Here is a 1,096,223-nt window from a genome sequence, read left to right as displayed (position 1 = left end):
GTCGAAGGCCTTTCGCTCCGGACTCCCGTGTCCGAGAGCCCGGCGGGTGAAGAAGGGCGGCCGACATTTTGTGAGGTCGGCGGGAGAGAGAGGTGGGGGAAGGAGAGAGGGCGGGGGAAGGAGAGAGAGAGAGCCGCCGCTCCTCCGGTCGATGTGTTGCGGGCCGACCCTGATAAGCGCCCAATCCGCTGAGCCGGAGCCCTCGCCCACTGCTCCCCTGCTCGCTGTCTCTCGGGCCGCGTGGTTCTCTGTTTTCCGCGCAGCCGGCCAGAGAGAAGAAAAACAAAAGAGATGAAGAGAGACGCGACTGAGTGAAACGATCTAATTTAAAGCAGCCTCTCCCCCCGCTAAAAGGTGAGAGCCGGAGGGAGATTTTGCGGGTGAAGAAGGGCGGCCGCCAGCTCTTCAGGCCCGGCTGGTCTTTAATGGCGCCACTCACCTCAGCTCAGCTCCTGCTCGGCAGTTTGAAGGATTAGGCCCTGCCCCACAAACGCCATCAAATGCCCCCCAATTTGTCAACCATCAACGTCACTCAACGCTAATGAGCTGGTAAGGATTGGTCAACCGCTAATGAGTGGATTTTTGAACGTTTTTTGTATACTGTTCCGAACAATATTTGTCTGACCAAAAAGTAAATATGCCTATGACACTCCCCTGATCATCAGCTTTCTTTTGATACAACATATGTGTAGGTACGCTCTATAACTTTTGAGTGTATAGCGGACAGACAGACAGACACCACTATCCTTTTATGTATACTAGCTGGAGTGCCCGGCAGTGCCGAGGCTTTTTCGAGGGCATGTTGTTGTTGGAAGAGAGAGAGAGAGAGCGACTTGGGGGGGAAGAGAGAAAGCGACGGCGGGGGAAGAGAGAAAGCGACTGGGGGGAAGAGAGAGAGCGACTGGGGGGGGGGGAGAGAGAGCGACTGGGGGGGGGGAGAGAGAGCGACTGGGGGGGGGGGAGAGAGAGCGACTGGGGGGGGGGAGAGAGAGCGACCGGGGGGGGGGGGAGAGAGAGCGACGGCGGGGGGGGAAGAGAGAGCGACGGGGGGGAAGAGAGAGAGCGACGGGGGGGGGGGGGGAGAGAGGAGAGCGACTGGGGGGGGGAGGAGAGAGAGAGCGACCGGGGGGGGGGAAGAGAGAGCGCGACGGGGGGGGGGGGGGGAAGAGAGCAACGGGGGGGAAGAACGAGGCGCGAGGGGGGGAAGAGAGAGGGCGAGGGGGGTAAGAGAGAGGGCGAGGGGGGGGGAAAGAGAGAGAGCGAGGGGGGGAAGAGAGAGAGCGAGGGGGGGAAAGAGAGAGAGCGAGGGGGGGGAAGAGAGAGAGCGAGGGGGGGAAGAGAGAGAGCGAGGGGGGGAAGAGAGAGAGCGAGGCGGGGGGACGAGAGAGAGCGAGGGGGGGACGAGAAGAGGAGCGAGGGGGGGACGAGAGAGAGCGAGGGGGGGACGAGAGAGAGCGAGAGGGGGGGACGAGAGAGAGCGAGGGGGGGACGAGAGAGAGCGAGGGGGGGACGAGAGAGAGCGAGGGGGGGACGAGAGAGAGCGAGGGGGGGACGAGAGAGAGCGAGGGGGGGACGAGAGAGAGCGAGGGGGGGACGAGAGAGAGCGAGGGGGGGGACGAGAGAGCGAGGGGGGGGAGAGCGAGGGAGAGAGCGCGAGGGGGGGACGAGAGAGGAGCGAGGAGGGGGACGAGAGAGAGCGAGGGGGAAGAGAGCGAGGGGGAAGAGAGCGAGGGGGGGAAGAGAGCGAGGGGGAAGAGCGCGAGGGGGGAAGAGAGCGAGGGGGAAGAGCGCGAGGGGGGGAAGAGCGAGGGGGGGAAGAGCGAGGGGGAAGAGAGCGGAGCGAGGGGGGAAGAGCCGAGGGCGAGGGGGGAAGAGAGAGAGCGAGGGGGGGAAGAGAGAGAGCGAGGGGGGAGAGAGAGCGAGGGGGGGGGAGGGGGAAGAGAGAGAGCGAGGGGGGGACAAGAGAGAGAGCGAGGGGGGGGACGAGACGAGAGCGAGGGGGGGACGAGAGAGCGAGGGGGGGAAGAGAGAGAGCGAGGGGGGGACGAGAGAGAGCGAGGGGGGGGACGAGAGAGAGCGAGGGGGGGGACGAGAAGAGAAGCGAGGGGGGGACGAAGAGAGCGAGGGGGGGACGAGAGAGAGCGAGGGGGGACGAGAGAGCGAGGGGGGGACGAGAGAGCGGGGGGGGACGAGAGAGAGCGAGGGGGGGAGCAGCGAGGGGGAAAAAGCGAGGGGGGGAAGAGCGAGGGGGGACGAGAGAGAGCGAGGGGGGGGACGAGAGAGCGAGGGGGGGACGAGAGAGAGCGAGGGGGGGACGAGAGAGAGCGAGGGGGGGACGAGAGAGAGCGAGGGGGGACGAGAGAGAGCGAGGGGGACGTGAGAGAGCGAGGGGGAAGAGAGCGAGGGAAGAGAGCGAGGGGGGGACGAGAGAGAGCGAGGGGGGGACGAGAGAGAGCGAGGGTGGGACGAGAGAGCGAGGGGGGGACGAGAGAGGCGAGGGGGGGACGAGAGAGCGAGGGGGAGAGAGAGCGAGGGGGGAAGAGCGAGGGGGGAAAAGCTGAGGGGAGGAAGAGCGAGGGGGAGAGACGAGAGAGAGCGAGGGGGGGACGAGAGAGAGCGAGGGGGGACGAGAGAGAGCGAGGGGGGACGAGAGAGAGCGAGGGGGGGACGAGAGAGAGCGAAGGGGGGGACGAGACGAGAGCGAGGGGAGGGACGAGAGAGAGCGAGGGGGGGACGAGAGAGAGACGAGGGGGGGACGAGAGAGAGCGAGGGGACGGAGACGAGCAGAGAGCGCGAGGGGGGGACGAGAGAGAGCGAGGGGGGGACGAGATGAGAGCGAGGGCGAGGGGACGAGAGAGAGCGAGGGGGAAGAGAGCGAGGGGGGAAGAGAGCGAGGGGGAAGAGCGCGAGGGGGGGAAGAGAGCGAGGGGGAAGAGCGCGAGGGGGGGGGAAGAGCGAGGGGGGGAAGAGCGAGGGGGGAAGAGCGAGGGCGAGGGGGGGAAGAGCAGAGGGCGAGGGGGGGAAAGAGAGAGAGCGAGGGGGGGAAGAGAGAGAGCGAGGGGGGGAAGAGAGAGCGAGGGGGGGGAGGGGGGAAGAGAGAGAGCGAGGGGGGGACAAGAGAGAGAGCGAGGGGGGGGACGAGAGAGAGCGAGGGGGGGACGAGAGAGAGCGAGGGTGGGGGACGAGAGAGAGCGAGGGGGGGACGAGAGAGCGAGGGGGGGGACGAGAGAGAGCGAGGGAGGGGACGAGAGAGAGCCGAAGGGGGGGACGAGAGAGAGCGAGGGGGTGACGAGAGAGAGCGAGGGGTGGACGAGAGAGAGCGAGGGGGGGACGAGAGAGCGAGGGAGGGGACGAGAGAGCGAGGGGGGGACGAGAGAGAGCGAGGGGGGGACGAGAGAGCGAGGGGGGGGACGAGAGAGCGGGTGGGGACGGAGAGAGAGCGAGGGGGGAAGAGAGCGAGGGGGGGAAGAGCGAGGGGGAAAAGCGAGGGGGGGAAGAGCGAGGGGGACGAAGAGAGAGCGAGGGGGGGACGAGAGAGCGAGGGGGGACGAGAGAGAGCGAGGGGGGGACGAGAGAGAGCGAGGGGGGGACGAGAGAGAGCGAGGGGGGGGACGAGAGAGAGCGAGTGGGGGAGACGAGAGAGAGCGAGGGGGGGACGAGAGAGAGCGAGGGGGAAGAGAGCGAGGGGGAAGAGAGCGAGGGGGGGACGAGAGAGAGCGAGAGGGGGGCACGAGAGAGAGCGAGGGGGGGACGAGAGAGAGCGAGGGGGGGACGAGAGAGAGCGAGAGAGAGCGAAGGGGGGGGACGAGAGAGAGCGAGGGGGGGACGAGAGAGGCGAGGGGGGGACGAGAGAGAGGGCGAGGGGGACGAGAGAGCGAGGGGGACGAGAGAGAGCGAGGGGGGAAGAGAGCGAGGGGGGGGAAGAGCGAGGGGGGAAAAGCGAGAGGGGGGGAAGAGCGAGGGGGGACGACGAGAGAGCGAGGGGGGGGGACGAGAGAGCGAGGGGGGACGAGAGAGAGCGAGGGGGGGACGAGAGAGAGCGAGGGGGGGACGAGAGAGAGCGAGGGGGGGGACGAGAGAGAGCGAGGGGGGGACGAGAGAGAGCGAGGGGGGAAGAGAGCGAGGGGGGAAGAGAGCGAGGGGGGGAAGAGAGCGAGGGGGGAAGAGAGCGAGGGGGGGAAGAGCCGAGGGGGGAAGAGCGAGGGGGGGAAGAGCGGAGGGGGGGAAGAGCGACGGTGGGGGGCAAGAGAGAGAGCGACGGGGGGGGAAGAGAGAGAGCGACGGTGGGGAGCAAGAGAGAGCGACGGGGGGGAAGATGAGAGCGACGGGGGGTGAAGAGAGCAACGGGGGGGGGGAGAGAGAGATATAGCGAATAGGGGGGAGAGGGGAGGGGGGGGAGAAGGGGAGGGGGGAGCCAGCAGACCCTCTCCCTTCTGCCAGTGTTGAGAGTTGCGCTGCCGGCGGCGGTTGGAGAAGGCTAGGCCCCCGGGGCCTGAGGCACCCGCACTGACGTGGCCCAGCCTAGCGCAGCGCCCCAGTCAGCCCGAGCTCCGGAGCCGCCGTTCGGCCGCAGGCCACAAAACACCAGAGGCCAGCGCCGGCAATGGCTCCGCGGAGCTCCGTGCCGCCCTACGCACTGACATGGCCCAGCCAGAGCGCAGCACCCCGTCAGCCCGAGCCCCCTCCCGAGCTCTGCCCTCCCGAGCCCCGCCCCTCTCCCCCCCCCTCCCCAGGCCGGACCTGAGGCAGCTTGAGACGGCCGATTGCAGCTGGCCAGGCCCGGTTGCCGGGGTAACCCTCCTCCCCTCTCCGCCCTCCCGATCACCGGGCCTGGGCCTGAGCGGCTTGAGACGGCCGACTGCGGCTGACCGAGCCCGGTTGCCGAGGTAACCCTCTCCGCTCCCCCCCTCCCCCTTCCCGCTACCCCCCCTCCCCCTCCCCTTTCCCCGCTACCCCCTCCCCCTCCCCTCCCGAGCCCCGCCCCACCTCCGCTAACCTGCTCGCTTCCCTCTGCCTGTGCTCTGTGGGCCCTGTGTGGAGGTGCGCGAGCACGAATCAAGCCGCAAGCAGCTTGCAGTGAGCCCAGCCAGCCTTTACCAAGATGGCTGGCCGCTGGTTCGGAATCGGGCCCAGCGGGACGGCCGGTGCGTAGCTCGGGCATGGCTGGCAAGGAGAGGCCCCGGCTTCAAGGCCTGAGGCCTGCAGGCAGCAGACCTGGAGAAATCAAACAGATAATGGACTCATTTATTACACACAAATTATATAATGAGTTAGTTGGGCTCCTAAGTACCAAATTTGTGGTGGATAAATTGCCCTCCACACACAGACAAACTGGGGGAAAAAAATCAAGGGAGGAATCAAGATGGCGGCAGCTCGGCTCGGGTCAGAACGATTAGGCCCGCCCACACACGCAATGTGACGCACCGATTGGTCAACCATCAGGTCACTGAACTGTAAGATTGGTCAATTGTCACGTCACTCAACTCTAGGATGGCCCGCCCGCACACGCGAAGACGCCCCCATGACGCAGCGATTGTTCGACCGTCGGGTCGCTTGACCGTACGATTGGCTCGACCTTCACGTCACTCGATGCTAATGAGCGGATAATGAGCGGAATTTTGAACGTTTTTTGGATACCATGGGCGGAATTTTTGTCCGACCAAAAAATAAATACGCTTATGACCGTTCCGGAATCGTAAGCTTTCTTTTGATGGGACGCGCGTGTAGGTACGCTCTATAACTTGAGAGTGTATAGCCAGACAGACAGACAAAAGGACAGACAGACAAAAGGACAGACAGACAGACAAAAGGACAGACAGACAAAAGGACGGACAGACAGACAAAAGGACACAGACAGACAGACAAAAGGACAGACAGACAGACAAAAGGACAGACAAAAGGACAGACAGACAGACACAAAAGGACAGACACAGACAAAAGGACAGACAGACAGACAAAAGGACAGACAGACAGACAAAAGGACAGAAGTACTGCTTTTATATATAGATAGATGTCATTTTGGAATTTCAATAATAACTATAAATTGCCCAAGCTTCTCGTTTGCAATTTGTGACACCACGTAAGATCTTCAGTCAGATTTCTTTTCAATGTTCTCAGGTATTCATTGTTTCAAGTCATCATTATACTTCAAACTGTCCAGATCTAGCTGGCTATGTGCAACAGAACAATCATGTGGGCCATGAATCGGGCTCGGTGACCTCCACAGCCAAATTCCTGTTTTGAGCTCACATCATGCAAATTTTAAAATGTACCCCACTTACTCCTGGTTAACTATTAATACGGTAGTAAGGAAAACACTCTAACTTAATTGCATTTGGATACAACAAACATCCGAAGATATTCTCCTAACAATTAGATCAACCACAGTGGCTGGTTTCTGTGTTCCAAATTTTGACTAACAAACTGGAGATTCTGGTGGTCTTCAGAATGCAATATTCCAATTTCTCCACTCTTCGCATCATAACTAGGATAACTAATCCCACTATTTTCCCATTTTAATAATATATAAGGTGTATACTGTCATGTTATGTTTATTAGGTTGGGAACAACATAAATTTCTGTTGGATGGTACTTGTGTAATGCATGTGTTTGCAGACCTAAATATTTTAAAGTCATTAACTATCTATTGTTCTTTCCATTACCAACCTATCTACCCACTTATGACTATCCAAGGACAAGTCAAAACAAACTCAAATCACTTTATCTCAAATCTTGTCACTTGGGATAAGACAAGGTTCTAAATATAGTAAATGGGGAGGAGATGAGATAGAAATGCCTACACAGACAAAAACATTAGAAAACATTTTTGCCATAATTGATTAAAATTTGTTACAGAATATTTGTCACAATTGCAAATCTGTCTCCAATAGCAATAGTAGTCAAAGAAGTTCGTGGGCCCACCTGGAGATGAAGGTAGCCATCTTTGACTTGAGAGTGAGGGAATCACAGAGATACTTAATAGGTATTTCACCAAAAGAGAGACTAGGAGTACCTGTGGTAGAGCCACTAATGAAGACAAATATTCAAAAGAAAACTGTATTCAAATGTTAATGGGACTAAACAGTCCAAAGATGTGCGGGTTAGGTTGATTGGCTATGATAAATTGACCCTTAGTGTTAGGGGGATTAAATACGTGGGGTTACAGGGATAGGGTGGGATATGTGTTGGTGTAGGGGTTACGGTGGATCGGGTGGGATATGTGTCGGTGCAGGCTCGATGGGCCGAAATGGCCTCTATCTGCACTGTGGGGTTTCTGTGATTCTGTGAAACGTAGAATAGTCACCAGGCTGAGATGGAATGCATCCCAAAGTGCTGAAGAAGAATGGGGAGGAGATAGCAAAAAGCAGTAACCATAATTTTCCAAAATGGGAATTGAGCTAGTTGTCTTACCTCTGTCATAGGTAAACTTCTAGAGTCTGTAATATGGACTAAAATTAATGAACACTTCAAAAAAATGGGCTAATAGGGGCAGACAGCATAGATTTGTAAAGGACAGGTTGTGCTTGACTAATTTAATTGATTTTTTAATGAGGAAATCACAGAGTGTATAGATAAAGGGAACACCGCAATTGTTGGATACGTGGATTTTCAGAAGGTGTTCGATAAAGTGCCGCATAAGAGACTGAGGAACATAGTATTAAAGGGATTGTAGATGCATGTATAGAGGGATGTCCGGGAGTAGGGATTAGTGGATACTTTTCAGGTTGATGGGACGCAGGTAGCAGTGTGCCCCTGGGACCTATGCTGGGACCTCTTTTGCTTTCAATTTATACAAATTATTGGACTATAATGGCAAACAAAGGATTTTTATCTAATGCCAAAATGGGGGGCATTGCAGACTGTGAAGAACAATGCAGAATAGAGGTTAGAGGCAGTTTGGTGGCAGCTGCAGTTTAATATAGAGAACTGTGACATTTTGTGAAAAAGAACCATGAGAGGACTTAAAACCTTATCAGTAAGGGGCTAAAATTCTAATGGCTGAGGATGATGGAAAGTAGGTGCATCACCTGCTGGGGGACAGAAATTTTGGACGTAATCTTGATGTGATGGGTTTCTACCCCATTTAAAATGCACTCCAAATTCTATGAGTCACCTCTCCTTCCACCCCCTCCCCACACACACACACAATTTGGGGGAGTTTTTGGGTCACCCTACAAATTACTTCACTTATGCCCTCCTTGTGTCCAGTGGAACACACCATTTGTTAAAAGGTGGTGAGAGGCCCTTTCCGGGCCCAGTAAATGTCCCAGGATTGCACTATGGAGAGGTCCAGTGAGATCCATATGCTCCTTTACGGAGGCTTTTGCAACACCAACAAGATGCATTTATATAGTGCTTTTAACATAGAAAAACATCACAACGCTTTTCATAGAGGTGTAAAGGGGAGAAAAGGTAAATGCCAAGCCACAGGACGAGATATTGGGATGGATGACTAAAAGCTTGGTAAAAGAGGTGGGTTTTAAGAAGAGCCTTAAAAGGGAGGTGGAGAGGTACAGTGGTTTAGGAAAGGAATTTCAGAGACTGGGACGCAGGTGACTGCCGCCACATTGGGATGAAACAAGGGGGATGCATATTTTGCGGATAAGAACTGTGGAAGGAGTTATACCTCAACAGTAAGGAACTCAAATTCTGGTGAACTCTTCTACTGACCAATTGGCATATATGTTGTTTACATGTCTCGTTCTGAACTGTGATTTAGCAAATTAGAAAAACCTTTTTCTTCCAGATTCAGAACATGCATGCTAATTTTAAGCTTTCTCTTGAGAATTTGGCTTTAACTCAGCATTCTCTTGGTGTTATCTTCCAACTTTATAATATACTCTACCGAAACGACAGGCTCGAGCTGCAGTTATGCATGCTCACTAATTGGCTTGTTGCACCCTGCGACTATGAAACATCTGTTCCAAGTCCCTTAAAAATACAGCACTTGAGAAAAAGGCAACTTTATTGCATCGTAAGTGGAGATGCAATAAAATTGTGGTAAAGTTAGACTTTTGGAAATTAATCCTGTTGTTTTTGTTTTGCTCCTCCATGTATGAAAAAAATTTGGTTGGCTAAAGCTCCGTATTTACATAATACTATTATAACCTTTAAATGCACTCCAGTTCCCTCTGTCGCTGAGGAGGGAAAAAAGGTTAATGCCTCATTCTCAGGTAGTTTAATACATTTTATTTAAAGGTCTTTATGCATGTAACATCCTCTAACTGGACTCCTGCTGAGCAACTCTTGTATCTTGCTGCGGCAGCTGTGGACAGATATACAACTGAGCGTTAATGTGTGATATAAATCTGACTGGAGCATGCTCACTAATTGGTTCGAGAGTCCCATACAGACAATGCTGTCTTGTAACAGCTTGCATGGATAGGCCTAGTCCGAGGGTTAATTCTGCTTGACAGCACATCAGCAGCATCTTGAGTGTAATTACCCAACAGCAGTTTTCCCACAGCTGAATGGAGAGCTTCAAAGGCTCCTGAATTTACAGCTAGTATTAACTTATATCTGAAACATGATGTTCCCACAAGGACAGAATTTTTTTTCCTTTTTTAAAAATGTATAAATTGCCTAGTCAGATAGCTATGCAACAAGTAGTGAGAAAGAGTTGCATCTGGCTTTTGAGATCCTGAGTTTCAAGATTCAGAAAATTCTTCCGTGCTTATTAGCAAGTTTTCTGAGGGGCCGTGCTTGTAATATGATTTAACCTGCAATTCACTAATGTATCAAAACACCAACAAAAATGTATTAAAATGATTATATCATCAGGAGTGACCGATAACAAATGTAAAACAATTATATAGTAAATAAGTGAAGTTAAAAACTAACTCTCCAAAGTTTAGGTAAAATTAAGAATCTAAGGAAAATACTTGCGTCGAACATTCGTAATTTTTTTTTGTAACAAGCCAGTCATGCTTTTTAAACTTTTGACCGAGATTTTGAGAGCAATTTGGTGTTGGGAATATAGGATATTCACATCATCTAAGCCCATCTTTTAAATGTTTTTTCTTGTCAATTCTCTCTTTTCCCCCTTTCTCTTCTGATGATGTTGATGGTTGCTGGGATACAGTTCCATGGGCTTAAGCCCTCTGGTTGCTCATTCAAGGGGCATTCCTCCTGTGTGATTCCAGACAGAGAGTTTTGTCTGGCTATTCAGCTATTGGGGCATCGCAACTGAATCCACTCCTAGTCTTCATCTGACATCCACACAAGTGGGCTTTCCAGTAGGGGTTCATTGGAAAGCAATCAGGCATGGGCATCCTGACTTGTTTTTTCTCTTCCCCACCCTGGAGCACTGTAAGCAACTGTTGTATCTCCCAGCTGTTACTGTCGATGAGATCAACTAAGCACAAACTCAAACCTGGAATGTTTTTGGTTTGCGCTGTTATGTCAACTGATAAGCTAAAGTCATAGCTGCGGCTAGCATTTTCAGAATGCCCACGTCACATGTTTTTTTTTCTATTCCACAGCTTTTAACTAATCAGTGGTTTAACATGCTATCATGGCATGAAAAGCTGATAGAAAACCTTTGCAGATCTTCTCATAGGTTTAACATTAAGCTACCACTGGTGTATGTAGTACTATGGTATAAAGACAGGAAAATCACAGGTTCAATCCCTCATCTGAATTAGCTGATCTGAGCTGGGATGGGAATAGATGCACCACACTTGGCCACTGACTCCCTGCTGATAAAAGGAAAACTCAGTAATTCCACTCCTGATCGTTATCTATTGACCCCCCTTGCTAGAAAGTGCGTGTCTGTGGTCATTGAATGAGGATAGGATGGGTTAGATTATGATGCTCTCCATGGGTTAAGTAGTTGCCAATACTTACTGCCTAAACCACTTAGGGTGAGGGGCTGAAGGCTACTTACACTGTAGAGCTGTATCCTCACGTGAGTTAGTAAGGAGAGGAGACATTTAAAGAAAAAAGAAAAACAGAGGAGCATTCTGTGACTGAGATTCCAAACAAATTGTCTCCAGAGTACTTGGAATGTGCGGTATCATAGCAAGGAACCTGCACCACCTATATTCCGTGAAGAATGCATAATAGAAGCAAGGACTTGACCCCAAATGGCTAGGTGTTAATATAGAATTGCAAATGTTTTTTCCTTTCTGTTATAGAACTTGTGTAACTACATTGTACATATTTTGAAAACTTGCAAAAACATCAATCTTTTTGTAAATAAAGTAATCTTTTTCATTTTATAGGTCAGAAACCAAGTTTGACTCTGGATCAGGTACGTATAGCTTTTGAAGCTAAATAAGCCATTGTTCATTTTATTCTTTTCTCTCTAAATTAAATGCATTTTTAGAGTTTAAAACAAAAGTATTATAAAAATGTTTGTGGCTAAACTTCAAAGCCTGGATTTTCCACTTGTCTGGAATTGGGGCACACATTCCACGTGAGGACAATGTCTATTGTACAGTATCATTTACATGTTACTATAAGTTTATCTATTTTAAAGTGAGTGAAAGCAGCTGTTGTGCGGTAGTAAGCCACAAAGGGCCCAAATTTCCTGGGGTCCTGCTCCACTGCCAGAAGTGACATAACTGGCCCAGTTGGGGGAATTTCCGAGCGGCATCTTGCTAACACATGAATAATGACGACTTGGGCAAGGTTTCAGAGGGTGACTGGAATCCATATAACCATATTCCAGCAAGGGATCGGCATCTTCAGGAAAGATGGGAAGAAAATTGACTAAAAAACTGTGACAAATTCCTAATTCTACTTGGTTTTTTTTTGTTCAGTTAACTCGAGTATAACATCACCAGGTAAAAATCGTTGTTAATGAACTTTCATTCAGTTCACATACCTGGAAAATATATTCAGTTTAAAGTTGGCAAATTAGAGCTGCAAAATTATTGACCCAAGGCCTGCTTCAGGCCATCACTAAGTTGACTGAGCAAAGCACTCCTTTCCAGACTGGTACACATACACACACATGTACACCAAATACTGCATCTGTAGAGCACTAAAATGCTTATGCACAGCAGTCAGCAATGTTTAATTCCACATTGACTGATTGCAGTAAAATAATGCCAGGAAAAATTGACACAGGTTGTTTATATGTATTTTCATATACTCGCGGATCTCCTGTAGTGTTGAATGCCACTCTATTATCCATTGTAGTGTAAAAAAATGATCAAAGCCATTGAATTATAGTGATTTGAATAAGTCGAATTGTCCTTCAGTGGCTGCTGGTGTGTGAAATTCAGTCCTCCAACCTCAGTAACCCTTGTATATCATGAGCTACACCCTTGGAGCACCCGAAAAATATTTAAATGAGTTGACTTTGCATTATTGAGTGAGGGCAACCCATTTATTTGCTGGCATAGATTCTTTAAATGTGTCCCGTTCACAAGAATAGGAGAGCGAGAAAATAACTTCCTGCCTTTTATCCTTGTGAATTTGTGCTTTTATTTTTTTTTTAAATGTCAAAAATCAACAAATCGTTAACGAAATCATGATTGATGACAATGCTGAAAACATTACCCAACTTTCCAGGTCAAATTACAAATCAACTGACCATTCAATTGGGTACAGTCTCTTCAGCTCTGCAAGTGCAGTGTGCAAAATAATTAACTACATTAATGTTTTAAATATAAAATGTTGGTATTTCCATTTATTGTCAGGATTCTGCAAACTGAACTCAAAACGTCAGCAATCACACTGAATAGAATGCTAGACATTCTAAGTTGTGGGCTGGAAAATTCAGTGAAAATGAACACTCTTGTTTAACTTCTGTTTTAAATCCATACCCATGTTTCCTATGGGAGAACATTGTGGAATACCAGCCCCTTTGTTTAGAGAGTGCAATCAAAAGTTTAGACACAGAATATAGTCAGAAGCTGTATTCAGAGAATATAGACATAGTACACACTTGAGAACTAAGGATTTTTACTGTGAATTTCATGTTTTCACTGATTTGTTCTACGTTTAACCTTCAGCTTTGTAAATAAAAACTAAAAATCAAGTTGACTTTACATGAGTTTAATTGTTGATATTCATACATTTTTTTAATATTCAGATAAGCGATCCTCTAAATGTAAAATTTGCTTTTGAAGCTTTCGCAGTAAAATTTGAAACTCAACAGGTGTGAAACGGTTGCTCTTGCCAGCATTGGCTACGGTAGCATAGTGGTTATGTTACTGGACTAGTAATCCAAAGAATGTGAGTTCAAATCTCACCAGTTTGAGAATTTGCGAATTTGAATTCAGTCCTAAGTAAAAAGCTGGTAACAGTAAAAGTGACCACAAAGCTCACTAATGAGCTAGGCATCGAATCAGTACGCAACATCCAGTCAATGGATTCCAGTCGACCCTGCAATGTTCTTCTCACTAACCTCTGCAGAGTGGTTAAGCAAATCCTGACAGAGCCATACTCACATAGTCATAGCCAATGTCCCAGACTCCTCCATCGCCATCCCTGGGTATGTCCTGTCCTGGCAGAACAGATGTTCCAGAGGTGCAGGCACGGTGGTATACAGTCGGGTGGGAGTGGTCCTGGGAGTCCTCAACATTGACTCCAGACCTCAAGCAGTCTCATGGCTTCAAGTCAAACATGGGCAATATTAATTGCCGCCTACTGCCCTCCCTCAGCTGATAAATCAGCACTTGGAGGAATGCCACTTGGAAGCACTGAGGTTAACCATCACAAAAAGTGGATTGGTAGTACTACCACTGAACAAGCTGAGGGAATAACCTTATCCTCACCAATTTACCTGTCATAGATCTGTTCATGTTACGAGTAACCTAGTGCACAGTACTTGCGGAAACCAAGTCCCATCTTCACACTGAGGACATGCTCCCATCATGTCATGTGGCATATCACCATGCTAAGTGAGATAGATTAAGAACAGATCTAACAAGCCATCCATGTGGCATTGTGGGCCATCAGCAGCAGTGGAATTGTTTACCACCACAACCTCCTGTTCCATCACCATCAACCCTGGTTCAAGGAAGAGTGTAGAAGAGAATTCCAGGAGCATCAGGCATACCTCAAAATGAGGTGCTAACCTGATGAAGCTACAGCATGATCAACAGTGAAAGCAGCATGCATGATCAACAGTGAAAGCAGCATGCTATAGACGGAACTAAGCAATCCCACAACCAATGGATCCGGTCAAAGCTTTGCAGCCCTGCCACATCCATTTGTGAATGGTGGTGGGCAATTAAGCAACTAACAAGAAGAGGAGGCTCCATAAACATCCCCATCCTCAATGATGGTGGAGACCAGCACTTGAGTGCAAAAGACCAGGCTGAAGCATTTTCAACCATCTTCAGCCGCAAGTGCCAAGTGGATAATCCTGTGGTTCCCATTATCACAGATGCCAGTCTTCAGCCAATTTGATTCACTTCATGTGACATCAAGAAACAGCTGAGTGTAATGGCTACAGACTCTGACAACATCCCGGCTATAGCGCTGAAGACCTGTGTTCCAAAACTAGCTGGACCCTTAGCTACAAAACTCGCGTCTTCCTGTGGAAAATTGCCCATGTATGTCCTGGCCACAAAAAACAGGAGAAGTTCAACCTGGACAATTACAGCCCTATCAGCCTACTTCCACTCATCAGCAAAGTGATAGAAGTCATCAACAGTGCTATAAAGCGGCAGTTACCTGACAATAACCTGCTCACTAATGCTCAGTTTAGGTTCCTCCAGGACCACTTGGCTCTAGACCTGGTTATAGCCTTGATGCAAATACAACATGAGCTGAATTCCAGAGGTGAAATGAGTGACTTCCTTGACACCAAGGCAGCATATGACTGAGTTTGGCACCGAGGAGCCCTAGTAAAACTGAAGTGTGGAAAACTCTCACTTGGCATGAAGGAAGATGCTTGTTGTTGTTGGAGGGCAATCATCTCTGCCGTGGGGCATTGCTGCAGGAGTTCCTTGGGCAACATCCTAGGCCCAGGTATCTTCAACTGTTTCATCAATCACCTTCCTTCCATCATTAGGTCAGAAGTGGGGCTGTTTGCTGATGATTGCAGTGTTCAGCTCCATTTGCAATTCTTCAGATAGTGAAGTCCATGCTCACATGCAGCAAGAGCTGGACAACATCCAGGCTTGAGCTGTTAAGTGGCAAGTAATATTCATGCCACACAAGTACCCCAAGAAATGACTATCTCCAATGAGAGAGCTTAGCTATCTCCCCTTTACATTCAATGGCATTACCATCGCAAGTCCCCCACCATCAACATCCTGGGGGTCACCATTGACCAGAAACTTAACTGGATCAGCCACATAAATGCCATGGCTACTAGAGCAGGTCAGAGGCTGGGTATTTTGCAGCAAATGACTCGACTTCTGACTCCCCAGAGCCTCTCTACCACCTACAAGGCACAAGTGTGATAGAATACTCTGACATGTCTGGGCGGGTGTAGCTGCAACAACGCTCAAGAAGCTCAACACCATCTCGGACAAAGCAGTCCACTTGATTGGCAGCTCATTCACTAGCCTAAACATCCAGCCCCTCCACCATTGGTGTACCATGGCTACAGTGTGTACTATCTACAGGAAGCACTGCAGCAACTCGAGGCTTCTTCTGCAGCACCTCCAAAACCTATGACCTCCACCACCTAGAAGGACAAAGGTGTTCGTGTGGACACCAAGTCCCTACCTAACAGCATTGTGGGAGCACCTTCACCACTTGGATTGCAGTGGTTCAAGATGACGACCCACCCCCACTTTCTCGAGCGCAACTAGGGATGGGCAATTGCCAGCGACACCCAGATCCCAAGCGTGAAAAAAAACTATGCACCAATTAGAGTTTCTGATTTATATAAAGTACATAGCAAATAAAATTAAAGCAATGAAAATACAGATAATCCTATTACTGATTGCCATAGCCTGCTGGAGGAAATTAGTAGGTTTGAAAGCATATTTGAAGCAGTAGTCTAGTTTTCTAGTATATTTTTTAACTGGGAGTAACTACATTTTGTTGCTAATGTATATTTATCTCTCTCGTTTTCTGACCTGGATATTTGACGTTTGTTCAGATAAGTGAACCTAACTTTAGAAATGCAACATTTTATAGAGTTAGACCTGAATACTGTTTTTCAGCTCTACAGATGACACTGCTGCAAGGGATATTAACTTTTGGAATCCCTGTAAGAGAATAGTCCAGTCGCAAACTGGAAGATTTGGCTTAATTTAAAGTTTATTCCCAATTTGAAGTCTGTATGTAAAATTAATTTTCACGTTATTAATAATCATCCATTCAGCCCTCAGAGTCTAGACAATGAGTGTGAGCAGGTTTTACACCCATGGAATGAATCACAATTGATTTCAATCCTGTCTTTACCAGATACCCACATGTGTATTTTCCAGTGGGGTAATTCACTGGATAACGATTAGATGTGGGAAACATGGCTGATTTTTTTTTTCACCTCTCTAGCCCAGCAACGCTGAGGCCAGTTGAGGAGCCCCTATTACCACACAGCTGATATCAGCTAACTGAGCACAGACTATGAATCAAACCTTGAGCCTTCCGGCCTGTATGGCCTAGTACCCCACCAGACAGTGCCTTTAGTATTAGGTCACTGGGGGAGATCTGTTAGAAGATCTTAAGAAAGAGCTCCACATTATAGCCGCCAAGCAAATTTTCTACTGAAGCAACAGAAATTTGAAAGAAAGCATTGTTTCAAATCATTTTAAGCCTGAAGTATTTCTAGTCATGTATCCTGTAGCAGGTGGTCCTCGGTAAGAGAATTTCATGGTCAGAGCTTTAGCTCTTCCAGTTCCTTTTGATTTGTATTTTACTGCCTTGGCAGAACAGTTATCTGGGAGATAACTTTTGAAGTTTTTTTGTCCATAGTAGGAACTAATTATGTATCATTATCCTCACATAAAAGTTTAATGTACAAGATCCATTTACTTTAGTTTTACGATAGTACAAAGTGATTTTAGTACAGAACGAGTCTGTGTAGCTTTAAAAAGGGATAATAGATAAGTTACAGGAAACCTTTTGACATTGTTTTCACTGACCTTTTCACTGCAGTGTGGGGAGGTTTTTGATGCTGACAATCCTCTGTTAGATTTTTAAAATGTACCTGTTAGTGATGTCTCCATAGTATGTGTTAGTTGGACAGTCACAGGTTGGAGCTCTACTGGATCCTTGTCACGCCAAGGTGGAGGAGATTCATTAATTCTGGATCTTTTCGATGAACTGCTGCATTGTAATAAGGGTTCCCATTATACAGAACTGTTAAACTACTGTTTTTGTGTTGGTACATGTTTCAAAGAAAAACGCAAATGGTTTGTGAATACCTACAAGAGGCTGTCTGACGCGAAGAGGCATGTGACAGCCTCTTGTAGGTAGTCTCAAATGTTTTGGACTTTGCAGAGTGCAGTATAACACCAGCCTGGTGTGAAGCCATATTTAAAAAGTACTCTCACTGTCACTTTATAAACTTATTTTTCAATGCTTTTAATGTAACAGGAGCCCATGCTTCCACATAGGCAGTGCTGCGCCTAGTAATGTAACTTCAGTCAGGTGCTATATACTCTATGGCATCAGTCTAAGGCCTGTATCTGTAGTAAAACCACATCCTTAGTGAGAGGATTGGGAGCACCTGCTGCTCTTGGCCACTAACTGAATGCGATTTTAGTAGTCATGGTGAAATCTGCTGCCTGGATTATGCCACCTTGCAGGCCTTGGAATTTGAGCAAACTGCCTAGTTGGGGATTTGGATGGGGTGGGGAAGACGGGAAAAAAATCTATTTTTATTTTTAAATTGCTGTTGTGTTTTTTTATTGGTGAACTGCATAATATTATCTAATTGTTACTGTCCTTTTGAGTATTGAATGCCTTTTCTAGTGCATCTAAAAAGAATTAATTTTTCCTTTAGTCCAAAGGTGCTAACCCATCTTGTGTTGGCACTAAGTTGCTTTCCTTTTGTTTATTGATATTAATTGCTTTTGTGCCAGGTTTCCCACTTTACCTTCTTTCCCCTTTTCAGATTTGTTCCTTGACTTTAATTGTAATTTTTCCTTAAAGTATCTCATTTTAATTGAGAAACATAATGGTACTAACTAATAGGGCTGGATTTTGATACTGGAGGCGTGTAGGAGGCGGGACTACAACTTTTGGGGTTGTAGTCCCGCCTCCATCGAGTTGTGGCCAACCCACGCGATTTTCACTTGATTGACCTTGTTGAGGCTGCCCAGCGGGCTCAGCAGGCCAATTAAGGGCCACCCGGCATCAGGTGACGTCACAGATTGACATTTCATCTGTCACGAGCTTTTGACAGATGAAATATCCGCGTTTGACAGCTCTTTGAAGCTGTCAAACACTGACAATCTGTACTCTAAGTTAATTCCTTCCTCTCAGGATGATTTAGAGATCTCTCCAGAACAGAAAGCTGAATGCTGCAACTTTTGACAGCTCGCGGCCATTCTGTGCCGGTGAGATGAGGGACTCCCGAGACCTGAAGGAAGGAAGGCTGTAAAGGTAAGTAAAGGTAATTAAACTTCTTTAAACACTTTACACACACCAAACACACTTACCTCTGCACTCGTGCACACATCACTCACCTGAACACCGGACATCTCGAACCCTTCAGCCCGACGGTCTGCCTTGCTAACTTGGCATGGTTTGGAGCCATCGGGAATCCCACACTACAGCAATAAAAATAGAGATTAGGCTAAAAACTGCCTGTTAACCAACTGTTAACAGGCAGTTAATTGGTACTAATCCCCTTCCCGCCTCGGGGAGGCGAGTCCCAGCACAGGTCAGGTATCCGCCTCCTTTGAAACTGGCATTGAGGCGGATTGGGGGCGGGATGAGTTCATGCCCCCCCGATTTTTAGATTTTAACCCCCCACACGTCTCCAATCCCGCCTCCACGGCCCAATTAAAACCCTGCCCATAGTCTTTGAAGAGTCAACACTTAGATTTAAACCAGACTTCAGATTTACAGGGTAACATATGATAACCAATGACTTTAGATTTTGTTTTGTTTTATTGCTAGTAATTCTTAATTACTTTATCATCCTGGTAAAAATGATAGGAATATGCAGATAGTAATCCAGAAGTACAAAATTGGTGATGAAATGACCTCATTGTGTCTGTGCTTATTTGTTTTTAAGTACTACAAAAGCCACAGTAGTTAGATATTTGTAAACCTGCCTTAAAATACCCTGAAAAGCAATAATGGCCTATATTTTTCCTTTCAAATGATCTCCCCTTATCTCCTGAAGGTATCGATTTATTGCTAGAGTACAATTCCATAGGTACCAGCACCCTCCAATACTTCACCTAAGTGGCCATTATTCATGTGTGAGCCTTGACGATGTGTTGGCAGACTATTTGTCCAATTGCATACCCCTGGCATCTATACTAATTAGCTGTGACCTAACTGCCACCCTTACTGTCTAGTGTTTAAATTTGGGACCTTCCTAGTGTAGACTCGCCAACTCTTCTGGGCCATAAGGGAATTTAAAAAAAATATTGTTACAAAATTATTTTCACTCTTTCAGAGAAAGTACCAGCAATGATTTATCAGAGAAATAGTGTTCCATCAGTATTAATATATAGCTGTTAAATGAGCTAATTGCAGTTCTAAAACAAGACATTACACTGGGAACTGAAAAGGAGGGTCATTTTCACATGGCAAAAATTTGAGTTCATTATTGCTTCAATTTCTGCAAATGTTCCTATTTACATTTCTTATCCTAATTTATGCTGTAATCCTGAGGCAATCACCGTACAGGAATGGGATTATTCATTTTTGCACACCAGTGAATGTAAATTGTTTGATACTTAGCCTTTCATTGCATAGAAATTACCCTGTAACATGACCAAATGATTGGGTCATTTAACCAAATGGAACTATAAAATAAATTGCCAGGGAGCAACTACAATTTTCCATGGTGGTATATTTTTCTTGCTCAAATGAGATAAAATGAAAAATTATGATTCGATTTATTTTTGTTACTGAAATGTTATGTTAGATGAGATTAAAGTTTCGTCGAAAGTACAGGGACACTTTGGATACTACAGACAGGTTTTACCTGATGTTGGATCTACCCATCAGATAATACTGTATTCAGTGGGCCCCTGATGTGATTTTTGCCGCACTAAATAGCTTAGTGGTGGAATAGTTTTTTTTAAAGTAATAAATCGTACTCTTCATGGACGAAGATAATGTAGTAGTTTGTGAAACCATAATATATATATTTTTTAAAAGTGCAGCCTGAAAATAGATCAGTAAAGGAGCCTTTTTATGTTAGAATTGTTCAAATATGTTCCTTGTTTTTATTACCGATTATTTCATGCAGTTCTTTTAATCAGATTAGAATGCGGAGATCAATGCAGTTTGAGAACTTCCATGAATGGTTATGTTTAGCCGCTATGAAATAGCAAAGTAGTTTTATGAAATGGGTACAAACTTGACTTTTTTTACTTAAAGAAATATTCCAAGTTAAAACTACAATGGTTTGATCCTCAAGTACTCATCTGTGAAATACACTTTTTATATGTTTTTGTTTTGAGCTATTAGTTCAGAGTTGCTAATTATTATAGTCAAATAGCTACAACAGGCAACACATTTCCTACTGAATAAAGCAAATTCAGATACATTTCTAGTGCAGTATGCGTGTGTGTATATGTATTTGGGGGGGGGGGGGAAAGTGTAAAAGAAAGACTGACTTACATTTATATAGCGCCTTTCATGACCTCAGGACGTCCCAAAGCGTTTTACAGCCAATTAAGTAGTTTTGAAGTGTAGTCACTGTTGTAATGTAGGAAATGCGGCAGCCAATTGGCGCATAGCAAGGTCCCACAAACAGCAATGTGCTGATGGCTAATCTGTTTTGTAGTGATATTTATTGAGGGATAAACCTTGGCCAGGACACCGGGGAGAAGTCCCCTGCTCTTCTTCAAAATAGTGCCATGGGATATTTTACGTCCACCTGAGAGGGCAGACGGGGCCTCGGTTTAACGTCTCATCCAAAAGACGGCACCTCCGACAGTGTGTCAGCCTAGATTTTGTGCTTAAGTCTCTGGAGTGGGGCTTGAACCCACAACCTTCTGACCCAGAGGCAAGGGTGCTACCCACTGAGCCATGGCTGACACCATGGGGGTACATACCCACACTTTACATACGCCTTCTCAAGATTTCTTCCTCTATTAATGTCTAGCTCTCAGGAAGAAATCCAGAGAAAGGATGCTGAATACCTCAATGTACCATCATCTCATATTTGTTTCTTGAAATCGTTTTGAAAATCATGCAGGAAATAATTTGTTTCTTATGCTGAAAAAAAATCATGTCTGAGACTGTCACAGAAATTGTATGGTACTGCTCTTGAGACTCAATTTTCAAGATACTTCAACTGTGTAGGGTAGGGAGGATCCTCTAAGACCATGTAATGGTATTCCTGATTCATCAAGCGTGTCTTCCCAATTTGTAAAGTTTAGCAGCCTCATTTCTTTCAGTGGTACAGAGAATCCAGAACCAAAATAGGGAAAATGTTCTGACCATCTTGTTTTCACAATGCTTTTGAAAAAAATGTTTTTTTTTGTCATCAAGTTAATTCTAGGAATATTCCAAATTCAATCCCCAGCCTGTATTGAGTAAGCTGGGGTAGCAGTAGGGACATAACCATTACCTCTTGGTTAGGGAGAAGGAAATTAGCCAGGGTTCTTATTCTTGATTACAGCAACCTTTTTTGGAAGCATTTGTTGTGAGGACATCCAGTGAGGACAGATTGGGCTCAGTTATGATTTTCCCTGCGATCAGTTAGCCTGTCGACACTCGCTTGTCCTTTCCATCATAGTCACTGGATTAAGAGCAGAAACCCTAGACAAAAGTTTCCTCTACTTGGCCCAGGAAAGCTGAGGCCAATTGCAGTACCCAACTGTTGCCCCAGCTGAGACCCACGAAACCTTCAAGGGAGTGAATAAGCATATGTATACTTAGATCTTCTATTTAGCTATTACATTCTAGTGCTCAAATAATACAAACACAGTCCTCTTAAACTGTGGGTACACTGTAGCTGATAATCTCAGATCACTAACTGTGGTATCTGTTTGCAGCCAGCAGCACTTGATTTATAAACCCAACTGTGGATCCAAGTCTTGGATCCAATAAAGAGGTTTGCGCATGTGTGCTTCAATCCACGCTCGGCACCAGTCCCAGCCATAAATTTTAATACGTTATAACATAGGCAGGGATATCCATATTCAAAAACATTTTTTTTTTTTTAATAATCATTTTAAGTTTCTAAAGTGTCAGAGGACACCAGACCTCCCACTCTTCCCTGCACTTTTTTAAAATTAGGCTCAACACTGCACTGGAGTGTCGAGCTAAAGTGGTGCGAGTTGGCCTCCTTCAGGTTGAGACCTGACTCTGAAATCGCACTGTCTGTTCTGTGGCAATGCAATGTAGGAAAAGCTTACCTTAAACCCAAAAGTTACAGTATAACAGTCTTAAGTGGCATTTTAAACTGCAGCATTCAAGTTCAGAAGATTTTAAAATCCAGAACACTTTGACTTAAGAAAGCAACAGAATGTGATCAAAAGTTTTTTTTTAAATCTCCAGTCTCAACTATGCAGTGGTGATTATTTTTGTTTTAGAATGTGATCTTTGAAGCGGACCATTCTCGGAGGTTTTGAGATCACTGACCTAGAGATGCATTATCAACTTTTAACAAATCGAGTCACAGTATAGCCGCTCAAGCTTCTGATGAATAAAATGTCGGTATAGGTCTTTTCAATGCTTGTTTTTAAATTCTACAGTCTGGTAACAATTTTATTACTTTGTTTTTTAATCATTTCTGTTGCAGTAAAGAAAAATGTGTATAGTTTAGAATTCTGTAGACCATTCTTCCATCATAACTGTAATAAAGACCTCCCACACCAACCTCTATATACAACGCAAAATATGATTATCAGCGTTATGCAGACAAACTGCCTTTTAATACAAGTTGTATTTACAAAAAGCTCTTGCTGTTATCACATTTTTCTACATTATGGTTTATTTATGTAAGACTATTGTAAAATTAATGGATTCCAGGGACTGGAGGAATAGGAAGTGATAACAGTCGTCTTAAAAGCATTCAGAGTTAACCTAGACAATAACAAAGGGATGTGCATTCCAGTAACTGGTAATGAGGAATGGGGGGTGAGGGGTGAGAGGATTTAAAGATTATTAAAAGAATCTGGTATAGTGGAAAGGGAATAAGGAGGACAGATGAGTGAAGCCAGGACAAACGAGCATGAGAGAAACCTGAAATATAAAGTGGTTTCTTTAATATGGTAAGAGAATATAGATATTAAAGGCCCCGTCCTGTGGAACATAAGAACATAAGAATTTGGAGCAGGAGTAGGCCATATGGCCCCTCGAGCCTGTGCCACCATTCAGTAAGATCACAGCTGATCTTTGACCTCAACTCCACTTTCCCGCCCAATTCCCATATCCCTTGATTCCCCTAGTGTCTAAAAACCTATCTATCTCGGCCTTGAATATACTCAATGATTCAGCATGGGGGTAGAGAATTCCAAAGATTCACAACCCTCCAAGTGAAGAAATTCCTCCTCATCTCGGTCTTAAATGATGGATGTAACTGCCAGGGTAGATAAAGGGGAACCAGTGGATGTAGTATATTTTGATTTCCAAAAGGCATTCGATAAGGTGTCACATAAAAGGTTGTTACACAAGATAAAGGCTCATAGGATTGGGGGTAATATGTTAGCATGGATAAAGGATTGGTTAACGGACAGAAAACAGAGAGTAGGATAAATGGATCATTTTCAGGTTGGCAGGCTGTAACTAGTAGGGTGCCGCAAGGATCAGTGCTCTGGCCTCCGCTATTTATAATCTATATTAATAACTTGGCTGAAGGGACCGAGTGCAATGTATCCAAGTTTGCTGACTCTACAAAGCTAGGTGGGACAGTACATTATGAGGAGGATAAAGAGAGTCTGCAAAGGGATATAGACTGGTTATGTGAGTGAGAAATAAGGCGGCAGATGGAGCATAATGTGGGGAAATGTGAGGTTATTCACTTTGGTAGGAAGAATAGAAAAATAGAATATTTTTTAAATGGTGAGAAACTATTAAATGTTGGTGTTCAGAGAGATTTGGGTGTCCTCGTACAAGAAACACAAAGTTAACATCCAGGTACAGCAAGCAATTAGGAAGGCAAATGACATGTTGGCCTTTATTGCAAGGGGGTTGAAGTACAAGATTAAGAAAGTCTTGCTACAGTTGTACAGGGTTTTGGTGAGACCACACCTGGAGTACTGTGTGCAGTTTTGGTCTCCTTATTTAGGGAAGGATATACTTGCCTTGGAGGTGATGCAATGAAGGTTCACTCTATTGATTCCTGGGATATGAGAATTGTCCTATGACGAGAGATTGAGTAGAATGGCCCTATACTCTCGAGTTTAGAAGAATGAGAGGTGATCTTATTGAAACATATAAGATTCTGAGGGAGCTTGACAGGGTAGATGCTAGAACTAGGGGGCATAGTCTGAGGATAAGACGTCGGCATTTAAGACTGAGATGAGGAGGAATTTCTTCACTCAGAGGGTTGTGAATCTTTGGAATTCTCTACCCCAGAGGTTATGGATTCTCAGTCGTTGATTATATTCAAGGCTGAGATAAAAAGTATTTGGACTGGTGGGGAATCAATGGAAATGGAAATCAGTTGGGAAAGTGGAGTTGAGGTCGAAGACCAGCCATGATATTATTGAATGACGGAGCAGGCTCGAGGGGCCGCATGTCCTACTCCTGCTCCTATTTCTTATGTTCTTATTGTGGAGCCAGGAGAAGCAGGGCTCGGGCTGTTGCCAGCCACTGCTCACCCACTCCCCCTTGAGGTTTTCGACCGGTGTCCGAGCCGGTCAAATTGACTCCCCCCCCCCCCCCCCCCCCCCCCACGACTGGCGAGCTGCCTATGGGGCCGCAGCTGCTGCTCACTAGTAATGAACAAATGCAGCAAGTGGACCAATTTGCCGTGGCCCTGCCATTGGCCTCATTAGGCGTATGCCGCATGCGCTGCACCAGGATCATGCCCCAATTCAGGAGCGATCCAATTTCTAATCCCGTGTCTCCAGTTCTGCAGAGGAAATGCAGGATGTGTGAGGGTTGTATGTTTCAGTTACTTATACCAAGCCCAATTGGGAACTATACATTTGTGCATCGCTCAATAAAAGTGAAAAATGACCGTTTTTTAAAATTAAAAAAAATGTTTTTGTTCCAATTTTTCTCCTCTGCTCTCCCGAGGATGGCGACTTACACTGGGATATGGTTCTATGGATACAGATGGCCAATACCTTGCCCACATGGCCGTTTTTTTTAAGCGTGAGTCAAAGTCAGGTTAGGCTGAGCCCAATTTTGTCCCTACCCAACATGCACACCTGGGCTGCCAGCAGCGTTCACTGGATAGTAATCAGGAGCAGGAAACCTGGCTGATTTCCCTCCCTGCCCCCCTTCACCCCTCCCCCACCCATCGCTCGAGGACACTGAAATTAATTTTAATATCACTGCCACCTGGCTGAGATCCGCACAAGACAGCAATTAAACCTGGGACCTTCCTAATCTAGGACAAAATAAATTAAACTTTTATATAAAGGTCACGTTCATCATGGATATTCCAAATCATCTGGTTCAAAGGTAAGATTTTCCGGCAACCAGGTTAAAGCTGCTAACAATACCAGTCCTTGAAGAAAATCCACAATACTGGCAAATGCAGGATGGACTCCCAGGAGAGGCTGCCACTCCAGTGACTTTGACATAAGTGAGCTCATTTTAGCAGTTCTTAGGTCATTAGCTGGGCTTTCCCACTTCAGAGAAACTGAGACATATGATTCACCCACATCTGGGGATAGACTTTGGATACATCTGTAATCATTTTTTTTAACTATAATTACAGAGGAATTATCATTTTTGCTGCAACCTAATTTTGTAAAATATTCAACTTTCTGATCCCAATATACTAGTTTTTCCTCTTTCAGTTAGATGATCACTTCTAATGAATAAACATGAGCTTTTTAAAAAATATTTGCTTTTTATGAACACAAGCACCTTTATCAGAGTTTCGCCAAGCAGGGCTGCAACGAAGGCAACATTCTTGCAAGACAAATGCAGAATAAAAAACACTTAACAGCACACTTTAAATTTGGGGGGTGGCAGGTTGGCCTTTGTCTAAATCCAGGGACATTCTTTCTGTCATGCCACTTGTGTTTGACTAATAGAATAAAACTGGAAATTTAATAATTTCAGATAATTTGGTCTAAAATGGTATTATAATACAGAAATAATTAATTCGTCTTAAGTTAAGACCTTGCTATCAGGGAGTTGGAAAACAATTACTGTACTAGCAATTGTAGAGTATGCGTCAAAAGAAAACCTGGGGCAGATATGTTTTTGTTTCTTTGAACATGGGTATACGTAATGTGTATGCAACTGCATAGTACCATTTACAGTTAATTTCTTTCCCAAATTTGAAAAATATATCCAATCGTCAGATACATATTTTGCACCCAAATTATGTGCACATGACTTACAAATATCTTAAAACAAAAAGGCTGTGTCTGACCTTTTTAAGTACCTATATTAACTCCACTGCTGCTAGAAATGGGTAAACTGGAAAGTATAGATACGATACAGTCTTGCCCCAGCTCCTTAATTTTGCAAATATCCTGTGATTTTTTTTTTTATTTGGATCATCCTATCAGTACAATAGTCTAACAGTTTGATGGGGGAGGTTTTCTTTTTATTTTATGCTAACCGCTTGAAACAAAATGAGCGATCCATCCCTTCCTGTAGAAGTGGTGCTCTTGTGTCAGTTATGCCAGAAGCAATTCTAAAGTACAGAAATGAATTGCAAATAGCTCAATAGTTACAAACTCCAACTGAGCATTTAACAGAAAAGATTCCAAGTACTTGAGGTCCTCTCTTATTTTGTCAATGCACTTCCATAGTCAACCGTCAGGAAGTGGGATGTAAGTGAGTCAAGCCCACTTCTCCTGCTGAAATGCCGAACCTCCATATGGTGTATCTTTGATTAGCTAAAAGATGAATTTGGGTGGTAGCCAATATTTGATTTTGATCATTTAGTTTAGAATTGAACACAGGCTAGTAGGCTGTTGCATTTAAAGTACTTTAGAATTGATTTTATTTTTGCTTTTCTACATTTAGTGACTTAAAAGGGAAAGGCAAATTTAGGAGGAGTAATTTTTGTTTCAAGCATTTTTCCTTTCTAAATACAGAAAAATATTCAGCATGCCTTTGGTCCGAGAATTAACATGCACCTACGAATATGAGCTGATGGAAAAGTGCATTTTCCCTCTTATTGTTAGGAACAATTTTCTGGTACAATTTTCACTAGCTGATAGCTCAAAGCAAACCACATTAATTTATTCATTGGATGTGGGAAAGGCCAACATTTATTGCCCATCCCTAATTGCCCTTGAGAAGGTTGTGGTGGGCCATCTTCTTGAACCGCTGTTCTTATTAGCAGTTTGGTACAACTGAGTGACTTGCTCGGCCATTTCAGAGGGCAGTCAAAAGTCAACCACATTGCTGTGGGTCTGGAGTCACATATAGGCCAGACCAGGTAAGGACACAGATTTCCTTCCCTAAAGGGCATTCGTGAACCAGATGGGCTTTACGACAATCCGATAGTTTCATGGTCACCATTACTGATACTAGCTTTTTATTCCAGATTTATTTAATTAACTGAATTTAAATTCCCCAGCTGCCGTGGTGAGATTTGAACTTTTAGTCCAGGCCTCTGGATTACTAGTCCAGTAACATAACCACTATGCTACCATTCCCAAATAAGAACCCATCAAAAAACAGAATCAATTGCTGCAAAATGACTGCGGGCTTCTTTTAATCCAGCTGGAAACATAAAAAAGATTGAGAAAGAGAAATGATTTGCATGTACTTCAGCTCTAACTGCTTCCTGGTCTTATCTGAGGAGCAATGCTGTAGGTACTATTGATTCACTAAGCAGACATTTGGAGATTTACGTTCTGAATTTTGGGCAGATGAAGGAAGAAAGTCAGTCAGTCAGAAATTAGTGCACCCTTGCTAGCATCACTGAGTTGTTTGACCATGCTCAACTTCTATGCTACTGTGTTTTCTTTTCAATTCCCAGTTGGTGATGTGGGAGGTATCAACCCATCTTGTGTATTTGTATTAAGTTTCTGCTGCATTGGTCAGTAGCAAAATGCATCCAGGTTTGCATTGGAATGTTTCTGCTGATCAGGTGTCTGGAAGTCAACTAACTTTAGATAAACTGAATCATTCCTCCTTTAGTTGTTCCTAACAGTTGACTAATGGTATGAGACATTAAAATGGGCTAGAAATTCATTTATAGCCAAGAAATGGGCAGTGTTTAGACTAAAAATGGTTAAGTAGCGGCAGTTGAAAATTGTCTAGGCTGCACGCAAAATTCGACCTCCCTCATTAAAAAAAAATGATTGCAGTCATGACTCTTGTCTAAAAACCCAAGCTCATTGGCGTTGCACTGAAAAGATGGACCAATATTGGGGCAGTCTAAACGCAAGTAATGATTGCTACAGGCTTTTTTCACTGCTTAAAGGGGAGGTTCATGATGCTGCAGCACCTCCAGTCTCTGCATTGTTGGGTGTGCAGCTGCCTCAACAACCATAAGAAGGAGAAGGAGCACTTATTTATAAATCGTGATGGCAGATCGCCGCCCCCAGGGAGAGAGCCCAGAGGTTTACCAATGAAGCTTTGGAGGATTTGGTTTTAGCGGTGGAGAGAAGGTGGGTGGTCCTGTATACGCCAACTGGCAGGAGACCCTCACCACAAGTCTGCCAGACTATGTGGAGGGAGGTGGCATACCACGTCACGGGCAGCACCGTGGTGCCCAGCACATGCACACTGTAGGAAGAAGGTTAACAAGCTCACACGGGTGGTCAGGGTGAGTGAAGGATTCAACAAATGCTACATACCATCATCTATACCACAAGCTTCACACACTGCTCATTGCACCACACCCCCCAGCACTCACCCACCAACAATCTCTACCTAGCAACACTCACACCCACATCTCACACCTTGCACACAATGACAGCTATTCAAGTGTGGCAGGCACAAGGGTTATCAGTTATTAGATATGTCTATAGATAAAGTTACTAATTGTGTTTGGAATATTTTGTGGTCTCTCATTTCACCTTTGTGCCCAGGAGGACACTGTGATATGGTGTGAGACAGGGATTGTATAATGGGGATAGGGTGAGCTACAGGGATCTGGGGTTTTATTCATGCGAATCGGACTCTGATGAGCCGGTCAGGAACAGCCCATCCAGAAGGCGGATTGTCTCACTGCCTCCACTCCTTCCGCTGTAGATCCTGGAGGGCGAGGTCCACTGCCAGTACAGCCCCCCTTGACTTTTAGCAAGTGTTGTAGGTTGGAGCGTTTCAGAAATAATTATGGAGTTTTGTACTTGCCACGACACTCCCTGATACCAAAGAACCTTGAAATGAATAAAGAAAACTCTTCCAGTAGCAGGAAGTAGCACACAGCCACTCAAACTTCAAAAACCTGTCCGTTCCGAGTGATTGGTGATGATGCCCTTAAATAGCATCACTGGAGCCAGCACCTGAAGCTGTCGTCGTTTTCTCCAGCCGGTAAGTTCATTGGCTGTAACGAAGTTGGGAGATCGGGCGTCAAGTGAGCGTTGCACACTCACTGACGTCATGATATCCGTGATGGCGAGGTCCCTGGCGATTGCGTTCAGCAGCAGCGCTACTGGGAATACCGATATGGCGTGCGGCACTGGAACCAGCATCAGGTGGCATTAAAGCTCTCAACATCTCGTGGAACTAACAGATGGCGCAAACCACCAGAATTTCTCCCCCCCCAAAGGACCAGTGAGGGAGCCCGGTGGAATGCATGTATTTGTGTTAGAAATAAAGCTGGTGAGCTATACTACTGAGCAGGTTGTTATATTTGTTTACCTATGAACTAGAAGTAGCAACAGATTCTTTTCCAATATTGGACTATTGACTATCCCGATGGCTTGGTGTATAGTGCATCTATTGCCACCCTGATTGAGATCAGCTAAATCAGCACAGATTGGGAATAGAATCTATATTTTGTTCCTCGTGACTTTTTTTTATTCGTTCATGGGATGTGGGCATCACTGGCAAGACCAGCATTTATTGCCCATCCCTAATTGCCCTTGAGAAGGTCACTTGTGGCAGAAAGTGTGTGTGTGCGTTCAAATCCCTCCATGGCCTTGCCCCTCACTATCTCTGTAACCTCCTCCAGCTCTACAACTCTCCAAGAACTCTGCGCTCCACCACCTCTGGCCTCTTGTGCATTTTCAACTCCCTTCGCCCACTATCGACAGCTGTGCCTTCAGTTGTATAGGCCCTAAGCTCTTGAATTCCTTCCCTCTCTACCTCTCTTTCCTTCTTTAAGACCCTCTTTTAAAACCTACCTCTTCCACCAAGCTTTTGGTCACCCATCCTAACATCTCCTTTGACACGGTGTCAATTTTTGGCTGATTGCGCTCCCGTGATGTGCCTAGGGACTTTTTCCCCATGTTAAAGGCACCATATAAGTACAATTTGTGTGTCAAGTAAATTAAGTTTGTGTGTATAGTTTGCAGCATGTCATAAGGCAGTAGCAAATCTCGGATAAGATATAAGCAGAAAGTGTTGGGAATACTCAGCAGGTTATGCAACATCTGTGGCGAGAGAAAGAGTTAATGGGGGGGTGGAGGGATTTACCAAAGGGGTCAGCGGGTGCAATCGGTGGCGGGTCAGCTGGGAAAGTGTTTTTTTTTTTGACAATGGGTCGGGACCCCACTGTCAACCTGACCCCACTGTCAACCTGACCCCACTGTCAACCTGCCACCACATGCCTTTACCAAATGTCGGGTCTGTCAGCACTGAGCAGACCCAACACAGTGGCGGGGGAGGCAATTCAGGTCATAATCCTTTGTTAACAAGGTCATAACAACAATTTTGAGCTCACCTTTTAGAATTTACCAGCTCGCCAATGGGGTCCACGCTGCTCGGAGATCACGTCTGTTAAGCTGTGCAGGAGTTGAATGGGCATGGAATCATCTCATTACTTGACCGCCTGAAATGTGCTATAAAGCTGTTTACTTTCCAAGCTCGCAAGCTGTTGCTTACTGCATTTGGAAGACAGATTGAGCTTTATGCAGGTTGCAAGTATTTGGAGCAAACTTTCTATCCAGTGTCCCCTCATTGGAACAACCTCTCTCACCATTGACAGATTGCCTCTGTCATCTCAAGTTCACCTGCCATCTATTCCATCAGCATGGGTACTGTTTATACTCTCTCACCTTGTTCCTCCGAATCTGACCATGATAAGCCACAACACCAGCATCACCAGGCACACCAGTAGTACCAACTACCACATCAACCTTCTCCGCAATCACCTGATGCTGCTCAGGACAGAGGGCATCAGCACTCAACCATATTGCTGCCTGGGACGCCAGGGATGGCCTCACCATGGCCACATTTACTTCACTTGACACTGCACACCCTGGCTGCCACATGATGCACCAGGTTGGCACCACCCCACACCAGCACCATAAAGCATCCCTACAATGTCCAAGCCATGCCTTTCACACTCATCACTGGGGAGTGCCGTTATATCTCACCATTCACTGCAGCTCAGTAAGCCACTTCCAAAGATGCACACAAATCTGTCCAAGAACGCAAAGTGTTCAAAATAAAGGTTTCAATGTTTGACTGCACATTAACAGAAACTTCACATGAACATTGGCTAAAACACACAAGTGCCTACCCTTGAGTGCTGTTTGTTGGTATGATTGGACAAGGATGAGGGCGAGTGTGAGGGGTGGCGAGTGAGATGGGGAAGTGATAATGTAGATAGAGAGGGATGGGTGGCGGTGCAAGTTAAGTTTGTGTGAGTAAGGATGTGCGGGGTAGGGTAGAAAAGGCAGAGTGATGGGGATGTAATGAGTGGCACAGCAGGATGAGGTTGAGTGTGGCTTTGCAGTAACATTTTGAGATCTGTTGAGATATTTGAAAGATTTGCGCCACTGCAGCCTGGTCCTCCTGACGACATCCCTGCTTGTGCACTCCTGTGCAATGTGCAACCAGGCTGCGTTGATCTCCTGGGGAGGTCTCTTCCGTTCATCGGAAGGGAAGAGAGCCTCCCTGTGTGCTGTGACTCCCTCCATAAGCATATGGAGGGAGTCATGGGAGAGCCTGGGTGCAGCCGTGCACGTCAGTGTTTGCAGCACTTCAATGCTATAGAACACTGACAGCTCAAATGTCAAAGTAAATTTGCACATGGTCCCTTTAAGGAAACCAGCTGATGATGCATCATCAAATGACGTCATCAGATCTGCTTCCTTCAGTTGGACCGAGAAGCGCGCTGGGAGGGCTTAACTAACCCAATCAGGGGAAAGTCATGTCGGAGGCCGGGATAGAGCCAGTAGCGAGGCCGCAGCCCACCACCGACCTCGCCCACCACACACCTGCCGAGGTAGGGAAAATCGCGGCCAACGTTTCCCATCGATGACCTTCTGTCAGGACTGGTAAAAGTTCGAGATGTAACTGGTTTTAAGAAAGTACATAGGCTGGGAAAGCAGGGTGGGGAACAAGAGGGAAGGTCTGTGATAGGGTGGAAGGCAGGAGACATTAAATGACAAAAGGGATGATGGTGCAAGGCAAAAGGAGATGGTAAAAGGATGATGGTGCGAACAAAAGGAGATGGTAATGGGACAAGTAAAGAAACAAAGATGGGTCCAGAGGAGGTGTAAATGGGAATAACAGAATCATCAACAACAGTTGCTGTCCAAAAAAAAAAATGGGGGCAGTGGTTATGATCTGAAATTGTTGAACTCAGTGTTGAGTCCAGAAGGCTGTAAAGTGCCTAATCAAGAAGATGAGGTGCTGTTCCTCGAGCTTACGTTGAGCTTCATTGGAACAGTGTAGGAGGCCAAGTACAGAGAGATCAGAGTTAAGATGTCATTCATAAAACCCTTTGAGCTTCACTCCTCATGATACAGTTCTCAACTCCTGATGTGTTACTGCCCTGTAACACACTGCAAACTTTGTTATACTTTATTCCCTGTATTGATTACCCCTAATATAAAAAGTCATTGCTGTTCTGTTTCTATCTCTCAACTCTTCAGACCAGTAGCTATATTACTGTTTGGCAGCACCATAACTTTCGAGATTGTGCACTTACAAACCAGAGAGATTTGATCGACTTGTACTATCTTGGTACTGCACTCTTACCTGCAACACTATCCATTAGACGTGATTCCTGGTATTGACCCATTAATCATTCATATTTTCAATCTAGACTTCGTGGAGCTCAGACTGTTGACGAGGCTTCAACTGCTTGATCATTCCTATTGTTGTTGGCTGCCTCAGAGATACTTCGGCTGCAATCACGGGTGGTCTGGTAAGGCTGCCTCCGGGGCTGAAGGACGAGCAGGAGCAGCTGCCAGAAGAGGGAGGAGGAGGAGGAGGAGGAGGGGGGCACTGTGTAGGAGCCCATATCTACAACGGGTATTCAGGGAGCACTTCTACATAAACTTTACTCAGGAGCAATACCTTCGGTGCACCAAGGTGGCTGTCACCAAGCCATGTTACCTGCTGCAGCCACAACTCAAGCCTCTCACCAGGGCATGGACAGCACTGCCTGTGGCTGTCAAGGTCACTGTAGCCCTGAACATCTATGGCACAGGCTCCTTGCAGGCTGTAGCAGGTGACATCTGAGACATTGTGCAGTTTGCAGTACACTGCTGTATCAGGGAGGTCACCGAGGCTCTCTACACCAGGAGAGAAACCTACATCTCCTTCCCTATGGACAGAACAAAGCAGGACAAGAGACCACAGGCAGCCTATCATGCAGGCCTGTGTCTGCTATCCTGAAAGCAGCTATCTTGGGCCCTCGAAGTCAGCATCTAAGTCCTCTGCAGCAAAACGAGTATGCGATCTCTCCCCCCAGTGAGCTGGCACCTGTGGCATCCTATCCCTTGCTCCTGCGCACTTATGCCCAATGATTCACCACATGTAGACACCTCTAATCTAGCCTCAAGTGTGGATAGTGCCAGTATCTGAGCTGGTGCTTGCGAGAGTGAGATCAAGTGACGGTGCATCTTCAGGAAGGCTGGCCTCCTGTTCCACGTCTGGCAGAGGGGCTTCTAAATTTTCAGCATCTGAAATGAAAGAGAAGGACAAGGGTTAGTTTGTGGTGTGAAGGGAGAGCAGAGAGAGAGAAGTGGTGGTGAAAGCATCTGCAGTGTGTATTTGAGTGTGTGGGGTGAGATAGAAGTCAGAAGGGAAAAGGAGGATAAGGTATGAAGAAGCCCTGCACAACGTTTCCGCCAGCCTTGCCAGTCGTCACGGCTGCGACCCTCCTCCTGTCCATGATGGCTAGCGCACTTTCTTTGAGTAGGGTATAGGCTGTGCGGATGAGCTATTCCTCTTGCCTGCTGTCTGGAATTGTGTGCGACCTTCTGCAAGAAAGAAGGGCAGTGTGTTAGTGAGAATCTTGTGAGGCGTTTAGAGTATGTGCCTTTCATGACAGAATAGCCGCTATGCAGTGTCTCCGATGTGAGTTGTGGGTAAGTGAGTGTTGTAATAATAGTGAGTGTGAAGAGTAGGAGGTGTAGTGAAGTGTGATGCAGTGATTGTAGGGGCGTGAAGAGGAGTCTTGAGTAGTGAAGCTATAGCTGGTGGTGGTGAGAGCAGAGAGTAAAAGAGCAGTATTCTTACCTTGATAATTCTAGTGAAGTCATTGAACTTTTTCTGACATTGCAGCCATGCCCTGGGTGTTAAACTCCTGGCACTGACATGCTCTGTGACCTCTTCCCACTGTCTTCTGAGTTGATGCCAGGGATTTTTTTTGCCTCCTGAGGCGGACGAAGATGTCCTTCCTACCGTCCACTGCAAGCACAGGGCCTCCAAGACAGCATCAGACCTCCTGTCCCCTTCCCAATGATTCCTGATCCCAAGGCTGCCCCAGTGCTGATAAATCTGTGTCCCTGTAATACTACTTGGTACAACACCAAGTTCTTATAAAAGCTCTGACTCACTAGGAGCAACAACACAGAAGATCTGCTAGTTATTGTAAAAATATTTCAGATTTCAAAATAATTAGAGAAAATTTGAAATATGACCCTTTTCTACAATTTGTTCTCTATAAAATGATCTCTGTCTGCAGAGGCCAGTTTGTGAGATCATTGCATAGCCTAACCCCTTTACTTAGGCCAGTTTGTCATTTATCCCTATAAACAGCTGGAGTAAATGGTTCCTTGGCCTCTTTAATCATTTTCAAAATCAACAGAAATGAAAATTGAAAAACTTTTGCATACCTCACCACCATCACGTAGTTGCAAGTGCATAACAGTTAAAACTGTAGTGATTATGGTTTCAATTGCAGCCCTTGAAGACTAAAATCAAAGGGAATTCTGCAGCTTGAAGTTATTTTACAAGAGAAGGGGCTTTAATATATGATAGTTGTGGTCAATTGGCACAGTAGCATTTAGTATGGATAAAGTACAGACATAGAATTATTATACTGTGAAAGGAATAGGTTTGGCTTGGAAGACAGGTGATGGTTTACTGTCCCGTATACATCCATGTTAATCTTCATAATGAGTTATGAAGATTAATGTCTGTCACGTTTGAGAGTAAGTATATAATTAAGCGCAGGCTGGAGTAGAATTCCTCTTTGGTCTCGTCTGTGGCTTCCAGTGTTGGGGCATACGCACTGATGACCGTAGCGCACTGGTTCCGGGCTAGGGTGAGTCGAAGAGTCATGAGGCGCTCGTTTATACCGCTAGGGGAGTCTCTGAGATGCCCAACCAGTTCATTTTTTATGGCGAAGCCTACCCCATGGAGGCGGCGTTCTTCTTCAGGTTTGCCTTTCCATAAGAAGGTGTAACCACCACCTTGCTCCTTGAGCTGGCCTTCCCCTGCCTGCCGGGTCTCACTTAGGGCGGCGATGTCAGTGTCGAAGCGTCTGAGCTCCCGGGCAACGATAGCAGTACGGCATTCCGGTCTGTCACTGTTGGAGTTGTCCATGAGGGTCCTGACATTCCAGGTCCTGAACTTCATTTTAAAGGGTGGAAGATGCCTGTGCATGAATTCTTTAACGTGGGGTGGCCGGTGCATACCAGCTACCACACGGGCTTGACAGAGCAAGGTCTTGGTCCAATGGCAAGGGGATCCAAGACAATTAGAGACCAGGCTCTGCTACATCAGCCTAGCACACACACATAAACATACTGCTACTGTCCTCCTCCCTCCTTCCCGCAGGTCCTCTCTGCTTGGGTTTCGTAGGATGCATTGCGGTCCTCCCGACCTTGCGGTCCACGCTGCCCGGCCTCCCACTGTGTTAAGTACTGTCGCCGTTGATAATGCCTCCAATTAGGTCCACGCTGCCTGGTCTCCCACTGTTAAGTACTGCCGCTGCTGATACCGCCTCCAATTAGGAGGACAGATCACAAACAACAGCAGGAAGACCCCGCGAAGAAAGCCCTGTTCAGCCTGCGCCTCACAAACAACCTGATGACTCCCAGTGATGCAGAGACACAGAGTGCCCACAGCATCTGGTCTGCACTCAAGGCCTCCATAATCAGCATCTGTGAAGAGACGCTCGGTCACTCGACCAGGAAACACCAAGACTGGTTCGACGAGAATGACCAGGAGATCCAGGAGCTAATAAGCCGCAAGTGCAAGGCATTCCTGATCTGGAAACAGCAACAGAACTTGAGAGCAAGAAAGCAGCTCTACAGAAGCCTGAAGGCAGAGGTCCAACAAAAAACTTGCGACCTAAAGAACAGATGGTAGGTGGAGAAAGCGCAGGAGAGCCAGCAGCTAGCCGACAACCACAACGTGCGTGGATTCTTTAGCGCACTCAAGACCATCTATGGCCCAAGCACCCAAGGCCCTTCCCCACTGCGGGCCAAGAACGGAGAGGTACTCATCAAGGACAGAGAGGCAGTCAGTGCCCGCTGGAAGGAGCACTTCGAAGATCTCCTTAACCACGACTCTGTCTTCGACACGAGTGTCCTCAACTCCATCCCACAGCATGCTACCCACCACCATCCCAGCTCGGCATGAGGTTGAAAAGGCCATCCGACAACTGAAGAACAACAAGGCCTCAGGAGCAGGTGGAATCCCCGCCGAGGCACTAAAGCATGGCGGAGAAGCATGGCGCGAATTCATGAACTCATTTCTCTTATCTGGAAGGAGGAAAGCATGCCAGAGGATCTCAGAGACACCGTAATTGTGACCATCTTCAAGAAAGGTGACAAGTCCGATTGCGGTAATTACAGAGGAGTTTCCCTGCTGTCTGCCACAGGGAAAGTCATCGCAAGAATCCTCCTCAATCGCCTTCTCCCAGTGGCCAAAGAGCACCTCCCAGAGTCGCAATGCGGATTCCGCCCACTAAGGGGCACAATGGACATGATCTTCACCGCACGTCAATTACAAGAGAAATGCAGGGAACAGCAACCGCTGTACATGGCCTTCTTTGATCTCACAAAGGCCTTCAACACTGTCAACCGTGAGTGTCCTCCTCAAATTCGGCTGCCCTCAAAAGTTTGTCACTATCCTCTGCCTGCTTCACGACGACATGCAAGCCGTGATCCTGACCAACGGTTCCACCACAGACCCAATTCACGTACGAACCGGGGTCAAGCAAGGCTGTGTCATTGCACCAACGCTCTTCTCGATCTTCCTTGCTGCAATGTTCCATCTCGCCCTCAGTAAGCTCCCCACTGGAGTGGAGCTAATTTACAGAACAAACGGGAAACTGTTCAACCTCCGTCGCCTCCAGTCCAGATCCAAGGTCGTCCCATCCTCTGTCGTCGAATTATAGTATGCAGATGACGCTTGCGTCTGTGCTCACTCGGAGGTCGAACTCCAAACTATCGTCAACACCTTCACCGAAGCGTACGAGAGCATGGGCCTTACACTAAACATCTGTAAGACAAAGGTCCTCTACCAACCTGCCCCTGCCACACAGTACTGCCCCCCGATTATCAAAATCCACGACATGGCCTTGGACAACGTGGACCACTTTCCATACCTCGGGAGCCTACTGTTAACAAGGGCAGACGTCGACGACGAAGTCCAACACCGCCTTCAGTGTGCCAGTGCAGCCTTCGGCTGCCTGAGGAAGAGAGTGTTTGAAGACCAGTACCTCAAACCCAGCACTAAGCTCATGGTCTACAGAGCAGCAGTGACCCGCCCTGCTGTATGCCTCAGAGACATGGACCATGTACAGCAGGCACCTCAAAGCACTGGAGAGGTACCACCAACGCTGCCTCTGCAAGATCCTGCAAATCCATTGATAGGATAGACGCACCAACGTCAGTGTTCTCGCTCAGGCCAACATCCCCAGCATCGAAGCTTTGACCACGCTCGATCAGCTCCGATGGATGGGTCACATTGTCCGCATGCCCGATACAAGACTCCCAAAACAAGCGCTCTACTCAGAGCTCCGGCACGACAAGAGAGCCCCAGGTGGGCAGTGGAAACGCTTCAAGGACACCCTCAAAGCCTCCTTGAAAAAGTGTAACATCCCCACCGACACCTGGGAATCCCTGGCCCAAGACCGCACAAAGTGGAGGCACGGTGGCATAGTGGTTAGCACTGTTGCCTCACAGCGCCAGGGACCCGGGTTCAAATCCGGCCTTGGGTGACTGTCTGTGTGGAGTTTGCACATTCTCCCCGTGTTTGCGTGGGTTTTCTCCGGATGCTCCGGTTTCCTCCCACAGTCCAAAGATGTGTGGGTTAGGTTGATTGGCCATGATTAAAATTGACCCTTAGTGTTAGGGGGGATTAAACACGTGGGGTTACGGGGATAGGGCTTGGGTGGGATGGCTGTCGGTGTAGGGACCGGGTGCTAGGGTTTGGATGATCAGCCATGATCTCGTTGAATGGCGGAGCAGGCTCGAAGGGCCGAATGGCCTACTCCTGCTCCTATCTTCTATGTTTCTATGGAGGAGAAGCATCCGAGAAGGCGTCGAATACCTCGAGTCTCTTCACCGGGAGCAGGCGGAAGCCAAGCGCAGGCAGCGCAAGGAGGGCACGTCAACCCAAGCACCCCACCCACCTGCCCCTTCAACCACCGTCTGCCCCACCTGTGACAGAGACTGTAGGTCCCGCATTGGACTCATCAGTCACCTGCGAACTCATTTTTAATGTGGAAACAAGTCATCCTCGGTTCCGAGGGACTGCCCAAGAAGAAGAAGAAGAAGTAAGCAGAACACCACTTAGGAAGCGTGACTTTGATTCCATCAACCTTTCTGTTGACGAGAACTGTAGTGCATTAGGGCATAAAAGATGCCAAGAAAAAGGAACTGTTCAGTTTGGTTCTCTATCTTTGATTTCTGTTCCAGATAGTTAAAACATTATGATTAACCTATCTGCTTATCTTCCAAACACAAAAGCTAAGCTTTAGTTATTGATTGTCGGAAGTATAATCCTTGAGCTCTGCATAATTGCAGAGTGGACTTCTCTCCCAGCTGCCGCTGGTCACAGTACTTTTGACAGTTCGGTTACATCACACATTCTCTTGTATTTTTAACATAAATATTTACTATTTTAAGTGGAGTTCACAATTGCACTAAAATAGGAGGATACAAATGATGTGTGGTGAGCTTGAAAACTTGCAGTAGACTAATCACAGCTTTTTTAGAACCAAGGAACCAAGTTTTTTTTGTGTGCCCTGTTTTGTATCTCATAAACTAGCATATACAGTGATCACCCAGCAGGCTTTGTTTAGTTCTGTTTGGTCACTTGTGTCTGACTTTACACAAAAATAACCCAGCTTTGCCTATTTATTTTTCTAGCAGCGTATGGGATTAGTTTCTTGTTTTACTCCTCAGGTACTTGGTTCTGATTTCACAACTCGCAGTGAATAATTGCAACAACAAAAAAATAACACAAGCTGCACCACATCTACCTCAAACTTTGGCGTTTTATTTTAGCTACAGAAATGGCTTTCTATCCACAAGTAGTTTGTCCTAACAATACACCCAATATGATGCAAGATTCTCAGTCTTCATTTTGTGAATCTGTGTATTGTACGTTAGCAGTATTGCTGCACATTCGTTGTGAAAAAGTGCCCAATGACCACCGGAAAAAGAGAGTTTTCTACAGGTCTGCATAGCAGCGAACTTTAGATTTGCACCCAAACAGCTAAAAATGTAATGTGGCTCGGATTTGTCCAATTTCCTGTTTTGTTTAAGCCCTGCTGCACAGAGCATAAATTCACCCAACTACTTTCCTGGTGACAATACTTCATTACATTAATTTAGTAAGTATTCATGGGGATTTTCATCTTCTGAGTCATAGAATTCCTTTATTCCCTAAAGAATTTCCTGTGTCTGACTGGAATTTCATGTCTTTGTAGTTTTAGCTGGATTCCTTGAAGCAGTTACTTCTAAATGACCATGTTCTTGTGGTCTGCACGTAATAGCTGGGTCACTTATTGACTCCTGCTTTTCAAGAAAATTGATCCCTTTTGAAAACTGACTGTAGTGACTTTTTCTGACTTTTAAAAATATTTCCTACTTTTCATCATTACAGTTCTTTTTACGGACAATGTGTACAACATCTGTAGATTAAGCGACATTTGTCTACATCTATATATGTTTGTGTTTCTTTCTTTGATTCTTTGTGTTCCGTGGTGATTTGCTTGAAGGCCTAACCCATCAGGTTTTCATCACTCACCCAGAGAAGAGGAAAGGGAGATAGAGTTACTGGTATATTGGACCATTTAGCAATTAATAAGAAAATGCCATTGGATATCTTTTTGGGGGTGAAATTTGGGATACAGTGGAATGCCAGACATTTTGTGATCCTGGTTCAAATTGAACCTTGGCAGATTGTAAAGACTTTAAATTTATTCGGTTATTCTTTTTATTAAGTGTTACGTAATGTGTATTAAAACAGTGACAACTTGTAGGAAATCTGGCTGGTTGCTTTTAATTATTCCTTTAATGCTCTGCAACATTTTGTAAAGCTCACAGAAAAGCACTTAAGAGAATGGGAGAGTTTAGTGTGGCACATTTCACTTTGATGAAAATTATTATTTACGCATATGTTTGGAGTTTGATAAACTAGCATGTGCTTTTTAAATCACTGTGCTTTGGTGCCATCCATAGTTACTGTGTTGAATGATTTATTGATTGTTTTGATTGTGGTTGTGGCGCTGAAATCCAGGACAGGATTCCAGTGAATTATTGACTGGTTTTCACCTTTGTAGATAAAAATCTAGGAATTAAACTTTTCCTCTGTTTGTAGTATTAAGGATTGCCAGTGCGGATTGCAATAGTTTTAAGATAGACAAAGATATGTTGGCTCTTCAATGGCTCAGCAAGTTTATCTAATGAATAGCTGACTCAAGTAGCCCAGATTCAGTTCCAGCTCTGTGCTGAGTTAGTTGATCTCAACCAGGGCACTTGAATTAGGGAGTGAGAATTAAGGTGAGATTCCCATGCCAAATTGTTATCCAGTGACCCTACTGCAAATGCACGTACATCAGTGCTAGATGAAGACAGGATTGGGCTCAAAATATGGAATCCCTCCCATGGACGATTAGGCCTGTGACACTCTCAGTCAAAGCTCACAAATAAATAATGCCCATTTGGAAAAGTTACTGGAAGACAACCAGTGCCCATGGAAACATATGCCGAAAGCTTGTAGCTGAACTCTCCCAGGTTTAATTTCTGATTTGTGCTAAGTTAGCTGATTTTAACCAAGCTGAAAGGGTGTTCCAAAATTACCCTTGGTCCCCAGGCTAGGAAGGAAAATTGCCCTGGGTTCCTGTGATGAAATAACTCTTGTGTTCTGATATTTGCACTTGTACTTGTAATGTCTGGAATGTTCCACTGGGGGGAACCACTAATGCTCCTCCCTGGCCCTGCCCCTCTTCTGGTATGTTCTACCAAGGGCTCAGTCGATGATGAACTCTGTTAACTCTGCCATGATTCTTACTTAATAAAAGCCTTCAGTCTTAAACTTTAACTTCACGGATTCGGGCAGTTATTTGGCACATCAGTTCCTGTTCCCTATCACAATACAATGAACCTCATTGGCAAAGGCAAGTGTATGTGCATAATGATGTGGAGAAAGATCAGAGTCCGTTCCTGGAGTGCTAGTTGCTCTCTGGTACTATAATCAAGAGTGAGGCTTCATATGTTACGCTAGGTAGTTAGTGTGGTTAAGCTGGCCTGTACCAAATCCCAGTCACATTAGAATAAGTCTCCAGCTTCCCCATCACCGTTAAGCTACAGACTCAAAACCAACCGTGTAACTGAAGAACATTAAACAATAATTTGAGGGAAGGAGAAGAATAGGAAAAGAGATAGAAATAGAAAAAAATGCAGCGGGTGATATTGGTGTTCGACAGTAGTGCAAAACGGGCAATAGCGAATCAGCAGTCCATTTTACACTGCGTCCAAAGTCACTGGAAAAGAATATTGGGCGTGGTGTAAAATGGGTTGCTGACTCGCTATTGCCACTTTGCGCTACTGGGAAAGACCAGTTTCACCCCGTCAGTCTTTTTGGCCCCAAATGATAAATGTAATGTCGGAGACACTTGGGCTAAATTTTTCTGAGTGAATAGGCGCATGTACTGCTCTTGACTCAAATCAACTTGTAAGCAATCAATCTCTCTTTGCCAATTCAGGCTCAGTTCAGTCTGTCTGTCCCTCACTCCTTGGAGATGACCATTAAGTACCACTCGAAAAGATGCTAAATGCTGGCACTGCTTAGACAGAAATTGAATCCCACTTTGAATTTTGTGACAAATCTGACTGTTGTGCTAAATTAGCAGATCTTAACCAAGATATAGGGAGTAAGGTGTTCCAAAATTACCCTTGGTGCGCAGGCTAGGAACCTGTAACAGATCAATCCCAAATCAGTTTTCTGATCTCCAGTCAATTTAGCTCCGTGTTACAAAAAGTAATTTAAAAAAGAAAAATGACCTTTGCTCTGACTGTTGTTTGGCCAAATCTTGACTTTTTCAAACAGTGAAGCTCTCCCGAAGTGGGTGCTTATGATTGCTACTTTGAATTGTTTCCTCCAGCCTGGAGAAATTAAAAGGTAGAGATAGCCTTTCTGTCACAGTTGTGGACATGATAGTATCACTTTGTTAGACGTTGACCTAACCTGATGAGACATGGGACAACTGTGTTTCCTGTGATTTGACTTCAGCATATTGATGACATTTGCAAACTCATGAAGAATCCAATTTCTGTTCGTCTTAAAATGATGTTGAGCTCTTTTGAAAAATATCCACACATTTTCGGCAGTGAGATATTGCTGTGCAAAATCCAGAGAATGTTTGTGGAAAAAACCTACAGAAACTGTATCCTACCCAGTGATTTAATGGTGGTAATCCGCGTACAGGTAAATGATATTGGGAGAAGTCCTACAAATGCCTTAAAAGGTACATACACAAGAATTGCCTCCAAGCTTCAAAGTAGGGATGTAAATTAATGCTGTCCAGGATACTCCCTGGCATTTGGGTAGTAGTGGATTCATCAAGAACATTGAGGATGTTAATGAATGGTGTGAAAGCAAAAATACGACCTTTTATAAATAATAGGAAACCTTTTTTGAACAAACAGGACTGCTGCAGGATAGACAGGCTGCACCTAAACTGAGTAGGAACAAAGAGACTTGTAAAGAATATTGAGGCAGCTATCATGAATCATTTAAACTCGATTAATTAGGGGGAGGGCAGGATGGAAAAAGGATTCAGGATGAGACAGATCGTGGGGGAGAAGGTGGTCATCATGTTGTCATGGACACAGAAACCGAGAGAAGCATACATGATCTGGAGACCAGGAATACGCAGATCCTGAGAGACTTGATTGCTGGAAGCATTAGGAATAAGATACCAGAACTGGATACTGTTGTGGCAGTAGAGAACTATGATATATCAGAAACATGGGTAAATAATGGCAATAGAAGTGAATATAACATTCAAGAGTATAGAGTGTTCAGAAAAGACAGTGTGGACAAAAAAGGTGGTCGTGTAGCCTATATGTCAGGGACATCTGGGAAGTAAAAAAAAGTTAATTCTGCTGAAAGGGGGTGTGCTACTGACCATAGCATAAGAAGGAAAGCAAACTGCTCTACAAAGAGATAGGAAGGGTATATTTTTTTTTTTATTCATTTACAGGATTTAGGCATCGCTGGCAGGACCAGCATTTATTGCCCATCCCTAATTTCCCTTGAGAAGATGGTGGTAACCACTTCAGAGGGCAGTTAAGTGTCAACCACATTGCTGTGGGTCTGGAGTCACATATAGGCCAGACCGGGTAAGGACGGCAGATTTCCTTCCCTAATTGACATTAGTGAACCAGATGGGTCTTTACGACAATCTGGTAGTTTTATGATCACCATTACTGATACTAGCTTTTTCAGTAATGTGTGAACAGTAATGTTATTTTAATGGGAGACTTAAATCGAGCAAATATAAACTGGGAAAACCCAAGTGACTGTCTTATGATTCAGTGCACCAAGGAAGCAGCAAGGGGCAGTATTCATCTTGACTTGGTATTGTAAAAGATCCATATAATTAAAGGAATTGGAGTTTGCAGTAACCTCTTTGGTAAAATTTAACGTAGGCTCCAATGTTAATGTTGTCAAAAGCCAGCGTGCTTATGTAAAAAAGGACCCCGCCGGCTTTGTTCTTGCCACCTGCTCAGTTGAACAGGTTAAATTCTCAGTCCATCAGTTCCTGGTGGCCCCAGGGCAGTAAGTAACCAGGATGATTTTAACTGTCCACCCACCAAGTTTCTGCCATGCATGTGGGGTTAAACTTGCCCTCCAAGAGTGGATCTGTTTCAGCAGTCTCTAAAAGGGATAGTACTGTAGCATAAACTAGTTGAATTTTTCCTTTCAGAGGATGAGTTTTCTGTCATCCTCTCTTGAAGATGCCGACTCATTCGTAAGGCACGGTTCATGGGTGTCAGCAAACTTTGGTACCTCAGAGATGAGTAGGAAAAGGCTACTCACCATGTGTGAGCCTAGCCTTTGAGCTTTGGCAGACCACCACTGTGGGCATCACAATTGAGTCAAGTCCTGACATCCACCCACACACAGGGCTAGATTTTCGTGGAGCCGTCAGGCGGGGTTTCAGGCGTGTGGAGGGGGGGGAATCCCGAATTTGGGGTCCCAACACCATCCCGCCCAAAATCCCGCCCCACATAAGTTTCAGGGGCAGCGGGTACCCGCCCCGCATTGGGACCCGCCGAAACCAGGCGGGAAGGGATTAGTGCCAATTAACTGCCTGTTAACAGGCAGTTTTTAGCCTAATCCCTATTTTGAGGGGTTTCGTGTGGGTTTCCCGACAGCTCCAAACCACACCAGGTTGGAGCAGGCGGGCCGTCGGGTTGAAGAAGTTGGAGGGGTCGCGATGTCGGTGCTCAGGTGAGTGATGGCTGCATGAGTGTAAAGGTAAGTGTGTTTGGTGTGTCTAAAGTGTGTAAAGAACTTTTACTTACCTTAACAGCCTTTCTTCCTGTAGCCGTCGGGAGTGCATCACTCAGCCGGAACTGAAAGCTGAATGGCTGCGATCTGTCAAAAGTGACAGCCTTCAGCTTTGAGTGCTGGTGAGAGTTCTAACTGAGTCTGTGCAGAAGGACTCATGTTAGAACTCAGAGTGTCAGTGTTTCACAGCTTCAAACAGCTGTAAAACACTGATATTTGCAGTCTGTGACGTCACCTGTTGCTGGGTGGCCCTTAATTGGCCTGCTGGGCGGGCTCAACAAGGTCAATCAAGGGAAAATCACGTGGATTGGCCGGATGTCGAAGTAGGCGGGTCAAAAACCCGAAAGGGGAAGTCCCGCCTTCTTCCCGACAGGTTCGGGAAAATCTACCCCATAATTTCTAATAGCAGTCAGTGGGTAGCATTCAGCAGCAGGATCCCTGGCTCATCTTCCCTCCCAACAAGCTCCAATACACTGAGGCCAATTGTATTGCCTTTACTGCCCCCTGGCTGAGATCAGCTAACTTAGCACAAACCAGGGATCAAACGTGGGTCTTTCATCCTCTCTGTGACTTCAGGAGCTGGTTGGTGCATTTACTCTCTAAGCCATTGAGAAACTTGTCTCTGTGAATTTTAGTTCTAAAGATACTGTAGTGAAAACAGGGGCTTTAGAAACAAATTCTGGCAGTAACTCTGCTTTTTTTAATGCTCATAGGATCTGTGACATTCGTAGCAAGCTCTCTTGAAACTTGAAGCAAATTATGTAATTGCAGTAAATGGGCAAAATGACTGTAAAAGATTCTAAATAAAAACACTGAGAAATAAACACAAATGCAGCATTTACCCTGCAGGAGTATACCGGACAATTGTATGAGGAGTTGCGGTTCCATGATACGGTAGCCCAGATAACACTGGACGAGCAGTAGGTGTGGGGCTGGCTGAGCGAGCGTCTGGCTTGTCGACATGGGGGCCCGGGCCTCATTAACATCTTTCAGGCCCGACTCCCATCTGAACCCGGCGTGAATGAAATGGAGGCAGCGGGCAGGAGGCTGCTGTCGGTGACCCATGGGGTCAGTCTCCAATAGTCCGGTAAGTGATGGGGTGGGAAGGAGAGGCTCTAGGTTTCCTTGTGGGCCCCGGAGCAGCACTTGTGCTGCTCCTGGCCTACAAGAAAACCTTCTAAAAAGTAAAAATTTACCAATCTTTTTTGGCCCATTTCTGGGCCTGCTGCTCCTTGGCACCCGGTCTTCCTGGTAAGGATGGCACTGGGCGCCGAACACGCTGCTCCAGGTTAAAATGTTGTCGCGGTCTGAGATACATCATCAGACCCCAACATATAAATGTCCAATGAGGCCCTCGCCTGCTGCCCAAATGCGCCTGTCAAAATGGTGTGGGGCACGTGTGCAGCATGGATCCTGTGCATGAGACGCTGCCCCGATTTTAACCCCCAGCAGACCCTACTCTCATTGGGCAAGGGGGTCAAAATCAGGGCCAGTATGTTTGTATCAAGAAAAAACAAGGAGGAAAAAAACCCATTGCCTACTGTTTCTTTTGCAATGCTCCGTATGTTTCACATATGAACTTGCTTTGTGCAGGTTCTGCTGGCAATGAATGCCCAGGTTTGCTGAGATAAAACATAGCCATAAATTAACTGAGCAATGTGTTTTGCAGCTAATAGTGTAGTGTATATAAATATCTAAGGAAACTATACCGGCGCTTTGTGAACTTGGCAACAGCAGTGCAATAAAGATAGGCAAAGATAAAGAGTATAGGAACTCACAAACCATTTAATAGAACTGTATTTGAATAAACTTTGAAAACATTAAGGCTGTCATATTTATTGATGTGGTGCAGCAATGCTGTGGTAGGCCTTCGAGGTTTGACAGGGGATGTTTCAGAGGAAATATTTTGCAGACTTGCTTCCTGTAACCTTAAAATGACCATTATGTCTGGTGCATTGAATAAATAATGTTCTACACTGAATTAAAAGGGAGACTGCCTGCTTCTAAGAAAAAAATAAAGACAGTTTTATGCAATTATCAGCTGCTTTATTAATCCAGACTATTGTTTGCTGCATTGATCCTTCACTGGTTTAAATGTGAAAGAAAATAAACTCCCAGTTCCAGAGTTTGAAACATAGAATTGGTTGCAGTTTGTTTTTCTTAACATTTATAAATCTGGGGGGAGATTTTCACGTTCCACATATATCGGGTTGACAGTGGGTGGGCCGTCCACTATGCCCACCTGATCATGTCGGCAGGAGACCCAAACTATTTTTGTGGTCAGACTTCATATTAATATGGCTCGCTGCCGGTGTTGTTCGTGCTACCGATAGGCAGCTCACGCAAGGGGGGGATGGTTTGCAATTCAGGCAAGGCTACTGCTATTTAGAATCAGCTTGTACCTCTTAAAGGGGAGGTGCACTTTTGGATAGATGAACTTTGCAGCTGGGTTTTCAAGCACAGAGAAGATGACTGCAGCCAAGGCCCCCCAGGTTTTCAAATGGTGCTTGTGGAGTGGTCAGCATGAGGAAGGAAGTCTTCTTTCCCAGTGATGGGTGTCAGGTGCCCAGGTATATTGCACAGTAGCAGTGGAGAGAGGTGGCTGCCATTGTCAATGCATGCAGTATAGCTCCCCGGACCTGGCAGCAGTACTGTAAAAAAAAAATTCAATGACCTCCCCAGAGCTGCTAAGGTACCACATCTCTCTTGCTCTCTGCACAGCCATGAACCACCATACTTTAACCCGAGCACTATTAATCCATCCCACCCCTGCTTTCCAGGCCTCTTCTCTCCAATCAGAGCAGCACACCTCATTGCATTTACTTCTGCTTCCATTTGCACATTCAACACTAGCTAGCTGCTCTCGCAGTGACTTCCCCCTCTTTCCTACACCTCTTTCTTTCTTACTATCAGATGCAAGCTGGAAGACCAAATGGATAGAGGCTTCAGTCACCTCATGATCTTCTGCACACTGCGCTCATGCAGATTGGTGGGTCCTGTGCTGCAGCCCCACTGGAGCGGCAGTGGCCAAAATGACTGGCATAGGTTGTCCTTCCTCACGAGGACAGCACAAGTACTTCACCACCACTCCCTCAGCTGGTACATTGCCTGATACATCAAGCCAGCTGGGCCAGACTGCCCTAGCAGCCACCGAGAGGCTGCAATCTGCAGCCGGGCTTTGTCTGAACTCCTAAAGGTCGCTGACCACGGGGGAAAAAAATAGGAAACATAGAAAAATAGGAGCAGGAGTAGGCCATTCGGCCCTTCGATCAATATGATCATGGCTGATCTCAAGAGCCCACATCTGAGCCACAGCAGCATTTCAGCTACCGTGCTACAGCACCGGGGCAGCACCTCACAGGAGCACTAGATTAACTAAGAACAGGGGCGTTCAGTAGGGCGATGATTTGTTTGGGGAATTTGAAAATCAGAAATGGTGCCAAAATAATTGTGTCTAGAGTGTGTTCTAGGAGTATCTGGTGACCCTGCAATGTTAGGTGACAGTAATATTAATGTTGATCTTTGGGCAGATGCAGTTCAGTGGTGGGTGGAAGGACTAGGAGAGATTCTTGATATGCCTGTTAGTACAGGGAAGCAGGGAATGTTCAATTGAAGCGTTCCTCAATGAGCTGCTGCTGAAGTTTTGAAGCCCTCCTGCTTCCTTGATGTCCTCAGTATCTTCTTCCTTGTCATGCTCAAGGTCTCCAAGTTTACAGCACATCATCCAAAGCGCCTTGGGACATTTTATAAGCACTTTGGGACATTTTGCTATGTTAAAGGTGCTATATAAATGCAAGTTGTTGTTGTTGAATTATACCGTGTACTATGATATAGTGTTAAACTATAGAGACAGGTTGCATAAACTTGATTCGTATTCCATTGCGAGTAAAAGGTTCAGAGTGATCTAATCGAGGTGTTTAAATAATAGTGATTCGATAGGGTAGGAACAGAGAAACCTATTTCCTTTGGTGGGGGAATCCAAACAGGAGCATAATCCTCAACTTAGAGCTAAGCCAGTTAAGAGTGAAATCAGGAAGCACTTTTTCACACAAAGGATAGTGGAAAATCTGAAACCCTCTTCCTCAAAAGGCTAGGGATGCTGAGTCAATTGAAATTTTGAAAACTGAGATCAATAGATTTTTGTTAGACAACGGGTATGGAGAAAAGGAGGTACAGATTGGCCATGATCAAATAGAATGGCAGAACAAGCTCAAGGAGCTGAATTGCCTACTCCTGTTCCTGTGTTGCAATGTTCAAAAGCAGCCAGCCTCTGACTTGATGTGTGGGGCCATAATAATGGAAAATAAAGAGATGGCAGTTGAATTGAACAGGTATTTGGCATCGGTCTTCACTATAGAGGATACAAGTAACATCCCAGAAAGAGCTGTAAATCAGGAAATGGAAGGGAGGGAGGAACTCCAGAAAATTATAATTACCAGGGAAGTGGTACTGAGCAAATTGTTGGAGCTGCGGGCTGACAAGTCCCCAGGTCCTGATGGACTTCATCCTAGGGTCTTAAAAGAAGTGGCTAGTGAGATAGTTGATGTGTTGCTTTTAATTTTCCAAAATTCCCTAGATTCGGGGAAGGTTCTGTGGTGTATGTGCCTTTAAGAGCCCCAGGTGTGTGTAATGCCGGTAATTGCCACTTGGGCTATATAAGCCTGTGTATTGTGTATATCCTTTAGAAACCCCCCCCAGACTTGCTTAGTAAATACCTATGAACCAACTCCTGTCTTCAGTGTCTTTATCTACGCACGGACACTACAGTGGCGACGAAGTGGAAACGGACTTACCTGCAATTCGGCAGCACCTCAAGGACATCGATTCCTCCAGCGTCCAGAAGACTCAAGGAAGTAAGAGAAACTGTGGTTTCACCAGCTGGCCAAGCTGGTGACAGGTACTGCGCTAATCCTTCCTGGGCGTCAGGCTGGAGCTCCAGCGGCGGGCTCTACAGCTGAGACAGGCAGCGAAATCAGAGGCAAGCAATAACGGACTGGGAGGGTGCACTCGAGAGACGGCCGGCGCGGCAAGCAGGTCAGCGTTTATACCTCCGTCGGGAACGAGTCTCCAACAGTGAATAAACGGAAACCACAGTAAAACAGCGTTGTTATCGGTAGCAGCGGCGGGAAAGCGCAGGAAGCGCCATATCTTTTCTGAAATGCCTAAATCTGGTAATATTGAGGCTTTTGATGGCGAAATAGAAGATTGGACCACATACGTGGAAAGAGTAGAGGTTTATTGCACTGCAAATGGAATAGCAGATGAAAAAAAAGCTTCAGTACTTCTGAACTTAATGGGCGCGAAAACATACGGGCTGTTACGAAATTTAATCACTCCAGCCAAACCAAAGGACAAGACTTTTAAAGAAATTATTGATACCCTGCAGGAGCATTTAAACCCAACACCGCTGCTGATAGCGGAATGATTCAAGTTCTTCAAGAGAAATCAACACAAGAATGAAAGTAACGCTGATTACCTAACCGAATTAAGAAAGCTATCAAAGTACTGCCAATTCGGAGCAGGACTATCGGATTATCTTCGAGACAAATTTGTTTGCGGTCTCTTAAATGAAGGAACACAAAAAAGACTGCTTTCTGAAAAAGATTTAACATTGGACAAAGCTTTCAGTATGGCTGTATCATACGAAGCAGCAACAAAAGGAGCTGCAGAGATACAACAAGAGACACAGGACTTCGGCACCCATAAAATGACACAGGAGTTCGGAAGATGTTATCGCTGTGGCAGATCCACCCATAACCAGAGGGACTGCTGGTTCAAGGGCAAAGCATGCAGGCAATGTGGTAAGATTGGACACATTGCACGGGTATGCCAATCTGGACAAAATAAATCCACTGACAGAAAACAAAAAATCAATAAAGAAAAGTACAGGAAGGTACAAATGATGACGGACAATAGCTCCGAAGACCAGAATAGCGATAGCGACTCCGGAAACAAGAGACTAAGCTGTCTCAAATTACATAATGTACTTGCCAAAGAGGATTACCAAACCATTTGGGTTACCCTCACAATAGCAGGGTCCCCAGTTAAAATGGAGCTAGATACAGGATCAGCTCTAACCGTAATAAATCGACGAGATTACGAGAGGCTATTTTCGCATATACCTCTAAAAGACACATCCATTATCTTAAAAACATATACGGGGCAGAAAGTCTACCCCAAAGGAAAAATAAGGGTGCCTGTGGTATACAACGGCAAAGAAATACAAAAGTTGTATTTATACATTCTACAAGATGGTGGTCCACCGTTGTTGGGACGTGAATGGATAAGGAAGATACGTTTAGACTGGCACTCCATTCAGGCACTGACGGTGACCAGTAAGGAAAAAAACAATGATGACATCATACCTGAACGATTAAAAGACATCTTGACCAACGCCAAAGAAGTGTTTCAAGAGAAACTAGGAACCTTGAAAGGCATCACCGCCTCAATAAAAGTGGAAGATACAGCAATTCCAAAAATTTTTAAGGCAAGACCAGTGCCATACGCAATACGTCCGGCAGTCGAGGCAGAGCTGGAGAATTTGGAAAAGGCAGGCGTATTATCCAAAATAGATTGGAGCGAATGGGCAACACCCATTGTTCCAGTCATGAAAAAAACATTGAAAAATAACTCTGAGGAACAGAAAAAAATTCGCATCTGTGGGGACTTTAAGGTGACTGTAAACCCGGTCCTTCACACGGTACAGTATCCTCTTCCGAGGATAGAAGATATTTTCGCCTCACTATCCGGAGGGAAACGTTTCACCAAAATTGACTTGGCACAGGCATATCTACAGATGGAGGTTGAGGAGGCCTCTAAAAAGTATCTCACGATAAACACACACAAAGGCCTGTACCAGTACAATCGACTGGTTTTCGGAGTAGCATCACCTCCAGCTATCTGGCAAAGAGCTATGGAGCAAGTCCTGCAAGGGATTCCGGGGACTCAATGCTACCTAGACGACATCCTTATAACAGGAGAAAACGACAACGAGCACCTTGCCAATTTGGAGCAGGTGCTCACTAGGCTGAAAGAACGGGGCCTACGAGCAAATCGCCCTAAGTGCGAATTTTTCCAAAATCAGATATCATATTGTGGCCACATAATTAATAAGGAAGGGTTGCATAAGTCACCTGAAAAAATTGAAGCAGTTATAAAAGCCCCAGCACCTGAAAATGTTTCACAATTAAGGTAATTCCTGGGATTAATAAATTACCATCATAAATTTTTACCGAACTTATCAACTATTCTACACCCTCTTAATGATCTTCTACAGACAGGAGTGATTTGGAAATGGAACGAAGACTGTAAACGTGCCTTCCATAAATGTAAAGACTTAATCACATCTGAGAAAGTTTTGGCTCATTACAACCCATCACTACCAATCAGACTGGCGTGCGATGCATCCCCTTATGGCATAGGAGCGGTATTGTCCCATAGATTCCCTGATGGCTCGGAACGGCCGATAGCTTTTGCGTCACGCTCATTGAACTCAGCTGAGCGTAACTGTGCCCAGATAGACAGGGAAGCACTCAGCCTGGTATGGGGAGTGAAGAAATTCAACCATTACCTACACGGACAAAAATTTACCTTGCTGACTGACCATCAACCCCTCATCTCCATATTCAACCCTAAAAAAGGTGTCCCCATTATGACGGCACAAAGACTACAGAGGTGGTCCCTTTTTCTAGGGGCACACCAATACAACATTGAATACAAAGGGTCGAAACAGCATGGGAATGCTGACGGTTTATCGCGCCTACCGTTGCCAACGATAGAAGAGGCACCTACAGTAGACCCAGTAGAGATATTCCACTCTACCAAAGTGGAATGTCTACCGGTGACAAATTCTGCCATTGAAAGGGAGACAAGAAATGACCCTACTCTCTCTTGGGTCTACGATTTAACAGTGAAGGGATGGCCAGCACATGGCGAACCACTGTTGCCAGCATTCTCGCAAAGAAGAGAACAGCTGTCAGTGTGCCGAGGAACCTTGATGTGTGGACCCAGAGTGGTGATTCCACCCAAACTCCAGGATAAAGTGCTAAAGGAGCTTCACGAGGGGCATCTGGGTGGAGTGAAAATGAAGAACCTAGCTAGGGCGTTTGTATGGTGGCCAGGTATCGATGGAGACATCGAAGACATGACCAAGAGCTGCCTAGGATGCCAGAAGGTCCAAAATGCTCCGCCACAGGCCCCTCTACATCCATGGGAGTGGCCCTCATCTCCCTGGCAAAGGGTGCACATCGACTTTGCTGGTCCATTTATGGATTCAATGTTCTTAATCGCAGTTGATGCACACTCCAAGTGGCCGGAGGTAATAAAGATGTCCTCCACCACCACGGAAAAAACCATCACAGTATTAAGGACCATATTTGCCAGGAATGGGCTGCCGGAACAGATATGTTCTGATAATGGACCGCAATTTGTGTCCGAAGAATTCAGAAAGTTCTTAAAGAACAATGGGGTAAAGCACTACACGTCCGCCCCATACCATCCCGCCACCAATGGATTGGCTGAAAGGTTTGTCCAGACCTTCAAGAAGGCCATCAAGGCCATGGGTAATGAAGACATAAAACTTCAGCACAAGGTGGATAACTTCTTATTTGCATATAGGAATGCAACACATATGGTTACAAACCAAACTCCCGCCATGATGTTCTACAATAGAAACCTAAGATGCCGGCTGGATTTGGTCAAGCCCAACATCCGAAGGGACGTGGAGAACCGGCAGTTTCAGGGCATGAATGAAAGGCCAACTAGGGCCTTCCAGATAGGCCAACCGGTTTTGGCCCGGGACTACCGTACCGAGAAATGGCAGCCTGGAACTATCTGCACACGACTAGGACCACTGATGTATACCGTGGACATTGGAGAAAGCATAATAAGGCGCCATGCTGACCAAATCATCAAGTCATCCGAAAAGGGACAACCTACACCACCACGCTATACATCTAACGATGAAGTAGAGATACCCATATCTACCTCCGATCCGGTGATACTGGAGCCTGATGAACCCGACACTGGCCTTCAAGCCGAATCAGCCTTGCCAGAAGAACCTACTACACCACCAGAAACTACTACACCCCCGAGGCGTTACCCGGACCGAGTCAGGAAGCCTCCTGAGAGACTAACTTATAATTAATTAATACAGCAATGTATATTATTTTACATATAACATGTAATTAATAATTACTTAAAATATGATGTACTAGTTAGCTAGAAGGGGAGGAATTGTGGTGTATGTGCCTTTAAGAGCAATTATGGTGCATGTGCCTTTAAGAGCCCCAGGTGTGCGTAATGCCGGTAATTGCCACTTGGGCTATATAAGCCTGTGTATTGTGTATATCCTTTAGAAACCCCCCCCCCCCCCCCCCCCCCCAGACTTGCTTAGTAAATACCTATGAACCAACTCCTGTCTTCAGTGTCTTTATCTACGCACGGACACTACAGGTTCCATTAGATTGGAAAATAGCGAATGTAACTCCTTTATTCAAAAAGGGAGGGAGACACAAAGCAGGAAACTACAGGCCAGTTAGCTTAACATCTGTCATAGGGAAGATGTTAGAAGCTATTATTAAAGACGTTATAGCAGGGCATTTAGAAAAGTTCAAAGTAATCAGGCAGAGTCAACATGGTTTTGTGCAAGGGACATCATGTTTAACCAATTTATTGGAGTTCTTTGAGGAAGTAACATGTGCTGTGGATAAAGGGGAACCGGTGGATGTACTGTACTTGGATTTCCAGAAGGCATTTGATAAGGTGCCACATCAAAGGTTATTGCGGAAATAAAAGCTCATGGTGTAGGGGTTAACATATTGGCATGGATAGAGGATTGGCTAGCTAACAGGAAACAAAGAGTAGGCATAAATGGGTAATTTTCTGATTGGCAAGATGTAATGATTGGTGTGCCACAGGGATCAGTGATGGAGCCTCAACTTTTTACAATTTATATAAATGACTTGGATGAAGGGACCGAAGGTATGGTTGCTAAATTTGCTGATGACACAAAGATAGGTAGGAAAGTAAATTCTGAAGAGGACATAAGGAGGCTACAAAGGGATATAGATAAGTTAAGTGAGTGGGAAAAGAATCTGGCAAATGGAGTATAATGTGGGGAAAACATGAAGTTGTCCATTTTGGCAGGAAGAATAAAAAAGAAGCATATTATCTGAATGGTGAGAGATTGCAGAGCTCTGAGATGCAGAGGGATCTGGGTGTTCTAGTGCCTGAATCACAAAAGGTTACTATGCAGGTACAACAAGTAATTAGGAAAGCTAATAGAATGTTATCGTTTATTGTGAGGGGAATTGAATACAAAAGTAGGGAGGTTATGCTTCAGTTATACAGGGCATTGGTGAGACCACATCTGGAGTACTGTGTACAGTATTGGTCTCCTTATTTAAGGAAGGATGTAAATGCGTTGGAAGCAGTTCAGAGAAGGTTTACTAGACTAATACCTGGAATGGGCGGGTTGTCTTATGAGGAAAGGTTGGACAGGCTAGGCTTGTATCCGTTGGGGTTTAGAAGAAGAGGTGACTTGATTGAAACATATAAGATCCTGAGGGGTCTGGACAGGGTGGATGTGGAGAGGATGTTTCCTCTTGTGGGAGAATCTAGAACTAGGGGTCACTGTTTAAAAATAAGGGGTCGCCCATTTAAGACAGACATGAGGAGAATTTTTTTCTCAGAGGGCCGTGAGACTTTGGAACTCTCTTCCTCAGAGGGCGGTGGAAGCAGATTCTTTGAATATTTTTAAGGCAGAGGTAGATAGATTCTTGGTAAGCAAGGGGGTGAAAAGTTATCGGGGGTAGGCGGGAATGTGGAGTAATCGGATCAGCCATGATCTTATTGAATGGCGGAGCAGGCTCGAAGGGCCGAGTGGCCTGCTCCTAATTCGTATGTTCGTATGTCAGAGATTTGGGGGGATGGAGGACTGTCTCAGTATGAAGGTGTCATGACAGCTGGCAGGATAGTGGGTACAGACCTGTATGAAGTGCTGCTGGTCGTCACACACCAGTTGAACATTCACAGAGCAGAAGCCTTTGAGATTCATGTATGCACCAGGGTCTTCTGAGGGAACCTGCAGGGTGATATGTGCGCAGTCAGTGATGCCCTGGACTTGGGGAAAGCCTGCAATTTATGCATAGCCAAAGCCCTAGATTGCTGTTTCTGGTTGTCCATGGTGTAAGTGATGTATGTGTTTGGCAAATATGGCATCAGTTACCTGCCTAATGCAAACATGGACTGCAGACTTACTGATGTTATTGATGTCACCTATTGCAGGCCAGAAGGAGCCAGAGGCAGAAGTTTAGGCCAACAGTAATGTTAACTGCTACAGGAAAGGCTAGTGCTAATGCTAGCTCTATCCGGTGATTGCAGGTCTTGCAGAAGGTTACACAACTCTGTCACTGCCTCCCTGGATAAGCACAGTCTCCTATGCAGTGCTTCTCTGAAAACTGCAGGTGGGATATCCTGGTGCGAAAACTCTTGAAGCGCATCTCTCCTCCTTCTGGCTGCTCTCTATGTTGATGTAGTTCTGTGTGCCCCTTCCTATTACTTTTCCTCCTCCTCCTCCAGCCACAGTGGAATTCCCAGCAAGTTCCCCCGTGATGGCAAAAGGGGGGTTCTAAAAGCCCCTTACCAGTAGCCAACAGGATTGCCAACTCTAGTTGGAGGCATTCCTGGAAGTTTGACCATGTGTCGTTCTGACCACGTAACATTATGATCACGTGACGTCTGCAAATGTTATTGAATTGACCTTATAAAGGTAGCTGAGTATCTTTGCTCGTGGTTTCGTGCCAGCAGCTGTTGTGCAAGAAGTTCTGAGAATCAGGAGGCCACCCACAAGCAGGTGTAGGAAGGAAACCGAAGGCAGGGGGAGCAATTTGCAGAAGGTGGGAGGAACTTTGATTCCACCGGTAACTAATAGTAACTCACTGAAATTGCATCAATAACTAATAGTAATACTGGTAACACTCAATTTCCCCCCATAACCAACAGTAATACAATAACTCACTGATAATCTGTATGTAACTAGTAGTAATAGGTGTAACGCTCCAATATCCTACATAATGCTAAGCAAATAATAATGTGCTATATAATATACAAAACAAATCGCTGGCAAGGAATAAAAGATTAATTCAACCTGGAATTCTACTGACATTCATAAACATTTGAGGTAAACTGATTGACTCCATTTAAATTGTAGCTTTATAAGTCAGTCAGCGATCTGCTTTCCTATATTCAGTGGGTTGTACTGAGCGCATAAGTGGTTATAATTTAGATTTTATCATAATGCCAAAGTGCTTCTTAACACTCGACAAAGGTAATTGGTAAACCAATTATAGATATTACATTAGCCATTTCATTGATGATTTCCTATAAAGGCCCAGTATTGGCACCTTTTACTAAATATTACTACATGTTTGCATTGTGTTAGTTTACACAGTTAGAATGAGTCGCTAAAAGGTCAAGAGGCTGTTTTGCTGAACCACAATCATTTCAGCTGCTGTTGTTGCTGGAGAGCAGCGACTTTATTGCCAATTACTAAGCTCGGTCTTTGAAGGGAGAAAATGCTTATTGCTGATTTGTATCTCTTTGTGGCACACCGTGGTAATGGAAGGTTCTGGATTGCCAGACGAAAGAAAAATGGTGGTGGTAGTGGATTGTAAAAGACATAGCTACTGTTTTATTAACTGACCAAAAAGTTAGTGCTATGAATATTCATAAGGATTGTTAACAATATAGAGAAAAAGTAAAACATTTGTAGGCAAAGGAAAGTCAAACAATTGCTGCTCGAGTTGTTTCAGAAGCAGCAAGGCAAAAGAAGACCTAAACAGGGTGCTATCTGCAACTTAACTTTTTAAGCAAGACAAATTCATATTGAACATTTAAATACTTTTTTTAAATAAAAAATAAATAAATTGTTTCAACTGCAGACCTAAATGTCAATAGTTTTAACCCTTCAAGCATTCTGCCTTTGTTATGCTAACCATATGGAGTTCCTGTTTATTCAGCAGGGTATGGGTTAAAATAATCTCTCCTTCGATCTCTTCCCACTTAGATAGATAGAGTTGTACAGCACAGAAAGAGGCCCTTCGGCCCATCGTGTCTGCGCCGGCCATCAAGCCCTGTCTATTCTAATCCCATTTTCCAGCACTTGGTCCGTAGCCTTGTATGCTATGGCGTTTCAAGTGCTCATCGAAATGCTTCTTGAATGTTGTGAGGGTTCCTGCCTCTACCACCCTTTCAGGCAGTGAGTTCCAGATTCCAACCACCCTCTGGGTGAAAACGTTTTTCCTCAAATCCCCTCTAAACCTCCTGCCCCTTACCTTGAAACTATGCCCCCTGGTTATTGACCCCTCTACTAAGGGGAAAAGTTCCTTTCTAGCTACCCTATCTATGCCCCTCATAATTTTGTACACCTCAATCAGGTCCCCCCTCAGCCTTCTCTGCTCTAAGGAAAACAACCCCAGCCTGTCCAGTCTCTCTTCATAGCTGAAGCGCTCCAGCCCAGGTAACATCCTGGTGAATCTCCTCTGCACCCTCTCCAATGCAATTACATTTCTCCTATAGTGTGGCGACCAGAACTGCACACAGTATTACAGCTGTGGCCTAACTAGCGTTTTGAGATCAGTGTTCATTTCCTAACCTGTTTTACTGTTTAATAAATTCAGGATTTTTTCCTCTTAATCTTTAAGTGAATTATTGCCAGATTGTACAAGGGGAACAGTAAATGGAGACATTTCTGTTCATCCATCATAACAAGTACTGTTATTCTAGGTTTCTTTTTATTATAATGTCACCATGACCAGCCATCCTTTTACAGGATTCCCATAGCATTCCACTATGTTTATGACTGAAAATAGAAAGCTGGTAGTGTTGCATTGCAGTGCTTTATTATGAAACTGATTTTGGATACAAGTATGTAAATGGTTTAAAAGTGTTAATTTTTCATATTTTGATGTACTTTTTTTTTTAAAGTGGCAGAGTTATGATGACACATGAATTTGTTTTTTTTAAAAAGGGAAGGTGAAGGTTATTATGGCCAATTCTGGGCACCACACTTTAGGGAGAATGTCAAGGTCTGAGTAAAGGGTACAGAGGTGATTTGCTAAAATGGTACCCGGAATGAAGGATTTCAGTTACGTGGAGAAACTAGAGAAGCTGGGGTTGTTCTCCTTAGAGCAGAAAAGGTTAAGGGGAGATTTGATTAGAGGTGTTCAAAATCATTAAGGGTTTTGATAGAATACATGGGGACAAATCATTTCCACTGGCAGGAGGGCCGGTAACCAGAGGACACAGATTTAAGGTGATTGGCAAAAGAACCAAAGGCGACATGAGGAAACATTTTTTTATGCAGCGAGTTGTTAGGATCTGGAATGCACTGCCTGAAAGGGTGGTGGAAGCAGATTCAATAATAACTTTCAAAAAGGAATTTGAGAAATACTTGAAGGGGACAAATTGACAGAGCCATGGGGAAAGAGCAGGGGAGTGGGACTAATTGGATAGCTCTTTCACAGGCATGATGGGCCGAATGGCCTCCTTCTGTGCTGTATCATTCTGATTCTTACAGCATCTAAAATCCTGAATACAAATCATATTTGTTGAACTTTACTGCACTGTCCTTCTGTCAATTGAACTGCTGCACTGGACGATGTCATCAGTCGAACAGATTATTGCCAAAACACAAGACTTTAATGTCTGCAGTTTCTGCTGTGCATTAGTCCTACAATTTTAATGCTTACCTAAATATGGTATCTAAAATGTAAAAAAGCAGTGTCATCATGACTGGGGAGGATGGAGAAGATCCAGGATGGACATGTGTTATTTTCAAAGATGAAAATTTCAAGATGCAAGGATGAATAATAATAAAAAATCATATCACATCCTTTGCTTAAAAAAAGTTTGCAAAAGACTTTTCAAGAATGATTGTTATTTTTAAACAAATTTCCTACCTTGACATTACAGAGACGATCTTCACTGTGGCCATCCTCTTTGCTAAATTATTGTTTTTTCTGTTAACATTTTTACTATCCCTCTTAATCATTTGAAGCGTGGAAGAAATTCACTAATAATGCTCTTTGCAGCATTGCAGTTGAAAGTATGTGCTTCAGTTTACCAATTAAAATTGAACTTGCATCGTAAATCATTTTGGAAAGAGCAGCCAGTTTCAGTATCCCCATAGAATATCTAATATTTTCTGAGGATGTTGTTGTACTACTACTTATGGATCAGCTTGAAGCAGTATCAATACAAAAGCAGAAATAAAACTCTGAGGTTAGGTGGCCTCCTGATGACTGAGTGCATTATACCCTGAGGAGGGAAAACCCTCTTCCAGTAAGTGGTTTCACAGCCCGGCTGAAGTGTAACTTCAGTTACCCCGAGTTAGAGGATCCCACCACATCATGACACGATGGGATCAAGAGTTCTGAAATCAATGCCCAGCAAGTGAGAGGTGTTTTCTGAACTTAGTCCAATGCTTGCTGTTGGTTCTGTGAATAGTTTGGTTCCACTTCTCCTGTAAATTTTAACTTTTTGCTTCTCAGAATAGTAAGCATGCTGTACGCGCATATGCATCAATCTCAGGTGGTATGAGCATTATATCGCCCTGTTCTCACATGTCCATGAGGCCAGCAATGCCTTTCTCAGTAACTTAAGATTCAGCCTAAAATTCACTGTGCACTCACCTGAGGGGGCTGGGCATAGAGAATGAGCCTTTTATTTATTGGATGTAGACATCGCTGACAAGGCCAGCATTTATTGTCTATCCCTAATTGCTCTTGAGAAGGTGGTGGTGAGCCGCCTTATACAACTGAGTGACTTGCTAGGCCATTTTCAGAGGGCATTTAAGAGTCAAATACATTGCTGTGGGTCTGGAGCCACATATAGGCCAGACCGAGTAAGGATGGCAGATTTCTTTCCCTAAGTTACATTGAATCAGATGGGTTTTTACGACAATCCGGTACATGGTCAGATTTAATTAATTAACTGAATTTAAATTCCCCAGCTGCCGAGAGATGAACAAGTGGCTCAAAGATTGGTGTGGGAGAAATGGGTTTCGATTCTTGGGGCACTGGCACCAGTACTGGGATAAGGGGGAGCTGTTCCATCGGGGTGGGCTTCATTTGAACCAGGCTGGGACCAGTGTCCTGGCGAATCGGATAACTAGGGCTGTAGATCGGGCTTTAAACTAAATAGTTGGGGGGGGGGGGAGGGATACACTGAGCGGAAATTTAAAAAGTCAAAGAAAAATGAGAAGGCAAAAGCGCAGGGTAGCGACAGGGGTAATGATAACCAGAGTGCGACAGGAAGGGACAGAGCGTATACACATAAAATTTCATCAGAAAGAGGGGTCAGAGTAGGGAAAAATGGTAAAAAGACGAAATTAAAAGCTCTATATCTGAACGCACGCAGCATTCGTAACAAGATAGATGAGTTGACGGCACAAATAGAAATAAATGGGTATGATCTGATAGCCATTACAGAGACGTGGTTGCAAGGTGACCAAGGCTGGGAACTGAATATTATGGGGTATTTGCCATTTCATAAGGATAGGCAAAAAGGAAAAGGAGTTGGTGTAGCTCAGTTAATAAGGGATGAGGTCAGTGCAGTAATGAGAAATTATATTGGCCTAGAAGATCAAGACATAGAATCAGTTTGGGTGGAGATAAGAAATAAGGGTAAAAAGTCACTGGTGGGAGTGGTCTACAGGCCCCCAAAGAGTAGCCACACTGTAGGACAGAGTATAAATCAAGAAATAATAGAGGCTTGTAAGAAAGGTACAGCTATAATCATGGGAGATTTTAATCTTCATATTGATTGGACAAAGCAAATTGGCAAAGGTAGACTTGAGCAAGAGTTCTTAGAGTGTATAAGGGATGTTTCTTGGAACAATATGTTGTGGAACCAACCAGGGAGAAGACTATTTTAGATCTGGTAATGTGTAACGATGCTGGATTCATTAATGATCTCGAAGTGAAGGATCCTCTTGGGAAGAGTGATCATAGCATGGTAGAATTTCAAATTCAGTTTGAGGGTGAGAAAGCTAGGTCTCAAACTAGTGTCATAGAGTCATAGAGTTTTACAGCACAGAAAGAGGCCCTTCGGCCCATCGTGTCTGCGCCGCCTGAACTTAAATAAAGGTATGAAGGCAGACTTGGTTAAAGGGGAAAATATATTACAGGGTAAGACTGTAGAAAAGCAGTGGCAAACATTTAAGGAGATATTTCATAGCTCTCAGCAAAGATATATTCAAGAGAGAAAGAAAGACTCTAAGAGAAGGATGAACCATCCGTGGCTAACTAAGGAAGTAAAGGATGGTATCAAATTGAAACAAAAGCATACAATGTTGCAAAGAGTAGTGAAAGGCCAGAGGATTGGGAAATTTTTAAAAACCAGCAAAGGACAACTAAAAAAAATGATAGAGAGGAGATCGTTTATGAGTAAGCCAGCAAGAAATATAAAAACAGACAGTAAGAGCTTCTACAGGTATATAAAAATGAAGAGAGTAGCTAAAGTAAACGTTGGTCCCCTAGAGGAAGAGTCTGGGGAATTAATAATGAGAAACAGGGAAATGGCGGAGACTTTGAACAAATATTTTGTATCGGTCTTCACGGTAGAAGACACTAAAAGCATCCCAATAATGGATAATCAAGGGGCTATTGGGGTGGGGGAACTTAAAACAATCACTATCACTAGAGAGAAAGTACTAGGCAAACTAATGGGACTAAAGGTAGACAAGTCCCCTGGACCTGATGGCCTGCATCCTGGAGTCTTAAAAGAGGTGGCTGCAGAGATAGTGGATGCATTGGTTGTAATCTACCAAAATTCCCTGGATTCTGGAGAGGTCCCAGCGGACTGGAAAACAGCAAATGTAACGCCCCTATTTAAGAAAGGAAAGAGACAGAAAGCAGGCAACTATCGACCAGTTAGCCTAACATCTGTCATTGGGAAAATGCTGGAGTCCATCATTAAGGAAGTAGTAGCAGGACATTTAGAAAATCATAATGCAGTCAAGCAGAGTCAGCATGGTTTTTATGAAAGTGAAATCATGTTTGACAAATTTGCTGGAGTTCTTTGAGGATGTAATGAGCAGGGTGGATAAAGGGGAACCAGTGGATGTGGTGTATTTGGATTTCCAGAAGGCATTCGATAAGGTGCCACATAAAAGGTTACTACACAAGATAAGAGCTCATGGGTTGGGGGTACTATATTAGCATGGATAGAGGATTGGCTAACTAACAGAAAGTCGGGATAAATGGGTCATTTTCAGGTTGGTAAACTGTAACTAGTGGGGTGCCACAGGGATCAGTGCTGGGGCCTCAACTATTTACAATCTATATTAATGACTTGGATGAAGGGACCAAGTGTAATGTAGCCGAATTTGCTGATGATACAAAGATAGGCGGGAAAGCAAATTGTGTGGAGGATGCAAAGAATCTCCAAAGGGATATAGATAGGCTAAGTGAGTGGGCAGGAATCTGGCAGATGGAGTATAATGTGGGAAAATGCGAGGTTATCCACTTTGGTAGGAAAAATAAAAAAGCAAATTATTATGTAAATGGGGAGAGATTACAAAATGCTGAGGTACAGAGGGACCGGGGGGTCCTTGTACATGAATCACAAAAAGTTAGCATGCAGGCACAGCAAGTAATTAGGAAGGTAAATAGAGTGTTGGCCTTTATTGCAAAGGGAATCGAGTATAAAAGTAGGGAAGTCCTGTTGCAACTGTACAGGGCATTGGTGAGACCACACCTGGAGTACTGCGTACAGTTTTGGTCTCCTGATTTAAGGAGGGATATACTTGCATTGGAGGCAGTTCAGAGAAGGTTCATGAGGTTGATTCCAGAGATGAAAGGGTTGTCTTATGAAGAAAGATTGAGCAGATTGGGCCTATACTCATTGAAGTTTAGAAGAATGAGAGGGGATCTTATTGAAACATATAAGATTCTGAAGGGGCTTGACAGGGTAGACGCAGAGAGGATGTTTCCCTTCGTGGGGAATCTAGAACTAGGGGGCATCATTTCAGAATAAGGGGACACCCGTTTAAAATGGAAATGAGGAGGAATTTCTTCTCTGAGGGTCGTGAATCTTTGGAATTCTCTTCCCGAGAGAGCTGTGGAGGCTGGGTCATTGAATATATTTAAGGTGGAGATAGACAGATTTTTGAGCGATAAGGGAGTCCAGGGTTATGGGGAGCGGGCAGGGAAGTGGAGTTGAGGTCAAGATCAGATCAGCCATGATCTTATTGAATGGCGGAGCAGGCTCGAGGGGCCAAAGACCTACTCCTGCTCCTACGTCTTATGTGGTGGGATTTGAACTCATGTCCCTGGATTAGTCCAGGCCTCTGGATTACTAATCCGGTAACATAACCACGATGCTATCTTTCCCAAATAAGAACCCATCAAAAAGCGGAATCAATTGCTGCAAAATGACTGCGGGCTTCTTTTAATCCAGCTGGAAACATAAAAAAGATTAAGAGAAATGATTTGCATGTACTTCAGCTCTAACTGCTCTTTTTACAACAATCCGGTACATGGTCAGATTTATTTAATTAACTGAATTTAAATTCCCCAGTTGCTGAGGTGGGATTTGAACTCGCGTTTCCGGATCTGGATTACTAGTCCAGTAACCACTATGCTACTGTACCCCTGGTATAAGCCTGTTAGATAATTATAAATACTTGGGCACTGAATTTATGTTACAAAAAGATACGTCAGAAAGCACTTTGTTCATATGAGGAGTCACAGTAATCTTGGACACTGGCATGGCCACAATGAACCATGCTTTATGCTGGAATAGTGAACAGATATCTTCTTAAAGCACAGCCGCAAACTCCTCCAATTGCTTAGTAGGTAACTGCATTGCCTGATGCAGTACGAGGCTGCACAGACTAGAAGATCGACGCACGGTTCAGTTCTCGGTTTGTGCTGAGTAAGTTGATCTCGGATGGGGGGTGCAGCTCGGGTGCTGCAACTGGCTTCAGTACACTTAAGCTAGGGTGGGAAAATATCAGCCAGGGTTCTCTCCTGATTGCTATTCACTAACCCCTGCTGGAAAGTCTGTATTTGTGTGGCTATCAGGTGAAGACAGAATCAGGCTTGGCTATGATGCCATCCATGGGTGACTAGCCTGCTGTCACTCACTGTCTAAGCTTGCAAGTTAACAATGGCCACTTGATTGAGAAGCCAGAGGAAACGAGAACTCAGCATGACTCAATGGGAGAGAAATCTATCTCATGGCCTCCTATTTTGCGCCTGAAAAATGTGCGGCCAACAGTTGAAAATCGGAGGGGAGGGTCACCTTTGACCCCCAAGGCCCGCCTCATACAATATTCAGATGGGCCTGTAAATGAGCGAGCAGCCTGTCTGTCGGAAACCGACGTACGGCTGCTTAAATATTCAAATCGGAGTCAGTTTTAGGACCCATTTTGCAAAATTCAGGTACAAAGGGGTGGAGCGCTGCTGCCCCATTCGAGGGCTCCAGATCACCCCCTGCAAGACCCAACCTGCCGATTTCCTGTCCTCTCACAACATGCGAGCCAGTGGCATTTAAATCGGGCCCAAACCAAAATTTGGTTCGGATCTCACACAGCCACAGTAGTCACTCCGCTGACTTTCCACCTATTCAAGCTGCATTTCTCAGCCACTGTCTTCAAGAGAGGAGGAGAGAAAATTGTGCAGTGATGGGTGGGATAAAAGATTACAGTGGAATCTACCTAGTATGATATGTTATAAAACATTGCAAGGCACAGTCCAGTGCTTTTATCAACCAGTTCTGGAATAAAACCTCATGCAACGTTCATTAGTATCATTAACAGACTTCACTACTACGCTACAGCAGCAGACCCTGTTCCAGGAATGCAGGCCTTCACCAGCATTAAGGCTGTGCAGGTATGATCAAGCAGCTAAAAATGTTTTAATTTATTACCATACAGGTTGGCCATCTTTCTACGATGTGCTAGATTCTGAAGCAATAGCACAGATAGATGACTTCTCCCATGGTATGCACAGGATTGAGACCAGCTGCACCTATGTAAGTTTATTAATTACTGTCGCTCATGTACCATGCTTCTGAGTGTTGTTAATCCGGGACAGTTTTGCTTTAGTACCAGTTTCAGTTAAATTGATCACAGGTTTGCTGGGAGCCCCTTTGCAAAGGGTCTGAGGTATTTACACTGCCATTTGCAAATCACATTTTATAGGAAATAGGCATGCTACAGTGTACAAATCATGGTGAATGTGGGTCATTAGTTAGGAATACTAAAAATGTCCCCTGATTACTCTCGGAGTTTATTCAGTAGTGGAGCCATACAGAATAAGAAAGCCCCAAGTTGGGTTTCTGGTTTGTGCTCAGTTGATCTCAATGAGGGCGGTGGTAGGGGAATCAGAATTGGCCTCAGTGCCCCTGGTTTAAGGAGGGAAAGAAAATCTCAGTTCTGATAGCTATCCAACGATCCCTGTACACAGGTAGGAACAAGATTAGGCTCAGATGTGATGTCGTAATAGCCAACAAAATGTTTTTTTGCAAAGGTCGCAATTACCACTTGGACAGAGTACTGGCACTTGTGGAACTGTACCCCAGCAAGAAATCAATGTTCTCGGGAGGAAGGGGAGAAAATAATGGAGAAAATTGATAAAAGAATAAACAAAATATATGCTTCAGCCGCAATGGAATTTAAAAAGCCATTAAGTTTATACCACAAGCTTATATTCACCAATAAATTGCACAAAAAATTCAAATGTGATTTATTCATCTCATATACTTAATATAAATGGATCCAATAATTAGACTTGACTGAAATTGTCCAGTGATTGTAACTCTTGATTTCAATTCTAAAAGATAAATATTTGCAATCAAAACCCAGAATTTTAAAGCTGGAAAGAAATACTGGGGAATAGTGGGATCTTTGTCTCCTTGGTAGCAGGAGGAGGATTGAACCTGGTAAGCAGCTGATGGTCCACACAACTGACAGGGCCACAGTGGCATAAAGCAGGCTCCCTCCTTTTTAACAACACAGCATCATTGTCTGTCACCAGCGTGTAGTCTGATCTCGGCGTGTAGCATGCATGTGATGGTTTGACAGGCCTCCATGTGTGTACAAAAGCAATGGCTAAGGCGGAAAACTTTTAAAAAATGAGACTTTTATTGTTTCCAATGTCTACTGACAGACGTATGCTGCCGTTTCAAAGGTTGTTTTGTCCTGAACATCCCTGTAGAGTTGGTATATAACCACAGGTATAAAATAATAATTTTTCTTGAAATCATTCAAAATGGTCAAGTTTGCAGCCTTGTTGATTTAATGAAGCATAATTAATAGTTTTGAATCTGCGACCCTTTATCAAGTTGCTGGAAGAATACTTTTTAACCACGGTGCAGAAATAGCTGCTATTAAAGGGTGAAAGGTTAGATCAGAAGGAATATTTAGATGTTATCTGGAGTTTACTACCTTGTGATGAATGATGTAGAGTATAACAGCAATCTAAAATATCCTTTTTGTTACAAGAAAGCAATTACTTTTGCTATTTTATTTCAGTGTGGTGCACATCTGGGACATGTCTTTGATGATGGGCCCCGTCCAACTGGTAAACGGTATTGTATAAACTCTGCCTCATTATCCTTTATACCCACGGGCCAGAGCTCAACTGATGAAGGCAACGATCCTGCCCCATCTGGCAAGACTGAACTCTAGGCTACAGAGGGCTGATGGATGGGGTTATTACTTCACAAGCCCATGCTCCAGGGACAAACATCTTTGTGCATTTAAAGTAATAAAGTAACAAGTTATTTAAACACACACAAGTAAAACTCTTCTGTACAATACACTGAACTTACTCAAAATGGATAAGAGTATCCTTGTAAACTTTCTTCTCGCAGGATGTAGATTGTAACGGAGTGAGTCAATGTGGTTGGGTTTGGAAACTGTGGGAGTTCTACCATGTAGCATAGAAAATCCATTGTACTCTCCCAGAGCAGCATAGCATGGCACAGGGCAGGCAGGAAAAGCAAGGTATTAGCAGTTTCCTCATAATGTAATTTGGAGACTGCCAGGAATGCCTGACAATGAAATGCAATGGCAAGAGAAAGAAAAGTTCAAGCTTAGGTCACTGTCCTGAGCAGAGAAAATCAGGAAAGCTGCAGGATGTTATAAGTCTATGAATTGTATATCACACTTCAAATTATTTTGTTTATTTTGTTGAAGTGGGCATATATATATATTTTTGCGTGTGTGTGTATGTGTATATATATATTTATATACATACACATTTTCCCTTATCTTTTACTCAAAACTTGTTTGTAAGAACACTACTGCCTTAATAAAAAAAAATTCAGTAATATAGGCCTGATGTCTGGGTCTGTGTTGTGAATCTCGCTTGCTGACCACAGGTCAGTTGGCTCACAGCTGGTGTATGTCAAGAGCAGCTCACTATACCTGGTTCCATTGCTGATGGTCTGCATTTTGTATATAGTACTTCCAGCACTTTATCTCGAGTAGTCTCCTGAAGCAGGGGTCAGAGCAGTGGAGCATGCTCAGATTCCCTGCATACACTCATTCCTGGGAAAATATTTGAGGGGATTGAAATCTAATCGAGAAGAGGCAGACATTTATAGAAGGATTCAACCTTCACCTCATCAAAATCTCCACCTTTTGCATGTGCTTGTGCATGTATAAAATGTAATCAATAGACATGCATATGGGAGGATGGGAGTATTTGTGATGGAATTTAAGAGGGTTTTGAAGATTTTCATGAAGAATGTGTCATTCAAGTGGTTTAATGATTCTCCTGGAATTCTAGATGCTGTGAGGGATCAGTGTCTAGAAAAGCAACCTTTGTAATAGCTTATTATTATGAGATTAGCTCAGTTTGATAGATCAGCTCCATTTTAAAAAAAAGTGCTGAAACACATTCCACAGTTTTGGCTAACATTCTTCAAAAACGGTGTTCTTTACATTCCTACATTTCTTAAATTAGTCAGAACTCTGAGGTTTGTTGAAATGGACCAGATATTTACAGCAAATTTTTAAAAAGTAATCAAAATAATTTAACTGAATGAAAAGTCAGACAGACGTGCCTCTCTGCCCAGCATCGCTCCATGTACTGCACCCAGACAATCTAACACATCCAGGTGCAGGAAAAGGAAAAGCTGCCCATATTTTTTTTTGTTGGGGGAGTTATTTTCTTGAGTTATTTAGGTTGTCAGGAGTGTTTGGGCTCAACATTTTAGCATTGCCATTTATCCACTACCACCAGAATAGCACAATGAGTTTCCCATGGGAATTGTCTCTTACTAAGACAACAACAACTTGTATTTATAAAGCGCCTTTAATGTAGTCAAACACCCCAAAGCGCTTCACAGGAACGTTATTGGACAAAATTTGACACCAAGCCACATAAGGAGATATTAGGGCAGAGAGGTAGGTTTTAAGGAGCATCTTGAAGGAGGAAAGAGAGGCGGAGAGGTTTAGGGAGGGAATTCCAGAGCTTAGGGCCTAGGTAGCTGGTCCCCCTATACTAGACAGAGGCACACATGCCCCCATCCATTAGTGGAGCAGTGCTTGCGGATGCTTCAATTTAAAAGTGACATTGCATGGAGCAAGCTAATCTGTAGCCAACTCTTCACAAGCATGGCATTGCCAGGACCTGTCAAGATCACAAGTGCCCTTAACCATTCCAGGCTGCTGCTGGGGACAACAGGAACACAAGTTAAACAGCTGTATATAAATGTAAAAGAAAAACAAGTGACTAACCTATTTCCTTAGGCAAGAAATTGATTCCCCTTCTCCGTGGACAACCGACAGGCTATTGTGCAATTTTACAGAGTGGCAGGATTCCTGAAGGTCTAAGAGTTACAGATTATATTTGTACGGCCTTGCATGTTCCCTCATATAATGCCAACATCTATGTGAATAGAAAGGAAATCCACTCTTTAAATGTTCAACTTATTTACAACCACCAGCAAATCAATGCTTGCTTTCCAGGCAGCTGTCCCATTGCCCTCTTTTTAAGGCAGTCCACCATCCCACTAATGCTTGATCTAAAAAGGCAAATCTCAAGGTGGCTCCTGGGAATTAATGCTATCCACTGAAGCCATGGCTCCTGACACTGCAGCAGTATCTGAAGACACCAGTCGAACACAGATATGATGAGGTGTTTGTGTCCACTAGGGTCATTATTGAGCACACCACTGACATTTTGAAGCAGCACTTCAACTGCCTGGATAGATCTGGAGGCACCCTGTAACAGAGCCTAGATAAGGTTTTAAAGATTGTAATAGTGTGCTACATGCTGTAAAACTTTGTCCTGCAAAGAAGTATCGTCCTGAAGGCCGTAGAGGAACAGTGAGGAGAAAGGTCTCCAAGCACAGCGTAGAGTCCAGCAAGAGGAGCAGGAGCAGCCTGAAGATGCTGTGGAAGAGAAACCAATGCCAGTTGCAAGCTTTCATACAGGAGTCCTTCTATTAATGTGCAAATAAAATATGGCTACTGTATTACTGACTAAATCTTCCCCATGCCCTCCACATAGATACTTTCACCTACACTACCGTAAATCTTTCACGCAAACCGCAAATCTCCCATTCATGCCATCTGATGAAGTGTGCGACCAAAACACCCTTTAATTTTTGTGCAACCAGAGTTTTAATAATCAAATGTCATGTTTGTGACTGCCTACTATTGGCTCCCACAGTGCTTTCCTCTTGGTGACAGTGGGGGAGTCCCTGTTCCGCCTGTCTTTTGGGCGCAAAATTCATGAGAGGAACAATTTCCAGATGCAATCTCCTGCACTTGATCCGCTAGAAAGTGTGTCCAAAGCAAGCGTCGGGTCCTTGATTATGCTAATCGGGCCTAACGCCTCTTTTAGGACCCCGCACTGCGCATGCACCGCCCAGTTTTTCCAGGTTTACCCCAGCCTAACCAACGGCCCTTAAAGGGACCACTGGAAGCCCACCAAGAACAGGTAGGTTTGGATGTTTTTGTTTACCTTAATGTGGAATGTTCCTCCTGACTCCACAGCAAGCCCTCGCCGTCCTCCCATTTGCATCCCACCCCCGAGGACTTAGCGATTTTTCAAAGGCGTCCCGTTTGGCATCCGCAGCACGCCAGCTTTATGGAAATGAGGCCCAAGGGCCAATTTGGAACGAGCCTCAGGCCTTCATCACAGGCCCGCATTCCAGGCACGTTGCCCACTTCGTGGCACAAAACCTATTTCTTGGCCAATGTAACATATAGGGGCCAATTTTTTTTTTTTTTACTCAAGCCAAGTCGGCATTAACAGCTTGAAAATAGGCACCAGCTCCTTTTTAAAAGGGCCATCCCTTGGGCAGCTGGAGCGCCCACCTGTTTTAGGTAATAGGCCTTTTAATTATGCAAATATAGGACCTATGGTATAGTTAGGTCTCCAATTGCAATTTTCAGGGCACATGGGTGGATTGTGTTTCACCCATGTGATCTGGCATTGAGCAACCTAACCAGCTGGCCGCTCCAGAAATGATCCGGAAAAGAGAGCGGTGAGAATGTGGAACTTGCTCCCACATGGAGTGGCTGAAGCAGATAGTATTGCTGCATTTAATGGGAGACTTGATGCATACATGAGGGAGAAGAGGGATACGGGCGCAGGGTGGCAAGAGATAACTAGACTGGGGAGGCTTGTATGGAGTATCAACATCTGTAGAGATCAGTCGGGTAAAATGGCCTGTTTCTGCGCCATAGATTCTATGTGAAAAAAAAACTTGCATTTATATAGCGCCTTTCATGACCACCAGATGTCTCGAAGCACTTTACAGCCAATGAAGAACTGGGAAATGCAGCAGCCAATTGCGCACAGCAAGCTCCCACAAATGTGATAATGATCAGATAATCTGTTTTTGTTATGTTGTAAGTGTCTGGGTTATATTTCTGTGGAGCAAGGAGGAGCAGGAGTGCTCCTGCTAGCTTCACAGAAATACTGTGGGTCATTGCTGGTCCGGTTTCACCCCACCACCCCACTCCGTGTTTGCCGACTCCCAGGTTGTACTTGTGAACCAGCAGGGTCTTCTGATCTTGTGCAGCTGGCGATCCGCTCACCCGTGTGATTTAAATGAGGCTCGAATTCAAAATGGCTTGGGTCTCTTCACCCACTTGATGGGCTCTGCTAATCTGCTGCCCAAAAAGGAAAATTGGCCCCATATGTTCTCTAGTGTTGTGCTTAGTCTGGGAGCTACCTCAGTGGCAGGAGAAAATGTGTGAGCATAAGAGGTTGCTGTCACCACCTGGTAGCAGAGCCCTGAGATGAACTCAATGCAGGCTGCACCACTTCCACAACTGTATGGGCAGCCTGGTTCTGTTCACGTTCTACCACAGGTGCAGCTACTGAGGTGACTGGCTGGAGGGTCTGCATGTGCTGCTGTACCGAGATTGAGCATCATCATCATGTCAATTCCATTCATGCCCTAGCTGTTGGATACTGGCTCCTCGCGTCCTCTGCTCAGTGTGACAACAAACTTGATGGCACCAATGAGATCGGTGAAGCTGTGCCTCATGGTTATCGATCCCCAAGCCTGTCAGAGCTAGAAGAGGTAGCCCTATCCACCTTGTAAATCAAGGGGCAGGAATTTAACTCGGGAGTCGGGTTGGAGACGGGACTACAACTTTCGGGGTTGTAGTCCTGCCTCCAGCGAGATGCAGCCAATCCACGCGATTTTAACTTGATTGACCTTGTTGAGCCCGCCCAGTGGGCTCAGCAGGCCAATTAAGGGCCACCCAGCAACAGGTGACGTCACAGACTAAATTTCATCTGTCAAGAGCTTTTGACAGATGAAATATCAGTGTTTCACAGCTGTTTGAAGCTGTCAAACACTGACAGTCTTACTTCTAACCTGAGTCCTTCTCCACAGACTCAGTTAGAAATCTCTCCTGCACAGAAAGCTGAAGGTTGTCACTTTTGACAGTTCACAGCCATTCTGCTTTCTGTGCCGGTGAGATGATGGATTCCCGGAACTTAAAGGAAGGAAGGCTGAAAAGGTAAGAAAAGGTATGTAAAACTTATTTAATCACTTTAGACACACCAAACACACTTACCTTTGCACTCATGCACACATCACTCACCTGAACACCGACATTTCGACCCCTCCAAGTCCTTCAACCCAATGGCCCGCCTCCTCTAACTTGGCGTGGTTTGGAGCCGTCGGGAATCCCACACTTCAACAGTTAATTGGCACTAATCCCTTCCCGCCTCGGGTAGGCGGGTCCCAGTGCGGGGCGGGTACCCACCTCCTTTGAAACTGGCATGGAGGCGGGTTTGGGTGCGGGAAGGGGTCAGGACCCCTGATTTCGGGATTTTAACCCCCTGCACGCCTCCAATCCCGACTCCACGGCACAATGAAAATCCTGCCCATGGTCTCTACAGTAGCAGTTGGAGCATTTTCAGGACAGATTCCACTAGCCTTAGGGCCTCAGCCATGCAGAGATCCTCTGCTGATGTTATAGAGTTGCCACATGCTCTATGATTGACTGGAATATTGCAAAACCTCTGTGAAGCAGTGCACACTTGACTAGTAGACTCGAGGGCAGGAGCCATCATCCTTGGCATGCTGCTTGGCATGGTTCCCAATGACCGCACCAACACTCAGAAAGCGTCTTTTATAAAAAGAGGACCCCATGAAGTCGAGTTCCCTAGGATTAGCTGCCAAGGGAGAGCTGACCCTCTGGAGATCAGGTTCCTATTCCTCTGCCACCACCATCTTTTCCTGCTCATCCAATACTTCTTGCTCACAGTCTAATGTCGCCCATGGTCATATAGCTGAGTTAGTACTTGTGAAGGATAGAGTGTTGTCAGTGTATATTGTGAAGTGCTGCCATGTCCAGATGCATTGGAGCCTTGCTTGGCTCCCTCTGGCACATGTGGGCCTAGATTTTCCAACCTGGATCTGGGGCGGACAAGGGCAGAAAATACCTAGGGAACACATTCCACCACATCTTACCCTTGAACACCTCTCTTTCTATTTCTGTGTGTCCAGACCTGAAGGCACAGAATATGTCTGACCACACTCGACCAGAAAATCTAAGCTCCTCTAAGGTGTAATAAGACTTCAGTTCAACCATGTGAAGCCTCCTCGTCACAAAAAAATTCCAATTTTTTTTCCACCAGGCCATGCGAAAGGGTAAAAAGGACCTTCTCTGGTGAGAGAAATGGAAATTCAGAAGTGAATCTATGTCACCCTCGCACCCTTCCTATTAGCTGTTTTCAGAGTTCTATTGATAGGAACCTAAGAGCAGCTCAATTGCTAATCTTCACTCTTGGTTGGGGAATTTTATATGGATGAAGGGAAGGATAAAAAAGCAGAAAGAAAATAACAAAAACTATGACTAGTGATGATGGTGTGTCAAATTATAGCACGTCCAAAGGAATTCGTACCCCCAGTTTCATTCATTTATCCATTTAAAGGATGAAGGCAAATCCCGATCCAGATGTAACGATCACAATTCTAATATTGGTCTGAAATGTATTGCAGAGCTTCTCTGATGCCCAAGGGAAGAAGGTGCCGCTGGGTGTACAAGGTTCCTGGGTCTATTCCTAATCTGTACTGAGTAAACTGTTTGTGTGCTACAATATTCAGTGTTTGTGTGTGTATATACCAGATGAGAACAGGACCAGGCTTGACTGCGATGCCCTCTGTGATCATATAGCCCAGTCCTTAGTCTCACACATGAAGAATGACCACCTGGGTAAGGTGCTACTGGGCTGCCAGGTGGTACCTTATCTAGGTGGTCATTAGTTAGTGCATACTGGAGAGGGTGATAAGGGGGAAAAAAAACAAGAATAAAATAAAATATATTTGAGGTACTTGTGGTAGGTATTTAGACACCTTGATGATAAAGCATTTTTTAAATGCAACTTATCCATCTTTTAGAATATGTTAAAAGTATATATTCCTGCATACAGGATAATGCAGCTGGAATTCCTGAAGAAAGTGTCTGGTCATTTACAATAATATTAAGAATCCATTTGCATTTAGCAAAATAAAGTTGTTGGCATAAAAATTACAAATTGCTCACCTGGGCTTTTTGAGAGTAAGACCCCATTCTGACTGTCTTCTAAGAAGATAATTCCCACTTGGATGGTTTTTTTGCTCCGAGGATGGTCTGCTAAGAATGGTTTAATTCACTTACTTCTGATTCTTCATGTGTGATTGTATAAATAAAGCTCAGTATTTTTTTTTAAATAAAGGAATATTTGCTTTCAGAGACCGTTCTGTGTGCCACAAGAAAAGATGCAAAGGAAGTTCCTGGGTATAGCTCTGAAGAAACAAATCAAAATTGCATCACCGTAATTATTTAAAAACCTCTCCAAGCAACATCCAGTTTCTGACACTGGTATCTTTGTTCCGTTCTTGCACAAATCAAATTAGTTCTGATCAGTAGAAATGCTGGACTTTGAAAATTTGAATTTTGTTCCCCTGGGTAAAAAATAAGGCCAGCTTAAGTCAAAGTTGAGTGAACTTTTTCTGGGTAGGCTTTTTAAAATATTTGTTTTTGTTTGGGATTGGATTACGGATGCTCACAAGATCTTTTTACCTCCTTTTTTTCCCCTTTCCTTGCAGCTGAACATTATAATACCTAATTCTCCCAGAGTTTGTAGCAAGCAGCAAAAATACCTACTGGTCTGTTTATCATCATCTAATCTTTTAATTTTAAAAAGCAAGTTTTAAAATGTTTTCCCCTTCTCAATTGAAAGCACTGACTCATGCTGGGGTAAAGTTCTGGAAAAGCCAGTCCCATTGGTACCTCACCCAGGGTCAGGACAGGTTTGTGCTCAGATGTGAAGCCCCATGCAGTGGAATATTCAACCAGGACTCACTGTCTACACTATACATAAAGAATAGCCACTTCAACAAAGTACCAGATAGATGCATACCTGGTACCTGTGTAAATGTGTGTTTGCAAGGGGTAAATGCTTTCAGGAGAGGAGAATGGAAGAGGAATAATTGGGTAAAAAAGGGGTGAAAAAACAGAAGTCGATCAAATTTACTAATCAGAATAACAGTCTTGTAAGCTTCATGTTTTGAGCCCAAATGTTTACCTTGATATTGCCCTTACTTGATGTCCACACACGTGCTCATTTTCCAATGGGGCTTACTGAACAGTGGTCAGGACCTAGTTGATTTATTTTCCTTATTTCTACATTGGGGTGGGGGGAATGTTGGTTGAGGCCAATTGTAGCAGCCCAACCTCCTCTGCAGCTGGGGTTAACTAACTCAACAAAGATCAGGAATCAAACTTCCCTAGTTTGTGTGGCTCCATACCACACCAGATGAACCATTGAGGAGCCCAAGTAATGAAAGCTTATGAGATTGCTATTCTGGTTAATAAGTTTGGTGAACTTATATTCATATGTCTTATCCCAACTTCTTCTCCTGAAGGTAATAATTCCTTCCTAGCATATACTTCCACAGGTACCTTGCTATTCTTCACATGCAAGCGTAGATCGTGTCTCAACAGAATATTCAACTGCGGCAGGCATCACTGCTTGCTGAGCAGAATCCTGTCATCACCCTATGTCCACACTCATGCATTCCCAGCAGAAATTACTGCATAGTAATCAGGAGTGCAAACCCTGGCAGGATGCTAATTGTAGTGTATTTACCATTACCCCTGCTGAGGTTGGTCAGGGTTTGCGCCTTTCTAGTCTGTAACGATCGTCTACTCACTACCTTAACTAGCTGAACCATCGAGAAAACCCATTCACAAGTCTGTATCAGTGAGTGAGTTGAAAGAAGAACAGAGTGGAACAAAAGGAAAGTAACACAATACAGGTTATTAATCCCTTATCCGAAACCCTTGGGGCCAGATGTGTTTCGGAATTCGGAATTTTTCGGATTTCAGAACGGTAGGGGTATCTGCAGCTCTTTTTGACATTTTCACAGTGAAATTAAACTCAAAATCACAACATAACAAAAAATATCAGAGAGCACTAAAAGAAAAAGCCCGAAGAGCCCTATATGCAATAAAAAGAAAATTCTACAACATCCAAATCCCAATCAAAATCTGGCTCAAAATATTTGACAGCATAATCCTGCCCATTGCACTGTACGGTAGTGAAGTATGGGGCCCGCTAAATCACCAAAGCTACACTAAATGGGAAAAACACACAATAGAAGCCCTACATGCAGAATTCTGCCGAAGCATCCTTCGCACCCAAAGAAAAACGCCAACAAATGCATGCAGAGCTAAACTAGGCAGATACCCACTGATAATAAACATCCAAAAACGAGCACTAAACTTCCTAAATCACCTCAAATCTAGTTCCCCAGACACCCTTCATTTCAAAGCCTTTCAGACCCAAGAGCTAAACCCAGAAAAGAGTCCCCTGAGTCAGCTGCTACTGAAACTAAGTACTCAGCCGGACCCTGACCAGCCCCAGACCAACACAGCCGTCCAAACACCAATCCGAGTGAACCAAATCATTAAACAATGCAAAGAAACCTACCTGGAACATTGGAACAAAATAACCGAAAGCCAAAGCAGATTAGAATGTTACCGGGCCCTAAAAAGAGAATATAAACTGGCAGACTACCTCACGACCATCAGAGACACAAAACCGAGACAGACCCTCACCAGGTACAGACTAAGCGACCACCAACTGGAAATTGAAAAAGGCAGATACAAGAAATCCTGGCAGCCTAGAGAGAATAGAATATGCGATCAATGTCTGGCCGGCGAGGTTGAAACAGAAATGCATTTCCTCCTAAAATGCGAAAAATTCAACACATCAAGAAACATATTATTCAACAAGCTAAGCCAAACAACCCCAGATTTCAAGGAACTGGATGACCTGTCAAAATTGAGATTAGTCCTGGGAGAAGGAGACAGACCATACCTTGGGGCCAAATATGTAACAACATGTCACAACCTGAGGACTATTTAAAAGTAAGACTGTTTAAAATTAATATTGAACGTACCAAATGAAGTAGAAAGACTGTTTAAAATTAATATTGTTTAAAAGTAATATTGTATGTACCCAACAAATGTCAAATCGATTGACACCTACAGAATGTTGGAAAACTGTACTTTTTTGCTATGTAAGCTTTGGCAATATGGTTCTCTGTAAACTTTCATGCCAATAAAGCATTTGAATTGGAATTGGAATTGGAATTGGAGCAGCAGACGCACGTGTGACTGGTAGCAGCGCTGAGACACAACTGACGCCTCACACCTGCGTGGGTCAAGCATCGGCCGCGTCGGGTCATGTTTGGCGCCACTCAGGTCATGTCGTGCACACGAGTGACGCTGTACGAAAAAACTTTCGATTTTCAGAGCTTTTTGAATTTCGGAATTGCGGATAAGGGATTGTGGACCTGTACTATAACATTTAGTAATGTAGCAGCAGTGCATAAATTTGGCCTTTACATGCAAAAAAGTTGATGGTACAATTGTTTATGAAGAGCTGTTCACTTCTGAAGAGCCAAGTTGGAATCCAGCTTGGGGATGGTTAATGGAAACCATCTATTGATAATACTATAATGGGTCTCAAAAGGATACAGAATATAATTGAAATATTAGCCTTAAAATATTCATTCATTCAATATAATTAATTTTTTGTAAAAAAAGTATCTAACCATGACGAAAATGGAAACATCTGAAGCAATGCTCTATTCCAATCGCTCACTACTCATATAATAGTACATGCAGCTCCTCTGATAGCTCAGTGCATAATCCAATGCCTAGTGTGATACTGAACCATACTGAATTCCCCCACTTCCTTCACCCCACTATTGGCGGCCGTGCCTTCAGCTGTCCAGGAAGGTCTTAGGCCCCACCCTTGTTGAATTGGTTGATCCGAGCACAGGCAGTGGTAGGCACGTTGTAATTGGCCTCAGTGCCCCATGGGCTAGAGAAGAAAAAAAAAGGTCAGCTCGATTTCCCACTTTTGATTGCTGTGACGATAGAGGTGGACATGTGTAGGCATTCAGTGCCAATGAAATCGTATTTTCAGATATCACACATTTCAAATCTGTGCATTCTCAAATTTGTTAGCATGTCATTAATTATGGAGAAAAACTGTCATTGTCCTGTTTTTCATTAAAAGAAACATGTCACCACTTGCGTCTGTTCTTTAACCTGCAATGGCTTTTCTAACCAAATATTCATCCGCCCTCTCATTTTATATTCCACATACCACTCCATGGGGGCGAACCTCTAATTACCAATCTTGCATAAGATTCGCCAGGCTTGTACTTATACTTTCTATATTGTAAATTCAGATTCAGCTGAATAACCTGGCCACACCTACATTAGCCAGGCCTCAGGGTAGTAAAGACCTGGCTCATGCCTCCTATCAATATAGGCTTCAGTGGAAAGGATATTTGAGGCAAATTTTATTAGTTAATATGGTCTAAAGCAAGGGGTTAAAACACCGTGAAGCAGCCACGCTTTACTAATGCTGAAAATTAAAAGATTGATCATACAATTTTATTTGTATATTTTCAAATATACAGTGTGAATATTAGGTACAAAAGTAGAAAATAGTGACTGAAAACACTTCGCAAGAATATAGAGGAAAAGTGAGTGCAGTCAAGATTTGTCCTACCACACACAAAGTACATTGCTTTGTAGAAATATGGAAGTGAGGCCGTTACCAGAGGATGAAGTTGACATAATGCACTTGTTTTTATCTGTTGCTTCATAGAATGATGCTCATCAGGCTGCTTTGGGCAAGTCTGTAAGGCCAGTAAGACAACAGAAGATCAAAATGCCCATATTACACTAATTGGATTTTGTGAGCAGGGTAAGCAATAGAACCAAAGAGCGATCAAGAGGTGACCTAGTCCTGAAGAAAGAAGGCAAATCCACCCAAATATAAAATACTTCCAATTCATTTTTTTTCTTCTGAAGTGTGCTTTTTATGTGCTACTCTTAACTGTATATCCTGGTTAAGTGTTTTGTGAAACTCTGGAAATCCATTCTAGATTTACCAGGAATGCACTACACATGCATGCATATACACATACACCATGTGTGCATTACATTAAATGTTAAACTGTATCAGTAACCTGCTTGCATCCTAATATGGCCATGTGGCACTTCAGCAAAATTATGCACCATGTTAAGTGCTAAGGCTAGACGGGGGTGGGGGGGGAGGGGGGAAAGGATGAGAGCCTTAACCTGGAATAGTAGATCTATTCTTGTAGTTGCTTATTCCATTTTTGGATTTGTAGCGTGTGACCTGCTTTCTAATCTGATTAGATAGATTCCAAAGTCATGGCATTAAAAGCCACCAGATTTCTATATGAAAGTAACATATAACTAAACAATCTGTTTAAAACCAGAGTTTCTCATATTGAGTTGAAAATGACAGTGCTTTTTAAGTATTGTTTAATGTCAAGAATCTTCTGGCGTTTGGCATGAAATAAATATGTGGCTTTGCCACTCAAGATTGATAGTGTAAACAAGAATAGTTAACTATCTCTGTACTGAATTCCTAGAACATTTCTAGAGATTCATTTCATTACATTTCTAAAGGAAACTTTTATTTTTAAAGGACTTGTTTACAGATATGTGGAATGTTTAGCATTTTTATTAAATTAAAATGTTTGACCGCTTTCTTTTTTAAGTTGTAGCAAAAGTGCTAGCCTAGCCCTCAAGAGGTTAACATTTCCTGTACCTTTTAGTAAGCAATTCATTTTCCAGTAATCAGTATCTTTGTCACTTTGAAGGTTTAGGTTGTTTAACCATTTAAAAGAAAGCACCCCCTGGTAACAAAGTACATGTTATACTACATGTGTGGTCTGTGTACCAATGGTTTATTTGTGGTTGTTTGTTTTCCACCTGGAAGTGATTTCTGTGACATCACATGACCTCAGGTCACTTGGGGTTACAAGCATCACCACCACTTTAAACTTATTAATTTTCAGTACTTTTGTTTCTCAACCACATTAACCTGTGATACAAACCAGATATATGGCTCATGAGCTGTGGTTTTTTCCAAAAGAAATAAACAAACTTGTGACATGGGGAGCTAAGTAACCTACAAATCCTTCACACTGTGGCCTGTGTTCTTTCTGACATCATTGAGTGCTTTGTTTCTCAGTAAACCACAGTTCCCCATTGTTCTGTAACTAGGGTCCTTTGCAGCAAAGTACTAGCACTATGAATAACAAAAATAGCAAAAAATTTGTATATGTTATGAGCAAATTTACTAGTTAGTTGCCATTCTGATTCGGTGGGGGTGGGTTTATTGTCCACTTCAAGTGTTTCCTCAGTCTTCATTTACTATTGAGTGTGATTACATCAGGGTCAGCTGAACATTAATCCTGTGAGAAGCTAATAGCGAAATGTAATTTGCTGTTGTTGTATTTACATTTGAAATGTGACTGGAGCCTTTTAAGGGTACCATTATCAAAACATTTCTGTAAGATAAGTTTTAGCCAGTTGTTGTACTAAGACAACTTTAAACACAGGTAACAAATACTTATATTCTCTTAAGTACCATTTTATATCCTGATTCCCCATTACTGTCACACAAATTCCTCTCCCCCTGGTGGACAAGACTGCAGAGTTCACAATGGCTGCAAACCCACCCCATAGCTGGCAGGCAGGAGATGCACTTCTATAAGGTGAGACACTGACCCCACTAATTCTCCTTCCTTCTGAGATGGTGCACTCAACTACTGCTTGGAGATTTTATCACATATGCCAGCCAAAACCATTGAAATCACTCAAGTTCAACCATGTAATAAGACTGTTTTAAAACATGGAATGTCAGTTTGAGAGTCCAACTCTGCCCCAATGCCAGGACCACCAGGCTACCTTTTCTATTGCTAGTGTATTATTGATTCTGTGACTTCAAAGCAGAGAATCCAGACTAATCTATCATTCTGATATGGTGTAAACAACAGTTTAAGACTTGCAACAATGGGGTTTGTTTTTGACCTTATACAAACTCTACAAATCTTTGTTACAGCTATTTGCAATTACAATGGGATTTCCAACCACTTTTTGAGTCTTAATTTGCATCTAATGATACAGTACATTACAATAATGGCAAAATATTAATGGGCAACAAAAATGCAATAAACCACTTTTACTGTAACTCTTCTATAACTTATCCTGCAAAAAATGGACACCCTCATCAAATGAGAACTAAGTCTTCGGTGTCACGTTTGAAAGTAAACAAAGAAAAAGCTGTAGCATCAAAAATGATTATTACTTTTTGACAGATGCTGTGAAAGCCATTGAAACTAATTTGTGATACAGGTAGTAAAAGGTTGTGTCTATGGAAACGTGTTTCGAGCATTAGGCCCCATGTGTCCTTGAGAAGAAAATAATAAATAATCTGGGGGTGTTTGTCATGAGCACAAAGTACTCACATTGTATACTTTTGTCTTATATTCAAGGGATCCTACTACACCCTGTTTATCCTTGCATTTACAAACAAAATCAATTAACTTTTATTCATAGTGCTTCACACTTTAAATGGAGGTCAGGTCTTTGATGATTGTGGAGGTCTGAACCTTAACATTTGTAATGTATAAAAACAGCCGGACACCTTTGTGGTGGACAGTCTAAGGTCAAAGATAACAATCATCAAAAGCTCAACCTCCTGTTAAAGCTTGTAGATCAGTAATTGCACGTCCACCTTTCATTTCTAAAATTTCTTATTGATTGACACTTTTTGTTTGACATCCAATGGATTTACAATAGTTCACTAGTAACTCTTTCACTGCGTCTATGGTATTTTACCGCGTTTCCCACATTACAACAGTGACTACACTTCAAAAAGTACTTCATTGACTGTAAAGTGCTTTGAGACGTCCGGTGGTCGTGAAAGGCGCTGTATAAATGCAAGTCTTTCTTTATTAATCTTTTCACCACTCCTAACCATGCAAAAGTTCTCCGAATAGCACTATGATAATTGCTCAATACTTTGTCTTTTCCTGATATTTAAAAAAAATTAGCATTAATTTGAAAGCTGAAACACAGTAAGAGGAGAAATATTAAAAGAAAGCAATGCAAGCAGAAATCCAAGTTACTGCTGTTTGGAGTCATTTTGATTTAACTCGAAGTCTAGGTTTGTGCTAATGAATGGGTTAAGCAATGAAATCCGTTCTTCCATTAACTTCCACTCAGTGCTTTACACCTTAAAAAGAGGTCAGATCTTTGAAGCCTGTGGAATTTTGAACCTTACCCTTTCCAAAAGCTGCTAGAAACACATGTGATGACCTTCCTGGGCAGACTAAGGTCAGAAAGAATAAAATATTCAAAAACCTAACCTCTTGTTCCAACTTTTGCACAAGAGTCCACCTATCTTGTATTAGAGTTTCTTTAAAATAATTTTTTTATCAGAATTACACTGAAGCCTAGTACTTCATGTGATAGAAATTTTCAAAAATAACTAGTATTTTGGCAGTATGTTTGATTCTAACATTTATGCCCAGCTTTTTAGCATGCACTGGATTTGGGTAAAACCTTTTACATGCATCAAATGGGTTCAAAAAAGTTTTGTTATTTTTCTACACACATAGCACTAATATTTAAAAAATCATATCTTCAGGCAATTACAACCTTGGATTCACACATCCTCTGTTACAGTACCTTAAGCGCCATTTATGAAGTAACTTTAGAAATAAATGTAAATACTAACTGATAAAAAGTAATTCAATTTGGCAGATTTCAATATTTCCAGAAACATATCACTAAAATGAATATTGGGAGAATTAAGCTCTGCGAATGTTTGCTGAGATGCTGTGAGAATAAAACTTCTGCTTGTACGTGGAGTTAAAATCTATGGGGAAAACTTTTAAATCAAATTGATAATGAATAGGACTAATTCTATATATATATGGCTATGCTGTTTACTTGAAAGCAATCGCCTTAGCGATTACTGTGACTCCCATCTTAGAAATGGCAGGCATCAGACCAGGTAGCTGGACTGTGCCAGGTATCAGACCCCCTCTGAAAAATTAAATACTAAAAATTAAAAAGCAAAACATGTTTTACACAATGAAGAGATATGTTTTACGCAGTGTTGTTGATATTTTGGAGTACTTTCGGTATGTAAAAGTAATGTCGTGGGGTTAAACACCTCTGACTAATGATGTTTTTAAAATATAAAATTAGAGGAAAAATTGATTTTATACAGTGAAAGGAATGATAGGTAAATAGTGTGTTCAACTGATACTAGTGTTGTAAGATATTTGTACAGATCATGAACCTGACCAGATATTTTTCCACTGGTGTTGCATCTGCAGGGCATAATCATCATTGTATTATAAATATATATCATACCTATCAGTATCCATGCAGTATCCTGTATCTAAACACATGTAGGATAACTGTTATGCTGCATACCAACCAATCCTTTGACATATGCATAATTATGCCTGTTTACAAATAAATTACATTTTTTTAAGCAGTAATAAATATAAGGACAATTAAGTGACAAAAGATGGACGGATAAACTAATGAGCATTAAGAGTCATTTACTAAACCAAAAGAAATCTGTCATGTTGTAGTTCCCATGAAGAGTGCCTGGAATGTTTCTGAAAGGGCACCGTCATAACCAGGCTGCTTTTACAACTAACAAAGGTATTTAGTGACAAGTAGACTGCAGATTTTTTTGTGGATTTGAATGCACTCACTGTGGGTGGCTTAAATTAACATAGGCCTTCAGCAGGGGGCTATCAAGCGTCACTGCTACCAGCCCAAATCAGAGGCGTTAAAATTCCTTCTTTGTATACCACCACATTCCAAACAATCTGCTATGCAAAGGGAATGCCATATTTTCCATCAATATTTATTTAAAGCTCCATGCTCAGTCATAACCAAGAAGTGGACAGGGCTGCTCAAACAGCCTGTTATTAGCAGCCTTTATCTCTTTGCTCTCTGTCTGACACCAAACATCTCCTCTGTGCATAAACACATCTCCAAAGCAAGTGGCTATCAGCTGCTGTTCTCACAGAGACCAAGGCTACAGCATTCCTTATGTCAATGAGGTCCATCACATAATTTACTCCTTCACAAGGTACTCTTGGAGCACTATATTCCATGTGAGTTCACCTCCTTCCTTGCACTTGTACAAAAGTCCAGTTATGAATTAGATAAATCAAATTAAGAAATTAACTCAAATTAATAAAGTAACCTTTTAAGGGCTATGATAAAACTTTTGCGCCAAACATATTACTGCTGCTATGCCTATTCAGAGAATATTGTAAACTAAGATGCTCCACCGTTCCAGTGAACCATTTCACCGTTCAAAATCTTAAGCACATGGCTGTGTTAATTATGTCGCATAATTTGAACTACTGGATAATTGGAATTTTTTCGTGCCAACAAGAGACTGAATTATCAAGGGTAGACTGTATTTGAAATCTGGTTGTGTGTGTAAAATATACTGCATCCATTAATTTTATGTTCAATGCACTTGAACTCATGAAATTTGCAGCAGACCTTCCAGCTGATTAACAACTAAAGTTATTTTCCCTCAAGTGCAATAACCTCTGTTACGTTTTAAGAACTGACCATAATGCCCACATAGTCAGGTTGTTTCTTCTATTTCTTTAACATGTTTGAAGTTATCTGCTGTATCTTCTTTCTATGGTCAAAAATGAGATATCTCCCTCAAAATACAAACTCAGAGAATCCTTATGCCCACTCACTGACACTGTGGTTATATCTGTACACTGTATACTTTGGCAATGTTTTCAATATATTGACAAAATGTTTTGGTTTTCCATGAAAATTGTCTAAAAATTGGATGGCAGTTGAGAAACCAAAAATGAAACAAAATACTACTGGGGCTTTTAATTTTCAAATTCCATTATTTCTCATTGCCAGAGGGATTGCATACAATAATCTTTTTCATCCTGTGGCTCTTCCCACAGCCAATGAAACACATTCAACAAATGAGGACTCACTACTCTGCAAAGGATCAGATATTACCATTACTCAAAATTTATTCCCTATCCAGGTGTCACTTCAAGAGTAGGGTCCTTGCTATGTAATCGAGAAACAGATTTAGTTACACACAAACCTTTCTGTGCATATTACTAAGCAAGAGCATCTTTAAATCAATAAAAATCTTTATTACTATATTTTAAAAACCACAACAAATCAGCTGTAGTTTTTGGCAGGGCTAGTTATGCAAAGTTTTCAGACATTCAGGCTAATACTTAAATCTATGCAAATTCTCTTAGGGTTCCCAACAATAAAGCTGTCAGGAATCTAAAATAGCAGTAAGGCCACTGATTCAAAGAATTAAATAGCCACACAGTATGTAAACATAGACTTTGACATCCAGCTTCTCCATGAGTGCATGGACTTCCTGAGATCCTCAAGGCATATATTCGTTTAAGGCTTATAGTTATTCCCATTGGTTCCCTAACATACACTGTTTCCTGGTTCATATTCTCCAACCAGTAGTTGGCAAAACAAGCTCTTCATTTAAGAACTTGGGATATTTTATTAACCTCATGAGAGGTCTAAAGTAGTGGTGACTTACTGTGCAGTTCCAGTGCAGCCTGTCTGTGCATACTAGTTCCGACTGATAAAGCCTGTTTTTCTTTAAAAAGGAACTCCATACAGATCAAACTCTATATGAAAGAACAAACCTATAGTGGAACTTGCTAAACTTTGTTTGCATAACAAATACTTGGTCTAAAGAGATCAATTCTATGAGCAAATTGAAGGGGTGATTCTGTACTCTCCTTTTGCCTCCCATTATGGCTAATATGTAATTGGAAGAATCTAAAATCTTCCTGAGAACTAAAGATCACTGCAAATATTGATGACATACTTGTGTGAACTCTTTGGAGCAATGGCTTAAAATGTAATGTCATTTTCTGAATGGCATCTGAACAGTACATATAATTTGGCAGAGAAGTGGGGATATTCTACTCTTGAAATTTGAACTTTATAGAAAACTGCCTCTTGTGAATTCTATTATCTATATTTCACCTCCAACATCTTATACAAAGACTGTGGTAATATTAAAGTCCCCAGCTATTTCTGGACATGGTCCTGCTATATTAGTGAAAGGACTTGAGGCAAATATACGAGAAATGTTATGTGTGATACGTAGTCCTTCCATATGTTTCAATTGTATTAACCAGCATTTACCAAACTAACAACTGGAGTTGGGAAGGCCATCTCTCTCCTTTGAAATGCAAATATTCAAATATGCTCAGCCATTCTTAACATCAAGATTCTCTGAACAGTAGGCCTAGTATCCAAAATCAACTGTAAATGTTATACAATTTAGTGTTAATTCTTACATTTACTTCCTCTTCATTGTGGGTATTAATCTTCAGACTTTTGAGAAGTAAGTATTTATACACACTAATAGTAGTCATAAGTAAACAGACAGCTAGATGCCCATACCTCTGCATCTGATAATATTGGTCACTAATCATAGCTCTCAGGAACATTTTTTTTTCATACTGAAAACTTAACGAGCCTCGTTAAAAATTTGCATCACAGAAAAGGAGGAGAAACATCCTGTTTTCACATCTATTTTCTGTTTGTAACCGGGATCTCTTTGCGTATTTCTTAGTGACAAGTAAACATGCTGGGAAAAATCCAATCAATTATAACTTTTGTGTTCTTGTACATCTCAGTATAGTCATCTATTTGGCTGTTTATCTTATTAACTTTCTCCTACTCCCTCCAGAAAACTCACAATAAACAATTAGCAATGGACCGTTCCTCCTTTTTATTCTAAGTTATCCCAAACATTATTCTACAAAGGCTACATAAAGATGAATCAAATCCATGTCTTCATAAGTGATGGTAAAACTTACCAGGGCTGCCAGCTACTCCAAGATAATTCAGAAGGCGAAAGGCCCTTCAAGCTGCTTACTTCCTTGGCAGGTTAACAGGCCCAGACCCAGCAGGTTCTGGCCATCAGTGAACTAACCCTTACCTGAGGCATTGCTTTCCAGCTGGGTAGGAATTCAGTGCAAGAGCAGAGGTCACAGTTAATGCCATCTTGCCTGAGGCATCCAGCCTATTCATAGAACGACCCTCTTTGTAATCATAACTGGAGTGAAAAATGAAGTCCAAATGAAATGAAAGCATTCAGAAATTTTTGTATTTCTTATTCAAATATCAGCGTGGCAGTAACGTTCATTTATTTTAATTGCAAAGACGTTTGGTTCTAAAAATGATGCTTGGAACATATTTTCAGCAAATTGTTCAGCTCAGCTCAAGAACAGTATGTTTTGTCATGTCTGAGCAGGGTGACATGCGTTAGGAATTTCATTGAAACAGTACAGCTGCACTTTAATTTGTATGGAACCTTATTGATTAACGGGCTTGCTAAATGAATGATTTTTATTCACTGCCTTTATCAAAACAAGCCTTAAATTATTTCCATTAAATAAGGGGTTTGTCATTTATTTATTATTAGTGGAAGTTAAAGCAATTCAAGTACAAAAATAAACAGTTTTGCTCACAAGTATTGCTTCAAACAAATGACCAGGCACAGTGACATACGCTGTAATCCAAAAGGCTGGATAATAATCCCTAACAAATCAGAAACAACAGTAAAAAATAAGATGCTTTTAAGTGAGAATTTGAAACATTTGTTTTAAAGTTAGATCTTCCAAAAACTTTACAATATCAAACTATCCAGATCCTGACACAAAGCTACTAGTGAATTATGAGAATGCTGTAATAGTCTCCACAGCAGAGATTAAGTATTACATCATTTGAATTTAATATTTTCACATGGGTCTATCAGACTTTAAACTGTTTTCTTCCTGTAGTCTTAGGCCTTCAAAAGCAGGGTCCACACTCAAAAACAGTTTCATTTCTAACCTTTGCTTGAATCTGGTGATTTGCATGAAGGGGTTGCCTTATGAAGAAAGGTTGAGCAGGTTGGGCCTATACTCATTGGAGTTTAGAAGAATGAGAGGTGATCTTATTGAAACGTATAAGATTCTGAGGGGGCTTGACAGGGTAGATGCAGAGAGGATGTTTCCCCTCGTGGGGGAACCTAGAACTAGGGGGCATAGATTCAGAATAAGGGGTCGCCCATTTAAAACGGAAATGAGGAGGAATTTCTTCTCTCAGAGGGTCATGAATCTTTGGAATTCTCTACCCCAGAGAGCTGGGGAGGCGGAGTCACTGAATATATTCAAGGTGGAGATAGGCAGATTTTTGAACGAAAAGGGAGTCGAGGGTTATGGGGAGCGGGCAGGAAAGTGAAGTTGAGGCCAAGATCAGATCAGCCATGATCTTATTGAATGGCGGAGCAGGCTCGAGGGGCCAAATGGCCGACTCCTGCTCCTACGCCTTATGTTCTTATGTTATGTAAACACTGCAGTGCCTGAATAACATTTGATTGGGGAGTGGGGTGGAATTTCCTTGGGGCTTCTCCCACTCCGCCACCGTAACTTCAGTGGAAACTCGATGAAAAGCCGGTTGGCATGTGATCGGTATTTCCACTGAGGAGACAGTGGGGGAACGGGAGAAGCCCTGAAGAAATTTACCTCCATTGAGTCTAAAATCTTGTCCTGTATTTTGGCAAACCACGAGTAGAGTATCCCCTGAAGATAGTACTGACTGAAGGATCAGCAGCCGCCGGAAGATCTCCTCATCACACGCAGAGGTTTGTTTTACAACATGTACTGTGCTATGAATTGGCCAGCTTCTTTTGTTCTTCTTCTTGGTCATCTGATTCTCTTCCAGAACTTGCTGTAGTTCTTCTTATGACTCAGTTGGTAAATGCAATGCCCACTGTAGAACCAAGTGACACAGACAACCAAGTTCCTAGATTCAATCCCTGATCTGTGCTGAGTTAGATGATCTCAGCGATAGAGATGCTATAAATGGTCTTGGTACCCCTGAGCTGGGAAGAAGATAAAAATCCGAAAGTTTTCCCACTCCTGTTCATTATTCAGTGACATCTGCTGGAAAGTATTTGTGCGGGTGTCTGGTGAAGAAGGGATTGTGCTTGGCCAAACGGTCTGCTGACTTTTACTGAAAAAATACTGGTAACCTCTGGGATCTATGGAACCAGTCTTAGAGGGGAAAATGGAAAGGAAAGAAAAACAGAGGAAAGCTAGATAAAATTGGAGATTGAGCTTCCCTGATGGTTCAAAAAAAGAAAGACTTGCATTTATATAGCGCCTTTCACAACCACCAAACATCAAAGCGCTTTACTGTCAATGAAGTACTTTTGAAGTGGAGTCACTGTTGTAATGTGGGAAACACGGCAGCCACTTTGTGCACAGCAAGGTCCCACAAACAGCAATATGATAACCAGATAATCTGTTTTTGTTATGTTGGTTGAGGGATAAATATTGGCCAGGACACCAGGGATAACTCCCCTGCTCTTCTTCGAAATAGTGCCATGCCATTTTTTTACGTCCACCTGAGAGAGCAGACGGTTTCCAAAAGACGGCACTTCCAAGAGTGCAGCACTCCCTCAGCACTGTACTGGAGTGTCAGCCTAACTTTATGTATTACGAGTCCCTGGAGTGGGACTTGAACCCACAACCTTCTGCCTACAGAGGCAAGTGTGCTACCAACTGAGCCACAGCTGACAAGTATTATAGTTGTTTTACAAGTGAGCTAAATAAACCGAAAAATGTCCTGGTTTGATTTGTTTCAGATGATAGTGAGATGGCCGTCGTGGTCCTATAATTGGCTTGAGTACAGGAAGGGAAAATCAGCCATGGTTTCCATTCCTGATGCTTGTGCAGCCACTTCTGTTGTAAGTGAGCACTGTGTGTGTTCATTGGAGGAGTATCGGATTAAGCTCTGCCGTGATGTCCTGACAGCTGAATAACCTGCTGACACACACTGTCAAGAATCACACATAAACACTGGCCACTTGAGTGAGGTACTGCGTGGCACTAGGTGACACCCGCCATGAGTCAGAAGCACCCCTGGGTATGAGAAAATTGGCAAAAGAAAGGAAAGTGAGTAAATCTTGCTAAAAGTAGCATATATATGAACAAAAGATTGAGGAGTCTTCCTGGTGTAAGTAAAATCTCTCTATTTGAAAATAGAAACAGCCAAAATCCAACTGTCTGGCTGTTTGAATCATGCAGCCTATGTTTATTTTGTTGGAAACATTTTTCTCTGCAATGTTTGAAATCTGGCAATTTGATGATTGACACATGGCACTGTCAAGGCTCGCATGTAGGTACTGGCCACTCGAGTGAGATATTGGAGGATGAATGCAACCCATGGACCTGTGCCCCAGCAAGGAATCAATGCCTTCAGGGGAGGAAAGAAAATTAGTCGGAAATGCGAATTGACTCTGTTGTCTGAAACAATAGGTTTGCATTGATCATTTCCTCTGTGGCTTTTTTCCTTGGGCATAGTGGCTTTCCCTTCTCGTGTATATAACACAAGCCCCATCTTGACTATGCAAAGTAAGTGAAGGAGGTTCTACAGAATAAAAAAGGATCACATGTACAGATAATTCCAGAAGCTGTTTAAGAATTATGCAACAGGTTGCACTTGTGCAACAAGTTGAAGCTTGTGTTCTATAAATGTGAAGGAAAGGCCACTGTGGCCAAGAAAAAGAACCATAAGAGAAGAGATGATTAATACAAATCTTTTATTTCAAACAACAGAGTAAATTTAAATTCTCTATACTTACTAATTTTTCCCCTCTCCTGAAAACGGCAATTCCTTGCTGGGCTACAGGCCCATGGGCTCCAGGTCACTCTCTAATATTGCATTCAAGTGGCTATTATTCATGTGTGAGCCTTGTGTCCACAAGCTATTCAGTCTTAAACCCTTAAAGGGGGCATTAAACCCTTGCCTAAACCTGGCAAATGTCCACATACATGAAGTTTTAGAAGTGGTCACAGTTGTCGCTAGATAACAAATAGGAACAGGAACCATGGCTGATTTTTCCCTTCACTAATCTGGGGGGCACTGAGGCACCATACCTAGCTTAGATCAGCTAAGTCGGTACTGGCCAAGAATTAAAGCTGGAACATCTCCGGTCCTTGTGGCTCAGCTATTCATTGAAGAAATGCAATGAGACATCAAGGAAATGCAACATAAAAAACTTTTATTGCAAATATTTGCATTGTAAATGTGGTAATCTTTAAATTAAGTTGTATTCACTATGCAACTTTTATTTTAAAACAAATCATTTTAGACAGGTGAATTACTGCGGAAGTTCTAATATGTAAATTAACACAACATCAAAGTTAAAAATAATTTTATACAGAGGCACCGCCCCTCTGCTTCCAGGGGTCAGAATATAGATTGTGAGGTAGGTAAACTGCAGAACATTGTGAAACTCTGATTGGAATCATTACTCACGTTTTATATATTTATAAAATTCACATCTCACTATCTGAGCAGCTTTGGGAGGAATCCTCATTGTCGGTACACAAGTCACCCTTCGGATGGAGAGGCACACCGGCCACAGTGACATTGGAAGGCATCTAACATTCCTCTCAAGACAGAATCTATAGTGGTCTGAATAGCAACCTCCTCACAAAGTAAAGAGGAAGTCAGGTGGTGTTTGGTAAGTGTATGTATCACAATGAACAGAGAGGCTGTAACAAGTGGGCCCCACAATATTGAAAAGAAAAAGAAAGACTTGCATTTATATAGCGCCTTTCACAACCTCAGGACATCCCAAAATGCTTTACAACCCATGAAGTACTTTTGAAGTGTAGTCACTGTTGTAATGTGGGAAACGGGGCAGCCAATTTGCATACAGCAAGATCCCACAAACAGTAATGTGATAATGACCAGATAATTTTTTTTGTGATGTTGATTGAGCGATAAATATTGGACAGGACATTGGGGATAACTCCCCTGCTCTTCTTCGAAATAGTGTAATGGGATCTTTTACGTCCACCTGAGAGAGCAGATGGGACCTCGGTTTAACGCCTCACCCAAAAGATGGCACCTCTGACAGTGCAGCACTCCCTCAGCACTGCACTGGAGTGTCAACCTAGCTCAAGTCTCTGGAGTGGGACTTGAACCCAACAACCTTCTGACTCTGAAGCGAGTCGTCCTACCAACTGAGCTATGGCTAACACTTTTATAGTGCAGAACATTTTATCATGTACCTATCTCCTTGTCATGTTTCAGGATTTCAGATCATTTTTTCTTAACTCAATTCCAAAATTATTTTCGTTATGTCCAAGGGTTGTGTTTTAAAACTATGTGAAGTTGCAGAGATTTAAAAACAAGTGTCACAGGCTGCAGGCACTTAATTATGTGTATTAAAGCCAGGCAAGCCAGTTTGGAGATGTCATAACTCACAGTCTATTTGAAACTGATATAATGAGATCATCCCAGCCCCATTAACCAGGCTGACTAGGGATGTTAAGTAATTCGTCATCTCATCGCAGGTGGCCAAGAAATATTCACAATTCTATTTGCATGGCATGGGGTGTCTGTGTTGAATATTCTGTAAGAGGGGTGATTTGTTCGGTTGACAGGTCTGCTGGCAAATCCTTGCATGAGAGGGCACCACCCCTCTGCTTCCCAGGGTCGGAATTAACAGAAAAGAAGGGAAAACCAATGTAAGTGGAATTTGCTTTGATTGTTACCCTGTATGTTCACTTGCTCGCCATGAGAGTATCTTAACAATTTGTGCCTGGCCTTGTTTACCAAGTGTTTCTCAGTCTTCCTTTAAAATGATTGGAGGAGCACGTGGGGTCATGTGAGAGATTACCTCCCAATGCTTGATCAGATGGATTGTTCCGCACATAATTGTTGCAGCTCTTCAGTTTCCACACCTAACTAGTGACCAAGAACATTTACCAGTGCCTCCAAATGTCTTACATATCTGGTTTTGTATTATATTATATTACATAATGTGTAATTATAGTAGCTTAGGTTGTAATAGCTAACATTGCAAAATGTGAATTTGACAAAGCAACATAGCACTCCCTGGGACATATTTTCCTCTCAGCGATAATTTTAACTAAAAAGTAGGCACACATCTACTGTGGTGTAATAGTGATAGAAAGCACTAACAGATTAGTGACGAAAAAACAAATATGTTTCTGATGCTAGCATCTGCAGTATTTTGCTTTTTACTAACAAATTTTCCTCTTCCTGCAGCTGGGGTTATTAGATCTCCTGGCTGTAGTGAATACAAGAGAATTGGGTGGGCAGGCGCTCACTCCCACAAGGGAGCCCACCCAATTTTCCACCAGATGGGTGGGCTTCCTTACGGGCATGCGCTCCTCCTCACCTGATTTCGCCTGTGGGTCTTACCCGTCGAGGTCCTGTACTTTTCCCGCAGGCTCCAATTTTAACACGCAGGAAGGACACTGCCTGAAACCAGTGGGGTCCTTCATTAAATTTCCAGATCAGGCTCTGCTCTCTCAGGTGGATCGACTGGTATTTTAATCAGAGTCCTGTGTGGGGAAGCGGTTGTGGCCCGCTCGCCAGGCTGACCTAATGGGAAGAGGAGTTGGGGACAGATGAGGTGCACATTTTTAACTTTCCTTGTGGGGCCAGGTGAAGTAAAATCCCATGCCCAGTCTCAATGTTAATAAGACAGTGTCCCTGGTAAAACTACTTTGCATAACACCCCAACTCTTATAAAACCTTTGACTCACCATTAGCAATGCTACAGGAAATTTTCTGGTTGTAAGTTATATTCATTATATTATTTATTACGTTATTAATAACAGTAATATTCTGAATATTGCATCTGTTATTTTAAAAAATCGACTGGCACAAGGTGGCAGTCAGGGAGATCTTAATTACAGTCCGAAGTTGGGATATTCATAGGGAAATTCAAAAGGCTCCCAGAAATTTCATGAGGTTTGGAAGAGCCCACAATGAAGAATATAGATTCCATTCAGTTCTTCAAACAGTGATCACTTCCACTCATGTCAAGGATGAATGAAAAAGTGGCTGACATCTCACTCCCTCCCTATCTGAGGTATACGTGACATTCAAAATATTGAGTAAATTGTACATCAATGCACCAGCAGCAGCATGTCAGCTGTGGCTCAGTTGGTAGTATCCTCACCACTGAGTTAAAGGTTGTGGGTTCAAGTCCCTCTCCAGAGACCTGAACACAAAAATCTAGGCTGACACTCCAGTGCTGCACTGTCGGTGGTGCTGTCTTTCAGATGCGACGTTAAACTGAGGCCCCGTCTGCTCTCTCAGGTGGATGTAAAAGATCCCACGGCACTATTTCGAAGAAGAGCAGGGGAGTTATCCCCAGTGTCTTGGCCAATACTTAACCCTCAATCAACATAACAAAAACAGATTATCTAGTCATTATCACATTGCTGTTTGTGGGAGCTTGCTGTTCGCAAATTGGCTGCTGCATTTCCTACATTACAACAGTGACTACACTTCAAAAAGTACTTATTTGGGACACCAGGTAATTGTGAAAGGTGCTATAAAAATGCAATTCTTTCTTTCAGAATTTAACAATGCCATATTAGAGTCCGGTGTATTGGGTTGCCCTAATCTAAGCCTGGGTGCTAGTGCTGAATCCCTGCTAGCTGGTTTCTTTGATCATGTTAACGTTTTGAGTGATTTCTTCACCAGTCCTGGTACAGAAGGCGGCTTCATGAAGATTTTATTTTGAAACACTTATTCCAGCTTCTAATTCTTATAGCTCACAGATTCCAACTAATTTATTAGTACAGAATATTCACATTATTAGGTTCAACAGTTCTACCATAGCCTACAAGGTGAGGTACTACAGGAAAAGACTGACACTCAGTTTCATCCATTCAAACCCTCCCTTTTCCCACTGCAAGCATTGCCATTTGATGGTGAATCTGTAGTGAACATCTTTCATTCTGTATTTTCCTTTTTTTTTCTCCTGATGGTTAGAATATAATTTCACAGGAGCCAGCAGCCTTCCCAGACCATAGCCAAGTGGCCGTTCCTCAGTTGTGAGTCTGGACATGAGTGTGAGACCATTATTAAATTATGAGGGACAACAGAGCCAAGCCTGCTCTTACCCAATGTCCACACAGATATGTACATTAGCAGGGGTCACTGGACAGCAAAGGGAGCTTGGACCGTGGCTGATTATTCTCTATAGCACAGGAATGCTGCGACAATTGTAGCGCTCTCATAGATAGCGTGGTATTGAGCAAGACGGATCAGGAAGATCTCAGGTTCCATCTCCACTCTGGGCTAAATTTGACTTGGCTACAGCAGTAGCCTGGGTGCTACAATTGACCTCAGTGTTTCTGATCTGGGCTTCGGAAAAATAGGTCTCCCACACCTGATCACTCTCCCTTGAATCATGGACTTTGGGCGAGGAAGGGATTGAATTCAGCTGTGTTCCACCACCTCCCCACCTCCCTTTGTCAAATAGCCTGCTGATAAGTTAGGCTGGGAATTTCTGCTTCTGTGCTTATATACTGTGATTGTCTGCCCATTCCTTTTAATTGAAAACCCCAGCCTTAATGTCTAGGCTCACACATGAAATGTTGTCATTTTGACCAGGTACCTTAGGACCTTACCCTCTGGAACCTGTTCTAATGTTTCCCATTCACAACACACTCAGCTGCTCTTTTGTTAAACCAAGTGGCTTTTTCTGCTTCACAAAATCACAATCTCAACATTTTATTTGAGAATTGATTCAATCCCAATTGTGTACTTAACTAATATATATCTGATGACCCTTTGAACTCCAGCAGCTACAAAGAACCTCATAAGCCCAAGAGATAAAGAATGGCCACTTGGGTATGGTACCCGAGGGCTAGAAATGTCCATAGAACGACACCACAGTATGAGCCACTGCCTTCAGAAGAGGTGGGGAGAACAATTAAAAGCAACATTTCTACCCTATGAGAAAATATTCATAAAATCAGCTCTAAATGAATTAAATATTACATTTTATACAAACATCTGTAAATAGAAGAATCAAAAAGTTGTCTGTACAACCTTGACTGTTATTAGCTCAGCCTTGCCATGATCCTCAGCATTTGCTATGAATGTTGTCAAACAAGAAGACAGTTGAACTACAGTCCCAATATTTATTTAAACATACTTTAAATTGTAATGTGACAACTGATTTAATCCTGAGCTGGAAGTCAAAGTATGCTACAAGGCATGCTTTGCAATGTCGAGTTTTGATTTTTGGTAGGTTTGAATGACGTTCTTGGGACTGTGCCAAATAGGTACATTGTTTCTTTAATGTGGTTTGGCTTTCTGAATGGTTATCATTTTTCTAGAGAAATGATTCTCTTGGCAATGAGTGTGGAGTTTCTTACATCCTGAGATAACACAAGTTGTATCTTGAAGATGTGCTCCTTGGTTAAGCTTGTCAAATGTGTCCTGTGGAATCCTTGCGCTGGGACTCAGCGTACATTTGCCTCATTCTGATTAGAAATAATATGTTTCAGAAATGAGGATTGTTATAGGAGTGACGGCTTCCTATTACAAAAATTTTTACAAGCTGAGGTAAGGAGAATCCAAGATTAATTGAAAATAGATGGCCAGCTTTGACAACATAACTAAGATCAAACCAGCGCATAATTGTCTGTGGCATGTTTGAGCTATATTATAATGTTCAAGGTACTTTAAATAAATATTGTACATGGCAATCACTGTGGATGAAAGCAGTACAGCAGAAAACACTGACTTGAGCACACCGGATGAAGAGTGCAAACAGAATTTGTAAGGAAACTACATGGAACCTTTTAAACAAACTGTAACTTTCTATTAAGGCATGTACCGAATCTCCGGCTTGATCCCTGTTCTGTGCTGGTGAGGCAGCAGTAGTAGTAGGGATAGTACAATAAGCCTCATCATCCCTAGGCTGCGGAAGGGATAGATCATCCAGTATTACTGATCTTTTTCATTATCCAGTGACCTATACTGGAAAGTGCAGCCATGTAGACATTGAGTAAGATTTTAACTTGGGCTGCCCGGCATAAACGGCCTGAAAATTCCTTACTGCCCCGGTTATGCCAGCATGCTGGCCGCCGCCATCTTCACAGGGGCCTATGGCTGGGCAGCCGAAACACTAGCCTGGTTCAGGCAGTCGGCCCTAGTATGCATATCGGGGTCATGAAGTACAGCCATTTTGGGTGTGGTACTAGAAAACTGCCAGCACCCCAAAAAAACATATTGCACCAATGCCTTTTCCTGCTCCCAAAAATTCTTACGTTCTTATATTCATGAAATGTTATAGCAGTGTAATGTTAACACCTACAGCAGTGAAGCAGAGAAAGGGGATAGAATTGAAAAGCAGTCTGTATGCAAAATGGGAATGAACACTAGAGTGATGCAAAACAGAGGCAATGCAGACTGAAACATTTATTTTCCTTGGAAACCTTCATGTTGACCCTTTGAGATGAAGTAACAAAATAATTGCCAACCGTTTGATAAAATAACAAACCTCATAAGCTTTTAGGCTCATCTAACTAGTATGAGCCTTCAAGAAAAGTACAGCTTAAATTATTTCTGCAAATTGTTAGCATGTAGCTCCTTACAAATGTTTAATTGAAAAGAAAGCCAATTTTCTCTCTTTCCCTCCTCTCATGGCATTGATTCTTGCTGAGATACAATGTCACAAGTGTCAGTTACGCTTCAGTACCTCCCCAAGTGCCATTATTCATGTGTGAGCCATAACAAGAAGGCCAGGAATTTCCTCAGGGGCTCACCCAATCAGTCACTTCGGTGTAAGATCAGCGGAAACCCCGTTTATGCTTCCATCCAGAGTTTCCGTCAATCTGCCGCTGAAATTACGGCGGCCAATCAGGAGAAACCTCGAGGAAATTCCCTGCAAAAATCTCAGCAGGCTATTTGACAGCGGGAGAAAATCACTGACTAACCTTCTACTGTTCTTAACCAACATTCGTGCATTCAGCAGAAGCCACTAGCAATGAAAAGCAGGAATCCGGGCTGATTTCCCTTTGCTAGCTCAAAGATGCTTATGCCAATTAGCGCACCCTTGCTGTCCCAGGGCAAGGGATGAGAAATATATGCAGCCGAACAAATTTAAATAAAATCATATTATTTAAAATATTAATTTTTAGCAAATGTAAACTGCATATTATATATTACTCTTGTTGCTTATCACAGGTGGTTTTTGAAGCTGATGGATTATGTTGATTGGGAATTAAGCCGATTTCTTCCTTGTAACTCCATGACCTATCACTCCCATCTATAGCTTAATAAATTACAATGTCATCCACATTACCCTGACAATATTGCTAGACCCCAAGCTATTGCACCAGCATGACATTTCCATTTCCCACACCATCTAGCCTATGGCCTCTGTGAATGAGATTGGCAAATTAGTGCCAATTAGTGCCAAATTATGGGTAGTTTTGTGCTATTGACTTATATCTACTGGGAACTGTTTGAGTCTGCCAAGTTAATTTTACTTCGAACCCTTAACAACCATCACAGAGAGAAGCCTTTTGTCCCATCTGTTTGGGCTGAACTTGATCTCCACTCCCAGAAGTAAAAGGAAGGCATTGTATCTCATTGCACCACCCAGACCCTGTAGATCATAAATTAGAAAATTCAAAATGAAGCCAGTGACATTAACCAACAACAAAGAGAACAACACTTTTAGAGTTAAAGCTGCAGTGTCCAATTTGTCTGGGGCATTTGTAGGTCTATAGTGAGTGGATAATATTATTCTGGGTTAAGAATTCTTCTATACAACATGCTAACTTCAACGGAAATACTTGCAGTGACACTAATGTATTGTATTGGTTTTATTAACTCTGCTGTAATTAGATTTCATTTGTGAGGCAATGTCAACTTGTCCTGTAACAATGGGGCTCAGATACAGTCTTGTAAAATCATCGAATTTTAGAGCACAGAAGGAAGCCATTTGGCCCATCGTACCTGTGCCGGCTCTCACTTAGTGAGTTCCCCTGTCCTTCAGCCATATCCTTTTTAATTCTTTTTCAAATATTTATCCATAAAAATTAAAACTAACCTCTCGCTTCATTCTTTTGGTGATTATCTGGGCCCAGAATTTCCTCAGAGTTGCTCCTGCTCTGTCGCCATTATTTTGCGGGAAGCTCAGCGGAAACTACACTGACGATTATAAAAGAGTCTCCGCCGCATTGCCTGTGAAGTTACAAGAGCAGCTCCAAAGAAATTCCAGGGCCCTAAATTTCTGTCTCCAACTCACCGAGCAGTGAAAATAGTTTTGTCTTATTTATTTTATCAAAACTCTTCCTAATTTTAAGCATCACTATCAGATCTCTCTGTTCTAATAAAGAAAGAAACAGTTTCTCTAGTCTCTCCTCATAACAAAAGCCTCCCATCCCCACTGACAGAACAAAAACGCTGCTTTGGGGCCATTGGGCATTCGTCTGTGAAATGAACCTGGTCCAGTTTGAATTAATTAGATTGTAATGTTAGACTGATATTTGGAATTTTTGCTTCTTTCCCTTCAGGGGCTATAGAGAAATTTCACAGTTTTATCTTCTTGGGAGTTTTACCTGTGGTTATTTAACTCTCTTAGGAAATTAAATCGCTTGAGAAGAATCTGTTGTAGGATAAATTGAATATCAGAATCTGTTGAGCAACATGGGTTTGATTTTACTTATTCCATATTCTCACATGTTCACACAAAAACACAGAGTCAAAAAAGGAAAAGGATTGGGCCTCAAAGTGATATGAATGAAACAGCAATAGAGATGATAAGGAGTGGATCCACTGCAGTAACTATGCAAACACAACATAAGAGAAGGAAAGCACTTGAATTATTTGATGTTGAGAGAAGCATTGAGCTGGTCTTAATTGCTCTTCCTCCTATAAATGAATGTATGCCTAGTTACCAAAATATAATTTACAGGCTGATTCTATTGAGAGGAACCTCTGCCACAATTGTTCAGATTGGAAGGGTGATCTCAACGAGGGTGACTCTTGTGGGAGACCTGTCAGCCACCATCCCGTAATTGGATAGCAAATGAAGTTTAAAACTTAAATTTACCAATAATTTTAATGTGTACGCTGCTCCATATCTCACTAGATAAAGTCTTCTCCCATCTATCATACTCATTTTAGCCTCAGCACAGATACAGCATGAACTGTGATGTGCCTCAATAATCCCGAGACTCGATGTTAGCGAAACAAAACAAGGCTTTTATTAACTTAGAAGATAACACGCAGTGGAGAGAGGTATCTTCCATCTGGAGCTCTGCAGTACTGGATATGAGGCCAGACTGAGCTGGCTTACATAGAGGCCAGGTATGGGCGGAGCCCTACACAACACATTCCATACATTCCAATATACAATACAATGGTGAGGAGAAACCTGAAACCAACCACAGTCACAGGCAGTGATGAATGGAATATTTCATCACAAACTGAATAAGGGAATTAGTGCTCAGGTTAATGATTTATTAGACCCATTTATAACAACATTCTTACATTGTATGAAACTTGCCACTTATGTAGATAATCTTGGCATTCTTATTATTTGCAAATCAAAATGGAGCACATAGGTTTGTTGCTAGACTGAGATAGTTCTCTTTAAGAGAATTTGTCAAGTACGCAAATCTGTACCGTTTCATTTTCCTGTTATTAAAAGGTAGTTTTTTCAATGCTTTTTCTAGATTGGTTCATGCTGGGAGATTAGCATTAAGAGTCCTCAGCAAACTTGCCCAAAAGGCTATTCTTCATGTGTGAGCCTGCACCGTGAGTGTCAGCAGCATATTCCACCCTGGAAAGTATCATAGGCAAACCTGGTCCAATCCTCACTGGGATTCAACAGTGGGGGGAGAAGGGGAGCATTACAGTCGAGCCCACTCCTGTTCTGACACAACATCTTCACACGTTTGGGTCATTGGATAGATCAAGAACAGGAACTGTGGCTGATTTATTCTCCTGCCTAGCCCAGGGGTATTAAGGCCAATTGTAGAAGCATCAGCTACGACCGCAGCTGAGACTTGCCAGCCTGTACTGGTTAGTGGTCTCCTGGGTGATTCTTTTACCCATTGGGATCTCAAAGAACATTTTTCTCCTTCTTTAGGCCATGCAGCATTCCCTGACTCAGTCACCAGGCAGGCTAGCTGCTGTGAGGCCTTTGCCAATGCCGCTCTTCAACTGCCTACTAAGAGATGCATTCATGTGGTTAAGGATGACTCGTTCTCAGATTTTGCCTTCCAGTTTCTAAGGAAGCACCTGAACTCTGCTCCGAGCTCTCACCAAGAGAACATTCCAGATCAGAATCTCACTGCACGAGGAATTCTCAACACAAATCGGCAACCACCGTTCTGCCTTTGGCTTTTTTATGTTACGTTTCGTTACAAATTGAGCTCCTTTATCCAATTGCGAGTGTTTCCTTCCAACTTACAGATGTCATTTGTTCCCACAAAGACAGTATTGTAGCTGTATAATGTGAAATTCTGCAACTTAGGCACATCACTGACTTACTTTCAAAGTTACTCTAAAATGGGTGAATAAAGGCACATTATCTTTGGAATCCAGAATTGACTAGCTAAGTATGTTTTTAAAATGCAACATTTAAGGGGCATTGTTACTCTAAAAAATCTTCACATATCCCCCACCCCCTCTCTTCATGTGTTATTAAGTTCCAGTGTTTTCTTTGTAAGTTATATGCCTGGGCTTCTAAAGCTAGGAATTCAATCACTGAAATGTCAGGCATCTCTAGTAAAATCATTCGTTCATCATTGCAGGCTGCAGGGCAAGATAGAAAATATTTTGTGCTTGCCATAATAACTATTGGGCCATAACTGGTTGTAGCAGGGCGTCTAATGACATCTACCGTTAGTTAGACTTGCCCTTGCTCATTTAGTTTTTTTTTTGCATGGCAAGTTGCTGAAAGTGCGAGCTGATAATGTCGCGGCGAGGGAAACGGGGTTTGGGACCTGAGTGAACAGGGCAATCAACTGTGTAACTCCTTAACCAATCAGATTAAAGGATTGAGAAATAGGACTGAGAAGGAAGTGTAAATCAGAATGGGTGAATTCAATGTCGAATCAGGTACAGAAAGACAAATAAAGAGAGGGAAAGAAAGATTGGATTAAGAAAGAGAAAAGAGGCAGAAAGGAAAAGTTAAAAAAGTTACAGTTTGAAATTTTACGTTGTTAAAATCTCCAACAATTAATACCTGAAGGAATGAGACTCCACACCTGTTATAGTTCATTTTCAGTGCCAGAGAGGTTGATTTGCAGTAATTAACTCTTATCACATCGTTAAAAAGGTACTTACACTTGTAATGACAAGACTTAACTTTCTGTGGAGAGTTTAATTCATATCTACCACGTAAATACAGCAACTTCACGCCATTCAATGCATTTCAATGGTAAAGCAGACAGCGAGATGCCATTTTTGCGAAGTTAACGGCAGAGTTGTACAGCAACATTTGGATATCCACATTTAACTGCCCCTCGCCTGAAGTTGCTGTACCATTGGCGCATAAATAACGGTGAGCGCTATTAGCCTCACCATTATTTTAACTTCAAATTCTGGCCCTTTACCTCAACTTCTCCCAAAAAATACAGACATTGAAACAAACGTATGTAAATTATTTTGACAGTGTAGCCTGAAGTATCACCCGAGGAGAGCTGAATTTTTAGCATGTGTGAAAGTGAACCTAGTTCACGTTAGTGCCGCAAAAGTTTATAATTTTCTTGCAGTTCCATGTGATTGAGGTTAAACACCACCCACAAGTTACTTTCATTGAATTAATCAATGGCCGATCCCTTTTAGGATAGTCTGACTATTATTCCGAATAATTGTCCATTGAATATTCAAACATTATTCCTACGCAGGTACATACTCTTCCTACCCCTACCACCAATACAATGATTTTCCTTTCAATTATGAAATTGAAATATGTTTTGGGAAGGAACCTATTTTTAACAATAGCATCTTATGCTTAGATTTTACTTTTACACACAAAACTTCAATTTTTGAGTCTCACATCGTGATTCAAATTGTCTTTGTGGATGCAGCAGTAATCTTTGTATACTGGACTGAATAATGTGGCAGGAAAGATAGTTCCAGGATTGACGGGAATACAACCGAGCTAAACATTCCTGGGCTAGGAAGAGAAAACTCATCTAGAGTGTTGACTCACAATCACTGTCCTGCGACATGCAGTAAAAGTATGTGTAAGACAGGAAAAAAAAGAAAGACTTGCATTTATATAGTGCCTTTCATGACCTCAGGACACTTGGGGGGGAGATTTTGCCAATGGGGACGTGTTGGAGGCGGGACTCCCACTTGTCGGGTTTTAGTCCCGCTTCCATTGACGCCCGGCCAACCCACGCTATTTTCCCTTGATTGACCCTGTTAAGCCAGCCCAGCGGGCTTAGCAGGTCAATTAAGGGAAAGCTGGTTACTGGTGACATCAGCGAGTGCCGTTTCATCTGTCAAGAGCTTTTGACAGATGAATTGTCATCGTTTGAGAGCTCTGTGAAGCTGTCAAACACTGACAATCTGTCTTCTAAGTTGAGGCCTGGGACACAGGCTTACTTAGAGATCTCTCCTGAGCAGAAAGCAGAAGGCTGATGCATTTGAGAATGCAGCAGCCGTTCTGCTTTCTCTGCCGGTGAGGTGAGGGACTCCTGAGACCTGAAGGGTTGAAGCCTGGAGGAAGAAGCAAAGGTAAGTAAAGCTTTTAAAACACTTAAGACTCACCTCACACACTTGCCTCTCCACGCTTGCACTCATCACTCAACTGCACACCGGACATCTCGGCCCCTCCGACCCCCCGCAGACCCATGGCTCACCTCGCTGATCCTGGTGAGGTTCGGAGCCGTCGGGAAGCCCACACTTTAGGTGGCAAAATAGGGATTATCCAAAAACCTTCCTGTTAACTACCTGTTAACAGGCAGTTAATTGGCACTAATCCCCTTCCTGCCTCGATGGCACGGGGGCGGGATGGGTACCCGCCCCCAGATTCTGCCATTTTCCCGGCAGTCCCGCCTCCATACCCACTTCCCCAGGGCTGGCAAAATCGTCCCCTTTATAACCATTGAAGTGTAGTCACTGTAGAAATGTAGGATATCGGTCAAACAACCTGCCATTGCTCACTGGTGCTGTTCTTCCTGGGTGCGTGTTGTTCAGCACACAGGAAGTGCGCTGTGCCCCAGGAAGCACTGGAGTGTTGGGATTTCCTGATGGCCCTCATTTCCTGTGTTCCTCATTTAAATGGAGAGGGCAGACTGTGTGCATTTGTAGAGGCGAACAATTAGAGCAGAACATGAAGTTTAGGCATGGTAGATTAAAGGGGCATGGAGCAAGAGGAGACAACCGTGTACACGAATAACTACTGACTGGCCTTGAGGTTCTTGCAAGAAGAGATATGACTGTTCTGGCTGCTTCTAATACTTTAAAAGTGTAAAAAAAACTGGCTGACGGTTTAGTATAAAATACTTTCAATGTATTTGTGTTTGAATTCTGCCCTGGAATATATGTCCTCTTTCTTTTTTTCCAAGTTTAAGTGATAATATTTTTCTGATTCTCTGGCAGGAGAGGGTGGCAACAACCTGAAGAAGAAGGCAAAGAGCTCTTTTGTCTCTTTACCTGTCCTATTACCATCTCATCTCATCTTGAATATCTCTTAATGTCTCTTCACCTCCCAGACCTTCCCTTTTGTTCTTTCATCCCCTCCCCCATTTCCCAGCCCCCAAACTGGCCTTTTAATCTGTTTCATTTCCTGCCTTTTTTTTTCTCAGTTCTGAAGGGTTTCGACCTGAAACATTAACTCTGTTTCTCTCTCCACAGATGTTGCCTGGCCTGCTAAGTTTTTCCAGCGTTTTCTGTTGTTATTTCAGATTTCCAGCATCCGCAGTATCACGGAAGTGCTGCTGCAGATTATGGAGAGGTGGAGGGCATTGTACTCTGCATTGGGCAGAAAAGTATGCAAAACATTTGGATTCAATGCAGCAAATTGCAGAAGAACTGATCTCTGACCGCACATGGATACAGTTCACTAACCTTGTCAGAAGCGACAAGGTAAGACATTGTATGGCTATGTTTCTCATTGAGGAAAAGGTGATTGCTACTTCAAAACGTTCTGTCCGTCACAATCTCTATTGTTTTGCATGAGGCCTGAAACCTTCTGTCTCCACTCTTCTAAGTTTTCTTTCACCACCACTCATCCTCACAACACAAGCATGCCCCCTGATAAAAGTTCCAAAGCATCTAAGCTACCTCCTCCACATGAAACACCCTTCTCTCTGACTAGCTTCCCTCCTGACATGGACTTCTTAGCTCTCATTTCTCAGCCCTGTTTAATTTCTTACAGGAGAAAACAACCCACAATAGAATGCAGCGGTTGGCAACAGGAGGAGGGTAAAGCCACTTCAAGGGGCAGACCACCTCCATACAAGAAAACCAAATCCTGGAGGTTGTGGGAGGTGGAGAAGCAGGAGGGCAAGTCCCAGCGAGGGGTTTGTATCCCATAGCTCCCCCAGAACACTGCAGCATAACATCCTATCAGAAATACTTGCCAATGCCACATTAGTATGAACATTCTAAATTCCTTTTTGTCACCCTTTCCTTTTTGTGATTTTTAAGGTTCTTATCAGGCTTCCAGAGCTGTTCCCCCCTCAGGACTCGCCTGACAAAAGTCGAGGATAAATAGCAACACACCTAGCGCCTGGTCATTGCACTCACGCTACCTGCTCACCACTTCAGATATTTCCACCCTGGAAGATTTAGACAGACAGCAGGAAGGCAGCACAAATGGTGAGTCACTGGTCATGGGTGGATAAGTACAGGGAAAAAGTGGAAGAAGAGGAGTAAGGGTCCCCTCGCCAGAGAGTGAGGACACTCGCTCCCCAGCTGGTGACGTCAGGGACCACATCTCCATGGCCCAGCTTTCAAAAAAAGGTGCTTTATGAGCAAGACATGTTCTTGGGGTCCTTAATGGATCTGCCCAGAAGCTTCCAACAACTAGCAGCTGGTATGCAGAAGTCCAGCAGTGGGATGACTTTGGTATTGAGGGGTGACCTGCAGAACCAGGAGCTACTGACTTGCAGAACCTGATAATTTCAGGACCATCTGCTGCACAGACCACCACCACAGATGACAGTTGAAATAGCCACCATCTGGGCTTTGAGCAGTACCATCACCACATCCCTTGGCATGGTTACTGCTGGGTTTGCCCAAATGAGGCAGGAGATGGGGACAGGCTTCAGTGATGTCATTGAAGCCATCAGGTCTGCACACCTGCCAATGAGAGGCACAGTGACATGGAGGCTCTGGACAGTAGGGTCAGGACAGAAGTGACCATGGAAGATGCTGCTCGCTCTCAGGAAAGCAGCTTTTCCACGTTACTTCTCTGCCCACCCCCCATGACTGTCCAAGTGCACGAGAGATTGAGGGACACTTTGTGCCAACACCATGTACCAGAGACATAGCCTAGTTTCCTCTCACAGTCTCCTGTCAATGAGATTTTACTTAGACGGAGCACTAGATAGGCAGCCATCACACAAGAAGTTGGTAAAAGGGAAGCACCATGGTGGTAAAAGGTACACGTCACATCAACATCGTATTGTAATAAGTCGCTGTTGGAACTCAATCATTGTTTTGCTTATGATTTATTTTTACTGTAGATGAACAGGAAAACAAGTCTGGGTGTAGAGACTAAAGTTTTGGAATAGAAGGAAACGACATGTTTGGCTGTTGTATGGAAATGTAGAAGGAGGATTCTTGTTCTTCACTAGTGAACCAGTTAGTGGCGGCTCTGGAAAGGGTCAGGCAAATATCTTTAGCAGCTGTCAAGGGGGTTTGTGGTTGTTGCTCCTCGTCCGCCTCCTAATAAAGCATCTCACTAAAAGAGATGGGGGGAACTGCACCAAATACAGGATCCAACAACGAATGAAAAAGAATTGGAGCATTCTGCAACAAGTGAAGTTTAAATTTTTTTTTAAATGTATTGAAAAGGACAAAAATAAAGACCTTCTTGATGAGAACAGCTTGTTCTTCTGGCAGGTTTGGAAGCAGGGCATCAGGATTTTTGGGAGCAGTTTGCCCCTGAACTGCACTCAGCACTAAAGCAGGAAATCTGAGTGCACAAGCCTCTGACATTCACTTGCATGCAATTTAAATTGCTGCACCCTCCTCAAAAACAATCAGCAGCAGTCATTTCAACAGTTATACAGGAAGTTCAGGTAAAGTGTTATTCAAGCACAAAACGGGGGCAAAGGATTACCGCCCATATTTTCCTGTGCATTGCAACCATTTTTCAGATGGTATTCAAGTGCCAAACCCAGGAAAATCACCCAAGATTTCTTGGCACCCAAGAAACCAGCTCCAAAAATGAATCACTGCTCATTGGTTGTCATTTTCCAAAATTCCATAGATTCTTGAACGGTTCCCGCGGATTGGAAGGTAGCAAGTGTAACCCCACTATTTAAGAATAGAGGGAGAGAGAAAACAGGGAACTACAAACCAGTTAGCCTGACATCAGTAGTAGGGAAAATGCTAGAATCTATTGTTAAGGACCTGGTAACAGGGCACTTAGAAAATAATAATAGGATTGGGCAGAGTCAACACGGATTTATGAAAGGGAAATAGTGTTTGACAAATCTGTTAGAATTTTTTGATGTTGTAACGAGCAGAATAGATAAGGGGGAACCAGTGGATGTGGTGTATTTGGATTTTCAGAAGGCTTTCGATAAGGTGCCACACAAGAGGTTAGTAAACAAAATTAGGGCTCATGGAATTGGGGGTAATATACTAGCATGGATTGTGGATTGGTTAACGGACAGAAAACAAAGAGTAGGGATAAACGGGTCATTTTCAGGTTGGCAGGCTGTAACTAGTGGGGTATCGCAAGAATCAGTGCTTGGGCCTCAGCTATTCACAATCTACATCAATGATTTGATGAGGGGACCAAATGTAATATATCCAAGTTTGCTGATGATATAAAGCTGGGTGGGAATGTAAGTTGTGAGGAGGATGGAGGCTTCAAGGGGATATAGACAGGCTAAGTGAGTGGGCAAGAACATGGCAAATGGAATATAATGTGGAGAAATGTGAAGTTGTCCAATTTGGTGGGAAAAATAGAAAACCAGAATATTTTTTAAATGGTTAGAGATTGGTAAATGTTGGTGTTCAGAGGAACCTGGGTGTCCTTGTTCACAAACCACTGAAAGTTAACATGTAGGTACAGCAAGCAATTAGGAAAGCAAATGATATGTTGGCCTTTATTACATAAGGATTTGAGTATAAGAGTAAAGAGGGGAAAAATTGAGTCGCGCCCCCTTTGGGGCGCTAACTTCGCCGGGGCGCTACTTTTTGCGCCCCGGAAAAATTAGCACACCCGCGGCTGAATTAGAGTGGTAGCGCCCCAGGAGGGAAGTGGGGCGCTACTGGAAGCGCCCTGCCCCCCTCTTGGGGCGCTGTGAGGGAATATCGCGGCGCTACGTGCCACTGCGCCATGCAGGCCTTCCTCCCCTTCTTAAAGGGGAGGGGCCTTGCGCAGCGCGACCCGGGGCCCAGCTGGGCCCCCGGGGATCGGGAGTGCCAGCAAAAGAGCCCGGCACTCAAGAGAAGTGCCGGGCTCATGGAGTGCAGCCGGCACTCTGCGGGGTGCATGTCAGGAGGCCGGGGACGGCAGTGGAGGCAGGTGCTGGCAGGCGGCCAGCAAAAAAAATGGCCGCCCCGCACCTCGCCTTTAAATAGCGCCGCCTCGACCGCAGGTAGGTTCCCCTGATCCCGTCGGACATAGCGTCTGGTGGTAAGTCAGGGGGCGCTACCGAAGATCGCGGCTGGGGCGCTGTGCGCGATGATCATGTCATCGCCAGTGGCGCAGCGCCGCAGGTTAGCGCCACCGCTAACCTCCCGCTGAATTTTGCGGGAGGCATTGGCGGCACCGTGCCCAGGCGCTAGTTGCTTTGCACCCCGTTAGCCCCCCAAGATGTCTTTCTGCAATTATATAGGGCCCTGGTGAGACCACACCTGGACTATTGTGTACAGTTTTGGTCTCCTTACCTAAGGAAGAATTTACTTGCCATAGAGGGAGTGCTACAAAGGTTCACCAGACGGATTCCTGGGATGGGGGGATTGTCCTTTGAGTTTAGAAGAATGAGAGATGATCTCATTGAAACATACAAAATTCTTACAGGACTTGACAGGGTAGATGCAGGGAGGATGTTTCCCCTGGCTGGGGAGTCTATAACCAGGGATCACAGTCTCAGAATAAGGGGTCGGCCATTTAGGACTGAGGTGAGGAGAAATTTCTTCACTCAGAGGGTGGTGAATCTTTGGAATTCTCTACCCCAGAGGGCTGTGGTGGCTCAGTCGTTGAGTATATTCAAGACAGAGATCGATAGATTTTTAAATATTAAGGGAATCAAGGGATATGGGGATAGTGCAGGAAAGTGGAGATGAGATAGAAGATCAGCCATGACCTTATTGAATGGCGGAGTAGGCTCGAAGGGACAAATGGCCGACTCCTGCTACTATTTCTTATGTTCTTATATTATCAGGAGAGGAGGGGAGGAAGTTGGAAGAAAAGAAGAACAGTTATATCTTTAGCAAATTGCTATATTTATAGATTACTATAGCAAATCGAATTACCCACATCCTCCAGGAATCTTGTTATTATTAATTAACCATATAACTTGTACATTACCCAATATAAGAGAATTCTGGGTTTTATATATAGGGGCATTGTATATAGAAGCAAAGAAGTAATGTGGAATTTTTACAAGACGTTGGTTAGGTCACAGTTAGGGGATGAATTTCCTCAGCAGTCCTTCCAGTCAGCTACCGTTACACGACATTTCCAGGGATTCCATGGCTCTTCCCGCTAATGTTACATTGGAGTAGAAGAAGAACCCCTGTGGAAATTCATCTCCCTAGCGCATTGTGTACAGTTCTGGGTACTTCATTATAGGAAGGAAAATAGAAGTATGGAAAGGGTACAGTGAAGATTCACTAGAATTGACACCAAGAATGAAAGATGATAGCCATGAACACTGAGGACACCCTCTATCGTGTTGTGTGGCACTACCACCGTGCTAAATGGGATAGATTCAGAACAGATCTAGCATCTCAAAACTGGGCATCCATGAGGCCACCAGCAGCAGCAGAATTGCATTCCACCACAATCTGTAAACTCATGGCCTGGCATATCCCTCACTCTAACATTACCATCAAGCCAGGGGACCAACCCTGGTTCAATGAGGAGTGCAGAAGAGCATGCCAGGAGCAGCACCAGGCGTACCTAAAAATGAGATGCCAACCTGGGGAAGCTACAACACAGGACTACATGCATGCTAAAAAGTGGAAGCAGCATGCTATAGACAGGGCTAAGCGATTCCACAATCAACGGATCAGATCAAAGCTCTGCTGTCCTGCCACATCCTGTCGTGAATGGTGGTGGACCATTAAACAATAAGCGGGAGTAGGTGGCTCCATGAATATCCCCATCCTTAATGATAGTGTAGCCCAGCATGTGAGTGCAAAACACAAGGCTGAAGCATTTGCAACCATCTTCAGCCAGATGTGCCAAATGGATGATCCATATCTGCCTCCTCCTGAGGTCCCCAACATCACAGAAGCCAGTCTTCAGCCAATTCGATTCACTCCACGTGATATCAAGAAACGGATGCGCGCACTGGATACAGCAAAAGCTACGGACTGCCACAGCAACCCAGCTGTCGTGCTGAAGACTTGTGCTCCAGAACTAGCCGCGCCTCTAGCCAAGCTGTTCCAGTACAGCTGCAACACTGGCATCTATCTGACAATGTGGAAAACTGCCCAGGTATGTCCTGTCCACAAAAAGCAGGACAAATCCAATCCAGCCAATTACCACCCCATCAGTCTACTCTTGATCATCAGCAAAGTGATGGAAGGTGTCGTTGACAGTGCTATCAAGCAGCACTTATTCACCGATAACCTGCTCACTGACGCTCAGTTTGGGTTCCGCTATAACCACTCAGCTCCAGACCTTTCAGCCTTGGTCGAAACATGAATAAAAGAGCTGAATTCCAGAGTGGAGGTGAGAGTGACTGCCCTTGACATCAAGGCAGCATTTGACCAAGTGTGGCATCAGGGATTCCTGGTAAAATTGAGGTCAATGGGAGTCAGGGGGAAAACTCTCCACTGGCTGGAGTCATACCTAGCACAAAGGAAGATGGTTGTGGTTGTTGGAAGTCAATCATCACAGCCCCAGGACATCGCTGCAGGAGTTCCTCAGGGCAGTGTCCTAGGGCCAACCATCTTCAGCTGCTTCATCAATGACCTTCCCTCCATCATAAGGTCAGAAGGAGGGATGTTGGATGATGATTGTACAGTGTTCAGTTCCATTTGCAACTTCTCAGATAATGAAGCAGTCCATGCCCGCATGCAGCAAGACCTGGACAACATTCAGGCTTGGCCTGATAAGTGGCAAGTAACCTTCGCGCCACACAAGTGCCAGGCGATGGCTATCTCCAACAAGCGAGAGTCTAACCACCTGATATTCAACGGCATTACCATCGCCAAATCCCCCACCATCAAAATCCTGGGGGTCACCATTGACTAGAAACTTAACTCGACCAGCCACATAAATACTGTGGCAACAAGAGCAGGTCAGAGGCTAGGTATTCCGTGGCGAGTGTCTCACCTCTTGACTCCCCAAAGCCTTTCCATCATCTACAAGGCACAAGTCAGGAGTCTGATGGAATACTCTTCACTTGCCTGGATGAGTGCAACTCCAACAACACTCAAGACGTTTGACACCATCCAGGACAAAGCAGCCCGCTTGATTGACACCCCATCCACCATCTTCAGCATTCAGTCCCTCCACCACCGGCGTACCGTGGCTGCAGTGTGTACCATCTACAAGATGCACTGCAGCAACTCGCCAAGGCTGCTTTGACAGCACCTAGAAGGACAAGGGCAGCAGGTGCATGGGAACATCATCACCTGCAAGTTCCCCTCCAAGTTACACACCATCCTGACTTGGAAGTATATCGCCGATCCTTCATTGTCGCTGGGTCAAAATCCTGGAACTCCCTCCCTAACAGCACTGTGGGAGTACCTTCACCACATGGACTGCAGCAGTTCAAGAAGGCGGCTCACCACCACTTTCTCAAGGGCAATTAGGGATGGGCAATAAATGCTGACAATGCTAGCAATGCCCATATCCCAGGAATGAATAAAAAAAAGAAAGCCCGGGTCAACCTGAGGAACTAACAGGAACTATCACAAATTGTAAAATTTACAGTCATTCTCTCCGTGAGATAACAAAAACAAAGAGTACCATTCCACCAATTATGCTACAAAATAATAATCAGGATTATTACATTAACTTTAAAAGTGATATTAAAAAAATTATAATAGCCTCTTTGTAAAATCGATTATTTGTAAAAAAATATATATATAAGGTATGGAGAACATTTACTATGAAAGTGGCATAAATCTTGTTTTATGGGTCTTAGCCAGATTCTTTGGTCCCCGCGGCCTATTCTGCTCTCCTTAGGATGTGGGAAATGTACTTTCATATCTCAGATGTAACTATTCTCCACCATGGATCTAGTTATTGAATACTACAAGGCAGGGACGGTTTTTCTTCATTGGCTCAGTAAGTCAAATTCAATTTTCATTACATGTGATTCTAGGATTTTAACCAGTGTTTTGGGAATCACATTCCACAATCCTGTCTGTTTATCATTACGGGCCATTGATTTATGTTGATTGAAGAAGTTAAATTTGGTTATTATATAGGATTTCAGGATTTCTACTGGTGTTTTGAGATTCAATTCCACAATTCCGTCCATTTTGCTGTGAAAACTAAATCAGTGTCTGTGTGTACAGGTCAAGGTGGATCTAGAGGAATGCCCAAAGACCACATTCTGGATAAGGCAGGGCTTTAATGAGATTCAGTTAGCGCTATCAGATTGTGCAATCCCTTTAGTGATCCTCATGTGGAAATCATAGGCCTGGACTTTGTATATAACTAGAATTACACATCAAATAGTAGTTACCATGCCAGTGCCAGTTATAAATGTTCCTTCCTGGGTTCCTCCTTTAAGACACTCCTTAAAACCCAGCTCTTTGACCAAGCTTTTGGTCATCTGCCCTAATTTCTCCTTATGTGGCTCGGTGTCAAATTTTTTTGTCTTATGACACTCCTATGAAGTGCCTTGGGACATTTTACTACAGTACATTAAAGGCATTATATAAATACAAGTTGTTATTGTTGTTGCTCTTGCTGGATGACAGGACTGAATATAAAAGGTGTCAGCACTGTATTCATTTCTGGGTGGGGTAATTGTTCTGATTGCATTGAGCTTACAAGAACAAAATGACCAATAACATGGGTTGTTGAACTGTTAGCTTTTAACCTACTATAAACTACAAGAACCAAAATCGTTTGAGCTGAGGGCCGTTTCCTTGTGAAGTTCAAAATAATTGTCATGTGAATGGGCTGACTGGAAATGTTAACTAGTGACTGTAGTAAGTGGCTTTTTGACAAATGTCTGTAGTATTTTAGAATGTTTCTGAAGTAGAAGTAAATTGAAACAGCCTGATCTGATGGTATGACAAGAATGCGGGTTAGGCAGGTGCTTATGAGCAGATCGCTATTTTGTATACATGTAGCACATTTGCAGTTTCGATGCTATTTCTGGAGTATGGAACTGAGCCGTACAGACCAGAAAGCCAGAATGGTCTTTATTCAGTCTCCAGTCTGGAGAGAATGAGCTGATTTCAGCTGGAGTTGTTGCATGGACGCTACAACTGGCTTCAGTGCTCAATGGCTTGGGAGTTTAAAAATCAGCAGGGTTCCAGCTCCTAATCCAGTGCACCTTGCCGGAAAGTGCAAATCGTGTGGCTGTCATGTGAGGATGGGATCAAACTCAGCCGTCGTGTCCCCATGGTTGAACAACCTGCCAATATATTTATCAAACAATGTCATGGGTGGAGCACTGGAGGAAAATCCGCACTATTCGAACTCTACTCAGGCGAACAGGAGGGAAAAGAATCATCTCCACTCAATTTCCAAAGGCAATACAGCAAGATCATTGAAAGTAGTCATTATCAAGCATTTGCAAAAGGGGAAGTCAGGCAGAACTTTTTCACCCATAGAGTAGGGATTGTGGAATACATTACCAGGCAAGGCAACTGAAGCAGGGGGCATAAATGGGTTCAAGGGACAAATAGATACAGTTCTAGAAAGAGAAGTGATTGAGATATATAAGGTGAGGTTTATCTTTGAACGTGGTACAGACTTTTTCTGTAACTAAAAATTCTTATGTTGTTATTTGACAATAAATGTTTTTCTCTATCCCACTCAGACTTCAACATCACCTTCAATGTATACAATCGACCCTGAAGCCAACAGTTCTCATCCATTCTCATTTCACTGCATTAACAACTATCAGTCTTGGCCTCACTTTAGTTAGGGGAACAGCAGAGGATTGTCAGTCAAACTTTGTGTTATTACTCTGTGAGGATCAGCAATGTGGTTCCACCAGTAACCTTTCCTACTTGAAATGTGAGCCCCGATTTTAACTCAGGGCAGGAATTGAGCAGGCAGGGACCAAGGCAGGTGGCAAACCATCCCGACTTCAACAGCGTGAAGCCTGGGAGATTTTAATTCCCGGGTTCCATCTGCAGGCCTCCTGTCAGCTTCCCGAAGGAACGGTCCCCGTCATTCAAGCCAGTTTTAAGGAGAGGGTTCAGGAGGGCCTTGCGATCGGGAGATGGGGGTAGCCTGGGGCAGGGGAAGCACTCCTGCTCCTCTTGACCCACAAGGGAAGTCAAAAAAAGTAAAATGGGCCTCTTCTGACCCCAATTCCTTTTCCCACTAAGATGTCCTGGCGGGAAAGCCACAATGGCTTCCCCATGTAGGACTCTGGTTAAAATAGCAGTCAGGCACCTGTGACGACATCAGAGCCTGACGTGCACGTTGAAAGAAGTATCCTGCCAGTTTCCAGCAAGAATCCTTCTCGCCTGCTCAGAAGAGCGGGTTAAAATCATAGCCTGCGGGATCTCTCAGGTGGACAGGCTTAAAAGTCACCCCTTTGAACTTCAGTGGAGTTTCTGCGAAAACCAGTTAAACATTGTTGTATCCAGAAGTTTGTAACCACATAACATTACTTTTGATAATATTATCACATGAGCTCTTGTTGCGCGCTCATCAAAATTCTCTCCCCGTATTTTAATGGAGATGTGAAGCCATTTAAATTAAAGAGGTTAGTGTCTCCATTAAAATAGGGGTGAGAGGAATTTCCTGTAAGTTACGTGTTCGTACAATAATACTGCTGACAGTAATTTCTACCTCAATATTTATGTGAAAAATGAGTTTCGTGCTCCGTGAATGATCATTTTTTAAAATCTGAAATGAACTTTAATTATATCTTTGCCTAAAGCATTTTTTGACATTTTCTTCTAGTTAACGTTCTTCTGAAAATCCTAATGTTGTGCAATTCAAAAGTTAGTTGGACATTCATTTGCGACACACCTATGAAGCTCAGTATTAAACGCAGCTCGGACTGATATGATAAAGTTTATTTACTTTGTGCCTGCAAGAGTCCTACTGGAAATTAGTTTGGGGCTGTATCACATAGTCTCTAGTGGGCTCAGGTTCATAGCGGAAAACTAGCCGTAAATTGGCACTAATTTGAAAAACTCACTCACAGAGGCCATAAAGAGAACTGGTGTGGAAAATGGAAAAATTGACACTGATGCAATAACAGGTTCTTTTTTGAGCCTGGGATTAAGGTGCGTTGACAGGATAGAATAGCGGAAGCTTTACTCTGCGTCTGGCAAATGTTTTACCTCAGCTAGGAATGCTTGCTGCTGACTATATGCCAAGAAGTGGGAAAATCATTCTTCCCTAGCATAGAAATCTTTCATGATTATTGTAAAAATTCATTTTGTGTGGGCATCAGGTGAAAATATGATCATACTCAGCTGTGATGCCTTCCATGGTCAAATGATCTGCTGACACTCGACATCTAGGCTCGTGTATAAGTGCTAAAGATACCCGTGGAGCTGTATTCCAACATGGCTATATTTGTTCAGTAGAGAAGTACAGGAAACGTTGGTTTATCCGGAGGTTATATGTCCGGAATACTCGATCTAACGGCAAAAATCAGGAGCCGTTTCCTATAAGTTTTTTTTAGTTCTCGTTGCTTTTTTTTTCCCCAGTCAGGCACTGCAAGGGCTGTAGCTATAGCAACAGCTTCAGCTAGAGACGCTTGCAGCTGCAGCTGACTGTTTTGAAGCTGTTGCTAAGCAACAGGGTTTGTTGATTCACACGGAGCTTTTCAGTCCCGTATCTCGCAACATTAACGCTGGTATGTCCGGCACTTTTGATGGTACGGCACCAGCTCGGTCCCGTCAGTGCTGGATATCAGAAAGTTTCCTGTAGAAGAACTGGGAAACAAATAGTCTTGGTCCAAACATGGTCACAAGTGCTAAATTCCAGAAGTGAAGCGAGAGTGATTGCCATGTGACATCAAGGCAGCATTCAACTGAGTGTGGCACCAAGGAGCCCTAGTAAAACTAAAGTCAATGGGGATCAAGGGGAAAACTCTCCACTGCTTGGAGTCATACCTAGCACAAAGGAAGATTGTGGTTGTGGGAGGCCAGTCATCTCAGCCCCAGGAAATTGCTGCCAGAGTTCCTCAGGGGAGCATCCTAGACCCAACTATCATCAGCTGCTTCATCAATGACCTTCCCTCCATCATAAGGTCAGAAATGGGGCTGTTCACTCCATTCATAATTCCTCAGGTAATGAAGTAGTCCATGCCTGCATGCAGCAAGACCTGGACAACATCCAGGCTTAATCTGATAAGTGGCAAGTAATATTCAGACCACACAAGTGCCAGGCAATGACCATCTACAAGAAGAGAGAGGCTAACCACCTCCCCTTGACATTTAATGCCATTACTATCACCGAATCCTCAACCATCAACATCCTGGGGTCGCTGTTGACCAGAAACTCAACTGGACCAGCCACATCATCCCAACTTGGACATATATCACCATTCCTTCATCATTGCTGGGTCAAAATCCTGGAACTCCCTACCTAACAGCACTGAGGGAGTACTTTCACCACATGGACTGCAACAGTTCAAGAAGATGGCTCACCACCACATTTTCAAGGGTAAATAGGGATGGGAAACAAATGCTGGCCTTGCTAGAGATGCCTATATCCTGAGAATGAATAAATAAGCAAAAGAACTGTGCAAACATCTGAATCACTGCTTCAAAATGCCAATTGCCAATAATATGCTCAGTAATGGTCCTGATGATTGTATGGGCCTTCTTGCATCTGCATTCTGCCTCTGACCTGAACTATCGCAAATGAGACTCGAAGAGTAATCTTCAGTTAGCTACCCTGCCAGTCTCTCTTCACCTTCAAATAAGTCTGGCACAGATAATGGATGCAGAATGAAAGCACCGTGGATACTGCCTGGGAAGTGGACATTAACCTGCATGATACAGTCTGGGTTGTCACTAACCACTTGCACATTGATGGAGTAGGACCCCTTTCAATTGGTGTAGACCACTATTATTATGGCCAAGGCTTGGATGGGCACACAGTGCTATCAATCACTCCTTGTACTTTTAGAGGGCTAGCAGTTCATGCTGCTGTCCAGTGTGAAAAAAGTTACGGTCTTCTTGAATAGAGCATGTTTACGAACATATGAACAACAATGGACAGGTAAAGACCCTGGGGTCCATCCAACCAGTCCCACACAACTGGGATACCTTGTATATCACAATATATACACTCTCCACCCCACTCAAAACCATGTGATCTCTTGGGAGAGACGAAAAACTAGATAAAAACTCAGGCCAATTTGGGGGAAATAAATCTGGGAATTTCCTCTCCGACCCATCTCGGCAATCGAAACTAGTCCAAGGAGATCACGCTGGCCCTGAATTCCCTGCAGTATCTACCTTTTGTAAGAGGTGATCTCCGCCCCAGCCAGAAACAGGTCCAGCTCTCGTTTTAAAAAATTCAGTGAGTCAGCGTCCACCACACAAAACGGCAGCCTGTTCCAGAGGTCCACTATTCTCGGGGAAAAGAACCACCTCCTAACATCTAGCCTAGACCTGGCCTTGCACAACTTAAAATTGTGACCCCTGGTCCTAACCTAACCTATCTAACTGGAACAAATTGTCACCTGGAACACAATTTATTCCCTTCATCATCTTATAAACCTGAATCAGATCACCCCTTAAGTCTACGCTTCTCTGAAGTATAGAGCTCCAACTCTTTTAGCCTATCTAGAGAACTATGCTGCTTTATACTGGGAATTAGTCTACTGCATCCTTTCCAAAATCTCAATATTACCCACCATGTGAGGAGACCAAAACTGGACACAGTATTCCAAGTGAGGCCTGACCAAGGTCTTGTACAAGGAAAATAGAATGCCTCGTCTTATACGCAATTGTCCTATGAAAGCACCCCAACACACTATTTGCTCTAGCTATTGATTCACGGCATTGCTCATGTACCTTTAGAAATGTATGCACTAGAATGCTCAGATCTCTTTCTTTCTCCACCTTTTATGCTTTTCCCTGAAGGGTGTATGAATGTTGAGCATTCGCCCTGCCCACATGCATAACACTGTATTTATCCAAGTTATACATCATTTTCCAGTCATGAGCACAATCTCCCAACACATTAAGATCTGCCTGAAGCAGACGAGCATCATCTACAATCATAACACATGCACAGATCTTAGTATCATCTGCAAATTTGCAGATCATGCCCCCAATACCTACATCCAGAACATTAATAAAAATAGTAAGGAGCAACGGTCCCAACGCTGATCCTTGCGGGACACCATTGGTAACCAGTCTCCAAACAGATCCAAATCCATTTATAACTACTTTTTTGCCTACGTTCTGCCAGCCAGTTTGAAAGGATAATTACTAGTCCTAGCCCCTTTAGGGCTATCCCGGATCAGGCGTATTCCTCAGACGTTCACTTTCAACTAAAGTTTGAGGTAGCCGAATCCTAAAGATGCTTAATTGGGTCTAAAGGTCCGGACTATCTCTCCCTAAAGGAAAGGAACAACCTGAAAATGTTACCGTCCTCCAGATAGCATTTTAATAAGTTTAGCTAGACTGTAACATTCCAGATATTATGAGGGTCCGGAAAATTCCCCCAGAATTCTGCAACTCCTCACCAAAGAGTGTACAGAGATTGAGTTTGCGAGTTTGATACAGAAGTATTATGCGATACAATTCTAAAAATATATAGATTTATTAAAGAATCGACATATAATTTACAGTTGGTGAGTCAATTGCAACATTAACAGTTCCAAAAAGAGAAAGCTTTACAATCTTATCAGAGATCCTTACTCTCAAATCTTAACTTCGCTACAGTTTTACAATTCTGAAAGTTTATTCAGGATATCCACCAAAACCAAATACAGTACCTTGATCCCCGAGGTACAAAGATTTGAAGACTTACAGAGTTAGCCCTGAAGCCGAGAATCGCTTTGCCCCTTTAAGCGAGTCTATTAACCCATTTGAGAGTTCAATATTTATACCCTTTTCCAGTGGTATTTCCTTTAAGGTTTTCTGCTAATTATCTCTAGTCATTTTTCTGCTGACCCCTGCAGTTCTTAGTCACCTCAGCTGGTAGCACTACAGAACGATGGGCTCGAATTTCCAAGCCCCGTGGAGGCGGGTTTGGAGGTGGGAGTGGTGGGAAAATTGCAGAATCGGGGGGCAGGAACCCATCCCGCCCCAACCCACCTCCGTGCCAATGTCCCAGGAGGCGGGTATCTGACCTGTGCTGGGAGCCACCTCCCCGAGGCAGGAAGGGGATTAGTGCCAATTAACTGCCTGTTTGCCTAATCCCTATTTTTAGCCCTGAAGTGTGGGCTTCCCGACGGCTCCGAACCACGCCAAGTTAGCGAGGTGGACCATCGGTTTGGAGGGGTTGAGATGTCTGTTATGCAGGTGAGTGATGGGTGCATGTGTGCAGAGGTAAGTGTGTGAGGTAAGTGTAAAGTGTTTAATAAGTTTTACTTACCTTTACTTTCTCCTGCAGGCTTCCTTCCTTCAGTTCTCGGGAGTCCCTCAGTTCACTGGCACAGAAAGCAGAATGGCCGCTGAACTATCAAAAGCTGCAGCATTCTGCTTTCTGGTCTGGAGAGCTCTCTAACTAAGTCTGAGTAGAAGGACTCAAGTCAGAAGACAGATTGTCAGTGTTTGACAGCTTCACAGAGCTGTCAAATGCTGATTTTTCATCTGTCAAAAGCCCTTGACAGATGAAATGCCAATCGCTGACGTCACCAGTAACCAGGTGTCCCTTAATTGGCCTTGCTGAGCCCGCTGGGCGGGCTTAACAAGGTCAATCAAGGGAAAATAGCATGGGTTGGCTACAAGTCGATGGAGGCGGGACTACAACCCAAAAAGTGGGAGTCCCGCCTCCATCATGTCCCCATTGACAAAATCCAGCCCTATGTCTCTTTAGGTGTTCTAAATTTATCATTAAAAATGTGGTAACAGCAGGTGCGCTTCACTTGGTATCATTTTTGTGAAGGCAGATGTTTGTTGCTTTTATGTGCTCCTTTACGAGGTGTAAATTAGAACACCTTGTAACTATTGTCTTGTTCCCAAAGGTTCAGACTTCAGGAGCCTTTAACCTTCTGTTTCAATAAGGTTATTGATTCAGTGTCAACAACTTATCTTATCTCTATGGCCAGAATACTTTCACAGCTGTTTCATCGTTGGGTTTCCCGATTTCCAGACCCAGTTTGTCCTGTTTTAATAAGCCCAGAATTATTTCATAGAATGGTGTCTTTTTCTGAATAGGTTATATTGCTTCTTCCTTCGCAAGTTCTCAATCCAGCTCAATATATTACCACTAGTAGCAGAGGCTTTGATATTATAGAGAAGCCGCTTGTGCGGTATCTTATCAAAAGCTTTTTGGACGTCTAAGTAGAAAATGTCTACTGGGCTTCCCTCATCCACCAACTTCATAACTTCTTCAAAAATTACAATTAGGCTTTAAGACATGACCTCCTTTTTATGTCCCTCTCTATCCAAGCAATGATATATTGCATCCCTAATGAGTCCCTCAAGCATCTTTCCTATTACTGATGTTTAATTCTTCTGTGCACAGCAATTTGGTTGATAGTGCTGATGTCCCCACACTACTCTGGAATGACCTTGACCCAACTAAGGGTCGTGATCACCTTGATGGCCAGTGGCATCTCTGTATTCGAGGTCATCTACAGGCCTTTCTGAAGCAGATAATACAGCTCTATAAATGGCTTCCCTTCCAAGTCTGAGCTACCAGAGGCCGTGCACTTCAGTCAACTCTGTGCCTTTGCCAGTAGATGCAATGCGCAGCATAGCAGCGCATCGGGACATCACATATATTTGGCAGCCCTTTTTCTTTTGCTTTTGCTTGCCCTCTTCTGCTAAATTATGTGATGGGAGAGCACCAAAAGCAATGAAGTAGTGAACTTCCTTTCTGCCCAAACTGTGTGAAACTGCTGCAGTTCTCCTCCAATTCCTGACATGCAGGAACCTGCCTCAGCTGCAGCACCCATTTTATAGGAGGTGAAATTAATACGATGCACATGTGATTTGTGAAGATTGGAATTTTGTGAGCTCCCCCTTTAACAAGCAGTAATCCAGGACTTAACAAGCATAACAAGGCTACTGCACAGTATAAGCACTATAGGCATGCACACCACCCGTTCTGAAGTGCTGCAGCAACTTCCTGACAGGCGTAGACAGGGCAGGAAATGTACAAAATGACAAATTCCCCAAACTGCCAGCCAGTCGCACTGAATTTTTCAACAGCAGAACTGTTACACCATCAGCAATTTTTGAACTTAAATTTCATTGCTATGCGCAGAAAAGGACAGGCATCGAGTGGCTCAAAGCAAAGCGCAAGGCAGCAGCCTAGTGACTTGTTTTCGGCTGGAGGATTGCTACAGGTTTAGCATTCAAGATAATGACACGTGTTAAATTATCCAAACCTTTTGATCAGCACATTGGTCTGTTGCTATCTAACCTGATTAAAAAATTGGAAGAGCTGGAAGGATTGCATTTTTTTTTCGAAACCGACTGGACTGTTGCCAGCAGATGTGATGAAAAACAGAAACATTGCTCCTCTAAAGAGTAACAGAACACTTGTGCCTGCTTATGTTGGGCAGATCTTTCAACTCAACGGATTTTTAACGTACATATATTTATCTCCTATATATAAAAAAAGAAAGATTTGCATTTATATAGCACCTTTCACAACTTCAGGACTTCCCAAAGTACTTTACAGTCAATGAAGTACTTTTGAAATGTAGTCATTGTTGTAATGTAGGGAAACGCAGTAGCCAATTCATCACACAGCAAGGTGCCACAAACAACAATATGATAATGACCAGATAATCTGTTTTTAGTGGTGTTGGTTGAGGGATAAATATTGGCCAGGACGGCCCTGCTCTTCCTCAAAATAGTGCCGTGGGATCTTTTACTTCCACCTGAGAGGGCAGACGAGGCCTCGGTTTATTATCTCATCCGAAAGACGGCACCTCTGACTGTGCAGCACTCCCTCAGCACTGCACTGGAGTGTCAGCCTAGATTTTTGTGCTCAAGTCTCTGGATTGGGGCTTGAACCCACGACCTTCTGACTCAGAGGCAAGGGTGCCATCACTGAGCCACACTATCTTAGCTTATTGCTATATTTTGTATCAAACAGCAGATTGAAAGAATTGTGACAACCTGATGCTTCTGAGAGTCTAAAACTGTTCCTGAATTTCTTGAATAATATGTTTATGGTATCTAGTCAAACATTTGATAGGACCTGTTAAGTTACCCAAACCTATTTCTCAGCAACTGGTTTGGAGCTGTGTATAAACACTTTAGCTACACCTCCTGCCTTCAGAATTTAGCTGAAACTTCACATTCATAAAACGTTCCTCAGGTTGGAAGGTCTGTTTCGAGGATCCAGAATAATCCAGTTGCATACAAGATCAACCTCAACCAATGTGCATAAAAAGACCAAGTTGACCCTGAAGCTCAAAGGCATTGCACGCCTAATCTTGATGCTTGAATTTTTTGCTGGTGTTATTTATTGCCTCATTCATCACTCTGCTGGATTATCTGTGGAGTTATCTGGTGGGGATATTTATAGGGTTAAACAGATTCCAGATCAACTGTTTCTTTCTCATTTGAAGATTATCACAGGAAACCACTTTAAGGGAGAACTGTTGTGAATGCAGTAATCTAGTAATGATGCATTTACATTGCATTTACAGATTGTTGGCCTCGTGGACCTTTCCCAGCCACTGAGGAAAGAACTAGTATCTAGCAGAGATTTTAAAGCAAGCTTGCACATGTACAGTTGGTTTTAAAGTGGAACCAGCTGGTGTATCAACCACCTACAACATAAACAGGACAATTTCTATAGCACCAGAGCTGCCACTATTGCAGAACCTCTTACAAACGTGCTAGTAAATTACTAAAGATTACTTAAGCTGCTTTTCACATTTTTGATCTTACCAATAATAAATACTGTTTGATTCACACATTACATGTATTAGGCGGATTCTCCTCTTTGTTGAAATGGCTATCTGCCCACCCAATGTCCGCACCCCTGACCCCAGGCGATTTCCCAGGGTCCGGGGTCATTCGAATAATTTGGGTGGACTCAGGTGGCATTTCAGCAGGGTTGCTCACCCTTGGTGGAAGGTGGACTTTGCTGCAACACCTGCCACCATGTAGCATAACTTAAAGATGTAGAAGAAAATAAATTCTGAAACCCGAAGTTGATTTTCCCACCTTGCCTAGTGCAATCATTTTTGTGTGATTGAATGCACTCGGCAAGGAGGCCCTCAAAATTTTAATTTGCCCCCCCCGCCCCCGCCTCCCCCCATGCCTATGGCTGCAGACCACAGCAACCCAGGTGCCAGGACGCATTACATTCCTTGTGCCCAGCAATGCAAAGACATAAACAATGGGAAATGCACTGTATACCATAATTTAGGTCTAATTATAATATGCCCACCCATATTTGGGTAGACATATCGCACGTGCAATGGCACCTCCAGAGGAAAGCAGTGTTGGGTGGTGGAGAGCCAGAGAAATGGCTCCCCACCTGATTTTCCTCTCCCATTCATGCAGGTTACATAACAAATAGTGGGACTGATTTTTTGTCTCCATTATACTCTGGGTTTGTGCTCCGAGCGTATCTCTGGCAGCAAAGAAATCGGAAGCAGGAAGCTCCTGAACCGGATGGGAGCTTCATTGGAATATTCCCAATGTTCCAGCATGCATTATTCACAGTGTTCTTCACTCCGATATAATGGACATCCAGGATTGCTGGGTGCTGAGCTGTATACAGAAATAAGTTTAAAAAGGAATGAAATAAGATTCAGTGAATAATTTTCAGGCCTTTTCTACATTTTTTTTTCCTTGTTTATTTTTTTATTTTCATTTAAGATTTCAGGAACCTTGCATCGGAACTTTTTGCAGGGAGATGAAAATGACCAATGGACAGATGCTGGCAAGGTCAGTCTACATCAGAGCTGTGTACCCACCTGCCCATACCCTCACACACACACACACACACACATCTATGGACAAAGGTGCACATATCTCAAGTTGGCATAGGATTAGTGCAAGAGGAAATTCTCAAGGCGGCTTGTGACAGCAACGATAGCAAAATACTGCAGATGCTGGAAATCCGAAATAACAACAGAAAATGCTGTAAAAACTCAGCAGGCCAGGCAACATCCGTGGAGAGAAATTACAGTCGACGTTTCGGGTGAACCCTTTTTCAAAACTGGAAAGGAAATGAAATAGATCGAAGGCAGGGCTGCGATAGAACAAAAGAAGTAAAGAGACATTAAGAGGTATTCAAAACCAGACGGGATGGTAATAGGACAGTGGAGACAAAAGACGGCTCAGATTAGGTGTGAAGTGTACTGGCAGAAAGAGAGCTGCCATGTGGGAGAGAGAAAAAAAAGGAAAGGAGGGGAGGGAAAACCCAAAACAAAGGGGTGGAAAAAAAATATAAGTAAAAATGTAATAGGGGCCGAGGTTATGATCTGAAATTGTTGAACTCGATATTGAGTCCGGAAGGCTGCAAAGTGCCTAATCGGAAGATGAGGTGCTGTTCCTCGTGACAGCAAACCTGACTGCACAGATATAATATGTGAAGGCCTGACAAACCGTAATGCTAGATGATTCTGCAGAAGCACCCCAATCAGCAGTGCGTCCTGCTTTTAGTGGTACTGCATGAAAGCAGCCTGATCAATATCCGCATAGCTGAATGACCAAAATACTACCAACCATACTTATAGGCATTGTCACACCTACCTGACGAAGACCATGGAATATTGTCCAGGTAAGCAGAGAAACATGCAGAGCTATGTCATTTGTTGCTAGGATACCTGCTGCTAATTCTTATTGGTTGAAACTTAATTGATGGCTGGTGCCATCACCAATCAAAAGGTAGCAAGTGCCCCCTTCTTAAAGGGGCACAACCAATAAAACTGTAACGTAAATAAAATTTAAAGGAAGCTTATCAAATTAAAGCAAAATCCTGTTCTGGGGGGTAATGAAACACCCCAGCCCCTCCGGTGCCCACCAGTCACAAAAGGCTTCAAGCACCGCGGTGGGGTTAGGCTGGCTAGCTCTATTTCAGCTGGCACAGACACGATGGGCCGAATGGCCTCCTTCTGTGCTGTAAACCTCTATGATTCTATTCTATATGAAGAAAAAGATTTGAAGGAATCTGGCATAAATATGTTAGCTGACAGTACCATGTATTTCGTAGACAGCCCATAGATTGCTGGCTGCAAAGTTTTGATTTTTCTACATGCTCTCCACACCAATGCCAAGCCCTCACACAGCCTTATGTCCTTGCATCTCGTGCACACCCATAACTCGGAAAGCACTTTCAAGATGCCAACAGCATCATATCTCAACTCACTGTGAAATGGCCGAGCTGCATGATGCAGAGCACTTACTGGCACTCAGGTTGGCATGCAGGTTGCGTACATGTCTGGCAATGTACATGTGCTTTTTCACCTTCCAACCTCTCAAGATGACTTTTCTGCTGATACAAGAAGGTGACACTTCAAGGGTACAATCCCAACCTGGAGAAAGGGCTCCCTCATCAAGCACCTCTCTGCATGCCCGATGAGTTCTGGAAGGGTATGTGGATCAGCCTATACATGTAATGGTGGATCTGCATTCCTGCCCCTAAAAACAAGCATGCCATCCTCTGATGAATCCTCTGGAAATCTTCTTTGCCCTCTCATTCCCAGAGGGCAAGAGGGATTCCATAAGGAATGTCCATCATACCAGTAGGAACTGTTGCAAATGGCAGTGAAACACCTCATACTGGTAGTTAAAAAGTTAAAATAAAAAGGCTAAATTGAACTGAAAAGCATGATGAACCCAATGCACTTACATAAATGCAACAAAAGGAAACCAAAAAAAGGCAAGAAAAAAAACAAGAAACACTGATCAAACCATTGGACACACAACTTTAAGACCAGGAATGCCTTCTCTTGGCAGCGCATCTGTTTTTGCAGGGTAACAGAACAATGTGACACTGTAGATGCAACCAAACTGAAAATCCTGGCCTGTGAGACCCACCTGGTATTTGCATTTTTTTTTACCTCTAATGAGCTTGTACACTGGTGCATTGTGGACCTCTGACTACCGAGTGCAGCCGGATTGGAAAACACTGGGCAGTGCGCCACCAGCACTGCTGTGGTGCTTGGCCACTTTCTCTACGTTTCTGTTTCCGCACCGGACACGCACTGTACTGGTGGCACGTGGGACCAAAAGATATATCTTTTGATTGTTAGGCTGAGTGAACTAAACTATTAAAAGGGTGAGCTCTGATGGGTTAGTTGCATTGTTTTCCTTGACTTATCTTATGAAGGAGCTATGGGATACAGGAAACTCTTTGGTATCTGGCACCGACGGGACCGGGATGGTGCCGGTTGATTAAAAATTCCGGATGACGGAGAGGGTTATCTACCGAGGCTATTTTTAACAAACAAAAATAAAAAAAATCAAGAAATGTGCAGCATACAGTAATTGGGTACTCACCTACAGAATGTTGTGTTAAATGGATGGTGGAAGATGCTTGATTAAGTACAGTACTGCCAGTTGAGGGTAAGCCATAACTCTTTAATTACTTAACAATAAAACAAAATTTATACAGTAAACGACTGTATACAGCACGGGAGAGTCAGACTCCTGTTATTGAGGTGTTCCGACTTCCGACAGCGCCAAGAAGCCAAGTAGTGGCAGTTTGGAGAACTACCCCCACTGACTAACTCGGCCACCGCGGGAGACTCGGACTCGGCAACATTGCCGGTTATTGAGGTGTTGTTTTCGGAGTATGAATTTTGCTGGTTAATAGAAAATCCCGGATATTTAGGTGCCGTTTAAACGAGAGTTTCCTGTACTTAGTAACTATTTTTACTAATTCACAAACCACACTGGAGAAACCAGTTTCACTAGCACTCAAGAACAAACCTCGGAAAAGGCAGGTGGTTTGATTCTATTTGCAAATTATTCATCGTTCCATACTACAACAATATCCAATACAGGGTTACACGTATAAGTAAAATATTTTGATGTTATATTCCAAATATTATGGCCCTAATAGTCCTCTCCCATGTGCTCAATCACACAGCCCTTATACCTATCTTTGTGGCCAAGCCTGTGAAATCCAACCCCGTACCTTCCCCCCACCCACCTGCTTGTCAGCCCATTCCTCATACTGCATGACCCTACTCTTCCCCCATCCCTGGCTCCAAATATCCTCTTACTAAGCTCTATCTTCCTCTTCTCCCCTCCCCCAGCATTTAATTCCTGATCCACCTATACCCCAACCTCTTCCCTGCTGTACATTCTCCCCTGTCCCCAGCCTGTTATTGTGCTTTACCTTCCCTGTTCCTGTTACAGCCTCCAACCTTCCTCTACCTACTCCCCTCAGTTTCTAACCCCACTGTATCTTCCCCTCCTCCTTTCCCCTCTAGCCTCCTGTGGCCTTCAGTATTCCCCCTCAGCCCCAGTCCAATTATCCGTCACTCTAGCCCCAGTTGGCCTGGAGACTATACTTGGGCTTGGTTCCGCATGTGTAACACCACGAGAGCTTGATTGTTATATTCAAATTTCTAGCAGTTGATTGTCTCAAATATCACATTCACAAAACAGCAACAAATCAAAATGAAAAAGCTAAGGGGTCGGAGCTTAAAAGTGCTGACACAATTCCTTAAAGAGACGCGTGTATTTTCTGTCGGGGAGATTTATTTTGATTTGCTTTTAGTGCTGCAGATTTCTGATGGGCAAGGAACCTGAAAGTGCTCCAGAGGAGGAAAGACAGCTCTCTTTTTGGAGACAGCACTGGATGTAATGAGCAGATAGATGATGCAAGATGAGATTGTATTCTTGGCTGTGAGGGGCACCTTCCTGAGAAAGCACCAGTGTATGGGATAGGTGGCGGAGCAGTTGAATGCAGTGTCAGTTGTTAGGAGGTCTTCTGCTCAGGTGCGGAAGTAAGTTCAACATCTTGAAGAAGTTTGCTAAGGTAAGCGACTGCTGAGGTTATATCTCTGCGGTGTTCAGGTACGGCAGGGTATGCACACTCACACACACTTTCTCCTCAACCAGCTGGATACTCACTTGGGATGCTCCCATGCCTTTGTGGACCCCCTTTGCTCTCTCTAACTCTAGCACAGGTAGTGCATTACAAATTATTCACATTCCAAGGAAAGCTTAATGATCATGTGTAGGGACATAGAAGATTTCCACCAGCACCCACTTGCACGTTACACGTTCTTGCACTCTTGTCTTCGGAGACACAGTGACTAATTGTATTGCTGTGGCTGGATTCAGGCAACAATCAACACTTCACCAACTCTTCATGATGGCAGAAAAGGATGCCCACCACAGAAAGGAGAAGCTGGGAACTACAGAGAGCTCATCCAAGCAGGTCTCCGAGGTATCTGAAGGAGCTGACGCTAGATATTGTGGGCAACCACTCTGTGGAGCCTATTGGAGAGAGGCATGCAAGTAGCCAACCTGTATCAGCAGGTTAGTACCCATTCTTACATCTTCCAGTTCTATCACGGAACTTGTCATTCGCTAAGGCATTCTACCAATAGGCAACTTACTTGGTACCACAACACCATAGGGCCGATTTTCATTTTGAAACATAGGAAGATAGGAACAGGAGTAGGCCTTTTAGCCCCTCGAGCCTGTTCCGCCATTCAATGAGATCATGGCTAATCTGCGACCTAACTCCACATACCCGCCTTTGGCCCATATCCCTTAATAACTTAGGTTAACAAAAATTTATCAATCTCAGATTTAAAATTAACAATTGATCTAGCATCAATTGCCGTTTGCGGAAGAGAGTTCCAAATTTCTATCACCCTTTGTGTGTAAAAGTGTTTCCTAATTTCACTCCTGAAAGGTCTGGCTCTAATTTTTAGACTATGCCCCCTAGTCCTAGAATCCCCAACCAGCAGAAATAGTTTCTCTCTATCTACCCTATTTGTTCCCTTTAATATCTTGAAGACTTCGATCAAATTACCCTAACCTTCTAAATTCTAGAGAATACAACCCTAGTTTGTGTAATCTCTCCTCATAATTTAACCCTTGGACTCCAGGTATCATTCTAATAAATCTACGCTGCACTCCCTCCAAGGCCAATATATCCTTCCTAAGGTGTGGTGCTCAGAACTGCTCACAGTACTCCAGGTGTGGTCTAACCAGGGTTTTGTATAGCTGCAGCAAATAGTGGGTGCACTGCCCACCCAATGGCACAAGCACCGGGGGGAGATACGGAGAGACCAGCAGTGGGTGGGAAGATTTTTCGTGGGGCCAGGAGGAGAATTCATGCTGTTGAGTGTGAGTTGCCCTCTGGCACAACTTCTGTATCTAAGGATGTTTGAAAGATTTTGGTTAGAGCCTCTGCTATTTCCTCTCTGATTTCCCTCAGCAGTATAGGATATATGCCATCAGGGCTCAGTGCTTTTTCCACTTTAGTTCTACCAATTTTTATCAGTACCACTTCCTTCTCCATTGTTTCCTACCTAATTATTCCACCTATTCCTTGTGTATCCTTTCATTCCCACTACCACACTCTTCAGTGACAACTGAGGTTGACATATTAAGTATCTCAGCCATTCCTTTATCCTCCAATAAGAAGAGTACCATTTACATTTCCAATTGGCTATATCCTTTCTTTAATTATTCATTTACTTTGCTATGGGTTTATAAAATCCTTTACGATTTCCCTTTTTTGTTATCTGCCAACCGTTTTTCATACCTAGTCTTAGGCTTTCTAATTTTTTTTTTGCTTCCCCTGTTTTCTATCCTTGACTTGCTATTCTTTGGTATTAATAGCCATAGATTTGTTGTAAGCTTTTTTAAGTCTCATTTTAATTTTAATTTCTCTACTCATCCAAGGAACTCCAGTTTTTGCTGCACAACATTTATTTCTTTTGGGAATATGCCTATTCTGTACACTAAATGTCTCCAATATGAACATTTCCCATTGTTTGTGCACTGCCTTATGTCCTAGTTTTTCTTTCCAGTTTATATGGCCTAGTTTCCGTTTTATCTCATTGAATTTACTTTTTCCAGTCAAGTTCCTTTATCTTCGACCCTCTTTTGCAAATTTTACATCAAACCTAGTTATGTTCCCTACCTTTACATTACCAATTGCCTGTGACATAGGTCTGAAAACCGAAGATAATGAATCAAGCAGCACAGCTTTAAGTAGCACAGCAAATGGCCTCTGGCTATGCACCTGCTGTGGGTGCTATCCACATATTTATACAAGCTCACCGTGATGATGTTGTTCTATTGTCAAGAATGAGCAGAAACTGTAGGATTAGGAGGCCTGCCCACAAATACATGAAATTAAGGGAGGGAGCCCAACACAAATCCCAGAAAGATGCTATATAAATGCAAGCCTTTCTTTTTTTTCCTACTGTCGCAGATTCAGGAGTGGAGTTTCCCAGCAGGAACAAGCACAGCCTGGGATGTCTGGTCCTTAGGTTTCCAGGCTCCAGAAACTTTGGAAGGATTATACCATTATTCAAGTTTGATGGAAGTTCTGATAAATAGGTTCTGAATTTTAAATGTTTTACCAATAGATTCTGTTTAATATGTTGCAGAAATATTTGGCAAAGAGGAAGGATGTAGATAACATGGAAACTATATATTTTTGGGTTTTCACTAGAAAAAGCCACAGATGGACAGTAAAGAACTACTCCCTCATATTATATTCAGACATTTATTTACATAGCATTTATTTAGCTAGGATGGGGAATACTCTATTCAACTTAACAAAATCAAAATACATATTACCTCAATGTCCCTGGGAAAATCTATTGCAAACTTCTTTCATTGGCGATGTGCACTCGTCCCCATTGCAACACCAGAACCTCTGACTCACGATGAGCAATGCCACAGCACATCAGCTAATAATTAATAGTTAATTGGTTTTCAAAGTGTTGGAATCTAAACAAGTCTCTCTTTCCTGAAGTGGACGCCTCTTTCATGTTATTTTTGAAATCATGTTGTTTTTCTCTCTGTAATAAAAAGTTCAAACAATGAACCAAGTTTAATTCACTTATCCCATAAATGCGAACCTCTCTGCATTTGTCATACGCCATCAATGTTGTAGTGCCCGGTTAATCCATAAATACTTTGTAGCTGTGTCAACAGTAGCTAGCTAATATGGAAATGAATGCAAACATTGGAATTGGTTCAAGCTAATTATAATCATATCAATCCAGACTTCATCCTCTTTGCCTGCTAAATGGAACTTTTGAATATCCAAAGGAAATTGACCCAAATATGCTCACCAGTTGCCAATAAACTGGTCCTTGAAAAGCTGTCCAAACGGCAACATTTATTTAAAATTCCAATTAGACAAAATATGGTGATTAAAACAATATGTGTTGCAACAACAATTCCTTGTGCTGCCAAGATGGAATTAATTTCAAACATAGTTTGGTGTTTGCAGAGTAGCGATATATCATACAGTACTGAATGTTTGACCTTTGGGTCAAAAATCCCTTTATTTATTTCAGAAAACTACTTATCTCTCAATTAATATTTACTCTCCTGAGAATGATATTGTAGCAACTGCGTCTGATTAAATGTAGAATTTCCTTCATGTGATTTTTATTATAATCAGCCATTTAAAGGTCCTGCTCTGTGCCACAGGAGAGGGTTGGATAAGATTGTAGGATAGTGGTGATATGTCAATGGCTTGACAAGAGCAGCAAGGATGAGCATAGTTCTTCATTTCTTCATCTGTCTCCACAACACCTGGCAACAGTCATTCACCCCCTCCCCAACACTCACAACAATTCCCTTCCCTGTGTCAAATCCTTCACCACCCATCACATGGGCACACTATACAACCTCTGATTCTCAATCCAAACACACTCACCTCTTGCTTGTTGCCTTCACAGCAGCCATGAACAGCATTCTCTTCTCACTTGGTAGCTATTGCAGAACAAGGAACTCCTCTGATGACTCCTTCCCCATTTCACATTCCAGCTACTTGCTTTCATTTGAACATCTCGCCACACTGCTTGCATCTTGGTTCTTCTCCCTCTCAGCATATGCACAACAAACAGAAAGAAAGAAAGACTTACATTTATATCGCGCCTTTCAGGACCACCAGACGTCTTAAAGCGGTTTACAGCCAATGAAGTACTTTTGGAGTGTAGTCGTTGTTGTAATGTAGGAGAAGCCCCATAGACATACACTCTCCTTTTCAGCAGACACTCATAACTCTCACTCTCTCTTTCTGAAGGAGAAACAGTGCATGACAAAAGGGAAGAGCAGTAAGGCCGGGAGATGAACATTCGGTATCATGCTCCGCTTTGAGTTGGAGCAGCAAGCTCTCGACAACAGCGGTATCAGTTATACAAGGTATTAGAAGGCCTGCCAAGGCTGTTCCAGCACCATGGGTGAAAGTATTGAGGAGTCCGCTTCCAGCTTATGTGTTGTCATCTCACACGACATCAGCACTCTGAAGGCTACCTTGGAGCGTGTGGCCTGCTCCAGGGACACTGCAGCCGGGCCCTCGCAAAAGAAGTTGATGTTACCAGCCTTTGCCTCTGATGGAAGCTCAAACTGCTGCCATCCAGCCTTTGGACTCCACCTTGGAGAGAATGGTGACCTGAATATTATGGGAATTTCAAGGTGTCACTCATCTCCTGCAGTCTGTTCTGCCACAGATCAGTGGCAGTGATGAGCCTTAGGCCCATGGGAGTGGCAGTAGTGCAGCAGGGTGTGCATTGCCGCCTCTCAGGATGTCAGCATGTCTGCTCCCTCGTCACCCCTCAAACAATACGCACCATGGTGCCAGAAAGTTAGCTAAGCCAAACTAAGCCCACAGCAAGTGAAAAGCAGCAGTCTGCACCCGGGTCCTCACAGGATCGAGCACCCAAAAGTCTTCAGTATCTCAAGGATTCCAATATGCACAACAGCAGCCTTCCACCAGCATTACTGAAGCCACTGGGGGAGCATCTTGTAGGAGTAGTAAACTTAGTGAACCTTCTTTTAAGAAAGGCACTATGGGTTGACATGTGGCTGAGAGATGAATTAAAGGGAATTATTGAGTTTGGCATTAAATTAATCACCTTTATCACATTTGGCACTTTGGTCTGCAATGTCTTTTCATTGCAGCTTCACTGTCAGTATGTCATTGATAAAGAAGTTAGCTGAATGGTTTCAATGTTCTTTAATGCAGGATTAAGGGAGTGGTGAAAGGGGAACCAAAGACTGTTAATGCAGAGGGGCTTTGTGTAACTTTTCAGTGGCGGGGAATGAGCAGGGCATTGGAAGTGTGGTTTTATCAACTGAACCCTGGCCTCTCTGGCTGCAATGCGTGGTGGTCGACCCTCCTTCTCCTGTTTCTCCCTCCCCTTCACCCAATTATTCCTCATCAGATGATGAATCTTCCAGTTCCTCTGCCTCCTCCAGCTGTAATCCTCTCTGTCTAGCCCTGTTGTACAACATGCAGCATACTACAATGATGCACCACGCTTTCTGTGGGGGCATATTGTTGCTAGCCCCCACACCTATTCAGACACCTGAAACTTTGCTTCAATAGCGCAGTAGTCCGATCAATGTTGCTCCTAATGGTTCCATGGCCGTCATTGTACCTGATCTGTTCAGGTGTGGTGGAATTGTAGAGCGTTGTCATCAGCTGTGTATGCAGGGTGTAGCCCTTGTCCCCAAGCAGCCGTTGTTTTGGGTTCCTGGAAGGGTGGAATAATGACAGGTTGGATGAGTGTCACAGGATGAAGGCGTCATGATGCTGGGAGCGCAGTTATAACATTGCCCTATTAATCCTTACTTGGGAATTAGGATTGTGTGTGAATAAATGATCCATCATATCTGTGCTTCCTTTAGATTCACCCTTTTGAATGAAATTATTTAATTAAATCACAATTCAAGAAAATTGCTTTCATGTAGAAGGTGTTCACTTTTATTCTTACCACCCCTCTCACCCCAATTTTCTTCCCTCCTCTCCTGAAATCACTAGGGCTAATTTTCTTCTACTTTTTACATTGCACAGCAGTTTGCTCAAGGTCCCCTGGGGGAGGGGAAGAATGCTTCTACCTATGGTAAGTATTAGCATTGAAATCTGATGATACTGAGCTGGGAGTGATGTCACAACACCTCCAGCTCACTTTCCTCTGTCCACACCAGTGGGGACCTATTTGGAGGGGCAGCCAGAAGAAGTTCATATTAGACTTTGCGCCCAACCCTATTCAGATCAGAGGAACTGAGAGAAGCAGGCAGAAAAGACATGGACTAGTATGCCTAGTCAGACCAAGCATAACTCCCTGACAACACATGGTTATCGGGATCATCTGGGGTCCCGGCCATGACTCCATACATTCATCTCTATTGATTTGACAGATGGAAACCGTCCATCCCAGCCAAGCAATCATCATCTGAAATTCTGCCTTCTTTTGCAGGTACCTCAGATGCAGATATCCGCCATTGGGATGCAAATCAGGGAAACTCTCCACCCCACCCCGGCAAGTCCAATCGGGTTGGTGGCAGAGATTCCCAGTGGGTTAATCTCAGCAGTTTCACCGAGATGCCCCCCATCTCAATTTTTTGGGGCCGAAATCAGTATGATATAAAATAGCCTGATTTGTATCTTCCAATCTTGCTCTTTGGCCTACAGTATATGAACTTACCACTGTCCAACATCCATCACACATTCTCTTTAAATACAAATATATTTAAATTATTTATAATATACATAAAGAATATACAGACTAAATTCAGGCTGAGTTAATATGTTTCAAACTGACTGAACTCCAGTGTAAATGAAGTATAGAACAGGAAATGTATTTTATTTTCAGGGGCCTTGTTTGCAGCTGTTATGATTTGACTTTTACCATTCAGTGTCTAAAAGCAGGTTTATATACAGGACAGTGCACAGGTAGAAGGGAGTTACAAGGCAATAACTTGTTTGATGGTTGTGGGTGAAGTAATAAAAAACAGGAGATCAAAGCTTAAGCAGTTTATCTATGTTATCTGAACCTCAAGATTGTGCTATTGACTTCATTTATGGAAGTTGTAAATTCCTGACATTCAGATCTGCCTCAGGTCATTCTGGAGTGGCATTAGTGAACAAGACTTATTTTGTGATATAAACCGAAATAAATAAATGCTGATCATGTAACTGATAGAACTGAACTTTTTCTGCATTGAGATTGTGAGTTATTCAGTACCTTGTATAGGCACCACTATGAATTCAAATGTTTTTCTTTTGCTTGGAGACTCATCCAAGTTTCAACAGCTGCCATAGCTGACCTTTACACATCTGAGTGTTTTCAAGATATGCCACTGAAGGGTGCTTGGCTTCTCATTTTATGTACATGTACTTGACAATGGGCAACACAATACTGGGGGATGAAATATTTTACTGAAATCGAAAAGATCTCTGCATCACAATATTCCTGTCAATTGTTGTGGGTGCATACTTGTCTGCCCCAGTTACTTGCACAGATATATATGCATGATATTTGGTGGAAAAATTAATACAAATATAAGCATTCATGTTTTGAGATAATTCTGATTACAGCAACAGTTAAAATACAACTTCAAATCTATCATTTATTTACCCTGTTATTAGCTTATTCATCACCAGCATAACAGTCAAGCAACTTAAAGAGGCTTTTATAGCATTATTAGCTTAGAAATGGAGAATGGTCTATTGTTGGATAATCAGGCTAACAACGGGCCACTCTAATGTCTGGCGCTTGTCCCAGTTGTTCCATTCTGCACTCAATGAAAGTATCCAGAACTCTCATGATAGGTATAGCACGAGCCAGATGCAATGCAAAAAGCATAATACTGCAGGTGCTGGAAATCTGAAATAAAAACAGAAAATGGTGGCAACATCCAGTAGGTCGGGCAGCTGCTGTGGAGAAAGGAAGGTAGGATTCATGTTTCAAATGCAATGCAATTATTCCTGTACAATGTGCAATTATTTCTGTACAATGTGCTTAAAGTGAAATCTCAATAACACACCCATCATTGCACCATTGTGACTTTTCAGCTTCCTATACTATGTATCTTTATGGACTTTCTGTCAATGTGATGAATTTGAGTGCATTTTTCTGCTGGGAAGGAGGAGAATTCTATTCCATCTGCCTGGCTGTGTTTGAACCCAGGTTTACCCCACTGGTTAGAATATGCTCTGACCAAACTCAGAAATATTTCTAACAATTGTTGGAAAAATGCATTTTCCAATTTTGATCCCTTTATATTTAGTCAACCATCTGCGATATAGAGAAATGCCGATTCCAAAAACACCGTTTCAAATATAAAGTTTTAATTTTTAGTGTATCTCCATTCTATATATATATATATATATATGTTTTCTGTGGTGTAGCACATGGTGACTCAGAGAATATGGTATCTATTGTCTTCCTGTTGCTGTTTCACCCTGTCTCTTCTCTTCTGATTCTGTCCCTTTATTTTTCTTCTGCTTCTCTCTTCCAAACACATCTTTTCTCTGTTCTCTTCTGCTTCTCTCTCTGTTTTTCTGTTCTTTCAGGTGAGATGTGGTGTGGCATGGAAAGGAGCTTCCGAGAGCTGCAGGCTATATCTTCTGGCGGAAGTTGCAGAGAAAATGTGGCCTGGAGCCCTCAGTGGCTCCCTTCTCGTCCCCTCCCACCGTCATTCAGGCTTCCCCCCAACCGCTTGATCCCATTGTGTCTCCTACCTTTTTACCTTCCCAATACTCTCTCCACTTAACATTCCCCCACTTCCATTTTGAACCCCAATCACTGTCATCTCTAACCATATCTCTTCCCCTTTGAATGAATTGGTTCAACCCCTTTATCCTCCACTCCCCTCACTCTGCTATCACTCACTTCACCCCTAACAACAACAACTTGTATTTATATAGTGCCTTTAACATAGTAAAACGTCCCAAGGTGCTTCACAGGAGTGTTATCAAACAAAATTTGACACCGAGCTACATAAGGAGATATTAGGACAGATGACTAAAAGCTCGGTCAGAGAGGTAGATTTTAAGGAGCGTCTTAAAGGAGAAAAGAGAGGCAGAGAGGTTTAGGCAGGGAATTCCAGAGCTTAATGCCTAGGCAGCTGAAGGCACAGCGCCAATGGTGGAGCAATTAAAATCGGGGATGCGGGGGGTTGTAGGGTTGGAGGAGATTACAGAGATAGGGAGGGGCGAGGCCATAAAGGGATTTGAAAACAAGGATGAGAATTTTAAAATCGAGTTGCTGCTTAACTGGGAGCCAATATAGGTCAGCAAGCACATGGGTGATGGGTGAACGGGACTTGATGCAAGTTAGGACACAGGCAGTAGAGTCTTCGATTACCTCAAGTTTATGCAGGGTAAGATGTGGCAGTCTGGCCAGGATTGCATTGGAATAGTCAAGTCTAGAGGTAACAAAGGCATGGATGAGGGTTTCAGCCACGTCCAACCAAGTCCCCATCATTTCCCCCCAAGGGTGGGTGGCGTGAAGTGAGAGGCCCCTTACCCTTAACCTCAACCTGTTTCCCTCATACCCTACCATCCTATCCATTTTCACGATGAGGCTTTGGCTGCTTTCGAAGTTCAACTACCTAATTTTTGAAAAAGAACTCAAATTAGAATGAGAAGATACTCTCTCTGTCTTACAGGTGTCAGTAATTATTCTATTATTTCTAAATGTTGACAAAATAATATGCTTTCTCTAATTATAGAACACAAAACAAATCTACAACAGGGTGTGTAATCATTATGATCTATTATTTCTCACTCGCACACATATGTTCTATTTATAAAAAGCACTCAATGTGAACTTTACCTCAATAAAACTTTTGAAACTTGTCCTTTAGCTTTTCTTCAAATAATTTTGAAAAACAACTGTGTAGAAGCTGCTAAAGAAAAATATTCCAGCAATGGGTTGGAACATAGGTGCTTCTCTGCAGTGGAGGCTGAGAGCGGAGAGATGCAAAACTGAAGCATTACAGCACCACTGTAATTACAGTGTGACACATTAATATAGGCCTTTTTCATTATAAATGTGGACATAGGAATTTATATTGGAAAAAAATTGACACCAAAGTGTGACAGCAGAGAGTAAATTTTCTTATGTAATAGATGTGTGAGAGCATGCGCTTTTTAAAAATCTATTAAAGATGGTAGCTGCTCAAGAGTTACAAAGCTAATTTAAATCAAATGAATCTGGTGACATCATAAAGCTATGCAAGAAAATATGAATTGCCTTATAAACATTAAAAGAACTGAAAGCATAAATTACTAGCTTGGACTTACTTCCAGTCCCAGGCATTATATTATATATATTATATATTTTAATGTATATTTTAAAGCTAGCTACGTTCACTTTACTATTTACTTACCTGGTGCACACACTGAGTACATTACAGGCAGTATGATGTAGATAAAAAGATAACAAAAATGATGGTATCTGAACCGTAATAGGTACTGTGAGTCTGGCACTTTAATATAACTTTTTTTCACAGCGTGTTATTGAGGAATATACGATACACTATATAATATAATTGAGCTATGTGGATGCAGTAATGTGCTAGACTGGTTTGTTGTATATCCTAGCTAATATTTTTCAATTGTCCATGAAATGTTAACTATTTCACACTTTTATTTATGAGTCAGGTGTAACCTACTTTATATTGTAGCCAGCTCCCAGCAGGTAGCTCACACCTCTTGACATTAAAATCTGACATTTTTGAGTTGATGTGCACCTAAAACAACTTTTCATTAACATGAAAGTTGCAGTATAAGTGCACCCTAACTGTTGGATACTGTGCACAAGAATAAATTCTGCACAGTTTTCAATTGTTTACAGTCAGAAAATGTAATTATGACAACAGCATTTGCTAATACACTTTATTATCTTTAAATATTTGTTTTAAAATGTAATCAAAAGGTGACGATAAATAGTTTTCAAATTATTTTTACTGTTTCTCCAAAGCATCTAAGTCCTATCCATCAAGCTGGTGGAGTTTCACTGGTTAAAACAAAAGGTGTTTACCCATTTAATCATCAGCTTTAATTTATCTGTGTCTGACTTAAAAGATATTCTCAGCTCCCTGTCACTTAGCCACCGCTGACAGGAAATAGGAAGATCCACAAGGTACATAATTTCCATCAGTATACAGATAAGCTGTGGGTATCAGTCTAATGGACTGTGGGTTATCAGACAAAGTCTGGTATCTCAGCTATAATGACTCAACCATACCAAACACAAACTGTTTAACAGATACCCTCCAATTAACATTCATTGTCAAAAAAATAGATAATCTCCCCACATATTCAGCACAACTAAAGGTAACATCAGACCTTTGTAAGTTATATTGTACTATTACAGTGCATGGTGCATATTGCAAAACACATGTCCTTAATGTTTAGTTTACAATAAACAATTGTAAAATCAGATGATCACTTGCAATCAAAGGAGGCGGAAAATTGTAATTGGTCTTGTGTGCCTTGATTAGCACTAATGAAAATCAACCAGTTCATTGCTGTTCTCACTATAGTCAGTTGTGTTTTACTAACAAAAATTAGAGCTCAAAGTTAAGGAGGCATAAGTGCAAAACAATTTTTTTCTCTTATCTTTTTATGATGTCACAAATTGAATCCTGCCCAAATTAATGCACCTCAAAAGATATTGCAATGTATCTCTGCAAGAACTGAGTGCTGTGTCCACACTCCCAATTTATTGTACTTTGCTGTGAAACCCTAGGAATCAAATACTGTTCCTATATTTTAAAAAAAAACTCAATTAGAAATAGTCTGCTTTTATTGCTGAGCTTTTCCTTACCTTTTACTTACTATCAACCCTCAAAATATGGACATTTTAAATTATAAGCCTCTTTAAAGTGTTATTTATTTAACTGAGTAAATCATACTTTAACTCTGTAATTGTTGTAATCATGGTTAGACACAATAATCTATGCAATTGTGTAAACTGGATAGTTAGATCTTAGCAGCTTGGATAATGGTGTTACTTAGTGAATAGAGCTCTACATTCAGTTTCTGATGTGTTTTATGGCACTGATTTTTTGCGGATTTTCATATTACATTTTTTATTTCTTGATTAAAATTATGCTCTCTCATCAAGCTTTGGATAAAAATATGTCTTCTGAGGCACAGTCAATTAAATAATCATGGGAAGAAAATGGAAGACTGCAATGCACTGGATGCATGAGAAGTAAAAGGTTTTCAAATTGTTTAATAAACCAAAAACTGGTGAAGTAATTGTAGTTGCATATTTTTTTCTCAATTTAAATGGAAATGTAACATAATGTTTTATCTGATTGTCTTTTGTCCTCATCAATTTTTACCTGGTTTCAAAAGACCAGAAATAATTATCAAAAAATTGTGAAGAAATATTTTGATATAAAAAATTAGAAGCACTATAAATAAGCCCCAAAAAATATTTCAGTAAGTGTCCTTTGAATGTTCTGATTGGTAAAGTCTACATTTTTAATTATGTAAAAGAGTGGGAGCATGAAAGGACCTTAAGTGGCTAGAAAGGACCTATTTCCCTTAGCAGAGGGGTCAAAAACAAGGGGCACAGATTTAAAGTAATTGGGGGAAGGTTTAGAGGGGATTTGAGGGGAAATGTCTTCACCCAGAGGGTGGTGGGGGTCTGGAACTCACTGCCTGAAAGGGTGGTAGAGGCAGAAACCCTAGCCACATTAAAAAGGTACTTGGTTGTGCACTTGGGATGCTGTAACCTGCAGGGCTACAGACCAAGAGTTGGGAAGTGGGATTAGGCTGGATAGCTCTTTGTTGGCCGGCGCGGACACGATGGGCTGAAATGGCCTCCTTCCGTGCTATAACTTTCTATGATTCTATGAAAAGGCCATTCAGTTGAACCAGCTCACTCTGTAGTTTAGGTTGATGTGCAAGGTGAACTCAACTATTTTCATCTTGCTCCTGCATTGTTTTACACTGTCAAGTTCATAATATGGACTTCAGTTAGCAATGTAAATACCTGCACCTCCCCACACTGAGGCAGTATCACAGAAGTATCAACTGCCCCCTCTTGGTTTCATACAGATATACAATGTACAAGTTGTGGTAATGTAAGCACAGACAAGGTCTAACACAAGATCTTTTCCATGTACCTTCTGCCAACAAGATGTGGTGACTGGCAGGCACTGAATGGTAACCTTGAGCTGCTTCTGCAAAAATCTAAAGGTGGGCGTCTATTATATATAGCAGTGATGCCTAGGCAAATAATGCTATTAAATGTGCTATCAAATTAAGGGAGTCGATTTCAGGAAAATAAATGTGGCGATATGGTCATCCATATTTCCATTGATACAGCAAGTGGCTCTCCACATTTGTCAGTGGAAACCAATATAAATAGTTTCAAAATAAAAGGGGGAAGTGATGCACAAGATTGCTCTCCCTAGACAGGAGGGAAACAGACAGTAGAAAAATGCCTTAAGTTCAAAGGTCTGAGGTCTGCAGTAGTGCTAGTTCTGCTACTTGGAGTAAATTGAACTACGATTTGCATTTATATAACACCTTTAGCACAGCACCTTAAATCCCAAGATGCTTCATTGTGTGGGTGGGGGAAGAGAACACATTTCAAGCATGAGTTGAAAGAAGCGTTGGGGGAGGTGAGCAAATGCATGACCAAAGAGTTAGGTTTTTGAAAATTGGGAGGTGTAGCAAAACATTGTTTTGTGGGAAGAGAATTCAAGAGTGCAATGGCAAAATGCCCATGATGGAGCAGAGGAAGAAGGGATGCATTGTAGACTAGAGATTGAAGAGCAAAGGGTATGGCCTGGAACATATAGCGAGAGGTTGCAGAGGCAGGATGGGCTGAGGTTATGAAAGAGTTTTTAAATAACAAGAATTTTGTAATCAACGTGCCAGGGGATAGGAACGAAAGGTGATTGGGACTTAGTATGAAGTTAGTAAGCTTAGTATAGGACAATGGCGGCATAGTTTTGGAGGAATTGGAAGTCATATAAGATGGAGCTTGGGAAGCCAAAGAAGTTGAACCTGGAGGTGATGATGGTATGGATGAAAGTTCCAATGGTGATAGGAGTAAGGAGGGTCAGAGGGAAGTGGTGTTGCAGAGATGGAAATAGGCAGTTTTGGTGATGGATAGGATGTGGGCTTTGAAGCTGTCCACTGATATTGTGCACCATTAGGTCCAGCCTGCGCCAGCAGTTGAGATGGGTGCGTGGAATTGCAGCCATAGTTTCTGGTGGGAACTGAGCAGAGTGACTTGGTCTTGTTGGTGTTATGCCAGAGAAATGTATGCGTTATCTGCAACTTGATGTCTAATAGGCAGTTGGACAGCATAGCAACAGTTGTGGAATTGAGTGTAACTGACCAAGTTACTACAGGAAGCAACGTAATGCTGTATTTGTCACTCATGGGTCACTCTATCCACATTTACAATACAAAATCACATTCAGTTGCGATCAAGTTGAGCAGAATGGAAGTGCATTCACATGCATGTCTACTCTGATTCAGTGCTTGCACCAGATAGTATCAAATTACAAGCCCATCACAAACAGTGGGGTTTTCCTCAGTCAGAGCATGACTGGAGATTGCAAACCATTTGTTACACCAAGCTTTTTTTAGTATTCCTGTTAGTATATTATATTGTACCTGTTCAAATCATAGACATTATATCACAGACACCATCAGCCGAAGTGAGCTTGCACTCCAAACTACAGTAATTAAGAAATAATAATATGTTTGCACCACTTACATCAGTAATTTAACTTCATATTACCTGGAAATTGATAACAAATCCAAATTTAAAACTGCAGTGTATACAGGGGACAGAGAAGCAGTCTATGAATCTGGCTTACACGGGCAATTTATTTACACAGCAGAAATCCACGTTAAAATCCATGTTCATCAAATGCAATAATTCTGCTACATGTTTGATAGCAATAGATTTATAAAACAGGAAACGTTTATGCTGCTTTTATTTTATTTTTCTTAGTTTCAGAATACTCACAATGCAAACCCTGTTTGAAATAAAGGAATTCATTTAACATTTAAAAAAAAACAGACTTAGGCAGAAAACGAGCTTCCCCAATTTCTATTCAGTTAACATAAATATTCACTTAAATGGAACTGACCCGACCACGATAGTTAATTATAAAGGGCAGCAGTTGCAGCACATGATGATACGTGTGCAGACACAATGAGCTGTACCTATAGGCAAAACTATCTATATATAGATTGATATAGGTATAGATATTTTAAAAATGGCACTCTGCAAAATAAACTGAAAATCTATCTTGGTGCATGTCTAATTGCAGGCGATCTTTGGAAATATTAAAGGTAAACAATTCCTTTCTGGGGTATTTTTCAAGCCAATTTCACAATCACAAATTACACCCCAAAAAAACTGTCGGTGCGAGAGCCTTTTTCCTCCCTCTCTATAAAAAGTTCCGAATAGATGTTTAAGAAACTGAAACTCTCAAAACAACAAGAGCATTATTAGACATACTGAGGTTTTTGTCCACAGCCTTCTCTCCTGGGACTCTGAAAAAATTTCTTTGTAGCAATACATTATGATTTTAAAAACATACCACGTGGAGCCTTTTTTTTCCTGCAAAGGAAGCCGAGGCGTATTGAAGGAATGGCGTATTTATGGTTCTTGATAGCTTTAACATGCATATAGTTCTGCAAAGCAGCTATATTTGTTACTAATTGCGATTATGCATACTTCATTTGCGGTAGAGCTATAAAAACGCACATCAGTAAAATTGCACTGGGAACTTTGGCGTATTTAAAAAAAAACTTTCCGAAGTTACATTTCCCCCCCCCGCATTGTTGTCAATTTCACACCAACCACCAGCGAGATGCAAAAATTAACATTGTAATTTTGAAAAAGGATGCAGATTGCAAGGGGACAATCTAAATCAAAGACGGTACGTGCTGGGCAATAAGAGAAGAAACTTCATGAAACGAATGCGTTCATGAAAAAATGCTCATGTATATAAATCAATCTGTCTGCATAACAATGAGGAGACAGTATAGGAAACTGCACCAAGTGTTGCGCAAGGGGAGAGAGCGTTCAGCATGGGTTTGTTTACGAACAAACAAGTGGGTTGACAGTGCAAATAAGAAGTTCAGGGTTAGACGTTCTATCTCAGCGACAATTTTCTTTGACACGTTTCATCCTCCCTTTTGGTTTATGTTTATAGATTGCCTCATTGTGCTTTGTGTAAATCGGTGTGTGGTAGCGTTGAAAGTTTCTTTTGTTCATCTCCCGGGTTGTTTCTCCATCAGATAAAAACGTTTCAGACTACCATTCTCTGAAATAAAAACAAGCACACTTGGAACTTTAAAAAAAAACAGTGCCCCTGTCTCCTGGCCCATCCCCCCGCCCCCTCCTTCTTGCCCAGATATCCGCAGATTTGCACCCGAGATAGAATCGTGTTTGTGTGTTTACAGATGAATTCGTAGAATAATGGGAATGGGGAAGAGCTAAGCTGTGCCTTCTTTGTTTCTGCCATTAGGTAAAACGTGTTTCCAGGTCACCAGCGTGCTTTGAAGACTTAGGGGGCTCCCATTACAGGGACCAGCGGAGAGGCAAAGACTTTGTGAATGAATGAGATATGATTGAGGAAAAAAAGTGCCTTTGGTTTTGCAGTTATGTAAAAACAGGAGTTGGATGTCTGCAAAGGAAAATGGGTATTAATATATATATATAATATATATATATAGTTGTAGCAGTTTGATCTTTACAAGATAATGTTAACGCCGTCCGGGGAATGATATGCAACGGCAAACATTGTTAGGGGGGTGCTTGTCCCCTGGTGTGGCCCCACCTTTCAGTGTCTATGCGTGTGGCACACCATGCCTCCAAATAATCCTTTCCCCTGCCGCATAGCCTGTTTGCTGACATTTCCTCGGCGGCCCTACAGAGCTAAAAGACAGGAAATAAACATATTTAATGTGACAGCACAATCCACCATCGCTGTCATAAATAGAACCAGCAACGATCACGCTTGTTAACACGCCCAAGTAAATGTTTTAAAGCTGTGGGTAACCCCTCTCCTCCCCCCACCCCCACCACCCGAAATAAAATCCAATTGTTAATTTCATACTATAAAAATCGACCGCGGATTAATTTAGAACCAGAACCGTCAGGAAATAGATCACTGTTATAAAAGTTTACATTCCTACACCCATTCAATTTGGACTTGAAGTAATTAGAGCAAACGAACGGGTATAGGAAGTCGTTTTATTGTAAGGATTTAATTTGTAGGGATAGAATCAGCAAACACGAACTGAAACTTCACCACTGAAATGTTGAAAGGTTCTAAAGTTCCAATTCCACCACCACCAACCAAACTTAATCATGTTTTCCTTTCTGGGGTGGGAAAAAACATCTTATGTATGATTACCCATTGTCGTTTTCCTAACGATACATGCCAGAGGTACAATCGGTCTTCTTTCAGGAACTTGTGTTTTTTAGCACTTCCTGCAGTAATTTATGGCAATGGCTATTGATTAGTTTTTTTTTAGCATGATCATTTCATTCGTTTCAAGGGCTGACGCCATGCAGTCTACAGGGGGTGGAGTCGAGAGCCGACGGGCGGGCAAACTCTCCCGACCGGCTTCTTGGGGGTCCCCGTGCTGCTTTTTTTTGTGAATGAAGTGGATTTGCGAATGACAGATTAACCGCGTATATTTTGAGGGGATAATTTTTTAAAAATAAAGTGCGCACCGAACTTCGAATGTAACTCATTTTCCAAACCCACTCTGCTCTTTAAACCGAATGCATTTGAAAAAGATTGCGAAATGCCTACTTTTTGTTGATTTTTTTGCAATAATCAACGCGTAAAGTTCACATGCTTGTTTCCCCTCTCCCCGATGAGGCACAGAAATTCATGCCTTTTTCACCCCCCCCCCCAACAACTTTCCTCCCTATTGTGTGGAAGACAGAGGGGACAGGGAGAAACCCAGATTCCTTGTTCTGAACTGACTCGGCGATCGTGGGAAACTGCCTGCACGTAAAGCAGCGAATTCTTTGTCACTGTTGTTCTTCTGTAATTGATCTCACTTCATGTCGTTGAGCGGCGCAGATCAAAGTCGGGCTTGGCTGTTGGAGGTCGAGAAAGCACATGCAGCTTATAGAGAGGCGCGCAGTGCACCGCATGGTAAAGGGAAGATGCTCCCTTGTCATGTGCACCCAACACAAGATACCAGCACAAACTGCACCGTGTGTGTGTGCGTGCAACCTTTTTCAAACAATTCACCAATGCTGCTCCGACTGAGAACGACACTGCTCACAATAAGGAGGCTTATCTTAAATAGCCTGTCTGTGTTTGGGGAAGGTGGTTCTCGGCTGAATGTGCGAAATATTGAGTCATGTTTTGGGGAATTTTCTTTAAACGAGCCGATTTGGTTTGGGATTGAAAGAAGCAGCATCTCCCCTCCCCTCCTCCTCCTCCTCCTCCCCGTGCCCTTTGTACAGCGATGGCCAGCCCCAGTGCTGTGCTCGGTCACATTGCACCGAAACTGCAAACCCGGCTGGCTACCTTTTACTTTTTTGGGGATGAAGCGATCCAACAACAACAAGAGGGGGGGGGGGGGTGGAAATGTAAGAACTTTGGAAGCACTCCTCCCTCGGAATGTTGATCAGACGGCTGTGCATTTAAATAACCTGCTGGAGTTCAGCCATTCAGAAGAGGCTTTGTTACAGAGTGCCCGAGCCTGGGACACGTGAGCTGCCTTGACTGTGGGCTTGCTCTCCCCCAGTGTTGGTGAATTCCGAATGTTTCATCTGGCTCTTGTCCAAGCTGATCGCTGGGTTTTTTTTTCGTCTTGCCTCTTCCCCCCTCCTCCTCCCCTCTTCTCTTTCTCAACCCCCCACCCCTCCCACCACCCCTCCTTTTTCCACCCACGGGTAAAGGTGCTTTTTAAAAATATATATATATATACCCATTTTCATTCCGTGGGCTGGACACGAATAATCGCCCCCAGTAACTCTTTCCCTTTCACTGAAACTCCTCTACAGCGGCTGCTGCGCTCTTGTCCCCCCACCCCCCCCCGTTTATTAGTTTACGGTGCATAAAGTATGGTCATTATTTGTAAACTTGGCAGCAGACTGCAGTGCCCCGATTTCAGTGTGTGCTGTCTCGGCAGATTATAACTGGCTCGGTTCACATCTAGTTCCCATTAAATTAACAACAACAGAAGGGTCAAAAACAGCGGTACCCACTGCAAGATCTTGTGCATCTTTTTGCAGCATCCTGCAATTTGTTGCCCTAGCTTATCCCCCCTCCCCTCCCCTCCCTCCCTCCCTCCATTGCTTTTTTTTGCCTCCTCCTCATCACATTCAACACCAGGACGTCCGGTGTTTCTGCTTCTTGTGTTAACCTGTTGGAAAAAGCCAGAGTGTCAGAAGCCACAATGAGCACAAGAGGTGAAGGACCGAGCCAGTCCTCAACTCCCCCGGAACAACCTGCAGAGACACCGCCGAAGAGAGGTCGGGGAAGACCTAAGAAACAGCAGCAAGTTAGTATTGTGTGTTTTTTTTCCTTTCTGGTCTGCCTTTCAACCGAATGGATCTAAAGAAGGAGGGTGGGGGGAAGAAATACAGGATTAGATTAAAGACTGTCTGGGTGCGCTCGGTTGTGCTTGCTGTTATAAGCTGCCATCCTATTTTCTCTCTCTCTGGCTTTTAGTTGTGCTCGGTTTGAGAGTTTGCTGCAAGCCACTGTTAGCAATGAGGACTTTCAGTGCATTTGTTTAAGGTAGGTGTGGAAACGCTTTCAACACTGACCTCTGTGTGACTACTGTTAAATCTGCCTGCCACCCAGATCAATAATCAAATTCCAGGACCAGAGGGGGCTGTAATAAAGTGAATGGAGGCAGTTTACCGGAGTTATCTATTACACATTCACGTCTTCCAAGTCGTCTGTAGTTCCCTGTAAAGACCGGCTACTCTGTTTTTGTTTTTCCAGTATCACCCATTTAAAAAGTGATCCGAAAATCCCGCCTAATTTGATGTCTTGTGGGACACACACACTCGCCCTCTCTCGCTCTCTCTCTCTACGTGGCTGCCACAAAGGTTTCTTTTCCCATATTTTTGCAGAAAGTCTTTCTCAATGTTGCGCTGTCTAGAGATCGCCGCAGCGTTTGAGCGCTAGAAAGTGCACAATTATCTCCCCCCCCCCCCCCCCCCCCCACACACACTTTCCGGCCACTTTCAGGACCGTAGTAATGGACCTTATTTCATTCAAATGCAGTATTTCCAGATTGTCTACTGCTTTGAGCGAGGCACTTGTGTTTTCTGTTGTTGGGCACAATCGCTGCTATTTGCTTCTGCCCCATTGTGGGCAAGTGAAATCGCTGCTTTTGTGTCAGTTGTTTCGGTGCCAGTCCGAATTGACTAAATATGTCCCACTACATTTTGTGTTCTTACTTCCAGTTCTGATTTGCTTTATATTGTGTGCAGGGCGCCCCGTGTAAGGATCAGTTTATATTTAATAATATGGTGTATGCCCGGATCATGAAGCTCTGCGGGGCAGTGGTTTATTTAAGAAGCAATCAAATGTCTGCACAGACTTTTCTTCCGTTTGGATTTGACGCGTTCTGTTTTTATTAAATGTCTCCCGAGTTGTTGGGAATGGTGCTGGCCGAGAGCGCAGGTTTGTAGCGTCATTCCCCAGGATGTGTGAGTTTTATGGGAATCTGGTTGAAAAGAGATGGCTCAAGGTATAGATATTTAGGGTTTGACCCCCTTTCAACCCACGAGATGAAAGCTCTTCATTGGGTCCATGAGCTGAAAGCTGGGGTATCCCCGGGTTGAATGGCGAGCGCCTGTTGGTTCTCAGAGCTTCTCTATCACAATTGGTTTGGTAAATTGTCACTTTACATTATTTTTTTTAAAGTAACTTACAGCATCAGACTATTTGGAGTATGGTGCAATGTAAACTGAAACCAGCCATTTTTGTCTGGCAGGCTTAAAACGTTGAGTTTGCCATATTTGGTTAAGTCCAGTTACATATTGTGAGCACATCACATTTATTTTCCCAATAAAAAAACATTTGGAGTTATTTCCCATTAAATAGCAATTGTTTTTGTGAAGGGCCATATTAGCAACATAAGGCGAATAATGTTTTGGGATTATTATAAAGATATATACAACTTAAAACATGGGTGTCTAGTAAAAGTGTAACCCAATGCTGTAATATTTCATTCAATATTTTCCACAATTAAAACGTAACGGGCAAACAAACCCCAGCAAGCTGCAGAATGTCACCAAGCACCAATTTTATATATTGAGGTTGTGCGGTTTTGTTTTGTGCACTTTTTCTAAAGAAATTTAATGTATTGAAGCCTAGCGTTCCTTAGGTCTGTGTTTAACTGGCCACTGTTCCGTATTAAATTATAGGAACCAATTGGACCACCTACGCCTAAACGACCTAGGGGAAGACCAAAAGGAAGCAAAAACAAGGGTCCCTCTAAAGCAGCTCAAAAGGTGAGATTAACTTGGAAACATTTTTGAACATTAACCACACTCAGAAGACTAGTTTACAAATGAGTTCAATCATTCATCAGAATCCAGTTTACAAATGAGTTCCATCATTCATCCCGATTACCAGAGGATTTACACCATTTTAGTAATTTGTGTTGTTTGAATCACATTTCCTGCAGTTTGCTGTGTCAGAGTAGAGTCCAAGTTTAAAGTAGAGAGACCATGACCGCTTCCCATAGGAAGGATCATTTTCTGTTTCAGTTTTGAGGGAAGTTGAGTAGCATTGAAAAGGAGTAACATTTATTTTGTTTTATTCTACTAATAAGATCAGTCCAGTGTGCTGCACTGATTATCACAGTTTCACGATGACGTCGTAGTTTATTCTATCTGAAGAAATGTCTGATTCATAGGTGCATCTTTGCTCAACAAAGATTAGCTAGACCTGTGCTTTTGTATATTTTAAATTCGATAATATGTTGAGTTGTTAATAATATCTAATGTTAATAAGCAATATTTTGTGGTATCTGCGCATTAAATTTGGCAAAACTTTAAATACTGGGCATCACCTGGATGGAAACTCTGTGAAGGATTGTGTTAATATTCAACAAACCCTCAAATGTGAGATTCTGATCTGTATCCATTTAATGTTAACAGAGCAAAAGGTAAACATGACAACGTAAGTTCTTGGTACCCATTTACTGAAAAATCCATTTGGTTCATCTCCCAATTCTATTGCACCTAGTTTTTAGCCTTTACAATGCGTTAGTTTTGTCTCCAACAAAAATGCTACAACTAAGCAAAATTTAATATGGATACGAGAGAGAGAGAAAAAATATAGAATAGAATGGATTTGAACAGGGATAGAGAGACTACATGCATCCTGTTCCAAAACAGGTTTTGTTGAGGCAATTACAAGGGCAAGTGTATCATCACATTAAATATTGGCATGAAGAAACTAACAAAGCAAAGGATTGCAAACATTGGGGGAGGGAGATGTTTATGATTGTTTTAACAGAAACTTCTTAAAAAAACAGGCATGCAAATCTTTTAATTCACTGTAAATCTCCCACAACTAGTTAATGTTTGGCTAATTCTTCCTGATATTGTTTCCAGTGATGTTTATATTGAACTCAATGTCCCCAGAAATTAGGAGGCCTGAAGAGTTTTACTAATTAAGTCTTCCCTTGGAAACCTTGCAGTTTGTAATTGAAATGGAAACTTTAAACTAAAGAGTAACTAAATGTGGTATTAATTTGTTTTTATTTGTGAAGATACTTTTAAATGGAGATGATAGTTTGATGCTAATTTTTCTACATTTAACAATCCCTGGTAAAATAGAAGTTTAAAGAAAAACTTATAGAAACCTTGTTTTTGACATTGATTTGTCCTTCAGGCTTATGTAAAAAAAAATCTGCACTTATTTGGAGATTGATTAATGCAAAATGTGACAACACATTATTTGGAAAAGAAAGAATTCTTCATTAATTAGGCTCAACATCGCAGAGTAGTTTTATGATTACACCGCCACATTGATTTTTTCCAGAAATGTGTCATTCCCGCTTAATCTTTGCAGTTAAAAGGTTATTAGTGTGATTAGCTTAACAGTTAAAACCAAAAGGAAACAAATGAGTTCAATGCCTGTCCTGGAAGAAATTGTGGTTGGGGTTCGCAACTTAAAATGATTGATTTTTAACCTTAGTTTTCTGGATTGGAGTCTGCATCTTTTTCCAAAATAAAGTCAAATCTGACAGAACGATTTTTTGGTTAAATGTCAGCATTCAAAAATGATGCTGACTGCACTAACTATTGGTACCAATAAAATAAAAAGCAGAGTAAAAAACTTCAAGAAAGAAGTATTGTAGGTTTCCTTAGTCCTATGAGTCCATTTCAGTTCTATAACAGTATATTTAATGCCTCAAATGCTGTGCTTTGCAAAGTAACCCATGATTCCTAATTATGGAATTGGACCACCTTGGCAAAATTTAAATGCATGTACTGCCATGGCAATGTTACATAATCTCTGGCAACAACTATCTGTCCTGTACACCATCAATTACTCCTCCGACCTGAACCTTTGACACATTTTATCTTGATGTCTAACTGTATCATTTTGCAAGGTAGATACCCTATCCAGGGTTTATATATTGTTACAGCTAAGTTATTACTTAACAAAGGGTGGATGCCTAAGGAACACTTTATATCCATTAAATTATTTAAACAGGCCTTGTCTTGTTAATTGCCTTCAACTGCACAGGTTTAATTTCCGTTGTGCCCAACATAGCAACGTACAAAGGTACAACACAAAGCTCCACCTTTCTTGGTTCAGATCCCGTGTCAATTGTCTCCTTGTTTCAGGTACTTTAATAACCCTGGAGTTCAGGTGACTTGCAAATCCACATGTTAATTGTTAACTATTAAGAGTTAAGACTTACTTGGAAGATCCATTTAGTTAAGAGACATCATAGGCTGGACTGTGAAAATTAATCACCCTGCTGAAGTTATCAGATTAACTTACTGACTCTACAAATGGCAATTTGGGGCCAATAACTTTTTTGTCCTTTGCAAGAAATGAACTGATTTTTGAGGTAAATTGTCACCCTTTGATACACATCTCAATTATGTAAGAATGTATTAGAAAGCCTACAGTTGCAAAAAAGTAAGATGTAGATTTAATTTTTTGACAACTATTTTAGACTATGGTACAATTTTTAATTTAAAAAGTAAAAATACTTTTGTGCATTATACTCAATTGCATAGTAAAAGATATTGGATGTAATTTGTGCTAACTCTTGCTCCTCTTTAATCTGTCGTATTGCCGATAAGTGTATATATAAATAAAGGACTGAGTGGAGTGCTCCAATTGCATAGGGAGTCAAATAGTTGTTAATATCACAAAATAGCTCAAAACTAGACTGTAAACATAGTTGATCTAGGAAATGAGTTGTCATGCAGTTATTTTTTTTTGCTGGGGACTGAAATGATTTAGTGGCCTGATCAATTAATAAGGTCATTTGTTAGGAATCGTTGAAGTTGAATTGTGAACATGCCACCCATTTAAACAAGATAGTGTAAACCATGCAGTTTTGTGTTGTGTGTAGATTAACAAAATAATCTAACTTTTTTATCAGTAGACAGGTTTAATGTTTATTGTTTATAATAAAGACATGTGAACTTGTGTATTTAAGCTGTACCAGGACCTCTTTAATGCAGCACTTCAGCATATGAAGATAACATTGTTTTTCCAATTCTTTTGGTAGAAAGCTGAGCCCACTGGTGAGAAGCGACCTAGGGGTAGACCTAGAAAATGGGTAAGTGCCACTTTCTTTGTTGCATCGTGTTAGCATTGGACCTTTTTCCTTTTTCTGTCAATTTTTTCCTCTGTACTACAGGCATTGATTTTTTTTCTCCATGGGTGGCCTCAGTACCTCGCTCAACTGTCCATTTTTCATGTGCAAGTCTAGATGTGTGTTGGGCAGCTATTTTCCCATGAGATGCATCACAACTGAGTTTAATCCTGTCCTTGTCCAATGTCCCCACATGTGCATTTCCAGCAGGGATCACTGAATATTAATCAGGAGTGGGGACCATGGGTGATTTTTTTTTCCCCTCCCGAATTCGGGGACAATGAGAAAAATTGTAGCGCCCATATTGCTGGCCCAACTGAGATTAGCTAATCTAGTACAGTGGGACGGGACGGCTCGACCTGCCACCACCTTGGTTTGTATGGCTCACCTACCTGCTGCCTTAACCTGCTTTCAAGAGAGCCTTTCAAAACTAAATCTGTGTTCACTGGAGGAAGAAGATTCAAAGAAAACAAGGCCCAGTTCTTACAAATGCTGGAAGGCCTAGATGATGTACATACACTGAACTGGAGGTCGCTAGTTATAAAAGTTTTTTTTAAAACCTCGTGAAAACAGAAGTTTGATTTTTTGTTAGCTAGTAGATAATGATGTTGATGCTGTGTTGATTAATTCCTTCATAAAAGAACTAGATACATATCTGGTTTGGAAAAAGATTGAAGGTTACAGGGATGAATATAGACATGCAAAATCAAATACTCCTTGAGATATGGTGGTTCCTGTGCTGCCGGGATTGTGAAAGTGTCATCTGTGGAAAGCAACCAAATGGGGTTAAATAAAATAGGATGTAAGATTACATAAATATTCTGCCACTTTGTTTTATTTACCTTTTGGGCAGGGCAAAACCTTCCTCACGAGACAAAATGAGTTGGGGAACAATCAGTGATGGAGCTGAGCCTTATTAGGTTTTAATAAATAGTCTTAAAGAGTAGCTGATAACTGTATTCATTGAGCACCCACTATCACCAATATATGGAAGGTTGTATTGTGTGTAATGGTCACATTTAAAGTGCTAAAATTACATAGAATTTACAGCACAGAAACGGACCATTTGGCCCAACAGGTCCGTGCCGGTGTTTATGCTCCTCATGAGCCTCCTCCCACCCCCTTCATCTAACCCCATCAGCATAACCTCCTATTCCTTTCTCCCTCATGTGTTTAGCTAGCTTCCCCTTAAATGCATCTACGCTATTCGCCTTAACTACTCCTTGTGGTACCGAGTTCCACATTGCACATTCTCACCACTCTCTGGGTAAAGAGTTCCTCTTGAATTCCCTATTGAATTTATTGGTGACTATCTTATATTTATGCCTTTAGTTTTGAATTCTCCCACAAGTGGAAACATTTTCTCTACCGCTACCCTGTCAATCCCTTTCATAATCTTAACGATCTGTATGAGGTCAGCCCTCAGTCTTCTCTTTCTAGAGAAAAGAACCAGCCTGTTTAGTCTGTCCTGATCAGTATAACCTCTCCGTTCTGGTATCATTATTGTAAATCATTTTTGCACTTTCCCCAGTGCCTCTATCTTTTTATAATATGGAGACCAGAACTGTGCGTCATATTTTATTTCAGTAGCTGATTCCACAGAATCGTGGCAAACTATTATATTTGCTCTTGTCTCATTAACTTCAATTTTTAAAATCTCCAATTCACCACATTCCCATTTCCATGCTGTCTTCAATCAGCTTGGAAGACGCGAAAGTCTGGATCATGGATCCTCCATGCCAACCATTAATGTTACTCTATACTGTACTAGCCAATAGACTGCATAGTTTCTTTAACAAGATTGCCCTCCTTCCAAGGCACTCTGGCTAAATAGTGGTCAGCTGTATCTTGAGGGTATCTAAGTTTGAATGAAAGCTCGGACCTAAACCCAGTCTCCTCTGAATGAAAGTCCAGTAATGCAGTTATTTTAATTGTGTGATCTCCTAATTTTCTTTTTGTAATTGCACATTTTGGGTAAGCTTATTCCATTTGAAAATTGGATCCTCTGCTTCGGCTAAGAATATTGCCATTGGAAGATATTTGTAATCGGGCACATTTGATAGTAGTCCGTTCATTTTGATGGCCATGTTCACCAGCTGGGAAGCCAATTCCTGCACTTATCTGAAATGTAATTCAGCACTACAGTAATTTAAAGAAAAATGTACTATATCAGTAGTTGAAATATGCAAGCTTCTCCATACTGTTTAGGTCATCAAGCAAAATTGTCAGTACAAACAAATTGGAAATGATTTGTATGAAATTGATTTTATTCATTCCGTCCTTGGTTGTTGCAAGATATAGGAACCCAACTCTCTGTTTATTCTGGTGATTCATTTCTAACTACACTTTTTATCTTCCTGTACGATGCTTTCTGAATTAAACAAACCCCCCTCAGTTGCACTTGTGTATCTTCTATCAATCTTGTTTTTTTAATAAAATCTCGGCACACAGTTTAAAGTGCTGTCTGTTTGTTTGCCAGCATCACACATCCATGCAAAAGTTAAAAGTAAATTCAAATCTAGAAAAAGCTTTAGATTATTCTTGCAAGTGTAGCAGGTTCCTACAGTGATTCAGCACCCCTTTAATACCTAAACTGTACCATAGAAACATAGAAGATAGGAGCAGGAGTAGGCCATTCGGCCCCTCGAGCCTGCTCCGCCATTCAATGCGATCATTGCTGATCATCCAAATTCAGTACCCTGTCCCTGCTTTCTCTCCATATCCCTTGATCCCTTTAGCCTCAAGAAATATATCCAACTCCTTCTTGAATATATTTAATGAATTGGCCTCTACTGCCTTCTGTGGTAGAGAAGTACACAGGTTCACCACTCTCTGGGTGAAGAAATTCCTCCTCATCTTTGTCCTAAAAGGCCTACCCCTTATCCTTAGACTGTGACCCCTGGTTCTGGATTCCCCGACCATCGGGAACATCCTTCCTGCATCTAGTCTGTCCAGTCCTGTCAGAATTTTATAAGTTTCAATGAGATCCCCTCTCATTCTTCTAAACTCCAGCGAGTACAAGCCCAATCGACCCAATCTCTCCTCATACATCATTCCTGCCATCCCAGGTATCAGCCTGGTGAATCTTCGCTGAACTCCTTCCATGGCAAGAATATCCTTCCTCAGATAAGGCGACCAAAACTGCACACAATACTCAAGATGTGGTCTCACCAAGGCCCTGTACAACTACAGCAAGACATCTTTGTTCTTGTACTCAAACCCTCTCGCTACGAAGGCCAACATACCATTTGCTTTCTTAACCGCCTGCTGCACCTGCATGCTTACCTTCAGTGATTGGTGCACAAGGACACCCAGGTCTCGTTGCACTTCCCCTTCTCCCAATCTATTGCCATTCAGATAATAATCTGCCTTCCTGTTTTTGCTACCTAAGTGGATAACCTCACATTTATCCACATAATATTGCATCTGCCATGCTTCTGCCCAATCACCCAACCTGTCCAAATCATCCTGTTGTTTCTCGGCATCCTCCTCACAGCACACACACCCACCCAGCTTTGTGTCGTCTGCAAATTTGGAGATATTACATCTAGTTCCCTTGTCTAGATTATTAATATATATTGTGAATAGCTGGGGTCCAAGGACCGATCCCTGCGGTACCCCACTAGTCACTGCCTGCCACTCGGAAAAAGCCCCGTTTATTCCAACTCTTTGCTTTCTATCTGCCAACTAGTTCTCTATCCAAGTCAGTAGCTTGCCCCCAATCCCATGTGCCTTTACACGCCAATCTCTTATGTGGGACCTTATTGAAAGCCTTCTGAAAGTCCAAATACACCACATCCACTGGTTCTCCCTTATCTATTTTACCAGTTACATCCTCAAAAAATTCCAGTAGATTAGTCAAGCACGACTTACCTTTTGGAAATCCATGTTGACTTTGTCCAATCCTGTCACTGTTTTCCAAGTGCTCTGCTATTACATCTTTTATAATGGACTCTAGCATTTTCCCCACTACCGATGTCAGGCTTACTGGTCTGTAATTCCCCGTTTTCTCTCTACCACCTTTTTTGAATAGTGGGGTAACATTAGCTACCCTCCAATCCATGGGTACTGTTCCAGATTCCATCGAATGTTGGAAGATGATCAGCAATGCATCTACTATTTCTAGGGCCACTTCCTTAAGTACCCTAGGATGTAGATTATCAAGCCCTGGGGATTTATCAGCCTTCAATCCCATCAATTTCCCTAACACCATTTCCCTACAGATACTGATTTCTTTCAGTTCCTCCCTTTCATCAGGCCCTATGTTCCCTGACATTTCCGGGAGGTTATTTGTGTCCTTCGTGAAGACAGAACCAAAATACGTATTTAATTGGTCTGCCATTTCTTTGTTCCCCATTATAAATTCCCCTGATTCTGACTGCAAGGGACCTACGCTTGACTTCACCAATCTTTTTCTCTACGCATATCTATAAAAGCTTTTACAGTCAGTTTTTATGTTCCCTGCAAGCTTACTGTCATATTCTATTTTCCCTTTCTTAATCCCTTTGTCCTCCTTTGTTGAATCCTAAACTGCTCCCAATCCTCTGGATTACTGCTTTTTTTGGCCAATTTATATGTCCTCTCCTTGGATCTTATGCTATATACCATTATGTACCTTCCAAGATGTCAACTACTTTGTGGCACATGAGAATTATCCAGAACTTGGCTGTAAGTTTAAGGAAGCCAGGATTAAGCAAGGAATTTTCAGTGTCGCAGACACAAGAGAGCAGCACATAATCACAAGTTTTCAATTTTGACCATTCCGAGACACAGCAACTTCACACTGTCGATGAGAGCTCCCCCAGATAACTTGGGTAAATGCACTGAATGGTGAGGTACTGAGCCATTCAGGCCAGAAGAAGAAAAATTGGCAAAGGTTCCCACTCCTGATATCCAGTCATATCTGCTCAAATTGGGCATACCCAATGGGTGGGGACAGGATTGGGCTCAGTTGTGATACCCATGTAGTTGAATTGCCTGTGTTCAATCATGAAGAATCTTCTTCTTCTTAGGCAGTCCCTTGGAACTGAGGATGACTTGCTTCCACATTAAAAATGAGTTCTCAGGTGACTGATGAGTCCAGTGCGGGACCTACAGTCTCTGTCACAGGTGGGGCAGACGGTGGCTGAAGGACTGAGTGGGTGGGGTGCTTGGGTTGACGTGCGCTCCTTCCGTTGTTTGCGCTTGGCTTCCGCTTGCTCCTGGCGAAGAGACTCAAGGTGTTCAGCGCCTTCCCGGATGCTTCTCCTCCACTTTATGCGGTCTTGGGCCAGGGATTCCCAGGTGTCGGTGGGGATGTTGCACTTTTTCAAGGAGGGTGTCCTTGAAGCGTTTCCTCTGCCCACCTGGGGCTCTCTTGCCGTGCCGGAGCTCCCAGTAGAGCTCTTGGGAGTCTCGTATCGGGCATGCGGACAATGTGACCCGTCCATCGGAGCTGATTGAGCGTGGTCAAAGCTTCAATGCTGAGGATGTTGGCCTGAGCAAGAACACTGACGTTGGTGCGCCTATCCTGCCAATGGATTTGCAGGATCTTGCGGAGGCAGCGTTGATGGTACCTCTCCAGTGCTTTGAGGTGCCTGCTGTAAATGGTCCATGCCTATGAAGAATAGCCACTTGGGAAAAGGACCAGAGGGTTGCTGGTGCCTGTGGAACGGTACTCCGTCAGGAGTTTCTGGTTTATCAAAGGATGGGGTCGAGGGAGAAAATCAGAGAAGAAACAATAAATCGAAACATTTGCTCCACGAGAATATTTTTCCTGCTAACGCTGTGTGTGTTTAGTATAAGTGGTGTAAAGTTTTGCTGTTCCAGTGGGCATTTAGAAACATAAAAAATAATTATGTGACTGTTGTGAATAAAGACTGTGCTGGAACAATGTTACAATTGCTTATTCTAGTGTTTGAAATGTCCTTCTCCTCACACTTGTTAAGTCTGCTAGCAGTATGTAACAGTCACGGCAATATAGTTCTCATAAGTATGAATGATTGCTAAGGGACCGAATATAGATCCTGTGCATTATTAACTTTTAAGTAGGCATACACGCTATAACAATATCTAACGTGGTATGTAAGTACTATTAGTTTTAGATGATATATCTCTACTTAGCATGCAATTTTGGCATTTTTTCCTTAATGAATTGATTTGGCCACTTCCAGCTACTAGACATTGGCTTCGCTTGTGTGCTTCTAATTGTCTTGAACGCTCCATTGTATGTATTGGAGCACCCATCCGATTGCAAGGAAAGAAATACTGCTTTGGGTGGGTGTTTTTGGTCAAACAAATTAAATAACATTGCTACCATATCCTGACCTTGAATTAAGAATAATAAGGGAAATGTGAGTGAAGACCGAACAATTGTATTACTGAAAAGAACAGCTATATAAATGTGAGAAGTGATTCTGAGCTTGTGTATTATAAAGAACTGAATTCAAATACAAATCGACGTAGTACAACCCCTTTATTTAACTGCACAGGTCGCTTTAAAGATCTAAAATAACTGAATTTTGGAATATGAAAATCCAATAGTAATCATACACTTATCAAAAATATAAAAACCAGAAAATTAGCAGCTCTAAGAAGAAATCTAGAACTCGGGGGCATAGTTTCAGAATAAAGGGTCGCCCTTTTAGAATTGAGATGAGGAGGAATTTCTCCTCTGAGGGTCGTAAATCTCTGGAATTCTCTGCCCCAAAGAGCCGTGGAGGCTGGGTCATTAAATACATTTAAAGTGGAGATAGACAGATTTTTGCAAGATATGGGAGTGAAGGGTTATGGGGAGCGGGCTGGGAAGTGGCTTTGAGCCCAAGATCAGCCATGATCTTATTGTATGGCGGAGCAGGCTCGAGGGACCGAGTGGCCTATTCCTGCTCCTATTTCTTATGTTCTTATAACATTTTCTTCAAAACCTAGTGATGATGATGTTGGTGTAAATGCATTGTATTATCAAGCAGTTATTGTCGTCGAGCAGTGTTGTCCAATACATTAGCCACATGTAGCTAAATGGGAATCCCGATGTGGCAAATTGCATTTCTGATTAGTTAAATACAAAATGAATAATAGACACCGTCATTGGGCATGTGATCTTGATACTCATTCGCACGGTGTATGCGTGTGTACTTGAACTGTTTCTGTGCGTTTGTTGGTAAAATGGTAAGACAAAAAACAGAGTGCACAAGTGTTTTTTGATCGCTGAGTGATTTACTTCCGTCGTTACTGAATAGTGGTATGTGTTAAGTAAATGCACTCTTGTAAAGTACATTTACCTGTATTGTGTGAGTGTATGTAAGGTATTTTCTACTAAATTTAGTGCATGTGGCTAAAATGACGTCACCATAGCCAGAGCCACACCTGTGGCCAGTCAGCAACTTCTATTGAACAGCACTGTCCTAAAGATCCAGATTTTACTGCTCATTCTCACGATTTTAGTGACTGGACAGGTGATTTCAACAAGTCTGTTGCAGAAATACAATTGCACTGAAATAAAATTGCTTGGTTTGCAGCCATTGAGCAGAACACAAAGCAACTCTGATCAGTTTTACTGTTTTAGGATTGATCTTTGAACCTACATTTCCAGCTCTCCATTCATACTGATGGCTTTAACTTTCTCCGAGCCTCCAGGCAACTGTTAATATAGAGCTATGTGACCTATAATGTGATTTTTATTATACTGCCCCACAGCAGTATTGGTGATATAATGTAGCAGCTCAACTGCTCCAAAATTGTTTTCACACAACTTAAAACCTAGAGTGCGCTCTGTTCATTGCTGTGAAGTGAGCTAAGCTGTATCTGGCTACATTTTGCTCTGCTTGTTTTCTTTGATGTATAAAGCCCTATTTCTCAATCCCAAGAATGGTCAACGTGCTTGTAGCCTGCCTCTATTGTGAATGGAGTTATCCATTGGCAAGTAAGCCAAGCGGAGCCCACAGAGGGCAAGCTGAGATGCTGTATTTGGAAGTGTGTACGTCCCTTTTTAATGGAATTGCTTCAACGATAAGTGAGGTTGAGATGTAGCAGCTGAAATAATGAATCAGACTAATTTTCATAATTCAAAACCTAAGTACATAATTACAAAATTGAGTCATGTTTTCTTGAATCCACAGAACACGGCCTTTGTAATAATTCAGGGAATTCATTTAATATTTAACCTGTAACAATTTTAAGTAAATGGTTTTTTTCTGTGTCATTATTACTAGAAATCTCTTGTGGATATGCTGTTTTAACAGAATGATGTACCAGACTGGATTTGTGGTCAAAATTGTGGAAAAAAAGGATGGCAGTTTTGTGACCAGTTTTTAAAGTTCAATAGATTGAACTTTAATTTCTGAAGCTAATAAATGGTAAAGGAAAGACTGCACAGTATAACAGAATAGTGACTATGTTGTTATTGTCTTTTAACGACGACTTAAATTTCTGTGGCTAAAAACTGGTAAAGGAATGAATGTATGGTACAAAGGAATGATCACGATGTTGTAAATGTGTTTAATGTTGAATAAATTCTATTAAAAAAAATCTACCGTGCCAGTCGTGACTCTCGCCTCCGAGTTAGAAGGTTGTGGGTTCAAGTCCTGCTCCAGAGACAAGTTATTTCTTAAATATATTTTGCCAACATCCATATATGGAATTGTTCCCTACAGCTGTTTCTGGCTCTCAAATTCTCCAAGCCCCAGTATCAATCCTCCTGCAATGTGTTTGTTCTCAAGTCAAATATTCAGGGTGAGATTCAACTTCTAGGAGGATGCTAAACAGGTGGTAGCGGATTGGCTGCCTGTTGTACACCCAGCCTGATTTGCCCTTTCCATTGGGCGAAACTTTCAACTTCGGCAGGGCGTAAAATGGGCAGTATGAAGTCCGCTTCCGTTGAAGTCAATCGGGCGGGATATACAATGGACGGCTGATCTACTTCCGCACGTTTTGCATCCAAGTCATAGTTGAATTTTACCCCCAGTGTCCAAATGTGCATCTGTAAATGCGAGGAGACCACAGCCTGACCTGAGATTTTTAATTGGTTATTTGTGACTGTAGAATGGTAGTATTACTGGCAGGATGCCTACATTCTCAGAGTAAAGATATGACTGGGAGGAGGAAGGCAGCATTTGCCTTTACACTAGAAAAAATTCTGTGACGGCGATAAACAGAAAGGCGGTTTGGAAATTAGGCCCGACTGAAAGTTGGTTCCATTTTAGTAACTTGGGTACTTAGAGGAGAGGTGGTTGTGCTGTCTGAATATGACCCACTTGTGAAGGGTCTCGAGGGGAATAGAAGGCTGAATAACAGCAGATAACAAAGATTGCCCTGACCACCAAAAATGCTGCTTTCAGCTCCTTGGCTTATCCTCCCATTTAGACCTGTTGCTGACCAAATTTTTCTTCTTGATGCCTTGTGAGCATCAAGAGCCTGCATCAACAGAGCAAGGGTAGTACTCCTAGTACTTAGCCAGGGCAGGATCTCCGTTTGATTGGCCAGGAATTTCCTCTGAGCTACTCCCCCTCCACCGCCGTAAGTTTGCCGAGATGTCCCATTTTTGCGCATAAACTAAGTTTCTGCTGCACTCCTGACGGAGTATCTCCAAGGAAATTCCCGACATTGTCTTCTCACTTAATGTGTAAAGTCCAAAGCCTAGAGCTGGGTGATTTCCTGATATCCCGTCTGTCCAACATTCCTCCCTCCAAGTAAAACCTCTAAAAAGAGTAACTGGTTATTCATCTCATATCTATGTGCAAAATTGCTGCTTTTGGCTAAAAAGAAATTAATACACTTCAAAGTAATTCACTGTAGATAAAGTGCTTTGAGATGCTTGAGACAGGTAATAAATGCAAGTCTTTCAGTGGTATGGAAAGGGTTAATACAGTCGGTGTGTCATTACAGTCTCTGTTGAATTATGATATCCTTACCTTTAGACTGTGGGAGCTGGATTTTTCAGGACACATTACCACTCCTATATCCAGCTCTGATCAAATGTTTGCTTCTGACTCAGATTGCAACCATAGTCATTTCCAGTGCTTAAAATAAAGTTTCAGAAACACGAGCCCTTGTTACATTCAGTAGGCTGTTTTAGTACAAAACTAACTAGCCTTTAACAAAAAAGTCAGTGGAAATCTGCAGTAATTCTTATGCAAAGTACTTAATGAACAAAAGGCAGTACAGCTAAATATGTATGCAAGAATTTGATCGCAACATTTCAATCTATAAATTCAAAATGGAACACATTGAAGTATGCGCATTCATTCATGTGGATATTGGAGAAGAGTAAAACAAGGTTACACTGCAGTAGGAGTAAATTGGCACAGCAGGCAGTGGAAACCAGTTTTCTAACCAATCAGCAGGGGTGACTCATTTGGCTGTAAATGCGACACATCAGGGAGGGGGAGAAGTACCTGGACTCTGTGTATCAGGAGGTGGTCACACCTATGAAGTTAATTAATTCAGATGTAGCCCATGGTCAGGGACAGGACGGTGTGACTACGAGTGAGGCAGGTACGGGGATCCAGGAGGTAGAGCTGGAGGAGCCGCAGCCCTTGTTCTTGTCCAACAGGTTCGAGGTTCTTACTCCCTGTGGGGACAGGAGCAGGGACTGCAGGGAGGATGAGCAACCTGGCCACAGCACCGTGGAACAGGGGGCCATTCAAGAGGGGGGAGTAAATAGAAATGTTGTACTGGTAGGGGATAGTATTATTAGGGGGATAGATAGAGTTCTCTGCAGCCGAGAGCGAGAGTCCCGAAGGCTGTGTTGCCTACGGTGCCAGGGTTAAGGACATCTCCTCTGGACTGGAAAGAAACTTGCAGTGGGAGGGGGTGGATCCAGTTGTCGTGGTCCATGTTGGTACAAACGACGTAGATAGGACTAGGAAGCCGGTTCTGTTAAAGGAGTATGAGCAGCTAGGGGTCAAATTAAAAAACAGAACCTCAAGGGTAATAATCTCTGGATTATTACCTGAGCCACGAGCGAATTTGGCTAGGACAATTAAAATTAGAGAGTTAAATGCGTGGCTCAAAGACTGGTGTGGGAGAAATGGGTTTTGCTTCCTGGGACATTGGCACCAGTACTGGGGTAGGAGGGAGCTGTTCCGTTGGGATGGGCTTCACTTGGCCAGTGCTGGGATTAGAGTCCTGGTGGATCATATAACTAGGGCTGTAGAGAGGGCTTTAAACTAACTAGTGGGGGGGAGGTTCCTAGAGAGCAAATAATAAAAATGACAACAGAGAAGGTCATAGACTTAGGTAGCAGTGGGGAAATTAAAAACCAGAGCGTGTCAGGAAGGGGCAGAAGGTATGGAGTAAAAGGTAAAGTAATAAAAAGGGCAAAAGCAGGAACTAAGTGTCACAAAACATATTTGAAAGTTCTCTATCTGAATGCATGTAGCATTCGTAACAAAATAGACGAGTTAATGGCACAAATAACTACATATGGGTATGATCTTGTGGCCATTACAGAAACATGGCTGCAGGGTGACAATGCCTGGGAATTGAACATACCAGGTTATTTAATGATCAGGAAGGACAGGCAGGAAGGAAGGGGAGGTGGGGTGGCTATGTTAATAAAGGAAGGAATCACTGTAATACAGAGAAATTATATTGGGTCAAAAGATCAGGATAATGAAACAGTTTGGGTGGAGGTAAGGAATAATAAGGGGAAAAAAACACTAGTGGGCGTAGTCTATAGGCCTCTGAACAGTTGCAACTCTGTTGGACGGAGTATCAATCAGGAAATAGTTGAGGCTTGTAATAAGGGAACATCTATAATTATGGGGGATTTTAACTATCATTAATTGGACAAATCAAATTGGGCAGGGCTACCTTGAGGATGAGTTCATTGAGTGTATTAGGGATGGGTTTCTTGAGCAGTATGTAACTGAACCGACCGGGGGCAAGCAACCTTAGATCTGGTCCTGTGTAACGAGACAGGATTAATTAAAAATGTCCTAGTAAAGGATCCCCTTGGAATGAGTGACCATAACATGGTTGAATTCCATATTCAATTAGAGGGTGAGAAGGTTGGATCTCAAACAAGCATGCTAAGCTTGAATAAAGGAGACTATGAAAGTATGAGAGCGGAATTGAGTGGATTGGGAAAATAGATTAAAGGGTAAGACGATACATGATCAGTGGTGTACATTTATGGAGTTATTTTACAACTTCCAAAAAAAATATATTCCACTGAGAAGAAAAGGGTGTAAAAGAAAAGACAGCCATCCGTGGCTAAGTAAAGAAATTAAGGATAGTATTCAACTAAAAACAAGGGCATATAAGGTAGCCAAATCTAGTGGGAGGATAGAGGATTGGGAAAACTTTAAAAGACAGCAAAAAATAACAAAAAGATTGATTAAGAAAGGGAAGATAGATTATGAAAGTAAATTAGCAAAAAATATAAAAACAGATAGTAAGAGTTTTTATAGTTATATAAAAAGAAAAAAAGGGTGGCTAAAGTAAATGTTGGTCCCTTAGAGGATGAGACCGGGAAATTAATGGTGGGAAATATGGAGATGGCAAAAACACTGAATGAATATTTTGTATCAGTCTTTACAGTAGAGGACACTAAGAATATCCCAACATTGGACAAACAGGGGGCTATGGGGGGGAGGAGCTAAACATGATCAAAATCACTAAGGAAGTGGTACTCGGTAAAATAATGGGACTCAAGGCGGATAAATCACCTGGACCTGATGGCTTACATCCTAGGGTCTTGAGGGAAGTGGCGGTAGGGATTGTGGATGCATTGATAATAATTTTCCAAAACTCCCTGGACTCGGCAAAGGTCCCGGCAGACTGGAAAACTGCTAATGTAACACCCTTATTTAAAAAGGGCAGTAGACAGAAGGCTGGAAACTATAGACCGGTTAGCCTAACATCTGTGGTAGGTAAAATGTTGGAGTCCATTATTAAGGAGACAGTAACAGGACATTTGGATAATCATAATTTAATAGGACAAAGTCAGCATGGTTTTATGAAGGGGAAGTCATGTTTGACAAATTTGCTGGAGTTCTTTGAGGAAGTAACATATAGGGTGGATAAAGGGGAACCAGTGGACGTAGTGTATTTAGACTTCCAAAAGGCATTTGACAAGGTGCCACACAAAAGATTATTGCTTAAGATAAAAAATCACGGGATTGGGGGTAATATTCTGGCATGGATAGAGGATTGGCTATCTAACAGAAGGCAGAGAGTTGGGATAAATGGTTCATTCTCAGACTGGCAATCAGTAACTAGTGGTGTTCCACAGGGGTCAGTGCTGGGTCCCCAACTCTTTACAATCTATATTAACGATTTGGAGGAGGGGACCGAGTGTAACATATCAAAGTTTGCAGATGATACTAAGTTGGGAGGGAAAGTAGTGAGTGAGGAGGACATAAAAAACCTGCAAGGGGACATAGACAGGCTAAGTAAATGGGCAGAGATTTGGCAGATGGAATACAATACTGGAAAGTGTGAGGTTATGCACTTTGGCAGGAAAAATCGTAGAGCAAGTTATTATCTTAATGGCAAGAAACTGGAAAGTACTGAAGTACAAAGGGATCTGGGGGTCCTGGTGCACGAAACTCAAAAGGTTAGTATGCAGGTGCAGCAAGTGATTAAGAAGGCCAATGGAATGTTGGCTTTCATTGCTAGGGGGATAGAATATAAAAATAGGGAGGTATTGCTTCAGTTGTACAAGGTATTGGTGAGACCGCACCTGGAATACTGCATACAGTTTTGGTGTCCATACTTAAGAAAGGACATACTTGGTCTCGAGTCAGTACAAAGAAGGTTCACTCGGTTAATCCCGGGGATGAGGGGATGGACATATGAGGAGAGGTTGAGTAGATTGGGACTCTACTCATTGGAGTTCAGAAGAATGAGAGGCGATCTTATTGAAACATATTGTGAAGAGGTTGGATCGGGTGGATGCGGGATGTTCCCGATGATGGGTGAAACTAGAACTAGGGGGCATAGTCTTAGAATAAGGGGCTGCTCTTTCAAAACTGAGATGAGGAGGAACTACTTCACTCAGAGGGTGGTAGGTCCATGGAATATGCTGCCCCAAAAAGCTGTAGAAGCTACATCATTACATAAATTTAAAACAGAAATAGACAGTTTCCTAGAAGTAAAGGGAATTAAGGGTTACGGGGAGCGGGCAGGAATTTGGACATGAGTCTAGGTTCGGATCGGACATGGCCCTGTGGGTAGCGGAGCAGGCCCAGGGGCCGTGTAGCCTGATCCTGCTCCTATTTCGTGTGTCTAATTCTGTTAGACTCAGGAGATGGTTCTGTGATAGTAGATTGGCGGTTAGGATCAGATCAGCCATGATCTTATTGAATGGCGGAGCAGGCTCAAGGGGCCGATTGGCCTACTCCTGCTCCTATTTCTTATGTTCTTATGACACACAGCTAGAGTGAAAGGTGTCTTTTTGAGGTTAGGAGTTAAGGCAGACTCTTGGTTAGGGTAGAGAGGAGAGCGTTCTACTCTGTGTAGCTACATTTGAAATGTATGGTACAAACTGTGGGCATCAAACAACAGGGAAGTATTCCATCCCAAGCAGCATTGATAATCATCACCTTGATGGACTCTCAAATGGAAAAATCTGTACCAAAGTCTTATGTGCCTACTTTTGATGCTGCCAGTGAGTTATTTTGTATTGGGCATGTAGGGCTGGTAGTTGGGTAATGATTGGTCATCAGGGGTGCTATAATAAAATTGTGAGATATAGAAGCCATCATTATCACCTTCTTGAGATCATTAAAGCAATCAACCACATTTTAACCAGAAGCATGTACAGGAAACTTTTGATTAACCGGCCCCATAATAACTGGAATGCTCTATCCACCGGCAAAATTCAGGAGTCGGTTCAGGTAACTTTTTTTACTTTTAGTTACTTTTTTTACTCCATTTGTTGCTGTGCAAGGGTGTAGCTGAAGCTGTTGCTAAGCTACAGAGACGCTTGCAACTTGTGCCGATTGTTTTGAAGCTGCAGGGTTTGTTGCTTTATACGGAGCTCTGAGCTCCGTATCTTTTACTACAGCGTTCGGTTATCCGGAATTGTTGATGAACCGGCAACACGTCGGTCCCGTCCGTGCCGGATACCAGAAAGTTTCCTGTATTGATGCATTGTACTATTCCAAGCTGTTACTTATACCAGCCAGATGTATATTGCAGCATCCCAATTACCTATTTGTTTGATTAACATGGTGACTTTGTGGAGTAGAAATTGGACCTCGTGCTCAAGTTACAGGCATAAAACAACGAGGGTAAATTTCATGGAACAACGTCCCGCGCCCAAGGACTCCTGAAAGACAACCGGCCCAATATTGGGTCGGGCCATTTTTCGGGTGGTCACTTAAACCCAACGTTCAGCCCCTTACATGTGTAAATATGGGGCCTACAGCCTGTTTTACAGTCCCTCTCCTAAATTGGGTTGTGATGAGCAGAGCTGGCTCCGGAGGCCTGCGGCACTCGAGATTCTTCAATGCCTAAGCAGTGACTGCCATCAATAGTTAAGATTTTTTTTCTTTTTAAAAACCTTCCCGTGGAGGCAGGAGGGGCAGGAATGCCCCTCCCGGATCCACAGTCCTCCAGAGAGCCACTTCTGGCCCGTGACCAGCTCACTGGCTCCTCCCCACCCCCTCTCCTTTCGGGAATTAGAATCATAGAATCTTACAGCACAGAAGGAGGCCATTTGGCCCGTCGTGCCTCTTTGAAGGAGCTGTTCAATTTAGTCCCACACTCCAGCTTTTTCTTCATAACCTTGCAAATGAGTCCTTTTTAAAAATTAATTCACAGGATGTGGGCATCGTTGGCTTGGCCTGCATTTATTGCCCATCCCTAATTGTCCTTGAAAAGGTGGTGGTGAGCCGCCTGCTTGAACCGCTGCAGTCCGTGTGGTGAAGGTACTCCCACAGTGCTGTTAGGGAGGGAGTTCCAGGATTTTGACCCAGCGACGATGAAGGATCGGCGATATACTTCCAAGTCAGGCTGGTGTGTGACTTGGAGGTGGTGGTGTTCCCATGCGCCCGCTGCCCTTGTCCTTCTAGTTGGTAGAGGTGCTGCCGAAGAAGCCTTGGCGAGTTGCTGCAGTGCATCTTGTAGATGGTACACACTGTAGCCACGGTACGCCGGTGGTGGAGGGAGTGAATGTTTAAGGTGGTGGATGGGGTGCCAATCAAGCGGACTGCTTTGTCCTAGATGGTGTCGAGCTCCTTGAGTGTTGTTGGAGCTGCACTCATCCAGGCAAGTGGAGAGTATTCCATCACACTCCTGACTTGTGCCTTGTAGATGGTGGAAAGGCTTCGTGGAGTCAGGAGACGAGACATTTGCCGCAGAATACCTAACCTCTGACCTGCTCTTGTTGCCACAGTATTTGTATGGCTGGGCCAGTTAAGTTTCTGGTCAATGGTGACCCCTCCAGGATGTTGGTGGTGGGGGATTTGACGATGGTAATGCCATTGAAAGTCAAGGGGTGGTGGTTAGACACTCTCTCATTGGAGACAGTCATTGCCTGGCACTTGTGTGGCACAAATGATTTTGTCAGCCCCATGGAGGCGGGACTGCTGGTAAAGTTGCAGAATTTGGGGGCGGCTGGCAAACCCGCCCCCAACAGGCCTCTGTACCCTCTTGCAAGGAGGTGGGAAACCATCCTGCCTCGGGTCCCGTCTCCGAGGCGAGAAAGGGATTAAAGCCTATTAACTGCCTGTTAATGGGTAGTTAACTGGCAGAAAATAGGATTATCCCCATTTTTAGCTCCGAAGTGCAGGCTTCCCGACCTCTGGGAACCCCACCAGGTGTAGGAGGCGAGTAGGAGGTTTGCAGGGGTCGGAGGGGTCTGAAAGTGCGATGTAGAGGTGAGTGATGGGTGCAAGTGTGGTGTGGTAAATATGTAAGGTGAGTGTTAAGTGTTATAAAATGTTCACTTACCTTTGTTTCTGCCTACAGCCTTCAGCTGCTGTGGTTCCGGAGTCCCAACATCACCATTGTAGATATCACAGACTGGCTGTTGCATCCTCCGAACCAACAGCCAGGTGATTTCTGCAAAGTTGAAAGGTTTGATGAGTCCTGAACACAAGGACTCTTCAAATTACACAAAATGTCAGTGTTTGACAGCTTCACAGAGCTGTCAAACGATGACATTTCTTCTTTCAAAAGTTCTTGACAGATGGCACATCAGACGTTGACGTGCTCTGTCATTGACTTCCCCCTAATTGGCCTGCTGAGCCCGCTGGGTGGGCTTAACAAGGTCAATCAGGGGAAAATCCCACTGGTTGGCCAGAAGCTGATGGAGGCGGGATTGAGAGCCGGCAAGCAGCAGTCCCGCCTCCAAAAGCTTCTCATTGAGAAAATCCAGTGCATAATGCATGTAGCCTCAATATTATTTTTATATTTCCAGTTGTGAGAAATTCAAGATTGCCTGAATAACACGATTTGATCACTTGGAAACATTTCACTTATTTTACGTTTAAACGATTCTGCACTGCTACAAATTGATTAGCATCTGCTAAGAAGATTGGATTCGGGCTTCCAGCAATAGTAATTTACTAGCTGTTAGTTATTCTAGCTGAATCTAGGCTGCCGACTACTGTTGACCAATAAATTGATGTGATTTTCTAAAGAGAAAGAAGTTTGAAGAGGGAAGTCGAGTCCAATAAGCCCCTTTTAGTAGCAGCATAAATATATTTGCAATCCTCCAAAAGCACGATGGGAGAAAAAAAAGCATGACTCGAATGGTACAGTAGAGAGCGACTGAATGAATAGCCGTGTGGTCAAGTAAATGCAATCAAATCTATTCACCTTGATGGTTAGTTTTCATAGTGTACTTTAAATTTCAAAATCTTTTTGTCTTTGGCTGTTCAAAGTGATTCTGCCATGTCAGAGACTGCTGACAGAGTATAATTTCCTTACTTACAATACCGGGGAACTGTCAATCATTGTATTTGGGCCTTTGTCATTGTTCACTCGATTTGCCCAGCTTTTAACGTACTCTTAATTCCTCTGTAGTAAAGTGACCTTTTCATTGTTTGGGAGCAGCCTAACTGCCAGTTTCACTCAATAGCTTTGGGCAGGAAGGTGTAGCATTTGGACTTGTAGAGCTACATTATGGCTCCCACTCTGGCGGATAAGTGTTCATTTTTAATTAATGAAACCCACTCTTTGAAGCACTTTTATGCTTAAGTTCGGGTCCGACGAGAGCAGTGGGCAAAAGGAGACCCACAATCTCTGTGGCATCCCTGTCCACTATTTATCTTTATTCGTGTTGCTGTTCCTAATCAAGCCCGCTGAAGGTCAGGGTGTTTAAAAAAATGTTTTATGCACAGTCGCGATTTACATGGCTGTGCAATCGAGGGAGCTTCTGTCAATTTAGCCACGATATTAAAATGCCATCCCAAGTCAAAATGTTCCATATATAACAACATAGGTAGAGCCTGGGACGGGGCACAGCTGATCTTGGGTCTGCTTGCTTATGTTGTTTTGTGGAATAGCATTATGACATAAGCAGGTTAATGTATGGAACTAGCTGTATTTATTTAGTGTACTTGGACAGGAAGTGCTTTACTTGGAAAATCTGGGCTGTGATTCCATCAGAACTCGAGGTCAAATTGTTTATATTTGTGAATGCTATTGATAAGTGGATACCTGCTGCAAATGGGAATCCCTCAAGTTAAAAACACCACGTTTTTTTCATTTAAAATGATGATTGACTACTTTTGCTCTAATGGTTTAGTGTGGAACTAGCCTTTTTCAAATGAATTTGATGCTCCATATATTAGCTGATTTCAGCAAATGGGGAAAGGCCTTTTATGACCTCAGGACATGATAAAGTGCCTCACAGCCAATGATTTACTTTTGAAGTGTTGCTTTGTAAGCAAACATAGCTAATTTGCATACAGAACGGTCCCACAAACAGCTATGAGGTAAATGACCAGCTAATCTGTTTTTGGTGGTGTTGGTTGAGGGATAAGTGTTAGCCAAGACATTGGGAGAACTCCCCAGCTCTTCGAATAGTGCCTTGGGATCTTTTACGTCCCTCTGAACAGGCAGGCAGGTATCAGTTTAATATCTCATTTGGAAGATAGAACCTGCAACAATGCAGCACTCCCTCAACAATACTGCACCAAAGTTTCAGTCTAGATTATGTGCTCAAGTCCTGCAATGGGGCTTGAACCCAGGACTTACTTACTCAGGAGTGCTACAATTTGGCCCTTTTCCCCCTCTAACTCAGGGGCAATGAGCCAGGAATCCCACTCCTGGTTATTATCCAATGATCTCTTTGAAAATGAGTGCGTGCAAACTGCAGGATTTATCGGAGGTGTAATGCTTCTGTGATTGACTAGCCTTCCAGCACTCAGTTAATCCCCTAAATAAAGATTAGCCAATTGGGTGAGATACCAGAGAAAGACCAGCACCTGTGGAACCTGGCCACCTTGCTGGGCTGCATGTGCTCAGGGGCCAAGAGGGGCACAACAGGTTTAGTGGTGGAAAAATAAAATTAATTGAGGTCCTGTAAATAGTGGTGTAGTCTCTTATTTTCTCCTTCCCTACAGTGTCTTTGTAGTTGATGGGACTCTTATTTTCTAGATTGTAGAGACCGTAACCTAGCACTATGGAGCTGAAGGACTGTTCGATAGTTATCTGTGCAAGTGTTGGCTTCTCCTGAAGTGTGATTCTTGTGCTGCTGTACATCCAAAACCTCTACACTGACAGCAAATCATTTAGAAATACTTCTTAAACTCTGATTGCCCTGATAAAATTCTAATTACTTACAGTGGAAGCTATTACTATATTTCATTTATTGTGGTTGAGAAATGTCTCTCTTCTTTTGACAAGTCACCATTTCGGGTTTTTGGTAGGCGTTATCCGATGCATAGGTCAATGTCTGTTCTTTTGTGCTGGTGCGATGATTTGCAAATCGAAACTTGCAGCAACAAATACTCCTCAGAAGTCTCAGGTAGCTAAAGCCACAAAACTTCTAGGAACGTTGCTGAAAAGCCAAGTTTTTGTGTGGGTAGAATGATATTCTTTACAGGGTGTTCTGGTATGAGGTGGGTGGGTAGTTGTACTCCAAATAGTTTCAGGTTGATTGTACATCACACACACCAATTAATGGTCACACCGTTAATGAGAGCATTGATTTGAAAGAAATATTTGCCCAGGAGCTGACTCACCCTCTTTGTATTCAACAGTGTTTGCTTAATAGCAGTGAATAGAAAAAGAGAATATTTTGCTCACTCCAGTTCTTCTGTACCTCCGAAGACATACTTGGGGGAAACAGTGCCAGAGATTCATTGCTGACATCTAAATGCTGAATTGTTGGTGCTTGTAGAACTGCTTTGGAGCGACCGCGAGACATTACGAAATGACAGCAGCATCAAGTGAAGGAATTTGAAATGCTAAGACTCTAGCAGGTTGATTCATATTGTATGTATTTGGTCTCCCGTTGCATGTTGTGTCTGTTTGCTGCGCTTGGGCAGGAAACCACTGTAAATAAGATTGTTGGCTCAACTGGGCAAAAAAAAAGTAAATTTTTCTCCACTCCTCTACCTGAAGGTGTCGGCTCATGCTGTAGTCCAGTTCCACGAGGGCCACTAGTCCTCTAGTTTCTTGCCTTGTGGCTATTCTTCGTGTATGAGGCTAGGCAGTGAATGTTGGCAGGATATTCAACCATAGGGGACTTCACAGTAGAGCCAATCCTTAAAAATCTTTTTCAAAAATTATATGGCAAGTGGCATAAAACCTAACCTCCAGGTTACTTTTTTGAAACTTGTCCAAAATGACAACTGCATTTTGATTTTTATACAATGAATACCAAAAGTGCTTTTCATTTGTGATTAATGCAATCTTGAATGATGGAAGGAACTCGCATTTATATAGTGCCTTTCATGACCTTAGGTTGCCTCAAATCTCTTTGCAGCCAATAATCCCCAGTTTGGGTTCCGCCGAGACCACTCTGCTCCCGACCTCACTAAAGCTTTGGTCCAAACATGGACAAAGGAGCTGAATTCCAGAGGTGAGGTGAGAGTGACTGCCCCTGACATCAAGGCAGCATTTGACCGAGTGTGGATTCAAGGAGCCCTAGTAAAACTGAAGTCAATGGGAATCGGGGGGGGGGGGGGGGGGAAACTCTCCACTGGCTGGAGTCATACCTAGCACAAAGGGAGATGGTTGTGGTGGTTGATCAATCATCACAGCCCCAGGATATCGCTGCTGGAGTTCCTCAGGGCAGTGTCCTAGGCCCAACCATCTTCAGCTGCTTCATCAATGACCTTCCCGCCAACACAAGGTCAGAAATGGGGATGTTCGCTGATGACTGCACAGTGTTCAGTGCCATTCATAACTCCTCAGATAAGGAAGCAGTCCATGCCCACATGCAACAAGACCTGGACGATGTTCAGGCTTGGGCTGATGTGTGGCGCGAATGTTACCTGCCACTTAAGTGCCAGGCAATGACTATCTCCAACAAGCAAGAGTCTAACCACTGCCCCTTGACATTCAATGGCATTACCATTGCCGAATCCCCCACCAACAACATACTGGGGGTCACCATTGACCGGAAACTTAACTGGACCAGCCACATAAATACTGTGGCAACAAGAGGAGGTCAGAGGCTAGGTATTCTGTGGCGAGTGTCTCACCTTCTGACTCCCCAAAGCCTTTCCACCATCTACAAGGCACAAGTAAGGAGTGTGATGGCATGCTCTCCACTTGCCTGGATGAGTGCAGCCCCAACAACACAAGAAGCTCAACACCATCCAGGACAAAGCAGCCCACTTGATTGGCACCCCATCCACCACCTTAAACATCCACTCCCTCCACCACTGGCGCACCATGGCTGCAGTATGTACCATCTACAAGATGCACTGCAACAACTCGCCAAGGCTTCTTCGGCAGCACCTCCCAAACCCACGACCTCTTCTACCTAGAAGGATAAGGGCAGCAGGCGCATGGGAACACCACCACCTCCAAGTTCTCCTCCAAGTCACACACCATCCTGACTTAAAAGTATATCGTCGATCCTTCATCGTCACTGGGTCAAAATCCTGGAACTCCCTCCCTAACGGCACTGTGGGCGTAACTTCGCCACACGGACTGCAGCAGTTCAAGAAGGTGGCTCACCACCATCTTCTCGAGGGCAACTAGGGATGGGCAATAAATGCTGGCCTTGCCAGTGACGCCCACATCCCATAAACAAATTTTAAAAAGGCATTTTTGAAATGTAGTCACTGTTTTAATGTAGGAAAGGTGGCAGCCAATTTGCGCACAGCAAGGCCCCAGCAACTGCAATAAGATCATGACCAGATAATCTGTTTTTAGTGATGTTGGTTGAGGGATAAATATTGGCCAGGACATTGGCGAGAACTCCTCTGCTCTTTTTTTATATTCATTGGGTGGGTTTAGGACACTGCCCTTAGGAACTCCTGCAGCAATGTCCTGGGGCTGTGATGATTGACCTCCAACCACCACAACCATCTTCCTTCGTGGTAGGTATGTCTCCAGCCAGTGGAGCGTTTTCCCCCCCACCCCCCGATTCCCACTGACTTCAGTTTTACTAGGGCTCCTTGATGCCACAGTCGGTCAAATGCTGCCTTGATGTCAAGGGCAGTCACTTAACTCACCTCTGGAATTCAGCTCTTTTGTCCATGTTTGGACCAAGGCTGTAATGAGGTCTGGAGCCATGTGGTCCTAGCAGAACCCAAACTGGACATCAGTGAGCAGGTTATTGGTGAGTAAGTGCTGCTTGATAGCACTGTCGATGACACCTTCCATCACTTTGCTGATGATTGAGAGTAGACTGATTGGGTGGTAATTTGTCGGATTGGATTTGTCCTGCTTTTTGTGGACAGGATATACCTGGGCAATTTTCCACATTGTCGGGTAGATGCCAGTGTTGTAGCTGTACTGGAACAGCTTGGCTAGAGGTGCGGCTCTTGGAATCGTGCCATGAGATCTTTTATGTCTAGCTGAGAGAGAAGGTGTGGCCTGTTAACATCTCATCCGAAATATGGCGCCTCCGACAGTGCAGCACTCCCTCAGCGTTGCACTGGAGTGTCAGCCTAGATTTTGTGTTCTAGACGTGAATGGGGCTTGAGCCCACGACCTCTGACTCCGGAGGTGAGAGTGCTACGCCTGAGCTAAGGCCAGCACCGTGGCTCATTAGTAGCACTCTAATGTAAATGCAATTGAAAAGCTTTTACTTCTGTTAAAATTGTTTTGTCCTAATATGGAATTCATTGCTGATTACTGTTGGAATATTAATTTTTTGGCTGCACGTGAACATAACTCAAATGCTTTTGAATTCAGAGGGCACATGTCTTGCACTCTGTTGCAATGTGCATATGCATGCAAAAAATGTCGCTGGGTTTCTGTAGTGTCCGAGGATCAATAATACTCAGACTGCAGGAGAACAATAAAACAGGTATTTACTGAACAGAGAGTAATTCAAGACTGAAATACAGAAGCCTGCTATGGCTTTATATACAGGGGTGGTCACTGCCGGTACTGCAGTATAGAATCCGTTCTTCTCTTAAAGGTACATACACAACAGTTTCCCTGATGGCTCTGGGTAAATGTACCGTGTAATGTGGTACTGAGCCATACAGACTAGAAGGGTCTACAAAGAATGGGATGGTGCAACTGGTGCACCAATTGGCCCCAGCATGCCTAGACTAGGGAGAAATCAGCTTGAATCCCTGCTCTTAATCCAATATCTTCTGCTAGAGAGCGTTGACTAATTCACACAGACTTTCATATTCTCTTCAATTCCATCTTCCTGGGTAATTTAATATTTGGTTGTGCTACCTTTGCTCGTATGAAGAATGAGGATTCATGGCACCTGTGGAACTTTCCACTGCATGAGCCACTGTCTTTAGGAAAGGAGAAAGTTAGGACAGGAGGGGAGAAGAGTGGAAGAAGTTTATTTGCTAAACTTGAAGAGAATTCACACTCCATTTTAAAAGTGGGGAAAGGACTTCTGTTTAAGTTCAAAAGCTATTTCGGGAAGGTCGTTGCATAAAATGGAAGCTTACTCTGCAAAGTTTTTGTCTAAATTTTTTTAATATAAATAGTTTTTTCGAGATTCCCCATGGCATTGATCATGGTAGGTCAGAGGATAACTGGTGTTAAAAGCCCAGAGTATCATACTATGGAATACATGGGCCCAGAAATTTGTGTTGGGGGCTTCCCGCGGGTGCAAGCCCCCGACCTACGCTTACATAGCGCGCCGACAGTTGAGGCCTGGGCCTGCGTGGATTTCCTGTCTGTGGCCCGTTCCAGCTCCCGGCACCCCAGCGGCATACTTAGTGCGATGCGTCGGCTGGGATCACGTGAGCACTGGGCAACCAATCGGAGGAGGGAAAAGTCCATTCATGAGTTTGACATAAGACCTGTCAAACTCATGAAAACTTCGGGTGCCCAAAACAGTACATAACCTTAAAATAAATTTTTTTTTTAAATCACACTATTTAAATCAACTATAAATAACATTAAATAACCATTTTAAACAATAATAATTTAAATTTTTGAAAAAATAATTCTTTAAAAAATCGGAGCTAAAAATACACTTACCTTACTGTAAAGTATTTAAAAATAATAAACCTGTGGAAAAAATGTTCTAATTTTAATTAATTGACCACTTCCCTTTTAAAATGAAGGCCTAGAAATTCAGTATAGCCACTTTTGGGGCGGAAAAGTCGGGCGGCCGCTAAAGTTTGCGCCCGGCGCAAAGTCGAGGCCACTTCGCCGATATTCAGTAGCTTCGCCCTAAGAGTTTGCTCGAGCGCTAAAACTGGCGTTCCACAACTATCTTTAGGCGCAAAGCCGGCGGTGCTGAGCTAAACCGCCGAGGCCGGGTGCAGCGCAGGTGCGGTCATTTCTTGATTGACAGCAGACACCCTGGCGCCGGCCAGCTCTTAAAGGGGGAAGGGTCGAGTTCGTCTGCTGCCACGCCCTGGACACTGCAGCCCTCCAGCTACGCCTAAACACTGCTGCTGAACAGAAATAGCGCCGGGAAAGATGCAGAAGGCCCGTGAACGAGCGCAGCGCTTCACTGGCCATGATTTGAGGGTGCTGGTTAGGACTTTGGAGAGGAGACACAAACACCTGTTCCCGGACAGTGGGAAGAAGCCTGCGACCAGCGTCTACAGGAAAGCCTGGAGGGAGGTCGCCATCAGGGTGACAGCCAACAGCGAGGTCCCCAGGAACTCTATCCAATGCAGAAAAAAGTTCAATGACCTCACGAGGATTGTCAGGGTGAGTAGCCTTTCCAGTGTCCTCCTCATCCTTGCATGTGCACCTCACATTATGGGCAAAGGGACCTGAAAGCCCTAATGGCCAGCCCTCATCCAGCAGCTATGGGACTGGCATGAACATCAATTGCACATTCTGCACTTGACACACTGGCCAAGCTATTCGACCATGGGAGGCAGTGCACACCAGATCAGGGCTCCACACTGGCCAAGCTATTCGACCATGGGAGGCAGTGCACACCAGATCAGGGCTCCACACTGGCCAAGCTATTCGACCATGGGAGGCAGTGCACACCAGATCAGGGCTACACACTGTACTTAGAGGCCGTCCTTTCTCTTGCAGGCCAAGCTGGCCCACAATCAGAAGAGCCGGACTGAGACCGGGGGAGGCGGTCCCCAGATCCAGCAGCTCACTGACCTGGAAGAGCGCGTGGGTCGCCTCATGGGAGCCCGGGTGATTGGCCCCGTTGCCAGTGGAGATGCCGACCCTGTTCTGGGCACCAATGGTAAGGACATCACCTTTTGGACCTCTCTCGTCTCACTTGCGCATCAGATCTACATCCTTTGCCACTGTCCGACCAATGCGCTGAATGCCACCACTCATGCCTCCCTCGCTGACGCCCTCTCCTCAATCTAAAGCTACTCTTGTCCCTTCCTGCTTTCAGATGGTGAGGAGGAGGTCCCTGAAGCTGCCACTGACAGCCCCTCGGAAGAGGAGGAGGAGGAGGAGGAGGAAGAGGAAGGCGGCCCATCAGGGGAACCCTCACCCGCGCCAGGGGATACCAATGTAGGGGACATGTCTTCCCTGGAGGAGAGCGTGGGGGAAGTGTCGGAGGGGAGTGTCGCTCCTGGGACCAGTGGCGTGCAGCAACGCAGGGGGTGTGTGGTTGCTCAGCGGCCTTCTTCCCAGAGGGGTGTAGTTGCTGGGCCCAGTGTCATCCAGCAACGCGGGAAGGGTCGGCCAGCTCGGCGGCCTTCTCCCCAGAGGGAGAGTCCGGCCTCCAGTCCTCCGACGGTCAACTCCGAGGAGCTGCGCCTCCTCGATCAAATGTCCGTGGACTCGGAGCGCCGGCACACCGAGCTCATGGGGGTTGTGGCACGGATGCCTGAGGCCATCGAGTCCCTGGCTCATAGTGTGGCCGAGTTCGGGGCCTCACAGGCCAGGAGTTTGGAGCTATTCGGGGCAGCACAGGACGTGAGTCGTGCCGAATTCGTGGCAGCACAGGCAGCGAGTGGGCAGCTGATCAGTGGTGCCGTGCAGTCACTGGCTGGTCTGATGCGGTCACAGACCAGGGCAGCATGGGCACTCACTGCTGCCACACTCGCTGCGTCAGCCAGGCATCGCCAGGACACCCGCCGCGCTGTAGCAGCACAGCAGTCTGTCGTTCGGCACATGGCAGCGCATGCTGCAGTGCGGGCCCGGGCGAGTGCCAGTGTGTCACTTGACCAGCGGCGGCCTGCCAGACGCCAGCTTGCCCCCCATTCCTCCAGCCGCCACTGTCACTCCCCCAGTGGAGCTGCCACGAGATGCTGGTCCGACTGATGCTGGCCAGCCACAGCTGCAGCATTCACCAGCCGGCCCCTCGAGGCCCAGACCTCGTCTAGGCCGACCCCCAAGGGCATCTGCCGTGACGACATGTGCCCCTCAGGAGCCTTCCCCCAGCCTTGCAGCAGCCACTGGCCACGGTTTGAGGAGGAGCAGCAGGGCGGCCAGGGGCCGCCAAAGGCTGGACAAGGAATCGCCCTCGCGGGCCACAAAGTAGAGGGTGTGGACAAATGTTTGTTTATATTGGGATGCTTGTCTTGTTTCTGGGGATGGTTGTCTTGTTTCTGGGGATGGTTGTTTTGTTTCTGGGGATGGTTGTTCTGTTAAGGCTGAGGATGAAGGCCATTTTTGTTCAAATGTTTTGTTATTCCTCCCCAGGTTGTGGGAGTGAGTCATGTGTGTGACTGTTTTTTTGGGGGGTCTTGTCTGTTTTTGGGTTTCATGTGGGAAGGGCCCTGAGTTTGTTCAATAAAGCATTTTATTTATTCATATTGTCCATGTTTGATCTTTGAAGTGTTTGTTGCCTTAAGCGGCTGAGGGCTTGCGGAGCGGCTGCATTCATGTTCTTTCATTGGCACAAGCCATGCCCTGACAGGGGGCCTAGAAGTGACGTTCAATAAGCCGCCGACGGGCGGCCCTTGGACCTTGTGCCTCCCTCCTGGCCTGGTACTCCTCCTCCTCCTCCTCCTGCTCCTCCTCCTGAGGTGGTGCTCCAGCGTGAGGTGGCAGTGCCTGAGTCCTGCGGATAGCCAGGTTGTGCAGCATGCAGCAAACGACCACGAACTGGGAGACTCGCTCCAGCGAATACTGCAGAGATCCGCCGGAACGATCCAGACAGCGGAACCGTTGTTTGAGGACGCCAATTGTTTGTTCTATGATGTTCCTAGTCGCTTGATGGCTCTCGTTGTATGCCTCTTCAGCAGGGTTCCTGGGCGCGCGGAGCGGGGTCATGAGCCAGGTACACAAAGGATAGCCTTTGTCCCCGATAAGCCATCCTCTTGGGTGAGGCTGTGCCTGGAACATGTCAGCCACAGTAGTCTGTCGCAGGATAAAGGCATCGTGGCTGCTGCCTGGAAAGTGGGCATTGACAGCTAGGATGCGCTGCCTGTGGTCACACACCAGCTGTACGTTGAGGGAATGGTAGCCCTTCCGGTTGCGGTAATCCTCGGGATGGTCCAGAGGTGCCCGCAAAGCCACATGCGTGCAGTCAATGGCGCCCTGCACCATGGGGAAGTCCGCGATTCTTGCAAATCCCACTGCACGCTGCTGCTGCCTCTCCAGGGTTATGGGGAAGGAGATGAATTGGCGTCTCCTTCTGAAAAGGGCATTGGTGACCTGGTGGATGCAGCAATGGACGGCGAACTGGGATATGTTAGCAATGTCCCCAGCAGCTGATTGGAAGGAGCCAGTGGCATAGAAGTTCAGAGCCACCGTCACCTTCACTTCCACCGACAGAGACGTCCTGCAACTCAGCTGTGGACGCAGATCTCTGTGAAGCAGATGGCAGATCTCTGCAACCACCTCCCTTCTGAATCGCAGCCTCCTAACACATCGCGCGCCAGTCATGTTGAGATACGATACCTGCTGGCGGTATTGCCTGAGTGGGTAAGGCCCACGTTGCCGACGCCTGTTGCCCCCTCTGCGTCTAGCCAGGGCTGCCCCTCTAACCCAGCGTCTGCGAGCCCTTCCGACATAATCCTGAAACTCAGCATTGGCACCCCATGCAGCCCCCATAATATGCTGGCAAACAATGAGATATCAGTGAAGGCGAATTGCCAAGCTCTGGCCTGAAGCCAAAAGTACCTGTCCTAGTGTTGGCCCAAAGCAGTAAGCGCCCTTCCTTGGTTTTTTTCAAAAAATTCGTTGCACAAGCGTGATTGCTGCAAAATGGCAGCCCTTTATAGTGCAGGGTAAGTGCCCTTTAATTTGCGCTCCCCGCGGCCCGCTTCGGCTGTGTACCGTTCCACTCCACAGTCGTTAGGGCCGCCTGGCGCACAATGGGCCGGCGCGACTGAAGTTCCGGTTTGGGGCGCACAAAGGGCGTTGCACGAGGAAATGACGTCATAATCTGCGCGCGCAGCAGGGCGCGCGCAAAGACATTGCGCCGGCGCTAAATGTCTACTGAAGTTGGGGCGAGGCGCAGATCGCGCTGCGCCCGGGCGCTAAGCGCCTAGCGCTCGAGATCTACTCCTCCTAAGGCGCTAACGGCTGGCGCACGCTACTGAATTTCTAGGCCGAAGTCCTTGCGTCTGCTTTTTTAATGTGTAAAAAGTGGAGGCCTTCATGCAGGTGCAAACCTGTCAAAAAAAGGAAGTTCAACGCGCACGCGCTGCCTCATATGTCGCACGCGTTTCACCTCTTAACCCCTGCTTTCAGGGGACCGGAAGTGCCGTTTTCCCGCACATGCGCTGTGCATGCAAGAAACCGGCACTTCCATCGGGTCCACGCGTGGGTACCCCGTGCGTACTCACGCGCTGGGACCCGAAATACTGGGCCAATAGTCTTCTGAAGTGCAGCTGTGTGTAACTTAGTGTGTCCCTTTAGTGCCACAAAGTGTCATTGCTGTGCCTTCCTGGATCAATTAAAGGCTAATTGTACTTGGGCTATTTTTTCCCCACATACTTTTTTAAATGTGGCTACTGAAGTCAATTAGATGGTAATTTCTGTTGGTGGGGAAATTTCTCTGTACATTGCGAACGATTGATTGGGTTTATTTCCTCTTTCTCAGAAATTTGCAAATGTTACAGACGCATCTCGAAATATATATATTTATTTTTGTACATTGAAAATATATATATATGGCTGCATCCAATATTATTGCAATATTATGACATCCAACATCACCTAGCTCACGTGTTGAGTGTCTTGGTAAGATTTATGTGATGTATAACTGCAAGGCACTAACCAAAGAGCTCTAGTGTACAGGAGGGTGCTGAATAAAGGCACTCACAATGAGGATTCAATTGACTCTCGGTGCCAATACAGCATTGCTAGAGAATGCAAATTGCGTCTTGATGGTTAGGACAAGATGCCTGACTGATTCGGGTTTTGATTTGTAAAATGTATTGGTTTAGAAGCTCCTCTTCTCTTCCACCGCCCACTGCTGAAAGTTATCAAGATTTTACAAATTGGATGACCACACGAAGTTTACCAAAAGGGGAGATGGTGGGTGGAGAAAGGTGTGAGAAATCCTAAAGTCCAGAAGAACTGGGTATTGCGTTAAGATGCTGTTTTATTGCTCAGTTGTTTGTCCCCTGTCTAGGGGGAAACAAAGTCAGAGTATCAAAGATGGGACAAGTTGTACTGACATTGTTATTGAATAGAGAGCCAGTTGCTGCGTCAGTGGAAACATGGGACTGGCTCCTTGAACTTACTTCTCTGAAGTTGGCTACCATAACCATATATTTACGGGCCCATATATAATGCTGTCAATTCTCCAAGCACAGTTATTTAGAATATGGAGTACAGTTCATAGATGGAGACCCACACATCTTCTAACCGTTGTACTTTTATCTACAACATTAAAAATGCTATATCTGTGCACACTTCCTGTGTCACCTTTTTAAATTCTTATGTCGGCATTTATAATGGAAACTGTCTCTATGTAAACTTGTCATGCTGTAATTGCAGCCTTCTGCCCATGGTGGCGCCTCAGTTTTACATCTCCCAGTTTGTACTACAGAGAAACTCCTATGTTCCAACAAACTCTACTTCTCTGCTTCCCAAATTGCAGTAAGTGATTTATAAAAATGAGGACAGAATGTATGACTTTAAAATGGGGACTGAATTACATCTGCATGCCCTAGTCCAATTATCTTTCACCCTCGAACCCCCTTTCACCTGAAGACTTTATTCAGTAGGGTAATTAACTTTCAGCAGCAGCATAAAATGGGCAATATCTGATCGGCTGCCCATTATATACACCTCGCCTGATTTCCCTTTCCACTGACTTTAATGTAAAGGAAAATCAGGCGGGGTGTATATTTGGGCAGCCAATCTGATATCGCCTGTTTTACGCCAAAGTTAAAACGACAGCCCATACTTAGTCTTCAATCCCCATTCACAATGCTATGGGAAACCCACTAGTATAACATAAAAGCACCATTATTGGTTTGTGTGTGTGTTTCCACGCATAGGTATTTGGAACTACCTAGAATCCTTTAAGCTTTTTTCATAGAAACTATGACTGAAATATTGCAGAATGGCAGTCTAAGCAGCAATTGAAACCTCGGTTAGCACTTGAAAATAGTCCCCACTTCAAACACTGCAGTACTGCCAAAGATGGTAACCCAATCACTTTAAAATCTAATAAAGTAATTATTGGAAAATCTGTGTGAGTCAATGGGGGGGATTGTCACTTGAAGAAATCAAACTGATTAATTACTACCAAAAGTCAAACCAGACTTAGTTTTACCATAGTTCAAACTTGGAGAGCATGCTACAGCCCACGCAATTACACTGACCAATTTTAAGTGCAGTTTCCATTAGGGACTGGAACGTGAAAATCTTCAGCATGGAGCTAAAAATGATTTCCTATTTGCTTGAGTCCATTCCTTGCAGCACTCACTTGTGAAACGATTTATTTGGCTACAGCAAATAGGCCATATATCACCTTGCCTGTTGGCTTTGTTGGCACCTTGTCACATTCTTGCAGGCCTGAGGAATTCATTGTTCTTGTTTGAACTGATAAGAACAAAAAGGATTTTCTGCTTGGGAAATGTGGAAGGGGGGTGGAATGTTGACAAGGAATGATAGGGCTGTACTTTCCCATGCTTTTGGCTTCACTGTTATGGGGGAGGTATTGGCTCAGGTGTGCTAGGCGTGGAGCATTAACTACTATCTGAGGGCTCCCCCACTGCCCACCCCCCCTCCCCCAATGAGGAAGTAAAGCAGCGCGCAGTAACGTGTAGTGCCACTAATTCCAGGAGTGGGGTTTTTGAAATCCTGTTTTAGAGCCCTGAGGAACTGAGGTCCGTTTTGTTGGTGTTGAGTTGAACACTTCACACCCATCCAAGGGGGCACAGGTTTGAACCCCAACCTTAACTAATCTCTGAAATTCATTGCCATGATCTGATAAATTAATGCCTCACAAGCCACATGCCCAATTGTTCCACATATAATCAGTATTAGCAATGTACTACAATATGACATGTAGCACCGGTAACCTCTCCAAGCACATGTAAGAAGTCCGTATAGAGTACATGGTATTTACAGCACAGAAACGAGCCATTCAGCCCAACTGATCCATGCTGGGTTTATGGTCTACATGAGCCTTCTCCCACCCCTCTTCACCGAACCCCATCAACATCAACATCTCCTTCTATTCCTTTCTCCCTCATGTGTTTATATAGCTTCTCCTTAAATACATCTATGCTATTTGCCTCAACTACTCCTTGTAGTAGTGAGTTCCATATTCTAACCACTTTCTGGGTAAAGAAGTTTCTCCTGATTTACCTATTGGATTTATTAGTAACTATCTTATTTATGGTCTCTAGTTCTGGCCTCGCCTGCAAATGGAAACATCTTCTCTTGCATCTACCCTATCAAACCCTTTCATAATCTTAAAGACCTCTGTCAGGTAGCCCCTCAGTCTTTTTTCTAGAGAAAAGAACCCGAGCCTGTTCAATCTTTCCCGATAGGTATAACCTCAGTTCTGGTATCATTCTAGTAAATCTTTTTTGCACCTTCTCCAGTGCCTCTATATCCTTTTTATAACATGGAGACCAGAACCAGAACTGTTCACAGTACTCCCAAGTGTGGTCTAACACTTAAAAATCTTGTCCTTTTTTCAAATCCCTCCATGGCCTTGCTCCTCCCTATCTTTGTAATCTCCTCCAGCCCTACAACCACCCCCCCCCAAATAATAACATTACGCATAAGTATTAAGTATCTCTCAACTAAAACAATATACTATAATATTTCAACAATTTTTAAAACATTACTATCAATTTAAAAGTCCATTTTCAATCGGTCGACCGGATATCTTGTTCGTGTCGACCTTCTTAACCTTGGTGAAATTCCTTGCCCTCCCACGCCAGAAGGCACAGAAGTATCTTCAACAGGAAGGCTATCCATATCCCGATTCTCAACGGTTTCCGGATTAGAAATCCCATCAGAAGATGAACAGGGACGGTCATAAACATCTATCAAAGGCTGACTAATAGAAGTATGATTATCTGCAATCGGATTGGAAATATTCGTAGTATCTGTAACAGCATCCACATTATCCGAATCATGACCATTATTAATATCCTCAGAAGAGGGCTGGCCCCCACAAGGAGCCAAGTCTTTAATTGAAACAGTACTTTCTTTCCCATCTTGGAATCGAATATGAGCATATTGGGAATTTGCCTCCAACAGCTCCACCTCCTCCACCAAGGGGTCATATTTTGACAATCTAACATGGCGTCGAAGCAACACAGGTCCCTGCATAGTAAGCCATGAAGGTACCGAATATCCCGTAGTAGATCTCCACGGATAGTTGAAGAGCCTTTCATGGGGGGTCACATTAGTAGCCGTTGAAAGCAATGATCTAATGGAATGCAGGGCATCAGGCAGCACCATTTCCCACTGTGTATTCTTAAGGTTCCGGGATGTCAACGCCAACATAACTGCCTTCCAGATCACCCCATTGTATCGTTCACACTGTCCATTACCCTGGGGATTATACGGGGTAGTTCTACTAGTAGAAATTCCCCGACTCTGAAGGTATTCCTTCAACTGGGAAGACATAAAAGAACTTCCCTGATCCGAATGGATATACGCAGGCATCCCAAAGATGACAAAAAGTTGAGTCAAACATTTAATAACTGTAGCAGCTGATACATCTGCACAAGGAAAAGCAAAAGGGAACCTTGAAAACTCGTCCACAACAGTAAATATATATCGGTTTTGATTAGTTGAAGGAAGAGGTCCCTTAAAATCGACACTCAAACGTTCAAAAGGAGAAGTAGCCTTTATAAGATGAGCTCGTTGAGGCTTAAAGAAATTCGGTTTACACCGAGCACAGATAGAACATGATGAAGTCATCCGCTTGACGTCTTCAACTGAAAAAGGCAAGTTCTTACTGCGTACAAAGTGTATCATCCTCATAACCCCAGGATGACATAAGGCATTGTGAAGATTAATAAGCGTATCTCCGTGAATCACAGAACAATAAGCCCTCGACAGTGCATCAGCAGCAACATTATCCTTCCCCGGACGATAAACTATGTCAAAATGGTAACATGCCAACTCAATCCTCCATCTCATTATTTTATCATTTTTAATCTTTCCAAAATGTTTAACATCAAACATAAAGGACACAGATTTTTGATCAGTTACCAACGTGAAATGTCGCCCCGATAAATAATGTCTCCATTTACGCAATGCTTCTACTATTGCGTATGCCTCTTTTTCTATTGAGGAATGTCTTTTTTCACTATTATTCAAAGTACGTGAGAAAAAGGCCACAGGTCTTCCATTTTGGTTCAAAGTAGCCCCAATTGCAAAATCCGAAGCATCCGTCTCAATCACAAAGGGAACCTGCTCATCAATGGAATGCACAACTGCTCCTAAAATATCCTTTTTAAAATTCTCAAAACATGTCCTGGCCTCCCATGATAGAGGATATGTCGTAACCTGAATAAGAGGCCGGATCTTCCGTGAAAAATTTGCAATCCAATTAGAATAATAAGAAAACAGTCCAACAACTCGTTGCAAAGCCTTAGAATTAGTAGGACAAGGTAAATCGATCAATGGTCGCAGACGTTCTGGATCTGGTTTAATCTTATTTCCCGAAATAATATACCCCAATAGATTTACCTCAGTAGTCGAAAAGATACATTTCTCTTTGTTAAAAGTTAAACCAACTTTTTCCGCAGCTTGAAGGAATCTTTTTAAATTAGAATCATGCTCCACCCTTGATTTGCCACACACTGTGATGTCATCTAAGTATGAAAAGGTGTCAGAAAGGGAGTTATCACTTATAAAAGCATCCATTGCCCGTTGAAAACAAGCAACACCATTAGTAACACCAAATGGTATTCGGCAAAACTGATAGCTTTCCACCAGCCTCAAAGGCCGTATATGGTTGATCCTTCTTAACAATAGGAATCTGATGATAAGCCCTCTTTAAATCAATAGTGCTAAAAACTTTATACGGAGATACTTTATTGATAAGCTCATCAATCTTAGGCAAAGGGTACGCGTCTAATTGAGTATACCTATTAATAGTTTGGGAATAGTCTATCACCATTCGTTTCTTGTGTGTCTCATTAGTCGTGACAACTACCTGTGCTCGCCAAGGCGAACAACTAGGTTCAATGATTCCTTCCAATAAGAGACGTTGAACTTCAGAATTAATAAATTCTCTATCCTGACTACTATATCTTCTTGACTTGGTAGCAATTGGCTTACAATCCGACATCAAATTGGAAAAAAAAGTGATAATGGAGGAATAGATAAAGAGGTTAATCCACAAATAGATAAAGGTGGCTTAGTCCCTCCAAATGAAAGACTAAGAGACTCGTGTAACTGAAGCACATGTCCAATCAAAATATCCGCACAGAGATTAGGCAAAACAGATAGGTGTATATCAGTATACGTATTACCTAGAAGAACCATTTTCACAAAGCAACAACCAGCTATTTGTGAAGTAAGGGTCGTCTGAGCCATACACACCTGATACGTAACAGGCGAAATTTTCAAATGCTTCTCCTTTGCAAACTGAAGACTTATAAAACTCTCAGTACTGCCCGTATCTATAAGGGCCTTCACTTCCAACCCATTAACTTGAGCCGTAACTATAGCTTTGTTTAGGCCATGAGCAAATGCAGCAGAAATTGATGCAATAAACGCCCTATCTAAAGGCTGAATAGTCACAGAAGAGGTAGTGGAGGAAGACCCTCCCACACCAGGAGAAGGGAAGGTAATTGAACCTGATGATTTACACACACGTGCATAATGACCTCTCTTGCCGCATTTACTACACACAGCCTCCCGAGCAGGACACTTCAGACGAGGGTGCCGGATATTCCCACAAAAATAACACTTCTGAATCCTAGAGGCAACGGCCGCCGAAGTAGAAACTGTTTCAAAATCTAGTAAACCACTCCCATTAAGTCCACATAATTCCTTTTCATCCGAAACCATAGTCGCAGGCCGATTAAAAAGAGCATAAGAATCCGAACTTCTCTGAGCCACATCCAATGTAGAAGCTTGCTCAAAAGCACTTTTAAGATCCAGAGTCTTATTTTCTAACAACCGCTGACGAATTGATCTAGACAGTAATCCATTAATAAAAGCATCCCGTACCGATTCGTCCTTATATTCTTCAGCCATCACAGCCTTATAATTACAGTCAACACTAAGGCACCGAAGTGCTTGTAAATAAGTATCCAAAGATTCTCCCACCTGCTGCCTACGGGCAGATAGAAGATGACGTGCAAATACCTCATTCTTTGGTTTAACAAAAATCTTTTCCAATGTAGAAATAGCCTCTTCATAAGTTTTACAGTGCAAAATATATTTATATACATCCGGGTCAATGTAGTTGATCAGCATATTCAGCTTATTTAGAGCCTCTTGATCCAACACGCCCAAAAAGTTTTTAAATGTACAATACCAATGTTTCCATTTATCATCCACTCCAGCAGAATTGGGGTCAGCCTTGAATCATTCTGGTTGAAGATATCGCTCCATTCTAACATAAAGTTAATAAATTGAAATAAAGAATAGATTGGCCTTCCAAAGCTAGGCTTTATTAACTTTAAAATCAGCAGCATATCTTTCCGCATCCAGTCCCAACTAAAGCTAGAAAAGGACTGAATTTAAGGTAGCCACAACACATCATGTGATCATCAACTACCAATGAGGTTACAACACATATCCCAAGGCAGTTAACAAACAACGAATCACAATACTTTTACTAATCAAGGAATAATCACCACAATTCCATATTTGAAAACTTTTAAAATGTGCCTATTAATGCCTTTGCACCAAACCCCCCCCCCCGCTTAATTTGAAGAGCCTCCTCGAAGGACCACAGATTGGTGTAATTGGCCACAATTTGCCATGGTGATTAATTAGGTCTGGGAGCGTGGCCAGTTTTGTGGGCAGGGCTGGCTTCCAGATCGCAGAAACTCGATTGGCGCTGGACGTAACTTGCATTTGAAATTCCTTGATCTTTTAGACTGGTTTGGCCGATTTCGGGCAAATTGCACTGTTAACCAGCGCAACCTAGCGGATACTCTACCCCTATGGCTTTTCTCGGCAGTAATACCTTGTGAATGATCATTGTGATTATTATATACAAACTTTAATGGGAACATTTTGCCTGGCAGAGCAGTGTTCCTAATAAGCTAATGAATATTCCCACTGGGAGACTGCTGAGTCGATAGTTTCAGACTGGCTGCAATACATACTTTTTTCTGGATGAGCTTTGGAATGTTTTAGCTACAGGTTAACAGACATGATGAGTTGAGGGAAGTCTTGTCAATTAGCTGTAAACAAATCAACGAGGCAGATTATGGCAAGGGGAGCCTTTTGGTTAATGTTACCTCAACTTTTTGAAATGAAGAAAGGCAGTAAAAAGATTTTGCAAACCAAAACACTAGGAACACATGTACTGTTACCTTTCCTTTTAACCAGAGTTGAGAATAGGAAATGCAGAGACTTTGAACGATCTGGATTTGATGCACTTTGTGCCAGAAAGAATGTGCTCCTCTTTGATTTGAATTGGTTGCTGGGGCAGTTCCGTCGAAGTTGCTTTTGATTTATTTTATTATATAATTTTCCGAAGCACTTGCAGCAGTATGGTCATCCTGTTGGGGTGGTAAGCATTTATGGTAACAATGAAAAGCAGGTTCTGCAGTATTACCTCATGATCCCAATCCAATGAAATCTGCTCTGCTCATTATAATGCAGGATAGATTCCACAGAAGAGCAAAAAAAAATCTTCCTTGAACAGGGGCCCAACCAGTCCCCATCCACCATCACGCTCCTCTGCCTGGCTGAACTTGTTCTCACATTGAACAACTTCTCTGACTCCACTCACTTCCTCCAAATTAAAGGTGTTGCTATGGGAACCCACATGGGCCCTAGCTATGCTTGCCTCTTCATGGGATATGTGGAACATTCTTTGTTCCAGTCCAACTCAGGTCCCCTCCCTTACCTCTTTTTCCGGTACATCGATGACTGTATTGGTGCCGTTTCCTGCTCTCGCCCTGAACTAGATAAGTTCATTCACTTTACTTCCAATTTCCACCCTTCCCTCACCTTCACATGGTCCATCTCTGACTCTTCCCTTCCCTTCCTTGACTTCTCCGTCTCCATTTCTGGCGATCGGCTTTCGACAAACATCCACTACAAGCCCACCGACTCCCACAGCTACCTGGACTACACTTCCTCCCACCCGGCTTCCTGTAAGGACTCTATTCCATTCTCCCAGTTTCTCCGTCTCCGTCGCGTCTGTTCTGACGATGCCACCTTCCATACCAGTGCTTCCGACATGTCTTCCTTTTTCCTCAACCGAGGATTCCCCTCTACTGTGGTTGACACGGCGCTTGACCGTGTCCGTTCCATTTGCCGCACTTCTGCCCTCACCCCTGCCCCTCCCTCCCAGAACCACGATAGGGTTCCCCTTGTCCTCACCTTTCACCCCACCAGCCTCCACATTCAACGGATCATCCTCCGCCATTTCCGCCACCTCCAACGTGATCCTACCACCAAACACATCTTCCCCTCACCTCCCCTTTCAGCATTCCGAAGGGACCGCTCCCTCCGCGACACCCTGGTCCACTCCTCAATCACCCCTAACAGCCCTTCTCCTTCGCCTGGCACCTTACCCGTGCAAGTGCAGAAGATGCAACACATGCCCTTTTACCTCCTCCCTTCCCACTGTCCAGGGCCCCAAACACCCCTTCCAGGTGAAACAGCGATTTACTTGTACTTCTTGCAAGTTAATATACTGTATTCGCTGCTCACGATGCGGTCTCCTCTACATTGGGGAGACCAAATGCAGATTGGGCGACCGCTTTGCGGAACACCTCCATTCAGTACGTAAGGGTGACCCTGAGCTTCCGGTCGCCTGTCACTTTAATTCTCTGCTTCACTCCCACTCTGACCTCTCTGTCCTCGGCCTATTCCATTGTTAGAAACATAGAAGATAGGAGCAGGAGTAGGCCATTCGGCCCCTCGAGCCTGCTCCGCCATTCAATGAGATCATGGCTGATCATCCAAATTCAGTACCCTGTCCCTGCTTTCTCCCCATATCCCTTGATCCCTTTAGCCTTAAGAAATATATCTAACTCCTTCTTGAATATATTTAATGAATTGGCCTCTACTGCCTTCTGTGGTAGAGAATTCCACAGGTTCACCACTCTCTGGGTGAAGAAATTCCTCCTCATCTCTGTCCTAAATGGCTTACCCCTTATCCTTACTCCCTCTTCACCCACGACTGTGTGGCTGTTCATGGTTCCAACACCATCATCAAGTTTGCGGATGATACCACAGTAGTAGGCCAGATCACCAACAACGATGAGTCAGCCTACAGGGAGGAGGTCCAGCATCTCATGAAGTGGTGCGCCGATAACAACCTGGCCCTTAACATCAAGAAAACCAAAGAAATCATTGTGGACTTCAGGAAGTCTAAAGGCGGAAGTCACACCCCCATCCACATCAATGCGGCTGTGGTGGAAAGGGTGGACAGCTTTAAGTTCCTCGGAGTCCACATCACGGAAGACCTCTACTGGCCCCTCAATACCTCCTCTCTGGTGAAGAAGGCCCAGCAGCGCCTATATTTCCTAAGGAGGCTGAAGGGATGTAACCTGTCACCCCTGATCCTCTCTAACTTTTACCGCTGCACAATAGAGAGCATCCTGACAAACTGTATCACAGTATGGTATGGCAGCTGTAGCTACTATGACCGGAAAGCCCTGCAGCGGGTAGTCAAAACTGCCCAACGCATTACCGGCACCCGGCTACCGACCATAGAGCACATATACCAGAAACGCTGTCTACGGAGGTCACGGTCCATCATCAAAGACCCTACCCACCCCAGCCACAGTCTGTTCGCCCTCCTGCCATCTGGGAGACGCTACAGATGCATTCGCACCCGTACGACCAGATTTAGGAACAGCTTCTTTCCCAGGGCTGTCATCCTACTGAACTCCACAAATAAACTCTAAAGCCTGCACATCTGCCAATGCACTTTATTATGGTTATGTTTATGTTAATATACTACAAGCCAAATGTATATGTTGAATGTTTAAATGTCTTAATCTAAATGTACACTCTCGGGAGCCGCAAGCCTACATTTCGTTGTACTGCACTTGTGCACTAACAATGACAATAAAAGTTGATTTGATTTGATTTGATAGACTGTGACCCCTGGTTCTGGACTCCCCGACCATCGGGAACATCCTTCCTGCATCTAGTCTGTCCAGTCCTGTCAGAATTTTATAAGTTTCAATGAGATCCCCTCTCATTCTTCTAAACCCAATCGACCCAATCTCTCCTCATACGTCATTCCTGCCATCCCAGGTATCAGCCTGGTGAATCTTCACTGCACTCCTTCCATGGCAAGAACGTCCTTCCTCAGATAAGGTGAACAAAACTGCACACAATACTCAAGATGTGGTCTCACCAAGGCCCTGTACAACTGCAGCAAGACATCCTTGTTCCTGTACTCAAACCCTCTCTCTACGAAAGCCAACATACCATTTGCCTTCTTAACCGCCTGCTGCACCTGCATGCTTACCTTCAGCGACTGGTCCAATGAAGCACAACGTAAGCTCGAGGAACAGCACCTCCTCTTTCAATTAGGCACTTTACAGCCTTCTGGACTCGACATCGAGTTCAACAATTTCAGACTATAACCCCTGCCCCCATTTTTCATGCTGTATTATTTTGCCATTCCCATTTGCAACATTTTATCTTTCCTGACTCTTACATAAGCACAGTATGTTCTTTCAATTATGATAGCAAAATACTGCGGATGCTGGAAATCCAAAATAACAGAAAATGCTGGAAAAATTCAGCAGGCCAGGCAACATCCGTGGAGAGAGAAATAGAGTCAACGTTTCAGGTCGAAACCCTTCGTCAGGACTGAAAAAACACAGGAAATGAAACAGAGTAAAAGGCCAGTTTGGGGGCCGGGAAATGGGGATGAAAGAACAAAAGAGAAGTGAAGAGACATTAAGAGGTATTCAAAATGAGACGAGATGGTGATAAGACTAGTAGATAAGACTAGTCAATTCCTTCCTCCCCTTCTACTGCCCCCGCCCCCCCCCCCACCCCCCTGTCTCTGCATCTGCTTAATATCTGTTACCTCTCCAGCTTTTTCCAGTTCTGATGAGGGTCCCAGACCCGAAACGTTAACTCTGTTCCTCTCTCCACGGATGTTGCCTGGCCTGCTGAGTATTTCCAGCATTTTCTGTTATTTCAGATTTCCAGCATCTGCAGTATTTTGCTATTGAAAAACAAAAAATGACATATGTGCAAGCTTGGGGATGTTAGAAAGTTGCAGTTTGTGATTTTTATTTCTAGCTGTTGGACCTTCCGTAGTGGGTGGTGAAGTGCAAAAAAAAAACATTGGCCTCCAGTATGGGCAGTTGAGCCATTCAGCCGGTTAGTGGCCAGAAAAGGTGGCAATATCTACATTGCTGCCAGTGGCACCACTGCTTCTTGATGGATCCCCCCAAAAAATCACCTTTTTAGATGGGTCTAGGAGGCTGTGGAGATGGTAGTGCTGCAGATAAATACAGTACAAGTGGTTGGCAGCAGTGGCTGCAGCACTGTACAACCTGATTGGAGTTCAGGACTGCTACACTCTTGCTGAGAACACTAGACAGTACCACCCTCATTGAGGTCTCATTGCCCAAGCTCTTCAAAACCAGCAGAACTGAAGAAAAAATGCTGGTGGATTCACATTGCACTCCAATGTTGTCTGCTGCAGAGTGGGTGGTTTGTTTAAATCAGGAATTTCCTGGTTGCAGGGCAGAAATTCTTCACAACAATGCTTCCTTTAAAGTCATTATAGACATGAATTTCCTTTGTGTGAACTTCATTTAAGGAATCTCCCAATGGGCAGTTGTATCATGGCTGAGCCTAATCATGAATGTTTATTAGGGAGAAACCAAGGTGAAGAGTGAAGACCCATAGTGCAGGTTGAGAAGAGTAAATGAAACAACAAGGTAACTCGTGATTAAGTGATCCTAATCTTAGGCGTGGGTGGTTTAAAGCCTGAAGATTGTAGGAGGAAAGATTGAGGGGGTAAAGAATTCTACAGTTTTGAGGTTTTGGAAAAGAATAAGTTAGAGCACAAAACTCTCTTCTTCCACTCTCTCCCTAGCCCAGTGTTTTCGTTGACCGCTTCGTATCTGGCACGCACAGAAACCCAGCAGCATATTTGAGACTCTAAACCAAGGTACAAAGAAATCCACACAAGTAGTGTTTCTATTTGCTCTATATGGAGTGCAAACACTCTCCCTGTAGGAACACACCCCACTAACCCAAGTCCAGAGAGTTTAAGGTGAAGGTTGGCAGAGCCTAGGCTTAGGGAGCCTTCCCCAGGCATGCTCAATGGATATTGCTGGGTTTTAACAGACTGCATGGTTTCAGATGATCAACACAGATACTGGCAACGATAGCAAAATACTGCGGATGCTGGAAATCTGAAATAACAACAGAAAACGCTGGAAAAACTCAGCAGGCCAGGCAACATCCGTGGAGAGAGAAACAGTCAACGTTTTGGGTCGAAACCCTTCTACAGAACTGATACTGGCAACCTTTCTGTCACTTGTCCTGTAGAGGTAGCTACCCTACCTGTTGGAGCACTGACATACATGGTTACCTGGAGCCAAGGAGGAAGAATCCCAGCCCCCAGTGATTAGTCTACTCCTCCTGTTTATATTAGTGAGCCAGGTTGACTGGTCCAATAATAACAGTACCCTGGAGCCCAGGGATGTTGAAGCCAATTGTAGTATTCTTGCTGTTGCCATGGCTGAGATCAGTTAACTTCGTATAGACCATCGATCAATTCTCATGATTTGTATGCCTCAGTGCTACACGGGGCAGCGCTGATGTAACTTAGTTTAATGGTGGGGTGGGTGGGAGGAGGGGGGTGGTGGGGTGCTGCCTTCTACCTCTATGTTTTAGTGCATTTCAGTTTATTTATGCTGGAAGCTGCATTTACATTTGGCATTGCCATGCTTTGTGCTGTTGCAAGCTTTCCTCAACTAATCTCAGCACATGTGGCACTGTCATTCTGGCAGCCTAATTCATTTTTTTCCCTAAATTTTACAATTGGCCATGGTATTCTGAAAACCAAATGTGTGAGTTGCGTTGGTTGAGCTATTTTAATCTCATCCTTCAAAGGGATTAATCCTGTGTGTGGGAAGGCGGCATTCGTTTAGATTCAGTTCCAATACAAAGGAATCCATGTAACCTCCTTAATGGGAGCTTGAAATTAAACCGTCCAAACCACTAGACAGTATGGCCAGATACTGCCAAAGGTCACTGGCCCACAATAACATCACTGGTAATACAGAATGGAATATACCTGCTAACATTTACACACACCATTTGGAGGCAGTTTGTAAACAGTTGCTCAGCTAGCTTCTGAAGTCTAAAGTGGGTAGTGGGCATTTGCTGGTGCCTAGTCACTGATCCATTGGACTGGTAATGCTCCCATTGTTTAGTACCTGACCAGCCCTCAAGATTGGGGAATTTTCAGGAGTGAGATTTGTGGCAAAAAGAGCAAGACCAATGAAACCTCCTTTTAAAAGTATGAAGCTATATTTTATATTTAAAGTTAAAATATTTAAACTAATAATGTGCGTGAGTCTCACTCTAAATAGGTGAGACTGAACAGGTCTCTTAGTCTAGCAGACCTGTGTTAACCTTGAATTCTGTTCTGAGGCACATACAAATTGAAATGTATCTTGAATCCCACTATAATGCAATTTAATTTCTTTTGAGGTAAACGTAGCATTGAGTGCCAAAAATGCAGCATACTGTTCACCCCAGCTCTTCACCCACCCCATTGCTGTCAGTCTTTGAACCATTGGATTGCGGAGAAGTGGCTGTCTATTGACTGGTGATTGAGAGAGGTTGATGGACAGTAGAATTTGTCAGCTATTCAGAGAGGAAATGGGTAGGAATGCAGGCTGATTTTTGCTGCAGATTGCAACTGTTGAAGAAACCCTGAGGTTGTGAACAAGACACCAACCTTAACCCAGGGCAGAAGATAAAGGTGACTTCTTGATTGGATTTTGTTTTTTTAAAGTGGAAAGAATAAGTTGGAGAGCATGAATGACAGTCATGTTTCTAAGAAAAGAAAGAATTACAGTTTGCATGGAATGAATTTAATTCAATTGCTCACTCTGGTTTGATTCACTTTATAGTTTATCTTGCACTGCATCAAAACTTTTTTTTAGTTAGGCGAACAGCAAAAATTTAAATCATTTTTATGTAAATAATTTTTAAGCTCTTGTATTCTGGAGGGGGGGAAAATTAATATTTTTTTTGGAAACCATTTTAAACCAAAGTTATATGGGGCTAATTACATGATAGAAATCTGAGACGTATATCACACTGCTCTAAGCAAGGGGCATCCACTTTAAACTGACGGGAAAATGACAGGATCAGATCGGCTGCCCGTTTTACACCCAGCTTGATTTTACTTTCCATTTGAACCTATCGCATAACATTCCAAAAAAATTCAACTTTCCAGATCAATTTCCTGTTTCTGTCCATTCCATTGCAACTAATTACAATTGTTTTTTAACAAAATGGAAAACAAATAAAATAAGTACAAAAATCAAAACACTGCAGGATTTTAGCTTCTTTAGGAAGAACAACAACCGTTTGACATTACTATAATTGTTGCAAGCTTTCATCCATTAAGAAATGCATTTTGAAGTTGAAATGATTAAGACTCAAATGGTTTAATTTCCTGTCTGTGCTAATTTTAATGCCGTTGTTAGCCCATATTATTTTTAGTTAACTCACTTACTTTAAATGAGTTAACAACTATTAAAATAGCGCAGATGGGAATTTAGGCCAACACTAGGCAAACATTAAGTGGTGCATTAAAATAAATGTAGAGAGGATATTAAACCCAAGAATGTTTAAAGTATTTTGGTGACTTCTAACTGACAAGATGATGGTATATATTGCACCTTAACATTCTCAAAGATAGGTACATTTAAACAGAACTGATAAAAGCATCAACGTAGCCCGCAATAGAACAATTCAAACTATTCTGCTCTAGTCTGTTAATAACACAGGTACCTGTGTGATAACTTTTACAGACTATACAACAGCATATACTGCATTGAGGTGAAGGGCAGATTCAGGATTTAAGTCTGAGCGCAGTGAGATACACTTTTTTGGGACTTTCACTGAGTGTAAGGTAACATTTTAAATATTTCATTCAGTTGAATTGAGTTTTTTTTATATTGAGGCTACCCATATGAAGAAGGGACTATGTTCTAATTACTTGGCCTTTTGATGGACTTGACAGTGGAAAGGTTTGACATCCTTAAATTTCCCCAATTGAGAATAATGCAGGTGTTAGTATGCATATGAGACTTCCTTTGCCTGGGGCATTGCTTTGAATGAGCGAATGCTCACAGGTGTGTTAAGAAAATCTTTTCTCGGTTTGTATGCAATGTAGCCTTGTGGGCAAAAGTGATATTCCATCCAACAGATAAGTATGGTGATTTCACACAGTTGAACCTTCGGCATTGGAATCTGAAGTTCAAATAATGTGGGGAAATGACTGGTAAATCTTTTCAATTCTGAGTAATCTTCTTCAATTCAGCATCTCAGACTACTCCTCTAGGCAAGGCCTCACTCCCTGTGACCCAGAGTGTGCCTTTACCTGCTCAATATCTAAGTAATTTGTAGTGAGCTGAAGGATTGAACAGAAAATCCTTGTTACTGTATTTAGCTTTACAGTGTCAAAGAAAGAAGCCCATAACTTGAAACATCATGGGCAAAAATGCTTCTTTAGCGACAGTGATCATTACTAAACCATTTGGAACTTGCCTTAATACTACCACTGGACTGTAGTTGGGAACAGAAGCAGATTGAACATGATTTATTTCTCTTCCCCCTCCCCCACAATCGCCCTCCTGCCACAGTGCGGACTTTCCGATCAGACTGCTTGGATCCAAGGTGTACAATTGTAGCCACATACCCACCCAAACACAGGCAACCCTTCATTGACTGCTATAAATCCCCATTCCTGCTTTTACTAGTATCCATCAGGATGCAGTTGTATTGCAAATAGAAAACAAGATTTTGTGCTAATCATAATTTATTATTGTATTTTTTCCCCTGCAAATAATATACATTCTGGCAAATATAATGTGAGACACTGTAGTGAAAATAAAACCATCCCATTTATCAATTAGCCCTCACCAGTTGTCCTTCCCTTCTCTGCGATCCTCCTCTGCCCATCATCTTCCCTTCCCCTTCCTCCTCCTCTCTCTCTGTCTGTTAGCATTGTCCACCAGCCATCATCTGCCTTCTCTGCCACTGTCATCATTGTCCTCTTCCTCAACAGGCACAAATAGAGATTTGCGATTTTAAACTGTTATGTGTTATGTGTATAGTTTAAAGAACACATTTCTGCATTCATACAGTTTGCACTTGGCAGTACAGTACTGCTGTAAAGTTGAGAGGCAGCAAAGCCCCATGTCTGTCTGTCTACAGCAGAACAGACTGGCTGACTGGTCCGAGTGTGATTGAGAAGAATTGATGCAGAAAGTAGAATGGAGGTGCAGCTGGTTACTTCAGTGTTTTTTTTTTGTTTGCTTTAAACCAAATGCTGGCAACAGAGATCTAGGCTAGATGAAATAATACAATATCTATCATAAAACTTTTAAGAATATGCACACTTCTAATCCATCTCACTTCAAACTTCACTAACTAATGAAAACTTCTGTGTTAATCTTGGTGAGTGTGGAGGGAGTATAAAGAAACAAAGGCTGTAGATTGAAATGCACTGACAAACTCTCCAGCAAGACACAATACTGGAGCCCCAATGTCTCTTTAACTGATCCATGTATAAACTCATGCATTGTTTACTTAACATCAGATAGACTTTGAAGCCTCAAAGGGACACACTTCTATACTTTAGTAGCAGAATTTTACATGGTATTGTATTCTCATCCTTCTGAAACGTTGCATTCTCTAACAAAACCATGAGCACCTGTGCAGGCGACTCACTAGTCATGTACCCGTCATCCATCCTGCACCATAATTCAGCATCACACTGTATAACCCATGGAACTTTCTGTACTTGCACTTGATTGGCTGAAACTAAACAGATGTGGAACATGCTAATGAAAATGTAGCAAGCAAGAACGAAAACTACCAATCAAAAGGCAGTCAGCAAACCAGTACCAATAGCCAAGAGCAGAAGGTGAACTGGTGAACTTATTCCAAATGCTCTTCAGCCACCATCTTGACTAAATTGGTGACTTAATACTGGCAGTAAGGTTTGTAGCTTAATAACTTCAAAAGAAAATGTTTAAATTAACCTACCGAGGGAGGGCCGTACTGTCAAAGGTACCATCTTTCAGATGAGACGTTAAACTCAGGCCTTGTCTGCCCTCTCGGGTGGACTTGAAAGATCCCACGGCGCAATTCAAGGATGAGCAAGGAGTTATTCTGGTCAATATTTATCTCTCAACCAACATCTGCTCATATATCTCACTCCTGTTTGTGGGACCTTGCTGTTGGTAAATTGGCTTCTGCGTTTCCCTACATTACAACAGTGGCTACACTTCAAAAGTACTTTATTGACTGGGCAGCACCTCAGACCTCCTGAGAGCACGAAAGGTACTATATAAATGTACATTTGTTCTATCTTTCCTGTACAGTGGGAGCTAATTCAATTTGAATTTGTGCCACTTGCAAAAAGCAAATCCATTTGGATAAGTGCTCCTGCAGCTTAAAAGACTGCCTGATACAGGAAATCCAGTGATTATGTAACTTCAGTCGTGTCCTGCTGTAGAGCTGGCCAGTGCATTTGAATTAATTTGTGGAGAATTTTATCAAGAGGGGCATCTTCCTGGAGATAGATCTGCAGGCAGCCAGCAGGAGGTGCTGTAGCAAGCATTAGAAGTTCCTGTATCTCTAGATAGCAGATGTGAGGTGTTTATGTTAGACTTGTTTTGTACACCATGATTATATTAATTGTGCATAACAAGGTGCAACTGTTGGTAAGGACAGCTTGGAGTTACGGGGACGCTGCAAGAGCCAAATAAAATAATGAATTGTACTTTTGTTATCTGTCTAGGGCAACAAGTGTTGAAATGACATAAAAATGGCACTTTCCATGTGTGTAATGCCATTTTTGTTGCTCTCCTCTTGCTTTGATACATGCTCATTACTGCCAGTTTCCAGGGGTTACATTAATGGGTATATCAGGGTGGGGAGGTGGCAATGACCTGGAATGTTACCAGTAGTAAAAACTGTTGCTCACAAACAAAATTAAAAATAGATATATCCTCCTTTTACTGTCTCTGTTTTCCACAACCCCTCATTCTTTGTGTCTTTCTCTGCCTTTGTTTGGCCTCCTCTATTTTTGTGGCCTTTTTTCATCACCTTTTGCTGTCTGTAGATAGTTCCTTTTTTTGTAAGTATGTTCTTCAACCTCTCCTGTATGGTTCCAACCATGCATTTGTTTCAAATGTTCCTTTACTGAATTTGTATTTTTACACTTAAAAAAAAAACCTATGGCATCCAGCAAGATGAGAGCCAAAACATACCTGGTTAGAGTTGGACATCTGGGCCACATGGGAAGTGTAAGCACCGTGGGACTTTTTATTCCGTTAAAGGCACTATATAAATGCAAGTTGTTGTTGTTGTAACACACATGACTATGCTGAGGCCTGAACCAGGAAGGAGTTATTAGGACTTGTTTACTTGATGCCTTAACTGTGGGCTGGTTTGAGCTGGTAATAGGTAATTAATTGGTTACAAAAGAGGTGTGATTAGCAGTTTTTTCCTGTGGCAGTTGGCCTATTGTGCAAGCTGAAAACCGTATAAATTTGAGCTGAGCAGTGAGAGATCAGTCTCAAGCTGTGGGAGGTCAATCTAGTGTGAAAGGCCAGAAGAGAGTGGCGTTTAGCCTTTAGGTGCGGTTGGACAGGAGATTTTTTTTTCTCGATAATTAAGACTTGTGCGTAAGTGGAGTTTGATTTTTGAAAGTTTGATGTTATTTGGATTTAACACTAGCACTATGTACATTTGTAAATTTGACATGACCGGGATGGCGGTGCAGAAATTCCGTGATGCACCTGGGAGTGTGAAATGTAGGCCAACACAGATCCTCAGCTCATGCTAGCTGTGGTCAGTGGGTAGCACACTCACCTCTGAGTCAGAAGGCTGTGGGTTCACAGTCCCACTCAGGGGACTTAAGCACTTAAAGCTAGGCTGACACGCCATTGCAGTGCTGAGGGGTGGCTGCAATGTTGGAGGTGCTGTCTTTCAGATGAGACGTTAAACCGAGGCCCTGCCTACTCTCTCAGGTGGACGTAAAAGATCCCATGGCACTATTTTTAAGAAGAGCAGGGGAGTTATCCCTGGTGTCCTGGCCAATATTTATCCCTCAATCAACATAACAAAAAACGATTATCTGGTCATTATCACACTGCTGTTTGTGGGAGCACCGCACGCCAATTACAAGAGAAATGCAGAGAACAGCACCAACCGCTGTACATGACCACCTTTGATCTCACTAAGGCCTTCGACACTCAACCGTGAGGGATTATGGAGTGTCCTCCTCAAATTCGGTTGCCCTCAAAAGTTTGTCACCGTCCTCCGCCTGCTTCACGATGACATGAGCCGTGATCCTGACCAACGGTTCCACCACAGACCCAATTCACGTATGAACCGGGGTCAAGCAAGGCTGTGTCATCGCACCAACGCTCTTCTCGATCTTCCTTGCTGCAATGCTCCATCTCACCCTCTAAGCTCCCCACTGGAGTGGAGCTAATTTACAGAACAAACGGGAAACTGTTCAACCTCCGTTGCCTCCAGTCCAGATCCAAGGTCGTCCCATCCTCTGTCGTCGAATTCCAGTATGCAGACGACGCTTGCGTCTGCGCTCACTCAGAGGTCGAACTCCAAACCATCGTCAACACCTTCACCGAAGCATACGAGAGCATAGGCCTTACACTAAACATCCGTAAGACAAAGGTCATCTACCAACCTGCCCCCGCCACACAGTACCGTCCCCCGATTATTAAAATCCACGACAAGGCCGTGGACCACTTTTCATGCCTCGGGAGCCTACTGTCAACAAGGGCAGACGTTGATGACGAAGTCCAACACCGCCTTCAGTGTGTCAGTACAGCCTTCGGTTGCCTGAGGAAGAGAGTGTTTGAAGACCAGGACCTCAAACCCGGTACTAAGCTCATGGTCTACAGAGCAGCAGTGATACCCGCCCTGCTGTATGCCTCAGAGACATGGACCATGTACAGCAGGCACCTCAAAGCACTGGAGAGGTACCACCAACGCTGTCTCTGCAAGACCCTGCAAATTCATTGGCAGGATAGGCGCACCAACGTCGGTGTTCTCGCTCAGGCCAACATCCCCAGCATCGAAGCTTTGACCACGCTCGATCAGCTCCGATGGATGGGTCACATTGTCCACATGCCCGATATGAGACTCCCAAAGCAAGCACTTTACTCAGAGCTCCGGCACGGCAAGAGAGCCCCAGGTGGGCAGAGGAAACGCTTCAAGGACACCATCAAAGCCTCCTTGGAAAAAGTGCAACATCCCCACTGACACCTAGGAATCTCTGGCCCAAGACCGCACAAAGTGGAGGAGAAACATCCGGGAAGGCACCGAACAACTTGCGTTTCTTCGCCGAGAGCAAGCGGAAGCCAAGCGCAGGCAGCGCAAGGAGCACACGTCAACCCAAGCACCCCACCCACCCTCCCCTTCAACCACCTTCTGCCCCACCTGTGACAGAGACTGTAGGTCCCGCATTGGATTCATCAGTCACCTGAGAACTCATTTTTAATGTGGAAGCAAGTCATCCTCAGTTCCGAGGGACTGCCTAAGAAGAAGCTGTTTGTTGGAGCTTGCTGTGCGCAAATTGGCTGCCGCATCTCCCACATTACAACAGTGACTACACTTCAAAAAGTACTTAATTGGCCGTCATAACCCGGTGGTCATGAAAGGCGCTATATAAATGCAAGTCTGTCTTCTTTCTCAGTGCAAATGTATTGCTCCTGGATACACTAAGTGTGAAAACTAACTCTTCAAAGCAGAGGATCTCTGTATTCAAGGAACAATCTGCCCCACTCTGCAACATCAGAGAGGATGAGAGGTTTCTGGATCTGCAGAAAGTGATCATCCAAGAGGCAGTGCTAAACAGTTCAGGTCACTGGGATAGCATAGAAAGAGAACTGGGTGACAATCTATAGGGGCAGCATAAGGAGATGGGACTCCCAGGTGTAGGGAACCCATGAGTTACTGGAACTGTTCAATAAATATGCAAGTGTTGGACAAGTATGACATGAACAATGACAGTAACAAGAGTCAGGTGGTTGTAAACAGCATTGTGGTACCATGGAGCAAATAATTACTCCAGGGGGTGAGGCAACTAGACTAGAAGAATAGTAGAGTGATAGTAGTGGGAGATGCTATAGTCAGAGGAATAGACTGCCTTTTTTACAGTCATGTTTCGAATGGTATGTTGCCTCCCTGGTGCCCGGGTGAAGGACATCATGGATCGATGAAAAAGCTTCTAAAAAGGGAGAACCAAAAATAGTAGTACATTTGAGGTCTTGCTGAGAAAGTTTAAGCAGTTAGGCACGTGACTGAAAAGCAAAGCCTCAAGGATAGTAATCTCTGGATTCCTCCTTGTGACACCTGCTGGACAGGTTAAAGAAAGACTAGGAAGGTCCATTCATGGCTGCAGGGCTGGTGCAGGAGGGAAGAGCTCATATTTTTGGGCCAGTGAAGTCCGTTCTGGATGAAAGAACGGTCTTCAACTGAACAGTGCATCAGCATCCTTACAGAAAGTGTAAATGGAGCGGTGGGGAAGATTTAAACTAATATGGCGGTGGTGGGGTGGGAACACCTGGATTTGAGATGAGAGAGGAAGTGCAGGAGTAATAAAGTGGCTTGGGGAGAAAAAGCAGAAGGCTTAGCAGAAATAAATAGTGAGAAAATTCTATCTGAGGAAAAAGGGGAAGAAACAGGCTTTGAGATAGTGAGCAATAAGAACACTTGCAGAAGAGGTAAGGGATATCAAACAAAATTAAATGAGAAAATCAGGAAAAGGAATATCAACATTTCAGGAAATTGCAGTCAGAATTGTGTGGTATGTATCTGAGTGCATGAAACTGTCCAAACAAAATGGAAAGCTAGGAATGCTAATCACTATGGAGAGATCTGACACAGTAACGATAATTGATGCAGCTCCTGTTTGGACATGACAGGCAACTTAATATTCCCAGTTACATTTTCAGGGGAGATGGAGAAAAAAGTGTGTGTTTGGGGTGGGCGGGGGGGAGGTTGGAAGAGAGATTGACCATGTTAGTCAAGGATTCCATCGCTGCACTAGAACATAAGGATGTCCTAGGGGGTTGTGTTGAGATAGAATCCATATGGATAGAATTAAGAAATGTAAGAATAACAGGGAAATAAGGGATGCTTTTAACTAGCCCAAAATAGACTGGAACGAAGGTAATGTATGTGGTCATAGTGGCAAATGTTTTTTAAAATCCATCCATGACTGCTTTCTAGATCAGTATGTTTCTTAGTCCCAACCAGAAAAGAAGTGTTGCTTGCTTTAGTTCTGGCAGATGAAGTGGTGCAAATAACTGATGAGAGTCAGAGAACGTTTGGGAAATAGTGACCACAACATATTTGTATTCAATGTAAGAATAGAAAAGGATAATGAGTCAAAGATGAGGGTGCTGGACCAGGAACAAGGCAATGTTCAGCAAGATGAGAGATCTGGTGCAAATTAACTGGCCCAAATAGTTAGTAAATAAATTGCTGGATTAACAGAGAGACAGGGTGCATCAAAGAATCGAGTTCCATGCATAACTCAGTGGGCCTCAGTGTGGTGGAGCTCAAGCACTTGATGCAGCCCTAGGAGGGACCAGAGCCTGGGTAAAGTGGGTAAAATGTACAGGGAGAGGACAGTTAATGCAAGGCTAGTGAGTGGGGTGTTAGCATGGTGTCTGAGAGGAGTTGAAATCATTTTTCCAAAGATCTGATTTTTGTCTGTGATATCACATGTTAGAGGCTTATTCCGGTATTCCTGATACACTGATGTAAAAACAGACCGTTTTTAATAATATGTTCATTTTCATGAGGAATTTCTGGCTTGAAAGCCATTAACAGGTAAATCCTAGTTTGTTCCAGTCTCCACAGCCAACGCTGGACAGACAGCTGTTCTGGGACATTTGGATTATCCCTTATGGGAAACATCAGCAAAAGTGCATTTGCTGTACAAAATTTTAATTCTTTATCAGGGTGCGTGAGATATTCTACAATGTAGAAATAGTTGAGGGAGTGCCTTTAAGACACTGATGTACACGGACAAACTGATGGTGTTGGACAGCAGTACTTTACACCTGGCTCCAGCCAGGCACAATGGTACAACTGCAAAAGCCGTTTGACTGCAATGCTCAATCCTTTAGTAGCTATAATTTCACCATATAGAAATATAATCCATCTACAGAAAGCGTGTGATTTATTTGCATGAAGAAACTATGCATAAGGCTACAACGTGGAATAAGTGTAACAAGGAGAAAGATGCTCTATTGAATCACATTCATTCTCTTCATCCAGCATGGCTGATGATGTCTTTGGCAGTTTGCGATGTGCTTCATCAACTCATTAAAATAGGGTACAGAAAATAAACACCCACTTAATAAAATTCCCTCCTTGATTTAAGAATGCAAATTTCCCATCCCAACTCAAAAGAAGCCAATGTATTTTGGCACTGGAGAGACCACCTAACCCCTCTGCCTATTAGAAGCAAAATTGTCAACATTAAACCAACATAAATTCTCAATTGAATGACGAGCTAGAAGGAAGCCTTTGTGATCCTCTGATTATTTGAATTGGGAGGCCTTCGGCTAAAATTGTAAAATCTCTGTTGAGCAGCTTGCTTGCTTAAAACATTCCACTCGACTCGGGACCAGATAATTAGTGCTGGAGTTCAAGGTTTTCATACGATTCAATGATAAATCCATAAAAGAACAGTTTCTTTAATAATCTGCAAGAAATGTCTTTTCAATGACAGTGAACTGAAATGTTTACTCCTTTTTTTAAAAACATTCAGAAAAAGATGATGGTAGAGCAAACAAAATTTACTTTTATACATTTTTTTTTTGTTCCTTCCCCCATTTAGTCTTTTTAACAGCCTGCCATTTCCTCCTGGGCTTTTACAAATTGCCGCCTAAACGCACTTCTGCAGGGAAAAAAACAAAGTGGGGAGTATGTGAACAACTCTACAACTGATCTGGCTGCTTGGCCTCTATTACCTCCCAAGCGCACAGCGCTCTGTGCCAAAGCTTGTACTGTACTGTATTACCTCTCTTTGTACATAATTAAAGCTATCTACTTTTAAGAGTGAAATAAGCATGGAAATGCATGCAGCTACTTGTGCCAAGAGCAACTGTTTTTGTGTATATCTGTTTGTGTGAGAGAACTGTTCGCTGGGCAGTCTTTCCCCTCTTGTATTGGAATCATTCTGTTAATGCTTTCCCTCGCCAGCTGGCAGTTGTTCACTTATCTCTTCACGCTTAAACAGTCAGGAACACTACAGAGAATAGAAGCTTCTTGTGTCCTGCATCTCTGAATTGTCAGCCCCTAGGCTTTCAGGTTTTAGTATGAAGGAAATATCTTGCTGGTCATTGTTATGGTAATTGTATAGGAGTAGAGAGGGGCCTATCCACTATCATCAACCCTCAAGTATGAGTTGTTGAAACTGAGTCCATATCCTCCAAGGTACAGTCACCCTCTGGGCATTTTCACCTACTCATCGACTTCCTCCTTTAAACTTCTGGGCACCCTCCTACCTGTTTGTTCATACAGCAGCCTGACTACCTCTGAGTCCTTCAGAAAACACACCCTCTACTGCTGCTCACATGGCTATCCTTGGCTGTAGGACAGAAACTGTTGGCAGGGGATTCGGGGAACTTGACAGCAGCAGGAGGAAAGAATTTGGCAGGGAGGTGAGCCACATGATTGTGATTCATTCTGCACTCTTAAAATGTAGCAGGAGGAGTAAGAAAAGCTCCAATTGTGAACTAACTGAAGGAAGATGTTTAGAGTCAAATATCAAATCCTTTTTATAGTACAACCATGCATCATAGGCAAAATATTGAACTTGGCTTTCAGGCCCAAAGACTGCACATCCAGCTGTGATTTTATACCTGGCATGAGTCATTAGTTTAATCAGTGAGTTAGTGCAGAACGGAAGCCTTGCATTAGCAATGCATACTTGAAATGGATATATTGCCTTTTGATGTTACTTTTAAAATTTAAAGTTGTAGTATCCCCTTTCCTGGGCCTTTAATAGGCCGCTGTTGAGTTTCGTAACACAATAGAAGTACATTGTTCCCTCTTGCTGCTTCTGAAATGATTTACTCCTGATTATTTATTCAACTTGGTTTCCAGTAATCTGTTTACTGATGGTGCTGCATCTAAATCTGCCAGGAGTTGGATGATACATGAGCCTGATCTGAAACTGACAACTAACTAGGTCAGTAGGAAAATGGATACAGAACCTTTTAATGGAAGGCCTCCATAAAGACACATTCAGCTATCCCAATGGCTCAATGAGAAATGTTCTGCCTGTCGTGGAACTGAGGCATACAGACCAAGAAAGTCCAGGTTGATCCCTGGCCTATGCCGAGTTAGCTGATCTCAACCAGGACAGCAGCAGGGGCACTGCATTAGGACTCACTGCCTCTGGCTTAGGGAGAAGGGAAAATCAGCCAGGTTTCCTATTCTTGATCGCTAACTCATGACTTGACTTGAAAATTTGCATGTGAGCAGTGGGTAAGGATAGTATTGGGCTTGGCTCTGATGAAACTCCTTCTCTTCCCCCCCCCCCCCCGCCCCCCAACTTAAATATCTTGCTGACGCCCAATGTCCACAGTTCACTTGGGCAAGGTACCAGACCGATGACACTGGTGGAATGTACTGAATAAATACCTTCAGCAGAGAAGGGGAGAAAATTTGAAAACTTACAAAATTTCAAGCATACCCCTCCCATCCCAAACTTTAGAATCTTAGATATATAAATTGAAGTGACTTTGTCCCATAATCTTCAAATTGAAATAATCCTTTTGAAAATATTTTTGTAGTTTACCTTAATTTCTGATGACTTGTCCGGTGAGATTTGTTTCAATGATGCCATCGGTGCGGCAAAATTTGGCTTAAGATGTTCGCAAAGCAGTTGACCAGCTCAGTGGGACATCTCTTGACCATGTACCATATTTGCACAAGCGTCTTATTCAGAGTGTGCATTACTCTAATGTCACTCAGCATCCCGTAATGCTGGAGCTGTACTGAAACAGTGCAGGCAAATGAGAACAAGCTTGTATTCATATAGCACCTTTCGCATCCTCAGGACACCCCAAAGCTTCACAGCCAATGCAATATATATTTGAAGTGTAGTCACTGTTGTAATGTAGGCAAATGTGGCAGCCAATTTGCGCACAGCATGGTCCCGCAAACAGCATTGAAAAAATGATTTTAGTGATGATGTTGGCCAGGCCAGCTGGAAAACGCGCCTGTTCTTCTTCAAGTAGTGCCATGGGATCTTTTGTGAGGGCAAATGGGGCTTCCCTTTAACATTTTCCTCTGGATTACCCTGGTGGTTGAGCTGTCTTGTGTCTGTGTTCTGTAGAGATGCAGTGGACCCTATCTGCACAACTGATGTAATAATAGCACTGGTTGATCTCAAATCAAATTTGTGGCACAAAATGTTAATCTTTTTTTTTGCACTGCGACACAAAGCTGCAACCAGTCCACATGCAAGTTGTATTGGACGTTAGATAATGTGCAGGGCGGAATATATAAATACCGGTAAACTCGGAGAATATTCTCCCACCCCATTGCATTTTAATTTTAATGAATTATGTAACACGGTCTTTCTAGGCTTCTCCCTCCCCATATCAGGAAAATTCAGCTAATTAAGGGAGCGAATAACCCAGCCATATGACCAGGAAGTTCTGTTCTCGGCCTGTGGTGAGTTAACTGATCTCAGGTTGGGGCAGCAGTTTGTCACTACAATTGACCTTAATGCTCTCCACCGTTCCTCATCTGGGGGTGGATAGCATGCTGATCTCATATGGCCTTCGGGACAGGCCATTGGAGGGCACACATGGCATCTGTTAAATCATACACTAACAAGCCCTTAAGTGGCTGAGATGCCGCAATTTCAAACATATGGTGGAGCACCGGTTTGATTCCACGTTTTGGCTATGTCACTGGATAGCCACCGCATGGAAACCTGGTATCTCCCCGCAATATGGGAGCTTGATCCAAGGCTATCTTCGTGCTAGCCCTGCAGTTGGTACAAAAGGGTCTTGGCAGAAGCTGTAGAGCAGGTTACCTGTCTGCCTTCTTGGAGAGCAGTTGGGACGTTTTCCAGGGAGGGAAATGGAGGAGCATTTAAATTATCTATTGTGCTTCCTGCATGGAATTCCTACTTGTTCAGCAGCTTAATGATCTTCATAGAATCACTTGATAGAATGTATTTCTAGGAGTTGTGAAAGCTGCAAATGGAGAAAGCAGGCAAAGGTAGCGAATAAAATCAAGTTACTCCAGTGCTAAATTCACTAATAACCTGACAGACTGCCGTTCTTTAGTCAAATGCAGTAGTATATTAATGAGGTATGCAGAGAAAAATCACAGGAATGTCGGGGGTTTTATTCAGGAACTTGTCAACATATCCAGTATATATTCTGAACTTGAACCCAAAATTCCCTCAAATGTTTCCAGGTAACTTTTTTTTAACCATAAAGTAAGCAATTGAGTATAAGTTAATGCATTATAGGGCAATTACTGTATGTAGATTAAAAATGAAATACCTCGATAATTCCATGCCTCATTTTTCAAAATCTTCCTTTCCCGGTGGTATTGCTTCATGTTAGTCGACAAATTTTTAAATCATTACATTTTAAATTGTAACAAAAATTGTGTGAATAAAATAAACTTGTATGAGACTTAATTCAGCTGGCAATGTACTAGTGTGAAAGATCATTATGATCAGTCATCGAGTCATACAGCACAGAAGGAAGCCATTCAGTCCATCGTGTCTGTGCCGGCTCTTTGAAAGCTCTTTCCCCATAGCCTGGAGGCCTGATGGGCATTGGCAGTTTGCTCCAATTATTGGATTTAGGCCCAGCGCCCAATTTTGGCCGAGCCGTGGGCCTCCCGGTTTAAGCGGGCGCTGTGTGTGTGTGTGATTGGTTATACACCCAAAAGTTGACCATTAAGAAATGTTTAACACACTTTGGCAACTCTGGAGCTTTGTGGCGATTTGCTGATTGATGCATGTAGTCCTGATAATATTGACATCACATTTTAAACTTAATGTAAGGCATTGACATTTTGCAGCCTTTGCTGGTACCACTCCAAGATCATCGCTTTGGGATGTGCCATGTGTTGCATTTTTCTACAGTAGAGAACAACTTGAAATTCAGGAGTAGTTTGATTCACAGTCACTGGTGTCACTGAGCCATACTGGCCTGGAAATTCACACTCCCCTTCCCTCGCAGTTCCCAGAGATCAGTGCGCAGGCACTGAAAATATCTATTTCAGAGGCATGCTGATGCTTAATCTGCATTGTGATTCCTGCACTACTGAAATTAAGATATTTAGTAAAGTTTTGGTATTTAAAAACAACTTATTCCATTGTTACCAATTGGGGTACTACGGAACAACTAACAACATATTGGGGTGATTTTATCAATGGGGATGTGATGGAGGCAGTACTGCTGCTTGTCTGGTTTCAGTCCCGCCTCCATCGACGTCCAGCCAACCCACGCTATTTTCCCTTGATTGGCCTTGTTAAGATCGCTCAGCGGGCTTAGCAGGCCAATTAAGGGAAAGCCGGTGACAGAGAATTTTTGACAGATGAATTGTCATCGTTTGACAGCTTTGAGAAGCTGTCAAACGCTGACAATCTCTGTTCTTTGGTGAGTCCTTGTACTCAAGACTCATCAAACCTCTTTCCCGAGCAGAAATCAGATGGCTGTTGCATCGGAGAATGCAGCGGCCATTCTGCTTCCTCTGCTGTGGAGATGAGGCAGCTCCGCAGCCTAAAGGGATGAAGCCTGGATGAAGAAACAAAGGTAATAATCTTATTCAAACACTCTACACTCACCTCACACACTTGCCTCTGCACGCTTGCACTCATCACTCACCTGCACACCGGACATTTCGGCCCCTCTGACCCCCGCGGACCCACGGCTCGCCTGGTGAGGTTCGGAGCCGTCTGGAAGCCCACACTTTAGGGCTCAAAATAGGGATTAGCCAAAAAACTGCCTGTTAACTACCTGTTAACAGGCAGTTAATTGGCACTAATCCCCTTCCCGCCTGAGTAGACGGGACCCGGAGCGGTGGTAGAGAGAAAACGGGGAATTATAGACCGGTAAGCCTGACATCGGTAGTGGGGAAAATGCTAGAGTCCATTATAAAAGATGTAATAGCAGCGCACTTGGAAAACAGCGACAGGATCGGACAAAGTCAACATGGATTTACAAAAGGTAAATCATGCTTGACTAATCTACTGGAATTTTTTGAGGATGTAACTGGTAGAATAGGTAAGGGAGAACCAGTGGATGTGGTGTATTTGGACTTTCAGAGGGCTTTTGATAAGGTCCCGCATAAGAGATTGGCGTGCTAAGTTAAAGCACATGAGATTGGGGGTAAGGTACTGACTTGGATAGAGAACTGGTTGGCAGACAGGAAGCAAAGAGTTGCAATAAACTGGTCCTTTTCCGAGTGGTCGGCAGTGACTAGTATGGGTACCACAGGGATCAGTGCTAGGACCCCAGCTATTCACAATATATATTAATGATCTAGACGAGGGAACTAGATGTAATATCTCCAAGTTTGCAGATGACACAAAGCTGGGTGGGCGTGTGTGCTGTGAGGAGGATGCAGAGAAACTCCAGTATGATTTGGACGGGTTGGGTGATTGGGCAGATGCATGGCAGATGCAGTATAATGTGGATAAATGCGAGGTAATCCACTTTGGTGGCAAAAACAGGAAGACAGATTATTATCTGAACGGCAATAGATTGGGAAAAGGGGAAGTGCAACGAGACCTGGGTGTCCTTGTGCACCAGTCGCTGAAGGTAAGCATGCAGGTGCAGCAGGCGGTTAAGAAGGCAAATGGTATGTTGGCCTTCATAGCGAGTGGATTCGAGTACAGGAGCAAGGATGTCTTGCTGCAGTTATACAGGGCCTTGGTGAGACCACACCTTGAGGCAGGATGTTCTTGCCATGGAGGGTTGCAGCAAAGATTCACCAGACTGATACCTGGGATGGCAGGAATGACGTATGAAGAGAGATTGAGTTGATTAGGCTTATATTCGCTAGAGTTTAGAAGAATGAGAGGGGATCTCATTGAAACTTATAAAATTCTAACAGGACTGGACAGACTAGATGCAGGAAGGATGTTCCCGATGGCGGGGGAGTCCAGAACCAGGGGTCACAGTCTAAGGATAAGGGCTAAGCCATTTAGGACTGAGATGAGGAGGAATTTCTTCAGCCAGAGAGTGGAGAACCTATGGAATTCTCTACCACAGAAGGCAGTTGAGGCCAACTTATTAAATATATTCAAGAAGGAGTTAGATATATTTCTTAAGACTAAAGGGATCAAGGGATATGGGGAGAAAGCAGGGACCGGGTACTGAGTTTCGATGATTAGCCATGATCTCATTAAATGGCGGAACAGGCTCGAGGGGCCGAATGGCCCACTCCTGCTCCTATCTTCTATGTTTCTATGTACCCACTCCCAGATTCTTCAATTTTCCCGGCAGTCCCGCCTCCATACCCACCTCCCCAGGGCTGGGAAAATCGCCCCCAAAGAGTTTGAATATATTATTGTAGCTTCCCCAATGGCTTAGCAAGCTTGTTCAATGAGCAGCTGAGCCATGTAGACCGGAAGGTCCCAGGTTCGATCCTTCACCAGGGCTGCTTATTGAGCTCATCCAGGGTCAGGAGGTTTCAATCACATCACAACCTGGCTTATGTAGGGGCAAATCAGGTAGGCTTCCCACTCCTGATTGTATATCCCCATATAGAAGTGTGTGGTGATGGGTGAGGACAGGATGGGATTGGCTATGATGCTTCCTGTAGCTGAACTGGTTGCTGAACGTTCACTGTCCAAGTTCACTCAAGAGCAATGACCAATTGGGAAAGGTACTGGAGGGTACCTATTGAACCGTATCCAAGTAAGGTGTTAAGGGGGAAAAATTCAGTTGCGTTGTGCCTTGGGGCGCTAACTGAGTGCAAAGCACCTAGCGCCCGCACCCGGGCACTGCGCCGCAAACGTCTCCCATGTAATTCAATGGGAGGTTAGCGGTGGCAGTAGCCGGTAGCGCCCTGCGACGCTGCGCCTCTGGCGGTGACGTCATCGCCATGCGCAGCACACTGTTCGCGCCCCGGCCCCAAACTTGGCTTGCGTCCCCTGATCTACCACCGGACGCTATGTCCGACAGGGTCAAGGTGCCGTTTTTGTGGCCGGGGCGACGTAAATTAAAGGGCAGGTGCCGGGCGGCCATGCCTGCCAGCACCTGCACCCTCTGGCCTCCTCCTCGGGGTGCCGGCTGCGATTAGTCGGTTCGGCACCCCACTCCCTGGTGGTCCAGCAGGGCCCCTCCCCTTTAATCAGGGGAGGGAGGCCTGCAGTACCGTGGCGCTGCGTGCCGTTGCTGCACATAGCGCCGTGATATTCAATGGTAACGCCCCAAGAGGGAGGGGGAGTGCTTCCAGTAGCGCCCCGCCTCCTGCTCGGGGCGTTACCATTCAATTTCTGGTGCGGGGGTGCTAACTTTTTCGGGACGCTAAAAGTAGCACGCCGGTGAAGTTATGGTGCCAAAGGGGGCGTCAGCCAGTTTTTCCCCCCAACACTTTTAGAGGAGAAAAAAAGAGTCAGGGCAAACCTTGGAATGGGGGGCCGGGGAGAGAGAGATGATGGGGAATTGGGCCATTGAGAAGCAAATCTACTGCTTGGAAGAGGAAAACCGCTTGGGGTGGAATTTTTCAGCACTGAAGTTCTGTGAAAATAAAATGAACCGTTTGAGGTTCCATGGGGAACAAATTCGACTGGCACCCAAAATGGGAAGAGCGATTGCTTTGCGTGCCAATCCGTGCCAGCCTGAGGTCTGAGCCAAATTCAGCAGAGGGCCTCTCTTAAACAAAAGCAACGAGCTGCAGGTGCCAAACTGAAGAATGCCAGCCGGTTCTGACGCCAAGCTGGCCCACATTTACACTCTGGCTGGGGTGGGGTGGTGGTAGAGAGAGGGGTGATGGGGTGGGGTGGTGGCAGAGAGAGAGGGGGTGGGGTGGTGGTAGAGAGAGAGGGGGTGGGGTGGGGTGGTGGTAGAGGGAGGGGGGGTGGGGTGGGGTGGTGGTAGAGAGAGGGGTGGGGTGGGGTGGTGGTAGAGAGAGAGGGGGTGGGGTGGGGTGGTGGTAGAGAGAGAGGGGGTGGGGTGGGGTGGTGGTAGAGAGGGGTGGGGTGGGGTGGGGTGGTGGTAGAGAGAGGGGTTGGGGTGGGGTGGTGGTAGAGAGAGAGGGGGTGGGGTGGGGTGGTGGTAGAGAGAGAGGGGGTGGGGTGGGGTGGTGGTAGAGAGGGGGTGGGGTGGGGTGGGGTGGTGGTAGAGAGAGGGGTTGGGGTGGGGTGGTGGTAGAGAGAGAGGGGGTGGGGTGGGGTGGTGGTAGAGAGAGAGGGGGTGGGGTGGGGTGGTGGTAGAGAGAGGGGGGGTGGGGTGGGGTGGTGGTAGAGAGAGAGGGGGTGGGGTGGGGTGGTGGTAGAGAGAGAGGGGGTGGGGTGGGGTGGTGGTAGAGAGAGGGGGGGTGGGGTGGGGTGGTAGAGAGAGAGGGGGGTGGGGTGGGGTGGTGGTAGAGAGAGGGGGTGGGGTGGGGTGGTGGTAGAGAGAGGTGGGGTGGGGTGGGGTGGTAGAGAGAGAGGGGTTGGGGTGGGGTGGTGGTAGAGAGAGAGGGGGGGTGGGGTGGTGGTAGAGAGAGGGGGGGTGGGGTGGGGTGGTAGAGAGAGAGGGGTTGGGGTGGGGTGGTGGTAGAGAGAGAGGGGTGATGGGGTGGGGTGGTGGTAGAGAGAGGTGGGGTGGGGTGGTGGTAGAGAGGGGGTGGGGTGGGGTGGTGGTAGAGAGAGAGGGGGTGGGGTGGGGTGGTGGTAGAGAGAGGGGGGGTGGGGTGGTGGTAGAGAGAGAGGGGGTGGGGTGGGGTGGTGGTAGAGAGAGGTGGGGTGGGGTGGTGGTAGAGAGGGGGTGGGGTGGGGTGGTGGTAGAGAGAGAGGGGGTGGGGTGGGGTGGTGGTAGAGAGAGGGGTGATGGGGTGGGGTGGTGGTAGAGAGAGAGGGGGTGGGGTGGGGTGGTGGTAGAGAGAGAGGGGGTGGGGTGGGGTGGTGGTAGAGAGAGAGGGGGTGGGGTGGGGTGGTGGTAGAGAGAGGTGGGGTGGGGTGGTGGTAGAGAGGGGGTGGGGTGGGGTGGTGGTAGAGAGAGAGAGGGTGGGGTGGGGTGGTGGTAGAGAGAGAGGGGGTGGGGTGGTGGTAGAGAGAGGGGTTGGGGTGGGGTGGGGTGGTGGTAGAGAGAGGGGGTGGGGTGGTGGTAGAGAGAGAGGGGGTGGGGTGGTGGTAGAGAGAGAGGGGTGATGGGGTGGGGTGGTGGTAGAGAGAGAGAGGGGGGGTGGGGTGGTGGTAGAGAGAGGGGGGGTGGGGTGGTGGTAGAGAGAGAGGGGGTGGGGTGGTGGTAGAGAGAGGGGGGGTGGGGTGGTGGTAGAGAGAGGGGTTGGGGTGGGGTGGGGTGGTGGTAGAGAGAGAGAGGGTGGGGTGGGGTGGTGGTAGAGAGAGAGGGGGTGGGGTGGTGGTAGAGAGAGGGGTTGGGGTGGGGTGGGGTGGTGGTAGAGAGAGGGGGTGGGGTGGTGGTAGAGAGAGAGGGGGTGGGGTGGTGGTAGAGAGAGAGGGGTGATGGGGTGGGGTGGTGGTAGAGAGAGAGAGGGGGGGTGGGGTGGTGGTAGAGAGAGGGGGGGTGGGGTGGTGGTAGAGAGAGAGGGGGTGGGGTGGTGGTAGAGAGAGGGGGGGTGGGGTGGTGGTAGAGAGAGGGGTTGGGGTGGGGTGGGGTGGTGGTAGAGAGAGGGGGTGGGGTGGTGGTAGAGAGAGAGGGGGTGGGGTGGTGGTAGAGAGAGAGGGGTGATGGGGTGGGGTGGTGGTAGAGAGAGAGAGGGGGGGTGGGGTGGTGGTAGAGAGAGGGGGGGTGGGGTGGTGGTAGAGAGAGGGGGTGGGGTGGGGTGGTGGTAGAGAGAGAGGGGGTGGGGTGGGGTGGTGGTAGAGAGAGAGGGGGAGTGGGGTGGTGGTAGAGAGAGAGGGGTGATGGGGTGGGGTGGTGGTAGAGAGAGAGGGGAAGTTGAGAGCTAGAGCCCAGGTGACAACAGCCCTCAGTATTTCTTTGGAGCCAGTAGAAGAACACTCTTGCTGCTTCTGGCTCCACAAAAATATAAATTTTAAAAGTTTTATAGCTTTTTTTGAGCAGCCTCCAGGGGTCCCTTTAAGGAGATGCAAGCTCCGCCACTTGTACCTGAATTTGGCATCGGGTCCTACAGCCACCATAGGACCCTGATTTGCATAGAAGAGCAGTCTTATGCCTGTTTCAGGCGGGCAGGCTGCTCACCCATTTGCAAGCCCACCTGAATAATGCATCAGGCGGGCCTTGAGCATCAATGGAGTAGCTGAGGTGCCCCCCAATTTTCAACTCCTGGCCACCCGTTTTTCAGCTGCAAGATAGACGGACGTGAGTTGAATATCTCTCGCCACGAGTCAAGTATAACTGAAGTCTGTATAATATTCAGACAGTAATATATTTGCAGGCAATCCTATGCATTGTGGGGGGAAATTGGAATTGGCCTCAAGTATAGTACTGCCTTTGTCCCCGCAGTCCTGACGAGTGGGTCAAACCTTGTTTACATACACTCCAGGTGGGTCAGAGGTTGTGGGTTGTTAGCGATTAGCATGGATCATGAGCTTTTATGCAACCATGAGATTAAAACCATCCAAAGATTTTGCTGCAACATCATCACACATGAAACTTGTAATCGTAAGAATTGTGAAGGTCAAATCTAACTGTTTTGATGCAAGGTTGTTAAAGCCTTTAGGGCCTGTTTTCTTCCCCCCCCCCCCCCCCCCCCCAGCATAATTGCAGGTCCCCATCCAGGATTGAGGAGGGAATACTCCTGCATATATCTTGACGTGTCCTCTTGTGGAATAATCACATTTTGTCTTGTACCTATTGCAACCTATGAGATAACGTGAATATACCATTTTACCTATTGTTAGTTCAAGAGGGAGGCTCGGTACCTGATGAATTTTGTCGGGGGAGGGAGGGGGCAATGGATAGATCTGTTTTGGCGGCTGATGTTGATGCTACCTCTGCCAGCCTTGCTCCTGCTGCTGTTCCTCTTTCCACCACCTTGGCCGTGCTGCTCTGCATTAACACTTGCAATGCTGGGGAGAAGCAATGAGTGCTAAACCGTGCAGTTATTGAACCAACAAGTCCTTGGGTGCTGCTTGTTGTCTTGATTAATTTGAAATGGATAAAGATTTTTTTTTTTAGAACCTGTTGAACTTTAATGATTCTCTGAATGTGCTTGCTGGTTCTTCCTAGTTTTCAATATGGGATTTATCTAATGGACACTGACAAATGAGAACTACTGAGCCAAACTACCAGAAATAATCCTTAGTAGTTCACAGTTACATCAATCAAAACTTGCACACATAATCAATACTTGAGATCTTTGTGGATCAGGTTTTGAAAGATCTTCCTTGGAAAACTGGACTTAATGTACTCTGATGACATCAGCCAGTGACTTTGATTGTTATGTTACTGGGGCTCCAGGAGGTACCTGCAGGTTGCATCAAGCTGATTGTTACCCCATTTATATTGCAGAGCCATTTTCAATTGGGTCTCTTTGATCTCATCGTGTGAGTATGGCCAAATACTGATGAAATTCTGAAGGTTACAGGGTCAGGGTCGAAAGTTACACAAGCTAGGGAAAGCATGAGTACCTCTTAACAAATTCCATTTTAACTGCTGGACTATTCTGAAATGTAGTTGCTTTGTGCAATGCACCATTTACACAACACTAACAACACACATGCAAGTTTTTGGTTGTGATGCCAATAGAATTGACAGTTGACCTTTGGGGACGTGGGGTGGGAGATACCCTTACTTTAAACAGTATCAATACAGAAGAACATAGGGGGTGATTTTAACCACACAAAATGAGTAGGTTGGGGTGGGAAGTTAACATTTTAAAAATCTCAAACACAACCCCAACCCCCCTCCAACCTGCCCACTTCCGGTTTTAACAGGCGGAACGGGGGGCAAGCAGGCAGGCAGGCAGGCAATCAACCCGTACCCAGGAGGTGGGTTGGCCATTCAAATATTAGAATGAGGTTGCATGCCTCATATTTATCCTATCTTCCAGGTTTAGCCTGGCAGCTAAAGGGAGGCGAGGAATGCTTTGTGGAAAAGGCAAGTACCTTTACAACACTGCTTGTGGGCCAAGAGGAACAGGAGGGCTTCCTTGCAGCTCACCAAGCTTACTTTCCTCCCTGCCCACCATCAAAGCCCCCCAGGAATAGGGGATCAGATCGCCCCCACCTCCACGCTCCCAGAAGCAGGTTCCCTACCTGCTCCTGAAATGGATATGGATTTTTTTTTTTTTAAGAACCTGTTGAACTTTATTGATTCTCTGAATGCACTTGCTGGTTCTTCCTAGTTTTCAATATGTTAAAATTTTAATGCTAAACCTCCGGAACGTTCCCCGCCTGACAGGGAGCCAAGCCTGTCAATCATGTTGGCTTCCGGCAGAGAACCTGCTTGGAAAAAAAGGACACAGATTGTGGAGTCAAAACTCCACAGCGTGCGGGGAAACGTGGATGAACAAAACTCCTCCCCACCCCCCTCACAAAACCCACCCCAGTCAAGATTGGGGCTATAGAGTGTAAATCCTCAGTGATGAGGTATATTAAAAGAACATAATATTAAGATACTTTAAATAACAACAGAAAACGTTGGGAAAAACTCAGCAGGCCAGGCAGCATCCGTGGAGAGAGAAACAGAGTTAACGTTTCAGGTCGAAGACCTTTTGTCAGAACTGGAAAAAAGCAGGGAAAGGAACAGATTTTAAAGCAAGTTTAGGGGCTGGGAAATGGGGGAGGGGATGAAAGAACAAAAGGGAAGGTCTGTGATAGGATGGAAGGCAGGAGAAGTAAAGAGGCATTAAGAGATAGTCAAGGCAAGAGGAGATGGTAATGGGACAGGTTAAGAAACAAAGGACAGCTGCCATGTGGGAGGGAAGAAAAAAAAGGCACAAACAAAAAATGTGGATAAAAAATATATATGTGATATTTTAGTTTGCCAAGACTGTAGGCTCATCATCATTAATCTGGTTTGGTTATTGGTGTAGTCTATTCCTCTGCCTACCCAATATCAGCAGTTTATCTGGAATGGAGCATTAGAGTGGGAGATGGATTATATTAGATATGAAGTAAGTGGAAAAGACGAGGTTGGATTTAGGAGAGAATAGATAACTTCAACAAAGCAATCCTCAGCAGATGTGTTCACTTATCTCGGAGGGCAACCAGACACCATCGTCTGTCATGTTGGTAGGATTAGCATGACCCTTAAATTGATGCGGACGGGATGAAGTTTTGGCTGTTACATCGAATGAGTACCTCTTCTGGAAAAAGTGGCATTAAAAACTCTTCAGGTGAGATGCTCAGCCATATTACAGGAAACTTTCTGATATCCGGCACTGACTGGACCGAGCTGGTGCCGTAACATCAAAAGTGCCGGACATACCAGAGTTAATGTTTAAACATACGAACTGAGAAGCTCCGTGTGAATCAACAAACCATGTTGCTTAGCAACAGCTTCAAAACAGTCGGCTGCAGCTGCAAGCATCTGTAGCTGAAGCTGTTGCTATAGCTACAGACCTTGCAGTGCTTGACTGGGGGAAAAAAAAGCAACGAGAACTAAAAAAAACATATAGAAAACGGCTCCTGATTTTTGCCGTTAGATCGAGTGTTCCGGACATATAACCTCCGGATAAACCAAAGTTTGCTGTACTGTTCACCTCCTGGACTGAACAAATAATTAGTTTAAAGTTTTTCGCTGCCTTGGTTTCTTAAAAGGCATGCTTGGAGCAATCCGCCTTGCATTTCTGGCTAGTGTTTACCCAAATATTGAAACATACATCACCGTAATCTTGGAAAATGTAAAATTTGCTGAGAAACTGAAAGCTGCTTCGAAGCTTATTCTTTCTACAGAGTTTGGAAAGCTTTCTCTGGCACTGTAGCCAAACTGGGCTCTTGTCTGCATGCTTGGATGTTGAAAGTGAAATACATAGTTTAACTCCGTGGTGGTCAGGGCTGACTGCCATATTTTGTAGCGTTTAGGCATTCCCCTTATTTTGTAGGCTGGCCAGCTGGCAGATTGGCCGTATTACTGTAATTCAGTAAGTTGAAGAACGCCAGCTTTAGCTGATGTCACCCTGATGCCTAAACAAGTTAAAATGAGTGCTGAAGTACAGTAACATAATCTGACCCACTTGTGTTATACCTGCTGAGCATTTGCCACATTTCGAAATATTCCCACACTCTTTCTTTTCTCCCCTTACTGTATTTTGTTCTATTAACACTTTAAAACCGAGTACATTTTTTAAATTGGCTTTCTGAAATCCCGGAACCTTTGGATAAAAAATGCTCCAGTAACATTAAAGGTAATTCCCAGATTTGGAGGAAGGTGCTCGAAAGAAAGAACTTTCATTTATTTATAATTTGCCTCTCAATGTCCCAAAGCATTTAATAACTAATGGATTATTTTGAAGTGGAGTCACTTTTGTGAGGTAGGCAGGTGCAGTCGTCATTTTTCTTACTCTAATGTCCCACAAGTAACAGGTGAGATGAATGACAAGTTAATTTGTTTTTGGTGGTGTTGGATGAGAGAGGATGGTTGACCAGGACATTCAGGAAAATTCCTGCTCCTCTTTCAATAGTATCCTGGGATCTTTAATGTCCACTTCAGCCACCAGAACAGGCAGGCAGGGGCTCCGTTTAACGTCTCATCTGAAGGATGGCACCACCAATAATGCATCACTCGCTCAATACTGCATTTAACTGTCGGTCTTGATTGTGTGCTGAAACCCTGGAAGTGGGCTTGAAGCCACAACCATCTCACTCAACTGAGCCGAGCTGACACTGAGCTTCGTATGTAGTTCGGACATGACTAAATGGCTGAGAAAATGGACTTGGAGTCCTGTTTTCACTCAATCGCTTTGATTTCTGTACTGCCTTTTTAAAATATGTAACCGTTTGCAGACAAGTCAGTTCCACACTTTACTGTGCTTTCATTATCTTTTATTGAAAGTTGCAAATACAGGAAACTTTCTTTTATCTGGCACAGACGGGACCGACGTAGTGCCGGTTCATCAAAAATTCCGGATAACCGAAAGCTATAGTAAAAGATACGGAGCTGAGAGCTCCGTATAAAGCAACAAACCCTGTTGGTTCAAAACAATGGCCACAAGTTGCAAGCGTCTCTGTAGCTTAGCAACAGCTGCAGCCACACCCTTGCACAGCAACACATGGAGCAAGGCAAGTAATAAAAGTTACCTGAACCTACTCCTGAATTTTGCCGGTTTACCGACATTTCCGGTTATTTAGGGGCCGGTTAATCGAAAGTTTCCTGTAATTAGCATATCTCTCCATAATACAATGAGAACATTTCAAAGATGTGTTTTTTTGATTTATGCATCTATGAAGTGCTGTGGGATGTTTTTCGACGTTAAGGGTGCTATAGCTATGCAAGTTGTTATCCAGTATATTTACATTGAGAGAGAAGGTCTTTGCTGATCTATTCAAATTCCTCTTCCGAACAAACATCTGGGTTGAAACCTGGAACCAGCTCGGTGTTTATTTTCTGAATCCTGAGAAATCCAGCTACAGTGCAGCTGCCAACACGACTGTACCCTGCTCTTGTATTCATACACTAGCTCCTAATTCTCTATTGATATGCATGAACCTGTACATGTACGTCATAGCTCCCTCATACATATAGGAAAAAGTGCCATAAAATCGCTTCAGATAATATTTATTTAAAAAGAAAAGCTACACATGCAAGCCTACCCCCTCTTCTAAAACCAGGAACAGTTCCCTTTAGAAATGCTTGCAGATTATATTTTGTGAAATGGTAGGTTATGTTTTTTCAAAGTAATAATACTGTGATCGAGGCACGGGATTTTTTTTTTCTTGGCTACTACAGCTGGAAAAGGAAGCTATACTGGTGTCACTTAACAGAACATTCAATTAATGTTTGAAAACACAGAATTCTGATTGGCTGAACAAGTTCACCTTGATTGAGTAAACCGCTGAGTTATTTCAACAGGCGATGAGATGCTAATCAATCCCCACAAGCAGCTGAATAGTTGTAATTGAATTTCTCTCCCTATCAGTCAGGCAATATGTTGGAAAGTCAAGTCTGCCACTTCTAATATTAGGAAAGGAATTTCTTCACCCCCACTTCCCACCAATTAAAAAAAAAATTTTAAAATAATTTTGCGTTGCTTGGAGATGGTCAAATCAAGTTCTGGACTAGGAAATTGAATGTTGAACATCTGATCAAAGAACTCAGTCTGACAGCCCTGTGCTTCAGTCCAGCTGCCTAGATTCCAGTCTCTGCTCTCTATTACAGAACATGATTGGTTTTTTTTTAATTGCTTGCTTGTGAATTTGCTGATGTCAGCACGTTTCACTCCATAGATCAGTAGCCTCACAAACTTGTTATGAAAAGACCACCCTGTTTAGAGAGCTGCTATTTAGAGGGGTTTTGGGGTAGATCTATGACCTTTTAAGTCACCAGTTTTGGAATGCTCCAGGATAATTGGATTGAGACCTGCTTTTTTATCTCAAACTATTTAAGGTGTAGATACAATTGAATTACATCTGTACATCCATTCTGGCCAATGTTTAGCTTTTTAACGGTAGTGAAGTTCTTAGAACTGCGATTTAGCAATAACCCATTGTAGGCTCTGATTTGTCATAATTATCCTCAGATACTTTAGAAATTAATATTTCATTGGTTGTAAAAAACTTGCACCCAATTTTATCCTTCGATCTTGCACAATGTTGCCCCAAGCAAATGGCGTAGAGTCAACTTCCAAGATTCCACTTGTTCCATTTTACAAATGGTAGGGAAAAGATCAGTATAGATTAGTTCATACATTTTAGTCATTTCAATAGCCTTAACCCTGCTCTATGGAGTAAATCTGAATAAATATAATTGTTGGAGTAAGAAATATTAAAAATTTTGAAATTAAACATTCCTGATTAAGTATGATGTTGAAATGTTCCATAACAATATATCTTCTGTCACTGTGTCTCTGTCCTCATTCCCATGAGTTATGCCTTTACATAGAAGAAGCTGGGGGAGCCCGGCGATGCCAGGGCTGTTTTGGGCCGGGCGGTTTGAATCGAGTCCCAGGCTTTCGGCCCTGTCCCTCTGTGAATCTGCTGCCGGGCAACATTTCTACCTTTTAATACCTTCAAAGATGAAAGTGAAAGTACTTATAAAACGTTTTTGGTAAATCTTTTGTTATTTTTAAAAGAAATACTAACTTTTTCGAAGCTGGATTAGCAGATTTTGAGCTGGAAGTAGTTGAAGTAATGGCTGCCCGTGCCTGAGTTCAAAATCATTAGTCCCGCCCACAGACGCAGCAATTGGCCAACCATCAGGTGACTGAACTGTAGGATTGGTCAATCATCAGGTCACAGGATTGGTCAACCTTGACGTCACTCGATGCTAATTAGCAGATCATGAGTGGAATTTTTAAGGGTTTTTGTACATTGTCTGAACAATTTTTGTCCGACCGAAAAGTAAATATGCTTATGACCGTTCCGGAATCGTAAGCTTTCTTTTGATGTAACGCACGTGTAGGTGCGCTCTATAACTTTAGAGTGTATAGCCGGACAGACAGACAGACAGATGGAAGGACAGACAGACAGACAGACAGATCGATCCTTTTATTTTTATATATATAGATAGATAGATAGACAGGAGTAGGCCATTCGGCCCCTCGAGCCTGTTCCGCCATTTAATGAGATCATGGCTGATCATCCAAATTCAGTATCCTGTCCCTGCTTTCTCCCTATATCCCTTGATCCCTTTAGCCTTAAGAAATATATCTAACTCCTTCTTGAATATATTTAATAAGTTGGCCTCAACTGCCTTCTGTGGTACAGATTTCCACAGGTTCACCACTCTCTGGGTGAAGAAATTCCTCCTCATCTCAGTCCTAAATGGCTTACCCCTTATCCTTTGATTGTGACCCCTGGTTCTGGACTCCCCTGCCATCGGGAACATCCTTCCTGCATCTAGTCTGTCTAGTCCTGTTAGAATTTTATAAGTTTCAATGAGATCCCCTCTCATTCTTCTAAACTCCAGCGAATATAAGCCTAATCAACCCAATCTCTCTCCATACGTCATTCCTGCCATTCCAGGTATCAGTCTGGTGAATCTTCACTGCACTCCCTCCATGGCAAGAACATCCTTCCTCAGATAAGGTGACCAAAACTGCACACAATACTCAAGGTGTGGTCTCACCAAGGCCCTGTACAACTGCAGCAAGACATCCTCTCACTATGAAGGACAACATACCATTTGCCTTCTTAACCGCCTGCTGCACCTGCATGCTTACCTTCAGCGACTGGTACACAAGGACACCCAGGTCTCGTTGCACTTCCCCTTTTCCCAATATATTGCCATTCAGATAATAATCTGTCTTCCTGTTTTTGCCACCAAAGTGGATAACCTCGCATTTATCCACATTGGGCAGATGCAGTATAATCACCCAACCTGCCCAAAGTATACTGGAGTTTCTCGGCATCCTCCTCACAACAGACACGCCCACCCAGCTTTGTGTCGTCTGCAAACTTGGAGATATTACGTCTAGTTCCCTCGTCTAGATCATTAATATATATTGTGAATAGCTGGGGTCCTAGCACCGATCCCTGCGGTACCCCACTAGTCACTGCCTGCCACTCGGAAAAAGACCCGTTTATTGCAACACTTTGCTTCCTGTCTGCCAACCAGTTCTCTACCCAAGTCAATACCTTGCCCCCAATCCCAAGTGCTTTAACTTTGCACACCAATCTCTTATGTGGGACCTTCTCAAAGTCCAAATACACCACATCCACTGGTTCTCCCTTATCTATTCTACCAGTTACATCCTCAAAAAATTCCAGTAGATTAGTCAAGCATGATTTACCTTTTGTAAATCCATGTTGACTTTGTCCGATCCTGTCACTGTTTTCCAAGTGCTCTGCTATTACATCTTTTATAATGGACTCTAGCATTTTCCCCACTACCGATGTCAGGCTTACCGGTCTGTAATTACCCGTTTTCTCTCTACCACCTTTTTTAAATAGTGGGGTTACATTAGCTACCCTCCAATCCATGGGAACCATTCCAGAGTCTATAGAATTTTGGAAGATGACCAGCAATGCATCTACTATTTCTAGGGCCACTTCCTCAAGTACCCTAGGATGTAGATTATCAGGCCCTGGGGATTTATCGGCCTTCAATGCCATCAATTTCCCTAACACCATTTCCCTACAAATACTGATTTCATTCAATTCCTCCCTCTCATTAGACCCTATGTTCCCCGACATCTCTGGAAGGTTATTTGTGTCCTCCTTTGTGAAGACAGAACCAAAGTATGTATTTAATTGGTCTGCCATTTTTTTGTTCCCCATTATAAATTCCCCTGATTCTGACTGCAAGGGACCTACACTTGACTTCACCAATCTTTTTCTCTTCACATATCTATAGAAGCTTTTACACTCAGTTTTTATGTTCCCTGGAAGCTTACTCTCATATTCTGTTTTCCCCCTCTTAATTAATCCCTTTGTCCTCCTTTGCTGAATCCTAAACTGCTCCCAATCCTCAGGTTTGCTGCTTTTTCTGGCCAATTTATATGTCCTCTCCTTGGATCTTATGCTATCCCTAATTTCCCTTGTTAGCCACGGTTGAGTCACCTTTTTTGTTTTATTTTTTATGCCAAACAGGGCTGAACAAATTCTGTAGTTCATCCATGCAATCTTTAAATGTTTGCCATTGCCTATCCACCGTCGACCCTTTAAGTAACATTCCCCAATCCATCCTAGCCAACTCGCGTCTCATACCATTGTAGTTTCCTTTATTTAAATTCAGGACCCTAGTCTCTGAGTCAACTACTTCACTCTCCATCTTAATGAAGAATTCTAACATATTATGATCGCTCCTCCCCAAGTGGCCTCGCACAACAAGATTGCTAATTAATCCTTTCTCATTCCATTATACCCAGTCTAAGATGGCCTGATCTCTAGTTGGTTCCTCGACATATTGATCCAGGAAAGCAACCCGTATACACTCTAGGAATTACTCCTCCACAGTATTGTTACTAATTTAGTTAGCCCAGTCTATATGTAGATTAAAATCACCCATGTTAACGGCTGTGCCCTTATTGCATGCGTCTCTAATTTCCCATTTAATGCCATCCCCAACCTCAGCATTACTGTTTGGGGGTCTGTATACAACTCCCACTAACGTTTTCTGCCCCATGGTATTTCTCAGCTCTACCCATACAGATTCCACATCATCAGAGCTAATATCCTTCCTTACTATAGTGTTAATCTCCTCTTTAACCAGCAATGCTACCCCACCTCCTTTTCCTTTTTGCCTGTCCTTCCTGAATATTTAATACCCCTGGATGTTGAATTCCCAGCCTTGGTCACCCTGGAGCCATGTCTCCGTAATTCCAATTACATCATATCCGTTTACATCCATTTGCGCAGCTAATTCATCCACCTTATTACGAATGCTCCTCGCATTAAACCACAAAGCCTTCAGGCTTGTTTTTTTAACACTCTTAATCCTTTTAGAATTATTATTTACTGTAGCCCTGTTTGATTTACACCCTTGATTTCACTGCATTCCACTTTTGCTTTTCTCCTTCCTGTCTTTTGTTTCTATCCTTGCTTCCCTTTCCTCTGTCTCCCTGCACAGGTTCCCAACCCCCTGCCATTTTAGTTTAAACCCTCTCGAACAGCACTAGCAAATACTCCCCCTAGGACATCGGTCCCGGTCCCGCCCAGGTGCAAACCATCCAGTTTCTACTGGTCCCACCTCCCCCAGAACCGGTTCCAATGTCCCAGGAATTTGAATCCCTCCCCCTTGCACCATTCCTCTAGCCACATATTCATCTGAAATATCCTTGTATTTCTACTCTGACTAGCATGTGGCACTGGAAGCAATCCTGAGATTACTACCTTTTGAGGTCCTATTTTTTAATTTACCTCCTAACTCCCTATATTCAGCTTTTAGGACCTCATCCCATTTTAACCTATATCGTTGGTACCTATATGCACCACGACAGCTGGCTGTTCACCCTCCCCCCTCCAGAATGCCCTGCAGCTGCCCCGAGACATCCTTGACCCTTGCACCAGGGAGGCAACATACCATCCTGGAGTCTCGTTTGCGGCCGCAGAAATGCCTATCTATTCCCCTTACAATAGAATCCCCTATCACTATAGCTCTCCCACTCTTTTTCCTCCCGTCCTGTGCAGCAGCACCACCCTTGGTGCCAGGAAGTTGGCTACTGCTGCCTTCCCCTGATATACCACTTTGGATATTGTTGAGGGAGATGGCTCATCTGTTTGAGAGGGGGATGGTCACAGGGGACCCCTGCACTACCTGCCTGCGCCTACTACTCTGCCTGGTGGTCACCCATTCCCTTCCTGCCTGTGCAGCCTTTTCCTGCGGTGTGACCAACTCTCTAAACTTGCTATCCATGATGTCCCCAGCATCGCGAATGCTCTAGTGTATATCCATTCGCAGCTCCAGCGCCGCAATGCGGTCTGTCAGTAGCTGCAGCTGGATACACTTCCCGCACACATGGTCATCAGGGACACAGGAAGTGTCCCTGATTTCCCACATAGCGTAGGAGGAGCATGCCATGGAGCCGAGCTGCCGTACCATGACTTACCCTTTAATTAATTTAAATTAAATCAAATCAATACCACTAATTACACTACAATTAAAAGATATACTCAAGGGCTCTTGGTTACTAGCACTCCCCGATACAAAACAGAGACCTTAGAAGCTATAATCACAAAAATTACGACCTTTCTAAATTTTATAAACTATTAATCTTAACTGTCAAACTATAGAGTAGTATAAATATTCACCTGGCCGTACTCACCCAATCAGCTGCTTCCTCTTGCCTCTTGAATCGTGACGTGGCTCCAGAATGCCACCGCCGACCTGTGAGATTGGTAAGCCTCTGTAAAAAAGCCTGCGAAAGTGAGTTTAAGTACTCACTGTACTGCCGCTCTCTGCTCCTCCTGACACTGGCCTTTAGGGATCTATTGGATTGTGATTTAGTAAATCTCACTATAAGGCACGGCCAGTGGTGATCAGCACATGTGTGATGGGGTACATCAGTTCTCTTTACAGATGTTTGCTAAATAGTCTCTTGGAAAAAGTACAGCCTGTGTCACTTTGCACAAAGGTGATCTGTGCTACCAGAGTACAAATCAACTTGCAGCAAACAGAACATCAGAGATCATTCACAATGTGAGAAGCAACAACAGTGGTGAATGAAGATGACTCGAAATTCGGGGTTAAAACATTAATCGTGTTCTTACTCAAAGCACTGAAACACAGTCTCGCTCACACTACAGGAGATGTCTTACTGGATGTGCCAGATTTACCAGGGTCACTGCCAGCCTGTACAATAGCTGATTTAAGTCGTATGTGATTTCTAGATACAAACTGGAAACTAGACTGGGCATTTGGAGAATGCAGACCTCCTCCCAGTCAGCATTCCACGATGAGGAAATGAGTCACTGAATCAAATTTGTCTGCAAAGTCTGAAGTGAAGTTATAGTAAGTCCTTCAACTATACCATCACTAAAATGATAGTATTGTATGATGTGAATGACATTGGGATCAGACCGTTGCATCTGTGTGCACATTGGGTTCATATTAATTTATACAAACAATAATTAGAATTTTTTCCCACCCCCACATTGCATGATTATAATAAAGATGTGAATAGTAATGGATTAAAATCTAAACTATAAAGCACACTCCTTGCCTTTTAATATAAATATTCCCAAAAACTTAAAGGAAGAGTTCAGTGCATCATCAGATTCTACATTTGTAAAATTAATTAAATATAAGTTTAAAAAATAGTAATATTGCCATTGATGATTAATGTGTGCAGGACACAGCTGCACTTGTTCTTTTTTCTCTCTCCAAAAAAAGGACTCCTATTCATGGGGTCTTAAGCTGTGACTAAGAAATATGAAAGAAAATTCCATACACTTACCATGAAAATGACAATGAAATGTAATATTTCTGAATAAAAGCCTCAGTAACATAACTTTCTTTACTGTACTTTCTTTACTGCCTGTGGCAGACTTTATTGATGGTTTCATGTCCCACAATCACAGGCTTCTATTATATTCCAGCTCCAATGATTTGGCCCCTATTTCCTGCTAAAGGTGAGTCGCGGTCTTGCACAGATGAGGAGTGAAATTACATCTGAACATTCTAATTACCTCCACCTCTTGAAAAATTGATCGACAATATTTTCAACTATATAAAAAGAAAACCATTGCTGACTTTCATTTTAAAAGAATGAATTCTTATCAGTAACCCTTGAGGATTTTTTTTTAAACGTTCAGAAGATTGTCTTTTATGGCTATTTTAGTTCTGAATTCTGTTGAATTAGTTGAGATGAATCAGTGTGTGTGTGCTGGGGGCTGACTGGGAGAGAGGAGGACTTGTACTGTGGGCCTCAGTAACTTCGCCAGACTATTTCCCACGTCGTATATGAATTTATAAAGTATATTAATAATTTGAGATTTTAAAAAATTGGGTCTGATAACACACTTAAATGCCCATAAATATATTTAAACTTTCAAGGGCTGTAACTAAAACATTTATGAAAAGTTCACACCTGTAATATGCATTTTCTAATGTACATTATGGCTAAGATTTTCTGGTAATCCATTGCAGATATTGTATTAAGGTTCTAACAATAACAGTAATTTATTCTAAAGTGCTTCTCTTAGTCTCTAACTATCTCCTCAGCCCTGTGTGTTCTCCCCGTAATCTGTTTGCATCAGTTCCCCTCTAATTACACTCGTTCAGCAATGCCTATCCTGACTTATACCCATTCATCATAACTGGTAACTTCTGCATTTGAGAAATATTACAATAAAAATTATAAGTACAGTCATTTTGGAGGTATAAACAGTTTTCTGAATCCTGTACCCAAGATTCTGAAGTTAACTGTGGTCCAGCTCCAGAGAGTATTTTTCTTCTTTGCTTTGATAAAGTACTAGGCTGAAGTTCTCTGGTTGTGTCTTCCTGTTGCTTAGGGGGTGTGAACAAGTTGATGCTGGTTCCTCCTTCTAGAACTGTTGTGGTGTCCAGACAACATACAGTTGATGTATTGAGGTTTCTTGTACTGTTCCCTTGATCTTTGAGTCTGTTATCCAAACTTGGTCAGCTTCACTCAGATTAGGCCAATGTCTCTTAAACTAAAGTCTTCCAAATAGCAGAACTTGTATTTCCTTTCCTTGTCTAAATGTGGCCATTGAAAAGTGAGATTTGCTAACAACATTAGGACTACTGTTCTCAGCTATTTTTCCATCAGCAATTCTGCTGGGTTAAAGCGGTTTGGCATTGACAACATAATACATTGAGAGCTAAGTGTGGATTTTCTTTAGTAGATCCTTTGTAGTTATCTCCTCCCTCTGCTTCCCCAGTAAGTATTTAATGCTACTTGTAAGGTGAGTAAAACCATACTCTTTCTGGAGCATGACAAATTCTTCCACTGAGAATTTTAACCCGTTATCTGACATCACTTGTTCCAATATCACACGGCAGGCAGATATGGACTTCTGATGTATCGCCACTATTTGGTTAAGTGATTTCTATTCTCTGCATGCAGTCGGAGATAGCTACCTCCTTTCAATTTGAATAGGTCAGTTCCAGCCTTCTGCCAAGTACGGTCTGGCAGCACTATTTTTCTGTAATCGAACAATGGGCTGCCTTTAAAGAGGAACTGGGTCGGGTACATTCCCATGAGCAGGAAAGGTAGGGCAACCAAAGCCAGAGCTCCCTGGATGACGAAAGAGATAGAAAGTAAGATGAAGCAGAAAAAAGGGGCTTATGATAGATGTCAGGTTGAGAATACAAATGAGAACCAGGCTGAATATAGAAAGTTCAGAGGGGAAGTGAAAAAGGAAATAAGAGGGGCAAAGAGAGAGTATGAGAATAGTCTAGCAGTTAACATAAAAGAGAATCCAAAAGTCTTCTATAGGCATATAAATTAAACGGGTAGTAAGAGGAGGGGTGGGGCCGATTAGAGATCAAAAAGGAGACCTACACGTGGAGGCAGAGGGCATGGCTGAGATACTAAATGAGTACTTTGCATCTGTCTTTACCAAGGAAGAAGATGCTGCCAAAGTTACAGTGAAAGAGGAGGTAGTTGAGATACTGGATGGGATAAAAATTGATAGAGGTGGTACTAGAAAGGCTGGCTGTACTTAAAGTAGTTAAGTCACCAGGACCGGATGGGATGCATCCTAGGATGCTGAGGGAAGTAAAGGTGGAAATTGCGGATGTACTAGCCATAATCTTCCAATCCTCCTTGGATATGGGGGTGGTGCCAGAGGACTGGAGAATTGCAAATGTTACACCCTTGTTCAAAAAAGGGTGTAAGGATAAACCCAGCAACTACAGGCCAGTCAGCTTAACCTCGGTGGTGGGGAAGCTTTTAGAAATGATAATCCGGGACAAAATTAAGTCACTTGGACAAGTGTGGATTAATTAAGGGAAGCCAGCACGGATTTGTTAAAGGCAAATCGTGTTTAACTAACTTGATTGAATTTTTTGAGAGGGTTGATGAGGGCACTGCGTTTGATGTGGTGTACATGGACTTCCAAAAGACATTTGATAAAGTGCCCCATAATAGGCTTGCCAGCAAAGTTGAAGTCCATGGAATAAAAGGCATAGTGGCAGCATGGATAGGCAATTGGCTAAGTGACAGGAAACAGAGATTAGTGGTGAACGGTTGTTTTTCGGACTGGAGGAAGGTATACATACAGTGGTGTTCCCCAGGGGTCGGTTCTAGGACCACGGCTTTTCTTGATATATATTAATGACTTGGATGTGGGTGTACAGGGCACAATTTCAAAATTTGCAGATGATACAAAACTTATAGTGAACAGTGAGGAGGAGAGTGATAGACTTCAAGAGGACATAGACAGGCTGGCGGAATGGAAAGACACGTGGCAGATGAAATTTGATACATTTTGGTAGGAAGAATGAGGGGAGGCAATATGAACTAAAGGGTACAATTCTGAAGGGGGTGCAGGAACAGGGAGACCTGGGGGTATATGTACACAAATCGTTGAAGGTGGCAGGGCAGACTGAGAAAGCGGTTTAAAAAAAAAAGCATACAGGATCCTGGGCTTTATAAATAGAGGCATAGAGCTGGATTTTCATTGAGGAGTCGGGTAGGAGGCGGGACTACAACTTTTGGGGTTGTAGTCCCGCCTCCATCGCATTCTAGCCAACCCACGCGATTTAGACTTGATTGATCTTGTTGAGCCCACCCAGCGGGCTCAGCAGGCCAATTAAGGGCCACCCGGCAACAGGTGACGTCACAGATTGAAATTTCATCTGTCAAGACCTTTTGACAGATGAAATATCAGTGTTTGACAGCTGTTTGAAGCTGTCAAACACTGACAATCTGTACTCCAGGTTAATTTCTTTCTCTCAGGATGATTTAGAGATCTCCCCGGAACAGAAAGCAGAGGCTGCAGATTTTGACAGCTGGCGGCCATTCTGCTTTCTGTGCCGGTGAGACAAGGGACTCCCGAGACCTGAAGGAAGGAAGGAAGGCTGTAAAGGTAAGTAGAACTTCTTTAAACACTTTACACAGACCAAATACACTTACCTCTGCACTCATGCATCCATCACTCACCTGAACACCGGACATCTCGACCCTTCCAAGCCCTTCACCCCGACGGCGCGCCTCGCTAACTTGGCGTGGTTTGGAGCCGTCAGGAATCCCACATTTCAACAATGAAAATAGGGATTAGGCTAAAAACTGCCTGTTAACTACCTGTTAACAGGCAGTTAATTGGCACTAATCCCCTTCCCACCTCGGGGAGGCAGGTCCCAGTGCGGGGCGGGTACCCACCTCCTTTGAAACTGGCATGGGGTCGGGACCCCCGATTTCGGGATTTTAAACCCCCACACGCCTCCAATCCCGACTCCACAGCCCAATGAAAATCCAGCCCATAGAGTACAAAAGCAAGGAAGTTATGATGAACCTTTATAAAGCACTGGTTCGGCCCCAACTGGAGTATTGTGTCCAATTCTGGGCACTGCACTTCAAAGGATGCGAAGGCCTTGGAGAGGGTGCAGAAAAGATTTACAAGAATGGTTCAAGGGATGAAGAATTAGTTATGTGGATAGACTGGAGAAGCTGGGGTTGTTCTCCTTAGAGCAAAGAAGATTGAGAGGAGATTTGATGGAGGTGTACAAAATCATGAGGGGTCTGGACGGAGTAGATAGAGAGAAACTGTTCCCTTTCATAATATCATATAATTTAGGCAGAGTCAGCATGGTTTTATGAAAGGGAAATTGTATTTGACAAATCTGTTAGTTTTTTGAAGATGTAACTAGTAGGATGGATAAGGGGGAACCAGTGAATGTAGTATATTTGGATTTTCAAAAAGCATTCAATAAGTGGGCCATACAAGAGGTTATTACCCAAAATTAGGACTCGTGGTATTGGGGGTAATATATTACCATGGGTTGAGGATTCGTTAATGGACAGAAATCAGAGAGTAGGAATAAACAGGACTTTTTCAGGTTGGCAGGCTGTAACTAGTGGGGTATCACAAGGATCAGTGCTTGGGCCTCAGCTATTTACAATCTATATTAATGACTTAGATGAAGGGACTGAGTGTAACTTATCCAAGTTTGCTGATGATACAAAGTTAGGTGGAAAAGTAAGCTGTGAGGAGGACGCAAAGAGGCTGCAGAGAGATATAGACAGGTTGACTGAGTGGGCAAGAACATAGCAAATGGAACACAATGTGGGGAAGTTTGAAGTTACCCACTTTGGTAGGGGGGAAAAAAAGCAGAATATTTTTTGAATGGTGAGAGACTGGGAAATGTTTGCACTCAGAGGGACCTGGGTGTCCTTGTACATGAATCACAAAGTTAACATGCAGGTACAGCAAGCAATTAGGAAAGCAAATGGTATGTTAGCTTTTGTTACAAAGGGATTAGAGTGTAAGGGTAAAGAAGTCTTACTTACAATTATATAGGGCATTGGTGAGGCCACACCTGGAGTACTGTGTACAGTTCTGGTCTCCTTACCTAAGGAAAGACATCCTTGCCTTGGAGGGAGTGCAACGAAGGTTCAGTAGACTGGTTCCTGAGATGAGGGGATTGCCCTATGAGGAGAAATTGAGTAGACTAGGCCTATATTCCTTAGAGTTTAGAAGAATGAGAGGTGATCCAATTGAAACATAAAATTCTTAAGGGGCTTGACAGGGTTAATGCTGGGAAAATGTTTCCCCTAGCTGGGAAACCTAGAACACGGGGTCACAGTCACAGAATAAGAGGTTGGCCATTTAGGACTGATGAGAAATTTCTTCACTCAAAGGGTTGTGAATCTTTGGAATTCTCTACCCCAGAGAGCTGTGGATGCTCAGTTGTTGAGTATATTCAAGACAGAGATCGATACATTTTTGGGAACGACTGGAATTAAGGGATATGGGGATAGTGCGGGAAGGTGGAATTGAGGTAGAAGATCAGCCATGATCTTGTTGAATGGTGGAGCAGGCTTGAAGGGCCAAATGGCCTACTCTAGCTGCTATGTTCTTATATGTTAAGGGTTGAGAACAAGAGGACACAGATTTAAGGTGATTGTCAGAAGATCCAAAGGTGACGTGAGGGAAAACTTTTTTACGCAGCGAGTGGTTAGGATCTGGAATGTATTGCCTGAAAGGGTGGTGGAGGCAGATTCAATCGTGGCTTTCAAAAGGGAATTAGATAAGTAGCTGAAGGAAAAAAAATTGCATGGCTACAGGGAAAGGGCGGGGTGAGTGGGACTAGCTGAAGTTCTTTTGCAGAGAGCCGGCATGGGCTCGATGGGCTGAATGGCCTCCTTCTCTGCTATAACCATTCTATGATTCTAACAAATGGAATCATAGATTGGTTTCTTTTTGTCTCTTGTGGACATTTGAGATTGATTCTGAAGTTTAGTTCAAGCTGCTTGTTGAAGCCTGGCCAGTATATTTTGCCTAGCTCCTTCTCTGATTTTTGTTGTTGTTGCATCCATTGGGTCCAAAGCGCAGAGTGCATTGATTTAGAAATTTCCAGGTTAGTGCCTAATAGTAGTCTACCATGAACCATCCTTTCCCCTGCCATCACCCAGTATGATATCATTTTGTTAAATGAGAAAGGAATAATTAACAATCTTGTTGTGCGAGGCCCCTTGGGGCGTAGCGATCATAATATGATAGAATTCTTCATTAAGCTGGAGAGTGAAGTATTTGATTCAGAGACTAGGGTCCTGAATTTAAATAAAGGAAACTACGATGGTATGAGGCGCGAGTTGGGTAGGATTAATTGGGGAATGTTACTCAAAGGGTTGGCGGTGGATAGGCAATGGCAAACATTTAAAGATCGCATGGCTGAACTACAGAATTTGTTCATCCCTGTTTGGCATAAAAATAAAACAAAAAAGGTGAATCAACCGTGGCTAACAAGGAAAATTAGGGATAACATAAGATCCAAGGAGAGGACATATAAATTGGCCAAAAAAAGCAGTAATCCAGAGGATTGGGAGCAGTTTAGGATTCAACAAAGGAGGACAAAGGGATTAAGAAAGGAAAAATAGAATATGACAGTAAGCTTGCAGGGAACATAAAAACTGACTCTAAAAGCTTCTATAGATATGTGAAGAGAAAAAGATTGGTGAAGTCAAGCGTAGGTCCCTTGCAGTCAGAATCAGGGGAATTTATAATGGGGAACAAAGAAATGGCTGACCAATTAAATACATACTTTGGTTCTGTCTTCACAAAGGAGGACACAAATAACCTCCCAGAGATGTCGGGGAACATAGGATCTGATGAGAGGGAGGAACTGAAAAAAATCAGTATTTGTAGGGAAATGGTGTTAGGGAAATTGATGGGATTGAAGGCTGATGAATCCCCAGGGCCTGATAATCTACATCCTAGGGTACTCAAGGAAGTGGCCCTAGAAATAGTAGATGCATTGCTGGTCATCTTCCAAAATTCTATAGACTCTGGAACAGTTCCCATGGATTGGAGGGTAGCTAATGTTACCCCACTATTCAAAAAAGGTGGTAAAGAGAAAACGGGGAATTATAGACCAGTAAGCCTGACATCGGTAGTGGGGAAAATGCTAGAGTCCATTATTAAAGATGTAATAGCAGAGCCCTTGGAAAACAGTGACAGGATCGGACAAAGTCAACATGGATTTACAAAAGGTAAATCATGCTTGACTAATCTACTGCAATTTTTTGAGGATGTAACTGGTAAAATAGATAAGGGAGAACCAGTGGATGTGATGTATTTGGACTTTCAGAAGGTTTTCGATAAGGTCCCACATAAGAGATTAGCGTGTAAAGTTAAGGCACATGGGATTGGGGGCAAAGTACTGACTTGGATAGAGAACTGGTTGGCAGACAGGAAGCAAAGAGTTGGAATAAACGGGTCTTTTTCCGAGTGGCAGGCAGTGACTAGTGGGGTACTGCGGGGATCGGTCCTAGGACCCCAGCTATTCACAATATATATTAATGATCTAGACGAGGGAACTAGATATAATATCTCTAAGTTTGCAGACGACACAAAGCTGGGTGGGCGTGTGTGCTGTGAGGAGGATGCCGAGAAACTCCAGTATGATTTGGACAGGTTGGTTGATTGGGCAGATGCATGGCAGATGCAGTATAATGTGGATAATTGCAAGGTTATCCACTTTGGTGGCAAAAACAGGAAGGCAGATTATTATCTGAACGGCAATAGATTGGGAGAAGGGGAAGTGCAATGAGACCTGGGTGTCCTTGTGCACCAGTCGCTGAAGATAAGCGTCCTGTTGCCAATTTGCTATCGGCAGAATGCTTTATAAAATAACGCTTACATATGAAGTTGACTACGCTTGGAAGCTTCAATCTGCCCCTGTCCCTCCAGATACTGGAGCTTGTGACAAGATAGCTACTGACTAATATCAAGTTTTTTCCTGAGAAATCATATACAAGAGATACATAATGTAGGTGACGTCTTTGTATTCTAGGAGGCAATTTTTGACCCAGTATCATTGGCTTAGGATCAGTCTCAATATTGACAGATTTCCCGGTAAGGTACTTGTGAACATCTCACATGCCCAAGTAATATGTGCTTCTTTCTCTTTGTATGCATCTTCCTTCTATGGTACCCATTGATCGTATGGCATGCTGTACTGGTAGCTATTGTCCTGGCTGGCATTTCCATGGTAAAATGTCATCTGCATCTGCACAGACACTGGTTTCTCTCTCTGGGTCCTGATCCTTTTGTTATCTCTTGCAATGTTTTCTTTTGGCTACTGTTCCATATCCACATTCTGTTTTTGCTCAGGAGGTCTATCAAAGATTTTTGTTTTTCTTCAAGCGTGGGAAAAACATGTCCAACTGAAGGAACCTTGCTGTTTGTAGGCGACAGTATCTGAAAAATAATGTGGATCTTGTCAGGCTCCATTTTAGCTCTTGCAAAATCTGTTAAAAAGTCCTGGGAAATTGATTGTCATTTGAGACTTCATATTATCATTTTATGCATCTTCTATCCTTTTGTAATTTGTTCAGAACAGTTCTGAGATGTCCATTGTGCTCTGACTGACTATTCAGACTAGGTGTCCCCACATCCTAGAATATCATCCAGCTGGCATACAAACTCTTAGCCACGATTTTATCAATGGAGGCGGGTTGGGTGCTGGTCAGGTGGTTTCCGGCTTCCTGTCCCGGCCCACAGACGTGATTTTACGTTGATTGACCTTGTGAAGCCTGCCCTGTGGGCTTGCCGGCCAATTAAGAGGAAGCCAGTCAGATGACATCATTTGATGACGCGTCATCTGCTGGTTTTCTTAGAGACCACACACACTTTTTTTTTGACTATTGATTTCTCAGTGTTTGACAGCATTGAGGTGCTGCAAACACTGACAATCATTGCACTAAGGTCACCTCTTGTACCCAGGCTCTCCAATGACTCCCTCCATACACTGGAATAGATTGCAGGTGAGGTGACAGAAGCGATTTGTCACTGGTGAGAGAGGTTCTCCCAATGAGGTGGTACTGGACTTGGATGTCAAAACTTATACCCTAAAGAAATGTGTAAATGTATTAAAAATGCATTTCCCAACATTTTCTTACCTCCGACACTCACCAGTGCAACATTGGATCCTTCACACCACTTCTGCAGCTATCATCAATCCAAAGACATTACAGTAGACCCACAACACGCCACACTTACCTGGCGTGGTGTCCGGACGTCGGGAATCCCGAGGCAGAAGCGGCAAAATTCAAAAATAGCCCGTCAACTACTAGCAACTACCTGTTAATAGGCAGGTAATTGCCTTTAATCCTCTTCCCGCCGCTAGGTGTTGGGTCCATGCGCAAATCAGGGACCCGACACTTGAGAAAATTGTTTGGCGATGGGTTGACGGCGGGATCGCAACCCACCGTCAATCAAAACTATTTTACCCTTTGACCCGCCTGCAAACCCGCCCTCTGATCGCCGGCAAAATTGCGGCCTTAGAATTCTTCGAGAAAGGGTGGATGGAATGTTCTGGAGCTAATGAGGTCCCAGATAGATGTCGGCTGAACTGGAAACGCCAAAGGATGTGATGAAATCGTAGGCCAGGCAGGTTACTTTTGATCAAGGGATTTTTCAGAATCCAGAATGGTACTTATCTAATCTTAAGAATATAGAAAAGTATAGGACCAAAAAAGAGACTGCAGTGAATCTGGCTGGTCCCAAAAATGAATACCCATCAATCACTCAATCTGTCAAATATCTATCCATTTCTCCCTTCAGTTTTCCCACACTATCTGCCTCCATTGCTTCCTTGGCAGTCCATTCCACACATTCATCACCTTTTGCAGAAAGTCGTTAAATCTAAATAGTCTCTGTACCTTCCCACATCTAAGCTTGAGTCTGTGTCCCCGGTTCTAAAGTTTGTAATAATTATTGGGGTTCAATTTATCTATTTTCCTTTAAGAATCTTGAATATCACTCCTTAGCTTTCTCTTCACCAGAGTAAACAAACCCAGGGTATTCAGCCTTTCCTGAGAGCTCTGATGCCTTAAACTAAGCATCAGTTTGATTCTGTTTCTGCACTGCCTCCAGTGGCTGGATATCCTTTCTGTAGTGTGGCAATTGGAATTAATATACAGTATTTCAGTTGTGGCTATACCAGGGTCTTGCACAAACTCATTGACCCGATCGCAGGCCTCCTGGGCCTCTCCAAACTTGAACTGCGCAGAGCCCACGTATCCCAGAGGCGCAGGCAGTTCGCAGCGTCCCTGGGATCACTGGTTCCCCATGGCCCACATCAAAGAAGGGAATCTCCCTTCATACATTTGACAGGAAGACCTGTCAAATATATGAATGGAGATCACCTCAAAAACATAGTAAAACTTTTAAAAATCACATTTTTAAAATGACTTGAAAAGTAAATAAATGTATTTTCAACAAAAATTTAATTTTTTTTGAAAAAAAATTTAAGTTTTTTACAGGGTTAAAATAAACTTACCTTTTTTAACAAGTATTTTTAAATGAAAAATCAGTGAAATTTTTTTAAATTTAAAAATTTTTTTTGAACTCATATCCTGGTAAAAGCAGGCCTTGGGCGTGAGAATTGTAAGGGTTTTCTGCAGGTGGAGGGCCTCCAAAAAGCGGAACTATCTGCCCGCAGAGGCCCTTCTCCAGGGCAACTGGAGGATCTGTCAAGACCATTCTTGACAGATCGGAAATGCCGGTTTTCAGCGCATGCACTGTGCATGCCTGAAACCGGCATTTCCGATGTCCCTACGTGTGGGTACACAGCGCGTACACACCCATAGGGATCGGAATATCTGGGCCAATATCATCTCCTGGGATTTCTCTCTAACCCTCTGGCTTTAGATCCCAAGACCCAGTTAGCTTTCTTTACTGCTACCGCACAATATGTTGTTGGTTTCAGTGAGCTATCCGCCAATACTCCACATCCCCCTGCTGTGTAGTGTTCTGTAGCCTACAGCCATTTAGTTTATATTCCCACTGCTATTTCGCTTCCCTAATCTCATTATCTTGCCTTTTGTTTAGATCAAATACTATTTACCATTCATCAGACTACCTCCTCAACCTATCCAGATTCCTTTGTGTGTGGTTTGCCTGTCCTCTGTTGTTTGAATACTTCCCCCGCCCCCCCCACACCACTCCCCACCAACCAATTTGGTGTCATCTACTACAGCCTTAGACAGCTTTGTCCCTGTCCCCAGTTTAAAATCATTCATATACACTGCAAACAGCAATAGCCCCAGGACTGCTCCTTGATCAGTTGCAGGACTATTGCTGTTGAAAAATGTTGATAATTCTTTTGCTTTCTCCAGTGGAGCCAGAGTCTGATGACCAAAGGCATAATGTGCTTTTCCAATTGTACACTCTTGGTAAAGGCCGCATAAATTCAAACTTGGAATCTACTCGAGATAGAAGCCCATGGGTTTGTTTAGCAGGGCACACTAGTAGTGCAAATCTAATCTCTTGCACTACATTTTTTTGCTGCCCTTTTTTCTTCTGGCAATGCCCTTCCTCTAAGTTAAAATTTAGTTATGTTCTGGTCCATACAGAATTTTATTTGGTATTTTATAGGAGTTCCAGTTCCTCCTTATACTGTGAATCAGAAATTAGAGTCCTCTGCCCTGGGTCAATTTTAAAGTCAATGATGACTCTTAACAAGGAACAGTTTTACTGTCCATGGGTTTTCCATCATGTCCAGAAAGGCATGTTTGTATTCTTTCTTGTCCACATCTAAAATATTACGGACATATCACCTGAAAATGCATTGAAACATTTGAAGGGAAGCTTATCATAGAATCATACAGCACAGAAGAAGGCCATTCGGCCCATTCTGTCTGTGCTGCTCTTTGAAGAGCTATCCAATTAGTCCCACTCCCCTGCTCTTTCCCCATATTCCTGCAAATTTCTCCTTTTACGTGCATTCATGAGGAGGAAGGGAATAGTGGGATATGGGAGAAGGATTTGTTTTTATATTCGAAATGTCTAACCAGAGTAGTTCATTTTGTAGTTTATCCCCTTCCCAAAGTATCAACTTCATTTACCCCCCTGTTGTTCCTGACACACATGGCTACACGGCCTCTTTTTTTGATATCACTATCCTTTCTGAATACTCTCTGCCTTTCTATATACTCTATCCCTGAATGTTTATTTCAGTTCTCCGGTACATGTATGCTTCTCTGGGTTTCTGTGCCATCTGTCCCAATCCATCTGTTGACTACCTTCTGCACTGCAATCCATCCATCTGGGATCCTGCTACATTCCCAGTCTCACTTCCCCCATCCACCACTTATCTAGTTTGAAATGATTTTTGATTGCTGTTGCTTTTTCTCTGCAGTTTCTTCTGTATCTGTCAATTTGTGTCTCTGCCTCTTACTCGCTCACTGTCATGTTGTATACTGGATACTAATAACAATAGTATTGTATTCTGAGCATTTTCTTTTACAGTTTCCATGTGTCTGCCCAGCCTTGGGGTTCTCCTCCTAACTAGTCTGCACTTATTTCCCCTGTATTTACATTCGCTTAACAGTCCCCTTCCCAGTCTTTATTACATCACCTTCCATCACATCAGGAACTTGGACAATCTTGATCAACATCTGCCACCTGATGTAATTGTCACTAGACTCATTAAAGTATTAGGTCTGGCCCACTACAGTCAGCATCGCACATGGCCGGAGACATTTTTACAGTGCAGTGTCGCACTATTCTCTCTCCCTCTCCCTTGCTACCAATACAAGTTGAGAGGTAGTGAGTTTGTACAAATGGAGATGGGGCTTACCCATGTTGTTCAGGAAAAGTGAAACCGCATTGTAATCTACGCCAAATTTAGGATGATTTTATTCTTGCTGAAGATTATGGGTAAACTCTACCACCATTAGCATAAAACTGATTCTCAACCTAACCTGGCAGAGAGATAATTGGATCACAGGGTGAATCAGGGCAGAAAATGAGAACTGATGATACACCAAGTGTGAACAATCCCATCTTAAAGTTGCTTAAGACATATGCTGCACTGGATGAAATGGGTAATTGTGGGACTGTTAACACCACTGATTAGGCCTTGAACCCCGGAGAGTAGGAGTGATTTTAAATATATTCACAAAAACATTGTCCTTTTGCAGTACAATGTGTGTGGTCTCGCTTACTTCAGTGTTACATATTGTCTTGCATCACTTACAATTTAACAGAATTCGAGTAATCTAATATCTTGGAATACACCCCTGATATTAATTGCCTGCATGCCAGAATACAGGCCGCATGCATTCAAATAGCTCTGACTTAAAAACTAACCTTAATGCAACATTAATGTGATTTCTTTGGGGGGAAACTGATACTGCTTGGAGTTGTAATATTTGAAGTAATAGTGGTAAGAAATATTAACTGCCCAAAAGAAGGAGGAAGGAAGGTGACAATAACTTACATTTATAAACCAAAGGCGTTTGCCGCTGGCCCCCGAAGTAAGCTTCCCACAAAGATCTCGCGATCTCTGTGGCGAGGGGTTTGGCTTTTCCGACGTTCATTTGCGATCAGTGTAAGTTAATGGGGAATCCCTAACGCGAGCTGCTGTGACGTCAACAAGCTTTCTAAGCAGACAATCGATGCAGAATCCTCACAGACCGGGAACGAGGAAGTGAATAAGCTCCTTTTTATTCTAATTTTTAAAAAATGTTAGAGAGAGCAAAACAAAGGTTGGCCTTAAAAATTGTCATTTTTATTAAAATGGATAAGTTTGACACTCCACAAAATTAAAAATTTGTTTTTAAAGGCCATAATGATCGTTTAACAGTCAATACCCTGTTAAAACCCCAGTTACACCTAATCCAAAAGGGTCTAACTTTTAATGAGGTATTTAGCAGCGATACTACTACGGAAAGCCGAAGTTGTCATCAGTTTCCCTGATTATACTGATTGTTGGCAGTGGGGGTGCACGCAGCCAGCGTCGGAGCAGTGAATGAATGACTGCAACTTCAGGATTTCCGCGTTAGGACGTGCATGCATTACATCCTGAAGTTACAGTCAGTTTCAATGGGGTAATAACAGCGAACGCTGTTTGTTCGCTTTTATTTCTCACCGCAAATTCCGGGCCATAGGAAACATCCCAAAGGTATTTCAGAGGAGAAAGAAACACTAAGCAGTAGAAGAAAAGTTAGGAGGGATGATTGAAATCAGGGTCAAACAAGGTTTGGAAGATGGGAAAGAGAAGATTTTTTATTGTCTGATTACGATCCTATGAAGCGCCTTGGAATGTTTTACTACGTTAAAGGCGCTATATAAATGCTCCTTGTTGTGGGGAGCCAGGGAAAAGGGGGTGGGGTCTGTGGTGGTGAAATTAGGGCTGATGCAGTTTAAGGAAAGTCCAGTCCTGCAAATGTCTCCGTGCTGAAATCATGGCCTGTGAACCATTCAGTCACTTCACAATAGAGTTTGCTGAGCACTAGGAGGAACTTCACTGAGAGGCTGAAAATTCACGTTGATTTTTCTCAATTGCAAGAGTTTTGGAAATGCGATTAAATTGTAACAAGTGCATTCCATTATGGAAATAAAACCACAAAAGTGGAAAAAGATCCCAGGAACATGTATTTTTTTAAAATTTGTATAAACATTCACACCTGTGTGATTTAAATAATTGTTTAAAAAGGTGAATGGCTGGTAAAGTGCTTTGTGTTTATAGTAAAGAGAAACTTGGAAAGGATCTGCAGTCTGTCTCACTCATGAAGTAAAATGTTGTATCACACTACCACTTAGTTGTTATCTTCTATAAAGATAAATAGTTATTCTGTCTTGTCTCCGATGTGTGTACATTCCCCTCTCTTTTTCGTGAGGACCTACAGCTTGATGGGCTTTCTGAGTATAATATGTTTTCTGGTTAGCAGGGTAAATTTGATAGTGTGGGATTTTTAAGCGTTGGAAGATCTATGTTTTTTGGTCTAACCACCCGTACATTGAGATTTGATTTTTATTTTTTTTTAAAAAGAAAGCCGGAGATGGAGCTTTCTTCAAACACTTTTTTTTGCTGATGTAGAGAGGAGATCTAATTTGTCTGTGCCTTTTATTTGCTCCAGAATACCCCTGAGCTGGCAACAAAAGGGAGCCTGTGCTCCCAGGAATTTTCTACATTCCACCCTGGAGTAGGCATTTTTCTCAGCTACAAAGGCTCTTTGGCAAATTCTCTCTAATCACTGGATTTACTCTTGGCTCTGATAGGTGCCATTCATGGCTATGGCCTGCCATTTGATGGGGTAGGAGTATTAATGGATCTTTTCATGGTGAACAAAGCTTGGGGAACATTCCACTGAAGATCACAAAGCTGCTGTTGTGGGTTTGACCACTGCTGCTCTCTAGATACACATTTCTTGTTCTCCACTTCCACTTCTTAAGTAACAGAGCATGTGGGCTTTATTCAGAGGAAATATGTCAGTTGTTTATTTCAAATTCTGGGTTATGCCAGACTTTTGTAAGCGAACGGAAGGTTTTTGAATTTTTATTTATGCAGCCTACAGTATAAACTTTTGGTTAGATTTCTTTTATTGATTAAAACTTTAAGTAATGTGATTGTTAAGTCTATGTGGGTTCTTTAAAAGAAAGTCTTGTATTAATAAACTGTAACTCAGCATTACCACCATGCACTGAATAGTTATTGTTTAATACTATACTTCTCGTATAGATGTTCTTAAAAAAAAAATGCTTTACTTTGGAAATTATTGATATTTCACCCCCCCCCCCCCAAAGAAAACATTCAAGTTAATGTTAACCAAAGTGTCAGTTGTGGCTCAGTGGGTATCACCCTCGCCTCTGAGTCAGAAGGTTGTGGGTTCAAGTCTCTCTCCAGAGACTTTAGCACAAAAATCAAGACTGACACTCCAGTGCAGTACTGAGGGAGCGCTGCACTGTCGGAGGTGCCGTCTTTCGGATGAGACGTTAAACCGAGGCCCCCGTCTGCTCTCTCAGGTGGATGTAAAAGATCCTATGGCACTATTTCGAAGAAGCAGGGGAGTTATCCCCGGTGTCCTGGCCGATCTTTATCCCTCAATCAACGTAACAAAAATAGATCATCTGGTCATTGCTGTTTGTAGGAGCTTGCTGTGCACATTTCCCACATTACAACAGTGACTGCACTTCAAAAAGTACTTAATTGGCTGTAAAGTACTTTGGGACATCTGGTGGTCATAAAAAACGCTATATAAATGCAAGTCTGTCTTTTTCTTTAACAGGGTAACCCTAAGCGTTCTCCATTTCAACTACTTTAAACCTTATCCTAGAGCACTAAGTCCAGCAAAAATGGGACAGAGCTGGAGAGAGAAACTAAGGTAGTTTCCAAAATGTGCTTTTTAAAATTTATACAAATAACATGTTTTTTTAGTTGAAAACCTGCGCTGGTAAACATAAGAATTTACCATTTGAAGGGAGAGTATTTGCAGTGGTTCATTCATTTGTCTTCCATTATAAAAATATTTTCCTCCTCAATTGCATATCATTATTTTAAGTAGAGAGACGGAGTGGTCCAGGATGCCCTGAAATGGCGCAACAATCTCCATGTGGTATTTCTATTATATAGGCAAGCTGGTGGAATTTACCCAAACGAGGCAAATCAGATAGAGTGATGGGTTGCTCTAGGGTCTGACTTTGTGGCCTTCAAGTTAGTCTGCTGTATGCAACCCTTGAGCTACTTGGTCACAAAGTTCCTTCTTTTCCTTTTCATAAGTCGTATTGTAGCCATTCTCTGAATAATGCAGAAATCTAAAATATTCCAAGTTTTAAAAAAATATTTGTGACTGCATGACTAAAGTAAATTCTTTACTAAATCTAAGTTCCAAAATTCTGCTGTCCATGTCATAATCTGCACCAAGTCCTGTTCACCCATCATCCCAGTGCACCAACAGCTCAGATTTAAAATTCTTATTCTTGTGTTCAAATCCCTGCATGGCCTTGCCCCTCCCTATCTCTGTAACCTCCTCCAGCCCTACAATCCTCTGAGAGCTCTGCGTTCCTTCAACTCTGGCCTCTTGTGCATTTCTGACCCCCTTGGCCCCACCATTGGTGACTGTGCCTTCAGCTGTCTGGGCCATAAGCTCTGAAATTCCCTCCCTAAACCTCTCTGCCTCTCCACTTCTCCCTCCTTCACAACCCTCCTTAACACCTATCTCTTTGACCAAGCTTTTAGTCACCCACTTAATATCTCCTCCTTTGGCTGTGTCAATTTCGTCTGATTCCGTTCCTGTGAAGCACTGTGGGAAGATTTCCTACATTAAAGGCGCTATGTAAATGCAAGTTGGTGTTGCTATATAGGGGCTAGATTTTAACCTAATTCAAAACATTGATTCTCAGATATAAAGGGTGTAATTAATAAATGTTATTGATCAGGTAATTTCAGTAAGTTTTATTTTGCTTTTGGTCTCGACTAATGTGACTGGCATTGGAAGGTTTCGAAGGGAATTGTCATTACAGTATATTGATCAGGAGCAAGTTTGAGAGAGGATAGTGCTGGAAATGCAGATCTGTTTTTCATAATAAAGCGGTGTTGTGACAACCTTCAAAGATCCAGCATTCGGGAAAAACTTAGAGCGATTTTTTTCATTTTATTTAGTAAGTTGAGACTCCAATGCAATGTGCATGTATAGGATGAGATTTTCCTTTGATAAAACACGTACCGAGTACCCTCCCCTTTCAAAGCCTTAAATTTCATCTGAAATCCTGGGGAAGGGGATTTTACTTGGCAAATCATATTCCTTTAGGTTTTGGTGCAGAGCAATTTTTATAATCCTGGTGAGGTGTGTCTCTATTACCTTTTTTTAAGGTCTCACCAGTCAAGCACAGAGTAATGCATTGTCTTGCAGCTCTTGTGAGGTTGCCCTTCTAAGTAAGGTGATGGATCCTACTGTCAATTATGGCTCATTTTCCATCAAATATGGTAATGTAAACGGACACTGGCAAAGCCTTTGAAGTTCACTTTTTGATTGCATCTAATCATCTTGCTTTTGTGGTTAAACTACCAACCGTAACCCTGCAGTTAAAAGCATATAGGGGAGTAGTCGTAAGGTCAAGTTTAATGATGATTGAAGGTGGGCTTCTCTTGGTGGTTTTGCACATGTCTCCAACAGAACACCAAGAGGTCAAACTGAAGGTCAGCGTAACTGGCTGCATGCTCCATCTTTGTACAGATTTATTTTTCTGTTAGTTACACAAAATTGGATTTGGGAGGAGCTGTAAAAGCAACCGTTCCGAATGAATGAAAGCACATGTATGGACCTTTTGGGGGAAAAAACTGTCAAAAAGGAGTATTGGGACTTGGAGAAAGATGAGGTGTTGCATCTGCTATTTAATGTAATAAACTGAAAATCCCAATGTTCACGGGTCAGTGAGTAAGGAAGTCAGAATGGCTATACAAACGACTGTAGAACTGATGAGCATTTGTACAGGGGATGGCTGAGGTACGATTACAAATCTGCAAGTTACACATCACAAGGGGAAGCACACGTGGCAACATGACCTTTTCTCCATAAAACCCTTTTCCATCAGGCATCTCCTGGCCTTGTTTCTGCATGTTTCTTTGAGTCAATGTTATTAACATGCTGCCCTTTGTAGCTGCTTGCACAGGCTCTGTTTCTACCTGTCGAGAACAAAATACAGCCTTTATATTCAAAGCTGACTGAGCGCTCCCAAGTCTGAGCTGGAAACAGATAAATCTTTACAATAACTCCATCTCGGCAATCCAAGATTCCGTTCAAGTAACCTTTTGAAGGACTGCGAGGGCACCAACAAATATTCAGCTTATACAGGCAAGCCACAGAAATCTTTTCTGTATTTCATACATTGACCATAATCATCTTTTTGAAGCACTCTGTGTTCAAATGTAGTTTTCCAGATGTCTGATAAAGCGTGTGCAAGGCCCTTCAGTGGATTAAAGAAAGATGACCTACTAGAGCAGCAGACAGCAGTCCTAAGCATCCATTGGGAAAATATAACTTTGTGTACTGAATAGGGATATTCAGCCTTGGGCAACTGAAAAAATGCCTGATAAAATTAGTGCTGGAGTTCTGCTTTGTCCAATACTTTTTTGAAACGAAAGCCGTGCTATTTGTGCAGTTTACTTGCCCGTTGTTCTGGATGACAAAATACTCTCTTTTCTTTTAACTAGCCCCACAGCTGGTAGTTACTGTACTGGGTGAGGCTGCTATTGCCAGGGCTTTAAGTTAAATTTTTGACAAAGGAGAAAATTGTTCTTAACTGGTGTGTTTACTGTACAGCTCTGTCAAGGACAGCAGAACAGTAAGGTAAAGGAGGAGGTACTATGGTGTGAGACCCACCTGAAGTCATAGTTTTCACTGACAACCTGCAGAGGAAGCAATGCAGCAGCAGCGTTTTGACCGCGGTCGCCAGTAGCATAGGCGGCCATCTTTTCTGGCTGCAGATGAGCTGAACTCTCAACCTGCCAAAACAGCCCATTGGTGTGCTCTCCTGATCTTGTGGGGCGCTTTCCAAGCCACTGGAAAAGGTCTTACAGCCCAGAAAATGAAGTTGTGAACTGCCCGTCTGTTGCTGTGGAATCCATTGTGCAATATAAATGGGATGGATTCTGCAGCACCAGCAGCCTAGGGTACTACATACGCACTGCTTGAAGCGGTCCTGTAATACAAATGCAACGTTAGAAATTCTAGACACAACATTCAGTCTGATTTCCCGTTTCTCTTTATTTAAAAAAAAACATTTAAGCCTGTTTTTTTTCTGTCATGCATTGCTTTTGGCCAGAAGTATATCTGTGTAACAGTAGTTTTCCAGCTAGAAAGCCCTGATTGGGCTGCTGATTTCATTGGCTGTTTTTTGTTTCTCTTTAATCTACAAACACTAACTTCTGATGTAAAACACTAATACTGGGTTGTGAGCATTAAAGTGATTTGGTAACAGATTGTTACGCGTGCTTAAAATCGAGCTTCAGATTTAAAATCAAACCAAATAGATGCAAATTCATACCCTGCCTGTAGGGGATCCACTCTCTCTCTCTCTCTCATTTTCTAAAGTATCCCACTGCATCTCTTAAGATCAGTACCCACGGGGGCAAGCTGATTATTGGTTTAAAAAGAAGTAATCTCACAAAGAACATCCCATTTGAAGGCCTAAATAGGAGTCTTTTGAAGCAGTCTGTTGCAAGGCAGCATGAAACAAACCTCCTCCAGAAACTGCTCAAACCTTGCCTCAGCCACTGGGGAATGTTTGCAGTGGACCAGGCACGTTATCTAACGCAGCATGAACTTTTTCAATGTGGTCTTCGTATTTTCTTCCTTTTTCCAGTGGACATCAGGGTGAAACGGTGACATTGCACAGTGACTGTTTACTAACTTAATCAGCCGTCTTGCTGGCTCCAGCTGGCATGACAAACAAAATGAAGAGAGGTAGGGAAATCCCTCTCTGAGGATTTGAAGTCCGAATGATTTGAATGGGTTTTGTTCATCCCCTGTGAGTCGGTCCAATTTAAGACTCCTTTTGCACTAATTACTTCCCAGTTACATGTAACATATACCTGCCTGCTCAAGATGAACTCTGATCTAAAATGGGCCAGTTGAGATCTGTATGAATTTTTCCAAGTTGGAACCAATTCAGATTCACTTGTATTGTTGGCATATGTGCAGCTTTTGATTGTTACACATCAGTGGACTGGGCTAAAGAAGCTGTAACTTGTTCCTGCAAACTGTTGGAGGATTTGAAACCTGTTGATTGATATCCAAGCTCTGGAACATTGAAGTAATAATTCCGATACTTGCGCCATATTTCTGCTATCAGTTGGATATTACAATACTTGTAATCTCCAGTGAAATGGCTTTGCAGTGGTTAATGTTCTAATGTTCTTTGGGGAGGTGGGGAAAGTCATCACATCGATGCAAGTGATGGCGTCATTCATGAAATCCTTGTGGGATTTTGCTGGCACATCCACACACTCAACCTGTCCGTGCTGCATGTCCACTTTGAATTATCTTTGAACCCATTGCTTGGTTCCACCTGAGCCACTTTACCAGATCTTGATCCAGATTTCCTTTTACCATAATCTGTGTTTAAAGTATTTACTGTGGCATTGGTTAAATAATTTGTCTGAAGTCAATGGGCTGGATTTTCATTGGGCCGTGGAGTCAGGATTGGAGGCGTGTGGGGGTTTAAAATCCCGAAATCGGGGGTCCCGACCCCATCCCGTCCCCAACCCGCCTCCATGCCAGTTTCAAAGGAGGCGGGTACCCGACCCGCACTGGGACCCGCCTACCCGAGGCGGGAAGGGTATTAGTGCCAATTAACTGCCAGTTAACAGGCAGTTTTTAGCCTAATCGCTATTTTTATTGTTGAAATGTGGGATTCCCGACGCCTCCAAACCATGCCAAGTTAGCGAGGTGGGCCGTCGGGATGAAGGGCTTGGAGGGGTCGAGATGTCCGGTGTTCAGGTGAGTGATGGGTGCATGAGTGCAGAGGTAAGTGTGTTTGGTCTGTGTAAAGTGTTTAAAGAAGTTCTACTAACCTTTACCTTTACAGCCTTCCTTCCTTCAGGTCTCGGGAGTCCCTCATCTCACCGGCACAGAAAGCAGAATGGCCGCCAGCTGTCAAAATCTGCAGCCTCTGCTTTCTGTTCCGGGGAGATCTCTAAATCATCCTGAGAGGAAGGAATTAACCTGGAGTACAGATTGTCAGTGTTTGACAGCCTCAAACAACTGTCAAACACTGATATTTCATCTGTCAAAAGGTCTTGACAGCTGAAATTTCAACCTGTGATATCACCTGTTGCCGGGTGGCCCTTAATTGGCCTGCTGAGCCCGCTGGGCGGGCTCCACAAGGTCAATCGAGTCTAAATTGCGTGGGTTGGCTAGAACTCAATGGAGGCGGGACTACAACCCCAAAAGTTGTAATCCCAACTCCTCAATGAAAATCCAGTCCATTCTGTCTACAGAGGTTTAGATGCTGCCTGTGTTTCATGGACTTCCAGATTACTTTTTTTTAATGATCTTTACACATCTGATAAAAAACATTTATTAATTTAGGAGCAAGATATTGTTTGAAAATATTTCTGTAGATGCTGCTGACCTGTGGATGTGGTTGAAAGTGAGTGCTGAGACTATGCTGCTCCCATGGCTTGGCTACTGCATGTGATGGAACATAGGCAGTTCAGTCCCTCGGGCCTGCTCTGCCATTCATTTAGATCATGGCTGATCTGCACCTCAACTCCATTTACCTGCCTTTGCTCCATATCCCTTGATACCCTTACCTAACAAAAATCTAACTATTGCAGTCTTAAACGCTCCATTGTCCTAGCATTCAGAGTGAGAGTTCCAGATTTCAACTACCCTTTGTGTGAAAAAGTTCTTCCTGATTTTTTTCCTGGATGGCCTAGCTCTAATTTTGAGATTATGTCTCCACCAGAGGAAATCGTTTCTCCGTAGCTACCCTATGGGTGTAACTTTCATTGCCCGTTTTTTTGAAAGCAGTGTGACAGCAGTGAAACTGCCTTCTACAAAACCTAGTGTTGGTTCTTCAAATCAAAGTGAAAGGCACTATCTGTTGTATGAATTTGTGGTTTGATTCCCCCTTCTGTTAGACTTGGGCAGTTTTTACTTGTAAAACTGATTCCCTGTGGGTTTCAGGCCACCTTATTTCTCCCTTTGCAAGGTATTGCTATAAGGAATCCTGCTGCAGTCTCCAGGTACAAGTGTGACTGCCATGATCAACCAGAAGATTTGAATAAGCTAACCCATCCTAAATGTCAGTGCTCTGACTGCCAGTTCAGTTAAGAGCATGTAAGTCATCTGACTTCAGTAGGTGAGACAACTAGCCCTGGGACTCGTAACACACTTCTGGCATACGTGAGAAGTGAGTGCTAACTGCTGGTTTTAGTGGCTTCCGGACTGTTGTTCTTAGATTGCAACATATTGGTGCACTGCACCATAGTTCACGCCCACCTTCCTGCAGGCTGAGTTCCCTGTCTCTGGACAAGACAGAGTGGAGGCAAAGTGCTCGACCATAGGGAATAAATAGCGGATGGTAATTAAATTCACAGACTAACACCAATTAACTCGCACATTAAAAGCCAGAGACCATATTCTGGGATGGTGTGGGGCGGGGTGGGAAGGAACTTTGTCCATTTAAATGTTAAATGGACTGTGTTTGGTTCTTTTTATGCACGCACACCATCTTCAAAGATGAAGCAAAAGCTTGTGAGGATCATTTTTGAATTTCTCTTGTTAGCAAGCTGTGTGACTGAAAGAGTGTGACTGACTTCCATAAGGTAGTGAGTGTTTTCCCGTTGTAATGTCCATACTTTCTCAGTTCCCTGGCAGCCCAGTAGGGGTAAGGGTCTGTGGTCCTCTGATCCATGGAGGGAGGCTCTGTCCATTCACAGCAGCTGTTTTTTTCACTGTTTTGTTTTAACATGGATTCAAACCATCTGAATGTAATGGACACTTGAAGTGGAAGCCCCATCCCTGTGGCAATGCTGGTTACCTGCACACTAAACCATGTGCTACATGATCTAACTGGCTACACTCTGCTGGACAAATCTATCCCGAGGGCAGAGACGGCTTTGATTTCGTGTATTTGACTGAAGCATATGTTTATAGTTTGATTTAAGCTAAAACCTGTTTGGTTAATGTCAAAAATGTAGAGTCCTGGGTGAAATAGAGAGAAAAAATTATAAAATTGTCTTACTTTTGATCTCCGTTTCATTCTGTCCCCATTATGATCTTATCTGGCTTTTTGCTGCCTTTGTATTGATTGAGTATAGAGTACACTGGACTGAAAATGTAACACGATTGTCGCTCAATAAACCTTCACAATTCACTGCTTTGTGATCATCAGGCATCAAGGAAATTGAGTACATAGAGGTAGCCAACTCTCACCTAAAATATATACAACACATACAATAAATGAAGCTGTAGGCTGTATATTTTTAGGTGCTTTTCCACTCCCTATTTTTGCTGGTCTTGTGTAGAGAGCACTGGACTTTGCTATGTGTTGCAGAGACCCGATTATAGTTGGAACACAAGTGCAGGTCAGCTCCTCACAGTCTCTTTACAGAAAGAGTGGTCTTACCTCGACATAAGTTTGTAGACTTGCACATTTTAGTAGGTCTGCAAGGCCTGTGATCCCAGGTAGGTCCAGTCATTTATACTCGTGTGCAGCTGACGAAGGGAGACTGGGATGACTGCTGTTGGGTGCACTCTTGAAATGTGAAAGCATCGTAAAAGACCAAATCATCTCATGTCTTCCATGTTTCAGAGTACAAGAGAAGTTTCAAAATGGAGCTCAGTACTTCTCATTAATATTTTACGCCCAGGGCAAAATAACAGTGGAGAAATTCAGACAAAATAAACTGAGGGTGAAGGTTTAGAAAGATGATAAATGCAATCCATCACTGCTGATCCATCAAGAATAATATTTTGCAGCCTGTCTCAAACCGTAAACATTCAGTGGAAGAATCCACTTATACAGGAAACTTTTTTATCCGGCATGGACAGGACCGACGTGGTGCCGGTTCATCAAAAATTCCGGATAACCGAACGCTATAGTAAAAGTTGCTTAGCTTCAGAACAATGGGCACAAGTTGCAAGCGTCTCTGTAGCTTAGCAACAGCTGCAGCCACACCCTTCCACAGCAACAAATGGAGTAAAAAAAGTAATAAAAGTTACCTGAACCTACTCCTGAATTTTGCCAGTTAACCGAGATTTCCGGTTATTTAGGTGCCGGTAAATCGAAAGTTTCCTGTACCAGAGTGGAGGCCCTCGAACATTTGAAGACACCTTGGTGTAAATTGAGGATGTTCAACATTTAGATGTTAAATATGGAATTATCTTGCATGTTAACATTCACCTCATCAGTGAGGAAAGTTTTTATTTAAATAAACTGTGGAACACACTTTGCACTACAAGGGCATATTCATTTTAGTGAGAACCCATTTTGGTTTTTTTTAAAAGATTTTTTGGTGTAGTATTTGGTAAATGGTTACTAATTTTGATACTACTATCTATAACATGTTAAATATCTTGCGTCCGTGTGGAGTTTCTGTCTGTCACTTGTCATACTTTTTGTGTCGACTTTTCCATTATAAATTCCTATATCCACATTTATAATGGAAATGTGTATGTAAACTCATCAGTCTGGCTTCTGTGATCTACAATAGATACAAGATACTATTTGAAATTGTTTCACATCTGCCATTTTTTTTTCTATCTGAAATTTCTAATTTCTAAAATAAGGAGTTAATGAAAATAAAAGTAACTCCCAATAATAAATTTATCCATTGAATTGTCTTTTTTGTGTCTTTTAATGCCTTCATTAAAGTTTTTACTTGAAGGCTTCAGCCTCTAACAAAACCCTGGGCTTGGAGTTGATATTTTAGCCCTGAGCTGTAATGCTGTGAGCTGAATTCGGATTGTACAGTCTGATCATGTCATGTATCTAATTTCCCAGGATGCATCACACCATTCAGTTAGCTATATTTCTTTAGCTTCTAGCAGTTTATGCTCAAAAAAATCAAAATTATTTGAAGAAAAACTGGAGGACAGATTTCCAAACCTTTTACTGATAGAAATATCATATTGAGTTAAATAAAGACTTTGAGCTAGAAATTCATGTACTCACCGCCATTCTGTAACACCATGAAATGGCGATTAAAACGGTGGCCGCCGCTTTTTCGCCAGCTGTCAGCAGTTCCTGCTGCGGCCACCATATTGCTCTTCTCCCTTTGCGCTGCTGGTAACTGACAGCGCCCTGGAAAAAAAATAACGGTGTGGTGACGTAAATCGGCGTACAACGCTGACTTAACATCACCAACACAAACTTCGACCCTAGCGCTGAATTCAGCCCTGGGTCCAAAGCATGCCAGGTTAACCTAGCATGCAAGCAGGCTGACAGTGGCGATGTCCACAGCTCTTAAAGGGACACACATATCATTCAGGTAAGTTTGAATATAAGGGTTTGGACTGTTTTTTATTTTATTGAAGTGGTGGCTTGCTGCAATAGATATAAAAAGTTTAAGTGTAGGGAGTGCTGCTGGACGCTTGCAAGGGCTCGGATGGTAAATGAAGGCCTTTGAGAAGACAGAACAGACTGCGAATACTCAGCAGGTCACGCAACATCTGTGGAGAGAAAAACAGAGTTCATGTTTCAGGTCGACATGCTGCCTGACCAACTGAGTATTTCCAGCATTTTATGCTGTCATTTCACATTTACAGCATCCGCTTGTAGAGAGAGGGGGAAGATGCAGAGGAGGAGGAAGCCGAAGAGTTGGAATCAGACGGAAGGATCCATCCTAGACAGTCCCTTTGTTGCCAGGATATCCAGGATGGAATCATCCATCTGCGGTCTCACTGGCTGGGCAGGCTGCCTCTTCTTGTTGACCCACTGGCTGGGCAGGCTGCATTTCTTGGGTGTGTGAAATGAGGAAGGCACAAAGGTGGAGTTGTGCTGATGGGAAGGCGGGAAAGCAAGACGTGTATGCCAGAAGGAGGATGACATATGAGGATACCAGCATCTTGTATCCTTTCAGCCCCGCCACTGGCCCAGGGCTCAACCATGCCAAGAATGGCCTGCACTGTCTCCTCCAAGGGGGGCAAGGTGAGGCTAGGAATGGGAGATGTGCCTCGTCAGTGGTGCAGATTGTTGGTAGGTGAGTGATTGGGGGGTCGTGCATTGAGCAGTGTGCGAGGCTAGTGGTGCAGTTGGTAGGTGATGGCTTTTGAAGATGCATTTATTGACCTGGACCACTGGTCTGAGGTCATGAAGCTTCTTTGGGCATTGAAGCCAGGTGGTGGGGGCGACACTGCTGGCAGTGATGGCCTTAGTGATGTACTTCCACATCGTTCTTTCTGGAGGGCTTCCTGGCCCCTATGAGTAGAGGGCCGCTCTTGCAGTGTTGACCTCCTGCACAAAGCTGGAGTGCTGCGTGCGAGACCCTCGGTGCCCCTTCCCTGGCTTGCTGAGCCATTTGTGTTCGTACTGAGGCAGTTTTCCCATTTGTTGAGGTTAGGAAGGTAATTCCGCTTTAACAGCTGAATATTCACATTTGGAACTTCTTTTAAATATTGAATATTTCTTAAAAGGCAGAAAGGGCTGAAATGATTCATTACATTTTATTTTGTATTGCTTCGGTGTGCATGGCCCCTTTAATTCTCAGACCTTTTCATTGCCCACAATTCCTTGCGAGCTTCACTCACAGAAACTCCGTCCCGGATCCCTCCAGCAACGCCACCAGGGCGGCATTGCATGGAAGGCGATCTCCACGGCACCGATCTCCATGCCGCCCCCCCCCCCCCCCCCCCCCCAGCCAGACTAATTTCACTTGGTTAGCACTGCGGCCATTTCCAGCGGCTGTTAACTGCAGGTGCTGGTGACGCTGGCAACCACAAATTTTCCCCCTAATGTGTGTATGCCAATGTTTCTGTGTGTCCTTCTTCATGTAATGTAACCTCAATTTTCAATAAAGACATGAATTTTGAAGTAACATGATTATTTCCACCTGTGTTTTGTTGAGTTAAAAACATCAATGCTAATTGTGCACACCTGTGAGAGATTCGAATTCCTAGCAGCTGGAAGGCAAAGGGTGACACGGGAAGAGAGAAAGAAAAATAAAAAGGCGGATAGGCAGTCTCCTTCCTCTTTCTAATTTCATTTTTTTTTTAAAAACTACACAAGTTGAGTTTGAAAACAAACAAAGCCTGTTTTGAGGAAAAAGGGTACGAAAGTAGAGTGGGAGGTGAATTTGGAAACTGGTTGAGGGTGGGCTTCTGGCCTTGAGCCACCCTGCCTTACAGGGAGCAAATGGGAGTGAATGATAGGGTTAAGGGTGAGGTGAAGATAAAGGCTTGAGCGGGTAGTTCAAAGGGGAAGAGGTAGGGTAGTGATGGGAGTGAGGATGTGGTTAGGGTAGTGGGAAGGTGAAAAGTAGAGATTGCAATCAGAATGAGAGGGTGTGTGGAAGAATGAGTGATTGGGCAGGGATGGGAAGGGAGGCCCTGAGGACCACAATTTCCCTGCAACCCCAACCCCAAATGCAGACTGCAACCTTTGGTGACTCCTTTCCCCACCACACCACACCATGCTACCCATTACCTCCCACCCAAAGTGAAAGAAAAGAAAGTGAAAGAAGGAAAAAGTTAAGAAGGGAGAAGCAGGAGAGAGAGAGAAATAAGGAGAGACAGAGAAATGGCACCATGAAGACCTCAGACAGGTAATGGAGTGACCGTATTCTGACTCGGGGCAGTCCACATGCTATTGACTAGTAACTTTCTGTTAACTCTTGCTATTGTAAACTCATACCCACATTTATAATGGGGTCTGCCTATGTAAACATGAGAGTACATTCCTTAAACCACCCTCTTTGACCAAGTTTTTGGTCGCCTGTCCTAATATCATCTTATGTGGCTCGGTGTCAAACTTTGTTTGATAATGCTCCTGTGAAGCACCTTGGGACGTTTTACTACGTTAAAGATGCTACATAAATGCAAGTTGTTATTGTTAATTATAATCCTTTGTGAGTGTGCGGCAATGTCGCCACTAGTGGGAGAGTGTAGTTACAGCATGACAAATTTACATAGGCAATTTTCATTATAAATGTGGACATAAACATTTATAATGGTCCGAATGTATGACTTTAAAATGGGGACTGAATTACATCTGTATGCACTGGTCCAAATATCCTCTGGCTTCTAATCCCACTTCACCTGAAGGCTACAACTTTCTGTTAACTCCTACAATGCTATGGGAGGATGACTAGTACACAATAAAAACCTAGCAGTATCACAGATGTTGAATATGATGCATACAAACAAAGGATGGGAAAAGACAATCCTGCCCATGAAGTGTACCCCATTCAGAAACAGTGTGACAATGTACATCATTTAGCTACCCTTTAACCATGCCCTCTCTTGGAAGAGGCAAAACAGAGAAAACTATCCTAAGGCCAATTTGGGGAAAACGCTGGTAAATTTCTTTCTGACCGCCCCCCCCCAAGTCGATCCATCAAGACTTTAGGAGACTGCAATAGACTATTATTCATGTTCATTGCAGCTAACTAACAACTTACTTTCTATAACTGGAAATAATCCTCTTCAGTCAGGAACTTGGCTAGTTGCTTTTTAAAGAATTACAGTAAATCCATACCCACCTCATGTTTCGGTGGTCTGCCCTAAAGGGCAACAGTTCTGCAAAAATAAAAACTTACTGGCATTGTTCCTAACTCTTCAGTGTTGAATTAGCAGAGTTACCATCTTTTGGATTAGATGTGGGGGGGAAATTGCAGAATTGGGGGGCACGAACCCTTCCCGCCTCCATGCCCATTTCCCAGGAGGCGGGTACCCGACCTGTGCTGGGAGCCGCCTCCCCGAGGTGGGAAGGGGATTAGTGCCAATTAACTGCCTGTTAACAGGTAGTTAACAGGCAGTTTTTGACCGAATTCCTATTTTTAGCCCTGAAGTGTGGGCTGCCCGACGGCTCCAAACCACGCCAAGTTAGCGAGGCGGACCGTCGGGCTGAAGGGCTTGGATGGTTCGAGATGTCCGGTGTTCAGGTGAGTGATGGGTGCATGAGTGCAGAGGTAAGTGTGTTTGGTGTGTGTAAAGTGTTTAAATAAGTTTTACTTACCTTTACTTACTAATGCAGGCTTCCTTCTTTCAGGTCTCGGGAGTCCCTCATGTCACCGGCACAGAAAGCAGAATGACCGTGAGCTGTCAAAAGTTGCAGCTTTCTGTTCTAGGTAGATTTCTACCTGAGTCTGTGGAGAAGGACTCAAGTTAGAAGTCAGATTGTCAGTGTTTGACAGCTTCACAGAGCTGTCAAACGCTGATATTTCATCTGTCCAAAGCTCTTGACAGATGAAATGTCAATCCCTGACGTCACCTGTAACTGGGTGTCCCTTAATTGGCCTGCTGAATCCACTGGGCGGGCTCAACAAGGTCAATCAAGGGAAAATCGCGTGGGTTGGCCACAAATCGATGGAGGCGGGACTACAACCCAAAAAGTGGGAGTCCTGCCTCCATCACGTCCCCATTGACAAAATCCAGCCCCTTGTCTTTCTTGCTCAGGTGGATTTAAATGATCCCATGTCACTATTTGAAGAAAAGCTGGGAGTTGTCCCAGTTTTTGGGCCAAGATTTCTCCCTCAACCAACACTACCAAAAACATATTTGGCTCGATCATTTTTGTTCCTGCACATGGGTATATTGGATTACCTAGGCGCAGAGGATAATCGGGTGGGGAGGGTCACATAGCCATAAAGGAACCCAACCAATTTTCCATCTATTTAAACTTGGTCCTCTGTTCAGTTCGAGCTGGGCTTCCTACACAATGGTCTGTTGCTAGGACCTCTGGAATATTGCCTGCCTATGGCCCTACCGCTTTCTCACTAGCAGCTAAACCCTAATCCATACTTTCTAAGATTGACTTCTCGAATATTCTCCTTGCCATACATCTGTTTCTCTTTTACCACCACCACCACCCCCCCTCCCCACTCTACCCTTCACAACCTCCAACTATTTCTGAACTCCCTGGCCCATGGCTCCCTGTACCCAAGTGAATTGACTTCAAAAGCCTAATTTTCAAACCCCTCCAGGTCCTTGCTTCACCCTCCGTGACCGATCCTCTCCAGCTGTACATCTTCTCGACTCCCCTGACACTAGATTACTGCTCATTCCCCACTCCCACCCTACCATCATCAGAGGCAGTTCTTTTGGCCCTATGCCCCTGTACTTTGAAATTCCCTCCAAAAGTCACTTTACTTTGCTCCCTCCCTTTAGAAAGTCTTCTAAAAAACACTTCACTGCGTGCCTGCCTTCACCCGCTAGTCCCTCCCACGTTTAACATTATTTTTCCTCCTCTCCCCTGCTCAATCTCTTTTGTCTTATTATGCACTCCCGAGAAGTTTTCTTTATGAAGTGCAACATTAAGTTATTGTCAGCATAACAAGTACAGGCTAGAAAACAAGCCCTTGCATATGAGTCATCTTCGGTTCCGAGGGACTGCCTAAGAAGAATGAGTCAACTCACCTTTTTAAAGTAGCTTATGCGCTTCAGGCATTGACAGAGCTTGCCGTCTTGAGCTTGTTAAGGCATTCGTTACTTCTGTAGCAGTTTAAAAAGGTTCCTAAATCTGGCTGTAAATAGTCATCGTTTTAAAATCTTTAAAAGCAGGGTTATGTTAGAAATCTAATGTATAGTGCAACTGACCCCTTAAAGCATTTTAGTAGTGGCGTGATGTGACCAAAAGAGATGCTTATGGCAAGGCAGTGTATTGAAGTCTTGGTGTGAAGCTGTTTGTTTACTAACTGCCCGTTTGGACTCATTTGTCTCAATGTAATTGTTATTGACTAAGAAAGGTGGACCAGGACAGTTGCCATCTGTTGGAGATGGGGGATTTCTTCTGCAAGTCTGAACAAGTAGACTTTATGAAGTACATACTATCCTTATTATAACATAGCCTGAGTGTTTGGTGCATTTCAATGAGATGCACACTAGAGTGAAAATCCTGTAATATAGCATAAAATGCAGTATGCATAGGTTGTAGGAGAAAGTCCACATAACACAAGTTGTACATTTGTTCTCCCCGCTCCATTGTCCTGAAAAAGTTCTGTTATCTCAACCATGCCACCTAATTTATTGTTTGCTTTCATAAAGGACTGACCGTTATAAACCAAATGCAAATTTTTTCTGCTAATTTTCTTATTACATTCTGAACTATCTAAAAAGACAAGTCATGATCTTTCTCCTCTTCTGGGACCACCAGAAAGCTCAGTACCTGTAACGAAAAATGCTTTGCTTACATTGGTTGGTTGCTGCTAAGAATTCACTGTTGTTTATGAATTAGCGCCTAACAGTCTTGTTACATACTTCATGTCTGTTCTAGATATTCTCTTCAATTCAGGATCACTGATCTCTCCTGTAAGTGAATCCTGTGTTCTTTGCAATCATGAGTTTACCTTTATTGCCCAATATCTAGTCAAATGATAGCGTGACCCAAAGTTTGTAACAGTGAAAACCCTTTGTTATATAAACTGCGTACTGTAAGCTCTCACATGCTTCCACGTGCTTCTCTAGTCTTACTAAAGTATGAATCCGTCTGCCTTTCGTGAGACAATGCCAAGTGTAAATTAACAGACTGATTTGTTTTACAATTGTTAAGTGAATGAACAGTCAAATTTATAGTGAACTTCACTGTGTGTCAACTTTTTTTAATATTAATTCTACAGCGTGTTGCTTTTTCTGTTTAGCATGTATGTAGTTCTGGGTTGTAGTTTCAGGTTGGACCCTCATTTTCAGGTACGCCTGGTGGTGCTCTTGGCCTGCTCTTCTACACTCATTGAACCAGGGTTGTTCACCTGGCTTGATGGTGATGGAGGAGTGAGGGATATGCTGAGCCATGAGTTTACAGGTTATGGTGGTATACAATGCTGCTGCTGTTGCTGATGGCCCACAGCGCCTCACGGGTGCCCAATTTGGATCTGCCAAATCTGTTCTTAATCTATCCCACTTAGCAAGGAAGTAGTGACACACAACACGAGATAAGGTGTCCTCAATGTGAAGACTGGGTTTAATCTCCACAAGAACTGTTCAGTGGTCAGTCCTACCAATGCTGTCATGCATAGATGCATCTGCGACAGATAGATTGGTGAGGACAATGTCAAGTAGGTTATTCCCTTAATAATAATAATTCAACTTTATTGTCATTGCACAAGTACATGAACAACGAAATGTGATCTTGCAAGCTCCCATGAGTCCAGTACAAATAACATTAACATTAAACGTAAATAGCACCGTCCTGGGAGAAGCAAAGCCGCTGCGTCTGTGCGCGCCGCTATTCCATTTCCACCATTCCTCCTGTCCGACAATCTTCAGCCCAACGTCCGGGCCTGCTCACCAGCCGCCCCTCCCGGGGCTCCTTCCGTGACCTTCTCACCAACCGCCCCTCCTCGGGGCTCCTTCCGTGACCTTCTGCACCTGGTCTTCCCTGATGGTCACCCCTCCAGGTACTAACCAGGCCTGGCTCTGCGTAGCTTCCAAGCCTTGCCAGTGACCCTGTCCCTAGTCCCAGGAACAGGGCTTGTTTTGGTTCTCTAACCACCTGCTGCAAGCCCAGACTGGCAGCTATGTCCTTCAGGCCAGTTCGGCCAGTGGTGGGACTACTGAGCCACTTCTGATAATGGACATTGAAGTTTCCCACCCAAAATGCATTTCGTGCCCTTGCTACCCTCGGTGCTTCCTCCAAGTGGTGTTGAACCACATCCATTGGTTCAACCTGCTGCCGCTATTTCAAATTTCATTTAATATTGTAGCATTAAAGAAGGAAAAATATTGAATTGTGCTAGACTCCCATTTTACTGCATGTTTTTCCTGTGTGCTCAGAGTATAGTTTCACTACATTTTATACAAGTCTGTAATGTCCTATTTCTGTAAATTTCTTTTTGTTTTGTTTTCTTCTTTCTCTTTCTCTCCCTCTTTCTTTCTACTGTATCTTTGTTTCTCTCTTTCTCCCTTTTTCTTTCTTTCTTTCTCTCTCTTCCCCTCCGTGTTTATCCCATCCTTCAGCTAATCCCATCATAACACTGCAGTAAAAATGTTAAAACTTCTCGAGCATTTTCTGTAACCTCTTCCTGTTCAACAATGGAACTGAAATGTAATGGTTTAAAATGTTCATTTACCAGCAGTTAATTCATTCAAGTGCAGTTTCAATTAAGGACTGAACTAAATTAATATACGCAAAGTTTTGGCGTGAGTCCAAATTTCAAAGTACACTTCAGTTTGCAGGTGTGACTTGACAGGTTTCATTTTACAGTCTTCCCGTGTGAACTTGTCCTATCAAGGGATATTGGCTGACCTATCCCACAGTTCATTACATGCATTCTGGTAATGCCACATAGATTCTGGTGTATGTGTCTCTGATAAAACCATGAAAGGTGCTCAGAATACTCTACGCATTATAACCCTACTTTGAACATATTATCAAACCCCTGTTTCTTATCAGATAACATGCATCAGTATGGCAAAATTGATGGCAGCTTTAAAAATACAGTTGTTTGAGGTAACGAGTTACAGACTGTGGTTACATTTTTAGTTGAATTTTTTTATGATGGCTGAGATTGTATTCGACGTTATAACAGACTATTGGCTTTGGTTGATTGCAGCAACAAGATCTTCACTATCTTGCTTTATGATGTCATCTAAACACCTCAGTTGTCACTGCCTTGTAATGCACTTCCATGTATAATGTACCGTGAAAGCATTTGCTACTGTTGAGCGCAGCTTAAATGCTCTTATCAAGGGCTACTGTAAAGCATATCTGAACCAGGCTGTTACAGAGAAGGGAGCTAAAAGAATGCACTTAAAATGGAGGTTAAGTAGCTGCTCGGAATTTGATAGACTAATGAAAAAATGCTGTGATCGTTGCCAAATATCCATTATCTCTGCACAGACGCTAATCTCATTAAGGTATTTAGATGACATTTAAACCGTGAGTAGAAGCTGCTCCGGGTTATCCATTATTTTTAGTATATATACTGAAAAGTCAAAATGGCTGATTGTGTTTGCCTGTGTAATGGAGGCTGCCATCTCAGTGTGGTCCATGTTGATGAGCGGTGGCATCCACGGTGAAGGAGTAATGGCGGTGTCTTGATCACTGCAAGTTTGTTGAACAGTCAATAGTTGATTACAGTCAGCTGTGGCTCAGTTGATAGCACACTCGCCTCTGAGTCAGAAGGTGGTGGGTTCAAGTCCCACTCCAGGGACTTGAGCAGATAAAGCTAGGCTGACACTCCAGTGCAGTGCTGAAGGAGTGCGGCACTGTCGGAGGTGCCGTCTTTTGGGTGAGACATTAAACTGAGATCCTGTCTGCCCTCTCAGGTGGATGTAAAAGATCCCATGGCACTATTTCAAAGAAGAGTAGGGGAGTTATCCCCGATGTCCTGGCCAATAGTTCTCCCTCAACCAACATAACAAAAACAGATGATCTGGTCATTATCACATTGCTGTTTGTGGGAGCTTGCTGTGCGCAAATTAGCTGCTGTATTTCCCACATTACAACAGTGACTACACTTCAAAAGTACTTCATTGGCTGTAAAGCACTTGAGACGTCTGGTGGTCGTGAAAGGCGCTATATAAATGCAAGTCTTTTCTTTTTTTTTAGAAATTCTTTTTCTTTTTGAGCACTTTACATAATTATTTATATTGAAATCCAAACTGTTACAAAGTCTTAATGACTGGAAACTAGGGTTGCCAACTCTGGGTGGAGGCATCCCTGGAGATTTGCTCACGTGATGTTCTGGCCCCATGACATCTGGCCACTCGACATCAATTCACGTTAATTCTACAAATGTTATTGAATTTACCTTATAATGGCTGGGTCCCCTGTAGTTGAGCATCTTCGTCTGTGGTTTTGTGCCAGCAGCTGATGTTACAAGAAACAGGAGGTCACACCTTGAGCAGGCGAAGAGGGGAAACGGAGGGTGGGGAATAGGGAAAACCATTCTCTCCATCTTTGTCCCCAGTCTCCATCTCTGCCCCCCCCCCATTTCCAGACTTTTTTCCCTCCCTGACTTCAGAGCCCCCCCCTGATACCAGACTATTGCCCTGATTTCAGAGCCCCCCCCTCCCCCAATTCCAGATTTCCACCCGATTTCAGATAAATTAAAGAAAACAAAATGGGAATGTATGAAATGAGTGGTCATAAGGTGGGGGGGGAAGAGTAACAGGAAATAGCTTTTAAAGAATGGGTAGGTATTTCATCTGGACCCAATAATGTAAAAACTTACACTCATCCATATGAATTTGTGCCTCAAATGCATCAGTGCTCCCAAGTTGGTTTCAAACTCACTGATGTTTATCAGGGATTGTGTGTGAGAAAATATGGCTAAAGCACTGGCTAAAAATAGCACGATGGGAGTGTTGAGTTTAATTTTTTATGAATTAAACTTCTTTCAGTACCAAATACAACAATCAAATCACTTAATTTGTTCAGCTTGTGCCATAATATTCAAATATTCTCTCAATTTTTAAAGACATTTTTCAACATCTACTTTGAGCTGTTGCTACACATTAAAAATAATAGGAAAGAGGAAATGGTATTTTGACCAGGGTATACGCTTTTATCTTGTGCGGTGCTTCAGGCACTGTATTCTAGATGCAGTTCAAGTTAATAGCAACCTGAATGGGGGAATAAGTGCCTCAGGAGGATTCCCAAACATTCTTCTGATGCGTAGTTTTTCAGATGCATATTGTGGTTGCTGATCAACCAAAAGAAATTTTGATCAGTCACTATAATACTGTGAAAAATGCAGCACCTTCTCATCACTTTGCACAAATTGCCAGTAAATACTGTAAAGAGGAACATCTGTTTATCGCACCGCGTGGAAAGAATTGAGAGTTAGTTGTGTAAAAGCTCCTTGCTTAACCTGAAACCTGTATTTATGCTATTTGATGGATGTTGTCATACATTTACATTCCAAAGCAACTGACCTAAACGTAACTCCAAAGTCGAAAGGAGACATAATTTCATGAGTTTTGAATTGATAGAATTCCTACTTTGTAATTTAGACAGTGGTTTTGAGTTGGAGTCTGAAAATTGCCACTATTTTGATAATGCACACAGCTATTAAGGTGCTTTCTTCATCCTTCATGGCCAGGGGGAATTTTTAACTTTTTATAACATGGACTATGTTCAGGCTTGTAAAGTATGGAACGTTCAAACACTACTGCGCTAGGTGTGCACCATAACAACCCAAATTTAGAAACATATATACCTATCCATTGACCATTTAAAGGAAAAAGTTTACAAATCCATAACATTCAGTGTAAGTCCCAATTTCTTAGCTGTATTGCGCTCCAATTATCCATTACAGGAAACTTTCGTTTAACCGGAGGTTAAATGTCCAGAAAGCTCTATCTACCGGCAAAATTCAGGAGCCGTTTCCTATAAGTTTTTTTACTTCTCGTTGCTTTTTTTTTCCCAGTCAGGCTCTGCAAGGTCTAGCTGAAGCTGTTGCTTAGCTACAGAGATGCTTTTAAACTGCGGCTGACTGTTTTGAAGCTGTTGCTAAGCAACAGGGTTTGTTGATTCACACGGAGCTCAAAAGCTCCGTATGTTTTAACATTAGCGCTGGTTTCTACGGCAGTTTTGATGGTACGGCACCAGCTCGGTCCCGTCTGTGCCGGATACCAGAAAGTTTCCTGTATAATCTTGTATCCTTTTGCATTGTATCTAATGTGTAACTGTTGGCTGTCTAATGATTCCATGAGGTGAAGGATTTCACAGAAGTGTTCTACCTATAATGTAGAAGACCACTATAAAACACATTGCTTCATCACAAAGCTTCAGGAACCCTTTGGGGGAAGGAGGGTGGTGGGGGTGGGGGGCACGTGCAAAAAATGCACTCCTGGGAAAATTTACCACTACTAGTTTCAATCCTGAGAAACCAAGCTGTGGAATGTTTATAAAGAATGCATTTGTGATATAACTATATATGGTGCACAGAGGAACTCTTCAGCTAAAAAGACAGGGAGTAGCATGGCGGCAGTGATCATTCATGATAACATTCAGTGCCAGAGTCAGAATGAATGCATATTTAAAATCTGCTACACCGTGCACCCAATTTGAGCTGCACCAAGCAGTGAGGTGTCTAGTGAAGGCTGTGTTATTTCTGAGCAGTAAGCAGAAAGAATTGGACGGGAGGGTTCCTAATAGCTACTGTCAGCTGTGGCTCAGTGGGTAGTATTCTCACCTCCTGAGTCAGATGGTTGTGGGTTCAAGTCCCACTCCAGAGACTTGAGCACAAAAATCTAGGCTGACACTCCAGTGCAGTACTGAAGGTGTGCTGCACTTTCAGAGGTGCCATCTTTCAGATGAGATGTTAAACCAAGGCCCTATCTGCTCTTTCAGGTGGACATAAAAGATCCTATGGCGCTATTTCAAAGAAGAGTATGGGAGTTATCCCTGGTGTCCTGGCCAAATTTATCCCGCAATCAACGCTACTAAAACAAATTATCGGGTCATTATCACATTGGTGTTTGTGGGATCTTGCTGTGCGCAATTTGGCTGCCACATTTTCCTACATTACAACAGTGACTACACTTCAAAAAGTACTTAATTGACTGTAAAGCACTTTGGGATGTCATGAGGTCGTGAAAGGCGCTACACAAATGCAAGTCTGTCTTTATTGAGGTTTATATACAGGGAAGCAATGTCTGCATGGCTCAGTTGGCAGTACTTTTGCCTAAGGGGTCAGAAGGCTGTGGGTTTAACCCTCACACCAGGACTTCAGCGCTTAAACTAGGTTGGCACGCCTGTGCAGTGCTAAGGGAGTGCTGCATTGTGAAGGTGGCATCCTTCAGATGAGATGCTAAACCCTTTCTGCTTGTTCAGGTGGACGTTAAAGATCCTATGGCACTATTCGCGAAGAAGAGCAGGGAGTTCTCCCACTGTCTTGACCAACATTACTCCATCAACCAACACCACCAAAAAAGTTTATATACAGGGAAACACTGTGGTATATAAATGAGGAAATGTTTATTGGTAAGTATAATACAGTACAGTACAATCATTGGTAAAAGCGCTGTACTACATAGAGGCAACACACACAAAACGTTGGAATAGTTTAACAGGGTAACACTTTTGTCTTTAGAAACATCATGGATTTCTCCACTCTATTGCTTCATGTATATTTTTTTCTAAAGTTTTTCTTTCTTCTTTCCCCCGTTCATAAAATGAACATTTTAATTCAGGGTTCCATTGAATTGCAAAGGTGTCTCATTTCAAGTCTAGAATATGTGGAGACTCATTCATGCAACAGATTGAAAGCTTAGCGAGCCCAGAGGCTGTTTCAGTGGGGTGTCAGGCAGTTAACAAAAGACAGCCTCGGGCTGTGTACCCACCACTTGTTGCACTGTAGCTGGTTCCAGGTTTGGGGACATGGGAAGTTTTTTTGCAGATTTGTTAGAAAAACAAAGTTGGAGAGTGCCGAAAACAAAACATGCGGCATTTTAAAGAAATCCTAGCTACACAGGGTCTGGCCTCTAGGTCATTTTCTACTGACAGAAAATTCCTTTTCTGTTAAGTATGATTTGAAGAGCTTCCAAGACTTTGTTGCTTAAATGAAATTGAGGCAATACAGCTTTCGCTGTGTGGTGTAGTATTTCATCCTCTGTGCTTGCACTGTGTCTGTAACACAACAGCACTGTTAAAACAGTTCTGAGCATAGCATTTCTTTGTTATTGATATAAATTAGTACAACGTGCATTTTGATTCTTGGTCTCACACAGTATTAAGCAATATATTTTAACAATACAAAATGACTGGAGGGTGTTGTCGGTGCAAATCCTGTTCCTTTTGATGCAAGGAAACTAAGTATTTAAAGGGTTAAATCTTTCAGAAGAACCCAAAAAGCCAATAACTCTGACTACAACCTGAGGCACTTGTTAATAAGGTCTGCGACTTCAATTGTTACCAGGTTTCTGAGCAATGTGTAAATCCTGCCTTTTTTCATGAATGACAATTAGAAATGTATCGCACTCAATCTGTTTTCCTGAAGCCATTCATAAAAATCAGATGGCGGGGCCTGGCCAGGAGCTTGCTTGATGCTGGGATGAGAAGGGTTGGGAATAAGCACTGGCAAACCCCTGCCCCCCCCCCCCACCTCTTTCTGTCTCTGCAGTCATCGATGGTCCATTTGTTGAGATTATGGGAGGATTGAGTGCTTTTTGGAAGGGCAGCTGGTAAAATTACTCTGACACATACTGGGCTGGGAGCCAGTGCTGGCCTTGATTCAGACATTGTCTTTCCCCTCATTGAACTGTCAGGACCTAATTCATGGAAAAAAAAGTCAGTGAGCTGGCAGCTCTCTCAGAGCGTTTCTTTTAGCCACGGCATGCACAAGTCAAATGAATTCAGACTGCGCAACCAAAACCTTTTTTTGTTAGTATAACACTTCTTCTGATTTGAAGGGATGCAGGGTATATGCCTACAGGTTAGGAAGAAACGAGAGGTGTGGAAGAAAGTGGTTTTGAAGGAAAAAGCTGTATTTTACTGTGTGAAAATCAAGGGAAGGGTGTTCCGCACTTTGCTGTACTTGACATGCTGATATGCTTACAATTAAGGAGCGTGAAAAACAGCATGAATACTTGATGGAATCTAACTGTAGATTTTTTTTTTCAGCCACAGCAAGAGGTCCCGAAGAAGCCTGCTCAGGTAGTGTGGACTTTTATATTGTAATATAAGCACTTTAGAATAATGGTTTAAGCGAAGAGATAGCGGGAATAGGGAGGCGGAGAGCCTGGACTGCTTTCAAAGTTGGAGTTAATAACAAGGACATGAGCTCATGTGGGCTTCCTAATCTCAGCTGTCTGAGGAAATAGTGATAAATTGTATAAACATGGAGACTACATGGAAGTTCATGGAGGATAATGTAAATCTTACACTACATTCTGAGGAATCTCTTCCTTTTCCATCTGTTTCCTTCACTGTATCCTAACAGATGTCTTTACCATGTGGTAGTCTGGATCAGTTTAAAAACTTCTGATCTTGTAGTAGACTTTGGGGTTTCTAGAGGTTACGTACACATGGCCTTTTTACTTCAGCTAACCTTTTCTTGTATAGGAAGGCTTGGTAACTGGAGTGGAAGGAGAGAACTTGATCCACAATTAGAAATGTAGTCTGAGATTCATATTCTTGTCAGCACAGTGATGATAATCCAAATGACTGAAAAGTCAGGAAGCCTCTTTATTGAAGCTAATGTGTCCAGCTTCTAAAGAAACACAATGTTCAGTTGAGAATCGATGTCCAAAGCACACAGGACCTGAGCAGCATAATGACTGCATTAATTTCAAAGCATCAGCATTACTACAATTTCTTGGCGATAAGCCATGGGAGATATTACAGTACCAGCAATTCCGGTTAACCCTCCATAGACTTCCAACATTTGTGTGCCATATTGAGGACTTCTCTTGCCTTTTAAATGGGATATTTCTGCCAGTATTAGATAGTATTATCTGCAAACATATACAGCTTTTGTTTTATACGGGGTTGTTTAATACACTTAATAAGACATTAGTGTTTCTTTTACCCCCCACTTTCTGATGGTAGTGACTTATTGTAATGGCAGGCTGTTCAATTATGACCTCATTCTTACCTGGAAGCTACACACGCACTTTCTGCCCTGGCCTTCCCCCCCACACCCCAACTAGATATGCGGCACTGAAACAAGTATCTGATTTTGCCAACTAAGCCATTAGGGGAGCTTAACGTTAGCATTTTTAGCGTTGATTCCCAATCTTTGTGAATTTTGTTTAGCCAGCTTTCCACATGGAAATCCCATCACCTCATTCAAGAGTCTCCAAACCAAGTAACTGAGAAGTCTCCACAGAATAGATTTTCTGTTTGTGCAATACAGAGTGTGTGTGCACTCCCTGTAGGAACACAATTTGCTCGACCACTAGTGATCTTTCCCCTGCTTGACAAGCAGAGATCACTCTACTCATTTGTGCACTGGCTTGTAGAGGTATCTGAATTAAATAAGAATTATTATAGGCCCCAAATGACAGCTCTACCCCTTGCCAGGGTCCATTAGTGAGCCAGAGTGACCGGTCAAATATCAAAAATGCCCTAGAATCCTGACTTTACAGGGTCAGAAAGACTTTGCAGTCCATCTGGTAAGTCCCAAAAACTAATGCCTCTCAATCCCTCTCAAATATGTATCCAATTCCCTCCAATTTTCCCACATTATTTGGTTCCCTGGGCAGTCCATTCCACACGTTCACCAGCCATTGCACATACTTTAAATCTAACCTGTTGGAAGCACCTTCCTTCTAAGCTTGAGTCCATGTCCCTGGCTCTGGAGTTTGTGGGGAGCCTTGAACAGATTGAGGTTCAATTTATTTATTCTCTCAAAAATCTTGAATATCTCCAGTGAATCTTTTCTCCAGACTAAACAATCTTAGGCTCCCACAATGCTTAATGCATTAAGTATCATCTTGGTTGCTCTTTTCTGCACTTCGTCCAACGCCTGAACATTATTGTTCCATGATGGTCAGCGGAATTGTGCACAGCACACCCATCGGTGGCCATTCCGGTGCCTTGTGCAGACTCATCATCTACTGGAATTTGTAGTCGTTCCCTCTAGCTAGACATCCCAAGATCTGGTCATCTTTCCTTTCTGCTGCTTCACAGTGTCATTGGATTCAGTGAGTTATCCACCAATACCCCCCGATGTTGTCCTGTAGCCAAGAACCATAGTTGATACTCCCACAATGTTATTTCCCTTCTCTATTCTCATGACCTTGCATTTAACCACATTAAATGTAATTAGCTGCTCCTCAGCAATGTTCCAAATTCATCCAGATCCCTTTGTATAGGGTTGCCTGTGTCCTGTTGTTTGAAACCTGCTCTCCCCACCCCCCCCCCCAAATTGGCATCATCTGTAAGCATCTTTGTTTCTGTCCCCAGAAATAAAAGTTATTCAATTATCGGGTCAGCCACAAAGTATTGATATGATTCCAAATGTTCAAAGTCAGAAGTCATCTTGGTGTCACCTTAACCCCCAAAATAACCCACTTACCTCTTCTCCTTCTCCCCAAGGGAGGACAGTTACTTGTTCATCATTAGACAACTGACAATTGCAAATTTCAGCCTTGACCAGGTTGACGGCAAGTACCAGGAGCTCCTCATGAGTGGCACAGTGAGCAGCACAACTCATAATAAAATTATGTGAGCGCATTGCTACCATCCTCCTGACCACAGATAGCCAGACCCCATTGAATAGTGTTTCCAACAGTTGGAAGTGCAAAGTTTCAACAGCAGCTACTTGCCATTTTGCAACCCAATCCTGCTAGGGATTGAGCCCTGGGTATGAGTGTGTGTTCTCACAGCTGGCCTCCAGGTAACCCCTTCCAAAAGCTGTTGTCCCAAGTCTTGGTGGTTCTTATCAGCTATAGGACATCTGTCTTCAGGATTGTGGAAGGACCTACCCGGAGCTACTTGCATCATGCCTGCCAACTTCATGTGCAAGTTCAGTAATGTGCACCAGACTTGCGCATTAAATAAAGCTTGATTTTTCTTCTCACTTAACACCACCAAAAGTCTAGGTTTACACTTTATTTTGTCTCAACTTTGATGCATGTTGATTGGATTCCAAGAGGTTATGTAGAAGCTTCATTGTCCCAAATCCTCAGCGTGCTTTACCTTTAGATGGCACTTCAGATTTCCTGTGTTTTTGTTCTATTTTTCCTCTTTACATGCACAAAGAAACTGATATAGGAACAAATAAACTGTTTCCATTTGCATGCATATAGGAATTTTTTTAATTTGAAGTTATATTTAATGGTTATTACTGACCCTTTTAGTCTTGCTTTGCTATTTGCAGTTTGCAGTTTTATTAGTGTTTTTGTGCAGAAGATGTTAATTTTGACAGAATAATTGGGTGTCGCATGCTACCATATTAATAAGCCGTAGCTGCATAAATGTGATGCATGTACATTTAAGCAAGCTGGGTGGCCAGTTATGATGGTACAGGTCGAATGATTCTACAAGTCTTTGTATCATGTGTGTAACTGTGTTTCTCAACCTCTCCACACTGCCCGTCCAATGCACATATTTATGACCCGGCTGAATTTGAGTCTTCATTGTTTACAGTTTTTCTTGCACTCATACAACACAGGAGGCAAACAGTGAGCAGCAATGAGAAAGGAGGATTAGCCATGAAGTGCCTTCAGGTGCACTTATACCTACAAATGGGACAAAATTATAATTCTTGATGTCCCATTTTCATTGCTACAAATTTAACCCATATCCTTTAAAACTGGTGACCTGTGTGATGTAGCATTTTTTAAATTATGATGCTCCTTAAGTCAAAAACCTGATGGGATCTGAAAGGTTAGAACAAAGCAGATGTATTTGAAATTCTAAGCACATGGGAACTATACTAAAAACCAACAATTCGTATGGCCCAGAGGCCACACGGTAAGCAGTAAGTGCTCGGGATCGTCTACCGAGGTGTCCCACAGGATCCCCGCGGTCGGGGGGGTGCACAATATCGTGGCAGGGGAGGTCTACGATTTTGTTCTGGGGCCCAGAGGATCACATTTGCTCCTCCTGGCCCCACAAGGATACTTAAAAAAAGAAATTACACTTCTCTTTTTGGGCCTCTTCTGGTCCCAAACAGGAAGGTCACTGCCGTTTCTTGCGCAGGCCTCCCAGTAAAAATTGCAGTCGCGCCATGATGTTGTCATCGGGAGCCAACAGACATTCGTTAAAAAGGACCCCGCTGGCTTTGGGCAGGTGTCCTTGCAGCCTGCTCAGGAGAGCAGGTTAAGATACAAAACTGTCAGCACACGGCGACAACCATGGCAGGTAAGTAACTTGGGTGATTTTAACTGCCCAGGGTAGGGTTAAAAAATCCAACCGCCCCCCAGTAATTTCCTAGGAAAACCTCTCATTAAAAAAAAATCAGCTGCAATCGGAACTTTCTTTCAAAGGATAATTTTAATTTGCAGTGCACCATAGAGACTAATTGATAATTGTAACCTGCTGAAGCTTTTGATCTCATGGTGAACAGTCTATTAAGTTTATAGGAATTAAACGAGATTGAGTTTTGCCAGTTGAATGTCACGTCATTGAATCTGGTGATTTGTAGAGGTAGATGTATTGCTAACCAGTGACCATTCTTAATGTGTGAGCAATTCAGAGAGCGAGACAGTAAATAGGATATTTGACCATAAGAGTCATCTTAGCCAAGCACAATTTCTGTCCTCGCCCTATGTCCACACACATACACTTTCCAGTAGGGGTCACTGGGTAGTCATCCAACAGCAAAAACAGCAATCTTGACTTTGTCCTGCGTGAGTCATGCCAGGTTTTACTGGAGCACAAGAAAAGGCGAGTTATGCTTTCTTAGGAATGTTGAAGAATATTTCAGGAGATATGAGTAGTCAGGTTTATATTTCAGACCGCATCAATGCTGTTTTGAAACGCATGTGGGATTTCGCATTGGAGTGTAAGGACTTTGAATAGTGGATCACGCACTAGCTAGAAATGACAAGTAAATGGCGTATACGGTGGATGGTGGTCATAAGTAGCTAAGGGTGGTTATGAGATAATGCCTGTTTAGTTTGGCAGATTGTTCAGAGTTGGCTCCTGTAATAAATAGGAACAGACTATACCAAAATCCCAGAGTGTTGGTCGCTAGAATTAATTTACGCCATCATAGATTATCATATTTCCTGCAGCATCAGTTTTTGCCTTAATTCCATTCCTTTTTAATTGATCAGCTACACTTGATCAGTTGTGTACTGGCCATCAGTGATTTTTTAAAAATATTTACTAACGCACTAGCTTGTAACAATACAGAAAGATTTGTTGTTTGAATTCTTCGATGAGGTTTATATTTGAAGTATATGTTAGAAGTTGATCAGATGGTCAGTCTAGTTTTCTTGATCAGTACCATTCGTGGAGGAATGTTGACACTGGGACAGTTGAAGCTGCAGACTATTGGTTGTCTAGGTCAGCATGTCATTAGTCAGTTGAGGCACATTGTGGTGACCATTTCACTTACCGTTTGATGTGTATAACTGGCAGCCAACATCTCAAAGCAAAGGATTAGATAACGTTTGTTTTTAAGAAAGTTCTCCATTATTACATGCAACAGCTATGTGATGAAAAAGAGACCACCTTTTTTTCCTGGGGGGCAGGGGGGAAATACAAAACCGAATTGGATTTCACTTTTGTTTTCCTGTCTCTTTGTGCTGGTACTTTTGTTTCGACTGTGGCTGTTGCTGCCATCATTGAGAGAGCTGTGTGAGAGAAGTCACTGAGCCCAGCAGTGAGGGAGCTGCATCAACATCTGTAGATATAGTGAGTTAACTTTGGGGTTTCCGTACATGTGCCATTTCAACTGTATGCATTTATCTGGCTCCCTCTCACTGTCTGCTTTAGTAACTGCTCCCAACCAGTTTCCCCCAATTATGTCATTAATGCTCCCTGTCAAAGTATAACCACAAAAATATGGAAGGAAATGAATCAGAATTCTTTATAACTTTCCATGATTTATATATAAGGAATCCTGGCAGAGATACTTTTAAATATAAACTATTCCTAGTTTAGAGCCATCACGGCGGATGCTTGTAGCACTCGCCCCATCCTTGGAGGAGGGGGAGGGAAGACTATTGGCCCCACAAAGGAAAGTTTTTTTTTTAAAGTACCTGTTTGGGCTTCTTCATCGTCCTGTAGGTCCCGACCCTCTCTTCAGCCTGGTGGGAAAGCTGCAGCGACTTTCCCGCTCAGGCCTGAGTTAAAATCGCAGTTGGAGGCCGATGACATCATCAGATCCCGATCTTCATATTTAATGAAGGGGCCTGCTGGCTTTGGGTGGGCGGCTTAGCTGCCTGTCCAAAAGCCAGAGTGAAAATCGTGGTCGGTAGGATCCGGCAGCTTTCTGACGGGTAAATAACCTGGGGCTTTTTAACTCTTTCTCCCTGCTCCCTCCCTTTCCAGTAGGCCCAGAGAGCTGTGTCTGGAAGTTGAGATTCCAACATCAGAGAGCACTGCTCCCAACTCTAGCATTAATTCAATTCAAAATTGTTTTTGAGGAAAAAATGTATTGTGGTGCTGTGCAGTACAGGTTCTGATTGGTGTGTATCTTGAACAATTTATATAATGTTGAGTTTTGCTCAAATTCATTGAGAATATAATCAATTACTTCCACTATATATTCAGAACCTAAAAATAACCGATCTCAAAGGGATGTTTATGGCTTAAGTGTGAGGATTATGTAACTGATCCTCCTGAACCTTCACTTTCATTAATTATTTACCAGTCTGTTCTATTTTTATAAAGAATTGTTCCAGTTTACTTCGTAGAACCGACATTTTTGGTCAGTGGTTTGAATTATTTTAGTAAAAATGATGAGTTCCTACAGTTTTTGGTACCACTGTATCCTGCTATCAAGAAACAAAGGCCTTGATTTTCAGTGTGCTGTGAGGCGGGCTTTTAGGCGTGCGGGGGGCTAAAATCCCGAATTCGTGGGTCCCGACACCATCCCGCCCAAAACCCGCCTCCACATAAGTTTCACGGGAGGCGGGTACCCGCCCCGCACTGGGACCCGCCGACCCGAGGCGGGAAGGGATTAGTGCCAATTAACTGCCTGTTAACAGGCAGTTTTTAGCCTAATCCCTATTTTGAGGGGTGTCGTGTGGGATTCCCGACGGCTCCAAACCACGCCAGGTTAGAGCAGGGTCGCGATGTCAGTGTTCAGGTGAGTGATGGGTGCATGAGTGCAAAGGTAAGTGTGTTTGGTATGTCTAAAGTGTGTAAAAAAGTTTAAATTACCTGTACTTACCTTAACAGCCTTTCTTCCTCTAGGTTTCGGGAGTCCATCACTCAGCCGGCACTGAAAGCAAAATAGCTGCGAGCTGTCAAAAGTGACAGCCTTCAGCTTGCATTGCCGGTGAGAGTTCTAACTGAGTCTGCGTAGAAGGACTCCGGTTAGAAGTCAGACTGTCAGTGTTTGACAGCTTCAAACAGCTGTGAAACACTGATATTTCATCTGTCATGACGTCTTGACAGATGAAATTTCAGTCTGTGACGTCACCTGTTGCCGGGTGGCCCTTAATTGGCCTGCTGAGCCCGCTGGGTGGGCTCAACAAGGTCAATCAAGGGAAAATCGCATGGATTGGCCGCATCTCGATGGAGGCGGGACTAAAACCCGAAAGTTGTAGTCCCGCCTCCTTCCCGACTGCTGAATGAAAATCCAGCCCAAAGTGTCAAAGAATTGTGATTAAACAAAACACTAATCCGTAGAATTGGGAGTGAAAAATAATGGGGTCGTTTAAATTGTTTCGCCTGGTGTTAACATCCTCAAAATGGGGTCGGTAGCCTTAGTGCCCTGTTAACCCCGACAATGCGGCCAGCGCCATTTTGAAAGTGGTCAACATCTGGGCGCCCAAAGCACCTGCTTGTTTCAGGTTGTAGGCCCAGTTCAGTATGCAAATGGTAGCCTTAGGACCCCGCTAGCCATTTTAGGTTGGAAATAGTTGGAACAGCGGCGTGCACACTTCCATCCTTTCCACAGGCGATAGAGACAAAGAGGCAAAGCCAAAGTAAGTTGGATAGTTTTTTTGAGGGACCCGGAGAACCACTCCTGCTCCTCCAGGCCCAACAAAAATAATCTGGGCTGCTAATGCCTTGGGACCCTTCTCCTCCCTCACACTTACCTTGATGATGGCTGTGGCAGCCTGATCTTGGTCAGCTGTTTCACCCCTGCAGCTCGCTGGCTCAATGTAATTGAGGCCGGTGCCTGGAAATCGCCATCATCTCTTTGCGGCAGGTGAGGGTGACCGACCATTGCTCTCCGTCGATTGGTCACCCAAAAGTCAAAAATTGAGCCCAATGTCTATTAAACTGTTGATGGCCTAATTAGGGCAATTAGTTTTAAATTGCCAAATAGCATCAGATGTACTTGTTTAGTGACTGCATTTACATTGCACACAGCAACCTGATATCCAATAACTCTCCAGTCTTGCTGCAGGAATTGAGAGCTGATTTACACAGACTTCTCGGAATCCATTTTCAGTTCATTGTTGCAAAGCTTAATCAAAATCAAAATCCGAGCTATGCAAGAAAAGCAATATTAGTTTGGAACTCCAATTGCTCAAGCCTGCATTTACATTACAGTATCAGATCTGCTGTTTGGGTTTCAGAACTGCTGCTTTTGAGTTTGCAGTATGATGGGAAGTCTGAAGACATTACAGTAAAGTGGAAACTGCTTTGCTGTGGCACTAAAGTTGGTGTGTAAATACGCCCAGAGGATGCTTAAGGGGCTAGTGGTTAACTCAATAGTGTTTAATTCAGTTCTTTTATCCTGTCAGTAACTCTGCTGCAGGGACTTAAACACGTAATCCAGGCCGACACTTCAGTGCAGTAGTGAGAGAGTGCTGCACTGTCGGAGGTGCTGTCTTATGGGTGTGATGTTGGACCAAGGCCCCATCTGCCCTCTCGGGTTGATATAAAAGTTTCCATGGCACTATTAGAAGAATATCGGGAGTTTTCCCCGGTGTCGAGGCCAATTTTATCCCTCAATGAACATCACTAAAACAGATTATCTGGCCATTGTTGTTGTTTGTGGGAGCTTGCTGTGCACAAATTGGCTGCTGCATTTCATACATTACAACAGTGACTACACTTCAAAAGTACTTCATTGGTTGTAAAGCGCTGTGGGACATGACCAACACTACATAAATGCAAGTCCTTTTTCTTTAATTGCCTCAGAAAGCATTCACAGTCTAAACATAAATATGTTGCCCCCCCCGCCGCACCCCCCCCCCCCCCACCCCCCAAAAGAAAAACGAGCACAGTGAGGTTGATGCAAGTTATTTCTAACGGTTTTCACCTATGGGAACTTGCATTTATATAGCGCCTAATCGCACCTCTTGGGGCATCCAAATACAGTGAATGTTTTTGAAGTGCAGCCACAGTTGCTTTGTAGGTAAACATACAGCCATTTAGTGCACTGCAAAGTCCCACAAACAGCAACGAGGTGAATAGCCAGTTGATTTGTTTTTTGGTGGTGGTAGTTGAGGGAGGCATGTTGGCCAGGACACCTATTCCTTACTTTTCTTCAAATAGTGTCAGGGGATTTTTAACATCTACTTGTATAGGCACTTGGGTCCTAGGTTTAATATCTCATCCAAGGATGGCAGCTTTGACAGTGTAGCACTCCTTCCATACTGAACCGGACTATCCACCTAGATAATGTGCTGAACTTCTTGACTTGAACACCACATTGATAAAGGACCTGCAGATATGTTATCCAGCAGCAAGGAAGATTGAGAAGAGCGTTGGTGCGATGACACAGCCTTGCATGACCCCGGTTCGTACATGAATTGGGTCTGTGGAGGAACCGTTGGTCAGGATTACGGCTTGCATGTCGTCGTGAAGCAGGCGGAGGATAGTGACAAACTTTTGAGGGCAGCCGAATTTGAGGAGGACACTCCATAATCCCTCACGGTTGATAGTGTCGAAGGCATTTGTGAGATCAAAAAAGCTCACCCTCAGTAAGCTCCCCACTGGAGTGGAGCTAATTTACAGAACAAACGGGAAACTGTTCAACCTCCGTCGCCTCCAGTCCAGATCCAAGGTCATCCCATCCTCTGTCATTGAATTACAGTATGCAGACGATGCTTGCGTCTGCGCTCACTCAGAGGTCGAACTCCAAACCATTGTAAACATCTTCACCGAAGCATACGAGAGCATGGGCCTTACACTAAACATCCGTAAGACAAAGGTCCCCTACCAACCTGCCCCCGCCACACAGTGCTGCCCCCCGATTATCAAAATCCACGACAAGGCCTTGGACAACGTGGACCACTTTCCATACCTCGGGAGCCTACTGTCAACAAGGGCAGACGTCGATGACGAAGTCCAACACTGCCTTCAGTGTGCCAGTGAAGCCTTCGGTCGCCTGAGGAAGAGAGTGTTTGAAGACCAGGACCTCAAACCCGGCATTAAGCTCATGGTCTACAGGGCAGCAGTGATACCTGCCCTGCTGTATGCCTCAGAGACATGGACCATGTACAGCAGGCACCTCAAAGCACTGGAGAGGTACCACCGGCGCTGCCTCCGCAAGATCCTGCAAATCCATTGGCAGGATAGGTGCACCAACGTCAGTGTTCTCGCTCAGGCCAACATCCCCAGCATCGAAGCTCTGACCACGCTCAATCAGCTCCGATGGACGGTTCACATCGTTTGCATGCCCGATACGAGACTCCCAAAACAAGCGCTCTATTCGGAGCTCCGGCACGGCAAGAGGGCCCCAGGTGGGCAGAGGAAACGCTTCAAGGACACCCTCAAAGCCTCCTTGGAAAAAGTGTAACATCCCCACCGACACCTGGGAATCCCTGGCCCAAGACCGCACAAAGTGGAGGAGAAGCATCCGGGAAGGCGCCGAACACCTCGAGTCTCTTCGCTGGAAGCAAGTGGAAGCCAAGCGCAGGCAGCGCAAGGAGCGCGCGTCAACCCAAGCACCCCACCCACCCGCCCCTTCAACCACCGTCTGCCCCACCTGTGACAGAGACTGTAGGTCCCGCATTGGACTAATCAGTCACCTGCAAGCTCATTTTTAATGTGGAAGCAAGTCATCCTCGGTTCTCCTCCACTTTATGCGGTCTTGGGCCAGGGATTCCCAGGTGTCGGTGGGGATGTTACACTTTTTCAAGGAGGCTTTGAGGGTGTCCTTGAAGCGTTTCCTCTGCCCACCTGGGGCTCTCTTGCCATGCCGGAGCTCCGAGTAGAGCGCTTGTTTTGGGAGTCTCGTATCGGGCATGCGGACAATGTGACCCGTCCATCGGAGCTGATTGAGCGTGGTCAAAGCTCCGATGCTGGGGATGTTGGCCTGAGCAAGAACACTGATATTGGTGCGCCTATCCTGCCAATTGTGAGAAGTCACACAACACCAGGTTATAGTCCAACAGCTTTATTTGAAATCACAATTCAAATAAAGCTGTTGGACTATAACCTGGTGTTGTGTGACTTCCCACATTTGTCCACCCCAGTCCAACACCGGCATCTCCACATCATATCCTGCCAATGGATTTGCAGGATCTTGCGGAGGCAGCGTTGGTGGCACCTCTCCAGTGCTTTGAGGTGCCTGCTGTACATGGTCCATGTCTCTGAGGCATACAACAGGGCGGGTATCGCTGCTGCCCTGTAGACCATGAGCTTAGTGCCGGGTTTGAGGTCCTGGTCTTCAAACACTCTCTTCCTCAGGCGACCGAAGGCTGCACTGGCACACTGAAGGCGGTGTTGGACTTCATCGTCGACGTCTGTCCTTGTTGACAGTAGGCTCCCGAGGTATGGAAAGTGGTCCACGTTGTCCAAGGCCTTGTGATGGATTTTGATAATCGGGGGGCAGCACTGTGTGGTGGGGGCAGGTTGGTAGAGGACCTTTGTCTTACGGATGTTTAGTGTAAGGCCCATGCTCTCGTACGCTTCGGTGAAGGTGCCCTACTAGCTGCATAGATAGCTATCCGGAGCAGAATCCCTTGCCTTTCCCCCCCACCCCATCCTTAACGAATAAGTGTTGAGGCCAGTCTTCACACCTCTGCTACAATTGTGGCTGAGCTCAGCTAGCCTGGTGTAGATTGGAGATCAAACTTGGGACCTTCTAGATCTGTATGTCTCATTTACTCCCTTGTTAAGCTGGCTGAGTCATTGGGCATGCAAACTAATTTCTTTGACAGTATGGACACAAAGAATTCCAATTTAATTATACAAGCTTGGTTGGAAGATCTCCAGAGGCTTTTAGATATGGGAAGAATGACATTCAAATCTGGAAGACTGCAAATGTAGTATCCATCTGCAACGGCATTAAAGAAGGTCAATGTAAAATGTTCTATTGGACATATTTATATACCCCTGCAGACTACATAAATTTAAACAAACCCATTTGTGAAAAATGTTGCTACATTCATGGTGAAGTTGCCTCCGTATTTGATATATTTTAGACCTGTCTTCCAAAATAGCCCTGATGGAACACAATCACTCAAGATGTTTAAACTATCCATGACATAGTAATTCCCATCTCCCTAAACACATAATAGGGTTGATTTTAACTGTCAGCACGTTTGGGGCAGGAGTGGAACTCCCACGGAGAGTTAACTGTGAGGCCTGGCCCATTTTAACTCCCGGGCCTCATTAGTATTTGGCAGAGTCACGTCAGGGACGGCGAACGGGAGTGAGAATTCAGCCTGACCCAAGGGAATGGCCCCGGGCATAAAGTTAATGCTTGGGGGAAGAAAGGAGATCCCAGCGCTGGGAGGGAGAGGCAAGGCAAGGTTGGTGAGGCCCAAGGACTGCTGAGAGGCCCAGGAGATCATTCCTGCTCCTCTTGGCCCAGAAAGAATCTTTAGAAAAGCGAAATAAAAATATAAAGCTTGGCCTCTTCTGGCCGCTCTGCTGGTCTAGCTGATGGGTTTGGCTCTGTTCAGGCCTCCCAGTTTCCTGAATTAAAACTTGCGTTGTGTTGTCAATGACTTCGTCATGGATTTTCAGTGTAAAGTATGCCCCCACCTGCCTGGGGTGGGCAGTCCTCCCGTGCCCGTTTTGATGTGGGTTGTGGGGGTAGTAATACGTTGGGACTGCAGCGCAAACCCCCACCTGCCATTTTAATGACTCGCCCACCTTGTTCATGCCTGGTAGGTTAGGTTAAAATCTACCCCAATGACTCAAAAGAAAACAACATACTCCCCATCCAAGGTTATACAGCGGAAAAACAATCTGTGAAATGGCTTTCATGGAAGAAGTTATGCATCAACTTTGTGTGACCTAATCAGAAGATATTCTCATTTTCCTGAAACCCCACCTAAGGCCCCTTCAGCTAATATTCAACATTACTGTATCCCTGTTTCACAGCCCTGTCTGTGCTACCAGCATTCTTAACATACTATGATTATTTACCTCAAAATAGGATTTTCACTCTTCTTTTACAATTAGTCTAACTTTTAAATTGATTTCACCATTTACACTTACCTTCATTCTGATCGTATCAACTCAATATTTATTGTACTGTACCTGCGTCTTTTGATAACCTCAGTTGAATTGCGCTTCACCATTCTCCCTAATTCAATTTGTATAATTAAATCCATGAGAGTGTAGTGGTTCGTGTAAATCGCCACTATATAAAAAAGTTTAGCTTCGACGAACTATAAATAAGTTGTTTATTTACCAGAACAGGATAATACAGCAGGTAAGGTAGCAGGTAAGATGGCTGACTGCAAGAGCACCATATTGTAGATCACAGGATAATTACAGCAGGTAAGGTGACAGGTAAGGTGACTGACTGCAGGAACTCCATGTTGTAGGTCTTACGGTAAGTAAGATAGCAGGTAAGATGGCTGACTGCAGGAGCACCATGTTGTAGACCTTGTCCCAGCGGGGACTCCACAAGGACTGCGTTCCCAGTCCCGTGGGGAGCGTGTGGGGAGCCTCATGACCTCCTCACACTCGGCTCTATATTCCCAACGTCACGTGACCGCGTCATGACATCAGCACGTTCACGTGCGCTTAGGCGGTCACGTGACCTGCGCCGTTGTCAGTACATCTCCCCGTTACGGAGGCTGGCCTTTAAGGCCGAGGTTACTAGGCCGGGCTGTGCCAGTACTTGCCGCGGGAGCGGAGAATCCCTTCGCTCCCGCTTGCTGGCTGATACAGCCGAAGTCTCGATAGGCCGGGCTATGCCGGCGGCCGTCTTGGAAGCCCAAATCGGGCCAGTGCGCATGCGTCGTGTGACGTCAGCGCGTTAGGTCGGCGGCCGACGCGCATGCGTCACGTGATGCGTGACGTCAGCGCGTTAGGTCGCCTCTTAAAGGGGCAACGGCCCAACAGGTAAGTTAAAGAGGCAACAGCCCTAACTGGTAAGTTATACAATTAAGTAAATTAAGTACATACAGTTAGGTAAGTTATACATACGTAAATAAGTTAAGTTAAAGAGAATTATGTATATATCTCAATGTAAAAGACAACCGTTAGGACCGCCACAAGAGGTTATTATTTAAAATAGTAGCATAAGATTCTAGTTAAAACTTCAACTTTTACGATAACGTTTTTAGACATACAAATTTTTAAACTCAGTGGCTCAATGGTAGCTCTCTCACCTCGAGTCAGAAGGTTGAGGGTGTAAACCCAGCTTCAGAAACTTGAGCAGATAATCTAGGCTTGACACTTCGGTGCAGTACTGAGCGCTGCAGTATTGAGGAGCCACCTTTCAGATGAGGTGTTAAATGAAAGCTCCATCTGCAATCTCGGGTGGATATAAATCATTCCAATGACACTATTCGAAGTAGAGCAGGGGACTTATTCTGGTGTCCTGGCCAATATTTATCCCTCAACCAACACCACTAAAACAGTTTACCTGGTCATTATCACATTGCTATTTGTGGGACCTTGCTGTGTGTAAATTGGCTGCTGCATTTCCTACAATAGTGACTACATTTCAAAAGTACTTCATTGGATGTAAAGTGCTTTGGGACATCCTGAGGTCCTGAAAGGTGCTATATAAATGCAAGTCTTTCTTTTTCTTTAATTATCTCAGAAGTATTCACAGTCTAAACATAAATTAGTACCTGACTGTTCTGCAGCCTTAGACATGAGGAACCACACCATCCTCCTTGAACATCTCTCCTCCGCTGTCCAACTCAGTGAGACTGCCCTTGGGTGGTTCCACTCTTACCTATCCAGTTGTAGCCACAGCATTTCTATACTAATGGTTTCTCTTCCCACCCCTCATTTGTCACTTCAGGGGTCCCCCAAGAATCTATCCTTAGTGTCCCTCCTCTTCCTCATTTACATGGCGACATCATCCACCGACATGGGGTTAGGTTCCACGTGTATGCTGATGACGCCCAGCTTTACCTCTCCACCACTGTAGACTTGTCTAATACTTCTGTGCTGTCGGACTGCTTGTCCAACATCCAGTCTTGGATGAGCTACAATTTCCTCCAGCTAAACTTTGGTAAAACTGAAGCCATTATTTTCGATACCTGTCACTAATAATATAACCTCACTGCGAACTCCATTCCCCTGCACAGTCACTGAGCCTGATTATTCTAATGCTGTCTTGGCCAGCCTCCCATCCTCGACCCTCTGTGAACTTCAGCTCATCCTAAACTCTACATCCTATCCTGCAACAAATGCCGCTCATTCATCCCTGTCACCAATGCCTCACATTTAAAATTATCAGCCATGTTTTTAAATCTGTTCATGCCCTCCCTACCTCTGACTTCCTTCAGCCCTACTACACTCCCAAACTCTCCTTTCCTCTGACTTTTGTGCAACGCCCCCGCCCCCACTTTCCCTTCGTCCCATTATTGGCAGCATTCAGCTGCCTAGGTGCCATGCTCTGAAATTACCTCCCTAAACTTCTCCACTTCCCTGTCTTCCTTTTTAAGACCCTTCTTAAAACCCACCTCTTTGATGGAGCTTTTGGTCACCCCTCCTAATATGTCCTTATTTGACTAGGCGTCTTTTTTTTGGCTATACCTCTGTGGGGCATTTGGGGATATTTTTCTACTTTAAAGGCACTATATAAATACTGGTAGTAATACTAGTAGTAGTGGTGGTAGTAGATACATAAATATCATTACAACAGTGAGACACTTTTTTTTAAAGAGGTCAGATAACTGAGTGGGCTACTTGAAGCAGGAAGTGAGGAAACAGGACAGATGAGACAGGGAGGCCCAGAGGTGAAAATAGTGAGCCAGTACTAGCTCTACTATTTTCCTCAATTAATTAAATCTTAGGCCGGGATTTTCTGCCTGGAGGCGGGTTAGTGTCGGGAACGTTAGTCAGTGGGTTCCGGTCCCGCTGCCGGCACCAGCCGCCCTACTGACACAATTTTAGGTTAATTGGGCTAGTTGAGCCCACCGTGTACATTACCCGCCCTGATCACAAGGTGCGGGTCTGCTGACACCTTTGCAACCAATGTATTTAAGGGGGCCATTTCACAATTAGATCTCACGTCGTTTCTGATGCTCCTGACTGCTGCTGCGCTCCACGATGTCTGCAGAGAGACAAAAGGCAGCTCCCCACTTTAACGAAGAATCCCTCCATGTTCTTGTAGAGGGAGTCCAAAGACGTCGGGAGGTCCTATACCCAGGTGATGGAAGAAGGAAACCTCCTCAGCAGACAAAGGCAGCCTGGCTGCGAATAGCTGAGGAGGTCAATGCTAGGTTTGTGTTCAGATGCACCTGGGTCCAATGCAGGAAAAGGTTCAATGATCTGCTGCGCTCTGGAAAAGTGAGTATAAAAGCACACTTACCTTAACATCCCCATCACTCTGCATTGCTAACCCTACTCCTGCACATCCTAACTCCCCCCAACATCCCTTGCACCATCACCCATCCCTCTCTCCCTATGCACAGAATCACTTCCCCATCTAACTATGCAACCCTCACACCTACCCTCAAGGTTATGCAATGACAACAACTAACAACTCAAAAGGAAGGAACTTGGTAATGGGAACCCACTCCATCACAGTCGCCCTCTAAACATCTATCCTATCCATTCTTTACACTCATTGTATCACTCTCACTGAAACTCCACTTCTTTCCCTCATTGCAGGAAAAGAGAGTCTACAATAAGAGGGAGAACAGGAGAAGGACCACCATGCTTTTCACAGCTCACCCACGTTGAGGAGGCCGCTCTCGACATTGCGGGATCAGTGGAACAGCTCGAAGTGGGGGGAAGGAGAGATGGTCTCAGTAGAACAACCTGGTGACAGAATGTTTCTCCATCCATCTTATTTGGCTTCATGAGTGACACATATGGCATCTGATGTTAATAGAAATTGAATGCTCATGTGCACAATGGGATGTGTCTGCAATCTACATATCACATGTCTAACTCATGTCTTTACTCTCCCACAGGACCTTCAAGAGCTCCACTCCCTTCTGTCCAGGAGGAAGAGCAGGAGGACTCCTCAGAGGATGCTGCATCCTCTGAGGAAGCAACGTCAGTAGAAATGAGCCCACCTAGAACCAGCACAGAGACGCACACCTCGGTGGGTCGTTTGCGAGATAGAGTAGTGTTATCGCTCATACTCCTAGCTCTGCGCAGCTGAATGCAGACGCTGAGTCTCGGGGGCCATCCAGAAAGAGGGTGGTGCTGGAGTTTCAAGAACAAGTGCAGGAGACTTTGACTGGGTTTGCAACCACGGTGTGCAGAGAATGGTGGAGTCCATCTCAAACATGAGCAATACCATGGTGCACGCAATGGCAAATGTAGGTACCGCCATGGAAAGGATAGCAACCTCCATGGAGGACATAAATTGCCAGACTCAAAACAACATGGTAACTCTTCGAAATAGATGGTCAGCTATGGAGGATAGATGGGCATCTATCATGGAGAGGAACCAGAGGTCCATGGACGTCCCCGATATGATGACTGTCAGTACAGAGACGGGTCCTCATGGCCCCACTGATATGCAGCACGGTGCTCTCCAGCTACTTGTTAGCAGAGAAGTGCGGGTGGCCCATGAGAGGGATGATGTTGGGAGGCGACATGCAAATGGGGGCTCCTCTCCAAGCGCTCATACTTCCATCCCCTTGCCAAGCCCTTGGTCAGAGCCCCAGAGGACTGCCCGAGTAGTGATGGCCGAGTCTGCCCCTGTGCAACCGCAGGAGGAGCAGACTTTGGCAGGGCCTTCACAGGCTCCAAAACCCAGAGGACGACCGCCAAAGGCATCTAAGCAGGCGCAGCAGGGAAGTGAGCAGGCTGTCTCTACATCTGCTGAAGCCACAGGGGTAGCACCACGTAGAATCACATGTAAGAGAAAGCTGACACGTAAATAATCACAAGGCTACTCACTTGCGTGTTCTGGTAGAATTCAATGATAAATTCCTGTTCTTTCATTCTGTTGGAATAAATTACTGTGGTATGAATGTTTGACATCGTTGCCATATGTGTGCTCACAATTGGAGGTGGCACAGTGAAGGGTGAGGGCGCCCCTTATGTCTAGCAATGCAGGTGATAGTGGATATAGAGTTAACAGCACACACTTACAGCCTCAAGACAGAATCGCCGGAATTTTGCCAGCGCTCGGGGCGGGTTTGGAGGTGGGACATCCAGCAAAATCGCGAAGATTGACAGTGGGTCAGAAACCCGCTGTCGAGCCGCCTGCAAACAATCTTCCCAGGTGTCGGATCCCCGATTTGCGCATGGACCCAACACCTAGCAGCAGGAAGAGGATTATAGACATTTAACTGCTTGTTAACAGGTTGTTAACAGGCAGTTAAGAGGCTTTTTGCAATTTTGACAGGCCTACTGCAGGCTTCCCGATGTCCGGACACCACGCCAGGTAAGTGTGGCGTGCTGTGGGTCTACTGTAATGTTTCTGCATTGATGACAGCTGTAGAAGTGGTGTGAAGGATCCAATGGTGCACTGGTGAGTTTCAGAGGTAAGAACATTTAGAGAAAATCATTTTTAATGTATTTACACTTTTCTGTAGGTGACAAGTTTTGGATTGTGTGTGTAGTCCCTCTTCATTGGGAGAACCTCTGTCACCAGTGACAGATTGCTTCTGTAACCTCACCTGCAGCTGCCATCTGCTCTAGCCTAAGGAGGGAGTCACTGAAGAGCCTGGGTGGAAGGGCTCACCTTTGTACAGTGATTGTCAGTGTTTGCAGCACCTCAATGCTGTCAAACACTGAAAAATCAGCTGTCAAAAAAATTGTGTGTGGCCCCTTTAAGAAAACCGGCAGATGATGCGTCATAGAAACATAGAAGATAGGAGCAGGAGTAGGCCATTCGGCCCCTCGAGCCTGCTCCGCCATTCAATGAGATCATGGCTGATCATCCAAACTCAGTACCCTGCCCCTGCCTTCTCCCCATATCCCTTGATCCCTTTAGCCTTAAGAAATATATCTAACTCCTTCTTGAATATATTTAATGAATTGGCCTCAACTGCCTTCTGTGGTCGAGAATTCCACAGGTTCACGACTCTCTGGGTGAAGAAATTCCTCCTCATCTCTGTTCTAAATGGCTTACCCCTTATCCTTAGACTGTGACCCCTGGTTCTGGACTCCCCGACCATCGGGAACATCCTTCCTGCATCTAGTCTGTCTAGTCCTGTTAGAATTTTATAAGTTTTAATGAGATCCCCTCTCATTCTTCTAAACTCCAGCGAGTATAAGCCCAATCGACCCAATCTCTCCTCATACGTCATTCCTGCCATCCCAGGTATCAGTCTGGTGAATCTTCGCTGCACTCCCTCCATGGCAAGAACATCCTTCCTCAGATAAGGCGACCAAAACTGCGCACAATACTCGGTGTGGTCTCACCAAGGCCCTGTACAACTGCAGCAAAAGATCCTTGTTCCTGTACTCAAATCCTCTTGCTACAAAGGCCGACATACTATTTGCCTTCTTAACCGCCTGCTGCACCTGCATGCTTACCTTCAGCGACTGGTGCACAAGGACACCCAGGTCTCGATGCACTTCCCCTTCTCCCAATCTATTGCCGTTCAGATAATAATCTGCCTTCTTGTTTTTGCCACCAAAGTGGATAACCTCGCATTTATCCACATTATACTGCATCTGCCATGCATCTGCCCAATCACCCAACCTGTCCAAATCATACTGGAGTTTCTCTGCATCCTTCTCACAGCACACACGCCCACCCAGCTTTGTGTCGTCTGCAAACTTGGAGATATTACATCTAGTTCCCTCATCTAGATCATTAATATATATTGTGAATAGCTGGGGTCCTAGCACCGATCCCTGCGGTACCCCAGTAGTCACTGCCTGCCACTCAGAAAAAGAGCGTTTATTCCAACTCTTTGCTTCCTGCCTACCAACCAGTTCTCTATCCAAGTCAGTACCTTACCCCCAATCCCATGTGCTTTAACTTTACACGCTAATCTCTTATGTGGGACCTTCTCGAAAGCCTTATGAAAGTCTAAATACACCACATCCACTGGTTCTCCCTTATCTATTCTATCAGTTACATCCTCAAAAAATTCCAGTAGATTAGTCAAGCACGATTTACCTTTTGTAAATCCATATTGACTTTGTCCGATCCTGTCACTGTTTTCCAAGTGCTCTGCTATTACATCTTTTATAATGGACTCTAGCATTTTCACTACCGATGTCAGGCTTACCGGTCTATAATTCCCCGTTTTCTCTCTACCACCTTTTTTGAATAGTGGGGTAACATTAGCTACCCTGTCATCAACTGACGTTAATTGGCCGGCAAGCCCGGTGGCATAGTGGTTAGCACTGTTGCCTCACAGCGCTAGGGACCCGGGTTCGAATCCGGCCTCGGGCGACTGTCTGTGTGGAGTTTGCACATTCTCCCCGTGTTTGCGTGGGTTTCCTCCGGGTGCTCCGGTTTCCTCCCACAGTCCAAAGATGTGCAGGTTAGGTTGATTGGCTATGATAAATTGACCCTTAGTGTTAGGGGGATTAAATACGTGGGGTTATGGGGATAGGGTGGGATATGTGTTGGTGTAGGGGTTACGGGGATGGGGTGGGATATGTGTCGGTGCAGGCTCGATGGGCCGAAATGGCCTCTATCTGCACTGTGGGATTTCTGTGAAGCCCGCAGGGTGGGCTTAACGAGACCAATTGACGCAAAATCGCGTCTCTGTCTGATGTCATTGGGGGCGGGACTGGAAGCCGGAAGGCAGCTGTCCCGCCCCCAAGCCGCATCGATAGGAAAAATCGCGGCAATGTCTCCCAAATCATGAAATCAGCAACCTCTGACATTTGAAATTGAGCAGATGTGAGCGTGCAGCTGTGAAGTATCCAGCTCATTGGTCAAACTGCCACACATACCTGCCGTGATAGCCGAACATTGTGAAACCCGTTGAAAATGTTGGAAAATAGGAAAAGGCTTTCAAATTAGCAGTTAACAAGCACTTAACAAGGAGTTAAGTGCCTTAAATCCCTTACCTGGCGCTTGGTGTCGGGTCAGTTGTGAAATCGCAGACTCGACACTCTTGAAACTGAGACAGAGGCAGGTTCGCGGCGGGTTTCCAACCCGCCATCAATGATTGCGACTTTAACAGCTGACCCGCCTCCGAACCTGCCCTCTGAGCGCCAGCAAAATCGTGGTGTTAGAGTCTGAATTCTCTCAATGGCCTAGTAGGTAAAGGCGCTAAGAGGTGTCATACATCACTATATGGGCTAGAAGGTCCCAGGTTTGATTCCTAATCTCTATTCAGTTACTTGATGTCAGCTGGGGAAGTAGATTAGCTACGACAATTGGCCTTATTACCTTTGGGTTTGGAACAGAAAAAAAATCACTCTTGGTTAACAGCTGACTCAAGCAAAAAACTTGATATTTCTCAACTGAATGGGAGGTTTTGATTAGTGAGGAAGCTGTCATAGGGCAAGTCCAGCACACTTCCCTGCATCTGTTTCAGGGTGTTATTGATGAGCACCTGAAAGTAGGTGAACCCAGATACAGGCTAGGGAGAAAAATAACTTGGAAAAGAGAGAAATGCCCTAAAATAAAACAATTTGAATTGAACTAAATCCAAATAAGCTACGTAGAACACATGGCATTGAGCTCTCTTAAGTCAGGATGTTTCCTGTTTTTAACTCGTAGGCTGGGATTTTCCTTCCCTCGGCAGGTCTGCAGCGGGCGACGTCGGTGGCGGGTCCCAGCCCCGCTGCTGGCTCCATCCTGCTCTGGAAAATGAATTTACGTTGAAACGGATTGTTAAGCCCGCCCAGTGCGTTTCCCAGTCCAATTAGAGGAAGCGGGTCTGGTGACGTCATTTAAGAAGCGTCATCAGCCTGTTTCCTTAAAGGGACCATGGCCAACATTCTTTTAACGGCCCAGAACTTCGGGTCTCCACGGGTGAGTACGCACGGGGTACTCACACGTAGGCCCAATGGAAGTGCCGGTTTCCTGCATGCACTGCGCATGCGCAGGAAACCGGCACTTCCGTTCCTCTGAACCAAGAGATTCAGAGGTCGAACGCGTGCGCAGGGGAGGCTGCGCGTACGCATGGAACTTAGTTTTTTTTACAGGTTTTTCCGTGAGGGTAAGTCTGCAGAATTTAGAAATATAAAAAGCAGGCGTAAGGCCTGCTTTTTACAAGGTAAGTGGTGAATTAATTAATATTAAAACATTTTTTCCACAGGTTTATTATTTTTAAATACTTCAAAGCAAGGTAAGTTTATTTTTAGCCCCGTTAGAATATAAAATTATTTTTTCAAAAATTTAAATTATTGTTTAAAATAGTTATTTCATGTAATTTATAGTTTATTTTAAAAATGTGATTTAAAAAAAAAAAAAAAAATTATTTGAAGGTTTAGTGCTATTTTGGGGCTCGTAGTATTTATAAGTCTTGACAGCTCTTCCTGTCAGGCTTATGACTGGAGCATTCCCTGCTCCGATTGGCTGCCCATGGCCCACGTGATCCCAGGGGACGCATCGAACTAACTGCGCCCCTGGGATACGCAAGCACTGCGCGCCGGCAGCTGGACCAGGCCCCGAATCGGAATTCCACGGGGGCCCACAGCTCAACGGCCGGCGCGCAAGGTAAGTGCAGGTCGGGGGCTTGCACCCGCCGGAAGCTCCCGACCCGAATTTCTGGGCCTTTGCTGTCAGTGTTCTATAGCATTGAAGTACTGCAAACACTCTCAATGACTGACTGCACAGAGGTACAGGGCTACAACCAGGTTCTCCCATGACTCCCTCCATATGCTTAGGAAGGGGGTCAGAGCATGCAGGGAAGTCCTCTTCCCTTCCAATGTGTGGAAGAGACCTCCCCAGGAGACCAACACAGCCTGGTTGCACATTGCAGAGGAGGTCACAAGCAGGGATGTCGTCAGGAGGACCTGGGTGCAGTGGCGCAAACCTTTCAATGATCTCATTAGATCATGAAATGTTGGTACAAAGCCACACTCACCTTCACCCTGCTGTGCCTCTCCTCTCATCCCCATCACTCTGCCTTCCCTACCCTACCCCTGCACATCCTTACTCACACCAACTTACCTTGCACCTCCACCCATCTCTCTCTCTCTCTCTCTCTCTCTCTCTCTCTCTCTACATTATCACATATCCATCTCACTAGCCACCCCTCACACTCACCCTCATCCTAGTGCAATCATACCAACTAACAACACACAAGGATAGCCACTTGGGTGTTCTATCCAATGTTCATGTAAAGTTTCTGTAAATATGCTGTCAAACATTGAAACCTTTATTTTCAACACTTTGCGTTATTGGACAGATTTGTGTGCACCTTTAAAAGTGGCTTAGTGAGTTGCAGTGAATGGTGAGACATATGGGTAACCCCCCCCCCCCCCCGCAATGGTGGAGAGTGTGAAAGGAATGGCTTGGACATAGGGATGCTTTACGGTGTTGGTGTGGGGTGGTGCCAACCTGACGCATTCTGTGGGTGTACAGCATCAAGTGAAATAAATGTGCCCATGGTGAGGCCATCCCTGGCCTCCCAGGCAGCAGTGTGCTTGGGTGCTGATGCCCTCTGTCCTGTGCAGCATCAGGTGATTGCGGAGAAGATTGGTGGTGGTGTTGATGCTGCTGATGTACCTGGTGCTGCTGGTGTTGGGGTTCATCGTAGTCAGATTCTGAGGACCCAGGTGAGACAGTATAAAGGGCACCCATGTTGATGGAATAGATGGCAGGTGAAGTACAGATGACAGAAGCATGCTGTCAATGGTGAGAGAGTTCTTCCAATGAGGTGAGAGTGGAAAGTGGAAAGCCTGCGGAATCTGTGCTGGAAATGGACTGAAAACAGCTTGTGGCTGAGGAAAGTGAGAATCTGTCAGGTGGGAACTTTTCCTGTACATTTTGAAGTTGTCAAGTAATCATCTGGAGCAATGGCCACTGAACTCCCACCTCGGGTTGACAGCTGTGGTCCCCGAATAGCGTGGTTCCTGTGGCCATGAAGTTAGTGAAAAGGTAAGTTGAAAAAGCCTGTGAATGATCTGTCAGCTAGATGGTAATGAGCTTAATTGGGTCGTCTGCCGCTACCCGTCGGGTCGCGTTGCGGCGGGTTGACAGCAGGGTCCTGATCCGCAGTCACAAAAAACCCACTTTCCCACCCGACCCACCACCGATCCCGCACGTTGACCCCCGGAAAATTCCGGCCATAATGTTTACAGCAAGACGGGATGAGACTGGTTGGTCCATCAGGCTTGTCCCATTCTGACATGGTGTAACCCCTGCACACCATCACTCCATTAGCCACTCCCACCCCCCCTCATGTAGCCAAACAATCTCCTGAATGAGGTTAAAAAAAACACTACGCCAAGTTGGGGAATTTCTCCAACCCCCAAAGCCGATCAAACAAGTTCCAGGATACCACCGTGACTGAGTAACACAACCTACCATGACCCGCCTATCTTCTATATGTAGATACATTTGTCGTTATCTGGAACTTGTCCAGCTTGCAGCGAATCCACACTCACTGCATGTCCCAGCAACTTATTCCAGAGGTCAACGACTCGCTGCGAAACAAAGTACCTCCTAGCATCTAACCTAGTATTATGCTTTCCTAACTTCTTATGTCCCTTGCTCATCCCTAATCTATCAAGCTCAAATAGCCTATTCATTTGGAGCGAATCTAATCCTTTCATTATTTTAAAGACCTCAATCATATCTCTTCAAAGTCTACATTTTCTAAAGTATAAAGCCCCAGCTCTCAGTCCTGGTAACTAAAGGCCCTTTAAATGTAATCTAGTGACCTTCCTCTGAACTTTTTTCCAGAGCCTCTATATTCTCCACCACAATAGTATTAAAATACATTTAATATACTGTATTCACAAACTACTTCGATTCACTTTACATAAAAATCTAAACTTTACAGGTTTGTAAAATTTATTAATGTGAACATCCACCAACCATGGAGATTGTGGATTTTGTAGACTAGGTTAGGGGTGGGGGAATTGGCAGTCACGTAATAGGTCTTCCTGGATTCACTTAATAGTAAGCACTGCTTTTCTTTGATAGCAACAGTTTGAAAGGCTGACAAAGTGCTTTTGTTGCATAAAGTGTTTAATTGAAAAGAATTAAGTAAGTAAAGAAGTGCATTGGGGGTGTAGGGAGAAAAGAGAAGAATCTATGATAGAACAATGGTACATGATAGAGCAGGCTTGATGGACCAAATGGCCTTTCTCACTCCACACTTTGCATCTATATTGCTGATCTTTTCTGTGATCAATGAAAGGCACTGTGATTGACAGTAGGTAGGCAGCTGTGTAATTGTGCAACATGTTGCAGCTCGGACACAATGTAGTAAAAATTTGCGGCTAGAATTGCCGCACAAAATGAACTCCCAGTCTCGAACATGCAGTTATTTGAAACATGGTGCTTTGCTAGTGAAGGGAGCCACCCTAGTGCATTTAAGCATAATCTGTGAGGTATTCTATATGGAATGCAAAGTAGATGAATTATTTTCTTTTTCCCTTCTATCTGGAAACAATAAGGTTACAATTGGGACAATCATGATCCATAACTCTACTTCCAATTAAATTGCATTCTTAAACAGCCTTTTTCGGTCATTTTAGCACCTCACTCCTAATAAAGTAATGTATAACTGTTGAACATTTGTGGCTCGAAGCTAGAGAGCATTGTCCAGCTTATGAAGTGAAAGGTAACCAATTTTGTTTTGAGACTTGGGACCATTCTAGGTCTACTTGCCATTAAAGGAAACCTGGAGCGTGCAGGTTCAAATTCGACTAAACATGACTTACCAGTAATGTTGGCAAATTTGCCAAGTCTCCCACAGTTTACTTTCCTCTTCATTGCTAAAGATTATTTTCAAATGTACAGCGCATGTAATTCATATCTGCAGTGCTAGTGCCAATAAGTGTGCCTTACCTGAAATGGCTGTCTGATGGTATGCTAGTACTTATTTGCCTGCCAATTGGACGAGATTTCAAAGCACTAGCGTGTTATCCAGCTATTTAAGTGCACTGTTTTGGGACAGGCAGACTGAATGAATGGTTGCACCCATTCTAGGTATAAGCTATACATCATCTATCTACCAGAAACCTTTGGCCAAAAAAAAGGTACAGGGATCCTGTCAGACCTGTTAACATTATTAGTGAGTCCTATTTGGATGAACTGAAAGCTCCAGCCTGGGGGTGTTCCTTTTACATCTTTACACATTGCTAGTAATACATGGTGCATGCAGGCTTGAGAATATGAATGAAACACTAACCTGTTTTCATTTGAGAAACATTCTAGAAGACAGTTCAGATTGTTAAAGCCAGAGCCCCATGATGTTTAATAGACCGTTAGATCCTGTAGCATTTGGAGTCTTTCGTGAATAAGCCAGACCTTGGTTGTCAAGGGCAAACCCCTGTAAACAGAATTATTGTGTTATCGGTTTCATTGCACTTGGGTGAACTAACCAGACTGGAAACTATACGGACTTATTTGTACTGGGCAAGAAATATGCATATCTGCTGGATAACCATGTCTTTCTCGAATGTAAATGTTAATTGAAGAGGCTGGGGCATAGGGCAGCTGACACTTGACTTTGCCCTCTTTAGTCCATCTAAAGCTTTGATCAAGCTACATCTTTCTCTGTTGCTTGTCCCCCAGAGAGTCTCCCAGGGTCATGGCCTGCTGCCTAGTCAAGAGGCATTAGCCTACTGGTTTAAATATTTGAGGCCCTTAGGTTAGCAGGGGGCCTTCACTTCATGCACTCCACATTTCCCACATAACCTAAAGCAGACTAAACAAAAGTGGTGTGAAATCCGATGGCTGGATGCAGCTAAAGTAATATGTTGAAACTGTCCTCCATTCATTTAATACTGTGTGTTTGTTTCCTGGATTTACACCCTTTTTGGTCTTTGGGATCATGGAAACCTTTGAAAAGGGGATTGCAGAGCAGTGGCCTGTGATTAAAACCTAGTGTTTTTCTCCATGCTGCGCTTGTGCAGCAGTGTCACACATGGTAGCATTTAGGAGCCCCTTCACAGCTGAAGTGTTTCAAACACTAATGAATGGAAGCTTGGTCATATAATGCAGACAAGCTTTAAGGCATGCTTTACTGAATGGTGTACTGTAGTGGCCTGGGAAAGGAAGAGAGTTATAAATTGTGTCAGCTAGCAGCCCAGACAAAATGAAGCCATGTGGAAAATCAAATCTATTTAACTATGAAACTGTTATAAGCCATTTTAAGGTGGTCATCCTTGGCAGTTCTCGGTTTATGAAGTGACAAATGTTAAACCACATAATACAGTCTTTTGCTTTAGTTTTTTTAGCAAATAAATGTAAAATATTTTGATGTCATTTTTCAAAGGGCCGTTTTGGAGGGGTGGTTATTTTGGGGCGGTAAATGTTGAATGCTGACTAGATTTAATGTTACAAATATTTGCTAACTGGATTGAATAATTTACAATGTTCAGGTATATAAGTACCTATTTTCAGTAAAACTTTAAGTTCCACACAGACATGGCAATGACATCAGCTGTAGGAGATTTACTGTGGTTTAACTGGAATTTAATCAATACACTCTCTCAAATCTGTGGTTAAGCATATCCGGTTTGAGGCCTCCCGAAATACTTTGGCAATTAAAAAAAAAATAACAGCATTGCTTGTAGAACTAGTCACTGTGGAAGGGGAGGGCAAGACAATATTATTTAAAAGGGGTGTCTGACAATACAAATTTGTTTTTGTTTGCAGGAGGAGGGTGAAGGAACGTCCTCACAGGAATCCACAGAGGAAGATTAAGAAACCACACTATTTTACTTCTACCTCATTCAGCAGTTGGGTCTTTTGAAGGGAGAAGACACTACCTTGACCACTTATTTTTCCCAATTAACATTGGTCTGTCCACTTTATCCTGGGGAGCAACACATCCTCTGAAAGACTTTTGCTATCCACCTTTTTGTAATCCCTTCACACAGTCCCAGGTTTAGTGAAAAAAAAAAACTGCTGTAACACAGGGGACACAGATTAATAATGCAGCATTTAATTACTGTTTTCTTTTTTATTCTTAACATACTTATAGTTTATTGAGCTGCTAAGTAAGGGTGAGTGGGTCAAAAAAGAGTTTTATTTTTCACTGCAATGCACAAAATAATGCAAGAAGAAATCATCATTTACATAGCATATGATATGGGCATTTCGATAGAAACGGCTTTTCTGTTTAAATATGGATGAGCTTTAACAGCACCAGCACCCACTCCCTGACTTAGTATACACCCTGTATAGAACACCAAAGATGAGGGATAGGCACTGCTCTTATAGAAACTTTATAGTAGACTTTTTTTAATCTATGTTTTTCACTTACTGTAATTTCAGGAAGATCCTAGGGCTGATTTTTTTTTTTATATATATTTAATTCTGCTGTTAACTCAATACCTAAAAATTATATTCAGTAACTGAAGGGAAGGATGAAATACTGACATTTTTACAGGTCCGCAGGGCCAACAAACAGAGATCAAGAAATTCCACTTCAGTGTAAGTCACTGAGACTTGGAAAGGGAACTGATTTTCCTCATCAGTCAGCCAATAAGAACCACATATAAAGGTGACTTTACCTCTGATGCACTGACATGTGGATGGATTGAGCAAACACATTTCTTGATTTTAGGAACACATGCTGTGTAACTGATCTTCAAATCATTCCTCCTCCATCCAACCGATCCATAAGAATACTCAGTTAAACCAGCACTTTTAGTGACAGTTGCAATATTACCCCATTATCTGTAACTACCTCTGATTAATTCAATTAGTTTGACAGCCTCTCGGGTACATGCTGCTATACACATACAATGCAGGATTTTTTTTTCAACTTAATGGACAGCTAAACACTGATACCTGGAATTTATTTTTGCTTTTACCGTCTAAATATTAAGAGGAAACAAGAATACCTGAAAGCATTTCTGTATTGCAAAATAATTGCTGAATTTTTACAAGTTACTTATTTCCAGTTTGTGCAACTCATTTTCTGTTCGTACTTTTAACTTGAATATCATTTTATTACTGAATTACTCAATAATTTTTATAGGATCATTTTTTTTCTTATGTTACAATTAATGAAATGGAAATGTCTCTTGCTTTTATTTTTCATTTTTATCAGTAATGTTTGAAATATAACTGTCCAAGTTTGTACCTCAAATGAATTCAAGGCAAATGGACTAATCAATTGACCAAAACCTACCTCCAGACATTAAAAAGGAATGAACTTGTTACTATCAACATCAGTTTTAAAATATTAACATTTTAGGACTGCAACTAATCCCTAATCAAAGTATTTTTGTAAAAAAAAAAGAAAAAAATAACCTTGGATACAAAAGCATTTTAAATTACTTTCTATTCTGAAACCTTCAAAGGAAACTTGAAGCTTTGTAGGTGGGAAGCAACAAGCTCAGTTTTTTGTATAATTCAATCACGAATATGTGTTTAAATTAGTAGATTGTAAGAAAAGTACTTGATTCGTATTTTCATGTATTTTACACAAATGTGATTTCTTTTTTTCCTTTTTGTAATATGTTTCAACCAGATGTATTTTTAAATGCTTCTTATGTAGAGTTTTATCTTGCTTTCTGCTTGTCAATATTGCTACTTTTAACATTTAATAGGCCAGGGAGATGGGGAGGGGGTAGTTTCTCAGGAGAATCTGTGACAGTAAGGCTTTAGTGCTGAGCCAAAGTACAACCAAAGCTGATTCCTTCTGGCTTCCATCAGAATTTGTAAAACCTTGGCATAATCTCAGCTGGCTCTTCAGACAATGTGGTGCATACCCCGTCTGTATATTGAAGGCTGAGGCATTACAGGAAACTTTGGTTTATCCGGAGGTTGTATGTCCGGAAACCTCAATCTACCGGCAGAAATCAGGAGCCGTTTTGTTAGGTTTTTTTTCTTCTCCTGGCTTTGTTTTCAACAGTCAGGCTCTGGAAAGTCTCTCTGAAGCTGTTGCTAAGCTACAGAGATGCTTCCAAGGTACGGGCTGACTGTTTACAAGCTGTTGCTAAGCAACAGTGTTTGTTGTCAGATACGGAGATGAAAACCTCCGTATGCTTCAACATTAACTTTGTATGTCCGGCAGTTTTGATAGATCGGCAACAGCTCGGTCCCGTCGGTGCCGGATATAACAAAGTTTCCTGTAACTAGTTGCATTTTCCCCAAAATTTTCATTAATTGTATCCTCCAACAAATGACTGCCTTGTGTTTTCTTTTAAAAACATACTTGTTGTGATTTGATTGAAATGTCATTCCATGTACTTCGATTTAAAAGAGAACCCTGCAAAGTTTTACCTCGGTTTTGGTCTAATGCATATTAAGGAAGCCTTTGGTTACTTGTTGGACATCTAGCTCTGGGAAGCCTCTCAAATGCTGATGTTTATCATGTATTTCTCTGTATGTTGTACAATCAATTACACACTACTACCTCTTGGGGCCTACTGTTACCTCAATTTCAAGCTGAAAACCTATTCAATTGTTTATGGCCAGTAGACCAGAGAGAGCATCATAAAAATTTTTATACAGAGTTTATTTTTTTGGGAGATAAATTTTATATGACTGCTTTCTTCTGACTGGTCACCTCAAGATAAGACTGGACATTTAACTTTTCTGCTATTTTACGAATTGTAGTCTTGGTTTGCAGGGAGAGTCTGAAAATGTTAGACTGCAAATCCTACTCTCCCTGTACCTTAAGTGTCTAACTTTATTGCTTTGCTATTCACTTAGAGAAGCTGTCTGATTGTACTTGGAAATGCTTGCTTGCTGAGAAGGTTCCTTTCATGGATTATCACTGTCTGTTCAGCACAAATAAATGTAATAACCTCTGTGATCCCCATGTTGATTCTTAGACTTTGTCATTTTAATACTGGCAAAACAATTCACGTGAGTGAACACGGTCCCTGAGCCTCTATCGTAAAGTGTTTTTTTTTTACTGGTGGAAGTAGCACTTACAATAGACCGCTTAAATCAATTTTGAACTAAAATGAGTCCTGTGTTTTTAAATCCATAACCTTTGAATAATCTCCCTTGGTTTCATAAACTCAGACTCAACCAGTGTTTCAGTTTATTGAGGCTGATTTATAGTAGGAACCATCAGTAAATGATTCATTGCAATAAAATGTTAATATTTTACAAGGAGAGGAAATGACAGGAATGTGGTAATTACAATAAAAATGTATATACTATGTTATTTATTATAGACCTCAGATATTCACGTTTCTTCACATTACAAAACACCGCCTTGTGGTTCGGAGGTCTCGTAAATGTGAGGCAGCCATCTTAAAAGATGATCTTCCCCAGAGAAGGGATGGGAAAATCAGCCAGTGTTCCCACTACTGATCACTGCTAAAGGTGCAGACAGTGGGTGTTGCATTAGGACAGGATCATGCTTGGCTGTGGTGCTCTGTCGGTCAAATAGCCAGTCCATGCTCACTATTGAGATTCAAACATGAAGAATGGCTTTTTTTGAAGGAGGCTGGTACCCTAACAAGGCGTCAAACATTTGAGAGAGGAGGGAAAAGGTTTAAAAACAAAAATCCCACATAAATAATTTGAGGTCGGGGGGGGGGCATTCTGTTTTTTGGCCTCCCTTCTTTCTGACTTAATGCCACTTACCATTGCATGGCAAGAGGGGGCTTGCAGGTCGTCGGATCTACCAATGCCAGTCTTCTTGCTGCCGCGACAGTGTACGACAGTAGCTATGGGGAGCTTGTGTACATTTTCTGTCTCTTAATAAGCAGCAAAAGCTCAGTTCTTCCCCCTGGTGGCACAGCCACGACGAGGAATACATCAGGTGGAAACACAATGCGCTGAATCCTCATACCTGAACAGTGCACCTGGTTCTTCCATTATTTTGATCTTGAAAGTAATTTGTTGCATTTCATTAAGTTTTTTTTTCTAAACTCAGCTGCAATTCATCCCAATGAAATGAAAAGATAGAACTAACAAAATTGGTAGATTTTCTGGCGTGCACCCGAGTCTTCCACTAATGATCTTTTTGCCATGTCGGGTGGGATACTTTCAGCCCTATGTGAGGGATATCATTTTGAAAACCCACGTAGTGGGGCTTTTATTGGGACAATTTGATCTGAGTGTCAAAAAGCAACTTGGGACATTTTTAGCTGTGAAACAGTGTTAAAAACTTACAACTAGTCAAAAACTAGTTCTGAATTTTATTCCAAATAACTTTATCTTGTTTGTATTACAAGTGGAAAGATTAATGCAGCATCATACCAATTGTAAAAACAATCTAACATTTGAGTCTTTAACAGCAAGATGCGACTGTTGCATTTTGTTACACATGGCAATTTGTGTTCCACTTTAAAAATATATGTAAAAGAGAAAGAAAGGCAGTCATTGTCTGGTGCTTTCTTCTGACTTTAGGGAGAAGTTTGGGTTCTGCAAGCAGCTGCCAATCTAAAGAGAAATAGCCCCAGCAATTAACCTCGAAGGGAGGGCTTCAGATTCCTGGGGCATTGGGTCTGGTTCTGGGGGAGGCCGGATGGGTTGCACCTCAACAGGGCCGGAACCAATATCCTCGCGGGGAGGTTTGCTAGTGCTGTTGGGGAGGGTTTAAACTAATTTGGCAGGGGGGTGGGCACCAGGATGTAACATTAGAAAGGGGAAATAAAGTGCTCAAAGGATTGGGAGAGGCGGAGAGCACTAAAGTAAGAAATAGTAAGTTATTAGCAAACTAAGAGAGAATACAGGAAGGTCTAAGATGGGTTTACAGTGTATGTATGTGAGCGCATGAAGCGTAGTGAACAAAGTAAGTGAGCTGCAGGCACAAACAGCCACATGGGAATATGAAGTTGTGGCAATAACTGAGACCTGGCTCAAAAAAGGGCAGAGAAACATAGAAGATAGGAGCAGGAGTAGGCCATTCGGCCCCTCGAGCCTGCTCCGCCATTCAATGTGATCATGGCTGATCATCCAAATTCAGTACCCTGTCCCTGCTTTCTCCCCATATCCCTTGATCCCTTTAGCCTTAAGAAATATATCTAACTCCTTCTTGAATATATTTAATGAATTGGCCTCAACTGCCTTTTGTGGTAGACAATTCCACAGGTTCACCACTCTCTGGGTGAAGAAATTCCTCCTCATCTCTGTCCTAAATGGTTTACCCCTTTAGGCTGTGACCCCTGGTTCTGGACTCCCTGGCGATCGGGAACATCCTTCCTGTATCTAGTCTGTCTAGTCCTGTTAGGATTTTATAAGTTTCAATGAGATCCCCTCTCATTCTTCTAAACTCCAGCGAATATAAGCCCAATCGACCCAATCTCTCCTCATATGTCATTCCTGCCATCCCAGGTATCAGTCTGGTGAATCTTTGCTGCACTCCCTCCATGGCAAGAACATCCTTCCTTCGATAAGGTGACCAAAACTGCACACAGTACTCAAGGTGTGGTCTCACCAAGGCCCTGTACAACTGCAGCAAGACATCCTTGCTCCTGTACTCGAATACTCTCGCTATGAAGGCCAACATACCATTTGCCTTCTTAACCGCCTGCTGCACCTGCATGCTTACCTTCAGCGACTGGTGCACAAGGACACCCAGGTCTCGTTGCACTTCCCTTTCTCCCAATCTATTGCCGTTCAGATAATAATCTGCCTTCCTGTTTTTGCCACCAAAGTGGATAATCTCACATTTATCCACATTATACTGCATCTGCCCGATCACCCAACCTGTCCAAATCACACTGGAGTTTCTCGGCATCCTCCTCACAGCACACACGCCCACCCAGCTTTGTGTCGTCTGCAAACTTGGAGATATTACATCTAGTTCCCTCATCTAGATCATTTATATATATTGTGAATAGCTGGGGTCCTAGCACCGATCCCTGCGGTACCCCACTAGTCACTGCCACTCGGAAAAAGACCTGTTTATTCCAACTCTTTGCTTCCTGTCTGCCAACCAGTTCGCTATCTAAGTCAGTACCTTACCCCCAATCCCATGTGCTTTAACTTTGCATGCTAATCTCTTATGCGGGACCTTATCGAAAGCCTTCTGAAAGTCCAAATACACCACATCCACTGGTTCTCCCTTATCTATTCTACCAGTTACATCCTCAAAAAATTCCAGTAGATTAGTCAAGCACGATTTACCTTTTGTAAATCCATGTTGACTTTGTCTGATCCTGTCACTGTTTTCCAAGTGCTCTGCTATTTCATCTTTTATAATGGACTCTAGCATTTTCCCCACTACCGATGTCAGGCTTACCAGTCTATTATTCCCCATTTTCTCTCTACCACCTTTTTTGAATAGTGGGGTTACATTTGCAACCCTCCAATCCATGGGAACTGTTCCAGAGTCTATAGATTTTTGGAAGATGACCAGCAATGCATCTACTATTTCTAGGGCCACTTCCTTAAGTACCCTAGCTTGTAGATTATCAGGCCCTGGGGATTTATCGGCCTTCAATCCCGTCAATTTCCCTAACACCATTTCCCTACAAATACTGATTTCATTCAGTTCCTCCCTCTCATTAGACCCCATGTTCCCCGACATCTCTGGGAGGTTATTTGTGTCCTCCTTTGTGAAGACAGAACCAAAAAATTTATTTAATTGGTCTGCCATTTCTTTGTTCCCCATTATAAATTTCCCTGACTCTGACTGCAAGGGACCTATGCTTGACTTCACCAATCTTTTTCTCTTTACATATCTATAGAAGCTTTTACAGTCAGTTTTTATGTTCCCTGCCAGCTTACTCTCATACTCTATTTCCCCCCTCTTAATTAATTCCTTTGCTGAATCCTAAACTGCTCCCAATCCTCAGGTTTGCTGCTTTTTCTGGCCAATTTAATGTCCTCTCCTTGGATCTTATGCTATCCCCAATTTCCCTTGTTAGCCACAGTTGAGTCACCTTCTTTGTTTTATTTTTATGCCAAACAGGGATGAGCAAATTCTGTAGTTCATCCATGTGATCTTTAAATGTTTGCCATTGCCTATCCACCGTCAACCCTTTAAGCAACATTCCACAATCCACCCTAGCCAACTCACACCTCAAACCATCATAGTTTCCTTTATTTAAATTCAGGACCCTAGTCTCTGAGTCAAATACTTTAAATTCTTCATTAAGATGGAGAGTAATCATATTGTGATCGCTTCACCCCAAGGGGCCTCGCACAACAAGATTGCTAATTAATCCTTTCTCATTACATAATACCCAGTCTAAGATGGCTTTGACATATTGGTCCAGGAAACTATCCCGTATACACTCCAGGAATTCCTCCTCCACAGTATTGTTACTAATTTGGTTAATCCAATCTATATGTAGATTAAAATCACCCATGATAACTGCTGTGCCCTTATTGCATGCATCTCTAATTTCCCGTTTCGTGTCATCCCCAACCTCAGCATTGCTGTTTGGGGGTCTATATACAACTCCCACTAACGTTTTCTGCCCCTTGGTATTTCTTAGCTCTACCCATACAAATTCCACATCATCAGAGTTAATATCCTTCCTTACTATTGTGTTAATCTCCTCTTTAACTAGCAATGCTACCCCACCTCCTTTTCCTTTTTGCCTGTCTTTCCTGAATATTGAATACCCCTGGATGTTGAATTCCCAGCCTTGGTCACCCTGGAGCCATGTCTCCGTAATCCCAATTATATCCTATCCGTTTACATCTATTTGCACAGCTAATTCATCCACCTTATTACGAATGCAGGATTGGGTATTAAATATCCCGGTTATAAGGTGTTCAGGAAAGATAGGAGGTAGTGTGGCGGTATTGGTCAAGGAGAATGTTACAGTGCTGGAGTGGGAGGATGTCCTGGAGGGGTCAAGGACAGAATTTATATGGCTAGAGTTAAGAAATAATAGAGGTGGCATTATACTACTAGGTTTATTCTATAGACCACCAAATAGTGGGAAAGATATGGAGGAGCAAATTTGCAGAGAAATTAGAGAGGTGCAAGAACTATAGAGTAGTAATATTGGGAGACTTCAACTATCCTAATATAGACTGTGATCATAATAGTGTAAAGGGGAAGAGTTTCTGAGGTGTGTTCAGGAGAACTTTCTTGATCAGTATGTTTCCGGCCCGACGAGGGAGGAGGCGTTGCTGGATCTGGTTCTGGGGAATTGTCCAAAATTCCCTAGATTTGGGAAAGGTTCCATTAGATTTGAAAATAGCGAATGTAACTCCTTTATTCAAAAAGGGAGGAAGACAAAGCAGGAAACTACAGACCAGTTAGCTTAACATCTGTCATAGGGAAGATGTTAGAAGCTATTATTGAAGACGTTATAGCAGGGCACTTAGAAAAGTTCAAAGTAATCAGGCAGGCAACATGGTTTTGTGCAAGGGAAATCATGTTTAACCAATTTATTGGCGTTCTTTGAGGAAGTAACATGTGCTGTGGATAAAGGGGAACCAGTGGATGTACTGTACTTAGATTTCCAGAAGGCATTTGATAAGGTGCCACTTCAAAGGTTATTGCAGAAAATAAAAGCTCATGGTGTAGGGGGTAACATATTGGCATGGATAGAAGATTGGCTAGCTAACAGGAAACAGAGTAGGCATAAATGGGTCATTTTATGATTGGCAAGATGTAACGAGTGGTGTGCCACAGGGATCAGTGCTGGGGCCTCAACTTTTTACAATTTATTTAAATGACTTGGATGAAAGGACCGAAGGTATGGTTGCTAAATTTGCCGATGACACAAAGATAGGTAGGAAAGTAAATTATGAAGAGGACATAAAGAGGCTACAAAGGGATATAGATAGGTTAAGTGAGTGGGCAAAGATCGGGCAAATGGAGTATAATGTGGGAAAATGTGATGTTGTCCATTTTGGCAGGAAGAATAAAAAAGCATATCTAAATGGTGAGGGATTGCAGAGCTTTTAGATGCAGAGGGATCTGGGTGCCCTAGTGCATGAATCACAAAAGGTTACTACACAGGTACAGCAAGTAATTAGGAAAGCTAATAGAATGTTATCATTTATTGCGAGGGGAATTGAATACAAAAGTAGGGAGGTTATGCTTCAGTTATACAGGGCACTGATGAGACCACATCTGGAGTACTGTGTACAGTATTGATCTCCTTATTTAAGGAAGGATGTAAATGCATTGGAGGCAGTTCAGAGAAGGTTTACTAGACTTATACCTGAAATGGGCGGGTTGTCTTATGAGGAAAGGTTGGACAGGCTAGGCTTGTATCCGCTGGAGTTTAGAAGAGTAAGAGGTGACTTGATAAAATCCTGAGGGGTCTGGACAGGGTGGATGTGGAGAGGATGTTTCCTCTTGTGGGAGAATCTAGAACTAGAGGTCACTGTTTAAAAATAAGGGGTTGCCCATTTAAGACAGGGATGAGGAGAAATTTTTTCTCAGAGGGTTGTGAGTCTTTTTAAGGCAGAGGTAGATAGATTCTTGGTAAGCAAGAGGGTGAAAAGTTATCGGGGGTAGGCGGGAATGTGGAGTAATCGGATCAGCCATGATCTTATTGAATGGCGGAGCAGGCTCGAAGGGCCGAGTGGCCTACTCCTGCTCCTAATTCGTATGTTCATATGAATGAGGTAGGTCAAGTGGAGCAAGTGTCGGTAGGTGAACATTTAGGGAACAATGATCATGGTATCATAAGTTTTAGATTAGCTATGAAAAAGGACACAGGGAGCAATCTAGAGTAAAATTATTTAACTGGGAGAAAGCCAATTTCAGTGGGATGAGAACGGATCTGGCCCGGGTAAACTGGAATCAAAGATTGGCAGGCAAAACTGTAATGGAACAATGGCTGCCTTTAAAGAGGAAATAGTTCAGGTACATTCCCACTAGGGGGAAAGGCAGGGCAACTAAAGTCCGGGCTCCCTGGATGACGAAACAGATAGAGAATATGATGAACCAGAAAAAGAGCACGTATGACAGATGTCAGGTTGCAAATACATCTGAGAATCTGGCTATGTATAGAAAGGTCAGAGGAAAAGTGAAAAAGAAAGTAAGAGGGGCAAAGAGAGGGTGTGAGAATAGAATGGCAGCCAGCATAAAAGGTAATCCAAAAGTCTTCTACAGGCATATAAATAGCAACAGGGTAGTAAGAGAAGGGGTGGGGCCGCTTAGGGACCGAAAAGGAGAGCTATGCATGGAGGCAGAGGGTATGGCTGAGGTACTAAACGAGTACTTTGCATCTGTCTTCACCAAGGAAGAGGATGCTGCCATAGACAGAGTGAAGGAGAGGTAGTGGAAATACTTGATAGGATAAAAATTGATGGAGGTATTAGAAAGGCTGGCTGTACTTAAAAGTAGATAAATCACCAGGAGAGGATGGACTGCATCCTAGGATGCTGAGGGAATTGAGGGTGGAAATCGCAGAGGTACTGGCCATAATATTCCAATCTTCCATAGAAATGGGGGTGGTGTCAGAGGTCTGGAGAATTGCAAATGTTACACCATTGTTCAAAAAAGGGTGTAAAGATAAACCCAGCAACTACAGGCCAGTCAGTTTAACCTTGGTAGTGGGGAAGCTTTTAGAAATGATAATCTGAGACAAAATTAACAGTCACTTAGACAAGTATGGATTAATTAAGGAAAGCCAGCATGGATTTGTTAAAGGCAAATCGTGTTTAACCAACTTGATTGGGTTTTTTGATGAGGTAACAGAGGGTTGATGAGGATAATGCGGTTGACGTGGTGTACATGGATTTCCAAAAGGCGTTCGACAAAGTGCCACATAATAGGCTTGCCAACAAAATTGAAGCCCATGGAATAAAAGGGACAGTGGCAGCATGGATATGAAATTGGCTAAGTGATAGTAAACAGATAATGGTGACTGGTTGTTTTTTGGACTGGAGGAAGGTATACAGTGGTGCTCCCCAGGGGTCGGTTCTAGGACCACTGCTTTTTTTTATATATATTAATGACTTGGACAGGGGTGTACAGGGCACAATTTCAAAATTTGCCGAAGACACAAAACTTGGAAGTATAGTGAACAGTGAGGAGGAGAGTGATAGACTTTAGGAAGACATAGACAGACGGGTGAAATGGGCGGACATGTGGCAGATGAAATTTAACGCAGAAAAGTGTGAAGTGATACATTTTGGTAGAAAGAATGAGGAGAGGACATATAAACTAAATGTTACAATCCTAAAGGGGGTGCACGAACAGAGAGACCTAGGGGTATGTATGCACAAATTGTTGAAGGAGGCAGGGCAGGTTGAGAAAGCAGTTAAAAAGGCTTATGGGATCCTGGGCTTCATAAATAGAGGTATAGGGCAGGATTTTCATTGGGCCGTGGAGGCGTGTGGGGGGTTAAAATCTTGAAATCAGGGGGCACGAACCCATCCCGCCCCCAACCCGCCTCCATGCCAGTTTCAAAGGAGGCGGGTACCTGACCTGTGCTGGGAGCCGCCTCCCCGAGGCGGGAAGGGGATTAGTGCCAATTAACTGCCTGATGGCTCCAAACCAAGTTAGCGAGGCGGACCGTCGGGCTGAAGGGCTTGGAGGGTTCCAGATGTCCATTGTTCAGGTGAGTGATGGGTGCATGAATGCAGAGGTAAGTGTGTTTGGTGTGTGTGTAAAGTGTTTAAAGAAGTTTTACTTACTTTTACAGCCTTCCTTCCTTCAGGTCTCTGGACTCCCTCATCTCACCAGCACAGAAAGCAGAATGGCCACGAGCTGTCAAAAGTTGCAGCATTCAGCTTTCTGTTCTGGAGAGATCTCTAAATCAGCCTGAGAGGAAGGAATTAACTTGGAGTACAGATTGTCAGTGTTTGACAGCTTCAAAAGCTCTTGACAGATGAAATGTCAATCTGTGACGTCACCTGTTGCCGGGTGGTCCTTAATTGGCCTGCTGAGCCCGCTGGGCGGGTTCAACAAGGTCAATCAAGTGAAAATCGCGTGGGTTGGCCACAACTCGATGGAGGCGGGACTACAACCTGAAAGTTGTAGTCCCGCCTCCTACACGCCTCCAGTATTAAAATCCAGCCCATAGAATACAAAAGTGTGGAAATTATGATGAATCTGTATAAAAACATTGGTTCGGCCTCAACTGACGTATTGTGTCCAATTCTGGGCACCACACTTTAGGAAGAATGTGAAGGCCTTAGAGAGGGTGCAGAAAAGATTTACAAGAATGATTCCAGGAGTGAGAGACTTCGGTTACGTTGATAGACTGGAGAAGCTGGGGTTGTTCTCCTTGGAGCAGAGAAGATTGAGGGGCGATTTGATTGGAGGTGTTCAAATTCATGAGGGGTCTGAATAGAATAGATAGAAACTGTTCCCATTGGCAGAAGGGTCAAGAACCAGAGGACACAGATTTAAGATGATTGGGAAAAGAACCAAAGGCGACGTAAGAAAAAACCTTTTTATGCAGTGAGTGGTTAAGATCTGGAATGCACTGCCTGAAAGGGTGGTGGAGGCAGACTCAATCTTATCTTTCAAAAGGGAGTTGGATAAGTATCTGAAGGGGAAAAAATTGCAGGGCTACGGTGAAAGGGCAGGGGAGTGGGACTAGCTGAGAGTCGGCACGGGTTTGACTGGCCAAATGACCACCTTCCGTGCTGTAGCCATTCTATAATTCTATGAATTAACCACAGGATGTGCCTATTTACAACAATTAAACCTTGTAGCTTTAACAGAACAGAAGGTGATACACAGCTCCACCTTAACAGCAGAGTTATACATTGTGCACGCGAAGGTGCGATGCTCCTGTCCTTACAGAAGAGAGTGTCCTCAGAGCAACACCATGGAAGTTGTTAGTAATGTTTTATTAATTCCAAAGTTGTTTAACAAAAAATCTTTGCTTCCTTCAATTTAGCCTTAACATTCAACCCTAGTTTAATCAATGCATAGTATGTTCCGGATCATTCAATATTGCTTCATATCCTATGCAATGTACAATAAGTAGATACTTTGTAATTTAATTATTGACCCTGGGCTAGGCTTTCTGCCTCAGCTGATGTCAGGTGGGGGGGATGTGGAAAGTTACTTGGGTATGCACTTTGCTTCATCCCTGCTTCCCCCACTCCTTTCCGCAGGTCAGTTCCCATAGGCAGGTGATTGCATGCTGAAGACATGCAAATGATGGAAACACCATCTCAGCAGTTTGCACTGCAGGAACACTGGACACACGTAATCGTCTGTTAAGCCCATCATCATCAGAGACAGAGTGGCTGAGCACTTGGACAAGTATCAGTTGATCAAAGAGAGTCCGCATGGATTTGTGAAGGGTAGATCATGTCTGACTAATCTAGTTACATTTTTTGAGGAGGTCACTAGCATAATGTATAGGGAATGTCTATGCATGTTGTTAATGTGGACCTCCAGAAGGCGTTTTATAAGGTTTTGCACAGGAGATTATTAGCAAAAATAAAAGCACACGGCTTTGGAGGTAACCTTGTGACAGGAATTGGTAATTGGGTGGGCAGTAGAAGACAGATGGTAGGGATAAAGGGAACGTTCTCTGATTCGCAATATGTGACAAGTGGCGTTTCCTGTGATCTGTACTGGGGCCTCACCATATATATATTAATGACTTGGATGAAGGAAGAGAGTTGTATATCCAGGTTTGCAGATGACGCTAAGTTGTGTAGATGGGAGCAGGAAGTTAAAAAGGGGCCTAGACAGATTAAGTGAGTGAGTAAAACTATGGCAGATGGAGGTCAATTTGGGGTAATGAAGTTATCCACTTTGGATCAGAGAGACAAATCAGAAGGTTTTTTTTAAACGGCGGCACTAGGAGTTGTGCAGGTGCAAAGGGATTTACGTGTCCATGTATACAAATCACTAAAAGCTCGTGCACAGATATAAAAAGGTTAATGGTGAAGGGATAATTACTAGTCCTAGCCCTTTTCAGGCTACCCCAGATCAGGCGTATTCCCCAGACATTCACCTTCAACTAAAGTTAGAGATAGCTGAATTCTATAAGACGCTTAATTGGGTCTAAAGGTCCAGGCTATCACTCCCTAAAGGAAAGGAACGACTTGAAGATGTTACCATCTTCAAGATAGCACTTTTAATAAGTTTAACTAGACTGTAACCTTCCGATATTATGAGGGTCCGGAAAACCCCCCAGAATTCTGCAACCCCTCACAAAAGAGTGTACAGAGATTGAGTTTGCGAGTTTGATACAGAAATACTATTTGAGACAATTCTAAAAATATATAGATTTATTTAACAGCTGACATACAGTTAACAGCTGGTGAGTCAATCGTGAGTTTAACAGTTCAAAATACAAATAGTTTACATTTCTTATTCTCAGAGATCCTTATTCTCAAATCTTAACTTTGTACATTTCTTATTATTTCTAATCCAGAATATCCACCAAAATCAAATGAGTACCTCTTGATCCCCGAGACTCAGAGTTAAAAATTTACAGAGCCTGCCTCTGAAGTTGAGAATCGCTTTCCCCTTCCAGCGACTTCTGACTTTCTATTTGAAAGCTCTATTTTTATACTTTTTTTTAGTGGTTTATTCTTTGACGTTTTCTGCTGATGTAAGCTAATTATCTCTAGTCATCTTCTGTTGAATTCTTTCTAATCTTACTGTCAATTTAGCTGTTAACTTTCAGAATCCTGTCTGCTGTGTAGGTGTTTCAAAAACTTATCATAAAAAATGGTTATTACAGATTTATCTCTTTGATGCCATTCTTACGAAGGGCTTCAATTCAATTCTTAATATTGGCTTAACTGGTTATAATCAGATGTTGTGTCTCCTGTTTCATTTACAATACAAAAACCATGTGATTGGTGTCAGCTATTGAAGTCATTTTCAAAGTCTTCTGTTTTGTACCTTTTACAATATGTAAATCAAAACCACTTCAACCAGGGTGTTTGTTTTCCTAGCCATCTTAGTTGGTTATATTACAGACTTATGTTTCCTGTCTTTCAGCTGATGTTACTTTTATCAAAGACACATGGTTCTTTAATGTTCTATTCGAAGTGTTAGTTTTTAACACTTTACTTGGGCATTGTTATTGTGTTGGTTCCAATGTTCAGACATAGAGGAACCTCCAACTCTTTGCTTCAATAGGGCCATTGTCTTAGTATTAACAATCAATTCCCATTTCAAAAGCTTGTGTGGTGTTTACAACTTTTGTGTTAACACTTCATCTTATCTCAGAAGCCTGTATTGACAGCTTGTGTCATTGAGGTTTTTTAGTATTTAAACCCAGTATGTCATGTTTTAATATCAGAAATCTGTTCATAGGATGGTGTATCTTTCTGAAATATGGCTTTTCCTTTACACCCCCTTCTTGACCAAAAAATGAGCTGGAACATCTAGACAGAGTTTGGTCAATATTCCTCATGCGGTTACAATAGCATATTCATTTCACGAGGTGCACAATCATGTGCTACATGAAAATTCATTTGAAGTCATCCTAGGACAATGTTTTGCTTTATTTTAAATTGAACACAATTTAAAAGGATGTTAAGTACATAGTCATGCAATGAGCGAAACAACATGTACTTAGAATGTCCAATCGGCAGATGTACGTTCCATAGAGGTGAGTTGTTCATACGAGTCAAGGCGACGTCAGTTGAAACTAGTTGAAGCTTGACACGCTGTTCCTTCGATCCGGCGTGTATACAGATGTGTGTTGTCGTAAAGGCCTTGCCAGGCACTCAGTTGATTCCTTCTTTACCCGCGGTGTCTTCCTCCTTCGCTGAAGTAACTCGTTGATCTTTCCTTGTTTCGGTTGTTGCTTTTTGCAAATCCAATTCCTGATGCGTTACAAAGCAACGTGTGGAAGAGCTGGCGACACCTGAATCTCCTGTTACTTTTTTTAATTAACTGTCGCTGTTGGGTCAAGGACTCAGTGTGTAGAGGCAATAAAAGAACTATGGGTAAGCGGTGTATGCATCTCAACCCCATACATCAGATAATATGGAGTTTTAGGGGACACTGTCCCTGATGCAGATGTAGGCACATTATTGAGTGATAGCTGCACCTCCGAAATGATGGTGGTCCACTTATTCCCCCTGATTCTCAACAGTTTGACCAATAGCTTTTTTACATCCTGGTTTTTACGTTCCACCAGCCCCGCTGATTGAGGATGACGTGGCATGCTGTGTTCTAAGCCAATCCCCCTTTGTTCACAGTAGTCTTTGAAGACCTTAGATACAAAGACTCTGCCTTTATTGGAGTGTAAGATTTTAGGTGCACCAGCTACAGTAATTATACCAAAAATAGCCCTGGCAAGTGCGTTCTCTGAAACAGTTTTTGTGGGGACCAGCCAGCAGAAGGAAGTGCATCCATCTACACAAACGAGAACATGTCTATATCCCAAAGACGGGGGAAGTGGTCCAATAAAGTCGATAAAGAATTTTCCCATTGGCTCATCAGCTTTCACAGGAGCCAATGGTGGTGGCTTAATTAGTGATGACTTATTGGTTAAATAGCATGGCTCACAATTTGCCACGTATGTTTTACAGGCTTTAAGCATGCCTGGCCACCAATATAAGGAGGTCAATTTGCAGAATATTGTTCTGGCACCACAATGTGCTTGACTTATGCCCTCGTGAGCTTCTTTTACAAGCTGTTCTCGTTTGTGTCTTGGGGGTACCTGTCAGTTTCCTTTGGGCAACTTAACTAGTACAATACCCGTAGGGGCTTCTGAGTAAAAGTACTTTGGTGGATATCCTGGTGGATTCTCTTTTGTCAGGTCTAATAGCTGAATCAGTTCCTCATCCTGATTAGCTGCCTGTTCTGCCCTAGTGATTACACTAACATTGGCAGACCCCTCTCAAGGGGGTGTCATGCAGACCGAACGTTTCGCTTGTTCGTCTGCAAGGCTGTTTCCTTTTGAGTGTACTGTCCCAGTGGTATGCCCGTTTACATGAATCACCTGACGATTCTTTTTCTCCATTCTCGAACGGAGACTATCTTCCCACAGTGTGAGTTTAATAAGGTCTGCTTTCTCTTAAAGCATACATTAATGCTGCGGCATTCAGCATATTGCGCTGTCTTATGGCCAAGGGGTTTAGACAGTAATTCTCCTGGATAAAAAGAATAAGAATCTTAAAGTCCCTACTACTATTCCCATCCCAGCTGAGGATTGTTGGGATGTCTCTTTTTTAATCGTCATTGACGATCCATCACAGTAAATAACTTGATGGTATTCTGTGAGCGGTCTCATAGGCATTTGTCTGATTCCCTCCTCCGTATCATCATCCTCCACGATGCTCTATCTTTGCACATTGATTTGGATGGTGTTGTAGGTGAGGATAATATTTATTAATGAGTTGCTTGAGGAGGTCTTTGCCTCCCCCCTCTAGGCAAGTTTGATCAAGTTGTGTTCGAACATATTTTTCCCTGTCATCCTGGTCTGTGGATGCTTCTACAGGTCTGGTTGAAATTTTAAAGTAATGTTTCATGTCTGGTTGTCCTATAACGAGGGAACAGGCTAATTGTGGTACCAGTCCTACATCTAGGGTCACTGTGATTCCATATATAGTAATAGGTATCTTGTAAAAATTAATTATTTTGGTTTTGTCTTGTGTGAATCCCCCTAATGATTTTTTTTACAAATTGGGCTTCACAAACCTGTCCACTTAGTTTTTATAATTGCAAAATCTATTACAGTGTAATCAGCTCCCGTATCAAACAGGGCTTTCACTTGTGTGTTTGTGGGCAAGGTTACGAGGGCATAGGGGAATTCAAGAGGCCCTGGCTGGGTGCCAGGCCTTCAATCCTGGGATTGTTCATCCTCAGAATCCTGAGCTTCATTTGCTGCTTTATCTTTAATTATTTTAACTGATTTTTGTTCCTCCCTCTTGGGGGTTTCATGTTTTCCAGATCCCTGAGGGGGTTTATCGGACCGTTTACTTTCTTGATGATCCTCCTGTTGAGGTGGATGTTGGTTCTGCCGGGAATCTTTTTGATCCCCATTTCGGTTTTCTCGGTACCCTCCCATGGCTCTTTGATAGTTTTGGCCAGTGTAAAAGCTGTCCCCATAGGGAGTCCACTGTCCTTCGCTTTCCTTTCGAGGTCTAGCCCCTCGTCTATCCAATCTTTTTGGGGAGAAATCTGTCTCATATTGTGGGCGAGTTGGGGGGGTAAACCTTCTGGAATATCCTCTTGGGGGTCCCGAGCCATGAGTTTGTGTCTGGGCGGGGTGGACTTGAGACTTGGGTCTATACAGTCCTTCTTTCTGAGTACCAAAGGTACCTTCTCTGGTTTTTTTATCCCTAGTTTCTGATCTCATTATAGGTTCAGTTTGGGGTAGACCTAAGAGGTCATGATTTAATGGATAATGCGATTGACATTATCCCATCTTTGTTGGTTATCTCGATAATCGTTTCGAGCACCCTCACAGGCAAATTTGAGGGCTGTATTTTGATACTGATTGGCCAGGCAACCATGGACAATGTCCCAATTATCCTGTGTAAGTACTTTGCCTAATCTGTAGGCAGCTACCAGCCCTTTAGTTGTGGCTGTATTAGTGAGTATTTCCTTGATGGAACCCATTACATGCCCTCCATGAGTTGCCGTGAGAACATAAGCGTATATTTGAACCCAATTGTTGTACTGGTTTAATGGGGGAACTAAGTCTCAACTTAGTATCATTTGCAGTAGTTGCCTCAGGTGTTGGGCATTCCAATCTTGGCAACAGGTTTCCAATTTATCAAGGTTAGTTAGAATCAAGCAGGCTTTTTCCTGGCTGGTGTTTCCCAGTCTACCACACATTGTGTAGACAGAGCTCAGGTTTACTAGACCTAGGGGCACAATTTGCTGGGGTTGGTTTACCGGACCATTAATCATTGCACCTCCAGCATTTAGGTAAGAGTGAGCTAGTGCCTGTCGACATTGATTATAATGGATTCTAAGCTGTCTATAGTTTTCTTGAAGATTTTTGTCATTTATTTCATCATGAGTTTGCCACCTTAACCGGAATCCATGGCCCCCAGGAGCATAGGCAGCTCCGGGTCCTGCTATTCGGCCATGGTTGCCACCACCTTGTTGGGCACCGTTCATTAGGCCTCCCAATTGTGCAGGTGTGCACCTTATCATTAAGGAATTTCGTGGATTTGGAGTATTTGTTTGATTATCCCACAGGATATTCTGTATCCACTAGTTCTGGTGATCAACATTAATCGTGCCATGAGTTCTAACGGCTCCTTCAGCATCAAAGCCTTCTATTTCAAAAATGATCACTTAGTTTTGTGTAGGTACAGGGATCAGATTATTTCCCCTAATAAAGCAAACGTTTGAATTTTCTAATAAAAAGACTTTACAATTCCGACAGGGTTTGCCATTTCTTCAGGACCTAACCTCGGTTAGGGTTTAATATGAACTTTATAAGAAATTTCTAGACCTCAATGGTATATTGAGGGAGTTCTGATTTAAGTTCTACAAGAACTGATCAGGGACTTGTCATCTCTAGAGACTTAAATCTGGGTCTTAGTACCACTGTCAGTAAAACACTCCTTCTATACTTAACACTCTACAAGATGGATATAGATATAAACACTCTACAAGATGGATATAGATATAAATATAAGTATAGGTTCTGTATCAACTCGTTAACACACATGTTAGGTGCCAACTGCAGGGATAATTACTAGTCCTAGCCCTTTTCAGGCTACCCCCAGATCAGGCGTATTCCCCAGACATTCACCTTCAACTAAAGTTAGAGATAGCTGAATTCTATAAGACGCTTAATTGGGTCTAAAGGTCCAGGCTATCTCTCTCTAAAGGAAAGGAACGATTTGAAGATATTACTGTCTTGCAGATAGCACTTTTAATAAGTTTAACTAGACTGTAACCTTCCGGGTATCATGAGGGTCCGGAAACACCCCCCAGAATTCTGCAACTCCTCACAAAAGAGTGTACAGAGATTGAGTTTGCGAGTTTGGTACAGAAATACTATTTGAGACAATTCTAAAAATATATAGATTTATTTAAGAGCCGACATACAGTTAACAGCTGGTGAGTCAATCGCGGTTCAAACAGTTCAAAATACAAATAGCTTACATTTCTTATTCTCAGAGATCCTTATTCTCAAATCTTAACTTTGTACATTTTTACATTTCTTATTATTTCTAATCCAGAATATCCACCAAAATCAAAGAGTACCTCTTGATCCCCAAGACTCAGAGTTAAAAACTTACAGAGCCTGCCTCTGAAGTTGAGAATCGCTTGCCGCTTCCAGCGACTTCTGACTTTCTATTTGAAAGCTCTATTTTTATACTTTTTTTGTGGTTTATTCTTTGAAGTTTTCTGCTGATGTAAGCTAATTATCTCTAGTCATCTTCTGTTGAATTCTTTCTAATTTTACTGTCAATTTAGCTGTTAACTTTCAGAATCCTGTCTGCTGTGTAGGTGTTTCAAAAACTTATCATAAAAAATGGTTATACAGATTTATCTCTCTGATGCCATTCTTACGAAGGGCTTCAGTTCAATTCTTAATATTGGCTTAACTGGTTATAATCAGACGTTGTGTCTCCTGTTTCATTTACAGTACAAAAACCATGTGATTGGTGTCATCTATTGAAGTCATATTTTCAAAGTCTTCTGTTTTGTACCTTTTACAATATGTAAATCAAAACCACTTCAACTAGGGTGTTTGTTTTCCTAGCCATCTTAGTTGGTTATATTACAGACTTATGTTTCCTGTCTTTCAGTTGATGTTACTTTTATCAAAGGCACATGGTTCTTTAATGTTCTGTGTTTCTGTTCGAAGTGTTAGTTTTTAACACTTTACTTGGGCATTGCTATTGTGTTGGTTCCAATGTTCAGACATAGAGGAACCTCCAACCCTTTGCTTCAATAGGGCCATTGTCTTAGTATTAACAATCAATTCCCATTTCAAAAGCTTGTGTGGTTTTAACAACTTTTGTGTTAACACTTCATCTTATCTCAGAAGCCTGTATTGACAGCTTGTGTCGTTGAGGCTTTTTAGTATTTAAACCCAGTATGTCATGTATTAATAAAGTCAGAATTCTGTTCATAGGATGGTGTATCTTTCTGAAATATAGCTTTTCCTTTACAATGGAATGTTGGTCTTTATCTCAAGGGGATCAGAATTCAAAAGTGAGGATGCAATGATGCAGTTGTATAGAGTCTTGGTTAGACCCCATCTGGAGTACAGTGTTCGGGTTTTTAAAAATTTGTTTATGGGATGTGGTCATCACTGGCAAGGCCAGCATTTATTGCCCATCCCTAATTGCCCACAAGAAGGTGGTGGTGAGCCGCCGCCTTGAACAGCTGCAGTCCGTGTGGTGAAGGTACTCCCACAGTGCTATTAGGGAGTGCCAGGATTTTGACTCAGCGACGATGAAGGATCGGCGATATACTTCTAAGTCAGGATGGTGTGTGACTTGGAGGTGGTAGTGTTCCCATGCACCTGCTGCCCTTGTCCTTCTAGGTGGAAGAGGTCATGGGTTTGGGAGGTGCTGCTGAAGAAGCCTTGGCGAGTTGCTGCAGTGCATCTTGTAGATAGTACACACTGCAGCCACGGTTCACCGGTGGTGGAGGGAGTGGATGTTTAAGGTGGTGGATGGGGTGCCAATCAAGCGGGCTGCTTTGTCCTGGATGGTGTTGAGCTTCTCGAGTGTTATTGGAGCTGCACTCATCCAGGCAAGTGGAGAGTATTCCATCACACTCCTGACTTGTGCCTTGTAGATGGTGGAAAGGCTTTGGGGAGTCAGGAGGTGAGACACTCGCCGCAGAATACCTAACCTCTGACCTGCTTTTGTTGCCACAGCATTTATGTGGCTGGTCCAGTTAAGTTTCTGGTTAATGGTGACCTCCAGGATATTGATGTCAAGGGCAGTCACTCTCACCTCGCCTCTGGAATTCAGCTCCTTTGTCCATGGCTGTAATGAGGTCGGGAGCCAAGTGGTCTTGGCGGAACCCAAACTGGGCATCAGTAAGCAGGTTATTGGTAAGTAAGTGCTGCTTGATAGCACTATCGATGACACCTTCCATCATTTTTGGCATCGAACCTCCGGAAAGGTATATTGGAGGGGATACAGCGCAGATTCACCATAATTATATCGGGGCTTGGAGGACAGGTTGCATAAACTTGGCTTGTATTCCAGAGAGTTTAGAAGGTAGAGGGTTGATCTAATTAGAGTGTTGAAAATGATAAAGGAGATGGAGTGATTATTTGCACAGCGTTTTTGACACCCTCTATGCATGTGTGCCCATCTGGTACTGAGCATGTGCACTTGATCCACACTTGAGAAGGTCAGGAACTTGTTGGGGGGAGCACAATGGGGAGGGGGTGGGGGTAAAGAACGTGATCCAGGTCTAAAAGAGAGGGGGGAAATGAGAGCGAGAACGTGATGAAGATGGGAAGATAGATCACGTTCTTCCTCCTTCCGTTAGGTCTGGGTCACGTTCTTCCACCCCCTTTTCACCTGCACCACGTTCTCCCTCTCCTCCCCCTCACCCCCCAGACCGCAGTGGTTCAAGAAGGCAACTCACTAACACTCTCTCAAGGGCAGCTAGGGATGGGCAATAAATAAATGAATTTTAAAAAATTAGCAGGTATTGTGTGTTGGTCCTACAACGTGCATAACATTACATTTATGTGTTATTTGCTGGACTATTCCAATACAAAAAGAAAATACTGCAGATGCTGGAAATCTGAAATAAAAACAGAAAATGCTAGAGATACTCAGCTGATCAGGCAGCATCTGGGAAGAGAGAAACAGAGTTAACATTTCAGGTCGATGACCTTTCGTCAGAACTCAGTCCAGCAGGCAAGATCAAATTACACATTCCAAACTGTTGTGTATGTACCTTTTAAGAGAGAACTGATTTTATACTGTAGTACCGGCAGTGACCACACCTGTATATAAGGCCGTAGCAGGCTTCTGTACTTTCAGTTTCAGCATACCCTCTGTTCAGTAAACACCTGTTATTATTGTTCTCCTGCAGTCCGTGTGTTATTGATACACGGACACTACACTGGCGACGAGCAGGTTCGAACTCACCTGCAGTACTGCATCACCTCACGGGGATCCTTCCCTGAAAAGAAGCTTCTTGGAGGTCGAAGTCAGAGCAACGGGCGTCGACCGCGGGCAACCGCCCAGTGATCCATCGGAGTTCGGAGAATCGCAGGGGAGGCTGTGGAGAGCTGGGCTTGGCTCCCCAGTCAAAGTGTTCCAGCAAATCGTGCTGGTAGCAGGTAGTGCGCTGACCCTTCCGGACTGCGGCGGGCTCGAGCTCGATCGAGCGGCTCTGCAAAGGGGCCATGCAGCGTTGTCGGGAGGAAAAGAGAGAGAGGGTGGAGCGCACAGGGCGCGGTCGGTGCTCAAGAACTGGGCAGCGTAGAGAAAATAAAATGAGGGGAAGGAAAAGAGAGACGCGCCGAAGCCGCGGGGCGCCGCCATTACCCTTTAGAACGCTAGGAGCAGCGCTGGCAGCAAGGGGAAGAAGGAAAAGCGCGGGAGGCGCCAATTTATTCCATTAGGGAAGAAGGAAAAGCGTGTGAGGCGCCATTTTAAACCACCCAAGATGCCGAAGAGGGGCAGTATCACTGCTTTCGACAACAAAATAGAAGACTCGACCACGTATGTGGAAAGAATTGAAGTGTACTGCAAGGCCAATGAGGTGGCCGATGGAAAGAAGGCGTCGGTATTATTAAATTTGATGGGCGCGAGAATGTACGGCCTATTGCGGAATTTAATTACCCCAGCTAAACCAATGGAGAAAAGTTTTGAAGAGATTGTTAATATCTTACAGGAACACCTAAACCCTACACCGCTGCTGATAGCAGAAAGATTCAAGTTCCATAAAAGAAACCAGCACAAAGATGAGAGCAATGCTGACTATCTTACGGAACTACGCAAGTTATCGAAGCACTGCCAGTTTCGGAGCAGGACTGGCAGATACCTTAAGGGATAAGTTTGTCTGCAGGCTCCAGAGTGAAGGAACCCAGAAACGACTACTTTCGGAAAAGGACCCAACGCTAGAACAGGCTTTCAGCGTGGCAGTATCCTACGAAGCAGCAGCACGGGGAGCTGTGGAAATACAACAGAAACCACAAGAATATAGCGCTAACGAAATGGCATATGGAGCAGAAAAGTGCTATCGCTGCAGCAGAACAACCCATGATCAGAAGGACTGCTGGTTTAAGGACAAAGTATGCAGGCAATGTGGGAAAGTGGGACACATAGCAAGAGTCTGCAGGTCGGGAAAGAAAACCAACACTAAAAGAACTACTAAGGAAAAGTACAAGAAAGTAAAAAAAATGACAGACAGTAGTTCAGAAGATTAGGCGAGTGATAATGACTCCGGAAGCAGGAGACTAAGTTGTCTAAAGTTACACAACGTGATCGCAAAGGAGGATCACCGAACCATTTGGGTCACCCTCATGATAGCAGGCTCCCAAGTAAAGATGGAATTGGATACAGGATCAGCCCTAACTGTCATGAATCGACGAGACTATGAGCGGCTATTCTCACACATACCCTTGAAGGACACGTCCATTGTATTGAAGACATACACGGGGCAAAAAGTCTACCCCAGAGGAAAAATAAGGGTGCCAGTTAAATACAACGACAAGGAAACACAGAAACTGTATCTATATATACTACAAGATGGAGGACCACCATTATTGGGACGTGAATGGATCCAAAAAATACAATTGGATTGGCATTCCATTCAGGCGCTAACTGTGGCTGACAAAAAGGATGACGACGTCATACCTAGACGACTGTCAAAAATTCTAACTGACGCGAAAGAGGTGTTCCAACAAGGACTTGGGACTCTAAAAGGAGTAACAGCAACGATAAAAATCGAAGATAACGCAAACCCAAATTTTTTTAAGGCCAGACCGGTACTGTACGCGATCCGCCCAGCCATTGAAGCAGAGCTGGAGAGTCTGGAGCATTCGGGTGTGCTGTCCAAGGTGGACTGGAGCGAGTGGGCCACACCCATCGTTCCTGTAATGAAGAAATCATTGAGCAGCACGCCTGGGGAGCCGAAGAAGGTTTGCATCTGTGGGGACTTTAAGGTAACTGTGAACCCAGTCCTGCACACAGTACAATATCCACTTCCACAGATAGAAGATATTTTCAGCTCACTATCTGGAGGGAAACACTTTACGAAGATTGATCTGGCCCAAGCGTATCTACAAATGGAGGTGGAAGAAGCATCTAGGAAATACCTCACGATAAACACTCACAAAGGTCTTTACCAGTACAACCGACTGGTATTCGGGGTAGCATCAGCCCCGGCTATTTGGCAGAGGGCGATGGAACAAGTCCTGCAAGGGATCCCGGGGACCCAGTGTTATTTGGACGACATCCTGGTTATGGGCGAAAATGACAGTGAACACCTTGCCAACCTGGAGCAGGTGCTCACTAGATTACAAGAATATGGGCTACGAGCCAACCGCCCAAAATGCGAGTTTTTCAGGAGACAAATCTCATATTGTGGCCACATGATTGATGAGGAGGGGTTACATAAGTCCCCAGACAAGATTAAGGCAGTAGTCAAGGCTCCAGCACCGGAAAATGTGTCGCAACTGAGGTCGTTCCTTGGGTTGGTGAACTACTACCATAAGTTCTTGCCGAATTTATCTACAATTCTGCACCCACTGAACGCCCTGCTGCAAACTGGAGTAACATGGAAATGGAGTGATGAGTGTAAGCGTGCCTTTCAAAAATGTAAATGCCTAATCACTTCAAAAGAAGTATTGGCCCACTACAATCTAACACTACTGATTCGGTTGGCATGTGATGCGTCTCCCTACGGCATTGGAGCGGTGCTGCCACACAAATTCCTTGATGGTTCAGAGAGGCCAATAGCCTTTGCGTCGCGCTCGTTAACCTCAGCTGAGCGTAACTACGCCCAGATTGACAGGGAGGCCCTCAGCCTGGTGTGGGGGTGAAGAAGTTCAATCACTATCTGCACGGGCAGAAATTCACCCTACTGACTGATCATCAGCCTCTGGTCTCCATTTTTAACCCAAAGAAGGGCGTTCCGGTGATGACGGCGCAACGGCTGCAAAGATGGTCCCTTTTTCTAGGGGCACATCAGTACAACATAGAGTACAAGGGTACGAAACAGCATGGAAACGCTGATGGGCTGCCGCGCCTACCGTTGCCTACGGTGGAGGAAGCACCTGCAGTGGACCCTGTTGAGATATTCTATTCGTCCATAGTCGAATGTCTACCTGTTACAAACTCAAGTATAGAGAAGGAAACCCGAAATGACCCGACACACTCTCGGGTCTATGATTTGACGGTGAAGGGATGGCCAGCACATGGCGACTCACTGTTGCCAGCATTCTTGCCAAGGAGAGAACAGCTGTCAGTGTGCCGGGGGACCTTGATGTGTGGATCCCGAGTGGTAATTCCACCCAAGTTGAGAGATAGAGTGCTAAATGAGCTTCATGAGGGTCATCTGGGAGGGGTAAAAATGAAGAGCCTCGGCAGGGCGTTTGTGTGGTGGCCAGGAATCGATAAAGAAATCGAGGATATGACCAAGAGATGCACAGGATGCCAGAAGGTCCAAAACGCTCCACCACAGGCCCCGCTACACCCATGGGAGTGGCCCTCATCTCCATGGCAACGGGTACACATTGATTTTGCTGGTCCATTTATGGACTCAATCTTTTTAATCGCTGTGGATGCCCATTCGAAATGGCCAGAAGTCATCAAAATGTCCTCCACCACCACAGAGAAAACTATTGCAGTCCTACGGACCATCTTCGCCAGGAATGGCTTGCCAGAACAGATTTGCTCTGACAATGGACCACAGTTTGTGTCCGAGAATTTCCGGAGGTTTCTGAGGAATAATGGGGTAAAACATTACACATCTGCCCCATATCATCCAGCCACAAATGGATTGGCTGAGAGGTTTGTTCAGACCTTTAAAAAGGCAATAAAGGCGATGTATAACGACGACATACCACTACAACACAAGGTGGATGATTTCTTGTTTGCTTACCGGAATGCGACACATGCAGTCACCAACCAAGCTCCAGCCATAATGTTCTTCAACCGAAGGCTAAGATGTCGCCTGGATTTGCTCAAACCAAAGATAAGACGAGATGTTGAGGATAAGCAATTGCAGCACATCAATGAGAAGCCAACCAGGAGCTTCAAGATAGGGCAACCAGTCTTGGCCCGCGACTACCAAACAGAAAAATGGCAGCCAGGAACGATATGCACACAGCAGGGACCACTAATGTACACAGTGGACGTTGGAGAGAGCATCGTGAGACGCCATGCTGACCAGATTCTAGAGTCACAGGAACAAGCCAAACCTATACCACAAGCATGTGCACCTGGTAATGAGCCTGAAGTACAGATTGCGTCTACCTCAGAATCAGTGGTATTGGAAGCTGACGAACCAACCAATCACAATGAGCCAGAATCGACTCCGCCGCAAGAACAGGATACTCGAGAAAGGCGCTATCCAGTCAGGATCAGGAAGCCTCCTCAAAGACTGAATTTATAAATGATTACTTCAGTTGATGTATATAGTACAGAGAAAATTGTAATTGTAATTAGTTATTATTTAATTGTTAAATGAATGTTATGTACTGTTTAGCTAAAAGGGGAGGAATTGTTGTGTATGTACCTTTAAGAGAGAACTGATTTTATACTGTAGTACCGGCAGTGACCACACCTGTATATAAGGCCATAGCAGGCTTCTGTACTTTCAGTTTCAGCATACCCTCTGTTCAGTAAACACCTGTTATTATTGTTCTCCTGCAGTCCGTGTGTTATTGATACGGGGACACTACACAAACAAACTGGTGGGTGTGTCTTGTCCTCCAGACAAACTGGTGGGTGTGTCTTGTCCTCCAAGGGGACCAATTGACTTATGAGGAAAGGTTGAGTAGGTTGGGCATCTACTCATTGGAATTCAGAAGAATGAGAAGCGATCTTATCGAAACATAAAAGATTGTGAGGGGGCTTGATCGGGTGGATGCAGTGAGGATGTTTCCACTGATGGGTGAGACTAGAACTAGGGGGCATAATCTTAGAATAAGTGGCTGCCCTTTCAAAACTGAGATGAGGAGAAACTTCTTTACTCAGAAGGTTGTAAATCTATGGAATTTGCTACCTCAGAGAGAGCTCTGGAAGCTGTGACATTAAATAAATTTAAAACGGAGATAGACAGTTTCCTAGCTGATAAGGGAATTAGGTGTTACGGGGAGCGGGCAGGGAAGTGGACGTGAGTCTAGGTTCGGATCAGCCATGATCCTATTGAATGGCGGAGCAGGCCCAAGGGGCCGTATGGCCTACTCCTGCTCCTACTTCTTATGTTCAATCAGAAATTTGGTGTTGCAAATAGACATGACCTAAAGGATAGGGTCGATACAGGAAGGGTAGATACAGGAAAACTATTTCCCCTAATGTTAGAATCTAGTACAAGAGGGCATAATCTTAAAATAAGAACTAGAACATTTAGAGGTGAAATCAGGGAACAGTTTTTCTACACAAAGTGTCGTAAAAATCTGGAACTCACTCCCCCAAAATGCTGTGGATGTTGGGACAATTGAAATTTTCAAGATTGAGATAGATAGATTTTTGTGGGTATGGTATCAAGAGATATGGAACAAAGGCAGGAAAATAGAGTTGAGGTACAGATCAGCCATGATCTTAACTGAATGGCAGAACAGGTTTGAGGGGCTAAATGGCCTACTCCTGTTCCTATGTCTCCAATGTTCAGAGGCTGGCATGGAGAGAGCTGGAAGAGGGCCCTTTGCAAGTGCTTTTGGAGCACAGTACTGCACAGTTCTCGCCAGGTAAGAATATCTTGATAAAATTTTTATTTATATTTGCAGGCAGTACATACACCAACTTTGTTCACTGCTGCAGGGTCACTTCTGTGGTAAAACTGGTGCAGCTTCCCAACAGAGGCGGGCGGGCGAGCTCGCCTACTGTATGTTAATGACGCCAAGGCTGACGATACAGTCAGGTCAATGGTGGGGGGCTGAATAGGCCTACTTCCTTTTTCCAGTGCAATAGTGATAATCCTAGGCCCCTGTTTTTACACATGGAAATAAAATCACTTGTACAATCAATTGCAGCAATCCTCCCCCCACCCAAGTTGAAGATAAAATGTTTGAAATTGCATCCATTTTGAAGGCGTAAGTGTTTTTGGAGGGGTTGAAGCAACAATGATTACACAGAAGAGAGTAGTTGCCTACACTAATCGTGTTGTTCGTGTCCTCCTGAAAGATAAGAGGACTGATTTGCATTATGATTGGAGCTTTGTTTTAAATGTAATGCTCCCCCCCCCCCTTCAACTGTAATGTTTCATTTAAAAATACATACAGTTGGAATTTTAAGGTTGCAAGATAGAAATAGAAAACAGTTTGCAGAATCTGTGATGGTAGTGAAAAAGCTGCTGGATATGGGTTTTATGCAGCCACCTGTTAAACATGGTTATTGTAAACTGCAACAAGTATAGATTCCTGCTACCAAATTAGATTCCCTAATTAGCTGCTCTTTTTATACCCAGGAATGTTAGTCTTAGGAGAAGAAATTTCTGATGACCATGTGCCCTTGTGCAGGATGGAAAAGTTAAGTATGGGCTGACTACTTACAGATGGATTAAACTTTTGGGTTAGTCAAAAACAAGTTCCCAGGGCAAGTAATTATAGTATAAGTAGTCTTGTAAAGGAGCCTGGTGTATATAATGCCACTGCTTGCCATTTCAACAATATAGCTTTAAATTTCCAATATCAAAACATGTGTAAGATGGAGGTTCACATCCATGATTTTTTTTAACAAGGGAGCCTCTATTATGTTTGGTCACCCATGGAGGGGTAGAGCAGGATTTAATGCTTCCTCAGAAAGGGAATGTAGAAATATTGGCCTGGATTTTGCGGTCAGCGGCGAAGAGCAATAAAAGAGAAAGAAAATGTAAACATTTTTTAAAAATCTCCAACAATAATTACATTCTGAAGGGCTGAGGCTCCACACTTGTAAAAGTAAATTTTCAGTGCCGGAGAGGTTGTTTGGCAGTGATCAAGACTTATCACCAATGTTCCCCCTAAGGTGCACGGCTGTGCATCAATTGGGAGGTCCCGCGCAGGCCACTCGCCAGCTGCTGCTGCTGGAAAAGATACCACGCATGCGCAGCTGTTATTCATAACGCAAAATCCGGGCCAATGAGAGTGTGTTAAACATTTATCGACTGATACTGCCAATAACAGTTTGCAGGCTCTAGTGTATTCTATATCTCAGTTGTTCCTTCTGGGAGGGGGTGAGTGAAGACTTATCCCACTGGTTGAGAAAATTCAGAAACCAAAGCACTATATGGGACAATCTCACCATATTTCAGCCAGATCTCTACTGGTAAATAGTTAAAATTGTGAGAAAGCTAAACAATTGAGAAACTTCAATGATTTTTATTCCTACATGCGCCATATGTAAAATCAGAAAGTGAGGAAAATTTGATGACTAATTTCTAAATTTTTTCTGTAACAAGAAATAAAAAGAAAACTGATAAACCATGCACGGATACTCAGAGTAGAATATGCCAACCACATAGTATTCCTCCCTAGGACTCCCTCCTGTTCTGAGTGAGTGAAGTAAATAGTGCAATGCTGTTTTTCTTTACTGAAGTTTTGTGCTCACCAAGGTTTTTATTTATTCATTCACAGGATGTGGGTGTCGCTGTGGGACAGTTTTTATTGCCCTCGAAGGTGGTAGTGAGCCACCGCCTTGAACCGCTGCAGTCCGCGTGTTGAAGTTACTCGCATTGTGCTGTTAGGGAGGGAGTTCCAGGATTTTGACCCAGCGACGATGAAGGAACACCAATATATTTCCAAGTCAGGATGGTGTGCGACTTGGAGGGGAACTTGGAGGTGGTGGTGTTCCCATGCACCTGCTGCTTTTGTCCGTCGAGGTGGTAGATGTTGTGGGTTTGGGAAGTGCTGCCAAAGAAGCCTTGGCGAATTGCTGCAGTGCATCTTGTAGATAGTACACACTGCAGCCACGTTGTGCCGGTGATGGAGGGAGTGAATGAGGTGGCGATCAAGCGGATTGCTTTGTCCTGGATGGTGTTGAGCCTCGCATGTTGTGGGAGCTGCACCCATCCTTGTAGGTGGTAGAAAGGCTTTGGGGAGAGGTGATTCACTCGCCACAGAATACCCAGCCGCTGACCTGCTCTTGTAGCCACAATGTGGCTGGTCCAGTTAAGTTTCTGGTCAATGGTGACACCTCCAGGATGTTGTGGTGGGCGATGCAACAATGGTAATGCCATTGAATGTCATGGGGAGGTGGTTAGACTCTCTCTTGTTGGAGATGGTCATTGTGCCTGGTACTTGTGGCACAAATGTTATTTGCCACTTATCAGCCCAAGCCTGGATATTGACCATGTCTTGCTGCATATGGGTACCGACTGCTTGATTATCTGAGGGGCCTGACGAAGGGTTTCGACCTGGAATGTTGACTTTATTTCTCTCTCCACGGACGTTGCCTGGCCTGCTGAGTTTTTCCAGCATTTTCTGTTATTTCGGAGTTCCAGCATCCGCAGTATTTTGCTATTGTGATTATCTGAGGAGTTGCAAATGGAACTAAACACTCTGCAATCATCACCAAACATCCCCACTTCTGACCTTTATGACCTTCCCTCCATCATAACTGAAACAGCTGAAGATGTTTGGGCCTAGGACACTGCCCTGAGGAACTTCTGCAGCGATGTCCTGGGGCTGAGATGACTAACCTCCAACAACCACAACCATCTTCTTTAGTGCTGGGTATGACTCCAGCCCGTGAAGCATTTTCCTCCTGATCCCCAATGAATTAAATTTTACTAGGGCTCCTCGCTGCCACACTCAGTCAAATGCTGCCTTGATGTCGAGGGCAGTCACTCTCACCTCAGCTCTCGAATTCAGCTCTTTTGTCCATGTTTGGACTAAGGCTGTAATGGAACCGAGTGATCCTGGCGGAACCTAAACTGGACATCAGTTAGTAAGTTGTTGTTGAGTTTGTGCCACTTGATAGCACTGTCGACGACACCTTCTATCACTTTGTTGCTGATGATTGAGAGTAGGCTGATAGGGCAGAAACTGGCTGGATTGGATTTCTTCTGCTTTTTGTGGATAGGATATATCTGGGTAATTTTCCACTTTGTTGTGTAGATGTCAGTGTTGTAGCTGTACTGGACTAGTAGGGCTATCGGGAAGAGGCCGAGATGGATCATCCACTTGACACTTCTGGCTGAAGATGGTTGCAAACGCTTCAGCCTTGTCTTTTGCACTCACATGCGGGCCTCTGCCATCAATGAGGATTGGGGTGTTCATGGAGGCTCTTCCTCCTGTTAGTTGTTTAATTGTCCACCACTATTCACGACTGGATGTGGCAGCACTGTAGAGCTTTGATCTGATAAGAACATAAGAAATAGGAGCAGGAGTAGGCCAATCGGCCCCTCGAGCCTGCTCCGCCATTCAATAAGATCATGGCTGATCTGATCCTAACCGCCAATCTACTATCACAGAACTATCTCCTGAATCTAACAGAATTAGACACATGAAATAGGAGCAGGATCAGGTTACACGGCCCCTGGGCCCGCTCCGCTACCCACAGGGCCATGTCCGATCCGAACCTAGACTCATGTCCAAATTCCTGCCCGCTCCCCGTAACCCTTAATTCCCTTTACTTCTAGGAAACTGTCTCTTTCTGTTTTAAATTTATGTAATGATGTAGCTTCTACAGCTTTTTGGGGCAGCATATTCCATGGACCTACCACCCTCTGAGTGAAGTAGTTCCTCCTCATCTCAGTTTTGAAAGAGCAGCCCCTTATTCTAAGACTATGCCCCCCAGTTCTAGTTTCACCCATCATCGGGAACATCCTCCCCGCATCCACCCGATCCAACCCCTTCACAATCTTATATGTTTCAATAAGATCGCCTCTCATTCTTCTGAACTCCAATGAGTAGAGTCCCAATCTACTCAACCTCTCCTCATATGTCCATCCCCTCATCCCCGGGATTAACTGAGTGAACCTTCTTTGTACTGACTCGAGAGCAAGTATGTCTTTTCTTAAGTATGGACACCAAAACTGTATGCAGTATTCCAGGTGCGGTCTCACCAATACCTTGTACAACTGAAGCAATACCTCCCTATTTTTATATTCTATCCCCCTAGCAATGAAAGCCAACATTCCATTGGCCGCCTTAATCACTTGCTGCACCTGCATACTAACCTTTTGAGTTTCGTGCACCAGGACCCCCAGATCCCTTTGTACTTCAGTACTTTCCAGTTTCTTGCCATTAAGATAATAATTTGCTCTACGATTTTTCCTGCCAAAGTGCATAACCTCACACTTTCCAGTATTGTATTCCATCTGCCAAATCTCTGCCCATTTACTTAGCCTGTCTATGTCCCCTTGCAGGTTTTTTATGTCCTCCCCACTCATTACTTTCCCTCCCATCTTAGTATCATCTGCAAACTTTGATATGTTACACTCGGTCCCCTCCTCCAAATCGTTAATATAGATTGTAAAGAGTTGGGGACCCAGCACTGACCCCTGCGGAACACCACTAGTTACTGATTGCCAGTCTGAGAATGAACCATTTATCCCAACTCTCTGCCTTCTGTTAGATAGCCAATCCTCTATCCATGCCGGAATATTACCCCCAATCCCGTGATTTTTTATCTTAAGCAATAATCTTTTGTGTGGCACCTTGTCAAATGCCTTTTGGAAGTCTAAATACACTACGTCCATTGGTTCCCCTTTATCCACCCTATATGTTACTTCCTCAAAGAACTCCAGCAAATTTGTCAAACATGACTTCCCCTTCATAAAACCATGCTGACTTTGTCCTATTAAATTATGATTATCCAAATGTCCTGTTACTGTCACCTTAATAATGGACTCCAACATTTTACCTACCACAGATGTTAGGCTAACCGGTCTATAGTTTCCAGCCTTCTGTCTACTGCCCTTTTTAAATAAGGGTGTTACATTAGCAGTTTTCCAGTCTGCCGGGACCTTTGCTGAGTCCAGGGAGTTTTGGAAAATTATTACCAATGCATCCACAATCCCTACCGCCACTTCCCTCAAGACCCTAGGATGTAAGCCATCGGGTCCAGGTGATTTATCCGCCTCGAGTCCCATTATTTTACCGAGTACCACTTCCTTAGTGATTTTGATCGTGTTTAGCTCCTCCCCCCCATAGCCCCCTGTTTGTCCAGTGTTGGGATATTCTTAGTGTCCTCTACTGTAAAGACTGATACAAAATATTCATTCAGTGTTTTTGCCATCTCCATATTTCCCACCATTAATTTCTCGGTCTCATCCTCTAAGGGACCAACATTTACTTTAGCCACCCTTTTTCTTTTTAAATAACTATAAAAACTCTTACTATCTGTTTTTATATTTTTTGCTAATTTACTTTCATAATCTATCTTCCCTTTCTTAATCTTTTTGTTATTTTTTGCTGTCTTTTAAAGTTTTCCCAATCCTCTATCCTCCCACTAGATTTGGCTACCTTATATGCCCTTGTTTTTAGTCGAATACTATCCTTAATTTCTTTACTTAGCCACGGATGGCTGTCTTTTCTTTTACACCCTTTTCTTTTCAGTGGAATATATATTTTTTGGAAGTTGTAAAATAACTCCATAAATGTACACCACTGATCATGTATCGTCTTACCCTTTAATCTATTTTCCCAATCCACTCTACTCAATTCCGCTCTCATACCTTCATAGTCTCCTTTATTCAAGCTTAGCATGCTTGTTTGAGATCCAACCTTCTCACCCTCTAATTGAATATGGAATTCAACCATGTTATGGTCACTCATTCCAAGGGGATCCTTTACTAGCACATTTTTAATTAATCCTGTCTCGTTACACAGGACCAGATCTAAGGTTGCTTGTCCCCTGGTCGGTTCAGTTACATACTGTTCAAGAAACCCATCCCTAATACTCAATGAACTCATCCTCAAGGCAGCCCTGCCCAGTTTGATTTGTCCAATTAATATGATAGTTAAAATCCCCCATAATTATAGATGTTCCCTTATTACAAGCCTCAACTATTTCCTGATTGATACTCCGTCCAACCGAGTTGCAACTGTTCGGAGGCCTATAGACTACGCCCACTAGTGTTTTTTTCCCCTTATTATTCCTTACCTCCACCCAAACTGTTTCATTATCCTGATCTTTTGACCCAATATCATTTCTCTGTATTACAGTGATTCCTTCCTTTATTAACATAGCCACCCCACCTCCCCTTCCTTCCTGCCTGTCCTTCCTGATCGTTAAATAACCTGGTATGTTTAATTCCCAGGCATTGTCACCTTGCAGCCATGTTTCTGTAATGGCCACAAGATCATACCCATATGTAGTTATTTGTGCCATTAACTCGTCTATTTTGTTACTAATGCTCGTCTGTTGGTTGTGGGATTGCTTAGCTTTGTCTATAGCATGCTGCTTCCGCTGTTTAGCATGGATGTAGTCCAGTGTTGTAGCTTCACTAGGTTAGCACCTCATTTTTAGGTACGTGTAGTGCTGCTCCTGGCATGCTCTTCTACACTCTTCATTGAACCACGGTTGGCCACCTGGTTTGATGGTAATAGTAAAGTGAGGGATATGCCTGGCTGAACAATGGCATCCCTGACACCACCATACAACTAGAAGGACGCACGGTCTTCCGCGCCGACAGAACTGCAGACTCCGGTAAGAGCAAGGGAGGCGGTTTGTGCATTTGCACCAACAATGCCTGGTGCACCAACAGTGATATAATTGATAGATCCTGCTCGGCTGATTTGGAATTCCTCATGGTAAGGTGCAGACCCTTCTACCTGCCTCGGGAATTCACGAATGTTATCATCACTGCGGTCTACATCCCACCACACGCTAATGCCAAACTAGCACTGAAGGACCTCTACAGGGCCATCAGCGAACAACAAACTGCGCACCCAGACGGAGCTTTTATCGTCGCGGGGGACTTCAATCACACAAACCTAAAAACTGTACTACCGAAATTCCACCAGAATGTCTCCTGCCCCACAAGAGGGGAGAACACACTGGATCAAGTCTACACGAGCATTGTAGACGCTTACAAGGCCATTCCCTGCCCCCACCTTGGGAAGTCTGACCACCTCTCCCTGTTTCTAGCCCCGGCATACAAACCGCTCATCAAAAGAGAGAGAACATCAATGAGAGCAGTGAAAGTATGGCCAGAGGGGGCAGTATCGGAGCTTCAGGATTGCTTTGAACGCACTGATTGGGGCATGTTTGCCCACAATGACATCGAGGAATACGCATCCACCGTGCTATTCTACATCAACAGCTGCGTCGAGGTCGTCACGACCCACAAAAATATCAGTCATACCCCAACCAGAAACCCTGGATGAACGGAGAGGTCCGCTCACTGTTGAAAGCACGCGACGCAGCATTTAAATCTGGCGACGCGGCGGCTTACAGAGCAGCTAGGACCAACCTAAAAAAGGGTATCAGGACTGCCAAATGGAAACAGACACTGCGGATAGAGGATCACTTCCGCAACAACTCGGACCCCCGGCGCATGTGGCAAGGCATCCAGTCGATCACTGACTACAAGGGCAAAAACACCAGTCCCCCGGTCAGCGACGCCTCCCTTCCGGAGGAGCTTAACAACTTCTACGCTCGCTTCGACAGGGACAAGGAGCCGGCTACCAAAGCCTTGCCACCCCCGGATGACCAGGTGCTCACTCTGTCGACCTCCGACGTAAGGGGCGCTCTACGCAGAGTGAACACACGAAAGGCTACTGGACCGGATAGCATCCCTGGACGGGTACTCAAGGAATGTGCTGATCAGCTGGCTGATGTCTTCACCGCCATCTTCAACCTGTCATTGGCCCAGGCAGTAGTCCCTACATGCTTCAAGACCGCCACCATCATTCCTGTGCCTAAACAAGCGGCTGTGATGTGTCTGAACGACTATCGACCTGTCGCACTCACACCCATCATAATGAAGTGTTTCGAGAGACTGGTCTTAGCCCACATCAAAGCCAGTGTTCCTGCCTCCCTTGACCAACACCAGTTTGCCTATCGGGCAAACAGATCAACGGAGGATGCAATCACAACTGCTCTACACTCGGCACTGAATCACCTAGATGGTAAGGAGACCTATATCAGAATGTTGTTTATAGACTACAGCTCAGCATTCAACACTATCGTCCCCAACAAGCTGGCCACCAAACTCCAAACTCTTGGCCTGAACACTTCCCTCTGCAACTGGACCCTTGACTTCCTAACAAACAGACCCCAGTCTGTCAAATTAGGTAACCACACCTCCCCCCCCCCCCCGACCCTGAACACGGGGGCCCCACAAGGATGTGTGCTGAGCCCCCTCCTTTACTCCCTCTTCACCCACGACTGCGTGGCTGTTAATGGTTCCAACACCATCATCAAGTTCGCAGATGACACCACGGTAGTAGGCCAGATCACCAACAACGATGAGTCAGCCTACAGGGAGGAGGTCCAGCATCTCGTGAAGTGGTGCGCCGACAACAACCTGGCCCTTAACACCAAGAAAACAAAGGAAATAATCGTGGACTTCAGGAAGTCCAAAGGCGGAAGTCACACCCCCATCCACATCAATGGGGCGGAGGTGGAAAGGGTGGCCAGCTTTAAGTTCCTCGGAGTCCACATCATGGAAGACCTCTCCTGGTCCCTCAACACCTCCTCTCTGGTGAAGAAGGCCCAGCAGCGCCTATATTTCTTGAGGAGGCTGAAGGGATATAATCTGTCACCCCCGATCCTCTCTAACTTCTACCGCTGCACTATAGAGAGCATCCTGACAAACTGTATCACGGTATGGTACAGCAGCTGTAGCTCCCATGACCGGAAAGCCCTGCAGCGGGTAGTCAAAACTGCCCAACGCATCACCGGCACCCGGCTACCGACCATAGAACATATATATCAGAAACGCTGCCTACGGAGGGCACGGTCCATCATCAAAGACCCTACCCACCCCAGCCACAGTCTGTTCGCCCTCCTACCATCTGGAAGACGCTACAGATGCATTCGCACCCATACGACCAGATTTAGGAACAGCTTCTTTCCCAGGGCTGTCATCCTACTGAACTCCACAAATAAACACTAAAGCCTGCACATCTGCCGATGCACTTTATTATGGTCATATTTATGCTAATATATATGTACAAATGTATGTTGAAATGTTTAAGTGTCCTAATCCAAATTGTACACTCTCGGGAGCCGCAAGCCTACATTGCGTTGTACTGCACTTGTGCACTAACAATGACAATAAAAGTTGATTTGATTTGATGCCAGGCCATAAGATTACAGATTGTGGTGGAATACAATTCTGCTGCTGCTGATGGCCCACAGTGCCACATGGATGCCCAATTATGAGCTGCTAGATTGGTTCTGAATCTATCCCATTTAGCACGGTGCAGTACCACACCATATGATGGAGGGTGTCATCAGTGTAAAGACGGGACTTCGTCTCCACAAGGACTCTGCGGTGGTCACTCTTACCAATAATGTCATGGACAGATGTATCTGTGACAGGTAGAATGGTGAAGACGAAGTCAAGTAGGTTTTTCCCTCGTGTTAGTTCTCTCACCACTTGCTGCAAGCCCAGTCTGGCAGTGATTTCCTTCGGGACGTGGCCAGTTCGGTCAGTAGTGGTGCTACCGAACCACTCGGTGATGGACATCGAAATCCTCACCCAGAGTACATTCTGTGCCCTTGCTACCCTCAGTGCTTCTTCCAAGTGGTGTTCAACATGGAGGAGAACTGATTCATCAGCTGAGGGAGGACGGTAGAAGGTTTTCTTGCCCTTGTTTGACCGGACGCCATGAGACAGCATGGGGTCCAGAGCCAATGTTGAGGACTCCCAGGGCCCCTTCCTCCCAACTGTTTACCACTGTGCCGCCACCTCTGGTGGGTCTGTCCTGCCGGTGGGCCAGGAGATACCCAGGGATGGCGATGGAGGAGTCTGGGATGTTGGCTGAAAGGTATGATTGTCAGGCTATTGCTTGACTAGTTTGTGTGACAGCTCTCCCAATTTTGGCATGTCCCCAGATGTTAGTGAGGAGGACTTTGCAGGGCCTACTGGGCTGGGTGTGCCCTTGTCGTATCCAAATCCAATGATGGGTGGTATGTCTGGTTTTATTATGGGATGTTAGTGCTGAGGCATGGACCTTTCCCTGATTTGAGCTCTCAATATCAGCATCAATCCTTACAGACAAGTTAGATGCTGTATATAGCCCCCCGCTATGTGCCTTAACCCTATCATCAGCGAACCACTCCCTTTCTGCAGCAGTGTTGATTTACTTTATCACACTAGCCATCCTTTTGGTTTGTCTGACTTAGACAGTCAGCTATTGTCTTCGGGCCCCGTCACAAACTCCATCCCTTTCCTAGGTCACTGTCTGAGGCTGTACCAGACCATTTGATAACTTGCCGTCCTATTTGATCTTGAGATGAGCGTCCGACCACCTATTCACGCCATCCCCAAGACCGCCTACTTCCAGCTCCATAATATTGCCCATGTTCGCCCATGCTTCAGCTCATCTGCTGCTGAAACCCTCATCCATGCCTTTGCTATCTCTAGGCTTGACTATTGCAACTCTCTCCTGGCTGGCCTCCCAACTTGAGCTCATCCAAAACTCTGCTGCCCATGTCCTAACTCGCAACAAGTTCCGATCACCCATCACCCCTGTGCGCGCTGACCTAAATCACCCATCACCCCTGTACGCGCTGACCTAAATCACCCATCACCCCTGTGCGCGCTGACCTAAATCACCCATCACCCCTGTGCGCGCTGACCTAAATCACCCATCACCCCTGTGCGCGCTGACCTAAATCACCCATCACCCCTGTGCGCGCTGACCTAAATCACCCATCACCCCTGTGCGCGCTGACCTAAATCACCCATCACCCCTGTGCGCGCTGACCTAAATCACCCATCACCCCTGTGCGCGCTGACCTACGTTGGCTCCTGGTTCAGCAACACCTCATTTTAAAATTCTCATCCTTGTTTTCAAATCCCCCCATGGTCTTGCCCCTCCCTATCTCTGTAACCTTCTCCAGCATTACCACACTCTGTGCTCCTCCAATTCTGGCCTCTTGCACATCCCCTGCTTTAATCGCTTTGCTGTGCCTTCAGCTGCCTGGGCTCTAAGCCCTGGAATTCTCAACAATTCTACACAATTATGAAACACACAAGAACAAACTGCAAAGTCTACACCAGGATAACTAGCATTCCACCTAGTAGATTCATTGAGACTGTATATTATTTTAATTAAACCCCTAAGGAACTAGGTGGAGACTAGGCAAATTTATTATAGTCAGCAAAAAAAATCTAACGTCACATCAGTCCAGTCTAGATTTTAATTAAACAGAGGAAAAAGGATGGCATGGTAACCCACTATACCCTTCACAAAACTGAACAATAAAAGTGTCATTGTCTTCAAGCTCACGTAACAGCCTGAGCCTTGAGAATAGGAAGGTCCTTCACACTGTTAAAGGTTAATATTTAGCTGTTTTATAGACATTTTATAATAGTCAAAGCTCTGCGGTCTCCCAACCACTATCTGAGATAATGCTATGTCCAACCATCTGTTCCTTTAGAAGGAGCACTTGTCCTCCACTCAGTACATTTCCATAAAGACAACTGAGAGATCAATAACACACTACATAAGGAATCACTGGTACACCTCCCCCCTTCGTTGACACACTACATTGGTGCTCCAACTCACTACAGCACCTCTCTACCCTTGAATAATTCTTTGAAGGACTTCTAGTGGTGATGTGATTTGGCATGGACATTTGCAAAGGCTTTTTGTATTCCAGGCCACTGAATTGCTAGTTTTCACAAGTAACTACCTTTCCTGATGTTTACATGAGTGTACAAATCATAGCAAAGATGCTTACTCAATGAAAAAGAGGTAATTCCCACAGATCAGAGCACAGCCAGCATAAAAACAGTACTCAGAATACTCAGCATGATGTAGTCTCAACCGTGTTTCTACCCACTTGGCTGAATGCCATCTCCGTTAGTATGGATTAGCAGTCAAACTCAGACATGGGGGCGTGCACCAGGGAGATGCTATCCCTAAGGCAGATTTTGAGTGCTGTTAGCATTTTGGGAGCTGATGTGAAAGTTCTTACTGTCACTCTGACACAGACCCAGCAAAGATTTATAGGAGTGGAGGAAACCTTAACTGTGCATGACCAGTGAATTACTGAGCTGGGGGCCACTGTGGAATACCTTGCTGAGGAGGAAAAACTAGGGTAGCTACTAAATTGAATGACCTGGAAAGAGTAGAGGATACAACTTGCAGGTATTTGGCATACCAGAAGGATCAGAGGGTCATGATACAAGCTTTTTCAGGAAACTATTTTAAGAACTTAGACATATCAACCAAGTATGGTCCTTAACATTCGGAAAGAACAGATCTTTACCTCAGAGACCTAAACCAAACCATGTCATTATCTTTAGAACATTTAATTTCAGAATGTAGGAACTGTTTAATGGATAATCCAGATCTAAAGGTATTTCAAAGAGTTCCAATTCATCAGGCCTTACCTACAGTATTATTAGCTCATCATAAATTGTGTAACACCATTAAGCCAGTAAAATCAGATAAACAGGATTGTGTGCAAATGCTGTACTAAGACGGACAGCTAGAATTCAATTAAAATATTCAAAATTACAATGGTCAGATTAATGACCGAGTAGGCAGTAAATGTACATGCTTCTGGGGTAAGAGATTTAAATGAGCCAACACAGGCACCAAACTCGATAAAACAAACAGTCACCTTCTATTACTCCTACGTTCAACTCTGCACAACTGCAAGAATGTACAATTATTGTAGGCAACTCTATGCGAACATATTAGAGATTTCTGAAAACCCCAGAAAGGGGAGGGTGGGGGCGGTTATTATTTGTCAGGTTGGGTAAGCCCCCACCCCTCAATTTTCTCCTCTTCTCTCTTGAACACGTGACTTTAGTGTGAGCCAGTGCTTTCAAGTATTTATTGTGATTTTCATTGCCAATGCAGACATAAGAATTAAAAAGTTCCACTGTTGGCCATTTTCTGAGCCTTGCAATTCATATGGCGTACCTTATATATGGTAACATACACCATATTTGTGCGGATGTCAGGCTGAATATCTTTGGATCCTGTGGATTGTTCTGTGGACATTGGATACCCTCCAGTACCTAGTCAAAGTGGTCATAACAGTGATTATAGGAAGACTATTGGTGTATTACATCCAAGCTGAATCCTGTACTTACCAGATGTCCACACACATGTATTTTCCAGCAGGGACCCTGGCTGATTTATTCCTTTTCTAGCCTAGGGAGCAGAGTTAAACTGTAGTGCCCTATTTCTAATACAATAGCAAAATACGGCGGATGCTGGAAATCCAAAATAACAACAGAAAACGCTGGAAATACTCAGCAGGCCAGGCAGCATCCGTGGAGAGAGAAACAGAGTTAACGTTTCAGGTCGAAGACCTTTCGTCAGAACTGGAAAAAAGCAGGAAATGGAATAGATTTTAAAGCAAGTTTAGGGGCTGGGAAAAGGGGGGGGGGTGAAAGAACAAAAGGGAAGGTCTGTGATAGGATAGAAAGCAGGAGAGATTAAGAGACATTGAGAGATACTCAAGGCAAGAGGAGGTGGTAATGGGACAGGTTAAGGAATAAAGGATGGCTCTAGATGAAGTGTGAATTGCGCTGGCAGAATGAAGGACAGCTGCCACGTGGGAGAGAAGAAAAAAAAGGCCTAACAAAAAGTGTGGATAAAAAACCTGTCCCATTACCACCTCCTCTTGCCTTGAATATCTCTTAATGTCTCTCAATGTCTCTTAATCTCTCCTGCTTTCTATCCTATCACTGACCTTCCCTTTTGTTCTTTCATCCCCCCTCCCTTTTCCCAGCCCCTAAACTAGCTTTAAAATCTGTTCCAGTTCCTGCTTGTTTCCAGTTCTGACGAAAGGTCTTCGACCTGAAACGTTAACTCTGTTTCTCTCTCCACGGATGCTGCCTGGCCTGCTGAGTTTTTCCAGCGTTTTCTGTTTATGCCCTATTTCTAACCTTGGCTGAGATCAAATAACTAGGAACATAGGAATAGGCCATTCAGCCCCTCGAGCCTGTTTACAGCTCAAACGGTCAAGGTGAAAATTACCCCCAATATAACCATTTCTATTCAAACTCATTGCTATTATTAACATATAAAACCACAAGAAGTGACTTAAAAGAGATGTTTATTGCATTCAATGTGGTAATAAGTGATACAACTAGAGTGTGCAATTAGAGTTTAGCAATAATAGCTACCAAGTATGATTGAACACCCCAAGCACCACCCTACATCCAATGTATTTTTTGTTTATATTACTATAAGTGTTCAGGAAAGCATTTTAATATGATCCAATAACATGCTTCATCTCAGTCTTTATTATATTTACGTGGCGTTTAGAACACTTTCTATCCCCATGCAAGTTAGACCACACTGAGGCATGCAAAATCTCTTCTGCACTAAGGCACGTTTAGTGAGATTACGAATACATGATCAAAAGTTCATTAATTCAAAAGTGGAGTGGCATGATTTTAATGCGCTTGTTAATCTCATTAGAGGGAGTTGACAGAAGGACAGTGCATTCATGTTCTTCTGAAATTTGTAATACATGCACTTTGATAGAAGGGGCAAAGGATTTATAGAATGAAGTTAGATATCAGTAATAAATGGCATATCCAAACTATGATCTTGGGCCACATGTGGCCCTGAAGCTATGACAATCTGTCTCACAAAACAATTCCGTTTCTATTTGCACTCATATTGCTTGCTCATTTGTTTGCCCTGTTTCAATTTCGTAGGCATGTAGATTTAGAAACCGCTTACTGGTGAATAAATACTTAATCGGAACACCAAATTTGTTAGTATTGGCAGCTTCAGATCTATGCAGATCAATGGGAACATTGATTGAAGGTAATTGTACCCCACGTGGCTTCACGATATGTCACTAGACACTCCACTCGATCTAGAGAACTTTTCATCAAACATTGCCAAAAAACGCTTCCTGAATTCAACAAAAATGCACACATATTCAAACACAAATACACAAAAAAAAACAAAATCTAACAATTAACCTCCATTTCTTCAGTTCATTTGTAGTCAATTTCAATACACAAATATATAGTTGAAAGATCCAGCTTTGCAACAAATACAGTGCCACAATCTGACAATTAGTTCAAAAATAGTTGTAAAAAGTTATTCTTTTAGCTGTTCAATTCTACCATGAGGTAACCTCTCATTTGTCTATGTAGCGACACCATCAATAAAGTCCACATGCTCGGTGTTCAAATACTTTCGCATTTAGTGCACCTGTGGAATAAAATAAATATATTACAATATCACACACACATACTTTTCCATCTTAGGTAGATGTGACACTACTATTTACATTAAGAAATGGTTTCATAGCTGCCAGTCAACCTCTTGTGCTACACAAAGTGCTTACTATTCATGTGCAAGTCTAGGCATGAGTGTTGCCAAATTATTTGACTGCAGAAGAAGCATCACTGCTGAGCCCACCTGACATCCACACAAGAACTTCCACTTTTTTTTTGGGGGGGGGGGGGGGGGGGGGGCGCGCTGGATCAGGGAGCTTATTTTTCCATGCCAATGCAGTGGTGCTGAGGCCAATGGTAGCATCCCCATTTCCCCCCAGTTGAAATCAGGTAATTCAGTACAGATAGCAGCTTGAATGTATGGCTCAGCTATTCATTGGATGAGCTTGTCATTTACATTTTTAATTTAAAAAATGTTTTTACTTTGGATGTGTCATCTAGCATGCAATATATTGCAATATGCAAAAACATATATGTAAATAGAATCTAAAAACCTTATGAGTCACCATAACAGCCTCTTATGACCAGAAGATGAACCCATGATGTACATCAGAATGAGTGTTTTCAAATGCACTGATTAAAAGCAAATCATATTTTGTTATTGATCTGGCTTTAATTAGGTCATGTGAGTATATCCTTAAAACAACCACATCCTTTAAAACACTTCTTCATAGATCAAATTACACAGTATCTGACAACATATGTTACTGAAGGAAAGCACCAAATTGTCATGTCAGACTTTAGGATTATCATCAACCATAAAAACTCCCAAAGCAAGACAATCCTGAAAAAAATGCCCCACAAAAAGGTTTTAAAAAATCCTGTCAGCTGTACCTCCTTTTCTCCTGAAGGTGATGACCAATGTTGGGATAAGGTTCCCTCTGAATTTTGCGGAAGTAGTTAATCTTTATGCATTAGTCTAGACAATGGGATAATACTGCTGAGTCCAATCCTATTCTCACATGATGTTCATACATACGTACTATCCAGCAAAGGTCATGTGACAACAATCAGGAGCAAGAAGCTTAGCTGATACCTCCCCTCCCGAGCCCAGGGGTACTTAAACCACCCCTCCCGAGCCCAGGGGTACTTAAACCAATGTAGTAGCCCTAATGCCATTCTGGTTGTGATCACCAACTAAGCTATAGCTTACAAAAGGGTGCTGAACAAGCTGGTAAAGCAACTACAATGTGATAACAGAATCCACAGGCATATCAGTAGAAAAATCACCATCTGTGGACTGTACATTCACTTTCCCAGTAATCAACTGCAGACGATCTAATATATATTAAAAATGGTGTGTGGTTGCAACATTCTAATGGTACTGAGTGTAGCTCAGTGAGGGTTACATTAAAGAAAGAATGTCCCAAAGTGCTTTACAGTCAATGAAGTACATTTGAAGTGTAGTCGCTGTTGTAATGAAATGTGGCTCATTAAATTAAATCGGACTCTGAACTAACGTTCTATGACTGTCAATTGACTTATGTTATTTGAACTTTCACTGCAACTCCTAACATTCGCTACTGTGTGGCTTTGCACCAATGCGATTGCTGGAGCATAGCGCACATCGTGATAAAGATGACTTTCATCCCTTTTATGCTGTCCATCCCAGCCACAAAAATAATTAATGAACCCCACTTTAACCTAGTGTTGCCAACTGACATAGTCGAATCATGGAGCCACTCCGCTTCAACCTGAAAGCCCTGTTGAACTTCGTTCCCACTGCCCTGTCTAATTTTACCCACAAGTATTCCCAACCTCAATCCAAAGACTTGCATGCCTCTTTGCCCAACTGCAAACTTCTCGCATCACCTCTCCCAAACTTTGCTGCAACAGCATGCACAAACTGCAGCTCAACCATTGTTATGTACCTCTGACAGAAACCCAGCTACAATTCTACCATCAGCAGTCCTATTGTACGGGCCCGTTACCCTGGCAGAGCCTTGGCCCAACAGCCATTGCAAACTTCGGTTGATGCCTCCCCTGCACTTTAGCACAACAGTTTACCAGAAGAACAGCTTGATGACATTAGTTAGAATTCCCCCCAGTTTAGCATCTCTTTGGTCATTTGAGCTCCATCTCAACTTAGCCACTGTTAGTATATGTTCCCCTACACTAAGCATTGTTTTCCACATCCAATCAGCCTTTCCCCTACCTTACCAGTCCAGCACTCAACATTAACATTTTGGTTGTTTGAACCACCCCCCCCCTCAACTAAGCAGGTTTTTGAAAGAGTTCCCTTCGGAGCTACATTTTCCAAATCCTGACCAGCCTTTCACCAACTTTCCAAATCCCAGGTCAAAGGGTTAACGGTGGATAGGCAATGGCAAACATTCAAAGACCGCATGGATGAACTACAGAATTTGTTCATCCCAGTTTGGCATAAAAATAAAACAAAAAAGGTGACTCAACCGTGGCTAACGAGGGAAATTAGGGATAGCATAAGATCCAAGGAAAGGACATATAAATTGGCCAGAAAAAGCAGTAATCCAGAGGATTAGGAGCAGTTTAGGATTCAACAAAGGAGGACAAAGGGATTAATTAAGAAAGGGAAAATAGAATATGAGAGTAAGCTTTCAGGGAACATAAAAACTCTGACTGTAAAAGCTTTTAGATATGTGAAGAGAAAAAGATTGGTGAAGTCAAGCATAGGTCCCTTGCAGTCAGAATCAGGGGAATTTATAATGGGGAACAAAGAAATGGCTGACCAACTAAATACATATTTTGGTTCTGTCTTCACAAAGGAGGACACAAATAACCTCCCAGAGATGTCGGGGAACATAGGGTCTGATGAAAGGGAGGAACTGAAAGAAATCAATATTTGTAGGGAAATGGTGTTGGGGAAATTGATGGGATTGAAGGCCGATAAATCCCCAGGGCCTGATAATCTACATCCTAGGGTACTTAAGGAAGTGGCCCTAGAAATAGTAGATGCATTGCTGATCATCTTCCAACATTCGATGGAATCTGGAACAGTACCCGTGGATTGGAGGGTAGCTAATGTTACCCCACTATTCAAAAAAGGTGGTAGAGAGAAAACGGGGAATTACAGACCAGTAAGCCTGACATTGGTAGTGGGGAAAATGCTAGAATCCATTATAAAAGATGTAACAGCAGAGCACTTGGAAAACAGTGACAGGATCGGACAAAGTCAACATGGATTTACAAAAGGTAAATCGTGCTTGACTAATCTACTGGAATTTTTTGAGGATGTAACTAGTAAAATAGATAAGGGAGAACCAGTGGAGGTGGTGTATTTGGACTTTCAGAAGGCTTTCGATAAGGTCCCACATAAGAGATTAGCGTGTAAAGTTAAGGCACATGGGATTGGGGGCAAGGTATTGACTTGGATAGAGAACTGGTTGGCAGATAGAAAGCAAAGAGTTGGAATAAACGGGTCTTTTTCAGAGTGGCAGGCAGTGACTAGTGGGGTACCGCAGGGATCGGTCCTTGGACCCCAGCTATTCACAATATATATTAATGATCTAGACAAGGGAACCAGATGTAATATCTCCAAATTTGCAGACGACACAAAGCTGGGTGGGCGTATGTGCTGTGAGGAGTGATGCGCTATTAATTACTCATAAAAGACAGAGAGTTAGGAGAGTAACTAAAAGGCTTTTATTAACAAAGAACAGAGCATGCCTCTCGTGGTTGACTGGTTTCCAAGAAGGCAGGGGGCTGCAGAGCAGTCACCTTTATACCTGGGCATGTGGGTGGAGCCAGGGGCGGAGCCAGCTGAGGCATGCATAGATACCACCGTGTGCAACAACAACGGTGAACAACAATAACAGTGGTTTACCACATTCACCCCTTGTTTAAAATTGAGTCCGGCGGGGTGAAGTGTACTAAAGGTTCGTGTAAGTGAGTCTATCAGGTGGCCTTGTATGCCGTCCTGATCGTCGTGGTGGCGGCGGTGATGGTGCAGCATCCAACGTTGAATCTGGCGTCTCATTGAGTGGTTGGGTGGTCAATGACTGGTCCTGGGGCTGCGGCATGCCGTCTACAGGGGTTGGGTTGTGGGTAGTGGTGGATGGCAATGGTAGTGTTTCAGGGGCACCCGAAGGTGCGAGGTCTCGTATGGAAACTATGTCCTCCCGCCCGTCCGGGTACGCCACGTAAGCATACTGGGGGTTGGCGTGGAGGAGGCTCACCCTCTCGACCAGGGGGTCCGTTTTATGGGACCTCACGTGCTTCCGCAGTAGGACGGGTCCTGGAGACGTCAGCCATGTCAGTAGCGAGGTCCCCGATGTGGACTTCCTGGGGAAAGTGAACATTTTTTCATGGGGGGTGGCATTGGTGGTCGTACAAAGCAGTGACCGAATGGAGTGGAGCGCCGCAGGGAGGACCTCCTGCCAGCGAGAGGTCGGAAGGCCCTTAGATTTTAAGTTTAAGAGGACGGCCTTCCAAACCGTCGCGTTCTCTCTTTCCACCTGGCCGTTCCCCCGGGGGTTGTAGCTGGTGGTTCTGCTTGTAGCAATACCTCTCGTGAGCAGGGACGGAGTTCGTCGCTCATAAAGGATGAGCCCCGGTCGCTATGGATATAGCTAGGGAAGCCGAACAAGGCGAAAAGGTCATTCAGACATTTAATGACCGTGGTGCTGGTCATGTCTGGGCAAGGGATGGCAAACGGGAAACGGGAGTACTCATCAATTATGTTGAGGAAGTACACGTTGCGGTCAGAGGAGGGGAGGGGCCCTTTAAAATTGACGCTCAGGCGCTCGAAGGGGCGAGTGGCCTTGATCAGGCTTGCTCTGTCTGGCCTATAAAAATGCGGTTTGCACTCGGCACAGATTTGGCAGTTCCTGGTCATGGTCCTGACCTCCTCGATGGCGTAGGGCAGGTTACGGGATTTGATAAAATGGAAGAACCTGGTGACTCCCGGGTGGCAGAGGTCATTGTGGAGGGTCTGCAGTCTATCAACCTGCGCGTTGGCGCATGTACCACGTGATAGGGCATCTGGGGGCTCATTGAGTTTCCCGGGCCGGTACAAGATATCGTAATTGTAGGTGGAGAGTTCAATTCTCCACCTCGAAGATCTTGTCGTTCTTGATTTTGCCCCTCTGCTTATTGTTAAACATGAAAGCTACTGAACGCTGGTCAGTGAGCAGGGTAAATCGTTTTCCGGCCAGGTAATGCCTCCAATGTCGCACCGCTTCCACAATGGCCTGGGCCTCCTTTTCGACAGAGGAGTGTCGAATCTCGGGGCCCTGGAGGGTCCTTGAGAAAAAGGCCACGGGTCTCCCCGCCTGGTTAAGGGTTGCAGCTAGGGCGAAGTCGGATGCGTCGCTCTCCACTTGGAAAGGGATGGACTCATCCACTGCGTGCATTGTGGCCTTCGCAATATCTCTTTTTATGAGAGTGAAGGCTGCACATGCCTCTGCTGTCAGGGGAAAGGAGGTGGACTTGATGAGGGGTCTGGCTTTGTCCGCATAGTTGGGTACCCACTGAGCATAGTAAGAGAAAAACCCTAGGCATCTCTTCAGTGCTTTTTGGCAGTGGGGGAGGGGGAGCTCCATAAGGGGGCGCATTCTGTCGGGGTCGGGGCCGATGACTCCGTTCTCCACTACGCAGCCAAGAATGGCGAGGCGCGTGGTGCGAAACATACATTTGTCCTTGTTGTATGTTAGATTCAGCCGCTGGGCCGTACGGAGGAATTTCTCTAGGTTAACGTCATGGTCCTGCTGGTCGTGGCCGCAGATGGTGACGTTGTCTAGATAGGGGAAGGTGGCCTGCAGCGCGTTCTGGTCAACCATTCGGTCCATCTCCCTTTGGAAGACCGAAACCCCGTTGGTGACGCCGAAGGGGACTCGGAGGAAGTGGTAGAGACGACCGTCAGCTTCAAAAGCTGTGTACTGGCGGTCCTCAGCCCTGATGGGGAGCTGGTGGTATGCCGACTTCAGATCAATCGTCGAGAACACCCGGTATTGTGCTATCTGATTGACCATGTCAGATATGCGGGGGAGTGGGTATGCATCTAACTGGGTGTAGCGATTGATCGTCTGGCTGTAGTCAATAACTAGGCGCTGTTTTTCGCCAGTCTTCACTACCACCACTTGTGCTCGCCATGGGCTAGTGCTACCCTCAATAATCCCTTCCTTCAGGAGTCTTGCTACTTCGGATTTAATGAAGCTCCTATCCCCGGCACTGTACCGCCTGCTTTTGGTAGCGATGGGCTTACAGTCGCGGGTGAGGCTAGCGAACAAGGGGGGGGGGGGGGGGGGGAGACTTTAAGCGTGGAGAGGCTGCAAATGGTGCGTGGCGGGCGATTTAAAAGCTGCTGGCTGCAGACTGTGAGTGGGGGGAGGGGTCCGCGTACGCTAATGTGACACTTTTAAGGTGGCACTGAAAATCCAACCCCAGTAGAACGGCAGTGCAGAGATGGGGCAGGACAAGAAGTTTAAAATGTTTGTATTCTGTGCCCCTTACTGAAAGGGTCACTACACAGTAGCCACCGACGTCTGCTGAATGGGATTTGGAAGCCATAGAGATCCGATGGCGCGTTGGCAGGACCGGGAGAGAGTAACTGCGCACCGTGTCGGGGTGGATAAAGCTCTACGTGCTCCCACTGTCGAAAAGGCAGGTAGTGGCGCAGCCGTTTACCGTAATGTCCATCATGGACCTGGACAGTTGGTGAGGGAGAGATTGGTCCAGCGTCACGGAGGCCAGCGTATGGTCGAGCGAGTCGCTGTGGTCGTCAGACGAGGCGGTGGTTGAGTCCGGGTCACCCACGATTGGAGTTGGAGGCGTCCAAGATGGCGGACAAAATGGCTGCGCCCATGATCCCGATCCCCACGCGGCTGGAGGTGTCCAAGATGGCGGACAAGATGGCTGTCCCCACGGTTCACACGCGGCGCTGCTGGCGTTAGCGGTTTTACCTTTGCAGGCGCTGACGTAGTGTCCTTTCTTCCCGCAGCCAGAGCAGGTAGCGTTGTTCGCCGGGCAGCGTGCTCTGGGGTGTTTTGCCTGGCCACAAAAGTAACATTTCGGGCCCTTGGACATCGCTGCAGCAGTTGGTGCCGGGGGTGGCGGTCCCATGACCCAAGGTTGCGGCGTCCACGGTGCGGAGCGGTTCGGGGAGAATGCGTCCATATTCCGGTGGGCCGCGTCTAGCGAGAGCGCGAGGGACACTGCCTTCTTCAGGTCGATTTCGCCCTTCTCCAGCAGTCTCTGCCGGGAGTAGTCGGACTTGAGGCCCGCAACGAAAGCATCTCGGATAAGTCCCTCCGTGTGTGTCGCGGCCGATACCTCTTTACAATCGCAGGCTCGGCCGAGTATCTGTAGTGCCCGTAGGAATGCCTCCGATTCCCCGGACTGCCGTTTGCGGGATCTCGGGAGGTGTCTGGCATAAACCGTATTTACCGGGCGTGTGTATTGTCCTTTTAGCAGATCGATAGCCGCCGCGTAGGTAGTCGCATCCTGGATGAGCGTGTAGACTTGGTGGCCCACCTTGGAGGCCAGGATTTTTAGTTTGTTTCCATCTAGTGTCACGGCTGAGGCTTCCAGGTAAGCTTCGAAGCAACGCAGCCATTGTGCGAATTTGGTAGACGAACCCGCCTCTTGAGGGTCTAGGTCCAGGCATGTTGGTCTGAGGGCATGCAGCAGCGCCTGCTGCTCAGCGTTTGGTGCCGTCATTTGCTGCAGCGCCTGCTGCTCAGCGTTTGGTGCCGACATTTTGTTTTTTTTTGTTAATAAAATTGATGCGCTATTAATTACTCATAAAAGACGGAGAGTTAGGAGAGTAACTAAAAGGCTTTTAGTAACAAAGAACAGAGCATGCCTCTCGTGGTTGACTGGTTTCCAAGAAGGCAGGGGGCTGCAGAGCAGTCACCTTTATACCTGGGCATGTGGGTGGAGCCAGGGGCGGAGCCAGCTGAGGCATGCATAGATACAACCGTGTGCAACAACAACAACAACGGTGAACAACAATAACAGTGGTTTACCACAAGGAGGATGCCGAGAAACTACAGGATGATTTGGACAGGTTGGGTGATTGGGCAGAAGCTGGGCAGAAGCAATATAACGTGGATAAATGTGAGGTTATCCACTTTGGTGTCAAAAACAGGAAGGCAGATTATCTGAATGGCAATAGATTGGGAGAAGGGGGAAGTGCAACGAGACCTGGGTGTCCTTGTGCACCAGTCGCTGAAGTTAAGCATGCAGGTGCAGCAGGCGGTTAAGAAGGCAAATGGTATGTTGGCCTTCATAGCGAGAGGGTTTGAGTACAGGAACAAGGATGTCTTGCTGCAGTTGTACAGGGCCTTGGTGAGACCACATCTTGAGTATTGTGTGCAGTTTTGGTCGCCTTATCTGAGGAAGGATATTCTTGCCATGGAAGGAGTTCAGAGAAGATTCACCAGGCTGATACCTGGGATGGCAGGAATGACGTATGAGGAGAGATTGGGTCAATTGGGCTTGTACTCGCTGGAGTTTAGAAGAATGAGAGGGGATCTCATTGAAACTTATAAAATTCTGGCAGGACTGGACAGACTAGATGCAGGGAGGATGTTCCCGATGGCGGGGGAGTCCAGAACCAGGGGTCACAGTCTAAGCATAAGGGGTAGGCCTTTTAGGACAGAAATTAGGAGGAATTTCTACACCCAGAGAGTGGTGAACCTGTGTAATTCTCTACCACAGAAGGCAGTAGAGGCCAATTAATTAAATATATTCAAGAAGGAGTTGGATATATTTCTTAAGGTTAAAGGGATCAAGGGGTATGGGGAGAAAGCAGGGACCGGGTACTGAACTTGGATGATCAGCCATGATCGCATTGAATGGCGGAGCAGGCTCGAGGGGCCGAATGGCCTACTCCTGCTCCTATCTTCTATGTTCCATCACAACCAAGCATTTTTCCTCCCTCCGCCTGTCCCACCTCTCACTCTCTATGCCGTCTTTCCATCTCCCCCACTCCATTCTATCCCCTCTGTCGCTCCCCGCAGCTCCCTCTTCTCCCTTTCCCCTCGCAACTCACCCTCTTCCCCTCCCTATGTCCTTTCCATCCTTCCGCTCTTCCCCTTTTCCTCCTCCACTTCCACTCCCCATTCCCCCTCCCTCCTCCTGCCACCCATTCCTCCCCCTCCCCTAAGCATCCTCTTCCTCCCCTGATCCCTCCCCCTCCATCTCCTTCCTACCCATTCCTCTCCTCCTACCCCAGCTCTTCTCCTCTTCCCTCTTCCTCAACTTCTCCCTCCTACGACCCCACCCCTTCTCCTCCTCTCTTCACCTCTTCTCTACCTCCACCATCTGCCCTCCCATCTAAACGCCCCTCATTTTCCTCCACTTTCTCCCACCCTACTCCTTCCCAGCCCCCCTCTCCAGCTCCATCAATTTGCTGATTATTGGGCGGAGGCCAATAGGGGCGGTAATTGGTCGGGTTGGTTTTGCTTCATTTTTTTGTGGATACCTGAGCAATTTTCCACATTGTCAGGAAGATGCCAGTCTCATAGCTGCATTGGAATAGTTTGGCTAGGAGGGTCAAGTCAATATTTCCTGCATTAAGGCATAGTATATTCAATAATTTAAAAATGGTAGATATTGCAGCAACAAACAAAGGATGATCAAGTATCTCTACAGATAGATATTGATGCAACTTTTTTTTCCTATCCTTGTGGATTCTTTTAGAGTAGAAATTAGGAAACTTTGATTCACCTGCATCTTGGTTGCCAATGTTTGGTTCAAAGCACACTGCCGGTGTCAGAAGTGGAGACACGGTTCCCATTTTGTTTGCTTGCTTTCTCAGCTGAAGGTTCATTACTATCCTAAAAAATTGAGATATAAAAATGAAATAAAGTTGAAAGACAAGCATAACAAGCTGCTTAAAATTTTTTCCAGTGTGTAGTATTACCATGAAAGGGGTTGGTAGGGAAGTGATCCCAAAGATAAGAAGTTTTGGTAGCAATGTGATCCAAAACATGAATAGTATTGGAGAAAATGTCAAAATTAGGAGAATAAACATTTCCAAAGTTTTAAAGCATTTCATGTATAGCAATATATTGCCTAATAATTAATTGTTGACCTAAATAAAAAAATGTGGGCAAGGTTTCAAGGCCTTATTCTGAACTTTGTATAATGGCAATAAACCCCTTGATATCATTTTATAATAACTCACCCACATCTATTATTCTCTATGTGTATCTGTTTTCCAAAGAGAAAATAATTGAAAATAGAGACTGACACTTGGTGGTGTGGCAGTTAGTGATGACACAATAGAGCGACAGATCCAGAAGGGAGAGCAACGGGAAGCTTACATAAGGGAAGAAAAGTCTTGAATTTATATAGTGCTTTTCATGATCTCAGGGCATCCCAGAATACTTTACTTTTTGAAATATTTAATATACTGTATTCGCCGCTCACGATGCGGTCTCTTCTACATTGGGAAGGCCAAACGCAGATTGGGCGACCGCTTTACGGAACACCTCTGTGCCATCAGCAATCGTGATCCTGAGCTTCCAGTCGCCTGCCATTTTAATTCTCCGCCTCACTCCCACTCACACCTCTGTCCTCGGCCTCCTACACTGTTCCAATGAAGCTCAATGTAAGCTCAAGGAACAGCACCTCATCTTTCGATTAGGCACGTTGGGACTAAACATTGAGTTCAACAATTTCATATCATGACCACTGCCCCCATTTTATCGGACAGCAGCTGTTGGTAATGATTCTACTATTCCCAGTTACACCTCCTCTAAACCCATCTTTTGTTTCTTTACTTGTCCCATTATCATCCCCTTTTGTCTTGCACCATCATCCCTTTTGTCATTTAATCTCTCCTGCCTTCCACCCGATCACAGACCTTCCTTTTTGTTCTTTCCTCCCCCTCCCTTTCCCTGCCTCTGTACTTGCTTAAAACCTGTTACTTCTCTAACTTTTTCCAGTTCTGATGTAAGTTCATCGACCTGAAACATTAACTTTGTTTTTCTCTCCACAGATGCTGCCTGATCTGCTGAGTATTCCCAGCATTTTCTGTTTTATTTCACATTTCCAGTATTTTGCTTTTGTATTAAATACTTTTGAAGTGTAGTCATTGTTGTAATGTAGGAAACGCAGCACCAAATTGCATACATCAAACTCCCACAAATATGATAATGACTAGATAATCTGTTTTAATGATGTTGGTTGACATGCAATGACAAACTGAAACACTAAAACACCAATTAACACAGACATCTTAACTGTATAATAATTCTCTACATTGTTAAATGCTTAAATGAGATGGATATGAAGGATGTTGCAGTACAAAATTTATTTTACAATAGTAGACTGGTACAAGGAAATATAAATACTAAAAAAGACTTGGAAAATTGGGCCTTTTTTAGAACAATGCAGATTATGGGCAATATAATAGGAATGTTTAAAATTACAAAAGAATGGGACTGGGTAGATAGAAGCAGATGGTTTCCAGTAGTTGAGTTAAGAATGAGAGGCCATAGATACAAGATTAAATGTAAGAGATTTAGAACAAATGGCAGGAGAAACTTGACACAGAAAGTTGAGGCTGAAACTATGTCAACATTTAAGATTAGATTGGATAGGTGGTTGAAGGAAAAATGGTGACAGGATATGGGAACAAGGTGGCAAATCTGATTAGAACTATTTGCTCACACGGAGGGTAAATGCTGGTTAGGCCGAATAGGGCTGGATTTTGCCTGCCCTGGGGAGGCAGGTTTGGAGGCGGGACTGCCAGAAAAATGGTAGAATCTGGGGGCGGGTACCCATCCCGCCCTCAACCCGCCTCCGTGCCATCTTCCCAGAAGGCGGGTAGCCGACCCGCGCCGGGTCCCATCTCCTGGGACTGAAACCCGAGAAGCAGCAGTCCCGCCTCCAACGCGCCCCCATTGACAAAATCACCCCCATATAGACAAATTTGGGAATAGTTCAAATGAAGGCATTACAGTGACAGTGCCAGGAAGTGGTGAGACATGGCTAGCTAACCACAATTCCTTACATTTTGTTTCCAATTTACAACAATGTCATAAGGAGGTAGCAAGCAGAGACCAGAAGGTTTCCCACAGAGTGGAAACTGGAAGGAGAGTCACCATGGTTTGCTTATGTATATTTCCTAATAATAGTCACAAGGGATACTAGCAGAAGCCTAGGATCAGGTTGCCTGTTTGTCTCCTTGGTCAGGACCAGTGTAAGCCACAGGGAGAATAGCAAAGGAAAAGGGATGAAAAAACAATACTATAGAGTTTCAATCATAAAAGGGCAAGGACATATGGAGGACATTCGCTGCTGGGCTAATCACTATTCCATTTAAATAGCACGGATTACATAACTAAAGCATATATTAATTAGGATATCTAGGATAGCTTGTCATAAAAATGATGGCATGTCCACTGCACTGTGGAGTGGGAGGAGGAACATTCACTCTCTCTACCCAACTCCACAGTGTTGCTGTGATGGTTACCTTGGAGAAAATCTTGTGGCCAAACTGAAGAGTTGCATTTGCAAACGTGTAGGAGCAAATCAGGAGGAAATCAGAGCTAGTGAAATCTACATTTTCTGGACTAGGGAGAACAAATCAGAGCGAGTGGTTTCTAAACCCTTGATAGAAAGCACGTTTGCAGAAGTCAGGCGATGCAAGAATTGGGCTCAACTATGATGCACCTTTAAGTAGTCATTATTAACGTGAGCCTGCCGACACACGAAGAATAGGTGAGGTAATAGATGGACTGTAGAACTAAACCTCAGTGTGAGTCAGTGCCTTGCAGACAGGAGGGGAGAAATTGGGGTACTTTCTTCTGATATTTAGTGAGCTTTTTCTGTCTCTTCTGAAGGAATTGACCCATGCTAAATTCACACTGCTTCAACTTATTTAACATTAGACCCCAACTGATGACAAGAGGCAGACTTAAATCTATTGGATTCAAATCCAGCTCTCGGGTGAAAGGAGTATCCCATTTCTTTAATAGGGTTATGGTGACAAGTCAATGTTCATTGATGAATTATTGGATGGGTAGTCATGTGTTTTTGAAGATGACGGAGAATACAATTTTTCTCTCAATTACGGCTAGAGAGACAGTGCCTTCTGCATACTTCACACTTGAAGTCCCCTTGGGTTACAGTTGGACACTGTATATAGGAGGTTGTTGGTGTAGTTTCTGGTGAAATCACTCCAAATGCATCCTTTGGAGAACAGGATTTTAGGAGGGTTTTGTAAAGGTGAAAAGCCACAAAGAATGAATATTAAAGGATATTGGGATTGAGCAGAGGAGTAGGAATAGATTTGGTGACTCGTGGAGAAAATCATCAGTACAGACTTAATGAACCAAATTGCCTCAACATTCTATGATTCTAAGTTATAGAATCCTAACATCTTGAACAAGTATTATTTGTGAAAGCTATAAAGGACAGAACTACAGTAATGTGGGGTGTGCATGCTGATACTTGTTATTGGATTTTTTTTGCCAGTTCTTCTCCCCTTTTCTTTTCCTCTCTCCTGAAGATGCCAACTCTTTCTAGGGTAGTTCCATACACACCAACAGCTCTCTGGTATCACATTGTATGGACTATTCTTAATGTGGGAGCCAAAGTTTTGACTGTCTATCCAATCTTGGAGGACATCAAAGTCAAGCCCAATCTATCCTAGTCCAAAGTACGTACATGCACACTTTCCACCAGGAACCACTGGATAGCTATCAGAAACAAGAACCATGGCTGACTTTTCCCTTTTCTGGTTCACAGGGGAATGTGTCCAACTGTAGCACCGTAATTGCTGCTCTGGCTGAGATCAGCTAATATCAGAAACTGGGAATTGAGTCTGGGTTTTTCTGATTTGTAAGACTTCATACCATACTAGGTGTCATGAATCTTATCATTCATGAAGAAATGACTCATGAAGTAACATTGGGCGGCCAGCTGGTGGCGCCGTCCAAGGAGTATAAATACTCGGGCGTGGGCCCAGCTTGCCCAGGACGTTTCTGTAACCAGAAACTAGTGATGTAACTAGAATCTCATGGTTGTGAAACAGTTGATTAAAGCCTTGTTTTATACTCAAACCAAGTGCTCAGTAGTCTTTTTACATCAATTTAATCAACTGACCTGCTCCACGCTCTGAGTGGTCTTAGGAACAGACGGCTACAACTCAAACTGTAGAAGGGAACTCGGACGAAGTAATCGATCCATCATGGAGAAACTACTCAGACCCGCCCGTCTCGACCTGGACCCGAATTCACTTACAGCTGCTAAGGTATGGAAACACTGGTATCGTACCTTCAGCAACTTCCTTGAGGAGTGTGGTGAGAATGTTCCTAATAAGTTACGAATGCTTGCCAATTATGTATCCCCTCATGTGTTTGACTATATCGAAAAGTGTAGACTATGATGCCGCTATCCAAATACTACAGCAACTATATGTTAAGGCCCCAAACGAAATTTTTGCTCGGCATCTACTGGCCACAACTTGACAACCACCCAGGGAATCGCTTGAAGAATTCCCTTCAGAAACTTTGCAGGCTCAGCAAGGATTGTAATCTTAAAGCTGTCACAGCTGAGCAGTACCAGGAGGAGTTAATTCGTGATTCCTTTATTAATGGGATTGTGTCTCCCTTCATACGTCAGCGTCTGCTGGAGAATAAAACCCTCAAGTTACAGGCTGCCTATGACCAGGCATGTTCTCTGGACTTAGCAAAGAGGAATGCAGATACCTATCTTTCACCATCTGCACAGGCTGCTGCTATCAGGCCTCGGGCGGAAGCCCTCCCTGATGATGACTCCAACCTGGCTGATGACAACCCTACCCTAGAAGCCTTCACTGATGACTACCCTGCCCTAGCAGCATCTTGGCAATCTGGAAGGAAGTGTTTCTTCGGCGGAGGTGCATTCCACTATAGGAAATTTTGTAATAACAGAAAATGCTGGAAATACTCAGCAGGCCAGGCAGCATCCGTGGAGAGAGAAACGGTTAACGTTTCAGGTCTGGGACCCTTCATCAGAACTGGAAAAAGCTGGAAATGTAACAGATATTAAGCAGGTGCAGAGACGGGGTGGGGGGGGGGGCGGTTAGGAGGGGAGGAAGGAATTGAAAGAACATGCTGTGAAAATGTTGCAAATGGGAATGGCAAAATCATACTGCATGAAAAATGGGGGCAGGGATTATTATCTGAAATTGTTGAACTCTACGTTGAGTTCGGCAGGCTGCAAAGTGCCCAATCGAAAGAGGAGGTGCTGTTCCTCGAGCTTACGTTGAGCTTCATTAGAACAATGTAATAGGCCGAGGACAGAGAGATCAGAGTGGGAGTGAAGTGGAGAATTAAAGTGACAAGCGACCGGAAGCTCAGGGTCACCATTACTGACTAAACAGAGGTGTTCCGCAAAGCGGTCGCCCCATCTGCGTTTGGTCTCCCCAATGTAGAGGAGACCGCATCGTGAGCAACGAATATTCTCCACTTTAATTCTCAACGTAGAGTTCAACAATTAATATCTGTTACATTTCCAGCTTTTTCCAGTTCTGATGAAGGGTCCCAGACCTGAAACGTTAACTCTGTTTCTCTCTCCACGGATGCTGCCTGGCTTGCTGAGTAGTTCCAGCATTTTCTGTTGTTATTTCAGATTTCCAGCATCCGCAGTATTTTGCTATTATATAGGAAATTTTGTCCTGCTCCTAACGCAGTCTGCAATCATTGCAGTAAGAAAAGTCACTTTCCCCCCCGATGTAAGCCCATAGTCACTAAATCATGACATTTCAGTCAAGATGATCGATCCTTTATCGAGGCAGAAATCTCTCGCCTTCTAGCCGACGGTATCATTGAACCATGTTCATCTTCCTGGCAGGCTCAAGTCGTCGTTGTTAAAAATCCTCTGAAGCAACACAAGAAATGTCTTTGCATCGATTACTCGCAAACTATTAACTAGTATACCGACCTGGATGCCTACCCACTACCACGCATCGATGACATGGTCAATAACCTTGCCAACTACAGGAAACTTTCTGGTATCCGGCACGGACGGAACCGACGTGGTGCCGGTTCAGCAACAATTCCGGATAACCAAACGCTATAGTGAAAGATACGGACCTTAGAGCTCCGTATGAAGCAACAAACCCTGTTGCTTAGCAACAGCTTCAGAACAACATCCACAAGTTGCAAGCGTCTCTGTAGCTTAGCAACAGCTGCAGCCAAACCCTTGCCTTCCTCAATTTGTTGCTGTGCAAGTAATAAAAGTTATAAAAGTTAGCTGAAACCGACTCCTGAATTTTGCCGGTTAACCGACATTTCCGGTTATTTAGGGGCCGGTTAATCGAAAGTTTCCTGTACAAGGTATTTTCAACTTTTGATTTAAAGAGCGCATACCATCAAGTACCGTTAAAGGACTCTGACAAAAAGTATATGGCCTTTGAGGCCAATGGTCGGCTTTATCAATTTTGTCGCTTTCCATTTAGGGTCACCAATGGGGTGGCCGTCTTTCAACAGGCAATGGATAGCCTAGTCAAACAGGAGAACTTAACGGACACTTTTCCATATCTGGATAATATCACCATTGCTGGTCATGACCAGAAGGAGCATGATGCCAACCTCCAGAAATTTTTTGACGTTCTCCGTCGTCACAACTTAACCTTAAATGAGTCCAAATCTGTGAAATCAGTACTATCAGTCAACATCCTTGGCTACTGGGTGGGCAAAGGTGTCATCAAACCGGATCCGGAGCGACTTCGTCCGCTTCAGGAGCTCCCTCCTCCTACGAATCTCGGCTCTCTTCGTCGGGCACTCGGCATGTTCGCCTATTATGCGAAGTGGATACCCCACTTCTCCGACAAGATCCAGCCCCTGCTTCACATGAAGTCATTTCCGTTGGAGGCAACGGCTATTTCAGCTTTCAACCTTCTCAAGCGACAACTGGAAAAAGCCACACTTCATTCCATCGATGAAAATCTTCCTTTCGTGGTCGAGTGCGATGCATCGGAGGTGGCGATCTCGGCTACCTTGAATCAAGGTGGTCGACCCGTTGCATTTCTGTCCAGAACTTTGCAGAGTAGTGAGCTCCATTATCCTCCTGTCGAGAAGGAGGCTACAGCTATCATCGAAGCAGTACGTAAATGGAGCAATTTTCTCGCTCGTCGCCATTTCACGCTTATAACCGCTCAGCGCTCCGTGGCCTTTATGCTGGATAACCGGAAACGCACTAAGATCAAGAATAACAAAATACAACTCTGGAGGATGGAATTGGCCACCTTTGGCTACACCATACATTATCGACCTGGCAAAGAGAATGTAGTCCCGGATACCCTCACGCGTGCATTCTGCTCTTCAATGTCAACTTCGACTCTTGCGGATCTTCATACTGACTTATGCCATCCTGGCGTTACCCGTATGTTGCACTTTGTGCGATCTAAAAATCTCCCATTTTCTACGGAAGATGTGAAAAGAACATGCTCTACCAGTAGAATTTGTGCGGAATTAAAACCGCAATTCTTCCGCATCGGATGGCTCGCTCATACATGCTATGCAGCGACTCAGCATTGACTTTAAAGGGCCATTGCCTTCCTCAACGCGAAACACCTACTTACTTACTATGGTGGACGAATATTCACACTTTCCCTTGGCTTTCCTCTGTCCCAATATGCTTACTTCCACAGTGATCAAATGCCTCGATCAGGTCTTTTCCCTTTGCGGTACGGCCAACTTCATCCACTCTGATCGGGGTCCCTCCTTCATGTCAAGCGAACTCAAAAGTTATCTTTCCCAACGGGGAATCGCCACAAGTAAAACGACACCGTAACATCCCATCGGTAACGGACAGGTTGAGAGATACAACGCTATCATTTGGAACGCTATTCGTCTTGCACTGAGGTCACGCAACCTACCAGACCAGCAGTGGGAAACTATGCTCCCTGACGTGTTGCATTCCATCAGGTCTCCTCTTTCTACGTCCACCAATGTCACTCCTCACGAGCGATTCTTCAGGTTCCAGCGTCGCTCCACTCATGGGACGTCCCTACCGTCATGGTTGGCAGCTCCTGGCCCCGTGCTGCTCCGAAGATTCATCCAATCTTCCAAAAACAATCTCCACGTCGACAAGGTGGAACTAATAGACGTTAATCCCACATACGCGCACTCACGGTACCCTGATGGCCGGGAGTCCACCGTTTCACTCCGAAATCTGGCTCCCTGTCCAACCGGTCCCACGGACCCAACTGATAGAGGGACCCATAGTAATGATGCCGACACTCTGCGCTCCTTTGAGGATGACGCCTTACCTGGGACATCAAGGGATCTGCCGGCTATTCCACTGGATCAACTCGGGGAGCTGAGCGCGCCCCACGGGATGGCCACCCGAAGCCAGGACGTCGGTCAATCCCCGGCTACCAAACAAGATGAAGCCAGCTCTGCGCCTGTGGGGACCCGCACCCGGAGTCACGATCTCCCCTGTCTCCCTCAGGTTGATCAAGGCGACATGGGCCCTGTCGATCTACCAGTATGGACCAAGCGACCCAGGGACCAAGACACGGTCAGAGGAGACGTGCCTTCCAGCCACAAAGATCTAAAAGACTGCGGCTATTCGTGGTCCGTCTAATCCGCTAGAAGGAAGTCGTTGGACTTCCAAATCTTTCAGGCGGGAAGAATGTCATGAATCTTATCATTCATGAAGAAATGACTCATGAAGTAACACTGGGCGGCCAGCTGGTGGCGCCGTCCAAGGAGTATAAATACTCTGGCATGGGCCCAGCTTGCCCAGGACGTTTTTGTAACCAGGAACTAGTGATGTAACTAGAATCTCATGGTTGTGAAACAGTTGGTTAAAGCCTTGTTTTATACTCAAACCAAATGCTCAGTACTCTTTTTACATCACTAGGTGATGCCTTTGCTCACTGACCCTTTAGGAGAAGCGGCTTCATTTAATTTTATTTAAGTTCTAACAGTTTCAGTCATCGCCAGCTCATAATAGATTCTATGTAAAATATACATTCCCAACAGATTTTACTTACTTTTACTTCTCCATTAGGGTCTAAAGATTCTTCTTCCACATCGTTATGATCCTCACTGGGGTCATACGAGTAAATTGGCACCAATTTGTTGCGTAGCTTTTCTAACCTTTGAAATAAAATAAAGGCCTTTTAAGAGGGATTAATTTTCAACTACTGAAGCAAGAAAAACTTACCCAAGAAAACATTCAATAAATATACAGCCTACCATTATTATAACCCTCTCAGTTAAGGCACTCGCTCTTGAGCAAGACTACTGGACCTTAGGTCATTAATTCTTTCATGTTACCTTCACTGTAGGACAGACCTTGTTAGAGCAGTCAAAACACTTGGCTTCTGTGCACATTCAAATGATAGATGAGCAATAGCTTTTAACCTTTTCATTCTCCAATAGTGTCTGTGAAACTTATTAAATAACTGTTTTACAGCTAGCACAATGAGACATTTTATTAAGATCCAAACATGTTGAAGAAAATACATGATAATCAGTGCAATTGTTCTCTGCAGGTTTTGAAATACCTTGTTTTTGGAAGGCTTTTGATGGCAAAGGGAGAGCTAACAAGGCAAAGTGATTTTGCGAGAGAGTCGGTACCAAGAGCAGAGCACAATGGCTGAAGTATCAACATCTGACGATGAAATGGAGGGGGCAATAGACAAGCAGTAATTTGAAGTCAAAGGAATAGGGGCGGTTAAGAGGTGGGATGCGTGGCTGGAGAAATTACTCCTCAGTGTAAAGGAGTAGATGACAATTTTGTTAAAAATTTGGGGGTGGTCATGGGTGCAGCTAGGAGAGTTTTTATGGAGGATGAAATTGACAGTGGAAGGGAGGACAAAAACTGGAGGTAACAATAGTGAGACAGGGGTGTAAGCAAACTAATGTTCCAGCGGTGTAAGAAACCAGTTTCAGGGATAGACTGGATGTAAGGTAGAAATTTCAGCTAAGGATTAATCGAAACCCAAAGTTGCTCTCCACTGAATTTGGCCTGAGCGAGCAGCCAGTGAGCTTGATAGGATAGTGAATGGCAAAAGCCAAGCACGATGGCTTCAGTTTTACCAACATTGAGCTACAGGATGTTACAACTTATCTAAAGATGCTCCCATATAGAATATGCACTGCATGGAAGGCTTCTTCGCTATATTGCTTGGCTCTGTCGGTTAGTATTCTCACATCTGAGTCAGAAGCCTGTACAGACTATAACACACAATCTAGGGTGACACTTGAAGGCAGCACGAAAGAAGTGTTGCAGTGTTAGGGATGCCATCTTTCTGATGAGATGTTAAACCAGGACACTATCAACCTGCTCAGGTGGATGTAAAAGATCCCATAGCAATATTTGAAGAGCAGGGAGCTCTCATGGTGCCATGATCAACATTCTTCCCTCAAGCAGTACCTTACCACCAAAAACAGGTGATCTGGTTATTCATTCATTTGTTGTTTGTGAACATCACGGTGCACAAATTAGCTACCAGATTTGCCTATATAACAATGGTGACTACACTTCAGTAAATAATCCACTGGCTGTAAACTACTTTGTGACATCCTGAGGATGTGATAAGGCACTATATAAATGCAAGTTTGTTCTTGCTATTGGGAGCACTGCATCTGCTAACTTTGCCTAAGTCATTTACCAGCACTGAGGAGACTTATGGGCATTCATCTTGGCATCCCTCTCTAATTACATGCTTTGGAGTAGGATCACAGGATCCTATTGCTGCTATTTCTCCCTCCACTTCACTTGCAGGACTGCAACGACAGAACAGCAGTCTTTAAGAGTTGATCTCTCCTAAAATCCTGCTCCCTGACCTTTTTGCACTTCAAGCTGTAACATTTAAATGAGCTGATCTCACACTATTACGATAGCAAAATACTGCAGATGTTGGAAATCCGAAATAACAACAGAAAATGCTGGAAAAACTCAGCAGGTCAGGCAACATCCGTGGAGAGAAATTTGAGTTGACGTTTCGGGTTTGACCCTTCTTCAAAACTGGAGAGAAAAGGAACTAGATCGAAGGCAGGGCTGCGATCGGACAAAAGAATAAAAGAACCAAAAGAAGTAAAAGAGATTAGAAGCTGGACGAGATGGTAATAGTGTGCAGTCATGTCATTTCACTGTCAGCACATGCAATGTCAGAGCAGCAGCATTAGGATTGCACAGTGCAATATATTCATTATTCTACTGAGAATAAAAATGTAGAAAATGTGATTAGAACTGATTTCCATATGCAAAAAGGTTAATTATAAAGTAGTCTTCTAATAAATCAATTACCTTACATGCCCATTACAGAGTACCCCTGTATATATGTGCACCTTTCAGAGCTATATCAAGGTCTATTTTCTAATAATTAAGATTCCTTAATCAGATAGGAATTAGCAATTTTCTCTCGTTAAGCAGGCAAACTTAATATGCAATTACCCTCCAATTAAACATGACATATTTTGCTTGTGTGTTAGTCATTTACAGTATTTGAGCAGGGAGAAATGTTTGTAGTTTATCAAATTCACAATTTTGTTTTTCATAATTTTCACTTGATTCATGCAATACAAAGATTATTATTTTTGAAAGATTAATGAAAATTTAGAAAAGTTACACAAAAGCCCCTCATTCACATTTTATCCTCTTGCCTATTCTGATACTTGGGTAAAGTATGGAGGAGAATAGTATTACCAACAGATTTGTTGGAATCAATCAGTTATCCTTCCAGATCTGAATGCAGTTCAAAATAGGTTCAACTCCTTTCATGTAAGAACAAAGAATATTTGGTGTCTAAAAATACAAAGTGCATGCCCACTCACAATATTAATAACTTATGTCCGCACTTTCTTTTACATAAAACTTCTGAGTTTTCCGTCCCTCTAATCTACACAGCAGGTAACAAAAGAGTGGTATTGATAAGAATTGTACTTGCGTAGGACAGGAAGTGAATCCATACTCCCAAAATTATTAAACAAAACCTTTGGGAAAACCCAAATACAAATATTATTTAAGACTCCTGGCTGAGAGTTCAAAGACTTAGCCTTTTAGCTATAGATACCAGACTCCTTTGTACTCTATTTTAAAATCCTTTTCACAGTTTTAAATCATTTCACTACACTATTCTTAACCAGAATACATTCTTGCATTGGTCGTTTCCAATTTTCTCCCTTTTCTTCCTCTTGCTCACCTGAAGGCACTCTTTTTACTGGGGTATTCTTCACAAGCACTACAAGTGAGATGTCTTCATGTGCATGCCAAGATGGTAGATGTCAGTGGGCTATTTACTTGTTAGGGGCATCACAGCCAACAGACATCCTGTCTCCACTCGGCATCCACACATGTGCATGGCCCAGCAGGAGTCACTGGACAAGTCAGGAGCAGAAACGTTGGCTGGTGTTTCCCCTCCTTATTCCAGTGACGCCAAGACCAATTATAGCACCGCAACTGCTGCCAGCTGAGGTTGGCTAACTCAGCACAGACCAGGAATCAAACCTGGTCTGTATCATTCAGTTTATTTGCCTGTATGCATTTACCCGCTAAATGCGAGCTTAGCTTAGTTAGTAGCACGCTTGCCTCCAAGCCTGAAGGTCGTAAGTTCAAACTCCACTCCAGCACATAACCTAGGCTGGCACTCTACTACATTACTGAGGCAATACTGCACCATCAGAAGTGCTATCTGTCAGATGAGAGATTAAATGGGCCCTCCCTGCTTGTTTAAGTGCGCGTAAAAGATCCCATGGCACCACTCCTAATATCCTGGCCAACAATCCTCCTTCAAAACAGAATTAACTGGTCGTTCGCTTAATTGCTGTTTGTGAAACTTTACTCTGAGCAAATTGACTGCTAAATTTGCTTGCATAACAGTAAAGCCACTTCAAAAATAATTAATTCTCTCATTGCAACGTATAAATTTCACAAACGTATAAAATTCTGAGCGGGCTTGACAGGTTAGATGCTGAGAGGCTGTTTCCACTGGCTGGAGAGTCTAGAACTAGGGGTCAGCCATTTAAGACTGAGATGAGGAGGAATTTCTTCACTCAGAGGGTTATGAATCTTTGGAATTCTCTAGCCCAGAGGGCTGTGGATGCTCAGTCGATGAGTATATTCAAGACTGAGATCGATAGATTTTTGGGCGTTAAGGGAATCAAGGGATATGGGGATAGATTGGGAAAGTGGAATTGATGTAGAAGTTCAGCCATGATCCTATTGAATGGTGGAGCAGGCTTGAGGGGCTGTATGGCCTATTCCTGCTCCTATTTCTTATGTTCTTATTTTTAGTGAACTCCTAGATGCCTACCCTTTAACCCTCCATTTGCCATGATACGTTGGTAGCTGATATGCTCAACCAATCCTTCGCATTCAATGACCTAGTCCCCAGCAAAATCAGCATCCTGTATCGTCTGCCTGGCACTGCCCTCCATCTTTGCTCCCTTGCATCCAAGGGGCACACACGTGAGGGTAACTGACATACAACTGGCTTAACTATCCATCAGCACATCTGACTTGATCACATCGAGTTTCACCAGGCCTCGCTCTCCTTTAACAAAATAGCACATTACTCTTGAATCATTCTGGAGGGAAAAGATAACCCTGGCTCCTTTTCCCCACTATCAATCATTCCCTTAAATCCTTCTCTCCTACCCCCTCTAGCATCATCTTTAATAAGTGCAAGGAGCTCATGAATTTCTTCATTATTAAGATAGAAACCATCCATTCAGCTGCCTCTACTGCATCCCCTTCCCCACCAAGTTAAATCTCTCCCAGTTCATCCTCCTACTTTAGTCCTGAACTCCCATCTCTCTTCAGTTTCTCATCCACCTTACCCCATACCCTATCCAAACTCACTGCATCCATAAGGCTGACCTCCTGCACTTTTGACCCCATTCTCACTGAACTGCTGACCACTCAACTTCCTTTCCTGAGCTGCGTGCTAGCTAAATAGTTCCTTTTCCTCAGGTACTGTCGCCCTCCCTTCCAAAACTACCATCATAACCTCTCTCATAAACCTACCTTCACCCCTCCTCTCCTTGCTAACTACCACCGCATCTCCGACCTCTCCTTCCTCACCAAGGTCCTTGAATGTGTTGTCACCACCCAGATCTGTGCCGATATCTGCTGCAACTCCTTGTCTGAATCCCACTCTTCTCACAGCACTGAGATTGCCTTAACTAAAGTCACGAATGACATTCTCATTGACTGTAGTCATGGTGCATTATCCCTCCTTAACCTCCCTGGAGTCTTTGACACTATCAATCACTCCATCATATTCCAATGCTTCACCTCGGTTGTCCACTTCAATAGGTCTGCCCATGCTTGGTTCTATTCTTACCTAGTCAATTGCAGCCACAATATCTCTAGCAATGACTTCTCTTCCCACCCCCACACATTCACCTGCAGAGTTCCCAAAGGATCCATCCTTGATCCCCTCCTCTTCCTCATCTACATGATTCCTAATCCAGACATGGAGTCAACTTCCACAAATATCCTGATGACACCCAGCTCTAACTCTCCACCACCTCCCTCCACTGCTTCTGTGCTATTGGATTGCTTGTCCGACATCCAGTCTTGGATGAGCCTTAATTCTGTACCCTCACCAGAAACTCCTTCTCACTACCCAGTCACTGTCTTAGGCTGAACCAGACTATTCGATCTTAAGTTAAGTTTCCAACTCCATATCTTCTCCATCACAAAGACTACATATTTCACAAAGACCACATATTTCCCCTCGCCCCTACCTCAGCCCATCTGCTGCTGAAACCCTTAATGATGTATCTGTCACCTCTAGACTCAATTACTCCAATTCTCTACAGGCCAACCTCCCGTCCTCCACCCTCTAAATTTGAGCTCATACAAAATTCTGCTGCTTAGATCCTATCCCACATCAAGCCCAGCTTACCCATCACCCTCATCCTCATCCACCTACATTGGCTGCCAATCCCCCCAATGCCTCGTCTTTGGGTTTAAATCCTTCCCTATCTCCGTAACCCTTTCCAGGCTTAAAATTCCTCCCCAAACTCTCAGTTTGTCTTACTCCAGCCTCTTGTGCAATCCTCCCGTCACCCCAATATTGGTGGCAGGGCTTTCAGATGGAATTCCCAAACTAAAGAGCTCTGCTTTTCCACCTCCCTCTCCTCCTTTAAAACCCTCCTTAAAATCCAACTCTTTGGCCAAGCTTTTGGTAACCCCTCCTAAACTTCTGTTCTTTGGTTTGGCGTTTGTTTTTTCTTGTGTCTCTATGTGTCTTTATGAAATGCCTTCGGACATTCTTCTACGTTAAAGATGTTATATAAATGCAGTTGTTGTTGTGAATTACTTTTGGACATGAAGGATGCTATATAAATGCAAGCTCTTAAAGCTTTCTGGGAAGAGTAGAGATTTTGTTTTAATGAAACAAATGTACTTATTTGGAGATTCTACTACTGAAATTTTACATTTTCGCAAAGCAAAGTAGAATAATGATTTGAATACACATTATATCAAATAGTCCATAAATACAGTTGATACCAGTGAATAGTTTACAACAGGCATAGCAAGTCAGAAAATAAAATGCCAATGTAATTGTAATGTACAACAGTTACATAATAATATGTAACTTTTCTGTATTAGCTAAAAATAAATTTAGGTTTCCTGAGCAAAGTGTTTGGCCATATCCTGCACAATTTTCCTACACATGATGAAAGTATATGCCAGTTGGCTGCAGTATGGAACTGTGACCCTCAAAAGATAAGTGTCATGAAAAGAGCAATATAAGTACAACTCTATATTTAGTTTAAATTTTTACCTTTGTCACTTTTCAATCTTTTTAAATGAAATTGGAGGGGGTGGGGAGGAGGCAAATCAGGAATTCTGGAAAACAAAAGGGCTGCTACTCATTCTTTTCCCTGCATTGCATTAGAAATATTTAGCAAATCATTTTTAACGGTTATTAATATTTTGCTTAGAGTCAGGTCAGGTGTTAAAACCTGCTACTGTAATGAGAGTAGGCGGTACTCCCTATGACTAGTCAACGCTGAATGCCGGGCGGCTGTTAAAGGAACCTGGTCACCTCGAGAAAGTACCAAGCCTAGAGTAGTGGAGCCTTTAATGGCGGAAACGGCATCAAAAGACGGATGAGCTAAACCTTGAATTAGTCAATGGCATCCACAACCTGCAAGCCATGATGCAGCTGCAGTACTGAACAAGGCAATGAAAGAGCAACCATGGACAATCCAAAACCTTTAGAGATGTGGTGGACAGTCACAGGAGCTCCAACAATGGTCAGCCAGTGATGATGATGATGATTATTTAGTTACAAAAAAGAAAAATAAGTGATCACAACATGTTTATCAGACGTAGGACAGAATTAGTGCTGAAGTAGCACTGTGGCACTTTGAATATCTCAGTTTTCTAGCAGTCAGTACAAGTTTAGCATCATAATGTACATACCAAAATACAGTCCCTCATAACAATTTGTTCTTTCAACATTAATATAAACTTAAAAAAATTCCTGCTCAAATCTTATTTTCAGCTTTCTATGAATTTCTCACTGATTTTAAGATGTTTGTCATGGTGATAGTAATTGTGGCTGTCTCAATGGTTTGGATGTCTAGAACATCAAAGTGGCTGGTAGGTCCTTACACCACATTGAAGCTATGTGTCCATCTATAGCTGATGAGGAAACTTGATAAGTCAGCTGTTGGAAGGTGCGGTCTGGAGGCCAGTATGAGACATACATTAAAATATGTAAGGCTTCCCATGATTGAGTTTCAAAAAGGCTGAGGCTGAAGTCTGCACCTTCAACTGTTGGACCAATATTTAACAGGGTATGGTTTGCAAGCATGTCATCGTCAGTACACATGCACATTTTGTGAAGAGTTGTGCTGCTCACCTTTCCATTAGTCAGGAGCTGTTAGTACCTGCTGTCCACCTAGCATGGGCTCAAACCCACACTTGTCTTCAGTTGTCTAATGACCAACTATGACTATGTTCCACGAGGGAGGGGAGGGGGAAAGGAAGACGTAGGTAGTGTCTTTTCAGAGTCAAGAGGGCTCCAAGATAGCAAACCTGGTGATGGAAGATCAGAACCAAGTCAACCTTCTATGTCAAACTTGGTAATCAGATACCCGAGCCAAGTACAAGCACTCTAGGGAACTGTTGATCAACCAGCCACTGTGGCTTACCAACATAACCTAAGGATAGACCTAAAACTGGAGGTTATTAGTCTTCCTATTTGTCTCCAAATAACTCTCTGCAGGCCAAAGCCCTAATGAGCAGAGCAGTTCCCTTGATGTGCAAAACCCTGCTCTGGTAAACTGTGCAGTTAAAATCCAGTAGTAACTCTCAACGTGGTTGGGGATCCATGAGCCAAGGCTCTGTCAACATGCAACTATGTTCTTTGGACTTACGCAATTGGGATGTGTCCCTACAAAGACAGTGTGCATACTCCATGTTGGGAAAAGAGAAAGCCTACAAGTGGGAGTAGCTTGAATTGGATGCTCTTAAGACAGAATAGTATGTTTTCACATGTGGCAGTCACCAGGTGACCAAAACAAATAAAATGAATCATTCAATGGGTAAATACATTGTGGGGTATGGTACTAAGCTGTTTGGTCCAGGTAAACTCAGATTCAAACACTGATATATGTAGAGTTAGCCGATCTCAAGCAGGACTGCTACAAATGATCTCAGTGCATGTGAGTTTGGGGAGAGGGAAAATCACAAGCTTTCCTCTCCAGATTGCTATCCACTGAATCCCGTTAGAAAGAATGTGTGTGTGGATGTTAGGCAAGGACATAATCTGGTTTCGATGTGACATCCCTCTTCCGCCCATTATGGTCAAACAAGCCAACACTTATTGTCTAGGCTCAAATAAAGAATCACCATTTCGGTGAAGTACTGGAGGCCAGAAACTAAAGAAAGTTATTCCCATAGGTACCTCTCACAGCTTCATGTTCCCCCTTCCAGTATAATGTAAACGTTAGCATCAGAAGCAGCCCTGTTTTCTGGTCACTAGCAGGCTGCACAGCTCAGTCCAGCTGTGTGGCCCAGCAAATGGTTTTGCACTTGTTGGACTGTATGTATCTCCTTTAGCCATTGAGGACAGTATATCAGCTAGAAACAAGGTCATGAATCAGTGCTTAAAACTTGTGCATGCAGTTTTAGTGTTCTGGCTGCTTTAGAATCCCCCTTGCTGTATGAAAGTAAGGTTTCCACAGCACCGTTACAATGAGGTGCCACTGCAGAACCCTTTATTTTTTTCCTTTGCCAATTTCCTCTTCACTGGATATCTGTGGTACCACACCCAAGTAACCATTCTGCAGGTGAGAGCCTAGGGAGCAAGTTTTGGCAGCATCATAGAGAAGATGTTTCTACTTGTGGGGGAGACCAGAACCAAGGGACAGAAATATAAGATAGTCACTAACAAATCCAATAGGGAATTCAGGAGAAACTTCTTTACCCAGAGAGTGGTTAGAATGTGGAACTCGCTACCACAAGGTGTAGTTGAGGTGACTAGCATAGATACATTTAAGGAGAAGCTAGATGAGGGAGAAAGAAATAGAAGGATATGTTGATGGGGTTAGATGAAGAAGGCTGGCAGGAGGCCCATGTGGAGCATAAACACCGGCATGGACCAGTTGGGCTGAATGGCTTGTTTCTGTGCTGTAAATACTATATTTCTGTGCTGTAAAGACTATGTAACAATGTAATCACAGCCAAGCTCCACCCTATCACAAGATACTTACGGATGTGGACGGCCATTCAGTCCATTTTAATTCAACTAATTCATCCCGTGAGAGCGGGACCAGTGGCGAGAGCGGGGGGATAAAAGGAGTGGAGCCCGAAACAAAAATCAAGGGGTGACATCACAGGATAGCAGTTAGGTGATTGGTTGGTGAGTATTACAGCGTTTTTTTCTTTCTCTAAGCTAGTGCAGTGGTTTAAACCAAGAGCTGGGGAACTATAATTATTACATTAGTAAATAATAACTAGTTAAACTAATTAATTAATATAACTATAAATAATCATTTGATTAAAAACTTTATCTGATTAAATATGCAAATAAATAACAAAGTCTAGAGATGGCAGGGCAGGCTATGTGTCGGGACTGTAGTATGTTGGAGTTTGTGGACAGCGAGACTGTCCCGGATTCCCACATCTGCAGGAACTGTCTCTGCCCTCAGTCACTCCGGCTCAGAGTCATTGAGCTGGAGTGCGAGTTAGAGACACTTCAAAACATAAGGGAGGGGGAGGAATTTCTGGATAGTTTTATCCAGAATACAGTCACACCCCAGAGGAAAGCACAGGTTCAGCAAAGGGAGGGTGTGACTGTTAGGGAGCCGGGTAGCGGGAACGTAGGAGAGGTTGAGAAGGAGGTCCCACAAACACTGGTCCTGTCCAACAGGTACGATGTACTCACTGCCTGTGAGGACAAGGAGAAAGACTGCGGGGATGACAGCCACAATGAAGACCAAATTTCAACACAGATAAATGTGAGGTATTACATTTTGGTAGGAAGAATAGGGAGGTCACTTATCACTTGGTGGGTGCAAGTCTGGGTGGGGTAGAGGAACAAAGGGATCTCGGAGTCCAAATACACAAATCACTAAAAGTAGCGACACGGTTAACATGGCCATAAAAAAAGCAAACCAAGCACTAGGGTTTATTTCTAGAGGGATAGAATTGAAAAGTATTGAAGTTATGCTAAACTTGTATCGAACCTTGGTTAGACCACACTTGGAGTACTGTGTACAAATTGTGGTTGCCATAAGGAGAGAGAGAAACTGGAAATGGTGCAGAGAAGATTTACAAGGATGATACCAGAAATGCGAGGGTATACCTATCAGGATGAACAGGCTGGGTCTCTTTTCTCTTGAAAAGGGAAGGCTGAGTGGTGACCTAATAGAGGTCTTTAAAATTATGAACGGCTTTGAGAGTAGAGAGAATGTTTCCACTTGTGGGGAACAGCAGAAGTAGAGGCCATCAATATAAGGTAGTCACCAAGAAATCAAATAGGGAATTCAGAAGAAACTTCTTTACCCAGAGAGCGGTGAGAATGTGGAACTCACTACCACAGGGATTGGTTGAAGCAAATAGTATAGATGCATTTAAGGGGCGGTTAGATAAGCCTATGAGGGAGAAGGGAATAGAGGGTTATGCCGATAGAGTTAGATGAGGAAGGATGGGAGGAGGCTCGAGTGGCGCATAAACGCCAGTATGGACTGGTTGGGCCAAATGTAATCTATCCAGAAAGACCCTACAGTCTTCCCATCGCTGCATTTAATTGATTCTTAAATGATTTCAGGGTTTTTGCTTTCACTACATTACCTAAAAGTGCATTCCGAGCATTGATCACTCTTCATATGAAGAGTTTAATACCAGTCCTAAATTTACCTTTTACTAGTTTGAAACTGCATTCCCCTGTCATACACTCAATTTAATTTAAAGTAGTATTCCAGATTTACCCTTTTCATTCCCTTAAGATCACCTCTCGGGTGCCTCCATTCCAGGCTAGCAACTCCAAGTTCCCCAAGCCTTTCTTCATTACTCAGATCCAAGTGCTTGAATGTCTCCTTTGTTTCCTGGTGACTAGAAATGGACATGGTTCTCAAGATGCAGTCTGACCAGGGCACTGTACAGTTTGATCACGACATCCTCTGACTTTGATTATGTCGGTCAACATTCTATTGGCTTTGTTAATTGCTGCTCTGCATTGATTGAACATGTTGAGTCTACTAAAATCTTAGGTCTCTTTCAATTTGATCCTTAGCTATTTCAAGACCTTTCATGGAGTATATGTGTTGTCCATGTGCAGTACCGTATACTTTTATGCATTAAAATCATCTACTATTGTTCTGCCCACAAATTTTGTCTAACTCAAAATGTAATTTCTGTTTCCCCCAATGCCCGTCTTAGCTTGATATTGTCTGCAAATTTGGCCAATTTGCATTGAGTTTCTGAATCCAAGTCACTCTATAAATTAGAAACAATACTGGTCCCAACACTGAACCTTGTGGCACCCCACGCAGGCTTTTTAAAAAATTGAACAATAGCTTGTGTATCAAATGCAAGGCTAAGATCACCATAGTTCAGATTATGTTGCACTGCAAATCTTCAGCTTACTATCCAGCATGTCACGAATCAATGGCCAAAATATTGCTAAAATATAAAATTAGTTTCATGACCTCCATCTGTATAGATTATTAAGAACACAGGGTGGAGTGTGTTTCAAGGACAAAATACATCTTGAATAAATAACAGACAGACAATGGCAATGGAGTGGAAGTGGTATACATGGACTTTCAAAAGATGCCATATTACTCTTGACAAAGGTTAGGGCATGAGGAGGTGGAGGCCAGGTAGCAGAACAGATCACACTTGGAGTACTGTGTGCAGTTCTGGTCTCCACACTACAAAAAGGATATTGAAACACTAGAAAAAGTACAGCAAAGACTTACAAGGATGTTACTAGAATTGAGATGATGCAATTATGAGGAAAGACTGAGCAGGCTATAGTTTAAGTACAGTGGGAACTATTCAGGAAACTATACCTAACCGGACAAGAAATGATATATGGCTACCTGGTTGAGCAACAACTGGTCTACTGAATTCAGTTTACTTCATACATTTTCTGTTTGGTTTATTTTTCACCTTTTACGGTTGTAATATTTCAGGATTGTCCTTATTTCCTGCAGTAAGACATTATATTCTCATCCTACATCGTCGCAAGTTTGAATCTTAGCCTTGACTACCAGACTATTATTCAAAATGATTTGCCCTCACTAGATGATTTTTTGTTGTTGTTACAACTTTAGGCAGGACGACTATGTAGCAGAACCTTCCAGAAGAAGCACAGCTCCTAAAAGTCTGCCAGAGTGAGGCACTGATAGTAGTCATGGAACACACAGTGAAGGCTAGCCCACCTCCCCAGCTGAAATAAAAAGCAAGGCTGCAATGGGGAAGGGTGATAGAAAATGAAGGGGAATTAAGTCAAAACTACAGCCTTATACGCAAAAATGCCAATTTTCAGCTAAATTCAAAGACAGCTAGCCAAATCTTTATGACTTCAAACTGAATACTCAGTAAATGGCTTAAAAGTACTTCAGTTAACAAAAAAAACCTTCTATAGGAGCAATATGGCATTACTTGGTTGTAGATCTAAATATAGACCCTTAAAAGACCGCGAATATTTAAAATGGTTGTAGATAGTATGCTGTTTCACATCTTTTGACATTTGTATAAACAGTTTAGTTAATAACAGGATGCTCCACATCCTAAATGAAAAACACAGGCCATGTCTCCTTTGTGTAATGTAATGACTCATATGTGTCCAAATTGCTGATGAGATCTTTCCTGTTTCATTCATAAGGAAGTCATGTCCATAGAATTAATATTACACAGGAACATGAAAACATGTTATATCTAAAGACAGAAGCCAGAACCAAGCCCATTAAAAATATATATAGAATATGTATGAAGGGTGACAAATTATTTAATAGAAAATTAAAGTATAAACTAACAATACCATACTTAAAGATATCTGCTATCTGATCCATTTTAAGCGAATTTAATTTATTTGCCATTTTTTAAGAATTTCCTAAAAATGACACTCTTCCAGTAAAATCAAAAGCTATCAAAAACGTTCCATGGATGTTTTATTTAACACGAACAGTAACTTGGTCTTTGATGCATCAACTGCACATTTAGCTCAATCACTTTTCATCAGGAAATCAGAGTTCCTCATATCCTGCAGGAAGGAAGTGCTGGCAAGAGCTGCTGTCAGCACAGCACTAGGCTCTTGACTCCCTCTACTTCCGACATGTGGTAATCACAGGCTCCCTGCACCACACTGATCTATTTAAAGCCTCCCTCTCCTTCACCTACCACCAGGTCGTGTATTGCAACAAAAAAAACATTAATACAGGTATGTGGACGCCTACAGGGCAGAAATAAGACCAAAATAAAATCCATTTTCAGCTCGACTATCCAGACTATTTCCACGATATTTGCAGAGACTATCACAAAATTCTTGGAAGAGAATTTGGGATTCTACAAGGAAAAGCACATAAACTATAAGTAGCGATTTCAACGAGCGGAGAACCTCAGCTGCCATGCTTGCTGTCAAATATTTTCACTTTTTTTCTAATCCTGTTATAAGTCAGCAAAATCATTTCAGGAAATTCCCCATTTAAAATGTCCTTACCTGCGTCTCTTTCGAACATACCTTATCTGGCAAAAGAAACAAGCAATAAAGACAAATATTAAAAGTGCTATATGGCATACCTATAAATTGCTGCAGAAAATAATGTATTTAAAAGAATTTTAAAATGTGTTACCACTACAACTGCAATGCCAATGACAACTATGACTGTGACTGGAATCAGCATAAATCCTAGGACTGATGCACTATGATTACTGTCAGGGGGTGTGCTGGTTGTTTGATTGGGCATGACACTTTTTCTGTTTGCTCATGTGATGAAAGTAGGTTTTCCTTTATACTTGTGCTTGATTGGTGGTGTTTCTGAAAGTTTTTCTCAAAATTAAGTCCTGCAGTCTTTTCATGGTGTATATTTGTAGTGTTGCGTACTGGAACATCGTCATCTGATTGTCATTGGGGAAAAATTCAAACAGGACCTGAAGCGACCAAGATTCCTTGTTATTCTGTTTCACCCATGGTTATGTTGTGGACAGTCAGCACCCTCAAATAGGCTAAAAATGAAAGATAGGAAAAGTCAGTTTAAGACTGTGTAAGATGTGGGTTTTATAAAAACCTCGTTAAACAAAGGCCCAACTATCAACCAAGGCTATATCCATTTCAGTCTTTTGAAATGCTATCGTGGAAGTGCATAGAAACTATAAATTTCAGTGACAGATCACATTCCAAAGATGCATGCTTGCACTTAACAAGAAAGGAAGATTTTGCAGCTGTCACATTGGTTATCTTTGCCTTGCAGGTACATTTAAAGTAGTACACTTACTGTCCTTGTAGAGTTTAACTAAACAAATATGTCAGCAATGTCATGGCTTTGATGGAGGTAATATTAATAGAATAGCAATTATGAAAGCTGGGGATGGGGTGGTGGCAGCAGGGAAAGAGAAACTACAGGAACCTGAGTAGCTCTTCAATGTGATGTCACTTTCGTTACACTGCAATTTTCACACTTCACCCTCCTCTCCGGAGAATAACAGGTTACACTGAGGTATAGAACATAGGCAGTGTTGGCCTCACAGCACTTTGCACAATTAATTATTCTCCATGTATCAACCTGAACAGCGAGTCTCAGTATACCATTTGATTAAGATCTTATGGTATCTGCGGCTCAGACCTACATATGATTCAGTAAGTTTGAATTTATATAGTGCCTTTAATGTAGAGAATTATCCCAAGGCGCTTCACAGAGGTGTAATAAAAAAATGGAAGCAGAGCCAAAGAAAGAAATATTAGGAGGGATGGCCAAAAGCTTGGTAAAAAGGTGTGTTTTAAAGAAGGTCCTAAAGGAAGAGGGAGATGGAGAAGCAGAGGATTTTAGGGAGGGAATTCCACAGCATAAAGCCTATGTGGCTGATGGCACAGATGCCAATGGTGGAGCAAATGCACAAGAGGCCAGTCAGAGGAACGGAGAATTTGTATGTGGGGGGATGGGGGGTTGGGTTGTAGTGCTGGTGGATGTTAGAGATAGGAGGGGCGAAGCCATGGAGGGAATTAAATAAATGATTGAGAATTTTGAGGCATTAGGGACCGGGAGCTAATATAGGACAGGGTTATGGATAAGTGGAACTTGGTGCAGGATAGGACACAAGCAGCAGAGTTTCAGATGACCTGCAAGTTTACAGAGGATGGAGGCCAGCCAGGAGATTAGAATATGATAGCAAAATACTGCAGATGCTGGAAATCCGAAATAACAGCAGAAAATGCTGGAAAAACTCAGCAGGCCAGGCAACATCCGTGGAGAGAGAAATAGAGTCAACGTTTCAGGTCGAAACCCTATGTGGAGTCTCGACAGAGGGTCTTCGACCTGAAACGTTGACTCTATTTCTCTCTCCACGGATGTTGCCTGGCCTGCTGAGTTTTTCCAGCATTTTCTGTTGTTATTTAGGAGATTAGAATAGTTGAGTCTGGAGGTTATAAAAGGTGTGGATGAGGGCTTCAGCAACAGATGGAGTGAAATAGGGGAAAAGTGCACACGGTTATGGAGGTGGAAGCAGGTGGTCTTTGTGACAGAGGAAATGGGGTCGGAAGCTCTGCTTGGGATCAAAGATACACTGAATCACCAACATTTTTCATGTTTACCAGAGTAATTAAATTCAAATTTAACTGTACATTATTTCGTTATAAACAATATTCTGTTGGGACTTTAAAAATGAATTCACATCTATCCTCCCACTTCATATTTTGGCTGCATTTCAGCCCAACTGATGGAATGAAAGTTTCTTGTGCCAATTCAAAAGGTATTTATAAGAGATGAGTTTAAAGCTCCCCAGTGGCACAGTGCATAAATGCACACCCCAATTTGTGTACTGAGTTTGTTGATTTCAGGTAGGGTATTAATCCAGTTCCTAGAAAGCTTGCATGCACAGCATAGAATTGCCCACAAGTCAATACTAATTCGGAATCTCTTTCAGAGGCCATATGAAACCCCTGCAAGGGAAATGGAAGTATCAAACTAGTCCACTATGGGATTAAGGGACATCGCTGAGCAAAGTGGAGACAGTTTTACTCTATATTTTACTGTGCTGTATTGGATTTCTTGGGTCAGAAACTGGAAGTAAAATTGAAAAAAAAAATCTATTCCTTGACACTAACATCTTGGTAGGTAAAAAATATTAAAATATTTTTAAAGTGTGCATCTGTTTCCAAAAGTATATGAAGTCTTCTCAGAATCCTATCATTCGCCCTGTAACTCTGATTTGCTTTAAAGCTCCCCAATGATTCAGTTGGTAAAGACAGAATAGAACAGAGTTGTATAAACCTGAATGCTGTATCCAGAGTCAATTTTTAATCTGTACGGAGTTCATTGATCTCATCAAGGGTGGCAAATCAACCACTCTCCTTGTTCCCAATGGTTATCTAGTGACTGTTGGTGGAAAGTGCATTTGTGTGAATATAGTGTGAGGACAGGATTCAGCTTGTCGCCTGTGGACGCTCATTCTTTTGGTTCACACAAGTAGTACCAGAGATGTCTGGGAACTGTACTCTACCATGAGCTGCCATATTTAGGAAAGGAATGAGAAAAGAATATTCTAACTCATCGCTGCTTGGATTCTTATGCTAATTTTTCAGTCACTATGGCCCCGATATTAATTTGGGGGGGGGGGGGGGAGGGGGAAGCGAGCGGGGCCCAATAGCGGGCAATGAACCTGGCAAGGCTGGGGGTGTGGAGGTTCTGCCGATCTTAACGGCAGGGCCTCATTTAAATAAAATACAGAGTCCTGACCAATGTCCCCCGTAAGCTGCATTGCCTCCTGCGCGGCCTCCCTCCCCCAATGCGTGGCCCATTCAAATTTTTGCGCATGTGCGGTATCTGCAATGTAAAAGCCGGTGAGCAGCCTGCGCGGGACCTTGCAGATGACTGTGTGGCTGTGTAGCTTAACGGGAACATTGGTCCTGACCCATGGGAATGCTCCCATGTATTAAGTAAGGAATCTGGCCATGATCAAAGTAGGGGGAGGTCTGGTCCCGATCGGGGAGGGGGGGGGGGTGTGGGGTTAGCCTGGAGAAAGGGAGGCCCAAGGCTTCCTTGAGGAGCACTCTGGCCCCACAAGGAAACCTGAAATATAAATTTAAAAACTGGGCTTCTTCTGGCCCAGGAACTGACTCCCAACAGGTTTTGCCTGATGGGGGAGCCGATACTGCCCCTCCCCAGGCTTCAGCTTGAAGTTGCACATTGGGTCCCAATGACATCATCGGACCTGATCTGCATATTTAATTTAGGACCCAGCTTCCTTCCTGTGGGTGTCCTTCTCACCTGCTCAAAAGAGCAGGTTAATATGGGGACATGGCAAAAAGGAAGTGGGATCACAGGGGGTAAGTGATTCCTGTTATTTTAACGGCACGGCGCGCCCCCCCCCCCCAACCGGTTTCCACCAGGCAGGGGCAGTTAAAATCGGGCCCTATATATCTCTGATGAAGTAAATGTTTTTCCTTTTAAAAATAGGTGGAACAATAATGAGAAAACAAATGTTTTCTTTTTCCCTGGCAACTTTCTACTCTTCGCTTACCATGAAGAAATTGTACTCCACTCGTGTGGAGCGTAAACGCCGGCACAGACCAGTTGGGCTGAATGGCTTTTTTCTGTGCTGTAGTGGGTCATTTACTTCTTGCTGGGGTAGGATTCCAAGGACTCCAGTCACCTTCCTGTACCTCATCCAAGTGGTTGTTATTCTTGTGTAAACCTTGATTGGGATTCTCAGGAGTGTTTTCAACCAATAAGGAACAGGAACCATGGCAAGTAAGTTCTCATTCCAAATCTGGGCTGTTAAAACCAATTGTAGCACTCCAGTTGCCTCTCTGACTGAGAGCAGCTAATTTGACATACATCAGGGACAGAACTTGGAACCTTCCTAGTCTGCATGGATCAGCTATGCACCGGACAAATTTGCCGATTGATCGGAGAACCTTTGCTTTATGTTCTTAAAAGACCATGCTGTTTTAATGAATAAAATTTAGGTAATCACTTATTTATCCAGTTTCCTAAAATATCCTCTTTTCCTTGGGCCCTTCCTCTATAACATAAACCACTTCAGATCCCTTTTTAGACACTGATTCCTCCTTGGAATTTTCTGCACTCCTCCTGAAAAAACAATACACTAGACAGCACAGCTGATCTCAGAAATGGAACCACAGAGAATGTGAATCCATTACTTCGTGGTATGGTGGTGTGTGTGGCACAGTGGCTTTCTGCACAACACACCGCACCATTTTAGGTTACGATGTGTTACTACGTCAGGTACATAAAGGATACATTATAACTGGTCAAAATGACAATAGGAAACATTTCAATTGTGAGCTGCTCTTGCAAAATAAAGCTGTAGTCCAGGTGCAAGGACAATGTTACAACCGCACATACTTTAAACACAATTAGGTTGTTAATGCCAAATATTAAAGTAGCACATTTAGTCTTGTTGGCAATGTATAAGCTTCGGTTTCAAGATTAGTTCCAAGTAAGTACAGAAATATGTCCTTTGAACTGGCTAATATTAATTTAATTGGATATTAAAATAGTTTGTTGTTTTGCCAGCGCATTCTGCACAAGTCTTCTTCCCACCAAACAATTCATTATTCAGGCTGGTGACCACATGAACTTAAATTTTAGTCTGACTAAAGGGTTAGTACAGATTGGCTGAGGAACCAGTAGGCTTGTTCTGTGTGCCAATGAGTGTTTCTAGCCTATTTAGACAGCCACTGATGTCTCCTGGACCTATGAAAGACAATACTGGACTTTGTGAAGAATCAGTTTTTAAAATTGAAAATGGACTAGGCGTGCGTCATTTACCTCTGTTGAGATTGATGATAGAGAACAGAAAAGGTCAGGTAAGCAACTTGTACACATTCAATATGTTGGATTGTTCTCTTTACCTTTACCATTTTAGTTAACTAATACTAAAAGTACAAGAATTGAATGGCAATTGAAAAAGAAGGTAGTTTTAAAAGGGATGGGGAAGAAAAAGCTATCTACTTGATCAGATGTGGAGTTAATTTTTATTTACCCAAGATAAAGCAGCATTGAGAGTAATTTGCAATCAATTCAATATGAAAAAGAATGACAAACTATAAACACAAATCTTACAAATAATACTGTTGCAATTTTTTTATTGCAACATATTGCTCATCTCATAACGTGAGCACAACATGTAAACTGAAAAAAGTGGGCAATAAAGTCCAATAATCTTGTAATAGATTGCGGTAGAGTGAAGTGTAAGATTTCAAAAACTATAGTGGTTCGATGCTGCTGTATTTCTAATGGTCTAAAATATAATGAAAAACTGGATCTTACAAATTCACACTTGGAGGGTTAATATAGTGCTCTACTCAGCTCATTATCTTTTTATTTGGCTTTTTATGACACTTCTTAAAAGTTAATGGAATAGTTATTAGTCTGTAACTAGAATTAATAAACTAGTACAATTAAAAGTTTTTCAGCCAACCTATGAGATTGTCTCATTATTTCTGAACAGAACTGAAAATATAATATTCTTGTAGTTTTTAAATTGAGTGGCCATGGACATAAATAATGTAAGTGTTATATGCAATTTTACAAGTCCTTTTGATGTAATCTGGTGCAGTTTTGGGCTCATTATAGACATAATATAAAAGCCATGGAAAAGGTAGAATATAGATTTATTAGGATTATACCAGGGATGAGAAGATATAGTTACAATCATAGACTTAAAAAAAGCAAATAAGATTAAGAGGAGATCTAACAGATGTGTTCAAAATTTTGAAAGGGTTCGAGAGAGTAAATAATGAAAGATTTCCAATGGTTGGTGAATCAGTAATAACATGCATTTATATGGTGCCTTCAACATAAAGAAACCTCCTAAGGCACTTCACAAATATGCATATGGAAATGGTCACCAAGCCTGAAAGGGAGAAATTAGAATGGGTAACCGAAAGCTTGGTCGAGGAGCTGAGTATTGAGAAGTTATTTAAAGGTGGTGTGGTTTAGGAAGGGTATTCTAGAAAGTAGGACAAAAGCAGCTGAAGGCTCCACTATCAATGGTAGAGCAAATGGAAGGACGGATGCACAGATTGCCGGACTCAAACGAGCAGGCATAGGGGAGAGGATATAGTGCCATTTGTTGCCCTGCTATAGCAAATTATGAGCCAATGTTTCTGTGAGCAAGGAGCCAGCATAGATCAATGAGAATGGAGGTGATGGGCAAGCAGGACTTAGTGTGCGACAGGATACGAGTAGCAGATTTGCAAACAAGTTTGGAGTTTACAGAAAGTGATGGATGGGAGACCATCAAGGACAGCATCAGAGTAGTCATATTTAGAGGTGACAAAGGCATATATAAGGGTTTCAGCAGCAGAGAGGTTGACGAAGGGATGGATGGAGGTGATGTTGTAGAGGTGGAGGTAAATAATTTTATGAGGGATCAGATATGGAGTCAAACAGAACACCAAGGTTGCAAATGGTCTGGTTCAGCTTGAGAATCTGCCTGGGAAGAGGAAAAGATCAATGGCAAAGGCATGGAGATGGTCGTGGACAACGACTTTAATCATCCTGATCTTGAGTTACAGGAAGTTGCAACTCATCCAAGACTTGACGTCAGACAATCAGTCTAACAGCATCCTTATGGGGTCAAAAGGAGTGCTGGAGAGGTAGAGCCGGGTAGCGTCAGCGCACATAAAAGCTACCCTGTGCCAGCTGATGATGTGACCTGTAGACAAGGATGAGGCAAGGACTAAGGATAGATCCTTAGGGGTGCCTGGAATTGACAGTGCCGGAGAGGTAAGAGATGCACTGCAAAGCTGGAGTGGTTTCCATTATTTGAATCCCAATATTTTACAGCCTCCTAGTTATGGTTATTTTTAGGCCTGTCGCAGTAATACATATCCCCGTATACAAAACCCATCATAATTGGATTTCTGGTACTGTGAACAAACAGCATGTTATGGCAGTCATAATCAATTCAGAACACTACTTTTTGTTAGTCACATAAAGGTGCAAGTAGCCAACAGATGGCTCTCCCTCTGACTTCATTCTCTTTCTTTTGGCTGGTCCTTCACGCGGTGCCTCCTTACATCAGTATGGCTGAGATCAGGAATTAAATGGTGGGGAATTAAGCCTGGGCCCAACTAAAACACACCATCATGCTGGCTCTTTTATTTTGTGTCGCTGGAGTTACCAGCAACACCAACCTAATAGCTTCCAATTTTGCTGTGATGTTTTGGCTAATGAGACTATATTGGCCAGTTGGCTATATTCAGTTGTGCATATCTTAGCTCAATACAAGGTTAATTTTTGGCATGCAATAAACAGTGCACAAAGCTATAAGAATTTTAATCAGATCCAGTCTTAATTAGTCATAGAACTTCAAGTTTTATTTCCAATACAGTACTTACAACTGAAGCTTGAAAATTAATTTCATAGCTTGTTTCATGATATCCATCTCAAATGCAATATTGTGACATGGATGTGACTAAACTGTTATTTTTGTTTTTCACATTAAAACAGGTTTTCAAAACTCACATCACTTATAGGTAAATAAGATGACAAAAAAATGTTATGAGGGAAAAACAGAAAGATTGAAGAACAGTGCACATCCTACCATCAGAATGTTTTATACATTTTTGCAGATACATATCCAGTGACCACCTACTCTGCAAATCTGTAAAGAGGTTCAAGCATCAGGCTACAACATCTGGCAAGTTCTGGTGGATTAGAAATTTCTTTTGGAAGTGAAAACCATATCCTGCATCAGGTCTCAGTGGGGTTTAATGCTGTCAGAGTATCCTGGGTTTGTTTTGATCTGCATGCAGTAACACATATAGCATTCAGTTCTCACTAATAACATCCCAGTGTCTGGTGTGCACAAATCCAAAAACTTCTAATTAAAGGTTAGCTTTAACCAAATACAGATCCACAGTAAAACACATGCAAGTTATTAACTCTGTTAAGGAACTGCAAGTTCTGAGTGTGAAGGGTACTACAGAATACAGAAGCTCTGTAGTATTAATCAGCCTGAAGATCAACAGGACATTTTAAAGTTCCTAAACTTGTCAGTGTCAGCACATGCTTTGCATGTACAGTGAATGTAAACAAATAGTGTGTAAACTTGTAACAAATTGCAAAATTATTGTTACATCTTAGAATATTTGGTCCATTCTTCAATTACTTGAAATGAATTGTGAACAAGAATGCTCCTAATGAATGCATTCAAACTTTATTTCCCCTCCTCCAAAAAATCTCATTCATAATTGCTGCTAATGAGTCCAAGAGCAAAAAAACCCAAAGCAGCTTGCAGAACAACTACATATATGAAATAGTAAACATCCGAGTCCACGTGACAAAGCGCAAGTTCCTGATGAAAACCAGTTCATCTAGTTCCGGATCTTTACTGCACAGAGGCAGTGAAAGTTCCATTGTTTGGTCCTGCTGTTAGTTTCACCGAGACTCTCCCACACAGTCCCAATAACAAACACCATAAAACAGCTGGTGGAGGTGGAGAGAGAATGAGTGGGTATGAAAAGTCTGCTGGCATCAAGAAAAGCTACTACACAGTACTAATGCCTGGTCTTGTGTGAGAGAGAATTTGCGTGAGGTAGTTTCAGGGCGTGGGCTGGATAGAAAGTTGGTGACAGACACTCAGTTTATTGAGGAGATACTCAAGAGGTGAATCATGGATTAGTCAGCAATTTGCCTTATTTTGATCTGCGGACATTACTATGACTAAGTCTATAGTAACCAACTTGGCAATATTTATAATCCCCTTAGCACTCAAGTCATCTGTACAAAATGTTCAATCGGATATAGATCATGAAATTGTGATTAAATCAAATCCACTGTTTTTGCCCCTCCTGCAGTCAATTTACTGGTTTGAAGTATGTCTTTTTTTTAAAAAAACAGACTGATTGCAATCTTCCAGTAAAACCTTGATAAGCATTTAGTGAACTTGCTTATGCACATTGATTTATTTCACCCGCCCCTTTCCTCCCTTCCTCTTATTGAGGTAGAGAATCATGCTGGGGTACAGTTCGACAGGCACAAGCAGCCCTCTGGTGTCATGCCCTGGTAGTAATTCTTCATTCATAAGCCTATACAGGCTATTCAACTATGATAGCCATCACAAATGAGTTCAATCTTGTCCTTGGGTAACAGTTTTCAGCAGGGGCCACCCGATAGTGAATAGAAACTCTGGGCGATCTGCCCCTTTCCTACCCCAAGAGCCCTGATGCCAAAATGTGGAGCACTCCCACAACTATCCAGGTTGGAATCAGTTTACTCAATAGAAGAGACTCAGTCATTGAACCTCAGATTTTCCCAATTTGCCATATGGTACATTTATCATTGAAACTATTGATATCAAAGTGCTGGTAGCCCCGAATCACTCTACTGTATAAACTGATTAACACTGATCAAGGAACTGCAGAGCATAATCTCCAGAGCAGTATACTAATAGAAAGATTGCAATAATTCCCCCAAAATTACCTTTAATCATCTTATTCAGCTGCACTAAATGGAAATAGTGGAGATTTTAAAAATGATTGAAATCAGTGAACTAAAATAAAATACTAAAATAAGCACAGCAGGTCAATGTATATTCTAAAGAGAAAAAAATAGGTCACATTTGAAATCTTAACTTTTATCTTTTGTTGGGTCATGGCCAAGAAGATCACAAGAGGGGTCAGATAACAGTCAATGTTGGGCCACAGCACAAGTAAACCTTTCTCTTTAAGATGCTGAATGCTGGGTATTCCCAACATTGTCTCCTGTTATTCCATAAAGAGTTTCCTGACAGTTGGAGTTAACATCACCTGACAGATTACACAACACACAAACACACACACACCCCACCCCACACAGCGCACGCACACACCACACCACACACACCCGCACACCACACCCCACACCGCACACCCCACACAGCGCACGCACACCACACACACCCGCACACCACACCCCACACCACACACACCCGCACAGCGCACGCACACACCACACACCCGCACAGCGCACGCACACCACACACACCACGCATTTATATAACACATTTAACATAGAAAAACATTCCACCGTGATTTGCAAAGAGGAGGCTGGGAGAAGGATTACGGGAGGTGACCAAAGGCATGCTGGAAAATGTAGCTTTTGAGGAGGCTTTTGAAAGTGGGAGATATAGTAGGTAGAGGAGATTAGGAAGGGAGTTTCAGAATGCTGAGGGTTGATCATTGAAAGCTTGCCCTTCAATGGTGGAGTGGAGAGAGGAGAGAAAGAAGGATGCACAGTAAGCCGAAGTTAGAATAATGGAGGGTGTGATCCCAGATGTAGCGATGCAGAAGGTTCTAGCAGTAGGGTGGAGCAAAGCCTTTGCAGGATTTATGTACAAGGGTGAGAATCTTGAAATCAATGTGCTGGAGGATAAGGAGCTAGTGGAGGTAAGGGAATATCGGGTTATAGGCAAGTGGGACCTCGGTGAATTGGAGCAGGATGTAGCAAGGACGCATTACACACGTTCAGCCTGGAGGTGGCAAAAGAGTGGATGAATACTTCTGATCTAGGAATGCTTGATTCTAACACTTGATAACAAGTTTCTCTCCCTTTCTCCATTCTTCTCCAGAAGATGGTAACTGTTCTGGAGTATTTTTTTAAATTCATTTTTATGGGAACGGCAGCAATTATTGCCCATCCCTAATTGCCCTTGAGAAGGTGGTGGTGAGCCGCCTTCTTGAACCGCTGCAGTCCGTATGGTGAAGGTACTCCCACAGTGCTGTTAGGTAGGGAGTTCCAGGATTTTGATCCAGCGACGATGAAGGATCGGCGATATACTTTTAAGTCAGGACGGTGTGTGACTTGGAGGGGAACTTGGATGTGGTGGTGTTCCCATGCGCCTGCTGCCCTTGTCCTTCTAGGTGGAAGAGGTCGCGGGTTTGGGAGGTGCTGCCGAAGAAGCCTTGGCGAGTTGCTGCAGTGCATCTTGTAGATGGTACACACTGCAGCCACGGTATGCCAATGGTGGAGGGAGTGAATGTTTAAGGTGGTGGACGGGGTCCCAATCAAGCGGGCTGCTTTGTCCTGGATGGTGTCGAGCTTCTTGAGTGTTGTTGGAGCTGCACTCATCCAGGCAAGTGGAGAGTATTCCATCACACTCCTTACTTGTGCCTTGTAGATGGTGGAAAGGCTTTGGGGTGTCAGGAGGTGAGACACTCGCCACAGAATACCTAGCCTCTGACCTGTTCTTGTTGCCACAGTATTTATGTGGCTGGTCCAGTTAAGTTTCTGGTCAATGGTGACCCCCCAGGATGTTGATGGTGGAGGATTCGGTGATGGTAATGCCGTTGAATGTCAAAGAGCGGTGGTTAGACTCTCGCTTGTTGGAGATAGTCATTGCCTGGCACTTCAGCGACACGAATGTTACCTGCCACTTATCAGCCCAAGCCTGAATGTCTGAGGAGCTGTGAATGACACTGAATGCTATGCAGTCATCAGTGAACATCCCCATTTCTAACCTTCTGTTGGAGGGAAGGTCATTGATGAAGCAGCTGAAGATGGTTGGGCCTCATTGAGGATGGGGATATTCCTGCAGCGATGTCCTGGGGCTGTGATGATTGACCTTCAACCACCACAACCATCTTCCTTTGTGCAAGGTATGACTCCAACCAGTGGAGAGTTTTCCCCTTGATTCCCATTGACTTCAGTTTTACTAGGACTCCTTGATGCCAGACTCGGTCAAATGCTGTCTTGATGTCTAGGGCAATCACTCTCACCTCACCTCTGGAATTCAGCTCCTTTGTCCATGTTTGGACCAAGGCTGTAATAAGGTCAGGAGCGAGTGGTCTTGGCGGAACCCAAACTGGGCAGTGAGCAGGTTATTGGTGGGTAAGTGCCGCTTGATAGCACTATTGATGACACCTTCCATCACTTTGCTGATGATTGAGAGTAGACTGATAGGGCGGTAATTGGCCGGGTTGGATTTGTCCTGCTTTTTGTGGCCAGGACATACCTGGGCAGTTTTCCACATTGTCCGATAGATGCCAGTGTTGCAGCTGTACTGGAACAGCTTGGCTAGAGGCGCGGCTAGTTCTGGAGCACAAGTCTTCAGCATGATAGCCGGGATGCTGTCGGGGCCCATAGCCTTTGCTGTATCCAGTGCGCTCAGCCATTTCTTGATATTACGTGAAGTGAAACGAATTGGCTGAAGACTGGCTTCTGTAATGGTGGGGACCTCCGGAGTAGGCCGATATGGATCATCCACTTGGCACTTCTGGCTGAAGATGGTTGCAAACGCTTCAGCCTTGTCTTTTGCACTCACTTGCTGGGCTCCACCATCATTGAGGATGGGGATATTCATGGAGCCTCCTCCTCCCGTTAGTTGATTAATGGTCCACCACCATTCACGACTGGATGTGGCAGGACTGCAGAGCTTTGATCTGATCAGTTGATTGTGGGATCGCTTAGCCCCGTCTATAGCATGCTGCTTTCGCTTTTTAGCATGCATGTAGTCGTGTTGCAGCTTCCCCAGGTTGGCACCTCATTTTTAGGTATGCCTGGTGCTGCTCCTGGCATGCTCTTCTACACTCCTTATTGAACCAGGGTTGGTCCCCTGGCTTGATGGTAATGGTAGAGTGAGGGATATGCCAGGCCATGAGGTTACAGATTGTGGTGGAATACAATTCTGCTGCTGCTGATGGCCCACAGCGCCTCATGGATGCCCAGTTTTGAGCTGCTAAATCTGTTCTGAATCTATCCCATTTAGCACGGTGGTAGTGCCACACAACACGATGGAGGGTATCCTCAGTGTGAAGACAGGTCTTCGTCTCCACAAGGACTGTGTGGCGGTCACTCTTACCAATAATGTCATGGACAGATGCATCTGCGACAGGTAGCTCGGTCAGTAGTGGTGCTACTGATCCACTCTGGACATTGAAGTCCCCCACCCAGAGTACATTCTGTGCCCTTGCTACTCTCAGTGCTTCTTCCAAAATGGAGGAGTACTGATTCATCAGCTGAGGGAGGGCGGTAGGTGGTAATCAGCAGGATGACCTGAAGCCATGCAACTTCATGGGGTCCGGAGTCAATGTTGAGCCGCTCCTTCCTGACTGTATACCACTGTGCCACCACTCCTGGAGGGTCTGGACATATCCAGGGATGGTGATGGAGGAGTTTGGGATGTTGGCTGAAAGGTACGATTCTGTGAGTATGACTATTTCAGGCTGTTGCTTGACTAGTCTGTGGGACAGCTCTCCCAATTTTGGCACGTCCCCAGATGTTAGTGAGGAGGACTCTGCAGGGTCGATTGGGCTGGGTGTGCCGTTGCCGTGTCCGTAGCCAATGCCAATGGCGGGTGGTCCGGTTTCATTCTTATTATTGTGTTTCATAGCAGTTTGTTACAACTGAGTGGCTTGCTAGGCCATTTCAGAGGGTCTGGAGTCACATATAGGCCAGGTAAGGACGGCAGATTTCCTTCCCTAAAGGACATTAGTGAACCAGATGGGTTTTTACGACAATCCGATAGTGTCATGGTTACCATTACTGAATTTAAATTCCCCAGCTGCCGTGGTGGGATTTGAACTCACGTCTCTGGATCACTATGCTACCGTTCCCGCTATGGGTCCATGTGCAGTGGCAATCCTTAGGTACCTCACTTACATAGCCATTATTCAGACAAGAGCCTACATATTACATTTTCAGAGGCTATTCAAGCAAGGGGCGATATCACAGCCAAACGTAATACCATCATCAACAACAACAATTTGTATTTATATAGCACCTTTAACGTAGCAAAACGTCCCAAGGGGCTTCACAGGAGTATTAAAAGACACAAAATTTGACACCGAGCCACCTAAGGAGAAATTAGGGCAGGTGACCAAAAGCTTGGTCAAAGAGGTAGGTTTTAAGGAGCATCTTAAAGGAGGAAAGAGAGGTAGCGAGGCGGAGAGGTTTAGGCAGGGAATTCCAGAGCTTAGGGCCTAGGAAACAGAAGGCACGGCCACCAATGGTTGAGCGATTTATAATCAGGGATGCTCAAGAGGCCAGAATTAGAGGAGTGCAGATATCTCAGGGGGTTGTGGGGCTGGAGGAGATTTCAGAGATAGGATGGGGCGAGGCCATGGAGGGATTTGAAAACGAGGATGAAAATTTTGAAATCGAGGCGTTGCTTAACCGGGAGCCAATGTAGGTCAGCGAGCACAGGGGTGATGGGTGAACGGACTTGGTGCAAGTTAGGACACGGGCAGCCGAGTTTTGGATGACCTTAAGTTTACGTAGGGTAGAATGTGGGAGGCCAGCCAGGAGTGTGTTGGAATAGTCAAGTCTAGAGGTAACAAAGGCATGGATGAGGGTTTCAGCAGCAGATGAACTGAGGCAAGGATGGAGACAGGTGACGTTACGGAGGTGGAAGTAGGCGGCCTTAGTTATGCCGTGGATGTGTGGTCGGAAGCTCATTTCAGGGTCAAATATGACACCAAGGTTGCAAACAGTGTGGTTCAGAAATAGACAGATGTTAGGGAGAGGGATGAGACAGTGGCTAGGGAACAGAGTTGTGGTGGAGACTGAAAACAATGGCTTAGGTCTGCCCAATATTTAATTGGAGAAAATTTCTGCTCATCCAAAACTGGATGTCGGAGAAGTAGTCTGACAATTTAGATACCGTGGAGTGGTCGAGAGAAGTGGTGGCGAGGTCGAGCTGGGTGTCATCAGCATACATGTGGAAATTGACGCTGTGTTTTCAGATGATGTCGCCAAGGGGCAGCATGTAGATGAGAAATGGGAGGGGGACACCAGAGGTAACGATGCATCATCTAATGCCACATGGACATCCTTTATAGCACGGGATAGCAATCAGGAGCAGCAACTGTGGCTGATTTTTCCCTTTCCCTAAACAAGAATAAGTGCAGTGTTCTATTGCTGCCTCTACCAGGGTCGGGTAACTCAGCACAAACCAGAGACTGAGCTTGGGACTTTCTTGGTCTAGGTGACTCAATAGCACATAACCACTTAGCCAGGGAGACCAGTCAGATTTTGTTTTAGACAGGATGCCAAATTTAAAAGATTACAAGTCAAGATAAATGATTTTTAAAGAATATTGACATACTATAAGAAATCAGAAGCCTTCAAAATTGGTCACTATCATTATTTTAAACATGAGAGTCCACATCGGTTAAGCAAGAAAAAGCGGAGTGAAAATTTAGCACAGTCTGCCTGTTTGCACGCTGGATGCCAAAAATGCTGTGCATCATTTCCTATAAGATCACTCATCCTTCCTCCGCTGGAAACGGAAGCTGCTCCCCCAAACTCTTACTCTGTCAAGGGGAGGCCGTGATGGCACAAAGTTAAATACCGCAGTATATATGAAGTGTGCAGTTTTTACTTTTCACAAACTAGTTGCTCCAGTACCCACTTAACAATTTGTACACTTTAAATATTTCCACACAAACTTATTTTAGATAAATATGTTGAAATGCTCAGTGCTGCTTTTAAAAAAAAACACATAATAAATTGCAATTACAAAACGTTTTCCTGAGAGCTCATTCTATAGAATAAAAGGGGGACTAAATCAAAGTAAAATGACTCATACAACACCAAATTTAAACCAGATGGCCACAAATATTAGCTAACAAAATCAGATAATTCAAAGGTCAGCATAGGTTTTAACTAAATGAAGACACCCATCACAGAGTTACTGAAAAAATATATCTGAGCTTTAATCATGAAGTGAGAGGAAAGCCAGAAGAAACAAGTATGAATGATACGCATTTATAAAAGTTTATGTGATTGTCATTAAAATCTGTACAAAACACATAATTTATAATCTTTTTATGTTTCACCACCAGACAGCTCAATACAGATTTCACTGTGGCAGACTTTATTACTCAGGTAAACAGGATTTCTCTTTATTGCTCAGGGAAAAGGATTAGAGTGTTTTAGTCCAGCTGCTTGCTACTCAAATATTTCTTGAGTAGCCCAGAGCTTCCCATTGAGGAGCGGCTCGGATTATAGACTCGTGTGGTACAGGAACCCCAAACCACAGTTTTGCGGCATGGTGCCAACCTTAAACTTATTTTAGGCCAAAATAGCAGAGGAAAACTCTCATATACCTAAAAAGGCTGTCCTACAAAAAAGTATTTTTTTTTTTTTTAAATGTTCACCCTCTGGGGGGGGGGGGGGGGGGGGGGGGGGGAAATGAATGGTTATTCGAGTCGTTCAACATCTTTATTTTCAAAGTAGATGTTCATCCATTGAGTCGTAAGAAAAGCAAAACTTAAAAATGTATTCAACAATGTATTTTCTATAATTACTTAAATAACTCCTATTACAGGTGAACACTGCAATTAATACTATCTTAAAGAATTAGGAACACATATCTGTAACATGAATAAGTTGTAGAAAAATGTGTACATTTTTCCAAAGACCAAGAACTGTAATGTGCACATGGTATACAAACTGTAACAAATTTGGGAATGAGTTTCTAGCTTACAAAATAAATGTTGCAGCATCATGCTAATGCACAAACTGTGCATGTTAAAAGTTCTGACTCATCTACTTTTAAAAAATATATATAAAAAATTATTTTGGAATTTATTTCCTGTTGTTAAAGGGGAGATTCCCTTCCTCTTGTGTCACCGTACACCCTCACCCGTTAGGAACACTGCGGCATGCCCTCCTCTCAAGCCTTTATCAATGCTGTTAGCAAACCAACTGGGATTTGTGTGAGGATTAGTCGCTGTGATTACCTACGATTTTCCCTTCCCATCCCGTGGGAATGTCCACATTCAGCATTATCCCAAAAAAGGCACATTTCAAACTTATTGAACACAGTGTGAAGGACTGCAAATGAATCCCCTCTCTCCCTCACGCCCCCACCCCCCCCCCCACCTAACGCTCTATGGCGCTAGGTTTCAGCATGCTACCTTGATTCTTGTCATTCCACTCCATGTATCTTCAATTTTCTTCCCTATTCCCCCTCTCCTAAAGGCAGTAAGTTTGGTTGTGTACAGCACCATGGGCATCAGCAGTTCTCCAGTAGTGTCTTCATCCAAGACCCTCAGTGATTATAGGTGGGCTATTCAATCACAGCCAAGCCTGATCCAATCCACATGTTATCCAGTGACCTCTGCTGGCAGGAAGCCTAGCCTAGAGACACTAAAGCCAAATATAGTGCCTGCTCTGCTCTGCTGGTTGAGATTAGCTAACTCAGCACAGACCAGAGATCAAACCCAAGACTATCTTGGTGTATAGTTCAGTATCACACCAAGCAGTGCACTTAAAACCACTATGCCCAGTGTCAAAAGAAACATTCTGAGGAACAAGGTCTTACCAAATTATTACATGTATTTTAGAGGGGGAGCAGGGCAGGAAGTGTTTGAGTTGTAACTAGAGGAAGATTCTATGGATAAGAAATAATCCTGTGTAGTTTATGGAAGATTTCCTTCAAAGTGGATGCATCAGTACAAGAAGGTGTTGTTGTTACAGGACATGATTTAATATATTTTCCAATGATTAAACCAGGTTTATAAATTCAAAACTAACAATTCCCATATGTTGTACTTTAAACTATATTTTATGCTATATAGTCTGCTACATTATATCCCACTTATATTACAACACTATCTCCAAAGGCAGCACTGTACTATAAACGAAGAAGCCTACAAGCCTCCAGAGGCAGGGACAACTATCTCGAGAACTGATTTCACCACTGCCTCCAGAGACAAATTGTCAGCTTGCAATTGAATGCTGTTTTATGCACTGGATGCTCAGAGTTCTCAACTTACTCATTTTAACATTGCTGGCCTTTACAGAGCAGGGCTTTATATATCAACACCAAGATAACCCAATCAACTTTTATAATCCAAGACTCATTTCTGTTTTTGTCCCTGGTTTTATCCTTCGTTGTTGACGGTGCCGATTCATGCTGGAACATTCACCGGTCTTTTCCCTCTACAGATACTGACCTTCCTGTTGTATATTTCCATCCATTTTCGGTTTTTGTTCTTGTTCTAATCCAATATAGATAAATGCACACTTTCAAGCAAGAGGCGCTAGCAATCAGCTATCCAGGCCAGCAGTGCTGTGATGGAATCACAACTGCTGCCCTAGCTGAGCTCTGCTTACTCAGCATGGATTAAGAATCAAATTTAGGAACTTGATCTAGTCTGCATGAGTTAGTGCTACGCAGTGCAATGACCTTAAGTCAGTACGATAGCAAAATACTGCGGATGCTGGAAATCCGAAATAACAGAAAACACTGGAAAAACTCAGCAGGCCAGGCAACATCTGTGCAGAGAGAAACAGAGTCAACGTTTCGGGTCGAAGACCCTTCGTCAGAACTTAGTCAGTAGGTCATCAAGAAAGCAACACTCTGTTGACATAACCTTCCAATGGAAGTGGTTTGATAAGATGTGCCTGTGCACATGGGGTACAATTTTTTTTTAATATAAATTTTTATTCGCTTTTATGGGATGTGGGCGTCGCTGGCAAGGCTAGCGTTTATTGCCCATCCCTAATTGCCCTCGAGAAGGTAGTGGTGAGCCACCTTCTTGAACCGCTGCAGTCCGTGTGGTGAAGGTAGTCCCACAGTGCTGTTTGGTAGGGAGTTCCAGGATTTTGACCCAGCGACGATGAAGGATTGGCGATATACTTCTAAGTCAGGATGATGTGTGACTTGGAGGGGAACTTGGAGGTGGTGGTGTTCCCATGCGTCTGCTGCCCTTGTCCTTCTAGGCAGAAGAGGTTGCGGGTTTGGGAGGAGCTGCCGAAGAAGCCTTGGCGAGTTGCTGCAGTGCATCTTGTAGATAGTACACACTGCAGCCACGGTTCGCCGGTGGTGGAGGGAGTGGATGTTTAAGGTGGTGGATGGGGTGCCAATCAAGCGGGCTGCTTTGTCCTGGATGGTGTTGAGCTTCTTGAGTGTTGTTGGAGCTGCACTCATCCAGGCAAGTGGAGAGTATTCCATCACACTCCTTACTTGTGCCTTGTAGATGGTAGAAAGGATTTGGGGAGTCAGGAGGTGAGACACTCGCTGCAGAATACCTAGCCTCTGACCTGCTCTTGTTGCCACAGTATTTATGTGGCTGGTCCAGTTAAGTTTCTGGTCAATGGTGACCCCAAGGATGTTGATGGTGGGGAATTCGGTGATGGTAATGCCATTGAATGTCAAGGGGCGGTGTTCAGACTCTCTTGTTGGAGATAGTCATTGCCTGGCACCTCTGTGGCACGAATGTTACCTGCCACTTATTAGCCCAAACCTGAACGTCGTCCAGGTCTTGTTGCATGCGGGCATGGACTGCTTCATTATCTGAGGAGTTGTGAATGGCACTGAACACTGTGCAGTCATCAGCGAACATCCCCATTTCTGACCTTATGTTGGAGGGAAGGTCATTGCTGAAGCAGCTGAAGATGGTTGGGCCTAGGACACCGCCCTGAGGAACTCCTGCAGCAATGTCCTGGGGCTGTGATGATTGACCTTCAATCACCACAACCATCTTACTTTGTACTAGGCATGACTCCAGCCAGTGGAGACCTTCCCCTCCCCCCCACCCCCGATTCCCATTGACTTCAGTTTTACTAGGGCTCCTTGATGCCACACTCGGTCAAATGCTGCCTTGATGTCAAGGGCAGTTGCTCTCACCTCACCTCTGGAATTCAGCTCCTTTGTTCATATTTGGACCAAGGCTGTAATGAGGTCGGCAGCCAAGTGGTCTTGGTGGAACCCAAACTGAGCATCAGTGAGAAGGTTATTGGTGAGTAAGTGCCGTTTAATAGCACTGTCGAAGACACCTTCCATCAATTTGCTCCATTTACATTGATGGACAGATTCAGCAATATGGAAAAAGCACTGCAATGTATAGTTACAATAAAGTAAAGATTGTGACTTGGTTAATTTGGCCACAGACACTTCCTGATGTCTAGGGAAGATCTAGATAAGCCTGCAATAGAATAAGTTAGCCTCTGGAGGCATAGCATGAAACCAACTACTAATGATCAAGTTGGTGACTCCAATGACACTCCAATCGCAGGTTGTTTATGCTGCAAGATAGGATTTGCCTCCAACAGCAAATGTGCTATAAAACCCTAGGGTAACCCGATGATCTAAATGAGGTAATTAAAGTGCTTTTTTATGACTTTAATGTAGCTGACTTTCCCAATGGAGGCATTGATTCATACATGGCAGCAGCAGTGAAACTGCTTCACTATCTGTAGGGAGACTGACAAGAATATTTCATTCATTCAACTCACCAACAGGATTTATATTGACAGTTGAGGTAGGGCTGCCACAATGGTAGCAGAAAAGCACCTATTTCAGTGATGGATGCCACCTCCAATAGTAGTTGCCTAACAACACTTATAATAGGGCAGCAGTACTATCATCAACAAACTCCTAATATAAATAGGACATAAAATTCAAGTCTTTGAAGTTATTTAAGCAGCTACAGAAGAAAATATTTATAGAATAGAACTTTTATTGGGTTTTGGATTACAATATACTTTTTTCCTGAGCTTCTCATTATTTCCACACCAATTTTCTCCCTTACCCAAGGTATTAATTCCTTGCTGGGCTTCAGTTCCACGGGCACTGGCACCCTACATTATGTAATTCAAGTGCCCATTATTCGATAAGTATCAGCAAGTTATTTAACCACAGAGGCATGACAACTGAACTAGATCTTATCCTTATCCAATGTCTACACATGCAGAGGTCACTGGATTGTGATCACGAAGGGCTACCTGGACCAATTTCCCCTGTCTAACTAGGAGGCAATCTGACCAATTGCATCACCCCTGCCACCACCTGCGGTGAGATCAGCTAACTCAGCACAGCCAAGGAATTGAGCCCGATGTCTTTCTCCTCTAACCCAGCTTCTTACTGGATAAACTTGCTGAGCCATCAAGAGAATGTGCGTTCACATATATAAATTCCTAAGTGTGGAAAATTTATACAGAGAAAGATTCCAGTGGACTGGAAAACCGCAAATATAACGCCCCTATTTAAAAAAGGAGGGAGACAGAAAGCAGGCAACTATCGACCAGTTAGCCTAACATCTGTCATTGGGAAAATGCTGGAGTCCATCATTAAGGAAGTGGTAGCAGGACATTTAGAAAATCATAATATAGTCAAGCAGAGTCAGCATGGTTTTATGAAAGGGAAATCATGTTTGACAAATTTGTTGGAGTTCTTTGAGGATGTAACGAGCAGGGTGGATAAAAGAGAACCAGTAGATGTCGTGTATTTGGATTTCCAGAAGGCATTCGATAAGGTGCCACATAAAAGTTACTACATAAGATAAGAGCTCACGGAGTTGGGGGTAATATATTAGCATGGATAGAGGATTGGCTAACTAACAGAAAACAGAGAGTCGGGATAAATGGGTCATTTTCAGGTTGACAAACTGTAACTAGTGGGGTGCCGCAGGGATCAGTGCTGGGGCCTCAAATACTTACAATCTATATTAATGACTTGGATGAAGGGACCGAATGTAATGTAGCCGAATTTGCTGACGATACAAAGATAGGTGGGAAAGCAAATTGTGTGGAGGACGCAAAGAATCTCCAAAGTGATATAGATAGGCTAAGTGAGTGGGCAAAAATCTGGCAGATGGAGTTTAATGTAGGAAAATGCGAGGTTATCCACTTTGGTAGGAAAAATAAAAAAGCAAATTAATTATTTAAATGGGGAGAGATTACAAAATGCTGACGTACAGAGGGATCTGGGTGTCCTTGTACATGAATCACAAAAAGTTAGCATGCAGGTACAACAAGTAATTAGGAAGGCAAATGGAGTGTTGGCCTTTATTGCAAAGGGAATGGAGTATAAAAGGGAAGTCCTGTTACAACTGTACAGGGCGTTGGTGAGACCACACCTGGAGTACTGCGTACAGTTTTGGTCTCCTTATTTAAGGAGGGATATACTTGCATTGGAGGCGGTTCAGAGAAGGTTCATGAGGTTGATTCCAGAGATGAAAGGGTTGTCTTATGAAGAAAGGTTGAGCAGGTTGGGCCTATACTCATTTGAGCTTAGAAGAATAAGAGGGGATCTTATTGAAACATATAAGATTCTGAAGGGGCTTGACTGGGTAGATGCAGAGAGGATGTTTCCCCTCGTGGGGAATCTAGAACTAGGGGGCATCATTTCAGAATAAGGGGACATCCTTTCAAATCGGAAATGAGGAGGAATTTCTTCTCTGAGGGTTGTGAATCCTTGGAATTCTCTTCCCCAGAGAGCTGTGGAGGCTGGGTCATTGAATATATTTAAGGTGGAGATAGACAGATTTTTGAACGATAAGGAGTCAAGGGTTATGCGGAGCAGGCAGGGAAGTGGAGTTGAGGTCAAGATCAGATCAGCCATGATCGTATTAAATGGCGGAGCAGGCTCGAGGGGCCAAATGACCTACTCCTGCTCCTACATCTTATGTATGTTCTTATTCCACTTTACTTATTAAAAGTAATAATAAATAGTGAAGCCATCAACATTTTGCCATTCTTGCGCAATTAATGACACTTTGTTTATGCTAGATCAGTATTGTACAGTGGAATAGATGTCCAACCTTAATAAAAATATAATTTGTGACAAAGTACTTTGCAGCATGATCAAACTAAAACAACGGTTAGACTCTCAGCTAAGAGATACTAGAGATTTCCACACTCACTGACATTTACACACCAGATCCCTAGAGATTGAGTTCGGCCAACCTTGGCTGTGTCCAGAATGTCACCCGAGAACAACGCAACACCATCCACGCTCTCAAGACCAACCGCAACATCGTCATCAAACCAGCAGACAAAGGAGGCGCCATCATCATACAGAACAGAACGGACTATTGCAAAGAAGTATACCGACAACTGGACAACCAGGAACACTACAGACAGTTACCCGCAGATCCGACCAAAGAACACACCCGCCAACTCAACAGACTGATCAAGACCTTCGATCCAGACCTTCAAAGCATCCTACATGCTCTCATCCCACGTACTCCCCGCGTGGGAGACTTCTACTGCCTCCCAAAGATACACAAAGCCAACACACCCGGACGTCCTATCGCATCAGGCAACGGAACCCTGTGTGAGAACCTCTCTGGATATGTCGAGGGCATCCTGAAACCCATCGTACAGGGAACCCCCAGCTTCTGTCGCGACACTACAGACTTCTTACAGAAACTCAGCACCCACGGACCAGTTGAACCAGGAACACTCCTCGCCACGATGGACGTCTCGGCACTCTACACCAGTATCCCCCACGATGACGGCATCGCTGCGACAGCCTCAGTACTCAACACCAACAGCCAATCTCCAGACGCCATCCTACAACTCATCCGCTTCATCCTTGACCACAATGTCTTCACCTTCGACAACCAGTTCCTTACCCAAACACACGGAACAGCCATGGGGACCAAATTCGCACCCCAATACGCAAACATCTTCATGCACAAGTTCGAGCAAGACTTCTTCGCTGCACAGGATCTCCAACCAACGCTATACACCAGATACATCGACGACATTTTCTTCCTATGGACCCACGTCGAAGAATCACTGAAAAGACTACACGACATCATCAACAAGTTCCATCCCACCATCAAACTCACCATGGACTACTCCTCAGAATCGGTTTCATTCCTGGACACACGAATCTCCATCAAAGACGGACACCTCAGCACTTCACTCAACCGCAAGCCCACGGACAACCTCACGATGCTTCACTTCTCCAGCTTCCACCCCAACGACGTTAAAGAAGCCATCCCCTATGGACAAGCCCTGCGAATACACAGGATCTGCTCAGATGAGGAGGACGCGATGGACACCTACAGACACTGAAAGACGCCCTTGTAAGAACGGGATATGACGCTCGACTCGTCGATCGACAGTTCCGATGGGCCACAGCGAAAAATCGCATAGACCTCCTCAGAAGACAAACATGGGACACAACCAACAGAGTACCCGTCGTCATCCAGTACTTCCCCGGAGCGGAGAAACTACGCCATGTTCTTCGCAGCCTTCAACATGTCATTGATGACGACGAACACCTCGCTAAGGCCAGCCCCACGCCTCCACTACTCGCTTTCAAACAGCCGCCTAACCTCAAACAGACCATCGTTCGCAGCAAATTACCCAGCTTTCAGGAGAACAGCGACCACGACACCACACAACCCTGCCACAGCAACCTCTGCAAGACATGCCAGATCATCAACACAGATACCATCATCACACGTGAGGACACCACCCACCAGGTACATGGTACATACTCATGTGACTCGGCCAACGTTGTCTACCTCATGCGTTGCAGGAAAGGATGCCCCGGAGCATGGTACATCGGCGAGACCATGCAGACACTGCGACAACGGATGAACGGACACCGCGCAACAATCACCAGGCAGGAGTGTTCCCTCCCAGTCGGGGAACACTTCAGCAGTCAAGGACATTCAGCCTCCGATCTTCGGGTAAGCATTCTCCAAGGCGGCCTTCGAGACACACGACAACGCAAAATCGTCGAGCAGAAACTGATAGCCAAGTTCCGCACCCATGAGGACGGCCTCAACTGAGATCTTGGGTTCATGTCACGCTACATGTAACCCCACCTGACGCAGGGTCATCCAGACTCGAGTCGACATTGGCTTGTTCTCTCTACACAGATGCGGCCGGACCTGCTGTGATTTCCAGCAAAAAAAAATGTTTTTTGTCTTTTTTTGTTTTTCATACAGACCCCAGCATCTGCAATATTTGACCCCTTGTGACCCCACCTCATTGTTCTTTGATGTAATGTTTTCCTGACTGACCTGTCTGGACACCATTCACACCTTTGATTGCTGTGATTATCTCTCTGCCGAGGTGTGATAAATGGCAGTTGGAAACATTACCTGTAAACATCTGACATGATTCTCTGACTATATAAGCTGTGTCTTTATGCATTTCTCCACGTCACCTGACGAAGGAGCAGCGCTCCGAAAGCTTGTGATTTCAAATAAAGCTGTTGGACTATAACCTGGTGTTGTGTGACTTCTTACATGTGTCTTCTAAAGGCAGACAAAAGACACATAACTGCAAGGAGAAACACCTCAACACATAATTCAACCACACCTCCTGGTTGACCAAGGCGTTAAAGACTCTTAGAGGTTGATCAGCAAGTTCTCAGTAATAATGGATGCACAGCTCCATCTTGCCTCAAACCATAAAATCTCTGTACATCTTTTCATATTAGACTTTAGACAGCAGCCCAATATACCACAGATTTTAAAAAGTAACTAATAAATTACATTCTTAAAAGCATTCCTTTGTCTGGGTGAGGGTAGAAATACAACATACAACCTTAGAGATAGCTATTAGTTTCAGTGGAGGCAGCCAAACATTGGTGGTGTCATTGTCTGTAATCGGAACCAAAATAGGTCCAGTTTGTTTAGCCAGTGCCTCAGATTTTTGAAATGATAACTCAATGCAAGTTTGTGACTGGCGGAGAAGATGGAACTCGTTATCTGTGATTTCTGCAACCATTAAAGGAGTATCATGTCAGACAAAATTCCAATGGATTTTGTTTCAAGCCTTGCCTGAGAAAATGACAGTTATGGGGCTACTGTTCTATCTACTTGAGTGGTAAAATGAATAACATGTTTGCATGGCTAATGGTAAGATACTGCTTTGATATTAGGTGTTCTTCAAAGCAATCTGCCTCCACTTCAAGTAAATCTAGGAATATATTTGGATAGCTGTCCTATGATGTTCAGTTGCCTATTTACTTGCCTGTTTCTATATGGTGGCAGTGCGAGAGACTCTGAAGCTGAAGTATCTATAATACATTTATCAAATGCTCAGTTAAATTATTCTGAAAAGGACACTAAAAGTATGGGCTTTTTTAATCATCTTTCAGGAGACGGTAAAGTATTATGTAAGTCGAGCATTATATTATTAAGTGACGTATTATTTTGCTTATGTGCAATTAAAATTATTATAAATAAACTGACTATTACTTTTAGCCTGAACACGATGGTTTGGCAGTGTGGTATTTTCTGTATTTAAGCAGACAGAAAAGTGTAGCATAACACACCATTCCCTTCACATCATGCAAAAGGCTTTGAGATTCAAAGCACAGGATTCACAGGTCTGGTTATGGAAACTGTTTTTTCCTGTAAACATGAATGAAAAGGTTTGGGAAAGAACCTAAACTTTACACACAGAACTGAGAATAGTAGAGTTCAGTTAATGTATTTGGAGAAAAGAAAGGGGGAAAAACTGGGAATATACAGAGAAATACTTTATTGATTCTTGGTGGCAAGCTAAGTACAAAATTAAAGATTATTGGGAGTAATATGACTAATTTAATTGACGGTGTCTACATAATCCATGACACATGGATTCTAAAGTTTAAGGTTACATTAAGTTTTATTATTCACTTTCTACTGTAAGATTTTTAATACAGACATATGCATCCTATTGTCTGTCTAAAATGTAAACAAAAATGAGCCCTGATGGCTCAGCAAGTTTATCCAATGACTAGCTGAGCCATGAGGAGCAAAAAGTTCAAGTTCTATCCGCAGTCTGTGTTGAGTTAGTTAATCTCAAATGCAGCACCAGTAGGGGCACTACAATTGGCCTCAGGGTTCTGGGTTAATGTGGGGGTGGGAAATCAGCCAAGGTTTCTGTTTCTGATTACTATCCAGTAACCCCTTCTCAAAATGCGCTTGTGCAGACACTGCATGAAAATAAGATCTGGCACGGCCAAATTTCTCCCCATGGTGTATAGCTTGCCGACAAACACGATCAATGGGTGAAATACAGGAGAGTTGCTGGCACCTGTGGAATCAAATCCAACAGGGAGTTAAAATCTTCAGGAGGGGAAGGGCTGTGAGGAGAGAAAATTAAGAGGAAAATTGGTGAAGAGAAAATGTAAACTACATATATTCCCATTCATCATGAGAGCCAGACAATCAGTGGTGCTAAGCCATTCATCTGTGTGGGGGGTGGGGTCAAATAACCAAGCTTGATGCTTTCTTTACCAGATGCCCACTTGCGGCTGGGGTCACTGGGAAAGATAACAAGAAAAGGCATTTTTGGATGATTTTCTTTCTCCCCCCACCCCCTCCCCCCTGCATTCCATCCCTTCCTAAACGCAGGGATGCTGATCGCCGTTGTGGGACACATATTACCATTCCTGGCTAGTATCAGCTAACCCAGTACAGACTAGGGATCAAATCTGATATTTTGTTGGTGTGGGGAATGGAAACTTTTACAGTCCAAGGCAGAATTATAAAAAAGGATTTCAGGAAGGAAGATCCCCATGCATCACAAAACTAATCAGAGTTCTTTGAGGTAACAGATATGGTGGATGGGGAAAAGCAGTGGCTGTTGCGTACATGGTTCAGAAAGCCATTGACAAGGTGCCATTTGAGAAGATTGAGTATGAAATTAGGCGGTGAATAGTTTTAAAAACTTGTTAGAAGGGGGGAAACAGAAGGTAGGGAATTCAGGGCAATTTCTCAGAGTGGTTGTAAACGGGAAACTGTGTCCCACAGCACTCTGTTCTGGGACCACTTCCGCTCACAGTAGTTTAGCAATGATTTAGAAATAAGGATGAAGAAGTGGTGTCCAAATTTGCAGATAATATTAAAATAGGAGGCACAGTATACAATTCTGTCAAGAGATATAAAATACAAACGTCAAGATGTAATAGTGAATCTATGCAAAACATTAGTGAGGCAATAGAGTGGGTATAGTGCAGATTTACTAGGAAGTTGCCTGGTATAAGGAAATACAGATACGAAGGGGGGTATTTTCTGGGGGGGGGGGGGGGGGGGGGTCAGCGGGCAGGATCAGTGGCTGGTCGGGTGGGAAATTAGATTTTTTTGACAGCGGGTCGGGACCCCGCTGTCAACCCGCTGCAATGTGCCTTTCCCACAGGTGCATGTGTGATCTCCGATCTGACCAGACCCGTTGAGGCAGGCGACCCAATTAAAGACGAAATAACAACAGAAAATGCTGGAAAAACTCAGCAGGTTAGGCAACATCCGTGGACAGAAATTTGAGTTGATGTTTCGGGTCGAACTCTTTTTCAAAACTGGAAAGAAAAGATGTATCGGAGGCAGGGCTGTGATCGGACAAAAGAATAAAAGAAACAAAAGAAGTAAAAAAGAGACAATGAAAGGTGTTAGAAGCTAGACGAGATGGTAATAGGCTGAGATTGGGTGTAAAGTGTACTGGCAGGGCAAGGGATAGCTGCCAGGTGTGAGAGCGAAACAAAAGGAAAGAGGGGGTGGGGGGGTGGGGAAAGGAGTGGAAAAATTACAAGAAAAAATGAAATAGGGGCCGAGGTTATGATCTGAAATTGTTGAACTTGATATCGAGTCCGGAAGGCTGCAGAGTGCCTAATCGGAAGATGAGGTGCTGTTCCTCGAGTTTACGTTGAGCTTCCGTGGAACAATACAAGAGGCCAAGGACGGTGAGGTCCGAGTGGGAATGGAGCGTTGAATTAAAATGACAGGCGACCGGAAGCTCGGGGTCACCCTTACGGACTGAACGGAGGTGTTCCGCAAAGCGGTCACCCAATCTGCGTTTGGTCTCCCCAATGTAGAGGAGACCGCATCGTGAGCAGCGAATACAGTATACTAGATTGCGAGAAGTACAAGTAAATCGCTGTTTCACCTGGAAGGGGTGTTTGGGGCCCTGGACAGTGGGAAGGGGGGAGGTATAGGGGCAGGTGTTACATCTCCTCCGCTTGCACGGGAAGGTGCCAGGGGAAGGGCTGTTTGGGGTGATAGAGGAGTGGGCTAGGGTGTCTCGGAGGGAGCGGTCCCTGCAGAATGATCCATTGAATGTGGAGGCTGGTGGGGTGAAAGGCGAGGACAAGGGGAACCCTATCGTGGTTCCGTGAGGGAGGGGCAGGGGTGAGGGCAGAAGTGCGGGAGATAGAACTGACACGGTCGAGGGCAGTGTCAATCACGGTAGAGGGGAATCCTCGGTTGCGGAAAAAGGAAGACATGTCTGAAGCACTGGTGTGGAAGGTGGCATCGTCGGAGCAGATACGACGGAGAAACTGGGAGAATGGAATAGAGTCCTTACAGGAAGCGGGGTGGGAGGAAGTATAGTCCAGGTAGCTGTGGGAGTCAGTGGGCTTGTAGTGAATATTGGTCGATAACCTATCCCCAGAGATGGAGACGGAGAAGTCGAGGAAGGGAAGGGAAGAGTTGAGTCAGAGATGGACCATGTGAAGGTGAGGGAAGGGTGGAAATTGGAGGCAAAGTGAATGAAATTGTCAAGTTCGGGACGAGAGCAGGAAACGGCACCGATACAGTCATCAATGTATCAGAAAAAGAGGTGAGGGAGGGGACCCGAATAGGACTGGAACAAAGATTGTTCCACATAGCCCACGAAAAGGCAGGCATAGCTAGGACCCATGCGGGTACCCATGGCAACACCTTTGATTTGGAGGAAATGAGTGGAGTTAAAGGAGAAGTTGTTCAATGTGAGAACAAGTTCAGCCAGGCGGAGGAGGGTAGTGGTGGATGGGGACTGGTCGGGCCTCTCTTCAAGGAAGAAGCGGAGCGCCCTCAGGCCATCCGGGTGGGGGATGGAGGTGTAGAGGGATTGTACGTCCATGGTGAAAAGGAAGCGGTTGGGGCCAGGAAACTGTTAAAGTGGCAGAGGGCGTCCGAAGAGTCGCGGATGTAGGTGGGAAGAGACTGGACAAGGGGAGAAAAGATGGAGTCAAGATAGGAAGAGATAAGTTCCGTGGGGCAAGAACAGGCTGAAACGATGGGTCTACCAGGGCAGTCCTGTTTGTGCCAATTAAAGAGTTGTTGACAGACCCTTAATAATGCTTTTAACCTTATTGTTTCACTTTAACTGCTCGCCCATAGGGTCCACGTTGCTCGGGAACCATGTCCGTCAACCTGAGGCGGGACTTGAATGGCCATTGCTCCAGCTGATTACTTGACAGCTTCAAATGTACAGTAAAATCTCCCACCTGACAGATCATCACTTTCCTCAGCCACAAGCTGTTGCTCAGTCTATTTCCAGCACAGATTCTGCAGGCTTTCCACTTTCCACTCTCACCTCATTGGAAGAACTCTCTCACCATTGACAGAATACTTCTGTCATCTCTACTTCACCTGCCATCTATTCCATCAGCATGAGTGCCCTTTATACTGTCTCAACTTGGTCCTCAGAATCCGACCATGATCAGCCCCAACACCAACAACAACGTCAACCTTCTCCGCAATCACCTGATGCTGCACAGGACACAGAGCATCAGCACCCGACCACATTGCTGCCCGGGATGCCAGTGATGGCCTCACCATGGCCAGATTTACTTCACTTGATGCTGTACACCCTGGCTGCCACATGGTGCACCAGGTTGGCACCACCCCACACCAACACCATAAAGCATCCCTACAATGTCCGAGCCATTCCTTTCACACTCACCACCATTGTGGGGGTACCGTTATGTCTCACCATTCACTGCAACTCACTAAGCCACTTCCAAAGGTGCACACAAATATGTCCAAGAACGCAAAGTGTTGAAAATAAAGGTTTCAATGTTTGACAGCACACTGACAGAAACTTTACTTGAACATTGGATAAAACACCCAAGTGGCTACCATTGTATGTTAATTGGTATGATTGCACTAGGATGAGGGCAAGTGTGAGGGGTGGCTAGTAAGATGGGGATCTGATAATGTAGATAGAGAAGGATGGATGGAGGTGCAAGGTAAGTTGGTGTGAGTAAAGATGTGCAGGAGTAGGGTAGGGAAGGCAGAGTGATGGGGATGTGATGAGAGGCACAGCAGGATGAGGCTGAGTGTGGCTTTGTCCTAATGTTTTGTGCCACTGCACCCAGGTCCTCCTGACGACATCCCTGCTTGTGCCCTCCTGTGCAATGTGCAACCAGGCTGTTTTGGTCTCCTAGGGAGGTCTCTTCCGCCCATGGGAAAGGAAGAGGACCTCCCTGTGCGCTGTGGCTCCCTCCATAAGCATATGGAGGGAGTCATGGGAGAGCCTGGGTGCAGCCCTGCACCTCTGTGCAGCGATTGTCTATGTTTGCAGCACTTCAATGCTGTAGAACACTGACAGCACAAACGTCAGAAATAGGTAGCCATGGTCCCTTAAGGAATCCAGCTGATGATGTCATTCATGATGCGACACCAGACCGCTTCCTCTAAGTGGCCCAGGAAACGCACTGGGTGGGCTATACAAGCCACATCAACGTAAATTCATTTTCCAGAGCGGGGGCCGCGACCAGCCACCGACATCACCCGCCCTGGACCCACCGAGGTGAGGAAAATACAGCCCGAATAGTTGAAAAATTAGGGCTGTTTTCATTAGAATGGTTGAGTTCCTGGGGTGATTTTGATAGGGATATTTAAAATTGTGAAAGAATGAAACAGAGTAGATAGAAACAGAGGGATAAACCTGACTCAAATTGGCACAAATGCAAATTGGGTGGTTTCTATAACTGGCAGCCAATCTGCAGCATCAGTGTTATGCCTGGCGGCAACTTGAAAATCTACCTCAGACTTTTTCCAGTGGTCCAGAACGAGGGGGCTTAGATATGATTAAATACAGTATGAGAAATTTAGGACTGTTGTCAGAAGAAGCCTTTTTTAAACATAGAGGGCTGAGGGGCTTTGGAATGCACTACTGGAGGTAATGATTGACAACTTTTAAAAATAGGTTAGATGGTGGAAAAGGGAATAAAGAGATATAGAAATAGGGCAGGCAAATTGAATTAGAACTACTGGTCATGTGGAGGATAAAAACCAACATGGACTGGTTGAGCTGAACAGCCCGTTTCTGTATTGTAATTTCTATGTAATTCGATGAAAGAATAAGCCTAACTGGAAGTATCAATTACTGTACAGATTTATTTTTGGCACAGATGTTTACCATAGTCAAACTGTAGTAAACACAATTATAACCACATTCTCAATAGAACTCGGTGTTTTTCAATGAGTGAAATGGACTGCACTCAACCACAGCCACTCTGCACATGGCTTGCCAAGTAATCACTTGTGGGCAGAATCCAACAAATTAAAAACAGTCCAGTTCTTCAAAGAACCTGCATGTAATACTGCATCTCCTTCATCTTATTAAGAACTCCATATTGTATTGAAAGGATAATGTATCCTTTGCAGTTGATTGTAGAATGCCGAGATTATGCACTCAGTTTCTTTTTAAAGTAGGAGTTATTTCATCTCGGAATTTAGCCATGACTCAAGCAAAGTGAAATAAATGAAGGTTTCATGGTTCAAATTGGACAATGTTTCACAGAGCGTTTAAAAAAATAAAATGCGCCTCATTCTCTGGTTATAAATCTTGCAATGGTTATTGCTGCAGAAAAGGTACAGAACCTCTAGTGTCACCATTAAATTTACTCATGGAAACAAAATATATTGACATTTTTATGAGAAGTCAAAAACTAGAACAAAATTTAAACGCAAAATTTAAGTTTACAAAATTGTCAAATTTGCTTAATAAAAGTTAATGGAGTTACAATTGCACTTTTATATAAATGGATCATGATTAGGAAGGGCAGTGGACTTCCCATCAATTCCAAGTCAAGCTGGAAATTATGTATAATCATAAAAATGCATCTGTTTCACTGATGAATGGCTTTACTGCCACCTAGCAGCAACTACTTAGAAATGCAGAGGCCAAGCTCGTCCTTTATACATAAAAATAATGTATCTTTAAAAAAATTAATTCTTGGGATGTGAGCGTCACTGGCAAGGCTGGCATTTATTATCTGTCCCTAGTTGCCCTGAAAAGGTGATGGTGAGCAGCCATCTTGCACTGCTGGGGTTTTGATACAACTTAGTGGCTTGCTGGGCCACTTCAGAGGGTAGTTAAGGGTCAACCACGCTGGTGATGAATTGGAGCAATGTATAGGTCAGACTGGGTAAGGATGGCAGGTTTACTTCTCTAAAGGACATTAGTAAACCAGTTGGGTTTTTACAACAATCCAACAGTTTTTTGGTCACTTTTATAGATACCAACTTTTTTCCCCCAGATTTTTAAAAAACTGAATTCAAGTTATCCAAGCAACAGCCATCAGTAAGCATCAGTCCATAATAGCTGTATTTTTGGAGGGAGAGGAACAGTTGTGGTGGTGGTGGGCGGGGAAGAATTACTTTTTAGTTAACCAGCGAAAACCTCCACATCCATGGCTGCCGACTCCACTGAGAAGCACCCCCCCTCCACCAGCAGAGGAGGACCCAAGTACCTGTTGACAGTCCTATGTCTGCCACCTACAAAAGAAGTGCACCATGTAGCTTTGGCACAATGAAAGTACACGTGTAAAAGGGCAATAATTATGTTCAATGCTTGAAATGGTGCCTCCCAGAGATGTAGGAAATTCCATCTTAAGATTATGCCATCCTTGATGAGCTCTACAAGATATGTGTCTAACACTGAGGAACACACTTACCATTGCCTTCCTTGAATATCAACAAACTCTCTCATTTGCAGAGAGGGCAAGAGGCACGAGTGTCAGAATGAAATTGATTTGCCACCTCCTTCAACACAGCTTTCACTTATGCATTTACTTCAGCCTCCTTTGGTACATCTCCTGTTACAGGATCTCTAACGCTTTAGCATCAAAGGAAGCAGTGTTGCCCACATGTCTCCACTGTGTAATTTTGATCAATTAGTCAACTTTCACATCCACATCAAACCGCTCTTTTCTATGGCCAGCTACAACCCTTTAAAGAGATTTTCCCTCAACTGATTTTCCTAGCTAAGTATGCTATAGGCCAAGATTTTCCTGGCCATGCAGCCTAATGGAATTAATGGATCAGCCTCAAATTGGGCTAGGCCAACTCACTGTGTTACAGACACAAGTGAGCCTGCACACTGGGCCAACTCAGCCCACTTTTCCCATGATCGGAAAATCAGGGCTGCTGTGCCCAAATGAATGTGGAAGATAAGTTGATAAGCATAAAACATGCTGATCCTTTTCATACTTTGGGGCCCAAAAATACAAAGTGAGCTGAGAGGGGGATGGGGACAAGCAGAGAGGGGGGGGGGGGGGGGGGGGCGGGGCAAGCGGAAGGGGGGGGGGGGAGGCGGCGGCAAGCAGAAGGGGGGTAGAGGGGGAGGGCAAGAGGCGGGGGAGGGAAGGGCGAGCGGAAAGGGGGGGGAACAGTGAGTGCGAGGCAACGAGTTAGGCAGAGAGAGAGGAAAAAAAAGAGATGAATAGAGAGAGAAAAAAAATGGTCCTTCTTGCATGTATGCTGCATTTCATGAAGTGCTCAAATTCTGCAATTCATTAACTAACCTCCTCCCCATCTAACGGATGACGCAAGGAGTCACGGGACGCTTGGTGAGGCTGGGTGTTGGGCTCTGTCACCATCTCCTCTCGGGTTCCTCTGGGAGCATAACATATTTTGGAATGCTGCTTACACTTCTTGAAACAGCTTACGCATCAAGTTACCATATGCTGTTATGTTGCACTACATGCCTGTGTGTGAGAAAATGAATAAGTAAGTAAGGAGATAAAGAATGCAAACCAAAGGATGAAACCAGCCATAAGCTTGGCGTAGCCTCCAACCTCTCCATTCCCCACTCCTTGAATCTGTAGGAACCTCCCTACCAAGTCTGCATGTGCTACTGCCAGACAAAGACACACATATAGAACAATAAATACAATCCAGATTTGAAATGAATAATCAGAAACAAAGCACAATAAAAAATCAGAAACAAAGCACAATAAAAGTTGCATTGCAGGGCTGGGTTTCAAAATGCATTGCAGAATGCATTGCAGAGTACAATTATGTGGTCTGTCAGTATGTAGTTTCATTTTCTAACTCTTGAGCTTGACATAGGGTAATAAAATTAGCCAAAAATTAAACAAACGCTAAAGACATAAAAACTAGATTGGAAGTGCACAATAGCACAACTTAGTTCTCAGTTCAGTATTGAAGGAGTGCTGCACTGTTGGAGGCGCCTTCTTTCAGATCAGACGTTAAACCTCTTAGGTGGATGTAAAAAATTCAACGGTACTATTCGAAGAGCAGGGGAGTTCTCCCAGTGGTCTGGCCAATATTTATTCCTCAACCAACATCACTGAAAAAACACATGTCTGGTCATGTATCTTATTGCTGATAGTGGGAACTTGCTGTGCGCAAATAGCCTGCTGCCGTTTCCTACATTACAATAGTGACTACACTTTAAAACTACTTAATTATCTGTAAAGCATAGGTGCCAGCTTGCCAGAGGGCGAGATCACATATCGCTCTGCTGCAGAGAACTAAGATGGTGGCTTCAAGGGCCCAGACTACTGAAGAAGATTGATGGGCATAGACCAGGTATTAGGTGCATTGGGCAGCCTGCCAGCGAGTTTGCGTACAATGGCCGAGAGCATGGAGGAGCCCAGCTCCAACTTGTGTTGGGGCTTCGTGCAGAGCATGGAGACTATTCTGTCAAACATGGAGCAAGTGATCAACTACATAAACACGACAGTGGGGCCCACCATGTCATAACAGCTCTGACAGCTTCAATAGCAGCTCACATTGCTGCCATATTGCCTCAGGGAGCTACCAGAGCATCACAGCACTCCTGTTCTTGTGCAGAGCAGTAGGAGTGCTACGGTGCAGCTCCAGCAAAATGGCATTGGCTCCATGGGATAGGCACCTGCTGTCCTCTCAAGACAACCACATGCCTGCACCCCCGCCACTCACTCAACCAGTGCCCTTGTGAGTGCCACATAACCAGCTTGGCCAGACTATGCTGGCCCACACCGAGATGCTGCAGCCTGTAGTCAGTCCCTTAAGACCCAGAGCTGCTCATATTGAAGGCATGCTCTGTGTCTGCACCTGGGCTCCTTACAGGAGTCACGAGCCATGTCGAGAGGGGATATCCCTTGTCGCCTAGTATGAAGAAACTCTGAAAAGTGCTTTTTTTTCCCCCCTGATGGCCTGATTAGAATAAAGGCGGCACAGAGGACTAGTGCAGGATGAATGAATCATGACTGCTGCCAAGCAACTGGGCACACACGTGCATGATGCGTTGTCTGTGGTTAAAAACAACCTGCCCATTCAGGGAGTGGAATCTCTGCTAGCCTGGTGATGCGAAGCATACAGGGCAAGGTGGGTGCTGTCTATGACACTTAAGACCCTGGGAAAACCTGCAATGTATGCAAAGTTTAGCCCTCTCTTGTCCTGCTTTGCTCTGTCCATGGGAAATGTGATGTATATGTTTCCTCCATGTGTAGCGAGCCTCAGGGATCTCCCTGATACAGCAAACTGCGAGATGTCGTTTACTGCAGCCTGAACCTTCTCCATAGCGTCAAAGTTTAGGGTCACAGTGACTTTCACAGCCATAGGCAATGCTGTCCATGCCCTGGTTTGGGGCACCAGTTAAGGCTGCAGCAGGTGACATAGCTCAGCAACAGCCTCCTTGGTGAAGTGCAGGCGCCTCACACACTGCTCCTCGGTGAAGTTGATGTATGAGAAGTGCTCTCTGAAGACCCCCGTGCGTATGGGCTCCTGCGCAGTGGCTTCCTCCTCCCTCTTCTCCCAGCTGCTCCTGCTCTCGTGTGTATGTGTATATAAAATAAATTACAAAATATGGGGACAATTTTTCCACTTCCTTCAGCCTCATTTGCAATATTAGTAACCTTTTATTACCTTACAAAAGGCTTTTCATTAGAGAGCTCATTAATCATCTTCAGCTCCATCATCCATGCATGGATATGGGGTTTAATTGGCCTTGTAACTACTGTGACCTCTGCCAGCACCTTGCACGTTTCAAAGCATTTTTATGCACAAATTATCACAAATCCTAGAGTCTCTTTTGGCAGTATTAATCATTTTAGTATTGTATAAAGATGAACATTTACCAGGTCAGTTGTGAGCAAAATGCAGTCACCCGGATACATTTCTGCATGACCCAACTGCAAAATGACCTTTCAATTTTTTTTTTAAACTTTGGCCAAAACAGAACATTTTATTTCCCAACAATAATAAATGTTTCAATTGCATGAGTGTGTGTGTGGTGACAGGGAATACTTACTTACCTATGAGCCCATGTTTGTGGCAGCAACAGACATTAGGTCAAAGATTGCAATTCTCTGCTTGGCTGCCTCAGCCTCTTCCATCCAAGCCCTACCATTCCCGCACTATAGTTTCACCCACTTCAGCCCTTATCCCCTTCATGAGAATCACTCATTCGTTGTAGACCTCATTCCAACCCAACTCCTGACCACACATGACCTTTCCTTGGTGCTTACTGACGCCAACAGCTCTTTTTCCTCAGGCACTATTACCCTGCCCTTCCCCTTCAAAACTGCCATAAACACCCCTTTCTTTAAAAACCCATTCTCTCCATCTGTAACCAACCTTTCTTCTCTTAAAGCCCTTGAACATGGTGTCGTCAATCATTTCAATGCACACCTTTCTCATCAACCCCTGCCTGCAGTCTGATTTTCACCTTGCACACAGCACCAAAACTGGCTGGATCAAAGTCACCAGTGACATCCTTTGTGACTGTGGCAAGCTATCCACCCTTGTTCTCTTAAACCTCGTATTGCGCTCAAATAGGTCAACTACTCTATTCACCTTTACAGTCTCACCTCTGTGGTACCATTCTTACTTGGCTCTACTCTTACCTGTCCTAACATAGCCAGCATCATCTCCTGCAACGGCTTTGCCTCCAACCCCCGCCCCCCGCCACGTGGTTCCATTCTGGGCCCTCTCCTATTCCTCATCTACATGCTGTCCCTTGGCTATGTTTGAAACATTGGCACAGGGTCAACTTCCAATGCTTTCCTCAGCAGCCTCCCAAGCTCCAACTCTAAACTTATCCAAAACTATGCAATCCAGTTGTATCAAACCACAATCTGCACTGGTTCAAAAAGGCCCACCACCACCTCCTCAGGGCAACTAGGGATCGGCAATAAATGCCAGCCTTGTCAATGACATACATATCCAAAGAATGTTAAAAAATTCCTGAAAAATCAGGGCAACATAGGTATATGCTAACAAAGTTTGTCTATACTATGAATGTTAGGCAAGTGGCACGAGGTGGGCATAGTTCTCTACCTGCAGTCTGACTCAGTTTCCTAGACAATATGTTACATTGGTACACACAAATTATTATTCCAACTCACCTAGATGGAATCAGGTCTAGTTGAATTAGAATGCGATTTTCCTAATTATTTTAAGATAAAAGCTAAATTTGTACTTTCATTCAAATGTTTTAACTTTTTCAACTTTCATAGTGGAATCTCTTTCCTTTGCCTGCCTAAGTCAACAGGTGCCAAGAAAGTTGTATGCCTTAATTTAACGCATAATGCAAGTGTTTGTGAGGGGACGTTGCCAATTGTAATATTAGTGTAACTATACCAGAATCAACATTTTGAAAGTGGGCAAGCAGTGTAGTTCTCTCTACCTGCAGTCTGACTCTATTTCCTAGAGAAGATATTACATTGGTACACACAAAAGAATCACTGCTATTCCAACTCACCTAGATAGAATCAGGTCTAGTTGGATTAGGATGCTATTTTCCTAATTATTTTAAGATAAAAATGAAATTTGTACTTTCATGAGGATACATGTAAAATTTAGTAAACTTAATGGCCCGGAATTTGCGGTCAGCGGTGAAGCAACAGCTAGAATGGTTAGTACAATACAGACCCAATCATTGTAAGCATTAAGCAAATTCTAAACATGATGTCCAACAAGCCTGTATGGATCTCTTGACTTCTGAGATAGTGTAGCAGTCAGTATAGGAACTGTAAATAGCTACCAATCTGGAATAATAAAAGATGAGTTTGTGAACAAAAGGGTTAAACTATAAAGCATTAATCTGACTTTTTAAGGGTACCAGGGTCTGTGCCAGGGTGATGAGTTTTCATCTGCAATTTCTAACTAAGTGAATTGTGAGGGAGGAGCAATGGAACCGACGACAGCAGCTTACCTATAGGATATAATAAAAGAAAAGTACATCTTTACATTGAAAAAGAATTATTGCAGAGTTCTCCTGCATTGCTATTGTATACCTCCTCACAGCAAATTCAAGTACATGAGTAGATACCTAGGAGCAAGTCATCTGACCAGCATGATGCAGTTATTATAATGATGTATTCAAATAGAAGGACTTTTTCCAGTCATGTAGCACCTTCTACTGGCTATTAGGTGGTACTCCCTAAAAATCACTTTACTCAAATGCACTGAATTTTACTGAATTAATTTTACTGAATTTGTACTAACATTCATTTTAGAAGCTTCAGTTACACTGAACATCTCTCAGATTAAATATCAATCCTAATAATGCTGTGATTCTCCCATAACTCATTTCTAATCTTTTCATGTCAAACTTTACCATAAACTCACTTTTATATCTCCTTTAATTTACTTTAAATGTGCAATTGTAGTGAACACTTTTGGTAATATTCCTGTAGCGTTGCATTGATTTGTGTCAGTATTTACAGTTTTGAACAAAAAGGAAAATAAAATCTTTGAAAGTGCTACGAGAATTAAATTCTTTAATATTATGCCCTTAATTTAACATGAGGTACAAAAGCAGACTTACTCAGTCGACTCAAAATACAATGCAAACAGTAGTTAGTGGGCAAACTCATTTTGCTGTCTTTTGTGGGGCTGGGTGATCACTATTAAGAGTCGGAGGAGAATGGGAAACATAAACTACTGGCAGGCAGAGGTAACCCAACAGAAAAGAATTCCTGAATATCTGTACACAATTTTTCAATCTACTACATTCTTCAAGGTGGCCTTGATCTTGCTACTGATGTTAATACAAAACAAACGCTGTTCAGCTAAGCTGCCTTTTCTGCCAGGGGAATGGAATAATGCTGATCTAACCATGAAAAGAAATTTTTAAAATCAATTTAACATATATATACACACACACACTAGGAAATGGATAGGCTTCCTTCTCCATTTTCTAAGATTGTTGCTGGAAGCCATACAAAAAAAAACAGATTTCGAGAGGGTACATGTTATCTTAGCCCTTCTTAAGTGAGGGTACCATAAGTTGTGCTGTACCAGCAAGCCTTATAGAGAAATCATAAGTAAAAAGCAAAATACTGCAAATGCAGGAAACCTGAAACAAAAGCAGAAAATACTGGAAAGACCTGGCAGGTCAGTTACAATTTACGGAGAACGGAGAGGTTCTGGGTGTGGCCCCTACATCAAAATTGGAAAAAAAGGCAGATAGGTATATTAATACAATCAGTAAAAGGGAGCAGAGGGAAATACACACACACACATCTGTAATGACCCTGGGACCCATAGGTTCCTAAGGGCAGTGTCCTAGGCCCAACTATCTTCAGCTGCTGCATCAACGACCTCCTCTGCATCATAAGGTCAGAAGTGGGGCTATTTTCTGATGATTGCACAGTGATCAACTCCATCCGCACCACATGGACTGCAGCAGTTCAAGGCGGCGGCCCACCACCACCTTCTCAAAGGTAACTAGGGTTGGCAATAAATGCTGGCCTTGCCAGCGATGCTCCAGAAAATAAATGAACAAAAAGCTTTACATTTCCAATACAAATACTTCTTTGCAGTTTCTTACAAAATATTTTTAGATCCTCTCAGCTATAAAGTACCAGTATGAATAAGTTTTAAATCGCATTAGCAGTGTTACATTGCACCATCTTCAGTGTGCCAGTGCAGCCTTCGGTCGCCCAAGGAAGAGAGTGTGTTTGAAGACCAGGACCTCAAACCCGGCACTAAGCTCATGGTCTACAGAGCAGCAGTGATACCCGCCCTGCTGTATGCCTCAGAGACATGGACCATGTACAGCAGGCACCTCAAAGCACTGGAGAGGTACCACCAACGCTGCCTCCGCAAGATCCTGCAAATCCATTGGCAGGATAGGCGCACCAACGTCAGTGTTCTTGCTCAGGCCAACATCCCCAGCATCGAAGCTTTGACCACGCTCGATCAGTTCCGATGGACGGGTCACATTGTCCGCATGCCCGATACAAGACTCCCAAAACAAGCGCTCTACTCGGAGCTCCGGCACGACAAGAGCCCCAGGTGGGCAGAGGAAACGCTTCAAGGACACCCTCAAAGCCTCCTTGAAAAAGTGTAACATCCCCACCGACACCTGGGAATCCCTGGCCCAAGACTGCACAAAGTGGAGGAGAAGCAGGTTGGAAGGCGCCGAACACCTCGAGTCTCTTCGCCGGGAGCAAGCGGAAGCCAAGCGCAGGCAGCGCACGTCAACCCAAGCACCCCACCCACCCCTTCAACCACCGTCTGCCCCACCTGTGACAGAGACTGTAGGTCCCGCATTGGACCCATCAGTCACCCAAGAACTCATTTTTAATGTGGAAGCAAGTCATCCTCGGTTCCGAGGGACTGCCTAAGAAGGAGAAGAAGACGACGGAATGTTTTTAAAGACAGCTTTTATAGAATGTGAATTTATCTGTCACTTAAGTCAGGCTGTCTTAACCATGGCCCATATTGAGCCTGGTCCAGACAACTCAGTCCCATTTTCGCTTTTGTTTCCTATTTGAATTTTGCAGACCTGTTCTTGGTCCTATTGCTTCATTCATAGAATAAATCCTAAATCAGAACATTAGGATCTGTTAGTGTCCACAGTTTGAAATATATGCAAACTAATAAGAACATTAATTTGAACTGTGCATGACCCTAAAGCTTTACGATATACAGCTAAGTGGCCCACAAAGAAGACAACTTTGGGTACTCCGGCTTAAGTCTTAGCCTAGGTTTGCTGGTGTTCCAAGCTGCTTTTCAGTGGAGTAACTTCACGCAGTTCCCAATGCAATAAGGAGGACCAGATTTTGGCTGCTCCATCACAGAGATGGACCAAATGGGAGGCCAGACATTTCCCTTCAGGGAAAGAAAATGAGCAACAATTTGACACCTGACTGCCCGTTCATCTCCTTTGTGGCCAGTCAAAGAGCAGCAATGGTAGGAAGCAAGCTGCATACCCATAGTCTCAGCCAAATGAGACCTGAAGTGTGTGCGCACTGAGGGGAGAGAATAAAAACAAAAAATGATGGTGGTGGGAGTGAAGAGAAAGAGTCTGATGTTCTTGACAAACTCAGGTTCTACTAAATGTATTGTGAATTATCTTGGAGAAACTTTTCTCAGGAGATTAAATGGGTGGGGAAAGGAGTGCACAACAGAATGGATTGGACACCGATACAAAATGGCCTTGATGTGCTACGGGGCTTTTTTTCCACACTTTCCTGTTCTTATATTGTGAAGGCAGCAAATTGCAAGATGACCATCAAGAACAATTATCTTTTTTACATAATTGGTAGTAAAGATTGCCAGTGCACTTTACAATGGATGTCATTTATAATTCTGGTTAAACTGAATATGTATAGATGAAATGAAAGACGATTATAAGCGCTAGCTGTGCCTTTGGGAAATTTCTATGTAATGCAAGGATACTGCATGCATGAGTAATGGAAACTAAACCCACACAAGGTATTTCACTTATGAGTCACAGAGCTAAATAATAGTTTCCTTGCCAATGTTAAGCCATGCTTTGTGGCCTCAGCAACAAACCCACATAGTTTAAGGGTCATTATCTTAATATAGAGTCTCACTTTTATCTGTCTCTCATTTTCACATTGCTGGATGTCCCTCTTCTCCCTTTCTTCTCTCCTGCTTCTGCCTCCTTTTCTCTTTTTTTCCTGGTTCTTTTTCCATTATCTTCTTTCCTTTTGGGTCAGAGGTGCTGGGCGGACGGAGGGGTCGGGGTGCTGGGCGGACGGAGGGGTCGGGGTGCTGGGCGGACGGAGGGGTCGGGGTGCTGGGCGGACGGAGGGGTCGGGGTGCTGGGCGGACGGAGGGGTCGGGGTGCTGGGCGGACGGAGGGGTCGGGGTGCTGGGCGGACGGAGGGGTCGGGGTGCTGGGCGGACGGAGGGGTCGGGGTGCTGGGCGGACGGAGGGGTCGGGGTGCTGGGCGGACGGAGGGGTCGGGGTGCTGGGCGGACGGAGGGGTCGAGGTGGTGAGGGCTGCAGGCGGTTACTTCCAATAGTAGTTGTGAGGAAATTGTGGCCGGTGTCCATACTGACTCCCTTCATATCTCCTCGCCCCTTCATAGCATTCAGCTTGCTTGCTTCCTACCCCTTTATTCTCATTGTATTGGCTACCACTTCACCTTCTCAGTATTTGATCCTCACTACACTCTCCTTTAGCAGAAACTCCCCATTTCTATTGCTTAACTTCTCCTTTGCACTATTCTGTTATTCATTGGATCATCGTCCTGGCCAATATTTGTCCCTCAACCAACATAACAAAAACAGATTATCTGGTCATCATCACACTGCTGTTTGTGGGAGCTTGCTGTGCGCAAATTGGCTGACCCGTTTCCCACATTACAAGTGACTCCACTTCAAAAGTATTTAATTGGCTGTAAAGCGCTTTGAGACGTCTGGTGGTCATGAAAGGCGCTATATAAATGCAAGTCTTTCTTTCTTTCATTGTCTCCATCATTTCACTAACCTCTCCTCCCTGTTATCCATCGATCTATTCTCCCCCTTACAACAAATTCCTTCTTCGCTAACTACATATGACTGCAATGGTGTGCAACTAGATGCCTCCTACCACTCCTTCTTATCCCCATTCATTCCCCTTATTCTCATCTCACTTCACCTCATCTAACGCTAACTGCACTGGCGGGAACGGTAGCATAGTGGTTATGTTACTGAACTAGTAATCCAGAGGTAAAAACAGAAAATGCTGGAAATACTCAGCAGGTCAGGTAGCATCTGTAGAGAGAGAAACTGAGTTAACGTTTCAGGTCGACGACCCTTCGTCAGACAAAGGGTCATCGACCTGAAACGTTAACTCTGTTTCTCTCTCCACAGATGCTGCCTGACCTGCTAAGTATTTCCAGCATTTTCTGTTTTTATTTCAGATTTCCAGCATCCGCAGTATTTTGCTTTTGTATTAGTAATCCAGAGGCCTGGACTAATGATCCAACGAGTTCAAATCCCATCACAGCAACTGGGGAATTTAAATTCAGTTAATTAAATAAATCTGGAATCAAAAGCTAGTATCAGTAATGGTGACCATGAAACGATCGGATTGTCGTTAAAAACCCATCTGGTTCACTAATGTCCTTTAGGGAAGGAAATCTGCCGTCCTTACCCGGTATATGACACCACACCCACAGCAATGTGGTTGACTCTTAACTGCCCTCTGGAATGGCCTAGCAAGCCACTCAGAAACCACTACAAAAAACAATAATAAGAATAAAACTGGACGGACCACCCGGCATTGATCTCATCACCGGCTACGGACACGACAACGGCACACCCAGCCCAGTTGACCCTGCAAAGTCCTCCTCACCAACATCTGGGGACTTGTGCCAAAATTGGAAGAGCTGTCCCACAGACTAGTCAAGCAACAGCCTGACATAGTCATACTCACAGAATCATACCTACCAGCCACTGTCCCAAACAAAGCAGCAAAATATATCGCCATTCCTTCATCACCACTGGGTCAAAATCGTGGAACTCCCTCCCTAACAGCACTGTGGGGCTACCTTCACCACACGGACTGCAGCGGTTCAAGGCGGCGGCTCACCACCACCTTCTCAAGGGCAATTAGGGATGGGCAATAAATGCCCACATCCCAGGAACTAATAAAAAAAATATATACTGTCCACTCATCATCCACCTCCTCTCACTTTTACACTGCACACCCCCATCCGCTCAACTCCGTGCCTATCTGCAAAAAGGACAGGAAAAGACCAGCTTGTCCATCAGGCTTGTCTCACCCTGGAATGGTATAACCTTTGCACACCATCACCCCTATTTGTGCCCCGCTCTCCCAATGCAGCTATGGAATCTCCTGGGAGATGCAAAGAACAGAGAAAAAAGCTTAGGCCAATTTAGGAAAAAACTCTGGAGAAATTTCTCTCTGACCCCTGAAACTGAACAAGAAAGGTCCAGGAGACCACAGTGACTGGGTGACACGCCCCCAGTGACAACTACCTTCTATATGCAGTTGTGTTTTCCATTCTCAGGGACTCATCCAGCTCCCTTCTGATTGGTTGCAGGAAATCTACACTCACTGCATGTGCCAGTAACTAATTCCAGTGGTTGATGACACTGTCAAAATAATTTTTTTCCAGCATCTAACCTAGCCCTATGCTTTTGTAACTTATAGTTTTGTCCCTGGGCCTCCCTTATCTATCTAGCTCAAATTGCCTATCCACTTGGACTAGGTCTAACCCTTCCATTATAAATGGAAAATAGTGCTTTAAGCCCTGTATAACAGAGCGTGTCATCCAGTCACTGTGGTCTCCTGGACCTTGTTCAGTTTCAGGGGTCAGAGAGAAATTTCTAAGTCCATTTCCAGAAAATCAAGATCAAGGATGCCAAAAGAGATGCGCGGAGGTCTCAGGGATTGGGGGGGGGGGGGGTGGTGAGGGATGAGCAGGACAACAGTGGTGGGAGACTCGACCCAAAACCTGAGTGATATGTTAGCAGTCGGTGGGAGACCCGAGGTCAAAACGGATGCATGGAGGGTCTAAGGGAAGGCTGAGTGCTATTCTAGGTACAAAGACCAAGCGAGGAATTCGTTGCAGGGCAATTTACAAAACAGGGCAGGTATGTACAGAACTGGCACGCAACCCAAAAAACTTAAACTTAAAGAGAACAGCACCCAAAAAAGTTTAATTTTAAGAAACTTCTGGAAAAATACACACAGAAATTGGGTTAAAAAGCAAAATGACAGGCAGAACTGGGTAACATATTTGATTCCTAGATGTGAATCTCTGACTTACATTCTGACCACTATCAAAAAAAGGTGATAATTACATCTTTCAAAATTCAACTTATTTGCTTTTAATTGAAAAAAGAACTCAAAGTAAGATGTGGAAATACTGTGTCTATCTCGCTGTCTGTGTTTGGCAGCTGTTAGTAATTAGAATGTTTACTTTTTATAACTATCAACAAATTCCAGGTCATAATCAGAGACTTTCTACTTGGTTTCAAAATTCAACTGATTCACAAAACAATTAACTCAAATTCAGATGAGGATAGACTGGATCCCAGAATAAGTGTTGGGATTGGCCCTCAGTGACTTCAAGCAGTGATCCCACCAGTGTGTGTGGGGTTAGGGGTAAATTACCTCATCCTAAAGCTAATGGCAGACAACCGCGCCACTGAAGGTGCAACTCGAACATCCATTGGAGGGGGGTTGGAATTGGGGCATGGCGTACCTACTCTCCTCAGCCCGAAAGCTACAGCCTCTTTATATGAGGGCTGAAAATTTACCAGAGATGTTTAAAGCCTTTAAGAATCTAGGCCACAACCAAGACTTGGATGCTAACTAAGCCCCACTAACTGCTTTCACACAGCGTATTAGACCACTGGCAGACTCCCAGGCTAAGTACAAGGAAACACCTGGCCTGGTTGTCCCTACCCCAGCCACACCACCTCTGATGTGGGGGTACCATGTTTGGGGTGGCTGGTGGCTTTAAACAAGGCCCTGTGGAAACTGCCAGGGAAGGCCCGGACCCAATGAATCTAGGTTGTGGCTTACTTTGCAGCCCTTCAGCCACACTCATTTTGAGCCCCTCTGGTATCACACTCTCCCCATTCTTGGTATCTCACAATTAAAATGCTTATATTTTCTAACTGTCAATATAACAGGTGATAATCAGGTTTTTGTTGAAAAATGAACTGAAATTAGGATGAGGAGAGATATTTTCCCTCTCGGTTTAATGCACTTTTTGAAGTGTATAAAGCACAAATCAAAACCTAGAATGGGTATGTAATCAGTACTCTGACTTCACTTGCACGTATTCACATGCATATACATAACCGTATGGTGATAATAATAAATGCGCTAACTAACTGCTGCTGTTTAAAAGCAAGTTAAGTATGGTATGATACATAACTACAGGAAACTTTGGTTTATCCGGAGGTTAACTGTCCGGAATGCTCGAGCCACCGGCAAAATTCAGGAGTCGTTTAGTAAGTTTTTTTTCTTTTTGTTGCTTTTTTTTCCACCAGTCAGGCTCTGCAAGGTCTAGCTAAAGCTGTTGCTTAGCTACAGAGATGCTTGCAAGCTACGGCCGACTGAACAGGGTTTGTTGCTAGATACGGAGCTCAAAAGCTTCCGTTTTAACATTAGCGCTGGTTTGTCCGGCAGTTTTGATGGGACGGCAACAGCTCGGTCCCGTCGGTGCCAGATATCACAACGTTTCCTGTACATCTCTCATTACTCCACATTATACCCACTATAAGTTAATTCTCTTGACGATAAACTATTTTGTTTCAACATTTCCAGGATTTTTCATTAACTTTATGGTCACCAATAAGGAAAATGACATCACAACTGATTCATCCAAAGGTATAGGAATAGGTGCTTAATTTAGTGTAGTAACACACTGTGCATACACAAATTAAATGCATACGCAAACATGCATCAGGTCATGTGCTATGTCAAGTGAAACTTTAATTAGGATATCAAGCTGAATTACAACCACATAATAGGTAACAAAGACAATAATTGTTAAATTGCAGTGCTGGCAATGTGTCATTGAATCATTTCACAATGTCACCCTACCATGAATCCAAGAACAGATTCTATTAAAAAAACAAATCCATAGGTAAAGAAATAGAAAAGTACTGTAACCAGGGAAAATAGTGATCTAAAGATTTTCAGAATCTACCTTTTTGCAAACCAATTGTTCAAACCAATCTTAGGTCCCTGGTGGCTCAGTTAGTCAGTGCCAAGTTTGCTGATCTAAGCTGGGATGGTAGGAGGTATGCTACAATTGGTCTTACCTTTCTTAGACAAAAGAGAAAGAAAATCCAGCCAGGGCTCCTGTTCCTGATGTGATTCTAGTTGGAAAGTCTGCACGTATGGCTGCCAGGTGAAGACAGGTTCTCATTCAGCTGCAATGTCTTTTACAGTTGAATAGCCTGCTGACATTCATTGTCTAAGCTTACACATGAATAATGGCCACTTGAGCAATGTACTTGAGGGCAGTTAAAGCCCATGAAACCCAGTTAGTACCCTAGGAAGAGTCAGCATCTTTAGAAGAGAAACAAGAACATTCAAGGGGGATAAAATGGACAATTATGACTTGTATTTGTGTTCAACAGTACTACTTAACTAAGGCTCCCCAAAGGTTTAACAACTTTATCCAGTGAGTAGCTGTGCCATACAAATTAATAATATTCCATTTTCAAACCTCAGTCTGTTTTATTTGATCTAAACGAGGGCAGAAGTGGGACTCCTATATTTTGGCCTTAACACCTATAGCCAAGGAGAAGAAAAATCAATGAGAATTTCAGCTTCTAAATACGATCTAAAAACCTTGCTACGATTTTCATGTGTGGGTGTCTGGTGAGGGTAGGATAGGACTCAGCTGTGATGCTCACCACAGTCAAATAACCTACTGACATTCAGTCAAGGCCCACAGATGAATGGCTTCTTGGGGAAGATAATGGAAAGTGACCAGAGCCCATGGAACTATATCCCAGCAATGAGTGAATGTCTTCAAAAGCAAAGGGAATAGGAGAAAATTGGCAAGAAAAAGATTTTAAAAATACACTTGCCTAAGGAAGCAGTTGCTGGGCATTTTCTTTGTAGATCAGAGACAATGTTTTCTTGACATGGGAGAGTGGACAATCTTTAACATATAACCTGACTCCAAAAATAACTGTTACAAATGCCCAGCACTATGTTCAGCAGTATGTATATATTCCCATCCTTCTTTCTGCAGTTTTTCTGAAACACTGCAGGGTAGGATCTCCGACCTTGCATGCTACATAAGAGCATGTGAATTAGGAGCAGGCCATATGGCCCCTCGAGCCTACTCTGCCATTCAATAAGATCATGGCTGATCTTCGACCTTAACTCACTTTCCCACCCATCTCCATATCCCTTGATTCCCCTAGAGTCCATGCTATTTCTACCTGCTTACGTCTTGCAACATGCTACAAGAACAGCACTATCTCTATGGGAAAGACACAGCAGCAATGCTATTTCTGGCTCGAGTTCTATTGCTGGCTCCCAAGTTCTCATGATGTGATGCGAACGACTTGGGCACGTCTGAGGTATGTGCAAGTGAAGAAGAGTAGGCAAGATCATAAAGGCAGAGACTGAAATAAGCAGACATTAAGAAAATGTATCAACATTCAAACAATTATACTTGATTTTGAAAAAAGAGCTACACAAGGAAAGTAGTCACGAGAAAAAAAAAATCAAACAGCTGGATTTATATCCTTTAGTGTCACGTATGTTAAGATTATGTTTGCTAATGGAGACCTATATCACTAACCAGTGATTGGTTACAGGTATTAAAGTCGATTTCAGTACTAGCTCACTAACAGATCTAAAATCAGCAGTACTGCAATAAAGGCGATCTCATGACACATGACAATGCAGGACAGGTGATGGTGGATGGCGTGATCAACTGTGTCAAATGCCATGGAAGACAAGGATGAAAAAGAGATATATCACAAAGTAGCCACGGCTACGGAGGATGTCATTCGTGACATTGGTCTTGGCAATCTCAGTGTTGTAAGTAGGAAAGAAGGAATTCAAACAGGGATTTTTGGGAGAGCTGGGAGGAACAACACATTCAAGGATCTTAAAGAGATAAAGAGAGGTTTAGAGATGGGGGCAGGAGTTGGAAATGACAGAACGGTCAAGGATGAGCTTTTTAAGGAGTTGCAGGATGATGGCAGTTTTTAAAGGGAGAGGGACTGTCCCTGAGCAAAGTGAGCCATTAACAATGGCCTCGTGGCAGCTAAAGGCAGCCCTGCTCCACATGGATGCTATCCCATCACCGTAGAAGCACAAATATGAATTGGCTGCTGTGAAGGCATGGTGAAACATAAGAACATTCATTCGTTCACTCATCAGTTAAGTGAGTGTGGGTGGGGGGTGCACAAGAGGTCAGAGTTGGAGGAACGTAGAGTTCTTAAAGAATTGTAGGAGGTTACAGAAATAGGAAGGGGTGAGGCCATAAAGGGATTTGAACATGAGAATAAGAATTTTAAATTTGAGGCACTGGGGGACTGGAAGCCAATGTACGTCAGCGAGCACGGGAGTGACAGCTGATCAGGACTTGCTGAGGGACTGGAAGCCAATGTACGTCAGCGAGCACAGGAGTGACGGCTGATCAGGACTTGCTGAGGGATGGGATACGGGCAGCAGAGTTTTAGATGAGGTGAAGTTTATGGAGGATGGGGGGCTGGCCAGGAGAGCACCAAGTCTGGAGGTGACAAAGGCATGTTTCACCAGCAGATGGGCTGAGGCAGGGGCAGGGGCAGGGGCAGAGATGGGTGAGGTTACAGAGGTGAAAGTAGGCAGTTTTTGTGATGGAGACGATACTGGGTCAGAAGCTCAGGTCAGGGTCAAATAGGGTGCATTGGCTGCAGACAGTCTGGTTCAATCCGAGAGAGGCCGGCGAGGGGGATGGAATTGGTGGTTAGCATATAGACTAGGTGGCGATTGGTGAAAGACAATAGCTTTGGTCTTAATTTAAACATCAATATTTTGTTTTATTCTGCATTAAGATTCAAAGAATCACCAAAATGAACATGTTCTGAATCTTAACACATAATATAACAGGAACATTGTTTTGATTATATAATTTTTGTAAAATTATGCAGCACAAAACTTTCTAAGTCTTAAACACAGCATACACCCCAAAAGGTTAACTTGTGTAAATCTCAAAATATACAAACGTTGAAAATAGCTATCTGATGATTTTGTATGATATATTGTAAATCTCAATATATACTACAAAATTGAAAAATACTTCCTGACAAAAAGCAAAATTGAAACATTTAATTTGATAAATCTCATTAACAAATGTACTAAAATATCAGTGAGTACATTACTGTACCTATTACCATACAAGTATATTTTGTGTTATATTAAAAATATGTGGTTGTCAGTATGCAACTTCTTTTTCTGGCTCTTAAGTTTTGAAAAGTTTCCCACACCTGTACTATTCAAGCCAGATTGAAACTGGCAAAGGGTAAAAAAAATGCAAGTTAGACCTGTCTGACCAAAGATAGAAGGATTATACAAATCAAGTTAGACTTTAGAAATCTGAAATAGGCTGTCTAAAAAATCTATACAGAGCTGTAGTTATTAGTTATAGCAAGCACAAATGTTCCCATAATGATCCCACAACATGTTTCAACTCAAACAGCATCTGTAACATGCTTGTGGCACATTAGGATTGCTCACATTACATCCTTGTGGACTTCCTGAGAAGTGCTTTTCATTTGTGCCGTGTAACTCAGGTCAATTTTTTTGCGTTCCAGATTTCTATTCACTTGAAATTGCATCAGGGTTGCCCGAGTCATTTCACTTAATCTGTAAGAAGTGTTTGACGTCCCAACATTATTTTTAGAAACAGAAAGATGTTCATTCACCTGCATGGCTGAATCCAAGTCAATATTGCAGAAAGGAAAGGACAATGTTCAGACACGTTAAATCACTATTTTGACAGCTCACATTGAAGAGGGGGAAAAAATCATATAGAATTTCCATGTGAAGTACAACAGTAGTTATGAACTTAGGAGTGGATCTCAAATCAGAGAGTGAGAGAGTTTAAAATGTTCTCTGAACAATACAGTATTGGTTCATAATAAAAGGTAATAACTGTTGTCCATGCTTCTGATTATAATGACCCCCCCCCTCCTAAATTCTCCCCTCCTCTCATACTCTTGGTTCAACAAGTGCCCAGCACTTTCCTGTATCTCATCCAAATGGATTTCAGATTTCTGGTATCTGTAGTATTTTACTTTTATTTTAGTGACTGTTAGCAATGTATTTGACAGTTGAGGGCACCACAGCTGTCCACATACAGGCACTTTCCAGCAGGGGTCACAAAATAGCAATCAAGAGCAGAAACTCTGGTTGATTTTCTTCCCCTTCCCTAGCTGAGGGATGCTGAAGCAAGTAGCAACTCACCCCAGCGCTGTCACTGCTAAGATTAGTTAATTCAGCACAGACCAAGACCAAACTTGGGACTGTACGGATCAGTATCACACCAGACACTGCACTTAACCACTAAACAATGTGGATATGTCAAGACATCATTCTGCAGGGAACAAAGAGTTAAAAACATATGGTAACCGCACCCTTTTTAAATTACCTATTGGAAATGACAGATTACGTGGCTTTTTATAACAGGCTGCTATTATCTGTTGAGGTTATTGCACCCAATGGCGTTGCAGGATGAACAGACTAATTCATCAACCAGCAGAGGGTTAAATCAATAACTTCTGCCCTAAATTAAACATTTCATAATCTAAATTGCTAGGTTTGTAGAACATAATAATAGGTGGGGTGGCAGTCACAGTAGAGTGTTACAGGATACCATTGCAAAGAGAAAATTAATATCTAAAATACATGTGCAAACTTAAGTTTTTTTTACTGCTTCAGCCATTGGGGATTTTGTGACAGACAACAAACTCTTGCAACAGAATCACATGATTGGATGGGGCATCAATCTGGAGATTCGTGATTCATACAACAAAAGGATTGGGAGAAATATCCTAGCTGGCACTCCTACAGTAAATACTCAACAGTTGTTTCTTAGAAGGCGATCAAAGCATTGAAATGAATGTTAATGATAGGGTGCGATGAATGTTAATAAACAGTACATAGCAGAACGTGAAAACATAAAACGTGCAATTAACAAATTAAATGAACTATCAAGTTACTTCAACCATTATTAAAGTCAACACTGGCAGAAAATGTACTCCAGCAGGGCGTCAGCCTTGACAACTGCCCTTATGTTGACATCTATAACTTACAGAAGCTTTACTCCCATATATCTAGAAATAGATCCCCATATTGCTACTTGTCAAATGACAAAACTATATTAAATCATGTAATTCAATGAGGTCCGGCATACCACCACAGCCATTAAAATACAATCTGCAGAGACTAAGGCGTCACTACATTGTACTGACTGCACGAGTTTGGTTTATTCGCAAACACTCAAAATTGCATGATGATGTTTTCTTTTGGGAGGTCTCCATCATCAGTCTAAATAAAGTGAAATCTGAGCTGATGGGGCGGGGGAGCCCAAGAACAAATTACAGCAAATGCAGAAGAAAATTACGTTACAAAACTCGGGTAAGACTGTCAACCTGCAGCTTGCTGATGTTTCCCTTTGAATTTCGGCATGAACTGAAGGAGGTGATGAATCCCACCTCCAGCCTGGGTGACCGCGGCTGTCAACAGACATCTCAGCTCGGCGCCGAAGAAAAACTTTCCTCCAAAGGCTCTCCAAACTTCGGAGATTGATTTCGCGAGCAACAACAACAACAAAAATACAAATGTACTTCTTGGCCCTTAAGAATGACAAGCTGACATCCTCCGGCCCCGACTGAGCGGTTGGGACCAGTGACTTTTTAATCTCACAAGGCCGACATTTTTACTCACTCCAGCTGGGCTGGGTCCCCTCAGCCCGTCCCGTCCTCTCCTCCGCCTCCAACTCCAACTCCAGCCCAATGCGCATGCCCGGCCGGACATGCCGCAGTGCGCGCGCCTGGCCTTCCAGTGGAGAGCTCGCTCTCGCGCGCGCGCCCGGCGCTCCCCGTCCAAGAGACCAGAGCGCGCACTGCTCCCCTCAGCTGCTGCTGCAAATCATCACATCATCTTCTGGCAATTCACAAGATCATGGACGGATGAGGAAAGCCATTGCAGCAGGGATTGTGTTTTTTTTTAATTTGTTGGCTCCACTGCTCAGTGAGGATGGAGTGACTTTAGTGGTGGCATTCCTGCCACTTTAGGAAGATGTGAAAGCCTTAGAGAGGGTGCAGAAAAGATTACATAGAAACATAGAAGATAGGAGCAGGAGTAGGCCATTCGGCCCCTCGAGCCTGCTCCGCCATTCAATGAGATCATGGCTGATCATCCAAATTCAGTACCCTGTCCCTGCCTTCTCCTCATATCCCTTGATCCCTTTAGCCTTAAGAAATATATCCAACTCCTTCTTGAATATATCTAATGAATTGGCCTCCACTGCCTTCTGTGGTAGAGAATTCCACAGGTTCACCACTCTCTGGGTGAAGAAATTCCTCCTCATTTCTGTCCTAAATGGCTTACCCCTTATCCTTAGACTGTAACCCCTGGTTCTGGACTCCCTGACCATCGGGAACATCCTTCCTGCATCTAGTCTGTCTAGTCCAGTCAGAATTTTATAAGTTTCAATGAGATCCCCTCTCATTCTTCTAAACTCCAGCGAGTATAAGCCCAATCGACCCAATCTCTTCCCACACGTCATTCCTGCCATCCCAGGTATCAGCCTGGTGAATCTTCGCTGCACTCCCTCCATGGCAAGAACATCCTTCCTCAGATAAGGCGACCAAAACTGCACACAATACTCAAGATGTGGTCTCACCAAGGCCCTGTACAACTGCAGCAAGACATCCTTGTTCCTCATCACATCATCTTCTGGCAATTCACAAGATCATGGACGGATGAAGAAAGCCATTGCAGCAGGGATTGTTTTTTTTAAAATTTTGTTGGCTCCACCGCTCAGTGAGGATGGAGTGACTTTAGTGGCGGTGGTATTCCTGCCACTTTAGGAAGGATGTGAAAGCCTTAGAGAGGGTGCAGAAAAGATTTACCAGAATGGTTCCAGGGATGAGGGACTTCAGTTAGGTGGATAGACTGGAGAAGCTGGGGTTGTTCTCCTTAGAGCAGAGAAGGTTGAGAGGAGTTCAAAATCATGATGGGTCCAGACAGAGTAGATAGCGAGAAACTGTTCCCATTGGTGGAAGGGTCGAGAACCAGAGGTCACAAATTCAAGGAGATTGACAGAAGAACCAAAGGCGACATGAGGAAAAACTTTTTTACACAGCGAGTGGTTAGGATCTGGAATGCACTACCTTGCAAGGGCTGGTGGAGGCTTTCAAAAGGGAATTGGATAAGTGCCTGAAGGAAAAAAATTTGCAGGGCTACGGGGAAAGAGCGGGGGAATGGGACTAGCTGAAGTGGTCTTGCAGAGAGCCGCACGGGCTCGACAGACCGAATAGCAGCCTCCTGTGCTGTAACCATTCTATGATTCTAACACAGAAGAGGAAGGGTTCAAATCCCTACTCCAGGCAGCCCTTGTCAAGCAGAAACTGGAGAGGAATACAGGATTGACATCAAGTGGGGTGAGGTGGGGGTACTTCCATCCCAGGGGTGTGGTTGTAGCTCCACCCAACATTTTGATTTTGACACTTTTTTTGCGCTCTTTTTCAACATTTTGGAGCTTAACGTAATTCTGCCGAAAATATTTTTTCTTGCAAAGTTTAGATACTTTAAATATGAAAATTAAAGTATTTATAAGGACTTCAGCACAACCTTACAGGATTCTTTTGGAATGTTAGCCTAGATACACCGTGTCAATTTGTGAATTGGAACCTCTTACATGCAGACCAGCAGTCCACTCTGCTTCACAAAACAAAACTGGCTCACTATCACATCTGCCCCCGTCGAGGGGCTGAATGTTCCTACGTTTAGTTCCACCTTTATAGCCACTGCTTTAAATTTAAGTATTTGAAACTACTTTTGAACTGCTGAGGTCAATAAAAGGGTATTTGTAATTGTTTGTAAATTTTGGGCTTCAGGTCAAGACTGCAAGCAGACATAAGATTTTTAAAAATATTATAGATTGCTATATACAGTAATCTAATTTGTGTAGAATAAATGTTTGTATGATCTTTGTAGTCAATATAATTTGTATGGAGTATTTTGTAGGTAAAGTAAAAAAATTGTAGAATTTTATATTTATGTGAATCTGTTTATGTTGGTGTCTAACTTTGATTATGTCATGAGGCAGGAAGCTGGGGTACAGGGGCAGATTTCATGATCTAGCACCTGCATCGCCAAGCTTCATGTAACAGGAGTACTAATCAAAATATGAGATGAAAAGGTTTGTGTGCCAGTTTCATGTCTTCCCCCAATGGGCAGAAAACTGGGTGAACAAACCTTTGCAACTGATATTCCAATCAGCGCTCCCATTACATGAAGCTAAATGCTACATTATAAAATCTGTCCCATAGTATTAAAATGTTGTGTTGTTGTAAATGTAAAAGGTTATGTTGGAATTTAAGTGTGTAAAATTTAAGGTGAGACAAGTGCAGAGAGGTGGTTTGGGGAAATTGGATTGAGTGGTGGGACAGTATAAAACATTAGGGGAGGAAGAAGCAGGAAAGAATGGATGCAGAGAGATTGGTGATGGTGAATCAACATCACAGGGTCACCATTGATCAGAAACCTAACTGGACCAGCCACATAAACACTGTGGCTACAAGAGCAGGTCAGAGGCTAGGTATTCTGTGGCGAGTGTCTCACCTCCTGACTCCCCACATCCTTTCCACCATCTACAAGGCACAAGTCAGGAGTGTGATGGAATACTCTCCACTTGCCTGGATGAGTGCAGCTCCAACAACACTCAAGAAGCTCGACACCATCCTGGACAAATCAGCCTGCTTGATTGGCACCCCATCCAGCACCTTAAACATTCACTGCCTCCGCTACTGGTGCACCGTTGCTGCAGTGTGTACCATCTACAAGATGCACTGCAGCAACTCGCCAAGGCTTCTTTGGCAGCACCTCCCAAACCTACGACCTCTACCACCTAGAAGGACAAGGGCAGCAGGCGCGTGGGAACACCATCACCTCCAAGTTCCCCTCCAAGTCACTCACCATTCCTGACTTGGAAATATGTCACCATTCCTTCAGTCGCTGGGTCAAAATCCTGGAACTCCCTCCCTAACAGCACTGTGGGAGTACCTTCACCACGCGGACTGCAACGGTTCACCACCACCTTCTCAAGGGCAATTAGGGATGGGCAATAAATGCTGGCCTTGCCAGTGATGCCCACATCCCAGGAACGAAAAAAACAAAATGAAGACATTGGTGGAAGCACTGGGGAACTGGGCAGAAAATCACTGTGCCCTCTTTGGTCTCATGTAACTAACCCACCACCAGTGTCACCTTGCAACCTGCAGCTGATGGATATTTGATCCCTTCCGTTCAGTCGGATATGCCCAGCCACCTCCAGAATCCCCTATGACTTACCTCTCCCACCACCATTTTCCCTATGCTTTTCACTGGTGCATCTGGCACCAGAGTGATGGCAGGAGCATGAGTTCAAAGGGGAGATAGAGTGGGTGGAGAGGGGAGACCATGGGAGGGGCAGGACTCAAAAGTTTTTTTTGTAGGACAGAGTGCAGGACAATTATGGCTAACATTCTTCACCCTGCCTGAGCCCCCTTCCCTCCTTCAGTGTCAGCTGTGGCTCAGTTGGTAGCACACTTGCCTTCTGAGTCATAGAGGTTGTGGGTTCAAGTCCCACTCCAGGAACTTGAGCACATAAAGCTACGCTGACACTCCAGTGCAGTGCTGAGGGAGTGCTGCGCTGTCGGATGAGGCGTTAAACCGAGGCCCTGTCTGCTCTCCGGTGGACGTAAAAGATCCCATGGCACAATTTCAAAGAAGAGGTGAGTTATCTCTGGTGTCCTGGCCAATATTTATTCCTCAACCAACATAACAAAAACCAATTATCTGGTCATTATCACATTGCTGTTTGTGGGAGCTTGCTGTGCGCAAATTGGCTGCCGCACTTCCCATATTACAACAGTGACTACACTTCAAAAAGTACTTCATTGGCTGTAAAGTGCTTTGAGACGTCCGGTGCTCATGAAAGGCGCTATATAAATGCAAGTCTTTCTTTCTTCCCCACCCCATTTTTTCCTTCTTTCCCTACTCCTCAATCTCTCCCTTATTTTTGCCCAACTGCTCTCCACTTTCCTTTACTTGTCTTTTGCCCTCCCCTTTTCTCCACGCACTAAGCTGGGTTGGGAGAGGCATGGCAGGGAAAGGCCTGGTTGCAGGGGTGCAAGGCTGGTGAATGGGAAAGTCACAGAAATCAGCAGAGGGGGAGGGCAAAGCCAAAGAATGGGTTGTAAAATCCTGAAGCTGGTCCCCACAGTACAACCTAGGCTGGAGATGAACCAAGTGATATACCTATCAATTCGTCCAATAAAAAGCGACGAGTTAGGAACGTAACTAAAGGTTTTTATTGACTAAATAACAGAGCCCACCCTCGTGGGTGATCGGGTCCAACAAGGAGGAATACCAGCCAGTCGACTACCTTTATACCTGGGCAGGTAGGTGGAGCCATGGGCGGAGTCGGAGGTGGTCAGCCCAGGTATAACAGCGCGACAAGAGGCGACCTCGTATAGTGATACAACAGTGAGAACGGTGATAATACAACAGTGATAACTATAGTGTAACGATAGTGAACGATAAAAGTGGTTTACCACATTCACCCCTTGTTTAGATTTGAGTCCGGCGGGGTGAAGTGTACTACCAATTCTGGTATGTCAGTCTGTCCGGAGGCCTCGTAAGCCTCTCCGATCGTCGCAGCGGCGGTGCTGCATTATCCGGTGTTAGTGCTGGTGTCTGCGTGGTCGGCGAAGGCTCGTGGGGTTCCGGCATGCCGTCTACCTGGGCTGGAATTGGGGGGGTGGTGGGGGGGGGTAAAGGTGGTGTCTCCGGAGTGCCCGAGGGTGCGAGGTCTCGTAAGGAGACAGTGTCCTCCCGCCCGTCTGGGTAAGCCACGTAGGCGTACTGGGGGTTGGCGTGCAGGAGGTTCACCCTCTCGACCAGGGGGTCTGTTTTATGGGCCCTCACGTGCTTTCGCAGCAAGACGGGCCCCGGAGAGGTCAGCCAGGTTGGTAGAGTGGTTCCCGTAGTCGACTTCCTGGGGAAAACAAACATTCGTTCATGGGGGGTGGCGTTAACGGCAGTGCAAAGTAGTGACCGGATGGAGTGCAGCGCTGTCGGGAGGACTTCCTGCCAGCGGGAGGTTGGGAGGCCCTTAGACTTTAAGGCTAAGAGGACGGCCTTCCATACCGTCGCGTTCTCTCTTTCCACCTGGCCGTTCCCTCGGGGGTTGTAGCTGGTGGTCCTACTTGCTGCAATACCTCTCGCTTGTAGGAACTGACGGAGTTCCTCACTCATGAAGGAGGAGCCCCGGTCACTATGTATATAGTTCGGGAACCCGAACAAGGCGAAGAGGTCGTTCAGGCACTTGATGACCGTGGTACTGGTCATGTCTGGGCAGGGGAAGGCAAAAGGGAAACGGGAGTACTCATCAACGATGTTGAGGAAGTACACATTGCGGTCAGATGACGGTAGAGGCCCCTTAAAGTCGATGCTCAGGCGCTCGAAGGGGCGGGTGGCCTTGATCAGGCTTGCTCTGTCCGGCCTATAGAAGTGCGGTTTGCACTCGGCGCAGGTCTGGCAGTTCCTGGTCATGGTCCTGACCTCCTCGATGGAGTAGGTCAGGTTGCGGGCCTTAATGAAATGGTAAAGTCTGGTGACCCCGGGGTGGCAGAGGTCGTTGTGGAGGGTCTGAAGTCTATCAATATGCGCGCTGGCGCATGTAATTCGTGAAAGAGCATCAGGGGGTTCGTTCAGCTTACCTGGCCGGTACAAGATATCATAATCGTAGGTGGATAGCTCGATTCTCCACCTCAAGATCTTGTCATTCTTGATTTTGCCCCTCAGCTTGTTATTAAACATGAAAGCAACCGAACGTTGGTCGGTGAGGAGGGTAAATCGTTTGCCTGCCAGGTAATGCCTCCAGCGCCGTACCGCCTCCACAATTGCCTGGGCTTCCTTCTCGACCGACGAGTGTCGGATCTCGGGGCCCTGTAGGGTCCTCGAGAAGAAGGCCACCGGCCTCCCCTCCTGGTTAAGGGTAGCGGCTAGGGCGAAGTCGGATGCATCGCTCTCCACTTGGAAGGGGATGGACTCATCCACTGCGTGCATAGTGGCCTTGGCTATGTCTCCCTTGATGAGGGAGAAGGCCGCGCACGCTTCCTCCGTGAGGGGGAAGGATGTGGACTTCATGAGGGGTCTGGCTTTGTCCGCATAATTGGGCACCCATTGGGCATAGTAGGCGAAGAGCCCCAGGGTTCTCTTAAGTGCCTTAGGGCAGTGGGGGAGGGGTAGCTCCATGAGGGGACGCATTCTTTCGGGGTCGGGGCCGATGAGTCCGTTCTCTACTACACAGCCCAGGATGGCAAGGCGCGAGGTGTTAAACACACATTTCTCCTTATTGTAGGTGAGGTTCAGCCGTTGGGCTGTACGGAGGAATTTCTCCAGATTCACGTCGTGGTCCTGCCGGTCGCGGCCGCAGATGGTGACGTTATCTAGATAGGGGAATGTGGCCTGCAGTCCGTTCTGGTCAACCATCCGGTCCATCTCCCTTTGGAAGACCGAGACCCCGTTGGTGACACCGAAGGGGACCCTAAGGAAGTGGTATAGGCGCCCATTCGCCTCGAAGGCGGTGTACTGGCGGTCCTCAGGGTGGATAGGGAGCTGGTGGTAGGCCGACTTAAGGTCGATGGTCGAGAATACGCGGTATTGTGCAATCTGATTGACCATGTCAGATATGCGGGGAAGGGGGTATGCGTCCAGCTGGGTGTATCTGTTTATGGTCTGGCTGTAGTCGATGACCAGGCGATTCTTATCGCCGGTCTTAACGACCACGACCTGGGCACGCCAGGGGCTGTTGCTCCCCTCGATGATGCCCTCCTTCAGGAGACGCTGCACCTCAGAGCTAATGAAAGCTCTGTCCCCAGCGCTGTACCGCCTGCTCTTGGTAGCGACGGGTTTGCAGTCGGGGGTGAGGTTAGCGAACAGGGAAGGTGGCGGCACCTTGAGGGTGGATAGGCTGCAGGTGTTACGCGGTGGGCGGTTTAACATTCGCTGGTTGTCGACTGTGAGAGGGGGGAGGGGTCCACCGTATGCTAGGGTTACACTTTGGAGGTGGGATTGGAAGTCCAGCCCTAGTAGGACGGCAGCGCAGAGCTGGGGGAGGACGAGTTGTTTAAAATTTTTATACTCTGTGCCCTTAACCGACAAGGTCACAGCACAGTAGCCGCTAATGTCCGTGGCGTGGGACCTCGATGCCATCGAGATTCGGTTGCGCGTTGGCAGGACAGGGAGGGAGTAGTGGCTCACCGTGTCTGGGTGGATGAAGCTCTCCGTGCTTCCGCTGTCGAACAGGCAGGTCGTGGCGTGTCCGTTTACTTTGATGTCCATCATCGACTTGGACAGGTGGTGTGGGCGGGCTTGATCCAGAGTGACGGAGGCTAGTGTGTAGGTAAGCGAGTCGTTGTCGTCGGCGGTCGTCAGGTCCGGGGGCTCGGTGGCAGTCGGGCGTGGTGGGTAAAATGGCGTCTCCCACGAGGTAGGACAAAATGGCGGAGAAGATGGCTGCCCCCATAACTCACATGAGGCACTATTGGGGTCGGTTGCCTTGATCAAAGATGGCCGCCCCCATGACTCACGTGTGGGGATGCTGGCCTCAGTTGCCGTGAAAGAAGATGGCCGCCCCCACAGTTCGCATGAGGCACTGCTGGCCTCTGAAGATCCGCTCCTGCAGGCCTTAGAGAAGTGGCCTTTCTTCCTGCAGGTTGAGCAGGTAGAGTTCCTGGCTGGGCTGGGCAGCGCGACCTCGGGTGCTTCTCCTGGCCGCAAAAGAAGCAGCCGGCGGCCCGATCGCGGGTGCCCGATGTCGGAGCCGGTACCGGGGGTGGCGGGCCCGGTCGGGTCCGGGACGCCGAGGTAGGTCCCGGGGGCGGCGCTGCGAAGGGTATTGCGGTAGGGGTCGGGCCCGAGTCCCAGGGTCGCGAGCAGTACCTGGAAAACGCCTCCTGGTCTTGATGGGCCACCTCTAGGGAGAGAGCGAGGGCTTCAGCTTTGTCCAGGTCGAGGTCTTTAGCTTCAAGCAGTCTTTGCCGTGAGTAGTCGGACCGTAGGCCTTTCACAAAGGCATCGCGGATATTATCTTCCGTATTTTCAACAGCCGTCACCGCTTTAAAGTCACAGTTCCTGCCGAGTGCTCTTAGCGCCCGTAAAAATTCAGCTACATTGTTGGACCCGATCACCCACGAGGGTGGGCTCTGTTATTTAGTCAATAAAATTGATATACCTATCAATTCGTCCAATAAAAAGCGACGAGTTAGGAACGTAACTAAAGGTTTTTATTGACTAAATAACAGAGCCCACCCTCGTGGGTGATCGGGTCCAACAAGGAGGAATACCAGCCAGTCGACTACCTTTATACCTGGGCAGGTAGGTGGAGCCATGGGCGGAGTCGGAGGTGGTCAGCCCAGGTATAACAGCGCGACAAGAGGCGACCTCGTATAGTGATACAACAGTGAGAACGGTGATAACAATACAACAGTGATAACTATAGTGTAACGATAAAAGTGGTTTACCACACCAAGGTGGAATGAAAAGTTAGTAGGCAACAGATCAACCTACATAGGAAACCAAGGACAGAGAACACAATTAAAGGCAAGTAAAATCAATAGAAAACACTAGCATGACAGATGTAGTATAAGAACATAAGAAATAGGAGCAGGATTAGGCCATTCAGCCCTTCGAGCCTGCTCCACCATTCAATAAGATCATGGCTGATCTTCTGCCTCAATTCCGTTCACTGGCCTTATCACCATATTCCTTGATGCCCTTACTAGTCAGAAATCTATCGACTTCTGTTTTGAATATACCCAATGACTGAGCCTTCACAGCCCTCTGGGGTAGAAAATTCCAAAGATTCACCACCCTCTCTGTGAAGAAATGTCTTCTCATCTCAGTCCTGAATGACCTACCCTTTATCCTGAGGCTGTGGCCCCTGGTTCTAGACTCCCCAGCCAAGGGAAACATTCTCCCAGCATCCACCCTATCAAGCCCTGTAATAATTTTGTATGCTTCAATGAGATCCCCTCTCATTCTTCTGAATTCAAGAGAATACAGGCCTAGTTTACTCAATCTCTTCTCATACGACAGTCCCGCCATCCCAGAAATCAATCTCGCGAACCATCGTTGCACTCCCTCTATGGCAAGTATATCCTTCCTTAGGTAAGGAGACCAAAATTGTACAGTGCTCCAGGTGTGGTCTCACCAAGGTCCTATATAATTGGAGTAAGACTTCTTTACTCCTGTACTCAAATCCTCTTGTAATGAAGGCCAGCATACCATTTGCCTTCGTAATGGCTTGCTGCACCTGCACATTCACTGACTCATGTACAAGGACACCCAGGTCCCTTTGAACATCTGCATTCCCCAATCTTTCACCATTTAGGAAATACTCTGCCTTTCTGTTTTTTCTACCTACGTGGATAACTTCACATTTATCCACATTATATTCCATCTGCCATGTTCTCGCCCACTCACTGAGCCTGTCGAAATCCCCTTGAAGCCTCTTCACATCCTCTTCACAACTGACACTGCCACCTAGCTTTGTATCATCAGCAAATTTGGAAATGTTACATTTAGTCCCCTCATCCAAATCATTGATATAGATTGTGAATAGCTGGGGCCCAAGCACCAATCCTTGCAGTACCCGACTAGTCACAGCCTGCCATCCTGAAAAAGACCCGTTTATCCCTACTCTTTGTTTTCTTTCTGTTAACCAATTCTCAATCCATGCTAGTATATTACCCCCAATTCCATGTGCCCTAATTTTGTTCACCAACCTGTGTGGGACCTTATCGAAGGCCTTCTGAAAATCCAAATACACATCTACCGGTTCCCCTTTGTCTACTCCACTAGTTACATCCTCAAAGAACTCCAATGGCTTTGTTAAACAGGATTTCTCTTTCATAAATCCATGTCGACTCTGCCCAATCTTACTATTAGTTTTTAAATGCCCAATTATTGCATCCTTTTTAATAGCTTCCAGCATTTTCCCAACTACTGATGTGAGGCTAACAGGTCTGTAATTCCCCGTTTTCTCTCTCCCTCCTTTCTTAAATAGCATGGTTACATTTGCTATCCTCCAATCTGCAGGAACCGTTCCAGAATCTATAGAATTTTAGAAGATGACAACCAATGCATCCATTATCCTAATGGCCACCTTTCAAAACCCTAGGATGTAGGTCATCCAGTCCTTGTGGATTTATTGACTTTTAGTCCCATTAATTTTGCTAGTACTGTTTTTTTACTAATAATAATTTCTTTAAGTTCCTCATTCTCGCCACACTCTTGGTTTTCTCGTATTTCTGGAAGGTTTTTTGTGTCTTCTTCCGTTAAGACAGAAACAAAGTATTTATTTAATTTCTCTGCCATTTCCTCATTCCCCATTATAAATTCTCCTGTCTCATTCTATGACAGAACATTAAATGTGATACTTACATCTAGTATGTACTAGATGCAAAACTTTTAATATAGTACTAGCTGATGTCCTGTGGCATTGCTCACAAAGTCAGAAATTTTATAACAAGGGTGACATGCCAAGCATTATTATCCTTAATACTGATTTATACACTGAAAAACAGCCATAGTCGACGAGAGGTGATAGATAACATAAAACTGAAGGAAAGAACATACAAAAATGCAAAGAATACTGTAGATCCAGAGGACTACACAAAGAACAGCAAAGGTAGACAAAAATAATGGGCCGTATTTTGCGACCCTTGCGGGTGTGTACGCGCCCGTAGGCGCCGCACAAGTGCCGGGTTTAAGCATGCAAAGTGCATGCCCTGAAACCCGGCACATCCTCCGTATGCCCAAGAAAAGTGCCTCTGCGGGTGGAGAGTTGCGCTATTTGCACAACTTCTGCCCACTGAAAGCCTGTCAAATTCTTACGCCTGCTTTTACCAGCATAAGAGTTTCAAAAATAGAAAAATAAAATGTTGTCATTTATAAATTTAAAAATACTCTTCAAAAAGTTAAGTTTATTTTTAGCCCTGTAAAAACATTTAGGTCCAGAAATTCGGGTCGGGGGCTTCCCGCGGGTGCAAGCCCCCGATCTGCACTTACCTTGCGCGCCGGCAGTTGAGCTGTAGGGCCCCGTGGAATTCCAATCCGGGGCCTGGCCCAGCTGCCGGCGCGCAGTGCTTGCGTGTCACAGGGGCGCAGTTAGTTCGATGCGTCCCCTGGGATCACGTGGGCCATGGGCAGCCAATCGGAGCAGGGAATGCTCCATTCATAAGTCTTGAAAGGAAGTGCTGTCAAGACTTATAAATACTACAAAATAGCAGTAAAACTTCAAATAAATTTTTTTTTAAATCACATTTTTTAAATAAACTATAAATTACATTAAATAACTATTTTAAACAATAATTTAAATTTCTGGAAAAAAATGTTTTATATTCTAACGGGGCTAAAAATAAACTTACCTTGCTTTAAAGTATTTAAAAATAATAAACCTGTGGAAAAAATGTTTTAATTTTAATTAATTGACCACTTACCCTCACGGAAAAACCTGTAAAAAAAAAACGTAAGTTCAAAGCGCACACGCAGACTCACCCGCGCACGCGTTCGACCTCTGAACCCCTGCTTTCAGAGGAACAGAAGTGCCAGTTTCCCGCGCATGCAGGAAACCGGCACTTCCGTCGGGCCTACGGGTGAGTACCCCGTGCGTACTCACCCGTGGAGACCCAAATTTCTGGGCCTTCATTTTTTTCTTCAAAAAATTACATTTTTGTTTAAAATATGGCATTTGTTTAGATGGCATTTTAATTAATTTTAATTATGTAATTTAAAAAAAAATTATTTCATGAGTTGGTGTATTTTTTAAGTGATCCCCATTCATACTTTTGACTGTTCTGTACGTACGGGCCGGTTAAAAGTATGAATAGGGATTCTCTTCTTTTATTGGTTGGACCGGCCCACGTGATCCCAGGAGCGCCTACGAACCGCATGCGCCCCTGGGATACGTGTGCCTCTGCCCGCGCGGACCCGGAGAGGCCCAGGAGCGCAAGCTAGCATTCTTCCTGGGCCACCAGGTACTTTGATAGAAATTTTGCTGGTCGGAGGCGTCCGCCTGCAGGAGGCCTCCGATTGCAAACGTTGGCCCAATAGTAAGAGCTGCAAAGAGGGAACACGAAAAGAAACTTGCGAGGGATATCAAGATTAACACAAAAACGTTTTAGTTATATTGGAAGAAAAGGGGAAGTCAAGGGTAATGTGGGCCCTTTAAAAACAGATGCAGGTAATACTGCAAATGAAAATAATGAAATGGCAGACTTGTTGAATAATTACTTTGTGTCAGTCTACACAGTAGAGAAAGAATAAACCTGACATTCCAGGAAAAATAATAATGAATCAAGAAATGGAACTCACTAAAGTTAATGTAAGCAGGAAAACAGTATTAGAACAAATAGCAACACTAAAGACTGACAAATCCCCAGGACCTGATGGTTTCCACCCCAAGGTTTTAAAAGGAAGTAGGTGAGGAAATTGCAGATGCTTTAACCATAATCTTCCAAAGCTCTCTCAATTCAGGAATTGTCCCTTTAGATTGGAAAATTGCAAATGTTTTTAAATTATCTAATTGAATGGCAGAACAGGCTTGAGGAGCTGAATGGCCTACTCCTGGTCCAATGTTTATCAGCATTGGGATAGCTCTGGGATCCAGTAAAATTGGGCTGAGGATACAGGATTTGGCAGCACTGGGATGAGGTCTTACGGTCTAGCAGTACTTTGAAGCAGTCTTAAAGCTGGGGAGGGAATAGGAAAATAGGTCTTAGCTGCCATCGGCCCTTTTGGACCCCCTTCAACACCTTCCTTCCTGCCAGCCTTCTCCCTGACCTATCTGTGGCCCTTTGAGCCGTCAGCCATACTCTGCCATTTTCCCCCATGTTAGCCAGTTCCTTTCTTAAGCCACCAATTTCTGCAGCTGCAAGGTTTGGGAAAGGAGAAAAGTTAATGGTTGCAGGGTTTGGTGGCGGTGAGCATGGAACGAACAGTGGAATGAAGTAAGAGTTGGAAAGAAGGAGTTAGGGCAGTTACAATTTAGAAAATGATGAGAGAAAAGGTGTAGAGGTAAGTTAGAAAAAAATTCTAAACATTGGGGAGGAAATTCTTGGGTTTGGGGATTTTCAGACAGGAAAAAACAAACACTAGGAGCAGGACTAATTAAAAAGCAAAGTTGTACTTCAAAAAACTAACACTGGGAGAGGGAGGTAAAAAAAACACCATGGTGGAGTGGGATTAAAAGAAATAAACACTGGGAGCAGGACTAAAGGAAATATAAAGACCAGGAGTCAAACTAAAAGAAACAGAAGCACCAGGAGTAGGACATAATACAAACAGTAGAACTCTGCTTAAAAAAGCATACTGTGAGAGGGATTAAAAAGCACACAAAGGAAGTTAAAGTTTAAAAAAACAGAATAGGAGTACAACTAAAAGACAGGGAGAAGGACGAAGTGAAAAAAACACGCCCAAAATAGGAAGCAAAGGCAATGAAAATAAAAATAAACTCTGGGACTAAAAGAAATAGAAACTTATGGAGCAAGATCAAAAAAATTCAAAACACTAGGAAGAGTTGAAAAACAAGAACTGTAGCAGGACGAAAGAAAACAAACAGCTGGAACAGATTTTGAAAAACTCTCACAAGCAAGCAGTTTTGGCCAGAACCTGCAATCCACTGCCTAACAATCCAAAAAGTCTTTGCCTCATCCCCGCCTCCAAACTCCCTTCAACCCTGTCCCCACAATCTACCCTACCCAATCCCCATCACTCCTTCATTCAGAACAATCATGGGGGAAGTTGACAGTGATGGACCAGATAGGGTAACACCACAAGTGGCAATGGGTAGGAAGGAGATGGGGGAATTCAACAAGCACTGGCAACATTGGGAATGGCCACTACGGACCTGGACATTGCAGCTGGGAGGACCAAGACTGGCGTGTCAAATGCCAGGAATCAGCCAATCTGAGTTAGTACAAGTTCAGCTTGGAAACTCAGCTAGGAAGACTGAATCAGTATCGAGACACAGTTCAATTTTATAAATAAAGAAAACCAACACATGTCTGAAATATATAGCTCCTTCCGGGGAAGCCAGGACAAGGTTATCCTGGAGTATTGTATCCTGGGAAAACTGTAGTATTCAGCTACCACTCGCACACCTTAGAATTCATTAACAAAACTGGTGAGCACCATTTCAAATCATTTTCAGTCTGAGCATCTAATCCTCTTGGCAATTCCTCTCATTGTTAAATGCGTTATAAGGCACAAATTGCATGACTATGTTCTATAACTTTGGAATGAGTTTGTTACGCAATATTTATATTTACGCAAACAGTATCTTGGGAACGAAGTTCACAATGGAATTTAGATCCACAAAAGTTCCTGGCAAGTTTTTATTTTTAGGCACATTGCTAAATACCATGTATTTGTTATTCACAAAAAATGCTGTGCTGAGGAAACATACAAATAACTGAGAGAATCTCGCCATGAGTCATAGTATTAAAAGTCACAGCTTTCTCGCACCCAAATTGTACATTAGGTTCAACATTATAATACCAACAAATTGCAAATAGAAATATAAACAGCTTTGTCAAAATTAACTACGTATATTTCTGTAGATGAAGTTTATATATATTTCATTGTTTGATCTTCTGCAGGATATTTCCCCCACCTACATAATCAGACCTATCAATCCCTTTTGTGTTCTATTAAGTCGAATATAAAAGAGAGATTGACGAATGGGTGTATTAAAAACACTCATGAAAGTGTTTTTAGCTATGTACATCTCTATTCTGCATCCTTCGCAGTAAGATGCAAATGACTCAGAGTTCACCCTATTTCTTGAACAATGTTTTTTAATTGCTCAGAAAATAAATGTAGGCTTCATGCATGCATTCCAGGATTTGACCTGTTACTGAAATCATAGTAGTGGCCTTCAGCAGAGCAAGATCTGAAACATCAGATCAAATGTAAGGCAATCAACTTTCTATGTTCATATTGGCTGAATTGTTAACAACGCACCTTTCGATTATCTGGCAATAACAAACTTTAATTAACTAATTAAATAAATTACTTGCCAGATTCCCACTTATGTCTGGTGTAACATTTTATGGTGCATTTACACTACAACTGAAGCATATGCTAATACAGGAAACTTTGTGCTATCCGGCACCGAGGGGACCGAGCTGCTGCCGTTCACTCAAAACTGCCGGACACTCCAGAGCTAATGTTGAAACATATGGAGATTTTCATCTCTGTATGAATCAACAAACCCTGTTGCTTAGCAACAGCCTCTAAACAGTCGGCTAGCGTCTCTAGCTGAAGCTGTTGCTTAGCTACAGACCTTGCAGAGCTTGACTGTTCAAAAAAAGCAAGGAAAAGAAGCGAAAAGAATAAAAAACGGCTCCTGATTTTTGCCGGTGGCTCGAGCTTGCCGGACGGTTCGCCTCCGGATAACTCAAAGTTTCCTGTACTAAACTTGCTGTGTAAGTGAATCTTAAACACTAAACGCCAGATTCACCCATTGGAGATATTTTAATGCTGACAGTAATCCTTTTATTCTAAATGGGTTACCACCAATCAGAAAATCTAAGCTCAAGAGTCTTAGATACAGGTACAGCACCCCATACTCGAAATGTTGTAGTATACATTTCTAAAAGCATGTACAGGAAACTCTTTTTTATCCGGCACCAACGGGACTGGCGTGGTGCCGGTTTGTCAAAAAGTCCGGATTACAGAGAGGTATAGTAAAAGGTATGAGAGCTCCGTACACAGCAACAAATCCAGGCTTCCCTGTTGCTTAGCAACAGGTACAGGAACTCCGGCCACAAGATCCAAGCGTCCCTGTTGCTTAGCAACAGGTGCAGGAACCGGCACAAGATCCAAGCGTCCCTGTTGCTTAGCAACAGGTGCAGGAACCTGGCCACAAGATCCAGGAATGGCCACTAATATGAATTAAAACTTACCTGAACCTACTCCTGAATTTTGCCGGTTAACAGAGGTTTCCGGTTATTTAGGTGCCGGTAAATCGAGAGTTTCCTGTACTGTAATATTTCTTCAGTCAGCACGCTTAAAACATTTAGATTATTATCCACTATTTTACCAATATCAATAAATTTATTTTTTCCAGTCTTTTAATAAACATAACTATGATTAAGTCCTTGCATACTTCCTTTTCTCACATGTCTACCAAGCTAGCCCCTTTGGAGGTTTTGATTTCCCTTTCTTATTCAGTTGTCGCTTGATCTTCTTTCTTTGTCTAGGATGCATCCATATTGGATACTGTCCATGTTCATCCAAAAGAGTCTTTTTGTTCCTTTTCTTATCCATGTCCATAGTAGATGCAGCATCTGTGAAAGATAAGTTTTGTTTCCATAGTTACAAAACAGTCACACATTAAAATTAATTCTCAAACTACCAACATTCAGGTTCCGACAAGTAATTCCTCATTAAAACTATAATATTCACCCTGCCAATGGCTCAACCGCTTAAGGTAGCGAGTAGCTGCGCTATGCAAACTAGGTAGGACCTAGATTTAATCCACAGTCTGTGCTGAGTTAGCTGATCTCAGCCAGGATGATGGTAGAGGCTTTACAATTGGACTCAGCACCCTTGGGTTAGGGAGGTGAAAGGTTTCCACAGTAACCCATTGACCCCTGCAGGATGTGTGCGGGTATGGGCATCAGCAGAGGACAGGACTGGGCTTGGTTGTGATGCCATCATGGTATAACAGACAACGGCTATTTGGGTGAGGCACAGGGGATCAAACAGTGCCAGTGACAAATTTGCAGAAAAAGGAAACAAACTTAATTCACAGGTTCAAAACCTTCAATTTATAAATTATATATTTTATTATTGCCAATTTTGAGTCTCCAAAATAAGTTACTGAGCAATCACATTTGTAAAATTTCTGTTTTCCTACTAAGTGCAGAATTTCTCCCTATAGAAACACACCCTACTTACCCAAGTTTAGAAAGCTTAGGCACAGGTTAAATACTGTTATAGTATAATCCATAATCTTGACAAGCTTCCTAAATCTTGTCCAGTTAGGACTAACCTACTGGCTTGCAGACATATGTGGAGCCAAGCAGGCTTGTCAATTAATCGACAATGCTCTGGAGCACTGCAGACCTGCCTGATTCACATGTCGGATTACCAAATCTGTCAAGAGTTTATTTGCTTCTGAACTTCCATCACCAGGCATGTTATTTGGCAGCTGTTTTTGCCCCAGAGACCTCCTTAACCACTGCTAGTAGGTCACTATATAATTGAAAATCGCAGATTGGCATCCTTACTATGTGGACAGTAGGTATTAGGAGCTCATGAGCAGGATGGTAAACAGTACAACTCACCATAAAATGTGAGTATATTTCCACCATCCTTCTGACCACAACATGGGCAGACACCATACTCCAATGAATGGTGATGCAAAGCTTCAGTAACAGCTAAAAATCCAAGATCTGGCATGTGCTTCCAGCTTCTTCATGGGGGCTAAAGGAGGTACTAGGTGACGGCTTATCCTAAAATTGATGAAAGCTATGCAAGTGGATTTCCACTTTGTTGAAGGGTCTGTATAAGGATGAAATGATCTGCAAGATAGTATGGCGCATCACTGTAGATTAAATTGTGGTTTACAGGAACAAAATAAACACTATTTCCCAGTTTCCATGCCTTTGAGGGAAAGAATAGTCAAAGTACTTTGCAATAGAGAATATTGAAGTGTGTTACTCCAGGGCATTCTTACAAACCTTCCAATAGTCATGATCAGGAACAGAAAAGAATGGGAGCATCTTGCCTGCAGATTATAGGAATTAATGAGTTAGAATAGGAGACTATAATGACTCGACTAGGTAATGGTATAACATGAAAGACTGGAGAAAAGTAAACAGCTTGGGTGACACAATCAGTACTAGTACAAGTAGGGTGTGCCCCTTATGTGGAATCTTAAACTAAATTAAATCAAACCTGGCCTGTAGTACAGGCAGAAGCTTTTTTAATGTTACACACCACTAGAATTCTGCTCTTGAACACTTTAACGAATGACCTGCCATAACCATAGACATTTTCAGAGCCTGATGGAGTTTGGCGCTGAGCATTTTTAAACATATCATTTTGTCTCCCACTATGATATATTTATGGCTATCTAGCTTCTTCTGTGTTGTAGTTGATAGTTCATCTTATGACCTTTCCCCATCAACTCATAGCCAATCAACCTAACCTGCACATCTTTGGACTGTGGGAGGAAACTGGAGCACCCGGAGTAAACCCACGCAAACACGGGGAGAATGTGCAAACTCCACACAGACAGTCGCCCGAGGCCGGATTCGAACCCGGGTCCCTGGCGCTGAGGCAACAGTGTTAACCACTATGCCACCGTGCTGCCCCTTCAGATCGGATGTCATCAGTGACCACAGCTTCTCATCATCTTACAGTGCAATGGCTGAATCATTACCGTCTGCTCGTCAGAATTTGAAGTTGCTTAATTCAAATTATTTGACAATTCAAAAGTTTTTAAAGCACTAAATTCCCACATTGCTGTGTTATTTACATTGCTTAATTCATATTATCGGATAATTTGAAATATTAGTGCAAAAAGCTTTGACGCTGACTAAAGATCTTGATTTCTTCAATGAAATAATGAAAATCTAATGCCTTGTTCCCTCCAAACTCCAAATTTGTCTATATGCTCTTCCTCCTCCTTATATCCCCTTGTTGAGGTCGAGTCATTAGAGTCTCCTATTCTAACTCATTAATTCCTATAATCTCAAACTCTTACCTCAGTTGTTCCTTCCTCCTAGAATTTTCAGGCCTTTAAAACCCAGTATTGGCACTGCATAATCAAACTTTCTTGATGTACCTTGTCTTTGAACTTGGGTGCATCTTGTACTATGGGCATTGCCCAATAGTTCCTCAATAAAAAACAAAAATTACCATCATCTCCTGCGGCTGGCTTCTGTTTGAGTTTTTCAGGCGGGACCACAGTTGCAACTTCTTTAACATCCTCCATACTAATGTCACCACTGCGATCCGCTCCCAGTATACTTTTCAGCCGCGCAAGCTCCTTTGGTGCATTTTTTTTCCTCTTTTCTGCTCGCATCTTCCGCTTCCATTTACTTCTTGTACTTTTTGCCATGCTTAGTTCTGCATTTCAGAAAATAAAAATAAAATTGCATTACCCCTGATTTAAATATAAAGTATGAATGTCGATTGAAAGATAAATATTTTGTTCCCCCATTTGACATACTGGGAAGATGTACTGCATCATGTAGTACTGAGCTATACCAAGCCCCAGATTTGATCCTTGGGCAAAGAAGGAGAAAAGAAAAATCAACTAGGGTCCCTGCTCCTGATTGTTATTCAGTGACCCCTATTTTACTTGCATGGACAAGTTTGCATTCACTGTCTCCAAGTTCACTGCACTCTTTTGGTTAAGAATGGCCATTTGAATGAGTCTCTCGAGAGGTGGTGTGGAATCATGCTCTACCTCAGCACAAGTTAGTTTCTTCAAGTGAGATGGGGAGAAAATTAGGAAAAAAATGATTATTGAAAGCCTTTACAATTTTTCTCTGATGTGAAGTGTTTTGGAACTTCCTTCTACATTAAAGCAAGTTCTTGTTGATGTTATTCATTTTGATTAATGGCATCATACCAGTAGTTTAATAAAACATAACTTTGATTAACAATTTATTTTTATTTTTCAATGTTCTCTCTTCCAATCCTGTCCTAAAGTGGTTGACTTGGAACATAGCTACATGGGCTTTGGGTGCCCTCCAGTACCTTGCCCAAGTTGCAATCATTAATGTGTGAGCTTTGACAGCGAGCGTCAGCAGGCTCTCTGACTAGGGAGGACACCACAGTCAAGCCCAATCCTAGTTCACTCAGTGTTCATACAGGGGTACCTCCAGCAGAGACATCTGAAGCCTTGACCAATTTCCCTCCCTCTAACCAATGCACACTGAGACCAATTGTAATGGTGCTATGGCCATCCCATTTGAACTCAACACAGATCAGGACTTACCCTCGTCTGTAGCTCATTGGATAAACTCATTGAGAGTGCTGCCTGACCAACAATTCCAAGATATAACAAAACTACTGTATACAGTACAATCTGTGCAAGTTTAAAAAAAATCTAATATCTACACTTCAAAATGCAACATCTATATTCTTGGCTATTAATTTTAATTTCTACTACTGGATAGGTAGCAACTACATGGAAGACAGCAGAAAGCAACTGATACACTATCAATTCCTCATAAAAGACAGAGAGTTAATTAATAGGCTTTTATTAGCAAAGAACAGAGCATGCCTCTCGTGGTAGCCTGGTATCCAAAAGGGCAGGGGACTGCAGAGCAGTCACCTTTATACCCGGGCATGTGGGCGGAGTCAGCTGAGGCATGCAAAGACACAACAGTGTGCAACAAGAACTACAACAACAACAACAGTGGTTTACCACATTCACCCCTTGTTTAAAATTGAGTCCGGCGGGGTGAAGTGTACTAAAAGTTCGAGTAATTAAGTCTATCAGGTGGCCTTGTATGCCGTCCTGATCGTCGTAGCAGCGGCGGTAGTGGTGCAGCATCCAACGGCGTCTCGTCGAGAGGTTGTGTAGTCAATGGCGGGTCCTGGGGCTGCGGCATGCCGTCTACAGGGGTCGGGGTGTGGGTAGCGATGGTGGAGTCTCAGGGGCACCCGAAGGTGCGAGGTCTCGTGTGGAGACTGTGTCCTCCCGCCCATCCGGGTACGCTACGTAAGCAACCTGGGGGTAGGCGTGGGTAGTGGTGGGTGGCGAAGGAAGTGTTTCGGGAGCACCCGAAGGTGCGAGGTCTCGTATGGAGACTGTGTCCTCCCGCCCGTCCGGGTACACCACGTAAGCGTACTGAGGGTTGGCGTGGAGGAGGCTCACCCTCTCGACCAGGGGGTCCGTCTTATGGGACCTCACGTGCTTCCGCAGTAGGACGGGTCCTGGAGAAGTCAGCCATGTCGGTAACGAGATCCCCGATGTGGACTTCCTGGGGAAGGAAAACATTCTCTCGTGAGGGGTGGCATTGGTGGCTGTACAAAGCAGTAACCGAATGGAATGGAGCGCCGCAGGGAGGACCTGCTGCCAGCGAGAGGTCGGAAGGCCCTTAGATTTCAAGTTTAAAAGGACTGCCTTCCAGACCGTAGCATTCTCTCGCTCCACCTGGCCATTCCCCCGGGGGTTGTAGCTGGTGGTCCTGCTTGTAGCAATACCTCTCGCGAGCAGGTACTGACGAAGTTCGTCGCTCATAAAGGATGAGCCCCTGTCGCTATGAATATAGCTAGGGAAACCGAACAAGGCGAAGAGGTCATTCAGACATTTAATGACCGTGGTACTGGTCATGTCTGAGCAAGGGATGGCAAACGGGAAACGGGAGTACTCATCAATTATGTTGAGGAAGTACACATTGCGGTCGGAGGAGGGGAGGGGCCCTTTAAAATCGCCGCTCAACCGCTCAAAGGGGCGCGTGGCTTTGATCAGGCTTGCCCTGTCTGGCCTATAGAAATGCGGTTTGCACTCGGCACAGATTTGGCAGTTCCTGGTCAAGGTCCTGACCTCCTCGATGGAGTAGGGCAGGTTACGGGATTTGATGAAGTGAAAAAACCTGGTGACCCCCGGGTGGCAGAGGTCATTGTGGAGGGTCTTTAGTCTATCAACCTGCGCGTTGGCGCATGTACCACGTGATAGGGCATCTGGGGGCTCATTGAGTTTCCCGGGCCGGTACAAGATATCGTAATTGTAGGTGGAGAGTTCGATTCTCCACCTTAATATCTTGTCATTCTTGATTTTGCCCCTCTGCTTATTATTAAACATAAAAGCTACTGAACGCTGGTCAGTGAGCAGGGTAAATCGTTTTCCAGCCAGGTAATGCCTCCAATGTCGCACCACTTCCACAATGGCCTGGGCCTCCTTTTCGACAGAGGAGTGTCGAATCTCGGGGCCCTGGAGGGTCCTTGAGAAAAAGGCCACGGGTCTCCCCGCCTGGTTAAGGGTTGCAGCTAGGGCAAAGTCGGATGCGTCGCTCTCCACTTGAAAAGGGATGGACTCATCCACTGCGTGCATTGTGGCCTTCGCAATATCTCTTTTTATGAGAGTGAAGGCTGCACATGCCTCTGTCAGAGGGAAGGAGGCGGACTTGATGAGGGGTCTGGCTTTGTCCGCATAGTTGGGCACCCACTGAGCATAGTACGAGAAAAACCCTAGGCATCTCTTCAGTGCTTTTTGGCAGTGGGGGAGGGGGAGCTCTATAAGGGGGCGCATCCTGTCGGGGTCGGGGCCGATGACTCCGTTCTCCACTACACAGCCAAGAATGGCAAGGCGCGTGGTACGAAACATACATTTGTCCTTGTTGTATGTTAGATTCAGCCGCTGGGCCGTACGGAGGAATTTCTCTAGATTAACATCATGGTCCTGCTGGTCGTGGCCGCAGATGGTGACGTTGTCTAGATAGGGGAAAGTGGCTTGGAGCACTTCTGGTCAACCATCCGGTCCATCTCCCGTTGGAAGACTGAAACCCCGTTGGTGACGCCGAAGGGGGCTCTGAGGAAGTGGTAGAGACGACCGTCAGCTTCGAAAGCTGTGTACTGGCGGTCCTCAGCCCTGATGGGGAGCTGGTGGTATGCCGACTTCAGATCAATCGTCGAGAACACCCGATATTGTGCTATCTGATTGACCATGTCAGATATGCGGGGGAGTGGGTATGCATCCAACTGGGTGTAGCGATTGATCGTCTGGCTGTAGTCAATAACTAGGCGCTGTTTTCCGCCAGTCTTCACTACCACCACTTGTGCTCGCCATGGGCTGGTGCTACTCTCAATAATCCCTTCCTTCAGGAGTCTCGCTACCTCGGATTTAATGAAGCTCCTATCCCCGGCACTGTAACACCTGCTTTTGGTAGCGATGGGCTTACAGTCACGGGTGAGGTTAGCGAACAAGGAGGGGGGGGGGGGACTTTAAGGGTGGAGAGGCTGCAAATGGTGCGCGGCGGGCGATTTAAAAACTGCTGGCTGCAGACTGTGAGTGGGGGGAGGGGTCCGTCGTACGCTAATGTGACACTCTTAAGGTGGCACTGGAAATCCAACCCTAGTAGAACGGCAGCGCAGAGATGGGGCAGGACCAGAAGTTTAAAATTTTTGTATTCTGTGCCCCGTACTGAAAGGGTCACTACACAGTAGCCACCGACGTCCGCTGACTGGGCTTTGGAAGCCACAGAGATCCGATGGCGCGTCGGCAGGACCGGAAGAGAGTAACTGCGCACCGTGTCGGGGTGGATAAAGCTCTCCGTGCTCCCGCTGTCAAAAAGGCAGGTAGTGGCGCGGCCATTTACCGTAATGTCCATCATGGACCTGGACAGTTGATGAGGGAGAGATTGGTCCAGCGTCACGGAGGCCAGCGTATGGTCAAGCGAGTCGACGTGATCGTCAGATGAGGCGGTGGTTGAGTCCGGGTCCCCCGTGATTGAGGTTGGAGACGTCCAAGATGGCGGACAAAATGGTGGCGCCCATGATCCCGATCCCCACGCGGCTGGGGGAGCCCAAGATGGCGGATAAGATGGCTGCCCCCACGGTTCGCACGCGGCGCTGCTGGCGTTAGCGGTTTTACCTTTGCAGGCGCTGACATAGTGTCCTTTCTTCCCGCAGCCGGAGCAGGTAGCGTTTCTCGCCGGGCAGCGTGCTCTGGGGTGTTTTGCCTGGCCACAAAAATAACATTTCTGTGCCTTGGACATCGCGGCAGCAGTTGGAGGTGGCGGTCCCATGACCCAAGGTTGCGGCGTCCACGGTGCGGAGCGGTTAGGGGAGAAAGCGTCCATATTCCTGTGGGCCGCGTCGAGCGAGAGGGACACTGCCTTTCTCAGGTCCATTTCTCCCTTTTCCAACAGTCTCTGCCGGGAGTAGTCGGACCTTAGACCCGCAACGAAAGCATCTCGGATCAGTCCCTCCGTGTGTGCTGCGGCTGATACTTCTTTGCAATCGCAGCCTCGGCCGAGTATCCGTAGTGCCCGTAGGAAGGCCTCCACCGATTCCCCGGGCTGCTGTCTGCGGGATCTTAAGAGGTGCCTGGCATAGACCGTATTTACCGGGCGTGCGTATTGCCCTTTAAGCAGATCGATAGCCGCCGCGTAGATCGTCGCGTCCTGGATTATTGTATAAACTTGGTGGCTCACCTTTGAGGCCAGGATTTCCAGCTTCTTTTCGTCCAGGGTCACAGTTGAGGCTTGCAGGTAAGCCTCGAAGCAACGCAGCCAATGTGCGAATTTGGTAGCCGAACCCGCTTCTTGGGGGTCTAGGTCCAGGCATGTTGGTCTGAGGGCTCGCAGCAGCTCCTGCTGCTCAGCGTTTGGCGCCGTGTGATGCAGCTCCTGCTGTTCAGTATTTGGACCGGGATTCGACATTTTGTTTTGCTAATAAAATTGATACACTATCAATTCCTCATAAAAGACAGAGAGTTAATTAATAGGCTTTTATTAGCAAAGAACAGAGCATGCCTCTCGTGGTAGCCTGGTATCCAAAAGGGCAGGGGACTGCAGAGCAGTCACCTTTATACCCGGGCATGTGGGCGGAGTCAGCTGAGGCATGCAAAGACACAACAGTGTGCAACAAGAACAACTACAACAACAACAATAACAACAGTGGTTTACCACAGCAACCTTTATAAAAAATTGAGACATCCCAAACAAAAAGTAACTGTGATGCTCCATCACTCGATTAAGTTTCCTTAGACTTGCACTTCTTCCTTTATTTTTATTATTCCTTTCACTTAAATGTTATTTTGGATAGGTCTATAACGAGTATATTAGTTCACGAGCTAAGCTCATCAAGCCACCGAGTTCCTTGGACACCATACAAGGGTCTATCTAACACTGTAGTGTTTCTGTACCAGATGCCCTTGGGGAACTATCTCATTAGAGCTTTCTCTGGTGGGAAAAAAATGCAATGCTGCCGATTAATTTATCTCACAGTCAAGCAATGTTTACACTTAACATTTTGTGTAAGCACAATGAAAAAAGCAGGTCCTAGTCACAAGTGCCAAACCATTTCCAACCACACGCTATCTTCTATCCCTCACATTGTCTTTTTTTCATTTACTGTTCAGTTCACATTGCCTTTTCTGTTGCTCCTTTCTTGACCTTTTGCTTGTCTCAGTTGTGTTTCTCTATTCAATTTATTTCTTGAATTTTTCAATTGTTTTACCCCAAACAGTAGGGCAGAGTATAAATCAGGAAATTAGAGGCGCATGTTACAAGGGTAATACAGTAATCATGGGGGACTTTAACCTACATAGAGACTGGGCAAACCAAATTTACAGTAATAGTGTGGAGGACAAATTCATGCAATGAATGCAAGATAGTTTTCCAGATCAGTATGTTGAGGAACCAACTCAGGAACAGGCTATTTTAGATCTAGTATTGTGCAATGAGAAAGGGTTAATTAATAACCTTGCAGTAAAAGGGCCTTTAGGGAAGAGTGACCATAATATGATAGAATTTAATATTAAGTCCGAAAGTGATTTAGTTAAATCCGAAACTAGGGTCTTAGAAAACTACGTAGGTATGAGGGGCGAGATGGCAAAGGTAGATTTGGAAACTACGTTAAAAGGTGTGATGGTAGAAAAACAATGGCTAGCATTTAAAGAATTAATACATAATTTACAACAAATATACATTCCTTTAAGGCACAAAAACCCCACTGGAAAAGTGGTCCAACTGTGGCTAAGAAAAGTTAAAGATAGTATTAGATCAAAGGAAGAGGCTTATAATGTTGCCAAAAAGAGTAGTAAGCCTGAGGATTGGGAGGATTTTAGAATTTAGCAAAGGAGGACCAAGAAATTGATAAAGGGAAAATAGAGTATTGAGAGTAAACTAGTGAGAGACATAAAAAACAGGCTGCAAAAGTTTCTATAGGTATGTAAAAAGGAAAAGATTAGCAAAGGTAAATGTGGGTCCCTTACAGGCTGAGACAGGAGAAATTATAATGGGGAATAAGGAAATGGCAGAGAATTTAAACAAATTCACAAAAGAAGACGCAAAAAACTTCCTGGAAATAGTGGAGAACCAAGGCGCTAGCGAGAATGAGGAACTGAAAGAAATTAGTATTAGTAAAAATTAGTACTGCAGAAATTAATGGGAATGAAAGCCAATAAATCTCCATGACCTGATGGCCTACATGCTAGGGTTTTGAAAGAGGTATATAGTGGATGCATTGGTTGTCATTTTCCAAAATTCCACAGATTCTAGAACGGTTCCCGCGGATTGGAAGGTAGCAAATGTAACCGCACTATTTAAGAAAGGAGGGAGAGAGAAAACGGGAAACAACAGACCAGTTAGCCTGACATCCGTAGTAGGGAAAATGCTAGAATCTATTATTAAGGACGTGGTAACAGGGCACTTAGAAAATAACAGGATTGAAAAGAGTCAACACGAATTTATGAAAGGGAAATCATATTTGACAAATCTGAGAGTTTTTTGAGGTTGCAACTAGCATAATAATAGATAAGGGGGAACCAGTGGGTGTGGTGTATTTGGATTTTCAGAAGGCATTCGATAAGGTGCCACACAAGAGGTTATTAAACAAAATTAGGGCTCATGGGATTGGGGGTAATATACTAGCATGGATTGAGGATTGGTTAACGGACAGAAAACAGAGAGTAGGAATAAACTGGTCATTTTGGGGTACCGAAGGATCAGTGCTTGGGCCTCAGCTATTCACAATCTATATCAGTGATTTGGATGAGGGGACCAAATGTAATATATCCAAGTTTGCTGATGATACAAAGCTGGGAGGGAATATAAATTGTGAGGAGGATGCAAGGAGGCTTCAAGGGGATATAGACAGGCTAAGTGAGTGGGCAAGAACATGGCAAATGGAATATAATGTGGAGAAATGTGAAGTTATCCACTTTGGTAGGAAAAATAGAAAACCAGAATATTTTTTAAATGGTGAGAGATTGGGAAATGTTGGTGTTCAGAGGCACCCGAGTGTCCTTGTACACGAACCACTGAAAGTTAACATGTAGGTACAGCAAGCAATTAGGAAAGCAAATGGTATGTTGGCCTTTATTACAAGAGGATTTGAGTATAAGAGTAAAGACGTCTTACTGCAATTATATAGGGCCCTGGTAAGACCACTATTACAATAGCAAAATACTGCAGATGCTGGAAATCTGTAATAGCAACAGAAAATGCTGGAAACACTCAGCAGGTCAGGCAGCATCATGGAGAGAGAAACTGAGTTAACGTTTCGGGTCGATGACCTTTCATCAGAACTGAAAACGGTTAGAGAAGTAACAGGTTTTAAGCAAGTGTGGGGCAAGGACAGGGAGGTGGGGAGGAAAGAACGATGGGAAGGTCTGTGATAGGCTGGAAGGCAGGAGAGATTAAAAGACAAAAGGGATGATGGTGCAAGGCAAAAGGAGATGGTAATGAGACAAGTTAAGAAACAAAAGATAACTCTAGATGAGGTGTAAATGATGACAGAATCATCAACAGCTGCCATTTGAATAAAAAGGGAAAAAAACTATAGGGGCCGAGGTTATAGTCTGAAATTGTTGAACTCTATGTTGAGTTCAGAAGACTGTAAAGTGCCTAATCGAAAGATGAGGTGCTGTTCCTTGAGATTACGTTGAGCTTCATTGGAACAATGTAAGAGGCCGAGGATGGAGAGATCAGAGTGGGAGTGGAGCGGGGAATTAAAGTGACAGGTGACCGGAAGCTCGGGGTCAAGCTTACGGACTGGCGAGACCACATATGGAGTATTTTGTACAATTTTGGTCTCCTTACCTAAGGAAGGATATACTTGCCATAAAGGGAGTACAATGAAGGTTCACCAGGCTGATTCCTAAGATGGGGGGATTGTCCTATGAGGAGAGATTGAGTAGACTAGGCCTATATTCTCTGAAGTTTAGAAGAATGAGAGGTGATCTCATTAAAACATACAAAATTCTTACAGGGCTTGACAGGGTAGATGCAGGGAGGATGTTTCCCCTGGCTGGGGAGTCTAGAACCAGGGGTCACAGTCTCAGAATAAGGGGTCGGCCATTTAGGACTGAGATGAGGAGAAATTTCTTCACTCAGAGGGTGGTGAATCTTTGGAATTCTCTACCCCAGAGGGCTGTGGAGGCTCAGTCGTTGAGTATATTCAAGACAGAGATCGATAGATTTTTGGATATTAAGGGAATCAAGGGATATGGGGATAGTGCAGGAAAGTGGAGTTGAGGTAGAAGATCAGCCATGATCTCATTGAATGGCAGAGCAGGCTCGAGGGGCCAAATGGCCTGCTGCTGCTCCTATTTCTTATGTACTTCACTCAAGCTTCTATTTCCATCTTTGATGGCTTAGCAAAGTGATCGAATGACCAGCTGATCCATGCAGACCAGGATGATCCAGGATTTGATTCCCTGCCTGGGCTGTTAGCTGGTCACAGCTGAGGTACCAGTAAGGCACTTCAATTGATCTCATTGTCCCTAATCTAGGAAATAATCCCACACCTAATTCTTAAGTTCTTATCTAGCAACTCCTGCTGGAAGTGTGCATTTATAAACAGGATCAGGCTTAAGTTTATATAGTCTCAGGACGTCCCAAAGCGCTTTACTACAGCCAAATAGGTGCTTTTGAAGTGCAGTCCCTGTTGTAATGTAGGTAACGCAACAGTCAATTTGCGCAACGCAAGGTCCCAAGACACTATGCCTCCTGTATGGGGCATTGCCAGGGAGAACCGACCAGCCTCCTGTGTGGGGCAGTGTCTGGGAGTAGAGACCGGCCTGTGTGGGCCAGTGTCTGGGAGTAGGGACCGGCCTGTGTGGGGCAGTGTCTGGGAGTAGGGACCGGCCTGTGTGGGGCAGTGTCTGGGAGTAGGGACCGGCCTGTGTGGGGCAGTGTCTGGGAGTAGTGATCGGCCTGTGCGAGGCAGTGACTGGGAGTAGGGACCGGCCTCCTGTGTGGGGCAGTGTCTGGGAGGAGGGACCGGCCTGTGTGGGGCAGTGTCTGGGAGTAGGGGCCGGCCTGCCTGTGTGGGGCAGGGTCTGGGAGGAGGGACCGGCCTGTGTGGGGCAGTGTCTGGGAGTAGTGATCGGCCTGTGCGAGGCAGTGACTGGGAGTAGGGGCCGGCCTGCCTGTGTGGGGCAGGGTCTGGGAGTAGGGACCGGCCTCCTGTGTGGGGCAGTGTTTGGGAGTAGGGACCGGCCTGTGTGGGGCAGTGTCTGGGAGTAGGGACCGGCCTGTGTGGGGCAGTGTCTGGGAGTAGGGACCGGCCTGTGTGGGGCAGTGTCTGGGAGTAGGGACCGGCCTGTGTGGGGCAGTGTCTGGGAGGAGGGACCGGCCTGTGTGGGGCAGTGTCTGGGAGTAGGGACCAGCCTGTGTGGGGCAGTGTCTGGGAGTAGGGACCGGCCTGTGTGGGGCAGTGTCTGGGAGTAGGGACCGGCCTGTGTGGGGCAGTGTCTGGGAGTAGTGATCGGCCTGTGCGAGGCAGTGACTGGGAGTAGGGGCCGGCCTGCCTGTGTGGGGCAGTGTCTGGGAGTAGTGATCGGCCTGTGCGAGGCAGTGACTGGGAGTAGGGGCCGGCCTGCCTGTGTGGGGCAGTGTCTGGGAGGAGGGACCGGCCTGTGTGGGGCAGTGTCTGGGAGTAGGGACCGGCCTGTGTGGGGCAGTGTCTGGGAGTAGGGACCGGCCTGTGTGGGGCAGTGTCTGGGAGTAGGGACCGGCCTGTGTGGGGCAGTGTCTGGGAGTAGGGACCAGCCTCCTGTGTGGGGCAGTGTCTGGGAGTAGGGACCGGCCTGTGTGGGGCAGTGTCTGGGAGTCGGGACTGGCCTGTGTGGGGCAGTGTCTGGGAGTAGGGACCGGCCTCCTGTGTGGGGCAGTGTCTGGGAGTAAGGACCGGCCTGTGTGGGGCAATGTCTGGGAGTAGGGACCAGCCTGTGTGGGGCAATGTCTGGGAGTAGGGACCGGCCTGTGTGGGGCAGTGTCTTGGAGTAGGGACCGGCCCTGCATGGGGCAGTGTCTGGGAGTAGGGACCGGCCTGTGTGGGGCAGGGTCTGGGGGTAGGGACCGGCCCTGTGTGGGGCAGTGTCTGGGAGTAGGGACCAGCCTGTGTGGGGCAGGGTCTGGGAGTAGGGACCGGCCTGTGTGGGGCAGTGTCTGGGAGTAGGGACCGGCCTGTGTGGGGCAGTGTCTGGGAGTAGGGACCGGCCTCCTGTGTGGGGCAGTGTTTGGGAGTAGGGACCAGCCTGTGTGGGGCAGTGTCTGGGAGTAGGGACCGGCCCGTGTGGGGCAGTGTCTGGGAGTAGGGACCGGCCTGTGTGGGGCAGTGTCTGGGAGTAGGGACCGGCCTGTGTGGGGCAGTGTCTGGGAGTAGTGATCGGCCTGTGCGAGGCAGTGACTGGGAGTAGGGGCCGGCCTGCCTGTGTGGGGCAGTGTCTGGGAGTAGGGACCGGCCCTGTGTGGGGCAGTGTCTGGGAGTAGGGACCGGCCTGTGTGGGGCAGTGTCCGGGAGTAGGGACCGGCCCTGTGTGGGGCAGTGTCTGGGAGTAGGGACCGGCCCTGTGTGGGGCAGTGTCTGGGAGTAGGGACCGGCCTGTGTGGGGCAGTGTCTGGGAGGAGGGACCGGCCTGTGTGGGGCAGTGTCTGGGAGTAGGGACCGGCCTGTGTGGGGCAGTGTCTGGGAGTAGGGACCGGCCTGTGTGGGGCAGTGTCTGGGAGTAGGGACCGGCCTGTGTGGGGCAGTGTCTGGGAGTAGGGACCGGCCTGTGTGGGGCAGTGTCTGGGAGTAGGGACCAGCCTCCTGTGTGGGGCAGTGTCTGGGAGTAAGGACCGGCCTGTGTGGGGCAGTGTCTGGGAGTAGTGATCGGCCTCCTGTGTGGGGCAATGTCTGGGAGTAGGGACCGGCCTGTGTGGGGCAGTGTCTTGGAGTAGGGACCGGCCCTGCATGGGGCAGTGTCTGGGAGTAGGGACCGGCCTGTGTGGGGCAATGTCTGGGAGTAGGGACCGGCCTGTGTGGGGCAGTGTCTTGGAGTAGGGACCGGCCCTGCATGGGGCAGTGTCTGGGAGTAAGGACCGGCCTGTGTGGGGCAATGTCTGGGAGTAGGGACCGGCCTGTGTGGGGCAGTGTCTTGGAGTAGGGACCGGCCCTGCATGGGGCAGTGTCTGGGAGTAGGGACCGGCCCTGCATGGGGCAGTGTCTGGGAGTAGGGACCGGCCCTGCGTGGGGCAGTGTCTGGGAGTAGGGACCGGCCTGTGTGGGGCAGTGTCTGGGAGTAGGGACCAGCCTGTGTGGGGCAGGGTCTGGGGGTAGGGACCGGCCCTGTGTGGGGCAGTGTCTGGGAGTAGGGACCGGCCCGTGTGGGGCAGTGTCTGGGAGTAGGGACCGGCCTGTGTGGGGCAGGGTCTGGGGGTAGGGACCGGCCCTGTGTGGGGCAGTGTCTGGGAGTAGGGACCAGCCTCCTGTGTGGGGGCAGTGTCTGGGAGTAGGGACCGGCCTGTGTGGGGCAGTGTCTGGGAGTAGTGATCGGCCTCCTGTGTGGGGCAATGTCTGGGAGTAGGGACCGGCCTGTGTGGGGCAGTGTCTTGGAGTAGGGACCGGCCCTGCATGGGGCAGTGTCTGGGAGTAGGGACCGGCCTGTGTGGGGCAATGTCTGGGAGTAGGGACCGGCCTGTGTGGGGCAGTGTCTTGGAGTAGGGACCGGCCCTGCATGGGGCAGTGTCTGGGAGTAAGGACCGGCCTGTGTGGGGCAATGTCTGGGAGTAGGGACCGGCCTGTGTGGGGCAGTGTCTTGGAGTAGGGACCGGCCCTGCATGGGGCAGTGTCTGGGAGTAGGGACCGGCCCTGCATGGGGCAGTGTCTGGGAGTAGGGACCGGCCCTGCGTGGGGCAGTGTCTGGGAGTAGGGACCGGCCTGTGTGGGGCAGTGTCTGGGAGTAGGGACCAGCCTGTGTGGGGCAGGGTCTGGGGGTAGGGACCGGCCCTGTGTGGGGCAGTGTCTGGGAGTAGGGACCGGCCCGTGTGGGGCAGTGTCTGGGAGTAGGGACCGGCCTCCTGTGTGGGGCAGTGTCTGGGAGGAGGGACCGGCCCGTGTGGGGCAGTGTCTGGGAGTAGGGACCGGCCCGTGTGGGGCAGTGTCTGGGAGTAGGGACCGGCCTGTGTGGGGCAGTGTCTGGGAGTAGGGACCGGCCCGTGTGGGGCAGTGTCTGGGAGTAGGGACCGGCCTGTGTGGGGCAGTGTCTGGGAGTAGGGACAATAATTATAGAGCATGTTTTAAAGCACAATGTGCGGCATTTGTCGGGTCTGAACAGAGCCAGAGCCTGATGCCAATCCTGTGCTGCGCGATGCGGCCATTTCCCCAGGAGAGGTGTTGGCGGCCGAGGCCCAGCTGGCAGACCACGGCCAGGCCCTGCCGGGAGGAAGTAATCAAAGCGCAGTTCGATGCTTTTACTTGTCCCTGCGGTGTAACTTTCCGGCTGCTTGTCTCCGTGCGAACCGTGATATGAACGGTAAAATGCTCACTTACCTCCGTCACACCGACCACCAGCTCCGACACGTGAGGGCTCGGAGACAAACCAGAGGATGATGGGATACTGGAGGTCTCCTCAGTCCTCCCAGCACTCCTCCGGTCTCTCGGGCCCCCCGCTCACAGCCAGCTCATTGCCAAAGAATTGATCGCTGCTTGAACTGCATCATCCCAGGGGAACAATAAAAATGTACCACAGACTATATTAAAGCAAATAATCAATGTGCATGTTATTCGGTTATTAGATATTTCCGTGCTTAGCAATGTTTATTTTACTGATAGGAAATATAGCACGCCTACTGTTGTTTTGGCTACGTTAAATCAGCACAGAGCAGATTCAGTTGTAAATTACTCGAGTAGAAGCAGAGGTGATTTTTTTTTTGAAGATGTACTAAAATGCTTACAAATATCTTGACACTGTTTTATAGTCACTTCTTTCTAGTTGGTGTTGACAATATTCAGAAGAAAATATCTTTGATTTATAACTTGCCTTTTACTTCGTGATTACATGTTTGGATTGCTTCAGGGATGATTGTCAGTGTTAGGTTATAAGGGAAAGTTCTAATGTGTACTCAATTGGAACTTTCCTCTAATGTGACAAGACAACATACATACCGCAGCTTTCCTGATGGCCAAAATATTGAGCCAGAATTTGCTGGCGCGGGGCATCTCACAGCATTCCTCTGAGTGGGATTTTTTCCCCTCACCCTTCAGCTCGAAAAAATGTTGCGCCGCAAATTGCTGGAAGTGTGAATTTATAACAGGGTCAACGGGGCATCCAAGACCTTGGTGAATGACGGGACCAATAGTCTATCTCCTTAACCAATTAAATTTAAGGATAAAGAAACAGAGCAAACAACAGAGAAGGAAATAGGGCGAATTAAAGTCTAATTAGATACAGAAAAAGAGGGAAAGAAAGACAGGATTAGAAAGAATGGATTACAAGAGGCCTTGGCATAAATAACAAAATATAATGAAATTCCACAGGATTGAACTATTCTCACCTTAACGCTAGTGGGAGACTGGAAGAATCCCAAAGGAAAATGATGGAAATGGCTCTTTTCAGCTGTTTACGCTATTTCCTTGGGGGTTCTGCCAACCTCTTACTGGAGCTACACAAACACCTACAGAACTTGCAGAGGCTGAATGAGTAGATTCAAGAAACCTGACAACTCTAGAAAAAAAGTATAATTTTTTTTATTATTCGTTTATATGATGTGGGTGTTGCTGGCAAGGCCAGCATTTATTGCCCATCACTAATTGCCCTTGACAAGGTGGTGGTGAGCCGCCTTCCTGAACCGCTGCAGTCCCCATGGTGAAGGTACGCCCATAGTGCTGTTAGGTAGGGGGTTCCAGGATTTTGACCCAGCGACGATGAAGGAACGGCGATATATTTCCAAGTCAGGATGGTGTGTCACTTGGAAGGGAACTTGGAGGTGGTGGTGTTCCCATGCGCCTGCTGCCCTTGTCCTTCTAGGTGGAAGAGGTCGCGGGTTTGGGAGATGTTGCCGAAGATGTCTTGGCGAGTTGCTGCAGTGCATCTTGTAGATGGTACACACTGCAGCCACGCTACGCTGGTGGTGGATGGGGTGCCAATCAAGCGGGCTGCTTTGTCCTGGATGGTGTCGAGCTTCTTGAGTGTTGTTGGAGCTGCACTCATCCAGGCAAGTGGAGAGTATTCCATCACACTCCCTACTTGTGCCTTGTAGATGGTGGAAAGGCTTTAGGGAGTCAGGAGGTGAGACACTCGCTGCAGAATACCTAGCCTCTGACCTGCTCTTGTTGCCACAACATTTATGTGGCTGGTCCAGTTAAGTTTCTGGTCAATGCTGACCAGGGCATTGATGGAGATTCGGTGATGGTAATGCCATTGAATGTCAAGGGAGATGGTTGGACTCTCGCTTGTTGGAGATAGTTATTGCCTGGCACTTCTGTGGCGTGAATGTTACCTGCCACTTATCAGCCCAAGCGTGAATGTCGTCCTGGTCGTGTTGCATGCGGGCATGGACTGCTTCATTATCTGTGGAGTTGTGAATGGGGCTGAACACTGTGCAGCTATCAGCAAACATCCCCATTTCTGACCTTATGTTGGAGGGAAGGTCATTGATGAAGCAGCTGAAGATGGTTGGGCCTAGGACACTGCCCTGAGGAACTCCTGCAGCGATGTCCTGGGGCTGTGATGGTTGACCTTTGCGCTAGGTATGACTCCAGCCAGTGGAGTGTTTTCCCCCTCGATTCCCATTGACTTCAGTTTTACTAGGGCTCTTTGATGCCACACTCGGTCAAATGCTGCCTTGATGTCAAGGGCAGTCACTCTCACCTCACCTCTGGAATTCAGCTCCTTTGTCCATGTTTGGATCAAGGCTGTAATGAGGCCAGGAGCCAAGTGGTCTTGGCGGAACCCAAACTGGGCATCAGTGAGCAGGTTATTGGTAAGTGCCGCTTGATAGCACTATCGCTGACACCTTCCATCACTTTGCTGATGATTTGAGTAGACTGATGGGGCGGTAATTGGCCAGGTTGGATTTGTCCTGCTTCTTGTGGACAGGACATACCTGGGCAGTTTTCCACATTGTCGGATAGATGCCAGTGTTGTAGCTGTACTGGAACAGCTTGGCTAGAGGCGCGGCTAGTTCTGGAACACAAGTTTTCAAGCATGATAGCCGGGATGTTGTTGGGGCCCATAGCCTTTGCTGTATCCAGTGCACTCAGCCGTTTCTTGCTATCACGTGGAGTGAATTGAATTGGCTGCAGACTGGCTTTTGTGATGGTGGGGACCTCAGGACTAGGCCGATATGGATCATCCACTCCGCACTTCTGGTTGAAGATGGTTGCAAATGAATCAGCCTTGTTTAATAGCGTGGTACTTGTGCTGGTTGTCAAAGTGTAAGAGAGACAAGATGACAATATTGCAATGCTTACACCAAGAGTGTGGCTGACTCTTATGTATATATATGTACTAGCTGGGGGGGCCCGGCGTTGCCAAGGCTTTTTTGTAAAACGGCAGTGTAATGAAATCTGTTTGTCTTGCCTGTATTTGTTTTGCACTCATGTATATTACCCTCCGCCACACGGTGTATAGTTTCACTTCCTCTTCCCTGACTAACCTGGAAGGTTCCAGGTCTTGGCTCTTGGCTCCGCCCCGCCCCTGACTTCTCTTACTTAAAGATCCCAGGATCTGTATGACTCATTCCTGTGAGCCAGTCAGTGTGTTGAGATGTTAGCTCTGGTCTTAGTGATTAAAAGCCAACTTGTTAAAGTCTATAACTTCTAGTTTTGTGGTTATTGAAGGCACATCAGGCAGTTTACAGGGCCGCGTGGTTGACGGCCGGCCGCTGCCCTGTGTCTCGGGCCGAGCCATTGTCAGGCCCGGCCCAAGTGACCCCAACTCACCTCCCGCTCCGGCGGGCCGCCGCAGCTGCCCCGCTCGCTGTTGAGTAAAAGCAGTGAAAAAAATGGCGGCTATGTTTCGGAGGGCTGCAGGATTAGGTCCCGCCCACACACGGAATGAAACGCCCCCCGTGACGCACTGATTGGTCAACCATCAGGTCACTGAACAGTAGGATTGGTCAACCATCACGTCACTCAACGCTAATGAGCGGTAGGATTGGTCAACCGCTAATGAGCGGATTTTTGAACGGTTTTTGTATACTGTCCGAACAATTTTTGTCTGACCAAAAAATACGACTGAGACTCCCCTAATCATAAGCTTTCTTTTGATACAAAATGTGTAGGTACGCTCTATAACTTGAGTGTATAGCGGACAGACACAGACGGATGGATCTATATATATAATATATATATATTATATAGAGATACTAGCTCAAGTGCCCGGCGGTGCCGAGGCTTTTTCGAGGGAATGTTGTTGTTGGAAGAGAGAGAGCGAGCGACTGGGGGGAAGAGAGCGAGCGACTGGGGGGAAGAGAGCGAGCGACTGGGGGGAAGGGAGCGAGCGACTGGGGGGAAGGGAGCGAGCGACTGGGGGGAAGGGAGCGAGCGACTGGGGGGAAGGGAGCGAGCGACTGGGGGGAAGGGAGCGAGCGACTGGGGGGAAGGGAGCGAGCGACTGGGGGGAAGGGAGCGAGCGACTGGGGGGAAGGGAGCGAGCGACTGGGGGGAAGGGAGCGAGCGACTGGGGGGAAGGGAGCGAGCGACTGGGGGGGAAGGGAGCGAGCGACTGGGGGGAAGGGAGCGAGCGACTGGGGGGAAGGGAGCGAGCGACTGGGGGGAAGGGAGCGAGCGACTGGGGGGGAAGGGAGCGAGCGACTGGGGGGAAGGGAGCGAGCGACTGGGGGGAAGGGAGCGAGCGACTGGGGGGAAGGGAGCGAGCGACTGGGGGGAAGGGAGCGAGCGACTGGGGGGAAGGGAGCGAGCGACTGGGGGGAAGGGAGCGAGCGACTGGGGGGAAGGGAGCGGGCGACTGGGGGGAAGAGAGCGGGCGACTGGGGGGAAGAGAGCGGGCGACTGGGGGGAAGAGAGCGGGCGACTGGGGGGAAGAGAGCGGGCGACTGGGGGGAAGAGAGCGGGCGACTGGGGGGAAGAGAGAGGGCGACTGGGGGGAAGAGAGCGGGCGACTGGGGGGAAGAGAGCGGGCGACTGGGGGGAAGAGAGAGGGCGACTGGGGGGAAGAGAGAGGGCGACTGGGGGGAAGAGAGAGGGCGACTGGGGGGGAAGAGAGAGGGCGACTGGGGGGAAGAGAGAGGGCGACTGGGGGGAAGAGAGAGGGCGACTGGGGGGAAGAGAGAGGGCGACTGGGGGGAAGAGAGAGGGCGACTGGGGGGAAGAGAGAGGGCGACTGGGGGGAAGAGAGAGGGCGACTGGGGGGAAGAGAGAGGGCGACTGGGGGGAAGAGAGAGGGCGACTGGGGGGAAGAGAGAGAGCGACTGGGGGGAAGAGAGAACGAGACTGGGGGGAAGAGAGAGAGCGACTGGGGGGAAGAGAGAGAGCGACTGGGGGGAAGAGAGAGAGCGACTGGGGGGAAGAGAGAGAGCGACTGGGGGGAAGAGAGAGAGCGACTGGGGGGAAGAGAGAGAGCGACTGGGGGAAAGAGAGAGAGCGACTGGGGGGAAGAGAGAGAGCGACTGGGGGGAAGAGAGAGAGCGACTGGGGGGAAGAGAGAGAGCGACTGGGGGGAAGAGAGAGAGCGACTGGGGGGAAGAGAGAGAGCGACTGGGGGGAAGAGAGAGAGCGACTGGGGGGAAGAGAGAGAGCGACTGGGGGGAAGAGAGAGAGCGACTGGGGGGGAAGAGAGAGAGCGACTGGGGGGAAGAGAGAGAGCGACTGGGGGGAAGAGAGAGAGCGACTGGGGGGAAGAGAGAGAGCGACTGGGGGGAAGAGAGAGAGCGACTGGGGGGAAGAGAGAGAGCGACTGGGGGGAAGAGAGAGCGCGACTGGGGGGAAGAGAGAGCGCGACTCGGGGGGAAGAGAGAGCGCGACTCGGGGGGAAGAGAGAGCGCGACTGGGGGGGAAGAGAGAGCGCGACTGGGGGAAGAGAGAGCGCGACTGGGGGGAAGAGAGAGCGCGACTGGGGGGAAGAGAGAGAGCGACTGGGGGGAAGAGAGAGAGCGACTGGGGGGAAGAGAGAGAGCGACTGGGAGGAAGAGAGGGAAGGGAGGGAGGGGAGGAAGGGAGGGAGGGGAAGGGCGGGGGGGAGGAAGGGAGGGCAGGGGGGGAAAGGGGGGTGGGGAAGGTAGGGCGGGGGTCGCGGCCGCCACCGGCCCCCCCCCCGAGGCGAAGACCGCCGATTGCGCGCGCAGCAGGAGCTGAGACGCGGCATCTCTCTCGGCCGGCGGGCCCGGTTGCCAGGGCAACCGTGACGCTGACCAAGCCAGAGAGACGCCGCGTCTCAGCTGCTCCTGCTGCGCGCGCGGCACCCCCCCCAGGTGAAGGCCGCCGATTGCGGCTGTGGGAGACGTCCGGCGGGCCCGGTTGCCAAGGTAACGCTGGACGCTCAGCAAGCCCCGCCCCCCGGCCGAGCCAGAGACGTCTCAGCTCCTGCTGCGCGCGCACCCTAGCGGCGCTGGGCTGAGGCTCGGCCCTCCAGCCTTCGAGTGGGGCCGGGAGGTGCCTAGCTCGGGCGTGGGTGCGGAGGAGACGCCGAGGCTGCGGAGGAGACGCCGAGGCTTCTAGGCCTACCTGGAAAAACGGGAAAGGTCGGAAAATTAATGAGATTAGATAAGTTAATTACTTTCTAAATCATTTTTTTAAAAAACAGTATGTGTTTTAAAAGCAACGTTTTTTTTTAAGACGCAGAAAGCGGGAAAAAGAAAGGAAAAGTTTGGTATCAAGATGGCGGCGACTCACCTCTGTTCAGAACGATAAAGCCCGGCCACACGCGCACCGATTGGCCCGGCGGCACACGCCAGCAACCCGGCGTACGATTGGTCGAGCTCGAGGTCACTCTGTCGCTAATGAGCGGATAATGAGATGCTAATGAGCGGAACGTTGAAGGTTTTTGGGATACCGCGGGCGGGATTTTAGCCCGGCCGAAACGTAAATACGCTTAAAACCGTCTCGGAAGCGTAAGCTTTCTTTGGAGGTAACGCGCGCGTAGGTACGCCTTGTAACTTTCGAGTGCATACCCGCAACGCACACGCGATGACAGATAGACAGAATGACAGAAGTACCGATTTATATATATATATATATATTATATACACATATGCACACACACATATATACACACACCTGTATAAAAAAATGCTCAGATTGGAGTTATCTGACGCGGGTTTACTTGTTTTGTTTGGAGGGCTGCGGATTGCTCTACTTTCCTCTTAAAATCAAATTGAACACAGAAGCAACCATCTCCTTAACCCAAGAAGATAATAATTAAGTAGACAATTACTATAAATCTATTACTTGTTATTTCTACCATTCATGTATGTTTATTGTTCATAATCTGTCTGGTAGTAAATAGCCTAAGCCACAGTCTGACAGTCTTTAGTCTTCTGCCTTCAAAAAGTCAAGGAAACAACGTAACATGGCAGATATATCCACTAAGCCAAAATACAGGCACAAAGGTTCTACGTTCGATCCCTAGGCTCACTATAATTCCTAGTTATTGCATAAGTCACACTCTGGTTTATAGAGTGAGGGTTTGCTTCTGGGAGTGATTTGTGATGCTGAACCCAATATATGTACTATAAAAACCCCAAAATAGAATATCTTGAGTGTAAGTACACATGCACAGAAGCTTTCTGATCCAGAGAATTAATTTGGTGCCAGGCAGCATAAGTCATCTTCTTCCAGACTGGAATCATTTCTCTAACCAGTTTTAAATCATTATCTAGAAAGCAAATGCAATCTTAGCATTATGACATATTGCAAATCATTTTTATATCTTGTTCCTAAGCATTTATTTCCCTATTTAAACATGGCAATATGTCATTTCAATTGTGGATGCTAATAAAAACATTTGGACTTGTTGAAAGTAATGCAGAACATAAAGTAGGGCTGTGAATGCAATTTAACACATAATTGAACATAAAATCTACTCAAAAATCTACTCAATACACAATGAAGCAAAGAAATGGGACCATTGTTACATAGAACGTACAGCACAGAAACAGGCCAGTTGGCACAACTGGTCTATGCCGGTGTTTATGCTTCACATGAGCCGCCTCCTCCCACCCTACTTCATCTAACCCTATTGGAATATCCTTCTATTCCTTTCTCATGTACTTATCCAGCTTCCCTTAAAATGCATACATGCTATTCGTCTCTACTGCTCCTTTTGATAGCAAGTTCCACATTCTAACCTTTCTGAGTTGAACCAACCTGCGTGCTTGGCCTACTTTTAAAGTATTTGTAGGTCTTGCTGTATTGAAAATGGGACATCTCATACCTCAACTAGGTCACATGAGATCACTGCAGATGAAAGTAGATGCCTACTTACATGCCTGAGTGTGCTATTTTATAAATCATCTTATAAGGAAAAAGGCAGCACAGGTTAAAAAAAAAAGCAGTCTTGACTGTGACAGGGACTGTTCAAGACACCTGAATGGCAGGGAAAGAGCAGCAAAATTACATATTTCTCAATAACAAATGTCAATTGAATTGTTTTGGGTCTTTTAATGCTTTATTAAAGAATTAAAAATTCTCAACCTGGTTTTCAAATCCCTCCATGGCCTCACCCCTCCCATCTCTAACGTTCTCTACACCACAACCCTCCGAGATCTCTATGGTCCTCCAATTCTGGCCTCTTGCACATTACTGATTTTCATCGCTCCATCATTGGCGGCTATGCTTTCAGCTGCCTAGACCCCTAAATAAAAGGGGTATTTCACAATTGCCTAGTACAACATACACAAGTTATTATTAAAATACCTTTTAAAATAGACACTTTCAAGTAGAAAAGGCAAGCTGCACAAATTTTATTTGAAGGGATGACTTACATTTAATTGCACAAAAAGGGCTTTTACAGAATAGAACTTCAACCTATGAGCATTCAAATAATTACAAGAGAGGTATTGCATAAAAAAGGATAAGAAAACAATCCTTCATTGAATCCATGCCAAATCCAAAATTGCTTTCTCCTAGTTTAGCATCAAATTTCAATCTAGAGAGACTTAAAAAAAAGGTTTTAAACAATCTAAATTCAAACTAAACAAAGCTGACAAAAAACGTTGCTGGATTCAGAGTCTGGATTGGTGCTCATTCGTAATTTATGCTAATTTTTCTTAAACTATTTTCCCAAAAGTGCCCTTGATTTCCCTCAAGGAAAAACTGTACAAATTTACTCAAAATTATCTACAACATACAATGAATATAAATATGATCCCATTAAGAACAAATCAGCCAATAAAATAAACCAGCAAGTCCATACACAAAGTGCATCCCATTAACGTTTTACAGTTAGAGACATATTAAGATCTTTTTCTGTAATAATCCTACAGTCATTACTTTTTGTTAAGCGATTGCAGGATTCGGAGGATATGTAGGAAGAGATTAATGACATCCAAGTACAAGTTAATTGAAGCCAGTACATATTCTTCAGGTGAAAGTTTGTGCATCAGTACGTGTGTGTCATAGATGATAAAGCCGCAGAAGAGGAGAGCTCCTGCAGATGCAAATACAAGCTCCATTGTGTCGTTGAAGAAGAACAGCTGAGGTAAAGCAAGAGACAAAAAGCGTTAGGAATCCACTTAACGTTGATGCCATTGTGACAAATATGAAGCATTTTTGTCTATGATGTTATGGAATTACAGTACTTTCTTTCCTGGTGACTGTACATAGGGGTAAAACTAGGCCCCTCACAACTTTCATTTACATAGTGTCTTTAATGTAGAAGAAAGTTCCACAGTATACAGAAACAGAAACTAACTCAACTTGTTTTGAATAGTCCCAGAATATAAGCATTGGCTCAGGCTTTCTGATTGGGCCATATCTCTGACAGGGCACCCTGACCTCGGGTGACATTCCAGCACCAGGAGGTCATACAAAAAGGTCAAAGATTGTTCATCATTGGAGCCAATCACTACAAATCAGGACTAAATGTACTCCAGCTGGAGCACAGAACATCACATCTGAGCTTGTTCCCATCAATATGAAGATCATCAATCTCCTTGCAGCATTGACTATGGTGCAACAAAGTATTGTTCCTTCCCTGGAGGACCAGAGAATGTACCGGGCTATTTTCACCAGAGGGAACCAAACCGGTCATGTGGAGTACTTCACTGGTGCAGGATTATGACTTATCTGTCAGGGCCCCACTTCTATGTCTGATACATCCTTGTAACACTGAAGCTGGCCCTGTCAGATGCTAGTAGAGAATCCTATGTAACTCTCATGAAAGGATTTACAAACCGTTTGTTAAATTATGGGTAAAATGTAACAGATTTGCTTGTACAAACTAATGTCTCTACGTTTATAACAAAATCCACATTAAAAAGTATCAATTTTATGATTTAGAGCAACTAATTCAGTTACAATTTAAAACAATTAATACTTACTTTTAAAAATCCAGCCAGAATCAAAATCCACAGACATGTAAAGAGACTAAAGACAAGACAAAAGAAAAATAAATATCTTGGCACTTAGTCATTGTCCTGTGTAGATTACATGTTGATATGTACTCTAATCATTATATATTCTATTCTATGTGGCAACTCAGGCTAAGTTTCACCATCAGGACTGTGGAAACTAAGATGTGGTGCATAGGTAACGCCCCTGTTTTATAGTGGATATTTTGGTAAAACCCCTATAAGCTACATGAGTATACAAGACATTCATTTATAGAGTGCGTGAAATCATGAAGGTACAATAGCTTTTACAATATATTTGCATTTTTGTACAAGAAAGAGTTACTCTTTCAGATTAAATACATCAAATCATCTCAATTTGTGGCAAGTTTGGCTTTTGAACTAAATCCAGATTTACTGTTATAAAACCACACACAGTGGTACTTGTCACATTTTCACAATTTGGTAATTACAAAGAAGTATTTACCTGGACTGATACGGTTTTCGACTGCTTGACAAACTTTATAGTCTCACAGTAGTGGTCACGAATATTCTGGCACTACATCTAACAACATCGAATGGCCTTTCACCAAATAATTCTTATCAATGCAAGTACAGGAAACTTTGGTTTATCCGGAGGTTAACTGTCCGGAATGCTCGATCCACCGGCAAAATTCAGGAATCGGTTCAGTAAGTTTTTTTTCTTTTCGTTGCTTTTTTTTCCCCACCAGTCAGGCTCTGCAAGGTCTAGCTAAAGCTGTTGGTTAGCTAGAGAGACGCTTGCAAGCTACGGCCGACTGTTTAGAAGCTGTTGCTAAGCAACAAGGTTTGTTGCTAGATACGGAGCTCAAAAGCTCCGTATGTTTTAACATTAGCGCTGGTTTGTCCGGCAGTTTTGATGGGACGGCAACAGCTCGGTCCCGTCGGTGCCGGATATCACAAAGTTTCCTGTAGTTATATAACAGTATCAATCAGCACGGCTACTATCAGTACATTACAGGTAAAAATTAAACAGAAATTTGTACATATAAATAAGGGCATAAGAGATTTGGGGCTCTTTTCACTTCCCCTTCCGAAGGCTGTAATTTATGGTATGATATGGTTCAACTGGAACATGCAGCCCTTCAGTACTTTACCCAAGGTGCAATTCTTTGAGTGAATGTTGGCAGGCTATGCAACTACTACAATCTTGCCCTGAACCAACATCCACTTTCACAGTAAATATACTGTTTCTATACTTTGTGCAGTGCTGTTAATAAAATAAAGATAAATTATTGATGCGAGCTTGATTATCTGGTGCCCAAATCCATAAGGCTCCTATCATTAGAGCTAACAGTGTGTACTGAAGCCACAACGTGGCAAGAGGCGAGCTTGTGCCTACAATTTCCCAAATGGAAATCCCTGATCTCAGCCAGGTCACTGGAGCAGGTGTAAGAGCAGGCTAGAGGACAAGTGGCTTCAGGCCACAATGGAGCACTTTCTAGTGGTCAATTATTCCCAAACAGCTATTTCCTAAATAAGTTATCAGCAAATTTCTTCTGGAAAGGGAATGCCGAGTACCCCAGGGTCCTAAAATGGAGGGAGAGAAAAATTAGCCATTATGCAGAACTTTAAAAATATATCCAGTCTTTTCTCAGTGCACATACCCTGCTCCATATTTACTGAAATCTCTCTTTGACTGAAATGTGTAGACAGTCAATGCAACGAATACAGCAGTTGTAAGAACAAACGCTTGCAGAACCACTGAATAGTCATAGAAGGTGACTAAAAATGAAAAAACAGACAGATTTAAAACATGGTTATCAAAGAACTTCAAGATAGATGCTTTACATATTTATATCTCTGAAGCAACACTCGATTTTACACTCCCCCTGCTTAGATAAAGCCTGTGTTGTCCTATAGGATTAGGCACAAGATGATTAATACAAGCAATTCCATACAGGTGAACAAAAGATACGATGGAGCTCTCAAGTCAATTTATGAAATTAAACAGTAGGTTGTTTTTCTGCAAGCCACTATGGAACATAATCAGATTTCTTGAGGTCATGTCACAAAGCGTTCTCAAACAAATTAACCCAGTAGGAGTGTCAACAAGAGCAAATTAATTTTTGCTAAGCAATGTTAGATGATTATTGGTGATTCTGAATATTAATCAACCCCTCAGTTCTTTTGGTCAGCCAGGGGTCTGACATACACAGAAATCCATCAGCATGAGTCTCCAATTCAAGCTACTGGGAAAACTACACTCACTTGTACTTGTTCCCTTTACCTACAATAAAGTAGACAATCTTGCCCCATAAAGACATGTCCCACTTCCCCATATCCAGAGAGCTAAGGTGCAGGTTGGCGGAGGCTAGACTTATAAGCTCCCAAGTGTGCAGAGGTACTGTGGAATTTAACAAGCTGAAACTGCAGTTAACCAAAGCAGAGCACTGGTAAGCATGTCAGTGCATGTCCAGCTAGGATCACCCTATCAATTGGGGTTATCTGGAGCTATTGCAGGAAAAATCTAAGTTCCACACTGACAGATTCTATTAGATGCAATATTGTGGGCCTGCTTGGCTCAGATATCAAGACTGTTACCAAAACTTCCAGGGAGAATTAACTTGGTTCCAAACTTCAATTGCCAAATGTATCATCTTGGAATCATACTGATATCAAAAATAATCACCACCCTCTCCGCCAGAGGAATTATAAACCACTCAATCTTATAGCACTTGAACTCCAAAACTGAGTTACCATCCTGCAATTTTGACAGCTAACCAGAATTCGTGATTTGCTAGGAAAGCTGATCATAAACAGCATTCAATTGAGAGATTTCCTTAGATTTTAATATTGCAGATTGTAAAGCCAAGTATCTGCCACAAGATGTCACCACTACACTTCTGAATCCAGTTATTATACAGCACAATATACTCATAACATACAAAAGCCCATTTGCAGGTAGAAATGAGGCTTGCGCCAGGGTCTTTCTAATTTTGGTGTGTGTAAATGTGCTGAGGGAAGCGCGTGGACAGGATCCATGGCAGGGTCGGTGAAGCTTGCATCCCACCCAGCTCCTATTTTTAACAGTCAGCATCCAAGTCAGGAACTGCTGATACATTACTACATTCTGGGTAGCACAAAACATTATACCACAATTCCTTTTAAATTGTTGGGGGTGGGGAGAAAGTTACTCCTAGCATGAGAAGTCAACTAAAAAAAAAACTAGGATTGTAAGAATATAGATATGTTTTTACATTATTCTAATACAGAACTACTAATGTTGACAGAATTGGTTTAAACTGTGTGCTTGCAAATTCTCTTTTCTCCTCATTGATGCTGATCACATTGGAGAAGGATGAATTTTAGGGCTGAAAATATTGTACTGTAAAGTTAGGCACATGCAGATTATTAAATAAATAAGCTGGTTGACATTAACGATAGAATATGGAGCCGATAGGATTGTTAGGTTACAACACAGGCTTTATCCAAGCAGGGGGAGTGTAAAAGAAGGAAATGACTGCAGTATAAATAAAGGAATAGGTTCCTTTTACTATAGAGATTGCAAGAGATAAGACGTCAAAGCCTTCTACAACAAAGGCTAGAGTTCTGAAACAGCAACCAGAGGAAGCAAGGATACAATGGAACAGGACACAAGGCCTGATAATTGTCCAGCAATCTGTTCAATGAGCTATGGGTCAGAAAAGAAAAAGGTATAAAAAGTGATACGTTTCACTCAGTAGGAACCTTCGAGTGCCTTCCAAACAAGGTAACCATGCTCACGATTCCTGCTGAAGTCCTCGACACGCAAGTTTTAGACGCAAGGCTGATGTGTACTGCTCTGTATGAAGTTTTAAGATTAATGTTTTGAAACGATAATAATGGAGTTCATTGTCGGACATATTACTGACTCCAGCTTTTTCAATCTGTTAAAAGGAGGAATAGGAGGAATTGTCCAACAATGATTTCCAAGAGAACAGGCCTAGCCTTTACTAGATACATGCAGGAAGGGCGCAAATGCCCACAAAGAATGTGATGTTAACCATTTAAAATGTTGCTTTAGTGCCCTACTTTTGAGGTGGGACAAAACTTGGAAGCTTTTGCTTCAACGTAAGTTGAGCAGTATTGTGCCAAGCTCACACTTAAGATCGCGAAAGAGGAAAATCATATCATCTTTGACAGCATTATTAATTAAACTAATCATAAACAAAGCATAGCCAACAGCTTATTATTGATTACGGATTCTCATTTGCTTTGCTCATTAGCCTGCAGTATGTTTGTGATTTGTAGTTGCTAGTCTTGCCTCTCCATTTAAAGCCACTGTTGTAAATAGTGTACCAGGTAATTAGAAACTGATTGCAAATTTCAAGCTCCAGGTCACCGGCTGGATTTTATTCTCTTGTTAAAATTATTTTGCATTTGTAACAAAGTGGTATGTTTGGTGTGCGATGGTATATGCTAGAAGAAATATATATATATATTTTTTAAATTGAACATAAAAACCTTGACTTGCACCATTAAGACTAAGAACAAAGAACAACCTTGTGTGCAAGCTGATTGTGCTGTGGGAAAAGTGGGCAGAGAATGTGATCACATACGAGCATGGAAAAAATGATCCGATACTTTACGGTAAGAGAAAATGGAAAATGTTAGATCCTAAGTAGGACTTAACCTACTCATTCCCATCCTGAAATAAAGAATAAATAATTCCTCAGGAAAATTGTACTTCCTTTAGAGTGATATTTTCATAGCTCACTGTTCTCAAGTCATATTCGGTTAGTGGAGTAACAAAGAAAAACATCGAAACAATCAAAAAGATGATCATGTTCAAGTCCACATGGCAGCAGCTTCCCCATTTTCAAACAAAGTAATTACTTGGAAAAACATCCCCCATGTGATTTAAATCAAAACGTTACGTCTTTCTGTAAGCAAGAGCTAAAACACTTGAGAAAAAGCCCTTACCAGCAGTCGCCACAGTAGAAGCCTCCAGCAGGGTCTGTGGAGAAAACATTTAATGCTTTAATGAAAAAGAAAATAAAGACAGACTTGCATTTATACAGCACCTTTCACGCCCACCGGACACCCCAAAGCGCTTTACAGCCAATGAAGTACCTTTTTTTGAATTGTAGTTCCTGTTGTAATGTCGGAAACACGGCAGAAATTTGTGCACAGCAAGCTCCCACAAACAGCAATAATGACCAGATAATCTGTTTTTAGTGATGTTGATTGAGGGATAAATATTGGCCCAGGACACCGGGGACAGCTGCCCTGCTCTTCTTCGAACTAGTGTAACGGGATCTTTTACGTCCACCTGAGAGGGCAGACGGGGCCTCAGTTTAACGTCTCATCCAAAAGACGACCCCTTCGACAGTGCTGCACTCCCTCGGTACTACACTGGAGTGTCAGCCCAGATTTTTGTGCTCAATGTTTAAAATGTGAGAAATGTCTGCATAAAATAACAACCTGAATGTGATATTTCTGTATTTTTTTAAAATTTCATATAGTTTAAAATAGCTAGGGTTAAAATGGAGCCCATCTTTCTGTACCAAATTTCAAAATGAATTTTGAGGAACAAGTTGTCTACTGGACCAGGCTGGGTTGGTTGATCTGAAATTCATCAGGATAGGAGGGGCTTTCCCCCACGAGCAAACTGAATTGCAAATAACCAAAGCATCAAGACACTTGCAACCCAGGTGACGCATAAACACCTCCTCGTTAGTATTCTATGCAATAATTGCTACTATTATGTCTTCAAACATGGACAATAGCCAATTCTGACCTCAGCGGCTTTGGTTCTGGCAGTAGATAAGTACTCCACAACTGAACTAGATCCAGACACTGTAGCTGAAATTAGATTTACATCAGATACACGCAGCAACCTATTTGGAAGGTCTATGCATCATTTGCCAGATCTTGTAAGAAATAGATGATTAAAAATGGCTATTTTAACCCTATAAGGATGGATTCCAATGCTATTGTTGAAAAGTATTATGTTGATTCAGTACCTTGCTGTGCCATTTGGATTATGTGCATCCACTAACTTGGAAATGCATTTGATTGTCTGTCACTTGTTAGATGTTACAATTTTTCAGAGACCCTTTGTGATCTTCAGTAAACAATATACTGCAATTCGGGGTCAATTGCTAAGCTTAGACTGGTAAACCTACACAGATGTAGGTTTCAGTTCATAGGGGACTCAATCTCCTTATAGAAATTGCTTATAGCCTTGAAGGGGGAAATAGCCTGAACAGTCAACAGTTCAAAAGATTTTAATAGAGTGTAAAATCATTACACAAATTCATAAAACACTTGGAGTTTAGAATAATGCAAACTTGAATATTGCCACCAACGCCTAAGTTGCAAGTCAAATCGGAGAAACAATTAATCCTCGGCATAATTCTCACAGTTCACTGCTTTTATGAATAGAAGCCAGGACTTGCATGTTCTCATTTCGCACTTTTAAAAAATATATAGAAGTGGCCTTATTTTATAAATATTAAGAACAGCAAGTTCCCAGTTTTCTGTGATAGTATTAAAAAATACTTACAGAAGTCAAACAAACAGCAGCTACTTATTCAAGGACTCTTTATGAACACGTCTTGCTAGTGTTTGGCCAGGCTTCTAGATCAAGCATTGCACAAATGACTCTCACAATACGAGAAATTGGCTAGACAAATGTTATTTTGTATGGGACCAAGCATTAGATAAAAAAAAGTCCTCAACAGCAGCTTAACTAAATGATATAAAGTTAGAAAGTCTTTATATAGCCTCAATCCAATGAATCTGTTGAGTACTTACAAAAGCAAACAGGAGATACAGATTAATGGGATGCTGATGTCTGTAGATCGCCAGAGCAATGATGAGACCCAGAGATCCTAATCCTGCTACCAACACCAATGCAGGACTAGAATAGGAACAGGGCAATAAATTAGAAGCACATATATAAACAGAAAAAGTACGTACTTTAAAAAAAAAATTGAAATTAGTTTATATTACATAGTAGGAGGCCTTCAACAAAAGAACATCTGGACTCTGATAATATTAGAGCTGGAATTGAATAGACTTGAATTACAGTAGGTCGAATGGTCACATCAGATCTCAAATTGGTCAAAACAAAAAAGAATTATGGAAATACAAAACCTAAAAAGAGAACTAATCCATCAGTATGTAACTTATTGATAGCAAAATACTGCAGATGCTGGAAATCCAAAATAACAACAGAAAATGCTGGAAAAACTCAGCAGGCCAGGCAACATCCGTGGAGAGAAATTAGAGTTGACGTTTCGGGTCAAAACCCTTTATCAAAACTAAAGAGGCACAGGGAATGAAATAGATTAAGAGGCCAGGCTGGGAGCTGTCTTTTGTCTCCACTAGTCCTATCACCATCTCGTCTCGTTTTGAATACCTCTTAATGTCTCTTCTCTTTTGTTCTCTCCCAGCCCAGCCTCTTAATCTATTTCATTCCCTGTGCCTCTTTAGTTTTGATAAAGGGTTCTGACCCGAAACGTCAACTCTAATTTCTCTCCACGGATGTTGCCTGGCCTGCTGAGTTTTTCCAGCATTTTATGTTGTTAGTATGTAACTTATGTTATACAACTAATGTGATAGTTACCTTGCATGAACAAAGTCCTTGACTGTATCACTGTACATGAAAACAGCAGACATCACAGTGGTCAGAATAATCTGGACAGACAAGATGCTGTACACCTTCCGCAGAAATCCTATCACAAGGAAAGAACTGATATTAAGCAGAAAGCATCTAGAAGCAACATTTGTAAAACAAGGAACATTATGTAACCAGTGATGTACAGCATTGCCAACTCTCGTGAATTAATCGTGAGACATGCGATATTTAATTAAACTTCACCCCAACTTGTGATCTTGCCATTTGAACTGTGAAAACTCAATTTTTTTCTGCTGTATTAATCTTCGTCACACCTCCTGTGATGGGCTGCTGCTGGGACACGCGAGTTCTCAACCGGGGGGCCGCAAGTTGGTTTGTCCCATTAGTAGTCTCCCACGAGTTGGTTTTCCCATCAGAAGTCTCCCCTGCTCCTCTGTGTATCTGAGATGATTGGAATAGTCTCAGATACAAAGACTGTGCATGCACAGTGTTGGACACCATTTGCAACACATGTTGAACGAGTTCACTGGCTTGAGGATTATCTTGGACTTGGTAAGCTTTTTTTTGATTGAAACCGGAGAGCCGGGTGGATCTCCATTCATCGTCAGCTTCCTGGAGCCATTTTCAGAGTTTGGGGCTGCTTTAAGGACTTTTAAATCCTTCACATCTGCCCCTCTGACCTGGGTCTGTCTGTGTCTCCTGGAATCGAGGGATATTTTCTTTTCCAGGGTGGGCAAGTGAGTAGATTAAATATAATTAACTGGGAGAGATCCGAGTGGAGCGACTGGTCCAAAGTTGGAAAATAGGCAGAAAGGAATCCAACCAGCTCTGGGGAGAATCTCAGCCAGAGTTGGTGATTCACCGGTGGTGGAGAGTGACGGCGCCCGGGTTGTTTGCCGTTTTCACCAGGAACGGCAGTCTATAGGAGTGGGCGGGGAAGATTGCCCGTGTCAGCGGCCTCGGAGTCCGGGTCTTCTCGCAAGTGGCAGCCAACGGTGGGATTGGCGCTGTCTGCTTCAGGAAAGACTCTGGTAAATGAGGTTCATTTGGCCTCTCCTGGTAGTTTGTTCCAGCGGCCTCATTGGGGGGGGGGGGGGGTGTGGGGGTTAAGCATGGGGTGGATGAGGTGGGGGGGGGAAAGGGGTAAAGGCGGTGAGGAGGGGGGACATCAATACCCTTTTTGGCTGTAACTATTTGAAGCTATAGCCCCACAGTGAATACTTTAATAATGTATCAATTTAGTGAGTGCACCATCAATGGAGAGTGCACACACCACGTGGCCTTGGGGGCAGGGGTGGAGGGGGGCGGAAAGAAAGAGACTTGCCAGTAATTTGGGCCTGCAGCAAGGCCGTAACCCAGTATTGAAATAAGAGGGAACAGGGGCTTCGAGACCAATTGTAGCATCGATACTGCCACCTAGCTCAGATCTGGTAACTCAACATAGGCCAGGGATCGAACCCAGGTACCTCCCTGCTCTTACATTAAGTAAAACAAAAATACTAAATATATGCTTAATTATATAACTAAATTAAAAATACTCAGTGTTACAGGGGGTCTCCAAATATTCTTATAACACGGGGGGGGTGGGGGGGTGGGTGCCTTGGAAGCAAGAGGTCCGAGGATTCCAAGAAATTGGTCCTCGGACCACATTTGCATACTCGGGGCGAGCTGCCAACACTGGTCGCACCTCCATGGGCAGCTTGCTTGAGCGAGCCACCACAAGTCCTCAAGCAAGTCCCAACTCCTGTCTCCAGGGAAAGGTGTTTTTTGATTTTTTTTCCCCCCTAAACCTACCTTTGGTTGGCAGCTGCAGGGACTGCATTGCATGATGGCTATGTTGGGCACCAGATGAAGGATGGTGATAGCGGGTAGGATTTTTAAACAGTTTTTTGTAAAGCATTTTCAGATGCAGTAATATAGTTTTTGTAAGAGATTAAATAAAGCCACTAATATGAGGTTTATAAACCAACTGTCAATCTAGAATTGTTTTATGTTTGGAAAAAAAATAGCAACTCATGATCTCTATGCCAAATTTCAAGATTTTTAAGAGTTTGTCTCCTGATTTGAGGCGGTGATGTTGGCAATACTGGACAAATCGTATGTTAATCTCTCCAAGCTGCAGTATTGTTTTCATCCTTGGCTTACCATTGGGGTGAACCTTTCCACATCTTCCCCACACCTCTCCCACCACCTCCAGCTCATAGATCAATTACCACACCATTCTCCACGGCACCTTCCAGAATGTTTGGTCATTCACAAACAAGCCCTTTGCCATCCACAACCTGTCACAAGCCCAATGACATCCTGATGCCTACCAAGACATGGCTCACAGGTGGTGATTCCGACCTGAACAAAGCTTCCCTACCAGGTCATATATTTCACCATTTTGCCTGGCCTGGTGGTGCAGCCTTCATCACACCTTGGCCTTGTGAAGCGCCATGGGATTTTCTAATACCTATATTGATTTAAAATGATACTTTTAATAGCCAGAGCTCACTAAATATAATGGGGGGTGGGGCCCTACAATACTCCCAATGGACCTTCCTATTTCTTTAAAAACTAGACTCCCACCTCTACTCCCAATTCAGACACGTAATAAGTGTTTGTGTCTATGATTTTCAAAGACAGGCAGGTTTCTATGATTCTGAAGCCCGCAGAATCTCAAAAATCGAGCAGCTCAGGGAGTGACAGGGCCCGGCACCAGCTCCCTTCACTCGGTAGCGGGCCCGGCACCAGCTCCCTTCACTCGGTAGCGGGCCCGGCACCAGCTCCCTTCACTCGGTAGCGGGCCCGGCACCAGCTCCCTTCACTCGGTAGCGGGACGGCACCAGCTCCCTTCGGTCGGTCGGTAGGTAACGGGCCCGGCACCACCTCCCTTCGGTCGGTCGGTAGCGGGCCCGGCACCAGCTCCCTTCGGTCGGTCGGTAGCGGGCCCGGCACCAGCTCCCTTCGGTCGGTCGGTAGCGGGCCCGGCACCAGCTCCCTTCGGTCGGTCGGTAGCGTGCCCGGCACCAGCTCCCTCCGGTCGGTCGGTAGCGGGCCCGGCACCAGCTCCCTTCGGTCGGTCGGTAGCGGGCCCGGCACCAGCTCCCTTCGGTCGGTCGGTAGCGGGCCCGGCACCAGCTCCCTTCGGTCGGTCGGTAGCGGGCCCGGCACCAGCTCCCTCCGGTCGGCAGCGGGCCCGGCACCAGCTCCCTTCGGTCGACAGCGGGCCCGGCACCAGCTCCCTTCACTCGGCAGCGGGCCCGGCACCAGCTCCCTTCGGTCGGTAGCGGGCCCGGCACCAGCTTCCCTCCGGTCGGTAGCGGGCCCGGCACCAGCTCCCTCCGGTCGGTAGCGGGCCCGGCACCAGCTCCCTTCGGTCGGTAGCGGGCCCGGCACCAGCTCCCTTCGGTCGGTAGCGGGCCCGGCACCAGCTCCCTTCGGTCGGTAGCGGGCCCGGCACTAGCTCCCTTCACTCGGTAGCGGGCCCGGCACCAGCTCCCTTCACTCGGTAGCGGGCCCGGCACCAGCTTCCCTCCGATCAGCTACTGCGCAGTTCCAGCGGTGTCGGGCCCGGGAGCGGCCCGCCGCTACCTCACAATCTGTAATATTTTTATTTTATTTCTTTCTACTCTCCTCTTACCCATGCGGATATCGACGCTGGCAGACGCCACACTAGTGCCGTAGTTGAAGTCATCCTCGATGGAGGATCTGGGGTAGGGATCCATCGCTCAAAGTCTCTCACTGCCAACACCAGCCGTCGCCGGACTCCCAGCAACCACTTCCGGGTCGGGCAGCACTACCTCGGTGATAACAACAGAAAATGCTGGAAAAACTCAGCAAGTCAGGCAACATCCGTGGAGAGAAATTTGAGTTGACGTTTCGGGTTTGACCCTCGGTGATGACGTAGCCCCAACCCAACAACAACAACTGGAGCTGGAAACACTCAGCAGGCCAGGCAGCATCCGTGGAGAGAGAGAAACAGTCAACGTTTCAGGCCTGTGACCCTTTGTCAGAACTGGAAAAAGTTAAGAGATGTAGCAGATTTTAACCAAGCGCAGAGGCAGGGGCAGAAAGAACAATAGGGACAGTCTGTGATAGGGTGGAACGCAGGAGTGGTTCAATGTTGCACATGGGGAATGGCAGAATCATCAACAGCTGCCGCCTGAAAAAATAGGGGCAGAGGTTGTGGTCTGAAATTGGTGAACTCGATGTTGAGTCCAGAAGGCTGTAAAGTGCCTCATCAAAAGATGAGGTGCTGTTCCTCGAGCTTATGTTGAGCTTCGTTGGAACAGTGTAAGAGGTCAAGGACGGTGAGGTCAGAGTGGGAGTGGAGCGGGGAATTAAAGTGACACTCCTCAATAACCCCCAACAGCCCCTCCCCTCCCCACGGCACTGTTAGATCCGTGATTCTGAGATGTTTTTCAATAACCACACGGATGCTGTAACTGAACAATCAACAGATATTTACTGGAGTAGGGTAATCTCAAGACTGGGGTACAGAGGCATGCTCAAGGCTTATATACAGGTGTGGTCACTGCCGGTACTTTACAGTATACAGGAGCTGTAAAAGTAGTTCTCTCTTAAAGGTACATACACTACAATTCCTCCCCTTTTAGATTAATAGTACACATAATATTCAAATAACAATTAACACTTTAACATGTACATTAAACAACAATAGTCCATTTATAGATTCAGTCTTTGGGGCGGCTTCCTGATCCTTTCGGGATAGCGCCTTTCCTGAGGTTCTTGTTCTTGGTGCGGAGGCGATTCTGGCCCCTTTTCATCAGTTAGTTCATCGGGTTCCACTGCTACTGGTTCGGAGGTAGATGCTACCGGTGTGTCGGGTTCATCCCCAGGTACGCAAGACATGGGGTTGACTCGTTCCTGTGACGCTAAGATCTGATCAACGTGGCGTCTCACAATGTTCTCCCTGACATCCACTGTGTACATTAATGGCCCCTGCCGTATGCATATCGTTCCGGGTTGCCATTTCTCTGTTCGGTAGTCACGGGCCAAGACTGGTTGTCCTACATTGAAGCTCCTTGTCGGCTTCTCATTGATGTGCTGGAATTGTTTATCCTCAACATTTCTTCGCACATTTGGTCTAAGCAAGTCCAGACGAGATCGCAACCTTCGGTTAAAGAACATCATGGCCGGGGTCTGGTTGGTAACTGCATGTGTCGCGTTTCGGTAGGCTAATTAGAAATTGTCCACCTTATGCTGTAGTGGAATTTCATCCTCGCACATGGCCTTTATCGCCTTCTTAAAGGTTTGTACGAACCTCTCAGCCAATCCATTTGTGGCTGGATGATACGGGGCGGATGTGTAATGCCTTACCCCATTCCTTCTCATAAATTTTCGAAACTCTTCGGACACAAACTGTGGTCCATTATCAGGGCAAATCTGCTCTGGCAAGCCGTTTCTGGCAAATATGGTCCGTAGGACTGCAATCGTTTTCTCTGTAGTGGTTGAGGACATTTTTATCACCTCAGGCCACTTCGAATGAGCATCCACTGCTATTAAGAACATTGAGTCCATGAATGGACCAGCAAAATCAATATGCACCCGTTGCCATGGAGAGGAGGGCCACTCCCATGGGTGTAGAGGGGCATGTGGTGGTGCATTTTGGACCTGCTGGCATCCTGAGCAGCTCTTGGTTAGGTCTTCGTTTTGTTGATCGATTCCCGGCCACCACACGTAAGCCCTAGCAAGGCTTTTCATTTTCACTCCCCCCAGATGACCTTCATGTAGTTCATTTAGCACTCACTCCGTTAACTTGGGTGGAATCACCACTCTGGATCCACACATCACTGTCCCCTGGCATACTGACAGCTGTTCTCTTCTGGATGAGAATGCTGGCAACAGTGAGTCGCCATGTGTTGGCCATCCCCTCACCGTCAAATCATATACCCGAGACAGCGTCGGATCATTGCGGGTCTCCTTCTCTATATCCGCGTTCGTTACTGGCAATCGTTCAATTATTGACGAATAAAATATCTTGATAGGGTCCACTGCTGCTGCTTCCTCCACAGTAGGCAGTGGCAGGCGCGATAGCCCATCAGAGTTTCCATGCTGTTTCGTGCCTTTATATTCTATTTCATATTGATTCGCCCCTAGAAACAGGGACCATGTTTGTAACCATTGTGCAGTCATCACTGGAACGCCCTTCTTAGGATTAAAGATGGAGACAAGTGGTTGGTGGTCAGTCAGCAAGGTGAACTTCTGCCCATGCAGATAGTGGTTGAATTTTTTTACTCCCCATACTAGGCTGAGGGCCTCCCTGTCAATCTGGGCGTAGTTGCGCTCGGCTGAGGTTAGTGATTGAGACGCAAAGGCTACTGGCCTCTCCAACCCGTCTGGGAATTTGTGCGACAGCACCGCTCCAATACCATAGGGTGATGCATCACATGCCAAACAAATTGGTAGTGCTGGGTTGAAATGGGCCAACACCTCTTTTGATGTGATCAATCCTTTACACTTCTGGAAAGCTCGTCTACGTTCGTCATTCCACTTCCATGGTACCCCTGTTTGCAGTAGGGTGTTCAGTGGGTGTAATACCGTGGACAAATTTGGTAAGAACTTATGGTAGTAGTTTACCAGCCCGAGGAACGACCTCAGTTGTGACACATTTTCCGGTGCTGGAGCCTTGACTACTGCCTCAATCTTTTCAGGGGACTTATGTAACCCCTCTTCATCGATGACGTGGCCACAATACGAGATCTGCTTCTGGAAAAACTCGCACTTGTGGCGATTAGCTCGTAGCCCATATTCCTTTAATCTGGTGAGCACCTTCTCCAAGTTGGCGAGGTGATCACTGTCATTTTTGCCCGTGACCAGGATTTCGTCCAAATAACACTGGGTCCCTGGAATCCCTTGCAGGACTTGATCCATCGCCCTTTGCCAAATAGCCGGAGCCGATGCTACCCCGAACACCAGCCGGTTGTATTGATAAAGACCTTTATGAGTGTTAATCGTAAGGTATTGTTTCGAGGCTTCTTCTACCTCCATTTGCAAGTACGCCTGGGCTAGATCAATTTTGGTGAAGCGTTTACCTCCAGATAGCGAGGCGAAAATATCCTCAATTCGTGGAAGCGGATATTGTACTGTGTGAAGGACTGGGTTCACTGTCACCTTAAAATCCCCACAGATGCGGACCTTCTTTGGTTCCCCAGGCGTATTACTCAACGACCTCTTCATTACAGGAACGATGGGTGTAGCCCACTCGCTCCAGTCTACTTTGGACAGTACTCCTGAACGTTCCAACCCTTCCAGCTCTGCTTCGACAGCTGGTCTGATTGCATAAGGCACTGGTCTGGCCTTAAGAAACTTTGGGCTTGCATTTTCCTCTATTTTAATCGTTGCTGTTATGCCTTTTAGTGTTCCGAGTCCCTCCTGGAACACTTCTTTTGCGTCAGTTAGCATTTTTGACAGTCGTCCAGGTGTGACGTCGTCATCCTTTTTGGCCTCAACCTTCAGTGCCTGTATGGAATGCCAATCTAATTGTATCTTTCGGATCCATTCACGTCCTAGCAGTGGTGGTCCTCCATCTGGCAATCCATATATATCCATTTTAGGTATTTCCTGGCCTTTATATATCACTTTCACCCTTATTTTTCCTTTGGGGTAGACTTTTGGCCCCGTGTACATCTTCAAGACAATCTCTGTAGCTTTCAAGGGTATATGTGAAAATAGCCGCTTGTAGTCCCTTTGGTTTATGGCTGTTAGGGCTGATCCTGTGCCCAATTCCACTTTCACTTGGACTCCATCTATCTTGAGTGTAACCCAGATAGTCTGGTGATCCTCCATTTTCACAGAATCACAGAAACCCCACAGTGCAGATAGAGGCCATTCCGGCCCATCGAGCCTGCACCGACACATATCCCACCCGATCCCTGTAACCCCCACATATCCCACCCTATCCCCGTAACCCCACGTATTTAATCCCCCTAACACTAAGGGTCAATTTATCATAGCCAATCAACCCAACCCGCACATCTTTGGACTGTGGGAGGAAACCGGAGCACCCGGAGGAAACCCACGCAAACACGGGGAGAATGTGCAAACTCCACACAGACAGTCACCCGAGGCCGGATTTGAACCCGGGTCCCTGGCGCTGTGAGGCAACAGTGCTAACCACTATGCCACCGTACCTTATGTAGTTTCAGACAACCCAGCTCCTTGCTTCCGGAGTCTGTGTCACTTTTCTGTTCGTCTGAACTACTGTCCATCACCTTGTGTACCTTTTTGTACTTCTCCTGTGGAGATTTCTTACTGTTGGTTTTCTTCCCAGACCTACAGACTCTTGCTATGTGTCCTGCTTTTCCACACTGTCTGCACACTTGGTCCTTGAACCAACAATCCTTCTGGTCATGTGTTGTTCTGCCGCAGCGATAGCACTTCCCTGTTCCATAGGACATTTCATTGGTGCCATATTCTTGCGGTCTCCGTTGTATCTCTGCAGCGCCCCTTGCGGCTGCTTCGTGTGATACTGCCATACTGAAAGCCTTGTCCAGCGTAAGACCCTTTCTGATAGAAGCCGTTTCTGGGTTCCTTCACTTTGCAGCCCACACACAAACTTGTCCCTTAACGTATCTGCTAGTCCCGCTCCAAACTGGCAGTGTTTCGATAGCTTGCGCAGTTCCGTTAGGTACTCAGCATTGTTTTCGTCTTTGTGTTGGTTCCTTTTATGGAACTTAAATCGTTCTGCTATCAGCAGCGGTGTGGGGTTTAAGTGGTCCTGTAGGATTTCTACTATGCTTTCGAAATTCTTGTTCACAGGCTTCTCTGGGGTTATTAGGTTTCGCAGTAACCCATAAGTTTTTGCACCCATGGAATTTAACAAAACCAGTGCTTTCCTAGCATCTGGCACTTCATTCGCCCTGCAGTACACCTCAATACGTTCCCCATATGTCGCCCAATCTTCGACTTCATTGTCGAACGTAGAGATACTGCCACTCTTCGGCATCCCTGGGTGTGATTTAACTGTCAAAAATGGCGTCTCCCGCGCTTCCCCTTCTTCTCCGCTGGCACAAAATGGCGTCTCCCGCGCTTTCCTTCCTTCCCGCGCTCGCCCTTCTTCTCCGCTGCGGCTTCTAAAAATGGCGTCTCCCGCGCTCTTCCTTCTCCGCGGCTCAATGGCGTCTCCCGCACTCTCCCTTCTTCTCCCCGTGGACAATGTTCAGCCCTTGAGCCCTGGCTGTGCTCTGCGTGTTTTTTTTTGTGCGCCTTTCCCGTTTCCGCCGCTCGGTCCTGAACCCGGCTGTTGCTTTACCCTCTCTCCGTTTTGTTTTTCCTCGATGCCGCTCGGTTTTCAACCCCCGGCTGCGCCCTGTGCGCTTCACCCTCTGTCTTACCCCGTCGACGCTGCTCGGCTTTCTCCCAGCCGACGGTCGGCTCCAGCCGCCGCTGTCTGGGCAGGGTCTGCGCTGTACCTGTCGTCAGTCTATTGCTGATCGTCGTGGCTGGGGAACGAAGCCCGGCTCTCCACAGCCTCCCCTGCGATGTTCACTCTCTGCCGGATGACTGGGCGGTTGCTCGTGGTCGACGTCCGTGCTTCTGACCTCGACTTTCTTCCACCGCCCTCCCGGAGCGAATCCTCGAAGGGAAATGCAGAGTTGCAGGTAGATTCGAATCGACACTCGTCGCCACTGTTAGATCCGTGATTCTGAGAGTATGATGTTTTTCAATAACCACACGGATGCTGTAACTGAACAATCAACAGATATTTACTGGAGTAGGGTAATCTCAAGACTGGGGTACAGAGGCATGCTCAAGGCTTATATACAGGTGTGGTCACTGCCGGTACTACAGTATGCAGGAGCTGTAAAAGTAGTTCTCTCTTAAAGGTACATACACTACAGGCACCTTCCCGTGCAAGCACAGGAGATGCAACACCTGCCCTTTTACCTCCTCCCTTCCCACTGTCCCGGGCCCCAAACACTCCTTCCAGGTGAAACAGCAATTTACTTGTACTTATTGCAATTTATTCGCTGCTCACGATGCGGTCTCCTCTACATTGGGGAGACCAAACGCAGACTGGGTGACCGCTTTGTGGAACACCTCTGTTCAGTCCGTAAGGGTAACACTCAGCTTCCGGTCGCCTGTCACTTTAATTCTCTGCTCCACTCCCACTCTGACCTCTCCACTCTCTGCCTCTTACACTATTCCAACGAAGCTCAACGTAAGCTCGAGGAACAGCACCTCATCTTTCGATTAGGCACTTTACAGCCTTCTGGACTCAATATCAAGTTCAACAATTTCGGATCATAACCTCTGCCCCTATTTTTTCAGGCGGCAGTTGTTGATGATTCTGCCATCCCCATGGCAACATTTAACCACTCCTGCCTTCCACCCGATCACAGACCGTCCCTTTTGTTCTTCCCTGGCCTCTGCACCTAGTTAAAATCTGCTACATCTCTAACTTTTTCCAGTTCTGACGAAGGGTCACAGACCTGAAACGCTAACTCTGTTTCTCTCTCCATGGATGCTGCCTGGCCTGCTGAGTGTTTCCAGCATTTTCTGTTTTTGCTTTGGATTCCAGCATCCACAATATTTTGCTAACAACTAGAACTTGTCCCATTGCCATCTCCTTTTGCTTTGTACAATAATACCTAGCAACATAGGAATAGGAGTAGGACAGTGTGGTAAACCACTGTTTGTATTCCTGTTTGTCCTGTTTGTATTCCACTGTGTACATGCCTGGACATGCCTCGGCTGACTCCTCCCACAGGTCCTAGTATAAAGGTGACTGCTCCCCAGCCCTTGGTATCCTGGACCGGTCGACCACTCGAGGCAGACCTCCATTCTGTTGTTAATAAAAGCCTTTAGTTACTCTTCTAACTCTCAGTCTTTTATGAGTAATTGATAGCGCATCAATTTTATTAACAACATTTTTATAATGGAGAAGATCCTCACACCAGCATGCCTGGACTTAGATCATCGGGAGGCGGACTCATCCACCAAGTTTACTCACTGGCTTAAGTGTTTCGAAAAATTCCTGACCGCCTCCGAAGCAATCAAATCGGACGAGGACAAACTGGATGTCCTGACCTCCAAAGTGAACCACCGAGTGTACTCGGTCATCCAAGACGCGACCTCGTACGCGGATGCTATCAAGCTCCTCAAGGACCAGTACACGCGCCCAGTGAACGAAGTGTACGCCAGGCACCTCCTGGGGAGTCGTAAACAACAACCTGGGGAATCGACCGTGGAATACCTTCAGGCACTGTCTGTGCTTGGCCGGGCCTGTGGTTGTAAGGATGTAAAGGCCGCCGTGTACACAGAGGAACTTATCCGGGACGCTTTTGTAGCGGGCCACAGATCCAATTACACACGACAGCGACTGTTGGAGCAGAGTAACCTCGACCTCAACAAGGCCTCTGAACTCGCACTATCATTGGATGCAGCCTACCAGGGCATGGATGCCTACTCCTCTGCACCGTGGACGCCGCGGGGAATGACAGCCTGGGACACGGTAGGACCGCCTCATAGCGCCGTGCCACCCCAGCCACACCCCAACAACGGCCCAACTACCGCAGCAGTGTCCCAAGGCCAGACAGCAGTGCCCCAAGGCCAGAAATGCTACTTCTGTGGCCAGGCAAAACACCCCAGAGCGCGCTGCCCGGCGAAAAACGCGATCTGCTCGGGCTGCGGGAAGAAGGGACACTACGCTAGCGCCTGCAGGGCCAAAGCCACCCCGAACCCCAGCAGCGCCGCGTGTGGGCCATGCGGGCCGCCATTTTGGACCTCCCCGGCCGTGTGCGAATCACCGGTACAGCAGCCATTTTGGACGCCTCCAGCCACATGGGGATCATGGACGCCGCCATCTTGGACGACAGCCGGGACGCAGCAGGCCCCCGACACCGCCTCATCTGATACCCGCAGCGACACACCGACCCCTACGCTGGCATCCGTTACACTGGACCAAGCGAGACCGCACCAACTGGCCAGTTCCACAATGGACATTAAGGTAAATGGTCACGATACAATCTGCCTTTTTGACTCTGGGAGCACGGAGAGCTTCATCCACCCCGACACGGTGCGGCGTTGCTCTCTCCCAGTCCTGCCTGCGCAACAGCGGATTTCTATGGCCTCCGAGTCCCAGTCGGCGGACATCGGCGGCTACTGCGTGGTGACACTCGTAGTAGACGGGACCGTGTACGATCATTTTAAACTTCTGGTCCTGCCTGACCTCTGCGCTGCCGTCCTGCTGGGGTTAGATTTTCAGTGCCACCTTAAAAGTGTTACGATGGCGTACGGTGGACCCCTACCCCCACTCACAGTCCGCAGCCAGCAGCTTCCAAATTGCCCGCCGCGCACCAGGTGCAACCTCTCCACACTCAGAGTCACCCCCCCACCACTGTTTGCTAACCTCACCCCCGACTGTAAGCCCATCGCCACAAAGAGCAGGCGATACAGTGCCGGGGACAGGGTTTTCATTAAAACCGAAGTGGAGCGGCTCCTGAAAGAAGGGATTATTGAGGGCAGCACCAGCCCCTGGCGAGCCCAGGTTGTGGTCGTTAAGACCAGCGAGAAGCAGCGCCTGGTCATCGACTACAGCCAGACAATAAATCGCTACACCCTGCTGGACGCCTACCCACTCCCCCGTATAGCTGATATGGTCAACCAGATCGCGCAGTACCGCGTCTTCTCGACCATTGACCTGAAATCAGCGTACCACCAGCTCCCCATCCGCCCTGAGGACCGCCAGTACACTGCCTTTGAGGCAAACGGCCGCCTCTATCACTTCCTTAGGGTTCCCTTTGGCGTCACCAACGGGGTCTCCATCTTCCAAAGGGAGATGGACCGGATGGTAGATCAAAATGCGTTGCAGGCCACTTTCCCATATCTGGACAATGTGACCATCTGCGGCCGTGACTTGCAGGACCATGACGCAAACCTCGAAAAATTCCTCCGCACCGCCCAACTCCTAAACCTGACATATAACAAGGAGAAGTGCATATTCCGCACAAACCGCCTTGCCATCCTTGGCTGTGTTGTGGAACACGGAGTCATCGGCCCCGACCCCGACCGGATGCGTCCCCTTATGGAACTTCCACTGCCCCACTGCCTCAAGGCCCTGAAGAGGTGCCTAGGGTTTTTCTCCTATTACGCCCAGTGGGTCCCCTACTATGCGGACAAGGCCCGTCCGCTGATCAAGTCCACCTCTTTTCCCTTGACGGCAGAGGCCCGCTTAGCCTTCCACCGTATCAAGGAGGACATTGCCAAAACCACCATGCACGCAGTGGACGAATCCATCCCCTTCCAGGTGGAAAGCGACGCGTCCGACTTTGCCCTGGCCGCTACCCTCAATCAGGCGGGGAGACCCGTGGCCTTCTTTTCACGAACCCTCCAAGGCCCGGAGACCAGACACTCCGCTGTTGAGAAGGAGGCCCAGGCGATTGTGGAGGCTGTGCGTCATTGGAGGCACTACCTGGCCGGAAAACGATTTACCCTGCTCACTGACCAGCGTTCAGTTGCTTTTATGTTTAACAACAAGCAGAGGGGCAAAATCAAAAATGACAAGATCTTGAGGTGGAGAATCGAACTTTCCACCTACAACTACGAGATCTTGTACCGGCCCGGGAAGCTAAATGAACCCCCGGATGCGCTATCGCGTGGCACCTGCGCCAGCGCGCAGATCGATAGACTACGGGTCCTCCACAATGACCTCTGCCACCCGGGGGTCACCAGGTTCTTCCACCTCATCAAGGCCCGCAACCTGCCTTACTCTATTGAGGAGGTCAGGACCATGACCAGGAACTGCCAAGTCTGCGCTGAGTGCAAACCACACTTTTATAGACCAGACAGGGCCCACCTGATAAAAGCCACTCGCCCCTTCGAGCGCCTGAGCGTTGATTTTAAAGGGCCTCTCCCCTCCTCCGACCGCAATGTGTACTTCCTCAATATTATTGATGAGTACTCCCGTTTCCCATTCGCCTTCCCCTGCCCGGACATGACCAGTGCCACGGTCATTAAATGTCTGAACAACCTCTTCACCCTGTTCGGCTTCCCCAGCTATATCCATAGCGACCGGGGCTCATCGTTTATGAGCGACGAACTCCGTCAGTACCTGCTAACTAGGGGTATTGCCACAAGCAGGACCACCAGTTACAACCCCCGGGGGAACGGACAGGTGGAAAGAGAAAATGCGACAGTTTGGAGGGCCGTCCTGCTAGCCTTAAAGTCTAGGGGCCTTCCAACCTCCCGCTGGCAGGATGTGCTCCCCGATGCGCTCCACTCTATTCGGTCACTGCTCTGCACTGCCACTAACGCCACCCCTCATGAGAAAATGTTCGTCTTCCCAAGGAAGTCCACATCAGGGACATCGCTACCGCCATGGCTGACGTCCCCAGGGCCGGTCCTACTGAGAAGACACGTGAGGACCCATAAAACGGACCCCCTGGTCGAGAGGGTCGACCTCCTCCATGCCAGCCCCCAGTATGCTTACATCGCATACCCGGACGGGCGGGAGGACACAGTCTCCATAAGAGACCTTGCACCCTCGGGGACCACAGTAACCCACTACCCACTACCACCCCCCCCCCACGATCCGATATCCAGCCCCAGCAGACGGCAGGCCTGGGCCCCGCGACCCGCTCGACATCTACGAGGACGACACGCCTGTGCCACAGCCTACGCTGGACTCGACGCCGGAAGCTTCACTACCCCTGCCGTCGCCACGCCGATCACAGCGGCAGACAAGACCTCCGGAGAGACTCCAATACACTAACTTTTAATACACTTCACCCCGCCGGACTCAATTTTAAACAAGGGGTGAATGTGGTAAACCACTGTTTGTATTCCTGTTTGTCCTGTTTGTATTCCACTGTGTACATGCCTGGACATGCCTCGGCTGACTCCTCCCACAGGTCCTAGTATAAAGGTGACTGCTCCCCAGCCCTTGGTATCCTGGACCGGTCGACCACTCGAGGCAGACCTCCATTCTGTTGTTAATAAAAGCCTTTAGTTACTCTTCTAACTCTCAGTCTTTTATGAGTAATTGATAGCGCATCAGACAGTGAGCCTGTTCCGCCATTCAATGAGATCATGGCTGATCTGCGACCTAACTCCATATACCTGCCTTTGGCCCATATCCCTTAATACGTTTGGTTAACAAAAATCTATCAATCTCAGATTTAAAATTACCAATTGATCTAGCGTCACTTGCCGTTTGCAGAAGAGAGTCCCAAACTTCTCCCACCCTTTGTGTGTAGAAGTGTTTCCTAATTTCACTCCTGAAAGGTCTGGCTCATTTAATCTCTCCTGCCTTCCTGCCTTATTTAACGATCAGGAAGGACAGGCAGGAAGGAAGGAAGGGGAGGTGGGGTGGCTATGTTAATAAAGGAAGGAATCACTGTAATACAGAGAAATGATATTGGGTCAAAAGATCAGGATAATGAAACAGTTTGGGTGGAGGTAAGGAATAATAAGGGGCAAAAAACACTAGTGGGCGTAGTCTATAGCCCTCCGAACAGTTGCAACTCTGTTGGACGGAGTATCAATCAGGAAATAGTTGAGGCTTGTAATAAGGGAGCATCTATAATTATGGGGGATTTTAACTATCATATTAATTGGACAAATCAAATTGGGCAAGGCTACCTTGAGGATGAGTTCATTGAGTGTATTAGGGATGGGTTTCTTGAGCAGTATGTAACTGAACCGACCAGGGGGCAAGCAACCTTAGATCTGGTCCTGTGTAACGAGACAGGATTAATTAAAAATGTCCTAGTAAAGGATCCGCTTGGAATGAGTGACCATAACATGGTTGAATTCCATATTCAATTAGAGGATGAGAAGGTTGGATCTCAAACAAGCGTGCTAAGCTTGAATAAAGGAGACTATGAAGGTATGAGAGCGGAATTGAGTAGAGTGGATTGGGAAAATAGATTAAAGGGTAAGACGATACATGATCAGTGGTGTACATTTAAGGAGTTATTTTACAACTTCCAAAAAAAATATATTCCACTGAGAAGAAAAGGGTGTAAAAGAAAAGACAGCCATCTGTGGCTAAGTAAAGAAATTAAGGATAGTATTCGACGATGGGCCGGAATGGCCTCTATCTGCACTGTGGGGTTTCTGTGATTCTGTGATAAGGTAGCCAAATCTAGTGGGAGGATAGAGGATTGGGAAAACTTTAAAAGACAGCAAAAAATAACAAAAAGATTGATTAAGAAAGGGAAGATAGATTATGAAAGTAAATTAGCAAAAAATATAAAAACAGATAGGAAGAGCTTTTATAGTTATATAAAAAGAAAAAGGGTGGCTAAAGTAAATGTTGGTCCCTTAGAGGATGAGACCGGGAAATTAATGGTGGGAAATATGGAGATGGCAAAAACACTGAATGAATATTTTGTATCAGTCTTTACAGTAGAAGACACTAAGAATATCCCAACACTGGACAAACAGGGGGCTATAGGGGGGGAGGAGCTAAACACGATCAAAATCACTAAGGAAGTGGTACTCGGTAAAATAATGGGACTCAAGGCGGATAAATCACCTGGACCTGATGGCTTACATCCTAGGGTCTTGAGGGAAGTGGCGGTAGGGATTGTGGATGCATTGGTAATAATTTTCCAAAACTCCCTGGACTCAGCAAAGGTCCCGGCAGACTGGAAAACTGCTAATGTAACACCCTTATTTAAAAAGGGCAGTAGACAGAAGGCTGGAAACTATAGACCGGTTAGCCTAACATCTGTGGTAGGTAAAATATTGGAGTCCATTATTAAGGAGACAGTAACAGGACATTTGGATAATCATAATTTAATAGGACAATGTCAGCATGGTTTTATGATGGGGAAGTCATGTTTGACAAATTTGCTGGAGTTCTTTGAGGAAGTAACATATAGGGTGGATAAAGGGGAACCAGTGGACGTAGTGTATTTAGACTTCCAAAAGGCATTTGACAAGGTGCCACACAAAAGATTATTGCTTAAGATAAAAAATCACGGGATTGGGGGTAATATTCTGGCATGGATAGAGAATTGGCTATCTAACAGAAGGCAGAGAGTTGGGATAAATGGTTCATTCTCGGACTGGCAATCAGTAACTAGTGGTGTTCCACAGGGGTCAGTGCTGGGTCCCCAACTCTTTACAATCTATATTAATGATTTGGAGGAGGGGACCGAGTGTAACATATCAAAGTTTGCAGATGATACTAAGATGGGAGGGAAAGTAGTGAGTGAGGAGGACATAAAAAACCTGCAAGGGGATATAGACAGGCTAAGTAAGTGGGCAGAGATTTGGCAGATGGAATACAATACTGGAAAGTGTGAGGTTATGCACTTTGGCAGGAAAAATCGTAGAGCAAGTTATTATCTTAATGGCAAGAAACTGGAAAGTACTGAAGTACAAAGGGATCTGGGGGTCCTGGTGCACGAAACTCAAAAAGTTAGTGTGCAGGTGCAGCAAGTGATTAAGAAGGCCAATGGAATGTTGGCTTTCATTGCTAGGGGGATAGAATATAAAAATAGGGAGGTATTGCTTCAGTTGTACAAGGTATTGGTGAGACCGCACCTGGAATACTGCATACAGTTTTGGTGTCCATACTTAAGAAAAGACATACTTGCTCTCGAGTCAGTACAAAGAAGGTTCACTTGGTTAATCCCGGGGATGAGGGGATGGACATATGAGGAGAGGTTGAGTAGATTGGGACTCATTGGAGTTCAGAAGAATGAGAGGCGATCTTATTGAAACATAAGATTGTGAAGGGGTTGGATCGGGTGGATGCAGGGAAGATGTTCCCGATGATGGGTGAAACTAGAACTAGGGGGCATAGTCTTAGAATAAGGGGCTGCTCTTTCAAAACTGAGATGAGGAGGAACTACTTCACTCAGAGGGTGGTAGGTCCATGGAATATGCTGCCCCAAAAAGCTGTAGAAGCTACATCATTACATAAATTTAAAACAGAAATAGATAGTTTCCTAGAAGTAAAGGGAATAAAGGGTTATGGGGAGCGGGCAGGAATTTGGACATGAGTCTAGGTTCGGATCGGTCATGGCCCTGTGGGTAGCGGAGCAGGCCCAGGGGCCGTGTAGCCTGATCCTGCTCCTATTTCGTGTGTCTAATTCTGTTAGATTCAGGAGATGGTTCTGTGATAGTGGATTGGCGGTTAGGATCAGATCAGCCATGATCTTATTGAATGGCGGAGCAGGCTCGAGGGGCCGTTTGGCCTACTCCTGCTCCTATTTCTTATGTTCTTATGTTCTATCACAGACCTTCCTTTTTGTTCTTTCCTCCCCTCCCGCTTTTCCCTGCCTCTGCACTTCCTTAAAACCTGTTACATCGCTAACATTTTCCAGTTCTGACAAAAGGTCATCGATCTGACAAGTTACCTCGGTTTCTCTTTCCACAGACGCTGACTGACCTGCTGAGTGTTTCCAGCATTTTCTGTTTTGATTTCAGATTTCCAGCATCCGCAGTATTTTACTTTTGAACAACCAGAGCTTCTTATTGAGGGAAATGGCCCCAAGCGTCCTTCACAGAAGTGAATTTAGACAAAAATCAACCAAACTAGGAATTGGCAGGGATGGAAATCTGCTCGGAGAGATTCAAACATGGAGTCCATGGTAACCTATCCCAGTCCAACCCCACTCTAATCCAGACTAAACTAATCCAGTCCAACTCAACTGCACTTCAGCCCAATCTGACTAACTGATGTAAATCTATTTTCTCTTTAACTTAGAGTAACCTAACCCAGAGCAGGTCCAATTCAATCTAATTTAACCCAGTCCAACTGCACTCCAATTCAGACTAATTTAACCCAACTCCAAACCACACTATGTTAGCTCAGTACACCTCCACTCCAGACAAATCTTATCCAGTTTAACTCCACTTCAATCCAATCCATGCTGATCTACCTAATCCTTTTCCAACTCCACTCCAATCCAACTCTGACCAGATTAGTCTAGCCATTCCTTTCTGTTTCAATCACTTCGTCCAGTTAATTGAGGCTAGTCTAATCCAGTGCAATAAAATGCTGGCAGTCTATTTCTCTCCAATCTAACTCGATGCAGGTTAATTCAAAAGAAAGAAAAAGAAAGACTTGCATTTACATAGCGCCTTTCAATACCTCAGGGCATCCCAAAGCTCTTCCTAGCCAATGAAGCACTTTTTGAAGTGTAGTCACTGCTGTCATGTAGGAAATTCAACTTTGTTTAATCTAGTCCAATCCAGTCAAAAAAACAAACAAACTTACTCTATTGACGGCTCCACCGGAGAAACATTGGCCTGGATTTTGCGGTCATCGGCAAATGAACAGCGCTCGTCGTTCATTACACTTGCCCACAGACTTTGTGGGCTTTTGCTCTGTGACTTGCAGTAATTAGCGAGTCAAAACCGCATGGAGCCCTCAACAGGGGATCTGAGACCTGTATGAACAGGGAAAGCAACAGTGTGTCTTAACCAATCAGATTGAAGAATCCTTACAGAGACACACACAGTCTAAACTAGGAAGTATAAGTAAGAATATTTATTTCAACATAAAATCATGTACAGAAAGCGAAAGAAAAATGGGATTAAGAGAGATAAAAGAAACAGAAAGAAAAAGTAAAAAAAGTTTAAATTTTTTAGATGCTTATTATTACCCAGTAATATTCTGTCTATGAAATGGATAGAAGTCAAATAAGTTAACAAAAAAGCACTTCAGCAGCAATCTGTTATGATATTTAGCTTTTCCCAATATCCATCACTTTTTTCAGAAGCTTTTTTAAGGAGATCACCAGTATGGTGGATAGGGAAGTGTCTATGGATGTTGCCTATATGAACTTACAGAAGGCATTTGATAAGGTTCCGCACAAGAGATTATTAGCAAAATAAGCACACGGAATTGGAGGTAACCTTGTGACATGGGTTGGCAATTGGTTAGGAGATAGGAGACAGAGAGTAGCGATAAAGGGAATGTTCTCTGATTGGCGTGGTGTACCACAGAGATCTGTACTGGGGTGTCAGCTTTTCACCATTTACATTAATGACTTGGATGAAGGAATAGAGAGTTGTATATCCAAGTTTTCAGAGCAGGAAGTTACAAAGGGACATCGGCAAATTAATTGAGTGGGAAAAATTATGGCAGATGAAGTTCAACGTGGGGAAGTGTGAGGTCATCCACTTTGGATCCGACAAGTCAGAATATTTTCTTATAAAAAAGAAAGACTTGCATTTATGTTGCGCCTTTCACAACCACCGGACGTCTCAAAGCGCTTTACAGCCAATGAAGTACTTTTGAAGTGGAGTCACTGTTGTAATGTGGGAAACGCGGCAGCCAATTTGCGCACAGCAAGCTCCCACAAACAGCAATGTGATAATGACCAGATAAACTATTTTTGTTATGTCGATTGAGGGATAAATATTGGCCAGGACACCGGGGATAACTAAGAGCTATGAAGGAGCAAAGAGATTTAGGTGCCCACGCACACAAATCACTAAAAGCTAGTGCACAGGTACAAATGGTAATCAAAAAAGCTATTGGAATGTTGGCCTCCATATCTCAAGGGAGCTGGAATACAACAGGGAGAAAGTTATGCTTCAATTGTACAGAGCCTTGGTCAGACCCCATCTAGACGCAGTTTTGTGCACTGAACTTTAGGAGAGATTGAAAATACTGGAAAGACTCAGCAGGTCAGGCAGCATCTATGGAAAGAGAAACAGAATTAATGTTTCAGGTTGATGAACTTTCGTCAGAGCTGGAAGAAGTTAGAGATGTAACAGTTTTTAAGCAAGTACAGAGGCAGGGATGTGGTGAGGGGTGTTGGCGGTGGGAGAGGAAAGAACAAAAGGCAGTTCTGTGATAGGATAAAAAGCAGGAGTGATTAGATGACAAAAGGAATGATGGTGCAAGGCAAAAGGGGTGGTAATGGGACCAGTAAAGAAACAAAAGATGGGTCCAGCGTAGCTGTAAATGACAACAGCAGAATCATTAGCAGCACCTACTGTCAGAAACAATGGGAGCAGTGGTTATGTTCTGAAAAAGTTGAACCCAATGTTAAAGGTTGTAAAGTGCCTAGTTGAAAGATGAGGTGCTGGTCCTCGAGCTTTCGTTGAGCTTCATTGAATCATAGAAATTTATGATACAGAAGGAGGCCATTCGACCCATCGTGTCTGTGCTGGTAGACATTGAAACAGTGTAGGAGGCAGAGGACAGAGTGGGAGTGGGGCAGAGAATTAAAATGACAAGCGACCGGAAGATCAGTGTCATGCTTGCGGACTGATCTGCAGTTGAAGGCCCTATTCGTTCAGTCTCACAACTTGTCCAAGACAGTGGAGATAATGCAGTCCAGAGCCTGCATGGCCCCCGTATGAGCATCCCTGAGAGATGCTACTATTGATGCCAGAGTCCTGCATGGAGAACTTAGCTGCAGCATCCAATGGAGATGACCTGATGCTCCATGGTTGACTGCAGAGCATCTAAGCCATGTGCAAGAACCCCACACAAGTTGGGAGTGGACTCCTCCACACTCGCTAGCATGTTGCAGAGGTTCCCTAACAGGCAGTATAATGCATTCAGCAATTGCTGGTGCATAGAAAGTATTTTTCTTTTAAAAGTCTGCATCTCTGCTCTCCATAACGGAGCTACGATGTGAGCTATCATGGGCTATCGTGGATGTGAGCGAATGGGAAACAAGGGAACGTAGACTGAGGATTCTCACTGGAAAAACCATGGAGAAAGGAAAAGGAAAGTTCTTGAACTAAGGGCTATTTTACCACAGGATGCTTCACAACAAGTAGCTATTGAGGTAGAGACTAGAACTTTATTTAAACATAGAAGATAGGAGCAGGAGTAGGCCATTCGGCCCTTCGAGTCTGCTCCGCCATTCAATGAGATCATGGCTGATCATCCAAGTTCAGTACCCTGTCCCTGCCTTCTCCCCATATCCCTTGACCCTTTAGCCTTAAGAAATATATCCAACTCTTTTTTGAATATATTTAATGAACTGGCCTCCACCGCCCTCTGTGGCAGAGAATTCCACAGGTTCACCACTCTCTGGGTGAAGAAATTCCTCCTCATTTCAGTCCTAAATGGCATACCCCTTATCCTTAGACTATGACCCCTGGTTCTGGACTTCCCGGCCATCATAAACATCCTTCCTGCATCTAGTCTGTCCAGGCCTGACAGAATTTTATAGGTTTCGATGAGATCCCCTCTCAATCTTCTAAACTCCAGTGAGTATAAGCCCAATCGACACAATCTCTCCTCATACGTCATTCCTGCCATCCCAGGTATCAGCCTGGTGAATCTTCGCTGCACTCCTTCCATGGCAAGAACATCCTTCCTCAGGTAAGGCGACCAAAACTGCACACAATACTCAAGGTGCGGTCTCACCAAGGCCCTGTACAACTGTAGCAAGACATCCTTGTTCCTGTACTCGAACCCTCTTGCTACGAAGGCCAACATACCATTTGCCTTCTTAACCGCCTGCTGCACCTGCATGCTTACCTTCAGCGACTGGTGCACAAGAACACCCAGGTCTCTTTGCACTTCCCCTTCTCCCAATCTATTGCTATTCAAATAATAATCTGCCTTCCTGTTTTTGCCACCAAAGTGGATAACCTCACATTTATCCACATTATAGTGCATTTGCCATGTTTCTGCCCAGTCACCCAATCTGTCCAAATCGTACTGGAGTTTCACAACATCCTCCTCACAGCTTACCCTCCCACCCAGCTTTGTGTCGTCTGCAAATTTGGAGATATTACATCCAATTCCCTCGTCCAGATCATCATCCTAGGACCGATCCTTGCAGTACCCCATTAGTCACTGCCTGCCACTCGGAAAACGACCCGTTTATTCCAACTCTTTGCTTTCTGTCCGCCAACCAGTTCTCTATCCAAGTCAATACCTTGCCCCCAATCCCATGTGCCTTAATTTTGCACGCTAATCTCTTATGTGGGACCTTATCGAAAGCCTTCTGAAAGTCCAAATACACCACATCCACTGGTTCTCCCTTATCTATTTTACCAGTTACATCCTCAAAAAATTCCAGTAGATTAGTCAAGCATGATTTACCTTTTGTAAATCCATGTTGACTTTGTCCGATCCTGTCACTGCTTACCAAGTGCTCTGCTATTACATCTTTTATAATAGATTCTAGCATTTTCCCCACTACCGATGTCAGGCTTACCGGTATAATTCCCTGCTTTTTCTCTACCACCTTTTTTGAATAGTGGGGTAACATTAGCTACCCTCCAATCCATGGGTACTGTTCCAGAGTCTATCGAGTTCTGGAAGATGACCAGCAATGCATCTACTATTTCTAGGGCCACTTCCTTAAGTACCCTGGGATGTAGATTATCAGGCCCTGGGGATTTATCGACCTTCAGTCCCATCAATTTTCCTAACACCATTTCCCTACAAATACTGATTTCTTTCAGTTCCACCCTTTCATCAGGCCCTATGTTCCCCGGCATCTCTGGGAGGTTATTTGTGTCCTCCTTTGTGAAGACAGAACCAAAGTATGAATGTAGTTGGTCTGCCATTTCTTTGTTTCCCATTATAAATTCCCCTGATTCTGACTGTAAGGGACCTACGCTTGACTTCACCAATCTTTTTCTCTTCACATATCTATAAAAGCTTTTACAGTCAGTTTTTATGTTCCCTGCTAGCTTACTCTCATATTCTGTTTTCCCTTTCTTAATTAATCCCTTTGTCCTCCTTTGTTGAATCCTAAACTGTTCCCAATCCTCAGGATTATTGCTTTTTCTGGCCAATTTATATGTCGTCTCCTTGGATCTTATGCTATCCCTAATTTCCCTTGTTAGCCACGGTTGAGTCACCTTTTTTGTTTTATTTTTATGCCAAACTGGGATGAACAAATTCTGTAGCTCATCCATTCGGTCTTTGAATGTTTGCCATTGCCTATCCACCGTCAACCCTTTGAGTGCCATTCCCCAATGAATCCTACCCAACTCGCTCCTCAGACCATCGTAGATTCCTTTATTTAAATTGAGGACCCTAGTCTCCGAGTCAACTACTTCATTCTCCATCTTAATGAAGAATTCGATCATATTATGATCGCTGACTCAAGGGGCCTCGTACAACAAGATTGCTAATTAATCCTTTCTCGTTACATAATACCCAGTCTAAGATGGCCTGATCTCTGGAGGTGGGATAAATATTTCAAAAGGAACAATATAAAAGGATCGAGGGGGGTGGGTAAGGGTTTTTTCGGAGAGACTGGCAGCAACTGGGAATACTTATTGCACCTTATGCAGTGCAGGGGGAATCTGGGATAGTTTCAGGGTGAATATCAGCTGGTTATAGGATTACTACTTGATACATGTAGGAAATCAGGGCTTTACACCTATTACTACCAGTTACACATAGTCTATATAAGTGAGTTATTGTATTACTACTGGTTATGAGGGAAATCTGAGTGTTACCATTGTTACTATTAGTTATTGGTGGAATCAAAGTTCCTCCCACCTCTGGTTTTCCCTCTGCGAACCGTTCCCTCACTTTCAGTTTTCCTTCTTCGCCTGCTCGCAGGTGGCCTCCTGGTTCTTGGAACTTCTCCCACAACAGCTGCTGGTGCAAAACCAGGAGCAAAGACACTCAACTACAAGGTGCCCAACTTTATAAGGTAAATACAATAACATTTGCAGACCTCATGTGGTCAGAATGTCACGTGATGAAACCTCCGCCCCTCAGGAATGCCTCCAACCAGAGTTGGCAACCCTATCTTTACATATATTGGCCCGGATTTTGTGGTCAGCGGTGAAGTGATGGCGCTTGCCGCTGACCTTGAAGAAAGCTGCCCACAAAGATCTAGCAATCTCTGTGGCATCAATTTCATCTTTCCCAACGTTAATTTCATTCTGGAGCCATGCATAAGGGATCTCCAGCATCCAGCAACAGTGATGTGATCAAGCAGGCTGAGCAGCCAATCACATTGAAGAATTCTCAGACAGCAAACCAGGAAGTAAAAAGCACTGATTATCCTTCCCTTTTTAATCATTTTACAAAGAGCAAAATAAAGATTGGGAAATACACATGGGATTAAGGTAGAAGCTGAAATATCATAAACAAATTTAAAAATATATATTATTTTACAAATCTATGGGAATTTGTATCATAATGGAGAAATTTAACATTCCACAAATATAAAATTAGTTTTTGCAGGGCCAGAGAGGTTGTTCAGCAGTAATTATGAGAAGTCACACAACACCAGGTTATAGTCCAACAGCTTTATTTGAAATCACAAGCTTTCGGAGTGCTGCTCCTGCGCCAGGTGAAGTCTGTGTCGATATGTGCGATCTTCTTGGAGATCCTCTTCACTTTGAGCCGGCAGTTTGTGGTGTCGATAGTAGCCATGATGTGGAGATGCTGGTGTTGGACTGGGGTGGACAAATGTGAGAAGTCACACAACACCAGGTTATAGTCCAACCACTTTATTTGAAATCACAAGCTTTCGGAGCGCTGCTCCTTCGTCAGGTGAAGTCCACATCATAGCAGTAATTATGACTTAGTACGCCATTAAAACCCCAGTTACACCTCATTCAACAAGGCTTAACTTCTTCGGATAGTTTTACAGCGAGATTAGAGCGTAAAAAGTGAAACTTCACATCAATTCAAGCGATTTGGAAGATTTCTATCTGTGAGGACTCCAACAGCACACCTTGTGGAGGAGCGAGGAATCACCGACAGCAACCTCTGGATTTCTGCTTTTAACTGCGCATGTGGGGACGCTAGAAGTTGTTTTCAGTTTCACAGAGCAATGACGGGGAGCGCTGACAGATCCGCCGTCCTTACAACCGCAAATTCCGGACCAAAGTGTCCCAAAAATATTTGCACCATTCAGACACCTTTGATTAAAAGAGCATTTTCATTTATCCGCGGGGATGGTAAAACCGCATCGTTAAATATCAGGGAATAATATTAGCGTTCGGGAGAGGAATTTGAGAATTGCTGACGGGTGGATTTGGAGACGGCTCCTGCTCGGATTGGTGTACAGTGAATGGGCGGGTTGCAATCTGCTGTCGGAGGGCTGGGCTAGCGCCGAGTATCACTGTATTTGCACAATGGCCGGGCGGCGTGCGGCCGGCTACAACACCATTGTTGTGGAAGGGTACATTTTAGCGCAAAAGGACAATGAGTCGGAGGAAGGGTCGGACACGGAGGAGAACCGAGAGGAGGAGGACCTGCAGTTCCTGGACCTCAAGGATATGCTGAATGTGTCCCACGGCGCAAGTACCATCAAAGCCTCTTCCGTGGCGGGGCGGTTCGGTAAAATGAAGTTAATTTCGGTTACAATACTTTCAAGGCTGGTTAACCCAAACCCCCTTTTTTAAACTTCCCTGCTGGCTAAAGGGGGCACGATTGTAGTGTGTCACGTGCCCTTCTGCCTTCAGTGCGCAATCATACCACGAAGACAAAAGCAAAATGCTGTAGACGCTGGAAGCCTACAGAAACGGTTGGAAACGCTCAGCAGGTCAGGCAGCACCTGTGGAGAGAGAACAACAATGCCTTGAAAGCGTCTTTAACGTAGTAAAACGACCCAAGGCGCTTCACATGAGTATTATAAGACAAAAAAAAATTGACACCTAGCCATATAAGGAGAAATTAGGGAAGGTGACCAAAAGCTTGGTCTAAGAGGTAGGTTTTAAGGAACATAGAAACATAGAAGATAGGAGCAGGAGTAGGCCATTCGGCCCTTCGAGTCTGCTCCGCCATTCAATGAGATCATGGCTGATCATCCAAATTCAGTACCCTGTCCCTGCCTTCTCCCCATATCCCTTGATCCCTTTAGCCTCAAGAAATATATCCAACTCTTTCTTGAATATATTTAATGAACTGGCCTCCACCGCCCTCTGTGGCAGAGAATTCCACAGGTTCACCACTGTCTGGGTGAAGAAGTTCCTCCTCATTTCAGTCCTAAATGGCTTACCCCTTATCCTTAGACTGTGACCCCTGGTTCTGGACTCCCCGGCCATCATAAACATCCTTCCTGCATCTAATCTGTCCAGACCTGACAGAATTTTATAGGTTTCGATGAGATCCCCTCTCAATCTTCTAAACTCCAGTGAGTATAAGCCCAATCGACACAATCTCTCCTCATACGTAATTCCTGCCATCCCAGGTATCAGCCTGGTGAATCTTCGCTGCACTCCCTCCATGGCAAGAACGTCCTTCCTCAGGTAAGGCGACCAAAACTGCACACAATACTCAAGGTGCGGTCTCACCAAGGCCCTGTACAACTGTAGCAAGACATCCTTGTTCCTGTACTCGAACCCTCTTGCTACGAAGGCCAACATACCATTTGCCTTCTTAACCGCCTGCTGCACCTGCATGCTTACCTTCAGCGACTGGTGCACAAGAACACCCAGGTCTCGTTGCACTTCCCCTTCTCCCAATCTACTGCCATTCAGATAATCTGCCTTTCTGTTTTTGACACCAAAGTAGATAACTTCGCATTGATCCACGTTATATTGCATCTGCCATGCTTCTGCCCAATCACCCAACCTGTCCAAATCATCCTGGAGTTTCTCGGCATCCTCCTCACAGCACACACGCCCACCCAGCTTTGTATCGTCTGCAAACTTGGAGATATTACATCTAGTTCCCTTGTCTTGATCATTAATATATATTGTGAATAGCTGGGGTCCAAGGACAGATACCTGTGGTACCCCACTAGTCACTGCCTGCCACTCGGAAAAAGACCCATTTATCTCAACTTTTTGCTTTCTGTCTGCCAACCAGTTCCCTAGCCAAGTCAATACCTTGCCCCCAATCCCATGTGCCTTAACTTTACACGATAATCTCTTATGTGGGACCTTATCGAAAGCCTTCTGAAAGTCCAAATACACCACATCCACTGGTTCTCCCTTACCAATTTTACCAGTTACATCCTCAAAAAATTCCAGTAGATTAGTCAAGCACGATTTACCTTTTGTAAATCCATGTTGACTTTGTCCGATCCTGTCACTGTTTTCCAAGTGCTCTGCTATTACATCTTTTATAATGGACTCTAGCATTTTCCCCACTGCCGATGTCAGGCTTACAGGTCTGTAATTCCCCGTTTTCTCTCTACCACCTTTTTTGAATAGTGGGGTAACATTAGCTACCCTCCAATCCATGGGTACTGTTCCAGATTCCATCGAATGTTGGAAGATGATCAGCAATGCATCTACTATTTCTAGGGCTACTTCCTTAAGTACCCTAGGATGTAGATTATCAGGCCCTGGGGATTTATCGGCCTTCAATCCCGTCAATTTCCCTAACACCATTTCCCTATAAATACTGATTTCTTTCAGTTCCTCCCTTTCATCAGACCCTATGTTCCCCGATATCTCTGGGAGGTTATTTGTGTCCTCCTTTGTGAAGACAGAGCCAAAATATGTATTTAATTGGTCTGCCATTTCTTTGTTCCCCATTATAAATTCCCCTGATTCTGACTGCAAGGGACCTATGCTTGACTTCACCAATCTTTTTCTCTTCACATATCTATAAAAGCTTTTACAGTCAGTTTTTATGTTCCCTGAAAGCTTACTCTCATTCTATTTCCCCCTTAATTAATCCCTTTGTCCTCCTTTGTTGAATCCTAAACTGCTCCCAATCCTCAGGTTTACTGCTTTTTCTGGCCAATTTATATGTCCTCTCCTTGGATCTAATTTCCCTTGTTAGCCACGGTTGAGTCACCTTTTTTGTTTTATTTTTATGCCAAACTAGGATGAACAAATTCTGTAGTTCATCCATGCGGTCTTTGACTGTTTGCCATTGCCTATCCACCATCAACCCTTTGAGTGACATTCCCCAATCAATCCTACCCAACTCGCGCCTCATACCATCGTAGTTCCCTTTATTTAAATTCAGGACCCTAGTTCTGAGTCAACTACTTCACTCTCCATCTTAATGAAGAATTCTGTCATATTATGATTGCTCCGACCCAAGGGGCCTCATACAACAAGATTGCTAATTAATCCTTTCTCATTACGTAATACCCAGTCTAAGATGGCCTGATCTCTGGTTGGTTCCTCGACATATTGGTCCAGGAAACCATCCTGTAAACACTCCAGGAATTCCTCCTCCACAGTATTGTTACTAATTTGGTTGGCCCAATCTATATGTAGATTAAAGTCACCCATGATGACTGCCGTGCCCTTATTGCACGCTTCTCTAATTTCCCTTTTAATGCCATCCCCAACTTCCGCATTACTGTTTGGAGGTCTATATACCACTCCCACTAACGTTTTCTGCCCCTTGGTATTTCTCAGTTCTACCCATACAGATTCCACATCATCAGAGCTAATATCCTTCCTTACAATTGTGTTAATCCCCTCTTTAACCAGCAATGCTACCCCACCTCCCTTTCCTTTTTGCCTATCTTTCCTGAATATTGAATACCCCTGGATGTTGAGTTCCCAGCCTTGGCCACCCTGGAGCCATGTTTCCGTAATCCCAATCAAATCATATTGATTTACCTCTATTTGCGCAGCTAATTCATCCACCTTATTACGAATGCTCCTCGCATTAAGACACAAAGCCTTCAGGCTTGTTTTTTTAACGCTCTTAGACCTATTAGAATTATTATTTACTGTGGCCATGTTTGATTTAAACCATTGATTTCTCTGACTGCCACTTTTGTTGTTTTTCTTCTTCCTATCTTTTGCTTTTATCCTTGTTTCCCTTTCCTCTGTCTCCCTGCTCAGGTTCCCAACCCCCTGCCATTTTAGTTTAAACCCTCCCCCACAGCACTAGCAAACGCTCCCCCTAGGACATCGGTCCCGGCCCTGCCCAGGTGCAAACCGTCCGGTTTGTACTGGTCCCACCTCCCCCAGAACCGGTTCCAATGTCCCAGGAATTTTAATCCCTCCCCCTTGCACCATTCCTCTAGCCACGTATTCATCTGAAATATCCTTCTATTTCTACTCTGACTAGCACGTGGCACTGGTAGCAATCCTGAGATTACTACCTTTGAGGTCCTATTTTTTAATTTACCTCCTAACTCCCTATATTCAGCTTTTAGGACCTCATCCCGGTTTTTACCTATATCGTTGGTGCCTATATGCACCACGACAACTGGCTGTTCACCCTCCCCTTCCAAAATATTCTGCAGCCGCTCTGAGACATCCTTGACCCTTGCACCAGGGAGGCAACACACCATCCTGGAGTCTCGTTTGCGGCCGCAGAAACGCCTATCTACTCCCCTTACAATAGAATCCCCTATTACTATAGCTCTACCCCTCTTTCCTCCCATCCTGTGCAGCAGAGCCACCCCTGGTGCCAGGAAGTTGGCTGCTGCTGCCTTCCTCTGATGAGCCATCCCCCTCAACAGTATTCAAAGTGGTATATCTGTTTGAGAGGGGGATGTCCACAGGGGACTCCTGCACTACCTGCCTGCGCCTACTACTCTGTCTGTTGGTCACCCCTTCCCTTTCTGCCTGTGCAACCAACTGCTTAAACGTGATATCCACGTTTTGAAATCGAAGCATTGCTTAACTGGGAGCCAATGTAGGTTAGCGAGCACAGGGGTGATGGGTGAACAGGACTTGGTGCGAGTTAGGGCACAGGCAGCCGAGTTTTGGATGACCTCAAGTTTATGTAAGATAGAATGTGGGAGGCCAGCCAGGAGTGCATTGGAATAGTCAAGTCTAGAAGTAACAAAGGCATGGATGAGGATTTCAGCAGCGGATGAGCTGAGGCAAGGGTGGAGACGGGCGATGTTACGGAGGTGGAAATAGGCGGTCTTAGTTATGCTGCGGATATGTGGTCGGAAGCTCATTTCAGGGTCAAATATGACACCAAGGTTGCGAACAGTGTGGTTCAGCCTCAGACAGATGTAACGGAGAGCGATCGAGTCAGTGGCAAGGGAACGGAGTTTGTGGCGGGGACCGAAAACAATGGCTTCGGCCTTCCCAATATTTAATTGGAGAAAATTTCTGCTCATCCAGAACTGGATGTCGGAAAGGAATCTGACAATTTAGAGACAGTGGAGGGGTCGAGAGAAGTGGTGGTGAGATAGAGCTGGGTGTCGTCAGCGTACATGTGGAAACTGACGCTGTGTTTTCAGATGATGTCGCCAAGGGGCAACATGTAGATGAGAAATAGGAGGGGGCCAAGGATAGATCCTTGGGGGACACCAGAGGTAATGATGCGGGAGCGGGAAGAGAAGCCGTTGCAGTTGATTCTCTGGCTACGATTAGATAGATAAGAATTGAACCAGGCGAGTGCAGTCCCACCCAGCTGGACAATGGTGGAGCGGCATTGGAGAAGGATGGAGTGGTCAACCGTGTCAAAGGCTGCAGACAAGTAAAGAAGGATGAAGAAGGATAGTTTACTTTTGTCACAGTCATAAAGGATGTCATTTGTGACTTTGATGAGAGCCGTTTCGGTACTGTGGCAGGGGCAGAAACCTGATTGGAGGGAACGATGTGCACGGATTTGGGAGGTGACAACATGTTCAAGGACTTTGGAGAGGAACGGGAGGTTGGAGATGGGGTGGTAGTTTGCAAGGATGGAGGGGTCAAGGGTTGACTTTTTGAGGAGAGGTACGATGACAGCAGATTTGAGGGAGAGTTAACATTTCAGGTCAATGACAAAAATGACAAATCTCCAAAATTGCTGAACAGATCACAAGCTAAATACAGAACAGGACTGAGATTTTTTTTATTATTCGTTCCTGGGGTGTGGGTGTCGCTGGCAAAGCCAGCATTTATTGCCCATCCCTAATTGCCCTCGAGAAGGTGGTGGTGAGCCACCGCCTTGAACCGCTACAGACTGTATGGTGAAGGCACTCCCACAGTGCTGTTAGGGAGGGAGTTCCAGGATTTTGACCGAGCGACAATGAAGGATCGACGATATATTTCCAAGTCAGGATGGCGTGTGACTTGGAGGGGACCTTGGAGGTGGTGGTGTTCCCATGCGCCAGCTGCCCTTGTCCTTCTAGGTGGTAGAGGTTATGGGTTTGGGAGGTGCTGTCGAAGAAGCTTTGGCGAGTTGCTGCAGTGCATCTTGTAAATGTTGTACACGCAGACACGGTGTGCCTTGTAGATGGTGGCAAGGCTTTGGGGAGTCAGGAGGTGAGACACTTGCCGCAGAATACCCAGCCTTTGACCTGCTCTTGCTCCCACAGTATTTATGTGGCTGGTCCAGTTAAGTTTCTGGTCAATGGTGACCCCCAGGATGTTGATGTTGGGGGCTTCGATGATGATAATGCCATTGAATGTCAAGGGACGGTGGTTAGGCGCTCTCTTGTCGGAGATAGTCATTGCCTGGCACTTGTATGGTGTGAATGTTACTTACAGCCAGGATGGTGGTAGACATCAGGGACAGTTATAGCAGAGAAGAAATGAAAACTTACTGCAAGCGTTACAACTTGGGGGATGGGATACTTCCCACTCATCTCACCATAGTGATTGTGCCCATGGATGAAGAAGGTCTATTGGCCTCTCTTCGTTCATCCAGAAAAAAGCAGTTTTCCAAATCACTACAACAACATTTAAGACACTTTGATACTTGGGCTTGTGAGAGGTACCTCGGGTATTGCTTTAAATTTGCGATTTTTGACATTGAATGATGACGGGAACAGATGGCCTTCATTGTAAATAGCCCACTGACTCTTTTAGGGCGGCACATGAAGAATGGCCATTTTGGAAAGATACCCATAGAACTATATCTTTGCATAATCAATGGTCTGGAATTTCTTCCGTGGGTGCAACCAGGAAGTTAGACCTGAAAATGCGGCCATTCCTATGCCCATTCTGCAGATGTCAAGTTACGCTCAAATTTCCTGTGAATCTCATGAGAATGTGCCCGAATATAAAATGGACAGAAATCAGCATAAACAATCAGGGTCCAAGGAAAGCACCAAACTCGCACCATATATTTCTTATTTATGTATGAAAATTAAAGTTTCAACTCATTTAACCATCATTCATGCACATTAGGCACAGTATGTTTCGGAACCTGCAAGCGAGGAAGCTTTTCAATTTTTAATATGACTTATATTTGTGCCATAGAAATGTATTTCAATAAACTGAAAATACAGTGGAGGTCTCAGTGAAGATGCATTTAAAAAAAAAAACCCTCAACTTTCAATAAAACACCAGAAAATGACTTTCCTGCTGCGTCTGAAAATCTGGTTGTAATTTGAAGAGCGCCTCTGAACAAGCGCAATTGCGGGAAACTCGTGTATAAGGCGCTGAAACTTGGCGACTGGGCCATTATTATGACCGGAGAGATCAATAGACAATGGTAAAAGGTCGAGGCGTATTGGGCATATTGTACTGGCACGTGTAACTCAAGCCCAAAATTCTGCCTTCTTTTGGACTGCGTATTTGATTATTGCCCAGATTGCATGAGTCTCTGGGTGCAAAAACGCAGGAAATTCCAGGTTAACATGTCCAGGAAAGGAGTGGAAACTGAGTAGGGAAAAAACTCTTACCAAAAAAGCCTTATTTGGACCAAAATGAAACCCACTGTTAACAAGTGGGTTGAATATGTAAGATGATGAATCCTCGCAGAACAATCACTTCACAATTTTCAACCACTTCTCATTTCCTCAGTGCATTCTATTGAGAAAGTGATCTTGTGTATGAGAATATTAGTAGTTGCAAGAGGTGTAAGTGGATAGAATAGATCCTACTTTTTAGTGTAAAGCCGTAGAAAGTTATCAGGTAAACTATTCATATAACTGTATTTATCTATCTTTCTCTAGTTACAATCAAGGACCTTGACTCTGGTGCACATTACAAGGTTTTTGGACGGTTTCATTTAACTGATCCTTGGTGGAAAGTGACTGCAAAGATCAAATGCCATCAGAAGAAATGGTATTTACAGTGGTATCCATCTTACACTCTCAGGAAACATCTGGACCAACAAAGAATAGAAATTTTCAGCCTTTTCCTAACAGCATGTGGTGTCCACGAGCAACACATAAAATTCTTTGTCGCTTGTTTGTCCAAAAATAGTAAAATTGAGTTTTCAAACTTATTCGTGACTTTACAACGGATTGCAGATACGATGGAGAGTAAGACCGAACAAGATTTAGCAAAAAACATTATTACAGGCATAAGTAATTCAGGTAAGCGTGGGTGTCTCTTTTTGGATTGTAGGTTTTGCTCCTTTATTGCAAGTTTGTACGTGATCATCTGGGATCAGTAGCAGAAAATACCTTTGATCATCAGTTGGAAGAGTAAGATAAAAGGAAATGAAAGTAGCTGTAATTTGTCCCATTAAATCTTAACGGAAGTAAAACTCTCACTACAGCAGGTGTGAATACAGACAGAAATATGGATTTTTGGCTCTTTCAGAAAAGTTGTACAGAAAGTTGAAGAATGATAAAGTAAATATTTGCATATAGTTGTAGGCCTTTGTGTCGATCACAGGACTTTGAGAAGCTTGGTGAAGGCTAAATGAACGCTTGGAAAATAAAGCATTTTGAAAACCAATATTCCATATTCACTAAACAGTCTCTCACGATTACTACTAGTTAATGCAGATTTTCAGAAATACAAAGTTTGGCCAATAAATTGATTCCAGTGGCAGCAATTATAATTTCCTTTGATGTTATGCTTTTACCCAAAGTAAAGATGACGTCACTCAAATACAGAATGAGTCTCCCAGTTTTGTATGGTTTGAGTGACCTTAGCTTAGCAATTTGATCCACAGAGTGAAGTTTTGAGTGATTGACGTATAGTGCGCAACATCTGGCTGCAGTGTTTGGAAATTACCCTGTAGGAGGCATGGAGTTCTAACTAATTGGTTCATGACTATCTACTAATACAAACTACTAAATTTAAAAAATGGTCTCTATATCTAGCATTGATAGTAACTACAGAAAATGCTGGAAATACTCAGCAGGTCAGGCAGCATCTGTGGAGAGAGAAACAAAGTTAACGTTTCAGGTGATGACCTTTCATCAGAACTGGAAAAAGTTATGGGGCGGAGAATTAAAATGCCAGGCTCGAATTTAGTATACTGTATTCGCTGCTCACGATGGGGTCTTCTCTACTTTGGGGAGACCAAACGCAGGTTGGGTGACCGCTTTGCTATATCACACATTCACTTTTTGTATAGCATTAATATTTCAGATTACAACCAAAAAACAAATTGAGCTAGAAACACAGTGGAGCTAGATCATTCTTATTTCACAACTGCAGGCATTTCGAAATACAGCATAATAAAAAGTAGCAAAGTGAACCTCTGAAGTCTATCTTCTGCTTCAAGTGACACTTTTTTGTTCTCCACAGTGTGGCTTATTTGTAGTGTATTGACAGGTAGTATTGATATGCTGCTTTCTATTCAATGAAGATTGCCATCATTTTAGTCCTACTATGAAGTCTCAAGCAGTGTTAGTCCTGTTTCATACAAAAACACAGCTCCTGTCAACCTGACCATGGTTCCCATAAGCCACCTGTGTAGAACACCCAGTTTCTTGGCTGAAGAGGCAATCCGATAACAAGAGGTAGTGCAGAGGATTCTTTAAAGGGGAGGGAGGCTTTTCGAATGTAAGTTGCAGAGTTGTGTAGGTGTGTGTTAGAACTTTAGTGGGTGGTTTTGCAGTTATAATTTTAAATTTCAAATGTACAAGAAAACCAAGAAAATGAACTTGGGGAATTTTACAGGCCATGTACTGTTGGTGCTTTTTTCCAACATTAAAGTCACTTTTGTCATCTCTGCCACCAAGCTTAGTGGCTAGATGCACTGTGTGGTGCGGCACTAAACACTGGGGCTCGGGTTCAATCTCTGGTTTGTGCTCAGTTAGGCAATTTCAGCCAGGATGCAAGTAAGGTTGCTTTAATTGGTCTCGGCATCCCTGGGATAGGGAGGACAAAATAATCAGGAATCCAACTCCTAATTGTTGTTTAGTACTCCCTGCCAGAATTGCGTGTGTGGATGCTGGATGAGGACAATATCGGGCTTAGCCGTGATGAGAAACATTTTTGTATACATTAGCCATGATCTAATAGAATGGTGGAACAGGCTTGAGGGACTAAATGGCCTACTCCTGTTCCTATGTTCCTAGAGGGTTGTGAGGTTGTGCATTGCACTACCAAAGACCATGTCAACATTTAAGAATAGGTTCGATTATGTGGTTGAAGGAAAAGGTAGTAAAGGAATATGGGAACTGATTGGCTACATGGGATTAGGATTACTGCTTGTGTGGAAGATAACAATAACTTGCAATTATATAGTGCTTTTAACATGGGAAAACATCCCAAGGCACTTCACAGAAGTGTAATCAGAAAAAAAGTTATTTTAGTAATGGACTAGGGCAGTCCTTAAAAGGATTGTCTTGTTAATCCAACTGTTTAATGGAGAAATGTGTGTGTATATAAGATGCCATTTGAGATTCAAGTTATTAACTGTCCAATAATTTAGTTGAAGGTCACTATGTGCAGCGAGCTTTGAAGTTCCCAAGCCTGATGAAGTATCTGCCACAACTTTTGCCACGACATTTTTTGCATATTTTGGTGCCGAAGGAGGAAAAGAATATGAAGGAAAATGGAAGAGAGGACCTCCCCATCTATATTCTGGAGGAACTGGAGCAGATGATTCAGACAAAAGTGTGGAAGCTAGGATTCAGTCATGTAAGTTATTCTATAGACGCAATTGTCAATATGAACAAATCCCGATTATGCGGTTGATTCTTGTCTGTATGCATTTAAACATTATCGTGTGTACAGTTGTTTTTCATCTGGAAGTGATTTCTGAGGTATCACTTTTACTGTACTGACTTCAGTACCATATTATTTGGCTTCAAGGTTGTGGGGCTGCGACCTCACGGGAGGGGGGGGGGGGGGGGGAGTATTTTCCATTCTCTCCATTTAATCTATGTTTGTTATTAATGTCAGATCAGTAGCCAGGTATCTCAATATTGATGTAATAACTTGAAACCGTGTGATATGGCTAAATATTTGAAAATGGGACTTGTGGAAAGTTAATTGTGACAACAATAGTCAGATAGCAACAAAAATATCGACCGTATAATGAGAAATGTCTATGACAGCCAAAGTGGGGAGAAGAAAAATGTGTGACAAACAGAGAAAGAAATACAGCAGGAATTAAAGATTGGCAAAATAAAGAAACAATTATAGGAAACAACTGGAGATCAACCAGTATTCCAAAATATTGAAAAATGTTGGACCTTATAGGCTAGAAATTCGTTATAGCCAAGGAATGGGCAGTGTTTAGACTAAAAATGGTGGATTAGCGCCAGGTGAAAATCGTCTAGACGGCACGTAAGGTTCGTCGTCCTCATTAAAATGATTGGAGCCATAAATCTAGTCTAAAAACCCAAGCTCATTGGTGTTGCACTGAAAAGATGGACCAATATCGGGTGTAGTCTAAACGCAAGTAATGATTGCCACAGGCTTTGTTCACTGCTTAAAGGGGAGGACCTCATTCTCAGCATTGTTGGCTGTGCAGCAAATGCTGATGGTAGATTGCCGCCCCAGGGAGAGAGCCCGCAGGTTTTCCCATGAGCTTTGGAGGCATTGGTTTTAGTGGTAGAGAGAAGGCGGCTGGTCCTGTACCCACCAACTGGCCCTCATCACAAGTCTGCTGTATTATGTGGAGGGAGGTGGCACACCACATCACGGACAGCACTGGGGTCCCCAGGACCCACACACTGTGCAGAAATAACTTTAACAAGCTCACACGGGTGAGCAGGGTGAGTGAAGGCTTCAACAAATGCTACATATCACCATCTGCACCACAAGTTTCACACACTGCTCAATACACCACACCCCTAGCACACCCCCATCAACAATCTCTACCGACCAACACTCACACCCACATATCACACCTTGCACACAATGACAGCTATTCAACTATGACGGGCACAAGTATCATTAGTTATTAAAATGCATGTGATATGTTTATGCATAAATGTATTAAGAGTTTGGCATATTTTGTGGTCTCTTTCATTTCACTTTTGCGCCCAGGAGGACGCTGTGATATGGCATGACACAGGGATGGTATGATGGGGATGTGGTGAGCAATGGGGATCTGGGGTTTCATTCATTCAAATTGGAGTCTGATGAGCTGGGCACTGACCACCCATCCGGAAGTCCGATTGTCTGGCTGCCTCCTCCCTCCCTCCTGTTCCTCGACTACTTCTTCCTCCTCCTCGTCTTCCTCCCTCATCCCTCTGCACACATGTTCCCGTCTTCCTCGTTGTCTCCGCTCCCTCCGCCGTAGATCCTGGAGGGTGAGGTAGATTGCCAGTACGGCCCCCATGATTTTTAGCAAGTGTTGTACGTTGAATCTTTCAAGAATAAATCTTGCACTTTTTTACTTGCCACAATGCTCCTGATAACAAAGATCCTTCAAATCACTAAATAAAACTGTTGTAGTATCAAGAACTAACACAGAGGCACTGAAACTTCACTAACCTGTCAGGTGCGAGTGATTGGGGCTGGTCCCTTTAAATAACGTCCCTGGAGCCGGCTTCATGGTGCTGCAAGCCAGCTCTCCCTGTTGGTGTTTATTCCAGGCAGTGAGGTAAGTGGCAAGAAGCAATTTGGCAGATCGGGTGTTTAGTGAGCGTTGCAGACTCACTGACGTCACGATCTCCCTGGCGTTGAAGTCCCCGGTGATCACTGTTACTGGCAGCGCTACGGGGGGGGGGTCCCGATTTGGCGTGCGGTGCTGGATTCGACAGGAGTTGTCGTTGCAGCTCTCACCGCCGCATCAGCGCCATCTACTGGTGCTAACAGGCGGCGCTAAAGGGACGAATTTTTTCCCCCCAAGTCTTTTATCCAAAACTAACTAATATGGTTATTACAGATATGATTAAAGACTCTCTTAAAATGCAGCTATTGTCATATTAAATCTTTAATTCAAGAATGATTTCTGAAAGACATCTTTCTTTTTGATAGATTCTCTTCAAGGAGCTTCGACTTGTTGGTTGTGAGGCATCTTTGTTGGCCTTTGAGGAAGCTGATCTACTGAAGACAATTCCAGAGTTACAAAAACATGCTTTGGTCATTTATGATAAACTCAAACAAACTTGCTGGAGTAAGGGACACACCTATGTTAGTGTCGATGAGCTGACTGCATTACGTCCATCCGAGTTCAGTGTTGAAAGTGCATGGGAATCGCTAAAATTTTTAAAGGACTGCAAGATTATCGTAATAGAAAAAAGGCGAGTGTATCTCACACGTTTCTACAACTATGAGGAAGAAATTGCTACTTGTATAGAGGAACTTGTGGAGAGACCTCCATGGCGCATTTCTCTGATTGTGGAGGAAGTTCTGAGAAAGGCCTTCACTCCAGTCTGGAGGGAGAGGTTACCTGAGGATACAGAGGCTGGCGATGCAGAGCACCGTGAAGATGTTGATTTGGACCCAGATCAGTTGAAAGCTGCTGCCATGATGTGTGAAAATCCTGTTACTGTCGTTAGTGGTAAAGGTGGCTGTGGAAAGACGACACTTGTTAGCCTCATCTTCAAGGCAGCAGTTAAAAGTATGGAGAGCGCGGATAATGAGGAACTGTTGCGAGCATGTGAAGATCTTGAGCGGGATCAATCGGCTCCTGAGAGTTGGAATATTCCAGCAGGTAAAACTCCAGATGTTTACTGTGTCAGAAAAACACCTGTGCTGTTCACTGCACCAACTGGAAAGGCAGCGTCTCTCTTAAAGAAGAAATCTGGGTTTGGTGCTTATACTTTACACCAGGTAACTGCCATCTGAGGATACTATTGCAGATAGTCCAAACCTTTTGATTGTGTTCAGCATGAAGTAAACAGATGACCTTTAAGAGGATTCCTAAAGCATTCTTACTACTATCACATTGAAGGTTAATATGAGGGGGATTGAGGGCGTATATTTTTAAGGAATATATTACTCCTGGCTACATGTAAAATTCAATGAATTATTGATCAGTCTCTCCCATCATTTTTCAAACAGAACTAATGTAAAGTATATTAATAATGTAGATTTTTGGATTGGGCATTGGGTGTGCATTATTAAGATCAACCAGCTTTGGTTACGCTGCCTGATTTTACAGGATCAACTTAATTTATGTAGTGGGGGAGTTCTTGAAAGGGTCAGGAAATTGTGTGTAAGCAGCCTTTACAGGTTGCCAAAAAGGGGTGATGGGTCAATGTTAAGGAATCTATCTGCATACGGGGATCAAAATCTTGATAGTAATCACAATGGTTGCGAACATCTTTAATGTATATTCTAGCTTTGGCAAAGGTGGTTTGGGTAACCAAAATGGCTGACAGAGCCCAGGGGCTGACAAGAAATTCAGTCTATGGCCAAGTGATGGCATGGGGCAATACACCAACCCTTGTTTTGATAGCTGGAAAAGTGGAAATGGTGAAGAATGAGGTGATAGCAAAAAAGGTGGCCCTGCTTACCACTCTTAAGAAACCCTTCCCATAAGACTGCAATGCAGCATGCCTGGAAGGGGGCAGAGGACATGAGGGCACAGCTGACTGTTACTGCCAGTGCCAGCTCAGTGGTGCATGTTAGGTGCATATGTCTTTGCAGCAGATGGTGCAGCTCTTCTGACGCGTTGCCAGTTCTACAGTCGTTGCCAGATAGATGATAGATGCCAGGGTATGGGTGCAGACCTGCCTGGCATCCCTCGTCCTCCCAAAACAGAAATAAATGAGAATTTGCCTTGGAAAACACACCATCCCAATATTGTGGATGTAGCAAAAAAGCAGCAGTGCTGGAACCCTTGGCACAAAGCCTCCTGAAGAACTTGGTGGAAACAAGAAAGAAACAAAGCAAAAAAAAAAGTGAGAAAATGGTTTGGTCGTCTCAAAATGCTGCTAGAAATAATAGAACTCTTTTAAAATCTATTCCCGTAGCCAGCATATGCAGCAGCCCTCGGCACTGAATTGACGTGTGTAGTAGGTGAATGCTGTACCAGCGTAAATGCCAGGAAATTGGTTGAAAATCGTGAATTCAAGCTCAGTTTTAATATAATTAGCTCAAACTTCTGTTACCAGTACAACAATCTGACTGAATAATTGGATGTCCTGCTACATGGGTGGGAATCTCATTGAAACTTATAAAATTCTAACAGGACTAGATGCAGGAAGGATGTTCCCGATGGCGGGGGAGTCCAGAACCAGGGGTCACAGTCTAAGGATAAGGGGTAAGCCAATTAGGACAGAGATGAGGAGGAATTTCTTCACCCAGAGAGTGGTGAACCTGTGGAATTCTCTACCACAGAAGGCAGTTGAGGCCAACTTATTAAATATATTCAAGAAGGAGTTAGATATATTTCTTAAGGCTAAAGGGATCAAGGGATATGGGGAGGAAGCAGGGACAGGGTACTGAATTTGGATGATCAGCCATGATCTCATTAAATGGCAGAACAGGCTCGAGGGGCTGAATGGCCTGCTCCTGCCCCTATCTTCTATGTTTCTATGGAATGAATCTTTACCCATTTTCACTTTATGGCATAACTGTTTGGAAAATCTGCTGCTGTTTGTCTGTTTTCAGCATGAACATTTCACTAGCAAATTTAGCAATTAGGGTTAGCGTTTGAACGGGTCTATGCCCCACCTTTAGTCCTTTTACATCTATTGACAGTTTTGACCCGATTCCCATTTCTGGCCTCTGGTTCTCCCATGTCACCTCCATTGCTAAAGCTGCCTCCAAAAAGCTTGGTTTTCTCTTGGAGTCATGTTACAGCTGCCTTTTCTACTCTTGCTTTCCCCCTCTCCCTGCCATATGAGTTTAGTCCACTCCCTCTCTTACAGCCTTAGTTAATCTCCCCATCAGGATATTGTTCCCTGTTCCTACGCACTTTTCTAGCCAATTACTTACCTCCATAACCTGGCTGTTCCTGTATTTACAAGCACTCAACACTGGTCCTGCTTCTTAATCTACCTCTTAGCTCGTGAAGTTTTGTGTCATACACTTCTTTCAACAACTTCTCAATGATGAGGGAATCAAGGGATATTGGGATAAGGCAGGAAAGTGGAGTTGAGGTAGAAGATTAGCCATGATCTTAGCGAATGGCAGAGCAGGCTCAAGGGGCCATATGGCCTACTCCTCCTATTTATGTTCTTGGGTTTCTCCAGCTCAATTCCATCAATACTTAAATTCTGCTCCTATATTTGGTTCAGGCTCTTCTAGCATTTTGAACAAGATACAAGAAAGAGCTTATCACCCAATTGGCGATCCTTTGCTAATCTGTCTCTTTCCATTGTAACTTTTCTTGTCTTTATTTTATTGACATTACTATGGTCAGTGCTCTTCTGAACGTATTATGGCATATTTGATTTAGTGAAAGTGTGATGCAAGTTAACCAGAAAACAAAGCAATCAATGGGAATCTGACAGATATGAAGTACTTTTGCCTAGTTTTGGTTTGATGGCTCTATAAATACATAAGGAGTTTAACAGCTAGCTAAGCCTGAATCTTGTCCAAAGTCTATTCCACTACATTATTGAAAGTTTGGTTGGTTATCAGCTGGAAAGGAATCATTCAAACTCAAACAATGTTGTGTGGTTGGTTCAGTTTTGTACACGACTGGTAGTTCCTTTTTAAAAAAATTAATAAATTTAAAAAAATTGTGTGGCCAGATATTCCAAATCTAAGAAGACCCACTAACACTCTCTTTTCTGAGATATAAAAAGAACTGCTCTGTTCAAATTAAAGAGTTAATGTGGGACAACCTCAAAAAAAAACTGGTCAGTTTGAAACTGTCAAGCAATCACTTAAACTTAAAATAGGCTCCTGTGGGGGAAGAAATTTATGAAGAAAATAAATAGTGTAACAGAAGTTATTTACAAATGATTAGCTTTTAGTACTTAGTGTTGCAATCCTTTATATTATTTTGTCCACTTAAAGTGTTAGATAATAAACTTTCTAATGTAAATATATGACCATTATACAATTGTTACTTATTTGCTTGTTTGTCTTTTGATAAATATATTTGCTTAATGGTTTTAAACTTAAAACATAGCCTGCAGCTCTGATGCTTATCAAAGATGAGAGAGTAACAAGACAGAGCTTTCTGTTTCATTATTCCTGGCACGTTACAGAAAGCTTACCTAGTTCTCAAGGCTGGATAGACACTTTTGAAGGTATATGGAGTTGTGACTTGCCCATGAGAGTGATGCAAGATTTTTTTAAATTCGTATATGGGATGTGGGCGTCACTGGCAAGGCCAGCATTTATTGCCAATCCCTAATTGCCCATGAGAAGGTGGTGGTGAGCTGCCTTCTTGAACCGCTGCAGTCCGTGTGGTGATGGTACTCCCACAATGCTGTTAGGGAGGGAGTTCCAGGATTTTGACCCAGCGACAATGAAGGATCGGCGATAAACTTCTAAGTCAGGATGGTGTGGGACTTGGAGGTGGTGGTATTCCCATGCGCCTGCTGCCCTTGTCCTTCTAGGTGGAAGAGGTCACGGGTTTGGGAGGTGCTGCCGAAGAAGCCTTGGTGAGTTGCTGCAGTGCATCTTGTAGATGGTACACACTGCAGTCACGGTACGCCGGTGGTGGAGGGAGTGAATGTTTAAGGTGGTAGATGGGGTGCCAATCAAGCGGGCTGCTTTGTCCTGGATGGTGTCGAGCTTCTTGAGTGTTGTTGGAGCTGCACTCATCTAGGCAAGTGGAGAGTATTCCATCACACTCCTTACTTGTGTCTTGTAGATGGTGGAAAGGCTTTGGGGAGTCAGGAGGTGAGACACTCACTGCAGAATACCTAGCCTCTGACCTGCTCTTGTTGCCACAGTATTTATGTGGCTGGTCCAGTTAAGTTTCTGGTCAATGGAGACCCCCCAGGATGTTGATGGTGGGGGATTCAGCGATGGTAATGCCATTGAATGTCAAGGGGCGGTGGTTAGACACTCGCTTGTTGGAGATAGTCATTGCCTGGCACTTGCGTGGCGTGAACTGTTACCTGCCACTTATCAGCCCAAGCCTGAACGTCGTCCAGGTCTTGTTGCATGCAGGCATAGACTGCTTCATTATCTGAGGAGTTGTGAATGGCACTGAACACTGTGCAGTCATCAGCGAACATCCCCATTTCTGACCTTATGTTGGAGGGAAGGTCATTGATGAAGCAGCTGAAGATGGTTGGGCCTAGGACACTGCCCTGAGGAACTCCTGCAGTGATGTCCTGGGGCTGTGATGATTGACCACAACCATCTTCCTTTGATATGAGAGTTCAGATGAATAAGAGGGGTAGAAAAGACCTGAAAACGTAACCGGGAGTTTCAGAGTGGTCTGAGATTTTCATTGTTCCCTCTTCTCCAATTTTAAGTTCTTGCATCCCTTTAGGATTTAAAATGAACATGTAGAATTGCAGTAAACTTAATATTAGAAAAGAATAATCAACAAAATGTTGCTGCAAATTGGTGAGTTTTTTCATTTGGGCTTGAAGAGTAAATATTGCTTTGAACATTTTGTAGGTATTTGAACATGGGGAGAAAAATGCAGATTTAAATTTTGAATCCTCTCCAGATTTTAATTATTGTGTGTTTTTTTTTTAAACAGGTGATGTGGAGTTTCTGGTCTAGCGAGAAATCTGAAGAGACAGGAGCACCCAATGATTGGATGTTTTCTGATGTCCAGGTTCTGATTGTTGATGAGGGGAGTTTGGTCTCTGTGCAGGTCCTAAGCACAGTTTTAAAGTTGCTTATGAAATATGCCAATCTCAAAAAGCTTATAATCCTTGGTAAGTGTCTGCTGAAGAGAGTTTTGCTTGTCTTTGGAATGCATTACTATCATTAACATGCGATGCAAAATATTATTTTCTTTAGTTTTCTTTTTGCATGATATAGCGCACAGAGACAGACAGAAGTACAGTTGCTAATGGGGTCAAGTAAACTTAAAATTTATAATCCAATTTTAATGCTGAATAACTACCATTTAAATCAATAATTTGGTGAATGTGAATTGTCAAGAATTCCAGACATGAGCCATTAACATAATTAGATAATAGATAAATCATAATTGTTGAGAGTAAATGTACTTGATTTTTGTTTTCACATGCATGTATAATAATACAATGTAGACTTTCATTTGAATATTAATCTCTACTGTGACTGCTTTCCACACCACCAGCTATACTTTTTCCCTATATCAGAGCCATCCAACCTCTTGGAGCATTACGACACAAATAGTGACAGCTGTGTCTGATTAAATTGCCTTTGAGTCGGGCAGAATCATGATTAAACGCCGTATCCAACTCCTAATATATTTTGCATTTCTTGGAATCCTTGGACAGTTATTAATACCTCTTTTCACCCAGTCATCTCTTTCGCTCCTCCCCATCACTTTTGTCTGCCTCTCCTATTCTTTTACATTTTTTTGTATCTTGTTCCTTTTTGTATTCTTCAGTATTTGTCTCTCTTTGTCCCTCCAGTTGTGGGTAGAACGAGGCAGCAGTAATGGGGCTCAAATGGGTGGATGGTTTGGAGCAGGGATGTCAAACTTATTTAACATGGTGGGCCTGATCCGACATCCTGGCACTTGGCATGGGCCACATCCTGCGAAAGTCATTTGGACGCACTGGGGTAGAAATTAATATGCATTTCGCTTGTTTTTTTGGGGCGTAAAACTGGGGCAGTGTATACCAATTTCTGGATGCAAGGTCCTACACCGGAACTGCACTGGCGGCATGGGCACGGTCATATTACTCCTCACTTTTTAGGCATCCCTGGCGGCCGCCTCAAGTCAGTGTTGGATTAATCTAAATATGCAAAGAAGGGTCCTGTGCCTGTTACTTCTGCAAAATGCGTGAAAAGCTAGGTGGTGCATGGACTGTGCAAGCTCTGACTAGTTTTCCCAGTTCTCCAGTGGCCTAAACAGCAATCCTTAAAGCCACTGCTGAAGGCTGCCGAAGAAATGGCAGGGAAAGTGGGCCTCACCCAGCTCCACGGCACGACTGCGGGCCACTGTCGGCCCGTGCTCCGCCCACCTCCCAGGACTTACCAGTGACGGAGCAGGCCCAAATTTGATGCCCGACATTGGCCAAGCTACCTCTGGAGGCGCGGCAGGCACCACTAGCTCGCCTTTATTGTTAAAATGAGGCCCGATGCCCAATTTCGGATGAACCTCCGCGCCCCAGCTGCAAATTCCGCAAGATCCTGAGCGAGGAGCCGACAGTTGGCACGGGGTGGTCAAGCCCGGGGTGGTTTATGGCCCCGATAGGAGCCAAGGGAGTGTGGCTGCTGTTGACGGCCGTGCCGAGTGCTGCTCCCCTCCTCTCGCAGCCCGACGTGAACGGCGGCAGTTGGAGCTTGCGCTGGGCCCACAGTAAGGTCCCCAGGTTTCACTCCCTACTCCTCTCTCGGCGCCACTCCCACTTGCCACGCTGCTGCTGCAGCTCCCGCCTCGGCAGGAAATGCTGGGCCATTCCCCAGTCCTCGCTTCTCCTCCACCGCCCCCCCACAAGTCCCAATCCCTCCGACCAATGTTCCCGTTAAGCTGTGTGGTTGTACAGCGATCTGGAGGCCCCCTGCAGGCCGCTCACTGGCTTTTATATGGGGAAAAACTGCCATGCCTGAAAATTTGAATGAGCTGCGCACCGAGAAAAAGGGGGAACATTGTCCCCAGACTCCATCTCTCCTGCGAGCCCCCATCCCCAACCCTCAGTCGCCCTCTTTCTTCTTGTCCCAGTGTCCCCAACCGCCCGGGGTTCAATCACCTGACTACCCAACCACGACCCCTCAGTCCCAATCTCTTCCACCCCGCCAACTCTGAGGCCCAATCTCCTGCACCCTGCCTCCGAGTTGTTACCGGATGAGAGCAGCCTGCACCAGTGCTCCGCTGATTTTCCTTCCCCCTGTCCTGCTCACCCAGCGAATGAGAAATAAAAAGCATTTGATGAGCAATTAATGCATGGCTGCTGTTGGGAACGAGCATGTGAGGAATAAGTTTCGACATGCTGTGCCACTGCACCATTGTTTGGTCCTTGCACTGTTTCTAATTCCATGAGGTTTATAAACTTGTTTCTTTTATTTCTTCCAGGTGATGTTAGACAGTTACCGAGTATCGAGCCTGGCAACATGTTAACTGATGTATACTCCAGTTTATCCCGAATTAGATGGGCCATCGAGCTTGCGACCAATCACCGTGCAGAGAGTCAGCTAATAATAGATAATGCTGCTAAGTATGCTTTTTCATCTTCAGACCCGCACTTGCCCACTCGCATGCATACACACAAACTGAGGTGGTTTTCCAGATTTTTTCCTAATCATATAAAAGCTTCATCACACAGCATCTTCATTCACCTCTTAGTGGAATGTGATGAAGTTTGGATGATCCATCCTAAAACACAGGCCCAAGAATCCTGTGTTTCCTTTAAAATGTTTTTGCTATTTGCAGTAGAAGGATCTTCTGTTCTTATTTTGGTAACTTTGTAATTTGTTAGCAGCACTTTTGCTGCTGCAGTGCCAGCTTCTTTGGGTTTCTTTTGCATCACTTGGTCACTTTTTTCCCCCCTTTTCTGTATCGATTATCTGATCAGTGCTACCTTTGTTTCTGCATGAGCTGCAAACAATGGAAAGGGCTGGGCTACTGGCCCATCTGCCAGGGAAATGTAAAGCTACGTAAGTACTACTGGTCCTGGTGTAATTCGCAACTACCTTCCTGCTACCGCAATGACGAGGTGTCCTTTAATACAGGGGTTTTCAACCGGGGGTCCGCGAGAACAGTTTAAGGGGTCCGCCAAAAATAGCCAGATTCAACACACACTCCAATTGGTTGGAGGACCTGCTCGGTCCTCTAGACCCTTTTCCTATTGGTCCGGAGCTCACGTCAATTATCCAGGCAGTGTGAGCTGAGCATGCGCTGCTGGCTGGTGGAGACGCAGCAGGTAAGAGGTCTGGAGGGAGCGGGTTAATAAACCCCGAGGGGACTGGTTCCCGGGTTCATCCCAGCCGGAAAGCCTAATGTAAGCGCCAAGCTCTGTGAGCAACAGCAAGTGCTGGGAACTCTTGGGGAGCATCTGATGGAGAAATGGTGACGTGTCAGGGAGTGACTGTAAATGGAGGAAAAATGGTGACAGGTCAGGAGCGTCTGTATGCTCCCCATACCTTCCAGTGTGCCTCTCCTAGCCTTGGTATCCCCAACCCGAAACCTAACATCCTAACTGTAACCCCAATCCCTAATCCTGACCCGTAACTGTAAAATTCTAGCCCCTAACTGTAATCCCCTAACCATTTTCCTAACGTCTATTTCCAATCCCTAAAGTTAGGCCCAGAAATTCGGGTCGGAGGCTTCCTGCGGGTGCAAGCCCCTGACCTGCACTTACCTTGCGTGCCGGCCGTTGAGCTGTGGGCCCGCGTAGGATTCTGATCCTGGGCCTCCTCCAACTGCCGGCGCGCAGTGCTTGCGTATCCCAGGGGCGCAGTTAGTTCGATGCGTCCCCTGGGATCACGTGGGCCATGGGGAGCCAATCGGAGCAGGGAATGCATCCTTCATAAGTTTGATAGGAAGGGCTGTCAAACTTATAAATACTACAAGCCCCAAAACATCACTAAATCTTCAAATAATTTTTTTTTTTAAATCACATTTTTTAAATAAACTATAAATTACATGAAATAACTATTTTAAACAATAATTTAAATTTTTGAAAAAAATAATTTTATTTTCTAACGGGGCTAAAAATAAACTTACCTTTCTTTAAAGTATTTAAAAATAATAAACCTGTGGAAAAAATGTTTTAATTTTAATTAATTCACCACTTACCTTACATGTCTAACTTCTGGAGACTTACCTTCACGGGAAAACATTGAAAAAAAACGTAAGTTCGATGCGCACGCGCTGCCTCTCCTGCGCACGCGTTCGACCTCTGAACCCCTTCGTTCAGGGGAACGGAAGTTCCGGTTTCCCGCGCATGCAGGAAACCGGCACTTCCATTGCGCTTACGGGTGAGTACCCCATGCGTACTCACCCGTGGAGACCCGAATTTCTGGGCCATATATGTTTAATTGTGTAAGTTTTCAAATCCCTCCATGGCCTCGCCCCTCCCTATCTCTGTAATCTCCTCCAGCTCTACAACACTCCGGGATATCTGCGCTCCTCCAGTTCTGGCCTCGAGCATCCCTCGATTTTAATTGCTCTACCATTAGCAGCCGTGCCTTCAGCTACCAAGCTCTGAAATCCCCTCCCTAAACCTCTCCTCCTCTCCACCGCTCTGTCCTCCTTCAAGATGCTCCTTAAAACCTACCTCTTTCTGCCCTATTGTCTCCTTATGTGGCTTGGTGTCAAATTTAGTTTGATAACGTTCCTGTGAAGCTCCTTGGAACATTTTACTACGTTAAAGGTGCTATATAAATACAAGTTGTTGTTGTTGTTTTGTGTTACAGGGGGTCCGTGGAATTTTTATAACATGGGGGGGGGGGGGGGGGGGGGCTTCGAAGCAAAAAGGTTGAGAACCCCTGCTTTAATAGCACTAATCAACCTGCCTGTCTGACTACGTGTTCGGGTACGATAGCATAGTGGTGATGTCACTGGACTAACGATCCAGAAACGTGAGTTCAAATCCCACCACGGCAGCTGGGGAATTTAAATTCAGTTAATTAAATAAATCTGGAATAAAAAGCAAGTAATGGTGACCATGAAGCTACTGGATTGTCGTAAAAACCCATCTGGTTCACTAATGTCCTTTAGGGAAGGAAATCTGCCGTCCTTACCCAGTCTGACTCCAGACCCACAGCAATGTGGTTGACTCTTAACTGTCCTCTGCGGTTCAAGAAGGCGGCTCACCACCACCTTCTGAAGGGCAATTAGGAATGGCAATAAATGCTGGCCTTGCCAGCGACTCCCACATCCTATGAACGAATAAAAAAAAACTCCATCCTGCTTACTCAATGCTTTATGCAAGTCAGCACCTACAGGGCGAGGTACTAATTGTAGCTGCTACCCTTCAGAAGATAAGGTGAAAACACAGTGGGGGACTCGGTGCATGAATTTTTGAAATAGTCTTCAAAAGATTTTCTTTCATAGCACCTGAATTTCTTTTGATATAACCATTTAATTTTTCATCAATTCTTATTTCTCAGGATTGCTGAGATGGGATTGAAATCTACTTATAAAGAGTTGCAATATGATGCAGTGATGCACATATCAAAGGGTGGTGATGTCCAAATTCCAACATTTGATAAAAGATTCATTCTGGTTTCTCTTCCCCTCAAATATAGCCCCTTTGGTGAGTATGGAAACCATTCATATTTATTACTTTGGGCTTGCTATTGGAAAGGGATGTTTTACTTGTCAGAGGCAACGCTTTGAACTTGTACTGACTGTCACAGACTCTTGATATTAACTCCCCTTGTGCACTGCTGCGGGAGATTGCCTAGTAATATATACATAAACATTTGAAGTCTCCGTGCACTTCTTGTCAACTTTTCCCATCAGAATTTCCTTTGTCCACATTTATAATGGAAACTTCTCGTGCTGTAATTACACCCTCTCCCCAGTTGGGACTGAATTATATCTGTGTGCCCTGGTCCAATTATACCCTGGCCTCTAACCCTGCTTCATCTGAAAAATATACTTGGTCTTAACTCCCCATGTGCAGTGGCATTATCATGCATGTGAATGCAAAGTTTCCACATCTTAAGGGAATTAAGATGGACTAGTATACATTTGATTGTTTATGATGGCGGAATACAAATTAATGCTTTCAAGTGTCATTATGCAGGCTGATCTTCTAAAGGTCATAATTGGGAGTGTGGAATTGGGCATAATATTGTATGTGTTGAATGCAGATTTTTGTTCGGGATCACATAACAAGAATGAAGGACTGCACTGAGCTGATTAAATAGCGTAAAGGAGTATCCTCCTATTAAAGATGAAATAAATTAAAAATGCACAGCAGCTTCTTTGTTACATTGGGTCTGGTTGTGATGTTTTGGTGTACGATAACAACTTTTAAATTTTTTGTCATTGGCAGATCTTCAAGAGGCTATCAAAATTTTACTAGAAAAGGCCCCAGGATTGGACAAAGACCTGACATCACAATTCATTGCATTTAGACGGTAACTATATTTTACAGAAAGGTAGTAATGGAGTGCAGAGTGCAGGGTTTGCCCCCCAGCCCCCACCCCCCGCCCCAAGGTGCCACTACAAAAAAAAGCAAGAGAGTGAAATGGAAGTAAAAGCAGTGAGCATTACTGCCAGCAATAGGAATGTACAATAAATTGAGACTTGCTGAATACATTATTAAACAGAAAATAAATAGCAAGTAGGCCAAAAGCTTAAAACTTCCCACCCCACTAGGATTTATCATAAGGTCTGTTATTATGAACATAATTTGGTCTCTAAAATAGGATTTGGGAAAAGAGAGAAATTACTTTTGCTGTGTTTCTGTGTAGTAAGACACTTGTATGTATACCACAAATCTAATCTCTTTTTAGAAATAGAAACCATACAAGGTAAACTTTTTGTGTGGCTTCAACTGCAATTCTCGTTCTTTTTAAACTGGTTATATTTCATTATAAATGTTTTTTTTCATTTGTTTTTATGGGATGTGGGCGTCGCGGGCAAGGCCAGCATTTATTGCCCATCCCTAATTGTCCTTGAGAAGGTGGTGGTGAGCCGCCTTCTTGAACCGCTGCAGTCCGTGTGGTGAAGGTACTCCCACAGTGCTGTTAGGGAGGGAGTTCCAGGATTTTGACCCAGTGATGATGAAGGATTGGCGATATATTTCTAAGTCAGAATGGTGTGTGACTTGGAGGGGAACTTGGATGTGGTGGTGTTCCCATGCGCCTGCTGCCCTTGCCCTTCTAGGTGGAAGAGGTCGGCGGTTTGGGAGGTGCTGCCGAAGAAGCCTTGGTGAGTTGCTGCAGTGCATCTTGTAGATGGTGCACACTGCAGCCACGGTACGCCGGTGGTGGAGGGAGTGAATGTTTAAGGTGGTAGATGGGGTGCCAATCAAGCGGGCTGCTTTGTCCTGGATGGTGTCGAGCTTCTTGAGTGTTGTTGGAGCTGCACTCATCCAGGCAAGTGGAGAGTATTCCATCACACTCCTTACTTGTGCCTTGTAAATGGTGGAAAGGCTTTGGGGAGTCAGGAGGTGAGACACTCGCCGCAGAATACCCAGCCTCTGACCTGCTCTTGTTGCCACAGTATTTATGTGGCTGGTCTAGTTAAGTTTCTGGTCAATGGTGACCCCCAGGATGATGTTAGTGGGGGATTCGGCGATGGTAATGCCATTGAATGTCAAGGGGAGGTGGTTAGACTCTCGCTTGTTGGAGATAGTCATTGCCTGGCACTTCTGTGGCGCGAATGTTACCTGCCATTTATCAGCCCAAGCCTGAATGTCGTCCTGGTCTTGTTGCATGCGGGCATGGACTGCTTCATTATATGAGGAGTTGTGAATGGTGCTGAACACTGCAGTCATCAGCGAACATCCCCATTTCTGACCTTATGTTGGAGGGAAGGTCATTGATGAAGCAGCTGAAGATGTTTGGGCCTAGGACACTGCTAGAAGAGCAATAAAGTGTGGCATAATTTTAATGACTTTAGATACAGTTTGGGAGATGCCACATCTGAGCATCTCTAATTTTAATCCTTCTATGTGCAATCCTGGGCAGCATTGACCTAAAAACTACTCAACATGCCTTTATCTTAGAATTTGTTTGTTGTAATATAATATTGGATATGTGTACAAAGGTCTACTGATGCATAATTCTGCAGTACGATTTCTGACTTCCTCTTTTTATGCAGGAAGGACTGTGAATTAATTAATGAACTCTGCTGTGTAAAATATTCAGGTCATCCAACTAGGTAAGAATTGCTGCTTGGTGTGTGACAATTTAGTATGATTGTATTTTCTCCTGTATGTCTAAAGTGCTCAGCTGGTAAAAGGTAGCAAGATAAGGTTTTCCATTGAGTACCAAGTTTAGTGCACATTGAATTTACAGCATTGTAACAATACATGAGTAACATACAATTACAGTCTTTAAGGGGAACATAACAAGAGCCACAAATGGCATCTTGGTGCACTCAATTGCTAACCTATTGTTTAGTTAGGAACATAGCAACAGGAGTAGGCCATTCAGCCCCTCGAGCCTGTTCTGCCATTCAATTAGATCATGGCTGATCTGCCTCTTAACTCCATCTACCCGCCTTGGTCCATAACCCTTTAATACCCTTGCCTAACAAAAATCTATCAATCTCAGTTTTGAAAATTTTCAATTGACCCTCAGCATCAACAGCTTTTCAGTGGAGAGAATTCCAGAATTACAGATTTGGTGTGAAGAATTGCTTGGGGGCAAGGTACTGACTTAGATAGAGAACTGGTTGGCAGACAGGAAGCAAAGAGTTGGAATAAACGGGTCTTTTTCCGAGTGGCAGGCAGTGACTAGTGGGGTACCGCAGGGATCGGTCCTTGGACCCCAGCTATTCACAATATATATTAATGATCTAGACGAGGGAACTAGATGTAATATCTCCAAGTTTGCAGATGACACAAAGCTGGGTGGGCGTGTGTGCTGTGAGGTGGATGCCGAGAAACTCCAGTATGATTTGGACAGGTTGGGTGATTGGGCAGATGCATGGCAGATGCAGTATAATGTGGATAAATGCGAGGTTATCCACTTTGGTGGCAAAAACAGGAAGGCAGATTATTATCTGAATGGCAATAGATTGGGAAAAGGGGAAGTGCAACGAGACCTGGGTGTCCTTGTGCACCAGTCGCTGAAGGTAAGCATGCAGGTGCAGCAGGCGGTTAAGAAGGCAAATGGTATGTTGGCCTTCGTAGCGAGAGGATTCGAGTACAGGAACAAGGATGTCTTGCTGCAGTTGTACAGGGCCTTGGTGAGACCACATCTTGAGTATTGTGCGTCGTTTTGGTCGCCTTCTCTGAGGAAGGATGTTCTTGCCATGGAGGGAGTGCAGCGAAGATTCACCAGACTGATACCTGGGATGGCAGGAATGACGTATGAGGAGAGATTGGGTCGATTGGCTTGGGATGGCAGGACTCGCTGGAGTTCAGAAGAATGAGAGGGGATCTCATTGAAACTTATAAAATTCTAACAGGACTAGACAGACTAGATGCAGGAAGGATGTTCCCGATGGCGGGGGAGTCCAGAACCAGGGGTCACAGTCTAAGGATAAGGGGTAGGCCATTTAGGACAGAGATGAGGAGGACTAATCTACTGGAATTTTTTGAGGATGTAACTGGTAAAATAGATAAGGGAGAACCAGTGGATGTGGTGTATTTGGACTTTCAGAAGGCCTTCGATAAGGTCCCGCATAAGAGGTTAGCGTGCAAAATTAAGGCACATGGGATTGGGGGCAAGGTATTGACTTGGATAGAGAACTGGTTGGCGGACAGAAAGCAAAGAGTTGGAATAAACGGGTCGTTTTCCGAGTGGCAGGCAGTGACTAGTGGGGTACCGCAAGGATCGGTCCTAGGACCCCAGCTGTTCACAATATATATTAATGATCTGGACGAGGGAATTGGATGTAATATCTCCAAATTTGCAGACGACACAAAGCTGGGTGGGAGGGTATGCTGTGAGGAGGATGTCATGAAACTCCAGTACGATTTGGACAGGTTGGGTGATTGGGCAGAAACATGGCAAATGCACTATAATGTGGATAAATGTGAGGTTATCCACTTTGGTGGCAAAAACAGGAAGGCAGATTATTATTTGAATGGCAATAAATTGGGAGAAGGGGAAGTGCAGAGAGACCTGGGTGTCCTTGTGCACCAGTCGCTGAAGGTAAGCATGCACGTGCAGCAGGCGTTTAAGAAGGCAAATGGTATGTTGGCCTTCGTAGCAAGAGGGTTCGAGTACAAGAACAAGGATGTCTTGCTGCAGTTGTACAGGGCCCTTGGTGAGACCGCACCTTGAGTATTGTGTGCAGTTTTGGTCACCTTGCCTGAGGAAGGACGTTCTTGCCATGGAGGGAGTGCAGCGAAGATTCACCAGGCTGATACCTGGGATGGCAGGAATGACTTACGAGGAGAGATTGTGTCAATTGGGCTTATACTCACTGGAATTTAGAAGATTGAGAGGGGATCTCATCGAAACCTATAAAATTCTGTCAGGTCTGGACAGACTAGATGCAGAAAGGATGTTTCTGATGGCCGGGGAGTCCAGAACCAGGGGTCATAGTCTAAGGATAAGGGGTAAGCCATTTAGGACTGAGATGAGGAGGAATTTCTTCACCCAGAGAGTGGTGAACCTGTGGAATTCTCTACCACAGAAGGCAGTTGAGGCCAATTCATTAAATATATTCAAGAAGGAGTTAGATATATTTCTTAAGGCTAAAGGGATCACGGGATATGGGGAGAAGGCAGGGGCAGGGTACTGAGTTTGGATGATCAGCCATGATCTCATTGAATGGCGGAGCAGGCTCGAGGGGCCGAATGGCCTACCCCTGCTCCTATCTTCTATGTTTCTTGACATCCCCCCTGAACGGCCGAGCTCTAATTTTAAGGTTATGTCCCCTTGTTCTGGGTCACCCCCACCAGAGGAAATAGTTTCTCTCTATCTTGATACTGCTGAGAATGAAATTTTAAAAATGGTTCGGGTGGTATTCTTAAGTGTTTTATACTAGAGAATCTCAGTATTTTGTTTAATGTGTGTACAGGTTTTTCCCTATTTGTTTGACACTAAGTCGAACACTGAAATCATTTGGTTCTCTACAAAGAAGTAATTTTGGTTAGTTTATTCCCTTTCAATTATAAAATATTGACTGTTTCATTATTAAACCATAGCAAGAGAACATATGAACATACAAAGTGGAACTTAAAAACCCCATAGTATTTCATGATCTAAAATCCAATCAGGAAACGGGATTTCTGCCAATCTTTTGCCAGTTATGGTGGCCCATCGGAAAAACGCCTGAGGAAACTCCTGGAGTATATATTTACAGAATATATACCATTTGTGACGGTGCTATTGTCCACCACCAACCATCTCAACATTAAGAACAGCAATTAAGTTGCAGATTGAGGGTCTTCACTGTGGGACAAATTGTTACATCATTGTTGGGGAACGTTCCACGATATAGACCTGATTTTTCGGGAACCTCCTCAACATAGTAAAATATCCCGCACACTGCCGTTCACATTTATTCCCAGAAATGTACCAAATTTTTTTTTTTAGCTTGCTTCTGCAAAAGCTGATAGGAACCACTGTTTTCAAGTTATGACCTCTATGTAGCTGAAACAGATGGGAACTTCATTTAAATATTGAGATGTGGGTGGGAATATCCTACACACAATTTCCCCGACATTCGTGTGTGCAGGGCACTCGGAGTAAATAACATTCATTCACAGAGGCATCCAGGGAAAGTCATACGGAAGTTCATTGCTCCTACCTGGCAACACCATGGGAACTATTTTCGCAGGGGCAGATAATACAGAGCTGTGCCATCTGCCGCAAAGACACCTGCAGCTAACATGTACCGTAAGGCTGGCACAGCCAGTGATTCTACTGGCCAGAAGAAGCATCAGACTTGCCTCCATCTTCTTTCAGGTATGCTGTGCTGATGGTGCTGTGGAGTGGCAGACAGCCACCCACTTATGCAGCCACCTCATGCAGCATCACCACTTCAAATGTCATCAGATGGGGTGTTGGATGCTGGGCTGCTCTGCCACTTGCCCGCAGAATTCTGCCTGGTACACCGGGTTTCCTTTTCCTCAATTGTTGCCCGTCACTTCTTTGCACTCTCCTCCTTCAACCCTGGCAAAGGCTGCCAATGAGTTGAGATGCCTTTTGAGCCATTCCAAAGGCTCCAAGAATATGTCCCCCTATACTACTGCCTCCTTTTAATTGCCTGTAACTCCCTTCAAGTTTTACATTCAATTTTCTTCTACCACTAGCACGCTTCCTGCCCCTTGAGCTGTGAATAATTATGCAGCTAGCCTGAAGGTGGAGAATTGAGTGTAAACGACCATTTTAGCAAGATTTGCACCAATTCTTAACCACATAGTGTTGACTTGCACCAGTATTTGGATGCCCTGTCTGCACTGTGTTTAAACTCAAGGTTCTCTGTTGTCTATTTTATATAGTTAGTGGTGATCATGATGCAGTAATGGTGTCTTATTGATGAAGATTGTGTTTTGCAGTATGATTACATTTATCAGAGGTCAAAATGTGAAACACTATTAACTGATTAAAGTTGCACAACTTTGATTTGTATTTCAGAAATAATAAAAATAAGACTGATTTCCAGATTAGGGACAAAGTGTGCTGTACAAAGAATGGATACGTCAGGGACTTGACAGAAGAAGCGGATCCAAAACCAGAGTCAAAGACCGAGTCAGAAAAAGTGAAACGAGCTCGCCTGTGTAATGGAGAAATCTTTTTTATCAGTCAGGTAAAATCGTGCACTTTATTAAAAAAAAAGTGATCTTGCCATCAAGACCCCGTTTAAAAATCAAATGGTTGCAAGGAATTAGGATTAATCATTCTTTTGTTCTGAGGATAAGGGGTAAGCCATTTAGGACTGAGATGAGGAGGAATTTCTTCACCCAGAGAGTGGTGAACCTGTGGAATTCTCTGCCACAGAGGGCGGTGGAGGCCAGTTCATTAATTATATTCAAGAAAGAATTGGATATATTTCTTGAGGCTAAAGGGATCAAGGGATATGGGGAGAAGGCAGGGACAGGGTACTGAATTTGGATGATCAGCCATGATCTCATTGAATGGCGGAGCAGGCTCGAAGGGCCGAATGGCCTACTCCTGCTCCTATCTTCTATGTTTCTATGTTTCATTTAATTAGCTATTCAAAATGATACATAAACTATAATAATTTATGGGAGCTGAATTATCAACACGTTTTTTAATTAGAAGAATCCATTCTTCGCCGCCCCCACTCCACTTTTCTCGTCTACTCCCCTCAATGTATTGATTCTTGCAGGGGTACAGTTCCACAGGTGCTGGAAGCCCTCCAGGACTTTGTGCAAGTGCTCATTTTTAATGTGCCAGTCTTGACAATCTAACTGACCCTGGGGACATCACAGCTGAGCCCAATTCTGCACATATCTGACTTACCTTCCAGCAAAGTCACTAGGTGGAATGAGTAGAGATCAGACCTCAAAATCACAAGCAACCAGATGATAGGTATCGTTGAGAAAGGCCATTGAGCCCATTTTAACTCGTCTATTCAGAAAGAACTTACACCTGGGAATTCCCCCAATCACTTTGGTGGAAGATCGCCGGAAGCCCTGGAGAAACGGTCGAATCGGTTGTTTGTACTGTTTCTCTGGGTTTTCCACCAATCTTTCAAGCATTGTCAGGTGAGCCCCTGTGCAAATTCTGCCCCCAACCGTTTTCCTTACCCTGATTGCACCATCCAGCTGTTTTTAAATGATTCTGGGGATTTTGCCTACATTGCTTTATCTAGAAATATACATTTTATATATTGATCATTCTTTGTGGAAAAACTTACTGACCAATGCCAAATTTGTTTTTCACCAGTTTGAACTTGTACCCCTTGTTCTCCTTTCCCAGTTTAACATGAAGTTTTACCTTTTCTATGCCATTTACTATCTTCTATATCTCTGAAGTTGTCTCTAGTCTTTTCTCATAACACAACTCTTTGACACTTCAAGATCAGTCAATGGCTCTTCCGCACCGTCTCCAGGGCTTGAATGTTTCCCTTGTGTCTCAGTGACCAGAACTGACTGCAATAGTCTGGTTATGGTATGACTGCAGCACTGTGTAGTTTAAGCATAGCTTCCTCTTGCTTGTACTCGACTGTTTTTGCTATATAGTTCAGCAGTCTATTTGCTTTGTTGATTCCTGCACTGCAGTGATTAGACAAGTCAAGCCCCACTATCCCAAGATCCTTTTAACTTCATCCTTTGCTTTTTCAGCACCATTGTTAAGTATGGATGTTGACCACTATTTCTTTATGTAAACTCATTGTCCATATCAACTTCATCCTGCCACTGTTCTGTTCTACTAACATTTCATTTAACACATTCTGCAGCTATGCCTTACACCTTCATGTTCAAAACTCATTTTCATGTTCAAAACTCATTTTCATGTCCATGAATTCACTTTTAAATAGTGGTAACAACCTGTGAATGGCATACTGTTTTTAAAATATCTCGTTCAGACTTAGAAACATAGACTGATATAGCACAGAAGGAGGCCATTCGGCCCATCGCGCCTGTGCCAGCTCATTGAAAGAGCTGTCAAATTAGTCCTACTCTTTCCCCATAAGTCCTGTAATTTTTCCCTTCAAGTATTTATCCAATTCCCTTTTGAAAGTTACTATTAAATCTGCTTCCACCACCCTTTCAAGCAGTGCATGCTAGATTACAACTCGCTGCGTTTAAAAAAAAATCCTCATGTCGTCTCTCGTTCTTTTGCCCATCAGTTACTGATCCTTCTGCCACTGGAAATGGTTTCTCCTTAGTTACCCTATCAAAACTGTTCATGATTTTGAACACCTCTATCAAATCTCCTCTTAGCCATCTCAGCTCCAAGGAGAACAACCCCAGCTTCTTCAGTCGCTCCTCATCCCTGGTACTATTCTAGTCAATTCCTTCTGCACCCTCTCCAAGACCTTCACATCCTTCCTAAAGTGTGGTGCCCAGAATTGGACACAATACTCCAGCTGAGGCCTAACCAGTGTTTTATAAAGGCTTAGCATAACTTCCGTGCTTTTGTACTCTATGACTCTATTAATAAAGCCAAGGATCCAATATGCTGTTTTAACGGCCTTCTCAACTTGTCCTGCCACCTTCAGAGACTTGTGTACATACATCCTCAGATCTCCCTGTTCCTGCAGCCCCTTTAAAATTGCACCATTTAGTTTATATTGCCTCTCCTCATTCTTCCTATCAAAATATATCATTTCACACTTTTCTGCGCTAAATTTGTAGATTTTTAAAATATTTTCTATCGTGGCATTGTGTTAGTTCTGAGGTGACGCGCTTTGAGATATCCTGAGGTCGTGAAAGGCGCTATAGAAATGCCAGTTCTTTCTTGCTGCACCTAGCAAAATTTAATGGGACTAAAAATCGATAAATCCCAAGGACCAGATGACCTACATCCTAGGGTTTTGAAAGAGGTGGCCATTGGGATAGTGGACGCATTGGTTGTCATCTTCCAAAATTCTATAGATTCTGGAACGGTTCCTGCAGATTGGAGGATAGCAAATGTAACCACGCTATTTAAGAAAGGCGGGAGAGAGAAAACAGGGAACTACAGACCTGTTAGCCTCACATCAGTTGTTGGGAAAATGCTGGAATCTATTACAGGAAACTCTTGTTTAAACGGCATCTAAATATCTGGAATTCTCTATTAACCGGCAAAATTCTCGCTCCAAAAACAACACCTCAATAACCGGCAATGTTGCCGAGTCCAAGTCTCCCGCGGTGGCCGAGTTAGTCAGTGGGGGAAGTTCTCCAAACTGCCACTACTCGGCTTCTTGGTGCTGTCGGGAGTTGGAACACCTCAAAAGCCCTGTGACAGGAGTCTGACTCTCCCGCGCTGCCGGTAGTCTCTTCTGATCCACCATTTTACAGGGGTACTGTGTGTCTCCCACACTGCTGGTAGTCATTGCATTGCATTATGGAAATCCCAAAAGTTGGTCCAAGCAAAAGGAAGCGAGTGGTGTTAACTTTAAAACAGAAAATCGACATATGCTAACGACTAGAAAGGGGAGAGAAGCGTATCAACATTATGAATGAATTCAAAATCGGTTCATCAACAATCTACGACATCAAATCGCAGAAGGATAAGCTGCTCAAGTTTTATTCAAGCTTGGAGACATCTAAGGGTGTAGAGAAACGGCGTACGCTTCATAAGCCTAAGCTTGAAGAGCTGGATATCGTGCTTTGAGTGGTTTTCTCTTGAGCGTTCAGAGGGTGTTCCGATTTCCGGACCCATGCTAATCGAAAAGCGAAGGATTTCTACGCAAAGATGGAGCTTACTGACAAGTGTGCTTTCTCCGAGGGATGGCCCACGTGCTTCAAGGTACGGCACGGGATACGACGACTCCATATTTCCGGGGAGAAGAAATCAGCTGATCACGACGCCGCAGAAGAATACTGCGATTATTTCAATCGGATTGTGCAGCAACATGATTTGTCACCAGCACAGCTATACAATGCCGATGAAACTGGCTTATTTTGGAGGTTTTTGCCAGAATCAATGCTTGCTGGGGTTAGTGAGGCTAATGCTTCAGGTTACAAGAAAAATAAAGATCGTGTAACCGTGCTAACATGTGCGAATGCTGCTGGATCACACCGGGTTAAACTTCTTGTCATTGGGAAGTCTAAAAACCCCTGTGCATTTAAGAATGTGAGGCACTTACCTGTTGAGTACAAAGCTCAAAGAAATGCTTGGATGGATAAGGAAATCTTTTCAAATTGGTTCCATCATATTTTTGTTCCATCTGTGAGGGAACATTTCCGTAGAATAGGGAAACCTGAAGATAGCAAATGCATTTTATTGCTTGATAATTGTAGAGCCCATCCGCATGAATCCAAGTTGGTTTTGGGAAATATTTTCACCATTTATTTGCCACCAAATGTAACTTCTCTCATACAACCCATGGACCAGGGCGTTATCCAAAATCTCAAGTGTCATTACAAGAAAGACTTCCTACGTAAACTGATAAGCCAAGATGACAATATTCACGCATTTCAGAAGGAATACAATCTTAAAGATGCCATTTTTAATGCTGCATGTTCCTGGAACTTGGTGAAAGGTCACACTTTGAGACAAGCCTGGTGCAAATTGTGGCCTTCTATAATGTTTGCTGAAGGTTCTTCAGAGGAGGAATTTCATGGGTTTAATGTTCGTCCCAAGAGGAGTACAATAATGGAAATGACTGGCATGGTGAAAAATGTAGGCCCAGCAAACCCTCTACGTCACCTCAGTGAACGTGATATTGAGCAGTGGGTTGATGCAGATAGAGAAGTTGCTGTTGTGCATATGCTAAGTGATGATGAAATAATGGAGAATGTTTTGAATCCAAAGAAAGAAAAGGAAAGTGAGATGGAAAGTGAAGAGGATGAGATTTCTGAAGAGATGATTTCTTGGGCTAAAGCTGCAGAAGATTTTGCTTCTGAAGTGCCTTCAATAACCAGAAAACTAGAAGTTATAGACTTTAACAAGTTGGCTTTTAATCACTAAGATCAGAGCTAACATCTCAACACACTGACTGGCTCGCAGGAATGAGTCATACAGATCCTGGGATCTTTATGTAAGAGAAGTCAGGGGCGGAGCCAAGAGCCAAGACCTGGAATCTTCCAGGTTAGTCAGGAAAGAGGAAGTGAAACTATACACCGTGTGGGGGAGGGTAATATACATGAGTGCAAAACGAATACAGGCACGACAAACGGGTTTCATTACAGCTTCATTCCTCAAATTTGCTGAAAGCCATTCTTGCTATTCTGCCCAAGAAGTTATACACCTCCATATTCTGCATTCCACCTTTCTACAAAAAAGGCAAGAGTCCACTAAGAAAGCAGACATCCGGGACATGTTTAGGAAAGCTTCCAAAAGAGTTGAAGCAGTGGAAGTGCCTGAAGAATTTGTTGAAGTGCATGATCCTGATGACCCAGCTGACATGGATATTCCTGATGAACCAGTTGGCTTGGAATAAGTGTACAGTCAACACAGTACTTTATACTGTACTGTACAGTCGTTTATAAGTTTTGTTTTACTGTTAAGTAATTAGAGTTATGGATTACACTCAACTGGCAGTACTGTACTTAATCAAGCATCTTCCACCATCCATTTAACACAACATTCTGTAGGTGAGTACCCAATTACTGTATACTGCACATTTCTTGATTTTTTTATTTTTCTTTGTTTAAAAATAGCCTCGGTAGATAACCCTCTTCGTCATCCGGAAATTTTTTGATAAACCGGCAACACGCTGGTCCCATCGGTGCCGGATAAAAAAGAGTTTCCTGTATAAAGGATGCAATAACTGGGCACTTAGAAACTAATAGTAAGATTGGGCAGAGTCAACATGGATTTATGAAAGGGAAATCCTGTTTAACAAACCTATTGCAGTTCTTTGAGGATGTAACTAGTGGAGTAGACAAAGGAGAACTGGTAGATGTGGTGTATTTGGATTTTCAGAAGGCCTTCGATAAGGTCCCACACAAGAGATTGGTGAACAAAATTAGGGCACATGGAATTGGGGGTAATATACTAGCATGGATTGACAATTGGTTAACAGACAGAAAGCAAAGAGTAGGGATAAATGGGTCTTTTTCAGGATGGCAGGCTGTGACTAGTGGGGTACCTCAAAGATCGGTGCTTGGGCCCCAGCTATTCACAATCTATTGGATGAGGGGACTAAATGTAACATTTCCAAATTTGCTGATGATACAAAGCTAGGTGGCAGTGTCAGTTGTGAAGAGGATGTGAAGAGGCTTCAAGGGGATTTCGACAGGCTCAGTGAGTGGGCGAGAACATGGCAGATGGAATATAATGTGGATAAATGTGAAGTTATCCACGTTGGTAGAAAAAACAGAAAGGCAGAGTATTTCCTAAATGGTGATTGGGGAATGCAGATGCTCAAAGGGACCTGGGTGTCCTTGTACATGAGTCACTGAAAGTGAATGTGCAGGTGCAGCAAGCCATTAGAAAGGCAAATGGTATGTTGGCCTTCATTACAAGAGGATTTGAGTACAGGAGTAAAGAAGTATTACTCCAATTATATAGAGCCTTGGTGAGACCACACCTGGAGTACTGTGTACAATTTTGGTCTCCTTACCTAAGGAAGGATATACTTGCCATAGAGGGAGTGCAACGAAGGTTCACGAGATTGATTCCTGGGATGGCAGGACTGTCGTATGAGAAGAGATTGAATAAACTAGGCCTGTATTCTCTTGAATGTAGAAGAATGAGAGGGGATCTCATTGAAGCTTACAAAATTATTACAGGGCTTGATAGGGTGGATGCTGGGAGAATGTTTCCCTTGGCTGGGGAGTCTAGAACCAGGGGCCACAGCCTCAGGATAAAGGGTCGGCCATTCAGGACTGAGATGAGAAGAAATTTCTTCACACAGAGGGTGGTGAATCTTTGAAATTCTCTACCCCAGAGGGCTGTGAAAGCTCAGTCATTGGGTATATTAAAAACAGAAGTCGATAGATTTCTGACTAGTAATGGCATCAAGGGATAGGGCTGGTGAATGGAGTTGAGGCAGAAGATCAGACATGATCTCATTGAATGGCGGAGCAGGCTCGACGGGCTGAATGGCCTACTACTGCTCCTATTTCATATGTTCTTAAAGCCCATGAACATCTTAGTTATTCTGTAATTCATGTAGTAATATTAGCTGAAGACATTCTGTTCAGTGTAGTAATTGGGCTGTTAAAATTGAGCTAGCGCTAGGGAAAAGAGAAAAAGAATTAGCTAGGGTTCTTGCTCTTGATTAGTTTTCAACGACCTCAGCTAGAAAGTGAGTGTGGAAAAGAAAGGAAGAACAAGACTCGGGATGGCTGTGATGCTTTCCAAAGTTGAATATTCTGCTGACACTCATTGTCTGGACTCCGCATGAACAATGTGAACATGTGCATGAAAAATAAGCACGTGGGCAAGGTAATGGAGGGCTGCTAGTGCCTGTGGGAACTGTGTCCCAGCAAAAGTCGACACCTTCAAGAAAGCAGGGCGAGAATTTGGTGGGGGCAGGAGAATACATGGTCAGTAACTCAGCAGAGTGATCTTGGTTGTCAAATTCTCATTAGAGAATTAAAAAAAAAAAATGATTGGATTACATTGTCCTTATCTAAATGGAGCTAATTTTAATTTTTATCGTCAGGCAATAGCGAATTGGCCACATTTTTTTGCACCCCACTCCAATGAAAAAGAAAATCAGGCAGTCGATTCGCTGACACCCGCCAATAAAAGTTCAAATTACCCCGAATGTTTCTTGTACTTGCATGGTGATAAGTTTAAAAAAAAAAAATATATTTTCTGTTTGGTTTGCAGAATACAATTCAAGTGACCAATACCACAAAAGCACATTACTTGCTACTGGATGACAAGGAAAATCGTCAAGTTTTGGTGAACTACAAAGAAGTCATGAGAGAGTGCAGATTGCAGCATGCATGGGCCAGAACAATCCACACTTTTCAGGTAAGAAATGCAACCATCAACAAATTTGTCATTTCTTAGTACATCAACAGGCTGCGCTTTAGCCACTGAACAGTCACGTGGAGCTTGGGAGATGCTGGTTGGCTACCTCTGGCTTAGATAAATCAGACCAAGAATACTGAATTCTTTTGGTTCCTTTTTTCTCCCCTTCTTGTTTCACAGATGCCAGCTCCCTCTAATACTTGGAAGTGATCATTCCTAGTACACGAGTCTAGGCAGTAAGTTATTTGATTCTGTAGGATATCACGTCTGATCTCCTTAAGTTTTCAGCAGGAGTTACTAGATAGCAATCAGGAATCGAAAACCCAACCTTTTTTTCCCTCTCTGCTCCCTAATCCAGGGGTGCTAAGGTTAGTTGTAGCACCCCAACTGCTGCCGCTGGCTGGCTGGGATGAACTAACTCAACACAGCCCTGGGACATTCTAGTCTGTATGTGTGCTAAGGGCTGTTGAATACGCACGTTTAGAACACTTGTAATGTAATGTAACTCCACTTGTATTTTAGGGCTCTGAAGCCGACACAGTTGTGTATGTTGTGGGAACAGTAGGAAGACAGAACTGGCAGCACATCTATACTGCAGTCACACGAGGGCGCCAGCGTGTCTATGTTGTTACTTCTGCGAACCATTTTATTCAAGCAGTAACGGCCAAAAGCCCTCGTAGAAACACACGCCTGCGTGAATTGCTGCAAGAGAAACTACTAAAAGCAGGATCCGCTTCAGGTACTGGGGGATCGCAGTCCCAGCACAAGCCAAGTTGTATGCCTTCCACACTTGCAGTACCCAACTCAACCCAGTTTGATTCATCTGTACCCTCTACCCAGGTAATAGGTGATTTTGCATCCCATAAAGCCAGTGAAATAAAAAAGGATATCGGCAGCACAGAATTTCAGACAGAAGACTCCTTTTCAGAAGATTTGGCATTTGCACAAAATTATAGCTGGTCCCCTGAAAGTCTGGAGTTTGACAACAGAGCGTGTGTTGAGGCCCAGGAATGCCCAACGACAGCAGGCATGTCCTCTCTTCAAACTAGTGATGGAACCACGAGGGTTACTATGGTGGGGACGACTGGTGAAGAGTCCACTAGTTCTAATGGAGTTGCTACACGTCTGTCTCCTGCCTGTAAGAGAATTGGCAATACTTTGGATGAAGAGGGAACCCCTCCAAAATACTCTAAGGTAAATTAAAATGTTCTGTGGGGTGGTGCAAATTTCTGAAGAATTAATATTAGATTAATTTTGATTTTTGGTAACATGAAAAGTGGAAAGGAACACACAACTTTAATAGCAAAATGATCTGTCCATGTCATCAGCACAACTTTGTTTACTACAAAAATATTTGAGGGAACATCAGTATACAGAGCTAGTAACATCCCTACCTTTTGATCTAACTAGTGGGGGGGAGGTTCCCAGAGAGCAAATAATACAAATGACAACAGAGAAGGTCATAGACTTAGGTAGCAGTGGGGAAATTAAAAACCAGAGCGTGTCAGGAAGGGGTAGAAGGTGTGGAGTAAAAGGTAAAGTAATAAAAAGGGCAATAGCAGGAACTAAGTGTCACAAAACATATTTGAAAGTTCTCTATCTGAATGCACGTAGCATTCGTAACAAAATAGACGAGTTAAAGGCACAAATAGCTACATATGGGTATGATCTTGTGGCCATTACAGAAACATGGCTGCAGGGTGACAATGCCTGGGAATTAAACATACCAGGTTATTTAACAATCAGGAAGGACAGGCAGGCAGGAAGGAAGGGGAGGTGGGGTGGCTATGTTAATAAAGGAAGGAATCACTGTAATACAGAGAAATGATATTGGGTCAAAGGATCAGGATAATGAAACAGTTTGGGTGGAGATAAGGAATAATAAGGGGAAAAAAACACTAGTGGGTGTAGTATATAGGCCTCCGAACAGTCGCAACTCGGTTGGACGGAGTATCAATCAGGAAATAGTTGAGGCTTGTAATAAGGGAACATCTATAATTATGGGGGATTTTAACTATCATATAAATTGGACGAATCAAATTGGGCAGGGCTGCCTTGAGGATGAGTTCATTGAGTGTATTAGGGATGGGTTTCTTGAGCAGTATGTAACTGAACCAACCAGGGGGCAAGCAACCTTAGATCTGGTCCTGTGTAACGAGACAGGATTAATTAAAAATGTCCTAGTAAAGGATCCCCTTGGAATGAGTGACCATAACATGGTTGAATTCCATATTCAGTTAGAGGGTGAGGAGGCTGTATCTCAAACAAGCGTGCTAAGCTTGAATAAAGGAGACTATGAAGGTATGAGAGCGGAATTGAGTAAAGTGGATTGGGAAAATAGGTTAAAGGATAAGACGATACATGATCAGTGGTGTACATTTAAGGAGTTATTTTACAAATTCCAAAAAAAGTATATTCCACTGAGGAAAAAAAGGGTGTAAAAGAAAAGACAGCCATCCGTGGCTAAGTAAAGAAATTAAGGATAGTATTCGACTAAAAACAAGGGCATATAAGGTAGCCAAATTTAGTGGGAGGATAGAGGATTGGGAAAACTTTAAAAGACAGCAAAAAATAACAAAAAGATTGATTAAGAAAGGGAAGATACATTATGAAAGTAAATTAGCAAAAAATATAAAGACAGATAGTAAGAGTTTTTATAGTTATATAAAAAGAAAAAGGGTGGCTAAAGTAAATGTTGGTCCCTTAGAGGATGAGACCGGGAAATTAATGGTGGGAAATATGGAGATGGCAAAAACACTGAATGAATATTTTACATCAGTCTTTACAGTAGAGGACACCAAGAATATCCCAACACTTGACAAGCAGGGGGCTATAGGGGGGGAGGAGCTAAATACGATTAAAATCACTAAGGAAGTAGTACTTGGTAAAATAATGGGACTCAAGGCGGATAAATCACCTGGACCTGATGGCTTACATCCCAGGGTTTTGAGGGAAGTGGCGGTAGGGATTGTGGATGCATTGGTAATAATCTTCCAAAACTCCCTGGACTCAGCAAAGGTCCCGGCAGACTGGAAAACTGCTAATGTAACACCCTTATTTAAAAAGGGCAGTAGACAGAAGGCTGGAAACTATAGACCGGTTAGCCTAACATCTGTGGTAGGTAAAATTTTGGAGTCCATTATTAAGGAGACAGTAACAGGACATTTGGATAATCATAATTTAATAAGACAAAGTCAGCATGGTTTTATGAAGGGGAAGTCATGTTTGACAAATTTGCTGGAGTTCTTTGAGGAAGTAACATATAGGGTGGATAAAGGTGAACCAGTGGACGTAGTGTATTTAGACTTCCAAAAGGCATTTGACAAGGTGCCACACAAAAGATTATTGCTTAAGATAAAAAATCACGGGATTGGGGGTAATATTCTGGCATGGATAGAGGATTGGCTATCTAACAGAAGGCAGAGAGTTGGGATAAATGGTTCATATTCAGACTGGCAATCAGTAACCAGTGGTGTTCCGCAGGGGTCAGTGCTGGGTCCCCAACTCTTTACAATCTATATTAACGATTTGGAGGAGGGGACCGAGTGTAACACGTCAAAGTTTGCAGATGATACTAAGATGGGAGGGAAAGTAGTGAGTGAGGAGGACATAAAAAACCTGCAAGGGGACATAGACAGGCTAAGTAAGTGGGCAGAGATTTGGCAGATGGAATACAATACTGGAAAGTGTGAGGTTATGCACTTTGGCAGGAAAAATCGTAGAGCAAGTTATTATCTTAATGGCAAGAAACTTGAAAGTACTGAAGTACAAAGGGATCTGGGGGTCCTGGTGCACGAAACTCAAAAGGTTAGTATGCAGGTGCAGCAAGTGATTAAGAAGGCCAATGGAATGTTGGCTTTCATTGCTAGGGGGATAGAATATAAAAATAGGGAGGTATTGCTTCAGTTGTACAAGGTATTGGTGAGACCGCACCTGGAATACTGCATACAGTTTTGGTGTCCATACTTAAGAAAGGACATACTTGCTCTCGAGTCAGTACAAAGAAGGTTCACTCGATTAATCCCGGGGATGAGGGGATGGACATATGAGGAGAGGTTGAGTAGATTGGGACTCTACTCATTGGAGTTCAGAAGAATGAGAGGCGATCTTATTGAAACATATAAGATTATGAAGGGGTTGGATCGGGTGGATGCAGGGAGGATGTTCCAGATGATGGGTGAAACTAGAACTAGGGGGCATAGTCTTAGAATAAAGGGCTGCTCTTTCAAGACTGAGATGAGGAGGAACTACTTCACTCGGAGGGTGGTAGGTCCATGGAATATGCTGCCCCAAAAAGCTGTCGAAGCTACATCATTACATAAATTTAAAACAGAAATAGACAGTTTCCTAGTAGAAAAGGGAATTAAGGGTTACGGGGAGCGGGCAGGAATTTGGACATGAGTCTAGGTTCGGATAGGTCATGGCCCTGTGGGTAGCGGAGCGGGCCCAGGGGCCGTGTAGCCTGATCCTGCTCCTGTTTTCGTGTGTCTAATGCTGTTAGATTCAGGAGATAGTCCTGTCATAGTGGATTGGCGGTTAGGATCAGATCAGCCATGATCTTATTGAATGGCGGAGCAGGCTCGAGGGGCCAATTGGCCTACTCCTGCTCCTATTTCTTATGTTCTTATGTAACTCCTGAGCAACTGTAATTTATGTTAAGGCATTCTCCATATTGTTGCACTTTTAGCATTACCTTCAGGACTGGTGAGGGCAATCTTGAATAGGTACTAATCACCAGGAGCAGGGGCGCGGAGTCATTACTTGTACATTTCTGCAGAGCACTTAAACAGAGTGGACTTGAACAGAGTGTTTTATTCAGAGAAGAGGGGGAAGGAGTTGCTGCTTTTTGCCTACACTACTTGTAGTGCTTTGTGTTACAGGGAGATATTTAATTTCAGTACCCTTAACTTAATCTAGATCAAGTAAGTAGTCAAAGAAACTACACTGTAAACTAAGTTACCTAAATACAAATTTATAATTAAATAAAACAAGGTCATATAGGGATGGCAGTGCAGGTGGTGTGTCGCAACTGCAGCATGTGGGAGTTTGTGGAGAGCATTGTGATCCCGGACAACCACGTTTGCAGTAAGTGCCTGCATCTTGAGGAACTTCAGCTCAGAGTTTTTGAGCTGGAGTCTGAGGTGCAGACATTGCGGGGCATCATGGATGGGGAGAGTTACCTGGACACTTTGATCCAGGAGGCAGTGACACCACTGAGGTTAGGTAGTGGTACAGGTCTGGTTAGTGGTAAGGGACAGGAGGGTGTGACTGCAACTCAGGCAGGTAAGGGGACCCCAGGTGCAGTGCTGGAGGAGCCTCAGCATTTGCCCTGTCCCAACAGGTATGAGATTCTTGCTGCCATAGAAGATAGGAGCAGGAGTAGGCCATTTGGCCCTTTGAGCCTGCTCCACCATTCAATGAGATCATGGCTGATCATCCAAATTCAGTACCCTGTCCCTGCCTTCTCCCCATATCCCTTGATCCCTTTAGCCTTAAGAAATGTATCTAACTCCTTCTTGAATATATTTAATGAATTGGCCTCCACTGCCTTCTGTGGTAGAAAATTCCATAGGCTCACCACTCTCTGGGTGAAGAAATTCCTCCTCATCTCAGTCCTAAATGGCTTACCCCTTATCCTTAGACTGTGACCCCCCTGGTTCTGGACTCCCCCGGCCATCGGCCATGTCTAGTCCTGTTAGAATTTTATAAGTTTCAATGAGATCCCCTCTCATTCTTCTAAACTCCAGCGAGTATAAGCCCAATTGACCCAATCTCCTCATACGTCATTCCTGCCATCCCAGGTATCAGTCTGTTGAATCTTCGCTGCACTCCCTCCATGGCAAGAACATCCTTCCTCAGATAAGGCGAACAAAACTGCACACAATACTCAAGATGTGGTCTCACCAAGGCCCTGTACTCAAACCCTCTTGCTACGAAGGCCAACATACCATTTGCCGCCTTAACCGCCTGCTGCACCTGCATGCTTACCTTCAGCGACTGGTGCACAAGGACACCCAGGTCTCGTTGCACTTCCCCTTCTCCCAATCTATTGCCATTCAGATAATAATCTGCCTTCCTGTTTTTGCCACCAAAGTGGATAACCTCACATTTATCCACATTATACAGCATCTGCCATGCTTCTGCCCAATCACCCAACCTGTCCAAATCATACTGGAGTTTCTCAGCATCCTCCTCACAGCACACATGCCCACCCAACTTTGTGTCGTCTGCAAACTTGGAGATATTGCATCTAGTTCCTTCGTCTAGATCATTTATATATATATATTGTGAATAGCTGGGGTCCCAGGACCGATCCCTGCGGTACCCCACTAGTCACTGCCTGCCACTTGGAAAAAGAGCCGTTTATTCCAACTCTTTGCTTCCTGTCTGCCAACCAGTTCTTTATCCAAGTCAGTACCTTACCCCCAATCCCATGTGCTTTAACTTTACACGCTAATCTCTTATGCGGGACCTTATCGAAAGCCTTCTGAAAGTCCAAATACACCACATCCACTGGTTCTCCCTTATCTATTCTACCAGTTACATCCTCAAAAAATTCCAGTAGATTAGTCAAACACGATTTACCTTTTGTAAATCCATATTGACTTTGTCCAATCCTGTCACTGTTTTCCAAGTGCTCAGCTCTTACATCTTTTATAATGGACTCGAGCATTTTCCCCACTACTAATTCCCTGTTTTCTCTCTAGCACCTTTTTTGAATAATGGGGTAACATTAGCTACCCTCCAATCCATGGGAACTGTTCCAGAGTCTGTTGAATTTTGGAAGATGACCAGCAATACATCTATTTCTAGGGCCACTTCCTTAAGTACCCTATGATGTAGATTATCAGGCCCTGGGGATTTATCGGCCTTCAATCCCGTCAATTTCCCTAACACCATTTCCCTACAAAACCTGTGTGGATGGGGGAAAAGCCTGCAGGATGGATGAGCAATGGCACCATGGTGCAGGAGGCCATTCAAGTCAGGGGAGTGAAAGGGAATGTAGTTGTGGTAGGGGACAGTATAGTCAGGGGGATAGATACTGTTCTCTGCAGCCGTGACCGAGAGTTCCGATAGTTGTGTTGCCTGCCCGGTGCCAGGGTTAAAGACATCTCCTCGTGGCGGGAGAAGAACTTGGGAGTGGGAGGATCCAGTTGTTGTGGTCCACATAGGAACCAATGACATAGGTCGAACTAGGAATGAGGTTCTGCTGAGGGAGTTTGAGGAGCTAGGATCCAAATTTAAAAAGTAGAACCTCAAAGGTAATAATCTTTGGATTGTTAGCTGAGCCACGCGCAAATTGGCACAGGGACAAACAGATTAGAGGTTTAAATGCGTGGCTCAAAGAGTGCTGTGGGAGGAAGGGGTTTCAGTTCATGGGGCACTTGCACCAGTACTGGGGAACGAGGGAGCTGTTCCGTTGGGATGGGCTCCACTTAAACCGGGGCTGGGACCAGTGCCCTGGCGAACCGAATAACTAGGGCAGTAGACAGGGCTTTAAACTAAGGAAGGGGAGGTGGGAAGATTCAGGAAAGAGTCAATTTAAAAGCAGCGAGAGAAATGTCAAGACTCGAGCAGAGTAGAGTTTTGGGTAAAAATAAGCAGTGGATCAGGAAGGAACAGAGAGAGTATCAAAGGTAATAAGGCATCAGTGACAAATAGAAATAAGTCAAAGCTAATGGCACTATATCTGTGCGTGAAGCATTCGCAACAAAGTAGATGAATTAATAGCGCAGATGGAAATGAACAAGTTTGATCTAATAGCCATAATGGAGACGTGGTTGCAAAGTGGCCAAGGGTGGGAACTAAATATTCCAGGATACTTAACTTTTAGAAGAGATAGACAAAATGGAAAAGGAGGAGGGGTAGCCCTGATAATAAAACATGGGATAAAGACAGTAGAGAGAAAGGATCTTAACGTGGAAAATCAAGAAGTAGAATCAGTTTGGGTGGAGCTAAGAAACAGCAAGGGGCAGAAAACATTGGTGGGAGTTGTTTATCGGCCGCCAAACAGTAGGTGTAATGTAGGGCAGAGTATAAATCAAGGAAATTAGAGGCGCATGTAACAAGAGTAATACAATAATCATGGGGGACTTTAATCTACATAGAGACTGGGCAAACCAAATTTGCAGTAATAGTGTGGAGGACAAATTCATGGGATGTATGCAAGATAGTTTTGTAGATCAGTATGTTGAGGAACCAACTAGGGAACAGGCTATTTTAGATCTAGTATTGTGCAATGAGAAAGGGTTAATTAATAACCTGATAGTAAAGGGGCCTTTAGGGAAGAGTGACCATAATATGATAGAATTTTATATTGAGTTTCAAAGTGATTTAGTTAAATCCGAAACTAGGGTCCTCAAATCTAAACAAAGCAAACTACGTAAGTATGAGGGGCGAGTTGGCTAAGGTAGATTGGGAAAGTACATTAGAAGGTATTAGAAGCAACGGCTAGCATTTAAAGAATTAATACATAATTTACAACAAATATACATTCCTTTAAGGCATAAAAACCCCACAGGAAAAGTGGTCCAACCGTGGCGAACAAGAGAAGTTAAAGATAGTATTAGATCGAAGGAAGAAGCTTATAATGTTGCCAAAAAGAGTAGTAAGCCTGAGGATTGGGAGGATTTTAGAATCCAGCAAAGGAGGACCAAGAAATTGATAAAGAAAGGGAAAATAGAATATGAGTGTAAACTAGTGAGAGACAGAAAAACAGACTGTAAAAGCTTCTATAGGTATGTAAAAAGGAAAAAATTAGCGAAAGTAAATGTGGGTCCCTTACAGGCTGAGACTGGAGAAATTAAACAAATACTTTGCGTCTGTCTTCACGGAAGAAGACGCAAAAAACTTCTCAAATAGTGGAAAACCAAGGCTCTAGTGAGAATGAGGAACTGAAAGAAATTAGTATTAGTAAAAAAAAATAGTACTGGAGAAATTAATGGGACCGAAAGCCAATAAATCCCCTGGCCCTGATGGCCTACATCCTAGGGTTTTGAAAGAGGTGGCTATAGAGATAGTGGATGCATTGGTTGTCATTTTCCAAAATTCCATAGATTCTAGAACGGTTCCTGCGGATTGGAAGGTAGCAAATGTAACCGCATTATTTAAGAAAGGAGGGAAGAGAGAAAACGGGGAACTACAGACCAGGTAGCCTGACATCAGTAGTAGGGAAAATGCTAGAATCTATTATTAAGAACTTGGTAACAGGGCACTTAGAAAATAATAATAGGATTGGGCAGAGTCAACACGGACTTATGAAAGGGAAATCGTGTTTGACAAATCTGTTCACATTTTTTGAGGTTGTAACTAGCATAATCGGTAAGGGGGAACCAGTGGATGTGGTGTATTTGGATTTTCAGAAGGCATTCGATAAGGTGCCACACAAGAGGTTATTAAACAAAGTTAGGGCTCATGGGGGTAATATACGAGCATGGATTGTGGATTGGTTAATGGACAGAAAACAGAGAGTAGGAATAAACGTGTCATTTTCGGGTTGGCAGGCTGTAACTAGTGGGGTACCGCAAGGATCAGTGCTTGGGCCTCAGCTATTCACAATCTACATCAATGATTTGGATGAGGGGACCAAATGTAATATATCCAAGTTTGCTGATGATACAAAGCTGGGTGGGAATGTAAGTTGTGAGGAGGATGCAAGGAGGCTTCAAGGGGATATAGACAGGCTAAGTGAGTGGCAAGAACATGGCAAATGGAATATTATGTGGTGAAATGTGAAGTTATCCACTTTGGTAGGAAAAATAGAAAAGCAGAGTTTTTTAAATGGTGAGAGATTGGGAAATGTTGGTGTTCAGAGACCTGGGTGTCCCTTTACACAAATCACTGAAAGTTAACATGCAGGTACAGCAAGCAATTAGGAAAGCAAATGGTATGTTGGCCTTTGTTACAAGAAGATTTTAAGTATAATTGTAAAGATGTCTTAATGCAATTATATAGGGTGAGATCACACCTGGAGTATTGTGTACAGTTTTGGTCTCCTTACCTAAGGAAGGATTAACTTGCCATAGAGGGAGTGCAACAAAGGTTCACCAGACTGATTCCTGGGATGGGGGGATTGTCCTATGAGGAGAGATTGAGTAGACTAGGCCTATATTCCCCAGAGTTTAGAAGAATGAGGGGTGATCTAATTGAAACATACAAAATTCTTACAGGACTTGACTGAGATGAGAAATTTCTTCACTCAGAGGGTGGTGAATCTTTGGAATTCTCTACCCCAGAGAGCTGTGGAGGCTCAGTTGTTGAGCTTATTCAAGACAGAGAGCGATAGATTTTTGGATATTAAGGGAATCGAGGGATATGGGGATCGGGCAGGAAAGTGGAGTTGAGGTAGAAGATCAGCCATGATCTTATTGAAAGGCGGAGCAGGCCGGAGGGGCCGATTAACCAACTCCTGCTCCTATTTCTTATGTTCTTACAGCCTATCAGAAAATTTGCCCCAAGGAGTCTAATCCGTTTTTGTTTCCTTCGCACATCTCTCCCTAAATTGAATGGTGATCCGCCTCTAACTAGTGAAGTATACCATCACTTTTTCTTTCCTCCCTCTGACTTCTACCTATTTTCTTTTCTCGCGACTCCTTGCTGGGGTAGGATTCCATTGGCACTGATGCTCCCCTAAATAATGAGCGTTGGCAGCCTATTTAACCATAAGGGGCATGACTGCCAAGCCAAATCCTAAAGAATGATGACTATTGAACTTTATATGGTGAGTGGAATTCTTGATCTGTACCAGCAATGACACAGAAACAGCTCTAATGATTGGAGTCAATGAAGATAGGTAAAGTTAGTTTCAACATAAATAGCTGGGATTTTGTTTTATTGCATCATGTGCTGGCTGGTGTCCACTGAATGCTTGGAAATGTGACAAGATTTAATTTATGAATAGGTATTTAAAAATTCCCCACAATGGTTTAGTTTGTTAAGATTTGATTTTGTTTTGTAGGTATCCTTGATGGAATCACCTTTTAGCTGCACTAAGTTTAAGCAGCTAGCACTTGACTGCTCACCCCCAAGAGGAAACACGGTAAAGCAGCTATTTAAAGAGGAAAAGTGAATGAGATGACTCAGACTTTACACAAAAAAAAGAAGACACTGAAATAAAGTGCAGCAAGTTAAAGGTGAAGCATGCTTTCACGGAAGAGTTTTTATGCCCTCGGCAAAGTTGAAAGTTCTGACTATATAATGTTTTTAAACTGGTTCAAGGACTGCAATTTGCACCGATCAAGACGTGTTACTTAGTACAGATTTGGCATCAAATCTCGGATGCTCCTAGTCGGTATGGCTCAGATATTCTCTTTGTTAACAGTTGCTTTTTAAAAACAATTAATTTCCTTACAAAATTGTGATTGCCTTCTGCAAAATAATGTTTAAATTTTACCTCCATCTCATACAGCACAGCTTACTTGTGTCTAAGTGAAGGTTTCTAAAGATTGTGCAGTTTTTTTTTATAGTGCATTAGTTGTAAGTCTGCATCTATACTTAAAATTCAAAACTACTGCAGTCAGGTGCATGTTTTTACCTGGTTTTATTTCATCTTGCATATCCCATACAAATTAGCAGTGAAGATTCCCAAAACCTTAGAGGACGATAAATATCATGCTACCAAAGTAGGAAATTTGTACAAAAATACTTTACAGTTTATAATACTTGTTTGTTACAAATAAAAATACATTGTCCAAAGGACATAGGTATGACGGATTTGATTCAAGTTTACCTAGATTGTAGCTGTCTGTGTGTTGCTGGCAGTGCTTTTTTTTAAAAATATGAATCACATCTTTAGGCTGGAAAATTAACATAATTGGGTGTGTTCTTCAGTGGTTGTAAGTTAAATGAGTCAAAGTTCCCTTAATTTTTTTTTAAAATACCGGGGTAGGTTTTAACTTTTACCATTGTGCGGAAAACTGGTGGTAGCAGATAAGTTGTTCATTATACATCCTGTCTGATTTTTTTTTTTCCTCCACTGACCACCCATTCTACATTCTGCCCAATATTCCTGTCAATCTGCAGCCACCAGTTTTCATCTGGCAGTGGAAGTTAAAATCTACCCTCATATGTTTCGATTCAGTAGAGTGAGGCACAACCAACAATAATACTAACATATTTAACCAGCCTTAAATTCATATACATCAAATTAGAATTCATATTTCAGTTATACTGATTTACAAAGTCAATCTTTTACAAATACAAATATGTTCATTAACTATTTACCAGCTCCAATGATGGACCATAAAATGTAGAAGACACTATACACATAAATGAGCAGGTTTAGGATTACCTATTTAAAAACTGATATATTTAAGACTAAGTAATCCAAATGGCAGGTACATATCACGAGTTACAGTCCTTGTGGCAATATCAGAATCTCCATGGTACAAGATGAGGCTATAAAATCCTGGCAGAGAGAAGGTCACCTGTGGTTCATTGTTTTGGACTGGGGACGGCATTTTATTTTCTCATCAATTAGGGTTCTCCCTTAGCAAGTCAGTGCTTTTTAAAATCGAGACTAAATCTTAGCCATAGTTCTAACATTTTGCAGTTTGTAAAAGGAGGGAATCCTCACTGTTCAAGCCAGATCACTAGTTTTAAGCATTACAGGAAATAAGAGCCGAGAATTGCTTCACAAGGCCTTCACTGCTTCCCAGCAAATAACCTCTTAAAGGCGTAATAGGAACAAAACTTTTTGGCCAAAAAACAGTTCACAGAAGACTGGCTGAATATATTAATTGTGCAGTTTTAAACTTTTCATTAAAACATATAGACTTACTAGGGGTATGTGTGCTGTAGTAATAGACTTACTAGGGGTATGCATGCTGTAGTAATAGTTTTTTGAATATAATTGAGATTCTCAATTTAATTAAAATGGTTCACTTTACTTATTGCACAGTAACCAGCTGGCAGCAGCATAAATAGCTCATCATAAAAAATATTAGCTTTTCTAGAATTTGGACAGTAATCGCCAGAAAAAATAACTACTCTTGGCATAATGAGTAGAGTTTTAGTTTCATGGCTGTGCCCTGCATAGACTGGCTTATTTATGTTTCACAGTTTGTCAGATCTGTCAACAACCTTTTTTGTCATTTGCAGTGGGGGGAGGGGGCTTATCAAAAAGGTAAGGTTTCTGCTCATTTATGAAATCTGTGTGCTTGGAACCTGTAAGAGACATGAATGACTGAAAAGGTGGGTTTTCCCACAAATGAACATTATTAAAGTGAGTTAGCACCATTGAAAATCCACAATGCCTCAGTCTATTGGACTGAATACCTTGCACTACAATGTGTTTGTATTTTCCTGTATCTCTGTACTACCAAGTCTTCCTTTCTGTTGCCTGAAAACATGAGCTTCATCCTGCTCATTCCATTCTCCTGCTTGTGATGTCTGATCTACAGCGAGCACCTCCTGAAAGGCCAGTGGGTTTCTGCTGATGACCAGTTCAAGTTTATTGCCAGAATCTGCAATTAGAGGCACCACTAGACAGCAGTCAAAGTCTCTGGTACGAATGTGATTTACCTGTTGCAAGGAAAGAAAGCAGACACCAATCCTTTTAGTCTCTACTTCCAAGAAATATGTACAGCAAAAAGTTATTTTTAGTGCTTTTATATTGGCTAAGAATGGATTTAAGTGTTGAGTTTGATATACCTGCAGCAGCCTGTCATAGGGCCTGACGCCACCAAGGGAAGCTGGTCCATTTGGGCGAATGTTGTTGACATACACACCTTTCTCCAGCAGGCCATCTGAAACACTGAATCCAAAATCTTCAATATCTGAATCTTTGTATAGTGTTACCTGTGGAAAATTTCAAGAAGGTATTAAATTAATTAATAGCATAACTTTCCAACTTGGCACAGAATCAACTATCTTGTTTGAATAGAGGAATGCATGCTGGTTTCTGCAGTGTTCCATTAAAACACCTCTCATGGATGAGGAAGATAGCCAACAGTAGTGTAATGTTGTGCTGCCTCAGGCCATCCTATTTGAATAATCAGGCCTTTGTGATTGAAATTAAATTACAATCTACTTTCAACTCTATCTTTACAAGTGAGGAAAAACAAGAGAGTTTTGCTAGTCTAATCACTTTATGGAATTGGTCAAACTAATAATTCCATTTTCAACACTTCAGTTTCTATAATGGAACAAATCTGAATTGAGAAAGACAATAAACATGATTAGAATAAATCTGTCTTATGGAGTCTGAAACCTTGTGCAACTCCACTGGTGTTGGTGACATGATTTCTTTCATTTCTTGCTTGATTTTTCTAATAGCAAACAACTTTGATCTCCCACCATCTGACGGCAAAGTGTTGCTGCGGGAAGCCTGGGTGTAATGTGCCCTGACAGCATTTCTCTCTTGGAAGCTTGATTGTCTTCCCAGTGGCCTATGTGCCAGGCTGTTTTCATGATTCAGACTCAGTGTGCTCCCAGACATGATTGTTGCCTGTTGAATTAAATAACAAAGCTGTAACGTTCAGGGTCCCAGAAAATAAAGTGAAACGGCAACTCAGTATTAATGATGGTGCATAACAATTAGGAAAATTGTGAAATACAGTGTTACGTTCACACATGAGTTGGTTCAGAATATTAGTTGGGCAGAATAAAGTTTGCTATTAACATTATTTTAACTAAATGTATGTATAGGGTTGTGTTAGTAGGGATTAGAAAGCGACATTTATCTAGGGTTAATTACTAAGCTGTTAATTTTAGCAAGTTTTAGGCAGAAATCTTGCATGTATTAGAAACTGTCCGATCTTAAAAATTACTGCTTCACACCAACACTAAATACTCAAAAAAAAAAAGTACCAATATAGCCAAGTTTTTCAAATTCAGTTGGTTTTGGTTGCCAGTGTTCTTTAAAGAGGAGCTAGGTTCCTGTAATTATTAAGCAAGACCATATGATATAGGCTAAAGAACTATATCTGAAATAGTAACAGCCTATGTCTGCAGAGTAAAGACTTCCTACCTCCAATTCTCTCAGGATTCCTGATTGACCACAGGTTTCTAAATCTTCTAGCGCCTGGGCCCAAAAATTTTCTTCCTGATCTGCTTCTAACCCGTCATGACCACCTCCATAACTGAAATTTGTTCAAAGAAAAAGATATATATTAAGAACCTTGTGTAGAGTACGCATTTGTTGTCCAAAAACCTTATTTAAAATGTAAAGAGAAATTACATTCTGATTTGCTATATCAATTGTTATATATCTGGTCACTAGGTGTCGCGGAGGCAGATGACTGTCGCCATCTTGTATATAAAAAAAATTAATCAACTGACTTTGGGTAATGCCATTGAAATATATATATTATAGCCATCATCCACAAGTTAATAAATTACTTTGTAAACTGTTAAAATTAGGAACCCTATACTTGCTATGTGTAACAGGATTGTTTTCTTCATCATGACTTTAAAGTGTTATTTACTTATGAACTATGGGGCTTGGAGTCAAGAGCAGAGGGTTGAACTTCTGGCCCAAGGGGTGTAGAATATGAGTAGTTGCTGCAGGGGCCACAATTTGAGGTAGATCCCCAGACTGCTGGGTTTCCATCTCTATTAAGATGAAAATCCTGACCTAGGGTTGAATGGGAGGGAGCTTCTTCTCCCTGCCGTTTACATCCTGGCAGCAATGTTGGTGCATGCCTGGAGGCATTCCCAAGCTACCCCAAGAATTTCACCCTGTTAGGCTCACCAGTTTCCATGGCTGCTGAAAGCAGGCTTGGGTTGCATTTTGGACTTACTACAGGTAATGCATTCTTTGACAAATGAATGCCTGACTAAATACAACCAAATTCATGCAGCATCAAATCCATTTCAGCAACCATCAAACAGTGGGTGCTGGGCTGCAGGTTCATGCCTGGCACCTTGGGTTTCCTTTACCTTTATTTTTGCCCGTCTCTTGTCCCCCTTGGCAAAGGTTACTAAATGGGTTGGATGCTTTTTGAGGCACTCCAAAGGTATTCAGAATTTTTGCCAGCCTCGTGCGATTCTTATTTAATTGTCCTTTAAATTTTAGTTACACACAATTTACCACCAGTGTGCTCTTTACTACATCTGATGCCATGCTGATCAGCTAACCTTGGAAAATTAGATGGAAACAACAGATAAATAGTCGAGTCTGTTTAAAACCCATCAATAGCCTTTGTGGGATAAACAACACCAAAAACAGAAAATCCAGGCTTCAGTGCTTAGATTAACGCATAAAGAATGACACATGTGGAAGGTATCAGTGTCCAACGAACCATATCCAGCATGTTGATGCCTTCATGAGGAGGTGAGAAAACTGGGTAGAAAAGCTAGTTAAACTTACACATCTGGAATGTCCGCAGGAGGTGGGAGAAACAGTATAAATGGCAAAAAATGGTTGTTTACACCGTTTCTCCAGGGTTTCCGCTCATTTTCTAATGAAATTACGATGGGAGATTGGGACAACCCCATGGAAATTCAGGGCCACCATCTCTCCCTTCAAAAAGTAATTTGGGAGAATGGAACTGTACCATATAGTAATGTACAATGTGTCAAATAGTATGAAGCATAGAGGCAAAAATTCAAATTTTAAAAAAATGAGATCGCTGCATAATGCACCAAATAGTTGGGTACTCAGGCATTCAAACCAGGAAAAGTCTCGGATTCAATCCCCACGCTACAGAGTTAACCCAATGCAGTTGGCCAAGATGTGAGGACACTGCAAGTCTGCCTCAAAGTCCTAGACTTTGTGATGAGGGGGAAGGGGAGAGAAATGAATAGGGTTCTGCTCCTGATTGCTATCCACTGACCCCTACTGGAACTGCAGATTTGTGGAACTAAATCTATGTCCTAATTTGCTGGCTTCAAAAAATGAGCAAGACAAATAAAAATTCATATGCATTCTAACAGTACACAATCTTCTTTACAATGTAAAAGTTCAATACTAAGCTCATGTATCATATATTGATTCACAACGGTCATTCTCTGATGTATTGGAACGTGAGCAAACTGAACAGCTGTTCCTGTTCATTACTGAAGTTGTTCTTTTCACAAATGAAATTTTTCAACCAAAAAGGCTAACCATAGCACGGAGAAATACCGGTTATTTCAGCTGCTGTTCCTACTGAAAAATGAATTGTACAACTCACCCACTAGTGGTGGGTCTATCCCATTCATCGTCACTCAATGCCACGTCATGATAAGGGTTATTACGTTGCCTGCTGGCAGGCGAAAAACCTAGTTTAGCACTTCTCCATTCATGTGCATGAAGACTGTAGCCAGAGGCTTGATATCCAGAAGGACCTAAGGTGGGAAATAATAATAGGAGACTAAGATTTCAAAAACAAGGAATGTTTAATAAAAGATTCACGGACAGTTGAAACACTTGGCAGAATCCTGTGTATGCACAAGTGAAGGGATTTGAGATGGCAAGAAACACAGTAATTATGATGGACTATTCAATCTTAATGTTTCACAGACAGAAAATGGTATTTGACAATTTGTTAAAGTTCCTTATTTGTGTTGATTGTTAATGTTCTTTGGATTAATAAACTGCTTCCATTCCAGCAAATACTGTAGTCTGGGCTATGCCAGTTTACAGTTTATCATCACACACTGCCACAGAAACTTAATGTAATCACACTGGAAAAAAAAATGTCTGCACTTGGCAGGTTAACAGTTGCTATGTCACAATCACTTAAAGACATAATTAGATTTTACAGCATTCACCCATCCTTTTATAAAATCAAAACTTTGATTCCCAAATTATAGCATATGATAGCCAGATTACTTTATGCCTTGCTGTGAAATACAATCTCGCTAGCAATGGTAACTCGCATACAATTTGGTCACAAGCTTTCCTTAATAAAAAAATATATTTTATAGTGAGGCAGAATATCCGCTCTTACCTCAGTAGAATACACACCACGTGGCATCGTAACAAGTCATTAGTATGCACAAGTCTGGAATGTGACATCCCCATTTGTAAATTTAAGAGTCATGTCTAGTATTCGATTAGTAGCAATCAAAATTATAAGCAGTTTATTATACAGAGAACAGATTTTGCAGTCAAGACTTATCCACAAGGCAAGAAATTTTGAAATGTCTATACTGACAGAAAAGCACTGAAGGAAATGCAATAATCTTCTGGGTGGGATGTTTAATCAATCAAAACACGTTACATGTTTCAAGCAGATATAATTCTAGATAAGTTAGTCTAGTCTAAATTCATAATGACAGATCCCTGAAAGTGAGAGGTTTACTATTAAGTGAGGTCACATTTCTTTGTCAAATGGATCTCTGACTGAATGTTTGATATTTAAATGAGCTTTCCAGCTGCCATAATTTATTGGGCGGGGGGGGTGTAAATGTGAAGATGCTTAATTGACTATTAATACTATTAAATTATTTAATAGAGAAAGGTTAATTATCTCATCCAGCCAGTCTTTTCTGTAATGCTGGAGCTGGGATTAAAGTCTGTTACCTATGACAAATAGGCAGCTATTAAATTGACTACAGATTACCATGTCCTTGTAATTCCAGGAATACATCTAGATGTATCAGAAGTTATTCATTATATAAATTATGCAGAATATTGCTGATGTTCAAAAATGGTTTTCATATGTTACATTTAGAAATGTCATGTATAGAACTACGGAAATATTTCAAGCAGCAGCACAAATACAATGAAAATGCGCACTTAGGCAGGTGCTAAAAGTTCAGTACAATGACTAGCACAACTGGAAATTTCCTTCCCCCTCTATCCCATACCAAATGCCACTTGCCTGTCCTTGCTGGCCTTCATTGGCTTCCAGTCCCCCAATGCCTCCAATTAAAATTCTCATCATTGTGTTTAAATTCCTCCACTCATCTCACTCCATCTCTAACCACCTCTAGCACTGTAACTCCTACTCCCCAAACTCTGCGTTCCTCTGACTCTGGCCTCTTGTGTATCCCCCCTCGCTTCGTTCTACCATTGGCAATCGTGCCTTCAGCTGCTTCGACCCCACACTCTGGAATTTTATTCCTGGACTTGTTCACCTCCCCCTCCTTTAAGATCCTTCTTAAGACCCATTTCCTTAACCAAATATTTGGTCACCTCTCCTAATATCTCCTTTGGGTACCGCAAGGATCAGTGCTTGGGCCTCAGCTATTCACAATCTATATCAATGATTTGGATGAGGGGACCAAGTGTAATATATCCAAGTTTGCTGATGATGCAAAGCTAGGTGGGAATGTAAGTTGTGAGGAGGATGCAAAGAGGCTTCAAGGAGATATAGACAGGCTAAGTGAGTGGGCAAGAACATGACAAATGGAATATAATGTGGAGAAATGTGAAGTTATCCACTTTGGTAGGAAAAATAGAAAAGCAGAGTATTTTTTAAATGGTGAGAGATTAGAAAATGTTGGTGTTCAGAGGGACCTGGGTGTCCTTGTACATGAATCACTGAAAGTTAACATGCAGGTACAGCAAGCAATTAGGAAAGCAAATGGTATGTTGGCCTTTATTACAAGAGGATTTGAGTATAAGAGTAAAGACGTCTTACTGCAATTATATAGGGCCCTGGTGAGACCACACCTGAGTATTGTGTACAGTTTTGGTCTCCTTACCTAAGGAAGGAGATTGTCCTATGAGGAGAGATTGAGTAGACTAGGCCTATATTCTCCAGAGTTTAGAAGAATGAGGGGTGATCTTATTGAAACATACAAAATTCTTACAGGGCTCGACAGGGTAGATGCAGGGAGGATTACACTCACTTAGCCTGTCTATATCCCCTTGAAGCCTCTTTGCATCCTCCTCACAACTTACATTTCCACCCAGCTTTGTATCATCAGCAAACTTGGATATATTACACTTGGTCCCCTCATCCAAATCATTGATATAGATTGTGAATAGCTGAGGCCCAAGCACTGATTCTTGCGGTACCCCACTAGTTAGAGCCTGCCGATCTGAAAATGACCCATTTATTCCTACTCTGTTTTCTGTCCGTCAACCAATCTTCAATCCATGCTAGTATATTTCCATGCTAATATATTACCACCAATCCCATGAGCCCTAATTTTGTTTAATAACCTCTTGTGTGGCACCTTATCGAACGCCTTCTGAAAATCCAAATATACCACGTCCACTGGATCCCTCTTATGTATTCTGCTAGTTACAACCTCCAAAACCTCGAACAGATTCGTCAAACATGATTTCCCTTTCCTAAATCCGTGCTGACTCTGCCCAATCCTATTATTATTTTCTAAGTGCCCTGTTACCACATCCTTAAAAAGATTGTAGCATTTTGCCAGTGCTGATGTCAGGCTAACTGGTCTGTAGTTCTCCATTTTCTCTCTTCCCTCCTTTCTTAGATAGTGGGGTTACATTTGCTACCTTCCAATCCGCGGGAACCGTTCCGGAATCTATGGAATTTTGGAAGATCACAACCAATGCATCCACTATCTCTATAGCCACCTCTTTCAAAACCCTAGGATGTAGGCCATCAGGTCCAGGGGATTTATTGGCTTTCAGTCCCAATAATTTCTCCAGTGCTATTTTTTTACTAATACAAATTTCTTTCAGTTCCTCATTTTCGCTAGACCCTTGGTTCTCCATTATTTTCAGGAGTTTTTTTGCATCTTCTTCCGTGAAGACAGATACAAAGTATTTGTTTAAATTCTCTGCCATTTCCTTATTTCCCATTATAATTTCTCCTGTCTCAACCTATAAGAGACCCACATTTACTTTCACTAATCTTTTCCTTTTTACATACATATAGAAGCTTTTGCAGTCTGTTTTTATGTCTCTCGCTAGTTTACTCTCATATTCTATTTTCCCTTTCTTTATCAATTTCTTGGTCCTCCTTTGCTGAATCCTAAAATTCTCCCAATCCTCAGGCTTACTACTCTTTTTGGCAACATTATAAGCCTCTTCCTTTGATCTAATACTATCTTTAACCTCTCGTTAGCCATGGTTGGACCACTTTTCCTGTGGGGTTTTTGTGCCTTAAAGGTATGTATATTTGTTGTAAATTATGTATTAATTCTTTAAATGCTTTTCTACCATCATACCTTTTAACGTAGTTTCCCATTCTACCTTTGCCATCTCGCCCCCTCATACCTACGTAGTTTGCTAAGACCCTAGTTTCGGATTTAACTAAATCACTTTCGAACTTAATATTAAATTCTATTATATTATGGTCACTCTTCCCTAAAGGCCCTTTTACTGCAAGGCGCTATTTAAATGTAAGTTGTTGTTGTAATTATGAAGTTTTAAAACTGTCATAGGCCGACTAGCTGCATCTTCTGCATACCCACAGCGTCCTTTTTATTGAATTAGACAGAATTTGCAAGTTCTGGAAACAGGCTAGTTCACCCACCCAGTCAGCCTTGGTGTTTATCCTTCATAGCAGTAGTCCTAATCCAATGTGTCCACTCTTTTCCCATATCCCTTTATTCCCCTTTCCTTCAACCATGTATCTAACCTGTTCTGAAAGTTTGGAATTGTCTTTGCTTCAATCACTAACTCTGGCAGTGCATGCCTCAGGCTCACAACCCTCTGTTTAAAAAAAAAAAAGTTTCTCCTATATTTTTTGTCCTCTGTTTCAGTCACCTCAAACACTTGAAACAGTCTGTTTTTATCCACGATGCCCCAGTCCTTCATAATTTATCAAATCATCCCATAATCTCCTCTGTTATAATGAAAATAGCACCAATTTTTAAGTCTTTCTTTGTATTTCCGCGTACTGGGCAGCACCCTAATAATAATAATAATAATAATAATTCAACTTTATTGTCATTGTACAATGCACAAGTACATGAACAACGAAATGTGATCTTGCAAGCTCCCATGAGTCCAGTACAAATAACATTAACATTAAACGTAAATAGCACCGTCCTGGGAGAAGCAAAGCCGCTGCGTCTGTGCGCGCCGCCATTCCATTTCCACCATTCCTCCTGTCCGACAATCTTCAGCCCAACGCCCGGGCCTGCTCACCAGTTGCCCCTCCCGGGGCTCCTTCCGTGACCTTCTGCACCTGGTCTTCCCTGATGGTCACCCCTCCAGGTACTAACCAGGCCTAGCTCTAGCTTAGCTTCCAAGCCTTGCCAGTGACCCTGTCCCTAGTCCCAGGAACAGGGACTAGTGAATGTTGTTGTACCTTCTCCATTGTCTTAACATCCTTCCTGGAGTACGGAGCCCAAAACTACATACAGTACACCAACTGTGGACTTACTATATAGATTCACTATTACATCACAAGTTTTATATTTTATACCTATTGCTATAAAATCCAATATTCAATTTGTTTTCTTTATGTCCTGAATCACGTTACTGTTTTGTGAAACTGAACCTCCGAATCCCTCTGCTCTTCCACAACAGCCAGCTTTCCCTCAAAGTATTACTACTTTTTTTTTTTTAACCAATATGTACCGCTTCACATTTATTGACATTGAATTCCATCTGCTACTTTTTTGGCCATTCCACCATCATATCAATATCCCCGTACAGTTTCCTTTAGTCCTCTGAATTATTTACTATGACTCCCATTTTTGTATCGTCTGCAAATTTGGACACCACTCCCTCTCGTCCAATACCCAAATCATTGATGTAAACGGTGAACAGAAGCTGTCCTAGAACAGAGCCCTATTGAACACTGTTACCCACTCCCAACCCCGCTGAGAAAATGCCCTCAACTCCCTCTATTCTGTTCCCTCCCTTCTAACCAGTTTTTTAATCCAATGTGCTACTTAATTGAGTTAAAAATACAAGTAGAGAATGCCTGAATTGCTCAAATTCTAACTTGTGGCGATTTGCAAATCACAGGGTTTCTCTTCTTTGCTACAAGTTGCTGGCCAATTTGCGCATTAATAATGACATGCATCATTCAAACGGTTATTTTTTCAGCAAAATCTGTCACTGTATGTTCAGCATCATGCCTTTAAAAGAATTCCACTTATCCTCTGCTGCAATGTTGTTGAATAATCTCCCCCAATCCACTTGCTTAAGTTGTGCTGTCATTGATTTGAGTTTAGTCCTTTAAAACTATATACCAGACTCCTGGTCTTGGGTATTTCTGAATCCTTGTTGAACTTGATTCTGTTGCTGTCCTCAAGGGTATTCCAACTTCTAGTTCCTGTACATTGTCTGGATTATTTATGAACACCAGGTCAAGATGAGCACTGCCTTTTGTGGCTTCCTTGATTTATATTTTCATGAAGTTGTCATGCATTATATTTACCAACTCTGACTAAACCAGTTCCTTTTTCCAAATTTATATTTGGTTCATTGAAGTCACCCATTAAAGTAACTTTCTTGTTCTCACAAACCTTTCCTAACTTTTCATAGAGAAAACCCTTCCTATTTTCATTAAATCATACAGCACAGAAGGAGGCCATTCGGCCCATCGTGCCTGTGCTGGCTCTTTGAAAGAGCTATCCAATTAGTCCCACTCCCCTGCTCTTTCCCCAAAGCTCTGCACATTTCCCTTTTTAAATATATATCCAATTCCCTTTTGAAAGTAATTGAATTTGCTTCCACCACCCTTTCAGGCAGTGCACTACAGATCATAACTCGCTGTGTAAAAAAAAACCTCATCTACCCCCCCCCACCCCGGCTTTTTTGCCAATTTTCTTAAATCTATGTCCTCTGGCTACCAACCCTACCTACTCTATCAAAACCCCTCAGATTTTTGAACACCTTTATTAAATCTCCCCTTAACCTTGTCTGCTCTAAAGAGAAGAATCCCAGCATCTCTAGTTTCTCTGCATAACTGTAGTCTCTCTTCCCTGGTACCATTCAGATAAATCTCATCTACACCGTCTCCAAAGCCTTGACATCCTTCCTAAAGTGTGGTGTCCTACTCTAACTGAGGCCTGACCAGTGATTTATAAAGGTTTAGCATAAGTTCCCTGCTTTTGTAGTCTATGCCTCGATTTATAAAACCACGGCTGCTATATGGTTATTTAAAAACAGTTTTATCAATTTGTGTATGCGAGTCCCCAGGTGTCTTTGCTCCTGCACCCCCTATAAAATTATACCATTTAGTTTATATTGCCTCTCATTTTTCCTACATGTTATCACACATGCTTCTCCAATCTTTCAATAGGCAGACTGTTTATACTTCAGTGAAACTAAGCCAGAACAAAACATTAAGCTGTTTTATTTCTCTGACAGCAAGTGAACAAACAGAGCAATAGATATGGTTGGAATTCAAATCAATACAACTTGCTTTCAAACAGTAATACAAAATTATGAATATACTATGCTATGCTTCCCACAATAGTGGGTCATCTTTAAACAAAATAACTTCAAACTGCCCTCCTGCATCTTAACCCTAAGTCTAGACAAAAGCCTGCTCGAGCAGCTTTCTGTTGAAACAACTTGTATTTGCATACCTGATAGTCTGTAGTGCACCCTTGGGGGTTAGCTTTGTTTTTATCACATTAGAGATGTCTAATCAGAATAGTTTATTATGGAGCTTTCTAACTCTCACAGGACCAACTTAATTTACGTACCAGCTGCCCCTGACAAATTGATGTGGGTTCTGATGCTCTGGCATTCAGCTCAGCGATGTAATTAGTGACAATTTGGAGTGCGACGACCACAAATAAGAAATAAATGCATTAATTCCACCTGTCAATTTTTTCTCTTTTAATAACTAAATACATTTAAATTATGGAGCTACTTAATTAATTAGTATAAACTTAATTTGGAAAGTAAAGAGCATGATTCTTAAGGGAACTTGCCTCCACCTACTTATCCATTATTTAGCCAGCCAACCAGGGCCACTACTATTTCTCTGTAAATCTATTAGCACCAAATTAGTTTTCCTTTTTGCTTTAGATTTTTTAAGTTACTGAGCTGGAAATTCACTAGTTTCTGACGTACTGATGCACTTGTGGTCTTTGAATATACTCATTTTCAAAAAGAACGAGAAGTTAGCTAATAGGAAGTCACTTATTATAATTGAGTATCTGACAGAATGTCATTCAAAGATCCCTCATAAGGTGTAGGAACTTGTGGAGATCATCAGGGCAGTGTGAAGTGACTGACACCAGAAGGGATGAACTCTAACGTATCATTCAGTTTGAATTGAAGTGAATTAGTTCTGGAGAATCATTTTATTTTTGTCATGCCTTCTCATGGGACCCCGGCTCTGGTTCCGTGCAAGTGTTATTTTTTGCTCCCGCAGTTTTGAGGAGATTCTCCAAACACTGCTTCTGTTCGACCTCCAGAGTTGAGTTTCCAGTGGGTTTTAGGAGAAATAAGTAGCGTTTACCTCTTTTTAGTGTTTGTTATTATGCTTTTATCTGTCCTATCAGTTTCTCTTCTAGCTGATTTGTCTTGTCAGGGTGGTGTAGGAGAAATGCCTCAAGAATTATCTTAAATGTGTCCTCAAAATGGAATCAGTAGGTAGAATAAATGCTAGGAAAGCAAAGGGATAATGCTAATTAAATTAGGACAGCTTCTACAAATAAAACATTCCCCACCAGTTATAGAAGACAAGCCATCAAGACCACAAGCATGGAGACAGCTTGCTAAGAGGGACATAAGTATGTCCTGACTTATCTGGATATTAGGGAAGACTTGAGAAGCTAGGGAATAAATGAGTGACCTGGTATGTCTAGGTGCTGCTGCTTTATTGATGTGGAGGTCATCAGGGCAGTGCAAAGTGACTAACACCAGAAGGGCTGAACTTGAACATATCATTCAGTTTGGTGAATGAAGTGAGGAATTTTCTTTAAAAATTAGGATATACAAGATGTTTCTGACACACAATCATCCAGTCTCAAGCCTTAGTTCTTAGTTTAGTTCTATTACTTTTAGTAGTTGTTGTAGTAGAGGTGTAGGAACTTTTTAAAAATAGCATGTGGAAGGGTGTTCCTGTAAAATCAGAAAGCTCTTCTCCAACAGAGAAAGGTTACAGAAGTCCCGGTTCTGCGAAAAATGCTGGTCCCCCACGCCCACCCCATGCTCTCATTTCCCTCTCCTCCATTCCCCAGTCTTTCTCTTCCCCCGAGCCCCCATTCCCCATCACCATCTCTCCCCCCCCCCCCCCGAGCCCCCATTCCCCGGGATCATCTCTCTCCCCGCCACCCCCCCCCCAGAGCCCCCATTCCCCGTCATCATCTCTCTCCACCCCCCCGAGCCCCCATTCCCCATCACCATCTCTTCCCCCCCCCCCCAAGCCCCCATTCCCCGGGATCATCTCTCTCCCCACCACCGCCCCCCCGTTCCCCGTCATCATCTCTCTCCCCCCGCCCGAGCCCCCATCACTCCCCCCTGAGCCCCCATTCCCCGTCACCATCTTTCCCCCGCCGAGCCCTCATTCCCCGTCTCCCCCCGAGCCCCCATTCCCCGGCATCATCTCTCTCCCCCCCCACCCCCCGAGCCCCCATTCCTCGGCATCATCTCTCTCCCCCCGAGCCACCATTCCCCGGGATCATCTCTTTTCCCCCCCACCCCACCCCCGAGCCCCTGTTCCCCGGGATCATCTCTCTCCACCAACCCCCCCCCCCCCGAGCCCCCGTTCGCCGTCATCATCTCTTCGCCCCCCCCCGCGAGCCCCCGTTCCCCGTCATCATCTCTCTCCCCCCCCCGCGAGCCCCCGTTCCCCGTCATCATCTCTTCTCCCCCCCCCCCCCCCCCGAGCCCCCGTCATCATCTCTCTTCCTCCTCCTCCTCCCCCCCCCCCGAGCCCCCATTCCCCGTCATCATCTCTCTCCCCTCCCCGAGCCCCCATTCCCCGTCATCATCTCTCCCCACCCCCCCCGAGCCCCCATTCTCCGTCATCATCTCCCTCCCCCGAGCCCCCATTCCCCGTCATCATCTCTCTCCCCTCCCCGAGCCCCCATTCCCCGTCATCATCTCTCCCCACCCCCCCGAGCCCCCATTCCCCATCACCATCTCTCCCGAGGCCCCGTTCCCCGTCATCATCTCTTCCCCTCCCACCAAGCCCCCATCATCATCTCTCCCCCCCCGTTCCCCGTCATCATCTCCCCCACGAGCCCCCTGATGCGCCTCAATAACTTCAAGGCTCAAAGTTAACTGGATAAAACAAGGCTTTTATTAGCAAAGATGCCTGTGTCTTCACCTAGCTTTCTGGTGTTCTGCTGCAAGACAAGCCTGGGCTTGTCTTAAGTAGGGCCAGGTATGGGCGGAGCCGACACACCCAATGGGGAGAAAGGGGGCGGTGCACTATATACAATACAAGGTAAAACACCAGAGCAGGCAATACAACATATGTAGTTAAATACAGTCTGATGAATGACATATTTCATCACATTCACCCCTTCTACAGATTTAGTCTGTCCGGGGGTGTGATAGTCCTCTGTGACCGACGTAACGGTTGCGGTGCCGCGGGTGACCTCCTGGGTCTCTGCTGGGGGCGCCACCGGGGTTGTTGAAGGAGTAGGTGGTGGGGGTACCGTTGGCTGGTGTTCTTCCGGGGGTGATGAAAAAATAGTGGGTGGAGTGGGTGGGTAATAGTTGTTGTTGTTGTTGTAGTCGTTACCGGCTGGGGCGAGGTCTTTTATGGACACAATGTCCTCCCATCCGTCGGCGTGCCGGACATACGCATATTGTGGGTTGGCGTGGAGCAGGTGCACTGGCTCCACGAGAGGGTCCGTCTTGTGGCCCCTCACATGCTTCCGCAAAAGTACCGGACCTGGGGTGGAGAGCCATGACGGTATGGATACGCCTGAGGTGGATTTCCGGGGAAACACAAACATTAGCTCATGAGGCGTGGCATTAGTGGCGGTACACAATAGTGACCGTATTGAGTGGAGCACATCTGGGAGGACTTCCTGCCAGCGGGAGATAGGGAGGCCCTTGGTCCTTAGAGTTAGGGTGACTGCCCTCCATACTGTCCCGGTCTCTCGCTCCACCTGACCGTTACCCCGGGGGTTGTAGCTGGTGGTACGGCTCGTGGCAATCCCCTTAGACAGCATGTACTGGCGTCGCTCTTCACTCAAAGGACGCCCCCCTCTCCGTGTGGATATAGCTTGGCATACCGAACAGGCAGAACAGGCTGTTGAGGCATTTAATGACCGTGGCGCTGGTCATGTCTGGGCAGGGGAAGGCGAATGGGAAACGGGAGTATTCGTCCACAATGTTCAGGAAGTAAACATTGCGGTCGACGGACGGGAGGGGGCCCTTGAAATCTAAGCTAAGCCACTCAAAGGGCCGTGTAGCTTTGATTAGGTGGGCTCTATCAGGGCGGTAGAACCGAGGCTTGCACTCAGCGCAAGTGCGGCAGTTCCTGGTCAGGGACCGAACTTCATAAAGTCCCGCAACTTACCCTACTCGATTGAGGAAGTGGAACAGCCATGTGACCCCTGGGTGGGAGAGGTCGTTGTGGAGGGTCTGTAGCCGATCCCCGGTGGCGTTGGCACACATCCCTCGTGAGAGGGCGTCGGGGGATTCGTTAAGGGCCCCCGGCCGGTATATGATGTCGTACTCGAAGGTGGAGAGCTCGATCCACCACCTAAGAATCTTATCATTTTTAATCTTCCCCCTCTGTTTATTATTGAACATAAACGCTACCGACCGCTGGTCGGTAAGTAGGGTGAAGCGTTTGCCGGCTAGGTAGTGCCGCCAGTGGCGCACTGCCTCCACGATGGTTTGGGCCTCCTTTTCCACGGAGGAGTGTCTGATCTCGGGCCCCTGGAGGGTCCTCGAGAAGAAAGCTACGGGCCGCCCCGCCTGGTTGAGGGTGGCCGCCAAGGCAAAGTCAGACGCATCACTTTCCACTTGAAAGGGAGTGTTCTCGTCCACTGCCTGTAGCGTGGCCCGCTCAATATCCTGCTTAATGCTTTTGAAGGCAGCATAGGCCTCAGCAGAGAGCGGGAAAGAGGATGCTTTCAAGAGGGGGGCGGGCTTTATCGGAGTAGTTAGGGACCCATTGGGCATAGTACGAGAATAACCCCAGGCACCTTTTCAGGGCTTTGGGAGTGTTGGGCAGGGGGAGCTCCCGTAGGGGGCGCAATCGGTCAGGGTCTGGTCCGATTTCCCCATTCTCCACCACGCTGCCTAGTATGCAGAGGCGCGTGGTGTTGAAAACGCACTTGTCCTCGTTGTAAGTGAGGTTGAGTTTTTGTGCGGTTTTCAGAAACCTCGCGAGGTTTGAGTCGTGGTCCTGTTGGTTGTGGCCGCAGATGGTGACGTTGTCGAGATAGGGGAAGGTTGCCTGCAAGTGGTGGTCATCGACCATGCGGTCCATCTCCCTCTGAAAGACCGAGACCCCATTCGTCACCCCAAAGGGGACTCTGAGGAACTGGTAGAGGCGTCCGTTTGCCTCGAAGGTGGTGTACGAACGGTCCTCTGGTCTGATAGGGAGCTGGTGGTACGCTGACTTGAGGTCGATAGTGGAGAACACCCGGTATTGGGCAATTTGGTTCACCATCTCGGATATGCGGGGTAGCGGGTAGGCGTCTAGTTGGGTATAGATGTTGACTGTTTGACTATAGTCAATCACCATCCGCTTCTTCTCGCTACCCCTCACCACCACCACTTGGGCGCGCCACGGGCTGTTGCTGCGTTCAATAATGCGCTCCCTTAGGAGCCTGTCTACCTCGGTCACGATAAACCGCCTGTCCTCCCAGCTGTACCTCCTGCTTTTGGTCGCTATTGGCCGGCAGTTAGGGGTAAGGTTCGCGAATAGCGAAGGCGGCGTTACCTTCAGGGTAGCCAGACCGCACACTGTGAGGGGCGGCTGGGTCCCACCGAAATTGAGCTTGATGCTTTGGTGGTGGCACTGAAAATCCAGGCCCAAGATCACGCTCACACATAAATCCTTCATAATTAACAGTTTAAAATGATTATATACAGTGCCTTTAACGGACAATCGTACCGCGCAGTAACCCGCAATAGTCGATATCTGGGTTTTGTCGGCCATAGAGATCGTGTCCTGAGTAGGGACTATAGTTAGAGAGAGTCGTTGTACCAGACCAGGGTGAATGAAGCTCTCCGTGCTCCCGCTGTCAATTAAACATTTAACCTTGCACCCGTTTACCTCGATGTCCACCATCGATTTGGATAGTGGGTGCGGTCTGGACTGGTCCACTGTGATCGACGCCACTGTAGGGCCCTGATCGGGACAAGATGGTGGGCCACACGATGTCTGCTCGCGAGAGGGCAGACCCCACGAGGTCGGACAAGATGGCGTCCAAGATGGCCGCTCCCACGGCGCGCACGCGGCGGTGGCGGGTTTGCCTGCGGGGTTCCCTCTGCACACCTTCCCAAAGTGCCCCTTCTTACCGCACTTACAGCAGGTGGTGCCTTTCGCCGGGCACAGGTTCCTGGTGTGCTTCGGCTGCCCGCAGAAGTAGCATTTGGGGCCCCGATGCGTCGCGGCGGTCGTAGGGCTTCTGGGGGGAGAGCAGGGCTCCGACGGTGTTGGGCTACCGGGCGGGGAAGCAGAGGCGGCGTGGGCCGCGCGGCCTGAAGAGTAGGAGTCAGAGTCCTTCTGAGCCACATCCAGCGATCGCGCTGTGTCCACAGCCTGTGTCAGATCTAGGCCCGTTTTCTCTAGCAGTCTCTGCCGGATGTAATTAGAGCTAAGGCCTGCGATAAAGGCATCCCGAATAAGCTCGTCTGTGTATACCGTGGCTTTCACGTCTTTGCATTTGCAGTCTTTGCCAAGCACTTTTAGGGTGACTAGAAAGTCCTCTAGCGACTCTCCGGGTCGCTGTGTGCAGGTAGCAAGCAGATGCCTGGCGTACACCTCATTGGTAGGCCGCTGATAGTGGGCCTTTAGAATGTTGCAGGCATCCAGGTAGGTGGTGGCGTCTTGGATGAGTGGAAAAACCCGGTGGCTTACCCGATTCTGCAGGATCCCAAGTTTCACATCTCCGGTGGCTTTAGAGGCTGTGACGGCTTCGGAGTTGGCCATAAAAAATTCCAAGCACTGGAACCAGTGTCCAAACCGTGCCGATGCATCCGAAGCATGCGGGTCCAAATCCAAGTGTTCCGGTTTCAAAAGTTGATCCATCGTTGAAAGTTTGCTAATAAAATTGATGCGCCTCAATAACTTCAAGGCTCAAAGTTAACTGGATAAAACAAGGCTTTTATTAGCAAAGAAAGATGCCTGTGGCTTCACCTAGCATTCTGGTGTTCTGCTGCAAGACAAGCCTGGGCTTGTCTTAAGTAGGGCCAGGTATGGGCGGAGCCGACACACCCAATGGGGAGAAAGGGGGCGGTGCACTATATACAATACAAAGTAAAACACAGGAGCAGGCAATACAAGGTAAAACACAGGAGCAGGCAATACAAACACAGGAGCAGGCAATACAATATATGTAGTTAAATACAGAGTCTGATGAATGACATATTTCATCACACCCCCATTCCCCGTCATCATCTCCCCCCCCCGAGCCCCCATTTCCCGTCATCATCTCCCCCCCCGATCCCCCATCATCTTCTCCCCACCCCCCCGAGCCCCCATTCCCCGTCATCTTCTCCCCACCCCCCCGAGCCCCCATTCCCCGTCATCATCTCTCTCCCCTCCGGAGCCCCCAGTCACCATCATCATCTCTTTCCTCTCCTCCCCCCCCCCCGAGCCCCCATTCCCCAGTCTCCCTCTTCTGATCCTCCATTTCTTAGTCTCTCTCTTTTCCCCACTCCACTCTCAAGCCATCCCTGTCTTCAGACCCCTCCAGCATTGCTGAGGCTCCCGTTTCCCGACTCTCCAGACCCCGCCCATCCGCGCTCCACGTGAACACAGCTCACTGTGGCGGTGTAACTGGAAGACAGCTGAGACTGCCCCTGCCCTCACCCCCATGGATACATTTCATAACAGGCCACTGTTAGCAATCAGGAGCAGGAATCCAGATTGATTCTTCCTTTTCCTGCACTTGGAACACAGGCCACATTTAACAGTCCCTTTCACTCCCCTTGCTGAGATCTGCTAATGCACGTCAGTGCAGGGACTGTCCTCGGCTGGCTTGGTAACACACTGCAGTAAATTTCCCCAATAAGCCATCTTTTAACTGTTGCTAATTCTCTTTTGTGTTGCGCTTAAAGTAAATGGCTGTTGTTTATTCTCCACTTTACAGAGAAACCATCAATAACATTGAGAAGTTGCGATGAAGAAGGGACTTTCTGCATTATAAAATTATCCAACACAATTAATGCTATACTGCTTTGGGAGTCGGGGTAATCCTGCTTATGTTTCTCTTTTACACGATGCCTCTCTTGATAACTCACTGATTACTCGGGGAAGCTAAAGTCCCAGTTTAATATCATGGGTTTAGAAACAATAAATTAGCACTTATTGAGCGATTAGCAACTCTCTCTACCCATTTCTGTGGTGGTGTAGCGGTACCACCGAGTGTCCCTTACTTACCGTACATAATTCCCTTTAACGTAACGATGTAGCCGGTGCGGGGCTTTCCTTCTTTGGGAGCGCGGGCGAATGCGATGACGTCACATCGCACATCACGTGACCGTCCCAAGCGCGGGCAAACGCGATGACGTCATCACGCAATCCACGGGGCTGCCTACTCAGTCCTCGTGGCGTCTCCGTCTGGTGAAGACCTATTTTATGGCTCTCCTGTACCTAGCTCTGCAACCTGTTAGAATTCCTTTGTTCCTGCATTAAAATCCTTTATGATTGTTCTCCTGGAGTCGAACTCGATTATTAAGTAGGAATTCGTCCAATACCTACATCGGTAAACCCGAATACCTACAGTGGCATATTTTACATCTCATCAGTGGTAGTTTCATCTATTCCCAATCACCAGTGTAAGTGCCACAAATGTACAGAAGGGTTGTGGATACTGGATAACCTATTCCCAATTGTCAGGCATGTCACAAACTACCCACTGTGCATTGTAAGCAAGGGTCAAGCACAAATTAGATGCACATTGGAGTCCCCTTTGATAGAAAATCATGCTTTCATTGAAAATGCTAATTTGAGTGTCTGATGTTAAAGTATCTTACAAAAACAACATCACAACCATCCACTCAGTGTATCTTCACATTCTTCCCTTGGAGAATAGTGTGCAGCAGTGGAATGATTTGCAGGCTAATTAAAAGATTGTAACAATCAGACAGGCGCTCTTTTCATAGCCGTATCCATCTTTATACCAACCGATAGGGTTGTTAGTCCTCTAGGACAGGAGGGTTTTATGGGTACCCACAGTCCATAGGATGAGATGGGCCAATGGATGCAAGTATCCTGTGGGATGTCAACCCAGAATTCAGAGACAGAGCTCGCCAGGACTGTCTAGAGTGGGATTTGAAGTCTCAACCTTCTGACTCAGGCAGGAATGCTACCACTCAGCCAAAGGCTCCAGGTTGTGATAATAGAGGGTACAAAATAATACATTTTTATAAATATTTTCACTGTTCTGCAGTGATTTGTAAGACAGGATATTATATTCCAGGAAGCAGTACAACAGCTTTTGAGAATACTCCACCATCTGACAGCGTGAATGCTGTCACAGACCTGATCTGTCTGGGGATTTCAGTGTAAAACTCCGTGGTTTAGAGGGGAGCCCAAATAACTCATGTATCATAACTGCTGATTCTGTGGTGGTGTAAAAAGTGAACACTTTTAGACCTGGATCATTGAATGCTTTGGAAAGGATTGATGTGTACAGGGTTTGGGATGGGACAGGCGGTGTCTAAATTCAGTGTCAGGACAGAATCCACATATTTTGGGGCTGGTCTGAAGATCCCACAATTTAATCTGACGGCGATAGTATTTTCTTCACTGTAGTTTGTATTGTTTCCACATTAAAAAAAAATACAAGTAGGTTTGCATATTTTTGTAAATATATATATCCTGACTATGATATCGTACTAATTACCCTAATATACACCCAGGAAAAGTTCTCACAAATCAGATTTCAATGTTGACACTATGGTAGAACCCTATAAATTGAATTAGCATCCCAGTATTTAGAGGATATAAAACATGCATAAAGCTGGAAGTTACACCCCAATTATACAGTGAGCAGGCAAGAAGAAAACCAAGAATGGCACTGAGTGCAACAAGCTGCACCATCATGCGAGTAAGAAGGGCAATGAAGTAGAGCCTTTCTTGTAAAACACAAAAGTCCTAAGTTACCAGCAAAGGCCAGTATAAATGGGCTCAAAAGACATGAAAAGCATTTCTGCAGAGTGAATGGGATTGAGGGATATGTTGAGTAGGGAGGCTCAAATTGGAACGGGATGGGCTTCTTGGATTTAATGGTATGTTCCTAAAAGTTGCAATGTTGCAATGGTTGGATAGGCCTGCAAAAGGACATAGACAGGCTAAGTGAGTGGGCAGAAATTTGGCAGATGGAATATAATGTTGGAAAGTGTGAGGTTATGCACTTTGGCAGAAAAAAATCAAAGAGCAAGTTATTATCTAAATGGAGAGAAACTGCAAAGTGCTACAGTACAAAGGGATCTGGGGGTCCTGGTGCATGAAACACAGAAGGTTAGTATGCAGGTACAGCAGGTGATCAGGAAGGCCAATGGAATCTTGGCTTTTATTGCAAGGGGGATGGAGTATAAAAGCAGGGAAGTCTTGCTTCAGTTATACAGGGTATTGGTGAGGCCACACCTGGAATACTGCGTACAGTTTTGGTTTCCATATTCAAGAAAAGATATACTTGCTCTCGAGGCAGTTCAGAGAAGGTTCACTCGGTTGATTCCGGAGATGAGGGGGTTGACTTATGAGGAAAGGTTGAGTAGGTTGGGCCTCTACTCATTGGAATTCAGAAGAATGAGAGGCGATCTTATCGAAACATATAAGATTGTGAGGGGGCTTGATTGGGTGGATGCGGTGAGGATGTTTCCACTGATGGGTGAGACTAGAACGAGGGGGCATAATCTTAGAATAAGGGGCTGCCCTTTCAAAACTGAGATGAGGAGAAACTTCTTCACTCAGAGGGTAGTAAATCTATGGAATTTGCTACCTCAGAGCTGTGGAAGCTGCGACATTAATTAAATTTAAAACGGAGATAGACAGTTTCCTAGCTGATAAGGGAATAAGGGTTTACGGGGAGCGGGCAGGGAAGTGGACATGAGTCTAGGTTCGGATCAGCCATGATCCTATTGAATGGCGGAGCAGGCCCGAGGGGCCGTATGGCCTACTCCTGCTCCTACTTCTTATGTTCTTATTGAGGCATGTGTGCCATTCCACGGTAAAAGGAAGACAAGGTACAAAAAAAAGAAAATTCAGGGTAAAACATGAAAGGAAAAAGCAAAAGCAGAAGAAAATTCTCAGAGTGCAACCATAAACTTTTAAAAAGTGTTCATTTGAAAAAAACAAATATGGTGAACGTGCATGACTCAAACTCCATTGCATCAGTAAAAGGAACAGACTGAAATCACTTGCACTTCCTGTCATTTACACTGGATACACCAATCCTTTCAAGGTCACTGTTAATTAGGATCTTAAACAAAAAAGTTAAATAAAACAGCAAAGGTAGCAATCATCCTCAGCAAGACTTCAACCTCCAGTTAGAGATTATTTTATACACTTTGTAGTCAACAAGTTGAGGGATATTCCTGCTATGAAATGGAACACTTCTCTACCTTTTGCATACTTAAAACAACCCCTAGTCTGTTATAGCAAAAGCCAAATGTAAAGAAAAACTTGACATTTTGCCCCAAAAATAGGCCTCAAGTCCAAACTCAAAATGGCATCTTCTACTCCACAAGTGCGATTCCCCCCACCCCCATAGTATCCATCCATAAAACGTCTTATCGAGTTGAAATTATACACAATTTGTTCTGTTATACCATTAAGACCTGCGCTGAGCCCACCCAAATGTACTTCCTATAGAACCCCACATGTCAAAGAGAAGATACTTTCATTCCAACTGTCTGGACTTGTTTTAAACTTAGGTCTCGGAGGTGAAAGGACAATGTATTAACCCACTCTATTAACTTTGTAATAACATTATAATGCACTTATGACAATCCTTAATATTGTTATGTTTAGAAAAATCTTCCTGAAAAATGTATTTAGCTCATAAACACACATTCCCACATGGTAATATTAGGCTTACAAATACAAATCAGTCCTTGTTTAAATTGTTATGTAATATCATACAACACAATGGAGTCCTGACAAGTCACCTCTTAAGTATCTGTATAATTAAACCTTCTGATTCTCGGGTTGGCAGATTAAAACCGATAATTACCCTTGAAAGATAAATTCCAAAATTAAGAAATGCAATAAAACCTGGCATCATCAACTTGGCATGCTACAGTTCAGATATGATGCTTACAAACATTTTCCAACTGCTCTCTGCACTGATGAACAGGATTGACGTAGAGTGAACTTTCAGGTGCCTTCATCATGCACAGACCAGTAAGTGAAGATCTATGGTGGAGAAGGCAACTAATGAGGTAGGCCAACCTCCTTTAGGATTATAGTTTGCAAAGAAAGTTCTGTTTATTAATTTCTTGAAATACTTTCTTCATTTGTTCTTTCCAAAACGGTTTTGCTGATTAAACCGGTAGCTTTCCGATTAAAAACGCTCTTATTTTTGACCCAAACGCACGTACCTAATCACAAATAATTTCACCCAATTTGTTTACTTGAATTCAGGAAAATAATAAAACAAGACGACCAGAAGATCCATATATAATTAGGTATAACTAGTGGCCTTGCTCATGGGTAGTCTAGAGTTTTGCGGTAAGGTTCAGGTGGAATGCCCCTTCAAGACCACTGCTCTAAATAGGCTACCAATAAACCTCTGAGGTCAATAGTAAGACAGCTGTAAATCTGAGTCCGTTTCAGGCTCTGTGCTGATGACTGTCTTTATTTCCTATTATTTTGCATTTGTAACAAAGCGTGACACTTCTGTGATGCCCTTGCACTGGATACAAGACACGATACAAATGAAGTTTGTGTTCACAAAACCTATTCATGAAAAAAATAATTCTAAAGTGAGAGCAATTTTTCTGAAGAGGTGAGAGATAATTAATGACCAAGGTACACTATCCCCCTTCTTGTCCTCCTCAACTACATTTGATGCAATGAACTGACTCCATCCTTCGCCATCACCTATTCTCCATGGTCACCTCTGTGGGACTGCTACCTTTTCCAATGTGGCCAGCACATCTCTAGCAATGGTCTACTTCCATCCTGCAAAGTCATCTCAGGAGTACCAAATGGTTCCATATTTGGGACCCATCCTTTCATTTACATTCTGCCTCTAAATAACACTGTCAATAGGCATCAGGTCAGCTTCCACATGTATGCTTACAATATAGCCAGCTCTACTGCTCTGCCACTATCCTGGTTTCCATGACTACTACTGTGTTATCAGATTGTTTGTCCAACGTCAAGTCATGGATAATATAACACTTTCTCCAACTTAATACTGGTATGACTAAAACCACCCTATTCATCTCCAGCCAAAAGCTTCACACCCTTGCCCCTGACTCCTTCCACCCCAACTGCTCATTCAAGGTGAACCAAATAATGTGCAACCTCAGCATTCTTCTGACCCATATCCTATTCAGCACCAAGACCGTCTAACTTCCACCTCCGCAAAATCGTCCACCTTTACCCTTACTTCACCCCTCCTGCCACAAACATTTCTTCAATGCCCTCCTCGCCAGCCTACATACGAACATACCAAAACGACAGACAAAAAAAGACCAGCTAGTCCATTGAGCCTGTCCCAATAAGTCATGTAAGTCATGTCCCAATTCTCCCAACCACCACCAGCCATGTAATTGCCTGAGCGAGGCAAAACAAAAAGATTTAAAAAACTCTAGGCCAATTCAGGGTAGAAAATTCTGGTAAATTCCATTCCAACCTCAGAAGTCAATCTAAGGCGATTGAAATATGAAAAAAATATTGCTTTGTTTACTTAAGAGTATTCTTTCATGGTTATATTTTCTAACACTCAATTTTAAGCACACAGAGGATCATTATTCTTAAAAAGATGCCCATGTTAAAAGATGTTAATGAAATTCAGTGTTGTAAGAAGTAATGCAGTAGATGTCGTTTAAATCTAACTGTTACCTTGACTTCCATAGCCTGTGTCTATGCCTGATCCATCCCAGGATTCCACTGCGCTATCCACACTGGGGATAGTAGTAGAGTACATCTCACAAAGCTTGACTGGCTTTTGTACGGTGGGAATTTCATCTTCCGCATCGCTCAGTTCACTCAGCCGGCCAGAAACAGGTGATTTTTTAGGACTGGACACTGCAAAAACAAAGACCATCAAAATCTTATCTGCAAATCAAAGCACAAGACTGTAATTAAAAAAAAAAATCAAGACTGAATTCTACACCTTGTCAAAGTATTAATATCTGGTGCTTTGTACACTGGTTTTTCATCTCAAGGACCTGGGTTTAAATTCTGCCCTAAGTTATAGGATTGAAGCTTCCCCTCTTTGCTTGCAATTACAGTTCAATGGATTTAGCTATGGGCTCATAGCACAAAACTGTCCCTAGTTTGGGATTATTTGGGATCCTCATACAAGACAGGCATCAAAATCTGCAGAAAATGCTCACAATTTTAACACACACCAGGTAACCTTGGTTGTTAATAAAAGCAGTGTATTTTCATATTTCCTAAATTAAATAGCTGTTTCAACATCAAGTCATTAAAAAAGCAAACATGAATGCAGCAAGTTAAATGCTTACTATTGAGTTGTTTTTTAATCTTCAGTGTGACAGTCTCTCCTGCCATCTGTAAGAGATGAATGGCCTCACTTAAAGGTTTACCCTTCAGGCTGCTGCTGTTTATAGCCAAGATTCTGTCTCCAATATGAATGGCACCAGTCCTGTAACACAAGATGAAGAACTTCTGAGTTAAGTAAAACAAAACAGTACAGAGCTGTTGGAACAGATGGCAGGAACATTGTTTTGAGCTTTATATAATTTTGTTTGTGCATGCACTGTTTTATATTCCTATACACTGAGGCTGATTTATCACTGCTTTATTAAGCATAAAATTAACAATGTCAGAATGACAATCAAATTCCATGACAAGAAATAACTTGCATGTGAATTATATTCCCCATAATAAATGTAAATCATTATTTCAGGCTAAAGCATTTTTTTGGGGAGGCAGGGTGGGGGGAGAAATACTAAGGGGTCCTGAATATCTCAGATGGACTTGCGTGTAAACAATTTTCTCAGCAAGTTAGAAATGCTCTACATTAACTCTTTGAATGCTTTATATTTGTGACATTTTCAAAATATGCAAACATCTAAAATAAAAAATATTTCCCATAATAAGTTATTTACTTCATTTTGTTAAACATTTTTTTAAAATGTACTGTTGTCTGCAATGTGTACAAACCTACAAATGTCAAGGTATAAGTAGGACACACAGCATTCACATATCCATACACTTTACATATCTGGTTGAGTCATGATAAATATATGGTTACAGGTCATATGTATATATAGATTTTACATAGCCAAATGAGTCATGGGTTATACAGGGTTACAAGGCACTCCCAAATTCATGGAGATCTGTATACAGATACAGTTACTCAGTTACATAGCTCATGTATGCATGTCACATGCTAATGTCCAGCTCAGAGAGCTGTCTGCTGACTTGCTTCACGGCCTCTTCCAATGTCAATCGGTAACTAACTGCTAGAGGGTGAGCAAGAGCAGCCAGAGCGGACATTCCCTCACATCATCTTCTTCCTCTAAGCAGTGCCTCCCAGACTTAGCTGAGATAACAGATTGGGTGAGTTGTGCATTATTTGGAGGATGACTAGATTCTTCACCTTACCTTTCAGCCAAACCTCCTTTTGTTAGACTTGAGATGACTATTGGATCAAAAGGCTCTTCAGTGCCAGATATAGTAATTCCTAATGGACCACCGTAACGTTTTAGCTCCACAGTGTAAATGATTGCCCCAGAGCTCTCTTGTTCATCTAGAGTTTAAAAAAAAAATGGTGTAAATTCTTTTGTACAAAAGCAGCAACGGAACTATTGAAAGAATTTAGCAGCAAGCAGTCCAAACCAGGAATAATGGAAAATGGAGAATCTGATTTACACTGTTAATCTAGCTGGCGTGTACCAGTTCTCTACCTTTAAACTGGGAACTGTTTTGCATCATAAAAAAAGGCATAGCACCAAATTACTTGTTCCTCAATGTGCAATACACGTCAACTACACAAAGCCCACCTAGGAAACAAGCAAAGGACTGCTTCCTGTGTGATTGAGACATGCAAAATTACGAACAGGCTTTGCTTGATTTTCAATTGCTTCTTCTCCCTCATTCCCCCAACCCACTGAAAGACAACACAGAAATACAGTCTGATAACTCAAAGTTGTTTTTTTAGACAAAAAAAAGGACTTAGTTAACGATATGAATTAAGCAATACAAATAACACAGCAAAATGGGAATTTAGTGCTAATAAAACTGATGTATGCAACTTTGACTTAAGACTGCACTGGAAAGAAATGCAAGATGATGTGGTGAACCTTTTATACTGCCATTCAGAAGGAAGGACTGGCGACTATCATTGAATCAAGGCAGGTTTGGTTAAGATTTATTCAGACTGAACTAAGTCATATTGAGCTTAGCTGTTTTTTCAGCCTTACTTCATGCTAACTTGAAGCAACAATAGGCTCGACTCCATAATATGTAACTTCTATCAACGCTCAATCCCCCCTTTCTTTCCCCTGCAATCCAACTGCAGCTAATGTGATTCTGCGCCCAGCCCACAGGAGACACACTTGTAATGAGCCAAGTTGCACAGTGATTATCTATCGGACTTCTCCCCCGCTCATCCTGTTCCCAGATGACAATGCAATCAGCTGTCAAGCAATGCCGCCTACTGGCCTAAACAGTCAAACACCCTAAGGATTCAGAGGTGAAACAGTAAGAATGGATATATGCACAGTACTTGTAACTCCACTGCACTACTGTGGAAAATTACATTAAAAAAAATTCTATATGGTATCGCCACGGGACAGATTAAATGATCAGGGGATAATGAAAATAAATTTGTTCCCCTCCCCCCGACCACTTTCAAACCCCATGGGTCCCTGGCTACGGCCTCCTGCTGCCAAATTCCTGCCGGCCGTGTAGTGGATCTGGTTGGGTATCGGACAAGACTCCAGGAACTTTTATACAGTATTAACGAGGCCCTGCTGTTAAGATTGCCCGCTTTGAGGTTTGTGCACACCTCTCCAATCCACCAAAAAAACTGCTTTACAAAATTAATGAACAAAAATGACTTAGATACCAGATTGCCAATATCCAAAAAGCCCCGACAGGTAGCATTTTTTATTATGGTAAAATATGCGAACATCACCTCAGCTCATTAGAACGTATTCCCGGCCCACTCTAAAGGATTTATCATACTTATCCATTATTTTTGCATTACTGAATAACATACCTCTGAAATAATTGTGACACATAATTATGCAGCATTGACAACAAATTATAGGCTGCTTCTTCAGAGACACTTTGATGAATGAGTAAGTGTCGAAGTGTGTTCTTGTGCCTACTCAGTGAATATGACTCAGGAGGGATCTGCTCTGGTGCACTTTTGTATAATTAAGATGTCAAAAAACAATATAGCAAATCCTCTAGATTATGTTCTGCTAAATGAGATTTACAATTATCTTCTAGCTGTTGTCTTTTAAACAAACAACTTATTTAATGCAGAAAACTTCAAGTGAATGCAATATTTTTGCTTAACCATTAAGTACTGCAGTTCTGTAGCAAAACAACAAATTTAGCAAGAACACATTAAAATTTACTCAAAATAATGTGAATTCAGATTTTAAAAAACATTCGGCATAACGTCATTAGGCACAACAAGCCTGTCTCTTTATGAGACCAAACCCCACCTATTCACCGTATGCCCCAATCCCGTCTCCGGAAAGAGATCTAATTGCCTCTTGAACCAATTATCCACCTCAAAGGCCTTTCTGGTAAGTTATTGCACAACTCTTATCCTCTGGGTGAAAAGGGTCTGATCGGCTTCCCTTCTTACTCCTAATCTTCTCATTTTTAATTTACATCTCCAGGTATTTGAATCCTTCACCACAGTGAACAATTTGCCTGGGCCAATTTTATGCAAACTCCTCATGATCTTGAAAACACTCATTCGATCACTTCAAAGTCTCCTCTTTTCAGAAGAGGAAGACAAGTCCAACCTTCTTAACCTTTCCTTAACTTCTTGACGCCTGAAACACCTTTGCTGCTCACTTGAATGTATTTTTGATTTGTAGCACATTAATTTCATATTTGTTACTTTCTTGGTATTGTTGACTTTTTTTAAATGGAGTGAAAAGATTGAAAACTCTTTAGATGTCCTATTAGGTTTTTTAAGCTGCTGCTTAACTTCTTTCCAGGGGTACAGGCCTCCATCTTCAGAAATCATTTAGTAAAAAGAAAAGTCTATGCCACATACAGCTTTAAAAAAATACAATACTGTATTGTCTTATACACCAAAGTTTCCCTATACCATACAAGGGTGAATAGAAGAGAGCTGATAGGCAAATTGTTCCTAAACCTTTAATCGTACTCCCCTGTCATTTAAGCCCAGTGTCATTAAGCTAGTGTTTTTTAACTTTACCTTTGTCACTTCGGGAAAAGGTCTGGCCTCCATTCGCACCTTGTCCTAAAGCACTCGGATCAAGAACTGTAAGGAACCGCAAGCTTCAACCTGCATCTTATCACTCCATGCCACACTCTCTGGAGTGTCTAAAGATAGATCTATTTATCAGAGAGCTAATATAACACTGTAGCTTTGGTGATTGATTAAACCAGTTTAAAATCTGAAAGTAAATGATGATTGCTGTCAGACCTGAGCATTAATAGGGGCCTTTTTCTCTGCGTCACTTCAATGACAAATTTATTCGGTTTCAGTTGTTTGCATTAAGGTTCTAATCCAATGACTGGTTGCTGTTTGAAATATTTAAAACATTTAGGGAGTGAATTTCTGCAGAGGTTTCTCCTGCTCATCCACAGTGACTTCAGCAAACGAGCTGTGGAAACCCTGGAAAAGTAAACAGCGTTAGCGGCATTTTTCCAGGATTTCCGTGGCTCTTCCGCCGAAGTTACGGGAGTTGAGTGGGAAAACCCGTGAGGAAATTCACCCCCATAATCCGTCTTTTGGATGAGACGTTAAACCAAGGCCCTGCCTGTCTGTTTAGATGGAGGTAAAAGGTCCCTTGGCACTATTCAAAGAAGAGCTGGGGAGTTCTGGTGTGCTAGCCCACATTTATCCTTCAATCAACACCACCAAAAACAGATGATTTCATTGCTGCTTGTGGGAGCTTGTCGCTGTCTTTGCGTACACAACAAGTGAATGCAAGTAATTTCTTGACTGTGAATGCTTTGGGACATCATGAGGATGTGAAAGACTCTATATAAATGTGAGTTCGTTCTTTTAGCATCAGTTGTGAAAGTATCAATCACAATTCAAGCTCTGGCCAAGATGATGTAGTTATTTAATTAATGAGTTCTGACTGGTTGGCCAGCATGTTGAATTATTATTCAATTATAAATTGTTAAGTAGTCACAATAAAAGAGAACAAAAATGTAACAAATTCAACATTCTTAACTGTGAAAATGGCTATAGTGAATAACTGGGACCATCCATAATTAAAATACTTGGTCTTTGCCTTTTATTTTAATTAATTTGCTGTTTTCTAATCCACCTTATTATTTTGTCACCAATTAAAATTGCTTGAAGCACACATACTAATATTTCAATGTATAAATCTCCATAAATCAATGGCTACTAAAATTTTTATTCAATATTACTATGAGAATAGGCTATATAAAAACAAGGGAGACATAATTTTAATAATGTTTAAAATCATGAGAAGGAATACATGAGTGCACAGTGGAAATAACAGGGGTGAAAGTTCGTCCTTCTTGTCTGTTGTAACTTCGGTGTAAGAGTCACAGAAACCCCAGAAAAATGGTGTAAATGCCGTTCATGCTGATTTTCCACGGTTCTTGCAGCTCTTCTGCTGAAATTACAGTGGACAAGTGGGAGAACCCCAATATTTTTAACTGATTCTTAGGAATGATAGCTTAGTTATAAAGTTTGCCAAACTAAAAGATGGCTGCTTGTTCCTTTCTACCTGAGTTGTCTTCGTCTTTGCGTATCTTGAGTTTCACAAGTTCCTCACACTGATGAAGGATCTGAACTGCATCCTCCATGGAGCAGTTATCCAAACGGATGCTGTCAATGGCAAGCAGCTTGTCTCCCAGCTCTAACGTTCCAGTTCTGTTTGAAAATACATATCAAGTTTACATATTAGCTTTTAACTAACTTCTAATTGATAGCTGGAATTGGTTGCTTCCATGTATACTGTATATTATTCAGTTTCTTGTGACTCCAATTGGTGAAACATTAGCCAAATAACTCTATTTCATTGGAGGCAGTCAAGTAATACTACTGTAGTATACACAGAGATAAGTACCTGCAACTAACACTAGAAAGTTTCAGAAGGCAATAATAAGCTCCCTTGATGACCTAATGGATAAAAGCACTGCCTAGTGTACGACTAAACCCTACAGGTCAGAAAGGCTCAGGTTCAATTCCCAGCCTATGCTGAGCTAGCTGATTTTAGCAGGAGCAGTATGTGAGGTGCTACAAGTAGAGAGGTGAAACATCAGCCAAGAATCCAGCTCCTTTTGCTATTCAGTGACTTGCGCTTGAAAATGCACGGGTGCGAACATCGGATGTGAACAGGATTAGGCCTGTCATCAAATTGCCTGCCAAAACTTGCTGTCAAATCTCACACATGAAGGACAGCTGCAGAGCTGCCATGGCTAATAGAGCCACACCCGATCAAAAGTCACTGGACAAGGACATCAGCAGAGGATGGGAGAAAATCATTAAAAAAAATAACAAGTCATTTGAGGCAATGTGGGGCCAAATATTGGAACATGAACCAATGGCATATGGGTTTGCATCTAGTGTATGGCACACCCGAGCCACTGACTTTAGGCATGTATTCGTGGGTAAGAGCTGGGTAGAGGGAAGACACTTTGTTAGTTATTAATGAAAAACATTGTAAAATATGTGTGTGTTTGGGAAGTAAGTGATGCTGGCACGGCCTCATTTATTGCCCATCTCTAGTTGTCTTGAGGTAATGGTAGTGAGCCGCCTTCTTGAACCACTGCAGTCTTGTGATGATGCTCCTACAATGGTGTTAGGTAGGGAATTCCAAGATAATGATAATGAAGGAATGAGGATATTTGACCAAGCGGGATGGTTTGTGACTAAGAAAGGGACTTGGAGGTGATGATGTTCCCACAACATCGTCTTGCTCACTGGTAGAGGTTGAAGGACAGAGAGGTGGTACTGAAGTAACTTTGGTGAGTTGCTGCAATCCATCCTGTATAACGTACATACTGCAGCCACAGTACTTCAGTGGTGGAGGGGGAGGATACTGAGTCAGGTGCGCTGATCAAGAAAACTGCTTTGTCCTTGATAGTGTTGAGCTTCTTGACTGTTGCTATGCTGCACCCATCCAGCGAGTGGTGAGCAATCCAAAACACTCCGAACTGAGTTTTGTAGATTACAAAGTATTACAAAGTATTTACAGCACAGAAACAGGCCATCCGGCCCAACAGGTCCATGCCAGTGTTTATGCTCCACACGAGCCTCCTCCCACCCCCTTCATCTAACCCCATCAACATATCCTTCTATTCCTTTCTCCCTCATATGCTTATCTAACCCCCCCTTAAATGCATCTATACTATTCGCTTCAACCACTCCCTGTGGTAGCAAGTTCCACATTCTAACCACTCTCTGGGTAAAGAAGTTTCTCCTGAATTCCCCATTGGATTTATTAATTAGTGACTACCTTAGATTTATGGCTCCTAGTTCTGGTCTCGCCTGCAAGTGGAAACATCTCCTCTATGTTTACCCTATCAAATCCTTTCATAATCTTAAAGGCCTCGATCAGGTCACCCCTCAGTCTTCTCTTTTCTAGGGAAAAGTGCCCCAGCCTGTTCAATCTGTCCCGATAGGTATGACCCCTCAGTTATGGTTTCATTCTAGTAAATCTATTTTGCATCTTCTCTAGTGCCTCTATATCTTTTTGTATAATATGGAGACCAGAACTGTTCACAGTACTCCCAAGTGTGGTCTAACCAAGGTTCTATACAAGTTTAGCATAACTTCTTTGCTTTTCAATTCTATCCCTCTAGAAATGAACCCCAGAGCTTTGTTTGCTTTTTTTGTGGCTTTATTATTCAGCGTCACCACTTTTAGTGATTTGTGTATCTGTACCTCTACCCCATTTAGACATTTATTTTCAAAGGAGTATGTGGTCCCCTTATTCTTCCTACCAAAAGGTACTACCTCACACTTATCTATATTGAAGTTCATTTGCCAATTACATGCCCATTCTGCAAGTTTATTGTCGTCTTGTATTGTACCATAGTCCTTCTCTGTATTTACAACCCCCAATTTGGTGTCATCTGCAAATTTTGAAATTGTACTTCCCTCTTCCCGAGTCCAAATCATTTATGTAAATAGTGAACAAAAGTGGTCCCAGCACCAATCCTTGCGGAGCACCACTTCCCACCATTTGCCAATCTGAACAACTGCCTTTAACCCTCTACTCGGTTTTCTGTTTTGTAGCCAGCTTGCTATCCATTCTACTACTTGTGCCCTGACTCCACATGTTCTGACCTTAGTCATGAGTCTACTGTACGGTACTTTATCAAAGGCTCTTTGGAAATCCAAATATATTACGTCTACTGCATTATTTAAAGTGATAGAATGATCTAATAGTGTGCATTTGTTTCATTCACAATATGTGGGCGTCGCTTGCAAGGCCAGCACTTATTGCCCATCCCTAACAAGGGAAATTAGGGATAGCATAAGATCCAAGGAGACGACATATAAATTGGCCAGAAAAAGCAATAATCCTGAGGATTGGGAGCAGTTTAGGATTCAACAAAGGAGGACAAAGGGATTAATTAAGAAAGGGAAAATAGAATATGAGAGTAAGCTTGCAACGAACATAAAAACTGACTGTAAAAGCTTTTATAGATATGTGAAGAGAAAAAGATTGGTGAAGTCAAGCGTAGGTCCCTTACAGTCAGAATCAGGGGAATTTATAATGGGAAACAAAGAAATGGCAGACCAACTAAATTCATACTTTGGTTCTGTCTTCACAAAGGAGGACACAAATAACCTCCCAGAGATGCCAGGGAACATAGGGCCTGATGAAAGGGTGGAACTGAAAGAAATCAGTATTTGTAGGGAAATGGTGTTAGGAAAATTGGTGGGACTAAAGGCCGATAAATTCCCAGGGCCTGATAAGTACCCTGGGATGTAGATTAAGGAAGTGGCCCTAGAAATAGTAGATGCATTGCTGGTCATCTTCCAGAACTCGATAGACTCTGGAACAGTACCCATGGATTGGAGGGTAGCTAATGTTACCCCACTATTCAAAAAAGGTGGTCGAGAAAAAGCGGGGAATTATAGACCGGTAAGCCTGACATCGGTAGTGGGGAAAATGCTAGAATCTATTATAAAAGATGTAATAGCAGAGCACTTGGTAAGCAGTGACAGGATCGGACAAAGTCAACATGGATTTACAAAAGGTAAATCATGCTTGACTAATCTACTGGAATTTTTTGAGGATGTAACTGGTAAAATAGATAAGGGAGAACCAGTGGATGTGGTGTATTTGGACTTTCAGAAGGCTTTCGATAAGGTCCCGCATAAGAGATTAGCGTGCAAAATTAAGGCACATGGGATTGGGGGCAAGGTATTGACTTGGATAGAGAATTGGTTGGCGGACAGAAAGCAAAGAGTTGGAATAAACGGGTCATTTTCCGAGTGGCAGGCAGTGACTAGTGGGGTACCGCAAGGATCGGTCCTAGGACCCCAGCTGTTCACAATATATATTAATGATCTGGACGAGGGAATTGGATGTAATATCTCCAAATTTGCAGACGACACAAAGCTGGGTGGGAGGGTAAGCGGTGAGGAGGATGTCGTGAAACTCCAGTACGATTTGGACAGATTGGGCAGAAACATGGCAAATGCACTATAATGTGGATACTTTGGTGGCAAAAACAGGAAGGCAGATTATTATTTGAATGGCAATAGGTTGGGAGAAGGGGAAGTGCAAAGAGACCTGGGTGTTCTTGTGCACCAGTCGCTGAAGGTAAGCATGCAGGTGCAACAGGCGGTTAAGAAGGCAAATGGTATGTTGGCCTTCGTAGCAAGAGGGTTCGAGTACAGGAACAAGGATGTCTTGCTACAGTTGTACAGGGCCTTGCTGAGACCGCACCTTGAGTATTGTGTGCAGTTTTAGTTGCCTTACCTGAGGAAGGACGTTCTTGCCATGGAGGGAGTGCAGCGAAGATTCACCAGGTTGATACCTGGGATGGCAGGAATGACGTATGAGGAGAGATTGTGTCGATTGGGCTTATACTCACTGGAGTTTAGAAGATTGAGAGGGGATCTCATCGAAACTTATAAAATTCTGTCAGGCCTGGACAGACTAGATGCAGGAAGGATGTTTATGATGGCCGGGGAGTCTAAGGATAAGGGGTGAGCCATTTAGGGCTGAAATGAGGAGGAATTTCTTCACCCAGAGAGTGGTGAACCTATGGAATTCTCTGCCACAGAGGACGGTGGAGGCCAGTTCATTAAATATATTCAAAAAAGAGTTGGATATATTTCTTGAGGCTAAAGGGATATGGGGAGAAGGCAGGGACAGGGTACTGAATTTGGATGATCAGCCATGATCTCATTGAATGGCGGAGCAGGCTCGAAGGGCCGAATGGCCTACTCCTGCTCCTATCTTCTATGTTTCTATGTTTCTAACTGCCCTTGGTGGAGAGCCGCCTTGAACTGCTGCAGTCCGTGTGGTGAAGGTACTCCCACAGTGCTTTTAGGTAGGGAGTTTGACCCACTGCGATGAAGGAACGGCGATATATTTCCAAGTCAGGATGGTGTGTGACTTGAAGGGGCACTTGGAGGTGGTGGTGTCTGCTGCCCTGGTCCTTCTAGGTGGTAGAGGTCACGGGTTTGGGAGGTGCTGTTGAAGAACCCTTGGCAAGTTGTTGCAGTGCATCTTGTAGATGGTACACACTGCAGCCACGATGCACAGTGGAGGGAGTGAATGTTTAAGGTGGTGGATGGGGTGCCGGTCAAGTGGGCTGCTTTGTCCTGGATGGTGTCGAGCTTCTTGAGTGTTGTTGGAGCTGCATTCACCCAGGCAAGTAGACAGTATTTCATCACACTCTTGACTTGTGCCTTGTAGATGGTGGAAAGGTGTTGGGGAGACAGGAGGTGAGACACTTGCCATATTTATGTAGTTGATCCAGTTAGGTTTCTGGTCAATAATGTCCCCCGAATGTTAATTGTTGGGGATTTGACGATGGTAATGCAGTTGAATATCAAGGGGAGTTTAAAGTGAGAGGGTGATTAGATAGTGTTCATGTTTAAAGTGGGAGGATGATCAGATAGTGTGCATGTGAGAGGATGATGGAAAGACTTTGATGAACGTTAAATTTGGAGAATAGTGACATTAGTAAAGGGCAGACTATCGAGGTTTCAATATTTGGTGTAATATAAAAGAATAAAAGTAATTGATTTGTGGTTTTCACAGATGGGATTGCAGTATGTGGTCCACAAATAGTCGGTAAAACTCCCGAATCCCATGTAATAAAATTGAATTTGAATTAAGTCACCAATGGTCCAGGTAAGGATGTTGGTCCCATGATGCAGGTTGATCTGTTTGGAGGGTCAGGAATAGTTTACAGCTGAGGTCTTGTATCCTTTCCAAGAGACAGAAACAATGGGAATAATGACAAAATGGAGAAGTAGTCGTCGTGACATATTGGCTGGGCAGTGGGTTGTAGCAAGAACTGATAAGATGACACAGAAAAGAACTCATAATAAATTATGTTACTGAAACTATGGTAACTTTAAAGATATTAATAGACTGTGATTGATCTACATTCAAGCTATTGTAAAAACTGGATAGGACTTTTGTGTCTCACACATGTACATATTATTTTGGGGTAAACTGCACTTTGATCTTTTATATCGTGTTAACAAATGTACAACTAGATGTATATGATAACCAATTAAAAAATCTTTCAAAATAAAAAAGCTCACCTGTGGGCAACGCTTCCTTTTTTAATGTCAGAAATAATGAGTGGGTCTCCTGGTCTTCTGCTTGCAGGTGCTGTGGTAAAATAAATGGTTTTTCATATTATACAACATTTTTCAAAAGAAAAAACAAATCCATTTTCTTTTGCTCTTTAATAGCTGCTGTTTAATTTTAAAGTGCTTCAGATAGCCACATATTGGGAACTGCAACATGTTGTACTTTCACAGAGTGAGAGAAAGAAAGAACGAGACAGGAAAAAAAAAAGAGTACAAGGAATGTCAAAATATTTACAAGTATTTTTTGACAATGATTTGCCAAAGTCTTGCCAGAGAGGGCTGATAAATACTTGAAAGAGGTATCTGCAATCTATAAGTGCTCTCAAAATTAAACACGAAACCTGGACCATTTAATGTTTCTTCAGCCAATGGAAATCATTACACAAAAGTACTAGCATTGTTATAGAAGTGGCTTAAGGACTACAATGTTAAGTCATGTTCTACCAGTGAAACTTATTGTTAATGCGAACTGAAACTATTTAAGAAGCCCAAGGCCATTTTCATTGCTTTATTAGCTCCTTGGTGCTCGGTTGGTAACTGCTCCGCCCAGTATTGTGAGCCACAGAGGTCCCAGATCGGATTCCCAAACTGTGTTCTACTAGGTCATTTCAGACAGAGTTAGTGTCCCCTGGCTATGGGAGATGGGGCGGGGGGCGAGGCGGAGGCAAGATTAGACACAGCTTCCACTTTTAATCAGTATTCAATGATATTCTTGGAAAATGCACATACACACAAGCTGGGTAAGGACAGGATGGGGCTCAGATGTATTGACCCCCATGGTTGAATAGCATACCAGCACTCACTGACTAAGCTAACAGATGAAGAATGGACAACTGGCCGAGGTACTGTAAAATGGTCAGTAACTGGAGAACTATACCTCCGCATGAGATAGTGCCTTCAGTAGAGAAGAGGTGAGGGGGGATGGGCGGAGGCAGAATAAACACAAATATATATATATTTTTAAAAGAAACTTTTAATCCTAGCCAAAAATACAGACCAATCATTAACTCTGATTAAGGATCCATAACGTAGTGGGATAATGAGTTATTCAGGAGGAGACATTTCTCCAGACACCCGTACACAGCAACGTGCTTTGATGAACATTTAAAAAAAGTTTCTAGCAAATCCCTTGGTGGCATGTGTTTATTTGCAATTAGTTTTTCATACTCAGTTTCCGTTTTCCTGAATCTCAGAAATTTTAATTAAAAACATTCTATTATGCATCTGACAAAAAAAGTACTCAATTCTTTTTATATGCAAGAAAAAGGTCACCTCCACCAAATGCACATCGATAATGCTTACCAAACAGAATTTTCCTGGAATTAAGTACAAATTTTTAATTGATAAACCTGCATTAATGACACCACAAATAAGCTTAGTGCTCTTTTGTGCACACCATATTGCATTACTGTCCATTACCTAACAAATCAGAAACGTGGTCACTCAGCAAAAACTGGCAAGAATTCCATTAAACAAATTGTCCAGAACGTGTTGTACAAAGAGAAGCAAATGAACTCCAGGTTGGAGCACAAGCCTAGAAATGATTGGTTATGCTCAACTCGGGGATTAACTGTCGATTGCTGAATGATTTTTGGGAGAATTTTCTTCTGCCTGTTAACCCTTGATATTCCTGTTTAGCTGCAGGAGTGAATCCTGCAAACTACTGCCTGCACAGAGGGGCTGACCTAGAGAGCGTTAGAGTTGATTTACTGACTGGAGTAGCAGTTAAGCTGTTAAGGAGACATTTAAAGACCAGCATGTGCTCAGGGGTGAGATCAGATCAGAGATTTACACAGCAAAATTCCAGGGAAACCCAGGTGAGAAGAGACCACACAACCTGTTTGATGACTGAGCACTGAATGTATTTATTCATTAAGTGAGAGAAAGGATGTCTCTGTATGGTACAGAAGGACACCTCTACCCCCAACCCCTGCCCTGTCCTCCATCAAAAAATTCAGTAGGTTTAAAGCAAATTGTAGAAATAGTAATTTGTGTCTGTAGAATGCAGCAGATCTGGACACAGGTCAGGAAGAAGATGGCCAATCTGAAGAAAACTATTAAGACAAGGTTGAAGTATAGCTTTGAATACCAAGTAGACAAAGCACAAAGTGTCACCTTATAATCTGCAAATCAGTCTCTGCTGAACCATCCTAACAATTCATAGAAGCTTATCCTGTGCAGTCCTGCCATTGAACAAACCACCGACAATGCTTACCATGCATGATGGAACTGGCCAACCACAGCAGTAGTGGACAGGGCTATCACGTGAAATAGCCAGCGGAATCATAGGCCACTTGAATCCAACTGGTCATCACTGAAACCCGGCAGCCAGCCAGCACGCCCACTACTTCAACAAGAGATTCATTCACAAGTCATAAACTAGGGGTTAGACATATCATGCAATACTGGTAGAACATACCGACATCATTCAGACATCACACAAAGTAGGGAAATAAATTGGTTGCACTCTATTTGTAGTGTGCCCTGAGACTATTCTGTGCAGTCACAAAGACAAAGGGCTGCATTTTGTCATTGGGGCGGGCTGGGGTCGTGTCATTCGCTTTTCGTGTTATCCACCCGATTCCAAATTGATGTGGGAGAATGATGCGATTTTCACCTAATTGGGCAATTGAGTTCCAGCGTGTGGGAACCCATGGCCCAATTAGTTTTTTCAGTCTGAAACTCGCCTCCGATGACGTCATCATTGCTGCTGCATTTAAGGTCTGCAAGAAGCCTTGCTTCTTCTGCAGACTGCCAACCTTTTGGCCTTTGCTGTGAGAGGGACCTGGAGGCAATATGAGCAGCGGGAGACCTAAGTCTGCTCCCAGATTTGATGACGTCGCCCTGCAAGCTTTGGTGGAGGGAGCAAGAGCTAATAAGGAGGTGCTCTTCCCTTCTTCAGGGAGGATGAAGCCTCCCCAGCAGACCAAGGCTGTGTGGATCCAGGTGGCTGAGGAGGTCAACTCGTTGTCCCTGATCCGCAGAACCTGGCTTCAGTGCAGGAAGAGGTTTCATGAACTTCTGCGCACTGGAAAAGTGAGTATGACTTTCCCATCACCCTCAATCTGATCCCCATTGCCTCTCCTCACCAGCACTCAGCTTTAGCAACCTCTTCCTCCACATCCCACTTGACACTGACATCCCTGCACCCTTACCCATTCCCTCTCTCTCTATGGTCACATTCAGTTAACTATTCGACTATGCAGCCCTCACACTCCCTATCACTCTGATGCTATGAAAACAACTTACAAAACACAGGGAGGGCCCTTGGTCTTGCCACCTCACTCCATTTTTGTCTCCTTCTAAGCATCTATGCTATGGATTCTCTACACTCACTCCTTCATTCTCACTCAAACTCCACTTGTCTCCCTCAGTGCAGGAAGAGAGAGCTCACAATAAGAGGGAAAGAGCGAGGACAGGAGGAGGCCCACCCTCAGTAGCCCACCTCACCCCTTGGGAGGAGGCGGTCCTGGAGATCGTGGGACTCGAGGACGATGCGTAAGTGGGGGACGGACAGACGGGTGCCTCAGAGAAAGCTGGTGACAGAATAGTTTCCCATCTCTCTCATTGACATTGCATGAGTCGCTGATAATGATTCTGAAGCTCTAACAGATGGACTTATGATCATCTGCAATATGCAATGTGCATATAACCTTGGCCTCACATCTCTGACTCTTTCCTTTACTCCCCCACAGGACCATCGCAAGCACCCGTCCCCACTATCCAGGAGGAACAGCCTGAGCCTCCAGACTCCTCAGAGGGCACAGCATCAGCAGAATTCAGCCAACCCAGCACCAGCGCAGACACTCACACCTCGGTGGGACCATCGCGAGATAGAGTAGTGTTGTCACCTGGTGTATCACAGCTCACAAGTGAGCATCAGCAGATTGTGGAGACAGGGACAGCAGTGGACAGTCCTAGTCGGAGGGCGCAGGACTCTCCCAGCTCGGCTCAGCTGCATATCGACCCTCTGCCTCTGGGTCCATCCAGAAGAACAGCGGTGCTGGAACTCCAGGAGCAGGTGCAGAAGTCTCTGGCAGGTTTTGTCTCCAGGGTCGCTGCGAGTATGGAGCGAATGGAGGAGTCCATCGCGAATATGAGCAGAGTCTTTGTGGAGTCATTGGCGCATGAACGCAGCACCACGGAAAGGATGGCAACCTCCGTGGAAAGGATGGCTACAGTAGACGAGAGGATGGCTACAGCCATGGAGGAGCTAAGTCGCCAGAGTGTAGAAAACATGGTGAGTGTTCAGAATAGACTGACATCTCTGGAGGAGCGATGGTCAGCTACTGAACAGAGAAACCAGACCTTCATGGAAGTCCTTCTGAGTAGGACTGCCAGTGCAGATACGGGTCCCCATGGCCCCCTTGATGTGCAGCAAGGTGCTCTCAAGCCACTTGCAAGCGCTGAGGTGGACCTGACCCATGAGAGGGATGTTGGTGGCAGAGAACAAGGAAGTGGGGGCTCCTCTCCAAGCGCTCACACTTCCATGCCACTGCAGAGAAATTGGTCAGAGCCCCACCAGAGTCCCCACCCAACTGAGGTCGGCGTCTCAACCCCTGCACAGCCGCAGGAGCAGCAGACTGTTGCCGAGCCCTCACAGGTTCACAACCCCAGAGGACGCCCGCCAAAGGTGTCGAGACACGAGCAGCAAGAAAGTGAGCAAGGGGCCTCCACATCTGCTGATGCCAACAGGGAACCGCCACGTAGGAGCACGCGTAAGAGAAAGATACTGCACAAATAGTCACAAGGGTAGTCACTTGGGTGAAATGTGATGTTTAATGTTGAGAAGCCATCAGTTGGTTATTGTAAATAAAAATTCTGATGCCAACTGTTGCAGTTGTGGCGTGTGTCATTTTGCTAATGGAACTTCCACATTGAGGGCTTAGGATTACTTGCAATTGTCAGTATGGTGGTCAGAGTGCTAGGGATCCGCAGGTTCTTGGCCATTGTCGATGGTCTGATAAGAAGGTGCGAGACAAAATTGTTTGATTGTGCAGGCTAAGCAAATCTGGCCAAGATGAGTGCGTCCCTTGCATCCCGGGCAGCAATGTGGTCGCGCGCTGGCGCCTTCTGGCCTGTGCAGCTTCAGGTGGTGAGCAGCAGCTTGGCACTCCTGTTGTTGCTGCTGCTGTTGGTGGTACTGTTGTTCATGGTTCTGCTGCTGCCGCGGCTGGTTTTCGTCCTCATCTAATGCCCAGGAGGAAAGGAAATAAATGGTTCCCATGCTTCTGGTATATGCCTCAGTTGAGGAAACGCTCAGTCAAGGTGGCAAGAGGGGTTTCCCAGGAGGTCACACTGGAGATGGGTGTCAGGCTCCAAACTTCCACAGCTATGGTTATGCCTGCTAAAAGTTCCCCCAGACCTGAGACAACAAAGTCCTGCCACCTGCAAATGATGACTGATCAAATCTCCTATTTAATGGTGGAGCTGCAGCTGATAGTCAGCAATCCAATTGTGCTCCCACCAGGTTTCACCGTCGTGTTTCAGAGGAGGCGTGCATCATGTCGGAAAAGTGTTAAAATCAGAAAGGCCTCAAAATAAGATTATAGAGGCAATTCAGTGGTTGTTAAGGGCCTTAAGGGCCTATTCCGCCTCTTGGAGGCGGGACGGAGACGGGATCAGAAACCATGCATTTGGGAAAATTGCTTGGAGACGGGGTCGGGCCCGCCCGCCACTTTTTGCAATTTTAACACCCCACACGCCTCCATTCCCGCCTCCTCGGGCCTGGCAAAATCGATCCCAAAGTATCAGCACAGCACAATATTGATGGTAATTGAAGAAATGTAGAGGATAGTGTTGCTTGGGCCACTTTATTGTGTACATGTGGACAGGAGGGTTCCCTAAAAGGCAGCTCAGGCATTTAGCTAAATGGATCTTGGCTGTGTGTCGGGCAGAGTAGTCTTGCTGGCTGCACTGCTGTTTCAGAAGCTATCTTCTTCTTAGGCAGTCCCTCGGAACTGGGGATGACTTGCTTCCACACTAAAAATGAGTTCTCAGGTGACTGATGAGTCCAATGCGGGACCTAGTCTCTGTCACGGGTGGGGCAGGCAGTGGTTGAAGGGGGCGGGTGGGTGGGGTGCTTGGGTTGACCTACGCTCCTTCCGCTATACCTTCAGAATCACTGTCTGCCTCCTGTCTGTCATTTTTAAATTCAGATTGACTCCCTCCTCCTCCATGGTCTTCATCTAGAAACGTTAGAGCGTGCAGCAGGCACCGATCACTGCTCTGCTTCTATCTAGCTCCGGCTCTCAAATCTGGGTCAATATTCAGCAGGATATTTGCGTCCGGTGGGTGTGGGTGGCTCTTCCCTCATTGTGTGGGTCGCGGGAGGCCATAAAACCGTCCTGCCATATAGGATTAACCCCCGCCCTATAAAGGTGGTTACATCCACGGAAGGAGCACGCACGTCGCGGCCTGTTAATCAGCCTGCAAATCCTTCCGAAACTTCACACGATCCTGTGCAGATACGAAAACACCACAACCCCTTTGTTGCAACCATGGTCAGATATTGGCTCCAGCTAGCACAAGGGACATCAGCAGCAACACTGTGGTCACCTTGATGGCCTTTGCCAGTGCCGTTACCTGTAGGTCTTCCTAAAGCAGCTGGTGAAGCTTAGCAACTGCCTCTCCTACTAAACCTGAGTCTGCGCCTGTAGATGGTACCAAAGATACATTGTTAACAGCCATTCGCTGACCTTGCTCAACCTCCCCTGCCATGGGTGCACTGAAAGTAATCCCCACTGCAGTAGATTTTCTGTCAGCCAAAACTCAGTTTCAGAATCCCAACATGAGGAGTTGCCTATTTCATATGGGTGGTAGGAAATCTTCGCACGTTTTGATATGTGAAGACTGGAATTCCTGCCCTGGTATTAACTTGGGGCGGGCGGAGTGCGGGGCGGGAGGGAAATCCCCACGCACTCCTCGGCATAAGGCCAGGCCATTTTAACATTCTGGGCCTCACCGACATTTCTCTACACTGCCCAAAGCTGGTGGGAATGATGTAAGAGGTGGCGGACGGAAGCAGGAAATCGGTCGGGAGGTTGGTGACGCCGGGGATCCATGGGAATGGTCTACGGCAAGGAGGAGGGGTCTGGGTCGATTGCGGCCAGAGAATGTGGGAGGGAAAGTCTGGGGGAGAGGAGGCCCAAGGCTTCCTTCTTGGGCCAGCAGGAGCACTCCTCCTGGGCCACAAGGAACCTGAAGAAAATGCAACTTAAAATAACCTCACCTGGGTCTCTTATGTCACGATGATGATGACTGGGGCCAGTTATTGCTGGCAGGTTTGGCACCGTGCAGGCCTCTCAATCCTGGGAATTATAATCGCGGCGCAGCACCAACGATATCATCGAGGCAGGACTTTCCCACTTTAATTAGGCCCCAGCCTGCCTGAGGCGGATGGCCTGCATGTTGCCAGAGTCTCGGCAGTTAAAAGGGCATGGGCCGGGAACCCGGCGCAATCCCCCTGCCAATTTAACTACGCATCCACCTAGTTCACGCCAGACTGCCTGGGTTAAAAAATCGAGGCTAACCTTTTAAGCATCAATTATCCCTGAATCAGCAAGCACAAAAAGCTTAGTTTACACAGATATCAGTCTTGCTATCCAGAATTGTTCAATTGTTGCTGACATATTGTTTTATGCCAACAACAATCTCAGGGTTTAGGTGACTTTTATAAACGGCTCAAGGTTCAGTCTCTGATCTCACAGTGTACGAGGTCATCTAAATTGTAGGATCATTTAACAGCGTTGGAATCCATCATTGTTCGTATTCTATATCTAATTTTATAAAATTTGTTAATCATTTACGTAGAACCAACATACTTGTTTATGATTGCTGTTTTATAGGTTTCCCTCAAAGCATATTCAAAAGTCAGGTTTCATAAATGCGAACTCATCATCTTCATTAGCTTTCATCCGAGATTTATCATTAATGTATGAACTGTTTAGCCGCACTGGAACCTGTAACTGAAACACACTTAATATTTACGGAAAACACTGGCTATTTTAGAAATATGTTAATCAGTCTGAATGAGTCGTGTCGTTGTGTTTGGTGATGTGGTATCCATCAATATTATATTTTTATTGCAAAAAGAATTAGAATCAGTAATGTAAAGGCCTCTCATATTTTCCCATACCCTTAACGACAGAGCCGTGGAAATTTAGCTCTCTTGCTGCAGTTGTGTCTCTCGGTATAGTGACAGAATTCACATCAAGGAGAGCAAACTGTGATGCTGAATATTTTAAAGAATCTCAGAGGAACTTCAAATATGGTGTTTCAGCTTCAAACCTATAGGTAGGCAAGTGGGTAGTCGGAACTGGAAGATACACAGCAGGCTTCAGCAGTCTTAACTCGGTAAATAAAATAAATCTTATAGGACCCCTGCATTGCCCGTGCAGTACCTGCATGTGACAGAAACAAATTAGAACCTGACACTCTGCTTCAGTGAGAATGGGGAAGAACGTCAGTATCAATTCAAAGGAGGCTTGTTTGTACGAGTTGTATTGAATTTAGATTGGAAAACTGATGCAACTTGAAAATGCTGAAGGACCCTGATGGAGTATAATAGACCCTGTTTGATAGTCAGGTGGATTTCACAGCCTTAGTATGACTCAAAAACAACTATGCGCGAGAAAGTTTACGATTGAATAAGGCACAAAAGCAACATTCATTACTGGCGACGATGCTTCATCCTTCTGTACAGAATGGTATGTACAGGCCCGGTAACAGAAAACTGAAAAATATCTCCATAAACTGCCTCGCGAGGTGATTCTTGTGTCACCTTCAGATGCATTAAGTCCAATGCTTTCCTGGCTTGCCTCCACTTTGTAAATTTCAGCTCATTCAACACTCTGCTGCTCGTATCCTTTCCCACACCATGTCCCACTCACTCATCACCCCTGTCCTCAGTGACCTACATTGGCTCCTGGTCTCCACAAAGCTTCACATTTGAAATTCTCATTCTCCATGGCCTCGCTCCTCTCCATTTCAGTAACCACATTCAGTGCTACAAACTCCTCCCTCAGAATTCTCTGTTCCTCGGACTCTGCCTCCTGTATAACGCTCCTTTCCCCCCTCCATTGGCGGTTGCACCTCCAGCTGCTTAGGCTCCAAGCTCTGGAATTCCCTCCCCTAAGCCCCCTTGCCTCGCTCCTGATTTAAGACCATTCTGAAAACACATGATTTTGAACACGCTTTTGGTCACCTCCTCCTTTTGCTTGATGTCTTTCCCCCCCTCCCCCCCATTGCACCTCTGTGAAGTGCTCTGGAACAAGGGGGAGGGGGCAGAAAGGGGGGGGGGGAGGAGGAGGGCAGAAAGGGGGGGAGGAGGAGGGCAGAAAGGGGGGGAGGAGGAGGGCAGAAAGGGGGGGAGGAGGAGGGCAGAAAGGGGGGGGAGGAGGAGGGCAGAAAGGGGGGGGGAGGAGGAGGGCAGAAAGGGGGGAGGTGGGCAGAAAGGGGGGAGGTGGGCAGAAAGGGGTGAGGTGGGCAGAAAGGGGTGAGGTGGGCAGAAAGGGGTGAGGTGGGCAGAAAGGGGTGAGGTGGGCAGAAAGGGGTGAGGAGGGCAGAAAGGGGTGAGGAGGGCAGAAAGGGGTGGGAGGAGGGGGGCAGAAAGGGGGGAGGAGGGCAGAAAGTGGGGGAGGAGGGCAGAAAGGGGGGGAGGAGGGCAGAAAGGGCTTTGCTAATCATTTGTGTTGTCCAAACACAGAGATTAACTTACACTCTTATTACATACTCTCACCTGTCCATAATGTTGTATATATTTTAAACTTTAGTGCAGAAATATCTCAAAACGCCTCAAAGGGTCAACTCAACTTCAAAATTACCAGCTGACATGCAAGTAAGATATAAGACCACAATAAAAATAAACAAAGCCTAGGGTCAAATTCCCTCCATAGTCAATGGGGGAAGACTGTCAAGCAGGATATTTCAGCAGTGTGCTACTTATTGCAAAATCTTAAATGTGGATATAAAGAACTAATTTATGATTTCATTACAGGTGGCGACCTGAAGAAATCTTCCCTGAGCAGCTTGAAGTTGATGCCTTTTCAAATTTACTCTACAGCAAGATGTTTGACATATATTGGCTTTTGAAGAGCAGGTGCTCTCCACAAGGTACATTAATTTGTTCTTGGCAAGTTATTAACTCACTGAGTCATTAAAAATCAAACTGCTTAATTAATGGGCCATGAATTGCACTACTGAATGAGTTTTGCTGAGCTACATTATGATAATCAGTACTAAAGCCACTTGAATAGGAAGTTAGGGAGCCAGACGAGCATCCCTGCTCCATAATGTTACTTCGACATGGTTATTCTCCAATGGCATGTAGAAATATGGTCTACAAGAACAATTAATGCCACAAAGACAACTAGAACAAGATTGAGGAACTAGACAATTTATACTGCGTACCAATAAAATAGCATATGCTCATGATTAATCACTAGGGAATCATATTTTGACGAGTTCAATGTAGCAGTGTGCAATTTTACATTTTTTACCAACTGCTTTATACGTTCCAGTGGCTTTAGGATAATTTAATTCGCTCCTACTGTTCTCAAAGTACAATTCTTAGCATTGCTAGCTTAATCAGAGAAGTACATCTGTTACTGGCTGTGATTTTTTTTGTTCACTCCACTATTGGTAGTCCTATTTCTTTACAATTTCTACATCTGTAGCCTAATAACATTCTTCAAAGTGGCACAGGTTAACTTTAAATAAAATCAAGTACAAAATGTTTCTTTGATGATTACCAGAAAAAGAAAGGATGAAAAGAAATGTGTTGTGAATATTAATGCCTAGTTATTTATTTTCAAACTCTGAGAAAGCAGAACAAGATTGATTATTCTAAAACTCAAGGTAATCAGCATACGCAGCGGATGCATGTCTGAATATACCAAGAGTTGGTAGATTAAAACTGCTGCTCTCCATTCATCTTCAAATATCTAAGATCTAGGTAGCTTGCCAGCGGCCAGATATTTATTTTCATCACTGTGAAACTTCTTTGAGATTTACTACATGTACATCGTCTCCATAGTGATTGCCCAACATTGCGTCTGCTTAGTAGGCAAGTGAATCTAAGGCCAGGTGTACAATTATTTGGGCAGAGCCTGAACAACTGTCGGTTTGATTTTGGTGTAGCTGGACAGATTTGTTTGAACTGTCAACTTCTGTTTGTTTGATCCCTCCCACCCCAATTTTCTCTCTTCCTGTCCTGAGGGTGCCGACTCTTACTGTTGGCCATTCTTCATGTGGGAGCTTAGACAGCAAATACCGGCAAGCTATTCAACAAACCCTGCCTTATTTTCCATCCCCTAGCCCAGGAACATTGATGCCCAGCAAGTAATCAAAAAGGCAAATGGAATGTTGGCCTTCATTGCAAGGGGGTTGGAGTATAAAAGCAGGGAAGTCCTACTACAACTGTACGGGGTATTGGTGAGACCACACCTTGAATACTGCGTACAGTTTTGGTCTCCTTATTTAAGGAAGGATATACAGGAAACTTTCTGATATCCGGCACTGACGGGACCGAGCTAGTGCCGTAACATCAAAAGTGCCGGACATACCAGAGTTAGGCCTAGAAATTCAGTTGCTTGCGCCAGCCGGTAGCGCCTTAGGAGGAGGAGATGTTGGGCGCTAGGCGGCTAGCGGCCGGGCGCAGCGCGATCTGCGCCTCTCCCCAACTTCACTAGAGATTTAGCGTCGGCGCAAAGTCTTTGCGCGCGCTCAGCTGCGCGCGCAGATCCTGATGTCATTTCATCGTGCAACGCCCTTTGTGCGCCCCAAACCGGAACTTCAGTGGCGCCGCCCTTCTTAGTGCCTGGCGCCCCCAGCGACTGGTAGAGGGGAACGGTTCCCAGTCGCTGCGGGGTGCGGGCGGCGCTATTTAAAGGGGACTCCTCCTGCATTATAAGTGACAGCCATTTTGTGCCAATCCTTCTGTGTGTGAGACAAAGGCAGAGAGCTTTCTGCTTTGACTCAGCGCTCGCACAGGTACTTCTGGCTTCAGGCCAGAGCTTTGCACTTGGATTTCACTTTCAGTGCCATAGCCTTGAGTCGCCACATATACTGTAATGGGGGCTACAATGGGTGGAAACGTTGGCTTTCTGCATTGCATTCAAAGGGATCAGAGACGCCGTGAGAGAGTGCCAGTCATGGCCAGACAGAGAAGGGCCAACAGGTGTCGGCACAGGAGGCCTTACCCACCCAGGGTATACCGCCAGCAGTTCTCATATCTGAACATGTCTGAGGAGCAGTGTGTTCGGAGGCTGCGATTCAGAAGGGAGGTGGTCACTGAGATCTGCCACCTGCTTCGCAGAGATCTGCAGCCACAGCTGAGGAGCAGGACGTCTCTGTCGGTGGCAGTGAAGGTGACGGTGGCTCTCAACTTCTATGCCACCGGCTCCTTCCAATCCACTACTGGGGACATTGCCAACATCTCCCAGTTCGCGGTACATTGCTGCATCCGACAGGTGAACAATGCCCTTTTCAGAAGGAGACGTCAGTACATCTCCTTCCCCATGACCCTTGTCAAGCAGCAAGAGCGTACAATGGGATTTGGAAGAATAGCGGGCTTCACCATGGTCCAGGGCGTAGAACTGATGAACCAGCATTGGTCAGGCCTTGCTTCAGGGCTGCAGTGCGCAGGGCATGGCAACCAGACAAGTCCACCCTCCCCCTTTAAGAGCTGACCGGCGCCAGAGTGTCTGCCGTCAATCAGCAACTCGCCGCACCTGCGCTGCGCCCGCCCTCGGGGGTATCGCCCCGGACCGCCGGCTTAGCGCCTAATGATAGTCGTGCATCGCCTGTTTTAGCGCAGCAGCAACCTCTTGGGGCGGTGCGACTGAATATCGGTGAAGGTGGTGCGAACTTGCGCCGGGCGCAAACTTTAGCGGCCGCCCGACTGTAGCGCCCCGAACGTGGCTATACTGAATTTCTAGGCCTTAATGTTTAAACATACGGAACTATGAAGCTCCGTGTGAATCAACAAACCCTGTTGCTTAGCAACAGCTTCAAAACAATCGGCTGCAGCTGCAAGCGTCTGTAGCTGAAGCTGTTGCTATAGCTACAGACCTTGCAGTGCTTGACTGGGAAAAAAAAAGCAACGAGAACTAAAAAAACATATAGAAAACGACTCCTGATTTTTGCCATTAGATCGAGTATTCCGGACATATAACCTCCGGATAAACCAAAGTTTCCTGTACTTGCATTGGAGGCAGTTCAGAGACGATTCACACGGTTGATTCATGAGATGAGGGGGTTGACTTATGAAGAAAGGTTGAGCAGGCTGGATCTATACTCATTGGAATTTAGAAGAATGAGAGGTGATCTTATTGAAACATATAAGATACTGAGGGGGCTCGACAAGGTAGATGCAGAGAGGATGTTTCCCCCTCGTGGGGAAATCTAGAACTCAGGGGCATAGTTTCAGGATAAAGGGTCGCCCTTTTAGAACTGAGATGAGGAGGAATTTCTTCTCTGAGGGTCATAAATCTGTGGAATTCTCTGCCCCAGAGAGCCGTGGAGGCTGGGTCATTAAATACATTTAAGGTGGAGATAGACAGATTTTTGCAAGATAAGGGAGTGAAGGGTTATGGGGAGCGGGCAGGGAAGTGGCTTTGAGCCCAAGATCAGCCATGATCTTATTGAATGGCGGAGCAGGCTCGAGGGGCCAAGTGGCCTATTCCTGCTCCTATTTCTTATGCTCTTATGCCAATTGTAGTGCTCTAACTGTTGACTTGGTAAAGATCAGCGAACTCAGCACAGACCAGAAATTGAATGTGGAACCTCCTGGTCGGTACTGCTTAGTGATACATTGAGGGGAGGAATTTTTTAACATGAAGCCTGGAGTATTCCTTTATGGCTTGAGAACATGATCATCAAATAGAAAAAAAATCTAGAAGCCCAGAGTTCAAGATGTAAAAGCCAGATTATTCCACAGATTAGCAAACCAGAAGTTCCATATGAACTATTTTTTTGTTCAATATACTAATTTTGAATGCATGCCATCCTGTCCAAATTTCCCAATTCAATTCTAAGAATTTGTCAGCTTCTACTTCATTTATTTTCCTCCAAATGCTCCTGTGTACATTTCCCCAAAAGAAAAAAACCTTAGTTTAGTCATCTTTGTATCTTGACCTAAGTACAGACTCAATGATGTAATGAGAGAGAGTTAACATAACATTCTTGGACTCATGATCCTTCCTTTATGGTTCTGCATAAAACATACTACTTATTTTATTAGTCCTCATTTCAAAACCAGTTGACAATTCTTGCGATCTTGCCTTTTCCTACTTTAGTCACACTCCAGTCTTGGATTAACTCCCCTGTTTTAAATGAGCCAAAGTCTTCCCTTCTTTTGGCTGGGTCACTAAAGACACTTTTACATTTGATGCTTCCATAATCCAGCTCATGGAAGAGCAACATTCATGTATCACCTTCCCAAGTTTACATTGTTAGCACCAACTCCCTTATCCCAACAGCAGAATCCTAGACTCAGGAAAATGCAGCTCTACAATTCTGCTGTTGGGATAAGGGAATCAGTCTGAGCAATGTAAGTGCGGAAACAGAAGCATGAATGTTGCTGTCCTGATGCCCAAATTACAGAAGTGCCATATATAAAAGTACCTTAAATGGAGTGCTGTGTGGCAGCAAAATCTAACGTAACCAGTCCCACTATACGCAAAGTGAATCCCCCTCAGTCCCGGTGATACTGATGGCAATAGATGGAAATGTCAGTGATCCAGACTATCCCACCCTTCCGGCTGAAAGAAACAAGACAATGACTTGGGAGGGGGGCAGAAATATTAAGAGGAAGAAAGTTGGTTCAATATATATGCAATGCACTTACTGTTTTAGCTCATCTCATTCTCAATCGTTCAAAAAACATTATCCTCAGATACTTGATGGGAGAGCCACATACATAGCAGGATCAAACCCCCCAAACACGGCTTTTCTCATCTCAAAACATCTATAAATTGCATCATTGGGAATGGGTGGCTTTTACAGAGACATGTCTGTTTTTGAATAAGTAGTGAGTACTTGAAAAATTATGCTTTATTGGGTTCCTTTAAATAAATTGTCATAAATACAAGTATTTTATGTAAATATGTTTTATATGTATATATTCATTCAGCAGTCTGCCAACCTTGTATTGCACATTTTATTGCAGTTTTCTTCACTGTTGTGCAAACTAATCCACGTGCAGCTATATTAAAGTTAGCAGAACATTCTACAGCAAACTGTGATCGTTTTAATCACTCTATTCGTGTAGTAGTGATAATTGAAGATCCTGTGGCTCAGTGAACCATCACAAAGAAATGAAAATCAGTGAAAACAAGCAGAAGCGAAAGCAACCCAAAAATGAGAGCGAAAAGGTGAAGAAGCACAATAGGGTTTATCAGAGAGCAATGGTCCTCTTCAAAGGCCCTTTCCTAAAGAAAACTCCTCTAAGGTTATTTCTCTTCTTTTGATCAAGGCATATGCTCATTCTGGAAGATCATAGCCTCCCTTTGTGAAGCTAGACAGTGGGGGTGATTACCTCTGTGTGCTACGTGTGGCAAAATCCTGAAATGTTTTTCCAAAATGCATTTACAATTCTGCGACATAGAGTGCAGAGGAATTCTTTCCCCAGTGAGTGCTGGCACATTGTTCAATGGTGGGGGAATCATAGCTCAGCCTGACGCCGATTTCATCCAACATCCATACTGTAGTGTATGTACCCGTCTACCTTTAAGAGAACTATTGTATGTAACCGTTCACCTTTAAGAGAACTACTTTAGGTGTGGCACTACTTGTTTGGCTTCTGTATACTGTAATACCGACGGTGACCACACCGGTATATAAGTGTTGTGGCATGATTCCTTGGGCAGATTCGCCCTGACCTTCGAATAGTAAAGAACTGTTTGTTTGTTATTCCTGAAGTCTGTGTCGTTATTAACTGTACAACCCACAGACTTTACACATACAACCCTGTGCTTTCCAGCAGGGGTCACTGGATAGTGATCAGAAGCAGCAGTCCTAACCGCAGGGTCATGGAGGCCAGTTGTAGCAGCCCGACTGCCAAACTGCATGAGATCATGAGATTATTTTGATTCAACTGTGACGAGTCACATGATTAAAAATGCTGTTTGGCCGCAAATTTTCATTTTATACAGTGTAACATTCGCGCCACACAAGTGCCAGGCAATGACTATCTCCAACAAGCAAGCGTCTATCCACCTCCCCTTGACATTCAACGGCATTCCCATTGCCGAATCCCTCACCATCAATATCCTGGGGGTCACCATTGACCAGAAACTTAACAGGACCAGCCACATAAATACTGTGGCAACAAGAGCAGGTCAGAGGCTAGGTATTCTGCGGTGAGTGACTCACCTCCTGACTCCCCAAAGCCCTTCCACCATCTACAAGGCACAAGTAAGGAGTGTGATGGAATACTCTCCACTTGCCTGGATGAGTGCAGCTCCAACAACACTCAAGAAGCTCGACACCATCCAGGACAAAGCAGCCCTTTGATCGGCACCCCATCCACCACCTTAAATATTCACTCCCTCCACCACCGGTACACCATGGCTGCAGTGTGTACCATCTACAAGATGCACTGTAGCAACTCGCCAAGGCTTCTTTGGCAGCACCTCCCATACCCGCGACCTCTACCACCTAGAAGGACAAGGGCAGCCGGCGCATGGGAACACCACCTCCAAGTTCCCCTCCAAGTCACACACCATCCTGACTTGGAAGTATATCGCTGATCCTTCATCATCGCTGGGTCAAAATCCTGGAACTCCCTCCCTAACAGCACTGTGGGAGTACCTTCACCACACGGACTGCAGCGGTTCAAGAAGGCAGCTCACCACCACCTTCTCAAGGGCAATTAGGTATGGGCAATAAATGCTGGCTCTTGCCAGCGATGCCCACATCCCATGAACGAATATAAAAAAAAATCATCAGGATTGTATGTCTCATAAGTGGTTTATGAGCACATTTCCAGTTTTAGTGTATGAGCTGTAGAGTGTAAGTTGTAACGAACTGCATTATCTGCATGGAACTATAGTCCAATATTACAGTCCACACAAGTACTCACAGCTGATGGTGATGCCGAGCTCCACACCACTCCTCTTTGGTAGCTTCACATGAAATGTTCCACTGCTTGGTACAACTGATTCTGTACAAGGGAAATATGAAAGTTCAACAAACTTAATGCAGATAAACATTAAAAAGTGGTTCAAAATAATCTGACCAGTGAAGTGTCTACAACTAAAACCAGACAGACTGACAGGTTCCTTGTTTCATTGAACGGGGTACAATACATATTTGACTATGTTTAGGCTGAACCTGATCATTGCAACCTTGGCCTCATGTTTGACAGACTGAGCTGAGCTTTGAATCCAATCTCCTGTCCGTCACCAGCACCACAACACTGTCTCCCTCTGCTTCTGCCTTAGACCCTCCGCCACTAAACCCCTGATACCTGCCTTAGACTTCCAGAGTTGACTACTCCAATGCCTTCCTTGTTGGTCTCCCATCCTCCCCCTTCCATAAACTCCAACTTGATAAAGGGCTTTGACCCGAAACGTCGACTCTAATTTCTCTCCACGGATGTTGCCTGGCCTGCTGAGTTTTTCCAGCATTTTCTGTTGTCCAAAACTCCACTGGCCAGGTCTTGTCCCGCACCAAGTTCTGCTCACCCATGCCCTAATTCCTTAAATTTAAAATACTTTTCCTCCTCTAGAAGTCCCTCCAAGGCGTCGCTGCAACATAGCTCTATAAGCTCCTTGAACCCTAGGTCATCTCTCGACTGCTTTGTTCTTCTCTAACTCTAGACTCCTGTTCGTCCCCCTCTTTATCCCACCACTAGTGGCACAGCCTTCATTTGCTTCAATCCTATTCTCTGGAACTCTCACCCGAAGCCTCTCTGCCTTTAAAAACCTCTCTCTCCAACCAAGCTTTTGGTCACCCCTCCTAAAATTTCTCTTCCTGGTTTGGTGCCCTTTTCCTTCCACCCCTCTGTGAAATGCCTTGGGATATTTCATTACAAAGTGCTGTACAAATTCAAGCTGCTGTTTTTAGCTATGAGGAACAATCCATTATGATAAACCTGTAATTTGGCAACTTTCAGTGGAGTGTTTTCAAAATAAAGCTTTCTGTAGTTTATTAGTATATAAACATTTCATATGTTCGAATGACATTCATCTAACCACACTTTTAATAGAAAATTTTAAAACAAATGGATCAATGCCTCGGTTTAAGTATCAGCAGAAGAACATTATATAAACACATTAAATGTTTGTTCACTAATATCACAAAAAATTCTATGGTTAATTGATTTTGTAACCCTTGAAATGTACACCCACTAATACGGTGTAGTATGCTCTGCAACTCTTTGATTTGTTCAACGGAATTGATTACATTATGTATGTGCCCAGTACAGACTTTATTTCAAAAGTTTTGGCATCTTTTTGATCACAATTTTGCCTTTACTGGGTATAAATTGTTAAGATGATGTGCAACATCCGATTTGAAATTTCTAAAACATCATCCAGAAGCTGTCAGTTCCCACGGAGTATTTGATGTAGTTCAGATATTTGAAGGGAATAGGTTGAGAAAAAAAAACTGGTGCAGAATGGGCTAATGGCCTGTTTCTGTGCTGTAAGAACATAAGAAATAGGAGGAGTAGGCCATTCAGCCCCTCGAGCCTGCTCCACCATTCAGTAAGATCCTTCTACCTCAGCTCCACTTTCCTGCACTATCCCCATATCCTTTCATTCCCTTAATATTCAAAAATCTATCAATCTCTGTCTTGAATATACTCAACGACTAAGCCGCCACAGCCCTCTGGGGTAGAGAAATTCCAAAGATTCACCACCATCTGAGTGAAGAAATTTCTCCTCATCTCAGTCCTAAATGGCTGATCCCTTATTCTGAGAATGTGACCCCTTGTTCTAGACTCCCCAGCCAGAGGAAACATCCTCCCTGCATCTACCCTGTCAAGCCCTGTAAGAAATTTGTATCTTTCAATTAGATCACCTCTCATTCTTCTAAACTCGAGAGAATATAGGCCTAGTCTACTCAATCTCTCCTCATAGGACAATCCCCCCATCCCAGGAACCAGTCTGGTGTACCTTTGTTGCACTCCCTCTATGGCAAGTATATTCTTCCTTAGGTAAGTAGACCAAAACTGTACACAATACTCCAGGTGTGGTCTCACCAGGGCCCTTTATAATTGCAGTAAGACATCTTTACTCTTATACTCAAATCCTCTTGTAATAAAGGCCAACATACCATTTGCTTTCCTAATTGCTTGCTGTACCTGCATGGTAACTTTCAGTGATTTGTGTACAAGGACACCGGTCCCTCTGAACACCAACATTTCACAATCTCTAAACATTTAAAAGATACTCTGCTTTTCACATTTCTCCACATTATACTTCATTTGCCAAGTTTTTGCCCACTCACTTAGCCTGTCTATATCCCCTTGAAGCCTCTTTGCATCCTCCTCACAACTTACATTCCCACCTATAGCTTTGTATCATCAGCAAACTTGGATATATTACATTTGGTCCCCTCATCCAAATCATTGATATAGTTTATGAATAGCTGAGGCCCAAGCACTGATCTTTGCGGTACCCCACTAGTTACAGCCTGCCAACCCAAAAATGACCTGTTTATTCCTACTCTCTGTTTTCTGTCCATTAACCAATCCTCAATCCATGCTAGTATATTACCCCCAATGCCATGAGCCCTAATTTTGTTTAATAACCTCTTGTGGCACCTTATCGAATGCCTTCTGAAAATCCAAATACACCACATCCACTGGTTCCCCCTTATCTATTATGCTAGTTACAACCTCAAAAAATTCGAACAAATTTGTCAAACACTATTTCCCTTTCATAAATCTGTGTTGACTCTGCCCAATCATATTACAGGTAGACTACCCTTTATCCGAACTTCCGAAAACCGAAACCCTCTAAAAACCGAAGGTTTTTTCGTTCAGCGTAAGTCCAGCGTAAGTCGTGCGCACGACCCCCCGCGGACCCCGGCCCCCGCCGACCCCGACCCCCGTGGACCCCCCCGCCGGCCCCGACCCCCGCCGGCCCCAACCCCCGCGGACCCCCACCGACTTACGCTGAGCGTCAGCGTAACTTGTGCGCACGACCCCCCGCCGGCCCTGACCGTAAGTTGGCGGGGGTCGGGGTCGGTCCGCGCCGGCGGGGGTCCGCGGGGGGGGGGGGGGGGGCCGGGGCCGGCGGGGGGTCGTGCGCACGACCCCCCGCCGACACCCTTCCGAAATCCGAAATTCTCCGAAAACCGAAACACGGCTGATCCCGAGGTTTTCGGATAAAGGATAGTCTACCTGTATTATTTTCTAAGTGCCCTGTTACCAAGTCCTTAATAATAGATTATAGCATTTTCCCTACTACTGATGTCAAACTACCTGGTCTGTAGTTCCCCGTTTTCTCTCTTCCCTCCTTTCTTGAATAGTGGGGTTACATTTGCTACCTTCCAATCCGCAGGAACCATTCTAGAATCTATGGAATTTTGGAAAATGACAACCAATGCATCCACTATCTCTATAGCCACCTCTTTCAAAACCCTAGGATGTAGGCCATCAGGTCCAGGGGATTTATCGGCTTTCAGTCCCATTAATTTCTCCAGTACTACTTTTTTACTAATACTAATATCATGTATTAGCAATTCCATGATTTTACGACACATATTAGATTAGCCAGAGAACTAAACATACAAAGTTACATTCTTATTTTAAAACTCTGCTACCAATTGAGAGCACAGCAAGTTGTATTATTCAATATGATCACAGCTCTGAGTTTGAATTTCTTAGATGAATGATGCCTTTGACATGTTGCTGATTTTCTGTCACGATACAGTGCAGCATACTTTATCAATAATGTAGATGAGAAACAAATCAGCTTAAAATCAAAATGATTTCAGATGCCAGACTGTTTCATACGGGACAATTTATTTCTGAATATTGAAAAATATCCCTCCCATATTGAGTATATTTTTCTCAGGTGGTGGACAATCTATTCTACTAAATGCACACAATGGCCAAAAGCAAACAATACCCCCTCCGCCAGGTTTACCTGCCACATCAAACTCTACTTCGAGGGTGACTTTGCTGGTCATGGCACAGTCTCGAAGGAGCTGGTTGGTTTCCTCCAGGGTGCTATCTTCAGTAAGGATTCCATTGATCGTCAGAATTCTATCTCCCACCTGCAGCATTCCACACCTGCCAGACACAGGGACAAAAACACCATCTGTCATATTCACTTCAGGAAGCAAGAGAGACAGAACTTCAAGTGCATGACATTTGAATGCTGGTAAAGATCCTTGCCATCTGTTCCTTTCTATTAATGAACTTGCGCCATATACTTTTTACAAGGCATAAATCTGTTGAGCAGCAGCATCACACGGGCTTTCAAGCTGCTACCTCAAGCAAAAAAATTCCATCAAAGCAGCGAAACCATGACGAGAGTAGACCCTTCTGCCCTTGGGGCTGGAATAAAAATATGAGGGGTGGGGGCCGGGGGGGGGGAAATCTAACCTTGTTGCGCAGTTTTTCGGGCCAATCAAAATAAATCGGAAATCCGTCAGATGTCATATTGATTTGGGAACTCTGGAGGCATTCCTGGTGTCAGCATAAAACAGATGTTAGCCCCCTTGAATATGCTAATAAGGAGCCTAATACCTGTTTTAGGACCTCTTTCCCAAATTGGTCAAAGACTAGGTGGAGTTTACACTGCGCATGCTCTAACAGCAGTCTTTAAAGAGGCTTTTTAAAACGTATTTTAATGTGGAGTCAGCGGGAGCAGCAGTGCACCTCCTGCCTCCATAGCAATCCTTCAGGCCTGCGCTTGGCCTGTTCCCGATCACCACATCTTCCAGGACCGAACCGAGGGCCGCTGCCGGCTTGGCAATGGCCGGAAATCCATCTCCAATTTGCCAGGGAGCTGCCCGACAATGTGGAGTAGGTGTCCGCAGCTCGCCAGACTACTAAGATAAGGCCCAAGGCTCAATATTGTTCAGGTCTTGGGCCTACCTTTTCCAACATAGGGATCTTTCCCTGGGTCCAGTTTATACCCGCTTAGAGGCACAAATAAATTTCTATCCCATAATTTAAAAAAAAAATCTGATTTCTTTTGTAATGGGCACAATTTAATTTGCATCAGACAGGAAAACAGCTAGTGAATAAGTTGCATATATCCAAATTTATAGATCTGAATTATGCAATGCACCACAGTAAATATTAGAGGTCTGGACTACAGACACGGAACTGCTCACACAAGACAACGAGCGGGGGAAGGGGCAGAAGGAAGAATTGCTTTGGCTTTATTTATATTTATCAACACTACAAATGTGTTCGGGAAGATTTTTCTAGTCGGTATTTCTACTAATGGGTAATTTAAAAAAAACCTTGTTTACAATTTCATTAGACATACCGACCACAGGAAATCTTCATGAGCAGATTTCCAATGTTGCTACGTGTAGCAATCAGAGCAATTTTCTTCCTGCAGGTTATCTGTACATATTGTTCTAACAGACCAAATTGATCAGAGTTTCACTTAAAATAAAAAAAAAATATTATTTCCTATCAATTTGAGGGTGCAAAGAACCAATTATTCCACAGTAAAAGACAAGAGAAAAATTTATAGTATTCAATCATGGACTTAAGGGTTGCATTTTATACCGAGTGGTTGATGGGTACAAACATTAAGATCACATCATCGTCTTCATCTTATGCCTGATGTGAAAATCCTTCAGTTACCTTGAAAATACTGATTTGTGAGTTTAGTGCATTAGAATTCCTCTCTTCTCTAATCCACAGAAATCTATACAATGGGGAAGACCAGTCTCGAGAAGACAGCATACAGTTAAACCACATAGCCTCTGCACAGTCCAGACAAAGCAACTCAATTCTACCCACTGGTCTCTGAATGTGCAAGAGTAATAAGCAGTGTCTTCAACTAACAAAGAAATAAAAACGTTCATGAAAAAATAGTGAATACCAACACAAAAGAAGAATACAGCTTCAGAAAGTACAAGCGCAAGTATAGAAAATAGTGGAAACAGCTTCTGAAACCCGAAAAGGATACTGATTTTGAAGTTTAGGTGCTGATCAACCATGATCTAATTCAACGGCAGAGCAGGCCTGAGGGGCTGAATGGCCTACTCCTCTTCCGAATGTTACTATGGAATCATAGAATAGTACAGCACTGAATGCGGCCATTCGGTCCATCGAGCCTGCACCAGCTCTTTTGACAAGCAATCCAGTTAGTCCCACTCACCCGCTCTTTACCCATATCCCTGCAATTTTTTTCTCCTTCAAGTATTTATCCAATTCCCTTTTGAATGTTACTAGTGAATCTGCTTTCACCACCCTTTCAGGCAGTGCATTCCAGATCATAACTCGCTGTGCAAAAAAAATGTTTCCTCATGTCGTCCGCAGTTCTTTTACCAATCACCTTAAATCTGTGTCCTCTGGTTACCGACCCTTCGGCCACTGGGAACAGTTTCTCTTTATTTATCGATCAAAACCATTTATGATTTTGAACACTTCTATCAAATCTCCTCTTAAACCTCACTGCTCTAAGGAGAACAACCCCGGCTTCTCCAGTCCCTCCACGTAACTGAAGTCCCTCATCCCTGGTACCATTCTAGAAAATCTCTTCTGCACCCTCTCTAAGGTGTTGACTTCCTTCCTAAAGTGTGGTGTCCAGAATTGAACACAATACTCCGGCTGAGGCCTAACCAGTGTTTTATAAAGGTTTAGCATAACATCCTTGCTTTTGTAGTCTATGCGTCTATTTATAAAGCCAAGGATCCCATATACTTTTTTAAATGGCCTTCTCAACTTGTTCTGCCAACTTCAAAGATTTGTGTAAATACACCCCAGGTCTCTGTTCCTGCAGCCCCTTTAAAAATGTACAGTTTAGTTCATATTGCCTCTCCTCATTCTTCCCATCAAACTTCACACTTCTCTGCATTAAATTTTATTTGCCATATGTCTGCCCATTTCAACAGTCTGCCTCTGTCCTCCTGAAGTCTGTTACTATCCGCCTCATTGTTTACTACATTTCCGAGTTTTGTACCATCTGCGAACTTTGAAATTATGGCCTGTATATCCAGTCCAGGTCAATATACATCAAAAAGAGCAGTGATCCTAATACCGATCCCTGGGGAACACTACTGTATACTTCCCTCAAGTCTGAAAAACAACCGTTCACCACTACTCTCTTCTTTCTGTCCCTTAGCCAATTTTGTATCCATGATGCCACCATCCCTTTAATCCCAAGGGCTTTAATTTTGCTAACAAGTCTAGTATGTGGCACTTTGTCAAATGCCTTTTGAAAGTCCATATTCACATCAACCGCACTACCCTCATCAACCCTCTCCATTACTTCATCCAAGAACTCAATCAAGTTGGTCAAACACGATTTGCCTTTAATAAATCCGTGCTGACTTCATTTATTAGCCCACACTTTTCTAAATGCCAATTAAGTTTGTCCCGGATTACTGTCTCTAAAAGTTTCCCCACCACCGACATTAGGCTGTAGTTGCTGGGTTTATCCCTCTCCCCTTTTTAAACAGGGGTGTAACATTTGCAATCAATCCCCTGGCAGCACCCCAATATCGAAGGAGGATTGGAAGATTGTGGCCAGAGCCGCTGCAATTTCTATCCCAACTTCCCTCAGTAACCTAGGATGCATCCCATCCCATCCTGGGTTACTTTACTACTCTGAGGACTGCCAATCTTAAAGTACCTCTGAGGATTATCAACCTTTTAAGGTAAATAACCAATCATCAATTCTGATGACGACTTTGATAATTGAATGAATTAACCCTTTCTTGCCACTCAGTAGCTTGTGTGGACCCTGATGGGATGTTGGTAGTGTAAATGCTAATATAATCCGAAGAGACTAATGCAAGACAGTTCCACAAGCCAAATGTGGGCATCATTCACTCTTGGGCAAACTGAATGGTACCCTCAATAAATATTCTCGTCAAGGTATATATCCCAGTGTTCTTACAGTCTCACTGAACTCTAACAAGCTTCCATGCTCTTAAGTCGAATGGTCCTTAAATAAAATCCAGAACTGGCTGTTGTGTTATGTGCCTGACCCATATATAGATTCAATATATCTAGAAAAGTTATTCCTTCGATATCTGGAGTGAAATTGGGCAAGGGATGTAACTAATGCTTCTTTTGGAAACCAAGTCCTAAGCTACTGATGAATCAGACTGCTCATCAGGCCTATTGCTAGGCCATTCTTGTCACACAAGACAGTGGCGGTTGAATCCCAAAGGACACGGTCTTCCTTCCTTCATTAGTTTGAGACATGAGCTACTTCTGCTGAAATAAGGGCCCCCAGCTTAAAATTCTATTCAAAGATGGGCAAGGTACCAGCGAATGAAGCATGAAAGGAAACAGGCCACTGAGGTGATCCTGAATACCAATAAGTGAAGGAAGCTATGTATGGACTGAGAAAGAACACCTCTCCTAAACCAAAAAATAATAGAATTAGGTCAGAAATAATTCCACCCTGCCCAAGGGAAGACTAATTTGCACAATGAGATAAAGGTTTTGTTTGACAGCACATCAAAATTATTGCTTGATGTAGAATAGAAAACTGATACACACCCATGGTTTAAGTCAATTGGAGTGGCAGATTGCAATACTATGTTTACTGCTGAAATTTGAGAGAAATGCATTGCCCAAGAATTCAACGCAGAAAGAACATATTCTGCTGAATACATAGATTTTTGAGCAAACTCCATGAAGTATCTCTTCTATCTACTTGGAGACAGAAAAGTGATTGACATTGGTGTAACTCGGTCACGGATTCCAATTCTTGTATGTGTCTATTGGTTTGACCTCAAGGTGAAGACTCTGTGGATTGTGGAAGATCGAGAACAACAACAACTTGTATTTATATAGCGCCTTTAACGTAGTAAAAGGTCCCAAGGTGCTTCACGGGAGTAGTAAAAGACAAAAAATTTGACACCGAGCCACATAAGGATAAATTAGGGCAGGTGGTCAAGGAGGTAGGTTTTAAGGAGTGTCTTAAAAGAGGAAAGAGAGGTAGCGAGGCGGAGAGGTTTAGGCAGGAAATTCCAGAGCTTAGGGCCTAGGCAACAGAAGGCACGGCCACCAGTGGTTGAGCGATTATAATCAGGAATGCTGAAGAGGCCAGAATTAGAGGAGCGCAGATATCTCGGGCCGGGGGGGGCGGCGGGGTTGTGAGGCTGAAGGAGATTACAGAGATAGGGAGGGGCGAGGCCATGGAGGGGTTTTTAAATCAAGGTGTTGCTTAACCGGGAGCCAATGTAGGTCAGCGAGCACAGGAGTGATGGGTGAACGGGACTTGGTGCGAGTTAGGACACGGGCAGCCGAGTTTTGGATCACCTCAAGTTTCCGTAGGGTGGAACATGGGAGGCCAGCCAGGAGTGCGTTGGAATAGTTAAGTCTAGAGCCAGCAAAGGCATGGATGAGAATGATCAAAAGGTAATACGGATTTAAAATTAATTCCCTGCTGTGGTTAAGCAGTTGAAGATAAGAAACAATACTGAAACAAGAAACATTAAAAAAAGACTACAAATGCTATCAGTTTAAATAGCTTTTTGTACAAACTTTTTTGTCCAGCTGGATCTCCAATTACAATCACTGATTGTAATGTATTACTTGGCTGGCACTCAAGTTGTCTGTTATAACTGTATATAGGTTGCCAGATTTAAAAGAAAACAAATGCTGAAAGCTTGTCTTCACTCTGATAAATAATAAAATCATGTTTAGTGGCTACTACATAGTTAGTCAACGCAATTTAAAATAGTAGAAAATTCACAGTAAAACAATTATTTTGGAAAATATACATAAGTCAACTGATTAACAGAATTTTTGTGGGGGTAATCTGATAATTTAAAGGTACAGAGCATTTCTCTGCTCACCAGTTAGATGATTGAGTGTCTGAAAGCTACTTGTCACCTGAATCTGTCAACTTCCTCTCAGCAGATTTCCTCAGTTCTCAGCCAACTGGAAAACTGAGGTATTTCATTTTGAGAGGAAAGAAACGACAATGACTTAATCTATTTGGAACATCCTTCCGAGGGGCATGAACAGCAGTCCTGGAGAATTCTAAGCCCCAAACTGTCTTGTCCTTCCAGCTGGAGGAGGACATATGGAGGTAACGTTTGAAATGTATAAAATTCTTCAAATTCTTAAAGGGCTTGATAGGGTAGATGCTCAGAGGCAGTTTCGCCCTGGCTGGAGAGTCTAGAACTATGGGGTCATAGTCTCAGGATAAGGGGTCGGCCATTTAGGACTGAGATGAGGAGAAATTTCTTCACTCAGAGGGTGGTGAATCTTTGGAATTCTCTACCCGAGGGCTGTGGATGCTCAATCGTTGAGTATATTTAAGACTGAGATCGATAGATTTTTGGGGACTAAGGAAATTAAGGGAGATGGGGATTGGACAAGAAAGTGGAGTTGAGGTAGAAGATCAACCATGACCTCAATGAATTGTGAAGCAGCCTCAAGGGGCCGCATGGCATACTCTTGCCCCCATTTCTTATGTAAACCATATTGTTAGAAAAAGGGGGAGAAATTGGGGAGAATAAAAATATATCCTTCAGTTTTTCAGTCATTGCCAATGTGGAGTTTATCCTTGCCATTATCTTTAAGTAAACCTACTGAATTTTAATACACACTGCATTCTGAACAAGGTGAATATTTTAAATATTTGAAAGTCACTCCTTTTACACTTCATGTTTGAGCTAGAAGTGTGACAGAGTGAAGAAAGATGAACGGAGAGACAACAGGATGATAAATGCATTTGTTTAAAAAAAAAATCACTGCCTTTTTCTTATTTCAGAACTACTGGAGAAATCTTATCTTTACTTGATCTCATGAGATTTGCTGCACAAGGAATCCGATGTTATGCAGCAAAGGATTAAAAAAAAAAGTAGAAATGCTGTGGAGATAAACAGTTATTATTTCAGACAGCAGAGATTTTAATGAAACAAAGCCAGTTTTTCTTTAATAGTAAAGACTAATGGATTTAAAAGAACCTCAACACAAGAATATTGTAATAGATTTGTTTCCTGTTCTTTCTGGTTAATATTACTTCCTGTTCTGAAGTAGTGATAAATAGAAGCAACATATCCTGGTGTTTTACTCAATACCAATTCAGAGCATTTAGGCGTAAAACACAGAAAATTCCTTAATTGGATAACTTTGCTCAGTAATGGCCTATAATTAATTGTAAATGTCAAGATTAAACATCCTTTCAAGCAGAGAAGAGTGTTTGCAGAAAACATTTTGAAGCACAGAACTCGGAGGGCTCTCACCTTTCTGCTGGGCTGTCAGGTTCAATATATGCAATCAGTGGCGGAGAAGACAAAGTCTCTGTGGCAAAAACACCACCCTGGAGTTGAATTCCAAACCCTACGATCGGGTCACTGGTTAGAATTACTTCTGCTGTCTCGGTGTGGACAATCTGGCCCGCGGGACCAACCGTACTGGAGGCTAAAGACACTGTGAAAGATGGACAGTGGGAAGCATCACTTTCAGGTCACTGTATGGAACAGAATTCCACTGATGTAACTCATACTCTGTGCCTCTAGGGTAGTCACTGTATTCACAAGCTTGACTGAAAATGTGCTGCATCCACCAACGCGACTGACAAGAAAGTAACACATTAATTACTAGAGCTAAATCAACTACATTCAAAATGTGGACTGCTACATAGAAGTTATAACATGGAAACAGGCCATTCAGCCCAACCAGTTCATGCTGGGGTTTACCCTCCACATGAGCAAATAGCCCTAATCACATTTACCTGCCCCGTTCCATATCCCTTTATCCCATTTTCCTTCATGCTACAATTCATTCTACAGCTATTAGTTTTTACTGGGTCACTGTTTCCTATGCTTCAAACATGCTGTGTTACAGGACTGAAGCTAGTCGACCCAATCCAATTGAGGGTATTACATAGGATATACGGCACAGAAACAGGCCATTCGGCCCAACCAGTCCATGCCGGCGTTTATGCTCTACTCAAGCCTCCTCCCGTCTTTCCTCATCTAAATCTATCAGCATAACCCTCTATTCCCTTCTCCCTCATATGTTTGTCCAGCCTCCCCTTAAATGCATCTATACTATTCGCTTCAAACACTCCTTGTTGTAGCAAGTTCCACATTCTCACCACTCTTTGGGTAAAGAAGTTTCTTCTGAATTCCCTATTGGATTTCTTGGTGACTATCTTATATTGATGGCTCCTAATTATGCTCTTCCCCACAAGTGGAAACATTCTCTCTGTATCTAGTCTATCAAAACCGTTCATAATTTTAAAGACCTCTATTAGGTCACCCCTCAGCCTTCTTTTTTCAAGCGAAAAGAGATCCAGCCTGTTCATCCTTTCCTGATATGTATACCCTCGCATTTCTGGTATCATCCTTGTAAATCTTCTCTGCACCCTCTCCAATACCTCTATATCCTTTTTATGATATGGCGACCAGAACTGTATGCAGTACTCCAAGTGTGGTCTAACCAAGGTTCGATACAGGTTTAACATAACTTCAATACTTTTCAATTCTATCCCTCTAGAAATAAACCCTAGTGCTTGGTTTGCTTTTTTTATGGCCTTGCTAACCTGCATCGCAACTTTTAGTGATTTGTGTATTTGTACTCGTAGATCCTTTTGTTCCTCTACCCCACCTAGACTCGCACCCTCCAAGTGATAAGTGACCTCCCTATTCTTCCTACCAAAATGTAATAGCTCACATTTATCTGTGTTGAACTTAATTTGCCAATTATATGCCCATTCTGCAAGTTTATTAACGCCCTCCTGTAAATTGTTGCAGTCCTCCTCAGTATTGACTATCCCTCCCATTTGGTGTCATCCACAAATTTAGAAATTGTGTTTTTGATTCCCAAGTCTAAATCGTTAATGTAAATTGTGAACAGCAGTGGTCCCAGCACTGATCCTTGTGGAACACCACGATCCACCTTCTGCCACTGTGAATAGCTACCCTTTACTCCTACTCTCTGCTTTCTGTCCTGAAGACAGCCAGCAAGCAATCCATTACAGATGTTCTTTTTGCATCTAGTAAAGTTTTGAATCAATTGGCTTGTAAATCTTTTCCAAGTACAACCCAAAATGGCTATAAAATTAAAATAAAGATTTGTCTTACCGATATGTCTCACAGATACGCAGGTGGCAGCACAGTAAATCAACACGGTACAGTTGCATTGAAAATACAAACATTTTTGACAGATTTATTTCTTGCTGCTGTGTGGGTGTTCTTATGTTAAATTGTTTCTGGTATTAGGTTGAACAATCAACAACAGCCCGTAAGAAATAAATGCAGTCTGTGTTAAATTCAACCAAATTAAAAAATTAATAAATGTTGAAACTTTTATCGACTGGCTTTTGTTCCCCTCCATATTTCTAAATGTTACATTAAAATATTTTTCTCAGTGCAGTATTTTCACCTATGATTCATCAGTAATCTTTACACTGGAACCTGCCACATACAAGAGCTCTTGTAGTCTTTCTTTTTCATTTTTCTTCTCATCAGTGTTCCTCGTGGACTTGTTGGATACAGATTGCGGGGCAGGGTTCCCATATTCAGGGAGCTCAGGCTATATGCACTCATGGAGGTAGGAGAGAATGACGTCGACACCAGAGCAGCTAGAAAAACCAAAATCAGAGAGATTGAGCATTCCCTCCTCAGCACACTACACCAAGCATGCTGTCTGGAACACAGCTGTTATTTTTTTTAAACCCATTGATCTTTAACTCCTATAATCTGCCTATAATTGGGCTACAAAACATGTTTGAAATCCTTAGTTTCTTGGGGGTAGATTATGGGGATAGGGTGGGAAAATGGAGTTGAGGTAGAAGATTAACCATGATCTTATTGAATGGCAGAGCAGGCTCAAGGAGTCATATAGCCTACTCCTGCTCCTATTTCTTATGTTATTATGTTTCAGTAAGCCATGATTAACTGAAGAATCAAATGTAATCATGGAATGCAATTTCTTTTTAGATGTTTTCTTCTCCTTTTACTAAAACCATTTGCGCTGCCTTTAGTATACCTTCACATACCTCTTTTCAATTCTGCACTAAGGAGGAATATGGATGTAGCTTGCCTGATGGCTCAATGAGTTTAGCTGGTGAAATAGGTCAGGAAGGTCCCAGGCCTAATCACCAAACTGTGACAGTAATTAAATAATTGGGCTCTGTATCTTTGGGTTAGGGAGAGGAAAATTGGCCAGGATTCCCAATCACAATCCAGTTAGCCCTGCTGAAAGCCAGGTGACGACAGTATTGCCTTTGTGGTGATGCTTTCTGCCGCTGAACAACATGCTGTCAAGGCTCACACATGGATAATGGCCACTTGAGCAGTGCTGGCGAGTGCACAATGCACATGGAACAGCCAACTGGGAGTCAACCCAACAAATAGGTTGCTGAGGGAAGCAAGAACAGAAATTGCAGATTTGCTGGCCACAGTCTTCCAATCCTTCTTAGATATGGGGTGGTGCCAGAGGACTGTAAATATTACATGCTTGTTCAAAAAAGAGAAGGATAAACCTACCAATTACACACAGGTCAGTTTAACATCAGTGGTGGCGAAGCTTTTAGAAATAATAATCCAGGAGAAAATTAACAGCCACTTGGACAAGTATGCACCAATACAGCACAGATTTGTTAAGGGCAAATTATGTTTGACTAACTTGATTGAGTTTTTTGATGAGGTAACAGAGAGGGTGGATGAGGGCAGTTGATGTTGTGTATATGAACTTTCAAAAGGCTTTCGAGAAAGTACCACATAATAGGCTTGTTAGCAAAGTTGAAGCCCATGGGTAAAAGGACAGTAGCAGCATGGATACAAAATTGGCCAACGGATAGAAAACAGTGTTGTGGTGAATGGCTGTTTTTCAAACTGGAGGGAGGTATACAGTGGCGTTAATGATTTGGACTTGGGGGTACAGGGCACAATTTTGAAATTGGCAGATGACACAAAACTTGGAAGTATAGTAAACAACGAGGAAGATAATAACAGGCTTCAAGAGGACATAGACAGGCTGGTGGAACAGGCGGACACGTGGCAGATGAAATTCAATGCTAAATGGTACAATTTTAAAGGGGATGCAAGAACAGAGAGACCTGGGGGTGTTTGTGCACAAATCTTTGAAGGTGGCAGGACAGGTTAACAAAGCATATGGGATCCTGGGCTTTATAAAGGCATTTGGTACAAAAGCCAGGAAGTTATGCTAAACCTATAAAAAACAATAGTTCAGCCCCAGCTGGAGTATTGTGTCCAATTCTAGGCACACACTTTAGGAAAGACATGAAGGCTTTGTAGAGGTTTACTGGAATGGTTCCAGGGATGAGGGATTACAGTTACATAGATAGACTGCAGAAGCTGGGGTTGTTCTCCTTGGAGCAGAGATGGCCAAGAGGAGATTTGATAGAGGTGTTTAAAATCATGAAGGCTTTAGATAGAGTAAATAAAGAGAAACTCTTTCCAATGGCTCAGGGTCGATAACCAGAGGACACAGATTTAAGGTGGATTACAAAAGAACGAGAGGCGACATGAGGAAAAACTTTATGCAACGAGTGGTGAAGGATTTGGAATGCACTGCCTGATAGGGTGGTGGAAATAGACTCAATAGTAATTTTCAAAAGGGAATTGGATAAATACTTGAAGGAGTAAAATTTACAGGGATATGGGGAAAGAGCGGGACTAACTGGATTGCTCTTCGAAAGAGTCTATGCAGACTCGATGGGCCAAATTGCCTTCTTTCTGTGCTGTACTGTTCTAGAATTCTATAACCCCCTCCAGGGTAGGAGGGGAGACAATTGTCGAGAAATAACTAAATAAGTACATTTAAAACAGAAGAAAACACATTTATACTGCGTATATTTCATTTTTTTCCCCATGGATATACACTAATTGCTATGGTACCATATTCGTAACTAGTGTGATCTTAAAAATAAATCTAATCCTAACTAATATAAATCCTGATGTAATATATTGTGGTTATGTTTAAAGTTATCACACCAACAAAAATGGTTCTTATATTACTTGCCCCGATAGTGCAATTGCTGTGGAAATGTCCCTCCCTTCACATGACAGCACTGCTATCTTTAGAAGAAGGTTATGACAAATATTTCTGGAGAGGTTTCACAGCATTGTAACCACTCCTAAGTATAAGAGTATCATAACCACAATACATAGATTATGTAAAATAACAGCTGTGTATGCACTCAAACCCAAAAGTTATTCTGTACAGGATATTTTAAGTTGATCCAAATGCATGCAAACCAAGCATCAGGTTAATTCTTTTAATATTATGGTTTGCTTTAAAGGTACCACGGGTCAATTCTTCAATATGCTAATAAGGTTTCAGACGGTTTGGAGTCATTGAACAAGGAATATAAACAGTTAATAAGCATTTAGCCAATGTTAAGTTGTGCTTTAGGATCTTCCGACAGATACATGGACTTACAAAACATATGCTAATCAGCCACTTCACAAGCAGAGAGCTGAAAGATTTCAAAACATTTCATGTGGAAAACCCTTTCACTGTACAAGTCATTGTAGTAACGCTAAAAGCCAGATGAGACAAGTCTCTTACTGCCTACATTTTGGCCTGTCTGGATTTTTCACATGAAAATCTAGATATTAGTACCATCTTGAATTAAAAACCAAAGCAATGTACAGGTAAAACAGTCAGACTATAAGAATTAAGAGGGGTTGAAACAAACAGTAAACTTTTAATCTGTAATTCTTAATTTTATTCATTAGTCTTCATAGATTTTATACTACCTTAGACAGAGAGTCTCACCATCAGTGACCCTTTTAGAAATCAATAAGCCACAAAGTCAAAATGCCAAAAAATGTAGAAACATCCTGGGTTAGTGTTGATAATGTAGTTCCTTCAGAATCAGACTGATGAATGCTGCATACCTGAGGAGGTCATCACATATAATTTAGCTAAAAATATTCGTCGTTCATGTTGCTGGATTAGGTACGAGGGTAGGGTGAAGTCAACAATAGTTTCTGCTCCTCATCACTATCCAGTAACCCTTGCTAAGAAAGTGGATGTGGGGTGTGGACAGGATCAGAGTTGGCTGCGATTGTACCATCCCGAATCAAGTGGGCTGTCAACACTCACTGTCTAGGTTTACATGAAGAATAGCCAACTGGGTGAGTTACTGGAAGGGTGCTGACACCAAAAAACCTTAACCCAGCATCAGTCAGAGGAAGGAGAAAGGGAGAAAATTGGGGAAAAAAATTAAAATAGGCAAAACAAAATGATGTTAAAAGTAATCATGTACTTGTGAGCCATTGACTTTTGAAAGGGTTACAAATAGCAAGACTCCTCCATTGAAAGTACACATCAGGTTTGCTGTAGTTGCTGGTTGTTTTTAAGAGATGGGTTTTAGTTAAAGATAGACATTAGTGCAGTACTTTAATTTGTAAGTCAGCACAAAGTGCTGGCCAATCAGAATATGGCATTCCTCAGTGTGAGAAACCCTTTGGCTCCACCACAGTCACCTCTGACTATTCCAGTGGACTCTTCCTGCTCACATGTCTGAGCAGGTTTGAGAGGTTATTCTTTTAAAATTTGAATTTGACGGAACTTATTGATTAATCGTTTTAGTTACAATCTTCTATTTCAAATAACAATGTTGATTTAGAATAGGTCTGGCTTTACATTTACTGACCAGTTCCTTTGCAATTGCAGTGGTTACATTTGGGCTTGAAGTCCTAACAAAACTTGGACTGTTACTGCATAATACTGCTCAATATCAGTGCTTTCAGCCATCATTAAAACCACCAGGAAGATGAGCAAAAATAAATTAGCATATATCACAAAGAAGCAGATTTACAATGCCTATTTTTAGTGAGGTTCCTGTCATATGGGATTCATTAGTAAAATTATATTTATCTGTGACTCACTTCCCATGAATACAATGACAAGGAAATGATCAAAATGATGAAACTTTCCACAACAGGTTAGGTATTGGCACAAAGCGGAGTGAGGCATGTTTTGCTTGGTTTGTATCATACAGTTGTTTTCTGTTAATAACTGTATAATTTTTGCTGCTGCATTTTAAAAATACATAATGGGGCTCTTGCACGACAACATGTGTACAGCAGTTAGGATATCAGGCCATAGCAATATGCTCTGAAGTGCTGCTGAGCAGGGGAATTTCTCACGAAAGACAGCCGCTGGATGAGAAAGAGAGCGCTGTTGGCAGCAGGGTTATAGGTCAGAGGTTGTGACACCATCAAAGTTCACTACTGTGCTGGCTTGTTCCTTATACAATGTACTTCACCATACACATCACTTACAAATATTGCTGCAATAAGTATTAATAATAATGCTACAGCTTAAAAAAAAACTTCTGCGAGTGAAAAAAATCTCTTCGTTTTATCCCCAGTCATCCAGGTCTCCCTGAGGAAAGAACATACTGTAAACTGAGAAGACGGGTGAGCTAAATGCTTCCAGGCCTTCACCAGTGCTGCTGTTCAGAGATGAGCACAATCAGGCCAGGAATGACTCTTTCCCTCCCCACCACTTCTCCTGCCCATTTTCTCTTCTTCGTGTGGTGAGGTGTCTGGCCTCCACTCAGCACCTACCCACAGCAATACGGAGAGATCAGAAATTCAACAGCATGGACTAAATCAAACCCGTGTCCTCCTACCCCAGCACTGCTGTGGGATCGGGTGGTGTTGCTCAATTTCTGTGCCACCATAGCACTTGGGAGCCAAATTCATTCTGTGCGCTGTGTGTAATGAAATCATAAATCTTTTAGAAAATACATTTGAAGAACTTGACTGCACATAGCACACGAGAAATCTTCCCCAACACTGCATTATTTTTTGCAATACCTAACTTCTGTGTCCATGTACACTATTAAATTGGTACAGATAGAAAAATGATTTAAATTTAGACATATTGATCTACTCTTACATTGCTCAGATACACAAGACCCAGTGATGTGACAGTTAACAGTACCACAATAGTTGTAAACTTAGGCTGTAATGTTAAAAGTTAATCCTCAAACATATTTAGCCATAGAATGGTTGATCACTTTGATTTATTAGTGGATGCAACCCATGCAAACAGAACATGGGACAGAAAACTGATGAATAAAAGGACAGGAAGAAAAGAAAGTGTGGAACATTACGAAGACTGTTTTGAGGAGAAGGTTTCTGGTATTTCAAGGCCGTCATCCTACAATGGTCAGGATGGTAGGTGTTATAGGGTTGGTAGGTGAGGAAGTTGCTGTTGTTGCTTCCACAAGTATCCCAGGTAAGTTGTCTGCTGCTCCTTTGAACCCTGACTGTCCACATGAAGGATGATGGGAATCGCACACAAAAAAAGACAGAACGGAGCAGAAAAGAGGGAGAGACAACAGAATTATACAGATCGCAACGCCTAACAGAAAAGAAAGCAGTTTGAGTAGAAAGAATGATGACCTTTTTCATCACCTAGTGAAACAGCCTCTTTTCCATTGACTTATACACATGGTCTCTGAAATTCCACAGGAATTCTCCAGGTCACCCATCATAACTCCCGTGGGAGGCTGCTGGAACCCCCAAAGAAACGGCATAACTGGCTGAAAATGGATGTTTACACCATTTTTCTGTGGTTCCTGCTGGCCACCCATCAGAGTTATGATGGAAAATTGGGAGAACCCCCACAGAACATTAGGGCCATTATATTTTAAATCGTTGCTCCATATTCAATGTACCATAGCTTTAAGAGGTTGAAATCAATCTTAAAACTATATCTTAAAACAACTGAGTGTGAAATAAGAAAGTGAGGCTGCACTGTATGAAACCTTTCACTTCACTACTATTTTCCACACAACTTTTCCCATGCATATAAAAAGCTACATACACCAACCAGATACTTTGGAAGATGCAGTGATTGATAAACTACATTTTCTAATGTTACTATTTAATATATATGGGGTATATTTTCCTCTTTCTGCTCAAAAATATTGAATTAATTTATTTTTAGTCATGTTAATAATAGCTGCCAATGAAAATCAGGAGTTTGCCATGGCTGGTTTTGTCCACACATGAATTTGAAAATAGGTACGACAGAAAACCGGCCAATCACAATATACCTGTAATAATGTAACTTTCTCAAACAGCTAATTAGAATATAACCAGGGATGGACGATTATTCGGGATTCTCATGCAAAAAGGGCTATGGAACCATTCATGGGGGTACTTGGAAAATTTCACGATTTCCTATATGGCCAGTCCCCCCCTGGACATAACCAGCACAAATAGCAAAATATTTCATTTACCAAGCTGTGGAATATGTTCAAAGCTTAGTCAAAATGACCCAGCAAAGATGCTACAAAGCCTGTTTTACAGATAAGGGAATAGAGTCTTGTTTAGTCTGCTTGATTGAAATGTGTTGGGTCCAACCACAGTTCCCATTCACAGTATCATCTGCCCCAACTCCAGCTGGTAGCTCTGACAATTAGATAAGATATACAAAATAAATAAAATACTTACACGCTGAAATGAATAAACTTAACAGCTGATAAGTCAGCCATGAATTCAATCATTTCAGTATGTAAATTTCCTACATTACAACAGTGACTACACTTCAAAAGTACTTCATTAACTGTAAAGTGCTTTAGAATGTCCTGAGGTTGTGAAAGGCGCTATATAAATGCAAGTTTTTTTTCCAAATGTTTTATTTATTTCATATGTTTAAAAAGTGAACATTTTAGCTGTTTTACCACCCATATAGGTTCATAATTCCACCCTCTCGATATTAAGTTACTGATTTCCAGCTGTTCATTCATTTGTGTGTATGAGTATCTTATTAATTTCATTCATATCTTTTAGACTGACATTTAAAACCTCATTCCCCCAATATGCACATTCATCTTTCAAGAGTGGCTGACATTCAAATGACAAAGTTGTCAGATGCAACTGCATCCCCCTGAATCCACCGCTAATTATTTGTCAGCAGTGTGTGATGGCTGTGCTGATGCATCCAAGTCTGGAGTTTCTTTTGTATGACTAACCTCCACTTCCAGTGGGAGTTGGGAACTTGATTTTTTTTCTTCCCGATTCCCTCATTAGCAAGGCGGCATGATTTTTTTAAATCGCAACTGCTCTTTAGAGTCCTTAACAAGCATTTTCTTTTGTTAATTGTCTTTCATCCAAATAGTTATGGGAGCAAGACACAGGTTAATTCTGGAAATAAGATTTTTTTTGTTGCTCTGCTTCGGTTTACTGCTGGCCTTGCTCACTTCCTTATCACATCCAATTTTCTGTTCCGCTTCGCACTCAGAGGAAAATATACCCCATTGGTGTCCACAACCATCTCATTTCAGTTACGTCTAGCAAATAAAAAATCTACACCACACTATAGTTTGCTGAATACAAAGACAATTTACTGATTCTATACTCCTAGCTGGGAATCACACTCTAAACGAGCATGAGCCAGAGATGGGTCTACCACAATATGGCATTAAATCTCTGACCCGCAATCTCTACGAGCACAGCTCCCCACTGGGTCTGTGGAATCAGTGAATTTACCCCAATATGTTTAAAGCTATTGGAAAAAAAAACTGTTGTAAAGGTTCACCCAAACATTTATTCCAGGTTGTCAACTGGCAAAAGATAAATCAAACCCTAGCTTGCCAACTGACACACACCAAGTTTGCACGTCATGCAAGTTTGAATCAAGGTACGAATCACGCACCAGATTGGCTGTTTCTATTAGCTGATGGATTCAAAAGCCCAAGAATTTTAATTGTCAAACCACCAAGTCATGACCTCATCCTTCTATTTTAGAGGCATTGCAATCTCACCAGGCTGAAAGACTCTGGTTATAGTCAAACCCCTCATCGTGTAGGCATCACAAACGTTTCTTGTAGTTACTCGTTCATATCAAAAATATGATTTATGGAAAATGATCGGTTAAAGAGGTAGGTCATCTTAATATGTTGTGTAGATTTTTAGTTCATTAAATGCATCGTTCTACTTGGGATGAAATTCCTCTTTTAACAGAGAGAGAATACCTGATTTTGTCTAGAATTAACCACTCGCTAATGAAACCAGGTTTCAAACTGTCATCGATAACATTTTCCTTTTCTTTTTGTTAAAAGAGGAACTTAATTCTTCAGAGAGGTGCAAAACATTAGTTGATGTGAGCTTCTATTGATTCTCCTCTTCTGTTAGGTTGGTACTCGGCATCAGCTCAGTGCTTCCACTAGAGGCAGATCTTAAAAGCTCTTGGGCTCACAATGTTGTGGAATCTGCCCATTACACTGCAGACTAAATTCCAAAGCACCAGAAGCAATCGAGAACAACTTTGCCCGTGCAATCTTGCACATACCCAGTTGTTTTATAGCCGTGAACTGCAACTTTCATATCAAGCTGCTGGACATTCCCTGTTAAGTGGGGGAAGTCGGAAAATGCAGCTGGCCAGCATCAGTAAAGCAAAAATTATGCCCCATATTTTAAAAGTTATTAATGAGCTAAAACAACAGTATTCAGCATCCGAAAACAAACCTAAATGAAAATGAAAATAAAAAGAGGAATATAAATATACATAAAATGTAGAATATGCTTAAAATATATATATGATATAATATTTTAATACGTTAACTAACGTAATCTCCTGCATAGCACTGAATGGGCCATTTTTGATCTTGTACAATGGCTGCACAGTGCAGCAACTAGTGATACTGGCTAACAATGGGGCTACAATCAAGAACTTCACAAGATCACACTTTGACCCTCTGTAGTTTGCAGTGAGGCAGAGGGAGAGATGTGCCCATCGTTTCGATATAGTTACTTTCATCCTACTTTGTTGCAGCTTGTGGCTTCATTTTTGGCTGCAAACCTTTCCCAATGACTCGAGAAGGTTTGCCAAAATGCCTAGCATTGACCTGTGCAGGTGGGCTGAGCCACTCCACCAACTAAAATGGTGATCTTTCCTGCAGCAGTATTTAAACTACTACCATGGTGGCACTGTTTCCAGAGGTGCTGGTGAAGCTCACCTCTTTAAATGGGCATTGCTGCTTCTGGAGGCAGCCGTGATTCTCAGTTAGCTTTCAGCGCCGCCACTGAAGTCAGAGCTGTGATCTGTGGCAATGCTGTAAACTAAATGGCACGTAAATGGGCATTAGTTTAGAGAAACCAGACAATGTAGTTATCGGATAATCATCTCAAGCCAGATAGCGAGGAACATGCTAGTTCAACCATGTACGTCAGCTGTCACTTGTTATTGCTTGTGCTTTAGCTGTCAACTTCTACTCCCATTCTTTTCAGGCAAAGAGTCTGGACAAAGAAACATCTAGACACTTACCGTGTTCTGGTCCCTTCAAAGCAAGTCGTGTTTGGTGGTAAGGAAGCAGCTCGAGCTTGACGTGTTCAGAGGTACTGGCTAAGAGCTGAGTTGCCTCAGCTAGTGTGCAATACTCCATGCTGGTGCCATCAATCGAAAGTATGTGATCTCCAACATGCAAAGCCCCACATCTGTACATAAACAAACATTTTAGATCACAGTGAAAACTTAAGCGGACAACGTTAGCCTCAAATACAGCAAGAAAGAGCAGTAAGCGTGCTGCATTAATTCTGTAGTCGTAAAATAATTTCCACATTCTCAAATGAAAATTTAATTTACTTTACATTGCTTAAAGTCAAAATTGCATAAGAATTTTGCCTATCAGTTGATTACTATCTGTGATGCATAAAGCACAAAAGTAAAATAAGCCGCTTTGAATTCAGAACTCTACTATGATTGAAACTGGGAACACACTGTGTGGAGAATCACAGCTGCATCACTGTAGAATGCAGTCTATTGGGGCAATACTGTGTCCCTTAAGACACTGCTCAGGATTCTGGCTCTCAACAAATAATTTATAACGGTGGGCTAAACCTCTATGCTACTCATATTATCACAATGTGGGGAAACTAACAACACACACTTTCCAAGTACACAATAATCTGTATAAAATTAGAGACATTCCTACAAGGAGCATATTTTGCATAACACTCTAAATCAGTCTGAAATATATTCACATTTCAGACAGTATATCGTTAAAATATTCTTCTTGTAATAAAGCAAAATGGTTTCCTTCAGTGCAGACCAAATCAAAGCTGAACAAATTATTGCAGATATGACTATTGAAATAATTCTTAGAGGGGCTGAACTTGCTTTCTTTATTATGTTTATAAATTATTCTGAAATAACCTTTTGGCAGTTTTTATATAATGTGAATCAAGTGCGATGCTAAAGGACCCGAATGTGAAAGACACTGAAGATGATTCAGGAGGATGGAAGACTTACACACAAGCAAAAGCAAATATAAACCTAATGTGGCACTCAAGCATTTAAGCAATCTGCATTATAGAACAAACTTTGAATGCAGTTGTACTAAACATGGTCACATCTGCCTCTCATGTATATGACCAGTGAACCCTACCTGAGCTCACAAAAAGGATTACAACACCTGAATGCCTCAAACTACATCCTGATCAAGATGTTTTCATTGCTCCAACAAACAAGAATGACTACAATTCATAACCTGGAAATTTATTAATTACATATTAAAACTTTGATAGACAACAGTTTTAAGTTATGACTAAGCAATTTTCCTAAAAATGCAGCAAGGTGTCAGGGGTTAGATTAATTCAGCAGCAACAACTTGCATTTATATAGCACTTTTAATGCAGAGGAAACTTTTCAAGGCGCTTTGGATGTTAAACATCCCAAGGGGCGCAAATTTAAAAAATGAATCCAGAGACAAAGAGAGAGATATTAGAAGGGGTGACTGAAGTTTGATCGAAGAGGTGGGTTTTAAGGAGGAGACGGAGGTGGAGAGGCAGAGGTTTAGGGGCCTGTGGGGCCTATCTTGATTGAAACCTGCTTTACACTGTTTAGACTGAGTATTTGCATGTAAATTAAGGATATAGCTACATTTTATTAAAAATCTTACATCTGCACACACTTTCTGTCTGCAAAACCTTTTTTTGCATCAACTTTTTCCATTATAAATTCCTAAAGACCACATGGACAATGGAAACTGCCTCTGTAAACTCGGCATGCTCTAATTGCAATCTCCTACTAGTGGGAGCAGTGTCACATCTCAATTTTGCAGCTCCCAGCTCCTCAGCCCAAACTGCAGAGAGCTCCTATGTTACTTCTGGGTTTCCCAAATTGCCCAAGTTTTATTATTTGAATATAAATAATAAGGTATTATGTAAAAAATTATATAAAAATAAGGACAGAATGTATGACTTTAAAATGGGGACTGAATACGTATATATTTTATCTTGTATATCTATCTATATATTGTATTAAAAATCTTGCATCTGCACACTCATGTGCGCTATTCCTTCATGTCACTTCACCTTAAAGACTACACTTGGTCTCAACTCCCCATATGCAACGCCATGGGAGAGTGACGAGGAGTAATATACTAAAAGTCTTGCATATAGCTCACACTTTTGATAGGTGACACACACGTGTATTATACAAATCAGTAATATGACTAGCCTTTCCCAACCAAAAAAAATTGGAATGTTGTTTCACCAGTCAAGTGTTTCTTTGTATCATAAAGATGAAATAATGCAGAGGCCCTTTAAGCCTAATTTCAGATTGACAGGGTATAAAGCCTTGGTTAAAAGATATACGTTAACTACAGCAAGTGCCTGTATTTATAATCAAAATCTGTGTATATTACATTACATTATAAGTGCTATTTTGGACTGGTATCAAATAATTAAGTGATCAATAGCACTGCCAATTAAGCACATGTACGTACCTATCGGCAATGCTGGCAGCCTTTATTTTGTCTATGACTATGACTTGCTTGTTACAGTACAGTGAGGTAGTTAAGGCAATGCCCAAGCTGGAACCAGGGGTCTTGGCCACCTCCACCATCAGTGGGCCAGAAGCATTTGCTACCGAATCTAACACACAAAAAAAAACAAAGTTACACACGGAGATGCTCGTGTTACCCAGCAGCAATTAACCATGAATATACTTATTATAGACCACATTTCCAGTGACAGTTTTAAGGCAGAGAAACAGACTACAGTGCATAGAGAGAGAGTCAGGAGAAATCTTGAAGAAAAGACACAGTAAACAAAAACATCTTGCTCTAAATGTGTGGAAGGGAGGGAAAAGAATGAAAAAAGAAAAAAGGAGCAAATAAACCTAAATCTGTTACAAATATTGCAGACAATAAAAACTGGCCAACTTTACTTTGTAAACTTTATTGCATTTAAAGAATAACCAAATCAGTTCAAAATTACTTTGGTAACTTGCCTGTGAAATTGTAGGATACATAAAGATTTTTTTTTCATATAATGCATATGCTTTTGGAAATTACAATTAATTTTAAAAGCATTACACTCTCATCTAAGACAGTGATTTGAGTAAAGCTTAAGAGTGCTAAAGAGAACAGATTTATTTACCTGCAAGCTCATACAAGAGGGAACCAAAAATAGTTCACCTCGGAATGAACCTGTATACAGTTACACTCGCCAGGTTCCTATTGGAACACAGTTGGCTACAGCCAATATAAAATGACTCTTTGAAAAGAAAAGGCAAAGTGGTTAAAGCAGCTCAGGGTCACGTTAGAGCTCAAGGACTTGTTCAGAAACTCAACATACCCATTACAGACACATCGTATTCGATTATTAATGTTGCCTCCTGCCCACACTGTTTGAGAATGCTCATAGCTTCTGTATGTGCTGTTCCATGTAGCCGAATTCCATCAACACTCAACAGCCTGTCGCCAACCTTTATTGTGCCTTCTCTAGAGGACAAAATAAAAATTAATAATTTTGATCATGTCAAAAGTCAAAACTTTTAGTTACAACTGATAACAGTGCCACAGTCTGAACGGTATAATATATTTGGTTATTATTCTGAATTTGTTAATAAAGGATGAGATCACTGCAGTGGTGAGGAATGATATTGGCTCAGAAGCTCAAGCTGTAGAATCAGTTTGGGTGGAGATAAGAAATAGTAAGGGTAAGAAGTCACAGGGGGCCTATATACTACTCCCACCAAACAGTAGCTATATTGTAGGACAGAGTATAAATCAAGAAATAATGGAGGCTTGTAAGAAAGGTACTGCAATAATCGTGGGCGATTTTAATCATCATATAGATTGGACAAATCAAATTGGCAAGGGTAGCCTTGAGGACAAGTTCATAGAGTGTATTCGCAATGGTTTCTTAGAGCAATATGTTGAGAAACCAACCAGGGAGCAAGCTATTTTAGATCTGCTAATATGTAATGAGACAGGATTAATTAATGATCTCATAGTAAAGGATCCCCTAGGAAAGAGTGATCATAGCATGGTAGAATTTCAAATTCAGTTTGAGGGTGAGAAACTTGGGTCTGAAACTCGTGTCCTAAACTTAAATAAAGGCAATTGCAAGGGTATGAGAACAGCGTTGGCTAAAGTGGACTGGGAAAATAAATTAAAGGGTAAGACGGTAGATCAGCAGTGGCAGACATTTAAAGAGATAGTTCATAAATCTCAGCATAGGTGTATTCCAGTGAGAAAGAAAGGCTCTACGAGAAGGATGAACCATCCATGGCTAACTAAGGAAGTTAAGGATGGTATCAAATGGAAAGAAAAGGCATATAATGTTGCGAAGGTTAGTGGTAGGCCAGAGGATTGGGAAATTTTTAGAAACCAGCAAAGGATGACTAAAAAAATTATAAAGAGGGAGAAGATAGAGTAAGAGAGTAAACTAGCAAATAATATAAAAACAGACAGTAAGAGCTTCTTCAGGTATATAAAAAGGAAGAGAGTAGCTAAAGTAAACGTTGGTCCCTTAGAGGATGAGACTGGGGAATTAATAATGGGAAATAGAGAAATAGCAGAGACTCTAAACAATTATTTTGGATCGGTCTTCATGGTAGAAGACACTAAAAACATCCCAATAATAATAGATAATCAAGGGGCTATAGGGAAGGAGGAACTTAAAACAATCTCTATCACTAAAGAAAAAGTACTAGGCAAACTAATGGGGCTAAACGCCAACAAGTCCCCTGGACCTGCTGGCCTGCATCCTAGGGTTTTAAAAGAAGTGGCTGCAGAGATAGTGGATGCGTTAGTTGTAATCTACCAAAATTCCCTGGATTCTGGAGAGGTCCCAACGGATTGGAAAACTGCAAATGTAACGCCACTATTCAGGAAAGGAGGGAGTCAGAAATCAGGAAACTATAGGCCAGTTAGCCTAACATCTGTCATTGGGAAAATGCTGGAATCCATTATTAAGAAGGTAATAGCAGAACATTTAGAAAATCATAAGACAATCAAGCAAAGTCAACATGATTTTATGAAAGGGAAATCGTGTTTGACAAATTTGCTAGAGTTTTTTGAGGATGTAACAAACAGGGTGGATAAAGGGGAACCAGTAGATGTAGTGTATTTGGATTTCCAGAAGGCATTCAATAAGATGCCACATAAAAGGTAACTGCACAAGGTAAGAGAGCACGGGGTTGGGGGTAATATTTTGGCATGGATAGGGGATTGGCTAACTAACAGAAAACAGAGTGTCGGGATAAATGGGTCATTTTCAGGTTGGCAACCAGTAACTAGTGGGGTGCCACAGGGATCAGTACTGGGGCCTCAACTATTTACAATCTATATTAATGACTTGGATGAAGGGACAAAGTGTACTGTAGCCAAATTTGCTGATGATACAAAGATAGGTGGGTTAGCAAGTTGTGAGGAGGACACAAAGTGTCTGCAAAGGGATATAGATAGGTTAAGTGAGCGTGCAAGAAATTGGCAGATGGAGTATAATGTGGGAAAATGTGAGGTTATCCACTTTGGAAGGAAGAATGAAAAAGCAAATTATTATTTAAATGGAGTGAAACTACAAAATACTGCGGTACAAAGGGATCTGGGGGTCCTCGTACATGAAACACAGTAAGTAGGCATGCAGGTGCAGCAAGTAATTAGGAAGGCTAATGGAATGCTGGCTTTTATTGCAAGGGGTATGGAGTATAAAAGTAGGGAAGTTTTGATGCAACTTTACAGGGCGCTGGTGAGACCGCACCTGGAGTACTGCGTACAGTTTTGGTCTCCATATTTAAGGAAGGATATACTTGCATTGAAGGCAGTGCAGAGAAGGTTCACTAGGTTGATTCCTGGGATGAAGGGGTTGACGTATAACGCAAGGTTGAGCAGGTTGGGCCTATACTCATTGGAGTTTAGAAGAATCAGAGGTGATCTTATTGAAACATATAAGATTCTGAGGGGGATTGACAGGGTGGATGCTGAGAGGATGTTTCCCCTAGTGGGGGTATTTAGAACTAGGGGGCACAATTTCAGAATAAGGGGTTGCCCATTTAAGACGGAGATGAGGAGCAATTTCTTCTCTCAGAGGGTCGTGAATCTTTGGAATTCTCTACCCCAGAGAGCTGTGGAGGTGGAGTCACTGAATATATTCAAGGTGGAGATTGACAGATATTTGAACTACAAAGGGAGTCAAGGGGTATGAGGAGAGAGCGGGAAAGTGGTGTTGAGGACAAGATTGGATCAGCCATGATCTTACTGAATGGTGGAGCAGGCTCGAGGGACCGATTGGCCTACTCCTGCTCCTCTTTCTTATGTTCTTAATTCAGAATGATATTCATAAAAAGTTTGAGGTTTCCATGCAGCTAAATTGCTTTGGTTGGGTTAGGGTCATTGGCAAGAAGACCGTAGCATGCTGATACAAAAACTAGGTTGTTTTAGGATATGTCTACAAGATCAATTCTCATTAATTAGCTTTTGGCTATCACTCAATAAATGTGATAATGTTAAATCATTGTTCTTTGGTCATCAGTAGACAGAAGAAATTGGAATAAAACCAGTCCAGATCTTCATAATGGGCCAGAAATTGGTGAACGGGGCTTGCCGCGCGTGCAAGCCCCGTATATGCACTTACCCCGCGCTACTGCCGATCAGCTCCAGGGACGCCTGGACTTGGTGTTTGAAAAAGAAGAATCCCGGGCAGCGTATGACGTCACGCCGCCCAGGAGTGCAGCCAGCGCGAAGCCAGGAGCGTGCAGTGTAAGTGAGACACGCCCCTTGAGGTCTCAGTTTCACTGGACACGCCCCCAATGTTTCTGTCAAGCTGCTAAGCATTTTTACATGCAAAGCAGCAGTTTAAATAGGTTTTTGGAAGTTTTTTGAAGATTTTGGTAACTTTTATAAACTTTTTAAAATGTTTACATTATTTTGAGTAATCTGAAGTAGTTTTAAGGAGAATTAAAGCAATTTAAAGACTTTTAAAAGCCCTAAAAGAATTTTTTTAAATTCCATTTATTTATTTAGCAATGTCGTCGTCATACGTGTCTTCACACTGTTCCCTTTGGGGAACTGTATGAAGTGGTGGAAGGATTTATGGCCATGATTAACGCTCATTCCGTGACCGTAACCATCTTTGAACCAGCCATTAGGGTGGTTAGTCCTATGGCGGGAGGGTTTTACGGGCTCCCACAAGCTATACAAGGAGGGGGGGCCACCCACGGACGCAAATATCCCACTGGATGTCAACCCAGAATTTAGAGCCGGAGCTCCGACTCCACTTGCCGGGACTGTCTGGAGCGGGGTTCGAAACCCTACCCTGATCTGGCCCAGCGGCGGGGATCCTACCGCTATGACAAAGGCCCAATCCGATTAGCAACGTGAAATGGCAGCATAGGGCTCCAGTCACGGGGAGGGAAAAGGCGCAGGAAACGTATGGGTGTCACCTTTTGTGCGGAGTGGGCCTTTTGCGTAGCAGTAAGCATCCCCGCCGCTGGGCCAGAAGGAGTAGGGTTTTGAACCCCACTCCAGACAGTCCCGGCAAGTGGAGTCGGAGCTCCAACTTTAAATTCTGGGTGGACATCCAGCGGGATACTTGCGTCCGTGGGTGTTGGTGGGCCCCCCCCCCCCCTCAGATGGGTTGTGGGAGCCCGTAAAACCCTCCCGCCATAGGACTAACCACCCTAATGGCTGGTTCAAAGATGGTTACGGTCACGGAATGAGCGTTAATCACGGCCATAAATCCTTCCACCACTTCATACAGTTCCCCAAAGGGAACAGTGTGAGGATACGTACGACGATGACCTCTTGCGCAATGCACCTCCTTGGACCCTCAGTCGCAGATGCGAGGGGGCAAGTCGTGCAATTGTTAAATTTTTCATTTTATTGACATGTAAAATGTTGGCCCAGTAATTCCCTTCCAAATGCGCGAGTACGGTCGGGGTACTTACGCATCTGGCCGGATGAAATGCCGGTTTTCAGCATGCACAGTGCATGTGGGGAAAACCGGCATTTCCTGTCCTCTGAACGAAGGGGTTCAGAGGCAGAACGCGTGCGACTGCACAGGCAGCGCGTGCGACTGCACAGGCAGCGCGTGCGCAGTATAATTCGCCGCTTTCATTAATGCTTTCAGTGAGGTCAAGTCATTACAACTTACACATGAAAAAAGCATGGGTACAGTTGCTCCAGAGGCTGCGGAGGAAGATATTTATTATCGTGGAGCTTCTGAAAGTATGTATGTCTGTATATATTCCTTTGCGTGTTATGTATATATTCCTTTACTTATGTGTATGAATGTATTATTTAATTATGACTTTCAGAGAAAGTAACTTATTGGAAAATCATAATTAAAAACATACATTCATACACATTAGTAAAGGAATATAAAACATACATACATATACGTAAAGGAATATATGTGGACATACATACATAACTCATTCTCACATTCCATTCACACAGCCACAATTGCTCCTTCTACCTACCGTTCTGAAAACCCTTTAAAAAAAAAAAAATTTTAACTTTAAAACTTACTTAAAATTTCTTAAAATAACTTCCCTCCCTTTCCCAAACAAAAATATTGCATTTCAGAAGCTCCACGATAAAATATATCTTCCTCCGCAGCCAATGAACAACTTTACACTTGCTTTTTTCAAGTGTAACTTCTAAGGACTTACCCTCACTGAATCCATCATTGAAATCCACAAAGTTCACTGCGCAAGCGCTGCCTGTGCAGTCGCACGTGCTGTGAATAGACCTCGGGTCTGGAAATGCCGGCGTTCCCCGCATGCGCTGTTCCTGCTGAACGCCGGCATTTCCAACGGCCAGATGCGTGAGTACCCCGACCGTACTCACGCTTCTGGCCGCGAATTTCTGGCCCAATATATTCCTAATTTTTAAAAAGTGCATATACTGGAAGGAAGTTCAAAAATGCAGTCTCTTTTTTTGGGGGGGTGGGTGGGGGTGCAGGGGAGAGTCAAAAGACATTTCTAAAGTGCTCAAGTTTCCCTCTTACAGTTTATGGTATCAGCTAAAGCCTGCAGTGAGATCATTCTTTTCTAATCACATTCAAGGATCCATGCGGTATCATAAATAGATATCTATGCTTATTTGTGAGTTCACATCAACCTATTGGTTTCTACCAACACAGCTCGCTTAATTGGCATTTTCAATTTTTTACCTTCGAAAAAATCATCTTCAAACAATCCCATACATTAAATAATAAGAACAACAGTGGAAACTGGTACCAGACAGGAATCAACAACCTACTGAATGTGTATTGCAGATTAGTGTCATGCAGGTCCAAAATTAGTAAGTAAATTGATCAAGAGCCACAATCTGAAGGAGTAACTTGTTTGAGGGGCATTTGCACAGACCCACCACAAAGCAAATCCATCTGTTTATTTTTTTTAAAAACAATATACTGTATTAATATAGATGTAGGTAGATAGATAGGAGACACCAACAAACATTCAAAATGAAACCATGAACACAGCTTCTAGTTAGCATTTGATGTAATACACTTTTAACTACTTTTCTGAACTAGACTGTCAACATTTGTTTCTACAATCTAATTTTCTGTAACTTGGTAATGGATTATATGCTGCAAGTCCCAATAGTCCTGTACCATTCACCAAATGAACGAACTGGAGATAGAATAATGATAAACAGTGCTCCTTAACTTCCTGCCACTCAGCACCCGGGGACGTGAATTCAAATCCCACCACGGCAGCTGGGGAATTTAAATTAAGTTAATAACTGGATTGTCGTAAAAACTCATCTGGTTCACTAATGTCCTTTAGGGAAGGAAATCTGCTGTCCTTACCTGGTCTGGCCTATATGTGACTCCAGACCCACAGCAATGTGGTTGACTCTTGACTGCCCTCTGAAATGGCCCAGCAAGTCACTCAGTTGTACCAAACCGCTACAACAAAGTCAGCACTGTGGGAGTACCTTCACCACACGGACTGCAGCAGTTCAAGAAGGCAGCTCATCACCACCTTCTCAAGGGCAATTAGGGATGGGCAATAAATGCCGGCCTTGCCAGCGACGCCCACATCCCATATTAAATTAATAAAAGAGACCCTCGGAAAATGCAGAAGTGGTTGTTGCTCGGACCTCAAAGGTAACATACTGGTCTATGAAGTTAGGCTTCCAGCCATCCTCTTGTGCAAAGGTGGTGTGTAGTACAAGGGAACTACTGCAGATAAAATAGTTACTTTACAACCCTTCCTGTCAAAAGAATTACATAAAAAATACTTTCTAAAATTCCAACTTACTTTTTCTCTTTCCTGATTCTTCAGTCCATGTGTTTGAAACAAAAACAGTATACTCAGCTTCTCTCATCGTATACTGCTGTCTGCAAGCATTTGATTCAATAGGCTTGTGATGAAAATGTTGCAGGCATTTTAATTAGCTAATCAGCTCATGTAAATGACCAATAATATGGCATCTTCATTTTAATGGACAAAGAATCCAGTCAATAATGTCATGGGTTGACTAATGGGCTAATGACAAGCCTTATGTGCTTTTTTTGTGTTGCATCCTGCACTCCTCAAAAGAGTGGCAGTCACTTTGGGAAAAGAAGCAGCATTGCAAACAGGAACAGCAGCATCAGGAAGAGGAGTGGGATTTGGCAGTGGCAGTACCCGTGGGACCATGATTGGCAGCAGCAAAACAGCAGTTGGGATGGGAAACGTGGGACTTGATCAAAGGCTGCAATAGTGGTGCACAAAGCTTGCAGTTATGGGTTATGTAATGACTGTACCTGATCTAAAGGTGTAGTAACTGTGATCCCTTATATAACTGTACCTGTCAGCTGGTCCCCCAGCTCGGACATAAGTTATTACAATCGGGCGAGATCTATTTCTGTCTTCGTGAGTTCCTCCTGGAAAAATAAATGCACAAAATATTAAACAATATCCTTTCTTCGGCTCTTCAACTGGTGCAACTGTTAAATGTACTGCTCAGTGTGGAGCTGAGCCATACTGACCTAGGGGGTCCCAAGGTCAATACCCAGTCTGTACGGAGTTAGCTAATCTTAGGCAAGGTGATGGTAATGGAGCAAATACTTGCTGCAACACTTAAGAAAATTGCTACAGTCCCCACTCCTGATTGCGATTCATGACTCCTGCTGGAAAGTGCACGTGTGCATGTTGGGCAAGGCCAAAATCAGGCTAGCCTGCAAGAGCCTCCCAAGATTGAACAACCTGCTGGCACTCACTATCTAGGCTCACAGATGAAGAATGCTCACTTGAGCGATTGGCAGCTGTGGAACTGTACCTCAGAAAGCAGTCAATTCCTTCAGAAGAGAAACTTGAGAGGGAAAAATTTCCAATCTAGTTAGGATTTTCTCACCGTCTAAATAATTTAAACAACACTTGGACCAGTAGAAACCAATGTGTCAATTTACTGCCTCAAAGGACTACATATATCATAGACTAATTAGCAGGCACAAATTTTACAGTAGCTCAGTAGAATCAGGCCACGAATGTGTTTGTTAAGGTACTGAAGTGAGAAGCCGGTTTTAGTATGTTTAAACAGACCAGACATATTTAGCCAGTTCCTCAGACAACAAAACTTTGGTTCTGTTCTCCACTAAATAAAACTTCTCTGAAATCTTCCCCTTGTTATCAGCTGGAGATAATAGCACATGCATCTCTTCAAATATAATTCAAATACAGCACTGGCACCCAACCGCTTTGCTGTAGACTTCAGTAGGAGTAGACTGCTAAATGGCAGACCACCTTTAGCTGTTCACTGTAGATATAATTCTGGTTACAAAACAAGCTGAGAGGTCGCCGCATGGCTCATTAGGAAATGTACTGTGCGGTGTAGGCTGAGCCCTACTGACCAAGGTCCCAGATTCATTTCCTATTCTGTATTGTGATAATGGATCTCATTTAAAGCTACAACGAGGACACTATAATTGGCCTCAGTGTTCCAGGCTTGAGAGGGGAATAGACAGCCAGGGTTCTCATTTCTGACCTCTATCCAATGACTGCTGCTGGATTGTGTAGGTATTGCTAATGTCTTACAGAAATAATTGCTTTGTGTGTAACAGAACATTTTTCACCTGTACTTCAAACAATTCTACTGTACTAAACATGGATAGACAAGAAGTTATGCCACCTTGTGCACGACTCATTTGAGATGAGAAAAACTAGATTATGACTTTTTAGGTCTGCTAGTACCAATTACAGCTATAGCTAACATGAATGCTGTTATTTTCTAGAAATATGCTGACTTTTGCCCCAACCCCATCATACTATGTTATTTTTATAAAATCAAATTAACTGCGTCAGTCCCATCTGGTTTTCTTGGCGACACAACTCAAAATACTGACGTTCTTTAACATGTTGTCATGGCAACAGCTTCATTCTGCACTGAGTAGGGATTAACCATTAGAAGAGCATCAGAAGTCACGCCAAACACTGTCGGAAATCTGGTGTAACCGCAACTTCTGATAGCAAAAAAGTAGCCAAGTAAAATCGTAGAAACCTACTCCCCATTTTCACAGTAACAAATCAGAGGGCAATGTCATGTTAGACACAATACACTTCCTTTACTGTGAGGATCACGGGGGAGAAGAGAGAGAAATTAATTCAATTTATTTTTAAGTCCAAGAATTCTAGAACTATTATATTAGTGCCAGCCATGGCTCAGTTGGTAGCACTGCGCCTCTGAGTCAGAAGGCTGTGAGTTCAAGTCCCAATCCAGACACTTGAGCACAACATTCGATGCTGACACTCCAGTGCAGTACTGAGGGAATGCTGTTTTTCGGATGTCATTATCACATTGCCGTTTGTGGGAGCTTGCTGTGCGCAAATTGTTTGCCGTGTTTCCTACATTACAACAGTGACTACACGTCATAGAAGAACATAAGAAATAGAAGCAGGAGTAGGCCATTCATCCCTTTAAGCCTACTCTGCCATTTATTCATAATCTTCTACCTTAGCTCCACCTTCCTGAACTATCCCCATATCCCTTGATTCCATTAATATCCAAAAATCTATCGATCTCTGCCTTGAATATACTCAACAACTGAGCACCCACAGCCCTCTGGGATAGAGAATGCCAAAGATTCACAACCCTTTGAGTGAAGAAATTTCTCATCTCATCCTAAATGGCTGACCCCTTATTCTGAGACTGTGACCCCTAGTTCTAGACACTCCAGCCAGGGGAAACTACCTCCCAGCATCTACCCCATCAAGCCCCTTAATAATTTTATATGATTGAATGAGATCCCCTCTCATTCTTCTAAATTCTAGGTAATAAAGGCCTGGTCTCCTCAATCTCTCCTCATAGGACAATCCCCCCATCCCAGGAGTCAGTCTGATGAACCTTCGTTGCACTCCCTCTATGGCAAGTATATCCTTCCTTAGGTAAGGAGACCAAAACTGCACACAGTACTCCAGGTGTGGTCTCACCAAGGTCTTATATAATTGCAGTAAGATTTCTTTACTCTTATACTCAATCCTTTTGTAATAAAGGCCAACATACCATTTGCTTTCCTAATTGCTTGCTGTACCTGCAGGTTAACTTTCAGTGATTCATGTACAAGGACACCCAGGTCCCTCTGAACACCAACATTTCCCAATCTCTCACCATTTAAAAATTATTCTGTTTTTCTATGTTTCCTACCAAAGTGGGTAACTTCACATTTCTCCACATTATATTCCATCTGCCATGTTCTTGCCTACTCACTTAACCTGTCTATATCCCTTTGCATCCTCCTCACAACTTACTTTCCCACCTAGCTGTGGATCATCAGCAGACTTGGATATATTATACTCGGTCCCCTCATTTATTGATAAGTCATTGATATAGATTGTGAATAGCTGAGGCCCAAGCACTGATCCTTGCGGTACCCCACTAGTTACAGCTTGCCAACCCGAAAATGACCCGTTTATTCCTACTCTCTGGTTTCTGTCCGTTAACCAATCCTCAATCCATGCTAATATATTACCCCCAAACCCATGAGCCATAATTCAAAAATACTTAATTAGCTGTAAAGTGCTTTTGGACATCCTGGAAGGTGCTACATAAATGCAAGTCTTTCTTAATTTATGGACTTTTCATCAAGAATGCCATATCCATTTAATAGTTAAAAGAAATGTGGAAGAAAATTTAGCTTACATTGTGAACTGCCACTGAATTAAACATCAACTGAAAGCTGAAATCATACAAATTGCAATGCACCATTAAGTATATAGATATCCTTACCTCGAATCACAAATCCAAAGGTATTGCCTTCTTTGTGCAAAGTCACTTCCACAGTTTTGAGAATAATACCCGAGCCTTGAACAGCTAGAAAGGAGAATAAAGAATCTGTCAGTCAGAATCACTGGGAAGTGGATTCAATGCTAATGTGCAGGCCAAAACCAAAGCAGATCATTTGGAAGAGAACACTTAGTTATGGTCCATTCATTCATTTTCTTCGATTTTTAGGGATGTATGTGAGTCCTTGCTGTGAGCAAATTGCCTGCCACTTCTGCATACTTAACAACAATGAATGCAATTCAAAAGTGATTCATTGGTTGGGAAGTGGTTTCAGGTATCCGGAGGACATAAAGTAATTAAAAAATACAAATGGTTCTCCTTGCAATTTCCTTTGTAGACATGCACGAATGTGAAGTGGGAGCAATCACAATGTTTTCTGCTGCAATGCTGAAATTCTGTGCTATCAAAATATTTGGAGTACACTTTAGCTGCAAAGCAGTCCTTGGATGGATGTAAACATTTTATATATTTGAACAAGACACATTGGGGCTGGTTAACATAACATAAAAACATTAAAAAGTCAGGAGTTAAGCCTTACAGCAGAGGTAATGGGACCTGACAACATTTCTGCTACAGATAATGCTAAATATTTAACTGGTGTGCCTCGAACCCAGAAAAACGCAAGAGGAGCAGCTTTACTGATGAGAAAGTGGCAACAAGGGGAGTAAAAGCAAGAAAGGAGAGAGGTTGCAGGTCTCCACTTCAGCGCTACATTCTCGGACCGGAGCACCAATATAAAATTGAAACCAGAATTCACGGGGGAGGGGAATAATGGAAGTGAAAGCATTGCAATGCATCCATCACTAATTGTATCCAAAAGACTGAAACAAACTATAGTTGTTGTAAACAGCATTGTCTTTAAACGTATCTGTATGACAGCGAAAATTTAGCAGGAACTTAATGGAAATAGATCTTGTAAGTAGACTTTATTGACCTAGGAAATTGCTTTTTAAATAAGGGGACTGGGGAGAGATCGGTTACAGTGCACTCCACACTTAGTATATTCAGTTGTAAAGATACCAGGAACAGTGTTAAATGCCTCAATCTAAATGCAATGCAATTATGGTAAAATCTCATCTAAAAAATGGATTACTCATTTATCGTTTTATATATGGGCATTATCATGCAATTTGGGATATTTAAAACTGGATTGGAATATTTCCTGCATCCCTGACATCCTGAGCTAAGTGATTAGAGTCAAATACAAAGTCAGCTACAGCCACAAGTATAGAGTGCAACTTATTAATGTATAGACCGACTACTGCCAGCAACGACAGACTGACTAATTTAATCTGCTCCAGAGGCTGTGAGTAGGAGCGAATAACTGAGCACCCAAATCCCCAACCATAGTCCTGTTAGACTTTCTCCACATTCTCCATGTCTGATGCAATGATTTTGTTTGGAATATACTGCACTATGGACAACCAATGAATTACTTTTGAATTGTTTTCATTGTTGTTATGTACACACACAAGGGTGCTCAGCCCGTCAAATTTAAAGCCTCTAATCAGCCTTGGACTTGCATTAAACATAGTGTAACCCCATCGCAGCATCTAATAATAAGTCAATCATGCACTAAATGTACATTTGCATAAAACAGACGTTTAGTGTGGCAAATAGGTGTTGGCCTTAATGTACTGAAATATTCCAAGGCACTAATGGGGTTTAGTGCCTTGGAATATTTCAGTACATTAAAGGTACTATGGAAGTCTAAATTGTTGTTATGCTACAAACTGCATCAAAGACATGATTTGAGATGCAAAACCAGAAATCTTAGGTACTGGTTGACTGTGGTAACAGGGGATGTCAAGTCGGAGCATTTAACCAAAGCAAAATACTGCGGATGCTGGAAATCTGAAATAAAAATAGAAATTGCTGGGAACACTCAGCAGGTCAGACAGCATCCGTGGAGAGAGAAACAGAGTTAACGTTTCAGGTCACTAACCTTTCACCAGAACTGGAAGAAGATAGAAATTTAACAGTTTATAAGCAAGTACAGGGCCAGGGAAAAGGTGTGTGCGGGGGGGCGGGGAGAGAGAGAGAACAAAAGAGATCAGTGATAGGGTGGAGGACAGGAACATTTAAGTTTGTTTAGCCAAGGAGTTGAGCTTTTTTCATTGAGCTTCTCTTTATGACTTGTATTCAATGTTTACTGGGAATCTGTGTTCAAATTAATTTGGGCTATGGTGGATTTGGCTGTTCAAAATTCAGATGGGCCAGAGAAAAAAAAGTGTGGGCGTGAGCAGAAGAGGGTTTTTACACTCTTAAAAAAAACAAATTTGAATGTATAACTTATTAATCCATCAATCAGGGAACTCAGACCCTATAATCTACATGAATCCATACCCTATCAGATCATTGGGAATTCAAAACAAATACTTAGCTTGAGCGGGTATCCTATTTGACTATCAGCAAACATGGACACATACTTCACTAGAATATCAGGGAACGTAGCCTTATATCATATTGGACCATTAGGGAACTCCGATATCAGTGGTACACCTCATTTGTCCATGTAGGCAATTAACTATCAAGAAATGGGTGCATAGCTTACAATAAGTCAGATCTTCAGGGAACTTAGACATATATCCTATAATAGACAAAAAGAACATATAAAAACAAGGGCAAGAAAAGATCATGAGGTCTAACAAGCCTTCTTAAACCAATCAACAGTGTAACCTTGTACCCTGTTCACCCACCCCTTAGCAATGCTATCGACCGGGAAAGACAAAAAAATAAAAAGTAACTGCAGCCAATTCAGGACCATCAAGCAACTCAGAACCACTCTCCATTATAACACCAAGGAACTCAAACTCATACACTGCATTGGACCATGAAGGAATTCAGGCCCACATTCTACATTAAATAATCAGGATACTAAGATACAAATACAGAAAATGACCTTACTTTGCATGTGAAGCACATTTTCTTAAAGGCTATTCCAAATAATCTGAGTACCTTCTCAAATATTGGTGCAACTCAGATCAATTTGGTTGCAGCCAAGTATTGTTTATTTATACCCAATGTTTATACTTCACGAATACATGGACAACACAATATGGATCAATCTTTACCTGGCTCTTACCCATCTCCATGTGAAAGTGTCCATGTATATTTCACTAGATACACGATTGGTTTCAATCTGGATGATTTATTTACACACTTTTTTTTCCTCCCCCGTCCTCCTGAACATGTTAACCTCTTGATAGGTTACACTAGTACCAAACACCCTCCGATACCTTGCTGAAGTAGCCGCATGCGGCCTGACAATGGGACTTAGCAAATAATTCAACTGTGGAGGCATCAGAGTTGAGTCCAAACATATCCTCACCCAATGACAACACAATCGCACTTCAAGGAGCTGCTGAATAGTGATCAAGAGCAGATCAAAACCAATTTTCATCTCCAGGACTAGGGGAACCATATGAAATTGTAATGGCCCTGGCTGAAAAACGCTAACAGCGCTATCTCTTAGCTAGAGCACCTTGAAAAATGGCTTCTCTTCCCGCTCCTACACTGCTACCTGCAGAGACCGCCAAGGATCTGTCCTTAGACTCCGCCTCCTCTTCATCGAAATGCTGCCCCTTGGTGACAACATTCGAAGACATAGAATCACACAGCACAGAAGGAGGTCATTGTGCTTGTGTTGGCTCACTGAAAGAGCTACCAATTATAGTCCCACCCCCCTGATTTTCCCCCATAGCCCTGCAAGTATTTCCTTTTTAAGTAGAGATCCAATTCTCTTTTCAAAGTTACTATTGAGTCTGCTTCCACCACCCTTTCAGATAATGCATTGCAGATCATCATAACTTGCTGAGTAAAATAAATTCTCCTCATCTCCCCTCTGGCGTTTTTGCAAATTATTTTAAATCTGTGTCCTCTGCTTACAAACCATCCTGCCAGTGGAAACAGCTTCTCCCTATCTATCCAAACCCCTCATAAATTTGAACACCTCGATTAAATCTCCTCTTAACCTTGTCTGCTCTAAGGAGAACAATCCAACTTCTCTAATCTTTTGAAGAAGGGTTTCGACCCGAAACGTCGACTCTAATTTCTCTCCACGGATGTTGCCTGGCCCGCTGAGTTTTTCCAGCATTTTCTGTTGTTATTTCTCTAATCTCTTCCCTCCCTCATCCTTGTACCATTCTAGTAAATCTCCTCTGCATCCTCTCCAAGGCCTTGATGTCCTTTCTAAAGTGTGGTGCCCTGAATTGGACACAATACTCTAGCTGAGGTCAAACCAGTGCTTTAGAAAGATTTAGCATAACTTCCTTGCCTTTGTACTCGATGCCCCTATTTATAAAGCTTTTTTAACAGCTTTATCAATTTATCCTGTCACCTTCAAAGACTTGTGTACATACACCCCATGGTCTCTATGTTCCTGCACCCCCTTTAAAATAGTTCCAAAATGCACCACTTCACTCTTCTCTGCATTAAATGTCATTTGCCATGTGTCTGTCCATTTCATTAGTCTGTCTAGCTGCTCCTGAAGTCTGCTACTATGCTCCTCACTGTTTACTACTTTTCTGAGTTTTGTGTCATCTGCAACTTTGAAATTATGCCCCCTGGACACAAGTCCAGGTCATGAATATATATCAAAAAGAGCAGTGGTCCTAATACCGACCTCTGGGGGTCACTACTGTATACTTCCCTCCATTCCGAAAAACAACCGTTCACTACTACTCTCTGCTTTCTGACTCTCATAGGGTCAGGCTCCACATGGATAATGACAACAGCCAGCTCGAGATCTCTATCAGCTCTTTCGATTACTCCACTGCCCGTGTTATCAAACTGCTCATCTGATATCCGGTCTAGGACGTACAGTAATTTCCTCCAGTTAAGCACTGGGTAAACTAAAGCCATCATCTTCAACCCCTGTCATAAACTCCGAACCTTCACTATTGATTCCATCCTCTTCCCCAACCACAGCCTCAGGCTGAACCAGACTATTTGCAGCCTTGGTGTACTATTTGACCTTGAGCTGAGCTTCCGACTTCATGTCCTCTCCATCATAAAGATCGCCTACTTCCACCGCCATACAAATAGCCTGTTTCCACCAATCTCAGCCACTGAAACACTTATCCATGCCTTTGTCATCTCCAGATTTGACTATTCCAATGCTCTCCGGGCCAGCCTAACTCTCAGCTCATGCAAGCCTCTGTTGCCTGCATTCTATCCCGCAACAATTTCTGATCACCCGTCCTCCTTGACCTCTATTGGCACCAGTACCCCAATGTCTCAAATGTAAAATTTGCACCCCATGTTGAATTCCCTTCATAGCCCTCCATATCTCTGTAACCTCCTCCAGCCCTACAACCTACCCGAACTCTCAATTTCTCTGACGCAGGCTTTTAGTGCACACACCCCAGCCCCTTTCATCCCACCATTGGCAGCCATGTCTTCAGTCATCTGGGTCCACCGAAAGCTTGGAATTCCTTCCCTAAACCCCTCCACCACCAAGGAGTTCCTTAAAACCCGCCTCCTTGACCAAACTTTCGGTCATCCCTCCTCAAATCGCTGTGTCTCAGCATCCATTTTTGTCTGACTACGTCTCTGTGCAGTGCCTTGGAACATTTTTGTACAGTAACAGCACTATATAAATGCAAGCTGTTATTTATGAGAGCAAGAAATTTCTTCAATTAGAATAGAGAAAAGCAAGTGTTTAGTCTAAATCTCCAAATAGAAAACCAGCTGGTATCACAATAAAAGAAGCTTAAGTGAGCACATTACATTCATATGGACTAACAGCTTGATTTCACATTCTCATCTTTCCAAATTGAAGTAGGTATTAACATCTAATGATTTTCTAAAAATACAGCAGTATTCATATTGATCCACCAAAGGGTATTATGGTGCTCACCTGGGCCAAACATTTTTCTTGGAAGCACTCAGAGAACTTTTGTGGAGCTCCTTTGTGTATTGTACCATTATTTAATTTATACATAGTGCATATTTTAGACCAATCATTGTGGACACTGTACTACATCAGTACAGAGAACTTATATAAACACTACATAGCAACTCTTTAAGGACTAGCACATGGGTATTGCAGAGAGAAACTTTTAACATACAAGTGTACTTGAGGAGTTATTTACTCCTTTTTGAAAGCAATTTTCCATGCCTATTTTCCTCCCATTGCAAGAAGGTAGCTGATAGTTTATTCTAGTTAAACAATAAATTCTAGTTAAGCAAAACATTCTACATTAAAATAAGAAAAACCATTATAAGCTTGTAGAAAATAATTTTCAATTAGTTTGAACTTTAAACCACTTGTGAATCAGACTCGGCGGGCTGGATTTTGTCAGCCCCGAGGAGGCGGGTCTGCCGGTAAAGTTGCAGAATGTGGGGGCGGCTGGCAAACCCGCCCCCATCCCACCTCCGTGCCCTTTTGCCAGGAGGTGGGAAACCTTCCTGTCCTGGGTCCCATCTCCTCGAGGCGGGAAAGGGATTAAATCCTTTTAACTGCCTGTTAACAGGTAGTTAACAGGCAGAAAAAAGGATGAGTCCCATTTTACCTTTTGAAGTGTAGGCTTCCCGACCACAGAGAACCCCGCCGGGGTGGAGGCGATGTGAAGGAGGTCTGCGGGGGTCGGAGGGGTCTGAAAGTGAGATGTAGAAGTGAGTGATGGGTGCAAGTGTGGAGTGGTAAGTATGTAAGGTGAGTGTTAAGTGTTATAAAATGTTCACTTACCTTTGTTTCTGCCTACAGCTTTCAGCTGCAGTGGATCCAGAGTCCCGACATCTTCATTGTAGATTTCACAGACAGGCTGTTGGATCCTCCGAACCAACAGCCAGGTGATTTCGGCAAAGTTGAAAAGTTTGATGAGTCCTAAACACAAGGACTCATCAAACTACACAGAATGTTAGTGTTTGACAGCTCCACAGAGCCAGTGGGGAAGCCATGCTCGCAGGAAATACGGGCAGGAGACAGGGCGACAACATCGCAGCCCCGATTATCTGACTGGAAATCCCTGTGAGCATGGCTCCTGCAAGTTCAGGATTGTGGAATTGTCCCTACATGTGTGACCAACCAGAGGTGAAAAAAACATGCATCAAAGCCTGCAAAGCGCACTGTGTCATCAGGCTACCATATGGAGCCATTTTATTACAATATACAATGGGCTGCTGTTGCCCATATTCAGTTAGTAGCACTGTACCCTCTGTGAGAAGGTTCCGAGTTCAAGCCACACTCTAGGACTTCAGCACATGCATTAGGCTGATAAACCAGTGCAGCATTAAGGGAGTTCTGGGGCAATCTTTTGGATGCAGTCTTAAACTGAAGCCCCGTCTGCCCATTCCTGTGGTTATTGATCCATGGCACAAATTGAAGAGGAGCAGGGATTTCTCCCAGTGTTCTGGCCAACATTCCTCCTTCAAAAAATACCACTAAAAAGATCAACAATTCATCTCATTGCTGCTTGTATGGTCTTACTGTGCACAAATTGGCTGCTGTGTTTACCTAGATGACAAAAGTGACTACACTTCAATTTAATTAATTGTATGTGAAATGCTTGAAATGTTTCTGAGGAACATGATAGGGTGCTATGCCTAACTGCAGTTCCTTCTTTTATACACCAAAAGGGACTTGCTAATCCCAATCTTACCAAAATACTGAACTTTAAAAATAATCACATTTGGCCCAATTTGGATGGCTTCAAATTCCAAATTTGATTGAGAGCACATCCCTAATTATATCAATAAATAAATATATACACACTGGCAGCAAATCAGATGTGCTATTTTTATTTTGTGTGATTGTTAATTGATTTTAAAAGCACCCTGATTTTACCTGTTACTAAACGGAATTCTCAAAATACAAAAGAATATTAATGCAAAGTTCAGTGTTTAAAATATTTAGATTTCAAATATTAATGTTAGAAAAGGGTTTTTAATGTAATTGAACTGGTTGTACCTCAGCTCCCTGCTAAATGCATGAGATATGAATTAAAAGAAATGTCTTTGTCTTTTCAATAGGCATGTTTAGATTTCAAATACGATATCAACTTTATCAATACTGGACTCAAGTTTTTCCATTTGAAAGATACTGTACTAATTTTAATTTAGAAGATACTTACAAACAGGAGGGAGTTCATATTCCACCTCAAGGACCACTCGCTCACCAACATTCTTCAGGAGACTGATGATCTCATCGTGCCTGAATTTTGTTAAGTTGATTCCATTGACTGATTTGATGTAGTCTCCAATATTTAACTGATCACTTCTGCAAGAGAATGGCACAGCACATCACCAGGCCAGCCTGCATCATGCCTCAGACAAGGCAAAGTAGTATACAATTGGCCCAAATCTAACTGTGCCTTTAACCTCATCATTAAAAAGTAATTCCTAAAATTCCTAGTAAATTTTCACTGAAAATAATAATAAACTCCTAAACTTAAGAGTTACCAAGTTAAATTATCACTCAATTAAAATGCTCAGGAAGAGTGACCTCTGATTCCGCCTGAAGTATCAAGACAGTCCTTCATTAATAAATCTATGCTGCTGCGATTTTTGAAAGTACTATTTTGCTCCATTATCACCAAATTGATTGTTTCTTTAAGTTGTCTTGGTCAAGAAACAAAGTCCTGACAACAATATTTGCGATTTTAAAAAAGTATATAAAACAAGGAGCTTGCACCTAAAACATTTCGGGCTGATTTTAACTCTATCTGCTTGGCAGAAACTGGACAGATGGGCCAGTTAAAATGGCACAAGCTAGTTACCTGCCCATAGTACGTACTGGTTTTGTATCATACCAAATACTTCTTTGATACATTACAGCAGTGACTACACTTCAAAAAGTATTCACTGGTTGTAAAGCGCTTTGGGACGTCCGGTGGTTGTGAAAGGCGCTATATAAATGCAAGTCTTTCTTTCTTTCTTTGAACACTTCCCACTGTTTGTAGTTTTATTCATTAACAGTTCAGCACAGTTTACTGTAGTCAACTTATTTCACATCACTTCAAAATTTGGCATAGTTGAATTTAAAACTTTGGTTTGTGACTCTCCCTCTCAAACCTAATATCAACTTCAATCATATTATGGTCACTATTTGCAAGATGTTCCCTTACTGTCACATTGTTAACTAATTCTGGTGCGCTCCTCACCACTAAATCCAGTATGGCCCGTTCCCTTGTCGGTACTAAGACATATTGTTGTAGAAAACTGTCCCATTCACCCAAAGCAAGTGTTTTGCCACTGGAACACATCACTGAAATGAAACTGCGCTGATTAACCCTTTTGGTTACTGAATGCTTTTTGGAACTTGCACGTTTGTTAACTTCCAAAAATGATTTTACTTTTCACATTCTAGAAATTCATTGCCTTTACAACTTGATCAGTTCTGCTTCTCCCAGTTGAAGTGAAAATTAAAATCTCCCATTACAACCACCTTGTTTTTACTACATGCTTTGTTATTTACTTTGCTTGACTCAAACTATTGGGTAATACAAATTATTTTAGTGCATAAATGATTTTGAATTACCAGGAGTAGAACATATTAACACAGTTTTGAAATGTAGCAAAAATCATGATTTCATGTAGTCTGTCACCAGAACAATGAATTTAATTTATTGTTTCTCAAATCAGCAAGAGTTATTGCAAGCTAAAAACGACTGGTTTTCCCTCATCATCCTTCAAAAAGATGGCTCAGTTACAAAGCAGCTGTATTTTCACAGCCCTAGCCTCCTCGTGATGTAAATGCAAGAAATTTCAGAAGATGAAAAGATTGAGAAGCACAAACCACGAATTAAAAAAAACTCTGCACAAAGACTTCCCATGAACAGAGTGAAACACACTCTCCGCTGCATTTCTCTCTGGTAATGTCACAGTAGCTTTAGTTACCTCGCAGCAATGCCTCCGGGTCGAAGATTGGATACCCTTGGTTTCCCTTCCTTGTCTATTCCACCTGATACTGTGAGCCCCAGGGTGCTGCCTTCTTTTTTCATCAACTCTACTATAGTTTGACCTTTGAATTCCTCTGCGGATAGAACACATCAACTGCTTAATACCAAAAAGAAGCAAAAGTTTATTAATACTCATTTCAGAAAATAGAATGATAAACATATGTTCTACAATTCAGTATCTTCAATTCACACCAAAAACCCCAAATGTTTTCCTTTTCCCCTCACCAATTTTCTCCTCTCCTGAAGATGTTGACTACTCACTAGGGGACTGTTCCGTGGGTACCTTGCCCAAGTGGCCATTTTGCAGGTGTAAGCCTAGACAGTAGTTGCCAGCAGGCTATGGGGAAGGAATAACCGCAATTCTGTCCTCACCGGAAGTCCACACACACACTTCCATTAGGGGTTGTTGGTCAAGAGGAGCAGGAACCCTGGCCAGTTTATACCACCATAACCAAGGGGCATTAAACTCAACTGTTGCAGCCGACCACGAAACCAGCTCAGCCCAGGAATCAAACCTGGCACATTCCTGACCTGTGTGGCTTGGGCTACTCACTGGTTAAACTTGTTGAACCAACAGGGGATCAAGTGATTGAGTCATTACGAGTTGATATCCTGAGATAATTAACAGAACAACAGTGCGATTAACCAAAAACAAGTAATAGAATTATTGCATAAGAGGATTTGCTTTTAGAATTTAAAAAAAACTGCTTTATGCATTAGTAAAAGTGTCCATTAGTACATTATTTGATCTACAATCAAAAAAACCTTGCTATAATTTAAATATCCCAAACAATTCCCTCTATTCAAAATGTTAAGAGTAAAAAACTAGGTATCCAATGTACAGTTATGCTCCCTCGTTCAATGTAAAAGCTTAGTCTGTGGGAATGTTTCGGCAAGGACTGGTAAGAGTTGTATTTAGCGAAATAGAATGGTATGCGAGAATGCTGCCTACATCTATCTATATTGTGTAGTGCATTAGTCTAGAAGTGGATGTATCTGACTTCAATAGATCAATCAACAGTTCTGCGAGCTGAAGAGAAAATGTTATTGAGAAACAAATAAAAATAAACTGTTTGTACCTGGGGCTGAAGTGGGATATTATTGCATGTATTACAAAGCACAGCAGCAGATCTAAAACAAGTTCCAGCCACATCTACACTTACAATGCAGGAGAAGTTCTCCGCCCCTGCAGCCTTTTCTCACGATTATTACCCCCTTTCCCTAATTATGTCATTTACTCCTCCTAGCCTGCAGCATCTCCCTTGTTCTTTGGCATCATTCTGTACATTCACCAGACCGCCATAGAATCAGTTACTACCATAGTAAATAGTTAATATTATGGTAAAGAGGTGACTGTCTGTGTGGAGTTTGCACATTCTCCCCGTGTTTGCGTGGGTTTCCTCCAGGTGCTCCGGTTTCCTCCCACAGTCCAAAGATGTGCGGGTTAGGTTGATTGGCCATGATAAAAATTGGCCCTTAGTGTTAGGGGGGATTAAATACATGGGGTTACGGGGATAGGGCTTGGGTGGGATGGCTGTCGGTGTAGGGACCGGGTGCTAGGGTTTGGATGATCAGCCATGATCTCGTTGAATGGCGGAGCAGGCTCGAAGGGCCGAATGGCCTACTCCTGCTCCTATCTTCTATGTTTCTATGTTTAAAGATGACATATCCCATCACCAGCTACTCAACTCTCCCACATTCGGCAGGAGTTTCATTCTCAAGCCTTCATGCCTTAGTCCTCAGTCTCAAACTTACACTATATTCAGTGAAGGCTTGATTTACCTTCCTTTTCTGGAGTGTAAGAGAAAGCAAAAAGAAAAAACTGTGGATGCAGGGTTTACCCACCATTCATAGCAACAAAGGAAGTCTTGTGGCGGATCGCCACCTAAACGGGCGCAATCCACTTTTCTGTCTGTGGACAATAAATCGGGCAGCTTGCCTTTAAGAAGCATGCTGCCTTTAAGGCATGACAAAGGAGCGGGCGTCGCCCTCAGTGTGTACACAAAAGCGCGGGCGTCGCCCTCATTCTGTTTTCGGGTTTAGCAGAGAGAAGAGCTGGGGCAGCCATCTCTCAAGAGAATGTAATAAAAGCCATGTGTTCCTCAGATCGGTTCGGCCTCCATTCGTGTTCCGCGGCAGCCTCAACAGTCTGCCATTAGAATTATGGCGTGATTAGTTTTAATAGGGAAAGGAGCAGATTAGTTTACAGATATGCAGGCTGTTAAGGGTGGCCGCACGAGTAGACAAGACGATTAAATCCTTGGGGGGAGAAATTCGGTATCGCCCCGCTTGGGGCGCAATTATCGGCCGGGCGCAATGTTTAGCGCCTGGCACTAATCATCACCTCCGACTGCAAACTTGGCTTCTATCGCCCCTGGAGGTGATTGGAGCGCTAAATCAGGTGTTACACACCTGTCTGAAGGCGCAAAAGCCGAGGAGCGAGGCGCTACCTCAGAGCGCTGGTGAAGCTCATGTGATGTCAGTCAGCAATGGAACACAGACACACTGGCGCTGGCCAGTTCTTAAAGGGGAGGGTCGATCTTGCTTTCCATCCACACCCTGCTCATTGCAGCCTTGAATCTCGGCCTGGAGAGACCTGTACATCAAATCTGCTGGAAAGAACAATGGAGAGGCCCAGGGAAAAAGCTCAGAGTGCAACCCCCATAGTATCTTCTAAATCGATGCAAGGAATGTCAAATCAAAATGAACATGCAAAGTGCTGCTCAGTACCCAAAACTCCTTCACACAGCATTGAATCTCTCCAGAAGTCTCTCTCTCTCACAATGCGTGGTGCAAAAATGTCGCCGACAAAAAAAGGCAGGAAGCAGTCGCCTTTAAATAGCGCTCCCCCAGTCCCTCCCTGACTGCAAAACGCTCCCCTCAACCTGTCGTTACTAACAGCAGGCGGTAAGGCAGGGGGTGCCACACAATATCCGGTCCGGGGTGCTACCGGGGCGTTGCACGCTCGACTGACATCATGATCTGCGGGCGCAGGAGATCGTGGCGGTAGTGTTTAGAGCCACTGCAAAATGTCTGGTCAATTTCGCGAACGGCGCAAACATCGCTGTGCCCGGGCACTAGTTGCTTTGCGCCCTCTTAGCGTGCTAACGGGAGGAGCAAAGCAGCCAAATTTTCCCCCTTGGTTTTCTATCTAGAGACACAGAATACAAAAGAATGGAGGTAATGTTGAACCTTAAAAATCCTCAATATTGGCCACATTTGGGAGCATTGTATACAATTTTGAACACCCAATTATGGGAAGGATATAAAAGCAATCAAAGAGATGTGGTGTAGATTCACTAAAATGTTACAGCAATAAGGTGTTGCAAATATGAATAGAGATTTGAGAAGGTAGGGCTTTTTTTCCCCCACCAGAACAGGCAAGGTTAAAGATGATCGGCCATTCGAGCCTGCTCCGCCATTCAATGGCTGATCTTCTACCTCATCTCCACTTTCCTGCACTATCCCCATATCCCTTGATTCCCTTAATAGCCAAAAATCTTATCTTCTTCTTCAACTTGTATTTATATAGCGCCTTTAACGTAGTAAAAGGTCCCAAGGTGCTTCACGGGAGTATTTTAAGACAAAAAATTTGACACCGAGCCACATAAGGATAAATTAGGGCAGGTGGTCAAGGAGGTAGGTTTTAAGGAGTGTCTTAAAAGAGGAAAGAGAGGTAGCGAGGTGGAGAGGTTTAGGCAGGGAATTCCAGAGCTTAGGGCCTAGGCAACAGAAGGCACGGTCACCAATGGTTGAGCGATTATAATCAGGGATGCTCAAGAGGGCAGAATTGGAGGAGTGCAGATATCTCGGGAGGTTGTAGGGCTGAAGGAGATTACAGAGATAGGAAGGGACGAGACCATGGAGGGGATTTGAAAACAAAGATGAGAATTTTGAAATCGAGGCGCTGCTTAACCGGGAGCCAATGTAGGTCAGCAAGCACAGGGGAGATGGGCGAACGGACTTGGTGCGAGTTAGGGCACGGGCAGCCGAGTTTTGGATGACTTCAAGTTTACGTAGGGTGGAGTGTGGGAGGCCAGCCAGGAGTGCATTGGAATAGTCAAGTCTAGAGGTAACAAAAGCAGGGATGCCTTGAATCTCTGTCTTGAATATACGCAAATTAAACAGGGACTTGAACACAAAGCTAGGCTGTCACTCCAGTACCGTGCTGAGGGAGTGCTGTACTGTCGGAGGTGCTGTCTTTCGGATGAGACGTTAAAACCGAGGCCCCGTCTGCTCTCTCAGGTGGACCGAAAAGATCCCATGGCACTATGTCGAAGACGAGCAGGGGAGTTATCCCTGGTGTCCTGGCCAATATTTATCCCTCAACCAACATAACAAAAACAGATTATCTGGTCATTATCACATTGCAGTTTGTGGGAGCTTGCTGTGCGCAAATTGGCTGCTGTGTTTCCCACATTACAAAGGTGACTCCACTTCAAAAAAGTACTTAATTGGCTGTAAAGCGCTTTGAGACGTCCAGCGGTCATGAAAGGCGCTACAGAAATGCAAGTCTTTCTTCTTTCAACGGCTGAGCCTCCACAGCCCTCTGGGGTAGAGAATTCCAAAGATTCACCAACCTCTGAGTGAAGAAATTTCTTCTCATCTCAATCCTAAAGGGCCGACCCCTTATTCTGAGACTGTGACTCCTGGTTCTAGGCTCCCCAGCCAGGGGAAACATCCTCTCTGCATCTACCCTGTCAAGCCCTGTAAGAATTTTGTACGTTTCAATGAGATCACCTCTCATTCTTCTAAACTCTAGAGAATATAGGCCTAGTCTACTCAATAATCTCTCCTCATAGGGCAACCCCCATATCCCAGGAATAGAACAATCACAAAATGAATTAAAGGAGAACTGAGAATTTTTTTTTTTTTTTTTTTTTACATAAAAGCTGGTTAAAATATGGAATTCTCTGTTGAAAATTCTTTTAAAAGGGAATTTGAAAGTTGCTTACAAAAGAGGAATATTAAAGGGTGGGATTAGATAACTGTCTCATGTTCCCTGCTTCTCTGCTGTAACATTCTAGGATCCACCGAGGTGCAACTCACTTGCTTTAATGAAAGTTGAAGAATATCAGTAATTTGAAACAGTCACATCAGCAGTAATAGGAGAGCAAATGCCGACGAAAGCATAGACTGAGCGTCCCTCATGACCCATGTGATGGGTGCAGCCTGTTGCTTTTAACCATGTTCAGATTTTTGATGTGAAGCAATGCCACAAGTTTACAGCCGTAATTCATGCCTAAAAATGTGTCCAATGTCGACAGCTCTGCTTCTCATAGCAATCACATTGTTTATGCTTTCTCCCTTTTTCTCTTTCTCCTATCTCCTGAAACAGCTAGCAGTAAGGCATTCATGTACAGCACAGATAAAAACATCCACAGAATGCAGCTACGGCAATCCCCGACATACTGTGAGGGCGAATAGAATTGTTATGATTAATTAGAGCAGAATGAGTGTTCTGGTCTGAGGAAATCATTTGTCTGTCAAGAAGAAAAGCCAATAAAATGACTGCAATGTCCTACTGGAAATGTCAGCTGCTGATAAAACGAGACACTGCAATGTGTGGAGTGGCTTTGTGTGAAAACTAACAAAAATAGAAAGCCTTGCAATGGAACCACATTAGAATGGTAATTTGGGGCATTTTACGGATAGTGGCCTGTAATTTGCGACCCCTATGGGCACATATGCTCCCGTAAGAGCCGCACAAGTTCTGGGTTTTCGTGTGCAAAGCGCATGCGAAAAACCCGGAACTTGCAATCTGTCAAGAATGATATTTTAATACATTTTAAATATGTGATTTAAAAAAAAATGTATTTGATGTGTGTGGTAAACCACTGTTATACCTGCCTGTACGGGTGTTTGTATTCCACTGTGTACATGTCTGTACATGCCTCGGCTGACTCCTCCCACAAGTCCAGGTATAAAGGTGACTGCTCCACAGTCCCTCTGTATTCTGGACTGGTCGACCACTTGAGGCACACCTTCATTCTCTTGTTAATAAAAGCCTGTTAGTTACTCGCTTAACCTCAGTCTTTTGGGTAATTGATAGCGCATCAATTTTATTAACAAGATTTTTTATAATGGAGAAGATCCTCACACCAGCATGCCTGGACTTAGACCATCGGGAGGCGGACGCATCCACCTAGTTTGCTCACTGGCTTAGATGCTTTGAAAAATTCCTGATCGCCTCCGCTGCAACGGTCAAATCGGATGAGGACAAACTGGATGTCCTGACCTCCAAAGTGAACCACCGATCGTACTCAGTCATCCAGGACGCGACCTCGTACACGGCTGCTCTCAAGCTACTCAAGGACCAGTACACGCGCCCAGTGAACGAGGTGTACGCCAGGCACCTCCTGGGGAGTCGTAAACAACAACCTGGGGAATCGACCGAGGAATACCTTCAGGCACTGTCTGTGCTTGGCCGGGCCTGTGGTTGTAAGGATGTAAAGGCCGCCGTGTACACAGAGGAACTTATCCGGGACGCTTCTGTAGCGGGCCACAGGTCCAATTACACCCGACAGCGACTGTTGGAGCAGAGTGACCGTGACCTCAACAAGGCCTCTGAACTCGCACTATCATTGGATGCAGCCTACCGGGGCATGGATGCCTGCTCCTCTGCACCGTGGACGCCGCGGGGAACGACAGCCTGGGACACGGTAGGACCGTCTCATAGCGCCGTGCCACCCTAGCCGCATCCCAGCAACTGCCGCAGCAGTGTCCCAAGGCCAGAAATGCTACTTCTGTGGCCAGGCCAAACACCCCAGAGCGCGCTGCCCGGCGAAAAATGCGATCTGCTCGGGCTGCGGGAAGAAGGGACACTACGCCAGCATCTGCAGGGCCAAAGCCACCCCGAACCCCAGCAGTGCCGCGTGTGGGCCGTGCGGGCCGCCATCTTGGGCCTCCCCAGCCATGTGCGAACCACCGGAACAGCAGCCATTTTGGACGCCTCCAGCCACATGGGGATCATGGACGCCACCATCTTGGACGCCAGCCGGGACGCAGCAGGCCCCCAACACCGCCTCATCTGATACCCACAGCGACACACCGACCCCTACGCTGGCCTCCGTTACGCTGGACCAAGCGAGACCGCACCAACTGGCCCGGTCCACAATAGACATTAAGGTAAATGGTCACGAAACAACCTGCCTTTTTGACTCTGGGAGCACGGAGAGCTTCATCCACCCCGACACAGTGCGGCGTTGCTCTCTCCCAGTCCTGCCTGCGCACCAGCGGGTTTCTATGGCCTCCGAGTCCCAGTCGGCGGACATTGGCGGCTACTGCGTGGTGACACTCTTAGTAGACGGGACTGTGTACGATAATTTTAAACTTCTGGTCCTGCCCCACCTCTGCGCTGCCGTTCTACTGGGGTTAGATTTTCAGTGCCACTTTAAAAGTGTTATGATGGTGTACGGGGGACCCCTCCCCCCACTCACAGTCCGCAGCCAGCAGCTTCCAAACTGCCCGCCGCGCACCAGGTGCAACCTCGCCACACTCAGAGTCACCCCCACCCCACTGTTTGCTAACCTCACCCCCGACTGCAAGCCCATCGCCACAAAGAGCAGGCGATACAGTGCCGGGGACAGGGTTTTCATTAAAACCGAAGTGGAGCGGCTCCTGAAGGAGGGGATTATTGAGGGCAGCACCAGCCCCTGGCGAGCCCAGGTTGTGGTCGTTAAGACCGGCGAGAAGCAGCGCCTGGTCATCGACTACAGCCAGACAATAAATCGCTACACCCTGCTGGACGCTTACCCACTCCCCCGCATAGCTGATATGGTCAACCAGATCGCGCAGTACCGCGTCTTCTCGACCATTGACCTGAAATCAGCGTACCACCAGCTCCCTATCCGCCCTGAGGACCGCCAGTATACTGCCTTTGAGGCAAACGGCCGCCTCTATCACTTCCTTAGGGTTCCCTTTGGCGTCACCAATGGGGTCTCCGTCTTCCAAAGGGAGATGGACCGGATGGTCGATCAAAATGCGTTGCAGGCCACTTTCCCATATCTGGACAATGTGACCATCTGCGGCCATGACTTGCAGGACCATGACGCAAACCTCGAAAAATTCCCCTGCACCGCCCAACTCCTGAACCTGACGTATAACAAGGAGAAGTGCATATTCCGCACGACCCGCCTCGCCATCCTTGGCTGTGTTGTGGAACACGGAGTCATCGGTCCCGACCCCGACTGGATGCGTCCCCTTATGGAACTCCCACTGCCTCAAGGCCCTGAAGAGGTGCCTAGGGTTTTTCTCCTATTACGCCCAGTGGGTCCCCTACTATGTGGACAAGGCCCGTCCGCTGATCAAGTCCACCTCTTTTCCCTTGACGGCAGAGGCCCGCTTAGCCTTCCACCGTATCAAGGAAGACATTGCCAAAGCCACCATGCACGCAGTGGACGAATCCATCCCCTTCCAGGTGGAAAGCGACGCGTCCGACTTTGCCCTGGCCGCTACCCTTAATCAGGCGGGGAGACCCGTGGCCTTCTTTTCACGAACCCTCCAGGGCCTGGAGACCAGACACTCCGCTGTTGAGAAGGAGGCCCAGGCTATTGTGGAGGCTGTGCGTCATTGGAGGCACTACCTGGCCGGAAAACGATTTACCCTGCTCACTGACCAGCGTTCAGTTGCTTTTATGTTTAACAACAAGCAGAGGGGCAAAATCAAAAACGACAAGATCTTGAGGTGGAGAATCGAACTTTCCACCTACAATTACGAGATCTTGTACCGGCCCGGGAAGCTCAATGAACCCCCGGATGCTCTATCGCGTGGCACCTGCGCCAGCGCGCAGATTGATAGACTGCGGGCCCTCCACAATGACCTCTGCCACCTGGGGGTCACCAGGTTCTTCCACTTCATCAAGGCCCGCAACCTGCCTTACTCCATTGAGGTCAGGACCATGACCAGGAACTGCCAAGTCTGCGCTGAGTGCAAACCGCACTTTTATAGACCAGACAGGGCTCACCTGATAAAAGCCACTCGCCCCTTCGAGCGCCTGAGCGTTGATTTTAAAGGGCCTCTCCCCTCCTCCGACCGCAATGTGTACTTCCTCAACATTATTGATGAGTACTCCCGTTTCCCGTTCGCCATCCCCTGCCCGGACATGACCAGTGCCACGGTCATTAAATGTCTGAACGACCTCTTCACCCTGTTCGGTTTCCCCAGCTATATCCATAGCGACCGGGACTCATCGTTTATGAGCAACGAACTCCGCCAGTACCTGCTCGCTAGGGGTATTGCCACAAGCAGGACCACCAGTTACAACCCCCGGGGGAACGGACAGGTGGAAAGAGAGAATGCGACAGTTTGGAAGGCCGCCCTGCTAGCCTTAAAGTCTAGGGGCCTTCCGACCTCCCGCTGGCAGGATGTGCTCCCCGATGCGCTCCACTCTATTCGGTCACTGCTCTGCACTGCCACTAACGCCACCCCTCATGAGAAAATGTTTGTCTTCCCAAGGAAGTCCACATCGGGGACATCGCTACCGCCATGGCTGACGTCCCCAGGGCCGGTCCTACTGAGAAGACACGTGAGGACCCATAAAACGGACCCCCTGGTCGAGAGGGTCGACCTCCTCCACGCCAACCCCCAGTATGCTTACATTGCGTACCCGGACGGGCGGGAGGACACAGTCTCCATATGAGACCTCGCACCCTCGGGGGCCCCAGTAACCCACTACCACCCCCCCCCCACGATCCAATATCCAACCCCAGCAGACGGCACGCCTGGGCCCCGCGACCCGCTCAACACCCACGAGGACTACACACCAGTGTCCCAGCCTACGCGGGACTCGACGCCGGAAGCTTCACTACCCCTGCCGTCGCCACATCGATCACAGTGGCAGACAAGACCTCCGGAGAGACTCCAATACACAAACTTTTAATACACTTCACCCCGCCGGACTCATTTTTAAACAAGGGGTGAATGTGGTAAACCACTGTTATACCTGCCTGTACGGGTGTTTGTATTCCACTGTGTACATGTCTGTACATGCCTCGGCTGACTCCTCCCACAAGTCCAGGTATAAAGGTGACTGCTCCACAGTCCCTCTGTATTCTGGACTGGTCGACCACTTGAGGCACACCTTCATTCTCTTGTTCATAAAAGCCTGTTAGTTACTCGCTTAACCTCAGTCTTTTGGGTAATTGATAGCGCATCAATGTGTAGATGTATTTTTGGGGTATTCCCATTCATGCTCATGGGGTTTCCGTGCATACAGAATCCCCATAAGTATGAATGGGGATTCCCTTCTTCTATTGGTTGGGCCGGCCCACGTGATCCCAGGGGTACCCAGAGAGGCTCAGGACTGCGAATCTCTGTACCTCCCGGACCACCAGGTGCGCGGGCATTTTACTTGAGGATCGGAGGCATTTCCCCTCGGGAAGCCTCCGACCGCAAATTCAGGGCCAGTGTGTTATGGAGTATTTATTATTGACTGGTGCATTTTATAAAGTTTTTCTATTAATGAAGGATCCATAAACTATGGCTGGCAATTTCCTCGGAGCTCCTCTCATTCTGCTGACATTATGTCACCGGAAGTGAAGTGGCAATCCCGTTTATATGTGCATAAATGGGGGTTCCTACCACACTTTTCGGGGAAGTAATGCCTGCGGAGCAGGAACAGTTCCAAGGAATTTCCCACTATGTGTGTTGTATCAGACGTACTGGTATATTAGCGCGCATGCCAAAATTGTACTTGGTTACAATAATATCTGCAACATAATAGAGGGCACATGTTGGGCACCCAGAAGATAATGGACCAGATTTTGCGGTTGTAATGACAGCGAAACTGTCAGCCTTCACTGTCATTACTTTGTGAAACTGACAGCAACCTCTGGCGTCCGCACTTGCGCAGTTAAACGCGGAAATCCAGACTTTGTTGTCAGTGATTCCCCGCTCCTCCACGGGGTGCGCTATTGAAGTCCTCGCAGATGGAAATCTTAGAAATCACTTGAATTCACGTGAAGTTCCACTTTTTATACTCTAATCTCGCAGTAAAACCCCCTGAAAAATTTAAACCTCGTTAAATGAGGTGTAACTGGGTTTGTAATGGTGTACCATGTCATAATTACTGCTGAACAACCTCTCTGGCCCTGGAAAACTAATTTTATATATGTGGAATGTCAAATTTCTCCATTATTATAAAAATACCATAGTTTAAAAAAATAAACATTATTTTTTTGAAGTTTGCTTATGATATTTCAGCTTCTACCTTAACCTCATGTGTATGTCCCAATCTTTATTTTGCTCTCTGTAAAAAGATTAAAGTGAAGGATAATCAGTGCTTTTTACTTCCTGGTTTGCTGTCTGTGAGAATTCTTCAATGTGATTGGCTGCTTAGACTGCTTAATGACATCACTGTTGCTGAATGTCAGAGATCCCCTACAGATGACACCAGAATGAAATTAATGTCGGGAATGATGAAATCCACGCCATAGCGATCGCGAGATCTTTGTTGGCAGCTTTCTTCGAGGTCAGCGCTGTCACTAGCCACAAAATCTGGGCCATTATATTTATTTGACAAGCAGACCAAATGTGTTTCTGCTAATATATGAAGGATCTGAAGATTTTTAGGTGCAGCTTCATCACTCATAAGTTTAAAGCTCAATTAAGCCACTTTCAGAACACTGGAGTGGGAAGAATGGATGAAGGAAGGGATTGTCTTCTTTGGGTGTAGATGGTTGTTTTTTTTTTTTAATGCCTCCACTCGTCATTGAAGTACCAGCATTGTTGGTGCCACGTTCGGTTGAATGCTGCCTTTATATCACCTCACCTCTGGCATCCAGCTCTTGCCCATGTTCGGAGTAAGGTTGTGGTGAGGTCACGAGCTGAAAGGCTTTGGCAGAAGCTGAACTAAGCATTGGTAAGCAGGTTATTGCTAATTAGGTGATGAATCCTTCCACACTTTACTGATGATTGGCAGGACAGTTATTGGCCAGGTTAGATTCATCTTGTATTTTGTGGATAGGAAATGTAAAAAGTTGGATAGCCAGTTGGTGAAGGATATAAGTCTTTATTTACAGAGACACACATTACATACTGTGCACACATTTTCCCCACCCCCCAAGATAAGCTTGCAACCCTTCCCCAGCCTATTCCCATATATATATATATGTATATACAAGAGAGTCCCCAATTAATACCCACCTCCTGAATACAATTAACACCCAACTGCTATACACTAAATTAAAAAGCAGAACCACAAAGGTCATAATCTCTGGATTATTACTGGAGCCACAAGAAAATTGGCATAGGGTCAATAGGATCAGGGAGATGAATGCGCGGCTCAAAGATTGGTGTGGGAGAAGTGGGTTTCGATTCGTTGGGCACTGGCACCAGTACTGGGGAAAGAGAGAGCTGTTCCGTTGGGACAGACTACACCTGAACCATACTGGGACCAGAGTTCTAGCGAATCGAATAACTAGGGAGGTAGATAGGGCTTTAAACTAAATAAGGGGTGGGGTGGGGGGAGGGTCCTGCTGGAGAGAAATCTAGAATGCTAAAGAGAAAAGACAAGGAAGCAGTGCAGGAAAGTATTTGGGGTAAGGATAACCATATTGTGTCAGGAAGGGACAGAGCGTACAAATAAAGGAGTGCACTAACAAATAGCGTCCGGGTAAGACAAATAGCGCCATAGTACAAAAAAATGTTAAGATGTCTAAAAATGTTAAAAAGACAAATCTAAAGACACTGTATCTGAATGCATGAAGCATTCATAATAAGGTAGACGAATTAACAGCGCAAATAGATATAAACTGATGCGATATAATTGCGATCACGGAGACATGGCTGTAGGATGACCAAGGCTGGGAGCGGAGTATCCAAGGGTATTCCGTATTTAGGAAGGACAGGCAAAAAGGAAAAAGGTGGGGTGGCGTTGTTAGTAAAGGATGAAATCAGAGCAATAGTGAGAAAGGATATTGGCTCAGAAAATCACGGTGTAGAATCAGTCTGAGTGGAGCTAAGAAGCTCCAAGAGGCAGAAAACATTGGTGGGAATTGTCTATAGGCCTCCAAACAGTAGTAGTAATGTAGGGGATGGCATCAAACAGGAAAGTAAAGATGCATGTAACAAGGGTACTACAGTAATCATGGGTGACTTTAATCTACATATAGACTGGCAAAACCAAATTAGCAATAATACGGTGGCGGATGAATTCCTGGAGCGTGTGACGTAATAAAACTCACTACGCACTTGGTTTGAGCATAAAGCAAGGCTTTAATCAACTTGTTTCAGAACATGGAGGTCTAGTTGTACTTCACTAGTTCCTTGTCTTACAAAATGTCCCTGGAAAGCTGGGCCCACGCCCGAGTATTTATACTCCTTGGACAGCGCCACCAGCTGGCCGTCCAGCGTTATTTCATGAGTAGTTTCTTGATGATGATGAGATTTATAACATTCTTCCTGCCTAAAAGATTTGGAAGTCCGACGACTTCCTCTTAACGGATTAGGCGGACCGCGAATAGCCACAGTCTTTAAGATTTTTGTTTATGGCTAGAAGGCACGTCTCCCCGGACTGTGTCGTGGTCCCCAGGCCGCTTGATCCATACCGGTGGATCGACAGGGCCCGTGTTGCTCTGATCGACCCGAGGGAGGCTGGGGAGATCGTGACTCCGGGTGTGGGTCCCCACAGGCGCAGAACTGGCTTCATCCTGTTTGATAGCTGGGGATTGACCGGCGTCCTGGCCTCGGGTGGCCATCCCATGGGGAGCGCTCGGCTCCCTGAGTGGATCTGGTGGGGCAGCTGGCAGATCTCGCGATGTCCCAGGTAGGGCGTCATCTTCGGGGAAGCGCAGAGTGTCGGCATCATCCCTGCGGGTCCCTCTATCAGTTGGGTCCATGGAACTGGCTGGACAGGGGGCCAGGTCCCGGAGCGAAACGGTGGACTCCCGGCCATCAGGGTACCGCACGGGCGCGTACGTGGGATTGACGTCCGTGAGTTCTACCTCGTCGACGAGAGGATCGTTTTTAGACGATCGGATGAATTTTCGGAGCAGCACGGGGCCGGGAGCTGCCAACCATGACGGTAGAGACGTCCCATGGGTGGAGCGACGCTGGAAGCTGAAGAATCGCCCGTGAGGTGTGACATTGGTAGACGTAGATGGAATTGCATTGATGGAATGCAACACGTCAGGGAGCAGAGTTTCCCACTGCTGGTCTGGTAGGTTGCGTGACCTCAGCGCAAGATGAACAGCGTTCCAAATGATAGCGTTGTATCTCTCAACCTGTCCGTTACCGATGGGATGGTACGGTGTCATTTTACTTGTGGTGATTCCCCGTTGGGAAAGATAACTTTTGAGTTCGCTTGACATGAAGGAGGGACCCCGATCAGAGCGGATGAAATTGGCTGTACCGCAAAGGGAAAAGACTTGATCAAGGCATTTGATCACTGTGGAAGTAAGCATATTGGGACAGGGGAAAGCAAAGGGAAAGTGTGAATATTCGTCCACCATAGTCAGTAAGTAGGTGTTTCGCGTTGAGGACGGCAATGGCCCTTTAAAGTCAATGCTGAGTCGCTGCATAGGCTGCATAGCGTGTATGAGCGAGCCATCCGATGGATGGAAGAATTGCGGTTTTAATTCCGCACGAATTCTACAGGAGGAGCACGTTCTTTTCACATCTTCCGTAGAAAATGGGAGATTTTTAGATCGCACAAAGTGCAACATACGGGCAATGCCAGGATGGCATAAGTCAGTATGAAGATCCGCAAGAGTCGAAGAGAGGAACTGAAATAAATCAGTATTTGTAGGAAAATGGTGTTAGGAAAATTGATGGGACTGAAGGCCGATAAATCCCCAGGGCCTGATGGTCTACATCCCAGGGTACTTAAGGAAGTGGCCCTAGAGATAGTAGATGCATTGCTGGTCATCTTCCAGAACTCGATAGACTCTGGAACAGTATCCATGGATTGGAAGATAGCTAATTCCCCACTATTCAAAAAAGGTGGTAGAGAAAAAGCGGGGAATTATAGACCGGTAAGCCTGACATCGGTAGTGGGGAAAATGCTAGAGTCTATTATAAAAGATGTAATAGCAGAGCACTTGGAAAGCAGTGACAGGATCGGACAAAGTCAACATGGATTTACAAAAGGTAAATCATGCTTGACTAATCTACTGGAATTTTTTGAGGATGTAACTGGTAAAATAGATAAGGGAGAACCAGTGGATGTGGTGTATTTGGACTTTCAGAAGGCTTTCGATAAGGTCCCGCATAAGAGGTTAGCGTGCAAAATTAAGGCACATGGGATTGGGGGCAAGGTATTGACTTGGATAGAGAACTGGTTGGCGGACAGAAAGCAAAGAGTTGGAATAAACGGGTCGTTTTCCGAGTGGCAGGCAGTGACTAGTGGGGTACCGCAAGGATCAGTCCTAGGACCCCAGCTGTTCACAATATATATTAATGATCTGGATGAGGGAATTGGATGTAATATCTCCAAATTTGCAGACGACACAAAGCTGGGCAGGAGGGTAAGCTGCGAGGAGGATGTCGGGAAACTCCAGTACGATTTGGACAGGTTGGGTGATTGGGCAGAAACATGGCAAATGCACTATAATGTGGATAAATGTGAGGTTATCCACTTTGGTGGCAAAAACAGGAAGGCAGATTATTATTTGAATGGCAATAGATTGGGAGAAGGGGAAGTGCAAAGAGACCTGGGTGTCCTTGTGCACCAGTCGCTGAAGGTAAGCATGCACGTGCAGCAGGCGTTTAAGAAGGCAAATGGTATGTTGGCCTTCGTAGCAAGAGGGTTCGAGTACAGGAACAAGGATGTCTTGCTACAGATGTACAGGGCCTTGGTGAGACCGCACCTTGAGTATTGTGTGCAGTTTTGGTCACCTTACCTGAGGAAGGACGTTCTTGCCATGGAGGGAGTGCAGCGAAGATTCACCAGGCTGATACCTGGGATGGCAGGAATGACGTATGAGGAGAGATTGTGTCGATTGGGCTTATACTCACTGGAGTTTAGAAGATTGAGAGGGGATCTCATCGAAACCTATAAAATTCTGTCAGGTCTGGACAGACTAGATGCAGGAAGGATGTTTCTGATGGCCGGGGAGTCCAGAACCAGGGGTCATAGTCTAAGGGTAAGGGGTAAGCCATTTAGGACTGAAATGAGGAGGAATTTCTTCACCCAGAGAGTGGTGAACCTGTGGAATTCTCTGCCACAGAGGGCGGTGGAGGCTAGTTCATTAAATATATTCAAGAAAGAGTTGGATATATTTCTTGAGGCTAAAGGGATCAAGGGATATGGGGAAAAGGCAGGGACAGGGTACTGAATTTGGATGATCAGCCATGATCACATTGAATGGCGGAGCAGGCTCGAAGGGCCGAATGGCCTACTCCTGCTCCTATCTTCTATGTTTCTATGACATAGAAGGGCAGAATGCCCGCGTGAGGGTATCCGGGGCCACATTCTCTTTGCCGGGTTGATAATGTATGGTGTATCCAAAGGCGGCCAATTCCATCGTCCAGAGTTGTATTTTGTTATTCTTGATCTTAGTGCGTTTCCGGTTATCTAGTATAAAGGCCACGGAGCGCTGATCGGTTAGAAGTGTGAAATGGCGACGATTGAGAAAATGACTCCATTTACGTACAGCTTCGATGATGGCCGTAGCCTCCTTCTCGACAGGAGGATAATGGAGCTCGCGACCCTGCAAAGTTCTGGACAGAAATGCAACGGGTCGACCACCTTGATTCAAGGCAGCAGAGATCGCTACATCCAATGCATCGCACTCGACCACGAAAGGAAGATTTTCATCAATGGAACGAAGCGTGGCTTTTTCCAGTTGTCGCTTGCGGACGTTGAAAGCTGAAATAGCCGTTGCCTCCAATGGAAATGACTTCGCATGACGCAGGGGCTGGATCTTGTCGGAGAAGTGGGGTATCCATTTCGCATAATAGGCGAACATGCCGAGTGCCCGACGAAGAGAGCCGAGATTCGTAGGCGGAGGGAGCTCCTGAAGCGGATGAAGTCGCTCCGGACCCAGTTTGATGACACCGTTGCCCACCCAGTAGCCAAGGATGTTGACTGATGGTACTGATTTCACAGATTTGGACTCATTTAAGGTTAAGTTGCGACGACGGAGAACGTCAAAAAATTTCTGGAGATTGGCATCATGCTCCTTCTGGTCATGACCAGAAAAGTGTCCGTTAAGTTCTCCTGTTTGACTAGGCTATCCATTGCCCGTTGAAAGATGGCCACCCCATTGGTGACCCCAAATGGAAGGTGACAAAACTGGTAAAGCCGACCATTGGCCTCAAAGGCCGTATACTTTTTGTCAGAGTCCTTTAACAGTACTTGATGATATGTGCTCTTTAAATCAAAGGTTGAAAATACCTTGTAGATAGCAAGGTTATTGACCATATCATCGATGCGTGGTAGTGGGTAGGCATCCAGGTTGGTATACTGGTTAATAGTTTGCGAGTAATCGATGCAAAGACATTTCTTGTGTTGCTTCAGAGGATTTTTGACAACAACGACTTGAGCCCGCCAGGAAGATGAACATGGCTCAATGATACCGTCAGCTAGATGATGAGAGATTTCTGCCTCAATAAAGGATTGATCATCTTGGCTGAAACATCATGATTTGGTGACTATGGGCTTACATCAGGGGGAAAGATTGGCAAACAAGGAGGGCTCGTCGAGCGAAGCCGCTGAAAGTGCACAAAACGGTACTTTGGAAATAGTAAGCTCTGGCTTTGACCCTCCAAACTCGAAAGTGAGTCTTTTGTGTTGTTTCTGGAAATCCTGTCCTAGGAGCACATCACTGCATAGGTTTTTGAGCACCCCGAGCCGGGTGGAGAAGTAAGTGTGGCCATTGAGAATAAGGTCGACAAGACAAAAGCCGGAATAATTGGTGGTCAGTGTCGTCAGAGCCATTGCAATTTCCCTGTCTGAGGGGTAAATACACAGTTTTAACTTACTGACAGCCCGCTCACCAATGAAGCTGTCAGAGCTGCATGAGTCGATTAGTGCACTCAAAATGTGTCCATTTACCGAAACCTTCGTGGCTGCATGGGACAAACTTTGGGGAAAAACAGCTGTGCTGGGAGGAGGGGCAGTTTTAACCTTGACAGCTGTAACCTTAGTAGTGGCTCTTGGGGGAGGAGCAGTTTTATAGATAGTAGCTGCAAAACTAACAGGAGCTCTCGACCGGTATACCGGTGTGCCTTTCTTACTAACAGAGGCTCTTAACTGGCATACCTTAGAAAAGTGACCTTTCTTGCTGCAATGATTGCAGGTTGCGTTACGAGCAGGACAAAATTTCCTATAATGGAACGTACCTCTACAGAAGAAACACTTCCTTCCAGATTGCCAAGATGCCGCTAGGGCGGGGTCATCATCAGTGTAGGTTTCTAGGGTAGGGTTGTCATCAGCCAGGTTGGCGTCGTCATCAGTGAGGGCTTCCGCCCGAGGCCTATCGAAGGAGTCACTAAAAGTGATAGCAGCAGCCCGTGCACGTGGTGAAAAATAGGTGTCTGCATTCCTCTTTGCTAAGTCCAGAGAACATGCCTGATCATAGGCAGCCTGTAACTTGAGGGTTTTATTCTCCAACAGATGCTGACGTATGAAGGGAGATGCAATCCCATTAATAAAGGAATCACGAATTAACTCCTCCTGGTACTGCTCCGCTGTAACAGCTTTAAGATTACAATCCTTGCTGAGCCTGCAAAGTTTCCGAAGGAATTCGTCAAGTGATTCCCCGAGTTGTTGTCGAGTTGTGGCCAGTAGATGCCGAGCAAAAATTTCATTTGGGGACTTGACATATAGCTGTAGTATTTGGATAGCGGCATCATAGTCTACACAGTCTTCGATATAATCAAACGCATGAGGGGATACATAACTGGCAAGCATTCGTAACTTGTTAGGAACATTCTCACCACACTCCTCAAGGAAGTTGCTAAAGGTACGATACCAGTGTTTCCATAACTTAGCAGCTGTAAGTGAATTCGGGTCCAGGTCGAGACGGGCGGGTCTGAGCAGTTTCTCCATGATGGATCGATTACTTGTCTGAGTTCCCTTCTACGGTTCGAGTCGTAGCTGGCTGTTCCCGAAATCGCTCAAAGCGTGGAGTCGATATCAAGTCGATTAAATTGACGTAATAAAACTCACTACGCACTTGGTTTGAGCATAAAGCAAGGCTTTAATCAACTTGTTTCAGAGCATGGAGGTCTAGTTGTACTTCACTAGTTCCTTGTCTTACAAAATGTCCCTGTAAAGCTGGGCCCACGCCCGAGTATTTATACTCCTTGGACGGCGCCACCAGCTGGCCGTTCAGCGTTATTTCATGAGCAGTTTCTTGATGATGATGAGATTTATAACAGCGTGTACAAGATGGTTTTTTAGACCAGTAAATTGATGAACCAACCAGGGAACAGGCTATCCTAGATTGGGTATTGTGCATTGAAACATAGAAGATAGGAGCAGGAGTAGGCCATTCGGCCCCTCGAGCCTGTTCCGCCATTTGAGATCATGGCTGATCATCCAAATTCAGTACCCTGTCCCTGCTTTCTCCCCATATCCCTTGATCCCTTTAGCTTAAGAAATATATCTAACTCCTTCCTGAATATAGTTAATGAATTGGCCTCAACTGCCTTCTGTGGTAGAGAATTCCACAGGTTCACCACTCTCTGGGTGAAGAAATTCCTCCGCAACTCAGTCCTAAATGGCTTACCACTTATCCTTAGACTGTGACCTCTGGTTCTGGACTCCCCCACCACCGGGAACATCCTTACTGCATCTAGTATTAGTATTAATTAACCCCTGCATTGAGAAGGGGTTAATTAATAATCTTGTTGTGCGGGGTCCTTTAGGGAAGAGTGACCATAACATGATAGAATTCTTCATTGAGATGGAAAGTGAAGAAGTCCAATCCGAAACTAGGGTCCTAAATCTAAACAAAGGAAACTATGAAGGTATGAGGAGTGAGTTGGCTATGATAGATTGGGGAGCTTCATTAAAAGGCATGACTGTGGATAGGCAATGGCTAACATTTAAGGAATGAATGCATGAATTGCAACAGTTATACATTCCTTTCTGGTGCAAAAACACAAAAGGGAAAGAGGCCCAACCATGGCTAACAGAAGAAATTAAGGATAGTATTAGATCCAAAGAGGAGTCATATAAAGTTGCCAGAAAAAGTAGCAAGCCAGAAGATTGGGAGCAGTTTAGAGTTCAGCAAAAAAGGACCAAGAGATTGATTAAGAGTGGAAAATAGAGTACGAGAGTAAACTTGCGAGGAACATAAAAGCAGATTGTAAAAGCTTCTACAAGTAAGTAAAAAGAAAAAGATTAGTGAAGACAAATGTAGGTCCCCTACAGTCAGAAACGGGAGAATTTATAATGGGGAACAAGGAAATGACAGAGCAATTAAACAAATACTTTGGTTCTGTCTTCACGGAAGAGGACACAAATAACTTTCCAGAAATGCTAGGGACCCAAGGGTCTAGTGAGAAGGAGGAATTAAAGGAAATTGGTATTAGTAAAAAAAGTGCTGGAGAAATTAATGGGGCTGAAAGGCGATAAATCCCCAGGGCCTGATAATCTGCATCCCAGAGTACTAAAAGAGGTAGCCATGGAAATAGTGGATGCATTGGTTGTCATCTTCCAAAATTCTACAGATTATGGAACAGTTCCTGCAGATTGGAGGGTGGTAAATGTAACCCCACTATTTAAAAAAGGAGGGAGAGAGAAAACAGGGAACTACAGACCGGTTAGCCGAACATCAGTAGTAGGGAAAATGCTAGAGTCGATTAGAAAAGATGTGATAACAGGACACTTAGAAAATATCAACAGGATTAGACAAAGTCAACATGGATTTATGAAAGGGAAATCGTGTTTGACAAACCTGCTGGAGTTTTTTGAGGATGTAACTGGTAGAATAGATAAAGGAGAACCAGTGGATGTAGTGTATTTGGATTTTCAGAAGGCCTTTGATAAAGTCCCACATAAGAAGTTAGTGCGCAAAATTAAAGCACATGGGATTGGGGGTAATATACTTGCATGGATTGAAAATTGGTTAACAGACAGGAAACAGAGAGTAGGAATAAATGGGTCTTTTTTGGGGTGGCAGGCGGTGACTAGTGGGGTACAGCAGGGATCAGTGCTTGGGCCCCAGCTATTCACAATATATATCAATGATTTAGATGAGGGAACCAAATGTAATATTTCCAAGTTTGCTGACAACACGAAACTAGGTGGGATTGTGAGTTGTGAAGAGGATGCAAAGAGGCTTCAAGGTGATTTAGACAAGTTGAGTGAGTGGGCAAATACATGGCAGATGCAGTATAACGTGGATAAATGTGAAGTTATCCACTTCGGTAGGAAAAACAGAAAGGCAGAGTATTATTTAAATGGTGATAGATTGGGAAATGTTGATGTACAGAGGGACCTGGGTGTCCTTGTACACCAGTCACTGAAAGCAAACATGCAGGTGCAGTAAGCAGTTAGGAAGGCAAATGGTATGTTGGCCTTCATTGCAAGAGGATTTGAGTACAGGAGCAAGGATGTCTTACTACAGTTATACAGGGCCTTGGTGAGACCACACCTGGAGTACTGTGTGCAGTTTTGGTCTCCTTACGTAAGAAAGGGTACAATTGTCATGGAGGGAGTGCAGCGAAGGTTCACCAGACTGATTCCTGGGATGGCAGGACTGTCGTATGAGAGGAGATTGGGTCGACTAGGCCTGTATTCACTAGAGTTTAGAAGAATGAGAGGGGATCTCATTGAAACGTATAAAATTCTGACAGGGCTAGACAGACTGGATGCAGGGAGGATGTTTCCCCTGGCTGGGGGGTCTAGAACGAGGGGTCACAGTCTCAGGATACGGGGTAGGACATTTAGGACTAAGAGGAGGAGAAATTTCTTCACTCAGAAGGTGGTGAACCTGTGGAATTCTGTACCACAGAAGGCTGTGGAGGCCAAGTCACTGAATATATTTAAGGAGGAGATAGATAGATTTCTAGACACAAAAGGCATCAAGGGGTATGGGGAGAGAGCAGGAATATGGTATTGAGATAGAGGATCAGCTATGATCATATTGAATGGTGGAGCAGGCTTGAAGGACCGAATGGCCTACTCCTGCTCCTATTTTTCTATGGCCCAGTAATTTGGGTCGGAGGCTTCCCGCGGGTGCAAGCCTCCGACCTGCACTTACCTCGCGCGCCGGCCGTTGTGCTGTGGGCCCGCGTGGGATTCCGATCCTGGGCCTCCTCCAACTGCCGGCGCACAGTGCTTGCGTATCCCAGGGGCGCAGTTAGTTCGAAGCGTCCCCTGGGATCACATGGGCCATGGAGAGCCAATGGTAGCAGGGAATGCTCATTCATAAATTTGACAGGAAGAGCTGTCAAAACTATAAATATATAAATCAGCCCCAAAACATCACTAAAATTTCAAATAAATTAAAAAAAAAACACATTTTTAAAATAACTATAAATTACATAAAATAACTATTTTAAACAATAATTTAAATTTTTGAAAAAATTAATTACAGGTTCTAACATGGCTAAAAATAAACTTATCTTTCTTTAAAGTATTTAAAAATAATAAACCTGTGGAAATTTTTTTAAATTTTTACTTAATTCACCACTTACCTTGTTAAAAGCAGGCCTTGCAATTGCTTTTTAAGTGTAACTCCTGGCGACTTACCCTCCCGGAGAAAGATGCAAAAAAAACCTAAGTTCCAGGCGTACGCGCTGCCTCTCCGGCGCACGCGTTCGACCTGTGAACCCCTTCCTTTAAGGGAACGGAAGTTCCGGTTTCCCGCGCATGCGCAGTGCGTGCACGAAACCAGCACTTTCATTGGGCCTACGCATGAGTACTCAGCGCATACTCACCCATGGGGACCCGAATTTCTGGGCCTATGTTTCTACCATTTGAATACAATTAACAGATTCCTTTCTCTCTCTTTAAATAAAAAGAACTATGTATTACAACCAAAATTTCTAATTAAAGACTTCATACTCTGTACAAAGCATTACATTGTGAGGTGACCTTTACCAGGACTCCTAATAATTTCTTTGAGCAGGCAGTTCTTTTAGCAAAAACAATCTGACAGTTGATGGCTTGAATCCACCCAATTAATTTCCTTTCTCTCCAGCATTTGTCTCAAACCAGCAAGGTCAATCCGTAATCTTTTCTCACTCACATTTTTCGCAGAGTGTACATTATCCCACAATGAACGATTGTCTACATAACATTCAATGGGTATACTATCTTCAGCACTCCCATTGTGCAGGATACCACTCAAGATATTTGCCAAATAGAATCCCATATCCACTGCCTTCACAAGAGCCAGTGTTTCAGCAGCCAGGGTACTTTGAACAACCATTTTTATTTTCTTAGCTTCCTAAGCTGAAGGACAGCATTTCCCATTCTCACCCACAAGAAACCAGCTGCAGTAGAATACGCTTCAGGAAGATTTAACATATAAAGCATCGCTGAAGGTAACTAGCTTCATGTTCTTTGGGTTACCCAAGGATGGGAACTTAAGTAGGCTTTTATCCAGATTTAATATTCAGAATGTTTTATTTGCTTCTAAAATATTCTTTACTATGGGGTGTTTCATTGCAGTACTAAACTCCAGCACATCAAAATTAGCACCTGGTCTCATCTGAGTGCACAACCATTTCAACTGATCAATCAAGCTTCGCAATTGCTCTCTCTTTTGACATAACATCACCTTTCTGTGATGACCTGGTACGATTAACCAGGTTGGGAGGAACACACTCTAAATAGGACTGTTGATTTAAAGTTATACCAGATCCACTTTGCTTAATATCTAAACGCCCCACAGGCCTGACTCCCAATTTAAAATTCTACTCTAATCTTATTAACGAATTTCTCAAATTCTGCATGAAAAAATCAACACCACACGTCATAAAGATGCCTGAAAGTTTTTGTTTATGGTACCATTGGCCCAGATATTCCGATCGCTGGCCTCCCGCGGGCGGAGGACTGCGATCTGGAAAAATCTGCGCCCTTACCTGAGGGCTCCCGGGAGGCGCACAATTCCGCTGCTGGGCCTCTCCAAACTGCCGGTGCGCAGGGCCCACGTATTCCAGAGGCGCAGGTAGTTCGCAGCGTCCCTGGGATCACGTGGGCCATGGGGAGCCAATCAAAGAAGGGAATCTCCCTTCATACATTTGACAGGAAGACCTGTCAAATATATGAATGGAGATCAATGAAAAAACATAATAAAACTTTAAATACATTTTTTTTAAATCACATTTTTAAAATGACTTGAAAGTCCAGTAAATTAACTATTTTAAACAAAATTTTAAATTTTTGAAAAAAATTCAAGTTTTTTACGGGGCTATAAATAAACTGTTAGAAACTAGGGGTGCCTAAAAATGTATATGGCTTTTAAATTAGAATTTGAGACAGTCTTTTTAATCAGTTAGATTAGGTGAAACATAAACATTCCACACGGGGACCCATAGGATGGTCCTGCCAGGCTAGTTATCTGTTGCTTGTAAGTTAGGGTTTTGACTTTGTTAATGTATCTTTAATTTGGCCAGTAAAGGCTCAACCTATGTTTCTTCCATTATTACTAATAACCATATTATAATCTCCACAGATTTGTTAAATGAAGGTGAGATAGCCCAAGCAGCTGCAAGTTGCTATATAAAGCGAAAAAAAAGTATAAAGCAACAGCTATTGAACACTGAAAGCAGCGCAAAACCATAATTCATGGGAGTGTAAAAGTTCTGAGAGAAAAGATCACAGCAGAGAAAGGGAGTGTATCATAGACCTTATTTGTGAAGATCAGAATGGTGAGATAGCGACTGCTTAATGTGCGACAGCTTTGATTGGGGCCTTGTACTTGCTGGGAAAAAGGGGGAAGAGAGTAAAAAGAGCTAAGATGGATTCCAATGGAGGAACCTTCAAAATGTAAAAACAAGGATGAAGTAATGAGACCTTCTTTTGGGGAGGGCTTTCTTCCAAACACCAAGACAAAGAACTTAAGCTGTCATTGGTTGATGAAGTTTTGGAGGAATCTCTATAGGTTAAATGGTCTTGTCAATAACCTGGCCTCAGGCCCACCCCTAAAAAGAGAATAAAAAGTGACAGCCCAAGGGCTTGCACACAGAGTGCGGAAGGGAGAGCCGAACAGCTGGTCGAACGCTCTTTTAAGAGTGATCCCATGCTCACCATCGAAGGCCCGAGAGAGAGAGAAAGAGAGAGAGACCAGAAGCCAGAGAACTGTTTACGTATGCCAGCCGTCTGTCCGATTGGGTCCGATATCAGCTGCTTGTCACGGTCGTATGTTTTTGCTGTATTACTAGTGTGTTATATTCCGTCCTAAACTCTGATTAAACACAATATACCCACCATATTGGTTTGCACTTGATCCTGTTTACCAGAGATACGTGAATCTCAACAAAACTTACCTTTTTTTCCAAGTATTTTGAAATGATAAATCAGTGGAAATTAAAAAAAAAAAAATTCAACTCTTATCCTGGTAAAAGCAGGCCTTACGCCTGCTTTTACCAGGCGCAAGAATTGTAAGTGTTTTCTGCAGGCGGAGGGTCTCCAAAAAGCGGAACTATCTGCCCGCAAAGGCCCTTTTCCAGGGCAGCCGGAGGATCTGTCAAGAGCTTTCTTGATAGATCGGAAATGCAGGTTTCTAGCGCATGCGCAGTGCATGCTGAAACTGGCATTTCCGATGCCCCTATGGGTGGGTACACAGTGCGTACCCACATGTAGGGATCGGAATATCCGGCCCAATAAATCATAGCATGATCTGATTTTAGTTGAACACAACCTATTTTTAGCAAAACAGATCTCACTGAAAACTACCATACCCTGGAAGCATCATTCAGGCCATGGACGCATTGGTTTAGTTTCCATAGTTTTCCTTCTGCATCTGCTACCTCTTTAGGCGGCTTCAGAAACACTTCTCTCTGAATACTATCACCCTGCAGAAATGTGGCTATTATATCAATTGACCTACACTCCCATGAATATGTGGCCAAAAGAGCCAAAAAGATTTTTTAAATTACTTTCCCAGCAGTGGGGAAAGTCCACTCTAACATCTGTATCACCCAGTTTCTCTTCAATACCCCTAGCTACCATCCTAGCTTTAACCTTATCCCATCCGCAAGGACATTTTTTCAAAACAAACCCGTCTATGCGACAAAGCTGGTTCACCCTTACCTGGTACCTCAGAATAAACTCCAAATTCTTTCTAACTATCTAACTCCTTTTGTTTTGTCTCTCTTACTTGTTTCTTACTTGTTTATCCTCAAGTTTATTGGCAGCCACCAAAACTTCATGATCATGAGGACTTCTAGTTCTAGTTCTGTTACATGACTGTTCTGTGGTCTTTGTCTGATCTATTCAAACTATGGCCTCAACTTCCACTTGTGTGTCTGTGGGGACTACTACTGCGAGGTCTCTTCCTTGCACAATCGGAGGCTCTTTCTCTAGTTCGTGATCGTTTTCTGACGCAAGAGTCACTTCTGGACTCCCCATCACTACTTGTATTTTGCTTTCTTACTTTCCACTCTTTCACCCCATTCTGCCAGTCCATGGACCTTGCTTCTCGGCCATCATCCTGAACATTCAACCAAAGTTTAAACCTACCAGTAGCTTTTCCTGCACGTCCCAAAATTGTTGCATCTCTCCATTCATCAGTCACCTGCGTACCCACTTTGGATAATTGTTCTGTGGATGTGAAAGCTCAGTCATGTGTGTCATGATCACTCACATTACAACTGTCCAGCCCTTGCTCTACCTCATTCTGTTCCTCAGGACACTCATCAAAAAAATCATGAACATTTGAGGTACAAGGTGCCTTGTTTACTTCTAGCAACTGCTCAGAGTCCGAGATTTTATCATTAATTCCAATTAAACGTGAGGAATGAACCTTAACAGTTTGATTGCCATGTTTGACCAGTACTGTCTTACCTTCATGACCGATTACCTTATCAGGGCCTTTCTATTCCCTATGACCCTTTCTTTTATAGTATACCAAATCTCCTGAATTGAATTCTCTCTCAGACGGTCTAATACGATGCCTCAGAGCTCCATGAATTTTCTCTGATTCCTCAGCCTTGATAAAAGTCTGTTTCCCTGCATGCAAAGCATTTAAATGCTCAGAAAAAAATGGCACTAATTGTAGTACCTTCTAGAGCAGAGGATTATCACAAAGAACAGAAGGTAATTTGGGATTGCGCCCAGAGACTGGTTGCTAAGGACTACATCCTGCAACCATCTGAAGAGAATTCTTTGCGTGAACTGCCTATGCTTGGGCAGTTGACGATTTACACTCTGGTCCATCAGCCAAAATTTTTTGCACCAGGTCAACAATCACAGCATGATTCCTTTCACAAAGACTATTGCGAAGAAGGTTCTCAGCTGCTGTATTCATGACAATAATATTCATATTCTCACACATATCTCTGAACTCCTGGTTAGTGAATTCACCTCCAATATCGGTTAAAAAACTTTGCTGGTATCACAAGTCCAGTCCCTATTCATTTTTCCATAATTTTATCTGTAATAATCTTCTTCTCCTTACTATATATTAGCATAGAAATACTAAACCCTGTATCCAGGTCAATAAAATGTAAGATAAAAATATTTCTGTCTTTAGATCCATGGCAACTACGTCGTTAAAGTCACGTGCCAATGGAAGACTTACAATAGGACGCGGGGACGTCCATCTATACTTTTTACAGATCTCTTCTATAAGCCTCTAATACTCATCAACTACACCTGCATCTTTTAGCAGGATTTTTAAACGTTGACAAGTAGGGTGGGCAAATTGTCTATGTAACTAAGACTATTTTTTCTCCCTCTTTTACCCTTATCGCCTGATGCCATTAATACTTGCTTAACACTCTGATGAGAAACATCAAGTTTTGTTAAGCGGATACAATAATGTCCTGACTGGGTAAACTGCAGATCAACTTGGGTGGGGGCAGGGCTGGTGGAGAGAGGAGAAGAGATGCACAGTATGTAATGTGTGTCTCTGTAAATAAAGGCTTCTATCCTTCAACTGGCTATCCAACTTTTTACGTGGTAGCAGAGACGGGAAGGGGTAGGGCTACAGAGTGAACTCACTACCTTGGGTTGTTAATCCAGTACAATAACCATTAGGCTACCGTACCAAAGTACTTGTTTCTATCTTAATACTGTAAAATTCCTTAACTAATTTTAATCAAAAATACTACAGCACAGGCTTAACATTATTTAACTGCCAACAATGTTGGCGCAAAATAATGACATGATCAAAAATGGGAATGTTATCCAATGGCAGCTTTTACAATTGAGAAGCATTCTTTGTGCTGGTAATTGTTCTAATATCCATCAATCAACTGTATTATTCACTCCCAGGAGTGCAATATACGTCAAATCAACAGGTGGTACAGAGAGATTTTTAGATGTACAATCATTTTGCATGAGCTAAACTGACTGGTACAAGTTTATCATGTTTGAACAACCTTCAGTGTTGATCACAAAGGGTGTAAGTGTGATAAATTACAGAACTGTAAATATAAGTGTTTTTGCTGTATAACTAGAGGGGTTGGGACAACTAACTGCACCACTTTTATCGTATTTGTTGGAAGCATATTTGTAAGCAGCTGGCCCCAGGGGCACTGGTGCAGTCACTGGTTAGGGCAGTTCGGACTATGCCACATTTTCAACAACTTTGGTGTTTGGTTACAAGAAACTGCGACTGATGGAAAACACTCAGTTTTAATGTGCACGCTACTAAATCACATGTCTGCTATGTTTGGTGAGATTGGATTGGAGTCAGGATGCAAAGAGAGACAGATGGTGACTCAAATCAACTGCACACTTCAAATAAGGGATATGCGCAAGTCACAAACTGCAAAGAAGTCATTCATCAAAGTGTTAGAATTAACATAATGAGCAGCCCAATCAAATTACAGCTTCGACGAGGGTTCTGCAGTGTTTCTCTGTGGATGAGGGAGTGGTTTATCGTCAGTCGCTTTGACATGAGGCCACGCTGTAGTGCTTACAGGAGGTGGAGCAACTGCTGATTGATACCTTGGAGTCGGCGCTCAATGTAAATAGCATTACATGAAGAGAGAGAAAACAGTTAAGTAACATTTTCTTTATGCTCTCTGAAAATAACAGCATCTACAATTTATTAAAAATTTGAAATATGCATATGCACATTACAGCTGTAAGCAAGTTTATGCCAGGGTACTATTATGGATGAGGGAAAATCCTGCAGGATGGATGAGCAAAGCTGGCCATGGCACCATGGTGCAGGAGGCCATTCAAGTGGGGGGTGGGGGGGGGGGGGGGTGGGGAGAGTGAAAAGGAATGTAGTTGTGGTAGGGTACAGTATAGTCAGGGGGATAAGATGCTGTTCTCAGCAGCCACGACCGAGAGTCCAGAAGGTGGTGTTGCCTGCCTGGTGCCAGGTTAAAGACATCTCCTCGTGGCTGGAAGAGAACTTGGAGTGGGAGGGGGAGGATCCAGTTGTCGTGGTCCATGTAAGAACCAATGACATAGGTAGAACTAGGAATGAGGTTCTGCTGAGGGAGTTTGAGGAGCTAGGATCCAAATTAAAAAGCAGAACCTCAAAGGTAACAATCTCTCTGGATTGTTACCTGAACCATGTGCAAATTGGTATAGGGACAAACAGATTAGAGGTTTAAATGCATGGCTCAAAGAGTGGTGTGGGAGGAAGAGGTTTCAGTTCATTGCACCAGTACTGGGGAAAGAGGGAGCTGTTTAGTTGGGACGGGCTCCACTTAAACCAGACTGGTGAACCGATTAACTAGGGCAGTAGACAGGGCTTTAAACTAATGAAGGGAGGGTGGGAGGATTCAGGAAAGAGTCAATTTAAAAGCAGCAAGAGAAATGTCAAGGCTCTAGAGCAGAGTAGAGTTTTGGGTAAAAATAAGCAGAGTGGGTCAGGAAGGGACAGAGAGAATAACAAAGGTAATAGGGCATCAGTGACTAATGTGACATCAAGGAAAAATAGAAATAAGTTAAAGCTAAAGGCACTATATCTGAATGCGTGAAGCATTCGCAACAAAATAGATGAATTAATAGTGCAGATAGAAATGAATAGGTTTGATTGAATAGCCTTTATGGAGGCGTGGTTGCAATGTGGCCAAGATTGGGAACTAAATATTCCAGGATACTTAAATTTTTAGAAGAGATAGGCAAAATGGAAAAGGAGGAGGGTAATAAAGGATGGGATAAAGACAGTATACAGAAAGGATCTTAGCTCCAAAAATCAAGAAGTAGAATCAGTTTAGGTGGAGTTAAGAAACATCAAGGGGCAGAAATCATTGGTGGGAGTTGTTTATAGGCCCCCAAACGGTAGTTGTAATGTAGGGCAAAGTATAAATCAGGAAATTAGAGGTGCATGTAACAAGGATAATACAGTAATCATTGGGGACTTTAATCTACATATAGACTGGGCAAACCAAATTTGCAGTAATAATGTGGAGGACGAATTTATGGAATGTATGCAAGATAGTATGTCGAGGAACCAATTAGGGAACAGGCTATTTTAGATCTAGTATTGTGCAACGAGAAAGGGTTAATTAATAACCTTGTAGTAAAGGGGCCTTTGGGGAAGAGTGACCATAATATGATAGAATTTTATACTGAAAAGGTATGATGGTAGACAAGCAATGGCTAGCATTTAAAGAATTAATACATAATTTACAACAAATATACATTACTTTAAGGCACAAAAACCTCACAGGAAAAGTAGTCCAACCATGGCTAACTAGAGAAGTTAAAGATAGTATTAGATCAAAGGAAGAAGCTTATAATGTTGCCAAAAAGAGTAGTAAGCCTGAGGATTGGGAGGATTTTAGAATTCAGCAAAGGAGGACCACGAAGTTGATAAAGAAAGGGAAAATAGAATGAGAGTAAACGAGCGAGAGATATAAAAACAGACTGTAAAAGCTTCTATAGGTATGTAAAAAGGAAAAGATTAGCGAAAGTAAATGTGGGCCCCTTACAGGCTGTAACTTGTGGGATACTGCAAGGATCAGTGCTTGGTCCTCAGCTATTCACAATCTATATCAATGATTTGGATAAGGGGATCAAATGTAATATATCCAACTTTGCTGATGATACAAAGCTAGGTGGGAATGTAAGTTGTGAGGAGGATGCAAAGAGGCTTCAAGGGGATATAGACAAGCTAAGAGAGTGGGCAAGAACATGGTAAATGGAATATAATGTGGTGAAATGTGAAATTATCCACTTCAGTAGGAAAAATAGAAAAGCAGAGTATTTTTTAAATGGTGAGAGATTGGGAAATGTTGGTGTTCAGAGGGACCAGTGTCCTTGTACACGAATCACTGAAAGTTAACATGCAGGTACAGCAAGCAATTAGGAAAGCAAATTGGCCTTTATTACAAGAGGATTTGAGTAGAAGACTAAAGATGTCTTACTGCAATTATATAGGGCCCTGGTGAGACCACACCTGGAGTATTGTGTACAGTTTTGGTCTCCTTATCTAAGGAAGGATATACTTACCATAGAGGGAGTGCAATGGAGGTTCACCAGACTGATTCCTGGGATGGGGGGGATTGTCCTATGAGGAGAGATTGAGTAGACTAGACCTATATTCTCTAGAGTTTAGAAGAGTGAGAGGTGATCTCATTGAAACATACAAAATTCTTACAGGGCTTGACAGAGTAGATGCAGAGAGGATGTTTCCCCTGCTAGGGAGTCTAGAACCAGGGGTCACAGTCTCAGAATAAGGGGTCAGCCATTTAGGATTGAGGTGAGGAGAAATTTCTTCACTCAGCTGGTGGAGAATCTTTGGAATTCTCTGCTGTGGAGGCTCAGTCGTTGAGTATATTCAAGACAGAGATCGATAGATTTTTAGATATTAAGGGAATCAAGGGATATGGGAATAGTGCAGGAAAGTGGAGTTGAGGTAGAATTTCAGCCGTGATCTTATTGAATGGCGGAGCAGGCTCGAGGGGTAAAATGGCCTACTCCTGCTCTTATTTCTTATGTTCTTATGTAATTATCCTACTTATTTCACTACTTTAGCAAAGGTACCTACTGTGATTATAAAAACATTGATAAAGAATGAGATTATGATTGTGCCACATATCAGGCAAAGGAAATCTCCCCCAATGTTTCCAATGCTGGGCCTATATATGAAGACTTATAAACTATATAGCTGTGTATCATTATTTAACTTTCCTCCTAGTTTATTAAAGTTTACATGTGTAACCCTAGTAACTAGGGCTAATTAACCAGGAAGTGGAGTGCTGTATGAACTCCAACCTGCGCAATGATGAGCATTTGCATTCTACAAGTACTGTGCATCACCAGCCTGGGGCAACAAACTGAAACACTCTGCATCTCCATCAAAAGCTTTTTGGACAGCAATGTACTGTATTAAAATGTAAGCTTCTGACAGTATGACTGCTTTTCCTGATAACTAAAATTCTTATCATTGCAGGGTTCATTTTCAAAAGCTACTTTTATTGGCTTTCTATTAATAATTTTACTCTGCTGGCACTATACAGGAAGCTCTTTTTTATCTGGCACTGACGGGACTGGCGTGGTGCCGGTTTATCAAAAAGTCCGGATTACAGAGAGGTATAGTAAAAAAGTACGAGAGCTCCGTACACAGCAACAAATCCAGGCTTCCCTGTTGCTTAGCAACAGCTGCAGGCACCCCGGCCACAGACCAAGCATCCCTGTTGCTTAGCAACAAGTGCAGGAACCCCGATTACACAGCCACACTTCCAGGAACGGCCACTAATATGAAGTAAAACTTACCTGAACCTACTCCTGAATTTTGCCAGTTAACAGAGATTTCCGATTATTTAGGTGCCGGTAAATCGAGAGTTTCCTGTACTATAAACATGAAGCCCACAGCCTGAGAATGTGCATATATAGAGCAGCTGGAGTCTGCCAGTATATGGTATAAATACAATGATCTGGTGGGATCTGCATTAATGCAACATTTTTCATCATACAGCCATTGCCATGTACAATGTGACCCATTAACCTGCTATCTTGCTAAAACAAAAAAAACTTATATTCAGTGTCTGCAGTTGGAATTATCAGCTTACCACTGGAAATTGTCAGGAAAGCAAATGGCTGGGTTAATTAGGTATTATAATAAGTAGGTTAAAATGTTTAAAAAAAAATTAGCACCCTTTCCTTTGTAATGCCTTTAACATAGCAAAACATTCCAAGGTGCTTCACAAGAACGTGACAAAAATGACATCAAGCCAAAGAAAGAGACAACAGGAGAGACGACCAAAAGCTTGGTCAAAGAGACAGGTTTTAAGGAGCATTTGAAAGAGAGAGGTGGCAAGGTTTAGGGAGGGAATTCCAGAGCAGCTAGAATTCCTAGGCAGCTGAAGGCATGCCCCGCACCCCTCCCCCCACAAAAATGGTGGGGCGAAGGAATTTTTACTTTTTAGCTATTAAAGTTCCCTCTTAAGCTATTATGAATAAGCAGACTGCTTTAGACTGTTCAATAGATCTGCATCAAGACAGATTACCACTCATCTACTGCAAAGAAGACATAAAGGCAAGAATTTTCTTTAGTTTACTGCACAGCAGGGTGCTAAAAAATCCACTGCCAAAACTATCAGCAAACCAGAGACCCGCAGTCAATCGATCATCATTTTTATTGGTATGCCAGAAATTCTTGGTGGTGCAAACATGATTAAAATTCAAAGTACCTTCAACTACATGAATAATGTATCGGTTTGTTCTCTGCGGAGTACCCCAATCACTTTTACCTGTACAGTATTCAGTTCACAGCAGCTGGATAAGAGTATCAGAGATTTCAGCTCATTCAATAATGTATGTTTTTTTACAGCTTGTCCAAAACTGGTGTGTCCCACTGCATTAATATCATTATCTGTCTCACAGTAGGAACAATGCAGTGACTTTTGTTACAGCAATTCAGTAAAAGTGTGTGTGTGTGGGTGTTTGTTGTCTTACTTTCCAGCAGGAATCTCTGGATATTTACAAGGAATTGGAAGTGTAGCTGATTTTTTCCTCCCTAGGTTGAAGATTCTGAGACCTAATGAGATCAGATAACTCGATACAATCCAAGGAGACCATTGTAAATTATATGTATCAATAGTACCCCATCTAGTGTATTTGCCTATTGAGCAATTAGGAAGTCCAAGTTAATAACTCAGCATTTGCCAGTGTTCTTTTAAGGAAAACAGTTTTCTGCAAAAATACTGTTCATAGAGGAGGTATGTCTGCAGCAGAAATCTGCACCAAAGGTGAAAATATAAAAGTAAAGACTCTATTAGTTATTCCCAGAATCTATGAATAAATCAAGGCTCCATGATTCTGTTCCTCTCTCTAAACCGAGTTGCAATATTTATTTTAACAAATCTATAGAAGATTATTTGTGCAGAAAAGAAGATACAAAAGAAAAATCACTATTTCTGATTAGATGCTACTAATCCCATCTTTCAGAACAGTGGGGTGTTTGTCAAAGTAAACCAGGGAATACAAACTAAGATTCTTTGAAGGGTAGACATTGTCATTACAGAAGAATGCCATATTTCAAATCTGTTTGTAGGCGATATGTAAGCACATCCTCCCAAAGGGGTATTTTTGAAACATACAGATTAAACTTACCTGGGATACTTTGTCTTCTAACTGCCAAAGTACCTTCTGAAGCTTTTCCTGGGTTTGTAGATTTGGCGTATGGTCCCTCATCTGTAAAATAAAAATATCGGATCTGTCTAAAAGAATTATATGAAGGATTTGTTTGAGGCAAAATCTGTCAACTACAATGCACTGTACGTAGGTCAGTCAGCGAAGCCTACAGCATTAACATGGACAAGCTCAAATCTCAGAGATCTACAAAAGCCAGTCACACACTCTTTCTAACATTAGCTTAGTAACGTCAAAACATGGCTCGTTTCATATACAAGAGATCATCCAGGCTGGAAAATAATGAGGGAAAAACATATTATCCAATGATGAAAAAAGCAGCTAGTACCACTGCCCCTGACGAGGGCCATTAACGATAAAAGTCAATGCAAATTTTTTAAGTAGCACAACACTGTATTCAATAAAATGAAGCAATCTATGTAAATCCATATTTCAGTGGTCTGAAGACAGCAACAGAGAAATTGCTCATCTGTGAAGGAATGTTTACCTACCCCAGACAAGGTACACTTATTTTCTTAATCAGGACCAACCAAGAGATATATTTTGCTGTTTACAGATCAAATTTAAAAGAAATTCAGAGTTTTATTGAGGGTGGACAGAAAACATTTATTTTTGAAGCTCACTCCTTAATCTGCACAATAGCAGTAACACACAGCGAAGTCTGAGCTAACCAGCACCAAATAAGCACTTCTTCAGGTACTGCATCTTTAGCTGAATTGAAAACACCTAAAAACATGCAGCCTGGTGTAAAACAAAGCTATAGCCACATCTGTGTAAAGTGCACAGTGGAGTCTTAACATTTAAAGATCGCATGGATGAACTACAGAATTTGTTCATCCCTGTTTGGCATAAAAATAAAACAAAAAAGGTGACTCAACCATGGTTAACAAGGGAAATTAGAGACAGCGTAAGATCCAAGGAGAGGACATATAATTTGGCCAAAAAAAGCAGCAAACTTGAGGATTGGGAGCAGTTTAGGATTCAGCAATGGAGGACAAAAGGATTAATTAATTAAGAGAGGGAAAATAAATTATGAGAGTAAGCTTGCAGGGAACATAAAAATTGAATGTAAAAGCTTCTAAAGATATGTGAAGAGAAAAAGATTGGTGAAGTCAAGCGTAGGTCCCTTGCAGTCAGAATCAGGGGAATTTATAATGGGGAACAAAGAAATGGCAGACCAATTAAATACATATTTTGGTTCTGTCTTCACAAAGGAGGACACAAATAACCTCCCAGAGATGTCGGGGAACATAGGGTCTGATGAAAGGGAGGAACTGAAAGAAATCAGTATTTGTACGGAAATGGTGTTAGGGAAATTGATGAGATTGAACGCCGATAAATCCCCAGGGCCTGATAATCTACATCCTAGGGTACTTAAGGAAGTGGCCCTAGAAATAGTAGATGCATTGCTGGTCATCTTCCAAAATTCTATAGACTCTGGAACAGTGCGAGTCATCAAAGAGTGCTGTGAGGTTGGGTAAGTGTGAGAGTTCTTTATTTGTTATTTCTCTTTAAATCATTCTTGATAAGATTACTTAAGCAGTTTAAGTAAAGGGGAAAAGTTAAATATTTGGGATTCTGTTGGTTTAAGAAGAGTAAAACAAGGTTACACTGCAGTAGGAGTAAATTGGCACAGCAGGCAGTGGAAACCAGTTTTCTAACCAATCAGCAGGGGTGACTCATTTGGCTGTAAACAAACAAACAGTATAAAAAGACCAGTCCGAGTGCGAGCAAGCACTGAGTGCGAGTCATCAAAGAGTGCTGTGAGTTTGGGTAAGTGTGAGTTGCTCTTTTCAAACTTTACCTCTGTGGGTTGTAGTTAATAAGGCCTTTTTGGTGCAGAGTGACTGTTGGTAAACCATTTAACTGGTGTAACTAGAGGGATTGATTTAATTTAAATCCAATTAATTAAAGGGGATACTAGCATCTAAAATCGGGCAGAGGGTGTCCATAACTAACAATAAAAAATTTAATTAATTACATAGAATGGAGCAGGTGATGTGTTACTGTTGCGAGATGTGGGAGCCGGTGAACCCCATTGAGGCTCACGGTGATTACGTCTGTAACAAGTGTCTGCTGCTACAGGAACTCCAGCTCCGTGTTGATGAGCTGGAGTTTGAGCTTCAGACACTGCGACACATCAGGGAGGGGGAGAAGTACCTGGACTCTGTATCAGGAGGTGGTCACACCTATGAAGTTAATTAATTCAGATGTAGCCCATGGTCAGGGACAGGACGGTGTGACTACAAGTGAGGCAAGTACGGGGGTCCAGGAGGTAGAGCTGGAGGAGCCGCAGCCCTTGCTCTTGTCCAACAGGTTCGAGGTTCTTACTCCCTGTGGGGACAGGAAACATAGAAGATAGGAGCAGGAGTAGGCCATTCGGCCCTTCGAGCCTGCTCCGCCATTCAACGAGATCATGGCTGATCATCCAAACCCTAGCACCCGGTCCCTACACCGACAGCCATCCCACCCAAGCCCTATCCCCGTAACCCCACGTATTTAATCCCCCCTAACACTAAGGGCCAATTTTTATCATGGCCAATCAACCTAACCCGCACATCTTTGGACTGTGGGAGGAAACCGGAGCACCCGGAGGAAACCCACTCAAACACGGGGAGAATGTGCAAACTCCACACAGACAGTCACCCGAGGCCGGATTTGAACCCGGGTCCCTGGCGCTGGGAGGCAACAGTGCTAACCACTATGCCACCGTGCTGCAGGGACTGCAGGGAGAATGAGCAACCTGGCCACAGCACCGTGGAACGGGGGGCCATTCAAGAGGGGGGAGTAAATAGAAATGTTGTAGTGGTAGGGGATAGTATTATTAGGGGGATAGATAGATTTCTCTGCAGCCGAGAGCGAGAGTCCCGAAGGCTGTGTTGCCTACCCGGTGCCAGGGTTAAGGGCATCTCCTCTGGGCTGGAAAGAAACTTGGAGGGGGTGGATCCAGTTGTCGTGGTCCATGTTGGTACAAACGACGTAGATAGGACTAGGAAGCCGGTTCTGTTAAAGGAGTATGAGCAGCTAGGGGTCAAATTAAAAAACAGAACCTCAAGGGTAATAATCTCTGGATTATTACCTGAGCCACGAGCAAATTTGGCTAGGACAAATAAAATTAGAGAGTTAAATGCGTGGCTCAAAGACTGGTGTGGGAGAAATGGGTTTTGCTTCCTGGGACACTGGCACCAGTACTGGGGCAGGAGGGAGCTGTTCCGTTGGGACGGGCTTCACTTGGCCAGTGCTGGGACTAGAGTCCTGGCGGATCATATAACTAGGGCTGTAGAGAGGGCTTTAAACTAACTAGTGGGGGGGGAGGTTCCTAGAGAGCAAATAATAAAAATGACAACAGAGAAGGTCATAGACTTAGGTAGCAGTGGGGAAATTAAAAACCAGAGCATGTCAGGAAGGGGCAGAAGGTATGGAGTAAAAGGTAAAGTAATAAAAAGGGCAAAAGCAGGAACTAAGTGTCACAAAACATCTTTGAAAGTTCTCTATCTGAATGCATGCAGCGTTCGTAACAAAATAGACGAGTTAATGGCACAAATAACTACATATGGGTATGATCTTGTGGCCATTACAGAAACATGGCTGCAGGGTGACAATGCCTGGGAATTAAACATACCAGGTTATTTAACGATCAGGAAGGACAGGCAGGAAGGAAGGGGAGGTAGGGTGGCTATGTTAATAAAGGAAGGAATCACTGTAATACAGAGAAATGATATTTGGTCAAAAGATCAGGATAATGAAACAGTTTGGGTGGAGGTAAGGAATAATAAGGGGAAAAAAACACTAGTGGGCGTAGTCTATAGGCCTCCGAACAGTGGCAACTCTGTTGGACGGAGTATCAATCAGGAAATAGTTGAGGCTTGTAATAAGGGAACATCTAGAATTATGGGGGATTTTAACTATCATATTAATTGGACAAATCAAATTGGGCAGGGCTGCCTTGAGGATGAGTTCATTGAGTGTATTAGGGATGGGTTTCTTGAGCAGTATGTAACTGAACCGACCAGGGGGCAAGCAACCTTAGATCTGGTCCTGTGTAACGAGACAGGATTAATTAAAAATGTCCTAGTAAAGGATCCCCTTGGAATGAGTGACCATAACATGGTTGAATTCCATATTCAATTAGAGGGTGAGAAGGTTGGATCTCAAACAAGCGTGCTAAGCTTGAATAAAGGAGACTATGAAGGTATGAGAGCGGAATTGAGTAGAGTGGATTGGGAAAATAGATTAAAGGGTAAGACGATACATGATCAGTGGTGTACATTTAAGGAGTTATTTTACAACTTCCAAAAAATATATATTCCACTGAGAAGAAAAGGGTGTAAAAGAAAAGACAGCCATCCATGGCTAAGTAAAGAAATTAAGGATAGTATTCGACTAAAAACAAGGGCATATAAGGTAACCAAATCTAGTGGGAGGAGAGAGGATTGGGAAAACTTTAAAAGACAGCAAAAAATAACAAAAAGATTGATTAAGAAAGGGAAGATAGATTATGAAAGTAAATTAGCAAAAAATATAAAAACAGATAGTAAGAGTTTTTATAGTTATATAAAAAGAAAAAGGGTGGCTAAAGTAAATGTTGGTCCCTTAGAGGATGAGACCGGGAAATTAATGGTGGGAAATATGGAGATGGCAAAAACACTGAATGAGTATTTTGTATCAGTCTTTACAGTAGAGGACACTAAGAATATCCCAACACTGGACAAACAGGGGGCTATGGGGGGGAGGAGCTAAACACGATCAAAATCACTAAGGAAGTGGTACTCGGTAAAATAATGGGACTCGAGGCGGATAAATCACCTGGACCTGATGGCTTACATCCTAGGGTCTTGAGGGAAGTGGCGGTAGGGATTGTGGATGCACTGGTAATAATTTTCCAAAACTCCCTGGACTCAGCAAAGGTCCCGGCAGACTGGAAAACTGCTAATGTAACACCCTTATTTAAAAAGGGCAGTAGGCAGAAGGCTGGAAACTATAGACCGGTTAGCCTAACATCTGTGGTAGGTAAAATTTTGGAGTCCATTATTAAGGGTACAGTAACAGGACATTTGGATAATCATAATTTAATAGGACAAAGTCAGCATGGTTTTATGAAGGGGAAGTCATGTTTGACAAATTTGCTGGAGTTCTTTGAGGAAGTAACATATAGGGTGGATAAAGGGGAACCAATGGACGTAGTGTATTTAGACTTCCAAAAGGCATTTGACAAGGTGCCACACAAAAGATTATTGCTTAAGATAAAAAATCACGGGATTGGGGGTAATATTCTGGCATGGATAGAGGATTGGCTATCTAACAGAAGGCAGAGAGTTGGGATAAATGGTTCATTCTCAGACTGGCAATCAGTAACTAGTGGTGTTCCGCAGGGGTCAGTGCTGGGTCCCCAACTCTTTCCAATCTATATTCACGATTTGGAGGAGGGGACCGAGTGTAATATATCAAAGTTTGCAGATGATACTAAGATACAGTTTTGGTGTCCATACTTAAGAAAAGACATACTTGCTCTCGAGTCAGTACAAAGAAGGTTCACTCGGTTAATCCTGGGGATGAGGGGATGGACATATGAGGAGAGGTTGAATAGATTGGGACTCTACTCGTTGGAGTTCAGAAGAATGAGGCGCGATCTTATTGAAACATATAAGATTGTGAAGGGGTTGGATCGGGTGGATGCGGGGAGGATGTTCCCGATGATGGGTGAAACTAGAACTAGGGGGCATAGTCTTAGAATAAGGGGCTGCTCTTTCAAAACTGAGATGAGGAGGAACTACTTCACTCAGAGGGTGGCAGGTCCATGGAATATGCTGCCCCAAAAAGCTGTAGAAGCTACATCATTACATAAATTTAAAACAGAAATAGACAGTTTCCTAGAAGTAAAGGGAATTAAGGGTTACGGGGAGCGGGCAGTAATTTGGACATGAGTCTAGGTTCGGATCGGACATGGCCCTGTGGGTAGCGGAGAGGGCTCAGGGGCCATGTAGCCTGATCCTGCTCCTATTTCGTGTGTCTAATTCTGTTAGATTCAGGAGATGGTTCTGTGATAGTAGATTGGCGGTTAGGATCAGATCAGCCATGATCTTATTGAATGGCGGAGCAGGCTCGAGGAGCCGATTGGCCTACTCCTGCTCCTATTTCTTATGTTCTTATGTTCTTATGTTCCCATGGATTGGAGGATAGCTAATGTAACCCCACTAATTAAGAGAGAAAATGGGGAATTATAGACCGGTAAGCCTGACATCGGTAGTGGGGAAAATGCTAGAGTCCATTATAAAAGATGCAATAGCAGCGCACTTGGAAAACAGTGACAGGATCGGACAAAGTCAACATGGATTTACAAAAGGTAAATCATGCTTGACTACTCTACTGGAATTTTTTGAGGATGTAACTGGTAGAATAGATAAGGGAGAACCAGTGGATGTGGTGTATTTGGACTTTCAGAAGGCTTGCGATAAGGTCCCACATAAGAGATTAGCGTGTAAAGTTAAGGCACATGGGATTGGGGGCAAGGTACTGACTTGGATAGAGAACTTGTTGGCAGACAGGAAGCAAAGAGTTGGAATAAACGGGTCTTTTTCCGAGTGGCAGGCAGTGACTAGTGGGGTATGGAAGGGATCGGTGCTAGGACCCCAGCTATTCACAATATATATAAATGATCTAGATGAGGGAACTAGATGTAATATCTCCAAGTTTGCAGATGACACAAAGCTGGGTGGGCGTGTGTGCTGTGAGGAGGATGCAGAGAAACTCCAGTACGATTTGGACAGGTTGGGTGATTATACTGCATTTGCCATGCATCTGCCCAATGTGGATAAATGCGAGGTTATCCACGTCGGTGGCAAAAACAGGAAGACAGATTATTATCTGAATGGCAATAGATTATCTGAATGGCAATAGATTGGGAAAAGGGGAAGTGCAACGAGACCTGGGTGTCCTTGTGCACCAGTCACTGAAGGTAAGCATGCAGGTGCAGCAGGCGGTTAAGAAGGCAAATGGTATGTTGGCCTTCATAGCGAGAGGATTTGAGTACAGGAGCAAGGATGTCTTGCTGCAGTTGTACAGGGCCTTGGTGAGACCACACCTTGAGTATTGTGTGCAGTTTTGGTCGCCTTACCTGAGGAAGGATATTCTTGCCATGGAGAGAGTGCAGCGAAGATTCACCAGTTGGTACCTGGGATGGCAGGAATGATGTATGAGGAGAGATTGGGTCGATTAGGCTTATATTCGCTGGAGTTTAGAAGAATGAGAGGGGATCTCATTGAAACTTATAAAATTCTAACAGGACTAGACAGACTAGATGCAGGAAGGACTTTCCCGATGGTGGGGGGAGTCCAGAACCAGGGGCCACAGTCTAAGGATACGGGGTAAGCCATTTAGGACTGAGATGAGGAAGAATTTCTTCACCCAGAGAGTGGTGAACCTGTGGAATTCTCTGCCACACAGGGCAGTTGAGGCCAATTCATTAAATATATTCAAGAAGGAGTTGGATATATTTCTTGAGGCTAAAGGGATCAAGGTATATGGGGAGAAAGCAGGGACAGGGTACTGAATTTGGATGATCAGCCATGACCTCATTAAATGGCAGAGCGGGCGCGAGGGGCCGAATGGCCTACTCCTGCTCCTATCTTCTATGTTTCTATGTCTTGGTTTATAACATGCCGTCTTGCATTTGGTTGAGATGTTTGGTTCAAATAACGGACCTTCAGGTTCTTCCAAAGCAAATGGAGTCTGTGACGAGTGACAAAATGCATGTCTAAACAACTCACAACTGTAGCATGTGTGATGGTATGTCAGATATCCCAAAGCTTCTCTCAATTATAGAGCTGGCATTTGTGGTTCAAAGTATAGAAACAGAGGTTGGTGCCTCAAAATACCAACTGCCTATTTACATATAGTGCTTTTTTATGGTCAGCTTGGCTCAGTGGTAGCCCTCCTATCTCTGAGTTGACAGGTTGTGGGTTGAAGCTCCATTCCAGAGACTTCAGCTAGGCTAACACTTTAGTGCAGTAATAAGGAAGTGCTGCATTGTTAAAGGCACTGTCTTTTGGATGGGAAATTAAACTGAGGCTCCATATGCCTTTTCAATTGAACATCAAAGATTCTATTCCATTTTCTTGAAGAAAAGCAATGAGTTCCCCAGTGTCTTAGCCAACATTCATCCCTCAACGAACACAACCAAAACAAATTCAGTGGTTATTCATCTCATTGCTCCTTGTGGGACTTTGCTGTGTGCAAATTAGCAGCCGCATTTGCCCCAAACACAACAGTTGTGTACAACACAAAAATTAGATTCTTCATAAACAGATTCATAAGTAATTCCTTGGTTGTGAAGTGCTTTGCGACATTGAGAGGATGTAAAAGACAGTTTATAACAACTTTGCATTTATATTGCGCCTTTTACATAGTTAAACATCCCCAGGCACTTCACAGAAGCGTAATCAGACTAAAGTTGACACTGAGCCAAAGAACGAGACATGAAGACAGGTGATCAAAAACATGGTCAGAGAGGTAGGTGTTAAGGATGGTCTTAAAGGAGGGAGAGGTGGAGAGGCAGAGAGGTAGTGGGGCATACGCAAGAGGCCAGAGTTGGAGGAATGCAGAGTTTTTGGTAGGTTGTAGGGCAGGAGGAGATTACAGAAATAGGGAGGGGCAAGGCCAGAGAAATTTAAACACAAAGATGAGAATTTTAAATTGGAGGCGTTGGTGGACAGCAAGTCAATGTAGATCAGTGGGGCGTAGGGGTGATGGGTGAATGAGACTTGGTGAGAGTTAGGAGACAGGCAGTAGAGTTTTGGATGAGCTTAAATTTATGGAGGGTGGAAGGTGGGAAGTTGGCCAAGAGAGCTTCGGAATAGTCGAGTCTGGAGGTAACAAAAGCATGGATGAGGGTTTCAACAGCAGATGGGTTAAGTGCAAGTTCCTTCTTTTGAATGAGCCCAGGTAATTAGGCAGGGCTTGCTGTTTCACAATGAGTATGCATTTGCTGATCTTGAAAATTTGCCATGTTCAGAAGATCCTGTGCAGATTTTCTGGGGACATCAAGATGTTCTCACGAGAGTTGTAAATTCACACTATTTCATATCTCAACAGCTGCAACTGAAAAATTTATTTCTGAAACAAATGAAATTTGATTTGAGTTAACCAAGTACAGTATAGTCAACCTGCTTGAAGAGTGGTAATCAGATTATGTATGTGTCAATTTTGTGTCATCTGCTGTTACTGTCATAAAAGTCACCCAATCTTAAAGCTGTACATGAACATTTTAACCCTGTTAGCCAAATGGAAGCTTCCTGGTAGAGAGCAAGAAAGAACTTCAGTGCTGCATGTTACTTCCAATTTGAGATCATTATTATTGAGATCATAAATGGAACAATATGTCCACCATAGGAGCCCAGCATTAAAAAGTTTCCACCATGCAATAAACGCTTAATATGGCATATTGGCTGCCCATGAAAGCCACTGACTGTAAGGAAAGCTGACCACTTATATGACTAGCATTCTGCAGTATTTCCCTTTTAGTTTTCCATCTTTATATCCAGCATCAAAACAATATTTGAATTCAAACTTGCAATCTATGAAGATGGATAATAGAATTACCATACAGTCTGCACCCAATATTTAAATGAGAATCCTTTTCATCAGGAATTCTGGATAGCAATCAGGAGCTGAAACCTGGTCAATTTTCTCCCTTCATCGACAGATACTAAGACCAACTGCAGGATCCCGACTGTGATCCTACCTGGGATCAGCTCACTTGGCACAGGGTTGAAACCTCGGATCTGGTGTGATTTCTTCAGCCACATACGGCCTTTACCAAATAAGCCATCAGGGGAGCTCACTGGACTTCTGTTTTTTTAAACTGGATCAAAGTGTTCTTTATATGATTTTCCCCTTTAATAAAGCTAAATTGTTTGTGGCATTAATTTATCTACAGCAGTCCCCAATTATGGAGTTTAATATGAGAGGACATTAAAGAGTCAGTGCAGCATAGGAAAATATTTAAATCGAGCCAGGCATTCATTTTGTGCTCAGGTATTCTATTGATTGCCTGTGAAGTACAGCTCATAATGAGTATTTATTTATTTAATGCGCTTGAAAATGCTGTGTAGGTGTCTGGGGCAAAGTATAAAGACCAAAAATATTACAATTTGGTCTGATTCACTGTTTTGTCAATATTAGTGTGGCCTGAAGGAGCTTTCTGCTAAAATGTCTCTATACGTCTATCCTTGTGTCTAATTGAGATTGATAATGGTTCTAATAGCTCACCCACATTGGTGATGTTTTGTAGCGTTAGGCATTCAGCAAGATTAACTTGGTTCAAAGTATCAATGGTACAATGAAGGATGATTTTTCTTATTAAAATTCTGATCGAGATGGATTAGATGCTGTGGGAGCAGAGCTTAGAAAGGCAGGAGTAGAAATTGGAATGCATCACACCCATTTGATGACCGATAAACGGGTGCAAAGCATTCCAATGAAACAGTGTGACTGCCTGCAGCTAATATGCACAGGCATTGGTCTTCATTATAAATTAATTATGCCCTTTTTTTTATATAAAGGTGGACGCCTAAAACAGGCGTTCGTTCTCTTTAATGTGTAAATTAGGGGCCTATTGAAGGGCCGCTTGCTGAAAGTCGCCGATGAGCAGGGCAGGAATCGGGTGTTTCCCACACAGGATACTTCAGCGGCCCCACAATCTGCCAACCAAAAGATAAGTCACATTATTTTTAATTCCCGAGGAGCTAGGAGGAGAAAGGGTGCTTCTCCGATTCCAGAGTCACAATTGCGTCCCCCTCACCCCCCAACCCCACCATAGCCAGCTTCAATTCCCCCTGCCGGGACTAACCAACACTGATCTCTTCTCTCGGGCGAGCTGCCCGTGGAGGCACCACTAGCCCTGCTGCTCGCGCAGTGTATGCTGATGAGACCAGAGATCCCATTTCCATTGACCCTTGGGCCTCTCAGGTCAAGCACACACTTGCCACACAGCACCATGTCGGAGCCCAAAAATGGGCCCAGACCAAAATCTTCCCTGCAGACTGCACAGCCATTTCATAGTCGCTATGCTTGAACTCTGCACACAGTTCAAGAGGCCTCATTATTATCTAGTGCTAGTTGAGCTGGTTGAAATCCTTCTTTACTCTTGGTCATACATTGCACATTGTTTAGCCATTCCAGGCTCTACCATGGAGGTTACAACCTGAGAGGTATTCCAAAATATTCAGCACTGTATACACAATGCTCCACGGATGCCATTAAAAAATAGAAAAACAAATATCACTTGAAGACTATTCTCTGAAAAGCTGCACTGTAAATTGGGCATTTTGAGTACCATGGCAATGTTCATTCATGGGATGTGGGCTTCGCTGGCAAAGCCAGCATTTATTGCCCATCCCTAATACCCTCGACAAGGTGGTGGTGCGCTGCCTTCTTGAACCGCTGCAGTCCCTGTGGTGAAGGTACTCCCACAGTGCTGTTAGGGAGGGAGTTCCAGGATTTTGACCCAGCTGTAATGAAGGAATGGCGATATATTTCCAAGTCAAGATGGTGTGTGACTTGGAGGGGAACTTGGTGTTCCCATGCGCCTGCTGCACCTTGTCCTTCGAGGTGGTAGAGGTCACAGGTTTGGGAGGTGCTGCCGAAGAAGCCTTGGCGAGTTGCTGCAGTGCATCTTGTAGATGGTACACACTGCAGTCATGGTGTGCTGGTGGTGGAGGGAGTGAATGTTTAAGGTGGTGGATGGGGTGTCAATCAAGTGGGCTGCTTTGTCCTGGATGGTGTCGAGCTTCGAGTGTTGTTGGAGCTGCACTCATCCAGGCAAGTGAAGAGTATTCCATCACACTCCTGACTTATGCCTTGTAGATGGTGGAAAGGCTTTGGGGAGTCAGGTGGTGAGACACTCGCCACAGGATACCTAGCCTCTGACCTGTTCTTGTTGTCACAGTATTTATGTGGCTGGTCCAGTTAAGTTTCTGGTCAATGTTGACCCCCAGAAAGTTGATGGTGATGGATTCGGTGATGGTAATGCTGTTGAATATCATGGGGCGGTGGTTAGACTCTCTCTTGTTGGAGCTAGTCATTACCTAGCACTTTGTGCCATGAATGTTACTTGCCACTTATCGGCCCAAGCCTGAATGTCGTGCAGGTCTTGCTGTATGCTGGCTGAGGGGTTGCGAATGGAACTGAACACTGCAATCATCAACGAACATCCGCACTTCTGACCTTATGATGGAGCGAAGGTCATTGATGAAGCGGCTGAAGATGGTTGGGCCGAGGACACTGTCCTAAGGAACTCCCGCAACGATATCCTGGGGCTGAGATGATTGGCCTCCAACAACCATCTTCCTTGTGCTAGGTATGACTCCAGCCACTGGAGAGTTTTCCCAGATTCCCATTGACTTCAATTTTACAAGGGCTCCTTGATGCCACACGGTCAAATGCTGTCTTGATGTCAAGGGCAATCACTCTCACCTACAGAATTCAACTCTTTTTCCAATGTTTGGACCAAGGCTATATTGAGATCTGGAGCCGAGTGGTCCTGGTGGAACCCAACCTGAGCATTGGTGAGCAGGTTATTGGTAAGTGCCACTTGATAGCACTGTCGACGACACCTTCCATCACTTTGCTGATGATTGACAGTAGACTGATGAGACGATAATGGGCCAGGTTGGATTTGTCCTGCTTTTTGTGGACAGTTTTCCACATTGTCGGGTAGATGCCAGTGTTGTAGCTGTTCTGGAACAGCTTGGCTAGAGGCACGGCTGATTCTGGAGCATAAGTCTTCAGCACGACAGCCAGGATGCTGTCGGGACCCATACCCTTTGCAGTATCCAGTGTGCTCAGCTGTTTCTTGATATCACGTGGAGTGAATCAAATTGGATGAAGACTGGCTTCTGTGATGGTGGGGACTTCAGGAAGAGGCCGAGATGGATCATCCACTCGGTTGCAAATGCTTCAGCCTTGGCTTTAGCACTCGCGTGCTGGGCTCCACCATCATTGAAGATGGGGATGTTCATGGAGCCTCCTCCTCCCGTTAGTTAATTATTCACCACCATTCATGACTGGATGTGGCAGGGCTGCAGAACTTTGATCTGATCTGTTGGTTGTGGGATCACTTAGCTCTGTCTATAGCATTCTGCTTCAGATGTTTAGCAGGCATATCGTCCTGTGTTGCAACTCCCCCAGGTTGGCACCTCATTTTTAGCTACACTTGGTGCTGCTCCTGGCATGCTCTTCTACACTCCTTATTGAACCAGGGTTGGTCCCCTGGCTTGATAGTAATGGTAGAGTGAGGGATATGCCAGGCCATGAGGTTACAGATTGTGGTGGAATACAATTCTACTGCTGCTGATGGCCCACAGCGCCTCATGGATGCCCAGTTTTGAGCTGCTAGATCTATTCTGAATCTATCCCATTTAGCACAGTGGTGGTGCCACACAACACGGTGGAGGGGGTCCTCAGTGTGAAGATGGGACTTTGTCTCCAAAAGGACTGTGCAGTGGTCACTGCTACCAATACTGTTATGGACAGATACATCTGTGACAGATTGGTGAGGACGAGGTCAAGTAGGTTTTTCCCTCACGTTAGTTCTCTCACCACCTGCCGCAGGCCCAGTCTGGCAGTTATGTCCTTCAGGACTCGGCCAGCTCGGTCAGTAGTGGTGCTACCGAGCCACTCTTGGTGATGGACATTGAAGTCCCCTTCTGTGCCCTTGCTACTCTCAGTGCTTCTTACAAGTGGTGTTCAACATGGAGGAGTTCTAATTCATCAGCTGAGGGAGGGTGGTAGGTGGTAATCAGCAGGAGGTTTCCTTGCCCATGCTTGACCTGATGCCATGAGACTTCATGGGGTCCAGAGTCAATGTTGAGGACTCCAGGACTATCCCCACCCACCTGTGGTGGGTCTGTCCTGCTGGTGGGACAGGACTTACCCAGGGATGGCGATGGAGGAGTCTGGGACATTGGCTGTAAGGTATGATTCTGTGAGTATGACTAGGTCAGGCTGTTGCTTGACTAGTCTGTGGGACAGCTCTCCCAATTTTGGCACAAGTCCCAGGTGTTAATGAGGAGGACTCTGCAGGGTCAACTGGGCTGGATGTCTAGGTCGATACCGGGTGGTCCGTCGGGTTTTATTATTATTATTGTTTTTCATAGCGGTTTGGTAAAACTGAGTGCTGGGCCATTTCAGAGGGTGGATTAGAGTCACCCACACTGCTGTGGGTCTGGAGTCACATAGTGGCCAGACCAGGTAATGATGGCAGATTTCCAACATTAGTGAACCAGATGGGTTTTTACGGTAGTTTCACGGTCACCATTACTAATACTAGTTTTTTAATTCCAGATTTTTTTTTATTTTTTAAAAGCTGCCATGGCAGGATTGGAACTCACATTCCTGGATCAGGCCTCTGGATTACTACTTCAGTGACATAGCCACTGTGCTACTGTAACCGATGTTGAGTGACACTGTTTGTCCGTTTAATATGCTGTCATATACATCTGGAAAGGCGTGAACACAATGCAAGAATCAATTTGCAAGAGCTTCTATGTTTAACTTGATCCATGTGCTAGGTCAGCTTCCAATATGATCGTGTGCAATCATTTTCAGATGATTTACATTTAGAAGTGTAAACCCTCTGGCATTACACAAACGTTGTATTAATTATCTGCACCAATAAATTCTAGTTTGGAGAAGTACAAACAACATACAGTGTTTATTTAAATTTAAAAATCGCAGGATTATTCTACAGCATTTTAATAAAGTCCATGCAATAGTAAAAGACATGGGGGTAGAGTTTCCGCTTTGGGCACAACCACCGATCCGGGTGCAAATGGCACCCTAAAATTGTACTAATTTTGAGAAAGGTTTCTTTCTCAAGTTTCCACTCAAACTTATTTGCATATCGTCGAACGCAAAATCTGCCATGAACTAACGCAATCAGGCAGCATTTTAGGATGTCATTTTTTTAAATGACATTGCTTTAAAATATATTCCTTGATATATTTAAGAGTGGTAACTTGTGTAAATGATTAATACAGCTGAAAATGAGTTTATCACAAAAATAAACATTTCAGAGTACCTATTCCACCACCTGACTAACCCAATTTTAAGTAACTGAAAAAGACTTTAAAAAACTATTCAGACCCACATGCTAGGTATATATAGTTATATATAGTTACAGTTTGTTAATTTAAAAATATATATTCAAAAGCTTTTAAAACGTTACTATTTGTGTCCTTGCGCCTAAAAAAACTTAATTTTTTACAGCCTCCTTGTAAACCCGCAAATGAGTGCAATGGTGATTCATTCAATCTGGGGGCGTGGCCAGTTTTGTGGGCGTGGCCGGTTTCTAGTATGTTTTTTAAACTAGCACAAAAGATCGCGGAAACTCCATTTGCGCTGGGTGTATTTTGCGCTTAAAATTCTCGATCTTTTACGCTGCTTTGGCCGATTTCTGGCGAACTGCGCTGGAAAAAAAAAGCGCGACCGAGCGGAAATTCCGGGTGAAGCTGTTATATGGCACGTTCTAGCTGAAAAGCATGCCTCATCTTGCATAGCAGCTCCACAAAATAAATGACAAACTTCAATATAAATTCAGATATGCAGAAACCACCCCTCCCCCCCACCCAAAAAACTCAGCACCTGCTAAAGCAGCTTTTGCAGAAAGTGACAGATTAATGCCTATAGTAATTATATATTCATAAAGGCTGTATTAGCATGATGATTCATTCAATTGTGAAACAAACCAACTTGGACATGGTTTTCACTCAAATCTTTAAGCAATACAAGGCATTATTCTCTGTCTGATGTTGAAGACAGCATTTGGCAGAAGTTATTCTATTTCAAGTCATACAGTAATTGTGTTTTCACTTAGCACTCAGTCCCTAAATATACATGTTTTAACAAAGCAGGAATAGCTCTAGCGAGTCGAAAGAGTAAAACTGCAGACACAAATTATCCTGCACTTTACTTACCAAAGTCATTGTTAAGTTCATGGCCAAGTCCACATAACAGATCCATGGCATCCTAAAAACTTGAACAAAATGTCTGGCTCCACAACTCGTTAAAGCCAGTCACTGCAGCAGATTTTCCTCCTCGTTACAGACATACAGCCTCAGCAGTGCGCTGCTTGTTGCCAATTCGTTAGCTGGGTGTAATCGAACTCAAACTCAGCAGCTAGCAAGCATATCATCATTCCATTGTCAGAGAACACAAGCAAAAGGCTGGAAAGCTCTCTCGGGAATCACCGCCGAGGCAGCTCCACTGTCTCGGCTGAAGAAGCTAACCCTGCTTTCAGGCTTGATCAGCAGAAAGTAGTTTAATTTAGCTCAACCACTCAACAGCCGGTTATTTGGCAGTGCAACAGATTTCTGTGGCTGAATTTATCCACGTATCTCCTCTGTCTGCAATGTCAAAGGTTACTCACGTCTAGGTTTATAGACTGCCAGAGCAAGTACAGTACTGACTTGCACAACAGTCGACACTCGGCATGACAAGCATTTAAAATATGACACTGTACCAGTCTACTTAAAAGGACTGCACAAGTCTCTATTCCACAATAGCACAGAAAAATAAGTTTACAGCACAGGAGGGGTCCATTTGGACCATCGTGTCTGTGCCAGATCTTTACTAGAGTAATCCAAAACCAATCCCACTGCCCTGCTCTCCCCCCGCAGCCGCATATATCTATGTGTCAAATATTTGCTCACTTCTCCCTGAAAAGGTACAATGGTTTCTGCCTCAAGTACTCTGTGGCAAAGCATTTATGCTCGAACAACTCTCCGTGTACAGAAATTTCTCCTGACCCCTCTGCTCACTCACTTACTGACCATTCTGAATTGAAGACCCCCTCATCACGGACTCACCAACTAGAAGGAAGTAAGTCTCTCCCTATTCACCCCATCAAATTTTAAAAAGCTTGATTAAATCTACTCTCCTCAGGACTAGTGCCTCATCCCTGGTATCATTCTGATGAAATCTACCCTGTACATTCTCCAGGGCTTTAATGTTCTTTCTATAATAGATTGATCAAAACTACACTCTGTAGACTAATTATTACCTAGTACACATTTATCATTATTTCTTTATTCTTGTACTCTACCCCACTATTTATAACACCCAAGATGCTGCTGGTCTTTTTATGGCTTTATCTACCTGCACTCGTACTTTCAAAGAATTATGCAGTTAGGTTTCTCTGTTCATCCAAGCCCTTAAGTCTTTCCACTAAGTGTATAATCTCATTCCTTGTTTTTCCTTTCCAAAATATATTGGCCTAGAAATTCAGTGGGCTGCGCCACCCGTTAGCGCCCAAAGAGGGCACTTAGTGGGTTTTACGCCACTGGCCACGCCTCCCGCTAAGTTTAGCGGGGCGCTAATGGCGGCGCTAGCCGTTAGTGCTGCGCCACCGATGACATCATCGGTGTGCGCAGCGCCCCGCTAACGCCCCAATCACCAAATTTGGTAGCGCCCCCTGCTTTAACGCCGGTCGCAATTTGCGACCGGTTCAGGGGGGCCTACCAGCGGCGGTAGAGGCGCTGAGGTGCGCGGTGGCCATTTTTTTGCTGGCCGCCTGCCAGCACCTCTTCGCGCCGCCGTCCCCGGCCTCCTGAGCCACCACCGCCCCCCCCCCCACCCCCCGTGTTGTGCCGGCTGTGTCCCAAGAGCCTGGCACTTCTCCTCGGTGCCGGGCTCTTTTGCCAGCACTCGCGATCACCGATCACGCTGCAGCAGGCCCCTCCCCTTTAAGAAGGGGAGGAAGGCCTGCAGTACCGCAGCGTGCCGTGCCGCAGCGTGTGGCGCTGCGGCACGTTGCGCTGCGATTTTCAGTTGTAGCGCCCCAAGAGGAATGCGGGGCACCTCGAGTAGCGCCGCGCTTCCATTTGGGGCGCTGAAACTGAATTTCTGGCGGGTGCTCGCGACTCCTTCCGGGGCGGTACTTCCGGCGCCCTGGTGAGACTGGCGCCCGGGGCGCCACTGAATTTCTAGGCCCTTATCTCAGACTTGTTCCCACTAAATTGCATCTGACATCTGTCTGCCTACTCTACTAAGCCGCCTATGTTCTCCTGAAGTCTTTTACAGTCTGCCTCACTTTGCCAAACCCCCCTATCGGCTCATTGGCGTGGTTTTGGTCATAGGCAAGGTGCTAGAAGGTATTACAGATACTCTGTATGGCCACCTGGACAGAAAAGGCTTCTAGAAAAGAAAGTCATGTCATACTAACCCGGTAAAATGTTTTGAGGAGGTTATTATTTTGTGGATGAAAGGAGCCTGGTTGGCATAGTAAATTTGGATTTTCAAAAAGCTTTTGACATGTGCCACAGATTAGGCTACTTTATAGAGTCCTGTGGGATTAGAGAATAGATCCTGGGCTGGATAAAAAATTGATTGCATTGTCATTGGCAGAGAGTTGTTACTAATAGTAATGGTTCTCCATGGCACTAGATGTTACAGCGCATGAGTTTCTACGGTTCATGACCAATTCTGCAAATGTATAGCAAAAGCAAAGAGAATTTTAGGATGCATTAAAAAAAAGGACAGACTTCCATTTAGATACTGGCTTTCCCAACCACCGGACGTCCCAAAGCACTTTACAGCCAATTAAATACTGTTTGAAGTGGAGTCACTGTTGTAATGTGGGAAACACAGCAGCCAATTTGTGCTCAGCAAGCTCCCATAAACAGCAATGTGATAATGACCAGATAATGTTTTTGTTATATTGATTGAGGGCTAAATATTGGCCAGGACACCGGAGGTAACTCCCCTGCTGATCCCATAGTGCCATAGGATCTTTTCGGTCCACCTGAGAGAGCAGACGGGGCCTCGGTGTAACATCTCATCCGAAAGACGGCACCTCCGACAGTGCAGCACTCCCTCACTACTGCACTGGAGTGTCAGCCTAGATTTTTGTGCTCAAGTCTCTGGAATGGGATTTGAACCCACAACCTTCTGACTCAGAGGCGAGGGTGCTACCTACTGTGCCAGTGGCATTGCTAAGACAATCCAGTATAAAACAAAAAGCACCAGTGTCCTTGTACAAAACCTTGGTTCAGCTGAATCTAGGATACGGTTTCCAGCTTTGGTCCTCTCACATGGTGGATGATAGAGTCTGTGGAAAAGGTTCAGTGGAAGGCCATTAGATTGATACTTAGTTGAAAAGCCCTTAGTTATCACAATAGGCTTAGAGAGCCGAGTCTTTTTAACTCTAGAAATGTATAACCTAGCAGATTTGATTATTTAAAATAATGAAGGGATTAGACTAGAGTTCACCTGGATAAAATATTTGAACTAGATAGGTCAGGTAGAATGAGGGACATGCATGCAAGTTTTGTAAGCATAGAACTAGGTTAGAGGTCAGGAAGTTCTTTTCTTAGAGGTTTATCAACCTTTGGAACAAGTTGCTGGCTCGTGTAGGGAGTATGGATTCACTACAAGCATTCAAAAGGGAGCAGTTGTTGTTCCTGGAGGAGGTGGATATGGCTGTGGTAGGTCGGATGTTGGGTGATGTACCTCATGGTCACTGTGGTCTCTTGGAATTTGTTTTGACCACCTTCACGATGGGGATGAGGAATCTCCCACTACTATTTTTCCCTGAATTGGCTGCTGGTGAGTGTGGTTACTGGGGCTCTTGGTGCTTTGTTGCAACATGACTGAATGGGACAGACTCAATGAACCAGCTGGTCCTATCCATCAGTTTTGTGTCATGCAAAATGAAATCCTATTAGGTGTAGACTTCTTAGTTTGTTTTGGAGAGCCTTAAACATGGTGATTGGGGCAAATAGCCCAAAAATCCCCCCCCCCCCTCAAACATTTTTGGTGCATCATATTTTCCAATATTTTGAAGCCTGCTATAATTCTATGATTTATCACCAAGTTAAAATAATGTAATAATGGGAAATGTGGCAGGCAGAACTGATTCAAATCAAAACCCTCATGAGAGTCATTCCATTCAGTACAGCTTCACTAAAAAACATACCAATTTACAATATCCACTTATTGTGGTTAAATTGTAATCAATTTCTATATACAACACTCTAAAAGGAAAAACAAACCTCTAACACTTAAATGCCAGCAGTATCTCACTCCTAACAGGAGCAAAAGCAATGTTTCTGTACACCTATTACCTTAATTTTCATTTGGCTCTCCATTCTCATAAAATGTGCATTCTTTGAATATGCAGTAAACAGGAATATCTATCATCAGCGCAAGTGATTAGTTCCATAGACACATTGTATAAATTTCTCTCAATTACCACATGCTGAATAATTTACTGCCTATGTGATTTTACTTCAGAATTAGGTTGCCAATCTGAGATGTAAGCATTAAAACACTAAGTGCCAAACATCAGGGGCGAAACAGGTAGACTGAGCAGGATCAGGGGAGGTGGTTGGCGTGGAGGGTATGGGAGGAGAGCACATGGCATAATGAGGAGAGACGCATTAATACAACGAAACTGACCTTCGAGACATCGCAACTGCCCGTGAGATTTTCAGCATTTTTTGCTGCAACAAATCACAATCTGCTTTCTGTAAACAAGTTATTCTATTAAGAGTTTCCCATCCCTGGGACCCCCCTGATGAACCTATGCCTCATGTTCTCAAGGCCTTTCATTTCCTTTCTATAATGGGGTGCCCAAAACACACTCAGTACGTTTAATGAGGATTATCCAATGTTTTGTATAAATTGATAATTATTTCTTTACTCTTGTACTTTCTGTTCCTCTTACTGAAACTCAAAATTCTATTGGCCTCTCTTATGGCTTTATCTACCTGCACTCACTTTCCAGTAATTATGTATTTGTGTCTCTGTTCATGTACACCCTTCAGTGTCTATCCATTAAATATATACATTCGCCCCTTTTTTTCTCCCAAAATTTACCTCACACTCATCCACATTAAATTGCAACTGCCAGATCTCCACCCACTCTGATAACCTGTCTATGTCTTCCTCACTCTTTGCCAAGCCTCCTGTACTGCTGTATCATGGCAGCATCAACAGATGCTCCCTTAGCCAAACCCTATTGGTTTACTCTAACACACATTAAGTATCAGCTTGGCTCAGGAGGAGGCCGACTGGGATTGACCACTGAGCACTTTTGTCCTAACGATGCTTGTGAACACTTCAGCCTCGTCTCTTGCACTTGCATCATGGTTAAGGAAGACGATGTCTGTGTAGCCTAATTTGCCTGATTGTCCACCACTATTCTCAACTGGATGCGGTTGGGTTACAGAGCTTTGCTCTGATCCATTGGCTGTGGGACCACTTAACTTGATCTACAAAGTGCTGCTTTTGGTACTTAGCTCTGAGTGTAGGTACCCCAATGTTATAGCTTCACCAAGTTGGTACCTCATTCTAAGGTGTGCCTGGTGCTGCTCCTGAAACACCCTTCTACACTTCCTATTGAACCAGGGTTGATCTCTTGGCTTGATGGAGGAAGGTGAGATGTGCCAGGCCATGATGATACAGATTAGGGTGGTAAACAATTCTACTGCTGCTGATGGCCCACATAGATGCCTAGTTTTGGTCTGCAAGATCTATCCTTTGTACGATTCTACACGATGGAGGGTGTACTTACAGCGGAGACAAGACTTTGTTTTCATTAGGACTGTGCAGTGGTCATTCTTACCAATGCTATATTGGATAGACTTGTCTGTGACAGTAATGTTAGTGAGGGGGATGTCAAGCGGGCTTTTTCCTTGTGTTGATTCTTTCACCACCTGACGCAGGCCCAGTCTGGCAGTTATTTGCCCCAGGACTCAGCTAATGGCGGTACTACTGAACCACAGTTTGGCTAAGGGAGCATCTGTTGATGCAGCCATGATACAGCAGTACAGGAGGTTTGGCATACTACAGTGTTTCCTCCAAGAGTTGTTCAGCATGGAGGAGTACTGATCTGGCAGTTGAAGGTGTGGTATGTGATAATCAGCTAACAGTTTGCTTAGCCTTACTAGGCCTGAATCCATGAGATTTCTAAAGGGCTGCAGTCAATGTTGAGGACTCCCAGAGCAATGTCCACCTGACTGTACACCTCACTGCCCCGCCTTCTACCAGTGGGACAGAATATACCCAAGATTAGTGATGGAGGAACATCAGCAATGACAGTGGATTGAATCCAAAAGCAAGCCATTTTAAACATCTTTTTCTTGAACAACTACTTCTAAAATTATTTATTTAATTTAACTTTTCTTCTGGTCAACTTCAATTTCTTCAAAATGTAAAAAAAAAATCCCAGTAACAGTTTCAATAATGTACCTAGTGGTTGTGTTACTGGACTAGCAATCCAAAAGATGCAAGTTCAAATCCTACCATGACGAGATAGAAAATTGAATTAAATAAATCTGGTAGTGAGATCGCACCAGCAAGATAATAATGAAAGCTGCCAGATTGTTGTGAAAAACACAAATGGTTCAATAATGCCTTTCAGGTGGGCAACCCCAGTCAGTTGACTACAAGTGCCCTCTTAAATGGCTACATAACAACTGCTACAAACAGAACAGAAAGAGGAATATTGGACAGACCCATTGGCAGTGACCCAGGCATTGGATCTGGACAGGCCTCAGGCAATCCCAGCCCAGTCAACCTTGCACCTTCCAACGCACCAACCATAGGGGCCGGATGTCCAAGTTGGGAGAGCTGTCCCGCAGACGAGTCAAGCAACAGCCTGACATAGTCGTACGCAGTCATATGTTTCTGCAAAGTCACAAGTTCCTCTGTTCTGATTCTCAACTTATATTTTCAGTGTTTCTCAGTTATAAATGAATGCAAAGTAATGGCACAAATTGGCATAACAAAATATTACAGTATATACTTAAGTAAAGTAAAAACCAAATTTGTAATCGATATGATTTCATAAAGTCCAAAGTATGGTTCAATCTAGTTTAATTTGAAATTGCTACATTTTGGTGATCATCTTGCAATATTTAATCTTAGTCTTGTCATCTATCTCCGGAGGCCACCTTTTTATATCAGTTCAAGAATCCTGCAATATTAACACACCCAAGGCAACTAAAACAAGTCCACTTTACAACATTCTGCATAAGATACAAGAACCACTAAATACATACATTCAACCATTGAGTGAAAGTAGTGATAGTGCCTGATATTATTTGTAAAGCACTATGCTCATACTGTACCTTTTAGAGCATAGGAATGCACAGGACTGTAAAAGACCATTTCGGAACCTCTAGCTGGCCCGAGTTCAAAAACAGAATACACAGTTCACCCATTTCTCGCAATTGATTTTCTCAAATGCCGATCAAACTGCCACTTAAAATTATTGATGTTATCAGTCTCGATCAGCTCACTCGGTAGTTCATTCCAAACGTTTACCATGCTTTGGCTGGAGTACTTATCGCGGTCCTGTCTATTCATCTTCCATCTTGTGAGATTAATCCCATACTCTCTTTTTGTTGTTCTCAGGAGCATGGTAAACAGTTCCTCAGAGTTAAACTTGTTGATACGATTAAGGATCTACTCAATTAATCCTGTCAGAAGATGTCGATAAACTTCATTCTTCAACTTATCTTGCTCCCAAGCCCTATGTCTGCAATATAGTGCACTCATTTACACCTTAAATTCGCCCCATGTACTACTCATTTTCCCACATGGGTACATTCCTGCAGTGTCTGCAATGACCTTTAAAGTCAGTTAGCAAGAATCCAGTGAGAAACTGAATTTTCTCTCTTTCAAATTTGGGAGGAAATCACTTTATACTGATGTACCAATGAAAAAAATCTGCAAGTGAATAGGTGGGAAAATAATTGGTAAAAATTGATTTTAAAAGGCCTCTAAATATCCTTCATAGAAAATGATAGCTCAAGGCAATTTAGGCACCAATGATTCCCACACGACAGAAGCAAGATTACTGAAGGAAATTTTCAATTACTATTTCAGGCCTTCAGTAGCTGTAGCAAGATTCAAAATACCAAGTTGGGATAATGCTTTTTAAAAAATCTTTCTCATTCTGTTATTGTATTATAAACCGGCTCGCCAGTCTTGAACAACCCCCAGCGATGGAAATTTTACCTGATGAAAGCCTTCCCCCAGGAGCTAATTGCAACTGGGCAATCTGGAAGTGCCTTAACAGACTTAGGTTGCTCAAAGGTGTCACTAAGCAAATGGGGATATTCAACCAGCCCGACAGCTTGTGAATGTGGAACTGAGGCACAGACTATGCAGCATCTCCTGCAATGCCCACTGTTGCAGATCTTGCCGAATCCAACAACAAGGCGCAAAAATGTGTCCAGTTCTGGCTGGGCTATGTATAGACTGTCCGTGGACACGATAAGATGATGATTGTATTCCTGATGCGAACTCATCCATCGATTGATAGCTGGAACTGTTCATGGTTGTTCTTTGTCATCATGCTCAATTCATCATTACACCCCTGGGTGTAAGCCATTTGCAAGTACATCTTTTTCTTGGTAATTGGGGCTTTTGTTATGGATGTACTGTGCAAGTACTTTTTTGTATACTTTCATTTAATTTCGCAAAGTAACTTTTATTGGCAAATTGTTCAATTGTGTTGTGTTACATGCTTTTGTTTTTTCTAATGTTGCAGTATTCAAGTCTTGCTTTACAACCAGTTTTATAGTCCTGTAATGCAAGCCTTGCCCTGTGCTCTGTGAGGCAGCTATAAGAATTTATTTCAGGTCTTCCTCCTTCTTTGCAGTTAGCTTTTAAATTTTCTCCAAAACCTGTTTCTATGCATGAGAAGTTTACAACCTCCATCGCCTGAGGCATAGTGATTGTTAATATGCCAGTGTGTTGGTGCAATTACTCTACATATTAAGTATGTTCCATGATAATCTTCATCAGAAAATGTCATAAATACAGTAATCAGTTTTTCAGTGCGTTTGTTGAAAGCATTTCACGGACGAGGCCCTTTCACTGCATTCTTCCAGAATTCCATTATGTGTTTCACCACTTCTGAAGAAAACCTTTCTATAACTTTCTTTTCTTTAGAGATTTCAGAGCTTTTAACAAGCACACTACATAATACTTTAGCGTCTGAGGCCGTCTAATTTCTAGACTTTGAGGTTATCTACTATTTACTTTTGAGGAAAATTGAACTGTTAGGTTTGCAAGATTCATTTCTGGTGAGATTTTGATTCATCATAGGGATGTGAATAGAGACTGTAAATGTTGGTCTGTGCAAGAGAGTTTGCTGTCGGCGGTTATCTGAATGCTTTCTTTGGATTGCCTGGCAGTTAAACGATATGAAAAATATATCCAAACTTCTATCTTTATTTGTGGATGTTAATCTTCACAATTTTGGTGAGTTGTTGGAGGCAATCTGTAAACTGGTTTTATTTGATAACCCATGCATGTTGTTCACTGTTCTCTTCAATTTAGTCTTATTTGGCACATCTATTTCTGAATTTATTCAATATGTTGCATAGAAAATTCACATTGGAATTCATGAACTGGTTGATTGTATGGTAACAACATTGTTTACAAGTGTGGTATAATTTTACCAGGTGAAATGAGGCTTCTGGTGGTTCTTGGCAATTTTCATCACCGCCCACATTATTCTTTGTAACTGATGACATGACCAGCCTGATCAAATGAGACGAAAACCATCCCCTTTTTTCCAGTCTATACCATTTATACACAATCTCTAAAATCACTTTCATTCACCATTTTAATACTGTACCCGGTTCTGTCTGTAGACACAGTTTCTGCCAGTTTATATACCTTCTGGTCTGTAGATGCTCCTCTGGCTTAATAAATGCTAAATTTTCATAGTTTTTGGTAATCAATGGAACTGTGGAGCATGAGATTCTATGCCATGTGTTCAAAAATTACATATACAATGGAATGTAAATCAATCTCTTGCTTGATGATTGGGTCCTGCAGCCCTGCACAGAGGACTCAGCGTTGATTCAGTAACCTAAAGTTTTATAATGCCTTTAAATGTAATAAATATCTCAAATTACTTCATAGAGGAAAGAACAGAGGTTAAGGAAGGATGACGGAAAGATGGTTGAAAAGATAGATTTTTGAGGAGATTTTTAAGAAATGGGTGGAGGAATAGCAAGATGAAGAGGTTTAGGGTTCCAGGGAATAGGGCAGAGGCGCTACTACAATGGAGGCTGTCAGGAGGGGGAGTTGGAGCATGGGCTAAGTATGCAGGGCTGGAAAATGTTGCACAGACTGAAAAGCAAGGGCATGAAGGGATTTATAAACAAAGGCAAAGATCTGAAAGTCAGTGCATTGAGCAACAGGGAGCCAGTAGAGGTCAGCGAGGACAAGAATGATGAGTGAACTGATTTAGTGTGGGAGTGGACGGAGGCGGTGAAGCTTTGGATGAGTTGTGAAGGGTGGATTTCTGGCAATTACAATTTTGCTTTTTATCTGTGGCTGCAAATCCCATTGGCTTGAAAGTAAGGAATGACTTTTTGCCTAGAACATCTCTGAAGATTACTGCTCTCTGAGGGACTCAGCAGACCGATCAGGTGAAATCCTCATTAATGAACAATTAACAGACGTAAAAGCTTAAGGGTGTAATAAAATTAAATGGCTGCAATTTCTGGTTGCATGTAAAAAATGATCTTTTAAAACTGTAAGTGGCCTTCCGTGTATAGAGAGGGAGCAGAAACAAAATTGTACATATCTCAGAGTATAAATGTGCGGCGTGCATTTATACAATATATGTACGTATATATGAAGTACAGTTATGTAGTCAGTGGATATTAGGCTGCTTCAAACTGATGTGAATTTATGTTTTGGTCCGTCTTCTGCAAAGTTCAACTAGGTTTTGTCAGAATAATTGAAGCCGGCAGTGGCAGCGTGGATACAAAGTTGGCTAAGGGACAGAAAGCAGAGAGTAGTGGTGAACGTTTATTTTTCAGACCGGAGGGAGGTATACAGTGGCGTTCCCCCGGGGTCAGTATTAGGACCACTGCTCTTTTTGATATATATTACTGACCTGGAAATTACACAGGGCATAATTTCAAATTTGCAGATAACACGAAACTCAAATGTAGTAAACAATGAGGATAGTAAAAGATTTCAGGAGGGCATAGACAGATTGGTGAAATGGGCAGACACATGGCAGATGAAATTTAACGCAGAGAAGTGTGAAGTGATAGAGTTTGGTAGGAAGAATGAGGAGAGGCAATATAAACTAAATGGTACAATTTTAAAGGGGGTGCAGGAAGAGAGACACCTGGGGCTGTACGTACACAAATCTTTGAAGGTGGCAGGACAAGTGGAGAAGGCCGTTAAAAAAGCCTATGGGATCCTGGGCTTTAGTAATAGAGGCAGAAAGTACAAAGGCAAGAAAGTTATGGTAAACCTTATAAAACATTGGTTAGGCCTCAGCTGGAGTATTGTGTTCAGTTCTGGGCACCACACTTTAGGAAGGATGTCAAGGCCTTAGAGAGGGTGCAGAAGAGATTGACTAGAATAGTACCAGGGAGGAGGGACATCAGTTACGTGGAGGGACTGGAGAAACTGGCGTTGTTTTCCTTAGAGCAGAGAAGGCCAAGAGGAAATTTGATAGAGGTGTTCAAAATCATAACTGGTTTTGATACAGTAAATGAGAAACTATTTCCAGTGGCACAAAGGTCAGTAACCAGAGGACACAGATTTAAGGTGATTGGCAAAAGAACCAGAGGCGACATAAGAAAACATTTTTTTTTTTTTTTTTTTTTTTTTTTTTTAAACACAGCGAGTTGTTGCTATCTGGAATGCACTGCCTGAAAGGGTGGTGGAAGCAGATTTAATGGTAACATTCAAAAGAGAATTAGATACATACTTGAAGGGAAATAGTTACAGGGCTATGGGGAAAGAGCAGGGGAGAGGGACTAATTGAATAGCGCTACGAAAGAGCCAGCACAGGCACGATGGGCCAAATGGCCTGCTTCTGTGCTGTATCATTCTAGGATTCTAGGTTGTAAAAACAAATTAATGGCCACATGCATTTATAAAGGTAAAGAGACTTGCAGTCATCAAAGTAAGGATGAGTGGATACACAGTTCTCCAGGGCTATGAGGTACTCCCAGGAAAGGTACAGCTCTAGTTAGATGCGCTACACTGCTCCTTCATAGGTACAATGTTTCTGAGCAAACATGATCTGCTTAGCAAATAATTGCCTTTTTGTCGAGTTTCAAAAGTTGTCATCCAAAAAAGATCGACTAATTTTAACTTCATTATAAATTGTGTATCGATCAGGAACTGAAACCTTCATCATGTCTTCCCTTTCCCAGCATGGGGAGACGAGCATCAATGGTAGAATCATCACCTCTGCCTTAACGGATGCAGTTAACTCAGTATAGATCAGGGAGTGAGCACAGAACCGGCAAGGCCTTTTTGGCTCAGTAACAGATTACCGGCTGTATTTATCGATGCAGCAGTAAGAGAGTATCCGCCTTCATCATTTGTAATTACTGCTGTACTCGTTGCATGCTCGGGAGGGGGGCGAGAATGTAAAGAAGTCATTCAGATGACTTTCGCAGCTTATTAACCAATAGTATGACTCATCATTCTGTGCGCTGTGATAATAAAGATTTCTGGCTCAAGTCTCCAGAGCGCACACTGTCTCAGGCACCTGCAGGAACTCAGGCAGACAAACAAAAGAAAGAGAAAGGAAGGACGATTGTATTTATTATGTAGAATCTTCTCGAGCACTCAGGACATCCCAAAGTGCTTCACAGCCAATTAATGATTTTCTAAGTTTTAATGCAGATAAACAGAACAGACACTCGTGCAAAGCAAGATCCCACAAACAAATGAGATGAACGACCAATTAATCTGTTTTTTAGTGATGTTGATTATAGAAATGTTGGCTACGTAACCAGGAGAACTTTATGCTTTTCTATAAATTGTGCCATGGAATCTTTTATACCTTCAACAATGCAACACTTCCTCGGTACTGCATTAAAGTGTCAGCCTAGATTATGTGCTCGAGTCGTGCAGCATTTTAATAAAACATGCACTAAGGAGAGTTCAGACCACGATTGAGAAATCAAAATTATCAACACGATTCTCTGTAAATAATGAATACAGAGTTTCCAGAAAAATGGTATACTGAATACAAAAAGTGCAACATTAACAAAGAACCATGCTTGAGTAAGACATTATGGGCTGGATTTTCCTCCTGCACAGTATCGGTGCCAGAGGTGGGTTTGGGAATCACGTCTACCTGCTGTAAAGTCTGTGGGTTGTGCAGTTAATAAATACACAGACTTCAGAAGTAACAAACAAACAGGTCTTTACTATTCGAAGGTCCGGGCGAATCTGCCCCAGCAATCCTGCTACAACACTTATATACTGGTGTGGTCACTATCAGTATTACAGTATACAGAAGCCAAACAAATAGTGCCACACCTAAAGTAGTTCCCTTAAAGGTGAACGGTTACATTCAATAGTTCCCTTAAAGATAGACGGGTACGTACATTACAATCCTCCTTTTTTAGCTTATTACTTAGAGTCCCCGTTAAACATACATATCTTCAACTTCCTATAAACAAATTACAGATATAATCTCGGTGGAGTCAATGTCATATAAAACAATTTACAAATATAATCTCGGTGGAAACAGTTCACAGGTTCAGTCTCTGCGGAAACAGTTCATAGATTCAGTCTCTGATCTTGACTCGTTCCTAACAACATTTCTTTGGTGTAGCCGGTTCACCTGGCTAGCGTGACTCCTCCATAGCCTTTTTCTTGACGTAACAGCTTGAACTTTCGTCCTGTTGAACCAGCAGTGCGGACTTTTACAACCAACTGGCTGTCTTGACATTTTCCAGTTTTCCAACTGATTTAGCTCCTTTCGTAATGTCCCGCCTGGAATGGTAGAAGTGCTAATATTTTAGACAGTTATTATCTTCTGCTTCTTTTTCTTTTCTGCCTTTTTGAAACTCTCGGAGCTCCTTTCTCGGCTGCCAGCTGTAGCGCCACCAATTCTCTATGTTCCTTAGACCTTAAGTGCTTCATCCGGATTTCAGCACTTTGAGAGTTTTCATCACAAGCTGGGCAGACCACATCCTCGTAATATTCAGTGTCACTCAACAGGTCATGGTAATATTCGGGTTCGTCCTGAGTTAGGCCCGCTCGAGAGACTTCTTCTTCCTCCTCACCCGTCTGGACGTTAGCTGACGGTGGTTCCTTCCCTAAACATCTTTCTTGAAAAGCCTTCTTCATGCATTCATATTCATCCCGCTCTTCCTGGGTTATCTGCCATTCCTTCACGACGGACCTTATTTGTGAGCTCAATACCTTCCTTTCCATCGGTAATCGCGTTATCAGGCTATTTAACCCTTCTACTGCAGTAACGGTTTCCACATTCTTCTGTTCACCTTGACGTGATTCAACGTACTTTTGGCATCCTTGTAAAATTTGTGTTGCCACCTCAGCTATCTCCGTGACTTTTGAGAGCTCCGAACTCGTTCCCCCTGAAGATTGAAGCTCGTGTTCAGATTGTTCCCCTTGCAGAGTCTTGTCCTGCAGCGTATGAAGGAGTTGGCTGACCGTTAACTCTTCCCTGGGAACACGGTGGATCAGAGTCTTCTCCATTTCATCCACCTCTTTCTCCAATACTTCCACCTTACGTTCCTCTTGAACTTTGGCTTTCAGCGCTCGGAAAAGTTGCGCCCTGATGCTCTCTAGTTCATGTTCAGGGACCATTCTTACAGTGTCCTGTTCTTCCACTGAAAGGATTCCCAGTTGAATCTGTTCCTCAAGTTGTTGAACCTCGGTCATTGCCGCCTCATATTTGTCTTGGGTGTCCTTCAATGTTTTTATAAGTTCTTGGACATCCTGTCTTTCATGCTCTGCCATGATTTTCACCTCTAATTTCTCATCTATGGATGGAGCTTCTACCGATGAGTCTGTCTTGGCCTTGAGCTCATCAAGAATTTCCTGCAGCCTTTGGACTTCTTGCTCATGTTCAACCTTTAGTTGTTCATAAGCTTCTACTGAAACTAGCTTTTCGGAGGCTGCCGAGTTAACCCCCTCCAGAATTGTAGCCTGGGCCTGTTCATACTGTTCTTTCAACTTCTCACACTCTGCTTGTAAGGAGTCGTAGAGAAGAACTGGAATAAAATCCTGGCTCCCTGAAGATTCCTCTTCCTTTGGTTCATTCTGTAAATATTCTAGTTCCTGAACAGCACCAGGGGAATGTGATTGGTATTTGACCACGATGGCTCTATGGTCACTCTCTGCTTGAGCTAGCTGTCTCTGTAGTCTTTCCAGGTTCTCCCATTCGGTGTCCCAGAACTTTTCCATATTTTTCATCTCTTGTATGAGACGGTCACTCAACTGTTCTAATTGTTGTCGTACTTTGACATAAGTTTGAGTCCGAACTCGGTGTTCTTCCGTCGTGGATGAATCCTTTGCTTGAACAGGCTCAGAATTCCCGGTCAACCTGAAGTTCTGCTCTGCAGCTTTATTCTTCTTGGTAACATAAGTCCTTCTGCATGTCTGCGTTTCCTTCCCCATCGTCGGCAAGTCCCTTTTAGCCTTGTCTTCCATATTTGCATTGGTCTTATCGTCATCCATTTCAGAATCTGAGCTGATAGCTTGCACCGAGTCCTCCCTCATTATGGCTTTTAGGTAGTGCCATTCCATATCTATTTTCTTAATCCACTCCCGTCCTAGAAGTGGTGGTCCTCCTTCAGGTACTACGTACAAATTCATTCTTGGGTGTTCTTTACCTCTATCTCTCACCTTGACTCTTATTTTCCCCATGGGGTATACGTTCTGCCCCGTGTATGTCTGTAATACGAACTTGGTATTTCTTAAAGGTATGTGAGAGAATAGCCGGTGGTAGTCCCTTCGGTTGATGACTGATAGAGCTGATCCAGTGTCCAGCTCCATTCTTACTTGGACTCCAGCTATTTTTAGTACGACCCAGATCGTTTGTAGATCCGTCTCTTTCCCCACATTGTGGATTCTCAGACTACCCAGCTCCTGGTTGTTTGGGTCGGAGTCTGAATTCTGTTCGTCTGCACTCTTCTCAGCCACCTGATGTACCTTGTTGTACTTTTCTTGTGGTGGCTTCCGTTGATTGTTGGTCTTTTTCCCGGACCGGCATACCTTCGCGATGTGACCCAGTTTGCCACATTTCCTACACTCTTGGTTCTTAAACCAGCATTGATTCTGGTCGTGCGTTGTCTTCCCACAACGGTAGCATTTTGTTGTGCTCGCAGTAATTTGGTCCACCCCGAGTGCCGCCGCCTTTAGCTGCATTTCCGCCGTCCCTTTCGCTGCGGCTTCGTGTGATGCAGCTATGAGGACAGCCCTGTCCAGTGTGAGGTCGTTTTCTTCCAGTAGTCGCTTCTGCGTTCCTTCTTTGGACAATCCGCATACGAACTTGTCCCGCAGTGCCTCTGTCAGATTCCCTCCGAACTGGCAGTATTTCGCCAGCCTACGCAGCTCGACCAAGTATTCCGCATTGCTTTCGTCTTTCCTCTGCGTTCTTGCGTAGAATTTGAATCGTTCAGCCAGCATCAACGGTGTGGGGTTCAAGTGGTCCTTCAGCACAGCCACAATTTCTTCGAAGGTCTGATCCGCTGGTGCTATTAGATGCTTCAAGAGTCCGTATGTTTTTGCCCCCATCGAGTTTAGCAATGTTATCGCCTTGTCGTCTTCCTCTATTTTGTTGGCTTCGCAATAGATCTCTATGCGTTCCACGTACGTGGCCCAGTCTTCTATTTCAGAATTAAAGTCGTTAATAGTCCCTCGGCTATGTCTTTTCCTCCCGCCCGCACGGCTCTACCGGCGCTGGGTACCCCCCCGTTAACGGAGGACAGTTCAGCCGCTGGACTGGCTCTCGCGCAGTCTCTCGCTCCGTACCCGGCATCTTTCTTCCCTTGGGAGCAGCACCAGTATTTCTTTAAGTATTCTTATTTACTTGTTTGTTTCTAAGATGGCGGTTTTCCCGCGAAATCGGCGGTTTCCCGCTCTTTCCTTCTCTCCCCGCCCACTTCAATGGCGGTATGTCAATCAAGATGGCGGTTTTCCCGCGAAAATGGCGGTTTCCCGCTCTTCCTTTCTCGCCCCGCCCACTTCAATGGCGGTTTCCCGCTTCTGGCGTTTTCTCCGCCTAATGGCGGCTTCCCGCGTTTCTTCCCGGTGGAAGGGGTACGCTTCCCCCACAGCGGACAGGTTCAGCCGCTGGCTGGCTACCGCACAGCTCCCCTTACTCGGCTATGTCTTTTCCTCCCGCCCGCACGGCTCTACCGGCGCTGGGTACCCCCCCGTTAACGGAGGACAGTTCAGCCGCTGGACTGGCTCTCGCGCAGTCTCTCGCTCCGTACCCGGCTCTGTCGCTCTCTCACCCGCACGTTCGGTGTTACCGGCCCTGGGTACCCCGTTGGTGGAGAACAGCTCAGCCGCTGGACTGGCTCTCGCGCAGTCTCTCACCCCGTTTTCGGCTGTGTCTCTCACCCACTCCCGCACGTTCGGTTTTGCCGGCTCTGAGTACCCCGTTGGTGGAGAACAGCTCAGCCGCTGGACTGGCTCCTCGCAGTCTCTCTCTCCGCACCCGGCTCTCACCCGCACGGTTCCCGTTCGCCTCCCCAGCCCTCTCGCAGACCGGTGTTTCCCTCCCCGGCTGGGTTTCTCTTCCCGCGCCTACTCGCAGGCTCAGCGCTTCGTGGCTGCCCGGATTTTTCCCGCCGATCGCGGTCCGGCTGTCACCCGACGCCGTTGGACCCGACTTTTGGCCGGCACAGCTCCCCCTCGACCGAGGTCGAGTGCTCTGCCCTTATCCTCCGGATACTTCTACACCTTCCCCTACTCACAGTCTCTTCGGCCGCCTTGTTTCATGCTGGTCGGCTCACTCCGCACCGTGGCAGAAGGGTAGTCAGTGCCTGTTGCTGATACAGCTTTTGTTGTTAGTCTTCCTGCTTTCTGTTGTTGCAGCCTCGTGTTTTCTTTTGGTAGCACGACGAGGGCGGTTGTCTCTCTTCGACGCTCTTCGTTGCTTTTGGTAATCTTGCCGCAGGGTACGATCGGACTCGTCGCCACTGTAAAGTCTGTGGGTTGTGCAGTTAATAAATACACAGACTTCAGAAGTAACAAACAAACAGGTCTTTACTATTCGAAGGTCCGGGCGAATCTTCCCCAGCAATCCTGCTACAACACTTATATACTGGTGTGGTCACTATCGGTATTATAGTATACAGAAGCCAAACAAATAGTGCCACACCTAAAGTAGTTCCCTTAAAGGTGAACGGTTACATTCAATAGTTCCCTTAAAGATAGACGGGTACATACACTACACCTGCTGTCCAAATTCTGACCAATTTTCCTGGGTTGAGGTTAAGCAGTAACTCTGCTTTACAGAGGGAACCTGCCACCTCATGGTTGGAAAATCGAATAATGCTACTGCAATCCACTCGCTGAAGGGAGAGGATTCACTTTTAAAAAAGGGAGCAGAAACCCCGTGGAGTAGATGAGGTGTAAATGATTCAGAATAAGCACGCATAGTAGCAGCTAGAGGAGGGCATAGGAAAGGGAGAGGTGGCCAAGACCAAGCTCTTTCTCTCTTTCAGTGGCCTCTGTGGCCCTCCCAGTGCTGCTGACCCTGCATAATCACCCTGTTGTGTGCTCGAGGTCGGTGGTACTACAGCGGGAAAGCAAGGATATTGGACAATTTCCCTAGCCCCACCTCCACCGATGTCATTTAAATGTGATGCAACAGTCAAGAGGAAAGTGGTTGAAATTCTTATCTTGCGGGGAGGGAGAAATTTTCAATGCTGCATTTAGGGTGGGGACCCGGCCATAGACCTCCCTGTCCCATTTTCCTGCTCCACTGACATTAAATCGCCCAATTTTGGGTGGCACACTGGAGGTTGTTTCACTCCTACATCTTTGCCACACAAGAAAGAAACAACAAAACCACCAAGTGTTACAAGAATACAAAAGCAAAATACTGCGGATGCTGGAAATCTGAGTTAACCTTTCAGGTTGATGACCTTTCGTCAGAACTGGAAAAAGTTGGAGATGTAACAGAGCTGCAAGTGTTACAAGAAAGTAGGCTTAGTTCTGTTGAACAACCACTTTGAAACTTGGTCTAAGATATATATTACTTGCTATATCTGGCTCAGTCTTTCAAGTTTAATGATCCCAACTGGTAAAACGTCTTTTACTCTTCTCAAAATGATTGAAAGGTCAAAGAGAAAGCAGCAAATAACCATTCATTTTAATTTAAGGTAGGTGAACTCTCTCCCAGATTTTTCACTGCATTATTTCAGAGCTTCACTTTTGCAGCTTTGACAATATGCTTCAAAGTCAACTTCAGTAAAAAGATCCCTATTTGCACCAACAGACTGATATTTCCCACAATATCTATCCTTCAGGAAAAAAAATAATCTCAAAGTGAGATTATCTGATTAGTGATGCATTACAGGTAGTTCTCTACAATCGACTCACCTTAATTGGGAACTAAAGTGAGGCCATTTCCCTCAATGCCCTTGATAGCTGTATGAGAAATGGTCCCATCTGCCTGCTGGATTTAAACCTGGCAATTAAGGCTTCAGGCCAGTATTATAATCTGTCAAGGCATTTAATTCAAGTCATTCATGAAATTAGGTTGACTAAGGAATTAAGGCTAAATGAAACTAATAGTGCATCATACCTTTTATATATTAACTAATGTCAAAAACACTATCAGTGGTAATGCACAATATACAAATGTAAACATTAAGGAGGAATTTTTGCAGTCTGAACTACACATAGCTTTCCACTTTTATTACACTCAGACCAGAACGTGGAACACTGTGGGTTCAAACATTTGGAGATACTTTTCAGTTTCGACCACTGAACGGGATGTGGGCTGTGTGACATTGCCAGCATTTTAATTGGTGAATTGTAAAGCTCAGTGTATTTTCTTGTATCTATCAGTTATTTGACAATTATCATGATTCTGATTAGGTTACAATTATAATCAATTAATATACTTAAAACCCTCATCATATATTGTACATCAGTAGCTGGGTAAGGTTAGGTTGCAGGTGCTATATGTGAGGGTGTAAACATTGCATTTGACTAGATGTTTTCATGAATTGAGACATGTTGCACCCGTGGTTATCTGAGATTATAACAAAGTCCTCATAAAGGGCTTAAATTCCACTTCACCCCGATTGCATCGTCACTGTAAAAACACTGCTACAGTGAGTCATAACCTTTCAGCTGTTATTCAGCAAAGGGAATTGTCAGGTGGTGACTGGAAGCCATACAATAGAGAATAATGGCAACACTTGTAAAATATTTGAACAATTCATTCAATTTAGCTAAATTTAATTATCCATAGCGAATGCTAGTCACTCATGATTCAGAAAAAGTTAATCAGATTTACAAGAATCCTTTCCTGCAGAAATAATGGATTCAACTTTCTAATTATCTAATAAAATTGAGCCTTAAACTAGGTTTATGGAATTAACTCTGGGGCAAAACAGCAATTAAAGCAATGACACTGAAAGCACAACTTTAAGTACTACTGCTGTAAGCGGTAGTAGACCTTGTTGACAGATACAAAGGTCAGCCTTCCAAACTTTCACATCATGTCCATTGCTACTGGTGAACAATCAGTATATACAAGGCCCTCATGCATTTTACCTCTGAGTACTAAATGGCCTTTGCAACTTACAAATCATGATTTCCATCATGTAACATTTGCATAAATGATGAGTTGTAAACTTCTAAAGCTGAATTGGTTTCTCCCATTGCCTGAATATAAAGGTTGGATTTCATAAGTGCAGCATGCTTTAGTGCTGCAGTAATTTTTGGATTGCCCATTTGCCACTGCCAAGAAATACAGAGCACATTTTATTTGGGATGTGAATTGGACATTGATGGTGGTGCACATTCTGCTAAGCCACCACATTCTAACCAGCTGCATTAGGGAGGCTATTCATGTGGTCTCGGCAAATTCCAAGATTTTTGGGGGGAGGTGGAAGAAAACAGCTAATCACCAGGGTCAGATTTTAAACTAGGGCCTTGTCTGCCTGCTCAGGTGGGTGCAAAGAGTTTTTTAGGAATTAGGAGCGAGATTAAAAAGCAGGACCTCAAGGGTAGTAATCTCAGGATTATTCCGGGTGCCATGTGTTCAGTATAGGAATAGTAAGATAAGAGAGGTGAATATGTGGCTGTAGACATGTAGGAGGTAATTATTCTGATTACTGGGACATTGGGTCCAGTTCTGGGACAGAAGTGACCTATACAGGACTGATGGGCTTCATCCAAACAGGGCTGAGACCAATGTCCGCACTGGGGAGCAGTGAGCACCATGGACTATTATGGCACGGTGTAGGGAAAAAATAAAACAAGGAAGCAGAGAGGAAAGCAAAAGGGGCAAGGGGCGTAGGAAGATAAGAGACTTCTGGTTATCACATCAGCCAGCATTGATAGCAATGAAGTAATGTTAACACTGCAAATTCTGATGATATTTTGCACCATTTACTTGTAATAATGTTTTGCCCAAATGTATAATTGACCACAAAGGGTTACAAATAAAAAAGTAATATGGTAATAAAGCTATCGATATCCTGTAATAACTTACTACATCCAGATGCTGTTATAGGAACAGACAATAACGTGTAAATCTGATCATATTCCACCACAATCAGTCCAAATCCTCATCTGACATAATCAAAGTTATATTTTCTGACTATTTATTATGCAACATTGCTCTTCATTATCATACTGTAGATTCGATCATTCAAAACTTGGCGCTGTAGCAGGCCACTAAGACAGCCATTGCCTGTGTCTAAGAAAGTGTTTTTACTGTAGTAAAAGGATGACAATTCTCCAAAACAAGAGTTATCTGACAGCACAATGCTAATGGCTACCGACACAAATTCAGCTCTTGTACGTAGAGTCTCCGGCTATGGTCCTGTTCTAATGATTATCACTTTTGATGCAAGTACTGGCTTTGCCTCCTGGAAATCTGACCCATTTTTCTGAATGTATGCTTCTTCCACAAAATCATGATTTAGATCACTCTTCAGAAACTGAATTTGCACAACAGTAAAAATTACAACTGACTTTTATAACCAGAAAGTTTACAAGTGGGTAACAGAATTACTGTGCATACAATACTTAAATAATTTAGCTCAAATAAACTCAGTATATGTAAATACCACTAAAGGTCCAAAAGTATGATTATTTAATTGACTAGATTCAACATTAGTTGCTTGTCCTTTTGTTTCCTGTTGGGATATGTACATTTATACAGGAGACAATATCCAAAATATATCTCCTCCATATTTCTGTCCTTGAGAGCCTTGCAAAAAGAAAAAGAGAGAGGATATGTTACAAGGGTCTTGCATTAATGAGGTGCATAAATATTGCAGGTCATGCAATAGTTTACACTGAGGGCCTACTGTACTTTGTGTGAATATTTCAACCAAGTAGATTGACGAGTACAATTCCACTGCAGTATCAAACTCCATCCAGCTAAAATGTCACAGTTCGTGGTGACAGCTGTCACGTTGGCAGAAGAATCTCTTCATGATACAGCAGTATGTGAAAGCGACATCTTAGTTAGGTAGTATGCAAGAGATTTACAAGGCGCTTTCCAAAGAGTTGCGCCCTCCAATTTATAGTATCTTTTTCCAAGTGTAAAATATCCTGCATCATGCTGGTAGCCATTTGCAATATTTGCTGGCCTGGCCTAATGCTTCGCTGGATGCCCAGTGGACTTTGTAACAAACTGACATCTAAGGTAAAGCACAAGAATTTTTAAGAACAGGGAACACCATAGGCCCAAAAATCCTGTGGCTTTTTTAACACCTCAACTCAATCGACCCACCTTCTCACCTTACCCCTCAATTTCTTCTAAATGGGGTGGAGGATGCAAAGGGATCCTTGGGGACAGATTCAGAAGTGAATAAAAGTAGCACCACAGAAGATTGGTGGGTAAAGGAGGGCAAAAATTTCTCATACAGGAAACTTTTTTTTTTTATCCGGCACGGACGGGACCGACGTGGTGCCGGTTCATCAAAAATACTGGATAACCGAAAGTTATAGTAAAAGATACGGAGCTGAGAGCTCCGTATAAAGCAACAAGCCCTGTTGCTTAGCAACAGGTTCAGAACAATGGCCACAAGTTGCAAGCGTCTCTGTAGCTTAGCAACAGCTGCAGCCACACCCTTGCACAGCAACAGATGGAGGAAGGCAAGTAATAAAAGTTACCTGAACCTACTCCTGAATTTTGCCGGTTAACCGAGATTTCCAGTTATTTAGGTGCTGGTAAATCGAAAGTTTCCTGTACGTGGAATCATGCTTGCTGCTCAACTCGGTATCCTCTCAAAGGTATGATCTAGATGTTTGAGGTATACTGGACACTGATGCCAAGCTTTGACTTATCAAAAAGGTCATGAGCATCCTCCGCCATAAATACCATGCTTTACATTATTTCACCGTAATAACGGATGATAGGGATGTTTCTAAACATCAACAGTTAATGCTATATCAATTTATTCCTTAAAGGAGCAAATCATATTGATTAAAAATGTAATTAAAAGGTTCAAAGTATACAGATAAGACAATCAAATATTCAATGGAATACAGGCTATAGTCTTGTTGGGACCATAGCGCATGTTCAATGCTATTTACCAGGATTGATTAACGTTCATTATTAGATAGATTGGTATCTTGGGAGCTGTCCATGATTCATTTCGAAGATCAGGAAAAAAAAATGCAGTTTTCTCTTCTTGAAGTGCTACTTGGTTTACTCACCTCCCTCAGGAGATTAAATAAATTGGGCTGTCCATGGCAATGTAAGTTGACATGGGCTGTCAGAAAGAGTGAACTCAGTGAGAAAATTGCTTTTTCTTACTCTATACATAGGGCTGGATTTTGCCAATGGGGAGCTTTTGGAGGCGGGACTCCCATTTGTCAGGTTTCTGTCCCGCCTCCATCAACTTCTGGACAACCCACACCATTTTCCCTTGATTGACCTTGTTAAACCCGCCCAGTGGTCTTAGCAGGCCAATTAAGGGAAAGCTGGTTACAGAGAATGTCAACGTATGACGGTTCATCTGTCAAAAAATTGACAGATGAATTGTCATCGTTTGACAGCTCTGTGAAGCTGTCAAACACTGACATTCTCTGTTGTTTGTTGAGTTCTTGAATTCAAGACCTCATCAAACCTCTTTCTTTTGCAGAAATTAGATGGTTGTTGCATTGGAGAATGCAATGGCCATCTGTCATCTCTGCCACAGAGGTGCGGAACTCTCCGCATACCCACCGATTGAAGCCTGCAGGAAGAAACAAAGGTAAGTACACTTTTTCTAAGACTTTCCACTTACCTCGGATACTCACCTCTCCACACCTGCACCCATCACTTACCTTCACAGTGCACTTTTGCACCCCTCCGACCCCCGTCTCGCGTTGGTGACCCTGGCTGGTTTCGGAGCCTTCGGGAAGCCCGCAGTTGTGTGGGCAAAATGGGGATAATCCTCTTATCTGCCCGTTAACTACCTTTTAATAGGCAGTTAAGCAGCTGTAATCACTTCCCGCGTCCAAGGAGATGGGACCCGGTGCGGGACGGCTACCTGCCTCCTGGCAAGATGGTATGGAGGCGAGTTGGGCACCCGCCCCCAAATTCTGCCATTTTCCCAGCAGTCCCGCCTCCATACCCGCCTCCCCAGGGCTGGCAAAATCCAGCCCTTTATGTCCACATGTAATATTACTCTTGCATTGATGTTGCACCTTTAACGCAGTAAAATGTCCCACGGTGTTCATCAAGAGTGTTATCAATAAAAATTTTGAAACAAGCCACAGGAGGTAGTATCAGGACAGATGAGCAAAAGCTTGGTCAAAGAGGTAGGTTTTAAGGAGCGTCTTAAAGGAGGGGAGGTAGAGATGCAGAGAGGTTTAGCAAGGGAATTTCAGAGCTTGGGGGTAAGGCAGCTCAAAGCACAGCAGCCAACGGTGGAGCAATTAAAATTGGGGATGCGCAAGATGTCAGAATTGGAGGAGCGCAGAGATCTCAAAGGGTTGTAGCGCTGGAGGGGCGAGACCATGGAGGAATTTGAAAACAAGGATGAGGATTTTAAAATTGAGGTGTTGTCGGACCAGGAGCCAGTGTAGGTCAGCGAGCACAGGGGTGATGGGTGAATGGGACTTGGTGCGAGTTAAGATATGGGCAGCATAGTTTTGGATGAGCACAACTTTATGTAGGGTGGAGGATGGGTGGTCAGCCAGGAGAACATTAGAATAGTCAAGTCTACAGGTAACAAAGGCATGGATGAGGGTTTCAGCAGCAGATGAGCGGAGGCAGGGGCAGAGTCGGGTGATGTTAAGGAGGTGGAAGAAGGCAGACTTGGTGATGCAGCAGATGTGGTCAGAAGTTCAGCTCAGGTCAAACACAACACCAAGATTGCGAATGGTCTGGCTCAGCTTCAGACAGATGCCAGAGAGGGGGATGGAAACAGTGGTCAGCGAACGGAGTTTGTGGTGGAACTGAAGACAATGGCTTTGGTCTTCCCAATATTTAGTTGGAGGAAAATTCTGCTCCTCCAATACTGGATGTCAGACAAGCAATGTGACAAATCAGAGACAATGGAGGGGTCAAGTGAGGTGGTGGTGAGATAGAGCTGAGTGTCGTCAGCGTACATGTGGAACCTGATGTGTTTTTGGATGATATCGCCGAGGGGCAGCATATAGATGAGAAATAGAGGGGGAGCCAAGGATAGATCCTTGGGGGGCTTGAGGTAATGGTGCAAGAGTGGGAAAAGAAGCCATTGCAGGCGATTCTCTGGCTATGATTCGATAGGTAAGAATCGAGCCAGGCAAGGGCAGTTCCACCCAGCTGGATGACGGAGGAGAGGCATTAGATGAGGATGGCGTGGACAACTGTGTCAAAGGCTGCAGATAGGTTGAGAAGAATGAGGAAGGATAGTTTACCATGGTCACAGTCACATCGAATGTAATTTGTGACTTTGATAAGGGTCGTTTCAGTACTGTGGCGAAAACCTGATTGGAGGGATTTGAACATGAATTTGGCAGTATTAGACATGAGCTTCAAGGACTATATGAACAAGTGACCCAAAGAGAAGTTCTACATAAGTTGATATAAATCTTTTAGTTAAAATGGTTGAAAATAATTGAACTGCTTTTTGCATATTGTCTGCATAGCTTTATTCAGGATGAAAATTATTCCTTTATAATCCTGTTTCATGCCTATGATTGGCATGTTTTAACAGTTACAGTAAAAGAGCCTGTTAAGAGTACTGTTTTACATTATTCTGAATGCATACTTGATTTTAAAGTATTGGCTCTTATGAAGCCACGGTAATATAGAACCATCCTATATTAAGGCAAAGTGCCCCTATTATGTTGGCTCTGCCGGAGCAGATATGAAACTCTTGCAGAGTGCTGCCTTTTATCATTATAAACTTCTTATAAATTCAGCCTACTTTATTTTTAGAACTCCAGCTGAAAGTGATGATGGTGCAGTCATTTTTGAAGTGGCTCACTTTTTCTACTTTATATTTCATATGCATCTGACATACATACTTGTACATCCCATTAATTAGAAAACAATTCAAGATTATATCACAAAGATATTTTTTCCTCGATTTTCTCCCTCTCTTTTCTGAAGGGTCCATGGTTCCCCCAGCAGCTCTCTGATATCTCGACCAAGGGGCCTTTCTTTACAGTGATCTTGTATCATACAAGATCACACAAATATGAGTATTTTTGAACAGGAGTTATTAGATGTCAGTCAGGGACAGGAACCCTGGAAGATTTTTCTCCTTCCTCGAATCATAGAATGGTTACAGCTTGGAAGGCGGCCATTTGGCCCATTGAGCCCGTGCCGGTTCTCTGCAAGAGCACTTCAGCTTGTCCCACTCCCCCGCCCTTTCCCCGTAGCCCTGCAATTTACTTTTCTTTCAGGTACTTTTCCAACTCCATTTTGAAAGCAGTGATTGAGTCTGCCTCCACCACCCTTTCAGGCAGTGTATTCCAGATCCTAACCACTCGCTGCGTAAAAAAGTTTTTTCATATGTCACCTCTGGTTCTTTTGCCAATCACCTTAAATCTGTGTCCTCTGGTTCTCAACCCCTCTGCCAATGGGAACAGTTTCTATCTACTCTGTCCAGATCCCTCATGATTTTGAACACCTCTATCAAATCTCCTCTCAACATTCTCTGCTCTAAGGTGAACAACCCCAGTTTCTCCAGTCTATCCACATAACTGAAGTTCCTCATCCCTGGAATCATTCTCGTAATTTTTTCTGCACCCTCTCTAAGGCCTTCACATCCTTCCTAAAGTGCAGTGCCCAGAATTGGACACAATATTCCAGTTGAGGCCGAACCAATGTTTTATACAGGTTCATCACAATTTCCACGCTTTTGTACTCTATACCTCTATTCATGAAGCCCAAGATCCCATAAGCTTTTTTCACTGCTTTCTCAACCTGCCCTGTCACCTTCAATGATGTGTGCACATATACCCCCAGGTCTCTCTGTTCATGCACCCCCTTTAGGATTGTACCCTTTAGTTTATATTTCCTCTCCTCATTCTTTCTACCAAAATGTATCACTTCACATTTTTCTGCGCTAAATTTCATCTGCCACATGTCCACCCATTCCGCCAGCATGTCTATGTCCTCTTGAAGTCGATCACTATCATTCTCACTGTTCACTATACTTCAAGTTTTGTGTCATCTGCAAATTTTGAAATTGTTCCCTGTACACCAAAGTCCAAGTCATTAACATATATCAAGAAAAGCAGTGGTCCTAGAACTGACCCCTGGGGAACTGTATACCTTCGTAGCCAGCAGGCCAATTCTAGCACCATTACTCTCACCCCAGTTGAGCTGAGTAAATTAAGCACAGTCCATGAACTTCTACTTAGACCTTCTTGGTTTGTATGCGAAGAACTACAGCATGTGGGGCCATGGGGAGTCTGTAGGTCCAGTTGTAAACATCTTGAACTATGCGGTTTTGTAGGTATTCTGAATTCTGGTCCTTGCACATGTGTAACTGATGATGGTGCACAGTTCTTCCATCCCAAGCAAGCAGTCATTGCACGTCAACCGGCACTCAATATCTTGTGCCTACCTGCTTGGTAAATCCTCCTTCCTACCTGTTCCCAACAATCGTCTAACAATGGAATCCTGTATTTCCATTCACTGTACATAAGACGACGACGACATAATAGTGTGCTCAAAAAGTAGTGTGGTCTGGCACTAAGGATGTTGGTTAATCTTCCCCAATACATTGCTTCTTCAGTGTCACCCACCAGACAGAGTGGGAGATCTGATTTGCAGAGGAAGGCAGCAGTGTGTGACAGGCAGTTACCTGCAAGGTTTAGAGAATCTCTAGGTTAACATTCATGGCACAATCTGTCGCTTCTCTTCCCTCTATAAAAAGACTGATATAAGTAATTTCCTCTACTCTGCTACTTGCTAATAGTCCTCTCCAAAAGTTAATTGACTGAAAACAAGCCAAAACTAAATGGAACCAAAAGGTTGAGCCCGACGACATACTTTTCACACTGATTACCGGAGAAATGTGGCAGGTAAATTGAAACTGTCGTACTGTATGAGCACCATTGTTAAAATGCATGCACGGACAGTAAACTATTATTTTTCCTTATGTGCTCTACCTTTTATTTCATTTGCATTCAGCTTATCCTTCAAGTATCAGAAATCTGGAACAACATACCACTAGGACATAATGAGGCATTTCTCCTATGCGGTCTTTGTACTGCACCTTTGGTGCTGGTGCCAGAAGTGCAGGATTATCCTTGCAGTGTTGTTCTGGAAACTTGTATCAATTTGCTGTTCAATGACAGTCAAGCCCATCTTCTTAATTACTTTTTAAAGTTGTTTTTTTTTAAAAAATACTAAAGGAGCCATATCTATGCCATTCTATTTTTAGCAACTAAAAAGAGCTGACGTGACAAGTCAGCTCTTCCCAATCTGTAGGAATCTCACCAGCAGTGAGGATGTTGAAATCAGCGTCCTACTTCTGACTCTGGGTGAGCCTGTCAGATTGTGCCGATGACCCTGCCCTCCCATTTCAAAATATTCAATTTATGCAAGAGAAACAGGTTTCATAACACTAACCAAAATATGAGCCAGAAGAAACCCTTCAGTTCCAAATCTTCTTCCAAAACACTCAAAAGAGGGAACAATCCAAGAGGGGTTCCTCTGATGGTTCAGTGGACCATTTCTGATTCGATCCCCAGTCTTGGCTAAGTTAATCAATCTCAGCCGGAGTAGTGGCAAGGTCGACAAAACTGGTCTCGGCGCCCCTGGGGTAGGAAAGGGAACAATCAGGGTTGGTTCTCACTCCTCACCACTATCCTGCAATTCCTGCTAGAAGTGCACATATGGATTTCAGGTGAGGACAGAAATGGAGTCAGCAATGATTCCGCTGCAGTAGAACACCACGGCAACAGTTGTTGCTAAGGCTCAAACATGAAAGGCCACTTGGGTAAGGTATCAGAAGGTAATGTGTCAACACCTTGAATAGGAAAAAGGGGAGAAAATTTTGGGGGGGGGGGGGGGGGGGTGGGCGGGGAAATGAACAAAACAAAATAGCCATGGCTAGAACAGCAAAAAGGAGAAAAGTATTATCGGAGCAAGATTCACCCTAAGCCACAGTCACTGGATACACAAGAAATATTGGCAGAAGCAGGAAAGTAGAGGCCTGTACATAACCTCACCCTTGCTATGGTATGTAGCAGAGAGCCGAGAGGCAGAGAAAGGGTTGAAAATACATCACCACTGAAAGATCAAAGAAAAGCACAAAAAAAGTTGAGAAATAGCACAAGTTTTAATAACTGTTCTAATCTGAAAGCTTTCAATAACAATTTGCATTTGTATGGCACTTTTAACATAGTAAAACATCCCAAGGCACTTCACAGGAGTGTTGTCAAACAAAATTTGACACCGACCACATAAGGAGATAATAGGACAGCAACCAAAAGCTTGGTCAAAGAGGTAGATTTTAAGGAGCGTCTTAAAGCAGGAGAAAGAGAAAGGCAGAGAGTTGGAGAGGTTTAAGTTCAGTATGTTTTAGGGATTTTTTGACATTTGAGACTTTTTGACCATTTGCCACAGAAAAAACTTGGAAAAGTGTTAGTTTTAAATATATTTTTTAAAAAAGCAAAATGCATTGATGCAAATTTCACAGTAGATTGGTGGTTAAAATGCTAAATGAGTCAAGTTTTCATGTTGTTTCTCCATAAGCTGCAAATAATAAGCAAATCACTGTCACTGCCATCGGAAAACATCTCACACTCATTATATTGGGAAGCCCTTGATCCCTTTTGGCTATGAACATAAGGAGATACAAAAGAGACAGAGGTGCAAGCGGGCAGTCAGGTTTTTAAAACAGAATGCAGCAATTCAGTCAGGTCTCACAAGGACTACAAGGTTAGAATGCAGGAGATTAGCTAGAAGATACTTTGTTCCAGTCATGTCAAAATAACCCAGTGATGTAGATAAGCGTGGTGTGGTCATTACTTTTTATTACAACATGAAGGCAAGTTGTACTGAATGAACTAAATGTATCCAATCACAACTGTTGCTTTCTTGGTTCACTTGCTGTGAAATAGAACAGTGCAACAGTTCATACCTTGTCTTACTAGGTGTTTTCTTGGACAGTGTGGAGAGATTGAAGAAGCCCATGTGCAGAAAACACAACTATCCCGTCCAGATTGCAAGCGGATACTATTCATCTTGTTATATTCAGATATTGGGCAGTACAGGCCTATCCCTTGGGCTGCTTACAGGAGCGACTAAAACTGCTGTATCAGAGAGAATATCTAAGGCAAGACCCTAAACTTATAACAATTATTGTTTAGACTGAAAGCTTTCAGGACAATAAAGCCAATCAAAGACCAGGTCAGGTTTATACTTGTGTTTTTAGAACAATAATATTTTAAGTTTTTCTCTGCAATTCGTGTGTTGTCTGTATTATTCCAATTCTTCTATGCGGAGTTCTGAGGCCCTGAAACCTGTGTCACAACGCATCAAAACCTACACACCATTGGGACCTTGTATAAATGCCAACGGCAGGTCGCAAATCAATGTGCTGCCTTGGGAGGCCTGGAGAACGCGTAATACAATTTACGTTGAAACTTGACACATTAATTTAAAAAAAAGTCAACTTATTCCCTGATGGCTCAGTAGGCAATTCAGCACTGAATGTGGAATTGAGTCATACAGATCAGAAAGATGTCAGGTTTGTTCCTCTGGTCTGTGCTGGGGTTAGCTAATCTCAGCTGGGCAAGAGGAAAAGGTATTACAGGGTACTATTATTTTCAGTGCCTCTCAGCGAAGGAAGGGAACATCAGCTGGGGTTCATTGTTACTATTTTGTTACCATTGTTGGAAGTTCACTGCATTATCAATATTTGTTCTGACGGGACAGAGCTCTGTAGAGATGCTTCCCATCATTAAATAACCAAGCAACAATCACAACCAGAACGGAGAGGTTATATCCATCAGGAAAGACTGAACAGGCTGGGGCTCTCTTCTCTAGAAAATGAGGTTGAGATGTAACCTAATAGAGGTCTTTAAAATGTTGAAGAGATTCGATAGGGTAGACATAGAGGAGATGTTTCCACTTGTCGGGGATTCAAAAACTAGGGGTCATAAATATAAGATAGTCACTAATAAATCCAATAGGGAATCAGGAGAAACTTCTTTACCCAAAAAGAGTGGTATGTGGATCGTGCTACCACAAGGAGCAGTTGAGGCAAATCGCATAGATGCATTTGAGGGAAAGCTAGATAAGCACATGAGGGAGAAAAGAATAGAAGGTTGTGCTGATAAGGTTAGATAAAGAGGGATTGGAGGAGGCTCGTGTGGAACATAAACGCCGGCATAGACCAGTTGGGTTGAATGGCCTGTTTCTGTGCTGTAGACTCAATGTAACACGATGTAACCTAGGCTCGGACATGAAGAATGGCTGCTTAGACAAGGTGCCAGAATTTGGCAGGTGCCCACAAATTCTCAGCAGGTGGCACTGCTATTGGGAGATGAGAAAGTGAAAATTGGTGAGGAAACAGTAAAAGATTTCCAGCTACAATTTTTTTTTTTTTTTTTTTAAACTGGCACAAGCTATTACCTAATCAGCAGCATAACTAACCAAAATCCCCCGTGAATGCCAGAATTGTTATACGAGAAAGAAGCCGACACTGAGATTAGCGCAATTTGAAAGGATTAATGGCAGAATCTGTGATTAATACACAGTAGCTTCATTGTGTTGTAATGTAATAGGAGATCGTCAAACACATTAATAAGTGTAAATTGAATTTGTATAAGGTGAGGTGAGAAAAATAAACTCTCAATCCTCCATTTGACGGTGGCAGCAGGCCAGTTGTTATCATGCATCATCCAAGAGTTAGGCTTGAAACATGGGCTGCCCTGCAAACAGCAGTGATGTTCTGTGACCAGGCTAAAGGAAGTACAACTTAAGCATGATGAACCTGACATCAATTTTTTTCCACCAAGGTGAGACATTTTGCTATCATATTACGCTTAGTATAGAAGTCCAGCTTAGAAATGATTAAACTCTGCTAACACAGGCAAGCAGCTTGCAACTTTCTCATTTGGAGTCAAAAATTCTACTAGTACAATTTCTTTTCAAAAATGGGAATCTGAATTAAAAGGAGAAAATGCTGGAATTGCACACTATGCAGATCAGCATCTGTAAAGGAAAAGATAGGTTTCTCCAAAACGTTAACTTATCTTTTCTCTCCACAGATGCTGACTGACCTGCTGTGTATTTCCAACACATAGTTTTTTATTTCAAACTTTCTACTACTTGAACTTCTACAATACGAACATTTCTAAAAAGAATCCTCCAACAGTAATTAATCCAGAAAGTAGATCCAAAATGGGTTGTAGCAGATCTTCAAATGAGGCAAGTACTGAAGGGTGACTTCAACACCAACCTATAAACTGCTCCAAATCTGGGAATGGGCACGTGGAAAATATCTTAATATAGCTTTTATTTGAAGCCGAGTTTTGAGATCATTTTGAGTTATTTAAAAATTAGTGTATCACTAGTTGAGAGGTTAGCTGCATTGATAACATGGATAAGTGCAAAATCAGGCAGAAGAAGAGGTCCTATTTCTTAGTGAGCCATTTGACCGTGGAGAGTGTCAGAGCTGGTCCTGCCCTCAGCTGATCCATTAATGCTCACGCACGCAGAGAATCCCCAACAAAATCTAGTTTACCCAACCTCCAAGTTGACTTCTGTTCATCCCATGCTGAAAATGATGTGATTTGCTAAGAGTAAATCCAAAGAAACTATTGCCTCCGGTGGGGGAAACAAAGGGACATGATCTAAAATTAGAGCTCGGCTGTTCAGGAGCGGAATCAGCGAGCACTTGTTCATACCAAGGGGAGTAAAACATTTGGAACCTTCTCTGCCAAAATGCTGTGAATGCTAGGACAATTGCAGAAGACTGAGATAGATGGATAGATTTTTGTTAGGTAAAGGTGTCAAGGGATATGGGGCAAAGGAGGGAAAATAGAGTTGAGGTGCAGATCAGCCATGATCTGACTGAATGGCGGAGCAGGCCTGAGGGGTTGAATGGCCTACTTCTGTTCCTATGTTCCTAAAATCGTAAATATACATGTACATCCATGTATAGCTGCATTCACCAGCACTGACTTAGCTCCTTGATAATTTACTCCAATCCAAATTTTTCTTTCAGAACCTTCAGTATTTATGGTTAGTGTCCTTGGGCAATGGAGGGACAAGGGGAAATCAGCCAAGGTTCCTGCTCCTGATCGCTATCTGCTGGCAAGGATAGGATTGGGCTGATGATGGTCAAATGGTTCACTCTCTAGACTCGCACATGAAGAATGATCACTTGGGGGAAGTATTGGGATACTCCAGCAAGAATAAGCACGTTCAGAAGAGTAGGGATGCAAATTGGAGAATGCAGGGGGGGGGGGAGCAATATTCTGGGCATTAAGTGAGGTGCCATAATGTAGGACTTAGGATATTAATGACAATTGTTATGTAGGACAAGAAAGTGTTAAGATATCAATTTAACAGTTTTTTCAGCAGTAATTATAAATATCAGATCTTAAAATTAATTTCCAGGCACTTCAGAATTTTTTATATCGTGATAGGTTTCCACTGGTAATTTTCATATAAATAATACATCTTAACAAAAATTCAGTTAATTAGTACAGTCCTGCATAGCAATTTATCCCATTTAATACTGCACGCTCAACATTTCCCCCAGTGTTCAATAGGCTGTCCTCTAGTGGATCACACCAGATTAGGCAAGGGTCTTTGGATTTTAGAAAATGAAGTATTCATTGCATTATCAGTTGTATCAGTTGTTAATCAGAGAAATTTGACCTGCAAAGCCACGTTGATACAAATAGCTTCCATTAAAGTATTTATAGACTTCTACTGCCTGCACTTATGCTGGAGTGCTGAATATGTTACACAATGTAGACTAACTGCAGCCCTTTTTTCCTTGCGCTACAATGCATTGATATATCAGCGAATCTCTGATTTTTGGTGTGTTTGAATTCATCATCCTTTAAATCAAGAAAAAGATAATTAAAAAAAGTCTCCTGCAATTCATTACACTCTCACTGAACCAGACCCAGGTGCACTGTAAGCTTCTGTTGTGATCTCACCTTAGCTTCCAAACAAACTTACCACAAAAAGATGTGTTGACTTTAGTGAAAGGAAGATCAAGAAGCAAATTCCAGAGCCAAGAAGTACAACTCAGGTCGATTACATCAAACTGCCTGCATAAAGCATATTCTACAGCATAAATTATAAGCAATATAAAAACAAGACCTTAGCTTTAAGGCAGTATTTCTATCCCCTAACACCTTCCAAAGGGCATGAATATTACACACAAACAATATTTGTGCTCTTTTATTGTAACTAGGTTACTTGAAGTGTTGGAACTAAAGCTACTGCTGCTTAGATGGTTTAGCCCGTTCTGCTCCTGCTTCACAGCGAGTGCAGCATCACATTTTAATGCCAAACACCGTGAGCATAAATGAATAATACTTAAGCATTGAGCCATCAGACGGTTCGTTTTAAGGAAATAATTTTAGCACCTTTGAATGAACGACAAAGCACAGTACCTTTGGCAGCTCTCCGCAGAATCTGACAGCGGCATTTGAATGAGACAGCTATCATTCTTCCTTAGTTTTTGACAACAGCCGAGTGTGTTCAAAGCTCTGCTGCGAAGAATGCAGCAGGCGCCTCTTTATTCCTTGCACACAACGGGTGAAGCGTACTCCCAGCGGAGAGTGACACAGCTTAATTCGACTTGGCTGATGCACAGATCAGCTTCTTGTCATCTGGCAGCTCTTTGTCATTCACACTGCTACCTGCTTTGGTGCAACAGCAGATCAATGCCGGCGAGGAGATTTCTTGCTTTCTTCTACAACACAGCCGAGAGATCCTCCTGAGAGGGGAACGAGTACCTACAGTACGCAGTTTGCTGTCTGTGTGAAGCTGTCGTTTCCCCCCACCCCCCAACTAACACCGGTATGGTCATTCCATCACACACTGGGATATGTTAACTCCTCACTTCAGATAAAACCAGCACTGAACTGGTATGTCAAAGAAAAGTGACATTTAGAAAAGGAGCTGGTTACATGTTTCAAAATGCCTTATAAACATCACATGTGCTTAAACATTACTGATGTAATACCACAGCAAGGTTGATAGTGATGGGCCATTTTCAAATTCTAATGTTTTTCTGACAGTCGACCAAAATAAATAAGTGACCCTTGGAAGTTAAATAGATATAGGATGCATGTGGATTGTACACAAGTTACAAATCAGCTGTGACTCTCCCATCTCAGAGTGCTAGTAGTGTCCATTCCTTTCCACTTCAAAAATCGCCTTTCCCAAGGTAGCCTAAGTGCCTGCAAGGAAAATCGGCACAGTTCATCAGCGTACAATCCAGTCAATATTTACTGAGCAGCTTCCGCTCCTCAGCCTGCTCATTACGGCCTGAGCTGCTATCATATCTGTCAGATGTCGCAAAGCCAGGAGTCCTGGCAGATGACAGAAAATTATGCGCCTCAGTCTCCACCATTTGGAATTTGAGAGCAACTATAGAATAGATAATATTATTAGCTCATTTCACACCTGGTAAGCAAATCTAAATAAAGCTCGAGATGTTATGCGACGGATGAATATGAATGAACTCCGCTTCAAAGGAATTAACCCAAATGCAGTAATTCAGTAGACAGATGCATAGCTGAAAGCCAGTCACGATTTTCAACATTTTTACAAGTGCAAGGTGGATCAATGAAGAGCAAGTCCGAGGAGAAAATGTTCTATCCACTTGCTGACTTGTTTTCCTCATTTGATTCTGCAGCTAATGATTTTGCTTAAAAGCCAGATTTATCTTTTAGATATAGTGCACTCCTATGATCGAAGATGACTTTGCACTCCTTCGTCCTGTTGTCTGCCTCATAAATCAACCATTAATGACCGAGCCTTGCAGAAAAAAATGTCAGAACATGTTAACAGCTCATTCTGTGGAAAGGCGAGAATAAAATGATGATGTACCATTTTTTTACAACAGCACACAAGTTCTGATGCACTGTCTAAATGCCAGCTCCATAATAAAGGTTTTTTCCCTTATAAAATAGAATACTTTATGCAGAGGTTTGTAGCTAAAGAACAGCTTATTATGTAGAAAGGTTTGCACCAAGTAAGGTTAGAAAAGCAAGTTATAACAAGCACAATTCAACTGATTCCATTTCCCCTCTACCATCCCTCATTAAAACAAAATTACACAGGAAATACAATTAGAACAAAAAAGTACATTGGTAAACATGCGCTCACATTATTTACCACTAGAAAGCTTCGGTGTACAAGCTGTATACCATGAAAATATGGAAAAATAAAGGAAAAATGTGCATGGCTATGGGGAATGGTGTGGGACTAATTGGATAGCTCCTTCAAAGAGCCAACACAGGCAAGAAGGGCCGAATGGCTTACTTCTGTGCTGTAAGATTTTATGGAGAATTTAAATAATCTTTTCTACCAAATTTGTGTGTAAATAATTCCATGTGCTGCTTATCCCTTTCTCGGCAATATACGAGATAATTATGTTTTAATTGAATTAACACCTATGGTTAGGAGCTAGGAGAGACATCTGTTACTTGTACACTAGTAATTCTGGATGGGTTGAGAGAGAGCTGGGAAGGGAGATGAGCAACAATTTTATGGAAAAAAGTTGCAACACTGGTTACAAAGAAAACATAGAATGAGATAGAGATAAAGTAACAAGGCGAGGGGGGAAATGGGTAAAAGGGTAAGCGAGGAACCGTTAAAATCTTTTCACATACAGGGGGTAATTTTAACCTAACCCGGGCTGTGGGAAACTGATGGAATTTGTTTGGCTGCCTATTTTACACTCCGCCTGATTTAATTTTCTATAGATACCAATGGAAAGGAATATTGGATGGGATGTAAAATGGGCGGCCAATCCAACCCAGTCAATTTCCCCCAGGGCAGGTTAGGTTACAACTGCCCCCAGACTGTTTGTTTCACTATAAAAGTGTAGATTGTAGGATGCTCCTTAGATTTAGTGTTTTTATTGTAATTGTTTGTAAGTGGCCTGTGGGGGCCCCATGATGAGCAATCTCACGGAAGGCTTATTCATTTTAAAACCTGTAGTAAACCACCCAAGGCACTTCACAGGTACATAAGACAGAAATTGACACCAAACCACAGGAGGAGATATTGGCCCAGAAATTACTGGTAAAATAAAGGCAAGTTCACAACGCCCGCCATTATTAATGCGTTAAGAAAAAACAGCAATCTGAGGTGAAGATGAGATGGGCCATTCGACACAAATTGCTGGCCGATTTGCTGTTAGCTTCACCAAAACCAAAAAAAACAACCATCTCGCCATGAGCCAATTGCTCACTAATTATTATTGCCGCAGCCATTTAGGGCTTGTAATTCATGTCGCAAGGGCAATGTTAATGATGTAATTTATGGTCCTGACATGACACACAACCTTGGAGGCCCAGAAAGGGAACAACCAAACTGTGCAGTCTCACTACCCCAGGTAGTAAATTGTTCCTAGAGGGGCTTTAAAATTAAAGTTTTTACATTTTTTCTTACTTTTTCTTTCGGTCTCTTTTTCCTCACTCAATCCACTCTCTTCTTCCCATTTCTCTTTCTGTATCTAATTTGACTCTAATTCACCCTATTTCCTTCTTCGTTGATCGCTCTGTTTCTTTCTCTATCCTTAAATTTCACTGGTTAAGAGGATAGACCATTGAATCAGACGTTTAGGAGGTCCCAGATGCTTCGTCGATGTCGCCCTGCCGTTATCATATTTGCATTTCCAGCAATTTGTGGCGCAAAAATACCATCTGCAGAGGGAGGTAAAAAATCCAATTCACGGCACTTGTCGTGACATGCGTCGCTCCAGCAATTTCTAGGCCACTAGAACAGGTGATTAAAAGCTTGGTAAAAGAGGTAGGTTTTAAGGAACATCTTAAAAGGAGAGAGGTGGAGAGGCTGAGAGGTTTAGGGAGGGAATTCCAGAGCGTAGAGCAGAGCCTAGACAGGTGAAGGCACGGCATCCATTACTGGGGTGAAGGAAGTGGGGGATGGACAAGAGGCCAGAGTTGGAGAAACGCAGAATTCTCAGAGTTGTCGGGCTGGAGGAGGTCACAAAGGGGCAAGGCCAAGGAAAGATTTGAATATGAGGGTGGACCAGGAGCCAATGTAGGCCAACGAACACAGGGGCGATGGGTGAGCGGGACTTGGTGCGAGCTAGGATATGGGCAGCAGAGTTTTGGCTGTTTCAGCAGAGTTTAAAGTTCATGGAGAATGGAAGTGGGAGGCTGGCCAGGAGGGCATTGAAATAGTCGAGTCTGGAGGTAACAAAAGCATGGATGAGGGTGTTAGCAGCAGATGGGCCAAGTCAGGGGCGGAGACGGGCGATATTACAGAGGTGGAAGTAGGTGGTCTTTGTGATGGAGAGGATATGGGGTCAGAAAATCAGCTCAGGGTCAAATAGGATGCCGAGACTGCCAACAGTCTGGTTCAGCCTGCGACAGCGGCCAGGGAGAGGGATAGAATCTGTGGCTAGGGAGGGGGATGGAATCTGTGGCTAGGGAGGGGGATGGAATCTGTGGCCAGGGAGAGGGATGGAATCTGTGGCCAGGGAGGGGGATGGAATCTGTGGCTAGGGAGAGGGATGGAATCTGTGGCTAGGGAGGGGGATGGAATCTGTGGCTAGGGAGAGGGATGGAATCTGTGGCCAGGGAGAGGGATGGAATCTGTGGCTAGGGAGGGGGATGGAATCTGTGGCCAGGGAGAGGGATGGAATCTGTGGCTAGGGAGGGGGATGGAATCTGTGGCCAGGGAGAGGGATGGAATCTGTGGCCAGGGAGAGGGATGGAATCTGTGGCCAGGGAGGGGGATGGAATCTGTGGCTAGGGAGGGGGATGGAATCTGTGGCCAGGGAGAGGGATGGAATCTGTGGCCAGGGAGAGGGATGGAATCTGTGGCTAGGGAGGGGGATGGAATCTGTGGCCAGGGAGAGGGATGGAATCTGTGGCTAGGGAGGGGGATGGAATCTGTGGCCAGGGAGAGGGATGGAATCTGTGGCTAGGGAGGGGGATGGAATCTGTGGCTAGGGAAAGGAGTTTGTGGCGGGGGCCAAAGGTAATGGTTTTGGTCTTCCCATTGTTTAATTCAGAGACGGTGGTGGGGTCGAGTGAGGTGGTGGGGAGGTAGAGCCGAGGGTGGTCAATGTACATGTGGAACCTTAAGTCATGTCTTCTGATGATGTCGCCAAAGGACATCATGTAGATGAGAAATAGGAGGGGGCCAAGGATAGATCCTTGGGGAAACTCCAGAGGTACCAGTGTGGGAGTGGGAGGGGAAGCCATTGCAGTAGATTCTCTGGCTACGACGGATAGGCAAGAGTGGAACTAGGTGAGGGCAGTCCCACTCAGCTGGACAATGGAAGAGAGGTGCTGAAGGAGGATGGCGAGATCAACTGTGCCAAAGCCTGCCAACCGGTCAAGAATGAGGAGGAAGGTTGTGCACCATGGTCACAGTTAGAGAATCTCATTTCTGACTTTCATTAGCCCCATTTCAGTGCTGTGGCAGGGGCAGAAATCTGACTGGAGAGGTTCAAACATGGAGGTTGTGGGAAAGAGGGGCACGGATTTGGGAGGCAACAACACATTCAAGGACTTTCAAGAGGAAAGGGAGGTTGGAAATGGGTCGGTAGTTATTTAGGTAACAGCAGATTTGAAAGGGAGGGGAATATTACCCGAGGAGGGTGAAAAAAGTTTACAACATCAGTTAGCCAGGAAGGGAACACTTCAAATGTGGCCTTACTTTTGCTCCATGTAAGGTTAGAATAACTCCATCTAACTTAAATGTAAATGCTCTAGAGATAGAACCTAGAATTTGATTAGCTTTATTGATCACAGCTTCACATTGACAGCAAACTTTCAGTGATCGATATTCCAAGTGCTTTCTCTTTCTTCTTCTGTGGCAGGCTTATTCTCAAGCTCTCCTTTCACTAAGCAAGTGCTTGGTTAATAACTTACTCTGCTAGTGTAACTGAGGGAGTTTCAAGACCACAATACCAACAGCGGAGATCATCTTCAGCTTATTGTTATATTGGTTTTTCAGGGTATTTTTCTACAAAGTAAAACATATTTCTATGGAAATCAACATTGAGCACTCCCAGGTGAGGTGGTGAACTGGAATGAATGGCCACCTTCTGTGCTGTCATTTCTATTAAAAAGTTCTACAAAGATAGAGCCCAGATTAGCTGCAGCATCCACGCAATGTGATGCCAGCTGAGAGGACAGAGGGACTGATTTTTAAAAATTAGTTCCTGGGATGTGGGCATCGCTGGCAAAGCCAGCATTTATGGCCCATCCCTAATTGCTCAAGAAGGTGGTGGTGGTGAGCCGCCTTCTTAAACCGCTGCAGTCCGTGTGGTGAAGGAGGGAGTTCCAGGATTTTGACCCAGCGACGATGAAGGTACGGAGATATATTTCCAAGTCGGAATGGTGTGCGACTTGGAGGGGAACTTGGAAGTGATGGTGTTCCCATGCGTCTGCTGCCCTTGTCCTTCTAGGTGGTAGAGATTGAGTTTGGGAGGTGCTGTTGAAGAAGCAGCCTTGGCGAGTTGCTGCAGTTCATCTTGTAGATGGTACACACTGCAGCCACGGTACACTGGTGGTGGATGGGGTGCCAATCAAGCGTGCTGCTTTGTCCTGGATGGTGTCGAGCTTCTTGAGTGTTGTTGGAGCTGCACTCATCCAGGCAAGTGAAGAGTATTCCATCACACTACTGACTTGTGCCTTGTAGATGTTGGAAAGACTTTGGGGAGTCAGGAAGTGAGACACTCACTGCAGAATACCCAGATTCTGACCTGCTCTTGTAGCCACAGTATTGATGTGGCTGGTCCAGTTAGGTTTCTGGTTAATGGTCACGGCTAGGATGTTGATGGTGAGGGATTTGGCAATGGTAATGCCGTTGAAAGTCAAGGGGCGGTGGTTAGATGCTTTCTTGTTGGAGATAGTCATTGTCTGGCACTCATGTGGCATGCATGTTACTTGCCACTTATCAGCCCAAACCTGAATGTCGTCCAGGTCTTGAAGTAGTCTATGCCCACATGCAGCATGATCTGAAGAGTTGCGAATGGAACTCAACACTATGCAATCATCAGTGAACATCCCCACTTCTGACTTTATGATGGAGGGAAGGTCATTGATGAAGCAGCTGAAGATGGTTGGGCCTAGGACATTGCCCTGAGGAACTCCTGCAGCAAAGTCCTGAGGCTGTGATGATTGGCCTCCAACAACCACAACCATCTTCCTTTGTGCTAGGTATGTTTCCAGCCAGTCAAGAGTCTTTCCCAATTCCCATTGACTTCAATTTTACAAGGGCTCCTTGATACCACACTCAGTCAAATGCTGCCTTGATGTCAAGGGCAGTCATTCTCACCTCACCTCTGGAATTCAGCTCTTTTGTCCATGTTTGGACCAAGGCTCTAATGAGGTCTGGAGCCGAGTGGTCCTGGCAGAACCCAAACCGAGCATCGGTGAGCAGTTTATTGGTAAGTGCTGCTTAATAGCACTGTCACCGACACCTTCCATCACTTGGCTGATGATTGAGAGTAGACTGATGGGGAGGTAAATGGCCAGAGTTGATTGGTCCTGCTTTTTGTGGACAGGACATACCTGGGCAGTTTTCCACAATGTCGGGTAGTTGCTAGTGTTGTAGCTGCACAGGAACAGCTTGGCTAGTTCTGGAGCACAATCTTCAGCACAACAGCCGGGATATTGTCAGGGCCCACAGCTTTTGCAATATCCATTGCGCTCAGCCATTTCTTGATATCAAATGGAGTGAATCGAATTGGCTGAAGACTGGCTTCTGTGATGGTGGGGACCTCAGGAGGAGGCAGAGATGGATCATCCACTCGGCACTTCTGGCTGAAGATGGTTGCAAACGTTTCAGCCTTGTCTTTTGCACTCACATGCTGGGCTCCGCCATCATGGAGGTTAGGGATGTTCATGGAGCCTCCTCCTCCCGTCAATGGTCTACCACCATTCACGATTGGATATGGCAGGACGACAGAGCTTTGGTCTGAGCCATTGGTTGTGGGAAAGCTTAGCTGTCTATAGCATTCTGCTTCAGATGTTTAGCATGCATATAGTCCTGTGTTGCAGCTTCCCCAGGTTGGCACCTCATTTTTAGGTACGCTTGGTGCTGCTCCTGGCATGCTCTTCTACATTCCTCTTTGAACCAGGGTTGGGTGCCTGGCTTGATGTTAATGGTAGAGTGAGAGATATGCCGGGCCATGAAGTTACAGATTGTGGTGGAATACAATTCTGCTGCTGCTGATGGCCCACAGTACCTCATAGATGCCCAGTTTTGAGTTGCTAGATCTGTTCTGAATCTTTACCATTTAACACGGTGGTAGTGCCACACAACACCGTGGCATAGTGGTTAGCACTGTTGCCTCACCGCGCCAGGGACCCGGGTTCGAATCCGGCCTCGGGTGACTGTGTGGAGTTTGCACATTCTCCCCGTGTTTGCGTGGGTTTCCTCCGGGTGCTCCGGTTTCCTCCCACAGTCCAAAGATGTGCGGGTTAGGTTGATTGGCTATGATAAATTGACCCTTAATGTTAGGGGGATTAAATACGTGGGGTTACAGGGATAGGGTGGGATATGTGTTGGTGTAGGCTCGATGGGCCGAAATGGCCTCTATCTGCACTGTGGGGTTTCTGTGATTTCTGTGAACACGATGGAGGGTGTCCTCAGTGTGAAGACGGGACTTTGTCTCCACAATGACTGTGCGGTGGTCACTGCTACCAATATTGTCATGAACAGATGCATCTGCGACAGGTAGATTGGTAAGAACGAGGTCAAGTGGGTTTTTCCCTCATGTTGGTTCTCTCACCACCTGCTGCAGGCCCAGTCTGGCAGCTATGTCCTTCAGGACTCGGCCAGCTCAGTCAGTAATGGTGCTACCGAACCACTCTTGGTGATTGACATTGAAGTCCCCCACCCAGAGTATATTTTGTGCCCTTGCTGTTCAACATGGAGGAGTACTGATTCATCAGCTGAGGGAGGGCGGTAGGTGGTAATCAGCAGGAGGTTTCCATGCCCATATTTGACCTGATGCCATGAGACTTCATGGGGTCTGGAGTCAATGTTGAGGATTCCCAGGACCACTCCATCCCAACTGTATACCACTGTGCCGCCACCTCTAGTTGGTTTGCCCTGCGGGTGGGACAGGACATAACCAGGGATGGTGATGGAGGTGTCTGGGAGGAAGGTATGATTTGGTTAGTATGACTATATTAGCTTGACTAGCCTGTGGGACAGCTCTCCCAATTTTGGCACAAGTCCCCAGATGTTAATGAGGTGGACTTTGCAGGGTCAACAGGGCTGGGTGTGCCGTTGTCGTGTCCGAAGCTAGTGCCGAGGTCAATGCCGGGTGGTCTGTCCAGTTTTATTCTTATTGTTTCTTGTAGTGGTTTGTTACAACAGAGTGGTTTGCTTGGCCATTTCGGAGGGCAGTTAAGAGTCAACCACAATGCTGTGGGTCTGGAGTCATATATAGGCCAGACCAGGTAAGGGCGGCAGATTTCCTTCCCTAAAAGGACATTAGTGAACCAGATGGGTTTTTACGACAATCTGATAGTTTCATGATCACCATTACTGATACTAGCTTTTGGACGACTAGTCCAGTAACATAATCATTGTGCTACCACTCCCCCCAGCCACCGGACTGAAGAGTAGGTGGAGAGGAAATGGATGGCAACAAAAAGAGGCAAAAGGGGAAATACGAAGCAATGCAAGGGGGAAATGGGCAGCAATGAATGAGAAAGAAGGGGCCCATAGCTGGAAATAGTATTTTTGAGAGGAGAAAAAGGGATAACCTGAGGGTGGGGCTTTGAGGTAGGGGCATACAGGGAGGGGGGGATGGATTGTGGAGTTAGAGCTAGGGGAGTATAAAAGTATGAGTCCAACTGATTGGAGGGGGAAAGAATGCCAAATTGAATTGGAAGAAGAGGGAGACGACTGCTAATTTGAAATGGGAGGATTGAAAGAGAAGAGTGTGTCTCTGTGAAAGTGTGGAGAGCTGGAAGGGTTAAACTGTCACCATCAACCAAGTGCAGGAGTATCTTTGTCAGAGGTTGGATGTGTAAAAGTGATTATTGAGGTAACCTTTATATAGGTGATGATCTGATTGGTCAGTTGAAAATATAAATGTCACTTCGTTTTTCGCTTTTAAAAAAAAAAAATTAAAATCCATTAATGGCAAAGTATAAAAGTGTTTAAAATTAAAACAGAAGACACCAATTTTTGTGTGAAACTTTAAAATGTTTTTGGTGGAGGACTTGGCAATAGAAATGCCATTGAATGTGAAGGGGAGGCGATTTGGCTCTCTCTTGTTTAAGGTGGTCATGGCTTGAAAGTTGTGCGGTGCAAATGTTACTTGCCACTTATCAGCCCAAGCCTGGATGTTGTCCAGGTCCTGCTGGATGTAGGCATGGACTGCTTCATTATCTGAGGAATTGTGAATGGAGTGGAATACTGTGCAATCATCAGCAAACAGCCCCACAACTGACCTGATGATGAAGCAGCTAAGGATAGTTGGGCCTAGGACACTGCCCTGAGGAACTCCTGCAGCGATGTCCTGGGGCCGAGATGATTGGCCTCCAACCACCACAGTGATCTTCCTTTGTACTAGTTAGGACTCCAGCCAGTGGAGCGTTTTCCCCGTGATTTCCAGTGAGTTCAGTTTTACTCGGGCTCCTTGGTGCACTCGATCAAATGCTGCCTTCATTTCAAGGACAGCCACTCTCACCTCACCTCTGGAATTCAGCTCTTTGATCCATGTTTGGACCAAGGTTGCAATGAGGCCTGGATCCGAGTGGTCCTGGTGGAACCCAAACGGAGCATCATGAGCAGGTTATTGGTGAGTAAGTGCTGCTTGATAGCACTATTGACGACTCCTTCCAACACTTTGCTGATGGTTGAGTGTAAGTTTATAAAAGGCGGTAATTGGCAGAGTTGGATTTGTCCTGATTTTTGTGGACAGGACATACCTAGGTAATTTTCTACATTGTTGGGTAGATGCCATTACTGTTATGGAAGTGCCAAGTGGATGACAGGCGTATCATATTGAAGGAAGAAGGGGAAAAAAACTCAATGCTCATCACTTTGGAACAAGCTCATGTACCTCCACGTGACAAAAAAATAACCTGGGCCTCATTCTCCAGTTAGAACCATAGAATCTTACAGCACAGAAAGAGGCCATTCAGCCTGTCATGCCTGCGCTGGCTCTTTGAATGAACTGTCCAAATTAGTCCTACACCCCAGCTTTTTCCCCATAACCCTGAAAATTAGTTCTCTTCAAGTACATTTCCAATTGCCTTTTGAAAGTTCCTATGGAATCTGATTCCACCACATTTTCAGGTAGTGTGTTCCAGATCTTAACAATCCTCTCTGAAGAAATTTTACTAATTTCCCCTTGTTCTTTTGCCAATTATTTTAAATCTATGACCTCTGGTTACTGACCCACTTGCCAGAGGAAACAGTTTATCCCTACTTACTCTATCAAAAGCCCTCATAATTGTGAATACCTCTATTAGGTCTCCCCTTAACCTTCTCTGCTCAAAGGAGAACAGCTTCTCCAATCTCCCCACATAACTGAACTTCCTCAACCCCGGTATCATCCTGGTAAATCACCTCTCTACCTTCTCCAAGGCCTTGACATCCTTCCTAAAGTGTGGCACCCAGAATTGTACACAATGCACTAGCTGAGACCTAACCAGAGATTTGTAAAGGTTTAGCATGACTTACTTGTTTTTGTATTCAATGCCCCTATTTGCAAAGCCAAGTATCCCATATGCTTTCTTAACCACCTTCTCAACGTGCCTTACCACCTTCAAAGATTGGTGAATATGCACCCCCAGGTCTTGCCGCCCCTCAAAATAGTACCAATTAAATTATACAGTCTCTCCAAGTTATTTTTCTCCAAAGTGCATCACTTCGCATTAAATTGCATCTGCCATGTGTCTGCCCATTTCACCAGTCTTTCCATGTCCTCCTGAAATCTGCTTCTATCATGCTCACTATTTACTACATTGCCAAGTTTCATATCGTCCGCAAACTTCGAAATTGTACTCCCTATACCAAAGTCCAGGTCATTTATATATAAGAAAAGCAACAATCCCAATAATGACTCTGGGGGACCCCACTACATACTTCTTGATATACCTATCAATTCATCCAATGAAAAGCGACGAGTTAAGAAAGTAACTATAGGTTTTTATTGGCTAAATAACAGAGCCCACCCTCGTGGGTGATCGGATCCAACAAGGAGGAATACCAGCCAGTCGACCACCTTTATACCTGGGCAGGTAGGTGGAGCCATGGGCGGAGTCAGCAGTGGTCAGCCCAGGTACAACAGCGTGACAAGAGGCGACCTCGTATAGTGATACAACAGTGTGAACAGTGATAACCATAGAGTAACGATACAACAGTGATAACTATAGTGTAACGATAGTGAACGACAAAAGTGGTTTACCACATTCACCCCTTGTTTAGATTTGAGTCCGGCGGGGTGATGTGTACTACCAGTTCTGGTATGTCAGTCTGTCCGGGGGCCTCGTAAGCCTTTCCGATCGTCGCAGCGGCGGTGTTGCATTCTCCGATGGTGATGCTGGTGTCTGCGTGGTCGGCGAGGGCTCGTGGGGTTCCGGCATGCCGTCTACCTGAGCTGGAATCGGGGGGGGGGGGGGGGGTGAAGGTGGTGTCTCCGGAATGCCCGAGGGTGCGAGGTCTCGCAAGGAGACTGTGTCCTCCCGCCCGTCTGGGTATGCCACATAGGCGTACTGAGGGTTGGCGTGCAGGAGGTTCACCCTCTCGACCAGGGGGTCCGTTTTATGGGCCCTCATGTGCTTTCGCAGCAGGACGGGCCCCGGAGAGGTCAGCCAGGTTGGTAGTGTGGTTCCCGTAGTCGACTTCCTGGGGAAAACAAACATTCGTTCATGGGGGGTGGCGTTAATGGCAGTGCAAAGTAGTGACCGGATGGAATGCAGCGCTGCCGGGAGGACTTCCTGCCAGCGGGAGGTTGGGAGGCCCTTAGACTTTAAGGCTAAGAGGACGGCCTTCCATACAGTCGCGTTCTCCACCTGGCCGTTCCCTCGAGGGTTGTAGCTGGTGGTCCTGCTTGCAGCAATACCTCTTGCTAGTAGGAACTGGCGGAGTTCCTCGCTCATGAAGGAGGAGCCCCGGTCACTATGTATATAGTTTGGGAACCCGAACAAGGCGAAGAGGTCGTTCAGGCATTTAATGACCGTGGTACTGGTCATGTCTGGGCAGGGGAAGGCGAAGGGGAAACGGGAGTACTCATCAACAATGTTGAGGAAGTACACATTACGGTCAGAGGACGGGAGGGGCCCCTTAAAATCGATGCTCAAGCGCTCGAAGGGGCGGGTGGCCTTGATCAGGCTTGCTCTGTCCGGCCTAAAGAAATGCAGTTTGCATTCGGCGCAGGTTTGGCAGTTCCTGGTCATGGTCCTGACCTCCTCAATGGAGTAGGGCAGGTTGCGGGCCTTAATGAAGTGGTAAAGTCTGGTGACTCCGGGGTGGCAGAGGTCGTTGTGGAGGGTCTGAAGTCTATCAATTTGCGCGTTGGCGCATGTAATTCGTGATAGAGCATCAGGGGGTTCGTTCAGCTTACCTGGCCGGTACAAGATATCATAATCATAGGTGGAGAGTTCGATTCTCCACCTCAAGATCTTGTCGTTCTTGATTTTACCCCTCAGCTTGTTATTAAACATAAAAGCGACCGAACGCTGGTCGGTGAGGAGGGTAAATCGTTTGCCTGCCAGGTAGTGCCTCCAGCGTCGTACAGCCTCCACAATCGCCTGGGCCTCCTTCTCGACCGACGAGTGTCGGATCTCAGGGCCCTGTAGGGTCCTTGAGAAGAAGGCCACCGGTCTCCCCTCCTGGTTAAGGGTAGCGGCTAGGGCGAAGTCGGATGCACCGCTCTCCACTTGGAAGGGGATGGACTCATCCACCGCGTGCATTGTGGCCTTAGCAATGTCTCCCTTAATGAGGGAGAAGGCAGCGCACGCTTCCTCCGTAAGGGGGAAGGATGTGGACTTCATGAGGGGTCTGGCTTTGTCCGCATAATTGGGCATCCATTGGGCATAGTAGGCGAAGAGCCCCAGGGTTCTCTTCAGCGCCTTTGGGCAGTGGGGGAGGGGTAACTCCATGAGGGGGCGCATTCTTTCGGGGTTGGGGCCGATGAGTCCGTCCTCTACTACGCAGCCGAGGATGGCAAGGCGTGAGGTGTTAAACACACATTTCTCCTTATTGTAGGTGAGGTTCAGCCGTTGGGCCGTACGGAGGAATCTCTCCAGATTAACATCATGGTCCTGCCGGTCGCGGCCACAGATGGTGACGTTATCTAGATAGGAGAACGCGGCGTGCAGCCCGTTCTGGTCAACCATCCGGTCCATCTCCCTTTGGAAGACCGAAACCCCGTTGGTGACGCCGAAGGGAACCCTAAGGAAGTGGTAGAGGCGGCCATTCGCCTCGAAGGCGGTATACTGGCGGTCCTCAGGGCGGATAGGGAGTTGGTGGTAGGCCGAATTAAGGTCGATGGTAGAGAATACTCGGTATTGTGCAATCTGATTGACCATATCAGATATGCAGGGAAGGGGGTATGTGTCCAGCTGGGTGTACCGGTTTATGGTTTGGCTGTAGTCGATGACCAGGCGGTTTTTATTGCCGGTCTTAACGACCACGACCTGGGCACGCCACGGGCTGCTGCTCCCCTCGATGATGCCCTCCTTCAGGAGACGCTGCACCTCAGAGCTAATGAAGGCTCTGTCCCCGGCGCTGTACCGCCTGCTCTTGGTAGCGACGGGTTTGCAGTCGGGGGTGAGGTTAGTGAACAGGGAAGGTGGCGGGACCTTGAGGGTGGATAGGCCGCAGGTGTTACGCGGTGGGCGGTTTAAAGGCTGCTGGTTGTCGACTGTGAGTGGGGGGAGGGGTCCGCCGTATGCTAGAGTGACGCTTTGGAGGTGGGATTGGAAGTCCAGCCCTAGTAGGACGGCAGCGCAGAGCTGGGGGAGGACGAGGAGTTTAAAATTTTTATACTCCGTGCCCTTAACCGACAGGGTCACGACACAGTAGCCGCTGATGTCTGTGGCGTGGGACCTCGATGCCATCGAGATCCGGTTGCACGTTGGCCGGACAGTGAGGGAGTAGTGGCTCACCGTGTCTGGGTGGATGAAACTCTCCGTGCTTCCGCTGTCGAACAGGCAGGTCGTGGCGCGGCCGTTCACTTTGATGTCCATCATGGACTTGGACAGGTGGTGCGGGCGGGCTTGGTCCAGTGTGACGGAGGCTAGTGTGTGGCTCAGCGAGCTGCCAGTCTGCGGGTGAGGCGGTGGTCGAGTCTGGAGGAGAGGTGGCGGTCGAGCGTGGAGGGTAAAATGGCGGCGCCCACGAGGTTGGACAAAATGGCGGAGAAGATGGCTGCCCCCACAACTCACATGAGGCACTGCTGGTGTCGGTTGCCTGGATCAAAGATGGCCGCCCCCATGACTCACACGTGGGGATGCTGGCATCTGTGGCCTTGATGGAAGATGGCCGCCCCCACAACTTGCATGAGGCACTGCTGGCCTCTGTTGATCTCTGTTGGCCTCTGCAGGCCTTAGCAAAGTGGCCTTTCTTCAGGCAGCTTGAGCACGTCGCGTTTCTCGCTGGGTAGCGCGCCCTAGGATGTTTCGCCTGGCCGCAGAAGAAGCAGCCGGCGGCCCGATCGCGGGGGTCCGAAGTCGCAGCCGGTACCGGGGGTGGCGGTCCCGATCGGGTCCAGGACGCCGACGCAGAGGTAGGTCCCAGGGGCGGCGCTGCGAGGGGTATCGCGGTCGGGGTCGGTCCCGAGTCCCAGGGTGGCAAATTACTGTACCTGGAGTACGCCTCGCGGTCCCGATGGGCCACTTCTAGGGAGCGAGCGAGGGCTGCAGCTGTGTTCAGGTCAAGGTCCTTTGCTTCAAGATGTCTTTGCCGTGCGTAGTCGGACCACAGGCCTTTCACGAAGGCATCGCGGACATTATCTTCAGTATTTTCTGCCGCTGATACCGCTTTAAAGTCACAGTCCCTGCCGAGTGCTTGTAGCGCCCGTAAAAATTCATCTACCGACTCTCCTGGCTGTTGCGGGCGGGATCTTAGGAGGTGTCTGGCATACATGGAGTTTACCGGGCTCTGGTACTGTTGTTTCAGCAGGTTGATGGCGGCTTCGTATGTTTTAAGGTCCCGGATGAGTGCGAATACTTTAGGGCTCACTTGGGCGGTCAGAACTCTTAGCATGGATTTCTGAGGCACGCCGGATTCTCCCAGGTAGGATTCGAAACAGCTCAGCCAGTGTTCGAAGTCGAGGGCTGAGTTTGCTGCCTGTGGGTTTAGGTCCAGGTACAGTGGTCGGAGGGCTCGCAGCCAGGCTGGCTGCTGTGGCTGTTGTAGCTGGGCGTCTGGCTGGTCGCTTGGCTGGTCGTTTGACTGCTCAAGTGTCGACATTTTAAAATTTAGCCAATAAAATTGATATACCTATCAATTCATCCAATGAAAAGCGACGAGTTAAGAAAGTAACTATAGGTTTTTATTGGCTAAATAACAGAGCCCACCCTCGTGGGTGATCGGATCCAACAAGGAGGAATACCAGCCAGTTGACCACCTTTATACCTGGGCAGGTAGGTGGAGCCATGGGCGGAGTCAGCAGTGGTCAGCCCAGGTATAACAGCGTGACAAGAGGCGACCTCGTATAGTGATACAACAGTGTGAACAGTGATAACCATAGAGTAACGATATAACAGTGATAACTATAGTGTAACGATAGTGAACGACAAAAGTGGTTTACCACACTTCTCTCCAGTCAGAAAACATCCATTCACCGCTACTCCCTGCCTCCTATCCCTTAGCCAATTTTGTAGTTATCACCATCTCTTAAAAAAAGCATGAGCTTCTATTTTCCGAATAAGTCTTTTATGAGGTACTTTATCAAATGCCTTTTGAAAGTCCAAATATACAACAACTATCTTCATCAATCCTCTCTGTTACTTCATCAAAGAACTCAAATCAGGTTCGTCAAACATTATTTGCCTTCAACAAATCAGTGCTGGCTGTCCTTATTAACTCCTGCTTCTCCAAGTGAAAATTAATTTTGACCGTGACAATGGTCTCCAGTAGTTTTCCCTCCACTGATGTTAGACGGATTGGCCTGTAGTTACCAGGGTTATCCCTCTCCCCTTTTTGAACAGGGGTGTAACATTTACAATCTTCCAGTCCTCTGGCACCACTCCAATATCCAAGGAGGATTGAAAGACTGTGGTCAGAGCTAGCTCCATCCTAGATTCCCTCTACAACCTCGGATGCAATCCATCTGGACCATGTGACTTGTTAACTTTGAGTGATGCCAACCTATTTAGTACTTCCTTTCTATCTATTTTTATCCTATCCAATGTCGCTACTCCCTCCTCCTCTACTCAGACATTAACGTCATCTTCTTTTATGAAGACAGGCAAAGTACTCAATCCGTACCTCAGTCATACCCCCTCTGCCTCCACAAGATGATTTCCTTTTTTGTCCCTAATCGGCCCCACCATTCCTTTAACTATCCTTTTACTTTTTATATGATTAATCAAAGATTTTTGGGTTCCCTTTTATGTTACCTGCTAATCTTTTCTCATACACTCTCTTTGCCTTTCTTATTTCCTTGTTCAATTTCCCCTGCACTCTCTGTATTCTGCTAGTTTTCGATTGTATTCTGTACCTGAAATGCATCATAAACTTCCTTTTTCTGTTTATTTTAACCTCTATTTCCTTTATTATCCAGGGAGCTCTAGCTTTGGATGCCCCATCTTTCCTCCTTATGAGAATATGCTTGGTTTGTACCCGAACTTTCACTGCCTTGAAGGTCTGCCATTGCTCATGTACTGTTTTCCTGGCCAAGCTTTTTTTTTTTTAGCCCACTTGTGCTAGCTCCCTTCTCAAATCACTGAAACTGGCTTTCTTCCAGTTGGGTAGTTTCTCCTTTGATTTTTCTTTGTCCCTTTCCATAACTACTTTAAACCTAATTATTTTATGATCACTATTACCTAGATGTTCTCCCACTGAAACACACTCCACTTGCCCAACTTCATTCACCAGAACTAGTTCCAGCATAGAAGCATAGCCCAATGAGGAATTAAGTTATCCTGTACCCATTTTAGGAATTCTTCACCCACTTTGCCTTTAATTTTTTTCCCATGTGCCATGTTGACTAAAGTACAGGGAAATTATTTAAAATCAAACTAGACTTTGAATTACACGATCTACAAAAGCTAGCATGTTGAGACGAGGCACTACTACAGTGAAATACTGGTGAAACTTCAATGTGGTCAGTGCAAATGATCCATTTATTAAGGACATATTAAGCTGGGGCAACTCTGACTTGAGCAGCACATTCATTTATGCTAATTTCCAATTAATGGAAAGGCTACAATTATACAAATCTGTTTACGACATTACCTTGTTGTAAATTTGCAGTGTTTTCTAATGTTCACATCAGAAAAAGAAAACTTTAGCCACGGGCTCATGCTTAGGAGGGAGCTCCTGCAGAGAAAGACAACGGATGTGGACTTGATGGGCCACAGGGCATTTTCTGCGCTGTAACATTCAATGATTCTTACTTTACAGATTTGTTGGAATGACTGTTGCTTTTGATAACCAGTTTCATAACTAGTGCAGATATTTCTTCAATACGTAGCCATATTTCCAAGCACAGTTGGAGTTTAACATTATAGATAAAAAGAATCAATGGTCCATGCTGTGCACAAATTGGTTGGCATGTTTGCAATGATTTGTATTTGATAAAGTATAGAAATTATTTTTTTTTAGGTTTACCAGTTCATAGCTTGCACTACGTTAATACCCCATTTACTGTGCAGGGTCCCATCTGACAGAAAGCGCAATGCCAGAGGCAGAGCTGCAAATTAATCGAAGTAATGTCAGTGCTGTTAGTGGTACCAAAACCCCAAGAGAGCGAGAGAGAGAAATAGCTAGCTCCAGAATATAAACTTTAATTACAGTAAGAGAGACTTGCATTTAGATAGAGCCTTTCACAACCTCAGGCCGTCCCAGGGTGCTTTACAGCCAATGAAGTACTTGTGAAGTGTAGTGTAGTCACTGTTGTAATGTCGGAGGTGCGGCAGCTAATTTGCACACAGCAAGCTCCCACAAACAGCAACAAAATAGATGACCAGATTATTTGTTTTAGGTGTTAGAATTCACTCACATTTTATATCACCTTTTTACATCCTCAGGACATCCCAAGCAACCAAAATTACTTTTGGTGTACAGTCGCTGCAACACAGGCAAACATGGCAACCAATTTGTGCACAGCAAGGTTCCACAAACAGCGAATGATTGAATGACCAGTTAATCTGTTTAGGACAGTGTTAGTTGCAGGAGAAATGTTGGTCAGGTCACCAGGAGAAGTCCCTGCTCTTCTTCAAATAGAGCCATGGGGTTTTTTACATACATCTAATTAGGCAGAGAGGAGCTTAGTTTAATATCTCATCCAAAAGACAGCAGCTCCAACAACAATGCAGCATTTCCTCAATACTGCATTGACGTGTCAATCTAAAGTGGGACTTGAACCCTCAACCTTCTGACCGAGAAGCGAGAGTGCCACAAAATGAGTCGAGCTGATAAAATATTTTATGCAAAAAACATCCTTTGTACAGTGAATAAAACAATTGAAAGAATATATTACTGGTATTTTTCTGGGCAGGGTAAGTTCCTGATTTATCCAGGAACTGACACCTCCAGAAAGTGGAACCCTGTTGTAATGGTCATCCGAATTAGCACACACAGATACTGACCGATCTGCTTCAACGCCAGGAGCCGTAATACTTCCGACTCCCTCACTTCATTGCCTTCTTAGTTTTGACTTAAGTTTGAAAACTAGCAGGGGCAAGCAGGAAGAGCAATATTAAACTATTCTTTTTATTCCACAGAAACAAGCTACCGACACATATTAATGCTTTCAATATACAAGATATATTCTTAGCAGCTCGCAATAACAGCAAAGTAGCAACCATTTTTAATCCTAGGACAGCAACAAATAATCCACTGTAGACAGAAGAAGCTTCATCTTGTCACAGTCTATTGTAATGCATGGTTGAATAACATGCAGGCACTCACTGTCTGGGCTCATCACTTTGGCACTGTCCCTTTGACAAACTTTAAGGTGGTCCTATGACATAAACCATTTAATCTACATTAGATGGAGAGAGATGTGACAGGTGACCCATTTACACCATCTGTAATATATTTTGCACCTACTTCCTGTTTATCACACTTAACCTCCTGTGCCATAATTTGTCACTCTTCTCCATCATGGTTGGGTATTACTTTTAACAGTCCTTCCAGCACTAGGTGGCACTGCTGCTCCAAGTACAGTCTCCCTGGTCAATTCCTCTAGACGATACTGCAGAGAAGCTTCAGTTACATTTTAGACGTATTTTTAAACTTCTGTGGGCCCCGTTTACTGCAGGGAAGTTTATTTGCATCCACCCCCAGTCAAATTTCATTTTTAATTTGTATTATTTAACCTGCTACCATCTCCATGGGCCTCGATTCTCCACACTTCCCATTGACGACAGGAAAGTAAGGGGTAAAGGAGGATACCTGGGTAAGGGGGTGGGTTGGGAGACTACCGCTGGTGAAGACATTATCAGAGCAAGGGGGTGCCAATAAGGGATACGGGAGGAGGAGTAGGAGTGTGGGAGCAGATGCCAGGTATGGGACCTGGGGCACCACCCTATTAATGTTGCTTTTGGTGCTGCCCTGTGACCCACACACATTACCCCAATGCTGCAGCCCTGGCCAGATGCCACTCCTCACCTGCAACCTGCCTACAGCTCTGGCCAGATCCCTCTCCTGACCACTGACTGTACCTCCCACAAAGAAAAGAGAGTGATAAGGCAAAAGAATAAATATGAAAGAACGAGAAAAAGACAAGGAACAAACAGGGTATAGAATGAACCCGGAGAGAGAGAGGCAGAAGAGGACCAAGAGGCGAGCAGAAAAGAACAAAGGCACGTAGAGCACTAGCAGAAAGAGGAGAAAACATGCAACATGAAGCTGGCAGAGACAAGTAAGACAAAGAGTGCATGCTATGAATTATTGTAAAAAAATGCCACAATATACCCACTTAATTTTAAAAGGTTACTGATGTATTTATACTCTCAAAATGGCCTCTCCACCTCAAGTTCTTTCCTTCCCTTCCCACTAAAACCTCAAATCCTTCCCTTACCAACCCAATCCCAATTAACTTCTTTCCCAACCTGCCCTCTGACATTATGAACAATGCTACAGGAGGCCCACTAGTATAGGGGTGACCAATCTTTGAGTCTTTGTGGAACACATAGGTGGATATCACAGAGCTGCAGGGGCCATATACAAGGCTTAATCTAGTTTATTACTTCATAAATATTTTAAGTTGCTGACACAGATAATTTGCAATGAATTGCTTTAGGATTTATCCACCAACAAGGCAACAACATTCCTTTCCAAATCCCCAGTTACACAAAATCCAAACAGGGCAAACCAGTCAATAAGAAATACAAGGGCAAGTAGGACTAATGAATGGGCTTTGAAGGCTGGATTGCCAGTGCTCGAGGGTCACAGGTTGGATACCTCTGCACAATGTTCCCTCTAATTTTTTATTTTGGGTGCGCGGCCCCTTTAAACGGGCTGCGCGACCCATTCAAATTTCCACTAATGCGCGGTTTTTCCATTTAAAAGCCGTTGAGCGGCCTGCGCGGGACCTCCAGACTGCAGAGCGGCCACGCAGCTTAACGGGAACATTGCCTCGGCACTGAAATCTCCAGAACTTGCACGTGTAAATCGTGCAGCAATTGTATTGTACAAATCAACAGCAAGCTCTTTATCTAAGCAGACAGGAACTTAAGAGAGCACGATAATGGTTAATAACATTTCTAGAAGTTATGCTTGAACTTGTTTGATGGCAAACTAATACTGCATGTTGATCAGATGGAAAAGATTGCTACTGATGAAGCCAGTATCTTCTACATATTTTAAAAAATTGGGAGTTCAGTCAGTCATAAATGCCGTGCGGTAATAAAGGTTGTTATAAATGTAGCTGTGAATTGTCAAAAAAAATGTATTGGATAATACATTGTCCTTTTAAATAAACTACAGCAGAATTAAGAAATAGTTCAAGCACTTTCAATATCATAGAATGAGAAAACTGTGCTGCATTCACAAACAAAATCCCCAACAGAGAAAGATGTAGAGGCTTTAATGGAGAACTATCACAACACAATCTAAATGCCACAGGAGGGGGAATAAAAATGAACCACAGAAATAAATTATAATGATGGAAAATTTTTACTTTAGAATTAGGCTGCATTCAGCTCACCACCACACCAACTTCAATATTTGAAGTAGAGAGAAACAGGTTAAATTGGAAAAAAAATCTAAGAAAGTGTTATAAGATAACAAGAAGCCTGTAAAGTATTTTGAGCTAGTGAGGAAAGTACGCGTTCAAAGATGCACAGACATTCCCAATCCCCCTCCGCCCCATCTGAAAAGAACACAAGAGTTTGATGAAAGGAAGTCATTTATAAAGTTGGAAACCATCCTACAAATTATTTTTAAATTGCTGGGATGTGAAGTCAGTGTTCATGAATGCATAGAGAGAAGCAAGAGCAGGGCGGAACCTGCCGGTCTGTTACAAGTGGGCAGTCTGATCAGAGGAAATCTTCAAGCAACTCTGAAGAAAAGCTGCTCAAGCTTTTTGTTTTAAATTAGCAGAGTGAAAGGTTCGTGTCCACAGCAGGGCAGACAAAGGAGATCACGATCAACAAAACATAAATCCCCTCTTATGGTATCAAAGGGTTTCAACTCTTGGCCAGCAACTGCCTGGGATCAACTTATTTTGTTATGGTGCGTTAATCAAGAGCCGACCTACAGCTCTGGGTGCCGGGAGCACGAGCGGCACTGATAGGATTTCAGAATAATACAGCGTCATTTTAAAAATCCAAACTGAATTCTTTGAAATTTTAACATACAACTTGCGAGGCTTGAGCTGATACTACACTAGGTACATAGACAGAAGTAACAAAAGATTTGCATAATCAGTCCCATTGGCAAAGTTATGACATGTTATCAAGTTTGTAAAAATTCCTTTTCATCAACTTGCACTGTAACCAATACACTAACCTACATTTTATTTCTGCTTACTCTCTGCCTTTCCTCCATCGTTTAGGTCGTAGCTACATAAACATCCCACAAATATATAGTCCTACTTGAACCTTCGTTCAACAGATTATCTGGTCATTATAACGTTGCTGTTTGTGGGAGCTTGCTGTGCGCAAATTGGCTGTCGTGTTTCCTACATTACAACAGTGACTACACTTTAAAAAAAGTGCCTCAAAGGCGCGATATAAATGCATGTCTTTCTTTTTCTTTTTTGTATATTTCTTGCAAACGTTCAATGCTGTAAACATTGACAGCTGCTTACAAATTATGCCAAGATATTCATTCTTTATGCCATGGTTTATTGCTATAAATGTTCTGTTTCAACAACTGTTTCAAAGTTAATGGAGTGTACGGGTTTTTTTTGATAAAACTAGTTGCATTACCCAATGTCACCATGAGAAGGGGCAGTTGATTGAAACTGGCTCCCAAAGCATCACAGAGCAGCAAACCAAACAGTAATTGTGACACTATATTATATACTGCACAGCACTTGCACCCTGCTGTACTGCTCCAATCGAAGATAAGGAGGGTACTGTGGCTGCACAGCAGCTGTAACCTACCTCCTCAATTGTGCTTTTGTCTTAAAAGTAGTTCACTTAAAGCATCTACTAATTTCTCCATTTTAGGCAGATAAGAGCTCTACTTTTGTTTAATGAAATATGAATATGCGCTCTGGCTGCCTTCCTCCCAAAGTCACAACGTATAACCTGTGTAGAACAGGCCAATGGTATTCTCTCTGTAAAAGCGTGACTTTCCTACTTTATATTTTGCAAAAAGCAGAACCAAAAAGACTTGGTCATTTAGAATTGCAAAACAGGGCTAAGTATAAAAACATAGAAGATAGGAGCAGGAGTAGGCCATTCGGCCCCTCGAGCCTGTTCCGCCATTTAATGAGATCATGGTTGATCATCCAAATTCAGTACCCTGTCCCTGCTTTCTCCCCATATCCCTTGATCCCTTTAGTCTTAAGAAATATATCTAACTCCTTCTTGAATATATTTAATGAATTGGCCTCTACTGCCTTCTGTGGTAGAGAATTCCACAGGTTCACCACTCTCTGGGTGAAGAAATTCCTCCCCATCTCAATCCTAAATGGCTTACCCCTTATCCTTAGACTGACCCCTGGTTCTGGACTCCCCCGCCATCGGGAACAGCCTTCCTGCATCTAGTCTGTCCAGTCCTGTTAGAATTTTATAAGTTTCAATGAGATCCCCTCTCATTCTTCTAAACTCTAGTGCATATAAGCCTAATCGACTCAATCTCTCTTCATACATCATTCCTGCCATCCCAGGTATCAGTCTGGTGAATCTTCGCTGCACTCCCTCCAGGGCAAGAACATCCTTCCTCAGATAAGGCGACCAAAACTGCACACAATACTCAAGGTGCGGTCTCACCAAGGCCCTGTACAACTGCAGCAAGACTTCCTTGCTCCTGTACTGAATCCTCTCGCTATGAAGGTCAACATACCATTTGCCTTCTTAACCGCCTGCTGCACCTTCATGCTTACCGTTAGCGACTGGTGCACAAGAACATCCAGATCTCGGTGCACTTCCCCTTTTCCCCAATCTATTGCCGTTCAGATAATAATCTGTCTTCCTGTTTTTGCCACCAAAGTGGATAACCTCACATTTATCCACTTTATACTGCATCTGCCCAATCACCCAACCTGTCCAAATCATACTGGAGTTTCTCTGCATCCTCCTCACAGCACACACGCCCACCCAGCTTTGTGTCATCTGCAAACTTGGAGATATTACATCTAGTTCCCTCGTCCAGATCATTAATATATATTGTGAATAGCTGGGGTCCTAGCACCGATTCCTGCTGTACCCCACTAGTCAGTCACTACCTGCGACTCGGAAAAAGACCCGTTTATTCCAACTCTTTGCTTCCTGTCTGCCAACCAGTTCTCTATCCAAGTCAGTACCTTACCCCCAATCCCATGTGCTTTAACTTTGCACGCCAATCTCTTATGCGGGACCTTATCGAAAGCCTTCTGAAAGTCCAAATACACCACATCCACTGGTTCTCCCCTATCTATTCTACCAGTTACATCCTCAAAAAATTCCAGTAGGTTAGTCAAGCATGATTCACCTTTTGTAAATCCATGTCGACTTTGTCCGATCCTGTCACTGTTTTCCAAGTGCTCTGCTATTACATCTTTTATAATGGACTCTAGCATTTTCCCCACTACCAATGTCAGGCTTACCGGTCTATAATTCCCTGTTTTCTCTCTACCACCTTTTTTAAATAGTGGGGTTACATTAGCTACCCTCCAATCCATGGGAACTATTCCAGAGTCTATAGAATTTTGTAAGATGACCAGCAATGCATCTACTATTTCTAGGGCCACTTCCTTAATAATATAATAATAATAATCAACTTTGTCATTGTTAGTGCACAAGTGCAGTACAACGAAATGTAGGCTTGCGGCTCCCGAGAGTGTACATTTAGATTAAGACATTTAAACATTCAACATTCATTTGGCTTGTAATACATTAACATAAACATAACCATAATAAAGTGCATTGGCAGATGTGCAGGCTTTGGAGTTTATTTGTGGAGTTCAGTAGGATGACAGCCCTGGGAAAGAAGCTGTTCCTAAATCTGGTCGTTCGGGTGCGAATACATAGATACATAGATACATAGAAGATAGGAGCAGGAGTAGGCCATTCGGCCCTTCGTGCCTGCTCCGCCATTCGATGAGATCATGGCTGATCCTTTAATTCAGTATCCCGTCCCCGCCTTCTCTCCGTAACCCTTAACCCCTTTTGCCCGTAGAAATATATCTAATTCCCTCTTAAATATATTTAATGAGCTGGCGTACACTGCCCTCTGTGGCAATGAGTTCCACAGGTTCACCACTCTCTGAGTGAAGAAATTCCCCCTCATCTCTGTCCTAAATGGTTTAGCCCTTATCCTTAAATTATGTCCTCTAGTTCTGTTCTCACCCGCCAAGGGAAACATTCCTTCTGCATCCAGTCTGTCTAGACCTGTCAGAATTTTATACACTTCTATGAGGTCCCCTCTCAATCTTCTAAACTCCAGTGTGTACATCCCTAAACTACATAGTCTCTCCTCATAGGTCATTCCCGCCATTCCTGGTATCAGCCTGGTGAATCGCCGCTGCACCCCCTCCATGGCAAGAACATCCTTCCTCAGATGAGGCGACCAAAACTGTACACAGTACTCGAGGTGTGGTCTCACCAGTGCCCTGTACAGCTGCAGCAAGGTATCCCTGTTCCTGTATTCTAACCCTTTTGCTATGAAGGCCAGCATACCGTTTGCCTTCTTGACCGCCTGTTGCACCTGCATGCTCGCCTTCAGTGACTGGTGTACAAGAACACCCAGGTCTCTCTGTACTTCCCCCTCTCCCAATCTATTGCCATTTAAATAATAATTTGCCCTCCCGTTCCTGCACCCAAGGTGGATAACTTCGCACTTGTCCACATTATAGTGCATCTGCCATTTATCCGCCCAATCGCCCAGTCTGTCCAAATCGCTCTGGAGCTTCCTGGTCTCTTCCTCTGAGCCCACCCCACCTCCTAGTTTAGTGTCGTCTGCAAATTTGGAAATGCTGCATCCGACTCCCTGATCCAGGTCATTAATGTAAATTGTGAACAGCTGGGGGCCCAGGACAGATCCCTGTGGTACCCCACTTGTTACTGCCTGCCATTCAGAAAATGAGCCGTTTATTCCAACTCTCTGTTTTCTATCTGACAGCCAGTTCCCTATCCACGCCAAAACTTTCCCCTTTATCCCATGAGCCTCAATTTTCCATGCTAATCTTTTATGTGGGACCTTATCGAAGGCCTTTTGGAAGTCCAGGTACACCACATCTACTGGCTCTCCCCCATCTATTCTACCAGTTACTCCCTCAAAAAATTCCAATAGATTAGTCAAGCACGATTTACCCTTTGTAAATCCATGTTGACTCTGTCCTATCCTGTCCCCATTTGCTAAGTGCTCCGCTATTTCATCCTTAATGATGGACTCCAGCATTTTGCCCACAACTGATGTAAGGCTTACAGGTCTGTAATTACCTGCTTTTTCCCTACCCCCCTTTTTGAATAGTGGGGTAACGTTAGCTACCCTCCAATCCATCGGCACTGTTCCCGAGTCTAATGAATTCTGAAAAATCATCCTTAGTGCATCCGCTATCTCTAGGGCCACCTCCTTCAGTACCCTAGGATGCATGTTATCAGGCCCTGGGGATTTGTCCACCTTCAATCCCTTTAGCTTCCTTAACACCATATCCTTAGAGATATTGATTTGCGTCAGTTCCTCCTTTGCCAATGTCCCTATTTTTCCCGATATCCCAGGGAGGTTTTTTGTGTCTTCCTTCGTAAAGACTGACCCAAAGTATGCATTTAGTTGATCTGCCATTTCCTTATTTCCCATTATATATTCCCCCGTATCTGACTGCAATGGACCAACTTTGGTTTTCACCAGTCTTTTCCTTTTGATATATTTATAAAAGCTTTTGGAGTTAGTTTTTATATTTTCCGCCAGCTTGTTTTCGTAAGCTATTTTGCCCCTCTTGATCATGCCCTTTGCCCTCCTTTGCTCTATCTTAAACTAAATGCATCTGTAGCGTCTCCCAGATGGCAGGAGGGCGAACAGACTGTGGCTGGGGTGGGTAGGGTCTTTGATGATGGTCCGTGACCTCCGTAAACAGCGTTTCTGGTATATGTGCTCTATGGTCAGTAGCCTAGAGCTACCCTAGGATGTAGATTATCAGGCCCTGGGGATTTATCGGCCTTCAATCTTGTAGTGTAGTGTATGTACCTTTAAGGGGAGAACTACTTTTTACAGTTCCTGTATACTGTAGTACCGGCAGTGACCACACCTGTATATAAACCCTGAGTAGGGATCTGTACGTTTAGTTTTAGAGTAACCCTCATCTAGTAAATACCTGTTGATTGTTCCTGCAGTCTCGTGTCTAGTTATTGAAGGACACACATCATCAAAAATACACGGATCTAACAGTGGCGACGAGGCAGATTCGAACCTACCTGCAACTCTGCATTACCTCCCAGGGATTCGCTCCTGGAGAACAGTGGAAGAAAGTTGAGGCCAGAAGCACGGGCGTCGACCACGAGCAACCGCCCAGTCATCCAGCAGAGATTTGAGCATCGCAGGGGAGGCTGTTGAGAGCTGGGCTTGGTTCTCCAGTCACGGTGGTACAGCAAAGCGGGCTGGCAACAGGTACGGCGCAGACGCTTCCCGGACAGCGGCGGCTAGAGCCGACCGACGGCACAGAAAAGGCCGAGCAGCGTCGACGGGAGAAGAGAGAGGGTAGAACGCACAGGGCGCAGCCGGTGTTCAGGACCGAACGGCGTCGACGGGAGAAGAGAGAGGGTAGAGCGCACAGGGTGTAGCCGGTGTTCAAGACCGAACGGCGTCGACGGGAGAAGAGAGGGAGGCACGAAGGAAAACGCGCCGAGCGCAGCCGGTGTTCAAGGGACGAGCAGCGTCAGCGGGGAAGAAAGGGAAACGCGCAGAGCGCAGCTGGTGTTCAAGGGCCGAGCAGCCGCCGCGGAGAAGAAGGGAGAGCGCGGGAAAACGCCATTTTGAGCCGCAAGAAGGGAAAGCGCGGGAAAACGCCATTTTGAGCCAATCTAACCACACCCAGGGATGCCGAAGAGTGGCAGTATCACAGCGTTCGACAATGAAGTCGAAGATTGGACGACATATGTCGAACGCATCAAAGTGTACTGCAAGGCGAATGAAGTACCAGATGAGAGGAAAGCGCTGGTATTGTTGAATTCATAAGAACATAAGAAATAGGAGCAGGAGTAGGCCAATCAGCCCCTCGAGCCTGTTCCGCCATTCAATAAGATCATGGCTGATCTGACCCTAACCGCCAATCTACTATCACAGAACCATCTCCTGAATCTAACAGAATTAGACACACGAAATAGGAGCAGGATCAGGCTACACGGCCCCTGGGCCCGCTCCGCTACCCACAGGGCCATGTCCGATCCGAACCTAGACTCATGTCCAAATTCCTGCCCGCTCCCCGTAACCCTTAATTCCCTTACTTCCAGGAAACTGTCTATTTCTGTTTTAAATTTATGTAATGATGTAGCTTCTACAGCTTTTTGGGGTAGCATATTCCATGGACCTACCACCCTCTGAGTGAAGTAGTTCCTCCTCGTCTCAGTCTTGAAAGAGCAGCCCCTTATTCTAAGACTATGCCCCCTAGTTCTAGTTTCACCCATCATCGGGAACATCCTCCCCGCATCCACCCGATCCAACCCCTTCACAATCTTATATGTTTCAATAAGATCGCCTCTCATTCTTAACTCCAATGAGTAGAGTCCCAATTTACTCAACCTCTCCTCATATGTCCATCCCCTCATCCCCGGGATTAACCGAGTGAACCTTCTTTGTACTGACTCGAGAGCAAGTATGTCTTTTCTTAAGTATGGACACCAAAACTGTATGCAGTATTCCAATACCTTGTACAACTGAAGCAATACCTCCCTATTTTTATATTCTATCCCCCTAGCAATGAAAGCCAACATTCCATTGGCCGCCTTAATCACTTGCTGCACCTGCATACTAACCTTTTGAGTTTCGTGCACCAGGACCCCCAGATCCCTTTGTACTTCAGTACTTTCCAGTTTCTTGCCATTAAGATAATAACTTGCTCTACGATTTTTCCTGCCAAAGTGCATAACCTCACACTTTCCAGTATTGTATTCCATCTGCCAAATCTCTGCCCACTTACTTAGCCTGTCGATGTCCCCTTGCAGGTTTTTTATGTCCTCCTCACTCACTACTTTCCCTCCCATCTTAGTATCATCTGCAAACTTTGATATGTTACACTCGGTCCCCTCCTCCAAATCGTTAATATAGATTGTAAAGAGTTGGGGACCCAGCACTGACCCCTGCGGAACACCACTAGTTACTGATTGCAAGTCTGAGAATGAACCATTTATCCCAACTCTCTGCCTTCTGTTAGATAGCCAATCCTCTATCCATGCCAGAATATTACCCCCAATCCCGTGATTTTTTATCTTAAGCAATAATCTTTTGTGTGGCACCTTGTCAAATGCCTTTTGGAAGTCTAAATACACTACGTCCACTGGTTCCCCTTTATCCACCCTATACGTTACTTCCTCAAAGAACTCCAGCAAATTTGTCAAACATGACTTCCCCTTCATAAAACCATGCTGACTTTGTCCTATTAAATTATGATTATCCAAATGTCCTGTTACTGTCTCCTTAATAATGGACTCCAAAATTTTACCTACCACAGATGTTAGGCTAACCGGTCTATAGTTTCCAGCCTTCTGTCTACTGCCCTTTTTAAATAAGGGTGTTACATTAGCAGTTTTCCAGTCTGCCGGGACCTTTGCCGAGTCCAGGGAGTTTTGGAAAATTATTACCAATGCATCCACAATCCCTACCGCCACTTCCCTCAAGACCCTAGGATGTAAGCCATCAGGTCCAGGTGATTTATCCGCCTTGAGTCCCATTATTTTACCGAGTACCACTTCCTTAGTGATTTTGATCGTGTTTAGCTCCTCCCCCCCCTTTAGCCCCCTGTTTGTCCAGTGTTGGGATATTCTTAGTGTCTTCTACTGTAAAGACTGATACAAAATATTCAGTGTTTTTGCCATCTCCATATTTCCCACCATTAATTTCCCGGTCTCATCCTCTAAGGGACCAACATTTACTTTAGCCACCCTTTTTCTTTTTATATAACTATAAAAACTCTTACTATCTGTTTTTATATTTTTTGCTAATTTACTTTCATAATCTATCTTCCCTTTCTTAATCAATCTTTTTGTTATTTTTTTGCTGTCTTTTAAAGTTTTCCCAATCCTCTATCCTCCCACTAGATTTGGCTACCTTATATGCCCTTGTTTTTAGTCGAATACTATCCTTAATTTCTTTACTTAGCCACGGATGGCTGTCTTTTCTTTTACACCCTTTTCTTCTCAGTGGAATATATTTTTTTTGGAAGTTGTAAAATAACTCCTTGAATGTACACCACTGATCATGTATCGTCTTACCCTTTAATCTATTTTCCCAATCCACTCTACTCAATTCCACTCTCATACCTTCATAGTCTCCTTTATTCAAGCTTAGCACGCTTGTTTGAGATCCAACCTTCTCACCCTCTAATTGAATATGGAATTCAACCATGTTATGGTCACTCATTCCAAGGGGATCCTTTACTAGGACGTTTTTAATTAATCCTGTCTCGTTACACAGGACCAGATCTAAGGTTGCTTGCCCCCTGGTCGGTTCAGTTACATACTGCTCAAGAAACCCATCCCTAATACACTCAATGAACTCATCCTCAAGGCAGCCCTGCCCAATTTGATTTGTCCAATTAATATGATAGTTGAAATCCCCCATAATTCTAGATGTTCCCTTATTACAAGCCTCAACTATTTCCTGATTGATACTCCGTCCAACAGAGTTGCCACTGTTCGGAGGCCTATAGACTACGCCCACTAGTGTTTTTTTCCCCTTATTATTCCTTACCTCCACCCAAACTGTTTCATTATCCTGATTTTTTGACCAAATATCATTTCTCTGTATTAGTGATTCCTTCCTTTATTAACATAGCCACCCTACCTCCCCTTCCTTCCTGCCTGTCCTTCCTGATCGTTAAATAACCTGGTATGTTTAATTCCCAGGCATTGTCACCCTGCAGCCATGTTTCTGTAATGGCCACAAGATCATACCCATATGTAGTTATTTGTGCCATTAACTTGTCTATTTTGTTACGAATGCTACGTGCATTCAGATAGAGAACTTTCAAAGATGTTTTGTGACACTTAGTTCCTGCTTTTGCCCTTTTTATTACTTTACCTTTTACTCCATACCTTCTGCCCCTTCCTGACACGCTCTGGTTTTTAATTTCCCCACTGCTACCTAAGTCTATGACCTTCTCTGTTGTCATTTTTATTATTTGCTCTCTAGGAACCTCCCCCCCACTAGTTAGTTTAAAGCCCTCTCTACAGCCCTAGTTATATGATCCGCCAGGACTCTAGTCCCAGCACTGGCCAAGTGAAGCCCGTCCCAACGGAACAGCTCCCTCCTGCCCCAGTACTGGTGCCAGTGTCCCAGGAAGCAAAACCCATTTCTCCCACACCAGTCTTTGAGCCACGCATTTAACTCTCTAATTTTATTTGTCCTAGCCAAATTCACTCGTGGCTCAGGTAATAATCCCCCTTGTGGTTCTGCTTTTTAATTTGGCCCCTAGCTGCTCAAACTCCCTCAGCAGAACCTCCTTCCTTCTCCTATCTATGTCGTTGGTACCAACATGGACCACGACAACTGGATCCTCCCCCTCCCACTCCAAGTTTCTCTCCAGCCCAGAGGAGATGTCCTTAACCCTGGCACCGGGCAGGCAACACAGCCTTCGGGACTCTCGCTCTCGGCTGCAAAGAACTCTATCTATCCCCCTAACGATACTATTCCCTACCACTACAATATTCCTTTTAACTCCCCCCCCACTTGAATGGCCCCCTGCTCCACGGTGCTGTGGCCAGGTTGCTCATCCTCCCTGCAGTCCCTGCTCCTGTCCCCACAGGGAGTAAGAGCCTCGAACCTGTTGGACAAGTGCAAGGGCTGCGGCTCCTCCAACACTACCTCCTGGATCCCCGTACCTGCCTCACTTCTAGTCACACCATCCTGACCCTGGCCACGGACTACATCTGAATTAATTAATCTAATTGGTGTGACTACCTCGTGATACACAGAGTCCAGGTAACTCTCTCCCTCCCTGATGTGTCTCAGTGTTTGAAGCTCGGTCTCCAGCTCTTCAACACGGAGCCGGAGTTCCTCGAGCAGCCAACACTTACTGCAAATGTGATCACCGTGAGCATCAATGGTGTTCACCAGCTCCCACATATTGCAGCAGCAACACATCGCCTGATCTCCCATTCTATGTAATTAATTAAATTTATTATTCTTAAATATCCTCTGCCCCGATTCTAGATGGTGTATATCACACCTTAGAAACTATAAACCAAAGAAATTTAAGCTTAAAAGGGAGAAATACTCACCAACCAATCACTTACCCGCTTTCTGGTGACGTCACACTTGGATTACTTTTTACCTCTCTCCTTCCCTCCGAGTTCAGAGACTGGTACACCTTACCTGGTCTCTGGGGACTTTTATACCCCGCTCTGCCGCTCAGGTTTCCCGCCGACGCTGTGAGACCTTACCTGGTCTCTGGGGACTTTTATACCCCGCTCTGCCGCTCAGGTTTCCCGCCGATGCTGTGAGACCTTACCTGGTCTCTGGGGACTTCTATACCCCGCTCTGCCGCTCAGGTTTCCCGCCGACACTGTGAGACCTTACCTGGTCTCTGGGGACTTTTATACCCCGCTCTGCCGCTCAGGTTTCCCGCCGATGCTGTGAGGTCTTACCTGGTCTCTGGGGACTTTTATACCCCGCTCTGCCGCTCAGGTTTCCCGCCGACGCTGTGAGACCTTACCTGGTCTCTGGCATAACAGCGATGATCAAAATAGAGGAAAATGCAAGCCCAAAGTTTTTTAAGGCCAGACCGGTGCCTTATGCGATCCGCCCAGCCGTCGAAGCAGAGCTGGAAGGTTTGGAACGTTCAGGTGTACTGTCCAAAGTGGACTGGAGCGAGTGGGCTACACCCATCGTTCCTGTAATGAAGAGGTCGTTGAGTAATACGCCTGGGGAACCAAAGAAAGTTTGCATCTGTGGGGACTTTATGGTGGCAGTGAACCCAGTCCTTCACACGGTACAATATCCGCTTCCGCGGATTGAAGATATTTTCGCCTCGCTATCTGGAGGGAAATGCTTCACTAAGATTGATCTGGCCCAGGCGTACCTGCAAATGGAGGTAGAAGAAGCCTCGAAACAGTACCTCACGATCAACACTCACAAAGGTCTCTACCAATACAACCGGCTGGTGTTCGGGGTAGCATCAGCTCCGGCTATTTGGCAAAGGGCAATGGATCAAGTCCTGCAAGGGATTCCAGGGACCCAGTGTTATTTGGATGACATCCTGGTCACGGGCGAAATGATAGTGCTCACCTTGCCAACCTGGAGCAGGTGCTCACTAGATTGAAGGAATATGGGCTCCGAGCAAATCGCCACAAATGCGAGTTTTTCCAGAAGCAGATCTCGTATTGTGGCCACGTTATTGATGAAGAGGGGTTACATAAGTCCCCTGACAAGATTGAGGCAGTAGTCAAGGCTCCAGCACCGGAAAATGTGTCACAACTGAGGTCGTTCCTCGGGCTGGTGAACTACTACCATAAGTTCTTACCGAATTTGTCTACAGTACTACACCCACTGAACACCCTACTGCAAACGGGGGTACCATGGAAGTGGAATGACGAATGTAAACGAGCTTTCCAAAAGTGCAAAGAATTGATCACATCAAGAGGTGTTGGCTCATTTCAACCCAGCACTACCAATTCGGTTGGCGTGTGATACATCACCCTATGGCATTGGAGCGGTGCTGTCGCACAAGTTCCCGGACGGCTCGGAGATGCCGGTAGCCTTTGCGTCTCGGTCACTAACCTCAGCCGAGCGTAACTACGCCCAGATTGACAGGGAGGCCCTCAGCCTAGTGTGGGGAGTGAAAAAGTTCAACCACTATCTGCACAGGCAGAAGTTCACCTTGCTGACGGACCACCAACCACTTGTCTCCATCTTTAATCCAAAGAAGGGCGTGCCGGTGATGACTGCGCAACAGCTACAAAGATGGTCGCTTTTTCTAGGGGCGAACCAATATGAAATCGAATATAAGGGCACGAAACAGCATGGAAACGCTGATGGGCTATCACGCCTGCCACTGCCTACTGCGGAGGAAGCACCAGCAGTGGACCCTGTCGAAATATTTCATTTGACTATGATTGAACGCTTGCCAGTGACTAACACTGATATAGAGAAGGAGACCCGAAACTGTCTCAGGTATATGACTTGACAGTGAAGGGATGGCCAACACATGGCGACTCACTGTTGCCAGCATTCTCATCCAGAAGAGAACAGCGGTCAGTATGCCAGGGGACCTTGATGTGTGGATCCCGAGTGGTAATTCCACCCAAGTTAAGGGAGGGAGTGCTCAATGAGCTTCACGAAGGCCATCTGGGAGGGGTGAAAATGAAACGCCTTGCTAGGGCTTATGTGTGGTGGCCCAGGATCGATCAGCAAATCGAGGACCTGACAAAGAGCTGCTCAGGATGCCAGAAGGTCCAAAATGCACCACCACATGCCCCTCTACACCCATGGGAGTGGCCCTCATCTCCATGGCAATGGGTGCATATTGATTTTGCTGGTCCATTCATGGACTCAATGTTTCTAATAGCCGTGGATGCGCACTCGAAATGGCCTGAGGTGATCAAAATGTCGTCCACCACCACGGAGAAAACTATTGCAGTCCTACGGACCATATTTGCCAGGAACGGCTTGCCAGAGCAGATTTGCTCTGATAACGGACCACAGTTTGTGTCCGAAGAGTTTCGAAGATTCATGAAAAGGAATGGGGTAAGGCATTACACATCCGCCCCGTATCATCCAGCCACAAATGGATTGGCTGAGAGGTTCGTACAAACCTTTAAGAAAGCAGTAAGGGCCATGTGCGATGACGACATTCCACTGCAGCATAAGGTGGACAATTTCCTGTTGGCCTACAGAAATGCGACACATGCAGTCACCAACCAGACCCCAGCCATGATGTTCTTTAACCGAAGGTTGAGATCTCGTCTGGATTTGCTCAGACCAAATGTACGAAGAGATGTTGAGAATAAGCAATTCCAGCACATCAATGAGAAGCCGACAAGGAGCTTCAATGTAGGGCAACCAGTCTTGGCCCGCGACTACCGAACAGAGAAATGGCAACCAGGAACGATATGCACACGGCAAGGGCCACTAATGTACACAGTGGATGTTGGGGAGAACATTGTGAGATGCCATGTCGACCAGATCCTAGAGTCACAGGAACGAGTCAACCCCATGTCTCGCGCACCTGGTGATGAACCCGATATACATGTAGCCTCTACCCCAGAAACAGTAGCATCGGAAGCTGATGAACCAACTGACGACAGGGGGGCCTCCGCACCAAGAACAAGACACTCAGGAAAGGCGCTATCCAGAAAGGATCAGGAAGCCGCCCCAAAGACTGAATTTATAAATGGACTATTTTCAGTTAATGTGCATGTTAAAAGTGTTAATTGTTAAATGAATGTTATGGTACTGTCAATCTAAAAGGGGAGGAATTGTAGTGTATGTACCTTTAAGGGGAGAACTACTTTTTACAGCTCCTGTATACTGTAGTACCGGCAGTGACCACACCTGTATATAAACCAAGTAGGGATCTGCACGCTTAGTTTTAGAGTAACCCTCATCCAGTAAATACCTGTTGATTGCTCCTGCAGTCTCGTGTCTAGTTATTGAAGGACACACAACATCAAAAATACACGGATCTAACAAATCTCATCAATTTCCCCAACACCATTTCCCTACAAATACTGATTTCATTCAATTCCTCCCTCTCATTAGACCCTATGTTCCCTGAAATCTCTGGAAGGTTATTTGTGTCCTCCTTTGTGAAAACAGAACCAAAGTATGTATTTAATTGGTCAGCCATTTCTTTGTTCCCCATAATAAATTCCCCTGATTCTGACTGCAAGGGACCTACGCTCGACTTCACTGATCTTTTTCTCTTCACATATCTATAGAAGCTTTTACAGTCAGTTTTTATGTTCCCTGCAAGCTTACTCTCATATTCTATTTCCCCCCTCTTAATTAATCCCTTTGTCCTCCTTTGCTGAATCCTAAACTGCTCCCAATCCTCAGTTTTGCTGCTTTTTCTGGCCAATTTATATGTCCTCTCCTTGGATCTTATGCTATCCCTAATTTCCTGTTAGCCACGGTTGAGTCACCTTTTTTGTTTTATTTTTATGCCAAACAGGGATGAACAAATTCTGTAGTTCATCCATGCAATCTTTAAATGTTTGCCATTGCCTATCCACCATCAACCCTTTAAGTAACGTTCCCCAATCCGTCCTAGCCAACTCGCGCCTCATACCATCGTAGTTTCCTTTATCTAAATTCAGGACCCTAGTCTGAGTCAACAACTTCACTCTCCATCTTAATGAAGAATTTTATCATATTATGATCGCTCCTCCCCAAGGGGCCTCGCACAACAACATTGCTAATTAATCCTTTCTCATTACATAATACCCAGTCTAAGATGGCCTGATCTCCAGTTGGTTCCTCAACATATTGGTCCAGGAAACCATCCCGTATACACTCTAGGAACTCCTCCTCCACAGTATTGTTACTAATTTGGTTAGCCCAGTCTATATGTAGATTAAAGTCACCTATGATAACTGCTGTGCCCTTATTGCACGCGTCCCTAATTTCCCGTTTAATGCCACCCCCAACCTCAGCATTACTGTTTGGGGGTCTGTATACAATGCCCACTAACGTTTTCTGCCCCGTGGCATTTCTCAGCTCTACCCATACAGATTCCACATCATCAGAGCTAATATCCTTCCTTACTTTTGTGTTAATCTCCTCTTTAACCAACAATGCTACCCCACCTCCTTTTCCTTTTTGCCTGTCCTTCCTGAATGTTGAATACCCCTGGATGTTGAATTCCCAGCCTTGGTCACTCTGGAGCCATGTCTCCGTAATTCCAATTACATCATATCCGTTTACATCTATTTGCACAGCTAATTCAGCCACCTTATTACGAATGCTCCTCGCATTAAGACACAAAGCCTTCAGAGTGCTGCTTTGATGGCTCAGTGCGTTGATCCACGAGTAGCTGTGGCATTCAGAACTGAAGGTTTCCAGGTTCGACCCCCAGTATGTGCTAAGTTAGCGCACCTTACCTGGGGTGATTGTAGATCTGCTTCAGTTAGCCTCCTGACCCCTGGATTGGAAAGGGGAAAATCAGCCAGGTTTCCTGCTCTTGATCACCACCCAGTGATCCCTGCTGGAAGTACATGCGGACAGCAGCTGCGAAAAACACCTACCACCCACGGTCAAATAGCCTGCTGACATTCACTGTCAAGACTCATACATGAATGATACACTGAACTGTAACCCCAACGAGGAGTCCACACCTTCAGGGGAAAAAAAAGAGGGGAGAAAATTGGTGGGAAAAGCAAAAGGAAAAATAAATCTACGTATTACTGACAAGTACAACAGTTTAAAAAAAAAAATGAGGGCAGTAAGTTGTATTGGAGGGAAACTGAGCCGTGCAGTTGGATTAGGCACTGGATTTTCACCAAGGAATCAATGGATGACAATCAGGAATGGGAAACCTGGCGTGATTTTTCTTGTCCCTGATGAGGCACCCTTAAAACTGGCTTTAATGAGATCAGTAAATATAAACACAGATTGGAGATTAAACCTGGGAGCTTTCTGGGACTCAGTTGCACAATGGGCAGTGCACTTACCCACCGAGCCATTAGTGAAGCCCGAGTTTTCACTCTTTCACAGCTGGGGAACAATGCGGGAGTTGGGTTGCATGGTACCAGTCATTTTTTTCCCCCAGAACCTTGCTACTGCATTCAGACAGATAGAGGGCAGCACAAGCAAACAGAGAACATACACGGGAAGTTTAAACAGCAGGTTCACAAAGATAGTGAAATCAGGGCTGGCAAAATGCCTCGGTCTAACAGCAGACATGCCTACCAACTGGGCCACAGTTTGACAAGCGTCTCATGTAGGAGCCTGCAATCTCCGCCTGCACCTTACTGGTAAACTAAAACTTTGCAATTTTCTCTCATTTTCACTTTTGCCTTTCTCTCCTTTTGAAAATGTATTTAGTTTACAACAACAACTTGTATTTATATAGTGCCTTTAACGTAGTGAAACGTCCCACGGCGCTGCACAGGAGTGTTAAGACAAAAAATTTGACACCGAGCCACATAAGGATAAATTAGGGCAGGTGACCAAAAGCTTGGTCAAAGAGCTGGTTTTAAGGAGCATCTTAAAAGGAGGAAAAAAAAGAGGTTTAGGCATTTAGTAATTTACCCTAAAATATTTGCAGAGTGCTACTCATTGGCCTCTCACCACAGTGCGATTTTTAACTATCGGAAATAGCGGACAAGATAGTTTTTTTTCCCAATTATTAAAATTGGAATGATAATATTTCAGAGTTTATTTTAAACTGCAGAAGCCTACCTGTTTCAGTTTGCTTTGCACCAACTGCCTTCATTCTACATTTAATCCCCATCTTTCCCAGTGAGAGATCACTTCTTCCAGGTATCTCTGACAAGTGATTGGCTAGTAGGCTTTCGTCCTGTAGCTCCAAGACACTATAATAATCAGTAACTCAGAACAGCCGCATTATTAAGTGGGCAGTGAACTCTGAATAAAAGCACAGACTAGCTATGCTCTGCCGATCATGTGCTAGACCACGCTTATAGTCAGCACAAAACATAGAAGATAGGAGCAGCAGTAGGCCATTCGGCCCCTCAAGCCTGCTCCGCCATTCAATGAGATCATGGCTGATCATCCAAATTCAGTACCCTGTCCCTGCTTTCTCCCCATATCCCTTGATCCCTTTAGCCTTAAGAAATATATCCAACTCCTTCTTGAATATATTTAATGAATTGGCCTCAACTGCCTTCTGTGGTAGAGAATTCCACAGGTTCACCACTCTCTGGGTGAAGACATTCCTCCACATCTCTGTCCTAAATGGTTTACCCTTTATCTTTAGACTGTGACCCCTGGTTCTGGACTCCCTGGCCATCGGGAACATCCTTCCTGCATCTAGTCCTGTTAGAATTTTATAAGTTTCAATCAGATCCCCTCTCATTTTTCTTCTAAACTCCAGCGAGTATAAGCCCAATTGACCCAATCTCTCCTCATACGTCATTCCTGCCATCCCAGGTCATTCCTGCCCTCCCAGGTGATCTCTCGGGTACGTGAACAATTTGCAACTGGAAACCTCCTTCCTGGGACATGCCCAGTGTGTTATCATTATATAAATACACACCATCATTATAGCAAGAGCCACCCACGATGTACCTTGCAGATTGTAATGTATATACCTTTAAGGGGGGAACTATCTTTTACAGCTCATGTATACTGCAGTACCGGCAGTGACCACACCTGTATATAGCACTGAGTAATCTGTACAGATCAGTTCCCGTGTGAGCCACGTTGAGTAAACAGCTGTTGTACCGTTCTCCTGCAGTCTGTGTCTTATTATAGACAGACACAACATTGGTGACAAGGCAAGTTCGAACCAACCTGCAACTCTGCATCACCTCCCGGGGAATCGTTCCTGGAGATCAGTGGATTGGAGGTCAAGGCCAGAGACTCGGGCGTCGACCACGGGCAACCGCCCAGTCATCCAGCAGAGACTCGAGAATTGCGGGGGAGGCTGTCGAGAGCCAGGCTTGGCTTTCCAGTTGAGGTGGTCCAGCGAAACGGGCTGGCAACAGGTAGTGCGCAGACCCTTCCCGGACAGCAGCGGGTTAGAGCCCGACCGAGCGGCACAGCAAAGGTCCGAGCAGCGTCGATGGGGGAGAGAGAGGGCAGAGCGCACAGGGCGCAGCCGGTGTTCAGGGGCCGAGCAGCGTCGAAGATAGGGAGAGAGAGACGTGCAGAAACCCGCGAGGCGCCGCCATTGCCACGAGGACCGCCGAGAGCGGCGTTGGCAGCAGCGCAGGAGAAGCGCGCAAAACCTACAGGGCGCCGCCATTGCCACGAGAACCGCCGGGAGCGACGTTGGCAGCAGCGGGGGAGGAAGGAAAGCGCGGGAGATGCCATTTTAAACCACACCCAAAATGCCAAAGAGTGGCAGTATCACCGTGTTTGAAAATGAAGTCGAAGATTGGACTACATATGTCGAACGAATAGAGGTATACTGCAAGGCAAATGAGGTGTCAGATGACAAGAAAGCATCGGTATTGTTAAATTTAATGGGTGCAAAGATGTATGGTTTATTACGAAATCTAGTAACCCCAACGAAGCCAATGGAAAAGAGTTTTGAAGACATAGTAACGATACTACAGGAACATTTAAACCCCACACCGCTGCTGATAGCAGAAAGATTCAAGTTTCACAAACGGAACCAGCATAAGGATGAAAGCAATGCTGATTATTTAACAGAACTGCGCAAACTATCGAAACACTGCCAGCTTGGAGCGGGACTGGCAGATACCTTAAGGGACAAGTTTGTTTGTGGGCTTCAAAGTGAAGGAACCCAGAAACGGCTTTTATCTGAAAAGGACCTTACGCTGGAAAAGGCTTTCAGCATTGCGGTATCATATGAAGCAGCAGCACGGGGCGCTGCAGAGATACAACAGGGACCGCAAGAATATGGCACAAATGAAATGTCATATAGAACAGAGAAGTGCTATCGCTGCGGCAGAACAACACACGACCAGAATGATTGCTGGCTCAAAGACAAAGTGTGCAGGCAGTGTGGAAAAGTAGGACACATAGCATGAGTCTGCAGGTCGGGAAAGAAAACCAGCAATAAGAAACTTACCAAAGAAAAGTACAAGAAGGTACATAAGATGACGGAGAATAGTTCAGACGAACAAGAGTGATAACGACTCCGAAAGCAGGAAACTGAGTTGTCTGAAACTACATAATGTGATCACAACAGAGGATCACCGAACCATTTGGGTCACTCAAGATAGCAGGAGTCCAGGTAAAGATGGAATTGGACACAGGATCAGCCCTAACAGTCATAAACCGACGGGACTACGAGCGGCTATTCTCACACATACCCTTGAGGGACACAAAAATTATTTTGAAGACGTACACGGGGCAAAAAGTCTACCCCAAAGGAAAAATAAGGGTGACCGTTATATATAACGGTAAGGAAACACCAAAACTAGACTTGTATGTATTGCAAGATGGAGGACCACCATTACTGGGACGTGAATGGATCCGGAAAATACAACTAGATTGGCATTCCATACAGGCACTGACTGTGGCTGACAAAAAGGATGACGACGTCACACCTGGGCGACTGTCAAAGATCCTAACTGACGCGAAAGAAGTGTTCCAGCAAGGACTCGGAACACTAAAAGGCATGACAGCGACGATTAAAATTGAAGAAAACGCAAGCCCATAATTTTTTTAAGGCCAGACCGGTACCTTATGCGATCCGCCCAGCCGTCGAAGCAGAGCTGGAGATTCTGGAACGTTCAGGTGTACTGTCCAAGGTAGACTGGAGCAAGTGAGCTACACCCATCGTCCCTGTGATGAAAAAGTCGTTGAGCAGCACGCCTGGGGAACCAAGGAAGGTTCGCATCTGTGGGGACTTTAAGGTAACAGTGAACCCGGTCCTTCACACCATACAATATCCACTTCCGCGGACTGAAGATATTTTCGCCTCGCTATCTGGAGGGAAACGCTCACTAAGATTGATCTGGCCCAGGCGTATCTGCAAATGGAGGTAGAAGAAGCATCAAAAAAATACCTCACAATCAACACCCATAAAGGTCTCTACCAATACAACCGGCTGGTATTCGGGGTAGCATCAGCTCCAGCTATTTGGCAGAGGGCAATGGAACAAGTCCTGCAAGGGATCCCAGGGACCCAGTGTTATTTGGACGACATCCTGGTCACGGGCGAAAATGACAGTGATCACCTTGCCAACCTGGAGCAGGTGCTCACTAGATTGCAGGAATATGGGCTCCGAGCTAACCGCCCCAAATGCGAGTTTTTTAGAAAACAGATCTCGTATTGTGGCCACGTTATCGATAAAGAGGGGTTACATAAGTCCCCAGAGAAGATTGAGGCAGTAGTCAAGGCTCCAGCACTGGAAAATGTGTCACAACTGAGGTCGTTCCTCGGGCTGGTAAACTACTACCATAAGTTCTTGCCAAATTTGTCTACAATACTACACCCACTGAACACCCTACTGCAAACTGGGGTGCCATGGAAGTGGAGTGACGAATGTAGATGAGCTTTCCAGAAGAGCAAAACACTAATCACATCGAAAGAGGTATTGGCCCATTACAACCCAGCATTACCAATTCGGTTGGCATGTGATGCGTCACCCTACGGCATTGGAGCGGTGCTGTCGCACAAATTCTCGGACGGCTCAGAGAGGCCAATAGCCTTTGCGTCACGATCACTAACCTCAGCCGAGCGTAACTACGCCCAGATTGACAGGGAGGCCCTCAGCCTAGTGTGGGGAGTGAAAAAGTTCAATCACTATCTGCACGGGCAGAAATTCACCTTGCTGACTGATCACCAGCCTCTTGTCTCCATTTTTAATCCGAAAAAGGGCGTTCCGGTGATGACTGCGCAACGACTACAAAGATGGTCACTTTTTCTAGGGGCGCACCACTATGAGATTGAATATAAGGGTATGAAACAGCATGGAAATGCTGATGGGCTATCACGCCTGCCACTGCCTACTGCGGAGGAAGCACCAGCAGTGGATCCTGTCGAAATATTCCATTCGACTATAGCTGAATACCTACCGGTAACTAACGCTTGTATCGAAAAGGAAACCCGAAATGACCCGACACTGTCTCGGGTATATGATTTGACGGTGAAGGGATGGCCAGCACATGGCGACTCACTGTTGCCAGCATTCTCGACAAGGAGAGAACAGCTGTCAGTGTGCCGGGAGACCTTGATGTGTGGATCCCGAGTGGTAATTCCACCCAAGTTAAGGGATAGAGTGCTCAATGAGCTTCATGAGGGTCATCTGGGAGGGGTAAAAATGAAAAGCCTAGCCAGGGCTTATGTGTGGTGGCCGGGAATCGATAAACAAATCGAGGACCAAACCAAGAGTTGCTCAGGATGCCAGAAAGTCCAAAATGCACCACCACAGGCCCCTCTACACCCATGGGAGTGGCCCTCATCTCCATGGCAACGGGTGCATATTGATTTTGCTGGTCCATTCATGGACTCAATGTTTTTAATAGCCGTGGATGCGCACTCGAAATGGCCTGAGGTGATCAAAATGTCCTCCACCACCACGGAGATTGCAGTCCTACGGACCATTTTTGCCAGGAATGGCTTGCCAGAACAGATTTGCTCCGACAACGGACCACAGTTTGTGTCCGAAGAGTTCCGGAGGTTCTTGAAAAAGAATGGGGTAAGGCATTACACATCCGCCCCGTATCATCCAGCCACAAACGGATTGGCTGAGAGGTTCGCACAAACCTTTAAAAAAGCAGTAAAGGCCATGTGCAATGACAAGATTCCGCTGCAGCACAAGGTGGACAATTTCCTGTTCGCCTACCGGAATGCGACACATGCAGTCACCAACCAGGTCCCAGCCATGATGTTCTTTAACCGAAGGTTAAGATCTCGCCTGGATTTGCTCAGACCAAACGTACGAAGAGATGTTGAGAGTAAGCAATTCCAGCACATCCATGAGAAGCCAACAAGGAGCTTCAGTGTAGGGCAACCAGTCTTGGCCCGCGACTACCGAACAGAAAAATGGCAGCCTGAAACGATATGCACACGGCAGAGCCTACTAATGTACACAGTGGACGTTGGGGAGAGCATCGTGAGACGCCATGCTGACCAGATCCTAGAATCACAGGAACAAGTCAACCCCCATGCCTCGCCCATACGTACCTGGTGATGAACCCGACGTACAGGTCGCATCTACCCCAGAAACAGTAGCATCGGAAGCTGATGAACCAACCGACGACAGGGGGCCAGAATCGCCTCCGCACCAAGAGCAAGACACTCGGGAAAGGCGCTATCCAGAAAGGATCAGGAAGCCTCCCCAAAGACTGAATATATAAATGGACTATTTTCAGCTAATGTTGCATGTTAAAAGTGTTAATTGTAATTAGTTTGATATTTAATTGTTAAATGAGTGTTATGGTACTGTTAATCTAAAAGGGAAGGAATTGTAATGTATATACCTTTAAGGGGGGGAACTATCTTTTACAGCTCATGTATACTGCAGTACCGGCAGTGACCACACCTGTATATAGCACTGAGTAGTAATCTGTACAGATCAGTTCCCGTGTGAGCCACGTTGAGTAAACACCTGTTGTACCGTTCTCCTGCAGTCTGTGTCTTATTATACACAGACACAACACAGATTTTTTCCAAAGGATTCTTATCCTCACTTTTGTCTAATTTGAATAATTGTCCGACTTCGCAAAGATCAAACAAACATCTGTGCATAAGGTGCTATCAAAATGTTTTAATGGGCTGGCAAGGATGTGTATGAGGAAAGTCAGTCTAGTATGCACAGACAGACATTTCTGAACTTATTCCCAGCACTTGATCAGATGATAGTATTTTACTTACAGGAACAAAAGTAGCATTTATTCCAGGCTACTGGTAGTAACAAAAATGTTAATTAAAGCATGTTTTGTATGTACGACTATGGCAATCCCTGCAGGGGTTAACGAAGGCGGCTCACCACCACCTTCTCAAGGGCAACTAGGGATGGGCAATAAATGCTGGCCTTGCCAGCGATGCCCACATCCCATAAGCAAATAAACAAAAACCCTGCTGATGGCCCATTCAGTGGAAATACAGAGAGTTAAAACTTAATGTGTATCATAAATGGTCCCTGATGACTTAGTATGAGCCCTACAAATGCAATTATGGAAATATGCTCCAATGTAGGTTTACACTTTAAGTCAAAATGTGGCACTTATATAGTGTGGCACAATTATCACGACTGGAGGGAAAAACCTACCACAGATTAAGCCTACTCAAGCACGACAGCCATTAAAACATCATAATGCATACAAATGAATACTTATCGCATGTCTCAAACAACTATAAACATGCTACTGACCCATAACTGAATGACTGACACAGTCAATTCAATCGCCTTTCGCATCAGCCAAGTTACATCCTCTGTACATGGTTACTTTCGGTCACAGTTTAAATTAAGCATTTTTCCCCCACTACATTTTGTTAAGCAAATCTTACAATGGCACGAATAATGAAATGGCAAATAACAGTCAAACACTATTAGTACACTGAGACACAATGGCTGGATTTAGCCGCGGGTAATGACAGCGAAATCTCAGCGTTTGCCGTCGTTACCCCTCTGAAACTGACCATAACTTCAGGATTTAGCACGTGCACGTCTAAACACTGAAATCCTGAAGTTGCAGTCTCAGTTATTTACTGTTCAGTCACAGGCTGCACTGTGGACCTCACCCACGCCAGCAATCAGTGGAACTGATGGAAATTTGAGCTTTTCCACGCTAATATCGCTGTCAAACACCCCATTAAATGTTGAGCCTTGTTGCAATAGGTACCCACTGGGGTGTTAACAGCATAGTGACTGCAAAACCACCGTTCTGGCCCTGAAAAACTAATATTCATATTTGTGGAATGTCAAATTTCTCCATTATGATAAAAATTATAACTATTTATCAGTTTGTTCATATTTCAGCTTCTACCTTAACCCCATGTGTATGTCCCAATCTTTATTTCACTCTCTAACACTTAAAAAGTGCAGATAATCAGTGCTTTTTATTTCCTGGTTTGCTGTCTATGAGAATTCTTCAATGTGATTGGCTGCTTAGACAGCTTTATGACTTCACTGCTGCATCATGCTAGGAATCCCCTATTGACAGCGCTACAATCAATGACACGTCAAGAAACCTAAAGGTTTCGCCAAGGAGATCGCGAGATCTCTGTGGGCAGCTTTCTTCGAGGTCAGCGGCAGTGCTGCTGACTGCAAATTACGGGCGATTGTTGCAAACAGATGGAGTGGGGGGCTTGGAAAGCTGGTTCGATGGTTAGTCTGGCCAGAAATGATCAATTGCTTTACCATATTCAGGTTGCAGTACCACAAGCCAGCAGCTCTCCCGTACCTTGTCCAAGTGGCTGTTCTTCATGTGTGAGTCTTCAAAACCAAGATCTACTTTTATTTTAAAAATGAAGAGATGATTTAATTGTAATTAACTGACTGAGAGGAGCTCCGAAATTCAATAGTCTGATAGAGCTCAATAAACACAAGGGCCTGGAGTTTCCGCTAGGTTGTGCTGTTACTTCCAGCGATATCTGCTCCCCAAAAAATCGGCCGAACCAGCCCAAAGATCGAGGAATTTCAAGCACAAATTGAGTTGCCGCAATCTATTATGCTAGTTTAAAAAACATTGCGCTGGAAGTCAGCCCCGCCCACAACTAACCGCACCCCTGGATCGAATTAATCACCACGGCGAGTTTCTGCTAATTGCGCCTGTTCACGGGCCTTCGAGCAGGCTCTTACAATGAAGCTGCTGGGTTTTTTTTGGCGCAAGGGCTCAAACAGGCACCTTTTAAAAGCTTTTAAATATTTTTTTTAAATTTACTAAAAAACTGACTGCTGTACGCCAATGTAACTAGTAAATGGTTCCGTATAGGTTTTTTGGGATACATTTTCAGTTATTTAAAACCGGGTTACCCACAGGCAGTGGACGACACACTTGGATTAAAAATGCTTATTTTTTTTGTGATAAACCCATTTTCAGCTGTATTAAATAAAAATACACCAAGTTACCACTCTTTAAAATATCAAGGAATTTTTTTTAATGCAAATTTATTTATTTTAAGAGTTTCGTTCTATAATGCTGTCCGAATTGAGCTGATTCATGGAAGGTTTTACATTCGGCAATATGCAAATGAGTTTGAGCGGAAACTTGAGCCAAAAGAACTTCTGAAAACTAGCGCAATTTTGAGCAAAATTTGCACCCGGAACGGTAATTGTGCCCAAAATGGAAACTCTTAGCCATATAGTTCAGATGACTCACCTAAGAAAGGATATACTTGCCATAGAGGGAGTACAGCAAAGGTTCACCAGGCTGATTCCTGGGATGGTAGGACTGTCGTATGAGGAGAGATTGGGTCAACTAGGCCTGTATTCACTAGAGTTTAGAAGCATGAGAGGGGAATCTCATTGAAACGTATAAAATTCTGACAGGGCTAGACAGACTGGATGCAGGGAGGATGTTTCTCCTGGCTGGGGGGTCTCGAACGAGGGGGTCACAGTCTCAGGATACGGGGTAGGATATTTAGGACTGAGATGAGGAGAAATTTCTTCACTCAGAGGGTGGTGAACCTGTGGAATTCTCTACCACAGAAGACTGTGGAGGCCAAGTCACTGAATATATTTAAGAAGATAGATAGATAGATTTCTAGACACAAAAGGCATCAAGGGGTATGGGGAGAGCGCAGGAATATGGTATTGAGATAGAGGATCAGCCATGATCATATTGAATGGCGGAGCAGGCTCGAAGGGCCGAATAGCCTAATCCTGCTCCTATTTTTCTATGTTTCTATGACTCAATTGCTGAAGCATCTGAGCCAATGATGGTATGTGGTAGCACAGTGGAACCCAACCACAAAGCTCCCTCACAATGGGTTTGTGCCCAGCATTACTCATACATGCGAAAATTCTGATCTAACCTGTGTCATAATGTGGAGGGAGAGTGAGATAGGAATATTTTACTCAAATATGGGGTAATAGTTTAATTCCTTGTACAACCCTGAATCTCCACACAATATCTCCCACCCTGGTGAGTATGTGAAACTGTGATTCCCCAATCAGCAGCAGTTGCATGTCACACTAATGCAATCTGAGCTAATGTGAGTGTATATTGGAAGAGCATGACCACTGTGAGCTGCATTCCACCACTGGGACGCGCCCCACTGCTGTTAACTGAGCCATAAATAATCAGTTATCCTCGTACTACTTTGTTCCCTAAATGTAGCAGATCTTCAATATTTAAATTGTGCAACTTTTCCAATAGGCACCTCACAATAAGACCGGTCTTAATCATATATTTCAGCCCTGTCAATAATGCTGTCAAATAGGGTCTTCCAGGATCTGAATATGAATCAGCTTTCCCATTAATTTAAGAACTTCGCTCCAAAAGACTAGCCCATAAGAGCAATCACACAGTGGACGAACAAAATTCTTTGCCCAGTTCTGCATCTACCATACCATTTTAATAGTTGGTCCAGTGACCGCCTGGTCCGGCCTTCACTCAGATCAGGTGGAATAACTACCACTTGTAGCTTGAAAATTGGAAGGTAGGTCACCAGTGCTTTGGAACTCCTGGGGTATTCTTTTCATCCCAACTACCCACGTCCAAATCAGCAACACTATTTCATTTGTTTGGCAGATTGTTAGTGATTGAATGCCAACTGTACAGATCATTTCACGAACAGTTAAGGCTACCTTATCTGAAAGACACACTAATGGCAAGATAACATCTTTACCTAATAATTTATAAGCAATAATTTTTTTTGTTGTAGAAACACATTGAGCTCATTTGAAAGCCCATACAGCATTTTCAGCTCTCCTTTGTTCCATTCCCTGAAGAGACAGCATCATGGTCATGTGGATTCCGGGATTGGTGTGGAACATAAAAGGATCCTGAACATATGGCAATTATGGCAAAAAAATCATAGTTAAAACAATTTTTAACCAGCCTCAGCAAAAGGATAAAACACTGGCAATTGCCCCAGTCACTAATGCTGCCCCTGAAAGACAAAATATGAAACTGCTTCCAATAGATCACGATAAAAAAGTTTAATCACATAACGGATATGTTACCCTAGCAACTGTCTACCAATTAATCTCAAAATGAGTCATACTAAAGCAGATGTAACTGAATCATGAAGTAGGAAAATTAATTCAGGCGGATATACTGAGAACTGATTTTGTTTTGGATTAAAAACTATATTCTTCCTCACACAAAGCAATAATGCAAAAATAATTAGTGCACTTAATTGCCATCATTAACTTCTAAATCTGAGGAAAATATTGTCCATTGTCTCTATCTGCAGATTTTTCAAACTGATGTTGGGGACAACAGTGCATGCATCAGCGCATATAAAAATGTAAAAATTGAAGGTTTAGTTGACAGGCCTTTGGAGATGTATTTAAAAAGTTTACAGGCTTACCCATTGGCTGCAATCAGAGGGCATTAGTGATAACATTCTTCCAATAGACCATGGGTAAAGTGCATTTTAGGTTCAGATATATGCTACAGAAATTTTTATAGATAGGGTTAACACTGCCCTTTAGGCACATTCTCAAGAAGTTTTATCTATTTATTTTACCTGCTTATTGCTTATTTTCAATTTCCCCCAATTAAAATAATTGACAATGTTCTTACAGATTACTGCTATTTTCATCTCCCAGAATGCCATGCCGCTAATCCTTTTATTTATTAACATTTCTTCCTGATCCCCCTTCCTCACCATATGCATCTTTTTTCTCCCAACACCCCTTTTCCCGGATATTTTGTTGATCTCTTTTCTTAAGCTTCTGAATCCACCCTCCTATTCCTTGAAAATCTCTGTTACAAACATACTCTTTGCGTGAGAAAAAGGAAGAAATACAATTTTGAATTGATATAGTACATCATGTCACTCAGAAACATCCCAAAGTGATTCACATAGAATGAATGACTGAGTTGCAGTGACTGTTTATGTAGGCAAATGCAAGGAGCCATTTTACACACAAGATCTCACAACCAGCAAAGCGATGAATGATCAGTTAATCGGTTTTGGTCGTGTTCGTTGAGGAAGGAATGTTTCCCAAGGCACCAGGGGACCTTCTTACTTTTCTTGGACTAGAGCCACAGAATCTTCAGCATCCAGCTGAACCACCAGAATAGGCACATGGGGCTTTGTTTTAACATCTTATCCAAATTACAACACCTTCAACAATGCAGCAATCCCCAACTACTGCACTGGACTGGGGAGCATTTTGCAGGGGGCACCACTCGATATCCGGTCCGGGGCGCTACGCACTTGACTGACGTCACGATCTGCCGGCACAGGAGATCGTGGCAGTAGTGTTTAGCGCCACCGCAAAATGTCCAGTTAATTTCACGAGCGGCGCAAACATCGCCGCGCCTGGGCGCTAGTTGCTTTGTGCCCCATTAGCGGCCTCTTAAGGCACTAACAGGAGGCGCAACAACTGAATTTTCCCCCCTATAACGTTTTATAAGACAACTATAGTTGCACATCATTCGGTTACACTTGATGGAACAGTCAAATCTTGTCAAAACTCTTTCTAAAATTTCCAAATTCATAGCTGGTTTAAGGTATTACAGCAGCAAACAATTACCTTCTGTTTTCTTATTTTCAGTAAAACGCTGAGTACTGGTAGCTCTGTACATTGGAAGAATATTCTGCAATACTTTCATGTAGAATCACAGCCACAGCCATGAGGATGAGTGAACATCTATCAACTGGAAAGTGCTTATGTTTAAGCTGCTTATTTTTAAAATGCATCTTTACCACTAAATGTTTAATTATGTATCTAGAAGCAGAGACATTAATTGCTGTCTTCCTCAGACTCATAATTCTCCCAGTGTTCATGAATACCTGAGATGCAATGAATACATCAAAGCCAAATGCTAAAGACAGACATACAGAATATTTTCCAATTAAAAAAAGTACTTTTATATAGCTCCTTTCATGACCTCATGGTGTCCTAAAGCGTTTTATAGCCAATGAAATACTATTACCATTCAGATTATTCTTTAAAGATAATCTGAATTGCTCACCGTTCAGATTATCCTTTAAACTGACAGTCATAATATCTGTAGGGCAACCTGCAAGAAATTCCCAGCTTTTTGGTTCCAGTTTTCTCTTCTCCTCCTGTCCCAATAGTGCCATGGAGGGAGTGCAGCGAAGATTCACCAGACTGATACCTGGGATAGCAGGAATGACGTATGAGGAGAGATTGGGTCGATTGGGCTTATACTCGCTGGAGTTTAGAAGAATGAGGGGGGATCTCATTGAAACTTATAAAATTCTAACAGGACTAGACAGACTAGATGCAGGAAGGATGTTCCCGATGGCCGGGGAGTCCAGAACCAGGGGTCACAGTCTAAGGATAAGGGGTAAGCCATTTAGGACTGAGATGAGGAGGAATTTCTTCACCCAGATAGTGGTGAACCTGTGGAATTCTCTACCACAGAAGGCAGTTGAGGCTAATTCATGAAATCTGTTCAAGAAGGAGTTAGGTATATTTCTTGAGGCTAAAGGGATCAAAAAGGGGAGAAGGCAGGGACATGGTACTGAGTTTGGATGATCAGCCATGATCTCATTGAACGGCGGAGCAGGCTCGAGGGGCCGAATGGCCTACTCCTGCTCCTATCTTCTATGCCGATCCTTACTGGGATAGTTTCTTGGGTATCGGCAGCCTTCCAGTACCCACTCCAAGTGGCTATTCCTCATGTGTGAGCCTACAGAATGAATGGAATAAGCGATTTAGCCAAGAAGGGAATAGAAGCTTAGCTTGGTCCTGTCCTCATCCGATATCCACACGTGTGGGCTTTCAGCAGGGACCACAGGACAGCAGTGAGGGGCAGGAACCGTGGGTGATTCTCCCCCTCCCTAGCTCAGGAACACGAGCCAAACTGAAGGACTCCAGCGAAGATCAGTTAGTTCAGCAAAGACCAGCAATCAAACTGGGTCAGCGTGTTTTAATATGGCAGGATGTGATGCACTCATCCACTAAACCATCAGGTTTCCACCTCCCATTTCTATCTGATGCCTCTAGTCACCACCAGCCACCCCCACCCTCCCTGACTGCTGGATGGTTTTGAATCTGTCACTTTTCCCTGACCTGCGGTACTTTTACCCCTCACCATCTGTTCACCAACAGGCTTCCATGATCTAGTGTGATTCTCTTCTTTACTATCGTCAGTTTTGCTTAGTTGATAAAGCTCTCGTCAATGAGTCAGAAGTTGTAAATCTAAGCCCACTCCAAGGCTTGAGCACATACAGTATTGTAGTTTTGGCAGTTCAGTGTAGGCGTTAGGAATTGCTGCATCCTTTTCTTCAGCAGTGTAGGATGCACACTGGAAACTTTGTAAAAGAAAAATACAATTTTAAAAACTCCTTTTCAATTTTACCAACAAAATGCTCATAGCTGTAAAATGAACAACACACCATAAGGAAAGTGATTAAATAGAAGCCTTTCATATCTTTAACAACATCCCTACGACACAGCCATTTGGGTTTTCACTCATTCCCCTTCAGGCTTGAAGGGAGCAGTTTTTGTTTTAAAATAAAGTGAGATTATGAACACACCCATATCCCTGTGGCGGGTAATTACTGAAGAAATCCATCTATTACCATAACCATAGTACAGCAAAACGTTCTGGAATGCTTCACCTCATTTCCAGATCAGGATTCGTGACAGACGCAATAAAGAGCTGATTATACCATGTGCTGCCTTTGAAAGAGAGACAGGCTGCAAGTAGAAGGGATTATGCACCTACATCTGTTCAGCCTGGTCAAACATCAGAAATTTCACTTCAGTTGGTATTTGGTAGAATACCAGTTAGGCCAACCAATCCCTTCGATAGTTAATATCCTTGTAGAAGAGGAATAGTAATGTAATATGCTGTTGCAGTACCTGGTCATAAAACTGTGTGTGAAGCAAACACAGTTATTACACTGGAAACAGACAAATATTGGTTTCCCACTGCTGTTCCACATCGCTGGTTGCTACAGCCTGACTTTTGATGGATACCAAGATTTCAGGCACAAAAACTATTGAAGCTAAGAGGTGCAACATTCAGACAAGTTCAAACCACTTACTGAGCAAAAGTATAATCAAGATTAGTGCTAGATCAAAACATTTCCAAATTGCAAGCCTTCAGAAACAGGGAAAGATATTAACTTTAAATGTCTCCTGCAGTTTATTCTACCGTGAGATTACAGCATATTATGCCACTATCTTGTTTTGTCTCTCCATAAATTTAAAAGTACATTCAAATATCTATCATGCGAGAGTGTTTCGGAGAGCTGACAACTGTAAATTTGTATTCCTTTATAAAGTGAATTGTTGTACACATTAAGGTGAGCAGTTAGAGTACTGTGGAACTGAATACTGTCCAGTTTTATCATCTAGTGTTGGCATCAAGCTTTCCCTGATCAGGTATTGCACTGCCAGCAGCAGAGTAAAGTTCTCTCTACTCTGCCTAAGTACGTCTTAGCCCAGCCTCAGAGAAGCGCCTCCTGCAGTCGAGTAAATTTTGGTTTCCCACACTATCCAGCCTTAATGCATTTCTCCGCAAGGATACCAAGTTAGTGTCAAATTCGGGATTGTTTTGTGCTGTGTGTGTTAAGTCCGTGAATGATTGAGACACGGACTAGCAGGAGAGAAAACAAACAGATCTTTACTGGTGAAAGGCATAAACGAAACTAAACAGAGGCTCTCTAGCGCCTTTTATACAGGGGTGGTCACTGCCGGTACTGCAGTCTGAGACCAGTTATTCTCTTAAAGGTACATACACAACAGTGTGCTTGCACCCATTAAGATCTCAAGGCTGCACAATGGAGTTGCACGTCTGGCAGAGTGAGCAGCTTCTAGGCCCCAAGTCTGGGGTGGTTTCAAGAAGGGCCAAATGACCTACTCCGGTGCCTAGTTCTTATGTTCTAATGTTTCAAACCCAGGTCCCAGACTCAAAGAAACACAAAAATGGCAGAAAAATCATTTAAAATGTCCACAAAATAAAAACATATTTTATAAACAATAGGGGAGCACAACATCAAGGCTCGACCTAATCTTACGGTTTGGAAGACTGGTTAAAACTGCTCAAGTCTTAGTCTTGTGGCAATAGGATGGTTATAGAGTATTGATTTGAGTCACTCACTGGTATAATTCTGTATCTGCAATGTCTAACTTTGTTTCTATTTTGTTAACACCTCTTAGCTATGAAGGGGGAAATTCAGCCAAGGTTCCTTCACCCGATTAGCAGCGAATAACCCTTGCTGTCAAAAGTGCATGAACATTAAATGAGGACAGGATGAGGGTGGGCTGCAATATCCTTGCAGTCAATTAGCCAATCCACATACTAGCCAAGCTCACAGATGAAGAAAGACTAATTTAGCTAATCATCAACCAAGTCTCAGAAGATCCACGCTCTAGCATGTCAGCAAAGAGGGGAGAAAATTGGTGGAAAAGAACACTAAAAGAAATTAAACTAATATTATTTTACTTTTAAAAAGAAATCCATGGAGACGACACAATAATGAAAGTTCAGCCATTCCTTTTGATGACCTCAGGTAACCTCCTCCATGACTTGAAATGCTGCTATAATTGTAGCCGCAGCCAAAAACACAACAGCAAACATCCTACAGACATTAACCACCAATAAAAAAACAGACACCATTAACCATCCACTACACATATATAGCACTCCTCACATAGAACGTAAGCTCAGAGCACTGTCTAAGGACAGAGGTAGACAGTGAGCAAGAAGTGAAGGAATTTTGGGGTGGGGGAGATTGGCGAACTGACAGCATGGTTGAAAAGATAGTTTCCTTGAGGTGGCTTTTGAAGGCAGGGAGAGAAGTAACAAAGTGAAATGGTTTAGGAAGAGAATTCTAGATGACGGGCTTGCTTCCTGAGAGAAAGATTGGTATCTGATGGTGGAGCAGAGAACAATAATCCGCTGAAGTGCAGGGTGCAGTGTAGTTGGAACGAGACAGTAGCAATCTCTGAAGATAAGAATTTTCAAATTGATTCACTGGGGCACAAATGTGGCAGGGTGGGGGGGACAAAGAGCGTGTTTACCCCATCACTCACATAAAAGAATTTGTTTCTGCATCCAAAGCAATTCCTCCATGAAGGAAGATTTTGGGATGACTCAAGGTTTGATTTAGCTTTGATGTAGACACCGAGCAAGACACTGTTCCTGACATTGAGCGCCTGTGCTTTCAATTCTACATGGACTGGAGGTCTTACTGTTAGTGAATTGAGAATCAACCGATGCTATCTTATCTTTCTTTCAACATTTCAAACATTCCTAACAAGCTCTTTTGCAGAGTTTAGAACAATGGTAAACTGCAGAAAGTTATGTGACATGGGATAACAGCACAAGTGCTGTTGGTGTAAGCCCGTTGGTGGAAAGGCCTGGTGATATGATGGGCAGTTTTAAAAGTTGAACTGTTCACATTGACCAACGCTGATTTCGAGGGGACCAAACAGGGACTTTGATCAAAGCAATGGCATTGAATTTACATACCAAAGTTCTTCATTAAGAAAATGAGCTCCAAGAATAGTTTTGGCACCTGGTCCGCAACACAGGAACTATTAGCTATTATTTCCAAAAAAGACTATAAAGCTACCAAATAATTAAGAAATGAGGGAAGCAGCGTGAATGGTTGAAGAACTTTGCCTGGTGTGAAATAGCAGAACTGCTCCTGATAATGGAAGAAAAGGAACTGGGGTCTAAGCCCCGAGTGAGCCCTGTGTGATGCACAGGCTGGAGGGAAATCACACAGCTCACACAGTTAGGTTACTGCAAGAATTAAAAGTCTCAGTAGGAACTGCACCCTGTTGATTATGTACCTTTAAGAGAATAACTGGTCTCAGACTGCAGTACCGGCAGTGACCACCCCTGTATAAAAAGCGCTAGTGAGCCTCTGTAGTTTCAGTTTCCCGATTGACTTCATTCAGTAAAGACTTATTTTGTTCAACTCCTGCTGTCCGTGTCTCAATCATACACGGACATAATACACCCCATTACTTCCCTTGCTTGGATGACTGAATATTTATTTGTATGTGACTGATAAGGGAAAAAAAATTGTTTCTGAATGGAGCACCAGTTTTCCTACCAGTTGTGCAAAATCTTGTTTGAATAACTGTATACAAGAAATATAAAAGTTTCACATGGCCATCTAATAGAAAAGTGAAAGTACCAGCATTAAAATTCACATTTACACCAGTAATCATGTTTGATGTTAAATTCTTTGTAAACTACATTCATTGCCATCTTCTAACCATTGTCCAACATGTACATCCTACCTGACAGAAATAGAAGCTTTTGTAACCTACCCATAATTCTGGATAAGCATCTCGGCTTGTTATTCACAGTAGAATCATCAATATATACATAAATACTACAAACAGAAAAAAATCTCCCTTCATTTCATTTTGCCACAAAGCAAATATTTTAGAGCACTTCAAAATTATGATGCAAGTCGATTTATGGAATAATAATCTGTGTCTCGACAGCAAAAATGCATTGCATATCGTGAAAATCCTTCTCTTTGTAATGATGGAAGGCTTCCAATATCAACTTTTGTTTTGATCTGACCAATTTCATGATTGTACTTAAGGTAATTCTTCAGACACCCCCAAAAACTCCAGTCTTCTAACTTTACCAGATGTGAAGATATTGAGGTGCAAAACTGTCAAATTATAGATTGCCATCTCCAGTAAAGCTATCACGCTTTTTTTAAATGCCCGATAACTTGCAAAGGAAGTCTGGCAGACAGCTAATGTTCAACAGACCATCATGTGGAACAGATTTGCTGCACACAGAGCTTTATCGGAGTCTAGCACGGCCAAGCGTAACCATTGCTTTGAAATGATAGGGAATGGCAACACCATACATTATACCTTGTTCACGGTTGCAGTAAAAATCAATAAAACTCAAGTCTGTGTAACAAACAAAACAAATCTCCATCCTTCTATGAAGTAATAACTAGTCACTCTAAGAGGCCACTGCATTTCGATTTTACTGCGTGTTAAAATCTTGTTTGATGATTCATCCCCTTCTTTGCTACGCTCCTCAATTCACCTACACTATTATTAATAGGTGAATTCACCTGCACTATTAATACCCAGCACATCTTTCTCATTTTAAATAGCCAATTTTGCTGTGTACACACCTCACATCCTGGACTTCAAGTTATGATAGCATCATAAGTATCTAACTGGATTTATTTTAAGCTAATTTGTCGGGCATCATTATTTTTTAACAAGGTATTGATCTTTTTATGCATAATTATCTGAAAAAGTGGATTTTAATGTGCAACTATAATATTTTTTAAATGAAAGAAATTGATCCCTGGCCTGGGCTTAAATTAGCTGGTTTCAGATGGAGTAATAATGAAGACACTGTAATTGGCCTCAATATCCAAGTCTAAAGGCAGGAGGAGGGAAAAGAAGATCTGCCAGGGTTTTTGCGGGTGAATTTTCTCCCGTGATCCCTCCTGGAAGCCCATGTGTGGACTTTGAATCAGCCTTTGTTGCGACGGTCTTAATGGTCAAATATCCCCCACCCAACATACTCTGTCCAATCGTACCCCAAAGAACGGAGATTAGGATGAGGTACCGGAAGGCCACTGGTGCCCATGGAACGGTTCCCAGCATGCCTTCAAGAGTGGTAAAGGGAGAAAATTAGAGGAGCAAAAAAGAGAGAATATATAAGAAAGGAGTTGAAATAACTGTACTTAGTAAGCAGCTATCATTGAGTTGTTTCAAAAGCATCATGAGATTTAAAATGAACAATTCATCTCAAACAATGTTGCATCAATAAGTCTATGCACATGTCACAATTCACCATGCAAAAGAAACTGAAGGCTATATTATACACACATTAATATACACACATGTATCAATACACAGGACTGGACAGACTAGATGCAGGAAGGATGTTCCCGATGGTCGGGGAGTCCAGAACCAGGGGTCACAGTCTAAGGATAAGGGGTAAGCCATTTAGGACAGAAATGAGGAGGAATTTCTTCACCCAGAGAGCGGTGAACCTGTGGAATTCTCTACCACAGAAGGCAGTACAGGCCAATTCATTACATATATTCAAGAAGGAGTTAGATATATTTTTTAAGGCTAAAGGGATCAAGGGATATGGGGAGAAAGCAGGGACAGGGTACTGAATTTGGATGATCAGCCATGATCGTATTGAATGGTGGAGCAGACTCAAGGGGCCGAATGGCCTACTCCTGCTCCTATCTTCTATGTTTCTATGTTACACATATACATATCACACACACACACACACACACACATATATATATATATATACATACATACACACACACACACACACACACACACACAAATTACTATTTGAATATGAAAATACCATATTACTAAATACTTTGCTTTTGCCTCACATATCCATTGTTCACGTAAAAAATTATTTTCAAGCCTGTTACTGAAAATAAGTATGCAATAATAAAAATGGATGAGAGATTTTCAAAATGTGCCATCAGAAGCCAGCATGCGTGGGAGATTGTGCAAGCATTAAATCTGAAGCATAGTCCAGAGAGAACTGCACTCTGAATCATTTTGCTGTTCTGGCAATCACTAGGATGCAATTACTCCCCTTCTTGACATACATTACTGCTGAAATAATGACAACATTTCAGGCGAGCACCTGACAGCGCAGATGTGAAGTTCAAAATACAGCCTAAATACAGTAATTCTCCCCAACAGTTCACATCCATCTCAGTGGGTTGACATCCCCTAACCTACAAGCATAACCTCAACCGGCAGCGCACAATCTTTGCTGCAAGTGAATGCAAATGAAAAAATTGCATATCCTGATGGTAGTGACAATCAAGGCTTTAATATCAAATGAACTGTCATCATAAATCATTTGCACAGGAGTTTCAAACCAAAATTTTCGCAATAATGTGTCAAAATACCCTGAAGTACAGTCGTTTACAAAGTTTTACAACTATGACATAAAAAAGTTGCTGGATCTCAAATTTGCATAGTATTCAACTGTTGGCTGAAAATCCAATTGTTGGAAAACATGATATGCAAATGCATAATTTTAATTTGCTTATTTCAATAAAAATAATTTGTAACTGACAACTGGTAAAAGTGAAGAGATAACTGATTTTCTGTAAAATGACAGGAAATATTAAAGGACACAACTCCTAAGGACACAACTCCTAATGACAGCAATAAGCATTCGGAGCGAGACAAGATCTATATCAAGTACCAATACAAGCAGTCATTGACCCTAGCTGATTTAGTTATGACAAGCACAGTACAGTACAGTTCTGCAATCAGTACTGATATTATTCACAATTCCTTATGCCAATTGGCAGCCCACGCAAATTTACTAACACAATACGATACTGTTCACTGCTCTTGCATTCATATTTGCCAACAGAATAAAAATATACACCAATCAGTTGAAGGTAGTTCAGCATAGCATATCTTTAAAGTACCTGTATTAGTCTTTATGGTGCTTGACTGAACAGCAATGAGGATCAGTGCACGTATGCAAGTCAAATACATAAAAAATATGAAAGACCAATTATCCTTCGTCACCAACTAATTCAAGGCCACTCAGGTTTGCACTGAATTTGCAGGTACCCCGTGAATCACAGTGGAGCAATAAACTAAAGCTAGAGCAGCGAGCACATCTTCACATTCAGACTTGTCCATCCCCCACTCCTTCATCCCACCATTGGCAGCCATGTCTTCAGCCATCTAGGCCCAAAGCTCTGGAATTTGCTCCTTAAACCTTTCAGTCTCTTCAACGCTCTCTCCTCTTTTAAGATACTCCTTAAACTTACCTCTTTGACCAAGTGTTTAGTGCACTGTCCCAATATATCCTTCTTTGGATCGGTGTCAAGTTTTGTCTTATTACGCTCCTGTGAAGCGCCTTGGAATGTTTACCCACGTTAAAAGGTGCTATATAAATGCAAGTTGTTGTTGCTGTTGTCAGCAGTCATTTGCAAGAGCTTGATTAGACTTGCATTAATATAAAGTGGGCCCTGCCACATGTTCTAATTTGGACTACATTTCAAGTTCATATCCTAGTCTTTACACTAGAAAGGAAAAAAAACTGTATTAAGGTAGCATCTTCCTTGTCCTCAGGACATCCTGAGGCACTTTAACTTTGATGTACAGTCACTGTTATGATGTGGGAGGAAACAGTCACCAATTTACACACAGCAAGGTCGCACAAACAGAAACTGAAATAACTGAGCAGGTAATCCTGTTTTGATGAACTTTGTAAAGGGATAAAAGTTGGCCAGGACACCAAGAGAAATGTTCTGTCACTCTTTACATCCACATAGCAAGCAGACAAGGCCTCAGTTTACTGTCTCATCTAAAAGAAGGCACCTCTGACAATGCAGCACTCCCTCAAAAGGGCTGTTTGACAGAAAAGAAGAAACAAAGTTCTTGGAGGCAACTTTAACAGTGGATATCGTGAAGCCAAAAACTGCATTGAAGGTCCCAATTCTAACTACAGACAGTTTTTGGCAGGAGAGTTTTGATTTCAGTTCAATAAGTCTTGGCTTATGATTTACTTTATCAGCTCAATTTCATTTTTCTGTCTGGTTCAAATATTTATATTTGAATAGTGAGCGCTGATGGCATGATTAGCAGAGCTAGTTGAGACTAACAGTTTAGGAAAGTGGGAAATTGGTAAATATGATCATTCATTCTACAGTCAGTTGTTGGACAAACTCTTGGGAGTCCATAATCCAAGATAAAAGTAGTTAGCATTAAGAAACACGTGGGTTAATCAAGGGCAGCCAGCATGGATTTGTTAAAGGCAGCTCTTTGACAAATTTAATGGAGCTTTTTTTGTTGAAGAAATCACTGATTGAATAGATAAAGGGAATGTGGTAGATGTGATGTGTGAATTTTCAGAAGGCGTTCAATAAATCTCAAAGGAGGTTTCTTACAAAAATTCAGGTGTATGCTACAAGAGGAAATCAAGCAGCAAGGAGAGAAAGTCAACTGACGTGCCAAAAACAATGGGTCACGGTCAATAGGCATTGTAAGGATTGGAAAAGGGTCGGAAGTGATGTATCCTATGGGTCAGTGCTTGGTCTATCTTTTGACTTGGTATACATGAATGATTTGGGACTTGGGCATTTGGAGCCCGATATTAAAATTCTCCTCAATACACAAAAGTAGAGGGTTTGCCAAGCTAGGACGACTGTAAAAGAATTTAGAAGGGCAAACACAGAGTTCAGCAGAATGGACAGCCAGCATGGATTTGTTAAAGGCAGCTCTTTGACAAATTTAATGGAGCTTTTTTTGTTGAAGAAATCACTGATTGAATAGATAAAGGGAATGTGGTAGGTGTGATGTGTGAATAAGTGAATACGCCTTGGGAGGAAAAACAAGGAATGGCAGTAGGCACTTCATGGAAAGACACTGAAAGGTGTGGACAGAGACACCTAAAAGTTCAAATTCTTAATTAACTAAAATTGCAAGTAGATAGAAGAAACTACATTTTATAAATAATGGCAAAGCGCACATGTTTAAAGGCATGATACATTTGTACATACCAATGGTTTAGCCACAGTTAAAGTTAAAATGATCGAGTATTCAAATCACTGGTTAGGCCTCAGCTGGAGTATTATGTACAATTCTGGGAAACACTCTTTAGGAAGGATGTCAAGGCCTTGGAGAGAGTGCAGAGGAGGTTTACCAGGATACTACCAGGAAAGTGGGACTTCAGTCAGGTGGAGAGATTGGCGAAGCTGGGAATTTTCTCCTGTGAGCAGGGAAGGCTAAGAGGAGACCTAATAGAGGTGACCTAATCGAGGTATTCAAAATTGAGAGTTTTTTTTGGATAGGGCAAGTAGGGAGAAACTATTTCCTCTGGCAAGTGGGTCGGTAACCAGAGGTCACAGATTTAAAATAATTGGCAAAAGAACTAAAGGGGAAAATGAGGAGAAATTTCTTCACAGAGGGTTGTTAAGGTCCGGAATGCACTACCTCAGAGAGCGGTGGAAACAGATTCCATTGGAACTTATAAGAGGCACCTGGACATGTACTTGAATAGGACTAATTTGTAGGGGGTATAGGAAAAAAGCTGGGTTAAGGATTAAATTGGACTGCTCTTTCAAAGAGCCGGCACAGGCATGATGGGCCGAATGGCCTCCTTCTGTGCTGCAAGGTTCTATGATTATGTCCATTCTTCCCAAGATGTCTGAAGTGCTCAGATTAAAATAAAAGTATTTACCAAAAACAGAAACATACAGGAAAATTACAGGAAACTTTGTGATATCCGGCACCGACGGGACCGAGCTGTTGCCGTCCCATCAAAACTGCCGGACAAACCAGCGCTAATGTTAAAACATACGGAAGCTTTTGAGCTCCGTATCTAGCAACAAACCCTATTGCTTAGCAACAGCTTCTAAACAGTCGGCCGTAGCTTGCAAGCGTCTCTGTAGCTAAGCAACAGCTTTAGCTAGACCTTGCAGAGCCTGACTAGTGAAAAAAAAGCAACGAAAAGAAAAAAAACTTACTGAACTGACTCCCGAATTTTGCCGGTGGCTCGAGCATTCCGGACAGTTAACCTCCGGATAAACCAAAGTTTCCTGTAAAATGTTAATATTTGCATTAAACTAATTTTTCAAAATTGAGCAGCTATAAATGGATGAAAGACAATTCCGTGTACTATGTCATTCCCTGCATAAACATATTGAGTATATTCTCTCTACACTAGTATAAACACAGTAAATCTTATTCTACCTTGGTGATATCTGGAGATCAGAGCTGTAATTATGCACTCCATCACCAAGACCACTACTTCCACCTCTAACACCACCAGGCTCCACCTCTACATCAGCTCACCTGCTGCTGAAAGCCTTTATTAACACTAGACTTGACTATTCCAATGGGCTCCTGGCCGGACACCCAACTTCCACCCTCCATAAACTAGAACTCATCTAAAACTCTGCTGCCCAAAACCCAAAGAAGTTTTACAAGTACATAAAGAGCACGAGGATAACTAAGGAAAGAGTAGGGCTATTAGAGATCAAAAAGGTAACTTGGGTGTGGAGGCAGGAGACGTGGGCATGGTTCTTAATGAATACTTTGCATCTGTCTTCAAAGAGAGGGACGATGCAGACATGGTAGTTGAGGAGGAGTGTGAAATATTAGATGAGATAAACATAGTGAGAGGGGAAATATTAAGGGGTTTAGCATCTTTGAAAGTAGATAAATCGCCAGGCCCGGATGAAATGTATCCCAGGCTGTTTAGAGAAAGGGAGGAAATAGTGGAGGCTCTGATGATCATTTTCCAATGGTGCTGGAGAACTACTAATGTTGTACCATTGTTTAAAAAGGGAGAAAGAGATAGACTGAGTAATTACAGGCCAGTCAGCCTAACCTCAGTGGTGGGCAAATCATTGGAAAAAATTCTGAGATATAGTATTAATCGTCATTTAGAAAGGCACAGATTAATCAAGGACAGTCAGCATGGATTTGTTATGGGAAGGTTGTGTCTCACTAAATTGATTGAAATTTTTGAGGTGGTGTCGATGAGGGTAGCGCATTTGATGCAGTCTACATGGATTTTAGCAAGGCTTTTGACAAGGTCCCGCAGGGCAGGTTGATCAAAAAAGTTAAAGCCCATGGGATCCAACAGAAAATGGCAAGTTGGATACAAAATTGGCTCAGTGGCAGGAAGCAAAGAATAATGGTCGAAGGGTGTATTTGTGACTGGAAGGCTGTTTCCAGTGGGGTGCCGCAAGGCTCAGTACTAGGTCCCTTGCTTTTTATGGTATACATCAATGATTTAAACTTCAATGTAGGGGTCATGATTGAGATGTTTGCAGATGATAATGAAAATTGATGGCAAGGAAGAAAGCTATAGACTGCAGAAAGCTCTCAATGTGGGTCAGGTGGGCAGAAAAGTGGCAAATGGAATTCAATCCGGAGAAGTGTGAGGTAATGCATCTGGGGAGGGCTAACAAGGCAAGAGAATACACAATTGGTGGGATACTGAGAATTGTAGAGGAACAGAGGGACCTTGGAGTGCATGTCCACAGATCTCTGAAGGTAGCAAGACAGGTAGATAAGGTGGTTCAGAAAGCATACAGGATACTTCCCTTTATTAGCCGAGGCACAGAACGTAAGAGCAGGGAGGTTATGCTAGAACTGTATACCACAGCTAGAGTACTGCATACAGTTTTGGTCACCACATTACAGGAAACGTGATTGCACTAGAGGGGATACAGAGAAGATTTACAAGGATGTTGCCAGGTCTGGAGAATTTTAGCTATGAGGAGAGATTGGATAGGCTGGGGTTGTTTTCTTTGGAACAGAGGAGGCTGAGGGGAGACTTGATTGAGGTGTATAAAATTATGAGGGGCCTAGATAGAGTCAATAGGAAAGACCCATTTCCCTTAGCAGAGAGGTCAATAACCAGGGGGCATAGTTTTCAAGCAATTGGTAGAAGGATTAGAGGGGAGTTGAGGAGAATCTTTAACTCACTGCCTGAAAGGGTGGTCGAGGCAGAAGCCCTCATCACATTTAAAAAGTACTTGGATATGCACATGAAGTGCCATAACCTACAGGGCTACGGACCAAGAGCTGGAAAGTGGGATTAGGCTGGATAGCAATTTTTCAGCCGGCACAGGTATGATGGGTCAAATGGCCTCCTTCTGTGGCGTAAATTTCTATGATTCTATGCCTATATCCTAACTCGCACCAAGTCGCGTTCACCCAAACCCCCCTGTACTCGCTGACCTACGTCAGCTCCTGGTCTGGCAATGCCTTGATTTGAAAATTCTCACCTTGTTTTCAAATCCCTCCATGGCCTCACCCCTCCCTGTCTCCGAGCCTCCTCCAGCCCTACAACCCTCCAAGATCTCTGCGCCCCTCCAATTCTGGCCTTTTGCACATCCCCGATTTTAATCGCCCCACCCCATTGGCAGCTGTGCCTTCAGCTGCCTAGCCCTAAACGCTGGAATTTCCTTCCTAAACCTCTACCTCTCTCCTCCTTTAAGACGCTCCTTAAAACCTACCTCTGACCAAGCTTTTGGTCACTTGTCCTAATATCTCCTTATATATGTGGCTCAGTGTCAAATTTTGTTGGATAACACTCCTGTGAAGCGCCCTGGGACGTTTTGCCACATTAAAGGTGCAATATAAATGCAAGTTGGTTATTGTCGTTGTGACAGTCCAATCGAATATTAGTACTGGATTTTGTAACACACACAAAATCTAAGAATTTCACATTTCTTCAAACACTTATTGAGCCCTACAAAAAGGTTGTCTATAGGAGCTAGTACAATGAGGCAGAAATTCCGGTCCCTACGGGTGTGTTCGCGCTGTGTACTCACCCGTAGGGCCAACAGAAATGCCGGTTTCAGGCATGCACTGCGCATACGCTGGAAACCGGCATTTCCGATCTGTCAATCTTGACAGATCCTCCGGCTGCGCTGGAGCAGGACCTTTGCGGGTGGAGTGTTCCATTTTTTGGAGACCCTCCGCCCGCAGAAAACACTTACAATTCTTGCGCCTGCTTTTACCAGGATAAGAGTTGAAAAAAGTTTTTAAAAATTTCCACTGATTTATCATTTAAAAATACTTTTAAAAAAAAGTTTATTTTTAGCCCCATTAATAATCTGTTTTTCAAAAAAAAAGTTTAAAATACTTAATTTATGTAATTTAAAATCATTTTATAAATGTGATTTTTTAAAATTTATTTAATGTTTTACTATGTTTTTGGGGGTGATCTCTGTTCATATATTTGACAGGTCTTCCTGTCAAATGTATGAATTGGGATTCCCTTCTCTGATTGGCTCCCTATTGTCCACGTGATCCCAGGGACTCTGCGAACCGCCTGCGCCTCAGATACGTGTGCGCTGCGCACCGGCAGTTTGGAGAGGCCCAGCAACGGAACTCTGCGCCTCCCGGGAGCCCTCCGGTCCAGGCGCAGATTTCTCCAGATCGCAGCCCTCCGCCCGCGGGAGGCCCGCGAACGGAATTTCTGGGCCATTATATATCTCAACATTTGCAAGCAGAGTGCGGAAACATTGTGCCTAAAAGGTTACACTGTAGTTTCCTGACTATTAATTACTGAGTAGAAAATGGAAATGACTTACAGCTAAAAGGTCAGTGCATTTTAATTACAGTTAAGTATCACATAAAATGGCTTTGAAGAGATCTGTGACTAAGTAATACCACCGTGGCATTAACGTAGTAATTATATCTCCTTTCCTGCCCCTATATTTCCACTGAAGAACTATCATTACAGAACCAGCTGTGCGTCTAAAATCGGTTTGGTTTTGCAGAAGCTTGCGAGAAGCAGTGCTTTCTGGACTTGGGAATAAGCCTGTATTAAGCTGCTGATGAATTATAACAAAACATATACATCAGTAATTTTAAATAAATAATACTGATTTTGCAGTTTAAACCCAAACACCGTGTACAAAACTATGAATATGAAAGATTTTAATAAGTTGTTTTTTTTTTTTTTAAATCAAAGTTGGAAAGTACATAAAAGCCTGAAGAAAGAAACAAGTCCTGAAAGCAAAAATGTATTTTTAGGCAGGTCATGGGATGCATGATCTCATGAATAAATTGAGACTTGACATTATTTGCTGCATTTTCCAGTATTTTAGAATCGACAATGAACGTGGGCATTGCATCTAAAGGAAGAAATGTTTGCTCAATTTTATTGAAAACAACTCTTTGTTTTGAAAATAAATCATTTTTCTTCATATTTCACATATTCCTTCTGGTAGCTGCTTGGGAGCTGTGCTTGGGTCAGGCCTGCTCGGTGCTGATTTTCATCCATAAATATGAACCAGTGCCTCAAAATGCTGATTGTGTGTAAAATGCATGTTGTCAAGTGTATATCCCAAAAAGCTTGCTTAAGGTAGAAAGGTAGTGGAGTCAATGGGGGAAAAATTGGGTATCACCCAATTATGGGACACTAATATCGGCCGGGCGCAAAGTTTAGCGCCCGGCCCTAATTATCGCCTCCAACTATAAAATTGCCCTCTATCGCCCCTGAAGGTGATTTGAGCGCTAAATCAGGCGCTAACGTCGGGGAGTGAGACGCAACCAAAGCTCAGGCGATGTCAGTTACCATGGAAGCCAGACAAACTGGTGCCATCCAGTTCTTAAAGGGGAGGGGCCATCTTGCAGGCCAGCCACACCCTGCTCATTGCAGCCTTGAATCTTGGCCTGGAGAGACCTCTAAAGCATTTGTGTTGGAAGCACTCCAGGGAAATAGCTCGGCACTTAGGAACCTCCAAAGTGGTTCTCAGAACCTAAAACTCCTTCAGACAGCGTCGAATCTCTCCAGACGTCTCTCTCCCTCTCAACCTGCATGTTGCAAACATTTCGCCGACAAGAAAAGGCAGGGAGCGCCTTTAAATAGCGCTCCCCCAACCCCCTTCCCGACTTGAAAACATTCCCCGCTATCTGTCATTCTTAGCGGTAGGCGGTAAGGCAGAGGGCGCGACACAATATCCGGTCAGGGGCACTACCGGGGCGTTGCACACTCAACTGACATGATCTGCGGGCGCAGGAGATCGTGGTGGTAGTGTTTAGTGCCGCCGCAAAACTGGTCAATTTCGCAAGCGGCGCTAAAATCACCGCGCTCGGGCGCTAAGTCCCTAGCGCCCCTTGAAGGCACCAATGGGAGGCGCTAACCAACCAAATTTTTACCCCCAATGTCTTCATGTTGCTATATCAATCAGTTTTTAATCAGCTTATCCAACCCCCATCAACATGGTGAACACTGTTACTTCACCTAATGATTGAACCAAGCACTGTGAAATTCAGACCTTGGTAAGGCAATGTAATGCTGCATTTAGTACCCCAATAAGACATCCGAGTTTTGCTGAATCAAACATTCAACCAGTGAGTCCCAAGCCTGAAGTTCATCAATAGTTGGTCTCACTCCCAATGCCACGGAGTTCAGCAGTGTATGGGCTGCTGAACATAGACATAAATGCCCAATGCCTCCCTGTCTATTCCTTCCCTTCCCTGTCGGGGCCACTTCAGACTCCTAATGCAGTGTTTATTTCCATACAATTTACCTTGGCACCTCAGCAGCTGAAGAAACTTGAAATAAAAAAAAATGACTTGCAAGTGCACAGGTATTGCATGTGAGGGGTCGCTGGTGCCACTGCCACACTCCGTCTAATATATTTATAGGACTGAATAAGAATCATAGCTCTTGTTAATCTCTTCCCCACTCCAGAAATAAATTGAATAAAATGAAAGGATTACATTGTAACAAGTCACGATGAACCAGAATTTCACACATCAGTAAATATTTGTTTTATTGAAAGTTTTTTTTTTTTAATTTTAGGTCTTGCACGACAGTGCAGGAATTACTGCTGCTGACTCACTGTGAAACACCCAGGATGTGTAAACTCACAACCCTGCAAGCAAATGCTCTAACAGCTAGGAAAAGCAACAGGAAGCTCAGAAGTGCTCTGGACTGGTAAGCTGCATAGTGTTAGCTGGGTAGAACTCCAAAATCCCTGCAGATACTCGGGAACCTTTAAGTCTTGCCAACCTTGCCAAGTTCATTGGACCTGGGCGAGTACTGAGGGCACGCTACAGTGTCAGAGGCGCCGTTTCTCAGATGAAACATTAAACCGAGGCCCTGTCTGCCCTCTCAGGTGGGCATAAAAGATCCCATGCCACTATTCCGGAGAAGAGCAGCGACGTTCTCCCTGGTATCCTGGTCAACAGTTATCCCGCAACCAACATCACTAAAACAATTATGTGGTCAGTTATCTCACTGATGTTTGTGGGACCTTGCTGTGCCCAAATTGACTGCCACATTTGCCTACATTACAAGTGACAGCATTTCAAAAGATCTTAATTGGCTGAGACTGTTTTGGGACGTCTTGACATAAAGGGCACAAAATAAATGGAAGTTCTTTTTTATCTAAATGACATATACCCTTAGGTAGAGAGTGTGTGCACTCCATATTGGGCAAACAAAACGCCACCTGTGTAGAGACTTCTCACTAACTTGGCTTGGAGGCAGTTCCACATGATAATGGATTTCTGCCCTTGACAGATATATGGCTGACACTACCCTGTCCCACCCCTAACCAAAAAATGAATTGTGCGGGGGCACCAAACCTTCCCAGAACTTAATCATTTCTCGCTCTCTCTCATTTAGGAGCAAGATTAGTTCATGAGGCAATTCTCATTCTGTTAAGTACAATTGCATCTGAGTGCAGCAGGACTGCTCATTGGTAACTGTACATTCTGACACTGCAAAATCTTAATTCATTTCCACCATAACCTTCATGCCAGCAAGACCATGTAGCATGGTGGATAGATGCAAGTGGGAGGTTTGTAGTGTTAGGCACGTAAGTGGATTAAGGCTTGTACAAAGACAGCTGGTGAAACTAGCTTCTTGGTATACATTTAAGTATTTCAAAAAGCAATTATTGAGAACTGAAGTAACTAAAGGATCCCAGTTAAAGCAATAATAATCTAAAGCCCACATTTTCTTGGACACTTGTTTCCCAAACAAGGGCATCAGTGGTGTCAGGTAAAATTAAAAGGGGGAATCATTGTTAATTCACCACATTTTTAGGGAACGGTTATATTCTTGTGTCAATACAAAGTTTGTTTTTGGTGCACAGACACAAAAATAGTTGTTAATTAAAGAGTTAATCTCAATTTCTCTCTCCAAGTGCACTAAAGTACCTCCAGTAGGCCATGTCACACCAGGGTGAGTTTGTACTGGGTGCATCATAACACCAGCCCCATCCAAACCATATTTTAAAAAGTGTCCACAAGGGCACTTTACAAACTTACTTTTCAATGATTTTAATATTAAAAGAGTTGCTCCTGCCCACTCTCTTATAACATTAAAAATCAATCATCCAGGGAGCAGAGCTAAATATATGCATTCAAGACTGCTTGCATTCCTTTGTCACCGACCTCTGTGACTCACGGGTATATGTACCTGGCAGAGTACTGTAACTAAATTCTGCTGGCTGCACATTGCAATTTACAAATATTCAACTATAGTGAGCTATAAAGGAGACAATTGGATTATAGCTCACTGCACCTGCAGTGAGGAATGACATTTAAACAATGATCTGACCTCATCACACTGCACGCTGTAAACCTTCATCTCATGTGTGTCTATCAGATTGCACTATTGGATTTAAAAAGCAGTTTGTGATATTGGTGGTGCTTAATATGGTGTCATAACCTGGAAGCTTCCTGCAAGCCAGACGAGAAAAAGTTACTGACTAGAAGATTTTATGGAAATTAGTTCGATCAGAGAGGGTAGTGTGGGCTGAGCAGAGATAGGTATAGAAGGAATAAATTATATTGCTATATATTATATTACTATTTATTCTTCAGCTTTATGTGGAAAAATTAGAGCTTATTTTGTACAAAATGCAGTTGTTTTTGTAATGAATTATTTGTTAGCATATTTATGTAACCCTGTACCTGACACATACAAAGCACAACAATGGGCTGAATAGAAATTTACAGCACAGCTGGAAACCATTGTTATATTACACAAGGACTAGTTATACAATGATATTTTATTTTTGGGATATGTTTTTGAATTACTGCATTATGTTTTTGGTTTGTGAGGACTAATGTGTTCTGCACTGTGACTATAAGATACAGTCATTACATGGTCATAAACAATCGCTCTACTCGGAGCTCCGACATGACAAGAGAGCCCCAGGTGAGCAGAGGAAACGCTTCAAGGACACCTTCAAAGCCTCCTTGAAAAAGTGCAACATCCCCACCGACACCTGGGAATCCCTGGCCTAAGACCGCACAAAGTGGAGGAGAAGCATCCGGGAAGGCGCCGAACACCTCGAGTCTCTTCGCCGGGAGCAAGCGGAAGCCAAGCGCAAGCAGCGCACGTCAATCAAGCACCCCACCCACCCGCCCCTTCAACCACCGTCTGCCCCACCTGTGACAGGGACTGTCGGCCCCTCATTGGACTCATCAGTCACCTGAGAACTCTTTTAGCGTGGAAGCAAATCATCCTCGGTTCCGAGGGACTGCCTAAGAGAGAGAGATTAACGATAGTACTAAGAAATGGTGGAGAGCAACAGAACAATAAGATCAAAATGCAGAGAAGTGAAGGAAGCCAAATAGCAATCAGCCAGCAGTAGCAGAAAGTAGTGTAGCAACTAAATTTAGTATATGAGAGAGATAAAGACAAACTTTGGGACAGATAAAGTAAACAAAAATGGCAAGAATAGGAAAATTAAAAGAAATGGGTTTTTTTTAAAATAGGCTTTTGCTTGGTTTTCCTATGGTTGGTGTTGGTGGCGCTGTTCAATTTTCAGTTTGTTTCACTGTGGTGTGTCAAGCAGTGGCTGTGTAGAGATCTCACTCAATGGCAGTAAGATTAAAGTAATGCTGTTTTAAAAAGCTCGAGAGACAACAACCACGATATAAAGCAAGCATCTCACAGTAGAAAGTGGGAATACACATTAGCACAGGATTTTCCCCAGCATAAATAAATGTAGTTAAAAACATGAGCAGCTAGAGGGGCCCGGTCAGTCTGCACAGCATGGTCCGATTACAACCAGGAATATATCTGCAATGTACTTCATTGCTAACCAGTGTCAGAGGAGATAAATGATGAGAAAACGTAATTATAATGCAGAGCTAGAACCTCTTATTCCCCTCCTCCTTCCTTGAGTAACAGTGACAAGTTCAAGCAACATTCAAATTATGGCCCCCTACACCGTTCCAATGAAGCTCAAAGAACAGCCCCTCATCTTTCGATTAGGCACTTTACAGTCTTCTGGACTCAACACAGAGTTCAACAATTTCAGATCATAACCTCGGCCCCCATTTTTTCGGACGGCAACTGTTGATGATTCTGCTGTTCCCATTTACACCTCCTCTGGACCCATCTTTTGTTTCTTTACTTGTCCCATTACCATCTCCTTTCACCTTGCGCCACCATCACTTTTGTCTTTTAATCTCTGCTGCCTTCCACCTTATCACAGACCTTCCCTTTTGTTCTTTCCTCCCCTTCTCTGCCTCTGTACTTGCTTAAAACTTGTTAAATCTCTAACTATTTCCAGTTCTGATGAACGTTCATCAACCTGAAATGTGAACTCAGTTTCTCTCTCCACAGATGCTGCCTGACCTGCTGAGTATTTCCAGCATTTTCTGTTTTAATTCAAATTATAGATGTGCTTTTCTAGCAATATACCTCCTTTTGATTATAAAATATTAGAATTCAGCTTCCAAATGCCTAGCAAGTAAAGTCCCTTGCAGTGTAGTACTGAGCAATATAAAACAATGTGTGGAGAGAGGAAGGTAGGGTTAACTTTTCAGGTCAATGACCTTACGTTACTACCGGTCCCCTCTCCACATCTGCAGAGTGTTTCTAGTGTTTTGTTTTTGTTTGAGTTCCAGCATCAGCCATAGTTTGCTTTTTGTTAAAACAAAAGGTTCCAAGCTCGAGGCCAGTTGGCTGATCTCAACAACCCTGAGCTGGAGGGAGGCGTGGGGTTGAGGGGAGGCCAGGGTGGAGAGAAAGAAAACCAGTCAGGGTTTCCATCTCTGATCACTATCCAGTAACATCTGCTGGAAAGTGTGTGTGTGGACAACAGGCTTGGGAGCAAATTCTCCAGTCAGGTAGCTCAGATGGTCAGATACCCACTGTTCCGGCTCATATTTAAAGGATGGCCAACTGGGCATGGTACTGAAGGCCTGTGGAATTGTACCTTGCAAGAGTTGGCACCTTCAGGACAATTAGGATATGGGAGAAAAATGGCAGATATATGAGCTATGAGCTTTTCAATGTTTTTTTAAAAACTTTTATTGAATAGGGAGATACTGGATTATCACCTTTAAAAAAAAAAAGTCCGAAAAATGCTGCACATTCACTCAAATCAGGTTTTTCTTCCCGCCAACTTTTCTGCCTTCCTTCTCTTTTTTCCCCCAAGGATGCCCTAGTGACCACCTTACATGCGTGACCCTCAACAGCGACAGTCAGCTTGATCCCGTCCTCCCCGGCGTGCATTCACATGCACGTGTGCAGCAGGTGGATGCTGGATAGCGATCAAGAGCGGGAACATTGCCTAGATTTTCTGATTCTAATCCAGGGGCACTGTGTTCTGGCAGAGATTTGCTGATGTAGCACAGACCAAGGGACCTTGCCAATTGGTTTGGCTCAAATCTCTCAGATAAACTCACTGAGCCACTGGGGGAGCTGCCAATTATTTTACTGATATTAAAATCAAAATTGTAAACCATTTCGGGAATTTATTGAGGAACAAATACCCTTTGGTATATGGCATGCTTTTAAAAAAATGAACAAAGGATGCATAAAAAAATCTGACTAATATTGGAGGATTTCTGAGCAATTTAATACACAATCTAGAATACACAATGGGAAGGTTGAACTATACATTTAACATATTGCTAAATAAATATTAAACATGAATAGTGACAAATGTATCCTGCTGGCTTAAATGTGCTTCCTTTTCTCCAGCACAAATCACAGTGCATGTCTGTATATTTTCAGCATTTCTGAAAATCATTGTAGATCAGGTCAACATAACTGTACATCTGGCAGGGTAAGTTCAAAGAAAACACAGAATTTTAAACAATATATCTGCATCATTAATGTCAACTATGATCATCAAAACATTTAATCTGGTGAGATAGAAAATTGAATTGCATTCTCTAACTTGTTTAGGGACCAATGTTCCTTTCCCTGGCCGTCTGGGTTGGGGACAGGGATGCAACCTTGATATAAATTCCTTCAAAGTTCAGAAAGTGAGGGAATATGTTCCCATCCCAGCTATCCACTTTTTTTGGACTTTGAATCAAGAGTCGTTTGAACTTGAGAGTCGTACACCAAGTTCAAATAAATCAAACAATTCAACTCTTGTTCACAATATTCCTCATCACCACAACTCCAAAGAAGTCATTTGGATTCTGTGTTTAAATAGCTATATTCAGAAATGGAAACTTAAGAGCATACCATTCCCTTCCATGACTACTTTTTATTCAAATACACCCACACACAGAGTAAAAGTACTGCGCACAGTTCTGGTCTCCATATTATAAAAAAGAAATAGAGGCACTGGAGAAGGTACAAAAAAAGATTCACAAGGATACTTGTCAAGAAAGGCTGAACAGGCTGTGGCCCTTTCCTCTAGAAAAGACAAGGCTGAGGGGTGACCTAATAGAGGTCTTTAAAATTATAAAAGGGGGTTGATGGGTAGATGTAGAGCAGATGTTTCCACCAAAACTAGTGGCAATGCATATAAGATTTTTACCAAGAAATCCAATAGGAAATTCAGGAGAAACTTCAACTAAAGAGTGGTGAGAATGTGGAACTCGCTACCACAACGAATGGTTGAGGCGAATAGTATAGATGCATTTAAGGGGAAGCTAGATAAGCACATGAGAGAGAAAAGCATAGAAGGTTATGCTGAAGAGAGGTGGGAGGAGGCTATTGTGGAGCATAAATGCTGGCACAGACCAGTTGGGCCAAATGGCCTGTACCTGTGCTGCAGGCTCTATGTAATTCTATGTAAAAGGTTGCACTCAAATCCTGACATTTCATCTACATAATACTGATAGAATCCCATCGTGCTTGTGCCAGCTCTTTGAAAGAGCTGTCCAATTTAGTCCCACACCCCAGCTTTTTCCCCATAACACTGGAAATTGGTCTTCAAGTACATGTCCAATTTCCTTTTGAAAATTGCTATGGAATCTGATTCCACCACCCTTTCAGGTAATGCGTTCCAAATCTTAACAACACTGTGTGAAGAAATTTCTCCTAATTTCCCCTCTAGTTCTTCTGCCAGTTATTTTAAATCTATAACCTCTGGTTACTGACCCACTCTCCAAGGCCTTGACATCCTTCCTAAAAGGTGTGGTGCCCAGAATTGAACACAATATTGCAGCTGAAGCCTAACCAGAGATTTGTAAAGGTTTAGCATGACTTCCTTGTTTTTGTATTCAAAGCCAAGTATCACATACACTTTCTTAACCGCCTTATCAACTTGCCCTGCCACCTTCAAGGATTTGTGATTTTGCACTCCCAGCTCCCTTTGCTCTTGCACCCACCATCCCCCCTCAAAATAGTACCATTTAAAATTATACTGCCTCTCCATCTGTTTCTCCCAAAGTAATCGCTTCACACTTGCTTTTAAATTTCTCACATCTGCCAGTGAATGAATTTTTGGTTACTGTATTTTTTTTTTGAAAAGCTTGCGGTGCCAATTACAATTTAATAAGATCCAACAAGAATATTTCTATGAAGTCATGCTTGGATGCTTAGCTGGAGCAGAAAATGTGCTCCGGAACACTTCTTCTCCCCCACAGTTCTTTGCCAACATTGCAATATTGCACAAATGTTCCTTAATTTTTGCAGCAGTTAAGAGGTTTGAAAATTTAAGATCACAGCCACAGAGAAATCTTCACAGGAAAGGTTCACGCGGAGAATCCACTTGTTGAATGACCAAATGCTCAGCCTTAATATCTGTACGACTGAGATTCACAGCTTTAAGAATTTGTAACAACTGTAAACCATCTGTTGCAATAAGCATTGTGATTGTCACACAACATCAGAGCAATAAAGACATTGAAGTGTTATAATTGCCTATCTTGATCTTTGTACACTAATAGAATAAAATATATTAGGCATCTGAAAATTGTCTATACAGTGCTATATATAAAATTGTACTCTCCATCTCCCTCCTCCAGTTATCACAAACAGTGCCAGCTAAAATATACTCAAAACCTTTTTTCTATTGAGCTTTTAACTCCGGTCATATCCTCATTCCTGAATAGTTTTCTCCACATTTTCTGTGGTCCCCAAATGACCATTTTCCACACACCATCCTGCATATGTAGAAAAGGGATCAATGCCATAAATAGGTCTTCATTGGCTAAATTCTACTCTCCATGGTTCCTTCCATTTAAGGGAAAGCTGGATAAACACACGATAGGAGAAAGGAATCGAAGGTTATGCTGATGGAGTTCTATGAAGAGGGGCGAGAGGAAGTTCGTGTGGAGCATAAACACCAGCATGGACCAGTTGGGCTGAATGGCCTGTTTCTAAGCTGTGACTTCTATGTAATTCTTCACCCATGGCTGATGAACAGTTTACTAGATTGTGACCTGATCACAGTAGTACTGTGTGCAATTTTGGTCACTATGTTATAAAATGGTTACAGAGGCACTGGAGAAGGTGCAAAAAAGATTTACAAGGCTGATACCAGAACTGTGAGGTTATACCTATCAGGAAAGGATGGTGTGGCGATGCCGGTGTTGGACTGGGGTGGACAAATGTAAGAAGTCACACAACACCAGGATGAACAGGCTGGGTCGCTTTTCTCTTGAAAAGAAAAGGCAGAGGGGTGACGTAATAGAGGTCTTTAAAATTATGAAAGGTTTTGATAGAGTAGATACAGAGTGTTTCCACTTGTGAGCAAGAGCAAAACTAGAGGCCATCAATACAAGATAGTCAGTAAGAATTCAAATACGGAATACAACATGCATTTATATAGCACCGTTAACGTAGCAAAATGTCCCATGGTGCTTCACAGGAGCGTCAAACAAAATTTGACAGAGTCACGCAAGGAGATATTAGGGGAGATGAGCAAAGGCCTGGTCAAAGAGGTAGGTTTTAAGGAGCATCTAAAAGGAGGAAAGAGGTGGAGGGGTTTAGGGAGGGAATTCCGAGCGTTGGGCCTTGGCAGCTGAAAGCACGACCGCCAATGGTGGAGCGATTAAAATTTGGGATGCTCAAGAGGCCAGAATTTGAGGTGCGCAGATATCTGAGGGTTGAGAGACTGGAGGAGATTACAGAGAGAGGGAGGAGTGAGGCCATAGAGCGATTTGAAAACAAGGATGAGAATTTTAAAATCGAGGAGTTTCTTAACCAGAAGCCAATGTAGGTCAGCGAGCACAGGGGTGATGGGTGAACGGGACTTGCTCAAGTTAGAACATGGGCAGCAGCGGTTTGGATGACCTCAAGTTTAGAGGGTAAAAAGTGGGAAGTCAGCCAGGAGTGCGTTGGAATAGTCAAGTCTAGAGGTAACAAAGGCATGGATGAGGGTTTCAGCAGCAGATGAGCCGAGATGGGGCAGAGTTGGCCGATGTTACAAAGGTGGAAAAAGGCGGACTTAGTAATAGTGCCGATATGTGGTCGGAAGCTCAGCTTGGGGTCAAACTGCACTGTGGGAGTGCCTTCACCACACAGTCTGCAGCAGTTGCTCACCATCTGAAGAGCAATTAGGGATGGGCAATAAATGCTGGGCTTGCCAGCGCACCCACATCCCATGAACGAATAAAAAATGATGTCGCCGAAGGGCAGCATTTAGATGAGGATAGATCCTTGGTGGATTCTAGAGGTAACGGTGTGGGAGCGGGAAGAGAAGCCATTGCAGGTGATTCTCTGGCTATGACTGGATAGACAAGAATGGAACCAGGCGAGTGCTGTCCCACCCAGCTGGACGACGGTGGAGAGGAGTTGGAGGAGGATGGTGTGGTCAATTGTGTCAAAGGTTGCAGAGGCTTCAAGAAGGACGAGGAAGGATAGTTTATCTTTCACAGTCACATAGAATGTCGTTTGTGACTTCTTTACCCAGAGAGTGGCGAGAATGTGGAATTCTCTACCACAGGGAGTAGTTGAGGCGAATAGTATAGATGCATTTAGGTGGAAGCTAGCTAAGCGTATGAGAGTCGGGAATAGAGTTAGATGAGGGAGGATAGGAGGAGGCTCTAGTGGTGCATAAACACTGGCATGGACTGGCTGGGCCGAATAGCCTGTTTCCGTGCTGTATATTGCATGTAATTCTATGCTTACGAATCATGGCACCTTGAAGCTTTATCCTAGGAACTAATAAAAGGAAACCCAATGGTTGAGCTATCCTGTTCACCATTCTGGAATTTTTCATTGAAATTAGTGCATTTTGTTAGGGGTACAATAGGTTCCTGTATGACAACTTATTTGACCTCCAACTCTTCAGCATTTGTTTTTGCCATTTAAAAACAATGTGCAATGTTAGCGCAGTGGTCTTAGAGTCATTGAGCTACTAGTCCGAGTCCCAGCCTCTACTGAAATTCAGCACTCCTGTCATTGGAACGATTTGCCAGTTTTGGTTGTGCTGCTTGGTTGAGAGGGAGGAAGCAAGGAGGAAAGAAAACAAAATGATAGTAAAAAGGAGGGGAATATATCCTAATTGATCACAAAGCCACATCTTCAACCATGTAATGGTCTGCAACCCAGGGAAAGTCCAGAGCCTCTAACAAAGGTTGGCGTGTAATAGCAGGAGACAGAAATTACAACAGAAAAACAGGCCGGTTGGCCCAACCAGTCTATGTTGGTATTTATCCTCCACACAAGCAGTAGTCCTGACCCCATGTGCCCACCCTGTTCCCATATCCCTTTATCTCCCTTTTCTTCAACCACCTATCTAATTATTCTTAAAATGTCTCTGCTTCAATCGCCAACTCGAAGTGCTTTCCACAATCCTCTAAATATATTGCTCCTATTTTCCATTCTAAAATAGTTTACATTTAATCTTGTATCCATGTCCCCTCAACCACTGTAATAAGTCTGTTTCTATCTACTCTGCCCCATTCCTTCATAATTTTAAATATCTTTATCAAATTACTCCATAATTTCCTCTGGTCTAATGAAAACAGCTTCAGTTTTTCCAAGTGTTTCTTTGTATTTGTATTTCCTCATATCAGGCAGGATCATAGTAAAACTGTGCTGTATCCTCTCCATTACCTCAAAATTTGGTCGTATGGAACACAAAACTGCATGCAATACTACCAATATGGTCTGCCTAAGGTTTTATATAGCTTCACCATTACATCTCAACTAATCGTGGCTCAGCAGGTAGCACCCTCACCTCTCGAGTCAGAAGGTTGTGGGTTCAAATCCCACTGCAGAGACTCGAGCAGAAAAATCTAAGCTTGACACTCCAGTGCAGTACTGAGGGAGTGCTGCACTGTCGGAGGTGCCGTCTTTCGGATAAGATGTTAAACTGAGGTTCTGCTCTCTCAGGTGGACGTAAAAGATCCCATAGCATTATTTCGAAGAGGAGCAGGGGAGTTATCCCCAGTATCCTGGCCACTATTTTATCCCTCAATCAACATCACAAAAACAGATTATCTGATCATTATCACATTGCTGTTTGTGGGAGCTTGCTGTGCGCAAATTGGCTGCCGGGTTTCCTACATTACAACAGTGACTCCACTACAAACGCACTTCATTGGCTGTAAAGCGCTTTGGGAAGTCCGGTGGTCGTGAAAGGCGCTATATAAATGTAAGGCTTTCTTTTATCTTGCCATAACACCCACTTTTCCACTAGTTTTTTTTTTATAGCCTTGTCTACTTAAAAGGTGCAACTTTTAATGTCTGTGGACCTGAACCCCAAAATTCTCCTGCTCTTCCACATCATCCAGCCTTCTCCCAAACTATATTGCTACCAAGTAAAAAGGTAATTGGTCAAAGAAACCAAAGAAAATTAAATGCTCCCCCTACTATTCTGATCATGAAGGAATAGGAAACTGCTAAGAACAATTGATAGCAGCTTGAAAATTGCCCCAGAACAGAGTACAGTATAATTATTTATTTTTAAGATGCTAATTAGCTAGAGCACTGACAGTATGGATAATTTAAATATACTAATTAATGATCACTGACACATCTAATTGCTTGTTCTTGTATAAAAATAGCAAAGATGCTGATCATAAGTAAACTGCTGAAGTCTGTGATTACACTGAAGACTAAGTTGTAAACTAGTGCTCCAGACAAAGTAGTGCCTCTGGCCAAACCTTGCCCCATTAGTTTATTCTGTAAGGCCAACAGCGAGAATTCACATCAAGCACTGCATTCACCATTAAAGTGCCCTGTGTTGTGACACTGGATTTTAACCTTGGGGATACCGCAGTATATTACTAACACTCTGACGTTACTTAAAGCAACAAAAATCCTAGAAACACAAAGGAGAGGAAAATACAACTTGCATTTCAAGCATTTCTTCCCTCAACCCAACTGCCAAGTTGGGGCTGGATAATGAATGAGATATACAGCAATTCACAGTTTTAGCAAGCTGCAGAATCTTGCACTAAACATACATTTATCAAACACTTACTTGTATTAGGTACCATTCATAATGGTCAACTGTTTTCACAGTAAGAAGATAGGTAACTAATGCAGCAAATTGCCACAGAAAATGTGAACTCTGGCTGTTGATGACATGACAGAAGGTCTGGAAGAAGTTGCACAACTTAAAGGTGAAACACAAGTACTACTGTAAAGTAGCAGCACAGGACATACATCACATGAAGCAAGGCAGCAGCTATTAAAGGGACGCCGAGAAATGGGAGCCGGGACGCAGCCGGATTTGGTTATGGGTTCCATATATCATCTGATCAACAAAGTCTTACTACTTGGTTTCTATCGAGGAACCTTTCACACGCTAGGCAAAGGAGATGACCACTGCATTATGGAACTTCAGTTGGCTTATTGTGAAGGCGAATGTCAAAGTCCAGTGACAAGTTTTCAATTCCTACCCTTTATAGTCCTTGCTTTTTCTTCCAACTTTCACCACCTCTGTTTTCACTGGAGATCCAAGAATAGCGTTTCCCAAATGACTCATTTTCTCTTGCAAAGATCCATATTTCTAATCTAGTAGAATGGTCGTTTGTGAGCTCCAGCCTCTCTTTTTCCTATCCCATTTAATTATTTTCTCTTTAGAGTATATTGCAACACCAGGGCTATCCCAGCATCTCTGAAATCAGTCTATTCACATTTTAGGAACGGAAGTGGTTGGGAAGCACTTAGCATGAAGCCACAAGGATAGATGGGCAAGGTGCTTTAGAGACACAGTGATCATCCTAGTGGTGCACGCAGATGCAAACCGGCAGATGTCATGTACAAAAACATGCAGGGATTACATGGTGGTGACCCAAAGATTACCCGCAGGGTTTACACGGAGTACCAGTGATGTACAGTATGACTACACCAAGGCATTCTGAATTTCATTCTCTGCATTTTCAGAGAAATGATCTGTTTTATTTACTGCTTTGACCATATTTAAAGACCATCACAGCTGTCACAGGTCACGATAAGGGTAGATGGTTAACATTTTAAAGATTAAATTGTCCTTTTAAAGATTAGTAAACTGAAATGTTAATGCAAATTATTCAGAGATAACCCTGTTTATTACCATAACATGATTCACCTACTACATAACACAGGTCTAGTGCACACACAAATCTTTTTTTGATTCTTCACTAGCATCATTAATACTCAGCCAAGCCTAATAATCACATCAATAGCTATTACATGGTGGCATGATCCTGACATTCTAAAACAAACTGCTATCAGAAATCTAATTCTCCCATCTCTGTAATGCTTCATCTTAAACAAAAGTGCCATCGTAAAAAAAAAGTTCACTTATTATAAAAGCCCAGTATAGCAAAACCCTGCGGCTGAAAACTACAATGACCTTTGACAACTATGTTCAGTGTCTGGAAATATGTTTGTGGCATTCAATCCATTCTGCAGCCATTCCATAGTCATGTCACCTTGCAATGACTTATTGAAGAGATTTCAAGGTCAGAGCAATGAAAATCCATATTACAGCACAGCATATGTTCAGCTATTTGCAAATCATACTTCCAATTTTAAAGAAAATTGGTACAGCACTTTACCAACTCTTACAATCAGAAATAAAATGCAAATGGTTTACTATTTTCAAAATCAATCATGTTAAAGCCCTCATCAATCCAGTCACAATAGCCAACCCTATGTTGTGAGAATAGCTGAAAGTATTTTACTTGCTGTGCTAGATTCAAACATCTTTCTTACTGATGAAGCAGTGCTGAGGCTCAATGGGGACAAAGACTGTAAACTTGCCTAATATCCAACCAGGGCATCTGCCACATCAAAGCAAGCCTGCTGCCCTGGCTGGATCGCTCCTTCAACCCAGGAAGCCCCCCACATCCCTTTGGCCCGAGACCTTGGCTGCATCCCTCCCATGACTGGCACCTGCCATCTCACATTGTGTCCCACAGGTTTCCATGGTTCTCTTACCCAGGCTCACAACTGGAGTGTGGGCTGCAGCCCTCAGTGGCACTAATCCATGATATGCTACCCAAAAGGAAAGAAAAGGAGAAAGAAAAGCAAAGCATAAGTGACAGAAGCAGAAAAGATCAACTATGATCTATGAAGGTGCCGTGGGAAGGGGAAGCGGTGATTGAAGAGTGGACCAGGGTATTGCAGAGGGAATGGTCCCTTTAGCATGCTGAAAGAGGAGGGGAGAGGGAGATGCATTTGGTAGTGGCATCACGCTAGAGGTGGCGGAAAATGATCCATTGTATGTGGAGGCTGGTGGGGTGGAAGGTGAGGACAAGGGGATCCCTATCATGGTTCTGGAAGAGAAGGGAAGGGGTGAGAGCAGAAGTATGGGAAATGGGACGGACATGGTCGAGGGCCCGGTCAACCATGGAGGGGAATCCTCAGTTGAGGAAAAAAGGAAGACATATTGGAAGCATTGGAATGGAAGGTGGCATCATCCGAGCAGGTGCGACAGAGACGTAGAAACTGGGAGAATAGAATTGAGTCCTTACAGGAAGCAGGGTGGGAGGAAGTGTAGTCAATGTAGCTGTACGAGTTGGTGGGCTTATAGTAGATATTGATCAACAGACTATCCCCAGAAATGGAGATAGAGAAGGCGAGGGAAGGGTGGAAACTGGAAGCAAAGTTGATGACATTTTCCAGTTCGGGGCAAGAACAGGAAATGGCACTGATACAATCATCAATATACCAGATAAAGAGGTGAGGGAGAGGACCCGAATAGGACTGGAACAAAGAATGTTCATATATCCTATGAAAAGGTAGGCATAGCTAGGACCCATACGGGTTCCCATAGCAACACTTTATTTGGAGGAAGTGAGTGAAATCAAAGGAGAAGTTGTTCAATGCAAGAACAAGTTCAGCCAGACGGAGGAGAGTGGTGGTGGATGCGGACTGATTGGGCCTCTGTTCAAGGAAGTGGGGGGCCCTCAGGCTGTCCTGGTGGAGGATGTAGGTGTAGAAGGATTGGACATCCATTGTGAAAAGGGGATGGTTAGGGCTAGGAAACTGGAAATTGTTAAAGTGGCAGAGGGCATCTGAAGAATTGCAGATATAGGTGGGAATAGACTGGACAAGGGGAAAAAAAGTCAAGATAGGAAGACACCAGTTCCATTGGGCAAGAACAGGCTGAAACGATGGGTCTACCAGTGCACTCCTGTTTGTGGATCTTGGGAAGGAGGTAGAAGCGGGCTATGCAGGGTTGGAGGACTATGAGGTTGGAGGCTGTGGAGGGAAGAACTCCAAGGGGATGAGGTCAGTGGAAAACGATGGCTTGATGTTTGGTGGTGGGGGTCATGATCCATGGAAGTAGGAGGACGTGTCAGAGTTGGCATTCAGCCTCCGCAAGGTGAGGTTGGCAGGCCAAACAACAGCGCTACCCTTGTCAACAGGTTTAATGACAATGTTAGGGTTGGATCGGAGAGAATGGAGTGTTGCAATTTCAGAGGGAGGTAGCTTAAGAGTGAGTGAGGGAAGCCGAGAAATTGAGATGACGATGTCACGCCAGTGGTCCCCAATGAAAAGATCTAGAGAGGCTAAGAGGCCAGAAAGAGGGGTCCAGGTGGACCAAGAATTCTGAAGATGGGAGAAAAGGTCTGCTGTGTGGGAGGGAAGACTCCTGGCCAAGTAAGTGGACGCAGAGGCGAAGGCCACAGAAGAAGAGCTCAGCATCGTTGCAAGCTCGAAATTCATTAAGGTAGGGGTGTAATACTGTACTAGATTAAGCAGTTGCTATATAATCAGTTTACCTGCTCAGAAAAATTTGACAATTCTTTTAGTGCATTTTCCTATTTTTTTCCCCCCCAGATACAAGTCACAATATAGGGCAGATACCAAGCGAACAGATCAAACTGAACTTTCAGTACCTTCTGAGAAACAGAAACTTTTTGTGGTGTTAATTCTGGCAACAAGTGCTCTGTCCTGACTTATGATGCCACAGGAATCAGGTAGTTCTGAGTTGCAGGTTTCTTGCCCATATGGTATGGCAAAAATGTTAAAAAGAAATGGAAAAGTTTTAGTAGTCATGATTTAGGATGGAGGAGTGTGTTCCCTGCAGAAGTTTTGCAGTCCAGATAGAAGTCTCTTACTAAGTGGAAATTATAACAGTGATCTAGAAAGCAGCTAATACGCAGAGTGAGTACCAAAGCAGGGAATGGCCGTGTACTGTGCAGAAAAGGGATGCACTGGAAGTTACCATATGTGAAAGCACATGAGCAGCAGCCAATAGAAATGCTGTTTTCCTGCACACCAGCTGCAGAGGAGGTGTGCGACATAGAAGGAATTACTGGGAGTGGTGGTTGTCCGAAGACTGCCCAAGCTCCTGCAGATGGCAACAACAGAAATAACTTGGTTCATTTCCGTGAAAGTGCACTCACGGGGGCCATACATAATATATTAGAACTTGAGATGCCTTTGCTATCTGCTCCCGAGGGACAGATACATTTGTTCTGCTCTGTGAATTAAGTGGTTTTGAACCCGGACTCTGATGAGGACCTAGATTACATGAATGTTGCAGGTGGGATTTGCCGCTGGAATAAAGGGACGATTTTTCCAGTTACTGGAAGATCGGACACATATTTGGCAGCAATCGCGGAAGTCTTGCTGCTTCTCTCCAGCTCCTCGCTGTTCAAGGTTTCTGAACAGTGCTGCATTTGTTCAATAGATGTGAACAACTTGGGCAGCAAATACTACAAAAATCTTTGAATAAAAGTCATTATGAAAGTTGAGCAAAAGGCTTGCTGGCATTACATGGTGTGGTCCTGAGCCATGCAGACCATAAAGGTCCCAGGTTCAGTCGTTGGTCCAAATTGAGTTCATCAATCTCAGCAGTGGTTTCAAAGTAACTCGCTGAGTTTATTAATTGAGTAGCCGAGGTATAAATACCAAGATAATTGCAGGTTTGATTCAGCATGTCTCAGCTGGGGCAGAAATAAGAGCACTATAATTGGTCTCAGCACCTTAGGATAGTGAGAAGAAAGTTTACCAGAAATCACTTCCCTAGCACTATCTAGTGATCCCTGCTCTAAGTACTTATGGTGAAGACAGGATTAAGCTGGACTATGATGCACCCCATGGCCAAACAGCCCAACACTCACCATCAAAGCTTACACATGCAAAATATACTTTGGCAAGGTACTGGAGGAACCATAGCCCAACCAACAAGAACACATTCAGAAAAGGCAGTGGGAATGCAATAGTTAGCCTCAATGTTCCTGGACAAGGGGAAGTTAAAATACATCCATAATGATTCCTGCTCCCAATGACTATCCAGTGACTCCTGCATGCGAGGGCAATGGATGAGGACAGCACAAGGCTCATCTGCCACAACCCCCCATGGTCAATAACCTGCTGACATTCACACAAAAAATGACCACCTGAGTGAGACATTGCAGAGTTCTCGACACCTGTGGAATTACCAGAGGTGAAAAGGAGCGGGGGGGTGGGGGGGGGGGGGGGTGCGGGGTAGAGGGACGGAGAAAAAAGAGAGAAGAGTTCTTGGATGCAAACACTTGGTGATGTGAAAAAATATATATTTCCAAATATGCATTCAATACAAGATTACGTAGTTAAATATTAAAAAAATTCCAGTGATATTTAATTTCTGTCCTTCTTCCCATTCCAGTGGTTTGTGGCTCTATGTTTAGGTCTTCCATTTTTCTTAACAACTAAAAGGCGGTATCACACCAGAATGCATCAGCTACTATTTATCTCCTGTCTAGGTTCAGAGTGTTATTAAAGGCTTCCAATAATTGAACGTTGAGAACTCCATTCACAGTATTTCCAGCTAAAATTTACAGACTGCATTTCACACTATCTTTATCTGCCCACTTACTAATACTCAATTGCATTATATTGGTAAAGCCACCAGTAGCATTTAGTGGTCGAACGAGTCAAACATTTTCTAATTCTTCTCAAGAGCAAATCCAAGATCAAATCTGGTTTAATGAATTTAAGTTTGATTTCAAGACCGCTCCACTGAATAATTAAAAGTGAAATTCCAGAATGTTCTTTGAAGCAAACATGGAATTGAGCCAATTGAGCCCATTTATACAGAAATAAATCAGATGATTTTGTCCAGTTAACTGATGCTGCTTCTTCTCAACCTCCTTACACGAACCGGGCCTTGCGGTTTCTTAATTACTTGCTCTGTATTTTTTCGTCATCTTCTATTCGGTCATCAATTTCCTCCCCATCTCCTTTCCCGGCCTGGAGAAAGGTAGGTCAGGTGTTGGCGGCGGGGGGGGGGGGGCGGGAAAAGAGGTACCTGACGCAGCAGCGGCGCAGCTTATCTTTCAGCACTCCCACTCCTCCTGGACCCCAAAAGTAAAGGGAAACGTACTTTTGGGCTCACTCTTCGGCTGGACAGCCGGCTAAAACTGGGCTGAGCGCGCACGGCCTTCACTCCAACCAGTTCCATCTTTGAAAAGGCAATTGGGGTCCTAATGTGCGTCACGGGGCCAAAATTTGCATATTAAAAGGGGCCCCCCGCCTGAAACATGCGGGCTCTTCAGCCATCTGGCAGTAGGCCCCTTTGAAAGTGGTGCTGTAAGCTACTTTCAAGCCACTACTGCTCAGTTGATGTGGGACGGTCCAAGTTAAAATCTAACGCACTGCGTTTTATAAATGTTATCTTGAACAGAGCTAAATTATTTAGAACATTTTAAAACTTGGCTCTGGAACTTTGCAAGTAACTTAAAAATCTGCAGTTTATGTCTATGAAATACAGTAATATTTACTGCTACAAAATGTTATTTTTCAGATGCAGAAAAGATTAGCTCAGGTAGAATACTGAAGCTAAATTGCATTGGATGTAACACACCAAGGCTCTGGTCCTTTTATTAATGCATGATTTTTTTAAATATATAAAGAGCTCCAGAGCTCTCAATTTATTATGGTGATTCCGATATAGAACGAACTTGCTTTTATATCGTGCTTTATCATATTCTCAGAACATCCCATAGTGTTTCACAGCTAAAGGATTATTTTGGAAGTGCAGTCACTATTATTAACAGGGTAACTAATTTGCTCATAGCAAATGCCCAAAAACAAAAGTGAAATAACCAGCGAATCGGTGTTCAGTGGTGGTGGTTGAGGGGTTAAAATCTTGGAACTCCCTAATAGCACTGTGGGAGTACCTTCACCACACGGACTGCAGCGGTTCAAGGAGGCAGCTCACCACCACCTTCTCAAGGGCAATTAGGAATGGGCAATAAATGCTGGCCTTGTCAGCGACACCCACATCCCATGAATGAATAAAAAAAGGGAACGTTGGCTAGGACACCAATACAGTTTCATGGTTTTAAAAGCTCTCGTTCACCATTTCAGTACTGTACGTAGTGACAGCCCACAATTTGAATGCAGGACAGTAATAGAAGGATTTATGAAAATCTGCAAGAAGTGATCACTTTATTCTGTTAAACTGCATGCGTATTCAAGATAGTATTGACCCGTCAGTAAAATGGTTTGATTTTGCTCCGGTCTCATCTTCAAAATCAGTTGGATGCATACATGAGTTACCATGATACAGCTGTAGATTAGAGATAGTATTAAAAACAAATGACACTGCTCTTTGATGTTAACGTCTAGACAGCTGGAATTCTCGTGTCTGCACTGTATAGCAAAGGCTTATTATGTAGGATTTATCACTGAATAATGTTTATCTGTAGTTACCCTTATGTCTGTCTCAGTCACAAGACAAACTGCTATGATGAACCATGCATGGAATACAATGAAGGAAAGTTCAAGTATTCTCAAGAGTAGCTACAGCAATTCAGATTGGTCAGAAAAACAGACGGCAGGTACAAACATAGCGAGCTCCATAATAGGGGAAGAGGGCAATCGTTCAATTGGCATTGTGTACCACAGGAGCAATGATCAAGTTGTTGATAAAGCCATTTGAACCCAAAGGATTGCCTTCTCTAACTATCTGTAAAGCCACAATGCCTAAATTGTACAAAATAGGTTGGTTGTCTAGCCACTTCTTAAAGTTGGTTTCTTACCAGTTAAGTACATGCGAGAGGAAAGCAGATAATGCTGGTGGTTATCCTAAAGGCCAGCAGCATATTAGTATTGGCAGCGTAGGACCCAGTCTTGGAGCTTGGAAATAGAGATGTGTCTTTACAAGAAAAAATATCACAGTGCGCTTTGAAGTGCTTTGGCATTTTAACAAGGTCATTTAATGCACTATGAAAAAGCATATTTATATAGAAATAATGTAGGCACAAAGATAACGATGGTGGTCAATGACACTTCACTTCAAGAACAAGGAAAACACAGAATAGGTATTCTGGTATAAATATATATATTTTTTTAATTATACAATTATGTATTCTGAATTTATATTTCCAGCATTAAGCCTAAATACATCATCAGGGCATTGGAGTTAAAGCCTGAATCCTCAACTTCTAGACATTGTCTCCTGGAATTGTTATAAAAACCCAACTGGTTCACTAATGTCCTTTAAGGAAGGAAACCTGCCGTCCTTACCCGGCCTGACTCGAAGCCCACACCATGTGGTTGACTCTCAACTGCCCTCTGGATTGGCCGAGCATGACACTCAGTTGTACCACCACCTTCTCAAGGAAACTGGGAATGAACAATAAATGCTAGCCTTGTCAATGACGCCCATTGCCAGAGAATGAATTTTTAAAGCATTTTAAACACTGGGGGGGGGGGGGGGGGGGGGGGCGGGCAGGGAAATTTGGTTGGTTTGTGCCTCAAGAGGGCGGTAATGGGGCGCAAAGCAACTCGCGCCCGTGCACGGCGATGTTTGCGCCGCTCACGAAATTAACTAGACATTTTGCGGCGGCGCTAAACATTACTGCCACGATCTCCTGCGCCCACAGATCGTGACGTCAGTCGAGAGTGCAACGCCCCAGTAGCGCCCCGGATCGGATATTGAGTGGCGCCCCCTGCCTTACCACCTGCCGCTAGCAACGACAGGTTAAGGGGAACGTTTTGCAGTCGGGAAGGGACTGGGCGAGCGCTATTTAAAGGCAAACGCTTCCTGCCTTTTTTCTTTTATAAAATCGGCGACATTTTTGCACCACGGATTCAGAGTGAGAGAGAGAGACTGCAGGAGATATTCAAAGCTGTGTTGGAGTTTTGGGTACTGAGCAGAACATTGCAGGTTCTTTCTGATTTGATGTTCCTTGCTTCGATTTAGAAGAGAATATGGGGGCTTCACTCTGAGCTCTTTCCCTGGGCCTCTCCATTGTTTTTTCCAACAGATTTGATGTACCGGTCTCTCCAGGCCGAGATTCAAGGCTGCAATGAGCAGGGTGTGGATGGAGAGCAAGATCGACCCTCCCCTTTAAGAACTGGCCGGCGCCAGTGTGTCTGTGTTCCATTGCTGACTGACATCACGAGCTTCGCCAGCGCTCTGAGGTAGCGCCTCGCTCCTCGGCGTTAGTGCCTTAAGAGAGGTGTGTAGCACCTGATTTAGCGCTCCAATCACCTCCAGGGGCGATAGAAGCCAAGTTTGCAGTCGGAGGTGATGATTAGCGCCAGACGCTAATCTTTGCGCCCGGCCGATAATTGCGCCCCGAACGGGGCGATACCGAATTTCTCCCCCTGGGAATTTAAAAAGTCAGTGTTGTGATACAGCACAAGATATTATATGGCAATAGCGGTCATTCAACATTTCTCCAAGAGGTAGAGATAGCATTATAAATTTACACTGGCTGAGTTCCCAAGAAATAAAAACCAATCTAAAGTGACCCAATTCAAATTCAGAAATGATACTGGAACACATCACTATGTTAGTAATGCACTGAACTAGAATGCTCTCAACCATTTCAAAAGCACTTCCTTCACAAGTACATGAATAAAGGGCTTGATCGATAGGAAAGTACAACAACAGATCTGCTACATGTCATCTTCATCAGGACAACGTCTTGCTCAAATAATGCAATGGCATTTTTCGGGACGCGATACAATTTACAATTTGCCACATCACATTTCAGCGCTAAACAAACAATTCTCGATAAAGACAGTGCTCATTCAAGGGTTGCGTTGAGAGGCGATGGTGGGGTTGGGGAGGACTGCAATGCCAGGGTCTCTAACTCCTGACTTGCAATCCCAAGTTCAAACCCCAATCTCGACTGAAATTCACTCTCATGCCTCCCTCCACACAGCAAGGTTTGCCACATGGTCAGCAGGAGGCAGGAAACAAATGGACAGAGGGAGGAGGGGCTTTGTTCTCAGAAGAACATAAAAAATAGGAGCAGGAGTGGGCCAAATGGCCCCTCGAGCCTGCTCCGCCATTCAATGAGATCATGGCTGATCGCCTTCAACTCCACTTTCCAGCACGATCTCCATATCCCTTGATTCCCCTAGAGTCCAAAAATCTATCTATCTCAGCCTTGAATATACTCAAAGACTCAGCATTCACAGCCCTCTGGGGCAGAGAATTCCAAAGATTCACAACCCTCTGAGTGAAGAAATTCCTCCTCATCTCAGTCTTAAATGGTCTACCCCTTATCCTGAGACTATGCCCCCTAGTTCTAGACACTCCAGCCAGGGGAAACAACCTCTCAGCATCTACCCTGTCAATCCCCTTCAGAATCTTGTATGTTTCAATGAGATCACCTCTCATTCTTCTAAACTCCAGAGAGTATAGGCCCATTCTACACAATCTCTCATCATAGGACAGCCCTCTCATCCCAGGAATCAGTCTAGTGAACCTTCCTTGCACCGCCTCCAAGGCAAGGATATCCTTCCTTAGATAAGGAGACCAAAACTGTGCACAGTACTCCAGGTCCTCTCCCCTCTCCCAATTGCCTCAATGCACATCCTGTTTGGTTGACCAGGGAGCAATACAAACAATATTCATGGATATGTCTGTGGCCTGAGCTGTCTGATACTTCACTGACCTGGGTGAATAGTAAGTTAACTTAGAAGGAAGAAAATAAAGGAAAACAGCACTAACATTATCTGCCCCACAAGAATGTTGCTCTGAGTGCACAGTGTCTGTCAGTTTGTGTGTGACAGTTGGAGGAAAGAAACACAATTTCACTTTAATATGAAAAATTAGGGAAGAGCTGATCATGACAAAGTAATCTTGGCTATGAATAACTGTCACCCAGATTATACACAAAGTACAAAATGAAAATTAAATAACTATACTCAAAACACTAAATGCAGTATGTGCTGAAAGGTAAAGTCAATTTTTTTTAATAAAAATGTGCACAATATAAACATATATTTCACAGAGACTACATTCCTTCCATCGCTAGCTCAAACCTACATTTAAATCTTAATAAGAGGGTAAAACTGTAAGTTTGTATTACAACCGGTTTGGGCTTGTTTGAATATATATTTCACATACAATCCAAGCACAAGACAGATGTCACAGGAAGTAACATTTTTGAAAAAAGGTTAAAAAAATAAAGTTAACTCCCTGATTGCTCACTTGACAAATGATACAGCTCTACAGAAACCAGAAATGTCCCAGGCTTAATCCCCAGAGTGCGCTGATTTAGCTCTTCATGGCAGGTGCTACAATTGGAGTCAGTGCTCCTGAGCTAGAGATAAGGGGGAAATATAAATGAACAAGGGTTCATATCCCTGATCACTATCCAATGAATCCTGCTGGAAAGTGCCTGTACCAACTTTCGGTGCAAACAAGATCAGATTTGGCTGCGCTGTCCCCACGGTCAAATAGCCTGTCGACATTAATCGTCATGGTTCATAGATAAAGAGTGGCGACTTGGACAAGGGCTGGGAGGGCAGCCACAGAACTACATCTCAGCACCAGCCAGCGTCTTCAGGAGAGATGGGGAAATGTTAGATGGATTAAACAATATGGATTAAACAAAGCTTAACAACTAGAATTGGGGAAGTAAATACAGGAAACTTTGGTTTATCCGGAGGTTAACTGTCCGGAATGCTCGAGCCACCGGCAAAAATCAGGAGCAGTTTCGTTAGGTTTTTTTTCTTTTCATTGCTTTTTTTTTTCCAACCAGTCAGGCTCTGCAAGATCTCGCTGAAGCTGTTGCTAAGCTAGAGACGCTTGCAAGGTACGGCTGGCTGTTTAGAAGCTGTTGCAACAGGGTTTGTTGCCAGATACGGAGCACAAAATCTCCGTATGTTTCAACATTAGCGCTGGTTTGTCCGGCAGTTTTGATGGGATGGCAACAGCTCGGTCCCGTCGGTGCCGGATAGCACAAAGTTTCCTGTATTTGCTTTTATTTCGCCTCACTATCTCTCCTTCCTCCTTTAAGTTGCTCCTTAAAACCTACCTCTTTGGCCAAGCTTTTGGTCATCTGCCCGAATATCTCCTAATATGGCTCGCTGTCAAATTTTGTTTGCTTGTGCTCCTGTGAAGAGCCTTGGGACATTTTACTACGTTAAAGGCACTATATAAATACAAGTTATTGTTGTTGTGAACCAAATGGGTTAAGGGGAGAAATCAACTGCACGTATTCAACAAAGAATTGTGCAGAATCCTCGAAGTACCACGTGCCACTTCTTTTTAGTGGTTACCTCAGGCATTTCTGCCTGCTGAGAGGAGTCAAAGATCAAACCCAACAGAGTACTCCAAGCACTGATGGCAACAAGAAGGATCCCTGCAGAAATACGCTGCTTAATTATTCATTCTGAGCTCTGAATTTGAACTGGACAGTCTTGCTCATTTAACTCTGCAAAATTATTCAAACCCAGGCACACCTGAAGCCACCTGTCAGTTGAAAACTCATCAACACACGAGCAATCCCTCGGCAGTGTACATGCAGAATAGGAAACTGCAATTGTTCCAAAGGCATGTGCTGCACAGTAGAACAGGTCAGCACAGCCCCAAGTGGTTTGCTGTCTCCTTAGCGCAAATTTTAGCAGTTGTTAATGCAGGGCAGGTGACATCAAATAGTTTGACAACAGTATAGTACTAAATAATCATTTGTTTTTCCACATTTCATTATAAAAGGTAATTTGCGTGGTGAGAACAGTTAAGCTGGATTCCACAGGTCTTGTAGAAAGCAGGTGAAAAGCTCATACTTACTATGCAGTTGTTCAGAGGCATAATAATACACATCTTCATAGCCCTCATGGTAATCCTCCTCTGGTCTATACTTCTTGCTTTTCCTTCTCCTCGACCTTCTCACTTGTTTCATAAGGTTCAAAAATCGTTCCATCCTTACACGTGTACCGTGTCAACCTGTTCACTTGTCGAGGGGTGTTTGGCAGCAACACAGCTCAATACAAAACTGCCAGAGCATGAGTGAGCAACATAAAAATAGACCGGAGCGAGCTGCACGCTGTAGCCTCTCTCTTTCAAACTACAGGACTCAGAGCAGTTTTAACAAAGCTGTCAATGTCTTACCAGCCAGTTACAGCAAGAGGGGCTTCCTTGATTAAAGGCGTCAAACCAAGACCGGTGAAAATACAAGAGAAATAGCCTGACATTGCCTTACAAGAGCCTAAAAGGGAAGAGCAAAGTTCAAAAGAACTACTGAGAGGGCAAGAAATCCCAGTGCTTAGATTGCTCTAACCAGTGTCTCTCCTACTTATTCCATCACTGAGGGGGTGGGCGTGCATTAATTCCCACAGACTGCACCAAAATAAAAGGCAGATCAAATGTTACTCAACTTGATAATTAAGTCCTTTCATTTACCATACACAGTGCAACGTATTATAAGATGCTGTGTAGCAGCAGCCTTCGCCTGCCAAACAAGGCTTTCAGTTTTACAATAGAACACACGCACAGCAAGCTAAATGGTTCAATCCACTCCACACATTCACAGCCAAGTGTCTCGGTGTTAATTAGAGCAGGAGAAGGAGGCTCAGCAGCTGTTTAAACTGACACCTTAACCCACTGGGCGCTTATGTATTCAAATTGCGATTTGTTTGCAACGTTCAAGGTATTACGCTGAAACTACCAACACGTTCATCAGCAGAGACAGACACGGAGAAGGTGCAGAATACCGAGTGTATTTACTTAGCTTCCATCCGAGCAACACCCAGAGACACTGTTTGTATTTTCAGCAGTCTGAACTGATTGAAATCTTTCTGGGAGGGAGGGAACTCCAAACTAGATAAAAGTCAAAGCTTTAAAAAAATGACTAACTGCTCCTGGATGACTTCAGAACATATTCTTAGATAAGCCCGGAATTTGGAAAGAATGCAAAACAAAATTCCATTCCTTTATCACACAGCAAGGCTTCATTTGCACAGAGCAGTCAAACAGTGATTTAGTGCAGCCTTTTTTTTTTAAAGTGACCCATACTCCGGTGACCGAGACAGCATCGAGGGGCCTCCGGTCTCCGCCGGAGACTTGGATTGCAATTAATCAAACCATTCCCCACAACTGCTGAGCAGGGTCTTCTGTTCTGCTGTGATCGAGATTTTTCTCTAGCCAAACCCACCAGCAAGACATTTTATCTTCGTATGAAATCTGATTTGTTGTCATCCTGAGGATCAAGTTCCCCGTTTTACTTTTCAATGGCAGCAAGCAGCTTAATCCTGTTCCCTTCCTCCCCCCCCCCCCCCCCAATGAATTGCAGTCATACAGAAGGGAAATCAGACGCAGGAATTGTGAAAATATTTTAAAACCATGTTTGGAGTAAAAATATTTTAAATGAGCCCGCAGGTTAGATTTGCTCAGCCATAATGAATGATCAGGTCACTCCCAAACTTAAAGAAAAATAAAGTACACATTTAAAAATAGGTTTCATTATATAATAGCTACGAAATTGTGGCAGGAAGAAAATTCAAAACAATTTCACGTGTAATCTTCAAAAATAACCTGTCAGCCAAAGCTTTTATCACACTTCTTAAAAAGGTGCTAGAATTTTAATGGAATAGAATTTTCAAAATGTATGATATTTGACCAGAGATAATCCATCCTTTTCAGAGTTTAAACAACTGCAATAAATCTACAAATAAAACCAAGTAACACTTATAAGTTTCATTTCACGCTCGGTGAGCAAACATTAACTAACTACGGGCATTGTCAGTCTCTATCTTTTTTCTCTGAAATCTGAGACACAATATTATGCTTTTGACCTTGAATTTCTTTCCAGATGGATGGTCTGGTTACTTTTACAAACAGTAAGTGATTCCAGTTCGGTCCAGCCAGTATTGAATGGCTTCGGTTCCAAAGGCATTTTTATTCACCTTTCTGAAGCTATGACATGGTAGTTCGACATTCAGTAGCTATTGTTAAATAAACTGCTGTATTCAATGTGCTAACAATGGCGGCCTCTTCTGCGTAAGAATTTCAAAACAACCCTGTTCATTTATTTCCACTATTAAAGTAATTGTAAAATAATAGCAATCATTCTGCTTATTAAAAGGTGACTTTAGTTTAGTAAGGGATAAAAATGCAAAGGAATGGTGCAGTATAGTTATTAAACCTCTTTAGTATAGTATGTTGTAAGATTAAGGCATAAAAGCCAACATTTAACTCTGATCTCCCTCAAAAACAATTACTTGCATTTATACAGTGCTTTTAAAAAAGTATTAAAATATCCCACAGTATTTTACAGAGGCACAGGAATACATGGGTGCCAAGCTAAAGAAGTTAGGATAGAATGACCAAAAACTTGGTTAAAGATGTGCGTTTGTAGCAGGGTATTCAAGGAGGAGAGAAATGAAGTGGCGGTGGGGTTTAGGAAGGCAGTTCCAGAGCACAGGGCCTAGGCAGCTCAGGCATGGCCACAAGTGGTGGGGTGAAGGGATAGGGTGATGCACAAGAGGCCATACTCAAAGGAACAGAGTTCAAGGGGAAGTGTTATACAGGAAACGTTGGTTTATCCGGAGGTTATATGTCCGGAATACTCGATCTAATGGCAAAAATCAGGAGCCGTTTTCTATATGTTTTTTTAGTTCTCGTTGCTTTTTCTTCCCCAGTCAAGCACTGCAAGATCTGTAGCTATAGCAACAGCTTCAGCTACAGGCGCTTGCAGCTGCAGCCGACTGTTTTGAAGCTGTTGCTAAGCAACAGGGGTTGTTGATTCACACAGAGCTTCTCAGTTTCGTATGTTTAAACATTAACTCTGGTATGTCCGGCACTTTTGATGTTACGGCACCAGCTCGGTCCCGTCAGTGCCGGATATCAGAAAGTTTCCTGTAGCACTAACGGTGGTTACAGAGATAGCGAGAGGAATGTCCATTAAGGGATTTAAACACAAGGGATGAGAATTTAATTTTATTGGGGGATAGAGAGCCAAAGTCAGGGAGGATAGGGCCAATGGGAGAGCAGGACTTGGTGCAGGCTAGTATAAGAGCAATAGAGCTTTGGATGAGCTGAGGTTTATGGAGGGTGAAGGATGGGAAGTCAGCCAGAAGAGCATTGGAATAATCTAGTCTGCAGATGGCATTGTCATGGGTGAAGGTTTCAGCGGCAGATGGACTGAGGTTGCAGCTGAGGTGGAAGTAGGTGGTCTTTGTGATGGAGAGGATGCTGGGTCAGAAGCTCAACTTGGGGTTAAATAGGATGCCGACGTTGCAAAGGGTCTGGTTTAGCCTGAGACAGTGGCTGGAGAGGAGGACGGCGTTGGTAATGAGGGTACAGAGTGTGTGACGGGGGCTGAAGATGATCTTCCCAATATTTAGCTAAGGTAATAAAGATACATTTGAATTTATCCGCTTTGTAAATTTCAGGTTAGTACAATTTCCACCTTATTTTCTGGTTGCAGTCCCATCTGTCCCCTCAACTTTTTTTCAATCCACTCCTGTAAACAACAGTCCAAGCAAGGAACATACTCCTATTTCCATACTCCTATAACTGCAAGTCTTTCTTACTTACAACAGCAACCCAGGTTGTCTTGCCTGCAGATTTTCTCCTCTCTCACTGTAGGGAAGTACCTTACATGCATGTGATTTCACAACCTGGATAAGATCAGGATCCACTGCCTGAAGAATTGCGAGAACAAACCTCCATTCAATCATCCCATGGAGCACAGTATTGATACACCAATACACTGCTCACTAGGTCATTTTAATTTTAATTTGTATTTATGTCCGATTATCATTTTTTAAAGCCCAGATACTTACACACCACTCGTTTTATTTTTTAAAAGCAAATATTAAATTAGTTTCAATTCTTTTGGATGAGATGACTTTCAGATGCGACGTAAAAGATCCCATGGCACTATATTGAAGAAAAGCAGGGGAGCTATCCCCGGTGTCCTGGCCAATATTTATCCTTCAAATCAACATCACTAAAACAGATTATCTGGTCATTATCACATTGCTCTTTGTGGGAGCTTGCTGTGCACAAATTGGCTGCCGCGTCTCCTACTCTACAACAGTGACTACACTTCAGAAGTACTTCATTGGCTGTAAAGCACTTTGGGATGTCCTGAAATGCACTATATAAATGTAAATCTTTCTTTTCTTTCAATTGCAATTAAGTAAACACTGAGTATTTTGTAAGATATAAAGATGAATGTGTCCTGTAACAAAACTCCTGGACTATATTAAAATATTAATGGGATTAAATGGGCAGTGTGGATATGAAATTGACTATAAGAATGAAAGCAGAGAGTAATGTTTAACGGTTGTTTGTAAGACTGGAGGGAAGTATACAGTGGGGCCCCCCAGGGGTCAGTAATAGGTTTGCAGCACTTTTTGATATACCTGTATATTAATTACATAGAATGTACGGCACAGAAACCCAACCAGTCCATGCCAGCATTTATGCTCCGCTCGAGCCTCCTCCCAGCTTTCCTCATCTAACCTTATCAGCATAACCCTCTATTTCCTTATCCCTCATATGCTTCTCTAGTCTCCCCTTAAGTGCATTGATACTGTTCATCTGAACCACTCCTGTGGTAGCAAGTTCCACATTCTCACCACTCTCAGACTAAAAGAGGTTTCTTCTGAATTCCGTTTGATTTTTTAATGACTATCTTATATTGATGGCCCCTAGTTTTGCTCTTCCCCACAAGTGGAAACACTTTCTTGGAGTCTACTCTATCAAAACCCTTCATAATTTTTTAAGACCTCTATTACGTCACGCCTCAGCCTTGTCTTGTCAGGAGAAAAGAGACCCAGCCTGTTCATCCTTTCCTGATGGGTATAACCTCGCTTATCTGGTATTATTCTTGTAAATCTTTTTTGAACCCTCTCCTTTTTATAATATGGCAACCAGAACTGTACACAAGTGTGGTCTAACCAAGGTTCGATACAAGTTTAGCAGAACTTCTCTACTTTTCAATTCAATCCCTCTAGAAATAAGTGCTAGTGCTTAATTTGCTTTTTTGTGGCCTTATTAACCTGCATCACTACTTTTATTAGTGATTTGTGTATTTGTACTCCCAGATCCCTTTGCTCCTCTACCCCATTTAGATATTATTTTCCAAGTAATATGTGACCACCTTATTTTTCTTACCAAAATGTAATAACTCACACTTATCTGTGTTGAAATTCATTTGCCAATTATATACCCATTCTGCAAATTTATTATCTGGACTGGACCTGGACTTCAGTATAGGAGGTAAAATTTCAAAGTTGCATATGACACAAAACTTGTAAATCTAGCTAATAGTGGGGAGGATAGTAACAGACTTCAGGAGAACATAGAAAGGCTGGTGAAATGAGTAGACACATACATATGAAGTGTGAATTGATGCATTTTGGAAGGAGAGGCAATATAAACAGAATAGTGCAATTTTAAAGAGGGTATAGGAACAGAGACACCTGGGCGTTCACATACACAAATCATTGAAGATAGCAGGACAAGTCAATAAGGGTGGTAAAAGAAATACGGGATTCTCGGCTTTATAAATAGAGAGAGTATAAAAGCAAGATAGTTATGCTAAACCTTTATAAATCACTGGTTAGGCCTTTTTTTTATTCGTTCGTGGGATGTGGGCATCACTGGCATGACCAGCATTTATTGCTCATGCCCAATTGCCCTTGAGAAGGTGGTGGTGAGCCACCTTCTTGAACCGCTGCAGTCCCTGTAGTGAAGGTACTCCCGCGGTGCTGTTAGGTAGGGAGTTCCAGGATTTTAACCCAGCGACGATGAAGGATCCAAGTCAGGATGATGTGTGACTTGGAGGGGAACCTGGAGGTGGTGGTGTTCCCATACGCCTGCTGCTCTTGTCCTTCTAGGTGGAAGAGCTCGTGGGTTTGGGAGCTTTGTGTCCAATTCTGGGCACCACACTTTAGAAAGGATGCCAAAGCCTTAGAGAGGGTGCAGAGGAGATTTACCAGAATGATACCAGGGATGAGGGATACTTACGTGCAGAGACTAGAGAAGCTGGAGTTGTTCTCCTTAGAGCAGAGAAGGTTAAGTGGAGATTTAACAGAGGTTTTCAAAATTATAAAAGCGTTTTTAATAGAGTAGCTAAGGAGAAACTGTTTAAGATAATTGGCAAAAGAACCAGAGGGAGATGAGAATTATTTTACGCAGCAAGTGGTTCTGATCTGGAATGCACTACCTGAAATGGCGGTGGAAGCAAATTCAATAGTAACTTTCAAAAGGGAATTGGATATATACTTGAAAAGCAAAAAAATGCAGAGTTATGGGGAAAGAGCAGGGAACTAGGACCAATTGGACAACTCCTTCAAAGAGTTGGCACAGGCACGATGTGCTGAATGGCCTCCTTCTGTGCTGCAAGATTTTATGATTCTGTACAAGAAAAAGTGCCATGAAAACATTGGGAGTTGAGATAAAGTAGACTTTTGACCAAAGTCCATATACTGACTACTTGTCTTTACTTTCTTCTTAGTTTATCCTTTTCATTTTTGGGGGGTTCAGCAAGGTGAGGAATGGTTCTGAGATTGAGGCAGAATAAAGAAACGAATTGTGCATTTGGCTATGCTTTACTGATGCAGCAAAGACAAAAGAACCTTGAGCTGTCTTTTCTCTTTACAGATGCTAATGGATCTGGTGTGCCTTTAATTCCAGATTTCCATCATTTGCAGTGTTTCCTTTTTATCTCCGCTAGGTCATGAACAGTTTTGTGCTGTGCTCCTGTGTCCACTGGAACCTGGATAGAAGATGCTGAAATTCATTTCACACACAGCATTTACAGCCAGCAGAGAGAGAGGAATGTCTTCCCTTCATTTTGTACTGGATTAAAGCTCAGACCCCAGGAGGTGAAAGGACCATATGTTAACCCACAGTGCCACTCAACGACCTTTCTTTCATTTTGGGATATTTCTTGCTTGTGTAGAATGTAAAAAATGACTTGCAACGGAAAGTTGTTTCTTTCAGATAATTAAGAATGAACATAACTGATTCCATTTAATGTATTAACCTTCTGCCAGTAGGAATTTCAGTCTGGTTTTATCATAAAATGTTGGCTGAATTTTTCCTGTGTGTGCAAGATCGGCTTAAAGTCCTTTTTAGTCAGCTTTATTTCCTTCTTAGGCTCCTGTCTTAGTCTCATAAGTTTGACATTTGGTTGTGAATTGGATATCAGGTTGTGAATGCCCAATAAAGGGGCAGTAGGTAAAATGTGTGACAAAGGAAGAGGCAGAAATTAAATAGTAATTGTGCTACAATTATAAAATATACATTTCATAAATTTAACGCTTTTAATAGTTATGAACAAACAAGAGTGAAATGATGCTGCGCCACACCGTCATCTTTCAAATAATCAAGATTTTTTAGCTGTAAAACAGTAATTTAGACTTCTAAGAGATGGACTGCAAGAAAAGAAATCGATCCCCTTAATTAGAATATTAATCTCTGTCAAATAGCACAAATTATTGATGAGGTTGTTTCAGGTGTTGAGCAAGGACTTTAAGCAGATCTTGCACACACAGAAAAATTCAGCCAACATTTTATGATAATACCAGACTGAAATTCCTACTGGCAGAAGGTTAATACATTAAATGCAATCAGTTATGTTCATTCTTAATTATCTGAAAGAAACAACTTTCCATTGCAAGTCATTTTTTACATTCTACACAAGCAAGAAATATCCCAAACTGATGTTGAAACAAGACGTCCAGAAGAAACCAACATTTTAATCAGCTGCACTAAAAGTTCTAGAAAAACATTTACAATGTATATTTTTAGCTACCAAACATAAAGGGTGTCAAATGATTGTTAAAAAATTTTGAAGTTTCTAAAGTTCCACGTATTGCTGGGCACTGTCCCAAGTATTTTGGAGAGTTTCAATGAATTGGAAGGCCAAAAATTACATTCTACAAAAAAAGCCAGCCACCAGTGATTTGCCCTAAAAAAATAATGGATTGAGAAAAGGATATCTCTAACTGACCAAGATTGTCATTCAAAATAAAACAAAGGTTTAAGTTACAAAGTCTTGACTCTCAGCAACATTGGTTTACTATTGTAATTATTTGTGATGTAGAATTAATAGTTCAATGCATATTAGAAATCTAATGTAAATGTTAAAGTTTTTTGTGTCAGACAGATTACAGTCTGTCAGCAGACTAATTCAAGTGATAGAACAGATGGAGATGACATCGGATGATTAGATTACTAACGAGTTAACTGCATTTAAAATAAAACGAGAAGATATACTAAATAACTAACTCAGAGGATAAAACCCCTGGTCCGGACGGATTACATCCACACATTTCAAAAGAATCTAGGGAAGAAATAGCAGAGGCATTACTACACATATTTAGTAATTCGTTAGAAAAAGGTGTAGTGCCAGAGGACTGGCAGATAGCTAATGTAATACCTATATTTAAGAAGGGAGATAAACATGTCCAGGGAACTATAGGCCAGTCAGCTTAACATCAGCGGTAGGAAAATTAAAAGGAGAAAATAGAAGAACATCTAGAAATGAAAAATAATAAATAGTCAGCATGGATTTCAAAAGGGAACATCTTGCTTGACCAACCTAACTGAACGTTTTGAAGAGGTAACACAAGAGTAGGCAAGGGTAATGTAGTAGATCTAATTTATCGAGATTTTCAAAAGGCCTTTGATAAGGTACCACATAATAGACTAATGAATAAGGTCAGGGAATGCAGAGTCTGGGGACAGGTAGCAGAATCGATAGTTACAGGAAACTTTTTTTTATCCGGCACCGACGGGACCGACGTGGTGCCGGTTCATCAAAAATTCCAGATAACCGAAAGCTATAGTAAAAGATACGGAGCCGAGAGCTCCATATAAAGCAACAAACCCTGTTGCTTACAGGTTCAGAACAATGGCCACAAGTTCCAAGCGTCTCTGTAGCTTAGCAACAGCTGCAGCCACACCCTTGCACAGCAACAGATCGAGGAAGGCAAGTAATAAAACTTACCTGAACCTACTCCTGAATTTTGCCTGTTAACCGAGATTTCCGGTTATTTAGGTGCCGGTAAATCGAAAGTTTCCTGTAGTTGGCTTCAAGACAGAAAGCAGAGAGTAGGGGTAAAGGGTAGCTATTCAGAATGGCAGAAGGTGGGAAGTGGGGTTCCACAAGGATCAAGCACTCGGGCCTATTTCTAGAGGGATAGAATTGAAAAGTAGGGAAGTTATGCTAAACCTGTATCGAACCTTGGTTAGACCACACTTGGAGTACTGCGTGCAGTTCTGGTCGCTATATTATAAAAAGGATATAGAGGCACTGGCGAAGGTGCAGAGAAGATTTACCAAGGATCATACCAGAAATGCGAGGGTACACCCTTCAGGAAAGGATGAACAAGCTGGGTCTCTTTTCTCGAGATAAGAGAAGGCTGAGGGGTGACCTAATAGAGGTCTTTAAAATCGTGAAAGGGTTTGATAGAGTAGATACAGTGAGAGTGTTTCCACTTGTGGGAAGGGCAAAATTAGAGGACATCAATATAAGGTAGTCACCAAGAAATCAAATAGGGAATTCAGAAGAAACTTCTTTACCCAGAGAGTGACGAGAATGTGGAATTTGCTAGGGAGTGGTTGAAGCGAATAGTATAGATGCATTTAAGTGGTGGTTAGATAAGCATATATGAGGGAGAAGGGAATAGAGGGTTATGCTAATAGGGTTAGATGAGGAAAGATGGGAGGAGACTCGAGTGGAGCATATACGCCGGCATGGACTGGTTGGGCCGAATGGCCTGTTTCTGTGCTGTATATCCTATGTGAAGTTGTTTTTTGTACTATGAATATTTGAATAACAACATAAATAACAAAAAGTTGGGAAATTAGTGCTAAACAAATTCAATTACAGTATTATGTAATTTGAATTAGGCAACTTTGAATTAAGAGTAGATTGCATGTAAATATGGAACTTCATCTTTCTGATTTTCAGATTCAAAATGTGGTATATCGTCAGACAGGAAAATCACTTGTCTAAAATTGGTTGGATCTATCCTGTAACAAATAGTTAAATCAGTGGGTTTAGACACAGTATCCAAACATTTTCTGTCAAAATAAGCACAGGACTCCGATTATCAGGTGCAGACAGGGGGAAGCAAGCAAAAAAAAGGTTTTCCCACCAAAACTCAGCATTTTTTGCCTGGCTGAAATTGGATAAAAGATTTAATGCAAGGTCATTTAAAAAAATATATACATGGAAGGTGCTCCACGCACCATACGAGTTTAACAGAAAATAATGTTCCAGAATTGAACAGATCAAAATAGCTACTGGCAGTCAGTCAACAGAAAGAACAAATTAAGGCAACGTTGAATATAGTAACAGGTTACCCCCTGGGTTTAACTGTAAAAAATTGTATTGTTACATACTAATTATTAAGCAGTCCTATGGATTTCTTTAAATAAGCGCAACACAAAAAGGAAGTGATAGGATAAAATGAAGAAAATGGGGTACGGCATTGGAAAACGCAGCTCACTAAGCCCTCAAAGCACACGTCCTGATGTCATGAGTTTAATTATTTTCCATTCCCCCTTGCTCCCAAATCAGACTGTCTAGTGACACCACTCTCGTGTTATGCAGTAATGAAATATACAGCTCTGTAATTAAAATGATGCTGGGGGCAGTCAGAACTCCAGGTGACATCAGTAGTACATGCAAGTTACAAAGTAAAACTGCAATATAATTGTGGGGAAGATGTTATTCCATGTGTACAGTTAGAGAAACTTCTGAGCGCGCACACATTTAGTTAAATTAAAAATTGAAATATACACTGAATGAATGAGAAATGCTTCAAAAAGGGATAGATCATGTTTAATACAATAGATGCCATGCTTTGAATTTGGAACACCTGTACACATCATGCGCAAGAGTCTCCAAACCAAGCTACTGAGAAACAGGCAGGTAGGATTCTGTTGACCCAATATACATACTTTCTTACTAGAGGGATACACCCCACTTAACCAACTCCAGAAAGCTTAGGTGCAGGTAGGCAAGAACCAACTGCGTGCACAAGAGCTGCTGGGGTGCAACCAGCTAAAACAGTGCAGCTTACCAGCACTGTGTTCTGCCAAGTTTCTTGCTGCTATACAGCTAGGGCCACCCTACCTGTTAGCACATGAGCTTGCAAAGTTCTCTGGAGCGGAGTGGATAGAATATAGCCCCCAGTGACATGGTCAGACTGGCTGGTCAATTATCAACGGCACCCTCAAATACTGCAGGCACGCCTCGCTCAAGTTTTGGATTGTAGATTCTGACTCAGTACCACATGTTTTACCTTGGAGCTTACTTGATCCTAAGGAGAAACCATTTCCTCCCTCTCCAAGGAGGACAGTTATGAGTTGGTCATAGCAGGATAAACAGGGCTAGTTGATCAGATGTAGTCTAGACCTCAATTTTCCTTTGTGGTATATTAATTGTGATATACTGTATTACAATTGTACCAGATCCAATAACTTGCACTAACACATTTGAAACATCCCAAGGCAATAATTGGATTTAGATGTATGGGAGGTGATAGAAGGTGCAGTAAAGAGGTTTTGAGGAGGCTTTTGAAAGCAAGCAGAGATGTAGGAAGGCAGTGGGGGGTTATGAAGATAATTCTAAAGTGTTGAGCTGAAATAGACGGTGGGGGAGGGGTGGGAAGCACATTAGATAAAAGCCGGAAGAGGCGACGGTGAGTTGGAATGTAGAGCTGGAGGAGGTTGCAGAGGTAGGGTGGAGTGATGCCATGGAAACAGATCTGTAGACAAGGAGGAAGATTCTGAAGTAAATGTACTGGCGAATGGAAAACCAATGGGGATCAGTGAGAAAAGGGGTTAGGCATGGCTTAATGCAGCAAAGGACGCTATTGGCAGAGTTCTGGATGAGTTAAAGTTGGTGTAAGATGCAACTTGGGAGGCGGTCAAAGGCAGCACTGGAGAAGACAACCTAGAGATGCCAAAAAGCATAGATGGGGGTTAACAATAATGTCTGGACATTTACAGGAAGTATAAAGTATCCATTTTGTTATACTGAAATTGTCAAGTTTCATGACCTAGATTCGATTAACACATGACTTGTCAAACTCCTGATCCCACTAATCTAAACAAGATTCATAAAATTTGGACTAAAAGTTACCGACAACAAGAGTTGGTTAGTATTACTTGTCTTGTAAGAACATAAAGGGTTGTTTCAAGAGATGACACAAAATGCCCAGTAGTGTTACTGTGTGCTTGATGTACACCTGCAGACAACATCACCAATTCCACTCTTATATACATGTAAATGAATGCAAGTTCGTTCTTTCTGTAAATGTATGTTATCAATTGGATTTCCGACATCAAAAACTTTCATAAATGTTGTTTCGAAGACCCCCAAACTGCAATGAATGGTACGGATGGCATCCCCCCCCCCACCCCCCGCAAGTAGCATATATGCAGTGAGCAAGGATCCAACTGGAATGTCTGTTTTTGTGTCTGCCCAGGTCCATTTATTTCACCAATCGGCCTGCACGAATATGCAAGAGCAGATAATGAATGGGAAATTGTATGTGTGTACAAGTGTTCTGGCTGAGAGCAAGCAACCATTTCCTTTCTGTTTTACCCAAACACACAATTGAGTATAGAAGCACTAAAAGAAAAAAATACTTGCTTTTATATAGCATCACAATGCATCTCTCAAACATTTCAAGGCACTTCATGTACAATTAAGTGCAGGGACTGTTGTTTTAGATGCAATGGCAGCCATGCATAGCAAGACCCCAAGAAAGAGCTGCGTGATGAATGATCAGCTAATCTATTTTTTGGTGCCATTGGTTTGGGGGAATATTGGCCGGGACACTTACTCAAGTAGTGCCATGGATGTTTAATGTGAATGCGAACCACCAAAACCAGCATTTGGACCTTTTATACATTATGTAAAATACAGAACCTCCAACTATGCATGGTCCCTCAGTACTGCACTGGAGTGTCATCTAGGATTATGCGCTGAAGTCCTGATGTGTGGCTTGAACCCACAAGCTTTCTGACCCTGTGTCGAGTACAATTTAGATTGAGAGCTGTGATGAAAAATACTTAATGAAATTGGGGAGAAAAAGAATGCGCACGTAAAGGAGGCACAACTTGGCCCTGCATATTGCAGAATGGTAGATACAGATGCAGCCCAATATCTCTTCCATTTCAACTGTTGTTACATGATAAATGAGGTAGCTGCCTTTCTGGTGGAGTGGACTCTTGATGTCTGTGGGACAAGATTTATCCGAGAATAGATAAAGCAAATATATTCTGTGATTCATTGTAAGAGCTGCTATTTATTACAGGAAATAAACAAAAGAACTCAAAAGGTCCTCAGATTTGTTATAGTCAAATTGACTGCACTGGTTCAAGGAGTACACTGTACATCATGGACAGATATGGAAGTATGGGATACAAATTTGCTGGAATTATGACTGAGATGCAAACTGAAGCCAGTGAGGGGGTCAGAGTGTCATTAACTAGTTAATTATACAGATTATTCTACTATTTGTATTATTTTATCTCCCGAAGTCATAATTAATGAGACTATATCATCACCAGTGATGTGTTTTTATTATTTACTTTGGCTGCAGTTCGACAGTCTTATGTGCCATTTTTCAATTGAGGAGAGGATATATACGTCTTCAGTTTTTGAAAGTGGAAATTTTACTTCATGGTGTATTTTCTGAACCAGAAACAAGAGGTAAAACAGAACTGGAAGAGCTAGCAGCAAGAAAGCTTCTACAACACCTCCAATGGCTCCACAGAATTTGTAAATCGAAGTAAACATCATTATTAGCGATGCCAGATTCAACCACAACACGGATTCTTAGCATTTCTGGAATTTAATTTCCAGTTGCAACCGCCCTCAGAGTATAAACAGATGTTGCTATAGCAACCAATTCATACCATTATTCATTTCTGCTTGGATTAGGAATTCTGCACGACAAGAGTGTGCAGGAAGCGGTTTTGAACCCTGGAGCAAAATTACTTTCTAATCAGGCATGTGTTGATCTTTTAAAGATTACAGACAAAGATCTGGTGGTTTAATAAACAAAATTTACAGATTGATAACAAGCTGCATAATTCAGCAGGCCAAAAGACATGCGCGTTTTGATTCAGAAAAGGTTTATCTTCTTCTTGATTAATCAAGTCATTTCTTTTAATCTTTCAACATTTTCATTATCTTCGAGGGGCTTTTCCCCTCTCAATTATTGGTCAATTATTGAAGGACAGTTTGGTAAACAGTATCCAACAGAGACACTGCATCTCAAATTTAACATCATTGTTAAAGTGGAAGGATGATTAAAAATGGAACAAATAATGGGTACAGTTGATCAAACACCAACAAAAAAGTGTTCAGGCTGGGAAGTAAATGTAGCACACATAGGAAATTTGCATTCTACAAGCCATTAATATAGACATCGATGACCCCCCTCTTCTGTTGTGCGGCATACCTCCTCTCGCCATCACCAGCCCTAGCTGTCTGACCGGTCATCTCTGTGCAGCAATCCACCCACCCTCACCAGACCCCTCTTCTGCTGCTATTATCTGGGGTGCACCCCTCGCCACTACCCTTGCTAAGTTACCATTGCCGGTTTTAAGTAACACTGGTGGGGATACAGCGCAGGCCTGCAAAATGACTTGGGATCCTACCCCTATTTCTCCTCCTTCCCACTCCACCCCCAGCCCCCCACACCCCCACCCCCGTCCTAGTCTTTGGTCTACTTTGTCCTCTTCGCCGGTTCCCCAATACTGGGAAAACAGCACTTCAGCCTTTGATAACATTCACAGCACTTAAAATATAATGTATTTAAAATATAAGCGCTATGAACTCCAGGGCTGGGAAATTGGAACAGATGACAAGACAGGCTGGAGAGAAGGGTGGAGGGATGGTAGTATTACAGCTACAAAATTTGGATAAGAATGGTGGTGGAGAGTATAGGGCAGGCACATCAAGTTCAGGGGCAAAGAGGAGTGAGGAAGACAATTAGAAGAGGAGAGTGAGAGGGTAACACTGATGGGGAAGGGTGGATGGAGGAAAAATGAGAAGGCAGCAGGGAGGTACTGAGAGAGCAAATTCTGATGGGAAATGAGTGAGGGATGAGATTGGAAACAGGATCGACAAGGTGCCAGTGAGAAGTGAAGATCAATGCAGTAAAGTACAGGTGAGAGTGGAAAGGGGATGGGACAATGTATGAGTATGAGGGAGCACACAAGATTATTTTTGGCAAAGGACCAACAGATGAAGTAGAATAGGCATAAAAATGAGTACGAACGACTGGTAAAGACCCTCTGGTCCATCGAGCCTGTCCCACAAAATGTCGATACCTTGTGTATCACAATATATACTCGCCACCCCACCCAAAACCATGTGATCTCCTGGGAGAGGTGAAAAACCAGATTAAAAAACCTAGGCCAATATGGAGGTAAAAAAACCTGGACAATTCCTCCCCAACCCATCTAGGCAATCAAAACTAGTCCAGGAGATCACTCTGGTCCTGAATTCCCTGCAGTACCTACCTTCTGTAAGAGGTGATCTCCGCCCCAGTCAGAAACAGGTCCAGCTCTCGCTTGAAGGAATTCAGTGAGTCGGCGTCCACCGCACGAGAGGCCAGCCTGTTCCAGAGGTCCACTATTCTCTGGGAAAAGAACCAGCTCCTGACATCTAACCTAGATCTGACCTTACACAACTTAAATTTGCAACCCGTGGAACAAACTGTCAACTGGAACACAATCTATTCCCTTCGTTATCCAGTTCACCCTTAAGTCTACGCTTCTCTAAAGTGTAGATTCCCAACTCTTTTAACCTATCTTGATAACTAAGATGCTTTGAACTGGGAATTAGTCTAGTGGCCCTCCTCTGCACCCTTTCCAAAGCCTCAACATCACCCACCATGTGAAGTCTGACCAAGGTCTTGTACAAGGACAAAATAGTATGCCTCGTCTTGTACTCTATGAATACACCCCACTTGCTCCAGCTATCGCTTCACAGCATTGCTCATGTACCTTTAAAGATGTATGCACTAGGATGCCCAAATCTCTTTCCATCTCCACCTTCTTTAATGCTTTTCCCTGAAGGGTGTATGAATGTTGAGCATTCGCCCTGCCCACATGCATAACACTGGCAAATGATGTATAACTTGGATAAGTGCAGTCAGGAGCACAATCTCCCAACAGAGTGTGGAGGGTGACCAGGAAGATGAAGAAGGGGAACTGTAGAGATGTAACTAGAACATCAAAGCACAAAGGCAAGTTAAATACAGGACAATGAGGAGCAGGATAGCATATGGCCACTAAGTTGGAAAAGCAGGGAATAATAAAGGGCAGCTCAGGTGGATCAAGGAGAGAGGAAGGGATAGGTACGAGGAAGTGAGAAACATGCAGAAAATATCATAAAACAGAACTCAGTAACGACACAGAGGCACAACCAGCAACATGAAGACAACATGAACAGATAAGTTACAGAACATATCCTACAATTTCTCATGAGCAATGCCACGAGATCCATACACAAACATTTTTACAAACAGAAATTTGTGACAGAAGTAGCCCATTTTCCCCAGCATGCTTGTGCCAGAAAGAACTATTCACTTCATCAAATTTCCCTGCCCATTCTCTAAATCCTTTTTAATTTTTCTTTTTCCAATATTTATCCATTTCTCTTTTAAAAGCTATTATGGATTTTGCTTTCACCACCATTTCTGGTAGGGCATTCTAACAACCCTCTGTATGAAAACATCTCTCTCAATCTCTTCATTATTTTACTGATTATCTTACATTTCTGCTCTCTAGTTACTAATTCACCAACCTGTAGAAATAGTATCCCACAATTTATTTAATCAAAACCCCTCATCATTTTGAACACCTGTCAAACCTCCTCCTTATCTCAAAAAACCCAATTTCCATTGCTGTAAACATCTTGGGTCAATTACTTTTTGTATCCAGCATCTGCAGTATTTTCTTTTTGTATCAAAGGTGTTGCTATGGGTACCAGCATGGGTCCGAGCTATGCCTGCCTTTTCGTGGGATTTGTGGAACACTCTTTGTTCCAGTCCTACTCAGATCCTCTCCCTCACCTCTTTTTCCAGTACATTGATGACTATCGGTGCCGTTTCCTGCTCTCGCCCTGAACTAGATAATTTCATTTACTTTGCTTCCAATTTCCACCCTTCCCTCACCTTCACATGGTCCATCTCCAACCCTTCCCTTCCTCGACTTCTCCGTCTCCATCTCTAGGGATAGGTTATTGACAAACATTCACTACAAGCCCACTGACTCCCACAGCTACCTGGACTACACTTCCTCCCACCCGCCTCCTGTAAGGACTCTATTCCATTCTCCCAGTTTCTCCGTCTCCGCCGCATCTGCTCCGACGATGCCACCTTCCATACCAGTGCTTCTGACATGTCTTCCTTTTTCCTCAACCAAGGATTCCCCTCTACCGTAGTTGACACGGCCCTCAACTGTGTCCGTTCTATCTCCCGCACTTCTGCCCTCACCCCTGCCCCTCCCTTCCGGAACCACGATAGGGTTCCCCTTGTCCTCACCTTTCACCCCACCAGCCTCCACATTCAACGGATCATCCTCCGCCATTTCCGCCACCTCCAGCGTGATCCCACCACCAAACGTATCTTCCCCTCACCTCCCCTTTCAGCATTCCATAGGGACCGTTCCCTCCGCGACACCCTTGTCCACTCCTCTATCACCCCCAACACCCCTTCCCCTTCCCCCGGCAGCTTCCCGTGCAAGCGCAGAAGATGCATCACCTGCCCTTATACCTCCCCCCTTCCCACTGTCTAGGGCCCCAAACACCCCTTCCAGGTGAAACAGCGATTTACTTGTACTTCTCGCAATTTAGTATACTGTATTCGCTGCTCACGATGTGGTCTCCTCTACATTGGGGAGACCAAATGCAGATTGGGTGACCGCTTTGCGGAACACCTCCGTTCAGTCCGTAAGGGGGACCCCGAGCTTCCGGTCGCCTGTCATTTTAATTCACCGCTCCACTCCCACTCAGACCTCACCATCCTCGGCCTGTTGCATTGTTCCACGGAAGCTCAGTGTAAGCTCGAGGAACAGCACCTCATCTTTCGATTAGGCACTTTACAGCCTTCCGGACTCAGAGTTCAACAATTTCAGATCATAACCTCGGCCCCTTTTCTTCTCCCCCACATGCAGCTGTCTTTCATTCCGCCAGCACAATTTACACTTCATCTTTGTTTCTTAACCTGTTCCATTACCATCTCCTTTTGCCTTGAATATCTCTTAATGTCTCTTAATCTCTTCCACCCTATCACAGACCTTCCCTTTTGTTCTTTCATCCCCCTCCTCCCTTTCCAATCCTCTTCACTTGTTTAAAAATCTGTTCCATTTCCTGCTTTTTTCCAGTTCTGACGAAAGCTCATCGACCTGAAACGTTAACTCTGTTTCTCTCTTCACAGATGCTGCCTGGCCTGCTGAGTTTATTCAGCATTTTCTGTTTTTATTTCAGATTTCCAGCATCTGCCATATTTTCTTTTTGTATTTGGGTCAATTACTGATTAGTTGTCATGAGAAATTTGCAAATGAGAAGAATCTTTTACAATTTCCAGCTCCAAGTCAGAGGAAATCCAACTGTGACACAGAAACTAAAGCCTCTCATTCCCTGGTGTCATCCTAGTAAATCTACTCTCCATACTCTTGACATTCTTTCCAGGATAGAGTGCCCACAATTGGACACCGGATCCAAACTGCTGCCCAGCCAATAATCTTGCTAAATTAATTTATGGGATGTGGGCGTCGCTGGCAAGGCCAGCATTTATTGCCCATCCCTAATTGCCCCAGAGAAGGTACAGGTTTAGTATCATCTCTTTGCTTTTGTACTCGCTGCCCCTATTTATAAAGCCTGCAATCCCATAGGCTTTTCTAAAAAAAAATATTTAAACAGCTGTAGTAATCGGTCCTCAATTTTTAAAGATGTGTATATCTGAACCCCTCTGCTCCTCTAGTCCTTTTAAAGTTATGGCTTCATTTTTCCTTCCAAATTGCATCACCGCACATTTAAACTTCATTGTGACATCTACCTGCCCAATCTATTAATCTGTCAAAGTTCTCCAGAAGTCACTTACAGGCCTCTTCACAGATAGCCACACTCATTTTTGTGTCACCTGCAAATTTTGATATTGTGCCCCCTTTACCCAAGTCCAGATCATTTTCATATTGTATACCTGTCTTTTATTTTAAGAGTAGTAGTCCCAACAGTGACTCTGATGAACACCATGGTTTACATCCCTCCCGTCTGTAAAAGATCCATTCACCACCGCTGTGTTTTGTTCTTTAACCAACTTCCTATCTGTACTGCCAAATTCCTTTTACTACCGCGTGCCTTCATTTTAGCAACAGCATGGAAAATCCATATGCACAACAGCCACTATATTTCCTTAATCAATACACTGTTATTGCTTTAAAGACTGTATTAAACTTGTTTGTCATGACTTGCTCTTCACAAAACTGTGCGGGTTGTCCTTAATTAATCCATGTCTTTCTAGGGTGTATTAATTTTATCTTGTACCGTAGCCTCTAGAAGTTTGCTCAATACCAATATTAGGATGACTTGTCTATAGATAACTGGTTTTTAAACAGAGATGTTTCATTGGCAACCCTCCAGTTCTCTGGTTTTGCATTACATCTATCGTACTTCAGATATCACACATGAAAGTTTCTGTTTCCAGCAATGGAACTTCGTGACCTTAAAGTGACAGCAGGCCTGGTTAAAAAATCATTCCAGCTCAGTAGAATAATAGAGTACATGTTATAATGAAATGGTCATTATAAACAGGATACCATCTTCTGATTAACCAGGGACAAAACCATCAGAGATTCACTGGCATTTCATGAATAAATATCAGAACTTCTCATAGCTAAGCAAAAACAAACACTTCACAGTAAGAAATGAGCACTCAGAGGTGTGAACTTGTGGCCAAAAAATGATTGCTGCAGGGCAGAAAACCCAACGATGTAATATTGAGAGTGGAGAGGGGCAAAGGAACAAAACTGGAAGTTTCTGTGTGGGAGCAAAAATAAAGACTTAATTTTGCACCTAGAAGCAACTTGGTCCTTCACCAAAAAAATTTAACACATGTCTATCCAACAGCTTAGTGCAGTTTTAAGTTCAATAAAAATCAGTTGCAGTACAGAAAGCACAAAGATAGAGAAAGCAAGAACGATTTAACATAAAATCTCATTGTACAGGTTTCCGTGTTTTGACCTTCAATTGCTCTTTCCCCCTCCTTGTGCGATAATGCTATATCTTAACAAATCACACTCGCTGCGTAATACAAAGCACTTCTTATAACTGGCTAATTATAAGTTTCTATTTTGTTGCACTGTCATTTAAAATGACATGATTATTGTACTCAAAGACAAATTGCTACCTAGTTTTCAATAGTCTACCAATCCAGGAAATGGATAGTAACACTACTGAGCCAGCGACTGTCAATACCTATACTGGATTGTACGCTGGAATCAATTGTGGGTTGTGGCAACAAAAACAGATTAATTTGACATGGCTCATGATAAGTTTGGAACACAGAAGTTTTGGAGCCTGGTGAGCTTCAATCTGCTGAGAAACGGTACGTTGGAGCAATCTGTGTAACAGTCACATGACCCAATTAAATTAAGAACAAGAGTGTTGGGAAACATTTTGCTTGGGTTAGATAGAAATTTGCATGTGCCACTAACAGAAGAAAGTGTATAAACAGAATCTCGCCACCATCAATTCTCCCAGATAATTCAGCAGTGTTGCCACAAGACTTGTGCAGCTTATTGGCATCAATAAACTATAGGAAAAGCCACACTTAAACCAATACACTTTAATGAGCAATACTTTTTTATGCTCAAAGTGAGGGATGTTAGCGTTGGGCAATGGAACACTTTCCACGTCAGGCACCCAGTGTCAGCATCAAGCATTCTCAGGCGAGGGAACGGCACAGCCAGACTCACTCTATTCTGCCCCAACCTCAGAACAGCACTCACTCCCACACCAGTGACACTTTTTCCTATTTTCCCACACCAGCCACCTTGTGGACTTTGAATGAGATTGGCAATTAATGACAATTTAAGGACAGTTTTTGTGTTGTAGACTCAAGCCCACTAGGCTTAAGACTGCTCAAACTCATTTCACATTCCCCTTGGGCAGAGGACTTTCAGATCAGCAATTTGAACCCACTTCCTGGAGGTGAAAGATCAGGGTCTAATTCACTGCCACATCCTCTTCACCCAAGGTGTGGTGCTCTTAATTCATCAAACTACCCCCATTACTACCATTATCAATGACTGTCTCATAGTCACAAATACTTCAGCCTCGTTCAAAATTGCCTCTCCAAATACAACCTATGTTTGGAAGGACAAAATCTAGAATCGTACGGTGAGTATTTTTCCACAGTTAAGTGGAGATAACACTAGAGTTCACGAAGGACACCAACGTACTCACCAATCTATTTTTAACTGAAGTCTCAGTGGCAACATTTTAATTTCTTAGTGCTTTTTCAGAGTGCAATCATTTTTTAAAATCTATTCCCCATTTTAAAGATCATTTTCCTCTACAATCTCCTGTGCTTAATCTCGTACTCAACCCAAGAGGGAATGCAGGCAGCCAGCTGGCAATGTTGCTCTGCAAATCAACCACTAAGCTGAATAAATTTTACTCGGATTGACTTGCACTCCAGTATTCCCACTTAAGCGGTCTGAAAATGTTCCCGAAAACCACCGTGACCCCTTTATAAAACCTCCCGCTGTACCATGCGTCAGCATTTCACCAAACATGTCTGTGTGTTGGGATTCCATATTTCCCATGATGTTATGAAACTATTACTGTATTGCACATTGTACTGGGGCACTGGACAATGAAAGGATCAAAGTGGTTCAAGTGAAATTGCAACATTACCTAAACGTTTGAGGTAATGTATCTTTACGCATTTTGCCGTCTTCACAGTAACCAGCTTATTAACTTGTACACTGACTCAAATTCATAAATATTCAGGAATTAAATTGAAATTTTCAAGGGTTTAAAAGACCATACATTGGCTGTTCAGATATAAGTTGCGACAAACATCGAAAGTCCCAAGTCCCTGATGTGCTCAGAGTCTTTAATAAAGCTTCCTCAATAGTTGGTGGACTTTTACAGTAATTCATTCCCAGCAACCAAATTCTATTCTGCAAATAAAACATCCATTAATTAAATCAATGTCCCTTACAATTACTCTACATAACAAATTATCAAATACACAGTGTCTGTCTGTGTGATGGACATTTGTGATTAGTTGCTATGGATTCTGCTGCAGTCAATAATCCAGTTCTTTCATCAAAGCAGGTTCCCCAGATCAGCTTCAAGACTCCCTAATTTAAATTATTCAGTTTGCAGCCTATATATTGTATAAAAATGTAATATATTGCACAGTTTTAGGTCCAATTTTCTCTATATTTCTTAAAGACAGTGACTCACGATGGAATACGATTCCACAGGCACCAACAACCATTCTTCATGAGTTAGCCTAGTCAGTGAGACAGACTGCACAACCATGGGGTGGCTAAGCCAAGCCTGAGCCATTCTTCACCTGGCAGTCTACAAAAAAGCACTTTCAGTAGGGTTCACCGATGGGGATCCAGAGTGGGAACATGGGTGATTTTTCCCAGCCTAGCCCAAGGACACTGAAGCCTATTGTAGCCCCGGTACTGCTGCCCAACTGACACAAACTAACTCAGCACAGAGTAGGGATGGAAGTTAGGATCCTTCTAGTTCAGGATCATACCAGGCAGTGTATTTACCCACTAAGCAAATGGGGAAATATATTTTATAGTTATATGAAGCTTAACGTAATCATGCACTAAATGAGGAGAGCCGATAATGTAGTCAACACCAGCCAGGAATACCAGTATAAGCACTCAAATCTCAAGCATATTCATGACTAACATTGACACAAACAGCTTAGTGTACTGCCAAGCAGACAGTAGCCAAGAAAATCAGAAAATACACAAGGGGAAGTGCAACGAGACCTGGGTGTCCTTGTGCACTAGTCGCTGAAGGTAAGCATGCAGGTGCAGCAGGCGGTTAAGAAGGCAAATGGTATGTTGGCCTTCGTAGCGAGAGGATTCGAGTACAGGAGCAAGGATGTCTTGCTGCAGTTGTACAGGGCCTTGGTGAGACCACACCTTGAGTATTGTGTGCAGTTTTGGTCGGCTTATCTGAGGAAGGATGTTCTTGCCATGGAGGGAGTGCAGCGAAGATTCACCAGGCTGATACCTGGGATGGCAGGAATGACGTATGAGGAGAGATTGGGTCGATTGGGCTTGTACTCGCTGGAGTTTAGAAGAATGAGAGGGGATCTCATTGAAACTTATAAAATTCTAACAGGACTAGACAGACTAGATGCAGGAAGGATGTTCCCGATGGCGGAGGAGTCCAGAACCAGGGGTCACAGTCTAAAGATAAGGGGTAAGCCATTTAGGACAGAGATGAGGAGGAATTTCTTCACCCAGAGAGTGGTGAACCTGTGGAATTCTCTACCACAGAAGGCAGTTGAGGCCAATTTAGTAAATATATTCAAGAAGGAGTTAGATATATTTCTTATGGCTAAAGGGATCAAGGGATACGGGGAGAAGGCAGGGACGGGTACTGAGTTTGGATGATCAGCCATGATCTCATTGAATGGCGGAGCAGGCTCGAGGGGCCGAATGGCCTACTCCTGCTCCTATCTTCTACGTTTCTATGTTTCTAGGTCCACTACATCTGAAAAGAGAAGACAGGTAACATTTGAGAAAAGAATCTTTGGTTCTGAAAAAAGAGGGTCCCTACCAAATCACTAATCTTTTCCTCTTGCAGATGCTGCATTAGCTGCTATTTCAGCATTTCTGGTTTTTAATGTCAGGTTTGCTGCAAATGCAGCTTTTTCACCATCAGTAATCACGGTAATGTTGCATTTTAAGAGAGGGTTCAATTAGTATTTGAATGACAACTGAGTTGTCATTTTGAAAACATTACATGTTTGGGGATGGAAATCAAAAAGATTGATGTAACTGTATAGTACGAGACCAAATGAATATCCATTAACTGAAATAGGTGGCAAGGCAATAGAGAAGTTCACACACTTGAAAAAGCATATTTGTCATATCTCAGTAAATTTAAAAAAACAAGACATGCTTGCACAAGAACAAGTTCAGATATTTGTGTGAAAGTTGGGTAAAGTTAAAACTCGGCTTTTATCTCATCCACACTGCCTGAATACATCAACCTTCCAAAACACCTAAGTATTTTGCTTTAGGGATATATTTGACTATTGAGAATAAATGAGCCTTTTTGTTGTAGACTTTTGTACATGATTTTGTGTTGCCTGAATTTGCTAGCAGGAATGCTTCAGTATTTACCAGGGAGATAGAACAGGTAGAAAGTCCTACAAGAGACGGGGCGGTACTGCACCTAATTCTAGGGAATGTAGCTGGGCAAGTGGTATAAGTGTCAGTAGGAGAGCATTTTGGTGACAGTGACCATAATTCGGTGAGATTTAAGGTAGTCATGGAAAAGGACAAAGATGGACTGGAAATAAAGGTTCTAAATTGGGGGAAGGCCGATTTTAATATGATAAGGCAGGATCTGGCCAAAGTGGACTGGGATCAGCTACTTGTAGGAAAATCCACATCAGAGCAGTGGGAGTCTTTCAGAAAGGAAATAGAGAGTACAATGCCAACATGTTCCCGTAAAGGTCAAGGGTGGGACCAACAAGCCCAGGGAACCCTGGATGTCAAGGGATATACAAGAATGGATTAGGAAAAAAAGGGAGGCTTTTGGCAGATACAAAGGACTAAAAACAGTGGAAGCCCAAGAGGAGTATAGAAAGTGCAGGGGGTACTTAAAAAAGAAATGAGGAGAGCGAAGAGGGGGCATGAAAAAACACTGGCGGGCAAAATAAAGGAAAATCCCAAGGTGTTTTATAAGTATATTAAGGGCAACAGGATAACCAGGGAAAGAGTCGGGCCCATTAGGGACCAAAGTGGCAATCGGTGTGTAGAGCCGGAAGATGTAGGTGAGGTTTTAAATAAATATTTTGCATCTGTGTTCACTATGGAGAAGGACAATGTCGGCATAGAAATCAGGCAGGGGGATTGTGATATACTTGAACAAATTAGTATTGAGGGGGAGGAGGTACTAGCGGTTTTAGCGGGCTTAAAAGTGGCGGCAGTACAAAAATCGAGCCCCAGGACCAGGTAGGCTTACCCATCCGAGAGCGAAGTAAAAAGTAATCGAAGTGTGACGTCACCAAAAAGCAGGTAAGTGATTGGTTGGTGAGTATTTCTCTCTTTTTTGAAACATTAACTCTGTGGTTTATAGTTTCTAAGGTCTCCGTGGTGTAGCGGGGACGGTTTGTAAATCAAGGCCCTTAAATATATCATTTAACTTTAGTGTAATTGGTGGGATTGATTTGATTTAATTTATTTTGAATTAATTAAAGGGTAAGTCATGACAGGAGAGCTCAGCCCCATGGCATGCTCCACCTGCGCTATGTGGGAATTCAGGGACACTTCCTGTGTCCCTGACAACCATGTGTGCAGGAAGTGTATCCAGCTGCAGCTACTGGCAGACCGCATTGCGGCGCTGGAGCTGCGATTGGATACATACTGGACCATTCGCGATGCTGAGGACGTCGTGGATATCACTTTAAAGCAGTTGGTCACACCGCAGGCAAAGGTTGGACAGGCAGAAAGGGAATGGGTGACCAACAGGCAGAGCAGTAGGCGCAGGCAGGTAGTGCAGGAGTCCCCTGTGGACATCCCCCTCTCAAACAGATACACCACTTTGGATACTGATGGGGGGGGGGGGGGGGGATGGCTTACCAGGGGAAGGCAGCAGCAGCCAACTTCCTGGCACCAGGGGTGGTTCTGCTGCACAGGACGGGAGGAAAAAGAGTGGGAGAGCTATAGTGATAGGGGATTCTATTGCAAGGGGAATAGATAGGCGTTTCTGCGGCCGCAAACGAGACTCCAGGATGGTGTGTTGCCTCCTGGTGCAAGGGTCAAGGGTGTCTGCAGAACATTTTGGAAGGGGAGGGTGAACAGCCAGTTGTCGTGGTGCATATAGGTACCAACGATATAGGTAAAAACCGGGATGAGGTCCTAAAAGCTGAATATAGGGAGTTAGGAGGTAAATTAAAAAATAGGACCTCAAAAGATAGTAATCTCAGGATTGCGATCAGTGCCACGTGCTAGTCAGAGTAGAAATAGAAGGATATTTCAGATGAATATGTGGCTAGAGGAATGGTGCCAGGGGGAGGGATTCAAATTCCTGGGACATTGGAACCGGTTCTGGGGGAGGTGGGACCAGTACAAAACGGACGGTTTGCACCTGGGGAGGGCCGGGACCGATGTCCTAGGGGGAGTGTTTGCTAGTGCCCTGGGGGAGGGTTTAAACTAAAATGGCAGGAGGTTGGGAACCTGAGCGGGGAGTCAGAGGAAAGGGAAACAAGGATAAAAGCAAAAGACAGGAAGGAGAAAAACAAAAGTGGCAGGCAGAGAAATCAAGGGTTTAAATCAAACATGGCTACAGTAAATAATAATTCTAAAAGATCTAAGAGCGTTAAAAAAACAAGCCTGAAGGCTTTGTGTCTTAATGCGAGGAGCATTCATAATAAGGTGGATGAATTAGCTGCGCAAATAGAGGTAAACGAATATATGATATGATTGGGATTATGGAAACATTGCTCCAGGGTGGCCAAGGCTGGGAACTCAACATCCAGGGGTATTCAATATTCAGGAAAGATAGGCAAAAAGGAAAAGGAGGTGGGGCAGCATTGCTGGTTAAAGAGGGGATTAACACAATTGTAAGGAAGGATATTAGCTCTGATGATGTGGAATCTGTATGGGTAGAACGGAGAAATACCAAGGGGCAGAAAACATTAGTGAAAGTGGTATATAGACCTCCAAACAGTAATGCGGAGGTCGGGGATGGCATTAAAAGGGAAATTAGAGAAGCGTGCAATAAGGGCACGGCAGTTATCATGGGTGACTTTAATCTACATATAGATTGGGCTAACCAAATTAGTAACAATACTGTGGAGGAGGAATTCCTGGAGTGTATACGGGATGGTTTCCTGGACCAATATGTCGAGGAACCAACTAGAGATCAGGCCATCTTAGACTGGGTATTATGTAATGAGAAAGGATTAATTAGCAATGTTGTTGTGCGAGGCCCCTTCAGTCGGAGTGATCATAATATGATAAAATTCTTCATTAAGATGGAGTGTGAAATAGTTGACTCAGACTAGGGTCCTGAATTTAAATAAAGGAAACTACAATGGTATGAGGCGCGAGTTGGGTAGGATTGATTGGGGAATGTCACTCAAAGGGTGGACGGTGGATAAGCAATGGCAAACATTCAAAGATCGCATGGATGAACTACAGAATTTGTTCATCCCAGTTTGGCATAAAAATAAAACAAAAAAGGTGACTCAACCGTGGCTAACAAGGGAAATTAGAGATAGCATAAGATCCAAGGAGAGGACATATAAATTGGCCAGAAAAAGCAGTAAACCTGAGGATTGGGAGCAGTTTAGGATTCAACACAGGAGGACAAAGGGATTAAGAGGGGGAAAATAGAGTATGAGAGTAAGCTTGCAGGGAACATAAAAACTGACTGTAAAAGCTTTTATAGATATGTGAAGAGAAAAAGATTGGTGAAGTCAAGCGTAGGTCCCTTACAGTCAGAATCAGGGGAATTTATAATGGGGAACAAAGAAATGGCAGACCAATTAAATACATACTTTGGTTCTGTCTTCATAAAGGAGGACACAAATAACCTCTGAGTGATGTCGGGGTACACAGGGGCTAATGAAAGGGAGGAACTGATAGAAATCAGTATTTATAGGGAAATGGTGTTAAAGAAATTGACGGGATTGAAGGCCGATAAATCCCCAGGGCCTGATAATCTACATCCTAGGGTACTTAAGGAAGTGGCCCCAGAAATAGTAGATGCATTACTAGTCATCTTCCAAAATTCGAGACACTCTGGAACAGTACCCATGGATTGGCGGGTAGCTAATGTTACCCCACTGTTCAAAAAAGGTGAGAGAGAGAAAAAGCGGGGAATTACAGACCGGTAAGCCTGACATCGGTAGTGGGGAAAATGCTAGAGTCCATTATAAAAGATGTAATAGCAGAGCACTTGGAAAACAGTGACCAGATCGGACAAAGTCAGCATGGATTTACAAAAGGTAAATCGTGCTTGACTAATCTACTGGAATTTTTTGAGGATGTAACTGGTAAAATAGATATGGGAGAACCAGTGGATGTGGTGTATTTGGACTTTCAGAAGGCTTTCGATAAGGTCCCACATAAGAGATTAGCGTGTAAAGTTAAGGCACATGGGATTGGGGGCAAGGTATCGACTTGGATAGAGAACTGGTTGGCAGACAGAAAGCAAAGAGTTGGAATAAATGGCTCTTTTTCCGAGTGGCAGGCAGTGACTAGTGGGGTACCGCAGGGATCGATCCTTGGACCCCAGCTATTCACAATATATGTTAATGATCTGGATAAGGGAACTAGATGTAATATCTCCAAGTCTGCAGACAACACAAAGCTGGGTGGGTGTGTGTGCTGTGAGGAGGATGCCGAGAAACTCCAGTATAATTTGGACAGGTTGGGTGATTGGGCAGAAGCATGGCAGATGCAATATAACGTGGATAAATGCAAGGTTATCCACTTTGGTGTCAAAAACAAGGCGGCAGATTATTATCTGAATGGTAATAGATTGGGAGAAGGGGAAGTGCAACGAGACCTGGGCGTCGTTGTGCACCAGTCGCTGAAGGTAAGCATGCAGGTGCAGCAGGCGGTTAAGAAGGCAAATGGTATGTTGGCCTTCGTAGCGAGAGGGTTTGAGTACAGGAGCAAGGATGTCTTGCTGCAGTTGTACAGGGCCTTGGTGAGACCACACATCGAGTATTGTATGCAGTTTTAGTCGCCTTATCGGAGGAAGGATGTTCCTGCCATGGAGGGAGTGCAGCGAAAATTCACCAGGCTGATGCCTGGGATGGCAGGAATGACGTATGAGGAGAGATTGGGTCAATTGGGCTTGTACTCGCTGGAGTTTAGAAGAATGAGAGGGGATCTCATTGAAACTTATAAAATTCTAACAGGACTAGACGCAGGAAAGATGTTCCCGATGGTCGGGGAGTCGAGAACCAGGGGTCACAGTCTAAGGCTAAGGGGTAAGCCATTTAGGACAGAGATGAGGAGGAATTTCTTCACCCAGAGAGTGGTTGATATACCTATCAATTCATCCAATGAAAAGCGACGAGTTAAGACAGTAACTATAGGTTTTTATTGGCTAAATAACAGAGCCCACCCTCGTGGGTGATCGGATCCAACAAGGAGGAATACCAGCCAGTCGACCACCTTTATACCTGGGCAAGTAGGTGGAGCCATGGGCGGAGTCAGCAGTGGTCAGCCCAGGTATAACAGCGTGACAAGAGGTGACGCCGTGTAGTGATACAACAGTGTAAACAGTGATAACCAGTGTAACGATATAACAGTGATAACCATAGTGTAACGATAGTGAACGATAAAAGTGGTTTACCACATTCACCCCTTGTTTAGATTTGAGTCCGGCGGGGTGAAGTGTACTACCAGTTCGGGTATGTCAGTCTGTCCGGAGGCCTCGTAAGTCTCTCTGATCGTCGCAGCAGCGGCGGCGGTGATGCAGTATCCGATGTTAATGCTGGTGTCTGCGTGGTCGGCGAAGGCTCGTGGGGTTCCGGCATGCCGTCTACCTGGGCTGGATTTGGGGGGGTGGTGGGGGGGTAACTGTGGTGTCTCAGGGATGCCCGAGGGTGCGAGGTCTCGTAAGGAGACTGTGTCCTCCCGCCCGTCTGGGTATGCCACATAGGCGTACTGGGGGTTGGCGTGCAGGAGGTCCACCCTCTCGACCAGGGGGTCCGTTTTATGGGCCCTCGCGTGCTTTCGCAGCAAGACGGGCCCCGGAGAGGTCAGCCAAGTTGGTAGCGTGGTTCCCGTAGTCGACTTCCTGGGGAAAACAAACATTCGTTCATGGGGGGTGGCGTTAATGGCAGTGCAAAGCAGTGACCGGATGGAATGCAGCGCTGCCGGGAGGACTTCCTGCCAGCGAGAGGTTGGGAGGCCCTTGGACTTTAAGGCTAAGAGAACGGCCTTCCAGACAGTCGCGTTCTCTCTTTCCACCTGGCCGTTCCCTCGGGGGTTGTAGCTGGTGGTCCTGCTTGCAGCAATACCTCTCGCTAGTAGGAACTGGCGAAGTTCCTCGCTCATGAAGGAGGAGCCCCGGTCGCTATGTATATAGTTCGGGAACCCGAACACGGCGAAGAGGTCGTTCAGGCATTTGATGACCGTGGTACTGGTCATGTCTGGGCAGAGGAAGGCAAAGGGGAAAGGGGAGTACTCGTCAATGATGTTGAGGAAGTACACATTACGGTCAGAGGACGGGAGGGGCCCCTTAAAATCGATGCTCAAGCGCTCGAAGGGGCGGGTGGCCATGATCAGGCTTGCTCTGTCCGGCCTAAAGAAATGCGGTTTGCATTCGGCACAGGTTTGGCAGTTCCTGGTCATGGTCCTGACCTCCTCGATGGAGTAGGGCAGGTTGCGGGCCTTAATGAAGTGGTAAAGTCTGGTGACTCCGGGGTGGCAGAGGTCGTTGTGGAGGGTCTGCAGTCTATCAATTTGCGCGTTGGTGCATGTACTTCGTGATAGAGCATCTGGGGGTTCGTTCAGTTTACCAGGCCGGTACAAGACATCATAATCATAGGTGGAGAGCTCGATTCTCCACCTCAAGATCTTGTCGTTCTTGATTTTGCCCCTCAGCTTGTTATTAAACATAAAAGCGACCGAACGCTGGTCGGTGAGGAGGGTAAATCGTTTGCCTGCCAGGTAATGCCTCCAGCGTCGTACAGCCTCCACGATCGCCTGGGCCTCCTTCTCGACCGAGGTGTGTCGGATCTCAGGGCCCTGGAGGGTCCTTGAGAAGGCGGCCACCGGTCTCCCCTCCTGGTTAAGGGTTGCGGCTAGGGCGAAGTCGGATGCATCGCTCTCCACTTGGAAAGGGATAGACTCATCCACCGCGTGCATTGTGGCCTTAGCAATGTCTCCCTTAATGAGGGAGAAGGCTGCGCACGCTTCTGCCGTCAGGGGGAAGGAGGCGGACTTCATGAGGGGTCTGGCTTTGTCCGCATAATTCGGCACCCATTGGGCATAGTAGGCGAAGAGCCCCAGGGTCCTCTTCAGCGCCTTTGGACAGTGGGGGAGGGGAAGCTCCATGAGGGGGCGCATTCTTTCGGGGTCGGGGCCGATGACTCCGTTCTCTACTACGCAGCCGAGGATGGCAAGGCGCGAGGTGTTAAACACACATTTCTCCTTATTGTAGGTGAGGTTCAGCCGTTGGGCCGTACGGAGGAATCTCTCCAGATTAACATCATGGTCCTGCCGGTCGCGGCCGCAGATAGTGACGTTATCTAGATAGGGGAATGTGGCTTGCAGCCCGTTCTGGTCAACCATCCGGTCCATCTCCCTTTGGCAGACCGAAACCCCCGTTGGTGACGCCGAAGGGAACCCTAAGGAAGTGGTAGAGGCGGCCATTCGCCTCGAAGGCGGTATACTGGCGGTCCTCAGGGCGGATAGGGAGTCGGTGGTAGGCCGACTTAAGGTCGATGGTGCAGAATATTCGGTACTGTGCAATCTGATTGACCATATCAGATATGCGGGGAAGGGGGTATGCGTCCAGCTGGGTGTACCGGTTTATGGTTTGGCTGTAGTCGATGACTAGGCGGTTTTTATTGCCGGTCTTAACGACTACGACCTGGGCACGCCAGGGGCTGTTGCTCCTCTCGATGATGCCCTCTTTCAGGAGACGCTGCACCTCAGAGCTAATAAAAGCTCTGTCCCCGGCGCTGTACCGCCTGCTCTTGGTAGCGACGGGTTTACAGTCGCGGGTGAGGTTGGCGAACAGGGAGGGGGGCGGAACCCTGAGGGTGGATAGGCCGCAGGTGGTACGCGGTGGGCGGTTTAAAGGCTGTTGGTTGTCGACTGTGAGTGGGGGGGAGGGGTCCACCGTATGCCAAAGTGACACTTTGAAGGTGAGATTGGAAATCCAGCCCTAGTAGGACGGCAGCGCAGAGTTGGGGCAGGACGAGAAGTTTAAAATTTTTATACTCCGTGCCCCTAACCGACAGGGTCACAACACAGTATCCGCTGATGTCTGTTGAATGGGACCTCGACGCCATCGAGATCCGGTTGCGCGTTGGCTGGACAGTGAGGGAGTGGTGGCTCACCGTGTCTGGATGGATGAAACTCTCCGTGCTTCCGCTGTCGAACAGGCAGGTCGTGGCGTGGCCGCTTACTTTGATGTCCATCATGGACTTGGAAAGGTGATGCGGGCGAGCTTGGTCCAGTGTGACGGAGGCTAGTGTATGGCTGAGCGAGCTGCTGTAGTCTGCGGGTGAGGCTGTGGTCGGGTCTGGAGACAAGGTGGCGGTCGAGTGTGGTGAACAAAATGCCGGTGCCCACGACGTTGCATAAAATGGCGGAGAAGATGGCCGCCCCCACAACTCACATGAGGCACTGCCGGTGTCGGTGGCCTTGATCAAAGATGGCCGCCCCCACAACTCGCATGAGGCACTGCTGGCGTCTGTGGCTTTCCCCCTGCAGGCCTTCGCGAAGTGGCCTTTCTTGTGGCAATCGGAGCAAGTCGCGTTTCTTGCAGGGCAGCGCGCCCTCGGGTGTTTCGCCTGGCCACAGAAAAAGCAGCCAGCGGCCCGATCGCGGGGCTCCAATGTCGCAGCCGGTACATGGGGTGGCGGTCCCGATCGGGTCCGGGACGCTGGGGTAGGTCCCAGAGGCGGCGGTGCGAGGGGTATTGCGGTCGGGGTCGGGCCCGAGTCCCAGGGTCGCGCAGCACAGTACCTGGAATACGCCGAGGTCCCGATGGGCCACTTCCAGAGAGCGAGCGAGGGCTGCAGCTGTGTTCAGGTCGAGGTCCTTTGATTCGAGCAGTCTTTGCCGTGAGTAGTCGGACCGAAGGCCTTTCACGAAGGCATCGCGGATATTCCCTTCAGTATTTTCTGCAGCCGTTACAGCTTTAAAGTCACAGTCCCTGCCGAGTGTTTGTAGCGCCCGTAAAAATTCATCTACAGACTCTCCTGGCTGTTGCGGGCGGGATCTTAGGAGATGTCTGGCATACATAAAATTTACCGGGCTCCGGTACTGCTCTTTCAGCAGGTTGAGGGCGTCCTCGTATGTAGTAAGGTCCTGGATGAGTGCAAATACTTTAGGGCTCACTTGGGCGGTCAGAACTCTTAGCATGGATCTCTGAGGCACGCCGGATTCTCCCAGGTAGGATTCGAAACAGCTCAGCCAGTGTTTGAAGTCGAGGGCTGAGTTTGCTGCCTGTGTGTTTAGATCCAGGTACGGCGGTCGGAGGGCTCGCAGCCAGGCCGGCTGCTGTGGCTGTTGTAGCTGAGCATCTGACTGGTCGTTTGGCTGCTCCGTTAAAGACATTTCAAAATTTAGCCAATAAAATTGATATACCTATCAATTCATCCAATGAAAAGCGACGAGTTAAGACAGTAACTATAGGTTTTTATTGGCTAAATAACAGAGCCCACCCTCATGGGTGATCAGATCCAACAAGGAGGAATACCAGCCAGTCGACCACCTTTATACCTGGGCAAGTAGGTGGAGCCATGGGCGGAGTCAGCAGTGGTCAGCCCAGGTATAACAGCGTGACAAGAGGCGACCTCGTGTAGTGATACAACAGTGTAAACAGTGATAACCATAGTGTAACGATAGTGAACGATAAATGTGGTTTACCACAGTGGTGAACCTGTGGAATTCTCTACCACAGAAGGCAGTAGAGGCCAATTCATTAAATATATTCAAGAAGGAGTTGGATATATTTCTTCAGGCTAAAGGGATCAAGGGATATGGGGAGAAAGCAGGGACAGGGTACTGAATTTGGATGATCAGCCATGATCGCATTGAATGGCGGAGCAGGCTCGAGGGGCCGAATGGCCTACTCCTGCTCCTATCTTCTATGTTTCTATGGATAAATCCCCAGGCCCTGACGGGATGTATCCCAAGCTGCTGTGTGAGGCAAGGGAGGAGATTGCAGGAGCTCGGACACAAATTTTCAGAACCTCTCTGGCCACAGGGGAGATGTCAGAGGACTGGGGAATAGCTAATGTAGTACCATTATTCAAGAAGGGTAGCAGGGATAAACCACGGAATTACAGGCCAGTGAGCCTAACATCAGTGGTAGGGAACTTATTGGAAAAAATTCTGAGGAACAGAATTAGTCTCCACTTGGAGAGGCAAGGATTAGTCAGCATGGCTTTGTCAGGGGGGAGATCATGTCTAACCAATTTGATTGAATTTTTTGAGGGGGTGACTAGGTGTGTGGATGAGGGTAGTGCAGTTGATGTAGTCTACCTGGACTTCCGTAAGGCTTTTGACAAAGTCCCACATGGGAGACTGGTCAAGAAGATAAGAGCCAATGGGATCCAGGGCAATTTGGCACATTGGATCCAAAATTGGCTTAGTGGCAGGGGGCAGAGGGTGATGCTCAAAGGTTGTTTTTGTGACTGGAAGCCTGTGTCCAGTGGTGTACCACAGGGATCAGTGCTGGGTCCTTTGCTGCTTGTAGTGTACATTAATGGTTTAGATATGAATGTAGGAGGTATGATCAGTAAGTTCGCAGATGACACGAAAATTGGTGGAGTGGTAAATAGCGAGGAGGGAAGCCTCAGGCTACAGGATGATATAGTCTGGTTGGTTAAATGGGCAGAACAGTGGCAAATGGAATTTACCCCTGAAAAGTGTGAGGTGATTCATTTTGGGAGGACTAACAAGGCAAGGGAATACACAATGAATAGTAGGACCCTAGGAAGGACAGAGGATCAGAGGGACCTTGGTGTGCATGTACATAGATTCCTGAAGGCAGCAGGACAGGTAGATAAGGTGATTAAAAAGGCATATGGGATACTTATATTCTATGCCTCGGCTAATGAAGACAAGAGCAGGGAGGTTATGATGGAGCTGTACAAAATGCTAGTTCGGCCACAGCTGGAATACTGTGTGCAGTTCTGGTCGCCACACTATAGGAAGGATGCGATTGCAATGGAGAGGGTGCAGAGGAGATTCACCAGGATGTTACTTGGGCTGGAGCGCTTCAGCTATGACGAGAGGCGCGCTGGGATTGTTTTCCTTTGAGCAGAGAAGGCCGAGTGGGGACCTGATTGAGGTGTACAAAATTATGAGTGGCATAGATAGGGTAGATAGAAAGGAACTTTTCCCCTTAGTAGAGGGGTCAATAACCAGGGGGCATAGTTTCAAGGTAAAGAGCAGGAGGTTTAGAGGGGATTTGAGGAAAAACTTTTTCAGCCAGAGGGTGGTTGGAATCTGGAACTCACTGCCTGAAAGGGTGGTAGAGGCAGGAACCCTCACAACATTCAAGCAGCATTTAGATGAGCACTTGAAACGCCATAGTATACAAGGCTACGGACCAAGTGCTGGAAAATGGGATTAGAATAGTCAGGGCTTGATGGCCAGCGTGGACACGATGGGCCGAAGGGCCTCTTTCTGTGCTGTATAACTCTATGACATGACATTTGATGATGAGACGAGTAACAAGATAACTGCATTTAAAATAAAAGAGAAAAGATATATTAAATAAACTAATCAAACTCAAAGAGGATAAAAGCCCTGGTCCGGACGGATTACAGCTGCGCATTTTAAAAGAATCTAGGGAAGAGATAGCAGAGGCCTTACTACACATATTTAATAATTCATTAGAAAAAGGTGTAGTGCCAGAGGACTGGCGAATAGCGAACATAATACCTATATTTAAGAAGGGAGATAGAACATGTCCAGAGAACTATAAGCCAGTCAGCTTAACATCGGCGGTAGGAAAAATAATGGAATCCCTACTAAAAAAAAGAGAAAATAGAAGTACATCTAGAAACCAAAACTATAATAATGAATAGTCAGTAGGGTTGCAAAGGGGTGGAAAGTTTCCGGTAAATTTTCCACAGGAAGTTTAGCTTGGGAATTTTGCCCAAAAAAGCACATGCTAGCATAATATTGTTTTTTTTTGTATTTCTTTCTTTTTTCCCCACCCACAGGTCCTCTCTTAAAATTACTAACAGAGATGGAATCTTAATTATTAAGGAATTTCTTAATCAATATATGTTTATCTTCTTACTTGGCTTGTTTTAATAATTACAAGTTTTGTGTGTGACTGTGAACAAATGTGTCCTGATTGGTTGGATGAGTGGATGAGCGATTAGCTCCCTCTATTTGTAATATTTGCATATCGAATTGTGATTGGCCTGCAGGCATCTGTAAGACTGCTATAGTTTTTTTTAAGATCCAGGTTAGGGGTCCTGAGGGAAGTCATTTTGTTTTCTGCTGATGTTGTGATGATGCAGTAAGTAAATCAGACTTTATACCAAATAAACCAGTTACTTGTTGAACTCTGTTGTCCTTCAATTTAAAATATACAAAATAATACACTATTGGTGATGTAGCGTCGTGTGTGTACAGGTCATGCTTCCATCACATGGAGCATCAGCAAAAATGTACTCACCCTGTTGCAATCGTGCTGATCGACTGCAGTTCGACACAGATGAATGCCCTTTATTTCTCTGCATAGAACAATGCCACGTTTATCGTCGGATGTGTGGAAGCATTTTACCCCAGGCATTAAAGATGGAAAGACTGTGTACATGTGCAAACACTGTAGAAAGCCATATGTAAGGAATGCCACAAAGATGCAGCAGCATTTATCCAAATGCAACAACTTCACTCAAAGCTCTCAGCAGTCAGCCCAGAGTTCCTCTGCTTCCATTCAAGAAGATGATGGTTCTCAATCAGCATCAGGCTCCTTATCGTCAGCAACTCCTGGCCCACTTGGAAGGTTCTTTGATACAATGGATAACCATAGCCAGAAGAATGCAGATGAGTGCCTTGCTCGAGCTGTATATGCAACAGGCTCACCCCTCATGCTCACAGCCAATGTGTACTGGAAGAGATTTTTCAATGTTATTCGCCCTGCATACTGTCCTCCCACCAGACATGCTTTGTCTACTTATTTGCTGGAGGCTGAGTATAACAGAGTCCAAGGAAAGCTCAAAGAAACGATAGCGAGCACAGACACGAAGGACAACAGACACACAGGCACATACATTGCTGATGAGCTGAAAGCGGTCATCAACGATCTTGGATCACAAAAGGTCTTTGCGGTAGTTACTGACAATGCTGCGAATATGAAGGCTGCTTGGGCTCAAGTGGAGGAGGCCTACCCTCATATTACGTCTATTGGGTGCGCAGCTCATGGGCTTAACCTGCTCCTCAAGGACATCATGGGTTTGAGAACCATGGAAGCACTGTACAAGAGAGCCAAGCAAGTTGTTAAGTATGTCAGGGGAAAACAGGTAGTTGCAGCAACCTACAACTCCAAGCAAATGACAAAGAACAAGAACACCACACTGAAGCTGCCCAACAACACTAGATGGGGTGGTGTTGTCATAATGTACAACAGCCTTCTGGAGGGTAAGGAGTCGCTGCAAGAAATGGCAATATCCCAGTCTGGGGATATGGAAACCACCATCAAGAAAATACTGCTGGATGATGTGTTTTGGGAGAGAGTGGTTAGCAGCCTTAAACTACTCTCACCAGCAGCATCTGCAATTGCTCAGATTGAAGATGACGCTGTCTTGTCAGATGTTCTCAGGCTTTTTACTGATTTAAAAGAACAAATCAGCATTGCCCTACCCACATCCCTGCTGCTCAAAGCAGAGGAGAAGGCAATTGTTCAATTCATACAGACGCGTCAAAAATTGTGTGTCAAGCCGATTCATGCTGCAGCATACATGCTGGACCCAAAGCATGTTGGGAGACCAATGCTTTCTGGAGAACAGATCAACAGCGCTTACAGTGTGATTTCTACCCTCTCACACCATCTCAATCTGGATGTGGGCAAAGTTCTGGGAAGTCTGGCAAAGTTCTCTACCAAGCAAGGTCTTTGGAATGGGGATGGATATGGGAATCATGCAAGCATATCAGTGCACATACCTGGTGGAAGGGACTTTGTGCATCTGAGGCCCTGTCACCTATTGCATCGGTGATACTCCAAATCCCACCTTCATCAGCGGCCTCTGAACGAAACTGGTCACTTTTTGGGAATGCGCATACAAAGGTGCGCAACAGGCTGACTAACAAGAGAGTGGAGAAACTGGTGGCTATCCGGGCGAACCTACAACTTATTGAGCCAGATACAGAAGTGTCCACCACACAGCTAGACACTGACACAGAGGAGGAAATGGACACGTCAGAGCCAGAGTCAGAGAATCAGGAGGAGCAATAAGGAGCAGAAGACTCAGAAGACTCATGAGTAGAAGACTCAAAAGGGACAAAATAAGGACAAATTACAGGCTAAATAAGCTGACGCTCTTTTTATTTTATTTTAGATGGGTCTTTTTTGTGGGGGTTCAATAAAGTTCAAAATTATAACCTAAATAAAGTTTTGAAAGCCTGTTTTTATTTGTATGGAACAGTATGTCTATTTTGACGACAAAGATAATATAAGGGTCAGAGACAAAAACCATCAGTGTGCAAAAAAACTCAAAATTCCCATAAATTCCCATGGAAAGTTTCCTCTTTTAAAAATTCCCAGAATTTTGCACCCCTAATAGTCAGCATGGATTTCAAAAGGGAAAGTCTTGCTTGACCAACCTCATTGAATTTTTTGAAGAGGTAACAGAGAGTAGACAAGGGTAATGCAGTAGATCTAATTTATCTAGATTTTCAAAAGGCATTCGATAGGGTACCATATAATAGAATAAAGAATAAGGTCAGAGAATGCGAAGTCAGGGGACAAGTGGCAACTGGCTGGCTTCAAGAGAGAAAGCAGAATGTACGGGTAAAGGGTAGCTATTCAGAGTGGCAGAAGGTGGGAAGTGGTGTTCCACAAGGATCAGTGCTGGGACCACTGTTGTTCACGATTTAGACTTTGGAATCAAAAACACAATTTCTGAATTTGCGGATGGCACCAAATTGGATTTTGGGGGGGGGGGGGGGGCGGGGGAGAAATAGTTAATACTGAGGAGGAGTGCAACAAATTACAGGAATATATTAATAAACTTGCAGAATGGGCATATAATTGGCAAATGAATTTCAACACCGATAGATGTGAGGTATTACATTTTGGTAGGAAGAATAGGGAGGTCATATATTACTTGGAGGGTGCAAGTCTAGGTGGGGTAGAGGAGCAAAGGGATCTTGGAATACAAATATACAATTCACTAAAGGTAGCAACACATGTTAACAAGTCCATAAAAAAGCCAACCAAGAACTAGGGTTTATTTCTAGAGGGATAGAATTGAAAAGTAGAGAAGTTATGCTAAACTTGTATCAAACCTTGGTTAGACCACACTTGGAGTGCTGCGTACAGTTCTGGTCGGCATATTATCAAAAGGATATAGAGGCACTGGAAAAGGTGCGGAGCAGATTTACAAGGATGATACCAGAAATGTAAGTGTACACCGATCAGGAAAGGATGAACAGGCTGGGTCTCTTCTCTTGAAAATAGAAGGCTGAGAGGGTGACCTAATAGAAGTCTTTAAAATTATGAAAGGTTTTGATAGAGTAGATAGAGAGAGAATGTTTCCACTTGTGGGAAACAGCAAAACTAGATGCCATTAATATAAGATAGTCACCAAGAAATCAAATAGGGAATTCAGAAGAAACTTCTTTACCCAGAGAGTGGTGATAATGTGGAACTCGCTACCACAGGGAGTGGTTGAAGCGAATAGTATAGATGCATTTAAGGGGTGGTTAGACAAGCATATGGGGAGAAGGGAATAGAGGGTTACGTTGATAGAGTTAGGGAGGAGGCTCGAGTGGAGCGTAAACGTCGGCATGGACTGGTTGGGCCAAATGGCCTGTTTCTGTGCTGTATATCCTATATAATGTGAGACAACCAACCAATAATGCTGGACATGTAGTAATGCTCCTTTAACACTTCTTAAAATGGAAAATTACCACTTAATAGGTCCAACCAACAAAAAGTGCAGTAATAAAAATAGAGGAACAGGAGTAGGCTATTTAGTCCGTCGTGCCTGTTCCACCATTCAATTAGGCTGATCTGTACCTCAACTCCATTTTCCTACCTTTACTCCATATCCCTTGATACCCTTACCCAACTATAATCTATTGATCTCAGACTTGAAAACTTCAATTGACCCAGCATTACATAGCTTTTCCGGAGAGAATTCCAGCTTTCCACTACCCTTCGAGTAAAAACATGCCATCTTGTTCTGGATTCCACCACTAGAGGAAATAGCTTCTCTCGATCTACCCAAGCGAATCCTTTATCATTTAAACACCTCGATTAAATCACCCCAGAACCTTCGAACTTCAAGGGAATTCAAGCAAAATTTATGCAACCTCTCCTCATAACAACTCTGGTATAAATTTCTGAATCTGCGCTGTACCTTTTCCAAGGTCAATATTTCTTTTCGGAGGTTCAGTGCCCAAATCTGAACAAATGAGGCCTGACCAAGCGTCTGTACAACTGAAGCATCACTTCCTCACTTTTGAATTTCAAATCCCTCGAGGTAAAAGCCAACATTCCAATTGCCTTTTGGATTAATTTTTGTACCTGTGCACTCACTTTTAGTGATTGTGCACATGGACACCTAAAATCCTTTGCTCCATGACAGCTCTCTCACCATGAAGAAAATATTCCGATTCGTCTTTCTTGGATCCAAAGTGGATGGCCTCACATTTGCCCAGATTGAACTCCATCTGCCAAAGATTTGCCCAGTCAGTCTATGCCCCTTTGTAACTTCCTGCTCTCATCTACACAACTTACTATGCTTCTTAACTTGGTGTCATCTGCAAACTTGAATATGCAACACTCTATTTCTTCATCCAAGTCATTAATGTAAATAGTGAAAAGCGGAGGTCCCAGTACAGATCTCGAGGGAACACCACTCGTCACATCCTACCAGAAAATGTTCCTTGTATTCCCTACTCTCTGTCTCCTACAGCGCCCCCGCACCCAACCATTTACCAACACCCATCACAAGGTTGCCTCCAATTCCATCTTTGCTAATAAGCTCTTGTGCAGGGCCTTGTCAAATGCCTTCTGGAAGTCCATATAGACACCACCCATAGACACTCCGCTATCCATCACACTAATGACCTCCTCAAAAAATTAAACCAGATCAGTCAGACATGACCCACCCTTCACAAATCCATGCCGACTCATTTTGATCAGCTGATTCTTGTCGAAGTGCTCAATCTCCGATGATGGATTCCAGTAACTTCCACACAACTGATGTTGAACTGACAGGTCTCCCATCTTCATTAATGGAGTGACATGTGTCATTTTCCAATCCAAAAGGCACAATTCCTGAATTGAGCACACTTTGGAAAATTATAACTAATCCATGACTTTTGAAAAATCTATCACATTTGGTGAAATCAGTCCATTGCTAAATCATATTGGTGTATTTTATTAATGTAATATGTTGTAATTCTTTTATAAAGGTTCCTTAAAAAAATGAAATTTTGCAATGCATCAATTTATTTTAGTTATATGTAATGACAATTTTCTGAAGAGACATCTAAATTTCTGCAGCATTGTATGGTGAATGGACAGCACATTTAGATTCTTTTCAAACAATAAGTACTTGGCATGTGGATATTTCAAAATCTTGCTCTTTCTTTGTATAACTATCTGATCGGAGTTGGAGTTCAAGACTGCCTTTCCATTATTACTCACACCAGAATTCGGCACAGATTAGTCCTATTTGGGCTTTAGCAAGCATTAACTATCCTCAAAAAGAAACTTCTTTATGCTAATTTCCTTGCACACATTTTATGATGGGAGCAAGACTCAGAGTAATGGTAATAACAGATAAAATGTTCAATACAGCATTCGATCAGCCTTGCTTATCTGTTTATTCACACATTTTTGACGCCCAACAAAGGTGACTGTTACCCTAAATCTCTAGCGATGAGGCAAATTAATTTGTCCCTCAGGTCTAGAGAAGGAGTGTTATAGAAGTGGAATATTAATACTACTGTCTGAATTGAAAACAGAAACGACATAAAATCTGGTTAAAGAGGAAAGATTAAAAACGGTTCAGAAACTTGCAATATTTCAGTAACATGATAGTATTGATACTGTGGGGCAGAGTTTCCACTTTGAGCGCAATCGGCGATTCCGGCATAGATTGCATCCAAAATTGCGCCGGTTTGGTAAAGTTGAAATTCCGCTCCAACTCATTTGCATATCGCCGAATGCAAAGTCTGCCATGAACCAGCGCAATCAAGCAGCATTTTTAAAAAAATTATTTTAAAAAAAATAAAAATTCCTTGATATATTTAAGTGGTAACTTGGTGAAATTTGATTAATACAGCTGAAAATGGGTTTATCACAAAAAATATGCATTTTAAAATCAGTGTCAATCCACCACCTGTGAGTAACCTGATTTTAAATTATTGAAAATGAATTATACAAAACTACTTTCTAATTAGATTGAGATAAGTTACTTATTACATTTTTTAAAAATTCAGTCAAAACAGTCTGTATTAGTGCCCTTGTGCCCAAAAGTTCCAGCTTAATTTTTATAGCCTTCTCGAAGGCCTGTAAATGAGCACAATTAGCGGAAACTGGTGATTAAGTCACCCGGGGGCATGACCTGTTTTGTGGGCGGGGCTTGCTTCTAGCGCAATCCTTTGTGCCGGTTACACCAATTTCAGGCAAATTACGCAGAGAAATAGCAGCGCAACCGAGCAGAAACTCTACCCTGCTGTATCTTTAATTATGAGGCTAAAACCATTGATTTACAGCACAACACAATGCCAACCCAATGCTCTAAAATTGAAGCTCAATTCCTTAATCTAGCGGTGGAACACATAATATGGCAGCAAATGCTATGGCTGCAAAATAATTAAATTCACAGAGGTATGCAAGGCCAGCGTCTTTGTGTAGCACCTCCAACCTCACTGCAACAAGAGATAAATCAAATCCACCCTGCTGTGTCGGATCATTGAAGTGCAAAGACATTTTTTATTTAGCAATTAAAATTTTACTTTCATTTTCATTTATCAAAATACATTAAAAGGCGCCCATAACAGTTCTAACCCCTTTTAAAGCTATTTCTGAAGTATGTGCCCAGCCCTTCATGCTATAGCGGGGTTGAGCTGAAGTAATTTATTCTACAGACCAGTTCACAGTGCGTCAATGAGGTTCCAGAACGAAAGAACGACTTGCATTTATATAGCACCTTTCACGACCACTAGACATCCCAAAGCGCTTTACAGCCAATGAAGTATTTTTTGAAGTGTAGTCACTTGTAATGTAGGCAATGCGGCAGCCAATTTGCGCACAGCAAGCTCCCACAAACATTAATGTGACAATGACCAGATAATCTGTTTTAGTGATGTTGATTGAGGGATAAATATTGGCCCAGGACACCAGGAATAACTCCCGTGCTCTTCTTCAAAAATAGTGCCATAGGATCTTTTACGTCCACCTGAGAGGGCAGACAGGGCCTCGGTTTAACGTCTCATCTGAAAGATGGCACCTCAGACAGTGCAGCACTCCCTCAGTACTACACTGGAGATTAAGATAATACTGATCAATCTTGCCAATTCCTTCTTTTGCTGGATTTGATGTGTTGTTCCTCCAGCTCCAAACAGAGATTTTGTACATCACTTGAAGATAGCATGCAGAGAGGCTAAAGGCTAGAAACCGTTAACCTCGTACCAGCTAACATAAGGACTTCGAATGTTCAAAGATTATTCAAAGTATGACCCAGTGGCACCGTCTTTTGGTTTGCCCAATAACTCTGCAATGAAGTGGAAGGACACCGGATCACATCTGCAATCCCCTACTGGGAGAGATCTCAGTCTTGTATAGGTCATATAAAAAAGGGGAAAGAAAAAAAATCCCTCCACCATTCCACTCCCCAGCCCCATTTTCTCCCTTCATCTCCTTAAGACATCAATTCATGTTGAGATAAGCTACCAGAGACAAAAGGTGCCCCTTTGCACTTGGCCTAAGTCGTCATTCTTCATGTGTAAACTCAGCATTAATTGTTGGTCGGCCATTTGACTGGTGTGGCTGATCATTTCATTACCAATGTGTACAACACACACAAACGCACAACCCAGTCGGGTTTCACTTGGGATTAGAAATTGAACCCTGGCTTATTTTACCCTCTTAGTCTGAGCTATCTCAGCACGGATTGGGTTTCAAAGCAATGCCCTTTGACTTGTGAGTAAGACACATCAAGCCACCCTCTCACATTCCAACAATGGGTTCAAGAGTGACACTGGTAAAGGCCAAATAGCAGATCCACTAAATGAGCTGTTGGAAGGTGCAGAGGTTTTAAAATGTGCAAGAAAATAAGATAAAAATAGAGAAATAAAAACAAATTTAAGAATGTAATTTTGCACAAAAACCCCCCACAATCCATCAAGTAAAATGCAACAAACTTAAGTGCAGCAAAACAGCCCAGCAATGTTTATACTCCATTTCAAGGGCATTGCATCTTTCAACAGGTTGTTCTGAATTTTGACAAATTGTGAGAACATTTGAAATAACTCTAGAGTAGTCTACTTAAATTATGATCTGCAAAAATGAGATCCAGTCAAGTCAAATCTATGTTACACCTCTTATCTATGGAATTTGCTACCTCAGAGCTGTGGAAGCTGCGACATTAAATAAATTTAAAACGGAGATAGACAGTTTCCTAGCCGATATGGGAAATTAGGGGTTACGGGGAGCGGGCAGGGAAGTGGACGCGAGTCTAGGTTCGGATCAGCCATGATCCTATTGAATGGCGGAGCAGGCCCGAGGGGCCGTATGGCCTACTCCTGCTCCTACTTCTTATGTTCTTATTTACTTTCCTCATATATGTAACTGTGTGATGGTTTCAGGGCTTCTGTTCAAGTGAAATTTAATGCTAATTATTTTTTTTTGATGAGCTAATTAAAAAAGAGACAGTACAGATTAACTGCAAGAGGCAATGGAAACCATTCTGAACTTTAAAAATATCACATCATAGAACTTTATGTCACTATATATCAGCAGCAATTACTGCCTTTCTGAAACGTTTTCCATGATGCATTTTAGAAAATCTAATGGCCAATCCTGCTTCTCATATGTGCCACTTAATTCAGAACGTGTTTCGGTGATGTCACTAAAGAGGAAATGCCTCAATAAGTAAAAAAAACAGATGTACATTGATCCTACCATGCTGTGTTCAATTACTTTCAGCACTTGACGCTTTCAGTTGAAGAATTAATAGACTTGAAAGAGAACTTATACTCAGTATATCCGATTGAGTAATTCCAAATTGTACTCGGATCACAGGCAAAGGCTGTGATATATACAGATGGACAGGATAATGCATTAACTCATACTGCCTTTACAGTCACAGGAGCATCAGCTTGTTTTGTTTTCCTGCCCTTGCAGGCTACTTGACACTAGATGTCTTCTTCAGCCAGGAGGCTAGGCAGACCAGGCTGTGTAGACTTCTCCACTTCTGCTGTCAAATTAGTTAATGGCACATTTTGATTGGCCACCAGGAGAATGTTTTAAGTACAGGAAGCTAAAGTTAGTATATTTAGAAAAATTCCTCCCCCTCTTCTTCCCCCATTGAAATTGAATGTCTCCCCTTTTTATACCCTTTCTCTCCTGCTGCCAGTTCTCACTGCATCTATGTTCCCCACCTCCGTGTCTGTCACCCTCATCGCTCATTCTTTCATTCTCTTCCATTTGTCCCCCTGGATCTCTGCCGCTATGTATGCCCGGTGTCTTTGTGCCACCATGTCTCCCACTGTCTCTCTATCCTCATCTCGGTCTCTGTATTTCTATATGTAATACCCACTGGAAATGTTATGTACGCTAAGTATGGTTATCAATCTTTAACTTAGACACTGTATTATCATTGTTATAAATCCCTGGGTTAAAGTTGCCCATGTGAAGGTACGGCAAGAACTTTTAAGGACACAATGTGACTAAGAGCAGACTTTCCATAATTCTGCACCAGTAACAACTGTTGCAAACAGTGAGGCTGCACAGTCTCCAGGCAGAAACCCCAGGAGGAAGGGGTGGAGTCGGGTTTTTCGAGTGGGAAACGGGAGCGACTGGAAGAAAAGAGGGCAGGAGCTCTGAAAAGAGGGCTCAGGAGGCAAATGGCTGCCGCATCCAGTCCCGGGCTTCCAAACTCGGCCGCCGCCCTTCGTATTAGTAGCTCTGCATCCAGAACTCAAAGTGGGATTCAGTGATCGTGAAGAGAATTCAACGAAGGGGTTCGGAGTCGTAAGTCTTGCAGACATTATACATACCATGAGCTCCAACTTAAGCGCGCCAACGAAAGAGTGCACTCGAATTTGGACACAGGGACAGATTCTCCTTTGAATCCATGTAAATGGAGAATGTATGTTTATTATGTCTAGATTCATTCTAATGTATGCAAATGTCTAATTTAGTTCATTGACCTGTAATCTTCTTATACTGTCTGACGTTAAAACTATAAAGTAAGATCATTAGAATTAAGCCATTGTAGTAGTGATCTCCTTACTGGACTATAGAATACTGTCTACAACAGAGACCACATCTCACACATATCTAGAGAACCGTGAAGGGGTTACATATATCTGCCTTTCGCTTCGGTCTCAAATCATATCTCTCTCTGCCCTATCTGTTCCTCTATCTTCACTCCCCCATGCATTCTAATCTCTACTGCCCAGGAAGCTGTGGGTAGCATTAAAGTAACAGTGCTGGGAAGGCCTGTGGGGCTGATGGGGAATGCCAGTGGTCAAAAGGTGTGGGGTCAGGTAAGGTAGCAGGGCTAGAAAGAGTTAAGGCGAGGGTAGGAGGGCAGTGTCAAAGAACAGGGCTGGAAGGCAACACGGGGGCAGAGGGTTTAGGTGGGGAAACTTCAAATGGTGAAAAAAGAGCAGGGCCAGGGAGGTGCAGGGTTGGGACTTCCACCAGGGCCAGAGGAAGGTGCAGGGTTGGGACTTCCACCAGGGCCAGAGGGAGGTGCAGGGTTGGGACTTCCACCAGGGCCGGAGGAAGCAGGACTGACAGAGCAGTGTGAAAATGCACAATTTGGAAAAAAAAAATCAAAACAAAAGCTCAAAGAAAACCAACTCTAGCAAACCAATACCAACAGGTTTACAAGTGGCACTTGGGGATTCGATCAAACAAGAGTAAGGAGCACTATAGTAATGGCAGAACACTAATTACATTTCTATACAAATGCTTACATAAGAAAATGCAATTATATTTGCTCACATAGGCAATTTTAATGTTGACAGAAAAAGCATGACCCCAAAATCTTGACAACAAAACGTGAAGTTTATGAACAGAAAGAGCACACGCAAATACAAAATGTTTAATACAATACTATTAATCTCTCCTGCTGTTGCACATAAGGAGTCAAGACCAAGTGCAGTCTTCATCTGAAGTGAGGTTAGAGGGTGGGGGATAATTGGACCAAGGAATTCAGTTCTCATTTTAAAGTCCTAAATTCTGCCCTTATTTTTATATAATACTTTTTATTTTATATTATTATAGTAATTTCCCGTGGTGTTCATAACGGGAAATTGGATGATAAAAATGGGAGGATTAAATGATATAATGGCAAATGAGTCATTGTAGAGCTATATAGAAATGATAATAAAATGAATGTAAGCAATTTGAAATCGGGATGAGATTGTTCAAAGCTTTATATAATTGTAGAGGTTTAGAAAAAAGGAAAGGAATAAAAATAAATTGTGAAACATAACTACAGCAAAATATATTTATATGCAACTTATACACACTATGTAAAATAAATTGTGGAACAGTTTTTCTATGATCTATACAAACCGTTGAACACATTTGCATGTTAGCAAAATACTGCGGATGCTGGAAATCCAAAATAACAACAGAAAATGCTGGAAAAACTCAGGCGGCCAGGCAACAACCGTGGAGAGAAAAAGAGAGTCAACATTTCAGGTCAAAACCCTTCGTCAGGATGGAGAAAAAACACCGGAAATGAAATCGTAGCCATTGCACCTTCATAAATGTGTCCCCCATTTGTGTCACAGTCTCTCAAACAGATCATGTACCTTGTGCACATCTATTCCCCAAACTTGTTGAGGAATTTGTAGTTAATGTCATGTTGTTGTAGTCATAGACCTGCCAAAACATTCCTGTGCGGTTTCCACCATTGAGATGCAAAATTAACCCACACTAGTTAAGATAGAAGAGATAACATTTTGTTGACCAATGTTCCGATAGGTTGAATTGCTGGGCTGGGACTTCTGCCTATGGATAGGGGATCCAGGTGATGCGCCTCCATGACTTCAAGATTCAAAGTTAACTGAATAAAACAAGGCTTTTATTAGCAAAGAAAAGATGCCTGTGGCTTCACCTAGCATGCTGCTGTTCTGCTGCAAGACAAGCCTGGGCTTGTCTTAAGTAGGGCCAGGTATGGGCGGAGCACTATACACAATACAAGGTAAAGCACCGGAGCAGGCAATACAATATATGTAGTTAACTACAGAGTCAGATGAATGACATATTTCATCACATTCACCCCTTCTACAGATTTAGTCTGTCCGGGGGTGTGATAGTCCTCTGTGACCGACGTAACGGTTGCGGTGCCGCGGGTGCCGGCTGGGTGTCCCGGGTGGTCTCCTGGGTCCCTGCCGGGGGCGCCACCGGGGTTGTTGAAGGAGTAGGTGGTGGGGGTACCGTTGGCTGGTGTTCTTCCGGGGGTGATGAAAGAATAGTGGGTGGAGTGGGTGGATAATAGTTGTTGTGGTCGTTGTGGTTGTTGTTGTTGTAGTCGTTGTTACCGGCTGGGGCGAGGTCTTTTATGGACACAGTGTCCTCCCGTCCGTCGGCGTGCCGGACATACGCATATTGTGGGTTGGCGTGGAGCAGGTGCACTGGCTCCACGAGAGGGTCCGTCTTGTGGCCCCTCATATGCTTCCGCAAAAGTACCGGACCTGGGGTGGAGAGCCATGACGGTATGGATACGCCGGAGGTGGATTTCCGGGGAAACACAAACATTAGCTCATGAGGCGTGGCATTAGTGGCGCTACACAATAGTGACCATATTGAGTGGAGCACATCTGGGAGGACATCCTGCCAGTGAGAGATAGGGAGGCCCTTGGTCCTTAGAGTTAGGGTGACTGCCCTCCATACTGTCCCGTTCTCTCGCTCCACCTGACCGTTACCCTGGGGGTTGTAGCTGGTGGTACGGCTCGTGGCAATCCCCTTGGACAGCATGTACTGGCGTCACTCTTCACTCATGAAGGACGCCCCCCTATCCGTGTGGATATAGCTTGGCATACCGAACAGGCAGAACAGGCTGTTGAGGCATTTAATGACCGTGGCGCTGGTCATGTCTGGGCAGGGGAAGGCGAATGGGAAACGGGAGTATTCGTCCACAATGTTCAGGAAGTAAACATTGCGGTCGACGGACGGGAGGGGGCCCTTGAAATCTAAGCTAAGCCGCTCAAAGGGCCGTGTAGCTTTGATAAGGTGGGCTCTATCAGGGCGGTAGAACCGAGGCTTGCACTCGGCGCAAGTGCGGCAGTTCCTGGTCAGGGACCGAACTTCCTCAATCGAGTAGGGTAAGTTGCGGGACTTTATGAAGTGGAACAGCCGTGTCACCCCTGGGTGGCAGAGGTCGTTGTGGAGGGTCTGTAGCCGATCCCCGGTGGCGTTGGCACACATCCCTCGTGAGGGCGTCGGGGGATTCATTAAGGGCCCCCGGCCGGTATATGATGTTGTACTCGAAGGTGGCGAGCCCGATCCACCACCTAAGAATCTTATCATTTTTAATCTTCCCCCTCTGTTTATTATTGAACATAAACGCTACCGACCGCTGGTCGGTAAGTAGGGTGACGCGTTTGCCGGCTAGGTAGTGCCGCACTGCCTCCACGATGGCTTGGGCCTCCTTTTCCACGGAGGAGTGTCTGATCTCGGGCCCCTGGAGGGTCCTCGAGAAGAAAGCTACGGGCTGCCCCGCCTGGTTGAGGGTGGCCGCCAGGGCAAAGTCAGACGCATCACTTTCCACTTGAAAGGGAGCGTTCTCGTCCACTGCCTGTAGGGTGGCCCGCTCAATATCCTGCTTAATGCTTTTGAAGGCAGCATAGGCCTCAGCAGAGAGCGGGAAAGAGGATGCTTTCAAGAGGGGGCGGGCTTTATCGGAGTAGTTAGGGACCCATTGGGCTTAGTACGAGAATAACCCCAGGCACCTTTTCAGGGCTTTGGGAGTGTTGGGCAGGGGCAGCTCCCGTAGGGGGCGCAATCGGTCGGGGTCTGGTCCGATTTCCCCATTCTCCACCACGCTGCCTAGTATGCAGAGGCGCGTGGTGTTGAAAACGCACTTGTCCTCGCTGTAAGTGAGGTTGAGTTTTTGTGCGGTTTTCAGAAACCTCGCGAGGTTTGAGTCGTGGTCCTGTTGATTGTGGCCGCAGATGGTGACGTTGTCGAGATAGGGGAAGGTTGCCTGCAAGTGGTGGTCATCGACCATGCGGTCCATCTCCCTCTGAAAGACCGAGACCCCATTCGTCACCCCAAAGGGGACTCTGAGGAACTGGTAGAGGCGCCCGTTTGCCTCGAAGGCGGTGTACGAATGGTCCTCTGGTCTGATAGGGAGCTGGTGATACGCTGACTTGAGGTCGATGGTGGAGAACACCCGGTATTGGGCAATTTGGTTCACCATCTCGGATATGCGGGGTAGCGGGTAGGCGTCTAGTTGGGTATAGATGTTGACTGTTTGACTATAGTCAATCACCATCCGCTTCTTCTCGCTACCCCTCACCACCACCACTTGGGCGCACCACGGGCTGTTGCTGCGTTCAATAATGCGCTCCCTTAGGAGCCTGTCTACCTCGGTCACGATAAACCGCCTGTCCTCCCAGCTGTACCTCCTGCTTTTGGTCGCTATTGGCCGGCAGTTAGGGGTAAGGTTCGCGAATAGCGAAGGCGGCTTTACCTTCAGGGTAGCCAGACCGCACACTGAGGGGCGGCTGGGTCCCACCGAAATTGAGCATGATGCTTTGGTGGTGGCACTGAAAATCCAGGCCCAAGATCACACATAAATCCTTCATAATGAACAGTTTAAAATTATTATATACAGTGCCTTTAACAGACAATCGTACCGCGCAGTAACCCGCAATAGTCGATATCTGGGTTTTGTCGGCCATAGAGATCCTGCCCTGAGTAGGGACTATAGTTAGAGAGAGTCGTTGTACCAGATCAGGGTGAATGAAGCTCTCCGTGCTCCCGCTGTCAATTAAACATTTAACCTTGCACCCGTTTACCTCGATGTCCACCATCGATTTGGATAGTGGGTGCGGTCTGGACTGGTCCACTGTGATCGACGCCACTGTAGGGCCCTGATCGGGACAAGATGGTGGGCCACACGAGGCCGGGTAAGATGGCGTCCACGATGTCTGCTCGCGAGGTGGCGGACCCCACGAGGTCGGACAAGATGGCGTCCAAGATGGCCGCTCCCACGGCGCGGGCGGTTTTGCCTGCGGGGTTCCCTCTGCACACCTTCCCAAAGTGCCCCCTCTTACCGCACTTACAGCAGGTGGTGCCTTTCGCCGGGCACAGGTTCCTGGTGTGCTTCGGCTGCCCGCAGAAGTAGCATTTGGGGCCCCGATGCGTCGCGGCGGTCGTAGGGCTTCTGGGGGGAGAGCAGGGCCCCGACGGTGTTGGGCTACCGGGCGGGGAAGCAGAGGCGGCGTGGGCCGCGCGACCTGAAGAGTAGGAGTCAGAGTTCTTCTGAGCCACATCCAGCGATCGCGCTGTGTCCACAGCCTGTGTCAGGTCTAGGCCCGTTTTCTCTAGCAGTCTCTGCCGGATGTAATTAGAGCTAAGGCCTGCGATAAAGGCATCCCGAATAAGCTCGTCTGTGTATACCGTGGCTTTCACGTCTTTGCATTTGCAGTCTTTGCCAAGCACTTTTAGGGTGACTAGAAAGTCCTCTAGCGACTCTCCGGGTCGCTGTGTGCAGGTAGCAAGCAGGTGCCTGGCGTACACCTCGTTGGTAGGCCGCTGATAGTGGGCCTTTAGAATGTTGCAGGCATCCAGGTAGGTGGCGGCGTCTTGGATGAGTGGAAAAACCCGGTGGCTTACCCGATTCTGCAGGATCCCGAGTTTCACATCTCCGGTGGCTTTAGAGGCTGTGACGGCTTCGGAGTTGGCCATAAAGAATTCCAAGCACTGGAACCAGTGTCCAAACCGTGCCGATGCATCCGAAGCATGCGGGTCCAAATCCAAGCGTTCCGGTTTCAAAAGTTGATCCATCGTTAAAAGTTTGCTAATAAAATTGACGCGCCTCCATGACTTCAAGACTCAAAGTTAACTGAATAAAACAAGGCTTTTATTAGCAAAGAAAAGATGCCTGTGGCTTCACCTAGCATGCTGCTGTTCTGCTGCAAGACAAACCTGGGCTTGTCTTAAGTAGGGCCAGGTATGGGCGGAGCCGACACACAAAGGGGGCGGTGCACTATACACAATACACGGTAAAGCACCGGAGCAGGCAATACAATATATGTAGTTAACTACAGAGTCTGATGAATGACATATTTCATCACACCAGGATTTCAATTGCAACCTCAAACTGAAATTCGGCCAAAGCAGTTTTTTAAATCCGCAATTATTTACCCATCATCTATGTACACTTACATCAATCTCCTAATCCTGCAGAAAATCTCGACGGGTCTTATAAAGACAAAGCTGACTGCTCCCATCTTGTGAGCAGGACAGGATACCAGCAGCTGTGTTTGAATGTTCAGACAGCATTCCTCAGACAGTCAAATCAGTTCTGGGACTATCTAGAAGCTGCACCTATGAAACTGGTTTTCTGGCAAAGTGCCCTCTGAAACCCAGCCATGTTCACAAGGAGACCAAACCATCTGAAAGTGAGAGTTGTGCACTTGTCAGCTCCCTTGGCTCTTTCCTCTCTAGTAGCAGGTTTTCCTTAACCAACTGTCTCAGTATTGACAGATATGCAGATTTCCTTCTTGATTACTCCCCTGGAAGCTTCCCCTGGCACAAAAAAAAATCACTGCCTGTGAAGTCCTAGTTGCACTATGAAATTGATCCTGATAACCAGCAATGTAGATTTGGTTCTGTGCAACTTATTAGCATCTGGACTACATGTCTTAAAATACTGAATTCTGGAAGGAGGGGTATGGAGCGAAAGAGACTGGCTTCGGGTCAAATTATATAGCTTGCAAACTCTTCACAGAATTGCTGACACTGGGCCATTTTAACCACAGGCAAAATGAGTGAACACTGGCTTAGCTAGATGCTTTAGAAAAATAGGTCAACAAACCTCTTGTCTGCTTCATGAATTAAACTGGAATAACAGTGCCTCTGAGCATACAACTCTTGAAAAATATATAAGTATGTTTTAAAGAAGGGCACTAAGTGTGCCAAAATCGAGGCCAAACCATTGCATCAAAAGATTGTCGTTACTTGACTGTTCAAAATTAGTACGAACAAATTGAATAATTCATGCCAGGAAATAAATAGGGGCAGGAAGCAATAATGGGGTCATAAATGGAAAACATACAATACAAAAAAGGACAGCTATAGAGAATACCATAAGAACAACAGGGAAACAAGGCGAAATGCAAAATTAGAAATGTTATAGCTACAACAGAAGAAGAAATTCTGAATTCATCTTACTTTCTCCAAAACCACTTCACAAATTCTTGTATCCACAATGAATCCATATCCCCCAGCACTTGACTTCTGTATATTTAATCCCTTGTGCAGTCATTTTTATTTAATATCACCATTTTGCAACAACTTGCATTTATGTAGTGCCCTTAAACATAGAAAAACATCCCAGGATGTTTCACAGAAACATAATCAGATAAAACTTGAGCAGAAGTTGAAGGTACAAGGAGGGCACATTATTTTGCTACAAATTACACCAAATTCCTTCTATCGCCCAATAGCCAGAAATCCCAAAAGATGACACCCTTAAAAGTGACAAGTATATAGAAAAGGAGAAAGGCGGCTATTTCATCCCCACCCCATCATCAGAAATCCTTTTAAAATGAGCAAAATTGAAATGGGGAAAAAAGGGCAAGCTGTAAAACACTGCACATGAATGTTTTCGTACCTTAGGACAATTGAGTCAAAAGAAAATGTTTGAATGAAGCAGAGCACAAGAGGAAAAAAGGCACTGCAGGAGATAGTACGGCAATTGCAGGAGGGCAGGTTTTTAATGTAGCAATTTTTCCCTATTTTGTTCTCGAAACCAACCCACATGAAGGCTAAAGGAATCAAGGGATATGGGGAGAAAGCAGGAGCAGGTTACTGAATTTGGATGATCAGCCATGATCTCATTAAATGGCGGAGCAGGTTCGAGGGGCCGAATGGCCTACTCCTGCTCCTATCTTCTATGTTTCTATGTTTCTACACTATAATTTGGTATAGTGCCAGATCTTTAGGGTCTCAGGTACTGATGAAAACAAACTTAGCTGCTGTTCTTTTGCCTGGAGAAAAGATCTGCGAGTTCTCTCACTTCCTGGAGATAACAAGGGACACTTTCCTGTGCAAGTTACACGTGTGAAGCAGGATTGTACGATCGTTCAATGAAGGTGCTTTTACATTGGGTTCAATTACAGGGGCGTAAACTGCCCATAATCCAAACTTGTGCACAAAATGTAAAAGGGTCACAAATACTGCACTGCGTTAACTGGGCTGCGAGGTCATAGACAATTCCATGCCGAACAAACAGACGAAGGTTGACGGACAGGAAGACTCTCTCTGGTCCATCCAGCCTGTCCCACCCAACTGTGATGCCTTGTGCACCACAATATATACACTCTGCACCTCACCTTGTTCACTAGTGCCCCGTTTCAAGGAAACCTTTTAAACAAAAAGCAAAAACACAGCAAATGCTGGAACTCAAAACATGAACAGAAAATACTGGAAACACAACAGCAGTCGTGTCAGCATCTGCGGAGAGAACAGATGAGCTATTGACCCAAATCTTCCTGGAAAAATAACAGCAGGTTCACAACGCACGCTGTTATTAATGCGCAAATTGGCCAGCAACTTCTAGGGATGAAGATACATGCCGTGAGTTGCAAATCGCCAGAACATGCTGGTCGATTTACGCCGCTCCGCCATTTGCTTCACACAAACAACAACTCGCTCTTAGCCTCTCTCTATTGGCCCGTATTTTCCAATCCCTACAGGTGTGTACGCGCTGTGTACACACCCGTAGGGGCCTCGCAAGTGCCAGTTTCAGGCTGCGAAGCGCATGCGCTAAAAACTGGCATTTCCGATCGGTCCAGAATCCTCTTGACAGATCGCACACCTGCCCTGGAGAAGGGCCTCTGCGGGGGGGGGGGGGGGGGGGGGGGGGGGGGGGAAAAGAGTTCCACTTTCTGCAGAACCTCCAGCCGCTGAAAATCTTTAAAAATCTTACGCATGGTAAAAGCAGACGTAAGGCCTGCTTTTGTCAGCATGAGAGTTTAAAAAAGTAAAAAAAAAAAAAATTTTCCCCCACTCATTTATAATTTAAAAATACTTTTAAAAGATAAGTTTATTTTTAGCTCTGTAAAAAACTTTAATTACCTTTTTCAATAAATTACATTTTTGTTTAAAATATTTAATTTAATGTAATTTTAACTAATTTTTAAAAAAGGTAATTAAAAAAAAAATTATTTAATGTTTTAGTGTGTTTTTTGAGTGATCCCCATTCATACATTTGACGGGTCGAAGCCGAGATCTCTGAAAAGTATGAAGGGGGATTCCCTTCTCCCATTGGTTCCCCATGGCCCACGTGATCCCAGGGACGCTTGCGAACTGCCTGCGCCCCTGGGCCTCTGCACACGCGAACCAGGAGAGGCACAGGAGCAGAAGTGTCCGGACCTCCGGAGCCCTCGGGTAAGGGTGTAGATTTTTTCCAGATCAGAGGCATCTGCACGCAGGAAGCCTCCGATCGTAAAATACAGGCTGGATTTGCACATTAAACTCACTGCAGAAAGTTATGGCTCGTACGTAACAGTGCAAGTACTCTTTCAACAATGTGGTAATTGTTAATGCAACGCCAATCAACCTCTCCGGCCCAGTAATGGAAGAGTTTAAATTGTTGAACATCATTCTTGGATGTAGTAAATTCTTAGAGATTTGAACAAAAAATAATTAATGTTCTTACTTGTCTCTTTTTCCTCTCTCTCGCCTTTAATCCAATCCTTATTTCCCTTTCAATGAAGTGAATATGTTACAAGAAACATCAAAGACACTTGATTGTGAAAAGTCGGCATAATCTAGGAACTCACATTTTAACTTCACTGCATATACAAGGGAGCGGGGGAGTGCAAACACAATGTTAAGATTCAATTGATATCTCTACTAAGCATACAAGTAAAACTTTAAGAAGTTAATCTTGCTGTAAGCTTGAAATGTAAAAGTCACATTATATAACACTACCTACTGCCAACCTTGGAGCGCCCTCTACTGGAACCTATTAGCTTTGGCAAGCAACAAACAGCTGTAGAAGAAGCTTGAGAAAGAGCCAAGTTTCCTTATGAAGCCAATGTTATTTGTGTCTTCGTCGACTAGTTTGAATCTAGTGAGCAAATAGGGAAAACAATTATTCTAAACTGTTAACACAAACTTTTATCAACTAGTTTTGTGGAAACAAAAACTTTGTCTGCATTTATCAACTAATTCTGAAGTTTCCCAACTGCTCGTGTAAAGCCTGAAAACCAAATTAAATGTCTGCCATGTACCGTATTAGCCAACTTCTTTCTACGAATGGGGAGCACAAAATAAATGCAAAGAGCTATTTTCTTCTTGACCGAATGAGAATCATTAGATTAAATCAACTACTCTTCAGAATTTATCATCAAAATTTGTGATATTCAATCATCAAAATCAAACAACACATTTGGTCAAACTGCATTGCACAGTCCAGTGAATCAGTCGTTAAACACAAAAAAAGTAGACAACAGCAAATTTATCGATGCATAACTTCATGTAAATAGAGCCATTGCAGGTCAATTCTAAAAACCTTTCCAAAATACAAGAACTAACTGATACCAATTGGCCTGACACCATAACTTCAGTAAAATTGATTTATTTAGTACTGTAGCAGGTGTCTGGAGTGGAGAAGTGATGAGAGAGTCAGAAAAAGAACACGAATCCAAAAGAAAAGCTTTTATATGTTTGCTAAGATATTACTAGTGGAGCTGTACAAAGAACATCGGCAGGTCAGGAAACCTTGATTTTTCACAATGCCATTTTACAGCTGAGCATAAATTCAGAAGTTTGTTGTTTCATGCTAAATGCGAATATAATTAAGCAAGAAGGGACATGCAGTTCCTTATTACTGTTCAAGACAACAAAGGCATATTTTGTCACATGGCACTGTGGAGAAAAAAATTCAGCAGCTGGTAGGAAATATCATTGACTGGCATGACACGTCCCAAATTAAAAGTCTGGGTTCCCCTTGCTCCAAATTAGCAGAGTCTGCTTTCAAATATTTTTATTAAAGGATTCTGTATGAACTAGTAGTAAAATCACAATACCTTGATGTGCCGGCATGTTATACAGTGGATGGTAGAACATGAATTCATGAGCAGGATTCCCCCATGTGGTGGAATTCTAATCATGCCTGGGCTGTTGAAGGCAAGTGGAAGATTGGATGTCACTCCACAACACTTTTGCACATGCCCAGCAGCTGCCTAGAGGGCAGAGTTAGTCAATGCCTCCAAACACGTCCCTTACTTGTGCTCTCAGCAACTGCTGGGGGTGAGGGGACAAGAGGAGAACAGGTTCTGAATTTAAAATATGGGAGGAAAATAACTGGAAATCTCTTTCAGTACTTAGCTTCTTTTGGAATCTGGGACTCTTGAAACCAGTACCACTCACGGCCAGCAGTCCTTGCATTAATCCATCATGACATATATTGCAAAAGATCAGAAACTTTAAGAGTGAATTAAAACATAAACAAGTACCAACGTGATATCAAGCCGTTTCTTGATATCACGTGGAGTGAATCGAATTGGCTGAAGTCTGACTTCTGTAATGGTGGGGAGCTCAGGAGGAGGCCGATATGGATCATCCACTCGGCACTTTTAGCTGAAGATGGTTGCAAACGCTTCAGCCTTGGCTTTTGCACTCACGTGCTGGGCTCCACCACCATTGAGGATGGGGATATTCATGGAGCCTCCTCCTCCCGTTAGTTGTTTAATGGTCCACCATTCATGACTGGATGTGGCAGGACTGCAGAGCTTTGATCTGATCTGTTGATTGTGGGATCGCTTAGCCCTGTCTATAGCGTGCTGCTTCTGCTTTTTAGCATGGATGCAAGTCCTGTGTTGCAGCTTCCCCAGGTTGGCACTGCATTTTTAGGTATGCCTGGTGCTGCTCCTGGCATGCTCCTCTATGCTCCTTATAGAAGCAGGCTTGGTGGTAATGGTAGAGTGAGGAATATGCTGGGCCATGAGGTTACAGATTGTGATGGAGTACACTTTTGCTGTTGCTGATGGCCCACAGTGCCTCATGGATGCCCAGTTTTGAGCTGCTAGATCTGTTCTGAATCTATCCCATTTAGCATGGTGGTAGTGCCACACAACATGATGGAGGGTGTCCTCAGTGTGAAGATGGGACTTCGTCTCCACAAGGACTGTGCGATGGTCACTGCTACCAATGCGGTCAGGGACAGATGCATCTGCGACAGGTAGATTGGTGAGGACGAGGTCAAGTAGGTTTTTCCCCTCATGTTGGTTCTCTCACCACCTGTCGCAGGCTGGCAGTTATGTCCTTCAGGACTCGGCCAGTAGTGGTGCTACCGAGCCACTCTTGGTGATGGACATTGAAAGTCCGCCACCCAGAGTACATTCTGTGCCCTTGCTACCTCAGTGCTTCTTCCAAGTGGTGTTCAACATCAGCTGAGGGAGAGCAGTAGGTGGTAATCAGCAGGAGGTTTCCTTGCACATACCTTACCTGAAGCCACGAGACTTCATGGGGTCCAGAGTCAATCTTGAGGACTCCCAGGGCCACTCCTTCCTAACTGGATACCACTGTGCCACCATCCCTGGGATGGTGATGAAGGAGTTTGGGACATTGGCTGAAAGGTATTGTTCTGTGAGTATGAGGACTGTTGCTTGACGAGTCTGTGGCTGTGGGACAGCTCTCCCAATTTGGGCACAAGTCCCCAAGTGTTGGTGAGGAGGACTTTGCAGGGTCGACTGGGCTGGGTGTGCCATTGTCGTGTCCGTAGCTGGTGCCGAGGTCGATGCCGGGTGGTCCGTCCAGTTTTATTCTTACTGTTTTTTGTAGTGGCTTTTTACAACTGAGTGACTCACTAGGCCACTTCAGATAGCAGTTACGAGTCAACCACATTGCTGTGGGTCTGGAGTCACATAGGCCAGACCAGGTAAGGATGGCAGATTGCCTTCCCTAAAAAGGACATTAGCGAACCAGATGGGTTTTTAGGACAATCCGATAGTTTCGTTAATTATTCACCACTGCTGATACTAGCTTTTTATTCCACATTTATTTAATTGACTAAATGTAAATTTCCCAGCTGCCATTGGTGGGATTTGAACTCACATCTTCGGATCATTAGTCCAGCCCTCTGGATTACTAGTCCAATAACATAACCACTATTCTACTGTACCCTACACTGCATACAGCTGAAGACTTGTACTCCAGAACTAACCCCGCCTCTAACCAAGCTGTTCCAGTACAGTTATAACACGGGCATCTATCCGACAATGTGGAAAACTGCCCAGGTATGTCCTGTTCACAAAAAGCAGCAAGCGCCAATCCGGCCAATTACCGCCCCATCAGTCCACTCTCAATCATCAGCAAAGTGAAGGAAGGTGTCGTCGACAGTGCCAATAAGCGGCACTTACTCACCAATAACCTGCTCACTGATGCCCAGTTTGGGTTCCGCCAGGACCACTCGGCTCCCGACCTCATTACAGCCTTGGTCCAAACATGGACAAAAGAGCTGAATTCCAGAGGTGAGGTGAGAGTGACTGCCTTTACATCAAGGCAGCATTTGACCGAGTGTGGCATCAAGGAGCTCTTGTAAAACTGAAGTCAATGGGAATCGCTGGGGGGGGGGGGGGGGGAATTCTACACTGGCTGGAGTCATACCTAGCACAAAGGAAGATGGTTGTGACGGTTGAAGGTCAATCATCACAGCCCCAGAACATCGTTGCAGGAGTTTCTCAGGGCAGTGTCCTAGGCCCAACCATCTTCAGCTGCTTCATCAATGACCTTCCCTCCATAAGGTCAGAAGTGGGGATGTTCGCTGATGACTGCACAGTGTTCAGTGCCATTCGCAACTCCTCAGATAATGAAGCAGCCCATGCCCACATGCAACAAGACCTGGACGACATGCAGGCTTGGGCTGATAAATGGCAGATAACATCCGCGCCACACAAATGCCAGGCAATGACTATCTCCAACAAGCGAGAGTCTAACCACCGCCCCTTGACATTTAACGACATTACCATCTCCAAATCTTCCACCATCAATATCCTGGAGGTCACCATTGACTAGAAACTTAACTGGACCAGCCACATAAATACTGTGGCAACAAGAGCAGGTCAGAGGCTGGGTATTCTGTGGCGAGTGGCTCACCTCCTGACTCCCCAAATCCTTTCCACCATCTACAAGGCAGTCAGGAGTGTGAAGGAATACCCTCCATTTGCCTGGATGAGTGCAGCTCCAACAACTCAAGAAGCTCGACACCATCCAGGACAAAGCAGCCCGCTTGATTGGCACCCCATCCACACCTTAAACATTCACTCCCTCCACCACCAACGTACCGTGGCTGCAGTGTGTACCATCTACAAGATGCACTGCAGCAACTCGCCAAGGCTTCTTCGGCAGCACCTTCCCAAACCTGTGACCTCTACCACCTAGAAGGGCAAGGGCAGCAGGCGCATGGGAACACCACCACCTCCAAGTTCACACACCATCCTGACTTGGAAGTATATCGCCATTCCATGTGTCAGCTGTGGCTCAGTTGGTAGCACACTTGCCTCTGAGTCAGAAGGTTGTGGGTTCAAGTCCCGCTCCAGGGACTTGAGCACAGAAAGCTAGGCTGACACTCCAGTGCAGCGCTGAGGGAGTGCTGCACTGTTGGCGGTGCCGTCTTTCGGATGAAACGTTAACCCCGTCTGCTCTCCCAGGTGGACGTAAAAAATCCCATGGCACTATTTCGATGAAGAGCAGGGGAGTTATCCCCGGTGTCCTGGCCAATATTTATCCCTCAACCAACTTCACAAAAACAAATTATCTGGTCATTATCACATTGCTGTTTGTGGGAGCTTGCTGTGCGCAAATTGGCTGCCGCGTTTCCCACATTACAACAGTGACTCCACTTCAAAAAAGTACTTAATTGGCTGTAAAGCGCTTTGAGATGTCTGGTGGTCGTGAAAGGCACCATTTAAATGCAAGTCTGTCTTTCTTCTTTCTTTGCTTCATCATCGCTGGGTCAAAATCCTGGAACTCCCTCCCTAACAGCACTGTGGGAGTACCTTCACCACACGGACTGCAGCGGTTCAAGGCGGCGGCTCCCACCACCTTCTCAAGGGCAATTAGGAATGGGCAATAAGTGCTGGCCTTGCCAGCGACGCACACATCCCATGAACTAATAAAAAAAAGGACAAACAATACAACATTTAACACTTTTCACCCCAGTATTTAAGAAACCATCTCGCAAAGAGTGCTAGCATCTCAATGATGTGTGCTGGGAAGTTTACAATAGAGTACAGACTTCCTTTGGGATATCATTACAATTCGATTCCCAAAATAGTTTGAAATATTCTATATTCCGTGCACATTATAAATAGGATTATTTCCAAAACCCTAAGTGCACTGACACAGCTCTTCATTTTTTAAAATATTGCTACAGTAAAACTATTTTTATTATATATATATATTACATATAAAAAAGTGAAGCTATCCCCTTTACAAGATAATTAAAATGGTGCCTTGCATCTTTAAGAGATATTGTTGTAGAACTGAGGAAAGTTCCAGATGCTTCACTGATGAAACGACTTCTAAAATTACAAAAACTCTTTAGAATTCAATAGCACTCAAAATGACTGTGCTTATTCTTTAACTCAATTCGAAAAACACTGAGAATCCCAAAAGCATTTTTGAACCTAAGTTTAATCAGGTTATCAAAATAAAATTAACAAGAGAAAGGATTTTTGAATCTTTTAGCACGTCACTGACGTGTTGACTGTTGTTACTGTAGCATCATGTCATGAAACTGGTTTGAGAATTTCTAATCAAATTCGGGATTCCTCGCTTCTCAACTGCGTAATAAGAACATAAGAATTAGGAGCAGGAGTAGGGCATACGGCCCCTCGAGCCTGCTCTGCCAGTCAGTAAGATCATGGCTGATCTTCGACCTCAACTCCACTTTCCCACCCAATCCTCATATACCTTGATTCCCTCAAGAGTCCAAAACTCTATCGATCTCAGCCTTGAATAATCCCCACCTGCATCTGTTATGACAATAATATCCAATAAGAGAGTGGAGGATCGAACTGTTTAGTGGAAGGCGGATGGAAGCTAACACTTCAATTCATCACTATATCTGTAACAGTTTGTCCAATTGAAATTCCATAGCAATAGATTTATGAATCTTCTATGTTACTCTTTCTCTCCAACACCCCCCACCCTGCACTAAGCAAGGTGAGATTTCACTGAAGTGACTCAAAATGAAAGCCCACCAAAACAAACTAGTACATTTGGTCTAATATTATTGTACAGCCAGTAAGACATTACAACAGCTATATATGCAATTATAAAGTGAGCATGCTGCAGTACTGCAGAGATAATGTTCTTTTAAAGTACAGAAAATTGCATCAAAGCTCAACAACACTGAGCCTAGTGATCCAGCTCCATCATGACAATACATGCTGCAATATCTAACAAAATTAGGTGCTGCCCAGTTAGCTTTACATGCTGAATACTTTCCCATTGTTTTCTAACTCAACAAAATGTCACTGTTGTTGATGTCTAGCAGATGATAAAATTTCTTGCACACAAGACTGAACGTGGTATTTTGCAAAAAAAATTCTAGTACAGGTACACAGAAAGTGGGTGGAGAGAGGAGGACCTCTCAGTTATATGTACTGAGGCACCACAAGTATACATCTCTTATATTGTGCAGTAACACAATAGATCTTGATCCAAGTGCCTACTGTTGCCCCTCTCCATCGCGCTACCTTCTTCAACCAAGGGATAAGATGATCCAGCTTGCAGGCTTTCTGCCCACTTTCATCAGGGTCAGCTTGAGGTGAGGGGGGAGGAGTGCAATTATCTTGTATTTCATTTCAGATCATAGTTGGCTGCCAGCGAGACACAAGATACTAATCCAATCAAGGCGGCTTATACCATCATCAGAAACTAGGCGCCAAGCTGAACCAGTTTTTAGGGTCATAGGAAGCTTAATACAGTATTTCCTTGTATTTCTGCCAGATATTATATTCTTCATTAGTTAATAATTGTTCTTGCACCACATTAAATTTCTTTCCTCCTTTCAATATCTCTCTGCTAGTCTCCCTCCAACTCTGCTACTTTCAGTCTTTGCTGTCTATTATTCTCACTTTCTATGACTTTTTTTTAGTTTATGGGATCTGGGCGTTGCTGGCAATGCCAGCATTTATTGCCCATCCCTAGTTGCCCTTGAGAAGGTGGCGGTGAGCCCCTTTCTTGAACTGCTGCAGTCCATGTGGTGATGGTACTCCCACAGTGCTGTTAGGTAGGGAGTTCCAGGATTTTGACCCAGCGACGATGCAGGATCGGCGATATATTTCTCAGTCAGGGTGGTGTGTGACGTGGAGGGGAACTCGGAGGTGGTGGTGTTCCCACTCTTGCACACCTTGTCATCAGATTGTGTCTACAATTTTTTCCCACTCTCTTCCTTTGTGCAAGTCTCTCCTTATTTCTATATGTCTCTTACTCTCTCTATGCATCTTACACACTTGTTCCTCTTCCTTCTCTTTCACTCCCTGTACTTCTAATTTCTATGCATCTCACACACTCACCCTTGCCACACTCCTTTTCCCATTGCTGGTCATGGAGACCTGGAGACTGGCTTGAGTTTTCCCACATCAGATAGCTATAGAAATTAGTCTCTCCATCTCCTCCATTTTTGTTCTCTCTAACCTCCACCTTACTTTCTGACACACACACAAACACACCTATATTTGATTCTTTCTACTTTTCTCTCTCTCATCCCTCTACTTTCACTTTCCTAACCTTCTGCCTTTCTTCTATATGAAGAACACCACAAGAAATAGATGAAAGTGTCTTGCAAGGACACAAGCCCCAATTTTAACACTGAGCAGAAATCGTGAGGGTGGGGGCCGCGACAAACTATCCCAACCTCGGCAGCATGAGACTTGTCCGCATAGCCTCAGTCAGTATCCTGCCCAAAACTAGCTGCCAGCAACAAACAACAACTGGCTAGCAGGAATCCAATGTCAGACAGCAGGAGGCCCCTACCGGGAACCAAGGGAACAGGCCCCAGCACTCAGTCAAGTCGCGGGAAGAGGATTCAGGAGGGTCCCACAATCGGGGGGACGGTGGTAGGTTAGCCCGAGGCAGGACAGGCCTAAACTTTCCTTGTGGGATCTGGAGGAGCACTCCCATTCCTCCTGGCCCACAAGGAAAGTCAAGAAACAGTAAAAGGACTTAGACTTTCAGGCCTCTTCTCGCTAGCTTGGCCATGCAATAAAGCCACAACAGCTTCCCTGCATAGACCTCTGGTTAAAATAGCAGTCAGGCCCCAGTGATGTCATCAGAGCATGATCTCCATACTTTATGAAGGACATCGCCGTTTCTGGTGGGTGTCTCTTTTGCCTGCTCAGAAGAGCAAGTTAATATCGGAACCCGAGGGATTGGTGTGGGACATGCGTGGGTGAGACTCACAGGCAATTTAACAGCCCGCTCGTCTGGTTTCTGCTAAGCAGACAGCATTAAAAGTCACCCTTGCAGTGATCCACTGGGGGACTCCATTGATGACTCAGCTGGACAGGAATGGAAAGCATGAAGAGAGTGTGTACCTGGAACCTAGACTGTTCAGACACCCAGAGACATGTTTTGGTTTATTTGGGTGGTGATCTGTTGGAACCATGTGTGTGTGTATGTGACTTTTTATGTTCTAAATTATTCTTATGTTATATGTTTTATTTTGGAGGGTATATAGTGGGGATGAGGACTGGCATGGCAACTGCGTACCACAATATCTTGTAAAGCATATAATTGGAAACAACCAATCAGAAATAACAGATGGTTCTGCGATTTGATTGGGCCCTGGTTATGTAGTTCAGCGGTGTGGTTGGTTGAAAGGACAGGTTGATGGGTGATTGGTTCTGCAACCTGATTTGTTGAAGGAACACTACATTTTGCAGACAAGACTTGAGTTAGAAAAAAGGTAAATCTAATAGATGGCATTTGTATATCATATTAAAGCTATTCTGTCTTGCTTATTGATCAACACTGAGTTTTTAAAAGATATTTTATGGGGCAATATTTACAAATGATTACGCAAATATGAAGAAAAAAAGAATCAAACAAGCTATCTTAAAGAGTTGTTTAAAAGAGCCAAGACACAGACCTTTCATTTTACTCTTCACAAATATATAGAGCACAAAGCCTGGTGCAACTTGTTTAATACAAATGTTTTGATCAAATAAAGTATTCTGTTGAACGCTGCTGCAAGCACAGACCCACACACTGGAAGGATTCAGAGGCAGCAGCAAAACATGCCAACCAACCATGTACACATTCTGCTGCAAAGTTACCAGCAATTGCAATCAGTCACTACCAAAATTTATCGGAGGAACAGAAAAAAATCTAGTTACATCAGATTAGGAAGGGAATGCCACAGACCAACTGGATAATCACATTTGCACATGTACTTTATTGCTACAACCCCATATCGTGCATTGCACAGCAACAGTCACATCTATAAATTAAATGTAAAGTTTGCATTACGGAATCACTCTCATCAAACTAGCAAACTTCAGTTACAGATGAGCTGGAGCAATATAAAAAGAAAATCGGAAAATTCACAGCAGCAGACCTTTGATGAACTGTGGCTGCTTTTCAACTATGCAGCATATAAATCAGATATTTACTGACAATCATCATAGTGACAATAAAAAAGCTATACAAAGCAAAATCTGCACTGAATTTTTTAATTTTAATCACAGAATGACACGTTACTTAATTGAGATAAACTACTAGCTATAAATGTTCTTCATTGTGGACACTTTTTTTTTTTTTAAAGGCACATTCTTCTCTTTAAAAAAAAAAAAATGAAAATTCTCCACTTACTGGTTATTCTGTTAAATGTGCAGTAAGTTTTAGAAACTAGTGCTTTCATTGTTGTATTTTTTTTTTTTTTTTTAAATTGGTTGGCTGGGGGTTAGAGGTACTGGCAGAATTATTTCCCAGAGGAGAGATAAACAGTATAGGTATAGTGTCAACGCATTTCCTGGTAATCAACTCTTGATTATAAAGTAAATGAAACTCTACTAATGATTGGCAGAGGGTCCTGGCCATCAATAGTTAGTGACAGCAGCAGAAAACAGAATAGAATGAAACTGCACTCAAGAAATATCATTTTTTCTGGCAGCATTGATTTAGTTTTTGCCTACATCCATTTAATCAACAACTTGCACTTAATAATCCCTGCTCTCCTGAAGTTGTTGACTACAGCAAGGGATACAATTTCATGGGAGCTGGAAGCACTTTAGTACAATCCCCAAGAAGGTCATTCTTCATAAGCTGAGTAAGTGTTGTCGGCCTATTGCTCCGAGCGCATCACAGCTGAGCATAATCCTTACTCAATCGATAACGTGGACCACTTTCCATACCTCGGGAGCCTATCAACAAGGGCAGACGTCGACGACGAAGTCCAACACCGCCTTCAGTGTGCCAGTGCAGCCTTCAGTCGCCTGAGGAAGAGAGTGTTTGAAGACCAGGACCTCAAACCCGGCACTAAGCTCATGGTCTACAGAGCAGCAGTGATACCCACCCTGCTGTATGCCTCGAGACATGGACCATGTACAGCAGGCACCTCAAAGCACTGGAGAGGTACCACCAACGCTGCCTCCGCAAGATCCTGCAAATCCATTGGCAGCATAGGCACACCAACGTCAGTGTTCTTGCTCAGGCCAGCATCAAAGCTTTGACCACGCTCAATCAGCTCCGATGGACAGGTCACATTATCCACATGCCCGATACGAGATTCTCAAAACAAGCGCTCTACTCGGAGCTCTGGCACAGCAAGAGAGCCCCAGGTGGGCAGAGGAAACGCTTCAAGGACACCCTCAAAGCCTCCTTGAAAAAGTGCAACATCCCCACCGACACCTAGGAATCCCTGGCCCAAGACCGCACAAAGTGGAGGAGAAGCATCCGGGAAGGCGCCGAACACCTCGAGTCTCTTCGCCGGGAGAAAGCAGAAGCCAAGCGCAGGCAGCGCAAGGAGCGCACATCAACCCAAGCACCCCACCCACCCACCCCTTCAACCACCGTCTGCCCCACCTGTGACAGAGACTGTAGGTCCCGCATTGGACTCATCAGTCACCTGCAAACTCATTTTTAATGTGGAAGTCGGTTCCGAGGGACTACCTAAGACGACTCAATCGATAGCCACAGACATGCACTTTTCTATCATAGATCAGCAGATAGGGGTGAAGAGTGGGAACCCAGACTAATTTTGTTTCCTTTCCCAGCTCAAGGGCAAAGACCAATTTGAGCACCCAAAGTACTCCCCCAGTTGAGAACAGCTAACACAGCACAGACCAGGAATAAGTCTGAACCTTGCAACATGACACCTTTGCTCAGTAGACTATCAGGGGATCCATGGGAACTTAGTTTCATTAAATGACTACAAGACTCCGTGAAAAAAATTGAATTTGATTATTTATTTTCTTTTTTTAGATAGATACTGGTATCATGAATTGTGGGGAAATAACCAATAAAAAGTGTTTGAAAAAAATTAGGACTGGAAAAAAGAATTAGCATTTCTATAGTGCCTTTCAGAACCTTAGGGCATCCCAATGTGCTTCACATCCAAATGAAGTACTTTTGATGTACAGTCAATGTTGTAATGTGAAATGCAGCAGCAAATTTGTGCACAGCAAGGTTCCACAAATAACAACGAGATAAATGACTAGATAATCTGTTTTTTGGTGATGTTGACGGAGGGATGAATATTGGCCAGGACAACCAAATTAGTAACAATACTGTGGAGGAGGAATTCCTGGAGTGTTTACGGGATGGTTTCCTGGACCAATATGTCGAGGAACCAACCAGAGATCAGGCCATCTTAGACTGGGTATCATGTAACGAGAAAGGATTAATTAGCAATCTTGTTGTACGAGGCCCCTTGGGTCGGAGCAATCATAATATGATCAAATTCTTCATTGCGATGGAGAATGAAGTAGTTGACTCAGAAACTAGGGTCCTCAATTTAAATAAAGGAAACTACGATGGTCTGAGGAGCGAGTTGAGTAGGATTGATTGGGGAATGGCACTCAAAGGGTTGACAGTGGATAGGCAATGGCAAACATTCAAAGACCAAATGGATGAACTACAGAAGTTGTTCATCCCAGTTTGGCATAAAAATAAAACAAAAAAGGTGACTGAACCGTGGCTAACAAGGGAAATTAGGGATAGCATAAGATCCAAGGAGAGGACATACAAATTGGCCAGAAAAAGCAATAATCCTGAGGATTGGGAGCAGTTTAGGATTCAACAAAGGAGGACAAAGGGATTAATTAAGAAAGGGAAAATAGAATATGAGAGTAAGCTTGCAGGGAACATAAAAACTGACTGCAAAAGCTTTTATAGATATGTAAAGAGAAAAAGATTGGTGAAGTCAAGCGTAGGTCCCTTGCAGTCAGAATCGGGGGAATTTATAATGGGGAGCAAAGAAATGGCAGACCAACTAAATACATACTTTGGTTCTGTCTTCACAAAGGAGGACACAAATAACCTCCCAGAAATACCGCGGAACATAGGGTCTGATGAAAGGGTGGAACTGAAAGAAATCGGTATTTGTAGGGAAATGGTGTTAGGAAAATTGATGGGACTGAAGGCCGATAAATCCCCAGGGCCTGATAATCTACATCCCAGGGTACTTAAGGAAGTGGCCCTAGAAATAGTAGATGCGTTGCTGGTCATCTTCCAGAACTCGATAGACTCTGGAACAGTACCCATGGATTGGAGGGTAGCTAATGTTACCCCACTATTCAAAAAAGGTGGCAGAGAAAAAGCGGGGAATTATAGACCGGTAAGCCTGACATCGGTAGTGGGGAAAATGCTAGAGTCAATTATAAAAGATGTAATAGCAGAGCACTTGGAAAGCAGTGACAGGATCGGACAAAGTCAACATGGATTTACAAAAGGTAAATCATGCTTGACTAATCTACTGGAATTTTTTGAGGATGTAACTGGTAAAATAGATAAGGGAGAACCAGTGGATGTGGTGTATTTGGACTTTCAGAAGGCTTTCGATAAGGTCCCGCATAAGAGATTAGCGTGCAAAATTAAGGCACATGGGATTGGGGGCAAGGTATTGACTTGGATAGAGAACTGGTTGGCGGCAAAGAGTTGGAATAAACGGGTCATTTTCCGAGTGGCAGGCAGTGACTAGTGGGGTACCGCAAGGATCTGTCCTAGGACCCCAGCTGTTCACAATATATATTAATGATCTGGACGAGGGAATTGGATGTAATATCTCCAAATTTGCAGATGACACAAAGCTGGGTGGGAGGGTATGCTGTGAGGAGGATGTCATGAAACTCCAGTACGATTTGGACAGGTTGGGTGATTGGGCAGATGGTAAATGCACTATATAATGTGGATAAATGTGAGGTTATCCACTTTGGTGGCAAAAACAGGAAGGCAGATTATTATTTGAATGGCAATAGATTGGGAGAAGGGGAAGTGCAAAGAGACCTGGGTGTTCTTGTGCACCAGTCGCTGAAGGTAAGCATGCAGGTGCAGCAGGCGGTTAAGAAGGCAAATGGTATGTTGGCCTTCGTAGCAAGAGGGTTCGAGTACAAGAACAAGGATGTCTTGCTGCAGTTGTACAGGGCCTTGGTGAGACCGCACCTTGAGTATTGTGTGCAGTTTTGGTCACCTTACCTGAGGAAGGACGTTCTTGCCATGGAGGGAGTGCAGCGAAGATTCACCAGGCTGATACCTGGGATGGCAGGAATGACGTACGAGGAGAGATTGTGTCAATTGGGCTTATACTCACTGGAGTTTAGAAGATTGAGAGGGGATCTCATCGAAACCTATAAAATTCTGTCAGGTCTGGACAGACTAGATGCAGAAAGGATGTTTCTGATGGCCGGGGAGTCCAGAACCATGGGTCATAGTCTAAGGATAAGGGGTAAGCCATTTAGGACTGAAATGAGGAGGAATTTCTTCACCCAGAGAGTGGTGAACCTGTGGAATTCTCTGCCACAGAGGGCGGTGGAGGCCAGTTCATTAAATATATTCAAGAAAGAGTTGGATATATTTCTTGAGGCTAAAGGGATCAAGGGATATGGGGAGAAGGCAGGGACAGGGTACTGAATTTGGATGATCAGCCATGATCTCATTGAATGGCGGAGCAGGCTCGAAGGGCCAAATGGCCTACTCCAGCTCCTATCTTCTATGTTTCTATGAGAACTGCCCTGCTCTTCTACAAATGGTGCCTTAGGACCTTTAACATCCACCCAAGTGGGCAGAGTGTGCCTTGGTGTCACATCTCATTTGAAACAGCACCGCTTGACTGTGCAGCACTTCCTTAGACTGCACTGAAGTGTCATGCCTAGATTATGTGCTCAAGTCTCCGGCTTAAACCTACAACCCTCTGACACAGAGGCAAGATTACAACTGCTGAGCCAAGGCTGACAAGAAAGTAAAAACTGCGATGGAGGGCTAAAAAGGCAAAGGAATACACAATAAATGGTAGGATACTGAGAAGTGTAGAGGAACAGAAGGAGCTTGGAGTGCATGTCCACAGATCCCTGAAGGTAGCAGGACAGGTAGATAAGGTGGTTAAGAAGGCATACGGAATGCTTTCCTTTATTAGCCGAGGCATAAAATATAAGAGCAGGGAGGTTATGCTTGAACTGTATAAAACACTAGTTAGGCCACAGCTAGATTACTGGTTTCATTATTGTTACAATAGTGGTAAAACAAGCCTAATTATGCTTTAATAAAGTTCCCTTTTTTTTAAAAAAGCATGGGTCCTGGCCTGGGGCTCTCCTATTCCTCCACGTATTCTAGACCAAGAATTTTAAAAATACACAGATGCATTCTCGATTTTATACTGGCTAAAAGTTAAACGCAGCTGGTATATTGATGAGTACGAATACTGCTTGAGCTGACAAGAGATTGATATACGAGATCTCCACAAATGATGTCTTCACTTCAGAATCTCTTGCCCAGGGCTACAGCTTGTTGTGTATGTTGGCAATTAAAACAGTTGGCAATTAAGAAAATTAGGAACCTCCAGCTTTTGCTTGTCCATCAAACGTAACACTTGCCAAGAGGCACAAAAGTTTTGGTTGAGTGGTTTGATCTCAGGGAATCAGTCTGCCTGCATTACACCTGTCTGCCCCAATTTTTAATGATACACAACTTACCTAGTGCTTTTAACGTAGAAAAATGTCCTCAATCACTTCAGAGGCATAAATCAGAAATAAATGGCACTGGCCTGATATTTGAAGGGGTGACCAAACGCTTGGTTGAAATGATGGGTTTTAGTTAGAGTCTTAAAGGCAGTAGAGCTACTGTTAGCGGATTTCCCGTGGTTACAGTCGCAACAAAGGGTTGTTAGTCCAGCAAAGATAACCTCCGCCTCATTCAGGCCCGAGTGGTATCAAACAGCAAGCTTTAATATACATTGACAACAGTATTGTTTTTATACAACTGTTCTACAGTATTACACTAAATGGCAAGCAATTAGTACAACTGCTTTCCTCCACAAAGTCCCGTTCAAGCTGATCAGACATTCGTGGGTCACCGTTATGCTGAAAGGATGACCGACTATCCACGAGAGCGCTCTAACTTTTGGAAGGAACAGGTTCTATTCTTATACTATCCGGCTACCTTGAGCTGCACCTACCCCTACCAGTATTCCTGTAAGCTGACGCCACATTTGAGCGATTTACACAATGTCCTAATCTTTTCGGCCTCAAAACTATCCCACAGCTTTGTTTATTGTATTGTAATGCATCTTCTTCTTAGGCAGTCCCTCGGAACCGAGGATGACTTGCTTCCACACTAAAAATGAGTTCTCAGGTAACTGAGGAGTCCAATGCGGGACCTACGGTCGCTGTCACAGGTGGGGCAGACGGTGGTTGAAGGGACAGGTGGGTGGAGTGCTTGGGTTGATGTGCGCTCCTTCCACTGTTTGTGTTGACTTCTGCTTTCTCCCGGCGAAGAGACTCGAGGTGTTCGGCGCCTTCCCAGATGCTTCTCCTCCACTTTGTGCGGTCTTGGGCCAGGGATTCCCAGGTGTCGGTGGGGATGTTGCATTTTTTCCAAGGAGGCTTTGAGGGTATCCTTGAAGCGTTTCCTCTGCCCACCTGGGGCTCTCTTGCAATGTCGGAGCTCCGAGTGGAGCGCTTGTTTTGGGAGTCTCGTATGGGGCATGCGGACGATGTGGCATGTCCATCGGAGCTGATCGAGCGTGGTCAAAGCTTCGTGCTGGGGATGTTGGCCTGAGCGAGAACACGGACGTTGGTGTGCCAATCTTGCAAATGGTTTTGCAGGATCTTGCGGAGGCAGCGTTGGTGGTACCTCTCCAGTGCTTGGAGATGCGCATAGACTAATCTTTATCTACTTGTGGCCTTCCGGCCTTCATAGTTCTGACTGCCTCAGAAGTATACTGTGGTATTCGGTGTCTTAGCAACTAGTCCCTTATCAGGGTATGGGGCCATCTCTTGATCTAGGAGTTTATCATTCTCTCTCCGAGTTTCCAAACTGTCCTTTGTTCAGACACAAAATGCAATTTCCCTTTTCCTCCACATTCGCTCTCTGGCTAAAATGCTAACGCAAAGCATGCTGGGATACTCTGATCATTTAAACCACTTAAAAATATTCTAACCGCCATACATTCTGTTTGCAAAATGACTCGAGTAAACAGAAGAAGCTACTTGCAAGCAAGCTACAGAGCAGAATGCCAGGACTACCAAGGGTCCAACCGTGATGGGATCAATGTAAAAACAGAAGTGTGACAAGACTGGTCACGCTGACAGCTGGCTACTTATGGGCTGTCATCATGCACTGAAAAATTGCCAGAAATTGCACTGGCCCATATCCATACTTCGAGGCACCATGTTGTGTCTTTAGATGATCAACTAATGCGAGGACAAGATTACACAGCAGTGTGACCCTTCCCTGTGGCACAGTGCTGACTCTTTAAAAGCCATTATTACAATTTGCCTGTGCCGGCTCTTTTGAAAGAGTTGTCCAATTAGTCTCACTCCCCCCGCTTTCTCCCCATAGCCCTGCAAAACTTCTCTTTTAAGTATATATCCAATTCTCTTTGGAAAGTTACGATTGAATCTGCTTCTGCCACCCATTCAGGCAGTGCATTCAGATTCCATCTGAAAAGAACAGAGAAACCTTGGCTTTTACGACAATTAAATGTTGATGTCATTTTTCCCCTTAATACCTCAAGTTTTTGAAAATGAAACTAGAAGAAAAAAGTTTCCCATATCAGAATTGTCAATAATGAAAATACAAAGATTTAGATAGTGGGCGGACATTGATGAATATGAAGCAAAATAAAGTCAATATTAAATACCCTACTAACTCAGAGGTCACTCTCCAAATGTACAGTAACAAAGCACAGTGGAAAGACCGAAGATGTACTTTACATTCAAGCTGCCTGTGAGCCAGAAAAGATGCTGCCAGAGTGATATAGTCACTGGTGATTGCTTTCTGCATGTCTGAGGTATTTACAGCGTATGACATGTTATCAGATAAAATTAGCATTAGCATTTCCAGCTAAAGCTTCTGCGTTAATACAAATGAGACAGCCTTACAATTTATATCATTCATCAATTTCTGATGCAAATGTAAAAAAAAAACTTAATGGAATGAAACCCTACTGATAAGCACTTCACAGAGTATTGTAAAAGAGATTGCTGGGAGCGTAATAAAGATTTCAGTTCTTTTTCAAAACTGGAGCAGATGTGCACTTCAATTTTAGACTAAATTAAGTGTAGTAGAACTCAGTGTACTATTTCATCCCGTATGCTGCAGAAGACTTGGCAAATTCTAAACGCTTATATGCCCTTCTTATGTAGTTAAATGGAAATACTTCCACTTGGATCATGAGAGGCCTAAATTTCAGTGCAGCAAACAGTATATGAATACTTTATTAAACCAACTTAAAATGGAATAAAGCAATTAATCTTTGCTCTGAACTATAAAACTGTGTCACATAATTTGATACAATACTCAGGAAAGATTTTTTTTTTGGCATTCTTTAAAAAAAACTATCAGCAAGAGTGTTGCCTCTCTATCACCATCAAATCTCCCCGTCAGAAAAATACATTTGTACGGTTGCCAGGTGAGGACTGGATTGGTCAAATAGCATCTCAGCTTTCATGGTCTTGGCCTTGAGCATGAGTGGCGGCCCCTTGGGCAAGATGCCAGAGGAACCCTATCCCAGAATGAGTCCCTGCCTTTGGGAAATATGAGGCAAATGAGTTAAAAAGCCAAGAGGTTTCCCCACCATCCTCCTCCCACGCTACCGAAGAAGGATATTTTTATTTAAATGAAAAACATTGGGGGCGGGGAAAGAGGGAGAAAAAACAAGGCAAAGCCAGCATTTATTGCCCATCCCTAATTGCCCTAGAGAAGGTGGTGGTGAGCCGCCTTCTTGAGCTGCTGCAGTCCGTGTGGTGAAGGTAGTCCCACAGTGCTGTTAGGTAGGGAGTTCTAGGATTTTGACCCAGCAACGATGAAGGATCGGCGATACCTCTAAGTCAGGATGGTGCGTGATTTGGAGGTGGTGGTGTTCCCATACGCCTGCTGCCCTTGTCCTTCTAGGTGGAAGAGGTCGCGGGTTTGGGAGGTGCTGCTGAAGCCGCCTTGGCGAGTTGCTGCAGTGCATCTTGTAAATAGTACACACTGCAGCCACGCTACGCCAGTGGTGGAGGGAGTGAATGATAAAGGTGGTGGATGGGGTGCCAATCAAGCGGGCTGCTTTGTCCTGGCTGGTGTCAAGCTTCTTGAGTGTTGTTGGAGCTGCACTCATCCAGGCAAGTGGAGAGTATTCCATCACACTCCTGACTTGTGCCTTGTAGATGGTGGAAAGGCTTTGGGGAGTCAGGAGGTGAGACACTCACCGCAGAATTCCCAGCCTCTGGCCTGCTCTTATTGCCACAGTATTTATGTGGCTGGTCCAGTTAAGTTTCTGGTCAATGGTGACCCCCAGGATGTTGATGGTGGGGGATTCGGTGATGGTAATGCCGTTGAATGTCATGGGGAGGTGGTTAGACTCTCGCTTGTTGGAGACAGTCATTGCCTGGCACTTCTGTGGCGTGAATGTTACCTGCCACTTATCAGCCCAAGCCTGAACGTCGTCCAGGTCGTGTTGCATGCGGGCATGGACTGCTTCATTATCTTAGGAGTTATGAATAAGAACATGAGAAATAGGAGCAGGAATAGGCCACTTGGCCCCTCGAGCCTGCTCCGCCATTCAATAAGATCATGGCTGATCTAGGGCTCAGAGCCACTTCCCAGCCCGCTCCCCATAACCCTTCACTCCCTTATCTTGCAAAAATTTGTCTATCTCCACTTTAAATGTATTCAATGACCCAGCCTCCACAGCTCTCTGGGGCAGAGAATTCCACAAAGTTACGACCCTCTGAGAGAAGAAGTTCCTCCTCATCTCAGTTCTAAAAGGGCGACCCTTTATTCTGAGACTGTGCCCCCGAGTTCTAGATTTCCCCATGAGGGGCAACATCCTCTCTGTATCTACCTTGTCGAGCCCCCTCAGTATCTTATATGTTTCGATAAGATCACCTCTCATTCTTCTAACTTCCAATGAGTATAGGCCCAGCCTGCTCAACTTTTCCTCATAAGTCAAACCCCTCATCTCTGGAATTAACCTAGTGAATCGTCACTGAACTGCCTCCAATGCAAGTATATCCTTCCTTAAATAAGGAGACCAAAACTGTACGCAGTACTCAAGGTGTGGTCTCACCAATACCTTGTACAGTTGTAGCAGGACTTCCCTGCTTTTATACTCCAACCCCCTTGAAATAAAGGCCAACATTCCATTTGCCTTTTTGATTACTTGCTGTACCTGCATGCTAACTTTTTGTGTTTCATGCACAAGGACCCCCAGGTCCCTCTGAACTGTAGCATTTTGTAATCTCTCTCCATTTAAATAATAGTTTGCTTTTTTATTTTTCCTGCCAAAGTGGATAACTTCGCACGTTCCCACGTTATACTCCATCTGCCAAATGTTTGCCCACTCACCTAGCCTGTCTATATCCCTTTGCAGATTCTTTGAGTCCTCTGCACAACTTGCTTTCCCACCCATCTTTGTATCATCTGCAAACTTGGCTACATTACACTCGATCCCCTCATCCAAGTCATTAATGTAGATTGTAAATAGTTGGGGCCCCAGCACCGATCCCTGTGGCACCCCACTAGTTACCGTTTGCCAACCAGAAAATGACCCATTTATCCCGACTCTCTGCTTTCTGTTAGTTAGCCAATTCTCTATCCATGCTAATATATTACCCCCAACTCCGTGAGCTCTTATCTTATGCAGTAACCTTTTACGTGGTACCTTATCGAATGCCTTCTGGAAATCCAAATACACCACATTCACTGGCTCACCCTTATCCACCCTGCTTGTTACATCCTCAAAGAACTTCAGCAAATTTGTTAAGCATGATTTCCCTTTCCTAAAATCATGCTGACTGTTTGACTGCAGTATGTTTTTCTAAATGCCCTGCTATTGCTTCCTTAATGAAGGACTCCAGCATTTTCCCAATGACAGATGTTGGGCTAACCGATCTATAGTTTCCTGCTTTCTGTCTCCCTCCTTTCCTAAATAGGGGTGTTACATTAACAGTTTTCCAATCCGCTGGGACCTCTCCAGATCCCAGGGAAGTTTGGTATATTGCAACCAATGCATCCACTATCTCTGCAGCCACTTCTTTTAAGACCCTGGGATGCAGGCCATCTGGTCCAGGGGACTTGTCTTTTAGTCCCATTATTTTACTGAGTACTATTTCCTTAGTGATAGTGATCGTCTTTAGTTCCCCACTCCGTGGCCCCTTGATTATCATTATTGGGATGTTGTTAGTGTCTTTTACAGTGAAGACAGATGCAAAATATTTGTTCAGAGTCTCTGCCATTTCCCTGTTCCCCATTATTAATTCCCCAGTCTCATCCTCTAAGGGATCAGCATTTACTTTCGCTACCCTCTTCCTTTTTATATACTTGTAGAAGCTCTTACTATCTGTTTTAATGTTTCTTGCCAGCTTACTCTCATAATTCATCATCTCTCTCTCTATTATTTTTTTTAGTCATCCTTTGCTGGTTTTTAAAAATTTCCCAATCCTCTGGTCTCCTACCAATCTTGGCAACATTGTATGCCTTCGTTTTCAATTTGATACCATCCTTTACTTCCTTAGTTAGCCACGGATGGTGCTCCCTTCTCTTAAAATCTTTCTTTCTCACTGGAATATATTTTTGTTCAGAGTTATGAAATATCTCCTTAAATGTCCGCCATTGCATTTCAACTTTCTTACACTTTAATTTGTTTTTCCAGTCCACTTTAGCCAGTTCTGCCCTCATGCCATTATAATTGCCTTTGTTTAAGATCAGGACACTGGTTTGGGATACAACTTTCTTACCCGCCAACTGAATTTGAAATTCAACCATGCTATGATCACTTTTTCCTAAAGGATCCTTTACTATGAGAGCATGTATTAATTCTGTCTCATTACATAGTACCAGATCCAAGATAGCCTGCTCCCTGGTTGGTTCCATTACATACTGTTCTAGGAAAACATCCCGGATGCACTCTATGAACTCCTCCTCCAGGCTACCATGGCCAATTTGATTAGTCCAATCAATATGGAGATTAAAATTACCCATGATTATTACTGTGCCTTTTTTACAGGCCTCCATTATTTGTTGATTTATACTCTGTCCAACAGCATTGCTACTGTTCGGGGGACAAGGGCTGAGGCTCCTCCACCACTACCTCCTGGATCCCAATACCTACCTCGCTTATAGTCACACCCTCCTGTCCCTGACCATGGGCCAAATTGGAAGTAATTATTCTAGTGGGTGTGACTGCCTCCTGGAACAGTGTGTCCAGGTAACGCTCCCCCTCCCTAAATGTGCCGCAGTGTCTGAAGCTCGGACTCCAGCTCATCAACCCTGAGCCGAAGTTCCTCGAGCAGCCAACATTTGCTGCAGATGTGGTCGCCCTGGACCTCAACGGTGTCCACGAGCTCGCGCATGCAACAACACATTGCCTGGTCTCCCATCTCAGTTAATTAATTTGTTTTAACATTTGGAACACATATCTTTTAATCTACACCAAGGCACTTAAATTTAGACGCTCAAGTTTGGAAAAAAAGCGAGAGAGAGAAATACTGACCAACCAATCACTTACCTGCTTTCTGGTGACGTCACACTTCGATTACTTTTTACTTCTTTACACTCACCGGTCCTTTGTATCTCAGCGCCTCCCGCTGCTATGGAACTCTCCCGGGTTTTGGCGCGCTCACTCTGCTCCCGCTGCTATGGAACTCTCCCGGGTTTTGGCGCGCTCACTCTGCTCCCGCTGCTATGGAGCTCTCCCGGGTTTTGGCGCTATCGCTCTGCTCCCGCTGCTTTTGAACTCTCCCTAGCGCTGAACACTGTGCAGTCATCAGCGAACATCCCCATTTCTGACCTTATGTTGGAGGGAAGGTCACTGATGAAGCAGCTGAAGATGGTTGAGCCTAGCCCTGAGGAACTCCTGCAGCGATGTCCTGGGGCTGTGATGGATGACCTTCAACCACTACAACCATCTTCCTTTGTGCTAGGTATGACTCCAACCAGTGGAGCGTTTTCCCACCGATTCCCATTGACTTCAGTTTTACTAGGGCTCCTTGATGCCACACTCGGTCAAATGCTGCCTTGATGTCAAGGGCAGTCACTCTCATCTCACCTCTGGAATTCAGCTCCTTTGTCCATGTTTGGACCAAGGCTGTAATGAGGTTGGGAGCAGAGAGGTCTTGGCGGAACCCAAACTGGGCATCAGTGAGCAGGTTATTGGTGAGTAAGTGCCGCTTGATAGCACTGTCGATGACACCATCCATCATTTTGCTGATGGAGAGTAGACTGATGGGACGGTAATTGGCGGGATTGGATTTGTCCAGCTTCTTGTGGACAGGACATACCTGGGCAATTTTCCACATTGTCAGATAGATGCCAGTGTTGTAGCTGTACTGGAACAGCTTGGCTAGAGGCGCGGCTAGTTCTGGAGCTCAAGTCTTCAGCACGATAGCCGGGATGTTGTTGTGGTCCATAGCCTTTGTTGTATCCAGTGCACTCAGCCGTTTCTTGATATCACGTGGAGTGAATCGAATTGGCTGAAGACTGGCTTCTGTGATGGTGGGGACCTCAGGAGTAGATCATCCACTCAACACTTCTGGCTGAAGATGGTTGCAAACGCTTCAGCCTTGTCTTTTGCACTCAAGTGCCTGGCTCCACCATCATTGAGGATGTGGATATTCATGGAGCCTCCTCCTCCAGTTAGTTGTTTAATGGTCCACCACCATTCACAACAGGATGTGGCAGGACTGCAGAGCTTTGATCTGATTTGTTGATTGTGGGGTCGCTTAGCCCTGTCTATAGCATGCTGCTTCTGCTTTTTAGCATGCATGTAGTCCTGTGTTGCAGCTTCCCCAGTTTGGCACCTCATTTTTAGGTACGCCTGGTGCTGCTCCTGGCATGCTCTTCTACACTCCTCATTGAACCAGGGTTGGTCCCTTGGCTTGACTGTAATGGTGGAGGGATATGCCGGGCCAGGAGGTTACAGATTGTGGTGGAATACAATTCTGCTGCTGCTGATGGCTCACAGCGCCTCATGGATGCCCAGTTTTGAGCTGCTAGATCTGTTCTGAATCTATCCCATTTAGCACAGTGGCAGTGCCACACAACACGATGGAGGGTGTCCTCCGTGTGAAGACGGGACTTCGCCTCCACAATGACTGTGCAGTGGTCGCTGCTACCAATACTGTCATGGACAGATGTATCTGCGACAGGTAGATTGGTGAGGATGAGGTCAAGTAGGTTTTTCCCCTCGTGTTGGTTCTCTCACCAACTGTCGCAGGCCCAGACTGACAGTTATGTCCTTCAGGACTCGGCCAGCTCGGTCAGTAGTGGGGCTACCGAGCCACTCTTTGACATTGAAGTCCCCCACCCAGAGTACATTCTGTGCCCTTACTACTCTCAGTGCTTCTTCCAAGTTGTGTTCAACATGGAGGAGTACTGATTCATCAGCTGAGGGAGGGCAGTAGGTGGTAATCAGCAGGAGGTTTCCTTGCCCATGCTTGACCTGCAGCCATGAGACTTCATGGGGTCCAGAGTCAAGGTTGAGGACTCCCAGGCCACTTCTTCCCGACTGTATACCACTGTGCCACCACCCCTGGTGGGAGGAGTTTGGGACATTGGCTGAAAGGTATGATTCTGTGAGTATTACTCTGTCAGGCTGTTGCTTGACTAGTCTGTGGCTGTGGAACAGCTCTCCCAATTTTGGTACAAGTCCCCAGATGTTGGTGAGGAGGACTTTGCAGGGTCAACTGGGCTGGGTGTACCGTTGTCGTGTCCATAGCCAGTGCCGAGGTCAATGCCAGGTGGTCCATCCGGTTTCATTCTTATTATGTTTCGTAGTGGTTAGTTACAATTGAGTGACTTGCTATGCCATTTCAGAGGGCAGTGAAGAGTCAGCCACAATGCTGTGGGTCTAGAGTCACATAGGCCAGACCAGGTGAGGACAGCAGATTTCCTTCCCTGAAGTACATTTGTGAATCAGATGGGTTTTTAGGAAAATCCGATAGTTTCATGGTTACCATTACTGATACTAGCTTTTTATTCCAGATTTATTTAATTAACTAAATTTAAATTCCCCAGCTGTCGTGGTGGGATTTGAACATCTTGTCACTGGATCATTAGTCCAGTGACATTACTACTACCCTACCATAAGGAGAAATTAGGGCAGATCACCAAAAGCTTGGTCAAAGAGGTAGGTTTGAAGGCCAAAACACGTCTGTCTGCAACAGAGCCATTCCTGGTTTCATTCACGATTTCACCTGTGTAGTTGTCTGCTTTTGCAGGTTCTTCCCCCTCGCCTCTCCAAGGAGTTGTTTCACTGTTGTCAACTCCTGCAGTTCCACAGAGAAGCTCGTCTAGTGGTACCTTTTCCGATCCGACAAGCCAAGCTGGGGCACCAGAGTTTGAAAACTTCACTAGCAGCTGAATATTGTTGTGTACTCAGCTGTTAGCTCAGGGGCAACTTGAATTTTGTTGCCGTCCAGGAAGCACGGAGCTCCTGACTGAGCTGCCTGCTGATGCTCCATTGCTGAAAGCAGCAGCGTTGCTTCCTGCAGAGAGAGGACTTGAAATAATAAGTCACCACAGGGGTGGGAAATTGTAAATAGGAATACTTGGTGTGGCAGGATATTTATAAATTATTTTGACATTACTTACATTGGAGGGTCAGAAAATCAAGCGTCTGAAGTCACATGACCGATTTGCAGGATGCCCGATTTTCTGACAGGTGATTCTGGGGAAAAAACTGAAGCTGTGGACTCAGCACAGACCACCCCATTTTAATAATAAAAATTCCCTCATTAATGGTCCCTCATTGAATTTCACGACTACTTCACCAATAAAAACATAGTGCAAGGAATTCCTGAAACCCAGCCTGCTCAAGGCAGCTTCTTAGTGAAAAAGGGGGTGGGGTTCTATTCATCAGTAATTTTGGGTTTTGTTGCATCTTCATGTACGTCATGCTGCATTTTGCTACATCTATCAGTTGATTTGAATGGGTCGTCCTCCTCTTTATCCTGTTAGCACTTAGTCATTATTCTTGCTTGCTGCTAGCATTGAGATTACACTTCACAGCTTCTAAATGTGCTGCATAATTGAGATGAGGAACAAGAGTTCATAAGGGACTAACAATCCAACGGCAACACCACCTGAGGCATGTTGATCATACCAGTCAGTAACCTGGGACCTGCGTTTAAAGACCCCTCCACATGTACCTGAACATGTCACGGCAGACCCATCTTTGCCTACTTTTCGACTTCACAAGACAGATGGCCAGAGTTGTGCCATCTGCTGCACACTACATCTGGATTAGGGACAGGTGCAGGAGACCACAGCATGAAGCTTTCATATGATTGGATAGTAAAAGGTACTACTAGACGCCACCCAGGAGGCATCTGCCAAATCAGATGGTCTTCTGTGCACACGTGCATCCAGCAAGTGTCAAACACTAAGTTTACATGGGGCAACACTTTCACTTGGTCAGTGAAAAGGGTGCACTGACTGGACAAAGCATGCAGCTTTCACGAGGTGGCAGGGATCTCTCTAGTACAAACATCCTACTTTATAGCAGCCAGGACCTCATAAGAGCTGCTGCCTTACTGGGTTTTGCATTCCCAATCTATATTAAGAAAGAAAGACTTGCATTTCTATAGCACCTTTCACGACCACCGGATATCCCAAAGCGCTTTACAGCCAATGAAGTACTTTTTGAAGTGGAGTCACTGTTGTAATGTCGGAAACGCGGCAGCAAATTTGTGCACAGCAAGCTCCCACAAACAGCAATGTGATAATGACCAGATAATCTGCTTTTAGTGATGTTGGTTGAGGGATAAATATTGGCCAGGATAACTTGCCTGCTCTTCTTTGAAATAGTGAGATCTTTTGCATCCACCTGAGAGAGCAGACAGGACCTTGGTTTAACGTCTCACCCGATGAAGGGACTGAGTGTAACGTATCCAAGTTTGCTGATGATACAAAGTTAGATGGGAAAGTAATCTGTAAGGAGAATGCAAAGAGGCTGCAGAGAGATATAGACAGGTTGACTGAGTGGGCAAGAACATGGCAAATGGAATACAATATGGGGAAGTGTGAAGTTATCCAGTTTGGTAGGAATAACAAAAAAGCAAAATATTTTTTGAATGGCAAGACTGGGAAATGTTTGCATTCAGAAGGACTTGGGTGTCCTTGTACATGAATCACAGAAAGTTAACACAGAAAGCAAGCAATTAAGAAAGCATATGGTATGTTATACTCCAATCCCTTTGCAGCAAAAGCGAAGAGTAAAGAAATCTTACTACAATTACACAGGGCATTGGTGAGGCCACACCTGGAGTATTGTGTACAGTTCTGGTGTCCTTACCCAAGGAAAGACATACTTGCCTTAGAGGGAGTGCAATGAAGGTTCACTAGACTGGTTCCTGGGATGAGGGGATTGCCCTATGAGGAGAGATTGAGTAGATTAGGCCTATATTCCTGAGAGTTTAGAAGAATGAGAGGTGATCTAATTGAAACATAAAATTCTTAAGGGGCTTGACAGGGTTAATGCTGAGAAAATGTTTCCCCTGGCTGGGGAATCTAGAACACGGGGTCACAGTCTCAGAATAAGAGGTCGGCCATTTAGGACTGAGATGAGGAGAAATTTCTTTACGCAAAGGGTTGTGAATCTTTGGAATTCTCTACCCCAGAGAGCTGTGGATGTGCAGTCGTTGAGTATATTCAAGACAGAGATCAATAAATCTTTGGGAACTAAGGGATATGAAGATAGGAGTTGAGGTAGAAGATCAGCCATGATCTTACTGAATGGCGGAGCAGGCTCGATGGACCAAATGGCCAACACCCCTATTTCTTATGTTCCCCAGGCTCTGTGGGAAAGTTTTTCCTGCAACAACAGCCTAATCATGCTGAAAGAGGGACACACACACACAACCCCCCCCCCCCCACCGTTGGGCCGAATGTCCTGTTTCTGTGCTGTAAAATTCTATGCAAGTCTATGTACACAAGTGAGCCTGTACCACGAGTACAACACTATTTCAGCCTGACTTGCAAAACTCAATCTAATATTTAAGCTTCCAATGGAAGTAGTTGTGTAACATAAATGGAATATTAAATGTCTACAGCTGAGAATTAAGAATTTACTCTCAAGCTTCTACTTAACCATTATAAAAAAGATATTTAAGGCAAATTTATATATATTTATATGCACACACCTGTTTGAGGCACCCCCGCCCCCTCTCTTGCCAGAAACCGTACAGGTTACCACTTCTCTGATTTTATTGTTTTTGGTCGTCTCCGGCCTTGCCTCAGCCCATCAGCTGCCGAAACCCTCATCCATGCCTTTGTTACCGCTAGACTTGACTATTCCAACGCACTCCTGGCTGGCCTCCCACATTCCATCCTATGTAAACTTGAGGTCATCCAAAACTCAGCTGCCCGTATCCTAACTTGCACCAAGTCCCATTTGTCCATCGCCCCTGTGCTCACTGACCTACATTGGCTCCCGGTTAAGCAGCACCTCGCTTTCAAAATTCTCATCCTTGTTTTCAAATCCTTCCATGGCCCCGCCCCTTCCTACCTCTAATCTCCTTCAGGCCCATACACACCCCCTGCCCCCGCCAAACAGATTATCTGCGCTCCCAAGCTCTAGAATTCCCTGCCTAAACCTCTCCGTCTCTCTACCTCTTTCTTCCTTTAAGACGCTCCTTAAAACCAACATCTGACCAATCTTTTGGTCACCTGCCCCAATTTATCCTTGTGGCTCGTGTCAAATTTTTTCGTCTTAAAATACTCCTGTGCAGCGCTTTGGGACGTTTTACTACATTAAAGGCGCTACATAAATACAAGTTGTTGTTGCTGTTGGACCAGACAAGCCAGTTTGCAGTGGACGGTGCTGAAATTTTAAAAATATAAACCAAGACCCCCAAAAGTCAAGTTTTAAAAATCAAAATCAAATTATTTCCCCCCCCACTTCTATCTCACGATATGGTGGTATTAATTACTGGCTTCAATTAATTTATCAGCAGCGTAATAAATTTCAAAACTCAAGCCAGAATCTCGTCCCTGATCTAGCTTCGGATTTGGCAGAAAGTGGTAACCCGAGATAGAAACATAGAAGATAGGAGCAGGAGTAGGCCATTCGGCCCCTCGAGCCTGTTCCGCCATTTAATGAGATCATGGCTGATCATCCAAACTCAGTACCCTGTCCCTGCTTTCTCCCCATATCCCTTTAGCCTTAAGAAATATATCTAACTCCTTCTTGAATATATTTAATGAATTGGCCTCAACCGCCTTCTGTGGTAGAGAATTCCACAGGTTCACCACTCTCTGGGTGAAGAAATTCCTTCTCGTCTCTGTCCTAAATGGCTTACCCTTTATCCTTAGACTGTGACCCCTGGTTCTGGACTCCCCCGCCATCGGGAACATCCTTCCTGCATCTAGTTTGTCTACTCCTGTTAGAATGTTATAAGTTTCAATGAGATCCCCTCTCATTCTTCTAAACTCTAGCGAATATAAGCCTAATCGACCCAATCTCTGCTCATACGTCATTCCTGCCATCCCAGGTAACAGTCTGGTGAATCTTCGCTGCACTCTCTCCATGGCAAGAACATCCTTCCTCAAATAAGGCGACCAAAACTGCACACAATACTCCAGGTGTGGTCTCACCAATGCCCTGTACAACTGCAGCAAGACATACTTGCTCCTGTACTCGAATCCTCTCGCTATGAAGGCCAACATACCATTTGCCTTCTTAACCGCCTGCTGCACCTGCATGCTTACCTTCAGCGACTGGTGCACAAGGACACCCAGGTCTCATTGCACTTCCCCTTTTCCCAATCTATTGCTGTTCAGATAATAATCTGTCTATCTGTTTTTGCCACCGAAGTGGATAACCTCGCATTTATCCACATTGTACTGTATCTGCCAGGCATCTGCCCAATCACCCAACCTGTCCAAATCATACTGGAGTTTCTCGGCATCCTCCTCACAGCACACATGGCCACCCAGCTTGGTGTCGTCTGCAAACTTGGAGATATTACATCTAGTTCCCTCGTCTAGATCATTAATATATATTGTGAATAGCTGGGGTCCTAGCACCGATCCCTGCGGTACCCCACTAGTCACTGCCTGCCAGTTGGAAAAAGACCCGTTTATTCCAACTCTTTGCTTCCTGTCTGCCAACCAGTTCTCTATCAGATGCTGTACTAGTCTGAGCCAGGAGGGTGAACAAATGATCTGCTTCCGGGGCCTTGCCACAAAATTATTGACTGGCACTAATGGATGCATTACAGCAGCCGAGGAAAGACATCCCACTGCTGGACTCCTCCGATGGCACAACCAAGATCAGAAACTCAAGCACATTCCTCACATTTTTACCTCGCCATGGTGTAGCTCAACAAATGGCACTATATTCCAACACTTTAAATAGCTACTTCAAAACCCACAAAATATGAAACACAAATGGCTTCACGGTTTATTATGCATTGTTTCTTAGGCAACAAATTGACAGCCAAATGAAACTACGATTAAATCTTCAGAATTATTTTATTTGAAACTGGTCGGCCAGTAATTCAAGCTGTCAAGCCTGAAGATCAGGAGTCCATGTAGCAGAGGTGCCAGTCATTTATTCTTAGCCAGGAGTTTAATCGGATCTTAACAGGATTGCTGGAACAATTAGTCGGCAAAGGGGGCGGGGGACATGGAAGAATAGACGCAAATATTATTTACCTTATTTGGATCGAATCACACCTTCTCTTTACTGATCATCCTATATAATCTGTGGCACTTGTGGAAAACAACTGAAATCAGACCCCCTATACAACCAGATTAAATAGTCCTCTGCAATGTCACAGGGGTTGGGTGGGGGGGGGGGGGGGGGGGGGGAGAGGGACGGAGGGCAATAGGAGAGAAAAATGTGACAAATGATTCTTCAGTGTGCAGTTTTTATCTTGTTCCTACAGGAGTAGGAACTTACACATTAACTAGACTTGTGACCGGAATACAAATGGTTATCCTATCTTTAACAGCAGACACAGTGATGACATATCAAATATATTCCAGCTAACAGTGCTGTTAGAAGTAATCTGAAGAGAGAAGAAAATGAATGCAAAGAGGAGAAATGGAGAGGAAGGCAAGGAATTCATGGTTTACCCAATTCATCCTAAAAATGTTAGCAAAATAAGGATATTTTCACTTATTTTCCAAAATACTGTATGAATAAAACAATATTTCTGCACTAAACTATGAAAAAATCCACATCCTTTTTAAGCTGCTCTCCTTTACTGTCTAAGCACCATTACTCCACCAAGAGGCTACCTGCTCCCAATGCCCCTCTGTAACCATGTGAGGCATCACTGGAAACCAAAAGGGGGGCACGGTGGCATAGAGGGGGGCACGGTGGCATAGTGGTTAGCACTGTTGCCTCACAGCGCCAGGGACCCGGGTTCAAATCTGGCCTCGGGCAACTGTCTGTGTGGAGTTTGCACATTCTCCCTGTGTCTGCGTGGGTTTCCTCCGGGTGCTCCGGTTTCCTCCCACAGTCCAAAGATGTGCAGGTTAGGTTGATTTGGCTATGATAAATTGACCCTTAGTGTTAGGGGATTAAATATGTGGGGTTACGGGGATAGGGTGGGATATGTGTCGGTGCAGGCTCGATGGGCTGAAATGGCCTCTATCTGCACTGTAGATTCTGAGATATAGAAATATTACTATTTTTTTCTTGAATAGACAAATCTGGTGAATAAAAATGAAACAATGAAATGCCCATTATCCAGTTCAGGTGCAGTAGCCATGGAGTTATGGTACTAGACTCGCAACCAATGTTCCCCCTAATTTATTTTGGGTGCCCGGCCCAGTGTGTCACGCATGCGCAAAATTTAACATTGGAAAAGCATCGGGCTGAGCAGGACCAGCAGACAGCTGCGCAGCTTAGAGGGAACGTTGTTCACAACCCAGAGATTGTAACATTTCACAACTGAACTTAGATTTTTAAAAATCAGGTAATTTGTAGGCTGGTACTGGAAAATAACCATGAAAGCTTGTGAACCGTTGTTAAAAACTTCACCAATGTCCTTCAGGGAAGGGGACCTGCCATTACCACCTGCTCTGACCTACATGTGACTCCAGTCCCATACCATGCGGTCAACTCTTAATGCCCTCACAAAAGACATCTCTATTTTTAATTTTCTTATCCTCCCTCAGCTAGTCAATGCTCAATCCAGAAATGTAATCAAGATCCGACAAGCAGCAATTAAGAATGGGATTTGAACTTCAAGCTCATCCAGTATTCATTTCCAGTTGGCCTATTCAATTTTTTGAAATTCTGATTTACAATACAGTACAGCATTTAGCAGTTGAAAGTCACCAATCATAAACAGCCAGCAGCTCAAGCAATAGAATACCAGAAAGTTACAGCTTCAAGTACTACAGCTGCTGGTCACTCCAGTTATCTTCACTTGCCTTGGTTTGGTTGGGGGGGGGGGGGGGGGGGGCGGTGGAGGGAGGTGCGTGCGTAGTGTCATTTCTCAGCTGTGCAGCCACAGTAACAAGAACTTAAATTTCAGGTGAATGGGTCGAGAAAGAAAACAGAGGAATGGCCAGAGCCAGCACTGCTCTGTTTCAAATTATACCTCCTGTTGCCTGATCAGAAGCCAAAACTGATCACTGCTGCAGAGGATTCTGTAGCCCAAGAATTCTGTATCGCAGTCTAAAAGCTAGGGAGGGGGAAACTATAATAAATAAAACTTATATAGTTATGGATCATTTAAAAAAAAGATATTCTCAAAGTTGTGAACAGCTTGATACTCCATTCAAAATGTTATCCATGGCACATCAAACACTGATGCTTAATGACTTTGTAAACTTTTCCAATGGCTTCACTCTATTGAAGTACTGACCACTGTCCTCTCAAAAGAGTATTAAGAAATGTAAAGTTTGACGTGTTTTATATTCTATAGCGAACACATTCATTTATTGTGACAGTACTCTCTCGCTCTTAAAAACAAAACTAGCATTGACCATAAATTGACATAATTTGACAGATGTCAACTTCAATAACTGTGAAAAGGCAGCTTTAATCTGGCTATGCATTACTCCACGTGACATCACGAATGAGGAAAGTTGCCCATTATCTGTTGTACGAGATGTTAAACTGTGGCATCATCTGCCTGTTTAGGTAGAGTTAAAAGATACCATGGCACTTTTTCCAAAAGATGATCATGGCATTCTTCCAGTATCCTGGAAAACACTTATCCCCAAGTCAACACCATCAAGTCAGATTAACTGGTCATTCATCTCATTCTTGTTTGTGGGACCTTACTGTGGGCAAATTGGTTGCCTACAAAACAACAGAGGCTACACTTCAGAAGTCATTCATTGGCTGTTTATACTGGGTTAGTATTCACTGAATAATATATACAGCTTCTATTATTTCCTGGTAAACAAAAAGGAACCACTCTTATTATTTGTGGCATCTTCTGAAACTGGAGCTTATCTTGTATTTACCCAAAAGGCATCTGTCCATTACTTGGCTTACAATTAACGAGGACAATGCAATAATCAGAGCACTGCAATAAGAGTCACCGTAACATTAATGAAGAACTGCCCGAGGCTGAAGATAAAAACTAGTGTGGACAATGTATATAGCACCTTTAACGTAGGAAAATGTCCCAAGGTACTTCACAGAAGCATAAATCAAACAAAAATGGACACTGAGCAAAGGAGGAGGTATTAGAAGGGGTGACTAAAAGCTTGGTCAGAGTAAGGTTTTAAGGAGGGTCTCAAGGGAGGAGAGAGGTGAAGAGGTTCCGGGATGTATTTCCAGAGCTTGGGGCCTATTAAATATTATTCCTGATTCACTGCGTGAATTGTGTATGGCGCAGGGAACATAGCTGTTATAGGGGAAGGAGATCCAGCACAGCAGCAGATTTAAAGTGCTGTTGCTCTGTCTTAAAAGGGAACTGACCATCAAACAATTGATCCAAGAATTGAGCTACCAAACTTGGAACATGCAAGACGTGCAAATGACCAGGACAGAGAGAGGATTGCCTCCTTTATAGAGAGAGGGACCTGCAGGTGATGCTGCATCAGATGCAGCAAGGAGCGCCATCCACGGGACATCCTCCTCAGAAGGCTGCAGCGTGGATCGAGTGGGACGAAATCGTCGAGCAGGTCAATGAGGTGTCCCCAGTGAGGAGGATGACCACTCGGGCAAGACAATTTCCACCTGCAGAAAGTTTGCAAAACTAAGTACATCCAGCATTTAGCTGCATTAAGTTAAATGGTATGGCATGACTTCAACAATTCAAACTCCTTAACCCTAACATTTCTCATTTGGTACACCTAGCCGTACACGATCACAAGACACACCTTGCACCTTTCAAGAAAACCGTACAACATTGTAGCTCATTTATTAAATAACTTAGGCCTACTAACGTTTCCACCAACAACTTACTGGCTGCAAACTCATGGTTATAGCATAGAGGCATTTAAGGGGAAGCTAAACACGAGAGAGAAAGCAACACAGAAGGTTCTGCTGATGGGGTTAGATGGTTAGATGAAGAGGGGCGAGAGGAGGCTCAGGTGGAGCATGAACACTGGTCTGGACCAGTTAGGCCAAATAGCCTGTTTTCTTTCTGTACATTATATGTAATGGTCTTAAATATGTTGAGAAGCAAAGTGGCCCATATGCATTGCTCTATCACCTTGCAGCACTTCAAAATTATGATTGCAGTAAAAAAAAATGTTCACTACATACAAGTGACTTGAGCAAGAGGAAGTAGACCATTCATAGAGTTATACAGCACAGAAAGAGGCCCTTCGGCCCGTGTCCGCACCGGCCATCAAGCCCTGTCCAATCTAATCCCATTTTACAGCACTTGGTCCGTAGCCTTGTATGCTATGGCGTTTCAAGTGCTCATCCAAATGCTTCTTGAATGTTGAGGGTTCCTGCCTCTACCACCCTTTCAGGCAGTGAGTTCCAGATTCCAACCACCCTCTGGGTGAAAAAGTTTTTCCTCAAATCCCCTCTAAACCTCCTGCCCCTTACCTTGAATCTATGCCCCCTTGTTATTGACTTCTCTACTAAGGGAAAAAGTTCCTTTCTATCTACCCTATCTATGCCCCTCATCATTTTGTACACCTCAATCAGGTCCCCCCTCAGCCTTCTCTGCTCCAAGGAAAACAACCCCAGCCTGTCCAGTCTTTCATTCATAGCTGAAGCGCTCCAGCCCAGGTAACATCCTGGTAAATCTCCTCTGCACCCTCTCCAAAGCAATCACATCCTTCCGATAGTGGGGCGACCAGAACTGCACACAGTATTCCAGCTGTGGCCTAACCAGCGTTTTGTACAGCTCCATCATAACCTCCCTGCTCTTATATTCTATGCCTCGGCTAATGAAGGCAAGTATCCCATATGCCTTTTTAACCACCTTATCCACCTGTTCTGCTGCCTTCAGGGATCTATGTACATGCACACCAAGGTCCCTCTGATCCTCTGTCCTTCCTAGGGTCTTACCATTCATTGTGTATTCCCTTGCCTTGTTAGTCCGTCTAAAATGCATCACCTCACACTTTTCAGGGTTAAATTCCATTTGCCACTGTTCCGCCCATCTGACCAACCCATCTATATCGTCCTGTAGCCCGAGGCTTCCCTCCTCGCTATTTACTACCCCACCAATTTTCGTGTCATCTGCGAACTTACTGATCATACCTTTTACATTCACATCCAAATCATTAATGTAGACCACAAGCAGCAAGGGACCCAGCACCGATCCCTGCGGTACCCCACTGGACACAGGCTTCCAGTCACAAAAACAACCTTCCACCATCATCCTCTGCCTTCTGCCACTAAGCCAGTTTTGGATCCAATGTGCCAAGGCACCCTGGATCCCATGGGCTCTTACCTTCCTGACCAGTCTCCTATGCGGGACTTTATCAACTGGTATCCCTAACTGGACTTGAATAAATAACCCTCAAAATAGTGGGGCCAGAATGTGTGAAGACAATTGACAAGGGGCATACAAGAGGGTATTATGCACCTACAGGCTAGTACCCACCACTGGTGCTCATTTTACCTGTCCCCAATATTTCACACACCCCGGCACTCGTCATCATTAATTTATCATGCACTCCAGCATTACGCCAGACCAGATAATGACAAGTCTGCTTACAAGGAGTCAGGGTGCTACCGACTCCACTATTCATTTTCTGTTACTACAAGTGTCCTCAAGGGCACACGGTAGCAGCCATTCTTGCAAAGAAGCCAAGTCAACCATCTGACGACAGTATCACTTCCCCCACCTGCAACAGGCACCAGCACTGGGAAATCCACTCTGGGGGGGGGGGGGGGGAAGAGTCGAGAGTTATACTTTGAAGGCTAAGTAAAATACCAAGCACAAGTGAGGAGGAGCAAGTGGAAATGGCAGCAGGAGGCCAGCTCAGTCAGAGGTTTGATGCATAGCTGATGCTATGGAGATCTTGGGTTCCAATGTCCATGCGTCTATTCTGTCTACTATTACCATGATATGGAATCGGCTGAATAGCACCAATACAAGACTTCAAAATTTCCGCATTACAGCTTCTGATCGACTCCAATGCGGATCACAGGACATGCTGAGGGAGTTTTCAGTGACGGGGCAGAGCTGGGGGATTTGCCTCAGTGCAATGCAACATCTGCATCAGCTATCCCACTCAAATGACCCATGCCAAGGTAGAAAGAGGGTAGGCCCAGCCACTACAGCTTTGGACATGGTACCATAAACTTTAAAGAAACTACACGAGGAAATATACAACCACCATCAGCCCAAGAGCCATCCTTTGAGATCCAGTAACCACTAACCAGCCACCTCATTTGCTTCTCCCACTGCTGTAGCAGCTAGAAGAAACTCTAGATTCTAAGGGGCAGGAGATTTAGAGGGGATTTGAGGAAAAACTTTTTCACCCAGAGGGTGGTTGGAATGTGGAACTCACTGCCTGAAAGGGTGGTAGAGGCAGGAACCCTCAACATTCAAGAAGCATTTGGATGAGCACCTGAAATGCCATAAAATACAAGGCTACGGACCAAGTGCTGGAAAATGGGGTTAGAATAGACAGGGCTTGATGGCCGGCGTGGACACGATAGGCCGAAGGGCCTCTTTCTGTGCTGTATAACTCTATGACTCTAGATTAGGTACAACTAGATGAACTCGGATTTATAATATTACTACTAGACAAAACTCAGATTTAAAATATTGGGTGAATCAATTATTTGAATTTAAATTCCACTTTGTGCAGGGAGCTAATTCACAACGAAGCCGATTACTGTAGCAGGAAATGAATGCATGTTAGGTCAGCTGAAGTGTGGCATAATGGCAAGCATGGCATTAGGTGGACCAATTAATTGGGAACATTGATTCCGAACTGCTTGTACTGGCACGACGGGGCACCTTAATTAAAATTGATGTCTAATGGACGTTACCATTTTTGGTAACTTCCTGGCAGCTGTTCTAGTGAAACAGGCAACTCTGCAACCTTAGGTTCATGATCATTATCCTCCTTAGGGCCTGCCTCTTTTACTTGCTACTTGGTAACTCCTCTTCCGAGTGAAAAATTGTGCAACATGTAGCACACAAGCTAGCATTTTGGATACCTTTATCTAACTGTACAGTCGGGCTTCCCCACACTGTCCAATTAGCAATGCCTTTGCTTCAGCGTGCCTAAGGTATACTTTATATTTGTACCCTTGTGAGGGCATGTGCCTCAGTATATTTTGCTTTAGTTACAATTCGGCTTGATATTCCGCAAAATAATAGTGGCCAGTCAATAGATGTAGGATCAATGCATTACAGCAGCTTCCAGAATGCTGGGCGCCAAGTGGCCATGTTGCTTCTCTGGGGCAAACCTGATGAAGATTATGGAAGCCCGGGTCTCACCAGCATGGTTCATGGCCCTATAATGAGCTTGTGCTGCACTGCCATCGAGGGCCCTCCAGCAACACCAGTGCAGCCTGATCACAAAAAGCTGGGTAGCATCATCCCAGCACCAAATAAGGCACAAGGCATGCTCCTGGGATTTTCCAGCTTTACCTGAACTGCACATATTCACAATCAGTGCATAGCATCACAAAGTATACTTTAAAAGGTCTCAAACCAGGATTCTCCCACAGTTTAAAATTAAATAAATACTGCAATCTCAGTCTCATCTTCACAGTTTGAGTGTCCAAAAATAATAGTTTAGACTGGTGGGAGTAGAGAAAAAGTGCGGATAATGGTACTTACTCTACACAAATTCTCTAACTCCATTATATGGTGTACTAGCTGAAGTGCCCGGCGGTGCCGAGGCTTTTTCGAGGAAATGTTGTTGTTGGAAGAGAGAGCACGACTGGGGAGAAAGGGCGGGAGGGGAGGGCGGGGAAGGGAGGGGGGGGGGGGGGGGGAGGGCGGGGAAGGGAGGGAGGGGAGGGAGGGCGGGGGAAAAGGGAGGGCGGGGGGGGGGAAAGGGAGGGCGGGGGGGAAGGGAGGGCGGGGGGAGGGAGGGAGGGCACCCCCCCCCCCGCAGGTCGCGCCCCCACCCCCGCCCGAGGGTCGCGGCCCCCCCCCCCCCCGGCGTGAAGGCCGCCGATTGCGCGCGCAGCAGGAGCTGAGACGCGGCGTCTCTCTCTGGCTCGGCTGGCGGGCCCGGTTGCCAGGGTAACCGTGACGCTGACCAAGCCCCGCCCCCGGGCCGAGCCAGAGAGAGAGACACGCCGCGTCTCAGCTGCTCCTGCTGCGCGCGCGAGGTGAAGACCGCCGATTGCGGCTGTGAGAGACGGCCGGCCGGGGTTGTCAGGGTAACGCTTGACGCTCAGCAAGCCCCGCCCCCCGGCCGAGCCAGAGAGAGATGCTGCGTCTCAGCTCCTGCTGCGCGCACACCCTAGCGGCGCTGGGCTGAGGCTCGGCCCTCCAGCCTTCGAGTGGGGCCGGGAGGTGCCTAGCTCGGGCGTGGGTGCGGAGGAGACGCCGAGGCTTCTAGGCCTACCTGGAAAAACGGGGAAAGGTAGGAAAATTAATGAGATTAGATAAGTTAATTACTTTCTAAATCATTTTTTTTTTTTTTTTTTTAAAACAATGTGTGTTTTAAAAGCAATTTTTTTTTTTAAGACGCAGAAAGCGGGAAAAAGAAAGGAAAAGTTTGGAATCAAGATGGCGGCGACTCACCTCGGTTCAGAAGGATAAGGCCCGGCCACACGCGCACCGATTGGCCCGGCGGCACACGCCAGCAACCCGGCGTACGATTGGTCGAGCTCGAGGTCACTGTCGCTAATGAGCGGATAATGAGATGCTAATGAGTGGAACGTTGAAGGTTTTTGGGATACCGCGGGCGGGATTTTAGCCCGGCCGAAACGTAAATATGCTTAAAACCGTCTCGGAAGCGTAAGCTTTCTTTGGAGGTAACGCGCGCGTAGGTACGCCCTGTAACTTTCGAGCGCATAGCCCGATAGACACACAGGCGATGACAGACAGAATGACAGACAGGCAGACAGACGTACCTATTTATATATATAGATAATGGTTCTCCATTAGGCTATACTGCTTCCAAATTAACAAATTAGATTGAATTTCACTTAACTCACACCAGAATAGCTTCATCCTTAAAGTCCTATTGGCCTGAAGGAACAACCACGTGGGCACTCTAGACTAAGAATGTGCCAACTCATCTCAAATCAATAGCAGAAATGAACTTTTGAACCTTTATTATGAATGACATGACAATTCTTGACTTAGTTAAGAATCCACAAGTAGTACTGTAGTTGAGGTACACAGATGCTAACTCACAAAACAGCCTTAGAAAAGCCAAAAAGCAGCCCCAAAAATAAGCAGAGAACCCAAAAAGCATTGTACTGTACAACAACTCTTAGTAAAAGACCTACAACCAAGGCCACTGCTTCAAAGTGACTGAAATTTAAATTCCTTTTTATCAAATTGGATTTCATTTCTTTATTGCTGTTTTGGGATCACATTCTGCAATTCAGTTTTTTTTTATAAACGTGAAAACTGAAACTCAATGGTCTGACGTATGAAGAATGAAGAGAGCTGGTTACAACGGGACATGAAATGAAGCTGCAGCTATATCTAATATTTCATCAAATGCAGAGGGGAAAAAACTGAAGTACACAAAAGGTGGATTTAGCAATTTTTGAAGGGTGAGAAGTGCACTATAGTGGTGCAAAATTTATTCTTCAAGGGTCCGGGGGCATGTCCCTTCAGGACATTTTATTTTTGACACTATTCGCATTCTTCCAGCATTTTGAAGCATACAGTGATTGTAGGAGGAAGGGAAGGGGGCAAGGAAGACAATGTCTTTAAAACCCACGTTTAGTGTCAACTAGCCCGGACTTCTCGATTATTCTCGCTTTGTCTCGTAGTCTGTTCAACCTTGATGGTATCTTGCACTGTGGGCCTTAGCCCTGTACCGGTGTCTCAACTAATTACAAAGAAGGAGCAGGGACATGTACCTCTGATATCTGTTAATGACAAGTTTACAAATGGAATCCCGCAGCGAGTGGAAAAGTTCTGGGATTCGTAGGATGCTGTGAAGAATGATCAGTGTCAAGAGAGTTAGCCGAGTGGTAGCACTCTCACATCTGAGTCAGAAGGTCATGGATTCACACCCCACTCCACTGCACATAATCAAGGCTGACACTTCAATGCAGTACTGAGTGAATGCTCGGAGGTGTTGTCTTCACATGAAACGTTAAACCAAGGCCCAGTCTGCTCTCTCAAGTGAATGTAAAACAAATTCCATGGCACTATTCAAAAAACAGCAGAGTCCTCCCCGTGTCCTGGCCAAAATGTTATTCCTCAACCAACATTATTAAAACAGATTATCCGGTCATTTATCTAGTTGTGGTTTATGTGACCTTGGTAAATTGGTTGCCACATTTCAAGTGACTGCATCTCAAACATACTTCATTGGCTGTGAAATGCTCTGGGATGTCCCGAGGTCATGAAAGGTGTTCCATAAATGCAAGTTTTCTTTCTTTAAGACATTCTGAGCATTAAATTGTACCAAAATACCAGAATTCTCAAGGCAGCTGAACATGCCTGTAACATGTTAAACATTCTTCTGAAATAGTGCGATGTACCCGATCAGCTTTCCTTTCTGCAAGCAGTACTGGTTTGGAGGATGATAAACAGAGATTTAGGTGGTAGCCATCATCACCCTCAACTATCAAGACTTGGGTTTATTCCAAATTTCCTGTCGAGGGAATTGTAGGAGTAAACAGAGTGTGTTGCAGGATCCAGGAAAATGAGTTGCTGCATGCTTGGTAATAATTTTCGTCGCACACTACCCACTGCATTGCAGAAGGGAAAATTCTGCACATCTGCAACCTATTGCACCAAGGTCTCAATTAACCTGCAGTACTACATAGTACAGTGGAGCAACAACTGCACTGATCACCTGAATATGGCTGATGCCTATTATGTTAATACTGTTGCTGCTCTTCCCGTCTCTATACTCTGTCTTGTGGCTGTTCACCAATTCCAGCTACCTTGGGTAGACTTTAAATAAAACCTGAAACAATATCCCAACTCAAATAACTCCTTGCAGTATGATGGAAACACCAGTTACAATACCGCCAATCCCTTTGGGAAGAGGTCATTACATCTATCTGCAACTGTGTAATCCTTCACATCCCTAAAATAGTACAATTTTCTCCTAGAATCAGAGTAGTACTGCACAGAAGGAGGTCATTCGGCCTATCCAATCTGCATCAGCCCTTTTAAAGACCAATCCAGTTAGTCCCAGTCCCTGGCACTTCCTGCATATACCTACATTTTTTTCCTCCTTCGAGTATTTATCCAATTCCCTTTAGAAAGCCACCAGTGAATTTGTTTCCACCACCCTTTCAGGCAGTGAATTGCAGATCATAACTTGCTGTGTAAAAAAATGTTTCCTCATGTCGCCTCTGGTTCTTTTGCCAATCACATTAAATCTGTGCCCTCTGGTTATCGACCCTTCAGCCATTGGCAACTGTTTCTCTTTATTTACTCTATCTAAACCCTTCATGATTTTAAACACCACTACCAAATCTCCTCTTAGCCTTCTCTGCTCTAAGGAGAACAACCCGAGCTTCTCCAGTTTATCCACGTAACTGTAATCCCTCATCCCTGGAACCATTCTAGTAAATCTCTTCTATACCCTCTTCAAAGCTTTCACATCTTTCCTAAAGTGCGGTGCCCAGAATTGGACACAATACTCCAGCCGGGGCCAAACCAGTGTTTAATATAGGTTTAGCATAAATTCCTGGCTTTTGTACACGCTGCGTCTATTTATAAAGCTCAGGATCCCATATTGCTTTATTAACTACAGGAAACTTTGGTTTAACCGGAGGTTGTATGTCCGGAAACCTCACTCTACCGGCAGAATTCACCCCCCGAAAACAGCGCCTGAGTAACCAGCAGTGTTGCCGGTTCCGAGTCCGAGTCTCCAACGGTTGCCGAGTTCGTCAGTGGGGGTAGTTCTACAAACTGCCACTACTCGGCCTCTTGGCGCCAGCGGAAGTCGGAACACCTCAGAAACCCTGCATCAGGAGTCTCACCCTCCTACGCTGCCGGTAGCCTCTTCTGATCCGCCATTTTTTGGGGTTCCAGTACAGTACTGCGTGTCTCCCACGCTGCCGGTAGCCTCCTCTGATCCGCCAGTTTTTGGGGTTCCAGTACAGTACTGTGTATCTCCCACGCTGCTGCAACTCATTGGACTGCATTAGGGAAATCCCAAAAGTTGATCCAACCGAAAGGAAGAGAGTGGTGTTAACTTTAAAACAGAAAATTGATATATGCAAACGACTAGAAATGGGAGCGAAGCGTATGCACATTATGAAAGAATTCAAAATCGGTTCGTCAACAATGTACGACATCAAAGCACAGAAGGATAAGCTGCTCAAGTTTTATGCAAGCTCGGAGACATCCAAGAGTGTAGAGAAACGGCGCATGCTTCGTAAGCCTAAGCTTGAAGAGCTGGATACCGTGCTTTATGAGTGGTTTGCTCTGAAGCGTTCAGAGGGTGTTCCGATTTCCGTGCCTATGCTAATCGAAAAAGCGAAGGATTTTTACGCAAAGATGGAGCTCACTGACAAGTGTGCTTTCTCTGATGGATGGCGATCGTGCTTCAAGGCACGGCATGGGATACGACGACTCGATGTTTGCGGGGAGAAGAAATCATCTGATCACGACGCCGCAGAAGAATACTGCGATTATTTCAATTGGATTGTGCAGCAACATGATTTGTCACCAGCACAGCTATACAATGCCGATGAAACTGGCTTATTTTGGAGGTTTTTGCCAGAATCAACACTTGCTGGGGCTAGTGAGGCTAATGCTTCAGGTTACAAGAAAAATAAAAAGATAGTGTAACTGTGCTAACATGTGCGAACGCTGCTGGATCACACCGGGTTAAACTTCTCGTCATTGGGAAGTATAAAAATCTCCGTGCATTTAAAAATGTGAGGCACTTACCTGTTGAGTACAAAGCTCAAGCAAATGCTTGGATGGATAAGGAAATCTTTTCAAATTGGTTCCATCTTACTTTTGCTCCATCTGTGAGGGAACATTTCCATAGAATAAGGAAACCTGAAGATAGCAAATGCATTTTATTGCTGGATAATTGTAGAGCCCATCCACATGAATCAGAGTTGGTTTCTGGAAATATTTTCAGCATTTATTTGCCACCAAATGTAACTTCTCTCATACAACCCATGGACCAGGGCGTTATCCAAAATCTCAAGTGTCATTACAAGAAAGACTTCCTACGTAAACTGATAAGCCAAGATGACAAGACAGGTATTCAGGCATTTCAGAAGGAATACAATCTTAAAGATGCCATCTTTAATGTTGCATGTTCCTGGAAATTGGTGAAAGGTCACACTTTGAGACAAGCCTGGCGCAAATTGTGGCCTTCTGTAATGTTTGCTGAAGGTTCTTCTTCAGAGGAGGAATTTCGTGGGTTCAATCTTCGTCCGCGGAAGACTGCAGTAATGGAAATGGCTGACATGGTGAAAGATGTAGGCCCAGCAAACCCTCTACATCACCTCAGTGAAAGTGATATTGAGCAGTGGGTTGATGCAGGTAGAGAAGTTGCTGTTGTGCATTTGCTAAGTGATGATGAAATAATGGAGACTGTTTTGAATCCAAGGAAAGAAAAGTGTGATGGAAAATGAAGACGATGAGATTTCTGAAGTGAACAAGATTTCTTGGGCTAAAGCTGCAGCAGATCTTGCTTCATTCATGAAATTTGCTGAAAGGCGTTCTTGCTATTCTGCCCAAGAAGTTATGCAGCTCCATATTCTGCATTCCACCTTTCTACAAAGAAGGCAAGAGTCCACTAAGCAAGCAGACATCCGGGACATGTTTAAGAAAGCTTCCAAAAGAGTTGGAGCAGTGGAAGTGCCTGAAGAATCTGTTGAAGTACATGATCCTGATGAACCAGTTGGCTTGGAATAAGTGTACAGTCAACCACCGTACAGTACTTTATACTGTACAGTCGTTTAAGTTTTGGTGCACTGCACAGTCGTTTATAAGTTTTGTTTTACTGTAGTCGTTTAATTACTTAACAGTAAAACAAAACTTAGAGTTATGGATTACCATCAACTGGCAGTACTGTAAATCAAGCATCTTTCACCATCCATTTAACACAACATTCTGTAGCTGAGTACCCAATTACTGTATATTGCACATTTCTTGATTTTAAAATTTTTCTTTGTTAAAAACAGCCTGGGTAGATAATCCGCTCATCACTCTGGAACTTTTGATAGATCGGTATCACGCCAGTCCCGGATATCAGAAAGTTTCCTGTACATTAATTGGTCCTGCCACCTTCAAAGATTTGTGCACAAACACCCCCAGGTCTCTGTTCTTGCACCCCCTTTAAAATTGTACCATTTAACTTGTATTGTCTCTCCTCATTCTTCCTTAAAAAATGCATCACCTCACACTTATCTGCATTGAATTTCATCTGCCATGTGTCTGCCTATTCCTCCATTCAGTTTCTCCTCCTCAGTCAGATTCTCCATCACTATAATAATAATGATGGAGAATTAGAAATCACATAGTTGTATATTTTTTAAATACACATTCTGGCACGGTCAGCGAGATAAAGAGAAGACAACCCTGCCTTGATGTATGCAATGTTTGATTGGAATGGGATTTTTTTTGTGCTGAACTAATATGCATCTATAGGAGAGAAAAGCAGTGAACTATAAAGTCATATCTAAGAAAATTCACCCTTTAGGATATTCATGTATCTCCTCCAAAGTCAAAACAGTGATCACTACTATATGTGGTTTAATATTATGTTTTTATGGTTTGGGATAATTTACAGCACTGCAGTCATTTGTGTACAAGTGAGTTAGTTTAGAAAGACAGTTGTTTTGCCTATGGCATGTGGAAGAGTTATACGGGAACTGTTCTTGTACTGTATCTGCTAACTCCCGTCCACTCCACTGGTCCAGTGGCTTCCAGCTGACTCCTTCTCTGCAATGTTCGTGACTTACCATGTCTGTACAAGCTTGGACATTGCATGTGTTGGACGGTTGTCAAAAAGCGAGTTGTTTGCACCAAACGCAGACAATTAGCACAATGAAAGTATATCATTTTTGTTAAGATCGATTATATTCAGTACAGGATTACTTTGGCAAGAATTGAAAAGGGAGCTTGTAAATATACAAAAGTTATAAAAATTAGATTTTTGTATGGCTTTACCTTTTGTGATGGACTGTTCCAGACCCTGACATTTTCACCTTTGACTGATGCATAAACTTGGTTTTCTTCACCTTAATGAACGAAGATTATTTTAGATCAGGTTAGTTTGCTGAATTTAATTGCAGATGGTCTCATTGATCTAAATAGCAGGGGTTTCCCCGTGACATTTGCTCCGTTGTGAATAAATTGTACTAATCAAGAGCTTTATAAAACACTTTAGTGGATAGATAATGCAAACCCAAAACAATACTCTCAAATAGGCCAAAGCACTTGGACAAGAGGGCCTAGATTCAGGAGGTGTGAAAACCAAAAGTAGGCCAGAAGTCAGGAAGTGTTGGCACACACAGGTGGAATGAGCCGACAGAACAAGGTAGAAGCCAGAACATAGGGCAGGAACATGTGGTGATGGGAAAAATAGGGTTGGTATGCTGGAAGGATGAGATTAACGGTGCATTCACACACCATTGATGAAATTCAGAAGTTTCTGAATTTGGAGGATCCCTTCACACAGACAGCTCCAAACCAAAATCTGAGCTGGTGCAGATTCCTTTGATGGTAATGGCCTGGAGTTTCCACTCAAACGCACTGGGTTTCCCCCCCCCCCACGTGAGATTGCACCAATATCTGCGTAACCGGCACAAAAGATCACAGAACTTTAAGGGCAAATTGCGTTCAGCGCAACTCAAGTTTCCACGATTTTTTGTGCCAGTTTGAAAAACATCACGCTAGAAGCAAGCCACACCCCCAGATTGAATTAATCACCATTGGGAGTTTCTGCTAATTGCGCTCGTTTGCAGGCCTTCGCAGAAGTGCCAAAAATTAAGCTGGATCTTTTGGGCTCAAGGACACCAATAGGTAAGTTTTGAATGATTTTTTAATGAATTTGCCAAAGAACTGACTGCTGTACTCCAAATCAAACTCGAAAATAGATTTGTATATTTGTTTTTAAAGTAATTTAAAATCAGGTTACTCAGCAGGTTTAAAATGCTTATTTTTTTGTGATAAACCCATTTTTAGCTGTATTAGTCAAACTTTACCAAGTTCACACTCTTATGTATATCGAGGAATATTTTTTAAAGCAAATTTTTTTTTTTTTTTTTATAAAGAAATGCTGCCCAATTGCATTGGTTCATGGCAGATTTTGCATTCGGTGATATGCAAATGTGTTTGAGCAGAAACTTGGGGGAAATAAATAGATGCAATTTGCGCCGGAATCACCGACTGCACTCAAAGCAGGAATTCTACCCTAATGTCTTCATGTCACAACACGTGCAAACAAAACAGCTCAATGTTTTTCACCTTTAAATTATTTTTAACTTTAACCCCAAGAGGGACAACCAAGTGGGGAATGATTCTTCATATTCAAAAAAAAATCCGCTTGGTGCTGCTAAACTTTGCCCTTCGGGATCTGAGCTGCAGCAGTTCATGTTCACACGGCGGCGAGATCTGCAATTCGGGTCTAAAAGCATCCAAGTGCTGCAGTTACACAGTCGAATCTGGAGATTGCTTCGACCTGCCATCAACCCTGCTTGCACACCTACTTTAGCATTGATGTGAAATCCAAACTGATCTGCAGCAAGAATAAAGATAGTAGGCAAATACTGTGGCAACAAGAGCAGGTCAGAGGCTGGGTATTCTGCGGCAAGCGTCTCACCTCCTGACTCCCCAAAGTCTTTCTACCATCTACAAGGCACAAGTAAGGAGTGTGATGGAATACTCTCCACTTGCCTGGATGAGTGCAGCTCCAACAACATTCAAGAAGCTCGGCACCATCCAGGACAAAGCAGCCCGCTTGATTGGCACCCCATCCACCACCTTAAACATCCACTCCCTCCACCACAGTGTGTACCATCTACAAGATGCACTGCAGCAACTCGCCAAGGCTTCTTCAGCAGCACCTCCCAAACCCGCGACCTCTTCCACCTAGAAGGACAAGGGCAGCCGGCACATGGGAACACCACCACCTCCAAGTTCTCCTCCAAGTCACATGCCATCCTGGCTTAGGAGTATATCACCAATCCTTCATAGTCGCTGGGTCAAAATCCTGGAACTCCCTCCCTAACAGCACTTGTGTGAGTACCTTCATCACATGGACTGCAGCGATTCAAGGCGGCGGCTCACCACCACCTTCTCAAGGGGATGGGCAATAAATGCTGGCAATGCCAGCGACGCCCAGATCCCATAAGCGAATTTTAAAAAAGCACCTTAAATGGGATCAGAAGACCTTTTGTCATCCAAACCTATTTTGTGAACCTTTTAATTGGACATCCAGATAGTTTTGTTGTATCCCAGACAGAATTGCACATTTCTTTTGTACTTGTATAAATGCAAAAGACAAATTTCCCCATCAAACATTGGTTATCCAGTAGGATTCTGGATTATTTTGTGCTAAAGTGGAGACAGGAATCATAGTACAAAATCAAGAGGTTCGTCAAATGGTCAGAGACACCAACTAAATCTGAAGTTGCACTTAATGGAATTATCCTATTAGACATTCTCATTCTATTTATACATGTTATAAATGTCTATGGTACACCTCATATTTTCCATCTGCTGTGCCTCATTTTATTATTTAAATAATAAAGCTTTTAGTGACATTGCCTGTAAACCCCTGGATTGTATGGCAATATCTGTCATTTCAATGAAAATTGGGTAGTGTAATGATAAACTGGTCCCCAGATTACTGCATGTGGAATAGTTGTAGCCCTCATATACTCACTGACGTAATAAAGACTCACTACGCACTTGGTTGTACATAATGCAAGGCTTTAAATCAACTTGTAACAAAACATGAGGTCTAGTTAGTAGTCACGAGCTTCCGGTTTCCAGACTGTCTCTGCCAAGTTGGGCCCACGCCTGAGTATTTATACTCCTCGGACGGCGCCCTCAGCTGGCTGTTCAGTAGTACTTCCTGAATTACTTCTTGTAGAAGTTGCGATTTATGACACTCACCTCAACAGGGGAAAAGTAAATTTTAAAAAAAGGTACAGGGTTCTAGGTCCTAGGGGACAAAGATCCACTTATGGGAACAGCTGTTAGACCATCAGGAGAGAAGACAGTGCAACAAAAAAAAATCCTTAAAATGTAACCCCATTATCATCACAGACAGAACTCGAGAATCTGGAAGTCTGGTAGTACAGTAGGGGAAAGGCAAGTGATTTTATGTCAGAATCGTCATAGGAAAAAGTTGCTGGTCAGATTCAATGATAGCAGAATGAAATGGAGATCAGGAGGCAATAGCTGGTAAGTAATGAGCTTCGTGAGAAGTAGACATGTTGAAAAATGCAAGTACACAGTGACTATAAGAATGTATTAACACATTAATGCATGAAACTACTGCACAGAAGCTAATTTTAAAAACATTGTTATTAATTGCACTTCTGTCAATCCATTGCGGAATAGTACTTGATAAACTTGCCGAGTTCCAGTTCTTATGAGATGATCATTGTGATCAGTGCAGAAGGATTCTACCATCTTGTCCTTACAGATATTAATGCTAAGTGAATGCCTGAGACCCCAGTGATCCCAGAGTGTATAACATCACATAATGGATTTCAAGCAATTTGTATAAATGACTGCATGGAAATAGCCAATCCATCCAGATGGCATCATGAGGCAATACAATCCACAATTTTCAATAAAAAAACCTTTTTAATGACAATAATAAAGGCAGATGATAGAACTATACTTTTAGTATTTTTAGCTTCAGAAAGATAACCCAGGTTATGAGATGCTTACCAGTTATTCTCCATTGGTTATTGAAATATTACTGATTACATCAGATCAATATTCTGCATCTATATCCTGACAAATATCATATTAAATAATTCATTCCAACAGCGAATACAATTACTTATGTATGAGATATACATATTTTATTGAAAGATTTCAACCCATTTCAATTTTAACAAGTTACATTTGCTTCTGTAAGGCGGAACACAGGTCTGGGACAACCTTCTGCAATAGTGCTGAGATTTGCATGAAAAAAAAAATATCCCTCCCGCGCAATTGCAAAAATAAGGGGCACTTTCAAAATGAAGTGAATCCAGCCAGCATGGCAGAACTCCAGGCAGAACAATGAAAAATTTCACAGAGTGAATAAATAGCCCACACGCCACTGGTCGGAGCCAGAAATTCACCAACAAACTGAGGGGTAAGGGGGGGGGGGGGGGGGGGGGAAATCAGAAGGGGCATCCTCACCAAGCCACAATGTGCCTCTAAGCATGCCAACTATCATTACCTCCTAACCCTAAAGGGAAAAAGGAGAGGGGGGGGGGGGCGGAAGGTGTAAATTCACTGGAGGGTAAACTACCTTAGGAAGAACCACAAGTTGGATTACGACTGTACAGGGCCTCTGCCAAGCGTTTAAGTGTTAAGTGAAACAATTGTTTTGTGTGTAATGTTGTCAATTATTTATTGATTGTCAATCTGTGGACGTGCAGTATACCTGAATAAATAACATTCTTCTAAAACATACTTAACTGATACCCTTAGAAAAAGGAGGCTGTTGCAAACATTACCAGTTTCCTATTATTTCAGTATATAATTTATACTTCAACATGACATTGATTCTTCAGATTCATACTGAGGTGAGTGAATCACAGCAGCAACATCAGCAAAATTTACATTTTAAATTTAGGATCACCAGCAGCGCAGGTTGCAAAACCATTGAGGCATATGGAAGTGTGTTTATTTTTCCAGAGTGGCATACACAATAGATTTTTTCCCCTCTCTTTCCACACCCCCCCCCCCAAATTATTCACCCTCGTCTCTTGAAGACTGAGTTCTTGTGATTCCACGGGTGCTGACTGGCCTTTTCAGATCTCCAGGTGGCTATTAACATATTTATCAGTCCAGGGATTGGGGGACGGGGAGAAAAGTCACGGCCGAGCCCAATCCTGTCCTCAGCCAGCATCCACATCCATACGCTTCCAGCAGGGGTTGCTGGATAATGGTCCGGAGCAGGAACGGAGCAATTTCCCTTCCTTAAGCAAGGGGTGCGGAGCATAGGAACAGGCCCTTTAGCCCCTCATGACTGTTCCGCCATTCAATGAGATCAGGGCCGAGCTGTATCTCAACTCTATCCGCATGCCTTGGCTCCTTATTCCTTAATACCCTTGGTTAGCGATCTCAGATTTAAAATGATTACTTGAGCTAGCATCTATTTCTTTTTGCAGGGGGGGGGGGGGGGGGTTCCACACTTCTACCACCTTTTGCCTGAAGAAGCGTCTCCCCCGAGTAGCCTGGCGCTGATTTTAATGTTATGTCCCCTTGTCCTAGACTCCCCCCACCAGCAGAAAAAGTTTCTCTCTGTCTGCCCTATGAATTCCGTTCACAATCCACAGCTTAATACAGGACAGACCAGGAATCAAACCTGGGATGTTCCTGGTCTATATGGCTCAGATACTGATGGAATAACCTCACCCAGCTAGCTGAGCAACCACTTCACCATTGGCAGCATCTCAAGGAGTGATAATTGAGCCTTAAACTTTTTCTTCTGAAATAGAAAAGCATTCTAGTCCACCCACTGGTCACCAAAACCTCAGATTCTGAAGCAAAGTATTTCAAATGCTGGAAATCTGAAATAAACACAGAAAATGCTGGAAATGCTGGATGACCTTTCGTCAGAACATCACTTCTGACAAAAGATCATCGACTGGAAATCTTAATGTAGTTTCTCTCTCCCCTGTTGAGTTTTTCCAGAATTTTCTGTTTTTATTTCAGATTCTAATATCCTGTTCATGATTCAGTAAAGTGAATCTCAGTTGAAGCAGTCCATCTCAAATGCAGGAGATTACACAAAAACTTTACTTTTACTCCTGTGATTTTTGATTTCTTTTTTAATTGAAATTTTCTACTTCCTACTTCTCAAAGCTGAGTATAATGAGAGGTTTATTTTTTTTTTACAAATCATGTTGATAAATCATAAAACGGCAGGTAGAGTACGCAACAGATCCACTGCAAACTAGGAATGCTTGCTCATAATTGGAGAGATTGGGAGTGCTACACTTGGCTTAAAGGGCTCTGGGAGAATAAAAATGTATTAGCCGGGGTTCAGTCTTGATTGCTGCACAGGGCTGCCTGCTGGAAAGTGTTGATGGACGTCAGGTGAGAACAGGATCAGGCGCAGAGACGATGCTTCCCATAAATGAATGGCCTTCCAAATTCGCCATCCAGGGGGCTATGAAGAATAGCCACTTAGGCATGTTATTTGCTGGCAGCTGTCGAACCATACCCCAGCATGAGACCATGATTCCAGAAGAGGGAAGCACAGACACATACAAATACAAACTAAACAGTTTTATTATACAAATGAGTTACTGGAGTTACTACAGCAGCTGCTCGTCTCCAGTCTACATTTCCAGATTCAGGACTTGGTATTCACCCAATATTACTGCAACTGCAGCCTCATTTTCTATCGAGATACAGACAACGTCATACACTTCTATGCAGACAACTGAAAACTAATGTACTGCAGTTTTAGGACACACACAATTGCTGTCTCCAGTGAAATATAGGCCATATAACCTTGTTACAGTATTTGCATTTCTAAAGAATATCATTACAGAATTACTGAGTAAATCATGGTAGCTTCCTTAGACTTTAACCATGTGTGGATGTCTGCATTGCAGTACAGTTGTTTTAAGCACCATCTATTATGACAGAGCATCAGGTAATCAAAACATTCATGAATTTAGGGACACAGGCTTAAATCTTGCAGTGTCTCAAGTCTTAGTGACACCAACCTGCAAAATTGAGAGAGACACCTAAAGCTGTAACATCTTATGAAAGTTACAACGATGTAGATTCTGGTGCCTGTGGTCTTAAGGATGAAGCCAACACCATCAGACTTGGCTCAGTGGTAGAAACTCTTTCTTCTAAATCAGAAGGTGGTGAGTTCAAGCTCAATTCCAGAGATTGGAGCACATAATCTAGGTTGACACTTCAGCACTGAAGGAGTGGCGCTTGTTCGAGCTGCTATTTGTATGATTAAACTAATGCCCCATCTTAGAATCATTGAATAGTACAACAAAAAAGGGGGCCATTCGGCCCATCGAGTCTGTGCCAGCTTTCTCAAAGAACAATCTAGCTAGTCCCATTCCCCCGCTCTTTCCCAATATTCCTGCAATTTTTTTCTCCTTCAAGTATTTATCCAATTCCCTTTTGAAGGCTACTATTGAACCTGTACCCACCACCCTAACAGGTAGTGCATTCCAAATCCTGACCACTCGTTGCGTAAAAAAGTTTTTCCTCAGGTCACCTGTGATTCATTTGCCAATCACCTTAAATCTGTGGCCTCTCGTTATGGATCCTACAGCCATTGGAAACAGTTTCTCTTTATTTATGCTATCTAAACCCTTCATGATTTTAAACACCTCCAACAAATCTCCTCTGTCCTCAGTTGGATGTAAAAGAACCCATGGCACTTCTCGCAGAAGAGCAGGGAGCTATTCTAGCCAACAATAATCCCTCAACCAACACCACCAAAAGAAAATTACCTGGTCATATAGCGTTCGATGCCTCGTTTCCGTACCTTACAACAGCGACTACAATTCAAAAAGGACTTATTTGGCAGTGAAGTGTTTTGGGACGTCCCGAGGTTCTTTCTTTACGGCACTCTGAGTCTTGCGTATTTCCAACAGCATAATGGTTTCCCCACAACACACTACACTAATGTTGCTTTGCTGATGTTCTTTTTCTGAGAGAGAGTTGGAAAACAGCTGACATGATATATTGTCAAATGTTTGTCGATTACATTAGAAAATGACAGCTGCCTACTGGTATTTAGGTTTGGTCAGACACCACATAAGAACATAAGAAGTAGGAGCCTCGGGCCTGCTCCGCCATTCAATAGGATCATGGCTGATCCGAACCTAGACTCACGCCCACTTCCCTGCCCGCTCCCCGTCCGCTCCCCGTAACCCCTAATTTCCCATATCAGCTAGGAAACTGTCCATCTCCGTTTTAAATTTATTTAATGTCGCAGCTTCCACAGCTGGTAGCAAATTCCATAGATTTACAACCTTCTGAGTAAAGAAGTTTGTCCTCATCTCAGTTTTGAAAGGGCAGCCCCTTATTCTAAGATTATGCCCCCTAGTTCTAGTCTCACCCATCAGTGGAAACATCCTCAACGCATCCACCCGATCAAGCCCCCTCACAATCTTATATGTTTCGATAAGATCGCCACGTCTAAACCTTAAAGACAATTATTAAGGTGGCATCCTATTCATGGCAACATGCCTCAGGCCAGACTCTTAAGGTTCATGTGGCTTTCAATAGGAATAAATACCAAGATACTGACTGATCCCTGAAAAAAGAACATAATCTACACTATTTGGAAGGGCTGCTCAGGAAAGCTTGATTTTTTATATTTTACCACTCTCTCCCAATTTACAATCTCACCTCTATTTACTTTGCTAATCACAATCTCTTTCAGCTCTGTAGTGCATATGATTTCACAACTGTGTAATAAGTCATATGTTGACCGCTATCTGGATTAATCAGTCAACCAAAAACGTTCACCTACCTCTTCCACCCATCTACATACAAGAATGATTGTAAGACTAAATATTGCATACCAAGAGGTTAAAAATCTGGGTCTGGCTTTTGCCATGTTCACTCAAGTTCAGCATCAGGTACAAAAGTCAGCACCCTGTAATGTGATTTACCAATAAACTTTAGTCTGGGATATGCGCAGAATGAGTTGTAGAGGGAGCAATATGGCAGACTGACAACTGATCAAAAAAAATTAAGTTACTTATATTTAGCTAAGTGGGTAATCTGCCTCCTCCCAACCTTACAAAAAGCTTCCATAGATTGCTAGGCTAAAATCAAGAACATTGGCTGTATAAACAACTATTGTTTTGTTTTTTTTTTTAAATGTAATACATTATGAACCAGTGTCCCAAGAAGCCAAGCATTTTTTTCATTTGTTTATGGAATGTGGGCATCGCTGGCAATGCCAGCATTTATTGCCCATCCCTAGTTGCCCTTGAGAAGGTGGTGGTGAGCCGCCTTCTTGAACCGCTGCAGTCCATGTGGTGACAGTACTCCCAGTGCTGTTAGGTAGAGAGAGTTCCAGGGTTTTGACCCAGCGACTATGAACGATCGGCGATATACTTCTAAGTCAGGATGGCGTGTGACTTGGAGGGGAACTTGGAGGTGATGGTGTTCCCATGCACCTGCTGCCCTTGTCCTTCTAGGCGGAAGAGGTCGCGGGTTTGAGGTGTGCTGCCGAAGAAGCCTTGGCGGGTTGCTGCAGTGCATCTTGTAGATTGTACACACTGCATCCATGGTACACTGGTGGTGGAGGGAAGTGAATGTTTAAGGTGGTGGATGAGGTGCCAATCAAGTGGGCTGCTTTGTCCTTGATGGTGTTGAGCTTCTTGAGTGTTGTTGGAGCAGCACTCATCCAAGCAAGTGGAGAGTATTCCATCACACTCTTTACTTGTGCCTTGTAGATAGTGGAAAGGCCTTGGGGAGTCAGAAAGTGAGACACTCGCCGCAGAATACCTAGCCTCTGACCTGCTCTTGTTGCCACAGTATTTATGAGGCTGGTCCAGTTAAGTTTCTGGTCAATGGTGACCCCCAGGATGTTGATGGTGGAGGATTCGGCGAAGGTAATGCCATTGAATGTCAAGGGGCGGTGGTTGGACTCTCGCTTGTTGGAGATAGTCATTGCCTGGCACTTCTGTGGCGCGAATGTTACCTGCCACTTATCAGCCCAAGCCTGAATGTCATCCAGGTCTTATTGCATGCGGCCATGGACTACTTCATTATCTGAGGAGTTGTGAATGGCACTGAACACTGTGCAGTCATCAGCAAACATCCCCATATCTGACCTTATGTTGGAGGGAAGGTCATTGTTGAAGCAGCTGAAGATGGTTGGGCCTAGGACACTGCCCTCAGAACTCTTGCAGCGACGTCCTGAGGCGGTAATGATTAACCTTCAACCACCACAACCATCTTCCTTTGTGCTAGGTATGACTCCAGCCAGTGGAGAGTTTCCCCCCCATCCCATGGACTTCAGTTTTACTAGGGCTCCTTGATGCCACACTAGGTCAAATGCTGCCTTGATGTCAAGGGCAGTCACTCTCACCTCACCTCTGGAATTCAGCTCCTTTGTCCATGTTTGGACCAAGGCTGTAATGAGGTTGGGAGCAGAGTGGTCTTGGCGGAACCCAAACTGGGCATCAGTGAGCAGGTTATTGGTAAGTGCCGCTTGATAGCACGGTTGATGACACCTTCCATCACTTTGCTGATGATGGAGGGTAGGCTGATGGGACAGTAATTGGACGGTTTGGATTTGTCCTGCTTTTTGTGGACAGGACATACCTGGGCAGTTTTCCACATTGTCAGATAGATGCCAGTGTTGTAGCTGTACTGGAACAGCTTGGCTAGAGGCACAGCTAGTTCTGGAGCACAAGTCTTCAGCACGATAGCCAGGATGTTGGCGGGGCCCATAGCCTTTGCTGTATCCAGTGCGCTCAGCCGTTTCTTGATATCACGTGGAATGAATCGAATTGGCTGAAGACTGGCTTTTGTGATGGTGGGGACCTCAGGAGGAGGCCGATATGGATCATCCACTCTGCACTTCTAACTGAAGATGGTTGCAAACACTTCAGCCTTGTCTTTTGCACTCATGTGCTGGGCTCCACCATCATTGAGGATGGGGATATTCATGGAGCCTCCTCCTCCCGTTAGTTGTTTAATGGTCCACCACCATTCACGACTGGATGTGGCAGGACTGCAGAGCTTTGATCTGATCCATTGATTGTGGGATCACTTAGCCCTGTCTATAGCATGCCGCTTCCGAGCATGCATGTAGTCCTGTTTTGCAGCTTCCCCAGGTTGGCACCTCATTTTTAGGTATGCCTGGTGCTGCTCCTGGCATGCTTTTCTACACTCCTTATTGAACCAGGGTTGGTCCCCTGGTTTGGTGGTAATGGTAGACTGAGGGATATGCTGGGCCATGAGGTTACAGACCGTTGTGGAATACAATTCTGCTGCTGCTGATGGTCCACAGTGCCTCTTGGATGCCCAGTTTTGAGCTGCTAGATCTGTTCTGAATCTATCCCATTTAGCACAGTGGTAGTGCCATACAACACGATGGAGGGTATCCTCAGTGTGAAGACGGGACTTCGCCTCCACAATGAGTGGTCACAGCTGCCAATACTGTACATGGACAGATGCATCTGCGACAGGTGGATTGGTGAGGACGAGGTCAAGTAGGTTTTTCCCTCATGTTGGTTCTCTCACCACCTGTCGTAGGCCCAGACTGGCAGCTATGTCCTTCAGGACTCGGCCAGCTGTAGCGTTACCGAGCCACTCTTGGTGATGGACATTGAAGTCCCCCACCCAGAGTACATTCTGTGCCTTTGTTACTCTCAGTGCTTCTTCCAAGTGGTGTTCAACATGGAGGAGTACTGATTCATCAGCTGAGGGAGGGCAGTAGGTGGCAATCAGCAGGAGGTTTCCTTGCCCATGCTTGACTTGAAGCCATGAGACTTCATGGTGTCTGGAGTCAATGTTGAGGACTCCCAGGGCCACTCCTTCCTGACTGTATACCACTGTGCCACCATCCCAGGGATGGTGATGAAGGAGTTTGGGACATTGGCTGAAAGGTATGATTCTGTGAGTATGACTGTCAGGCTGTTGCTTGACTAGTCTGTGGAACAGCTCTCCCAATTTTGACACAAGTCCCCAGATGTTGGTGAGGAGGACTTTGCAGGGTCGACTGGGCTGGATGTGCCATTGCCGTGTCCATAGTCGGTGCCGTGCTCAATGCCGGGTGGTCCATCTGGTTTCATTCTTATTATTGTGCTTTGTTACAACTGAGTGGCTTGCTAGGCCATTTCAGAGGGCGGTTAAGAGTCAAGCACATTGCTGTGGGTCTGGAGTCAAATACAGGCCAGACCAGGTAAGGACGACAGATTTCCTTCCCTAAAGGACATCCTAAAAGACATTAGTGAACCAGATGGGTTTTTACGACAATCCGATGGTTTCACGGTCACCATTACTGATACTAGCTTTTTATTCCAGGTTTATTTAATTCACTGAATTTAAATTCCTCAGCTGCCACAGTGGGATTTGAACTCATCATCAGTCCAGGCCTCTGGATTACTAGCCCAGTGACATTTCCACTATGCTACCATTCCCGCCACAATGCGTTAATAAGATACATGTTATTGTGACATAACATAGCCCTGAATAAATGCAAAAAATTGTGCAAGTTGCCAGAGTGATGGTGCAGTTCAACATGCTGTATTTGGAATTAGTTTCATATTCAGGTTTCCACACAGCAGCGAGATCAGAAGATTCCATGTAGTGAGGGAAGGAAACATTGGCAGCTGACTTGCCTGGGGCCACTCATTTAGCTCAGAGATGCCAACTCTACAACAATATCGTCTGGAGGCCTGGGAGCAGATTTTCCGACTGCCTTATCTGAGGAATGTGTGGAAATCTTATGAGTGGGAAAAACTAATCAGCTTTAAAATGAAAGAATAAAAATTGAGAGCGAGGACAGCAGCATAGCTACATTCTTTATAGCATTGGTCTAAGATTGAAATGTAGTTGTTCAACAGAATTCACCCCATCATGGTTTAAGTTGTTCTACAGACTGCAATTGTTCTTCAGCAGAGCAAGGAAACATCCTGAAATAACATGAGATTAGTAATAAGACTTCAATACAATAAAAGGTTGCAACATCATTACACTCGAGTAATTTGCAACTTAGAACACTTGAATAACGTCAATCATTTGCAGCTGTTCACGCACAACAGACTTGAAACAGGCACTGCCCAGTAATCCCCACCCATTCCCCCACTATGAGCCAAGGATTTGCAAACACCAACAGCCCACTAAAGGGTTGTGAAATTCCAGGGCACCCATCACAACTCTGCAAAAGCCCAAGTACACCCCTCCCCAGTGCTACTAAAGTGCAGAATCATCACCAGTGTCTCAAAGCGGTGCCACTGGGTTTAGCCCCCAGTGCAGCTGAACCCCACATACCCAGTTCTGCTAAACCCTGAATTTCCGATCGGAGGCTTCCTGCGGGCGGATGCATCTGATCAGCAAAAAAAAAAATCTACGAACCTACCTGCTGGTCCCAGAGATCTCGAGGCTTCCGCTCCTGGACCTCTCCTCTTGGAAATGCGCAGAGGCCCACGTATCCCAGGGGTGCATGCGGTTCACAAGCGCCCCTGGGATCACGTGGGCCAGCTCAACTAATGGAAGGAGGAAATCTCCCTTCATACTTTGACAGGTCTGTAGGGGCAAAACTATCAAAAGTATGAATGGTGATGACTACAAAAATGCACCAACACACTGAAATAAATAAATAAAAACCATTACATATATAAAATTAATTAAAATGACATTTAATTAAATGTGGAACAAAAATTTAATTTTTAAAAAATGTTTTAACGGGGCTTAATATAAATTAAAAACTCTGTCCAATAAGGTAAGTTTATAAGTGAGTGATAAAATCTTATTTTTCTATTTTCTAAACTCTTATGCTGGTAAAAGCAGGCCTTGCGAATTCTATGGCCTTTCAGCGGGCAGAGGTTAAGCAAATAGCGCAACTCTCCACCCACACAGGCACTTTTCTTGGGCATGCGTTGGATCTGTCAAGAGAATTCTTGAGATGTCAAGTTCTGGGTTTCAGCGCATGCGCTTTGCACGCCCGAACCCCAAACTTGCACGGCCCCTACGGGCTCGTACGCACCCGTACGGGTCGGAAAATATGGGCCCAAATATCTAACTCCCAACTTGCTGCGCATTCTCAGCTTTGAAACACATCAGCGTTTTCTATTAGTCATAATACAAATGCCGCTCATTTATAGTGGTCACAGAATAATTACATAGAAGTGACAACATGGCACAAGGCAGCTCAGTCCAACCAGCCCACACAAGCAGTAGCCTTAATCCCACGTACCTGTCCTGTTCCCATATTCTATCTCCTCATTCTTCGACCATCTTATGTAACACGCTCTTAAATATCGATACTGGTCTCCACTTTAATCACAAACTCATAGTAAATTCCACAGCCTCACCACCCTCTATGTAAAAAAAAGTCTCCTGCTCTCGATCCCAAATTTAATTTTTATATTTCCTCTCATTCTAGACCTCTCAACCACTGGAAACAGCCACAATTTTTCAAGTTGGTCTGCAGATTTATATTTCCTCATACCAAGCCAGAATCCTGGTGGATCTGCACTGTACCCTCTCTGTTGCCTCAACATCTTTCCTATAGTCTGGAACCCAAAACTGCACCCAGCATGCCAACACTGGTCTTACTGAGCTGTTAAATAAATTGACTATTGCATCTTGACTTCTACATCACAAGACTCTTGCTATAAAATCAAGTTTTCTAGTAGATTTTTCTTTTTAAACAGCTTTCACCACTTGAGATGCTGCTTTTAAAGTCGTGAACCTAAACCCTCAAATCCTGCTGCTCTTCCACATTAGCCAATTCAGTATTTTTTTTAATTCAAAATGTACCACCTCAGATTTACTGACATGGATTTCCATCTGCCAATTATTTGTCAACTGCACCGCCTTATCATTATCCCCCTTGCAGCTTCAGAATTATTTACTATGCCTCCTATTTTAGTACGATTTGCAAATTTGGACACCACTCCCGCTATCCCTATATCCAAATCATTGATGTACACAGTGGACAAAAGTGGCCCCTAAATAGAACCCATCATTGGCAGAGGGACGGAGATACTGCCCTTAATTCCCACTCTCGTCTTCTTCCCAGTTTTTACTCCAATTTGCTACCCTTCCCATAATTCCAGATCCCTTATTCTTCTCTATAGTCTCCTGTGAGGTACAGCATCATGGAATTCAATTCCCAAAACACTTGTAAAAATTCCAGAATACCATTTAATAAAAATGGAATTTGATTTATTCAAATCACTAAATTAGCAGCTCTGATCTTATCTCCAACATAGCTCATAACAGTTTATCCTCTGACTTATTATGATCTTCTGGTAGGATATTAAGTATTTGGGAATAAATCTCAAGGCTGAAAAACCTAATTATCAAGCGTTTATAAAGATTCATTTAAACTCCACTTTGTAGTCTTAAATGTAATCCCTAAGCAAGCATCATTTTATACAAATCCAATATATATGGCATTGAAACTGAAGTTACAGGGGTCGAGCTTTCACTTTGGGCTCAATCTGGAAATTGTGCCCAAAATGCATGGTTTTTCCAATTTGAGGTTACACTTCAAGTTGCCACCCAAACTCATTTGCATAATCCCAAACGTAAAATTTCCCATGAGTCAGCATGACAAAGCAGCGTAAACGAGCGTAATCGATTAGTGACTGGGAACAGAGCCCAGCAGGCCTCAAGTGTTTGGGAAGGGGTCCTGTAAAAGCCACTGGGGAAAAAAAAATCTATTCGAGTGAGGCTGAAGATCAAATGGTAAGGACCCTTTTCTCTCTCTACACAAACGTTATACTGCCAAGTGCCCTGCCTTTACTAGCAGTAATTTGATTGATAGAACTCACGGAAACCAGCAGATACTCGACCCCACAATGTTTCCTAATCTGATTGAGATTTTGAACCCTCACTAACTTTGAGGGTTTTAGACTCTCTAGACAATGCCAACTGCTCAGAAGTTATATTTCTTTATTACTGTTGGTTTATTGTAAAAGCCATTTATAGATTAGTATATATACACACACATATACACAGCGGACATGGAAAAATTCAAGTTAAATCATATAAATCTTAATATTCTAATGACACTTATTTACTCCTCTTGAAATTTCCTAATTCTTTTCACCTGCCTCCTGCAGGAGTACAATAACTGTAGTCATTCTGTACCTAACCAAATTGGCAGTTCCTTACTTAAGAGTCTGAGCAGTGAATGCGGGTGAGCTATTTCACTATGGGAACCATCAGTCAAGTTCAAACCTGTCCTCTCCTACATTTACATCTGAGCACTTTACACCTGGGTGGGGGTCACCGGAGAGCCGACAGGAGTGTAAACTCTGCCTGATTTTGCATCTCCCTAGCCCAGAGTGTCGAGGCTAACCATTACACGCCAATGACTGCCTCAGTTCAGAACAGCATAATTGAGGGACAAACCAGAAACGTTCCTGGTCTGTGTAGCGTAGAAATACTGCAGCACGCAGTTACCCACTAAACTACTGGGCAAGTCCCTCAGATGACATTAAACTAGCAGATGTTCTGTGCAAATTGCTCAAAATAACTCCTTGTGTATTAGTGAATAATCAATTGAATTCCTACATCACGTTAGGTTGAGAGAGCAGACAATATGGCACTTTTTGGGGGAACAGGGGTTGGGGGGGGGGGGCGGTGAAATCAGCATTTTGAAAAGAAAAGAACTGAGTTGTCACGCTTCAATAGTTATGTAATACCCACTGGAAATGTTATGTACGCTAAGTATGGTTATCAATCTTTAACTTAGACACTGTATTATCATTGTTATAAATCCCTGGGTTAAAGTTGCCCATGTGAAGGTACGGCAAGAACTTTTAAGGACACAATGTGACTAAGAGCAGACTTTCCATAATTCTGCACCAGTATCAACTGTTGCAGACAGTGAGGCTGCACAGTCTCCAGGCAGAAACCCCAGGAGGAAGGGGTGGAGTCGGGTTTTTCGAGCGGGAAACGGGAGCGACTGGAAAAGAGGGCAGGAGCTCCGAAAAAAAGGGCTCAGGAGGCAAATGGCTGCCGCATCCCGTCCCAGGCTTCCAAACTCGGCCGCCGCCCTTCGTATTAGTAGCTCTGCATCCAGAACTCAAAGTGGGATTCAGTGATCGTGAAGAGAATTCAACGAAGGGGTTCGGAGTTGTAAGTCTTGCAGACATTATACATACCATGAGCTCCAACTTAAGCGCGCCAACGAAAGAGTGCACTCGAATTTGGACACAGGGACAGATTCTCCTTTGAATCCATATAAATGGAGAATGTATGTTTATTATGTCTAGATTCATTCTAATGTATGCAAATGTCTAATTTAGGTCATTGACCCGTAATCTTCTTATGCTGTCTGACGTTAAAACTATAAAGTAAGATAATTAGAATTAAGCCATTGTAGTAGTGATCTCCTTACTGGACTATAGAATACTGTCTACAACAGAGACCACATCTCACATATATCTAGACTAGAGAACCGTGAAGGGGTTACAGTTACATCACATTCTATCCATTAATGCTCATAATGAGCATTCCAGTGTGTGTTCTACTCAAATAGTGGGTTTTAAGCAGTTTAAAGCACTCAACTGTATCTATTACTCTAATCAGTTCAGTGTCTATTACTTCAAAGAACTCACAGGAACATTCATGGACTTGTAACAGAAGCAGGCCATTCGGCCCATCAAGTCTGCACCAATGGCTTTCTCCAAAAGCCACCTCATCTAATTCTACTATCCTGCTCACTCCTCTTACCCTTTAATATTCCTCTTTTATAAGCAACCTTTGAATTCCATTTAAAAAAGAATTCTGAACTCTACCTCAACAACAGTTTATGGCAGACTTCTACATTCTAACTACACTCTGAAGAGTTTTCTGAGCTCCACTTTAAACTAATCTTGATTATCTTTAATTTATGTCCTCTAGTTTTACCCCAACACTTTGCTTTCTGCCTTCCAACCAGCTCTCTATCCAGTTCTCTAACCCCAACCCACATTCCATGCGCCATTATCGTCCATCAATCTCCTGTGAAGCGTCTTAAAATCCACATAAATTATGGGGATCATTTTCCTGTACTCTGTACCTGAAGTGTGCCCCAGATGAACTGGCCTGAACCCAGCGTACTTGTAGGTTTAGATCATTAGGCTAGGCCCAAAGCATCTGGCCTACCCAAAGCTGGTAAAGGATGGAGAAATGCAGCAGCCCCGTGTTAGGGTTTTCTGGATGTTGTCCAAAAAACAGCAGCTCCCAGCACCAATCTTATTCTGCTGCTCATGAAAGATAAAGGGACTTACCTTCTTGCATCCTCCAGTCTTTGCTGCATACTTTTTTCCTTTCCTCGGTGTCTGGGTATTGAACATTTGTTCGGCACACTGGACAGTAAAATCACCCCTCCCCCTTCCCATCCACAGTGCTTCTTTACCTGCCCACTGTTATTTCTTCAAAAGAATTGTGTGTGGTTGGCCAAGCAAGACCTGCATTTTAGAAATCCATGCCAGATGGTCCTGATTCTTTCACGCTTCTCCAGGTGTTGTTTAGTAATTTCATCCTGTATTATAAACACTAGTAGTTTGCCAACAATTGAAGCAAGACTAACTGGTGTATAATTTCCTAACTTAATATATTCCTGTGAATAATAACTTCCACTAATTATTCTACATCTTCAATATCCAACTCTGTGAAAACTGAGGCAAGTACTTATTTGGTATTTGTGCCAATCCCTCACTCCACTAAAAGGCTGGTTTGCTTCATCTCTCATCAAACCTATCCCTGCCTTGACAACCCACTTAACTACTAATGTGCTAATAGAAAATCATCCTTATTGCTGTAAGAAATAGCCGTTAGATTCAAAGATGGGATTTTAATTCTTAGAACAGAGATGGACAACATGCAGCTGGGAACAGATGGCAGGAGTGCCAGCGAGGTCGAATAACAAGCACCAAAAGACAAATAGAAGTGATAAGGGAATCGTAAAATGCAAAACACGGTGGTGGGATAATAGGTGAGCCAAAAAGTCATAAAATGTCCTTAAAGAAACATAACAAAACATTCTTCAGGAAGATAAGAGGGAGGTCTCGTCAGCCATGCAGAAAGGGACGGCAGGGATGCCTTCCCGCTTCACAATTGGATTATAGATAGGGAACAAATGATTGACACCAGGTAATCACCAGCCCACCGAAATAACTATAAATATAGACGACCGAGAGGAGAAATCAGGTAGTTAGGGGCGAATGCTTCCCCGCGGTGGCTATGGCCTAACACCTTGGTCAAGTTTAGCCTCGGAGGTGGCTGACGGCCTAACACCTCCAACAACCGTCTAGGGCTGTTGAGCGTCCTCATCTGTCACGGGTTGTATGTCTACTGTATCTATTTCAATCGCATGTAGTAATAGCTGATTATGCTTTAAACTGTAGCTCTTTAATAAAAAGCCTTACAACTCCCAAGACCCTTTGGGTAATCTGTATGTGACCAGTGATCCAAATCTTACATTGCGCTTTTTTTTGGCTCATTTTCTCATGCTCCCTCTCAACCTTTCTAAACGCCTTAAAAGTTTTCCTATATTCTTTATACTGTATTTGTTCTGGCTCTTTTTAAAAAAAATCTGCCCTGCAACACTAAAGGCATCTCTTTCTAATTTCAAATTTGATCCAATCTCTTGGAGACACAGCCTTTCTTTAATACTTATTCCCTTACTGGAATAAAAGGAGTATATCAAAGGATCCAATCCAAACTAGGGCACTATCCAAAACCCACTCATTCTTTTACTTTGAGCTCGGAGTTAAAAGTGAAAACAAACCTTGGATTGTATGGAAGACTATGATTTTGCTTTGAAAGTATAACATTTTATTCCCTCATCGCTGTTATCTGCAATGTCAAGTTCAAGGGATGGCAAGATTTAATGGCTTCACCCTAAGTTGTGAGCCAAGTCGAAATCATAGCTTCCAAGTTAACACTAGAAGTTCATTCTTTGACTGGCACAATAATAAAAGATAATAAAAGGAAAATAGAGAAACAACCAAAATAGAGAAACAACCAAGATGCAGTCGAACAAATGAAGCAAGGTCAAAATGAGAGTGAAACCTTCAATACACTCAAAAGAGGACAGAAACAGAAGGACAAAAGGATCCACAGATAGTGAATTTAACCTGAAAACAGAGACTCTAGACAGCCAAAGAAAGAAAACATTGAGCATAGGAACAGGAGCAGGCCATTGAGCCCCTCGAGCCTGTTCCGCCATTCAATGAGATCATGTCTGATCTGTGACTTAACTCCATATACCTGCCTTTGGCCCATATCCCTTAATACCTTTGGTTAACAAAAAGTCATCATTCTCCGATTTAAAATTAACAATTGATCTAGCATCAATTGCCATTTGCGGAAGTTCCAAACTTCTACCACCCTGTGTGTAGCAGTGTTCCCTAATTTCACTCCTGAAAGGTGTGGCTCTAATTTTTAGACTATGCCCCCAGTCCTAGAATCCCCAACCAGCGGAAATAGTTTCTCTCTATCTACCCTATCTGTTCCCTTTAATATCTTGAAATCTTCGATCAGATCATCCCGTAACCTTCTAAATTCAAGGGAATACAACCCTAATTTGTGTAATCTCTCCTTGTAACTTAACCCTTGGAGTCCAGGTATCATTCTGGTAAACCTACGCTGCACTCTCTCAAAGGCCAATATATCCTTCCTAAGGTGTGGTGCCCAGAAGTGCTCACAGTACTCCAGGCGTGGTCTAACCAGGGTTTTGTATAGGTGCAGCATAACTTCTACCCCCTTGTATTCTAGTCGTCTAGATACAAAGGCCAGCATTCCATTAGCCATTTTGATTATTTTCTGTACCTGTTCATGATATTTTAACGATCTATGTACAGGAAACTTTTTTTTAATCCGGCACCGACGGGACACCGGTTCATCAAAAATTCTGGATAACCGAAAGCTATAGTAAAAGATACGGAGAGCTGACAGCTCCGTATAACGCAACAAACCCTGTTGCTTAGCAACAAGTGCAGAACAATGGCCACAAGTTCCAAGCGTCTCTGTAGCTTAGCAACAGCTGCAGCCACACCCTTGCACAGCAACAGATCGAGGAAGGCAAGTATAATATGAAGTAAAACTTACCTGAACCTACTCCTGAATTTTGCCAGTTAACCGAGATTTCCGGTTATTTAGGTGCCGGTAAATCGAAAGTTTCCTGTACCCCCAAATCTCTTTGGGCCGCCACTGTTTTTAGCTTTTCACCCTTTAGAAAGTACCCTGCTCTATCCTTTTTAGGTCCAAAGTGGCTGACCTCACATTTGCCTACATTGAAATCCATTTGCCACAGTTTTGCCCATTCAATTAATCGATCGATATCCCTTTGTAATTTTATGCTTTCATCCACACTGCCTCCAATGCCTCCTGTCTTTGTGTCATCTGCAAATTTGGATATATGATTTTCTATGCCATCATCTAAGTCGCTAATAAATACTGTGAATAGTTGAGGTCCCAACACAGATCCCTGCAGGACACCACTCAACACGTCCTGCCAATTTGAGTACCTACCCATTATCCTTACTGCCAGTCTCCTGCCGCTCAGCCAATTTCCTAACCAGGTCAATAATTTGCCCTCAATTCCACAGGCTTCTACTTTAGTTAAAGTCCACATAAAAGACGGTTATCAAATGCCTTCTGGAAGTCCATATAAATAACATCCATTGACAATCCCCTGTCCACTACTTTAGTCACTTCCTCAAAAAATTCAATCAGGTTTGTCATGCATGACCTGCCTTTCACAAATTCATGCTGGCTCTCTGATCAACTGAAAATTATCCCTAATTATACACTCTAGCAATTTCCCAACAATAGATGTTAGGCTAACTGGTCTATAATTCCCTGGCTTCCCTCTCTCGCCAGTCTTAAATAGCTGAGTGACATGCGCAATTTTCCAATCTAAAGGAACGGTTCCTGAATCAAGAGGACTTTGGAAGATTATAGTTAGGGCATCTGCAATGTGCTCAGAACTAAGCTTGGCAAAGAAAAAGGCAGAAATGCTCGAGACAGGATGGAGTCCGACAGAATTGAACTGGCAGAAGTAGACACTGAAAGCAACCGGAAAGGGATGATCATTGACAACAGCAAACATTTATATTTCTAGTAGTCTTTTGGGTTCAGTTCTACTGTGACCTTAGCATTGCTTTACAGCAGGTTTCCACTTTGCAGCAACGTTTAAGTTACAGTAAACTCTGGAGTTGAGGTCTGGACAGAGTCTGGAGATAAGCAGTGTGAAAATCACTGGAAGAGGTAGTGTTACATCATTTGGGTTTGACACTATGTGCAATAAAGCTCCAGTGTGGTGTCAAACCTGGTTTTAAAATGTGAGCACATGTCCCTCAGATCTACTGAGTACTTTTTAACATTACCTGGAGTTGTTTTATATGTTGAGAGTACACACATTCCTACTTCGTTCATTGATCATTAAAAAACACTATTTTCAGCTTATAACAATGCTAATGGAGATCTTGTGTATTAATCTAGAAATACTCTCCAACTCTGCAGAAGAGCAAACATTTTTAAAGTCAAGGATGTCTTCCAAACAATTGCAGACTAATGTTTGAACATTTTCATACATTCATCTAGATCGAACAGGAGGCCTCTTTAAATCAAATCCACCTCATTTCAGGGCACAGCTTCCAACAGTATTCCTGTGCCAGCATTTTCCTTTGTGTTTTCTCTGATTAGCTACCATCATTAATGAGGTGCTTAATCCAGTCTTATCAATTTCCGAAATTAGCTCTTTTGTTCAACTTGAGAGAACCACAGAGCCAATCAGTGGAAATGCAGTGTAGAGTACAGGTGCTTGTAAGTGACTTGTCCTTATCTGATCGATTCCACTTGATCTGAAGCAGTGCAGCAGACTCAGCATCCTGCTAAAATAATGCACCCAAAGTAACAACCTAATTATGGACACGGCAGAGCAGTTATTTAAGATGGCAATCAAATATCACAAAGCCTGGTAATCCATTACCTATAGTCAACATGTCAACGGAAAACCATTTTCTTTCTCTCCTTCCCCTTCCTCCCCAAAAAAACCAAGCTCTGATGCATCGATCAGGATTTCTAGCCAGTGAAAATGTCTACCTTTGTTTGTTGTTTAGGTATCTTGGATTATAGAGCACTTAAGCAAAACAGTACCTGACTCAAGCCCCGCGTGCCACGGTTCAATGGGAGATTAACAGGCATCTAAACATAGGGGTCTGAAACGGCATCAAATTTTTTACTGCATTTTCTATTTGGTAGAAAGAAAAGATTAGTATGCAGGTGCAGCAAGTGATTAAGAAGGCCAATGGAATGTTGGCTTTCACTGCTAGGGGGATAGAATATAAAAACAGGGAGGTATTGCTTCAGTTGTACAAGGTATTGGTGAGACCGCACCTGGAATACTGCGTACAGTTTTGGTGTCCATACTTAAGAAAGGACATACTTGCTCTCGAGTCAGTACAAAGAAGGTTCACTCGGTTAATCCCGGGGATGAGGGGATGGACATATGAGGAGAGGTTGAGTAGATTGGGACTCTACTCATTGGAGTTCAGAAGAATGAGAGGCGATCTTATTGAAACATATAAGATTGTGAAGGGGTTGGATCGGGTGGATGCGGGGAAGATGTTCCCGATGATGGGTGAAACTAGAACTAGGGGGCATAGTCTTAGAATAAGGGGCTGCTCTTTCAAAACTGAGATGAGGAGGAACTACTTCACTCAGAGGGTGGTAGGTCCATGGAATATGCTGCCCCAAAAAGCTGTAGAAGCTACATCATTACATAAATTTAAAACAGAAATAGACAGTTTCCTAGAAGTAAAAAGGGAATTAAGGGTTACGGGGAGCAGGCAGGAATTTGGACATGAGTCTAGGTTCGGATCGGTCATGGCCCTGTGGGTAGCAGAGCGGGCCCAGGGGCCGTGTAGCCTGATCCTGCTCCTATTTCGTGTGTCTAATTCGGTTAGATTCAGGAGATGGTTCTGTGATAGTGGATTGGCGGTTAGGATCAGATCAGCCATGATCTTATTGAATGGCGGAGCAGGCTCGAGGGGCCGATTGGCCTACTCCTGCTCCTAGTTCTTATGTTCTTATGTTCACATGATTAGAGTCCCAACAATAGAGCTCAAAAACGGTTTGGGAGGAGGAAACCGGAAATCACATTTTTAAAATGTGATTTATTGCACCTGTAAACATACATATTTGAGCAACGAAAATTGCATGCCAGTTATTTTGGGGAAAATTTACAGTAAAAGTACCAATTGCTGAACGAGCCTCCCTGGGAAAGCATGGAAACACCAAAATTAAAATCTACCAAAGAAAATGTCTTTGTGCTAAGCTAGATTATACACAGGTTTTAACAGTGGTACTTTTGCTGCCAATTCTTTAACAGTATTATGCACCAGCAATCTGTCTTGAATGCACACAAGAGTAAATCCTGCAGCAATAAACTACCAAAGTTGAATTTTATTCAAGGAATAATCTTCAGGGAGGTTTGCAATGAAGAAATTGTTCATAACTAATGTAATGCAGCATTAGGTTTGCAGTTGTAGAGAGTGTGGAGGTGGAACGTTTCCACGAAAACACAGCAACTCAAATTTCCATTTGGAACAAGGAAATATTTTTAATTTCTAGAAAGAAGGATGATAACACAAAACATTGCTAAATTTGGGACAGAAATGTCAGCACATTGTTGACTTCAGGCTGTGCTGGCACTGATACAAGCCTGACCAGGACAGGGCACTCATGTTCTCATGAGCGCTTTACAAGCAACAGCAGGAAAAAAATGGAGGGGGGGGGGGGGGGGGCGGGGTGGAAAGAGAGCATCAAACAGGTTTGATCAGAATATGTCCAACAGTACAATATGGTAAAAAAATTACAGAAAAATCACCAGTACCTAATCTAAGTAAAACATGTGTAAATCTGCATCTACTTGCACCATAAAGACTTAATTTTAACCTCTCCCCCACTATTTCTAGACTGTGAGCACAAACAGGCAAAGAGCATGTTCTTGGCCAAGGCCCAGAACTCAACAGGATGCCAAGTACTCCAAAAGATGGAAACTAAAAAAGGTCATTGTGTTTGTGGTTCACTGAATATGAATCATGGTTTAAAATCACAACCACAAAGCTGGAATTGGCACAATGGCCCAGAATTTCCTTACAATTTTCGATACAACAATAGCGCCAGAGCAGCGTTGCACTTTTTGTTTGTTGAGGAAATTAGCACGCTAGTGCTTATGCCGATTTTACACCAGAACCTTGTGACACTGAATTTCCTCAATCATTTCCGCCACTCCCAAGATACGACCGTTGAATCCCACTTATTTCATTAACCTAGCCCCGTCCCATACAAGAGAGGCGGAGAATGCAAGTTTGCCACATTCACGCCAGTTCTGAATTGGTGTAATTCTACGCCCAAAATTTTAGGCGCAGTAGGACCTGACGTTACTATTTTATTTTAATCATTCATGGAATGTGGATGTCACGGGCAAGGCCAGCAATTTTTGCCTAATTGCCCTCGAGAAGATGGTGGTGAGCCACCTTCTCGAACCACTGCAGTCCGCGAGGTGAAGGTACTCCCGCAGTGCTGTTACGGAGGGAATTCCAGGATTTTGACCCAGCGACGATGAAGGAACTGCAATATATTTCCAAGTCAGGATGGTGTGTAACTTGGAGGGGAACATGCAGGTGGTGGTGTTCCCATGCGCCTGTTGCCCTTGTCCTTCTAGGTGGTACAGGTCACAGATTTAGGAGGTGCTGCCGAAGAAGCCTTAGCAAGTTGCTGCAGTGCATCTTGTAGATCAGTGGCGTAAATAAACGGCCTGCAGGCCATATTCGGCCCATCAATGGATTCAATCTGGTCCGTCAAGGCCTGGCTTCGAGGCCAAGTGTCCACTGCACCTGACCCCTAGACTGACCAGTCAGGACACAGCTCATTGTTGGCGAGGCAACAGGGGAATCAAAATCAAAAAGAGGCAGGAATATCGAATCTGCCATCCACTGCATCAATGTGTCATAATCACCCCCGAAACCTTAGTTTCTGCTCCATCACTGCAACGTGAAAGGCGAGTTACTCATGGTTTGTGGGTTCAGCTTCCATAAATCTGTGCAAACTTTCCAGATAAATGCAGGATAATATAAATACTTGAAATATATAAAATAACACCATTGGGAGCATGACTGCGAATTGACACAATCGAATCAATTGGAAGATTGTTTACTTAGAACCATTTTTAAAACTTGCAGCGAGTTTTTAGTCTCAACTCGTCTCTGAAGGAATTTTAGTGACTAATTCAAAATTAGTCCTGGGCTTGATTTCATTCCAGTGAGTTAGAAAATGCTACTTTTGTTTATTGGTACAATTGAGTGAAAGGTGTTGTCTGAATTACGCAGAGGCACCGCCAGTCTCCCGGCGTAACTCTGGCACAGACCCAGTTACAGCGGGCCTCTGCCATTTCTGGGAGTTTGCTCAGTAAAGAGCGGGGGAGCTTCTAGCCCAGTGGTGGGCAAAATACAGCCCGTGGGCCGTATTCGGCCCGCCAGTTCATTCTATCCGGCTCGCTGAAGCTCGAGCTGCACATTAGTTCAAGTCGAGACATGGCTGTTCACCTCGATGGTTCTTTTACCAAAGAGGCCGGCGCTGCATCTTTCTTCCTCCGTTATCCAGAGTATGACGGCAAAGGGGTTCTTATCGCCGTCTTAGGCATGGGAGTGGATCCCAGCGGACAAGGACTCCAGGTCATGGCATGCGATTATAGTTCAGGCCTTGCGAAGCCTTGGGCTCCCGTACTCAGCACACACAAAAAAACTCTCGTATTGGAGGCCCCGTAGACTTGAGCCGCGTCTACGCAGACTTTCAGTACAACATATAATCAATCCATCCATCAATCATGTCATTCATTTAGTAACGGAAGATTTTACTATTTTGCATTATTTTTTTTGTATTTAAAGATAGTATATGACTACTAACTGAAATGATGTTTATAAATTATTGGGAGGGTAGAAGTGAGAGTGATGATCAAACACTACAAGTTGCCCGGTTTGTAATTTACCAGTTTAGCACTTTGCGCTCACCAACGTGCGCAGTCCCTTTAAATTTACTGCGCGGTATCCCTTCCAGCGGCAGGAGCTGGTGAGCGGCCTGCGCAGGGCCTCGCGATTGGAGCGCAACCTTAGGGGGAAACATTGGTGTGCGGCCCTCAACAGCTTAAGTAGCCCTCCAGCCCAAATAATTGCCCACCCTTGTTGTAGATGGTACACACTGCAGCCATGGTGCACCAGTGGTGGAGGGATTGAATGTTTAAGGTGGTGGATGGGTTGCCAATCAAGCAGGCTGCTTTGTCCTGGATGGTGTCAAGCTTCAAGTGTTGTTGGAGCTGCATTCATCCAGGCATGTGGAGTGTATTCCATCATACTCCTTACTTGTGCCTTGTAGATGGTGGAAAGGCTTTGGGGAGTCAAGAGGCGAGACACTCGCCGCAGAATACCCAGCCTCTGATCTGCTCTTGTTGCCACAGTATTTAAGTGGCTGGCCCGGTGTGGCTGAATCTGGTGTTTTACAGCGTATTTTAACAATTGCTTTTATTTCTCTCTGTTAATCAGGTTCGGTTATATGAAAAAAAAGCTTTCACAACTGCATTTTCTTAAATGTCCTGTGCTTAATGTGCATCAATGTTGGTTCAATGACTTTGTTCCACTTGTCCACAAGCCCTGATTTCTGCTCGTTATACACTGGACTTTACATTCCTGCATATGCTAAGGAGATTCTCAGGAAATTGCGACATGGTAATTTGTCATCAGCAACACTGGCTTAGAAACCAACGTAAATTTCAGCGTAAATCAGAGAGAAAATTCCGTCCCAATGTTTTGCAAATAGTTTTGCCACCTTGGTAAAAGTTTGGTTGCGGTTCGAAGCATGTAGATAATCCAGCCAATGCAGATTATATTTTTATATATTAATGGCTGTGTTTTCACCAGTATCAGCCAGTAGCTCAGTGGGTAGCACCCTTGCCTCAGAGTCATGAAGGTTGTGGGTTCAAGTCCCATGCCAGGTCTTGAGCATAAAAATCTAGGCCGACACTCCAGTGCGGTGCCGAGGGGGTGCTGCACTGTCAGAGGTGCCACCTTTCGGATGAGATGTTAAACCAAGGTCCTGTCTGCCCTCAGGGGTGGATGTAAAAGATACCTTGGCACAATTCAAAAAAGAGCAGGGGAATTATCCCTGGTGTCCTGGCCAATATTTATCCCTCAACCAACATCACTAAAGCAGATTATCTGGTCATTATCACATGGCTGTTTGTGGGAGCTTGCTGTGTGCAAACTGACTGCCACGTTTCCCACATTACAACAGTGACTACACTTCAAAAAGTACTTCATTGGCTGTAAAGCGTTTTGTGACGTCCGGTGGTCGTGAAAGGCGCAGGCGAAAGATGAGGTGCTGTTCCTCGAGCTTCATTAGAACAATGTATTAGGCCGAGGACATAATAATCCCTGCCCCCATTTTTCATGCAGTATGATTTTGCCATTCCCATTTGCAACATTTTCACAGCATGTTCTTTCAATTCCTACCCCCCCCCCCACCCGTCTCTGCACCTGCTTAAAATCTGTTACATTTCCAGCTTTTTCCAGTTCTGATGAAGGGTTCCAGACCGGAAACGTTAACCCCATTTCTCTCTCTCCACGGATGCTGCCTGGCCTGCTGAGTATTTCCAGCATTTTCTGTTGTTATTTCAGATTTCCAGCATCCACAGTATTTTGTTATTATATCTCATTAGGGGTCACACTGACATCCGGGATGAAAATGCATTCTGCTAAAAGTCTTTAGCTGACAAAGAAGGTGTACAGAAAATAAATAGTTTTCTACACCATGGATCAGCCAAGCATTTCTTCCAAGAAGGTCATTCCACATCTATTGTAAAAGATTTGGATTGTGTTGGGTGGAATCATAATGATTAGAGACTTTGAGCTGCAGGGATTCTTCTCAGTGAGGTGCTGGTTATAGGCTGCAATGTTGGGGGTAAAATCCCAAACAAGGAAAAGGAAAGAAAATTAAAGTTACAAATTATGTGTTTGAGTGCGTGAAGTTTGTGCATTCTCCTCAAAGCGAAGTAAAAATAAAAACAGAAAATGCTGGACTCACTCATCAAGTCAAGCAGTTAACATTGAGTGTGGATTCTTGCTCATGTTTTCTCCATTTTTAGAACTTAATGCTTGGACTTCTTCCAATGCAACCTGATTGCGTAGTTCAAGTCTTACAACTCTGCATGCAGGACTCAACTGAAAATGATGGAGGGCACTCCCACAAATACTGTGAGCTTCTATTATAGCATTGAATTTTTCCCCACTGCTAATTAAAATTATTAGCACAGGTTCCCCAGTAACCCAGCTACTCAGAAACATAGAAGATAGGAGTAGGCCATTCGGCCCCTCAAGCCTGCTCCGCCATTCAATGAGATCATGTCTGATCATCCGAACTCAGTACCCTGTCCCTGCCTTCTCCCCATATCCATTTAGCCTTAAGAAATATATCTAACTCCTTCTTGAATATATTTAATGAATTGGCCTCAACTGCCTTCTGTGGTAGAGAATTCCACAGGTTCACCACTCTCTGGGTGAAGAAATTCCTCTTCATCTCTGTCCTAAATAGCTTACCCCTTATCTTTAGACTGACCCTTGGTTCTGGACTCCCCCGCCATCGGGAACATCCTTCCTGCATCTCGTCTGTCTAGTCCTGTTAGAATTTTATAAGTTTCAATGAGATCCCCTCATTCTTCCAAACTCCAGCGTGTATAAGCCCAATCGACCCAATCTCTCCTCATACGTCATTCCTGCCATCCCAGATATCAGTCTGGTGAATCTTCGCTGCACTCCCTCCATGGAAAGAACATACTGCCTCAGATAAGGCGACCAAAACTGCACACAATACTCAAGGTGTGGTCTTACCAAGGCCCTGTACAACTGCAGCAAGACATCCTTGTTCCTGTACTCGAATCCTCTCACTACTCATTTGAATTTGAAACCTAAATAAATTAAAGATAACTGTTGTCATATTGACACAAAGTTCTAAATTCAATCCCTGTCCTGAATTACCAGATTGCAGGCAAGCAGCAGTAGAGGTAATAAGAACAAACTTACGATTACATATGGCTTACATGCCCTCGGAACATCCCAAAACACTTCACAAGTACTTCTGAATTAGTCACTGTTGTAAGCAGCCAATCTGCACACAAGGTCTTCATGAACAGCAATGAAACAAATGACCAGTTAACTTGCTCTGGTGGTGTTGATTGAGGGATAAACTTTAGCCAGGGCATTAAGAGAACTCCCCTGCTCTTTATCCAGTACTGCCATGGGGTATTTTATGCCCACTTGAACAGAGATTAAAAAAAACACAAGGTCTTGGTTTAGCATCACTTCCTCAGTACTGCACTGAAGATTATTTTTCTAAGTCCCGGGAGGGAGGCTTGAACCGATGACCTTCTGACTGAGGCAAGAATGCTACCATAATTGATCCCAGCCACACTGGGTAAAGACATGATCAGGCTGGGCTGTGTTGTCCCTACAATCAAATAGTCTGCTAAAAGTCTCCACCGATGGTCATTGTTGAATAATGGCCACTTGAGTGAAGAGCTGGAGAACAGGGGACGCTCACAAAACTGTATCCCAGCAAAACATTAATGTCCTGAGTAGAGGAGGCAAGGAACATTTTCAGGGGTGGGATGATGATAAAGTAGAATTCTATCGCCAGAATTCTGAGAATTGCAAAAGCATTTCAGCACTAAAGTCAAAGACCAGATTACATCATTGCCTTCTAGAAAGACTGAACAAAGGTTGAACACAAAGATTTGATCTACAATGACCTGGACCACTTTTTGAAGTAGTGGCCTTTACGTATTTCAGCGTGAGAGACGAGTATTTTTGAACAACGCAGCTTATGTGCATCACAGTAGTGAGTTATGATGCTTTACAAGCATTTGATCACTCTCGGGAATACAAGATGTTTATGCTATAATGCATTGGCACACCAACGTCAGTGTTCTTGCTCAGGCCAACATCCCCAGCATCGAAGCTTTGACCACGCTCAATCAGCTCCGATGGACGGGTCACATTGTCCGCATGCCCGATACGAGACTCCCAAAACTAGTGCTCTAGTCGGAGCTCCGGCACGGCAAGAGAGCCCCAGGTGGGCAGAGGAAACGCTTCAAGGACACCCTCAAAGCCTCCTTGAAAAAGTGTAACATCCCCATCGACACCTGGGAATCCCTGGCCCAAGACCGCACAAAGTGGAGGAGAAGCATCTGGGAAGGCACCGAACACAGAGTCTCTTCGCCGGGAGCAAGCAGAAGCCAAGCGCAGGCATCGCACGTCAACCCAAGCACCCCACCCACCCACCCCTTCAACCACCATCTGTCCCACCTGTGACAGAGGCTGTAGGTCCCACATTGGACTCATCAGTCACCCGAGAACTCATTTTTAATGTGGAAGCAAGTCATCCTCGGTTCCGAGGGACTGCCTAAGAGAGAGAATGCTCACGTGGAGAAATATGAAGAGCTATATGTGGAGAAATACTAAGAGATGTAAAAAATATTCACCTGTGTAGCTTTTCAATTAGATTCAATCTATTTTCTTCAGCCAGTTGAAAACATTACAAATTTTAAAAAGATGCCATTGGCAGCAATTTCTTACAATTCATATTTCCATTTACAATTTATCTGGTCAGCCTCACTTGTTGAGATATTTATCTCACACTACTAGCCTCAACATATATGCTATGTAAAAGTTGCAGAGCATTTATAAAATCAGCTAAAAAGCAAATCATGACAATTAAGCAATAACGGGTGACCAGTGACTGTTTTAAACACTCATGCCAACATAATTACCAACATGGTAAAAACTCAGACATGTGCACCTCATCATTCATTTATGCCATTAAGTAAAAAATGCTCCATCAGTTTCCATGTAACCATTTAAAAAAAAAAGCAAAGCCAAGCAAAGCAAATTCTAAGCCAATATTGACAGTCACATCAGCAACAGGAAGGTGTGCAGAGAGAAGAATTGAACTTCCAAATGAATGTTCCGAGGCAGTACATTGTGGAAAATGAATTGCATCGGGATTGTTTCAGTGGATTTAAAATGTGGGTCAGCAAAATAACAAAAGTTTTAACGGGAATGATGTTTCTGTGGTAGCCATAATCTAATCTGCAAGATACCATGATGAATAGGAAAAAAAAACACAGGTAACTTATCCAGACTTGTGGAGGCATTGATCAAATCTCATTACAAAGCAGAGGATATCTTCCCTACATCAAACAGGCGGTGATCAGGGGAATTTCTGTGAACTAAAATACAATTGCAAATATTAATATTTGAACATTCTCTGTGTAGAATTCCTTTAATCTTTTTATGATTCACAACATTTTTCAAACCCCCTCCCTAAAAAAACAAATTTAAATCTAGGCAAGTTATTCCAAAAGCTTTTGAAAGTGATAAATTATAGAATGGTGTAACCAGGGTGTCAACATTACAAGGTTAGATTTGGATTGTTCATCTGCTAAGCAGTTGAATATTAACAAGCAATTTCTACAGGAATTATTAGAACGGACAGGAAATTACGCTTAACCCTTTGAGGCTTGTAGTAGTACTTCCATAATGTATCAGAAACATTTTGTTATCCCCTTGGACTGCTGTAAAGAAGTAACTATTTCACAGCGATCTGCATGCCTTCCACTTGCCTGAGCCACATAACAACCTCTACCATCTCGAGCCCCACGTTTTAGGTACCAACTCTTTTTGGGACAGCTCGTCTATCACTGCACTACACCCTCTTGTCTCCACAACAAATTTTGAAGGAAAACTCAGGAAATAAATGATCTTTCCCTCTGCAGGCACTACTTCAAGATCACACCTTCCAATTCTCTGGAATTTGGCAGCAATCGTGCCAGCAAGATATCAACCCCCAACTGTGGTGGTAACTCCATGCTTCACAATTTTCTTTCGCTTTTGCCTGCTATGGAAGAGGGACTTTCCCAGCATCCATATAACCCTCTATGAAGACGATAGAGCTCCAACAAGACAAAATAGATAAACAGTAAGAAAAATCAAAATATGTTTATAATGCACGGAATACAACAAAATTGGTTTAACACTCAGAGCGATGCAAACGGGAACCACATTTCTGGGGAAGGCAGGGCTCCAGGATGCCATCAGTCTCAACTACAATATCCTCTATGATCAAATAGCCAACTGATACAACAGTTAAGGCTCATGCATGCGTAAAAGAACACCCGGGTGATGTACTGGAATTCAACTAGCACACGTCAAATGCTTTCAGAAGGGGCAACAAGTATGTAGTTGAGTTGTCAGGAGCGAGGCAAGACAGAGGTCAAGGGAGCAGCAGGTGGGTGTCAAGGAGGAGCTAAGCCTATTAAGTGCTGGGAAGAGAACTAGCTCAAAGACAGCACTGCCAAATGCATTGAGAATTTTCTATCCTGATCAGGTTCTGTTACTTTTATCAGTTTCTTCATCCAGCCATCCACGTCTCATTTCTAGGCTTTCCTACTTCAGCTTTTAACAGAAATAAACAGAGCATAGGGAGGGGTCTTTGAGGTTGCGGAGATACAGTTTGTTAGGGAATGGGGGAGGGAGGAAATGGGATCAACAACTTGCATTTATTTAGTGTCTTGAATGTAGTAAAACATTCCAAGACGCTTTACCGGAGAGTAAGCAAAAACTGACACCCAGCCAAAGAAGGAGACATTAGGACAGGTGATCAAAAGCTTGGTCAAAGAGATAGATGTTAAAGGAGGGTCTTAAAGGAAACCTGCAGGTGAACCTAATTTGGAGGCGCTGAAATAGGTCGTCATCTTCAGTGAAGTGGAATTTGACAATCATGGAACGATAAATTTTTACTTGGAAGAGAAAATTTGCAACATGTAAATAAATTCATATTGGTTTCAATTTAGAACTGCAACCAGTGAGCAATGTTATGGAAGTCAAACAGGTATGGTGGAAAGGGGCTGTATAATGTGTCTCTTGAGGAAACAACTAAAAGTACCCAATTAACAGACGTGAGTGAGTATAAATAGAAAATGGTTTTAGATATTCAATCTCTACTAAATTTATCGTGTAATTACTCTTGTGGAGCCAACTATAGCAATTCTATTAAAACTCAAGGACTCCATTTATTTATTTTCCCTGTCTGGGTTAATAAACCAGTGCATGAAAGTAAATCTATACAACTTCAGAATGACCAACCAGTAAAATTAAAAACAGCTTCAGTCAGCTAGCCTTACAATTGTAAATGGTGGGGAAACAGTTGTTCACTGTAGCTGCTCGTAAACTGGAGTTTTGCTGCTGGTGAGGTGTCCTCTTGGGAACCAACTCAATACCAAAAGGACAGTATAAAATGGGCATTGGTGTGATGGTGCAGAGATCTCCTGCAAAAGGTGGCTTCATATGAGCGACAATGCTAATGTGGCTGTGTATAAAAGTGGCAAATTAAACAAAAAGGCATTTTTTTTTTATTTTTTTTTTAAAAAGTAAAACCAAACTTTGGCGGGCCACCGTACCATTGATAGGTTTTAATGATTGAAGAGCTGGGGAAATAATTAACTTTTCAATTTTTAAAAAAATCTCTCAGGCAGTTGAGAGCCTGTAAGCAGCACTTCATTCATGAATTTGATTATATGCATGCAAAGCACTGCTTTATCTAACTTTATTAGAGTGATTCAAGCACAGGTACAATTACATCCAGAGATTGCTTCTGCATTCAAGGTTGAATGAAAGATCTCATTGGAGATGTTACTCCATTCCTCTAAATCTGTTGCTTCTGGGCAGTCACACTGTAGCAGGTCAGTGTTGTTTTACAAATGAGGGTGCATTTCATTGGAGCTTCTCCTGCTCCACCACCGTAATTTCAGCAGAAGCCCCACTTACACACCTAAATGGGGTTTGTGCCTAACCTCCGGCAGAAGACCCAAGGAAATTCGCCCCCAATCAAACAACTTACATTTATATTGTACCGTTAACATAGAAAGATGTCCCACGGCACTTTGCAGAGGTGAATTCAGACAAAAATGATACCGAGTCAAAGAAGGAGATATTAGAAGGGAATTCCAGCATGTGGATAGCTGAAGGCACAGCCGCCAATGGTGGGGCAAAGGGAGGTGTGATGAAATATATTCCATTCATCACTGCCTGTTTTCTGTGTCTTGTAACTGCCTGCTTTCTGTGTCTTTTCCCTTCCCCCAGTCCTCATGTATTATGTATTGGAATGTGCTGGAACTGGTTGTGTGCAGGGCTCCGCCCATACCTGGCTCCTTTGTAATCCAAGTTCAGTCGGGCATCAGCCTCCTGAAGGAAGACATCTCTCTATTTTACGTGTTATGTTCTGAGTTAATAAAAGCCTTACTTTTGTTCTGCTAACTTCGAGTCTCGGAATAATTGAGGCACATCAGGAGGGCGGTCAGAGACAGAGGAACAGCAAATCTTGCAGGCTAAACCCGAGGGAGGGAGGACTGAAAGACATTAGAGATAAGGAGCAACAAGGCCATGGAGGAACTTAAACACGAGGATGAGAATTTTAAATTGGAAGTATTGGGTGAACAAGAGCCAACATAGGTCAGCAGTGATGGGCGAGCAGAACAGGATACATGCAGGATGAAAGTGAACAAAAAAAGTTAGGTAGAATTACATGGAATCTACAGCACAGAAACAGGCCATTCAGTCCAACTGGTCTATGCCACTTTTAAGCTCCACACGAGCCTCCTCCCACTCTACTTCAGCTAACCCCATCAGCATGTCCTTCGATACAAAAGCAAAATACTGCAGATGCTGGAAGTCTGAAATAAAAACAGAAAATGCTGGCTGGCAATACTCAGCAGGTCAGGCAGGTTCTGTGGAAAGAGAGAAACAGAGTTAACATTTCAGGTCGATGGCCTTTCATCAGAACTGGAAAGAGTTGGGAGATCGAACAGGTTTTAAACAAGTACAGAGGCAGGGAAAGGGGGGGATGGAAGGAAAGAACTAAAGGGAAGATCTGTGGTCGGGTGGAAAGCAAGAGACTGAATGACAAAAGGCATGATGGTGCAAGGCAAAAGGGGGTGGTAATGGGGCAAGTAAAGAAACAAAAGATGGGTCTAGGAGAGGTGTAAATGGGAGTAGCAGAATCAGCCCCTGCTGTCTGAAAAATTGGGGGCAGTGGTTATGATCTGGGGGTAGAAGCACATCCTTCTATTCCTTCCTACCTCTTGTACTTACCTAGCTTCCTCTTAAATGCATTTATGCTATTCGGCTCAACTACTCCCTGTGGTAGTAAGTTCCACATTCCAGCCACTCGCAGGGTAAAGACGTTTATCCTGAATTCCTTATTGGATTTATTAGTGACCATCTTATATTTATGGCCCCTAGTTCTGGGCTCCCCCACAAGTGGAAACATCTTCTCCACGTCTACTCTATCAAACCCTTTCACAATCTTGAAGACCTCGATCGGGTCACCCCCAGTCTCCACTTTTCTAGAGAAAAGAGCCCCAGCCTGTTCAATCTTTCCTGATAAGTATAACCTCAGAGTTCTGGTATCATCCTTGTAAATCATTTTTGTATCTTCGCCAGGGCCTCAATATCCTTTTTGTAATATGGAGAGCAGAACTGGTCCAAAATGACAAAAACTTCTAATATGAAGTTTCCATTGGAAGTTTAAATGGTCTTAAACACCGTTTGCCATGGCTGGGTATTCTCGTCTATTATAACTCCCTCCCGTGACCCCCTGTGAATCTTGGCAATAACCAACATAACTACACTTCAAAAGTGCTTAAATGGCTGTAATGTGCTTTGGGACGTCCAGAGGTCCTGAAAGGCACTACATAAATGCAAGTTCTTTCTTTTTAATCTCAGTGCAGTCAAGTGTGCAACTCAGCCATATAAACTCTAAAAGGATTCCAGGTCGGATTCCCAATCTGGGCTGAATTAGCAGAGCTCCAGCAGACCATCAGTAGGGGTAATACACAGCACCTCTGGACTGGTGAGAGGATGAGGGTTATGTGGGGGAACGGTCGGGAGGAGAAAGCGGTGAGAGTTTCTGCTCTCAACTCATACCCAGTGGCACCTGATTTTATCATAAAACATGAGGGGCACAAAAAGCAGTCCATGAATACAGGAATAGGTTACGATAGCAAAATACTGCAGATGCTGGAAATCCGAAATAACAACAGAAAATGCTGGAAAAACTCAGCAGGCCAGGCAAAATCTGTGGAGAGAAAATAGAGAGTCGACGTTTCGGGTCTAACCCTTTTTCAAAACTGGAAAGGAAATGAAATAGATCGAAAGGCAGGGCTGGGAGAGAACAAAAGAAGTGAAGAGACATTAAGAGGTATTCAAAACGAGACGAGATGGTGATAGGACTAGTGGAGACAAAAGACGGCTCTAGATTAGGTGTGAAATGTTCTGGCAGAATGGGAGACGGCTGCCATGTGGGAGAGGAAAAAAAGGGGGGTGGTGGGGGGAAAGGGCCAAAACAAAGATGTGGATAAAATATAAGCAAAAATGTAAAGGGGGCCGAGGTTATGATCTGAAATTGTTGAACTCGATATGGAGTCCGGAAGGCTGTAAAGTGCCTAATCGGAAGAGGAGGTGCTGTTCCTCGAGTTTACGCTGAGCTTCCGTGGAACAATGCAAGAGCCCGAGTACAGCGAGGTCTGAGTGGGAATGGGGCGGTGAATTAAAGTGACAGGCGACCGGAAGCTCGGGGTCCCCCTTATGGACTGAACGGAGGTGTTCCGCAAAGCGGTCACCCAATCTGCGTTTGGTCTCCCCAATGTAGAGGAGACCACATCGTGAGCAGCGAATACAGTATACTAGATTGCAAGAAGTACAAGTAAATCGCTGTTTCACCTGGAAGGGGTGTTTGGGGCCCTGGACAGTGGGAAAGGGGGGGGGGGGGGGGAAAGAGGTATAAGGGCAGGTGTTGCATCTCCTGCTCTTGCACGAGAAGGTGCCGGGCGAAGGAGAAGGGGTGCTGGGCGTGATAGAGGAGTGGACTAGGGTGTCTCAGAGGGAGCGGTCCCTACGGAATGCTGAAAGGGGAGGGGAAGATGCGTTTGGTGGTGGGATCACTTTGGAGGTGGTGGAAATGGCGGAGGATGATCCGTTGAATGTGGAGGCTGGTGGAGTGAAAGGTGAGGACAAGGGGAACCCTATCGTGGTTCCGTGAAGGAGGGGCAGGGGTGAGGGCAGAAGTGCGGGAGATAGAACAGACATGGTCGAGGGCTGTGTCAACCACAGTAGAGGGGAATCCTCGGTTGCAGAAAAAGGAAGACATGTCGGAAGCACTGGTGTGGAAGGTGGCATCGTCGGAGCAGATGCGGCGGAGACGGAGAAAATGGGAGAATGGAATAGAGTCCTTACAGGAGGCGGGGTGGGAGGAAGTGTAGTCCAGGTAGCTGTGGGAGTCAGTGGGCTTGTAGTGAATGTTGGTCAATAACCTATCCCCAGAGATGGAGACGGAGAAGTCGAGGAAGGGAAGGGAAGAGTCAGAGATGGATCATGTGAAGGTGAGGGAAGGGTGGAAATTGGAGGCAAAGTGAATGAAATTGTCTAGTTCAGGGTGAGAGCAGGAAACGGCACCGATACAGTCATCAATGTACCGGAAGAAGAGGTGAGGGAGAGGACCCGAGTAGGACTGGAACAAAGAGTGTTCAACATATCCCACAAAAAGGCAGGCATAGCTAGGACCCATGCGGGTACCCATAGCAACACCTTTGATTTGGAGGAAATGAGTGGAGTCAAAGGAGAAGTTGTTCAATGTGAGAACAAGTTCAGCCAGGCGGAGGAGGGTGGTGGTGGATGGGGACTGGTCGGGCCTCTGTTCAAGGAAGAAGCGGAGCGCCTTCAGGCCATCCTGGTGGGGGATGGAGGTGTAGAGGGATTGTACGTCCATAGGTGAAAAGGAGGCGGTTGGGGCCAGGAAACTGGAAACTGTTAAAGTGGCGGAGGGCATCCGAAGAGTCGCGGGTGTAGGTGGGAAGAGACTGGACAAGGGGAGAAAAGATAGAGTCGAGATAGAAAGAGATAAGTTCGGTGGGGCAAGAACAGGCTGAAATGATGGGTCTACCAGGGCAGTCCTGTTTGTGGATCTTGGGAAGGAGGTAGAAGCGGGCTGTGCGGGGTTGGGGAACTATGAGGTTGGTGGCCGCGGGGGGGGGGGGGGGGAAGATCGCCAGAGGAGAGGAGGTCAGTGACAGTCTTGGAAACGGTGGCTTGATGTTCGGTAGTGGGGTCATGGTCCAGGGGGAGGTAGGAGGAGGTGTCGGAGAGTTGGCGTTCAGCTTCCGCTAGGTAGAGGTCGGTTCGCCAAACAACAACAGCACCACCCTTGTCAGCAGGTTTAATGACAACGTCAGGGTTGGATCTAAGAGAATGGAGTGCTGCAAGTTCAGAGGGAGGTAGGTTGGAGTGAGTGAGGGGAGCAGAGAAATGGAGACGGCCGATGTCATGGCGGCAGTTAGCGATGAAAAGATCTAGAGAGGGTAAGAGGCCATGGGGAGGGGTCCAGGTAGAACGGGAATTCTGAAAGCGGGAGTAAGAGTCAGCCGTGCCGGGGGGGGGGGGGGGGGGGGGGGGAAGAAGACTCCTGGCCAGAGAAGTGGGCACGGAGATGAAGGCGGCGGAGAAAGAGCTCACTATCGTGCCAAGCTCGAAATTCATTGAGGTGGGGATGTAGCTCAGGCCTTTGCTGAGGACTGATCGTTCAGGGTCAGAGGGGATAGTGAAGACACGACAGGGGGTGAGATTCGGAGAAGGGGGGGTCAGAGGAAAGTGAAGGAGGTGGTGGTTGTGTTCAAGAGTTGCTGAAGCTTGCGATCCTGGACATCGGAAAGGAAGAAAAAAAGTTTTGTTGAAGCGTCGGATGAGTCGAAGGATGAAATGGAACTGTGGACCCGGTCAGCTTTGAAATAGAGTGCGTTGGTGCTGCTGAAGAGAGAGGTCGAGAGCGTTCATGTGGCGCCGCATGGCGTCGAGCGTGGATCTCAAGATGCGGCGAGAGCAGTAGTTCGAGGAACGATGAATATCTTGGAGATATTTGTTTCCCAGTTTTTCCGTCTCCGCCGCATCTGCTCCGACGATGCCACCTTCCACACTAGTGCTTCCGACATGTCTTCCTTTTTCCGCAACTGAGGATTCTCCTCTACTGTGGTTGACACGGCCCTCGACCGTGTCCGTTCTATCTCCCGCACTTCTGCCCTCACCCCTGCCCCTCCCTCATGGAACCACAATAGGGTTCCCATTGTCCTCACCTTTCACCCCACCAGCCTCCACATTCAACGGATCATCCTCCGCCACTTCCGTCACCTCCAAAGTGATCCCACCACCAAACGCATCTTCCCCTCCCCTTTCAGCATTCCATAGGGACCGCTCCCTCCGAGACACCCTAGTCCACTCCTCTATCACCCCCAGCACCCCTTCCCCTGGCACCTTCCTGTGCAAGAGCAGGAGATGCAACACCTGCCCTTGTACCACCCCCCCCTTCCCACTGTCCAGCGCCCCAAACACCCCTTCCAGGTGAAACAGCGATTTACTTGTACTTCTTGCGATCTAGTATACTGCTCACGATGTGGTCTCCTCTACATTGGGGAGACCAAACGCAGATTGGGTGACCGCTTTGCGGAACACCTCCGTTCAATCCGTAAGGGGGACCCCGAGCTTCTGGTCGCCTGTCACTTTAATTCACCGCCCCATTCCCACTCAGACCTCATTGTACTCGGGTTGCATTGTTCCACGGAAGCTCAGCGTAAACTCGAGGAACAGCACCTCCTCTTCCGATTAGGCACTTTACAGCCTTCCGGACTCCATATCGAGTTCAACAATTTCAGATCATAACCTCGGCCCCCTTTACATTTTTGCTTATATTTTATCCACATCTTTGTTTTGGCCCTTTCCCCCCACCCCCCCACCCTTTTTTTCCTCTCCTACATGGCAGCCGTCTCCCATTCTGCCAGAACATTTCACACCTAATCTAGAGCCGTCTTTTGTCTCCACTGTCCTATCACCATCTCATCTCGTTTTGAATACCTCTTAATGTCTCTTCACTTCTTTTGTTCTCTCCCAGCCCTGCCTTTCGATCTATTTTGTTCCCTTTCCAGTTTTGAAAAAGGGTTAGACCTGAAACGTCGACTCTATTTTCTCTCCACGGATGTTGCCTGGCCTGCTGAGCATTTTCTGTTGTTAACAGGAATAGGTTATCCTGATTCACCTGTCAAGGTAGCTATCACTGAGTGGAAAGGGTAGAATAATACATGAAACATCTGGGTATTTGTTCTTAAACTGCACCATTTAGCACCCTGGCTGAGGCCTGTTGGACAGCACCAACTATCTGTGGGTCATCTTGCATCACCATAAAGGAGTGGGGAGTGATGGGTTCAGCGGGGGAAAGGAGTAAAGGAAGTGCTTTGGTGCCTCTAGTTTACTGAGTCACTGATCAAGGTAGGCAATGAGATTGCCAGCAAACTGGCTCGCCAAGCAGTCTCACTAACTCAGCAAAGGGAAGGGGGAAGAAGAGGGACGACCACTAACAAACTACGGGTAGTATCCAAGAAGTGAAAAGGGATTGCAGCCATTTTCCTTAGCTCAAACTCGAGTGCGAACATGATTTTCTCTGATTGCGTTACACATGTTGATCCATAAGAATGTTATAAGAGGGCATCTTTGTATTCACTTCTTCTTTATTTAAACAAAATGTGCAGACCATGAACTATACTGCCGAAACATCCTTTCTAATCTGTCGTGGAGCATTGCTGGCTAATTGCATTTTGCAGTCCTGCCTGTTGACTGCAAATCAGCAGTGCTCTTTTGCAATCAATGGATGATTCACAGAATGTGGCTGTCTGTGGGTCAAATTGAATTAGGTGGGAAGAAAAAGGTTAATTATCAAGTACTTTCTTTTATTATATAGACGGTAGGGCCTTTATGCAACACATCAACAGCAAGCTTCGATCCCGCGAGCTTTTATATCGCATGGAACTACATGAAAGAACTTAGCTGATGATATTTATGAACAAATGTTTTCTGTTATGAATTGCTCAGACAATAACGGATCAGTACCTGTGATGATGTCTTTGTTGATGGCTAGAAAGACTGTTTATCAAGATGGCTTTCTCTTTTAGTCAATCGCCTCTATTTTGGTTGAACAGTTAAAAATCTCTTCTGAACCATTTTGAGGCTGAAGAATTATTTTGCAGTTCAACATTAATATAACATATGGGCTTCTTCCCAAGCAGATCAGACCTCCTATCTGGAAGCTTAGTGCCGCCACTCTTTTCCATTTCAATTCACCATTCTATGGAGCATTTTAATTAACCCCAGGTCTTTTCATTGATTCATACATCCTGTTAATTGCAGCACACTTCTGAATGCACTTACTCCAGCTAGATTCTCCTCTTCCTCCTCAATCATTCCAAACAGGAATTAGAAGATTAAATAGTATAAAATCATCTCACTGATTACTGGATCTTGTCAGATCTAGTCCAAAGTACAATTACATCCACATGGACTATTCTGTCTGGGCCTGCAACTGCTCGAAATGAGTCTCTCCATCAGCACCTTCCTCACCAGTCCATCAAATTCCCCAACAGGGCAATTAGGAGACTGCAATCTTTCTGGCATAGTTCACCAACATATCATATAATAACCAATCACTAAAATAATAGCTTATCACCAAAGTGTCAGCTGTGGCCCAGTTGGCAGCACCCTCACCTCCGAGTCAGAAGGTTGTGGTTTCAAGTCCCACTCCAGAGACTTGAGTACATTAATCTAGGCTGACACTCCAGGGGAGTGCTGCACTGTCAGAGGTGCCATTTTTTGGATGAGACTTTAAACCTCTCAGGTGAACGTAAAAGATCCCATGGCACTATTTCAAAGAAGAGCAGGAGAGTTATCCCCAATGTCTTGGCCAATATTTATCCCTCAATCAACATCACTAAAACAGATTATCTGGTCATTATCACATTGCTGTTTGTGGGAGCTTGCTGTGAGCAAATTGGCTGCGCGTTTCCTACATTACAACAGTGATTACACTTCAAAAAGTACTTCATTGGCTGTAAAGCACTTTGGGACGTCCAGTGGTCACGAAAGGCGCTACATAAATGCAAGTCTTGCTTTTTCTTTTATTTCTCTGAAGTGTAAAACCACGCAAGGTGCACAACAGAAAAAGAGAGGTCATATTGTGCGGCCTAACTGCTACAACATTAAAACTTTGAACTCATGACCAAAAATACTTGAACCTCAGTTCTTGTGTCACAACTCTCCCAAGAACATAAGAAATAGGAGCAGGAGTTGGCCATTCGGCCCCTCAAGCCTGCTGCGCCATTCAATAAGATCAAGGCTGATCTTCTACCTCATCTCCACTTTCCTGCACTATCCCCATATCCCTTGATTCCCTTAATATCCAAAAATCTATCGATCTCTGTCTTGAATATACTCACGACTGAGCCTCCACAGCCCTCTGGGGTAGAGAATTACAAAGATTCACCACCCTCAGTGAAGAAATCTCTCCTCATCTCAGTCCTATATGGCCGACCCCTTATTCTGAGACTGTGACCCCTGGTTCTAGACTCCCCAGCCAGGGGAAACATCCTCCCTGCATCTACCCTGTCAAGCCCTGTAGGAATTTTGTATTTTTTTTTAATTTTTTTTTTTTTATAAAAAGATCACCTCTCATTCTTCTAAACTCTGGAGAATATAGGCCCAGTCTGCACAATCTCTCCTCATAGGACAATCCCCCATCCCAGGAATCAGTCTGGTGAACCTTTGTTGCACTCCCTCTATGGCAAGTATATCCTTCCTTAGGTAAGGAGACCAAAACTGTACACAATACTCCAGGTGTGGTCTCACCAGGGCCCTATATAATTGCAGTAAGACGTCTTTACTCCTATACTCAAATCCTCTTGTGATAAAGGCCAACATACCATTTGCTTTCCTAATTGCTTGCTGTACCTGCATGTTAACTTTCAGTGATTCGTGTACAAGGACACCCAGGTCTCTGAACACCAACATTTCCCAATCTCTTACCATTTAAAAAATACACTGCTTTTCTATTTTTCCTACCAAAGTGGAGAACTTCACATTTCTCCACGTTATATTCCATTCGTTATGTTCTTGCCCACTCACTTGGCCTGTCTATATCCCCTTGAAGCCTCTTTCTCCTCCTCAACTTACATCCCCACCTAGCTTTGTATGGGTGATGGATGAAAAAAATTACAAAAATAAGTGAGATAAAAAATTCACAAGTCATGAACCTACATTTTGAGAGAGGGTTTAAAGTGAAGTTCATGTGACTCGTGGGGAGAAAACAAAATGAGTTTGCAGTATTTATTTTCTATTACTTACTTACCTCGCGTTAAGGAAAAGTATTGCAAGAATACAATACCAGATAGGTTAAAGGGCCTGACCTTTGACATTGACAAGCCATGTGCAAGTATGTCAATACAAAGGTTAAAACCTACTCATTTTTTAAATAGTAAGTTAATAAAACTATTACTCTCTGAAAGATACATTTGACTTCAATACAAATCAGAGATAATTCATCAGTGAATAATCTGCATCTTAAATGAATTTTCCACCTCAAAAAGGGGAGGACGCAATCATGTCCCAGGCCTTTTTCCGAGTTATGACAGTGTTACCATTAAGGATTACAAAAAGGAACTAACAAAATGATAAAATGGAGAGCTCCCATGAACCAAGAATAAATGTACCCAATAGAAGATGGCTAAACAAATGCAGACAACAACAAAAAATATTAACAACTTCGATGATGGGATAGAAAGCCACATATCCAAATTTGCCGATGACACAAAGATAGGCGGCATTGTAGATGAAAGCATAAAATGACAAAGGGATATCGATAGATTAAGTGAATGGGCAAAACTGGCAAATGGATTTCAATGTAGGCAAATGTGAGGTCATCCACTAAAAGGGATAGAATAGGGTACTTTCTAAGTGGTGAAAAGCTAAAAACAGTGGCGGTCCAAACAGACTTGGGAGTCCAGGTACATGGATCATTAAAATGTCATGAACAGGTACAGAAAATAATCAAAAAAGGCTAATGGAATGCTGGCCTTTATATCTAGAGTACAAGAAGTTATGCTGCAGCTATACAAAACCCTGGTTAGACCACACCTGGAGTACTGTGAGCAGTTCGGGGCACCACACCGTAGGAAGGATATATTGGCATTGGAGCGAGTGCAGCCTAGGTTTACCAGAATGATACCCGGACTCCAAGGGTTAAATTACAAGGAGAGATTGCACAAATTAGGGTTGTATTCCCTAGAATTTAGAAGGTTAAGGGGTGATTTGATTGAAGTTTTCAAGACCTTAAGGGGAACAGATAGGGTAGATAGAGAGAAACTATTTCCGCTGGTTGGGGATTCTAGGACTAGGGAGCATAGCCTAAAAATTAGAGCCACACCTTTCAGGAGTGAAATTAGGAAACACTGCTACACACACAGGGTGGTAGAAGTTTGAAACTCTCTTCCCCAAATTGCAATTGATGCTAGATCAATTGTTAATTCTCAATCTGAGATTGATAGATATTTGTTAATCAAAGGTATTAAGGGATATGGGCCAAAGGCGAGTATATGGATTTAGGTCGCAGATCAGCCATGATCTCATTGAATGGCGGAACAGGCTCGAGGGGCTGAATGGCCTGCTCCTGTTCCTAAATAAAATATCATGTCTCATTAATCAGAGAGATCATCATAAATAACTGAAAATATATGTCATCGGTACTGTTTAGTTACTACCTTTGCTTTATTAAAGTGAATAAAAAGGAATCCTTAAAACTCGCTTATAAACAATTCCTTTTTATTCATTTTTATTCACTTTAATAAAGCAAAATAGAACTTAAACAGTATAGCCTTGATGACATTACCCAATATCTGGGTAAAGGAAAGCCTTGAGCTGATACTTTACTCCAGGCTGCCTCTACTTAAGAAGCCACATTCAAAATATTTAAAACCATGACATGCCTACGTTTGACAAACAAAGAAAGTTTGTTGGCTTAATGCCCAGAATTACATTCAGAAGCTTTCAAAATAAAATAATTCCCAACCTATTTAAACAAACACTTGCCCTTACTTTAAAAGCTTCACCAGAAAACTAAAGTGTATAACTGCCTATCTTTAGTCACTGCTTGCCATAATGATGTTCCTGTGGGTACAATATTTTTGAATTTTAGTGGTTCAGTTTATAAGGAGTGTACAGGCTCAAATCTACATCTATGTCGACCAAGAATATTTTGAAGGAAAAAAATCCAGGCATAATGAGTCTCTAACCACCTCCCCTTGACATTCAATAGCAATACCATCGTCGAATCCTGGGGGGTCACCATCGACCAGAAACTTAACTGGACCAGCCACATAAATACTGTGGCTACAAAAGCAGGTCAGAGGCTGGGTATTCTGTGACGAGTGTCTCACCTCCTGACTCCCCAAAGCCTTTCCACCATCTCCAAAGGCACAAGTCAGGAGTGTGATGGAATACTCTCCACTTGCCTGGAGGAGTGCAGCTCCAACAACACTCAAGAAGCTCGACACCATCCAGGACAAAGCAGCCCGCTTGATTGGCACCCCATCCACCACCTTAAACATTCACTCCCTCCACCACCGGCATACCCTGGCTGCAGTGTGTACTATCTACAAGATGCACTGCAGCAACTCGCCAAGGCTTCTTCGACAGCACCTCCAAAACCCTCTGCCACAGAAAAGGACAAGGGCAGCAGACGCATGGGAACACCACCACCTCCAGGTTCCCCTCCAAGTCACACACCATCCTGACTTGGAAATATATCATCATTTCTTCAAAATCCTGGCACTCCCTCCCTAACACTGTGGAAGTACCTTCACCTCATGGACTGCAGCAGTTCACCACCACCCTCGAGGGCAATTAGGGGTGGGCAATAAATGCTGGTCTTGCCAGTGACGCCCACATCCCATAAAAGAATACATTTTTTTAAATGCTTTTAAAAATGTATTCACAAAGACTAACATTCTAGAATTCCTAAACATCTAGATATGCAAGGTCTTTTGTCAACCTTTACCATACAGTTCCCTACCTACGCCAAAACAGATGCAAGCGGAGTCCTGCTATGTAGTCAAGAAATTGGCTGACTGAAGCCAATTGTATTTTTCAAAGGGCATCTGGCGGTACTATTGCAGCCAGATGGTTTGCTCAGCAAGGTTAATGTTCACAGCTACTAGAACTGTGGAGGAAAAAATCTTTGGCCAATAGCAAACCTGACTTTTTAAAACTTTATCTGCAAGTGTTTATTTTTCAGCCACAACCTATTAAATCATAACTGGTTAAGTGTCCATGAAAAACTAGCAAACCTCTGCCCATTAGATATTTTGGCACAATGACCAATTTTAATCATCATTCACTGCTTTACAAATAGGACAACAGAAACATCCCTGAGGGTAATTCATATTCAGTATATATTTTACATTTATAATTTTGGAGAATTCCGGTTGTTTTTCAAACTTGTGTGGGGCTCCCTGCAGTTATTAACAAACTACACAGGAACCCCTTGTCCTCCGTTCAAAATAGAGTGCCAATTACCCATCGAATCATTGAGGTTTACAGCAAATATTTATCCAATTTTCCCTTAAAAGATGCAAAGGTAAACCTCAGCTACTCCCTGGGCGAAAGTACATGCTCCAACAATCATCTGTATAAAAAAGGTATTTATCATAACCCAAAAGGAAAATCGTACATCATTGCAGAAAATATTTTTATTAGTAAAGAGCAACAGAAATCTAATGACTTCATGAACTCCCAGTGATCCCCTTATAGACTCCCTAATATTCAAATATCCTGCATTAGAATATTCTAAAAAAAGGCCTCACAAAACAATCAAATAAACGATGGTTAATTTTTTTTAAAATTAATAAATGCAGGAAACTCTTTTAACCGGCAAAATTCAGGAGTAGGTTCAAGTAAGTTTTACTATTTATTAGCGGCCATGTAACCGGGGCTCCTGCACCTGCGGCCGTGTAACCGGGGCTCCTGCACCTGCGGCCGTGTAACCGGGGCTCCTGCACCTGCAACCGTGTAACCGGGGCTCCTGCACCTGCGGCCGTGTAACCGGGGCTCCTGCACCTGCGGCAGTGTAACCGGGGCTCCTGCACCTGCGGCCGTGTAAACAGGGCTCCTGCACCTGCGGCAGTGTAACCGGGGCTCCTGCACCTGCGGCCGTGTAACCAGGGCTCCTGCACCTGCGGCCGTGTAACCGGGGCTCCTGCACCTGCGGCAGTGTAACCGGGGCTCCTGCACCTGCGGCCGTGTAACCAGGGCTCCTGCACCTGCGGCCGTGTAACCGGGGCTCCTGCACCTGCGGCCGTGTAACCGGGGCTCTCGTACCTTGGTAAGTAGACCTCTCTGTAATCCGGACTTTTTGATCAACCGGCACCACGCCGGTCCCGGATTTAAAAAAAGTTTCCCGTAGTGAACATCATTGCTATATTAGTTTTCAATGGGGAAGGGTGTGAAAATTAAGAGTTTAGCGGAAATGCAGATGTTTCCACATGGTTAAAGCAATTAGAATTTCAAGAGTGTTCTGAAATTAATTAAACGATGCATCACAGTCAACCGCAATCCTGCCCTCACTTGATATCCAATTTGATGTCCTTGTACAACAATTATATCAAGGATTGGGGATAGCAATCAGAAGCAAGAACTCAAAATGATTTTGTCGTCTCCTCCAAACTAACATGCCAAGATGAACCATAGTGCCCTATGCTGCCCTGGCTAAGATCCGCTATCTCAGCACACACCATGAATTGAACTTGGAACCTTCCTGGTTTGTAAAGCACTGAGCCATCCAGATCCCTATATTTTCACAGATACATAGGCACTGCCTTTCTTGCGTGACACAGGTAATTAATAAATGCCACTGATGATCATCCCATACACTGAAATTGCGTACAAGGGCATTACTGTTCTAAATGATTGAATTTCTCTCTCCCCATCCTAGTTCTTTAAAATCGCCATCTTAATTTCTCTCATTTGCCTACTCGATCCAAATAGAGTACCAACATGTTTGAAGGGGGACTCAATTTCCAGAATGTTGCTAGGCAAGGTGTTTACTAATGGCTAAAACAATAAATAAATAACATTGAATAAAATAAACAATCTATCAAAGTTACTCTTCTACCAGGCAGCTTGGCCTGGAATTTCCTGTCGATTTGTGCCCCAAAAATGGTATAACTGCGGCTCATTGCCGATTTCCGGCACCAAAGATTGAGGAAATTCGGGCATAAGTGAGTGATTTATGTCCGTTCTTACAATATGCCCGAATTTCCTCGATCTTTTACCCAGTCCTTCAATACCTTCGTCCAGGCTGTCCTCTGCATGGCCCCATCTGCCTCCAGAATGAAGGCACACGCAGGCTTGCTGCATTTATGCAGGATTAGGACAGGTGTAAACTTATACACAAATTTTAGGTGCACAGGTATCCTTTGAATTTATGCTTATCGAGAATGGTTGTGATTGGTCAGTGGCTCAGTGGTCAGCGGCTCAGTGGTTAGCTAGGACTATAAAAGTATTTTGAATCAAAAGACAATTAGAGCAGGTACCCTTTCATAATGGAAAACAATTCTTACTCACTTCCTCCTCAACATGTTGGGCAACTAATGTGAAAGATCACTTGCCGACCCTTACACTCTGCTTGCTGTTTAATAATAAATGTTCGTAAAGTGATCTTCATAGTAATAGCCCAAAGAGGAGGAAATGTGTCAGAATGCAGTGAGTGCGTCCATTTCCAATTATCTATCTACCCGTCGAGTTGAGAGAAATTTTGTAAAAGTCAGCATCAACCTATCCAGTGACGGTTCAATTGGGTAAAATTGACTGGACTCAAAAACGGTCGATGCTACGGCCCTTTAAATGGTAATGAGCTCAGAGTAAATGGCTCGTTGGATGATGTGCGATCTCATAAGTAACGCTGGTAACTTGAAGAATGTCAAATTTTTGAGCTGTTCAGTATAGTATAATGTTGGTTATTTTTGAATTGCAGCTAAGGTAAGTTAGTCAAAAAAATTGTACTTTTTTTAAAAAAAAATAAGGGTTTGGTTCCTTCTGAAGGAACAAAAAAAGTATTTGATATTCATGTTGCTTGCTCTAGCTTGGTTAGATTGTCATGAATGACATTTTATTAGTCTGGTCTTTCTTGTTTAAAATAATGTATATATTTTATACATGTGCCAAACTTCTGTATTGCTTTTATTATTATATATATAGTAGATATATAAATAAAAGGATACTTCTGTCTGTCATTCCGTCTGTCTGTCTTCAATAAACTCGAAAGTTATAGAGCGTACCTACACGTGTGTTACGTCGAAAGAAAGCTTACGATTCCAGAACCGTCATAAGCGTATTTACTTTTCGGTCGGACAAAAATTGTTCGCGCATTATGCAAAAAACCTTCAAAATTAAACTCATTATCTGCTAATAGCATTGATTGACTGACGTCAAGGTCCACCAATCCTGTGCCGGCACGATTGACCAATCCTACAGTTCAGTCGCCTGATGGTTGGCCAATCGCTGCATCTGTGGGCGGGACTAATGCTTTTCAACTCAGGCATCGGGCAGCCATTGCTTCACTACTTCCAGCTCAAAATCTGCTAATTCAGCTTCGAAAAAGTTAGTATCTCTTTTAAAAATTACATAACATTTACCAAAAACATTTTATAAGTACTTTCACTTTCATCTTTGAAGCTATTAAAAAAGGTAGAAATGTTGCCCGGCAGCAGATTCACACAGGGACAGACAGACAGGCCCCAAAGCCTGGGACTCGATTTAAACCGCCCAGCCCAAAACAGCCCTGGCAAAGCCGGGCTCCCCCAGCTAGTAGTACAATAGTTTGGAAGAGGTAAAACCTGAAACCATATTTTATTGTAAATTAACATCCATAATTAATAGATTAATGGTTTAATAGAAAAATGGTGCGTGCATTTAAAGTTTAATAGAGATAAATGAAAACCCTTGCTAATAACTTCAGCTGCATTTTGTCGTTTGTTATCTTTGAACGTGTTAAGATTACAGGATCTTCTATCAACGCTCTTAACAGCTGTGGCTTCTCATTCCAATCAAAAACACACCGTTTGCATTTAATATGGATTATGTGAGATTCGCCAAGGCAATACTTGGCTGGGAAGGTCTGTACAATTGTGTAATATATTCAAACAGGCATCTTAAAACAATGTACATCCGAGTGTGCTAGAGGTTAAAAAAAACTAAAATAGCTTTCACATTTTATCCCATGGTATTTCAAAACTAATTTGGGAAATGTGATTTTTTTTGTATTCATTATCAGTCATCAAATCTCCCAAATACATGATGGAAATTAAGAAAGAAAGACTTGCATTTATATAGCGCCTTTCATGACCACCAGACATCTCAAAGCGCTTTACAGCCAATGAAGTACCAGTGCTATTATTTTCAATATAATATGAGGGTAAGAATATAGCCATATAATCAAAAGAATTGCCTACTGGACCACTTGTTTTAACTAAAAGGTGAAAAAGCATTAATTGCACACAATGGCCCAGAATTTGCAGTTGTAATGACAGCGAAACTGGCAGCGTTTGCCGTCATTACTTTGTAAAACTGACAGCAACTTCTGGCGTCCACACATGCGTAGCTAAGCGCGGAAATCCGGAGGTTGCTCTCAGGGCACAGAATCAGTGATGTGACATGCACTTCATCTTTTTACACATTATTCGCGTTGTAAAATCAATTGAAAAAGTTAATCCTTGTTGAGTGAGGTGGAACTGAGTTTAAAATAAAGACTTGCATTTATATAGCGCCTTTCACAACGTCCCAAAGTGCTTTACAGCCAGAGAGGTACTTTTGAAGTGTAATCGCTGTTGTAATGTAGGAAACACGGCAGCCAATTTGCATATAGCAAGTGCTCACAAACAGTAATGTGATATTAGTTGAGGGATAAATATTGGCCAGGACACTTCACAGCCTTCCAGACTCAACATAGAGTTCAACAATTTCAGATTATAACCACTACCCCCATTTTTTCCAACCTAAAGCATTAACTCTGTTTCTCTTTCCACAGATGAAGCCTGACCTGCTGAGTATTTCTAGCATTTTCTGTTTTTATTTCAGAATTCCAGCAGCCACAGTATTTTGCTTTGGTAGAGGATATGCTGATGGGGTTAGATGAAATAGGGTGGAAGGAGGCTCGTGTGGAGCTTAAAAGTGGCATAGACCAGTTGGATGAATGGCCTGTTTCTGTGCTGTAGATTCCATGTAATTCTACGTAACTTCTATGTTCACTTTCATCTTGCCTGTTTCCCTATCCTGCATCAAGTCCTGCTCACCTGCCTTCCATCCTATCCTGCATCAAGTCCAATCTCTCCTGCCTTCCACCCACAGACCTTCACTTTTGTTCTTTTTCCCCCCACCTTTCCCTGCCTCTGTACTTGCTTAAAACTGGTTACATCTCTAACTTTTTCCAGATCTGATGAAAGGTCATCGACCTGAAACGTTAACTCTGTTTCTGACCTGAGTATTTGCAGCATTTTCTGCTTTTTACTTCGGGTTGCTGTCTGAGAATTCTTCAGTCTGATAGGCTGCTTAGCCTGCTGCATGACTTCAGTGTGCCTGGATGCCACAGATCCCCTATAGATGGCCCCAGATTGAAACTGATGCTGGAATAGGGGAAATCAACACAACAGAGCCCTCACAATCTTTGTCAACAGCTTTCTTTGAGGTCAGCGGTGAGCGCCGTCCCTTCGCTGCTGACTGCAAAATCCAGGCCAAAAGTGTGTGATTTACACATGGTACATGGACAATGAAATAAATAGCAAGTAGAGATTCACATAAAACATTTTCATGTTTTGTCTGTTTCTAGCACTTAGGCTTTACACACAGCTATAAAATATTTACAAAATGTAAACCACTAGCATCTGTAGTATATGATTGAGGTTAACGAAATTACATCTAAACGATTAAGTTTGCTTATTTTTAAAATCTTTCCACATGATCCTATTTCTCTTACTGAGCAACCTCCAGAAATAATGACGATTCAGGAACATTTTAAAACTAATCGAAACAGATGTTTTGGTTGTTAATTGGTTAACTCTTTAATTTAATACTTAAGTATTTAATTTAATTAAGAAATGTAGTATTCACTTTTAAAACACCATTTGCAGTAAATGCTTCTTAATTTAAATTTATTTCCTATTAACGACTTTTGAGCTGTAATTACGCTGGCTTATCAGACTCATTAGATGCAAAATTTTGGCGCAAATTGACATCAAAATCAACGTACGAACGGGCGTAAATCAAATGCAACTTCCCGATTACGCCCCCGCAGGAAATTCCAGTTCATTCTAAGCAGCACCAACGTCGTCAGTAACCTTTCATCTACTAAAGGATTCCCAGTAGTGGCTCCCATTATGTTATTCATCACCAGCTTTTGTAACTGACGCTGTAACCGTAGATAGGAGAGATTACGTGAAAACGCCACATTTATACACCAGCTCGCAGCAAAGTGCTGAATATGAAACACCAAATAGTCAACTCTGGAACCCGAATGAGCCATATGTCAATATTACACATACATAAATGGTCGGTATATAAATACACACACACAGATATACAAACAAGATCGCTACATTTTCATTCATGTACCGACTATGCTGCAGATGTTCCACCAACAAAATACCGCTCCCTCTAATCTTCAAAGTAACCAGGTGTATCCAAACTGCAGCGTCGCACAAAGCGGAGAACAATCAGAACCGATTCGACGTGACATTAACCAGCCTGGCTTCAATTATTGAGCCTGTCAGGGAATCAATGCCCCATCAGAGGCTGTTTCACTGTCTGGAGATCTACTCGACAGCAAATCATGCACATACAGCACCGTCAATGGACACGGGTTACAATTCAAATCAAAGAACACTGAATCATACTTAACCCCAACAGAATGCACACACAAAGGCCTTGAAGATTGGGGTTATCATCTTATGTTTGCAAAACTACCTGTAAGTTTTCTTTGGGGGGAGGGAAGGGGGTAGTTTTAGATGCAACTTCTTTAGGAACACCTCCCGAGAAGGGTTTACCTTCCAGAGGCAGTGCCGTACTACAAATAGCTGCGAGCAACGTGTGTGTGTGTGTGTGTGTGTATCCTTGCTGGAACCCTTGCAGTTCCCGCTTGCCAGCGCCTTCCCTTCGCCTCTTCCAGCTGACTGTGAGAGAGATGCGAGAGCAGCTTTTTTTTCCCCCCAAACACCACCCCTCCCCTCTTTTACCTCTTTCGTGATCAGCTTGCAGACATGAAGGCATGTTCTTCTTCCACACCGGCATCTTCCAAAAGAACTCATTCAAAAGCTGGCGACGGCGGCGGTGTCCCTGGTTAGTCGATCGCGTACATCAGCGGGCGGGCGGCCAGCCGGCTGGCGGTGAGCGCGGTGCCGTCTCCCCTCCCCTGCCGCTGAACGGCGGCCTCGTTGTCAAGCTCCAGCACCCCAGGGGCTCTCCCCCCGCCCTCACATACACACACACCAGCCCAGAGCGGGGAGCCACACAGATTAAAGGATTCGCAAACTTTAGGAGGGGGAAAGGAGGAAAAGAAATCTTCGGAATCCCACATATACAAGTGTTCCTCTTTAAAATAAACACACACACAGACAGGGATGGAGACAGGGAATGTTTTGAAAGAAAAAAAAACCCCACACACAGCATTAATCCTTATTGTGCAGAGACCAGATTCTTCCAAGTGTGAATTCAGGTGAAAAAAATCCTCAGTAATGTATTAAAAATGGACGAGTCGAACTTCAGAGTAGAATGGGAAAAAATGGTGCAGTCCATTCAACTAGTCGAGGTGGTCACGGGAGAAGTTGCTTTTAGGAACTTCACATTAACTGGTACACTGCAGCTTGACTTTTTTTTTGACGGACCAATAAGGGCGTCACTAAGTTGCCCCAGGGTCACCAAACAAAAATCATCACAAGTGCCCCTTTTAGCCCATCACTAATGTGAGACGGTCCAATCAGACTAAAAAGATGCCAAATTAAGCATCATGTGCCACCAAAAACAAAAGGATACCTTCCCAACTAAATCAGGATGTTATTATTGATGTCTACCAGACACTCTCTACCCTGCGGTACCCACTGGTCGTGGGAGGCATCAAGCATACCGGTGGGCACTGCATGCTCCCTCTAGACGATTTACTACATTAATTCCAGAGATGAGGGGGTTGACTTATGAAGAAAGGTTGAGCAGGTTGGGCCTATACTCATTGGAATTTAGAAGAATGAGAGGTAAAACATAAGATACTGAGGGGGCTCGACAAGGTAGTTGCAGAGAGGATGTTTCCCCTCATGGGGAAATCTAGAACGGGGGGGGGGGGGGGGCACTGTTTCAGAATAAAGGGTTGCCCTTTTAGAACTGAGATGAGGAGGAATTTCTTCTCTCAGAGGGTCATAAATCTGTGGAATTCTCTGCCCCAGAGAGCCGTGGAGGCTGGGTCATTAAATACATTTAAGGTGGAGATGGACAGATTTTTGCAAGATAAGGGAGTGAAGGGTTATGGGGAGCGGGCTGGGAAGTGGCTTTGAGCCCAAGATCAGCCATGATCTTATTGAATGGCGGAGCAGGCTCGAGGGGCCAAGTGGCCTATTCCTGCTCCTATTTCTTATGTTCTTATGTTCTACAGGGTCACCCAGGTACGGACAAGACCACAGAAGAGAGAAAAAGACATACTTGCATTTATATAGCGCTTATCGCAACCTCAGGATGTTCCAAAGTGCTTTACAGCCAAATAAGTATTTTGAAGTGTAGTCACTGTTATAATGTAGGAAACGCGGCAACAAATTTGCACACAACAAGCTCTCACAAACAGCAATGTGATAATGACCAGATTATCTGCTTTTTTTAGTGATACTGATTGAGGGATAAATATTGGCCAGGACACCAGGGATAACGCATCGAAGCTCTGACCATGCTCAATCAGCTCCGATGGACGGGTCACATTGTCCACGTGCCCGATACGAGACTCCCAAAACAAGCGCGCTACTCGGAACTCTGATACGGCAAGAGAGCCCCAGGTGGGCAGAGGAAGCACTTCAAGGACACCCTCAAAGCCTCCTTGAAAAAGTGCAACATCCCCACCGACACCTGGGAATCCCTGGCCCAAGATCGTACAAAGTGGAGGAGAAGCATTCGGGAAGGCGCCGAACACTTTGAGTCTCTTCGCCTGGAGCAAGCGGAAGCCAAGTGCAAACAGCAGAAGGAGCGCACGTCAACCCACGCACCCCGCCCACCCGCCCCTTCAACCACCATCTCCCCACCTGTGACAGAGACTGTAGGTCCCGCATTGGATTCATCAATCACCTGAGATCTCATTTTTAGTGTGGAAGCAAGTCATCCTCGGTTCCGAGGGACTGCCTAAGAAGAAGAAGAAGAGGGATAACGCCCCTGCTCTTCTTCTAAATAGTGCCATGGGATCTTTTATGTCAACGTGAGAGAGCAGACGGGACCTCGGTTTAACGTCTCATCTGAAAGACGGCACCTCCGACAGTGCAGCACTCCCTCACTACTGCACTGGAGTGTTTTTTGCACTAGATGTTTGTGCCCAAGTCTCTGGAGTGGGACTTGAACCCGCAACCTTCTGACTCAGAGGCAAGAGTGCTACCAACTGATATATGGCTGACACCTCATGGCCATTGGCAGGCAGCCAGAGCAAGCCAATCACCACCCCCCACCCCCCAACATGAGCTCCACCAGTCCTGAATCTACAAAGTTTCAGCAGCAGCTTGAGGACTCTGCATTTTATGAAATTGCAGAATCACCGTTTAGCTGTGAGGATTAATGGACTTTTAGTATAGCATCAAGCAATCATCTGAATGTGGTAAACACTTAAAATCTGGAGGTTATTTGTTGACAATATAAATTTCCCATCATCTCAATGGGAAAGAGTGCACTATGATTTCAGCACATTATTTGCAGAAGGGGAGCTATTGTATTAATAACTAGCTGGAGTGCCCGGTGGTGCCGAGGGTTTTTTGAGGGCATGTTGTTGTGAAAAAAGTAGAAATAATTTTTATATATATAAATGAGTTTGTCTGTCTGTCTGTCTGTGTGGGAAGGAGAGAGAGAGAGAGAGGGAAAGAGAGAGAGAGAGGGAAAGAGAGAGGGGGAAGGAGAGAGAGAGAAAGGGGGAAGGAGAGAGAGAAGGGGAAGGAGAGAGAGAGAGAGAGGGGGAAGGAGAGAGAGAGGGAGAGAGAGAGGGAAGGAGAGAGAGAGGGGGGAAGGAGAGAGAGAGAGAGAGGGGGAAGGAGAGAGAGAGAGAGAGGGAAGGAGAGAGAGACAGAGAGCGAGAGGGAGGGAGAGAGAGAGACAGAGAGGGAAGGAGAGAGAGACAGAGAGGGAAGGAGAGAGAGACAGAGAGGGAAGGAGAGAGAGAGAGGGAAGGAGAGATAGAGAGGGGGGAAGGATAGAGAGAGAGTGAAGGAGAGAGAGAGAGGGGAAGGAGAGAGAGAGAGAGAGGGGGGGGAAGGAGAGAGAGAGGGAAGGAGAAGAGAGACAGAGAGGGAAGGAGAGAGAGAGAGAGGGAAGGAGACAGAGACAGAGAGAGAGAGGGGAAGGAGAGAGAGAGAGAGGGAAGGAGAGAGAGAGAGAGAGAGAGAGAAGGAGCGAGAGAGAGAGAGGAAAGGGGAGAGAGAGAGAGAGAGAGGGAGAGAGAGAGAGAGGGAAGAGGGAGAGCAGAGGAGAGAGAGGGGAAGGGAGAGAGAGAGAGGGAAGGAGAGAGAGAGAGAGGGAGGAAGATAGAGAGAGTGGGGGAAGGAGAGAGAGAGAGAGAGAGGGAAGGAGAGCGAGGGAAGGAGCGAGAGACAGCAAAAACACACCGTCGCAAAACCCCCCTGATGAGCTCCCGCTCCAGTGAAAGCGGAGCCCCCGCGCGTCGGCGTCGCGCCTCAGGCCGCCGCCGCTCCACCGGAGCTCAGCTGCCGCTAGCGGGCCCGCCGCCGCTCACCGGAGCTCAGCTGCCGCTGCGGCCCCGCCGCCGCTCACCGGAGCTCAGCTGCCGCTGCGGCCCGCCGCCGCTCACCGGAGCTCAGCTGCCGCTGCGGCCCGCCGCCGCTCACCGGAGCTCAGCTCCCGCTGCGGCCCACTCCCGCTGCGGCCCGCCGCCACTCACCCGAGCTCAGCTCCCACTGCAGCCCGCCACCCGCTGCTCCCCCGCTCGCTGTCTCTCAGGCCGCGTGGTTGTCTGTTTTCCCGCGCAGCCGGCCAGAGAAAAGAAAAACAAAAGAGATGAAGAGTCTAATGTAAAGCAGCCTCTCCCCTCACTAAAAGGTGAGAGCCGGAGGGAGATTTTGCGGGTGAAGAGGGGCGGCCGCCATTTTGTGAGGCACTAACGGCAGTTTGAAAGATTAGGCCCCGCCCACACACGCCATGAAATGCCCCCCGTGACGCAGCACGCTCCCCCCGTAGGATTGGTCAACCTTCACGTCCCTCAATGCTAATGAGCGGATTTTTGAACGTTTTTTGTATACTGTCCGAACAATTTTGGTCTGACCAAAAAGTAAATACACCTATGAGACTCCCCTAATCATAAGCTTTCTTTTGATATAACATATGTGTAGGGAGGCTCTATAACTTTTGAGTGATGCCCCAGACAGACAGACAGACACCACGATTTTTTATATATATAAGATAGAAGATAGATAGAAGATATAAGACTTAACATACAAAAAATCATAGGTGGTGGAATCCATGTTAATTTCACTGCTTTAAGCTCTGGATTCCCTTCCCAAAACCTCTCCCCCACCTCTCTTGTCCTTTAAAACTCTCCTTAAAACATACCTCTTTGACCAAGGTTTTAGTCACCCCTCCTAATATCTCCTTCTTTGTCATTCTCGGTGTCGTTGCTTTTCTGATTGCGCTTCTGTGAAGCAACTTGCAACGTGAGATACTAACCATGTCTTTACAATCAATGATTCAATTAGTAATGCCAGTCAGGTTCAAAGCCAGTGTGTACCGAGTTATCATTAGAGGTGCTATAAGTAATCTCAGCACCCCAGGCTAGAGTTCCTATCCCTACTGCTATCCACTTACCTGTACTGGAAAAGACACGTGTGTGGACAACAAGGTAGAACAAGGTGAAGCCTTCCCACCCTCACCCCATGGAAAAATTGCTTACCAATGTTCACAGTAATAAAGCATAGCTACTTGGATGAGGTACTGGAGGGTAGCCTGTACCTATTGGACCATTCCCCAACCAACCATTCCCAGCAGCAATTAGTTCTTGCAAGAGAACAAGAGAGAACATTTTTTTGGAGAGGGTGTGAAAAGTCGTCATTGCTCTAGTCGCCATGGGCTCACTACTTTGTAGCGACTGTCACATGTACATGGTTACGTCATGAAACAGAACTGACATGAATGCCAACCAGTATGCTACTATTTTACAGTATGTCTTTACAATGTTCATTGACCTCTCTAAGTGTAGACCTGTGGCCATTTCTGAGGTCTCAAAATCCCTCTCTAATAGCTGTCTATAACAATTCTTCAAGCAAATTAAAAATGGCCATTACTGGATCTTGGAGTTTGAACCTTTACTCTTATGAGCCATTGCTCTAATTTATAAATAAGGGCTTAGCAAGAGTGAAGGAGTAATGAAAAAATTGTATAAAACACTGTTAAAGTACTGTGTGCAGTTATGGGAGACCCATTATAGAAAGGACAGAAAAACCAAAAAGAGTGTACAATGAAGAGTCACTAGAACGATGGCAGTGGTGGGAAACTAGCTCTGAGGAAATAATTGAGATACTGGGACTATTCCACTGGTGCAGAGAAGGATAAAAGGAGATTTAATTGAGGTTTTTAATATTATGAATGGTCTTGATAGAGTGAATAAGGAAAAAACTATTTCTTCTAGTTGGGGAGTCAGTGACAAGTTATCATCAATTTAAAATTGTCACTACAAGACCACGAAGAGAGGTAGGGAGAATTTATTTTATGTGGAGAGTTGTTGGAGAACGTTAGAAGAACAAGATACAAAGCTATGTGGACAGAGCGGAGCAGTAGCATTAGTTTTAGACCTGGTACAGACACAATGGGCCAATTGGCCCCTTCTGTGCTACAAACATATATGGTTAAGCCTCCAAAGCAGCAGAAATGCTGTTACTATGCCTATGGCTTGTATAATTGAGGTCTCCACTGCAGTTGTTCATGGTGTTGCCACATGTTCAATGGTAGATTACAGTGCAGACAACTGTGGTGCAACCTAACCATATCACCTTCCAATGCCATTGTGTGTATGGAATCAAGTGATATTCAACATGGTCCCTGTGTTCTAACAACCTCCAATGTAAAGCTTGTTCACTAAGGTCTGTATTCTCATGCAATTCAGGAGGGACGTTTTACAACCCCACCTCCCACCCCTTCCTAAACCTTCCATTTCTCTGGTTCCAGACTATTGTGCAACCCTCTTCCTTTGCTCCATTATTAGTGCTGTGTCTTCAGTCCCTCCTTAAACCCCTTTGCCTTTCCATTTCCCTCTCCTCTTTTAAGACCCTTCAAACATTTTTTAAAAGTTTTTTCATATTTCAGGTTCTAACCTATCCCCATGTGAGAGTCCCAATCTTTGTTTTGCTCTCTAACATTTTTAAAAGTCTGGATAAAAGAAGCCTGTCAGAATTATGCAATGTGATTGGCTGCTTAGACAGCTTGTTGGCATCACTGCAGCATCTCACTCGGAATTCACATTACAGAGCGCTGGAATCAGTTGAACGTTGAAAAAGGCAAACGTCTCGCCATGGAGATCATGAGATCTCTGTGGGCATCTTTCTTCAGGGCCAGCGGCAAGCGCCTTTGCTTCACTGCTAACCGCAAATTCCGGGCCATGTGTATATGTTAAATTAAACGTTAAGTATGGCATATACCAGCAGTTCTGCTACCATCCAGACTCCTCCATATCAGTGCCTTCCAGATTCTCCATCCCCAATAAATCAACAATTGCTTGCTCATTTAGAGTGAGTTGTTTCTGGTTGTCATATTATTTGTTAGTTTTGCTTTTGAACATAATAGGAGTGGGAATTGTAACAGGCTGATTTGTCCCATGGAAATTCTTTGCTATAATTCATTCAATCTTTCATCATGACATGTATAATTTAATTTGTAGAACATTGCTATTTTCACTTCTAATCTATTACTTGCTGCATTCTTGCTAGCACTTCCCCTTGCTAACATTTCTTTATGTCAAAAGTAATTTTGGCAACTACCTTCAACAATTGTTACCTTTCATCTATATTTAGGGACTGTCATGACCTCCCTCCCCCCCCCCCGCACCCCCCCGCACCCACCCCCGTCACCTGCACCCCCACCCCCCCCAACTCCAAACAGCCTCTCTCAACAAAGCTCGAGAGTCATTCAGGCCCTAGTCAGTAAAGACAAAGGTCCTCTACCAACCTGCCCCCCGCCACACAGTGCTGCCCCCCGATTATCAAAATCCACGACAAGGCCTTGGACAACGTGAACCACTTTCCATACCTCGGGAGCCTACTGTCAACAAGGGCAGACGTCAATGACGAAGTCCAACACCGCCTTCAGTGTGCCAGTGCAGCCTTCGGTCGCCTGAGGAAGAGAGTGTTTGAAGACCAGGATCTCAAACCCGGCACTAAGCTCATGGTCTACAGGGCAGCAGTGATACTTGCCCTGCTGTATGCCTCAGAGACATGGACCACGTACAGCAGGCACCTCAAAGCACTGGAGAGGTAACACCAACACTGCCTCCGCAAGATCCTGCAAATCCATTGGCAGGATAGGCGCACCAACGTCAGTGTTCTTGCTCAGGCCAACATCCCCAGCATCGAAGCTCTGACCACGCTCAATCAGCTCCGATGGACGGGTCACATTGTCCACATGCCCGATACGAGACTCCCAAAACAAGCACTCTACTCGGAGCTCCGGCACGGCAAGAGAGCCCCAGGTGGGCAGAGGAAACGCTTCAAGGACACCCTCAAAGCCTCCTTGAAAAAGAGTAACATCCCCACCGACACCTGGGAATCCCTGGCCCAAGACCGCACAAAGTGGAGAAGCATCCGGGAAGGCGCCAAGCACCTCAAGTCTCTTCGCCGGGAGCAAGCGGAAGCCAAGCGCAGGCAGCGCAAGGAGCGCACGTCAACCCAAGCACCCCACCCACCCGCCCCTTCAACCACCGTCTGCCCCACCTGTGACAGAGACTGTAGGTCCTGCATTGGACTCATCAGTCACCTGCAAACTCATTTTTAATGTGGAAGCAAGTCATCCTCGGTTCCAAGGGACTGCCTAAGAAGAAGAAGAGTCAGTAAATTTGGCTTTTGGAACTTGGAACTGAGCCACGTTGCAGAAAATTGCACAATCCACAGCTGAATTTATAAACTTTTCAGCATCTTTACAGGTTAAATGGTTCATTTGCTGCTTAAGAACTGTTAAAGGATCATTGTAGCAGTTGCAGCGTGACTGACCTCTGCTTTTGTTCCCTGTAATGAAATTGCATCCTTAGGAATCACATATTTCATAATCATGCATTCTGGTGATTCCTTTAATATGTTGTGAATTATGATGAAAACCAGCTATTCTCCTGTGTTTTTTTTTCAAACAAAGGAACATACAGCACTCAGCATTTCCATCACACATAAAGTATTTCAATACATTTCTGTACCCTTCAATTAACTCATAATAACAAACATACCACAAACGATAGTGCAGCTTTTATATTGCATTATGCCTAAAGTAAACATTAGCTTATTGAACTCAATCTGGGAAAGAGAGCTGTTGCATAATGTTTATGAAGATTTCCACTGATGGGTGAGACTAGAACTAGGGGGCATAATCTTAGAATAAGGGGCTGCCCTTTCAAAACTGAGATGAGGAGAAACTTCTTCACTCAGAGGGTAGTAAATCTATGGAATTTGCTACCCCAGGGAGCTGTGGAAGCTGCAACATTAAATAGATTTAAAACGGAGATAGACAGTTTCCTAGCAGATAAGGGAATTAGGGGTTACGGGGAGAGGGCAGGGAAGTGGACGTGAGTCTAGGTTCAGATCAGCCATGATCCTATTGAATGGCAGAGCAGGTCCGAGGGGCCGTATGGCCTACTCCTCCTCCTACTTCTTATGTTCTTATGTTCTTATTATCTCCTTTTCCTGAGATACCACCTCCATTTTGAAGCTTGTATTTAATATTATGCCTCCTGATAGCATTACATATTTTTGAGTTATTAAATAACATAGTATCATTCAAGCTTGTCTAGTGGGTACCCAAACGTAGCACTATGTCATACAGACCAGGAAAGTCCAGGTATGGTGTCCAGGTTGTGTTCAGTCAGCTCTGCCAGAACAGCAGCTGGGATGTTAAAATTGGCCTCAGAATCCTTGGCTAGGTTGGAATAAACTCAGCCACTGTTCCCATTCTTGATCACGATCCAGTGAGCCCTCTGGAAAGTGCACATATATGGACATTGGATGAAGACAGGATCAGGATCTGCTGCGATGCCCTCCACAGTAGAATAGTGTGGTGCTATTCACTATTTAGGCTTCCACATGAAGAATGACCACCTGAGTGAAATATTGACCCCCGTGGAACCACAGACCCAATGAGTCAGTGTCTTCAGTATTGGAGGTTAGAAAATGGGGGGGGAAACGAATTAAAGAAGAAAGACACTACAACTCCATTACACAGTAGTAAGCCTATGATACCTCATGCTGAATCAACATTCAGAAAGAACAAAGATGCAAAACCCCAATAACCTAAAGGAAGCATCGTTAGAGTGCTTAAGCACCTAAAGGAAGGTAAAGTTCATGAATGATATTAATGAGCTTCTTTGAAGCCCCACATCAGATCTGCTGAAGAATTTAGTCTGACAGTACAATTATATTGCTGAATTGTAAAAAAGGAAAGTAATTTAGAATATATTTTCTTCCATTTGCTAATGTTTGCAAAGAAGCCACTGTGATTATAAAGTGGAGAAACCCACTTTATATTTAAAGCAACCTTTTTCACTAACAGTGAAGAGAGGAAAAAATATAACTCTTTGGGGGAGAAATTGGGTATAGCCCCGCTTGGGGTGCTAGAATTGGCGGAGCGCAAATTGTATCGCCAGGCGCAACTTATCGCCACCTCCAGCGATATTGGGTTTCATCACCCCAGAAGGAGATTGCGGCGTAAAATCAGGCACTGCACGGGACTCCTAAGGCGCTAACCTGGCGACGCTACTCAATATCTGGGCGGATGGGCGCAGCGCAGGTGCTGTCAATAATCGATGACCACGAGACATGCTGGCGCCGGCCAGCTCTTAAAGGGGCGGGTCATTTAGATTCAGCAGCCACACTCATCGCCCTGTAGGCCTCAAAATCGGCACTGTGCAATCTGAGGCGTTATAAACTTTGACCAGATGGAGAGGGTGAGGCAGAGAACAGAGCGCTTTACCAAAAGGGCATTGGATGCTTTGGTTGGCGCAGCGGAGCGCTGGCGAGCAGTGCTGTACCCTGACAATGGCAGGAGGCCTCATCAGAACGAGTACCACAGAGCTTGGAGGGAAGTTTGTCAAAGAGTCAACTCCAGCAGCGTGGCGCCCAGGACTCCTGTGCAATGCAGGAAGAAGTTCAACGATCTCACTCGGGTCAGGGTGAGTGGCTTGTTGGCAATCTTCTTCATCCCTCCATCTGCACCTGACTTTATGGCCAGAGGGTGCGCGATGCCCCAATGGCCATCTGTCAGCCAGCACCCATGGCCCTTTCTGGGAACGCACACGCACATTCAACTCAGGGCATAATGTAAGGGCTGATCCACCATGGGGGGCATGAGATGACAACTCAGAGCATACTGTAAGGGCTGATCCACCATGGGGGGGCATGAGATGACAGCTCAGGGCATAATGTAAGGGCTGATCTACCATGGGGGGCATGAGATGACAACTCAGGGCATAATGTAAGGGCTGATCCACCATGGGGGGGCATGAGATGACAACTCAGGGCATAATGTAAGGGCTGATCCACCATGGGGGGCATGAGATGACAACTCAGGGCATAATGTAAGGGCTGATCCACCATGGGGGGCATGAGATGACAACTCAGGGCAGCATGTTTCATAACTTCCCATCCTTTCTCCTGCAGGGCAAGCTGGCCAGGAACTGGAGGGAACAGATTCGTACTGGAGGGGGCCCTCCTCAGCTGCAGGAACTCACGGACCTGGAGGAAAGAGTCCACCAGATTGTTGGAGGCCGGATGAGTGGTCCTGTCACCACTGGAGCTGCCGACCCCATTGTGCACAGCGATGGTAAGGTCATCACCTTTTTGAACTGTCTCCTTCCACTTGTTCCCCCCACCAGCATGCTTTTCCACTCTGGACCCATGTCAGAGCATTGCAGCACTCTTGCATCCCTTGCTGCCACCCTGTCCTTTCGCTAAAGCCACTCTTCAACCTCCCTGCTTTCAGATGCTGCATCACCAGCTCGGGAGCCGGGCCATCAAGCTGCCAGGGACACTGACTCCGGAGGCGACGAGCAGGAGGAAGCCGGACCATCTGTCCCACCCTCAGGCAAGCCAGCCCATCTGCAGACTGGGGATAGTGCTTCCCTGGAAGGGAGCGGGGGGGATGGCTCTGAGGAGGAACCAGTTGCAGGAACCAGCGGCCTCCAGCAGCGCAAGGGGGGTAGGGAAGTTCGGGAGCTGTCTCCCCGGAGGGTGCGTCAGGCCACGATGACTGCTGCACAGAGCGCAGAAGAGCTGCATTCCCTCGCAGAAATGAGCGCCCAGGCTCGACTCAGGCACACTGAGCTGATGGCTGCAGTTGCAAGGATGCCTGAATCCATTGAGACACTGGCAAGGAGTGTGCAAGACTTCGGGGCAGCACAGGAAAGGATTGTGCAAGACTTCGGGGCAGCACAGGAAAGGAGTGCCCAGGGCGTCGGTACATCACTGGAAAGGACTGTCCAGGGCATCGGTACATCACTGGAAAGGACTGTCCAGGGTGTCGCTACATCACTGGAAAGGACTGTCCAGGGCGTCGCTACATCACTGGAAAGGACTGTCCAGGGCTTCACCGAAGCACCGGCACCTGCCACGCAAGTGCTGAGTGCTGCCACGCAGTCCCTCGCTGGCCTCATGCAGAGGCAGATTGAGGCCACACAAGCACTGACTGCTGCCACCCTCGATGGATCAGGCAGGATTACCCGGGGCCCTTGCAGCACTACAGCAGGCCAGCAATCTGTGGACCCGCCGATTGGTCCGCATGCTGCGGTGCTGCCCCGTCAGAGTGCCAGTGTGTCGGCCGACCACGGAGCAGGTGTCCACTCTCAGGATGTCAGCATTCCTGATGCCAACGCTGGCACGTCTCCAATGCAGCTGCCATCACCTGCAGGACAGACTGCTTCCACCCATGCCCAGTTGGAGCAGTCAGCCTCCGGCCCCTCCAAGCCCAGAGTCCATCCAGGCCGTCCCTCAGGGGCATCTGTGCTTTCGGACAGTCAGCAGGCGTCCCCCAGCCTTCATGCAGCCACTGGGGTCCCATTACGGAGGAGCTGCAGGGAGGGAAGGGGCCGTTCTCGCAAGAGAAGTAGATCACCATCAAAGGGGAAAGAGCAGAAGGTGCTGCTGAAACGTCCTATTTCTAGAAATCAAGGCCGTGGATGCTGGTCTGAATGTTAGTCATGTTTTGGATAGTCTCCCGGGTGTGCGAGGCACTTGGTCTGAATGTTAGTCATGTTTTGGATAGTCTCCCGGGTGTGCGAGGCACTTGGTCTGAATGTTAGTCATGTTTTGGATAGTCTCCCGGGTGTGCGAGGCACTTGATCTGAATGTTAGTCATGTTTTGGATAGTCTCCCGGGTGTGCGAGGCACTTATGTGTTAGTTTGTTAGTTAAGCTTTCTGTTGCCATTGCTTTGTCATGTTGGAAGGAAGCACAGTTTTCAAAATAAACAAAAAGTGTTATGGTCATTGGCCATGTCTGCTATTTATAATCATTGTGGCCTTCATAGGCTTTGGGTTATCCAAATGGTTCCATTCCTGGTCTTCGAATGGCACCAAGCAGTGCGTGAGAGGGGCCTAGAACCGACTCCTTATCAGCCTCAGACGGACGGCCCTTCCAGTTTCTCGGACCCTCCAGTCTTGGTCCTCCTCCTCCTCCTCCTCTGCTGGTCCTTCAATGTCTGCTGGCATTGGCTGGGTGCGCAGGGTGGTGAGGTTATGGAGCATGCAGCAGACAACGACGAAGTGGGAGACTCTCTCTGGTGAGTACTGCAAGGCTCCTCCCAAATGGTCTAAACAGCGGAACCGCTGCTTCAGCACGCCGATTGTGTGCTCCACAATGTTCCTCGTCGCCTGATGGCTGACGTTGTAGTGCTCTTCTGCAGGGGTGCTGGGCGTACGGAGCAGGGTCATCAGCCATGGGCACAGTGGATAGCCCTCGTCGCCGAGAAGTCAGCCTTCTGGGTGAGCCGGGGCCTCGAAAAGGTCAGCGACTGAAGTCTGGCGCAGGATAAATGCGTCGTGGCTGCTGCCTGGGAACTGTGCATTGACCGCCAGGATCAGCTGCTGGTGGTCACAGACCAGCTGCACATTCAAGGAGTGGAACCCCTTGCGGTTGCGGAACTCCTCAGGATTCTGTACAGGCGCCCACAAAGCCACGTGCGTGCAGTCAATGGTGCCCTGCACCATGGGGAAGTCCGCTATTGCCATGAAGCCCTCTGCACGCTCCCGCTGCTTCTCCGGTGTCACTTTGCCGGACATATGTACTGATGCCGCCTTTTAAACAGGGCATCTGTAACCTGCTGGATGCAGCTATGCACCGCAAACTGAGATATGTTGGCAATGTCCCCAGTTGCTGACTGGAAGGAGCCGGTCGCATAGAAATTCAATGCCACTGTTATCTTCACAGCCACCGACAGAGAGGTCCTGCACCTTATCTGCGGCTGCAGATCTTCCTGAAGCAGGTGGCACAGCTCAGTCACCACCTCCTTTCGGAATCGCAGCCGCCTAACACACTGCTCCTCCGACATGTTGAGGTAAGAGAACTGCCTGAATACCCTGGCAGCGTAAGGTCTGGTGTGGCGACGTCTGTTGGCCCTCCTCCGTCTGGCCATTCCTGGCCCTCTCTCCCTCCGTCCCTGTGCCCTTTCCAGATGGTCGAGCAGCAGGACGTTCCCCTCCAAAGCAGCCCCCATAATAATAGGTCAGCAGAAATTAAATAGGGTGTAAATGCTCACCAGCAGCAGGGTGATGGTATGAAGGCTGAAGGTCCTCTGGCAGCGCTGGGTCACTAGTGAAATGGTTCAGAGTTTAACTTTGCAACTCTGTGTAAATCTCAAATAAGTTGTGCTCCCAAAATGGCTGCTGCTTTTATACCAGTGCAGTCCCCTTTAAAGAGCGCCCCCCTAAGCCCGAGAGCGACTGGGGAACGTTCCAGGAAGCTGTCCTTATTAGCGCCGGTCGGAACAGAGGGGGGCGCCACTGAATTTCCGGTCCGGGGCGCCAAAAAGGCGTTGCACACTGAAATGACGTCATGATCTGCCTGCGCCCGCAAGCGGGCGCTAGCGCCGGCGCTAAAAGCCCACTCAGTATGGCAAGAGGCACTGGGTTCACTGCACCCACCCGAAAATTGGGTAATGCCCTAATTCTCGGCCTCTTTAGGCGCTAATCGCTGGCGCTAACAACCGAATTTCTCCCCCTTTGTGTTGAGTACTTACTCAGGGTCACAGTTGGTTAACACATTGTCATTTTACTGTTGGGACCTGGGTTTCAATCCAGCCTGGATTCAATATAAGATGCAAAGCCCCTCTCTCTGCCTACGCTAAGCATCCTATGTGAAATAAGGCATCTTCAACCCAGTTTTTAGTGGATAGATCTATAGGGGGAAAAAAATGTCCATAATTGTGTATAAAGTTGGCAATCTCACTTGAGAATCTGTAATAGCTGGTATGAGAAATGAAAAAAAACATTAAGAGTGTATCTTCTCAGTGTGAGGTTAAGGTAAAGTAAAGGAATTTTTAGCCACTTTCTGGATCCAAGTATGATGCCAATACTGGGTATTAAAAGTGAAGAACACTGACATCCCACACTTTAATGAACACAAAATTGAACAACTACTTCCATACAAAATATTCTTCCCCTTTAAAATTAAATAAATAATTCTTCTGAAGAGGTGAACAAGTGGTAATGATTATATTGCTTGTTGACAACTGTGTAGACATTTAATCTTCCAACCAGAAGGAAGGAGAGGTTGATGAAAGGTACTGCAATACATTATACAATACTTCTCAGAACATAAGGTGCGCACAGTTTTTTAATTAACAGCAAGCTAAGAACTATGACATAAGATGAATGTGGCTTCTCTGCTAGGAGTTTATATACAAAATTATATGCTTTAGGGTTAGGAAAACTCATCCATCCAAGTTTTTACATCAGGTGTTGCCTATCCATACAAATGCCAAGACATTTTTTCTACACATAAATGTAAAGACAGAAATCCAAAAGGAATTTGGGGCAAAATGATGCTCTTAGCTTCAATATCAGTCAATTCAACTGTGCCTATTCTACCCTGAAAAAGAAGCTCGATGCCAATGTTGGAGCTCACAGCCCATATTTTGGTTTTCTGTAAGAATACATATTGATCTAGATTTTCCAATTGTAAAACGGATAGTAACCCATTAATTGTAATGGATTATTGTTGGTTTTACGATTGGAAAATCTAGGCCAATTTTTCAAACACATTCGCAGTCCACCGAGTTATAGAACTCTGAATTCTCACTCTCAGTTCATTTTATAGTCTGAAAGTTGCCCAAGCGATCAAATATGCCCTTGAGTTTGGCATCTTTGCCAATTTGGTCCAGGAATTGCTACCATTATTATATTACATGTAATGTTACCTCTAAAAAATTTTTGTGCGCGGTACCTTTAAATTTGCTGTGCAGCCACGCACACACACAACTTAGAGGGAACATTGATTCCAAGTATGTTTTTGTGAATTCTTTGCTTATCAACGTCAGCAGTGTTGACAATAGGAATAGGAACGTTTTCCCATTTCAGACATCCAGTGTCAGCATCAATGACTCCCAGATCAGGTATAGCATAAGCTAATTGTAGAATAAAGCTCCTTCTATATTATACCTTGGCACCAACCTCAGTGGAGTACTCCTTGCTGCACGAGTGTGGCAACTTTATATTTCTGAGCCCATTGATTCTTGTGGCCTCTCTGACTGAAATTGCCAATTTAGTGCCAAATGAGAGGTAGTTTTATACCGCTGACCTATACCCAATAGGAATTAGATTGAAAGTATCCAAATTAATTCCTGCAGGACCCTTGCATCCAACAGACAGAAACGATGTGTGGTGCTGGATTTGAGCAGAGCTCCCTGAGGAGAAAGGATAATATGCTGTTCCAGTTCCCCACCCAGTCCCTCAAGCTATGATTCTATATTAATAAGACTTTCTATATTTCTGATGAATTTACCAAAAATAATATTGTCCCAGGTGGTTTTGTTCTGAATTGATGAGCAGAGTTGGACTTTAAAAAATGCTCATTTTGTTAAAGATCAGTTTCAAAGCTCTGCTGGTTATTTTTTTCAAGTAACATAAGGTTCAATTATAGCTCTGAGCATAAGATTCTAACTGGCGACGGTATCTAATGAATAGCTTAATAAATTGCCTTGCTGTAGTTGCTTTGACTATCTGCTCCACTGCTCCAGCTGACATTTACAAGGTGAGTTTCATCAATTCTCAACTTGCCTGTTGTGCACAATAATTGTTTTGATCAAGAGGATTACTTCAAGAGAAAAAAATCTGATACTGTCCATCAAACCCAAAACAGCAATGGCCAACACACTGGCTCCAAAGCCACATCCGGCTCTTCTGCTGCTCAAGTGCAGCTCTTTGACCTTTCCACATGATTGACAGTAGCACGGCTCTTTGATTGAGCGCTTGAAGCAATCGTGTGCGCTGCATTCGGAGCAAGAAGCACCATTTTTTTTGATGGGAGCAAAGTTTTCAAGGAACTGAGACCAGGGCTGCATAGAGAGGGACCTGGCGCTTACAGGCAGGACTGGAGTGTCACTGGCATTCTCTGGTAAAGGGGAGCAGCGGGCAACATGTGAGTGGTCTAAGGAGTCAAAAAGAGTTACAGCAAGCAAAGTAGTGAGTGAGACCTGGTGACTTTGCTATTGATCAGGGTAAATTTGATACTTATGTGGCGGTACCACCGGTTGTCCCTTACACTGAGATACATAATTCCCTTTAACTTACCTTACTGTATGTGTCTGTTACTATACTCAGGCTTCTCTCCTGTACTCTGATTCATGACATCAGAGCTCGGAACCTTCCAACAGTTGAGCTTGGAACCTGCTGGCAGTTGAGCTCGGAACCTGCTGGCAGTTGAGCTGGGAAACTTCTAGTTAGTCCTCGTGGAGTCCCCGCTGGGACAAGACCTATACCACGGTGCTCCTACAGTCAGCCATCTTACCTGCTATCTTACCTGCTGTAATTAACCTGTTCCTGTAAATAAACAACTTGTTAATAGTTCGTCGAAGTCAAACTCTCTTATTTAGTGGTGATCTACACAAACCGCTACATTGGTGACCCAACGACGTGATTATGGGAGCTCATCAATTCCAACGCTACAATTGGTGAACCCGTATCCGTGAACGATTTTCACGGTAGCAACGCGCGCCTGAACCTCGTCTTCCCACAAGACGACCAACGCACAACCGATGAACAACCACGGAACAGCAACTGCCTCACTCCGCCAAAGGCGACCCCGTCTTTGCGAACGTATTCGCAAGGTAAGCGCAGCCTGGAGCAGATCCCATTTGACACGGACAAAACTCAACCGGACCCCGTTTTTTTGTGAACAATTTTCACAAAAGAAGCACGCCATGGAAGCACCAGCCGTTTTGCTGTCGCTACCGCAATCCAGGGAGCCACACCCTCCCTCGTGCTTTATAAAGGTAGAAGCCCCGTTCGACGAGAACATCGATGCGGCGCCGACCACGCACTTGCTTACGGTCCCCGTACTCGTCTTTCCTACCGCCACACGGATCGTCCGCCTCTACGTCCAAAGCAACAGCAAGTATACATCTCTCCAAGCGCGGGGTACAGCATGTTCGGGCCCACAAAATCGGAGCGCGCCCTGCGGGGATACCACGAGGACTCACCCCCGCAAACCACGAGGACCCATCCCTCGCGAACCACGAGGATCCATCCCTCGCGAACCACGAGGACCCTGCCCTCATGAAACACGAAGACTCGTTCCCCGCCGACGACGCACCAGCCCGTCAGCCTGCTGGTTGTGTTACCTACTACACGATTCGGCGTGAACAAAAGGCGTGCCGCCCTCCCGGCTGTTTTCTCCTAAATCTACAACTGTTACAAGTGTTGCCGCCCTCCAGGCAGAGTTAACCCCTCCTGAAAGCAACAACAACCTGGACCGTTGCCGCCCTTTCTCCAGTTTTCCCTTTTAACAAATGCAAATGTCTATTGAAGCTGTATACATCGAGGACGGGTCCAACGGGCATCCTGCGGCCGCGATCAACACGTGGAAGTTGCTCTGATCACAGATCAACACAGCAACTCTTCACCCTCCGTTCTGTTAATGTCGTAGCATTATGGCACGCACTGTTCCGTGCGTTCCAGCCTCCTGAAGGTTTCGCTCACCAGTCAACGGAGACATCGCCCGCGTTCGCCCAATCTGCCCGTCACTCTGACAAGGCCTGCTGTTTCGCACGTCTCTATGGTCCTTCGCCTGACGGATACGTTTTATTCGCCATGACGTGCGTAAGGATCCGCTCACGAGCAGCATCTTTGGAACTCGCTCGCCAAGCCAAGACAGCACGACCGCCGAGACCACCAGCTCGTCAGACCATCTCATCCTTGGACTTTCGTTAAAGCGAATTCTGGGGGGGCCTATGTGGCGGTACCACCGGTTGTCCCTTACACTGAGATACATAATTCCCTTTAACTTACCTTACTGTATGTGTCTGTTACTATACTCAGGCTTCTCTCCTGTACTCTGATTCATGACATCAGAGCTCGGAACCTTCCAACAGTTGAGCTTGGAACCTGCTGGCAGTTGAGCTCGGAACCTGCTGGCAGTTGAGCTGGGAAACTTCTAGTTAGTCCTCGTGGAGTCCCCGCTGGGACAAGACCTATACCACGGTGCTCCTACAGTCAGCCATCTTACCTGCTATCTTACCTGCTGTAATTAACCTGTTCCTGTAAATAAACAACTTGTTAATAGTTCGTCGAAGTCAAACTCTCTTATTTAGTGGTGATCTACACAAACCGCTACATTGGTGACCCAACGACGTGATTATGGGAGCTCATCAATTCCAACGCTACAATTGGTGAACCCGTATCCGTGAACGATTTTCACGGTAGCAACGCGCGCCTGAACCTCGTCTTCCCACAAGACGACCAACGCACAACCGATGAACAACCACGGAACAGCAACTGCCTCACTCCGCCAAAGGCGACCCCGTCTTTGCGAACGTATTCGCAAGGTAAGCGCAGCCTGGAGCAGATCCCATTTGACACGGACAAAACTCAACCGGACCCCGTTTTTTTGTGAACAATTTTCACAAAAGAAGCACGCCATGGAAGCACCAGCCGTTTTGCTGTCGCTACCGCAATCCAGGGAGCCACACCCTCCCTCGTGCTTTATAAAGGTAGAAGCCCCGTTCGACGAGAACATCGATGCGGCGCCGACCACGCACTTGCTTACGGTCCCCGTACTCGTCTTTCCTACCGCCACACGGATCGTCCGCCTCTACGTCCAAAGCAACAGCAAGTATACATCTCTCCAAGCGCGGGGTACAGCATGTTCGGGCCCACAAAATCGGAGCGCGCCCTGCGGGGATACCACGAGGACTCACCCCCGCAAACCACGAGGACCCATCCCTCGCGAACCACGAGGATCCATCCCTCGCGAACCACGAGGACCCTGCCCTCATGAAACACGAAGACTCGTTCCCCGCCGACGACGCACCAGCCCGTCAGCCTGCTGGTTGTGTTACCTACTACACGATTCGGCGTGAACAAAAGGCGTGCCGCCCTCCCGGCTGTTTTCTCCTAAATCTACAACTGTTACAAGTGTTGCCGCCCTCCAGGCAGAGTTAACCCCTCCTGAAAGCAACAACAACCTGGACCGTTGCCGCCCTTTCTCCAGTTTTCCCTTTTAACAAATGCAAATGTCTATTGAAGCTGTATACATCGAGGACGGGTCCAACGGGCATCCTGCGGCCGCGATCAACACGTGGAAGTTGCTCTGATCACAGATCAACACAGCAACTCTTCACCCTCCGTTCTGTTAATGTCGTAGCATTATGGCACGCACTGTTCCGTGCGTTCCAGCCTCCTGAAGGTTTCGCTCACCAGTCAACGGAGACATCGCCCGCGTTCGCCCAATCTGCCCGTCACTCTGACAAGGCCTGCTGTTTCGCACGTCTCTATGGTCCTTCGCCTGACGGATACGTTTTATTCGCCATGACGTGCGTAAGGATCCGCTCACGAGCAGCATCTTTGGAACTCGCTCGCCAAGCCAAGACAGCACGACCGCCGAGACCACCAGCTCGTCAGACCATCTCATCCTTGGACTTTCGTTAAAGCGAATTCTGGGGGGGCCTATGTGGCGGTACCACCGGTTGTCCCTTACACTGAGATACATAATTCCCTTTAACTTACCTTACTGTATGTGTCTGTTACTATACTCAGGCTTCTCTCCTGTACTCTGATTCATGACATCAGAGCTCGGAACCTTCCAACAGTTGAGCTTGGAACCTGCTGGCAGTTGAGCTCGGAACCTGCTGGCAGTTGAGCTGGGAAACTTCTAGTTAGTCCTCGTGGAGTCCCCGCTGGGACAAGACCTATACCACGGTGCTCCTACAGTCAGCCATCTTACCTGCTATCTTACCTGCTGTAATTAACCTGTTCCTGTAAATAAACAACTTGTTAATAGTTCGTCGAAGTCAAACTCTCTTATTTAGTGATGATCTACACAAACCGCTACACTAGCTTCAAAAGTATGCCTTGTTGCTGACAATAGATCGTGGAGCTTCAGGTTGAAATGTTGAAACTTTTTGCGATGTCAAATGCTGTTTAACTGGATTATTTTTGCGGAATGGGGAGGGAAATGAAAATTGCTCTAGCTAAATATATTTTGAAATTAAAAGTAATAAATTTTAAAACTCAGTTGTCTTTCATTGTTTATCAGCAGAACTTATTGAATGTTCTTTCTTATTGTTAGTTGCTTGGAATAATCTATCTTTTGGAAATTAATAACCTTTAAATTAAAAAATGGTGACTGGAAATTTGGTGTTACAACTCTATTTAACAACAAAATATGTGACATAGGTTAGAATATCCATACAGTATACCAATTACTATATTTTAATGGGATGCCATGGACTGCAGATATGTGGTCCCCATACTTTTTGGCTACATTCTTAAACATAAATGACCCAAATTCTGTAGAGCCAGAGGAGACCAGTCTACCAGAAACAATGTTGCAACATAAAAGGGCCTGAAAACTATCAGCTCTTTGTCTGATAGTTTTTTGTTGTTGCAACTTTTGAGTCTTAAAGATTTGCCCACCTCCATTGTAGAACAAGCACAGTTCTGATACAAAGTATTACATAGTACTTACAGCACAGAAACAGGCCATTGGGCCCAACAGGTCTATGCCGGTGTTTATGCTCCATACACGCCTCCTCCCACCCTTCTTCATCTAACCCCATCAACATATCCTTCTATTCCTTTCTCCCTCATGTGTTTATCTAGCTTCCCCTCAAATGCATCAATGCTAGTCGTCTCAACTACTCCTTGTGGTACCGAGTTCCACATTCTAACCACTCTCTGGGTAATGAAGTTTCTCCTGAATTCCCTATTGGATTTATTTGTGACTATCTTAGATTTATGGTCCCTAGTTCTGGTCTCCCCCACAAGTGGAAACATCTTCTCTACGTCCACCCTATCAAACCCTTTCATAATCTTAAAGACCTCTATCAGATCACCCCTCGGTCTTCTCTTTTCTAGAGAAGGAGCCCCAGCCTGTTCAATCTTTCCTGATAGATATAATTTCTCAGTTCTGGTATCATTCTAGTAAATCTTGTTTGCACCTTCCCCAGTGCCTCTATGTCCTTTTTATAATATTGAGATCAGAACTGGTCACAGTACTCCAAGTGTGATCTAACCAAGGTTCTATACCCCATTTAGACACTTATTTTCCAAGGAGTACATGGCCTCCTTATTCTTCCTACCAAAATGTACAACCTCACCCTTACCTATATTGAAGTACATTTGCCAATTGCACACCCATTCTGCAAGTTTATTAATGTCTTCCTGTATTTTGTCGCAGTCCTCCTCTGTATTAACTACACTGAATATAAACTAGTATTAAAAGTGTTGTAGTGTTGGTAATAAAGAAGCCTATGAAAACTTGCAAGAAAGCAGCTTTGAGGAAGAAAAGCAGGAGAAATTCTTCATCCTTAATTTACCATCATTATGTAACTGGTGTAATGGGATCTAATTATTTGTAGCAAGTGTCATAGCTATATGGATTAATTACATGCATACTAAATTTCTCAGCACCTATTTGGGTAATACATCCCTTATGAAAATTACACGTCTTTTAGCTGCCAGTATTGGTGTGTTTTCCATGAGCTCATTACAACTGTTTGCAGGTATGTTCTAATATGAAAAATAATTTATACTTGTCTAATAAATTTAAAAAGCTCTCCAATTGAAGTCACACTTTATCTAGCAGAATATAGATACTTGTCTCTGGTAAGTTGCAGAACATAATTTTATACTTGTTTCTGGCTAGTGGCGGAATATAATTTGAATATAAATATGATAAGTAAGTAAGTGTTATGTCATGGTAATGCAGTTCCCATGGCTTATTCATGGATCTGTATTTTGTTCTTGGATGATAATTATTTTACTATGTGTAATATGGCAGATAGATTTACCCAGCAATCTAGTAATACTGCAGAAATAATATCACAATGAAGTTTAATACCTTCTTGTGAACATCAAAGCGACAGAGACAGAGGGTCCCTCATGACAGTGATAAGATAAAAGAAATTGTAAGTTTTAACGTTTGAGCTTTCCTAAATTGCCTAACATTATGGGGAAGATGTCAAAATGTTAATTTCATAATGGATCCAATCTGGAGTGAGACTGAGAAAACAATACCAAGACAATTTTAAGAACTGGGAGACTTCTGGATGTACGCTACCCTACTGCAAAGGATGATATTCCCACTTTCACAATAAATATTCTTGTTTATGCTGACTTATAAGCACACAAGACATGCTGAATAAAATGATTCTCTCAAACAACGGAAGCAATTTTCATCTCACTGCCACCCCAAGCTACATTTTAAATGTCGGTAGCGAGAGGAAAATTGTAGAAAAAAAATGTACCACCACGTTTCCACCCATGTTTTTGAGTGGGCCTTGATTTAGTTGGCTGGTGGTCCCACCAGAAATAGGGGTTCTATGACATATTTGAAATATACTTGAAAAGGAGAAATTTGCAGGGCTATGGGCAAAGAGCAGTGTAAGATCGTGAGATCTGTAAGATCCATAATTTATATTTAGCTTGTCCGTGACTAGAACAAACCACTCCTGGTACAGGTATATTGTGTATAAGTATAACAGGTGTATTATGCACTTTACATCCAGTAAAAAGAAGTAATACTTAACAAGATGATAGTCGCAATCTGTTCCTTGGAACCCCAGTAGGTGACTGCGGCGCCGTCTCTTTTCTCAGTCTTGCTGTGTTCTGTTGACTGAAGTTTTCGCTTCCTCTGGTTTCGCGCTGCCTCCAGTGTTCAATAACTGTTCATTTATACCTTTTTCTCCCCTCAAAATACTTGACAACTTGCAGCTGCTTTGGCTATCTCACCATTCTTGTTGTTAATACCTGACCTTCAATAGTACGGTCTATGGTTCCCTCCCTTTTTCTGAATGAGCTTTTCTATGAGAACTATTACACAAACAAACTTCCCACAAATTACGACAGATGTCTTTTGCCTTTCACATAGCCCATTATCTAGCCTGGTCTGTAACTTCAGCGATAAGGGATGTTAGGCGTTAAAAATCCTCTACCTTACTTTGAAACTTAATTAATGTTTGTCTTTTACTGGCTTCTTGTTTTTAACATAACAGAAAATCTACACGACCTCAGCACTATTCTCGCAGTTAACATAATGTTGGCTGAATTTTACCATCATGCTTTACTTCTTAGCCTTGTGTAACTTATTGTAACAGAGATTTTATGCTTCTAATATACATTATTATATATCATAGTAATTTTAAGAAAAGCATTGGCCCAGAAATTCAGGTCTCCACGGGTGAGTACGCATGGGGTACTCACCTGTAAGCCCAATGGAAGTGCCGGTTTCCTGCATGCACTGCGCATGTGCAGGAAACCGGCACTTCCGTTCCCCTGAAAGAAGGGGTTAAGAGGTGGAACGCGTGCGCAGGAGAGGCAGCGCATGCGCATCGAACTTATGTTTTTTTTGCAGGTTTTCCCGGGAGGGTAAGTCTCCAGAAGTTAGACATGTAAAAAGCAGTCGCAAGGCCTGCTTTTTACAAGGTAAGTGGTCAATTAATTAAAATTAAAACATTTTTTCCACAGATTTATTATTATTAAATACTTTAAAGAAAGATAAGTTTATTTTTAGCCCTTAGAAAATAAAATAATTTTTTCCAAAAATTTAAATTATTGTTTAAAATAGTTATTTTGTGTAATTTATAGTTTATTAAAAAATGTGATTTTTAAAAAATTTATTTGAAGATTTAGTGATGTTTTGGGGCTTATAGTATTTATAGGTTTGACAGCTCTTCCTGTCAAACTTATGAATGAAGCATTCCCTGCTACCATTGGCTCTCCATGGCCCACATGATCCCAGGGGACGCATCGAACTAACTGCGCCCCTGGGATACGCAAGCACTGCGCGCCGGCAGTTGGAGGAGGCCCAGGATCGGAATCCCACACGGGCCCACAGCACAACGGCTGGCGCGCTAGGTAAGTGCAGGTCAGAGGCTTGCACCCGCGGGAAGCCCCCGACCCGAATTTCTGGGCCATTACATTTAAAATATTATCAAATCATACAGATAAGCTCCATTCTACAGCAGGGGAATGGGTCCTATTAGATAGCTCTTTCAAAGAGCCGGCACAGACACAATGGGCCAAGTGGCCTCCTTCTCTGTTGTATGATTCTATGATAGTTACGAACCGGATGCTATTTTGGCCAAACACTGGGGTGGAGTGCACACTGTGCACGCCCCACCCAGTGGAACTGAACGTAGAGTGGCCAAATCAGTGGTCCAAAAGGGACCACTGGAGGCCGCTTGGAAATCGCTAATTCAAAGAAAAAGGAGTAGAAAGTAGACCTCACTGCACCCGTTTGACAGGTATAAAAACGGGCGAAACATGGGCCAATTTCAGTGTCCAACATCCCATGCTCAAAGTATGCCTGAACGACATCCAATCTGTCGGCAGCCTAAGGCATTATAATGGCCCCCTGCTTGTATCAATGAGGGGCCTGTTTTAGGTCTTTTCTGGGACATTGGACTTTGAGAAAGTGCATTAAGAACAGATTATTTGCAGTGTTTCACTCAGCAAGAGAAAACATTGCTAAAATCTATATATATAAAAGGATATGTCTATCTGTCTGTCTCTCTGTCTGTCTCTCTTTCTGTCTCTCTGGCCGGCTATACAATCAAAAGTTATAGAGCGTACCTATGCATATGTTATATCAAAAGAAAGCTCATCATTCGGGGACTCTTGTAGGCGTATTTACTTTTTGCTCCGACAAAAATTGTGCCGACGGTCGGACAAAAATTGTGCTGACGGTATCCAAAAAACGTTCAAAATTCCTCTCATTATCTGCTCATTTGCATCGAGTGGGGGCGGGTTCATTGTGTGTGCGGGCGGGCCATCCTACAGTTGAGTGACATGATGATTGACCAATCCTACAGTTCAGTGACCTGACGGTTGACCAATCGGTGCGTGTGTGGGCGGGCCTTATCATTCTGAACCGAGGTGAGTCGCCGCCATCTTGATTCCAAACTTTTCATTTCTTTTTCCCACTTTCTGCGTGTTTCTTTTCAAATTTCCAGCAAAAAAAATGTTGCTTTTGAAACACAAATTGTTTTTTAAAAAAGTTAATTAATTTGTAAATCTTTTCTCTAACATCTAGAATTTTCCTACCTTTCACCGTTTTTTCCAGGCCTGTAAGCCTGGGCCTCTGTTGCCCAGCCACGCCCGAGCTAGGCACCACCCGTCGCGCTCAACAAGCGGCTCGCGATCGCTGCCATCTTTGTGAAGGCTGGAGGGGCGGGCCTGAGCCGAGCGTCGCCACCGCCACCATCTTAGTAAAGGCGGGTGGGGCAGGAGTCAGCGCGCACGACTTGAGTCCGGCCTGGTCTCACGCGGTAGGTTGCGCGGCGGCGGCTCTCTCTCTGCTCTTGAAGCTGGCTCGGGTGGGGGGCGGGGCTCGGGGTTCGGCAGATCGGGGCTGGGGGGAGCGGGGGCTCATGAGATCGGGCCTCGGGAGATCGGGGGGGGCGAGCCTCGGGAGATCAGGGGGGGGTGGGGCTCGGGAGATCGGAGATCGGGCCTCAGGAGATCGGCGCTCGGGAGATCGGGGGGCGGGGCTCGGGAGATCGGGCCTCGTGAGATCGGGCCTCGGGAGGGCACGGGGCGGGGGCTCGGGATATCGGGGGGCGGGGCTCGGGACATCAGGAGATCGGGGGCGGGGACACCGGGAGATCGGGGGGCGGGACATCAGGAGATCGGGGGGGGCGGGATATCGGGGGGCGGGACATCGGGAGATCGGGGGGCGGGGCTCGGGGACTCCCCCCTCTCCCCCTCCTTCCCCCCTCTCCCCCTCCTTCCCCCTTCCCCCCCATCGCCGGTAGAGGGGAGAGTGTCTGCTGGCTCCCCCTTCCCCCCTCCCCCTCCTCTCCCTCCCCTCCCCCCTTCCCCTCCCCCCCTCCCCCCCCTCCCCTTCTTCCCCCCCTTCCTCCCCCCTTCCTCCTCCCCTCCCCTCCCCCCTCCTCCTCCCCCCCTCCCCCTCCTCCCCCCCACCCCCTCCACCCCCTCCCCCTCCTCCCCCCTCCTCCTCCCCCCCACCCCCCTCCACCCCTCCTCCTCCCCACCCCCTCCCCTCCTCCTCCCCTCCACCCCCTCCCCCTCCTCCTCCCCCCACCCCCCCTCCCCCCTCTTCTCCCCCTCTCTCTCCCCCTCTCTCTCCCCCCCTCCACCCCCTCCCCCCTCCCTCTCCCCCTTCCTCCCCCCTTCCCCCCTCTCTCCCCCCTCTCTCTCCCCCTTCTCCCCCCCTCCCCTCCCTCTCCCCCCCCTCCCCCTCCCTCTCCCCCTCCTCTCCCCCTCTCCCTTTCCCCCCCATCCCCCCTCCCCCTTTCCCCCCCTCCCTTCCCCCCCTTCCCCACTCCCCTCCCCCTCCCCTCCCTTCCCCCTCCCCTCCCCCTCCCCTCCCTTCCCCCCTCCCCTCCCCCCTCCCTTCCCCCCTCCCCTCCCCCTCCCCTCCCTTCCCCCCTCCCCTCCCCCTCCCTTCCCCCCTCCACTCCCCCTCCCCCTTCCTACCCCCTCCCCCCTCAGCTTCTTCCCCCCTTCCTCCCCCCTCCTCCTCCCCTCCCCTCCTCCCCCTCCTCCACCCCCTCCCCTTCCTCCCCCCTCCACCCCCTCCTCCCCCCTCCTCCTCCCCCCACCCCCTCCACATCCTCCCCCTCCCCCTCCTCCTCCCCCCTCCACCCCCCGTCCCCTCCTCCTCCCCACCCCCCTCCACCCCCCCTCCCCCTCCTCCTCCCCCCTCCACCCCCTCCCCCTCCTCCCCTTCCCCCTCCCCCTCCTCCCCTTCTTCCCCCCCTCCCTCCTCCTCCCCCCTCCTCCCCTTCCTCCCCCCTTCCTCCCCCCTCCCCCTCCCCTCCCCCCTCCCCTCCCTTCCCCCCTCCCCTCCCCCTCCCTTCCTCCCTCCCCTCCCCCCTCCCCTCCCCTTTCCCCCCCTTCCCCCTTCACCCCAGTCGCGCTCTCTCTTCCCCCGTCGCTCTCTCTCTTCCCTCCAGTCGCTCTCTCTCTTCCCCCCAGTCGCGCTCTCTCTTCCCCCTAGTCGCTCTCTCTCTCTCTCTTCCAACAACAACATGCCCTCAAAAATCCCTCGGCACCGCCGGGCACTTCAGCTAGTATATAATAACTAAACCACGATGGAAAAGTTTGAAAGATCCTGCAGCATTTAGTTCCAGTTAAATGTGTTTATAATGTTCTAAAATAAATCAATTTGTATTGTTCAGAGCAAGACATAATTCTCACAGTCACGAAAATGCAGCAGGGCATTTCTTTGCTGTGCAGCTGAGGAAATCCAAAGCAATCTCAACCCTACACCACTGAATATGACTGATTGCTCGAGGGCCCAGAAATCTCAACACCAAATAAGGTAAAAATATGGCCTACAAGAGAAACCTACTCAATTGGAAGAGTCAGAAAAAGCTTTCAGCACAACGACAGCAAAGAAAACCCCTCACACAGATTTATATGGAACTTTGCAGGAAAAATCCTCCTGAATAAATGACCTGTCCTGAAATGGAAATTAAAATTGTGCGGTTTCTATAACTTGCAATGCCAGTTTTACACTCGGGTGGCAAGTGTACCCTATACTTTCAACCAAATTTGTGTCAAAAATAAATCTGTTTCCCTCAGTACTTTCTTGATGGCATCACAGCCAAGAAACCGACCACTTGCAATGTTACTGTCCCACTCTCCCACTGAATGTGGACAGCACAATCATAACCAAAATTCTGCATTGATAATTGAAGAATTAATCACAGGTTGTAAATCTTCACTATTAAAGAATATAATTCAGCGCCCTCCAAAACCTCATCTACTCTCGTTTGAATACCACTTATCTCAATCTCCCTGCTGTCACCATATCTTTAGTTGCTGAAAGAACATTTTTATCGAATCATTACAATTACAGCCCTGGAGGGCATTGGCCCTTTATGCCTGTGTCAAGGAACAGATTAGAGTGGCAGTGCTGGTTTTACGCACTGTCAACGTTCATGTTTGGTCCCTATGTTTCAGTATGCAGTGGGTCAGAACTTTAAACATTGTAGGGTTATGACTTATTCTGACTATTCATGTGCAGGGGCCACATATATGAGAGGGCTGCTTTCTCCAGAAAGCTGGGACTTAGGAACAGGCCGGCATGGAGCTGCGTGGGCTGCAGGAAAGTGGAGTGCCTTTGCATTAATTAAGACTTCCTTGCTTGTTGTCCCACTTGTCAAAATCTGATCAGGGGACGGGGATGGAAGCACGGGGCAGGAGAGGCCTAAGGTTTCCTTGTGGGCCTGGAGCAGTTTACTTGCTCCATCTAACAAAGATCTCGGGCTTCGTCACTGAAGCGGCAGAGTGCCGCTCTGATTTTTCGAGACTCTGTCAGGGCGTGTTTGCAGCTGAGCCCGTCTCCAGGATTTGGAACAAGATCTGCGTTTTTGTACATGAGCACTAAAGGCCTGCTTCGCTGCACTTCTGCTGGCAAAGTGGGCTTATCAGAATTTCAGGCCTGCCTTCTTCATTAGATGTTCAGTCATTTGTCAAAGTTCATAATACAATTACAATAAAATTAAACTTCCCTCAAGTATTTTGACAGCTTCCTACGCCACATGCTGCCTGTCAACTCATGGCAGACTAGAAGTCACATGCTTCCCCAAAGGTAGCAAAGGAGAATTATAGGGGAATGATCATGGGGTCTGAAATAATTCAGCTTAACCTGGGAGCAGACACTTTACTCAAGATGAAGAAGACAGATTAACTGATGAGCGATCCCCATCTTTTTCAAATGTTGATAGCCCTGCATTCCTAGCTGTTTCTGGTTTTGTTTAGTCCTCATTGGTGTACAGCAAGCAGGTGTTTGAAAAAGAGGAGACAAGTGTTTAAGAGCTGAAAAAAAAAACAAAGTAAGAATTTGTTTTTGTGACAGGAGTAGTTTCCAGTCATGTCATGTGATGTGATCTTGGCAAAGGACAACAAAGCAAATAATACCATTATGTCTGTGTCCTGTTAAGTATCAACATGTGGCTCAAGGAGACCTTACTGATACAGTGCAATGCACAACACAATTTGTAAAAGATGTCCACACTCTTGGAAGTAGATTAAAAAAATTATTTTTACTCAAATATGAATTTTCTCCATGCAAAAATCTGCATCTTCAAGAGTACTATATTTTTATTTTATATTTTCACTTCTGTGATGTATAAGCAATTTTTAACACAGAATCACTACACCTTGCTGATGTACAATTGACATGCAAAGAAAAAAACTCATAATTGCAGAATAAATAATTACTGTTTACTTTTTTTAAGGAAAGTGTTAGTACAATTATCTCATTACATAACTATTTTAATCTCAGCTTTACTGTTCCTACAAGCAGATTGGCCTTACTTTATAATTCAGTGAAAATATACACTTTGTTTAAATTTTTCTTTCACCTTTAATCCCCTTCCCATATCACAGGGCCTTTCCTTAGCTCAAGAGGAAACGAGCAGTTTACTCCCAGTTCTCTGCACACCTGTCTCTGCCAGTACTGTAGGTGCTAAAAGGTATGCACGAGTCAGTCGTCTCCTCCCTTCAAATAGTGAAGCATTTAGACTTCATATTGTGCAAACTAAGTTTGAAATTCATCATGTAGAGACTCATCAGCACAAACCCATATCATACCTCTTAATAATTTACTATGTTTAATAACTTATTGTGTCAATGTACCTTGCACAACACCACCAGGCCAGCACCAAAAACATTAACCTCTTTTCTCTTTTCAGATGCTGAGAGACGTGCTGTTTATATTCAGCATTTTCTGTTCTTATTCCACATTTCCAGCATTCAATTTTCCTGTAAATGACAACATTCCAGTTTTATTCCACTGTAAGCAGGATTCAAGGATTTACCAGCGGATAAAAGTAATAGTTCTAAAATTGTACATGATGTGAAATGTGCAATTATTGTAAAGGAGCAGTGGAGTGAAGATTTGTGCAGTTCAATGTCCTAAGACTGTTTGAGGTTAGATCTCATACCAAGAATGTTAATCTATCTTTTCTCTTTACATACGCTGACTAACATGCTCTGTATTTCCAGTGAATGGTGATAATGAAAAACAATCTCACCGACCTTGAGATACTGAAATATTTCTGGTAAATAGGGAGATTATATAAATAATAGGAAGTCTTGACTACAATTGTCCTGAAGCAAAGAAAATTCTTCCTCACAAATCTGCTGATATTTGGAGATTTTCAACTGGCCGAATCTTGAAAATAAATTTCCCCTGCCAACTTAGAATATGTATTTTTCCAGAAATTATATGGTGGAGCAACCTAGCAGGAACGTTACAGAAGCAAATCTGGGTTGTTGTCCATATTATAGCGTGGTGTCATGTAAAAGACGAGTGACTGTCTCGTGAACAGCAGCTGTGAGCTGCACTCCACATCGGTTACAACTGACACAACTGTTCATTAAAAGTAAAACCAGTATCATTGTCACAGTGTTATTCTGATAGTGTAGCATAAATAATGAAAATAGAAAACGCTAGATAGACACAGGCGGTTCATCAGCATCCAAAGAGAGAAAAGATAGGTCAATATCAGGAAATTGGCTTCAGACTCTATTTTGATTTGGTCCATATCCCACACATTTACAGAATTCTTAATGAGGCATGCAGAGACTGAACCAGGAAGTGTGAGTTAGAATAGTGAATTCAATGTCAAATCATGTACGGAAAGCAAAATAAAGAGAGGAAAACAAAGGTAGGACTAAGAGAGATAAGAGACAGAAAGAAAAAAGTAAAATCATTTTTATTTAATTTTTTTATATTTTTAAATCTCCAACAATAATTAAAATGTGAAGGAACGAGACTCCACGCTTGTAAAAGTTAATTTTCAGTGCCAGAGAGATTGTTTAGCAGTAATTAAGACTTAACACGCCGCTAAAAATGTACTTACCCTGGAAGGGACAAGCCCTGACTTTTTCTGGCGAATTTAATGTGTATCTATCACGTAATACAGCAACTTCACATCGTTCCATGTATTCCAATGCAGTCTCTCAGCGAAATACCAGTATAGAGCAGCTTCTGGAGGAGCAGGACAATTCAGACAGCAACTACCTGATTTCCACGTTTAACTGTACATGTGTAGTTGCCGGAAGTTGCTGTACTATTTACACTTTAATAATGGTGAGCACAGTTAACCTCATCATTATTTTTACCGCAAAATCTGGGCCAATGTGTTATAATTCAGCCACAACTATGAAACAATAACTGAATAAAATAAAAAGAAAACAAAAATTACTGTAACATATTCAATATTAAAAAAAAAAATGTGTAGAACCAATACTGTCTAGAAATTGCCACGATTGAGAACAAATATTTTTCATCTTGGGGAAATCAGCATACTTTTACTGGTAAGAGAACTTAATCTACAACTACCAAAGATCATTCTTATGCCATTTGAGACCATCACAAACTCACTTGTCCAAATTGTAGACTCAGTAGTAGATTGTTCCTTTCTGACATAGAGCAAGATAATGGCAAAGGGCATGATTGATTTTGCATGTGTCAGAAAGTGCTCAATGAGGAGTGTAGAAGAGTATGACAGGAGCAACACCAGGCGTACCTAAAAAGGAACTCCCAACCTGGTGAAGCTACAGCACAGGACTACATCCATGTTAAACAGTGGAATCAGCATGCTATAGACAGAGCTAAGTGATCCCACAAACAACGGATCAGATTAAAGTTCTGCAGTCCTGCCACATCCAGTCGTGAATGATGGTGGATAATTAAACAACTAACAGGAGAAGGAGGCTCCATGAACATCCCCATCCTCAATGATTCCAGAGCCCAGCACCTGAGTGCAAAAGACAAGGCTGAAGCATTCACAACCATCTTCAGCCAGAAGTGCCGAGCGGATGATCCATCTCGGCCTCCTCTTGAGGTCCCTACCATCACAGAAGCCAGTCTTCAGCCAATTCGATTCACTCCAACTGATATCAAGAAACGGATGCGCGCGCTGGATACAGCAAAAGCTACGGACTGCCACAGCAACTCAGCTGTTGTGCTGAAGACTTGTGCTCCAGAACTAGCCGCGCCTCTAGCCAAGCTGTTCCAGTACAGCTGTAACACTGGCATCTATCGGACAATGTGGAAAACTGCCCAGGTATGTCCTGGCCACAGAAAGCAGGACAAATCCAATCTGGCCAATTACTGCCCCATCAGTCTACTCTCAATCATCAGCAAAGGGGGTCGTTCGACCCGACTGCCTGCCTCTCTTCCACGGCTACATTCGTGCCCGGGTGGCCCTGGAGATGGAGCATGCGGTGTCCACCGGCACGCTCGAGGCCTTCCGCAACCAGTGGGCACCGGAGGGACTGGAGTGCATCATCACACCTGGGTATAGCATTTTAATTTAATTTGTTAAGATTCCTTTCAACTTTTTTGTTAAGATACAGTTTTAAAAAGGGGGCACATGCTTGACTTTTAATAGGCAATCATCAGCAAAGTGATGGAAGGTGTCATCGACAGTGCTACCAAGCGGCACTCACTCACCAATAACCTGCTCACTGATGCTCAGGTTGGGTTCTGCCAGGACCACTCGGCTCCAGACCGCAATACAGCCTTGGTCCAAACATTGGAAAAAGAGTTGATTTCTAGAGGTGAGGTGAGGTGAGGTGAGAGTAACTGCCCTTGACATCAAGGCACCATTTGACCGAGTGTGGCATCGAGGAGCCCTAGTAAAATTGAAGTAAATGGGAATCAGGGGGAAAACTCTCCACTGGCTGGTGTCATACCTAACACAAAGGAAAGATGGTTGTGGTTGTTGAAGGCCAGTCATCTCAACCCCAGGACATCATTCCTCAGGGCAGAGTCCTAGGCCCAACCATCTTCAGCTGCTTCATTAATGACCTTCCCTCCATCATAAGGTCAGAAGTGGGGATGTTTGCTTTTGATTGCACAGTGTTCAGTGCCATTCACAACTTCTCAGATAATGAAGCAGTCTGTGTTCACATGTAGCAAGACCCGGATAACATTCAGGCTTCGGCTGATAAGTGGCAGATAACATTCACGCCACACAAGTGCCAGGCATTGATTATCTCCAACAAGAGAGAGTCTAATCACTGCAACTTGACATTCAACAGCATTCCCATCGCCGAATCCCCCACCATCAACATCCTGGGGGTCACCATTAACAAGAAACTTAACTGGACCAGCCACATAAATACTGTGGCCACAAGAACAGGTCAGAGGCTGGGTATACTGTGGCAGGTCCCTCCTGACTCCGCAAAGCCTTTCCACCTTCTACTAGGCACAAGTAAGGAGTGTGATGGAATAGTCTCCATTTGCCTGGATGAGTGCAGCTCCAACAACACTCAAGGAGCTCAACACCATCCAGGACAAAGCAGCCCACTTGATTGACACCCCATCCACCACCTTAAACATTCACTCCCTCCACCACCAGTGCACCGTGGCTGCAGTGTGTACTATGTACAAAATGCACTGCAGCAACTTGCCAAGGCTGCTTCAACAGCACCTCCCAAACCCATGACCTCTACCACTAGAAGGACAAGGGCAACAGGCACATGGGAACACCATCACCTCCAAGTACCCCTCCAAGTCACACTCCATCCTGACTTGGAAGTATATCGCCGTTCCTTCATCGTCGCTGGGTCAAAATCCTGGAACTCCCTCCCTAACAGCACTGTGGGAGTGCCTTCACCACACGGACTGCAGCGGTTCAAGAAGTTGACTCACCACCATCTTCTCGAGGGCAACTAGGGATGGGCAATAAATGCTGGCCTTTCCGGTGACGCCCACATCCCATGAATGAATAAAAATATATATATAAAAGAAAATAACTATATAATGAATAATTGGTATCAGTTCACTCACTCACTCTTTTCTCACACACTTCAATGGAACTCAAAATCGGGAGATGTGAAACAGGCTATCACCCCTTTTACACTATCGCACAAAGTCAAGATCTATGTGTTTTTCTTTCTGTAACCTCATAGGTCTGTAGTTCCATACTTTCACTTCCTTACACATGCAAACTCAATCATGTTCTTTGTCATTATCCTGCTATATGTCAGAACAAAACCATCCATCTTCCAGAAAATTGAATTACTGGCACAGATGCCTGCACATTAAGTCAATCACCGCCACTCTTTTGACATTACATCAACAGCTGCTACTGCTTCTCCTGCTACCACAGTACTATGGCAGAATTACAAATTTACCCTTTCTTTGAAACATGATATCATGAGAACAAAAATAAATACAACACTATTATTTTGCATTAGCCACACTGAGCAAGTTCTCAAGCCAATTCTTTGTTAAATGAGCAGTATTTAAGTTATGCAGCATTATTAGAGGTATCTGTACAGAGACACAGTCACATACAGAATCTGACTGTTTCCAGTAGTTGAAGGGGCATGAACGAGAGACCATAGATGCATTGGGCCAGAAATTTGGGTCTCCACGGGTGAGTACGCGCTGGGTACTCACGCGTAGGGCCAACGAAAGTGCCGGTTCCGTGCATGCACTGTGCATGTGTGGGAAACCGGAACTTCCGTTCCCTTAAAGGAAGGGGTTCACAGGTCGAACGCGTGCGCCGGAGAGGCAGCGCGTACGCCTGGAGCTTCCGCTTTTTTTACAGATTTCTCCGGGAGGGTAAGTCTCCAGCAGCTACGCTTTTAAAAAGCAGTCGCAAGGCCTGCTTTTAACAAGGTAAGTGGTGAATTAAGTAAAATTAAAACATTTTTTCCACAGGTTTATTATTTTTAAATACTTTAAAGAAAGATACGTTTATTTTTAGCCCCGTTAAAAACTGTAATTAATTTTTCAAAAATTTAAATTATTGTTTAAAATAGTTATTTTATGTAATTTATAGTTATTTTAAAAATGTGATCTAAAAAAAAAATTATTTGAAGTTTTAGTTCTGTTTTGGGGCCGATCTCTATTTCATAGATTTGACAGGTCTTCCTGTCAAATCTATGAATCGAGATTCCCTGCTACGATTGACTCTCCATGGCCTACATGATCCCAGGGGACGCTTCGAACTAAATGCGCCCCTGGGATACGCAAGCACTGCACGCTGGCAGCTGGAGGAGGCCCAGGATCGGAATCCCACGCGGGCCCACAACTCAACGGCCGGCGCGCTAGGTAAGTGCAGGTTGGGGGCTTGCACCCGCGGGAAGCCTCCGACCCGAATTTCTGGCCCAAGATTAAATGTAAGTGATTTAGAACAGAGGGCAAGAGAAACTTCTTTTTTTATAGAGAGTTGTAAGGTAGTGAAATTCACTTCCAGGGTTAATGGTTGAGGCAGAAACAGTTGACATTCGAGATTAGATTGGATAGATGAATGAAGGAAAAGGGGTTGAAGGGATATGGGAACAGGGTGGGGTAAATGTGATCAGAACTGTTTGCTTACATGGAGGGTAAACACGACACGGACTGGTTGGGCCGAATGACCTGTTTCCGTGTTGTAAGTTCGATGTATTCTATGTATTGCTGCACATGGTGCAAGTGGAATAGCTACATAACTTGTATTTCCATTTGCACAGCAACTACAAAGCTGTAATTTATTGCTCATAAACAACAGTCCTTCTTATTAATGGCCTAGAGAATACTGTATATGAATTTATGGAATATGATACTTTAAGGATGTTAAATAAATTAAGTGTGGCAAAGTTGTGAGTCAGGTGTATTGGGACTGCTGCATATTAAGTTATTGAATACTAAGTTTATTCCCCAATGAAGGAGACCTGGATAATGCATTAACTAGTGTTTTCAACTTCCTACGCAGGGTTCTGCTGTGTTTCTTCTCCATGTTGCCCATCTAAAGATGCTGTTTGTGCAGGTACAATTACACAGGCATTGGTAACCTTCATGTGTGAGCTTGGACAGTTCATTTCAGCAGTCTAATTAAATATCGGAATCATAGTAACTGAGCCCATTATCCATTGATCCAGCCTATTTACATTTTCCCCTCTCTAGTCTAAGTTTCTGGCATCCTGACTGAGATTAGCTACCTCAGCAGATGTTAGGGATTGAACAGATGCCTTCCGGTTTGGAATGGTTCGACCACACCAGACAATGAATAGTCCCACTGAGTGGATAATACATATGTTGCATCAATTAAATGCTGCATTCTCTCCCTTGATAGGGAACGGGGGCAGGAGGATGCAATATTTTATCCATACAATGTATGTATTGAAAACTTGTTATTTTTCTAAAGATCTGAAATAAACTCACGAGGGGCACTCGGCAGAAACCGGGTGGGCGGGAAGTTAAACTCAGTCAGGTGACTTACCCATTGACATTCTGCTGTCAAGAATTTTAACCTGCTCTTCTAAGCAGGCAGCCAGGACACCAGCCTGAAGTCAGCGGGATCCTTCTTTAAATATACAGATCAGGGTTCGATGATGTAATCGGGACCTGGATGCAATTTTAACTGCTGGCCTGAGCAGGGAGGGTTTACCTGTCAAATGAAGATAGCGGGAAGAGGATCCAGGACCAGAAGAGGCCCAAACAGATAAGTTGATGTTACTTCTTTTTTAAACTTTCCTTTTGGGGCCAGGAAGAGCAGAAGTGCTTTTTTAAAAATGTAGTTACTGTTGTAATGTAGGAATGTAGTCACTGTTGTAAGTGGCTGATTATAGGGGAGGGACCTAGCGCTGTGCGCACCGGGGCCCTGCTAGACCACCGGGGAGTGGGTTGCTGTGAAAACAGCCCAGCACTCAAGAGGAGTGCTGGGCTGAATGATTGCGGTCGGCACCCCGAAAAAAAAAGGGAAAGGAGGCAGGTGCTGACAGTCGGCCAGAAAAAAATGGCTGCCCGGCACCTGTCCCTTTAACTACTGCTGCCGCCGCTGCAACAACACCCCCTGACCCTGTCATACATATCGTCCGACGATAAGTCAGGAGGCACAAGGAAAGTTTGCGGCTGGGGCGCAAGTGGGGCGCCGTGCATGACGATGAAGTCATCACCAGCGGCCCAGCGCCATGGGGCGCTACCGGCTACCGCCACCGCTAACCTCCCGCTGAATTTCACAGGAGGCATTAGTGGTGCCGCGCCTGGGCACGAGGGGATCTGCTTTGCGTTAGCTAACAAGAGGCACAAATCAACCCAATTTTTCCCCCAATGCCTTCAGGAGAGTGGAGAAAATTGGCAAAAGAAAATACCTCTTTGTTGAATCTATGCAGCTTTTAATGGATAATATATTATTTTCCTTTTCTGAATGCTAAATGTTTCCCATATCATTCCAGAGAGTCTACTGAGATCTTGTTGGTGGAAAAGTATACTCTGAATTTATCTAACAGGACTGTAAATTCCTAGCTCACTCACAAGGTTGGTGTTAGGTCTCCGCCGTCTGGTATGAGACATTAGTGTTCATAGCTCCAGCTGGATCCACACTGGGACATTATCAATGTGGGCACTTCTTTTGTCATAGCATATCAGTGTTCATTTCCAAATGACTGAAGAAGGTGTAATCATCAGAAAGAAAATCAAGGTACCAATTCACTGCTGTTTTGCATCCGAATGGAATCACATGCCACATGGAATTACTGTTACAGTAATTGGAAACTGTCTGCAGCCAATACACACATTATTACTGAGCCCAGAAAATACCTCAGTGACAAAATGTCATCCAGTGCTCCTCGAAAGCTTTGTGATACCCCGAAAGAAGGGGTTCACAGGTCAAACGCGTGCGCTGGAGAGGCAGTGTGTAGACCTGGAACTTACGTTTTTTTTTGCAGGTTTCTCCAGGAGGGTAAGTCTCCAGCAGCTGTGCATTTAAAAAGCAGGCGCAAGGCCAGCTTTTTACAAGGTAAGTGGTGAATTAATTAAAATCAAAACATTTTTTCCACAGGTTTATTATTTTTAAATACTTTAAAGAAAGGTAAGTTTATTTTTAGCCCCGTTAGAAAATGTAATGAACTTTTTCAAAAAATTAAATTATTGTTTAAAATAGTTATTTCATGTAATTTATAGTTATTTTAAAAATGTGATTAAAAAAAAAATTATTTGAACATTTAGTGATGTTTTGGGGCTTATAGTATTTATAGGTTTGACAGCTCTTCCTGTCAAACTTATGATTGAAGCATTCCCTGCTACCATTGGCTCACCATGGCCCACGTGATCCCAGGGGACGCATCGAACTAACTGCGCCCCTGGGATACGCAAGCACTGCACGCCGGCAGTTGGAGCAGGCCCAGGATCGGAATCCCACGCGGGCCCACAGCACAATGGCTGGCGCGGTAGGTAAGTGCAGGTCGGGGGCCTGCTTTTTAAAAATGTAACTCCTGGAGACTTACCCTCCCGGAAAAACCTGGGAAAAAAACGTAAGTTCGATGCGCACGCGCTGCCTCTCCTGTGCACGCGTTCCACCTCTCAACCCCTTCTTTCAGGGGAATGGAAGTGCCGGTTTTCCGTGCATGCAGGAAACCGGCACTTCCATTGGGCTTACGGGTGAGTACCCCATGCGTACTCACCCGTGGAGACCCGAATTTCTGGGCCACTATATCAAAGAAGAGCAGGAGAGTTATCCCTGGTGTCCTGGCCAATATTTATTCCTCAATCAACATCACTTTAAAAAAAATCAGATTATCTGGTCATTATCCCATTGCTGTTTGTGGGAGTTTTCCGTGCACAAATTGGCTGCTGCCACATTCCCTACCATACAACAGTGACTACATTACAAAGGTATTTCACTGGTTGTAAAGCGCTTTGGACATCCTGAGGTTGTGAAAGATGCTATATAAATGCAAGTTTTACTTTTTTCTTTTTATAAACAGAGTGATTCCTGCCAACCACCAGAAGCTGCGCTGTGGCGTTCTGTGCATGAGCAGCTTCCGGTCGCTACGTCACACTGTGCGACCCGATTGAAAAGATTTGAGCGTGCGCAAATGACGGTGCGGTTTTGCACCAAGTCCAATGTCGGTCAGGTCCCTCTGACAGGGAAACTGCTTTGGATCGAGCTGAGGGCCTGTGCGCGAGGAATCCTCTGTTTTTGCTGCGAAAGAAACACCTGGAAAGCCTTAGCCGCCAGGCACTGCCCACCGCTGCAATCAACCGCGCGAAGCAACGCAACCCACCAAACAGGTCAAAATAAGGCCCAGCTCACTGTCCGAGCGAGGATCGGGCCAGGTGTGTGGGGAGCAAGGCTCCGGGTGTGGGGGGAGGGAGGCCTCGGGTGTGGGGGGAGGGAGGCCCCGGGTGTGGGGGGGAGGGAGGCCCCGGGTGTGGGGGGGGGAGGGAGGCCCCGGGTGTGGGGGGGAGGGAGAGGCCCCGGGTGTGGGGGGAGGGAGGCCCCGGGTGTGGGGGGAGGGAGGCCCCGGGTGTGGGGGGGGAAGGGAGGGCCCGGGTGTCGGGGGACGGAGGCCCCGGGTGTCGGGGGAGCGAGGCCCCGGGTGTGGGGGGGAGGGCGAGGCCCCGGGTGTGGGGGGAGGGCGAGGCCCCGGGTGGGGGGGGGGAGGGCGAGGCCCCGGGTGGGGGGGGCGAGGGAGAGGCCCCGGGTGTGGGGGGAGGGAGAGGCCCCGGGTGGGGGGGGGGAGGGAGAGGCCCCGGGTGTGGGGGGAGGCCCCGGGTGTGGGGGGAGGGCGAGGCCCCGTGTGTGGGGGGAGGGAGAGGCCCCGGGTGGGGGGGGGGAGGGAGAGGCCCCGGGTGTGGGGGGAGGCCCCGGGTGTGGGGGGGGAGGGAGAGGCCCCGGGTGTGGGGGGAGCAAGGCCCCGGGTGTGCGGGGAGCGAGGCCCCGGGTGTGGGGGGAGCGAGGCCCCGGGTGTGGGGAGGGAGGCCCCGGGTGTGGGGGGAGCGAGGCCCCGGGTGTGGGGGGAGCGAGGCTCCGGGTGTGGGGGGAGCGAGCGGGCTCCGGGTGTGGGGGGAGCGAGGCCCCGGGTGTGGGGGGAGCGAGGCCCCGGGTGTGGGGGGAGCGAGGCTCCGGGTGTGGGGGGAGCGAGCGGGCTCCGGGTGTGGGGGGAGCGAGGCCCCGGGTGTGGGGGGAGCGAGGCCCCGGGTGTGGGGGGAGGGCGAGGCCCCAGGTGGGAGGGCGAGGGCGAGGCCCCGGGTGGGGGGGGCGAGGGAGAGGCCCCGGGTGTGGGGGGAGGCCCCGGGTGTGGGGGGGGAGGGAAAGGCCCCGGGTGTCGGGGGGAGGGAGAGGCCCCGGGTGTGGGGGGAGCGAGGCCCCGGGTGTGGGGGGAGCGAGGCCCCGGGTGTGGGGGGAGCGAGGCCCCGGGTGTTGGGGGAGCGAGGCCCCGGGTGTGGGGGGGGGAGGGAGAGGCCCCGGGTGTGGGGGGGGAGGGAAAGGCCCCGGGTGTCGGGGGGAGGGAGAGGCCCCGGGTGTGGGGGGAGCGAGGCCCCGGGTGTGGGGGGAGCGAGGCCCCGGGTGTGGGGGGAGCGAGGCCCCGGGTGTGGGGGGAGCGAGGCCCCGGGTGTGGGGGTTGGGCGAGACCCCGGGTGGGGGGGCGAGGGAGAGGCCCCGGGTGTGGGGGGAGGGAGAGGCCCCAGGTGTGGGGAGTAACGTCTCATGAACAAGGAGCGGGGGAGGGGGGTAACATCATATGGGAAGGAGCGGAGGAGGGGGTAGTAATGTCACATGGGAAGGAGTGAGGGAGGGGGGAGTAATGCCTCATGAACAAGGAGCGAGAGTGGGGGGAGTAATGTCACATGGGAAGGAGCGGAGGAGGGGGGAGTAATGTCACATGGGAAGGAGCGGAGGAGGGGGGGAGTAATGCCTCATGAACAAGGAGCGAGGGCGGGGGGAGTAATGTCACATGGGAAGGAGCGGAGGAGGGGGGGAGTAATGTCACATGGGAAGGAGCGGAGGAGGGGGAAGTAATGCCTCGAACAAGGAGCGAGCGAGGGGGAGTAACATCACATGGCAAGGAGAGATGGAGGGGGAGGGGGAGTAACATTATATGGGAAGGATCGGGGGAGGTCGACTTGTGTCTTCCCATGACTATGCTTAAATCTGGCTTCAATTTTCCTGAAGTGTGGTGCGCAGATTTGTCCACAATTATCCAGCTGAGAGAGGAGGAGGAGGACAGGAGAAGGAGGGCTGTGTGGGGAAAGGTGGAGGATAGTGGCAAGATGTGAAGAGGGTCAGGCAGGTGAGCTGGGGGAGAAGGATTGTGGGGCAGGGCTCGGTAGCAATAGGCTGTGGAGGGAAGCGGCTAACCTTTGAAAATGATTGGGCACTAATGGTCCCTGGGGTCTGCCTCCCCACAGGATCTGTGAGTAGCACTCTTGCCTCTGAGTCAGAAGGACGTGGGTTCAAGTCCCACTCCAGAGACTTGAGCCCATAATCCAGGCTGACACTCCCAGTGGCTGCACGGTCGGCAGTGCCGTGTTTCGGGTGAGATGTTAAACCGAGGACCCATGTGTCCTCTCGGGTGGGTGTAAAAGGTCCCATGGCACTATTGGAAGAGAATCAAGGGAGTTCTCCCCGGTGTCCCTCAACCAACATCTCTGAAACAGATTATCTGATTATTATCTCATTTGTGGGGGCTTGCTGTGCGCAAATTGGGTGCCGTGTTTCCTATATTACAACAGGAAAATAACTTCATTGGCTGTGAAGCGATCTGGGACGTCCTGAGGTCATGAAAGGCGCTATGTAAATGCAAGTCTTTCTCCCTATATATTTTGCAGGTGCAAAAATGATTACTTTGTAAGTGCCCTGTGCAGTTCCAGCAAGTGCGTGAGTATGGCAGAACAGGGCCACGTACTCGCGGTCGGAATAGGTCATTGAGAAAACCATCAGCCTCTACTCACGTTTAGGGCTACAGAGCATGCCACGATCAAAACAGCGTTCCAGCTCATCCGGCATTCAGCGCCATTCCAGAGAGTAGGGATAAACAGGTCATTTTCAGCTTGGCAAGCTGTGACTAGTGGGGTGCAGCAAGGATCAGTGCTTCGGCCTTGGCTGTTTACAATCTATACTCTCTGGAATTTAGAAGAATGAGGGGTGATCTCATTGAAACATATAGGCCTAGAAATTGGAGATGGCCATGAAATGGGCAGTGTTAAGGCCCAACGAGATTTCGCTGTGGCAGGTCAAGGGGAGGTGCATGAATGCCACAGCACCCTATTGTCAGTCCACTCACAACTTCAGCTGGAAGAAGACGGCAGTGCCAACACATGCCGGAGCTCCAGCACAGGGAGAGAGCCCGCAGATTCTCCAACGCGGCTCTTGAGGCACTGGTCATGGCCATGGAGAGGAGGCGAGCTGTCCTCTTCGTGCACACCCAATGTCTTAGTGCTGCAGCGGAGGCGCAGAGTGCACTCATGAAGTCTCGGCTTGCTGCCACCCAAGCTCAGACTGCTGCCGTCGTGGCTGGGTTACCCACCGTTGACCGGGGTTGCAGGGAGTCGCCAACAGATTGGTAGGAATGCTGAGGTGCCGGCCCGGTGGAGTGGCAGTGGGTCAGTGGAGCAGTACCCCGCTGTCCTCTCTCAGGATGACAGCATTCCTGTTCCCATCGCTGCCACTACGGCATTGCCCTTGCTGCTGCCCGTCAGCCAGCCAGCCCAGACTGCTGCCGTCCATGCACGAGGTGGTGCAGTCTACAGCCGGGCCTTCTTGGGCCACAGTTGCTCGAGGTCGTCCTCCAAGGCCATCTGAAGTCTCCCCCCATGGAAATGCAGCAGCCTTCCACCTGCCATGCTTTAGCCACTTGATCAGGAAAGGGCACTCGAACGACAGGCACTAAGGGATTGCACAAGGGCGATTAGTTCATGTTGTAAGTATAATTATATGTCAATTGATTTTGGATCAATTTATTAATTGTATTTGGAATCTTCAGTGGTGGTGGCTCTCAATTTAAGCTTTCTGCCCAGAAGGAGGCTGTGATATTCCATGACAGAAGGATGGTATGAGGGGGATGTGTTGAGCAACGGGGACCTGGGGTTTCATTCAGTAGAACCAAGAGACTGATGAGGTGTTCACGAACAGCCCGTCCCGAGGAGGGATTCGCTGGTTGCCTGTCCTGTCCCTCCCTCCTCCTCATGCGCGCTTGTCCGGCTTCTCTCTGCGCAGACTCGATGGGCCGAATGGCCTCCTTCTGTGCTGTACTAATCGCTTCGCCTGCTGTACAGAGTCTCTGTGACATGCCGGATGTAGCGATGGACGGCGAACTGTGAGACGTTAGCTATGGAAAGCACCTCCAAGACTTCCCTTCTTCCTCTTTACATCTAAGGCAAGAAGTGACTTGAGGCTTTGGGATAAAGCCAGAGTACTTCTCCTTCGAGATTTGATAGAGGTGTTTAAAATCATTAAGGGTTTAGATCAAGCAATTAAAGAGAAACTGTTTCCTATGGCTGAAGGGTCGGTAACTAGAGGACACAGATTTAAGGTGATTGGCAAAAGAACCAGAGGCGACATGAGGAAAAGCTTTTTTACACAACGACTGGCTAGGATTTGGAATGCACTGCCTGTAAGGGCGGTGGAAATGGATTCAATCGTGGCTTTCAAAGGGAATTGGATAAATACTTGTCGTAGAAAAAATTGCAGGGCCACGGGGAAAGAGCGGGTGAGTGGGACTAACTGGATAACTCTTCGAAAAAGCTGGCGCAGACTCGATGGGCCGAATGGCCTCCTTCTGTGCTGTACTATTCTATGATTCTATGTCTCCTGCTGCAGACTGGAAGGATTCGCTGGCGAAGAAATTGAGGGCCACGGTGAACATGACTGTTACTGGCAGAGCTGTGGTCTGTGTGCAGGAGGTGGCAGAGTTCTGTGGCCACCTTATTGGTGAAGCATAGCCTCCTAATATACTGCTCCTTGCTTAAATATATACAAGAGAAGTGCTCCCAGAAGACCCTAGATGGGTAAGGCCTCCTGTTGTGAGCCCTCCTGGCCCTCTTCCCTCTGCATGCACCTTCTCCCCTTCTTCGCTGCCTCTGCTCCCTCCCCCGAAGATACTCGGGCATGAGGGGGGACTGTCAGTAGAGCCCCCATGACTGTGAGCAAGTGTGAGCAGAAGCCTTTATAGAAACATAGAAGATAGGAGCAGGAGTAGGCCATTCGGCCCCTCGAGCCTGCTCCGCTATTCAATGCGATCATGGCTGATCATCCAAATTCAGTGCCCGGTCCCTGCTTTCTCCCCATACCCCTTGATCCCTTTAGCCTTGAGAAATATATCCAACTCCTTCTTGAATATATTCAGTAAATTGGCCTCTACTGCCTTCTGTGGTAGAGAATTCCACAGGTTCACCACTCTCTGGGTGAAGAAATTCCTCCTCATTTCTGTTCTAAATGGCCTACCCCTTATCCTTAGACTGTGACCCCTGGTTCTGGACTACCCAACCATTGGGAACATCCTTCCAGCATCTAGTCTGTCTAGTCCTGTTAGAATTTTATAAGTTTCGATGAGATCCCCTCTCATTCTTCTAAACTCCAGCGAGTACAAGCCCAATCGATCCAATCTCTCCTCATATGTCATTCCTGCCATCCCAGGTATCAGCCTGGTGAATCTTCGCTGAACTCCTTCCATGGCAAGAACATCCTTCCTCAGATAAGGCGACCAATACTGCACACAATACTCAAGATGTGGTCTCACCAAGGCCCTGTACAACTGCAGCAAGACATCCTTGTTCTTTAAATAAGAATGAAGGCATTCTCTACTTGCAACAACACTCCCTGTTACCTTAGAACCTTGAAAGAAGTTTATAAAGCTGCTGGAGTTGCAGAAAGTTGCACAGAGCAAGTGAGTGCTGATGATCCCTTTAAATATCGCTGCTGGAGTCTCCTTCCTGCTTGTCAACGCTTGCTCAGCTCTTCGCACTTAAGTCACGCCGGTAAGTTGAACGGCAAATTACAAACTCCCAGATCCTGCGTCCACTGAGCATTGCACACTCACTGACATCACAATCAGCTTCAGCTCCATAATTTTAGCGATCGCTGATATTGGCAGCACTGTAATACTGTCCCACACTGAGATACTGTCCTGTAATACTGTCCCACACTGTAATACAGTCCTGTAATACTGTCCCACACTGAGATATTGTCCTGTAATACTGTTCCACACTGAGATATTGTCCTGTAATACTGTTCCATACTGAGATACTGTCCTGTAATACTGTTCCATACTGAGATACTGTCCTGTAATACCGTCCCACACTGAGATACTGTCCTGTAATACCGTCCCACACTGTAATACAGTCCTGTAATACTGTCCCACACTGAGATATTGTCCTGTAATACTGTTCCACACTGAGATATTGTCCTGTAATACTGTTCCATACTGAGATACTGTCCTGTAATACTGTCCCACACTGTAATACAGTCCTGTAATACTGTCCCACACTGAGATATTGTCCTGTAATACTGTTCCACACTGAGATATTGTCCTGTAATACTGTTCCATACTGAGATACTGTCCTGTAATACCGTCCCACACTGAGATACTGTCCTGTAATACTGTCCCACACTGTAATAGTCCTGTAATACTGTCCCACACTGAGATATTGTCCTGTAATACTGTTCCACACTGAGATATTGTCCTGTAATACTGTTCCATACTGAGATACTGTCCTGTAATACCGTCCCACACTGAGATACTGTCCTGTAACTGTTCCATACTGAGATACTGTCCTGTAATACCGTCCCACACTGAGATACTGTCCTGTAATACTGTTCCATACTGAGATATTGTCCTGTAATACTGTTCCACACTGAGATATTGTCCTGTAATACTGTTCCACACTGCGATACTGTCCTGTAATACCGTCCCACACTGAGATACTGTCCTGTAATACTGTTCCATATTGGGATATTGTCCTGTAATACTGTTCCATACTGAGATACTGTCCTGTAATACCGTCCCACACTAAGATACTGTCCTGTAATACTGTTCCATACTGAGATACTGTTCTGTAATACTGTTCCATACTGAGATATTGTCCTGTAATACTGTTCCACACAGATATTGTCCTGTAATACTGTTCCATACTGAGATACTGTCCTGTAATACTGTTCCACACTGAGATATTGTCCTGTAATACTGTCCCACACTGAGATACTGTCCTGTAATACTGTCACACAGCACGATTCAGCATCCATAGCACTTTGGGGTAGAGAATTCCAAAGATTCGCAAGCCTTGGAGTCAAGAAATTCTTCCTCATCTCAGTCTTAAATGGCTGACCCCTTATCCTGAGACCATGTCCAATAGAACATAAGAAATAGGAGCAGGAGTAGGCCATTTGGCCCCTCAAGCCTGCTCCGCCATTCAACAAGATCATGACGGAGTGCAGCTTGGAACAGAGTGTAAATGTGCGAGTTTGGTGAGTAAGGGAGTGACTCTTAAGGGTTAATTTAAAAAAATTAAAATCTAGTCTTGTGTGCTTGCAATTAGCATTTATCTTAAATTTACTGTTTTTAAGTTTAGTTTCTTCCAGGCTTGGGCAGGGCAAAGCAAGCTCTGTGCTGGAGAGTGGGTGGGGCTAGTTAATTAATTAACTGGTCTAATTGGTCTGGATCTGCAACTGCTAGCGGGGTGACTCATAAATCTCACTAGTATAAATAAGGGAGGCTGGAGTGCAGTTTCTCATGCAGTGCAGCTTGGAACAGAGTGTAAACGTCTGAGTTTGGTGAGTAAGGGAGTTCAGTGAGGAGTGGAGGGAGGTGCTCCTTTCTTCTTTTTCTATCTTTGTCAGCTTCCAGGAGAGCAGGAGTTAGAAATCTGCCTGAGCGGGGACAGAGAACCAGTGGGATTTTGGCTCTGTGAAACTCCACAACCGCATTCAGAGAAAAATAAAAGGTGACATCACAGGGAAAAGGCAGAGGCAGCGGACCTGAGCGGGAGCGGGAGCGGAGGCGGAGCAAATAAACAGCATGGCAGAGGAAGGCCCGAGAGCAGAGGCAGCGGACCTGACAACAAAAACAAGGATAGATGTCACAGGAAAGCAGGGTTGGTCAGTATTTCTCTCTTTTCTTGGGCATTGGTTTAAATTAAGAGCCGGAATTAAAAACTAAACGTTCAAAACTTAAATACTTTATTAATTAAATACATTAGAGATGGCAGGGCAGGCTATGTATTACTGCTGCAACAAATGGGAGCTGGTGGACACCATTGAGGTCCATGGCGACCACATTTGCAGTAAGTGTTGGTCGCTCGAGGAACTTCGGCTCCGTGTTGATGAGCTGGAGTCTGAGCTTCAAACACTGACACATCAGGGAGGGGAAGAGTTACCTGGATGCTGTGTTCCAGGAGGCAGTCACACCCCTTAAATTAATTAATTCAAATTTGGTCCGTGGTCAGGGACAGGTGGGTGTGACTACGAGCGAGGCAGGTATGGGGAACCAGGGGGTAGTGGTGGAGGAGACTCAGCCCTTGCTCTTGTCCAACAGTTACAAGGTTCTTACTCTCTGTGGGCGAGAGCAGGGACTGCAGTGAGGATGAGCAAACTGACCACAGCACCGTGGTACAGAGAGCCATTCAAGTGGAGGGAGCAAAAAGAAATGTGGTAGTGGTAGGGTCTTATGTTCATTAATAAATAGACATTCTTATTATGAACACAGCTAGCTTTTGCTAGACACTTTTATTGAGCACATGTGGACTAGGTACAGTATCTGTAGAGGCTTCCATCTTGACTGCTGCCTTGTGGGTAGCCTAGTGCCTCATGGGTAATGTAGTCTTAATATATATATATAGCTGGGTAGTGTAGTCTTATACATACAGCTATATACAGCTCTACACAGCTCTACGGCTTCACCTAGTGTCCACTATAGAATGACATGTTATTGATCATTACATCCCCCTTTCTTTGAGGTTTAACAAAATCAATATCAATCAACTTTCAAGAAAACAATAAAGATAATATCAGTAACACTTTTGTTAGTGCTCTATAAGCATAAACATTTTCAAAACAGTCAACACATTTTCAAAGCTTTACATTGTACTCAAAGATTAAGTCTATCAGGCTCTTTTACTTCACGTGTGGACCTACTCAACATGGGTAAGTCTGATGTGTCTTCATGAGATTGTTCTGGCGGTGAATGACAAGATGCAGTTGCAGCATTGTCATCAATCTGCTCTTGTATAGATCGAGGTCTCCTTGCGATCTTTGCTTGGAGAGGGTTTCAGTGTTTCCTTCACTCTTCATGCCATAACTCTCAATGTAGTCAATGCACTCTCGAAAAAACTGCTGGCAGCTGGATCCCAATGCAGCATAGTCCTCTCAGCAGCCTCGGCTAATGGAACACCAAAGATTGGCCTGAGGGAAGAAGGAGTATCCACCGGAACTGCTTCCTGCTCTGGTGCAGGCTTCTTCTTTTTCTTTTTCTCTTTCTACTGCTTAACAACATCTGCTGCGGTTATATCTTTGGACTTTTTCTCCTTGTGTTTTTTCTCTTTGTGCTTTTCTTCCTTTGGCTTCTCTTTGACCTTAAAGTCTTTTTCTTTCTTCTTGGAGAAACTAGGCTTTTTGAAGACATGGATACCCTTTGGCCTTTTCACCCTTGATGGGCTCTCTGCTTCATCACCTGAGTCATCTGGTCTGCTTATGGCACAGTTTATATGGTAGACTCTCTTGACCAGTTCTAAGTCTTCACAAGCTTTGTCACCTAGTATCGAATCAAGTCTTTCAGCCACAACAGGAAACATGAGATGATGCACTTTGTCTTTGACTGTCACTTTAAGTCTGCATACACCTAAGCTATCTATTTTCTGTCCATTATAGCTCTTCAGTAGTACTGACTTTTTCTGTATTTTGGGCTTTTCTTTCATATTTTTTATGTCACTCATACTGTCGACCTGTTGCACTCACACCCATCATAATGAAGTGTTTCAAGAGACTGGCCCTGGCTTACATCAAAGCCAGTGTTCCCGCCTCTCTTGACCAACACCAGTTTGCCTATCGTGCAAACAGATCAACGGAGGATGCAATCACAACTGCTCTACACTCGGCCCTGAATCACTTAGATGGTAAGGAGACCTACATCAGAATGCTGTTCATAGACTACAGCTCAGCATTCAACACTATCGTCCCCAACAAGCTGGCCACCAAACTCCAAACTCTTGGCCTGAACACTTCCCTCTGCAACTGGACCCTGGACTTCCGAACAAACAGACCCCAGTCTGTCAAATTAAGTAACCACACCTCCCCCCACCCCCCCTGACCCTGAACACGGGGGCCCCACAAGGATGTGTGCTGAGCCCCCTCCTCTGCTCCCTCTTCACCCACGACTGTATGGCTGTTCATGGTTCCAACACCATCATCAAGTTTGCGGATGATACCACGGTAGTAGGCCAGATCACCAACAACGATGAGTCAGCCTACAGGGAGGAGGTCCAGCATCTCGTGAAGTGGTGCGCCGATAACAACCTGGCCCTTAACATCAAGAAAACCAAAGAAATCATTGTGGACTTCAGGAAGTCTAAAGGCGGAAGTCACACCCCCATCCACATCAATGGGGCTGTGGTGGAAAGGGTGGACAGCTTTAAGTTCCTCGGAGTCCACATCACGGAAGACCTCTCCTGGTCCCTCAATACCTCCTCTCTGGTGAAGAAGGCCCAGCAGCGCCTGTATTTCCTAAGGAGGCTGAAGGGATGTAACCTGTCACCCCTGATCCTCTCTAACTTTTACCGCTGCACAATAGAGAGCATCCTGACAAACTGTATCACAGTATGGTATGGCAGCTGTAGCTACTATGACCGGAAAGCCCTGCAGCGGGTAGTCAAAACTGCCCAACGCATTACCGGCTACCGACCATAGAGCACATATACCAGAAACGCTGTTTACGGAGGTCACGGTCCATCATCAAAGACCCTACCCACCCCAGCCACAGTCTGTTCGCCCTCCTGCCATCTGGGAGATGCTACAGATGCATTCGCACCCGTACGACCAGATTTAGGAACAGCTTCTTTCCCAGGGCTGTCATCCTACTGAACTCCACAAATAAACTCTAAAGCCTGCACATCTGCCAATGCACTTTATTATGGTTATGTTTATGTTAATGTATTACAAGCCAAATGTATGTTGAATGTTTAAATGTCTTAATCTAAATGTACACTCTCGGGAGCCGCAAGCCTACATTTCGTTGTACTGCACTTGTGCACTAACAATGACAATAAAAGTTGATTTGATTTGATTTGATTAAGTTTGCTTTTGCCCCAGTGTCCAGTTTCAATGTAACTAATGCTCCATTTATCTGCAGTGGGATCATCCATTTGTCCACTTTTACTGCATTGACTTTATGTTCAGCATTGTCCATTTCTGAGGGCTGCACATTTTCTGTATCTTTTTTGATATCGTCACATGACACGATTCCTACAAAAAATGTCTCACTTAAATCAGTGTCATCAATCACATTAACTTGTTGCCCTTTCGTTGTTTTTACTTTTGAAAAGCATTGTTTGGCAAAGTGATTCTTTCCATTACACTTTGTGCACATTTTTCCAAATGCTGGGCATTGTCTTAACTGGTGTTTGTAACCACAGCGTTTACAATGAAAAATTTCATCCTCCGATTGCTTTTCATTTCTGTTCTGCCCACGTTTCTTCCCCTTGTAGGACACAGCAACGACAGCAGCATTATCACTCATTACAATCGCATCATTATTGATTTCACTGAAAGTCTTCATGTGCTTTCGAGCTAGCTCGCTGGCTTGGCATATTTTCACCGCATTTTCCAAATTTAGTTCGGTTTCTCTCAACAGACGTTCCCTGACTTTTTTATCATGAATACCAAACACAATCTGGTCACGAATCTTGGATGCTTTGAGCTCAGAGAAATTACATGTCTGTGCTTTCAGTTTCAGATCAGTTATAAAGCTATCAAAAGTCTCATTTTGTTGCTGTGTCCGAGAACGGAAGATGTATCTTTCATACATTTCATTCTTTTTGGGAGAGCAATGTGCATCAATTTTTTTTAGCACATCTTCTAATTTTCCTCTGTTCTCCTCTGGATTAAATACAAATGTATTAAATACCTCTATCGCCTGTGGGCCTGCAACCGTAAGCAGCAACGCTATCTTCCTTGCGTCTGGCTTCGTACCGAATCCGATGGCTGCAATGTAGAGTTCGAATTGTTGTTTAAGAGTCTGCCAATTGTAGTCGATGTTTCCTGTGAGTTTCAAATGCTCTGGTGGCTTCAAATTCTCCATGTCGCTTTTCACAATTTTCAGCAGATCTTCACCACCTTGGTACCATCTTATGTTCATTAATAAATAGACATTCTTATTATGAACACAGCTAGCTTTTGCTAGACACTTTTATTGAGCACATGTGGACTAGGTACAGTATCTGTAGAGGCTTCCATCTTGACTGCTGCCTTGTGGGTAGCCTAGTGCCTCATGGGTAATGTAGTCTTAATATATATGTAGTGGTTAGCACTGTTGCCTCACAGCGCCAGGGACCCGGGTTCAAATCCGGCCTCAGGTGACTGTCTGTGTGGAGTTTGCACATTCTCCCCGTGTTTGCGTGGGTTTCCTCCGGGTGCTCCGGTTTCCTCCCACAGTTCAAAGATGTGCGGGTTAGGTTGATTGGCCATGATAAAAAAAAATTGACCCTTAGTGTTAGGGGGGATTAAATACGTGGGGTTACGGGGATAAGGCTTGGGTGGGATGGCTGTCAGTGTAGGGACCGGGTGCTAGGGTTTGGATGATCAGCCATGATCTCGTTGAATGACGGAGCAGGCTCGAAGGGCCGAATGGCCTACTCCTGCTCCTATCTTCTATGTAGTGTAGTCTTATACATACAGCTATATACAGCTCTATGGCTCCACCTAGTGTCCACTATAGAATGACATGTTATTGATCATTACAATAGGGGACAGTATAGTTAGGGGGATAGACACAGTTCTCTGCAGCTGAGAGCTTGAGTCCCAAAGGCTGTGTTGCCTGCCCGGTGCCAGGGTAAAGGACATCTCCTTCAGGCTGGAGAGGAACTTAAGAGTGGGAGGGAAAAGATCCAGTTGTCGTGGTCCATGTAGGTACCAACGACATAGGTAGGACAAAGAAAGAGGTTCTGCTGAGGGAGTATGAGCAGCTAGGGGCTAAATTAAAAAGCAGAACCACAAAGGTAATAATCTCTGGATTACTACCTGAGCCACGTGCAAATTGGCATAGGGTAAATAAGATCAGAGAGATGAACGAGTGGCTCAAAGATTGGTGTGGGAGAAATTGGTTTCGATTCCTGGGGCACTGGCACCAGTACTGGGATAAGAGGGAGCTGTTCCGTCTGGACGGGCTTCATTTGAACCAGGCTGGGACCAGTATCCTGGCGAATCGAATAACTAGGGCTTTAAACTAAATAGTGGGGGGGAGGGATGGGCTGAGCGGAAATTAAAAAAGTAAAAGAAAAATGAGAAGGCAGAAGTGCAGGGTAGCGATGGCAGTAATCATAACCAGAGTGTGACAGGAAGGGACAGAGCGTACACACGAGTGCATCAGAAAGAGGGGTCAGAGTAGGGAAAAATGGTAAAAAGACAAAATTAAAAGCTCTATATCTGAACGCACGCAGCATTCGTAACAAGATAGATGAGTTGACAGCACAAATAGAAATAAATGGGTATGATCTGATAGCCATTACAGAGACGTGGTTGCAAGGTGGCCAAGGCTGGGAACTGAATATTCAGGGGTATTTGCCATTTCATAAGGATAGGCAGAAAGGAAAAGAAGGTGGTGTAGCTCAGTTAATAAGGGATGAGATCAGTGCAGTAATGAGAAATGATATTGGCCTAGAAGTAGAATCAGTTTGGGTGGCGATAAGAAATAATAAAGGTAAAAAGTCACTGGTGGGAGTGGTCTACAGGCCCCTAAACAGTAGCCACACTGTAGGACAGAGAATAAATCAAGAAATAATAGAGGCTTGTAAGAAAGGTACGGCTATAATCATGGGAGATTTTAATCTTCATATTGATTGGACAAAGCAAATTGGCAAACTAGTGTCCTGAACTTAAACAAAGGTAATTACAAAGATATGAAGGCAGACTTGGTTAAAGTGACTGGGAAAATATATTACAGGGTAAGACTGTAGAAAAGCAATGGCAAACATTTAAGGAGATATTTCTAAGCAAAGATATATTCCAGTGAGAAAGAAAGACTCTGAGAAGGGTGAACCATCCATGGCTAACTAAGGAAGTAAAGGATGGTATCAAATTGAAAACAAAAGCATACAATGTTGCAAAGAATAGTGAAAGGCCAGAGGATTGGGAAATTTAAAAAAACCAGCAAAGGACAACTAAAAAAGTGATAAAGAGAGAGAAGATAGCTTATGAGAGTAAGCTAGCAAGAAATATAAAAACAGACAATAAGAGCTTCTACAGGTATATAAAAAGGAAGAGAGTAGCTAAAGTAAACATTGGTCCCCTAGAGGAAGAGTCTGGGGAATTAATAATGGGAAACGGGGAAATGGTGGAGATCTTGAACAAATATTTTGTATCGGTCTTCACGGTAGAAGACACTAAAAGCATCCCAATAATGGATAATCAAGGGGCTATTGGGGTGGGGGGGAGAACTTAAAACAATCACTATCACTAGAGAGAAAGTAATAGGCAAACTAATGGGACTAAAGGTGGACAAGTCCCCTGGACCCGATGGCGTGCATCCTAGAGTCTTAAAAGAGGTGGCTGCAGAGATAGTGGATGCATTGGTTGTAATCTACCAAAATTCCCTGGATTCTGGAGAGGTCCCAGTGGACTGGAAAATCGCAAATGTAATGCCCCTATTTAAGAAAGGAGGGAGACAGAAAGCAGGCAACTATCGACCAGTTAGTCTAAGATCTGTCATTGGGAAAATGCTGGAATCCATCATTAAGGAAGTGATAGTAGGACATTTAGAAAATCATAATATAGTCAAGCAGAGTCAGCATGGTTTTATGAAAGGGAAATCATGTTTGACAAATTTGCTGGAGTTCTTTGAGGATGTAATGAGCAGGGTGGATAAAGGGGAACCAGTAGATGTTGTGTATTTGGATTTTCAGAAGGCATTCAATAAGGTGCCACATAAAAGGTTACTGCACAAGATAAGAGCTTATGGGGTTGGGGGTAATATATTAGCATGGATAGAGGATTGGCTAACTAACAGAAAACAGAGAGTCAGGATAACTGGGTCATTTTCAGGTTGGCAAACTGTAACTAGTGGGGTGCCGCAGGGATCGGTGCTGGGGCCTCAACTATTTACAATCTATATTAATGACTTGGATGAAGGGACCGAATGTAATGTAGCCAAATTTGCTGATGATACAAAGATAGGTGGGAAAGCAAATTGTGTGGAGGATGCAAAGAATCTCAAGTGATATAGATAGGCTAAGTGAGTGGGCAAAAATCTGGCAGATGAAGTTTAATGTGGGAAAATGCAAGGTTACCACTTTGGTAGGAAAAATAAAAAAGCAAATTATTATTTAAATGGGGAGAGATTACAAAATGCTGAGGTAGAGGGATCTGGGGGTCCTTGTACATGAATCACAAAAAGTTAGTGTGCAGGTACAGCAAATAATTAGGAAGGCAAATGGAGTGTTGGCCTTTATTGCAAAGGGAATAGAGTATAAAAGTAGGGAAGTCCTGTTACAACTGTACAGGGCGTTGGTGAGACCACACCTGGAGTACTGCATACAGTTTTGGTCTCCTTATTTAAGGAAGGATATACTTGCATTGGAGGCAGTTCAGAGAAGGTTCCCGAGGTTGATTCCTGAGATGAAGGGGTTGTCTTATGAAGAAAGGTTGAGCAGGTTGGGCCTATACTCATTGGCGTTTAGAAGAATAAGAGGGGGTCTTATTGAAACATATAAGATTCTGAAGGGGCTTGACAGGGTAGATGCAGAGAGGATGTTTCCCCTTGTGGGGTATCTAGAACTAGGGGGTATAATTTCAGAATGAGGGGGCACCCTTTTAAATCGGAAATTAGGAGGAATTTCTTCTTTCAGAGGGTCGTGAATCCTTGGAATTCTCTTCCCCAGAGAGCTGGGGAGGCTGGGTCATTGAATATATTTAAGGTGGAGATAGACAGATTTTTGAAAGGTAAGGGAATCAAGGGTTATGGGGAGCGGGCAGGGAAGTGGAGTTGAGGCCAAGATCAGATCAGCCATGATCTTATTGAATGGTGGAGCAGGCTCGAGGGGCCAAATAACCTCCTCCTGCTCCTACGTATTATGTTCTTATGTATGTTATGATCTTCTACCTCAACTCCACTTCCCTGCACTATCCCCATATCCAGTGATTCCCTTATAATCCAAAAATCTATCAATCTCTGTCTTAAACAACTGAGTCTCCACAGCCCCCTGGGGTAGAGAATTCCAAAGATTCACCACCCTCTGAGTGAAGAAATTTCTCCTCATCTCAGTGCTGTGGGGTCCTCTATAAAGGAATCCATTTTGTATGTCACAGTTCTTCCAAGCATTTCGCCATCCGTCATCAAGGCTGAGGGGAGATTGCTGAAGGGCTTCGGCGACGGTCTAAAATGGCCTCCTAGATTTGAGACAGGTTGGTGGTAGGTTGTTCAAGTCAGCCTGTCTTTGCTGGTGTAGCGGTTGTATTCTCTGGAGACTGCATATTCGCGGCGTATGTGTGGTGGTGCGATGTTTGCAAGCACGGGCAGCCAAGGTGTTGGTGTCGATAAAAGTGTACCGGTGATCATTCTCATAGTAGAATTCAGCTGGACATCAACGGATTTGACATGCGGACTCGACAGTGTAATGTTATCTTAATAACGTAATTACGAGTCTCCCAAGCAGTTGTAGTGGCGTGCCATTTATTCAGTCCTGACTGTGTCTCGTAGTACAGTACCTCAAGCATGGCCAAGATGGCGTCGGATCCCGCCCCCGGATATGACGTCAGCTGTCAATCAAACCCCGCTGTCTTTACAACAGCTACGGTTATCCGTACATCTTCCCCCTTCAATGAAGACATAACACAGTAACAACATAACATAACATAACACACAGAACACTTGTTAACATCATATAGAAACAGTCAGTGTAACTACACCGTTGAACTAATTGCAGGTAGGTATAAACCTTACCCACACCCAGGAGTCCATTAACTGTTTACAGTCTTATCAATCCCTGTCTACAGGTCAAGTTTAACTACAGGCTTTCTGGAGCGCTGTGACCTGCGTGGCTGAACGGGTGTTTGCTGAACCACCCCAGTTGTATCCCTTAAGTTCATGTCTGTACCACACAGGTCCCTTGTCACATTATCACTACTGTGTCCTTTGTCACTTTGTGGCATTTCCATCATCTCATCTCTTTGTGGCATTTCCCTCATCTCGTCATCCTCTCCGTCCTCCTGAGGCTGAAAGGTCTCTGTGGTTTTCAGTAGCTGCCTCCTGTTTCTGCGAAACACATTGCCGTTCTCTGTCATGACACTGTATGACCTGGGGATGGCCTGTTGTAGAACGGTGGCTCTTTTAGGCCATGACTCAGGCCCTTCAATGCGAACTATATCTTTCTCCTGTAGAGGCACTAGTGTAGTGGCTGTGTGGTCATGAAGTGTTTTTTGTTTCTGTTGTAGTTTCCGAGCCTTGTCTGCCCACACCTCATCTCTGTGGTCAGGTGTGACATAACTGGGAAGTCGTGTACGGATTTTCCGACCCAGTAAGAGCTCAGCTGGAGACTTGGCCCACCCTGTACGAATTCAGGACCAGATATGGGTCAGTGTTGCTGTGTGCTGCTTTCTTTAATAGTCTTTTCATAATCTGTACCCCCTTCTCCGCTTTTCCATTAGCCTGAGGATAGAGCGGACTGGAGGTTACATGATTAAACTCATACTCTGAAGCAAATGACTGAAACTCATGACTGGCATAGGGAGGGCCATTATCAGAGACCGGGGTTAGAGGTATGCCCTGCCTGGCAAAGATTGACTTCAGGTGAGTTATCACAGCTCTTGATGTGGTACTGGACAAGAGAGCCATCTCCGGATAATTGGAATAATAGTCTATAACTAACAAATAGTCTTTTCCTTCATAGTGAAATATATCAGTTCCGACCTTTTCCCAAGGTTGTGATGGGAGCTCTGTGGTAATGGGGGGCTCTTTTGTTTGCTTGTAGTGATACTCCTAACATGTAGCACACTTGCTGATCAACTGGTCAATATCAGAGTTCATGTTTGGCCAGTAGAGTGCCTCACGTGCTCTCCTTTTTGACTTTTCTGCACCCAGGTGCCCTTCATGTATCCTGTTGAGCATTTCTCATCGCATAGAGGTGGGCACTACTATCCTGTCACACTTAAGCAGTAGTCCATTGACCACAGAGAGCTCAGACTGAATGTGATAATATTGTTTACATAACCCTTTCTTCCAGCCCTCTTGAAGATTTCTCATTACTTTACTCAGGACTGGGTCCTTTGATGTCTCTGTGACTATCACTGATAGTTGTTCCTGTGTGGCGGGCAATGCTGCATAGACCATATCCACATGAAGAGCCACATCCTCTTCTGATTCACTGTTTTGTGTGGCGTAAGGCGCAGCCCTGGATAATGTGTCTGCAATGAACATTTGTGTCCCTGGCACATATGTTAGCTCAAAATCGTAACGCTGAAGTCTCATCATTAGGCGTTGTATCCGTGGTGACATGTCACACAGATTCTTCTTTGCGATCCCTAGCAGTGGCTTATGGTCCGTTTCTAGGATAACCTTGGGAAGACATAAGAACATAAGAAATAGGAGCAGGAGTAGGCCAATCGGCCCCTCGAGCCTGCTCCGCCATTCAATAAGATCATGGCTGATCTGATCCTAACCGCCAATCTACTATCACAGAACCATCTCCTGAATCTAACAGAATTAGACACACGAAATAAGAGCAGGATCAGGCTACACGGCCCCTGGGCCCACTCTGCTACCCACAGGGCCATGTCCGATCCGAACCTAGACTCATGTCCAAATTCCTGCCCGCTCCCCGTAACCCTTAATTCCCTTTACTCTAGGAAACTGTCTATTTCTGTTTTAAATTTATGTAATGATGTAGCTTCTACAGCTTTTTGGGGCAGCATATTCCATGGACCTACCACCCTCTGAGTGAAGTAGTTCCTCCTCATCTCAGTTTTGAAAGAGCAGCCCCTTATTCTAAGACTATGCCCCCTAGTTCTAGTTTCACCCATCATCGGGAACATCCTCCCTGCATCCACCCGATCCAACCCCTTCACAATCTTATTTGTTTCAATAAGATCGCCTCTCATTCTTCTGAACTCCAATGAGTAGAGTCCCAATCTACTCAACCTCTCCTCATATGTCCATCCCCTCATCCCCGGGATTAACCGAGTGAACCTTCTTTGTACTGACTTGAGAGCAAGTATGTCTTTTCTTAAGTATGGACACCAAAACTGTATGCAGTATTCCAGGTGCGGTCTCACCAATACCTTGTACAACTGAAGCAATACCTCCCTATTTTTATATTCTATCCCCCTAGCAATGAAAGCCAACATTCCATTGGCCTTCTTAATCACTTGCTGCACCTGCATACTAACCTTTTTGAGTTTCGTGCACCAGGACCCCCAGATCCCTTTGTACTTCAGTACTCTCCAGTTTCTTGCCATTAAGATAATAAGTTGCTCTACGATTTTTCCTGCCAAAGTGCATAACCTCACACTTTCCAGTATTGTATTCCATCTGCCAAATCTCTGCCCACTTACTTAGCCTGTCTATGTCCCCTTGCAGGTTTTTTATGTCCTCCTCACTCACTACTTTCCCTCCCATCTTAGTATCATCTGCAAACTTTGATATGTTACACTCGGTCCCCTCCTCCAAATCGTTAATATAGATTGTAAAGAGTTGGGGACCCAGCACTGACCCCTGCGGAACACCACTAGTTACTGATTGCCAGTCTGGGAATGAACCATTTATCCCAACTCTCTGCCTTCTGTTAGATAGCCAATCCTCTATCCATGCCAGAATATTACCCCCAATCCCGTGATTTTTTATCTTAAGCAATAATCTTTTGTGTGGCACCTTGTCAAATGCCTTTTGGAAGTCTAAATACACTACGTCCACTGGTTCCCCTTTATCCACCCTATATGTTACTTCCTCAAAGAACTCCAGCAAATTTGTCAAACATGACTTCCCCTTCATAAAACCATGCTGACTTTGTCCTATTAAATTATGATTATCCAAATGTCCTGTTACTGTCTCCTTAATAATGGACCATAGATGTAGGTATGACATTTTTCACACCCAAATGCCAAACCAAGGCACTCCTTCTCGATTTGCGTGTACCGGCACTCTGTAGCCGTCATGGAGCGTGATGCATACGCCACTGGTCGCCATTCTTCTTCATCTTCCTGTAGAAGGACAGCCCCTAATCCATTCTTAGAGGCATCTGTGGACACTTTTGTCCTCTTTTTAGGGCAGAAGAACTTCAGTAGGGGTTCACTTGCTAGAATGTGTAGCAGCCCCTTCCATTCTCTCTCATGTTCATGTCCCCATTGGAACTCTGTCTCTTGGTGCAGCAGTTTTCTCAGATGAACAGTTCTCACTGCTAGATTTGGAATGAATTTTCCTAGGTAGTGAACCATGCCAAGGGCCCGCTGAACCCCTTTCTTGTCCTTTTGGTTTCTCCATGTCATGTATAGCCTTTACCTTTGACTTGTCTGGCTGAATCCCCTCTGTAGAGATCTTGTCTCCGAGGAATGTGATTTCATTGACACTGAACTGACATTTGTCTTTATTCAATTTGAGTCCATACTGCTGTATTCTCTGAAGTGTTTTCTCCGGTCTGGTGTCATGCTCCCCCCTGAGTGGAGCCCCATACTACCAGATCATCCACGTACACCCGCACTCCCTCCAGGCCCTCGATGATTTGCTCCATAGCTCTGTGAAAGATTTCTGGGGCGGAGCTAATACCAAAGGGCAGACGCTGGTAGGAGTATCGACCAAACGGGGTGTTAAAAGTGCACAGCTTAGCACTTTCTTCATCAAGTTTCAACTGCCAGAAACCATGCGAGGCGTCCATCTTGGAGAAGATTTTCGCTTCTGTCATTTCGCTGACTATTTCCTCTCTCTTTGGAATTTGGTAGTGCTCTCTTTTGATATTGGCGTTAAGGTCCTTGGGATCCATGCAGACACGCAATTTATCAGTTTTCTTTGAATTGACGCAGACCATGGAATTTACCCAGTCGGTCGGTTCCTCAATCTTCTTTAGACAGCTAGTCCCTCCATGCGGTCTAGCTCTTTCCTCGGTTTTTCATGGAGAGCCACTGCAACTCTCCTGGGTGCGTGAATCACAGGTTGTGCATCCTCTCTCAGTTTGATGGAGTATGTAAAGGGCAGTGCTCCAAAACCCTGAAATACATCTGCATATTTGTGTGCTATAGTCCCATGAGTCAGATTTGTACCATCTTGGGGGGCACTGTGCACACAGTTCAGTTCATTGATAGTATAGACTCGTTTTACCAAGCCCAAATCCACACAGGCCTTATCCCCCAACAGTGACTCATGTCCTTCAGGCACTATAACAAAGGTCAAAGGGTGAATGTGATTTTTTACCTTAACATTCAGCCTACACGTTCCTTTTGTTTCAATGCTTTGTCCATTGTATGCCTTCAAAGACACTGTCTTGTTCAGTATTTTAGGTCGCACTTTGAGATTCCGTGCACCACTCCAACTTATGAGGTTTGCCTTAGCACCTGTATCTAGCTTAAAGGGAACAATGCTGCCATTTACCAGCAAGGGAGCTATCCAAACTTCAGTCTTTGGTCCTACAGAGTGCACTTCATTAGCATTTTTGGCCTGTTTTGACTCATTTTGCACCATTCCAACAAACAAAGTCTCTGCTCCTGTCTCTTCAGTCTCAATAGCATGCACTGTCTTCTTACCTTCAGTTTTCTCTTCCCAAAGACACATCTTGGCAAAGTGATTCCTGCCTTTACATTTGGCACAGTTCTTCCCATAAGCAGGACACTGTCTGGCTACATGTTTATTACCGCACCGTCTGCATTCGTAAGGTGTCATCGTCTTGAACTCCATGGGCCATCTTGTGTCCCTTTTGTGTACCACATCCACCGGCAGGTTTTTCAGTCCCAGGGCGCTCCCACCCGCTGCTGTGCTGCTCCCTTCGAAAGTTTTTGTGTGCATGGCTGAGAATGAACAGTCAGAGGTTGTGGTTCACATTGGGACCAATGACATGGGTAAGAAGAGGGATGAGGCCCTGCAGCAAGAAGTTAGGGAGCTAGGTAGCAGATTAAAGAGCAGGACCTCAAAGGTTATAATCTCTGGATTACTCCCGGTGCCACGTGCTAGTGAGTATAGGAATAGGAGGATAGAGCAGATGAATGCGTGGCTAAAGAGTTGGTGCAGGAGGGAGGGCTTTAGTTTCCTGGATCACTGGGCCTGCTTCTGGGGAAGGTGGGACTTATACAAGTTGGACGGGTTGCACCTGAACCAGAACGGGACAAATATCCTCACGGGGAGGTTTGCTAGCACTGTTCGGGGGGGTTTAAACAAAAATGGCAGGGTGTTGGGAACCTGAGCAGGGAGACAGAGGAAAGGGAAACAGGGATAAAAGCAAAAGATAGGAAGGAGAAAAACAAAAGTGGCAGTCAGAGAAATCAACGATTTAAATCAAACGTGGCCACAGTAAATAATAATTCTAATAGGTCTAAGAGCGTTAAAAAAACAAGCCTGAAGGCTTTGTGTCTTAATGCAAGGAGCATTTGTAATAAGGTGGACGAGTTGGCTGCACAAATAGAGGTAAACAAATATGATTTGGTTGGGATTACGGAAACGTGGCTCAAGGATGGCCAAGACTGGGAACTCAACATCCAGGGGTATTCGATATTCAGGAAAGATAGGCAAAAAGGAAAGGGAGGTGGGGTAGCATTATTGGTTAAAGAAGGGATTAATACAATTGTAATGAAGGATATTAGCTCTGATGATGTGGAATCTGTATGGGTAGAATTGAGAAATACTAAGGGGAAAAAAACATTAGTGGGAGTGGTATATAGACCTCCAAACAGTAAGGCAGAAGTTGGGGATGGCATTAAAAGGGAAATTAAAGAAGTGTGCAATAAGGGCACAGCAGTCATCATGGGTGACTTTAATCTACATATAGATTGGGCCAACCAAATTAGTAACAATACTGTAGAGGAGGAATTCCTGGAGTGTTTATGGGATGGTTTCCTGGACCAATATGTCGAGGAACCAACCAGAGATCAGGCCATCTTAGACTGGGTATTATGTAACGAGAAAGGATTAATTAGCAATCTTGTTGTACGAGGCCCCTTGGGTCGGAGCAATCATAATATGATCGAATTCTTCATTAAGATGGAGAATGAAGTAGTTGACTCAGAGACTAGGGTACTCAATTTAAATAAAGGAAACTACGATGGTCTGAGGAGCGAGTTAGGTAGGATTGATTGGGGAATGTCACTCAAAGGGTTGACAGTGGATAGGCAATGGCAAACATTCAAAGACCGAATGGGTGAGCTACAGAATTTGTTCATCCCAGTTTGGCATAAAAATAAAACAAAAAAGGTGACTCAGCCGTGGCTAACAAGGGAAATTAGGGATAGCATAAGATCCAAGGAGAGGACATATAAATTGGCCAGAAAAAGCAATAATCCTGAGGATTGGGAGCAGTTTAGGATTCAACAAAGGAGGGCAAAGGGATTAATTAAGAAAGGGAAAATAGAATATGAGAGTAAGCTTTCAGGGAACATAAAAACTGACTGTAAAAGCTTTTATAGATATGTGAAGAGAAAAAGATTGGTGAAGTCAAGCGTAGGTCCCTTGCAGTCAGAATCAGGGGAATTTATAATGGGAAACAAAGAAATGGCAGACCAACTAAATACATACTTTGGTTCTGTCTTCACAAAGGAGGACACAAATAACCTCCCAGAGATGCCGGGGAACATAGGGTCTGATGAAAGGGTTGAACTGAAAGAAATCAGTATCTGTAGGGAAATGGTGTTAGGAAAATTGATGGGACTGAAGGCCAATAAATCCCCAGGGCCTGATAATCTACATCCCAGGGTACTTAAGGAAGTGGCCCTAGAAATAGTAGATGCATTGCTGGTCATCTTCCAGAACTCGATAGACTCTGGAACAGTACCCATGGATTGGAGGGTAGCTAATGTTACCCCACTATTCAAAAAAGGTGGTAGAGAAAAAGTGGGGAATTATAGACCGGTAAGCCTGACATCGGTAGTGGGGAAAATGCTAGAGTTTATTATAAAAGATGTAATAGCAGAGCACTTGGAAAGCAGTGACAGGATCGGACAAAGTCAACATGGATTTACAAAAGGTAAATCATGCTTGACTAATCTACTGGAATTTTTTGAGGATGTAACTGGTAAAATAGATAAGGGAGAACCAGTGGATGTGGTGTATTTGGACTTTCAGAAGGCTTTCGATAAGGTCCCACATAAGAGATTAGCGTGCAAAATTAAGGCACGTTGGGGGCAAGGTATTGACTTGGATAGAGAACTGGTTGGCGGACAGAAAGCAAAGAGTTGGAATAAACGGGTCATTTTCCGAGTGGCAGGCAGTGACTAGTGGGGTACCACAAGGATCGGTCCTAGGACCCCAGCTGTTCACAATATATATTAATGATCTGGACGAGGGAATTGGATGTAATATCTCCAAATTTGCAGACGACACAAAGCTGGGTGGGAGGGTAAGCTGTGTGGAGGATATTGTGAAACTCCAGTACGATTTGGACAGGTTGGGTGATTGGGCAGAAACATGGCAAATGCACTATAATGTGGATAAATGTGAGGTTATCCACTTTGGTGGCAAAAACAGGAAGGCAGATTATTATTTGAATGGCAATAGATTGGGAGAAGGGGAAGTGCAAAGAGACCTGGGTGTTCTTGTGCACCAGTCACTGAAGGTAAGCATGCAGGTGCAGCAGGCGGTTAAGAAGGCAAATGGTATGTTGGTCTTCGTAGCAAGAGGGTTTGAGTACAGGAACAAGGATGTCTTGCTACAGTTGTACAGGGCCTTGCTGAGACCGCACCTTGAGTATTGTGTGCAGTTTTGGCCGCCTTACCTGAGGAAGGACGTACTTGCCATGGAAGGAGTGCAGCGAAGATTCACCAGGCTGATACCTGGGATGGCAGGAATGACGTACGAGGAGAGATTGTGTCGATTGGGCTTATACTCACTGGAGTTTAGAAGATTGAGGGGGGATCTCATCGAAACCTATAAAATTCTGTCAGGCCTTGACAGACTCGATGCAGGATGTTTCTGATGGCCGGGGAGTCCAGAACCAGGGGTCATAGTCTAAGGATAAGGGGTAAGCCATTTAGGACTGAAATGAGGAGGAATTTCTTCACCCAGAGAGTGGTGAACCTGTGGAATTCTCTGCCACAGAGGGCAGTGGAGGCCAGTTCATTAAATATATTCAAGAAAGAGTTGGATATATTTCTTAAGGCTAAAGGGATCAAGGGATATGGGGAGAAGGCAGGGACAGGGTACTGAATTTGGATGATCAGCCATGATCTCATTGAATGGCGGAGCAGGCTCGAAGGGCCGAATGGCCTACTCCTGCTCCTATCTTCTATGTTTCTATGTTTCACTAGCATGACATATGTTCACTGCTGCATCCAAATTTAGGTCATTGTCTCTAAGCATTCTCTCCCTCACCTTCTTGTCGAGTATTCCAAAAACGACTTGATCGCGTATCATCGATTCCTTCAGGTCCCTAAAGTTGCATGTTTGTGCTTTTATTTTCAAGTCCGTCAAAAAAAATCAAAGGATTCTCCTTGCTTTTGCACGCTGGAGCGAAACACGAATCTCTCATACGTTTCATTCTTTTTTGGAGTGCAGTATTCGTCGAACCGTTCTATAACCTTGTCCAGATCATTTTTATCATCTTTGGCTGCAAACGTAAATGTATTAAACAGCTCGATTGCCTGCGAGCCAGCCACTGTTAGCAACAAAGCTACTTTACGTGTTCCAGAGCTAGTCGAAGCGTCAATTGCTGTGAGGTAGAGAAGAAAGCGTTGCTTGAAGACACGCCAATTTTCATTCACATTTCCTTCTAGTTGCAGGCTAGCCGGAGGTTTTATTCCTTCCATTTTTGTAGTATGTCCTTATCGTGAGTTCTATAAATCCTGGTACCATGTAATGTTATCTTAATAACGTAATTACGAGTCTCCCAAGCAGTTGTAGTGGAGTACCATTTATTCAGTCCTGACTCTCTCGTAGTACAGTACCTCAAGCATGGCCAAGATGGTGTCGGATCCCACCCCCGGATATGACGTCAACCAGCTGTCAATCAAACCCCGCTGTCTTTACAACAGCTACGGTTATCCGTACAGACAGCTATGCCAGAGAGCAGTACTCTGCTGTAGAGTACACCAGGGCGAGTGCTGCCGTACGGAGGGTTTGAGCGTCTGCTCCCCATGTGGATCCGGCAAGTTTCTGGATCAAGTTGACCCTACTCTTTAGTTTCTTCCCAAGGCCCTGGAGATGTTGTCTATATGACAGGGTGCGATCAAGCATGACTCCTAAATAGGAGGGTTTTTGGCATGCTTTACCACTGTGCCGCAAAAGGAGACTTTCAAAGCTTGGTTTGCTTGATCGGTGTTGAGGTGGAATGTCGAGGTGATGATCTTTTGCAGGTTTGGCCGAAGTTGTCATCAGCAAAAGTAGGCCTCCGTCCTCTGTAAATCACTGGTCAGGGTCTCCTCGGTGATGGACAGATTCATGTTTTGCATGGCCAAGGCAATGTCATCAGCGTATACGAACTTGCCGGACTCTGTTTCAGGCAGGTCACTGGTGTAAACGTTGAATAATATGGGTGCTAGGACAGAACCCTGTGGGAATCCATTGTTCAATGTCCTATATCTGCTCTTCTGGGTGCCAGAGTACACACGGAAGCGTTGGTTGCTAAGCATGGAGTTGAGAAAATGGATTGTTGTTCTGCAGGTTTAAATGGCGGAGAGCTTGAAAAGCAGTCTATGCTTCCATACTGTGTCATACGCTGCTGACAGGTCCACGAGTGCTATAGCGGTCTTGAGCTGACACTGGATGCCTGCTTTGATGTGCGTTGTTAAAGCTACCACTTGGTCACAGCAGTTATGGCTACTCTGGAAGCCCGCTTGCTCCTTAGAAAGATTTGGCTTGATGATGGGGGCTAGTCTGTGGAGTAGTAGCCTTTCCAGCACTTTATAACAAGTGCAAAGTAAGGAGATCGGGCAGTAACTGGAGGCTTCACAAGCATTCTTCCCCTGCTTCAGGAGGGCAATTATTTTAGTATCCCTCCAAATAGATGGAATTTTATTGGTTGCCAGTACCTCAGAAGAAGGAGGTCAACCATCTCTTCGCTTTGGGTCCCAGTGCTTTTAAGAATTCTGGGTAAACACCATCTGGACCAGCAGCTTTTCCAGATTTGGTTGTCGACAGGGCTGTGTTTAGTTCATCCAAGGTGAATGGATCAGACCTAGTTGACGATCTGTGGCAAGTATATGCAAGTAAGGAGACCAAAACTGTACACAATACTCCAGGTGTGGTCTCACCAGGGCCCTATATAATTGCAGTAAGACATCTTTACTCTTGTACTCCAACCCTCTTGTAATAAAGGCCAACATACCATTTGCTTTCCTAATTGCTTGCTGTACCTGCATGTTAACTTTGTGTTTCCTGTATGACCTAAATATCTCTGAACAACAGCATTTGCTGACAAGGGTGACGCTGTTGTTGTTTGGCAAACCAACCTCTATCTTGTGGAGGCTGACCGTTAACTCTCTAACATCTCCTCCTACCTCCCCCTGGACCATAACATTGGAATATTTACCTTTCTATGCCAGTAGACAACTCAACCCGGATGAGATGCAGAAGGTGGAGGAGTTGGTCAAGCTGCAACCCATGAAGAAGCAGCTACAGGTTTATATTCCGCTGGAATTCAACAAGCTCGTAACCCTGCGTGACATTCGAAATATAAATACACGACTCAAAGCCGGTGATGACAGCATGAATACACACTGTGAAACACTGAAAAAGATTGAACGGAATGGGGCAACAGGGCCTGCAAGCAAAGGACATCCAGTTCATTGCATTCATGACACCAGCAATGAAGTCCCGTCTGGAAGCCTTTCCCGAGTTGCTGTTTATTGATGGGACGTACAAGATTAACAAGTACGGCTATCCTCTGCATCAGATTATGGTGCAGGACAATATAGGCAGGGGCAGAGCTGTGTTTTACGTCATGGTGAGGAATGAGACAGCTGAGATACTGGATGAAATCGTGGGTGTGTTCGTTGAAATGATGGGATCCTGTGTGGATCAGGTGAAGACAGTAATTATGGACAGGGACATCAACGAGATGAATGCATTCAGGAAGCATCTCCCAGCTGTCACGGTGCTACTGTGCCAATTCCATGTTATAATGAACATGAGGAGGAAGATCTGCAGCTACACATTGGACCATCCTAGAAAGCAGCAATTGTTTGACATCGGCAGGGAAATGATTCATGCAGGCTCAGGAGAAACTGACATCGTGTGTAGATAGGATAAGACAACTTCACCCACCCCTGCAGGAGTATCTTGCAATGAACTGGGTTCCGCAGAAGGAGATGTGGGTAACATATTCCCGAAGTACCATTCTAACTTTTGGGATATAACACCAATAATCGGATCGAGTTGGAGAATGGCAAGATAAAACACCTGCTCCACTCCTCCTCATCCATGAAGGAGTGCATTGAGTCGCTGGCCCTCCACAATGAAGTCCTGGATGGGGAGCATTCCTACACCACATTATTGCAGAAGACCTCTTTCAAGCAGGCTGCAGATCTACAGTCTTCTTTGCAGAGTTCACCAATTACGCGGTGAAACAGATGCGGGAAATGATCATAACCTGTATACAGTGATCAAGCAGCAGGAAGCGGACACAGTCACTGACTTCTGGTGACAAGGATTACACTCTGCAGACACATGACGGCCTAGCTACCTGCAGCTGCACCTTCTGGAGTCAGCATTTGTTGCCTTGCAAACATGCTATCGTAGTGCAGAGGCATTTGGGTTTGTCTCTAGGGAGACTTGCTCCTGACAGCTGTTGGCGATGAACTTGGCCACGGGTTGATGCAGACATTGCTCCTGGAGTTGTTTTTACTGAAGCCCAGCCACGGGCCCTCAACAACTGTGAGAAGCATCGTATAGCTGCAGACATCACACACCGGCTACAGCACATTTTGACCAACAGCGGAAGAGAGATTTTCCAGCGACGACTCAACTGGCTAGAATGACAGATTCACAACTGGCAGCAAGGACTGGAAGGTGAGATGAAATGGACCAAGATACAGCATCATGAGCAATTGTACAATTGTGCCTCGATCAATGCCTGGTGCCTCCAACATGGAAAAGACCCGGGGGGTGGGTGTGTGTGTGTGTGTGTGTCTGTCTCAGGCCTGGGTCTCGTTTGGACGCTGCCCACACCAAACCACCTGTTGGTGGCGGCTGAAAATCGGACGGTGCCAGCTGACAGTCGAGGGGACTCGCACCTGTAGGCAACGGGAGAGAGCTTTTAATGTGGGCCCCAGGAAGCACATTCTTGTTTAAAAAGTTACCTTTGGACCGCTTGTTCTTTTTTGAGCAACCTCCAGTGGCCCTTTTAAAGACCGCTGGCTAAGTCGCTCAAAGAAGAGCAACAACAATAACTTGTCTTTACATAGCGCCTTTAACGTAGTAAAATGTCCCAAGGCGCTTCACTAGAGCATTATCAAACAAAGTTTGACACCAAGCCACATAAGGAGATATTGGAGAACACATGGGCCCAGAAATTTGGGTTGCAGGCTTCCCGCGGGTGCAAGCCCCCGACCTGCACTTGCATAGCGCGCCTGCCGTTGTGTTGTGGGCCCACGTTGGATTCCAATCCTGGGCCTCCTCCAGCTGCCGGTGCGCAGTGTTCGCGTATCCCAGGGGCGCAGTTAGTTCGAAGCGTCCCCTGGGATCACGTGGGCCATGGAGAGCCAATCGTAGCAGGGAATCTCCATTCATAAATTTGACAGGAAGACCTGTCAAATCTATGAATAGAGAACGGCCCCAAAACCTAACTAAAACTTCAAATAAATTAAAAACAAAACATATTTTTAAAATAACTATAAATGACATAATAACTATTTTAAACAATAATTTAAATTTTTGAAAAAATTAAACACCGTTTTTAACGGGGCTAAAAATAAACTTACCTTTCTTTAAAGTATTTAAAAATAATAAACCTGTGGAAAAAATGTTTAAATTTTACTTAATTCACCACTTACCTTGTTAAAAGCGGGCCTTGTGCCTGCTTTTTAAAAGTGTCGATAGTAGCCATGGTGTGGAGATGCCGGTGTTGGACTGGGGTGGACAAATGTAAGAAGTCTCACAACACCAGGTTATAGTCCAACAGTTTTATTTGAAATCACAAGCTTTCGGAGCGCTGCTCCTTCGTCAGCTGAAGTGGAGAGATGCCTATAGACACAGATTATATAGTCAGAGAATAATGCCAGATGATTACAGGTAATCTTTCTAGCTGCCATTTATCACACCTCGGCAGAGAGATAATCACAGCAATCAAAGGTGTGAATGGTGTCCAAGAAACTTGATGTCTGTGTCGATATGTGCGATCTTCTTGGAGATCCTCTCCACTTTGAGCCGGCAGTTTGTGGTGTCGATAGTAGCCATGGTGTGGAGATGCCAGTGTTGGACTGGGGTGGACAAACGTAAGAAGTCACACAACACCAGGTTATAGTCCAACAGTTTTATTTGAAATCACAAGCTTTCGGAGCAGATGCGGCCGGACCTGCTGTGATTTCCAGCAAAGAAAATGTTTTTTGTCTGTTTTTTGTTTTTCATACAGACCCCAGCATCTGCAACATTTGACCCCTTGTGACCCCACCTCATTGTTCTTTGATGTAATGTTTTCCTGACTGACCTGTTTGGACACCATTCACACCTTTGATCGCTGTGATTATCTCTCTGCCGAGGTGTGATAAATGGCAGTTAGAAAGATTACCTGTAATCATCTGGCATTATTCTCTAACTATATAATCTGTGTCTATAGGCATCTCTTCACTTCACCTGACGAAGGAGCAGCGCTCCGAAAGCTTGCGATTTCAAATAAAACTGTTGGACTATAACCTGGTGTTGTGTGACTTCTTACATCTGCTTTTTAAACACGCAGCTGCTAGAGACTTACCCTCCTGGAGAAACCTGCAAAAAAAATCGTACGTTCCAGGTCTACGCGCTGCCTCTCTGGCACATGCGTTTGACCTGTGAACCCCTTCCTTCAAGGGAACAGAAGTTCCGGTTTCCAGCGCATGCACGAAACCGGCACTTTCGTTGGCCCTGCGCGTAAGTACTCAGCGCGTACTCACCCGTGGTGACCCGAATTTCTGGGCCATGGTCAAAGAGACAGATTTTAAGGAGCATCCTAAAGGAGGAAGAAGAGGTAGAGAGGTGGAGAGATTTAGGGAGGGAATTCCAGAGATTAGGGCATTGGAGGGCAATGTCTACTCATATGCTTAGGAGCGGGCAACTGACGAAAATGGTCCCATTTTCCCTCTACATCTGCCACAATACGACCCAATTTTAGCCAGTATAACTGAGGAAAATCAAGCTCATAATGTGACCTCTGTACTGCGACTGCCTACTCTTAGCAACATTTAACGGTTTAACTGCATACAAGGAAATATTCAAAGCTAAGCTTTCCCCCCACCCTCCCCGGCTGAGACAGAGCTATGCTGAACGGGAGCGTCCCAAATTCAATCCTTAGTCTCTGCTGATCTCAGTGACGTCCTGCTCCTAACTGGTATCCAGTGGGCTCTGCTGGAAACTGGGTGTTTCTGGACGGTGTCAGTAATAATCTTCAGGGTGAACAGCTTGCTGCGATGTTATCTAGGCTGTCACATGAAAAATGGCCGGTAAGGAGCCAGAGGTTTGAAGCTGTGCCAGTATCCATTGATCTGCATCCAAAGTCAGCCTGTGGCTGCTGGAGTGGAGGAAAGAAAAGTAGGAAAAGTCAGGGGATTAGAAGCTAGGTTTAATTTACATTTGAACACACATAAACTTGATTTTCAAGTTTCTGAAGCAATATAGGGTAAAGTTGGTGAGGCAGGGCACTACCAAAGAAGCTTACTAAATTTACCTCGATAATTAATCACCCCATCTCTTCTCTCAAGGTATAGTCGAAACTCATATTTTTTATGATGAACTTCTTTGCTTTTCCCTTTTTTTGATGTCTGTTCATCCTTGCTCTTAACTGAACCCAATATGTGCATACCAAGTGTCCTTGTCTTCAGGAGATAGGGCTGGCCTGGAGTCTCCAGGAATTGTAAGAAGTCACACAACACCAGGTTATAGTCCAACAGCTTTATTTGAAATCACAAGCTTTCGGAGCGCTGCTCCTTCGTCAGCTGAAGTGGAGAGATGCATAAAAACACAGCTTATATAGTCAGAGAATAATGTCAGATGTTTACAGGTAATCTTTCTAACTGCCATTTATCACACCTCGGCAGAGAGATAATCACAGCAATCAAAGGTGTGAATGGTGTCCAAACAGGTCAGTCAGGAAAACATTACATCAAAGAACAATGAGGTAGGGTCACAAGGGGTCAAATGTTGCAGATGCTGGTGTCTGTATGAAAAACAAAAAAAGACAAAAAACATTTTTTTTTTGCTGGAAATCACAGCAGGTCCAGCCGCATCTGTGTGGAGAGAACAAGTCAACGACGACTCGAGTCTGGATGACCTACGTCAGGTGGGGTTACATGTAGCGTGACATGAACCCAAGATCTCGGTTGAGGCCGTCCTCATGGGTGCGGAACTTGGCTATCAGTTTCTGCTTGACGATTTTGCGTTGTCGTGTGTCTCGAAGGCCGCCTTGGAGAATGTTTACCCGAAGATCGGAGGCTGAATGTCCTTGACTGCTGAAGTGTTCCCCGACTGGGAGGGAACACTCCTGCCTGGCGATTGTTGCGCGGTGTCCGTTCATCCGTTGTCACAGTGTCTGCATGGTCTCGATTGGCGATTAAACACAAACACTTCTGCAAACAACACCTGGGAGAAAAATCACTGGGGCCGGAAGCGTTCTGCTTGCTTCCATTTTCTTCTAACACTTTTATTTGTTAGCAAAGCATTGGAGATGGGAACAAGGCTGGCAGCACTTTACCGTGAATAAGTCACCCAGTCCAGATGGGATGCATCTAGGTCGCTGAGCAAAGTAAGGGTCGAAATTGCAGAGGTACTGGCCACAATCTTCCAATCCTCCTGGGGTCCAGGGTCGTGGTGCAGGGGATGGGGGCTTGGGGGCGGGGTTCGGGGTCTGGGTTTGAGTGTAAATTCTTATCTAGTGACTTTTTATATTGCAACATTAATATTTTGTGCCTTTCCCTGCATTCCACTCTGCTTTAAATAAAAGAAATTGAGACTTTATATTAGTTGATCTTCTGTGGTATTGCTTACTGAGAAAAATACTGATTTGGGTACCTTAGTGCATTTGTTCTTTAGTTTTACATACAGGACATTCACTGACTCTCTTCATAACGCTGCTGTTAAATAGAATGATAATATTCTTTGCCAAAAAAAATCTGTTCAGGGCTTCCTCTGTGCACCTCTGAACCATGATCATTACCCAGTGACACTGGGTTAGTGTGGAGGAATCAGCCCAGGTTCCTGCTCCTGATCATTACCCAGTGACTCTGGGTTAGTGTGGGGGGAATGATCAGGAGCAGGAACCTGGGCTGAGTCCCCCACACTAACCCAAGGTCACTGCGTAATGATCAGGAGCAGGAACCTGGGCTGAGTCCCCCACACTAACCCAAGGTCACTGCGTAATGATCAGGAGCAGGAACCTGGGCTGATTCCCCCACACTAACCCAAGGTCACTGCGTAATGATCAGGAGCAGGAACCTGGGCTGAATCCCCCACACTAACCCAGTGTCACTGGGTAATGATCGGGAGTCGTAACCTGGGCTGATTCCCCCACACTAACCCAGTGTCACTGGGTAATGATCGGGAGTCGTAACCTGGGCTGATTCCCCCACACTAACCCAAGGTCACTGGGTAATGATCGGGAGCCGTAACCTGGGCTGATTCCCCCACACTAACCCAAGGTCACTGCGTAATGATCAGGAGTCGTAACCTGGGCTGAATCCCCCACACTAACCCAAGGTCACTGCGTAATGATCAGGAGTCGTAACCTGGGCTGATTCCCCCACACTAACCCAGTGTCACTGGGTAATGATCAGGAGCAGGAACCTGGGCTGATTCCCCCACACTAACCCAGTGTCACTGGGTAATGATCGGGAGTCGTAACCTGGGCTGATTCCCCCACACTAACCCAGTGTCACTGGGTAATGATCGGGAGTCGTAACCTGGGCTGATTCCCCCACACTAACCCAAGGTCACTGGGTAATGATCGGGAGCCGTAACCTGGGCTGATTCCCCCACACTAACCCAAGGTCACTGCGTAATGATCAGGAGTCGTAACCTGGGCTGAATCCCCCACACTAACCCAGTGTCACTGGGTAATGATCAGGAGCAGGAACCTGGGCTGAATCCCCCACACTAACCCAGTGTCACTGGGTAATGATCGGGAGTCGTAACCTGGGCTGATTCCCCCACACTAACCCAGTGTCACTGGGTAATGATCGGGAGTCGTAACCTGGGCTGATTCCCCCACACTAACCCAAGGTCACTGGGTAATGATCGGGAGCCGTAACCTGGGCTGATTCCCCCACACTAACCCAAGGTCACTGCGTAATGATCAGGAGTCGTAACCTGGGCTGAATCCCCCACACTAACCCAAGGTCACTGCGTAATGATCAGGAGTCGTAACCTGGGCTGATTCCCCCACACTAACCCAGTGTCACTGGGTAATGATCAGGAGCAGGAACCTGGGCTGATTCCCCCACACTAACCCAAGGTCACTGGGTAATGATCGGGAGCCGTAACCTGGGCTGATTCCCCCACACTAACCCAAGGTCACTGCGTAATGATCAGGAGTCGTAACCTGGGCTGAATCCCCCACACTAACCCAAGGTCACTGCGTAATGATCAGGAGTCGTAACCTGGGCTGATTCCCCCACACTAACACAAGGTCACTGGGTAATGATCGGGAGCCGTAACCTGGGCTGATTCCCCCACACTAACACAGGGTCACTGGGTAATGATCAGGAGCAGGAACCTGGGCTGATTCCCCCACACTAACCCAAGGTCACTGCGTAATGATCAGGAGCAGGAACCTAAGCTGATTCCCCCACACTAACCCAAGGTCACTGGGTAATGATCAGGAGCAGGAACCTGGGCTGAATCCCCCACACTAACCCAGTGTCACTGGGTAATGATCAGGAGCAGGAACCTGGGCTGAATCCCCCACACTAACCCAAGGTCACTGCGTAATGATCAGGAGCAGGAACCTGGGCTGATTCCCCCACACTAACCCAAGGTCACTGGGTAATGATCGGGAGTCGTAACCTGGGCTGAATCCCCCACACTAACCCAGTGTCACTGGGTAATGATCGGGAGTCGTAACCTGGGCTGATTCCCCCACACTAACCCAAGGTCACTGGGTAATGATCAGGAGCAGGAACCTGGGCTGATTCCCCCACACTAACCCAGTGTCACTGGGTAATGATCGGGAGTCGTAACCTGGGCTGATTCCCCCACACTAACACAGGGTCACTGGGTAATGATCAGGAGCAGGAACCTGGGCTGATTCCCCCACACTAACCCAAGGTCACTGGGTAATGATCGGGAGTCGTAACCTAAGCTGATTCCCCCACACTAACACAGTGTCACTGGGTAATGATCGGGAGTCGTAACCTGGGCTGATTCCCCCACACTAACCCAGTGTCACTGGGTAATGATCAGGAGCAGGAACCTGGGCTGATTCCCCCACACTAACCCAAGGTCACTGCGTAATGATCAGGAGCAGGAACCTGGGCTGATTCCCCCACACTAACCCAAGGTCACTGGGTAATGATCGGGAGCCGTAACCTGGGCTGATTCCCCCACACTAACCCAAGGTCACTGCGTAATGATCAGGAGCAGGAACCTAAGCTGATTCCCCCACACTAACACAGGGTCACTGGGTAATCAGCTCAGGTTCCTGCTCCTGATCATTACCCAGTGACCCTGGGTTAGTGTGGGAAAATCAGCCCAGGTTCCCCAGTGACTCTTGGTTACAGGGGGAGAATCAGATTAAGTCGCTCCTTCTGATCTCTGCTCGGCAATTCTGTGTAATGAAGGGATATCAGTCCAGGATTAAGCTGTCAGTCATTGTTGGCTTGCTCCAGAGATTGACTGGCCGGAGGAACGGACCTTTCGCTGAATGAACAGAGCTGCCGGCCGGGGTCCCGGAGTAGCTCAGCCCGCCACTCACCATCAGCCCGGGCCGGAGCTCTCTCTTTCTCTCCCCCCAAGGGGCTCTCTTCATCCGGCGAAAGGTCGGCAACCCCAGGCGGGTGGCGATCTCTTACTCCGCAACTCCGGCTGAGCTCTGCACACTGCCAACCACCAGCGGCCGTGTGCAAGAGAGGCCACAGCAGCCTCGGAGCTGGGTTCCCGCAGGCCAGGTGCACAGCTCCAACTCCAGCACCAGGCAGCTCCCTCAACACAAGCTTCCGGGCCGCGGCCGAAATCTGCGCAAATGTTTTTTATCATCGCAAATTTCAGATCGTTAAGAACCAGAAGCGCGCATGAGGAGAGCGCTTCCGGTTCGTTGGCAGCAGTTGCGTCCTTTAAAAGACTACTTTTATTTCGCATACATTAAACATTTGTGGAATACACACTAATTCACACATTTGGACTGCACTCTTTGCAAATATCTTTTTGGTCATCAGTTACTGAAATCTTCAAGTATGCAGTCCACTACTTTGTGTAATTCTCCTTCTTAGGCAGTCCCTCGGAACCGAGGATGATTTGCTTCCACATTTAAAAATTAGTTCTCAGGTGACTGATGAGTCCAATGCAGGACCTACAGTCTTTATCACAGGTGGGGCAGACGGTGGTTGAAGGGGCGGGTGGGTGGGGTGCTTGGGTTGACATGCTGTGGCGGAGACCACATTAGGGACAATAACACAATGTATAGCCAATGCTGTTATATGTACCTAAACACAATTCACTATGTATAGCAATGTTGTGATATGTACATGCTGGGTTGGGTTATCGGTGCAGGGTCCCTTTGTGGTAAACCACTGTTGTTCATTGCACTGTTGTTCACTCTTGCCCATTGTTGTACCTGTCTGTGCATGCCTCAGCTGGCTCCACCCCTGGCTCCACCCATATGCCCTGGTATAAAGGCGGCTGCTCTGCAGTTCCCCAGGCATTCAGGACCGGTCGACCATTAGAGGCATGCCTTCGTTCTTTAGCTAATAAAAGCCTGTTTGTTACTCTCTTAACTTCCAGTCTTTCTCAGTAATTGATAGCGCATCACCCTTTAAGAGCGTCGGTAGCGTGATGACGTCATGACATCGGTTGCGTGATGACTTCATAGCCCCTGCACAGGGCTGAGCCCTTCAGACCTCGTGGAGAGTGATTAAAGAAAGACACGTTTTGCCTTTGCTCAAACAAAAGTCTCTGCCTGTTGTTTTCTATCAACCCCAACATTGGTGACCCCGTTGCTCTTTTGGATGATTCCAAAGACCTCATCTGAAATGGCGACAAACGCCGTTTCCATCAAATTACCCGAGTTTTGGGAACAACAGGCTGCCGCTTGGTTCGCCCAGGCCGAGGCTCAATTTGCGCTCCGGGACATCACTGCGGACGACACGAGGCACTACTACATCGTCTCTGCTCTTGGCAGCTCCACCGTGGCCAGAGTCATGAACCTGCTCGAAAACCCCCCGGAGCTCAACAAATACGGTACGCTGAAAGCGCACCTCTTACAAACTTTCGGACTCACCGAAGCCGAACGCGCACGCCGGCTTCTCTCTCTACCCGGGCTTGGCGTCTCCAAGCCCTCGGAGCTGATGGACCACATGCTGGCCCTCCTGGGCACACACACGCCGTGCTTCCTCTTCCAGGAACTGTTCCTTCAACAGCTGCCAGGTCAGGTACGGTCGGCTTTAGCCAACTCTTCCACTACTGATTTCCGTGACCTGGCCAAGGAGGCCGACAAATTTTTCTCCGCCGGGCAACAGTACTGCGCGGCCACGCGGAGCCCTGCCCCCACTGATACAGCCCAACGGCGGCAACCCTCAAGCCTCTACTTCTACCATGCGCAGTTTGGCCCCAAAGCCAAGACCTGCCGCCCTCCCGCGGGTTCACCCACCTCCTCACAATGGTCGACAGAACCACCCGATGGCCGGAAGCCGTCCTGCTGTCTTCAACGACGGCTGCCGATGTGGCTCGGGCGTTCATCAGCACTTGGGTCGCCCGGTTCGGCGCCCCATCTGACATTTCCTCCGACCGGGGGCCCCAGTTCACGTCAGAGCTCTGGAACGCTGTCGCCCGAGGCCTCGGGTTGAGACTCCACCGCACCACAGCATACCACCCTCAGGCTAACGGGCTGTGCGAACGGTTTCATTGCTCCATGAAGGCCGCGCTCCGGGCCAGCCTCCGGGACGACAGTTGGATCGACAGACTCCAGTGGGTCATGCTGGGACTCAGGACCGCTCCCAAGGAGGACCTCCAGTCCTCGTCCGTCGAGCTCGTCTACGGCCAGCCGCTACGGGTTCCCGGGGATTTCGTCCCCAACGCAACGGAACCTTGGTCTGCAGCCCGTCAGCCGTCCGACCTTCTGGACGCCAAGGTTTCCGCGCCAGTGCCCACGTCGCAGCACGGTGTCCCGCAGTCCCATGTTCTGCTCGACCTACGTGAGGCGGAGTATGTTTTCGTTCGCCACGACGCCCACCGGGGACCTCTTCAGCCACCCTACGAGAGCCCATTCCGCGTCCTGGAAACCGGGGACAAGACCTTCGTAGTGGATGTCGGCGGTAAGCCGGACTACATTTCCGTGGACCGCCTTAAGCCGGCCCACCTGGATCTGGACCGACCCGTTGAGTTGGCACAGCCCCCGAGGCGGGGCCGACCTCCGGTTTCCACACCCTCAGTCCACCACTGAGCGCCTGAGGTCCCTCCGACGAACCCCCCGGTCCCCGCCCCGGAGCTGAGGAGCCGTTCCGGCCGTGTGATCCGGCCCCCCCCAATGACTGACATTGCCAGTGCTAGTGAATTCTGGGGGGACGTATGTGGCGGAGACCACATAGGGACAATAACACAATGTACAGCCAATGCTGTTATATGTACCTAAACACAATTCACTATGTATAGCAATGTTGTGATATGTACATGCTGGGTTGGGTTATCGGTGCAGGGTCCCTTTAAGAGCGTCGGTAGCGTGACGACGTCATGACGTCGATTGCGTGATGACTTCATAGTCCCTGCACGGGGCTGAGCCCTTCAGACCTCGTGGAGAGTGATTAAAGAAAGACACATTTTGCCTTTGCTTAAACAAAAGTCTCTGCCTGTTGTTTTCTATCGACCCCAACAGTGCGCTCCTTGCGCTGCCTGCGCTTGGCTTCCGCTTGCTCCCGGTGAAGAGACTCGAGGTGTTCGGCGCCTTCTTGGATGCTTCTTCTCCACTTTGTGTAGTCTTGGGCCAGGGATTCCCAGGTGTCAGTGGGGATGTTGCACTTTTTTAAGGAGGCTTTGAGGGTGTCCTTGAAGCGTTTCCTCTGCCCACCTGGGGCTCTCTTGCCCTGCCAGAGCTCCAAGTAGAGTGCTTGTATCGGGCATGCGGACGATGTGACCCATCCATTGGAGCTGATCGAGCGTGGTCAAAGCTTCGATGCTGGGGATGTTGGCCTGAATGAGTACACCGACGTTGGTGCGCCTATCCTGCCAATGAATTTGCAGGATCTTGCAGAGGCAGCATTGGTGGTACCTCTCCAGTGCTTTGAGGTGCCTTGTCCATGTCTCTGAGGCATACAGGAGGGCGGGAATCACTGTTGCTCTGTAGACCATGAGCTTAGTGCCGGGTTTGAGGTCCTGGTCTTCAAACACTCTTCCTCAGGTGACCGAAGGCTGCACTGGCGCACTGAAGGCGGTGTTGGACTTAGTCATCGACGTCTGCCCTTGTTGACAGTAGGCTCCCGAGGTATGGAAAGTGGTCCACGTTGTCCAAGGCCTTGTCGTGGATTTTGATAATCGGAGGGCACTGCTGTGTGGCGGGGGCAGGTTGGTAGAGGATCTTTGTCTTACGGATGTTTAGTGTAAGGCCTATGCTCTCGTACGCTTCAGTGAAGGTGTCGACGATGGTTTGGAGTTCGACCTCCGAGTGAGCGCAGACGCAAGCGTCCTCTGCATACTGTAATTCGACGACAGAGGATGGGACGACCTTGGATCTGGACTGGAGGTGACAGAGGTTGAACAGTTTCCCGTTTGTTCTGTAAATTAGCTCCACTCCAGCGGGGAACTTACTGAGGGTGAGATGGAGCATTGCAGCAAGGAAGATTGAGAAGAGCGTTGGTGCGATGACACAGCCTTGCTTGACTCCTGTTCGTACGTGAATTGGGTCTGTGGTGGAACTGTTGGTCAGGATCATGGCTTGCATGTCGTCGTGAAGCAGGCGGAGGATGGTGACAAACTTTTGAGGGTAGCCGAATTTGAGGAGGACACTCCATAATCCGGTTGAGTGTCGAAGGCCTTTGTGAGGTCAAAGAAGGTCATGTACAGCGATTGGTGCTGTTCCCTGCATTTCTCTTGTAATTTACGTGCAGTGAAGATCATGTCTACTGTGCCCTTTAGTGGGCGGAATCCGCATTGCAACTCTGGGAGGAGCTCTTTGGCTACTGGGAGAAGGCGATTGAGGAGGATTCTTTCGATGACTTTCCCTGTGGCAGACAGCAGGGAAACTCCTCTGTAATTACCGCAATCGGACTGGTCACCTTTCTTGAAGATGGTCACAATTACGGCGTCTCTGAGATCCCCTGGTATGTTCTTCTCCTTCCAGCTAAGAGAAGTGAGTTCATGAATTCGCGCCAGTAGTACTTCTCCGCTATGCTTTAGTGCCTCGGCGGGGATTCCATCTGCTCCCGAGGCCTTGTTGTTCTTCAATTGTCGGATGGCCTTTTCAACCTCATGCCGGGCTGGGGTTGTGCTGAGATGGTGTTAGTGATGTTCTGAATAATTTCTACTTTGAGGCAATTTGTGCTTGTTCATGCCACTGCTAAACATTGAAAAATATGGACATTGGGTGAGGACTGAATTGAGTCAACTCTGATGATTACAACTTTGTCATGACTGTTTAGTTAGAAATAAATTTGCTGTTATTTTAATGATCTTCACGGTGAATATCAAATGCCAATTTAATGAAGCTGGACTTAATTTTCACTGTATGAGAAGTTAAATGGTGTGTTGCAACATTGGGAGTCAACAAGCATATAGTATGAAACCATTTAGCACTTGAACTCCTGAATTGTTACTGTCTTTGTTGCACCTTCTTTCTTTCAACAAGTTAATAAAAACAGAAAATGCTGGAGATACTTAGCAGGTCAGGCAGCATCTGTGAAGAGAGAAACAGAGTTAACGTTTCAGGTCGATGACCTTTCGTCAGAAACTTTGTTTCTCTCTTCACAGATGCTGCCTGACCTGCTGAGTATCTCCAGCATTTTCTGTTTTTATTTCAGATTTCCAGCATCTGCAATATTTTCTTTTTGTATTAGAAGTTAACAAGGGAGTTGGTATGGGTCTACATGTATGCACTTTTGGATTAATTACTGAACCAATAACAGCAAATTTATTTCTAACTAAACGTCCCAAGGCACTTGACTGGAGTATTAAAAGAGAAAAAATTTGACACCGAGCCACATAAGGAGAAATTAGGGCAGGTGACCAAAAGCTTGGTCAGAGAGATAGGTTTTAAAAAGCGTCTTAAAGGAGGAAAGTGAGGTAGCGAGGCGGAGAGGTTTAGGCATGGAATTCCAGAGCTTAGGGCCAAGGCAACAGAAGGCACGGCCACCAATGGTTGAGTGATTATAATCAGGGATGCTCAAGAGGGCAGAATTAGAGGAGCGCAGATATCTCGGGGGTGGGGGGCTGAAGGAGATTACAGAGATAGGAAGGGGCGAGGCCATGGAGGGATTTGAAAACAAGGATGAGAATTTTGAAATCAAGGCGTTGCTTAACCAATGTAGGTCAGCGAGCACGGGGGTGATGGTGAACAGGACTTTGTGCGAGTTAGGACACGGGCAGCCAAGTTTTGGATCACCTCAAGTTTACATAGGGTAGAATGTGAGAGGCCAGCCAGGAGTGCGTTGGAATAGTCAAGTGAGGTAACAAAGGCATGGATGAGGGTTTCAGTAGCGGATGAGCTGAGGCAAGGGCGGAGACGGGCGATGTTATGGAGGTGGAAATAGGCGATCTTAGTTATGCTGCGGCTATGTGGTCGGAAGCTCATTTCAGGGTCAAATATGACACCAAGGTTGCGAACAGTGTGGTTCAGCCTCAGACAGAAGTTAGGGAGAGGGATGGAGTCAGTGTCGAGGGAACGGAGTTTGTGGCGGGGACCAAAAACAATGGCTTTGGTCTTCCCAATATTTAATTGGAGAAAATTTCTGCTCATCCAGAACTGGATGTCGGACAAGCAGTCTGACAATTTAGAGACCGTGGAGGGGTCGAGAGAAGAGGTAGTGAGGTAGAGCTGGGTGCCGTCAGCGTACATGTGGAAACTGATGCGGTGTTTTCGGATGATGTCGCCAAGGGGCAACATGTAGATGAGAAATAGGAGGGGGCCAAGGATAGATCCTTGGGGGACACCAGAGGGAACGAGGCGGGAGCAGAAGAGAAGCCGTTGCAGGTGATTCTCTGGCTACGATTAGATAGATAAGAATGGAACCAGGCGAGTGCAGTCCCACCCAGCTGGACGATGGTGGAGAGACATTGGAGAAGGATGGAGTGGTCAATCGTGTCAAAGGCTGCAGACAAGTCAAGAAGGACGAGGAGGGATAGTTTACCTTTGTCACAGTCACAAAGGATGTCATTTGTGACTTTGATGAGAACTGTTTCGGTACTGTGGCAAGGGCGGAAATCTGATTGGAGGGATTCAAACATGGAATTGCGGGAAAGATGGGCATGGATTTGGGAGGCGAAAATACGTTCTAGGACTTTGGCGAGGAAAGGGAGATTGGAGATGTGGCGGTAGTTTGCAAGGGTTGGGGTTTTTTTTTTTAAGGAGGGGTGATGACGGCAGATTTGAGGGAGAGGGTACAGTACCTGAGGAGAGAGAACCATTAACAATGCCAGCTAACATGGGAACCAGAAAAGGAAGTTGGGTGGTCAGCAGTTTGGTGGGAATAGGGTCGAGGGAGCAGGAAGTGGGTCTCATGGGCAAGATTAGTGCAGAGAGGTCATGAGGGGAGATTGGAGAGAAACTGGAGAAAGATGTGAGTTCAGGGCTAGGGGTGGGGAACCTTAGAGGAAGTTTTGCATGGTGGGCTAGGGAAAGGAAGGGAAGTGGCAGAGGCAGCTGAACGGATGGTCTCAATCTTGGAGACAAAGAAGTCCACAAATGAATGGAAATTAATGGAAAGATCCATTTCAATCTATAATGTGGCCTCCATAGTACACACCTAAGTGGCCCACAGACAAAGGCCCGGAATTTGAGATGGATAATGACAGTGAAGGAACAGCGCTTTACAGCCAATGAATTACTTTTTTTTTTGAAGTGTAGACAGTGTTGTAATGTAGGAAATGCGACAGCCAATTTGCACACAGCAAGCTCCCACAAACAGCAGCGTGATATTGACCAGATAATCTGTTTTAATGATGTTGACTGAGGGATAAATATTGGCCAGGACACCGGGGAAAACTCCCCTGCTCTTCTTCGAAATAGTGCCATAGGATCTTTTATATCCACCTGAGAGCAGACGGGGCCTCGGTTTAACGTCTCATCCAAAAGACAGCACCTCCGACAGTCCAGCACTCCCTCAGTACTGCACTGGAGTGTCAGCCTAGATTTTTGTGCTCAAGTCTTTGGAGTTGGACTTAAACCTACAACTTTCTGACTCTGAGGCAACGGTGCTACCAACTGAGCCACAGCTGACACTATGCCACAGAAACATTGGAGACGTATAAAGAAGATCACAAAGATTTATCCCAAATGTAGAGGATGTGTTGTGAAGAAAAATGATAGAAACTAAAGTATCAGGGGGAAAAATTCGGTATCGCTTATTTGGGGCTCTAATATCGTCTGGGCGCAAATTTTAGCAATTGGAGCGCTAAATCAAGCGTTATACACCTGTCTTAGGGCGCTAACATCAGGGAACGAGGCACTACCTCAGAGCGCTACTCAAGCTCAGGCGATGTGTACTCAGACAGACTGGCACCTTCCAGTTCTTAAAGGGGAGGGTCCATCTTGCTGCACAGCCACACCCTGTTCATTGCAGCGTTTGACCTCAGCCTGCAAGCAGGTAAAAATCTTCAGCAAAGATTCATGATGGTTACTCAGAGGCTCAGGGAGAGAGCTCACCGGTTTAGCGACCAGGCATTGTTGGCTCTGGTTGGCGCTGTGGAATGCCGACAGGCAGTGCTGTTTCCAGAGACTGGCAGGAGGCCATTGCCCCGGGAGTTTACAAGTGTGTGGAGGGAGGTTGCCCAGCACGTTTCATCCAGGAGCCTGGTCCAAAGGACTCATACGCAGTGCCGCAAGAAGTTCAACGACCTCACTCGGGTGGTCAGGGTGAGTAGATACTTGAAAAACCTCTACATCCCACCATCTCAACCTCACTGTGCACAGACGGTGTAAATTCCAAAATCCCCAACACTCACCCAACAACTATACCCATCTAATAAAAGTCACAAGCACATCCCACACCTTGCAGACATTAACGGCTATTCTACTATGGTAGGCACATCTGCCAAACACATGGCTGCACACTCACTCACACGCTGTCCTTTTTCTTGCAGGCCAAGCTTTCACATAACCGGAGGGAGCAACAACGCACAGGAGGACAGGCAGAGCTGCACCCCCTCACACAACTGGAGGAGCGAGTCCACAGACTCATCGCCAGTCATGGCGTCGGTGCTGTGGCCGTTGGAGAGGTCGACCCCCTTGGGGACAGCAATGGTATGTTCATCAGCTTTGTCTCCTCTCACATACCACTTCCCCCTCACAACACCAGCCTTTTACACTTTCCATCTAACTATACTGTCTCCATTCCTTACTCCCTTCCTGCCCCCCTGCCCTCATGTTAAAGCCACTCTTGTACCTTCCTGCTTTCAGATAGTGAGCCGCCAGCTGACCAGCCTGACCCTCAGCCTCCCAGTGACAGCGATGCGGGAGAGGAGGAAGACGAAGCCTGCGCCTCACCACCTGCGTCTCCCGAGGGCGAGACATTCGATACCGGGGCCACGCATTCACTGAAGGGGAGCAGGGGATTTGAATCTGATGTGGGTGACGCTCTGGGACCCAGCGGCTTGCAGCAACACCATGGGGGAAGGGAAGCGAAAGATGTAATAGCAGAGCACTTGGAAAAGTCAACATGGATTTACAAAAGGTAAATCGTGCTTGACTAATCTACTGGAATTTTTTGAGGATGTAACTATTAGAATAGATAAGGGAGAACCAGTGGATGTGGTGTATTTGGACTTTCAGAAGGCTTTTGATAAGGTCCCACATAAGAGATTAGCGTGTAAAGTTAAAGCACATGGGATTGGGGGCAAGGTACTGACTTGGATAGAGAACTGGTTGGCAGACAGGAAGCAAAGAGTTGGAATAAACGGCTCTTTTTCCGAGTGGCAGGCAGTGACTAGTGGGGTACCGTAGGGATCGGTCCTAGGACCCCAGCTATTCACAATATATATAAATGATCTAGACAAGGGAACTAGATGTAATATCTCCAAGTTTGCAGACAATACAAAGCTGGGTGGGCGTGTGTGCTGTGAGGATGCCGAGAAACTCCAGTATGATTTGGACAGGTTGGGTGATTGGGCAGAAGCATGGCAGATGCAGTATAATGTGGATAAATGCGAGGTTATTCACTTTGGTGGCAAAAATAGGAAGGCAGATTATTATCTGAACAGCAATAGATTGGGAGAAGGGGAAGTGCAACGAGACCTGGGTGTCCTTGTGCACCAGTCGCTGAAGGTAAGCATGCAGGTGCAGCAGGCGGTTAAGAAGGCAAATGGTATGTTGGCCTTCGTAGCAAGAGGGTTTGAGTACAGGAACAAGGATGTCTTGCTGCAGTTGTACAGGGCCTTGGTGAGACCACACCTTGAGTATTGTGTGCAGTTTTGGTCGCCTTATCTGAGGAAGGATGTTCTTGCCATGGAAGGAGTGCAGCGAAGATTCACCAGACTGATACCTGGGATGGCAGGAATGACGTATGAGGAGGGATTGGGTCGATTGAGTTTATACTCGCTGGAGTTCAGAAGAATGAGAGAGGATCTCATTGAAACTTATAAAATTCTAACAGGACTGGACAGACTGGATGCAGGAAGGATGTTCCCGATGGCCGGGGAGTCCAGAACCAGGGGTCACAGTCTAAGGATAAGGGGTAAGCCATTTAAGACAGAGATGAGGTGGAATTTCTTCACCCAGAGAGTGGTGACCCTGTGGAATTCTCTACCACAGAAGGCAGTGGAGGCCAATTCATTAAATATATTCAAGAAGGAGTTAGATATATTTCTTAAGGCTAAAGGGATCAAGGGATATGGGGAGAAGGCAGGAACAGGGTACTGAATTTGGATGATCAGCCATGATCTCATTGAATGGCGGAACAGGCTCGAGGGGCCGAATGGCCTACTCCTATCTTCTATATTTCTTGGGGGCCATCTCCCCAGAGGGTGAGTGCACACACGAGTTCTGCTGCACAGGGCTCGGATGAGGACCTCGATATAGTGGCGATGAATACTCAGGCGATGAGCATGCATACGGAGCTCATGAGTGCAATGGTAAGGATGCCCGAGAGCATGGATGCATTGGCTAGGAGCGTGGAGGAGTCCGCCGCCAGAACAGCTGTAATCTGTGCGCAAATCCTTGAACCCATCCATGCCTCATTGCAGAGGATGGTTGAATTGCAGACAGACTGTGGGGACCCAGACCCCATGCCGTGTGTAATGGGTGAGGTGACAGCATCTATTGCAGCACAGGCTGAGGCAATGCAATGGCTTAGTGCTGGAATCGACTCACTGGTTGGTGCCATCCAATGTCAGACTGCTCTCATGCAGTCTCAGATTGATGCCACGCAAGCACTGACTGCTGCCATCCTCGCTGGGCTGCCCACAGTCCACCGGGAATCTCATGGTGCTGCAGCAGGCCAGCAATCTGTGCTTGAGCAGATAGCGCCTGCTGCTGAGGTACTGCCCCGGGGGAGTGGCAGTGTGTCGGTCGAACAGGAAGGTGCGGTCCTCTCTCAGGATGACAGCATTCCTGCTGCCACCACTGCCACTGCACTTACCACAGCCTGTAACCCAGCCAGCCCAGAATGCTGCCGCCCATGCAGAGTTGGTGCAGTCTGTAGCCTGGCCCTCCAGGCCCAGAGCTGGTCAAGGGTGTCCTTCAAGGCCATCTGCAGTCTCTGGATCCAGCGTTCAACAGCCTTCCGCCAGCCTTGCTGCAGCCACATTACAGAGGAGCAGTAGGGTGGGAAGGGGGGGGGGGAAAGTGCGAAGGGGAGGGAGGTCAACCTCGAATGGCGAATAACTAAAAAATTTCAAACAAATGGGGGGAATGTTTGTCCCAAAGTTGGATGTGTATGTTAATATATTGTTCACTCTGTTAACGCTTATCTCGATGTGGTAAGAACCAGTTTTGTTAGTGTGGTAAACCACTGTTTGTATTCCACTGTGTACATGCCTGTACATGTCTCGGCTGACTCCTCCCATGAGTCCAGGTATAAAGGTGACTGCTCCACAGTCCCTCTGTATTCTGGACCGGTCGACCACTCGAGGCACACCTTCATTCTCTTGTTAATAAAAGCCTGTTAGTTACTCGCTTAATCTCAGTCTTTTGAGTTATTGATAGCGCATCAGTTAGTTAATGAATTGTTGTGTTTGTTTGTTATTGGTTGTGCTTAATAAGACACAGTTTGTCAGAAAAAGAAAAATATTTATTGAAACTTGACAACTTTGCTCATTTTACTCACTGGAGCGTTGCCTGGTAATAGGAGCTGCAGGATTGTTGTAATGGTGTGTTTCTTCATCCCAAAAGCCATCTCCTCCATCATTCATCTGAAGCGGTGTCTTATCAGGCGTTCACGAAGGGCCCTTGCAGAGGCAACATTGAGCACCTCCCTCCCACGTTGCTGCTGCTCCTCCTCCTCCTCCTCTCCCTCTTCCTCCTCCTCCTCCTCCTGAGGTGGTGCACCAATCCCTGGTGGCAATGGCGGGGTCCTCATAATTGCGAGGTTGTGAAGCATGCAGCACACAACAATGAAAACTGAGACTCGATCAGGGGAGTACTGCAGGGCTCCTCCAGTGGTCAAGATATCGGAATCGTTGCTTCAAGACGCAGATTGTCTGTTCAATGAGGTTCCTGGTGGCGCTACGACTCTCATTGTATGCGAGCTCCGCAGGAGTGTTGGGTTACGGAGCGGTGTCATCAGCCAGGTGCAGAGCGGAAAACCCTTGTCCCCGAGGAGCCAGCCATGAGGGTGATGCGGTGGTTGGAAGAGGTCTGGGACACCAGTCTGGCGCAGGATGAATGCATTGTGGCTGCTGCCAGGATAGTGGGCATTGACATAGAAACATAGAAGATAGGAGAAACATAAAAGATAGGAGCAGGCGTAAGCCATTCGGCCCCTCGAGCCTGCTCCGCCATTCAATGCGATCATGGCTGATCATCCAAATTCAGTACCCTGTCCCTGCTTTCTCCCCATATCCCTTGATCCCTTTAGCCTTAAGAAATATATCTAACTCCTTCTTGAATATATTTAATGAATTGACCTCTACTGCGTTCTGTGGTAGAGAATTCCACAGGTTCACCACTCTCTGGGTGAAGAAATTCCTCCTCATTTCAGTCCTAAATGGCTTACCCCTTATCCTTAGACTGTGACCCCTGGTTCTGGACTCCCTGACCATCGGGAACATCCTTCCTGCATCTAGTCTGTCCTGTCCTGTCAGAATTTTATAAGTTTCAATGAGATCCCCTCTCATTCTTCTAAACTCCAGCGAGTATAAGCCCAATCGACCCAATCTCTCCTCATACGTCATTCCTGCCATCCCAGGTATCAGCCTGGTGAATCTTCACCAGAATACGGCGAGAATACGCTGTCTGTGGTCGCAAACCAACTGGACGTTGGAGAGAGTGGAAGTCTTTGTGGTTGTGGAAAACCTCTGCATTTTCATGAGGTGCCCGCAATGCCACATGCATGCAGTCAATGACGCCCTGAACCACGGTGAAGCCCGCTATCCTAGCAAAGCCACAAACTGGAAGATGTTCGCAATATCCCTAGTTGAAGCCTGGAAGGAGCCACTGGCATAGAAATTGAGAGCCACTGTCACCTTCACTGCCACCGACAGAGACGTCCTGGTCCTGAGCTGAGGCTAGAGCTCTGGTTACAGCAGGTGGCACAGCTCTGTGACCACCTCCTTGCTGAAGCGCAGCCTTCTAAAACACTGCTCCTCGGACAAATGAATGTAGGAGAATTGCTCCCAGAATACCCTGGGAGGGTAAGGTCTCCTGTGCAGAGGCCCTCCTCCCTCTGGTCATGTTTGCCACTCTCTCTCTCTCTGCCTCTGAAGTTGAAGCTGATGGACGACGCCCCGTGTTAGTACAGCCCCATTTAATCTTCTAAATATGGTAATAAAGCTGACAGAAATGGGAACCTGATAAGTGTTGATGAGGAACAAAACTCCTTGTAAAACAGCGCTAAATGTCTCCAGACGTCTCTCTCCTTCTCTCAACCTGCATATGCAGAATATTTTGCCGACAGGAAAAAGCAGGAAGCGCACGCCTTTAAATAGCGCTCCCCCAGCTGACTGCAAAACTTCACCCTCTACCTGCCATTCCTAGCAGCAGGCGCTAAGGCAGGGGGGGCGAGAATCAATTTCCGGTCCGGGGCGCTACCAGGACGTTGCGCACTTCGATGACGTTACGACCTCCGGGCGCAGGAGATCGTGACGGTAGTGTTTAGTGCCACCGCAAACCAGCAGGTCAATTTCGTGGGCGGCGCTAAAATCACCGCACTCGGACGGTAAGTCGTTAGCGCCCCCTGGAGGCGCTAACCCACCGAATTTTCCCCCCGTAAAGTCTAAATGATAGCAATAAGGAGCTACATAATTGAGGTGTACATAATATGACAGGGGAACCAGTGGATGTAGTATATTTGGATTTCCAAAGGCATGCGATAAAGTGCCGCATCAAAGGTTGTTATGCAAGATAAGGGCTCACGGGGTTGGGGGTAATATATTAGCATGGATAGAGGATTGGTGATGGGCCTTCAATAACCACAAAACTAGAAGTTATAGACTTAAACAAGTTGGATTTTAATCACTAAGATCAGAGCTAACATCTCAACACGCCGACTGGTTCACAGGAATGAGTCATACAGATCCTGGGATCTTTATGTAAGAGAAGTCAGGGGCGGAGCCAAGAGCCAAGACCTGGAACCTCCCAGGTTAGTCAGGAAAGAGGAAGTGAAACTATACACAGTGGGGGAGGGTAATATACATGAGTGCAAAACGAATACAGGATCAAGACAAACAGATTTCATTACAATTGGTTAACGGACAAAAAACAGGGAGTAGGGATAAACGAGTCATTTCCAGGTTGGCAGGCTGTAACTAGTGGAGTGCCGCAAGGATCAGTGCTTGGCCTCAGCTATTTACAATCTATATTAATGACTTAGATGAAGGGATCGAGTGTAATGTATCCAAGTTTGCTGATAATACAAAGCTAGGTGGGAAAGTAAGCTGTGAGTAGGGCACAAAGAGCCTGCGAAGGGATATAGATAGGTTAAGTGAGTGGGCAATAAGGTGGCAGGTGGAGTATAATGTGCGGAAATGTGAGGTTATTCACTTTGGTAGGAAGAATAGAGAAACAGAATATTTTTTAAATGATGAGAAACTATTAAATGTTGGTATTCAGAGAGATTTAGATGTCCTCATACAGGAAACAGAGTTAGCATGTAGGTACAGCAAGCAATTAGGAAGGCATATGGCATGTTAGCCTTTATTGCAAGGGGGTTGGAGTACAAGAGTAAGGAAGTCTTGCTACAATTGTACAGGGCTTCTCCTTATCTGAGGAAGGATGTACTTGCCTTGGAGGTGGTGCAATGAAGGTTCACTAGATTGATTCCTGGGATGAGAGGGTTGTCCTATGAGGAGAGATTGAGTAGATTGGGCCTATACTCTCTGGAGTTCAGAAGAATGAGAGGTGATCTCATTGAAACATATAAGTAGAACATTTGTTGAGCTAAAGGTTCCCTTTAATTGGCAATATTAGTCTGATTCTGAGGGATTTGGCAGTCCAATTTCCCCAACTTTAAAATGTTAACAATTCACACGATAGTGGATGAGCATAACTTTTGACAATTGATGTGCACCCAAAGTCAGTATTTTCCAACAGTTTGTGATCTGGCCCTTTGTAGTATCTGTGCAATATTGACGCAAGTGTTGTGATCTGACAGGAAAATTGCAATAGAACTGGCAAAAATTCAAACCAATATTCTATTGGGAATAGTCCCTTTCGTTTATGATAAACTGGGTCACTGAAAAGAACACTGGGAGGTTCATATGCTTCAAGATAAAAATGGCATTATGCAGATTGTATTATTACTTGCTAAAATGATGTAATGTATATTATCATTACCATGAACAGTGTTTTACAACTTTATTACGCCTCATGTGTCTAATATATTATTTCTCAACTTGGAGGATTGTTGCCACCTTGAGACGACAAAACAGAATTACAACAAAAGCATCTCGGGAAATAATTATAAATACACTTGGGCAATTTCCATCTTGCTACCATCCCATTTGCACTTAAAAATGGGACAGTAGCAGGACCAAAAAAGTGGTGGGTAGTTGTACCAACTTACTGCCGAGTTGTCATCTGCCCCGATTTTTAGGTGGACCTCCATTCTAGCAGCCGGAGCTCCCATCAGAAACAGGCGGGAAGCAAATAAATATATAAAATTGGGGCCAAATGACACAGATAATAGCCCTGATGCCATTTTTGTCTCTGCCCGCTTGACTACCATCAGTCCCTGCTCCTGGCCACCAAACATTAGCGGTACAAATTGAGAGGCTACTATTTCCAGTGATAATTGAAGAATTCCTTATGTGCAGTCAGGGAAAGCTGAATGGAGCTTTGAGAGATGTTCTTATACATAAGACGTAGGAGCAGGAGTAGGTCTTTGGCCCCTCGAGCCTGCTCCGCCATTCAATAAGATCATGGCTGATCTGATCTTGGCCTCAACTCCACTTCCCTGCCCGCTCCCCATAACCCTCGACTCCCTGATCGTTCAAAAATCAGTCTATCTCCACCTTAAATATATTCAATGACCCAGCCTCCACAGCTCTCTGGGGAAGAGAATTCCAAAGATTCACGCCCCTCAGAGAAGAAATTCCTCGTCATTTCCAATTTATGGCAGTCGCTTGTGGGTTTTACTCCGTGAAGGCTTTCACATTTAATGTATTTGCTGGTGTAGGTTCGCACACATGTTGCTGCTGTACTGAAGTTTTGTTTTTGTTATTTCCAACGTTAATAACCCTCCCCTTTAAGCTGCTGCTGGGGGCGCTTCACAATCAGCTGCCCTGCCTGATTTCCTGCCTCCAGTTTAGTGAGTTGCCTGTTGGGGAACATGTTTTGCACAGGCGGCTTATTGACCGCATTATAAAGAAAGAACTTGCATTTATATAGTGCCTTTCACAACCTCAGGACATCCCAAAGAGCTTTACAGCCAATGAGTACTTTTGCAATGTCGTCACTGTTGTGATGCAGAAAATGTGGCAGCCAATTTGTGCACAGCAAGGTCCCACAAACAGCAATGAGATAATGATCTGTCTTTTCAGTAATGTTGGCTAAGAGATAAATATTTGCTAGGGCACCACAGAGAACTCCCCTGCTCTTCTTCAAAATAGCGCCATGGGATCTTTTACATCCACCCGAGAGGGCAGGTCAGGCCTTGGTTTAACATCTCGTCTGAAAGATGGATAAGTAAGACCCATTATAATTAGGACCTCTCAAGTCAGTTTTTATTGCCAATTTAAAACCCAGGTTTCTCAGGTATTTTCAGTTTTTATTTTTAGCTTCAATAGACAGGAGAAAGTCAATGGAAAGAAAATGAGAACCCAAAATAACAGGGTAAATTTGGAGAAAATCAGTTGGTTAAACATGATTTGGCTTTAACAAATCCGTGCTGGCTTTCCTTAATTATTCCATACTTGTCCAAGTGACTGTTAATTTTGCCCGATTGTTTCTAAAAGCTTCCCCACTACCGGCTGGGTTTATCTTTACACCCTTTTTTGAACAAGGGTGTAACATTTGCAATTCTCCAGTCCTCTGGCACCACCCCCATTTCCAAGGAGGATTGGAAGATTATGGCCAGTACCTCTGCCCTCACCAGTACTCAGAACAGAATACTGGTGGGAGAGCAAGATGTACTCAGGGTACTCCTGCATTACCTGCCTGGTCCTCCTCTTCTGTCTGGCGGTCACCTGTTCCCTCTCTGCCTGCAAACTCCTTAGCTGCGGGGTGACCACCTCCTGAAACGTGCTATCCACGTAGCTCTCAGCCTCGCGGATGCGCCGCAGTGACGCCAGCTGCTGCTCGAGCTCCTCCAGCTGATGACACCTCCTGCACATATGGTTGTCCAGGACACGGGAAGCGTCCTAGAGTTCCCACATGGCACAGGATGTGCATTCCGCTGGACCGAGCTGCCCTGCTATGCCTTTACTTATTCGACTATTAACTAACTTTACAGAAACTTATGAAGATGTATCTAATTCAAGTTATTAATAATATTAACAGTTACTAATTTAATATAGTATTAACAGTTACTAATTTAATATATATTAGCAGTTACTAATCGCCAAGCTCCTGCTTTATCCCTAACCAGCTATTTAACCCCGGCCCCTAACTTGAAAAAAAGAGTGTGACCTTTACCAACTAATCAGTTACCAGCTATCCTGTGACGTCACTCCTTGTGTTTTTTTGAATCGCCGCTCAGCTCCCTTTATGCTGCTCCCGCTGCCTCCAGTCCCGCTCAGGTCTGCACTATGTCCTGGGCCTTCTCCACCTCTCCATTTATGCTGCTGCCGCTGCCTCCGCTACCGCTCAGGTCCGCGCTCTGTCCTGGGCCTTCTCCGCCTTTCCCTTTATGCTGCTGCCGCTGCCTCCACTCCTGCTCAGGTCTGCGTTCTGGATATTGAAGCACTGGAGAAAGTGCAGGGAAGATTTACAAGGACTTTATAGCTACATCCTCTCAATTCTGGTAAAGAAAGATTGAGCAGACTGGGGTTCCTTTCTCTGGGAAAGGGAAGGCAAAGAGGAGACCTTTAAAGAGGAGGTCTTTAATATTATGAAGGGGTTTGACAGGGTGAATGTGGAGAAACTGTTTTGACTTATGGGTAAGTCCATAAACAAGGGAGCATAAATATAAGATTTTCACTAACAGATTAAATAAAGAATCAGGAGGAATTTATTTTCACAGTGTGGAATTTGCTGCCACATGGAGTGGTTGATGCATTGAAGGGGAGGTTTGATGTGTACATGAGGGAGAAGGGAATAGAGGGATACAGGGACAGGATAGGAACAGATAAGTAGAGTGCGAGGAGTCTTGTATGGAGTATAAACACCAGCATAGACCAGCTGGGATGAATAACCTGTTTCTGTGCTGTAGATTCTATGTAATTCTATCCAATGAAACTAACAAGACACAGTTAAGCAATCTGACAACTGACAATTAATTACAAAGTTCACAAACACCACTTATGGGTTTCAATGATAATTCCAAAAATATAATTTAAGTTTCTATGATCATAAAATACTGTCAACTATTTTAGCTTAAATACATTTATTGCATTTGTGAATAGACTGCGCTGTAAAGTGTTGGTTGCTATCATTGTTTAAGGTAGCCCAGCAACACCATAGTATCGTACAGTATAATTATTTAAACGTCTGTTCAAAATGTAATTTTGCAGTGTGTGCTATGAATAGTATTTGTGCTGATAAGTGGCAGGTAACATTCATGCCACAGAAGTGCCAGGCAATGACCATCTCCAACAAGTGAGAGTCTAACCACCGCCGCTTGACATTCAACGGCATTACCATCACCGAATCCCCCACCATCAACATTGACCAGAAACTTAACTGGACCAGCCACATAAATACTTTGGCAACAAGGGCATGGTCAGAGGCTGGGTATTCTGCGGTGAGCGTCTCACCTCCTGACTCCCCAAAGCCTTTCCACCATCTACAAGGCACAAGTAAGGAGTGTGATGGAATACTCTCCACTTGCCTGGATGAGTGCAGCTCCAACAACACAAGAAGCTCAACACCATCCAGGACAAGCAGCTCGCTTGATTGGCACCCCATCCACCACCTTAAACATTCACTCCCTCCACCACCGGCATACCGTGGCTGCAGTATGTACCATCTACAAGATGCACTGCAGCAACTCGCCAAGGCTTCTTCGGCAGCACCTCCAAAACCCGCAACCTCTTCCACCTAGAAGGACAAGGGCAGTAGGCGCATGGGAATACCACCACCACCTCCAAGTCACACACCATCTTGACTTAGAAGTATATTGCCAATCCTTCATTGTCGCTGGGTCAAAATCCTGGAACTCCCTCCCTAATAGCACTGTGGGCGTACCTTCACCACACGGACTGCAGCGGTTCAAGAAGGCGGTTCACCGCCACCTTCTCAAGGGCAATTAGGGATGGGCAATAAATGCTGGCCTTGCCAGCGACGCCCACATCCCATAAACGAATAAAAAATAAGGATCATGGATTTTCATATTACTACATTTCTGGAAACAACTGGAATTCTCCAAGAGTGCCAAAGATCCTTTGCGCTGTGGGTGGATTTAGTTTTATTTCTGACAACTCTTGGAAATACTACTCTCTGACAATTAACTTTTCTTAATTTTCTACAATTTATTTTCTTATTTTAAGACAATGACTTACATTCCAACCATCAATATTTCACACGAACAGTTGGCACAAACAGCATGAACTGGGCCCACTTCATATTCGTATTGCGATTTCTCTTTCCTGCTTCCCATTTCGACCCGAGTTTAGCTGCCAATGGCCTTCTCTCCTGAACTCCAGCAATAGCAGTGATCTCAGCCACCTTATACTATTGGCAGCATTTCTGGTGAGAGCAAGAGTATTAAGCTACTGCACACTGCCATTAGCAGCAACAGAATCACTGCATTTGTGGCAAGAGCAGCATTAAGGAGGCCCCAGTCTAATTTATTAGAAGCAGGAGTCAGCCAGGAATGGGGAATGTATAGTGATGGGAGGGTGGGAGCAGCAATGCATGGCATTAAACGGGAAATGGATAGCAATAGAGCGATGGATGACAAGGGAGCAATAGATGGTATTGAAGGGGAAAGAGATAGCAATGATGAGAGGAGAGACTTTATGAGGAGAAATTATTAGTGGGGGAGTGGGGGTGGAAGTGGTGAAGACAAACAATTGCTAAACTTAACTGAGGGAATTCAAGTGGAGAAGAGAATGCCTGCTGGAACTGGGGTGGGGAGAAGAGTGCCAAGTTGAATTGAAGGTGAGGGAAAAGGGAGAGAAATTCCAGGTACAATTGAGGGGTAGAGGGAGAAAAATGTCATTATGAATGGGGAGGGTTGGTAGAGGAGGATAGGATGTCTCCTTGAAGGGGTTTAGAATTCAATGGGGCAGATCTTGACTTTGTGCAGTCGTGTAAAACGAGTGATAGCGAGTCGACAGCCCGTTGTGCATGTCTCATTTTTATTTCCATTAATTAACTTCAAACTCCAATTCATTCACATCACAAAACACTTCAAAACATACATCCAGCAAAGTATGACAAAGGAAATTATAAAAGACGCAGTTAACCATTTTGTCAAACAGTAAATATATTTTAAAGTAAATTATTATAACTACTTCTGAGATACATTGCAAAATGCAAAGATAGGGATGGGCAAAAGAACAAAAAGATTCAGAGGCAATACAAACTAAAAGTAAAAATAAAATAAAAACAGCAAATGCTGGATATGCCCACCGCCGCTTGAAAGATACGTTAACAACTGGGATACGACTATTCTTCCTAAATACTCCTTAATTTTTTAAACTCAGAAACTGAATTGAGATTTGTACTCTGGAGCCTGCCACAGGGGCCAATGGGCTCGGTTGGCGCAGACTGCCCATGTGCGGTGAACTCTGACCCGCCGCCGGATTGCCCGAAGCTGCTGAGAGACGCGCGGCGGTGGCGGCGGCCTAGCTCCTCTGGTCCGCACAGAGCCCGAGCCTGAGCCCGCCACCACTCCTTCCAGCCTGGGGGAAGCAGTCGGTTGACTGCAGCGCCGGCGTTTCCCCTCCCCTCTGCTGCGCCCCGCCTCCCGGTCAGACAGTGAGGCGGAGCTGGGCCCGGAGTCCGAGGCACAACAACAAGAGCAGCGGAGCGCGGGAGCGAAGGCCACAACATGGCGAGCGCCTCCTACCACATCTCCAACCTGCTGGAGAAGATGACGTCCAGCGACAAGGACTTCAGGTAACGGCCGCGGCGCGGGCTCAGCCTCTTTGTCTCAGGAGGCGTCGCATTTTTGCACCGTTGAAGTTTACGGGGGCCCCGCCAGGCCTCCTTTTATAGCGACGCCGCCTCGGGGCCGCACTCGCTGCAGTCACTCCCCCAACCTCCACCCACCCCTAGTCCCTCCCTCCCTACTCCCTCCCTCCCTCCACCCCACCCCTCCCTTCCTCCACCCCTCCCTCCCTTCCTCCTCCACCCCTACTCCCTCCCTCCCTATTCCCCCCCCCTTCCTTCCTCCACCCTATTCCCCCCCTCCCTTCCTCCACCCTATTCCCTCCCTCCCCTTCCTCCACCCCTACTCCCTCCCTCCACCCCTCCCTCCCTCCCTCCCCCCCCTTCGCCCTCCCTGCCCCCCTTCGCCCTCCCTGGCCCCTTCGCCCTCCCTGGCCCCCTCGCCATCCCCCCTTCGCCCTCCCTGGCCCCCTCCCCTTCGCCCTCCCTGGCCCCCTCGCCTTCGCCCTCCCTGGTCCCTTCGCCCCGCCTGGCCCCTCGCCTTCGCCCCGCCTGGCCCCCTCGCCTTCGCCCCGCCTGGCCCCCTCGCCTTCGCCCCGCCTGGCCCCCTCGCCTTCGCCCCGCCTGGCCCCCTCGCCTTCGCCCCGCCTGGCCCCTTCGCCCCGCCTGGCCCCCTCGCCTTCGCCCCGCCTGGCCCCCTCGCCTTCGCCCCGCCTGGCCCCCTCGCCTTCGCCCCGCCTGGCCCCCTCGCCTTCGCCCCGCCTGGCCCCCTCGCCTTCGCCCCGCCTGGCCCCCTCGCCTTCGCCCCGCCTGGCCCCCTCGCCTTCGCCCCGCCTGGCCCCCTCGCCTTCGCCCCCCTTGGCCCCCTCGCCTTCGCCCCCCCTGGCCCCTCGCCTTCGCCCCCCCTGGCCCCCTCGCCTTCGCCCCCCCTGGCCCCCTCGCCTTCGCCCCCCCTGGCCCCCTCGCCTTCGCCCCCCCTGGCCCCCTCGCCTTCGCCCCCCTGGCCCCCTCGCCTTCGCCCCCCCTGGCCCCCTCGCCTTCGCCCCCCTGGCCCCCTCGCCTTCGCCCCCCCTGGCCCCCTCGCCTTCGCCCCCCCTGGCCCCCTCGCCTTCGCCCCCCCTGGCCCCCTCGCCTTCGCCCCCCCTGGCCCCCTCGCCTTCGCCCCCCCTGGCCCCCTCGCCTTCGCCCCCCCTGGCCCCCTCGCCTTCGCCCCCCCTGGCCCCCTCGCCTTCGCCCCCCCTGGCCCCCTCGCCTTCGCCCCCCCTGGCCCCCTCGCCTTCGCCCCCCCTGGCCCCCTCGCCTTCGCCCCCCCTGGCCCCCTCGCCTTCGCCCCCCCTGGCCCCCTCGCCTTCGCCCCCCCTGGCCCCCTCGCCTTCGCCCCCCCTGGCCCCCTCGCCTTCGCCCCCCCTGGCCCCCTCGCCTTCGCCCCCCCCTGGCCCCCTCGCCTTCGCCCCCCCCTGGCCCCCTCGCCTTCGCCCCCCCTGGCCCCCTCGCCTTCGCCCCCCTGGCCCCCTCGCCTTCGCCCCCCCTGGCCCCCTCGCCTTCGCCCCCGCCTGGCCCCCTCGCCTTCGCCCCGCCTGGCCCCCTCGCCTTCGCCCCGCCTGGCCCCCTCGCCTTCGCCCCGCCTGGCCCCCTCGCCTTCGCCCCGCCTGGCCCCCTCGCCTTCGCCCCGCCTGGCCCCCTCGCCTTCGCCCCGCCTGGCCCCCTCGCCTTCGCCCCGCCTGGCCCCCTCGCCTTCGCCCCGCCTGGCCCCCTCGCCTTCGCCCCGCCTGGCCCCCTCGCCTTCGCCCCGCCTGGCCCCCTCGCCTTCGCCCCGCCTGGCCCCCTCGCCTTCGCCCCGCCTGGCCCCCTCGCCTTCGCCCCGCCTGGCCCCCTCGCCTTCGCCCCGCCTGGCCCCCTCGCCTTCGCCCCGCCTGGCCCCCTCGCCTTCGCCCCGCCTGGCCCCCTCGCCTTCGCCCCGCCTGGCCCCCTCGCCTTCGCCCCGCCTGGCCCCCTCGCCTTCGCCCCGCCTGGCCCCCTCGCCTTCGCCCCGCCTGGCCCCCTCGCCTTCGCCCCGCCTGGCCCCCTCGCCTTCGCCCCGCCTGGCCCCCTCGCCTTCGCCCCGCCTGGCCGCCTTCGCCTTCGCCCCGCCTGGCGCCTTCGCCCCGCCTGGCCCCTTCGCCCCGCCTGGCCCCCTCGCCTTCGCCCCGCCTGGCCCCCTCGCCTTCGCCCCGCCTGGCCCCCCTCGCCTTCGCCCCGCCTGGCCCCCTCGCCTTCGCCCCGCCTGGCCCCCTCGCCTTCGCCCCGCCTGGCCCCCTCGCCTTCGGCCCCGCCTGGCCCCCTCGCCTTCGCCCCGCCTGGCCCCCTCGCCTTCGC

At 44.4% G+C, this 1,096,223-nt stretch overlaps 8 protein-coding genes, 2 long non-coding RNA genes and 1 pseudogene across 35 annotated transcripts in view; 6 read left to right on the top strand and 5 right to left on the bottom strand.

The window, feature by feature from the left end:
- msrb3 (methionine sulfoxide reductase B3) overlaps positions 1 to 68,831 on the top strand; it is a 139,628-nt gene extending 70,797 nt beyond the window's left edge. For all 6 annotated transcript variants that reach the window (XM_086009260.1, XM_086009262.1, XM_086009264.1 and 3 more), the window contains 3 exons: positions 11,223 to 11,251; positions 66,422 to 66,519; positions 68,021 to 68,831. In XM_086009260.1, the coding sequence (XP_085865386.1) occupies positions 11,223 to 11,251; positions 66,422 to 66,519; positions 68,021 to 68,176 (283 nt within the window). In that variant the 3' untranslated portion in view covers positions 68,177 to 68,831. The remainder of the gene's footprint in view (positions 1 to 11,222; positions 11,252 to 66,421; positions 66,520 to 68,020) is intronic.
- Positions 68,832 to 270,469: 201,638 nt separating this feature from the next.
- Positions 270,470 to 303,360, top strand: LOC147106279 (uncharacterized). The gene is made up of 3 exons (XR_015081415.1): positions 270,470 to 270,618; positions 272,257 to 272,289; positions 300,251 to 303,360. It is a non-coding gene; the product is annotated as an uncharacterized LOC147106279 (long non-coding RNA).
- A 40,244-nt stretch (positions 303,361 to 343,604) lies between these two features.
- LOC147106278 (small integral membrane protein 29-like) lies at positions 343,605 to 431,762 on the bottom strand. 14 transcript variants are annotated; one of them, XR_015081407.1, is made up of 8 exons: positions 431,655 to 431,755; positions 412,539 to 412,721; positions 377,969 to 378,341; positions 377,836 to 377,861; positions 375,098 to 375,221; positions 371,524 to 371,699; positions 370,438 to 370,502; positions 363,705 to 363,790 (listed from the first exon to the last, which is right to left on the bottom strand). XR_015081407.1 is itself a non-coding variant. In XM_086009255.1 (7 exons), exons 3-6 carry the CDS (start codon positions 378,080 to 378,082, stop codon positions 354,440 to 354,442), a joined length of 330 nt encoding a protein of 109 aa, XP_085865381.1. In that variant the 5' UTR covers positions 378,083 to 378,341; positions 412,539 to 412,721; positions 431,655 to 431,753; the 3' UTR covers positions 343,605 to 344,739; positions 354,414 to 354,439. The 14 variants fall into 14 exon arrangements, 5 of the variants coding, with proteins under 5 accessions (XP_085865381.1, XP_085865380.1, XP_085865383.1 ...); XM_086009255.1 differs by lacking the exons at positions 370,438 to 370,502; positions 371,524 to 371,699; positions 375,098 to 375,221 and adding exons at positions 343,605 to 344,739; positions 354,414 to 354,523 and having other exon boundaries at positions 363,685 to 363,790; positions 431,655 to 431,753; XR_015081406.1 differs by lacking the exon at positions 370,438 to 370,502.
- Positions 431,763 to 446,366: 14,604 nt separating this feature from the next.
- On the bottom strand, positions 446,367 to 465,137 carry llph (LLP homolog, long-term synaptic facilitation factor). Of its 2 annotated transcripts, none has more exons than XM_086009253.1 (3): positions 465,114 to 465,137; positions 450,918 to 451,127; positions 446,367 to 448,336 (listed from the first exon to the last, which is right to left on the bottom strand). In XM_086009253.1, the coding sequence occupies exons 2-3, from the start codon at positions 451,117 to 451,119 to the stop codon at positions 448,173 to 448,175; spliced, it is 366 nt and encodes a 121-aa protein (XP_085865379.1). In that variant the 5' UTR covers positions 451,120 to 451,127; positions 465,114 to 465,137; the 3' UTR covers positions 446,367 to 448,172. The 2 variants fall into 2 exon arrangements, with proteins under 2 accessions (XP_085865379.1, XP_085865378.1); XM_086009252.1 differs by lacking the exon at positions 465,114 to 465,137 and adding an exon at positions 464,499 to 464,647.
- LOC147106277 (uncharacterized) lies at positions 452,254 to 457,244 on the bottom strand. The gene is made up of 2 exons (XM_086009251.1): positions 455,333 to 457,244; positions 452,254 to 452,995 (listed from the first exon to the last, which is right to left on the bottom strand). Exons 1-2 carry the CDS (start codon positions 456,395 to 456,397, stop codon positions 452,912 to 452,914), a joined length of 1,149 nt encoding a protein of 382 aa, XP_085865377.1. The 5' UTR covers positions 456,398 to 457,244; the 3' UTR covers positions 452,254 to 452,911.
- Positions 465,138 to 472,855: 7,718 nt separating the features above from the next.
- On the bottom strand, positions 472,856 to 485,875 carry tmbim4 (transmembrane BAX inhibitor motif containing 4). The gene is made up of 7 exons (XM_086009250.1): positions 485,689 to 485,875; positions 482,052 to 482,160; positions 481,238 to 481,343; positions 479,402 to 479,435; positions 476,104 to 476,221; positions 474,449 to 474,494; positions 472,856 to 473,602 (listed from the first exon to the last, which is right to left on the bottom strand). The coding sequence occupies exons 1-7, from the start codon at positions 485,771 to 485,773 to the stop codon at positions 473,396 to 473,398; spliced, it is 705 nt and encodes a 234-aa protein (XP_085865376.1). The 5' UTR covers positions 485,774 to 485,875; the 3' UTR covers positions 472,856 to 473,395.
- Positions 485,876 to 507,775: 21,900 nt separating this feature from the next.
- helb (helicase (DNA) B) lies at positions 507,776 to 558,257 on the top strand. The gene is made up of 13 exons (XM_086009249.1): positions 507,776 to 508,266; positions 515,696 to 516,061; positions 518,362 to 518,570; positions 520,863 to 521,660; positions 526,453 to 526,633; positions 528,931 to 529,072; positions 531,969 to 532,114; positions 532,862 to 532,946; positions 534,637 to 534,696; positions 539,076 to 539,247; positions 546,840 to 546,986; positions 547,509 to 548,180; positions 557,944 to 558,257. Exons 1-13 carry the CDS (start codon positions 508,062 to 508,064, stop codon positions 558,052 to 558,054), a joined length of 3,294 nt encoding a protein of 1,097 aa, XP_085865375.1. The 5' UTR covers positions 507,776 to 508,061; the 3' UTR covers positions 558,055 to 558,257.
- Positions 558,258 to 558,508: 251 nt separating this feature from the next.
- On the bottom strand, positions 558,509 to 997,233 carry grip1 (glutamate receptor interacting protein 1). 7 transcript variants are annotated; one of them, XM_086009244.1, is made up of 25 exons: positions 996,616 to 997,233; positions 696,161 to 696,241; positions 661,511 to 661,646; positions 659,746 to 659,891; positions 651,614 to 651,697; positions 648,200 to 648,275; positions 640,743 to 640,888; positions 639,890 to 640,037; positions 637,429 to 637,598; positions 633,266 to 633,421; positions 627,593 to 627,748; positions 625,404 to 625,590; positions 618,146 to 618,291; positions 614,128 to 614,208; positions 596,994 to 597,063; positions 590,974 to 591,119; positions 586,649 to 586,793; positions 585,544 to 585,683; positions 584,915 to 585,100; positions 564,101 to 564,254; positions 561,955 to 562,066; positions 561,795 to 561,863; positions 561,196 to 561,432; positions 560,637 to 560,783; positions 558,509 to 560,507 (listed from the first exon to the last, which is right to left on the bottom strand). In XM_086009244.1, exons 1-25 carry the CDS (start codon positions 996,668 to 996,670, stop codon positions 560,268 to 560,270), a joined length of 3,414 nt encoding a protein of 1,137 aa, XP_085865370.1. In that variant the 5' UTR covers positions 996,671 to 997,233; the 3' UTR covers positions 558,509 to 560,267. The 7 variants fall into 7 exon arrangements, with proteins under 7 accessions (XP_085865370.1, XP_085865368.1, XP_085865371.1 ...); XM_086009242.1 differs by lacking the exon at positions 996,616 to 997,233 and adding an exon at positions 840,516 to 840,989; XM_086009245.1 differs by lacking the exon at positions 996,616 to 997,233 and adding an exon at positions 712,171 to 712,516.
- On the top strand, positions 586,479 to 612,956 carry LOC147106273 (uncharacterized). Its single transcript, XR_015081404.1, has 3 exons — positions 586,479 to 586,603; positions 607,042 to 607,157; positions 612,214 to 612,956. It is a non-coding gene; the product is annotated as an uncharacterized LOC147106273 (long non-coding RNA).
- Positions 997,234 to 1,063,888: 66,655 nt separating the features above from the next.
- LOC147106271 (uncharacterized) lies at positions 1,063,889 to 1,065,507 on the top strand (annotated as a pseudogene).
- A 28,026-nt stretch (positions 1,065,508 to 1,093,533) lies between these two features.
- The window catches only part of cand1 (cullin-associated and neddylation-dissociated 1), a 45,548-nt gene continuing 42,858 nt past the window's right edge, over positions 1,093,534 to 1,096,223 (top strand). The window contains exon 1 of the mRNA XM_086009239.1: positions 1,093,534 to 1,093,877. Within this exon, the coding sequence (XP_085865365.1) occupies positions 1,093,810 to 1,093,877 (68 nt within the window). The 5' untranslated portion in view covers positions 1,093,534 to 1,093,809. The remainder of the gene's footprint in view (positions 1,093,878 to 1,096,223) is intronic.

This window comes from Somniosus microcephalus, chromosome 16 (genome assembly GCF_052327205.1).
Source record: "Somniosus microcephalus isolate GS21.2 chromosome 16, FLI_Smic_1.0, whole genome shotgun sequence".
Classification (NCBI taxonomy): domain Eukaryota; kingdom Metazoa; phylum Chordata; class Chondrichthyes; order Squaliformes; family Somniosidae; genus Somniosus; species Somniosus microcephalus.
The sequence above is the reverse complement of the archived record's forward strand: the minus strand, read 5'-3'. Positions and strand labels throughout refer to the sequence as shown.

Bases quoted from the DNA above. Each gene is read 5' to 3' on its own strand.
- LOC147106278 (XM_086009254.1), bottom strand. From the start codon at position 378,082: ATGCCCAATCAAACAACCAGCACACCCCCTGACAGTAATCATAGTGCA. The intron at 363,791-377,915 runs GTATGCCATATA...TTTATTTCAAAG, and splicing joins TTTTCTGCAGCAATTTATAG to GTTAGAAAAGCTACGCAACA. The intron at 354,524-363,684 runs GTAAGTAAAATC...TCAATTTTTTAG, and splicing joins ACCCTAATGGAGAAGTAAAA to GATAGTAATGAACCTTCAGC.
- llph (XM_086009253.1), bottom strand. From the start codon at position 451,119: ATGGCAAAAAGTACAAGAAGTAAATGGAAGCGGAAGATGCGAGCAGAA. The intron at 448,337-450,917 runs GTAATTTTTGTT...TATCTTTCACAG, and splicing joins GCCAGCCGCAGGAGATGATG to ATGCTGCATCTACTATGGAC.
- LOC147106277 (XM_086009251.1), bottom strand. From the start codon at position 456,397: ATGTCGAATCCCGGTCCAAATACTGAACAGCAGGAGCTGCATCACACG. The intron at 452,996-455,332 runs GTAAATGGCCGC...TTCCTTCCCCAG, and splicing joins GGTCCATGATGGACATTACG to GAAGTCCACATCGGGGATCT.
- tmbim4 (XM_086009250.1), bottom strand. From the start codon at position 485,773: ATGGATCCCTACCCCAGATCCTCCATCGAGGATGACTTCAACTACGGC. The intron at 481,344-482,051 runs GTAACTATCACA...TTCCTATTCTAG, and splicing joins AAGGACTTTGTTCATGCAAG to TCCTGCATTGGTGTTGGTAG. The intron at 479,436-481,237 runs GTAAGTACTCAA...TTTTCTCCACAG, and splicing joins TGTATCTCCTGTTTGCTTTT to ACCCTGCTGGAGGCTTCTAC.
- helb (XM_086009249.1), top strand. From the start codon at position 508,062: ATGGCCGGGCGGCGTGCGGCCGGCTACAACACCATTGTTGTGGAAGGG. The intron at 532,115-532,861 runs GTGAGTATGGAA...TGTCATTGGCAG, and splicing joins CCTCAAATATAGCCCCTTTG to ATCTTCAAGAGGCTATCAAA. The intron at 548,181-557,943 runs GTAAATTAAAAT...TTTGTTTTGTAG, and splicing joins CCCCTCCAAAATACTCTAAG to GTATCCTTGATGGAATCACC.
- grip1 (XM_086009242.1), bottom strand. From the start codon at position 840,648: ATGGAACGATTTTTGAACCTTATGAAACAAGTGAGAAGGTCGAGGAGA. The intron at 627,749-633,265 runs GTAATGTTCCAC...TGGTTTTTCTAG, and splicing joins TTCTCCTCAAAACAGTCTTC to CTGCTCTGGTGTCGACGTCA. The intron at 560,784-561,195 runs GTTTCAGACTCC...AATTTTCCACAG, and splicing joins CACCAGTGGAGTTGCACAAG to GTAACACTATACAAAGATTC.